At 43.4% G+C, this 1,153,433-nt stretch overlaps 1 protein-coding gene and 1 pseudogene across 4 annotated transcripts; both read right to left on the bottom strand.

Moving 5' to 3' along the window:
* Positions 1 to 180,250: 180,250 nt before the first annotated feature.
* On the bottom strand, positions 180,251 to 775,270 carry TSPAN9 (tetraspanin 9). 4 transcript variants are annotated; one of them, XM_040345192.1, is made up of 11 exons: positions 774,969 to 775,270; positions 774,566 to 774,567; positions 670,149 to 670,203; positions 498,954 to 499,032; positions 387,777 to 387,856; positions 218,498 to 218,689; positions 216,588 to 216,662; positions 197,338 to 197,439; positions 193,807 to 193,938; positions 193,230 to 193,313; positions 180,251 to 180,835 (listed from the first exon to the last, which is right to left on the bottom strand). In XM_040345192.1, exons 5-11 carry the CDS (start codon positions 387,837 to 387,839, stop codon positions 180,764 to 180,766), a joined length of 720 nt encoding a protein of 239 aa, XP_040201126.1. In that variant the 5' UTR covers positions 387,840 to 387,856; positions 498,954 to 499,032; positions 670,149 to 670,203; positions 774,566 to 774,567; positions 774,969 to 775,270; the 3' UTR covers positions 180,251 to 180,763. The 4 variants fall into 4 exon arrangements, with proteins under 4 accessions (XP_040201126.1, XP_040201125.1, XP_040201128.1 ...); XM_040345191.1 differs by lacking the exon at positions 774,566 to 774,567; XM_040345194.1 differs by lacking the exons at positions 774,566 to 774,567; positions 774,969 to 775,270 and adding an exon at positions 774,842 to 774,925.
* On the bottom strand, positions 710,083 to 710,233 carry LOC120933866 (annotated as a pseudogene).
* Positions 775,271 to 1,153,433: the final 378,163 nt, after the last annotated feature.

Raw genomic sequence — 1,153,433 nt, 5'->3', positions numbered from 1 at the left:
TTCTATGTTTAGGTATTAACCTATAAGCCAACAGTGGGCAGCCAGTATGTAATACAGATTAATATCACAACTGTCTCAATACAAATCCATAAGAGGCCTATTGAACTTATATAGTCTGACGAGTAAGACAGGCATTACACATTGTGCACTGATCCTATGTGATCTGTACTAATACAGTAAACTATTATCAACCTAAAAGGGAAAGACACTTTCTTTCTCTGGAACACCAGAAGAGTGAGGGTAAATCTGCCAATGGAGACAATAGTCTAATACCCATCACTTTGGAGAGTTTTTCTCTCACTTCCCGTTGTGTTTTTGTGACAGCAAGTGAAGGAGAACCTCCCTAAGATGACACAGGCAGCAAAAATAAACCTTAGGATTTAAAGGGTATGTAAACCCCAGCAAAGGACTTTTCTTATCTGTTCCCTTTTGGTTGGTTGAATATACCTTGGAATGTGTACTGCAGAAGTGAGGAAAATAGTAAGAATTTGTACTTATTCCAACTAACCCCCGCCCCCTCCCCAGCCAATTGAACATTTAGCTCAATGCTACTGCTTGGGTAAATATAGCAGAAGAAAAGTGGGACTTTAGGTCAGAATGGGACCCTAGGTAAGGTAGCATCTTTGCCCCATCTCTTCAGCTGACAACATTGTTAAGGATGGCCATGTGCAGGGCAGGACTTAGGGTGGTGGGGGCCCTTGGGCTTGAGTCACTTTCGGGTCCTACCTTCTATACATTACTAAATATAATAAAATGATACATACACAAGCTATGTATTATGCCGCGTACACACGATCAAATTTTCGGGTTGTAAAAATTGACGTTTTTTAAAAATGTAATTTAAAATGATCGTGTGTGGGCTTCAGAGCATTTTTTGGGTTCTGAAAAATGGCCCAATTTTTTTTCGAACATGCTCTATTTTTTCACGACGTTTTAAACAATGTCGTTTTTCGGGTTGTAAAAAATGATCGTGTGTGGGCTTTAACGACGTAAAAGACCTGCACATGCTCAGAAGCAAGTTATGAGACGGGAGCGCTCGTTCTAGTAAAACTACCGTTCGTAATGGAGTAAGAACATTCATCACGCTGTAACAGACAGAAAATCGCGAATCGTTTTTTACTAACACAAAATCAGCTAAAGCAGCCCAAAGGGTGGCATCATCCGAATGGAACTTCCCCTTTATAGTGCCTTTGTACGTGTTGTACGTCACCACGCTTTGCTAGAGCATTTTTTTTTTAACGATCGTGTGTAGGCAAGGATGTTTTAATATAGAAGTTGAAAAAAAAATCGTTTTTTCAAGAGCCATATAAAACTTTGTTTTTTACAACCCGAAAAATGATCGTGTGTGCGCGGCATTAGAGCTACACAATTCTGGATAAACTGAGAATAAAAATAGAGATCACGATTCTGAACAAACAACTAAACAAAATTACATAATTTATGTTAATTGCTGAAGTCTATTAAAAATGTTTAATTAATCTGAATTATTTAAAAAAAATATTGGGTTTGAATGAATGTTTCAATTCCTCAATCAAATACACTTGTTTCATAGATGAATCAGCATTTTTGAACAAATCTCCTGAATGAACGATTCAATTACAAATGTTTTTCGTTAGATGGAGAGGGATCATATAATTCCGCCATACAAGCCGTCACGTCTGCCCGCACATACGCAGAAAAATTACCGGCCTATTGATGTCATCGCGACCACGTCGCATAATGATGACGCGTAGTCATCAACAGAAAACATAGTGTTGTCCAGAAGGACATGATGTATACTGCGCTTGGGCACAAAAAAGCACTGACACAAGTCAGAGTGCAATGTATTCAAAGGGCAAATCCAGCAATTGGAGTCAAAGTAACATGCCACATGCAGCAAAAGGACAGACACCGGGCATAATATTGCAAAAATAGCTTCACAAGGGTACTAATAAAAGAAAGACAGTTTGTCTACTTGGACGGAGGACAAAAATGATCAATGTCCCTAGAACAGGTAAAAATGCTAGACCAATAAACACACTTTAAATGAAAAATTATATGACTGGCATATTATTGAAAACATTTTTACGTAAACGGGCGGGGCCCCTTATCGAGCCCAGTCAAGCCCAATAGTAAGTCTGGCCTAGGCCATGGCAAAGGCTTTCTGCCCTCTACCCCTATTCCCAAAGGTACCAAACAATGGCAACTGAGGTCTAGCAGAGAGAACTTGACGTTTCTGCACTTGTTCCAGCTGGGCCACTGTATGTGCAGCCATGCAAGCATCATTTGTCTAAGTTTGGGGAGGATCGTACATTATGACACCTTTGCCATGATGCCAGAGGACCTTTTCTTCACGCTGCCTACAGTATGACAGATTAGCGGGTGCAGAAATACATCATTCAAGGAACTTGCACATTTATGCTAAAAATCTGCCTTATCCTTATTTTTCTTTTAAAATATTTGTAATTTTACTGCAGCTAACATTTCTGGACATGCTGTATTCCAAGATATATTTTCTGAATCCTTAATGTTTTTGATAGCGGACGTCTAAGGTAATTTATCATCCTGGTGAGGTCGATAACCTGCTCTCTACATATAAACAAATATTCTGTCTCTTCTTTGTAGCTTAATGCTGTTTTATATGCTGCTCTTATTTTCTGAGTGACAGCTCACCAGGGCAGAGCCTATTCATTTCTCCAATAATCATGAGAATGTCCGAAGCCTCGCTGCTTACCTTAAGCAAAATGTCCCTGAATATTAGCACAATAGTTTACTATGGATAGCACTGCTTTTAATAATATTGGTCTGTCAAATGTGTCAGCGGGCAAAATATTGTCTTTTCAAAAAAAAATCTCAAGTAATTCAGTGTGATCGAATGCTAATATGAAGTGATATGGCATATTATTTTTAATATTATACATGATTTATATAGCACCGACAGCTTGTGCAGTACTTTCCAAAATAATGGGAGACGGTACAGTTACAATACAATTTAATACAAAACAGTTTAGAGGGACCTACTTATAAAAGCTTGCAATCTAAAAGGGAGGGTCAAGTGATACAAAAGATAACAGCTATGCATTATGAGAAACATTTTTACTGCGCTAATCTAATTATCCAAAAATTTGAAAAAAAGGGGGATGACAATATCCTCACATGTAGTGTGCATGTGGATATTAACAAAGTAGAAAGAGAGTGCCGCGTCCTAATTAAATGATAAAGGAAATAACTAAGGGCTAGTTTTTGGACTTTTTAGGCACATTTTGGTTGGTCAGAATATATTCACACAAGGAGAGATTTTCTCTAAAAGGTTTTTGGTTTATTTAGATATAAAATAGCATAATGTATATAGAGCAGGGAAAAATTTATTGCCGTTTCCAGCAAAAAACTATCCGAGAGGCTAACTATGCAAGCCTATCCATAAATGTTGACAGGAATCATACAAAAGGTAACAATGTATCCACAATGAGATTAAACACTTCAAAAAAGAAAAGGAATAGGGTGCATAAACATAATTAGTGATCCTGTCAGGTTATGGAAATGCAGGCAAAAGTATGTCTGCGATGGTGTGGCTTGCTGCGTTGATAGACTCGACCGGTTTCGCGCTTTTGCAGCGCTTCCTCATGGAGTCGGCAGTGTGGTTTGGACTGTAGAACAACATTAAACAATAAGACAAAGACAGATAAAAAGGATGCATCAGTTTGGATAATAATACTGATAGGAATAAAAATACACAACGGGCAAGCAAAAAAGGGGGGGTGGAGGGGGTGGAAGAAAAAAGAAGGGGAGGGGGGAAGGGGGAAGAAGAAAAAAGGGGGGGGGGAGGGGGAAGGGAAGGGGGAAAAAAGGGGGAAAGACGGGGGGGAAAAATAAAAGGGACAAACTAGGAGAAAGAAAATAGTAAAAGGGTGAGGGGGGAAATTGGGAAAGAAAAGTGGGAGAATAGAGTCCTGATAGGTGGAGACCAAACCCAGAGCATTTCCTCAATGATACAATGGGAGCAAGGATAATAAGTGTGTACAGGTTGGAACAATTTGTGGGAGAAGAAGATAATAGAGTAGAGGAACCAATAGGAATACTTACAGATAGTATTTGTTAGTATAGGAATTAATCCATGAACGATATGTATTGAGCATAAGAATTTCTTAGCAATAATAGAGGAGGACAGCTAAACTGTGTCCGGGCTGCTGGACGTATTGTAAGGGGTATAGGAACGACCCAAAGTAAAATATAACAATCTGGAGAGTAATAAGGAAATATGGTGATGTTAAAGTATATTAATGGCTGATAAAGATTGATGCAAAAATCATAGCAGTAAAGGCATCCTACCTTTAATGAAGGAGGACAAAGCCTAAGGAAAGACAAGAAGGGAGAGGGTGAACAGTCCCCTCTGTCAGTCCTCAATAGGTGCTAACTTCCTGGTAGCAGAAGTAGACAGACAGGCCTGGATGCCGGCTGAGAGCCAAGTGTTTAAGGCAGAAATAAGCCTGGTATATTGAAGAGAGAGGTGGAAGCTATTAGTGACCCGAATGAAATAAAGATATGTAAACGATGATAAAGAGGGGCATACCTGGTTATAGTGGTGCAGCGGCGACCTCCTCCACAAGTCTCCCGAGAGACTGCAGCAATCGTGTCTCATATGCGGGGACTTAAATAGAGCCTCGCTCAGTGCGGAAGAGACGTAACACCCGGGATAGGCGTGTGACGTCATCCGCAGCAGCCGCGCGTCTCCTCATCATGCGTGTGCGCCGCAGGGAATTTACGGCGCCACGCATGAGAGGCATCGCTCCAGGATGGAGAGCTCCATCTAGTGGTGCGATTACAGATCTCTGTATAGAGACCTGTGATGCGCGGCCAACCATTGCATCGAAGGGGAGGGGGGAGGAAAAAATCTCAAAGGATGGAATGAACCTTGGCAGGACTGAGAGAGTGATCGAGGTTAAAAGAGGACATATTAGGAATAAAAGGGAAAGAGAGAAAGAGGGTTTAAACAAGAATCGTTGCCCGTGTGTATATAATGCTGAGTACTGATTACAGTATTAATGGTTATAAAGATATAGCATATAAAATTCCAATCATAATTGAAGATTCCTTGATTGAATAGAATAGGGGGGGGGGAAGAGGGGAAGGAAAAGGGGGGGGGGAAAGAGGAGAAAGCAAAAAATAGTAATAACAAAAATAATATAGGTAGATGATCCAAACATCACATCTAATTGATAGCGTATCAATAACAATGTACAGGAAAAATCCTATATATTAATCTTAGTACATATATAGATAAATATAACTTACGAGTCGCATAGGGATATATAAGTATTGATCTTGGTACATACATGGATAGATACAGCGTACGAATCACATAAGGATAGTGTTACAAATTGTCTAATCAAGGCTTATATTTTCGAAGTAGCAATCATAGTGTGTAGTTGAGAGGATTTACCCCGATATTTCAATTACTTATTTATATTACTTGATTAAACTTATAGTGTCGAAAATGGAACATATACAGGGATAGGGAGAGATAAATTGGGAAATGAGAAACTGAAGAAACCGAATTGGGAAAAGGTTAATAAGTAACTGTATCTGAAGAGGTTTATAGAAAGGGTTTGTATGATTGTGCCTCATTGAGGCCAGGGGCATAAAGGGCATTGAGGCGTTCTATCCACAAGGTTTCTCTCTGCAGAACCAACTTATCCCAATTTCCTCCTCGATCGTTTTTTGGAATCACAGCGAGAGCAATAAAGGAAACTACCTTATTGCTGAAGCTGTGATATAAATCCAGGTGTCTGCTTACGGAGGTCATCATTTTTCCTTTTTCCGAATAGTACACGTGGTCACGGATCCTAGCTCTAAATTTTCGAATGGTTTTACCCACGTAAAAGGCCTGACATTGGCATGTCATCAAATAGATCACTCCCTCTGTGTTGCAATCGGCGTGGAAATTGGGTATAAACGTTTCCCCGTTGGGTAGGGTAAATCTAGTACCTTCGGTAATCCATGAGCAGAAAGAGCAGTGGCCACATCGCGTAATACCGTTAGTAGATGTTCCTTTTTTCCGGTTTGGTATATAATGGCTTGATGTGAGTTCATCACGCAGTGATCTGGACCTTCTAAAAGTTACATCGGGTTTTGGGCCTATGTATTTTTTAAGGATAGGGTCATTAGTGAGCAATGCCCAATTTTTCATTAATATAGTGCGTAGTTCCTTGTGGTGGCCAGAAAACTGCGTGATAAATCTCACTGGTTGGGAGGAAGGGTTCTCCTTGGTTTTGTATAGTAGGCTTGAGCGGGTTTTACGAAGGGCAATGTTAAAGGCCTTGCGTAGTAAAGTTTTACAATAGCCTCGGTCAAGGAAACGTGTTTTTAGCAGATTTGCCTGTTCCAAAAAATCAGTGGTTAGAGTGCAGTTCCTGCGCAAGCGCAGGTACTGCGCATAAGGTATACTTTGAATGAGATTTAATGGATGTGCACTAGCGGCATGTAATAGAGTATTGCCCGCTGTTTCTTTTCTGTAGAGGGATGATGTTAAACGACCTTGTGAGTCTTTCAAAATTTTTAGATCCAAAAAAGCTACTTTGTCTTGTGCACTAGAGTATGTAAATTTAAGATTATATGTATTAGTATTTAAGGCTTCAATGAAGTCATGCAATAGGGTTACGGATCCTGTCCAAATTATAAATACATCATCAATGTATCTTAACCAGTTGGCCACAAATTTCGTATAGATGGATAGGTCTTCATTGGAAAAAACAAATCGTTCCCACCCCCCCAGGTACAGGTTCGCGTAAGCCGGGGCACAGCAGGTGCCCATAGCTACGCCCTGTACCTGGAGGTAGTGGGACTCTTTAAAAACAAAAAAATTCAGAGTAAGAATAAATCGTAAGAGATCAATGACGAAGTCATTGAGCTTCCAAGAGTGATGATCTTGTTCATTAAGGAAGGTACGTGCTGTCGAGATGCCCTGCTCGTGAGGGATACTGGAGTAGAGAGCCTCCACATCCAAGGTCACGAGCAGGGCATCTCGAGGCACGACCATGTCCTCAATCTGTTTCAAAAGATCTAGGGTGTCTCTTGTATATGACGGTAGTGCTAATACATGTGGCATGAGAATCGAATCCACATAGCGGCTGGCATTTTCTGTTAATGATCCAATGCCGGAAACAATCGGTCTTCCCGGTGGATTTAGGGGATTTTTATGAATTTTAGGAAGCGCGTATATTGTGGGCGTTTTAGGATACCGTGTATTTAAGTAGTCATATAGATCTTGGTTAATTAAACCATTGTGATGGGCCGATGCCAGAATGACTAAGAACTCATCTTTGAATTGAGTAATCCTGTTTATATGTATCCAATTGTACCAATCTCTATTTTGGAGTATTTTCAAAACCATTTTTTCATAATTTAATTTAGTTAGTAAGACTATGTTTCCGCCCTTGTCTGAGGCCTTAATCTCCAGATCCGGGTGGCATTGTAGTAACTTAATAGCTAATCGCTGTTCTTTAGAAATATTGTGGTTTAGGGGATTTATCTCAAGATTCTTCAAGTCATTGATGGTAGTTGTAAGGAAAGCCCATATGTTGGAATTACTGGTAAGATCAGGGAAGCGTTGAGACTTAAGTTTAAATTTGTTAATCACCGGGACAGTGGGAATAGTGACGGGATTGGGATCAGGACTGTTAGGTTCACTTTCCTCCAAAAGCAGCATTAGGTCTCGTAGGGCCCTAAAGTCCTCCATAGAAAAGTTTTTTACTTTTTCGGAGATTTCTCTTTCCTCAATGGTGCGAAGACGATCACCATCAAACAGGAATTTAAAGGTTAAATTTCTCGTGAATAAATATAAGTCTTTAATAGTCTCGTATTTATTGAGACTCATGGACGGACAAAAACTAAGGCCCAAACGTAAAACCCCGAGTTGCTCATTGGAGAAGGTGTAGGGAGTAAGATTAATGATATCTAAATCAGAGTTTGATGTTACGTTAGGGATGGCATGGTCGGAGAGATCTGAAAATTTGAGACCTGAGAGACAACATGAGGGTCCAGAGTACCTTGTCGGGTGCATAGTTGCAGTTGTGCTGCTGTTGGTTGTGTGTCAAGGGAAATGTTTCTCCTGGGCACCCCAGTTTGTACATCCATGTTGGTGTTAACACCAGTTGTTCCTGGAGGGGGGAGGTGAGACACATTTTGGGGTTGCAACGTTTGTATGGCTAGGAGTGCTGTGGCCCCTGTATAGTTAGTTTGTGTTCTATTACCACCACCACTAGAAGAAGTGTTTGTTTGGGGGGGGTTTACAAAGGGAGTGTCTCTAATGGGGGGACGTTGTTTAGCTTTAGGTGTAAAAGACCCACCACCAAAATCCCTCTTACGTGAACCGGATGTAGACGGTGTCGCTGCCGAGTGGTTCCGTCGTGCTGGAGGCTGTAAAGAAAGCATAGAGGAGGAATCAGACTCAGTATCATCTTCGGTAGTGTAATAATTACTATCATGGTTTTTTGGTGTTCGATAATTAGATCTAGAATTCCTGTTTGCAGGGGGGGGGTTGCCAGCGATAGGCGAAGCCCTCTGCAAAGGCTGATCTATCCTTGGATAGTTTGATTTGTTTTTTGTGAATGATGTCCTTAGTAATTCTAGCAATAAAGTCTTTTATCTCTAGGCAGCGCTTGTCGTATTGAGCATGGGTTTTGATTGTTTCACTATTTGATTGTAAGATAAGGATATCCTGATCTAAAGAAGCTAGCTCTGCTTGGTACTGTACAATTAGTAGTCTCATCAGTTGTGTACTACAGGAAGAAAGAGTTTGTTCCCACATGATTTTAAATTCGGTAGTAACGTTTTGAAAAGATGGGAATACCTGTACTCGAAGACCTAGAGGGCTAATATTGTCTTTAACATATTTCCCCAAAAACTCTATATGCCAATGAAGGTTGGATTTCTTTTTTAACAATCTTTTCATTTTGGCCATGTATTGGTTGATAGTGATTTCCTGTTCGTTGTCAGTATTGCAATTCGTTTGTATCTCAGACATATATCCTGTCCAACCAGTGCCTGCAAAGTCCATTTTTGCAGATAGAGAGGAGGATACAATTAGGTAGAGAACAGGAAGAAGGGGGAGGGGGGGAAGGAAAAAAGAAGGCAAGGAACACAACAATTGAAGAAATTAGGAGGATTTGATAATTAAGAAAAAAGTACAAACACTAACAGCCACCCTGGTACAAAGAGGGTGAGCTGAAGTTTGCCCGGGTGCTACCACCCAAATAATTATTTGAAAAAAAGGGGGATGACAATATCCTCACATGTAGTGTGCATGTGGATATTAACAAAGTAGAAAGAGAGTGCCGCGTCCTAATTAAATGATAAAGGAAATAACTAAGGGCTAGTTTTTGGACTTTTTAGGCACATTTTGGTTGGTCAGAATATATTCACACAAGGAGAGATTTTCTCTAAAAGGTTTTTGGTTTATTTAGATATAAAATAGCATAATGTATATAGAGCAGGGAAAAATTTATTGCCGTTTCCAGCAAAAAACTATCCGAGAGGCTAACTATGCAAGCCTATCCATAAATGTTGACAGGAATCATACAAAAGGTAACAATGTATCCACAATGAGATTAAACACTTCAAAAAAGAAAAGAAATAGGGTGCATAAACATAATTAGTGATCCTGTCAGGTTATGGAAATGCAGGCAAAAGTATGTCTGCGATGGTGTGGCTTGCTGCGTTGATAGACTCGACCGGTTTCGCGCTTTTGCAGCGCTTCCTCATGGAGTCGGCAGTGTGGTTTGGACTGTAGAACAACATTAAACAATAAGACAAAGACAGATAAAAAGGATGCATCAGTTTGGATAATAATACTGATAGGAATAAAAATACACAACGGGCAAGCAAAAAAAGGGGGGGGGGGAGGGGGTGGAAGAAAAAAGAAGGGGAGGGGGGAAGGGGGAAGAAGAAAAAAGGGGGGGGAGAGGGGGAAGGGAAGGGGGAAAAAAGGGGGAAAGACGGGGGGGAAAAATAAAAGGGACAAACTAGGAGAAAGAAAATAGTAAAAGGGTGAGGGGGGAAATTGGGAAAGAAAAGTGGGAGAATAGAGTCCTGATAGGTGGAGACCAAACCCAGAGCATTTCCTCAATGATACAATGGGAGCGAGGATAATAAGTGTGTACAGGTTGGAACAATTTGTGGGAGAAGAAGATAATAGAGTAGAGGAACCAATCGGAATACTTACAGATAGTATTTGTTAGTATAGGAATTAATCCATGAACGATATGTATTGAGCATAAGAATTTCTTAGCAATAATAGAGGAGGACAGCTAAACTGTGTCCGGGCTGCTGGACGTATTGTAAGGGGTATAGGAACGACCCAAAGTAAAATATAACAATCTGGAGAGTAATAAGGAAATATGGTGATGTTAAAGTATATTAATGGCTGATAAAGATTGATGCAAAAATCATAGCAGTAAAGGCATCCTACCTTTAATGAAGGAGGACAAAGCCTAAGGAAAGACAAGAAGGGAGAGGGTGAACAGTCCCCTCTGTCAGTCCTCAATAGGTGCTAACTTCCTGGTAGCAGAAGTAGACAGACAGGCCTGGATGCCGGCTGAGAGCCAAGTGTTTAAGGCAGAAATAAGCCTGGTATATTGAAGAGAGAGGTGGAAGCTATTAGTGACCCGAATGAAATAAAGATATGTAAACGATGATAGAGAGGGGCATACCTGGTTATAGTGGTGCAGCGGCGACCTCCTCCACAAGTCTCCCGAGAGACTGCATATTCGTGTCTCATATGCGGGGACTTAAATAGAGCCTCGCTCAGTGCGGAAGAGACGTAACACCCGGGATAGGCGTGTGACGTCATCCGCAGCAGCCGCGCGTCTCCTCATCATGCGTGTGCGCCGCAGGGAATTTACGGCGCCACGCATGAGAGGCATCGCTCCAGGATGGAGAGCTCCATCTAGTGGTGCGATTACAGATCTCTGTATAGAGACCTGTGATGCGCGGCCAACCAAAAAGTGCAATATCATAAAATGCTATTAGACTGTGAACTGAATTAGTGCACAAACAACCGTAAATAAAGTGCTATAGCAAATACAATGACATAGTTGATATACTGTATGGATAAACATTCGTGAGTCTATCACGCTATACCAGAGAATATATTAAATAAATAAATGGATGTTATAAAACTACATGCAATGTGCTATAAGCAAACTACTAAAAGTGTAAACAGCGGTTAGTTATCAACACAGGACATCAAAGAACACAGTCAATGCACGTTGGGCTCCTATGATGTAAACATTCCCACTATTCGTGCTCTTTGGGTGAATACCGGAAAAAATATATATATATTAGGTTTCAAAGTCCCATAAATAGCTAGTGAATGTGCAAACAGCACTTAAAAAAAAGTCCAATCATGGAACAGCAAACAATTTTGCAATTGAACAATAGATTCCAATGAGATATGGAGGGAGGGGTTCTGTGCTGGTAGTGCTCGTTACACAAAGTAAATTGTTAGAGGTGCAGCTGTCTCTTCCACCTGACAAACATGTGCCACCATCACCAACGGCTAAACTGAACACTCACCAGACCCTGAATATTAAAAGGGCCCAAAATGGTTTATTTTCTGACCGCCACTTAGTATGTTCTCCTTCTCCCTCTTTCAAGATTTCCTTATTGCCTCAAAAACAAGGGGCTCATCATAGTGTAGTATGTAAAAATACTTATTTATTAAAATAATAAAAACAGTGCACTTACAAGAAAAAGTGCCTCTAAACTGATGACCTATAGAGGGCTTTTGGTGTGTTGCCTATAGAAAATATAGAGTACTGAAGTTTGTCACCATTTCAGGGGAGCATACAAATTTAAGGTTTGACATGTTGGTTATCTATTTACTCAGTGCAACCTCATCTTTTATATTTTACCCAAATTGTGGGTACTTTATTGTGTATGAATGGCTTAAAATTCACTTTAGTGTATTTTTTTACTGAAATTTTGCGGTAATACCAAGTGACATAAAAAATTGGAACTACCAATATTTTATTCTTTAGGATATCTGCTTTCAGAAAATATGTGGTGTTTGAGAGTTTTATGTAATCTTCATGCCTGAAAAAAAGGCAAAAACTGTTCTGGTTGTGAAAGTGTTAAGCTTAGCACCCTAACATGAGGGGAGGGACTTGTAGTTGTGACATTGATCTTGATGGAAAAACCAGGGGAGGGTCATATGGGGAGAAAATATTATGAGCTCAGTTTTGGAAAGATTGAGTTTGAGGTAGTGGTATGACATCCATACTGATATGTCAGTTAGTAAATTAGTGTTAGTGGAATAGAGTGAATTAGATTTAGGTGTAGTCAGCAGAGAAATGGCTTTAGCAAATAGGAAAGCTAGCCATAGATGAAATGGACAATTTCAATCCATGTATGGCACTCTTTGTTTGACAGAAGTTGAATTTAGATTGATTTTTGTCAAATGAGAATGTTGGAAAACTTTTGCCAACTGGCTTGTTGACAAGCACCTACTGTATAATGCTATTCTGTTGTGGTGAGAGAGAGAGAGAGAGTTACAATTCCAGCTTCACATCCCCCTCCTTTCTTCTCCAGCTCTCCCATGAGTTTTGGCTGGTTGTTACTCAAAACTCAGGAATAGGAGAATAGGAGAGTGTAGAGGTGGGCGGTGTGACATCACTACTCCGCCCCGAGCTCTGGCAAAGAGAACTACCCACCTATTCCAGAGTTTTGCGGGGGTCCTACTGCTGAAGGGGGTGAAATTTACAAGGCAGGGATACATGCAGGGGGCTTGCATGTACAGTATCTCACAAAAGAGAGTACACCCCTCACATTTTTGTAAATATTTGTGACAACACTGAAGAAATTGCCCTTTGCTACAATGTAAAGTAGTGAGTGTACAGCTTATATAACTGTGTAAATTTGCTGTCCCCTCAAAATAACTCAACACACCCATTAATGTCTAAACCGCTGGGAACAAAAGTGAATACACCCCTAAGTGAAAATGTCCAAATTGGGCCCAAAGTGTCAATATTTTGTATGGGCACCATTATTTTCCAGCACTGCCTTTAACCTCTTGGGCATGGAGTTCACCAGCGCTTCACATGTTGCCAGTGGAATCCTCTTCCACTCCTCCATGACGATATCACGGAGCTGGTGGATGTTAGAGACCTTGCGCTAATTCACCTTCCGTTTGATGATGCCCCACAGATGCTCAATGAGGTCTGGAGACATGCTTGGCCAGTCCATCACCTTTACCCTAAGCTTCTTTAGCAAGGCAGTGGTCGTCTTGGAGGTGTATTTGGGGTTGTTATCATGTCATTTTTGTAATGCTTGGGTTTTAATTTTTTGTATAAATAAAACTATATAGAAGGTGGATATACCCCGTTATTTTATCATATGATATTGTAGTGTGTGGTCTTCCTGGGGCACCTCAAAAGTCAATTTTGTCCTTGGGCATTTCTTTAAGGGTTTACTGGGCAGTTGCTAATTTACTTCCTTGACAGTGTGGCCTGGCAGTGCCCATTCACTTCTATAGTGCCTGTTTTGCGCCCCCCTGACCTCCAGAGGCATGATGGAAACCCCCAGAGACAGGAACGGCTGACATTTTACCCCAGGGTGCAGGTTACTAGCCATTATGGGTGGTGTACAAAGTAGAAAGATGGGCCTGAGTCACTTTTATGCTTGAATAAAATGAATTTTATTTCTCACAACAGGAAAAAACTTTACGAGAGAGTGTTAGGGCACAGGGCACCCTTGGTCAAATACAGCAGTAGACTAGCAGACTGGCAGGTTTCTTAGACAAAAGTGTAGAAGAGGTAGACAACAGAACAGAAAAAGAGCCTTTAAGCTGTAACCATCAATCTGAGAACTCACAAGAAGATGAAGGAATTCTATGGATTATTCCCTCTTGTCACTTTCCCAGGCTCTCCACGGGTCCTGATCCATGGTAACCTCTGGTACTTCATCTCAGTTCTCTATCCTTTCCTTCATCCCTTGCAGAACCATGCGCACATGGCTAGGCCTCAGGCTTCAGGCCTACCCAGCAGCAGCTGTACCCCACACACTCACCCTAGACCGCAGCCTGGGTGGAAGGACCAAGGTCACCTGACTTCCTCCAAATATGTACCCTCTCCCAGAATCCTCAGCAGTCACAGAAACTCCTACTGATTGGCTGAGAAAAATGTGCATATTCATAACCTGAATTCACGGTAGCTCATCATACTAATTCCAAAGGCACCTACTGACAAAAGGGAGGAACCACGGCTAAACCAGGCTTAGGAAAAAACCCAATTGATCAAAGACTACAAATTAGCCAGGTTAACTACAACCCTGCAAAGCTAAATTTACTTGTAGCCCTGTCTAAGACAAGGGTGTTACACCTGTATTGCTCTGCAGATGCTTTCAATATATTTTTATTGACATCTTACAATTGAAAAAGGATAGCTGAACACAAAGACAGCAAAAAGCCTGGTGTTGGCCAAGAGCATCGGATCGATGCTGCATCCACCTAGGTGAATATGATTTTTTTTTTAATACCTTGCACTTCTCTTTTTAAAAGCTCTGCACACAATCTCTGTACGACCACACAGATATAAAATATAGGTAGCACTGTTTATTAATAAATGTCAACAACAGGCACTGTACAAGATATTTACAGTCAGATGCACAAAGAACATCACTAACGTCCATATCTATCACACAAAAGCCAGCTGAATGCCTTTCTTGTCTCATTCATAAAATGTGGCAAGCACACATTTTTCAAGCCACAACATTTGTTCCTGATATTGATGGCGTTCTACATTTTACTATATGTAACAGAATGCTTAATGCAAACCAATTCCCCGGACTGAAACAGAGCTGTAGAGCATCGTTATGCACAGGAATACATTGCGTTGAGGCCGATAGTTACAGGTTTAGACATACAGCATGGCTCCACATCCTCTGCATGAGCCTCTGAGTTATTTGAATTAATAAAATAGCAAATATATGCCTCACGTTCATCTTACTGACCAGTATAAATATTTGATCTACTCTGAAGAAGAGAAGGGAAAGGAAAATATGTTGCTCAATGGGTGTATTTTTGGATTAGAATATAAGCAGGAGTTCACAGTCATCCTAATCCCTTCATGATGAAGGTATAACAAATCCTAACACTTAGGGGGTTGTAAAGGTTCATCTTACGATCACTGGCACCCAGCCCCCCGTTTTACTTACCTGAGCCCTGGAAAGTCCTGCTTCACAAACACGCTCTTCCTTTACTCGGCTCTTCATTGGATAGGTTGAAAGCAGCGCAGCCATTGGCTCGTGCTGCTGTCACTCAACTCAAATGACGTGGGGGCGGGGCCAAGTCCTGTAGTCGGCGGCTATGGATGCCGAATACAGGACTCAGGAGCGCGCCCACAAGGTAACCCCCTTGGGAGAGCGCTTCCTAGAGAGGGTTATCTGAAGCGGGGAGGAGTCGAGACAGTCGCCGAGGGACCCCAGAAGATGAGGATCGGGGCCACTCTGTGCAAAACAAGCTGCACAGTGGAGGTAAGTATGACATTTTTTTTTTTAATAATATCTGAACCTTTAGTGTCACTTTAAACACAATTTTGCAAATTTGATGTGGTAGTAAAACTGTACATATCACAACTACTTAGTGTATCCAGATCATTTATACCTGCCGCCGAAATTGTGTTTTTGATAGGATCGCGCTGGAAATCACTGCTGCAAGGCTGTGTTTCTCGATCTCACTGCCCCACGAGATGCCGCGTATCCATAGGAATCTATTGGGGAGGGGCGGCGAGTGGGAGCAGCGACAGAGCTCAGTGCTGGCTCCCGCGATGGGGCTCGCAGGTGTCAATCTCGCCACTAACAGAGGCGAGATTTACAATATCGGCGGCAGGTACTGTACCTTGTTTTTTTTTCCTGGATAAATTGTGCTTTCATGTGGTGTTAAATGGCCATGAATATCTCTTGACAGTTTTTTTATTATCAAAGGAAAAGTGAAAATGGTAATAAAAAACAAACTTTTTTTTTAAATGTAGCTGTATATTTCTTGATATTACTATAACCTACCACCAAAGGACAAACCAAAATAGATTCTCCTGTTCCTTAAAATTGCAGCAATACCACATATGCATAAATTATTTTTTGTTTGTACCCATAGTACAGCCCAGAAACAGGTCAGACTAGAAGAGGATTTTGGGAAGTTCATGGATATTCACGTCTAACATTTCTTTTTTTCTTTTCTAAGATTGGCAGGCATGTTTTGTTATGTGTGGCACAGTAAGCTATGGTATAGATATTTAGCCAGATTCACAAAGAGTTACGCCGGCGTATCAGTAGGTACGCCGTCGTAACTCGGAATCTAAGCCGTCGTATGTTTAAGTGTATGCTCAAACTGAGATACACTTAAACCTAGCTAAGATACGACGGCCTGCGCCGTCGTATCTTAGCTGTCTAGTTCCGCCGGCCGCTAGGGGCGTGAACGCTGATTTACACCTAGAATGCGTGAATCAGCGAGATACGCCGATTCACGAAAGTACGTGTGCCCGTCGCAGTAAAGATCCGCCGTTTACGTAAGGCGTTTTCCGGCGTAAAGTTAGTCGAACAAATAGCTGGTCTAGTCAATGTTAAGTATGGCCGTCGTTCCCGCGTCGAAATTTGAAAATTTTACGTCGTTTGCGTAAGTCATCCGTGAATGGGGCTGGACGTAATTTACGTTCACGTCGAAACGTCCTTGCGGCGTACTTTGGAGCAGTGCACACTGGGATATGTCCACAGACGGCGCATACGCCGTTCGTAAAAAACGTCAATCACGTCGGGTCACGAGTAATTTACATAAAACACGCCCCCTTGTTCCTCATTTGAATTAGGCCCACTTACGCCGGCCCATTCACGCTACGCCGCCGTAACTTAGGAGGCAAGTGCTTTGTGAATACAGCACTTGCCTCTCTGACTTACGGCGGCGTAACGTATATGCTATACGCTACGCCTGCCTAACGTTGCGCCCGCCTACGTGAATCTGGCTAATTGTGTAGTGTGGGTGTCACCGGCGCAAAAGAGGATTTCATATAAATGATCTGCTGCAGTACCGTATGTGCCTCCAAAAGGAGGTAAAAAGAAAATGTATCAAAAGAGTGTTACTGCGCCAATCCAATCAAATTAGATTCAATATTAGAACCTATAGAAAGTATATATGTGCAAAAATATGCAAATAAATAAATCCCTAGTGTATACTAGGTTATGTGCAAAAATTGCAAGTGAACATGCTATGTGGGTAAACTTGTGCAAACAAATATACGTAATAAAAGTGTGATAAAACCATAAATGTATAAATATGAATATCCTTTCAAAATGCCATATATTATATCAACATATGAGTATTTACATGCAATGTGCAAAAATCCCTGACAATTTCAACATAAAACAGCAAAAAATGCGTCCCAATACGGAAAATCCACTGCTTATGGTGAATATATTATAAAGGTGCAACTTTATTTTCCACCCGATGAACACGTGTCACCATCACCAACTGCTAGATTGAACACTCACCAGACCAAGAAAATCAGAAAGCCTCAAATTATTACTTTTCTGATAGCCACTATGTCTGTCCTCCTTCTCCCTCTCTCAAAGGTTCCTTAGGCCCCGTACACACGGTCGGACCGAACCGATGAGAATGAACCGAAGTTCAGTTTCATTGGACCAAACCGACCGTGTGTATAGGCCATCGGTCTGTTTTCCTTCGGTCCAAAATTTTAAAACATGCTTCAAAACCGAACCGATGGACCGCTGCCCGATCGGACCAAACCGATGGTTAGTACAGAAAAGCATCGGTTCAAAACCCGCGCATGCTCAGAATCAAGTCGACGCATGCTTGGAAGCATTGAACTTCGTTTTTTTCAGCACGTCGTGTGTTTTACGTCACCGCGTTCTGACCCGATCGGATTTTGAACTGATGGTGTGTATGCATATCAGGCCGTCAGGCCACTTCAGCGGTGAACCGATGAAAACGGTCCGTCGGACCATTCTCATCGGTTCGGTCTGACCGTGTGTACGGGGCCTAAGTGTCTCAAAAACAAGGTATAGATGGTATAGATATGGTAAAATATAATATTGTATAATTTGGTATGATACAGAATAATAGGGAATCGATAAAGTATGGTATGGTGTGGTAAGGCATTGTGTTGTACAGTATGGTATGGTAAGTTACAGTGTGGTAGAGTAGGTTGTGTGAAAGTTTTGTAAAGTATAGTATAGTATAGTAAGATATATTATGGTTTAGTTTGGTATGATGCAGTAAGGTGGAGTATGGTATCGTATATAGTATTGTACGGTACGGAATGGTGACAAGGTATAGTATAATGCCAAACATACTGAAAATAGATAATAGCGTTTACATGAACAGTAATGCTTGTCCCTTGCAATGTATATAATTAACTAGGAGAGTTTATTTTTTCTCGACAAAAGTGGAGTTTTACATTAAAGTGGAGGTTCACCCAAAAACGTAATTTTTAACATTAGATTGAGGCTCATTTTGTCAAGGGGAATTGGGAGTTTTTTTTTAAATCGAAGCAGTACTTACCGTTTTAGAGAGCGATCTTCTCCGCCGCTTCCGGGTATGGGCTGCGGGACTGGGCGTTCCTATTTGATTGACAGGCTTCCGACAGGCTTCCGACGGTCGCATACATCGCATCACGATTTTCCAAAAGTAGCCGAACGTTGGTGCGCAGGCGCCGTATAGAGCCGGACCGACATTCGGCTTCTTTCGGCTACTCGTGACGCGATGTATGCGACCGTCGGAAGCCTGTTGGAAGCCCATCAATCAAATAGGAACGCCCAGTCCCGAAGACCATACCCAGAAAGCGGTGGAGAAGATCTATCTCTAAAACGGTAAGCACTGCTTCGATTTAAAAAAAAAACACCCGATTCCCCTTGACAAAATGAGCCTCAATCTAATGTTAAAAATTGTTTTTCGGGTGAACTCCCGCTTTAAGTATGTGCAGCAAAAGAAAAAGGACATTTTTTTGGTGTTTTTTTTTTGTTCAGACACTAAGGTCTTAGAAGGAATCAGCATTTTTCACGTTAAAAGATGTTAACAAATTGGCAGCAGATGGCAATACCGTCTCTCCCAGAAGAACAAAAGCAATCTAATGCAAAGTAGTCCATCAAAAATGTGTAAAGAGATTCATTCAACAAATAAGGTAGGTGAAACAGAATGATCAATCTGAGAAAATGATATACAGTTGTTGCATATCTCTGCACACAATCCTTGTGTTTCACCTACCTAGTTTTATAAGGAACTGTTCTTAAAAGGAACCTGTTCTGTGTCAATTCAGAGCAAAGAAGAAAGGAAAATATATATATATATATATAAAAAAATAGACTGAAGCTCAACTTCATTGTACAGAATCTCACAAAAGTGCATGTGACAACACTGAAGAAATGACACTTTGCTACAATGTAAAGTAGTGAGTGTACAGCTTGTATCACTGCATAAATGTCAATGGTCCCAAAAAAGTGTCAAAAGTATTCGATCTGTCCGCCGCAAGGTCTCAGTCCCGCTAAAAATCCAGATTGTCGCCATTACTAGTAAAAAATAAATAATAAAAATGCCATAAATCTATCCCCTATTTTGTAGGCGCTATAACTTTTGCGCAAACCAATCAATATACGCTTATTGTGATTTTTTGGACCAAAAATATGTAGAAGAAAACCTATCGGCTTAAACTGATGAAGAAATTATTTTTTTTACAATTTTTTGGGATATTTATTATATCCAAAAGTAAAAAATATTGGTTTTCTTTCAAAATTGTCGCTCTTCTTTTGTTGTTATTTTTTTGGGGGCATATTTATTATATCCAAAAGTAAAAAATATTGTTTTTTTTTTTCAAAATTTGCGCTCTTTTTTTTGTTTATAGCACCAAAAAAAAAAATGCAGAGATGATCAAATACCACCAAAAGAAAATTCTATTTTCTATTTAGAAAAAAAAGGACATAAATTTTGTTTGGGTACAACGTCTCACGACGCAATTGTTAGTTAAAGCGACACAGTGCCATATCGCAAAAAATGGCCTGGTCATTAAGAGACCAAATCGTTCCGGTCCTTAAAGTGGAATTCCACCCCTTTTCTTTCCCCCAAAATCTTAAAATAAATAAAATAAAAAAAAATTCACAGCTCTTACTGTGAAGAAACCTTTCCATATTTGGAGATGAAATCTCTTTTTCTCTAGACGTAAAGAGTAGGGATGAGCCAAACACCCCCCTGTTCGGTTCGCACCAGAACTTGTGAACACACCAAATGTTCGTGTAAACTTTAGAACCCTGTTAAAGTCTATGGGACTCGAACATTTGAAATCTAAAGTGCTAATTTTAAAGGCTAATATGCAAGTTATTGTCCTAAAAGGTGTTTGGGGACCTGGGTCCTGTCCTAGGGGACATGTATCAATGCAAAAAAAAGTTTTTTTCGGGGAGCAGTGAATTTAATAATGCTAAAAGTGAAACAATAAAAGTGAAATATTACTTTAAATTTCGTACCTGGGGGGGGTTTGTAAAGTTAGCATGTGAAATAGCGCATGTTTCTAGTACATAGAGCTGTCCCTGCACAAAGTGTCATTTCTGAAAGGAAAAAAAGTCTTTTAAAACTGGACTTGTGGCTATAATGAATTGTCGGCTCTGGCAATTCAGAGAGAATTCATTCATAAAACAAAAAAAAATAGCGTGGGGGTCCCCCCAAATTCCATTACCAGGCCCTTCAAGTCTGGAATGGATATTAAGGGGAACCCCGTCGTCAATTTAAAAAAAAAAATGACGTGGGGTTCCCCCCAAATATCCATTCCAGACCCTTCAGGTCTGGTGTGGATTTTAAGGGGAACTCCACCCCAAATTTAAAAAAAAAATGGCGTGGAGTTCCCTCCAAAAATTCACACCAGACCCCTTATCCGAGCACGTTAACCTGGCCGACGGCAGAAAAGAGGGGGGACAGAGTGTGGCCCCCCTCTCCTGAACCGTACCAGGCCACATGCCCTCAACATGGGGAGGATGTCCCCATGTTGATGGGAACAAGGGCCTCATCCCCACAACCTGTGCCCGGTGGTTGTGGGGGTCTGCGGGTGGGGGGCTTATCAGAATCTGGAAGACCCCTTTAACAACCCCTATGTGAATTGGTAATGGTACCCCTACCATTTCACGAAGGAAGTGTAAATAGTTGGAAAAAACACACACACACACCGTAGAAAAAAGTCCTTTATTAATAAAAAATAAATAAAAAAACTCCAGCGGTGATAATCCACTCGTTCCCGGCTTCCTGCTCCAACGTTGTCTGTATCTAGCGACGGTGCGGGTGATCTCCGGTCCACAGAGGCGTCCCTAGGGGGAGGCCAGAAGGGGCCCTGACCCCCCCAACATCATGCTGTGCCCCACCATGTGCCCCCCCCAAAAAAAAAAATTTTTTTTTTTTTTTTTTGCAATTTTTGTATTTTGCTCCCCGAGAGGGAGAGCGTCCCCAGTCAGCTCTTCGGGGGATTCCTCCCCCTCCCTGTGCTCGCCGACACTGCATAATGCGAGCGCTCACACAACCAGATATTCTAGCCTGGCCCGTGTTTAAGTGTGTGCACTGCAGACTGCAGTACACTGTAATCACTGAACTACATTATCTCCATCCCTTCTCTCCCCCCCCATCTGTCTCCCTCCCCCTCTCCTGTTCTTTCAAAACATTCACAATTTACTTTCACTTTCAGTTAGGCAGGTAATATATGGTGCAAATTTCTTTCCTGCATCCACAGATTGCAGGAAAGAAACTTGCATGATTCCCCCATCAACACAGACACTGCTGACGGGAATATCCCTCCTGCCCAGCAATTGTATTCTCCCGACAAACAGTGATTATCACTAGTGACTATACAGCAACCACTAGTGATAATTATAAGAGAATCTGCTCATTAATGGTTCAAATCTCAGCCAGTTTCTGCTGAACCAGCTGAGATTTAAACTGTCTATGGCTGGTCTTAGCTCTTAGGCAGCCCATACATTGATTAGCACTGTGGAGTGTCGGCTTCCTGGCGTGATCGGGCATGTGGGATTTCAAACACATCCGAGCCCATCTCTATTGGTTGTAGACAGTTGAGCTCCCTGCAGGTTGCTTAGCAGCAGTGGACCCTTCTCTGACAAGCTGATCGGGATGCAATCCAGGTGATGCTCTTAGTCAAATCCTAGTCATAAATATCAGAGATTTTATTGATCAAAGCCCACACTTTACAGGCATAGAGCCCACATGGCTGCTGATCATACGGTTGATTATATATATGTGGTTGTACTCTTGATGCTAATAAATACTGTGTTTATTAGATCTGACTGGGAGCATCACCTGGATCACATGCCGATCAGCATGTCAACAGAGAAGGTTATACAGCATTACTGCTGCTAGGTGACCAGCTGGGGGCTCGGCTCTCTATAACCAATAGTGCCAGCCTTCCCCTGCATGCACCCATAATGTCACCAGCACTAGGTCCTAATAGACTGCCGCCGCTGCCAAGGAGACAGACGCCAGACCAGCGCTGTAAATAGCAGGGACAGGACAACTGGGGATCCCCACTGTGGCAGAACACCAGGGCCCGGTGGCAAGACAACCTTTGCAACCCTGATAGTTCTCCCACTGCTTTGGACCCTTATATTTTCTTGGTGTGCTGGTGACATATATCTCTTGTTTTCTGCCACCCTGGGGGGCCCCAGTATAGTAGGAAGGGAGCTCACTGCAGAACATGTGAAAGGGCCCATAGTGGGATCGTAGTAAAGGGCCCCAGGATATATATATATATATATATATTTATATTTATATATATATATATATAATTGCATTTTATAGTTGGCCCCCCTACTTTTGTCCCTGTCCCCCCATGTGCCCCCCCTAAATATGAAAGCTGGAGACGCCACTGCCGGTCCAGCGATGAGAAGATCCATCCATCCATCCAGAGCGCAGCATCGCCGACCTCCTCTCACCGCTGGACACAGCCCAGTGAATGACGCGGCTGAATCTGTGACATTTCTTATATAGGGGAGGCGGGGCCACCCGTCACGTGACCCCACACCCTCTGCTACGTCACTGGGGAAGCCCAGCAAGAGGGAAGACTGGGCTTACCCACTACTCTGTCCCCCCCTCTTTTCTGCGGCCGGCCAGGTTAACATGCTCGGATAAGGGGTCTGGTGTGATTTTTTGGGGGAACTCCACACCATTTTTTTTTAAATTTGGGGTGGAGTTCCCCTTAAAATCCACACCAGACCTGAAGGGTCTGAAATTGATATTTGGGGGGAACCCCACGTCATTTTTTTTTAATTAACGGCGGGGTTCCCCTTAATATCCATTTCAGACCTGAAGGGCCTGGTAATGGAATTTGGGGGGACCCCCACACTATTTTTTTTATGAATGAATTATCTCTGAATTGCCAGAGCCGACAATTCATTATAGCCGCAAGTCCGGTTTTAAAATACTTTTTCTCCTTTCAGAAATGACACTTTGTGCAGAGACAGTTCTATGTACTGGAAACATGCGCTATTTCACATGCTAACTTTACACCCCCCTAGGTACGAAATTTTAAGTAATATTTCACTTTTATTGTTTCACTTTTAGCATTATTAAATTCACTGCTCCCAAATAAACGGCAGTTTTTAAAACTTGTTTTGCATTCATACATGTCCCCTGGGACAGGACCCAGGTCCCCAAACACTTTTTAGGACAATAACTTGCATATTAGCCTTTAAAATTAGCACTTTAGATTTCTCCCATAGACTTTAACAGGGTATTCCGCGGCTTTTCGAATTTGCCACGAACACCACAAATTGTTCGTTGTACGCCGAACAGGCGAACAGGCAATGTTTGAGTCGAACATGAGTTTGACTCGAACTCAAAGCTCATCCCTAGTAAAGAGTGCCCCCTTGTCCTCTGTGTTAATTGTAAAGTGAATAACTCAACACCAAGTTCACTATATCCCCCCCTTATATATTTGTACACGTTGATCATATCCCCCCTTTTTCTCCTCTTCTCAAGCGTGAATAACTTCAGTTCCTCTAATCTTTCCTCATAGCTGAGCACCTCCATGCCTCTAATCAGTTTGCCCAATCTGCAAACTCAATGCAGCCTGATCTGTACCTATCTGCAGCCTCAATGCAGCCTGATCTCTTCCCATCTGCAGCCTGATCTGCCCCCATCTGCAGCCCATCTGTCATCAATGCAGCCGGATGCCCATCTACAGCCTCACCATCTCTCATGCAGTTCAGTTAATCACTGAGCTGTCATCTCCTGTTTACTTGGCTCTCAGTCGTCAGTCACATACACAGTCCCGCCTCCGCCATCGTCATTGGACCAGCTCCTGTGATTGACAGAACAATGGTCCAATGCCAGTGGCGGAGGCGGGACTGTGTGTGACTTCAGAGCCGAGTAAACAGGAGATGGCGGGTCGGTGAATTCCGCTGCAAATTTGGCGCTCGTTCCCCTCCGAGGTACACTATCAGCGTATAACACGCCTCCATGATTTGCCCCCTATTTTCAGAGGGAAAAGTGTGTGTTATACGCCAATAAATACGGTATATACCACCGTGCTTCAGTAAAAGCTAAGATAATGCATATATATTTGACTGGTATTGAGTGTCATTTAAAGGTGCCTGCAAAAAGATGTCTGAACCTAGAGTGTCAGGTGGGTTGGAGTGTTCACAGGGTCAGGGTGATGCAGATGAACAGGTAAATCAAAGCAGCCCTCTAGGGGGGTCGTGCTACATTTAGGAAACAAATTAAATGCAAGCACACAAGAAATACTGTATATACTCGAGTATAAGCCGAGTTTTTCAGCCCTTTTTTAGGGCTGAAAATACACCCCTCGGCTTATACTCGAGTCAATGTACCTGAAAATTTTCTTAGACTGCGGGCGGCGTCCATTGTTTAAATATTGCGGCTTCCTCCTGGTCCGTTCCGTGATAGGCGTTTCCAGTAAACACTGTTGAGTGTTCTGCCTATCACGGAGGTCCTCTCATTCTCAGACTTTGTTTCCCAGCAGACACTGTGTTGAGTGTTCCGCCTATCATGGACGTTCTCTTGTCCGAGGATGAAAAGACGTCCGTGATTGGCGGAATACTGAACATAGTGCCTGCTGGGAAACGGAGTCCGAGAATGAGAGAACATCCGTGATAGGCGGAACACTCAACACAGTGTTTGCTGGAAACACCTATCATGGAACGGGACCAGGAGGAAGCCGCAATATTTAAACAATGGACGCTCACAGTCTAAGAAGAATTTCAGGTACACTGGCACAGGGATGCGGAGGAGCTGGTGGCCTTTGATGTTATTTGTGGGGACCTCAACTTCGACAATTGCTCATCAGGTATGAAAACTCAAAGAAAGACCCTTAGTATATTTTGTTTGCCAGTAAATTATGATGTCATTGGTTGCTGTATTCTGCTTCTGTTTATGCAATGGGTGCTAAAGGGTTTCTCAGCCATTCTCAGCATAATAAACATGAGGGAAATATTGCACGGTGCAGTCTAAAAAGAATTTCAGGTACACTGACTCGGGAACAGGGTTTCTGCAATGGACACAGTGAGGTTGGGCACAGTGAGGTGGCATTTGGCACAGTAAGCTGGCAATGGGCACAGTAAGGTTGGGCACAGTGAATTGGCAATGGGCACAGTAAGCTGGCAATAGGCACAGTGAGGTTGCAATGGGCACAGTGAGGTGTGCAAATGGGCACAGTGAGGCATGCAAATGGGCATTGTGGACCCTCTTTTCCACTAACAGTAGCTGCTGCATTTCCCCCACTAGGCTTATACTCAAGTCAATACGTTTTCCCAGTTTATTGGGGTAATATTAGGTACCTCGGCTTATACACGGGTCGGCTTATACTCGAGTATATACGGTAATGATTCTGTATTTAGAGAGAAGCATAAGTGACATTGTCTTAACAACAAACAGTTAATGTGGATATGAGAGAGAGGAGGATGGCTCTGCCTTGCCTTTTTTTTGCCCTATGGTGCTTATCTGCCGCGGAAGAGAAAACCGTCCATATTGATTAATTTTTAAGAGCGAGCAGTGTTTAGCCCTGTAGCTGAACTGTCCTTTGAGGATGAGAAAAAGGCTGTGATGTTATTTACAGGCTGTGTGATAAATATTTCACGTTCGATGAATATAGCATATGGGCATTAATGACGCTGGACAAATCAAATAAATTGCCATAATTTGGTTGCGTTATTATATGAGAAAAAAAAGAGAAAGTAAGATTATGGACTTTATCACATTACTGGAGCTAAGAAGCAGGAGATTAATGTACTGTATGCTATTCAATCATATGTAAGCTTTCAGCAAATAAATGCATGCTGGCTAGTAAATAGCCATGTATACATTAAAAGTCTACAAGTCCTAACTGAGAAAGAAGGAGAACACGAGGATAAAATACTAATGAATTCAGGAGCTAGTTGTATTCAGGTTTTATGGAAAAAAAAAAAAAATTATAGAATGTAGTTCAGAAAATTAAAAACACTAAATTGAATATTAGATTCATGATGGTTAATTCTTAAAGTGTTAGTAAACCTTAACAACCTCAGCTCTGGAAGGTTTTACCCCCTTCTTAACCAGGGCATTTTTTGCTTTTCAGCACTGCGCAACTTTAACTGGTAATTGCATAAGTCATGTAAGCAAATTAAATTGTTATCATTTTTTACACAAATAGAGCTTTCTTTTGGTGGCATTTGATCCCACCAGTTTATTTGTATTTTTTGGGATATAAATGAAAAATTTGATAAAATCAAATGCCTTCATAATTTTAGGGCAACATATATTCTGCTACATGTTTTTGGTACAAAAAAATCACAATAAGTGTATATTGATTGGTTTGTGTGAAAGTTATAGCGTTTACAAACTATGGTATATATATATATATATATATATATATATATATATATATATATATATATATATATATATATATATTTGAAAATCGATCAATTCTGATGTATTGACTGCCTATCCAATTTCTTGAGGCCCTTAAAATGCCAGGACAGTAGAAATACCCCCCAATTTTTTTTTTTGAAAGTATACAATCTGGGTCATTTAGTAAGAGGCATGGGGAGCTTTTTGAAGGTGTCACTTTTTTGGAAAATTAAGAAAAAAAATAAAATAATTTTTTTCCCCCATTTTTTTTTCTTACATACTGTCACCAGCGCAGTAAAGCATCATGACTGGTGTGGTAGTGATCAGGGTCATTGACTAGCCTCAATGGCTTAATAATAAATAAGTAAATCTTTTTTTATTCAATATTTTAAATATAAGTTTTTCTTTTACATTTTTACAATTGTTTTACCTTTTTCTTTTCACGTACTTTCATAAGAGTACTTCAGTGTCATTATAGTAACACTGTACCACTCTGGGGGGTGATCAGCAATTTTTTTTTTACACTTTGATTGCTTATACAATGAAGATCAGTGTACCGGCATGGCTTTGAACTGTCATGAATGAGTTTCATTCGTGACAGCTGTGATTGTTAGTGATCTGTGATTGGCTACAGCTATTCACATGGTACTGTGGTTGGCCCAGGTACCATGTGATAGCTGTGGACCACTCACAGCTCACTAGTATAGAATGCAGATCTGTTATGAATGAGAAGAGTATCTAAACTCAAAAACAAAGAGGCAGATTCACAGAACAAATACGCCGGAGTATCTACTGATACTCCGGCGTATTTTCAAATTTGCCGCGTCGTATCTTAATTTGTGATTCACAAACAAGATACGACGGCTTTTGGCTAAGACCTGACAGGCTTACAGCTTCGTACGTCTTCGGATCTTAGGCTGCAATACTTCGGCCGCCGCTGGGTGGAGTTTGCGTCGTTTTCCTGCATCGGGTATGCAAATGAGCATTTACAGCGATCCACGAAGCTACTCGCGTGCGTAACGTCGTTTTTTGCCGTCGCAAAGTTAAGCAATCTTTTTCATTGCTTAACTTTACACCAGCCATGTTAAAGTATGGCCGTTGTTCCCGCTTCGAATTTAAACATTTTTTTTTTCCGGCGTAAGTACGTTACACACGTCGCCATTCACAAACACGTCCGGGCGCCGTAATTTTGCGCAAAGCACGTCGGGAAATTAACTAACGGAGCATGCGCAGAACGTTCGGCGTGGGAGCGCGCCTAATTTAAATGGTACACGCCCCATTTGAATTAGGCGGGCTTGCGCCGGACGTCTTTACGTTACTCCACCGCAAGTTTATACTCAAGTGCTTTGTGGATCAAGCACTTACGAAAAAAACTTGCGGCGGTGTAACGTAAAGACGATACGTTACGCTGCCGCATTTGTACCTGAATCTGGCCCAAAAAGTTTAATATATTGCAACTTCCCAGTTCTTAGACTGCATTTGTTTTCTGTTTTTAGTCTTTTTGCCTTTATATTCACCTGGTTATCTGGACAGTAATGCCTTTCCTGTACTAGGGTGTCTCGTCTATCTATGGAGGAGCAACTGAAGTCACCCTTGGACAGCAACACTGCCTAGAAAGTGTAATGATAGATGGACTAGTGGATTTAGATGGACTACTTTACATAAGTCACTAACAAATTAAAAATGAACTTCAGCTAACGTTTTAAAGCAGTTACAGTTTGTTTGTTTTTTCACTTTGGTGAAAAGCTTTGCACAAATGAATAAACGCTGACCATTGTAAGTACCACGGTTAGGGTTAAATGGTTTGTTTCAAGCCACCAACTGCTACTTTTTCTGAACAACTTAAGCCTCGTACACACGATCGAATATCTGATGGAATCTAATCCGATGGATTTTTTTGTCGGATATCCGATGAAGCTGACTTTCATCAGTCTTGCCTACACACCATCAGTCAGAAATCCGACCGTGTCCAATGCGGTGACGTAAAACAACCACTTTAAGTGTTGAGGTAATTTGTGTGTTAATGATATGTTCCATCTGAATGGGCATTTAAAGTATTCGCATATTCTTGAAGTGGATCTCCAGCCCACCGTTCACTTTCCCTCCATCTCAAATCACAAATATATATATATTTTTTATCTTTTTTGGAGGAATCTTCCCTCTCCACATCTCAGGAGCCACCTAAACCCATTCATGTCTTTGGCCATCTGTATGCAGCTCTAGGACATCCCGGGCACAATAAATACGTAGTGGTGGTTATTTACTACTGTAAAGGCAAATCCACTTTGCACTACAAGTGCAAACTACAAGTGCAAAGTGCACTTGAAATTGCACTGATTGCACATGATTGGATAATGAAATCAGCAGAGCTTCCCCTCATTTCAGATCTACCCCTCAGATTTACAGTGACTGCACTTCCAAGTCTATTTTAAGTGCAATTGCACTTTGCACTTGTAGTTTGCACTTGTAGTGCAAAGTGGATTGGCCTTTCGTAAATAACCCCCAGTGATTTCTATGTGGGTTTTTTTTTTAAGCATGTCTTAGGACTTCCTGGCCAATCGGGTCTCAGGACACACTTCCTGTTTGGCCGGGAGGAGACTGTCTCTCTGTGTGCTGCATCATGCACGGCCTGTCCGGCAGGGAGAAGCAATCAGTGCGGCCCGGCTCTTCCTCCCCCTGACTCCTAAGGCAACGGAATCCGATTGCATTAACGTCTGTCTCCTGCAGGGGGTGGGAGAATCCGTGCCGTCCATCTTCTATGGAGTGTGGGTGGCTGGATGATCGCCACCCATCTTTCAGGGGGGGGTGTTAGTTTGCTGCCCCAAAAAATTGAGCACCAGCTGCCACTGCTAGCAACCAGTGCGGGCAGTAGAGGCCACTTACAATAGGTGTAGGTGAAACAATAGGGTCTCGGCAGATCAGATCAAGTACTGAGGCACTGTGTGAGTAAATCAGAGCTGCTGCTGAATGTAAGTAAGTGAGTGCTACTTGAGCTTGGGCGCCCCCCCCCCCCCCACATCTCAGCTCGTGGCGCTTGGGTACCGTGCACCCTGTGCATCCGCCCAGAATCTGGCTACCTAATATCCTCAGTCTGATGGCCAGCTTCATTCTAACCACTTCTTCCTGAATGGACTCCCAGCTTGTGATTGGACAGTGAAAGGAGATGCATGACAGTGATGAGCATATTTGCCTGTCACTCTACTCTCTCCTCATCTCATCATGCTTCTTGGCAACACATGCACTGATTTACTCTTTGTGCTGCTTTCTCTTATGGGGGGGACTACAAGAGGTCACATTCAGGAAACTTATACTGCTTGCATGAAAAAATACATTTAATTGTGGATTAATGATTATAGTTGCATTAATTTATTTCTTTTAAATCTGTCTAGAGTTCAACTTTAATGCCCCGTACACACGATCGGAAATTCCGACAGCAAAAGTCCGATGTGAGCTTTTGAACGGAAATTCCGACCGTGTGTATGCGCTATCTGACTTTTTCTGTCAGAATTTCCACCAACAAAAGATTGAGAGCTGGTTCTCAAATTTCCCGACGGAAATAAATCTGATCGCCTGTAGCAATTCCGACGCGCACAATTCCGATGCATGCTCTGAAACAATTCGACGCATGCTCGGAAGCATTGAACTTTATTTTCTCGGCTCGTCGTAGTGTTGTACGTCACCGCGTTATTGACGGTCGAAATTTCTGAGAACTTTTGCGTGACCGTGTGTATGCAAGCCAAGCTTGAGCAGAATTCCGTCGGAAAAACCATCCAAGGTTTTTCCGACGGAAAATCCGATCGTGTGTACGCGGCATAAGGATTAGATAAGACATATAGAAGGCCACAAATACAGTATATTATGTATAATTAGCTAATCGATGGACTTTGTATACACACACATACTGTATTTTCCTGGCTGCGTATCACAACTTCCTGCTGTTGTTTTCCTGAGGTTCTGTCAAATTGGATGTTGTCACATCTGTCATATAATGTTTTTTTTCCTGCTGAACCTGCTATTTCCCCAGTCACAGTGATTACTATTCTTAGTCTCTTTCATTCGTCAAACGTTGCTTGTATGAAACAGTTTGCACTTCTCATTCCACATCTGGAGGATTTAGAGAGCCTAATGCATTTATTGCTCTTTCATTACTCCAACAGCTTTCTGAGATGAAATATCACAGTTCAGGAAATGGCTTTTGTGTATTGTCGTCTTTTTTTTCTACTTATTAATTTGACTCAGAATTATTGCTGGTAACGGGAACCAGTTCCCACAGCAACCTGTTTTATTTTTTTTATATTGTAATGAGGTGAATATTAATACCTGATCAAATTATTTGTGTAACTTATTTTTTTTTCTATTTTTAAATGCCTCTGGGTTCATTGAGAAAGTATATTTTCACCGTCTTTGAAGAGGAAACTACATTAAAGTTGATATAAATTCTCACTGAATGACTTTTAGTTTGCTAAAAACACATTGGGGGCTATTTAGTAAAGAAAAATCCACTTTGCACTACAAGTGCACTTGGAAGTGCAGTCGCTGTAGATCTGAGGGGGACAGAAACAAACAAACAACATTTTAGCTTGCACATGATTGGATGATAAAATCAGCAGACCTTCCCCTCATTTCAGATCTTCCCTTTAGATCTACAGCAACTGCATTTCCAAATGCACTTTCAGTGCACTTGTAGTGCAGAGTGGATTTGCCTTTAGTAAATCAACCCCTTTGTATCATAAACAATCGCCATTTTTTAAATTAAAACACCTATTTTCACCTTGTTACATTTCAGTGTTACTTATCTCCTACATCCTCTTTGCCACCACTCTCTGTCTACATGCACTACTACAGTAATGGCACCATAGTATTTCTCAGGGTGAATTTTTCTGCTGGTGACCTAGTTAATGTATCTTAACAGGCCACTTGTAATCAAAACCAGAAGCCTGTATAGATAGGTGACAACAGAGACGCACAATTAGAAAACAGGGAGAGAGATTGTCACCAACAGGAAATGTATGAAAAAGGACCTCAATGGCAGGATCACCAGTCAATTTTTTTAAAGCTGAAGAATGGAGGGAAAAGGGGAAAGGACTGTTTTAAGGCCCCCCTTTTCCTTATGGGATTCATGGCAGGGGGAGTTTCAAGTCCTGTCTGGCTAAGTTTGAGTGGGAACAGCAGGTATTGGTAGTTGACAGCTGTTGCTAGGGGTAAAGGCTAAAGCCAGGATAGGTCAGTAGAGTCCTTAGGCGGGAAAGGCAGGGATTGGTTCAGTCAGCCAGGTTACTGGGGAGAATTTAGTATTTTAAGTTTACCTGATAGGTCAGTTAGGGTCATCTAACAGGTAGGAACATTCCAGAATGTGGGGTAAGCCCTATTTAAGGAGCTGGCTGAGGGGGTCCGGGGCCAGCCGCTCCTGAGGAGGACTGTTCAGCAGAGCTTCCAACCCACCCACCCCTGACGCGGCAGAAAGGCTATGTGGATAAATCTCTTTGCAGAAAAAAAGAGGATAGTTGAATTGTTTTAAGTCATTTTATGGCAGCTCGAGTCGTAGTGGCTGAGCTGTAATTTTTAGTTTGATCAAATGGTTGAGTAAGGTGTATATGTGAGTGAGTTAATGGTTATAATAATTAAATCCAATAGTCATGCCGCGGCCATTATTTTATCCAAAAAAAAAAATATATATATATATATATATATATAGTAATATATAGAAATAATATTTATATTTAATAAAGAGTGTGTGTTTATTATTTATTTATTAAAATAAAAAATAAATAAAAAAAAGGGATATAATAATGTGTAGTGTCAAGTTATTTGGTGTGTCCAAGCATCCTGCCTATAATCCCATTAGCCTGGTGCTAAAAATCACGCTACTTCAGTCCGATTTCCAAGCAGCACATCAGTGCGAGTTGCACTGCCAATTTCATTGCGGCTTGCGACTTCATTTAACAGAAGTCTATGCCAGGCGCAATTAAATCGGTAAAAAGTAGCGCAGGAACCTTTTTTTATAATCGCTGCGACAGTTGTGGCGATATGAACAGTTCTATTGCTGAAAATGGAGTGCGACTTGTTATATTTACATAGGTAATCTGGCTGAAATAGGACACAAGTCCATCTAGTTCAACCATTTGGAACTTTCAAATCGTATGACAAATCACACCAGTGTGAACGGGGGTTTAAACCGGGTAGGATAATGTTAAAGGAAGGGCGGATAGCACATTTTCATTGATGAAAGGTATAGCACAGCTTCTATATATGTAGGCATAGATGGCACTTTTGATAAGTGTCTATGACAGGTAAAGCTGATCCTGTTAATGTGCGTAGCACTGGAAGAACTCTCAGCTGCAGGGATATTGGGGGGGAATTCAGATTTCAACTAAGACAGCAACAATAAAAAAAAAGGGCTTTAACTTAGGGATATCTCTGCAATGGAGCAATGTTTTGAGCCGAGGGCAGCGAAGGGAGAGATAAGTACTTGCTCCATGTCCCCTGAAGTCGTCTAAATGGATGAAACGTGTAGGGACGGAGCTCTGGCACTGACGTCATAACGCAGGCGCACCGGGACTTCTTTTTCTGTGACAATGCTTATGAGAGCGTGACGTGGTCTGAGATCGCTTGACTGACTATTATCAACCAGTACATAACCAGAGCAGAGCAGAGTTGTCTGTTTGGTGACGTGACTAGATGGCCGCTGGGGTTTAATTTCAAGCTCATTGGACCTCTTTTATTGGGGTCTGATGTTCCGGTAAGAGGAATGCATTGGTGATGGAGCATGAACACAATCCAGGATTGCTAGCACTAGTGGTTCGCATGCGATAAGGACTGTATAGTCTACACCACAGGTGTCAAACACAAGGCCCGTGGGCCAAATCCGGCCCTCCAGACCATTCCATGTGGCCCTCGCACCTCTCCTGCAGCTGCAGGAGAGCTCCAGCCCTCCTCTGGTCCTCCTCCACCCTTTTAAATATAAGTATTTGCTTGCTCCTTTTCAAAACAAACTTTAAAATAGCACCCCACTGTCTAGTTTACACGTTGTATGCATTCCCTGTGTAATATTTATTCTGGAGTTGCCCTATGTGATTACACACTGCGTATGAAATTCTTACACTTTTTCGTTACCTTCAGTGCTTCTGAAGTCCTGTATAAGTACAGACATACCATGGCTTACAAGGAGGGAGATTACTGTCAACCCACATCACAAGACCAGTGTACCAGGAACTCTGTCAGCACTGGAAAGGCATATCAGTTTTCTATTCTCTGTGTCACAGCAAGATTGAAAGAGCAGACCCTGACTCTACACTACAGAGGTAATGTTTTTCACATTTCACTTGCTTTATAAGGAGAGGTGGACAATGCAGACTACACAGTTTAAAAGTAATTTTTCATGCATGGTCCTTTTTAAATATTTATAGGTGTTCTTTGACGCTATCCTTTTAATCCACTAATGTGCTGTAAGAAGTAATACGTAATCAGTAGATGCGCCGGCGTACTCGCTTTGTGGATCTGCCCCACAGTGTGTTATTGCTGCATAAAAGAGAGGGGCTGGCAGTGACACTTTAACAGGAGATTGCTAGGTAAAACATACTAGAGCTTCATTTATATTGACATATCAGGTTTGTATGGAAATAAATTGGTGGTTAACCCTGGTATCACACCCAACATTAAGCTGCATATGTGAGCAGTTATGACACCAGCCATTGGATGGTTTAGTTGGGAGCGCAACCAATTGGAGTGTTACATTTCCGACATGTGCCAGAAATGAAATTGTTTTATGGATGGGTTTACTTCCGCTTTAAATGCCATTCTTTACAAACACAGAAAGTATACGCTCTGTAAGAAACGGCATACTGTGCCGTCCCTTCAGAGCTCTGTACCAGGGCAGGAGTGACATCATCGCGACCCTGGCCATTCATACAGCTGGAGCCCTCGAACGCAGAAGGAAGACTGGGTGAAGATGAAAGCGCCAGAAGATATAATTCATGAAATGGCCACAAAGCATCGCAACCATAGCATGTATACACCCCCCAGTCGCTGCAGCTAAAAATGTGTCTCAGCCGCAGGATTTTAACGCCCTTCAACCACTAGTATGAATGAACCGAATGGTACCACACAACATACAATAATAATAATAATACGATTATTCTAATGTTTAATAATCACCACAATCAATTATCTGGAGAGGAGGAGGCAGAAATGTGATTGGTGAGGAAATCAGTGTGTGATGTGAAGACACCAGGCTGGTGGGTGAAGAGTTCCCTGTCCCCCTAGATAGGCTGCCTGTGCTGGTTGGGTTCAGAGCAAGGGGAAGACAAGCAGCAGGTAAACACTGATTGAAAAAAGCGCTTTTGACCATTTTATCATAATGGTCCTTATTGTTTGGTAAGAGGCAAATTTTATTATTTTGCATGTGATATCATGGCAGTGACAAGCACTAGAAGCACTTTTCTGGACTGAGCACTTTATTTATATTTATCAAGTTTCATATGGTCCTTGCTCTAGGTTAAGAAGCCATTGCTTACAACTGCACTTCCAATCCACACGGGATTATATATTGCTTATCGTGTTGGAGATTTTATACAATTTATTAACTTTTGTAGATTATTTTTGCAGTTTATGAATTGTGACTTTATTTATTTAAGTTTTTATACACATTAAAGGAGTTGTAAAGGAAATTTTATTTTTTTTGCTCAAATGACTGTTTACAGGGTATAGAGACGTAATAGTTAACTGATTCCTTTTAAAAACGATTAAAAATAGATAAAAAACAATCATATAATGTACCTTTAGTTTCAGTTTCGTTTTTGCATGTTATGCTGCCTCTGTGCTGTATAGAGCCATAGAGAAGTGAGGGTTTGGAAACGAAACTAGAAGCTCCCAGTACTGTGGTCCAAAGGAAACAGACAACCAGGAAGTGTCCAGAACAGAGCAGAATTACAGCAACATCAGAGCAAAAACGAACAACGAGGACATGAAACCAGGACTGCAGTAAGGTAAAGGAAGCTATTTATCTAAAAAAATGTTTTCCTTCAGTGACCCTTTAAGTTTGTGAATTTAGTATATATTTATTGATTTGACGCCACTGTAATGTATTTATTTTCTACAGATTTGGTATCACAGATTTTGGTGTAGGCTGTTCTTGTTTGTTACTTTGTTTTACCCGAGCGCAGAAGCATTTCCGTTTTTATATTCTCTAATGTCATACTCAATGAAAACTTGTCTTTATATATATAGCGCCCTGCTCCTGATGACCAGGCGCTATGTTCAAATTTAGTGGGTGTCTGAGCTGATAATTAGCTCAGACTTTGGTAATTAAGGCTAAATCGGCCTCTGTTCCGGCTTTGGCTGTGCTTGGAGGTATTTCACTTTGTTTGCCTATAGGTGGCGTTGCCACCATAGGCCAATGTTGTAACTCAAGCAGGTCAGGGTGTATTGAGTGTCTTTCTCCGGGAACAGCCAACTTTGAGTGGTCTCCCCACTAGGCATGCTGGGAGGTATACTTAAGGGGCAGACGCCATTTTTCGGGGCCCTTCTTCGCCTCGTGACCCTCCTGGCATGAGGTATGTGCTGTATGGTTTTTAGCCTCTGGGCCATGCTGGTCCGAGGCTGAATTCCTGCCAGGTAGGCCCAGTTGTCCTGACTGGGGCCTACGCTTTGAAGGTGATCCTGTGCTGTCTGTCCTGCAGGGAAAAGCCACTCAATGGAGGAAACCAAGGGAGGACCTGTCCCGGAAAGGACCGAGCAGAAGGCTGGTACTTTGGGAGAGGCCTGGTAACCTTATTGGAGGATGCACTGTATTCTACGAAACCTTACAGTGTGTCGGGTTGGCTTAAAGGCTCTAAGACTGTAAGGCTGGATATCCGGGTACCCAATCCTGTGGCAGAGGATTTCTGAACCGTTCATTTGTGCTAGCAACCAGTCTGTGGCAGAGACTGATGCTGTTTTTGTTTGTGTATCATCCCGGCTGCTAAGCCAGGTGAGAGGGGCCTATCCGGGTGAGCAATACCCACTCAAGAGGAAGTGGTCAGTGACTTTTTTGGAAAAAAAAACTGCTTGTGTGTACCAGGCTTAACACTGTACAGTAGGTTTCTTTTTAAAGGTATAGTTGTGATTAATAAACATTACATTTTAACCATATGATTGGATGTTGTGTGGTACCATTAAAGTCCAGTCTTTGAAATCGTTCACACTTTCAGCAGCCCTTGCCATCTCTCTGAAAAGCGATCATGATGGATCACTTTTCAGAGGGTGGTTGACAGGCGGCTGGGAGGCATTATACAATGGGTCTTTTTTGACGTCAGTATCGTCTGCCAAACTCAACGCGAGGTATAATTTTTGCTGCAGCATTCTTCCAACCTTGTCTAACTACTGCTGCAGCCTAAGGGGGCAGTCAGCCCCTTGTGTTAATGCACCCTTTGTGTTTGTAAATAATATTGTCAGAGCAGGGTTTTCCTTGCTCTTTAAAAATTAGATATGCATTCCTTACTGTGCAAGGTTAAAGAGGAAAAAATTAGCATTACATTTGTCAAACTGGGTACTGTATAGCCCTTTGGCAGTTTAAGACATTCTAAAGGGAACTGGGATAGTAATAAAAAATACAAGGAATTTTTAGCCTTGCACCTGCAGTCATTTATAACTGGTGGCTAGAGCAGTCTTTATATTTGCATTTTTAGTTTTCTGCAAGATAGTTTCTGTAAGATAGTTAGGAGCAGTGTGTGAAGCAGCCTTGTGCAAAACAACAGTTGAGGCCGGCAAAACATGTTGTGCATCATTTAATGGCCACGTTTGAAGTCTTTTTATGTCTTTGTGCTTAGAGGGCGTGAAAAGTAAAGCGAGTTTTCTTTCTGTTTAATTGTGTGAGTTGTTGGCTGAAGAGTTGTGAGAAATAGAATATCTACAGTAAACAAAATTAATACAATAAAGAAGTTACGCTAGAAAGAAAATGAAATTTTCTAAACATCTTACATCTAGTAATATGAAGTGCTAATGGGTGGCAGAATGTACAGAGTAAAATTACAAGTTGCAATAATTAATGAATGATTTTTAGAAGGTTGGTTTCCATTTTTTAGATTTAAAGGCTCATCTCTGGGCAAAGCTTAAAGTAGTTGTGAGGCCCTGTACACACGATAGAACATGTCCGATGAAAACGGTCCGCGGACCGTTTTCATCGGACATGTCCGCTGGGAGATTTTGGTCTGATGGCTGTACACACCATCAAACCGAAATCCCCGCGGACAGACAGCGCGGTGACGTGGCGGTGACGTTGATGCCACCACGTCACCAAACCAGGAAGTAAAATACTTCCACGCATGCGGGAGATTTCTGTCCGCTGGTTAGGTGTACTAACCAGCGGACATGTCGGACGGACGGGTTTCCAGCAGACAAGTTTTAAAGCATGCTTTAAAACTTTTGTCTGCTGGAAACCTGTCTGCTAGGCTGTACACACGGTCGGATCTGTCCGCTGAAACTGGTCTGCCGATCAGTTTCAGCAGACATGTTCGGTCGTGTGTACAAGGCCTAAACCTCAGGCCTCGTACACACGACCGAGAAACTCGTAATAGAAACATCGTTTTCCTTGACGAGTTCCTTGTCAGGCTTGTCGAGAATCTTGTCAAGCTTTCTTTGCGTACACACTGTCAAGACAAAATCTCGTCATTCTCAAAACGCGGTGACGTACAACACGTATGACCTCACTATAAAGGGGAAGTTTGATTCCACTGGCACAACCCTTGGGGCTGCTTTTGCTAATCTCATGTTACTGCGTGTTAAGTAAAAATTTGGTAAAAGACGATTCGTGCTTTTCAGTCTGTTACAGCGTGACGAATGTGGTATCTCCATTACGAACGCTACTTTTACCGAAGGTGCGCTCCCGTCTCATACTTTATTCTGAGCATGCGCGGGTTTATAAGCCTACACACAAACGTGTTTCTCGTCGTAAACCAGCCGAGAAACACGGCTAGGAAATTGAGACTTGTTCTCTTTATTTCTCATCGATATCCACAACAGTTTTCTCGACGAAAAACATACACACGACCGTTTTCCTCGGCAAAAAAGTTCTGCCACCAAGTTTCTTGATGGATTCTGTCGAAAACGGTCATGTGTACGAGGCCTCAGACATGAAAAATTTGCAAAGCACATCCCACTTTAGAATTTACTAAACTAAATCTAAAGCACTGGGTCCTCTCTCTGCAATCTGCATAACTCACACTTAGTGGACGGTGCTATAGCAAAATAATGGCTACAGTGCGGTCGGCCAGTTCTTGGAGGGCATCATATGAAGTCTTCTCGTGATCGAACCCCCCAAGCGCCCGCTGCGGCATGCACCCGGTGCTCTCTATGATTGCTGTGTCCTTTAGACACAGATGATCACAGATCGGGATAAAAAGCCAATTACAGCGGCTCTAAACCATGTGATTAGCTGTGCCAAATCACAGCTGATCAGGATATAAACACACTTGCCGGTTATTGGCATTCCTTTCCTCGCGCTGTCATAGTGTGAGGAGAGAGAGAGCCAGTAACCTGCAAATGTGAAAGGGAACATCTGCACTGATCATCAGGGCACTGATTATCAGTGTCCTGATGATCAGTGCAGCCCCCACAGTGCCCATTGGTGCAAATCAGTGCATATCAGTGCTGCAAATCAGTACCAATCCGTGTTGCAAATCAGTACCCATCATTGCTGCCAATTTGTGCCTATCAGTCCAATGTATCAGTGCCATCAGTGCCGCCTATCGGTGCTCATCGGTGCCTATCAGTGCCCATCAGTGCTGCATATCAGTGCAGCCTCATAAGTGTCTCCCACATCAGTGCCCATCAGTACAGCCTATCAGTTCCCACCAGTGCTGCCTATTAGTGCCCATCGGTGCAGCCTCATCAGCGCACATCAGTGAAGGAGAACATTTTATAACAGAAACTAAGAAAAAGTTTTTTATCTTTATTTTTTTTTTGCCTTTTTTTGTTTGGTTAGAAAAAACAAATAGTGGTGATTACATACTACCAAAAGAAAGCTCTATTTGTGTGAAAAAAAAATGATAAAAATGTAAAATAGGTACAGTGTTGCATTACTGCACAATAGGCATAAATAAGTGCGACAGCACAGAAAGCTGAAAATTTTGCTGGGCAGTTAGAGGGTAAAAGTCCCCGGTAGGCAAGTGGTTAAGCTGACACCTCAGCCTCCTTGGAGACTGCTTCCCCAATTCCAGGATACAGGACGTCACTCATGTGTGTGCAAGTGTGAAGCCTCGTACACACGACCGAGGAACTCAACGGGCGAAACACATCGTTTTCCTCGTCGAGTTCCTTGTTAGGCTGTCGAGGAACTCGACAAGGCAAGTTTCTCCATTCCCGTCGAGGAAATAGAGAACTTGCTCTCTTTTTGGCTCGTCGAGTTTCTCGACAGTTTCCTTGACGAAAATGTACACACGACCGGTTTTCTCTGCAAAAAAATATCTCCCAGCAAGTTTCTTGCTGGTTTTTGCGGGGGAACTCGGTAGTGTGTACGAGGCCTGAGAATGGAGTATCAGCTGCTAGGCCAGTTATGACAACGTTGTCATGTTTTTAATCCAATTGTAGTGGTGGTAGTGTATTTTATATTTGATTTTTTATCGTTCAATAAAGCTGTGCATTTTTCTACAATACCACTAGTATCCTCACTTAAAGCGGAGTTCCACCCAAAAATTGAACTTCCACTTTTTGGAACCCTCCCCCCTTCAGTGTCACATTTGGCACCTTTCAGGGTGAAAGGGGGGGTGCAGATATCTGTCTAATAAGACAGGTGTTACACCTTTAAGGGACCTGATCAACCCCCCCCCCCCCAGTTTTTTTTTCCATTATTTTTTTTATTTGACCCCCTCACCTTTAGAAACTGGCGTCTGCCCCCCCCCCCCACTGCTTATCATTTCGCGTCAGGAGAGAGGAGCCCCCCCCCCCCCGGCGGTTCTCTGCTCCAGGGGGACCCTGCCTAAAACTGTGTAAGGGGCCTCAAAATTTGTGATGGCTGTCCTGCCTTCTAGTTTAAGGCCATGTCCCCATGTTCTTAATCCTACTTTCTATTTGAAAATGCTGCCCTTCTATACCTTATTCACAACATTTAAGAGGCTATGTCACCAACGTACAAAAGTTGCTAGTTGAAGCAGAAGAATAAAGGAAAGAGGGGGGGTTTTCCTCGCGCTAGGAGAATGAATATAAATGAATTTCAAATGGATAAGTGAATAAATAAATAGTGAGTAATTCCAGCAGCAACGCTAAACATGTGATATACACGCAAAAAGTAAAAAGAAAAAAGATGAGTTGCGCTAGGAGTCGCAACTTAATGCGAAAATAATATAAATAAATAAATGCATAAATGAATAAATGAATAAAGTGCTAGTGCAAAAAATAGCAAAAAAAAAAGGGATGATGCCCAAACAGTCATGGGAAAAACCTTTCGGGGTAATTACAACAATCTGCTATTTGGGACCAAACGCTTAAAAAACTTTGTTAGTCCATTAGAATTGCATACTAATCAATTGTTAGGCAGTCCAAAATGAGAGGGGAAATCAACAGCAGAACCCCAAAACATATGAATGTCCAAATAGATGGGCAAAAAACAGTTGCAGAGTAATAAAATGATCCAAATATTGAACAGCCTCTGGTCTCTGGTCAGAAGAAACATATATTCCCACCGAGAGGTAAGTAAGGGTGTGCTCTTACCAGATCCACGATCATAAAAAGCGTGTCGATCCACTCAGGTCATGGAGAAAACTCGGTCACAGCTGACAGGCAGAATATCCTCTCCAATGTGTTTAACGGCTCCACGTCCATCCGGCGAACCAGGGGAAGAAATAGGCTCAGAATGTGAAGTACCGTCAAATATTTATTAAAAATTGTGCAACATATACACAGCGGTACATATAATTTAAAATTGCCGGCTAAAACAAGCAAACAGATACAAATAAAAAACGTGCGCCCGTGCATCCGGGGTCACGTAAAACGCAATGACGTTCAGTGCGTGGCTCCGCCCTGATCGATTTCACCACAGATGGCGTTGTCAAAGGGCACGGGCGACGCACTGAACGTCAGCCTTATATGCCTACAGAGCAGGCAACCAAGCCTCTCTCTCAGCTAGCAGCCTCCAATCAGGAACGGCCGCAGGATCAATGAACCCGGAAGGGGAGGATCTGAATGACCCGGAACTTCCTACCAGTAAGACCGCCCTTGACATAGATAGGACTATCCTATGTCAGCAGGGTAAGGTCCTACCTCATGAGGATATTCTCAATGGTCAGCAGACATCCCACCATTCATTTCATATAAATGTTTTAGTTAAAGAGTCACTGTCTGTCACATCGTATGTTCTTACTATACATAAACAGATAACGCCATATTAACCTAAAAACGGGTAAATTCATGTCACCACTTTATAGCATCTATTAAAAACGCCAGAAAGATAGCAGCATGAACATTATACCCAAATTAATATCATATCAGCCAAAACAGGGATTTTAATATCTGAAAGAGAAATCGCAGTTGGCTGACATCTGTATTCTCCCTATACATTAAAATCATAAAGGTCAAAACATAAAAAATCTAAAAATTAATAAATCTAATATATCACATTGAGAGCCCTCTAGTGGTTGATAAAAAAATTACATTGCCATTTAACCAGCATCTGTGAGTATTACAGGTAGGTAAATCCCTATTGGAGACAAGAACAATCCCCAGAAGGGTAACCTACCTCCCCAAGGGGTCCCACACGGATCTTAAAGGCAAAAAATTAAACCGATAATCGTATACTATCCTCATCTTTAGTATCAAATTTCAATAGTATACAATCCTCAGATGGACCCAGAAAATTGGAGTGGCAAGAAAGGGGGGAAGAAAATGAATAGTTCAGCAAGAGATCACTAAGAATTGTCTAAAAAGGCATTGACCTCTATGTCCACATTCAAACCCTGCGGTTTAAGACATTTCATGCGATATATCCAACTCATCTCGAGTTTTGATATCGCTATCCTTTTTGATCCACCTCTCCAGTGGGGTTTGAGGATGTCAATGGCAATAAAGGAAGTGCCACTAGGATCCCTGGCATGCACCTCCCTATAATGCCGAGAAACAGAATGTTCTCTAAATCCTCTCCTTATGTTCCCAATGTGTTCATTGACCCTTACCTGGAACTTTCTTACAGTACGTCCAACGTACTGTAACCCACATGGGCAGATAAGTAAATAAACTACATGGGTCATAGAGCATGTAATAAAAGATTTGATGTTAAACACTTGTGAGGTGCTATTTGAAATGAAATTCAAGGTCTTGCGTTCTTTAATGGCATTGATTTTACATACCGCACATTTTTGGCATTTATGGTAGCCAATTATATTTTGAAAGAACATGGGTTTATTCAATGGTGGCTCCAGGAGTCGTGGATCCACCATTGAATAAACCCATGTTCTTTCAAAATATAATTGGCTACCATAAATGCCAAAAATGTGCGGTATGTAAAATCAATGCCATTAAAGAACGCAAGACCTTGAATTTCATTTCAAATAGCACCTCACAAGTGTTTAACATCAAATCTTTTATTACATGCTCTATGACCCATGTAGTTTATTTACTTATCTGCCCATGTGGGTTACAGTACGTTGGACGTACTGTAAGAAAGTTCCAGGTAAGGGTCAATGAACACATTGGGAACATAAGGAGAGGATTTAGAGAACATTCTGTTTCTCGGCATTATAGGGAGGTGCATGCCAGGGATCCTAGTGGCACTTCCTTTATTGCCATTGACATCCTCAAACCCCACTGGAGAGGTGGATCAAAAAGGATAGCGATATCAAAACTCGAGATGAGTTGGATATATCGCATGAAATGTCTTAAACCGCAGGGTTTGAATGTGGACATAGAGGTCAATGCCTTTTTAGACAATTCTTAGTGATCTCTTGCTGAACTATTCATTTTCTTCCCCCCTTTCTTGCCACTCCAATTTTCTGGGTCCATCTGAGGATTGTATACTATTGAAATTTGATACTAAAGATGAGGATAGTATACGATTATCGGTTTAATTTTTTGCCTTTAAGATCCGTGTGGGACCCCTTGGGGAGGTAGGTTACCCTTCTGGGGATTGTTCTTGTCTCCAATAGGGATTTACCTACCTGTAATACTCACAGATGCTGGTTAAATGGCAATGTAATTTTTTTATCAACCACTAGAGGGCTCTCAATGTGATATATTAGATTTATTAATTTTTAGATTTTTTATGTTTTGACCTTTATGATTTTAATGTATAGGGAGAATACAGATGTCAGCCAACTGCGATTTCTCTTTCAGATATTAAAATCCCTGTTTTGGCTGATATGATATTAATTTGGGTATAATGTTCATGCTGCTATCTTTCTGGCGTTTTTAATAGATGCTATAAAGTGGTGACATGAATTTACCCGTTTTTAGGTTAATATGGCGTTATCTGTTTATGTATAGTAAGAACATACGATGTGACAGACAGTGACTCTTTAACTAAAACATTTATATGAAATGAATGGTGGGATGTCTGCTGACCATTGAGAATATCCTCATGAGGTAGGACCTTACCCTGCTGACATAGGATAGTCCTATCTATGTCAAGGGCGGTCTTACTGGTAGGAAGTTCCGGGTCATTCAGATCCTCCCCTTCCGGGTTCATTGATCCTGCGGCCGTTCCTGATTGGAGGCTGCTAGCTGAGAGAGAGGCTTGGTTGCCTGCTCTGTAGGCATATAAGGCTGACGTTCAGTGCGTCGCCCGTGCCCTTTGACAACGCCATCTGTGGTGAAATCGATCAGGGCGGAGCCACGCACTGAACGTCATTGCGTTTTACGTGACCCCGGATGCACGGGCGCACGTTTTTTATTTGTATCTGTTTGCTTGTTTTAGCCGGCAATTTTAAATTATATGTACCGCTGTGTATATGTTGCACAATTTTTAATAAATATTTGACGGTACTTCACATTCTGAGCCTATTTCTTCCCCTGGTTCGCCGGATGGACGTGGAGCCGTTAAACACATTGGAGAGGATATTCTGCCTGTCAGCTGTGACCGAGTTTTCTCCATGACCTGAGTGGATCGACACGCTTTTTATGATCGTGGATCTGGTAAGAGCACACCCTTACTTACCTCTCGGTGGGAATATATGTTTCTTCTGACCAGAGACCAGAGGCTGTTCAATATTTGGATCATTTTATTACTCTGCAACTGTTTTTTGCCCATCTATTTGGACATTCATATGTTTTGGGGTTCTGCTGTTGATTTCCCCTCTCATTTTGGACTGCCTAACAATTGATTAGTATGCAATTCTAATGGACTAACAAAGTTTTTTAAGCGTTTGGTCCCAAATAGAAGCAGAAGAATGTAATGTTTTAAATGCTTACTTAATATATCATTTTTCCATAAACTATTATTTACTTTGAGCTTGCGAAGGAATTCAACCACTCCAGGAAAAGTCGATTCCCTGGCACAGACATAGTTCCACCTTCCTCTCGCCACATCATAGTCTCTTAACTTCTAGAAATGTCTAAATACTCTCTGTTCTGGTCCAGCTCCTTCACCCAGTGGCGTACTAAAGGGGTGCAGGGTAAGGGGTGTGGTCCACACCAGGTACCAGCATTCTGAGGGTGATGGCTAGACATGTGCAGGATGAAAATTGTTTTGTGTGGATTCCTTATTTAAAAAGATTATTTTCGTTACATTGGTTACATTTGTTTTGTTAATTTTTGGAATTTGTTTAGTTTAGTTAGAAAAATTCAACGGCATTTGAAAAATGTGAAAAAAAATTATTGAATCGGCATTTGAAATAGAAAATGCATTTGAATTACATTTTTTTTCCATTTAAATGCAGAACAGAATCGAATAAAATAGAAAAAATACATAACCATCTTCAAATTTGAATTTCGAATAGAATTTATTTGAATTCCAATTTAAAAAATTTGAATAGATTAGAAAATAAAATAGAATAGAATAGAAAAAAATAGAATAGAAAAACAATAAGACAGAATATAATAAAATAGAATATATAACCATCTTCCAAAATTTGAATTTCTAATAGAATGAATTTGAATTTGAATATAAAAGATTAGAATAGAATAGAAAAGAAAATAACAGAAATAAATACAGATGAATAGAGCTAAAAATAAGAACATAGAATAGAATAGAAAATAATAGAAAACAATAGAATAAAATAGAATAGAATAGAAAAAATATAATATATAACCTATTTTCCGAAATTCAAATTTCAAATAGAATAAATTCAAATTTAAATATAAAAAATTTGAATACGATAGAAAATGATAGAATAGAAAATTCGAGAATAAAATGTAAAATCAATAGAATATAATGAAATAGAAAAAATATAACCGTTATATTCTTTCAATTTTGTTTTATCCTATTGATTTTCTGTTCTATTCTTTTCTATTATTTTCTTTTATATTCTATTCTAATCTTTTAAATTCAAATTCATTCTACTCGACTTTCAAATTCAGAAGATAGTTATATATTCTTTCTATTTATTCTATTGTTTTTCTATTCTATTCTTTTCTATTCTCTTATTTTCTACTCAATTATTTTCTATTCTTTTCTATTATATTCTAATTCTATATCTAATCGAATAATGGTTATACTCTTTCTATTTTATTACTTTCCATATTAATTGTTTTTCTATTCTTTTCTATTCTATTCTATTATTTTCTATTATTCTTTTCTAATACTTTCTATTCAAGTTCATGCTATTAGAAATTAAAATTTCTGAAGATAGTTATATTAGTTATATTTTATTATATTCTATTGTTTTTCTATTCTAATCTATTCTTTTTAATTCCGTTCTGTTATTTTCTATTTTATTATTTTGGATTCCATAGATTATATTTTAATCTATTCTATTCAAAATTCAAATTTTAGAAGACAGTCATATTCTATTTTGTTTTATTCTATTAAATTCTATTATATTCTTTACTATTCTTTTACTTTTTTCAAATTTGATTTAGATTTTAATTTGTTTACAAGCTCAATTTAAATTTGTTTTCAAATTGAATTTTGCCTGAATGTAGGTTATTTTTTTTTTTTTAATTGCTTAAATGCGTTAATTATGTAATTCGGTAATTCGGATACAACCGAATAACAAAAAATGTGTCTTATTTTCGATTTGGAATTAAATGTATTGCACATGTCTATTGACGGTAGGCTGAATTTTTTTTGTCACACAGTGCAGTATTTATCATACTATTAGCAAAGTGGCAGTTCAGGGCTATGAGAGGCTCCTCCTTGGCTTTGGTCACATGACACAGCTGAGGGGAGGACCTTACTCACTCTGAATTGCCGGCATCTGGGGGGATGGTTGTAATGAGCAGGTCTGTACTGAGGGGGGTCTGTAGTGATGAGGGAGTCTGTACTGAGGGATATATGTAATGAGGGGTCTGTACTAAGTTGGTTGTACTGATGAAGAATTTCTGGGCCAGATTCACAAAAGAGATACGACGGCGTATCTCCTGATACACCGTCATATCTCTGTGTTAGGGCCGTCCTAACTATGCGACTGATTCATAGAATCAGTTACGCATAGCTAGCCCTAAGATCCGACAGGTGTAATTGAATTACACTGTCGGATCTTAAGGATGCAATTCTAGGCCGGCCGCTAGGTGTTGAGGCCATTGCGGTCGGCGTAGAATATGCAAATGAATAGTTACGGCCATTCCCGAACGTCCGCGCTGCCCGTCAATCTAACTTTACGTCGTTTCCGTCGAGTTACGCCGCGTAAAATTAGGGCTGAGCCCTAGTTGTCCTAAGCCATGTTAAGTATGGCCGTCCTTCCCGCGTCAAAATTTTAAAAACAACGTCGTTTGCGTAAGTCGTCCGTGAATGGAGCTGGGAGCCATTTACATTAACGTCTAAACAAATGACGTCCGTGCGACGTCATTTAGCGCAATGCACGTCGGGTAATTTACCCGACGGAGCATGCGCAGTACGTTCGGGAACGCGCCTAATTTAAATGGTGCCCGCCTCATTCGAATTGGGCGGGCTTGCGCCAAGCGCATTTACGTTACACCGCCGCAAGTTTACAGGTAAGAGTTCTGAGAATCAGGCACTTACGCTGTAAACCTGCGGCGGTGTAACGTAAATCACATACGTTACGCTGCCGTGGAGCAACGTAATTCTATGTGAATCTGGCCCTCTGTACTTAAGGGTGTCTGTACTGAAGGGTTGTGCTGGGAAAGGGGTCTGAACTAAGGTGGTGGGTTGGGAGGGAGGGATTCGGGTTGTAGGGGAAGATCTATATGGGGAAGATTTGGGTGATTGGTTCAGAGTTTTACTGTGGGGGATATGTGCTTAGGGGGGTATTTGTACTGGCAGGAGGGGGTAATTTTTAGTTGTATCCTGTGCAGGGTACAAGTACTGTTGCACATGTGCAACAAGAACAAAACCTACCCCGCTCAGGTGTGGTGCTTAGAAGTCAAAAGGACTTTCCTCTTTGCTAAACCTTATGGAAATAGCCCACAACTGTCTTGCTGCCCTCTCTTTGGGCAAATTACAAAACAAAAAAAAAGAGGGCGCACAGACTTTACCATAAATTTATTTTTTAAGAAGTATAAAATAACCAGTGTATAATCACAAGCACTAGAGATGCAGATGAGCCTTCAAATCACCATAGGAAAGACCTCATAGTGTCTCGTAATGACTAACTCGTTTCAAGGGTCAAGCCCTCTTCCTCAGAAACCCTCTCTTTTATAGTTTTGTACTGTTGCACATGTGTTCTGTGTATACAATGAGCTCATGTTTTATGTAACTATACCCTTTTAAGCCCCTCCCACTGCTAGCATGATTTGGCCACACCCAGAATATAGAATACTGCTTTATTCCATTTAATAATTTTTTTAATGTGCATGCATATGTGTGTATAGAAAGAAAAACAAAGGATGCGCCAATCTAAGTGCAGTATAAAGAGAGATTTTAATAAAATTGAATGAACAATCAGCCAAATGACATTTTACAAATAGTATGAGGTAACAGGCATTTCTTATAGCTATGACTGTGGTCCGTTGTCACTGCGGTGTCAGGTGAATCCTCGTTCCCAGCGAAGTCTTCAGTAGATGGTGGAGCTGATGGTAAAGCGATGTTGTGCCTTGCACTTCCTTATGGTTGCTCAGGCACGACATCGCTTCACCATCAGCTCCTCCGTCTACTGAAGACTTTGCTGGGAACGAGGATTCACCTGACACCGCAGTGACAGCGGACCACAGCCATAGCTATAAGAAATGCCTGTTACCTCATACTATTTGTGAGTAGCCATTTGGCTGATTGTTCATTCAATTTGATTAAAATCTCTCTTTATACTGCACTTAGATTGGCGCATCCTTTGTTTTTCTTTGTATACATTTTTCAGAGCGTGCTTCTGCTTTGGGATTGCTGCCACTAAGGACTTTTGGACTTTATTGATTCCTTTTTGGAATAAGGACTAATATTATTTATTAATTAATCAATTTATTAATCATATTATTTTCTTATCTAGAACCATCCATTTTATATTCATGGGCCATTGTTGTCTATACCCTGCTAAATCGTGCGCTATCTGACAATTTTGTCCATATGTGTGTATAGGGATTTGATGAAAAATATTCAGTTTTGGGTTACAGACATGCTAGACATGCCACTGCCTCCACCCCTTCCTTTACCTCACTACCTAACCTTTAATGTAACTGCCGGGGGAGGAGCAAAGGGGGCTACTATTGAGCATCACTTAAGTGACAGCTTTGAGCTGCTAATATCACATCCAAAATGGCACCACCCAGCAGCAGTTTTTGGATGTCTATACAAGAGAGACTTTTACAGGTATATAACATGCACAAAATACATTAAATGCAAATAAAATCTTATGGGAAGACTGTTGTTGAAATGAATGGTCAGGTAACAAGGTATTTTTTAGGGTATGTAAGGTTTCAATCGCATCCCCTCTTGTCTTCTTTCATTGATGTATATGTAGTATCCAGATGTTTAGACAGGGTTGCTAGTAAATTTACCTGCCAGGTATAGTTGCCTTTGCCAATTGATAGGAGATCAATTGATTCCACCCTAATTCTGGAATTGGTTCACTTCTGTCTTCTTTCACTAGATGGCCAGGTATCTGGTGACACTAGATAATACAAGGGCATTGCAAGGACAGATTAGGAATAGATGGGGTATCTCAGCCAATAGGCAGGGATCTTCTTGGGTCACTTGGCCTGCTGGGAGAGCCTATTTATTTGGGTGAGGTCAGGTGATCGAGATTCTGTGCCACCTGGATGGCTGTCTGGGTAGACGTGTGTTGAATTGCCCTGGGCTGCTAAGCCAGAGCCTGAGGCCTACCATGGGGACATCTGGCTGCTGGGCTGTCTGAGGGACTATCCAGAAGCAGGAGAGCAGCGCAGGGTTGGGACTGCGGCTCAAAGTCCAAACAGAAGTGCTGGTTCTGCCGGCCAGAGAACCTGTCGTGGTCGGAGGTAGAGGGGAAGCTGTTGCAACTAAGGGACCATCCACCCTGTTACCAGGGACCATCCTGAGTAGCTGAAGCATGTACCAGAGAAGTATTCTCACCAACCAGGGATGATAAAGAATTGGTAAACTTCAGCAGGTGTCAAGCCAGGGACCCAGCCAGCAGAGGTGGCGCTTGCAGAGCAGTCTTGTGTACCGAGCAGGGGTGACGCTTGAAGAGTATCTGTGAGTGTCAAGCTAGGTACAAGCAGGAACGTGGGGGTGACACTTGAGGAAGATACTCAGTGAGAGGATTGGAAGAGCTCAGGAGATCCAGTGGCAGTAGCGGGTCTAGGTGATAGACTGGGAGCTCTTCCCTGCATTATACTCAAGATCTGCAATAAAAAGTAAAAATACCCCTGGATAGCCTGGATAGCCTGAGCCTGAATTTGTTAGTATGCTTCTGGGAATGAAAACTAAACAGGCAGCCTCTGGATAGGTAAGAGAGACCCACTTTATTTCCAGCAGGCGCTCTGGGGGTTATTACTACATTTAAAATAAATAAAATAACCTGGAATTGAATTTTAAGCATTTTCTTTAGAGACAGCGCTTAATTCTCAAGGTTTCATTCTAGGGAAAGTGTTACTTTAAAGCACAACCCAAAGTTTTATTTTGGATAGAGCAGAGAAGAGTACAAGTCAGCCAAGTGCACACATTTTTATCTGTGAAGACAGGAGGCGGAAGACATGGGCATAGATTTTTTATTTTTATTTCATAGATTACTGATCGTTGATTAGCAAGGAAATTATACATTCTATGCACAAAATACTCTTGGAACATTATGTAGTTTATCTACATTTGGATTAATTTTGCATTTATTCATATTTCTTTTTTTATGCAGTGATGATGATACATTTGAATTCTAATTTTAGTCATGTCATCATATTTATGAAATTGCAGTTTTGACTTTTAAGGCCAATTCATTTTATCAGAAAAAAATATATTAGTTTTAGACTCACATAGGATCCTAAGAGGATTATTTTAGCAGCAATGTAAGGCATTCCCAAGCATCAGCATATTTAATGTGGCACTCTAAGCAAAAACACAATAATGAATGCAATTATCAGAGAGGAGCTTCAACCTGAACCCAGCCTATTTGCAGATTAGCAAACTGGTTAGCTTTCGCCTGCCCAGTAGGACCACTGGGTGATGCAACTTGAAGTCTGTTATTTAGCGGTGGCATCAGCACTGTTTCTAAATAACAGATCCCTGCCAGCTTTTGTTTAAAATTGTAAACAAGCAATAGGAGATCATGGGTGATTGATCCAATATGACCATGACCAGTGGCGGCTGGTGCTCAAAAATTTTGGGGGGGCGCAAACAAACAAAAAAAAAAACAATTGCAGCCTCACTGTGCCCATCAAATGCAGCCACTGGGTCCATGAAACGCAGCCACTGTGCCATCAATTGTCACCATGTGCCGTGCCATCAAACGCAGCCACTGTGCCATGCCATCAAACGCAGCCACTGTGCCATGCCATAAAACGCAGCCACTGTGCCAATTGTCGCCACTGTGCCCTTTAATTATCGCTACTGTGCCCTGTAATTGTCGCCACTATGCCCTGTAATTGTCACCACTGTTCCCTTTAATTGTCGCCGCTGTGCCCTTTAATTGTCGCCACTGTGCCCTTTAATTGTCGCCACTGTGCCTTGTAATTGACGCGACTGTGCTAATTGTCGTGACTGTGCCAATTGTCGCCACTGTGCCCTTTAATTGTCGCCACTGTGTCCTTTAATAGTCGCCACTGTGCCCTGTAATTGTCGCCACTGTGCCCTGTAATTGTCGCCACTGTGCCAATTGTCGCCACTGAGCCCTTTAATTGTCGCCACTGTGCCCTGTAATTGTCGCCACTGTGCCCTGTAAAATGCTGCCCCCCCACCCGGCACTTACCTTTCTGGGGTCGGCCAACCCACTTCCACGGTTCCTCGATGTCTTCTCCCACCCTAGATGACGCTTCAGCCAATCATGTTACCGGTAACCAGAACCGGTGGCTGAGACGCCTCTCAGTCTTATCCAAGGAACACACCCCCTGTGCGTCCCTGGATAAGTACTTGGAAGCCTATTACAGCCCGAGGGCTGTAATCGGAAAGCCTATCAGAGACGCTGGCTCTGATAGGCACTTCCACAGCCAACCAGCTGCCGTTATTCAGATGGCCGGCGCTCACCAGGGGGCCAGCCATCTGAATAGTCGGCGGCATCGACAATACATAGATTCGTGCAATGCATGAATCTATTGTATTGTATTCAGTGGCGGTGCGGAAGCGAGAGGGGGCGGTGCTCCGGCGCCCTCTATGGATGCACCACCACTGAGCCTCATTAATATGATATTCTGCAAGCACAACATCTTTTTACTCTAGTTGCTCAGGACTGCCCCAGGTCCTTGAAAGCCCTAGCAACACCCTTAGTAAGAAAAAGCTTTGACATGCTCTTCAAAGACCACATTGCATATTGTAACATTTATTAGATCCTACCTTTAAGATGAATGTAAAGGTGAATGTAAAGGTGAATTAAGTTTCTCCTTTTTAATTAGGACTGCTACAAACCCTAACTTGTTAATTCTTTATTAATGCTCATTAAAAACAAAACAAACAAAAAATGAATAACAGTGAATTTAGGATGTGCTAAAATACAAAATGTTGGCAGAGCTTGTTGTTGAGGCTTCATTGGAACCCTTCGTAACATGTTTTGACCCCATTGAAATAATTAACTATATTAGTTTATGTAACTCCAGCACATTTTTTTTACAGGTAATGTTGAACCATTAACACTAGTCTCCACAAAGAAGCTTAGAGTTAAATGTTATCTCCAAAATCACGCACATGGCCACACTAAGAGCCGGTTCACACTGGGGCGACTTGCGATCCGACTTCATGTCGCCTCAAGTCGTCCCAAGTCGCACTGTAGAGAAAAACAATGGAAGTGAATGGGAGCGGTGTTAATACACACGACTCAAGGCGATCCGACTTCAGAAAAGGTTCCTGTACTACTTCAATCCGACTTGTAGGCGATTTGTACCCATTGATTTCAATGGAAGTCGCCTCAGAAGTTGGATCACTGTCTTAACTGAAGCGACTTTCCAGGAAGATAACATACATTTCTCAGGCATACCTCTCCTGCCCCCCTTCCTCCCCTCCCTCTCCCAGAGCTGATTGTTGTTTTATTGGCCACTGGAAAGTCTCCTGTCCTGGAGACGACTTCAAGTTGTGTTGTAAATCGCCCCAGATCGCCCTGTGGTTCATGTTCAAGTCGTGTCGGAGTCGCCTCTGAAAGTCGCGCTGGAAGTCGTGTCGCCCTAGTGTGAACCGACTCTAAAGGACCTGATTGTGTGGAAGCCAGCAAACCTACCAGTAAGTTTTCCTGATTTTGGGAGAAAACCAGATCACCTGTAGCAAACCCATTTATTAGAAATAAAATAATGAAATTGGTGGGAATTTAACTTAATTTTACAGTTAACTCCAAATGTGTTCTTCACCTGATGACCGAATCATGTTTTATGACCTCATTAGTCAGTGGCACTATCACTGCCCTAAACCTTTTTTTTATGTTTCGTACAGAGTAGGGAAGGGATAGAACCCCCAGCTCATCCTATCTCAGCCAGATAGTACCAATCTTTTTTTCTCAATGGAAGGGCTTGAAAAATGGATGTGACCACAAATTTTAATAAAGTTTAGGGGCATTGGGAGCTACAGTATACTGTATAATAACATTAACATGGGTAATTATACAGCATTACTCAAAGAGGGTCATCCAACTTTGAGTGTTCCTATACAGCATTACTCAAAGAGGGTTATCCAACTTTGAGTGTTCCTATACAGCATTACTCAAAGAGGGTCATCCAATTTTGAGTGTTCCATCAGTGTTTAAAATCTTTTCAAATCTTTAAAATTATGCAAGACTGTCATCTATTAGAAAAAGTTTTTCACCACAGACCAAAACTTTTTTTCAGCTATTCTTGAACAACATTGAGATTGCCAACTTCTATGGCCGTTTTTTCTCAGTGTGCTTGGCTCTTGAGGGAATTTTGCAGATGGCTGCTAAATAAGAACAGAACTCGTTCAGTGACTGGAATACTAAAACTCTCATTCGCTTTAAAATATTAGAGAACAGTTGTGTCAACTGTTCTAGCATCCCTCGATTTTACAGCTTGTACATTTCTATTGGTAATAAAGGCGCTTAAATGGACACCATAAGCAATGTTATTTTTACACTGAATGTTTGAACTAGTATTTTTATAGACAAGAATATTTTTCATAAAAATGTAATTACATTTAAAAATGTTATTAATTTTCATCCCTTCATTTATTGTACTTCCTGTTGCAAGTTCTATAACTGCTTTTATTTTGTCCCCTGCTGCACAGCAGAAAATCTTGCCTGTTCAGCTTGTACTCAGTGAGACCTCAGACTCTAAAGTTTGATATCATAAACTAGCAACACATGTGGTAATATCAGTCATTTTCAACCATTCTGATCCTCCGGTAATCCAGAATACAATCAAAAGTCACCAGAAATGAAGTAATCCACCACCCACCAGTTCAATCAACTACCAGAATTTGGTTTATTGTAAAGTCAAAACTGGGCAAAAAAATCATGAGCTTCAATAAAAAAAGGACATTTTCAATCAAATTGGTATTGAAATGCAAAAATATTAGGACACTTTCACAGAAAGCATTTGGATTTATGTAAGCACATGTTTAAGCGGGGTAATTTCAATCACATCTCCTCAATTGTAGAATCTGAATTTGCCTAAAATTATTTATGTATGAATCCAAATAGTATCAAAATGAAATGGGGGAAGCACTGTGCATGTCTATGGTCAGGCAAGAAGTGAAATTGGCGTTTCTTGCCTAACATCAATTCGATAGTACAGACCAGAGGCACATTTAGGACAACATGAAGTACACCATCCACTGGAAGTCAACAGTGTCCAGGACTATATGACAGTGGGAGGGGATCCCAGCACCCATGCACATTCAGTACAAATAGACCCTTAAGTCATAGAGAAACTTTTTGCAGCTGCTCAGCTTGCACAACTAGTATATCCACCCCAGCCTTCTTCCATACAAACCCCTATTCAGACAATCCAGCTGACTTTGGACTTGCAAAGCTCATCGGGATCATTCTGGAGAAGCTCAGCCTCATCTGCCTGAAAGATCACGCATGGCCTTCAGACATTTCTGCAGCACACAGACCTCTGCTTTGAACTTGTAAGTGACCAAATAAACACCTTTACCAGTGCTCAAAGTGCTATATTATCCCTCCATTGTGAGTCACATTGGCCCCAGGGCACTGAGCCTATATGTACCTATTAGGATGAAAGGCATTGTTTTTTAGTGATGATAATTTTCAATATTTTTTATTGTTTTGAAAAAGCACAAAAAAGGTACAAACATAAAGTATTATAACATCTGTATTTAATGAATCAATGGGGGATTACAGCCAAATTTGAGTCATGTAACTGAGACATATAGACAATCTTCAAAACAAAACTCAAGGAGAAAGATGAGAAATAAAACAAAAAAGGGGGAGCACAATTAGAGTATAAAAGGTGTGTCCCCTTTGGTAGACCCTGATTTAGGACCGGACACCAAGTCCTGTCATCCTTACTGTATCAGTCTGTACATTGCAAATATTTTTATTATTTATCTGAAGGATGCTGGCTAATTTCTCATAGATCATAATCCATGAGCGTCTATTCTTGGCTTCCAGTGGTGATTAGATGATGTAGTTAAAACAGAAAACCTTTTTACTACAAGACACCACTAACCACTGGAGGATAGCTGCTTTAACTTAACTGGTTTAACATGATCTACTGGGTGTTTTTAGAGTGGAAAAACTAGTCGCTGCTGTTGAAAACATTTTAAATTAAACAATGTTGACAATATTGGATGCTGTGAAGTGGTAAATGAAACTCAGGGTGAATTAATTTAATAAAACTATCACGTCTCATGCAATACTTAGAAAGATAATTATGTGAACTTGGTGAGAAAAAAAAAGAACATCTTAAAGTCATCTAAAGTAGTAATTTTTCATTTTTTACAGTTCCAGCTGGAGATCTTCATGGATTTATTCAATATAAAGATTAGAGAAAAAAAAGTCAAGCAAACACATATGCTGCATAGTAGCCCTTAAATGGAAAAATAATGAACCCCCATCACTTAAAGAACAACATATGATGATACATGATGTCAAACTGATCTCACTTCCTGTCACGTACCTTACAGCGGAGACGAGAGAGTGGGGATGGCCTCTTGCACGGTCCTGGTCCCAGCACCCCCTGGAGGGGGAGACAGGGAATGCAGGGGCACGAGAGGGTGCAGGTGCCTGCAGGTTCAGGTAGAGCCTTTGGAATTACTGGAACTTCTTAAGTAAAGGAGATGCAGAAACCAGACACCAGATCCGTTCAGGGAGAATCAGGTAGGGTAAACAGGTACAGGCAGAAATTAGGGAGCAAGATCATTGTCAAAGTCCGAGCCGGGATCAGTATAACAGGCAGAGGCAGGTAGGCAGACAAAGGGAGATCCAGGAAGAGTGGTCAAGCAAGCCAGGTATTTCAGGAGCAGGTCAATCCAATAACAGGCAGCAGGAAACACAGGTACTAGCTGAAGACAATCCAGCACTGACACTAAGCAGATTCATGCTTAATTAGGGCGCCGTGCACCGGGATTGGTGGAGATGCGTGCATGCGCACAAGCACGCGTGCGTGCAGGCACGCTACTGCGCATGCCCGCTCTGAGTCCTATTTTTCCCAGTCTAGGAGGACGTGCATTAGCACTAGCGGGCCGAGAATTCACCGCTGAGGCTCGGAAATGGGTGCTTGCTGCACGAGTTCTCCGACACTTCCTCTATAATTACTATGATAAATACAACAAAGTTTGGGAGTAGTGCCATTTTAAGGAAATTATACATAAATAGACCCACCCTTTCCTTCTGACCTTCCTGGAATTTATGTTTCCAGTAAGGTTACATTTTATCTAAATCCAAAAAGTTTTGTTTTAGATAAATTAGAAGTACCTCTGTCAGGTTTTTATTGTTGTGTCCCCACTAGGGTGTGGAGAAATCTTCCAGTGAGGACATCTGTTCCTGTGGATTGCCCTGCAGCCAGGCTCATCCTCACAAACACTCTCTGGATCAATAAAACGTCAAGGGGTGTTCTTTTTGTTGTATTTATTTTTGGAGTAACTGGGATAGGGTTGGGTGAACTGAGTGGGATACTCCAAAAAGAGAACTATGTACAGGTTGAGGATGGTAATCGCCTTTCTGAAAAGCTGATGCAGAACTGTGGACTTGGCTTGTAGTAGAAGCAGTGAAAAGCAGGCTTCTTCTTTCTTTAAACCCCCGAGAGCATGGTCCCTTCTCAAAGTACTGGATAGACGGAGCTCTTCAGGACACCAATGTCCCCGTTGGCCAAACACACACAGCTGATGCTCTAGCAGCAGCCCAAAAGATCTCTCACAGCAGTTTGTACTCACAAAATGTCCAGGAACAGTTAATTTCCTCCTTCCAATTTCCAAGCCACACCTTTCTTTGGTAATACCAGACTAGATCTTCAGCAGACCAACCCTCAGTCAGCTCTCTGTAGCTTCAGCATCCAGGCCCTCAGGTCGTTCACATTAGGCCTCACGAACAGCAAGCACATGGCAGCATTGCCCTGGAGAGCAGCAGGTCCTCCAGGCTGCACTTTGCCTCTGGAGGCAAAGATCCAGAAATTCTGTGTCCTGGAGTATTTATACAGGGTCCCAGCAGCCTTCAGAGACACGCACCCTGGGATTGGCCAGGGCTGTATAAATATTCATACTGCCATCCTATGTTCTACAGCTCTCTGTAAAGCAGAGGGGGCAGTGAAACTAGCAACAACTAAAACACTGAATAGACCTAACTAATGAATTGCAGCTACACTGGTTATAGTAAGACAAACTAAATTTACCTAACAAAACAAGGTATAGGCATAATGTGCTATTACGCATCACATACTAGCACATTATGAAATACTTACTTTAGAACAAAGCCCTCCAGTGGCATATCCCCTCTGCCATAAATATTCTGCCTGCTCGCAAACTTTGTAATTTTCCATGTAGTTCCATTTTAAGCTGTAAAAATTAAAGATGGAAGCTGATGCCATGCCCAGCTGCACGAGATTCTGGTTGCTCTGGTTTTAATACATTCCCCTGATTGTCTCTCCTTGACTTCAGGAGTCACTGCTTTAGCACTTTGGCTTATGTATGTGAACTTTAGCTTGAGCTATTAAGCTCTGTCAACAGAAGCCTGTGTGCTAGAAGAAGAAAGAATGCATAACATAAATAGTAAAAAACGTATGGAAACAACTTTAAAATCTCTTTAAAGTAGATTTTTATGATGCTTGCTGTGCCATAATTTACAGTTATGTAGATTCTTCTATCTGTATTGCAAAGCACAAAGGCAGGTAAATATATTTTAAACAATTGTGTCCTTCCAACCTTGTGTCAGTAGTTCAAGGAAGGCCCCTCTCTATTTCAGCATGGCTGTGTCCCTGTACACAAAGCCTGACCTAAAGTCCCGAGGACTTTAGGTCCTGACCTAAACATTACTGAACACATTTGGAATGAACTGGAATGCTGATTGTAAACCAGGTCTTCTCATCCAACATCAACACCAGACCTCACAAAGGCTTATTTGGTTGAATGGACACAAATTCCCACAGACACACTCCAATATCTTGTGGAAAGCCTTCCCAGAAAAGTGGAGATTGTTAGAATCGTAAAGGAAGGGGGAGGTATACAGAGCCTTGAAAAGTATTCATACCCCTTGACATTTTCCACATTACAACCAAAATCGTAAATGTGTTTTATTGGGATTTTTGTGATAGACCAACACAAAGTGGTACATAATTGTGAAGTAGAAGGAAAATGATAAATGGTTTTCAATTTTTTTTACAAATACATATGTGAAAAGTGTGGCATGCATTTGTATTCAGCCTCCCTGAGTCAAAACTTTGTAGAACCCCCTTTCACTGCAATTAAAGCTGCAAGTCTTTTTGTGGATGTCTCTACCAGCTTTGAACATCTAGAGAGTGACATTTCTGCCCATTCTTCTTTGAAAAATAGGTCAAGCTCTGTCAGATTAAATGGAGAGTGTCTATGAACAGCAATATTCAAGTCTTGACACAGATTCTCAATTGGATTTAGGTCTGGACTTTGAGTGGGCCATTCTAACACATGAATATGCTTTGATCTAAACCATTCCAATGCAGCTCTGGCTGGTTTAGGGTTGTTTTTCTGCTGGAAGGTGAACCTCCACCCAAGTCTCAAGTCTTTTGCAGACTTTAACAGGTTTTCTTCTTAGATTTCCCATCAACTCTGACCAGTTTCCTTTTTCCCGCTGAAGAAAATAATCCCCCTAACATGATACTGCCACCACCATGTTTCACGGTGGGGATGGTGTGTTCAGGGTGATGTGCAGTGTTATTTTTCCGCCACACAGTTCAATTTTGGTCTCATCTGATCAGGGCACCTTCTTCCACATGTTTGCTGTGTCTCTCACATGGATTTTCTCAAACTGCAAACAGGACTTCTTATGCTTTCTTTCAAGAATGGCTTTCTTCTTGCCACTCTTCCATAAATGCCAGATTTGTGGAGTGCACGACTAATAGTTGTCCTGTGGACAGATTCTCCCACCTGAGCTGTGGATCACTGCAGCTCCTCCAGAGTTACCATTGGCCTATTGTCTGCCTCTTTAATTAACCACTTAAGACCCGGACCAATATGCAGGTTAAGGACCCGGACCCTTTTTGCATTTCGGCACTGCGTCGCGTTAACTGACAATTGTGCGGTCATGCGACATGGCTCCCAAACAAAATTGGCATCTTTTTTTCCCCACAAATAGAGCTTTCTTTTAGTGGTATTTGATCACCTCTGCTGTTTTTATTTTTTGTGCTATAAACAAAAATAGAGCGACAATTTTGAAAAAAAATCAATATTTTTTACTTTTTGCTATAATAAATATCCCCAAAAAATATATAATTTTTAAAATCGCAATAAGCGTTTATTGATTGCGCAAAAGTTAGAGCATTTACAAAATAGGGGATAGTTTTATGGTATTTTTATTAATACATTTTTTTTTTACTAGTAATGGCGGCAATCAGCAATTTTTTTCATGACTGTGACATTATGACGAACACATCGGACACTTTTGACACATTTTTGGGACCATTGTCATTTTCATAGCGAAAAGTGCTATAAAATGCACTGATTACTGTGAAAATGACAATGGCAGTGAAGGGGTTAACCACTAGGGGGCGCTAAGGGGTTAAGTGTGCCCTAAGGGAGTGATTCTTACTGAAGGTGGGCGTGGCTGGACGTGTGACGTCACTGATCGTCGTTCCCTATAACAGGGAACAGACGATTAGTGACACTGCCACAGAGAAGAACGGGGAAGGTGTGTTTACACTCACCTCTTCCCGTTCTTCAGCTCGTGTGAGCGATTGTGGGAAACCGGCAGCGATCGGGTCCGCGGGTCCTGAGGGCGCAGTCACGGAGCTTTGGACCGGGTCTGGAGCGCGCCGCTGGCGGCGCGCACGACCCACGGCTGGGCTCTTAAAGGGCAACGTACCTGTACGTGCCTGTGCCCAGCCGTGCCATTCTGCCAACGTACAGTATATCGGCGTTAGGCGGTCCTTAAGTGGTTAATGCTCTCCTTGCCTGGCCTGTTAGTTTAGGTGGACAGCCATGTCTTGGTAGGTTTGCAGTTGTGCCATACTCTTTTCATTTTCGGATGATGGATTAAATAGTGCTCTGTGAGATGTTCAAAGCTTGGGATTTTTTTTATAACCCAACCCTGCTTTAAACATCTCCACAACTTTATCTCTGACCTGTCTGGTGTGTTCCTTGGCCTTTGTGATGCTGTTTGTTCACTAAGGTTCTCTCATAAATCTCTAAAGGGGTTCACAGAACAGTTGTTTTTATACTGAGATTAAATAACACACAGGTGGACTCTATTTACTCTATTGGTTCCAATAGATTTTAGTTAGGGGTATCAGAGTAATTTATTTGTAAAAAAATCGGAAAACCATTTGTCATTTTCCTTCCACTTCACAATTATGTGACTTTTTGTGTTGGTCTATCACATAAAATCCCAATAAAATACATTTACGATTTTGGTTGTAACATGACAAAATGTGAAACATTTCAAGGGTATGAAGACTTTGACAAGTCATTGTATATAAAATAAAAATGTAGTACTAAACAATAAAAATATAACCACTTAAAATACTAAATCCACATCTGTTTATATGTACAGGATTATAGCAGGTTACATATGAGACTTTTGTCCTGTACCCACTAATGCCCACATAGCTCTCTGGAACCTCTGAACTCAGCATTCAACAGTAAATATCAATTGTAGTTAGGTGTTTTGGATAGACACATCTATGAAATACATAATTCAAAGTGTGCCAGGATTAAGGTTAATCAAACCACACGATGAATCATCAAAGCACAATAGGGGTGGGAAATCAAATGATGTTTTCTTGTAGTTTAATATTTTCATCTTGGAACTCTACCAGATGTAACTATAAATCACAGAAAGCAGAATCCACGTGAGACTCTATATTTCATCCTAAGCAGGTTTGACACCTGAACTGAACATATACATAACCCCATTTGTTTTAGAAAGATTACATCCTTTTTGTTTCCGTGAAAGAGTAACAAGGGCAGTTGCACTGCATTTAGACTCCTTTAACCACTTCAATAGTGGGCACTTTCACCCTCTGTCCAGGCCAATTTTCAGCTTTCAGCAATGTCACAGTTTGAATGACAATTGCGAGGTCATGCAACACTGTACCTAACAGCTAATGAGTCATCTGTTGTTAAAGGGGTTGTAAAGGTTCATTTTTTTTCTAAATAGGTTCATTTAAGCTAGTGCATTTTTGGTTCCCTTACCTTTTTCTTCGATTTTCCTTCTAAATGTTTTTTTTTTTTCTTGGTTTTCTTTGTCTGAATTTCTCACTTCCTGTTCCTACTCAGTAAGCTGTTCTGGCTGACTAAACACCGCTCGGATGATGGTGGCAAGTTTACTGAGGAGAAATAGGAAGAGAGAAATTCAGACAAAGAAAAAAACATTTAGAAGGGAAATTGAAGGAAAAGGTAAGTGAACCAACAATGCATGAGCGTGAAGCCTCGTACACACGATCAGTCCATCTGATGAGAACGGTCTGAAGGACCATTGTCATAGGTTAACCAATGAAGCTGACTGATGGTCCGTCACGCCTACACACCATAGGTTAAATAACCGATCGTGTCAGAACGCGGTGACGTAAAACACAACGACGTGCTGAAAAAAATGAAGTTCAATGCTTCCGTCGAATTGATTCTGGGCATGCGTGCATTTTTAAGCGATGGTCGTGCCTACTAACGATTGTTTTTTACCTATCGGTTAGGAATCCATAGGTTAATTTTAAAGCAAGTTGGCTTTTTTTTTAACCTATGGTTAAATAATCTATGGGGCCCACACACGATCGGTTTTGACCAATGAAAACGGTCCTTCAGACCGTTGTCCTCTGGTTAACCTATCGTGTGTATGAGGCCTAAAGGAACCTATTTAGAAAATAAAAAATAAATCATTACAACCCCTTTAAGGACGCTGCGGCCGGCTTACCACTCCACCCCTTAACAACTAGCTATTCTCTGGTTGTTAAAGAGTAAGTAACCCCCCCTCCCCCGAAAAACAGGGGAAAAAACAAATCCTGCAAGAGAAAGGGATAATGAGCTAGTATGCATAGCATACTAGCTCATTATGTGACACTTACCTGAAATCGAAGCCCCTGAAGTGTTCCTCATTCACCGCCGCCGCCATGTCCCCTCGCAGATTCTTCCTGGTATCGCCGCTCTGGCGCTCTGATTGGCCAGAGTGGCGATGACGTCACTCCCGCGCATGCGCGTGGGACCAGCAGATCCCTGCGCATGTGCGGGAATACAGCATTAAAATGCCATTCAGAAAAATGTCACGCTCAGTGCGCCTACGCCGTTGTCTATGGCGCGCATGAAAGCGGCGGGAGGGGGGCCCTTTCCTTCCACCAATGACAGTGATCTTGTGGCAAATCCACCGCAGAGACCACCATTATCGTTTACAGGACTGGCTGCTAAAAAGATGGATATCTCGGTTGTGGCAACAGCTGCTGTCGTTACCGAGATATCCATCTTTAAATGGCGATGTATATGTACATGAGCCGGTCCTTAAGGTGTTACCAAGTTCACCTTTTTTTTTCTTCTAAATTCCAGCTCCCCAGTGTACCAATATTGCATTTTTGTACTTTTGTCCTTTTTTTCAATATCAAATCTTTCCATAAAATCTACAGACACATAACTTGCTGTCCTCCATCCATGATTCCAAACATATCTATTGCCTCTGTCTTACGTCCTTACAAACTTTAGGTCATGACACAGGAAGTAGTTGACCAGCTGACCTCATTAGCATACAACCTGCATCATCCACCCTCCGATTCCTAGCTGCAAGTTTTTTTTAAATGCAATGCAATCGATCAGTGATCACCCTTCTCACTAAATACACAATATACAATCAGATTGCATAGTGCATGGCATTTAAGAAATGCGCTGCACCAAAAAGCGCAGTTAAAAAACGCACCAAGCTCCGCTCTAAAAAAAAGTTCTGAAGCTTCTTTGGGGTGATTGCTGTGTGTAGGGCAGCACATTCAGGTGGATGAGCTGCCCTATGTGTGATGACTGAAAATGCTCCAAAACACCTCCACACCTCGCTAAAAAAACAAAGAAGCATGTGGCAATGCGAGTTCCCGCTATGCAGAGATTTGAATGAGTATTTAGTGAGAAGGGTGATCACTGATTGATTGCATTTTATTTAAAAAACGTGCAGCTGGGAGTGGGAGGGTGGATGATGCAGGGTGTGTGACAATGAGATCAGTTGGGCAACTCCTTCCTGTGTCATGACCTACAGTCTGTAAGGATGTAAGACAGAAGCAATAGATACATTTGGAATCATGGATGGAGGACAGTAAGATACGTGTATGTAGATTTTATGGAAAGTGAAAGGCCAGAGTTCCCCCATAATATCAATGCATTGAAAGGCTAGAGTTCCCCCATAATATCAATGCATTATAAGGCTTGCTAAAGTTCCCCCATAGTGATTAATGCTTGTATGAAGATGTATCCTTGAGCTTCTAGGATTAGTTACACAAAAGCTAAGAACCTTGCCAATGTTATTGTGTCCTAGGCAAAGAACATAACATTAGATAAGCTGCAGTAGAAACCAGATTCAGTCAGGGACCCAGAAGACAGATTGTTATATTTTACACACAATGTATAATTGTGACGAATATTACTTGTATAACCTAATAACTTAGATATGATTGGCTGGGACAAGGTCGTTCCTTTCTTGTATGATTTGATTATGAAAAAGTACGCATTAGAAATAAAGTTTTCACTGGCCCAATGCATTGGGGAGCCTCCATACATCCAGATAGTCCTTAAAGCCCGGGTCTAGTTGAACCAGCAACCTTACAAAAAGCTTTGATATTTTTTCAAAGTACATGAATGCTATACTGGTGCATAGGGGAGCTGGAATTTCGAAGAAAAGGTTTACTTAGCCTTTAAGTTTTTTTTTTAATAAAAAGGGATGCAATACACTTGCTGGACACTGGCACTACCACATTTCTTATAATTTAATTAACAGGAAGTGTCTGAACTAGGATCTCCATAGAAGGAGGAAAATAAAGATATGAACGTTTTGAGACGGATTCTTTAAATTGTATTAACATGTGTATGTATAGTGAGCAAGAACTGATCAAATGCTGGTTTGAGGGTAAATCTTCCAATGGGAAGTCTAAGATAGAAATTCTCACTTTGTACAGATATGCTCCAATTTCCTGCTGCATCCCTGGAATAGGAAGTGAAAGGAAATCTACCTAATAGGACACAAACACAAAAAAAACACTTACTTAGGTTTTAACCCTTCCCTAGTCTAACCAGAAGGTTCTACATATTATTTAAAGTAGGAGTAGACAACTCTGACACTCCATCTGTGGTGAAACTAAAAAAAAAAACATAATGCCTCTGCCACTAGGAGTCATGCCTGTGGCTGTCAGAGTCTTGCAATGCCTCGTGGGATTTGTAGTTTTAATAAAGCTGTAGTGCTGAGGTTGCCTACCCCTTATGAAGTATTTTAGTGATTTATATCTAGGTTTATATCTAGTTTAAACCAAAATTGGTTGGATCTCATGGATGTAGGTACCTATAGGCCGGGCTTTTTTTCAGCTGGAACGTGGGAAAACTTAGTTCTGGCACCACCAGCACTGAAACTATGTAATGGTAAGGGGTGCTGGAGGGTCTGTTGATGGCTCCTGGGGGCTCTATTGTCTTTGGAGGGAGATCTACTGTTGTGGGGGGGTCAGTTGTTACTGGGGAGGTCTATTGTTGCCGGTGTGGGATATATCGTTGCTTGTCGTGATCTACTTTGGAGGGAGGGGTCCATTATTGCTGGCTGCTGGATGGTCTATTAATGTTGGCTGCTGGGAGAAATATAGTTGCTGGTATGGATCTACAGTTTAAGAGTTTGAGATCAACTTTTTTTTTTTAATTCTGTCTCGGTTTGCGAGTGTTGACTCGCAAGACAAGCAGAATTCAAGCCACATTTCAGCCAGGAGTCCCCACCACAATTGCAGGCAGGAGTCCCATTGCAGCCAGGAGTCCCATTGCAGCCAGGAGTCCCATTGCAGCCAGGTGTCCCAGTGCAGCCAGAAGTCCCCTTAAATAGGCCTGCAGTACCTAATTTGGCCTGAGGTACCGGGGTGCAGAATCCGAGCAGAGACGAAAATGGGCCTGCAGTACCTCATTTGGCCTGAGGTACGGGGGTGCAGGAGCCGAGAAAAGCCGAACATTGGCCTGCAGTACCCCATTTGACCTGAGGTACGGGGGTGCCGAAAACAAACCAAAGTGTCCTCGGGCCTTTTCGTCAGTTTTTGGCGCTCCCTGGCGCCCCCCCACCTTTGGCCGCATTTGGTATTGCATCTCATTGAAGTCAATGCGGAAAAAAATATTTTCGTTTCCATTGACTTCAATGGGAAAACTCGCTTTGATATGCGAGTACTTTGGATTACGAGCATTCTCCTGGAACGGATTATGCTCGTAATCCGAGGTTCAACTGTATTGTTGCTGAGGTTTATTTATTGTTGCTGGGAGGTATTTTGTCACAAGGGGGCTCCATTGTTGTTGGGGTGGATCCATTGTTGCTGGGTTTTTTTTAAGGGGGGTCTATTTGTTGATGACTGCGGGGATCTATTTTACTGCTTTTATTGATATAATTTACAAATTCCATACAAATTACTCAGTACCACAAAATTATACTTGGTTCTGTATCCTTCAAAAGGGGCAGAACTGGGAGGCAGGTAGGGGGTGGAACCAAACAACGGTGCTTGGAGGTGGATAAGCGGGCGAAGACAAGGGGTGAAGTGCAAGGGAGGAGTACCTGTACCTATTCTCCAAGTAAAAAAGCCCTGCCTATAGGCATATACTGTAGGTTAGGATATTAATAGGATTTAATATGACACAAATGCTCCTCTCCATAGTGATGCTAAGGGCTCGTGTCAGTTTGACAACAATTTTTAGATTGTTCAGACTTTATAGTTGCATTTGATCTCGAATGGACTTCTATGTTAATGTAAAATCTGTTCAGAGAACAAAGCCCATGGACACAGGCTCTAATATTGTTCATCGTTCCCTATACAAGGCAATTATATTCAGGTACTGTACCATTTCTTGGTTGGCAACAAACTTTTCCTCCACTTAAAGTTAAGAAACTTCCCTCACTCCTGTATTGTTCCCTTACCATGTAAACCTATAGATTTCTAGTATTTTTTTTTTGTCTAGGGACATTAACCACAGCATTGTGTCAAAACAAGATATTCCACTCCAGCTACAACTAACAGGAATGCAGAAAAAGCTTTGCTGCAGCGGGATATATGGTAATACATCAATGTCAGCTCTTGTTATGGAGAGATGACTCACTCAGGTGAGAAGTACAGCAGCATAAGCCATTCCTGTGGCTCCATAAGGAAAAAAATGTAGCTGAAACAAAGCCGGATTCTGTAAAAATAAGCTCACACGTTGAATACAAGGTGCTCTCTAGTGCAGTAGATGTCCATGCTAGCTAGAAGACTGCTCTGCATTTCAATGAGTGCTGCGTTATTGGACCATTAATCGCAAAGTAATTTTGATGTGGTTTTCTTTTTTGCAGTCAAAACTACTGGTAGAAATTTGTGTTCTTGGAAATTGTATATACAGATTCAGGCATTTAAGGCATTAATACTTTACAGTAGGTGAATTCATTAGCTATCAATTGTGCATTATATTTGTTATAAAATGTCACAAAACATTTCTAGGAGTGTAGCACCCCCTTAACCATGGGCAGATGATGGGGTCCCCCAAGCATCTTGGGTTGGTGGGCTTGTTGTGAGACATAAAGCAAACTGGACACCATTGCCTTTAGGAAAACGTAATTTAGCAGAATAAACACCAGAAGAGTGGGCTTGGCATAAGTATACCCCGAAACCAGGAAAATATAATCCCAGACCTTCTAGCAACAGTTAGTACAGGTTATAGACCTTTAAGCCAAGATCTGCAATTTTTATGGATTATAAAAGTGTAGCACTACCTCCATAGGAGCTACTGGTTTGAATTTGGGCCGGCTGTTACCTTACCATGTTCGTCTTGGGGTCCTCCTTGAAGAGTTATTCACAAATGTCTGCACCAACACTTATTTTTTTTTTTTTTTTTTTTTAACAATTTTTATTAGATTTTCAACAAACCTACAATAACAGAGTATGTCAGGACTGGATGCAACCAGTAACATAAGTAGACGTGTGTATAAGCAGGAACAAACAGACTTACACCGTTGCAAACGGGATGCAATGCTCTAAAGTAATACAAATATCCAATCAGAATGTATCCGTGTGTAGAGACCTTGAAAGGGAAAAGGCAGTGTCATGACATTCGAAGGAGGCTACGAGTGGCAGGCAACAGTGCCAAAACGGCTGCACTTGTTGTGATCCTGCCACGGATCTTTCCGTATTCCGCCCATCTTGGTTGGGGGCCCACTGTGGGTGGGGGAGAGGACGAGAAGAAAAAAAAAAAAAAAAAAGGGGGGGGGGAAGGGGGTGAAGAGAAGAGGGGCCTGTGGCGGAGTATAGGTGTGATCGTAAGATAGACAACCTTGTCTGAGACCAACTAGGCAATCAGTGGTGTACGTCAGTTGGAGCAGCAGGATCTGTAGGGACCAGTGAGTCTCTGTAGTGAATCCAACAGGTCCAAGTGTCCGTAAACTTAGCATGTGTATCATTGGCACGATGTATGAGTCGTTCCATTTCTTCGAGTTTCCTCACCCTAAGGTGCCAATCTGACACAGTGGGGGGTGTAGTAGATTTCCACCTCAAAGGGATACATTGGGTGGCTACGTTGACGAGGTGAAGAGTGAGCGATTTACGGTAACAGGATTTTGGTAAGGTCGTGTGGTGTAGCAGTAATTGCGCTGGGGTGAAGTCTAAGGGATATGAGGTAATCTTGGCAATGAGGCCGTGCACTTCCTTCCAAAACGGTTGTAGCACGGGGCAGTCCCACCAAATGTGGAGAAGCTAGCCCGTAGCCGAGCCACACCTCCAGCATTCAGGGGGAACCATCGGGAAAATTTTATGCAATTTGTCAGGAGTTCGGTACCAGCGGGAACAAATTTTAAACCGATTTTCTTGTGCGGTGACGTTAATGGATCCTTTGTGTGTGTGTTCCCAAATATTGGCCCAGTCATCATCCGAGAGGTCTAAGGACAGATCCGTATTCCACGCGGATCGGAACGTAGGCCCGGATGCCTTTTTGGAAAGCAGTAGGGAGTACATGGATGATATCAAATGGCGTTGGGGTTCCTGAGAGCTACATATGTGTTCAAACGGGGTCAGATTTCTAGACCATAGTGCTGGCGTCTGGGTCTTACCTAGGAAGTGTCTAATTTGCAAGAACTTAAAGAACGGAATGTATACGTGTGGTAGGGCAGCGGACATTTCCGAAGGGTCGAGAAGGGTGCCATTACGAAAGAACTGACTAGCCCTTATTTGCGTTAGGTCAAAGTCTACAGTTGGGTCACGCACAGTAATATCCGGTGGAAAGTCGGGGTTGCGATGGAGTGGTGTCATAGGTCCAGGTGGGGGGTTCCACTTGAGTGAGCGGGCAACTGCCCTAAAGGTCAGGATAGAGGGTCCAATTAAGGGGTGGTCTAGGCAAGTTTTAGGAACTGAGTGTGGAACAATCCATGGTAGGTGAGAGATGGGAAAGTGAAGGAACGTGTTTTCTATCGCCACCCAGTCTTTTCCCTGCTTGTGAAGATGCCAGTCTACAATCCTCGTGAGATGGCAGGCCGTATGATAGAGAGCAAGATCGGGTAGACCCAGACCCCCCTTCAATTTTGGGAGGATCAGGTTCCCCCAGCTCAGTCTGGGAGGGCGGTTGGACCACAGGAATTCTCTGCAGCATCTCTTGAATGCTATGAAAAAAGACTGCGGGAGCTTAATCGGTATAGCCTGCAGGAGGTACAGTAGTCTGGGGAGGATGTTCATTTTAAGCACTGCCGCTCGGCCGAACCATGAAAAGTGTCCCCTATTCCATCGACTCAAGTCCTCCCTAATGACCTGGAGGGTCGGGAGAAAGTTGAGGGTGTAAAGGTCTTTTAGGTTCTGGGGGATCTTTATGCCCAGGTAAGTGACACTTTGGGTTTCCCAACGGAACGGGAAGTTTTGTTTGCATATGGAGACCAGGGATTCCGGAAGGGAGACATTCAGTGCCAAGGACTTGTCAAAATTTATTTGGAGGTTCGAAATTGATTTAAACATTTCGAAGTCCTGCAGCAGGTTAGGTATCGTGGTGATGGGATCTGAGAGGAACAGGAGAACGTCGTCCGCGTAAGCCGCGACCTTACACCGCTTCCCCTGGACATCAATACCCTTGATGGTCTGATTGTCTCTCAATCTGCGAAGCATCGGCTCCATCGTGAGAACAAAAACAATGGGGGATAGGGGGCAGCCCTGCCGGGTTCCGTTAGAGATTGAGAAGGCGCTTGACAGTTGGCCGTTTACCCGCACTCTAGCCGTGGGGGCCGCGTATAGAGACATAATCATTCGGACCGTGCCTGGCGGAAGTCCCAACTGGACCAGAACAGCCTCCATGTAGTCCCATGCCACTCTGTCAAACGCCTTCTCAGCGTCCAAAGATAAAAAGAACCCCGGCTTGCGCGAGGAAGTCAGCCAGTGGTGTACATTAATTGCCTTGGTAGTGTTGTCCCTGGCCTCTCTCCCAGGGACAAAACCAACTTGGTCCACAGAAACAATATCGGAGAGGAGGGGTAACAGACGGTTCGCCAGGATTTTCGCATACAGTTTCACGTCGACGTTCAGCAAGGATATCGGGCGATAGTTCGAGACCAACGTGGCGTCCTTGCCCGGTTTTGGTATAAGGGTTATATGTGCTTCCAGTATGTCCCTATTGTGGGGGACTGTGCTCGATAGATCATTGAAAGCGCTTAAAAATCTCGGGATTAACACGTCAGCAAAGGATTTGTAATAGCCCGTCGGAAGACCGTCTGGGCCCGGACTCTTCCCGGTTTTCATTTGTTTTAGAGCTTGGAGTGCTTCATCCGACGAGATGGGGAGTCCAGGCTCGACACATCCACTTGGGGACCAATGACCGGGCCATATTCTGACAAAAATTCGCGGATACGCGTTAACCTATCCGTTGTGGCCAACGGGGTCCCAAGCTTGGGTAAATTATACAGCTTAGAGTAATATTGCACAAAGCGGTTCGCAATATCCTCTGTTTTTGTGGCTGATTCCCCCGACGGGGAAATAATAGTGTTTATCGTATAGGACGCCTTCTTCTTCTGAAGAGCCCTCGCTAGGAGTTTCCCCGCCTTATTCCCAAATTCGTAAAATAGCTTATTAGTGAGGGCGAATTTGCGTTTCACAGACTTCAGGAGTTCCTCCAGAAGTTCCTCTCTAGCCTCGAGCAGTTCAGAGTGCGTTTGGTTCGCCAACGTGAGCTTATGCACGCGTTCAAGAGTTTTCACTCGTTCAGAGAGTTCAGCTATGTGTGCTTTCCTAGCCTTGTTACGTTTGGCGATTAGAGAAATAAACACCCCCCGTATCACACACTTATGAGCAGCCCAGATCATGGTGGGAGAGGAGTCGGCCACGGTGTTCTCGAGAAAGTAATGTGATAAGGCCTCAGACACCTGCCTAGAGTTTTCCGGGTCAAGTAACAGGGAGTCGTCTAGCCTCCAAATCATAGATCTAGGCCGTTGCGAGGGAATCGTCAGGGTCACAGTGATTGGGTGATGGTCCGACAGGAGCATGGGCTCAATGGTAGCAGTCGACAATGAGGTTAGGTCATTTTGTGAGAGAAAAAAGTAGTCCAGCCGGGAATATTTTTGGTGTAAAGGGGAGAAGTAAGTGAAATCTTTCACGTTCGGATACAATGTGCGCCACGTATCATGTAGGGTAAGTGTGGCCAATTGTGTTTTTATCGCGCGCAAGGCCCTATATGTCATGCATGAGGTACCATTAGACGTGTCGAGAGAAGGAGTGAGCGGGACATTGAAGTCGCCTCCCACCAGTAGCGTGCCCGATTGAAACGCCGTTAATTGATAGAAGGTAGTGCGGAGGAACGGCACCTGCTGGGAATTTGGCGCGTATACATTGGCAAACGTAAAGGGCAGGTTATTCAATGTGCCCTTGATAAAGAGGTACCTTCCCTGGGGGTCACGTTGGACGTCTGTGACCTGAAATGGGCACAATCTCGAAATCAGGATGGAAACCACCTTAGATTTAGCAACGTCGTTAGAGGCATGGTAGACTGCCGTGAAGTTACGATCGTAAAGTTTAGGGATGTTGTCAGTCCTAAAATGGGTCTCCTGGAGAAATACGACGTGGGGTTTTTCCGTCCATAGCGCGTGGAGGATACGGGAGCGCTTTTCGGGCGTGTTAAGGCCACGCGCGTTCAAGGAATACAATTTAAGTCGCATGAAAGGTTGTCTATCAGATAAATCAGAGGGCGGAGAGGTCATGTTGTCAGTCCTTCACGTACCCTAAGGCCCGTGGGGGGGAAGGGAAAAAAAAAAAAGGGTAGGGGGGGGGGGAGAGAACCTAAATACTTAGGAATAAAAGTAACCGATTAAACGATCGGAGTGCGTCCAATCGCCTACAGTAGTGAGAACAATCGGTAGTGTACAGCGTGCGCCTGACCCCAACACTCCAAAGAGTATTGCAGCCGTGGCCCACCACTGTGTGGGGGTTGATCAGGATCCGGAAGGAAGACCACTTTCAAAATATTAGAACAGAACTATGGAATTCAAATAACAAACAGAGGTAGCAAAGTGCCACCCCAGAACGGTCACTTAAATATGTGTTAAAGATATATAAGTAAATGGTAACGAGTTTACACTGGCCCAGGAGGGCAAGAAAGGTATAGAAAACCGAGACCTACCTGTTATATTAGTTCAGTATGAGGTTAGGTGCTCCGATTGCTTAACATACACATGCTGCCCATATGTCTTATATCCATCCCCCCTTGCCCATCCACACCCGCCACTGTCCAAAAAGGCCCTATAGCCAAAGGGCGGGGACCCAAGGGTCCAGCGATTAAGCTGACCATTATAGCGAGTATGTACGGGCAACCGGGGAGGGCGGGGGAGTGGGGTCCCCAAGCACATGGACTGTCACATACGGATCTGTCAGGCAGTATAGTAAGCAATAGCAATATACCAGCAGGCAGGGATATCAGCCCGGTGCGGAACAAGTGGCCAGCAGTACGACAAAAGCGCACACTCCAGCCATCCGTGCAGGAATCCGCGCCTGTGCCACGTATCACCGCTACACCGCCCCGCCTGCCCCCCGAAGGAGAGTCCAATAAAGCATTGAGACAAGTCCAAACAGGGGGGCTGCGCGCCCCTTGACCCCATCCGGGCTGACAGGGGGGGCAGTAGTTAACCACTATTGGCATCCCGCTAAGCATGAGTATTGGCCTGAAGGGTACCCACCCGCCCCCCGGATATTCCAGAGACGCGGGTGCGCACCCCACCGGCCAACGCAAGAAACAACATTTTGAAAAACCCATCAATGCCCCTCCCTAGTTCAAGACATGCTGCGCCCATCCATTTCTGTCTAAGAAGCTGCATATACTGAGTTCCCACACGTAGTAAGTCCGAAGGCCTAACAGTAAATAACAATTTCATACCCAGAACCAAGAACAGTGGCCTGACGGGGGTACCGCTGCAAGACAGGATAGTCCGTGAGAATTATCTCATATCATAATGGTCCGTGCCTTAGTCTGTATCAAGGACACATACCATCCCTTCTCCTCCCTGCGTATTGAGCTGAGGGGGAATCCAGCGCAGCAGCCAAAAACAAATAAATAAAAGGAACCAAGAGTAAGGTGTGAGGCTACAGATATCAGTCCTTGAGGGGAGTTCACAGGGGGGTTGGGCAGGCTCGAGAAAAATCCCGGGTTAGATCCATGCGGAGGAGTCGTCGCCGGTAGGTTCAAGGCAGCGCATAGTGCCTCCGCAGTTTCATCCCCCGTAATCGCGACTAGGTCCTCGCGTCAGCAGGCAGGGCGGGGTTGAGGCTTATCGGCTCCTGTCAGTCCTGCGTCATACGACCACGCAGCCGCGATGTAGTCCCGCTAAGTAGTCTGGGTAATGTAGTTTCTCGCTGAGGCAAAGCAAGGCGCAAAGGCGCCAATTCCTAGATTCGAAGCCCGCCAAAAACGTGAGGGGGAGAGGAAGCATAACGGTCCCTCAGCGACACAGTTGCGGATCCCCAATGGGCGACGGCAAAGTAGAGTATTCTATCGTACCAATAAAAAGAACAGCAGTCAAACAGTGACAAAAAACTGAAAGGAGTACAGGGGACGTATCAAAATGATCAGTCCAGAACCCATAAATAAGACATTAATAATCCCTCCGTGCCCTCCGGGATCCCGGGGTAGCCATTGGGTCTCGGGCATCTCTGGAATCCTGTTGGCCCGGCGGGTGCCTCTGGTCAGATGGGGATCTCCTCCTTCGAAAGCGTGTTGCTTGGGTCTCCATGGGTACTTCCCGGGGTTTACCCCATCTCCCTACGGACCTGCGGTATGGAGCGTACCAATCCGGTACCGAGACAAGTGGCAAGCCGAGGGTCTCACAGAAGCGAGGCAGGTCTTCCGGTACTTTAAGTTGGGCATTGCGACCCTGGTGCGAGGCAGTCAGACAGAAGGGGAACCTCCACTTATAGCGTATTTCCTTCGCTCTGAGGGCATCCGGTAGCGGCCGAAGGTCCCGACGGTGCTGGAGGGTGATCCCCGAGAGGTCCTGATAGATCTGTATCTGGATTCCCTCATACAAGAGCCTCTGGCCTCTCGCTCATCTAAGAATGTCCTCCTTTAGCCCAAAATCCATTAGGCAACAAACAACATCCCTGGGAGGGTCCGTGTCCCTGCCTCTGGGGCGAAGGGCACGGTGGATACGTTCCATCTCTATCAGGGCTTGCGGCGGTCTGCCCAGGGCATTATTAAATATGGCGATCACCTCCTGTTGAATATGCTCCCCTTCGACCGACTCCGGCAGGCCTCTCACCCGTAGGTTACGGCGGCGGCCGCGATTGTCCAGGTCTTCTAAGTGCCGATTGACGTCTCTAAGCTGCAGGGTGTGATCGTCAATTTTCCTGGTGGAACATCGTAGAACCTGGTCATGTTCCTCCAGAGTAGTCTCGGTCGCAGCGACCCTGTCAGCCAGAGCGTGTATATCAATCTTCAAATCCGCAATGGCCGCGGATAGAGTGTCCTTTATGTCAGCCGCTATGGCCCGTAAGTCCAGGATGTTAAGTTGAGGCATCGGGGGAGCCTCCGCACCTCCCGTACTAGCAACCTGGGGTGGTGAGAGTACAGCCGGTGGTGCCGTCAGTACAATGTCGGATGGCGTTGAGACGGTCCGAGGCACTGGGCCCAGTGTATTTCCTTGGCGGGACGACGCCATGTTCCCTCTAGCCGACCGGAACATCTCCGGGATATTCTGGCCCTGGGAGCCAGCGGTTTCCCTCGGGGACCGGGAGCGGGAAGCAGACGAGTGTCTGGAAGAAGTCCCCATGGCGGTAAGTGCACCCGGGGTGTGTTATCGTGGCTAATGAAGGCTAAACCGCTCTGAGGTGGCAGGAGCTCAGTGATCAAGCGTCCATCTTCCTGTACGTTCCGGCCACGCCCCTGCACCAACACTTATGCCACGTACACAAGACCGTTTTTCGGGTTCTAAAAAAATACGTTTTTTTTATGTCATTAAAAACTATGTGTGTGGGCTCCAGAGCATTTTTCACGATCTAAAAAATGGGCAATTTTTTTTTTCGAACATGCTCTATTTTTAAACTACGTTTTTAAGGTTGTAGAAAAATGGTCGTGTGTAGGCTTTAACGACGTGAAAAAAACGTGCATGCTCAGAAGCAAGTTTTGAGACGGGAGCGCTCGTTCTGGTAAAAATACAGTTCGTAATGGAGTAAGCACATTCATCATGCTGTAACAGACAGAAAAGCATGAATCGTCTTTTACTAACAAGAAATCAGCTAAAGCAGCCCAAAGGGCCATCCGAATGGAACTTCCCCTTTATAGTGCCGTTGTACGTGTTGTACGTCACCGCGCTTTGCTAGAGCATTTTTTTTTCACGATAGTGTGTAGGCAAGGCCGTTTTAATGATCAGGTTGAAAAATACGTTGTTTTTTCTAGACCCTTAAAAACTTCATTTTTTAGAACCCGAGGTTTTATTAAACAAAACTCAGTCAGAGGGATGGAGGATTAGGGGAGATTCGGGTACCTTGCTTTTGCGGATCACGGGTACGTTCTGGGATCCAGAGGACAAACCGTTTCCACACTGGGTTCAGCAACCACCGGATAGGCCTCTCTCACTGACTTAGCAGCCGGTGCGAAGCTCGTTTAAAAGTCTCTGCCACAGACTTGATGAATACCGTTGTGTTGTTGCACAGTCCTCTGCCACAGGACAGTGTAACCATAAACACACTTTGCAAAAGTTCCAAAGACACAGCTACACAGTACCAGGATCTTTCAGCCAGCCGGCAGCACTGTGAAGTAGATTTTCCAGGATGCGTCCTCTAATTGAATCCTCAATCATTCTGGTTCTTCCTGCAGAGAAGACAGCACAGGACCATCCCTGGACCAGTAGGCCCCAGAAACTCCTAGGCCTACTCTCAGTAGTGGAGCCTCGGGCCAGCAGGCCCCGAGGCCAGAAAAACACTGCTAGCACATCCCTGAGGCCAGGAGGGCTATCAGGTCAGGATCGGAAGACCCTGCCAGAACAGTGTCTGTCCATTAAGTACCCTCTCCCAGAATGGACAGTGGCAGAGACCACACCCACTGAGCTGCTTCTGGGAAAAAATACTCAATGCACCCAACCCGTTGCATTTCCAACCTTGACCTGTGGTGACAGCGACACCCACAGTCAAGTGGAAAATGTGCAACGCAGCTGAACAGGAACAGAAACTAATAATTTGGCATAATCATTCTGAGCTAAACTACAGCTCAGATAACTTAAATTTACAAATAGCGCCTTGCCCAACAGGAGCAGGGTGCTACACAAGTAAACAGGTAGCACCAGTGCCTTCAAAAATGAGCAGCGATAACTTCCTGCAATGTTCACTGGCAGCAGTTTTGACCCAGTTCTTCATGACACAGAAACCTCTTCCCAAGATGCTCTATACAGGAGTAATTTTCAAGCTCCACTCCATCTGGGAGTAACTTTCCAACATGGCAGCATACATTCCATAGGCCTAGACTCAGTCCCCACTCTCAGCATCATCCTTCACAGGCATCAGGTCTGGGGGAAAGACCTTCAGTACTACCACCCCAGGCCGCAGCCCAGGAGGCAAAGACCCTTGTGGAAGGTCACCCCAAATATTTATATTCATCTGCAGCATACACCACTGGTAAAAAAAAACACCTAGTATATTACTAGAGACAAATAAATATTCATGATTCAGTAATGGTGTTTCTTCTTGCACTATCTGCTAGAGAACAGTCCCTAGGTAGCAGTAAACAATAGTCTCTTGGAGAAACCCAATGAATACAGAAAGAATAGCAATAATTATATTTTCAGACTGACTACAGGCTAGCTGGCCGCTCTGTCTATAGTGGGTATATATGCTAAAAATGTTAGCTTGAAACCGATCCTAGTATGGATGTATACATTTGAAAATGAAAAAGCCCTGGTGGGTGGGGTGAAACACGTTAGGGGCATGGCACGAGCAGCAGCTCTAACTGAGGCTTTCACATGTATACATGCTATGATTGTCTAGGGCGAGTGGCAGTTTCAAGCTAATATGTTCATTGCTCACTGGTTGAGTTATTCTTATGCTGGCATCTCTACTATCCCATATGCCAATGGGGCTCTACAACTCAGCCTGGAGAGGCACCACCAAGTACTTATGGCTTTATTGATAATTTTTTTTAATATATTTTAGTTAGCAAACAAACTTACAGAATTTAAAAACATATGAAAAACAAACTCTTTCAACTGATTACATGAATTTAAACAACCTCAATCTGTATATGTATGTACCTGCCTCAATTGTTTTTCTTAGATGGATGAAATGTAATAATTTATTTCCTCTTCCCCAGGTAACTCTGACCAGACAATTATTTTTAAAGAGCATCCTCTTTCCTGAATAAAACCATATTTACAGTTTTGTAGTGTCCTTAATAAAATACATTCAGCGTAACATTCAGAATAAATGTTACTCTCTCCCCCTTGTTCTTAACATTATAGAGGGCTTCAGGCTGTGTTGGGCTATGTAGCGCTGTCCATACATTTTTAGATTACTTTAAGTAATGGTGGCTGGGGGCCACCATAAGTACCGCTCCAGACGTAGGAATAAATGAGTTGAGCAGCAGGTATGCACAGTGGGAGCTGGACAGGGCCAAAGGCTTCTTTTTGCAAGAGCAGTGTGGCGCCAGGCAATGATGAAGAGTGAAGTACATGGGAGCACAGCTAAAGGTATTTTGGTAGTGGGAAACAGAGAGATATCCACTTCACTTCCAATCCAGTCCAATGGTGCATGGCTGACAAAACCACTTTCCCCTGGCTACATTGCGTACAAAATGAACATGCATTCTTTATTAACAATCCTACATGTATGCAACATATCTTTATTAACAACCCATGTAGCTCACAATCCATGAATCACTAGCCATGAATAAGCACTAAGTCAGTGCGAAACGTCGGTTATCCTCCTGTTTCTGTTGCTGTGATCTGGTATGTTTTTGCTGTTCGTTTAAATAAAGACAACCTGTTTGGTTTGGAGTGCGGCCATCCATCCTTCATTTTACGCCAAAGCTCACAATCCATGTTACTCTTGTAACAACTTCACATTGAGTATACAAAATATAAGCAGATTACTCGTAGTGTGGATATTCCATATTAATAGCATTATATGGACATATATTACATTAAATCCATCTATACTAAAAATGTACTCTTGGTTCTGGGAATGTAATGCCGCTTACACACGATCAGTTCGTCTTTTCATCAAACGAACCGATCGTGTGTGGGCCCCATCGGTTTTTTATCCATCAGTCAAAAAACTAGGAACTTGTTTTAAAATTATCTGATGGTTAAAAAACCGATAGAAAAAAATGATAGTCTGTGGGTACTTCCATCGGTTAAAAATCCACGCATGCGCAGAATCAAGTCGACGCATGCTCGGAAGCATTGAACTTCATTTTTCTCAGCACGTCATTGTGTTTTACGTCACCGCGTTCTGACACGATCGGATTTTTAACCGATGGTGTGTAGGCACGACTGATCATCAGTCAGCTTCATTGGATATCTGATGAAAAAATCCATCAGACCGTTTTCATCAGATGAACTGATCGTGTGTACAGGGCATTAGAGTGTTTTTCAGCATATGCTATGAAGGATCTTCTCTGCTATTGTTTGGTCATGTGCTAAGCGCCATTCAAAACTGCTATAGAAATATAACTTTAAGTGCCTACAGATGAAAGATACATATACAATATATATACATATACAATATATAGAGATTAAAGGGGTTGTAAAGGTTCGTCTTTTATTCTCTAAATTGGTTCCTTTAAGCTAGTGCATTGTTGGTTAACTTACCTTTTCCTTCGATTTCCCTTCTAAAAATGTTTTTTCTTTGTTTGAATTTCTCACTTCCTGTTTCTCCTCAGTAAGCTTTCCACCATCATCCAAGCGGTCGAAAGTCATTTAGAACAGCTTACTGAACACCTTACTGAGGAGGAACAGGAAGTGAGAAATTCAGACAAAGAAAACAAAACAAAAAAACATTTAGAAGGGAAATTGAAGGAAAGGGTAAGTGAACCAACAATGCACCAGCTTAAAGGAACCTATTAAGAAAATGAAAAACGAACCTTAAAGTATTTACACACAGCTCTCCCCGTTCTTCAGCTCCGGGGACCGATCGCGGGACTCCAGCGGCGATCAGGTGCGCGGGTCACGGAGCTTCGGACCGGGTCGCGGGCGCGCGTGCGACCCACGGCTGGGCACTTAAAGAGGACGTACAGGTACGTGCTTGTGCCCAGCCGTGCCATTCTGCCAACGTATATCTGCAGGAGGCGGTCCTTAAGTGGTTAATATGTTTTAGGGACTATTTAATGTGATTAATTTTAGCTTGCAAAAAAAAAAAAATAATTATGCCCGGAACCCTGCTTTAGAGATAACTGTAATTTTGCCCATTTAGAGTAAAGTGACAGATTCTTTTGATAGAGCGTCCTCTCTCTCCCACCACTCACTACGTCTTTTCCATGCTTCCCCACTGCTCCATCTATCTGTACGCAAGAAGCAGGCTTGAGACCAGTTGGCTGACCCTCTTAAAAATACCCAGCTCTTATTTTTGGGTTAATCTTTACCCAAAAAAGCTCAACGTAGTAAAGAGTTGATACGAGTTTATTGGGATTAAGTATTGGTTAATATTAAAATAGAAACAACTTTTACGTTTAGCAAAACTTTTTTCAATTGCAGGTTTGCTGGAACTGTCATTGTATACAGATCAAAGTCATTTGATCACATGTCTTTGATTTGCACATAAGCATTAACAAAATACATAGTAACAATATTTTATAAATGAACCCTTTACGATTGTTTGCAGAACAGGATCTAACTGTCAAACTGGCTGTCAAAATGATGTTCAAGGAAATTAGTTGTCAGTAAAAGTCTATTGAGACAAAATGTGCAGTTTGACTCCAGGCTATGTATTTATTTATTTTTTAATGTCCAACAGCAGCAGCAAAAATAAAAAAGCAGTTTGTGCTCAATGCTTATCTTCAGTTCGAGGCTGTCCCAAGCAGGAATTCTTGTTTGCCACTAGATTTCCTTTGTACCAAATTTGGACATCATTCAACCCAGAAGATTGAGGCTATACTGTCAGTGCAGGGCATCATGGACTGAATCCCTGAGGCAGCTTCATCATCATCACAGCACCCTAGAGTGTAATGCCGCATACACACGATCGGTTAAACTGATGAGAATGGTCTGATGGACCGTTTTCATCGGTCCAAACCGATCGTGTGTGGGCGCCATCGGTTAAAAAAAAGCCAACTTGTTTTAAATTTAACAGATGGATTCCTAACCGATGGGGAAAAAAACGATCGTTAGTAGGCACAGCCATCGATTAAAAATCCACGCATGCTCAGAATCAAGTCGACGCATGCTTGGAAGCATTGAACTTAGTTTTTTTCAGCACGTCGTTGTGTTTTATGTCACCGCGTTCTGACACAAAAGTTTTTTTAACCGATGGTGTGTAGGCACGACTGACCATCAGTCAGCTTCATTGGTTAACCGATGAAAACAGTCCATCCCATCATCAGATGGACCGATCGTGTGTACGCGGCATAACAGTGATGTGATGGTGTCAGCCACCAAGATCCAGAGAGGAAAGGGACTTTACACATCATTTGGCCAGCCGGAAGACATCTGGAAAAAATAAGCATATTAAAACACATAAAAAAAAAAGGAGTTGTCCCTGAGGTGGGATTGATGGGTGACTGGGGAAAGGGCAAGCCTGAACCCTTCTGGGGAATGGGAAGGGGAATCTTAAATTTCAGAGTTGCGGTTTAAAAACTGAAATCTGGGTAAAAAAGTTACCCTTGCAGTGGGCTCACTTTTGTTTTGGTTAAATATTTAAAAGCACTAAGTGAGGATATCGAGGGCCTGCAAACAACCCAGAGCAATTGAGAGAAGAGCGTACTAACTGCCTGGGAAACGAGGGATAAGGTAAGTAAAACTGCTTTTTAAATTACCCTCTTCCTAACAGCGTAACGCATATATTTTATGGCAGTAGATTGGGTAGGCCCCAGCCCACTGACAGGCAGTACAGCGTTGCATGCACCTTTAGCAACCAGGTACGCAGGTCGTCATCCCTATCCACTATCAAGGATTCCCAGATGGCGGAGGCAGGCCTAGTGTCCCTGAATTGTCCTTCCTTGACTGGAACCTCTGCCTTGCGCTAAGTGTACTGTCCAACTAGCCAACGAGCACCTTGTCCCTACACTATCTACAAGAGCTGCACGATTAATCGTTAAAGGGATACTAAAGGTCGGTTTTAAAAAAAACATGTCATACTTACCTCCACTGTGCAGTTCGCTTTGCACAGAGTTGCCCCGATCGTCCTCTTCTGGGGTCGCATGGCAGATCTCACTGCTCCTCCCCGCAAGAGCTACCTCCCTCTGGGAATCTCTCTCCTGAGGGGGTTACCTTGCGGGCGCACTCCTGTGTGATACACTCGGCGACAATAGCCGGCAAGTCTATGACTCTGTATCCCTGCATTATCCCTGCATTAAGTTGAAAAAACACGAAGGTTTACAACCCCTTTAAGAATCAAAATCACGATTCTTTCCCCTTCCCGATCCTCAAAACAGCATTTCATGATTCTTTCTAACAAGGGTAGAGAGTTCTCACAGCTGGAAAAAAAAAAATCCAGGCAGCCTGCCAAGTTTTATCACAATATCACAGATAAGTATAAACAAAGTAACATTTCTTCTTAGATCAAAGGAATGAACTTCTGCCTGCAGATGAGGGAAGTTTAACCACTTAACCCCCTTAGCGGTAAACCCGAGCGTGACTCGGGGTGGATTTTTTATGCTAAGAACGGTATCCCCAAGTCACGCTCGGGGTGGATGTGCAGAGCGTGCAGCGGCGCGGCTTACCTTTCGCAGCATCCACAGACAAGTTACTCACCTTGTCCCTGGATCCTGAGATGCCACCGCGCTGTGTGAGCGAGCGGGTCCTCGCTCGATTCACACAGCGTCCTCCTGTGCCGCCGATCTCCGTTCCCTGCGACGTTACGACGCACGGGGGCGGAGAACGGCGCCAAATTCAAAAAGGTAAACAAACACATTACATACAGTATACTGTAATCTTATAGATTACAGTACTGTATGTAAAAAATACACACCCCCCTTGTCCCTAGTGGTCTGCCCAGTGTCCTACATGTACTTTTATATAATAAAAACTGTTCTTTCTGTCTGCAAACTGTAGATTGTGCAAAAGTGTCCCTTTATGTCAAAAATGGGTTTAGATCAGCTAGAAAACAGCGATAATAAATTATAATCACTTGCAGAATTGTGCGATAGCGATTTGTGGGGAAATAAGTCATAAAAAAATAAAAGTAATGACAGCGACAATTCTGCAACTGAGCAAATTTCAGTGATTTTGATTTGATTACATTATTGAATAATTTTTATTATAATTATATTATTATTTGTTATAATTATTTATAATTATTTATTATATTATAATTTATAATTTTGTTTTTAAAAAAAATGTCATACCCGGGATGCCTACTAGACTCCTGTTTGGTCAGATTTAAGTGAGTTATTCCTAAGAATTACAGGCCTACAGTATAAAACGCCAAATATCCTTGCAAAATAATTGTACTGCTTTTGGTACGTAATTCCAGACAGAATCATACCGCCAGGGAGGTTAAAGACCAAACTTTTTTCTGGCACTTGCCGCTTACCGGTACATGTTAAAATTAATATTTATTGCCAGAAAATTATTCAGAACCCTCAAACATTATATATATATTAGCAGAGACCCTAGAAAATAAAATGGGGGTTTTTGCAATATTTAATCTCACACTGTATTTGCGCAGTGGTCTTTTTAACGATTTATTTTTTATTTTTTTAAATACACTTTAACCACTTAAGCCCCGGACCATTTTGTTGCTAAATGACCGGGCCACTTTTTGCGATTCGGCACTGCGTCGCTTTAACTGAAATTTGCGCGGTCGTGCGACGTGGCTCCCAAACAAAATTGATGTCCTTTTGTATTTGATCTTCTGTGGTTTTATTTTTTTGCTCTGTAAACAAAAATAGAGCGATAATTTTGAAAAAAATTCAATATTTTTTACTTTTTGCGATAATAAATATCCCCCAAAAAGATATAATTTGTTTTTTTCCTCAGTTTAGGCCGATACGTATTCTTCTACATAATTTTGGTTAAAAAAAATGCAATAAGCGTTTATTGATTGGTTTGCGCAAAAGTTATAGCGTCTACAAAATAGGGGATAGTTTTATTGCATTTTTATTAATATTTTTTTTTACTAGTAATGGCAGCGATCTGCAGTTTTTATCGTGACTGCGACATTATGGCGGACACATCGGACACTTTTGACACATTTTTGGGACCAATGTCATTTTTACAGGGATCAGAGCTATAAAAATGCACTGGTTACTGTGAAAATTACACTGGCAGTGAAGGGGTTAACCACTAGGTGGCGCTGTAGGGGTTAAGTGTTCCCTAAGGAGTGATTCTTACTGTATAGGGGGCGTGGCTTGCTGTGACACATCACTGATCGTGTTCCTGATGACAGGAAACACAATCAGTGACAGTGTCACTAGGCAGAACGGGGAGATGTTATGTTTACACTAACATCTCCCCGTTCTATCTCTCCGTGAAACGATTGCGGGTATGCCCACGCCCGCAACAACTGCTTCTTAAAGGGGACCTACAGGTACGTCCTTTTGCCTGCCCGTGCCATGCTGCAGATGTATATCTGCGTGCGGCGGGCTGCAAGCGGTTAAGGAATAAAAAAAAAACAGTAAAGTTAGCCCAATTTGTTTGTATGATGTGAAAGATGATGTTTTACGCCCCGAGAAACGTGAGAGAATCGTGATCTTTATTCTGAGCCAACAAATTGTGATTCTCATTTTAGCCAAAATCGTACAGCGATACTGCTACACAAAAGTGCAGTGGGACAGTGCTATTTATTAGCATTGCCCTTGCTAAAGATGGCCACAGAGGTCAGCCAGGGCAGCATCATTCAGTTTTACTGCTGCTCCCTTCATGACACCTACAGAGGCTTCAGAGGAACAAAACTCCTCTCAAACTCCTTTGCCCTCTGCACAGCGACCAGCTGAATAGCGCCACCTATAGCGGGGAGGATAAGCTGTACCTGCCTACATCCTGATTATGTGACCAGTGTAACAGCTAATCACAGTGATCAGAAAGTGGCCTTTTGCCTCCAGGCTTTAACACTGACTAAAAGGGCTGCCGGGAGGTAGTGGGAAGGGGTTACTATTCCCCTAGTTGGCCTTAAGCGTATCTCTTTGCTGCACAACTAACAAAAGTGCCCATGTTTGCCCCTGCCTTACCCCAGGCATACATTCCTGAACACCAAGAAGCAGATTCATATGTAATTACAGCCTAAACCTTGCTCATAAATCTGTTTTATTTTCTATTTAAAGCATTGTTGACATATGCCATGTAGTTTAATCTAAATACTTGTTTCTTCAGGAAGTGTCTGCTGTGCACTGAATTATACATACCATATCCTCTCTTTGCAGCCGTTATATGCACAGTGCTTTGTAACTTCTCCTGTATATAACCTGCAGATATTTCATTAATCTGCTCATACCAATAAAGTCAATTAAATATTAAACTTTATCGACATGATAAATAAGGAAGTAGAAAAAAATGAGCATGTCCACCCTAAATAATTAATAATAACAAAATTGCAGTAGGATACAGTAGGAAAGTCAATTAGAAATCCTGTGTATACATTCATCACAGGATTTCAGTCAAATTAGGAATATCACTTGGGTGCTGAAATTTTTCTATAGACATAAAGCAAGTAGCAATTTACTGGGCAAAGGAAGAAGGAAAATTTATGGCACCACCTGAAAACATGGCCTACAGGAAAATTCATAATTTTCAAGGTAGGCCCTAAAAAAGGAACAACAATGCTTACATTTTATTATTTTCACGCCCTTTTAATCAAAACCCCTACCTATTCACCAAAAAAAGTGGTGTAGTGTGACAAAATACAGTAGACAGTTTTTGACAAATCTTTTATTAAAAATATCTTCTTCGTCCCCGCTTCTTCCTCTGGTCTTCCCGCATTTTCCTCCTTCGGGCTTCTCCTTCCGCTCTTCCTCTTTCTTCTGTCTTCTTTGTCCGGTGTGCTTCTTCCTCTGTCGTCACTCCCGTCAACGATCCTCCTCCGATGCTGCGTCCCGCTGATCTGTCCACGCCGATGTCAAGCATGTCTTAGATAACGATGTGGGCGTGGCCATCGGATGACATCATCTGGAGTCCTCGCCCCGTGTGACATCAAAACCTATCATGTCCTGGACGGGGATGTCAAGAGGGGCGTGGCCTTCAGAAGACGTCATCTGATGGCCACGCCCAATCGTTATCTAAGACATGCTTGCCATCGGTGCTGACAGATCAGCGGGATGCAGCATCGGAGAAGGGTCGGCGGGATGCAGCATTGGAGAAGGGTCGGCGGCAGAGGAAGAAGAACATGGACAAAGAAGACAGGAGAAAGAAGAAGAGCGGAAGAAGAAGCGGGAGAAGGAGAAGACATATTTTTAATAGAAGAGACGGAGAAGATATTTTTAATAAACAACTTGCCAAAAACTGTCTAATGTAGTTTGTCACACTACACCACTTTGTTTAGTGAATGGGTAGAGGTACAATGTACCCCATACTTATTTACATTGGGGGGAATGCCAGGATCTGGGGGCCCCCTTTTAAAGGGGGCTTCCAGATTTCGATAAGCCCCCCACCCGCAGCCCCCGACAACCACTTGGCATGGGTTGTCGAAAATCAAAATGGGGTGCATGCTTGGATAAGGGTCTGGTATGGATTTTGGGGGGACCCCACACCATATTTTTTAAAATGTTGGCATTGGGGGTCCTCTCCAAATCCATACTAGACCCAAGGGCCTGGTATGGACCTGGGTGGGGGGGACACCACACAGTTTTTTTTCCCAATTTTTTTTTTAGCCAGCAATTCTTATTTTTTACATTTAGCAGGGAAGCCTGCTGACAGCTTATGACTCATCAGTTGTTAAGGACGTGGTGGATGGCTTCCCAGCCCCCTCCTTAGCAACGAGCTATATAGAATGTAAAAAAATGCCAATCACTACAAAATCACGGTAAAAAGGAGTGTCCAAAAATGCAGCAAGCACTGCAAAAAGCACTGCAGAAATGCTCAAAAGCCACATGCATAAATGGGAATCGAGCCTTACGGTCTAGACTGCAGTATTCTGTTTGTGAAATTCTTACCGCTTTGCTGCAGTGGTTCTGCTAGATCTGTGATTCCATTCACATGTGCTGCTAGCTTCTGTGTTCACCGATGGGCGTTGCCACTTCCACTTCCAAGTGGCGCAAAGACGTCTACCTGGGCCGAGCGGCTTGGTCATGTCATCACGTCACCCGGAAGTGGAAGCAGGTGTCATTTCCTTGCTTGGGATGCTGTTTTTTTGGATACCTCTCCTGTGCCTCATGCTGTAGTATCGTTTTGCGTGACTGGCGATTACCGGCTGGAGGGTTCACTGAGGGATGAGTTCCCAAAACACCTGTTTGACCTTCCTGCTCAGGGGGTCCAGGTGCTCTGGTAAGAGTACATCTTATCTGGGTGTGGATGTGTGCTGTCATCTCTACTTCCACCTCAATGGACTATTTTTTACTTGGGACTTATGCACTATGAATTGAACTACATTTGCATTTTAGTTTTAAACCACTTTCACACTGGGCGTTTTTCAGGCACTTTTGGGCTAGAAATAGCGCCTGTAAATAGGATTGCCACCTGTCTGGGATTCACCCGGACAGTTTGGGTTTTAAATCATGTGTCCGGGTTTTAGTCCGCCTGAAACCCAGACACAATATTCAGACAAGAATGTGGCTCAGAACAGGGCCTGATCGGAGGGTGAAGGAGCCCTATGCACACCACATTCTCAGAAGGTGTCCCAGGTCTGTTACAATCCTATATTGTTTGCAAAAAGAAAACTTTTTTGCTATGCGCCGCTAAAGTGTTTGGGTCTGGCTTGAGGAAAAAGTGGCAACCCTACCTTTTAAAGTGTCTAAAAATTGCCTCCCTGTAGCCCCAGTGTGAGAGCCCAAGTGCTTTCACATTGGGGCAGTGTGCTTGCAGGACGTTAGAAAATGTCCTGCGAGCAACACCTTTGGGGCAGAGGGGGAGCGGTGTATAAACCTCTCCATCACCATCACCGTCCCTGCCATTGAAATCAGTGGGCACTGCTGCTGAAGAGCCTGCAAAGTGCTTCGGCAGCAGCGCTTTGCGGGCACTTTTAACCCTTTATTATCGGGGATCAAAAGCGCCCCTCAAGTGGCCAAAAAGCGCCGATATAGCAACGGTAAAGCGCCGCTATAATTAGCAGCGCTTTACCACTAACGCCCCCATCCCAGTGTGAAAGTAGCCTTACTGTTAGTATGATTATTATGAATTGTTTGTAAGTACAGTGGAACCTTGGATTACGAGCATAATCTGTTCCAGGAGAATGCTCGTAATCCAAAGTGCTCGCATATCAAATAATTTGTTCCGCATTGACTTCAATGGCATGCAATACCGCATGCGGCCAGAGACGGTGTGGGGGGGCGCCAGAGAACCTCGGAAACGGCAGAAAAGGCCAGAGGACACTTCGGCTGATCTCTGCAAACCTCGGAAAGACTTTGTTCCCGAGATTTGTTTGAGGTTCAACACAAACACATTTTTCTTGGTTTAACTATATATAGACATGCACAGTGTCAGTGGCGCAAAAAAATAAAAATTTTGGAAAAAAAAATAAAAATTGCAGCCTCACTGTGCCCATTAAATGCAGCCTCACTGTGCCCATCAATTGCAGCCTCACTGTGCCCATCAATGCAGCCTCTGTGTGTCAGTGTGCCCATCAATGCAGCCTCCGTGTGCCAGTGTGCCCATCAATGCAGCCTCACTGTGCCAGTGTGCCTATCAATGTAGCCTCACTGTGCCCATGAATTGAAGCCTACCTGTGCCAGTGTGCCCATCAATGCAACCTCACTGTGCCCATGAATTGCAGCCTCACTATGCCAGTGTGCCAATCAATGCAGCCTCACTGTGCCAGTGTGCCCATCAATGCAACCTCAACATGCCAGTGTGCCCATGAATGCAGCCTCACTGTGCCAGTGTATCCATCAGTGCAGCCTCAGTGTGACATCAATGCAGCCTCACTGTGCCAGTGTGCCCATCAATGTAACCTAATGCTATCAACAATCACCATGGTCTATCCCAGGGCTCGACAAATCCCGGTCGCCAGGTCGCCATGGCGACTAGAAATAGCATCCTGGCGACTTGGCTTGGAAGGCGAGCTGGCGCCATCTGGTGGTGAGCCGTTGGTATTACAAGTTATTACCACCAGATGTGTGAGCTGGCGCCATCTGGTGGTGGCCGTTGGTATTACAAGTTAAGCATTACAAGTTAAACAGCAATTCTAGTGTCATTTTTCAGTATTTTCACTGCCATCTCCTTCCCTCTAATTAGAACCCCCAAACATTATATATATTTTTTATCCTAACACCCTAGAGAATAAAATGGCGATCGTTGCAATACTTTCTGTCACGCCGTATTTGCGCAGCAGTCTTACAAGCGCACTTTTTTGCGAAAAAATTACAGTAAAGTTATTCCCATTTTTTTTTATATTATGAAAGATAATGTTACGCCGAGTAAATTGATACCCAACATGTCACGCTTCAAAATTGCGTCCGCTCGTGGAATGCCGACAAACTTTTACCCTTTAAAATCTTCATAGGCGACGTTTAAAAAAATCTACAGGTTGCATGTTTTGAGTTACAGAGGAGGTCTAGGGCTAGAATTATTGCTCTCGCTCTACCAATCACGGCGATACCTCACATGTGTGGTTTGAATACCGTTTACATATGCGGGCGCTGCTCACGTATGTGTTCGCTTCTGCGCACAAGCTTGTCGGGACGGGGTGCATTTTCTGGCTCCTAACTTTTTTAGCTGGCTCCTAGATTCCAAGCAAATTTGTCAAACCCTGGTCTATCCAGTCAGTGACCACCATGCTGCAGTACTCTTCCTTGTCATGACTTTACAACAACAACACACTGAGTCTATATCACTGACCCGCCAGCAGTTTTTCTTGGCCACGCAGCAGCTGGTCGAGTCAGACTCAGAGAGGCCCCTAACATGCCTTCCACTCCAGCATGTGGTGGCCGCAGAAAGAAATCGGAAGTGACGTGGATACGTGACGCAGTGATGCTTAAAGCACAGCCCTACATTCTGCAGGTCGCCAATCATTAGGCAACAAACAGAGACGAATTCCACAAGGAGAGTGCTCCAGGCATGACGCTCTAAGGGTTGGCCAATAAAGCTTATGGATCTTGACCATGTGATGTTGGAAAAATCGTGTATCCCATAAACACATAGAGGTTTATTTACTAAAGGCAAATTGCAAGTGCACTTGGAAGTGCAGTCGCTGTAGATCCGAGGGGAACATTGCTTGTACATGATTGGATGATAAATTCAGCAGAGTTTCCCCTCATTTCAGATCTTCCCCTCAGATTTACAGCGACTGCACTTCCAAGTGCACTTGTAGTGCATAGTGGATTTGCCTCTAGTAAATCAACCACATAGTGTCCGACGCCCTCATACAGTGAAAACTCAAACAAATAAGTATAAAGTCCAGGTAGAACTGATACTAGTTAAATGCAGAAGTAGCCAAACATGCGTGGCATGTAAATAACCTTAACGGCAAAGTCCTCAAAGTAATAGGTAGTATATGTGCACAAATTAACATTTGAGAAGGAGGTACGTAGGCATGCAGGACTTCCGTTTACACTTGGTGACTTAGAATGTAGAAATCATGGCAGGATCCTTATTAGAAGTACCAAACATAGAGAGACTATGGCTGCAGCAATTCCTGGTATAGTTACCATACATAATTAGCAGGCAGGGCAGTTCATAGAATAGCAATGCATAACAACATCAGGGTACTTGCGATACTGAAGTGAATGATGCAGGCATAAGGTCAGGCTCCAAGGGTCCAGACGGGTAAGGCTGGTGAAGCAGGCAGTGAAGACTCCTGGTCCAGGTCAGGAAGCTGAAGTTCAAAGCAGGTGCGTCTGGCTACCCAACCGACAGAGGCGTTGTGTCAGCCAAAATAACGGAACACTTCCTGGTTAGTGCTGGGAGCTTAAATAGGCCGCCCAGCAGCTTAACAGGAAGTCACAGGCTAATTAGAAAGAAGGAAGTAACTATAGTTGAACTTCAAGTGAGAGACTCTTCAGGAAGAAGGTTTGGGAAGGAAGTAACGGATAAGAGTTAACTGGGAAAGAAGCACAATTGTATTTAGTGCAAAATTGTTCGTGAGACATTACACCTAGGGATCCCCGATCTGGCTTTCCACAAGGGCTCACTACCATAGAAACCTGACAGCTTCACCATTTCTGTATAAACACATGCTAACAAATATGATTTTGGCTTAAACCGGTTGCCGACCGCCGCATGTATATGTACGTCTACAGAATGGCAGGTACAGGCATATGGGCGTACATGTACGTCCCCGCCTTTCCGCGGGTCGGGGGTCTGATCGGGCCCCCCCTCGTAACATGCGGCGGTCGGAAACCCGTGGGGAGCGATCCGGGACGAGGGCACGGCTATTCGTTTCTAGCCGCCCCCTCGCGATCGCTCCCCAGAGCTGAAGAACGGGGAGAGCCGTATGTAAACACGGCTTCCCCGTGCTTCATTGTGTCGGCTGCATCGATCGAGTCATTTTATAGGGAGACTCGATCGATGATGTCAGACCTACAGCCACACCCCCCTACAGTTGTAAACACACACTAGGTGAAGCCTAACTCCTTCAGCGCCCCCTGTGGTTAACTCCCAAACTGCAACTGTCATTTTCACAATAAAGAATGCAATTTAAATGCATTTTTTGCTGTGAAAATGACAATGGTCCCAAAAATTTGTCAAATTTGTCCGAAGTGTCCGCCATAATGTCGCAGTCACGAAAAAAAATCGCTGATCGCCGCCATTAGTAGTAAAAAAAAAAAATGTATAAAAATGCAATAAAAATATCCCCTATTTTGTAAACGCTATACATTTTGCGCAAACCAATCGATAAACGCTTATTGCGATTTTTTTTACCAAAAATATGTAGAAGAATACGTATCGGCCTAAACTGAGGAAAAAAAATGTTTATACATGTTTTTGGGGGATATTTATTACAGCAAAAAGTAAAAAATATAGAATTTTTTTCAAAATTGTCGCTCTATTTTTGTTTATAGCGCAAAAAATAAAAACCGCAGAGGTAATCAAATACCACCAAAAGAAAGCTCTATTTGTGGGGAAAAAAGGACTCCAATTTTGTTTGGAAAAACATCGCACGACCGCGCAATTGTCTGTTAAAGCGACACAGTGCCGAATCGCAAAACCTGTCTTGGGCATTTAGCTGCCTAAAGGTTCGGGGCTTAACCGGTTAAATGAATTTTTCATGTAACAAAATGCATGAGTTTCTCTGCATGATAATAAACAAATGTGAATAAGCCCAGGTTCACACTGGGTACGATTTGGGTACGATTTGGGTACGATTTGCTTCGAATTGTCGGCAATGACACCGTCCTAATCGGTGCGACGCCGCATCTGCGGCACTGCCCTGATTTCAAAAAGTAGTTCCTGTACTACTTTTTGCGATTTCGGGCCGCGATTTACATTGACATCTGTGCAGAAACCTGCACAGATGTCTCTTACATCGCGGCCGAAATCGGGACTGCCAGCAGGAGTGAAGCCGTGCAAGTTCAGCTGAACTCGCACGGCTTCACTCCCGCAGCCCAGTGTGAACCAGGGCTAAACCCTAGGCATGAACGCTTGTCTAATGCCCTGTACACACTTTCGGTTCATCTGATGAAAATGGTCTGATGGATTTTTTTCATCAGATATCCGATGAAGCTGACTTTCATCAGTCTTGCCTACACACCATCAGTTAAAAAAACGATCATGTCAGAACGCGGTGACGTAAAACACAACAATGTGCTGAGAAAAATGAAGTTCAATGCTTCCAAGCATGCGTCGACTTGATTCTGAGCATGCGTGGATTTTTAACCGATGGACGTGCCCACAGACGATCGTTTTTTTCTATCGGTTAGTTAACCATAAGATAATTTTAAAACAAGTTCCTAGTTTTTTAACCGATGGATAAAAACCCGATGGGGCCCACACACGATCGGTTAGTCTGATGAAAACGGTCTGTTTTCATCAGACAAACCGATCATGTGTACGCGGCATAATTGTTTTTTTTCCCGAGGGCTTGTTGGTGCCTTCTGGCTCAGCCCACCATGACTCTGTACAGTGATGAAAAGTTAGACACACATGTTCCATTTCTTTTCATTTTGACCTCTTATTAACATCACATATTTTACTTTTCCTTTGAGGGTCTGTCTAAGAAATACAGAGCTTTGTAGCGGTGTTGCAAATAACATTTTTATTGCATGCAAATTACAGCAAAGTCTTTCATGTCTGTAAGACAATGGGCACAATTTACGAAGGCACACCACAAGGGGAAAACAGCACTCGGCTTTAACTTATGACAAGCCTCAGAAAATCCTGGGAAATCAGTGAGCCTTTTCTACATTTCATCAGCAGATTTGTGGAGGAAGGATCTGATTACAGACAGGTGTTTAGCCTCAGTTTTTAAAATCCCCTTTCTTATTAAATCATTTTGCCACCTGTTTCTGTGTCCATTTTTACTATAACTGAAAAATACAATTTGGCATGGGCCCAAGAGACAGAATATAGCTCTGTGGACTATGGAGTGATGGAGGGGATTGTGAGCGCAATAAATGTGAGCTAATACAGCTGTACAGTATATGGTGTACATATGGCCATGAGATTTCTGGCTAATATTAAACATGGAATGATTGCGGGCTGAATTATTGCCTCTGTTTGGATATCATCTTAATTTTTGAGTCTTAAATTGAGCCTGTTATTTGCCCATGCAGTACAAAGCAACAGGTTCACTGTAACGCAGCTGCTGATGCTTATCTTTGCTTCTCTCTGCTGTCAGTCAATTGGCCTGGGAAAGCAAAGTGACATACCTGGTACTTTGTGGTATAGAGTAGCATCACATTCTTTTTTCCCCCCACATGACAGCGCTGGTGATTGGCTACTCCGGCCACTGAGTCCTCTTAACACTTGTGTAGCACTCTCTAATGTGCTACTAGAATAGTGTAGGCAATTTTATTTGACTCATAGTAAGCGTAAGTCTTGAATCTGGGTCAGGGTTTGTTACAAGTCAGGCTGGATGACTCATACAGGCAGGTCTCTGGTGCCTCCCCCTGGCTCTAGATAACATTTAATGGGCAGAGGCCAGGAGGGTTGAGCTGCATCCCTAGGGAAACCTAGCCAATACCCTGGCATGGTCGCTAGTCCAGCCCTTAAATATGGATGAGTAATGCTAGCAGGGGAGTCGGGTGGAAGATGAAGTGTTGAGAAAGCTGTAGTGGCCTAGGAGGAGTCTCCTAATTCTAGGGGAGACCCCTGCTCCAGGCTGGCTCAGGAGGATCCATTCATCAGAGCAGTTTGACATGGAATCTTGCCTGAGGACATTGGTAGCAAGGAGGACAGTGTGGGTACATCAGCACACCCAGGGGTTTTCAAGGGGAGAGACTGCCATATGAAGCAGTGTTGTGCTTAACCCCTTTTTACCATGCTCTGGGAAATCTTCAGAGTAGCCAGGAGGGCTGGTAGTACCGGTAAGTAGTGTAGCTGGGAGCAGATCTACACAAAGAATGGATACACTACTGCAGGGGCGGACTGGGCGGACTGGGCCAGTGGAGAGGAGCTTCCTAAGCCCGTTTGGCGTGATGTCTATTCCGAGGCTGGGAGCGCGGGATGAAGGAGGAAGAGTGCTGCCTCTGTGATCCATGGAAGTGAGTGAGCAGAGGCTCAGGCTGATAATATTGCTGCCCTGATGTGTGATCCTACTCTGAAGTGTTTTTTTTTTGGAGGGGGGGAATTCATTTACATTGGTATTTGTAATATGCAGCATGGAGGGAGTTAATGTTTTGCCATTGGTAACTGTAAGTGTCAGTGTTAATTGCATACAGGAGTTAATTAACACTGACACTGGCACCACTAATGCAGCACAAAGGGGTAAACTAATTGCCACTGGTCACTAATGTATCAGTGACCAATCGCAAAACATTAAAATTTTGGTTCCATAGACTTCAATGTATCAAAAACGTTTATTCAAAAACACAAAATGCCCCTGGAATATACATCACCTGCAACCTACATAGGTGTGAATCTGGTCTTAAACAGTACTTAATACACAGGGTGAGAGGCGGATGGTCTGTCATTGCATAAAGATACAGACAGTGCCTGTTTCAGCAGTGAGAGGGTCAACAATCAGGTGTGACAGTCATTGGAGGTAGGTGGGTGTTGACAACAAAAAGGGTACCCTTAACCTAGTCAGGGGTCCAAAGCCTAGTACACACGAACCAAATGTCGGGAGACATTGGCTGGTTCAATAAAAACCGTTCAACATTCAGTCCCTGTGTATGGCAGCCAGTCCAACAACTTCAGTCAGACATGCATGCTGGAAAACTAGCGCCTGACCGACTCCCGATCAGCGCTCTCAGCCAATGACCAGAATGTTCTGGCGGGGGGCCGTCCCCATGTCAGAACATAATAGCTCAACCTTCTTCCCCGATCGCTCAGTTTGGCCAGGTCCACTCTAGAATGAGTCCTGAAGGTTCCAAGCCTCTTCCATTTAAGGATGATGGAGGCCTCTGTGCTCATTGGGACCTTCAATGCTGCAGAAATCTTTCTGTACCCTTCCCCAGATCTGTGCCCCTATACAATCCTGTCTCAAATGTCTACTGACAATTCCTTGGACCTCATGGCTTGGTTTGTGCTCTGACATGCATTGTGGGACCTTACACAGACAGGTGTGTGCCTTTTCAAATCATGTCCAATCGTATGGAATTTACCACAGGTGGACTAGTAGTAGAAAAATCTCAAGGATGATCAGTGGAAACGGGATGCACCTGAGCTAAATTTTGAGTGTCATGACAAAGACTGTGAATTCTTATGTACATGTGTTTTGTTTGTTTTTAATTTTTAATAAATTTGCAGAGATTTCAAACAAACTTTTTTCACGTTGTCATTCTGGGGTATTGTTTGTAGAATTTTGAGGAAAATAATGAATTTAATCAATTTTGGAAAAAAGCTGTAACATATCAAAATGTGAAAAAAGTGAAGCCCTGTGAATACTTCCCGGATGCACTGTATAACACATGGACTATTTGCCATATCAATCATTGTTTTCAGTTATATGATTGCTGGTTTTATCTTTCATTGCACCACACTGCAGAAAATAAAAGATTTTATGGCAAAACAATGATCATTTAAGCGGAATTAGCCTTTTAGGACTTATTTTTAGTTGTTTAATGCTTAAAAAAAAAAATTAAAGTTCACTTTAGCTCAAGGTAGAACTGGGCTTTCAGCTAACCCACATACATAGGCGTGCACAAGGGGTTTTCCAGATGTGCCTGGGCACACCCTAATCCTGGGGTTGGCAACCTGTCAATTGCAATCTACTCGCCGATCGAGGGCAGGTGACAGGTAAAACGTGATCCTTCCTTGCCGACCCCCAGAACCTGGACAGAAGAGGCGGCAGGGGTGGAATTTAGTAGAACCAAATTGTATTTTCCTCCTGTGGCAGCTGAAAGTAGGCTTCTCCTCCCCTCCCTCTCGCTGACATTAAGCTGCCACAGGAGGAAAACATATTGGTACCAAAATATGCCACCCCTTGTGTCCCTGTTCCTCTTCTTTCTGCTGCCCAGGGCCACCCTGTGTGCTCCCTTGCTCCCCCTCCCCCTCCCATTGTTTCAGGATGGAGATTGGGGAGGAGGCCAGTAAATATGTTTCACACGCGTGTGTTGGAGCTTTGAGGTGCACACCCTAATGCAATAGGCTGCGCACACCTATTCCCACATACTAATATTTTACCACCCATAATCCCCTTCCCCCTATTTAGACTGCACATTTTACATCCACTCTCATTCTATTAAAACTATTTGAGTACTTAGTTGAAGATTATTAGCTTCAATTCTACATTACAGTTAAATTTTTACTGAAATTGCCAGACCTTTTGTTACTTATCGCCAGCTTGTCTAGCACCCTCTTTATTTTAGCTGTCATTTTATGACTTTATTACGTTTTTTTGCAATTCATTTTAGTTTAAGGGGACACTAAAGCTTCCAGTTTAAAAAAAAAAATAACAAAAATGTTATACTTACCTCCACTGCGAAGCTCGTTTTACACACAGTGGCCCCGATCCTGGTCTTCTGGGGTCCCTCGGTGGGTGTCTCGGCTTCTCCCCGCATCAGCTAACCTTCTTCATGTGAAGCAATCTCCCAAGGAGGTTATCTTGCAGGGGTGGTCCCATGATACAGCCGGTGGCCATAGCCACTGACTGTATCACACGGCCCTGCCCCCCGGCGCACTGTGCCAATGGCCAATGGCTGCGCTGCTATAAATCTAGCCAGACTTCAAAGAGAAGAGGATGCCAGAGGATGCGCACAGCAGATTTGGGCTCAGGTAAGTAAAACGGGGGGGGGCTGTCATTGCCAGTTTTTTTTGTTTTCACTTTAATGCATAGGATGCATTAAGGTGAACAAAATAAACCTTTACAACCCCTTTAAACATTAATGATTAATACCAAAGCCACAGAACAACTTCAGTCTCATTCTTGCAATAACAATACAGTAAGATATATTTCTTAGAATACGTTTCTTGGAGGGGCTTGCAGTTTCAGGAATGAAGTAGGTGTGTATATAATGTAAGTATTTAAAGTAGAAGAAGAGTTTGTACAATTTCTTTGTACCTAACACTATGGAAAGAACATCCTTCACTTTTTATACATGAAGATGCGCGTAGGAAAATGCAGACATTGAGGTAACAAGACCTTCATTGATATATGCATATAACTCACTAGAATAAAAAATATTTTAAATATACAGTAGATTCTAAGGAAAAAGCACTTTTTATCATTTATAAGATAACTGTAATGATATTAGAGTGATTAGGGTGTGCCCAGGCACACCCGGCAAACCCTGTTCGCATGACTATAATAATAATGATGTTATAATGGCCTGAACCTGTCAATTTTATGTCCAAGAGCTCAGTTTTACATGAGGAAATATAAAGTTTGCCCCTCCCCACATTTTGCTTTATATATACAGTTGCAATAAAAAGTATGTGAACCCTTTTGAAATGATATGGATTCCTGCACAAATTGGTCATAGAATGTGATCTGATCTTCATCTAAGGCCCCGTACACACGACCAAACATGTCTGCTGAAACTGGTCCGTGGACCAGTTTCAGCAGACATGTTCGGTCGTGTGTACGGCCGATCGGACAGGATTCCAGCGTACATTTGCCCGCCAGACCGTTTTCGAGCGGACAAATGTTTCTAAACTTGCTTAGAAACATGCCCGCTGGAATCCTGTCCGTCGGACATGTTCGGTCGTCTGTACAGACTTACCGTACATGTCCGAGCGGCTGCCATCCCTCGCATGCGTCGAATGACTTAGACGCATGCGTGGAAGCATTGACCTTTCAGCGTCGCGCACATCGCCGCGTCATCGTCGCGGCGACGGCGTGAACACGTCACCGCGCTGTCTGTCCGCGCGGATTGTCTCTCATTTCTGTATGATGGTGTGTACAGCCATCATACAGAAATCTCCGGGCGGGCATGTCCGCTGAAAACGGTACGGCGGACCGTTTTCAGCGGACATGTTTGCCCGTGTGTACAAGGCCTTAGTCACAACAATAGACAATCACAGTCTGCTTAAACTAATAACACACAAAAAAAAATAATGTTACCATGTTTTTATTGAACACACCATGTAAACATTCACAGTGCAATTGGAAAAAGTATATGAACCCCTAGACTAATGACATCTCCAAGAGCCAATTGGACTCCTGTTGGCTGACACCTCACTCCAATCAATGAGATGAGATGGGAGGTGTTGGTTACAGCTGCTCTGCCCTATAAAAAACACACACCAGTTCTGGGTTTTCTTTTTACAAGAAACATTGCCTGATGTGAATGATGCCTCGCACAAAAGAGCTTTTAGAAGAGCTACTATTAAGAATTGTTGACTTGCATAAAGCTGGAAAGGGTTATACAAGTATCTCCAAAAGCCTTGCTGTTCATCAGTCCACGGTAAGACAAATTGTCTATAAATGGAGAAACTTCAGCACTGCTGCTACTCTCCCTAGGAGTGGCCGTCCTGTAAAGATGACTGCAAGAGCACAGCGCAGACTGCTCAATGAGGTGTAGAAGAATCCTAGAGTGTCAGCTAAAGACTTACAAAAGTCTCTGGCATATGCTAACACCCCTGTTAGCGAATCTACAATACGTAAAACACTAAATAAGAATGTATTTCACGGGAGGATACCACAGAGGAAGCCACTGCTGTCCAAACAAAACATTGCTGCATGTTTGCAGTTTGCACAAGAGCACCTGGATGTTCCACAGCAGTACTGGCAAAATATTTTGTGGACAGAAGAAACTAAAGTTGAGTTGTTTGGAAGAAACACACAACACTATGTGTGGAGAAAAAGAGGCACAGCACACCAACATCAAAACCTTATCCCAACTGTGAAGTATGGTGTTGGTGGCATCATGGTTTGGGGCTGCTTTGCTGCGTCAGGGCCTGGACGGATTGCTATTAATTCCCAAGTTTATCAAGACATTATGCAGGAGAACTTAAGGCCATCTGTCCACCAGCTGAAGCTCAACAGAAGATGGGTGTTGCAACAGGACAACAACCCAAAGCATAGAAGTAAATCAACAACAGAATGGCTTAAACAGAAGAAAATACGCCTTCTGTAGTGACCCAGTCAGAGTCCTGACCTCACCCTGGTTGAGATGCTGTGGCATGACCTCAAGAAAACGATTCACACCAGACATCCCAAGAATATTGCTGAAACAGTTCTGTAAAGAGGAATGGTCAAGAATTACTTCTGACCGTTGTGCACGTCTGATCTGCAACTACAGGAACAGTTTGGTTGAAGTTATGCTGCCAAAGGAGGTTCAACCAGTTATTAAATCCAAGGGTTCACATACTTTTTACACCTGCACTGTGAATGTTTACATGGTATGTTCAATAAAAACTTGGTTGGTTACATTTAATTGTTTGTGTGTTATTAGTTTAAGTAGACTGTGATTGTCTATTGTTGTGACTTAGATGGAGATCAGATTCCATTTTATGACCAATTTGTGCAAAAATCCATATCATTCCAAAAGGGTTCACATACTTTTTATTGCAACTGTATATATATATACACTTATGTCTGAGGATTAACCTATGTTTTGCCAAAGCTTGTTCAACCACTTGCAGACCATCTGCCCGCAATGTACTTTGGACAGGCGGCCTGTGTAGGCAAAGTGATGTAACCATACATCGCAATCTATTTCCAGATTTTCAGTGCACATGTGCGCACTCCCCCGCTGACCCCCCTCCCTGCTGATTGCCTGCAACAAATGAGAATGCATAGCTGTTTTTTCTCTTCCTGGACCCTTTTCAGTCCAGGAAGGGAAGAGAGAATACCACACTGAGTAAAATAAGCATACTTACTTATTTTACTCAGTGCCGCTCGATCACGGGAGGATATCCATGGACACCCTACTAGCAAACTAAGCCTGCGCTGTAGCTGCCTTTTGCTGCTTTCGAGATATAGCGCGATTAATATATATATATATTTTTGGAAAACTTTTTTATTTTATTTGTAAAAACACATAGACAATACAAACGTACAATAGCACAGCCAACATCTGGCTTACACCATAGCCAGGACCCGCGCAGGGGTCGCAAGGTAGCAGTACAGAACCAAGACATGTTAGAGAATTAGCGACTACCATAATAAACCATCATCAAAAAAGTGGTCTGGCTCAAGCTCCAGAGGTAGGATGATGGTGAACAAGTTCACCTAAGTTGTTGTGCTAACAGGGGACAGTTCAGCAAGACTTCAAGCAACGCTATCAGAAATCAAAGAAGTCTCCTAATTTGCTGCCGCGGTGGAGGGTTCTGCCAACCATTTAGACCAGACTCTGTCATATTTTTTCAGACAGCCTCTGTGTACATAGGTATCTGACTGTATCACACGGCCCTGCCCCCCGGCGCACTGTGCCAATGGCCAATGGCTGCGCTGCTATAAATCTTGCCAGACTTCAAAGAGAAGAGGATGCCGGAGGACGCGCACAGCAGATTTGGGCTCAGGTAAGTAAAAGGGGGGGGGGCGGGGGGATGCTGTCATTGCCAGTTTTTTTTTTTTTCACTTTAATGCATAGGATGCATTAAGGTGAACAAAATGAACCTTTACAACCCCTTTAAACATTAATGATTAATACCAAAGCCACAGAACAAGGTCAGTCTCATTCTTGCAATAACAATACAGTAAGATATATTTCTTAGAATACGTTTCTTGGAGGGGCTTGCAGTTTCAGGAATGAAGTAGGTGTGTATATAATGTAAGTATTTAAAGTACAAGAAGAGTTTGTACAATTTCTTTGTACCTAACACTATCGAAAGAACACTTTTTATACATGAAGATGCGCATAGGAAAATGCAGACATTGAGGTAACAAGACCTTCATTGATATATGCATATAACTCACTGCCACTAGAATAAAAAATATTTTAAATATACAGTAGATTCTAAGGAAAAAGCACTTTTTATCATTTATAAGATAACTGTAATGATATTAGAGTGATTAGGGTGTGCCCAGGCACACCCGGCAAACCCTGTTCGCATGACTATAATAATAATGATGTTATAATGGCCTGAACCTGTCAATTTTATGTCCAAGAGCTCAGTTTTACATGAGGAAATATAAAGTTTGCCCCTCCCCACATTTTGCTTTATATATACACAGTTGCAATAAAAAGTATGTGAACCCTTTTGAAATGATATGGATTTCTGCACAAATTGATCATAGAATGTGATCTGATCTTCATCTAAGTCACAACAATAGACAATCACAGTCTGCTTAAACTAATAACACACAAAAAAAATAATGTTACCATGTTTTTATTGAACACACCATGTAAACACATTCACAGTGCAATTGGAAAAAGTATATGAACCCCTAGACTAAAGACATCTCCAAGAGCTAATTGGGCTCCTGTTGGCTGACACCTCACTCCAATCAATGAGATGAGATGGGAGGTGTTGGTTACAGCTGCTCTGCCCTATAAAAAACACACACCAGTTCTGGGTTTGCTTTTTACAAGAAACATTGCCTGATGTGAATGATGCCTCGCACAAAAGAGCTTTTAGAAGAGCTACTATTAAGAATTGTTGACTTGCATAAAGCTGGAAAGTTATACAAGTATCTCCAAAAGCCTTGCTGTTCATCAGTCCACGGTAAGACAAATTGTCTATAAATGGAGAAACTTCAGCACTGCTGCTACTCTCCCTAGGAGTGGCTGTCCTGTAAAGATGACTGCAAGAGTACAGCGCAGACTGCTCAATGAGGTGTAGAAGAATCCTAGAGTGTCAGCTAAAGACTTACAAAAGTCTCTGGCATATGCTAACATCCCTGTTAGCGAATCTACAATACGTAAAACACTAAACAAGAATGGATTTCACGGGAGGATACCACAGAGGAAGCCACTGCTGTCCAAACAATACATTGCTGCATGTTTGCAGTTTGCACAAGAGCACCTGGATGTTCCACAGCAGTACTGGCAAAATATTTTGTGGGCAGATGAAACCAAAGTTGAGTTGTTTGGAAGAAACACACAACACTATGTGTGGAGAAAAAGAGGCACAGCACACCAACATCAAAACCTTATCCCAACTGTGAAGTATGGTGTTGGGGGCATCATGGTTTGGGGCTGCTTTGCTGCGTCAGGGCCTGGACGGATTTCTATTAATTCCCAAGTTTATCAAGACATTATGCAGGAGAACTTAAGGCCATCTGTCCACCAGCTGAAGCTCAACAGAAGATGGGTGTTGCAACAGGACAACGACCCAGTGATGGACTGGCCATTGGGACTACAGGGAGTTTCCCGGTGGGCCGATGGCTCAGTGGGCCGGCTTCAGTGACAGCGGCCTGGGAGTTTCTCACTTCGGCCTAATCTTGTCCCATAAGGGGGGGGCACCAAACTGATTCTTTGCCCCGAGAGAAATAATGTCTAGCTTCCCCACTGGTACTGCCTATAAGAGTACCAGTATCAGCCGTTCCACTCTAATAAAGGAAAGTGGCTAGTGGCTAGTGAAGGGGGAGAGGGGGCTTGGGTGGCCGGGGGGGGGGGGTGCGGGAGTTGTCTGGCCGCTGTGAGAGAGACCTGTCAAAGTGGGCCAGTCTGGATGAAGTCCAGGGCCAAATTTTTGTCCCAGTCCAGCCCTGCAACGACCCAAAGCATAGAAGTAAATCAACAACAGAATGGCTTAAACAGAAGAAAATACGCCTTCTGTAGTGACCCAGTCAGAGTCCTGACCTCACCCTGGTTGAGATGCTGTGGCATGACCTCAAGAAAGCGATTCACACCAGACATCCCAAGAATATTGCTGAAACAGTTCTGTAAAGAGGAATGGTCAAGAATTACTCCTGACCGTTGTGCACGTGTGATCTGCAACTACAGGAAAAGTTTGGTTGAAGTTATGCTGCCAAAGGAGGTTCAACCAGTTATTAAATCCAAGGGTTCCCATACTTTTTACACCTGCACTGTGAATGTGTACATGGTGTGTTCAATAAAAACATGGTTACATTTAATTTTTTGTGTGTTATTAGTTTAAGTAGACTGTGATTGTCTATTGTTGTGACTTAGATGAAGATCAGATCACATTTTATGACCAATTTTTGCAAAAATCCATATCATTCCAAAAGGGTTCACATACTTTTTATTGCAACTGTATATATATATACACTTATGTCTGAGGATTAACCTATGTTTTGCCAAAGCTTGTTCAACCACTTGCAGACCATCTGCCCACAATTTACTTTGGACAGGCGGCCTGTGTAGGCAAAGTGATGTAACCATACATCGCAATCTATTTCCAGATTTTCAGTGCACATGCACGCACTCCCCCGCTGACCCCCCTCCCTGCTGATTGCCTGCAACAAATGAGAATGCATAGCTGTTTTTTCTCTTCCTGGACCCTTTTCAGTCCAGGAAGAGAAGAGAGAATACCACACTGAGTAAAATAAGCATACTTATTTATTTTACTCAGTGCCGCTCGATCACGGGAGGATATCCATGGACACCCTACTAGCAAACTAAGCCTGCGCTGTAGCTGCCTTTTGCTGCTTTCGAGATATAGCGCGATTAATATATATATATTTTTTTGGAAATCTTTTTTATTTTATTTGTAAAAACACATAGACAATACAAACATACAATAGCACAGCCAACATCTGGCTTACAACATGGCCAGGACCCGCGCAGGGGTCACAAGGTAGCAGTACAGAACCAAGACATGTTAGAGAATTAGCGACTACCATAATAAACCATCATCAAAAAAGTGGTCTGGCTCAAGCTCCAGGGGTAGGATGATGGTGAACAAGTTCACCTAAGTTGTTGTGCTAAGAGGGGACAGTTCAGCAAGACTTCAAGCAACGCTATCAGAAATCAAAGAAGTCTCCTAATTTGCTGCTGCGGTGGAGGGTTCTGCCAACCATTTAGACCAGACTCTGTCATATTTTTTCAGACAGCCTCTGTGTACATAGGTATCTTTGTAAAAGGGTATCACATTATTGACAAGTGTTTTCCATAGACCCATTGAGGGAGGAGTCCTACGCTTCCAGCACAGGACGATGGACTTCCTGGCATAGAACAGCAAGAGACCCAACAGGGTTCTCTCAGCCACCCTGGGCACCAGGTCCTCCACCAGCCCCAGCAGGCATATTCTTGGGGATGGGACAATAGAGATACTGAACAATTCATTCACCTCCAGAAAGATTTGTGACCAAAAAACTGTTATGACCGGGAAGGACCAGGAAATATGAATGTAGTCCCCTTGAGCATGGTCACAACGCCAGTACTCTGAGGAGAGGGAAGACCTCATCCGGTGCACCCAGGCGGGAGTGAGATACACTCTTTGGACAATCTTGTATTGTATGAAGGGATCTCTCAGGGAGACCAGTATTTTAAATGGGAAGTCCCATACATCCACCCAGTCCTCAGAGTCTAGTTCCGGAACATCCCGGCCCCATTGCTGACGGAGCCTGGACAATTCATGAGAAGAGACTCGGAGGAGATGTGCATATAACACAGAGGTGGGTTTGTTTGCACCGTCGAAGCGCAAAATACGCTCCAAGTCAGATTGCACCAGCTGCCTCTCGCCTGGTAGAAACTGGGCCCTGAAAGCATGGGACAACTGAAGATATCTGAATCCATGTGAGGGCGGGGCATTGTGTTTACCCATTAAATGATCAAAGGAGAAAATCGAGAGGTCTGAGGTGATATCCAAGAGAATTTTAATATGATACTTGATCTGGGATGTTGAGAAAATGACTTAGTGTGGGATTGTTCCAGAGGGGGGCGTTCGGGGATACTGCCGTTGAGGGATAATTTTCACAGGCCAGGCCCTCCCTCCAGGCCCTAAGGGTGGTGCACATAGAGGGGGTCAGGTTGTAGGGAGCCTTCGGACCCCGCAATAGGAGGTTTGACAAGGCCTCCGCAGACTCTAACACCGCCGCTTCAGTGGCCCAGGCTGAGTTGGATTTATCCGGAACAAGCCACCAGAATGCAGTGACTAATTGAGTGGCAATGAAATATTTGTGGCAGTCCAGGAACGCTAGTCCCCCCTGCGAACAAGGGCGCATGAGAGTGGTCAACTTGAAGCGGGGAGGGCGTGGGCCCCATAGAAAGGAGGAGAAAAGTTGATTTAGGTGGAAAAAAACGATTTGGGGATCCACTGAGGGGAGTTACGAAACAAATATGTAAACTTGGGAAGGATTTTCATTTTGATAAGATTGATACGCCCCAACAGGGATAGAGGAAGGTTCTCCCATGCTTTCAGCTTGGCCCTGACTGAGTTGACTACGGGGGTCAAGTTCATCGGAAGGAAGTCAGCCACATTCCTCGAGACACGTACCCCTAAGTATGTAAATTCATCCACCCATTGTAGCTGAAGAGAAGCCGAAGCCCCTCCCCTAGCATTCTCATCTAAAGCAAGCAATTTCGACTTTGACAATAGCGCGATTAATATTTTACAGGCATTGATACCTGATCTACTTTCCCCATTTGAAAGCTAGAAGGGAGCAAGCTATATCTGACAACTCTGGCCACAACTAATTGGGAACCAATCAGTGTGCTTCCAGCTGTGATCACCAGGACAGCTAGGACATGGTGATCACATAAAACTTATCGCAGTGCCAGCTGTCATAGTATTTTTCTGCCAGTGCATGACTTCCGAAGCAGGGGAAATCTTCCAATGGAGACACTTGTTCCCATGACAGCTGAAAGATATCCCTTCACTTCTCATTGAGCCTACAGGAAGTAAATGGATATCTCCCTAATGAGACAGATGAAAAAAAAAAACTCACATTGGTATTAACCTTTCCCTACTCTCGCTAAAATGCCAATAAAAAAGGAAAAGTTTTGACTTTAGATATACTTTAAAGAACAAATCCGTCTACATCAACAAATTTCTGTTAGTAGAATTGTTTTACAATTTATACTATACACAACGCTGAACTCAAGTCAATGTGAAATTATTGTTTTTCTGAGTCCACAACTTTACAACATCTCCGACAAACGTTCGACCGTTGTCTTCAGGCAGTTGAGAAGAAAGAGGCATTTTAAATGAAAATCGAGCCTTAAATCAGAGCCGAGTTGCACGTGTAACCAATACCAAGGTATTAGCTACAAGCCAAGGAGTCAGAAAGAAATGCTTGTATATTTTGACTAGGCAATGAAAAGTGTAATTGAACAAGAGGTGCGTTGCTATTATCTGTTAACCTTTTCCCTCCCAGTTACGTGGAACTAATGGAAACCTCACACAAGTCTGGCCAAACATAGCAGGGCAGGGATGGTTGTCGCACTCACAGCAATGGAAATAAGTAAGAGAATCCCAGACAAAACACATTATTTTGCAGCAAAGATGTAAAGCATAGACTTTTTGTCTGTGCCTGCGATTTCTTTTTTGAAAGGCGAAACAATAGTCCATTAATAGGTCCCTGTAGCAGGTAATGTAACCTGCTTTTGGCAGTGTCCTGATTTTTTTATTAAACTTGCCATTGCCTACAATGCTACCTTATTCAAAAGTCAGCTCTACCTCAAGAGTTATAGATTTATCCTGATTCATAATGTGCAACAATTAGTGCACGATCAAATCTCTAGACCACAATTTTACTACTTAATTAAAGAATAAGTAAACCCAACATTTCATATTCCTGATATGTACCTGTTGTACCATGTATTCGTATGAAAAAAGTATCTTGTTGCTTCCTTTGTGTTAAATACCTGGTGATTCTGCCAGCCCCCCTGCTTTCCTGTTTCAAATTGACCACACCAGGCATGAGAGCACATCTATGCCAACGTGGTCAGTTTTCTAGAGCGATTGGTACCGTTCATTCACTGTGTTCATTCAGGAAGGGGCTGGTAAACATGACATATGTACCAGTCTTTCCCCTCTCCATCCTGACAACAATGGCAGCCAGTGGGAGGTAAAGCCGTCTAGTGGGTGGGGGGAGATAGCACAAAGGGGTCAGAGCAGTGAAGGCGAACTATTTACAATTTTAAATCCCTCTGCAGTGCCCAAAGCCACAGAAGTAGCCAGCAGCTGCAGAGGAGCCACAAGGGTATTGGTGCTGCAGGAGGAAAATGGGGGTGCTGTGGGGGGTTAGCTGGACCATTTCTGGTGTGCAGTATGTGACCGAGCATAGTGGGCCCACCTTCCCTGGGGGCCCACACAAACCTGCATACTGAATGATATGCCACTATAGTACACCCTCCCCACTCATTCAGTCCCTGCTGTATTTACTTCTTACTTATGTAGCGCCTGGCTACTTTCATAGCCGGTGCTGCTGTAAATTTAGAGGGTGGTCAGAGAGTTAGTTGCATCTGACTATGTTTATTTGGCTAAATTCAGGGCCTCTGTTCCAGCTTTGGCTGTACTGTGTGTGTACACAGTCGTTGTCTGGGGAGTTGGTCCCACCCCGGACCGGCAGGTGGCAGCAGTAGAGTCAAGATAGAGTGGATATTTCTCCTCGGCAGCCAATCAGGAGGGTTGATCGCCTTGCTGTGCATGCTGGGGAGGGGTATTTAGGGGGTGGACTCCAGTGGTGCGGGGTTCGTCTTCGCCGCCATCTACCTGGACAGTCGTCCCACCACCCCGTGTGTGGCCCTCCTGGCTGGGGTGTGGGTGTTTCAGCGTTCCTGGCTCCGGGACCACGTTGGTCCAGAGCAAATTATCTACCTTGTAGGCTCAGTGTGTAGACTGAGTCTGCGGTTGCAGAGTAGTCCTGTGAAATGTTTGGGGGTGATGGAAGCATGGGTGTGGATAATCAAAGCTTATCTTCTCCCGCCCCCCAAGAGCCTCTGCAATACTTATGTCTATTTTTCAACCTGACCATGTAATTATGTATTTAGCTGTATACCCAGAGTTCAGCTTTAGTTTGCTGGAAATGGCAGCCTAACAGAAATTGTCCCTTCTGTGTCACCAAAAACTTTCCCACAATGTAGTATACCTCTCTTCACATACACTTGTGTCTCTGCCTCCCACAAAACCAGTTTTATCTCATTCGACTTTGCTGAACGCATTAGGCAGATGCTCCTCACAACCTTATATGCTAATAGGCTAGAGTGTTAATCTCTTAATCTCTCTGCAGTTGAGACCTGGAGAAGTGTAGAAGTTTAAAAATAAGAAAAAAAAAATCTGTGACACCAGTGAAGTGTTATAAATGCAAACGACCTTCCAGGACCAGCCAGTTTCTGGAAGATAAAATAACACTCGTGATTACATCGGTACAGGGGCGAACGCAATATTTCCTTTCGCTGCGAGCATAAATAAACTCGATTGCCACAATCTGTCCACCTATTGTTAAGAAAGATAACATCGCCAGGCTATTATTTTGCTTTATTTTTTAAGCTGTATGGATTTTTATCATCAAAAATGTTATAGAGTTTGTATTTATGTTTCCGCAGGCTGAGCTTGAAGATCTAAGAGGTTTTAGGTCAATTAAAAAATCAAGCATTTGGGACAGAAAATGAAAATTGTTTATGGCCGGAAGTGATCCAAACAAGAAATAAAAATAAAATTAGGCTGTTTGTTTAATTATATGGCTTTAAGGGCTCGTTTCAAACAAAATAGAACAGCTACCATATTGATGAACATACGTTAATAATTAAATGAAGATGCAAAGAGATGTAAAACGAGTTACATACCAGGGAACTATTTATTTTTAATTGCAACCTTGGGTTCTTAACTGGTTGACCCTGTTTATCTCTTGACCTTCTCTGTTCTAGCAAGATTAGATATTCTGGGCCAGATTCATGTACTTTTACGGCGGCGTAACACCGCCGCAAGTTTTCAGCATAAGTGCTTGATTCACAAAGCACTTGCCTGTAGACTTGCGGCGGCGTAGCGTAAAGCCGTCCGGCGCAAGCCCGCCTAATTCAAATGGGGCGTGTACCATTTAAATTAGGCGCATTCCCGCGCCGAACGTACTGCGCATGCTCCGTTTGGAAATTTCCCGCCGTGCTTTGAACGGCGACGTGCGTTACGTACTATCGTATTCCCGGACGACTTACGCAAAAAAAAATATTTGAAATTCGACGCGGGAACGACGGCCATACTTTAACATGGGCTGTCTAATTTTACACCACCTAAATAGCAATCGCAACTTTACGACGGGAAAAGCCGACTAGCGACGACGTAAGAGAATGCGACGAACGCACGTACCTTAGTGGATCGCCGTAAACAGCTAATTAGCATACCCGACACGGAAAACGACGCAAACTCCACCCAGCGGGTGCCAAAGTATTGCATCCTAAGATCCGAAGGCGTACAAAGCCGTACGCCTGTCGGATCTTAGCCAAATGCCGTCGTATCTTTGTTTGTGAATTCAAAATAAAGATACGACGCGGCAAATTTGAAAGTACGCCGGAGTATCAGCAGATACTCCGGCGTACTTTTTCTGTGAATCTGGCACTTTGTGTCTTTTAACATGGTACAGTATAAAATTAGTGTTGAGCAGAATACGCCATATTCGATTTCGCGATATATCTTGAATATATAGTCGAATATTCGAGATATATTCGCTAAATTCGAATATTCGTGATATTTTATCGAAATGAAATGATTGCGAATTTTCGCTATTGCGAATGCGAAAATAATTGTGAATTTTCGACAACAGCGGAAGGAGCACTCTGATTGGCTCAGAATATTCGTGATATTTTGCACTCTGATTGGCTCAGAATATTCGTGATATTGTATCGAAATTTCGCAAAATGCAAATGCGATATTGATGGCAAAATTTCGGAAGGAGCACTCTGATTGGCTCAGAATATTCGTGATATTTTACAATACAAAATAATTGCGAAATTTCGACAAATGCGGAAGGAGCACTCTGATTGGCTCAGAATATTCGTGATATTTTACAATACAAAATAATTGTGAATATTCGGCAAATGCGGAAGGAGCACTCTGATTGGCTCAGAATATTCGTGATATTTTACAATAGAAAATAAAAAGTGTTTTGCATTGGTGGTGATTCTTTACTCTATCCATCTGTCACAGCCGTTTGTCAATCAAACACCTTGAAGATTGAACACGTTCATGCTGCATGCTTTGGACTTTTTTTCACTTCACATATCAAAGACATTTTTATGAAAGATTATTTTTCTATTATTGGGACTATATTTCTTTATATATTTGTTTCACTGTGTATTTCACAAGTTATTTGCGCTTGCTTATTTTATAATTTGCCCACATGTCTTGTCACTAGACATATTTTTTATTCTTGTAGAGCGACTCCATTTTCTGTCTTGTATTAATTTATGTTGTATAACATTTTTGAGTTGCTGCTGTATTCTCCCCTTTTTTTAAGGTATGCGCAATTTTTTCCTTCTTACAAAAAAAAATAATATCAAACATACAAATATTCATAACAGAAACATACACAAAGCCCCCCCCTTTTGCATCAGAGACAATCAGAGTTCTCCTACCACAGTTATCAAAAATTCGCAATCATTTTCGCATTCGCATTAGCGAAATTTTGCAATTTTTTTTTTTTTATATTCGGCAACATAAAAGGATCGCCTCAGCTTAGCTACTCGGCCCAGGGTCTCTAATCATACCAGCAATGCTTTTAGACGTCGATAGGATGTGATCTGTTTTAAGAATAAAATTGAAAAAATGCGAATATTCGGAATAGCGAATATTCACCGCGAAATTCGAAATATATCGCGAATACTCGAATATGCCATATTCGAGCCGAATATTCGCAATACGAATATTCGTAAGCAACACTATAAAAAATTCCAAAACCAAACTTTAATACATTGAAGTTAACTAATCCTCAAAAGAGGTAGCCCCGTGAGTTTTCTTTTTTATGCCTTTTTCACCTGATGATCCAGCCAATAACACACTTCCTGTCTTAGGGTGGTTCCACCCTTTATGGAGGAGCTATAGAGACACATTTGGACAGTAGCACTGTCAATCTTGGTATAGGGTAGTGTAAGATTCACCTGCAGATTTAGATGGACTTGACTAACAAATTAAAGCCAAACTCCAACTAATGCTTTGTACACACGGTCAGACTTTTGACCATGCAAAAGTCCACCGTGAGTCCGTCGGAAGTCCGACGGAAAGAAAGAGAACAGGTTCTCTATCTTCGGTCCGTCGGACTTCTGAAAAAAAAAGTCAGATGGAGACTACACACGGCTGGACTTCGGGAATAAAAAAAAACTTCAGACTTTGCTTCTCGGAAAATCTGGCCGTGTGTACGAGGCATAACAGTTTTTTTTTTCATTCTGGTATGAAGGTTTAACATATATTAATAAAAGCTGATTATTGTAAGCACCCATTTGAGTTTGACAATTCTGCTGGACAGCTTGGTCTTTTTGGCCAGATCAGCAGGTAAAAAGGACTTCAGAGTCCTCAGTTCCATCTTCTTCCATATCAAAGTCCTCAGTCCACCCCTTTCACATCAGTGTCCTCAGTCTCTCCCTTCAACATAATAGTCTGCAGTCTGCCCCTTTTACCCCAGAGTTATCATTACTTCCTCAGCCCTTCCACTTTCACATCACAGTCCTCATCCACCACCTTCACATCAGATTCCTGCCTTGAGATCTTCAGTACATGGCTGTGGAGGTGGAGCAGGTGCAGATGGAAGATGATTTATGTGCCTCTCTGAATGTTGGAACTGCCCTGTATACCACCATTCCCTGACAACCAGGCTGGCATCACCATGATTATGTCTTAAAATACAGTGTGACGAGGTGGCATTTCATGCTGGTTTATGCTACATAAAAGCTTATACCTTCTTTCATTTTTTTTTAATAATGTAATTGTATGTGGCACCATGTCTTTTTTTGAACTAATATGTAAGTAGGGGGTTGGATATTCTCTTTCCTCCTGACTAATTTTGCTCCTTTCCTGTTGTCTATCTTCCCCGTTTATGGGGTTCAACAATAGATCTCATTGGCTTTCATATATTTTTTCTACAAATACATCTGCTACTGATGAGTTGGAACAATCCCCGGAATGTGTCAAGCTACTGATGATGCATATATTTTCCTCACATATGACCCACCAATAAAATTGCCGTTATCCTTAATGAGACACGATTTAGTGATCTCTAGGAAAATGGCCGCTGTACTTAGTTTTTCCTACCGAAAAGATGGCTGCCTTTAGGTTGGAGACACTATCTCCAACAAAATGGCCACCAAGTAATTTCCTGTTTTTGGATATAAATAGAAAGAGTTGATAGCCGGTCACGTGACATAAAGCGTAGGGAGTGGCCAGATGAACCGAACGAACCGAAGTGGCCTAAGCGGCGTCCGAAGGCTGTTTACAACGCACTGCTTGCATTTTATGCTTTTAATAACCTTTTTAATGTAGGAGCCCATTTGGCCTTTAATAAATCTTGTTTGCATATACGTTTTTACGCTATGGGAGGTATTTTATTTATCCCTATATAATATTGGAAACCATGAAACCACCATGTGATTGTGAGCTTGAAAGTTTCCATCACCATTGGAAACCCTCAACTGGATTCAGCAATATCGGGAACCAAATGTTCCTTGAGAGATTAGGAGTTGACTGTTCAATAAGGCTGACTGTATTCCTCATTGAGGTTAGAGCTCTGGGAGCATTAAGTTTACAATAATTATGAAGATTTAACACAGAAGAATTGTTTGACACATCGTTTCAACACATTATTGGGAAGGACTTTTTTTTGCAAATCATCATTAGTTGTTCACATTATTTTGATATTGTGCATTTGGTTTATCTATCATTATCAGTTGAAGTTATTCCTTTGTTTATATATACAGTAGAAAGTTGCGTTGATCACTATTCACTCATATGATGTGGTTTACTTCATGTTAATTTTTGCCTCCTATTGTTCTCCTACATGGAGCAATTGTTTCACGACATCATTTTTTTAATTTTATTTAATTCTATGCTGATACCTCTACATATCAATGTCCTTTATTGGGTCACTGGTGTGTTGACCAACTTACCATTTGTATACATGTATATAGTGGATGTGTTATGACATTTGTACTTGTTTTAATAAACCTGTTTTTTGAATGAACATCTGTCCCAAACTCTCTCCCCTTCTTCACATCACAATGATCACGTGATCTGAATTGGTTTCTCATTACTAGTGGGGAGTGGGTACCAGAACTGTTAGTAACAACCCAGTCTGACAGATAGCAGCCATGCACCAAGCCTGTGTTGGTTGCTACCTGTCAGGGAGATGTAGATTAAAATAACATCCATATGGGGAATCGTGCAGGGATATGGTAATCTACAGGGTGGAAAGGAGTGAATGTTTCCGTAACTCTGCTTGGTCATTGGAAATGCAGAAAATATCCACCATGTCTGGTTGTGCTATAAGACTAACTACATGATAGCATGGTAGCACTGGTGCCTGGTGAATGGCCCAGTGTTCTCATGGGGCCAGGGAAAGTTCTCAGTCTTGTGTAAGTTCCAATTGGAGTGTTTGAGAGATATTCTTTACTCCTGGTGTCTGAATGGAATTGTGGGCTTTTGGGGGGAGGTTGAGGAAAGATGATTATGTGTAACCAGGGATGGGGTAGTAAATTTGAACCTGTTGATTTGCCATGCATGGGTAAAGCACATGCTCTTTTTGGAATGTTCCTGATGCTAACTGAAGGTGCTACTGACCCATCACACTCATTCACTTCTTCACATTTAAGCATTCAGGGCCCTGTAACTCCATGCTTGAAGCTCAAAAAAGTGAGTTACTTTTCAAACAAAATGGGGTGTTTTGACCCCACTGACTTTAATTGGAGGGCATGCAAAAATGCATGTTACACACATTTTTAGTCACTCTCATAATAAAAGTCTATGGAGCCAAAATCCTCTCCCACAGAAGCTCATGTTTGGCACTTCACTTAAAAAACAAACCCTTAAATTTGCACAAACACACTGGGCCAGATTCATGTAGATCAGTGGATCTTTAGATCCGCTCGATCTATGTGTTTTACGATCCGCCGGTGCAACTTAGCGAGGCTAGTGCAGTATTCATCAAGCACTTACCTCGAAAATTGCATCGTCGGATCGTAACTCCCCCGGCGGAATGCAAATTCCACGGCTAGGGGGAGTGTACAATTTAAATCAGGCGCGTTCCCGCGCCGATTTAACTGCACATGCGACGCCGGCGAAATTTCCCAGTGCGCATGCTCCAAATGACGTCCCTAGGACGTCATTGTTAGCGGCGGGTACGTCAATTGCGGCCATCCGTATTCCTGATCGACTTACGCAAACGACGTAAAAATTTGAATCTCGGCGCGGGAACGACGGCCATACTTAACATTAGCTACCCCTCATATAGCAGGGGTAGCTATCCGCCGGAAAAAGCCGAACGCAAACGACGTTAAAAAAAAGCGACGGGCGGGCGTACGGACTTGAATCGGCGGTTCTACTCATTTGCATATCCGACGCATAAAAAAAAGCGACGACACCTAGCGGCCGGCGGTAGATTGCAGCCTAAGATTCGACTGGTGTAAGTCACTTACACCAGTCGGATCTAAGGTAGATCTATGAGGAATCTGATTCTATGAATAAGCCTCATAGATCCGACCGCCGGCTCTCACAGATACGACAGCGGATCTCAGATGAATCTGCCCCATTGTGTTCAAGTGTGAATGGGGCTAATTTTTTTAAGTCCCTGCATCCAAATGACATATGACCTCTATGCACTCTACTGGTCATTTGAGTGGCTGCCACAGGACCCCTGAAAATCAGTTTCTTTAGGATCAGTAAATATTTCTACCCTTTAATTAATCTTTTTTTTTTTTAAATTTTGCCACAGCAAGGGTTAAATGCACTAAAGCATGACACAAGCAGTATTTTTATTATCGTGCTCATTTTCTTATTGGAAATGATGCTTTATTGCACAGATCAGATAAACTTGCTGCATGCTTTATTCTTTCTTGATCCAGGATCGTGTTTTTTTTTTCTGTTAAAGTCAATTCCACAAGGATCAAGCATTTTCCCTTCCGATAATTGTAAGTATTTATGAGGCGCAGAAAAGAATACATTCAGGTTAAGATAAAATACCTATCATGAGCTATGCTTAACTATAGAAAAATAAAGGCTTGGAATAAACGACTTAATTAAAAAAAAATCTATATCAATATTTATGTACAGGTATGTGAATTAATGATAATGAGAAAATTATCATGAAATACAATAGCAAATGCTAAAGTAACCCATATGGTTTGCAGAACTGATCCCCAAAGTCTGTTAACCACTTAAGCCCTGGACCATTTTTCTGGTCAAAGACCAGGCCACTTTTTGCAATTCGGCACTGCGTCGCTTTAACTGACAATTGCGCGGTCGTGCGACGTGGCTCCCAAACAAAATTGATGTCCTTTTTTTACCCACAAATATAGCTTTCTTTTGGTGGTATTTGATCACCTCTGTGGCTTTTACTGTTTGCGCTATAAACAAAAATAGAGCGACAATGTTGAAAAAAAATACAATAAAAGTGATCACAAATATAAAAAGGGCAATATGAGAAGTGGTAAATACTATTAATACTAATAATATTTACCACTTCTCATATTGCCCTTTTTATATTTGTGATCACTTTTATTGTATTTGCTGGTTTTATTTTAATAAAACCCAAAAATCTTTTTTGACCTGCTCCATTGGGGTTGTGTTTTTCCTTCTCTCCCCCATACATTGTTTGGAGTTTGCTATTCCACTCCACTTACCCTTCGAGGGGTTCACCATCATCCCTTCCATCCACCATCGAGCGGACATCTTGGGATAATCAGGACATCCATCTGGGACATCGTGCACCTATGGCCCCCCACTGATGACCTCTTCCATCCGTGATCCAGTCTGAAGAAGCCGAGCTGAGTACGCCCCGCATGTGTCCATGCCTGATTGATCTACTGTCGCTGACAGGTAGATCCACGCTTTCTGGTAAGCGCAATTTTATTTGTATTTCGAAAGTGACCTGTTTTCTGTGAGGATCCACGTGGTCATTCCACCATCCATTCATCTCACCGTTTTTGGATGGACTTTTGAGTGTCACATTATGTTTGATAATGTTTTCTTCAACACCAGTTTATTTATTTACTTTAGTTAGTTGTGTGTTTTTTTGGCACTACATCACTGCTTCAGTACAGTGATTATTTATTTAACCTTTCCCAAGAGAAATCATTGTCTCTATGGTATCACAGCGCTACATTTTCTTTCTCACGACATATATACGTCCTTTTGCCTGCCCGTGCTATTCTGCCGACGTATATCTGTGTGCGGCGGTCAGCATGTGGTTAAATCGGTTGTCCGCTGAAAAAAAAATATTAAAAGTCAGCAGCTACAAATACTGTAGCTGCTGACTTTTAATATCGGCACACTTACCTGTCCTGGTGTCCAGCGCCGTCAGCAGCAGAGGACGAGCGATCGCTCGTCACTCTGCTGCCCCCCCGCCATCCTTGGTGAGGGAAACAGGAAGTGAAGCGCTCCGGCTTCACTGCCCGGTTCCCTATGGCGCATGCACGAGTCGCGCTGCGCCTGCTGATTGGCTCCCGCTGTCCTCTGGGAGCCGAGTGTTCCCAGAACACAAGGGGGACGGGAGACGGGAGGCGACGTCCTGCCCACAGTCTGCCCGCAGACTGTGGCCGGAAGTGGGTGCAAATACCTGTCTTTAGACAGGTATCTGCACCCCCCCTCCCCCTGAAAGGTGTCAAATGTGACACTGGAGGGGGGGGGATTCGATCATCGGGATTTCCACTTTAGGGTGGAGCTCCGCTTTAATACACTATTAGCTAATCATTTGAGTATAAGTCAGCGTTATACTGAATCAATATTTCACCTTTGCAGTACCAGGTCCACTTTTATGCTCCTCTACCCATCCGTAAATACTTACCTTCTGCTCTGTTTAGTTTCCAGGAGCAAGTTTTAGGTGAAGTTTTGGATTAAGGAGACCCTGTCACAACTTTAAAAAAATTCAATCAAGTAATTTAAATATTTACTTTTAAGGGTGTATTAAAAAAAAAATTGCAAAGCAATTTGCTCAGTGGAAGTGTATGTACAGTATATTTGTTCTGTGGAAAAACAAATGTTATTAGTCTATTTTCTGTGCTGGATGAAATGGAAATGACTGCATTTGCCACTAGATGGCATTAAGCTTGATACTTGGCACCATCCAGGGCCAAATGTAGTACTTTCCTGTTTTAAGTAAAAGAAAACAATTTGTCTATCACAGGAAAACAGCCTATTTTTCCCCATTTGCACAGAACAAATGCACCCCTAGTGGTTTTACTTTCCACAAATAGTTTTTTTTCCCCTTGCAAACAATGTGTCTTTAAACTAGCTGGGAAAATTGCCTTTTCCATAAAGAATTGTAATTTCTAACCTAGTCCCCTTGGCAGGGGAGCTCTCAAGTGAACTAGTCTGATTCCCCTTTGATACTTATTGTGGTCACTCGTGTCAGTTCATTTCATGAGGAGAGCCGGAGTCTATGCTGCTGAAGTGACAGATTATGCTAGAGTTTAGAAGCATTGAAAGGGATCATGCAAATCTGATTGTGTACCTATTATTATGTTCTATGTTGGTTGACTTTAACTTGCTAATACATTCTGATATTTTAAATTTTCTACTGAGTTTTAATTGCCTCCTTGGCTTATACTGCAAAGTAACCTTAAATGACGCAAGCAAAACAACTATGGTGGAAATTCCTGAGTACAGAAGGGGAGTATACATTAAAAAGCCCAGAAAAGAAAGGAAAGCATTCAGGAGATCACCGCCAACCAGAAAGGAGTTGTTACTGAGAGTGAGGAGAGTTGTTTGCGGTTTTACTGCTGAGAGTAGTTGGTGGGTTTTTACTATCTGGAGAGCAGCTAGTTCCCACTGCAGACCACTGGACTGACCATGTCAGGGTTTCTGCACTATACTGTTGCTCCTGGTATAACCCAAAGCTGTCCAACTTCCACTGAGAAATCTGCATGGGCATCACAGCATAGAGATCTGGTCTGCTTACTATTTTATGGCCTGCTCCAGGAATTCTGAATGTTTGCTACCACCACAGTCTGGACAACCTTTTCCAGGATTGCTGAAGGACGCCACTATTGGCACATAAAGAGGGGCCCCTCCAACTACACAGCTTGCTGTCGAGGAATAGCAGAGGGAGAGTGGTGAGTGGGCCTTTGACCCACAGATATTCTGGTTGCTGATATTCAATATATCCCTTTTGAGAAATTTCTGCTTCACTTGTACTGTATTCCTCATATTTACACCCAATTACCCTAAAGCATTGATTGTTTTGTTTTAACAGGCCTAAAATGCCAAGCTTACTTGCAACCTAGCCTTTGTTCATAGTGTCTTAAGACTCCTATTACTCTCCAGCCCATCTCACTGGGGGCAGGACTATAAACATCTATATACATAGACATATCTTTATTACGCACCCCAACACTTTCAAAGGCCCCAACATAGCCGGGAGAAGAGTAATGTCAAGAAGGCTACATGGTTTATCTGTTGTTTGGGGGCGGATAGCGTAATAATCTCTATACCTAACCACAGTCCTAGGCTTAGCCTTCTCATTGCAAGATCTCCCAAGTGTCTTAGCCTACAGCCAAACTGATACCGATCTGTGTCACTTGCTGTTACTCCATTGGTAAAGAGGGTTATAGTTTATGCTGGTTTGGGTTACAGTTCATGCTGGGACTTAAAACAAAACCTTAATGCATTTTTCCGATGCAATAATAGAAATGATTATGTTTTACCTTGATTACCTTAATTTGGTAATACACTCTACTATTCACTACAGAGTCTTCCCTACGGTAAGATAAAAGCAGAGGCTCCCCCAGGGGTGGAATAAAATAGAAAATACTCAACTCGAGTTCAGGTCGACATCAAGACATTTTGGACCCCTTTTTAAATTTATCAACGTTCCAAACCGCTAGACTTTTTTATATAAAACACAAAGGCAGCCACACTGAATATCACTAGCTCCTGGTCTGTTTTTTTGGAACACATTTTCATCTCCATGTTATGAAGTTGCAAGTCTCATAAACACGAACCAATTCTCCTTGCCTCAGCAGGTGAAACTATTAGATACTTGGCAACCTAAAATGACCTTACTTGGAGAATCAGAAACACAAATTCCATACAAGAACTCTGTCATCCATGGGGCCTATTATATTGGCTGGGCACTAGGTAGCTCAGCAATGTCTGCAATGTGGGAACGAGTCACAGCAATATTATAATATGCCGGTACAATGTTACCATATTTATTCCTTTTGGAGTTATTAGAGCAGAAAAGGATTTCAATTTATTCCTTTGTACAATGATCTTATTTGTCTGCCTATGTACGCTTCCTTGTTTATTTAATGTACGGGAAGAAAAAATCCAATTTTTCTCAGAGCCGTGTTCACTCAGTGAATCCTGTCAGTGAGAAACACCAAATTTATGTAAATTATAGATAATAAAAATATTAAAATTGAAAATAGGCTTTGTTTGGGGGAGCTTCATAGATGGTGTTCTTCCCGAGGCAGTTTTTGCAAATGGTGGCACACCTGCTCCCGCTTGTCAATAGAATATTAATATGTGATTAAGGGCAAACAATAAAAAGACATATGTAACACAGTCTACATAGTTATTTAACAGTCCTCTATTGGCCCAAAGTACCACAGCAATGTGCCAAATGTGCCTGGTGATCCTGCCAGAAAAACTGATGTTCATCTACTTTTGTCTACAGAATATCAATGCTCTAACACAGGGAGTTCAGTTAAAGACAGGATTGTCACCTTGGATATGCTGAACCTGATTAGACATGGTGGTGTGATAAAGGACCTGGCTATCAGAATTGTCACTGCTTATTTAACCACTTACCCCCCGGACCATATTGCTGCCCAAAGACCAGAGTACTTTTTGCGATTCGGGACTGCGTCGCTTTAACAGACAATTGCGCGGTCGTGCGACGTGGCACCCAAACAAAATTGGCGTCCTTTTTTTCCCACAAATAGAGCTTTCTTTTGGTGGCATTTGATCACCTCTGCGTTTTTTATTTTTTGCGCTATAAACAAAAATAGAACGACAATTTTGAAAAAAATGAATATTTTTTACTTTTTGCTGTAATAAATATCCCCCAAAAATATATAGAAAAACATTTTTTTTCCTCAGTTTAGGCCGATACGTATTCTTCTACATAATTTTCGTAAAAAAAAATCGCAATAAGCGTTTATTGATTGGTTTGCGCAAAAGTTATAGCGTTTACAAAATAGGGGGTATTTTTATGGCATTTTTATTAATATTTTTTTTACTAGTAATGGCGGCGATCAGCGATTTTTTTTTTCGGTATTGCGACATTATGGCGGACACTTCGGACATTTTTGACACATTTTTGGGACCATTGGCATTTTTATAGCGATCAGTGCTATAAAAATGCATTAGATTACTATAAAAATGCCACTGGCAGTGAAGGGGTTAACACTAGGGGGCGGGGAAGGGGTTAAGTATGCCTGGGTGTGTTCTTACTGTGGGGGGGGGTGGCCTCACTAGGGGAAACACTGATCTTCTGTTCACACATTGTATGAACAGAAAATCAGCATTTCCCCTGCTGACAGGAACGAGAGCTGTGTGTTTACACACACAGCTCCCGTTCCCCGCTCTGTACCGAGCGATCGCGTGTGCCCGGCGGCGATCGCGCCCGCCGGGCACACGCACGGGAGTCGGGGGCGAGCGGGGGGCGCGCGCGCGCGCCTCCGGCGGCGCGCGTGCGCCCCTAGTGGCGGCTAATAGGCAGGACGTCCATTTACGTGGTCTCGCCTAGGAGAGCCACCTTGTGGACGTATTTCGACGGTGCGGCGACGGCAAGTGGTTAAAGACCTCCAGCTTGTTTGATAGCAGGTGGCCACACCTATACCCCACCTTCTGACCACTCAAAGGTCTTGAAAGCTGTAGTTTCGGTAGTATCTTGAACTTCCCAAAGTAATAAGTTCGAAAATGATGGTGCTGAGATCTTGTTTTTGAAGTATCCAAGGGTTTAGCTTAACCCATCCTGCTCTAGCAATAACTAAAATATCAATTTTGAATAAATTGACCATTTTATACATTCAGGGAATTGATTTGTTAATTTACTCAAACTCTGGTAATAGTATAGCCTCTCCAATTTCAATTTCAATTTCAGTTCCTCATTGTGTCCGGAAGCTGCGATGCGCACTGCGGGCCTCCTCCCTCAATCCGCCCGGGGTGAGTCTCCATTCTGGCGGTTAATTGGGAGACTGTGATGACGCCGATTGCCGGACGAGTTACCTCCCAGGTGACGATGCCTCCGTTCCTCCCCACTGTGCGCACGTGGTGTTGGTGCGTTGTCCGGTGTCGGAGCCTACATATACAGCCTCTCTGGGTGGGCTAGGCTTCCATGTTCTCACATCCCGGATTCCCTGAATCACCTTGGACTCTGTTCCCTCTCTTTTCCCATTACCAGGTACTCTGGTTCCTAACAGTCACCTATTTTTGTCTCCTCGCGGTCCTCTCTTGGATCCTTAGTTTGTTTTTTTGGTTTCTTGGCGTTTTTTTCTCTACATTCCCTTCTTTTCCCACCTGCTGATCTTTGGTTTCAGTTTCATCCTTGCACTTTTCTTCTGTCCCACTGGTAGGGGCCCTTTTTTAACCACTTTTTCTTTACAGCAACCCACTTGGTTGGTTCGCATAACATGCCCACTGCACCTGGCATATGTCTAGACCCTGAAAACCCTCCTCTTCAGAGAAGCCTATCCTACCCACACCTAACAACTGTATTTTCATTTTGTCCATCTGATCATGCCCCCACAGCTACTACCCTTTGTTCCACTTAACCCTCCCTTCTAGACTGTAAGCTCTAATGAGCAGGGCCCTCTGATCCCTCCTGTATTGAATTGTATTGTAACTGTACTATCCTCCCTGATATTGTAAAGCGCTGCGCAAACTGTTGGCGCTATGTAAATCCTGTATAATAATAATAATATTTAATAATAGACCCACAGTTCTCTGGGATGCTGTGTATTGTTGGGCGCTTTAGTTGGAGAGGCTCTCACCACAGCTTCTGACCATGATGCCCCTGGGTGACCTGCGATTCCAACCTTTTCTACCATCATTACCAGCTTTTCTGTAAGTAACATGTGGTAGGGGGGAGGGGTTCCCCCTCTTATATTATGCTATATGACAGACTATTTAGACCTATCTTTTCATTTAATTTTTGGTTGTATATCCATCACGTGCCCGCTCCTGATGAGTGGTTATACACCACGAAACGTGCAGAGCCAATATATGCCGTGTATTGTACTATCATATGGTCAATTGAAATTTTCAGAATCATGCTTATCTACGTCAACCCTGATTGGGAATAGCAAGGCCATGGGCCATGCAGGCATTACCCTAAATGATGTTATGTATATATATATATATATATATATATATATATATATATATATATATATAAAAATTCTGGTGGATTCTGGTGATTTATTGATTTATTATGTCATGCAATAGATACCCTTATTATTATCATGGTTACTATGTGGAAATTATTTCCCTACTTTTCTCTATATATATTATGTGTGTATATCAGTGTTTTGTACCAATAAATATCTTCTTACATGTTCACCTAATTACTCAGTTGCTGCTACGTGTTTCATTTAAAGTCCTACCCTTTCAGCCCTCTTTTCGTGTGCCATATTGACAGGGATAGAAGCATGTGGCCTTACCAGGCCACGGCTTAATTTAAAATCCCATATTTCACTTTCCCCTTTCCCCTTCCCTTCTAATATGTCTCCAATTTCAAAGATGAACTGGTAAGTGTCCAATAGAGCAATATACTACATCCTTTTACCCTGGTGAATATCTGACCTCACAAAGCAAACCACAGTGACAAATTTGGTGTTAAGATAATTACTTAAGGATCCCCTTGATAATGTTTTTTGTATCCCAGCTGTGTACATTGACCCTTTTTTTTTGTCCTGGGGATTGTCAGCAAAATGGAAACGGTGGTAAATCAAAACTTTTACAATGGTCATCAGAATAAGGTGAGTGAAAAGTTTCCAATGGACAACTATCTTAACCACTTGACCACTGGGCACGAAAACCCCCTTAATCACCAGACCAATTTTCAGCTTTCGGTGCTCTCACAATTTGAATGACAATTACTCAGTCATACAACATTGTACCCATCTGAAATTTTTGTCCTTTTTTTCACACAAATAGAGCTTTCTTTTGGTGGTATTTGATCACCTCTGCGGTTTTTATTTTTTGCGCTATAAAAGAAAAAAGACTGAAAATTCTGTAAAAATAAAAAAAAAATTCTAGTTTTTGTCATATTAGCAGGTTATTTCTCACACACATCATATGCATACTACAAATTACACCCCAAAACACATTCTGCTATTCCTCCCGAGTATGGCGATACCACATGTGTGAGACTTTTACACAGCGTGGCCACATACGGAGGCCCAACATGCAGGGAGCACCATCAGGCGTTCTGGAGCACCCAGGCCAATTTTGACATTTCTCTCCTACATGTAAAAATCATCATTTATTTGCTAAAAAATTACATAGAACCCCAAAACATTATATATGTTTTTTTTTCAAATACCCTAGAGAATACAATGGCGGTTGTTGCAACTTTTTATCTTGCACGGTATTTTCGCAGCAATTTTTTGAACGCGTGTTTTTAAAAAAAAAACTGTTTTGTGCTTAAAAAAAAAAAAACAGTAAAGTTAGCCCAATGTTTTTGCATAATATGAAAGATGAAGTTACGCCGAGTAAATAGATACCCAACATGTCACCCTTCAAAATTGCACACGCTCGTGAAATTGCGCCAAACGTTGCTACTTAAAAATCCCCATAGGCGACGTATTGCAAGGTATTGGAGTATTGAGGGTATTGCGGAGTATTGGGGGGGTATTGCAGAGTATGGGGGGGTATTGCAGAGTATGGGGGGGGTATTGCAGAGTATGGGGTGGTATTGCAGAGTATGGGGGGGTATTGCAGAGTATGGGGGGGGGGTGGTATTGCAGAGTATGGGGGGTATTGCAGAGTATGGGGGGGGTATTGCAGAGTATGGGGGGGGGGGTATTGCAGAGTATGGGGGGGTATTGCAAAGTATGGGGGGGGTATTGCAGAGTATGGGGGGGGGTATTGCAGAGTATGGGGTGGTATTGCAGAGTATGGGGGGGGGGTATTGCAGAGTATGGGGGGGGGGTATTGCAGAGTATGGGGGGGGTATTGCAGAGTATGGGGGGGGTATTGCAGAGTATGGGGGGGTATTGCAGAGTATGGGGGGGGGTATTGCAGAGTATGGGGGGTATTGCAGAGTATTGCACTTTACTTTACTTTATCATTTTTTTTTTACTGCAGAGTATTGCGCAGGGATGGCTGGATCTGTGACTGCAATTGTCACAGATCCAGCCCACAGTGCGGCGGCTGCTGCTGCCGCCCGATCCCCCCCCCCCCCTCTCCTCTCACACTGTACCGAACGGTACAGAGAGGAGAGGGAGGAACCGGCGTCATTACATGACGCCGGTTTGTTTACAAGTGATCGCGCCGTCATTGGACGGCGCGATCACGTGGTAAGGAGCCGCTTCCATTGGCTCCTTACCGCGATCCGTGTTGCTGCGGGTCCCGTGGACCCAGCGAGCGCCGGTGATCGCGTGTGCGCGCCCGCTCGGGCGCGCAATTCCGACTCTCTGGGAGGACGTATATTGACGCCCTCCTAGAGTTAGGGAACCGCCTTGTAGCCGTATTTCGGCTATAGGGCGGTTACCAAGTAGTTAAAAGAGATTTCATCTCACTTTAGGGAGATTTACACTTCCTTCTAGGGCAGGAAGTGAAGGGAAATTTCTCCAATTGGACTAAACAAAACTGACCTGTACTATATCCACAACAAAATAAGACGTGATGATTTGAGATACACTTTAAGGATACATTCACAACACATGTAGTGGGGACTGCATTGGGTGGCTGTTCCAGTGCAGTACCACCACATGACAATGCAAAATGCCTTGTCTACCTATCTACATGGCTCACACCCCTGTATTTCGGTGGTGTGCCAGCGGTGTGCAGCAGTAAAAAATAAAATGTTAGCACTTTTTTTAGTGGGGCACAGTATAAGGCAATCCGCTGCCTCGCATCACATGGCCGGCAATAAAACTTTTTGAGATGTTTTTGTACATGAGATGTTTGTGTAACATCTCAATAAAGTATATTTAAAAGAAAATTAACAGTGCAATGTGCCAAGGTCGGTGCATCAGCACTGCACTAATTGCCCGGGCAGGATGCTGTACACATTTCCTAAAAGACACTCATCATAGTTTCAGTTTTGCAGATGGCTGTTCGGAGTCCTTGTTGTTGTGTATGCCTGGCACAAAATTATCTAGCAGTGTCAATCAAAGATTAATCAGAAGCGTCAATGCCTTTCTGATTGTTCTTGTTTTCCTTCTTCTTTTAATTTTGTGCTAATTGTTTAGACTCGAGGAAGCACAAGGAATCAATAGGAGGTTGTTACCAGTGTACAACTTAATTAAATTGATCCTCACGACCCAAGGCAAAACCGAAGGCTTTAATATTAATTAAGCAATATTTCCTTGCCCAGGGGTCACTGCGGAGACAGTTAGTGAGTAGTTAGAAGATAAGGAGACTACTTATTATCATCATCATCAGTCAGTAGAGGACAGGATCCCACAAAGGGCTTAAAAATATGGCAATAAATAAATGTGCAAAAGGTAATGGCAAACAAGTGGGATGCTTAATAGTTGCTTAAAGGCAAACTGTGATTTGACCTTTTAGGACAAAGCAGCAGGTTCTCTTACATGCAGACCTCCCCAGCAGCACATACTTACCTTTCTTTCACTACTCTTCCTGCTTTATTCAGCTGCTGGCAGTGACAGAGGAGTCCTATGTAAGTTATGAACCACAGTGGTAGCTTAAAGGAGTTGTAAAGGAAAACATTGTTTTTGCTGAAATGACTGTTTACAGGGTATAGAGACATAATAGTTAACTGATTCCATTTAAAAACGATTAAAAATAGATACAAATCAATCATATAATGTACCTGTAGTTTTATAGTTTCGTTTTTGCATCTAGTTTCGTTTTTGCATGTTATCCTGCCTCTGTGCTATACAGAGCCATAGAGCAGTGATGGTTTGGAACATGAAACTAGAATCTCCCAGTACTGTGGTCATCAGGAAACAGAAAACCAGGAAGTGTCCAGAACAGAGAAGAATTACAGCAACATCAGAGCAAAAACGAACAATGAGAACATGAAACTAGGACTGCAGTAAGGTAAAGGAAGCTATTTAGCTAAAAAAAAATCCTTTAGTGACCCTTTAAAGGAATAGTTCACATTTTGGGGGGGGAAAAAAATACTAAATCTCTCTACATTAATAAAAAAAATCATGCATTGAATAAGCGTTTGCATTGGAGCTTGCTGAGCATTGCAATCACAGTCAGTGCAATACACACTCCTGCAGACACTTGCCCCAGTTCTAAGGCCCCGTACACACGACCGGATCTATCCGCTGGGATTGATCCGCGGATCAGTTTCAGCAGATAGATCTGGTCGTGTGTACATCCGAGCAGACATTTTCAGGCGGATAAAAATCCAGCCGACGGATTCCCAGCGGATAAAAATTTCTTAGCATGCTAAGAAATCTATCCGCTGGAATCCAGTCCAGCGGACTGATCCGGTCGTCTGTACAGACTCACCGGATCAGTCCGTCCGCTCCCATCCCTCGCATGCGTCGTAATGATTCGACGCATGCGTGGAAGTATTTACCTTCCAGGGTCGCGCACGTCCCCGCGTCATCGTCGCGGCGACGGCGCGGCCACGTCACCGCGGATGTATTCCGCGGGGATTTCGATCTGATGGTGTGTACAGCCATCAGATCCAAATCCGCCAGAGGATTTATCCGCTGGAAACGGTCCGGCGGACCGTTTCCAGCGGATAGCCTCTCGTCTGTACAAGGCCTAAGTCTGTACATAGGTACGGATCTAGTGTTATTGGGTTGAAGGTAATAAACAGTGAACTACAAGGGTGGTGATGTCACTGCACTTGTGCTCCATTGAGATCTATGAGTTCCACTACCATGTTGGCAGATGAGACTTGTAGCCTTCCCATTCACAGATCTCTGTAAATGGATGATTCGGCTGTGATGGTGCAGATGCTCCCAAATTCAAAGAAAAACAGGAGGATGCAGGGAGAATCACCAAGAAATTCAGGTAGATTGTAGGAGTGGGTTAGTTTGAGGGCAAGGGGCAGTTAGGGTTGTTTTAGAGCAAGGGGGTTGGGGAATGTGACCATGTTTCTTGTTGCACCCCAAATAAGGGTGTAACAAAAAACAAGGGGGTTGATTTACTAAAACTGGAGAGTGCAAAATCTGTTGCAGATGTGCATGGTAGCCAATCAGCTTCTAACTTAAGCTTGTTCAATTAAGCTTTAAAAATGAAACCTGGGGGGGCGTGGCTTGGCGCTTGATGGCGACGGACGCACACTAGAGAGGCTCTGTGAGGAAACCCGGCTCTCAGCCTGAAACCCTGCCTAAACCGAGCCAGAAATGGGCAAAAAGCTGTTCCACACCCCGCATACCCGCTCCAAACGCAGCACAGTAGCGGTGTCGACCCAAAACATCACGGACCTCTTCAAAAACAACGCGATCTCCGACGGCAGCATGGCAGGGAACAAGATGGCGCGCCAGCAGCGAGAAGACGAGGAATCCAGTCAGGACTCTCTCTCTGTGGCGGAGGACTCAGGTAGGGGGCATAGCCACCCGAACCACCCCCTGACATACGCTGACATGACTGGGTTTGCAGCGGACATTAAAACCACATTCTCTGCAGCTATCACGGACTTAAAATCCAATCTGCTTGTCCTCACAGAGAAGCTCACGGCCGTGGAAGCTGTTGGAAAACACAGGGATAAGAGGCTCCACAGGCTGGAGAGTGCTGTGGTTTCCCATTCCTCCCACCTCATCGACATAAACCGTCATTTGGAGGACTTAGATAATAGGGGGAGAAGGGCAAACATTAGGGTGAGGGGGATCACCGAGTCAGTGGAGAACGCACAGATTATTCCAGCCCTGAGAAGAGTGTTCAACAGTCTCCTGGAGAGGCAGGAGGATGCGGCCATTGATTTTGATCGTGCTCACAGAGCCCTGAGGCCTAAAGGCCCCGACACAGCTCCTCCACGTGACGTAATCTGTTGCCTGCAGAACTATCCACTGAAAGAAGAAATCATGAATAAAGCCAGGAGAAGTGACAGTGTGGTGTTTAATGGAGAGACTATCATGTTGTTTCACGACCTATCTCAAATCACTCTCCGGAACCACAGGGCGCTGCGACCATTGCTGGAGGTGCTGAGAGAGAGGGAGCTAACCTACTCGTGGCGCTTTCCGTTCACCTTGGCGGTTACGAGAGCGGGCAGGCAACATATACTGCGCACCCCTGCAGACATCCCTGAGTTCTTTGAGGCCCTGGACATAAACCCCGTCGCGGTCCCGGAGTTGTACCAGGAGTTTGCCCTCCCCAGGATGGACGGAGGTCCGTGCCGCTCCCCGCTCTCTATATCGGAGAAGAGGCTTCCCAAACGCTCTAAGCCGAACCGAGGCTTCGGTTCACAGAATGGCACGCCTGGGCCCAGGCAAGGCCCCGCCAGGGCCCAAGAGGAAGACTAGACGGAGTTCATCTCTCACTGGCGGTTTCAAAATTCACTTTTGGTTGTCCCCCCCTTTTTCCTTTTTTTTTTATTGTTATTTTTCCCAAGTATCTCCAGCTTCAACATGCAGGATAGTCCAAAGGACCGTGTTAGTCTACCTCGCACTTACAAGTGCTCTTCTCTACAGACTACAAGGCCGCATGACACCATCAACTGGCCATACAAGATCCTAACACTCACTGTGTGATACACGACTGAGAGATGGCGGGGACTCTGCTTTCAGAGATATACGCCGAATGGTAATGTAGAAAGTAGTCTCAGCGTGTCACCTGGGACAAGAGGGGGCCTTTCTCACCCGGCTGGGTGGACATACATTACAATATTACTTTATCAGCTTGATGCGGAGGTAGAGATGTATAATGATGCTGGCCCACAGGAATTGATACAAGACTGCTTAATTCAGGGGGACACCTGGAACGAATGTGCTCACTGCCTATGAGTCCTTTATGTTTTTTGTTTTTTGAGGTGGATGGTTGTTTTCCCCTTTTGTTACTCTTACTCCACCAGAAAGACAAGGGCTAATATTGTTATTTTTGCCTATTAACCATCTGTTCTTACAGGGTTTCTACACTATAATTCCAGTCCGTGTGCCGCACACACGAGAGGACTGGACATAAAGCCTATTAATATGCAGGGTTTCCTTTCTTCTCACCTGTGCTGTGAAAGAGAGTTTTGTTTTCTTGTTCTGTTATTTTTGTTGTTATACCACTGTACCACCCCGTTGTTGGTGGTGGAGATTATCTTGGGTTGCTGTTCACTGAAGGTGATACAGGGCCCTGAGTCATCTCTTCAGAAGTGAACGAAGGACGAGCCCACTACTTACGACTTCGGGGTGCTTGCCACATCCCGTAGTGTTAATTGTGCACTCTCCTATACCCCCCCCCTCTCCCTTTTTCCCTTTATTCACGCCTTTTTCTATTTCTTCTCTCCTTTCTGTCTCCACATATTCTATAGGGGATCTCATTGACGAGCAAATTGGTATATCACCACACAAGTGACCCATCTAACCTGTTACTTTATTTTTAGATCCAGTCAGCTGGAATACCAGGGAACGCCTCAGATGGCGTACTCATCGTTGGGTCAGGGCCCTACGGTCATCTCACACAACGTCCAGGGGTTGAACATACCGGAGAAGCGAACCACGCTTCTTAGGGAACTCAAGAAAGGTAAACCACATTTCGCTTTCCTGCAGGAGACTCACTTTCAGACCAACAAGGTACCGAAATTGACTAACGCACACTTCACGACAGCCCTGCACGCGACCAATGACTTGGCAAAGTCTAATGGGGTGTCCATCTTAATAAGCAAAAATGCACCCTTCCAATTGACTGACAGGTTGACCGACCCCGAAGGCCAATATATATTTGTCAAGGGTAGTTATGCTGGCTCTCCAATCACACTGGCAAACGTCTACTTCCCCAATACAGCACATGCAAATTTCTGCCGACATATGATTCGGGCCTTATCAGGCTTTACGTCCGGATGCCTGATACTAGGGGGAGACTTTAATGTCCCATTGAACCCTCTGGTGGACACCTCGACAGGTAAAACATGTATATCCTACAAAATCCTTAAAAGAATCAAGACACTCTTGCAGTCCCTGCAACTGGTGGATGCGTGGAGATTTCTTCACCCATCAGAGAGGGACTTCACGTTCCATTCCGCCCCCCACAATCGATATTCCCGTATTGACCACCTGTACATATCACAAAGAGATCTAACTAGAGTGACTGGGGCCAAAATAGGTCTACAGACCATATCAGACCATGCACCTACGCCCTTAACGATAGTGGAGTCCTCTCCCACGACCCATTCAGCCTCCTGGAGACTGAACGCATCACTCTTGACGGACCCAACTCTGTTACCTCAAATAACCGAAAGTTTAGTGAATTTTTTCAAGCAGAATGAGTCTGAGCAAGCAGACCCTATGATGGTCTGGGGTGCTCATAAATGTACGCTCAGGGGGGACCTGATACGCATGGGGGCCAGGCGTAAGAGACTGCAGGAGGCTGAAATCACCAAACTATTGAACACAATCTTCCTTCTAGAGACCAAACACAAACAGTCCTTGTCTGTACAAACGGCTGCAGACCTTCTGGAAGCCAGGAAAAAGCTACAAAATGTCCTTGTTACTAAGACAAAACGTTTCCTATTCTTTAAGAAAAAAATATATTATGAGGCGGGAGACAAGTCGGGTAAGCTGTTGGCGAGGGCCCTGCGTGACCCCCATTCCTCCACCCACATTTCTGGGATCAGGAATGATTCAGGCGTACTGGACGTTAAAACGGAAGACATTGCGGCACATTTCCATAAATACTATTCTGCACTTTACAACCTACAGTTGCAACACAGACCGCCTGGGTTGGAGGGGAATAGGAATCAGGCCATCCTGGACTACTTGAACCAGAGTGGCCTACCCAAACTGTCGGCTGAAGCCATCTCTGCCCTAGAAGAACAGATTTCGCTACAGGAAATTCATTGTGCCATTAAGGCCTTGAAACCCGGAAAAAGTCCGGGGCCAGATGGCTTCAGTTCAATTTACTACAAGACATTCGGTGACATATTGACAGGTCCCTTGCAGAAAGCCTTCAACTCATTGACGAACCCTAGGCCCCTCCCGCGAGACTTCCACGCTGCACACATCACGGTTATCCCGAAAGCAGATAAGGACCCCGAAACTTGTGCAAGCTATAGACCTATCTCCCTCCTGAACATAGACCTGAAGCTGCTGGTGAAAATATTGGCCAACAGGTTGAGGCCACATCTACCTGGGGTGATTGGTCCGGAGCAGGCGGGCTTTGTGCCAGGGAGGGAGGCAAAGGATAATATCATTAAAGCCCTCTTGCTCATGCAGGCAGCGCGTACCCAACAAGTCGAGAGTCTTCTCCTGTCTACAGACGCGGAGAAGGCTTTCGACCGAGTGTCGTGGGACTTTATGTTCGCGACTTGCACTCACATAGGCCTTAGCTCACGTATGATGGCGTGGATCACTTCGTTATACCACCACCCTTCTGCTAGGGTCAAAATTAATGGGTCACTGTCCGACGTGATAGAAATTCAAAACGGGACACGCCAGGGGTGCCCCCTTTCCCCTCTACTGTTTATCCTTTCCCTGGAACCGTTTATCCGTACGGTTAATAAAGACAACTCAATACAGGGGATCTCGGTTCGCGGTAGGATGTACAAAACGGCGGCTTATGCGGATGACCTCTTATTTTTTGTGACAGGCTCGCATGTTACTATCCCAAATCTTCTGAAGGCTTTCAGCCACTATGGCTACCTCACCAATCTCAAGATAAACTTGACCAAGTCGGAAGCAATGAATCTCACACTACCTGCCCCGACCCTCACCAGGACACAATCCAACTGTCCGTTTAGATGGGAAAGTAAGGCCCTGAAGTACTTGGGAATCTGGTTGACCCCGTCCCTGACGTCACTTTATGATGCTAACTTTGCGCCATTGCTGCGTAGAATTGAGGACAATTTGAAACTTTGGAACGCGGGATATTTCTCCTGGTTCGGGAGAGCGGCCATCATCAAAATGGTGATGCTACCCAGACTCTTGTATCTGTTGAGAGCTTTGCCCATAGTCCTGCCTAATAGGTTTTTTAAAAAGCTCCAAACCGCGCTTCTGGCCTTTCTCTGGTCTCACAAGCGGGCAAGGATTAAATTTGCCCTCTTGACCAGACCAAAGGAGGATGGGGGAATGGGGCTTCCTGATTTCAGGAGATACTATATGGCTGCACATGTGACGAGGGTCGTAGATTGGCATTGCCACAGAGAGATGAAGGACTGGGTGACCCTGGAGGAGGACCTAAGTCCCTTCCCACTCCTTTTCTCCCCCTGGAACCCAGGCCTGAGAAAACCACACTTATTGCTTCATCAACCCCTACAGGCAAATACCCTGACAGTTTTTGCCTTGGGGACCAAATGTTCCTCTATCTCCTCAGTGAAGGGCCCTTTAACACCGCTTTCAGATAACCCAGACTTTCAGCCAGGACTAGGGTCACGGACACTACGTCACCCATCCTCCAATAAGACACTTACAGCCGGGGAATGCTTTCGGGGGGGAACATGTGTGGAATATCGGACGCTCAAACAAATCCTTGACCGCCCCTCCCTGCAGCTCTGGACGTATCTACAAGTACGTAGTTATACCGGTGACAAAGTGAACAAACAACACTTTACCAGACAGTTGACTGACCTAGAAGAGGTCTGTAACAAAGGTGATCTCCTGCAGAAAACGACATCTGTCATTTATAAGTGGTTACAAGTACCCTCTACCTCAACTGAAGATAGATTCCAAAAGGGCTGGTCCAAAGCTCTTGGGAAGACCATCTCAGAAAGACAATGGCGGAGCGCTTGTGTTTGGCACACAAGTGCTCTATAAGCACAAAAACACAAGAAACATCTTATAAGTTGCTTACAGATTGGTATGTCACGCCAGCTAAATTGAGTTCCTGGTATCCTCAGACGTCTGATAAATGTTAAAGGTGTGGAGAGGGAGTGGGCACGTTGTTACACATTTGGTGGCAATGTCCTCGCCTAGCCAACTTCTGGCAACAGGTCAAGGACCTAATTAAAAAAATCACGGAGACCAGCTTAGTACTGGACGCCGCGTGCTGCCTGCTCCACATCTCCTCCTTCTCATTAAAGAGATATAAGAACTCCCTGACGAAGCACATGTTAAACGCAGCAAAGACCCTGATTCCAATCTTTTGGAAGACCACTAAGGTCCCCACGATCACACAGTGGCTGGAAAAGATTTCTGAGATCCGCGAGATGGAAGACACCCTTACACAGGCCTCAGACAACGTAGATAAGTTCCACGAGACATGGTCACCCTGGTTCGAGTTCCGCTTCTCTAAGGCCTATGAGACACTTATGGGCACTGGTTGAATGATGATGTATCGCTGACCAAGTGTTAAGGTTTAGTACTGAGATAGTACACTGGCCTAGCCAATTTCTGCGCTACACCATTCTTCTTTCCCCTACTTCTTCTTTCATCTCTGACCCGCTCTCCCATCCCCCCCTCTTCCCCTTGCCCTGCCTTTTCTAATTGGCAGGAATGTTTAGCCTTACTCTATAGTGTGGTAGTGGAAAATACACACAAAAGCGTTAGACGACTCTGCAGAAACATAATGTCAGAGGATTCTGCGAAGAAAAGGTTTACTTATGGTTTACACAAGATGTTATATGATCACAGTTACAGTAGAGCAGACTATATTGGGACTAGTTCAATATAGCCCCAAGATGTGCCGAGTAACGTGAGCCTTATTACTACTCGCTGTAATAGTGTTGGTTGTCAACTTTAGATGTATAAGATTGCTGTGTGTGATTGTCATTATCATGCTGTACTGTTTTGTTTGTTCTTGCATATTTTGTTCTTGACCGGAACATTAATAAACTTTGGAATGTTAAAAATGAAACCTGGAAGCTGATTGGTTTCTATGTAGAGCTGCACCCGATTTTACATGCTACAGTTTTACTAAATTGACCCTATTGTGACAAAGGTGAACGGTGAACTAACCCTTTAAACAGGGCTATGGACTTCCTGTGTGATTGGCCCGGCACTGTCACATGGAATGAGTCACATGCTTAAAATGTCAAAATGTGATCCAACCTACAAGATATCATGTGTAGCGTCGGGCTCCCAATGACTGGGGCGCTACTAAAAATTTAGGGGGTGTCTGAGCCCATAGTTGGGCTCAGACTTTACTAATTTCATGAAAATTAGCCTCTGGTCTGGCTATGGTTGTGCCTGATAGAAGTTGTCCCTTGTTGCCTGTAGGTGGCGTTACCACCTCAGGCCCATGTTGAAACTCGGGCGAACCATGGTGTGTTGAGTGACCCTTCTCGGCAGCTGCCCAGTGGGAGTGGTGCCCCGCTCTACATGCTGGGAGGGGATACTTAAGGGCCAGATGCTGTTTTTCAGGGACCTTCGCCTCGTGGCCCTCCTGGCGAGAGGTGCGTGTGTGTGCGATTTCAGCCCCGGGACCACGTTGGTCCGAGGCTGTATTCCTATGGGGTAGGCCCAGCTGTGCTGGCTGGGGCCTATGGTTCCATAAGGGATCCCAAGCTGTCCATCCAAGTGGGGAAAGCTTCTTAACAAAGGAAACCGGGGGAGGACCTGCCCTGGAGGAGACCAAGCAAGGCATACTGATGTCTCGGGATAGGCCTGGTGACCTCTTTATAAAAGGGATCCACTACTCAATTTGTCTTACAGTCCACCGGATCGGCTTAAAGGCTCTTTTGCTGTAAGGCAGGAAGTTCGGGACTTAAATCCTGTGGCAGAGGATTCCTGGCTATCCATCTTTTGTTCTCAGACGGTCTGTGGCAGAGACTGCTTCCATACTGTCCATTCCGGCTGCTAGGCCATGTGAGAGGGATCTATCCGGGTAAGCAATGCCCACTGAGGAGTGAATACTGGAACTTTAGATACTTTTTGTGCATTCTGTACCGCGTACCTGAACCTTCCCTTTCTCTCTATACTCTCTACTTCTTCACAAGTTTTATGCAGCAAAAATAAAACCTAACAGTTGAAGGTTTTACATCTTGTGTGGATATTGCAATTTCTACAGACTTTCTTCCCTGGACAACGAACATAGAGGTAACGTGCAAAACCCAAAATCTAAACCAGCAGCTCCTTCGGGGGTAGTGCTACACATGTAAAATGAATCCATCGCTTATGTACTGTACTGGTTTTTGTTTAATTAATTATTTTTTACCCAGTTCATTCTCTTTTGCTGTCGAGTTCCAGATTTCAACCAAAGTTTCCCTTACTTTTATTGTCTCATAAGATAATTCAAAACTCCTAAAACAAACCACTGATACTTTTTTAATCCACTATTAGCATAGTAAAGGGCAACTATAAATTCATTCAAGGGAACTATACATTTTTAATAAGGTTATTTGCAAATCATTGCCTTGTATACTCATATTACCTGCTCAGAATTGCAAAGACAGATGGATTTCCTTGGTGTCTGGGTTCCATAAATTTTTCTTTTAAAGGTTAAGTGCAGTTATCATAAATTATCTGGATGATTTAGATACACGCCTGCAGAAAAGTCGCATCTAGCGCTGTAGGACATTAAAACACTAAAAGTAACAATGCAAGCTTTTAGAAAACAGCTGGTAAACAGGGATTTGCATAAAACAATTTGTGTCTTTTTATTACTGCTGATAATGGCACCTGATTACACTCAGTTATGTCATTTCGAATTACTACTCCCTCTCATATTCAATTTTCAGGCACCCGACTTGTAATTCACTAGCACCATGCTTGAATGATAATGCTCCATAGAAAAACACAACAGCTATCCTGGATGCAACTTTTCCATTTTATTTAAAAAAAAAACTCAAGTCAGAAAGCTTGCCTTTAAAGATGCCCTATCACAGACCATTCATTATAACAGAAACCTTCCCATAAGATTATAGGTGTTTAACATATTTTATGGATGTTATTTACTAGTGAAATCCTCCCTTGTGTAGACATCCAAAAGCTCTGAGACTGCATCTGGACATCGCTCTCTTGGTTGTGATGTCAGCAGCCCAACAGATTCAGAGCTGTCATTCAAATAACACTCTATATGGTATTAACCTTATCTTTATTCCTCCCCTTCAGTTACATAAAATGTACTTTTATTTCTTACTCTGGTGAATTGTGTATACAGTATGTAGCACTACCCCTATAGGGGTTGCAGGGGACTGGGTTCCCCACTACTTCACAGCAAGGCAAGTATCATTTTTAGCTTTAACCCAGACACAAGGAACAGTCTTTGAGCTTTGTTTTGATGCTTTGTTAGGGGTAATAACTTGGATAGGGAATAGGAATTCTAGGATGCCCAACTTGATAGCAACAAAACCAGGGACAAACTTCTCCTTATGTACAACTCCAATTGATTCTTCTCTTGCCATCTTACAGTCTCTGTTAGAAAAGCCAAAGCCCCTTAGGGACTATGAACCCTCAGTCCTTTTAGAAAGTAGCACAAAGTGTTGTGAACTGCATCTCGGAGTATCTCCAACTCCCACACTGGTCCCATCTCTACTAACTGTAGGAAATGCTAGCCCACCTGGCTGCTTCTTCACCAATCTACCTGACTGACTCTTCACCAGTCTACCCGACTGACTCTTAAACAGTCTACTGGCTGACACCTGGGATCTCTCAGGATAAGGTTAAAGAAGATTTAAGCACATCTCCGCCCCCCCCCCCCCAGACTAGGGGGTTCGCCTAAAGGGTTACCCACAGTCCCCTCAGCACTCCATCTCCATTTTCCACCCAACTCCCCAGCCAGCATGACTCACTCAAGTATGCATAACAACCCCCCTAGCCTCTACCCTCCAGTTTCCAGCACGTTCTCCAACTTTCCAGAACCGGGGGGAGGAACCAGAGAGCTGTCTATATGAGTCATCCAGCCTAAACCTAAAGTAAACCCATGACCCAATTAAGACTCACAGTTTTAAGCAGGAGTCAAAAACATACATTTTCCTGCACTCACACTAGTAGCACACTAAAGGGTGCTACATGTAAGATATGTATATTTATGTAACTAATTATTTATGAATAATGTATACATTCATGTTAGTATGTTTTTCCAATCTTTCTTCCATGCAGGTACTTCTTTTACCCCCTGATCAAGATTATATATTAATCGAAACGTGTTGGGGAGCTGTGACAAAAGCCCCGGTAGATCCAGTGTTTCAGCACCCTGGAAACGCATTGGATACTTTTGGATTGTCCTCCTGACTTTTATTGGAATAAAGTTGTATCTGGACCTTTTAGCAGTGGTGTGGCGCTCCAATTTTCATTTTTGTTATATTACACTACAAGCTAAAGAAACTGTGGAGATCATCTGGGGTGTAGAAGCCAACTGTCTATAAACCAATTTATTTACATCAACATTTTCTTATAGCAATCCCAATAACATAACCTTGTGGGTTCAGAACAATTTTTTCCACTTTCTTCAACTTTCCAGCCTTCAACACATTTTGATAACTCCTCCCAAGAGGAGACTTTTATTGAAATAAAGTCATATCTGGAACTTTTTGCAGTGGTGTGACACTTCAATTAAAATTTTCGATGGCTGGGTGCCATTCTGAAGTAGTGGGTGCTCATAGGCATGCTGTGTTTCCATGCTGGCCACCCTAGGTATAACATACATGTGATACTGAGCTGTTTTGTGCAAAAAAACTGACATCCAGTGAATGAAAGGGGCAGCCAGGGTGCAGTCATGTTGAGAGGCTCATAATGTACAGTAAAATCAGAGTAAGCTATATCAGTACAGGAGAGGAGCCTATGCAACTGTGCAAGACTGGAAGTAAGGATGGAGCTCAGCTTTCAATCATTTTTGTGTTATACAAATGTGCGCCATCAGATCATTTGTAAGACTGTAACTGTCCCTTTTCACTCTTTTTAATTGCTCAGCCAAGACCATGCAAAATGTTATGCATCGCATAAAATAAAATGAACTCTGCCACTCGCCATAAATTGCAGACAGAATAGGACCGAGGGTGGATTTAATTACCGTAAATCTTTCCAGCTGGCACAGAATTTAGAAGTCGAGGTGAAAAGAAGTCAGAGTTGCAAGAAGCTGAGAGTACGGTGTAAAGAAGAGACTGGACTATTGTTTTCAAGTGTGTCAACTCATTTCTTATTGATGATTGGAACGGAAAGGAAAACAAGAGTGAGGAATTATGCTCACGTAGAAGACCGCTAAAGTGGACCTGTCATTGTACAGAAACTGTATGCTGCAAAGATTGATAAGGTTTTTATTCAGTCGGATTTTCATGATTCAAATTACAGTAAACAGGGCTGTAAACCTTATCGTGGACCTGAATTCAATGTAATGAAGATTTACCATCACATAGGGATAGTCTAGAAATGGTAACTGTGCCTAAGCAATACCCTGAAAACAGTGGTGGCTGGTGGTAATTTTCTTTGGGGGGGGGGGCGAAAACAGTTCCAACCCCCCGTCGGTCCGTTGGTGGGCGGGGCTGGTGCACTTACCCCTCTTGGCGGCGGTGGCGGCTTTCCTATTCTCCTGCTTCAGTTTTTTCCCTCCTCCTTCTCGGCGGTCAATTGGGAGTCTGCTCTCTTCTGCTCTCTTCTGATTGGCTGGAATGAGGATCGGTGTTATGAGTGGGCTCATGGCGCAATGCTCTGCGCCATGAGCCCACATATTTTGCTATGCATGAATCTATCCATTAGTCATATAGGGGGTGGCTTGGAGAGAGGAGTGGAGCCCAGGCTCCCCTAATAGGCGGACCGCTGCTGCCTGAAAATTTACCTTTTGGCTTAAAAACTCAACCTTCTGCATTCCACATTGCATCTCACTCTGCATCACCCCCTGTATCCTCCTCCACCCAAAACACCCTGCATTACCTGCACTCCCTGTATCAACTTCACCACCTCAAATTCACAATACTGCATCCCCTACTGTCCTCATTCTGGATGCCCTTCACCCCCATCTACCCCACATTCTGCACTGCCTGAACCCCCTGCTACCCTCTGCATCCTCCACTGCCTCAAATTCTGCTCCCCCACACTTCGAACCACACTACCCTAAATTTGCATCCCTCACTACCCCACATTCGTCACCACTTTTACACCTCACATGCCTGACGAAGGGTCCTGTGGGGCTCTGAAACATTGCACCTATTCCTTTGTGATGTGATCTCTCTACAATAAAAGTTTTGGATTACAATTGAAGATCCAAGGTGTGCTGGCGAATATGTGTATTGACCTATTACACCTCATTTTGCACCTCCTGCATCCCCCACTAAGATCAATTTAAACTACACAAAAAACCCTAACATACTAGATTTTGAAGGACTTTGACGATACCAATGGGGTAAAAAAATATCAAAAAGGTTTATTTATACAAATTTTAAATATTGAAATGTACATATGTACCACAAACATGAAAAACATTCTCATCAACCCCACTGCAGTATGGGATAGGAGACTTGCTGTAGCTTTGATGCAGTTGCTTTTCATGGGGCATAGCCCACTTCTTCAGGAAAATTGCAGCGAAAAACTAGAATAAGAAATGCTGTAAACATCAATTTCAATCTCAATTCATCAGTAAGTGTAATGGCTCAATTTTGTTGCCACGTACCTCAGAGTTTATGCAAAGGCATATAAATGAAGTCACCATTCATGGTCCTCCTACAGCCAGCTGCTGCCAGCCCTCCGGTCATTTGGGATAGTCCATAAATAATTCTTTAGGGATACCAAGCTCCCATTCACAATTGCAAGTGAATGTCTGAAAGAATATCATACTGTATAGAAATCCTAATACCAGGTATAACTGATAGGACGCAGCAATACATATAAACAACACTATACATGAAGTTATTGGGGCAACAGGATACTGTGGGACCCTTTAAAATGACAAACTACACCCCTACTCCCCTTCCTCTGCTGCAATTTTCCTGAAGAAGCAGGCAATGCCCCGTGAAACACAACTGCGTCTAAGCTACAGCAAGTCTCCTATCCCCTACTGCAGTGGGGTTAATGAGAATCAACACTAATGCCGCGTACACACAATCGTTTTTTGGCATGAAAAAAAAAAACGTTTTTCAGCATGTCCAAAAAACTATGTTTTTCCAGCTTGATCATTAAAAACGATGTTGCCCGCACACCATTGTTTTTTAAAAATGATGAACAAAGCTCAGTGACGTACAACACATACAACGGCACTCTAAAGGGGAAGTTCTATTTGCCTTTGGGCTGCTTTTAGCTTATTCCTTGTTAGTAAAAGACGATTCGCGCTTTTTTGTCTGTTACAGCGTGATGAATGTGCTTACTCCATTATGAATGGTAGTTTTACCAGAACAAGCGCTCCCGTCTCATAACTTGTTTCTGAGCATGCGTGGGTTTAAAACGTTGTTTTAGCCCACATACGATAATTTTTTACAATCCGAAAAACAACATTTTTAGAAGCCGAAAAACGATGTGAAGCCCACAGACGATCATTTTAAATTACGTTTTTAAAAACGTTGTTTTTTTTAATGCTGAAAAATCATTGTGTGTACGCGGCATAATGCCGCGTACACACGATCGGTTTGTCTGATGAAAACGATATGATGGATCGTTTTCATCAGACTAACCGATCGCGTGTGGGCCCCATCGTTTTTTTATCCATCGGTTAAAAAACTAGGAATTTGTTTTAAAATGATCTGGTGGTTAACTAACCGATAGGAAAAAAACGATCGTCTGTAGGCATGTCCATCAGTTAAAAATCCACGCATTGCTCAGACTAAATTAGGGGACGGGAGGGCTTGTTTTGGTAAAACTAGCGTTCGTTATGGAGCAGACAGAAAAGCGCGAATCGTCTTTTACTAACACAAAATCAGCTAAAGCAGCCCCAAGGGTGGCGCCATTGGATTTGAACTTCCTCTTTATAGTGCCGTTGTACGTGGTTTACGTGACCGTGTTCTGACACGATCGTTTTTTTAACCGATGGTGTGTAGGCACGACTGATCATCAGTCAGCTTCATCGGATAACTGATGAAAAAATCCATCAGTCCGTTTTCATCGGATGGACCGATCGTGTGTACAGGGCATAAGAGGAGCATTACATTGCATGTTGTTATTCATGTTTGTGGTACATGTGTACATTTCAATATTTTAAATTTGTATAAATAAACCTTTTTCATATTTTTATTACCCCATTCGTACCGTCAAAGTCCTTCCAATCTAGTATGTTATTTTTTTTCTGTGTAGTCTATTCTCCAGGATGAGGCACCGGAGATATGCTGTCCATAATTTGAGGTCGCTCTATTGAGGCCCTCCTCTCAATCATTATTTCAATATGATAATTTTAACTGGAATGTGGTATTGAAGAAGTGTAAAAAAATGTTAATACATTGCAATGATTATTAAAAATGTACAAACTTTTTAATGTTTATTACAATGGATGCATAGGTTCCCTCTGCAAGTGGGATATCTATGCACAAGGATTCATAAACTGATACATAGGTCCCCCTGCAGGAAGCTGTCACTGTAATGGGCTAATCAAATGTCCCAGTTGCAAGTGTTTGGGCCACTACAGGTATTGGCATATCACCCAGTTTCTCAAGGCTGGCCAACAGATCAAGGACAGGAAAATGACAAGGGTAATGATGGGGGGCATGTTTTCTCAGCTGTGGCATGCACATAAGTGGGATGAAGTTTGTCATCTTCACCCTGGGCACTGGCTGACTTTGTCCTGGCACTGGCTCCTGCTGTAAGAAGAAGCTGCTGTCTACTCTCTTGGCACTACAGGCTCCTCTATACCTGCTGCTTCCTGCTGGGCATGTACTGGGCCTGTGTAGTAGGCTCCGCTTATAAGGAGGGACAACACATGTGATAGCAATAGCTGTCAAGCTCAGTGGAAGATGGTGGTGTTTAGGCAAAAAAATATAACATGTTCTTTAAACACTAAAGACCTCTCTGACAGCTGTCAATCTGAGGCTTCACGGGAGGCAAGCTACAGCCCAGCTTTGGGATGCAGCCCAGTAGTTGAGAAACACTAATCTAAGGGACTTATGCCTCTGACTGCTATTCTCACCGGCTGTTCCTCATTTTGAGGGACCGTTCCTCTCTGGGAACCAAATACCGATGTTCCTCTTTGCTCTTCAAATGTCCTTCTTTTTTGGTCTATGAATGTAAAGACAAATATATCATTAGTCCTTTAGAATGTAGCATGTATTTAATTTCAAACAAAAACAGTGGTGAAAATAAATATATATAAAGAGACTGCATCTAGCAATGGGAGAAAACAGCTTTTTATTCAACCATACAGTGCCCATAGGTCAGTCCTTCCATTCTGCAGATAATTGGTCTGCCTTACGTGTTGCGTTCATCTGGACTTCCTCAAAAGGGCTGACTTATGAACACTGGATGGTTGAGTAAAATGCTTATTTCTCCCATTGTTGGATGCTAACTCTTTATATATGCTGCTTGTCTGTAAGTGTGCTATATGGAACTATGGCATTTTATTACATTTTAACAGTGAGCACTATTTTTTGGGGTTTATGCTTTTTTTCACATCTGACCTGAAATATATATGGTTAACCCATTGTTGCAAGTGTGCTACATTACCTTAAAAGGTCGTTGTCGGAATTTGTAACCCTTGTTTTTCATATAGCACAATTATGCCGCGTACGCACGATTGGAATTTCCGATAACAAATGTTCGATGGGAGCTTTTTGTCTGAAATTCCGACCGTCTGTAGGCTCCATCGGACACTTGCTTATAGAATTTCCGACAACAAAAATTTGAGAGCTGTTTCCAAAATTTTACGTCAACAAGTTTTGTTGTCGGAAATTCAGATTGTGTGTACACAATTCAGACGCACAAAATTCCACGCATGCTCTGAATCAAGCAGAAGAGCAGCACTGTCTATTGAACTTCATTTTTCTCGGCTCGTCATACGTGTTGTACGTCACCGCGTTCTTGACGTTCGGAATTTCAGACAACATTTGTGTGACCGTGTGTATGCAAGACAAGTTTGAGCCAACATCCGTTGGAAAAAAATCCACGATTTTGTTGTCGGAATGTCCGATTGTGTGTACACGGCATTAGACTTCCTATAACACTAGCGATCTAATTTTAAGGTGACCTCTATTGGAAGCCCTGGAAAAGTTTGTGTTGAGAAGATTAGTTATGGAATTGTCACTTTTTTATTTTATTTAGGACTCTTGTACTTTCCAATTGCCTTTAATGGCTTTTAAAGATACTGGCCCAGATTCAAGTAGAATTGCGCGATATTTGCGGGGGAGCAGGGCAACGATTTTGCCCTGCGCCCCCGCAAATATTTTGCGCTGCCCTCGATTCAAGGAGCAGTAGCTCCGTGAATTGCGAGGGCGCGCCGGCAAATTTGCCCGGCGTAAGCGCGTGCAAGTTAAATGATCCCGCCGGGGGCGGGAATCATTTAAATTAGGCGCGCTCCCGCGCCGAGCGTACAGCGCATGCTCCGTCGGGAAACTTTCCCGACGTGCATTGCGGCAAATGACGTCGCAAGGACGTCATTTGCTTCTAAGTGAACGTGAATGGCGTCCAGCGCCATTCACGTTTCACTTACGCAAACGCTGTGAAATTCAAATTTCACGGCGCGGGAAGGCCGGCTATACTTTAGCATTGGCTGCCCCTACTATTAGAAGGGGCAGCCTTGCGCTAAAAGTAGCCATACGGAAACTCCGTACCTGGCTTGCGCGGGGCCCGCGCAAGCTTGTGAATCAGTGGTAGTATGCAATTTGCATACTACACGCTGATACACAATGGGAGCGCCCCCTAGCGGCCCCCGCAAGAATGCAGCCTAAAAACTGCGAGGCATAAGAGCCTTATGCCGCGCAGATTTTAGCCTGCAGTCGGTGTAACGAGGTTCCTGAATCAGGAGCACTCGTTACACCGGAGCAAGTAAGCACTTGCGCTGCGTAACCTATGGTTGCGCGGACGCAAGTGCTTCTTGAATCCGGGCCACTATTTTCTGTAAACATGATTATATGTGAGAATATCGGATATATATATACTTAGTTTAACTTCCGTTTATAGACTTTCGTTTACTTGTTGATACATATTTTGTTAGCAACAAGTTCACGAAGCTCTCAACCTGGCGGTTGATGGGGGGTTGTATTTAGATAGTGTTGACACCCAGTGCAGCTGCCAACCACTGGAAAAATGGGAAGCAAAATATAAAGAAACAAAAGGCAGCGCTCTATGGGAGAAAGTCACAAATATGTCAATATATGTGTATATATATCAAATTATATACACCTTAGATTCGATTAAAACATAATTTATTGCACTTAAAATAGAGCCCTGCGGTATCCACAGGGCTGTAGATATTGGTGTGAACTGCAGTAGAAGAAGAATTGTAGCTGTACAATTGATCAGAGAAATTTAAAAAACGTTACCACCATATAATCTTGAAAGAGAGGGGTTAACTGTTCTCGGGAAGTTCGCCATTCACAGATGTAAAGAGGGCATCCTGGGGTGTGTGGAGGGTGAGGACCTGCAGTGCAATGATCTCTCCACTTCTGTATAATTAATTCTGTGGATTTGTGCTTCATCTACCTCTCCAGCTGCTTCCTAAATATTTTCCCACCAGTCATCAGATCACCATCTGGGAGGCAGATATCACGTGAGGAAGTAAACCCTACCTGTACCAAAGTGGCCGACTCCTCACAGAGGCAGTGCAAAACAAATATATAAAAAAGCAGTGCAGCGCTCAAAATTAAACTAATGTCCCATCTAACAGTAAGTCCAGGAATGTAAAAATCGGGAGCCAGAGGATGTCACAGGCTGACACACCGACAGAGAGAAGAAGGAATCCAAAACGTTGAACAGGGTGCTTGAAAACAATCACTGTGTACACACTTCAGTGCTTTCCACCACCAGGAGCACAGGCCGCTCACCTTAATGAGTAGACCCCTGAATCAACAAGGAGGTCACTCAAGCAGTCCCCTAATAGGGGTAATAGTAAAGTTGAGAGGCTGTCTTCATAAATGGTCCTTCAATCAATCTCCTTAGTCATTCAGTAACCTCAAGGCACACTCTTAGGCCCCGTACACACGGTTGGACAAAACCGATGAGAATGGTCCGACGGACCGTTTTCATCGGTTCACCGCTGAAGTGGCCTGACACACACCATCGTTCCAAAAACCGATCGGGTCAGAACGTAGTGACGTCAAACACACGACGTGCTGAATAAAACGAATTTCAATGCTTCCAAGCATGTGTCGACTTGATTCTGAGCATGCGTAGGTTTTGAACCGATGCTTTTCTGTACTAACCATCGGTTTGGACCGATCGGGCAGTGGTCCATCGGTTCGGTTTTGAAGCATGTTTTAAAATTTTGGACCGAAGGAAAACAGACCGATGGGCTATACACACCGTCGGTTTGGACCGATGAAACTGAACCTCGGTCCATTCTCATCGGTTTTGTCCGACCATGTGTACGGGGCCTTAGACAACCGTTTGTTCATGTAAAATTCAAAGGAAGATACATAGTGCGCTCCGTATATTTAAAATACACAAATGTATTAGAGGGGTTGTAAAGGTACAATTTTTTTTCCCTAAACAGCTTCCTTTACCTTAGTGCAGTCCTCCTTCACTTACCACAAAGCCTCGCATTACTGTGTGGAGTTACAGACAGAAGAACAGGAAGTGAGGATTTCTCAGAAGGAATAAGGACATTTAAAAGCAAAATCGGAGGATGAGCTAAGTGAAGGAAGACTGCACTAAGGTAAAGGAAGCTATTTAGGAAAAAAAGTTGTACCTTTACAACTCCTTTAACTACAATGACTACTCACAAAACGGCACTAGTCCCAGTGCTGGCAAATAAGTCATATATCATACATGTGGAACCAAGTAGGTGGCTGTCCTGATGTCTCAAGGCCCCCAGAACAAGGCAGGGTAAGTCAGTAATGGGGAAAAAAATCAAATACAGGTTGGTCACAGTTAATACTGCTGACTAGTCCTTTATTTTTAGGGCAGTGAAGCAAGACAGGATGCAATTTGTTATGGTAAAGTAAACAGCACCATGTGCCCTTAACAAATTGTTAACATGATTACCAAGAACACCAATTCACCTGCGCTTCCTTGAAATAAACCTGCCATAGGAAAAAATATGGATGATACCATTCTTAGCTGTTATACCGCTCCTCTGGCTTCAGAGTTTTAAGCCATGGACCCTGATCAAACATGCAAACTGGAAGAGTCAGATGTCCTTATCTACAAGGGTATTCTACTTGATCATTGATTTAAACATAATCTGTAATTTTGCCTTTTCAGGTTCTCTTGTTCCTTCCCCCCAGGCTATTGCTCGGTTGCTTCATTGGAGATCTGGGAAAATATTGACCCTTCTAGGTATGGAGATCATGTTGCCACCTCACAGAATGTAGTGGTAAAGGCCTGAGCAGTCAATTCCCAGTTAACCCTGTGTAAATACTGACTCTATTCAATATGAAGCCTAGATAGAGTTAGGACTTATGCCCTGTAAACATGATCGGAATTTCCGATGGAAACAGTCAGAGGGACTTTTTTCATTGGAAGTTTCGACCGTGTGTATTTCCATCGGAAATTCCGATGAATTCCGTTGGAGTTTAGATAGAGAACATGTTCTCTTTTACTCCGATGGAATTCCGTCAGAATTCCGATGTGATTTTGGTTGGACAAAGGTCCGACCGTGTGTACGGGGCTTAAACCTTTTAGCAGAGCATAAGAGAAGATGAGTATCACTGGGTGGGAAGGAGGAATTCTTCTTGAAGAGAGCCTGTCACTTTGTCCATTCAGTCTCTTTAAGATGATGTAACAATCAAATTAACATGGTAGCCAGACAGATAGCATTTTGAGAAAGAGCAATCAGCAATGACAACCTTCATGCCTTTCCAATAACAGGTTTCAATCAAAGGCACTTGTCTTCTTTTACAACGTCCTCCCTTCAGGATTACCTGTTTTCAGCTGTATGGGAAACTCAGACATATCTTAATTCTGTTTCATTGAACACTTACAAAATAAGAGATAATGTTTCAGTTCCATTCTGTTGCAGTGACAAGTGAGACTTTATTACAAAGCTGAATCGAGAAACCCAGAACCTGCAGATGACTGACAACCTTTCCGGTTAAAAGCTTGCTAAATCAGCCAGCAACCCAACAGAGGGGCCCTGGGGAGTTCCAGTATGGGCCGGTGTCCAGCTTTAATTGATTAGGCAGCTGCAGCTGAAGCAACGGAAATCCTACTCAAGACTCAGCAGCCCTCGGAGGAATAAAGGTGACCTGGAAGTAATGTTGTATTAAATGCACTTTTTTCAAACTTTTCTTTCACCATCTTTTTTTTAAACATCATATTTTGTCTCACATTCACAACACTGTTTAAAGAGACACAGTCATCTTGCCCATGCATGATAAAATAAAGCTAGGTTCACTCTAGCCAATGCTCTGAAAAGCAATCTGTGGAGTAAGCTACTCTGTAACTGCCTGTCTTTCTTTTTCTTTAACCACTTCTCGGGGTCATCTTCGACTCCGACATGACAATGGACACACAAATAGGGTCGGTAGTCAGCGGTTCTCACCATCTGCTGCGCCAACTACGCAGACTGACTCCTTTTATTCCCAAAGAAGACATAGTGGTCGTAGTGGGATCAATTGTGAACTCCAGACTGGACTATGCAAATGCCCTTTACCTCGGACTCCCAAAGTACCAAATCGCCAAATCTGCAGGTCGTTCAAAATACGGCCGCCAGACTTGTCACTGGGAAAAAGCCCTGGGAATCAATCTCCCCTTCACTAAGAACCCTTCACTGGTTGCCAGTAAAAGACAGAATTGCTTTTAAAGCACTCTGTCTAACCCATAGATGTATCCATGGGAATGCGCCCCAGTATCTATGCGAAAAAATAAAAGCCCATAATCCCAATCGCATTCTGCGATCCACCAATCAAAATCTTCTTCAGATACCGAAAGCCAACTACAAGTCCAAAGGAGATAGAAGATTCGCGGTCCAAGGTCCCAGACTATGGAACGCTTTACCAACCAGCGTTCGGTTGGAGGAGAACCACTTAGCCTTCAGGAAAAAGATCAAAACTCATCTCTTTTGATATCAAAAGAGACAGGTACATCAAGCGCCCAGAGGCGATTCAGTTCGCATGTGTCGCGCTATATAAGTTTCTCATTCATTCATTCATTCACTTCAGGTCCGCCCCAGGGCGACACCTGTGCACCGAATTATGTATATATACGTGATCCAGCTCTTCCAGGTAGGGGGCGCACATGTGCTCCCGCTGTGATAACACACACAGCAGGAGCCCAGAGGCGGGTATTGCAGACTCGATGTCCGCCGGCACCTGTCGATGATCGAGCAAAGAGGTAGAGCACAGAGTCTCTGCAAAGCAGGGAATAGGATCCATGTCTTCCCCCAGTAAAAGCACCTCTCACAGTTTAGAAAAACACTGGCTAGGCACAAAGGGCCAGATTCACAAAAGGGATACGACGGCGTATCTGCTGATACGCCGTCGTATCCCTGTTTCTATCTATGCGACTGATTCATAGAATCAGTTACACATAGATATCCCTAAGATCCGACAGGTGTAATAGTTTTACGCCGTCGCAAAGATAGGGCACCTTTTACAAAGTTGAAAATTACTCCACCATGTAAAAGTATACCCGTCTTTCCCGCGTCGCTTTTGAATTTTTTTTTTATTTTTTTTTTTTCCCAGCGCAAGTCTTTTTTTTCACGTCGCGATTCACAAAACGTTGGCGCGTCGTAATTTCGCGCAAAGCACGTCGGGAAATTTGCGTCGGGAGCATGCGCAGTGCGTCCGGCGCGGGAGCGCGCCTAATTTAAATGGTACCCGCCCCATTTGAATTGGCCCGCCTTGCGCCAGACGGATTTACGATACACCGCCGCAAATTTCCAGGTAAGTGCTTTGTGGATCGGGCACTTAGACAGAAAATTTGCGGCGGTGTAACCTAAATCGGTTACGTTATGCTGCGCCCGGGCTACATGAATCTGGCCCAAAGTTAACCCTTTTATCACCACTCATGTTAACCCTTTCCGATTGTCCAAATGTCTGCCAAAATATCGCATTCCCGCTATAAGTTGCTGATCGCCACCATTACTAGTAAAAAATAAAAATATCCCATAGTTTGTAGTGGCAAGCCAATCAATATATGCTTATTGGGATTGTTTTTTTCCAAAAATATGTAGCAGAATACACATTGGTCTAAATTTATGAAGAAATGACTTTTTTTTATTGGATATGTTTTATAGCAGAAAGTAAAAAATATTGTTTTTTTTTTAAATAGTTTGATGTGATGTTTAAATAGGTGATCAAATACCACAAAAAAAAAATCTCTATTTGTTGGGAAAAAAATAAATTTTGTTTGGGTACAGCGTCGCATTAACCACGCAATTGTCAGTTAAAATAAAGCAATGCCGTATCGCAAAAAATGGCCTGATCATGAAGGGGGTACATTTTCCAGAGGTCAAGTAGTTAAAATGGGGCTAATGCGCCAAAAATGCGAGCCAAGCATTTAGCTTGCAGTCACAGTGCAGCCATATTGACTTGAATGGGCAAGTTTGACAGGTGATACCAGCAACTTGGCAGTATCATTTGAAAAGCCTCAAGATATCATTTAGCTTTTGGGTGGACGGTTGGGGGCTCAGCCGCCTTTTTTTACTATCCCCTGGCCGCCATGCGAAAGAAGCTTAAGAGCGTCTCTGCAAAATGGGCACCCTCAACCTCCTTAAACAGGAGTCTATTCACTGGGTCACTGCTCTAATTATTCTACAGCTTGTTTATGCTGCTGATTGACCAATCATATCGGATCCTCTTCATTCAAGCTCTGTATATATTGGTGTGGCTGAGGTGTGTGTACATGCCCCTGATGATGTCATATATGAAGAAACGTGTAGGACGGAGCCAGCTACACACACTACTGAGCATGCACGGCCGATCGTTGGCCATTTTGGTCACTGGAGGAAGAACCTGTATTTGTCTTCTGGCGTTTTTACATGTTGTTTACCAGATTTTACCATGTAAGTCTCATACTTTATAATAAATCAAGGTGCTTTTACGATTTCACACTATTTTGAGCCCTTACTTTGCATATGCTATATTCTGCTGAGAGTGAGCTGGAGTTTATCTGATTACTGGATATATTTTAATTTCTGCCAGGAGGTTCCCATGTCGGTGCTCATTCCTTCCATGAGATCCATCCCTGTTTAACAGAGCGAGTTTTGACCACCCTGAATAAGGGGTTCACTGGCATTCCGGTAATCCTCTTCTGTTGGGTGTCACCCTGGTTGTTCCTGGATTCCTTTCCAAGCACACAAGGAGTTAATATTTGGGACTTTTTCATTTTCTTTTTACATTCACTTTGGAGGTGCACTAATTAACACGTGTCACAGTGTATTTTTGAAATTTCTTTATTGATGCTCTATGGCTGAAAATGTTGCACAGATGATTATCACCATCACTTTTTTGTTTTATGAGAGGCACACTGCTTACAGGGGACACCAACAGTAATAAAAACCTTACCTAGGTACTAATCATTACCCACTCTATCCAAAGATGAGTTTGACTTAAAAAAAAAAATCATAGATGTGTCGGTATTGGAAAAACGCCAAGAGTTGTCAAAATGACTGTTCAAGGGTAGGAAGCCTTCTTTTATATGAGCTGAGATGGAGCAGATGTGATAAATCATATATTATTTTTCTCCTTTGAAAATGTAAAATCAGTGTCTGAAACCCGTGATTGTCTCACGCTGTTTGTTAATTTCATAAAGGCTGCCTTAGAAATCCGACTATTTAGAAGAGTATCATTCCTCCTAATTTGGCGGGTTTTGTGCCCCCACCTCCAATGGATATCAGCTGTGGCATTTTGAAGATTAATTAGAAATTTGTTTGAAGGTGTAAACCGTAAATAATTACAAATGCATAGTGAGGGGTCTTTGAAATGGAGTTACTGAGCTGTGATAATGTACCAGGCTAGTCTTCTAATAGAACCAGTTAGAGGCAAGAGTGATGGGGAAGTGATGCAGGTTTGAGTAAAAGCAAGCAAATAAAAAATTTCAAGAAAGATGTTGTTTGTAAACAACACAAAAAGTGCCATAAATACAATTTTCGGGTATATTTAGAGGGTAGTGAATCTGACATTCACTGCCGTTGAGTCTTCCAGAGACCTTTATTTCAAATGGCAGCAAGTGATTTACTACTTGTAAATGATTGGTGAAAATTACATTCACTACGTTATAAATATTCCCCTTTATGACTTGTGGAAATTATCTTTACTTCTTCCTGTGCCCAGGAACAGCAGTTTATTAACTTCTTTCCTGTGTATACTGGCAGCGCAGAGCTTCACATCAGATGTGACAAAGCAAGTGAAAGGTGCTGAGCTTAGTAGGAAGAGGCGTAGCCAGTAAGATTATGATTAATATACAGAATTTATATAGCGCCAACAGTTTACGCTTTACAATATGAAGGGGGACAGTACGAGTATGATACACTCCATGATTCACTACAGAAGGAATAGGAGGGCCCTGCTTATGGAACTTCCATTCTAATGGGAGGGGAAGGTGGTAATAAAGGTAATAAATGCATGGGGTGATCTGATGGAGGTGACCCGGGTACAGTTCCTAGGTGGAGGTGGGGTAGGCATCCCTGATTAAGTGAGTTTTCAAGGAATGCCTAAAGGTGGACAGGGTAGGAGCTGACCAGACATAATGGGGCAGGGAGTTCCAGGGAAGGGAAGAGGCTCTGGTGAAATACTGGAGGTGAGCATGGGAGGAGGTAACAAGGGTGCTAGAGAGCAAAAGGTCCTGAGAGGAGCGGAGAGGACAATTTGGGCGATATTTGCAGATGAGGTTGGTGATGTAGCTGGGGGCTTTGTATGTTGTGGTTAGAATTGTGAACTTTATATGATGGATAGAGGAAGCCAGTGAAGAGATTGAAAGAGAGGAGCAGCAACAACGGATCGGTTAGTAATGTGTATTAGTCTAGCAGCAGCATTTATAATAGACTGAAGGGGGAATAGCTTGTGTAAAGGTAGGTCAGTGAGGAGGGAGTTACATAGTTACAAAGTAGGCGAGGTTGAAAAAAAAAATCCATCAAGTCCAACCTATGTGTGTGATTATATGTCAGTATTACATTGTATATCCCTGTATGTTGCGGTCGTTTTTAAACTATCAATGCCCCCCGCTGAGACCACCGCCTGTGGAAGGGAATTCTACATCCTTGCCACTCTTACTATAAAGAACCTTCTATGTAGTTTATGGTTAAACCTCTTTTCTTCTAATTTTAATGAGTGGCGGCTGGCCACGTGTCTTGTTAACCACTTGACAACTGGGCACTTAAACACCCTTAATAACCAGACCAATTTTCAGCTTTCGGTGCTCTCACATTTTGAATGACAATAACTCAGTCATACAACACTGTAACCAAATGAAATTTTTGTCCTTTTTTTCCCACAAATAGAGCTTTCTTTTGGTGGTATTTGATCACCTCTGCGGTTTTTATTTTTTCTGCTAATAATGAAAAAAGAACGAAAATTTTGTAAAAAAATGAATTTTTTTTCATTTCTATTATACAATTTTGCAAAAAATGAATTTTTCTTCATAAATTTGGCCTAAAATGTATACTGCTACATATCTTTGGTTAAAAAAAAAAAATTGGGTTATTATTTAGTCTGGGTGAAAGTTATAGGGTCTACAAGCTATGGTACCAATTACTGAAAATTTATCAATTTGATCACATCTGAAGTACTGACGGCCTTTCTCATTTCTTGAGACCCTAACATGCCAGAAAAGTACAAATACCCCCTAAATGACCCCTTTTTGGAAAGAAGACATTCCAAGGTATTTAGAAAGAGGCATGGTGAGTTTTTTTAAGTTGTAATTTTTTCCCACAATTCTTTGCAAAATCAAGGTTTTTTTTATTTTTATTTTTTTTCCACAAAAGTTTCATATTAGCAGGTTATTTCTCGCACACAGCATATTCATACCACAAAATACACCCCAAAACACATTCTGCTATTCCTCCCGAGTATGGCGATACCACATGTGTGAGACTTTTACACAGCGTGGCCACATACAGAGGCCCAACATGCAGGGAGCACCATCAGGCGTTCTGGAGCACCCAGACCAGTTCTGACATTTCTCTCCTACATGTAAAAATCATCATTTATTTGCTAGAAAATTACATAGAACCCCAAAACATTATATATGCTTTTTTAGCAAAGACCCTAGAGAATACAATGGCGGTCGTTGCAACTTTTTATCGCGCATGGTATTTGCACAGCAATTTTTCGAACGCATTTTTTTGGGAAATAAAACAGTTTTGTGCTTTTTAAAAAAAAAACATTAAAGTTAGCCCAATGTTTTTGCATAATATGAAAGATGAAGTTACGCCGAGTAAATAGATACCCAACATGTCACCCTTCAATATTGCACACGCTTGTGGAATGGCGCCAAACTTCGCTACTTAAAAATCCCCATAGGCGACGTTTTAAATGTTTTTACTGGTTACATGTTTTTAGTTACAGAGGAGGTCTGGGGCCAAAATGATTGCTCTCGCTCTAACGTTCGCAGCGATACCCCACATGTGTGGTTTGAACACCGTTTTCATATGTGGGCGGGACTTACGTACACATTCGCTTCTGTATACGAGCACGCGGGAACAGGGGCGCTTTAAATATTTATTTTTTATTTTTATTGTTCATTTCACTTTATTTATTTTAGTTTGACACGTTTTTCCCCAAAAATAAATGTTTTGATCACTTTTATTCCAATTACAAGGAATGGAAACATCCCTTGTAATAGGAATATAGCATGACAGGTCCTCTTTACAGTGAGATGTGGGGTCAATAAGACCCCACATCTCACCTCTAGGCTGGGAAGCCTGAAAAAAAACAAAAAAAAAAAAAGATCCTGGCTTCGATCGCAGCGGTGAGTCAGAAGAAGCACCGGAGGGTGAAGGGAGTGGGGACATCCACTTTTGCCTCCCGTAAGAACGATCAAGAGGCGGAACAGCCGCCATGATCATTCTTATGGTGTAGAGAATCGCTGGCTGAAAAAAATGATATCTGAATGATGCCTGTAGCTGCAGGCATCATTTAGATATCCCTGCACAAAGTCAAGGACCTCATATGACGTGGGCGGGAAGTGGTTAAAACACATTTTTTTCCCCAGAGTATTTTCTGGGTATTGCAGAGTATTGGCCGGGGTATTGCAAAGTATTGGTGTTGGGGTATTGCAGAGTATTGGTGTTGGGGTATTGCAGAGTATTGGCCGGGGTATTGCAGAGTATTGGTGCGGGGGTATTGCAAAGTATTGGTGCGGGGGTATTGCAAAGTATTGGTGCGGGGGTATTGCAAAGTATTGGCCGGGGTATTGCAAAGTATTGGCCGGGGTATTGCAAAGTATTGGTGCGGGGGTATTGCAGAGTATTGTGTGGGGGGTATTGCAGAGTATTGTGTGGGGGGTATTGCAGAGTATTGTGTGGGGGGTATTGCAGAGTATTGTGTGGAGGGTATTGCAGAGTATGGTGCGGAGTGTATTGCAGAGTATGGTGCGGGGGTATTGCAGAGTATTGTGCGGGGGTATTGCAGAGTATTGTGCGGGAGGTATTGCAGAGTATTGTGCGGGGGGTATTGCAGAGTATTGTGCGGGGGGTATTGCAGAGTATGGTGCGGGGGTATTGCAGAGTATTGTGTGGGGGGTATTGCAGAGTATTGTGTGGGGGGTATTGCAGAGTATTGTGTGGAGGGTATTGCAGAGTATTGTGCGGGGGGTATTGCAGAGTATTGTGCGGGGGGTATTGCAGAGTATTGCGCGGGGGGTATTGCAGAGTATTGCGCGGGGGTATTGCAGAGTATTGCGCGGGGGGTACTGCAGAGTATTGCGCGGGAGGTATTTCAGAGTATTGTGCGGGGGTATTGCAGAGTATTGCGCAAGGGGTACTGCAGAGTACTGGCAGGGGGTACTGCAGAGTATTGCGCGGGGGTATTGCAGAGTATTGCGCGTGGGTATTGCAGAGTATTGCGCGGGGGTATTGCAGAGTATTGCGCGGGGGTATTGCAGAGTATCGCGTGGGGTTTTTGCAGAGTATCGCGCGGGGTTTTTGCAGAGTATTGCGTGGGGTTTTTGCAGAGTAATGCGCGGGGTTTTTGCAGAGTATTGCGCGGGTTTTTTGCAGATTATTGTGCGGGGTTTTTGCAGAGTATTGCGCAGGGTTTTTGCAGAGTATTGCGCAGGGTTTTTGCAGAGTATTGCGCGGGGGTATTGCAGATTATTGCGCAGGGGGTATTGCAGAGTAATTGCGCAGGGAAGGCAGAGCATTGCAGAGTATTGCACAGGGAAGGCAGAGTATTGCAGGGGTTAATGCAGGGATGGCTGAGCAGGGATGGATGGATCTGTGACTGCAATAGTCACAGATCCATCCCACACTGCTGCTGCCATCCGCGCTCTCCTCTCACACTGTACCGATCGGTACAGCGAGAGGAGGGAGGAACCGGCGTCATCAAATGACGCCGGTTTGTTTACCTGTGATCGCGCCGTCATTGGACGGCGCGATCACATGGTAAAAGACCGCGGTTGTCGGTCAATTACCGAGATCTGTGTAGCGCCGGGTCTCATAGACCCGGCGCGCACAGAATTTTCAGTGTGCGCGCCCGAGGCGGCGCGCATTACTGCTTCTGGTGGGCGCCGTTAAATAACGGCGACCCCCAGTTAAGCAACCACCTTGCCGCCGTTATATGACGGCGGCTGGTGGTTAAGTGGTTAAACTCCCTTTTGCGAAAAAGTTGTATCCCTATTGTGGGGTCACCAGTATGGTTTTTGTACATTGAAATGCCTGCAACCTTTCTTCATAACTAATGTCCTCCAGACCCTTTATTAACTTTGTTGCCCTTCTTTGTACTCGCTCCTTTTCCAATACATCCTTCCTGAGGACTGGTGCCCAGAACTGGACAGGATACTCTGGGTGCGGATGGACCAGAGTCTTGTAGAGTGGGAGAATTATTGCTTTATACCTGGAGTTAATCCCTTTTTTAATGCATGCCAATATTCTGTTTGCTTTGTTAGCAGCAGCTTGGCATTGCATGCCATTACTGAGCCTAACATCTTCTAGGACCCCCCAGGTCCTTTTCCATTCCATCCTAGATTCCTCCAGAGGTTCTCCCCCTAGTATATAGATTGCATTCATATTTTCTCTTATCGTCCATGGACGGACACAGCTCCTTAAATCTTGACATTTGGGTTATGTTCCTGTTCATAGGAGAGGACTAGGCAGAACATGTTAGTTATCTTAACTACTTAACCCCCGGACCCTATTGCTGCCCAAAGACCAGAGTACTTTTTGCGATTCGGGACTGCGTCGCTTTAACAGACAATTGCGCGGTCGTGCGACGTGGCTCCCAAACAAAATTGGCGTCCTTTTTTTCCCACAAATAGAGCTTTCTTTTGGTGGTATTTGATCACCTCTGCGTTTTTTATTTTTGAAAAAAAGCGAAAATTTTAAAAAAATTTTTATATTTTTTACTTTTTGCTGTAATAAATATCCCCCAAAAATATATAAAAAAACATTTTTTTTCCTCAGTTTAGGCCGATACGTATTCTTCAACATATTTTTCGTAAAAAAAAATCGCAATAAGCGTTTATTGATTGGTTTGCGCAAAAGTTATAGCGTTTACAAAATAGGGGGTATTTTTATGTCATTTTTATTAATATTTTTTTTTTACTAGTAATGGCGGCGATCAGCGATTTTTTTTCGGTATTGCGACATTATGGCGGACACTTCGGACACTTTTGACACATTTTTGGGACCATTGGCATTTTTATAGCGATCAGTGCTATAAAAATGCATTGGATTACTATAAAAATGCCACTGGCAGTGTAGGGGTTAACACTAGGGGGCGGGGAAGGGGTTAAGTATGTCCCTTGTGTGTTCTTACTGTGGGGGGGGTGGCCTCACTAGGGGAAACACTGATCTTCTGTTCATACATTGTATGAACAGAAGATCAGCGTTTCCCCCGCTGACAGGACCGGGAGCTGTGTGTTTACACACACAGCTCCCGGTCCCCGCTCTGTACCGAGCGATCGCGTGTGCCCGGCGGCGATCGCGCCCGCCGGGCACACGCACGGGAGTCGGGGGCGCGCGCCCCTAGTGGCGGCTGAGAGAGAGGACGTTATACTACGTGCTCTCGCCCAGCCGAGCCGACCTGCTGACGTAGAACGGCGGTGCGCGGTCGGCTAGTGGTTAAAACATGTAACTTTAACAGAGTTGAACAGCCCCGCCCAGGGGGTGGTCCCTCCGGTCATAACCCCTCACCCTGCAGCATGAGGCTGAGTTTTTTTCTGCCTAGCAGAGGAGAAGGACGTAGCTCCCTTTGGGCCCAGAGTCCTGAAGACATTTTTAGTTTTATTTATTTTATTTTTGTGATTCTTCTATCAACTGCCGGCTGGGTGACAGGCTGGATATTATAGATCCTTGTAGTCTCCCCAGTCTGGCCATCAAGAGTGAGCAGACCTTAGCTACGCGCTGGGTCGGCCACGACATACCCCATGGCTCCAGGGGTGGCCGGTGAGCATATGCTCCAGGGTCCACATATGACTGGGTTGCTGTTGTCTCACTCACAGTGGACCGGGCCGACAGCTACTCCGTGCCATTGGTTGTGGGTCTATCAGGGATGCACCAGCAAGTCCTTGCAAGGACGGGTAAGTGCGGTTCCTCCTGCCTCGGCAGGTTGGAACAGCTGGGCATTCCTGGGATTAAGGAGTTCTCCTGTCCTCCCTTTCCCTGCTCTCTGTCGCCCTTTCCCCTCCTGCCCTAGGGCCCGCTGAGACTGGGGTGTACCTGTGGGGGCTCCGGGTCCCTGTGGGGCGCCGGGGTCTGCTTTCTCTGAGGGGGGGGTCTTTCTCCTGGGAAGTCTCTGCACAGCCTTCTCGTCCACATCCCGGGGCTCGGGCGCCATTTTTTGCCCGCGCCCTGACGCCATTTTTAGTGTGCCTGCTTTCTCTATTGGAAATTTCCAGTGGCGGCCATTTTGGAGTGGGTTTTGGCCTCTAGCACTGGGTTTCTGAACAGAGCACAGCTCATTCTCCTCAGTTTTTACCTCACAGTTTTTACCTCAAAGTTTTTTCCTCACACACACGCTGTGCATACAAGGAAGGTGGGCAGCTGTGCTAAGCGGTATCCCTCTGGATGGTGAGTCCCCTGGGTAACCCCCCCCCCCCCAGTCGGTGCAGCAAGGAGGGTGGACTTCTTAAGTGTTTTTCACTTAGTCCCTGAGGGCTGTCAGTGGGTTATAATGGAGTCAGTATCTGGCCTTTCTTCCCTTAAATTGCCAGAAGAAGGAAACGGTGCACCTGTGGTTCCCATGGATACGCTGTCGGCAGTCCTGGAATCATTTGTTGCCAGGGTAGAAGTGGTGTGCGGGCGTAATGGGGGTAAAAAGAGCCCCCTCCCCCTGCCATCTTCTGGGGAATGCTTTGACTCGGATTCGGGCCTGGCTGCGGCTCAGGAATCCAGTATGTCAGAGGATGCGGACCAGGACCTCCCTGGTGAGGAGGACCCCTCGTTCGGGTCAGTGCAAGTCAGGGCACTTGTGAGTGCACTTATTTTGCTCAGGTCGCCGCTGGAGTAACACAGTCTCTCCTGAGAGGGAGAGCATCCCCAGTCAGTCCTCTCCCCTCTCTCTGCTCGCTGACATGGCATAATGCAAGCGCTCACACAACCACAGCCGCCCGATCCTGCATCCTCATTGGCACGGAGAAGAGCGAGTTGCAGGAAGGACCAGCACAATTTGTTGTCAGAGATGGGATGGGCATGTTCAAAATTCCACATGCCAGAGCCTGCCAGGAAGCCCACGAGAGGAGCTACGTACTTCTGCTGGGATTTCGTATTACCCGTCAGTGTGGATATCGATGCTCGTATGACCTCATCTAACAGGGGGTCCAACACTTCTGGTAAGGGTGTTTACTTACCACCTTTGGTGCGATTGTGAGGAACAGTCACGTCCATTTAATTCACAAAAATCGGTGGTGGATTCTTCTTGGAATATATTTATTTCACAAATTGGACATTTATACACGATTATGTTTGGATATCAATCATTTAATTAATTTTGAGTGGTATTGGTTGTTATCCCCGGCGAGGGGTATCAACCCTATATTCATTTAGGTCATGTTTGCACAGACTCATTTTGTGTTTAACTTATATACACATCTACACTTTATTCAAGTAGTGTGGTTCTTAGCACTACCTACCTCCTTTGTTTTGAAAAGACTTATTATGCCTCATAGATTATACGTTGGGGTGTTTGCTTTCCAAAATGGGGTAATTTTGTGGGCGTTTCCATTGTCCTGGTGCTGAGAAATTAGATGTGTCATTTATGCTCATAGAACGCCTGAAGGTGCTACTTCATTGTTGGTCCTCTGTATGTGGCTAGGCTGTGTAAAAGTCTCACACATGTGGTATTGCCATACTCAGGAGGAGTAGCAGAATGTATTTTGGGTTGTAATTTTTGCTATGTACACGCTATGAGTTAGAAATATCTTATAAATGGACAACTTTGTGTAAAAAAAATGCATTTTCATTTTTTTCTCATGTTTTCCGAAAACTTCTGAAAAAAAATGAACTGTTCTAAAGACTAATTTACCCTTATAGATTATACGTTGGGGTGTTTGCTTTCCAAAATGGGGTCATTTTGAGGGCGTTTCCATTGTCCTGGTGCTTTAGGACCTTCAAAAGTGAGATAGGTTGTCATGAAAATATATGCATAATTTTTGCTCCCAGAACGCCTGGAGGTGGTACTTGGATATTGGGCTTCTGTATGTAGTCAAGCTGTGTAAAAGTCTCACACATGTGGTATCGCTATACTTAGGAGGAGTAGCACAATGTATTTTGGGTTGTCATTTTTGTTATGTACATGCTATGTGTTGGAAATATATTTTAAATGGACAACTTTGTGTAAAAGAAAAAGCATTATCTTTTTTTTCCCACGTTTTCAGAAAACGTCGGGGGAAAAAATTAACCGTCAAAAGACTCATTATGCCTCTTAGATTATACGTTTGGGTGTTTGCTTTCCAAAATAGGGTCATTTTGTGCACCTTTTCATTCTCCTGGTGCTCCAGGGCCTTCAAAAATGTAATAGGTGGTTGAGAAATGAGATGTGTAATTTATGCTTGTAGAACGCCTGAAGGTGTTACTTCAATGTTGGGCCCCTGTATGTGGCCAGGTTGTGTAAAAGTCTCACACATGTGGTATCGCCATACTCAAGAGGACTAGCCGAATGTATTTTGGGGTGTCATTTTTGCTATGTACATATTTTTGCTATGTGTTGGAAACATCTTATAAATGGACAACTTTGTGTAAAAAAAATGCATTTTCATTTACAAATGAACCATTCAAAAGACTCAGTATGCCTCATAGATTATATGCTGGGGTGTTTGCTTTCTAAAATGGGGCCATTTAGTGGGCATTTCTATTGTCCTGGTGCTCCAGGGTCTTTAAAAGTGAGATAGGTTGTCATGAAATTATATGTGTAATTTTGCTCCTATAACGCCTAAAGCTGTCTGGGGGGGCCCCACAATTTATGATAGCTGCCCTGCCTAGATGAATTGCACCCCCGTGATTAGGCTTCCTCAGTAGGCAGGGAGCCGAGCAACCAGCCTACATCACTATGGCAACCAGAATAAAAATCAATCACATGGCAGCCAGAAGGACCACCGCTCCAGTATCATCTACAAACCAGAATCCTGATAACATTGCCCATAGACTGGGGATACAGAGAAAAATATATGTCAAAATTAATTAAAATAAAACTACATTGATCAAAATCAGAACTATTTATATACCCAGCTAGATGTCTTTAAATAGGGATATAAATTGTTCTGATTTTGATCAGTGTAGTTTTATGGAGGTGTGCAGGCCCTTCACCAGGTTTGCACTTTGGATGAAGAGTGGAGATATGGGGTGTTTTGGAGCCATAGTAATTTTTTACATATACAGTATCTCATAAAAGTGAGTAAACCACTCACATTTTTGTAAATATTTTATTATATCTTTTTATGTAACAACACTGAATAAATTACACTTTGCTACAATGTAAAGTAGTGAGTGTATAGCTTGTTTAACAGTGCAAATGTGCTGTCCCCTCAATTAATGTCTAAACCACTGGCAACAAAAGTGAGTACACCCCTAAGTGAAAATGTCCAAATTGGGTCCAAAGTGTCAATATTTTTTGTGTGGCCACCATTATTTTTCAGCACTGCCTTAACCCTCTTGGAGATGGGAGTTCACCAGAGCTTCACAGGTTATCACTGGAGTCCTCTTCCATTCCTCCATGACGACATTACGGAGCTGATGGATGTTAACCACTAGCCGACCAGCCGCCGCAGTTATACGGCGGCAGGTCGGCTTGGCTGCGCGAGATCACGTAGTTATACATCATCTCGCATTTCAGCCAATAGGGGCACACCGCCCCCCGCTCGCCCCTGGTGCCGACACACGTGCCCGGCGGGCGCGATCACCGCCGGGATTCCGCGATCGCTCGTTACAGAGCGTGAACAGGGAGCTGTGTGTGTGTAAACACACAGCTCCCGGTCCTGTCAGGGGGAGAAATGACAGATCATCTGTTCATACAATGTATGAACAGCGATCAGTCATTTCCCCTAGTCAGTTCCACCCCCCCTTCAGTTAGAACACACACAGGGAACATAATTAACCCCTTTCTCGCCCCCTAGGGTTAACCCCTTCCCTGCCAGTGGCATTTTTATAGTAATCAATGCATTTTTATAGCACTGATCGCTATAAAAATGCCAATGGTCCCAAAAATATGTCAAAAGTGTCCGAAGTGTCCGCCATTAGGTTGCAGTACCGATAAAAATCGCTGATCGCCACCTTTACTAGTAAAAAAAAATATTAATAAAAATGCCATAAAACTATCCCCTATTTTGTAGACGCTATAACTTTTGCGCAAACCAATCAATAAACGCTTATTGTGATTTTTTTTTTACGAAAAATATGTAGAAGAATATGTATCGGCCTAAACTGAGGAAAAAAATAAATTTTTATATATTTTTGGGGATATTTATTACAGCAAAAAGTAAAAAATGGTCATTTTTTTTTCCAAATTGTCGCTTTATTTTTGTTTATAGCGCAAAACATAAAAACCGCAGAGGTGATCAAATACCACCAAAAGAAAGCTCTATTTGTGGGGAAAAAAGGACACCAATTTTGTTTGGGAGCCGAGTCGCATGACCGCACAATTGTCAGTTAAAGCGACGCAGTTCCGAATCGCAAAAAGGGGCCCGGTCATTGACCAGCAATATGGTCCGGGACTGAAGTGGTTAAAGACCTTTCGCTCCTTCACCTTCCGTTTGAGGATGCCCCACAGATGCTTAGTAGGGGTTAGGTCTGGATACATACTTGGCCAGTCCATTACCTTTACCCTCAGCTTCTTTAGCAAGGCAGTGGTCATCAGGGAGGTGTGTTTGTGTTCGTTATCATGTTGGAATCCTGCCCTGCTGGCAGCACTCATGCAGCCCCAGACCATGACACTCCCACCACCATGCTTGACTGTAGGCAAGACGCACTTGTCTTTGTACTCCTCACCTGGTTTGTGTCACACATGCTTGACACAATCTGAACCAAATAAGTTTATCTTGGTCTTATCAGACCAGAAGACATGGTTCCAGTAATCATGTTCTAAGTCTGCTTGTCTTCAGCAAACTGTTTGCATGCTTTCTTGTGCATCATCTTTAGAAGACGCTTCCTTCTGGGACAACAGCCATGCAAACCAATTTGATGCAGTGTGCAGCGTACAGTCTGAGCACTGACAGGCTGACCCCCCCACCCCTTCAAACTTTCCAGCTATGCTGGCAGCACTCATAAGTCTATTTCTCAAAGACAACCTTCGGGATATGAGAGTGAGCATGTGCACTCAACTTCTCTGGTAGACAATGGCAAAGCCCGTTCTGAGTGGAACCTGTCCTGTTAAAATGCTGCTCAGTTTCAGGGTCTTGGCAATCTTCATATAGCCTAGGCGAAAGATATATGAAAGATATATACTGGTCCCAGTTTCTTGGTGTAGCTACATATATCTGGTAATCTATTCATCCTTCATGCTGCCTGCTGATGGGGTCTATTCTTCCTTCATGCTGCCTGCTTATGGGGACCATTCCTCCTCTATGCTGGTGTTCAATCTGCTCTATTCTTGCCAATGGAGTTCAGTTTGCCTTTGGTGTCCAGCTGTTCTCTGCCAAGCCTGCCTCTGCTGTCCTGCCATCCTCTGCCAAGCCTACCTCTGGTGTTCTGCAGTCCTCCGCAAAGCCTGCCTCTGGTGTCCTGACATCCTCTGCAAGGCTGCCTGGTGTCCTGCTGTCCTCTGCCAAGCTTACCTGGTGACCCATTGTTTGTTACCAGGTCTGTCTCTGATCTGCCATCTACTGTCAAGTCTGCCACTGAGGAACTGCTCTCTGTTGCCCTGCAGGACTGCCGATTTCTGGGCCACTGCCTGGCTGGACTATGCTTATTCACTACTTTCTGCTCAGCTGGACTTAAACTCCCACCTGCTGATGTATCTGAAGCTTCTGAATTTCCATTGTCACGTAGCTTGAATAGGTTGTCTGTTTGGTTAAGGGTCCCTATGTTGCCTGTCCTGAGTTCTTTTTGCAGCCAGTTGATCCTGTTGTGCCAAGTCCAGGAGGTCCAGATGCCAACTTTGAACATGAGAGTTCCAACTGAACCTTGTCCTGACCCAGGTGTTATCTCTGCTATCCCAGGTGCATTTGGGGACTTATGTCTTGGGTCGTGGCAGGTAAAATGTGGAGCAGTCTCTGGTAATTTGGATGTGGAGGGTCCAGATGTAACAAAAACACCCCAGTGTCAGGGTACCTGTATGGACCAATGGCTCTGGTGCTTAGCCTTTAGGTTGCTTTCAGAATACCAGTGTTGAGATGGATGCTGTATTAAAGGCCCCATGCACACGAGACGCAGATGCAAACTCATCTAAACACACGTTTTCAAACGCAAAAACCGGCATTTAAAACGCCCGTTTTTGCCGCGAATTTCGCAGTGTTTTACCGCGTTTGCGTTTATAAGCGTTTAGTTAAGAAACATCATGAGACCCTCCCTAAGCTAAAAAAACTGTATTATTTAACCATTTCAGCCATTTTGTGAGACCAGAGTGAGTAGCAGCTGAGAGAGCAGCAGTGTACGTGTATTTAGTGTGTCACTTGCCACGTCACCTGCCTCAAGTTGTGAATTGTCCACTTGCCATGTCATCTGCCACGTCACCTGGCCATGCCACCTGCCACAAGTTGTGGATTGTCCACTGGCCACGTCACCTGGCCACGTCACCTGTCATGTCACCTGGCCACGTCACCTGCCACAAGTTGTGGATTGTCCACTTGCCATGTCACCTGGCCACATCACCTGGCCACGTCATCTGCCACGTCCACTGGCCACGTCACCTGCCACGTCAACTGGCCACATCACCTGCCACAAGTTGTGGATTGTCCACTTGCCACATCACCTGACCACAACACCTGCCACAAGTTGTGGATTGTCCACTTGCCACGTCACCTGCCACAAGTGGATTATCCACTTGCCAAATCACCTGGCCACATCACCTGCCACAAGTTGTGGATTGTCCACTGGCCACGTCACCTGGCCACATCACCTGCCATGTCACCTGGCCATGTCACCTGGCCACGTCACCTGCCACAAGTTGTGGATTGTCCACTTGCCACGTCACCTGACCACGACACCTGCCACAAGTTGTGGATTGTCCACTTGCCACGTCACCTGCCACAAGTGGATTATCCACTTGCCAAATCACCTGGCCACATCACCTGCCACAAGTTGTGGATTGTCCACTGGCCACGTCACCTGGCCACATCACCTGCCATGTCACCTGGCCATGTCACCTGGCCACGTCACCTGCCACAAGTTGTGGATTTTCCACTGGCCACGTCACCTGCCACGTCAACTGGCCACGTCACCTGCCACATCAACTGGCCACGTCCCCTGCCACAAGTTGTGAATTGTCCACTTGCCACGTCACCTGACCACGACACCTGCCACAAGTTGTGGATTGTCCACTTGCCACATTACCTGGCCATGTCACCTGGCCACGTCACCTGCCACAAGTTGTGGATTATCCACTTGCCAAATCACCTGGCCACGTAACCTGCCACAAGTTGTGGATTGTCCACTTGCCACGTCACCTGCCACAAGTTGCGGATTGTCCACTTAGCAAGTCACCTGGCCATGTCACCTGGCCATGTCACCTGCCACATCACCTGTTCACATCACCTGGCACGTCACCTGCCACAAATTGTGGATTGTTCACTTGCCACATCACCTGGCACATCACTTGCCGCGTCACCTGCCACAAGTTGTGGATTGTCCACTTGCCACAAGTTGTGGATTGTCCACTGGCCACGTGACCTGGCCACGTCACCTGCCACATCACCTGGCCACATCACCTACCACAAGTTGTGGATTGTCCACTTGCCACGTCACCTGGCCATGTCACCTGCCACAAGTTGTGGATTGTCCACTGGCCACGTCACCTGGCCACGTCACCTGCTACAAGTTGTGGATTGTCCGCAATGCAAGCAATTACATTTGTTATGTTTTTTTATGTTTTTTCATCATTTGCCATCATGTTTGAGATTTCTAATGTAAAAAAATAGGTCACCTTTAAAAACGCCTATAAACGAAATTGCGGCGAAACGCTGATACCGCGTTTTGCCGCGTTTAGCCGCGATTTGCGTCTGAACCCATTTTTTTGCTTCTGAAAAAACTAGCATAAACGAGCATAAACGCAACTGCCGAAAAACACAGAAAAACGTGACTGTGTGCATGGACACATAGGATAACATTGAATGTGTTCAGGGGCAGTTGAAAAAGCTGTCCAAATGCCTCTGAACACGTGTTTACCAGCGTCTTGTTTGCATGGGGCCAAAGACTTGTAAGCTCAGAGTGTTGCGCCTTCTCAGGGATCTGACCAGCAGAATGCCCAGACGGTTTTTGGACTCTGGCGACGGGGTACTCAGTCAGCCTCCAGACCCCAGCGGTGGGGTACCCAGTCAATTTCTAGACCCTGGTGATAGGGCACAGTGGAGAATGCAGAGGTGGCTTCTTAAAGCGGTGGAACTGTCAGGACCTGGTTTATCTGCTGGTGATTCTGTGTTCCTCAGGATTGATAGCTGCAGTTCCATTGTCCACCAGCAGGTATTTCCCAGAAGCCAGCAGGTTTCAGTGATCAGCGCCACCTGATTTCAGCTGCTGGGTGGCTATATAAGGCTGCTCCCACTAGCACACTGTGCGCTAGTGTTTAGGTGGCTCCTGCCATGTACTCTGTGTGCCATGCTGCTCTCAGACTCTGTTGTCACTCATTCTTGATCTTGCTCTTGCTCCTGCACTCAGAACCTCACTGGCTTGCCCCCTGCTTCTCCAGTTTTATCCTGCCTTGTGTGAATCTATTTGTGTATATTGTGTATATAGTTAGTTTGTTAAGATGCTGGTTAGTCATTTTGTCATTTAGTTTTGGTTTTCATGCATGCTCATGTTTGTTACTGCTGGTGTGTGATTGTCTTTTGTTTCACTGTAAATAAATCTCACTTTAAAGATATATACTAATGGTCTGGTCCCAGTTTCTTGGTGTAGCTACATATATCTGGTCATCCCAGCTGTCGATTCCTGACAGCAGGAGAGACTTTGGGGTCTAATAGACCGCCAATGTTTTAAAAAAGAGTACCTGTCACCTGCTTGTTGGGCATGTAGAAGAGTATATATTTTTTTTGCCACTATTTTTGGTTTTGAAAACCTTACTTTCACATTAATACCAGCATCTGGTACTCAAAGCATCAAGTTTTTTAGGTTACTAATGATATTTCATCCAGAAGTGGCAATGCAAAAAATAATATTTCACAAAATTAAGAAACCCCCAAATCACAAAATATAGTTTTATCACATAGTTTATTTTTATTACTAATACAAAATAATTTGTACAAAGGCTAACGTAAGTATTGCATAGAAGGAACAGCGGATTGAACAAAACCTGAATGGAATGGCACATTGGGGTTCTAAGCTCTACCACATCAAAATGTTTAACTGAGCAGGACATACAAAAATATCTCCACCTTTATACAAGGATTAAACATATTATCAAGGTAAATAACAAGGAAAAAAGTATGTATTGAAACCATATTGCATTGCAGATTTAAGATTGTTTCTTTTGTGAATAAACTGCCCTAGTCCATTTGTAATTTTTATTATACATCACATTGAATGATTTCCAGATTTAAGCTATTTAATATGTCACAACACACAAATAGTCATAAGGATCCCTTAAAAATAAAGTAAATTTTTTCCCATTTAATATCAATTTGTTTTGTTTATTTCTTAGTTATCAATACATTTTTATTAAAAAGTGACTAAAGCATAACTATACTTTTCATAGAAAAGTGTCATTCAAATTGTCATCCAGAGTAACCATAAATAACCTTTCCCCTAAAATTCTTGGAATTCTATTCCTTTCTGGTGTTGCTCACAAAACCAATGCCTTGGCACGAGTCACATGGTTTCTGCCGAATCAGTGGTTCTACCCCCCTTCGGCACCAGAAGGCAGAAGACTTCCACAGAAGTATTTCGGATGTCTGTGAATCACTTTTTATGATTACTCTTGCGGCTTGCAAGGCAGGTAATATACAGTAGGTCTGCCTCCCTTACAAATATTTTTAAAGTTGAACATCAATGTTCCGTAGGGTAAATTCAGGTTTTGCCAGCAGAAAATAATAAAGTGAACAAACAATTACAAATGTTACCACATACTTGTAATAACTTCAGAAACTTATTTGTGCTTCACTATTAATTAATTTTAGTTTGAATAGCACTAGCCATAATAGCATTTACCTTGGCATCGGAAGGCTAAAATTAATTAGCATTTTATTAACTGTATCTTACATAATACTGGAGAAGGATTGCAATCAAGTATTCTTTTCTAACACCATCATTGTCATTAACTACACAAGTACAGTAAAGACAGTTGGTTTGTGGATTGGATTATTATGCACAAGGATACCATCAGTTCACTTTGCAGCTTTAAAAAAATAATCATTATAAAAGAAATGCGCTGATGTTGCCAAAAGTTCTGAATGTATTTATAAGATGTGTTGGGAAAATGTCCCTGGTATTTTCATCAGCACTTAAAGTCATCTAAACTCTAAAATCTATTTTTTTTTTCTATCCAGAATGATTGCAAACCACGGTCAAGGCCTTTGTAGTTTACCTTCAATATCTCTCTTAATAGTTTTTTCCAAGCTGGCCCAACTTCAAAGTAAAAGAAAAGAGAGAGGAGAGTTTCAGTTAGGCCGCATACACACGGTCAGTCAAAACCGATGAAAACGGACTGAAGGACCGTTTCATCGGTCCAAACCGGTCGTGTGTGGACCCCATCGGTCAGTAATCCTTCGGTCAAAAAATGTAGAACTTGCTTTAAAATGTAACCGATGGACTGATAACCGATAGGTCAAAAACGATGGTTAGTATGCAAAAGCATCGGTTAAAAACCCGCGCATGCTCAGATTCAAGTCGACGCATGCTTGGAAGCATTGAACTTTGTTTTTTTCTGCACGTCGTTGTGTTTTACGTCACCACGTTCTGACACAATCGTTTTTTTAACTGATGGTGTGTAGGCACATCAGACCATCAGTCAGCTTCATCGGTTAACCGATGACAACGGTCCTTCGGACCACTCTCATCGGATGGACTGATCGTGTGTACGCAGCCTTAGACTTGCATGTCCTTTTCCTGATGTTCAAGCTGCTATTAAATATGCCAAGAACTGTAGGTGAAGGTGCTGCAAGGAGGTGTGTATGTAGCCATGTCTCAGCCTGGATTGAGGTCGTGTTCAGTCAATCACTAAAGGCCATGTGATGAGCATGGTGACAACACTGCAGAAATTTCACTGCAGAGTAAGGAGCGTTGTCACCCTATTGAAGGTAGTGGAACACCTAAAGGTTCTACTGGCGGGATTCCAAGGTACAAAGGTATATGTTATGGATGACATTATAAAACAAACAGTGCTGTCTTGGCATCCTGTATAACATATTCTTTTATTTTTAGGTATGACCACAGTTCTAGCTTCACATGAAGTGCACAAAATAACTTAGAAAAAATGTTTTTTTATAAGAAATTAAACACAATACAAATATAATTTAAAGTGGAACCTAAGCCAAAACCTATTTTGTGTGTTTTTAATGTAGTGTGGAATAGTTTGACCTGTCAGGTTTTTACTGCTGTCTATGTCCCCACTGGGAGGGATCTTTCAATTCTAATAATGGAATTTATTCAGATGGGAAATGGGGGAAAAATTACCTGACAGGAGAAATTCCTTTTTGTGTTATAATAAAATTAACCAATTTTAATCAGAAATTTTGGAGAAATGTTACCCAACTAATTATGATTGTTCTTTTGTCCTGTGTAGAGTGCAGAAGGTTCAACGGCTCGAGTTTTTATTATTCACTATGTTTTCAATGGTTTCTGTGTTGTCACCAAGACAAGATATTAAGGTAAATCTACCATAAAAAGGAAAATGGGTAAGAACATAAGCCTTAAAGGATATGTTCACCTTTTGTAACATGTTACACCTATATTCAGGATGTAACATCTTACAGATGCACTGACACCCCACTCCCCCAGACCCCCGGGCTCTCGCAACTAATGGGGGATCTTCTCCCTCTTGCTAGCTGTCACAATCTGTAAAAAAACACAGCTGTGCGCGGTTCCGCCTGCCCAGCCGCATCATCCAATCTCAGTGTTCTGTAAATCAGAAAACGACAAGGTCTAACAGCCTTTGAGGCTGTCGGCTTGTAGTTCTCAATTAACTCCCACAGTGCTGTTGAGCATTGTGGTAGTTCATTAAGTCTTCCTGTCACAGTGTAACTGCCTGGCCATATCGGAGGAAAGACCAGACAGATACACAGACAGTCTGCAGAAATGTTGAATTACACCCATAACCTGCTGATTGTGGGTGCAATGCTTTACAGGTCCATTACAAAAAAAGTAATAAATGCATATTATTTTACCTGCAAAATAATGCATGTTTTTTTGTAAAGGTGAACTTACCTTTTAAAAAGGTTCTGTAATTTTCCTGCTCCGTTCAAAAAAATTAAATACAAATAAATTGAAACATATTTGCATGTGAATTATTGTACCTGCTAAAAGACTAGAATTCTTTCTGCCAATCTTGCAATTCACAGACTCCTACCACACTATATATTCTTCAGGGGCCATCAATGTTTCTAAAGTCCATATTCACACTTGCAAACGGGCCATTGGCATTTACACATGGGAGACCAAGCATGGGTTCCTGGCAACTAGCAGTAGGCAGAGGCCCTATTAAAAGTTACAGCTCCTGTAGCTAATCATGTCTGCTCACACGTAACTGCTCAAGCAGCGGTCAACTACAAATGAATAGTCCTGGATGCAGACTGTCTGCATCAAGGGCGAATTATTCACAAGTAATCGCTCCAGGAGTGATTACATGCAAGCGACCACAAATAACTATGGTAGCTGACAGCCTCCTATTGCTTTCTCCCTCAGCTAATTGCCAGGAACCCCAAATGTTTCTCCCACATCTAACCCCCAATAGCCCCACTCGCAAGTGTGAATCGGGGCCTAATACAGCTTTGTACCTTCTCGAATCACATGCAGATACAGTGGATAATTAATCTTACTTGAAGCTGATTCATTGTCCAGAGAACAGAAATGTGACACTGAAAGCTTTCACGCTGAAATACAAAACTGAAGTATTGCCTAGCTGGTTATTAAGTGTGGCAGGGCTGTGTGAATCATAAGACTAGATGAATGCATTAAAAAGATTTCAGCAGATAAAGCATTTCACATACATGTATTTAAATTGTTTATTGAGCATATATGAGTGCCACTAGAAAATAAAGAAGTAGTGCAATATTCCTTTTGCAAGGGAATTGTCACTTACTTTCTTGAACGTGGTGAAAATTTATTTTGCAAAGGATACCTAATCACATGCGCGGAAAATAAAAAAAAATGTGTTGTTTGGCATACGATTGGGTCACAGAAGCTAGCACAGCTTCACTTCTTTCACTAAGCGAAGTGTAAATTCCATTGAAGTGTTCAGAATTAACATGCTTTAAGCATTTAGGAAACCAACCCCATCATTTACACAAATAACAAAAAAAGAAACAAAAACACACACCCCTATTTTCATTATTTTAAGTTTCCGTTACTTGTTTCAAAATGTAAAAGTGCAGAGCTGAAATTTATGAATGATACATATTTTGAGCGTGTACTGAAGATTAAAGGGTCACTAAAGGAAATATGTCCTCATTGTTCGTTTTTGCTTTGATGTTGCTGTAATTCCTCTCTGTTCTGGACACTTCCTGGTTGTCTGTTTCCTGATCACCACAGAAATGGGAAATTTCTTACTGTGGTGACTAATCAAGGAGGTGTGTCTAAAACCCCTCAGCACTAATCCAGTTATTGGCTCTCTGGCTCTGTACATCAGAGAACCAGGAAACAACAGCAAAAACAAAACTAAACTGTAGGTACATTATATGATTGTTTTTTATCTATTTTTAATCATTATTAAAAGGAATCAGTTAACTATTATGTCTCTATACCCTGTAAACAGTCATTTCAGCAAAAAAAAAAAAAATCCTTTAGTGACCCTTTAATTTGACATTGTTGACTCTGAAGTTACAGATGTATTCTAATTCAAAATGCCAGAGTTGCTATTTCTAATACTGATTATTAAGTCGTTGGGACTGTATTGCTGTTGACAATGTTGCAGAAAAGTATGTAACAGGCAGTTCAAAGCATCTTTGAAAAAAAAGAAAGGCAAAATACATTTCATGACTTGTAACTATGAAAAAAATCAGATTTAATTTTCCTTTATGTATAAATACAAAATCAGCATATGCATACATTAAAATATATTGACTTAATTAACTTTAAAACATGCTTAAAAAGAAAAGTCTGCAATAAAATGGCATAAGAATTTTTTTTGTTGGTTTTTTGTTGTTTTTTTTTTTGTGGAAAAAGCACAGTCAACCCACCATGATAAGCAAAGGTGCATTTTTTTTCAAATAAAGAAATAAAATATTTAAGAAATAATATAAGATGAACTGTATTTTTATATATTTTTTGTATGGTTGGTTTTTGTGATTTTATGGTAGTATTCATTCTCCAGAGTACTTTGTGAAACACCAATTTGTACCTGTTTTATTCTTGTGGCAAAAGAAGAATTAAATCAAGCACATCTTAGCATAAAACCTAATTAAATAGAAAAAAAGTAAATAAATAACGGGTGCTACTAAGCACAAAAAGCATTCTATAAAAAATAATTTGGAAAGAGAAGCATAAAAATGTACATGTACAAACCCTGTTTTTACTTTAGAATGTCTTGCATAAATACATGATTTTACAAAAACCAACCACAGGGTAAGATTTAGTATTCTGTATGAACTTTAACAATGATAATTATACTTTATTTATCTATAGATATTGTAAATACAGTAATGCTTTAGTTTTGGAGATCATTTTTTTTTATTTGCACCTAATGACCTTGTGTCTTTTTTAGAGATAAAGCAAATGCGTTTGGTAAATAATTTTGGTAAATAAGGCATTGTATACTACTAATAATGATTGTGTCTGAACCAATACCAATAGACTTGATAAGGTATTTGAGGATGTGTTTGAATCTAAGAAAGTTCCACACCCCAAGGTGAACACACTGCAACCCGCAATTAAGGTGCAAACATGATGGCAAAACGGAAATATCAAGTGACAGGTAGAAACAGGTGTGTCATCTACCTCAGTAGGGAAGGTTTAAAACCTCCGTCAGGTTTTATTTCTGTCTGTGACCCTCTCCATTTGTCCTATTGACCCTTACCAACAAGACAAAAATAAATGGAAAATCCAAAATAATTGATCCAAAATGATTAGAGCTGTCATCAGAAGAAGAGGTATGGTTGGATCTTCAAATAGGGACACCTAGTTTGGTGACACCTAAGAATTGAATTCCCCTTGCTTTGCTCTAGTATATGATTGTAACAGCATTTCCAGATCGACTCAGTTTAAAATGTAAATACTGAATTAACCTCTTTATAGCAGCAAGTATACTTGCGTCAGAGTTTTCACTTACAAATGAAAATCTGAACTCACTCATGGTCCCGATAGATATTAAAGTAAACGGACATTTCTTCTTTTCCTCCCTCTGTTTAAGTAATCCTTAACATTATAAGAAGAAATTAGGTGTGCTTTATTATTGAGATGCCTTTTAATAAAACGGCATCAGAAAGTCATCACCAAATGGAATAAAAATTTTGGGCACCTTTTGGAAACCCAGTTTGAACAAGATTTACTGGGGAGAAACAAAAAGCCTTGACAGAGCAGCCCATGGGATTTGTGATAGGAGAGATTTGTGAAATTAGCAGAAACAAAGTTAATGTGGGTGGTGAAAAAAATGTTTGATGGATCTTCCAATCACAAAGATAATCACAGTAATCCACATAATGGTAGCCATGTCTATACAAGCAATATGTAATATTTATTTAATTTTTCCCCAAATGCTGTGGTGGTACTTATCTATACTGACACAGTAACCAGACTTGAGCTGTCATCCATATACTAAATAGTAGACTGATACAAACTCACTGTTGCACTGGTATTATGGCTACTGTATTGTGCTAGTGAAAAGCACCTTTGAAGTTACAAAGGAATGCTAAAATGTGTCATACAACAACAGTAGATATCTCCTTTTCCCCTTTGCTAAGTGAAACTAATGAAAAAAGCAGTATGTATATATATATATATATATATATATATATATATATATGTGTGTGTGTGTGTGTGTGTGTGTATATATATATATATTAGGCTAGATGTGTCTTATCAATACTTTATGGTATTAACCCATTCAACCCTAAAGAGTCACAGTACAGCATTTTCCATCAGGAAGTAAAAAAAATGCGTAGCCCTTAAACAGAAAAAAGTGGCAGTATTTTGTCTTCATTAGAAAGCATGTACATTTACTAACACATTTGTAGGCTGTGACTTATAGGATTTCATTATTTTCATCAAAGAAAGAGAGCACAAACCCTAGTATTTGCCCACACTGTAAATGGGTAGGTGTTTTTAGCATTCGGAACTCAACTGTTCCCTGGCATGGAGCTGCTTTTCTCTGTTTCTGTAAGTTTCCATGCTACATATGCATCATTATAGAAATAGCTGAGCAGCTCTCAGTGAAGTGGAAAACCTTTTCTAATCACAGCGCACAAAATGTCAATTCAGTTAACACACAAAAAGCTTTTTTGAACATGGTGCATAGTAAAATGATGGGGGTTACCCAAAGTACACTGTATGGCCAAATGCTCATGGACATCATTACACCTATATTAGCTTGTTTGACATCCTATTAAAAAAAAAACATGGACATTAGTTTGGTTTTTGTCCCCCACTACTCCTTTGTGAGAATACCACACGATTTTGAAATGTGTTTGTGGGAATATTAATGTGTGCCCATTCAGCCAAAAGAGCATTTGTAAAGGTCAGGTACTAATGTTGGAAGAGAAGATGTTACTCACAGCTGACATTTATCCCAGAGGTGTTCGGTAGGGTTGAGACGATGGCTATGTGCAGGTCACTCAAGCTCCTCTACACAATCATGTCTTTATGGACTTGGCTTTAGGCACAGACCACAATTATATTGGAGCAGAGAAAGGTCTTTCCCAAACTATTGCCACAAGGATAGAAGCACACAATGGTCCAAAGCTGTAGCATTACTAGTACCCTTCACTGGAAACACCTGAACTCAATAATTGGAATGCTGCCTACATACATTTGGCCACAGAGTGTAGCTGGTTAAATTGAATCAATGAAAAACAGAGGATGTCTGATTAGTTGCAAAGAGACTCTGTCAAGTAAAGGTCAACCTTTGCCTCGTGATTTAAAATATGTATATACTGTTTTAGACAGAATGGCTATAAGCCACCAATAACATTTGTAAAAGCTACTGAATCTCATTAAGGTCAATAAATCAAGGTAAGAATAAATGCATACAAGAACTCTGCATTGTGTTTACATATAACAGTATAGTTGTTGCAGTTCATTGACTTCATGGTTTTGAAGTAGCAGAAGTGGCGACTGCTTGTTTAGACTTTTATATATCTGAAATAACCGTCAAACCCTAATTTTGCTAAAGTGGGATAGCCTATTCTGGAAAAACAATTCCATGTTCATGACTCAAACTTAAAAGGTCTTTGCTAGTGAATGACCCCATATAACTGTATTGGCAGAAGGTGGATTTATTCTATAAAAACTTGTAAATTAGTACATCTCTGTAGCTGAACCAAGTTAAAGGGCCAAAGAAGTCTGTAGTTATGCCACTGAATGATCTGCAGAATTTACTAATGTATCACCTCTATTCCTTCTGCCTTTCAATCAGAAGGTCATTTATTTCTACTCAGCATTACTGATGACAGGGAATTATGACTTGAAGCATCTGAAGAATGGACTGTATCTGTCCAAGCAACCAACTACCCCATTTCCGGCATTATTACCTAGAAAGCATTAATCTGAATGGCTGATGGGTCAACAATCAGCAACCAGCTTTTCCTTTTCTAGCACCATTACCAAGAAACGGAAAATCTGATTTGCTGATGGGTCACAATAAGGCATAGGCATTATGGCCCTTAGAAAGGAAACTGTCCTATAGGATCATGTGACTTTTATTATTAAAGTAATTTTTTTTAAAGATCACTCCACTAAGCACCTTCTCAGTGGAGAGGAAGAGGTGGCATCTTTCATGTCTATGGGGAATTTGCTCCAAGATCAAGGACACTGTCATGAAGACCTGCGCTGTATGGGACTTGGGTAGGTGCCACATAAATAAGTGATATTCAAGCATATCACCTACCTCAACTGGAAACTGATTAGTAAGCTTGTTGTAGGTGTAATACAAGCAATTGTTGCCACTGCTGCTACAATAGGGTGAATAGCAGAACACCACTATCAATTCCATATTCCATATTCATTGTTGTAACTTTTTGAAGCAGCAAACTGTATGTAACGTAAGTAATGCCCACATCAAAGATCACATTTTGAGCATTGTTAAAAGAAGCAGCATTGAAACTAGAGGTATGTGCTGAAGTATTTAGCAGGAATGTCCTATGAAATATTGTACAAGGTTTACTTAATGTAATATAGCAACACAAAATTGTTTGTGCGAAGGTACAGTTCTGTTCTTTCTCTATCTGGTAACCTTTCACTTTTAAAAAGCATCAATCCATGCAAAGGTGGCCTCAGTGATATGTATGTCTCCTAGCGAATAGGCAGGCTGGTGTATATCAAGCCACTAAATGGCTGCCTTAGTGACACTTCCAGGTCTTTATAAATAGGCAAGCTGGATTTATAGGAGTACAAACTCCGACCACAAAACAATGCATACATTACTCATATAATTTTTGCAAACGTAGGGGTGGGCCTCAGCTTGGCCTACAAAATAACTGCTTAAAGAGAACCATGCCATTCCTCTTGATATGCCAACTGCTCTCATGTCATAAGCTGTATAGCTACCCATAGGTAGCAGCTATGAAAACTCAGATTGGAGATCAGGCTTTTGAAGGTACAGCTGATTCATACAGAGTCTTTCTGGAAACAATTACATCATACCTGCATTCTTCATTGACTGGATTTTTTTTCTATTGCTTGAGTCAATAAATAATAATATTCCCAGCCAATCAGGAAACAATGTGTTAAGGAAGTTAAAGTGATAGTTAAAGCATGTAAAGTGCATTTTTACACAGAGTTATATAGCTTCTATCTAGGGATTGCTAAAGAGCTTCGACATGAGAGAGAAAGCACAAAAACTTACAGATAGGGTAATAAGAGGGATGGAATTATTTTCTACAGCAATATAACTGTTTTTTGGTGAATAGGCAGGCTGGATCCCAAGGATTTCCCTTTCAGGCCTACAAATGTCTGTTTCAGAGGGTTAGTTCAGCAATATCTTAAAGGAACACTGTAGTGATAAAAAATATGTTACTATTACTCTTCCTAAGCATATTGGTTTCCTGGCTATCCCTGGCTTTAAAACTTTCTCAGTCACTGACCGGGAACAAGCATGCAGATTGCAAAGTCAGAATGACCTCCACATTGGCATACTTCCAGGTCTGGACCTCACACAGCATGAAAGCCATAGAGACAGTTTGCAAGCCAATCAACTACAATTTCCAGGAGAAGATGATAGCGATGGAAGACTCCCTATTCTCTCACAATCAGTATCAATTAAGTAACACCTATACTAAAATCTGTCTGATGACAATGGTTCCTTGTGGAAATTAACTACTATCCTCTGAGTTTAAATCCACAGAACTGACATCAGTGTTTCCTAGTAAACACATAGGCTATAATTCTATAATCATCCGAGTAATAATCCACCCAGTAAAATGCTTCAATGCAGTAACTAGCACCTAGTAAATGAACAAGAGGTTTTATCTGGAATATTAAAGCTGAACTCCAGGCAGATATATAAATACACATATTAAGGCTGGGCTCACACTGATGTGAATTGGATGCAGGATTACACCATATCCAATTCACATGACAGAAGAGTGTGACCATCTCTCAATGGAGCCAGTTCACACACCTCTGGGGTGGCTACGGTCCGAATTGTAGAAGGGTCCTGTGCATCTTCTGGTCCGTTTCAGGTGCAAATTCAGCCATCAATTCGGACCTGATTCACATCTTAAATGGTGAACAGACACGCACCAGACCCCCTGCTGTTAGCCGAAGCCGCAGCTAATGTGAACCCAGCCTAAGCAGCTCTGTATTTATTATTAGAACTTTAATTTTTTTTAATGAAAACTATTGTGAGTACATTCATTTTAACTATGAACCTTTTACAATCCCCCATTCAGCAGCACTCAGACTGGGAGAGAAAGGTGCAGGACATGTCTGAAAAGAACTAACTCATGTAAGGAAACATGTGGTTGCCATCATCCCTTGCAAATTAAAGCGGAGCTCCACCCTAAAGTGGAACTTCCGCTCATCGGAACCCTCCCCCCCTCCAGTGTCACATTTGACACCTTTCAGGGGGGAGGGGGTGCAGATACCTGTCAAACACAGGTATTTTCACCCACATCCAGGAGTCCTCACTGCGGGGAGACTGCGGGTAGTGCATCACTTCCCGCCTCTGCCTGTTGTGTTCTGGGAAACACTCGGCTCCCAGAACACAACGGGGACCAGTGAGGACGGCGCTGCGTAACTTGCGCATGCGCCGTAGGGAATCGGGCAGTGAAGCCGGAGTGCTTCACTTCCTGATTCCCTCACCGAGGATGGTGGTGGGGGCAGCAGAGTGACGAACAATCGCTCGTCCTCTGCTGCCGATGTCGCTGGACTCCAGGACAGGTAAGTGTCCTAATATTAAAAGTCAGCAGCTGCAGTATTTGTAGCTGCTGGCTTTTAATATTTTTTTTTTTTCGGCGGAGATCCGCTTTAAGAATAGAAATAACCTCTGAAAGTGTGATTCTTAAGGTAACAGTACTTGTCTGGTAGCCAATCAAATGTGCTGCATACAAATACGCTGACAAGGATAATGCTCATAGTAAATGAGAGCAGAGTGAGCTGAGGAATGACCTCATCAGTCTGCTGCTGTTCCTTCCTTCACTATCCTATCAAAAGGATGTAGGTGGAGAGAAGACACCACATTACTCCTTTACTGTAAGTGATTTAATCTCTCTGGTTATGCAGTGTGGCAGAGCTGTGTTGTGAGGACTGGATTGACAGAACTACAAATCGCTTGGAAGCTAAATCGGTTACCCTTTGTCTTTCATATGTGTGTTTAGAGGTTTGCCCAGAGTTCAGCTTTCCCTTAGGCTATACAAGGGTAACCTCTGTAATACAACTGGTTCTCCAAACCCTCATTAATTGCAACATATGGAATAATGTTTCAGCTGATTAAATGACTGCTGCAGCTACCATGTATGCTTCAGGTACACCATTGACTCCTCAGTCACTTAGTTCCTCAGACAATAGTCAAAGCAAATTATGCCTACAAACATTACGTTATCTCTGTATACTCATGGACTACTTGCTGAATTCTGTTTTTAAAGCACACGGCACAGATGGTAATCTCTCCATGTATAATATAACTGTCTGGTTTCACAAAAGTTACACCGTCTTCCTAAGTCTTTCCGGAATTTAAACTTACATTTTTATCTCAAGTATGGTAATGCCTCTGATGAGAATATAAATATGCAAAATAAAAATAAAAAATAAATACAAACAATAATATGAATGGATTGTTGCTTTAAACATTATTAAAAAATCTATTTGTGAAACTGAATCTAATATTTTGATTAAGAGAGGAATTCAGTATTAGCATACGTAGAATAATAAAAGTACTTATGTGCAAACCTAAATTATGGTTGTATAGCTTCAGATCACTTGGCTACAATTTACAAGGAAATTGTTTGTTAACAACTTTGACAGGTCTATGCATTCAGCTCCTAATGCTCCTTTTCAAACCTACTTCCAGTAGGAACAGTCCTTTAAAGATCACACAGAATTGTAAAGAAATCCAAGTAAAATGAATAAAAATGACAAAAAAATGAATTAAAAGTTTAAAATTACTTAAATCAAAAGTCTAGTCCTAATCATAGTCTGTAACAAAACATCTCCAATAAGGTACAAAAAAACATTTCAGTCAGTTCCATGCAAAACCGGTCCTTTTCAGCGGAATCCAGTTTTCAATGGCTTCCAAAAGTCCTCCATTTTTATTTATTTTTTGAACGTTCATCGTTTTAAAAAGTCCTAGAAGCATAAGCATATCCGTCATGTATTGGTAGAAGTCTTAAGTATATTAGTATGCAAAGCTTGTTTCGAGAAGTTCGAGGAGAGTGTTAGAGCAGAACACGTTTTAGGAAACCAGCTCTATTTTTTGTCTTCTTTGGCAAATTAATAGCAGATGCAATAATACACAAAAAAAAAAGAGTAACAAGTTTCGGCCAAGAGTTTGAAGTAAAGGTGGGGCGGCGGTCCTGCAAACGTCATCTGGATTCCTTGGTTGTCGATGTTCTTTATGGCAAAGTAGAATGGTACAAATGAAAAGTAGAAAATCCCTCTAAGCATCATATTTTTTACCAGTCCTATGTATTTGCTGGAAGAGAGTCATGGAGAAAGCCATTCCGAGTATCTAAAAATAAAAAGTCGACAAATGGCAAGAGTGAACATTATATGCAGGTCTAAAAAAAAACATTATGGATTATCATATTCAGTTTATGTGATGGGATTAGTTTACATTTAATTGCAGGCTTACAGATGTGCTCAGTCTTGTATCTAAGGAAGAAAAGTCTTGTTTACTTAGCTACATATATAAAATATGTTCTCATCAAAGCAATGCTAATTCCATTGACTCTTATAATTCTGTTAATTTAGGGATGGTGACATGAGGGAAGACTTTGTCAAAATATATTTCAAGCAGCATGTTGAAAGGACAAAATGCCTTTTACCTTTGGTCTCAACAGGCAATAATAAATCTTTGGACCAAAAATTGACCCCTTTCACATTAATCTGTCTTTACATTAATCCCTCTTGTCCCAAGAGTCAAATAGAAGACTAGCTGTGGGGTCAATTTACCAATGCATAAGTCATGAGGTATTTTCATTAACATGTCTTGTTTCTTCACTTTTGTGATTAAATATATATTTTATAATTTACGAAATAAAAAGCTGAATTTACTGAATGCATATTATATGATTGTTTGTTTTCTTTTGTACTTTATATATTTTATTTGTTTTATAAGAAACATTTGCTAACATTTTCAGTTTTAAACCCTCCAAAATTCAGCCCCTAATGCCCTGTACACACGATCGGTCCATCCGATGAAAACAGTCTGATGGATTTTTCCATCAGTTATCCGATGAAGCTGACTGATGATCAGTCGTGCCTACACACCATCAGTTAAAAAAATGATCGTGTCAGAACACGGTGACGTAAAACACAACGACGTGCTGAAAAAAATGAAGTTCAATGCTTCCAAGCATGCGTCGACTTGATTCTGAGCATGCGTGGATTTTTAACCGATGGACGTGCCTACTAACGATCGTTTTTTCTATAGGTTTTTTATCCATGAGATAATTTTAAAACAAGTTCCTAATTTTTTAACCGATTAATAAATAACCGATGGGGCCCACACACGATCGGTTTAGTCTGATGAAAACGGTCCATCAGACCGTTTTCATCAGACAAACCGATCGTGTGTACGCGGCATAACAATTTTAAATTATTTTCTTTCTGATGCTGCAAAATTTCTTTATAGATAGCTAATTTTTTTCCCAGTACATGATGTCATGGATCTTCTTCTTCCTCCATTAGTAGGTGGGTCTCTAATGCTTAAGAAAATGGCATCACATAATGATGTGGCACAGCTCTTTGCAGCATCCATATGTGAGTTTAGGGTGGCTTGATGATGTGTGTAATTGACACCACCCTGGGCTCACAAGAAGTGGAATAAGATCGCTCGACTTGCAAGAGGACTAGCACTGGACTATAGAGAAGGATGTTTAGGGCAATGCTGGAGGCTGGAGCAATAAAGTGTCGTGTGCTGCCTAGTAAAATTATACATCTACTGTACATATATAATATATATATATACACACACACACACATGTTTAGAGACCAAATGTTATATTTCTTGTTGTTCTCCGTAAGCAGCAGATCAACATTGCAGTGATCTGATGTTGCAGAGGTTGGCTGGACAGAGTTAGATCAGGTCTACTTTGTATAAACATGCATGCTGGAGTAACAGAAGGTGTTGATAATGTGACAGATGACATCAGAACACTTTCCCTTTAAACACAATGTTGAAGCATTAGGTTGCACTGCACTGTTAAAAAACGTTAAAACGGATATCAAGACCAGCAGCCGATTGATTCAGCTTCTCGGCTTTGTTCTGGACCACAATTGTCACTGACCCACTGGAGCCAAACCTAACTGCTATTTGGGGTGTTCTATGGTGAACGTAAGAATACCTGCAGCTATTAGGAATCTCCTGCCTTTGCATGGAAACGTTGCAAACTTTGAAAATCCCACAGAATAAGATCATGTTAACACAACTGGGTGACTATAACCGAATATTATAGATGATTAAGGATTTGCTCTGTTAAAATTAAAATGCCCCTCAAGGTTACAGGTAAGCATGCAAGGCATTGGCCTAAAGGCTTTCCTAAAAACCTTGTTACACTTTTTCTCCCAAGTCAACAATCACATTTTGGACACTAAAAAAAAGTTGCTATATTAACATTTAGACAGCTTCTAGGTCGATGTGGTTGTGAAAACTGTTTAAGATTACAGAACGAGGCAAAAAAATGACCTTGACAGTGTGCTGAGATCTTAGATTGCCAGGGGGATTGAGATAATTTCCTGCTTAAATTTGTTAACTTGTACAAGTGCTGACAGTAGAGAGCCGTTATAGTGCAGACCCTTCCTCAATGATATATTGTCATGTCTGGAGGTAATTAGCAAGCATCTAGAAACATATACTATGAATAGCACATATAATTTGCTCCGCGGAACCTTAAAGCTGAATTTTACCCATAATAATTAAATAAAAAATAATGTTCTTTAGCAAGGAACATAGGGCCAGATTCAGGTACAATTGCGCCCGTGTAACGTAAGCCGTTTACGTTACACCGCCGCAAGTTTTCAGTTTTAGTGCCCGATCCACAAAGCACTTACCTGGAAACTTGCGGCGGTGTATCCTAAATACGTCCGGCGCAAGGCGGTCCAAATCGAATGGGGCGGGTACCATTTAAATTAGGCGCGCTCCCTCGCCAGACCCACTGCGCATGCTCCGTTTCGAAATTCCCGCCGTGCTTTGCGCGAACTGACGTAATTTTTTCGATCGGCGACGTGCGTAGCGTACTTCCGTATTCCCGGACGTCTTACGCAAACGGCGTGAAATTTTAAATTTCGACGCGGGAACGACGGCCATACTTTATACAGCAATACGTTTGCTGTGTAAAGTTAAGGCACCCAAAACGACGACTAACTTTGCAACGGGAAACTAGACTAGCGGCGACGTAGCGAACGGGAAAAACCGTCGTGGATCGCTGTAACTCCTAATTTGCATACCCGACGCTGGTTTATGTCGCGAACTCCCCCCAGCGGCGGCCGCGGTATTGCATCCTAAGATCCGACAGTGTAAAACAATTACACCTGTCGGATCTTAGGGATATATATGCGTAACTGGTTCTATGAATCAGTCGCATAGATACTCTGAGAGATACGACGGAGTATCTGAGATACTCCGTCGTATCTCCGCTGTGAATCTGGCCTATACATTCCACATTATTAATGATGCTACCTAAATTAGATTGTGCTGTAAATTGCCACAAGTATCTTCTTGCTGGAGACTGCCATTTTGCTGAAGCCCAGAACCCCAGAACAGCAGTAAATCTTTAGGCTGTCTGCAGATCGGCCTCTATATATTCAGCACAATGCTGAAAAATAGAGAGCAACCAAGCATGTGAAGAGCACAGCGTTTTACTGTATTTTAAAAAGTACAGGTGTTTTTACCTTAAAGGGGTTAACCCTCATTTTTTTTAAAAAACAAAACAAAAAACACGTAATACTTACCTCCACTGTGCAGTTTGTTTTGCACAGAATGCATATGGTGAAAACCATGAGGGTTTACAACCCCTTTAACTCTAACATTAACATTATCTTATTGTGCCTTACATCTAAAATACTAATTAGTAGCTGCATATAAATTAATTTGTGACATAGATAGCCCTTAAAAGTGTATCTATAGTGTGACGGTATTACAATGATATCCCCGTCAACGTTCCCTTCTTCCCATAACGAAAATCACTACAATATTCCACGAGGAGGAATATCCCTGGAGTCGCCCAGAAAGCCACACATGCCAAGCTTACTGCTGGAACAACACAGACTTTAATGGTTTTCTTCTCAGCTTTTTATACAGTCCAAGACATTGAAGCAACAATGAAATCTCCACCCCCCCCTAATCACACACTAAGGCTAATTACTAAAACATTCTAGACAGGTCGGCACCGACCGACAATTATCATGTCTAATCACTGCACATTCCTTAAACAACAAACCACCTTCACACACTTGAGTTTCCTAAGCAGACGTTTCGTCTGCTTCCAGTTTGACACCTATTAACACCTCTGAGAATCACTAGGTTTTTAGACAGGGTTATCACACAATTAAAGGCCTTTCAAAAGCTAGCCTTATTTAACATATGAACAGTGTTCACAGAGAGAGATGAATCACACATGAACACCTGTTACCTCTAACCCACAGCATTAAGTTAGCAGGGAGAGCATTAGACTGAAGCACATAGGCAAAAAGTCCTTCACATATAGCAATCTTTTTTTTTTTTTTTAAGTAGGAAAGGGTTAGAAGAGTTAGCTTTTTATTGTTGTTTGTGGCCCCACTGAGAAGATTAAAAAAAAACAAGAAAAATTGGCATTGAATATATTATCTTCTAAAAAATGGTCAGCTTTGTAAATGATGGTGGATAAGTACAGTACACTGCAACATGTGCAGTGTACCACCAAACTTGGAACCTCCGATCACCCAATGGGTTCCAATGGGAATTTTGCTTTCAACATGACCATGGATTAGAGAATAGAGAAAGCATCCCATAAAGTACAGCATAACTTTCTTTCTTTAACTTGATCAGAAGCTACATTAATGGCCTTATGATAGTCAAAGTGTGGAGCTTTATCTGAACGGTTAGCAACCAAATAGTATCTTTTACCAATCTAAAATTTAAAAAAATAATGTTTTTTGGTCCTGTGGCAGCAGTAATCTAACCACTTCTCTTAACCTCCCTAGCGGTAATTCCGAGTGTGGCTCGTGGTGAATTTTCAGTACCAAAGCGGTAACCCTGAGCCACACTCGGGATCGCATCGCAGGATCCATGTACAGGTTACTTACCTTGTCACCTTGATCCTGTGAGCTGCTGTGTCTCCGCCATGTCTCGTTCGATTCACAGAGCCAAGCTTCGTTCCCTGCAAGCGTTGCGACGCACGGTGAAGGAGCTTGGCGCCAAATTCAAAAAGTGAAAAACACAGTATAGATACAGTACACTGTAATCTGTAAGATTACAGTACTGTATCAAATAATTACACATCCCCTTTGTCCCTAGTGCTTTGTCCAGTGCCCTGCATGCAGTTTTATATTATAAAGACTGTTCTTTCTGCCTGGAAACTGGAGATTGTCCATAGCAACTAAAAAGTGTCCCTTCACATCAAAAGTGGTTTTAGACAGCTAGAAAACAGCGATAATAAAATAGAATCACTTGCAGAATTAAGCGATAGTGAATCGTGGGGAAATTCATCATCAAACACTGAAAGTAATGACAGTGACAATTATGCAACTGAGCAAATTTCAGTGTTTTTGATTTGATTACATTATTGAATAATTTTTATTATTATTATATTATTATTTGTTATAATCATTTATAGTTAGTTATTATATTATAATTAATGATTTTGTGTTTCAAACTTTATCATACCCGGGATGTCTACTAGACTCTTGTTTGGACAGATTTAAGTGAGTTATTTCTAAGAATTACAGGCCTACAATGTAAAACGCCAAATTTCCATGCAAAACATTGTACCGCTTTCAGCAACAAAAATGTGACATAATCATACCGCCAGGGAGGTTAACCACCAGTCTGTCTTTACAAGATGCATCGGTGAAAATAATCATATTTCTAAAGGTTAAATGAGGCATATACAAATTCCCGCTACTGCAGTTGCACATTCGGCCATCTTACGCCTCATATACATTTTTCACCAAAGGTATTTGGGCTTAAATAAAGCTTAATTGAGCTTGTAAACAATAAAGGCAAAAGCAATGTCCTTTTAGGCAAATTTAAACTTGTTCTTGCTCCATTGAGGCTGAATTTAAACAAAATTAAACAACGCTATTCGCAGAGAGGTGCTGTAAACGCAATTGAGCGAACATTAACAGTGTATACACCAGTACAAATATCTCTACAATATACTGCTATTAAGCAACACTCAAGAACTAGGATGCAGTGATGTAGTTTGTACCTATTTATATAGCTTTTCAGATTTAATAATATGAATATTTTTACCAAAAAGTCTCTAAAATGTAAATGGTTTCTTCATTAGCTGAGGATTTTTTAATGTCTATTAAAATAGACCTGTGGTCCAATATCAAGCCAGACCTTGCATTAAAATGCAACTGCAGCTTACCTTTAAGACCCCTACCCCCAAAGTACTGTTTCTGAACTTTAAGGATGAATTGCTCCATAGTGGCTTCAGCTACAGAGGTCTATAGAAGCTTGTTTTAAAGCTATTTAGTAAAATTAAGTGCACTATAAATAACTTAAAGTCTATGTTTTGGCAAATAAATAAAAAAATCTCAACAATACTTGTACATTTTTCCATGTTTTGTCTTTTAAAAATACTGCATGTATACAGTATAACCCCAGTTGATCTGCCATAAATCAAGGAAGATTCTAACTTCCTGTGGTGAGATGACAATGCTGCCTCTGCTGCACTGAAATCCCAAGCAGTGTTGTCAGCCCTAATTTCTCTAATGATGTCATACAAAATACCTCTCCTTTATGGAGTTTTAGAGATGGGGGGTGTTCTGTAGTCCAGCAGGGGAGAACTCTGGCATGGCTGACTACATTGCGTTGGATTTCCACGCAACAAAGGCAGTTACAGGATTTCTGCCATGATCAAAAGACATTTTTTTCAATACTTGCACTGTTTTTTTTTTTTTTTTTAAGGTAAAATGTGGCAAAATAAGCATGTGCTTCAAAGATGTAAAAATATGTTGTTTTTTTAATTCTACCCAGATTTACACCTTAAGTAGTACTGCAGATTGATGATTCAGGGCCAGTCTCTCTCTCTCTCTCTCTCTCTCTCTCTCTCTCTCTCTCTCTCTCTCTGCTCTCTCTCATTTAGCCGATGTTATCCATAGAAACAAAAGGACAGTCACCTAACCTTGCTGTTTTTCACAGGACAAAGTGTCAATCTCTTACTTACTATACCTGTGCACTACATCACATAGGATTAAAAAAAAGTGACCAGGTTAGAAAACATATGCCATATTTGTATCCTGGGCAAACAACAGTGGTTGAAGGTGGTCAGATGGCATGTGCATGGCCAACTGCCTTTGAATGTCTATGGACACACTTTGTGCTCTGAGCTTTAACTGTTCCTTAATTTTTGTAAATGTGTACTTTTAGATGTTACCTTAAAGTGGAGTTCCACCCATAAATATAACATTACATCAGTAGTTTTAAAAAAATGTCATTAGTCCTTTACAAATTTTTTTTTTTTTTTTAGATGCCTTCAAAGTGTTGTTGCTAGGCAGAATAGTTAATCTTCCCACTTCCTGCACCTAGGTGCTTAATGCTTTCTAACCTACACCGCACAGACTCCTGGGAATGTAGTGGGTGTAACTTTCCAGGAGTCTGTGCACTCCCCAATCTCAAAGAATCATGTGACTTGGACAGCACAGGTGCTGAAACCTGATCTGACACTGTTTGTGCAGCACTGAGCATGTGCGAGATTTGCAAGGCTGAAATCCAGGAAGTCATACAGTCTGGCTTCATGATGCACACACTTAAGATGGCCCCAGTCAATTTCTATTTTATAAAGTGTCTAAATGCTGTAACAACCTAACAAAATGGACCTTATTTTACAGACTAACTTTACTAGAATACATTAAGCTTGTGTATTACAGGGGTATTTATATTTAAAAAGTGAAATTGTGGCCGGAACTCCGCTTTAACATTATATAGTTTATTCTTCAACTGTAAATGTCATTAATTATCATTACTATCTGTTCCCTGGAACTGCCATAAAGGCCTTAAGGGGACATTTAGCAGTACAGTATATTCCAGGATCCTGAGAGTAGTGACCTATTTAAAAAAATAACGGGAGAATAAAGGTTGTTTGAAGGCTTAGGTAGAAAGCTTATGCAAGGACTGCACAGCAGGCTGTAATTTTCCCCAGTTTTGGTTATTTAAGAACTGAATGAGCACTAAAGGGCACCTGTATTGCAATAACAATCACAAAAAAAAGATCAATGTGGTTCTAGGTCATTTAGAAATAGGTCTGGCTGTGACATCTGTGCCCAAATACTGATGGCCTGATGACAGCATGTCAGCTTGTGGTTATTGAGACAAACTCTAATATCATTCAACATCTTAGAATATTATCTTTCTTGTATGCCTTTTTTCCCTTTTACCTTTACCTTTGATTGTACAAATAACACAACTGCTGTCCCTTTATGTCTACACTCTGTCACGCATGCCAGACTACAAACATGTCTACCTCTGATCATCTCCAATACACTGGAGAATTTGTGGGACTAGTAGTTCACACGACATGGATAGGGATTGTTGTGATTTATTTTTAGCTTACAGGAAGAACACTGCATTTCTGGCAGGGTTAAACTGGTATTTTCTGTAATTGCTGAAAATGATCTTAGCCTAAAAACTAAAGCAAACACCACATCTAAGGACAGGTAAACTGGAATTAAACCTAAAAATGAAAATGTATATGGAATTATTCCATATACATTTTCATCTTTAGGTTTACATACCCTTGAAGGTAATACCATGCTAAATTTAACTTGCAAAGAAAGCTGATAAAAACTAAAAAAATATATCTTAAAGGCCACCTAATGAATAAATGTTAGCGGTGGCTACACATCTATCGATATAATCATACAATTGATCACTTTGTACAAATAAACTGATCAAACTCAATACAAATCGCAGACCAAGCATCTTTCATTTGCTTAATTTAATGCACTCTCGGTCGATTTAAACTCTGCAAGAATGAATGGCTCTGATGGAATTTCATTGATCACTTCTAATCAAACACATATTTTGCATGTGTGCAACTGCACTGATTGCACTTTAGATTGATTAACCACTTCTTTACTGGGCACTTAAACCCCTTCCTGACCAGAGGACTTTTTGCGATTCGGCACTGCGTCGATTTAACTGACAATTGCGCGGTCGTGCGACGTGGCTCCCAAACAAAATTAACGTCCTTTTTTCCCCACAAATAGAGCTTTCTTTTGGTGGTATTTGATCACCTCTGCGGTTTTTATTTTTTGCGACAATTTTGAAAAAAAAAACATTTTTTTACTTGTTGCTATAATAAATAGCTCAATTTTTTTTTTACGTTTTTTTTTTATCCTCAGTCTAGGCCGATACGTATTCTACATATTTTTAGTAAAAAAAAAAAATCGCAATAAGCGACTGGTTTGCGCAAAAGTTATAGCGCCTACAAAATAAGGGACAGAATTATTATTATTATTTTTTTTTTTTACTAGTAATGGCGGCGATCTGCGATTTTTATTGGGACTGCGACGTTATGGCGGACACTTTTGACACATTTTTGGCGCCATTCACATTTATACTGCAATCAGTGCTATAAATATGCACTAATTACTGTATAAATGTGACTGGCAGGGAAGGGGTTAACACTAGGGGGTGAGGAAGGGGTTAAATGTGTACCCTAATTAGTGTTCTAACTGTGGGGGAAGGGGGGTGACTGGGGGGGGGTGACCGATCTGTGTCTCTATGTACAAGAGACACAGATCCGTCTCCTCTCTCCCCTGACAGCACCGCTGTCTGCGAGAGCCGGGAATGAGAGATGATCTCATATGTAAACATATGAGATCATCTCTCATTGGCCGCACAGATCGCCTAGGAAACGGCCGCTCCGATTGGCCGTTCACGGCGATCTGTGACTGGCTGTGTCCAAGGGACACGGCCAGCACAGCAATTCCCCGCTGCGCGCTCGGGAGCGCGCGCGGGGAACGTGCAAAGGGGAGGCTGTAAAAAGACGGCCTGTTACAGTTTGGGAGCCGCGCTGAGGCCGTACAAAGTCGTACAGCCGTCAGCTAGTGGTTAAATTAATGTTTTTAATAGATCATATTTTTTAGTCAAATGCAAGATGTGGGACAATACCATCCATTTTGCATCAGTCGATATTGTAATTAATGGTATTTTCATTCGCTGTTGCAACACACCTGGGTGGGCTCCAGACGCAATGCTCTGCGTCCAGAGTCCACCCTATTTTGAAGACTATTAGAGTGTATGGCTCTAATCAGTGTGCTTAAAAAAAAAAAACCCTGGTCACAGTAATTCATATGCCCGGTGACCGGACACATGAATAGGAGGGGGCGCCGTGGTAGTGGATAGATTCATGCTATGCATAAATCTATCCATTATGCATATAGGGGGAGGCGAGGGTATGGTGGTCCCTTGAGCTAAATCTAAGTAAATCACAATTAACTACTTGTACAGTATCTCACAAAAGTGAGTACACCACCTCATATTATTGTAAATATTTTATTATATCTTTTCACGTGACAACACTGAAGAAATTACACTTTGCTACCATGTAAAGTAATGAGTGTGCATTTTCTGTCCCCTCAAAATAACTCAACACACAGCCATTAATGTCTAAACCGCTGGCAACAAGAGTGAGTACACCTCTAAGTGAAAATGTCCAAATTGTGCCCAATTAGCCATTTTCCCTCCCCGGTGACATGTGACTCGTTAGTGTTACAAGGTCTCAGGTGTGAATGGGAAACAGGTGTGTTAAATCTGGTGTTATCACTTTCACTCCCCCATACTGATCACTGGAAATTCAACATGGCACCTCATAGCAAAGAACTCTCTGAGGATGTGAAAAAAAGAATTGTTCTTCTACATAAAGATGTACTAGGCTATAAGAAGATTGCTAAGACCCTGAAATTGAGCTGCAGCATGGTGGACAAGACCATACAGCGGTTTAACAGGACAGGTTCCACTCAGAACCGGCCTCAAAAAAGTTGAGTGCACCTGCATCATATCCAGAGGTTGTCTTTGGGAAATAGACATATGCGTGCTGCCAGCATTGCTGTAGAGGTTGAAGGGGTGGGCGGGTCAGCCTGTCAGTGCTCAGGCCATATGCTGCACACTGCATCACATTGGTCTGCATGAGTGTCATCCCAGAAGGAAGCCTCTTCTAAAGATGATGCACAAGAAAGCCTGAAAAAGTTTTCTGAAGACAAGCAGACTAAATACATGGATTACTGGAACCATGTCCTGTGGTCTGATGAGACCAAGATAAACGTATTTGGTTCAGATGGTGTCAAGCGTGTGTGGCGGCAACCAGGAGAGGAGTACAAAGACAAGTGTGTCTTGCCTACAGTCAAGCATGGTGGTGGGAGTGTCATGGTCTGGGGCTGAATGAGTGCAGCCGGCACTGGGGAGCTGCAGTTCCTTGAGGGAACAATGAATACCAACATGTACTGTGACATACTGAAGCAGAGCATGATCCCCTCCCTTCGGAGACTGGGCCACAGGGCAGTATTCCTACATGATAACGACCCCAAACACCAAGACGACCAGTGCCTTGCTAAAGAAGCTGAGGGTAAAGGTGATGGACTGGCCAAGCATGTCTCCAGACCTAAACCCCTTTTGAGCATCTGTGGGGCATCCTCAAATGGAAGGTGGGGGAGCGCAAGGTCTCTAATATCCACCAGTTCCGTGAAGTCATCATGGAGGAGTGGAAGAGGACTCCAGTGGCAACCTGTGAAGCTCTGGTGAACTCCATGCCCAAGAGGGTTCAGGCAGTGATGGAAAATAATGGTGGCCACACAAAATATTTACACATTTGGCCCAATTTGGACAATTTCACTTAGGAGGGTACTCACTTTTGTTGCCAGCGGTTCAGACATTAATAGTGTGTTGAGTTATTTTGAGGGGACAGCAAATTTACAATGTTGTCCAAGCTGTACACTCACTACTTTACGTGGTAGCAAAGTGTAATTTCTTCAGTGTTGTCACATGAAAAGATATAATAACATACTGTATTTACAAAAACGTGAGTAATGTACAAATTTTTATGAGATACTGTATGGCGACCGAATGCATGGGGGGGGGGGGGGTTTAAAATTGGGCACTTGAGTACTTACTTTAAAAAGTAGGCATCACTAAAAATTAGCAAATTGTTTCTTGCCCCACAACATCATCTGGTTTACTACTGGCCCATCAATGCACTGCATTGATCAATAGTGAGACTTGAACGCATAAGGGGGGTGGGGCATGAACCACTGACCAGAAAGCTTCATCTGCAATTGATTTACAGAGTAAACCTGATTTCCAGAGGTCCTGAGATTCCCTAAAGGGGAGCAGTTTGTATGCCCCTGTAGAGTCACTTAATTTTTTTTCATAGCTTTTCAGGAAATGGCAACATTTTTATTACAGCTATCCACAGTTACACTTATTAAAGGCCAAATGAGAATATTTCCATATAGAGAATTATTTAAACTTCCTTTGTTATGTAAATAAGCAATCCTCTTCTCGTTGTGGCAATCCTAGCAACATATTCTCAGGTGGCTTTGTATTGCTTTTCCCAGGATCAAAGTTGCAGAGAGTGAGGAGAAGCTGAACATGATGGAAGTTTTTCCATTAACTGCATAACCATATGGTACAAGCATATTTATTATATGTAAAAATCAAACTTATACAACAATACTTTGTATTAGCCTCTGCATACCTGTATTATGAGAATACACATCCCGATTGTACCGAGAACATGCTTATTGTCATCAAACCAAATTTTCACTTTCTCATAACAACCCTAAAGAAAAAAAAGTAACAAAAAAATGAATTAAAAATATAATTTTGAAAGTTCTCTTAAGTTTAAAAATGGCAAAAGCCTACTTTTAAGATTTACAGACATTATTAAGGTAAAAATCATCAGAAAACCAATCCACAAAAATGGAAATTTCAGTTCTTGGTAGACGCTGGAAAGTTTTACCACCCAACAGTTAATAATATTTCTTGCGGACTCTATTGGTGAGATTGCCTCACTGTGTTGCGGGGGGTTTGCACACCTGCTGTGCTCATCATAGGGGGTTGTCACTAATTTCTGGATTTTTTATTTATTTTATATTATGGAAAATGTAACAAGAGGAGCTGAATCACCTCAATGCTTTTAAATGAACGAATGAAGGAAGGAACAACTGTCACAGGGACCTAATACGATTTTTCAGGCCTCGCTGGATGAGAACATAACCTTAAGAATGCAGATGAAAAGCTGTGATAATCCCTAATGTGTGAATCAGACTTACCGTTCTCCACACTAAGCCTGTAGAGTTGTGACCACAGTCCTGGGAATTCTCCATACAGCATCGATCAGGAACTGTGTTCTCTCCCAGTACTGGGTACCAATCTGTGTAATCTGTCACCCCGCAGCAATGCATCTGTTAAAAATAGAAATAAGTCATTGTCAACATGTCAATAAAAATGTATCCATTAGTTTGTACCATATCAAAGCATACTGTGCAAAACATTTGAAATGACAGAAGTCTTTCTCTGCTGTTAGGCTTTAAAGGTCAAAGGATTCAGTGACTGCAAAGTGGCGGATTCACCCAATGACTTTTTACACCTGGGTTCTCGGCTACACCCACTGCAGTTACTATAAGGCCTTATGCACACTGGACATTTTTGGACGTTTTTACAGCAGCTGTTTTTGGCAGTAGACGTTTTTTTCTACAGTCAAACTCTCAATCATGTTATCCTATGTGTCCATGCACACATAGGCTGTTATCAGCAGTTTTGGGCACTGGCGTTTTTGAGCAGTAAAAAAAAACGCTGATAAACGCTAAAAACTTTGATAAACGATGATAAACGCACAAAAACGCCATTCATCAGCATTTTTTTGCATTTCTAAATAAATTCATAAAAAAAAATATATACATTTTTTTTTTTCTTAAAAAAAAAAAAAAAAAACGCTAATAAACGCTAAAAAACGCTATTGAAAAAACGTTGAAAAAGTTTAAAAACTCACTGCAAAGCTACTGGTGTTTTTATAACGTTATTTTAATGTCCAGTGTGCATGAGGCCTAAGTGCTCATGCAGATGTTTATTTTCCTCCTGTGATTAAAGCAGAGCTCCACTCTAAAGACAGGTATTTGCACCCACTTCCGGCCACACAGTCTCGGGCAGACTGCGGGCATGACGTCACCTCCCGCCCCCCCCCGTTGTGTTCTGGGAACACTCAGTTCCCAGTACACAGCGGAGCCAATCGGCAGGTTTAGCGTGACTCGCGCATGCGCCGTAGGGAACTGGGCAGTGAAGCCGGAGCGATTCACTTCCAGGTTTCCTCACCGAGGATGGCGGGGGGCAGCAGAGTGACGAGCGATCACTCGTCCTCTGCTGCGGACGGCGCTGGACTCCAGGACAGGTAAGTGTCATAATATTAAAAGTCAGCAGCTGCAGTATTTGTAGCTGCTGGCTTTTAATATATTTTTTTCAGCGGACATCCACTTTAAATTGATTTAACAAGCTCTTTATACACAAGTCTTCTTCAAAGACTTGTTACGTTTACTTTACTGGTCTAGTGTGGATCGCCATTTTGCAGCTAGCTATGACCTGCTTTGTATTTCTTTGCATGTAGCAGGTCCTATTAAAATGTAACTATAGTTGGTTTAGAAAAATTCTGTCAGGCAGGATCGTGGATGTCTCTTCAGCACTCTTTTTCTGTAAATGTTTAGCTCAGTGTACATTCTCAGTATGATCACATTCGCGTGCAAGGGAGTTACGCTAACTGGCCCAACCAATTAAGGCTGAAGACTCCAAACCTGGAAGAAGATCAGGAGATGGTGAAAGCAATGGAGGGAAGGGCCGACTTTGCAGGGCTGGACAAGATACATTTTCTAGGGCAAGTCTGCTATAATGTGATAAGATGCTGTGCATACTAGCACATTATGGCAATACGTTTATGGGGACCCAAAATTATTAATTTGGTCTGGGAATTTATTTCTGCTTTAAGTACATTCGTATGGCAATCAAAGTAAGTCAAAAGCAACATTTGCTGAGTTTCGTGTACAAGGGCATGCAGCTAAATAGTACAATAACAAAGATGCGACAATATTACAGCAAGAAAACAGGGCATTTGTGTAGATGGATTTTACAAGCCTGGTTTGGGCCCTCCAACACTGGGCTGCCTACTTTCCCAGGACAGTGCAAGAAATCTAAATAACACAAGTTCCAGTTCAGCAAAAAAAGGTACACAGAATGACCAAAGCTTTTAGGGTTAAATAACTCCTACAAGCAGCAGGTAGGATGATACTCTAAAAGGGCCAAAGGTGCTTGGACTGTCTCCTAAATGGGTGCAAACACGAGCACTTAAGATAGTCATACATTTGGAGCCCACAGGCTGAACAAGATAACAGTGATGCATTGTTTCATCCAGGCTAAACAGTGTGGATTGAAGAATCTCCCCTGCCGGTTATTATATTCTGACAGCTGCAGTACCTGAAGTGGCCTAAACACCTGCACAGTGACTGCATTTGATAAGATGCCTTCACTTTTGGGCTGAGAGTTTTCCACCTGGCTCAGTTGAGTTTTGATGATCCGGATGGTTTCAATAGGGCCTCTCGTGGCTCAAATTTCAGACGATTCAGCAGGATTGTCCGAAACTCGAGTTGTGTATGGATAGCTTTAGACGGTTGGTGATAAAGCCCTATAGAAAACTTTTAAGGGTTTCCCTGCCTCTCTAATATTTATATATCTGTGATTATGTATGCTATTGCCCATGGATATGGGGTATGGCTAGAGTCAAGGGAGCTCTGGACACAACTGTTTGCCTATACACTGGGATTGCTTTAGAGAATGGATATGGGGTATGGCTAAAGTCAAGGGAGCTCTGGACACAACTGTTTGCCTATACACTGGGATTGCTTTAGAGAATGGATATGGGGTATGGCTAAAGTCAAGGGAGCTCTGGACACAACTGTTTGCCTATACACTGGGATTGCTTTAGAGAATAGATATGGGGTATGGCTAAAGTCAAGGGAGCTCTGGACACAACTGTTTGCCTATACACTGGGATTGCTTTAGAGAATGGATATGGGGTATGGCTAAAGTCAAGAGAGCTCTGGACACAACTGTTTGCCTATACACTGGGATTGCTTTAGAGAATGGATATGGGGTATGGCTACAGTCAAGGGAGCTCTGGACACAACTGTTTGCCTATACACTGGGATTGCTTTAGAGAATAGATATGGGGTATGGCTAAAGTCAAGGAAGCTCTGGACACAACTGTTTGCCTATACACTGAGATTGCTTTAGATAATGGATATGGGGTATGGCTAAAGTCAAGGGAGCTCTGGACACAACTGTTTGCCTATACACTGGGATTGCTTTAGAGAATCTTTTGTAACATCAAAGTACATTCTATTTTAAAGAGCCTTCTGATCATATATTCTATAGGTCTCAAACACTGACAACAAGTAGAAAAATGAGACAGGGGGAGTTTATTAAGATGGGAGTGTGGCAGGCACAGCTCAGTAGTCTTCAGAAGCTTGTAGGTGGTTTTGTAACATAGTTAAATTTTCAACCTCAGAATAGAGACATTTATTTAGCAAACTCAGGTTTTTGTCTACAAATCCCAGTAAGGAACTTGTGAAAATGTTACTTTGAAATATGTGCATGAGCCTTTAGATTTTTCTTTTGTTTTTAATTTAAAAGGAAATCAGAAATTCAACTCTATATCTGTGTGGCAATATCCACAAATCTTATTTCTAATCAACACTGCATTTTCCGCATTTCTAACAGTGCTGTGCATCAGACATGTATGGAAAATAAAAGAAACCCACTTCAGCCTGAATAATGTTCCATGCGTTCTTCAGCCCGACATTATTCTCTGTATTGTAAAGCAATAAACCATCTTTCAAATCCTGCTTTGCATTCTCATTGACCTAGAAGGGGAGAAAAGAAAAAAAAAAAGAATACACAAATGAACAGAGAAATGAAAACACAGAAAACTCATTGTTTATTCAATTTAATTCCTAAGAGCTAAACCGAGAATAATTTTGAGCAAGAGATAAAAGAAGTAAATAGATATGAAATGAGACATAGGTGTAGCGGAGGAAGTAAAACCCCAACAGGGCCATAACCTCATTTCCAGAGGTTTCCACCTACATTTCCTACCACAGACATAGCTCACTGGTGCTGGAATACCACTATATACAGTAACTGCTCAGGCATATAAAGCACAGTGAGTGACCCATATTTGGGAAGTCATACCTCTTGAGTACTTGGATTTGTTTAAAATAGAGCTAAAGCCTCAAATCTAAAAAATGTATCCGCTGCAACACTTTTGCAGCTATAGTGTAGTACCACAGCTACCTGTTGCTCTTGCTACTGAAGTCCAGCTAATGCAGATTCCTGTGGTGGTGTGGCAACGATGCTGCACTGCTCCTAAATTGCCACTCTCATGTGGGGTTTACCTGTTTGTACCAAAGAAAATGGGCCTGGCTATCATCATTGTCACTGCTAACTCAAAAGCCTGTAGCTTGTCAATCCGAACCTGGTCACACCTAGTCCTGCCCACTGCTTTCTGGATTGATGGCACTGCCCCTGTTGCTGAAATCCCCTCTACTGTGAGCTGCAGTGTCTGGGAGGGGGCGCATCAGTGCCACCTATCAGTGCCCATCAGTGTTGCCTATCAGTGCCGCATCATCAGTGCATCCTATCAGTGCCCATCAGTGCCACCTTAGCAGTGCCCATCAGTGAAGGAGAAAAATTACCTGTTTTCAAAATGGGAAACATTTTTTTATTTTTTTTTAATTTTCGGTCTTTTCTTGTTTGTTTAGCAAAAAATAAAAACCCCAGTGGTGATTAAAAAAACAAAAGAAAGCTCTATTTGTGGGAAGAAATTATAAAAACATTATTCGGGTACAGTGTTGCGCTAAAATCTGGAAATTGGCTTGGTCAGGAAGGGAGTATAAATGCAGAGTAAGCAATTGGTTAACTTGTCCATGTCTATTTTAGGGTGTGAACAGAACCACTGCTGAATCGGAGCAAAACAGGATGTATGTCACTTTTGTGACATGCATGCTCGTTCAGTTTCTGCGGCATTTTTACAGTGGACTGTGGCAGACCCATGTTGGATCTATAGCCCTGGTGTCCAACGGCACTTCAACACTTTTTGTGCGGCCCTCGGGCCCCCTGCAGGCACTAAACTGAGTTTCCCTATTGCCCTGCTATAGCAGTGATTTCTAGCAGTCTAATGTAACATGTCTCTAGTCAATGACGGTCTCCTAAAGCATGCTTCCAACAACTTCCACAGCATGTTCGCAGTCTCTGATAACCTCCTTCAGCATGTCTGCCATCTCTGGCCATCCCTTGTATCATGTCTGCCATTTTTGACCAACTCCTGTATTATGTTCACAATCTCTTACCATCTTCTGTATTAAGCCCATAGTCTGTTGTGCATCTTCTGTATTAAGCCCATAGTCTGTTGTGTGTCTGCTGTCTCGGACACTGAATGTTTACTGAATTTTATGTGCGGCCCTTTGATGATGTTGAGGGCTGTACATGAGGACCCCTATATCAAGAAAGTTGACTACCACTGTCTGATCTATAGGCTGCCAGGCTACCTTTGATCTGTCACATTTAGGTCTGGAAAAAAACAAAAATTAGATACAGCCCTAGACCTGGTAGGAATCAGAGGAAGGTGGCTGTAAATAAACACAAGTAATTTACATCTGTCTGTATGGAGTTTCCGATCAACTCCTCCTGAAAAACTGACAGGCAGAGCTAATCGGAAAGTCCCATACATTCCTGCCAGCTTACACCCCATCTAATACCAGAAGATATATCATGTATAATAGGGATTCCAATGATGCCAGGATTGATTCAATGTGTCATTCTGACACATTAACAAGCCAATACAGAAACAAAATCTGTCATGGTGCCAGGAATCACAGACTTGCTAATTTTCATTTTACTAGCCCTGCCAGAAAGCAAACACAAAAAAATCATTCAAAATCATATTTACAAATTAATTTCTTCATTGCAGTTTATACTGATATTACAATTTAGACGTGAGTTCTCCTTGAGAAAAGTACTTCTGCAAATATTCCACATAAATTGGATATTTTAGGTTGAGAATAAAATGGCAGGAATGGAAAAACAAGATTTTAATGGAAACATAAGACATGTCTACTTTTCAATTGCCAAGATGCTACAGTCTCCATTTAGTCTAAAAGAGAAGGGGCAAGAATATATATATATATGCAGATCTGCCCGAACTTGTGATTGAAGGTGGAAGCTCCAAGTCTGTCATTCTCATCCATACTTTGCTACCTTAAACCCAATCCCGGGATACTTTAAAAAAAAGTGCAATAAAAAAGTAATAAAGCGCCTCTGGCTGCAATGTTCATGTTTAATCTGGAGTTGTCTCTTGCAGTAATTCTCCTCTGCCATAGTATATCCTCAGATTTCAGGGTTGAATAATGCTCAGTTCTAATCAACCCAAAAAAAGGGGGGGGGGGTGATCAAGGCACCCTACAATATAAGTGTAATAGTGCAGAGAGCAGTGCTGACATAACCCCCTGAACACTCTGCATCGAAAAGGAACAGCTCCGAAAAAAAGGCGGAAAGCGACCTGGTCGCATCACAAAACCTGTCTAGCAAATTTGTTAAAAGGAAGTATAACAAAATAGCAATGTATACTTAATTTAGAACATGGCTTTCAACGCCTGCTGGAGACGCAGGTGATGTCACCATACCTCCCAGTCATATACCAGGACAGCTTGGTTCTCAAAATGTGAGAATTAGCAGATTCGTGTTAGATTTTGACATTTAGCTCTTTCTCCATGCATTCCCGAGACACAGTGACATGACCCGCACCTCCTGAAAGAGTCAGAAGATGGGTTCCAATGCTAGCATTTTTTATTTATTTTTCTAAAAATTATGCATTTTTTTCAACTGTTAAGGTACTTTTTTCACTGGTGGTATGGGACTGTCAACTAAGCAGACCTTCCATTTTCATGGAAGGTCGGCTTTAAGAGAAATTTGGGAAATTAGGGATCCTAGGTGATACGGGGGACATAACTCTCTAATGCTGCGTACACACGATTGGAATTTCCGATGGAATTTTCCGTCGGAATTCCGATGAAGCTGACTTCCATCAGTCTTGCATATACACTGTCAGACTAAATTCCGACTGTTCAAAACGCGGTGACGTAAAACACTACGACGAGCCGAGAAAAATGAAGTTCAATGCTTCCGGGCATGTGTCGACTTGATTCTGAGCATGCGTGGGTTGTTTCTCTGTCGGAGTTGCACACAGACGATAGGAATTTCGGATCGTTTTTATTCCATTGGGAAAAAATAAAACATGTTCTATTTCTAAACACTGACAGAAAAAAGTCCAATGGGGCCCACACACGATCGGAATTTCCGATGAAAAAAGTCCATCGGACTTTTTTCATTGGAAATTCCGATTGTGTGTACGGGGCATAAGTTGCACTTCTCTGGCTAATAATTATAGACCCAGATAACATTATGCCATTATCCTAATGAGTTCAAAATTCTACAGCATGGAAGAAAATCCAGACATAGAGACCTAATTTTTCCTAACCTTTCACATTTTTCCTAACCTTTTACAAAGAAGATTTCTTACTACCAACCCAGTGTCTGCCTCTGACAAAGCTTCATTATCCACTAGGTGACAGCTTAATAAACTCAACTTGAATTTTTTTCCTCTACTGCAAAATATAATGTCATCCTCATTAAGGAAGGTGACATAGACTGGAAATAAAAGATATAAATTTCCACCTGAAAACCATAAGTCACTTTGACCTCTGCCAGGATTTACATTCTGTAATAGAGTGTTGAGGGTAAATAAATAAATAAAAATGACATTCGTGATTTATGGTTAGCAGGAGGGCAAAGGACATCAACATTTATAGGGAGCAGTAGTTTATTGCTGAGTGAATTTTCAAAATTATGATAACCATAGATAAAAAAAAAACCACAAAAACAATTAAATGGAAATTGCAATTTACACTAAATTGTTTCTCCAACAATAAAACAAAAACAGAATAACCACTTTGTAATGTATATGTTAATAGAGCTGAACTCCAGGCAGATATAGCAGACACAAATGAATGCAGCTCTGTAATAATGCATCATTTATTGTATTTTTTTAATACAAGCAGTACCTGCATTTGAATTGGCACTAGCCTCTTACAATTTCCTGTATGTCAGAGTTCAGACAGGGGAAGGTGCCAATCAACTGTGCTGCAGTGTTTATGTGCTAACAAGGAACATGCTGATAGAACGAGAGAGCAGAATAGCCCATCAGTTTGCTGCTCCTTGTTTCACTGTCTGGTCACAGACTAGCAGAGGGAAAATACCTGTTACACAATTGCGTTAGCGAAAAATCTGATTTTCTACCCCGTCAAACAGGGCTGTGTTGTATGGAAGAGCTGTGTAAACCTTAGAACAACATGAACAGAAATAGAAATCCTTTGCCATGTAAACAGCTCCTTTATCTTCATCAATTTGCCTTGAGTTTTGCTTTTGTCAAATGAAGATATAAGAAAATATAAGCTGAAATGCACACTGGCACTACACACTGCTTCTTCTGTCACAGCTAGCCATAAAATCCCCAACTCGGGCCAGATGCTAGGGGGAGCATTGACATTACTCCATACATCATGTGGCACTAAGACTGCATGCTAGACCCCGGCACTGCCACATGGAAGGAGGTCGCATGCACTTCATAACCAGAGCATTGACACTGGGTGCAATGGAGGAAGTGGTGAGGCAGTGCTGCCAAGGTGAAAATCAGTGGGTTTGGGGTGTTTCGTTAGATATGGTGACCCGTCAGAGTTGGTAACGGAAGTGACGTTTTGTCGGCGCCATCTTGCTAAAACCCACACTTTTCCATAGTAAGGATACTCTGAGAAGGGGAAAGCGGACATTTTGTTACACCCACTGGACTTGAAAAGCAGAACTTCTGTCAGATTACCAAACCTGTGAGATGAGCAGGCTTGCCGCTGCTTTTAAAAATCAACATCATAACAGTCATACAGAGTTCTAAGTACTGGATTTCAGTATATAAACTCACTTTACTGTTAAATATACCGTATATACTTGAGTATAAGCCAAGTTTTTCAGCACTTTTTTGGGCTGAAAATGCCCCCCTCGGCTTATACTCGAGTCACATCTTTGCACCTGAGCTCCCAGACTTTGGGACCCGGTACTGGCTGGCCATAGGTCCCCTGGACCCCGAACTTGGCACACCTGTAGCCCCTCTACAAGTGTACAAAGTTTGTTGTCCGGGGGACCTACGGCCGGGGAGCACCGATTATTCAAAACCGGGCACCCCTTCCATAGACTCCCATGTTAAACGGTAATTTCTCTTGTGATTTTGGGGACCCGGTACTGGCCGATCGTAGGTCCCCTGGACCCAGCACATGTAGCCCAATTTCTCCTCTACAAGTGTACAAAGTTTGTTATCTGGGGGACCTACTGCTGGGGAGCACTGATTTTTCAAAGCCGGGCACCCTTTCCATAGACTTAAACATTAGTCTAGTCATGGACACAGTGAGGCATGGGCATAGTGAGGCATGGGCACAGTGAGGCATGGACACAGTGAGGCATGGGCACAGTGAGGCATTGGCACAGTGAGGCATGGACACAGTGAGGCATGGACACAGTGAGGCAAAGTGGGGCACAGTGAGGCATGCAGATGGACACCCTAGGCTTATACTCGAGTCAATAAGTTTCCCAGTTTTTTGTGGTAAAATTAGGTGCCTCGGATTATAGTCGGGTCGGCTTATACTTGAGTATATACGATAAGTGTAAAATGCAAAACTCCGGTGGGTGTTACAAGATGTCCGCTTTCCCCTTCTCAGAGTATCCTTACTATGGAGCAGTGAGGGGTGTAGCAAGATGGTGGCGACGGAACGTCACTTCCATTACCAATTCTGATGGGTCGAATATTCTGACGAAACAGGGGGTCCTTTCCAAAAGCACTGTCACTTTGCTCTGAATAGGCAATCCTTTCTATTTAACTGACCTGCAATAATTATAGACAAGCAATTCTGATACTTGTCTATTACTAATTTATCACGTTCATGGTTTGGTCTAAAGCCAGACAACTAGCACTTTTTGAAGAAGATCAGCAATGGTAGCCTCAATACTTCTCTAACAGCAGATAAACTTTAATCACTGGGTGCACACGAGAGGAATGATAAACTAGAAGAAAACATTTTACAATCAATAAGTGTTATCAGGTTTTAAAATCACAAGAAAAGCTAGTGGCATGAACTGAACATTTAAAAAAGTCGACAAAGTCAAATACATGGGCCATGACCATGAGTGGACTTTTCAAGGATAGCTTTTTAAAACATCCGCTTGTTTAAAAGAGGGCATCAGTTCATCCAAAATGGTTTGTTAGCTGCATTTCTTCCCCGTTAATGCTTTCAACAGCAGCCTAGTCAGAGGAGTACTTCTCAATTAATGGTCAGTGGAGCGTACTTAATGCAAGGTCTGTGAACCGAGCGCGCCTGATGAAAAGCCAATTGAGCATCGCTCACAACTTGTGGACAATAAACATCTGGATTTTATGAAGCTCCTCTACTCAGGATATTATACTTTTAGAATCCTTATTATACACCCAGGAAATTTTTTAGGTGGGGTTAATTAATGGGTAATTGGTAAGTTAGTGCTGAATACAAAGATGATTAGTAATTTTAGCTGGTAATACTGAAGCAGTGGCAGACAGGACTTTGTAGCAAAGTTCTTTGACTGACCTTCAAGGTGTTGCTTCCTGCATAAATTGGAACTAGCATCTGCGGGACATTAAGGGTCAGCTCTGCTTCTTCCCCAGGGCCCAATTATATAGTATCTGTATTAAATCCCAATTTTTGGGATTTTTATTTTGAGATAGGCAGCCCAGCTTAATCAAAAAATATAAAATGCAGTTCTGGCTACAATTATCCGCTTCTCTTCAATGTTGTCCACTGAAGACTAACCTTTCAAGGTCTAACAAGCCCTGGGCATCATGGACCCTCACCTCATGTACTTGTGCACTCTATACAGTATAACACCATAGAGAGTGGCATTGATGTGTATAAGTCACGTCTTCACCTGGAAATTCAAACAGGGGCCCTTGAAGGCTAATCTTGTTAAATAGGTGACAAAGTTTAGATCAAGTTCTAACTTAGGCCCCTTTCACACGGGTGGACCGTTCAGGTCCGCATGTCAGTTTTTTCGGCGGACCTGAACGAGCGCTCCATGCAAGTCTATGGAGCGTTGGATGTCAGCGGTGACCATGTCCGCTAACATCCGATCCGCTAAAATCAGACGTATGGCGATACATTCGCCATCCGTCCTGGCGGATCGGATCGGATTGGGTGAGATAGGATGAAAATGGACATGCTGTCCGTTTTTGTCCGATCTCTCTATAGCAAGCAGCGGCGCTCGGCAAGCCCCTCCTCACTCAGTGAGCAGAGAGGGACCTGTCATCCGCCGGCTAAGCAGAGATTAACTGAGAGATCTCCCTCTGAGCTGGCGGACTCCGCTGAGCGGATCCGCACAGTGTGAACGAGGCCTTAGATATGCTTGTGCTTTATTAAAAAAATATCACAGACACACATAATGAAAACATTTATATATTGTTTTACGTTCTGTATGTTTGTTATTTTTGCACTCCCACAATTAAGCTGGGGGGGGGGGCTTTGCACATATAATGCAAATTAGGAGGCTCATTTAAATGTAGACCTTTCCAGCTACATACACTTTGCGTTTGCTCACCCATGGCTTTGTTTTTCTGCTGGGAGTGAAAGGAAATCCATGTGTTAACTACAAGTGACTGGAGTTGTAGCTTACATGGACTTCCTGTGTGTCAGCCCTAATTGGTCAAGAGTTGTCACGTTAAGCAAGTAACATGTTCCTCCATACCCAGATGTACTGGGTAATTCTTTAGGTTCCCAGTACTGAACTGATCAGTGGGAAAGCAGGAAAAGTATATACTGCAGAGGACTGACAGGATAAAACAAACCCTTTGCTTTACCTTTGCACAGCACAGGTTTGCTGTTAGCTCTTACAAAAGAGCTTACAAACTGGCTTTCTACTCAAGGCCCCAGTGGGTAAATGGGGCAGCAGGGGAGCATGGGGAAGGTAAGTATCAAAAGCAGAGAATCTAGGATATAATGAGAACCTATTACTTTATCCTGTAATCGACAAAGGGACAGATTCACTATAAAATAGAGCAGGTACAATGTGATTCATCGCATTTTGTCAATAACAGCCTGTGCCCCTGATGACATCATTAATGAAGAAATGTGTTGGGCGGAGTCCCAGAGCGAGCCTAGTGTGTGATAGTTCAGAGGGGTGTAGCGGCTGGCTGGTGGTGGATTGTGTGGTGAGACACACATAAACAGTAAGTGTAGTTATTACTTATTTTAATCAATTAAAATGTCTAGCGGTGAGCACTATATCCTGTTCTCCTAGAGCCTTACGGTTTGGCATAAATGAGTGGGGCTGAGTCTGACAAGCCACCTGCTGTTTGATCTTGGGACCAAGAGGTTTATTCTGAAAATCCTGTTTCGGTGAGGGACAAGCTCCATAGTGAGGTGTTTGATGCTGACTTCATCTTCCTGGCTCTGCACTGCCCTTGGATTTAAAGAAATATACATGTTTTGATGTTTGTGGTAAAACAATAGAGATGTGGGGACACATGAGAGGGGTTAGTGGAGGTCTCATGTGGAGATTATGCATAGCTATGTTATCTCAAGGATAAGGAATTTTGGACAGTTTTTTCTCACAAAATTTGCACTGATCACTTTTTTAAATTAACATATTCATATTGTAACAATGTCAAATGAATGATTGTTAATTTAATAGTTTTGTTCATGATGCTAGTAAACACTTAGCACATCACTTTTTTTTTTACACTTTTGAAGTGACTCATCATCATTGTTCATACTTGCAGCATACACATTTTTCCTGATCTGCGAGCAAATGTATTTACACATAAGCTTCAGAAGATCCGAAACTGGGATAAAATTACTTAAAGTGTTCATAAACCCAGGACCCTGCATTCACTATATCTGGTCTCCCACAGTACACAGATCATGGAAATATTTTAGTAACTCTAAACTGCTAAATACCTTTTCTCATCAGCAGTATATAGCAATCTATAAGTGACTGGTTAAAGCTTGTAGGAGGAGTTTTCATTCTACTCTTTCTGTCCTATGAGGCTGCAGGACCCCTGTCCCTCTGTCTGGACAGTGCCGATTAGCCCTGTGCTGATTACATTCACCCTCCCTAGCAATACATACCAAACTGAGCATGTGGAGAGTCCATTCAAGGCTCTGTACTATCAGTAGAGGGATTGGGGACAGTAAGAAGATTCACCTGCAGGAAATGTTTGGTGACTGATAGGGGTTGATTTACTAAAGCCAAATAGACAGTTGCCCTCTACAAGTGCAGTTTCTCCAGAGCTTAGTAAATGAGGTTAGGCTTCACTTTGCAAAGAGTACCCAATCACATGCAAGGAAAAAGAAAATAAATATTTTTTTTGCTTGCAATTTTTTGGATGATGAAAGTCAGCAGAGCTTCTGCTCATTTACAAAGCTCTGCAACTGCACTTTGCATAGTGCACAGTCTTTTTGACCTTACTAAATCCACCCCTCAGAGCCACTGCTTTATAAATATACTCTATTTCATATTCAAATTACAGCAATAATCTAATAGCTAGCTATTGCAGTCTGAACATCCTAATATTTCTCTGCACTGTCTTAGGGTGTTTACAGTCAGCAGGTAATAACAAATGATACTCCTGAATTTGAGCATCGCTTGCAATTATGGGGCTGTTTGTGAACTCCTAGAGGGCGATAAGCGCTTCAGGCAGTCAGAGGTTCTCATTAAAGCAAAAGTGGGAAATCTCTCTACCATTAGGACTGATCCTTTCTTCTGCTATGAAGAAAAGGAAAAGATCAAAGTATAGTACATGCACTGCTGTCATCAGGCTCAGGCTACTCACTTGAGGCTGGACAGATATCTTTCTGCCAGTCATTCCAAAAGAGACATTTGCCCCTCTATGGCCATCATTGCTGGACAAGCCTATAAGGCTCTGTTAACATCTAGGCATTGCAGTTTTACAGACATTTTTGCAGAGTTTTGCAGCGTTTTCAAGGTTAAAAGGTTACCAATGTGATAGCAAAAAAAAAAAAAAAACTCCTGTAATCTGAAAAAAAATAAGCTCATGTACTTTTTTGGGTGACTGGTGTTTTAAGCGACAGATGTGAACAGGGGCCACTGAAATTAATAGGATTTCTCTCGTTTAGAGCGAAAAAATCCCCCAAATCACCTAGGTGTGAACGGAGCCTAATGGCCTGTACACATGATCCAAAAATCGGACGACAGGTCGGCTGACTTTTTTTGCTTAATTACAGGCGTTTTAGAGTAGAAATTGAATAGGTTACTAAAGTCATGAAAATTCTTGTAAGACAGAAAAAAAAATCGGAAGTGATGTCATGTGTTGTAATGTATTTGTGTTGTATTTTCAGTCGACAACTATACTGCATAAAAGAAAATCGTACGATCTGCCATTGTACGAGGAACATTTTTGTGCTTGTCCATTCGAATAATATCGGACGAATTACTAACGATCCGATTATCGTAAGATTCTTCCTTGGAAGACAGTTTTTCTAGGACAGTCGGATCGTGTGTACGGGCCATAAGAGTTCCAACTGGCTAGCTAGAACACAACCTCTCCCCAGCTAGACTATTACGATTAGTAGTGACAGTTTAGGTAAGGGCGCAGTTGCACTGCAGAACAGAACTACCGTGCACGTAACTTTTTCTGGATAGGTAACAACTGATATAATTAAAGTACATCTAAAGGCAAAGGTTTCAATTTTGGATAGAGTGGTGTAAGGGTTATGCCACGTACACACGACCATTTTTCATGACGAGAAAAATGCAATTTTTTAACTTGGTCATTAAAAACGATGTGTAGGCTCCAGAGCATTTTTCTCGACATGAAAAATGGGCATTAAAAATTTAGAACATGCTCTAATTTTTCACGTTGTCGCTTTCTCACGTTGTGAAAAACGGTCGTGTGTACGCGACATTAGGATTTTTTTCTTATTGTGGCCTGTGTCTGTGCTGGAGAGATTCACTATCTTGATTTGTCCCCAGTGGTACACAGATGGCAAAATCCTGACAGCTTTTACCATTCCCTTCGCTATCCAATTTTTTTTTAGCTTTACTGTAAGTATGGTAAATCATTTAGAATACACTGTACTAAAAAGCTGATAATTTCCTGTATTTAAAAGAAAAGAATACTTTTAATCGTTCAAAACCAAAAAATCCAAATATAAAATATTCAGCACTTGAGTGACCTTAGAAACAGTGGCCCAGATTCAAGAAGCAATTGCGCCTGTGTAACCATAGGTTACACAGCGCAATTGCTTACTTGCTCCGGCGTTACGAATGCTCCTGATTCAGGAACATCGTAACGCCGACTGCAGCCTGAAATCTGCGTGGCATAAGGCTCTTATGCCACGCATATTTTAGGCTGCATTCTTGCGATGACCGCTAGGGGGCGCTCCCATTGTGCTCAGTGTATAGTATGCAAATTGCATACTAATACCGATTCACAATGTTGCGCGAGCCCTGCGTACGCAAGTTACGTTGTTTCCGTACAGCGTGTTTAGCGTAAGGCTGCCCCTTCTAATAGTAGGGGCAGCCAATGCTAAAGTATACCTGTCGTTCCCGCGTCTCGAAATTTGAATTTCACGTCGTTTGTGTAAGTGATTCGTGAATGGCGCTGGACGCCATTCACGTTCACTTGGAAGCAAATGACGTCCTTGCAACGTCATTTGCCGCAATGCACGTCAGGAAAGTTTCCCGACGGAGCATGCGCTCTACGCTCGGCGTGGGAGCGCGCCTAATTTAAATGATTCCCGCCCCCTACGGGATCATTTAAATTGCGTGCTCTAGTGCCGGGCAATTTTGCCGGCGCGCCCTCGCAATTTACGGAGCTACTGCTCCGTGAATCGAGGGCAGCGGAGCAAATTTGCGGGGGCGCAGGGCAAAATCGTTGCCCTGCGCCTCCGCAAAAAAAGCGCAAATCTCTTTGAATCCGGGCCACTGAAAATAAGGCTAAAACTAAGCATTAAGTTGACCTAGCATCCAATATATTTTTTGATAGCTGCTTGCAGTAAAAGTATGAATATAGTATGTAATCCACAGTGCTGTCACTTTAAATCATTAATGTTCCGCTTGGACTGCTTGCTGTTCACCAAATGTCAGTATATTAAAACACTTGTTTGCAATATATAACTCTACCCACAGCGTTGTCTTTCAATACTACTCAATTTACAGCCTAGATCTATAAAAGCAGTTACAGTGGAACCTTAGATTACAAGCATAATCCGTTCCAGGAGAATGCTTGTAATCCAAAGCACTCACATATCAAAGCGAGTTTCTCCATAGAAGTTAATGAAAACAAAGATAATTTGTTCCGCATTGACTTCTATTGCATGCAATACCGCATGTGGCCCAAGATGGGGGGTGCGGGAGAGCCTTGGAAATACGCGAGGACATCTCTGCTGAACTCGGAAACCCTGGGAAAGGCTTGAAAACAATCAGGAACAAGGTATTTCCGAGTATTTGAGTGGTTCTGAGTATTTCTGAACGTTCTAAGTGTCACGGGCGCCCCCGCATCTCTGGCCAAATGTGGTACTGCACACATCATCGTATTGTGAAACAACACTTGAAAAATGGGTCAGGATTTTTTTTTTTTAACTTGTTCGTCTTTCAAAACGATTGCTAACCGCGTTACTCGTTAACCAAGGTTCCATTGTATACCATTCTCTTTCTTCTTAAAAGTATAAATAAATTAAGTTTTAATTTCAAATAGATATCTGTATGCCAATTTAAAACAGTTTATTGATATTATTTATTTATATATTTTTACTATGTATTCAGTTATTTTTTTTAACATATGACCAGCAGCAGAGGACTAGAAGCTCCTCCTATGATTCCCTGTAGTCAGACTGGGAAAGATCTGGGTCAAATGACAGCTATATATTGATTAGAAAAAAGGTACTTAGATGTATTTGTTTTATTAAATTAGTTACAGTGTCATCATCCACATGCAGAAATTGAAGGGGCAATATAAATTAAACAGTGGGCCAGATTCTCGTAGATTCCGGCGTAGCGTAGTGTAAGCTATTTTCACTACGCCGCCGCAACTTACTGGAGCAAGTGCTGTATTCTCCAAGCACTTGCTCCGTAATTTGCGGCGGCGTGGTGTAAATGGCCCGGCGTATCCCTGCGTAATTCAAAGGGGGCGGCTTGTATTTAAATTAAGCGCGCCCCCGTGAAGAACGAATTGCGCATGCGCCGGCCTTAAACGTAGGCCACTGCGCATGCTCCGTAGTACCCCGTAAATACATTGGTTGCGACGTGAACGTAATTAACGCACAGCCCTATTCGCGACGAGTTACGTAAACGACGGAAAAACCCGACGCTGTCCCGGCGGCCATACTTAACATGGCATACGGCGGACCGACGTAAGGTTACCCCTCATATAGCAGGGGTAACCTTACGCTTACGGAAACGACGTAAACTACGGCGAAGCGGCGCAGAAACATTCGGGAATCTGCGTATTCGGCTCATTTGCATATGCGACGCTGTAATCGACGTAAAAGACACCTAGCGGCCAGCGTAGTATTGCATTTAGGATCCGACGGTGTAAGTGACTTACACCAGTCGGATCCTAGCCTGATTCCGGCGTATCTTGTTTTGAGAATACAAAACAATGATACGCCGGCAGGATTTTCGAATTACGCCGGTGTATCTGTAGATACACCGGCGTAATTCTTTTGAGAATCTGGCCCAGTGTGTTTAGTATCACTTTAAAGGTATTGATTCTCAGAGAGATGACAATATTTTCCCTGACATTGCCTCTAACTACTTATCTCTCTAGAAGGACAGAGCCATCTTAGTTCAGGCATCATACAGGGTCAGCATCTTCTGCCTGGACTTCAGATGCTGACTCAACCAGGAAAATCCTGGGCCTCTGCAATGTTTGATTATTATAACGTCTGACATGACTGCTGAGGCACAATGTATAGAAAACCTTCACCCTTGCCCACTCACCACATTAAATAAACACACTTACAACCATCACGTTGGAAAGAGCAACGCCATAGCTTTATTAAAATCCAACACATAACATGTGAACACTTTTAAACTGGTGCCAGTCACAGTTGTACTGTGAGCACACAATTCCAAAAGGGGGCCTGTCCTTACCATAAGTGCTGGACAGTCCGCCTACTTCTGATTTCCATCAAGGGCATAGCCCATTACAGCAACTTTTTTACTGGCAAGGTCAAGAAACAGCCGCAAGCTGTGACATACCATAGAAAAAAGGGGCGGAAGGGTGGGCAGCTCTGCCAGCCACGTTCCCCGAAAGACCCAGAATTTCCTGGGGCAATACTGTTCTAAACTCAGGCCCAGCCCATCCTCCATAGTAAAACCAATCCTTGGTGACCACTCAGCCACCTTGTCCTGCACCTGGCCATGTCCCCATCAGTCAAGGCTCACTTTTCCTAAGGGGGCTCAAGAGGCCTTCATCCTGCTGCACTGCTGAGACTTTCTACAAAGTTACAATTTGACTGTCTGATCACTGGGGGAAAGGAGATTGAGGAACTGCTTCTTACTGCCTGCCAGCAGACTGTTGGCATCATCCTGGCCTAGGCAAAGTCCCTTGACAGGGCCTAAAAAAATAAGAATAAAGCAGGCCAAGTTTGTTTGAAATTATACTCATGGTGTATCTTGGGAAATGGCATGAATATTTGTAGTGTAGACTTATTACTAAAAGATCTACTTTAGAAGAACATCCAACTGATTCAGCTGGCTACAGGTAACAACGTTATGTCTGTAAGCCCTTCCTGAGGCTGGCAGACATCCTTAGGACAAGCATTTTTGATAGGGTCACATTTTTCTTGATCCCAGTCTCTCGAAGGCCTCGTACACACGACCGGACATGTCCGCTGAAACTGGTCCGCGGACCAGTGTCAGCGGACAGATCCAATCGTGTGTACAGGCTAGCAGACAGATTTCCAGCGGACAAATGTTTCTTAGCATGCTAAGAAACATGTCCGCTGGAAAGCTGTCCGGCGGACATGTCCGCTGGTTAGTACACCTAACCAGCGGACAGATATCTCCCGCATGCGTCGATTGGAAGTATTTTACCTCCTGGTTTGGTGACGTGGCAGCGTCAACGTCACCGCGCTGTCTGTCCGCTCGTTGTCTGTCCGCTCGTCTGTACGGGGCCTTACTGTACATTGTTCAACCCAAACATGGATATTCATATAATGCTCTTTTATAAGGAATATTGTTAAGTGGCCAGATCCTGCTTGTAAAATTGACCACCATCTTAGGTTTGTAGCAACCTTTAGGATCTCACCTATCAGAACATGATCATCTACAAGGCAACCTGGGCAAAAGCCTATAGCGTGGTGGATGTCCAGGGGGGTTCAGCTACAACTTTCATTCTCCTGCTGTAAACCTGGGGACATTAAAATTGGTCAAAGATGTGCACCTGTCGGTCACTTCATAAAGTTGGTCTCTGACGAGGCTATACTAGTACAGACAATGCAAATATGGTGTCTATTTCAATTATTATTATTAAGTCAATCTAACAGATAGGGAAGGGGATAAACTGCTTCCTTGCCTAGGGACCCATTCTGCTTTAATCTCTCTCTGTCTCCTCTCACCTGTATAGTAAAGGAACAAGATCCTAGTCACAGCTTGTTGGCACCAGTCCTCTGAGACAACACCTATACATTTTTCGAACGCTGGGACACAGAACAGATATTGCAGCAGTAAACTTTCATCTCCCTGAAGATTTAATAGAGTTTTAATTGGTCTAAATGGGACCCATTACTTTGTCCGTCATTACAAACTCCACTTTTGCTCAGAATCGCTGCCATAACTTTGAAGTTCTCCTACGGCATCATTAAGTCTCTCAAATCCTGTTAGATGCAACAGCAATTGCTTTTCCAAATAAGACATCCTTATAAACATCCTTCCACTTTGATATGCAAATGCCTTCAACATAAATGCAGGAATGTCGGTAACGATAAGAAAAGTGATTGTTCGTCACTAGTACTTGTTCCTTCCCCAGAAATATCTTAAAAGCAATAAGACAGCAGATAAAAAAGAAGCAATTTTTTTTTTGTTTTGTTTTTTCTAATTTAATATGCTTCTTTTGTTTTTAACAGCTACCCAAACCTTCCGTCAGCTGAACTGCATTTAATCCTAACCTGAGATATAATTCTTAAATATCCCTTTAAGCTTAAAAGATTTTTCTAAATTGCATCATTAGTAAAAATTATAAAGTAGATATAAAGTCGCCCTTTTTTGGATGCCAGGTGCCTGAATTCCAGCGGCGGGGATGTTTTTTGAAGCACCTAATTAGAGCCATAAGCTCTAAAAAAGCTTAAAAAAAGGTGGACTGCTTTTCTAACACTGAATCGCCTCTCCACCAATCAGGTAGCGCGGGTAAAATACCCGTTACCTGATTGGCTGAAAGCACAGGCTCTCCGATTGGACGCCTAGCAGAACGGAACAAAAGAGGAGGGGAAACATGGAGGACACAGGAGCCTTCCCACAGCTCGCCACCGTCACCCATTGCCTGACCCACCACTAAGATGGGGTAAGTGCCAGGCAGGCAACAGGTGGGCAGGGGGTCAAAGTGGCGACTTATGATGGGCACAAGTGGCGTCATTTGATGAGCACAAGTGGCTGCAATTGATGGTTTTTTTTTAGTATTTTCCAGCTTGTTTGCCCTCCCCCAAAAATTTTGAGCACCAGCCGCCAATGTGCCCAAGACAGGGACTCAGGTGTAGTTTAAGTGTATTTTTCCTGCACATTTATTTAGAAAGGCAATAAACAAACACAATTTGATGAAGTGGCTCTTTGTACAGGAAGCCCATAGCTTAAAGCAAAAAAAACATTCGTTCAAGCCACTACCTAAATTTTTGTCAGCTGACTAACACAGTACACTCAAATCAAATAAACAGGGCTCTAAGCACCCATCAGCTCCTAACATAAATATATATATATATATATATATATATATATATATATATATATATATATATATATATATATATATATATATATATATATATATATATACTGTATATATATATACTGTATATATCTTATGAGGACTGATACCTGGAGCCCAGAGACTTTGTAGAGTCTACAAACCCTCTGGGCTCCAAGTACAGTATCAAGCTTTACAATAAATATATATTTATTTCAGGAGACTTTTTTGGGGGGGCTTATGTTGTTCTTAGGCCCACTGCGTGTGTTACAATCTGATTGTGCAATCTCCTTTAGATCTACCAACAAGTATGTAAGGCATAGGACTGCATTATTGGTTGCAAATTGATTAGATAATTTAGGCAGGTCCTCATATCACATAGTTTAGATAGAAGCAAAGTTGATTGTACAGAGATTGTATGGTCAGATTGTAATGTGTGTATTGAGCCTTAAGGTGTTCCTTAAAGTGTTACTAAAACCACAACCGTGAAATCAGTCTGTATACGCAGTAAAGCATGCTTGGTATACTCAGAACCTAAGGGGTTAATCCTCTGCATTGTGTAAAAAGGCTGTTTGATCCTGTATGCACAGATCCTCCCCTTCTTGCATTGTCTCCAAAACATGTCCGGATAAGACAGTTACTGAAGTTAGGCTGCACATGATCAGTTTGGTTTGTATTGCCAGAGAGTTTTTTTTTTCCTTGGAAGAGTGCATGTGATCAGCACAGGGCCAATCAGCACTGTCCAGACAGTGTCCTGCACCCTGATAGGACAGCCAGTGCATTATGAAAACTCATCCTACAAGGTTTAACGAGGCACTAATAGAAGTCACATGACTGCTATAAACTGCTCATGAGAAAAGGTATTTAGCAGTTTATAGTTACTAAAACAATTGCATTTCCATGTTCTGTGTACTGTGGGTGACCAGATATAGTGAATGCAGGGTCCCGGGTTTAGTAACACTTTAAGTGGCCTGTTCTTTGTGCGACTGGTAGATTTTTCTCCCAAGGACTTGGGGTTAGAATCCACTAAATAAATGGCGTAGTTTTCCAATGAGTCCCTCAAGAGGACTCAGTCCCTTGCTGTCTGTACTGGGGAGGCATTACTGGAGCAGTGATAAACCTATGTCCTAGTGAAGTCCTGTTCAGAGGTATATAGGCAGAACTATCCACAGATATGTGTGTGGTAAAGTTATAAAACATCAGTGAAATCTCTAGTGATATAATTCCGTGATTTATCCTCCTATATCACCTATACAGTACTGTATGTAATGCACATAATTTAATTTTCCCCAGAGCTTAGTAAATGTGGTGATGTTACACTTTGTAAAGAATACAAAGAAAATAAAAAAATAGCATTTTTGCTTGCACATTATTGGATGGTGGAAATCAGGACAGCTTCACCACTATCATTAGCTCTGGGGAAAATGAATAAAAAAAAAGCACTTTCAAGGTGCACAGTCTATATGCCTATAGTAAATCCACCCCATTGCATGGCAAGAAATGTTGGATACTAAAAACAGCTAGAGGCAAGGAAATTCCTATCTTATACAGGGTAAATATGGAAGTTGTAGTTAAGAAAATGCTAATAAGGGACTACCATTGTAAAATATATATATATATATATATATATATATATATATGCAGCACTCAGTACCCAAGTGCTACATGACAATTTCTAATCACAAAAATGTAATATAGAGAATCACTGGGTGTTGCTTTTTAGCTGTTGAAGACCCGTCCAATGAAAAGATCTGCTTGGTTTCTTGGACAGCTTGGTTGCTGTACCATTTTTGGTGGATGTCAGCTAGGACATTTCACTGCTTTGCTGCATGAATTACTCCAAAGAAGACTGAGACTTAAAGGGAAAACCTCCTATACAAATGATGTAGCCTTAGCAACGTGATATTTGCTGGTAGATACTGCATGCCTTTGTATTTAAAAAATATGCAACATATATTAATAGCTTACCTTGTCCATGTAGACAAAGAATAGGATAAGGAGTATTAGCTCAGCCAAAAGAATAATCAGCAAAATGATGAAAAACTGCAAAAGAAGTCAACAAATGAAATGTCAATGTACTGCCAGAGATCAGCAGACCTGAGATGCAAAAAAAGACAAAAAAAAAAGCTATTTCCGCAGAGTGGAGCAAGTCCCTTAAAGGAGAAAATACGTTTGATGGTGGTTTAAAGAGTCGCATGGTTGACCAGCAAAATTGTTAGTTGAAACCACGATTACTGACCTTGTAGGTCAGTGTATAAGGTGAGCGAGCACTGCACCCAGAGGTGATTGGTGGTTGGAGCATTCCTGGATATTCACCTTGTTTCATTTGCTCGAAGTGTGGACTTTTTTGGAGCACATATAATTTTATTATGTTATTTATGGATATTTATATCTGAGAGCACTTTCACTTATCACTGAATGATCGTTTAGATGCAGATGGTTTCCATTAATAGTATTTCTCTATGTGAATATGTGATTAATTACGTTTTATTTAGTCATTATGTTTATGTGGTATCACTAGTATAGGTTTATGTTAATGAAATATGCCATCCCCAGCACAGTGTATCAATGCTCTTATTGATTTTTTGCATAGGGAAAATAGGTGGAGCTGTGATCTCAGGATTAAATGTTGCATTGCGTATAAGAAGCCAATGGATGGGAAATGTCAATTAACCACCCATCAGTAAAGTTCTTTTGTGTACATCTTGTCTTTCTGGCAAAATCTTTGTTTAGGCCCATCTTTCAGGGTGGCAACCCGCCCTTCTTTTTCTATTAATGATAAGTTCTGAGTGAATACAATATTAGTTGGAACAGGTGGATCTACAGATGAATACTAAAATGTTTTTAGTGGGGCTGCTTGGCAAAGATGATGACACCAGATCTGATTCTTTTTACAATGGTGGATGGAGTTAACTGGGTAGCACCTTGTTCCTTACAGCACCTATAGACAATCATTTGATCCATCTGGTTATATGCACTGCCCTATACAAAAAGCAAGACTCTCCTATCTTTCAGTTTTCTCTATCCACCATTATTAATAAACAATTTAGCATCCAGGGCTCTGTGCTGCGGGGTCACATGGTTGCATCATGCAGTACTAAAGTTATGCATGTTTCCTTACCTCTATTCATTAGATTCATGCCTGGCTCCAATAAACTCTCCTGAAAATCACACACTTTCATGTTTGCTTTTCTTTAAATTAAATTTTGAGGCTAAAAGTGGACATACACTAAAAAAACTTAAATTGGTTGAAATTCGATTAGTTGGTGGCCCTGTTGGCACCACTCCACCCTGACATCCTTCAACTGAAAAATCAAACAAGGCCGACATTTTTTGGACAAACAGCACCTGCATCTAATAAGATATTTTGCCAGTTGGCAGCAGGGTATTCATTTATCAACGCCATTTAGCTTGGACTGAATAATATGTTACATTTATTTTATTTAGGCTGAAAAAATATAATCTATTGCTGTATGGCCAGCCTTAATGGGTGCCATCTGTTGTTTGTTGTTAATGGGTGCCAACCCTTTAGTGTTCTTAAAGGTAAAAATCTTTTCTCAGGTTAGGTCTTCCAATCCTGACATGAGACTGTCTGCTATCTTCAAGACCCTCAGCCGCCCATTGCTGATGTGGGATACTGCATTCTTGCACTATCCCCTTGTCCATAATGGTTTGAATAACCCTGATAAAGCATGTAAAAAGTTTAGAAAGCAAAATGGGATGTGGTGCTCTATCATTGGTACAGACCTAATCTCCAGTATGCTAGGACCTAAACGTCCTCAAGTTCATCACCCAATTTTTTTCAATTGCTTATAAATGAGCAATGTGTATATAAATATAAATTCAGATTTAAAAGCCTAAATTGCATTGCAACTTACACTTAAAAGTAGGCACTTGTTTTCCTTGATAGCACCTAGACAACCGAGGAAGCCGGTCACCATGACAATTGTGCCGATGGCAATCACTAGGTTTGCCGCTGAGAGCGATGGAAAACTGGGAGAAAATGTTGCAAAGTTTCCTTGTGATACAGACAGCCATATTCCAACTCCCAATAATCCGCATCCACAGAGCTGAAAGACAAAACGATAAAAAAAACTCAGTAAAACAAACCCTAAAAACTCCAGGTGGCATAGTAATCAAAGCAAATATATATATATATATAAAAAAAAAACAGTTATGCATTATTTTCAAATTTTCTAATTTTATAAAAGTGACCCTTAAACTAGCGAAGCATCATTATGCCTATCCTTGGATGTTTTTATGATTTCTATGTGTTTTTATATTTATTTTTACATACAGTATTTTGTACTCAAACCAATGACCTGTGGCTGCTACTGGATCCATTTGTACATGCAACATGACCCTCAAACAAGCAAAGCTTGTACTCGTAAACCTATTTCAAACACAATATTTTCATTGCCATGTTACATGAAAAACATTCCCAGTTACGAGAGAGACATATTGTGAGACACCGCTACACAACATCATTTTAAAGAGAAGTGCATGTTTTAAGAGACTGTCAAGAAAACACTACCAAGTTAAAGCCTTGCCAGGCTCTGTCCCTGCCTTCTTTGAAGTTTTGGCTTTTACATGTTGCAGTCTACATAATGTAAAATACAAAATTTAACAGGGGAATTGGATCCCCCTCATAATGGGCCCAAAAGGTGTGCAGACCCAGAATCTCACCTCTTGGGAGATACAAGAAACTATCAGAGAGCTTAACACTACTGCAGACATGAAACACTGAAAAGCCTTGGGAATTTTTTCTAAGAGATGGTTGGTCCAAGTGACATTGAAGCATATTTTAAACCCAAAATCACAAATGTAATATATTGTAGCTTATCTGTCCTTAGATGAGTTGGCTACATTAGCTTACTTCTTCAGACTTTATTTTCCCCTATTGATTCCGCGAATAAAACATTTTTCTCCACTTTATCTATGGGGACAGCAATGGATGTCACAAGCTGAACCTCAATCATGTCTGCCTTTTATCCTCTCCATTACATAGTTGATTGATGGGACTAGTAGGTTACACAATAAGGATAGTTTGTAAATACTTTATTTTAGAAACTTAGCTCTTTGGTACAGTAGAACATCTATACCTATCCCACCTCACTCTCCCACAACCTAACCTCTAAGAGTTGCCATGGATCATAAAGGGGGTGTTTCTTGCTAGACTCATAATTCATATTTTTAAAACACACTAAAAGCATTAACTACAACCAAGTCTAGTTCCTTATTACCTTCATCTGTCAGCTACTAAATGAAAGCTGGAATTTAAAGACCTGAATATTAGGGTTAGATGGACTACAATATTTCTACTAACCAGGGGGAGAGACGTGTGGGTAAAAAATATGTATCTGTATGGTTATTTATTTACAGCTACTAGGCTTAATCATTTATTTCACAATCGCCTGTACAGGTTCCTCAGCCATTTATCACAGAGAAATCCTACAGGCGTCATCTATTGTATATCAAGAGAGAATTGGATTTGAAGCAATGGTGCCCACGGGAATTTAGTTACAATTGCATCCTAATTCAGCCCTCAATCACTGCAGTTTTTTTTAGGCCAATATTAAACCTGGAGAAAATAGCCGTACAAAGTTGAGCCTCTTCTGTCATGGAGTTATTCAAAAAGATTACTTTTTCATATTGAACCTACGAAACGCCATTAAAGGCCGATTCAATTATGATGCTGAGAACATAAATTAAAGTTTTTAGACCGGCGCAGATTTTACTTATCAGCCCTTAATATAACTCTCTAAGTGGTCCCAGGACTTCAGCACATTTCCTTTTATTTTAAATAAAATACGGATGTAATAGACCACAAAAGCTATAAAGGGAGGCTGAGCGTAAAACAGCAATTGCATGATGCTACAGTGATTATTTCTAATACTTACATAGGGCAGAAAAACACGATTGGAACAAAGAGCAACAGACTGCTTTTCAAATGACTGATTATATTGTTTAAAGGAGTGTATATAATTTTAGCTATTATAGTCTACATGAAAGGTACCGGTATATGAATGTCAAATTTATACAAGCTAGTTAGGGGTTCTTCTTTTTTTTCTAATGGGCAAATACTCCCTCTATTGGCTGTCCACTGCTGATTGGTTGCTGAGATCAAATCAGCTTTAGGATAAGCCACAAAAGACGATGAAGAATTTCTTATAAAACTGTTGATTCGGCACAAGATTTTTTGATAATACACTTTCAAAGAGTACATATATAAAAATGTAGTGGTGTTTTGAAAAGAAAACAATTTTGAGCTTTTTTATCTAAATTTGTAACACATTTGTCAACAACCAAACATACACCCAAAAAAATATTTCTTATTCAAGAATGTCATCTAGTGGTGTCTATAAAATATAAGTGCACATTTACAAAAATGGTAAGCTAGCAGATTAGGGTAACGGGTGGCTTTCAGAAATTCTTAAATCATATCATATAGGAATTCAGCCATGTAGCTTACAGTATTTCAACCCCTCAACCCCTTAGAGTGCCCCCCCCACAAATGACTGGTAGCCAGCGGTACAGACTCCTGATCACGTAACCACCATGGAAGCCAAAAGCAGTGTTCACGTTATTGGGTGATTTGGCCCTCCCCCTGTGTTCAGAAATGTTTAAAGGGATGCTGGGGCAGGTGGGAAAGGGTTAATAAGAACATATTACAAGATTCTACAAGTAGCTGAAACAGGTCAAGTGCAAGTCAGCTGCTTCTGCAAATAATTCTGAATGATTTCAAACACACCTCAAGTTGATGCCAGAAGAATGCTGCTTTTGTCCACTGGAGCTGTGAACACTGGCCCGTACACTGAGATAGAAGGAGCAGTAAGGAACAATCAACTAAGTAGGAAGTAGTGCAAGTATATGTAATGAAAAATGTAATGAAAAACTCTGACTACCCTGTAAACACTGATTACATACGTAATTGCATTGTAATTGCATATGTACAAAGAAACACCTTCTTTTTAAAACAACATAGTAGAACTATGGTGCTCAGGTGTTAAAACTACCTACGACGAATCTGCATCCCTGTCTTACAGACAAGCTCAGATATGTTATGCAGGCTGTTCACACCACTAAGATGGTATTTTTTGGTATGTAAAGTTCTCCCCATAACATAGTCTTTATACCTGATGATCCTGTCAGCAGAACCCTTCAAATCCCACTTCCTCCAACAGAAATTACTGCAGTATGGCAGCTATTTTGTGCCAAGACCAACCTCCCCAATGAGTAACTGAGAGCACACTTCTCCAATCTGGGCCATAATAGTACATCCACATACACACACCCTCTTGCAGCTCAGCCACCCGCAGGGCCTGTCTGATTGGATATAAATTAATTGGATATAACAAGTAAATTCTCATTATTAAGCTCTGCTGTGGTTGAAACATGTTGGGAGCATGGTGTTGGGTAGGAGTGAGCGGCGTGCTGTCAGGGTAATAAACTTTGGCTGGATGTCTTTAGTTTGTGCCTGTTATTTGGATGGTGGAACACATTGGAGAAAAAGCAGACTCCGGGGGCCCTGAAACCCAGCCAAACATAGGAAATCAAAGAGGATACCGGCTGGCCTGTGAGTTGGGTTTGTCTAATAGGTAGGTAGGTTACATAGTTTTGGTAAATCTAAAATTGATTGTACAAAGATTGTAAAGTTAGATTGTAATGTGTATGGTTACTCCTAATTACATTTCTGGTATACAACTAAAGCCCCCAAAAAATTAACATGGTAGTTTACCTTGACCATAGCTAGTAAACTATCTGAATGAAAAAAAAATCAGGATTTAGATGTACTTTAACATAATAATAAGATTACTTCTTATTAAATTTCAGGTTTTTACTGTAATGAACAAAATGCATTCTTCTAAAATATAAATGGTTTCAGATCAATAATGTCCAACAATAAAATATATCTACTGTATATGCTGTATATACAGTATGTATAGGATTACAATGCCTCTCCTTGGGTTTTTTAAATGCAACAAATTACACTAGAAGCAAAAAGAGATGATGTTTATATGATTTAATAACCTGTTTCTGAGAAGTTCTTGGCAGCATTCCCTACTGAATTCCTCCCACACCAAGAAGCATATCAGGAGGACCTAAGCAACCATAGCAAAGTATGAGCGGATTGGACAAAGGGCTTATGCCATCTACTTATTTTATTTGGGAAAGTTGACAGTTTACTCTTTAAAGGAAAAGTAGAAAGTGTGGGCAAATTCAAAAATGTAATAAATAATGTAATTTGGTACCAGCATTAAGGCTTGGTTCACACTGGTACGACACGGCATCCGACTTGAGAGAGCAAAAGCCGCATAACATGTCAAATGAAATGTCTCTCTATGAGAGCTGTCCTAACTGATCCGACTCAAGTCGCACCGACTTTTAAAAAAGTTCCTGCACCTGTTTGGTCCGACTTTGATACGACTTGTAAAATGTCACATAGTCGTATCAATGTCAGATTCCAAAATTGCACTGAAAGTTGTGCGACTTTGCACCAGGGGTAGCGTGAACCGAGCCTTTTTTGCTTATCTTCTTGTAACATTATTTTTCCACTTCCTGGTGGTTTACAATGGAAAACTTTTATTTAAATGGTTTAAATCCCCCCCCCCCCCTAAAAAAAAAGTTGCTACAAGTGCTTAAAAATTGAAGTTTAATTTGTTGGTCTTTTATTTGAAATCTATTTAAAAACTACACGACAATTTAAAGTGGTTGTAAAGCTAAAACATTTTATAGCTCAATGCTTTCCCTGTATTAAGGTAAAAAAACTTTTTGCCACTTCAGATGACCATCCAGATCCCCCCAAACATTTACCTGAGTCATGTATCGATCCAGTGCTCTGCCTGGCTGCAGTTCATCTCCCCTGTCTTTCTCTTCTGACAGGAAGATTGGATAGTAAGCATAGGCTCCTACTCCTGTCAGTGAAATCCTATGATCAAAGAGTCGGGGGGCGGTGCCGAGCCATGCTGTGTGTGTCTATAGATATACACAGTACGGCTTGGGAGGAAGCCTGCCTATCTGCTCCTATAGCAAGCTGCTTGCTATAGGGGTGGACACAGAAGAGGAGGGGCCAAGATCACCAGTGGGAGACCACAGAAGAGGAGGTTCAGGGCCCCTCATGTTTATTACTTTACAAAAAAATTGGCTTTAGAAGTGCTTTAAGACCACCTTGTAGGTGACAACACTGCTGTGCGATTTAACTGAACAGCAAACATTGTTGTCACCCTATTACATGCTGACATACAATGTCTTCCGTCCTCTCCCCCATGAAAAAAACAACAGACCAATAAACTGAGAGCTCATTTACATATGCCCGTTGTGCTGTGTTTATCTGTGGTTAAGATTAACACAGACTCAATGCAAGGGCATAGAATTGTTTTATATGTGCCCTTTTCGCGCCATAATGCTGCGCTGATGTGGGTTGTGTAAAAATGCATTTTTAGGCAATGCACCGTATGTCTTCGTAGCACACTTTGGCACATATAGTTGAATAATGTATCATTTTGTGACACTTTAATAAAGTAAAAAAAAAAATTAACACTGCAATGCAACCCATCCTATTGCCCCTTGCTACACAACACACATCTGCCTGCACGTGTCTTAGAATGTGGGCTGGTATGAACGAGACCCAAGGCCATATTGCTTCTTTAAAAATGGGGCAAATAATGTATACTTGGACATATTCCTGTGAAACACACCATGATAGGGTTTCCTATGAAACATGTACTAGAATTTTGTTCTTTATAAAATAGGTTTGCAAAGAAAAGCAACAGCTAGGTGGAATATTGAACAACGCTGCTCAATTTTTCACCTGCCTCCTCAATACACTTTCTATTAATCAAAATACCAGAATGGAGGCTGTACGCACCTAAAACATGCGCAACAATCCCAGAAGATTAATGCTTCCAGCTCATGAAAATAAATAAGCCTATTCTATATAAACTCCAAACACAATTTGCCCAGTTTATCAATACAAGGCCATTCTTGCTACCAAGATGTGTAATTTATAATAAATTAGAGGCAGCATAATAACACAAGCAAAGGGGATGGGGTTGATATTTACAGCTTGGATAAAAGTCTTTCCGTCTCATGCTTTTCCATTATTTTGTATTGTATTTAGTTTTCTGTGTTTAAAGAAGCACGGTGAAATTTATTTGTTTCTGAAATTGCTCATAATAAAAATTTGATGGTAGAGCATGGAGGCATATATTACACATAATACAAAGGTTTACGGTTGTTAATCATTTTGGGGAAAATGCTGCTGTACTACCCTCAGTACTGATCACTTATGAGCATTTGGTCATATGATCTTTCCTGAAGGGCGGATCATTCAGACTAAACGTTACCAGGACAGGAAGGGAGAAAAATATCTCTCATAGACAGTCATAAAATCCTGACAGAGGTTCTAATTCTTCATCACATTTTTTCTGTTGTGTACCTGACATCAGAACAGGAAGTGAGGGGAAATCTCCCCAATGCAGGGGTGTTTAAAGCGGAGTTCCATCCAAAAGTGGAACTTCCGCTTAATCCACTCATTGCCCCCTTACATGCCAAATTTGGGGAGCGTTGCTGGACCATGGAGCAGGTGAGTGTATGTTTATTAAAAGCCAGCATCTACACTTTTTGTAGCTGCTGACTTTTAATAAAGATAAAAAAAGCCTGGAACTCCCCTTTAACCCCACTCTAGCTACAAATAAAAAGTTTTTGCTTTGCAAAATAAACTGGGAGAAGGTCTTATGCTAATTGTTTCACAGCAGCCCTGCAGTTAAATAGCGTTCCCCCGGAAATGAAAGCTGGGATTGTGGGCTACAACATGCTTAGATCGATAAGATGACTATACCTTTAAAGTGAACCTAAAGCCAGACTATGTAAATTTTTATATTTACATATCCTTACTAACTTATGTAGCTGCAGGCACTGTGGAGGAATTTATCTTCAAAATTCAAGAAAAATTCAGTAAACTTATTCAAGTGGGGTCTCAGCACCCTGCTCCATCGCCTCCCCTAAAATTAAAAGTGAGATCAGATGGCAGCTGAAAGGAAAAGCATAATGAGCTAAGCTGTTAAAATTGAAAGTGTTTCAGATGGGAACTGTGAGGATGACTTGCTCCACAGTGCCTGCAGCAATAGAGGACAGTTAGGTATTCTTGTAAAACCCTTTCAATGCTTGTTATGTAGTACATGAATGCACTAACTTTAATGTCCACAGTCTGCCCACAGTTTACCTTTATCGTGGGTTTTATTAAACTGGTCATCCTGTTACGGTACAAGTGTCATATGTAGTATGTATATATTCTTAAATGCCCTTCTAGAGTAGGACTAGGATAATTGTGCCCCATTAAGCATCTTTTACATCTTTCTTGATGCAGGCATAGCTGGCTTTGGAGAATAAAATCTGAGCTGAGCATGACACTGCAGCTTAGTAATTCTGATGTTCCCCACAGCAAAGTGTGCCAGCAGACTACTTCACACTTCTGTTTTAGAACACAAAAGAATTCTGAATGCTTAATTCAAATAAATCATTCTTGAGTGCTGGAGCTCTTCCCAGAGTCCCAAAGATATTTTCAGCTTGGATCTAATTTAACTATTGAATGCTAAAAGATGGGAGTTTTTGGCCATGGTCAGAGCAGCTACTGTCCACACCAGATGACACGTAAGCAATAAATGACCCTGCATGAATTAAAGATATAATAACAAATACAGGTCCATCAGAGTTCAGTTGAGTAAAGAACTAAAATGCCAGTTTTGGCTATTCCCCATTATATTGGAAATTGTGAAATGGGGTCATCAAGTGTCATTTTATAAAGTGGTAGCATTAAGAGCACAGCAAATACCTAGTTAAAGTGGAACTCCAGCAACAACGTTTTATAAAGTGTTAGTGCCTTTTTTTTTAGGTTTTAATGGACTGCTGTTATCAGGACAAAAAGAGAAACCCCAAATTTTATGGCTGTAACCAGAACAGTAGGAGGGGAGGAGTGCCTCAATGGGGGCAACTGTCAACCGTCAACTGACAACTGTCCCCTCACAAATATTTCCTCTAATTTCATATCAAGGGTGAGTTCTACCCAATGGATATACAGTCCTCAATTATAACTCGATGTACCTGGATTGCACTTTAACATGACCTTATCACAAACTTTAAAAAAAATGCAGACAAAAGCATAGAAAAATCAAGTATTAAACACTTTCATGGAATTTTACCTGTTTATAACTTTTTTTTATTCACTTGCAACGTGCCTCTGAACCTGATAGCAATTTTGACTACTTGAAGAAAAGTAACTTCTCAGCACAGCCCCCTCCCTTCTTGTACCTCATAGTCCTCTCCTCTTCTGCGAGTGTATAATTACACTCTGTACTATCCCAGCTCCTCTACTCCTCCCCTCACCCGCCTATATAACCTTTTGGCTCCATGCGCACTATTTTTAGGCTCCTAGAAGCTGTTATTAGCCTTTTTTCCTGCTTCTACAAGCTAAATATTGTTATCCTATGTGTCCATGCACGCTACTTTAGGTTATTAGCATTTTGTGAGCTTCAGCATCTAGAAGCAGAAAAAATATGTTTTTGTAGAGTTTTTTCTATCGTTTTCCAGCAGAAAAAAATGCTAAATGCTTCCAAATGCAACTAAAATTCTCCTTACAGGTCTTTTCAAGTGTCTTGTTTTTTTTCTTTGTGTACTGTAAAAACAAAAACTCTAATAGAATGCTATTGCTCCTAAATGTTTCCAAAAGCTACTAAAACACTACTACAAGCTGGCAAAAAAACGCTTTAATCAGCATTTTCATCCAGCGTTTTTTTCTAGCATTTTTTGAACTGCTGGCTGAATAGCGAAGGAGAAAACTATAGCATGTCATCTGAATGACTGCTCTGATCCCACTGGGGCTGCTAAGATGTCAATCAGGAAAGCGTGCCTCGCTTTCACCGAATTAATCCCCCCTCAAACATCACAATAACTCCCCCTTGCCCCAGGAGGATCTCCATCGTCTCCCCTCTGTGCCCCAGAGCTTCCTCCTTCCGTATGACCAGATTCACCCAGCCGCACAGCCCCCGGCTCGGGCCTGATCCCGGTCGACGGCCATCTTGGTACCCCCCAGCAATAGGGAAGGGGAGTGGGGGTAAGTGCTAGGGATTAGCACTTACCCCCACTCCCCTTCCACAGCCCAAAAGCTGGCAATTGGCTCCCACCGGTGAACTCAGGGGGGAGTATACCCCTCCTACCACCCCCCCACCCCCATCAGCTCTAACAGTTATAAATCCAGGGAATACCACCATTTAGCGATTGATCCAGGGATCAGGAAGGATTTTTTTTCCCCTGTCGTTGCAGATTGGCATAGCACGGCCAGGGTTTTTTCGCCTTGCTCTGGATCAAATGGGGAGGGATAGTTTAGCAAGTTGGGCGACCCACCTGAAATCTTCCTTCCCATCGTCATTGAATACCTCCCCGATCAACATCATCTTCCCCGGCGTTTCTGCGATTATGGCTAATCTGAGATACTCTGCAGAAACCATTTGGGGTCTAAAGCCATCCGCCTCAATAATACCAGCCGTCACCAAAAAAGCTCTAAGAAGTGAGCAACTGTTTAGAATCGATTGACGATCGACAGTCAAAAATAACACTCATTCACCCCAGCCAAAGCACAAGCAAAAACACAAGATCGGCAGTAAGACACCGACAAAAAATCCATGATTTCATCCTACAACACGATTTAGACTGCCTCTTTATCACAGAAAGCTGGTTAACAGCCGACTGTAACACCATTCTAGGAGAACTGGTGCCAGAGAATTACTGCATTCTAACAGAAAACAGAGTGGGCAAAGAGGAGGAGGCCTGGCGGTGATCCACAAAACTCACCTCTTGATCACTAAACCAGACCTTCAGACCTCTCATTCATGGAAACCCTCACTCTACAACTGCAAACAAATCCCCAGGACACCGTTCACATACTACTCTGCTATAGACCACCCGGTTTTAAAACGCACCTTCTCACGTCATTGACAGAGTTCATCTCCACCTATACCCTAAACATCAAACACCTCCTGCTGCTCTGGGATTTCAACCTCTGGGCCAACTCTTCACAGGACCCCATCGCCGATGCCTGCATTGACCATTTGGAAGGATTAGGTCTGCAGCAACTAGTAAGTGGGCCCACTCATGCTTCAGGTCACACGCTCAATCTCGTTTTCAGACAAGATTTGGAAATTAACATTCTGGAAAATGAGCCGCAACCATGGACAGATCACCATGCAATTAAATTCATAATTACTAAAAATGCCCCCTCAAAAAAACGATAAAACCGGTGACAACACACTGGACTAGATCTCAGAAGAAGCTCCACTCGGAACTCTTCAAAACTACATTAGGGAACAAAATAAAAACAATCCAACAACATCAAACAGCCGCAGAAACACTTTACGCCATCAACAAGGCTCTACTACAGTCAGCCGACATAGTAGTGCCGAAATGCAAAACATGCATCTGGAAAAACAACTCCAGCTGGTTTAACGACCAGCTGTCGTTGTTGAAGCAAGAGCGCAGAAGAGGGGAAGCTGCTTGGAAAAGAAGCTCTTTAGAGGAAAACCACACCACTTATAAGTTAATAACTAAGAAATACCATAAAGAAATCTTTATAGCCAAAAAAAATACATTTGTCCAATATCATCGCTAATTCCCTAAACCGCCCCGCAAACTCTTCAATCTAGTCACCCAGACCATAAACCTAGTCTGTCTAGAGGCCCCCAATTCTGATTCTCAAGAATTTTGCAAATCAGATTATTTCATTAACAAAAATGAAAAAATCTGTGAAAGTATTCAGCAAAATAGAACCTTCATCAACCCCCCCTCCCCCTAAATCACAAACCTAATACCCACATAAAACCGCCGCAATCAACTAATTTCACTCTTAAACCCATTTCCATCGATGCCACTAAAAATATCATCGGGACTCTGCGAAATAGCACAGCGACTAATGATATCATTCCCACTAAACTGCTAAAAGAATGTGCTGATATTTTGGCACTGGTTATCACACAGCTCATAAACCAGTCATTCAAGGAGGGCATGGTGCCAACCTTGCTGAAACAAGGCATAATCAAACCAATTCTAAAAAAAACACCCTCGACCCCAAAGACCCAAACCACCGTCGACCCATAACAGCCCTAAATGTCTTCTCCAAGGTAATGGAGAAAGAAGTTGTACAACAGCTACAACATCATTTAGACACCCACAAATTACTCGATCCATTCCAATCGGGTTTCCGTCCTGGTCACGGGACATAAACAGCACTGCTGGAAATATGGGATGATGCTCAAGAGGCAGCAGACGAAGGAGAATCTTGTCTTCTGGAACTGCTGGACCTAAGCGCAGCTTTTGACACAGTAGACCACAAATTATTACTGACTCGGCTAGCTGAAGTAGCCACAGTCGCGGAATGTGATTTATCTTGGTTCTCCTCCTTCTTGGAAAACCGATCACAAACAGTGAAACTGGGGCCTTTCACTTCTGAAAAACGCAAGGTGTCATGTGGAGTCCCTCAGGGATCCCCTTTGTCACCTGTTCTGTTCAACATCTATCTCCGCCCTCTTTTTCTCTTTTTGAAATCATCAGTAACCAGAAGTTACTTTACCACTCTTATGCAGATGACACACAACTGTATTTTCGCATCTGCAACAAAAAGGATCATTATCTCGTACTAGAGAAATGCCTTACTTTGATAGAAAACCTTGTGCACAAATAGGGTCAGTAGTCAGCGGATCGCACTGATTCCCTTTATCCCAAAAGAAGACATAGCATTTGTGGTGGGAACACTTATCAACTCCAGACTTGACTATGCAAATGCCCTCTATCTCGGACTCCCTAAATACCAAATCACTCATCTGCAAGTCGTTCAAAATACGACCGCTCGACTTGTGACTGGAAAAAAACATAGGAATCAATCTCACCTTCACTGAGATCCCTTCATTGGTTGCCAGTAAAAGACAGAATCACTTTCAAGGCACTCTGTCTAATGCATAAGTGTATTCAAGGAAATACCCCCCAATATCTATGCGAAAAACTAAAAGCTCACAACCCCAATCGCGTTCTGCGATCCACCAACCAAAATCTACTCCAGATACCCAAAGCCAGATACAAGTCCAAAGGACAGCGAAGATTTGCAGTCCAAGGACCTAGACTGTGGAACGCCCTACCAACCAGCATCCGACTGGAGGTGAACCACTTGGCCTTCAGAAGAAAGATCAAAACCCATCTCTTCTGAGGGAAAAAAAAGTTTACTCAGGGAATGGATACTAAGCGCCCAGAGGCGATTCAGTTTGCATGTGTTGCGCTATATAAGTTTTTCACTCACTCACACAATCAATACAGGGGTGCCCAGCAGCAGACTCAGGACTGGACAAGAGAGTCTAATTAGGTAAGTGGTAAAAAAACATACCTAAAATATGGTAAATTCACATATGTTCCTAGGAAGGTTGTTGTTAAAATGAATAGTCTGGTGACAGGGTCTCTTTAAACTTTTAGCACGTTGTCTCCACTTTGTCTATTGACCTCTTATCCTTCTACAATCTTTGTGAAATATAGAGAAACATTTTTCTCTGGAAGTAGCTGATCGATTTTCCAAAAATAATTTTTCATCTTATTTAGTTGCTGTGTGCCCTTATTTTTTTTATATCTATAAATGTTGCACACAGTTTTCACCATTCAAGGTTGAACAGACTTTGAGTATAAAACTTTAATATAGTTGATCCTGTGAGGCTCCAACTATTGCTTCTGTCATGTACTGAAGGCTGCTTTAGTATTACCAGATGCATGAAAAACACTTTTTTAGTGGAGAATATTAGATGGTAAATTTCATCGTCTTAAAGTTCCCTGCCAAAAGTGATAAAGCAGCACAGACAACAATGATACGCTTCAACCTTTACTAGAATAGACCTTCTGATGTACACTGCCTTTCACTGATTTTCAAGCAACTATTGCAAATGCTTAAAGGAAAACTCACTGACTTCAAAGGAGATATAGCTGACCTACAAAAGCTGCTGGATAGAGAACCAGAATGGATGGGCTACAACCCAGACTGGTGTATCTGTGGGGTGGATCATGTCACAATACCTGCGAATCTGCTATTGGTCCTGAATTTATAAATCATGACCAAGACAGAAGGTAATGGGAAATGTTCCAATGGGGACACCTTTGGCACTGACAGCTAAGAGGAGAATTCTCTTTACTTTGAAAATATATTTTTTTGACTTCCTGTTGCAGATCTGCCATCTCCCCAAATGGCACATTGCAAAAAAAAGTTTTGGCCTTAGATATACTTTAAAGCCCAGTTGAACGTTCAGCTATAATAAGCTAAATATATTGAGGACCAAGATGGCGGTGTGGGACACAGGCATGGATCATTGCAGGGCAATGCTGCATCTGCTGGAGAAGTGGGTGTATTTTGAATTTAGCCCAGCATAATAGGTAAGGGGAAATGGGGAGGGTTGTTAAAAATCTGTGTACTTACCTATTTTCAACCGATTGCAGTCATGTGATCCTGCAGCTATGTATGACTCTCGGCAACAACACTGAATCCTGAGAGCTGTGACATCCCTTATAGGATTCCATAGACCACATATTGTTAGCACTCCCTCCTCTCCCCTGCAGCAGCTGCTCGCTGCCACAGGGGAGTCAGAGCTGCGAAATCACAAGACTGGGCCAGAGTGGATTAAAAATAGGTATGTATTGTATGTATATGTATGTAGAGTGGTTGTTGCTTGTGTTGGGATTCTTGAGCTGACAGTGTGACTGCTTACCCCTGCCTCTGAAAGACTTTTCCAGTGCATAGGGCTGGGAGATTACAAATGATTAGTTGAATATTTATCATGTCCCAGCCAACCCTGGAAGGAGGAGTCCAGAAGGTGGCTGGGGAGGTGATAAATGGGCAGGAGATCTGAGCAGAGTGTGTTTACCATGTCAGGAAGGGTTCCAGTCTCCGGGGGGCTTTTGACCCTGGGAGATAGAAGCTGCAGTTCAGACCTCAGTAGTTACCTGGCTGAGGGCCTAGTGAAGATTGCCTGAGGATTACATTTGCTGGAGGGCACTGCACTGAATTCCTGGGTCTCGAGAAGTAACTTGTTATCTCTCCCACCATTGATCTACCTACAGATGCTGGGCAGCAGACAGTTTTTTGGGACACTATGAGTAGAGACTTTGCTGGGGACTGTTAGCTGTGCTAGTGCTATAGAGGAACTAAGCTCAACATTGGCTTTGTGGACTGCTGCTGTAGGGTCCAATACACAGTTTATATACAGGCCATCCCCTGCTACCACTAGAAAAGCTGCTTTGTTGTACTGATTGTTGTGGAGTATCCTGTGTCCCTAAACCCTCTCCTCTTAAAGTAAATAAACCCTAAAAAGACATCCCCTAGACTGAGCCTGAATTGTCAGTATGCGTGGCATGGAGCTTGTGTGATTGGCAGCCTGTGTACTATTTGAAAGAACCTGGGCATATTCTCAGTTGCCCCTTCAGGGGAAAACACTACAGGCAAGTAAACACATCTTATTTCAAATAGGTTAGGCAGGATAGGTAGAAGAAGTGGGAAAGGCACATTTTTACAAATAGTTCTAGTTAGGCTTTTCTTCCACTTTAATTTCAGCTTTAATAACACAAACCATAAAATGATTAATCAGTATTGTAATATAATTTCAAACCAGGAAGTCTATAAAAGCGTCTCAATTTCTGTTCATTTTTATTTTTCATATTAATAATAATAACCCTCGAGAAAAGATCATCTCCAAAATGTATTAATTGCAGATTCTAGTGATTAGATTATAGCCTTAGCAGATGGGTAAATAAAATAGCAGCGATTTCCATATGTGATTCAGAGGCCACTGGAAGGATAATTACAAGTTTGGAATCATGTTGGGAAAATATATAGTATGAATTTAAAGTGGGTTACCACCTTAAGGTAATATTTACTTGTAGGACTGTGAATATCCTTCTTTAAAGCTGAACTCCAGGCTAACAGCTAAATACACAGATGAAATACATATATGAGAGCTGTTTTACCTCTCTTCTAGCAGAGGAGGGAACTTGGTTCTTTTCTGCTGCAGTTTCACAACCACCCACAGCCCCCCCCCCCCCCGGTCCAGTTGGGTAACCCGCACAATGAGACACACTATAGCTGCGTATATAAAGGTGGTAAGAAAAAAAAAGGGGGCAAGAAGAGACGCATAAATAAACCAACACATTTATTTAGGAGTTGGTTCCAATGAAAACGCATACAGTGTATGTGAATTGCTTTATATGCTAAAATAGTCATAATTCTGTCCAGCCACTTGTTGGATTCACAGCTTGGCATAGCCACAAAAGTGACTCCAGTATTTCTTGTTGCAGTTTATCTGTGTTCTGTGTCACTCGACTGCAGTGGCAGCTGGTGCTCAATTTTTTTGGGGGCAAAACCGCCTGACACCCCCCATCATCGCTCGATTGTCAGCCCACCAACCCCTCACTTTCCACATCTAGGTCGTGGGCAGTGAGTGTTTCCTCCTTGTCGGCTTCACTCTGTGTCTCCACCATTTCAAGAAAAAAAATTAGGTCATTTTGAAATTGATGGCAGCAACACGTCTCAAAAAAGTTGATATAGGGCAACAAAAAGCAAAGTACGTAGTACTAAGACCCCTTTCACACATGTAGATCCGTTTTTAGACATCAGCTTGCTCAGCGGGGATCGTTCCTTGGATCCCCGCTGAGCCGACGGATGACTAGTCCATCTCTGCACACTGTGCAAAAATGGAACAGTCTGATCTCTGCGTTGCTCTATGGGGGGATTGGATGAAAGCAGACTGTCTGTCCGTTTTCATACGATCCTGTCCGCCAGACAAATGAAAAATAGGGTTTGCATCCGTCAGACTTTTGCGGAGCATATCTGATCGAGGGGGGGGATCGGATGTCACCGCTGACAACCGTCGTTCCTTAAAGGTGTATGGAGCGAACTTTTAGGTCCGCCAGAAAAAACTGGCAGGCGGATCTGAACGGTCCGCACGTGTGAAAGGGGCCTAACAAGGAAGAGCTGAAGCATGATGCAGAGCTCAGAGAACGAATATTCTCATATTAATCTCTTTGAAACGATATTCGATATCTCGATCAGCCAACCAATTGCACAGGATTAACACCAAGAAAAAAGTGAGTAAAAGCAAATCAATTTCATGACGAGGTCACATTTAATTTTTGTTAATTTTTTCTAATAAACTTATGAAAGTGATCAGACTGACGTAGGAAACTTTACAGCTAGTGTTTCATAGAATGATCACTTCCAACATTAAGTCTGGATCACAAAACAAAATGTGTGCATGAATGTCCAACATAAAATCATTAATATCAAGCAAGAATTGGCAGAAGAGAAAAATCTACTTGCGGCAGAGAAAAATCTTTTCTTTTTTTTTTCTGGAAAAATAGGAACAAATATTTCAAATATTCATTTCTATTCATAGCCAATTTGTGATTTATTCCCTTATTGTGGCGCTATATAGTATTGCCGCAGAGTGATTTATACATTTCTCTACACCTGAACACATTTCATTGGATTGCAAATTGGAAAAGAAGTAGGCTGAGGATATGTAGCATGTGTCTGGCGAAATGCTTTTTATGTCTGTACGCTGCATGCTGGTAAATCCTAATGCTGCCGCTGAAATGAATATGTTCCAGGGTATTAATTACTCAGTAACTTATCTCGGCCGGATGGTTTTTGTAGCAGCGGGGTGCTTCCAGAGCAAGGTCACACCATTTAAACAAAAGGGATATTCTCCGCGTGACTCTCAGTTATCGGTATTAGGGTGGATGCCTTTGAAGTGTGCGGTATCTGTTCCATTCGGTGTGAAAATTTCTAAGTGCTGTGCTATATCACTTAAAGTACACCTGTCATTGTGTTATACTGCCTAAACCACTGCTAGAAATGAAATGCAGAGGCACATACCTTCACAGCTCCCTTTCAAGCACCCCCAAACTACAGGCTCTCCTATGTAAATCCCAGGATTTGCAGGTTCTGCCAATCACAGCCAGTTTCATGCCCCTCCAGACTGTGTCTATTGTTTGTATGTGCCTAGAGTTACAGGGAAATGATGCCTCCATCAATCATATCCTGTCCCCATTGTGTTTAGCTGTTTGATGAGCATGGAGGAGGGCGTGGGTTGCCATATATCCCTGTGTATACACCCACATGTGTGATTATAGAGTCACGTGGGCTACACAGATAAAAGGAGGAAATTAACAGTTTAGCAGGAAACTACAACTGGAGCATGCTCAGTAGATGTGGCAACGTCTGGACTACACAATCTCAGACTGCAGTGGGGACACAGACAAGGTGGGAGGGACAATGAACAACAGGACCAACCAGTTTTTTTTTTAGAATACAGAAAACAAATCCCATAGAGTGAATATGAATAGCATATAATACAACATGTACTGACAGTTTTTAATGATGTGGGCTTAATGAAAACTTCAAATCTGAATGCTAGGCAGATATAAAAAGATTATTGTAGTCGTGTGTTCTTAAAAAAATAAAAATAAATCTGAACTCCAACCTTCCCTTCAGTCTTGCACAGTTGTACAGGCCTGATTTCACTGTACCCTGTAAGCTTTTCACAGCGTACATTAGAATCTGCAGACCATCAAGTCTTTGAAACCAGGTCCAGACTATGAAGGACATCCATCTCTAGTCATGGGGGCTCAGGATCACATGTGGGTGGTCTGCATGTAGGTCGTTTGCATGCGCTCAGCCCTCCAGACCGATATTCACCCAACAAGGAGGAGGATTTGTATTGTCTCCTCACCATCTGCTTTACCCCTTGAACCCCACATTAGTGGGCTGAAAGAAAATTGCAGGGTGCACCCATTCAGTATAATGAGTCCCCTTTAGTGGGCGGTACTACCTGCTGAACGCGACAACGGGATCATTTTTGTCACACCATGATGCAAAGCATTACAGTTGCAGCCCCATTTGCCCAAGAGGGAGCCAATGGGGGAAGGTAAAACCATGGCCCTAGCCACTAATGTAAATGAGTCCTTATAAAAGCAGTTAGGCTAGGAGAGGTAGCGGCAGCACTAGGAGACAATTTGATTTGCCTGTATGCATATGTGCTGGCAGGGAACATGCTCATAGGAGGTTTGGTTGACTAGTTAATTTTTTTTTTATGTAATATCACCCCAGCCTATTCTGTAAGATGTATGTTGGCATAATATTACCCTTTTAATATTGGATACATAAAAAGGGTACTTTACTTGCACAAAACTTAGATAAATGCCCCGATGACTTAACAAAAAACAGTCAAAGAAATGCTTGCATTAATTAAAACTGATTGGAACCTGAGACAGGGATTGTGGCACTTGAATTTCTGAAATGATGTATGTGTCACTGCAAGGTTCAATCCTATTACTGAGACAATAACAAGGTGTTAAAACTGGGCTTCATTATACAATCTACCTGCATAAAAACCAATTATTTTAGGAAAATGTCTTTCTAAGTCGAAAAAAAAAAAAAACAGTAAAAAACAAACTAGATTTAAAGTGGAACATTTTTTTCTGAACAGGCAGGCTTTTTATTGCAGATGGGACATCATGGGATTGATTTAATAAAGGCATATAGGCTGTTCACATAGCAAGGGAATTTGCCCCAGAGTTTAGTGAAGGAGGTGAAGATCGGCTAACTTCCGTCTTCCAATCATTCGCATATTTGGTATTTTGCAAAGTGAAAATTCACCACATTCACTAAGCTCTGATGCAAATTTTAAACTACAACGGCTTGCCAGCATAAAGAGACACTAAGGTTGATTTACTAAACCTGGAGAGTGCAAAATCTGGTGTAGCACTGCAAAGAAACCAATTAGCTTCCAGTTTGTTTTTGTTTTTTTGTCAAAGCTTAATTGAACAAACTAAAGTTAGAAGCTGATTGGCTATCTTGCACAGCTGCACCAGATTTAGCACTCTCCAGTTTTAGTAAATCAATCCCAGTGTCACCTTGCTGCTACAGAGTGACAGGGTATTTACAAAGGGAATCCCCTGACCCTCTTATATTCATATTACTGGTGCTCTATCACAGCTCTTTGCCTTTCGGCAGCCAGTGGGAACACCCAGGAACTTTGAGATATAAGGGGCAGGCTCACCTGTGGAGCTGCCTTGGTCTAGCAGCCAGTTGACAGACCCAAGCACTGTCACATGACCAGCCCCCCATTTTACCAACACAGTAAATATTCAGCAGAGCCTGTGAGGAGCAAGGAGGTAAATACAGTGCATGGTAGCCTGGATATGCCCTTTGCAAAAACATATCAGTTTTACCTGCATTAGAAATTTGACGGTGTCTATTTGAGTTGAGTTGAGAGGTATCTTAATATAGTGCAGTCTTACCCCGAAGGGTCCCGACGCGCATAGCATAGTTCCTGGGAAAAGAGGACCCAGGAACCAGAAGCAGCACAGAGCGGCAGAAAGGGTGGAAGAGAGAGGCTATGCAGGGAAGGCTTGCGTGAAAAGCCAAGTCTTCAGTAACCCGCGGAAGACCGGAATAGTAGGGGAGTGATCTAACAAAAGCTTGTTTATGAAAACGAGAGCAGAGATATTTAATGGTATAATTACATTATTTCCTTTCTATGTCCCATCTACACTATGTTGCAATTTGCTGTACAATACCAAAGCCTGCATTTACCATTGAGCTAAAAGGACCTGCCAGCCATTACATCCTGTGGATAGCTGTATGCGCTTAACCTATATAATAAATACCATTTTGTTGTCCAGCATATATATTGAATGATAGAAGAGGCTACACTTTCTAATCTTGTATATTCTGCTAAGTAAGCACTTACAGTGCTAAGACAAACCAAATATCGGAGTGTATATCACTTAACTCTGTCGGCTAATGTACACTATAACATATTTATGGCCACTATAAGAGTCTGCCATATTGTTATGTGCCATTGTGGATCTCTTGCCGGTGTGGCGAAACAGCAAGCTATCCCGGAATCGGTGATAGATGAGAAGGTTCATATTCACTCTTAAAAAAATATATTTTGTTTAAAACACCTCAGACAAGAACAGTTATTATTACTTCTTCGGTTCTATAGCAGGTCACCACTGGGTTTGTGGTGGCTCATAAATTCAGTCTTTAATCCCATTTAAAGACCATAACAATTCACAGTAAATGTGTAAATGATTCTTAAAAGAGTAATGCTGGGCTTTAGAGTAACCCCATTATTCTCCGGTGGGAGAATACAATCTGCTATTAAATGTTACGGTTATTATTGTGTGCTATTTTGTTATTTAACTTTATACAATTTTCAGCTTTCTGCTATTTTCTTTCCAGATACTTTTTTAAAAAAAAAAAAAAGCTTTTTCTTGTTAAAGCACACATAAACCTAATCACTAAAATCTCAAATAAGTTTTAACATGTTAATAATTTCTAAAAAGTAATTTATATTTATAAATTTTTTTTTTTACATCTACAGCTTTGTTCAGACACTTCCTGTTATATGGTGACAACGATCTGTCTCTTATTTTTGATCCTGCGTTGTCAGGTCTCTGGTGGAGGCTGCAAGTTGTAGTTTCTATACACACATATTACAAAGGCACGGTCCATGTTTACGTGATAAAAGATTCCTTAGGGCCAGTTTACATCCATGCGGAACCTTTTGGGTGTGTTGCGTTTTAGGTGTGTTACCACTGAATTCTATATAACATCCGTTTTGATGAAAGTGCATCAAAGCAAGCAGGACTTTTTTTAATGCATGGCACCTAAAATGCACATAAAATGCACAGGTGTGAACAGTGGCGGTTCGTCTATAGAGGGCGCTGGAGCGCCGCCCCCTCTGGCTCTCGCACCGCACTGATTACAATAACAGATTCATGCATTGCATGAATCTATGTTATTGTTGCTGGCCGCTGCCGCCGAGTCCGACTATTCAGATTGTAGGACGTGAGCGCGGGCCACCTGAATAACGGCAGCTGGTTGGCTGTGCGGAAGTGCCTGTGGCTCTGATAGGCTTTCCGAGTACAGCCCTCGGCTCCAGGAAACATATTTATGGGACGTACGGGTGGTGCGTTCCTTAGATAAGACTGACAGGCGTCTCAGCCAATCAGGTTCACCGGTTCTGGTTACCGGTAACCTGATTGGCTGAAGCATCATCAAGGGCGAGAGAAGACATTGAGGGACGTGGAAGGAGGATGGCTGGCCCCCAGAAAGGAAAGTGTCGGGCGGGGGCATTATACAGGGCACAGTGGCGACAATGGGCACAGTGGCGACGATTAAAGGGCACAGTGGCGACTATTGGCACAGTGACGAATATTGGCACAGTGGCGACTATTGGCACAGTGGCTGCGTTTGATGGCATGGCACACTGACTGCGTTTGATGGCATGGCACAGTGGTGACAATTGATGGCACAATGGCTGCGTTTGATGGCATGGCACAGTGGTGACAATTGATGGCACAGTGCCTGCGTTTGATGGCATGGCACAGTGGTGACAATTGATGGCACAGTGGCTGTGTTTGATGGCATGGCACAGTGACTGCGTTTTATGGCATGGCACAGTGGTGACAATTGATGGCACAGTGGCTGCGTTTGATGGCATGGCACAGTGGCTGCATTTGATTGTATGGCACAGTGGTGACAATTGATGGCACAGTGGCTGCATTTGATGGGCACAGTGAGGTGCAATTGTTTTTTTTTGTTTTTTTCCGTTTGCACCCCCAAAAATTTTGAGCACCAGCCGCCACTGGGTGTGAATGAGGCCTCACCCTGCACACATATCTGTATTTGCTTTTCTCTGGCACGTTGGGGTTTGTTTTGCTTTTTTGCTAATTTTTTAAATGCAAAAATAAAAGTGTTCAAAGTTAATTTATCCAACAAGCAGCCCTGAGCTATTAAAACTTGTACTACCTGGATGTGCTACATTGTCCAGGTCTATTTAAATAGGCAATATTAATTAGGTAGACATTTTTTTTAACTACTGGGAGCTGAGCCGAAGACACCGCTGCTTTTAAAACTTGTTCAGGCGGTGTAAGTGGGTCAATTTTCATGCAATCTCAATTTTAGTTCCTTTGTTTTCTGATCTCTCCTGAAGAGAAAAAATAAGGAAGGCAGTCAGAATATCCTTTAGCAGTGCAATAACATCTTGGCAGTTCACAAAAGTGTGTATCAAGGACTGTACAATGTCACCTAGAAGCTTTAAAAAAAGATCTGTCATGTAATTTTTTTATTTTATTATTTAATAAATTATTATGAATAAAAGGTTAAAGAGCACCTGTGGTCCTAGTTCTACAAAAAATATTCTACTCCAAAGGAAACATAGACATTGCCCTATGTTTTTTCATGCTAATTGGGAACAGGCAAAAATCTTAGAGGCAGAGAGAACTAGCTTTGGATGACAAAAACGATTCTAAAAGATGTACTATAATGACCAGGTACAACATCAACCTATCTTATCTTTTTTTCGTGAAATTGGGACTGCAGTCTCAATGCAAACTAAGTAAAAAAGCTGTGTTCCACTAAAGGCCAGTTCACACCACTGCGCAGCTTACTTATTTTTTTAGCTTAGCGCAATGCAACACAATCCACCTTGTTGTGCCATGCTGCGGCCAATGGAACTTAGTTAAACGTCCGTTGTGGCATTTAAATAAAATTCTAACAAAATAAAATAAAAAATGCAACAGTGCAATTTGCTGGGGTCTGCATCTTCACTGTTTCCATGAATCAACCAGAACCCGAAGCACAGTCATGGGGCAGATTTCATCACCAGGTGCCAGAACCAGACCCTCCTCTAGTCAATGTAGAAGAATCAGATATCCAACTCTGCCATACCTTCTCAAACGTTTTGGGACAGCCTCTGTTTAGGTAAGTTGCTTTGTAAAACGGCAAAGCCTTATAAATTGTGGCTTTCCAAAAGTCTAGTGACGGGGCCGCAGTTTTTTTCCAATTTAGAAGGATTGCTTTCCATGCATAAAACAAAGTGATAGATAATAATGTTCTCTGCCCTCTCAATGAGGCCTAATCCTCCATCAAACCCAGTAAACACACGAAGATGGTGAGAGGTACCTGAAGTGCAATAATGTTAATTTGATGGGACTTTAGAAGCGACTTTCAGGAATGCCTGGGTAATCTTCCGGTAATGTCGGTTTCAAATCACATGAATTTTCGACTTGGAGGTGATTTCCATTAAAGTCTATGGGCTCAAGTCGGTTAGAAGCTTGAAGTAGTACAGGAGTATTTTCTAAAGTCGGAGTGACTTCAGTAGTGCTAAGACAGCTCTCATTGACTAACATGGAATTTTACATGTCATACGACTTGGGGTCTTACAAATCGGATCCCAAATCGCAGCAGTGTGAAATGGGTTTAACGAGTAACAAATACAGTTACTGTGATGCACAGATCACATAAAGCAAAAAAGTAACTATTTTACCTTCCCTGAAAGAAGAAATCCTTCTTCATTTTGTCTTACACACTTCCCATCCCAGACACTGCAGCTCGCAGTGGGAGGTTTTCAGCAAAAAGACTGTGCTGCCAATCCAGAAAGCAGCGAGCAGGACTAGGTGTGGCTAGGTGCTAACTGACATCTACAGGCGTGTGAATCCGCATTTGTAAATAGCCACACCCCCTGCATTATGTTTCAATGCACTGTAGTTGAAGCAGGCACAGCCTACATGAGAGTGGCAACTGTGCTCTGAGGTCAGGAGCAGTGCAGCATTGTTGTCACCCTGTTACAAGATTACATGGACTTCAGTGATCAATGGGTTTTTGTGGGACTTTTCAGGGAGCTAATAGAAAACTGTAAGTGCAGATGCATGTATAATTAAATGCTTCAACGCATGTTTTTTTTGGGGGGGGGGGGAGTGGCATAGTTAATTTCTGTTAAATGGGTATATGCGTCCTAAGGGGTAACAAGATTAGGAAATTAGGTCTTCTATTTGCTGTTGCAATGTGAAAGGATATTTATGCTTACCCTGCTTTTGCCCATTTCCTTTTGATACACACAGTATATGACATTGCGCCCATCTATGTTACTGACTTTCTACTGAAGCCTAATGCCCCTTTCACACGGGGCGGATCAGTAATGATCTGCCCCGTGAACCTTTGTATGCCTCCGTTGATCCCCGCTGAGCCAGCGGATGACAGGGCGGTCCCTGCACACTGTGCAGGGACCGCCCTCTCTTTTCTCCGCTCTCCCCTATGGGGGGATCGGATGAACACGGACCGACTGTCCATGTTCATCCGATCCGCAGACGGAAGGAAAAATAAGTTTTCTTCCGTCTGCAGAATCGGATGAATGCAGAGGCGGGTGAGATCGGGTGTCAGCAGATGTCCATCCGCTGACACCCACAATTTCATAGGGACCAATGTATGTCCCTTTTTCATCCGTACACGGATGGATGAAAAAGCGGACATATGGTCCGCAGGTGTGAAAGGGGCCTAACGATAGCAAAATATTTTTTTGCGGCTACAATATGAGCTCATGTAGGAGTAAATGGTATATTCTTGATAAAATAAATTCATTATTTGAAAACTGTCAATGTTTAAAAGCGACTGGAGGTGGTAAATTTATTATAGACACAGCCATTGTAACAGAGATTTGGATTTCCCTCTGAACAAGGGGGAATAAACATGCTAAACAAACAATAATGAATAAAACTGCATTTGATAAAACTTTGGGTGAACCCAGCTGCAAAATGTGCTTTAAAAATGCAACAGATTTTTTAACATCAGACAACAAGAAATTTAAATATGCCCCGTAGTGTTTGTAAAACCACCAACGGTGATTTACAAGTATCAAAATGATTATCTCTTTATATAATGAAAATGTTAAACATGATAAACCACCTTTGTTGTTTTAAACAGTCTCACAATGACCGCCACCAGTTTTAAAGAGCTGAAGATGGAAAAATCAATCAAACTAATCCAATAATATCCTGCGACATACAAATAGAAGAATAAAAAAAATACATTAATGGGAGCAGTAGCCCGGCCGTACAAAAACTAGCTGTAATTCAATGGATTGTGTCGGCGTGTCATTTATTATTAAAGCATTTCTGGGGATTTTTTATGACATCATAAAGTTTTAATGACACAAAGCAATTCCTTTCAATAGGAACTTTATCATTAGTTTATTCTTCTGTCAATTAACCTAAACTGCTGGTGGATTACACAATAATAATGTAAACAGGTTGCCTCATTACTAAACATTTGCAGTTTTACGAGGCACAGCAGAGAATTATGATGGAGCAGCATTTTTAACAAGGTCAGCTAGTAAGGTTATGTTCATTGGTGGGTGATGGAAAACAGTGCTGCATCATGTGACCAATAATTGGCTAAGGTGGGAGTTTATATCACACCTGCAATTGCATATGTCTACAATAGATGTGGTGGGGAAAAGGGGAGGTTAGTGGGTTAGGGCAGCACTGTGGTTAAAAATGCCTAGATCTAGAACAGAACTTTCTCAGATATGGTTATCACTCTCAGCTTTTACTTAAAGAAGTAACTTTCCCAGCTGATGCAATATATAAAGCTTCAGTATAGCCAGAGCGTCATCTCTAGACACCTTAAAGCAGAACTCCAGCTTAACTCAACCACTTTTTTCAATGGTCCACTAACTGACTGGCAGCAAAGTGGTGCAGTGAGTAGCACTTTCGCCTAGCAGCAAAAGGGTCGATGGTTCGAATCTCGACCACGACACCATCTGCTTGGAGTTTGCATGTTCTCCCTGTGCCTGCGTGGGTTTCCTCCCACACTCCAAAGACATGCTGGTAGGTAAATTGGATCCTGTCCAAAAATTGGCCCAGTATATATATGTATGACTGTGTGTCCGAAGCGTTTCGAGATCCTACGGGGTAAAATGACCGCACCAGCCAAGCAGACTCTGGCTGGAAAAAGCGCCCAGAGGCGATTCAGTTCGCATGTGTAGCGCTATACAAGTCATTCATTCACTGATCTGTGGTCCTTTCTCTTCTCTTCCAGTTGTGCTGGTGGGCAGTCATTACTGCTACACTAAACTGCACCCATAAATAACTGATTTTTATTTAAAAAAAAGGGTAGGCCTATGCATTTTTATTTCATTTTAAACTAGAATTATACTTTAAAGTGAATCTTTACTTTGCCCATACAGGATGAAGCAACTCGTTCCCTTTAATCTAGGCCTCTATAGATGCATGTACTTATCCTCTTTTCGCTCCCCTGGTGATCCATTCCACCAAGGGGATCAAAAGTCCTGTGTTAAGGTGTAAATCACCAGAATCACAGCCCTAATTTTGCGACAGGAAACTAAGACTTGCGCCGACGTAACGACAGGAAAAACCTTTGTGGATCGCCGTAACTGCTAATTTGCATACCCGACGCTGGAATACGACGCAAACTCCACCCAGCGGCGGCCGAGGTATTGCATCCTAAGATCCGACGGTGTAAGTCAATTACACCTGTCGGATCTAAGGGCTATCTATGCTTAACTGATTCTATGAATCAGTCGCATAGATACTCTGAGAGATACGGCGGCGTTTCAGAGAAACGCCGTTGTATCTCTTCTGTGAATCTGGCCCATTGTTTTTAAGTTGGAATTGTATTTCATTTTTTAAAAGGTCTTGTTTATCGAACATTCCACTTCATTGTCTCCCGTATAATCACACTAGAGAACTCGATCCAGAGTATATGGCACAGGTCATTCAAGGGGTTAATCTACACCTCTGCTTTGAAATCCAGTCAATCTCCTTTCCCTTCAACAACTTCCCTGAGTCCTGTCTGCCCCTTTGCGCACCCTTTGAAGTGATAGCCAAAAAGATCATTAAAATGTGTCTGCGCGGGCAGAGACACAATTCCAATAATGGATGTGCTGCAAGATGAACAGTTTGGATGATCGAGATCAATAAAGCAAAATTTGACCTGATACAGAGGGAAAGGAGATGTCAATGTGGAGCTGGTCTTGTTACGCTGTGCAGAACTTGGTGAATCGATATGGCTGGTTGCTGACGGGTGGAGCTCAGCAGTGCGTGGAAATAAAGTTTGTGTTCTCAGTTTTGGAGAAAACAACATCAGAAAAATCACGGCTCAAAATAATCCGTTAGGGCAAGTAATGACACACCATTCAAACTGAACAGTGACACAAGATGTAATTCTGCCAATAGGCAGGTAGATGTGTCCTGGAGAAAGAAACAGACAGCTTGATGTGATTTAGGATTACATAACATCACTTAAATGCTATCATGTAACCTTTATACCACTGCAATAATATATGCTATTTGGCCATATTAGATCATTGAATAATTATAGAAGACCCCTTTAATTTATTCTAAGCCTCCCTCCCCCTAAGAACAACAACAGCACAAATATATATTTTTTTAATTTTTACTCCTGTGGCCGTAAAATCAAAGTTTGATTTCCTGTGATGTCATTACATGTTTCCCTTTAGAGGAGCTCCAGCCTGCATGAAGGGGGGGTAAGGGGGGATTGGACAAACCACATTATCTATTCCAGGCAAAGATGCCACCAGGAGAGTTCTGGCTGGGGAAAGACTGGGGTTATGAACAGACCAAATCCATACACTGCAGACAGTGCTACCACTGGGGGAGTGCTGAGCTGCTGAGATTTTGTTTTAGGGAGAGGGGAGCTGAACTGCTGATAGAATAAATGTAGTGCTTCTGGTGTCAAATTAAAGGATAACGTGCTCCATAGCGCCTGCAGCTACAGAGGTCAGTGAGCGCTTGTTTTAAGTTAATTTACTGCTTGGTAAAGCAGAATTAAATCATGGTCATTGCCAGCATTTTCCATATTTCCCAAGTAGACACAGCATACCTATAGATTATGACATGCTTACTCACTTTGGGCCTGCCCTCTCTGAGTGTTGTAAGTTCTGAGTTTCATGTTAGTGTCATGTTATTTTCCTCTTTTTTCGGGTACGTCGTCTTATTGCTTCACCCACTGTGCACTGGGGTTACATTATCTTGGCACCCCACCGTACATGACTAGTCAAGACTGTACGGTGCATGAGCTGCAGTCAATGTACAGATTTTTTTTTTTAAAATGGTAGCAGCTATGTAAAATAGTTTTTTGGCAGAAAAAAAGATATCTCTACAAAAAAATTCTACCGGCTGGAATTAAATTTTAATGGTTTATTTCTGCTATAATAATATGTAAATACTTGACTGTCCATCGCCTGGCCACAGGTTCACTTTAACAAAGCTCTTCATTTCATCAGACTCCCTGAATATGGGGTTGCTTTATACACTCATATACAGTTCAAGAACGAGTAAAGCTTCATCATCGTGAAAAAATAAGTACAGTATCTTAAATTATTTTTTTAATAGATAAAAAAGAGCCACAAAATCTTTCCGCCAACACGGTCATAAAATAAAACCACAATATGGTTTATGCCAAGAGAGCTTAAATGTCATTTTTTAGACGAAGTGGTAAATAAAAAGGTGTCAGTCTCGAGTATTTGATGCCAAATTTTCAAGGAAATACTGACATTCTCTTAACTGACATGAAGAAAGTCTCTTTAAAAAAAGAGAAAAATAAATACAGCACACTATCTCTACGTACCAGTGAATGGTTGAAGAGATTTAGTTACTATATATATGTTTTCAGTGATTGACACATAAATAAAATGGACAAGCCTGAAGGAAAATAGTTGAATAAAATGTAATCGGGCCAATTGGAAAAACTAACATCCTTTCTGTGAAAATAAACTCACTTCTAATGGTATTTTCATAGCTTTAACTGCCATCTACTCATGAAATTGTATGAATTTATGTTTGTGTGTGTGAATACTCTGGCCTATCAGTATGCCATATTGATCAGATCTGAAGCCGCATGGATAAAAAATCTCCTATGAAAAAGCAGCAGAGTTTAGTACCTATATTGTGTAACCTGTAACATAAATCTTTATGATTTCATGAACAGAGTTAATACAGATACATGTGTTTTTAAGTACTGGATTCCAAAACACTGACCACTTATAAAGTGGCAAATTGCAATAATGCAGTCATCTACAGCAACCAATTACAAATAAAGCTGAAGTCTCCATAAAAATAACTGTCCTCCCCCATTTCCTTTCACCAATGGCCTTTAGGCTGATGCAATGACATCAGAGGTCCTTCACCATCTCCTATGGCAATGATGGCACCAACTTACATATATGAGCTTATGTTGGGTTCAGGATTCTCTCCCTGCCCCAGGTGGCAGCACTGGGTACTTAAATGGTCATCTGACATGCGCTGGCGCTGTTGTGTGACAGGGAGGAGAATGAGTCACATGCTTCCCCATACCTGGAAGTATTAGGTATTTGTCCTTGCTCCTGATGGCCAAAGAATGAGGAATAAATATGTGAAAATTGGAAGGGCACCAGTAAAATTAACCCATTGCTTTGTCCTGCATAAACAAAGTACACTTTTCCTTTAAGGATGTTTTCTGTGCATCTGTAATTGTATATGGTTTTGCATTTGTGCTAATTGACTAATAATGCTGCGATAATGTGTAATCATTGTATATATGCTCCAGAGGATGGACCCCATTTTCTTATTTAGGAGAGTTAAATTATGCTTTGGTTTAGGCCATTTGCACACGGGCTGTCCGATCAGGTCCGCCTGTAAGTTTTTCGGGCAGACATGATCAGACCCTCCAGTCTCTTTTATGGAGCTGTGGATATCAGCGGACACATGTCCAATGACATCCGTCGCCATTCGATCCGATCCTGTCTGCCAAAAACAGACAGATGGTTGTCCTATTCCCCATCTGTCTGGTAAATCAGATCGGATGGCATCAGATGGAAATGGACAGGCGGTCGGTTTCCATCTGTTTGCCCCATAGAGGAGAGGGAAACTGTGTCCGTGTCCGCTCTGCATAGTGGAGTGGACGTGAACCGGTCATCTGCCTGCTCAGATTCCACTTAGCGGAGGTGCCTGTGTGAAAGGGGCCTAAATGTCAGTTTTCACCAAAGTTAAACATATTCTCCAAGAAAGAGCAGAACACATTCCACTTACTCACAAGAAGAGAGTGTCTTCTGCAAATAGCTTACCGATTTCTACAGGCAGAGGGTATGTCACATTCCTTACCTTAAAAATGACCTGTACTGATTTCTTTGAAATCGTATTAATACATATACGGAACGGCATCGGTATCTTTAAACAACCTCATCCAAGCACTCTTTGCATGGCTAATTTTAGAGCTGGGCTTTGGCCTTAAAAAGCTTCAGCTTTTCTATGTGACCTATCATTAAAAAAAAAAAAAACTTTTTCCTGAAAATCTGTCTCTATAACAAAAAGTACTTTACAAGCTGCATGTCTCCAGCTGATATTCTACAGAAGACACAACACCAAGGTCCCCAACAAATTCATTTCTTAATGACCAACCTTTGTACACCAAGCTTGGAGCTCATCTCTTGCTCTTGTTGGAAAGACAAAGGATAATGCATTGTTGGTTGACTCATATTAAAATATGACTAAGAAGAAGATGCAATACTGCTTCCAAAGGATATGAATGAGCCTGGGAAAATTCCAAAGCCAGTCATTTCCGAACAACTGGAGCACAGAAAACAGCCCCCCGCTGTGATATGTAACCAACACATGCAAGGTATTCTGTGGTGGAAATCCTATCTAATTACTCAGCAGCTGCAATTAGCCAACTCCATGTGATTTCCTCTTCTTCTAATATTAAAGTAAAACTATTCTCAGAGAGCACATATTTGCAGCTGTTATACGGTTTGCCTGTTCATAAATTTTAATGTGACATTCAATTTTTTTTTTTTTTTTTTAACTTTACATATTTTCACTAAAGTATTTGAACCAAAGATGGGTACAGGGATTCTTAAGTGCTGGTATCTCAATCCCTTTGAATGATGGGAGCCCGCATTTTGTATCCACTCACAGCAATCCATTAGTCCTGTAAAGTGATATCACAAGCAGCCACACCGCCTAGCCAATGTCTTTGATTGATAGCAACTCCTGTAGGGCGTATGGCTGTCAACATTACAGGAAGTGCAGGTGAGATCTGTTTCAGCAGGGGAAGCTTTGCTCATTAGAGAGTATCCAGCTCTACTCACAGCCCTCAAAACTGCTCAGAGCTCAGGTACAATGGGCGCAATCATGTGACTGTTATTGAGTCAGCAAAAAAAAAAAAAAAAAAAGGATATTTATTTCATATTTTTAAACAAGATAACCTTATAGGTGTTGTAAGGATGGGTAAAGTATCTTTACTATGCAGTCCTGCTTGATGCTGCACAGCCTTTCGTACAGGGCCGATCCTAGGCAGGGTGCACAGGGTGCATTGCACCCAGGCGCCTGCAGAGGTGGGGGCGCCGAACATCTAAGAGACTCTCTAACAGAAGCCCTCTCTGTGTCCATTAGAGGTCCCCCTCCAGGTCCCAATAAAGTAATCTGCTTCTCTTCCTGTATTTTGTTTATTGTTAAGAGATCACGTAAGTATCCCAGATTAATGAAGACTTTGTGGGGGAGCATCTCTGTGGTTGAGTCATTGCCATAGAAACATTTGTAAAGGGGAGGAGTTAGTAAAATTACGACGCCCCCGTGGGGGCGGCAGAAATATTTCGGCACCCAGGCGCCTGTTACCCTAGGATCGGCCCTGCTTTCGTACACAAACATACCTTCTCTTAGTGTGCATGCACGTGCAGCCACTCTGTGGATAATGAATGGAATGGAATGAATGGAGCCGTGGCATGTGCACTAAACAGAAACATAGGGGATGATTTACTAAAAGTGGAAAATGCAAATGCACTAAACAAAAACATAGGGGATGATTTACTAAAACTGGAGAATGCAAACTCTGGTGCAGCTCTGCACAGAAACCAATCAGCCTCCAGTTTTTTTTTGTCAAAGCCTGATTGAACAAGCTGAAGTTAGATGCTGATTAGCTACCAGGCACAGCTGCACCATATTTTTCGCTTTCTAGTTTTAGTAAATCAACACAAAAGTGTGCACAATTTCACTGGTAAGGCCATACAGCGCTAGGCAGATCTTTGCCCAGGCTTAGCCATTCCAAAAAATAAAAATAGTAATAATAATGAGAAAATTAACACTTTATAGTTCATTTTGCATTGGCAGCACGAATTGCCAGCCTCCATATACCGTAGTTCTCTCAGGACAGGCGTGCTCCACTGAAACTCATTCATCAGGAAAATTTAATACAGAAAAGTTATGCTATTTGTGAGAAAGGGGTCAGGTATGCTTGTTAATAAAAACTGGGTGTGAAATAAAATGCATTGTTCCAAGGCAGGAAAGAAGGGACACAAAAACTCTCAAACACCCACACATAATATACCACCTCAATATGATTTACACTAAAATAGCATAAAATGACATTATATAGACAAAGTTGTATGTGAAAAGGTAAAGAAATTGATAACAGATTACAGCCCTCGCAAAATATACTCATCAAAATAGTGTACACATGTATCACAGGAATATTCTCTTATGGTGCTCTTAACACTACAAATTAATACCCAACACTTGCAAGAATGTACAAGTTAAAGCGGAGTTCCACCCAAAAGTGGAACTTCCGCTTTAAGCACTCCTCGCCTCCTTACATGCCACATTCTGTAGGAGTGGGACTTCCTGTCCCACTTCCCCGTTCCGCCCAGGGACCGCCTTGGCGACTTTTCTTCTCGCCTTTTCTTCTCGCCATGCGCGACTCGCGCATGCGCAGTGAGTGCCTGGCCGTGAAGCTGAAAGCTGTCATGGCCGGGTGCCCACACTATGAATGGAGGCGCCGGCCGGAGAGGGGGGGAGAGGAGCACTTTTTGTAAATTGCTGACTTTAATAAACACTAAAAGGCTGGAACTCCGCTTTAATAACAATTGTGTATATATAAAACAAAAATAATATAATAATATTTAAATAACGTCTCAAAAAGTGCTCTTGTGCTCCAATCTTCTACAAAGTGCAATGTGCTCCAAATTTTCACTCTATGGTGTGACACACTCCCCTTCTGTATCCCCACTCACCAGATCTATTAGACCCTTATCTTTTCAGTCTAAGATTCAAACAAGCAGAGATCCAGCAGCGAATGATGGATTGGCTTGTACAGGTTCATAAAAGATCTCCCCAGCAGTTTATAAATGGAAAGAAAGGGATAGCAAAGTTCTGTAAAATAGGTGTTTATTGCGCAAACATCGAATCCTACTTACAAAACTCCAAGATAAAATGGGTGTGTATTACTCCAAGAATACAAAACAGAAACGCCTTATCCAGCGTTTATCCACCAAAATCGTAAGTGACGTTGTATGGACTCGGCCCCGGAAATTACGTTAACACGTTTCGCCCTCCCACAAGGCGTCATCAAGGCGTCATGCAGAGTTCCTGGATCAAGTTCAAGTTCTAGATCAGAGTTTGTATTGGTCACCAGATTTGGCCACACATTGCTTGACTGCTTTGCTTCACCTAGCAGTCTCACCTGACTTAATGACACACTGGAACCCCAGATAACATATCTTTACTGTACTCAACTTTTGTTTTCAAACATGAGTTTAGCTAATCCTTTTAAAAAAATCACAATTCCATATGATCCTATCAAAGTGTGGAATGCAGAATGCACATTTATAAGAAAACCCAACAAATTATTTTATCTTTCTATTGGTCTGAGGACACATTGTTCACTATTATATAGGTAAACCCATGCAAAATGTATTTTTCCAGCAGTTTGTGATCTTGAGTGGCTGCATGAGTGCAATGCAACATACACATCATCATTTATGACTCCTGGCACTAACATCATTGAGTTCAAAATGTATGTGGAGTAGATGCCTGCCCCCTGGTCTCAGTCTTTATCTTTTAGTTAAAGGCTAAAGAAGAAAATAGTCTTTAGGCTTCAAAGACATTATGGCATGGAATTCAGGAAGCCAGTGCTCCCAAAGCTGCGTCGGCGTGGCATAGATTTCAAAGGCGCAGGCCGGCGTAGGTGGAAGTGGGCTTGCCCCATGCAAAGCAATGCAAATGAGGCGTGACCCCATGCAAATGATGGTTTGAGAGCCAGACAAGTACGTTGAACGAACTGCGCATGCGTCGTGTTGTGGACGCCTCCCCGTGCGCATGCTCATAACCACGTCGGAACAACTACCTAAGATACGCCGGATCACTGCCTACGCCATGAACGTAATCTACGCCCATCCAGACACACGTCCCACGTAAACTACGTGAAAAACGCTGGCTTCAGTTCCCTGATGCAGACCTTTACATTTCTGCTGCTGAGTTACACCTCCTTTATGGGGCTTAACTTAACGCCGGACGTACAACTTACGTGCACCTCTCGTAGCCTGCGTCAGGCGGGCGCAGGTTCGTGAACTCTCCGTATTGCCCTCATTTGCATATTTGAATGGCTAATCAATGGCAGTGCCACCATGCGGCCAGCGTAAATGTGCACCCACCCTACTCCGGCGTAGGCAAGTTACGTCAGCGGGATTAAGCCTGTTTTTAGGCATATTTTAGTTTGTGGGTACTGCGCACAGATACGACGGTGCATATTTGCACTTACGCGGCGTATCTGGAGATACGTCGGCGCAAGTGCTTTGTGAATCCGGGCCAAAATATTCTAAGTCACAAATCGCTTAAATAATGCATGTTTTACGTGTTATATTGTACCTGTTGTAAATGGCCAACATTTGCATAGTTCTCAGCTAGAGTATTTGCTTCATGCTTTGTCAGTATCTCCATTCTCTACCAATTCTATTTGAGTGTGGTTTGATGAAGATTGATTTTTTTTTCTTTTACTCATCTCTTTTTCAATTATGGAGACTTAAGTGCTGAAAATAAATTAGGTGCCCAAACGGTACATATGCTGTTGCCTGGGGAAACATGGCTTCTGGAATTAATAAAATATTGGCTTTGTCGTTCCAACTTGTTAATTGCAATCATTCTTTATGGTTTTAATCAAGACATGTCCCAATCTTCAGTGCTGAACATGTACATAATGGAGAATGGAGAATGGAGGGATTGCTTGCATGGCTGACAAACACTTGTTTAGAAAAGAAGCAATGCTAATTACAAGCATATATATTTGAGTAGATTTTCCCTCGGCAAATGAAACAAGGGTAATGCAATTCCCTTATTCCCATAGAACCACAGACAAAATAGACTATGCATCATTAGTATCTCTGGCAGTCTTGGTACTGAACTATACAAATGTTCTGACTTAAAGTGATTGTTTTTAATGCAAGATTACTGAGTTGTACAGAATATTAAAGCAATGCAGAAATGCCTTTTACTTTTTAAATTCACACTGATTTGTGTGTCTGAACACTGGACATAAACATTCACCTGATGTAAATTTAGTGTTACACTGTATCACTTAAAGCATTCGTTAACTAAAAAAATAAATGGATCCTGCTCCTTTAAACCATGTTATATGACACAGTGCTTGTCATTTGGCCCCCTGTAACACCTAACAAATCTGGCTGATCCTGTTATTTTCTCCCCACCCCTCTGTAAACTGACCACCGTCTATCATAGCTGCTGAGACCAGACAATGTGGTCAGTTTACGTGACTCTGTCATCAGCAGCCTGCTCTCTGCACCTGTGTCCTCCTCCCCCTCCCCTCTCTGTCTGTATGTGACCTGCCCCCTCCCCACTCATGCTGTTCACATTACACTAACCTGTATACACCATAAGCACTGCCTCCTATTGCAGTGTCCCCCTCTTTGAATGATTTATAAATATAAATGCTGTAAATACCAAATTCAAGAGCCGAAATTGCGATCACATGACCAGCCAGCTTTCTCCTCCTCCCCTTCAGACTGACATCAGCAAAGGAATCTCAGTTTCGCCTGCTGCATCTCTCAGAAGAGGAAAGGAGAAAGCTGGTCAGTCATGTGATCGCAATCTTATCAGTGAAATTAGGTATTTGCCGCATTTATTTTTATAAATCACCCAGAGGGGGATACTACAACAGGAGGCAGTGCTGATGGTTTTTACAGGTTAGAGTGGCTAGCAACCACTTTAATTTGGCAAGTGACACCAAGGTAAACTCGCAAGTTAATTAAAGCGAGGGAGGATGGAGGAACAGGGGAGTGCCTTGCCATCCTTTGCATAGGTCTGTGTGTTTATTTTCATGCACACAGTGGTTGATTTACTAAAACTGGAGAGTGCAAAATTTGGTGCAGCTGTGCATGGTAGCCAATCAGCTTCCAACTTCAGCTTGTTCAAGTAAGCTTCTTGACTATAAGGCCTCATTCACACTTGGCCGTTCGGGTCCGTCTGTCGGCGGACCTGAACGGCCGCTCCATGCATCGCTATGGAGCGTCGGATGTCAGCGGAGACATGTCCGCTGACATCCGACCCGATCCGACCCGCTAAAAACAGACGTATGGGGGCCACGTCCCCATCCGTCCATGCGGATCAGATCGGGTAAGATCTGATGAAAGCGGACATGCTGTCCGTTTTCATCAGATCGCTCCATAGGGACACAGCGGTGCCTGACAAGCCCCTCCCCGCTCAGTGAGCAGAGAGGAGCTTGTCATCGTCGGCTCAGCGGAGATCTGTGGACTGATCTCCCGCTGACCCGACGGGAGCAGGCGGACTCCGTAGCGACGGAGTCCGCTAAGTGTGAATGAAGCCTAAAGCCTGGAAGCTGATTAGTTTCTATGCACAGCTGCATCAGATTTTGAACTCTCTAGTTTTAGTAAATCAACCCCACAGTGTAATGAGATGCAACTCTGGTCGCTGCATTCCAGGGTGGCCCCATACGATGCTTCAAAAAGAAAGAGCCTCCCTGGAACAGGAAACCTGGATCAGCAGTCATGGTGCCAGTATAAACTGGAACATAGGCAAGAATTAAAGAATAAAGAAGCCTAATACTCAATAAGTGATTAAATCAGCTGCTCAAAGCGATTAAAAAATGAGGGTTTAATATCACTTTAATGATCCAGGAGAGCCTGCTCTTCTACAGGAAAAAAAAATCAAGGTTGAACTTTTACTGAGCTATTTAATAATCAGAAAGATACTCCAAAACCACATTGACCCCATTATTAATTTACAAGGTGGTCCAAGACACTCACTCTCTACTCCATTTTTATGGGTAATCTTCTAACTCTGCTGACATCTAAGATCATCATATATTGCTTGCCATTAATCATGTCTGTGTCATGTCTATGCTGCAATTTTAAAAGTCAAAGCCTTTGTTCTGATGTTTGGTTTGGGATTTTAGCCAGAGATCCCCAGTAAGTAGGTCACCCTTTAAATGATTTATAGACTCACAACAAGACTTCAACTACTTTGCTATCATGCGGACATGTAAGAAACATGCTGTTGTTGTTGTTGTTGTTGTTGATAGGGTGCTAAAAAGCCATGCTGTAATAACAATATGCCTAAATTAGATAAAGAACACAGGGTTGATAATGGAGAGGATTATTTTTGTTTGTGATCTGATGTGATGCTACAAGATACCGTACTTAAAATTAATCTGCCTGGTGTAAAATGTTTCTGCTTTAACAACTATGCTGAACTTCAATAACGTTTGTTGTACCTGCAAGTACTGTATCTGTGTTAGTCTTCAAAACAACCCCTGCAGAGCCTAATTAGACCCTAGACCCAAGCTGTTAATGGGGCCTCAATGTCTGTCCAAGCTGGGCGCTAGGCCTCACACCCACCAGCCATCAAATGTCAGAGATTTTAAAGGCTAATGCCGCGTACACCCGATCGTTTTTCCCGTCTGAAAAACCTTGGGTAATTTTTCTGACGGAATTCCGCTCAAGCTTGTCTTGCATACACACGGTCACAGAAAATTCCGCCCGTCAAGAACGCCGTGATGTTAAACGCGTACAACGAGCCAAGATCAATGAAGTTCAATAGGCAGTTCTGCTCTTCATCTTGATTCTGAGCATGCATGTTTTTTTTGCGTCGGAATTCCATATAGACGAACGTTTTCCGTCGGCAAAATAGAGAACCTGCTTTCAAACTTTTGCTGGTGGAAATTCCGACAGAAAAAGTCAGATGGTGCATACACAAGGTCGGAATTCCCGTCCAAAAGCTCACATCTGACTTTTTCAGACGGGAAAACCGAACGTAAGTTCTTCTTTTAAAAAATAAATGCATATAAATTTGCAGGAAAAAATGTGCAGGGGCAATGCCATTGCGGGTGCATGGCCGTGCTCCCTGCAGACTCTTATTCCCGGTGCCTGTCTGTACCAAGATACAGCCGTCCAGTTGGCGAGCTGGAGAAAGTAAAAGTAAGACATGGACTTTGAGTGTTGGGCTTACCGCCCTTGTGATCCATTGCGAACAAAAAGATCTTTGTGAATGATGAGGATATGCGGGAAGAGCCCTGCACTGTTGTGCAAATTGTAAACGTAACAGTGCCTTGTAAAGACAGTGACCCATGTACAGCCTGGGTCTTATCGAAAATGCGGTGGGACTTAATCTTGGCTTGCTGAGGCCCCATGTATCAGACCTAAAATGAGACTTAAGTAGGACCCAGGGATTGATTTGAAGGCTACGAGAAGGTCAGCAATGTCTTTCCACACATGTCTCTAAGCACAGGTCTCCTTTAAAATAACTTATTTTACTTAATGCTCTGACATATTTCCTCCTTGATGGGAATGCTCTTTAAGTATCATTTTCCCAGCTGTCCTTCAGTTTTTAAACCTGAATAATAATCCCATCTATAACTGGGAATTTAACCAGAAAACATGGCAATTATTTCTACTATTCACATGCGGATGACAGTTTCAAGGCAACTGCACCCTTGTTAGGCAGTTGTAAGCTTAACGTTTACAGTATAGAGCGCAGGGATTGAATACTTATGCAAAGTCTTTTACTTCTCTTCGTTTTTGTTAACGTAAAAACTAAAGCTTATACTGATCTTTATTTGCCATAATGACAGCTTTTCAGTAATGACAGCCAATGAGAGAGGCAAATAAAAGCCACATGGCTGAAATAATAATCATTATTGTTAATGGCCCGGATTCAAAGAGATCTGCGCATTATTTTCCCTGCGCCCCCGCAAATTTGCTCTGCTGCCCTTGATTCACGGAGCAGAAGCTAGAGCACGCAATTTAAATGATCCCGTAGGGGGCGGGAATCATTTAAATTAGGCGCGCTCCCGCGCCGAGCGTAGAGCGCATGCTCCGTCGGGAAACTTTCCCGACGTGCATTGCGGCAAATGACGTCGCAAGGACGTCATTTGCTTCCAAGTGATCGTGAATGGCGTCCAGCGCCATTCACGAATCACTTACGCAAACGACGTGAAATTCAAATTTCGTGACGCGGGAACGACGGGTATACTTTAGCATTGGCTGCCCCTACTATTAGAAGGGGCAGCCTTACGCTAAACACGCCATATGGAAATGACGTAACTTGCGTACGCAGGGCTCGCGCAACATTGTGAATCGGTGTTAGTATGCAATTTTCATACTATACACTGAGCACAATGGGAGCGCCCCCTAGCGGTCATCGTAAGAATGCAGCCTAAAATATGCGTGGCATAAGAGCCTTATGCCACGCAGATTTTAGGCTGCAGTCGGCGTTACAATGTTCCTGAATCAGGAGCATTCGTAACGCCGGAGCAAGTAAGCAATTGCGCTGTGTAACCTATGGTTACACAGGCGCAATTGCTTCTTGAATCTGGGCCAATATCACTTGTTAGTGAACTGTGTCTAATGTCATATCTATTGAATGTACAGTATATATAAAAAATATAGTATTTTGAATGTCAGTTAGCATCAGGGCTTTTTCTCAGCTGGAACTTGATGCAACTAAGTTCTACTACCTCTGGCTTAGGCCCTCTGCTCTCCACTATCACTTGTGAACACAGATGTCCGGCTTCTGTGTTTACAAGGGACATCTTGTCTCCCAATGGCTCACACAGATCTGTTCTTCTGAGTGGCTCCCACTGAGGGCAGGATGGGGACAAGGGAGATGCAGGTGCCCAGGTGAAGTGCAGATGCTGACACCCCCACTGTATGATCTTCTGACAAGTGAAAGAGGCAGAGCCAACTACAGTGTGTAGGGAGGTACTAGAACCGACTCAGTGCTTTATCTTAATACAGCAACTAAAGTAAGATATGTGGAAGAGGGTGAGGATTTTAACGATGTGGGGAGAAGATGGGTGCAGTAGAGTGGGGGTGCACGCAGAGGTCATTGAAATTTGACCACACCCATTATTCAATGGGGTTTGGAGGGGTGTGTGTGTCTGTGGGGGGAGGAGTTTTGAGGGGGGGGGGGTGGATTCAGTTTCTGTACCCATTTTTTGAGGGGGGAAAAACATGGATAGCATAACCAGATTTGTATACTACAGTACACAACACAAGCAGATTGGGCACTAAAGAGACTGTCTCCCCATCATAGTGTCATGACAGCTGAAGTACAAGAGTTGGTAATGGCCACAAAAAAAACAAGGCAGGCAGCCGCACAGTGTCCCCAGGGATGATGGGGAAAAAGATTATACACAACCAAACCTCTGCCAGGCACTACATGGGCCATGTGTATGGGGCTACTGTTAATAGGAAGTCCAGAGCCCAGTAACATCAGTAGCCGGAAGTCAGATAAAATACAGTTTATTCCAACAAGGAAGCAGCAATAAACAGCAAGAAGCCAGAGCTGAATGTGGGACAGCATTACAATGGGTGGATCTGATCCTGACCTGCAGCAGCAGAGGTTTGCCAGAGGTTAAAGTTATATTAAAGGCAAGTTTTTTTTTTTTTTAATAACAAACATGTCATAATTACCTACTATGTGCAGTGGTTTTGCACAGAGCAGCCACAATCTTCCTCTTTTTGGGGTCTCCCCGCTCATGCTCCTGGCCCCTCTCTCCTACCAAATGCCCCCAGAGCAAGTAGCTTGCAATGGGGGCACTAAAGCAGGCTAGCTCCCGAGCTGCTGCTCTGCATGTCAATTCGCACATGGAGCTGTGTCTTGACTCCACCCCCTCCCTCCTCATTGGCTCACTGGCTGTGATTGACTCCCAATGAGAAGGGAGAGTCCCTGGAGAGCCGAGGCTCTTGTGCACATCGCTGGACCTTGATGGGGCTCAGGTAAGTATTAGGGGGGCTAGGAGGCTGCTGCGCAGAGAAGGTTTTTTTACCTTCATGCATAGAATGCATGAATGTAAAAAAAAACTTCTGCCTTTAGAACCACTTTAAATGAATGATGATTAACATTATAATATTACCAAATGTTAATTTTATGGTAATCTTGTCTAGCATTGAAAGCTAGGGCCGTTCCAAAAATAAAAATCTCTAGAAACAAACATGAAAAGCATAGATGTTCCCTGAAAATTGAGGACACGAATGGCTATGAGCTCTGCGGGCAGTGAATAGATAGGACTATCAAAGAACTGATATTTTCCACAATTGTATATATCACTGTACATCAATGAAACAGAATTTAAATTGCAAGGATTTGGTATATCTGTTTAAAGTATAAGCTCTCTGAGTGTATAATGAATGTAAAACCAGGCCAGTGATCTAATGGGGTAAAGAGTATTGGAGCAAATCAGAATCCATACACGCAAGATGGGTCATTTGCTCTAGTTTGCCGTCAAGTCCTTTGCATCAGAGTGATGAACTAAGTGCCTTAATAGACATTAAAATTGCATTACTCTGTATCTGTGAGAGAGGAGAGACACAGACGTTGTACTGTACTGCCATGAGATCCTTCAGTGAGATTGCAATAATCAAAGCAAGGATGCTGAACTTAATAAGTATAAGGGGCTCATTGAATACACCAGTCTCGCCAACTGTTCCTGGTCAGCACATGTGTATGCAGCAGAGTCCAATGAGCTCAGAGTATTGGGCTTCCCTCTCCTAGTACAAATGCTCTTAAGAGGTTGCCATCAAGATATTTATGAAACTTCAATGTAACAATCTCTTTTCTCTATTTTGATTTTTGCTTTACATCGGTAAACCATTAGGAAAGGTATTTTCTTTTTTTGCAATTCAAATAAAATAAAAAAATCGTCTAATGTCGCGTACACACGACCGTTTTTTGGGTTGTAAAAAAATTTGTTTTGAAGGGTCTAGAAAAAAACGACGTTTTTTTTCAACCCAATCATTAAAACGGCCTTGCCTACGCACGATCGTGAAAAAAAATGCTCTAGCAAAGCGCGGTGACGTACAACACGTACGACGGCCCTATAAAGGGGAAGTTTCATGCGGATGGCGCCACCCCTTGGGCTGCTTTTGCTGATTTTGTGTTAGTAAAAGACGATCCGCACTTTTCAGTCTGTTACAGCGCGATGAATGTGCTATCTCCATTACGAACGCTAGTTTTACCAGAACGAGCGCTCCCGTCTCATAACTTGCTTCGTAGCATGCACGTTTTTTTCACGTTGTTAAAGCCCACACACAACCATTTTTTACGACGTAAAAAACGACAACGTTAAAAACGACGTGAAAAATTAGAGCATGTTCGAAATTTTTAAAGCCCATTTTTTACATTGTGAAAATGCTCTGGAGCACACACACGATTGTTTTTAATGACGTCATTTTTTACAACCCGAAACGGTCGTGTGTATGCGGCATAAGATCCTTACTGATATATATGCGAGAATCAAATCTATTCTTATACAGCGCCTTTAAGCTTTGCTATTAATACAATCAGACTCTTCGAACTACTGCTACTCGAGCATCTAATGGGCATTACTGTATAAGCACACTATACTGAAAAGAGGGATGGGAATGGATCAGCCCTACAACTTAATCAGTGGCATTGCTGCATGCCCTATAGACAAATAAGCCTGGCTACATACTGGCAATCCTTTTGATTCTTTTCTACCTTATGTAGATTTTATTTCACTCCTCATCCTTTGCTGGATTATTAGACTTCTTGTCTGGAGATGAGATACAATCTGAGGCCGCATCTTGGCAGAGGTCCAGACTAAGGCTCTCCAGATTGCTTGTGTTCTGTGGTGAGATCTGCGATTAGCCCTTTTCTTTTACCTTGTGATGTAACAAGGCGGCTTCAGAAAAGTTTAAAACAAATAGATAACTTAATAAAAAAGACTATCGTGGCTCCTGGTGCAGTAAATAGGAATTCCTGTTCATACTCAGGTGTTTTTAAAGAGCGGCAATTCTGCAATGTGAGATATCAATATATATATCAATATATATCAATATAAATATATATATATATATATATATAGCTTTTTTATTTTTTGAAGTTGTGTCTGACTAACGGTGACTGAATGTGCCCTTCCCCTCTCTTCGGTGGTCCCTCCATTGGCGGTGGTTCTTGTTTGGGAACTCTGAAGCAGTAAGCCCCCCCCCCCTTTGGGACAAGCACTGGCAAATAGTTATAAATGTATTTCATATGTAAAGTTTTATATATATTTACAACTGATATGTTGTGTTTATTTTGTGATTGTTTGTATCTTTTTTACAGTCCTATCCATCCTCTGAATGATTTGTATTTTCCCTGATGAAGCTATTAAGCGAAACATGTCGGGCTAATATACGAACATGAGATTCCTGCTAAACATGAACTTTCACTATCATAACGAAATAAACATTTTCCAAAAAATTACCTTGTTTGATTTTTAATCTGGTCTCCATTAAAATTCTATGATTTATATATATATATATATATATATATATATATATATATATATATATATATATATATATATATATATGCGGTTTCCATTTAATATTTGTACGCAACGTGATAATCCCTTCCCAATTCTCCTCCCTGGTTTCAAAATTGTTTTTCTAGTTTTGTGTAAAGGCAGAAATCAAAGCTGTACTAATGGCAGGCATAAAAAAATTCCATTAATACATCATTTAAATATTTTTATTTATTTTTAATGAAGGTAATATTCGGAGTTGGTAATGTCCCAACTTCTACAATGCCCTACAGGGTAATTCTGCCATGCTTATGTTACTCTGTACCGACTGTAATATATCATTGAGTATGTTTTGAGGAAATGTGACCTTGAATGTTATGCATATTCATTTTTCTGGCGCAACGATAAATCTGCTATGTAAATGTAGCTAGTTTCAAGTGCAATGTATGTACATTTGGAAGTTGTTTAAATGTGTTTAATAAACCTTTTATGATAAAAAAATAAGAAAATGTCTTTCTGGACAGCCGCACTCAAAACAAAAAGTTGCCTTTATTGTAAAATCACAGCAGCACTACAAATCACAGCAGACCGGAACCCCTTCCATAAAACAGTATAATATCCGACACGTGCCATAAATGTAACACTCCCATTGGTTGTGCTCTGAACCAAACTGTCAAACTATCCAATGGCTGGTGTCATAACTGATCACATGTGCAGCATCATGGCAGTTGTAGATTAAGCAGAGGCAAAGATGGCAGCTTCCTTGGCTGAAAATTATAGGAGGGTTTACTTACACTTTAATTTGACTTGATATCCGCCTCTTGTAATGGCTGTACAGTAGCACTTAAGCCGGCCATAGATGGAACGATTTTCCTTCCTGCAACCAGGATCCTGACCGTGTTAATGGGGGGAGAATCACCTCATGCGGAGCCATTGTGTTCTCCCAGCGGGGGGGGGGGGGGGGCTGTCCCCGCCAGTAGAACACAGTGATTACAGCTAGCATCTGTAATAGCTACTAGCAATAATTGCATGTAAAATATGACAGGCTGGTTATACCCAAGTTGAAACGCTCCCTTCTGAACCGACTGAGATTCAAACCATCTATGGTCCAGAGCGCCAAAACTGGAAGCCAATCAGCATACAATGAACATGATAACAGGAGGAGAGAACAAAGTGAGCAGAGAGACAATCTCATCAGTCTTCTTCTGCTTTTCACTGTCCAATTAGCAGATTTATGATGGAGATAGAATACCACTGTCTTAAGGTGGTATTCCTCTGGTCATGCTGCATAAATCTCAGGGCTGAATAGACAGAGATACAATTTTTTGGGGCTTTGACTGTACTTCTCCTTTAATACACCATTAATTGTAATAATTTTTAATACAAGCAATGTAAGTACTTGAACTAGATTAAAGTGGTTGTAAACCCAACCAGACAACTTGCACCTACAGGTAAGCCTAGATTAAGGCTTACCTGTAGGTGCAAGAAATATCTCCTTAAAGGAGTTGTAAAGGAAATTTTTTTTTTTTGCTCAAATGACTGTTTACAGGGTATGGAGACATAATAGTTAACTGATTCCTTTGAAAAACGATTAAAAATAGATAAAAATCAATCATATAATGTACCTGTGGTTTCAATTTCGTTGTTGCATGTTATCCTGCCTCTGTGCTGTATAGAGCCATAGAAAAGTGATGGTTTGGGAAACAAAACTAGAATCTCCCAGTACTATGGTCCTCAGGAAACACAACCAGGAAGTGTCCAGAACAGAGCAGAATTACAGCAACATCAGAGCAAAAACGAACAATGAGGACATGAAACCAGGACTGCAGTAAGGTAAAGGAAGCTATTTAGCTAAAAAAAAATCCTTTAGTGACCCTTTAACCTACACGGTTAAGGAGATATTTGCAGAAAACTCTGCACCGATGTCTACGACGCATGCACGCCATAGACAACGGCGCAGGCGCACTGAGCGTGCCGGTTTTATCAATGGCGTCGGAGCAGCGATACAAGGAAGACGCTCCGAGGGGACATGGCGGCGGCGGCAGAGGGGAACGAGAAGCGCTTCGGGGGCTTTGATCTCAGGTAAGTGCCACATAATGAGCTAGTATGCTATGCCTTTTTCTTGCAGGGTTTTTTTTTACAGGAATTTTTTCGGGGGTTTACTTCCTCTTTAAGTGTGACTTTCCTGTATTCTACTGTACAGGACAGCTCAGAGAGGAAGAAGCAGCACAGGGAGCCAATCTGTTGTGCTGCACTGCTAATAGGAGGAGAGAGTAAATTGACAGAGAGATGAGCTCATCATTGTGCTGCTTCTCTTTTCAGTGTCCATTCACAGGGATGGATTGGAAGGCGACCAGCAAGTGAAAATGGAGTTGCAGTGGAGAAAGATCAAGTCCCCTGTGTTGTGTGGCAGAACTGTGCAAATCTTAGAACTGGATAAGCAGAAATACATAGCTTTTGGCAGGTGCAACTCCTATATGTAATTCTTAGGTACATTTAGCGGTTTGTCTGGAGTTTACCTTTAGGCCATTTCTCTGCAGCTTTGCTGCTGGTTTGTCTGGGATGGTATCACTGACGCGGATTTAAACAGATTTTGTGGCAGCAGACATAACACAATTCATTGCATCTCCAAGTATTACAATATTTTAGCAATAAAGCTGTCAATGTCAAAGCACAAGAAAGCCAATATAACAGTCCTAAAAGCCAGGATCCTGTTTGTGATACACAATCACATTTCCTCTCCTAAGACATAAGCCAAGTAAGCCCTAGAAGAACATCTGATTTCAGATAAAACATGATATATTTGTACAAACACCTCATTCACCGCTGCCAGTTCTTTTTATGTGCTTGCACTCCCGGGTTTTGAGAGCTTGTGAAACATTCCCAGGATAAGTTTATCAGCTCCTAATGAGTTATAGCCAGAGTTTAAAAAGAAAATCATATCTTTCTTGTTTTTTGTCTAAAAGAAAAAAGATTTTGCTTGACTTTAATATGCACCAAAGGCTGTGTGCTGTAGTAATAAAGAATCTGCGCAAACTTAATTGCTTACCTCCAGGCAGAAGTGACAACACAGCCATGAATATAGTCATGTATTCATTAAAACCATTACATTTATTTTACATGCAAATGGTGTACCTGAATTCGATTCAGCTTCCCACAATCCACTGCACAACAGCAGTAGGATAATGGTGGGCTAGCACACTGAGCGAACCAGGCTCTGCTACATAAACAGGAGGAGGACAGAACAGAGGGATGACCAGTGGCGGCTGGTGCTCAAAATTTTTTGGGGGACGCAAACAAACGCAGCCACTGTGCCCATCAAACGCAGCCACCGTGCCATCAAATACAGCCACTGTGTCATCAAATGCAGCCACTGTGCTATCAATTGTCACCACTGTGCCATGCCATCAAACGCAGCCACTGTGCCATCATTTATCGCCACCGTGCCCATAAATTGTCACCACTGTGCCATGCCATCAAGTGCAGCCACTGTGCCATCAATTGTCACCACTGTGCCATCAATTGTCGACAATGTGCCATTAATTGTCGCCACTGTGCCATCAATTGTCACCACTGTGCCCATCAATTGTCACCACTGTGCCATCAATTGTCACCACTGTGCCCATCAATTGTCGCCACTGTGCCCATCAATTGTGGTCACTGTGCCCATCAATTGTCGCCACTGTGCCCTGTAAAATGCTGCCAAATTCCCCCCGCCCTCGATGACGCTTCAGCCAATCAGGTTACTGGTAACCAGAACCAGTGAACCTGATTGGCTGAGACGCCTGTCAGTGTTAACCAGGGAACGCACACCCCGTGCCGCTGGCTCTGATAGGCACTTCCAAAGCCAACCAGCTGCCGTTATTCAGATGGCCGGCGCTCACCAGGGGGCCGGCCATCTGAATAGTGGGCAGCAGCGACAATACATAGATTCGTGCAATGCATGAATCTGTGTATTGTATTCAGTGGCGGTGCAGGAGCGAGAGGGGGCGGCGCTACTGCGCCCTCTATGGACGCACCGCCACTGGGGATGACTCACCAGTCTGCTGCTGCTCCCTCCTTGTCCAATTACAGCCTGGACAGGGAGGTGACTGAGCTGTATTGCTCAACTGCAGCAAAGAGAAGTCAGGTCACCAAACTGGCTATGCTGTCAGGCTGTGTAACCCAAAGGACAGGATGGACACAATTACAAATCTGTTGGCATGTTTAATAGCTGCCATATATGTATTTCAGTTGTGTAGTTAGCAGCTCAAGAAGAGTTAAACTTTAACGATAGGACCGATTAACAAAGAATTGGATTTTTCAATTAAACACATTAGTATTCATTCTTCAGTCAGTTACTGCTCTTTTACTGTCCAATTACAGCCTAGGCGCAGGCGGGGTTGAACAAAATCACAAATCAATTGGAGGGAAAAACGCATCGTATATGTGTATTTCAACTGTGTATTTAGTAGGTTGTCTGCAGATCAACTTTAATAATAGGAAAGTCAAATAATGGATTTTTTACTTTAGCACAAAAATAATTATACAATCTACATTTTCTATACCAATAAAGATGACGCTTAATCTGCTTATACTGTATTTTGCCTTCCATTGTCCGCCCCAACCCCTGGAATAAGGTAACCCTTGATGGAGAATACAATTGTTTACTGAGAATAAAACAATTCTCAATTGTGCAAATCGAGCCAACGTGTTTCTGGGGAAATGCCTGCCACTTCATTAGGGCTGTTGGCATGTACTAATGGAGATGGGTGGGCTCCGTGGTGGTATCTAATTTTCTTGTGAAAGCAGAGTTCATCTGGTATGATGCCTTTGAATCATGCAAGCCAGCAACTACTTTCACAAGAAAATTAGATACCACCACAGAGCCCACACATCTCTACTAGCGTGCACCAACAGCCCTGAAGAAGGGGAAGGCATTTGCCCCGAAACACGTTGGCTTGGTTTGTATGTGTTTTATCTCAATAAATTCTTGTTTTTTTCCATCAATATTACTATGTTACTATATTCTGGACACGCATTCCTTTCTCTGTATTCAAGTATCTTTTCTGCTAAAATGACATCTCTGTCTTACCAGTAAGGTAGCAGCTCATATCTTCAAAAGGAGAACACCACCAACATTTACCTGTGAAATTAACTAATTTCTACCAAGAACCCTTTAAAGTGGAAGTAAACTTGCTACACTAAATTTTACCTATAGGTATGCCTATAATAAGGCTTACCTGAAGGTAGTGTAAATATCTTCTAAACGTGCACCGTTTAGGAGATATTTACTGTATACCCAGTCAGTGACATCATTGGTGAATGCACTCTATAGGAACGGCCATGCGTGCTGTTCCTTCAGAGCCCTGTGCTGTGAATGGTGGCTCCCACACAGATGCACGGGAGTGGCATCAACGCGGCTAGGGCCAGTCACAGAGCTGTAGTCCGAGAATCCAGAAGCAGGGTGGGTGAAGATGGAAGCAGCCTCCATTGCAGCGCAGGCTTCGTTTTCAGGTAAGTTTCACATAATGTGCATACTAGCACATTGTGACATTACCTTGCAATGTTCTCTCGCTAGAAAGTGAGGCAGGCTTTCTGCAGTTTCTAATATAGTGTACCCTGTGAGAAGCAATGTCAGGCCTCGTACACACGGCCGAGGAACTCCACGTGCCAAACACATCGAGTTCCTCGGCCAGTTCAGCCCTGAACCCGCCGAGGAGCTCGGCGGGACGAGAGCTCCCATAGAACAACGAGGAAATAGAGAACATGTTCTCTATCTCCTCGCCGAGGTCCTCGTCGGCTTCCTTGGCCGAAAGTGTACACACGGCCGGGTTTCTCGGCAGAATTCAGCCAGAAACTCGGTCGGAAGCTGAATTCTGCCGAGGAAACTGGTCGTGTGTACGGGGCCTAAGCGTGTTCAGTATATGAGAAGAGCTTGTACAACTGAAGATAAGGCGGAGTTCAGCTTTACTGTAGAATTCATGCTTTGACCCACTATGAATGAATATGAATGGTTGGGTGTTATCTACAAAGCTGTTTGGGACTAGTTGCTATAACAGTTAACAGTAATAAAGATGGACTAGGTCTCTTACAATCTAGAAACCGTTTATAAAAAATAAAATGTGATAAATAAAATCTGATCCTGTATTCAAACCACAACCACTTCAAGCCAGAGCTAAACTTAGACTAATGTCCTCGCAGCCTCCTTGTCCAAGATGTATTTCTAGAGCCCATGTCATATTTTGCTGCCTCCCCTCCTTCACCTTTACAAAATCCAATTAAAACGGCAGGATTTACCAAACAAATCAGCAAGCTTATGCTAAAACATGCAAATTTGCATTTGTGGCACAAGCAAGCGCCTAGCATTTGTTTGACTTGTTAATTGAAAATCACCAACACGTCCAACCTGCAAATGGAATCTGGAACTTTTCAGGCGTAATCCGCCGAAAAACTTTTAAAGGAATAAAAAAGTTCATCTTGCATGGTTACATAGTAGATGAGGTTAAAAAGAGTCATGGGTTCATCAAATTCAGTTTTGACATTTTGTTTATTTATTTCTGCATTTCGCCAGGTCAAGAGTTGTTATTTTCATCTGTGGTTCCCCCATTAGGGAGTAACTGATCTGAGATAAGTATGTAATCATGAAATCTAGACTCTGATCCTGCATATTTGTTAAATAGAATTGGCAGGTCCACCATCTGAGGTGAGTGTATAGGTGAACAGTGGTAGGAGTCTCTACGCATGGATACTATCTGAACACAAGTGGTGGAATATATGAAGTGTTGGATGTAGAAGAAAAGTTATTATTTTACTATTTCTTATTATTATTAAGAGACTGAAAGTTTTTTTTTTAGCTAAATTGGGATATAAATAAGCAGATATACAATATATCGGCATAAATTTACATATTATACAAATTGTTTATTTGTGTTTTTATTTTTATAAAAAATGTTCATACATTTGAGGTTTATTGGTTATATTGCAGGTTATATTTAGGGTTGCCCCGATACCACTTTTTTAAGGATACTTTTAGTACTTGCAAATACAGATTACCAATACTTTTAATCTCATGTGACAGTGGCACATGTGTCAGTAGTTTTATTTTTATTTTTTATTTTTTTAAGTGGGGGAGGGGGGGGTAGGGTGTTGTGGACAGTGTCAGTGTGTTTTTTCTTAATTTTTTTTTTACAATAATTTTTTTATACGTTTTTTATTATTTTTTTTATCAGCCCTGTTGGGGGGCTTTGGTGAGATATCAGGGGATTTTAACAGACCTCTGACATCTCCCCTTTGAGACAGGGAAAGGGACTAGGGACACAGATTCCCCAGTCCCTTTCTCAGCCGCTATAGCTGCGCTGAAAATGAATGGAGAGAAGACAACGGCTCCTCTTCATTCATTAACTGATACATTGTTTACACAGTTTACGATGTTTCAGGTATATGAATGGACAGAGTCAGTGATCACTGACTCTGCACATTCCGAACAGTAAGGAGCCGGATTTACCGGCTCCTACCTCCGCTCTCCATCCTGATAGATTGAGGAGGTGGAGGAGGAGAATGGATGGGGACAGCAGCACGGAGGGAGAGAGCAGCATGGAGGGGGACACGGAGGGAGACAGCAGCATGGAGGGGGAAATGGAGGGAGACTGCAGCATGGAGGGGGATACAGAGGGAGACCGCAGCATGGAGGGGGACATGGAGGGAGAAAGCAGCACAGAGTGGGGCACAGAGGGAGACCACACCATGGAGGAGGACATGGAGGGGGACATGGAGGGAGAGAGCAGCATGGAGGGGGACACGGAGGGAGGGAGACAGCAGCAAAACAGAGGGGGGCTGGAGGAGGATATGGGGACAGACAGTGGTGATCGTGTGTGGGGGAGTTACAAGCACAGATCACCACTGATTTTAAAGCTCTGAAAGCCACACAGGGGGGGAGAGAAGCAGAGAAACGACTTTAATTCTATACAGTGGTGATCGGTGCTTGTAACTCCCCCACCACACTGATCATCGCTGACTGTACAAGTATCGGGTGAAGCATCGGGAGCATTTGCCCGAGTACAAGTACTCAGGCAAATGCTTGGTATCGGTACCGATACTAGTATCGGTATCGGGACAACCCTAGTGATAACCCTTTTCAGGAGTTGGACCAGGGTTTCTCAACCAGGGTTCCTCCAGAGGTTGCCAGCGGTTCCTTGAGCAATGAACAGTTTCTGCCTCTCAGATAAGTTCCCACTGACATCATTAATCTTTTTAGCTAGATGCAGGGATGGACTGGCCATTGGGACTACAGGGAGTTTCCCGGTGGGCCGATGGCTCAGTGGGCTGGCTTCAGTGACAGCAGACTGCCGCCCCCCTCCGCTCCTCTGTCTCTCCCTCCCCGCAGCGCTCACCTGGGGGGAACAGAGAAGCAGGGGGAGGACCAGTGGAGCAGGGGGGACGACAGAGGAGCATGGGGGAGGGGACAGACAGCTGATTCAACAGCTATGGCCTGTGAGTTTCTCACTTCTACCTAATCTTGTCCCATAAGAGGGGGGCACCAAACTGATTCTTTGCCCCGGGTGAATTAATGTCTAGCTTCCCCACTGGTACTGCCTACCAGTATCAGCAGTTCTACTGTAATAAAGTAGAACGGCTAGTGGCTAGTGAAGGGGGAGAGGGGGGTTGAGTGGCCGGGGGGTGCAGGAGTTGTCCGGCCGCCATGGGAGAGACCTGTCGAAGTGGGCCAGTCTGAATGAAGTCCAGGGCCAAATTTCTGTCCCAGTCCAGCCCTGGCTAGATGTAAGGGGGTAATTCTTCCCAATGATCACAAGTGTAAGGAGCATTTATTTCAAGGGTTCCTCTGTGTTGGAAAGGTTGGGAAAGGCTGAGCTGGATGATGGCTATCCCCAACCCTTGAGGGGTGCCTTGGCTTTAACAAGTAACACAAAATATTCATATTTGTCTAAAGTACTCTGTTAATTTGTATACAGTCCTCTGTTAGTTCCATATATTTGTGCATTTTACCTAACCCGAGTCTATCAGCTTGTCATAATGCAACCTGAAACGACTCAGGACGTTCCATAATAGACACTAAAAACTTGTCAAGTTGATATGAGCCCATTGGCCGGGAGACAACATAGTTCACCACAGTGTGGGCCAACTGCTGCAGAACAGCTGACTTTTACAGCGGTAACATTATGATCTGGCCTCGCTTGCCAGTCTCCAACAATGACTGTGCCTCACTAAAGTCTCTTTCGTTTAGTAGAACGCCGGGGCTCTGTTCAGGTTTATGTTCTGCACCAGATGCTACAAACTTATTGTTACAAAAAAGTTCACTGAAAGTCCAGCCAATCGGATAACACGCCACCTTAGTCCTTGACCTCGACGTTGAAAGTTGCACATACTATGTGTTTAATTATCTAACTGCCTAGGGAATAGTGCATGCGAATCTTGATTTAGGGATTACAAACTTGCATTCCACTACTAAGTTACATTAACTTCCTTCCATGCAAAAGGATTAAATAAGGAAATACAAGCTTGGTGTTACATGGATGGCAGACACGAAGTCACCACTTGGTATTCCTCATGGTTTATTTTACTTTGAGGGGCAAGGGATGGATATAGAGGAAATTCAAAACATTAAAGTATTGCCAAGCTTTAAGGGGGTTGTAAAGGTTTGTTTTTTATTTTCTAAATAGGTTGCTTTAAGCTAGTGCATTGTTGGTTCACTTACCTTTTCCTCCGATTTCCCTTCTAAATGTTGTTTTTCTTTGTCTGAATTTCTCACTTCCTGTGAGAACTTTCTCACATCCTGTAAGAACTTTCTCACTTCCTGTTCACAGTGTCTTCCCACAGGGATGTAGTCCTAAGGGAGGGGCGAGCACGCTGACTAACCCCCAGCCAGAATGGCTCGGGTGATGGGGGCAAGCTTACAGGAAACAGGAAGTGAGAAATTCAGACAAAGAAAACAATTTTTTAGAAGGGAAATCGAAGGAAAACATAAGTGAACAACAATGCACTAGCTTAAAGGAACCTATTTAGAAAATAAAAAAACAAACCTTTACCTAACCCTAAATCAGGCCATACATGTATCAATTGTCATTAAATTTCAATCAGTTATCATCCATAGACGGTTACAAATATGATCACGTCAGTGCCTAAAATTTAAGCAATCTATCACCAATAAATTCAATGGATCACTGGAATTTTAATGGTTATGAAGACCGCCTCCCATTCATTCAAGTATGACTTTTCATACTGGGGCGGTGCGCTTGCGGGACATTCTGAAAAGTCCCGCAAGCAACATCTTTGGGGCGGTTTGGAAGCGCTGTATTTAGCGCTCCCAAAACGCTCTGCCCAATGGAATGAATGGGCAGAGCTTACAAAGTGCCTGAAAAGTGCTTCCGAAGCACCGCAACACAGGTGTTTTTAAGCCCTTCTTTGGGGTTAAAGCAGTGCTTTACCACAAACGTGGTTGCCGCCCCAGTGTGAAAGGGGTCTAAATCATTCATAAAAAAGAAAAATGCTGCAAGCAACCATTTGTACTTTTATCCTAATGTTTCAGTTGGTTCCCCGTTGCAGCCCTCATACCTTATATACCTAAATAAAAAATGTATGATTCTGTGAAAAAAATAAATAAACAATACCTTTCTGGAATTGTTGACATGAGTTACATCATCAGCTAATTGGATGCCAGCACATATGGCGAACCTTGGCACCCCAGATGTTTTGGAACTACATTTCCCACGATCCTCTTGCACTCTGCAGTGTAGCTGAGCATCATGGGAAATGTAGTTCCAAAACATCTGGGGTGCCAAGGTTCACCATCACTGCCATAGACAAAGCTTACATAATACATATCTGTAGTACTACAGGCAGTAACATTTAAAAAGCAAACAATTGAACTGAACTTTAATTTAAACAGGATCTAAGGTTTGTGTTAATCAAAATAATAAAAAGAAAAAATGACTAACAAAAATTCCATTACCGTGTATTGTAAATCTAAAAAGATGCTGAAATGGCGGAGATGTTTATAACAGCGCCGGCAGACGAACGTTTTCTGGTGCATAAATAGCGCAATGACCTTTATGGGAAAGTGCGCCGAGATGCTCCCGCAGCAGACACAAGTGACTTCAAAACTACAGCAAACAATTCTGCACTGTCAGAGCCAGATAAAAGCAGGATTAAAGTATTGTACTGAGCCAGCAGCTACTTGGTAATAAAAGAATTCTATCGATTAAGAAAAAAACTAAACAGATTGGTAGGCGTGCGTTTTATTCCCCTGAAACAGATATCTTATTGTGTAACAAGATGGGATTGTGAACTCTGTTTAACTCTGAGAAGCTAGCATGATCTCGGGTCACTATGTTGAATATTTCCCTGGAAGAGAAACAAATATGCAGGTGAAAAAAAAAATGCGTCTTTTTTTGTCAGATGGATTGCATACCACTTGTGTATGCTGATCTCCAGGCATACATATAAGAGCTCTGGTGTATCTGCAAAAGGATTAGTATTTCTGTCCATCCAGTCTGAGATTCACACTGCTCTGTAACACAGTATACCATGTCTGGCAGGGGAGGAGATAAGACAGCACTTATCCTCCACTTGTGTATACCCTTTGCTTTAGTCATTTTCCTTTTTCTATCAGCAAGTTTAATTATCCCAAATGTGACCCAGCTAGGCTGTCTTTGCTGCTGTGGAGCCACAATGGCCATTATGTGTCTGGATCAAATCGTGTCTTCCAGGGCCGGGACAAGGGGTGGGCAAGAGGGACGGCTGCCCTGGGCGCTATGGTTTATTGTAGAGATGTGGGTGCCCTGACCTTAAACGTAAGTGAAGGGGGGCGCAAAGGAGTGCATCTTTGCCCTGGACACTGGATGGCCTTCTCCTGGCACTGATGTCTGCTGCCGCATTGTCTCGCATATTAAAACCGGTCAATGAACAGCTCACAGTAATGTCAATCCAGATACAGATCCTGATTTTTCTTTGCTGCAGTTCAGCTCTACACGGCGCAAGCGCAATCGTTATCACACCTGCCGCACGCTCCCGATGCTAGTGCTACTCTGCAAGGGGCAGGGGTGATTTTACCAATAGTACACCTCTTCGCAAAAACCGCCCATCGACATTGCAAAACCAGCCCTTCATTTGTTTTAACACTCTCCGCCAAGACGCGTACTTTATTGCTAAAATCATCCCCACCCCTTGCAGAGTAGCACTAGCATTGGGAGCGTGCGGCATGTGTCATAGTCATTGCGCATGCGCCGTGTAGTGCTGACTCTCAGCTGTACATGCTCGGCTATTTTCGGAGGCTCGTTTGAGGTTCGTACTGCACAAGCGGCGCGCCTGCGCAGTACAGGGGGGTCCTTATCCGCCGGGCAGAACTTATTCGGCAGAACACCAGCCCAGGAGGCAGAACTTCCTATTACAGAGGCCACTGAGTAAACAGGAGATTATCGCTGTATGTATCCTGGCGGCGCTCATCCCGCCCCTTCCCTGTTCGCTCCGAGGCAGCCCAAATTGCAGTATCGGCGTATAACACGCACATACTATTTGCAACCGAGTTGCAGGGTAAAAAAGTGAGTGTTATATGCCAATAAATGGAGTATATATAAAACCAATCACTAAAATCTAATTTAAAGGGGTTGTAAAGGTTCTTTATAAATAGGTTCCTTTAAGCTACTGTGTTTCCCCGAAAATAAGCCCAGGTCTTATATTAATTTTGGCAACAAAAGAGCCAGTAGGGCTTATTTTCGGGGTAGGTCTTAACACATTCAGGAATCCCCAGTTTGAACAAACTTAAAATGCCCAAATCCTTTCTTTTACAGTAGCACACAATACAGAATGTGTGTGCCCCTGCAATTTAACAGTGCCAAACACCTCAGCTCTCCTCCACCTCTCACAGCCACCAGCAAGGGACCCTGGCCCCCCTTCCTCTGCAATGCTCGGAACAGGGAAGAGAGCACACCAGCATATGAAGAAAAATAATCTGTAAATACCTTGTGGAGTAGCCATGCTGCATACCGCACACAGTACCGTATGACATGTTGATTGCTGAGGCTCTGCACTGTACCTTCAGTGACCCGCTGAAGCTCTGCGGAGGGAGGGGGAGGACGAGATTCCCCGCAGACAGGCAGGAGAAGTGACCGGAGTATCCATGCTGCATACCGCACACATGTTGATTGCAGAGGCTCTGCCCCGTACTTTCAGTGACCCGCCGAAGCTCTGTGAAGCGAGGAGGGGGGGCAGGATCCCCCGCAGACAGGTGGGAGAAGAGGAGACCAGGGGGGAGATTAGCTGAGTGCCACTCTGTAGCAAAGTCACCTGACACCGCTAGAGACAGAGTCTCACACACACACACAGAGCACACTGCCTTAATAGGATTATACCATGTTTCCTCGAAAAGCACACAATTTCCTCGAACTAGGGCTTATTTTCGGGGTAGGGCTTATATTGTAGCCCTCCTGGAAAATAGCGCTAGGTCTTATTTTCGGGGGAAACACGGTAGTGCATTGTTTGTTCACTTACATTTTCCTTCGATTTCTCTTCTAATTTTTTTTTCTTTGTCTGAATTTCTCACTTCCTGTTTCTCCTCAGTAAGCTTCATCCCAGCGGTGGTTAGTCAGCCAGAACAGCTTACTGAGGAGGAACAGGAAGTGAGAAATTCAGACAAAGAAAAAAAAGAAAAAAAAACATTTAGAAGGGAAATCGAAGGAAAAGGTAAGTGAACGAACAATGCACTAGCTTAAAGGAACCTATTTAGAAAATAAAAACCTTTATAAGCCCTTTTAGCTTGTAATGCATTTAAAAAGGGTTTACATGATGTTTAGACCTGCAGGTTTTATTATAATCATGTCTGGTGATCCTACCATAAATATCAATGTTCAGGCACTTCCTGCTATGGCGTGACAACACTTTGTCAGTCTCCCTATTGCTCCTGTGTTGTCACCCTGTTACACAAGTTTCTGATGGAGACTACATGTTGCTGTTTCAACAGTTGCCAAGCAGGAAACCCACCCTGGGAAATGCCATGCATGAGTGCATGTAGACAGGAAGTAGCTACAAAGAAACTGCAGGAGATCCGCAGCACTGATATGCAACAAAGTCCAAAAAAAGGTAAAAAAAAAATGTTTATTATTATTTTTAAAAATGTCAGTTGTTTATGATACACAGTGCTTTAGCAAAGCAATGTCATTTAGTTGGGGTTTACTATTTTAAAGCCCACCTCCAGCCAAATGTTTTCTTTTAGCGTGGAAAGGTTACAGAACGGGAAGTTCAGCTGCAATCCCTGCTCCTACAGCTCTATACAGGCCCTTCTGTCACCCGCCATCTAAGAGTGGTGCCGCATAGTATGTAATGACATCTGCTTCACATTAGACTGCCGTAATGAGCGTATTACAATAAAAGACATGCCAAGTGTGTGATAGGCATGAACATGCCAAGAGAAAGGCATGGCTCAAAGAGATTCCCGTGACAGCGACACCAGGAATACTTGGCGACTGATGGCACAGACGAGCGGGGCTGCAGAAGAACAGAACACAAGGGCTGCTTACACCACAGACATATTATTATAATGTGTCCAATGAACCTGGAACGCTGTGCCATGCCAGAAATTGGAGAAGCGGGGACCACTGCAGCAGGATAATGATTGTGAACTGGACTCTTTGGCCAGCAGACACATTACATCCACCAAATGTAGCAGGAAATAAGAGTTTTTTATTCCACAGAAAAATGATTGCTTAAAGCGAAACGTCACTTTCTCAATCAACAATCCAACAATCAATTTCCAAGTAACACAGACAGACGCTGGTATCACGTTGAGCTTAGCAAAATCCTCTCTAGCATTAACTGCCGTCTTTATTTATACTGTAAACATGAATAAAAAAGGAAGGCGTTGGCTTCAGAATCAGCCAATCAGACACTTGTATTCTTTCAAAAGAACCAATCACACACATGTATATATTCAAATAGAATTCCAGTAGTGACGTGTGCAGACGGTCATGTGCAGAGCCATGCAGCTAGCTTCCTTGTGAGACAATTTGAACACTTACTTACAGGGCTCTGAACAACATGATCGTGCGCACATTCCCACTGCTACCAATGACGTGAGCCGTACTCTATCATGGCTCAGTGGGCCATCATTTTTGTATGGTTATACCATGGTTCCCATGTACACAGATCCGTTTGCTAGGAGCGTTAATGCAATCGCCATGAGGTGGCCAGTCTTATGGTGAGGCATAAACGAACAACCCTAAAGGAGAAAACATATCTGCAGCCGATGGTCTTCCACCAACGTCTGTATGTGCGAATACGCTTGCATGAGCATATTACAGCAAAACTGTCACTGGGGGACACCTGAAAACATAAATTAATAAAAACCACAACAGAAGTGAGGTTCCGTCACCGCCATCTTGCTACAATTCACACTCCTCCATAGTAAGGATAGAGTGGGAAGGCAGCAGGCAGACATCTTGTTACACCCCGCACTCATCCACAGTAAGGATAGAGTGGGAAGGCAGCAGGCGGACATCTTGTTACACCCCGCACTCATCCACAGTAAGGATAGAGTGGGAAGGCAGCAGGCGGACATCTTGTTACACCCCGCACTCCTCCACAGTAAGGATAGAGTGGGAAGGCAGCAGGCGGACATCTTGTTACACCCTGCACTCCTCCACAGTAAGGATAGAGTGGGAAGGCAGTAGGCGGACATCTTGTTACACCCTGCACTCCTCCACAGTAAGGATAGAGTGGGAAGGCAGCAGGCGGACATCTTGTTACACCCCGCACTCCTCCACAGTAAGGATAGTGTGGGAAGGCAGCAGGCGGACATCTTGTTACACCCCGCACTCCTCCACAGTAAGGATAGAGTGGGAAGGCAGTAGGCGGACATCTTGTTACACCCCGCACTCCTCCACAGTAAGGATAGAGTGGGAAGGCAGCAGGCGGACATCTTGTTACACCCCGCACTCCTCCATAGTAAGGATAGAGTGGGAAGGCAGCAGGCGGACATCTTGTTACACCCCACACTCCTCCACAGTAAGGATAGTGTGGGAAGGCAGCAGGCGGACATCTTGTTACACCCCGCACTCCTCCATAGTAAGGATAAAGTGGGAAGGCAGCAGGCGGACATCTTGTTACACCCCGCACTCCTCCACAGTAAGGATAGTGTGGGAAGGCAGTAGGCGGACATCTTGTTACACCCCGCACTCCTCCACAGTAAGGATAGTGTGGGAAGGCAGTAGGCGGATATCTTGTTACACCCCGCACTCCTCCATAGTAAGGATAGAGTGGGAAGGCAGTAGGCGGACATCTTGTTACACCCTGCACTCCTCCATAGTAAGGATAGAGTGGGAAGGCAGTAGGCGGACATCTTGTTACACCCCGCACTCCTCCACAGTAAGGATAGAGTGGGAAAGCAGCAGGTGGACATCTTGTTACACCCCGCACTCCTCCACAGTAAGGATAGAGTGGGAAAGCAGCAGGTGGACATCTTGTTACACCCCGCACTCCTCCACAGTAAGGATAGAGTGGGAAGGCAGTAGGCGGATATCTTGTTACACCCCGCACTCCTCCACAGTAAGGATAGAGTGGGAAAGCAGCAGGTGGACATCTTGTTACACCCCGCACTCCTCCACAGTAAGGATAGAGTGGGAAAGCAGCAGGTGGACATCTTGTTACACCCCGCACTCCTCCACAGTAAGGATAGAGTGGGAAGGCAGTAGGCGGATATCTTGTTACACCCTGCACTCCTCCATAGTAAGGATAGAGTGGGAAAGCAGCAGGTGGACATCTTGTTACACCCCGCACTCCTCCACAGTAAGGATAGAGTGGGAAAGCAGCAGGTGGACATCTTGTTACACCCCGCACTCCTCCACAGTAAGGATAGAGTGGGAAAGCAGCAGGCGGACATCTTGTTACATCCATCAGAGTTTTGCATTTTACACTTATTTATAACAGTAAACTGAGCATATATAGTGAAATACATTACTTACAACTCCGTCTGAATGTTTAGATGTTGAATTAAAAAAGCAGCAGTGTTCTGTCAGATTAGCAAACCTGGGAGATCAGCAGGCTCGCCGCTGCTTTTAAAACTCAACATCAAAACAGTCTTTCTAAGGATTTGTAAATCCTGTATTTCATTATATAAGCTCAGTTTACTGTTATAAATAAGTGTGAAATGCCAGACTCCAGTGGGTATAACAAGATGTCCGCCTGAAGCCTTCCCACTGTATCTTTACTGTGGACAAGTACAGGGTGTACCAAGATGTCAACGTCACTCCCGTTACCAGATCTGACGGGCCAACAAATCTGATGAAACACCGGCATGATTAGGCTATAGGCAGATTGATTCCAGGAAATAAATGCTACATGAATCATCTGCCCTTACTCAAGATGGCCAGAGCCATGCTAGGGGATGTTTTTCAAAGTGATTTCTCAGCAAAATAAAGCATGGAGACCTGGATGGATGGGGGAGTTTGCTTTAAATATAAAAAATTAATTAAATAGCGTTTTTGGTTTGTGTTGCTCAGATGCAGTGTAGTTCTGATTAATAATTGATAAGACTCATATAAAGGATTTCTCGGATACTACCCTCTCATTTTGCTACATCAGTTAGTAAGATATATGGTTCATGTTAGAAGCGCAAACAACTATTTCATCTGCACTATATTTATTACAGGTATTTATACCGTGCCAAAAATTTATGGGGCACTTTATATATTGTACATTCACATCAGCCCCTGTCTTGAAGAGCTTACAATCTAAGGTCCCTATCTTGCATAGTATTTAGACAGGAGCCAGGTAACCTACCTGGAGTGTGGAAACCTATGCAAGTACAGGAAGAGCATGCAAACTCCAAGGAAGCTAGCATCCTGAGAAAGATTCAAATCTAGGGCCTACTGCTGAAAGGCATAGGTGCCACTCTCGACCACCATGCTTTGTGAAAGAGCACTGTTTACCTCACTTCTTGGCTTTTTTTAATTATCACTTTTCCGTTTTGTTTTTTTGCATTAAATATAGCAATGTGTAGAAGATTGACAACTAAAGGGAGCTCTGTATTTGGCTCAGCTATATTCACTGCTGGGAGGAGGGAGCAGGGTTAGCTAAACTGCTGAGTCACTACTGGGAGGGACGAGTTATGGGAGCTTAGCTGCTGAGTCACAGCTGGAAGGGTGACGTAAGGTTAGCTGAGCTGCAGAGTCACTACAAGGAGGGGGTGCCGAGTAAACTGAGCTATTGAGTCACTGCTGGAACAGGAGAATGTGGAACTGAGCTGAAAAGCCACTGTTGGGAAGGGAAGAAAGGTGAGGTGCTGAGTTGCTGCTGAGAGGAGGGAGCAGGGGAGCTGAGCTGCTGAGTCACTGATGGGGGGTGCTGATCTTCTGGAGAATGACTTCAGCACTTCTGCTGTAAACTTTGAGTATGTATTTCTCCACAGTGCATGCAGCTACAGAGGCCAGTGAAGTTTTAAAGCTTGTTTGTTAAAATGATGTAACTACCTGAATATTCATAGCCTGGTCACAGACTCACTTAAAGCCTAAAATGTCTGAAAGCAAAGGCTGGAACTAAGCGCTTAGATGCATAGAAACTGTGTATACAGCTATAAATATCTGAAGTTCTGTACAGTTGTGGGATCATTTATATGCAGCTTTAAGGATATATATATATATATTTTTTAAATAAAAACCAAATTGCATGTCAGTTGGATGATCTTTAAATGGCAAGAAGTACATCAGGTAGAAGATTGCAGGGAATGTTACAAACGGCACCGTGATCGATGCAGTAAATGTGAAGTGTAACTTGATATAATTCTTGAAACGAAAGCAGAAATTATCTGAATTCATAAGTATGTAAAGAATGACACAAGCACATCTTCAGCCCACTGACTTTACTCCTGGAGAAAAGAGAAGATGATGGATGGTGTTTAACTATCCTACAAATTACCTGCAAGATATAGTTTCTCTTGAATGGATACATGAATGCCACTTTAATGTTTATTCCCAAATGCCGCTCACGTTACTACAGATGAATGACATGCACTCGTGTTTTTCTCTAGTTAACAGGGCACCATTTAAAAAAAAATACATAAAACTGAATACTGACAAAATCCCATGTTCATTTTAAACTTGGAACTGCAAGGATCCCAGTACTTCGTATGCTCGTTATGTGACTTTTATTAGTCACATAAATATGAGACATTTCAGGGCCTGTTAGTGGGCAACAGTGACATTCTGAACTACAACATCACATACATTTTTTATTGGTCTGTAGTTGTGGATAGACTGCTGTAGGTGTCCATAGTAGGAAGATATGCTACCTAAGTCTGGTTATAGACCCCCCCCCCCCCCCACAAAAAAAATATGTGTTTTACAAACATTTAATACAAAGGGTTTCCAGAGCACTATGGATTATCTAAAGAGCCAGCTTGCTCTGCAGTTCCCTTTATGAACCCCTTAGATCAGGGGTGTCAAACTCAATTTCATCGTGGGCCGCATCAGCATTATGATTGCCCTCAAAAGGGCTGGTTGTATCTGTAAGATTAGATGTGCAGCGCACCCCCTCCCCTTTACATTGGATGTCAAAAGCCACCCCACCATCAGAAGTTGAGTCCCCCACTCTTCCTTTCATGACAGTGCACCCCCGTCTCTCTCCTTATGCTGCTGCAGGGAAGAAGCTGGATGCATTGCTTGAAAGCAGAAAGTAAGGGTCTGGAGGAGGACCAGAGGAGAGCTGGAGCTCTCCTCCAGCTGCAGGAGTAGTGCCAGGGCCACATGAAATAGCCTGGAAGGCCGGACTCGGCCCGCGGGCCTTGTGTTTGACACCTGTGCCTTAGATGGAGCTGTCATGGGATGAGCCACCTAGTACTGACAACAGCAGGACTTCCCACCACAGCTGAAAAGTAAGCATGCTTCTCATGTGAAACAGGAGAATAAAGCTCCACCTGCTGGTTGAATTTAAGACTGCAAAATAGTAATATGCAATATTTCATATTTACCTGACTATACGTTCTCTTAAAAGCTGAACTCTGTGCACTTGTTAGCCAGCAAAGTATTTTCTGTGTGATGTTACTGTCACGTTTCTATTATGAATCTGACTTCATCACTTTAGATCAGCTGCACTGCACTGTCCATTGAGGATACCCTTACTGGCCACTGATACTAGAATTCTGATTGGACAGGAAAGTGGTAATTGGGTATGCTTAGTGCTAAAAGTGTATCTAAATTCATTTTTTTTTTCATATTGCATGGGTTAAAAAAAAGTTAGAAGTTCTATTAGGCCTTTATAATTGTCTTGGTCCCCATTAGGCAGATTTGTCCTCTTTTTATAGGTCCAGGTGTCATTGAATTTTTTTTTTATTTTGCGCTGCCATCAGAACAAGAGGGGAACTGTTCTAATGGGAACAGTATGACAACTGAGAATTCCTATTGCTGTAGAAAGATCCACTCTCATTTCTTGTTGTGTCCTGAGACAGGAAGTAAAGTGAAATCTCCCCAAAGGAACATAGATAAGTTAAACTATTGCATACACTATCCAACAAAAAAAGTTTGGGCTTTAAATATACTGGAAGTAAGGGCACTGGTGACAGAGTAAAACTAGTTTCAGAGTGGCACACTGTTCCTATGGAGGAGACCCCTTACTTTATAATAATATTCTCAAATTTGTCGTTGTCTCCTGAGACAGGAAGTGAAGTGAAATCCCCCCCAATGGCACATAGACAGAAAAGAAAACAGGTTAAACTGTTTTATATGCTATCCAAAAAAAAAGTTTTGTTTTTAGATAAGGGCACTGGTGACAAAGAGAGACACACAGAGGAGGGTTTCCTGGCAAGGAACACCTTGTGATATCTGTTCTTACACAGCATTGTCTGATATGATCAGGCTAAATTCTGAATAGAGGTCTAGAAAATATCTAATTTATTTGAGCTGACTGTTAAAAACACTTTCATTTTCTGCTCTTTGTCTCCCCTCCGATGTAATCAGCTTACTGGTGGATATTTATGGCTGCAGCATAACACAAACAAGCGGCCTAAGAAGAAATGAATTTACCTGTTAGACTTGCCAAAAATGCTTTCCGTTTCCCATATATTTTTTTAAAAGCTTTGGGTAATATGATTTTCAGGCATTTGAACCGGAGCCTAATTTCCAAGCTAGGACTAATATAATTTTATGGCTTTCTAAAGTAAATCTGCAAACATGCAAAGCTTTTAAATTAAAAGCAAATTCTGCTGTAAAAAATAAATTAATGCTAGAAAAAAAAAAAATAGAAAGCAGAAACAATGCGAGATGAATGTTGGGGTATTGGAGGCTGGAGTAAATGCCAAGCGGCTTATGCCGATCTGCCATCAGGTTCTAAGTTTCAACAGTGCGAGGGCAAAAAGATTTTCACTCAAGTGTTGGTTCATTAAAATTCCTGTAGCCAAGAGTTATAAGGAGGGCTTTCATACTTGTAAACCCAAACATATATTGTACACATACAGTATATACAGTACTCATGATCTGATACCAAGGAATAGCTAAAGGTTAACTTAAACAACACTGTTTCACTCCTTCCTATAGTAGTCATTAAAGCATAACTATAGACAAACTCTAAAAAGCAGTATCTAAAAATATCAGCAACAACAAATATAGATTGCCACCTTTAATTTTCCCATAGTGAATCCCTTTAAATACCTGCCGATCCTGAAAGTTCGCTCCCTTTCCCCACAGGGTGACAAATCTATTTCACCTGCAAGGAATTTACTTCAGTGTTGTCATCCTGTGCAGAGGCATTACAGAATATGTAAACATTCATTTTTATTTTTATACATGTCATACTTACCTCCTCTGTGTAGTTGGTTTTGCACAGAGTGGCCCCGATCCTCCTCTAATGGGGTCCCTCAGCGGCGCTCCTGGCTCCTCCTCTTCTCGAATGCCTTGTTGGAGAAGTGCTCTCCCTTGGGGAGCACCCATTCGGACACACTCCCGTGTCCTGCTGCTGCGTCCATTGACACAGACTGCCGTGTCATTGGATGTGATTGACAGCAGAGGGAGCCAATGACTGTGCTGCTATTAATCTATCCAATCAGGGCCCAAGACACTGGATGGCGTGGGTGTGCTCGTCCTCGACGCAGGAACGATCAGGCTTAGGTAAGTAAAAGGGAGGCTCTAAAAGGCTGGTGCACTACAAGATGTTTTTTCACCTCAATGCATAGAATGCATCAAGGTGAAAAGCCATGAGGGTTTACAACCCTTTTAATAACATTCTCACTGCCTAAAAATCTCCCTGCCAATCAGAGCAGGACACATATCCGCGAGAGCCCGGAGGAAGGATCCAAGGGGTCACCCTCTTGAATCTTGTTCCCAGCTCAGAGAAGACATTGCATGAGCTTTGATGATAATTTTTTTATTCAATAGGGGTGGGATATCAGACAGTTAAAAAAGAAAAAAAAAGTTTTCACAGACATACCTCTCAACTTTGAGATGGGAATGAGGGACAGCTATTAGCAAAAGTATGTAGGCATAGGACACACTCCCTGCCACGCCACGCCACTTAAAGGAGAATTGTGCAATTTATTTTGTGTTAAGTGTTTTTTTTTTAACCACTACTATTACTTTATATTTGCTTTTGGAATTTACAAATGCAGCAATTTAGAAATTGGATAAAATGTTTAGCACTGTAAAACACTTTTTGATAGGTATTGCAATTTATATACAACTATATAGATCAGACCAAATTGAGGGACAAATGAGGAGGACAGACTGACTTTGCTCCAAATTAGGGACAGTCCCTCAAAATCAGGGACAGTTGGGAGCTAGAGTTACAGAGTGACTTAAATCAGCTGTTTGGGTAAGGCACAATTGTATACATGTTTTACATGCAATTTTAGGTGCAATCACATTGACTTATTTTAGAGAGTGCATTTTTCGGAAGAGCATTAAAGATACAACATGCAGGACTTTGCAAAATGCGAATGCGCATACATGTTAAAGAGTTCAAAGAACAGGTTGGAACAGTATGAAGCTTCCTCTCCTCCTGGGTATACCACGGTTCTTTATTACAAAAGCGCAGCTCTTATGATCTAATAGGAGAGGTCAGATCTGTCTTTTGAAATAGAGAGGGGACAGGATAAAATCTCTGTCGATTAATTTTTTTGTTAACTAATTGGGTCTTCATTGGGAAGATTAACTCCCACTTACACACGGGCCAAACGTCGGGCGGCATCGGCTGGTTCAATAGAAACCATCTGACATTCGGACCATGTGTACTGGCCCCCTAATCTACATGCGGGCGCCGGACGCATGGATCCCGTGTGGAAAGTGGGTGAGATTTCCGCGGTCTATCCCCCCCCCCCAAATAATTAAGCACCAGTCACACTGGGTAAAGCCCCGTCGGGAAAACTGCTGGAAGAGCTTTTGGCAGGGAATCCCGGTCGTGTGTATGCTTCCTCGCAGTTTTCCAGACAGGAAAACTGCCGGGAATCCCAGCGGGAAAATAGAGAACCTTCTCTCTATTTTCCCGCCAGGATTTCTGGCAGTTTTAAACCTGGCAGTTTTCCTATGGGGAAACACTGCGAGGGAGCGTACACATGGCCGGGGTTCCCGGGCCAAAGCTCTCCCCAAAGTTTTCCAGATGGGAAACCCGGCCGTGTGTACACAGGGAAACGTACCAAGCAGGTTCTCGGGTTTCCCCTCGGTTTTCTCTGCGGACTTTTTACCGCCGACAAAACTGAGCCTGTGTACACGGCTTAAGTGTCCTAATATTAAAAGTGAGCAGCTTCAGTATGTGTTGCTGGTGACTTTAATTTTTTTGCTGGGGGGCAAATTCCTCTTTAAGCCTTTCATCCCTCGGAAAAATATGACCATACATCTATAGGATAGCTGGAAATGTTGCTACAACAGTGGGACTGGGAATCATGATACAGTCAGTCTATCAGTTTATAAAATCTGTTAGAATTTTTTACATTTGTATCTGCAGTACAGAAGTAGGTAAGAATCTTAAACAGTTCTCCAAAATATTTCAAATGTTAAAATGACCTGGAGTGGATTTCCTTGAACGTTCACTTGAATGGTGGTGCCTGATGGGGTCATTTGCACCCCTTGGCCAGATTATTTACATAGTCTCAGAAGAAGGGACATCTAATATTTATGACACCCTTCTGGCACAAGATACAAACCAACCATCATTGAGTATGCACCTAGCATTACATATCAATTACCGAGATGTGTCTATCACCCACTAATCATTGCAGCTGCTGTCTTGGTTCCGATGAAGGCTCTGACATTCCTTTTCTTTGTACCTCTTTCACGCAGTGAAAATATTTCTGAACTCCTCTGATAATTCATTGTTTTTTTCACCCCACAGGCCCCACACAAGAACAACAGAATACTCGCCCAAGGCTGAATTACTTTACCATGGCTCAGTCACAAATACACTTTTCAATTTCAATATCACACTCTCTGTGAATTTTAACTAAGTGGGAAAATATAGTAAAATTAACATCCAATATGTCCTGGTTGTTCCAAAGCGGATTTTATAATCACTAGGTAGGAAGAAAAAGAAAAAAAGGACAAACATTGCCCGGGTTTTTATAATGAGAGAAGCAAATCCTATTGTTCCAGCACCAGCATCAGGCATCCTCGGGCAAGCCAATCTATCGCACTGTGTTTCAGATAACAAAAACTAAATTATATCACAGGGACTTCTGGCCTTGACCAAAAGCACTAAGTTACTGAGTACAGGAAATATAAATTGGATGGGATAAATTGAGAAAATGTATACAAAAAAAGTACAGTAAAATATTCCTCTCAAAAATGTACTGGTATATATATTGGAGCTAAAATCTGAAAATTAAAACTGCCAAGAGATACAGACATAACATGCAAAGTCTATTTTGCCATAAAACGTCCTCCTTTTGTATTCTCGTGTAGAGTGCCTGTGACGTATATGCAGGCAATGTGCGCTCTTGGTTCTTGCAGATGGTGGGAATGTAGTCAGGTGCTGAAGATGATGACGCACACGCAGCTGTCACAGCATTACGCCGCTAGGGTTACCACCTCACCCCCTTTAAAACGGAACACGTAATCATTACATCTGAGGCTAATTTAATGTACATAAGGCACTAAGTGAGTTTAATTAGCACCTCAATCAACCACAGAACCCGTGCAATTAATATGTGTTTTATTTTAAAGGGATGAGGTGGCAAACCTACGAGACACTGCCCCATGGCCTTCATGAAAGAAGTCCAATAGGAGATATGACTGACAGTGACAAAGAAGCAAGGGGGTTTATGTATGTTGCATTGCTGAACAAGAGTGTGCTAGGAGGTAAGTGGGCCCTAATGTGAAAGTATTCTATGCATACTTGTCCATTATTGCAAGAGACCACCTCCTTCAAAACAATTCAACGTTAAAGAGAAAAATTGTGTAGTGTTAGAATTTTGAGTTCATATTGCAGATTGTACTTTTTTTGCCGTATATTTCTCACATTTGTGTTACTCTATTTAAAAGAGTGAGTTTCAGATTATCCACTAGAGGGAGATATGTACCACACTCCGAGTCATTTAGACCCCCCTTCAAATAAGAGATCACCACACATGGAGTGCATTGGTTTTAATGAATCAACCGACTCACAGACTTGCATTGTTAGAAGTAGCAGTTAAAGTGTCACTAAACCCACATCATACAAAACTATCAATAAATGGTGTATGACATGCTGTTCATACTCACTCATACTCACTCACTCACTTTGTTTTCTGCATTCTGCAAAAAAACTGGTTGATCCTGCCGTTCCCCATCACATCTGAGCAGCCCATGTGACTATAGCGTCACACATAAGGCCGTATACACAGTGGTAAATGTCAGCCTACTCCCGCTCTCTACCTCCATGCCCACTAACCAGCTAAACACTATGTGGGTGGGATATTACATCTTGATTGATGGTGGCTTCATCTCCCTTGTATTCTAGATTAGAGGGATGTGACCCAGTCTGTGACTGGCATAAATCTGATTTTATTTCTAATATATATTTGTATGCCAATTTAAATCAGTTTATCGACATTATTATTTATTTTTTCTCTGTATTCCAAATACTGTTTTTTTATTTTATTTCTTTTTTTGAACATGTGACCAGCAGCAGAGGACTAGAAGCTCCCCTGCTTATGTTTCCCTGCAGACAGGCTGGGGAAGATTTGGGTCATGTGACAGCTGTATATTGATTAGGAAAAAAGGACTTTTTTTTTATTAAAATAATTACAGTGCCATCAGCCACATACAGAAATAGAAGGGACAATGTAAATTAAACAGTGTGTTTAGTATCACTTAAAGTACAATTACTGGGTAGCACTGTGAAGCAGAAAGCAGGGACTGTATGTATAGTAAACCAATATGCAGGACAAAGCAACAGGTTCACTTTATTCCCTCCCTCCCAGCAGTACATAATCACCTTTTCTTTACTTTTTTCTGCAGCTATCAGTTGCTCAAGGGCTATGGACTCGCCACATGACAGCGTCAAATTAGTCACATGTTCCCCCATACCAAGAAATATCGGGTACTTTCTGCATTGCTGGAGGCTAAATAGAGTGGTGGGGGAGCAAGAAAAGCCAAGTATGTACTGCTGGAGAAGGAGGATTACAGGGAACATTTTGCTATAACAGGTTTGCTATAAAATAAACCTTATGACGATATATCAAATTATGACCAAAGTGAAAAATGACTAGTTTTTTTTTTTTTACCAACATGTCTACATTTAGAACCATTTGCATGAACTTATTTCTAATTTATGTTTCGTAGCCTTTTAAATCATTAATTATCCTCTTAATAAGTCAAATTAGGTGCATGACAAAATATTGATTTCTAACTAATGGTTATTGGTTGACTAGGCTCGAGTAGAGATAGATACTCATGCAGGTGGTATAGCCAAAGGCTAGCAATGAAAAATGGGACTTTATTTCAATATAGATACGAACAGATACAACCTTGTTAGCCAAGAGCCTCGGGAGATACATACAAATTCAATCGACAAATGACCCAATTTAAACATTCAATGATAGAAACTTGGGCCCGGATTCACATAGAATCGCGTATATTTGTGCGAGCGTAACGTATCCTATTTACGTTACACCTCCGCAACTTTTACAGGCAAGTGCCGTATTCTCAAATGAAAGTTGCGGCGGCGTAGCGTAATTAGGCCGGCGTAAGCCCGCCTAATTCAAATGTGGTAGATGTGGGCGTGTGTTATGTAAATTTTATGTGACCCCACGTAAATGACGCTTTTTACGAACGGCGCAATGCGCCGTCCGTGAAAGTATCCCAGTGTGCATGCTCCAAATTAACCCGCAAGAAGCCAATGCTTTTGACGTGAACGTAAATGACGCCCAGCCTTTTCGCGAACGACTTACGCAAACAACGTAAAATTTTCAAAATTTGACACGGGAACGACGTCCATACTTAACATTGGTACGCCTCATATAGCAGGGGTAACTTTACGCCGGGAAAAGCCTAACGTAAACGGCGGATCTGTACTGCGTCGGCCGGGCGTACGTTCGTGAATTTGCGTATCTAGCTGATTTACATATTTCTAGGCGTAAATCAGCGTACGCGCCCCTAGCGGCCAGCGTAAATATGCAGTTAAGATACGACGGCGTAAGAGACTTACGCCGGTCGGATCTGATACAAATCTATGCGTAACTGATTCTAAGAATCAGGAGCATAGATACGACGGCTCGGACTCAGAGTTACGACGGCGTATCTGGAGATACGCCGGCGTAACTCGTACGAGAATCCGGGCCTTAAAGCCCAACTCCAGCATGAAGTAATAAATAAGGGTGCAGGGGGCCAGCGATTTTAGAGGGAAAGGGGGTTGGATGGGGGGTGGATTCTGGAGTTAGAATTTAGCTTACATTTTCAAGGTAGACAAAATTCATGCCACAGCTATATCCTTTTTTTTTTTGGTCTTCTCTCCGCCAAGGCATTTTTGTATACATGCCAAAACATTTAGTTAAATGAACACTCCAGTCAAATCTACACTTAACCAATCCTGCTGATTGGCTCTAAGTTTCATTCAGACCACATTCAGTTGTCTTACTTTCAAAATATGACAGGTGAGGTTGGCCTTTCTCTAGACAGGCCATTCCTAACTGAACTGAGAAAGATAAGCTATTGAAAGCTGAAATCTGATTGGTAGCTAGTTTTTTGGGCAACGTTGCTTGCTATATTTTGTTTTGTAAAGAGGTTGATCCTCATACCACAGTGATGTTATTCTCTACTAGCAAATAATTAGGCAAAGTAATATGCTACAATACTAAACCTACCAAAAAATGGCTAAATTCTGGCTCCGTGAATACAATACGCCCACCTCTCCATGTCCCCCGAAAGCTACACACTGCTTTAGGCACTGAATGCCCTGGGTTCTGTCTGGAGTGTCCCCGGCGCCCTTCTTTTGTTCCCCTCTTCTTCTTTTCATTCTGTTCTATCTCTCTCTCTCCCTTTTTTTATCTTTTCTTGGTCCCCTGTTCTGGGAGGCCCTGACTAGTACATCTGTGTAAGGCCTGGCTCTCATACCTACTACGAGAGTGTCTCCCGATTTACTGTCTTTACATATTTGCCCTCCTTACCACCTATCTATCCTTGTAGCTCATAATATGTGTATTTTTACTTTAAACCTAACTTATATTAAGCTATACTTATTGATGTTTATCATCATTATCATGATTATTGTTTTCTATGACTCACAACTGCACATTGTACCATTTTACAATGTTGATTAAGTTTGAACATTTGTACGGGTCATATGCATCCTCAAAAACATTAATAAAGACCTGTGTAAGGTCAACAGGTACACTTGCTTTATAGAATATTCTTTGGTTCAAAATGTTTAACTCTCTGTTTAACCCCCGTGCTCGTTGGCTCCATTATTAATGCCTCTGACCCAGCTTTGCCGTGATATAAATTGCTTTTTAATGGGGACATCATCCAATTCTGCATAATAACAAAGGGTTTAGCTTTAGGAAATAAAAGATAACAGAAACTGGAAGAGTGCTTTTAATTAGTCATTAGCTCTGCTTATAACATGAGGTAATTATCTGCGACATTTGAGCACACTTAAGGCAGGATTTATCAAAATAATGATTTTTAGTCCTTTTTGTGCCCGTCAGGAATTACTATTTTTTTTTTGTTAAGTGACTCAGTGGACTTATCAACAGTGTGAAGAAAGAGCCAGAAGTAGTAATGATACTATTTTAATTACTGATGAGAAATCCGTATTTCCTGTACTGACTTTAGGCCTGCCAACATTTTTTTTAATTGTGCTACAGAGCAAATCACAGGCAATCGGCTTTAGGAGTTTTTTGTTCATGTGTCTGCCAAATCAAAAACCAAATGTCCAGCTTGGCCTGTATGGGGTATGTTTTACCGAAATGTGAGCTTATGAAATACATAAGGACAAGACAGTTCTTTTCTTTTACTACCAAAAGATGTTGCAGCAATTCAGGTGTAAAAATTATTGTTTTCTGCAAAATTGCATTAGGACCTACAGCTGTGCAGTGGCTGACGCAGTGAAGAGAACCACAGAACTGTAAAGGAGTATACAGAGGCAAGAACAAGTATGTGAACCCCTTTGAATTAACTGTTTTTCCTCATCTAAATCACAATAGACAACCACAATGTGCCTAAGCTGATAACACACAAACAATTCTAAATTTCTCATGTCTTAATTGAACACATTCAAAAAAACATTCACAGTGCTGGAGGAAAAAGTAACTGAACCCTTGGAGTTAATAGCTGGTTGAAATTCTTTTGGCAGTAACATCTAAAGGCTTGAAGACAACACTGGAACTGGCAAGAACAAGTATGTGCCAGTGCTTTTGGTAGCTCTGGATCAAACTTGGACAACGTTCCGGAGGAATTTATGACCATATCTTTTTACAAAACTGCTACAGCTCAGATACTTTTGTAGGATATCTGGTGTGAATGGCTTTCTTGAGGTCATTCCACGGCATCTCTATTGGCTTGATGTCTGGGAGGGACAGAGCCATATTTTATTTTATTTTTCTGAATTTACTTTGATGCTAAGGGTCATTGTCCAGCTGCATTACCCAACTTCTACTAAGCTTCAGCTAGCGGACAGCCACACTAACAGTAGGATAGGGATAAGTAAAGTTGGGAATTCATTTTCCCCTCAATGATGACAAGTGGCCCAGGCCCTGAGGCAGCAAAGCAAGCCCAAATTATTATGTTCCCTCCACCATAATTTATCGATTGGATGATGTTTTGATTTTGGTAAGTTGTGGCCTTTTTTCGCCATACATATTGATGAGTATTCTTCCTGAACAACTCAACTTTTGTTTCATCAATCCACAAAATATTTTCCCAGCAGCATTGCAGTTTGTCAAGGTACTCTTTCGCAAACTTTAGGCATGCAGCAATGTTTTTTTTTTTGGACAGCAGCGACCTCCTCCATAGTGTTCTGCCATGGACGCCATCCCTGTTCAAAGACTTACATATGGCAGACTCATGAACAAGGGATGTTTGCCAGTTCCAGTGTTGTCTTCAAGCCTTTAGATGTTACTTGTGGATTCTTCTTTACCTCACTGAGGATTCTGCAGTGTGCCTTGGGGGTCATCTTGGCTGGGCACCCACTTCTAGGAAGAGTAGCCACAGTACTAACAGTTTGTATGGTTTGTATGTCAATTATGGGATGCCTAAACATTTCAAGATTGCGTTGTATCCCTTTCCAGCCTTAAACCGGTCATAGGTAGTTCAAATCTCAGTCAGTTCAACAGGGACCAGCTGAGACTCGAACTATAGCAGGCTGGCTTAACCCAAAAAAGCAGGCTGATTGAACCCAATCCATCTAGCGACTTGGGTACAACCAGCATGCTGGATTTTTGCATGCGATTATTGCCAGTTGATATAGCCGCTAGCAATAATCAATGTGTTCTCCTAGCAGGAACAGCTCCCCCCCCCCATGCCACGAGAACACAATAGCTCCGTGGGAGGGATTCCCACATGAACACTGACTGTGTTGATGGGGGAATCAGGCAATCTTATTTCCTGCAATCATTTATGGCCTGCCTTATGCAGATTAACTACTCTTGATCATATGTCTTCAGAGAGCTCCTTTTTGTGAGGCATGGTTCACATCAGCTGATGCTTCTTATGAACAGCAATCCTAAAAAGTGTCAAAGTATTTCTAAACCACACCACCACTCCAGGTGTGCAAACTACTGACTCCAATTTTCTTTTGCTGAAGTAATTAGTCTCGGGTTCACTTACTTTTTCCTCCAGTACTGTAAATGTTTAATGGGTGTGTTAAATAAAGACACAAGAAATTAGAATGGTTTGTGTGTTACCAGCTTAAGCACATTGGGCCAGATTCACGTACAGCGGCGTATATTTGAGCGTATATCATATGCGCTACGCCGACGTAACATAGAGAGGCAAGAGCAGTATTCACACAGCGGCATATATTTGGGCGTATATCATATGCGCTACGCCAACGTAACATAGAGAGGCAAGAGCAGTATTCACAAAGCACTTGCTCCCTAAGTTACGGCGGCGTAGCGTAAATGGGCCGGTGTAAGCCCGCCTAATTCAAAGTAGGCAGGTAGTGGGCGTGTTGTATTAAAATGAATCATGACCCCATGTAAATGAATGGCCGTACGAACGGGGCATGCGAGCGCATGCTCAGAATCACGTCGCATATACTCCCTAAGATACGACGGCACAATTCGTACGACGTGAACGTAACCTACGTCCAGCCCCATTCACGTACGACTTACGTAAACAACGTAAAGTACAACGCTGTTCCCGCGCCCATACCTTAACATGACTTACCCCTGCTTTATGAGGGGTAAACTTACGCCGGACGTACGCCTTACGTAAACAGCGTAGATTACTGCGACGGGCGTAAGTACATTCGTAAATCAGCGTTTCTTGCTCATTTACATATTCAACGTGTAAAACAATGGAAGCGCCCCTTGCGGCCAGCGTAAATATGCGCCCAAGATACGAGGGCGTAGGAGACTTACGTCGGTCGGATGAAGCCAGAATTCAGGCGTATCTGGTTTCAAGAATATGGCGCATAGATACGACGGCGCATCCGTGGACTTACGCGGTGCATCAATAGATACGTCGGCGTAAGTCCTATATGAATCCCGGCCAATGTGTTTGCCTATTTCTGTGTAGATGTTGTGTACATTGTGTTTGTTTATTGTTGTCTTAGATCACATTTTATGGCAAATTACTGAAGAAAACAATTTGAAGGGATTCACATATATATATAATCTTTACGTTTTGAAAATAGGTCCACTTATATTTGTGTGCACTGCTATAGCATATACAGAATGTTTCAGGTATCAGTCACCTATTGTTTAGCATATGAAATAAACTAAACTGTAAAGGAACAAATCTAAACTTTGTAGAAAACAACATGGAAACCTGTAATCCTTACCGTCCATGGAAATAAAATGAAACTATTAACTAGGGCACTATTTTTGGAACAGCCTTGGTACTGTAATTCCACCTGTGATTCTATTTGTGCAGTAAGCTCTGTCTCCTCCTGCTGACATAATCACTGCTGAAACAGAATTACCTACTGGACAACAAGGTACAGAGCTATGAGAACCCAAGAATTTCCTGTGTCAAGACAGTCAGCAAGCTGTCTACCCTGGGTCGTATATCAATAAAGCCGCCCGAAAGGCTGAGAAGCATCGTTCTTGGAAACCTACAGTACTGCAAGCTGCCAAAATCAAATGTCTATTTTGAGTTTATGACATAAACAGAATTAAGGTCTCTGAGGAATGTTGGTGTCTGATGAACTCCCACACAGATCAAAGAGCTGGAGAAACTCAGCAATAAAGCAAGGATCCTCATAATGTTGTCAAGCTATCACATAAAAAAAGTTTGTTTTATCGCTTCACCCAAAACTGATTCTTCATAGCTTGGTGGATATTGGCGTGTTAAATGAGTTATCAGTTCCCTATATTTCTCAGAAACTCTGGTGGTAAAATGCCAGTTTTGGGTGGTGAGGCACTAGCAAGATGCCCCAAGAGTATTGTATGCCGTAAAACATATAGCCATATAATATTACTCCAATAATAATGCAGTGTTATACCAACTAATGGTTTCCCAAGTCTGCAATGGCCCCATGTGGCCATTTTGGAGGGTTCTCACACACCCTGTTGGATTTTAGGCTGAGAAGGTGGTGGTGATGATGGTTGTTAGGGGGTCAACACTCAAAGCTCTATTGATTTATACAATTCTGTCAATGTTATACTGTCAACATGAATACAGGAGAGAAAGACTCAGAGTTAACTTTTAAATTAAGGAAATTCCTTGGAGACTCCCAAGTCGCCAGATCTAGTGTCCCCATTGGAAGATTTCCCCTCTATCACTTTTCTGAGGACAACCTAAAATTTGGGATTTTCTTTTGCTTTCACTTTCAATGATAATGGCAAACAGGACAAATAGAGGTGGCACAATCAGCAATATAAACTGTTAAGCATTCTAATCCCTCTCCACTCTGTCCAAAACTAAAAAAAGTTTTGCCTTTAGTTATACTTTAATTACCTAACTGAAGTGTAGTAGCAAGGGAGGCTGGATCACAAGACTGGCTGAAGAGAATTACAAATCCTGCCAGGTTTAACTGCTTACATATATATATATATATATATATATATATATATATTAAGTGTATATTTAGGTGTTTACGTAGTTTAGGTTAACCCTAGTCATTAATAGATTGAAGGTCAATGTGGCTATATTAGTCAACAGCTAAAATGTTGTACTAATAAATTAGTACACAAACATACATACAAGCACACATGCACTCTGAGCCCGTTTTGCCATTTTCACACTCCTGCAATTTTCTTGCCATGCATCTTCACTGCAGTGAATCTGAAATATGTTTTGCACATGTTTCCATCATAGGTGGATTAAGGCAGAATGGGGCCTTAAGCCGGGCATGCATGGAGCGAAATTTAGCCAGATCAGTGGGAAGTGCCAAATATAAATCCATGCATGGGCTCCCCGGTTGTACACAATTCGATCCATCGAATACCTTACAGGTATTTTCCGAAGAATTTGTGCTGCTGGCTATAAGCCAGCAACATGAATCAGGGAAGGCTTGCCACCAGCAGAACACAATAGTGCTGCAAGAGGGATTCGCCCATCAACACTTAATGTGTTGATAGGGAATTCAAGCTATTTCCTGTCCTTCCACCCATGGTGAAAGAAAATAAATGTCATAATGCATGGCAAGTAGCTTTAGCCCCCCTCCCTCCCCCAAATTAACATTGATAAAAACTGTGATAGGCACAGAGAAGCCTCCCTTTTTGCATTGTCTGTATTGTCATGGCCCCTTCAGTCACCAGCTGCCTTCAAGTACATCTTCCCTTGTGACATGACAGGCATGTGTACAGTTTTGACCAACTATACTATCCCCCTGGTTTAATGCAGGAGCATGAAGGCTGTAATTGGGCCCCCATGGACATCCCTTTACTCGGGTTGCCATTCATGAGCTGTGCTAGAAAGTGCACTAAAATGCGGTCTAATTGTGGAAGAGAAGTAGCCTATTGGTTGTACAGGAACAACCAAAGAGATGGACTTTTCCCCAGAATCAATCACAGTTGCGTATAAACATGGCAATCATTATAGCCTCACCAACCATGGATAAGTCCAATCAGCTGAAGGTGAGACCTAGGCCAGCAAGAGTTTCACCATGTTGTCATTTTTAATACAGCAGACAGCCAAAGTTCAGTTCCTCTGCGACCTGTGACAGCGAACTACAAGTTTAAAAGTTTTACAGCCATTAATTACCAATCTAAATGCCATAAAACCTATACAAACAAACTGCTGCCTAGCCGGTAGCCCTGTCCCGATACATATTTCTAAGCTATCCAATTAAACTAGAGAAATGTACTCGTCAATATGAAGCAGCATCGGCAGACAAGCTGAACAGAATGAAAACAACTCATACACATGTTATTAGTGTAATGAACATAAAACACATAAAAATAAAAACCTCCTCTGGCTGGAATATCATTATCTGCAAGTCACTGAATAGGAAAATGAGAGACAGGCAATATTTATAGGTATAATATGTAGAGCACGCATTAGATGAGTCACTAGCAAATATAATAATTGGTCAATGTCTTTTAGAAGAGTGTAATGTCAACCCTCTGGGTATAATAAACTATGGGATTAGCAATATTTAATTAACGATGACCTGTCACTGATGTACTACTTCATTTACAGATTAGTGCATTCCTCTAAACCTTTTGAAACCGAAGGTGTATATCAGGTCACAATTAAAAAAAAAAACATTTAGTATATGTCTCAATACGTGCACATTCTCCATGTTTTATCCTTTTAAAAATGTTGCACAAGTACAGAAAAAACATTCCACCAGAAATTCAGCTTCTAGCTTCCTGTTTGGGCTGACAACCCAATTCCTTGCTGCACCAAAATCCCAAACAGCGTTGTCAATCCTGCCTGCTGGACTACAAAAATCCACCCATTCACTCTCTGTCCCAATCTACATGCATACATTAATTTATTTTGCAGCAAAACAGTTATGCTACCTTGACTCCCAAGAGCCTGCCTATACAGTGTTTGTAAGGAAAGAGCTCTTGGAAGATGTACTTCTGGTGGGGGGGAAGAGAGAAGGGGAGAGCCCTGCATCACTTCGGCCAGTGGTATGACACCCCATTGGACCACATATCCTGTGTTGATTGACATTAATGGGAGGATTTTTAGTAGTGACATTGAATGCCTCTCCTATTTAGAATATATAGCATAAACAGCTACATTGGCTATGCAGGATTACTGTAGTGAATTTGGTTCAGACCCAATAAGGTTGTCACCTTACGCAAGATAGGAGAATCACCAGGTATTAATTCCGTCAAGAAGGAGATTAACAAAACGATGCACTTGAATTTATTTATAAAAGAAAAGGTTTGATTTGATGATTTTTTAATATTTGTGTATAGTTTTCCTTTTAAATGATACTTCTGCTGGCAACGCACACAGTATTTAACAGCAATTTTCTTTCTAATAAGAATCATTAAGAATTCAGCCCGAGAAAGTCATTTAGTGAAATATTTCCACTTTATGATCACCCCAGTGTGCCCATACAGTGTAAGAAGCTTGACGCTTAATTACAAAATGAGCATTTAAGTATGATATGGCACTTATTTGGGCAAAGCAGAGCAGAAAAGCAGGAGAGGTGCCAGAGACTTGTGTATGATTAAATTGCAGCCGGCTCTGCTATCTGATACACCATCTGAGACTTTGGAAGGGGTGAAGCTATATAGGCAGCAAGGTGCGGATGACGGCTATGCTGCATACTTTAAAATATATCTTTGAAACTTTTATGGCCTAGCACTGCAATGCCTATTAAGCAGCAAACCCCGCAAAAAATAAATAAAAAACTACGTTGATGCAGTCAGTTGTGCTAGAAGGGCATTTTTATCATGGAGATTTATAAAAGCTAAAGAATTTTTGTTGAGTCTCAATTCTGAGATCCTGAATCCTGCCTGATCCAAGTATAAACTCAGATGCCTAAACAGTTTCCCATCAACTGTTAGTGAATGAAGCACCAATGCAGCTATAATGCACATATACAGTATGAAAAAAAATGCAACTTTGTTTTAATGCACCACTACGCACAGATATAAAAGCTTTGTGCACTGCGTTGCCAAAAATGTGCAGGTGTTATTTCATGTGCTAAGGGCTCACTGCTATAGGCTAAAGCATACAACGTCATTCAGTATATCCTACAGCAGGGTTGTCAAACTCAATTCCATTTTCAAAGGGCCCGTTGTATCTTTAAGACTGTATCTACTTAGATATTTAGGAGTATGCAGGGTACAGAGTGTAGAGCTCACCAGTGCGCTACATACAGACTGCAGAGTTCAGGGGTGCACTATGTACAGAGTGCAGGGTTGAGGAGTGTATGACGTACACAGTGCAAACCGCCCATGTGAATGTAGCCTAGAGAGTATCTAATGTAATATATTGCATCTTACCAGTCCTTAGATTTGGTAGCTGCATTAGGCTGACCATACATCATACAATTTTCTTGTACAATTTTCTGTTAGATTTAACAAAACCTTATAATATGAGGTCAGATCTAAACACTTTCAATTTGTATGCAATCAAGCAGGCCCTTGCACTACATAGTTGAAGGTAAATCTAAAGGAAATTGAATAAGAAAATTGTATAATGTATGGGCAGCCTAAGCCTAAAATTTTTTTTTAGAAAGTAGAGAAGACACCTGTTGATTTTGACAGAATGCAGTATTCTATATTGTTACATCCTGTGGGAACTGGAAGCTATAACAATGTTATCTTTCCTTTTAAAGCGGAACTTCACTCTTTCAAAAAACAGTATTTTTAATCTTTATGCTGCTAGCAAAAATAGAGTATATCATATTTACTTGTTTTAAACTTTTTTTTTAACAGTTCTTTAGATACTTCCTGGTTTCCAGGCATAGGCAAATGATGGCATACATCCTAGGAGTCTTCAGGAGGGGGAGTAGGGTTTTACCAGCTAAGCACATCTGAGCTAAGGGCAGATGGATTCCAGGAAGTAAATGCTACATAAATCACCTGCCCTTACTAAAGATGGCCATGGCCATAAATACCTTTTCAGAAGACCTTCTGTAGTAATTACTCAAACGGCTGACTGCAGAAAGGTTTCCCTGCTGTAAAGCTCTCATGTTATTGAGCTACTCCATGCAAGCAAGTTTTTCCAAAACAATTTTTCACCAAAATAAAGCATGGAGACATGAATGAATGGGGAAGTTTGCTTTGGAAATTTTAAATTAATTTAATTGCCCTTTTGGTTTGTGGTGCTCAGATGCAGTGTAGTTTGGCTTTAGGCTACCAATTCCATCACTTCCATGTAATAAAGATGAACAAAGTCAGATATGTTTGAGATCCAGGCTGGTTGGCAACTATAACTCCCTCCTTAGGTACAGTGGTGGAATTACTGTAGGCCAGTGTTTCCCAACTCCAGTCCTCAAGGCACACCAACAGGTCATGTTTTCAGGATTTCCCTCAGATGAAACGGCTGTGGTAAATACTAAGGCAGTGAAACTGATCAAATCACCTGTGCAAAATAATGGAAAGCCTAAAAACATGACCTGTTGGTGTGCCTTGAGGACTGGAGTTGGGAAACACTGCTGTAGGCAACCAGGCATGGGAAGGGTGCTATTTGCAGGAACACCAAGTGAAAATAAAGGGGAAAAAGTCTGAATAAAGAAAACAAATGAAGCTCCCACATCTAAGGACTGGTAATATGCAATATATTAAATTTCATTTTTTGGTCTAGATACACTTTAAAATAATGGGGACAACAGGTTGAGTTTTGTATCATTCCACTCTGCTCTGCTCATTCTCAGAATGGCAGTCAATGCAGGGGATGCTGGGACTTCATTAAAAAGAAGGATTATGAGTCAAGGCAAACAGCACAGTTAAAAAATTCAGCTTTTCCATCTCTCCACTTTTCCCTTTTTATGTTTAATTGTCCAAGTGTAAGGCTTTAAAGCAAAGGGCACTTCAGAGCATGACTTGATACTAGGCTGCTTGCATGGAGTAGCTCAGCTACATAAGAGCATTACAGCAGGGAGACCTTTCTGCAGTCAGGCTTTCGAGTAATCACTACAGAAGGTCATCTGAAAAGGCATTAAAAGCTTTAGGCCGGCTGTAATTGTCTCATTTACATACTGATGTGTTCTTTCAAGGCTAGAGAAGTGGCGCACATACACTAACTCCGATTAACTGCTGAACAATGCCACTCTACCTTTACACTCTACACTGCCTTCCAAGAAGTGTTCGCTTAAAGAAAACCTGTCACCAATGACCCAATAAGTGCTTTAAACTTTATAGCAAGCTATTCTGTGTGAAAGTAAGCAATAAGCTTTCATGGTTTTATACCCAATGCCTGCAGTAAAGAAGAAAATTAACGTTTCAGCCCCCCTTTTGAACTATACGTTGGTGTAATGCACTCTATTGCATGTTACTGCAGTGGATGGTAATGTCTAGCACTTTTGTGTGTTTTGCGTTGCATCCACTTAGAATGGAAACCCAACATAAAACTACAGTGGTTACCAATACCCCCTGTTTACTTTTCTCTGCCCCCATGGACCTCATAATCTAAGGTCCCTAACTCACATTCATTTATACACATACTAGAGCCAATTTCCACAGGAGCCAATTAACCTACCAGCATGTCTTCGGAGTGTGGGAAGAAACCCACGCAGACACAGGGAGAACAGGCAAACTCTGTGCAGGTATTGCCATGGTTGGGATTTGACCCTAGTACAGTGGTGACCAAGCTCCTCCAACCTTCACCTCTCTATAGAAACTTTTATGTAGCAGCCAGGGAAGGAGCCAAGGGGAATACTATATAGAGTGTCTCCTGATTGACAAGTCTGAGTCTGCTGGTGGCTGCTGACAGCACATCCAAGATGGCGGTATGCCGAAGCAGTCCTATGGCTTTTGGATGTCTACATAAGAGATGCTTTTACAGGTAAAACAATATGCAGAAAATATGTTGAATGTACACATACTCTATACTTATCAAACTAAAGATTCTGTTGAAATAAACTGTTCAGCAATAGGGGTCTCTTTGAGCAGCCCAGTCAAAATAAACACATTTCAATGAATAAGAAACATCCCTGCAACTTTTTTTTTATGTAGCACACCACTATGCACATTCTTAAAAAGTAAAGAGACTCCTTTCATATAAAGGAAATAAAGTAAGCGATATACTGTATACTGTATGTCTGACTTCCACCCTCCCGTCATCCTAATGCAAATAGTTTAGATTAACTTTAGGTACATAAAGATTTGTAGAAAAGTTGAAAAGGAACATGTGTAACAAGCTGTTTAAAAGGTTGTGTACTAATAGCTTGGTTGCTGCATTATAGAAGCATTCCGACGTAGATGTTTGTAATACTTTGGATTTGTCAAAATGCAATGATTTCTGAGAAAAGCACTTAGGCTGTACTTTACAGTCAGCACACTTATATTGCGTTCAACTTTTAATTATTTTCCTGACTCCTTCTAGCAATGTATCAGATTCTGTTGATTACCTTTCCCTTCCCACCTAATGATACCTGCTAAGAAGGAACATAGCTATTGGTCGATATGCAGTAGTCATTACTGGACTGAAAGGTTTTCCGTTTGGGACATTTAATGGCAAATCAGGATAAATCCTCTGAGAACACCCTGTGCTAGTGATGTTCTTCTGTGCTATACAGGTGCAGAATCTTTGTAGGTGTCAGTAATGTGAAGATACCTGCAGCAGTTCTTGATGTTCTTTAATGTGCCCCTGCTCAAAAGAAGGCAGGCAGGGGAGGAGGCAGGTATTGTCCTTGGTTTTAACATTTTGTGGTATTGTGGAACAGTAATGTTATTAACTTGTCAATTGGAGGGTACCATTTATTTTTATACATTAGTCTCATGTTCATCCTGTGGCTTTATTATTGTATGTAGTATGGGTCCTCTGAGATTGGAGGACTGAAGAAGGGGGAAGAGGGCTGCTAATGAGGTAATAGAGAGAAGAGGATATAAAAAGCTGCCAGAATAGGAGAGAAAAAAAGGAGAGAAGGAAGGAGAGAAAAAAAGGAAAGGAGGAAGGAGAGAATAACAATGAGAGGGGGGGAAGGAGAGGAAAAAAAGATGAGAAGAGGAGGAAGGAGAGAATAAAAGAAGAGAAAAGAAGAAAGGTGAGAAGAGGAAGAAAAAGAGAAGAGGGGGAAGGAGGAGAGGAAGGAGAAAAAATAGGAGATAAGAGGTGGAAGGAGAGAAGAGGAGGAAAGAGAGAAGAGGTGGAAGAAGTGAAAAAAGGAGAGAAAAGGAGAGTGGAGAGAAGAGGAGGAAAGAGAGAAGAGGAAGAAGGAAGGAGAGAAGAGAAGGAAGGAGGGAGAGGAGGAAGGGAGGAGAGGAGGAACGAGAGAACAAAGCAGAGGAGGAAGGAAAGACGAAAGAGAGAAGAGGAAAAAGGAAGGAGAGAAGCGAAGGAAGGAGAGGAGGAAGGAGAGAAGAGGAGAAAGGAGGGGACAGGAGGAAGGAGAGGACAGGAGGAAGGGGAGGAGAGAGTACAAGGGAGAAGAGTAGGCAGGAGAAGAGAGAGTACATTAAAAGGGAGGGAACAGAAGAGAGGAGTGAACAGAGGAGACTGGAGAGGTGAGAAGACAAATAAAGGGGATAGAACAGGAGAAGAGAAGAGATGAGGCAGAGAAAGAGAGGGGATAAGAGAAGGAAGGAAGGGGGAGAAGAGTGGAGAGGGGAAGAGAGGAGAGAGGGGATAGAAGAAGAGCAGACAGAAGAGGAGAACAAAAGACGAGGAAAGGAAAAAAGAAGAAATGGGAGGAGGCAGAGGTGAACTGGAAACTGGAGAAGAGGCCTGTTAAAGAAGAAATTTTGAGGTATGAATATGATAATAAAAAACAGCCTAAGAGAGGATAAGTGGAATATGGGGAAAATAGGAGAGGACAGAACAGAAAAATAGAGTATACAAGAGAAAGAAAAAAGGGGAGAGGAGACAGCTCAAGTGAAGAATGTAATAGACACAGGGGAGCAAAGGAGTGGTAGAATAGGCAAAAGAAGAATGGAGCGACAACAGGGGAGGAATACCAAATGGAGAGCTGTTTCGAAAGGATAGGACAAGAGAAGAAGTTTACACATAAAAGACGAATGGTGTGACGACAAGCAATAATGTGGGAGTGAGAGGGAAGGACAGGGGAGAAGTAAAATAAGTGAGGTCAGGCCAGGATATGGGGGAGGTGGAAATAATAAAGGCCAAGTAGAGAACAACCGAAGAGAGAAAACATAATTTATAAAGGAGAGGAAATGAAAAAGTAGCAAAAACGAGAGATAAAAGAAAGCACCATATATACAGATGGAAATACACTGATAGAGAAGCAGGCATTGGTTTTGTCCAGTGTAGAAAACATCTTTGAACAAGAATGTAAAAAATGAAGTGAAGAATGATGGTGACAGGTGTTTATCACTAATCCGACTTTATTAGATTTCCCCATGTTCACAGCTTTGGAGTTTATGATGGTAAGCAAACTTCTACCACCGGCTCATAAACACAATGAGAAAATGTGGCTTTTTAAAATGTAGGAAGAAAAAAAGCAGAATTAGCTGCATATGGAGGCAATAATAGCCTAGAACAGTACAGTAACAGCTGCCTGTTTGAGCTAGGTACAGCTGGAATAAATCTACTTACAGTAAGCGGAGAGGTAATTACTCCAGCATCGTCATCTGCGACTGCACATCTTCACGTTTCCATCTCAACCAACAACAATTATTTATTAATGATATAACTATTTGTTCAGTGTTAGGTATTGTTAGATTTACTTAATTGTTTTCTCTAATTTAGAAATAAGAATAGCATGTCAGTATTATTCATATTCCAGGATCAACCATTCTTTAACTTAAATAGGCTTATTCAATGAACTGCACAAGGTTCACTAATTCCCAACAGCCAAACAGTTTTACCTAAAGTGATTGTAATGTCTTGTTTTTTTCCCTATACAAATAACAACAGAAGGGTTTTTATCTTAATGAATAGAATGAATAGAATGCATTAAAAATAAAAAATAAACTTCTGCCTTTACAACCCCTTTAATTCAGGTGCAAGATAGATTCCGATTGGCTGCTGGGCAAACTAAAATTAGCATTTTGCTTCTGTAACTGTTTTCTGAGTATGGCTGCATAAAAATGTTGGAAACGTGGAGGTGTTACCCCAAACAACCAATCAGATTTTATCTTTCAACTTTTTAAATAGAATACAGAAAACACAGCACCTATCAAATCATGGGTATCCGACCTAGACACTGAGTACCGACCAGAGTGGACGAGAGCTCTGTCCATCTCATATAGTGTTACACGCAGTGTTAACTTATGGGTGTTCACTCAAAGATTCTATTGAGATGGTATCTTACACCTCATCCTATAGCTAAATTCCACCAGCATGTGTCTCCTAACTGTTGGAGAGGATATGAAACACAAGGCACCTTGTTCCACACCCTCTGGTCCTGCCAACACCTTTCTAACATTTGGCCTAATATCTTCAACTAAGTTAAACAGGTACTGGGCCTCCCTCTCCCAGTATCCCTGGGCCTTACCTTGTTATCACTAGGCATGGAGGGTATCCCCCCACCCTTGAGAACAGTGGCAATCCACATATTTTTAGTAGCGAGACTATCTTTAATTAGACACTACAAAAGCTAAACAATTCCTGGCACAGGGGAGGTCATTGAATCCATACACACCTACTGCACATATGAAATACTATTTGCCTTTAGCGTTGGGAAATACTCTAACGAAGGGGTCTCCAAATTATGGCCCTCCAGTTGTTCAGGAACTACAATTCCCATCATGCCTAGTCATGTCTGTGAATGTCCCATGAGATGTATAGTTCCACAACAGCTGAAGGTCGTAGCTTGGAGTTCCCTGGCTGAAATGGTTTTCGAGACCTTTGAAGTAAAGAATATATTGCTCTTAGTTAACTGAACTGTGCTTTTTGTCAACTGATATGCTAAATTCAGTTTCCTGACAGTGTGAATAAGTGTTTCTCGTTTCCTTTTCTGAGATCAGATCTTTATGATCCATGTTCTGTTTTGTTCAACTGATTCATGTGAACCTCATATTTAACGCATGTCACATGTTTTACATGTTCTAATATTAAAAACTCAATAAAAAAAAGTATTGAAACTAAAATACAGAAAACAGTTGTATGGATTTAGCGGAATTAAAGTCAAATGAAAAAAAAAAAAAATCTCTGACACGCAGGGTTTTTATGAAAGAAGAAATCCTATTGCACCATTCTGTCATAAATGCTTCCCCTACCTGTCAGCTGTAATGTACATTGAACTGCGCATACGCAACTCAGTGTACATTTACGGCACCGATCCGTGACGCTCGTGTGTACACAGCTTAAATCAGCTAATATGCCACAAAGCACTAATGTGTTTACTGTTCTCTATTTATTTGTGACAGTTTCGTCCTCTAATGAAGTATAGCCTGGTGGTCAGGGACCTAATTATCCACTTAACAAGCAAGCAAAATTTCTGCTACTTTTTCTAAATTTACATTGTATAATACATATAGTTTTAGAGCGTGATTGCCAAATGTAAGACATTCTGCTAATTAGCAGAATTCCTGAGCTAATATTCCAAGAATAGCAGCACATAATAATGTTTGGGAGTAAGTGCACAGTGCTGCCCCAATGATTAATATTTTCTAGAACAAACATATTCCACAGCTATAAAAAATAAATAAAAAATTAGTGAATAAAAGTATAGTCATAGCTGGATACGACTTGGAGAAAAATATATAAAAAAAACTTTATATGAGTAATACAGTTCCTTCTATTTCATGTTAGAGAAACAAATGCAAGAAGACACTCTTCTCTACAGTGGTGATTTATAGGACTAGTCTCTGTCCCTTTCCCCAAGACAAAGAACAGGCAATAAAGGATCGAAATGCCAATAGGCCTAAAGACCTGACATTAAAGTATAACTAAAGGAAAAACTTTTTTTGTTAGTTTTGGATAGGTGGGAGATGGATTAGAACACATCAACTTATATTGTTGTCTGTGCCCCCTTTAGGGAGATTCACCCTCTCTATTTGTCTACCGTTGTCATTAAAAGTGAAAGTAAAAGAAAATCGCACATTTTGGGTTGTCCCTAGAAAAGTAATAGAGGGGAAAATCTTCCAATGGGGACACTAGGTCTAGTTAGTTGGGGGCCCCCAAGAGATTCCCTTAATTTGCAGGGATTTCCTCTCACTTCCTGTTTGGCTATAGGAGAGGAGAAAAAGTGAAATGTCCCCAATGGGACAAAAATGGCAAAAATAAGCTTTATGCCCCTTACACATGGTCGGACTTTTAACCAGCCAAAATCACATCGGAATTCCGACGGTTTTCAATCGGAGTAAAACTCCTCGGAATTTACAATGAAAAAAGTCCGAAGGGGCATACACACGGTCGGAATTTCCGATGGAAAAAGTCAGTTGGCACTGTGAAACTTCAGATCCCTGCCAAGATATGGCGGCAGATAAACAGGTACAACTTATGTAGGAGAATTTGTTTCTAGTCATTTCACTGAGTATATGTAAGGGTTTTCAACCATTTTAATGCAGTGTGCCTCAGTGCACTAAAAGTTTGAAGTGGCCCCTTGGCCCTAAGGCTGCATTCACACCTAGGCATAGGCGATTTGCGGCGTTTTTCACCGCGATTTGCCACGACAAATTGCGGCGTTTTTTACCGCGATTTGCCGCGACAAAACGCGGCGTTTTTTACCGTGATTTTCGCTGGAGGAGTGATTACACATTGTGTAATATGGCCGAACGCCGAAGACGCCTGAAAAAAAGGGTCAGGGACTTGTTTTGAGCTTCAGGCGTTTCGGCGTTCGGCGTGGAGATGTGAACCATCGCCATAGCCGACAATGTTAAATCACCCCTCCAGCGTATTGCAGGCTGCAATAGCGGCGGGCGGCGGGCGTGAAAACGCCTAGGTGTGAATGGAGCTTAAAACTTCCCTGTTGCTGGACCATCCCTTATGCAGGCATCCAACTGCCCTGAGACTGCTGCTGGGCACCACCATTTTAGAAATAATGTCAGCAACCCCAGCAGACTCAAGAGTTGTCACCCAAGTTATTCTCTATAGTGTTTCCTTTCACTCCTCCACCAACAGTTACATTAAAGGTTATGTAGAGAGGTGAGGGGAGGGGTGGAGGAACTGGGCCAGCACAGACAGTGCTTAGACACTCCCAGAAGAGCAGCGGGCTATGGCGTGCAAGAAAGGAGGGGACTCCGCTTAAGAAATTGCTAGTAGTCAGGTTTTCTTGCAAGTTCAAGTGAATCAAAAATAATTTATGATAAGGAAAAAAATTATAATTTTCTGTGGTTTTACCAGCAATTTTTCAAACTGGGTCCTTTGGTCAGTTGATAAAAATGTTACCTGGACCATGCAAGCAGCTGAAGCCATGATGCTGTATGTACGTTGGACAGCAAGTGATTAAAGCACCATGCAAAATTACTTTTACTTAAAAATTACAGTGATAACCTTAAAAGTGTATTTAGTGGAAAAATGTACAGATACCACGCAAATCGGGAATATCATTTCAGGTGAAATGAGCCTTTAAGTGGAGGGATGATGATTAAACCCCACCATCTAAAATCCGTATTTAAGACGCGTAATGTATTACTGGTAAAACCACCCTCCCACCCACCGCTTTGGTTTAAACCCCACTTAATCGTATTGACATACACTATCAAACGAGACAGTATTAACAACATATAAGCTTGTGTACTCGTGCTATCTGGTAGCAGCAATGTATCAGAGTTACAAAAGTAAGCAATTTTTGCTGCATGTTTAGCCGATGAAGCCTATTAAAAATTAAACATGATATCTCATCTGCGTGTCTAAATCTCTAATATCAGGTCACGTTACAGGGTACATCGAGCCAGCTCCCTGTGCCGCAAGCATTCATTTCATACACATTAAACAGAAAACGAACAACAGCAGATACAGGGCTCACTTCCAGTATTGATAATTCCTTTATGAGCCGATTTTAAGTGAGACTCAAGCTTTTTCTGAAACAAAACTCCTGCCGAACCTGTATTTTATTTTGGGGGGGGGGGGGGGGGGAGATGGATTAGAATCTCTGTCAGATTTTAAAAGCTGTATATAGGCCGTTATGGCAGTTTTTCTATCACGTTTTAAATCAGTTCTGTCTGACACTGCTCACCTTGACAGGAAATCAAAACAAATCTCCCTCATGGAGACACAGACACCAATGAAAACTTAACACAGTTTTTAAATATTTCAAATAGCTGGAACTTGTGGACGCCTATCCAGTATGTCTATATGAGAGAACAACACTAAATTTACCCACGAGCGACACAGACAGCATTACACATCCTTTTTCCAGTATATATAGTTACAGTCATGGCCGAAATTGTTGGCACCCCAGAAATTTTTCCAGAAAATCAAGTATTTCTCACAGAAAAGTATTGCAGTTATTGGACATAATGTCACACAAAACTCCAAAAATGGGCTGGTCAAAATTCTTGGCACCCTTAACTTAATATTTGGTTGCACACCCTTTGGAAAAAATAACTGAAATCAGTCGCTTCCTATAACCATCAATAAGCTTCTTACACCTCTCACCCGGAATTTTGGACCACTCTTTCTTTGCAAACTGTTCCAGGTCTCTCTTATTGGAAGGGCGCATTTCTCAACAGCAATTTTAAGATCTCTCCACAGGTGTTCAATGGTATTTAGATCTGGACTCATTGCTGGCCACTTTAGAACTCTCCAGCACTTTTTTTGCCATTCATTTCTGGGTGCTTTTTGACGTATGTTTGGGGTCATTGTCCTGCTGGAAGACTTAAGATCTTGGACGCAAACCAAGCTTTCTGACACTGGGCTCTACAGTGCGACCCAAAATCCTTTGGTAACCCTCAGATTTCATGATGCCTTGCACACATTCAAGGCACCCAGTGCCAGAGGCAGCAAAACAACCCCAAAACGTCATTGAACCTCCACCATATTTCACTGTAGGTACTGTGCTCTTTTCTTTGTAGGCCTCATTCTGTTTTCGGTAAACAGTAGAATGATGTGCTATACCAAAAAGCTCTATTGGTCTCATCTGTCCTTTATTGGTCACCCCAGTTGCTCAGAGCTGACAGCCGACTTATAAATAGAAACAATGTGTATTAAGCCCTTTAGCTGGCCATACACTGATCAAAATGTGCCCGGTTCAGCAGGAACCAGCCAAATTTCAATCCAATTCCCATTCATTGATCTATCAATTGACTTTTCATGAATGGGTTTGATCAGCGCATGCAGACAACTGGATTCCCGCTGTCAGAATGCAACACAGCACAAAGGATTTCCCCATCCACCTCAAACATGTGGCTGAACAAAAAAAACTGAGCCATGTAAGGCACCATTTCTACATGGAGAGGAAAGGGTGGTCTTCTCTGCTTTGTGAATCTCCAGACAAAACTTTTTTTAGATTTGGACAGACTGCGGAAGGGTTTGAACCCCTGTCTGGTTTTAATTATGATCTGCAATGCATAGCCACTTGGAGATTTCCGTCACTTCTTGACCTTGTTCCAGAAGAGAAAATTAGTATCCAACTATCCATGTCTGTTATTCTCATCTTTGTGTTTAACACAAAGGAACAAATCTTCATTTTTCTGGAGGTTGGAGGTATAGAGATACTCATGTTGTATGATATATTCATTGAAAAGTCTGCAGATTTTCTGAGACGGCTTTAGTTGAATTCTTAACAAGGGATGGATGAAATGTCAGCGTTTCATATTTTGTCAACAGTAATAACCGTACTGCTGATTAGCACTGCTCCGAGGAATTATCTGTCCTCTGTAACCCAATCCGAAGCTCACCCAGTGACGGCACACAGGCCTTCTGCTTTATTTAACCGATAAGACGAACAAGGTTTTGCTTGCTTTTGAAAACTCAGCACTGTAATGAGACTCTCTATCTGGCGGTTTTGTTTCCAGAAAAGACCTTTCAAGCAGCTCTGCTTCTAACCGTCTTCAGATCCACTGCACAGCAGCAGAGACATTGTATCTAGGGAACGGCTATTACATCCTCCTTATTATAACATTTCACAATGAACAGAGCTTTAAGGGGGAACTCACGCTGTGGTCTTTAATTAAAGGGTTAGTCCAACCAATACTTATATTTAAAGTGATAGTAAACTCTCCTGCCCTATTCTGTACCACGTAAAGAATTCTAAAATTACTTACAAGTAGGCGTCTTTCATTGTATCACAACCCATGCCACTTAGGAGATTTTTTGACAATTTTTCTGAAATTACATCACTGGCGTATGCGCCTCTTGCCCCCCCCCCCTCCAATTGATGGCACACTCGGTATGCCGTTAGTCTTTTCATAGAGGTGCTATGCCTCCACCATCAGCACTCCATGGCATTACACCCTGCAAAAGTGTTGGCCCATTGAGAAGTATCTGAAACACCCCATGTGACTAGCTACGTCATGGGGTTTGGAACATTGCCACCAGGGGTCAAGTCCTGGGGAAAAAAAGTGTGGGAACTCCCACCCAAGATCCACTCCCCTACCAAAAAAAATAAATGATACGCTCATATTTTTTTTTTTTTCAATCCACTGTACCTTAGTAATCCTTTATGTTACTGGCCGCTTCCTGTATATGGATTCATCAGGAAGTGTTAAGCAAGTTCTTTCTAAATCCCGTGATAACTTTCTGCAGACCTCCACAATGTCTCCTGGAAACAATGACAAAAGCTCCCAGGAGACATTGCGGCATCGAGGAAGTGACGGAATACCCGCACACTACCCGATGAATCCATATACAGGAATCGGCCAGTAACATAAAGGATTACTAAGGTTCGCCTGCCCTTGACAGTGACTCGAGTTGGGCATCGCCACTTGGTAAAGGATTGGCTCGGGCGGCTCGGCTGCTCTCTGCTGCTCTAGTCCTGCAAAGGGAACTGCGTTCCTGCTGTGAAAAAAGTGCAGGAACTCCGTTCCCGCAGGACTTGAGCCCTGATTGCCACTTAGCATTAATACAGGGAGCAAGGAGGTCTGCAGAAGGACTTGGTTACTGCACATGCGCAAGATTACGTCTCACCCTAGAGAAAGGGTCGAAGTACACTGCTGTATGGAATCGATACACTACCACAAATATAGCGCTGGCTTCAGCCAGGACACGGGGTAAATAAATAAAGTGGAAAAAAAAGTTAGAAACATGCTATAAGAATAAAGAGTTTTGAGGTGTGTGGGGGAAATGTTTATCATACTGGCCTTATGATTTGTGAGGTTTTGTGCAGCTGAGTTTACTACCGCTATAAATGATGGGTATAAGATGGTGGGTCTTACCACTCACCACTGGCTCTTTCTTTTCTTTTGGGGACTCCAATGCTGAGCTCTCCCAGGCAGAGTTATAGGTTCTGCACCCCATTGCCTATGGAGTTATGCTCTTCTTTTTGCAGAGTGTGTAGGGAAATCAGAGTTAGCAATTACAGTACACAACAGGAGCTTGTACCACTGTGCAAGACTGAAGGGAAGGTTGGAGTTCAGCTTAAACTTTTATGAAAAAAACAAACAAACAGCTAAACTTCCCTGTTCTGTTCTTGCATGAGCTGTCAGCATGATATAGGCGGAGCATCCCATCCCAAAGTAAACCGGAAGCCAACCAGAGTTACCAGGTAGCTGCTGGACGGGTGATTTTATCTTTACAGTTAAACCTCGGATTACGAGCATAATCCGTTCCAGGAGAATGCTTGCAATCCAAAGTACTTGCATATCAAAGCGAGTTTTCCCATTAAAGTCAATGGAAACCAAATTAATTTGCTCTGCATTGACTTTAATGGGATGCAATACCAAATGCGGCCAGAGGTTGGGGTGTCAGAGAGCGGCGAAAACGGCCGAAAAGGCCAGAGGACACTTCGACTCGTTTCCTGCGCCCTCGTACCTCAGGCCAAATGAGGTACTGCAGGCCAACGTTTGCCTTTTCTTGGTTCCTGCGCCCCCATACCTCAGGCCAAATTAGATACTGCAGGCCTATTTTCGGCTCTGCTCGGCTTCTGTACCCCTGTACCTCAGGCCAAATGAGGTACTGCAGGCCTATTTAGCTTGAATTTTGCTTGTCTTGCGAGTCAACACTCGCAAACCGAGTCAGAATTAAAAAAAAAATAAAATCCTCGCAAATCAAAACAATCTCAAACCAAGTTTCTCTTAAACTGAGGTTCCACCGTAGGTGAATTTTTTTTTCTTTATGTCCAGTAAGTGTGATTTTAAATAAACAATACATTATTTGAGTTACTGCACTATGAGGAGCATTTACTTGCTTAATTTTATATGAACCTAAGCCTTTGAGGAATCTGTCTTGGATGTATAGTCTTCAGACATCAGATGAGAGTCACCATGGCTATCAGTGCACGCCAGTTGAGCCTTGATGACCGCTTTGTGTAAGGGGGTCAAAGTGATCTGTTAATCCTGCATCTTCATTGGTTTGGGTGATGGAAAATTCTATTAACACTTTCCTGGAATATGGAAAAGAAGATTCTTTTCATTTGGCACCATTAAAGTGGACTTTACCTTTAATCTAGAGCACCTTTTTTATTTTTTTGTGGGCTGGACACTGTACTCTATTGAATTATTATACTGACAATGTGTATATGTTTTCATTATTTATGTGTTTGGTTAATTGAATTTGTATATTAATTCAGCGCAACATTGGTAATTTATGTAAGCATGATGTAGTTTGTGTAAGCATGATTTGGTAAGCAGGTATGTATCCCAATCTGAAATTTGAACGGGGCACATCAAACCTCAGAGCAGTACAACTGAAACTGTACCACAAAGTTGTCAACATATTTGGGCATACCATGCCTACTTTCTAACCACCCCACTGATGATTTGTAAATGTGTTGGGTCTAGGTTTCGTATATTGATCGGTCTACTGTGGCATGCAATACATGTAAAGGTGCTCATTTATTTGGTTCCATTTACTGATTTTAAAGGATCCTATCTATAACACAATACGCTTTATGCAGCTTTTAAATTACAATAGAAAGGCGAAGCTTCCACCAGTTGGGTCAGACAGGGCGCTTGTAACATGCTTAATTAATCAATCAATATGCACAGCGATAATGAGACAAGCAATGGGTTGGCGATTTATCCGTACAGTGATTGATGTGTATCATTTACCTCGGCATGACTTCCACATCTCCAGAGCTCTGGGAATTAAGATGAAAAGGCAAGGGAGCAAAACTGACAAAATTGTATTTTTACTAATAGATGGCTTTGAAAACATTTCAAGATATATTTTAAACGCCATTTATTAACTCGAGGGGGGGCTTTAACAGTTTCATTTTGTGAATAAATTAAAGAGAATCATCTCATTAAAAAACATTTTGTGAGAGAACAATTTTCATAAAGGAGAAAAAAAGATATTGGGCTAGATTCACATAGCCCGCCCTAACTTTGCGGCGGCGTAGTGTATCGTGTTTACACTACGCCGCCGTAAGTTAGCGAGGCAAGTACATGATTCACAAAGTACTTGCCTGCTAAGTTACGGCGGCGTAGCCTAAAGCGAGCGGGTGTAAGGGCGCCTAATTCAAAATAGGCTGAGGGGGCGTGTTCTATGTTAATTTGTGTTGACCTGACGTGATTGACTTTTTTTGGAACGGCGCATGCGCCGTCCGCCTACATATCCCAGTGTGCATTGCGGCAAAGTACGCCGACGTGGACGTAAATCCCTATTCACGGACGACTTACGCAAACAATGTAAAATTTTCAAATTTCGACGCGGGAACGACGGCCATACTTAACATTGGCTACGCCACCTAGGGGGCATGTTTATCTTTAGGCGGCCTATCTCTTACAGAAACGGCGTATCTTTACTGCGACGGGGGGACGTACATTCGTGAATAGGTGTATCTAGTGATTTACATATTCTACGCCGACCGCAATGGAAGCGCCACCTATCGGTCAGCCTAAATATTGCACCCTAAGATAGGACGGCGCAAGCCGTCGTATCTGACATAGGTTTAAATGTATCTCTGTTTGAGAATACACTTAAACTTCGGACAGTGCAAATTCCAAGTTAGGTCGGCGTATCTACTGATACGCCAGCCTAACTCTTACTGAATCTAGCCCATAGGATGAGCCAGACCACTGACTAGGCAGCCTAGGCAGGGGTCCAGGGCCCAGTGGATGCTACAACCTTCAGGCTAATGCAGTAAACTAAGGAAATAGTGCAATTGGTCAAAACGGTGCACCTGTCTGATGTCTGATGCAAATAGGGGGGCTCCTCTATTGCCATTCTTATCGATGTCAATTAAAGGGATGGAGGGGTTAAGCTGCTACCATCCCTATGCTGCATAAAAGCCAAGCAGAACTTAGGTTTAATCCACTAAATACATTCCAGGTACATCAAAACAAAAGCTGTACGAAGTCTAATGCCTTGTACACACGACCGGTTTTCACGATGAGAAAACTGCCATTTTTTATATTGGTCGTGAAAACCGGTTGTGTGTATGCTCCCTAGCAGTTTTCTCGATGAAAAAACTGCCCGCAAAAAAATTGAAACCAGCTCTCTTTTTTCTCGTCGTGTTTTCCGTCAGTCTTTTTCTTGTCGCGAAAAACGGCTGTGTGTCTGCTTTTCGGAAGGGGAAAAAAACGTGCATGCTCAGAATCAAGCATGCAGCCCAAAGGGTGGCACCATTTGAAAGGAACTTCCCCTTTATAGTCCCATCGTACATGTACGCCACCGCGTTTTGGTCGGACGTTTTTTTGCATGAACGTGTGTATGCAAGTCAGGCTGGAGAGGAATCACGTTGGGTAAAACTTAGTTTTTTTCCTGCCGAGAAAAATGGTCGTGTGTACGAGACATTACAGCTGGTTTTCTTAAGAAAGCAGCCACAGCCTGACTAGTAAAGCCTGTACTCCACCAGAATGCTGTAGAGAAGGAAGCTTTGCTGTGTAAAAACAGTGGTCTCTCTGCAGAGGTCTGACACACCACTACTGAGTCAGTAGCTAGAGAGCTAGTAAAGCTCATGCTCCCTGCTGATTGAAGTGCTCTAGCTCTAAAGCCCGTACACACTGGCCGAATGCCAGGTGACATTAGGCCCATGAGTATGCCAGCCAGTCTAACTGCTTGTCTGGCTTCTGTGAGAGGAGCATGCTGGAAAACCAGCAGCCGACCAGCTCCCAATTAGCGCTCTTAGCCAATTGCAAAGAGTGCTGATCAGAGTGTTCTGACAGGGGGAGGCTGTAAGTACACAACAGCTCAGCGGGGGAGAGCGATGTACTAATGTCGGATCGTTGCCAGTTTTTCTTTGTTCAATCCACTTGAACGGAAGAAACCTCATAGTGTGTACCCAGCTTTACTGTACAGGAGAGGCATGTCAGACCTGCTGCTGAACCTGCATGATTGACAGAATGGAAATCCAGTGAACAAAGGAGAAAGTCAGGGACAGTAGGGACCTTATCACACCAGTGGAGATGCATTGGTGCTACAACAAATTCAAGCGTTTTTTTTTTCTTTTTAACTTTATTTAATGTTAACAAAAACATTCAGTTAATTCTATAAACAGCATCCTGTTGCGACTTTCTGGCGAGCGCTGTAACACATTTTTGTGTGTTATTGTGCAAAAAAATGCAGACATGCTACGCATGCAATACACTAACGAAAATGTATAGTGTGAACTGGGCACATAGAAAACATTTGTTTTCTTAGTGTCCTTGTGTTGAACAATGCAGACCAAAACAGTTCAATGTGTGAATGAGCCCTAAGGCTAGGAAGAAAAGGGTTAGATGATTCTGGATGTCCTTTCATTCAGGAAATGAGGCAGGCTCCATCTGGCTTTCTGCAGCTTCTTTTGCACATTGTGAGAAGCTCACAGTGTGCAGTGCAGTGCAATCACAGTCAGCAAATTCAGTACAGGAAATGAGCCTGCACAACTGTGCAAGACCGAAGATTAACAAATGATTTTACAAATGAGAAAGACATTGTTTCTATCTATTACTATCTAACGCTGCGGTCATGCTGTATATGTGACAGATTTGCTTTAAAATCTAATCAATACAAGCAGCCAACTTTATTAATAGCCTCTCATTACACATTCTACATCTGGAAATGGCTAGATGGATTTCAGGGAATTTGCTTGATCCATGGCCAGGAAGAGTAAACAAAATGCGTTTATCACAATAACTAATCCTCCGATACTGAATATTCAACGCTTTCCCAAAACACAAAATCAAAACCCTCTAATCATACTCGTGCTTCATTAAACCAGTGCAGAATAACTGCACAGCCTTATAAAATATATTTCCTCGCAGCTGCCCTTCAATTAGATCAATAAAAGTTTTAGCTAACCATGGAAATCTATTATGTAAATTGCAGTGAGTCGACAGCGATATATGAACTTGTTGTAATATGTTCCCACGACTGGGGCCATGGAGTTCCGATGGGAATTTAAAGGTTTCAAGGGGCTCACATGTTCAGCACACGGTACACATAATAAACAACTGATCAATGCCACGTAATTGCCACATATTGACAACAGATAGTGAGTCACCTATACCCACACTTAGCTTTTGTTCCTTCATGGACTACAGACAAATCCTTCTGAAGATGCAGAAGTCATGCTGTGTTCCAATTTGTCAAGGAGTTACATATTATAGCGATACTGTAGACAAACAAAAGCTAGCACCCAGAACAAAAAAAATAAAAATAAAGTGGGACACCAGCTACATTTTTTTTGAAAAAGGGTAAAGAGAGAGGTGCCGTCTAAGTATGAACTGTAGAAACTTTATGGTACAATAAATAAAACCACTCACATTGAGGTTAAAAACGATCAGCATGAGAAAAATAATGCAGCGGTGCATCACCTTGTTCGCTGGTTCAACAGGCTGTGTCACTCAGGAACCCATAGAAAGCCGTCCACCGACTCTGTGCACTCTGTGGCTTAGATGTTAATACAGAGGAGAGGTCTGAGGCACTCGTAGGCCGCAGCAGCGTCTGGCGTCAACGGAAGTGTTGCAACGCTGTTTCTGAGCCTGCACACTGTCAGTGGAATGGACAGGCGCGCTCCTTTGTCAAGCTCTTTTTCAAACATTTTTTTGAGGGAGGTGGGGGTAGGTTAAAAGGATGCTTGGATAGACAGCCAGAAGAATTAGTTCTTCTCTGATCTACTAAAATAAGCATGGGCACATAGGCAACATTAAAAACTGCTCATCTATGAGCCCTGGTGAGCAGGACGAAACACGTCAAAGGCATGGTCTGCGGAGAAGCATAGGCTGAGGCTGTTCCCTACTTAGAACTTACATGAGCTGGGCCGTTATATTGGCGTCCATCCCACCTCATTGCATACGATTCCGGAATAAATACAGGGACACACTGTCCCCCTGTTTTCCAGGATCTAAGGCAGGATTTTTTCTCTTGCTAGAGCGGCAATCCAAGCTTTGTATTGAAAACCTATGCCAAACCAGCTTGTCCAAACTGCACTTTCAGGATACATATTACATGTTCGGATTATCTCCAAATTAAAATTTTCAAGCCCTAATGAAGGGAGCCTTTCAAAACCCCCCAAAACATGGCTTTTTATTAAAAACTAAAATTAATAAAATATTTGTGGACTTTCAATTAAACGTGGCACATTTTTCCTACACCCTTATTAAAGCTATAAAAAATCTGAAAGATAGTTCTACTGTCTAAATTTTCTGGGTTTCATTTTCCCCATCTACATTGGGCAGGGTTTCCCACCATAGTACCAATACAAGGACAAGGCAAATAGCCTTTTTTTCATTAGTGCCAGTTCACGCCAATGCCATGCATTGTGTGCATTGGAAAAACATAGAACAAAGTGCAATTTACCACAGTATGTTGCAAAGCGTCATAACGTATTGTAACGTGCTGCACAATGGGGAAAATAAATGAACACAAATTAATTAACCTGGAAAAAAACTGTCCATCAATGTACCACATTGCTTTGAAAAAATACAATGTTCACTGTAAAAACACATCCATGTATGTCAACATACAAGTGTATTGCGCCGGTTGATGCAATAATTGCTATGAATAAACTAAATGTATTTTAAAATTCCAGCAGTACAACATCTTGAAATCTACTGAAATACAATATTTTATTGCAACAAGGGAAAAAAAATGCTATTTACTTTCAATGGTTCACTGGCTATATCTCACGGATATAAATTAATGGCAACACCTGCTGTTATACCATCTCTGTAAAACATGGAAAATAAAATCATATTTCACCCATAAATTATACACAAAGCTATAGCCTCCTTAATGATCACTAAACTCTAGAATATTTGAACAGTTGTATGAAACAAATCTGGCTTTCCAGGCAGGGCAGAGTGTGTTAAATATGGTTGACAGCTGTCATTTGCTGCTGGCCATGGAAAGGTAAATATCTTAGTGCAATTCAGCATCCCTAACCCAAATAAAGCCACGTGCCACAAAATATATATTTTCTGCATCTGTTATTTTCTTGAATAAAGCACTCGAGTCTTCAAAGTGTACAGATAACAGCACACAGACAGCTATGCAAAACATATGTCTAAAAGTAACAGATTTTGTAAGCTAGTTTTAAGTGCCAAAATATGCACAATAGAAAAAAAGAACAGATATCAAAATATTCCTTTTATGGTTCTTCCTACAGAAGGTTTTGTTTTCTAATAGCCGAGTTGTTGAGCTCTTATTAACAAATTTGTCACAGTGACTAAAACTGAGAAATACTGCTCATTTGCAAATTCAGTTGACTTCCGGAATAGCTTGTTGTTGTCGGAGTCCACCCTTGCAAAAGAAGGGGAGCATGCCTAATATCCTCTTCCATATCTTCTTAATACGGGCATATCGATTTTTCTCTAATATTTAAATTGTTTTTAGGTGTCCCTAACCCTTGACCCATCTTATCTCTAGCTCAACCTGACACTACCATTTTGCGTAAGGGCGCCTAATTCAAATCTGTGTAAGGGGGCGTCGGGCGCCTACATTTTCCAGTGTGTATTGCGGCTAAGTACGCCGCACGGGCCTATTGATTTCGACGTGGATGTAAACGACGTAAATCCCGATTCACGGACGACTTGCGCAAATGACGTAAAAATGTTGAATTTTGACGCGGGAACGGCGGCCATAATTAACATTACTATTCCAACTAGGGCCTATCTCTAACGTAAACGGCGTAAAAGTACTGCGTCGGTCGGGCGTACGTTCGTGAATCGGCGTATCTACTAATTTACATATTCTACGTCGACCGCAATGGAAGCGCCACCTAGCGGCCATCCAAAATATTGCAACCTAAGATAGGACGGCGCAAGCCGTCATATCTTAGATATGTTTAAGTGTATCTCTGATTGAGAATACACTTAAACATATGTCGGCGTAGATTCTGAGTTAGGTCGGCTTATCTACTGATAAGCCGGCCTAACTCTTACTGAATCTACCTAAATGTCTGCACATAGCCCTCCCCCAGGCATGTAAACTTACACGGCCCACGCTCAATCATTGCCTCCTTGCACTGCTGGAGCCAGCCTTCAGTGGTGGAATTGAGCTTCTGGGTATGGGGGGGTGTATGTAACCTCACCTACCTTTGTGTCAGTGCCTGATGCCCCGTACACGTGCAGGATTTCCAACGGGAAAAGTTCCCGTCGGAAATCCAGAGGGGAAAGCCAAGAACCTGCTCGGTCAGTCTTTCCCCCTACACACGAGAGGTTTTCCTGACAGGAAAACTGCGATGGAGCTTTGGTCGGGAATCCTGATAGGAAAACTGACAAAAAACAATCAGTCCTGTCCTGTTTTTTTTTTCCGGCGGTTTTTGGGCAGTTTTTCCCGTCGGAAAAACGGCAAGGAGCATAACACGGCAGGGATTCCCGTCCAAAAGCTCTCCTTGCAGTTTTCCCGTCGGGAAAGCCGGCCGTGTGTATGAGGCATTAGCGGTAATCACTAGACCATAACCTTGTTAAGTGAGGGATGCCATGATGTCACTCAAGCGTCAACATCGAAAACCTTTACCAAGAAATAGCCTATGCAGGGGGCGCCTGTAGATAAAAACAAACTGTGCAGCTCTGGCGACAGTTGAATAATGCCCTTGCTGTAGGTGTAGGCCATTTATATATCTCATTAAGCCTGACAAAAAAATTCCCAGAGATTGCATCACCCCATCCTGCCCTGTTGCTAGAGCTTTGCTAAGACATTCCTTGATGTTACTGTTCACATCCACCATTACAAGAGCGAGCTTTCAAACACTGAACTCAGAGCTCCTGCACCACGGGAAAGAAAAGACATGTGAGGGGTGTTCAATCAGAGAAAGAGCTCACTCTTGTGGTGGTAACAGCTAAACATGTCTTAAAAACATTCTAGCAACAAGGCAAGATGGGGAGTATTGTAGTCAGGCTTCATGAGGTACGTAAATGGCCTGCACCAGTATTAAGAGCATTGTATAACTCTGGTCAAAACTTCACAGCTTGTTTTTATCTACAGACTATCTGCACTTTTTTGTAAAGGTGAACTATGCTTTTAAACAGGGATACTGCAGTGCAGGGAGTTGGCAAGAGAGTGTAGCTGGGCATGCTCCTAGGCAAAGTCACAGTATCTCTTTTACCTCCACCCAAAAAACTCAACCCTCAAGGCCTCTTTCACATCAACCTAAATATTTGGGCAAGATGACAAATGCGGTTTAACTCAGCTATCGCGTTAACAAACGTTCAGGATGTGTTTCACACGTGTTAAAAAATGCTGCCCAAATGTCATCTCCGGTTCTCAGTTTTTTTTTCACAAGAATGAGAGAATGCTATAAACACTTTGAAAGCACAGCCTGAACATGTCAAAAATTTTATAGGTTGCATTGTGTTGCCTTGACTTCAATGGGGCGGCAGCTTGTGGCAAAGCCTAAAGAATGCAACATGGCTGAAAATCCTGTCTTTCTGCCATTTGTTTAATTACCTAGTGTGTTGACAGGTGGTACAGAAGAATAAAAGGTGCGGCCAAAATGTCTAAGCTAACCTTTATATTTAAAGTGGAGCTCCACCCAAAAGGGGAACCTTGCTTGTTTGCCTCGCCCCTGGTACCTAGTTTTGACAGGTACGCACTCCCACTTCTAGCTGAGTTTGTCCTGGCAAACTCAGCCGGAAGTTTGGGCCCCCCTCCTCCTTCCCTTCACAAAACGCAGTGCGTTTCACGCATGTACAGTAGGGAACTGGCTATGAAGCTGCAAAGCTTCAATACCAGTTTCCCTTAGCCAAGATGGTTGAGGTGGCACCCTGAGAGCCAATTTAAAAATTGGCTCTGGTGAAGACACCGTTGAATTTGTGGAAGGTAAATATCCTAATATTAAAAGTCAGCAGGTACAGTATTTGTAGCTGCTGACTTTTAATTATTTCTGAATTTGCCTGGAGCTTCGCTTTAAGTCATGCATTCAGCATTTAAGCTCTTATTACTACCCTGGCAATGATCATGTGTATCTGATGAACCCACCTACTCAGTACTCAGGAAGCAGGAAGGGAGTGGAATTCATATGTATAGTGAAAGAAGAGCAGCAGGTAGGAATCTGCAATTACCTTTTGTAAAATCTACAAATATTTGCTTTTACTTCCTCAACAAAAATGAAATTACACTTATGGATATGGAATATGGAAACAGGAACAATATTGTATATATATATATATATATATATATATATATATATATATATATATATATATATATATATATATATATATATATATATATATATATATATATATTAAAAACTACAGGTTTACTTTAAGTTAACCAACCTAATAACTGTGCATATTGTTTTCAATTTTAATTTTTCTAGTTCTTCATTTAAACAGATTTGACTGCATCAGTTTTATATATCAATCAGGAATGCAAAAAAGGGCAGGCACTTAGCGGGGGTGACAACAGAAAGTCAATAATAGAGGAGAATGATTAGGTTCTTAAAATGTGAAAAATCACTTTATGCTAGTCAGGCTACACCGGTGAGACATTAAATAGAAATGGCCATTTATTATCATCATAGTTTATTTATTGGCATCAGTGTGTTTTGAAACTCCATAAATTATGGCAAAGGAGATGTTCTGTGTTGAATATTTTAAATCTGAATTGGGAACAGGGGAGAAAACAGCCAACAGCATTGTGTGCTCCACATAAGCCACATAAGGATGAGGCATTAAAAAATGAAGCAAAAGAATATGTCCTAACCTAATAATCACAAAACACACTGGTCATTTTTGCAAGAAAGGGAAGAAAATAATAGCAAGGGTTCTATTGGTTCCATCTGGCCTTACTGGGCGTTTTAAAGCAACCTTGTCAGCACAGGGTCACTTATATATAATACCATACCTGTAAAGCCTCGTACACACGACCGGTTTTCTCGGCAAAAAACAGCAAGAAAACTGCTTCTTGCCGAGATTGCCATTCGTGTATACGAGGCATTCAGGTTTCTCATCTGGAAATTTGGCCAGGATCTTGACGAGAAAAAAAGAGAATCTGCTCTTTTTTTCTCGTCGAGATTCTTGTCAGCCTGTTTCCCGACGAGAAACCCGAGAGTGTGTATACTTACCTGTCACCGTGGAAACCCGCGCATGCTCAAAATGACTGACGCATGCGCGGTAGCTTCCACGGCATAGGTAGGGTGAAGCAAGATGGCGGCAACGGCATAGAATGTGACGAGCGCGTACGAGCGTCGTACGCAATGACGTCACCGCGCTCTTTCCTTTCAAGAGAACCACGGTTCTTTTGAAATGAAAAGTCTGTACACTTGGGCGGCAAGAGTTTCTTGCCAAGAATCTGGTCAGGGAAAACAACAGGTTTTTCCTGACGAGATTCTCGGTCGTGTGTACGAGGCCTTAGAGAAGAGGAGATATACTTACCTTTCCAGACATCCTTGCATTGAAATGTAGCTGCTTTGCAGCTTCCCGGCTGTTGAAGATATTAAACACTGTTGCGTTGGTTGAATACCAGTTGCCATATATACTCGAGTATAAGCCCAAGTTTTTCAGCCCTTTTTTTAGGGCTGAAAATAGCCCCCTCGGCTTATACTCGAGTCAGTGTACCTGTCGGGTCGCGGGCGTCCATTTTTCAAAAGTCGTGGCTTCCTCCTGGTCCGTGATAGGCATTTGACACTGTGTTCCGCTACCGCCTATCACAGAGGTCCTCTCATCCTCGGACTTTCCCAGCAGACACTGTGTTCATTGTTCCGCCTATCATGGAAGTCCTCTTGTCTGAGGATGAAAGAAGGTCCATGATTGGCGGAACACTGAACACAGTGTTTGCTGGGAAACTGAGTACGAGGATGAGAGGACCTCCGTGATAGGCGGTATCGGAAAAACAGTGTCAAACCCCTATCACGGACCAGGAGGAAGCCACGACTTTTGAAAAATAGACGCCCATGACCCGACAGGTACACTGACTATCACGGAACGGAACGGGGCCAAAGCCTGTCAAGAATACAGGTACACTGAGGATGCAATGGGCACAGTGAGAATGGGCACAGTAAGGCTAAGTGAGAATGGGCACAATAAGGCTGCAATGGGCACAGTAAGGCTACAAAGGGGCACAGTCAGAATGATCACAGTAAGGCTGCAATGGGCACAGTAAGGCTACAATAGGCACAGTGCGAATGGGCACAGTAATGCTACAATGGGCACAGTGAGGTTGCAATGGGCACAGGGAGGTTGCAAATGGGCACAGTGAGGCATGCAAATTCCTGCCAGGGTCCCTCTATGTTAAAGTTCAGAACTGTTTTTGCTGTTCACAAGACCAGATACTATTCTCCCTGTAGTCTTGCTTTATGTAATATTTTTATCCATTCCCTGTGTTTACACAGGGTTTTTCAGAGTAGGTAGAACTATTTACATCAGGTCCCTCCCCTGAGGAGATCACAATGTTTTTACTACACTCACATGAGCACATACATATAAAATGTATCTTTCTAGCTTTAGCTTTCTACCTTAAGCAGAAGTGAGATTGGTGGAGAGGTGAGTAATGTATGTGGGCCAGGGGCAACACTCAACATTAGAACTAAGCGTTACCTTTTTGAAAATTAGAGCAATTCGAGTTTCCAGGCTACATGATCATGTGAAGGTATGTACAGTATACCCCACTTTTAAGTACACAATGGGGTTTATTTACTAAAGTTGGAAAGCGCAAAATCAGGCTCACTTCTGCACAGAAACCAATGAGCTTCCAGGTTTTATTACCAGGCTTAATTGAACAAGCTGGGGTTAGAAGCTCGTTGGTTTCTATGCAGAAGTGAGCCTGATTTTGCACTTTCCAGCTTTAGTAAATAAACCCCATTGTGTACTTAAAAGTGGGGTATGCCTGTATATGATGCCTGAACTACAGCAATGTGGCCTGTCATTACCCATGACAGGTGCACTTTAGGACAAACATATCCCATACACTACATATATTTCTTCTTTAACATCCCTTTGTAGCTGCCTTTGTATGAGAAACAAGCGATGATTACTGAGAAGGCCTCCACATGCTCTGTTTTCAGAGAGCCAAGCAATTTATACATATTTAAATGGTGCTGTTTGTTCAATAGCTGCAGTCTGCTGCACTTCCTCATACAGACATGCAATCCCAGTAGTGTGCTACGACGTCTTCCCAGCTATTAGAGGAAAAACATAACAATCTGTCCAATTTATAAGTCGCATCCTCCCGGAACGATAATTTAGAATAAAATCACTGAAGAACTTCTTAACCAAGAGATGTGAGACTTATCAAAAGCTGAACACTTTATTTGGTCGATTTCAGCAAAAAGAGATTAAAAAAAACATTTGCATAGCTAGGAAAATGCATTACAAATAAGTCTTTCAGCATCTTCTGGTTGAACAATCTTTTGCCACTTACTAGAGCTGGAAGGGACAAGAACATAAAAATGAACCAATCTCCTAAAACAGACCCCCAGAAATGTTGTCTATGTCTGTCCTGCTTATGGGTCATTGGGAGGCATGCTGAGCCTGTGCCCGCCCCCACCATGGTAAAGCTAGGACTGATCAATAAGGCTTCTATTAGTTCATGGAAGCATGGTGCAGAAGCCCATTCTTGAGGGATTGAAGTACTTTCCCAAAAGGCAGCAGTGAGACTCAGTCATGTCACTAGAACTTATGCAAAGCATGCAGAAACTAGGGTCATAGACAAGCATTTGACCTTTTTTTTTAGCTTTTAGTTAATGTTTTAAATTTGGGGATGTTGGGGGCTAACATGCAACATTTTCAAAGTGATCCTGTGTCACAACCGAAACATGTAAACGCTTATGAGAAAGAAGGCAATACAAGATGTAAAACCGCATGTCATATTTTACCTTTTCTCCTTCCAGAACAACTTGGAGCCATTCTAAAGAGCCATCCATTGTCTCAAAATAAGCAAAGCTCTCACCTGCATCCATCAATACATGGGCAGTCATTGCCACGAAAAGTCAGCATTTGGATAAGCACTTTGATAGGACTTAAAATTAACTAAAAAAATTAACAATTGTTTTGTTATAGGGTACATTTAGAAATGATAATTGTGCCTAAACAGTACCTTAAAATGTACCTTTTGTGTGGAATTCCTCCTAAAGAACAGCAGTGCTCTTCCTTCTATGTAAGAGCTCTTTCTCACTGACAGCGCGGCCACGTTAGCGGTAAAGCTAGTTAGTGGTGCTTTACCGTTGTTTTAGTGGTGCTTTTCTGCCAAATAAAAGGTTAAAAGTGCCCGCAAAGCTGAGGCGCTTAGCAGGTGATTCGGCGGCGTTGCCCATTCATTTTAATGGGCAGGGGCACTTTAGAAGCTCCTAAAGCACCCCAAAGATGCTGCTTCCAGGACTTTTTTTGACGAACTGCCGAGGCACTGCCCCAGTGTGAACACACTTAGGCCTTGTACACACGGTCGGACCAAACCGATGAGAATGAACCGAAGTTCAGTTTCATCGGACCAAACCGACCATGTGTATATGCCATCGGTCTGTTTTCCTTCGGTCCAAAATTTTAAAACATGCAAAACCGAACCGATGGACCGCTGCCCCATCGGACCAAACCGATGGTTAGTACAGAAAAGCATTGGTTCAAAACCCGCGCATTCTCAGAATCAAGTCGACGCATGCTTGGAAGCATTGAACTTCGTTTTATTCAGCACGTTGTGTGTTTAACGTCACCGCGTTGTGACCCGATCGGATTTTGGACTGACGGTGTGTACATATCAGGCCGTACTGCCACTTCAGAGGTGAACCGATGAAAACGGTCCGACGGACCAGTCACATCGGTTTGGTCTGACCGTGTATACAAGGCCTAAGGCTTTCACACTGGGACTGCAGATGAGGAATTTTTCAGGAACTTTACAGGTGCTATTCTTAGCGCTAAAGCACCTGAAAAACACCTCCAGTGGAAAAGGGGTCTTAGTGTGACCTGGTACTTCTGTGCCTACCGCTCATAGCTGTATATCTGCAGTGCGGGATCTAAACGTGCTGCTGCCCCTGATTGCTAGTTGCAGGAACTTTGGTGATGCCACTACTGTGCTGCTCCCTTTTCTCCTTTCAGGAGTCTCTGAAATGAGGAAGCAAAGTCCTGTCTCTACCAAGATGGTAACCTTCACACAAGAGACACCATGCAGAACAAGACATGTTAAGTCAGAAACGGGGGAGAGATTAAATGCAGGGAGACCACAGGCAATACTGATATCTAGTGTTTTACCCTCGGCTTGCCTTTTTGGGATTAGTTTCCATAATTCAATTTCTCTTTCAGCTGCAAAACTGAAAAAAACATATGTGATTCTTAAGGAGCAAACACAGCCCTTAAGAGCCCAAGACACAATGGGCTGGAGGGTTTTGTTAAAGAAGAGGTGTTAAAAACAAATAGAAGGTTCTCTATTGCTAAAAAAGAAAAGAAAAAAAAGCAATAAAAGATTGACGGTGTAAATAGCTACAAACTATTTTATTTTCTCCTCCTTCACGAGCCACATGTGCCTCATACAGCTCTTCTGCTTGGTTGGCAAAACAGACCCAACACTGTACTTTCCTGACAGCTTCGTCCTTCGAGACCACTTTGCAGTAGTATATCAGCCTCTGTTAATGTGATCTACCACTGATGGACTCATCTTCCTTGCCTTTTTACAGAATCTCCATCTTGTTTACCAGAGGAAAACGCAACAGTAACTTTATTCATAAAATTCGGCGTTGCCCAGGAGCAATGACAATATTTTATCATCATTATTAATCAGTGACGGCTGGTTATATTCAGTGACAGAGATGCAATTCTGAAAAAATGCTTTGACCCCTAAAGAAAATAAATGCATTAAGCTCAAATGAATCACATTTCTACAAGAACATCCCTCCAGCTAAAGGCAACACGGCACTTATATTACACGTAACATATTACTTTAATATTCGATAGTAAAAGCTATGTTTGCTAAACAGTGACATAAGACTCATTCTTGTCGAAATAGGCTGTAGGCAACATCCTGCAAAGTTCATCGAATTAAGCTCAGATATTTTATTCATCAATGTGAATATAGCTTATTTGAATAATCTACTTCTTGTACATTGTGCCCCATGCTTTCGCAACCATTTACAAAAATATCTTTCTTGAATGGGAATAATTCACAAGACATCTCCAGGATTCTGCAGGGTTGCGGGCAAAACAAACACATTCCTCTATAGATGAAAAACCCTACGTAAATGCAATAATGTAGATCACAGTCATAAATCTGCAGGAGGCTATTTGGGAATTGACATTGTTTCTGCTCTAAATGACAGTGGTAATGCAATAAAGAAGGAAGAAGAGATTCAAAACATCCACTCATGAGCTCTTAGTATGTTAGGCTATCCTTATGTTCTAAGCATACAAGTATTCAGTCTGCACGAACAGACCCTAATAAATTCTAATATAGTGGGAAAAAAAATTATAGTGGTGGTGGAAGGTCGATGGACACACCAAAGATCCTTAAAGGCCACATCTGGCTTCCAGGCATAACCCATAAAACAAGGAGACAGAATAAAAAAAGAAAAGGTTACAAAAAACAGCTGGGGGTTTATCCCAGTGTGTAGACTGGTCAAAACAAATATGGCAATAGACTATAGAGTTTAAAGCAGAACTCCAGGAATTGTTTTTTTTCCAATTTTGCCATTCTCAGAGAACTCCTTGGCCCGGATTCACAAAGCACTTGCGCCGACGTATCTCGAGATACGCAGCGTAAGTGCAAATATGCGCCGTCATATCTGTGCGCCGTGCCCACAAAACTAAGATACGCCTGAAAATAGGCTTCATCCGACCGACGTAACTTGCCTACGTCGGCGTAGAGTGGGCGCATATATACGCTTTACGTATTTGGTGCTCCCATTAATTTTCTATTCACATATGCAAATGAGGGAGATAAGCCGATTCACGAACGTACGTCCATCCAACGCAGTGCGCGTAAAGTCATACGTCCGGCATAAAGTTATGCCCCATAAAGGAGGTGTAACTCAGCAGCATCCATGCAAAGGGCTTCACCAGGGAACACAAGCCGACGTATTTTACGACGTTTACGTAGGATGTGAATATGACTAGGCATAGGTTGCGTTCACGCCGTAGGCAGTGATCCGACGTATCTTAGGCAGTTGTTCCGACGTGATTGTAAGCATGCGCACTGAGATGCGTCCACGGGACCGCGCATGCGCAGTTGGCGATACGTATCTGTCTGGCGCTCGGCCCATCATTTGCATGGGGTCACGCCTCATTAGCATGGCTCACGCCCACTTCCACTTACGCCGCCTTACGCCTTGGAAACCCAGCGCAGATTTGGAAGCACTGGCATTGTGAATTCAGTGCTTGCCTCTCTGCGCTGCGTCGGCATGGCGTAAAAGAGATACGCTACGGCGGCATTAAATATGCGCCAGTGTCTGTGAATCGGGGCCAATGTATTTCATTTTCAAATTAAAAAAAGGTGTTCTCTAATTGGATGAGATGGAAAGAAGAGGTGGATGATGTAGTGATCTCCAACGCGTCCAATTACAAAATGCCTTATATTCATTGAATCAAATAAATGGATGGTGGTGTTGAGCAAGCCATAGCCTGTGCTCAATGTGAAACCACTGAAGAAACAAACTGTGACCCAAAGCTATGAAATCTATAAGCAACCATTCTACAAACATAGAACAAATGTGGTACAGCTTATGAAGAGATCTTGCCTTTTTGCCAATAATGAATAACTCACTGGCTTCATGTCCCCTCCTGGGGGATTCCATATGGTAAATCAATAATGTGGTAGCTATAAACAGCTAACTTTTCCCACTAACGTAACTGCGTGTAATCAGTGAGCAAGCTGAGCAATTGCAATAACTTACTTCAGCTCCGTAGTTAGCACAGTTCTGTACAAAGCACAAGCACAGTTCAAACACCACACTAGGACTTATCAGAGGTCAGGTAGTAGACTAATAATATAGATTCATTACACAGAGTTTTTTTATTAATAGTATTATTATTCTATTCTGGACAGATTTATCTTGTAGTCTTGACTGTCAATTAGTGTGGGAAATAAGGGTTACAAATATAAGGGTATATTGCCAAAACACTAGCTATGAGAAGGAATTGATAGTCTACATACGTCTTTATGATGATTTGTAAGGCGTCCCCAGTAAATAATCAGTTTTCACCCCAGTGATGTCACTGATGACCGGTTAATGGATTTGCTGCATTGCCAGTGAGGTCTTCGGTTTTCATTGAGTGGATAGGCTTTAGGCCCCTTTCACATGACAATTCCGATCAGGTCAGCATTTCAGGTCTACCTGATCGGACAGTCCATTCAAATTTATTTTATTTTTTGGTGAATCTACAGATAGCATTCTTGGTGAGGTCATCATTGGTTTCCAGTAAATGAAGAGGCCACATTCTCAGGGGCACTACTGGTCTCTATTGAGTGGATAGGCTGTATTCTCTCAGATGTCACCAAAAAACATAAGGACTTTTCTTTCACTGATATAGCCGCTGATAATCCCCTTTGGCAGCTCTTTTAAGACCATGTTCATACAATTTGTACATTTGACCAGATTGCAGTCGTGGGGATAGCAGAAAGCTAAAATATAGGCAGATTCAGATGTATACTAGTTAAAGATTTTATTTTATATATATATATACACTGTATTTATTGGCATATAACACTCACTTTTTCGCCCTGCAAATTGGTTGCAAATAGTGTGTGCGTGTTATACGCCGATACTGCAATTTAAGCTGCCTTGGAGAGAATGGGAAGGGGGAGAAACGAGCGCCATCAGATTACATACAGCGAGAATTTCTTGTTTACTTAGCGGCCTCTGTAATAGGAAGGCCCCTCTCCTGGGCAGCATTGGACCAGTGTTCTGTCTATCATAGAAGTCGGTCCAGGAGGTAGGACTTTGAATTAACCTCCCTGGCGGTCTTCCCGAGACTGACACGGGGTTAGATTTTCTTGCTACTATCGGTAACCCCGAGTCAGTCTCGGGCTTGCCTCGCTAGATCCACAGGCACTTTTTACTTACCTTGTCCCTGGATCCAGCGATGCCACCGCGCTGTGTGAGCGAGCGGGACCTCGCTCGATTCACATAGTGCCTCCGTGTGACGCCGATCTCCGTTCCCTGCGACGTTACGACGCACGGGGACGGAGAACGGCGCCAAATTCAAAAACGTAAACAAACACTATACACACAGTATACTGTAATCTTATAGATTACAGTACTGTATGTAAAAAAACACACCCCCCTGTCCCTAGTGGTCTGCCCAGTGTCCTGCATGTCATTTTATATAATAAAAACCTTTTTTTCTCCCTGCAAACTGTAGATTGTCCATAGCAACCAAAAGTGTCCCTTTATGTCAAAAATAGTTTTAGATCAGCTAAAAAACAGCGATAATAAATTATAATCACTTGCAGAATTGTGCGATAGCGATTTGTGGGGAAATTCGTCATAAAAAAATAAAAGTAATGACAGCGACAATTCTGCAACTGAGCAAATTTCAGTGATTTTGATTTGATTACATTATTGAATAATTTTTATTATAATTATATTATTATTTGTTATAATTATTTATAATTATTTATTATATTATAATTTATAATTTTGTTTTTAAAAAAATGTAATACACGGGATGCCTATTAGAATCTTGTTTGGTCAGATTTAAGTGAGTTATTTCTAAAAATTACAGACCTACAATATAAAACGCCAAATTTCCTTGCAAATAATGGTACCGCTTTTAGCATGTTTTTTCTGAAAGAATCATACCGCCAGGGAGGTTAAAGAGGCTGCCGAGTAAACAGGAGATTCTTGCTGTATGTAATCTGACGGAGCTCATCCCGTCCCCCTCCCTGAGATAGGCATTGATCAGGCTTTTTCATGACAATGGAAAGGCTGCAGATGGGCATTGATCAAGCTTCATTGATGGGCAATTGTGAAGCTGCAGATGGAATTGATCAGGCTGCATTGATGGGTACTGACCCTCATTTTGTTTCAAAGATCTTTATTTAAATTTAAAGTTTTTTTCTTGAAACTTCCCTCTTAAAATGAAGGTGCGTATTATACGCCTGTGCGTGTTATATGCCAATAAATACGGTGTATATGTGTGTGTGTATATATATATATATATATATATATATATATATATATCATTTTAATAAATACTGAATTGAAATGAATATTGGTGTTTCATAATTTCATATATGTCATAAGTTTGGATTAAAACCAGACATGTTATATTGGCAAAAGAATAGTTAAAACTCCCTATACAACATATACCTTTTATTCTAATGAAGCATCTGTAACAGAACAACCTTACATTTCACATTTCCAGCAATTAAAATCAGGTCATTGCCCAATTGTTCAAGATTATGAATGCAAGAATGGGTTTTTTTTCCTTACATCTGCTGTGTTTTGTCTCTCACATTCTCCGAAGTAATTAAAAGTATGCTTAGCAAAAGAGCAGTGAAATTGCTTAAAAGTGGATGCTTGTTAGAACACAAGTGAGCGGTTTATACCGAACAAAAACAAATAAAAGTGTTATTTTTGGTCGGGCTCCAAGCAATAAACTAACACTTTCTAAACTCATCACTTGAAACACAACAGTGGAAAAACCGAGCATAATTGAATTTTATGCCATAATCTGCATGATAAAATCAGTTTGGATAAGGAACAAGCACTGTAAACCCATATGGGTTTATTTAAAGCGTAACAATATCTTTCTGGCAAACTTGATACTGTAATTCTGGGCAGCAAAATAATCAACTTTGTAAACAGTATCTATTACTTAATTTGTTTTTTGAGACACGTACAGCTCTTGAAGTATCTATTGCATCCAATGGGAAATGTTCGAATGAGCGCTGCTGCGACGTGGGAATGTTGCTTCCATGCAAACAACTGCAAAAGATTACTGTACAGAGATTGCGAGGGTCATGACAGCAAGCACTATTTGAATGGTGTCTTTTTTGAAGTCCTGCACGTTTATGGGTTCATACACGTGGGACCATAGTCCGTGCACTTAACGCATGTAACGAATGTGCTAACATTTTCACGTGTAGAGTGAAAATCTACCCTATTGGCTGCCTCCACTGCTCACGGCTGAGATCTCAGTATCAACAATTTGTAGTCACCGATGCCTGCATCGCTAATTATACACTATTGATCAGCCCCAACACCTTAAGGTTCTTGGTTGCTAAGATGCGGGGAGCTCCATTAGAGTATGGTTGCACTGTACATGTGTACAGTAACCGTTAAAGTGGTTCCAAAGGCTCAAGGTGTTTTACCTTCATGTGTTGTATGCATGAAGGCAAAAAACATTCTGTGTGCAGAAGCCCCCTCCAGCCCTCCTAAAAAAATAAATGAGCCCCATTGCGATCCAGCGATGTGCACAAATGTCTCGACTCTCCTGGGATTCTGCCTCCTCATTGGCTGAGACAGCAGCAGGAGATATTGGCTCTCGCTGCTGTCAATTACAGGCAGTGAGCTAATGAGAAGAGAGAGAGGCACGGCCGATAGAGCTTTCCTTGCTGAGAGCCTAGCACAGTAAAGAGGTGTCAAAGACAGCTCTCGGTCTGACAAGTTCCCAGTCATGTGACCACTGTGACAGCCAATTACAGTGGTCACATTATCATCCCATCCTTTCTGCCCACTGAGCGTACAAACCCTATTAGAGGGAAGGGGTTAACTTGCATATTATTATTATTTTAGGTACTTATATAGCGCCGTCAATTTACGCATCGCTTTTACATATACAATGTACATTCACATCAGTCCCTACCCTCAAGGAGCTTACAATCTAAGGTCCCTAACTCACATTCATATACTAGGGCCAATTTTAGGCAGAAGTCAATTAACCTACCAGCATGTCTTTGGAGTGTGGGAGGAAACCGGAGTACCTTGAGGAAACCCACGCAGGCACAGGTAGAACATGCAAACTCTAGGCAGGTAGTGTCGTATGTAAATAAAGAGAGGAAGCCAACTAGAATTTTATAGTTTTCCTCTCTAAATTTGGCTATAGACATACAAAAAGGGTTAATGAGGCAGCAATAGTAGAAAACCCAGTGATATATATATCAGTTGATTGTCACAAAAACATGTACACTAGGGGGTTGATTTACTAAAAGCAGTTGCACTTATTTTCCCCGGAGCTTAGTAAATGTGGTGCAGCTTCAGTTTGTAAAGAATACCCAATCCGGTGCAAGGAAAATTAAAAAAAAGTGCTTTGTTAGCACATGATTGGATGATGGAAATCAGCAGAGCTTCACCTCATTCAAAATGCTCTGGGGAAAATAAGTGCAAGTCTATTTTCCTTTAGTAAATCAACCCTTAGGTTTGCCCAAGAATTCTTAAGCTGCTTATAAATAGATCGAAATTAGGCTGGGTTCAGCAGGGACCAGTATGGGTCCATGTATGGGTAAACTGGTTGTACACAAGTCGATCTACGGATCAACTTGTGCGCAACCAGCCAGTTACAAAATGTTCTCTCAATCAGGGCTGTGGGCGCTGATCAATGTATTCTGACAACAACAGGGAAGTTTCCCTGCTGTCAGAATACAATAGCTCAGTGGGAAGGATTCCTCCATCCACATTGAGTGTGTGGATGGGGGAATTAAGTCATTTTCTTTCATTCACCCACAATATTTTTAATTTACCAAAACCATATAATATGAGGACCTACCTGAACTATTCATTTAATTTGTATCCAATCAGGCAGTTAAGTAATTAGATAGATATATAGATAGATAGATAGATAGATAGATAGATAGATAGATAGATAGATAGATAGATAGATAGATAGATAGATAGATAGATAGATAGATAGATAGATAGATAGGAGATAGAGATTAATCTCATTATCGATCTACCTATCTATCTTTAGTTATTCATAGTTTTTTTCTTTTAAAGGCCAGTGGCCTTTAACAAATAAAAACTACAGCAGTGGACAGGTTGTAAAGGAGAGTCGAAATGCAAAATGTCACTTAGCAATATCCTGACATAATGCCCCTGGCTACATCGTGACCAAGCAGCATGACATAATTGTTATCTACAGTTGGGATGCAACACAACTAAACATATAATAACTGCGAAGACGAATGCAGCATGCGGCCAAGTCACGTTGTAGAGATAAGCCGTATAAACACACAGACCAGGTAATATGTATACCGTAGTTTATGTGGCAAAGACAATAAAGGGATTATCTGGTTAAATAAATAATGTTCTTTCCTACTTGTACATGCCATAAGCGCCATTGCTAGAACATTTTACTTTTTTCTCTAGTGATTCCACGGGGCTAATCAAGAAATATCCAGATGCTGTACACATTGCTCTGCTCAGAGCCTACATGAATGTGATTTCATGGGTCAGTAAGCTGCCAATTCCAGAGGGCTCTCCTATACAAGACCATATTACCCACTAGAGACTTGTTGGTCACTGCCTAAGGCAGCACAGCAAGCAAGAAACTGCAATAAATTATGCTGTTCAGATTTTTATAAGACACCTGTTTTTTAAGTGACCCTGTACTCCATTTATATACATTTGAAGGTAGACGTTTTGCCACACCACAAGATGTCTGCTATTACTATTATTAGTCAGAAGGCCTCTTCTGCGCCCCTTTCTAATTTAGTTTCAATTTTTTCACCTGGGCCTGACTTCATTACTAAGTTCAACCAACTTCTATCATCCTGTCCAATCAGTTACCTCACAACATCACTTGTAATATCATGGGCCACATCATATCCACTTTGTGGAGAGATCTGCAGTCTAACAGACCTCTGGGGTCTATTAGGCCTCCAATGCAGCTGATTAGACACAGATCGGTCTGATTGCCTGCTTCCCTGGTCGGTAACGGGCAGGTAAATAAAGAACAAAAACAGGAAGTGAGGAAATCCTTGTCGCTTCCTGTTTCTGAAGTCACATAGTGGGAGGAATAACACGCGTTCCTCTCACTGTGTGCCTAGAGCTGGATGCCGTCGGTCACATCTTTACCGGTCTTTCTGATTACACGGGAGAGCCTGGTAAAGGCGGTGGCGGTGGTGGCAGGAGGGCGGTTCCCCCTTCTGCTTCCTTATAAAAGTAATCCAGTGGCTTGTTAGCTGCTCGGATTACCTTTATTTTGTACAGAATTGCTGGACTAAAGAATGATGTCTCGATCATTACTGCAGCAATGACCGAGATATCACCCTTCCTGTCTGAGGACGTTTATAAACGTACAGTGGACGGGAATTCATTAAACACTGACAATGTTTAGCAACAGCACACCTTCAGTTGGTGTTTAATTAGCTTGTAGTCATTTAATTGATTCTACTGGAATAACAAATGATGTCCGACTGGGACTCTTGTTAAGCCTATGCATTTTATTAAGTTACATGTGGATGGTGGTCGTTACCAGAGCGGATAGTGCACAATCCAGCAATAAATGCTGCTAAAATACAACCTACACTGGCAATCAATAACAACCTCCCACGTGTATCTTGACCAAAGGTCAAAGAAATCATGGTGAAAAGCAGTCATTAAATTTCACACATCTCTTGCCCTCTTGACAACTGGATTCAAACTACTGGTTTAGTATTGATATTGTGTTTTATCACAGCCAGTAATGACAACTCTATCAAAAGAGCAGAGCAACATAAAATGCAATAAAAGGACCCAGGAGATAATGTAAATATAATAATAATGTGCTTAAAAAAAACAATATACTGTACATTAAAAATAATAAACAATTTGATTAAAATCTAGAAACCCAATTTAACCAGTTCGCCTCTAGAGCAATTTTTTCATTTTCTGCATATATGTAAAAATCTGCATTTATGTCACTTGATATCAGCGTAACTGTTTATCCAATCTACATTTTCAGTAAACAATACAGTAAAAGGCACACAAACTTTGTATAAAGCCCACTTTTTTTTTACAAAATAAATAAGGTTGTGTCAAGAAAATAGATACCAAATATGGCAAGCTTCAAAACTGCATATAAAACATATTATCAAAACCATGTACTGTACAGGCAACACTGTAATGCCTTTAGAGCTCATCAGTTTAGCGATAACAGTAAATGAGCGACCTGGAATTATTTCTCTCAGTCTGACATGCACAATAATTCCTAATTTTCATACACGTGTGTTTGTTTTTACATCGGGCAACAGGGATGCTTTTAATTTTTTTTGCTATGGCTTTTATTTTGTTATATTTTAATGCACTTTTTTTTTCATTTTTCACCCTTATTTTATTACTATCACAAGAGGGCTATGATAACATTAGGTAAGTGACAGGTACCCTTCATGGACCCCTAACAATTCTCCTTCCCTCTGCTCTAGGCCTGCTCTAGGTTGATCAAGCACTGTAGTAAATCATTAAAATGCAATTTAAAAAGTCGTTTTCGATCTGCTTAAAAATAATATTGTTGATCCTGCCATACAGGTCCTTGATCAGGCCCTTCCTGTACTAGGGTGACAACAATCTTTCCCTGTCTTCCATTTGCGATCATGTGTTGTCACCCTGTCAGAAGCACTTCATATGAAAAATATAACAACCATGCTGATACACATTTTGCTGGCATGTTCCATTATCACCATTAGGAAGAGGATCCAGAGAAATGACAAACAGGCATTGCAAAAGCGAATATATCTAGACAGAAAGTGGCTGGAAAAAAGGTTTGGAAGAGATCTGCAGCACTGAGGTACAAAACAAAATTTTAGGATGAAGTTTATGATACTCAATGCTTTAACTGTCATCCAGTCAGGGTTTACATCTACGTTTAGATGCAAAAGCACTGTGCAAAATACAATACCCTACATTGGCCAGTCTGAAAATATATATTTTTGTTGCGATTACACTTAACAGATGATAGTTAAAATGAAAATGGTTAGTAAAGGTTGCTGTACTCAGTACATTCAAATGTGAGTAGAATAGTATACCTATACTACCTTTGAAGTTTGATACTGAAAGCAAGTCTCCTTCAGCTGGTCACTTATTAATATACAGAACTGTCCTCCAATCATTCCATAATAAGCCATGTAGGAATCATCCAATGCGGATGAATAAGCAGATTGATGTGACCTCAGGTCCTTTTGGGTTTACGGCTTATGGCCGGGTCCCCTGGGTCTCCTGGCTTGTAAGGAAGATTAAGTCAGGCAATACATTTAAAGGCTGCGCAGTAGTAACTGGAGATGTAGGAGAGCCATCTGGTCTATCCAAAAGCTAACTCCTAGGAAGTGTAAATCTGCCTCATTTCCTGGGAAGAGGAGGGGACATTATAGTTCACTTGGGAAACAAAAGGTTTTGAGGTTGGTGGTTGCACCAGTTGTTTCTGAAGAATCTTCACTTCGTAGGAGATTTAGAAGTTGACAACGGAGAACAGCCACCTGCTCCACCTAGTGTAACCAATGCAGCTCTCTCCAGAAAATGCTAATTATATTAAAACCCAGACCAATATATAAAACACATTATCATTTGTGAGCATTCCTACAAAGTTAATTTTTTTTATATATTAAGCTGCTACACTCTAACTGAAAGATGAAATCAGGCTTTTATTGAGAGTGCCTCCACTTTGAGGATGGGTGTCAACAGTGTGCTGATATTCACTAGTTGTGCAAAAAGCAGAAAGGAGGCAAAGCAGTGACACATATAGGTAGATTCAGTAAGAGTTAGGCCGGCTTATCAGTAGATAAGCCAACCTAACTCAGAATCTACGCCGACTTATGTTTAAGTGTATGCTCAAACAGAGATACGCTTAAACATATCTAAGATCCGGAAAAGAGCATTGGACTGTTTTAAGGTCATTTTAAGGTAATTTTAAGGTCTTATCATTGGATTGATCATCCCCTATGGCCTCGTACACACGACCGAGAAACTCGACGGGCGAAACACATCGTTTTGCTCGTCGAGTTCCTTGTGAAGCCGTCAAGAAACTCGACAAGCCAATTTTCTCCATTCCCGTCAAGAAAATAGAGAACATGCTTTCTTTTTGGCTCGTCAAGTTCCTCGACGAAAATGTACACAAGACCGGTTTCCTCGGCAAAAAAATATCTCCCAGCAAGTTTCTTGCTGGTTTTTGCCGAGAAACTCTGTCGTGTGTACGAGGCCTATGACTTTCCTCCCCTGCCCACTGTTATACATAGCCCATCTATAGACTGATGGTTCCCAGCAATAGTGAATACAATTTGTGTCAAACCATCCCCTTATTTTTTTTGTGCTTGCCGCATTTTTAAGAATATAAACATAAAACAAATTGGATGTATTAAAGAGATGTCCTGCATGTGTTTTTTTTTTACTTTACCCAGACATATTTAACGGTAAGCATGCTTTTTTATGTCCACTCTTTGGCAGGTTTTTAACTTTTTAAAGTGGAAAATGGATTGTGCTACAGAAAAAGGGTCCAATCAGATGCAGTTACAGTTTTGGTATTCAGACAACCATGGATGCTGAGGTTGTCTGAATACAATAGCCATCATTGCAGATTCTTCCATCTACTCTGTTTAGTGTGGATGAGAGAATCATTTGATTTAGCTTGTTTAGGCCACAGGGCTTAAGGAGAGAAATCTATGTGTGCATGGCTAGCATACACTTATCTTACCTCAAATCAAGGTCATGACTAAAAATGCTAGACTTTCTGCAGTCTCTAATGACATCAGCACACCTATAACCAGAAACTATGTGATCTGGATACAAGGGCATCTATTAAGAGATTTTTTAAACAAAAAAATTAGCAATTTTGAATGCAAGAACAGTGTTTTGTGTTCTCTGCTTTCCCCCTACATGAAAAAAAAAATATATGGAGAAGAATCATGGTTGCAATAATAATGAGACAAATGCACTTTTATAGCACCTACTTACCATGCTATCTATTTAGACACAGAGCACTCAGCCGAGGTTTCTTTGAACAATCTGAAGGCTGTTTAAAGAGTTTACAGATTGCTCAATACGACCTTGACAGAAATAAAGTCATTTTATCCCCAGCAGCGTTTTAGTTTCTTATAGTTATCTGCTTTAAAATTAGTATATTTTTTTTTTTCCGTTGGCAGAGATCATTACAATTAAATATTAAAAGCAGAGGCACAGTTTTTCTATTCAATACAAATGTTCAGTATCTTCTGGTTGACTTGTCGAAATTAATGGTCAGCTGCGCAGCAGTTATTCTGGGAACACGGGATCATAAAATATAATCAATTCTCAATTAGCAGACTCTTAGGTAATTATCAAACCATAGCTTTGAACGACCGAGCATCTTCATCGGCGTGCTCAATGTCAAGAAGAAATTTACATGAAATGCAGCAGTTCAGAATATTATGAAAAGCTTTTCTCAAAATTACGCTAATCGCTATGGAAATGTAAAGAAAAGCGTTTTTAAAAGTAAATATATATAACTAGCTCAATTTGAATAATAATATCTTTGTGTGTTAGCATTTTAAAAGCTATGTTTTTATATATAGTCTGTAGTTATACAAAGAGTAGTTATAATACTACAAAGCGCCCTGTTCTTTGCATTGATGCATGGCGATTGTGCTTTGCTGTTTCTCTTTTGTAAAAGTCCATAGGTCATTTCAGACTAGTACAAGCCTGAAGAAATACACAATTGCATCAAAGCTGAATTCTGAATAGCATGTGACTGTGTTCTGAATCATGCTAGGTGGTTCTAGCTTGTTGCAAAAATAGTGACTACATCTCCCATGATGCCTTGTCCCCTCCCCCCACCCTTCTTATGGGTGCGTCTGTGATTGGTGACTTAAAGCAGAGCATCTTGCTAATGGATAGACATACGACTCACCCTAAGCTCTGCAGGAACACCCAGAGCTGATGCCATTGATATTTAAAACAACTCCTCCATGACCTCTGTAGCTGCAGGCACTGTGCAGCAATTCATCTTCAAAGTTCACAAAAGCACTGATGTCATTCAAGTCAGTTCTCTATTCCTCTTTCCCAGGGCACCAGTTCTGTGTTTGCATCAAAGCCCCTTTCACACTTGTGTGACTTGTCCTGTGACTTGGGACTGCAAAGTCGAATGACAAGTGGTACCCCATAATTTCCAATGGGTACCGTTTATATCTGTGTGACTTCAAGTCGCAGCGCATTCAACACAGTCCCCGCACTACCATGGTCCGACTTTGATGCGACTTGAGTTCCATAGACCTCAAGATTACACAGGCACTGCCTCAAGTCGCACAGCAGTGTGAAAGGGGCCTTAAGAAAGGAAACCAGAAGACTGCTGGGAAGTTTAAGAAGCAGAGCTGCTTAGAGAAAGTAATTTAGTGCTTTAGTGCCACTACTCTGAACTTTGAGGCGCCATGCACACTAAGCTTAAAAAAACATTCCTAGCAGCTTTTGAGCATTTTTCTTCTGCTTCTAGAAGCAAATAGTATTCGCCTATGGGGTTGATTTATAAAAAGGCAAATAGACTGTGCACTCTGCAAGTGCAGTTGCTTCAGAGCTTAGTAAATTAGGTTCAAAGTTTCACTTTGTAAAGACTACCCAATCACATGCAAGGAAAGTATAAAAAATGCATTTTTACTTGCACATGATTGGATGATGCAAGTCAGCAGAGCTTCTGCCCATTTACTAAGCTCTGGAGCAACTGCTCTTGCATTGTGCAACTGCAATTTGCATAGTCTATTTGCCTTTAGTAAATCAACCCCTATACGTCCATGCACACTATTTTAGACTAGAAGAGTATTTGAAACTTCAGCTTCTAGGAGCAGAAAAAAAACAATGTTGTCACGTATTTGGAAGCGATTTGCTGGCACAAAAAAAACACTGAAAGTTCCTAACTTCTATTACAACACTGCTAAAAGCCAGCACAAAAGCGCTATTATGAGCATTTTTTATCCAGCATTTTCTGTATTTTTTTTAGCTTATAGTGTACATGGAGCCTGAGGATAAAATATTCCTCAGTGCCTCTAGCTACAAAGGACAGTGACAGGACTGCTGATAGGGGGGGGGGGGCACCAATCCCCTTGTAGGCCTGAGCACACAGGGGGGCCCACACAGGGAGGGGGATTAGTGATAGACGACAATTGCAGAACTTTTCCTCCAGCAGCTGAAAGCTAGTCTCTCCCCCTCTCCCTGCTGCCAGATTTGATCTGCTTAGAAAGAGTTAGCCATCCCTCCCTAATCCCCCTCCCAGAGCTGGCTCAAAATGTTAGCTCTGCTTCTGAGTTTGTTATCTCTGTAATTTTGTTTCTCTCCCTCTGTCTATCAGGTAGTCTTTATGGGGACCTGTGATTTCTATCAGCAGCCCTGGTGAGTGAGGTCTTTTTTAATTGTTCATTTACTGCTTGTTAGGAATATTTAAATACTGGAATGCCCATAGCCTGCTCACATTTTTGCTTTAAATGGAAGAAGTGAATGAGAACGTTTTTTCAAAGTCTAATGGTGGCTAAATATGTTTTAAATATAAAAACAAGTCAGATAGAAGAAATTACTCAAATGTTACACTGAAGTGTCTGTATTGATCCCCCATTGTTTAATAAATGAATAAAGATATACAAAAAAAGCAATACCAGGTTTTTCCTTTCTTTATACTGCATTAGTTATGTGCCCAGAGTTCAGTATTTTATATCGACTCTATTAATCTGCTACAAGTACTTCCTTGGGTATATGTACCACTGGTTGAGAAACAGTGCTCTAGGACATAGCAAAGGTCCTTGCAAATTTATCATGTTTTATTTCTTTCTTTAAACTCTTGCAACTCCTGAAATAAGAACATACGCAGTGGAGGGCAGATGTGAAATGAACTAGTGAGATATTTAAGAAGATTGGTTTTCATGCGGTCTCACATAGCCTCCTCAAATCTGCAAAAAAGGTCATAATATTAAAGATGCCGCCGCCTGAGCGCTACAGCAAATTATATGGCTGTATTTTTCCTTTCTTTTTTTTACATCTTTTAAAAAAACTTCCTCGACTACACTTTTGTTCAGCTACCTCTCTTCGACTTCGGACCTTGCTCTTGCAAATTGCACAGTGATTCTGCTACATTAAAATTCTCTGAAGCTTTGAAAAGTCATTTTCATACTAGATCTGATTATCAGCCGGTCTAACTTTCACATCGACGGCAGCCACACTTCCTGCCCTGAATGACAGGCGCAATATGGCTCGATTACCCAGTCTGCCACCTTGATAGATTTTCACATTTTATATATTTTTTTTTCTCTGTGATCATTGGAATAAATGACAATTTATTGCTGGAAATCTGACTTGAAATAGTAAAATTGCCACACTGTCAAAACGAGATATTTCATTCCTCATTTTTCTGAAAGCCGGAATTGAGCTTTGCTGTCAAAACTGACTGTTAAGGTAACACACTTCAGTTATTAAGAGCTGCTAAGACATCGCTGCTTTCATAGAAAGTTTTCTGAGAGGTGTATTAATTGGGTATACATTATTAAAAGGAAAACTAGAGTGGTTTTAGCTATTTTAGTTACATTTTTCTTTGAAAGTTTAACCACCAGTATTTTATGCATCTTTATTTTACTAACTTACTATAATAAAGTACGATTATGCCACAGTGCATGCTGGGTTGTCTAATAAAGTCCAGCACTAGGTCACCGCTTGCTACATGCTGAAGATCTACATGTCACCATCTCTACTAGGAAGGGATAAGGTGTGCTCCTGCTTTGATTAATTCAGGTGTATAGCTAGCCACATTTATTTTGTTTTGGGGGAGGGGGGGGTATGGGAGTATTAGAACCTCTTTCAGGTTTTTATTGCTATTTGCATCCCTCCTGGAGAGATTCACCTTTTCTGTTTGCCTGACGAGCATTTATGGCTATCACCAAAACAGGAGGTGAGAATCTTTCAAAGGGTCTTATCTATATTCCTAATGCACACAATCCTGGAAAACAAGGCTTATTAAATGGGGGGGGGGGGCGCTCCAGCTGGGCCCTGGAAACATCAAGAAAGTGTATATATTGGCCAGCACACCATGGATCTACAATCACTGTTCAAAGGCTTTTTTTTGCAGAGAGATCACATCACAGGGACAAAGGCAACATTTCGGAGCCGTACAGGACCCCTTTATCACATGCCTGACGAAGGCGACCTACGTGGCTCCGAAACATTGCACTTTTCTCTGATGCAATCTTCCAAAGAGGACACCTGCTCCATGGTGTTATCTGCATTTTGCATAAGAAAAAAAGGTTCAGGTAATGAGAAAAGGCACGTGATTTTGCCACGATTTTATAGCGATTTTACCGTGATTTTGCTGCAGTTTTACCACAATTTTACTATGCTTACAGTGTGTTTTTCATGGGTCAAGTCACTAAAAAACGGCATCAAAAACGTAACACGAGTGCGTTATTGATGCGTTCTTGCTGTGTTTTCACTGCATTTCAACGGGGAGGTGCATTTTTTTTTTAACTGACCAAAAATGCAGCAAGCAGGATTTGTTAAGTACACAATGTAAGCGCAACTGGCCAGTGTGAAGACATACAAAGAATTTAAAGGGATGCATTTTTCTGCGCTAAAGGTGTCAATAATGGCCGAAAATTATTTAATATTTAAATTCATGATATTAATTAAAAAGTCGAAAATAATATAATTATATATAAAAAATATATATTTTTTAAAAATGGTAATTTTTGGTTTTGGTTTTCGACCAAGTGCATCCTGCATTTTCTGTTTCGCAAACCAAAATTTCCATTCACGCACCTCTAGAAATTCATTTTGGAGGGTTTGCCTTTCACTTTCTGTATTGTCCCTGTGACAGGGAGTCAAAGGGAATCTCTTCAATGGGACAGAAAAATAATAATAAAAAAACCGACAGGTAATCTTTTTTCTTTCTACTTAATTAATTAAACATGAACACATACTGATAAGCATAATGCAGCATAATTGGCTTTTGCAGGCTAAGTGTAACTAATTTCCCCCTACAAGCATGACTCCATTGTCTTTCGGGTCTCCATAGAGCCATCCTAATGTGGACTGTAAGCCAGGGTCCTTATCATTATGGGCCCGCTCAGGAGCCATACTTAGGGAGCACATGTGGATTGTGGCTTGGTTCCTTATTGTTATGTGCCCACTTGGGTGCCAGGCTTTGGGTGTAAAAGTGCAGCGTGGTTTGGGCAGTGCACACTCCTGACCAGTAGCAACACAGCAGAGATCTTTCAAAAGGAAAAGGTAATTGGTTTGATGCAAAAAGAGAGGACATTTGTTTAGGGATCTGTTTACATAAGGCGATTTTAACTCGCGGGCAAAATCACTAAGGTTTTGCCTGAAATTTCAAATTGCAACAGAACGCGTGACTTATGTTTGGGTTCCATTATTCTTAATGGCACCCTCAAATGCTGTGCATTTCTACCACAAGTATTGCAAAAGAAATATTTGGCAAAACGCACAAAAAAAAACACACTAAGCTTGTTGCCCAAATAGGAGCAGGTATCCTTGCAAAAAGATGCACAAAGTGAAGGGGAAGAAAAGGTGATGAAATATAATCGAAAAAGGCATGTTATAGGCAAAAAAATTAGAAAAATGGTCAGTGAATATTAAAGATCACCTAGTTATTGATCACAACCAATTACCCCTTTTTTCCGTTTTCATGATATGGAATGGTGGCTAACCATAGACAGTATTATTCTCAAACTGTATGTGTCGGTGCCTACCCCCTCTACTAAAGCTGAACTCCAGGCTAAAACAAACGACAAAAAAAATAACTCTGTATTCATTATTCCATAGCAGTTTTCCTGCCGGGTTCTGAGCTTTCCCCTCGGTTTTCTCGGCTGACTTTTTATCGCAGAGAAAACCGAGCGTGTGTACAGAGCTTCAGGGCTTGTTGACACCAGCAAACCATACTGAACACATGGCCATTACTGTGCAATCTGAGACACTGGGGTTGATTTACTAAAGGCAAATAGACTCTGTGCACATCACAAAGGGCAGTTGCTCCAGAGCTCAGTAAATGAGGTAAACCTTCACTTTGCAAAGAATAGCCAATGACATGCAAGGAAAATTTAAAAAATATATATTTTTGCTTGCACAAGATTGGATGGTGGAAATCAGCAGAGCTATTGCTCATTTACGAAGCTCTGAAGCAACTGCAATTTGCAGAGGGCACATCCTATTTGCCTTTAGTAAATCCACCCCACTGTGCCAATGCACTGATTCTGTTGCATCAAGCAATTTACAATTTTTTTTCACATGACTTTATTGAAATGTTATAACTGACATTTCTATACACTGCAGCAGCAATATTTTTTCCAGCGCACACCACAGCAACGCTGTGATCTGACAAATAAGGAACAAGGCATTTTGCCTTATCCATGCCGTGGAAATAGTGGTCATCCTTACCCCAATGCATCTAATGTGAACAAGCCCTCAAGAGAACAGGGACTTAGATAAAAAATTATGGTAGGGACATCTGATTTTGGAGAATCCAAGACAAAAAAGAAAACCAGGAGTTGGCTTAGCCCCCTAAGCATCACCTCTAACCAAAATGTCACTTTTAAGTGAACTGGACCTATAATCTTTAACATTTTTCTAGGATTTATGTATTTCTTATTTTACAGCAGTATCTGCAATAAATACATAATTCGGTTTTTAAATCATCTTTGTTTACTGTACCCACTATGGGAGACATAGAAAAGAATTACATTGGCACTGTGAATAAATCAGACAGCAGATAACTATTCTCAGAGGTCTACATTAATCAGGTCGACAAGCTGTCACTACGGATTGGGTCAGCCATATAACGCAACAGACCAATAAGAAAGGGGGAACAAAAAAAAAAAGTCCTGAGGACTGCTGAAGCAGGGAACTGTTCACCCATTGTAACTTGTCCCCAGAGGCTGATGTCAAGACTTTACTGCTCACACAGCTAAATCTTGTGGATGACAAACAGGGCAGGATACAAATTAGAGCATCTTTAGAGAAATGTACTGGTTTAATGTAAAAGCATTAGGGAAATTAATTGCCAGAGAAGCAGCTGACAGATTCAGCCCGGCAAGAAGCGGCACATTTGAGTAAACAGACAACTGCTGGATCTGCATGTATTATGAATATATTATGAACGGGAAAACTAAATTATAAGACTGGCACATACATAGCCTTCAATAATAACTTACTCCAAATGGTGTGCACTAACCCATTACAACCAATCAGAAGGCTTTCCGGATGTTGCGGTGGTCAGGTCAAAAGAGAATCCTAACTGGCTGCCTTGGGTTACCAAACCAGATTATCAAATTCTACCAACTAAAATGGAATGATATAGGTCAGCCTTGTGATCATGGCAGCTCGTTACTAAGATTTGAGTATTCATTTCATTCTGTTCACGTTGCTTGTCAATAAAGATGAGCAAGGAACCTGACTAAATGAATCTGTCTAATAATTTTCAGGTCTGGACAATCTTTGGAGTCAATACACCTAAAAAATAAATCACAGACAGTTCCCTAAAGCTTTGCATTGAGTTCCTGCTATAAATATGCATGCTCAGCAAGATAATGTAGATGATCACTGAGGATGGTTTACTAATGGTAAATAGCCTGTTTTCCTTACAAGTGATTGGGTATTCTTCGCAAGTGAATTTACTCCACATTCACTAAGCTAAAAGAAAATTCCTTTGCAAAATGAAAAGTCTATTTACCTTTGTTAAAGCAACCCCATTATCTCCACTTCTAGTCACATCGACTAGCAGTGCCTGACCGTGACCTACTGACACTTTTTACTCTATTTTAACCTACCTGGGTGAATGTTATGTCATGTACCTTGCCAGGTGTCTTGACTAACGCTGGTCATACATTAATCCAACCTATTGTTAAACAGAATCTGGCAATTATGAATTATTTGTAGCCCTACATTGAACCCTATAAACTAATTTCAAAGCCTTGAATTAAAGATCATAAAGACAGGATGCGTTGAAATCTTCACTCAAAGTCGTTACTCACAAAATAATTTTTTGGATTTCTGCGCAAAAAAAAAGCCTTATCTGTATAATTAAAACAACAGATGGAGGCACAAAACAGCCTGGAAGGTAAGCCGATAACCTGAGATGTACTTTTCAGCCAGAACAGCGCAGATGCAAGGGAGAGGGAAAAAAGAGCAGCAGGCGAGCAGTTTGCTGTGGGGATGAATGCATGAGTGGACATACTGCACACAGGGGTGGATTTACTAAAGGCAGATAGAAAGTGCAGTTACCCTCTGCAAGTGCAGCTGTTTCAGAACTTAGTAAATGACCATAAACTCTGATGACTTCCACTATCCAATCATATGCAAGCAAAAATGTTGTTTTTTTTATAATTTTCCCTGCATGTGATTGGGTATTCTTTTCAAAGTTAAGCTTTACCTCATTTACTAAGCTCTAGAGTAACTGCACTTGCAGAGTGTAACTGCACTTTACAACATGGCACAGTCTATTTGCCTTTAGTAAATCAACCCCTATGTGTTAACTCTGGTCCCGGCTGGGAGTGCACATGCAACCCTGAATCCAGAAAGGGGGCACTGAAGTAACTAGGTGGTTGTGGGATAAAGGATCGTTTTAATTAAAAAATAAACTTGTAATAATCCTGTCACCTTAGTAGAAAATTTGAGCAGTTAATTCCTTAGCACAGTCACTTCCTTCCATGGTGCTCATAGCCCTCTCCTTTCTTGGAGTGCCCATAATCTCAGCTCCTCCCCTTAGTTTCTCAGCTCCTTTCCTTAGTATCTGACCTTTTATGTAGCTCCTGGGGGAAGGAGTGAAGGAGAACAATACAGGGGGGGTTATTTACGAAAGGCAAATCCACTTTGCACTACAAGTGCAAACTACAAGTGCAATGTGCACTTGAAATTGCACTAGAAGTGCAGTCGCTGTAAATCCGAGGGGTACATACAAGGAAAATAAAAAGCAGCATTTTAGCTGGCATATGATTGGTTAATAAAATCTGCAGAGCTTCCCCTTATTTCAGATCTACCCCTAAGATTTACAGCGACTGCACTTTCAGTGCAATTTCAAGTGCACTTTGCACTTGTAGTTTGCTCTTGTAATGCAAAGGGGATTTGCCTTTCGTAAATAACCCCCAGGTTGTCACTTGAGTGCCAGTTCTGAGTTTGATGGGGCTGCCAACATCACATCCAAGATGGTGGTGCCAAGCAGTGGTCTCAGGGCTTTTGAATTTCTTCACAAAGAAGGACTTTTACAGGTAACTAACATGCCTAAATTACATCAAAAGTTCATAAAAATATAAACTACCACACAACTACCAAACCAACCCCCATTTTCTTCTGGTGTGTTTAAAAATAAGGTATATGTCCAATTTTTGGTGCATTTGGCAGTCTATTCACAACGAATAGAATGTGAAATAAATGAACGTCATTGTTTGCACGGTAACACGCCGCAACTGGCAGACAGTTGTAAAAGGAAGCCTAAAACTGATCAGGTCAATGCAAAAAAAAGGTTATTGTTGCATTAAAATACCCTTTTTAAATCGGTCAAATGGACAACCAGTCACTGGCTGGGAGGATCATGGACCAGGTTGCATTGCTCATCTGCACTGTGGTAGAGGTCCCTGGATCAAAAGAAAGCCCACACAGAATTACTAGTTCTTTGGCTGGCAAAACAGTTCCCATAAATGTCTTTGCATTGTATATTTTTGCTTGGAGTTGAGCTTTAAGTGCATATTTATATGGATCAGAATAATGCATCAATGTTTTTTCTCATTGTAATAGCAGATATCAATACTTTAACATTAGCCAGCCCCTCTAGATTGTACCCACTGACAAAACTGTTCATAATTTTGATTAGAATAATTTTCACTAGTAATTCATGCCCTGCATTTGTTAATGATCCACCAATGGAAACATTTGGTGGAAAAAATAATTTGCTTAGTAGTCTTTTCTTAGCGATAGAATTCAGAATGATTTCCAATTATGTATTTTTTTTTTTATTTAAAATAAACACATTTGTGAATATTACAATAGACTCTTTCTCCAGGTCTTTTGTTCTGATCTGCCTGGGTCTGTTTCACAATGACAATGCTATAAACTAGCACTAATGATCACTGAAGCAAATGACTGTTAATGAATGGTAATAGCTAGAGATCTCTGGTATTGCCATCTAATGAGGTTACAGGATAATAAAATTATAAATTTTATGGCGTCTCGGACAAATACAGCAACCAGATGAATGCAATAATGCATATACATTTAGAATTATTTTTGTGTACGGATCACTTTAAGATGTGCTTGCATGTACATGCTGCATATTTTATATATTTTTTATATATTATATCTTTATTTATGTTTATTTTACACATATGCTATGTATACAGTGTATATATATATATATATATATATATATATATATATATATATATATATAGTCCTCTGCACTGGTGTTACAGCTGAGTGAAATGGTAAGAGACAGTTGTCAAGATCTTAGCCTTTAAATAACACATTACATTTTCCTGCTAGACAAGCAGCATTGTAGCAATTGGTTTGCAACTTTGAAGTTTTGAGTTTAGTTTCCACAAGTGGCACTATGTGGCATTTGTAGGGTACCAGACTTTGTGTGAGTTTCCTCTGAATGGTTTTCCACTACAATCCCAAAAACATGCTGCAAGATTAAAGCGGAAATCCAGTTCTAAATTTTTGCCCGTATCTAGTAAAATATGGTTGGATGTGCCCCAAGCGACCACCATTAGGTCATGAGCATGTGATGTCTTGCAGATTTGGAAGTATGGGTCCCCCCTGGTTTGCATTAACAGAATACATTGTATTATGTGAGTCATGTATTCCTAAACTTTTTCTACTTTTTAGACAATTGTGTGCGCATCAACCCCTGAGGAAGTGACATCATGTCACAAATCACGTTGGGTTAGGTAGATGCAACTTCACACCTATTATTGATCTATCTTTGTAACGCTGTACCCGGTTATGGAATTAATATGTATATAGTGACCAATCTGCTTGACTATATGGCATTATGTTACTGTTGATCTGTTGAAATTGTATTTACCAATAAATCTTTACCGTGTTGATTTTACAATTGAGTGTGTTGTGCCTCAAAGTCCCACGGGCAATTTATGTTTTCTTGTGTATATTTTTGCCCTTCTACCTACCTTAAGATGGAGCACAGGATGAAAATTGTTTATGATGCATAGTGCTTTGGCAAACTAAGGGATTGATTTTCTAAATGCGAATAGACTGTGCACTGTGCAAGGGCACTTGCTTCAGAGCTCAGTAAATGAGGGGAAACTCTGACTTCTATTCTCCAATTATGCGCATCAAAAAATGCTGTTGCTGGAGCCCAAATGGTGCGAAATTCAAAAAGAAAATTATTCGAAATTCGACCTGTGTATGGCCGGCATAAGCTCTGGAGCAACTGCACTTTGCCTTTAGTAAATCAAATCCTAAATTTCATTACGTTAAGGGGGTTTACATTTATCTTAAATTATTTTCTAATAGGTTGCTCTACATGACTTTGGTAAAGATATTAGACTGAAAGCTCCTTGGAACTGAAGTAGATAGTCTATGTACTCTGGTAAATTGTTGGAAACTATGATGTAGAAATAAAGTAAAAAACTCGGACTGATTCTGACCAAGTTCATTTTGTAGTACAATTCTGGCATCATGTGATGGCATAAGCCTTGATTCTTATAGCGCTGACCATGCTTCACCAAGGAAGTAAGGACTATTCAATATGTCAGAAAGGAACCATAATCCAGGTATCACTGCAGGACAAGCAGGGAATCGCACCTTTCAATCAGCAGGAATCCACTGATCCGTGAAAGAGGAATCTTTATTCAACATGGCAAATCATTCAGCAGATACAACAATACATTAGCTGCTGAAGACAGGCCAACCGATTTCGTGCTACACCAAGCACTTTGTCTGGGGCTCCGGAAGAACTGCTTGGTGTAGCATGAAAGCAGTGCTACATTGTAAATTCTGCTATTGACTGAAAGCTGTGATTCTCCGACTGCTGTCTACTTCTACCTGGAGCTGAAAGAATGTGCAGGATAGATGAGTACACACAGATGGGTGGTGCTGATACAGTTCTACTGCTCCAAGTTTATAAATTATTGATTAACGGATAGACACAAGATTTATAGACAGATATATAGATAGATATATAGATAGATAGATAGATAGATAGATAGATAGATAGATAGATAGATAGATAGATAGATAGATAGATAGATAGAAAAATAATGATGCATTTGCAAGTGCTCTGGGACAAATAATAGAGCACTATTTCTGTTCTGTTGGCTATGTGTTTACCTTTCATTCTAAAGTACTTTAATCCTGCGTGCAAACCCATCTTGAAGATTACAGGTGTGCAAAGTATGTTCTGTGTTGTATGTCATTATCTGAACATCACTTTGCTATTTTAAAGGACCCTATTATCTAGTGTCTTGGATCGCCTGTATCCACTGGAATGGAATGCCTTATTTAAAGGGAATCAATAGTACATAGCTAAAAAAAAAAAAAAGCACTTCATACAATGGTTTCTGGATTACATTTTTAAAAGATATTTTCTATAATTCTCAGACATTCCACATATCATCACTTGAAGTTAAAAATCTAAGGTTGTGTGTCAACAAGCTTTGATTCATATACTATATTTCCAAAAGTATTGGGACACCTGCCTTTACAAGCACATGAACTTTAATGGCATCCCAGTCTTAGTCAATAGGGTTAAATTATGAGTTGGTCTACTCCAAGTTCCCAAGTTTTAGGAGTGTGTCTATGGGAATGCTTGACCATTTTTCCAGAAGCGCATTTGTGCGGTCAGGCACTGATGTTGGACAAGAAGGCCTGGCTCACAGTCTGCGCTCTAATTCATCCAAAAGGTTTTCTATCTGGTTGAGGTCAGGCCAGTCAAGTTCCTCCACCCCAAACTCGCTCATCCGTGTCTTTATGAACCTTGATTTGTGCACTGGTGCGCAGTGAAGTTGTCACAAAGTTGGGAGCATCAGATTGTCCAAAATGTCTTGGTATGCTGACGCCTTAAGAATTCCCTTCGCTGGAACTAAGGGGCCAAGCCCAACCCCTAGAAAACAACCCCACATCCTAATCCCCCCTCCACCAAATTATTTGGATCAGTGCACAAAGCAAGGTCCATAAAGACATGGATAAGCGAGTTTGGGGACCAGGAACATGACTGGCCTGCACAGAGTCTAGACAAAGGTGTCCCAAAGAACACATTTGGAAAGAATTTGAGCGGAGACTGCGAGCCAGGCCTTTTTATCCAACATCAGTGCCTGACCTCACAAATATACTTCTGGAAGAATGGTCAAACATTTCCATAGACACACTCCGAAACCTTGTGCACAGTCTTCTCAGAAGAGTTGAAGCTGTTATAGCTGCAAAGGGTGGGCCAACTCAATATTGAACCCTATGGACTAAGACTGGAATACTATTAAAGTTTATGTGCGTGTAAAGGCAGGTGTCCCAATACTTTTGGTAATATTGTGTGTCTATTTGGATGGGCATGCAAAACTGACTTAAGGCAGGTCCACTGCAAGTCAAAAGGAGGACAACTGCAGATGAAATCCACTTGTCAATGAACACAGGCCCTAAAGCTGTCTACGGTGATCACTAGGTGGCAGGGTGATTACAAGGGGCTGAATTAATCCAACATTAGGTATAAAGACCTATGCTCTGGACACCTGAGCATCCCATTTTCAAACTTTGGAGCTGTAAGGAGTAGGAGAAGGATATTTCTAACCTGAGCAGTCTCTAAATCCAACATGATCTTGATGTTCTAGCAATGTCTATAGTACCCAAGTTCACAATTTCTAGTAACCCACAGAAACCAATCAATATTTTTTTCAAGAACTGTACTAATGAAAAATTACTTCTGAATAGCTGTTGTAAGTTACTGTCCAGCAATGCTCTATTAACTTTTTTTTCTTTTTTTTTTAATAAAAGGGGAAGGATTTAACCCCCCATTCTCAGTTGTTTTATTTATTTTTTATTGCTGTCTGTTTCCCCACTAGGTAGATTCACCCTCTATTTTTCCTAGTGACCACTGTAACCGAGACAGAAAGCAATGTGAAAGCCAATACAGCTGTCACTAGAACAAAGGGGGAGGAAAAATTCTTCAATAGAGATACCAGTTTTGGTGACAACTGTCTAAACTTCTCCAATTCACACTTGGCGCACGCATAGCCAAATGATTTTAGGCACTTTTGTGCATGTTTGTACACATATTTTGTTGTAGTACAGAAGCAGAAACATGTGTCTTAGGCACCATACACTAAAGAGAAATGCCTAACAATACGCTTAAACACATGCTTTTTTATAAATACCAATTAAAGTCAATAAGGCCAAAACCAGAAGATTCCGCCCCAATGAAGCTTTTGTACCTTTTTTTTGAGCTTTATATGACAGGCGAGACAACGTTTAGGTGTGCACAGGCCCATTAAAGTATTATAGCCAGATTCAGTAAGACCTGCCTAACGTTAGGCAGGCGTAGCGTATCTCACATACGCTACGCCGCCGTAAGTTAGAGAGGCAAGTGCTGTATTCCCAAAGCACTTGCGTCCTAAGTTACGTCCTAAGGTACTTTAATTGATAATGTCAGACAGATACAGCAGGTTCTCCATAACCTGCAGGGTTATTCATAAAATAAAGACGGATTTAGTGAACACCAGGAAAAATATTAGAGTCTTTCAGCAGCCTGTGTTGCTTGAGTCATTTTGTAGTGTTCTAAACTCAAGAGTCCTGGTTCACCTTTAATAGTTTGGAGGGACTTAGGGAGGATGAACAAGGAAGGTGAACCATATTTTGTTTGAGGACACATGATCTAAATATGGCATTAGGTCAGGTGACACTGTGACCGCCAATACCAGCATAGTGCTAATTAATTTTTAGTGATGTCAGCACCCCATTACATGGAAATCCTAGCTTTAGTTCACATGAACCAGAACCAAAGTACTGTTCTGCTTATTCCATCAGACAAGTAAATCAATTCAAATTAAAACACCCCTAACCAACCCTCCCTAAAGCTTACCAACATGTTTTAATGCAGAACTCTGAGCAATAACTTACCCAGTAAAAGCACACATGAAATAGATAAATGAGATATTTTTTTTATCTGCCTGACAAAGAATTTATATTTCTCCCTATTCACTCCTGGGAAGTAGACAGCTATGCCACACATCAAAGCCCTGGCAGGCAGGGGAAGGATTCTTGCTCTTTCTATACTGCAGTTTACTATAGGTCCCCTCCCTATCTTTTAGGTTGTGACTCGAGAGTGAAAAGAGAAGCAGCACAATGATGCCCTGTAACTCTGCTCTCTCCTACATGCTCTTTGATGGTCTTCTTCCCATTTTCAAAGCTCTAATCTGTAGACTGTACAGTAAACTACAAGAGGTGGATCAAAGCCGGATTTAGACCTTGGGGGGCCAGGGAACTTCAACTTTGGGGGCCCCTTAACACAGAAACAAAATTGTATTGCAAATAAAAATGTGAACTGAAATTAATGATAAACTGCAATATAAGTTAGGTTCCGAAGAAGACACTTGTCTGATTTTTTCCCTCAATTTTATTGACTGTAAGAAAACAAATGACAAAATGTAATTGGAACGTCATACATCATAGGTATGCATCACACTACAAAATGTACAATAAGTCTTTCTTCCTGCACTTAGAATCTGCAAAATCTTTAACTCAACAAACTGTATCATCTTGAGGACACTGCTCTCAACAGCCCACATGCACAGAGCTCTTAGTCTTTCATGGGTCATCGTGGTTCTCAGGTAATTTTTTTGCAGTGCCAATTTGCTGAATGACCTTTTTCACGAACAACTAGTGACCATCATGCTCAAATATATTCTAAGAGCTACATTAACACTTGGAAGGGTATCAGCAAGCCCTTCATTATGTAATAAAACTGCCAGTTGAGATAGACTAAGGCCTCGTACACACGGCCGAGGAACTCGACGTGCCAAACACATCGAGTTCCTCGGCCAGTTCAGCACTGAAGCCGCCGAGGAGCTCGGCGGGGCGAGAGCTCCCATAGAACAACGAGGAAATAGAGAACATGTTCTCTATTTCCTCGCCGAGCTCCTCGTCGGCTTCCTCGGCCGAAAGTGTACACACGGCCGGGTTTCTCGGCAGAATTCAGCCAGAAACTCGGTCGGAAGCTGAATTCTGCAGAGGAAACTGGTCGTGTGTACGGGGCCTGAGACATTTCTAGATTGTAAGCTCTGACGAGCAGGGCCCTCTGGATCCTCATGTATTGAATTGTATTTTAATCATACTGTCTTCTCCGATGTTGGAAAGTGCTGCACAAACTGTTGGCGCTATATAAATCCTGTATAATAGTAATAATGACTGGAGATTGGTAAAAGCTGCAAACTGGACAATTTATTTAACAGACACACTACTGAAGTTTCAAGGGAAAATAAGTTTAATTATTTTTTTTATAAAAGTCTGGGGCCCCTCTAGTAAGGGGGCCCTGGGGAATTATCCCCTCTTGCCCCCTATAAATCTAGGGGGCAAGATACTGATACTGAGTCAAATTCACGGACTAAGGCCTCGTACACACGACCGAGAATCTCGTCAGGAAAAACCTGTAGTTTTCCCTGACGAGATTCTTGGCAAGAAACTCTTGCCGCCCGAGTGTACAGACTTTCGCTTCAAAAGAACCGCGGTTCTCTTGAAAGAAAAGAATGCGGTGACGTCATTGCGTACGACGAGCATGCGCTCGTCTCATTCAATGCCGTTGCCACCATCTTGCTTCACCCTACCTATGCCGTGGAAGCTACCGTGCATATGTCGAAGTAATTTCGAGTATGCACGGGTTTCCATGGTGACAGGTAAGTATACACACTCTCGGGTTTCTCGTCGGGAAACAGGCCGTCAAGAATCTCGACGAGAAAAAAGAGAGCAGGTTCTCTTTTTTTCTCATCGAGATTCTGGCCAGATTTCCCGACGAGAAACCTGAAAGCCTCATACACACGAACGGGAATCTCGGCAAGAAGCAGTTTTCTTGCTGGTTTTTGCTGAGAAAACCATTCGTGGGTACGAGGCTTTAGACTGCCTATTATAAGAGAATGCATTTACTTTTGTAAACAAGGTCTTTAAAAAGTTTCCACACTTTTAAATATGTGGAATGTGGAAACTTTTTGAAGAACCCTTGTATTAATGATTACAGAGCTGCACTAATTTGTTTATATCTGTCAGGGGTTAAGCTTTAGGCAGAGCAACATTTTCAAGTCCAATTAGACATATAGCCCATAGGGCCAGTAGTTGCCATGTTTTCCAAACCAATACAGGCGGTCCCCGAGTTACAAACATCTGACTTACAAACGACTACTACTTACAAACGGAGGGAGACAACTGGAAGTAAGAGGAAATCTACCCCTAGAAAGTGAAATTCACTCCTGTAAGGCCTCGTACTCACGACCAAACATGTCTGCTGAAACTGGTCCGCGGACCAGTTTCAGCGGACATGTTCGTTCGTGTGTAGGCAGTAACGTACAGAATTCCAGCAAACAATCGTCGGCCAGACCGTTTTCCAACGAACAACTGTTTCCTGGTCTTGCTTTAAAACAGTCTGCTGGAATCGTGTCCGTCAGACATGTTCGGTCGTCTGTACACAAAAGCAGCGTACAAAAACCCCGCGCATGCTCAGTCCAAATGAGGAGACGGGAGCGCTCGTTCAGGTAAAACTCGCGTTTCTTTGGGATATGGCACATTCGTCATTAGAAACCTTTTATTCTAGCAAGAGAACAATGTCTTAAAAAGGCGCACTAAACCACATTTTAAAGCCTCGTTTTATTAATTCTTCTCTTGCTAGAATAACCCCGTTCTCTTGCTGATGCAATTTCAATAGAGTTGTCCCATACTGAAATGTCACATTTCTTGCTTGTGATGTAATCCTTTAATAATGTTTTCTATGCCAGACGTGTGTTTTGGTTGGTGGTCCTCCATAATTTAGAGTAGTCATTTTTGTAAAGGAATGTGCATTTTTTTAATTTCTTTTTTTGTTTCTAGTTATGTCACCATTTAAACTTTTTTTTTTTTACATGTTTTTTTAAATTTTTTTTTTTTTTGTTGGTGTTTCATTAGAGAATATTAAACCATGTTGGCACACCAAATGTCCCCCCCCCCCCCCCAAGGAGTGTGTCCTTTGTAAATTACCCATTGTATATTTATTAAAGGTTTGCTGCCTAATAATCCCCACAGTATATCAAACAATAGACATGTTTTCAAATGAAAGCAAAAGGCCTTTTATTCAGGCAAATGTCATCACAAAAAATAAAAAGAACAGCAGCACTAGAATAGATAGCAAACTATATGCAAACTTGCATTTCCAACATGGTGAAGGATAAACTTCCAAGCCTCAGGAGCCAAACACAAAAATATGAAGCAGCAGCACACAAACAAAGGAACCCAAACTGTGGTAGTACAAACAAGATGTCCTTTATGTGGAAGGAAATGGAAGGCAGAAAATCAACGTTTCCTCCTCTTTCCAGCCTTCCCTCCAGGCAGCCTTCCAGCGGATCGAACACGGGGTCTTGCAGGTGGGGTTGATGTGGCAGCAGGAGGATGGTGTTCCGCAAGCCGGGCCGGGTCACATAGCCCAGTGTCTGGGGTCAGCAGGCCCCTCTGCATCCACCAAAGGACCTGGTTCATCAGGGCCTTTGCCAGTCTTCTCTGGTCCTCCTCCCCTTCATTTAAATCATGGGCCAATGAGGCACTGAAGGCCTCTGTGGGGTTGAGGGGGGCCCTCATGATGGCGCTTGCCTCCTGGATCATGCGGAGGCTTGCCTCCTCCACAGGCCTCAACTGCCTCCTTCGGCCTGATGGCCTCACCTGGGGGGGAGAAGACTGGCTGGTGGTGGTTCTCCTGGCCGGGTGGACCTGCTGCAGGCCACTGGGCCCAGCCTCCTCCTGGCTGCCACTGACCCCGGCCTCCTCCTGGCTGCCACTGACCCCGGCCTCCTCCTGGCTGCCACTGACCCCGGCCTCCTCCTGGCTGCCACTGACCCCGGCCTCCTCCTGGCTGACAGACACCTGAGGATCTGCCACCTCCTGGCTGATCTCTTCTTCCTGTGTGGAAAAAAAAAGAATTTTTTTACAATTTCGCTAAATAAAACCACACTCATTTTCATGTTTTTCGTTCAGTATTTTCTGTTCATTATTACTTGAATACACTCTACTTCTGACCCCTGCAGTTGTCATCCCTGACACCTATTTGTCTGTACACCTTTTTGTTTGCTTTTTTCCAGCTTGGTTTTTTTTTTACAATATCTAATCATTAATCCACCAAGAATTATTTACGCCATAAATATAGAGGAAACTACTATACCTCCTCATCGAAGGGTGGCAGATCTGCATCTCTGTCAGCCAGGCCCTCTTCCTCCGACTCTGCAGGGCTGTGGTCATCTGGGGAATGTCCGCTGGAAGGTAGCATGGAGGAAAGGTTGGAAGAAAGACTGGACATCGTTTTCCTGCCTTCCATTTCGTCCCGCAAAAAAGCCATCTGTTTATAATACCACAGTTTGGGTTCCTTTGCTTGTCTTGCTGCTGCTCCCGATTTTTTGATTTTATTAGCTTTGTATGCTCTCCTGTATGTGCTTCTGAGGTTGGCAAGTTTATCCTTCACCATGTTGGCAGTGCATCCTGGCACCCAAGTTTGCATATAATTTGCTAGCTCTTCTAGTGCTGCCGCTCGTACCTCTTTATTGCAATATAACGAGTGTTTTGAATTCCACAGGATGGGCGTGTCCTGGTATTTTTGAAGTAAGGCCTCTATAGATTCCTTGCTTTGTAGGAGGTCCATTGCAATTTTTGCAAAATTATATTTCTTTTTGAGTCTAGATTACAAAAACATAAACCACAGAAAAATAAATATTCCAAAGGATCAGCGTTGACCTTGATCTAATATGTGTCTTCAAATTTATTACCTATATCTAATTCCAAACACAGTCTCTCTTGTTTAAACAATGATTGGCAGCTCGGCCGCATTGCTTGTACCAAACATTGATTTGCTAGATGCAGAGCCATTGTTCACATTGCAGTAAATATTTTAAATATATTAAATTAAACAATGCTTACAAATGACAGTTTTCATCTAGGCACTCTTTCATGTGTAAATCTCATACCCCTGACAATGGATGACATAAAAGACACTTCCTAATGACCTCTGTACAACCAACACTTGAACAATACTTTGCCTGATCTGAATACACCATTCAAAAACTTGTCAATGAGGTACAGCATTGTTCACATCTCTATTTTGTGAGGTGTCCAAAAGCATTTGGATACCAAAATAACATTGTGGTACCCCATAGACAGAATAGCTTAAAAAGGGTGCAACCAACAGCCCAAACCCCCATCCCATGTGTCTACATTTTCAAGGCCTCTGCTGATCACATTTTTAATTTCCTTACCTTCCTGTCTCTCGCTCCTCGTTTCTCACGCTCGCCTAATTACCGCGTAAGATGCGTAATCACGGCGTAAACCTTTTAAACACTCCGCGTATTTATGAAACCCCGCCCTCGTCACCTTTGCGAGGCCCCTAATCAATGAGTTTAGGAAATATGGCGTTAACTGTGTATGTTCTGGATGCGCTCGAAGATTCTCCGCGTAACGGACGTAAACACGTTGTTTGCATTCTCTACACTCCGCGTATGTATTAAACGCCGCCCTCTTCTCCGCCCATGGCGTAAGAATTCATCTTTTCCACGCCCATAATCTCTGTGGGAAAGGAAAGATGGCGATGTCACACGAGCGGGCACGATGCTCTCATGCCACAAGTGAAGGGACAGAGGCAGGGACGTCCCGATCAAGGAAAAGAAGATATAAAGCCACTAATATGCGGTTCCAGGAAATGGTGGAGTTAGTTTACATCATGCGAAAAAAGGACTATGATGGTGAATTAGGGCCATACAAGACCCCTAACCGCCGAAAGGCACATATTATGGACAAGGTGGCGAGGAGAATGCAGAGGATGTTTGGGATCACCAGGTCCAAGGAACAGCTGAGGAAACGCTGGTCAGACTTAAAATTGAGGGAGCCACATCAGATGAAGAAAATACTTAAAATTCTGCGTAAAAGTAAGTAAATATATATTGGGGTTGGGGGGGGGGGGGGTGGTGATTGTCTGCAATAATGTGTTGCCATGTATATTTCACCATCTGCCTCCTTGGCCTGCTTGTAATTTTAAAGACATGTTGTTATTTATTTTTTAGAACATAAATAACTACATATTTACAAACAGTGTTCTTAGTAAACAACGTAACATCACATAGTTTATCAGAAAGGCTCGGTTATTCCAGGAACAACACACCTGGACATGGCTCACTGGCCAAAAACTTTGTTTGTAAACATTGTGTAAAAGCTAGTTCTAGAAATAATATGGTAATAAAGCAGATGTTTTCACATCTGCAATGCAGAGCACCTGTGTCTCCCCAAATCAAAAATGGGTTTTGGTAGGGTCTCCCAGAAATACAGTTTAGGGGGGACATCCATGTGTGTCACTTTGCTAAAAAGGGGCAGGATCAGAGCTTGCCATATAGAAGTAATTGCAAAATGTAGGTTTGGTGAAAGATAAAAGTAACTAAATGAAAGCATCTTCTAAGCAATGTGTGCGATTTATGCTCTCCAATATCTGTGTGCTGATGAGTCTACATTTTTTTTGGTTTATTTCAGGGGAAAGAAGTCGCCAGCATTTGGAGGAGGCAGAGAGGGCCAGACAAGGCCAAAATCTGCCATCTCAACATGTGGAGGAGGAGGAGGATGTGGAAGGAGAAGAGGATGTGGAAGGAGAGGAGGATGTGGAAGGAGAGGAGGATGTGGAAGGAGAGGAGGAAGGAAGAAAGGAGGAAGGAAGAGAGGAGGAAGAAGTAATTTTGGACTTAGAAGTCATAGCAGATGAAGGGCAAGTGGCGGAAGAACAATTTGGCGAATTGAAAGAAGGTGGATTGATGGATGAAGGAGGAGTCCAAGATGATGGGGAAGTGGTGGAAGAAGGAGGAGTGATTGAAGATGATGGGGAGGTGGTGGAAGAAGGAGGAGTGATAGAAGATGTCGAAGAGGTGGAAAGGAGAAGCCCATCAGGTCAGTGTCACCCTAGCTTGATTCAAAAAAACATATGTAGATAGGCCTCATTGAAAAATAATATTGTAAATGCCATTTTTTTTTTTTGTTTTAGGGGAGGAGGATGGTGTGCCAATATTTTCACGTGCAAGTGCTGCTATAATTATTCAGCAGGTAATGGAGTGCAGCACTGAAATGCACAATATGCGTGAAAGGATGTTTCTCATGGAACAGAATGTAACAAATGTCCTTTTGGAATGCAGCACGGAAATGGACAATATGCGGCAAAGAATGATGGTCATCGAATCTAATTTTAAGAACATTATTGACATGATGGGCCGTGTCAAAGACTGAAACACCCCCCGCCCATCCCCCGCCCCCACAAACATTTTTACAGTTTGAATAATGAATACGCCAAAATTTGAAGATACACACACAGTGTGCCAACATGTGCTATCTGCCATCACAGAATATCTAATGTCTGTGCTTTGTGGGTCCAACCCCCTCCTCCATCCTCAAGTAGTTGAGAGGAAGGGTTTGCTCCCACAAAACACAGACATTGATCACCCATGATGTCAGATAGCACATGTGGCCATTTGTCTGTTGAACCAATGACATTTGGCGAGTTTGCACTGAATGTGTGTATCTTCCAATTTTGGCGTGTTCCAGTGTGAAAGCACACCATGACTGACTGCTGTTGTGAGTTTTTATATTTTTGGAATTGGATTTTGTTACTTTTTGACCATGTTGAACATTTTGGGATACTATAAAGTTTAGACCATAAAGAATAAACAACGCCAAAAATTTTAAAAAATATATATATAGAATTATAAATCTCTCTAATCACTGAATTTAGTGAAGTAGAGATTTGACTCCAAATTCTCACCTAAAAATTTTCTTTGAGAAAAACACACCAAAAACAAAAAAAATGGTTAAAAAATTATTGTTTTTTGTGCCTAAAAAATATGGCCAAAAAAAAATTTAAGGCGGTAAACACCCCACCAAATATAATCTATATATATATATATATGTAAACAATAAATCTAACTATATTTGAGTAAAAAAAAAGTGAACTTGTTAATAAATGTATAATCTGCATAATATTTTTGGTTGAATTACCTGAAAAAAAAAAAAAAGTTTAAAAAATTTTTGAAGACTCCTAAGTACAAAAGCAGGGAGTAATGAAAAAAATATAAAATTATTTTTGGGGTCATGAACAAGCAAAAATTAAAAAAACTTGACCTCAACATTTACAAATGGAGTTGCTTCTTATTTCTAGACTCAATACCCTGTTTGTAGATGAGTGAATACTGTGCAAAATGTGGTTAGTTACTAAAAGTGGAGAAATCAATTATGCATTACAATTGAAGAAGTTAGTTAGAGAACCAGGAAGACAGAAAAAGAGAAAAAGCATTAATGACAAACAACTGTATAAAGTCCAATGGTCTAATTATTTATTATTTTTTAGAATATTCCTTTCTTTGGGGGCCGAATTAGAAAGAAATATGATCTGGCATAGCAATGGCCCCCCGACCCATGAAGTACTCAACATATTTGTCGCGTACCTCACGAGCTGATTGGGGGGCCAAGCCAGCGCGACCAGTGTCCAGCCCGGGAAGGGGATCTGAGGGTAGTCTTGCCTCAGAACCGATGTCGGGTAGGTACGTCTGGGAGTGCCTGCGTAAAAAGTTGTGCAAAATGCAGCAGGCAAATACAACGGTGTCCAATTTATATTCCGCCAGATGTATCGATGTCCTGAACAGGCGGAACCGGTTGGTGAGTATCCCAAAGGCATTCTCGACTACCCTCCGAGCCCTGGCCAACCGAAAATTAAACACACTCCTCTCTGAGGTGAGGGTCCTCTGGGGAAAAGGCCGCATGAGGTGAGGACCAAGCCCGAAAGCCTCGTCCGCTAGGAACACAAACGGAAGTCCTTCCACATTATCTTCATCTGGTGGCAATGCCAGACCACCAGCTTGGAGACGATCATAGAAATCAGTCCGTGCGAACACTCCCCCATCAGACATCCGGCCGTTCTTCCCCACGTCCACATATAGAAACTCATACTGTGCCGACACCACCGCCATCAACACAATACTATGATAACCCTTGTAATTATAATAGTAGGACCCCGAGCGGGGTGGGGGCACAATGCGGACGTGTTTCCCATCTATTGCTCCACCGCAGTTTGGAAAATCACACCGCTGGGCAAATTGGGAAGCCACAGACTGCCATTCCTGTGGTGTGGAGGGTAGCTGTGGGGACAAACAAAATTAGAGATTTAGTACTTTGTAACAAATACATCCTACAAGCATCCTTGTGACAGTTCACAGTATTAAAATTGCATTAGAAAAATGTGCATGGAGAATTTGGGAAATGAAATATATAGGGCCACTTCATTAAGAGACTCCACAGCCCTCTGATGGGGACAATAAAAGTTTGAAGGGGGGGACACAAAAACCAAAAAGTCCTGTTTGAAAAAATGGCAAGGTGGGTTTGTCCCTAGGATAGCATGCTGGACAGGTTAATATTGGGTAAGGGACAAATATGCAGGTAGGCCAAGAATAAAACATGTAAAGCTGATATCAACATGCATAGGGAGAAAAGGTAACGTTAGTTAAACACACAGCATATCTGGGAAAATAAAAATAAAGTTAGTTGGCCACATTATTAGAGCCAGGAAACTTACCTTAATATACTCCTCATGCATAACTTTGATGATGGCAGCACACGTGTCCGGTATGATGACCCCAAGCGCCTGCGGAGAGATGCCTGTCGAGAACTTGAGGTCCTGCAGGCTCCTCCCAGTCGCCAGGTACCGCAACGTGGCAATAAGCCTCTGCTCGGCCGTGATGGCTTGGCGCATCACAGTGTCCTGCCTCGTGATATAGGGGGACAGAAGATCCAGCAGACGGTTGAATACGGGGTCCGTCATGCGGAGAAAATTCCTAAAGTCATTAGGATTATTCTCCTGGAGTTCCCTAAGCAGAGGCATATGTGAGAACTGGTCACGCTGGCGCAACCAATTCTTGGTCCAGAAACGCCTCCGCCCCCTGTTTCTGGCCAAAGTACTGGACAAATGAACATATCCAGCAGCCATCCCATAAACAGCACCAACTCGCGAAAATTGACGCTGCTGCTCCATCATGGCTTCAAACCGGCCGGCTGGTCAGTCAAGAACACACTGAAACAGAAAGCACTCGCAAATCCAGCACTACCTGCGACAAACGCGTGACAAACAGATACGAGCGCACAGGATGCAACTGCTAAAGCAGAAACAACCTGCTTGCCTATAGCCGAATGACAACTACGTTACCGCAAGCACACGCACTGAACCCGTGAATACACGCTGTCAAAGCCTGGAGACCGAGAAGCGCGAATCAGCTCTAACCAAACCTTCACTAACACGAGCAAACACGTAACTAGCAAAAGAGGAACAGAGGGCGGCGCCATTAACTTTGGTCTTCCCCTTTATAGTGACGTCGTACGTAGTTTACGTGCACGCGTTCCGGTACGACGGGAATTTGGTCCGCTGGTGTGTACACGCCAGCGGAACAAAACACAAATCAGCCTTGTACGCCGGAAACTGTCGGGCAGACAGTTTCCAGCGCACAGATCCGGTCGTGAGTACAAGGCCTCAGAGTTATCATGGGAAAAAAGGTGTCTCCACTGAAGCTCAATCACCAATCCTTGCTTCCACAACAACCCAAAATTTTCAAAATTCAATTGTCATAGGGACAGAAAATTAGGTGAAATCTTCTGAACAGGGGCACAGACAGCAAAACAAATGTTACAGGGGTGGTAACCCTTCCCTATGCTATCCAAAAAAAATTAAAACACGTAAAAAGTTTACCTGTTTTGACTTCAACTTAAGAAGAAACCTAGAGACCCTATCTTTTTTGTAACCTGGGGATTGCCTGCACATGTAAAAGGTTCAAACTGGCCACTCTGGCTACATTTTGTAAAATTGGTGGAAGTCTTATAATACATCTACCCAAAAAAGTTAAAAGCAGGTGAGATAACATTCTTTTTGAAGCCTATAATACAGATTTAAATCTGGAAAAATAATGTGACTGGCTTGTCAAAAGAGGCAGATGTCCCATGGAGCTGTAATTGTATACGGGCATAAAGAATAGGAATAAAGAATAAATATGGGCTGTAGTATTACAATGGGCATGGTGAATCTGTAGTGTTGTATTACTATTAAAGCAACAGACCTGAAAACAAATGTTTGTCTTTTATTGCTGTAAACATAAGCAGCTGAGCTGTACCTGAATGAAGATATAATTGTCTGGAAGTAGTCCAAGGCCGCTGTTTAAAGCAAGAAAACAGCAATGATGCTAAAACTGCTGAACCTTAACGGATCAGCACTGCAGCAGTATTTAGGTTACATTAATAATTTTACAGCACTAAAACATAGGAAGACACAGTCAGAAATTGGTTAGCAAGCAATCCTATTATCCCCTTTAACACAAACTGGAGCAGGGGTAGAATTGCCACCTGGCCAATATTTTACCTGGCAGAAAGGTAAAAATGGGACTAGTTGCTGAAGTTATTATTAGGCTAAAATCAACATATTAGAAATTATTAAAATTATTATTATAAAATCATTAAAATAGTGAATAAAATAAAATAAGGCACACGCATATATATATATAGCAAACAAGTGTAATAAATGATAAAAATAATAACAATATTATTTTCAAAAGAAAAATTTGTGTAATAAAAATGTAAAATACATATACACAATTCCTGCACAATCCATTTTGGCATTTAAGTATATTTTAACCCAACAACAAAATAGCAATATATTTGTAGCTTACTCATCTATTTGAGGTGGCTACATTACAGAACACTTCCCACCTATGGTACAGAGATAAGTAGGAGGGGGGGATTGGTACTCCAAATTAGGTGAGCAGCCTATGGTGACAACGCTGCTTCTCCATAGATAAAATAAAACTAATGTATCACCACATCTAAGGACTGGTAAACTACAACGTATTACATATTTTTTCTTGGGATTAGCTTCTCGAAAATGTTTTTGTTAGATAAAAAATTACCTTGGAATTTCAATTCACAGACAAGCATACATTTCTAAAATTGATTAAAAAAAAATTAAATTATTAAGGTAACAGTACTAAACACCCTACAATTCTCACCTTCACTTAGGTGATTGGCTAAGGAGTGGAGTGGCCACTCCACTCCTTAGGTAATTGGCTAAGGAGTGGAGTGGCCATACATGAAGGCTAAGACACCAAGCAAAAGGCAATTAGAGCCACGTAAAAAAAATGTAAAAGTAAATTTTCTCCCATGAAAGGGGTTGTCATTGGTTTTAAAAATTATAATTATGTTATTTTATGAAGCAATTTTAGATACAAATGGTGCTCAGCGGGAGATCTCCACCATTTATCTTTTTAGTCAACCAAAGGTCCTTCTTTAAATAGATTGTGTCTCCTGAATAAAAAGCAAAGCAAGTTTCTCAAACGTTATAGGAGTTAATCTTAGCAGAGTGAGACATTCACAAATCTTGTAATCTATTCAATAAACACAGGCGACATTATAAATGAGATTGTATAAAAGCGATAGGCTGGCTGGTTATGGAAGGGAGAAGGGCATCTTTGGAAGATAAATTACAGTTTGTAAATTACAAGATTAAAAAACGTGATAGGATTCGGTGAGCAGCACAACCTTTAAGCTACCCACCGGTAACATGACCAGATAAGCTGCACCAACTCCTCAGTTTTCTTCTTGTGCCAAAATCTGCTCTTCACTATAAATCTTGGCAAAGTTAACTGCTGGTTATAGCAAAACAGGGAAACCCAATTTCCCCATCCTATGGTTTCCATACGAGTAAAGAAAAGATAAACAAAAAGGAGAAGGTGGATTAGAGAATAGGAAATAATAATAGGTCTGATTTAAAAAAAACTGAAGCAAAGATTGAATAGCCAATCAGAAATCTGATTGCACCTGTTTCCCTGCTCCAGTTTTTTTTTAATTCAGGCTCGATGTCTAACTTTGGTCTACCTTTAGGCCTCAATCACACTGGATGTTTTTGGACGTTTTTACAGCAGCTGTTTTTGGCAGTAGACGTTTTTTTCCTACAGCTATTTAACTCTCCATCATGTTATCCTATGTGTCCATGCACACATAGGCTGTTATCAGCAGTTTTGGGCAGTGGCGTTTTTGAGCAATAAAATACCCCCCAAAACAAGTGGGTTCTGAGAGATGTTTTTCAGCTGTAAAAACGCTCTAAAGCTGATAAACGCAGATAAATGTCGATAAACGCTAAAAACCGTCGCTCACTAGCGCTTTTTAGCACTTTTGATCCATCAAAAAAAAAAAGAGTACCACTGAAATCATAGTAGGCCTAGACTTGATCAACATACAATTAAAGCCAACACCTTGTTATGCAACAGTTCAATGCCGAAGCCTCTACTAGTCAATAAAGACCCTGGTATTGTACGGTCGAATGGCCAGGGTGGACCTTAGGACCCCATGGGGTACAATGTACAAGACTAGGATTCCTGCAAAACCTTTTAGAAGATTTAAATAATACTTCAGGTAGCTTTTCTTGTCTGCTCTTCAATCATATTGATAATTTTTTCATTATGTATAACCATACTTTTATACAGCTGTCATTAAACTGACCCTTTCTCAGTCCCCCACCTATTTCCCTCCCAAGACAGACAAGTCTCCCAGCTGTACATCAACATCTAATTCATATGCGACTGTCTTTTATGCATCCCAATGAGTCTCCAAATGAATGAATTCAAATTTTACAGGCACCAGAAGAAGCAGCTACTTGCCAGTGGATTTTGCAGTGGTGTCTATGCTCATAGGTTTGTTGAGGTGTTGGTGTAGTAACATGGACAGGTTACTACACCAACATGGACAGGTAGTAACATGGATAGGTTAGTAAAAGACTTTGGGGGGGGGGGGGTTAGGATAAAGGATACTCATACAAAATGACCCATCCTACATTTGTCATATACCTACATATAATGTAAATTACTTGCAAGGCTTTCAGACCTTCTCTGATGATTTTACTACATGTAGAAACTGCTACCCACTTTCCCTCTATTCACTGGTCCATCATTGACTGCGCATATCATGATGACAGGGGGAAAGTGAAATGGTTATGTAGGTACTGATAAACTTCTTAGTTGAGTACCTTTTCTATTACGACTCCCTCCTGCTCATGATATAGGAGGTCAGAAGAAACCTGGATCACCCATAGATGTACCATAGATGAGCAAACCTACTGATCTGAAGCTTCGTACACGCGACCGAGGAACTCGACGGGCGAAACACATCGTTTTCCTCGTCGAGTTCCTTGTTAGGCTGTCGAGGAACTCGACAAGCCAATTTTCTCCATTCCCGTCAAGGAAATAAAGAACATGCTCTCTTTTTGGCTCGTCGAGTTTCTCAACAGTTTCTTCGACGAAAATGTACTCACAGTCGGTTTCCTCGGCAAAAAAATATCTCCCAGCAAGTTTCTTGCTGGTTTTTGCCGAGAAACTCGGTCGTGTGTACGAGGCCTGAGAGTCTTCTGCTGCTTAATCTGCAGATGCACTTTTTGTCGCAAAAGGGTTAAACCGGGCAAGCTGAAGTATGTTTGAAGCCCACAGTGACAGGGACGCATACATGGGTCCCGAAGCTAAATAGCTTTAAACAACTTGTATGTGAAGTGATTGGGTCGAATATGGTAACATAGCAGGCATGTGTAATAGAAAAACATCTAATTCATCAAATCCTGATGTATTATCGAGACAAGAGCAGCGGCAGATTTATCACAGCAGAAATCTCAGTTGGTTACAATGACGTTTTCCATCTTCTCTGATAGATTTGTTGTTCTCTAGTTCTGTAACAGGCAATCGTCAGCAACGCTCCAGGTTACTCTTATAGTACAAGGCTATTTGAGGCTGAATATTGGCCTGCTGTGAATATTTTTTATCACCTATCTTCTTAGATAATGTATGCTTATTTTTTTTATTTTATTTTTTTACTGTCACTGATCATAGGCAGGTCTTCAGAGGAAAAAAAAGGTATATGTGTTTTTAAATTGCTTACATTCCCCTGAGAATTTTATTTGATATGAACTAGTTTAAATTATGTATAGCTTCTACAGTCTGTAATAACTATCTTTAGCATATCTAAACTCAAAAAAGAAATGTACAATATTGCAGCTTAATAATCCTAAAATATGGTGGCTGCATTTGTTTTCTTTTTTCAGGCAATCCTGCAAATGACACATGTCTTGTCCCTTTGTGGCCACACTCATTCATACACTGTATCTAAGGGGCAGCCAGGCTGGACTTTAAACATCCCAAACACTTGATGGATTGATGGTTTACACAAGAAACAAAAGGATGTTTGTGTTTCTTTTTCAGCAGACAGAAAGTGACAAGGGAGCTGCATTCCTGCCAAAATCAACAGGTATTTAATGTGTTCCTAGCTTGAAAAATGAAAACAAATACAGCCACCATATCTATGGACTGGTAAGCTGCAATATATTACTTTTTTCTAGCTTAATTTAATAAAATAACACCTTCTGGTGTAAGAAAGGTAGAGTCTGAAATATAGGAATAGTCCTCCCAGCTGGTCCTAGTCATGTGACCGAATACCAGTTTTAATCATGTAATCTTACCTGAATGAGAGGTTTGGCAATTAGACAGAGTCTGCAAATGCTGTACATGCTACCACAGTCGTCAGCTAAGATCAGTTGATCAGATGCCACCGTTCGGTCACAAACTAGGTATTGGGGGGGGGGGGAGTAGAATTCAATGGCTTTTTTCAGACAACCATATTTGTACATACATGCTGAGAATGATGCTTGGTAGTGCTGAAAAAGGATTTAGTACATAACACATTGGTTATCACTGCCCTTGTATATTTACAGATACCCTCTGGTTTTCCTGAAGAAGCAGGCCTTGACCTGTGAAACACGTTAAAAAAAACAAGATCACCCCAACGGGATACTCTGCTTTGGGATATTCCTAAGACCATGTATTCTGCATTTTTAAAGCGTAAAGTGTATAAATCTTTATAGATGCTTATGCTAAGCGTGCAATGTCTTTATGGGGCTTTTTAATGGGGTATGTGGTATTTACAAATCCAATTTTCTATGAGGGTGACTAGTATGCCCTTACCCGTTAAGAAAAATGATTGTGTTTTGGGGCTTATTCATACTGTGCCGGTTTATGACTCCATTACCTGACTGGTCCAACTGTGTGTATGTAAATCACTGGCTTATTTCACTATTCACAGTTGAGAGGTGAGGTATTGCAGTGCAGTGTTTGCAGTTTTTACCCTGCATCTGTCTGCAGTTTTATATGGCTACTTTTAGGACACCCCCTACCAGAAAGGTGGTTCAATCTGGAGTGTGATCCTTGTAAAAATGTTCTGTATAGAAAAAGATTGCATTCTCAAAAATGTTTGGGATGCATTGTTTCCCAGCATTCTGGAAGATGCCTAATGGTGTCACCCTCCTTACAGGAAGTGGCCATAAACTATGGTGTAATGATAGTTTACAGTGGAACCTCAGATTACGAGCATAATCCGTTCCAGGAGAATGCTCATAATCCAAAGTATTCGCATATCAAAGCGTGTTTCCCCATTGAAGTCAATGGAAACAAAAAAAATTGGTTTTGCATTGACTTCAATGGCATGCAATACCGCATGCGGCCAGAGGCGGGGGGCGCCACGCCCCACCTCAGGCCAAATGCGATACTGCACACCGGTTTGGCCTGAATCCTGCTTTTTTTTTTACAACACTCGCAAACCGTGTTAGAATATTTTTAAATACAGTGCTCGTATTGCGAAACGCACGTTAACCATGGTACTCGCAATCCTTGATTCCACTGAATTTTTTTTCGCTTACACTTTAACGTAAACCAGTTGATTTGTCCTTCATGGCAATGGAATATCACTTTCAAGTCCCATCAAATACTTATTTCAATATATAATAACTCAAAAGGGTTTATTTACTAAAACTGTAGACTGCAAAATCCTGTGCAGCTGTGCATAGTGGCCAATCAGCTTCTACTTTTAGCTTGTTCAATTTAGCTTTGACAAAAAATCCTGGAAGCTGATTGGTTCCTATGCAGAGCTTCACCAGATTTTGCACTGTCCAGTTTTGGTAAACCAACCTCTATGTTTAAAACACCTCAATAGCTAGCAACAATGCCAAAATGTCTTCTCAAATAATACATTTATACTATAATAACCCTTTTTTAAAAGCAACACCAGGCAGAAACATAATGCAGAGTAAGGAAGCTTGACTCGGATCAATTTACTCCATAAACACATCGGTGAGGCTCAATGATTCATCATCAGTGATGGCACACACATATTTCAATAGACGCGGCAGCCACCCAAGGGGACAATGAGCCGATACATGTGTCTTCCTCACTCCACTCAACAATTGGATTCCTTCTGTCCAGCGTGAAAGAGATGAGGAGGCTGTAACTGTAGAAAGGGGAGGAAGAGTATACGCGGGGAAGAGCTGATTAATGGCCAGTTCCATTCTATCTGCAACACCAACAGCTGTCCAATCTGTATTTGTTAGGCTAAGTGCCAACTGTCACAGGACATTTTGTCAAGGCTATCCCTCCAACTCTGTCCATGTGAAACTCTGGGAAACATCCAGAGACTGTCCTTCAGCCTCGACAGAGGAGCCATGACATCATTCCTTCCATTACGCCTTTTGTCTTTTTTTTTAAGGCTATTACCTAGGTGTATAGATCTAAATATACTCAGTAACTGCTGACTTCCATAATCCAATCGTGTGCAAGCAAAAAAAATGTTTTAATTTTTTTATTGCATACATGTGATTGGGTATTCTTTGCAAAGTAAAGCTTTACCTCATTTAATAAACGCTGGAGTTTGCAAAGTGCACAGTCTATTTGCCTTTAGTAAATTAACCCCATAGATTCACATCAAGTGGAAAAACATTGCTTCCTTTGAAGGCTGTTCACATAGATGCAATGCTGGTGCGGTTCAAAAAAGGGTCCTGTGCGAGTTTAATTACACTGCATTGGCACTCCAAATCGTAATGTAAAATAGCACCACATTGCACCACATCAGTGTGTACCCGGACTCAAACTTGAGGGATGCCAAAAACTGTTGCTCATTCATTGTGCATGTTTTTGTTCCATCTCTTGTCTTGACTTGACTTGGATGGTGAAGTTAATGAATCTAATAGCAAATCAATTGCTGACCACAGCCTGGCTATCTTTGGCCTCAATACTTCTAAGGTCACTGGTCCTGAAACAAGCAAGTTGATTAAAAAGTCAGAGAGAAGTCATCTGCAAGCTTGTTTTAACACCATTGGATCAGCATGACTACTGGGTTTGCTAGCATGTTCAGAAGGAAAAGTCACCAATGGCAGCTACCCTGTTCTCTCAGTTGTGGCTTCCTTAAAAGTAAAAGTCCTGTCTCCTAGAGGTGCATGTATGTGGCAATAAAGCTTGAATAAAGAAAAGGATTGCAAAATGACAGTTATCTATGGAGCTTTATTGTGCCAATCTAATCTTATGTCAGCAGATAACCTGTAGATAAGTATACTGCATTTGGATTATAGCTGGGACCGCGCAATCGGTAGCCATATTAAAGGGGTTGTAAAGGAAAAATAAATTTTGCCCAAAATTAATGTCTGCAAGGTAGACAGACAGAATAGTGTAATGATTCTGTAAAAAAAACAAGTAAATACCTATTAAATTCCTTCATCTATATCGCCTCGGGCATTCTAGTTTCTGTTCTCTCATTCACTTCCTGGTTTGGGGCACTGGTTCATGTAAGAACTACATTTCCCAGTATGAATTGCGGCACGCCCAGTAATTCACACCTCCTTGAAGTCTCTAAGGCCTAGTACACACGAGAGGATCGATCCGCGGAAACGGTCCGGAGGTCCGTTTCCGCGGATAAATCCTCTGGCGGATTTTGATGTCATGGTTGTACTAACCATGAGATCAAAATCCCCGTGGAATTCCCTCCGGGGTGACGTGTCGTGCCGTCGCCGCGATGATGACGCGGCGACGTGCGCGACGCTGTAATATAAGGACTTCCACGCATGCGTCGAATCATTACGACGCATGCGAGGGATGGATTCGGACGGATTGATCCGGTGAGTCTGTACAGACCATCGGATCAATCCGCTGGACTGGATACCAGCGGATCGATTTCTTAGCATGTTAAGAAATTTTGATCTGCTGGAAATCCATCGCCGGGGAAAATATCCGCGGAAAAATATCCGCTGGATCGTACACACCAGGGGATCTATCCGCTGAAACCGGTCCGCGGATCAATTCCAGCGGATCGATCCTCTCGTGTGTACGGGGCCTAACACGTAGAGAGCGTCCTGCCACACAGATGTAGTTCCCAGGAGGGGGTGAGCACGTTACTGACCACCGCAGTAAAGCCTCCCTTCACGGTGGTCAGTAAAATCAGACAAGCAGGAAGTGAACAGAACAGAGAAGAAATAGAGCAACTTCTGAGCAAAAACAAACAATGAGGAAGTGAAAAGAGGAATGTCTGCAGGTAAAGGATGCTTATTATGAAAAAAAAAAAAAAAATTCCTTTACAACCCCTTTAAACATCCACTAAGGAAGATCAGTTTTTTAATGTAGTGTTTTCTGGGTGAGTTATTTTGACTGCCAATTTGTAGGTGACGGGGAAACTCCAGAAACTTTTTCTCACTTGTCTTTTACCAAGCTTCTGCTTCATTTTTCCTTTGAAATCTAAATGAATTCATCTTTGTTATCTGTACATTTTTTCCTCGCGCATATTATCCTTCATCCTCGCCATGAATATTTCTCCTTTCTTCGCTTCATTTCATCGATGTCCAATTTAATAACGCAATTTCCCCTAATTTTCATGCTTATTACACCCGGGCTCATGACGGTGCAGCACAGGCTGTCTTGCAGCCGCAGATGTAACTAGCGAGGTAGAGACACAGATGAGTTTATAGAGCAGCTATCCACACACTCCATTACTGACAGCTCCCCCCCTGACAAGCTGGGAGATCTTAGAAAATCACTCGGTTATGATGAATAGCGGCATTAAATTAACTTATCAGACATGTCAATCTTTTCATTTAAATGAGCGATCTATCTGAATATATTTTTGCAGCAAGCACCGCCCTCACACAACTAAGGTTTCCACCTTTTCTGGAAAAATACTAGCCTTGTGATCTCTTTTCTATTAATGTTCCATTTTTATCAAGTAGACTGATACAATGATGGCCAGGTGGTAACAACTATGATGGCCAGTGGCTACACAACTAGAGTACATTGGTATGGTAGTGTCGTGTAAAGTGGTAAGGCATTAGAACACCAATCATATTTTAATTGCTGTCCATGTCCCTGTTAGGGAGATTTATCCTCATGTCCCGATGACCATTATTACCAAAAATAAAAATGAAAGAAAATCCCAAATTTGAAGTCATCAACAGAACAGCAGTAGATGAGAAATCTTGCAAGGGAAACATTAGTTCTGGTGACTACCAGGGATTTCCTCTTACTTCCCACTGTGGCCATGGGACAGGAAGTGAAGGGAAATCTCACCGGTGAGACCCGACAGGGGTTATAACCCTACTATACACATTTTAAACTTACATACAGTACACAATGTACTCACAGTTGTAACTTTTTATACCTGTAACTTTTTATACCGGCACTAGTAGTGCAGTTAAAGTGGTCAGCATTTTGTTTATTTTTTGCCATCTGTGTCCCATTGGGGAGATTTACGTTAATTTCCCGTCACTTAGCTAAAACAGAAAGCAAGAGGAAATTCCTCCAAAGCGAGGAAACCCCTGGTTGTCACCAGGGTCACCAGAACTAGTGTCTAAATTGGAAGGTTTCCCTAGATTTACCCTCTTTTCCTGTTCTGGGGACAACCCAAAATTTTGTTTTTTCTTTTACTTTGTAAACTGGACAAATAGAGAGGATGAATCTCACTAGTGGGGGATCAGAGAGCAATAAATACCTGACATATGTTCTAATTCCTCTCCACTCTATCCAAAACCTAAAAAAAAAGTTTTGCCTTTAGTTATACTTAAAGAAACCTGGACTGCCACCCAATGAAATTCTGGTAACTACAAAGCACACCACTTGTTTTCACCTGTGCATGCCTCTATTTCTTTGCCTATATACCCGTGTTGTGTTAATCTGCCATTTGTCTCCATTTGTTTCCTGCATTCCATTTGCTTGAAGAAGCTGTACAAACATGAGAGCCCAGGACACACCAGTCAATCATCTTTCCTGCTAAATTGGACAATAGCTGACAAACTATCTTCATACTGTGTATATCAGAGGCAAGATGGGATGACAGTCATTCAGGCAGTAGACTGGAGCTGTGCATTAATGCCTTGCCTAGATTTATACCATCTCCCTTGTAAGCATAAACAGTACATTATCTGGAAGATATGTGATCGGGAAGGTGAAAAGTCAGCAGTGTGTATTAAAGGGACACTATTCGTCTAGCCATTAAATTGACATAAATATGCCAAGCAGTTTCTTGTAGATTCCCTTACTCTGGCTCTGCTATGAGTTCATAGCCATGGGGCCTGAGACCCTACACAGGGGCAGACATAACATTTGTTTAGACAGTACAATAGCCCTCTGGGAGCTAAGGGCCAATATATATGTGGGTTGAGTTAGTGCTGGGACCCGTGCCCCACTCTCACACAGACACAGGCACTGCTTCCAATGGCAGGTGAAAGGTAGAAGACATTCTTATTAGTGCCCTAACCATTCTCCTAATTGAATAAAGGGTGCCAAAATTATTCTCACAAAGGGGCCCTTCCTATGTCCAACACTTCCCCCATAACGTGCCCTATTTTTTATTTATTTTTTGCTACTTGTAGGGTAAAGTGGCAGTGGGGCAAGCCAACACTGGGATTTTGGTGTCGGTTGTGACAGAGGTAGGCTATGGAAGGGAGCACTGGCAAGGTCAAAATTAGGGGATATAAAGGCCCCACATGTAGAGACAGTAGAGCCATTTCCAAAGGAGAAGGTGACAAAGGGATTAATTTACTGAAACCGGAGAGTGCAAAATCTGGTGCAGCTCTGCATAGAAACCAATCAGCTTCCAGGTTTTTTTGTCAAAGCTTAATTGAACAAGCTGAAGTTAGAAGCACAGCTGCACCAGATTTTGCACTCTCCAGTTTTAGTAAATCAACCCCAGTGTCTTTTTAAAAGAGATTTCTTCATTAAAAGTTAAGGATTCATCAGCTACAGAATAGTTTTCATTGTTTGGTAACCCCAGCATTTCTTGTTTTCAGACGGTGTGAACGAGGCCTGCTAGGACTCTCAAATTAATCGTGGCTCACCGATAAGCACCTAGCTTTCGATTGGCTCTTTAGTCTCTAATCTGATCTTCCAACGTGGGGAAAACCAATATCAATTGCCAGGAATGAGAACTCATCTTATACATCACTGTGTGGAGGTGTCAAATAAATACTTAAAGTGGAACATTTTTCTTGAGTATATGTGACACATACAAACTGTTCTACACTTAAGATTAGAAGGAAGCGTGAAAGGTTTCCTTGAAGTTGAAAAACAAGTGCATATATATATATATATATATATATATATATATATATATATATATATATATATATATATATAAAAACTGATTACAAAACGGCTAAAGAATCAACTTTGTAAATGGAAACTATTATCATTGTTCCTTTTTAGGCGTGTATATGTTCTCAGGGTATACCATGTGTCTCTTTGGATAAAGTTTATATTTAAAGTAAATATAAACCCTAACATAATGACATTTAGTTTTTTTTTTTATATATATTTTCTATTTACCTTCTCCTGCAACCTCGTTGCTGCTAATTCAAAGGAAGGTTGCATGGCATGTCTCAAGGCAGGTTTCTTAAAAGTGGCAACAGTGGGCTATACCCTAAAAATGTGCGTCGGTACATCGGTTTGTAGTCACCATGAGAAGCCATTGTGACAACACAGAGGAATAGTTGGCCTATAACAGGCAAACAAGGACCTTAATGGCAGGATCACAAGGTATTAATAAAAGTTGCAGTTTTAAATGGATTTAAAATGTCATCATTAATTACATTTACAAATTAAAAATTTTAGATGAATGATCGAGTTTACTAATAATTTAACCTAAAACATGCAAATCCTTTCATTTAATACAGGTTATATATACAGAATACATTTATGTGCTTTAAAGTGTTGCCTCTTTTGATATTCAGATATTTTGATATACAAAATGTTAGGCGTGTGCAGAAAAACATGTCCCTATGAAAATCTATAAGCCCAAGCAATTTATCCTTTAAATACCTCTCTGTGGCCCATATGTGTAGCCAGAATGATTAGACTTTAATTTCCTATTATTTTCATGGAGTGCTGCCATATTACCCAAATTTATGTCAATGAGTTAATTCATTAGACATAATGAAAATTAAAAAAATATATATGATTTATTTCCCTGCTGTGTGATACCAGTAATGAAGAAGCAATAGTTAATTAAAGCAGGGCGAGACATAAAATTATAGCAATAAATCAACCACTTCCTATAAATAAAGTATACTGAATATAGGTTGCTGCCAGGCATATGAGAAAAAAAAGACTTCAAATTTACTAAAATATCCATAATTAATATGCAAAAGATTAAAACATTTCAGGAAATTGCGATCGACCAGCTTACAGCTTAATATTATATTAATCATGAATTTAAAGGGGAATTCTAGGCAACTGGTTTATTGAGCATCCTGGGTTTGAGAGCTCCTAGGGCACTACATTTCTTTGAATTTCATTGAGATGTATACATCCTCTTTTTTTAACATCCATATTTTTATCTGGATCCGCAAGTTTTTCAAAGGTGATTAATTATACAAAATGTTTACCTTGTATCACGGTCTAGTTTTCTATTAGCATGTTATAATACTCTTAGGCCCCGTACACACGTCCGAGGAACTCGACGGGCAAAACACATCGCTTTGCCCGTCGAGTTCCTTGTGAAGCCGCCGAGGATCTCGGCGAGCCGAAATTTCCCATTGAACAACGAGGAAATAGAGAACATGTTCTCAATTTCCTCGCCGAGGTCCTCGTCGGCTTCCTTGGCCGAAAGTGTACACACGGCCGGGTTTCTCGGCAGAATTCAGCTCCGACCGAGTTTCTGGCTGAATTCTGCCGAGAAACTCGGTCGTGTGTACGGGGCCTTAGCAGTGGGGGATGAGGTTCAGGTTCCACAGGTTTGATCCTGCAGAATTCCTAATAGGGCAGGTATGTTTATAAAAGGTGTTTACATCAAAAAAACATACAAAAGTATATCAGGGTACATAAATCACAGGGCATTTATACCAAGAGCAGATATTAGTACCCCAGTGCCTAACCTGGGGCCCTTTGGCACATTTTGTGCTGCCCTTGGGCCCCCTGCAGATACCGGTTTGGGTTTCCCTATTGTCTGGTTATAGCAGTGATTTTTAGCAGTCTCATGTAACATGCCTCCAATCAGTTACTGTTTCCTGTCGCATGTCCTCAGTCTCCAACAACTCCTATAGCATGTCTGCAGTCTCTAAACATCTCTTTTATCATGTCTGAAGTCTCTGACCATCTCTCGTACCATGTCTGGAGTCTTTGACCTTCTCTGTACCATGTAGGCAGTCTACAACCATCTTTTGTACCATTTCTGCAGTCTCTAACCCTCTTTTGTATTATGTCTATCATCTCTGACCATCTCCAGTACCACGCCCGCGGTCTCTGACCATCTCCTGTACCATATGTGCAGTCTCTGACCATCTCTTGTATCAGATCTGCAGTCTCTGACCATCTCCTGTACCATGCCTGTCATCACATGCTAAATGGGCACCTGTAGAAGGCCCCAAATTTTCCTCTTTGGATAATGGTAGATTGCGGGAGCATCTGCAAGCGTCAACTTGCAAGTACCTTGGCTTTAGAAACTTCTTTTACTTCAGCCAAACTTTTTTCTTTTTGAGGATGTCTTCTCTTGAATCTCTCCCTTCTAGCTGGGATTGTGAGATGTCAGTCCTGACACTTGGGACTGTGACAATTTTGACATTTTGTTGCTTATGACTACAGTGGGAGTGATTCGATAGCGACAGACAGGCGGCCTCTTTGGCGATCCTGCTGTTGCGGATTTGTCACTAGCAGCAGAGTCGCCCCTATGACATCAGACAAAGAGGAAACACGCAGCACTTTTTTAATAGCGTAAGAAATGGCTAAAACATCTGGCAGGTCCTAGTTTTTGTTTGTTACACCATAATAGAGCCACACTTTAATATTGTTTTCTTTGCCTGTGCTGTAATTATATTGGCTATCTATCAGCTCCGAAATCAATCAATTGGGGAAGACAAAGAAGTGTGCCATCATTAATGCTAGCTCCATGCTGGTTCTAAATGAAATGTAGAATTCTTAAAAATACTTGACCTTTGGATATACTAACTAATTTCCATCAAAGGTTATGCCACATACAGGACTCATCCCTCCATATAATCTGTGTGTATATGACACAAGTATGCTTTCTTTGTTATGCTGTAGCTCAAAATCCCAGCGTCATAATTAAAAGCTATAAGCATGCTAGCTCTCAGCTCAGACATCTTTAATCTCAGTAAGAAGCAAGAGCAGATGGCACAATGCAATCACAAACACACTAGTAATAAACCCAAACCTTGCATATACAAAAATAACTGCATAGTGTAAAGAGAACCTGTGATCATGATAAACAATGCTAACGGCAAAATAGCAGCAACAGATGTACTGAGAATCCGCAGCACACGAGGAAAACTTGGAATTTGTACTACAAATAAGAACTTTTCAAGTTCACCATGCGAACGGAAATATTTATATACAATGTGATATCAAATAAAGGACCAAATGCTTCAGGGCTGGTTTACACCGGGATCGTACGGGACGAGAGCTCAGCATGCACTCCTGCGCGTTCACGTGTTATGCATTTTGAAAGCCCATTTATTTGAATGGGCTACAAAATGCACCAGACTACGAAAAAAGTAGTGCTTGCACTACTTTTAAAATATGCACTGCTGTTCTGTGTTTTCATATATGCAAATAATATTTTCAAAAGGTGAAAAGACTTCTGAGCAGGTTTGTGCCAGGAGCAGTTGATGCCTGAGACAGCCATTTTTGCTGCCTTTTCACTGGTTGCTAGGACACTGGTGGCTGGACCCGAACAACTTCACTGATTGCTAGGGTGCTGGTGGGGTGGGCAAGCCACACAGAGTCACTGGTTGCTCTGGTACTGGCAGTCGAACAATACAGTGCAATTGGTTGCTAGGATGCTGGCGGCTGGCCTGCACAGTATCACTAGATGCTAGGATACTGGTGGCTGGACCAAACAGCTTCACTGATTACTAGGGTACTGGTGGGGTGGCCAAGCCAGACAGAGTCACTGGTTGCTCGAGTGCTGGCAGTCGAGCAATACAGTGCCATTGCTTGCTAGGATGCCGGCAGCTGGGCTGCACAGTATCACAAGATTCTAGTATACTGGTGGCTGGACCAAACACCTTCACTGATTACTAGGGTACTGGTGGGGTAGCCAAGCCAAACAGAGTGACTGGTTGCTCGAGTGCTGGCAGCCGAGCAATAAAGTGCCATTGGTTGCTAGGATGCCAACGGCTGGGCTGCACAGTATCACTAGATGTAAGGATACTGATGGCTGGACTGAACAGCTTCAATGATTACTAGGGTGCTGGTGGGGTGGCCAAGCTAGATAAAGTCACTGGTTGCTCGAGTGCTGGCAGCCGAGCAATACAGTGCCATTGGTTGCTAGGATGCCGATGGCCGAGCTGCACAGTATCACTTGATGCTAGGACATTGGAGGCTGGGCTGCACGGCATAAATGTTTGCTATGATGCAGGCAGCCAGGCCACATAGCCTCATTGGTTGTTATGGTACATGCTGAATTATGGTTGCTATGGGACATGCTCAACTCACCATCAATCTAGAAATTTCCCTCACAGTACTTTTATTCTGTCACTAGATGTCCTCAGTGTGGCGGCCAGCACCATTTGACCCACTTCCTCAGAGTCCAGGTTGTCCTGGAGCCAACCCAGCTTGTGACTGGACAGTAAAAGAAGAAGTAGCACAACTGATGAGCTTATCTTTCTGACACTCTGCTTTTTTTTTTTCTTATCAGCATGCTTCTTGTGCTTCTTGTCAGAACATAAATATATTGACTCTTTGAGCTGCTTCTTCCCTTAACACACAAGCCCTGCTATACAGGTATAGGGGCTGCAAGAGGCCGATACCAGTTTTTTTTAAACTGCTTGCATTTCAAAATACATTTAACAATGGATTCATGATTACAGAACTGTATTAGTTTATGTCTTTTATATCAGCTTTAAGCCATCTCTGTTGCAAGATAAAAAGAAAAGAGTTATAGACCTTAACTGTGACTTTAATCTTTGTTCACTTGCAGAGCTATGATGGTTGAAGAATCTTCAGCATCCAACACACCTTCAGAAGTGTCCAATGCCTGGCCCCCCACTGTGCGCTGTAGTTCCACATGACAGCCACTACGTCATTACAACTCTATAGGGACACAGTTGTGGCTTAGCAGTCAGTGAATGGAACCACAGCATTCAGCAGGGGACCAGGCACCCGACACTCCCAGAATGTCCGATGCTGAAGGATTCATCAGGTGGCATGGCTTGACAGCAAAGTGAAGATCCAAGTCTCTGCCCACTGGACTATTATGTTTTATAACTCTTCTTTAGCAGGGTGCCTTTTTCTGGCAACAGTGTAGCTTAAATTACATATTATATTTAAAGCTGATCCACAGGCAGATATAAAAGACACATATAATTCATTTCTGTATTTATTAATACATCATTAATTATTAAAATGCAAGAATGTGTTCTAATATCAGCCTCTAAAAGAAAGGGGCAGCACAAGGAGACAGTCAGTTGTGCTGCAGTACTCATGCGTTAACAAGGAGCATGCTGATAGGGAGAGGGAGAAGAGTGATGAGATTATCCGTCTGTTGCTTCTCCTATCACTATTCAGTCACAGGCTGGTTTCACAAAAGAGTTGGTGCAGCACTGAACCCAAAGGGTAAGTATAATCATGTATAATCACCAGATCTATGAGGCAGCACACCCTATACCACCAATCCCTATAGATCCCGAGAGTAGTCCAAAAAGAGCATTAAGGATTCTCTGTATGATCGGTCGCTTGGAGGACAGAGAAGTGATCAGCGGTCTAATAGACCCCAGATCTCTCAATAAAATTAACCTGTTACTTCCCCAAACCATCACAAGGGATGTTGTGCTTTCCTTCTAATAGCATTAAAGCTGAAGGGAGGAAAAAAAAGTGTAAAATGCAGCAATCACCATTTTTTTTCCAAAGCCTCTGTTTTCTGAAAATATATAATGTTTGGGGTTCTACGTAATTTTCTAGCAAAAAAATTCAGATGTCAACATGTATGTGAAAAATCTCATAATTGGCCCAGATGACAAGTAGTTTAAGTGAAAGTTCAGCCAAAATTAAAATCTCTAAATCTTCCTGCAGCAACGATCTAACCCTGAAAACAAGAAATCGATATACATACCTTTTCTGAAGTTGTTCCAGTCCGATCTCCAGTGGCGGATGCTGTGTACAGGAAAGAACCGACAATGGCTATGAAATGCCTGGGAAGTGACGTCACCCATAGACTTACTTTGGGACTTCCATTGTCAGCTGTCTATTCTGCACCTGTCTCCATATAGAAGCCGCCGTTGACAGCTCACCATGTGACCGGACCGGACCGGAGCAGCTTTAGAAAAGGTATGTATAGCGATTTTTGCATTACAGGGCTAGATAGGTAAGTCTTAAGCCTCATACACACAATCGGACTTCCAACTGACTTTTCTGTGGATTTTGCTCCGAAGGGCGTTGTCCGTGAACTTGGTATGCATACACACGGTAGGACTTTTTCAGCCAACAAACACAAACGTAGTGACGTAATAGATGTACTACATGTTTTTTCTGCTCTTTACCGCCACCCTTTGGGCACCTTCTGCTATTGTTGTCTGAACTTTAGCATTGGTTCTGAGCATGTGTGTTTGTACTTTGGACTTTAGTGTACACACGATCGCATTTGCTCCATCGGACATTTGTTGCCGGAAAGTTTGTCTGTTCTTACAGCGAACATTTGTCCGATGAAAAAGCAAAAAAGTTTGTCCGATGGAGCGTACACACAGTCGGATTGTCTGCAAAAACAGGTCCGTCGGAGGTTTGTTGTCAATAAGTCAGATCGTGTGTACTGGCCTTTAGTTTGTGGCTGAAAGTAGATTTAGAGATTTTAGTTTTAGGCTGAACTTCTACTTTAACTTATATTGGACTGGTTACAAAGTTTGGTGCCCTCATCCTTTGCACTCTTTTTAGTTACAGAATTGTATAAATCTGAGCACTGGGTGGATAAAAAATACAAATTCTCTGACAGCTTAAAGCAGAACTTCACTCAAAAAGTGAAGTATCGCGGTTAAGCTTGTAACTGAGTTAGTTGCTTTTGGGGGGGCACCGATTACCGATTTTTACCAGTACCCGCAATAATGACACTTGCCCTGCCGTCACTTGTCTCATGCCCCAGGAGGCAGCAGGACAATTAACAGGACATTGCAAGAGCTTGTCCATGCACAGTGGGTAGCAGGCTGTGGCCCCTTAGGAAGCTACTATATTCAAGATGGTGCCACTGGGGGCCCGCAATAGTAGACAATGCCCGCCTTCAGGCGTAGGTAAGTACCTCATTTTTAAAAGCAAGAAACTACTGTCTTTGTCAGCCTGAGCAGACTCAGGCTTACATTATGACAAAGGAAGACTAAAGTGCCACTATGTAACACAACTAAGCAGAGCCAGTACTAGCAAATTCCCATGCCCCCATGTAAATACATACATATTATTTACATATACTAACAAGTCTTTTAAAACATTTTTTTTTACATTTAACTGAATAAATTCACATGTAAACTTAAAAAAATAAAAAACATAAAGAAAAACACAATAGATTCAATTTATAGAGACTTTGTAATTGAATTGGGCAAGCAGTAATCCATTTCTGTAATGAAGTGAGTTTAGAATATGGGGGCTGTTACATGGACTTGCTATTATTCTTCTGTTTTCTGCAATGAAATCGCAGGCTGCTGCTATGACAGAATATATTACGGGTTGCGCAGAGGGTGCGCGGCAGAAAGAGCGAGCTTAATCGATGGTATAAAGTGCCACATAGGGGCTTTTCACTAACTAATAATGCGGCATAAGCACATCTATCTTTTTCTGATTACAGCGAGCTGGGAGCTTGCTGCACTGAGCCTGTTTTAAATAGGAGACCTGCCTGCTATTCCTGGGGAGGCAGAGGGGGGGAGTTAGAGTGGTCAGTTTTAACGCCTTCATTGCCACATATGTGTCACTCCGCAGTCAGGCAGGCAAGAGAGGTCTCTACCTATGTCACAAAGTGGACCTGCTCTTTAAGCAGGCTTCTTTATCCGCAAGCCGGATCAGATCAGTGCCATGTGCTGAGCTCGTCTATCTCAGTATAATGGGACCGTGCCAAGGCTAGAAGCATTTCCTTAACCCTTACTGTCGCCTATCAAGTGGTCACCGTTACAATGGTGCTCTATTTTGTCTTTGTATCTCACAAAAAGCCCAAAGGTGTCTTTGGTGCATTGCTTTCTTTTTTTTTTTGTAAGCCTCCCCATCACCCCCTCCCCCTTTCGACCCCGATACTCCAAAGTTATTTCAAATGAAACAGCTGGCAGCAGCTTGAAAGATGGCTACTACTCCAAATCCATAATTAATTATCCATGCATAGACCTATACAGTCTAGGGTCACTTTGGTCAGTATCCTTAAGATAACTTAACGAGCACACACTGGGCAATTTGAGCTAAAGGTCGATATATGTATGCTGTGACCTTTTGGCACCTAAAAAAGTTGGATTCCATTTTTTTAAAAAGCAGTTTAATAGAAATATCTTTTTTTTAATTGCATATTTAATAAAAGTTTCACATTTGATTGACATTTGATACACTCTGCAGCAGCCTTTTCCCCCCAGAGGAACCCTTAAAATAATTTTCTAGTCTTGAGGAACCCCTGCTAAAACCAATTTATTGGAGGTCAGTGGGAAAAAATGACCCTTACACTGATGGTCAATGGCAAGAATGCTACCTCTTATAGTGGTGGTCAGAATGCCAACCTTACAGACAGCTAAAAAGATTATTGGTGTGGTGCTGCTGGCTCTGCCAAGTGGTGTTTGCCCTGGAAATATGCAGGTACCATCAGATGGGGGGTCAGTCAGCCTCAGCTTAAGGAAGCCCTAGGAACCCTGGCTTAGCATGGATGCTCTACAGTATTTAAAGATGAGCAAATAATAGTTTTTGCCTGTTTTAGACCTTGGGTTAGGGTCACCTGACTGCTGCTCATGCCTTGTTACTCATGACTTCAGGACTGTGTAGCTGTCACAGAGAAGGATTGTCTCCAAAAAATGCTGCATGTTTAAGTATCTTTTCCCAACGACTGAGTGGATGCAAGTCAGCATCTTAGCGATGAATCTTGCATGCTGGGATTTTTCAGATAAAGAAAAAAAAAGCAATAAATCACAAAGCTGTTGTGTGATCTCCTTCTAATCTGAAGATGATTGGCCCACAGGGGGGGCAAAAAGGACTCCTGCAGCTACCGTTCAGGTATTGATGGACAGCAATGGAAAAGCTGACCATACGCTGACCATGCCTGTTATTGTATGTGCTGGGCATGCAACTGCCGTGACTGTACATTTTGTGATTTCAAAGTTTTGTGCAAAAGGAAAATGTGAAGGCTTTTTCAGCAGCGTGCATACATGGGTACAGAACACCTAGGTTGAGCATGCAAGGCATCTGGAGACATACATACCGTATATACTCGAGTATAAGCCAAGTTTTTCAGCACATTTTTTGGTGCTGAAAATGCCCCCTCGGCTTATACTCGAGTCACCTTTTTGCGCCTGATTTCCCCGGACTTTGGGGACCCGGTACCACAGGCCTTGGCACACATGTAGCCCCACTCTTCCTCTACAAGTGTGCAAAGTTTGTTGTCCGGGAGACCTACGGCTGGGGAGCACCAATTTTTCAAAGCCGGGCACCCCTTTCATAGACTTCCATGTCAGTCTAGTCATGGGCACAGTGAGGCATGGACACAGTGAGGCACAGTGAGGCATGGACACAGTGAGGCATGGGCACAGTGAGGCATGGGCACAGTGAGGCATGGGGACAGTGAGGCATGGACACAGTGAGGCATGCACATGGACACAGTGATGTATGGGCACAGTGAGGCATGGGCACAGTGAGGCATGGGCACAGTGAAGCATGGACACAATGAGGCATGCACATGGACACAGTGAGGCATGCACATGGACACCCTAGGCTTATACTCGAGTCAATACGTTTTCCCATTTTTTTGTGGTAAAATTAGGTGCCTCGGCTTATATTCGGGTCGGCTTATACTCGAGTATATACGGTAATTTTATTTTGACAACTGTATATCATTCTTAATAAATCATGCTTTCTTTGTACAGGTGTAAGAAAAATCTAAACTTAAAAAGTATTTGACAACAATTTTTTTTTCAAATCATTTAAACTTCAAACCAATTATTTCTTATTATGAACTCACTGTAGTTGCTGATGCTAAAGTAAAAAGATTAACCCTACAGCTGCTGCAGCTCTGCTGTCCTATGCTGTGAAGCAACCGATAAGGGTTAATACAAGCCAATAGGGCTAATTCAGATACAAACACAACTTTATATATAAGAAAAAAGTTGGACTTACCCAAAATATCAAGTTAAAGAGGAACATCATGTATTTCAAACAACAGAGACAGCCCCGAGCCATGTTGCACTTTTTGAATTCTAGAAGAAAAACAAACGATAGATCCAGGTAAAACACAACATATTTGCCACCTTTGGGAGCGCTGTACTTGTCCCTTTTCACGCCGGTATGACTCTGCGTACGAGATCCCGAATTGCCAAAAAAAGCCCCAGCTGTGAATCCTCGACCAAACTCCCTACTTGAGGTAGACGGTTTTGCCGAATCCCTACTGTCCACGGACGGACTTCGATGTATGGAAGAGTCCTCACTGCTGGATTTTTCCATAGTCCTTCACCTGTCCCTTTCCCTGGCTATAGTTTAGCATGTCTCAGCATTAAATCCGGCACAATGTAGAAGAGCAGCTAGTAGCCAGATCCCTATTCACAAACCGGACACCCTGGAGGAATCCCCGAGGCAGGGGGGGTGAGGAAAGAAAACAGCCCAACTTCAGATAAAGCCACCATTCATCAAGCTTTATTTTTTCGGAATAAAAAAAGAACGAATGTGATTTTTGCGTTCCAGACTTGCAATAAATAAAAAAAAAAAAAAAAGGTTTTCGATAAAATCAAGACCCTTTAAATGATGCTACGTTGGGGTGGTCTCGGCCATAAAAGCTTCTTTTTTTTTTTTTTTGCATCACCCGGGAGACTTTGCAAGGCTGAAAATTCTCAGTGGGAGCTTGTCAGTCCTCTCCAGTCTCCGCTTTCAGTTCTATCTGCTGTTGGGTCTGTGTTTGGCTGCCGAGCTGTGCTAGAGAGCACCATCAGCAGCTGCTGCACTAGTGGGCAAACCCACAGAAAATCCCTGAGCCAGCTCTCAAGTAATACAGCTTACTCCGTCAAGCCCTCCCCTCCTGCCTCCCAATTAGCCAATGGAGACCCAACTGTCTTACAGGCTCAACCTACATGACATAATATCTTTAAAAGGCTTATTCATTTAACTTTGACTATACAAGTGCACAAAAGAGAATCCCTTAAATGTCAGGGGCTGCTCTGAAAAAATAAAGCAAAGGGACTAAATGAAATCCCTTCAAAATAATATATAGATGAAAGAAGCCGGGAATTAATATTTATCAGCCGGCATTACAGGGACATTTGAACTGTGGGCTCTCTATCTCCTCTGTCTCTTTGTAACTTTATGCCGCGAGGGAATTTGCATTCATTGAGATAGAGACGGGAGACACTTCAGTCTGCACCTTCATCTGCGCAATTCGCCATTACAGAAGCATGAAGTCATTTTGGGCGAAATTTCGGAAGAAAGGAAATTGAAGCTAAAGGGATGCGAGCGTCTTTTAAAAGCGTGCAAATTCATTCCGACGCGTTGCATTTTTTCCCCCCTGCGCATTTTTAGGAAATGTGCGCAAAGCGATTGTTTTGTGTAGCCTGCGCTTGCTTTGTGTTGGTATCTCTTTGCGCCTGCTGGCAAATTAGAAATAATTATTCTCAGCTGAGACTGCAGGCGCAGGAAATACTACACTGCTTGGAAAACTAAGCACAAGTTACGGTTAAAATGACAAAAATTATTTGAAGCTAAACCGCTAAATACACAGAAAAAATTCGCTGTTTGACCAAAGCAATTGGATTTCTGTCAATCCAGTCCTGAGATTTACACAGCTCTGCCACACAGTCCAGACCTGATTTTCTATGGGTCTTGTCCCTCCAGGAGCCTATGACCGGACTAAAAAAGGAGAAGCAGAAGACTGACAAGCTCATGTTTCTGAGACCTGGGAAAGTTTGTGGGCCACTCAGGCTTGTTAGGGAGGGGGTAAGGGGACGGCACATCCGCAGCTGCTGCTAGAGTGCTGACAGGGGATGGAGCCCATCCTGGCTACTGCAAAGGTTCAAGAAAGGAAGGGTAACCCCCTGGAAGTAAGGTGACCCTGTGTCCCGGATTGCCTGCATTTTGCAGGTCTGTCCCGGGCACCTTCATTCCAAGACAATACAGTGTCCCGGAATGAAACTGACACAGCCACCCCCCCCCCCCGGGCCAATCTGATGCCCCCAAAAAAGGACGCCACATCACCGCTTTACTCACTGACAGTACTTGTCATGGCCGGAAAAGCCTGGAGGAGCACAGTCCCCGCCCCCTGCTTGTGATTGGAGAAATCGTAAATCCCACTTCTTGTGTCCAATCACTGTGCTGTGATTCGTTACAGTACAAGCTGATTTTTGGGAAGGGGGGTGTCCCTGAATGCTAGTTTAAAAATGTGGTCACCCTACCTGGAAGTCGCACATCTATGATGTCATACTGCAGTGAATGGATTGGCAACCTCAGGCTGGACTCTGACCAAGCCACGCCCCCAACACATTTCACCCCGCCCCCGGAACTTTTAAAAACAGAAAACAAATACTCCAGCGCATGAGTGGATTGTCAAACAATCAATGGTCCATAACGATGACGATACCACTGGCCTTGCTGCCCTTCGTAAATGGGGATATCCTAGTAGCAAACAAGAAAAGAACAACAGAGGCGCACCAGCCTAGTGTATTACCGTTTAAGCAAATTTATTTAAAATACAATGTATAAAACCTACTCACAACTGTGGTAGAAAGATTCGCAAAAAGAAGCTCCAATGGTCATGGAGGAAATTAAGCTGGGCTCTGATGAAGAAGCGTTGTGCTTTGAAACGCGTCAGTTGGCAGTGACCCTCTTCATTTCTTCCATAACCATTTGGAGTGTGGTTCGGGTTCTACATGCTGCAGCCTCTATGGAATACGCTTCGTTTTGCGAATCTTTCTACCACAGTTGTGAGTAGGTTTTATACATTGTATTTTAAATAAATTTGCATAAACGGTAATACACTAGGCTGGTGCATCTTTGTTGTTCTTTTCTTGTTATCTTTCTGTCACTTTGCTCTCTCCTCCTTTCAGCACGTGCCTAGTTAGAATATAAGCAATACAGCACAGCTGACTGGCTTCTTGTTATGATTCTCCCTCCCCAGTCTCAGCTCTGCTGAACAGGAATTTCAAATGCCGATACAAGTCAAATTCAGGTACTCACAATGCTTGCATTTAAAAAATACATTTAATGATGTTCACAGAAATACAGAGCTGCGTTAAAGGGGCTGTAAAGGTTTGTTTTTTATTTTCTAAAAAGGTCCACCCTCCCCCCCTCCACCTCCACTCCCGCTCATCTGAACCCCCCCCCCCTCCGGTGTCACATTTGACACCTTTCAGTGGGAGGGGGGTGCAGATAACTGTCTAAAGACAGGTATTTGCACCCACTTCCGGCCACACAGTCTGCGGGTAGACTGTGGGCAGGACGTCAGACCCCCCCCCCCCCCCGTGTTCTGGGAAACACTCGGCTCCTAGAACACAGCGGGAACCAGTCAGCGCAGCTGCATGCGCCGTACGGAACCGGGTAGTGAAGCCGGAGCGCTTCACTTCCTGGTTCCCTCACCGAGGATGGCGAGGGGGCAGCAGAGTGTCGAGCGATCGCTCGTCCTCTGCTGCGGACAGCGCTGGACTCCAGGACAGGTAAGTGTGCTGATATTAAAAGTCAGCAGCTGCAGTATTTGTAGCTGCTGGCTTTTAATATATTTTTTTCAGGGGACATCCGCTTTAAGCTAGTGCATTGTTGGTTCACTTACCTTTTCCTTTAATTTCCCTTCTAAAAGTTTTTTTTCTTTGTCTGAATTTCTCACTTCCTGTTTCTCCTCAGTAAGCTTTCCCCCATCATCTGAGCCGTTCTGACTGGGGTTAGGTCAGCGTGCTCGCCCTCTTCATTTGGACTACATCCCTGTGGGGAAAATCTGCAGGGATGTAGTCCCAAAGGAGGGGGCGAGCACGTTGACTAACCCCCAGCCAGAACAGCTTGGATGATGGGGGCAAGCTTACTGAGGAGAAACAGGAAGTGAGAAATTTAGACAAAGAAAAAAATTTTTGAAGGAAAAGGTAAGTAAACCAACAATGCACTAGCTTAACCACTTCAGACCCGCGCTATTGACAAAAGACGTCAACAGCGCGGCTCTCAAGTGCCAAGTGGACGTCTTTGGACGTCTTTTTGAAAGCATTACCTGCGCTCGCCACTCGGTGGTGCGCAGCGGGTAAACACTGTCCCGGCGCATCGCTGAAGAGCCGATGCGTGTACCTGGCGGCCGCGATGTCCGCCGGGTACACGCGATCGGCGGTGACACAGCAGGTGACAGCATGGACATGGAGCTCTGTGTGTAAACACAGAGCTCCACGTGCTGTCAGAGGAGAGGAGACCGATCTGTGTCCCTTGTACATAGAGACACAGCATGGTTACCTCCCCCAGTCAGTCCCTCTCCCCCCACACAGTTAGAACACACCCAGGGAATACACATTTAACCCCTTCCTCACCCCCTAGTGTTAACCCCATCCCTGCCAGTCACATTTATACAGTAATTAGTGCATTTTTATAGCACTGATCGCTGTATAAATGTGAATGGTCCCAAATTTGTGTCAAAAGTGTCCGATACGTCCGCCGCAATATCGCAGTCCCAATAAAAATCGCAGATCGCCGCCATTACTAGTAAAAAAAAAATAATAAAAAAAAATCATAATTCTGTCCCCTATTTTGTAGGCGCTATAACTTTTGTGCAAACCAGTCGCTTATTGCGATTTTTTTTTTTTTTTACAAAACTGAGAAAAAAAAATTATTTATTTATATATTTATTATATTTATTATAGCAACAAGTAAAAAAAAAAAATATATTTTTTAAATTGTTGCTATTTTTTTGTTTATAGCGCAAAAAAATAAAAACCGCAGAGGTGATCAAATACCACCAAAATAAAGCTCTATTTGTGGGGAAAAAAGGACGTCAATTTTGTTTGGGAGCCACGTCGCACGACCGCGCAAATGTCAGTTAAAGCAACGCAGTGCCGGAAGCTGAAATTTCGCCTGGGCACGAAGGGGGTTTATGTGCCCAGTAAGCAAGTGGTTAAAGGAACCCATTTTGAAAATAAAAAAACAAACCTTTACAACCCCTTTGGCTTTAATGAGCATGTCAAGGATTTTATTTATTTAATTGTGTATTTTATCTTAGCCTAGAGCGCAACTTTAAAGCAAATGTGAACCCTAACCAAATATCATTTAGTTTGCTAAACCACTTTGGCTGCTCTGTGCAAAACCACTGTACAGAGCAGGTAAGTATAACATTTTTGTTATTTTTATAGAAAAAAAAGAGAATTTACAATCACTTTAATTTAACAAACTGAATTGGTTACTATGCACAGCTGCATCAAATCCTGTGTGCTCTAATTTTAGTAAATCTCTCCCATCAAGTCATTTTTTTTCTACTTTGATTTCAGGCGCAATAGCGGAGGGAAGGTAGACAGTGGGGAGCAAGATACGTATTTCTGGAGTGCCATGTATAAACGGCACTTATGGAAACATATTCAAATGTTCAGCACACCTGTCATTGGACAGCTCAGATCACAGGCACAAAGCCAATTAGAGTGGCTCTGTACCTTGTGACCACTGTGAACCAATCACAGGTATAAACACTAGTAGGGCCGGATTCAGATATACAATGGAGTATCTATCCGCGCGGCGTAACATATCTCAGATACGTTACGCCGCCGTAATTTAGGACGCAAGTTCCGTATTCAGAAAGAACTTGCTCCCTATGTTACGGCGGCGTAACGTATGTGGTCCGGCGTAATTCAAATGTGGATGGTGTGGGCGTGTTTTATTCAAATTTACTGTGACCCCACGTATTTGACATATTTTACTAAAGGACGCGAATGCGCCGTTCGTGAAAAAATCCCAGTGCGCATGCTCGAAATCCCGCCGCAAATCGTCATTGCTTTCGACGTGAACGTAAATTACGTCCAGCCCTATTCGCGAACGACTTACGCAAACGACGTAAAATTTTCATAACTCGACGCGGGAACGACGTCCATACTTAATCTAAGGATACGCCTCATAAAGCAGGGGTAACTATACGCCGGAAAAAGCCTAACGTAAACGACGTAAAAAAATGCGCCGGGCAAACGTACGTTTCTGAATCGGCGTATCTACCTAATTTGCATATTGAACACGTAAATATATACGGCCAGCCTAAAATTGCAACTAAGATACGACGGCGTAAGAGACTTACGCCGGTCAGATCTTAGTCAAATCTATGCGTAACTGATTCTATGAATCAGGCGCATAGATACGACGCCGCACACTCAGAGATACGCTGTCGTATCTCCTACATGAATCTACCCCGTAGGGTTTAAAAACCTTTCAGCCCATTCAAAACAGAGGAAACTCCCCTTCCTCTGTCTGCTGTGAATAGGCTAAATATTTGTAAACACGGCAAGGAGGAGGATCGGCAGTTTAAAGGTAAAGGTGGGGGGATCAGTGTTGCAATGCAACTTGACAAATGGCCTGGTAATTAAGGGGTATATACCGGCTATGACTGAATAAAGAGACCCCATCACCTTGACCACTTACAGCAAAGCAGCAGCATCCCACATGCTACCACTTTATACTTACCTCTCCAGTACTTTGCTGTCCTTTGTCACAGCTGCCACCAATAAACATGGTAATATCTAATATCAGAAATCAGAGGGAGTGATGATGTCACCCCTTTTGTCATGTGACTGGCCGCTAGGCCTGAGCACCATATCATGGGAAGAGACCCATATCGAAAAACTTATTTTTGCAGCAGTGGCCAGAAAATCAAGTTGGCTAATGGCTTTAATGAGCATTTCAAGGATTTTATTTATGAACATTTAATGGATTTTATTTAAACATTGACCCTAAACCTACTCTTTAAATGTATTTTTCTTTTGATTTGTACTGAGCTTTTCTTTCTTTTTTTTTTTTGTAGTTAATACATATTTACAAAATCAAAAACAAGAATAATTTCCCACCGCTTTGCTTCCATACAAAATCCCCTGGTAGTCGGCTCTTACCTCAGCGGTGCCCCTGCACACAGACTGGTAATAACATTGGCTTTTAAAGGGACTTAATGTAAGTAATTATCCTAAGATGTTTGTGTTCTTCATCTTCAGCTGTGGGCTGCGTTCACCGGGGTCCGGACAATGGATGCACTGCCGGGCGGAATTATATGGGGCTCAGGTCATACACCATCACAGCGATATCTATCATAATTACGCTCATGTCAGGGGGGCATGTGACTGCTGATTTAATTTGCCATTACTATATGTCTGAGGCTGGCCGGGTCAGAAAGGTGTTCTGCTGTGTGTATAGTTCTTAATGTAAAAAATGTTATTATGACAAAATAATTCCATATAGAAAATGACCCTAATAACAGCGCTACTTTGTATCAGTAGTAGGCCACTTAGCCAGCCTGCTGAGGAGATTTACGCTTTGTGTGCCACTAAATTCTTTTAAAAAACATGCACATATATATAATTTATCAGTTATGTACATGGTAAACAAGGCAAACATACGTTTGAGCCTCAAATACCCAAGTCTTAACACTTAAGCTTCATTTCCACTGGCGTTTTTACAGCCACTTGTGTTAGCCTTTTTTACAGCTTAAAAACGCCTGTCCATGTTTATTTTGTAAATAGCGTTTTTGCACGTTTTTGAGCGTTTTTTAATGTCTGGCGTTTTTACAGCTCTATTGCTGGAGCCACAAAACGCCCTGGTCCCGCGTTTTTTTTGCAGCTCAAAAACGCCTATGTGGGCATGATGCCATAGAATAACATGGACAGGCGTTTTTTTAAGCTGTAAAAAACGCTCAGAAAAGTGGCTGTAAAAACGCCAGTGGAAATGAAGCCTTATTCTGGATGGATAGATAGAGAGATAATTGATTGATAGAGTTATAAAAGATAGATAGATAGATAGATAGATAGATAGATAGATAGATAGATAGATAGATAGATAGATAGATAGATAGATAGATAGATAGATAATTGATGGATTTATAAATTATCAATAGATAAATGGATATATAGACGACTGATCAATTTAGAAACGATAGCTAGCTAGATAGATAGATAGATTAAAGGTCAATAGTAGATGGACATCAATAGATAGATAATATATGATTGGTGGATTTATAATTGATAGATATACAGACAGATAGATAAATATATATACAGATAGATAGCCACAATGGGCCAGATTCACAGAAGAGATACGACCGCGTATCTCCTGATACACCATCATATCTCTGAGAGTATCTATGCGGCTGATTCATAGAATCAGTTACGCATAGATAGCCCTAAGATCCGACAGGTGTAATTGACTTACACCGTCGGATCTTAGGATGCAATACTTCGGCCGCCACTGGGTGGAGTTTGCGTCGTTTTCCTGCGTCGGGTATGCTAATGAGCATTTACGGCGATCCACAAAGGTTTTCGCGTTCGTTACGTCGTCGCTAGTAATTTTTTCCCATCGCAAAGTTAGTCATGATTTTACATGCCTTTAGTTTACACAAGCCATGTTAAAGTATGGCCGTCGTTCCCGCTTCGAATTTCAATTTTTTTTTTTCTGCGTAAGATGTCCGGGAATACGAAACGCCGTAACTCACGTCGCCGTTCAAAAAAATTACGTCACATCGCGCAAAGCACGGCGGGAATGTCAAAACTGAGCATGTGCAGTACGTCCGGCGCGGGAGCGCGCCTAATTTAAATGGTACACACCCCATTTGAATTGGGCGGGCTTGCGCCGGACGTGTTTACGATACACCACCGCAAGTTTACAGGTAAGTGCTTTGTGGATCAGGCACTTACACTGAAAACTTGCGGCGGTGTAACGTAAACGTGTTACGTTGCGCCGCCGCAATTGTACGAGAATCTGGCCCTATAGGTATAGGTAGGCCCCTTGATGATTCATTGGTTTATATATGATAGATAGATAGATAGATAGATAGATAGATAGATAGATAGATAGATAGATAGATAGATAGATAGATAGATACATTATTGATGGATTTATAAATCATACATAGATAACTAGATCGATAGATGACTGATCAATTTAGAAATGATGGCCCGGATTCAGAGACGAGTTACGACGGCGTATCTCCGGATACGCCGTCGTAACTCTGAGTGTGCGGGGTCGTATCTATGCGCCTGATTCGTAGAATCAGTTACGCATAGATTTCCCTAAGGTCTCTTACACCGTCGTATCTTAGGCTGCATATTTACGCTGGCCGCTAGGTGGCGCTTCCGTAGATTTATGTGAGGAATATGCAAATTAGGTAGATACGCCGATTTAGAAACGTACGTCCGCCCGGCGCATTTTTTTACGTCGTTTGCGTAAGGCTTTTTCCGGCGTAACGTTACCCCTCATAAAGCAGGGGTAAGTCATGTTAGGTATGGACGTCGACACGAACAGCGTCGTATTTTATGTCGTTTACGTAAGTCGTTCGCGAATAGGGCTGTACGTAAGTTACGTTCACGTCGAAAGCATTGACAGTTTGCGGCGTAATTTGGAGCATGCGCACTTGGAAACGTTCACGGAGGGCGCATGCGCCGTTCGTAAAAAACGTCAAATACGTGGGGTCAGAAGTAATTTAGATAAAACATGCCCACATCATCCACATTTGAATTAGACGGGCTTACGCCGACACATTTACACTACGCCACCGTAACTTAGGGCGCAAGTTCTTTCTGGATACGGAACTTGCGCCCTAAGTTACGGCGGCGTAATGTATCTGAGATATGCTACACCGGCCGATAGATACGCAATTGTATCTGAATCCGGGCCGATCGATAGATAGATAGATAGATAGATAGATAGATAGATAGATAGATAGATAGATTAAAGATCAATAGTAGATAATATATCATTGGTGGATTTATAAATGACAGATACACAGATAAATAAATAGACAGAGATAGATAGATAGATAGATAGATAGATAGATAGATAGATAGATAGATAGATAGATAGATAGATAGATAGATAGATAGACAGCCAGACAGACAGACAGAGAGACAGATAGATAGATAGATAGACAGCCAGACAGACAGAGAGAGAGACAGAGAGACAGATAGATAGATAGATAGATAGATAGATAGATAGATAGATAGATAGATAGATAGATAGATAGATAGATAGATAGATAGATTGCCTCTTTATATAGGTAAGCCCCTAAGTCCCGGAGAGCTAAGCAGCCTAAACAAAAGGTAGGTCTGCCCCAAATATACTGTAACATTGGTTTGCAATCTACAAATGACTGAATTTGTACGTTATAGTGAAGCACCAATATTGTTCAGGTCTTATGCCGCGTACACACGATCATTTTTCTGCATGAAAGAAAACGTTGTTTTTCAGCATGTATAAAAAAACATGTTTTCCCAACTTCATCATTAAAAGGACGTTGCCTACACATCATCGTTTTAAAAAAATTATCTAGCAAAGCGCGGTGACGTACAACACGTACGACGGCACTATAAAGGGGTAGTTCCATTCGCCTTTGGGCTGCTTCCGTGTTAGTAAAAGACGATTCGCGCTTTTTTGTCTGTTACAGCGTGATGAATGTGCTTACTCCATTATGAATGGTAGTTTTACCTGAACGAGCGCTCCCGTCTCATAACTTGCTTCTGAGCATGCGCAGGTTTTTTCATCATTTTAGCCCAAACACACAATAATTTTTTTACAACCCGAAAAACGACATCGTTTAAAACGACGTTAAAAAATGCAGCATGTTTGGAATTTTTTTTTTTTCGTTTTTCAGAACGATGAGCCCACACACAATCATTTTAAATGATGTTTTTTAAAAACAACGTTTTTTTCATGCTGCGGCATAAGCATGGCAAACTGTTAGAACTTCCATTAGATTTTACTGTCATCCGTGTCTCCTTTTGGGGCAACAAAGGTGCAGTGTTACCCTGACCATCCCTTTGTTCTCTCCTCCTGTCAGCATGTTGTGTGTGTCAGCTGAGCTTAATCGGCTCCTAGAGTTGCTCCTCCCACACTCAGTCTGAGTGCTGCTGTACAGAAGCATCACTTATGGCTGATATTACAGCATATACAATTCATTACACCAGTTGGATTTAAAATACATATTTATTTAAAAAAAAAAATGAATATAAAATTGCATTAATTGGTGTTTTATATTTGTCTGGAGTTCACTTAAATAAGTGCATTGATAATGATGTAATTACTGATTAATATATCCCTTATAGAAAAGTGCAGTTGTTCTTTCTGAAAAGGTTCTGCTCATTTGTTTTGGCTGCATGGACAGGCACGGGGGGAGGGGGTCGCCTAATAAATATCCAGTCTAACAAAAGGCACATAATCCAATAAGGCTGAATAACTGGTCTATACAGTAGTTAATAAAAAGCAAATATTTGATTGGCTGGTATCGATCAGCCAGCATTTATGATTTGTGCATATGTTATTTAATAGATTTGGCATTTTTCTAGGTTTCTGGAGGTTAATTTGATCTGCCTGGACCTGTAGTTTTGGCCTGAAGCCCAGCCCCATACTAATATACTCTGGTCTCATTCATATTGGGTGAATCCCAGGGGGGGTTCTAGGAACCATTATACTTAATCCTGCATGCCGAGTGTGAAAGCTGGTAATGTTCTATTAGATGTTGCTGGATATTGATGTGGTTAAACCAGAAAAAGGATATTTACACATTTAAAATGCGTGCTGAGCAGATTAAATATCCCCTGATAAGAGTCTTTATTGAAAAATAGATACCAAAATGGCAATTTCTAGCTTGTTCATTTCCTATAGCTGAGCCCCAGGCAAATGTCTACATACACAGAGGTACATATATAAGAGCGATTACCTGCGTTCGGTGACACAGCCAATCGGATGATCCCACTCCATGTTAAAACATTCAGAAAACAAAAATTGTTTGTATTTCAGCTTATCAATTCTTAGGGCTGGTTCACACTATCGCGGGCCTGCGGGCTGCGTTCATGCGGGCACGGCAGCCCACTCATTTGAATGGGCTGCTGTCCCCGCATTTCATGCAGGAAAAAGGTTTCTGCTCCATATTGAAAACGTAGCAGCTGGCAAACTGCATGGTGCTTTTGCATCATAAGATTTCCCTGCAGTTCCTGTACCCGCAAAAGTAACGGTTTTAGATTTGTGGGGGTGCCATTGAAAATTAACAGATGAGATTCTGCAATAGTGTAAACCAGGCGTTAGATGTGGTGGCTGCATTTGTTTTCATTTTTAAGAAATGTATTTTTTACCTGGTGATTTGATCAGTAATTTGTTATGTTTCAATTTCCTCCAACAGACCCAAATGTCCAGCAAAAATGGCAGTTAGAAGACTGACACACAACATGGAACACTGCAATTATCAGCTTGTATTTATTTATGAAAAACCTTTCTATTCCAAGATTTTTTTTTCTTTTACAAGAAATATTTATGAATAAAATGTTGCTATAACTGCTTAAAGCGGAGCTCCAGCCCCCCACCAAATTTTTTTTAAGTCAGCAGCTACAAATACTGCAGCTGCTGACTTTTACTATTAGGGCGCTTATCTGTCCATCAATCCTGCGGTGTCCCAATTCTTGAATTGGCTCTTGAGTGCTGTGCTCTTGGGTAAGGGACACTAGCAGTGAAGCCTTGTAGCTTCACAGCCGGTTTCCTACTACGCATGCAAATTCTCAATGGGCTGGCTGCGGCAAGGCCCGAGCCACGGCAAACTCAGCAGGAAGTGGGAGTGGGTATCTGTCAAAGCCAGGTACCCACTCCCCCCACAAGGTGCCAAATGTGGCAGGGGAGGAGGCAGACAAACAAAGCTTCCCCTTTTCAGTGTAACTCATTTTCAGCCCTGGTTCACATTGATGCTACTTTGGAATCACGCTACTTCGCTTGAAGAAGCGCTATTTCAAAGTAGCAATGTCAGCACGATTTCAGGTGCTACTTAATGGACATCTGTGTGGCTTCATGCACAGATGTCTATTGAAGTCGCATCTGAAATTGGCAAAAGTAGTGCGGGAACTACTTTTGCTAATTGGTGAGGCGCCGCAAAAGCGGTGTCGCACCGATTGAAACAGTGCCCAATAGGCTGCGACTTGTCATGTGATTTGATCTCTCAAATCGCATAAAAAATCGCTCCAATGTGAACCTAGGCTAAAAAGTGTAAGCTGGATTTCAACTTTAATTTATTAGTCAAGTCCATCGAAATATGTTGCAACGGACATTTTTCTTACACAGTAACAATACATTGTAGATGAACTTAAGTAATGCAATGCAATACACCATATAATTGTCAATGCTGCATGGGAAGTCCTCTTTAAAGACACTTTGCTATCGTATTCAGCTCTGCTTCTTAAACACTGCTGCTTTTGGTTGTGGTTGCATATATGCTTTGCATATTAAACAATTTCTTCTTACACTTTTGTTGGTGTGATCAATAATCTAGGCCAGCCTGCCGAAGAAAGTAATTTTGTAATAAATACAGTAGTGTCCTCTCTACACCCAACCGGCTTATTAGACAGTAAAGGAGACACAGCTAACCAACAAGGTTATCTCTCTGCACATTCCATTCTCTCCCTGTGTCAGCTCACATATTTGTATGAAGCCCACCTAATGCCTCGTACACACGACCGGTTTTCCTGGCAGGAAAACTGCCATGACAGCTTTTGGCCGGGAAACCCGGCCTTGTGTATGCTCCATTGCAGTTTTCCCGACAGGAAAACAGCCGGGAATCCCGGCGGGAAAAAGGAGAACATGTTCTCTTTTTTTTCTGCCAGGATTCCCGGTGATTTTTAAGCCGGCAGTTTACCTATGGGGAAAACCTGCGGTGGAGCATACACAAGGCCATGTTTCCCGACCAAAGCTCTCAGTACAGTTTTTCTGACGGGAAACCCCGCCGTGTGTAGGAGGAAAAAGCTACCGAGCAGGTTCTCACTTTTCCCGGCGGACTTTTTACCGTTGGGAAAACCGATCGTGTGTACAAGGCAGGCTACATTGCTTGGCAGTTTGTGGCCAGGGGCACACAATAAGTAGATTATTGCCAGTGGTTGTAAACCTTGCTTTTTGTGGGCCATGCCACTTGAAACAGAATTTTCTTTATTAATTTAGTTATTTTTTATAAAAAAAAAAAAATTCATTATTGAATGTAAAATGGTAAAATCAGAAATGTATACATAGTTCCTGAATCCTTGAATTGTCATCATTGGGGTTCTGGTTTGATGACTAAGTGCCAAGCCCAGCCAGATAACTAACCTCTAGCCTGTCTCATTTATGGGTCGATTTAAAACCCAGGGTGGATATTGCTATCCACTCTTTGTTATACTCTACAGGACTACAGAGACCATGGCCTGTATTAGATTGTAAGCTCTAACGAACAGGAACCTCTGATTCCTCCTTTAGGCCTCTTTCACACAGGGACAGATCCGCATTCATCGGTCCGCCAGCTCAGAGGGAGATCTCTCTGCAGATCTCCGCTGAGCCGGCGGATGACAAGTCCCTCTCTGCTCACTGAGCGGGGAGGGGCTTGTCCAGTGCCGATGTCTCCTATGGAGAGATCTGATGAAAACGGTCAGCATGTCCATTTTCATCAGATCTCACCCGATCCGCCATGGATGGATGGCGACATATCGCCACCATCCATCTGATTTTAGCAGATCGTATTGAGTCAGATGTCAGCCAACATGTCTCCGCTGACATCCAACGCTCCATAGAGATGTTCAGGTCCGCCGACAAAACTGACAGGCGGACCTGAATGGTCCAACCGTATGAAAGGGGCCTTATTGAATTGTATAAGTGTAGTATAGTGGCACTATATACATCCTCTATAATAATAATAATAATAATAATATTATATATCCCATTCATGAAATGCTGTCAAAGTGTGGAGCCAGGAATGCCCCCCACACAGTTATCTCTGCTCCGTGCAAGAGACAGAGCTCTGTGATTGGAGGAGAGCAAGTCATTTGACATGCCAGGTCAGTGTGGCCATACCGCTGTTAGGAGCATCAGAGATGCTTCTATGATGTTTGTCCATCTCCCTGCAGCTGCTGCTCTTCCATTCTCACTTCCCTGGCCTGTACATTGGTTGTGGGGCAACCAAAGCCATGTAGGGTGACCACATTTCCAAACTACCATTCAGGGACACCCTCCCTTCCCAAAAATCAGCTTGTGCTGTAACGAATCACAGTACAGTGATTGGACACAAGAGGCGGGATTTATGATTTCTCCAATCACAAGCAGGGGGAGGCATTGTGCTCCTAAAGGCTTTCCTGGCCAGGACAAGTACAGTCAGTGAGTAAAGCGGTGATGTGGCATCCTTTTTTGGGGGCATCAGATTGGCCCGTGGGGTGGCTGTGTCAGTTTCATTTCCGGGACACTGTATTGTCCTGGAATGAATGTGCCCGGGACAGACCTGCAAAATGCGGGACTGTCCTGGGCAATCCGGGACACTTGGTCACCCTAAAGCCATGTGATGCAAGTAAAGCCTCCTTCAATCCCACTGAAAGGTGGAGGCATTGCCTCAGATGGCATCTCTGTTGCTCCATTTTCCTAGCCTCCTCTGTTCTTGCTGGCTATCGGCATTGTGGGCCTTTTTTATATATCACAAGCTTGTGAGAGAATAAGCTTCCTGGCTTCTGTACCAAGTGCCTTTCCCCTGACTGTTCTTGTTTGCTTGACTCTTGCCTGGATAATGCATACACTACTAGTTACCACCTGCGCTGACCCTTTGCCTGGAAAATGTATATATTCCTAATTGCCACCTTCCCTGACCCTTTGCCTGGAAAACGGATTACGCAACTGACTGTCGCTTGCCCTGACCCTTACCTGGATAACAGATAAGCCTTTAATTGCCTCTAGCCCTGACCCTTGCCTGGATAATTGATTACACTATTGATTCCTGCTAGCCCCAATCCTTGCATGGCTAATCAACACTGCCTGTTGTCAGCTTGGTGCTCAGCCGGTCATCTAGTCCTAAACACTCCTGCATACTGTGTCTACCTTGAACCATTCTGCAATCTGAAAACATCTTGCTTGGTATAGGAACTCTCTCTCTCTCTGGGGTTGCTGTGGAGTTCGGTGCATATAGCACTTACAGTTCGGTGCATATAGCATTGCAGACACGTCAGTTTTTTTGCACACGTTCTGCAAGGGCACAAAAAACAATTGTTCTCTATTTTCCCTGTTCACACCACAACACTGGTATTACGTGTGGATTTCTGCATGGGAAAAAAACTGACATGACATCAAAGTTGTTGTGCCTTTGGCACATAACTGACACGCATGAAAACTGATGTGAAACTGATGTTGGTTTTCCCATCAGTTTTCACGCACATATCGTGTGAACGAGCCCTAAGTCTAGGGGCATCCAAACACCGGTAGACATGCTAGACTTAAAGTATAACTAAAGGCAAAACATTTTTTTAGTTTTGTATGGAATGAAGAGGGATTAAAACCCCCATCAGTTTTTATTGCTGTCTGTGCCCCCCCCCCCCCCGAGATTTATCCTCTCTGTTTATCCTGTTTACCATTTTTATTGAAAGTGAAAGTAAAAACAAATCCCACATTTTGGGTTGTCCCCAGAAAAGTAAAATGGGGAAATCTTCCAATGGGGACACTAGTTCTGGTGACCTATGGGTCCCCAAGAAAATCCCTCATTTTGCAGGGGTGTCCTCTTACTTCCTGTTTGGCTTTTGGACAGGAAGTGAAGGAAAATCCCCCCAATGGGACACAGATGGTGAAAAAACTCTGACAGGGGTTATCAACCTCCCTTGCTCTATTCAAAATGAAAAAAAAAATGTTTTTTACCTATAGTTCTACTTTAACCACTTCCCACCTGGCTTATAGCAAAATCACGGCCGGGAAGTGGTTGTTATCCTGAACCATCATGACATCCAGCAGGATAAGACCGTGCAGCACGGCGATCGGTGGTGTGGTGTGTCAGTCTGACACACCCATCTACGATCGTGGTAAAGAGCCTCTGATGGAGGCTCTTTACCACATGATCAGCTGTGACCAATCACAGCTAATCAGAGCGTAATCGGCTTTCCTCGGTTCGCGCTGACAGGTAGAGCCGATCGGCAGCTCTCCTGTCAGAGGGGGGTGTGCACTGATAATCAGCACATTGATTATCAGCGCACCCCCCATCAGAGGTGCCCACCGCAATGCCAATCAATGCCCATCAGCTGCCAGTCAGTGCCCACCCAAATCACCAATCAGTGCCCATCAAAGTGTCAATCAGTGCCCATCAAAGTGCCCATCAGTAACACTTGTCAGTGCCGGTCACAGATGTTCATCAGTAATGCCTGTCAGTACCTCCTCATCAGTGCTGCCTATTAGTGCAATCTATTAATGCCCATCAGTGATACCTATCAGTGCCCATCAGTGTCACCTATCAGTGGCACCTATTAGTGCCGCCTATCAGTGCCACCTATCAGTGCCGCCTATCAGTGCCCATCAGTGCTGCATATCAGTGTAGCCTTTCAGTGCCCATCAATTATACATATTAGTGCCTCCTCATCCGTGCCTTCCAGTGCCACCTTATCAGTGGCACCTCATCAGTGCCCATCAGTGAAGGAAAACAATACTTTTTTTAACAAAAACAAAGAAAAACGTATTTATTTTTTTCAAAAATGTCAGTATTTTTTATTTATTTTTACAAAAAATAAATAAATAAACCTAGTGGTGATTAAATACCACCAAAAGAAAGCTCTATTTGTGGAAATAAAATGATAAATATTTAGTTTGGGTGTAGTGTTTTGCATGACCGTGCAATTGTCATTCAAATTGTGACAGCGCTAAAAGCTGAAAATTGTTCTGGGCAGGAAGAGGGGAAAGTGCCTGGTATTGAGGTGGTTAAGGGAAAGACAGTTGCTATTTTTGTAAAACAGGAGAAGAACGGCAAGCCTTGCCATCAGCCCCTTAGAATTTAAAACAGGTCTACCTTAATGACAGAAATCTACTTGTAGTCAACATAAAGAACCTACATAAACTACATCTATGAAGTGCGCAAATTAAAAACAAATACAAAATAATCAAGTTATGAATGGTTTGACATAAACCAGCAATAAACCACTGCCATTAAAAAGTCTAAATCTTTCTTTCCCTCCCCTCAAGTCCTTGTATTATCCCAAACAAATAAGAAGAAATATGATTTTCATAAAACTTCCAATTTACTACTTTAAAGGTTATAATCAGAAAGGTTTAAATTTCACGGCATTACATGTGATAGCGGTGTCTTGCTGCTCCATCATTACGGTTTGTACATCTAAAAGATGGATCTGAAGTCATTTGGCGATGAATAAAATACAATTCCGCACTCCTTCAATGGATCCACCCGTAAGACTACATTACAGCCGTGGAATTGTTTAACACACAATTTTTTTCTTTTATTTCTGCATTTATTTTATTTTTTTAGTTCAAATAACAAACTATGGCAGTGTTTGTGCTTATAGGTCACTAAATGAGCTCTTGGACGGATCAATAACCATCTGTCTTTATTATATACTGATGGCCACAAAAGCAATCATGGCACCATATTGGACAACTGGCTGGCTCAGGGGTGAGCCGATAGTACAGGCAAGCCAACAGGACATTGGAAAAAAAGGGTTTAACTAGATTAAAAAAACAGACTTTTTTTAAACATATTGGGCCAGATTCACGTAGAATTCCGGCGGCGTAATGTATTGCATTTCCGTTACACCGCCGCAAGTTTTACGGGTAAGTGCTTGATTCACAAAGCACTTGCCTGTAAACTTGCGGCGGCGTAGCGTAAATCCGTCCGGCGCAAGCCAGCCTAATTCAAATGGGGCGTGTATCATTTAAATTAGGCGCGTTCCCACGCCGAACGTACTGCGCATGCTCCGTTTTGAAATTTCCCGCTGTGCTTTGCGCGAAATGACGTCGCACCGACGTAATTTTTGGAACGGTGACGTGCGTTACATCCTTTCCTATTCCTGGACGACTTACGCAAAAAAAAAAAACATTTAAAATTTGACACGGGAACGACGGCCATACTTTAACATGGCAAGTCTAAATATAAGCCAAGAAATAGCAGCCTTAACTATACGCCGGGAAAAGCCGACTAGCGACGACGTAAGAGAATGCGACGACCGCGCGTACCTTCGTGGATCGCCGTAAACAGCTAATTAGCATACCCGACGCGGAAAACAATGCGAACTCCACCCATCGGGCGCCAAAGTATTACACCTACAATCCGAAGCCGTACGCCTGTCGGATCGAAGCCAGAAGCCGCCGTATCTTGGTTTGAGGATTCAAACTAAAGATACGATGCGGCAAATTTGAAAGTACGCCGGAGTATCAGCAGATACTCCGGCGTACTTCTTCTGTGAATCTGGCCCATTGGCTACTGGGCTATATTTAGTGCTGTGCAAGGCACGGGACTATGTGGTGGCTAATGCCCTGTACAAACGATCGAAATTTCCGATGGAATAAAATCCGATGGAATTTTCCGTCGGAATTCCGTTCAAGCTGTCTTACATACACACTGTCAGACCAAATTCCGACCGTCCAAAACATGGTGACGTAAAACACTGCGACGAGCTGAGAAAAATTAAGTTCAATGCATGCATGTTTTTTTTCTCCATCGGAGTTCCACACAGAGACGATCGGAAAAAAATCAAACATGTTCTATTTCTAAACTCCGACCAAAAAAAGTCAGATGGGGCCCACACACGGTCAGAATATCTGATGAAAAAATTCCGTCTGACTTTTTTCATCGGAAATTCCGATCGTCTGTACAAGGCATACGTGGTCAGCAATCCTGCCTTGTGGGCTTGGATCTTGGATCCTAATTGTAACAGGAACACTTTATGAGTGACTTTTGTATGTTTCTTTTACGTACTGGTAGATAAAAGCCTATTGCCAGCTTTTTTGGACCCTGTTGGCTCCTACTTTAAAATGTTTTCATTATACATAATTTAAATCCAAATTTCTTCTAGCTGGTCCACCTGACAACTGGGGTTCTTCCTCTTAATCTCTAGTGTCAGCAGTCCTCCTTTTCTGCAGAGAATGTCGCTATTGTACAATGCTAGTCATAAACTGCTCGATTTTAGGCCGATTACTGCTAAATCGGACAAAATTCAAGTTGTGTGTGGCCATAGTTCATATTCTCATCATATTCTCATCGCATTCCTGGATGAGCTCTCAATTTAGGGTGCTGCAGCAACAACTGGCTGGAAACTGGTTCAAGTCACAATGTAGATATTTGCCAGCACACCATAGAACGACGTAAATAGCGTCCAAATGGATGATTTATTGCATTATAACAACACAAGGAGAGTGCAACATTTCAGAGTCACGCAGGACCCCTTCGTCAGGCACCACCTGGCTCCACAAAATTCGAAGAAAAAATCTTCAGAACATTCTTGGCCAAATTAGATGCAATCACTGTTCAGGTATTCTGAAGGCTGTGGGAACAGCAGCTGTTAGGAGGCATTCCTCTATTCATGCTGTTTAGCATGGATGAAGAATCATATGGACTGAACGATAGAAAGCTGTGTGTATGGTTAGCCTTAGTGACTTTCAATGTGGCTATTCACTATGAGCCCAAGCTGTATGATAATGCACCCTGGGGGTTTTGCAAATAAAGAGTCCCAGATACATCCAGCTAACACAGCATTGGCGCAACCCTTGGCTCATTCATTTCTATGGCTGGACCGTATTTATGGCCACCCTCAGCCATCCAGAGAAATACAGCGCCAGCCATAGGAATAAATGGGCAGAGCACATGTACAGTGGAAGGGGCCTGGATTTTTCTATAGAGGCTGTGTGGGACCAAACCTAGAGGAACTAGAAGTGGGGCTGCAGGCAAGTATTTTGGTAGGTGGCTACCTCTATGGGGGTTGGTGAACACAGTCACATAAAAACCAGCTACATATACAAAAAAAATGCTAAAACTACCCTCCCCACAAACACATAAAAATGTATTAAAAAAGGCATTCAAATGACATGTCTTTTTAAGCATGAGCCCTAAGATATGTGTTGCTCATTATACAAATCATGCCAGTCTCTCCAGTGGGCAGCAGCTGGACGTTAGCAAGCATCTGGTCTGCCAGAAATCTTGTTTATGCCCAACAGACACATAAGCATTCATGCTTGTATTCTAAGAGCGTTCACATTTATGTGACCTTTAGACATATTCAACTCAGAGAAACAACACTCTCCTAACTGACAGCCTTTTCTCCCGACACCGGGAAGTCTGCATCTGTCTATTCTGTCCTATACATAGCCTGATGGTTCTTCAGTTTTATTCACAGGTATCAGACAATTAACCATCTGATGAGAGAAGGGTCCTTTATATGACTGGTGAGTATGTATGTCAACTGCCCATATTATTTTTAGAAATATACACATGTAAAATAATGTGTATGAAAAAGCAGGTATCATAGAGTACATCTATGTAAGAGTTAGGCTTAATGCACACGGGACGTTTTACAACCTCTCCTGAATGATTCACCTTGGCATATATCGTATATACTCGAGTATAAGCCAAGTTTTTCAGGCCTTTTTTAGGGCTGAAAATACCTCTCTTGGCTTATACTCGAGTCAGTGTACCTTGGCCATCCATTTTTTAAAATTCGCGGCTTCCCCCTGGTCCCATCCCGTTCTGTGATAGGCATTTGACACTGTGTTCAGTGTTTCGCCTATCACGGATGTTCTTTCATCCTCGGATTCAGTTTCCCAGCAGACACTGTGTTCAGTGTTCCGCCTATCACGAACCTTCTCTTGTCCGAGGATGAAAGAACGTCCGTGATTGGCGGAACACTGAACGCAGTGTCAAACGACTATAATGGAATGGGACGGGACCAGGAGGAAGCCACAAGTTTTAAAAAATGAAATTCCACAGCGCAGCCTGTCAAGAATTTCAGGTACACTGCAATGTGCACAGTGAGGTTGTAATGAGCACAGTGAGGTAATGGGCACAGTGAGGTAATGGACACAGTGAGGCAATGGATCCAGTGAGGTTGGGCACAGTGAGGTAATGGACACAGTGAGGTAATGGACACAGTGAGGTTGGGCACAGTGAGGTAATGGGAACAGTGAGGTTGTAATGGGCATAGTGAGGTTGTAATGGGCATAGTGAGGTTGCAATATGCACAGTGAGGTGTGCAAAAGGGCACAGTGAGGCGTGCAAATGGGCATTGTTGACCCTCTTTTTCGCTTATGGTAGCTGCTGCATTCTCACCCTAGGCTTATACTCAAGTCAATAAGTTTTCCCATTTTTTTGTGGTAAAATTAGGTGCCTCAGCTTATACTCGGGTTGGCTTATACTCGAGTATATACGGTAGTAACCAAATTATAAAAAGGTTTGTTTTGCCGCGTTTACATGCCGCGTTTAGCCACGTTTGCGTTTAGAAGCGATTAAAAGAAATTGCAAATAGTCAAAAATTAAAAATGCCTGTAAACGAAACGCGTCTAAAAGCGAGTTACCGCGTTTACACGATTTTACAAGCTGTTACAGGCATTTGGTGTTTCAAACATCTCTGACCATCTGTTCTGAGTGCATTTTTTTGCTTTCCAAAAAAAGCTTCTGAGCTCAAGTGCCTAGAAACGACTATAAACGACCCAGTGTACATGTACTGATAAGATAACATAGAGGAGGGTTCAGGGGCAGCTGAAAAAAATGCCCAACTGCTCCTAAAAGTCCATTTACCAGCAGCAGTGTACATGAAGCCTAAATCTAAACTGTAAAACTGTACTGAAAAAAATATTCATGGGGATATTTTGGGCAGAAAGGAAAATTTTAAGATAAGTACTGCCCTCTAGGCCCTCTTTGCTTTGGTATTTTTTTTTCTTATTTTTAAAAACAAGTTTAAATATGACATAAACAATCCAACTGGGCAGTCCATGTGGGTTGTATAGCAGGATGAATTGCAGTTTGGCCATTTTTGACTTAACCTTGTATACTGGCTCACAAGCTGTCATATTAAAAAGGACCAACGGCAGTAAACAATAAAGCCTATGTTACCATCAATCCCAATAAAGATCCTGCTGCAGTTAATTAGCACTTACGGGTCTTTAACACCCCCCCCCCCCCCCTAGCCTGTGACTGGGCAGTGAAAAATAGGGAACAGTCTGATAAGCTCATCCTTCTGCTCTCTCCTCCCATCAACATATCCATTCATAGCACTTAGCAAAGCAGCACACCTGATTGGCTCCTTGTGCTTCTTCTCATTATCCAAGTCTGAGCTCTCCTGTACAGTAGATTGCAAACGACTGAAACCATGTCAGGTTTTAAGTCTACACATTACATACAATATTTTAGTGAATTGATCACTGTATGTTCTATGCTGTTTGTACTGCTGCACAAAACAGTGTTTTTTGTAAGATTTTGTTAAAATAAAATGATAAAAAAAAACTTTGCGTCTAGCTTCACACTGATTGGCTAAAAGAATTTGTTACCTTTTAATTTATTTTTTTAAAACAAAAAGGAAAACATAAATTTCTTAAAAATCTGCAGCCTCATATATATATATATACACTGTAATACACCCACAGTATATCAGATAAGTGGTAGAACAAGATTTTTTTGGTCTATAGTGGTATTGCACGAAAAACAGAGACAGCTGATAGCTATGCATGCCTCTTCGAACCTGGCAAAGATTAAAGCCAGCATATTAGGGTCTGGCTTAGTCTCTTCTAATATTTCAGCCAGGCAGCCGATAGAAAATGAGACAAATTAGCCGGCAAGTACATTTCTGAAGTCAATAAAGTAAACTTGCCGACGGAGTCAAGGGCTGAAAATGATCTACAGAATATTACTGAGAATTTGTAATGTTTAATACATTTTGGATTGCTTCAAGTAAGACATGAACTTGGGAGAACACAAGCTCCAGGACTCTGGTGTGCTCAAAATGGGATCAGATGAGATAATTTGTTTGGGGGGTTGGTGGGGGGGAATCATTTTGAGTCTGGTTTCTTAAAGTAAATCTTTAAGGTATCATTTGCAGGAGCACTGTCAAATATACCCATTACATAATAATTACAAAGCTGTCCACGTATAGAGGTACACTTTTGTTACATATGACAATTGGGAATGTACACTAAATCTGGGGTACAACCTTTACCATGTAAAAAAACGTGCGTCACTTGCCACCCTTCCACTGTTAATGAACTGTGCTTCTCTCCTATAGCCACCAGGTGGCGTGGGCCATACAAAAAGTATACATCCAGCAATACCAGAAGAAAATTGTTTTTAACAGAGATGCTGGAAATGCAAAAGTCCCTTTTCTTTTTGTCTCCAGAAAAGAAAACACAATTAATTTACCAGTAAGTATTGTAATTGTCACATAAGCTAATTTATAGATCTTAACAGATCCTAAATTAAACGTAATGATCTGGAAAAGTATCAATATAAGGATGATCAGAGGGGCTTATTTGTATACGTGTTCTGTGAAATTGATTCCAAGAATTGAAGCAATAAGATAAAAATAACACCCAAGCAACTACACCAGCAAAGGCTCTTCTACAGGTTTCCTTTAATGAGAACCTGTGTAGATGTATAGCTTCCTTTTACTACTGCCACCCCAAAGCTGCTTATATTAATCTTTGCATTGCAGGGAGAGAAGAGAAAAACCTGGTACTTCAGGGTAGGTAAGAGCATGTAAATCACTTTCCTTTAGTGTGACCACATTTCCAAACTGCCATTCAGGGACACCCCCTCTCTCACCTTCCCCAAAAAAAGATAAGGGGGGGCAGGGGGGAAATGTAGTCTCGGGGTTGATGGGGAATTTGGCAGCGGGTTATTTGTCAGGTTAATGTGCCACTTGCCACTAGATGTAGTGCCGCTTGCCACCCATAGCCTGCCACCAGATGCAGTGCTGATGTCACACCCTCTGCATGAGCCATGTGCATTGAAGGAAAGGAGTGGAGTCTCTATCTGGAGAGTGAAGATCACACTAGTCCCTGCTGCTTGCCGTGGCACTGGTTGCCAGAGAAGGAGGAGGTGCTGAGGTGTGTGGGGACAGCAGCGCTGCACTAGGTGCAGGCCTCGCTCCCAGCCTCACTGTCTGAGAGTAAATTGTCACTGGTTGCAAGACGTCAGGCAGTGCCTGCCCAAGCAACCAGTTCCAGAAATGTAGTTACTAATTAGTAGGGGTGGCTGCAACCCCCATTTCATTCCGGGACACTGTATTGTCCCGGAATGAAGGTGCCCGGGATCCAGGACAGACATGTCAATTGCAAGACAGTCGTGGGCAATCCGGGACACGTGGGCACCCTATTTTCCTTCCTTTCTTGCTTGACAACTGACCACTAAGGAAGCAGCACCAACAAATATGCGTAGGAAAAGAGGCAACCTGGAGCTTAGACTGTATGGGCTCCTTCTTCTCATTCTCATGGGTAAATGAATTAGCGGATGAATAAAGGCAAGGTAAATGTTGGGAGAGCTTGGAGCACCATTCTAAGCTGAAGAGGAGACTCTTCCCTTGGAAATGGGGTGCCGGAATCTTAATGTACTCATCTAAAAAAAGTGGAAGGCATGTAAATAGATTGGATGCTGCTCTCCCGGCCAGTCTGTGTAGTATAGAAATAAGAGGCGGCCTCAGCCTATGCTGCTCCACAAACCACGCCCTTTGACGCGTTTCGTCACACTCATTGGAGCTTAGTCATAGAGGTAGGAGCTTGAAGAGGTTCTTATGCATTATGTGCCTGCTTGAGAAATCACGCAGAAGAGGTGAATAAAACAGGTGAAGCACATTACTTCAATAAGACTCACTAAAAATAAATAAAAAAAAGCGTTGGTGGGAATAAAAAAAAAAAAGAGAATGACAAAAAGAATAATTGGCAAATAGAATAAATAAAACATAGCCATAAATAAACAAATAATATAAAAAAAATTGAAATAAAAGTAAGAATAACTTTCTTTTTTCTTTTTTAACATTTTCTTTTTCCACTCCCACTCATTTTTTTTTTCACAACAAAGCAATGAGCAATTACAGTAATATGCGTCACCTGTTTTATTCATGTTTTCCACGTGATTTCTCAAACGGAAAATGATGCATAAGAACCTCCATCCTGCTTCAAGCTCCCAACTCTATGACTAAGCCCCAATGGGAGAGGTGAAATGCGTCAGGTGACATAGTTTGTGGAGAAGCATAGGCTGAGGCCAATGCTTATTTTTAAACTACATGGGCTGGCTGGGAGAGCAGCATCCACTCTATTCATATGCCTGTCACTTTTCGCAGGGTAAGTATGGCTTACCCCGGGGGTCAGCATTAAAGTGCACTCCCTGCTCAGGCATACACGTAGCCCTTCTGAGTAAAGCACATATGCAAAGTTTTCCTGATGACATTAGCAGTTCAGTGGTTAGTTTTACCTTTTTCTATTTCTAGAGTTGCCTTTTAAAGATGAGCTCTGACCTGTCATTTGTCTCCTGCCTTACAGTCATGCTATATGACTGTAAAGTAAGAAAAATCTAGGCTCTTTTCTGCAAGTGTCACCTGACCTTTTCTAAACAGTTATTGTACCACCGCGGTGCATTTTTCACAGCGGACAGATGGGTAAGAGTTACAGATTGATTCTATAACATTCCGAAGAGAAATCAATCGCAAAATACACTGTGCATTTGTTTGATGCTGAATCCCCAGTGAAGCTGCTGCATTGATTGATCAGATCTGCAAAATGTAGTCGTGTTTGTAATAGTTAGCAGAGCTACGTGTATTTTAGACCCTGGCGCTAACATCATGGGGTCAGATATTATATATATATAGATATACAAGATTACAGGCCACAAGGACATCTTATATCATGTACAGAACTTTACACATGTTCCAGGAAACCTGCAAAAAAACTAAGCTTCAGGCAGATATTAAAAACCATCAAATAATCCAGGTACATATACATTAAAAAATCATTACAAGTATTATTAAATACAGTACAAGTAGCATTTATGACTGCACAGCAGCAAACACACCGGAGGATAATAGGGGAGTGCTTTTTGCCAACAGAGACTTTGAACAGTGATGTCAATCTAATACTGTGAGCATGCTAGGAGAATTACAGAGAACAGATATTGGGGTTGAATTATGAAAGGCAAATAGACTATGCGCTTTTCAAAGTGCAGTTGCTCCAAAGCTTAGTGTCGCGGACACTGGATGCAGGGACCTTTTCTGCCCACATTCACCCTGTTATTTGTTGTTGCTATATTCCTCTTTTTGTTACATTTTTTAGAGACTGTTTTCTTGGATTTGCCCAAAGACTATTCTTAATTTGTTTAATTCTAAACAATACATGATCATTGAAAGAGTTGATCGCATTGACCTCCAGAGACAGACTGTCTGGTCACCTGGGCTGCCTTAAGTGCTGTGCTAATTAACATGCTAATTATCAGTGGCGGCTGGTGCTCAAAATTTTTGGGGGGCGCAAACGAAAAAAAAACAAAAAACAATTGCAGCCTCACTGTACCTATCAATTGTCACCACTGTGCCATGCCATCAAATGCAGTCACTGTGCCATCAAAACGCAACCACTGTGCCATCAAAACGCAGCCACTGTGCCATGCCATCAAAACGCAGCCACCGTGCCATCAAAACGCAGCCACTGTGCCATGCCATCAAAACGCAGCCACCGTGCCATCAAAACGCAGCCACTGTGCCATGCCATCAAAACACAGCCACTGTGCCATACCATCAAACGCAGCTACTGTGCCATCAATTGTCACCACTATGCCATCAAACACAGCCACTGTGCCCCCAATTGTCGCCACTGTGCCCCCAATTGTTGCCACTGTGCCCCCAATTGTTGCCACTGTGCCCCAATTGTTGCCACTGTGCCCCCAATTGTCACCACTGTGCCCCCAATTGTCGCCACTGTGCCCCCAATTGTAGCCACTATGCCCCCACTTGTAGCCACTGTGCCCCCACTTGTAGCCACCGTGCTCAGTACCCCCCCCGGCACTTACCTTTATGGCTTCTACGTCCCTCGATGTCCCTCGTCCCGCCCTCGATGACGCTTCAGCCAATCAGGTTACCTGATTGGCTGAGACGCCTGTCAGTCTTATCCTCGGACGTACGGCCGGTACGTCCCGAGGATGAGCTTCAGGAAGCCGACTACAGCCTCAGGGCTGGCCCTGATAGGCACTTCCACACAGCCAGTCATCTGCCGCTATTCAGCTGACCAGCGCTCAACATCCGGCCAGCTGAATAGTGGGCGGCAGCGGCGAAAATATACAGATTCATACAGTGTATGATTCTGTATATTTTACTGGCTGTGAGCGAGCCAGAGGGGGCAGCGCTCCTGCGTCCCTATGGACGCACCGCCACTGCTAATTATATAGTTGTCTGCTAAGTTGTTGCTAGAGGGGGGGGGGTATCCAGGAGCCAGCCCTACCTCTTTATCTAACCCCTTTTGTTAACATTGTATAAAAAGGCTGTATTCTGTCCAATAAACCATTCAAGATGCTACAAGCTATTCCCGGCTAGACTTGAATTCAATGCGGCTATAATAATAGATCTCTCTGATGGTCAGACTGGAGGAAGCGGTATTACTGACGGAAGCCCTCAGCGGAGTGTGGGATAGGATCCGTCACACTTAGTAAATGAGGCAAAGCTTCACTTTGCAAAGAATACCCAATCATGTGCAAGCAATAAAAAAAATGTGTTTTTGCTTGCACATGATTGGATGATGAGGTCAGCATAACTTCTGCTCATTTACTAAGCTCTGAAGCAACAGAAGTTTGCAAAGTGCACAGTCCATTTTCCTTTAATAAATCAACCCCATAAACCCACCAGCGTGCTGCTTCTCCTACATCCGGTTACTGGATGGGGAAGGTCCTGGATCAGGCATTAATGTATAGCTGCAGTGCAGACAATAGAGGGGATCTGGACCTGGCTGTACCCTATGGTCAGAGATTTCTGGCTCACAAAATCCAGAAAATGCAAACACTTCAGCGGGTAAATAAAATTCACATATATGAATTTACTTTTCTATTTCCCTGAAGCTCAGCTTTAAAGGTTTGTACATACTGCACATCTATTTGCATATGCTTGTAAGCTCTCTCTGTTTACATGGCTTTGTCGCAGATGCTCTAGTTTACTTCTACTGAAAAAAACATAATAGCAACTTTCCAAGAAAACCCTATAAATAGTTACCATAGGATAACCATTCACAAGGTTTGTACAATACTGCACATCTATTTGTATATACTTTAGGGGGCAGATTCTCAAAGAAATTACGCCGGCGTATATCTCTTCATACGCCGCTTAATTTCAAATTTGGCGCGTCGTATCTTTGTTTTGGTATCCACAAAACAAGATACGACGGCATCTGTGTTAGATCCGACAGGCGTACGTCTTCATATGCCGTCAGATCTTAGGCCCCATACACACGAGAGGATTTATCCGCAGATACGGTCCAGCGGACCGTATCCGCGGATAAATCCTCTCGAGGATTTCAGAGGATTTCTATGCGATGGAGTGTACACACCATCGCATTGAAATCCGCGCTGAAATCCTCTGGCGATGACGTGTCGCGCCGTCGCCGCTATTATGACGCGGCGACGGGCGCGACGCTGTCATAAAAGGAATTCCACGCATGCGTCAAATCATTACGACGCGTGCGGGGAATCCCTTTGGACGGATGGATCCGGTAAGTCTGTACAGACGAGCGGATCCATCCGTTGGAATGGATTTCAGCAGATGGATATGTTGTGCAGCACAGCATATATTCGATCTGCTGAAATCCATCCCAGAGGAGATTTCTCCGCGGAAACAGATCCGCTGGCGTGTACACACCATAGGATCTATCCGCAGAAACCCATTTGCTGGGATTTATCTGCGGATGGATTCTATCGTGTGTATGGGGCCTAAGATGCAATTTTTCGGCTTCCGCTAGGTGTCGTTCCCGTCGTAATCCACGTTGAGTATGCAAATTAGCTATTTCCGACGATCCACGAACGTACGACCGGCCGTCGCATTTTTTTACGTTGTTTCCGTTCGGCTTTTTCCGGCGTATAGTTAAAGCTGCTATATGGTGGCGTATTCAATGTTAAGTATGGCCGTCGTTCCCGTGTCTAATTTTGAAAATTTTACGTCGTTTGCGTAAGTCGTCCGTGAATGGGGCTGGACGCCATTTACGTTCACGTTGAAAACAATTACGTCCTTGCGACGTCATTTGGAGCAATGCACCCTGGGAGTTTTTATGGACAGCGCATGCTCAGTTCGTTTGGCGCGGAGACGCGCTTCATTTAAATGAAACACGCCCCCTACCCGCCCAATTTGAATTCCGCCGCGAGTGATACACTACGCCGCCGTAACTTACGGCGCAAATTCGTTGAGGATTCAAACCAACTCAAAGTAGCGTATTTGACATCTGCGCCGGGCGCAGATTTGGCTGAGCTCGTTTGGCTGGGCTTCTGCTGAGACTGAGACAACCAACCCCTCCTCAGCTCAGTGCTCCAGTGAGCGTGGAGGAGCAGAGTGGAGAGATGCTGATTGACAGTCAGCAGCCCTCTGCTCGGGGAGCTGTGAGAACCAAGCCATCGGTTCTCAGGGTAGAGGTGCTGGGGGACATCGTACTGATGCTGCATCCATCTAGGTAAGTAAGATGGGGTGAAAAAAAACTCATACTTCTCATTAAAGGATCACTAAAGGTTTTTATTTTTAAATAACAAACATGTTATACTTACCTCCACTGTGCAGCTCATTTTGCACAGAGTGGCCCTGAACCTGGTCTTCTGGGGTCCCTCGGCAACTGTCTCGGCTCCCCCTCGCAAGGACTCAACACCTTAATGCGAGCGAGCTTGCATGGTGTTGAGTGCTTGCGGGCGCGCTCCCGTGATACAGCCGGCGGCCATAGCCGCTCACTGTATCAATTGGCCCCGCCCCCGGCGCGCCGCATCATTGGATGTGATTGACAGCAGCGCAAGCCAATGGATGCGCTGTTTTTAATCAACCAATGAATGAGTCGGAAAGACGGCCCAGAAGCCTGCACATTCACGGCGTGGGACTTTTAAAGGGTCAGATAAGTAAAGGGGGGCTCGGGGGGGCGCTAATACACAGATGTTTTTTCTCCTTAAAGCGGAGTTCCGGCCACAATTTCACTTTTTAAATATAAATACCCCTGTAATACACAAGCTTAATGTATTCTAGTAAAATTAGTCTGTAAACTAAGGTCCGTTTTGTTAGGTTGTTACAGCATTTAGACACTTTATAAAATAGAAATTGACTGGGGCCATCTTAAGTGTGGGCATCATGAAGCCAGACTGTATGACTTCCTGGATTTCAGCCTTGCACATGCTCAGTGCTGCACAAGCAGTGTCAGATCAGGTTTCAGCACCTGTGCTGTCCAAGTCACATGATTCTTTGAGACTGGGGAATGCACAGACTCCTGGAAAGTTACACCCACTACATTCCCAGGAGTCTGTGCGGTGTAGGTTAGGAAGCATTAAGCACCTAGGTGCAGGAAGTGGAAAGATTAACTATTCTGCCTAGCAACAACACTTTGAAGGCATCTAAAAAAAATTTTTTTCGTAAAGGACTAATGACATTTTTTTAAAACTACTGATGTAATGTTATATTTATGGGTGGAACTCCACTTTAATGCATGGAATGCATTAAGGTGAAAAAACATTTACCTTTACAACCCCTTTAAGCTCTCTCTTGGCTTTGTCGCAGATGATATAGTTTACTTCTACTGAATAAAACGTAATATCAACTTTCCAAGAAAACTCTATTAGCCAGATTCAGATAGACTGGCTTAATTTTGAGGCGGCGTAGCATATACGCTACGCCGCCGTAAGTCAGAGAGGCAAGTGCTGTATTCACAAAGCACTTGCCTCCTAAGTTACCGCGGCGTAGTGTAAATGGGCTGGCGTAAGCGCGCCTAATTCAAATGAGGAACAGGGGGCGTGTTTTATGTTAATGATTCGTGACCCGACGTGATTGACGTTTTGAACGAACGGCGTATCCCAGTGTGCATTGCTCCAAAGTACGCCGTTTAGACGTGAACGTAAATTATGTCCAGCCCTATTCGCGTACGACTTACGCAAACGACGTAAAAAGATAGGCTTGTTCCGACGTCCATACCTTGCATGGGCTGCGTCACCTAGGGAGCAGCTTTATCTTTACGCCGGCGTATCTCTTACGTAAACGGCGTAACTAATTGCGACGGGCGCACTTACGTTCGTGAATCGGCGTATCTTGCTCATTTGCATATTTGACGCGGAAATCAACGAAAGCGCCACATAGCGGCCAGCGTAAATATGCACCCTAAGATACGACGACGTAGGAGACTTACGCCGCTCGTATCTTAGCCTAATTTAAGCGTATCTGGTTTCCAGAATACGTTTAAATTTACGACGACGTAGATTCAGAGTTACGACGGCGTATCTACTGATACGCCGCCGTAACTCTCTCTGAAACTAGCTATATGAGTAGTAACCATAGGATATCCGGTTACAGGGTTTGTACATACTGCACATCTATTTGCATATACTTTTAAGCTCTCTCTGTTTGTATGGCTTTGTCGCAGATGCTCTAGTTTACTTCTACTGAAAAAAACATAATAGCAACTTTCCAAGAAAACCCTGTAAGTAGTAACCATAGGATATCCATTCACAGGGTTGCCATCAGTCAGCATTGAATTAATGCCATTAGACAGACACCCATGTGCGCCATGGCATTCATAATTAAATTCATATGTACCAGCCCCTGGCTGGTTGATCTCATGAGCAAGAGAGGTATGCAAGACAATGAAAGATGTAAGCAATCACGCTGGCTCTCTTGTCCTCAGGAAACTCTTGATGGCCATAAGGATTGGGTGTTTTTACCCTAATTTGATACCTTCTATCTTTTGGGGTTATGGGAAACAAATTATGGGGTTTTGGGACTGGCTTTCAAAATAATTTACAAAATTCAAAACATGATTTTCTGCATTACTGACCCTGAAATCAAAGTGGAGAAATTGACCTACCTGGGAGAGATTTACTAAAACTTGAGGACTCAGAATCTGGTGCAGCTGTGCATGGTAGCCAGCTTTCAACTTCAGCTTGTCCGCCCTATAGCAGTACGTATATATATGTGATCTGGATTTCTGGATAGGGTGTGCACATATGCGCTGCGGGAGCCCAGTGGTCGGGAACTGCGGATTCAATGTCTGCCGGCACTTGCTGATTGTTCAGTACACAGGCAGAACAGCGACCGGCTGATGTAAACAAAGCAGATTGCTGTTCTGTCAGTAGGGAATTCATTGATCCTGTGTCCAGGGACACAAATCTTTGCCTTTCCTGACTAAAAGCACCTCCCATAGTACACAAAATCACTAGCTAGGTACAAAGTTAACCCCTTGATCGCCCCTAATGGTAACCCCTTCCCAGCCATTGTTATTAGTACAGTAACAGTTCATATTTTTTAACAGTGATCACTGTAATAATGTCACTGGTTTCTAAAAAGTGTCAGAAGTGTTGCTTAGACCCCTGTCACACTGGGGCAATTTTCAGGCACTTTTGGGCCAAAAATAATATCTGTAAAGCGCCTGAAAAATACCTCCCCTGCAGTCCCAGTGTGAAAGAGCTTTCACACTTGGGCGGTGCGCTTGCAGGATTAGAATTTTTTTTCCTGCAAGCAGCATCTTTGGGGCGGTTTGCAAGCTCCTCCACTGCCCCTGCCCACTGAAATGCATGGGCAGCGCTGCCGAAGGGCTCCCGCCCGAAATTACGTTTTGACAAACCTGGAAGCTGATTTTGCACTTTCCAATATTAGTAGATCTCCCCCAATGTGTCAGATAACATGCCAGTAACATTGTCAGTAATTGCACCTAAATTCCTTGTTCTGGTCACACAAAAACAGTAAATCTCACTAGCTAAAGCAAGCTTGTTTTATTGTGATTTTTATTTATTTTTTAGATATATACAAAACACTATGATAACATCCTTCCGATTTTCTTTCAGTTATTCTGTTCCTAGCCATCTATATGTAAAGGAAAACCAAACTACTTATGTATTTTGAAGTCATGCTGGTCCCTAATTGGACTGGTGATGATTTTGACAGTCTGGTGAAGGGGGTATAAGGATATACTGGGTAACCCACTGGGAGTCTATAATGGTAAACAGGTTTACAACCTTTACTCTAAAATATTTGAAGGCCAATGTCTTGGGGCCAGATTCACGTACAAGAGCGCCGGTGTAACGTAACCCGTTTACGATACACCGCCGCAAGTTTCCAGTTTTAGTGCCCGATCCACAAAGCACTTACCTGGAAACTTGCGGCGGTGTATCGTAAAGACGTCCGGCGCAAGGCGGGCCAATTCAAATGGGCGTGTGCCATTAAAATTAGGCGCGCTCCCGCGCCGGACCTACTGCGCATGCTCCGTTTCGCAATTCCCGTCGTGCTTTGCGCGCAGTGACGTCATTTTTTCTAACGGCGACGCGCGTAGCGTAATTCCGTATTCCCGTCGTATCTCTTTTGTGAATCTGGCCCTTGGTTCCTAATGACTGCCTATCAGAAATGTTCCAGAACCCAAACAGCGCATGATGGAACTTGAATTTAGACACCTACTTCTTTAATTTCATGTCCCGCCCTTTAATCGGGGCTGCTCAAATCTATTTGCCAGCCTACCCTTGTTTTTCGGCACACAAATAAGCTATCATCTGATTGGATTCTGTGGCCGATACCATATTCCAACTTTCAGTTTTCATGCAATTTCCCATATGACTTTTTCTTTTCTCTCTTCTGCTGCCGCCATGGAGAACAGCACATAAATCTCCAGCAGTTGCTAAGATCTGAAGTTTCTAATAGAACAAATTACTTATCAGCATGATCCCAATGGACCAGAGGAGGACGGAAGAAGAAATACGACCCAACAACCGGTGGAGAGGAATTTTCCCAGTCCACTCGTAGAAAATTACATGCAAGAAATTATACATTGACAGCTTCCTAGATGAATCAATTGTCACTGTCTAATGCTGCAGAAAAGCTGGATTATCATAAAATATACTGAAGAAATAAACTTAGCATTATCTGTACCCAAAATGGCTGAAATAATAACTCGCTAGGGAGTTTTAAAGGAAAATACCAACACTTTTATGTAGAAAATGTGTTGTTACTTCTATCCCAGAGATGCACAGTACATGAGGCCTCTGCAGGCATAGGAATAGGAATACAATGTCCTGTAACAACATATTTCTATTGGGGCCGCTACACAGATATTCTGCAGTAGCAGCCCCCAGGTATCATAGTATAGGGAGACGCATAAACAAAATGCTGGGCAATTTTATCATGAAGTAAAGTGACCAGATTTCTTTTTATGAAATCCAGGGACATATTTATTTTTTATTGGCAAATGGTAGACTAATTTATAAGCGGTGGTGAACTGGTTCTCCTAACTATACTACTGGGCGTCCGTCCTTGTTACGGTACAGTGGTGGTTCTCCCAGCCTAGATAGAATCCAGCTGTCATGCTAGAGGCAGCTATTCTGGGCTCCTATGCAGCTCTGAGTAACTTGACAGCCTCCATGAAAACCACAATAAGGGTTTGGCAGGATGCCAGGACGATATAGTATATAGAAAACCCTCTCATGTATGCCCACACACACCCCTTCTTCAGGGAAATCTAATGCTACAACACCTGAATACTGTCCCGGACCCTTCACTGTCAGCTAAGAAAGGGATCACTACTTTGAAACATGTGATCATAAATGGCAGACTCATGCCTTTCTAGGAGTTTAGGCGCTTATACTTGATACCTGTATCCTTTAAATTTGGATACTGCCAGTTGCGGCATGCCAACACGAACCCTGCATTTTTAAAAATCCTAACTCGGTTTGCGAGTGTTGTCTCGCAACAGGAGCAGGTCTCAAGCCAAAGCAGTGTGCAGTACCGTGTTTGGCCTGAGGTGGGGGGGGCACCGGAGCCAAGCAGAGCCATTCGGAAAACATCAGAAATACTCAGTTCCCGAGCCTTTCCGAGTTCAGCTGAGCTGTCCTCTGGCCTTTCTGGTAGTTTCCGAGGGTATTGCATGCCATTGAAGTCAACACGGAACTCATTTTTTCCGTTTCCATTGACTTCAATGGGGAAACTCGCTTTGATATGCGAGTACTTTGGATTACGAGCATTCTCCTGGAACGGATTATGCTCGTAATCCGAGGTTCCACTGTATATGTTATTTTTCACATTTCCTCCATGAGATAAAAAAAAAAAGATGCGTCTTCGATTTTTTTGAGATATGACTACTAAATGTTATGAAGATAAGATAGAGAAAAAACAAAGTGCAAAGTTCAGGAGTGCGCTACATAAAGAATGCAGGGTCCAGGAGTGCGTTACATAAAGAATGCAGGGCCCAGGAGTGCGCTACATAAAGAATGCAGGGCCCAGGAGTGCGTTTCATAAAGAATGCAGGGCTCAGGAGTGCGCTACATAAAGAATACAGGGCTCAGGAGTGCGCTACATAAAGAATGCAGGGCCCAGGAGTGCGTTACATAAAGAATGCAGGGCCCAGGAGTGCGTTACATAAAGAATGCAGGGCTCAGGAGTGCGCTACATAAAGAATGCAGGGCCCTGGAGTGCGTTACATAAAGAATGCAGGGCCCAGGAGTGCGTTACATAAAGAATGCAGGGCCCAGGAATGCGTTACATAAAGAATGCAGGGCTCAGGAGTGCGCTACATAAAGAATGCAGGGCCCAGGAATGCGTTACATAAAGAATGCAGGGCTCAGGAGTGCGCTACATAAAGAATGCAGGGCCCAGGAGTGCGTTACATAAAGAATGCAGGGCTCAGGAGTGCGTTACATAAAGAATGCAGGGCCCAGGAATGCGTTACATAAAGAATGCAGGGCTCAGGAGTGCGTTAAATAAAGAATGCAGGGCCCAGGAATGCGTTACATAAAGAATACAGGGCTCAGGAGTGCGTTACATAAAGAATGCAGGGCTCAGGAGTGCGCTACATAAAGAATGCAGGGCCCAGGAGTGCGTTACATAAAGACTGCAGGGCTCAGGAGTGCGCTACATAAAGAATGCAGGGCTCAGGAGTGCGTTACATAAAGAATGCAGGGCTCAGGAGTGCGTTACATAAAGAATGCAGGGCCCAGGAATGCGTTACATAAAGAATACAGGGCCCAGGAGTGCGCTACATAAAGAATGCAGGGCTCAGGAGTGCGTTACATAAAGAATGCAGAGCTCAGGAGTGCGTTACATAAAGAATGCAGGGCTCAGGAGTGCGCTACATAAAGAATGCAGGGCTCAGGAGTGCGCTACATAAAAAATGCAGGGCTCAGGAGTGCGCTACATAAAGAATGCAGGGCCCAGGAGTGCGTTACATAAAGAATGCAGGGCTCAGGAGTGCGTTACATAAAGAATGCAGGGCTCAGGAGTGCGTTACATAAAGAATGCAGGGCTCAGGAGTGCGTTACATAAAGAATGCAGGGCTCAGGAGTGCGCTACATAAAGAATGCAGGGCTCAGGAGTGCGCTACATAAAGAATGCGGGGCTCAGGAGTGCGCTACATAAAGAATGCAGGGCTCAGGAGTGCGTTACATAAAGAATGCAGGGCTCAGGAGTGCGCTACATAAAGAATGCAGGGCTCAGGAGTGCGCTACATAAAGAATGCAGGCCCAGGAGTGCGTTACATAAAGAATGCAGGGCTAAAGTAGCGTTCAGGATCGTGCTACGTAAAGAATGCAGGGCTTAAATGTCATCCAGGGTTTGAATCTACTTTATTGCTTGATTCATTTCAGTTCATCAATAGGGCACAATAAAAAATGTCTCCTAGTTTAACGTAATTAAAGTGTGGATTCCTGCATGTGTGCCTATAGTGAGCTGCAATGTGGGTGTGTTTCAATTTTTTTTCCTTTGTTCCCCGTGATACCAGCCCTCTGCTCCCCTCCCCGCGGGGTCACCTCTGCTGTTTGTTCCAAAGTATTTATTGTTACTTTTTCTTATTTACATTATTAATTCTTTTTTTCCGATCGGAAATCACAGCAGATGTGAAATTCACGTCCGGACTGTTTGTCTATATTTGTTGTATGTTCGTCATTGTCTTTTTTGTATGTCTAATATCTGCACATTATATATCCATAGGTGCATTATTGTTCATTCATTCAGTTCAATCGCATGCATACAACTTGCACATGCAATTTTACTGCTTTGTATATTATGTTTTGTAGCGACCTTTTTCTAATATTAAATATTTTGTAAATGTCTTATATTACGAGTATAGTCCCTTCTTGCCTATAGTAGCCCCTTGTTACCCATAGGAAACCCCATTTCTGGGGTTTTCCTACCAGGTACTTTTTTTCTTTTGTGCTTGTATTTTTGGCTACGGTAAAAAACTACTCAGTATAGCCGCTACCATACATCATAAGCCTTTTCTGCATGGGACGCACTGTTTTTTTTCTTTTCGGTGTTTCAAAATGGATTGCATTGCAGCACGCTGCGGTTTGTGCATTAACAAGCGTTGCATCAGTATGCACAGGGCCTTACAGGGTCGTTTTGATGCAACCACAAAGGATGTTTGTAATACAAACATACAACCGACTATGCACAGGAAACCCCGTTCTAAACCAAAACCAATGTATAAAATAATACCCATTCCCTTCCTCAGGATGAAGTAGAGCAATATTACTATAAGTGTCCCAAGACTGACAAGCGCTGTCTAAACCTCCATTAGACATGAGTAATTACCTCCAGGTGCTCACCCTGTGCCATTTCATTTTTGTATACGCAAACGGTCAGACAATAACTTTTTTCATATGTAGAAAGTCGACGGACATTAGTCACTGGCAGGCTCTCTTTGTGTCTATTAGGCGCAGTTATTAGAAAGATCGAAGAATGTCTGCATTCCAGAAGCAGAGAAATATCATACCATTATGAGAAAAATAACTTGAATCCCCAGCTTCATCTGCTGGCAGTAAAAAAAAGTATCAATTTATTCTATACATTAAATTTGTCATTTTTTTCCTGATGAAGGTGTTCACACAGTGCACAAATGTAATGTGTATGGAAATGTGATATCTTCTTTCCTCTAAGACATATTAGCGGGAGGCTTGCGCTCTCTTAAGCCATCATTTATGTTTACTTGAGGTTCTAAAGAGGCTCAGGGCCTGAAATACAGATGTAAAGAGTTCTTTTAGGTGTTGTTAGCATAGTTATTTCAAATACTGCAGGCTTTAAAGACGCAGATGATTTCCAGACCAAAACTGAAAATGTTCAAAGGGTCTTCTTCCTTTAAACCTTATAACGGGGAGCTCAAAGAATGCGGGCCAGACGTTTTTTTTTTTTTTTTTAGGCTCACAAGAAACAAAATTCTTTTAGTAGTGTCCTGCGTACTATACAACTAGCATCTGAAAGGCAATTCCATCAAGCTTCAGTTGGCTTGAGTAAATTGCAGTACGAATTGTGGGTATTAACCACTTAAGCCCTGGACCTTTGGGCAGCTAAATGCCCAGGCCAGGTTTTGCGATTCGGCACTGCGTCGCTTTAACTGACAATTGCGCGGTCGTGCGACGTGGCTCCCAAACAAAATTGAAGTCCTTTTTCCCCACAAATAGAGCTTTCTTTTGGTGGTATTTGATCACCTCTGCGGTTTTTATTTTTTGCGCTATAAACTAAAATAGAGCGACAATTTTGAAAAAAATGCAATATTTTTTACTTTTTGCTATAATAAATATCCCCCAAAAACATATCTAAAATTATTTATTTTCCCCATTTTAGGCCGATACGTATTCTTCTACCTATTTTTGGTAAAAAAATCGCAATAAGCGTTTATCGATTAGTTTGCGCAAAATTTATAGCGTTTACAAAATAGGGGATAGTTTTATTGCATTTTTATTATTTATTTATTTTTTACTACTAATGGCGGCGATCAGCGATTTTTTTCGTGACTGCGACATTATGGCGGACACTTCGGACAATTTTGACACATTTTTGGGACCATTGTCATTTTCACAGGAAAAATGCATTTAAATTGCATTGTTTATTGTGAAAATGACAGTTGCAGTTTGGGAGTTAACCACAGGGGGCACTGAAGGAGTTATGCTTCACCTAGTGTGTGTTTACAACTGTAGGGGGGTGTGGCTGTAGGTCTGACGTCATCGATCGAGTCTCCCTATAAAAGGGATGACTTGATCGATGCAGTCGCCACAGCGAAGCACGGGGAAGCCGTGTTTACATACGGCTCTCCCCGTTCCTCAGCTCCGGGGAGCGATCGCAAGGGGGCGGCAAAAAACGAATAGCCGCGCCCTCATCCCGGATCGCTCCCTGAGGCTTGCCGACCGCCGCATGTAGCGGGGGGGTCCCGATCGGACCCCCGACCCGCGGAAAGGCAGCGACATGCGGGCACGTTGTTCTGCCTGTCCGTGCCATTTTGCCGACTTTATGTATATGCGGCGGTCGTTAAGCGGTTAAAGGGAATGTATAGCCTTTGAATTTTGTTTAAACCAGAATTCCAGGTATGGGGCATTTTTGTTACATAGCTACATTAGTCCAGCTTAGACCAACTATCACTGGAGTAGAAACCAGTACTTCAGTGATTTCCACTAACTTCCAGGTCCCGTACTGAGGAGCTGACCTGCTGCATTCTGAATGCAGGATGGCTACTCAGTATGGGCAGCATTGCATTGCAAAGCATTCTCTGATTGGATGGAGTTGAGAATGTGATATCACCGCCCACCTCTTCACCTTGTCCAATTAAATAACACTTTGCATGGGACCTGGAAAATAGCAGAGTAGAAGATCCCATAGGTTTAGCCAGTGCTTTTTTTCTTAAATTATAGGTGCTGGAACTCAACCACGATGCCCAAACCCCCCCCCAATCACAGCCTCCAAATCACATCAAATAGTGGGTGTGGTCAGTCAAATTTCACGAACAGTAGGAGGATCTTAAAGGTCATTAAATACCAGGATTGCATTACATACAGAGTGCAGAGTTCAGGGGGGTTACACACAGAGTGCAAAGCTGTCGCTTGTAAACACAAAAACCGAACTTCTGTGTTTACAAGTGATTGTGGTGAGCAGGCACCAAAGGGTCTGAGTCAGAGGTGGTGGAACCGGGTTCCTCCAAGTTCCGCCTGAAAAAAAGCTCTGGTAGCATATACATAGTCACACTCGTTTAAGCTGTACCAATGTAGCTATGTAAAAATGCCATAAATTAAATAATCTTATCAATGTATGTTAATGTGTGCACATAGTCAGCATTTGCAGCAGAAGACATAGCCAAAAAGTTTTCCTTTTTCGATACAGTAGGGAATGGTTAACCACTTAAGGACCGCCTAATGCCGATATACGTCGGCAGAATGGCATGGGTGGGCACAGGCACGTACAGGTACGTTGCCCTTTAAGTGTCCAGCCGTGGGTCGCGCGCATGCCGCTGGTGGCGCGCTCGCGACCCTGTCCGAAGCTCTGTGCACCCTTGGAACCGATCACCGCCGGTGTCCCGCGATCGGTCACAGGAGCTGAAGATCGGGGAGAGGTGAGTGTAAACACACCTTCCCCGTTCTTCTCTGTGGCAGTGTCACTGATCGTCTGTTCCCTGTTATAGGGAACGACGATCCGTGACGTCACACTTCCAGCCACGCCCCCCTACAGTAAGAATCCCTCCCTTAGGGCACACTTAACCCCTTAGCGCCCCCTAGTGGTTAACCCCTTCACTGCCATTTTCACAGTAATCAGTGCATTTTTATACCACTTTTCGCTGTGAAAATGACAATGGTCGCAAAAATGTGTCAAAAGTGTCCGATGTGTCTGCCATAATGTCGCAGTCACGAAAAAAATCACTGATCACCGCCATTACTAGAAAAAAATAATTATTAATAAAAATGCCATAAAACTATCCCCTATTTTGTAAACGATATTACTTTTGCGCAAACCAATCAATAAACGCTTATTGCGATGTTTTTACCAAAAATAAGTAGAAGAATACGTATCGCCCTAAACTAAGGAAAAAAAACTTTTTTTATATATTTTTTGGGGAATATTGATTTTTTTTCTAAATTGTCGCTCTATTTTTGTTTATAGCGCAAAAAATAAAAACCGCAGAGGTGATCAAATACCACCAAAAGAAAGCTCTATTTGTGGGAAAAAAGGACGCCAATTTTGTTTGGGAGCCACGTCGCACGACCGCGCAATTGTCAGGTAAAGCGACGCAGTGCCGAATCACAAAAAGGGGCCAGGTCCTTTACCTGCATAATGGTCCGGGTCTTAAGTGGTTAAAGCATATTTAAACCCAGAACCAAAATGTATTATATATCAGATTGCCTGTTAAGATGTGGTGACTGGATTTGTTTATTTTTTCTGACTTTATTTTCACTCCTCCCGCGATCCTGTAATTAGCACAATTGCTGTCCCTTCATGTCTAGACTAATTTCTCTATTGTATCAATGACTAATGCAGCCACATCTAGGCACCGTGTCTAGATATGCTTTAAAACCCCTACTTTTTTTTTTTATTATTACTGCCCTGAATAGTTGTAGATATTTCCCCCTGTTCTATTACAATTGAAAGATTTCCTCTCACATCCTGTTTTAGCGACAACTATAAAATGTTGAGTTTCCAATCAATTTCTGCCAACATAGGTTTACCAAGACAAACAGGGTAAATTGAAATATTAAAGAAGTATGTATGACCAAAGCTTTTTTGGCCATATTTTTCCTATGGATCCCAGGAGCACAGTTTATTTTGCACTGCTATGACTCGTTGGCTTGGCTGACAATCAGAAATATTCCGGCCATATCATCATTAGCTGCCCAAAAGCCTGGACTGGCACCTGGCTCAGCCTCTCAGCAATCCACCAATAGCCTGTGCCAGCATCTCCCACCCCCTCCACAGCCCAGCGCTTCAGTGAGCCCTGGAGGGCAAAGCCGAGAACCGGAGACTAACAGTCCCAGCTCTATGGTCAGAGCAGAGGGAGAGAACTGACCGATCAGCGATGTTTGATCGCTCAGTTCTCACTGTAGAGCTGGCGAGGGAAAAATGATCATCAAACTGATGCTGCATCCACCTAGGTGAGTATTAATGTGTATTTTGTTTTAAATCCTGAATTTCTCGAAAACACAAGTTTCACTTTAATTCTAACGTTTGATGAATGTTCTGCTTTGTGAATGTGAACCAAAAGGATTAATAAACCTGCAGCGAATCGGCGGCGCATCTTTTGATCTTCAGGAATGCTGATTGTTTTCAGAGTCAAAGATTTACAAACACCTTGTGAAATCTCTGTGACCGACTTTTACACTTCCCTTCCCAATGGAGAAACCAGCACTGCACATGTGTCGATTAGCTTGGCCAACTCACAAGATCTATCAAAAACAGTCCCAGCTATCTGAAAACACTTTGTTTTCCCACATGCTTTTTACCCATCCTAGACAAGGGCATCTAAACACAATGACAACGGAGGTGAAAGAGGAAATTTATTTAAAAGGTGACATTTAATTAGGTGGTGATATCTTCTCATTAACAGCAATTCATTAACACAAGCACCCGGTATCCTGCTGTGTGCTACTGGCATCATACTAATAGAATATTCATATTCTGACAAACTGATCATAATAATAGATAAATACAAAAAGAAAATCACAAATGAAAAAGGAAATGTGGTGCTTTTTCATTTACAGGGGAACTCACATGAATATATGCTGATTAATGTATGCAGTTACTATATGTGATATTATTCGGTATAGAAATTCCTTTTTTATTTCGTTTTTTTCTCCGTATTTACCTCAAGGCCAAACAGTCCACCAATAATGACAGTTACAGAGTTTGGAACAAACTAGAATACTGCCAGTGGTGTTCCATATTTGCAGATACAGTGGAACCTTGAATTACAAGCATAATCCGTTCCAGGAGAATGCTTATAATCCAAAGCAACCTTGCAGATCAAAGCAAGTTTCTTCATAGAAGTCAATGGAAATGAAGATAATTAGTTCCACATGGACTTTTATTGCATGCAATACCTCATGTGGCCAGAGGTGGGTGGGGCACCGGAAAGACTCAGAAAAAAACTTGGAGAATTGGAAACACTCGGGAACTGAGTATTTTCGAGAATTTCCAAACGGCTCTGAGTGTCACCGGCTCCCCCGTACCTTTGACCAAATGCGATACTGCACACCGCAGAGGCTTGAATCCTGCTCATATTGCTCAATGCTCGTTAACCGCGTTACTCGCAATCCAAGGTTTCACTGTACTGTTTTTTGTATTGCAGAATAGTATATTTGCTGTATATTTATACAATATGGCCCGGATTCACAGACACTGGCGCATATTTATGCCGCTGTAGCGTATCTCCTTTACGCTACGCCGACGCAGCGCATAGAGGCAAGCACTGAATTCACAAAGCACTTCCTCCCAAATCTGCGCTGGGTTTCTCAGGCGTAAGTCTGCGTAAGTGGAAGTGGGTGTGAGCCATGCTAATGAGGGGCCGAGCGCCAGACAGATAAGTTTCGCCAACTGCGCATGCGCCGTCCCGTGGGTGCATCTCAGTGCGCATGCTCACAATCACGTCGGAACAACTGCCTAAGATACGTCGGATCATTGCCTACGGCGTGAACGTAACCTACGCCTAGTCATATTCACGTCCTACGTAAACTACGTAAAATACGTCGGCTTGTGTTCCCTGCTGTAACCCTTTGCATGGATGCTGCTGAGTTACACCTCCTTTATGGGGCATAACTTTACGCCGGACGTATGACTTTACGCGCACTGCATCGGACGAATGTAGGTTCGTGAATCGGCGTATCTTCCTCATTTGCATATGTGAATAGAAAATCAATGGGAGTGCCAAATACGTCCAGCGTAAATATGCGCCCACTCTACGCCGGCGTAGGCAAGTGACGTCGGTCGGATGAAGCCTATTTTCAGGCGTATCTTAGTTTCTGAGTCCGGCACATAGTTACAACGGCGCATATTTGCATCTCGAGATACGTCGGCGCAAGTGCTTTGTGAATCCGGGCCTATGAATATATGGCAGTCCTGATGGTTCATTGGGACATGGTACTTTGATGTTTAGTACTAGCTCATTACGACTTTTTCTTTTCTCTATCCAATAACTTGAAAAAGGTTTTTGGCTTGACCTACCGTGTACTTTAAAACAGATAAAGGACTATATGCCTTTAATTTTTGATTACCCGGAGTTTTTTAATAGACCATTCTGTGTTTTATTCTCGTCTCATGAAATCTGACACAATCAACTTACTTCCTGTAACCTCCCCTGCTATTAAAATGAGAGATATCCGTTTTTCTGTATACTATAACTAGTAATGTATTGAACAACAGTCCCCCGGAGCTCACGGGTCACACATGTTTGTGTTTGTTAATGAGATCTACATCTCTGTCGCTAGGAAAGGAAGAGAGAGGGGAAAACAGCCACAATTCCAAAGTGTCATAAATCCGTTCACACATTTACATAAGGGGATTCTGAAAGCAAGATTTCACTATTAACAGAGGAGTTACAAACAGGTCAGTCTCTACCGTGAGTGGAGATAAAGACAAAATAATAATTAGTGTGAGGTGGTGGAGATGACATATTATGCAGCTGTCGGTGTTTCTCACCGTCATTTGGGAGAGTTGTTTTGTTTTAGCCAGAACTTCCATGAAATAGCAGAAATTAATTTGAAGCAGTTGTCAGAGTATAAAAAAAAAAGAAGTTAAAACTGATGTTCCAATTTTATTCATGCTGCCCGTTTAAACTGTTGTAGCAGCAGCATTTCCTGTTGAGGAGACCGGTAACCTACGCCAGCTAGCTGTGTACTGGTCTCCTAATGCCCCCTTAGCTCTGCAGGCTGAGTCTATATCACGGCTCTTTCTGGAGCCAGGGAGATGGTGACATCCAGACCTTACTTATGGTTTGTCTATGGACAGAAGAGAAGTAAACTGGGTGGGAGAATCTTTTCAGTACAAAGTACAAAGTACAACTTTCCCATAAATGGTAGCTAAGCCCGCTTTGGGATTTTTACCTACAGGTAAGCTTATAAGAAGGCTTACCTGTAGATAACATGAATATCTCCGACATGTGCACTGTTTAGGAGATATTCACCCTGGATGCAGCCTACCGCGCTGGACCTTCAGAGCTTCGTGCCAAAACCGAGGGCTCCGGCAACTCACAGTGCAAGAGCCTGGGAACCCGGAAGAAAGACCGGGGGAAGGTGTCTGCCCTCTGAGCAGTGACAGCGTGTCTCTGGAGGGCTTCATTCTATGGTAAGTATTTCATAATGTTTTTTTTTTTCAAATGCTGCTGAAGTTTACTACCGCTTCAAAGTGAACCTGTCATCAGATTATGATTACTCACTGATGAGCTTCATTCAACAAGAAAGAGTTATGCCCTGTACACACGATCGGTCAATCCGATGAAAACGGTCTGATGGATTTTTCCATCAGTTATCCGATGAAGCTGACTGATGGTCAGTCGTGCCTACACACCATCGGTTAAAAAAACGATCGTGTCAGAAAGCGGTGACGTAAAACACAACGACGTGCTGAAAAAAATGAAGTTCAATGCTTCCAAGCATGCGTCGACTTCTGAGCATGCGTGGATTTTTAACTGATGGACATGCCTACAGACGATCGTTTTTTATCTATCGGTTAGGTATCCATCAGATAATTTTAAAGCGAGTTCCATTTTTTTTAACCGATGGATAAATAACCGATGGGGCCCACACACGATCGATTTGGTCTGATGAAAACGGTCCATCAGATCGTGTGTACGCGGCATTACCGTACCAAAACTGTAGCCTCTAAAATGCTAATCCCATACCCCACCATGAAGAGAAAGATGGTGGCCACACACCACAACGAGATGAATGCTATTCAAAAGTTCTTTAATGTCACCATGCCAGATGAATATTACAGAAGCATTGCTGACGTGTTTCACACGCCCAGTATGTGCGTTGTGAACAAGCACATACTGGTTGTATAAAACGCATCAATAATGCTTCTGTAATATTCATCTGGCATGGTGACATTAAAGAACTTTTGAATAGAGTTCATCTCCTTGTGGTGTGCGGCCAATCTCCTTATTTTTCATACTGTATGGAAACCCATCATTGTGATGGGTTAATACGATGTTGTAAAGGGGTGGGAGGTAGCAGAAATATTCAACCCTACCTGAAAGTGAGTTTGGCCTTCGGCATTGACAATTTTCTCCCACAACAGTATTTCGAGGGGAAAGAAAGCATTATCGGTCAGTGAAGATCTACTGACATGGAATCACAGGGACAGCTAAATATGGGACAACCAAGAAAGCATAACTTAATGCAGACACTGCTGGGAGGGAGGTGGCAAAACTGAGCACATGAAGGATGCTTGCACCTATAACGGTAAAGTAGTATATACTGTATATGTGTGTAGGCAGGCTGCCTACTAGACATGTGCATTCGTTTTTGTCCAAATGCATTTTTGCCAGAATTTCAGGTATTTTCGTTTTCGTTTTAACAAACTAAAACAAATGCGCAGAATCCAAAATCCGAAAGATCCGACATAAAAAATGCTTTATTTTTGTTTTTGTTGCTACAACAGTTTGATATAGATAGGAGATTTGACATGATGCTGACAATAGCAAGCTGTGTCTATCGAACCTGTGGTCTAATGTGCCTAACCTTAACTCTATTAGTCCAAGATTATTCTACAGAGAGGAAAGATTCGACATAGAGAGAAGAGATTTGACATTATAGAGACAGGGGTAGACCATTTGACATGAACGACGAAGATTCGACGAAGCATCGAAAAACATACAAACATCGAATCTGTCATTGAAGGCTTATGGTGTCCCCTTTTACAGGGAGTGCAGAATTATTAGGCAAATGAGTATTTTGACCACATCATCCTCTTTATGCATGTTGTCTTACTCCAAGCTGTATAGGCTCGAAAGCCTACTACCAATTAAGCATATTAGGTGATGTACATCTCTGTAATGAGAAGGTGTGTGGTCTAATGACATCAACACCCTATATCAGGTGTGCATAATTATTAGTCAACTTCCTTTCCTTTGGCAAAATGGGTCAAAAGAAGGACTTGACAGGCTCAGAAAAGTCAAAAATAGTAAGATATCTTGCAGAGGGATGCAGCACTCTTAAAATTGCAAAGCTTCTGAAGCGTGATCATCGAACAATCAAGCGTTTCATTCAAAATAGTCAACAGGGTCGCAAGAAGCGTGTGGAAAAACCAAGGCGCAAAATAACTGCCCATGAACTGAGAATAGTCAAGCGTGCAGCTGCCAAGATGCCACTTGCCACCAGTTTGGCCATATTTCAGAGCTGCAACATCACTGGAGTGCCCAAAAGCACAAGGTGTGCAATACTCAGAGACATGGCCAAGGTAAGAAAGGTTGAAAGACGACCACCACTGAACAAGACACACAAGCTGAAACGTCAAGACTGGGCCAAGAAATATCTCAAGACTGATTTTTCTAAGGTTTTATGGACTGCTGAAATGAGAGTGAGTCTTGATGGGCCAGATGGATGGGCCCGTGGCTGGATTGGTAAAGGGCAGAGAGCTCCAGTCCGACTCAGACGCCAGCAAGGTGGAGGTGGAGTACTGGTTTGGGCTGGTATCATCAAAGATGAGCTTGTGGGGCCTTTTCGGGTTGAGGATGGAGTCAAGCTCAACTCCCAGTCCTACTGCCAGTTTCTGGAAGACACCTTCTTCAAGCAGTGGTACAGGAAGAAGTCTGCATCCTTCAAGAAAAACATGATTTTCATGCAGGACAATGCTCCATCACACGCGTCCAAGTACTCCACAGCGTGGCTGGCAAGAAAGGGTATAAAAGAAGAAAAACTAATGACATGGCCTCCTTGTTCACCTGATCTGAACCCCATTGAGAACCTGTGGTCCATCATCAAATGTGAGATTTACAAGGAGGGAAAACAGTACACCTCTCTGAACAGTGTCTGGGAGGCTGTGGTTGCTGCTGCACGCAATGTTGATGGTGAACAGATCAAAACACTGACAGAATCCATGGATGGCAGGCTTTTGAGTGTCCTTGCAAAGAAAGGTGGCTATATTGGTCACTGATTTGTTTTTGTTTTGTTTTTGAATGTCAGAAATGTATATTTGTGAATGTTGAGATGTTATATTGGTTTCACTGGTAAAAATAAATAATTTAAATGGGTATATATTTTTTTTTGTTAAGTTGCCTAATAATTATGCACAGTAATAGTCACCTGCACACACAGATATTCCCCTAAAATAGCTAAAACTAAAAACAAACTAAAAACTACTTCCAAAAATATTCAGCTTTGATATTAATGAGTTTTTTGGGTTCATTGAGAACATGGTTGTTGTTCAATAATAAAATTAATCCTCAAAAATACAACTTGCCTAATAATTCTGCACTCCCTGTATAACACATGGGAAGGGGAAAAGAGAAAAACATTAATGCCTTCTTCCTGTTTGTGCAGCCGAACTAGCTGGCTAATTACAGTAGGCAGTAGACATGTGCATACTGAAATATTTCGTTTCGGAATTTTAGTTTTCGTCCAAAAAATGCATTTATTAGTTGCTCCCGAAATTCGTTTTTACTTATTTTGTTTCGTTAAAAAATGCATTCGTCCGAAAATCCGAATTAATTAAGGTTGATTATGTCTTTGAGGCTTATGATCTAAGAAGAATCGACAAGCAGCTAAACTGTACGACGCTGCAATCGTACATTTATGGTCAAATGCTCGGCCCATAGGCTATAGAAGAATTGTAATATTGGTTGACTAGTAATAATAATTCATAAATATAATTATTACTAGTGTCATACAACATTAGAATTCTTCTATAGGGATCACAGGGACAGCTAAATATGGGACAACCAAGAAAGCATAACTTAATGCTTAAATCGATTAATCGACTAATTTTGATTAATTAGAACGCACTTACAGATCCAACTACTTTTAGCTGATCTCCTTGCATTGCAACTCTGCATTAGTCAGTGGTAAATGTGGTATACACTATATACAATCACTCGTCACTAGTTAGTTTCCACAATCCATGACTTAACTTCACAGTTCACACAAATACGTTTTAAATTCAAACTGTAGCACTGACGTAAGTAATTTTTTCTTATAAAACTTTAAGAAAAACGTAGAAAGTTAAGTTAACTTTAATTATAATACTTATCTAGTATATTCACTGTCAGTCACTTTATAGTAGGCAAGAAGGCATCACTTTAGCCAGTCACACAGACATACCAGATTGTTTACATTTTCTGGAAGCAGATATGATCGCATTTTATTGACAATATACCCTGAAGAACTGAACAGTCTTTCGCACGGAACAGATGTTGTCGATACACAAAGAATTGTCTGCACAAAACTGCTTAGGACAGGAAAACGATGGCTATTTTTGCCCCCTTCCCCTGATGGAGCCTGATGCATCCTCCTGCTCCAAAGATGCAAAGGTACCTCAATCCAATGGGTGCAGTTTGCTCGCATCCAGCAGGGTAAGTCTCATGGTCCGGGCTGTCCGGTGACGTCAAGAATTTTGATTGATCAAAAAAATTAAAGATTAATCGAGGAATTAATCTTTAATTTCCCCAGCCCTAATCGATACCCATTTACATGCTGAACTTGCCAGTCTAATTTGAGCCATGAACATTCTAATACCAGGCTGGCATGTACTGTGAACAAGATGCACCTGAGTTGGCCCTCCTCTTGGCCGCCCGATCTCTCGCCTTCCTGATAAATGCTCTCGCTCCTGCCCAATATGCTTTTTTAAGCCTTGCTTTTACACCCAGCTCTACAGAGTGGCGTCTTGTGACTGCATAGCTGATGGTGAGTCACGATGCCAAAGAGTCATTTTGACGGGGCTGAAATTGCCTGCAAAAAATGTCATTACATTCCTCATACATTAAATATGCCCTCCACCGCTTTAAAGGATGTTTATTAGAAGCTGCATTCTGTAAACACAGCCTGGGCTCTCGGTTGATAATAATCGCTCAGCACGGTGCCATAATTCGCTTCTTTAAACCGATCATTTTGGAGCCCGAAACCTGTGATTTATGCGAAAACTGTAAAACACATAAAAAAAACTTTTTGAGCTTGTTTTATGCAAATGTTCTGTAAAATGGTAGATTTAATTAGGAAGTTTAGATTAAGGAAATGCAGTTCGAGGGAGACTGACAGTTACAAAATAACTTTCTTCGGCAGACTGGCCTAGATTATTGATCACGTCAGCAAAAGTGTAAGTAAGGAATAGTTTAATATGCAAAGCATATATGCAACCACAACCAAAGGCAGCAGTGTAAAAAAAGCAGAACTAAATACGCTAGCAGCTTTGTGTGTTTTAAGAGGACTTTTCATGCAGCATTGAAAAACATATTGTGTATGGCATTGCATTGCTACAGTAAGTTAAAGTGTTACTAAACCCACAACATTAAAATAAGTCTATGTATGCAGTAAAGCATTCTTGTTATACTCACTGTGGAGCCTAAGGGGTTAATCATCTGCATTGTGTAAAAAGGCTGTTTGATCCTGTCTGATCCTTCTCTTTTTGCAACGTCCCCAAACTATCTCCTGATAGAACAGAGGCTAGAGGACAAGTGCACATGCTCAGTTTGGTGTGTATTGCAAGAGAGGTTTTTTTCTTCTTGGGAGTGTGCATGTAATCAGCACAAGGCCAATCAGCACTGTCCAGCCTCATAGGACAATCACAGGAGAATGAAAACTCCTCCTACAAGCTTTAACCAGACACTGATAGAAGTCACAAGACTGCTCTAATTGCTAATGAAAAAAAGTATTTAGCAGTTTATATTTACTAAAACTATTGCATTTCCATGTTCTGTTGGAGACCAGTTACTTTAGTTTACAATGTATTGCTACTTTGCAATAGAAAAGTTGCAGGATTTTGACCCCCCCCCCCCCCCCCATCCTTTCCCTGTACCTAACAAGCCTTGAGAAGAGCTTCTACACTAAAATTCACATGATCACTTGATGCCAATCAGGAGGCACTGGCGCATGTTGGGGAGTTTCTGCAGATGAAAGCGCACAGCCCAACCAATATGCTCACTTCTCATCTTGACAACTCTAGCAGAGATATTTAAAAGGGTAAATATAGAAGCATTTATACTGCTTAAATTGGCATTTAATACAGTACGTCGGTCCTGGCATAGATTAAAAGTGTAGTGTGAAGGTGCTAATTCTGTTTTATATTTATTGTAAAATATTTAAAGGGTAACTACACTTTTTTAAGGGGAAAAAAAGCAAAAAATAAATAAAAATATTATAGCATATACAAATACGGCATAATTGTTAGTGAATGTTACATTTTTTTTTAATCTGCATTTTCTGTAAAGTCTAATGCAATATGGTAACCTGGAGGTGTTCTGTACACAGATGCTGTACAGAACGCGCCCCAGATATGTAATTTCCTGCTTGTGTGATTGGCTCACTGATTTTCCCAGAAGTCTGCACTAGGATACAAATGAGAATTTTGGCATCCCCTGCAACAAAAATTTATTTTTGGTGAGATACTTCCAAAGGGCAATTTCGTCTAAGACCCTACCACTTTCCTCACTAAAGCCCTGCAAGTGCAGCAGCTGATTGATAATTATGAAATCACTCTCATTCACATTCATTTTGCACATGGACAAGACATAAAACAGCTGTTTCTTTAGAATAACAAAAGGTAGGAATTTGCAACAAAGTTTATTAAAATCCATGCAATGTACTTTGCAATGATTACGAAGAGGGGAATGTTTTTTTTTTCTCAACAAAAGTGGAGCTACTTTTAACATCAAAAGTTTTAGGATACAGAGTTGTTAAAAATTAGGCAAATGTAATGTGTGTACCTCTGAATGTAAAAAAAATGTATCATGAAAACAAATGTAAAGCAAAATTTTTAAAGTGGACCTGCACTTGAAATCTAAAGTTTAAAGAGATTTATTAGCATAGTGATAAAATAAATTAGTAAAAATAAAGGTAACTTTTGCATATAATTTCCGATTACAACCAGCAAAACTCTTTCAACTGTAATACTGCCTTGGTACCCTCTATTCTTCTATCCTTAAATGTACCTGCCAGGGCTTCAGACTCCTAACTCACCCATTCTTTCTTCTGATTACTGCATTATATTGCTGTTGTCTTCAGGGGTAAGGTCTAGGAACAGGAAGAGCTGCCCAGTGATATCTCGCACCTTCACCAATATGGTGGATGCCTTAGTACAGTGTTGTGGGTCAAACCCTTCAAAATATCATTTCTGGAGGTCTAGTAGTGAAGTGACTGGTTTAGGACATTACGTGGAAATGGTCTGTTGGGCTCATTGTAAAAATGCTAGTTGACTGGTTGTTTCTGAGTTTTGAACTACAGACTAGACATGTGCACACTGAAATATATTGTTTCGGAATTTCGTTTTCGTCTGAAAAATAAATGTATTTAGTTACTCCCGAAATTCTTTTTTATCTTCTTTGAACATTCGACAGACACCTTAAGCCCTCAATGACAGATTCGACGTTTGTATGTTTTTCGATGCTTTGTCGAATCTTCGTTGATCATGTTGAATTGTCAAGTTAGTTCTAGCTGTTTTACTGCTCCTCCTCTTTGGTTACAATCAGCCAATAACATTCATCATCATCATTATTTTTATTTTACTTCCCCCACCCAATTCCAGCAGCGATCTTTTCTCTCTATGTCAAATCTTTTCTCTCTATAATGTCGAATCTTTTCTCTCTATAATGTTGAATCTTTTTCTCTCCATGATGTCAGAACTTTTCTCTCTATAATGTCAGAACTTTTCTCTCTATAATGTCGAATATTTTCTCTCTATAATGTCGAATATTTTCTCTCTATAATGTCGAATATTTTCTCTCTATGTAGAATAATCTTGGACTAATAGAGTTAAGGTTAGGCACATTCGACCGACGAAAACGAAAATAAAGCATTTGTTTATGTCGGATCTTTCGGTTTTCGTATTCTGCACTTTCGTTTTCGTTTGTTAAAACTATAACGAAAATAGCTGAAATTCAGACGAAAAAGTATTCGGACGAAAACGAATGCACATGTCTACTACAGACCTTCTTTCTACATGTTCTGGATCAGCGACTCAGACAGCATAGAAACCAAAGCATGAGCATAACAGCTGGGCAAACAGCATTCCTAAAAAGAGTTCAGAAAAGACAGCTTCCATCAAACATTTAGACTCTCGTGAAAGATTCCCTTTAAAGTTCTCAGGTCAAAACTTTTTTTGTAAATGATTCAGGGAATTCTTTAAACCCTTTTGTTGTCTTGTTTATGGCTTGTGTCCCACTCGGGTCACATGACAGGGCCTAGTAAATTCTTCCAAAACCCTCCATGTCCCAACAGTGAAACAAGTTTATACTCACTTATACAAACATGGCAATACAAAATATGTATTGAAATGTTGGAGGACACTGGATGGGGCTGGGCATTACTGTGGGGGGGATAGGGGTTCTGGAGGGGGTTAGGTGACTCTGAAGCAGACTTCATGGACCTGTAAATAGTAGACACAAAACTCCCTCGGTTAACTGGGAAATTCCCTGGAGCCAGTGTTGCCATTTGAAGATTTCCCTCTTTCTGCTCTGGATTTTCCCTGACTTTCATTCCAAATTGTAGTGGTCAGCAGGAGGTACAAAGTGAGCAAAACACATACACTGGTGGTAAATACTGGACACTTGCAAACATATTGAAAACATGCCTCATGTTTTGTAAGCATCTGTGTGTTAATTTTTAACATCTGGAACTGCCCTTAGGTTGGGAATTTGGAGGATTGTCCCACGTCAAAACCCTTGAATGGCAAAGTTTGCACATTTCCTGTTGATGTAAAGAAACTACAACACTTCCGCCTTTACTGTGCTATTTAATGGCATTATGGCAGTTGTAGGAGGTGGTTTGTGGGTGGAAATACACCCAAAAGCCACTCTGCAGGGGCGGACTGACCATTCGAGCACTCAGGTACTGCCCGAGGGCCCCATGCCACTAGGTGGCCCCATCAGGGTTGCCAGCCTCAGTAAAACCAGGGACTGTATGTAAATATCTGTGTTTTCAAAAAAATCTTAAGATTATAGCTGCCCCGCCTCTCCAGTACCTTTTCAGTGTGTGTATGTGTATTCTGTGTGTATGTTTACTGTGTTTCTCTGTGTGTATACTGTGTATGTATACTGTATGTGTGTGTATACTGTGTGGCCCCATAATCTATTTCCTGGGGGTCCCATAATCTCCTATTGCCCGGGGGCCCCATGAGTTGTCAGTCCACCCCTGCCACCCTGTTTACTGCTTAAGACCTAAGGGGGACAACGACTGAAATAAAACCCCAATAAGGGTTCTAACCCATCACCACTCTATCCTAAGCTAACCAAAAAAAAGTTTGGTTTGTATCTTTTGGTTATGGTAAGTTTTGGCATTTTAACTAAAATCATGAGTAAACATCTTTACAATGACACTTATTAGAGACAAATCTAGATGAAAAGGACACACGTTTCTCTATTATTCCAATAGATACCGCTGAGGCTCTGACAATTCCCCTTATTACTCCCGGTTGTCAGAAACTTCTTAGACTTGTTATTACATCCTCAAACTGCACATTTTAAGGCATGTGTCACGTCCTCACTTCTGTCAAAAACTCATCACCAAAGCTTAAACTTACTAAAGTGATTTGTGCAGCCAGGAACAGCTAATAAAACCATCTCTTGCACACATTCACTTTCTTGAAGAGTTTAATCGACGTCTGAATCACTTACTAAGATTTATGACCCATCAGAAGCAGCTTCTCTTTATGATATTACAAGTTTTGGAGGAGGATTTGGGGATACAAACACAGAATCCTTCAAAAAAAATTGCTGGCACAATCCATCAAGCACTATGTGCCTACCAGCTGGCACAGCACACTTTATATACTTTGCACTGTTGCCAGATGCCCCTCTTTTCAAGGGCAATCTCAGGAATTTAAGATCTATCCCAGGAACTGAAAAAGTAAGTTTGTCATGAGCCTGTTAAACCTCCTTCTGAAAATGCTTCTCACCCAGCTGTAATACAGTCCTGATCAAACGTTTAAGACCACTTGAAAAATGGCAAAAAATCATATTTTACATTGTTGGATCTTAACAAGGTTCCAAGTAGAGCTTCAACATGCAACAAGAAGAAATGAGAGTGAGTCAAAACATTTTTTGAGCATTCAATTAATTGAAAATAATGAATAAACTGAAACAGGCTGTTTTTCAGCTGATCAAAAGTTTAGGACCACATGCCTTTAAAAGGCCAAATCTGTGCAAAGATGTGGATTCATTGTCATTTTCTGTCAGGTACAGTAGGTGAACCCGATTTTGTGTCAATCTCGCTCTCTTTCTCGGCGAGATTGAGCACCTACGAGCCCCATCGCGGGAGCCAGCGCCGAGCTGGCTTGCCGCGATGGAGACAGAGCCGTCATAGAAGCGACGGGAGATCCGACTTGGATTCCCGCCAATTCTACACGTGTGCGGCGTTTGTTATGAATCCTGAGGGGGAAGTCCCCGCCGGATTTTAAATAAAAATCCGGCATGGGTCCCCCCCTCAGGAGCATACCGGGCCCTTAGGTCTGTTATGGGTTGTAAGGAGAGCCCCCCCTACGCCGAAAAAAACGGCGTAGGGGGTCCCCCTACAATCCATACCAGACCCGTATCCAAAGCATGCTACCCGGCCAGCCAGGAAGGGAGTGGGGACGAGCGAGCGCCCCCCCCCCTCCTGAGCCGTACCAGGCTGCATGCCCTCAACATGGGGGGGTTGGGTGCTCTGGGGCAGGGGGGCGCACTGTGGCCCCCCCACCTCAGAGCACCCTGTCCCCATGTTGATGAGGACAGGGCCCCTTCCCGACAACCCTGGCCGTTGGTTGTCGGGGTATGCGGGCGGGAGGCTTATCGGAATCTGGGAGCCCCCTTTAATAAGGGGGCCCCCAGATACCGGCCCCCCACCCTAAGTGAATGAGTATGGGGTACATCGTACCCCTACCCATTCACCTGCAAGAAAAGTGGTAAAAACACAAATAAACCACACAGTGTATTAAAATATTTTATTTTTCTGCTCCGGAGGCCGCCCCCTGTCTTCTTTATTAGCTCTTTTACCAGGGGGGGCTTCTTCTTTGACGTCTTCGGGTGGGTGGGGGCCGCCGTCTGGTTCTCTTCCACCGCCGGGGGGGGGGTGGCTTTTAAAAAAGCCCCCACCCCCCCGGCGGGTTTCCTCCGGCGTCTTCGGCGGGGCTCTTCTTCTTCCGCTATCCCGACGGGTCTTCTCCGCTATCCGGGGGGTCTTCTCAACTCTCCGGGGTTCTCCTTCTGTCTTCGCCGCTCTCCGTTGTTGACTCGGCGCACCCCGGTTCTTCGTCTCGCTGTCCGGTGTCTTCTTCCGTGCTGTACGTCTTCTCCTTCCGTGCTGTGATGAGTTCTTCTTCCGTGCTGTGACGTCATGACGAAGAACCGGGGTGCGCCGAGTCAACAACGGAGAGCGGCGAAGACAGAAGGAGAACCCCGGAGAGTTGAGAAGACCCCCCGGATAGCGGAGAAGACCCGTCGGGATAGCGGAAGAAGAAGAGCCCCGCTGAAGACGCCGGAGGAAACCCTCCGGGGGGGTGGGGGCTTTTTTAAAAGCCACCCCCCCCCGGCGGTGGAAGAGAACCAGACGGCGGCCCCCACCCACCCGAAGACGTCAAAGAAGAAGCCCCCCCTGGTAAAAGAGCTAATAAAGAAGACAGGGGGCGGCCTCCGGAGCAGAAAAATAAAATATTTTAATACACTGTGTGGTTTATTTGTGTTTTTACCACTTTTCTTGCAGGTGAATGGGTAGGGGTACGATGTACCCCATACTCATTCACTTAGGGTGGGGGGCCGGTATCTGGGGGCCCCCTTATTAAAGGGGGCTCCCAGATTCCGATAAGCCTCCCGCCCGCATACCCCGACAACCAATGGCCAGGGTTGTCGGGAAGGGGCCCTGTCCTCATCAACATGGGGACAGGGTGCTCTGAGGTGGGGGGGCCGCAGTGCGCCCCCCTGCCCCAGAGCACCCAACCCCCCCATGTTGAGGGCATGCAGCCTGGTACGGCTCAGGAGGGGGGGGGCGCTCGCTCGTCCCCACTCCCTTCCTGGCTGGCCGGGTAGCGTGCTTTGGATACGGGTCTGGTATGGATTGTAGGGGGACCCCCTACGCCGTTTTTTTCGGCGTAGGGGGGGCTCTCCTTACAACCCATAACAGACCTAAGGGCCCGGTATGCTCCTGAGGGGGGGACCCATGCCGGATTTTTATTTAAAATCCGGCGGGGACTTCCCCCTCAGGATTCATAACAAACGCCGCACACGTGTAGAATTGGCGGGAATCCAAGTCGGATCTCCCGTCGCTTCTATGACGCGCTTGCTGGGATGTGCTGTCACTATTCCAGTGAGTGCGAGATCTCGGCACCATGTCGCCGAGTATCAGCGCGACGCTGTCGTGCTAAAAGCACAATATCACAAACACCTACTGTAGTAATACGTTGTGAAGGCAAAGGCAAAAAAAACTCTCCCTTTTTGAACGTGGTCGGGTTGCTGAACTGCATAAGCAGGGTCTCTCATCAAGACACTGGACGATCCTCGACCCAAATTAAGGCCCTTACTGGTGCTGACTGCAGCCCCATAACCATCAGACGGCATCTGAGACTGAAGGGCTTCAAAAACAAAAAACGTCTTCAAAAACCTTGTCTCCTTGAATGCCACAGAACTGCTTGTTTGGACTTTGCAAGAGAGCACCAAACATGGGACATTCAAAGGTGGAAGAAATGGTTTCCAACGTTACTGGCATGACAAGCAGATCCCACCTGAGATGTTTTCTACGCGCCACAGTGAAGGGGGCGCCATAATGGTCTGGGGTGCTTTTTCCTTCAGTGGAACAATGGAGCTTCAGGAAGTGCAGGGTCGTCAAACGGCCGCTGGCTATGTCTAGATGTTGCAGAGAGCATTCCTCATGACTGAGGGCCCTCGTCTGTGTGGTAACAACAGGACAACGCTACAGTACACAATGCCCGCAGGACTCCTTCCAGGAGAATAACATCACTCTTTTGGCCCATCCTGCGTGTTCCCCTGATCTAAATCCAATTGAGAACCTTTGGAGATGGATGGCAAGGGAAGTTTACAAAAATAGACAACAGTTCCATACAGTAGATGGCCTTCGTGCGGCTGTCTTCACCACTTGGAGAAATGTTCCCACTCACCTCATGGAAACGCTTGCATCAAGCATGCCGAAACAAATTTTTGAAGTGATCAACAATAACGGCGGAGCTACTCATTACTGAGTTCATGTTTGAAAGTTGGATTTCTGTTTTGGGGGGGTTTAGTTTTTTTTTGGAGGTGTGGTCCTAAACTTTTGATCAGCTGAAAAACAGCCTGTTTCAGTTTATTCGTTATTTTCAATTAATTGAATGCTCAAAAAATGTTTTGTCTCACTCTCATTTCTTCTTGTCGCATGTTGAAGCTCTACTTGGAACCTTGTTAAAATATGTTTTTTTGCCATTTTTCAAGTGGTCTTAAACTTTTGATCAGGACTGTATATATAGTGAACCTTTAGTTTCAATAGAGCTGTCACCCCAGGAAATATGTTGCATTGGAGTTGCTGGTGGGAAGACTGGAATGTATTTTTTTTTTTTTTTTTATAATTTAATTACAAAAATTGCCTTAAAGGGAATACATAATAGAATGTATAGTGGCTGTGAATACTGAATTTACTGTATTTATTGGTGTATAACACTCACTTTTTTACCCTGAAAATAGAGGGTAAACTGTGCCTGCGTGTTATACGCAGAGGGCTGTGGAAAGTTGTTTTTCCTGAAACTTTCTTCTTAAAGTTAGGGTGCATGTTATACGTCTGTGTGTGTTATACTCCGATAAATACGGTACTTTCTTTAACTAAAAATGTAATTGTTTATATACTGTTTATATGGTTATAGGTAAATTATATATATTAAACATGAATATTTAGTATTAAAACTTTAAGCTAGTAGGAGGAGCTTGCTTGCACATCTTTACATGACTATCCTTATCTAGTGTGCTTAAAAATACTGCTGTTTAGAGTGCACAATAGCTTTATGTAAAAAATTACACACAAGTAAATATTTATGAGCCGTGACCCATCTCCCTAATTCCTCCTCCCTCTATTCCTCAGGCTCTTTACCAATGGCGACCCATCTATTAGGGACGAATGGGTGCCGCCACCCCCCTATCCATGCGTCCGGCCCCCTGATTTACATGCAGAGCGCCAGACGCATGGATTCCAATGGGGGGGTTTGAAGCATGTGATTAGAGCTAGATGCTCTAATAGGCTTCAAAAAAGGGTGGGCTCGGGGGGCACTGAGCACTGCCCACCCAGCTGTGTGACAAAAGTGAATGAATATCAATAGATTATCAATTGGAATATAAATATCAATACCAATCAGGAAGCGGGTCATGAGACCCGTCACCCGATTGGCTGAAAGGAGATCTGATCGGATTGGCCGCCAGGAGGAGGAGGGAGGAGGCACTGGGAAACTCAGAAAGTTGCCGTCCAGAGCAAAGCCGCCACCGACCAGATCACTGCAGATGGGGTAAAATCAGGACCCCGACTGACTAACCGACGGGGGATGGGGGGCTGCCACCTGTGACCCAGCCGACCGGGGGGCTTATGCGCCGTCCTTAGGTGGTGGTGTGGCGGAAGGTCGATTGTTTACCACCCCCCCCCAAAAAAATACAACCAGGTATTACTGCTCTTGAGTAAGTTTTAATTAGATGGAGACACAAGTTATTTTGGTGTACTCTCTCTTAGTAAACCCACAGTGCTCCTGTAATCCTTTGTCAATGTAGATACCTGTAATTTGTTTGTAAAACAAAGAATAAAAAAAAATGAAAAAAAAGACATGTCTATCAAATTCAACTAAAAGAAATAATATATATATACAATACCCCACTGCACTCAAGCGAAAGAAAAAACTTAAATCATAAAGCATTGTCCAATTTCTTTGAACAAGGGAACAACCCTGATTCCCAAAGGCAATCTGATTTTTTTTGTTATTTCTTATACATTTTAATGGCTATTTGTATTTTGTTTATATTTGTCAAGCAATCTATTGGATTGTCATGGCGAGTCAATTAAAAAAACTGTAAAAAAATAAAACATCATTACAAACTATGCACAACATTTTCAAAATATTAATACTCCTTGATAAAAATACCAGAATGCTTTAACATAATTTGATATCTTGCTTAGAGAAACAATTATTATCTCCAAGCCTTGCTGAAACTGCATTTTACAAAGGTCTTTAATTACCATCCAAACTCCTAAAAAGTTAAATAAAAGCTGCAAAAACACTGACAATTGGCACTCCGCTACAGTTTGTGGCATGCCCACAATTTCAACTGTCAGTAGGTCTAAACACTATGCATTATGTATACAAGTAGATACAGTCCTGTCAGTAATGGGCTCTGGGTCGAATATTTTTCTTTACGAATGGATGTAAGTTGAAGTCACACATCCTCAGCAGCACTTAGTCCGAACAGGAAGAGGCAACTGCGCTGATCGATAATGGCTTTCAGCATATTCTTTTAAATCCGCACTGTGCTTGGCACATTGCAGCTCAACAATGAATGATCACTCTAATGACTGTAATAAATTATCATGGGAACCAGAGGCATATTAGACTTGCCAGCATTCAGTATATAAAAAGAAGTACAAGACAAAAAAAAATGGGGTAAATGAACTTAGTTTTGTCTAATTTAAAGTTTTTTTTCTTAAGAAAAACTCTAAACAAAACAGTTTTAATGGCTTCTAAGAACAGATCTGTTTAGATGCCCTAATATAACCTCATAGGAAGGGTTGTTACTAAGCAAATAAACTGATATCCTAAACCAGACAGCCATCATAATTTGGTGCCTGCCTGCTTTAGGATTAGTTGTAGTCTGTGAGAGCCATTCTGTTTCAGTGACAGTCTCCACCAGTAGATCTAGAAATCTTCCTTCTATGCCTGCCTAATGGTAAAGTAGGAAACTAAGATATGTCTTTAGGGACAATTTGGATTGACTAAAGTGTCCCTGAAGTCTTCTGAACTATAAAACTATGTGATCCTTCCCATAATAAATTGGTGTCCATCCTTTACTCTCTATTACATTTCAAAACCGATAGGCTTTTGACTACAGGATTTAGTTGGAGAGGGGATATTCCCAACCTTATGGAGGAAGTGTGGCAGTAGATTCTCCCTCTACGAGTCCCCACTGTTATTTCCTCAATGAACAAAGTTGTCCAGACAAATTTTTATACAGATCCTACTATACACTCAGTTTTTCTATTTTGCGTTGGCACGCTGTCCTCTCCTGTCTGTTCTAAATGCTCTACGACTGAAGGCACATTCTACTGGAGTGCCCACCTATTCAAAGCTTTTGGTCTGCAGTTACTGATTTCATAAATACTCTCACGCAATTGCCTAATGTCTGTAACCATTTACGATGCCTGTTTGGGTATATACATAATGATAGCCTCCCTAACTGCACTAAAAGTTTTCTACGTCTGGTCTTTTTTTTATGCCAAAAAATCCATAGCCATACACTGCAAATCACAAATTCTCTCTGAAGTAACTTTCTGGATTACTTCAATCAATCAAGAAATTCCATGATATAACATGACTTATGAGGCCAGAGGATGCCCTAAAAAAATCTCACAAAATCTGCTCCCTCTGGGTAGAATCTGAATGCACTATAACACCTAAAGTGTGTGGTAGTTCCTAATCCTGTAACGTATCTGTTTCACCATGTGTATTACGAATATGTACTTATTATGTGTAATTGGCAATATGAGGTCACCCCCCTTTTTATTTTTGACTACGTTTCTGCTGCTCCTCCTTTTATCCCCCCCTCCATTTTTTGGGGGGGATTCTGTATATCATAAGCTCTGTTATGGTCGTTATTGCAAAATATTAGTATCCGATTTACGTTACGCCGCCGCAAGTTTTTCAGGCAAGTGCTTTATTCACAAAGCACTTGCCTGTAAAGTTGCGGCGGCGTAACGTAAATCAACCGGCGGAATTCAAATTCGGCGGGTAGGGGGCGTGTATCATTTAAATGAAGCGCGTCCCCACGCCGAACGAACTGCGCATGCGCCGTCCGTAAAATATCCCAGTGTGCATTGCTCCAAATGACGTCGCAAGGACTTCATTGGTTTCAACGTGAACGTAAATGACGTCCAGCCCAATTCACGGACGACTTACGCAAACGACGTAACTTTTTAAAATTTCGACGCAGGAATGACGGCCATAATTAACATTGGCTGCGCCTCATATAGCAGGGGCAAAATTTACGCCGGGAAAAGCCTAACGTAAACATTGTACCTTTACTGCGTCGGCCGTGCGTACATTCGGGAATTCACGCATCTAGCTAATTTGCATACTCAACGTGGAATTAGACGGAAGCGCCACCTAGCGGGCAAAAAAAAAAATTGCAGTTTAGATCCGACGGCGTAACAGACTTACACCTGTCGGATATAATGGATATCTATGCGTAAGAATCAGTCGTATAGATACGACGGCTCAGATTAGGACTTACGACGGCGTACATGGCGCTGCGCTGTCGTAAGTCCTATGAGAATCTGGGAGAAAAAGTTTAAAAATGGATTTCCTAATGTAAAATCCAAAATGACAGTTGATAAAAGATCATAACAATTGTTCCATTCTTTGCTTCTGAATGCCTGCCAAGTGCAGCAGAATGGCAGTTAACACCCGCAGAAGAGCATTGTTGTCTTTTTTACTCTATACAACATTCTTAAATTTGACCATTTTAGCTTGGGCAGTGATATTCATGTTATCTAAGGTTACCCAGTGGGGGATATAAGCCCCACTTCTTGTTTTCTTTCCCCACACCTGTCGTAGAACTTCAGCACACAAAGCAATCTACCCAGAATTCCCAACATTCCAATTTGTATAAGCAACATTTAACCCAGCTGTTCTCGACATGGACCCTACACCATATAATCTCTGTTTGCATGTAACCTATGGCTGAGACAGCTCCTTAGAGAAAACATACCTCCCCAAAACAACCATGAAGTTAAAACTGTGAGATGTGCTTCAACTACATTGATCTTTACAGTTAATAATATTAACACTGAAAACATGAGATGGTTCCCACAGGGACAGGTCAAGAGGTGAAGGTACCAAAGGCTTAAAATTCCCAGAAGCTTTCAGTAAAAAGACAGCCAAACTGATGGCAATACTTAAATATTCAGAAGCTAGTATAGATAATTCATTAGAAGAAAAGAAACCTTTCTTTATTTTACTTTTGATGTTCTGTTACAAGAAAAAGTCAGTCACAGACAGCATAAGATTGGAGGAGGAAAAACACCAAATATTAAATTATTAGTAGAGTATTATAGTTTAACATTTTTCCATTTTCTATACTATGGGCCATATCCACAAAAGAGATACTCCGGCGTAAGCCGTCGTATCTCTGGTTCTAACTTTGGAACTGATCCTCAGAAGCAGTTTTCCTAAGTTAGGCAGAAGATCCGACATCTGTAAGGGACTTACACTGCCGGATCTTAGGATGCAGTACCGCATCCGCCACTGGGGGCATTTCGAGTCGAAATGCCTCTTCTGGTATGCAAATTAGCACTTAGGGCGATCCTCAAAGCTTTTGTGCCTAGTTTTTTCGCCGTAAGTGTTAGTTTGCCTGGTGTAAAACTAGGGCTGCTTTTACAAAGTGTAAAGTTAGTCACACCTTGTAAAGGCCCATTCAAGCGACGGCATTTGGTATGCATTCCCGAGGGAGAACTCCACGGCAATTTGTAAAATCCAAACCGGCATGGGTTCCCCCCCAGGAGCATACCAGGCCCTTAGGTCTGTTATGGGTTGTAAGGAGACCCCCCCTCCGCCGAAAAATCGATGTAGGGGGTCCCCCTACAATCCATACCAGACCCGTATCCAAAGCACGCTACCCGGCCAGTCAGGAAGGGAGTGGGGACGAGCGAGCGCCCCCCCTCCTGATCCGTGCCAGGCCGCATGCCCTCAACATGGGGGGGTTGGGTGCTCTGGGGCAGGGGGGCGCACTGCGGGCCCCCCCACCCCAGAGCACCCTGTCCCCATGTTGATGAGGACAGGACCTCTTCCCGACAACCCTTGCCGTTGGTTGTCGGGGTATGCGGGCGGGGGCTTATCGGAATCTGGGAGTCCCCAGATACCGGCCCCCCACCCTAAGTGAATGGATATGGGGTACATCGTACCCCTATCCATTCACCTGTAGGCAAAAAGTAAAAGTTATTAAATACACAACACAAGGGTTTTTAAAATAATTTATTATTCTGCTCCGGATGCCCCCCCTGTCTTCTTTATTAGCTCTATTACCAGGGGGGGCTTCTTCCACTCTCCGGGGGTCTTCTTCCACTCTCCGGGGGTCTTCTCCGCTCTCCGGGGGGGGCTTCTTCTTCCGCTCTCCGGGGGGGGGCTTCTCCGGACTCCGGGGGTCTTCTTCTATCTTCTCCCCTCTTCCGCTGTTGACTCGGCGAACCCCGGTTCTTCTGCAGCTGTCCGGTGCCTTCTTCTTCAGCGCTGGCTGCCTGCTATCTTTGTGTGTTAGCTCAATTACTAACAGGCAGCCGGCGCGGTCTTCTGTGACGTCAGGTTCTTCTTCTCCCCTCTTCCGATGTTGCCTCGTCGCCTCTTGTCGCTGCAATGATGGAAGCGCGCCTTGCATCCCATTTATATAGGCATCACCGTCCCATCATGCTCCGGTAGGTACCCACGTGGTGGGTGCACGTGGGTAGGCACCCACCACGTGGGTACCTGCCGGAGCATGATGGGACGGTGATGCCTATATAAATGGGATGCAAGGCGCGCTTCCATCATTACAGTGACAAGAGGCGACGAGGCAACATCGGAAGAGGGGAGAAGAAGAACCTGACGTCACAGAAGACCGCGCCGGCTGCCTGTTAGTAATTGAGCTAACACACAAAGATAGCAGGCAGCCAGCGCTGAAGAAGAAGGCACCGGACAGCTGCAGAAGAACCGGGGTTCGCCGAGTCAACAGCGGAAGAGGGGAGAAGATAGAAGAAGACCCCCGGAGTCCGGAGAAGCCCCCCCCCGGAGAGCGGAAGAAGAAGCCCCCCCCGGAGAGCGGAGAAGACCCCCGGAGAGTGGAAGAAGACCCCCGGAGAGTGGAAGAAGAAGCCCCCCCTGGTAATAGAGCTAATAAAGAAGACAGGGGGGCATCCGGAGCAGAATAATAAATTATTTTAAAAACCCTTGTGTTGTGTGTTTAATAACTTTTACTTTTTGCCTACAGGTGAATGGATAGGGGTACGATGTACCCCATATCCATTCACTTAGGGTGGGGGGCCGGTATCTGGGGACCCCCTTATTAAAGGGGACTCCCAGATTCCGATAAGCCCCCGCCCGCATACCCCGACAACCAACGGCAAGGGTTGTCGGGAAGAGGTCCTGTCCTCATCAACATGGGGACATGGTGCTCTGGGGTGGGGGGGCCCGCAGTGCGCCCCCCTGCCCCAGAGCACCCAACCCCCCCATGTTGAGGGCATGCGGCCTGGCACGGATCAGGAGGGGGGGGGCGCTCGCTCGTCCCCACTCCCTTCCTGACCGGCCGGGTAGCGTGCTTTGGATACGGGTCTGGTATGGATTGTAGGGGGACCCCCTACGTCGATTTTTCGGCGGAGGGGGGTCTCCTTACAACCCATACCAGACCTAAGGGCCTGGTATGCTCCTGGGGGGGGAACCCATGCCGGTTTTTTCTTTGAAAATTGGCATGGAGTTCTCCCTCTCAGGAATGCATGCTGAGCGACGTTATCATTTATTTTTTAAATTATTTGTTTTCCGGGCGCGTATATTTTTTTTCACCCGTCGCAACTTAAGTGTCCCGTCGCAATCCACAAAGCCGCCCGGCGTCAATTACGTTCGCGCGCTGCACGTCGGGAAAATGACGTCACACGCATGCGCAGTACGGCCGGCGCGGGAGCGCGCCTCATTTAAATTGTAAACGCCCCCCGGAGAGGAGGACCGCCTTACGACGGCGGCACTTAAGTTACACGGCTTGAAATTTCTACGTAAGTGCTTTGTGGATCAGGCACTTAGGTAGAAACTTTAAGTCAGTGTAACTTAACTGCTGAAACTTAAGTTACGCCGCCTGGCTGAGGATTTGGCCCTATATTTTTACAAAATACAACTTTTGAGCTACTACAGGCATACCCCACTTTTAAGTACACAATGTTTTTTTTGTTTTTTTTACTATCACTGGAGAGTGCAAAATCATTTACCTAAAAGGAACTTTAAGCAAGTTTCATAATTTTTGCTTGTTGTTTAATTTATAGATTTCCAAATGCTCCCTGTAGTATTTTAGATTGACATAATTGCATTGTCAGACATCTGCACCCTGAGAGCTCAAAATTCTATGGAGCTCTAATATTTAAATTGCAACACTTCCCTAAAAGGGACCTGAGCTCAAAGTGAAGATGTGCTATTTTATATTAAATATCTAGAAAAAAGTGTCTAGGCCGTGTTCACATCAGTAGTATGAGCATTTAACACATTTCCTATTGACTTCTATTATAATGCATGTTTTCTGAAAGTGTATCAAATATGCAGCATGCAGGATTTTGATGTGCTTTCATGAAAATGCAAGGTCAAATAGAAGTCAACGGGAAAGCGCCTAAAAACATGTGTAAAACATGCATACAATTGCACTAAAAAATACAGCACACCGCTGTGAACCCAACCTTTCATTTAAAGCTAAACTTTCAGGGCACTAACTCTTCTAAATATTCTTCTACCTATTCAACATTTCCTGTGCAGAAAGATCTGTGTACTTACCTTTTTGTTCAATCTCTTTCAGTCACGTAACCCTGCAGCTCCAGCTCTCACGCGTAAGGGAGAGTTCGGAAAGGTCTGTAAATTCCCGGGAGCTGTGACATCGCCCATAGGCTCCCATAACTAGCCATTGTTGGTTCTCCCTTCTCTCTGCTGCAGTAGCCGCTCAGTGACATAGAGACATGGCCAGACCAGATTAAAAATAGGTAAGTATACAGATATTTTTAACACCGGGTAAGCAGGATAGGTAGGAAGAGAGGGGAGGGAACTTTTTAAGAATAGTTAGTGTAATGCCTTGTACACACGATCAGGCTTTTGCCCAGCCAAAAGCACATCGGAATTCCGACGGAATTCCATCGGAGTAAAATGGAACATGTTCTATATTTAAACTCAGATGGAATTCATCAGAATTTCGGATGGAATTTCTCTGATGGGGCATAAACACAGTCGGAATTTCCTATGGAAAAAGTCCGTCTGACGTTTTCCACCGGAAATTCCGATCGTGTGTACGGGGCTTTAGGCTTTTCTTGCACGTTAATTTCTGAAATTTTGTATGTAAGGGTTCCACTTCCTAGGCACTCATGTGCCTATAGACTCACAGCTGTATAGTTGCTGTTTGAAAGACACTTCTGTCTCTAACTGCTAGTCTAAGGAGGTTTGGAGTGAGATGTGCTGTGCTGCTTTCATTGACGGAGAGAAGGCTACAGCATTAATGATCTCCCTGCTTTTTCTTTATCCAGGTTGTACCTCCTGCATATGTTCTGCCACTTCTGAAATATTTTCCAATCAGTTATCTAAGTTATCTAAGCCCAATCCTGTACCAAGATGGCTATCTCTGTTTCCAAAACCTTCCCAATGGCTTATCACTGTTATTGATGCCCTTGCTGGCTAACAGAAAGGTGCAGAGGAGGACAGGTAGGTGACTACTCCTTTGCACTCTGCTTGCCTTTTTTTCAGGCACAGCTTCCACAGTTCAGGTCCTCTTTAACCCCCTTAGCGGTAAACCCGAGCGTGACTCGGGGTGGGTTTCCAATGTTAGGATCGGTATCCCCGAGTCACGCTCGGGGTGGACGTGCAGAGTGTGCAGCGGCGCGGCTTACCTTTCGCTGGATCCACAGGCAAGTTACTTACCTTGTCCCTGGATCCAGCGATGCCACCGCACTGTGTGAGCGAGCGGGTCCTCCTCGCTCGATTCACAGTGTCCCCGTGTGCCGCCGATCTCCATTCCCTGCGACATTACGACGCACGGGGGCGGAGAACGGCGCCAAATTCAAAAAAGTAAACAAACACAATACATACAGTATACTGTAATCTTATAGATTACAGTACTGTATGTAAAAAATACACATCCCCCTTGTCCCTAGTGGTCTGCCCAGTGCCCTACATGTACTTTTATATAATAAAAACTGTCCTTTCTCCCTGCAAACTGTAGATTGTCCAAAAGTGTCCCTTTATGTCAAAAATGGTTTTAGATCAGCTACAAAACAGCGATAATAAATTATAATCACTTGCAGAATTGTGCGATAGCGATTTGTGGGGAAATACGTCATAAAAAATAAAAGTAATGACAGCGACAATTCTGCAACTGAGCAAATTTCAGTGATTTTGAGTTGATTACATTATTGAATAATTTTTATTATAATTATATTATTATTTGTTATAATTATTTATAATTATTTATTATATTATAATTTATAATTTTGTTTTAAAAAAAAAAATCATACCTGGGATGCCTACAAGACTCTTGTTTGGTCAGATTTAAGTGAGTTATTCCTAAAAATTACAGGCCTACAGTATAAAACGCCAAATTTCCTTGCAAAATAATTGTACCGCTTTTGGTACGTAATTCCAGACAGAATCATACCGCCAGGGAGGTTAAGAAGTGGAGATCTGCCTTTACCAAAACCTCCCTATTTGCCCATCACTGTTATTGATGTCCTTGTTGGCCAACAGAAAGGTGCAGACGACAGGCTAGTGCTTAACCTCCAGGAAGTGTTGAGAATCGCATATGAGAGCTCCAACTTTTAGCAGGCTTCCCAGGAGCTCATACAGTAACCACTAGGTATCAACATTTTATTCTAAGGCCTCGTACACACGACCGAACATGTCCGCTGAAACTGGTCCGCTGACCAGTTTCAGCGGACATGTTCGGTCGTCTGTACGTCCGACCGGACAATTTTCCGGTGGATCGGACAGGTTTCCAGCGGACAAATGTTTCTTAGCATGCTAAGAAACATGTCCGCTGGAACCATGTCCGTCGGACATGTTTGGTCATCTGTACAGACTCACCGGACATGTCCGATCGGCCGCCATCCCTCGCATGCGTCGAAGTGATTCGACGCATGCGTGGAAGCAATGAACTTCCAGGGCCGCGCACGTCGCCGCGTCATCGTCGCGGTGACGGCGCGGCCACGTCACCGCGTATCGTGTACGCGCGGATTTCTGTCTGATGGTGTGTACAACCATCAGACAGAAATCTCCAGGCGGACATGTCCGCTGAAAACGGTCCGGCGGACCGTTTTCAGCAGACAGTCCGTCCGTGTGTACGAGGCCTTATAAAGAAAAGGTTTGCATGACAGCCGGGCAGCTAACATTTTCTAAATAAATGCCCAGCTATGGCAGGTACCATGTTTTGTTTTGCAAAGTGACAGCTATACTGTGGGCAATCTATGGTGATCAGATAATTGAAGCATTCATAGGTTGTTATGGGCAACAGGACATTCTGGTCCTTTGCATCATGTTACTATATAAACGCCATTGTTTTACACCAGCTGTTGATAAGGAAACAATTCCTTAGACATTGCATAATGAAATAAATTCCACTTAATACATCTGACTAGGAGCATTTGTTGCCACTAATCTATCAGGATTACATTTAATCATAAAACTCGATTAGGCTGGCACAAACTGAGCGATTGGTTTTGATCTGTTTCTGGAATTTAGGAGATAAAAGATGACAGCGAGTATTATGAATTCCGTTGTCAAGACACACAAGTCTCCTCTTCGCTCTGTCTCTGGGTTAAGGATATGTAGCACTTAATCAAAGTGGACAAGTGTTAGAATGTACCCTCCTCCTGTATGGTAAGCTGTGAACCTGCATAGCTCATCCTGCTGCTTCCTAGATGCTACTGACATTGCAAAGAGAGATGCAAACTGAGAAAAGCTGCCATAATCTGCAAAACTCAACATTTTGGTTTAAGGGGAAATTTGTATTAATGATCCATGAGGAGTCCCACAACTCATAAGCCCAAAACTCCCAAATGAAATGAAGAAAGAAACTTTCCTAACCCTTCCTGTAATGCCTCGTACACACGGCCGACTTTCAGAGAAAAAAAGTCCGACAGGCTCTTTTTTTCTCAGAAAGTCCGTCCGTGTGTAGCCTCCATCGGACTTTTTTTGTCGGAAGTCCGACGGACCTTAGATAGAGAACCTGTTCTCATTTTGTCCGTCGGGCTTCCGACGGGGTCGCGGTGGACTTTTGCACGGCCATCATGTATGGCCCCTTTTACACAAGCGCCTCCGTGTTGCGGATTTGCTTGCTCAGCAAGGGATCGCTCTGCTGCTCCCCGCTGAGCAGATGCATGACAGGTCTGTGCAGAGCGGACACAGACACAGTCCCGCTGGATGGAAATGGACTGCCTGACCGTTTCCATCCGATCCACCAGACGAATGGAAAATAGGACCACTATCCGTCTGGTTTTTGTGGACAGGATCGGATTGGATGGCGGCGGGTGTTATACTGTGAAAGGGGCAAATTGATGCAGCTCTGTATTCATTGATATAACAATGTGGGGCTGATTTACTATAACTGGAGAGTGAAAAATCTGGTGCAGTTCTGCATGGTAGCCAATCAGCTTCTAATTTTAGTTTGTTCAACTAAGCTTTGATGAAAAAAAACTGGAAGCTGATTGGTTTCTATGCAGAGCTGCACCAGATTTTGAACTCTCCAGTTTTAGTAAATCAACCCCTAACAAATGTTTTCATTCTTTCTGCAGATTTCACTTCCTTCTCTGCAGTGCTAAACAGTGGGTATGCTTTAATGCTCTTTCTCACTGGTCCATGATTTCACTGACTTAAGCCGGCCATAGACAGGTAGAATCGGCTGAGATTCAAACCATTTATGGGCAGGCTGAATGTACTCAGGCTGATTGATCATTTAACTTGGGTATAACTGGCTTTTTGGATTTAACATTTGATTATTGCTTGCGGCTGTTATGGCTACTAGCAATAATCATTGTGTTTTTCCCTGCTGGCAGAATACAATGTTGGCAGAACATGTGATTATTGCGATTATTGCTTGCGGCTGTTATAGTTGTGTATGTTGTATGTTGTGTTATTCTCTGCTGACAATGTTTCCATGGGACAGATTCCCCCATCAACACAGTCAGAATCAAGCTATTTTCTTTCCTGCAACCCTTGGTTGAAGAAAATCGCTCTGTCTATGGCCAGCCTTACTGAAATCAATGATGTTCTGTGTAGCTAATATCTTATATCTCTGGCTGTAAAGGGAATCATGGCACAAACCCATTGAGAGCTCCCTAAAGTGGTTAATGCACAAATCTCTATCTTTAATACAATAATGAATATTACATTAAAAGCTGAAATTCAGGAAGATATAAAAGACAAAAATGATTAAAACTGTACTCCAATAATATATCAGTAGATATATTTTTATGTAAGCAGCATACCTAAATTTGACTTGGTATGAATCTGTTGCAGTTCCTTTATAGCAGGGCTCAGGCTCGGAAAGGAAGAAGCAGCACAAAAGCCATAGTACCTATGTGCCCACAAGGATCCTGAGCTTTGCAGATCGGAGAGCCCTAACTCTTAATGACTACAAGATGTGTCAGACCACTGCAGAGAGACCACTGCTTTCCAATAGAGAGCAATGGTCCTGCCCTGCTGCATGTTCTAAGTGCACTGTGGGACATCCGAGGCACATCGCGCTTGCATTTTTCACAGAGCTTTATCGAAATGTCACAACAACACTGTGGTGTAAACTGTAACTATAGGAAGTAAGGCATGTTGCTTGTCTATATGGGGGGCTGTGCCGGAAATAGCTACTACATCCCCTCTGCTGTGAACAGGTCCCTAAACTGAAAGCTGAGCTTTATCAAAAAGTTATCTGGCAGAAGTCTATACATCACATAAATGTCTGGAAAGAATTACCAATTCTTTGACAGACAAGGCATATGTGTGTATAAACTTAAACTTGCTTTAACTTAAATTTGCTTAAATTGCATACATTTGCTTAACTTAAATTTGTCTTAAAAAACTAAAGGCTTTTTGTTAAAATTAATGTAAATGCTCTTTTATTTTTTCATTAAAATAACAAACATGTCATACATACATGCTCTGTGCAATGGTTTTGCACACAGCAGCCCTGATCCTCCTCTTCTCAGGTCCCCCGCTGGTGCTCCTGGCTCTTCCCCCCCACCAAGTTGCCAAGCAGCTTCTTATGAGAGCACTCGTGCAGAGTGCCTCGGTCCCACCTCCAGCTCCCACTCACTGGCTGTGATTGACAGTAGCAGGAGCCAATGGCCAATGAGCAGGGAGAAAGCCGAGATAGCAGGTAATTATAATGGGGGGGCCGGGGGAGCTTCATGCAGAAGGTTTTTTTACCTTAATGCAGAGAATGCATTAAAGTGATTGTAAAGTCTTGTTTAAAAAAAAAAAAAAATTGTTATACCTACCTCCTCTGTGCAGTTGCTCATCAGTCTGACACACCGCTACACGATCTCGGTAAAGAGCCTCTGATGGAAGCTCTTTACCACATGATCAGCCATGTCCAATCACAGCTGATCATCGTGTAAACAGGAAGAGCCGTGTATCTGCTTTTTCTCACTCTTTTTCCGCATTTGACAGGCGCGAGTAGAGGAGAGCTGATCGGCTGCTCTCTTGACAGGGGGGTTCCGTGCTGATTGTTTATCGGCACAGCCCCCCCCCCCCACCGCGGATGCCCACACTGGACCACCAGGGATGCCACCAGGACCACCAGGGATGCCCACAACAGATGGATGACCAGGGATGCCACCCTTGACCACCAGGGATGCCAGTAGGTGCCCAAATAATGCCAATGAGTGTACACACATCTTGCCAGTAAGTGCCAACTATTATTGTGCTGCCAGATGTCTCCTCATCAGTGATGTCCAGCAGTACCACCCATTGGTGTCCATCAGTGCCCATCCGTGCCACCCATAAGTAACCATCAGTGCAGCCTTTCAATGCCCATCAGTGCTGCCTATGAGTGTCCATCAGTGCTGCATTCCAGTGCCACCTATCAATGCCTATCAGTGCCCATCAGTGCTGCCTATCAGGGCCCATCATCAGTGTCCATCAGTGCCACCTCATTGGTGCCACCTCATCAGTGCCCATCAGTGCCACCTTATCAGTGCCTGTCAGTGCAGCCTCATTAGTACCAATCAGTGAAGGAGAAAATGTACTTATTTACAACATTTTATAACAGAAACAAAGAAAACCTTTTTTTTTCCCCAAAAAATTATTTGCTGGGAAAAAAAATTAAATGAAAACAGCAGTGATAAAATAACACCAAAAGAAAGCTCTATTTGTGGGAACAAAATGATAAAAAGTTTGTTTAGGTATAGTGTAGCATGACCACGCAATTGTCATTCAAAATGCTAAAAGCTGAAAATTGGCCTGGGCAGGAAGGGGGTATAAGTGCCTGGTATTGAAGTGATTAAGGTAAAAAACCTTCTGCCTTCAGAACCACTTTAAGACATAAATGTAAGAGCTGCAATTGCTGCCTTGAATAAATAAAAAATCTGCAGTTATGAAATTTTCAAGAAATTTAAATCCCACTCCAGCAGCTGGGATGGCCTTTTAACCCCAAATAGGTCCCACAATGTGCATGCTGTGCAAGCGATGGGAGTATATTGTGCATAATTGCTGTTTTGACACTTAATATGCAAACACTTGTTCTAGGTCATTTACTCTCCAAATACTAAGGGATGAGGATGACCACCCCTGAGCTTGCTTCTTCAAAATAAGTCACCAGTGGCAAAATCCACACCTTTATCCTCACACCCTCCCTATAGACCATAGAGATGTCCTGTTTAGCAGTACTTTCTCATGTAAAGCGAGTGTTAAAAATGCAGCTCAACAACATAAGTTCCTAATGGGTTGTTGAGGTGTATATATATTATATATATATTAAATTAATGAGGGTTTCTAAATGCAAAGACATTACAGGTGCGCCTAATCTTTGGTTTCATTACCCTGTCGCTGTTAAAGATGCTTCATTTACAAGCCTCGAAAATGCAAAGGTGGTGTTAACACCGCCCGCTAAGGCCCAATGCGAAGAATAGAACGAGCAATTGACTGGCGTCCAAAAAAACAGGCCCACGTACTTTCAGTAATGAGGTCTCTACTCCCGAGACTAACGCGATGTTCTATCCAACACACACCAATTACTGGCTCTGAAAAACCAAGCAGTGGAATAGAATTGTGTGATCGAGAAGCTAATCATCTCTCAAAATTACACAGTCATCTGTAGAGCAACTTTATCCTAAAATAAGTTGTTTTCTCAATTGGGTTTGTTAGGCGCTAGAATTAGACTGGCGATCCTATTAGCTTACTTCGTTTTTTTTGTGGGGGGAGTATAATTAAGGATGTCAGTTTAAGCTGGGTGAGGATATAATTCAACAATCATGAAAGAGAGTAATTATATTAGGTTTTAAAGAGTCTGTCTATGTAAACACATTTTCTCTTGTAGGTGGAGATTGGGTAGGCTAGAATCTATCCATACTGTATATTAAACATTATTTACTATATAGCCGAAAGTTTGTGGACACCTGACCATAACACATACTGTAGATGAACTTGTTGGACATCCCATTCCAAAAAACATGTCCAATTAAAATGGAGTAACCCTTCCCTTCATTCCTTGGTAGCTGCACAAGTCTTCACATCCTCTGGAAGGCTTTCTATAGGGTTTCAGCAAAAATTGTATTTGTAAGGTCAGGTACTGATGTTGGATGAGACCTGGCTCACGATCGGTATTCTATGGTCAGGGCTATGTGCAGGCCAATCAAGTTCTTCCATACCCAACTCATCAAACCATGTCTTTATGGAGCTGTAATGCTGGAACAGAAAGGGGTATTTCCCAAACTCTTACCACAAGCAAACAAAATGTTTTAAAATCATTGTATACTGTAGGGAAAAATACAGTACTCTGGGGATTCCAGAATGCAATAATATGAAGGGGTAGTGCCCTCATACTTTTGTCCGTATAGGGAATTTTTCATTTCTGCTTCTGATAACTTGTGGAACCACTCTTGATACAACTAAGGCCTCGTACACACGGCCGAGTTTCTCGGCAAAAACCAGCAAGAAGCTTTTTTTTTTTTGCAGAGGAAACCGGTCGTGTGTACACTTTTCAATGAGGAAACCGCCGAGGATCTCGTCGGGCCAAAAAGAGAACATGTTCTCTATTTCCTTGACGGCAATGGGAAAATTTGGCTCGCCGAGATCCTCAGCGGCTTCACAAGGAACTCGGCCGTATTTACGAGGCCTAAGGCATTTCTGGGTGTTCTTGACTACCTAATCTTGCCTATAAAACCAATTTGGAAGCATAGGGTCCAATTTGCAGATAGGGATCTCTCGAAGGCTTAAAAATAACTATTAGGTGGTTTGAAGCACAACTCCAGGCACATTTTAAAACAGTCTTTTCATTCCGGTATGCATTTAAAGCCGAACTAAAGGGAACATGTTGTGAGTAAGCAGGCTTTTTATTTGCAGACATTTAGAGGTTGATTTACGAAAACTGGAGAGTGCAAAATCTGGTGCAGCTGTGTATGGTAGCCAACCAGCTTCTAACTTCAGCTTGTTCAATCAAGCTTTGACAAAGAAAAACTAGAAGCTGATTAGTTTCTATGGAGAGCTACAGCAGATTTTGCACTCCCAAGTTTTAGTGAATCAACCCCGTAATGTCTTTTCTGCAAATAAACAAACTTTTTCTGCTCCATGTACATTCCTGAATGAATGAATGAATGAAAAACTTATAAAGCGCGGCGCATGCGAACTGAATCGCTTCTGGGCGCTAGTTGTTCCTGGCACATCTTAATGTGCACAAGTGTTATGTAATACTCTCTAGTCCAGTGGCTCTCAACCTGGGGTCGGGACCCCCTCGGGGGTCAAATGACGATTTGCCAGGGGTCACTGAATCTTGGGCTGTTCCGGAAGCCCACACCGCTCTCCTAGACTTTTTGCGGCAGCCCAGCAGGGCTGTCCCTGGAGCCTGTGGCCGCACACTAAGCCTCTTCAAAGCCGCCCATTCAGTTGACGGCATGACTGTAAAGTGGGAGGGACCGAAGTAACCCTATCTCCTGATTTGGGCATAGGTGTCATTGCTATGAGACACCACAAAGTCGGAGACACAGTGAGTAACAATACCTCGGATTATAGTTGCCATTAAAAGTCCCCACTACAGTTCTCAGATCAGCAGACGGCCTTGATCAAGAGCACCTAAGTTGGCCAATCAGAACTCTCCCCAAGCACTGCCACTCATCCCATTCTATCCTACCCCCTCCCCCCCCCACCAAGTAGTAAGAGAAGGAAAAAAAATGAGACTACTTGGAAGAGGAGGAAAGAAGGAAGGGGAAAAGAGGGGTGGAACAAAGAAAAATGGAGAGAAAGAATAAGAGAAAGAGCAAGAAAGACGACTAGAGAGAAGGATGGGGAAAAAAGAAAAATAAATTAGCATAGAGAGACATAAAAGGGAAAGAAAGGAGAACAAAAAGTGGTACATCCTAAAATGTACTGTCAGGCCTCGTACACACGACCGAGTTTCTCGGCAAAAACCAGCAAGAAGTTTGCTGTTTTTTTTTTTTGCCGAGGAAACCGGTCGTGTGTACACTTTTCGACGAGGAAACCGTCGGGCCAAAATGAGAACATGTTCTCTATTTCCTTGACGGGAATGGGAAAAGTTGGCTCGCCGAGATCCTCGGCGGCTTCACAAGGAACTTGACATGCAAAAAGATGTGTTTCGCCCGTCGAGTTCCTCGGACGTGTGTACGAGGCTTTAGGGGTTTAATACTGTACGAGTGGAAGGAACTCAGGGAGTGCTAAATATCCGTGGGTTAGGGGCGCAAATTACTTGTCTTGCCTTGGGTGCCAACAACCCACGCTACGAAAATAATTTTACTGTTAAAGGTCCCCACAACTTGGGAAATTTTTTTAAGGGGTCACGCCACTAGAAAGGTTGAGAACCACTGCTCTAGTCAATTGAGAAGGTCGTAGACCACCCTGCACCAAGAAAAAGCTGGAGAGAAGATGTTGTCCCCGAAGGTAGTTTGCGGACATAGCATCACCAGAGCATCAGTCCTTGTCGGGAGTATATTTGTATTAAAAAATGCATGTACTGTATAATAATTAAAAAAATTTAGGTATAAAAATTTAGGTATAAGGTATAATGAAACGGCGTACTCCACATAGTAATATAATATAATCACAGAAAAATCAAGTACTCTATTTTAAATGTTTCTTTGCATTGCTTTACCTTTTCATTTTATTTTTTTATTTTAGCACATGACCATGCATCAGTATCGTTACAATAGAGTATTACAGTAATACTAAACTTGGGAGAGGAGCTAATTAAGCAGTGCTGCCATTCTCTATGTGGAGTACGCCGTTTCATTCACTCCAAAGCCAGCACTATTACGCTCAAACAGAAAGATTTAGAAATAGATGGGGCATTAATTCCTAATTGGCTGCCAGACCAAATGTTTATTTTCACTTTGGCTTAATTTCAGTTCAATGATTCCTCAAACATTGCCTAACAGAGAAGTTGCAGCCGCCTGCCTTTAGCTCCTGTGCCTGTGACATGTGCTTTACAAGCATCAATCCGTTGGAAATGTTTCTCCCAAAGTGCATCAATAAAGGCCGGCATAAAAAACACTCTAATGGCACTTTGTAACCTTGAAATAAATATTGACCTAAGCAAAAACAGTTGCATAACTGTAGCCATGTAGATGTATACTGTTAGAAGGAAACGGGCCCGAATTTTCAAAAACACTGAATGATGTATCATATGAGCAGACAGCAGCTATATAAAAAAAAAAACATTTGTGTGAGTTTTATCCAGTGTTTTGTGCTGTGCTGCAAGGGTCAAGCAAGCCTATACAGAGATCTGATGCTAAATGCAGCTCTTGCTCCACCCTAAATTTGGGAACATCTGGAAAAAGAAATACACAGGCTTTCTTTCTGCCCATTTACGTTACAGTTGGCGTGTACAATCTCTGTACTGGGTCCTTTAACAGTAGGCGTAAACTTAAAGATTTGTGGTCGATTTACTAGAAGGGATTGCAAACAAGTAACTCATTGTTGATTAAAGCATAGACCGATGCACACACACAGTATTGTTTCTGCATTTTGCAATCAACTGAAAATATCTATAAAAATGTGATTTATCAGTCATAAATCAAACAATCTATAAACGTGATATTAAAGTTTTGTTTTATTTTTAAATCAAAATATTAAACATGTTATACTTATCTGCTCTGTGCAATGGTTTTGCACAGAGCAGCTCCGATCCTCCTCTTCTGAGGTCTCCCACTGGAGATCCTGGACACTCCCACCCCCCTAAGTTCCCCCATACCAAGCCTCTTACTATGGAGGCACTTTTGCATGCTCGCTTCTGAGTCCATCGACACACAGAGCGGGGCTCAGCCCCCCCCCCCCCCCGCCGATCCCTCCTCACTGGCTGTGATTGACAGCCAATGGATCCACCTGCTGTCTCTGAGCCATTGAGGTGGAAGAGAGCCAAGGGAGCTGTTGCTCTTGTGCACATTACTGGATCATGCTCATACAGGTAAGGCTGGAGAGAGCTGCATGCAGAAGATTTATTTTACAGAAAATGAATTAAGGTAAAAAAACCTTCCGCCTTTAGAACCACTTTAAGACCAATAGTTTAATCATAGCTCCCAACTTGTACCTGATTTCGAGGGACTGTGCCTGATTTGGAGCAATGTCCCTCATTCGTCCATCTTTTTGGACCGATCCATATAGTTGTATATAAAACTTTTTATCAATCAAAAAGTGTTTTCCAGAGCTAAACATTTCATTGGATTTCTAAATGGCTGCATTTGTAAATTCCAAAAGACAATATAAAGGAATAGTAGTGGTAAAAAAATAATTTGTGGGTTTACCAATCTTGATTTTTTTGTACAACTCTCCTTTAAGGGTGTGTGGCCTATGCCTGCATACTTTCGCTGATAGGTGTCCCTCATTCCCATCTCAAAAAGTTGGGAGGCATGGTTTAATCAATCTATATTTAGATCAGTTCTCCAATACACAAGCAGATATCAAGAAAAGCTTCCCACAGCCAGTCATCTTGCAGAGTCTAGCTTGTTCTAGAGTTCATAAATCGCTCAAATGCAAGGTGTTCTGGTTTGCAATTTGTATTTAAATTGATTTGTTTAGTTGCATGGAATGATTAATTGAATAAGCATATTAACATGTGCATGGCCAGTAAGAAGAGGCCATACAAGTTATAATTTGATTGTACAGTTTCCTTTAAATCCACCTATAACTATGTAGTTAAAGAGCCTGCTTGACTGGATACAATTGAATGGATGGTATTAGTAGTCCTCACATTATACAGTTTTGGTAAATCTAAAGGAAACTGTCCAGAGATAGTAAAATCAGACTGGAATTTCTCTCTTCTGGTGTTATTCTGTCACACAAGACTACAAGTGGCTGTGCCGACCACGTACAAGTGTGTTCAACCATTATCAGAATTCTAGCCCTGAGCAAAGATATGTCCATAATACGTGATGGGTTTAGCTTCATGCAAATCCAGGCAGTCCCACTTGGCACACAGGTAACCAGCGGGCTTCACACTGCCAATCTATTAATTATACACAGAAAGGGGATGTCCCACAACCTTCAATCCAACAAAGGTTTTTATTCTTTGAATGGAACAAAACAGAACATAAACAGCAGCACAGAAAACAGTCTTATGCATTTCAGCCCTGCACAGTGATGGTTGCCTATTATGTACCATTTCACTGCAGTAGGAATATAAATTCTTTAGTTGGACTGAAAGCTGTGTGGCATCCCCTTTCTGTAGGTTTTACATATAAAGCTACTCCAACTCTTTCAATTGTGTGTATATATTTAAAGGAGAAGTCCAGCCTGAGCTTTTTAGGCTAGGCTTCTCCTCTGGATCACAGGAGTGCAATTTGTTTTGCAGTCCTCTGACCCGTTTTCAGCGGAGAGTGGTCTGAAATCCGCTTTCCGCTGACGTCACTACCATCAGTCGAGGCAGCGCGTCATCACAACTTCAAAGTCGGGATCCACCAGCTGCCTTGATTGATGGCAGTCTCAGCGAGCCGCTAAGATGCTGAGACGGCTGCTCTCCGACCCTCCATGGTTAGGCGCTACAATGAGCGCTGAGAAGTAGAGCAGAAGTGATGCTGACTGACAGTCAGCATCGCTCTGCTCGGGGAGGGGAGAGAACCGAGCCATCGGCGGTGTTCAGTGGCTCAGTTCTCAGTGCAGAGACACCGGGGGACAGATGCAGCATCCACGGAGATAAGTATAACTACCCCAAAAAAAACATACTTTTCTTTTAAGCTTGAGCTATTTAGCTCTGTAGACAGTCATTTTTTACAACACAAATTTAAATGTATAGTAAGAATTTATAATATTGTTTATAACATCATATTGTATATAGCATAAACAAAATGGAAAAAAACATAATTTAGTCCTGACCAAAGTAAAAATAAAAAAAGACAATATATACTGTAGAAAACCACTGGAAATTCCCCTTAAGCTACATGCAAGTTTGGCATTCCCAGCATGGATTACTGCTCCATGGTGACACATCTCTGCTGATGATTTAATGTGCTAACAAGGATCTGGATGTAATTGGAGTGCTATCTTTGCAATTTATCCCCCTGTATTGATTTACTGACAATGGACTGCATTACGGTGCAAGATGCCTGGACCGAAGTAGCCACATTATTAACCATTTATTCTAAAAAGGTGCTGCCCTCCATAATCTAGATGGAAATAAATCCTTTCATCATAACAGAAATATCGTTTTCATGCAGTGGTTTTCAAAGGAACGCGAAGAACAGACAATTATGTACGGTCACATTATGTCTTTGGAAGAGATGTAAAGAACTGTGTGACGGCTGATTTCCTACAGTGGGAAATCCACATCTATGGAGCAGGCTCTATAAAAGATCAGTGAAGTATCTTAAATACATGTACTGTATACCTCACAAATTGTCGGGGCTAAAGCAAAACTGTATCCATTCAGGGCAATGTTTGTTTGATAAACTAAACAGCCAAAGTTCTGTAGACACCTGACCATCACATCTCTAAAAGCCCTGTACACACAATTGGATATCTGATGGAATCTAATCCGATGGATCTTTTCATCGAATATCCGATTTTCATCAGTCTTGCCTACACACTATCGTTTAAAAATCCGATCGTGTCCAACGCGGTGACGTACAACACTATGATGTGCTGAGAAAAATTAAGTTCAATGCTTCCGAGCATGCGTCGACTTGATTCTGAGCATTCATGGATTTTTGACCGATGGAGTTCCCCACAGACGATCGTTTTTTTTCTATCGTTTTTTTATCCATAGGAAAAATTTAAAACAGGTTCTATTTTTTTTCACCGATGGAAAAAAAAAAGGATGGGGCCCACACACTATCGGTTCGTCCGATGAAAACAGTCCATCGGTCCGTTTTCATCAGACAAACCGATCGTGTGTACAGGGCTTTAGAGTTTGATGGAAATTACTTTCCAAAGTAATGGGAATTAATATAAAGTTGCCCTACCCTCTTTGACATTATAACTTTTCCTCATTTAGGAAGGCTTCCTAACAAAAAATGTGGAGTGTGTCTGTGTGTTCGGTTCCCACCAGAACGTTCGAACAGACCGAACGTTCGCGCAAACATTTAGAACCCCATTGAAGTCTATGGGACTCGAACGTTCGAATTCAAAAGTGTTAATTTTAAAGCCCAATATTCAAGTTATTGTTGGAAAACGTCTTTGAGAACCCGGGTCTTGCCCCAGGGAACATGTATCAATGGAAAAAAAAGTTTTAAAAACTGTATTTTTAGAAATGTCCCTGCGCAACATGAGATTACTCTCAGAAAAAAGTAATTTAATACTGCTTGCGGCTTTAATGTAATGTTTGGTCCCTGCAATATGGATAAAAATCATTGAAAAAAATAGCATGATTTTCCCCGCCACTACTCCCCCAGGTCATTACAAAATAAATAGCACACGTGCAGTAACAGCAACTGTGTTTATGGGCAAATAAACAACACACGTGCAGTAACAGCAACTGTGTTTATGTGCAATTAAACAGCACATGTGCAGTAACAGCAACTGCGTTTATGTGCAATTAAACAGCACACGTGCAGTAACAGCAACTATGTTTATGCGCAAATAAATAGCACACGTGCAGTAACAGCAACTGCATTTATGGGCAAATAAACAGCACACATGCAGTTACAGCAACTACGTTTATGGGCAAATAAACAGCACACGTGCAGTAACAGCAACTGCGTTTATGTGCAATTAAACAGCACATGTGCAGTAACAGCAACTACGTTTATGTGCAAATAAATAGCACACGTGCAGTAACAGCAACTACGTTTATGTGCAAATAAATAGCACACGTGCAGTAACAGCAACTGCATTTATGGGCAAATAAACAGCACAAGTGCAGTAACACCGAGTACGTTTAGGTGTAAACTAAACAGCACACAGGCAATACAACACGTTAGAACACTGCAGCTAGCACAATCTACTGCCTGACAAATAGGAATAGCTGATCTAGCTAAGCTATACAGTGTATAAATATATGTACAACTCCTAGGATGTATATATATCCTCTACACACTGTAAATTAAGCTAAACTGACTAGCCTGCCTGCTTTATCTATCTATCTGGTAGAAAAGACACTGTCTCTCTCTCTGACTGACTGATCTGCTCTCATTAACAACTGCAACACACTACCCCCGGCCGCCTTGCAGGCAGCCTTTTATAGAGTGGGGCGTGTGCTAAAGCCACTCTGGCTTTGGCCAATTATGGCTCTCCGTTTTCTGCGCGCTGTGATTGGCCAAGCATGCGGGTCATAGTGCATGCTTGGCCAATCATCAGCACGCAATGCCGCAGTGAATTATGGTCACTCGAATTTGGCGCGAACGACCTGTTTTGTTTGAATTTCGTTGAACGTACGAACAGACGATGTTCGAGTCGAACACAAAGCTCATCCCTAATCAGGAGTCAGACTCAGGGGCCAGTGGCTATAGCAGTGGAAAGGCTCCTGGTGGGTGATATGATCTCACACAAGGAGCAGGGTCTAAGCACTAATTGATCTTCACCCGAGCTCCTGATGGTGAAAATGGGTTTCATTTTGTCATGGTCCTCAGGATCATCCCACCAGGAGGTGAGCAAGCCAGGGTGTGGTAGCAGAAAAAGCAGGTAGGGATCAAGCAGAAGCATAGTCAGTTTGGGTCAAATAGAAACGTAGTAGAGGTACAAGCCACAGATCGGTAACAAATGATTGCAGGTTGGGATCAAGCCAAAGCATAGTCGAGGAACAAGCCAAAGGTCAGTAACGGAGATGTGGATGGCAGCAGGAACATAAGAGGTAAGATATTGGCTTCAGAAAAACACAATAATCTGGAAAACAGAAAGACTTAAATAAGAAATTCATGGGAGGAGCAAAGAATTCAATGATCACCAGAAACAAGACAGGAAGTTTGTCCAAGGGATCAGGCAGGGAGCTGTCCAACATTTTAGTTGGCTCAGCAAGAATGGCTACTGCCAGAACCAGCTGGGTTCAGACCCCGGTCGTAATTTGTCATTTCTAAAAGAGCATATGTGAGGTTAGCTATGATATGCTACCTTTCCTCCACACCATTTTCCCAGTGAAGTCATTAACAAAGTCCTGTGTAAGCTCTAGGTCAAAGCTTACAGAGGGCTAGGGACTCTCTGCCTGCCTTCTTTCACCTTCTTTGCTATAACCTGACAACATAAGTGCTGCATCAAGTGTGGAAAATGAGAGTCAATGCTACCCCATACCGGAAAGTAATGAATATTTCACAGTAAAATGCAAGAATAGAACAGCAATGGAGCAAAGAGGGGTACGTAACTGCAAACTATGAATATAACCTGTTGTAATTTCTAATCTGGCTTCAGCTGTTAGCACCGATCTGAAGTTGTGATTGATGACTCTGGTGGTCATCTCTAAACACACGTTCTGTTTGTTAACTGTGGCTTCTAACTAAACAGCACTTATTCATATGTGAGCAACATGTTTTAGGTGGATAAATCCTTTAAAATAGGGATATTGTATTATCTGTTATCAAAAGGAATATTGTGGTTTATGTTGAGTGTTCTGTAGCTGAGTAGTGAAGTGGTAAAGCATTGGAGATGAGACACTATAGACAGATATTGATTGCACAGGGATTATTCACTTGCCTGTGGCAGAGGCTAAAGACTTGTTAACAGCCATTAAAGTGAAGTCTGAATGTCCTTTCTGTGTTGTATAATGCTGGTCAGATTAGTGATTTTCTTCTGAGGCCGCGTACACACCGGACCGTTGTCATCGGTTAACCGATGAAGCTGACTGATGGTCTGATGTGCCTACACACCATCAGTTAAAAAACCGATCGTGTCAGAACGCGGTGACGTAAAACACGACATGCAGAAAAAAACGAAGTTCAATGCTTCCAAGCATGCGTCGACTTGATTCTGAGCATGCACAGGTTTTTAACCCGATGCTTTTGCATACTAACCATCGGTTTTGACCTATCGGTTATCAGTCCATCGGTAAAATTTTAAAGCAAGTTCTAAATTTTTTGACCGAAGGTTAACTGACCGATGGGGCCCACACACGATCGGTTTGGACCGATGAAAACGGACCTTCAGCCTTAGTTTGTCAGGTACAGTACAAGGCAAAAGCTGCTTCAGCTACCTTCAATCCCAGTCTTTGCTATTGGTCAATATGGTCCCTGAATCCAATTACAAAAAAAGGCCAAACCTTGACCTAAAAAGATCACTTGACCAGACAACCAAACAGCGCAAAGAAAAGACCATTGGGGTTTATGGGCAGTTCAACTACAAATCACCCAATATAAAAATGTTCTATTATGTGCAAACAGGGCCGTCTTTAATGTTGATTGGATCCTATGCAAAACTTTTCTTGGGACAATTTTGCTCTCCACATGCTCTGAGACATACAATACATATCAGCTAGACTTAAAAATCAGTTTACTGTATCAGATCAGGCAGTGATTGTGATTGGTTGCCAGAGGTTACAGCATATCATTACCACTTACTGACTGGTTGCTAGAGGTTACAGCACACATTACGGCTCACTGATTCGTTGCTAGAGGTTACAGCACATGATTTCTTCTTGTTAAATGGTTGCTAGAGATTACTGTTTAGTAATACTACTCACTGATTGGTTGCTAGAGGTTACAGCACATCATCTCTTCACTGCAGAGGGGCATAATATACATATGAATGCCGCCTTTATTTATTTATTTATTCGGCCTCAGCTATTTACATATGAATGATACCACTATTTACATATGAATGCTCATGTTATTTACATACGAATGATGGTTATTTAAATGTATACACAGGGTCTGCAGGTAAATCATCTGTACACAACAATAGGGCAGAGCTGGGTAGCATTATTAGCAGCACTTCACACTGAGATATCAGGACACAGCAAAGGACTAAAACTTCAAGGGACAACGGAATTTAAACTGGGATAGTTGGCAAGTATGAGGCAGTTGCCCCTTTTGCCCTGACTTAAAGACGGCCCTGTGTGCGAAAGGTAGTCACGTGGGCTTATTGGCTGTGCAGGTTTTCTTCCTACTTAGTAGTATTCCACAGGGACTGTGGTTCACTGTATCTTCATCTCAATACAAATCTATAGGTCAGATCTCACCTGACTGAAAGAAATGCACTAATTGTAAGGTTAAAAGGCACCTGTGAGAGTTGGAAAATGGCTTTGTCACTGTGAGCTGTGGTTTGTTCCATCTCCAGGCAGCTATGGGGGAGATTTACTTAAAATTAAGCACTCACAATCGTGTGTAGTTGTGCATGATATAATAAGCTGCTAACTTCAGCTTGTTCAATTAAGCTTTGACAACAAAACCTGGAAGCCGATTGGTTTCTATGGAGCTCTGCACCACATTTTGCACAGTTCAGTTTTAATAAATAACTCCCTATGTGTCACATAGTGATATATGGGGAGGCATATAGAACCTGGGGGATGCAGCTATTCAAACTGCCCGGAAGCGTCAGATGCTGAAGCTTCTGCTGGAGGCCATCGCTCAACAGGGGAAAGAAGACTCAGGGAACATTTTTCTTTTGTACAGAGCATTTTCGAATAGCAACAGTTGTTTTAAAGTGTAAAAATCTTCTATTATTTTCTCTCATTTGGTCTGCTAAATATACTATTGAAAGCATTGTGTTATATCTGTAAAAGTAATAAAAAAAAAAAAACCTGTTGATCATGTTGGAAATTAAGAGATACCCTATGCAAATGTTTTATCTCAAGACTATTTAGCCCTCCCAGATCTTATCTTAGGACCACAGAATGAATGTCTATGTTGTGTAGATTGGGACCTGGGAGAGATTGAGTAATTACAAAATAAACTGAACAGGGCTGACACCACTCAGACCACAACAATTATGTGTCATCAGCCCACTACAGGGCTATGGAGGTGAGAGCATTTCGGGCAGATCAGCAAGTATTTTTCTATACTTAAAGCGGAGCTCCAAAAAGAAAAACTTTTGTATACATTCCTGAAGTGCCTGTTGCTAGGCAGATCGTCCTAATCTGCCACTTCCTGATCCGCGGCCCATCTTCTTTCTTCTGTTCCTTGGCTGCCTCCTGTAGAATGGGGGAGCGGTATCTTCTGGGACCTTGTGTGTGTCCCAGGAGACGTCATCCATTCACGTTGCTCCACGTGGCTTGCGCATGCGCAGTAGGGAATCGGGCGGTGAAGCCACAAGGCTTCACTTCCTGATTCCCTCACCGAGGATGGCGGCGGCGGGGCAGCCGAGACACGAGCGTTTGCTCGGCTTCGCCTGCCGTCATCGTGGGCATCCTGGACAGGTAAGTCTCCTTATTAAAAGTCAGCAGCTACAGTGTTAGTAGCTGCTGACTTTTAAAAAATTTTTTTAAGTAGTCTTTAACTACTTCCTATTCCAGCCATCATTAAATGACGACCGCAGGAGGGATCTCCCAACATGGGCGGGCGTCATATGACGTCCTCGGCTTCTCGGGAGCCGATGCATGAGCCCGGCGGCCGTGACGTCCACTGTACACCAGCGATTGCCCTATAACAGAGCAGGACCGTGGATCTGTGTGTGTAAACACACAGATCCACATCCTTGAGGTGAGAGGAGACCCAGTACAGAGTGTTCCCAGTACAGAGGAACACCGATCGGTCTCCTCCACTTGTGAGTCCCCTCCCCCTAGAATCTCTCCCTAGTTAAAGGGGTTGTAAAGAAAAATAGTTTTTCCCTAAATAGCTTCCTTTACCTTAGTACAGTCCTCCTTCACTTACCTCATCCTTCGATTTTGCTTTTAAATGTCCTTATTTCTTCTGAGAAATCCTCACTTTCTGTTCTTCTGTCTGTAACTACAGTAATGCAAGGCTTTCTTCCTGGTGTGGAGAAAGCCTCTTGAGGGGGCGAGCAGGAGGGTCAGGATGTTAGTACACACAGCTCCTTTCTCTATCTGCAAAGTAGAGAGTGTCCTGACTTGCCTGTTCGCCCCTTCCCCCCCTCAAGAGGCTTTCTCCACACCAGGGAGAAAGCCTTGCATTACGGTGTGTAGTTACAGACAGAGGAACAGGAAGTGAGCATTTCTCAAAAGAAATAAGGACATTTTAAAGCAAAATCGAAGGATGAGGTAAATGAAGGAGGACTGTACTAAGGTAAAGGAAGCTATTTAGGGAATTTTTTTTTACCTTTACAACCCCTTTAACACATTTAACCCCTTGATCGCTTTCTAGTGTTAACCCCTTCCTTGCCAGTGACATTCATACAGTAATCAGTGCATTTTTATAGAACTGATCACAGTATAAATGTGAATGGTCCCAAAATTGTGTCAAAAGTGTCCGATCTGTCCGCCGCAATGTTACAGTCATGATAAAAATCGCAGATCGCCGCCATTACTAGTAAAAAAAATATATATATAAAAATGCCATAAATCTATCCCCCTATTTTGTAGACGATTCAACTTTTGCGCAAACCAACCAATATATACACATATATATATATATGTATATATATGTATGTATATATATATATATATATATATATATATATATATATATATATATATATATATATATATATATATATATATATATACACGCTTCTTGCGTTTTAACAAAAATATGTAAAAGAATACATACAGTCGTGGCCGAAATTGTTGGCACCCCAGAAAGTATTTCTCACGGAAAAGTATTGCAGTAACACATGTTTTGCTATACGTTTATTCCCTTTGTGTGTATTGGAACAAACCAAAAAAAGGGAGGAAAAAAAGCAAACTGGACATAATGTCACACAAAACTCCAAAAATGGGCTGGTCAAAATTCTTGGCACCCTTAACTTAATATTTGGTTGCACACCCTTTGGAAAAAAATAACTGAAATCAGTCACTTCCTATATCCATCAATAAGCTTCTTACACCTCTCACCCGGAATTTTGGGACACTCTTCCTTTGCAAACTGCTCCAGGTCTCTCTTATCGGAAGGGCGCCTTTTCCCAACAGCATTTTTAAGATCTCTTCACAGGTGTTCAATGGGATTTAGATCTGGACTCATTGCTGGCCACTTTAGAACTCTCCAGTGCTTTGTTGCCATCCATTTCTGGGTGCTTTTTGACGTATGTTTGGGGTCATTGTCCTGCTGGAAGACCCAAGATCTCGGACGCAAACCCAACTTTCTGACACTGGGCTTGACAGTGTGACCCAAAATCCTTTGGTAAGCTTCAGATTTCATTATGCCTTGCACACATTCAGGGCACCCAGTGCCAGAGGCAGCAAAACAACCCCAAAACATCATTGAACCTCCACCATATTTCACTGTAGGTACTGTGCTCTTTTCTTTGTAGGCCGCATTCCATTTTCGGTAAACAGTAGAAGGATGTGCTTTACCAAAAAAGCTCTATCTTGGTCTGATCTGTCCACAAGACGTTTTCCCAGAAGGATTTTGGCTTACCCAAGTACATTTTGGCAAACTGTAGTCTTGCTTTTTTATGTCTGTGTCAGCAGTGGGGTCCTCCTGGGTCTCCTGCCATAGCGTTTCATTTCAATTAAATATCGACGAATAGTTTGCGCTGAAACTGATGCTCCCTGAGCCTGCAGGACAGCTTGAATTTCTTTAAAACTTGTTTGGGGCTGCTTTTCCACCATCTGGACTATCCTGCGTTGCAACCTTTCATCAATTTTTCTCTTCTATCCACGCCCAGAGAGATTAGCTACAGTGCCATGGGTTGCAAACACTTCTTGATAATGCTGCACACTGTGGACAAAGGCAAATCTAGATCTCCGGAGATGGACTTGTAACCTTGAGATTGTTGTAATTTTTTCCACAATTTTGGTTCTCAAGTCCTCAGACAGTTCTCTTCTCCTCTTTCTGCTGTCCATGCTTAGTGTGGCACACACAGACACACAATGCAAAGACTTAGACCCCTTTCACACGGGGCAGATCAGTAATGATCCGCCCCATGAACCTCCGCTTGCACAGCGGGGATCGCTCCGTTGATCCCCGCTAAGCCGGCGGATGACAGGGCGGTCGCCGCACACTGTGCAGGGACCGCCCTGTCTTTTTTCCGCTCTCCCCTAGGGGGGGATCGGATGAACACAGACCGTCTGTCCGTGCGGTCGGATGTCAGCGTGCATGTCACCGCTGACATCCGCGGCTCCATAGAGAAGCACGGAGCGCCCGTTCTGGTTCGCCAAAAAAACTGGCTGGCGGACCTGAACGGGCTGCCCGTGTGAAAGAGCCCTAAGTGAACTTCTCTCCTTTTTATCTGCTTTCAGGTGTGATTTTTATATTGCCCACACCTGTTACTTGCCCCAGGTGAGTTTAAAAGAGCATCACATGTTTGAAACAATCTTATTTATCCACAATTTTGAAAGGGTGCCAAGAATTTTGACCAGCCCGCTTTTGGAGTTTTGTGTGACATTATGTCCAATTTGTTTTTTTCTCCCTTTTTTTGTTTTGTTCCAATACACACAAAATGAATAAACATGTGTATAGCAAAACGTGTGTTACTGCAATACTTTCCTGTGAGAAATACTTGATTTTCTGGAAAAAAATTCTGGGGTGCCAACAATTTCGGCCATGACTGTATTGCCCTAAACTGAGGAAAACATTTTTTTGTTTAAATTTGTATATTTATTATAGCAAAAAGTTAAAAATATTGGGCCAGATTCATGAAGACTTACGACGGGCGTATCAGTAGATACGCCGTCGTAATTCCGAAACCCCGCCGTCGTATATTTAAGCGTATTCTCAAACTGAGGTACGCTTAAATATTGCTAAGATGCGACCGGCGTAAGTCTCCTACGCCGTCGTATCTTAGCTGCCTATTTACGCTGGCCGCTAGGGGCGTGTACGCTGATTTACGCCTAGAATATGTAAATCGGCTAGATACGCCTATTCACGAACGTACGCCCGGCCGTCGCAGTAAAGATACGCCGTTTACGTAAGGCGTTTTCAGGCTTAAACATAAACCACCAAAAAGATGGCGCAGCCAATGTTAAGTATGGACGTCGGGACCGCGTCAAATTTTTCACGTTTTACGTCGTTTACGTAAGTCGTCCATGAATGGGGCTGGGCGTAAGTTACGTTCACGTCGAAACCAATGAGTCTTTGCGGCGTAATTTGGAGCATGCGCACTGGGATACGTCCACGGACGGTTAGTAAAAAACTTCAGTTACGTGGGGTCACAATGAATTTACATACAACACGCCCACATCTTACACATTTGAATTAGGCGGGCTTACGCCGGCCCAGTTACACTACGCCGCCGTAAGTTAGAGCGCAACTTCTTTGTGAATACAGGACCTGCTGCTCTAACTTACGGCGGCGTAGTGTATCTGAGATACACTACGCCCGCCAAAATCTCTCTGAATCCAGCTAATTGTGTTTTTTTTTTAAACTTGTGATCAAATACCACCAAAAAAAAAAAAGCATTTTGGTACAGTGTTGCATGACCGCGCAATTGTCATTTAAAGTGTTCAAATTGAAACTTGACCTGGGCAGGAAGGGTTTGAAAATGCCCAGTATTAAATTGGTTAAAGAATTAGAACATGGGAAAATGTGCAGATGTTGCAGATATGTACTACATATGTTTTTTTTTTGCACAGCCATACACTTTAAGTAGAGCATATCTGAGAAAAAGCATCAGTGAAGATATTATAATAACAGCCTAAACTTTCATGCAGCATAAAGCCCTGCTCCAGGTGTAATAATACAACTAAACAGGGAACAAACACACACATCTCTGTAAACAGGAGGCATTAAGCAGAATAATTGTGTATTTGTATGTGCTGTTTGCGGGGCTTTGTTCAAGTATAAAGGAGGATGAAGAACTTGGGAACTCCACAAATACACATTTGAGATGCTGGAACATTTCCCACCTGCACATCAAGAATAATATGTGTTTGTCAGGGATGCTCCCTGCTGTGCCGCCTTTCACTGAGATGGCAGCACGAGGTGACATGGCGCTTATTTCCCACTGAAAACTGCAGAATCACTTGAAATAAAAAGTAGCACAAAATAACTGGAGAAAAATGTTAGAGAAAACTTTTTTGACTGGGGACGGTCTACACAGCTCTCTCTGAAAAACAGTAATAATGTAAAGATCAACTTGAATTAAAAATTCCTGCTTTATTTCTTTGTTGCTACGTCTGCTTTATTCTTAAGGGTAAAGCACAGTATATTTTCAATTATAACATAGTTTGAATTCCTATTGCAGTGCTCACATTAACCCCTTCAATACCGCCTCACGCAGATATACTGTGGCAGGACAGCCCTCTTGCTTGTAATCACGTACCTGTACATCATTTTGTGCACGGGGGTCTATCGTTCCACTGTGATTGGACATAGCGGGAGCCAATCGGCGGGTCCGGCAGAAGCGATGTCCGCTGGGACCCGGCAATCGTTCTGAGGAGAGGCAGAACGGCGGTCTGCCTATGTAAACAAGGCAGACTGCCGTTCTGTCAGAGGGGAAAATGGAGATCTTTTGTTTCTGCTGAGCAATCAATATACTCTTATTGGGATTTTGTTTTACCAAAAGCATGTAACAGAATACACATTGGCCTAAATTTATGAAGAAATTCAATTTTTTTTTTATTTTTTGTTGGGGATATGTAAAAAAAAAACTTTTTTTTTTCAAAATTGTTGGCCTTTTTTTGCTTATAGCGAAACAAATAGAAAATGCAGAGGTGATCAAATACCACCAAAGAAAAGCTCTATTTGTGGGAACTAAAAGGGCATCAATTTTATTTGCATACAGCATCACACGACTGCCCAATTGTCAGTTAAAGCAACACAGTGCCTTATCGCCAAAAATTAATGCCAGATTCTGGTATAGATACGCCGGGCCAGATTAGGACTTACGACGGCGCAAATGGTGTTGCGCCGTCGTAAACCTTTTAAGAATCTGGCCCTAAGGGAATAAAGGGGCTGAAGTGGTTTACCTTTAGGAAAGAAATTATACATTCACATATTTTTGCAGGAAAAAAAATTTGCGTTTGTAACAGAGGTCAGAAATATTGGATTTTTCTCTTCCTTTTGTTTTATGAAATTGACAGTCTGAAGTCCAAATGCAGTTTGTAACACTGTCAACTTTTCTGCATAATTGTGAGTTCCTGTGTCCACACAGGGGGCAGGACCTAAGGCTGCACAGTAGGTAGCGCATAAATTATTGTATACTGTGGCAGGAAAGAACCAGGCACATCGGCACCACCTAAATTTGAGGTGAGGTCTCTGGCTGAATTAAAAACAAAGACAAAGAAGGGTGTCAGTCTGTTGAGAGACTCTTCAGTGATGGATAAAGTAACTGATGGCTGCAGGTCCATTGGAAGGAGACTAGAAAATACATGGGACTCCTGAGACTACTTTTGTTCTGTGTGTCTTTCTGGACACTGGGATTTTTACTCTATTCTCAGCTCTTCTTTCAACCACTGTCTGGGTGGCCCTAAAACTGAGGCCAGGACACACAGCTCTTCGAGGACCTGTGATGGATTTGTGAAGGACACCTGGAACTCCTTTTCCTGGCCACTCTGCCTGGACTTCCTCTGCTGAGGCCACTGTTGGTTGGTGAGTGCCTACATTTCTGCCCTGTGTCAGTGGACTGGTCTATAATTATATTGGAAGATAAGAAAGTTGATGTGTAGCCACTGGCACCAACACTGATTACTGATGTCCTCCCCTGAATGAGTCATTCATGTAGCGATGATGCATGCACAGAATAAACTTGTCCGCATTCATTTAGATTTTGACAAGGTCATTCTGTGCACGTGCCTCCACTTGGATAACTTATTCAGGGAGAGATGTAAACATCAAAAGTGTGTAATCAGTGGTGGCTTCACACCTGGCTACACATTGTTAATATGTACATGTTGACCATGAGCAGTTGCAGCATGTGCCAGGGTGCATGTACACTGTATACATGTAAACATTAGCACAAACGGTACACACAGTGTACAGACAAAAACAACTTGCATGAACCCTTAAGCTGTTAAAATATCTTTTGTTAAAGTGCAGCAGTATAGATTTTTTATTTGTTTTGCTTCATGTGGTGCTGTAAAGATTATGCTGTTATGGTTACATACAGCACTACAAAGTGCAAATGACGATATAATAAAGTTAACAAACAAGAGAGGAAGCCCAGCACAATGAATAGTATATAAATAAAACACTCTATTAGACTATTAGAGATGAAAGAACGGGAATTTAGTGATTGATCCGCTCATTCCTTTCCCTAAATAATTTGGAATGCCGGTTCCTCTAAAAGCCCCAAGCTTTTATAAATATCCCATAGGTCAGAATATTAAGCTGTGATAACAGAATACGGTTTCTTATAAAGCACAATGAACATGATCTCCTGTCCTGTCTCTTATTTGCACTAGAAGCTTTTACCCCTGTACTTTATTATTGTCATTTGTTTTACACGCACCATTACTGTATCCATTACATCTCCCGTGCCGCAAGCCTTCCATGGATACACAGCGAGAAGGTATTTAAAGTGCACCTGATGCTTTGGAGAACACGACCAGCATCATGCATGGAGGTAACAGGTTTTTGGGCCCAAACTTTTAATTTAGGCACAGATATACGAGTTCATTCATTATCGTACCAGTATATAACTTACTGTATCTATAGTAGACAGAGATGGGTTGACTGACTAAAACTGGAGAGTGCAAAGTCTGGTGCAGCTCTGCATAGAAGCATCTATAATTTTTTGTCAAAGCTTAATTGAACATTAGATGCTCATTGACTACCCCACACAGCTGCACCCAATTTTGCACTTTACAGTTTTTGTAAATCAACCCCAGGATGTCATAGTAATGTCACAGCTTGATTGAAAACAATAAGAATGGAATAAACATGAACTGGACATCTAATGGTAGTCATTCCAGTAAAATTACAAGTACAAGCCTTGTCAGCAAGACTGCCAATAACATTTATGCCGCGTACACACGGTCGTTTTCCGGCTTCACATCGTGAACATGCTGCATTTTTTAATGTCGTTTTTTAAAATTTCTTTTTTTGGCTTGTAAAAAATGATCGTGTGTGGGCTAAAACAACGTTTTAAACCCGCGCATGGCCAGAAGCGAGTTATTAGACGGGAGCGCTCGTTCTGGTAAAACTACCATTCAAAATGGAGTAAGCACATTCATCACGCTGTAACAGACAAAAAAGCATGAATCATCTTTTACTAACACGGAATCAGCTAAAGCAGCCCAAAGGCCAATAGAACTTCCTCTTCAGAGTGCCGTCATACGTGTTGTACGTCACCGCGCTTTGTTCATAATTTTTCAAAAACGATGGTGTGTGGGCAACATCGTTTTTAATGATGAAGTTGGAAAAACGTTGTTTTTTGGACATGCTGAAAAATTTCTTTTTTTTTCATGCCGAAAAACGACCGTGTGTGCGCGGCATAAGAAATACCATTAAACGTCTTGTTCACTTATAGTTCATTTACATTCTTTTCAATCAAACCCTGATAAAAGAGCTTGATTTTGGACCTGAAGTGTACTGAATACTCTTTGGATAGTTCTCCTAGCTTTTACTGGAATACATTTGTATCTGGACCTTTTAGCAGTGGTGTATCAATTTACATTTGTGTTACATTACATTACTAGCCAATGAGATCCTCTGAGGTGTATAAGCTACCTGCCCAATAACCAGGATATTTACATCAACATCAATACTTTGAGAACACAATCACATAGCTGTGACAGACCCAACCAGGATGGGGGCTGGCCTTCTACAAACTGATTATGGCCCATGTGAGGGACCATGGATTTTGTCTGCTTCTCCCAGTCAGAGCATGGAAAAGAGCTCAGTTCAGCCTCTGATCTCATGGAGACAGCAGATCATTCTTTAATGATAGACAACAATTTGAGGAAGAAATATGCTGACAGTGCCTTGAAAAATGATTCATGCCCCTTTAAATTTTTCACATTTTGTCATGTTACAACCAAAAACGTAAATGTATTTTGTTGGAATTTTATCTGATAGACCAACACAAAGTGGCACATAATTGTGAAGTGCAAGGAAAATGATAAATGGTTTTCAAAACTTTTTACAAATAAATATGTGAAAAGTGTGGCGTGCATTTGTATTCAGCCCCCCTGAGTCAATACTTTGTAAAAAAAACCTTTGCTGCAATTACAGCTGCAAGTCTTTTTGGGGATGACTCTACCAGCTTTGCACATCTAAAGTGACATTTTGTCTCATTCTTATTTGCAAGATAGCTCAAGCTCTGTCAGATTAGATGGAGAGCATCAGTGAACAGCAATTTTCAAGTCTTGCCACAGATTCTCAATTGGATTTAGGTCTGCACTTTGACTGGGTCATTCTAATACATGAATATGCTTTGATCTAAACCATTCCATTGTAGTTCTGGCTGTAGATTTAGGCTCCATTCACACCTCCGCGACAAGATACGCCGCGTACGCGGCGTATTTTGCCGCGAGTGTGTAACTTTTTTTTTTTTTTTTTAACAAAGCCTTGCCATTGCTTTGTATGGCCGAACGCCAATGCCGCCTGAAAAAAAGGGTCCGGGACTTTTTTTCAGGCGGCAGGCGTACAGCGTCTATGAGATGTGAACCATCTCCATAGACAGCAATGGGAATTCTCCCCTCTAGCGGCACAAGCGTCGGGCGCTTTGTCGCCCAGATGTGAATGGGCTCTTAGGGTGGTTGTCCTGCTAGAAGTTGAACCTCCGCCCCAGTCTCAAGAATTCTGCAGACTCTAAGGCCTCGTACACATGACCGAGGAACTCGACGGGCGAAACACATCGTTTTGCTCGTCGAGTTCCTTGTTAGGCTGTCAAGAAACTCGACAAGCCAATTTTTTCAATTCCCGTCGAGGAAAAAGAGAACATGCTGTCTTTTTGGCTCGTCTAGTTCCTCGACAGTTTCCTCGTCGAAAAATGTACACACGACCGGTTTCCTCGGCAAAAAAAAAAAAACAGCAAGTTTCTTGCCGAGAAACTCGGTTGTGTGTACGGGGCCTGACAGTTTTTTTTTCTGAGATTGCCCTGTGTTTGGCTACATCTATCTTCCCATCAATTCTGACCAGCTTCCCTGTGCCTGCTGAAGAAAACATCCCCACAACATGATGCTGCCATCAGGTTTCATGGCGTGTTCAGGGATTTTGCTTTTAGGCCAGAAAGTAAAACTTTGCAGGGGATCAAAAAAAAATTATTCCCTATTGTATGGTGCTATGCTTCCTAAGACCAGACCTTAAATTATCACACATTGTGGTGCACTGCAACGCATCTGCCTTGGCAAGATGCGTTGAGTTGCCACCTATGGCTCACCTGTTCAGATATCAGTCTACAAAGGACATGTAATAATTTTGAAGATTAGAAAGAGGAAGAAATCTGCATGGCTACTAAAATCTATGCCATTTATAATATAGGTCACCTAGAGGGGGTTGTGTTTTCTGCTGCCTGAATTTAAAACAAAAAAAAAACACACAGTCAGTGCAGTGACAAGCACTCTTTTTAAAGCTGCTGTTCAGGCAGCAGGAAGTTTGACATGGATCAGCACAATAACAATCTATGAAGGGTAAGCATATTCAATGATTTATTCCTCTGTTGTTATTTCAAGTGTTTTTTCCCCAAAAAAAGTGACGCAACGCTTTACTGTAGGTTAAAACAAATGCAAACAAATGATTGGTCTATAATGACAACACAGTCAGGTTTTTCAGACATTTCCTCACATGAGATCCGATATTATTACTTCATGAAGACAAATGACACCTTGAAAATAAATTTACAAACAATTTCAAATGAGACCAACTACAAAACAATATCACTGCAGCAAATTCCGTCATATTCATATCATAAATCTCTATTGGGCTATTTAGTTCTTTTACAAAGTGAAAATGTTGATACATATGCCTATAAAAACCAGGGTAATCATATTCTTTCATGTGGCGGTGATGGAGCGGCCCTCATTTACGCCTCATATAAATTCACAATAGTGCGTTTTAACAGCTCAGCACTTAAAGCTGTTTGTAAATTTAGCTGCTGGCGAGGCGGTCGTTCCAGCGATTCTAAAGACCATGTGACTTCAGCATGGAGGTTCTGTCATTAGTCATTTTAATCTGCGGTGTAGGCTGGTTGAGGATTGCCAGAAAAATAGCTATATTTCCTGGATTCATCACTATCAAAGTCAGGTAAAAAAAAAGACAAACTCTCTGATCCAGAAAACAATCATCGAAAAAATAAAAAAACGCAGAATGACAAAATTACTAAAGAGCGAGAGAAAGCATTAGAGCAAGGAGAGAGAGAAAACAAGGGGGGAACTGGGCGAGAAAGAGATGGGAAAAATAGAGCGTAAAAGAGATTGAGAGAAAAATTGGTATAGATGGGAGGAAAAAAAAGGGGGAGAAAGAGAGAGAGAGGGGGGGGGGTGAAGAAACAGCGAGAAAGAGAGAGAGAATGGGGAGGGAGAGAAACAGAGAGAATGAAAGAGAAAAAAAGAGGTGGAGAGGAAGAGATAGATATAGAGAGAGAAGGAGGGAGGAGGGAAGCTGGGGGAAAGAGGGGGAGAGAAAGGGAAGAGAGATAGAAAAGGAGAGAGAAAGGGGTAGGGAAGCAGGGGGAAGGGGGATAGAGAAAGGAAATAAGAGGTGGAGAGGAAGATATGGAAATAGAGAAAGAAAGACACTGAGGCCCTGTACACACGATCGGACAAAACCAATGAAAACGGACTGAAGATCAGTTTCATCGGTCCAAACCGACATGTGGTCAGAAATACATAGTGATTTGTCAAAAACACCTTGTATCTAATATTACTTTTATAATACAGGTAATAGCAGACATAAGCGGTCATACTCAAAAAAGGAATATCCTGTATAGTCTCCCAAAACAGTGCTGGGAGATAGCAATTATCTATGTCTCTCCCTCCCTATAGAGGATGTTTATTGTACCAACATACTCTTAGGCCCCGTACACACGGTCGGACCAAACCATGAGACCGTTTTCATCGGTTCACCTCTGAAGTGGCCGTATGGCCTGATATGTGTACACACCATCAATCCAAAATCCGATCGGGTCAGAACGCGGTGACGTTAAACACACGATGTGCTGAATAAAACGAAGTTCAATTCTTCCAAGCATGCGTCAACTTGATTCTGAGCATGCGTGGATTTTGAACCGATGCTTTTCTGTACTAACCATCGGTTTGGTCCGATGGGACAGCGGTCCATCGGTTCGGTTTTGAAGCATGTTTATAAATTTTGGACCGAAGGAAACCAGACCGATAGCCTATACACACGGTCGGTTTGGTCCGATGAAAATTAACTTCAGTTCATTCTGATCGGACCAAACCGACCGTGTGTACGGAGCCTAAGGTGTCCTTTTACACAGGTGGTCCGATCAGGTCTGTCAGACTGTTTTTCAGGCAGACCTGATCGGACCCTCCATTCACCCCTATGGAGTGGCGGATGTCAGCAGTGATATGACCGCTGACACTCGCCGCTAACCGGTCCGTTCCTACCTGCCAAATCCAGACATATGGTAACCCTATTTTCCATCCATCTGGAGAATCAGATCAGATAAGATTAGGTAAAAACAGACAGGCGGTCTGTTTTTACCCAATTTCCTTATAGGGGAGAGCAGGACTCTGTCCATCTCCGTTCTGCACAGTGAGCAGAGATGGACCTGTCATCCACCTGCTCAGCGGGGATCAGTGGAGCGATTCCCCGCAGAGCAAAAGCAGAATCCACCGAGCGGACCGACTGTGTGAAAGGACTCTAACACAGTTTTTGGGCAAACAAATATAGCAGTATTAGATAGGATTTGAATATTAAGGAGTTTACATTTGATATAAGGAAGCCACACTGAAGTTTGATTAAACTTTTTTGATTGACCATGCCACAACCCAGGTCCTATATTTTGGTTAAGGCTCGGTTCACATTAGCCAGACTTCAAAGTCGTGTGATTTTCCTTGCAACTTTGGAATCCAACTTTGACACAACTTTGATGTGAATTTTTACACTCTGTGGCATTGAAGTCGTATCAATGTCAGACCAAAGTAGTGCAGGAACCTTTTCTAAACTCAAATAGACTTGTGTAGCATCAGTTAAGACAGCTCTTATAGGGAATCATTGAATTTCATATGTCATCTGACTTTAGGTCTCACAAGATGGATCCTATGTCGCATCAGTGTGAACTAAGCCTAATGCCGCGTACACACGATCAGGCTTTTGCCCGGCTAAATCACATCGGAAAAAAATAGAACATGTTCTCTATCTAAACTTTGATGGAATTCATCCGAATTTCCGATGAAAAAACTCAGATGGGGCTACACACGATCGGAAAATCCGATGGAAAAAGTCCATGGGACTTTTTCCTTCGCAAATTACGGTTGTGTGTACGGGGCATAATACATGGTGACAACAAAATACACATATAAATAAGTGTCAATGATAGGATTTGGTAGGAACATTTTCTGCGCATCTAAACCGCTGTAATTACCATTTAATTTGTCATTTATTCCTTGTATCCTGCTCCTGGGTCTCAGTGTAGGTGTGCTTCTCACCCTTAAATAACAACTTGTGCATGCTGTGGCTTGGACCCTAAATTTATGATTGGTCTTACTCAGTGGCGTCTCCAGCTTTCATATTTAGGGGGGCACATGGGGGCACAGGGACAAAAGTAGGGGGGCCAACTATAAAATGCAATTATATATATATATATATATATATATATATATATATATATATATCCTGGGGCCCTTTACTACGATCCCACTATGGGCCCTTTCACATGTTCTGCAGTGAGCTCCCTTCCTACTATACTGGGGCCCCCCAGGGTGGCAGAAAACAAGAGATATATGTCACCAGCACACCAAGAAAATATAAGGGTCCAAAGCAGTGGGAGAACTATCAGGGTTGCAAAGGTTGTCTTGCCACCGGGCCCTGGTGTTCTGCCACAGTGGGGATCCCCAGCTGTCCTGTCCCTGCTATTTACAGCGCTGGTCTGGCATCTGTCTCCTTGGCAGCGGCGGCAGTCTATTAGGACCTAGTGCTGGTGACATTATGGGTGCATGCAGGGGAAGGCTGGCACTATTGGTTATAGAGAGCCGAGCCCCCAGCTGGTCACCTAGCAGCAGTAATGCTGTATAACCTTCTCTGTTGACATGCTGATCGGCATGTGATCCAGGTGATGCTCCCAGTCAGATCTAATAAACACAGTATTTATTAGCATCAAGAGTACAACCACATAAATATAATCACCCGTATGATCAGCAGCCATGTGGGCTCTATGCCTGTAAAGTGTGGGCTTTGATCAATAAAATCACTGATATTTATGACTAGGATTTGACTAAGAGCATCACCTGGATTGCATCCCGATCAGCATGTCAGAGAAGATCCACTGCTGCTAAGCAACCTGCAGAGAGCTCGACTGTCTACAACCAATAGAGATGGGCTCGGGTGTGTTTGAAATCCCACATGCCCGATCACGCCAGGAAGCCGACACTCCACAGTGCTAATCAATGTATGGGCTGCCTAAGAGCTAAGACCAGCCATAGACAGTTTAAATCTCAGCTGGTTCAGCAGAAACTGGCTGAGATTTGAACCATTAATGAGCAGATTCTCTTATGATTATCACTAGTGGTTGCTGTATAGTCACTGGTGATAATCACTGTTTGTCAGGAGAATATAATTGCTGGGCAGGAGGGATATTCCCCTATCACCACTGTCTGTTGATGGGGGAATCATGCAAGTTTCTTTCCTGCAATCTGTGGATGCAGGAAAGAAATTTGCACCGTATATTATCTGCCTAACTGAAAGTGAAAGTAAATTGTGAATGTTTTGAAAGAACAGGAGAGGGGGAGGGAGACAGATGGAGGGGGAGAGAAGGGATGGAGATAATGTAGTTCAGTGATTACAGTGTACTGCAGTCTGCAGTGCACACACTTAAACACGGTCCAGGCTAGAATATCTGGTTATGTGAGCGCTCGCATTATGCAGTGTCGGCGAGCAGAGGGAGGGAGAGGAATCCCCCGTAGAGCTGACTGGGGATGCTCTCCCTCTCGGGGAGCAAAATACAAAAATTGAAAAAAAACAAAAAAACAAAAAAAAAAACATTTTTTTTTTTGGGGGGGCACATGGTGGGGCACAGCATGATGTTGGGGGGGTCAGGGCCCCCTCTGGCCCCCCCCTAGGGACGCCTCTGGTCTTACTAGGCCAGTGATGGCCCATTGATTGTCTTGAAGACACTAACACCTATGCTAGTAACTTAGTAACTTAAAGAGGACCTGCTTTGGTATTGTTATGTTTTTCTTTTTGTACTTACTTTCTAATAAAAGTATTATGGAACAAAAAAAAAAAAAGTATAAGGTAAGCCAAACTTGTGTTGGAGTGCTATTTGGAATGAATGATATTACATCACACCAACGCACGTAATATGTATTACCATGTATTACCATGTGTTGTGGTAACATGTTAATAACCACAACGCCATGGTGTGAATAGATGTTAATGGCTTTTATTGATATTGATATGGTAAAGATTGACAATACAGTTTGCTAAAAATCCTTGAAATGCCTTAATGGGTCAGTCCTCTCAAATCTGATATTTCCATTTTGACAGATGCTGGAGAATTAAATCACATGACAGCTTTTTCTTTCTCTCAGGGAGTCAATGATTAAAGCGGAGTTCCACCCAAAGCGGAACTTCCGCTTTAAGGCCTCCTCCCTGGCTTCTGTTTGTGAAGAGCTTTTGGGGGGGGGGGGGGGGCAGGTACCCAATTTTGACAGGTACCTGCTCCCACCTCTGTTCTGGTCGCCTAGGCGATCGGAAGCAGAAGCTCTCCCTGCCAAAGTCTTCTGGGACACAGTACATGACAGAGCGCAGCACCGCTCGCGAATGTGCAAGGGGCACCTGGCTGTGAAGCTGCAAGCTGTCACAGCAGGGTACCCATAGTAGAGATGAAGGACATGGGGTGAACACAGCGCATGTGAGTACACCACTGGATCGTGGGACAGGTGAGTGGCTGTTTATTAAAAGTTACCTTTAATAAACAAAAATATGACTGGAACTCCTCTTTACTATCTCTGCGCTGAGTTCCATTATGAGGGGCTCTCACTTTCTTCTTTAAAATATTTTTATAATATACTATGTATATATATATGTTCTTCAACTCTTTTTATTAAGAAGTTACAACTCTTATAATAAACTGCAAGATCAGCCGCCTTGCCAGACAGACTAGTCACATGACAATTTCAGACATGTACTTTTTAAGACCCCTCGTGTGTATATATATATATATATATATATATATATATATATATATATACACATGTATACACACAAGGGGTCTTACAAAAGTGGAACTCCACCACTTTAATTATTGATTGTATATATAAGTGTTGCACCGATACAGTTTTTTTATTGGTCAAGTACTCCCCGATACCAAGTACCGATAATTTTCAGTGTGATTTGTGCCAATACACAAAAAATTGGCACAAATTACACTGCAAAGAATTGTACACAATTTGAACAGAATTGCAGTGCGATTTCTGTCTGAATTGCATACAATTTCCCCCATACATACAATTACCTGTGAGTATAGAAATAAATTAGATCGTCATCTAGTGGGCAGTTTAAAAAATGTTAGAACTCACTGTACGTATTTGCCCATATGCAAAATAATCTACATGGGTGTCCCGGTCCACTGATGGTAGCAAATCATAGCTGTTGGAGGTGATCACAGGTCTGAAGGAGAAGTTCAGGGACACCGTAGGTCTAGGGCGGAAGTAATGTCAGCTTGGGGGCAGACCACATCTACATCTCCTCCAGCCCTGTGAGCACCTCCAGCTGCCTGGATTTGCTACCAGATATGTACTGTGAATTTTAACATTTTTTAAACTGCCCACTAGATGGAGCTTGAATCCATTTCTATACACACACACACACACACACGAGCAGTGGGGGAAATCTCATGCAATTCGGACAAGAATTGCACTGCATTCCTGTTCAAGCAAATGCGATTCTTTGGAGTGCAATTTGAGCGCATTCATTTTGTATTAATGCAAATCTCACCACAAAGTATTAATTTCTGTATCAGGGACATTTGGGCGAGTACGGATGCTGGCTCAAAAAGCTTGGTATCGGCACTGATACCGATACCGATATTGGTGCAGCCCTAAAATATATATACAGGGTGACTGAAAAGTAACTCCCTATTTTAAATAATTTATAATTTTTTTATATGAAGTTACTTTTTTCTCAATTCTTTAATGTATGTTCCTTAACCACTTAACCCCCGGACCATATTGCTGCCCAAAGACCAGAAGACTTTTTGCGATTCGGGACTGCGCCGCTTTAACTGACAATTGCGCGGTCGTGCGACGTGGCTCCCAAACAAAATTGGCGTCCTTTTTTCCCCACAAATAGAGCTTTCTTTTGGTGGTATTTGATCACCTCTGCGGTTTTTATTTTTTGCGCTATAAACAAAAATAGAGCGACAATTTTGAAAAAAATGAATATTTTTTACTTTTTGCTGTAATAAATATCCCCCAAAAATATATAAAAAAACTTTTTTTTTCCTCAGTTTAGGCCGATACGTATTCGTCTACATATTTTTCGTAAAAAAAAATCGCAATAAGCGTTTATTGATTGGTTTGCGCAAAAGTTATAGCGTTTACAAAATAGGGGGTATTTTTATGGCATTTTTATTAATATATTTTTTTAATAGTAATGGCGGCGATCAGCGATTTTTTTTTCGGTACTGCGACATTATGGCGGACACTTCGGACACTTTTGACACATTTTTGGGACCATTGGCATTTTTATAGCGATCCGTGCTATAAAAATGAAAAAGTGAAGGGGTTAACACTAGGGGGCGGGGAAGGGGTTAAGTATGTCCCTTGTGTGTTCTTACTGTGGGGGGGGGGTGGCCGTACTAGGGGAAACACTGATCATCTGTTCATACATTGTATGAACAGAAAATCAGCATTTCCCCCGCTGACAGGACCGAGAGCTGTGTGTTTACACACACAGCTCCCGGTCCCCGCTCTGTAACGAGCGATCGCGTGTGCCCGGCGGCGATCGCGCCCGCCGGGCACACGCACGGGAGTCGGGGGCGAGCGGGGGCGCGCGCGCCTCCGGCGGCGCGCACGCGCCCCCTAGTGGCGGCTCAAAGAGCCGCCGTATAGCTACGGGCTCTCGCCCAGGAGAGCCGACCTGCCGCCGTATAATGACGGTGCGCGGTCGGCTAGTGGTTAAAGAGGTTGTAAAGGTTCATGTTTTTTCACCTTAATGCATCCAATGCATTAAGTTGAAAAAACATTCGATGCTTACTGGCCCTCCCACCCCCCCCGTTTCCTTACCTGAGCCCTTGAAAGTCCCACGTTGAGAACACGCTGGATTTTGGCCCAGTCTTCTTGGCTCTTCATTGGATAGATTAATAGCAGCGTAGCCATTGGCTTGCACTGCTGTCAATCAAATTCAATGAAGCGGACACCGGGGGGGGGGTGTCTATGGAGGCAAATGCTGGACTCGACTCGGGAGCCCGCTCGCAAGGCAACCCTCTTGGGAAAGTGCTTTCCAGGGGGGTTAGCTGATGCGGGGAGGAGCCAAGACAGCCGCCGAGGGACCCCAGAAGAGGATCGGGGACACTCTGTGCAAAACAAGCTGCACAGCGGAGGTAAGTATGACATGTTTGTTATTTTTTTTTATTTTTTTGTTCAAACCTTTATTACCACTTTTATCTATGACATGACTTCAGATAGGATTGTGGGTCCTTTTATCTTTCGCAATACCATGAATGCCGAAAGGTATCTCACTATGCTGCAAGATGAAATCTGGCCAGTTGTCAATATCTGGGAGAATATTGAAGATGTGATTTTTGTGCAGATGGTGCTCCTCCACATTTTGCTATTATTGTTCGTGAATGGCTGAATGAACATTATCCTGGGAGATGGTTGGGTCGACGTGGTCCGCATGACTGGCCGGCCAGAAGCCCTGATTTAACACCCTGCAACTTTTTTCTTTGGGGTTGGTTGCAGGAACAAATTTACACTACGAAACCAAAGACTTTAGAAGAACTTGAAGGGCGACTACGAGAAGTTATTTCTGCCATCCCACAAGAGTTCCTGCGAAGCGGCTTCAGAAGCTCCAGGTGAATGCTGGTGCACATATCGAATTGTAAATAAAACTCCATGTCATGTGTGTTCTCATATTAATTTTTTGTAAAAATAATGCTTACAAAATAAATTATAAGATTTTTAAAATAAGGAGTTACTTTTCAATCATCCTGTATATATATATATATATATATATATATATATATATATATATATATATATATATATATATATATATACACACACACACAGGGTGATTAAAAAGTAACTCCTTATTTTAAAAATCTTATAATTAATTTTTTATATACATTTTATTATTTTTTTTAATATAAAGAATGTAACACAAAGATGGCCCATACGCAGGTGGATGGGAAAAACTCCCAGGCGGACAAGAAAAGATTAAGAACTATGGCAGGGAGAAAATACTGTTATGCCCTGTACACACGATCGGTTCGTCTGATGAAAACAGACCGATGGACCATTTTCATCGGACGAACTGATCGTGTGTGGGCCCCATCATTTTTTTCCCCATCAGTGAAAAAAAATAGAACCGGTTTTAAATGTTTCTTATGTTTAAAAAACCGACAGAAAAAAACGTCTGTGGGGAAATCCATCGGTCAAAAATCCATGCATGCTCAGAATCAAGTCGACGCATGCTCGGAAGCATTGAACTTCATTTTTCTCAGCATGTTGTAGTGTTTTACGTCACCACGTTCTGACACAAACTGATTTTTTACTGATGGTGTGTAGGCAAGACTAATGAAAGCCAGCTTCATCGGATATCTGATGAAAAAATCCATCGGATTAGATTCCATCAGATGTCCGATCGTGTGTACAGGGCATTAGAGTATCCAGGGCATATGAGATGCCAAGAGCTGACTCAGCCCACCAAGCTCCATTTTTAAATAAAATATCACTTGTGGGCTGAGGTACCCTTTAAGATGATCTTGAGCGAACTGCTTATTTTTCATCCAAACAAAACAGGCAAAGGAATTATGTTTTCAACTAACTAAGTTAGATCTTCTCATGCTTTAGAAAAGAGTTTAATTTGCTGAAGGCGACATCTGTTAACTGTCCAATACACCAAATGTGAGGCATGACTTCCGATAAATATCAAGTTAAACCGTGCTATTAATAAAAAGTTTAATTATTGAAGAAGACTTGGTAAAAAAAAAAAAATTAAATTCCTGCACTGAAGTAAAATGAGGTTATACAAATTCTTCTGAGAAATGAATTGCATGTCCTGAAACGCTTATTATGTTATCGCAAACAACATAAGAGATTTTTGCAGTCTGCACAAGGTAAAATATGATTTGCAAAGTCCTGATACAATCTATGAATCAAAAATTGAACTAGAGGACAGGTAAAATACAGTTACACTCCTGTGCATTTTCAATCTTACGCTTTCAAAATGCAGTTTGAATAAACGTTTCAAAAAGACCACAAACATATCACCTGAAAGTAAAAATACTGCTCAGAATAATACCAATAGCTTATTGAATACTCAAAATGACATCACTAAAACTGCCCATAGGGATCAAGTCTGCAGAACTGGCAAAAGATTTTGAAAAAAAAAATGGATTTAAAACTGAATTTCCGGCAGATATAAAAGACACATATTAATGCAGCTTCATATTCACTAATTCATCATTAAATGTATTTTTTAAATGCAAGCAGTATAAGTTCCTGAATGTGACCTGGTATAGGCCTCTTGTGGTCCCTGTGCTGCAAAGCACAGACCAGGAGAGGAAAAAGCAGCACTAGAAGCCAAGTATTTGTGCTGCAGTATTGATGTGCTAACAGAGAGCTGAGCTCTTCAACTTTCTGCTTCTCTTTTCACTGTCCATTCACAGGCTTGGGGAAGAGACAAGACCTATAAGTGTTAGGCCTCGTACACACGACCGAGGAACTAGTCGGAAAAGACACATCGTTTTCCTCGACGAGTTCCTTGTTAGGCTTGTCGAGAAACTTGACAAGCTTGCTTTGCGTACACACGGTCAAGACCAAATCTCCTCGTTCTCAAACGCGGTGACGTACAACACATACAAGTTCGATTCCACTGGCACAGCCCTTGGGGCTGCTTTTGCTAATCTCATGTTACTGCGTGTTAAGTAAAAGTTTGGTAAGAGACGATTTGCACTTTTCAGACTGTTACAGAGTGACAAATGTGCTATCTCCATTACAAACGCTACTTTTACCGAAGGTGCGCTCCCGTCTCATACTTTATTCTGAGCATGCGCGGGGGTTTCTTAGCATACACACGAATGTGTTTCTCGTCGAAAACCAGCACGACAAGGAAATTGAGACTCCCGTCGAGGAAAAAGTTCCTTGAGTTCCTCAACAGTTTTATCGATGAACAACACACGACCGTTTTCCTCGACAAAAAAGCTCTGCCACCAAGTTTCTTGATGGATTCTGTCGAGGAAAACGATTGTGTGTACAAGGCCTTACTGCAGCAGAAACAAAATCAGGTCTTCTCAACCACCAGGTAAAATTGCTCCTATCTATTAATATTTATATGTTTTATATACTGTAAGTATTTAGTATTGAAGAGCAACTCTGGACAGTGTGGAATCTTTATCAGTTTTAGGAAGTTTCTCCTCCATAGGTTGAACTTTCTTGAGGTTTCACCATTGCTGTATAGGAAGAACACACCCTACGATCCCAACTAACAGCTTGGTTACCTTAAGGAGCTCAAATCACGGCACAGCCAAGTCTGAGTGTGGGAAAATCTTTGCCCCGTCACCCAATAGCTAAATGAGCCTACCACCACTCTACACAAAATAGATTTTCTTTAACCCAACCCTTTCCCTTGCACATAGGAGGGCAAAGTACCATGGTCACCGCCTCTCCAGCAGTACATACTGACCCTTCCTCACTCTTGGGTTGGTCTGTTCAGCCTTATATAAGCTCCTGACTTATCAAAACTTAAACATGGCTATGGGCCAATCACCTAGCACTGTTTTAAGAGAAGGGGAGCAAGTCATATACCAGGGGTAGGCAACCTCGTCCCTCCAGTTGTGGTGAAACTACAAGTTCCATGATACATGATGCATGCAAGACCCTGACTATAACAGGCATGACTCCTAGAGGCAGAGGCATGATGGGATTTGTAGTTTCACCATAGCTGGAGTGCATAGGTTGCCTATCCCTGTCACATGCTATACTCAGAAGTGCCATCAGAAGCAAGGAAAAGCAGGTACATGCTCCTGGGTGGGGGTTTTAATTGAGTCTTTTTACTTTGCAAAAGGAAGGCTTATTTATTTTAAAGTGTGCATTTAAAGTAGAACTTTACTCTCAATCTATATTAACTAAATAGGTAGGAATGTATATTACAATTTAAACTGTTTTACAATTCTTTAGTTGCTTCTAGGTTTCTAGTCCAGACCAAAATAATGTCATACCTCCCAGGAAATTTAATGGACATTTTTTTCTTTTACCTGGAGGAGGGACTTTCTCAGCTAAGCATGTCCTTCTACCTGCATGCCTGACCTAAAGGCAGATGGATTTTAAGAAAAAAAATGCTACACAAATTATGTGCCCTTACTCATGATGGCAGTGGCTAACAATGCTAGGGGGTCGTTTGGACATGGATAGATAGGCAAGTTTTTTGGCTTCTGGTGCTCAGATAAAGTTAAAATATAACTTTTTTTTTATTTTGGCTATAGGGGTAGAGAAAGGGAGGGTTATAACCCCTGTCAGAGTTTTCACCTTCTGTGTCTCATTGCAGTGATTTCCCTTAACTTCCTGTCCCATAGCCAAACATAAAGTGAGAAGAAATCCCTGCAATTTAACGGAATTCCTTGGGGACCCCCAGGTCAGCAGAACTAGTGTCCCCATTGGAACATTTCCCCTTTATTACTTTTCTGAGGACAACCCAAAAAAGGGCACAGACAGCAATCAAAACTGATAGGGGGCTCCAATCCTTTTTCACTCTAGTCAAAAGTAAACAAAAAAGTTTTGCCTTTAGTTATACTTTAAAAGAGGAGTAAAGATTATTTTTCTTTTTAGGAATCATACGTACCCCCATCTGACGGGTCACAGGAGTGGAAAACGATCTGCACTCCCGTAATCCATAGGAGAAGTACAGCCAAACAAGCTTTGGCTGGACTTCAAGTTCTACTTTAAATGTATTAAACCGAGAGTGTTACACCAAAGATTTCAAGAGTATTTATTTAATTATCAAAATCCAAAGGTAAAAATTCAACCCGTTTTGGGAGCTACAGCAATCCTCCTTCATCAGGTCTTCAAATGCTGGTATGAAAAAAGTTGTCGGCCTGTATGTGTTAATGGAAGGTCAATTAAGACAGGTGTTTGCTGCTTCAATCCTTTCTGCTAAATATAAGCTTCAACAGATGGTTGTGTGAGAGGTTTTGGTGAAATGAACATATTCCTAAATGATTTGCTGTACATCTTCAAGGTTTTTTGTATTGCTTGCAAGCCTAACAGGCTCATAAGGTTTTTTTTTTTTTTTTTTTAATCCAGTAATCTTTCATTTAGGATACCATACGCTATTTTGCCCCTTCTGTCTTACCAGTAATATTATTCTTACATAAAAAAGTCTAGTAGAGTAATAGGAATCATCCATTTAATACTCACCTAAATTTCCTGTGCAGCAGTCATCTCATAATAATTAATAGCTTTTTTTTCTTTAGAAGAAACAATACGTGTTAGGCTTTATTAAATTATCTTTCTGGAAAGACTCCTCTTAACAAGGCCCTTTCCCTGACCCGTTTTCCCCTTAAAACTCACCTGCCTCTATAATTGGATATCCAGATGTTACAAATTAATCAATGTTCGAGCCTACTCGGATGTGGGAGCGCGCTGTGCCCTGCAAGGAAAGATAAAAAAAAAAAAAATCTGTTATTAAAAAAGAAAAGAGGTCACAGAACAAAAGCTAAGTATTCTATTATTTAAGAAGAGAAACAAGAAGGATTGCCTTAGCTATGAATCTGAAAGCCGATATTCATTCTCCTTCATAAAGCAACTCTTTTGCATTTATCCAATAAATAGTAATGCAAGTTCGAAACAATTCTGTCACACAAGAAATATTAACGGCTTATAGCAAAGTCACTCGAGTCGCCAGCGTAATATCTAGCTTAAAATACCCTCATACTAGGGTTTCAATCTCTCCTTATGATCACGGTGCTGCATTTATCGGATGGCTGTTGTGAGCAGTGCCTAAAACTGAATGGTGAAACTTCCCTTAAAGTGAACCTATGGCTTATCTATGCACAGCAGAGCAACAGGTTCACATTAAAACCCAGTCCTCCCTTGCTTATACGTACCTTCTCTACTCCATTCTGCCACCTGGAATGAAGAGAAATACCCAAAACCTCAGATATAGAGAGCATGTGACTCATTCTCCCTTTCTCCCATGATTGGTAATTGAGAGTCCAATTATGAGGAACTAGCACATGGTGGCAGGAAAAGATTGCTCAACCTGTAGCCCTCCAGCTGTTGCAGAACTAAAAGTCCCATGAAGCATTGCAAGGCTGACAGCTACAAGCATGACTCCCAGAGGCAGATACATGATGGGACTTGTAGTTTTGTAACAGCTGGAGGGCCAAAGGCTGAGCAGCCATGATGCTACAACAGGGCTCGACAAAATCCGGGCGGCAGGTCACAATTGCGACAAGAAATTGAGACCTGGGGCCCGCCGGTAATTGAGGCCGCGGCTTTGCGGCCTCAAAATCGAGGACTGTATGTGATAGAAGCTTGTGTAATAGACACACAAAGGGAGGGATGACTAAAACTGGTGTGTAGGTCTGCATAGATACCAATCAGCTTCCAGGTCTTGTTATTAAAGCTTATATGAACAAGCTAAAGTTAGAAGCCGATTGGCTACCATGCACAGCTGCATCAATTCTAAGTGCTCCATTTTTAGTATCCCCCTGTAATGAGTCAGGCCCTATTTGCATTTTTGTCAGGGTTAGCATGTGAGGTAATGATTAGTACAACAAGTGTGAAGTCTCTGTATGCTCTGTCATTTTCAAAGGTTCCCCCAGCGTAATTACACAGCTTGAACAAACACCCCTGCCCATCAGTGCAATAAAGTACACAAGGTTACTATGTTTTTTGGCCTATAGACAAAGTTTGAGGGCTTATTAAAAATTAAAGAACTCAACACAACCCAATATGCCAAATAAAATGGATAAAGTCCCAAACACTGGCGTGAATGGGCCCTAGAAGAGCCCCCACTCCCCAGCAGTAACGGAGATCCCACCTCAGCCCTTTACACCCAAAACAGAAATATTTTTTGTGGAGCTTTGCCCTCTATTCGCATTCTCTTAAGAATTTTTTATTTTTTTTGTACCAATGGTGTTCTGTAGATTTACATGTACAAAACAGGATTCATGCCCTTTGTAGTGGTAATACATAGCTATAGCATGTTGCCAGACTCACTGAAATTTGGCCTTGATTTTCATGTGCTGTCTTTTGATTTCCAGCAATGACGTTGATCTTTGATGCCACGCTCTCTGTCTCTCTATGTCATGATTCTTTAATGTTTGTAATAATGTGGCATCTGGCGCAATGCTGAATTTTTAAACGTGTTGCAAAAACAGAACCTGTCCACATATCTTTCTCTAAATTATACAACAAAATAAAATAGGAATCTGAGGCCCCGTACACACGACAGAGGAACTCGACGTGCTTGGCACGTCGAGTTCCTCGTCTCGTTTTGGGATGAAGCCGCCGAGGAGCTCGGCGGGCCGCCTTCTCCTATAGAACAACGCGGCCAACGAGAAAATAGAGAACATGTTCTCTATTTTCTCGTCGAGCTCCTCGGCGGCTCCATCGAGCCAAAACTGTACAGACAACAGAGATTCTCGGCAAAATCCGGGTTTTGACCGAGTTTCTCGGCGAATTCTGCCGAGAATCTCTGTCGTGTGTACGAGGCCTCAGAGGTTACCGAGAAATGGATTTAAAGTTTAAGAACATGAGGCCATCATTGAAGATAGGGGTCATTTATATACTGAAAGGGTGATACGAGCAGCACAGCAGTATGGATGAGTTAACTATATTTTCATTGATCTCCCAACTCAGTATTTGATACTGACAAGCCACCTGATTTTAGGTTTTCCCTTATGGTTACTGTAAAAACAACAAGTGCAGTCAACACCCTTGCTTTACAAAATGCTGCAAGGAAATTAAAGGATTGGCAACATACAGAGTCTATTGTTTTTCTAATAGTGTTTTTCAGCAGAGCTCTGTTCATAAACTTTAAACGAGCTGCAAAGTAAAGTCACTGTAAGGGCCCTTTCACACGGGCAGATAGAATTCAGCTTTTACCTTTTAAACTCACATAATGCTTTCCTATGGCCCCATTCACACACTGGGCCAGATTCACAGAAAAAGTACGCCGGAGTATCTGTTGATACTCCAGCGTACTTTCAAATTTGCCGCATCGTATCTTTATTTGTAATTCACAAACAAAGATACAACGGCTTTTGGCTAAGATCCGACAGGCGTACGGCTTCGCACACCTTCGGATCTTGGGATGCAATACTTTGGCGACCGCTGGGTGGAGTTTGCGTCGTTTTCCGCGTCGGGTATGCAAATGAGCTGTTTACGGCGATCAACGAAGGTACGCACGTTCGTCGCATTCTCTTACGTCGTCGCTAGTCGGTTTTTCCCGTCGCAAACTTAAGCCTGCTATTTCAGGGCTTAGATTTAGACCAGCTATGTTAAAGTATGGCCGTCGTTCCCACGTCGAATTTCAATTTATTTATTTTTTTGACGTCCGGGAATACGAAAGGACGTAACGCACGTCGCCGTTCAAAAAACACGTCGGGGCGCCGTAATTTCGCGCAAAGCACGGCGGGAAATTTCCTAACGGAGCATTCGCAGAACGTTCGGCGCGGGAACGCGCCTAATTTAAATGGTACACGCCCCATTTGAATTAGGCGGGCTTGCACCGGACGGCTTTACGCTACGCCGCCGCAAGTTTACACGCAAGTGTTTTGTGAATCAAGCACTTACGACAAAAACTTGCAGCGGAGTAACATAAAGGGGATACGTTACGCCGCCGTAATTGTTCGTGAATCTGGCCCACTGTGTTTAGCAACGGTTTTCTTACATTGGGTTTTGTGCGGCTAGAAATAAAAAAAATTTGACTGTGTCCAGGACCGGTTTAGCGTAGCTATCTGCACATATTTGCAGGTAATCGCAGTGTACTATTTCACCTGAGGATAGCAGCGGCAATGAGGAAAGAAAAACAGCAGGAAGCACATCAGAAATGGCAAGAATGTTCCACCGCAGGTAAACAAAGCCGCATTTAAACGCACATAAGTGCTGCTAATCTCAATGTACCACTGCAAATGATCGCTGTGCCTGGAGTCTTGGAATTTCATAATAACAAAACATGCTTTTAACAGTGGCAGAACAGCCACCCATGTGAAAGAGGCCTAAAGCAGGGAGACCTGAAGTCTCCCCTAAAAAACTGGCAGTAAGTAGAGTTTTTTTGGGCAAAAGTGATTTTATATGTCTCGTCTGCCAAGAAAAACTCTTTTGCCTGTCTGCTATTGTTTTTGTTTTGTTTTTTATTGTACTGTACACTGCTACACTGCCTATGGTGTAAGGGCCAACACCAGATGCAGTTCCTTTCAGTTCTGTGTGATTTTTTGTCTGCACAAAATGCATGCACAGTGTTTTCCATGTATTCCAATGGCTCTAGTTCACACCATGCAGTGAGTTTCCGGTCAGTTTCTGCACTGGAAACTCACTGCATGGTGTGAACTAGAGCCAACTAGAGCCATTGGAATACATAGAAAACACTGTGCATGCATTTTTAGTGCAGAAAAAATGCACACAAAACTGTACGGAACTGCATCTGGTGTGAACTGGCCCTAAATGCAGCGCAGTGTATACTCTCAGCAGCAAGATTCTTCTATTCATTATGGCCAAGGAAGCTGCCATCTTAGCTTCTTCTGGTTGATCTGTAACTGCCATGGTGCTGTACATGTGATCAATTACGAATCCAGCAATTTAATGGTTTGACAGTTTGGTTGGGAGCAGGAATGCCGGGAAAGTAACTGTTTTTGAAACCGTTAAAACGATAGGTTTAGTTTTGCTTTAAGATAGGTGCCAGGACAATGTAACTCCCATGTGGCAGTGGTGATGAGAAAGTGGCAAATGAGAGTCAGGACACGCAAATATGGAACGTGCTCCTGACCTTGGCAGCTGTTCAGTTCCAATTGATAGGCAACACAGGGGCCCTCGATTTGAATCCTTGCAAGCACACCATCTACATTTAGTTTGCATGTTCTCCCCAAGCTCACATGGGTTTCCTGAGGGTACTCTGGTTTCCTTCCACACTCCAAAGACATACTGGTAGGATAACTGGCTCTCGAGATGAGCTTTTGCCACACTTTTAATCACTCTTCCCAGCCACTCCACTGGTAGATTGTCCAAATGCAAATGATGTGATATTGGTGCTCACCTCATAAACCCTCCCAGTGCCCGGGCATCTCTGCATTTTTTAAGTAGCACTGATGACATCACAGACTTTTAGATATACGATTTTTTAAATAATATGCATAAGCAATTGAAAGAAAAACAAATTAATTTTGCGAAAAGGGAAGGGAACTATTGAGGAAAATATTATAGTATGCGGGAATTCAACTTTAATAAGTGTATTTACTTTAGGCTGTATAAAAGTAATATTCTGCCCAATAAAATGAATAAATGCCCAAGTTCTTCACGTACCTAAACATGCTAGAAAAAACGTGTTTTAGGAGCATTTTTGCAGCTGCTTTTCTCCTGCTAGGCCCCAGTGTGCATGAGGCCTTAATCTTAAATTGGTATGGCTTGATATGGTATTTGGTCAATAGAATATAGTTACAACAAGGGTTGGGTTAAACAGAATCTCCTGAGAGAGCATTAGTCTCAGTTTAATTTCACTGAACATCTTTTATTAGCTGATAGCTGGGCCTACGGGATGAGCTGTCAATGAAGCACTAAGCAAGAAGAAGCACACAAAAACCAAACATGATCTCTACAGGAATGATATTGATACAAATTAGCTGAAACATACAAAGCTTCAATAACTCAAGGCTGACTTTGCTTCACACACACGGACATAAATGTTTTATGTCTTCACTCAATATGTCTAGTCTCTGTTGGAAACATAAAAAACTTACAGAATGGGCTATTATCAAAAGACTGGTCTACTCAAAATCTAGTCATCATTTCCATTCTTCATCATGTTCTCTCCTGTGCCCAAAGTAGATGGAAACCCTAAATCAATGACATTGAGTTTGCTAAAGGACTGTGCATCATAAACAACCTGTTATGCATCTCAGTGCTTCTGATCTCCTGCAACCTCTGTGGAACCGCTTCCTGTCCACATGTACTCCAGTGATTGCAGCATGGCATTTCTCAGGGTAGGTTTCCTGAAGGTTACCGTAGACCATGCCTGAGTAATGTGTGTTAAAGAGGCCACTCCATCATAAGTCTATGCGACAATGATAATGCAAGAGTACAATTGGGAGACGGACAGAGCATTGCAACCCTATAACAAGAAGTGTCTGTACACTTCCTTTATTGCTGGATCACCAAGTATTATTTTAACTACAGGTTTAAAAATATTGAAAATAACTTTCTTTGCAAACATTCTGGAAGTTCTGGTTCAGTTATGTTTTGCAATAGTCATCCCACCACAGGGGTCACTGTGACTTGCAGGGCTCTTGCTGTAGAATCACCACTGCAACTGTGCTCGTGCTAGAGACCATGCAAATTTGCTATGAATTGGAAAAGTGTCAACTAGAACTTGTGCTTCAAGTGCTCTGCAAATGTACAACCTGCCAGTAAAAATGTGCAGCAAATTGACAAGGCTTACAATCATGGGCATAGGAACCGGGGGGGGGACGCACCCCCCCCCAGGAAATAATGCGGGGGGGACAAGTATGGTAAAATCCCCCCCAGGTTAGGATAGGGAGATTGTCCCCGGATCGCAGGCAGGGGCCGCCGAGTCCAGCTGCGGTCACTGCTTTTCTCTCCCTTCAGTGCCGATGTAGTGCCGATCCAGCCCCGACCCCTCCCGAGCGGCGCACAGCTGATTGCATACAGACATGCATAGCTGTGCTGGCTGCTCTGCTGAATGGGAGAAAGGAGCAGGAAGGGGGCGGGGCCCAGACTGACACTCGTGGCCACACTACACCCGACCAGCCTGCAGAGCCAGAGAGACTAAGTTGCATGTGATGGAGAGCCAGAACGACACAGTTGAGGTACAGGGGGGAGGAGGTAAATGTTACAGAGAGGGGGAAGTTACAGTTTACAGAGAGGGGGAGGTATAATATTCAGAGAGGGGGGGGTGTTACAGTTTACAGAGAGGGGGAGGTATAATATTCAGAGAGGGGGGGGTGTTACAGTTTACAGAGAGGGGGAGGTATAGTATTCAGAGAGGGGGGGGTGTTACAGTTTACAGAGAGGGGGAGGTATAGTATTCAGAGAGGGGGGGGTGTTACAGTTTACAGAGAGGGGGAGGTATAGTATTCAGAGAGGGGGGGGGTATGGTATACAGGTACTAACCTGGCACTGGATAGTCATAGATTCATGCTTTTAGTGCAGCTGATGGAAATGGGGAACAGGACTCTTATCTATTCATGTCATGTATTTACTCTGGCACTACCACTCTAACCTGGCACTACCACCTAACCAGGCACTACTGTATACCACCTAACCTGCCACTACCACCTAACCTGCCACTACCACCTAACCAGGCACTACTGTATACCACCTAACCTGCCACTACCACCTAACCTGGCACTACCACCTAACCTGCCACTACCACCTATCCAGGCACTACTGTATACCACCTAACCTGCCACTACCACCTAACCAGGCACTACTGTATACCACCTAACCTGCCACTACCACCTAACCTGGCACTACCACCTAACCTGCCACTACCACCTATCCAGGCACTACTGTATATCACCTAACCTGCCACTACCACCTAAACTGGCACTACCACCTAACCAGGCACTACTGTATACCACCTAACCTGCCACTACCACCTAACCTGGCACTACTGTATACCACCTAACCTGGCACTACCACCTAACCTGCCACTACCACCTAACCTGCCACTACTGTATACCACCTAACCTGCCACTACCACCTAACCTGCCACTACTACCTAACCTTCCACTTATCCAGGCACTACTGTATACCACCTAACCTGCCACTACCACCTAACCTGGCACTACTGTATACCACCTAACCTGGCACTACCACCTAACCTGGCACTACTGTATACCACCTAACCTGGCACTACCACCTAACCTGCCACTACCACCTATCCAGGCACTACTGTATACCACCTAACCTGCCACTACCACCTAACCTGGCACTACCACCTAACCAGGCACTACTGTATACCACCTAACCTGGCACTGCCACCTAACCTGGCACTACTGTATACCACCTAACCTGGCACTACCACCTAACCTGCCACTACCACCTAACCTGCCACTACTGTATACCACCTAACCTGCCACTACCACCTAACCTGCCACTACTACCTAACCTTCCACTTATCCAGGCACTACTGTATACCACCTAACCTGCCACTACCACCTAACCTGGCACTACTGTATACCACCTAACCTGCCACTACCACCTAACCTGGCACTACTGTATACCACCTAACCTGGCACTACCACCTAACCTGGCACTACCACCTACCCAGGCACTACTGTATACCACCTAACCTGCCACTACCACCTAACCTGGCACTACCACCTAACCAGGCACTACTGTATACCACCTAACCTGGCACTGCCACCTAACCTGGCACTACTGTATACCACCTAACCTGGCACTACCACCTAACCTGCCACTACCACCTAACCTGCCACTACTGTATACCACCTAACCTGCCACTACCACCTAACCTGCCACTACTACCTAACCTTCCACTTATCCAGGCACTACTGTATACCACCTAACCTGGCACTACTGTATACCACCTAACCTGGCACTACCACCTAACCTGCCACTACCACCTATCCAGGCACTACTGTATACCACCTAACCTGCCACTACCACCTAACCAGACACTACTGTATACCACCTAACCTGGCACTGCTGTATACCACCTAACCTGGCAATACTACCTAACCTGGCACTACCACCTATCCAGGCACTACTGTATACCACCTACCCTGCCACTACCACCTAACCAGGCACTACCCTATACCACCTAACCTGGCACTACCACCTAACCTGGCACTACTGTATACCACCTAACCTGTCACTACCACCTAACCTGCCACTACCACCTAACCTGCCACTACTGTATACCACCTAACCTGCCACTACCACCTAACCTTCCACTTCCACCTATCCAGGCACTACTGTATACCACCTAACCTGCCACTACCACCTAACCTGGCACTACTGTATACCACCTAACCTGGCACTACTGTATACCACCTAACCTGGCACTGCCACCTAACCTGACACTACCACCTAACCAGGCACTACTGTATACCACCTAACCTGGCACTACCACCTAACCTGGCACTACTGTATACCACCTAACCTGGCACTGCCACCTAACCTGACACTACCACCTAACCAGGCACTACTGTATGCCACCTAACCTGGCACTACTGTATGCCACCTAACCTGGCACTACCACCTAACCAGGCACTGCTGTATACCACCTAACCTGGCACTACCACCTAACCTGGCACTACTGTATACCACCTAACCCGGCACTGCCACCTAACCTGACACTACCACCTAACCAGGCACTACTGTATGCCACCTAACCTGGCACTACCACCTAACCTGGCACTACTGTATGCCACCTAACCTGGCACTGCCACCTAACCTGGCACTGCCACCTAGCCTGCCACTACTACCTAACCTGGAACTATTGTCAATCACCTAACCTGCCACTACCAGCTAACCAGTTAATTTTTGCTAATGCCATGTGGGTTAATTTTTACTAATGTCATGTGGGTTGGTTTTTACTAATGCCATGTGGGTTAATTTTTACTTATGCCGTGTGGGTTAATTTTTACTTATGCCGTGTGGATTAATTTTTACTTATGCCATGTGGGTTGGTTTTTACTAATGCCATGTGGATTGATTTTTACTGATGCCATGTGGGTTGTTTTTTACTAATGCCATGTGGGTTGATTTTTACTAATGCCATGTGGGTTAATTTTTACTAATGTCATGTGGGTTAATTTTTACTTATGCCATGTGGGTTAATTTTTACTTATGCCATGTGGGTTAATTTTTACTTATGCCATGTGGGTTAATCTTTACTTATGCCATGTGGGTTAATTTTTACTTATGCCATGTGGGTTGATTTTTACTAATGCCTTGTGGCCCACAGGGCATTAGTAAAAATCAACCCACATGCCATAAGTAAAAATTAACCCACATGGCATGTGGGAGTCCGAGTTTACTGAATAAGAATTTACCTGGCGAGTAAAAATGCTGTCCCCCCCAGATTTGTAAGGGTTCCTACACCCATGCTTACAATTCAGCACTGCCATGAATTTGTGGCAAGTTATCCTTGCTATCTGGGTGATTGGTTTTATACCTGTTTTAACATTGCCAGTGAAGAAATTAGCACACGTAAGAAAAGAGTAACAAAAGAGATAAAATACGCTTTCTGGAGAATATTCTGCTAAAGGATTCCTCCAGTCTTGCTCACGTAAACTAAAGCCGAGGCATTTAATCACACAATCTCTACCGGAAGGATGGATCAGCCAATTTGAATTCTGGCCCTCCATTCCTGTTATCTGTTATTCTAGATCTTCATAGAAACTTCTTTATTTAATTTTGAAATACATTGATATCTCGACATTTAACATTCTGGTGTGATGTTTTTATTGTGGTTCTTCCAGTCAAAAAAGCCAGGGCAACAGAGATTCTTTGTCATTAAGAAACTGCCTGTGCATAATCCAGATATGCGATTTAATTGACTCTTACAATAAAAGGAAACCTTAAGGTCCTAGCACTTCCATTCGATTTTTTCCAAGTTCCAGCTATTCATGTCATTCTAAAGCTGCCCCTACATATTTTTTTTTTGTTTTCGTTCAGCCAGGTGGCTGACTGCAAAAACAGAAACGATTTGCGAATGTGGGAATCCTCCCTGATGCATCATTGTATTCTGACAATGGGGAGACTCCCCCGCTTCTCTGCCATTAAAATACACAGATCAGTGCTGTTGCTTATTGGCTACAGCACTGAGAGAACTGAAATTTGTTAGCAGTCTTGTTTCTGCTGAATCAGCTGAATTTCAATCCATGTATGGCCAGCTTAGGTCTTCGATAAGGACTCATTCAGTATTATACTTAAAGCGGAGGTTCACCCATACCCTACACATTTTTTCCCTTAGCTTCCTGCTCGTTCGGTCTAGGGGAATCGGCTATTTGTATTAAAATATGAGCAGTACTTACCCGTTTTCGAGATGCATCTTCTTCCGCCACTTCCGGGTATGGGCTGCGGGAATGGGCGTTCCTTCTTGATTGACAGTCTTCCGAGAGGCTTCTGACGGTCGCATCCATCGCGTCACGATTTTCCGAAAGAAGCCGAACGTCGGTGCGCAGGCGCAGTATAGAGCCGCACCGACGTTCGGCTTCTTTCGGCTACGAGTGACGCGATGGATGCGACCGTCGGAAGCCTCTCGGAAGACTGTCAATCAAGAAGGAACGCCCGCTCCCGAAGACCCATACCCGGAAGCGACGGAAGAAGATGCATCTCGAAAACGGGTAAGTACGGATCATATTTTAATACAAATAGCCGATTCCCCTAGACCGAACGAGCAGGAAGCTAAGGAAAAAAAAAAAAAAAAAAAAGAAATGGTTGAACTCCCGCTTTAAACAGAGCATTTGACGAGTGGTCCTAGCGACCACAAAGCACCCCCTTCTCCCCCTCTATTACTAGCAAAACAGCTTCAAAATGAGTAGTGTAACAATGAAGAGGGAAAAATGATTAGAATTCTAGGATGTATCATTAGAGGGATCACTAGCAAGAGGGAAGAGGTCCTGATTCCCCTATATAGATCTTTAGGTAGACATTTAAAATACTGTGTCCAGTTCTGAAGACCTCACTTACAAAAATATATTAATAAGCTAGAGCAAGTTTAATGACAGGCAATAAAAATGGTGAAAGGTCTGGAGGACATATTAGGAGAGACTTCAGGAACTTAATATGCACTGTCCGGGGGGTGAATACGGTTCAGGAGTACAGTATTTTCAATATAAAACCAAGATTAAGAACACGGAAACATGGCCTCAAACTAGCAGGAGGAAATTTCAAAACGAATCTTAGAAAGTATTATTTAACTGAAAGAGTAGTTGATTCTTGTAATAGTGGTAGGTAGTGAGTCAGTCAACAGTACATGTATTCAAACATGCTTGGGGCAAATACAGATCCATACTAAAAAAAATAAAAGGGGGGTAGACTCGATGGACCACTTGGTCTTTTTCTGCCGTCACTCTTTAATATTTCAGCAACCAGCAACATTGAATGCTACATTTGTTCAAAACATGGGAAGAACACCCCAAAATCACAGGTGTTGGGTGCTCATCTGTGTCTGTTTGAATAAGCTCCAAGAGCTTTAAGTATAAAACATGGAACTCAAAACTTCACATCTCAAATAAAATACCCAGGTGAATACCATCCTAGAAGACATAACTTGGCAGCCCTTGGAGCAGGTTCTAGATGACAATGTCTTATCATCTTCTCCATTATCTATTTTAGATTATTTTACAGTGATCTCAGTACAGGTTTCCTTCAAAAACTTTATATATGAAAAACTTTTTATATGATAATTTTACAAAGTTTTGTAGGGTCACACTTGCTGCTGAAAGAACAAGTTCACCTCTCTGTGCTCTCTGTGCTTTTTATTAATACATTTTTTTCCTAAGTGACTTTTGCGTCACTATCTATTTATGTCATGACAAGAACAATCCTATGTACCCCTCCCATCCATGCCACAGCTCATGACAAATAATCATCTTCGGCTTCACATATTCATCCATTTATTTGCAACTCATAGTCCTCCTGTGTGACCTTGGATGTTAATATCAAACTGAAATTACCTCTAATCCTCTAATTCAAGTTGCACAGTCACAGTCGACAGTCACAATGCATTATATTCATTTGAGAATATGAACATACGCAAGACTTAGGTTTGATATACCAAAAAATAAAATTGTTAATATAATCAGTCAAAGTGTCTGTACTGATCTGATATGGCAACTAACCACAGCACAACTGCATGTGTAAAAAAAACTACCCATGTATCGCAGAGAAATAGATACATTGCCCATCCTATGGACCCAGGTCACCCTGTCTCTGTACCTTCTTTTAGAAACCAAGCTATAAAAATAAATATACCAACTTATATTGTTCTTAAAGGTTAATTGCATTTTAAAATACATTTGAAGCTAGTTTGCATGTATTTTCCTTTCTTTTTTTGTCCTTTAAGAGCTGTCATCAAGGATACTTTCCGTTCATATTTTCTGATGTTTATTTTAAGCTGCTGAGAAGACCTAAGCAGAGCTCTGGGACCTCAGTAGAAGAGTTTCTATCAAAAAAGACATCCCATTCTCCAAGGCTAGCTCACAACTGGCTGGTAGGGATCTGCTAGTGTGGGCTTAGCCTACAGATACTTTCTATTTATAATTTATCTCGAACTATGTTTTTCAGTAATTTCCTGATACTGCAGTGAATGTAAGTCCTGTACAAAACTCACCTTGAACAATCCTTATCCTGAATCAACCAGATATGAAGAGATTTTTAGAATGGACCTTCCATTAAAAGGAGGTGTCCATTATCCTGCAATCTTTTTTTTCTCATTAGATTCACCTGGTAATCCTGCAAATAACATACTTCATGACCCTTCTTGGCTATACTTACTTCTCCACTGTATCTATGGAAGAAGCCATGGCTGTCACACAAGTTAGACTTCAACAATGTCTGCCTTTGTTCATCTTTATTACATTACATTGCTGATGGAACTACCGTAGTAGTTTACAAAAGAATAGATATGATTGTTTTTTTCTATCTTTTTAGCTCACAGGAAGTGATATGGGTGTGGCAACATTTCTGGAAAATCAACAGGTATTTTCTATACTTGCTGAAAATATTCTTAGCCGGAAAAGAAAACATCACACCTAAGGACTGGAAAGCTACAAAACATTACATTTTTTGTTTTGGGTTTAGATATGCTTTAAGCAATTAAAACACAGGTCTCTCCTTAAAAAAAAAAGAAACTTAGCAAGAGGCAATACTTAACACTTTAAAGAGTTTAAGGCTTCATTTCCATGGACGTTTTTGAACGTTTCTACAGCCACTTTTCTGAGCGTTTTTTGCAGCTTAAAAACGGCTCTCCATGTTAGTCTATGGCCTCATGCCCACCATGACGTTTTTGTGCTGTAGATGGCTGAGCCGTTTTTAAGCTGCAAAAAAAAAAAAAAAAGGACCAGTGCGTTCTGAAGCTCCAGAGTTAGAGCTGTAACGCCAGACGTTAAAAAACGCTCAAAAACTTTCAAAAACGCTCAAAAACGCTACCACTGAGTTTTTGAGCTCCAGCTCAAAAAAAAAAAAAAAAAACACGAACAGGCGTTTTTAAGCTGTAAAAAAGGCTAAAAAAAGTGGCTGTAAAAACGTCCATGGAAATGAAGCCTAAAGCTTGAAGAATCCACTATTATAAACCATACACTTGTCAGGGCTGGGCTCAGCCCTTCCTTCTCTGTGCTGGCAGCTCAGCTGTCAGCTAATTGCCAGCTCCTATCTCTCCACAGTGATCCACCTGTTGATGATCCTGCTCGTCAGCTCTGCCTACTAAGGCCAGGCTCACACTGGTCCGACAAACGCTCCGACATTGGGAGCTCATGTCGCATGACGTGTGAAAATCAATGTTTCTATTTGAGAGCCATCTTAACTGGTCCGACACAAGTCGGTCCAACTTTGAAAATGCTCCCTGTACTACTTTGGTCCAACTTTGATCCTACTTCAGCTTATTGAATATCATTGAAGTCGGATCAAAGTAGGATCCTTGTGCTTACCATCCGACTTTTGACATCCGACATGTGATTACAGTAGAAGTAAAAGAACTTTATCTCACTCTGGGATTGTTTTGATTGGTCAAAGAACAAGTCAGACTATCACAAAGTATGATCAAAGTAGTATCCTGTTCATGAAAGTCGATGGATGTAGGATTAATGTAGGACCAATGTAGGACCGATGTCGCAGAGCAAAGTAGGATGAAAGTCGTACTACTGTCGTGCAGTATAGTGTAAACCCAGACTTAAAGCCTTCCAGTTCATTTGCTCTCCGCCTTCGCCTGTGTTAAAGAGGAAGTAAACCCTTGTTGCTTTTAAAAAAAAAAAAACTGCAAGATAAAGTCATAATGAGATAGTATGCACGGCATACTAGCTCATTATGATCGACTTACCTGAGAACGAAGCCCCCGAAGTTCTCCTCCCTGCCCTCCGCCGCCGGCGCCATGTCTCCGGCGATCTTTTTCCGGTAGACAGCGGTGCCTGTCATTGGCGAATATCTCCTAAACCGTGCAGGTTTAGGAGATATTGCTAACACCTACAGGTAAGCCTTAATGTAAGCTTACCTGTAGGTGTAAATGACAAAAGTGGGTTTACAACCACTTTAACATCACAAGAGACTTTCTCCTGCGTTCCTGTTGAAGACTTGCTTGACTGACGTTCCCGCCGGGTGTCCCGCGATCGCCGCTGGTGTCCCGCGATCGGTCACAGGAGCTGAAGAACGGGGAGAGGTGTGTGTAAACACACCTTCCCCGTTCTTCACAGTGGCAATGTCACTGATCGTCTGTTCCCTGATATAGGGAAAGGCGATCAGTGATGTCACAGGTCCAGCCCCGCCCCCCTACAGTTAGAAACACACATGAGGTCACACATAACCCCTACAGTGCCTCCTAGTGGTTAACTCCTAAACTGCAATTGTCATTTTCACAGTAAACAATGCATTTTTATAGCACTTTTTGCTGTGAAAATGACAATGGTCCCAAAAATGTGTCAAAATTGTCCGTTGTGTCCGCATTAATGCCGCAGTCGCGAAAAAAATCGCTGATCGCCGCCATTAGTAGTAAAAAAAAAAATATTAATAAAAATGCAATAAAACTATACCCTATTTTGTAGGGGATATTACCAAAAATATGTAGAAGAATACGTATCGGCCTAAACTGAGAAAAAAAAATTCTATCCTTTTTGGGGGTATTTATTATAGCAAACAGTAAAAAATATTTTATTTTTTTTTCAAAATTGTCGCTCTATTTTTGTTAATAGCGCAACAAATAAAAACAGCAGAGGTAATAAAATACCACAAAAAAAAGCTCTATTTGTGGGGAAAAAAGGACGCCAATTTTGTTTGGGAGCCACATTGCACGACCGCGCAATTGTCAGTTAAATCGACGCAGTACCGAATCGCAAAAACTGGCCAGGTCCTTTACCTGCGTAATGGTCCGGGTCTTAAGTGGTTAAGGGTTATGGCTAAATAGACACTAAAGGTTGTTACAAAAGCAGACCAAATAATAGTAATAATAATAAGTATGCTGTACGCATGTAATATTTGAGCAACATTTACATGCATACAGCATTACAGCGTAAGTGGACTTTCTTTCAGAAGCCACCTAGCATCCTCTGTTGCTAGGAAGCATGTGGCTTTAATAGAATGCATTTGAGCTGTACACTGTAGGCATGTAAACATTATCACAATGTTTATATGTGTGTAGCATAAAATGAGACCCTTCCGTAGGACATCTGGTGCAAATTTTTCTTTTTTTCTTCTATTTTTACATGGCTCTACTGTAAATGCAGCACAAGCTGCAACTGCGCGCATGGGTCCATAAAAAACGATACATTCAGAACCATTAAAAAAAACAAAAAAAGGCGGTGCTTTTCGCACCTGTGCGCATAAACCCTATCCTGAGGAGGCCAACACTGTTTTGAGAAATGTGTAGAGCTTAAATAAACCTCCCTAGATATCTCCCTGTGATACATGCATACATGGAAGTTACCATAGTGGAGTAAACCTTAAAATAGGGAAAGTAAAGCGGATTAAAAAATTGCTGTTGTGAAATATATTACCGTACCATATTACTGTACTCATTTAGGTTCTAATACTTTAATATGTATATTTAATTTAATGGATTGAATAAAAGTTAATACGTTTAAAATGCTGTAGATTTATAAGTAACTATAAAGTCCCTGAAGTACAGTGCTCAGCATAAATGAGTACACCCCTTTTGAAAAGTAAGATTTTAATCAATATCTCAATGAACACAATGAACACAATTTAGAAAATGTTTGAGTTTTATAGAACATTAGTTTAGCTCATTACATGAAAGTAAGGTAAACTATATAACTTAGATTACAAAATCTTAAGTTTTACTCAAATCAGTTCATGCAAAAACGACTACACCCCACAACAAAAACTACTACATCTAGAATTTTGTATGACCTTCATGATTTGTAAGGACAACACCAAGTCTTCTAGGCATGGAATGAACAAGTTGGCGACATATTGCAACATCTATCTTTCCCATTCTTCAGGAACAACCTCTTTTAGAGCCTGGATGCTGGCTGGAGAGTAATGCTCAACTTGTCTCTTCAGAATTCTCCATTTCAGACGTACTTGGCTACTGAATCATTTTCACCCTGTTCTTCTTCAGAATTGCAACAGTGGCCTTAGATGTGTGTTTTGAACCAGTGGTGGCTGGTGCTCAAAATTTTTGGGGGGAGCAAAAGCCTCACTGTGCCCATCAAATGCAGCTACTGTACCCATCAATTGCAGCCACTGTGCCCATCAAAGATAGCCACTGTGCCCATCAAACACAGCCACTGTGCCCATCAAACACAGCCACTGTGCCATGCCATCAATGGTCGTCACTGTGCCATGCCATCAATTGTCGCCACTGTGCCATCAATTGTCGCCACTGCGCCATGCCATCAAATGCAGCCACTGTGCCAGGCCATCAAACGCAGCCACTGTGCCATGCCATCAAACGCAGCCACTGTGCCATCATTTATCGCCACTGTGCCCATCAATAGTCACCACTTTGCCATGCCATCAAACGCAGCCACTGTGCCAATTAATTGTCACCACTGTGCCATGCCATCAAACGCAGCCACTGTGCCAACAATTGTTGCCACTGTTCCATCAATTGTTACCACTGTGCCATCAATTGTCACCACTGTGTCATCAATTGTCGCCACTGTGCCATGCCAAACGCAGCCACTGTGCCATGCCATCAAACGCAGCCACTGTGCCATCAATTGTTGCCACTGTGCCATCAATTGTTGCCACTGTGCCATCAATTGTCACCACTGTGCCATCAATTGTCGCCACTGTGCCATCAATTGTCGCCACTGTGCCCTGTAAAATGCTGCAAGATTGCCCCCCCCCCCCCAGCCCGGCACTTACCTTTCTGGGGTCAGCCATCCTCCTTATACCGTCCCTCGATGTCTTCTCCTGCCTCAATGACGCTTCAGCCAATCAGGTTCCCGGTAACCAGAACCAGTGAACCTGATTGACACAGGTCCACGGACCAGTTTCAGCGGACATGTTCGACTGTGTGTACGGGGCCTAAGACTTTCATTGGGGTGTATTCATTTTTGCAACATGATCTTGAATGAATTTGTTAGGAAAAATATGTTTTTGTGTGTTTACATTAACAAATCTTGGTTTCAATCAATGGCCCGCATTTGTGGGAGTATTTTGTAGTATAGCGTCCCATAGAAAATGTTGATTTTGAAAGTAAAGTAAAGGTTTTCTGACAAATCTGTTGGGGTGTACTCATTTATTCTGAGCACTGTATATCCCTAGCTTTTCCTTAAAAATGCATCTTTAAACTGAAAGTTCTTAAGAGAGACCCAGCCTGATTTTTTACCTACATAACAAAGAAACTTTGTCATGTGTATAACAGTAGTAACAAGCCTTGTCTCATTATGTGTGATAAATTCCATATCATTGTGTTCAAAGTATTTCATAAAGATTACTGCAAAGCTTCACCCTCAATGTATAGATCGTTAAGTGTTATAAAGAACAGGCCTGTCCCCTAGGACTCTGTACTAAGCCCGCACAGCCTCAATGAAGCACACAATAGAATGATTGCAGGAATAGAGGTGGCAGGAGATCAGCCACTCCACAAAATGAAAACCCTGCCAAATGTCTGGGAGTTTCGTCTACTATATCATCAATCTGTCCGCCAGGGGAGTCCCGCTCCGAATTCTTGCTCTGTGTAATCATAGAGCTCAGGTGCGGGCTGCTGTTATGTTTAGCTCTTCAGAGGAATGGCGGCGTCCCTAGGTCCCATGACTGCTGTTAGCCAATCATGGAAGAGAACATAGTTATGTCACTCACTCTAATCTAGAACATGTCAGCGGGAAATGCAGGACAAAGATTTCTGTATAACAAAGATTAGGATTTCATGTTTTAACGCCCTCTGAGTCACCACCACTGTCTTATTTTTCCTTCTGGCATATTACACATGACATAACCTTTCAGTCTTAGGGATCCATTGCATTACAGCCAGTTACTGTAATATACTAGAATTGGCTGATGTGGTGAAAGAAACATAAGATGACTTCCATGTACAGGCCAGTTTTGATGCAAATCTGAAATCTTAAACTATTCTATAATCTGATTTGTTTAGGTAGATGTGAACCCTAACTGGATGACATTTACTTGCTAAAACTAGAGAGTACAAAACCTGATGCAGCTCTGCATGGAAACCAATCGGCATCCATTTTTTTTTTGTGAAAACTTAATTGTACAAGTAAGGCCCCATACACACGAGAGGATTTATCCGCAGATACGGTCCAGCGGACCGTATCCGCGGATAAATCCTCTCGAGGATTTCAGAGGATTTCTATGCGATGGCGTGTACACACCATCGCATTGAAATCCGCGCTGAAATCCTCTGCCGATGACGTGTCGCGCCGTCGCCGCTATTATGACGCGGCGACGGGCGCGACGCTGTCATATAAGGAATTCCACGCATGCGTCAAATCATTACAACGCTTGCGGGGAATCCCTTTAGACGGATGGATCCGGTAAGTCTGTACAGACGAGCGGATCCATCCGTTGGAATGGATTCCAGCAGATGGATTTGTTGTGCATGTCAGCAAATATCCATCTGCTGGAAATCCATCCCAGGGGAGATTTCTCTGCGGATAAATATCCGTTGGCGTGTACACACCATAGGATCTATCCGCAGAAACCCATTTGATGGGATTTATCTGCGGATAGATTCTATGGTGTGTATGGGGCCTCAAAGTTAAAAGCTTATACTATACACAGCTTCACTAAATTTTGCATTCTCTAGTTTTAGTAAAACTGCGTATTATAAAAAAAACTGCCATGTTTATTTTCACTTTTTTTAAACTGCACATCATTGCTCAGAACTGGCTTCCTGATAGTGACAACTGTGGGCCATGCCGGTGTCAGCAGGCCACTTTTAGTTTCCAATAGAAAGAAAAAAAAACACTCAGCTTGCCACCGCATATGACCATGAAGAAATTAAACTTGGCCGCACACTGCAGATGTCATCCAAAAAAAGTCCTTTATTCTTCAAACGCGGGACAAACAGCACTGGGATATATCATACAGTTTTATGCGTTTCACACAAAAGAGTGCCCAACTGTAGGTAAGAATAAAGGACTTTTACTTTTAATATTTTTATTGATTTTTTACAGGAATAGAATAACATACAAGAACACTTTTGTCGTCGGCCACAGTTACAGAACATCATAAGAGAATAGGAGCAAGATAGTAATGGTTGCTCACAGTAAAGTGTATAGTTCTTATCATAAACCATCGGTTGTAGGCTAGGAGTCTCCATAGGACAGTGAGATCAGTTCCTTTAGATCTTTGAGGATGGTTTCCTCACTTCCAGGAAGTTGTCCTATAGATTCCCACCTGAATAAAGGACTTTTATTGGATGACATCTGCAGTGTGCGGCCAAATTTTATTTCTTAATAGTCTCCATCAGGGAAGGATTTGACAAAGGGACAACGCAGGAGCACAACTGGGAGAGAGTGGTCCCTCCATGACAGGATGTGCCTAAACAAGGATTTGTACTTATTTTTGAAATTCCCCCCATAAAACAATAATGGGGCTCTCCTGTGCAACCAGACTCATAGTTGTATATCTACAGTGTGAGATCTAAGGCACTGCTGCCTCTGACTGCTAGTCTCAGAAAATTTGGTGTGAGATTTGGTGAGGTCATTACTGTGCTGCTCACTGTTCTCTTTGCTGGAGGTTCTGGCATGAGAAAGCAAAGCCCTGCCTCTACAAAGATGGCTGCCTCCACACAGAGACACAGAGCAGAACAAGGCATGGAAATTTAGTAATAGGGAAAAGATGAGCTGAAGGGAGATCACAGCAAGTACTGATGACTAGTCCTTTGCCCCCACGTTACTTTTTTGGGCAAAGCGTTCAGAGTTAATTTCCTCTTTGAGTCCACCGCATTCACACACAGAATTTCTAATAAAGATGATAGGCTGCCTGTAAAGCTGGGCTAAAAAAATAAAAATCGAAAGCACATTCAACACCACCAGCATAATAGTTTTAACTTATTGAGTAATTTCACCGCTTACAGTGTTCTCATTTCACTGGAGGAATTGCCTGAATCAAGTGTCGTCCGGAGACGAAGGATGGGACTGTTTTCTAACTGTCATAGGCATCGAGAGACTTCAGAAAGTGTTTGGTTTCACACATCATTAGAGACAATGTGGTTTGCAGGAACTGGCACGGTGTAGCTCATTCCCTCACCTGTAATATGTAACAATGTCTTATCACTGAAATGATCACCTTCTCATTGTAAGAACTCTGCTGGGGAGAAATGCCAATAAAATACATTTACTGCTAAGAAACCATTGTTATTTAAGGTAGACATGTCTTCTTTTACAGTCAGTTACTGGAGGAATGCTCAACCTATGTCAGGACACTGCTACAATCCATGAATATGCGGTCTATAAATCCCCTTCCGATGGAACAAGAGGGATCTGGTGGCCAAAAATCTTTCCAATTTTTAAAGCCCTCTCCACTTATGGCAAACCAGTAGAGTAATGAAGCATAATATGTATACAAATCCAATCACTAAAATCTCATATAAGCACTAACGTGGCATTTTAAAATGTGCTTTCAATCTTTTAAAATCTGCAGATTTTATTAAACTGACGATCCTGCCATGAAGATCTTTGTTCAGACACTTTCTGTTCTAGGTTAACCCAGGTCTGTCCTTGTCTCTTAAATGTGTTTTTGTTGTCATTCGTTTACAAAGGCTTTCAATGGCTGAAACACACATTACAAAGGCATGGTTTACTGTTGCCACCATCAGGACACCCTTCTTGAGAAATTCCATGCAGGAAATGGCTGCAATTTCACATATGCCCTTGGTTGAGAATATAACTTCAGCTATGGTCCATTGTCCATTGAAGGGGCCGGTTCAGGATAATGATGTGGAGCCAGTGTATGTGGACAGGAAGCGACTGAAGTAAAGAAAGATGAAAAAGGGCGAAACCATAAAAAAAATAGCCAATTGTCGATGACACCCATTATTTTAGAAAACATTTTCTTTAGGCTGTGGAAATTAACTATTAATTTATCGATTAATCTTTAATTTTTTTGATCGATCAAAATTATTTTGATTGGTACTCACCTCTCCGCCGGCTTCCGGGCCTTCAGGGAGTTTCGTCGGAGATCCGGTGAAGTCACGGACACCGGCGGGGCTTGCCGTGTCCATCTGAAGTGCTCCTTAGCTGTGCCTTAATATCTGCATGCCGGCGGGACCTTACTATCTGCCACACGCAAGGGCTGTTACACTTTCCTCTATCACTTCCCTCCATCAACCTGAGATTCTACAGCCATCCACTGGGAGTTGTGATAGTTCCCTTCACGGGACATCTACATGCCGACGGACTGATGATAACCTCTCCTCATCTGGATTCAGCAGTGGCATCGTACCCATTTTTATACCAGTATCATACTTAGCTACATGTTTTTATGACTGCTTTTGCTACCATTTGGTATTACAGTTTATGTAGCTATATCGATTTTATCCCCAGTGCAATATTTATTTTGTTACCTACTTGAAGACTATAAAAGTTTTAATGCTATTCCCATCGAGCGCTGCCTTTGTGTGTTTTTTGTATCCTTCTATCAATTTTTCCAGTGGTTGGTAGCTGCACTGGGAATCAGCCTGCAAGGAGATCAGCTAAAAGTAGTTGGATCTGTATGTGCGTTATAATTAAACGAAATTAGTCGATTAATCGATTAAAAAAATAATCGATTAATCAAACACAAAAATGATAATCAGTAACAGCCCTAATTTCTTACATTTGGGCTTCATTCACACCAGAGCGTATCGACTGGCGTTTTTTTACAAGCTTTTTTAAAGCATTTTAGAAGTGTATTACCAGCGTTTTACAGCTTCAGACATTTTTGTTTAGCCAATAGAGGGGAGGATAGGGAAAGGAAATTAGGGGTGGAGAACTGCTATTTGAGCAGAAAACGTTTGTAAAACGCCAGGCTATTCTATTGAAGTCTATGGGGCCAAAAATGCTTGTAATCTGCCAAAAAGAAGCTCATATACTTTTTAGAGCTGAATTTTTGTTTATAGCGCAAAAAATAAAAACCGCAGAGGTGATCAAATACCACCAAAAGAAAGCTCTATTTGTGGGAAAAAAAGGACCCCAATTTTGTTTGGGAGCCACGTCGCAGGACCACGCAATTGTCAGTTAAAGCGACGCAGTGCCGAATCGCAAAAAGGGGCAAGGTCCTTTAGCTGCATTTTGGTCCGGGACTTAAGTGGTTAAAGGCTTTAATGGACTGTTATGTTCAGCTTGAGTTTTGGTGATTGAGCTTTGGTTTTTGATAATTATTCTAAAATAATTATTGGTTTGTTCATGGTTATAATATTTAAGGAAATGTAATGATTTTAATTATGGTATATACTTCTAAACCCAATAAAGGGCTGTGGCCTAATATTTTCCAAGACAGTTGTCATTTGTTCTTTTATTTAATTAACTTTCCTATTTCAGGTTGTTTTGTTATTATTTGGTTGAAAGGGGTGCTTGTGGGGTCTGAAATCCCGTAACACATGCACCTTGATGTTGTTGCTGTACGTCAATGTACATTGTGGCAGCCCCTTTAACAAACAAACTCAAATTCATGAATAGGTTGCCAACGCAGCACAACATACCAAAAATGGTGCATGTACCATTCTGGCAGCACACCAAAATGCAAACGCAAGTCCTCCAGCAATGTGCATGAGGAATTCTATTCAGAATGAATGGCAAATGCATTGCACTAATGCATGTAACATGCATTGAAACGTGCTACCGCCAGGGCCGGCCTTAGGTGTTCAGGCGCCATGTGCGAGCTAATCCTGTGGCGCCCCCCATCTTCACCCCTTGCCCTCTGGTCACCTAAACTGACTTACCTTCCGGTGGACGGTGCGGCTTTGCATTTAAAAATGGCGCCGCCCGGCGCTTAGACGCCACTGTGCATGTGCCGTCTGCCCCAGAATAGCCAAGCGTTTTCTGGCTTTCCCGTGCAGCGGCGGCGCATGCGCAGTGTGCCTGTCGGGGACGGCAGCAGCCATTTTTTTCAGGTGCCGCAACCGATGCGTTGCTCTTCACCCAGTCCCAGGGCAGGGGGGCATGGCAGCGCGCAGGGAGACCTGGCAGCGCCTGCTGCTGTGATTCATAGGAGTCGGACTCCTGTGATGATCATGTGAGTAACTGACTGCGACTCACATTCTGCAAGCTGCGATGGCCGCACAGCGCCCCTGTTGCCCATGGCGCCCTGTTCGGCCGCACAGCTCGCACACCCCAAATGCCGGCCCTGGCTACCGCAATGCAATATGGCTTCTGTCTATGTTCCAGTTGATGAAATTTCCCATCACAAGAGGATAGGGCATATTTGTGAAAGCTCTAATCTTTTTTGACCCTTTTACTGAACTAAATGAACAGTTTTAGCTGACATTGTTTAAAAATGTTTGCAACAAAAGAGCAGCAAGTCTGGGTACCTATCACCCATGAATATTCTGTGTCTGTCCCCATCTCTTACAATACATTGTGCTAATCAACAGCACTGCCTCAATAGAACAGAATAAAGAAGACTTCTTTTATTTTCCTTCTGGTTCTGTCATGAACTGCTGCCCTCCTGATGCTTAGAGGCACGAGACAAGTGAGCTCCTTTACAGAAGAGGCTGTGTCATGCTATGTAGCTAAAATAATGATCAGAAGAGTTCTAGAACTATTGTTCCAGTTTCTAAGCACTGAAGCATGTCCACTCCTTGTTCTATTCAGGGTAAGGATGATGCTTCACTGTAGTGCCTGCCCTTCTCAAATGGAAAGTGACCACAGCACAATAAAAATAAAATATGTCACACACCCAGATTTAAACATGAACAAACTGTTAGGGCATTGAAAATTGTCATTTAGCCAGTTTGTAATGATAACTTGACAAATGACTTGAAGGACGACTGTATCTTTGGTAACGTTTGCACTTTAACCACTTCAGCTCCGGAAGATTTACCCCTTTCATGACCAGGCCAATTTTTTGTGATACGTCACTGTGTTACTTTAACTGACAATTGCGTGGTCGTGCAATGATGTACCCTAATAAAATGTATGCCCTTTTGTTCCCACAAATAGAGCTTTCTTTTGGTGGTATGTGATCACCTCTTCGTTTTAATTTTTTTGCGCTATAAACAAAAAAAGACTGACAATTAAAAAACATATCCAATAAAAAATGTAAAAAAATCTAATTTCTGCATCATGTTAGACCAATATGTATTCTGCTACATATTTTCGGTAAGGAAAAAAAAGTGAATATTAATTGGTTTGTGTAAAAGTTATAGGGCCAGATTCACAAAAGGGATACGACGGCGTATCTCCTGATACGCCGTCGTATCTCTGTTTCTATCTATGCGACTGATTCATAGAATCAGTTCCGCATAGATATCCATAAGATCCGACAGGTGTAATTGTTGGGGGGAGTTCGCGTCGTAAACCAGCGTCGGGTATGCAAATTAGGAGTTGCGGCGATCCACGATGGATTTTCGCGTTCGCTACGTTGCCGCTAGTCTAGTTTCCCATCGCAAAGTTAGTCGTCGTTTTGGGTGCCCTAACTTTAGTCAGCAATCGTATTGCTGTCTAAAGTATGGCCGTCGTTCCCGCGTCGAAATTTTAAATTTAACGTCGTTTGCGTAACACGTCCGGGAATACGGAAGTACGCTACGCGTGTCGCCGTTCGAAAAAATGACGTCACGGCGCGCAAAGCACGACGGGAATTGCGAAACGGAGCATGCGCAGTAGGTCTGGCGCGGGAGCGCGCCTAATTTAAATGGCACACGCCCATTTGAATTGGCCCGCCTTGCGCGGGAGGCTGCCAGCGTAGTTTTCATCGCAAGTGCTTTGTGAATCAGGCACTTGCGATGAAAACTTGCGGCGGTGTAACGTATCTACGATACGTTACGCCGCCGCTCACCTACGTGAATCTGGCCCATAGCGTCTACAAACAATGGGATATTTTTATGGAATTTGTATTTATTTATTTTTGTTTAATAGTAATGGCAGCGATCAGTGACTTATAGTGAGACTGCGATATTGCGGTGGACAAGTTGGACACTAACTGACACTTGTGACACTTTTTTGGGAACCAGTTACACTAATACAGTGATCTGTTTTAAAAAATATGCACTGCCACTGTACTAATGACACTGTCTGGGAAGGGGTTAACATCAGGGACGATCAAAGGGTTAACTGTGTGCCTAGCCTGTGTTTTTGGACAGTGTGGGAGGTGCTTTTACTAGGGGAAGACATGGATCCATGTCCCTACTACAGGAACACAGGACCCATGCCTTCCCTACTGACAGAACGGAAATCTGCTGTTCTGCATCTGTACTAAATGATTGCCCGCGGACATCGAGTCCACAGTACCCGCTGTGTATAAGCACATCGCTACCCGGATATATATATATTTATCTTCCTCCTCTGCAACCATAGGAAACCGCTTCCTATGGTGGCACATATATGGGCTCACTCCCTAAGGCCTCGTACTCACGACCAAACATGTCTGCTGAAACTGGTCCGCGGACCAGTTTCAGCGGACATGTTCGTTCGTGTGTAGGCAGTAACGTACAGAATTCCAGCAAACAATCGTCGGCCAGACCGTTTTCCAACGAACAACTGTTTCCTGGTCTTGCTTTAAAACAGTCTGCTGGAATCGTGTCCGTCAGACATGTTCGGTCGTCTGTACACAAAAGCAGCGTACAAAAACCCCGCGCATGCTCAGTCCAAATGAGGAGACGGGAGCGCTCGTTCAGGTAAAACTCGCGTTTCTTTGGGATATGGCACATTCGTCATTAGAAACCTTTTATTCTAGCAAGAGAACAATGTCTTAAAAAGGCGCACTAAACCACATTTTAAAGCCTCGTTTTATTAATTCTTCTCTTGCTAGAATAACCCCGTTCTCTTGCTGATGCAATTTCAATAGAGTTGTCCCATACTGAAATGTCACATTTCTTGCTTGTGATGTAATCCTTTAATAATGTTTTCTATGCCAGACGTGTGTTTTGGTTGGTGGTCCTCCATAATTTAGAGTAGTCATTTTTGTAAAGGAATGTGCATTTTTTTTTAATTTTTTTTTTTGTTTCTAGTTATGTCACCATTTAAACTATTTTTTTTTTACATGTTTTTTGAAAATTTTTTTTTTTTTTTTGGTGTTTCATTAGAGAATATTAAACCATGTTGGCACACCAAATGTCCCCCCCCCCCCCCAAGGAGTGTGTCCTTTGTAAATTACCCATTGTATATTTATTAAAGGTTTGCTGCCTAATAATCCCCACAGTATATCAAACAATAGACATGTTTTCAAATGAAAGCAAAAGGCCTTTTATTCAGGCAAATGTCATCACAAAAAAATAAAAAGAACGGCAGCACTAGAATAGATAGCAAACTATATGCAAACTTGCATTTCCAACATGGTGAAGGATAAACTTCCAAGCCTCAGTAGCCAAACACAAAAATATGAAGCAGCAGCACACAAACAAAGGAACCCAAACTGTGGTAGTACAAACACGATGTCCTTTATGTGGAAGGAAATGGAAGGCAGAAAATCAACGTTTCCTCCTCTTTCCAGCCTTCCCTCCAGGCAGCCTTCCAGCGGATCGAACACGGGGTCTTGCAGGTGGGGTTGATGTGGCAGCAGGAGGATGGTGTTCCGCAAGCCGGGCCGGGTCACATAGCCCAGTGTCTGGGGTCAGCAGGCCCCTCTGCATCCACCAAAGGACCTGGTTCATCAGGGCCTTTGCCAGTCTTCTCTGGTCCTCCTCCCCTTCATTTAAATCATGGGCCAATGAGGCACTGAAGGCCTCTGTGGGGTTGAGGGGGGCCCTCATGATGGCGCTTGCCTCCTGGATCATGCGGAGGCTTGCCTCCTCCACAGGCCTCAACTGCCTCCTTCGGCCTGATGGCCTCACCTGGGGGGGAGAAGACTGGCTGGTGGTGGTTCTCCTGGCCGGGTGGACCTGCTGCAGGCCACTGGGCCCAGCCTCCTCCTGGCTGCCACTGACCCCGGCCTCCTCCTGGCTGCCACTGACCCCGGCCTCCTCCTGGCTGCCACTGACCCCGGCCTCCTCCTGGCTGCCACTGACCCCGGCCTCCTCCTGGCTGACAGACACCTGAGGATCTGCCACCTCCTGGCTGATCTCTTCTTCCTGTGTGGAAAAAAAAAGAATTTTTTTACAATTTCGCTAAATAAAACCACACTCATTTTCATGTTTTTCGTTCAGTATTTTCTGTTCATTATTACTTGAATACACTCTACTTCTGACCCCTGCAGTTGTCATCCCTGACACCTATTTGTCTGTACACCTTTTTGTTTGCTTTTTTCCAGCTTGGTTTTATTTTTACAATATCTAATCATTAATCCACCAAGAATTATTTACGCCATAAATATAGAGGAAACTACTATACCTCCTCATCGAAGGGTGGCAGATCTGCATCTCTGTCAGCCAGGCCCTCTTCCTCCGACTCTGCAGGGCTGTGGTCATCTGGGGAAGGTCCGCTGGAAGGTAGCATGGAGGAAAGGTTGGAAGAAAGACTGGACATCGTTTTCCTGCCTTCCATTTCGTCCCGCAAAAAAGCCATCTGTTTATAATACCACAGTTTGGGTTCCTTTGCTTGTCTTGCTGCTGCTCCCGATTTTTTGATTTTATTAGCTTTGTATGCTCTCCTGTATGTGCTTCTGAGGTTGGCAAGTTTATCCTTCACCATGTTGGCAGTGCATCCTGGCACCCATGTTTGCATATAGTTTGCTAGCTCTTCTAGTGCTGCCGCTCGTACATCTTTATTACAATATAATGCGTGTTTTGAATTCCACAGGATGGGCGTGTCCTGATATTTTTGTAGTAAGGCCTCTATAGCTTCCTTGGTTTGTAGTTGGTCCATTTTACTTTTTGAAATATGATATTTTTTTTTGAGTCTAGATTCAAAAAACATAAACCAAAGAAAAATAAATATTCAAAAGGATCAGCGTTGACCTTGATATAATATGTGTCTTTAAATTTATTACCTATATCTAATTACAAACACAGTCTCTCTTGTTTAAACAACGATTGTCAGCTCGGCCGCATTGGTTGTACCAAACATTGATTTGCTAGATGCAGAGCCATTGTTAACATTGCAGTAAATATTTTTAATATTGAAAAATAAACAATGCTTACAAATGACAGTATTCATCTAGGCACTCTTTCCTGTGTAAATCTCATGCCCCTGACAATGGATGACATAAAAGACACTTCCTAATGACCTCTGTACAACCAACACTTGAACAATACTTTGCCTGATCTGAATACACCATTCAAAAACTTGTCAATGAGGTACAGCATTGTTCACATCTCTATTTTGTGAGGTGTCCAAAAGCATTTGGATACCAAAATAACATTGTGGTACCCCATAGACAGAATAGCTTAAAAAGGGTGCAACCAACAGCCCAAACCCCCATCCCATGTGTCTACATTTTCAAGGCCTCTGCTGATCACATTTTTAATTTCCTTACCTTCCTGTCTCTCGCTCCTCGTTTCTCACGCTCGCCTAATTACCGCGTAAGATGCGTAATCACGGCGTAAACCTTTTAAACACTCCGCGTATTTATGAAACCCCGCCCTCGTCACCTTTGCGAGGCCCCTAATCAATGAGTTTAGGAAATATGGCGTTAACTGTGTATGTTCTGGATGCGCTCGAAGATTCTCCGCGTAACGGACGTAAACACGTTGTTTGCATTCTCTACACTCCGCGTATGTATTAAACGCCGCCCTCTTCTCCGCCCATGGCGTAAGAATTCATCTTTTCCACGCCCATAATCTCTGTGGGAAAGGAAAGATGGCGATGTCACACGAGCGGGCACGATGCTCTCATGCCACAAGTGAAGGGACAGAGGCAGGGACGTCCCGATCAAGGAAAAGAAGATATAAAGCCACTAATATGCGGTTCCAGGAAATGGTGGAGTTAGTTTACATCATGCGAAAGAAGGACTATGATGGGGAATTAGGGCCATACAAGACCCCTAACCGCCGAAAGGCACATATTATGGACAAGGTGGCGAGGAGAATGCAGAGGATGTTTGGGATCACCAGGTCCAAGGAACAGCTGAGGAAACGATGGTCAGACTTAAAATTGAGGGAGCCACATCAGATGAAGAAAATACTTAAAATTCTGCGTAAAAGTAAGTAAATATATATTGGGGTTGGGGGGGGGGGGGGGGGGTGATTGTCTGCAATAATGTGTTGCCATGTATATTTCACCATCTGCCTCCTTGGCCAGCTTGTAATTTTAAAGACATGTTGTTATTTATTTTTTAGAACATAAATAACTACATATTTACAAACAGTGTTCTTAGTAAACAACGTAACATCACATAGTTTATCAGAAAGGCTCGGTTATTACAGGAACAACACACCTGGACATGGCTCACTGGCCAAAAACTTTGTTTGTAAACATTGTGTAAAAGCTAGTTCTAGAAAAAAAAAGTATGAGAATGGGAAAGGCAAACAGGATTCATTCTAAAAACAGTGGTAATAAAGCAGATGTTTTCACATCTGCAATGCAGAGCACCTGTGTCTCCCCAAATCAAAAATGGGTTTTGGTAGGGTCTCCCAGAAATACAGTTTAGGGGGGACATCCATGTGTGTCACTTTGCTAAAAAGGGGCAGGATCAGAGCTTGCCATATAGAAGTAATTGCAAAATGTAGGTTTGGTGAAAGATAAAAGTAACTAAATGAAAGCCTCTTCTAAGCAATGTGTGCGATTTATGCTCTCCAATATCTGTGTGCTGATGAGTCTACATTTTTTTTGGTTTATTTCAGGGGAAAGAAGTCGCCAGCATTTGGAGGAGGCAGAGAGGGCCAGACAAGGCCAAAATCTGCCATCTCAACATGTGGAGGAGGAGGAGGATGTGGAAGGAGAAGAGGATGTGGAAGGAGAGGAGAATGTGGAAGGAGAAGAGGATGTGGAAGGAGAGGAGGATGTGGAAGGAGAGGAGGATGTGGAAGGAGAGGAGGAAGGAAGAAAGGAGGAAGGAAGAGAGGAGGAAGAAGTAATTTTGGACTTAGAAGTCATAGCAGATGAAGGGCAAGTGGCGGAAGAACAATTTGGCGAATTGAAAGAAGGTGGATTGATGGATGAAGGAGGAGTCCAAGATGATGGGGAAGTGGTGGAAGAAGGAGGAGTGATAGAAGATGATGGGGAGGTGGTGGAAGAAGGAGGAGTGATAGAAGATGTCGAAGAGGTGGAAAGGAGAAGCCCATCAGGTCAGTGTCACCCTAGCTTGATTCCAAAAAACATATGTAGATAGGCCTCATTGAAAAATAATATTGTAAATGCCATTTTTTTTTGTTGTTTTAGGGGAGGAGGATGGTGTGCCAATATTTTCACGTGCAAGTGCTGCTATAATTATTCAGCAGGTAATGGAGTGCAGCACTGAAATGCACAATATGCGTGAAAGGATGTTTCTCATGGAACAGAATGTAACAAATGTCCTTTTGGAATGCAGCACGGAAATGGACAATATGCGGCAAAGAATGATGGTGATCGAATCTAATTTTAAGAACATTATTGACATGATGGGCCGTGTCAAAGACTGAAACACCCCCCGCCCATCCCCCGCCCCCACAAACATTTTTACAGTTTGAATAATGAATACGCCAAAATTTGAATATACACACACAGTGTGCCAACATGTGCTATCTGCCATCACAGAATATCTAATGTCTGTGCTTTGTGGGTCCAACCCCCTCCTCCATCCTCAAGTAGTTGAGAGGAAGGGTTTGCTCCCACAAAACACAGACATTGATCACCCATGATGTCAGATAGCACATGTGGCCATTTGTCTGTTGAACCAATGACATTTGGCGAGTTTGCACTGAATGTGTGTATCTTCCAATTTTGGCGTGTTCCAGTGTGAAAGCACACCATGACTGACTGCTGTTGTGAGTTTTTATATTTTTTGAATTGGATTTTGTTACTTTTTGACCATGTTGAACATTTTGGGATACTATAAAGTTTAGACCATAAAGAATAAACAACGCCAAAAAATTTTTTAAATATATATATAGAATTATAAATCTCTCTAATCACTGAATTTAGTGAAGTAGAGATTTGACTCCAAATTCTCACCTAAAAATTTTCTTTTAGAAAAACACACCAAAAAAAAAAAAAAAGGTTAAAAAATTATTGTTTTTTGTGCCTAAAAAATATGGCCAAAAAAAAAATTAAGGCGGTAAACACCCCACCAAATATAATCTATATATATATATATATGTAAACAATAAATCTAACTATATTTGATGAAAAAAAAAGTGAACTTGTTAATAAATGTATAATCTGCATAATATTTTTGGTTGAATTACCTGAAAAAAAAAAGAAAATTTTAAAAAAATTTTGAAGACTCCTAAGTACAAAAGCAGGGAGTAATGAAAAAAATATAAAATTATTTTTGGGGTCATGAACAAGCAAAAATTAAAAAAAATTGACCTCAACATTTACAAATGGAGTTGCTTCTTATTTCTAGACTCAATACCCTGTTTGTAGATGAGTGAATAATGTGCAAAATGTGGTTAGTTACTAAAAGTGGAGAAATCAATTATGCATTACAATTGAAGAAGTTAGTTAGAGAACCAGGAAGACAGAAAAAGAGAAAAAGCATTAATGACAAACAACTGTATAAAGTCCAATGGTCTAATTATTTATTATTTTTTAGAATATTCCTTTCTTTGGGGGCCGAATTAGAAAGAAATATGATCTGGCATAGCAATGGCCCCCCGACCCATGAAGTACTCAACATATTTGTCGCGTACCTCACGAGCTGATTGGGGGGCCAAGCCAGCGCGACCAGTGTCCAGCCCGGGAAGGGGATCTGAGGGTAGTCTTGCCTCAGAACCGATGTCGGGTAGGTACGTCTGGGAGTGCCTGCGTAAAAAGTTGTGCAAAATGCAGCAGGCAAATACAACGGTGTCCAATTTATATTCCGCCAGATGTATCGATGTCCTGAACAGGCGGAACCGGTTGGTGAGTATCCCAAAGGCATTCTCGACTACCCTCCGAGCCCTGGCCAACCGAAAATTAAACACACTCCTCTCTGAGGTGAGGGTCCTCTGGGGAAAAGGCCGCATGAGGTGAGGACCAAGCCCAAAAGCCTCGTCCGCTAGGAACACAAACGGAAGTCCTTCCACATTATCTTCATCTGGTGGCAATGCCAGACCACCAGCTTGGAGACGATCATAGAAATCAGTCCGTGCGAACACTCCCCCATCAGACATCCGGCCGTTCTTCCCCACGTCCACATATAGAAACTCATACTGTGCCGACACCACCGCCATCAACACAATACTATGATAACCCTTGTAATTATAATAGTACGACCCCGAGCGGGGTGGGGGCACAATGCGGACGTGTTTCCCATCTATTGCTCCACCGCAGTTTGGAAAATCACACCGCTGGGCAAATTGGGAAGCCACAGACTGCCATTCCTGTGGTGTGGAGGGTAGCTGTGGGGACAAACAAAATTAGAGATTTAGTACTTTGTAACAAATACATCCTACAAGCATCCTTGTGACAGTTCACAGTATTAAAATTGCATTAGAAAAATGTGCATGGAGAATTTGGGAAATGAAATATATAGGGCCACTTCATTAAGAGACTCCACAGCCCTCTGATGGGGACAATAAAAGTTTGAAGGGGGGGGGGGGGGCACAAAAACCAAAAAGTCCTGTTTGAAAAAATGGCAAGGTGGGTTTGTCCCTAGGATAGCATGCTGGACAGGTTAATATTGGGTAAGGGACAAATATGCAGGTAGGCCAAGAATAAAACATGTAAAGCTGATATCAACATGCATAGGGAGAAAAGGTAACGTTAGTTAAACACACAGCATATCTGGGAAAATAAAAAGAAAGTTAGTTGGCCACATTATTAGAGCCAGGAAACTTACCTTAATATACTCCTCATGCATAACTTTGATGATGGCAGCACACGTGTCCGGTATGATGACCCCAAGCGCCTGCGGAGAGATGCCTGTCGAGAACTTGAGGTCCTGCAGGCTCCTCCCAGTCGCCAGGTACCGCAACGTGGCAATAAGCCTCTGCTCGGCCGTGATGGCTTGGCGCATCACAGTGTCCTGCCTCGTGATATAGGGGGACAGAAGATCCAGCAGACGGTTGAATACGGGGTCCGTCATGCGGAGAAAATTCCTAAAGTCATTAGGATTATTCTCCTGGAGTTCCCTAAGCAGAGGCATATGTGAGAACTGGTCACGCTGGCGCAACCAATTCTTGGTCCAGAAACGCCTCCGCCCCCTGTTTCTGGCCAAAGTACTGGACAAATGAACATATCCAGCAGCCATCCCATAAACAGCACCAACTCGCGAAAATTGACGCTGCTGCTCCATCATGGCTTCAAACCGGCCGGCTGGTCAGTCAAGAACACACTGAAACAGAAAGCACTCGCAAATCCAGCACTACCTGCGACAAACGCGTGACAAACAGATACGAGCGCACAGGATGCAACTGCTAAAGCAGAAACAACCTGCTTGCCTATAGCCGAATGACAACTACGTTACCGCAAGCACACGCACTGAACCCGTGAATACACGCTGTCAAAGCCTGGAGACCGAGAAGCGCGAATCAGCTCTAACCAAACCTTCACTAACACGAGCAAACACGTAACTAGCAAAAGAGGAACAGAGGGCGGCGCCATTAACTTTGGTCTTCCCCTTTATAGTGACGTCGTACGTAGTTTACGTGCACGCGTTCCGGTACGACGGGAATTTGGTCCGCTGGTGTGTACACGCCAGCGGAACAAAACACAAATCAGCCTTGTACGCCGGAAACTGTCGGGCAGACAGTTTCCAGCGCACAGATCCGGTCGTGAGTACAAGGCCTAACAGGTCTGTGTGTTTCCATTTACACACACAGCACAAATCAGACCCACCCCCCACGCACTGGATTTGACTGGCAGCAGCAGGAGCCAATGTTGGGGGGGCTATTACAGGCTGCCTGCAGAAAAAATGGAGCAAATACAAGTCCAGTTACCCTGCACAAGAAGAGAGTGTAGCAGTGACCGGTCTTTATTACAGTACACATTGACAAAAAGTTGGTTATAATGGATTCCTGCACAGATCTAGAATAAATACTCAACAAGCACCAATATTTAAAGGGGTTGTAAAGGTTCATCTTTTATTTTCTAAAAAGGTTCCTTTAAGCTAGTGCATTGTTGGTTCACTTACCTTTTCCTTTGATTTCCCTTCTAAATGTTTTTTTTTCCTTTGTCTGAATTTCTCACTTCCTGTTTCTCCTCAGTGAGCTTGCCCCCATCATCCATGGGGGTTAGTCAGCCAGAACAGCTTACTGAGGAGGAACAGGAAGTGAGAAATTCAGACAAAGAAAACAAAGAAAAAAAAACATTTAGAAGGAAAATCGAAGGAAAAGGTAAGTGAACCAACAATGCACTAGCTTAAAGGAACCTATTTAGATAATCAAAAACGAACCTTTACAACCCCTTTAAGAAAGAACACACATGGCGTTTGTATTCAGACCATATTTATCGAGAATGGATTTCATGTTTAAAAAAGGAAGGTATACTGAGAAATAGTAAGTCCATCATGAGTCTCAGGAGGCAGCTTCCAGCATGAAGCTGGCCATTCCTGTCCTATCCCTCCCGTTCAGCACATGTGAAGATTAATTATACTGTACTTCTGCTGCTCGCTGCATATACAGTGCCACAGCGTCTCACAGATCTGCGCTGTGATTTGTTCTCTGGGAGCCTTCTGAGCACAGATATTTATTTCCCGCTTGTATTCGGCTTTGGATTATTACCCGGCCAGGGTTTTATCATTTCGCTTAAAAAAAAAAAAAAGACATCATGGTGTGGAGTCAGAAGATAAAATGCTTTCCTGCTGCCACCGGACAAGATAGTGCTGTTTTGTCACTTAAGCAAAACAGCTGTGAAAAAGAATTTGCACCTTCTGAAATGAAATGCCAGGCAACAAATTTGTTTTTAATAACCTAAAAAAAAGTAAAGATGCAGCATTTTTTCTTCATTTTGGTTTAAAAAAATTACTATGTAACAACATTAAGCAGCTGTACAGCTCTAAATCATGGCTGAGTTCAGGGCTCATTGAAAACCTAGTAATGTCTCTGTTTTCCAATAAATATGAATGGAGCTCAATAGAGAGGAAATCTCGACCAAGCTGAAAATATTTCATGATTGTAAGAACAAATGCTACGTTTTCTACTAGACTGAGGAATACATTTGTGTTAAAAAAAAAAAATGAAAAGAAAAAATCCAAATGTGGTATCAGGAAGAAGACCATTTTGTAGCAATCCAAAGTTCCCATTAGCATACATCCATTCGGATGAAGCCAGTGAGATTACTGAGAACTGGGCTTTTCCAGTAAACATAGACTAGTAGAACCACTGACTTTTCAGTCACTAGATGCTGTGACATCCACGAGCCTTTATACTAGAGGCAAGTGACATCCCAGAGGAATATACCTATTCGTTTACTAGAGACCAGTGACATCCCTGAGAAGGTGACCTATCTGTTTACTAGAGGATGGTGACATCCCTAAGAAGGCCGTCTATCCTTTTACTAGAGGCCAGTGATATCCTTGAGAAGGCCATCTATCCTTTTACTAAGGTCCAGTGACTTCACTGAGAAGGTGACCTATCCTTTTACTAGAGGTCAGTGATATCCCTGAGAAGGCGGTCTTTTCTTTTACTAGAGACCAGTGACATCCCTGAGAAGGTGACCTATTCCTTTACTAGAGTCCAGTGACATCACTAAGATTACCTATCCTTTTACTAGCGACCAGTGGTATTACTAAGAAGATCACCTATCCATTTCCTAGAAGCCAGTGACATCACTGAGAAGATTTCCTATCCTTTTACCTATAGACTGGTGACCAGTGGTGGCTGGTGAAGTTTTAGGATAAGGGGGGCGCCAGACCCCGCCCTTCCATTTTGACCCATCCCACTTCTCATAAGCCACACCCCTTATAGAATACACACACTCCGTCCCCTGTATTCCACTTGCTTCCACCCATAGTGTTCAGGAGTATACAGCTCAGCATCACAGGACAGAGTATACAGCCCCAGGATCACAAGGTAGAGTATACAGCTCAGTATCACAGGACTGAGTATATAGCTCAGCATCACGATACAGAGTATACAGCCCCAGAATCACAGAACATAGTATACAGCTCAGCATTACAGGACAGTGTATACAGCTCAGCCTCACAGATCAGGGTATATAGGTCAGCATTACAGATAGGGTGAATAGGTCAGAATTATAGATATAGTATATAGCTCAGCTTTACAGATAGGGTATATAGCCCAGCATTACAGATCTGGTATATAGGTCAGCATTACAGATAGGGTATATAGGTCAGCATTACAGATAGGGTATATAGCCCAGCATTACAGATATAGGTGACATCCCTGAAAAGGGATGGCTTTTTACTAAAAGCCAGTGAAATCCACGAGAAGGCAGTCTATTCTTTTACAAGAGACCAGTGACATCCCTGATAAGGCCACCTATCCTTTTCCTAGAAGCCAGAGACATCACTTAAAAAGCTGCTTATCCTTTTACCTATAGACCGGTGACATTCTTGAGAAGGCAACTTATTGATTTTGAAATTCCTAGGAAGACCACCTATCCTGTTACAAAAAAACAGTAAAATCCTTGAGAAGGCCACATATCCTTTTACTTGAGATCAGCAACATCACCGAGTGTGAAAGTAGAAGACAGTCTAAAAAATAGCATGCAATTTCAAGCGGTGGCTACTAAAGCTAGCAGAATATTAGCATGCATAAAAAAGGGGAAATGCTCCAGAGATAAAACTATAATCCTGCCATTTTATAAAACTCTGGTCAGGTCACATATGAAGTATTCCATCCAGTTCTGGTCACTAGTCCCCAGGAAGGATGTGCTGGAGCTGGATAGAGTCCAGAGAAGGGCAATACATTAATAAGGGGACTGGAGGACCTCAATTACGAGGAACGACTGCTAGCACTAAACTTGTGCTCACTTGAGAGGAAACGCTTGAGAGGTGATTTGATATTGATTTACAAATACCTCAATGGTAATCCCAGCGTAGGAAAAATGTTTTAGTCTCAGAGAGTGTAAGAAGACACAGGGCCACACAATCAGATTGCAGAAGTTTAACCTTAGGGTGTGTTGGGGGTTTTCCACTGTCAGGGTAATAGGAATATGGAACGCTCTTCCACAATCAGTGGTGTCAGCAGGGAGTATTGATATTTTTAAAAGACTTTTGGAAGTGCATCTTAAAGAACACAACATATACGGATATGGAAAATGCTTATCGACAGTGACACACTTACACAGGTTGAACTGGATATTGTCTTTATTCAACCCTACTATGTAACTATGTAAATGAGAAGGTCACCTATCATTTAACTAGAGACCAGTTTCATAAATGAGAATGCAGCCTACCCAATCGTTAGAGAAAAGTGACATCGTTGAGAATGTAAACTAGGTCTGTCCCGATACCACTTTTCTGAGACCGAGAACAAGTACAGATACTTTTTTTCAAGTACTCGCCGATACCGATTACCAATACTTTTTTTTAATGTGACGTGACAGTGGCGGTATTTTTTTTTTTTTTTACAACTTTTTTTTTTACTATTTTTTATTACAGTGATTTTGATTTCTTTCTTTTTGGGGGGGGGGGAGTGGATTCTCTGTGTGTTTTTTTTAATTTACATTTTATTTTTTATTTTATTTTAAAAAATAATATTTATTGCTATTTATTTTTTATTTTTTTAATCAGCCCTGTTGCGGGTCTTTGGAGAGATATCAGGGGTCTTAACCTCTGACATCTCCCCTTTAAGACAGACGCATCTTAAAGGGTCACTAAAGGAATTTTTTTTTTTTAGCTAAATAGCTTCCTTTACCTTACTGCAGTCCTGGTTTCATGTCCTCATTGTTCGTTTTTGCTTTCATGTTGCTGTAAATCCTCTCTGTTCTGGACACTTCCTGGTTGCCTGTTTCCTGATAACCACAGTGCTGGGAGATTTCTCACGGTGGTCACTAATCAAGGAGTTGTGATTATTGTGTGTAAAACGAAACTGGATTGGTGCTGAGGAGTTTTAGACAAAGTATCACTGCTCTCTATTGGCTGACTGCCCTCTAGTGGCTCTCTGTACATCAGAGAACCAGGAAACAACAGCAAAAACGAAACTACACTGCAGGCACATTATATGATTGTTTTTTTATCTATTTTTAATCATTTTTAAAAGGAATCAGTTAACTATTATGTCTCTATGCCCTGTAAACAGTCATTTCAGCTAAAAAAAAAAAATCCTTTAGTGACCCTTTAATGGCCTCAAAATACACCAAACATTACATTATCCCTTTTGCAGCAGAGGCTAGCAATGTTCATCGAGAGTTTCATAGACACTCATTAGAAATCTGTCTCCCGCCCATGCAACAAATAGCGCAACTTGACACAAATTCATGTAATGGTCTGTGAATCTGTATGTAAAGCTGTTGCAGAGTTGTCCAATACATTAGCACTATACAACTGCCGGAAATAAATGTCAGCAACATACGATCTTTCAATTAATACCTAAGTTGCTTGCAACTGCGATATATAGTACTAGTGAGTGACAGTCACAGCAGTATTCAGTGTTCACATGACACAATCTATTTTACTTCCTTACCCGAGGACTGCTCCGCTCTCGGTCCTGCTTGTTCTGCTCTCCGCCCATTTTCCGCCCCCAAGCACTTTCTCAGGCCGCTCTCTGCCCCTCTCAGCAGTTTTTCATCCCGCTCTCCGCTTCACTCTCCGGTGAAGTTCTCCGCCCCTCAGCATGTTCTCAGCCGGCTCTCCGCCCACTGTCCGCCCTTCAGCATGTTATCAGGCCGCTCTCCACCTCCTCTAAGCCCGCTCTCCGCCCCCCTCACTTGTCACAAAAAAAAAGTATCGGGTGAAGCATCGGGTCATTTGTGCAATACAAGTACTCGCGCAAATGCTCAGTATCGGTCCCGATACCGATACTAAAATCGGTATCGGGACAACCCTAATGTAAACTATACATTCACTAGATAGTGGTGACATATATCCTATCCTTTCACTAGAAAATGATGGCATCACTAATGTAAACCTATTCACTACATACCAGTGGCAGTACAGCCTATGCAATCACTAGAGATCAGTAACATAACTAATAATGCAGCCTATCCATTTACCAGGGAAACTGAGAATATAGTATATTCTTTCACATGAGATTGGTGATATCACTGTGAATGCAGCCTGTTCATTCACTGGAGATCATTGAGGTCGCCGAAAATGCAGCCCATTTATTCTCAAGAGATCAGTGACACAGAGAATACAGCCTATCCATTCACAAGAGATCGGTGACATCACGATAGCTTTTCTATTTTCTAAAGACCATTGACATTACAGAGAATATAACATATTCATTCACTACCTATTGACGACATAGATCTAAGCGTTTCACAAAATTTTGGTGAAATCACTGATGTAAGCCTATTCATGACAGACTGGTGACATCACTACGAATGCAGTCTGTCATTCACTAGTGACATCACTGATCATGTAACCTATTTATTACAGACAAATGACATCACAGAGAGTATAGCCTATTAATTCTCTTATCAAGAGATCAGCGTTACTAATGGGGATGCAGCCTATTCATTACTAGCATTTTTTTTCTCTTACCTTTTTCTTTTCAGGCTCATCAAAGGGCAAACAATTGTCGGATTTTGCTTATGCAATTTTTTTACATGTGATTTAACTTTAAAACATAACTAATGAAGTATAGAACAAAAAAGTAAAAACAACATTTAAAATAAGAAGGAAACACTAAAAGCTAAAATGTTCCCCTTCTGGTTAATGGAAGGCTATCAGATACATAAACAAATATTACTGGACTTCATTCAGGCTGCAGAACCTTCTGATTTAGGTTAAGTTGCCTTCTTGGAGCCTCTGGATTACACAATGCACATGCGACATCATTCATAACGTGGATTATATGCTGTGACCCCCTCTAAACCCTGAGCAGACGTAAAAATGCGCCATTATGATCTACACTCGCTCCCTCATGTCCATCGCTCCCGGCAACGCAGCCCAGAATAGCAGAGGGCACATGATTCACTAAAGTGGGACAGCTAAAGCCATTTGAGCTTTCGGAAATATATTATACCTATGAACAAGCTGCCGGCAAAGGGGATTAGTCACTATCCATAAAAAGAGTGTTTGATTTTAACACTTAGACTTGAGTAACCATACACACATTCAATATATAAAAATCATCTTTCTTTTATCTTGTTTCGGGTAGAAAAATGTATTTTCTTACCTATAACACTTTGAAATACAAAAGGAAAACATTTTTACTATTATTATTGATGTCAAACGTTGTCTACAAATTCCTTAGCACTTTCTACAGTGCGTTGGCCATCGCTTTCAATCATTGCATGAATGGAACATCAAATCAGGCAGCATGGTGACTAAGCTGTTAGCATGCCTTGCAGTGCTGAGATACCGGGTGCAAGGCCACCAGGGACGCTGGATGGAATTTTTACAATCTATCCTTTTTTGTAGGGGTTTTCAGTGAGTGTTTATATTTCTTCCAACAAGCCACAATACACAGGCAGGTTAGCAAATTTACTGTTATAGGGAAAATTGAGAAATATTAATTGTGCTTAAAGTGCAATTTAACCCAAAATGGTGCCTAAATATTTATTTATTTTTAATATTCACATGGTGATCTGGCCAGCAAAACAATTCCTGTGGCAGGGTGGTTCTATTCTGGATGGAGGAGCAAGGGAGATACTTTTGGACACCAGCATTGTCAATCCGGTAGAAGGGTCAGACTTTTTGCCAAAAAACTTCAAAATGAGCAAGTTTTCAAAATAGTCCGACCGTGTGTACGCTTCACCGGACAAACTTTTTCGGGTTTCATCGATATTGGTTTTTGGGCTATAACCTTCGAACGAAACGTGCTACCAACTTCAAACTTGGGGAGCATCTTCCTGAATAGCAACCGAAGCGTATCGAGAATTTGGAGTTTCTGGGACCTTTTACCAGAAAGTTACCGGGCACACTAGGTACCCTCCGGCCTTTAATGCTAGGACCTCCAAACTACACACATTTGAAGGGGAGTGCCTCCAAATATGGACCGTTTAACATGGGAGTCTATGGGGAAACAGGGTCAGCTTGAGACGCGATATCTCCACGGCCATTGGTCTGCAAACGGACAAACTTTACGTCAACAAGAGTCCGATGGTGCCTAGTCCGACTGTGTGTACAGCAAGCAATCGGACTTTTGTACAAAGTACAAATGCACATGCTCAGAAGCAAAGACCAGCCGTAAGCTTTCTGTCTGGTAGAACTAGTGTTCGTATTTCAAAGAGCACATTCCTGACGCGGCAAGTTCTGAAATCAAGAAAAGCAGCTCACATTCTCTTCATCTTTATAATGTCATAATACTAAAAGCTGCTTTGCTGATGATACTGACGGAGTAAAAACAAATGTCTTTACTTTGGATTAGTGTATTTTGGTTATATGAATCAAACATATTTCTATATTTTTTTGTGGGTCAAGTTAGCACAACCCCATTGCACAACATGTCTGCTTGACGAACGCACGTTCAGAAATGAACAAAATTGCACGAAACTGAAAATCGCGAATGCACACAGACGAAACCTCTACTAACTCTCGATTAGCAGAAGGAGCCCAAAGGGTGAGGCCGGAGAATTGAACTTCCTCTTCTAAACTCTCGTCAGTAGGTTGAAACGTCACTACATTCGTGTTTGTTGCCGAAAAAGTCCGAGCATGTGTATGGGCTATGGGTGTGACCGGACAACTCCCTTTGGACAAAAATCCATGGGAAAGTTTGTTTGATGTCCGATCGTGTGTACGAAGTTTTAGATGCACTTACAGATTTAGACTTGACCAATAAATTAAAACCAAATAAAAGCCTCTGGTCCTTTACAGTCAAGGAAGCTGCCATCTTAGGCCCCGTACACACGACCGAGTTTCTCGGCAGAATTCAGCCAGAAACTCGATCGGAGCTGAATTCTGCCGAGAAACCCGGCCATGTGTACACTTTCGGCCGACGAAGCCGACGAGGATCTCGGCGAGGAAATAGAGAACATGTTCTCTATTTCCTCGTTGTTCAATGGGAAATTTCGGCTCGCCGAGATCCTCGGCGGCTTCACAAGGAACTCGACGGGCAAAACGATGTGTTTTGCCCGTCGAGTTCCTCGGACGTGTGTACGGGGCCTTAGCCTATGTCTGATGTGCAGTTGCCATGGTTCCGCACATGCAATTTGTCATGACACTAGCCATTTGATGGTTTGACAATATGGTTGAGAACAAAGGCACTTGTGACAGTTATCATTCATGGCATGTGCCCAAAAACCATTTAATAGACGAGTCTGGTTCCTTTTGAAAGCCAAACTCCAGCTAACACTTTTTAAAGCAGAACTAAACCCTCCTATTGTTTTTAGCCAAGGAAGTTGCCATCTTGGCCTCTGTTTGATCTTCAACTAGCATGGTGCTGAACACATGATCATTAATGACACCAGCTAGTTTGGTTGAGAGCAGAAGAAATTGACCAAGTAACCACGTGCCAGGAAAGTAACTGTTTTTTTAAACTGTTAAATCAATGAGTTTAGTTCCGTTTCAAGCAGTTACAGAAACTGTTTTTTTCTTTTGGGATAAATGTTTTACATAAATAAATAAAAGCTGATCATCATCTGGTAAAGGAGGGTAAAAAAATAACAGACCGGGGGCCAGATTCAGGTAGGAGAGCGGATATTTATATTGGCGTAACGTATGTCATTTACGTTACGCCGCGGCAAGTTATCCAGGCAAGTGCTTTATTCACAAAGCATTTGCCTGTAAAGTTGAGGCGGCGTAGCGTAAATCACCCGGCAGAATTCAAATTCGGCGGGTAGGGGGCGTGTATCATTTAAATCAAGCGCGTCCCCCCGCCAAACAAACTGCGCATGCGCCGGCCCCAACTGAATCCCAGTGCGCATTCTCCAAATCACGTCGCTAATTGTCAATGAAAGCGACGTGAGCGTAACTTACGCCCAGCTCAATTGTGAATCGACTTACGCAAACAACGTAAATTACGTCTGTCCCAACGTCCATACTTAACATTGGCTGCGCCTCACTACAGCAGGGGTAACGTTACGCCGGGCGTAAGTCTTATGCAAACGACGTAAACAGATACGCCGGCCTGGCGTACGTTCGTGGATCGGCGTATTTGCTCATTTGCATATTTAATAAAGGGGGCCCCACCTAGCGGCCAGCGTAAATATGCATCTAAGATATGACAGTGTAAGTGCCTTACACCGGTCGTTTCTTAGCAACATTTAAGCGTATCTAATTATGAGCATACGCTTAAAGTTGCATGGGCTTAGATTAGGACTTACGACGGTGTATCTACTGATATGGGAATGTAGCTAGAACATTTGACTTTGGAAAGCTTTCCCCAAGATTCTGGATTATGTCTTTGGGAAGCTGTGCCCATTTTGCAAAACGATAATTTGTGAGGTCAGATATTGATGTTGTGTAAAAAGAAGTGTAGCGCCAATATATTTCAACTCTACTTTGGTAAGAACCAAAAGGAGAGAGATAATATAAGATTGGAAATAATCCAAATGTGTACTTAACACCGTGAGGTGTAGTGACAATTATTTGTAATTGAGAATTTTGTAAATCCTTCAAAATTAATAAATAAAACTTGTGAAGTGAAAATAAACACCTATAATGCAAAAATAGTCTGTGAGACAAATATTCCTGTGTGGATGTTAATGTGAATGTGAACCTCAGAGGATCAACATGCACCTGTTGCCAGTTAAGTCCTGTTAGGGACTCAGGAGAGAGATGATGGTACTCTCAAATAAATACACACTACAGCAATTAATCTGCAAAGGCAGGTGAGCTATAGGTTCAAAACAAGTTTTTTTGGGGGAACATCTTAAATCATATGGGATGATATTAACTTCACATAAATTATATATAGTCCAATCCCCTGTTGGGAATAATGCATATATATAGTCCTTTTTGATTGTATAAATATCCTCAGTAGCACGCTTCAATCAGACTTTTACGAGAGAAGAAATAACTGGGTACTCTTACCAGAACACGTTGACCCACTCCTCATCTTACGATGGGTGGGTCTCCAAAGCTTGTACGGGCCGATTGCCCTCTCTGGTTACCCTTGCGATGTGATTTCTCTCAAGGCCTCTCCAGCTTTATGTGGTCTCCAGATAGTGGTTGGTGCAAGATTATACTCACAGACAAAAGGACACAGATGTTCTCCAAAAAAATTTAGGTGATGGAATCAGTGGTTGATCACAACAGAGTATGTGGAAAAAGCAAAAAAAGAGAGCTCCACATAGTGTAAAAAAGTTACAGTTTTAATGAAAAAACTTCAAACTTGTGTCACTGAAAAAAGTGAACACACTGGATAAAATAACACTTTGAACAAAAGTTTTTTCCAAACAAAGTTCAGCAATAAAAATCAAAATCAAAAGTCCAACAAAAAATTGTAAAATCCAAGAAAACCATGCAGCAAACCAAAAAAGCTTTCCAATCCAATAAACGGACAGAAAATATCCACAGATAATGCAGGTGATGGCGGTATGACCTGTGTACCCTACCGGTTTCGTCGCTATAAGGACTTCTACTGGGGTGTATACAGAGGTCTGTGCCATCCACTGCCAATATATAGCCTAAAATCCACCTGTCTGTAATCTTACCTTGCTCCACAGCTGACTCCGGCGTGCGCTCCAATTAGGCACACATGTTGTGGATTTGCTCTCCAAAACCCGGAAGTAGTGGGAAGGGCCATTAGTAGTAATGGGCGTGTATACTGGAAGTATCTAACTATCCAGTTTGACGCTGTCCTCGTTCTCCACCCCTCGCATAAGCCCATAGGCATAGAGAGCGCTGGACGTCATGACGTCACGCGCATGCGCACATCGCCATCTCGGTGCCGTACTTCCGCGTGTCATGAGGTAATTCAAACCTCGTTTTCACGCCCGGGAGATATGTTCATACAGCGCTGTGACGTGACGCACACGCTCTCCATACAGTAGTGCCATATGTCCGCGTGTCACGATGCGTTCCACGCCTCGTTATCACGTCACGCAAGCAGATTCCTGTATGCAGGACAGCGGCATCTTGTGGGCAACTAGGGTTAGTGTTTCATTGAAGTCATATGACAGCAAAGACCTTTAATATTGATGTTACACAGTTACCTCCAATGGTCATAAACACATCCAGGTAATTCTACATATATTAGGAGAAACGTGGATCCCAAGGATTTAATCCCAGACAGGTGGATCGACAATATGCAAAGGAAATAAAGACAATAATATATAAAGCCAATCATCAATATACATTTAAACCGGCCACATTATATATTATCACATAGAACTATAAAGGGAATATAAAGATTTATCAGGCTTTTATATGTGTTAAGGCAATAAATTATGTCCAAACCTTATACAATGTCCCGGGCAAACCAAGGGGAAAAAAGGAGAAGAAATTCCTTTTTTATTATCGCTAAGCCTGGTTGATAAAGGCATTAACGTCCCACTCAACGTTTAACCCATAAGGTACAAAACATTTTAGCTGGTAAATCCAGAATACCTCGAGCTTGGACACCCCTCTGACTTTGGGTTCGCCCCTCCAGTGGGGGACAAACCTGTCTATAATCTGGAATTTAGTGCCTTCTAGTTTTTTATTATGTTTTTCTACATAATGCCTGGGTACAGTGTGGTTGGTACGGCCTTTCAAAATCTTTGCCACATGCTCACCTACCCTTGTGGAAAAGCTCCGTATGGTGCGGCCAACGTACTGTTTTCCACAAGGGCAGGTGATCAAGTATACAATATTGGTTGTAGCACATGTAAAGAAGTGACGCATGGGGTATTCTATCCCCGTGGTGGTAGACCTAAAACTGGTGGTTTTTTTCCTACCACATATATTATTGGTGCACACTGTGCATCTCCTACAGGGATGATATCCTTTTGAGAGGGGAAAGAAAGACGGCTTTACAGGGGGGTCAGGAACATTCGGTGCAATCTGATTCCTCAACGAGGTGGCCCCTCTGTAAATTATTCCAGCATTTTCAGGAAGGGATGGCCCCAAAATTCCATCACTCTTTAACACTTTCCAGTGTTTAGAGATGATCCCCTTTATCTGCCTGTATTGCACTGAAAATGAGGTAAAGAAAGAATTTTTAAACTTAGACTCTCCCACCTCCTTTTGTCGTGCCACAGTGAGTGAGGTTCTGTCAACTGTTGCTATATTGTTAATTTCTTTATCGACCAAAAGACCTGGGTAACCTTTATCTACAAATCTTTTTTTGAGGATCTGCGCTTGTGTCTGATAGTCTTCGATGTTCGAGCAGTTACGTCTGATGCGCAACAACTGACTCTTAGGTACCGAAGAGAGCCAGGATGGATGATGACAGCTATCGACCGGAATATAGCCATTCCGGTCGGTACTCTTGAAGTATGTTCTGGTTGTTAATTGGTTGTCTTGGACAAAGATCTCCAAATCTAAAAAGTGAATACTAGAATGGCTAGCCTCGTGAGAGAGTCTAATGCCCAAATCATTTGTATTCAAGGTGGCCATGAAGTTGTCAAGGGACTCCCGGTCACCCCTCCATAGGAGGAGGATGTCGTCTATGTATCGAGCCCAGAGTACTACCTCTGGCCGATTGTAAGCATAGACGACATCCTCCTCCCACTTGGCCATGAAGATGTTTGCTAAGCTGGGGGCAAACTTTGCCCCCATAGCCACTCCTTTGCGTTGGAGATAGTATTCCCCGTCATACCAGAAATAGTTGTGCGCAGTAGCGAACTGCAGGAGCTCCATAATGAAGGTCTTTTGCACATCGGGAAGGGTTTTTGAACGCCCCAAAAAACATTCAACTGCTTTATACCCCAACTCATGAGCGATACAGGTATATAAAGAGGCAACATCCGCTGTCACCAGCAGCATGCCCTCCTCATATACTACATCCTGAAGGAGTGAGATGGCATGCCTAGTATCTTTTAAGTAGGAGGGGATATCCTTGACTATGGGCTGAAGATGGTAGTCAATATACTTGCCCAAGCGTGCTGTTATGGAGTTAATCCCACTAATAATGGGCCTCCCTGGGGGATGGACACTGTCTTTATGAATTTTCGGTAAAAAGTACATCACCGGAATTCTTGGTACTTTTGGGACCAAATAAACTCGTTCTTTTTTGTCCAAAATTCCCTTCCGGGTGCCATCTTCAATAAGCTTCATCAGAGAGCTTTTGAAGTTATTAGTGGGATTTGAAAGTAATTTAATATAGGTTTCAGAATCTCCCAGTATTTTGAGCATCTCTTCATGATATGCTGATTTGTCCAAAATAACGATTCCCCCTCCCTTATCTGCAGGGCGAATGATGAGGTCTTTGCGTTCGCATAGACTTTTCAGACCTTTCTTGATGTTAGGGTCAGAATATGTTCTTTTTGGGGGAAGGTCGTCCAAATCTTTCAAAACCAAATCCCTGAACACCTTCACACTTGGAGCCATTGGGCAGGGAGGGTTGAAGAGGGATGGGTTCGAAAGGCCTGTATGGATGATTTCTGAGGTTACTTCTGGTAAATTTGACCTAATTGGATTACTCAAAAAATAGCGTTGAATATTGAGCTTGCGCACAAACTTCTGGACGTCTATAAATGTATCAAATTTGTTTAAGTTCTTAGGGGGAACAAATTTTAACCCCTTGTCCAAAACAACCTTCTCAGCTTCCGTGAGTGTGGTGGTGCTGAGGTTGAAAATACCTGTCCCTATTGAACTCTTGGCCTTTTTCGACCGGGCGCGCCGCCCCCCTCTCGTGCCGCGTTTTGTTCGCCCTCTCTGTTGTAATTGGCATGATCCCTGTAAAAATCCCCTGGGTGATTTGGTCTCGGTTGGTCTTGATTATAATGATATGGAGATCTATCATGTTGATTGACCTCTCGATACATGTACCCATATTGGTCGTATGGTCTTGGTGGATAGTCCCTGTATGGAGGCCCCCCTCCTCCTCCCCGTCTCGGGGTGGTAGGAGGATGTCTTTGGGGGTAATCGTTGTAATTTCCCCCATAGGGTGAATAGTCACGTGACCGTCCTTCTCGGGATTGATCTCTTGGGTTATGGTGTTTACCTCGAGGTCCCTTCCCTTTTCCTCTATTGTTCTGTGGGTTACCATTCTGATATGCATTTGGGGTGCAGGGTCCAGCCGGTCTAACATTAGACCCACTTGACCTTGTAGAAGGTACTGCTGCCAATACTGGCTGCGAGAAAGAGAGGATTTTAGCATCACTGGTGGACGGTTGCGACAAATCCATATCTGTTTGTTGGTGGTCGGTATTTGTGTTAAAATTGGCATTTGCTTGCCAACTAAACACAGTACCTGACTTGTAATCGGCAAGATCCCTATTATATTTCTTTTGCTTCTTAATCCTTTGCTCACGTTCCTCCTTCTCCAGGTGGTTTTTTAGGTTAGTGGATAGTGTGCTGTACTCAGGTGTAGTTTTGGATGTTAGGAGCTTTTCTTTGATATCTTTAATTTCCTTATCCAACAAAACCATTTTTGATTTTTTTCTATCAGTTAAAAATTCTAAAAGGGATAGTCCCTGTTTATTAAAAAACTTAAACCATGATTCCAGGTCGGGATCTCCCTGTTGGGGATGAACATCCCATCTAAGACCTCTCGGGACCATCTCTTCCTTGGTATAATGCTCCAAAAAAGCAGTGTCCCATTGGAGGTGTAATTCTGAGGTCATAATATTCTTCAGCCTAACAAACAGACCTCCAATTTCAGAGTCTGAATTTAAGGCTGAGAAAACCCCTTCAGTATTAAAAGTCCGACTACTGCGGTAATCGAAAATGTCCATTTTTCAGAATGGAAAAAAGATGCTGCAATATATAAATATTTAAATTCCAAAGAGCAGTGTGTGTGAAAATATTGCGCAAACTTATAAAAGGTGAAAAAGGTGGGCGGCCAACACACAAAAAATATTTGTAAAGGTATTGTGTAAAAAGAAGTGTAGCGCCAATATATTTCAACTCTACTTTGGTAAGAACCAAAAGGAGAGAGATAATATAAGATTGGAAATAATCCAAATGTGTACTTAACACCGTGAGGTGTAGTGACAATTATTTGTAATTGAGAATTTTGTAAATCCTTCAAAATTAATAAATAAAACTTGTGAAGTGAAAATAAACACCTATAATGCAAAAATAGTCTGTGAGACAAATATTCCTGTGTGGATGTTAATGTGAATGTGAACCTCAGAGGATCAACATGCACCTGTTGCCAGTTAAGTCCTGTTAGGGACTCAGGAGAGAGATGATGGTACTCTCAAATAAATACACACTACAGCAATTAATCTGCAAAGGCAGGTGAGCTATAGGTTCAAAACAAGTTTTTTTGGGGGAACATCTTAAATCATATGGGATGATATTAACTTCACATAAATTATATATAGTCCAATCCCCTGTTGGGAATAATGCATATATATAGTCCTTTTTGATTGTATAAATATCCTCAGTAGCACGCTTCAATCAGACTTTTACGAGAGAAGAAATAACTGGGTACTCTTACCAGAACACGTTGACCCACTCCTCATCTTACGATGGGTGGGTCTCCAAAGCTTGTACGGGCCGATTGCCCTCTCTGGTTACCCTTGCGATGTGATTTCTCTCAAGGCCTCTCCAGCTTTATGTGGTCTCCAGATAGTGGTTGGTGCAAGATTATACTCACAGACAAAAGGACACAGATGTTCTCCAAAAAAATTAAGGTGATGGAATCAGTGGTTGATCACAACAGAGTATGTGGAAAAAGCAAAAAAAGAGAGCTCCACATAGTGTAAAAAAGTTACAGTTTTAATGAAAAAACTTCAAACTTGTGTCACTGAAAAAAGTGAACACACTGGATAAAATAACACTTTGAACAAAAGTTTTTTCCAAACAAAGTTCAGCAATAAAAATCAAAATCAAAAGTCCAACAAAAAATTGTAAAATCCAAGAAAACCATGCAGCAAACCAAAAAAGCTTTCCAATCCAATAAACGGACAGAAAATATCCACAGATAATGCAGGTGATGGCGGTATGACCTGTGTACCCTACCGGTTTCGTCGCTATAAGGACTTCTACTGGGGTGTATACAGAGGTCTGTGCCATCCACTGCCAATATATAGCCTAAAATCCACCTGTCTGTAATCTTACCTTGCTCCACAGCTGACTCCGGCGTGCGCTCCAATTAGGCACACATGTTGTGGATTTGCTCTCCAAAACCCGGAAGTAGTGGGAAGGGCCATTAGTAGTAATGGGCGTGTATACTGGAAGTATCTAACTATCCAGTTTGACGCTGTCCTCGTTCTCCACCCCTCGCATAAGCCCATAGGCATAGAGAGCGCTGGACGTCATGACGTCACGCGCATGCGCACATCGCCATCTCGGTGCCGTACTTCCGCGTGTCATGAGGTAATTCAAACCTCGTTTTCACGCCCGGGAGATATGTTCATACAGCGCTGTGACGTGACGCACACGCTCTCCATACAGTAGTGCCATATGTCCGCGTGTCACGATGCGTTCCACGCCTCGTTATCACGTCACGCAAGCAGATTCCTGTATGCAGGACAGCGGCATCTTGTGGGCAACTAGGGTTAGTGTTTCATTGAAGTCATATGACAGCAAAGACCTTTAATATTGATGTTACACAGTTACCTCCAATGGTCATAAACACATCCAGGTAATTCTACATATATTAGGAGAAACGTGGATCCCAAGGATTTAATCCCAGACAGGTGGATCGACAATATGCAAAGGAAATAAAGACAATAATATATAAAGCCAATCATCAATATACATTTAAACCGGCCACATTATATATTATCACATAGAACTATAAAGGGAATATAAAGATTTATCAGGCTTTTATATGTGTTAAGGCAATAAATTATGTCCAAACCTTATACAATGTCCCGGGCAAACCAAGGGGAAAAAAGGAGAAGAAATTCCTTTTTTATTATCGCTAAGCCTGGTTGATAAAGGCATTAACGTCCCACTCAACGTTTAACCCATAAGGTACAAAACATTTTAGCTGGTAAATCCAGAATACCTCGAGCTTGGACACCCCTCTGACTTTGGGTTCGCCCCTCCAGTGGGGGACAAACCTGTCTATAATCTGGAATTTAGTGCCTTCTAGTTTTTTATTATGTTTTTCTACATAATGCCTGGGTACAGTGTGGTTGGTACGGCCTTTCAAAATCTTTGCCACATGCTCACCTACCCTTGTGGAAAAGCTCCGTATGGTGCGGCCAACGTACTGTTTTCCACAAGGGCAGGTGATCAAGTATACAATATTGGTTGTAGCACATGTAAAGAAGTGACGCATGGGGTATTCTATCCCCGTGGTGGTAGACCTAAAACTGGTGGTTTTTTTCCTACCACATATATTATTGGTGCACACTGTGCATCTCCTACAGGGATGATATCCTTTTGAGAGGGGAAAGAAAGACGGCTTTACAGGGGGGTCAGGAACATTCGGTGCAATCTGATTCCTCAACGAGGTGGCCCCTCTGTAAATTATTCCAGCATTTTCAGGAAGGGATGGCCCCAAAATTCCATCACTCTTTAACACTTTCCAGTGTTTAGAGATGATCCCCTTTATCTGCCTGTATTGCACTGAAAATGAGGTAAAGAAAGAATTTTTAAACTTAGACTCTCCCACCTCCTTTTGTCGTGCCACAGTGAGTGAGGTTCTGTCAACTGTTGCTATATTGTTAATTTCTTTATCGACCAAAAGACCTGGGTAACCTTTATCTACAAATCTTTTTTTGAGGATCTGCGCTTGTGTCTGATAGTCTTCGATGTTCGAGCAGTTACGTCTGATGCGCAACAACTGACTCTTAGGTACCGAAGAGAGCCAGGATGGATGATGACAGCTATCGACCGGAATATAGCCATTCCGGTCGGTACTCTTGAAGTATGTTCTGGTTGTTAATTGGTTGTCTTGGACAAAGATCTCCAAATCTAAAAAGTGAATACTAGAATGGCTAGCCTCGTGAGAGAGTCTAATGCCCAAATCATTTGTATTCAAGGTGGCCATGAAGTTGTCAAGGGACTCCCGGTCACCCCTCCATAGGAGGAGGATGTCGTCTATGTATCGAGCCCAGAGTACTACCTCTGGCCGATTGTAAGCATAGACGACATCCTCCTCCCACTTGGCCATGAAGATGTTTGCTAAGCTGGGGGCAAACTTTGCCCCCATAGCCACTCCTTTGCGTTGGAGATAGTATTCCCCGTCATACCAGAAATAGTTGTGCGCAGTAGCGAACTGCAGGAGCTCCATAATGAAGGTCTTTTGCACATCGGGAAGGGTTTCTGAACGCCCCAAAAAACATTCAACTGCTTTATACCCCAACTCATGAGCGATACAGGTATATAAAGAGGCAACATCCGCTGTCACCAGCAGCATGCCCTCCTCATATACTACATCCTGAAGGAGTGAGATGGCATGCCTAGTATCTTTTAAGTAGGAGGGGATATCCTTGACTATGGGCTGAAGATGGTAGTCAATATACTTGCCCAAGCGTGCTGTTATGGAGTTAATCCCACTAATAATGGGCCTCCCTGGGGGATGGACACTGTCTTTATGAATTTTCGGTAAAAAGTACATCACCGGAATTCTTGGTACTTTTGGGACCAAATAAACTCGTTCTTTTTTGTCCAAAATTCCCTTCCGGGTGCCATCTTCAATAAGCTTCATCAGAGAGCTTTTGAAGTTATTAGTGGGATTTGAAAGTAATTTAATATAGGTTTCAGAATCTCCCAGTATTTTGAGCATCTCTTCATGATATGCTGATTTGTCCAAAATAACGATTCCCCCTCCCTTATCTGCAGGGCGAATGATGAGGTCTTTGCGTTCGCATAGACTTTTCAGACCTTTCTTGATGTTAGGGTCAGAATATGTTCTTTTTGGGGGAAGGTCGTCCAAATCTTTCAAAACCAAATCCCTGAACACCTTCACACTTGGAGCCATTGGGCAGGGAGGGTTGAAGAGGGATGGGTTCGAAAGGCCTGTATGGATGATTTCTGAGGTTACTTCTGGTAAATTTGACCTAATTGGATTACTCAAAAAATAGCGTTGAATATTGAGCTTGCGCACAAACTTCTGGACGTCTATAAATGTATCAAATTTGTTTAAGTTCTTAGGGGGAACAAATTTTAACCCCTTGTCCAAAACAACCTTCTCAGCTTCCGTGAGTGTGGTGGTGCTGAGGTTGAAAATACCTGTCCCTATTGAACTCTTGGCCTTTTTCGACCGGGCGCGCCGCCCCCCTCTCGTGCCGCGTTTTGTTCGCCCTCTCTGTTGTAATTGGCATGATCCCTGTAAAAATCCCCTGGGTGATTTGGTCTCGGTTGGTCTTGATTATAATGATATGGAGATCTATCATGTTGATTGACCTCTCGATACATGTACCCATATTGGTCGTATGGTCTTGGTGGATAGTCCCTGTATGGAGGCCCCCCTCCTCCTCCCCGTCTCGGGGTGGTAGGAGGATGTCTTTGGGGGTAATCGTTGTAATTTCCCCCATAGGGTGAATAGTCACGTGACCGTCCTTCTCGGGATTGATCTCTTGGGTTATGGTGTTTACCTCGAGGTCCCTTCCCTTTTCCTCTATTGTTCTGTGGGTTACCATTCTGATATGCATTTGGGGTGCAGGGTCCAGCCGGTCTAACATTAGACCCACTTGACCTTGTAGAAGGTACTGCTGCCAATACTGGCTGCGAGAAAGAGAGGATTTTAGCATCACTGGTGGACGGTTGCGACAAATCCATATCTGTTTGTTGGTGGTCGGTATTTGTGTTAAAATTGGCATTTGCTTGCCAACTAAACACAGTACCTGACTTGTAATCGGCAAGATCCCTATTATATTTCTTTTGCTTCTTAATCCTTTGCTCACGTTCCTCCTTCTCCAGGTGGTTTTTTAGGTTAGTGGATAGTGTGCTGTACTCAGGTGTAGTTTTGGATGTTAGGAGCTTTTCTTTGATATCTTTAATTTCCTTATCCAACAAAACCATTTTTGATTTTTTTCTATCAGTTAAAAATTCTAAAAGGGATAGTCCCTGTTTATTAAAAAACTTAAACCATGATTCCAGGTCGGGATCTCCCTGTTGGGGATGAACATCCCATCTAAGACCTCTCGGGACCATCTCTTCCTTGGTATAATGCTCCAAAAAAGCAGTGTCCCATTGGAGGTGTAATTCTGAGGTCATAATATTCTTCAGCCTAACAAACAGACCTCCAATTTCAGAGTCTGAATTTAAGGCTGAGAAAACCCCTTCAGTATTAAAAGTCCGACTACTGCGGTAATCGAAAATGTCCATTTTTCAGAATGGAAAAAAGATGCTGCAATATATAAATATTTAAATTCCAAAGAGCAGTGTGTGTGAAAATATTGCGCAAACTTATAAAAGGTGAAAAAGGTGGGCGGCCAACACACAAAAAATATTTGTAAAGGTATTGTGTAAAAAGAAGTGTAGCGCCAATATATTTCAACTCTACTTTGGTAAGAACCAAAAGGAGAGAGATAATATAAGATTGGAAATAATCCAAATGTGTACTTAACACCGTGAGGTGTAGTGACAATTATTTGTAATTGAGAATTTTGTAAATCCTTCAAAATTAATAAATAAAACTTGTGAAGTGAAAATAAACACCTATAATGCAAAAATAGTCTGTGAGACAAATATTCCTGTGTGGATGTTAATGTGAATGTGAACCTCAGAGGATCAACATGCACCTGTTGCCAGTTAAGTCCTGTTAGGGACTCAGGAGAGAGATGATGGTACTCTCAAATAAATACACACTACAGCAATTAATCTGCAAAGGCAGGTGAGCTATAGGTTCAAAACAAGTTTTTTTGGGGGAACATCTTAAATCATATGGGATGATATTAACTTCACATAAATTATATATAGTCCAATCCCCTGTTGGGAATAATGCATATATATAGTCCTTTTTGATTGTATAAATATCCTCAGTAGCACGCTTCAATCAGACTTTTACGAGAGAAGAAATAACTGGGTACTCTTACCAGAACACGTTGACCCACTCCTCATCTTACGATGGGTGGGTCTCCAAAGCTTGTACGGGCCGATTGCCCTCTCTGGTTACCCTTGCGATGTGATTTCTCTCAAGGCCTCTCCAGCTTTATGTGGTCTCCAGATAGTGGTTGGTGCAAGATTATACTCACAGACAAAAGGACACAGATGTTCTCCAAAAAAATTTAGGTGATGGAATCAGTGGTTGATCACAACAGAGTATGTGGAAAAAGCAAAAAAAGAGAGCTCCACATAGTGTAAAAAAGTTACAGTTTTAATGAAAAAACTTCAAACTTGTGTCACTGAAAAAAGTGAACACACTGGATAAAATAACACTTTGAACAAAAGTTTTTTCCAAACAAAGTTCAGCAATAAAAATCAAAATCAAAAGTCCAACAAAAAATTGTAAAATCCAAGAAAACCATGCAGCAAACCAAAAAAGCTTTCCAATCCAATAAACGGACAGAAAATATCCACAGATAATGCAGGTGATGGCGGTATGACCTGTGTACCCTACCGGTTTCGTCGCTATAAGGACTTCTACTGGGGTGTATACAGAGGTCTGTGCCATCCACTGCCAATATATAGCCTAAAATCCACCTGTCTGTAATCTTACCTTGCTCCACAGCTGACTCCGGCGTGCGCTCCAATTAGGCACACATGTTGTGGATTTGCTCTCCAAAACCCGGAAGTAGTGGGAAGGGCCATTAGTAGTAATGGGCGTGTATACTGGAAGTATCTAACTATCCAGTTTGACGCTGTCCTCGTTCTCCACCTCTCGCATAAGCCCATAGGCATAGAGAGCGCTGGACGTCATGACGTCACGCGCATGCGCACATCGCCATCTCGGTGCCGTACTTCCGCGTGTCATGAGGTAATTCAAACCTCGTTTTCACGCCCGGGAGATATGTTCATACAGCGCTGTGACGTGACGCACACGCTCTCCATACAGTAGTGCCATATGTCCGCGTGTCACGATGCGTTCCACGCCTCGTTATCACGTCACGCAAGCAGATTCCTGTATGCAGGACAGCGGCATCTTGTGGGCAACTAGGGTTAGTGTTTCATTGAAGTCATATGACAGCAAAGACCTTTAATATTGATGTTACACAGTTACCTCCAATGGTCATAAACACATCCAGGTAATTCTACATATATTAGGAGAAACGTGGATCCCAAGGATTTAATCCCAGACAGGTGGATCGACAATATGCAAAGGAAATAAAGACAATAATATATAAAGCCAATCATCAATATACATTTAAACCGGCCACATTATATATTATCACATAGAACTATAAAGGGAATATAAAGATTTATCAGGCTTTTATATGTGTTAAGGCAATAAATTATGTCCAAACCTTATACAATGTCCCGGGCAAACCAAGGGGAAAAAAGGAGAAGAAATTCCTTTTTTATTATCGCTAAGCCTGGTTGATAAAGGCATTAACGTCCCACTCAACGTTTAACCCATAAGGTACAAAACATTTTAGCTGGTAAATCCAGAATACCTCGAGCTTGGACACCCCTCTGACTTTGGGTTCGCCCCTCCAGTGGGGGACAAACCTGTCTATAATCTGGAATTTAGTGCCTTCTAGTTTTTTATTATGTTTTTCTACATAATGCCTGGGTACAGTGTGGTTGGTACGGCCTTTCAAAATCTTTGCCACATGCTCACCTACCCTTGTGGAAAAGCTCCGTATGGTGCGGCCAACGTACTGTTTTCCACAAGGGCAGGTGATCAAGTATACAATATTGGTTGTAGCACATGTAAAGAAGTGACGCATGGGGTATTCTATCCCCGTGGTGGTAGACCTAAAACTGGTGGTTTTTTTCCTACCACATATATTATTGGTGCACACTGTGCATCTCCTACAGGGATGATATCCTTTTGAGAGGGGAAAGAAAGACGGCTTTACAGGGGGGTCAGGAACATTCGGTGCAATCTGATTCCTCAACGAGGTGGCCCCTCTGTAAATTATTCCAGCATTTTCAGGAAGGGATGGCCCCAAAATTCCATCACTCTTTAACACTTTCCAGTGTTTAGAGATGATCCCCTTTATCTGCCTGTATTGCACTGAAAATGAGGTAAAGAAAGAATTTTTAAACTTAGACTCTCCCACCTCCTTTTGTCGTGCCACAGTGAGTGAGGTTCTGTCAACTGTTGCTATATTGTTAATTTCTTTATCGACCAAAAGACCTGGGTAACCTTTATCTACAAATCTTTTTTTGAGGATCTGCGCTTGTGTCTGATAGTCTTCGATGTTCGAGCAGTTACGTCTGATGCGCAACAACTGACTCTTAGGTACCGAAGAGAGCCAGGATGGATGATGACAGCTATCGACCGGAATATAGCCATTCCGGTCGGTACTCTTGAAGTATGTTCTGGTTGTTAATTGGTTGTCTTGGACAAAGATCTCCAAATCTAAAAAGTGAATACTAGAATGGCTAGCCTCGTGAGAGAGTCTAATGCCCAAATCATTTGTATTCAAGGTGGCCATGAAGTTGTCAAGGGACTCCCGGTCACCCCTCCATAGGAGGAGGATGTCGTCTATGTATCGAGCCCAGAGTACTACCTCTGGCCGATTGTAAGCATAGACGACATCCTCCTCCCACTTGGCCATGAAGATGTTTGCTAAGCTGGGGGCAAACTTTGCCCCCATAGCCACTCCTTTGCGTTGGAGATAGTATTCCCCGTCATACCAGAAATAGTTGTGCGCAGTAGCGAACTGCAGGAGCTCCATAATGAAGGTCTTTTGCACATCGGGAAGGGTTTCTGAACGCCCCAAAAAACATTCAACTGCTTTATACCCCAACTCATGAGCGATACAGGTATATAAAGAGGCAACATCCGCTGTCACCAGCAGCATGCCCTCCTCATATACTACATCCTGAAGGAGTGAGATGGCATGCCTAGTATCTTTTAAGTAGGAGGGGATATCCTTGACTATGGGCTGAAGATGGTAGTCAATATACTTGCCCAAGCGTGCTGTTATGGAGTTAATCCCACTAATAATGGGCCTCCCTGGGGGATGGACACTGTCTTTATGAATTTTCGGTAAAAAGTACATCACCGGAATTCTTGGTACTTTTGGGACCAAATAAACTCGTTCTTTTTTGTCCAAAATTCCCTTCCGGGTGCCATCTTCAATAAGCTTCATCAGAGAGCTTTTGAAGTTATTAGTGGGATTTGAAAGTAATTTAATATAGGTTTCAGAATCTCCCAGTATTTTGAGCATCTCTTCATGATATGCTGATTTGTCCAAAATAACGATTCCCCCTCCCTTATCTGCAGGGCGAATGATGAGGTCTTTGCGTTCGCATAGACTTTTCAGACCTTTCTTGATGTTAGGGTCAGAATATGTTCTTTTTGGGGGAAGGTCGTCCAAATCTTTCAAAACCAAATCCCTGAACACCTTCACACTTGGAGCCATTGGGCAGGGAGGGTTGAAGAGGGATGGGTTCGAAAGGCCTGTATGGATGATTTCTGAGGTTACTTCTGGTAAATTTGACCTAATTGGATTACTCAAAAAATAGCGTTGAATATTGAGCTTGCGCACAAACTTCTGGACGTCTATAAATGTATCAAATTTGTTTAAGTTCTTAGGGGGAACAAATTTTAACCCCTTGTCCAAAACAACCTTCTCAGCTTCCGTGAGTGTGGTGGTGCTGAGGTTGAAAATACCTGTCCCTATTGAACTCTTGGCCTTTTTCGACCGGGCGCGCCGCCCCCCTCTCGTGCCGCGTTTTGTTCGCCCTCTCTGTTGTAATTGGCATGATCCCTGTAAAAATCCCCTGGGTGATTTGGTCTCGGTTGGTCTTGATTATAATGATATGGAGATCTATCATGTTGATTGACCTCTCGATACATGTACCCATATTGGTCGTATGGTCTTGGTGGATAGTCCCTGTATGGAGGCCCCCCTCCTCCTCCCCGTCTCGGGGTGGTAGGAGGATGTCTTTGGGGGTAATCGTTGTAATTTCCCCCATAGGGTGAATAGTCACGTGACCGTCCTTCTCGGGATTGATCTCTTGGGTTATGGTGTTTACCTCGAGGTCCCTTCCCTTTTCCTCTATTGTTCTGTGGGTTACCATTCTGATATGCATTTGGGGTGCAGGGTCCAGCCGGTCTAACATTAGACCCACTTGACCTTGTAGAAGGTACTGCTGCCAATACTGGCTGCGAGAAAGAGAGGATTTTAGCATCACTGGTGGACGGTTGCGACAAATCCATATCTGTTTGTTGGTGGTCGGTATTTGTGTTAAAATTGGCATTTGCTTGCCAACTAAACACAGTACCTGACTTGTAATCGGCAAGATCCCTATTATATTTCTTTTGCTTCTTAATCCTTTGCTCACGTTCCTCCTTCTCCAGGTGGTTTTTTAGGTTAGTGGATAGTGTGCTGTACTCAGGTGTAGTTTTGGATGTTAGGAGCTTTTCTTTGATATCTTTAATTTCCTTATCCAACAAAACCATTTTTGATTTTTTTCTATCAGTTAAAAATTCTAAAAGGGATAGTCCCTGTTTATTAAAAAACTTAAACCATGATTCCAGGTCGGGATCTCCCTGTTGGGGATGAACATCCCATCTAAGACCTCTCGGGACCATCTCTTCCTTGGTATAATGCTCCAAAAAAACAGTGTCCCATTGGAGGTGTAATTCTGAGGTCATAATATTCTTCAGCCTAACAAACAGACCTCCAATTTCAGAGTCTGAATTTAAGGCTGAGAAAACCCCACAGGTGCATGTTGATCCTCTGAGGTTCACATTCACATTAACATCCACACAGGAATATTTGTCTCACAGACTATTTTTGCATTATAGGTGTTTATTTTCACTTCACAAGTTTTATTTATTAATTTTGAAGGATTTACAAAATTCTCAATTACAAATAATTGTCACTACACCTCACGGTGTTAAGTACACATTTGGATTATTTCCAATCTTATATTATCTCTCTCCTTTTGGTTCTTACCAAAGTAGAGTTGAAATATATTGGCGCTACACTTCTTTTTACACAATACCTTTACAAATATTTTTTGTGTGTTGGCCGCCCACCTTTTTCACCTTTTATAAGTTTGCGCAATATTTTCACACACACAGATATTGATGTTGGATGGGAAGACCTGGCTTGTAATCAGCATTCTAATTGATTTCAAAAGTGTTCAGTAGGGTTGAAGTCAGGCCTCTGTGAAGGCCACTGGAGTTCCTCCACACCAAACTCATCAAACCATGTCATGGAGCTGGTTACTTGTACAGGGGCATAGTCATGCTACAAGGTTGGATGGATTAACAATTGTCAAATATGTGAGATAAGGAGGTCAGGGCTCCAGAAATATATAAAAGCTAATCTCATAAAGTGTAATACTTGTCGGACGTTTAATGACACAAAATGATCATCCAGTGATAGAAAATATGGCATACCAAGTTATTTAGACAAACGACAACAAAATGTTTCTAAATGTTTTTTTTACTTTGTCTGAATTTCTCACTTTCCGGTTTCTCCTTAGTAAGCTTGCCCCCATCATCTGGCTGGGGGTTAGTCAGCCAGAACTGCTTACTGAGGAAGAACAGGAAGTGAGAAATTCATACAAAGAAAACAAAGAAAAAAAACATTTAGAAGGGAAATCAAAGGTAAAGGTAAGTGAACCAACAATAGGAACCTATTTAGAAAATAAAAAACAAACCTTTACAACCCCTTTAACCGCTTCCATACAGGGCTGTTATACACACCTCCATACCAGGCCTATTCTGGCACTTCTCTCCTACATGTACAAATCATAGTTTTTTTGCTAGAAAATTACGCAGTACCCCCAAACATTATACATGTTTTTTTAGCAGACACCCAAGGGAATAAAACGACGGTCATTTCAACGTTTTATCTTGTACGGTATTTGCGCAATTATTTTTCAAACGCCTTTTTTGGGGAAAAAAATTGTTTCATGAATTAAAAAAATAACAAAACAGTAAAGGTAGCCCAATTTTTTTGTAAAATATGAAAGATTAGGTTACACCAAGTAAATAGATACCTAACATGTCACGCTTTAAAATTGCGCACACTCATGGAATGGCGCCAAACTTTGGTACTTAAAAATCTCCATAGGCAACGCTTTGAATTTTTTTACTGGTTACCAGTTTAGATTTAAAGAGGAGATCTAGTGCTAGAATTGTTGCTGCCACTCTAACGCACGTGGCGATACCTCACATATGTGGTTTAAACGGCGTTTACATATGTCGGCGGGACTTGCGTGTGCGTTCGCTTTTGCGCGCGAGCTACCGGGGACAGGGGCGTTTTAAATTTTTTTATTATTATTATTTATTTATTTTACATATTTATTTATTTTTTTACACTTTTTTAATTTTTTTATTACTTTTATTCCTATTACAAGGAATGTAAACATCCCTTGTAATAGGAATGTGTGTGACAGGTCCTCTTTATGGAGAGATGCGGGGTCAATAAGACCCCACATCTCTCCTCCAGGCTGGAAACCATGAGATCGGTGAAAAAAATTCACTGATCTCATGAATAATGTGGCTTACAGCCGCAATCGCGGCTTTGTTTACTTACGGGACCCGGGCGTGACGTCATCACATCGCGCCCGGGTCCTCCGACGGTCATAGAGATGACTGGTGACCATCTGGTCACCAGTCATCTCTATACTTCCTGCCAGCGCCGGACGATTCTTTCTCCGGGCCCCCGATGGCACGGGAGAGCCCGGAAAAGCACCGGATGGCGGCGGGAGGGGGGGATGTCCCCTCCCGCCGCCTGTAAGAACGATCTAGCCCCTCCGCCGCTATGATCGTTCTTATGTTGTTCTTATGTTGTGTAGAATCGCCAGCACAAGAGATAGATATCTGGATGATGCCTCTAGCTGCAGGCATCATTCAGATATCCCCCTTCAAAGTCCAGGACGTCATATGACGTCCACTCTGGATGGTAGAGCCACTTTGTGGACGTCATATGACGGTGGCTGGTATTGAAGTGGTTAAAAAAGATTGCCTGTAGTCCATTTTTTAAAATAATTAATAACTGGACATACTCAGCAAAACAGCACAAAATAAGCCAGCATCTAGGATGCTATTATTCCATAAAACAGTTTTTTAAGATGTTTGTCATTATCACTAAAACTCTAACACTATAAGCAAATCCTAGATATCACTATAGTTTAGAAGTTACAGAGTCAGTATTTTCTAGCACCGATGCAGTTTTTTATTCAACCAATCGCAAGTAGCATGGTGTATTTTATGAGTCTCTATGTACAATTTTGTAATCTGTAAGAGTTCTTTGCCCAGGGATTTGTACGGTCTCACACTGCCGGGCTGAAGCCAAAATCCATATCTCGTACTAATGAGCTCTAATAAGACAGGGCTGAAATTTTGGCTGTTCACCCTTGCCTGAGGCTGTACTTAAAAATTGCATAAAGCAGTAGACGCAGATCTCTCTTAGAAGAAACTAAATGATAGAAATAGGGGGGAAAAAAAACTCTTAAGCCCTGTACACGCGATCGGTTCGTCTGATGAAAACGGACCGATGGACCGTTTTCATCGGACAAACCGATCGTGTGTGCGCCCCATCGGTTTGTTTTCCATCGGTGAAAAAAAATAGAACATGTTTTAAAATTTTCCTATGGATAAAAAAATTATAGAAAAAAATGATCGTCTGTGTGGAAGTCCATCGGTCAAAAATCCATGCATGCTCAGAATCAAGTCGACGCATGCTCGGAAGAATTGAACTTAATTTTTCTCAGCACGTCGTAGTGTTTTACGTAACCGCGTTTGGACACGGTTGGATTTTTGACAGATGCAGTGGCGGAACTACCGCCATAGCGACCCACGCGGGCGCTATGGGGCCCGCAGCTGGGTGAGGATCAGGGGGGCCCGGGCCGGACCTGGCAGGTGGTGGCTGGTGCGGTGCGGAGTGTAGTGTAGTGGGAAACGGCTCCCGCAGCTCCATCTGGCTGGCTGGGAGAAGGAGCAGGCAGACCCCCCCTCCCCCAGAGAGTGACCATGTCAATGTCCAGCAGCTGTGGGTGTTAGCTCTCTGCCCGCCCCGCCTCCCTCCCTGGGTGATGTGCAGGCGTGCAGCCATTGGAGGAGCAGGATGAGGGACATTGTGCACAGAGACACCCGGATGGACTAGCCATAGGACACACGCTGGGTCCTGCAGCCTGCCCTGCTTTCCCAGCCTCTCCGCGGTCGTCTGCCGAAGCCCGGGGGTGGAACCAACAGATCAGCTGATCGGACGGGGGACAAGCTGGAGGAGGTCTCCCTGCATGAGCTGTGACTCACAGCCTGTAAGAGACCTCATCTGCTAATCCTGGGACTTGTGACACCGACTGCTGCCTGCTGCCATGTGGAGGGAGCTGATCTGAAGAGAAGTGTACAAGGTAAGAGGTGGTCGGGGGAAGCGCTGGGGGTGAAGGATTCCAAGTTCTAGTCAGACCTTATCACTGATCTGTGACTCCCTCCACCTGGCTGCAGCCCCTCCTATCCACCTGGCTACACCCCCCCTCTTATACACCTGGCTGCAGCCCCTCCTATCCACCTGGCTACACCCCCCCTCTTATACACCTGGCTGCAGCCCCTCCTATCCACCTGGCTACACCCCCCCTCTTATACACCTGGCTGCAGCCCCTCCTATCCACCTGGCTACACCCCCCCTCTTATACACCTGGCTGCAGCCCCTCCTATCCACCTGGCTACACCCCCCCTCTTATACATCTGGCTGCAGCCCCTCCTATCCACCTGGCTCCACCCCCTCCTATCCACCTGGCTACACCCCCCTCTTATACACCTGGCTGCAGCCCCTCCTATCCACCTGGCTACACCCCCCCTTTATACACCTGGCTGCAGCCCCTCCTATCCACCTGGCTCTCCATTCCTTTCGTCTGGCTCCACCCCCTCCTATCCACCTGGCTACACCCCCTCTTATACACCTGGCTCCATCCCTCCACCTGGCTGCACCCCCCTCTTATCCACCTGGCTCCATCCCTTTCGCCTGGCTACACCCCACTCCTATCCACCTTGCTCCATCCCTTTCGCCTGGCTACACCCCACTCTTATCCACCTGGCTCCATCCCTCCACCTGGCTACACCCCCTCTTATCCACCTGGCTCCATCTCTCCACCTGGCTACACCCCCCCCTATCCACCTGGCTCCCTCCCTCCATCTGACTACACATCCCTCTCCTGTACACCTGGCTCCATCCCTCCACCTGGCTACACCCCCTCCTTTCCACCTGGCTCCATCCCTCCACCTGGCTACACCCCCCTCCTATCCACCTGGCTCCATCCCTCCACCTGGCTACACCCCCTCCTATCCACCTGGCTCCATCCCTCCACCTGGCTACACCCCCTCCTATCCACCTGGCTACACCCCCTCTTATCCACCTGGCTCCATCCCTTTTGCTTGGCTACACCCCCCTCCTATCCACCTGTCTCCATCCCTCCACCTGGCTACACCCCCCTCCTATCCACCTGGCTCTATCCCTCCATCTGGCTACACATCCCTCTCCTGTCCACCTGGCTCCATCCCCTTACCTGGCTGACCCCCCCTCTCTTGTCCACCTGGCTCCATCCTCCCTCCAACTTGCTGCACTCCTGTCCACCTGTTTCCATCCTTCCACCAGGAGTTCTGGTGCTAAAATTATTGAATTAATGTTGATTATAACATTTTTTAAAGGGGGGGGGGGCGTGCAGGTAGCTGGTCTCGCCTTGGGTGCAAAATAGTTTTGCACCAGCCATGCTTGCCGTTGTAGTTTAGTGTCTTAATTTAGTGACTAAATACTATGGGCCAGATTCACAGAAGAGATACGCCGTCGTATCTCTGTGATCCGCCCGTCCTAACTATGCGACTGATTCATAGAATCAGTTTCCCATAGATAGACAGAAGATCCGACAGGTGTAATTGAATTACACCGCCGGATCTTAGGATGCAATTCTAGGCCGGCCACTAGGTGGCGATTCCATAGCGGTCGGCGTAGAATATGCAAATGACTAGTTACGGCGATCCAAGAAGATCCGCGCGTTCGCCGCAATCTCGTACGTCGACGCTAGTCGTTTTTTCCCGTCGCAAAGTTACACCTGCTTTAACATGGCTTATCTTTAGATCAGCCATGTTAAAGTATGGCCGTCGTTCCCGCGTCGAATTTCGTTTTTTTTTTTGCGTAAGACGTCCGGGAATACGAAACGCCGCAACGCACGTCGCCGTTCAAAAAAAACATTGGGGCGCCGTAATTTCGCGCAAAGCACGTCGGGAAATTTTAACACGGAGCATGCGCAGAACGTTCGGCGCGGGAACTTGCCAGTAAATTTCACTTGGGGGGGTTGGCAACACTGGGCCCGGTGAGGATAAGAGCATCGCCGGCATGGTCTCCCAGCCAGGGGAAGAGAGAGGAGAGGAAGAGGCGAGCTGTCCGTATCAGCAGAGAGCGGAATTGCCCGCTGTAATAGCTTTCATTAGAACTTAGTATCATTAGAATTAGTCCGGCACCTTTGATCGACAGAACGCCGGTCCAGTGTCGGACATGTGACGTCATCAAAGGCGCTGAGCTAAGAGGTGGGGCTATGTGACGATGAGCCCCGGGAAGACGGGAAATTCAAATGAAAGCTACAGTATTACAGCGGGCAATCCCGCTCTCTGCTGATCCGGCCGGCTTGCCTCTTCCTCTGCACAGGTGAGGCTGTATTGGCCACAGGCAGGCCAGGCTGTATTGGGCACAGGCAATGCTGTATTGGGCACAGGCAGTTCAGACTGTACTGGGCACAGGCAGGCCAGGCTGTATTGGGCACAGGCAACGCTGTATTGGGCACAGGTCATGCCGCATTGGGCACAGGCAATGCTGTATTGGGCACAGGCAATACTGTATTGGGCACAGGCAGGCCAGGCTGTATTGGGCACAGGCAGGCCAGGCTGTATTGGGCACAGGCAGGCCAGGCTGTATGGGGCACGGGCCACGCTGTATGGGGCACAGGTCACGCTGTATGGGACACAGGTCACGCTGTATGGGGCACAGGTCACGCTGTAGGGGGCACAGGTCACGCTGCATTGGGCACAGGTCACGCTGCATTGGGCACAGGTCACGCTGCATGGGGCACAGGTCGCGCTGTATGGGGCACAGGTCGCGCTGTATGGGGCACAGGTCACGCTGTATGGGGCACAGGTCACGCTGTATGGGGCACAGGTCACGCTGTATGGGGCACAGGTCACGCTGCATTGGGCACAGGTCACGCTGTATTGGGCACAGGTCACGCTGCATGGGGCACAGGTCACGCTGTATGGGGCACAGGTCACGCTGCATTGACACTAGGGCAGCTCTGGGGGGCCCCATACAACATTTTGCTATGGGGCCCTGTGATTTCTAGTTACGCCCCTGGACAGATGGTATGTAGGCAAGACAGATGAAAGTCAGCTCCTTCGGATATCCGACGAAAAAATCCATCGGATTAGATTCCATCAGATATCCGATCGTGTGTACAGGGCTTTACAGAGATGTGCTATTTGCATGTCCCCGCCTATATGCAAATATCTTTATTTTCTAGCTGAAGTCTTGTAAAGCTGTTTACTGTTTGTGGATATTGTTTAAAAAAATGTTTAAAAATAATAATTTCAACACTTTGTGGGAACAAATAATTCCAGTTTGAGAATATATGCCAGCAATTTTAAATGCCATTGCTTAACCACAATTTATTTATATTTTCTGTGCCATAGATACTTTCATTGGCCATTGCACTTACTACACATGGCTTATAGCAAACAGAACTGAACAGATAAGAAAGAATATTTTAATTTCCCCACTTCTCTTTATAAATGCCTCCACCCACACAGCTCAGTTCAGACATTGGGAGAGAGTCACTGGGGGAGATTTACTAAAACTGGAACACTTAGAATCAGGTGCAGCTGTGCATGGTAGCCAATCAGCTTCTAACTTCAGCTCATTCAATTAATCTTTGACAATAAAACCTGGAAGCTGATTGGTTTCTATGCATAGCTGCATCAGATTTTGCAATGTTTTAATAAATCTCCCCCACTGTGTAAGCACAGAGCCACTCTAGTTGGAGCTTACACGGGCCGAGAATTATCCGTCCACTCCCATGTAATAGTGCTCTGCCAAGAGGGTGAGTTTTATGAAAGACTCTTTATATAAATTATAAAGATTATTTTCAATTTTATTTTACTAGTTTTAAAATCATTTTATATCTTTTTGATTGTTTGTACACAATTTGTAACCTGTTGCTACCTGCATAATGTGCAGCTGCAAAGGGGTGGCTTAAACACCCACATGTTGCACATGTGTGTCAATGGGCGGCCAACTTTTCTATGCTGGAAGCGCACACATTGCTCGCTCTCAGCACAGAGACCGAGCTGTCAAAGCCAATCGCAGTGGTCACATTTTTTAACGGCTTCAGGACGGCCACATGCAGATTTACTTTGACAGAATGGCACGGCTAGGCAAATGGGCAAATGGGCGTATATATACGTCCTCTTTAATTTGCTGGCCCTGTGGTCACAATCACAAGCTCCGTGACTCGATTTCCTCCGGTGTCACGCAATCGAGTTACAGAGCTGAAGAACCGGGAGATGTTAGTGTAAACACAACATCTCCCTGTTCTTCCTAATGACATGTCACTGATTGCCTATTCCCTGTCATCGGGAACAGCGATCAGTGACATGCCACGGCAGGCCATGCCCCCTAGCAGTTAGAAGTACTCCCTAGGTCACACTTAACCTTTTCAGCACCCTCTACAGGTTAACCCCTTCACCGCCAGTGTCATTTTTACAGTAATCAGTGCATTTTTATAGCACTGATCCCTGTAAAAATGACAATGGCCCCAAAATGGTGTCAAAAGTGTCCAACGTGTCCGCCATAAAGTCGCAGTCATAATAAAAATCGCAGATCGCCGCCATTACTAGTAAAAAAAATAATAATAGAAAAGGCCATAAAACGATCCCCTATTTTTTAGACGCTATAACTTTTTAACAAACCAATCAATAAACGCTTATTGTGATTTTTTACCAAAAATATGTAGAAGAATACGTATCGGCTTAAACTGAGGAAATTTTTTTTTTATATATATATTTTTTGGGGATATTTATTATAGCAAAAAGTAAAAAATATTGAATTTTTTCAAAATTGTTGCTCTATTTTTTTTTATAGCGCAAAAAATAAAAACTGCAGAGGTGATTAAATACCACCAAAAGAAAGCTCTATTTGTGGGAAAAAAAGGACGTCAATTTTGTTTGGGAGCCACGTCGCACAACTGCGCAATTGTCAGTTAAAGCGACGCAGTGCCGAATCGCAAAAAGTGGCCTAGTCTTTGGCCAGCCAAATGGTCCGCGGCTTAAGTGGTTAAAGGGATGGGTGCCAGGCAGGATTGGGTTAACAAAGTGGCATTTAATACAAAATACATCTGTGGCATAGAATTTGCAAACAGTTCTGGGCTTTCCAATGAGAAAGCCCAGCATTGCCAGCATATTTGTTGGTAGCTGTGTGTAACATATGGGAAAGGCATTTCCATCAGTGTTGGAAAAGGGAGTGTAGTGTGTGTCCCTTCTCATTCAGCTCTACAGTATATTTAGCCCTACAGTTGAAATTAGGAGCGTTACAGAAAACAAAGAGCTTGCACCTGCCCTCTAGCATCAGTATTTAATATTTAGGTGGTTAAATAAAATAATAAAAAAAAAAGTTTAGAGGGACTTTAGAGTGGAGTTGACTATTGACAGTTCATACCGAGTATAAGCCGAATTTTTCAGCACATTTTTTTGTGCTAAAAATTCACCTTTTTGCACCTGATTTCCCGGACCCGGTACCGGCCGGCCGTAGGTTCCCTGGACCCCAAACTTGGCACACATGTAGCTTCCTCTACAAGTGTGCAAAGTTTGTTGTCTGGGGGACCTAAGGCTGGGGAGCACCGATTTTTCAAACCCGGGCACCCCTTCCATAGACTTCTATGTTAAACGTCAGTCTAGTAATGGACACAGTAAGGCATGGGCACTGTGAGGCATGGGCACAGTGAGGCATGCACATGGACACAGTGATGCAAAGTGAGGCACAGTGAAGCATGCAGATTGACATTCTAGGCTTATACTCGAGTCAATACGTTTTCCCAGTTTTTTTGTGGTACAATTAGGTGCCTCGGCTTATATTCGGGTCGGCTTATACTCGATTATATACAGTAGTTTCTTTCTTTGTTATGTAGAGGACTAAAAAATACAATTATAGACTACTGATGCTTGTTCATAAAAATAAAAAAAAAATGCTGCTGCAAATAAAAAGTATACATATAATACAGTTATGTTGTTGCAACTGCACTAATTACCTTACACATGATGGTAGTTCCCTTTAAAATATTATTCTTTCATACTGAAAATAAAATAATAAAATAAAGGCAGTTTATAAAATTTTACCAACATACCTTTAATTTTTTTCAATTTTAGGTGCCTATAAGTTTATTTTCTTGCTCCGCGTCCTAGCTGATCAGATAATGCATTGTGTCATGGGATGAGACAATTTATGATATCTCTGATCCATGAATCAGCACGCTTCTGTATAGGTTAGCTTATTATTTTCTGTACTGAGAAAAATATGCAGCACAGCATAAGAAGTCAGGAAATACCTCCGACGTGCAGACTCAGTGCTACGAGGTAATGGAGCCTAGCAAAGAGTGATCGGTTACACGTGGACATCCATTAAGCAACTGTTGCAAGGGTGACGATTGCAACATGCGTGTGACACATGACGTGAGGGCCACTTGCTTTATAAATATAGCATGCATGCCTTAAAATCCCTTTCTTTTTCCAGTGAAGTTGAGGAGACCTCTAACTACAAATGCCTCAGGGGCAGCTGTGAGATGTCAGGGGTTAATTAAGAGTGTAATGAAATGACAGTAAACTTGTCAATTAAATCAATGAAAATGTCCTACGATATCATATCTGAGATGCCTTTAGGTTAGGGTATCTAAGACCATATATGGTCCTCTCTACTGTGTACTAACATAAACCTAAAATGTCTAATTACTTACAAATGTATTTTAGTGATCATTTTCAATATTTTTAAATCTATAGCTTTCATTAAAATAATACCTGGTGATCCTTCAATTATGGTCTTTGTTTTCTCACTCCCTGAGTCCATATTATAGGATGACAGTGCTCTTTCCCTGTCTCTCTATTTTGTTCCTGAGTTGTCATCTTGTTACATGGGGATTACACGTAGCCATTTTGAACACTCATCACAAAGATGAAAGAAGAAGCATGGCCAATGTATTGTCGAAGGCTTCTTCTGTTCTTCTCCGTTGTCAGCTGAAACGGGTCATAGGCAGGGGCGTCATTAGGGGTGGGCTGGGGAGGCTGGACCCCCGAATGGGTCCCCGAAAAGCCCTGAGTCTCAGGCATGCAGTATTTAATTACTTAGCCCCGAGTGCCGCCGAATGTGGCCGAGAGACATAACAGGTCCCGCCTTCTTAGGGGCCTGCAGCGCCTATGATGGATGTCCCACTGGTCCAATGCTGGGACCGCGGGACGTGTGACGTCCATCATAGGCGCTGCAAGCTCAGAATGCGGGAATTACAATGCCGTCCGCCGCGCCATGCGACATCCCCACTCCCTGCTCGGCGCTCGTTCTCCTCCTCGGCTTCTGAGCCTCCTCTGGTGACTGGCTGCATTTCTGACAGGCACATTGGGCACGGCGGCGCCGCACACCCCACACCACAGCTGGCTGCTGAGGTAGGTCAGTGATTTAACCATGTTAGCAAATGTTGGGCATCAAAATCTAACACTTTGAGCTTTTCCGAAATCCCTGTTATCCAAAGCCGGTACTAAAGTATGTCTTGCCACTTATGCCTGTGCAATGGTGACCCCCATGCTAATATATCATATTCTGTCAAGTTGGGGGACTCCCCCACCTTGATAGAATATGAGATATTAGCATGGGGGTCAGTGATTGTGTATGTAGGTCATGTCTGTGCATGTAAGTCAGGTCACTGCATGTAGGTCAGGTCACTGTATGTAGGTCAGGTCATGTGTCAGAAACAACTCTGAAAGACATGCTAGTGTCCCTAAGAGCTTCCTTGCATGCTGATCTCATGGAATGTGTAACTGACATACATACACTGACATACATATACACACACACACTGACATACATATACACACACACACTGACATACATACATACATACATACATACTGACATACACACACGTAGGTCAGTGTATGTAGGTCAGGTAGGTCACCCCGCGCCACTCCACCGTGCCCGCACCCTGCCCGCCCCCCCTGGTGGCGGCTTTGGGCTGAAGCCCCTGGTCTTTTTAACACTTAGCAACGCCCCTGTTCATAGGAGTGCACAATGAACAGGACTCATGTGACCCGTTTTCAGCCGACAGTGGATTCTGACCATATGGTTGGGATCCACTCAGGTGCCTGGACTGTCATCGGCTCATCCTCCCAGCGATCTGCTGAGAGCCTGAACCTGCCCCTCTCACCCCCTTTGCCGTCCAGTGTTACAGTGAGCGTTGGAGGGGAGAGTAGAGACTGACAGCCCGAGCTCTCTGCTTAGAGTGGAGGAGAAATGAGAAATCAGCAGTGTTTGATGGCTCAGTTCTCATTGACGAAAATCGATGCAGCATCCACCTAGATGAGTATGATTGTTTTTTTTGGACGTCCATACTTCTTTTTTAAATCCACTGTTGTCTCTATCACATAATTAGTCAGGCTGAAAAAAGACACAAGTCCATCGAGTTCAACAAGAAATAAAATAATAAAAATGATACATTCCCATATACACAATCCTATACCCACAGTTGATCCAGAGGAAGGCAAAAAAAAAAACAGCAAGGCATTCTCTAATTTGCTACTGCAGGGGAAAAATTCCTTTCTTAAAGCAATCTACTGAGCTTGCCTTAACCACCAACTTTTCTGTATTTGGAGATTAAACCTCTCCAGTATCTTCCCGACTATAGAAGTTAAACTACAGTAACAGGTCTACAGTTACTTGGTAAAGACTTTGATCCCATTTTAAATATGGGCACCACATTGGCCCTACGCCAATCCCATGGTACCATTTCAGTCATCAAGGAGTCCCTAAATATTAGAAACAATGGCCTTGAAATGACAGAGCTCAATTATTTTAGGATCCATGGGTGGATGCCATCTGGTCCAGGTGCTTTATCCACCTTTATTCTCTCTAAATATTTCTGGACCATATCACTTTTGAGCCATTGTGGATCATTTTGGGCTGTGTCACTACCACCTCCAATATGAACATGAGCTCCCTCATGCTCCTTTGTACTGTATACACAGAGCTATGGAGTTAAGGAGCTTGGTCCCTAACCAAGCCTTCCTAGAGGGCAAGGGCAATTGGATTATCCTGGTACAAATTAAACTAAATCTATATATGTATATAGAAAAACATATAAAGATTTATTAATACACAATTAATAAAACATGACAAATAACCAAAAATACAGATTAAAAGCATGTTAACAATCCATGTGTATCACCAATATAATAGTCCCTAAACGGGGAGAATCACAGTGGGATAGTTGGTCACGGATAACATCTCAACTAGTTTTGTGGTCTAATGCCGCTTTGTCAGGAGGATATCTAGAACCCTGGCAGGCACAGGACGTTGGAACGTCACCAAAAAGTCCCCCGGGGCGACTAGGGGGGACATGCAAATCAATGGACTGGTATCTGATATGCATAAACAAATGGTTTAGGGGTCCCAGGAAATGAAAGCCGGCTGGAGATGGGGGTACCAATATTACACCACTACATGGGAGAGGTAAGATGTGCCCAATATATGCAATTGTGGATTTGCTGGGGTACAAAGTTCCCAGGCCCAGCGTCCATAGCCTATGCACAGAGCTGAAGAAATAATTTAATAAATTTGCCTTATCTTTATCCCCAGTCACCCATTCTAGATTATTTTGTAAAGGGCCAACATGCTCAGACCTAACCTTTTTACTACTAATATAGTTGAAGAATTTTGGGGGGATTGTCCTACTATCTTTTGCAATCTGTCTTTAATTTAGAATTTTTGCTTTCTTAATTTTCCTTTTACATATTCTGTTATATTCTTTGTAAAATTTAAACGATGATAGTGTTCCTTTATTTTTATATTTTTTAAAGGCTCCCTTATTATTATTTATGGAGAGCTGCCCTCATCCTTGGAAAATTTGCTCTCTTAAAGTTACGTGTTTTTATCTTACCCGTATGAGTTTGTTGCTTACAGCTAACACCAAATGAAATCATGTTATGGTCACTGCTACCTAGATGCTCCTTTTTTTATGAATATTGGAAATAAGATCTGCATGGTTTGAGATTACCATGTCCAGCAAAGCCTCATTCCTAGTTGGGGCCTCAATAAACTGGACCATAAAATTGTCTTGTAATAGGTTTATACATTTTTGCCTTTTAACTGCCCCACAGTGCCATTACTCCAGTCAATTTCTCGGGTAGTTAAAATCCCCCATTATTATCACTGTCCCAGCCCCTGCAGCCCTTTCCATCTGTGCAAGGAGCTGAGTCTCCACCTCCTTACTAACACTGGGAGGTTTTACCCTGTCTTTCTGAAAGAGAGCATAGCCAGGAGTATTAATAGCCCAGTTGTAAGAAGAATGAAGCCAAGATCCAGCAATACCAATTAGATAATAGTTCTGCTCATGCACCAGAGCCTTCAACTCACCTATTTTGCTTGGCAGACTTCTGGCATTGGTGAACAAACGCTTTAATTCACTGTCACAATTTGCAAATGTATGTTGCATATTTTTTATTTTAGTACAAATAGTACCATTTCCAATGGTTGTTTGTAACATAGGAACCTTCATATCATCTGCCATAGCCCTCCCCCTATCTTTCCCCATTCCACCCACCAATAGGGAATAACTCCTGTCTGACCTGTCTGCCCTATTAATCAAATTCACCCTCCCCCACAATCCTAGTTTAAATACTCCTCCAGCCTTCCTTTTAAATCTCTCCCCCAGCACAGTAGACCCCCCTTCAATTTAGGTGCAAACCATTTTTAGCATATAGGTTGCACCCCAATGAAGTTCAGCCCAGTGCTCTAAAAACCCAAATCCCTCCTCCTTACACCAGGTCTTTAGCCATGCATTCAGCTCTCTAATCACCCCCTACCTATCCTGTGTTGCACATGGCACAGGCAATAAGGTCCTTCCCTTCAACTTGCAGCCTAGTTCTTTAAATTGGTTCTTAAGGAGCCTCCACCTTCCATATATTATGTCATTGGTTCCAAAGTGGGTGAAACCCTTGGCCATGCATCCACCAATGGAGCAAATGTTTGTTTACAGGGTGGGTATCAGCATGTGGCGATGTTCTCCTGGAGTCCAAAGAGCAGGCAGAAAATGTGTCAGTGACAAAGAATCAGAAGAAGTGTAGATTCTGAAGAGTTGTCACTCTCCTTAAAGTGAACCTCTGAGAACAGAAATAAGGAAGCTGTCGATTGAATTGTATCTTTACTGTAGTCCCCCACCACAGAGATGTACGTTCCAGGGATTCCCCTTGGAAATCATATGCAAATCATATCTTTCAAAAGCTGGTATACACATAAGGCTTGACCTCCTTCCCCACATATGATAGCGCTTGGGCCTACAAATGCTCAGGAACTGAATTGTTCAAGATAGTAGGCAATATCACATGATCCCAAAACCTATAAGTGTCAGGCATGTGATGGGGCTTTGGTGGCAGTTTGGCACAGTAAATGTAAGATCAGACAACTTACCGTACTTTACAAAGAAAACGCAGTACATGTTAATGTGACATAAAACACAATTTATCATATGTATAATATTATATGTTTATGTAGAAATTATCACTACAATAGCATTATTTAATGACAGCTGTCCTTTAATAAAGAAGAAGCCAGTGTCTAAACTAAATTGCCTTTTATTATCCCCCAAAAAATCTAAACTCATTCAGCAGTTGCCCATTACATTCTACTTTCTTTATAGTGCACATAATAGCATTTGAACTCCTAGCTCTGGTCTTAAACTAGATGTTTGTCATACAACCTTTTATGTGAAACCATATTAAAAAAACGGCAAAAGCTCTTTTTTTGTGTTCTACGAATATAGTGGTAATAATCAATTTCTCTGTCCCTGCTAGCATAAAAGGAATAATTTTATTTTATGTATTTATTATTTATGTATATATTTCACAGGAAGGGTAGTTGCATTTTGGTATTAGAAAGGCTTTCAGAATAGTGGATGGACAGTAATTTAATTCTATGGTGCCTAATCTGCTTTTTACAAGAAAAATATGTTAGGCAACCATCAGCACTATAGGAAAGTATACAGTATCTAAAGACACTGAAACTTTTTTCAGTTTTGAATAGAGTAGAAGGGGGTAAAACCCCTCCCCAATGTCCTTCACCCAATCAAGACTGGCATAAAAATGCTTCCCACCTTAGCGTGGATATATTAAAGTAGATTTCTGGCTATACACCTAGCTAGCACTACACCTGCCCCCCCCCCTAATAGCTATGCTAACTAACCTGTGTAAAAAAATATATGTATATATATATATATATATATATATATATATATATATATGTATATATATACAAATATATATATATATATTTGGCTCCCTTGTGTCAGCCATCACTGTTTCAGGGAATAGGAAGGATCATCAACAACGGATGGGTCATTGAAGCCTATGGGTGATGTCACCGCTCCAGGTTTTACTAGCCATTTCTGGAGTGTTTTTTATTCTCCTCTGCAGCCGGCGGTTGGCTGATACAGGGGAGATCACATGACTGGACTAGAGCAAGCTGAAAAAAAATATGTTTGTACAGGTAAATCTTTCTTACACAAGTTAGTTAGCATGGGTGGGGGGGGAAGAGGACAGTTTTAAGGCTAGTTAGGTGTATAGCTGAAATTATACTTTAAATGAGAAATTCAGGAAATAGGAGTAAGAGGAAGCCTTACATCGCTCATGTTACAGAGTTTAGTGCTACCTGAGCTGTCGACAGAGAGCTCCATGTTTAATATATTTAGGGACCCTGCTGGAGTGTCACTATTCCAAATTTAGCAGTCAGCTAGGCTGTAGCCAGCCTGAGTTTTGAAAGGTTATTGTTATTTGGAACCATTAGGTCTCTTCTAAACGTAGGTCGTGGTTTATTTTTGCCTCCTCCTGGGGAGTGTTCTCCAGTAGCTTGAGCAAGAAGATACAATGTTATGGTTTATGAATATTTATTTCACCCTTACCAATCACTAGGAGATTTATTGCCAGTGATGTAAGCTAAGGAAGGAGATTCATAGAGCCCTTCTAGAAGGGTCATTTGCCTCCCAGGCTTTGCCTAGAGAGGATCTACCTAAAGAGAAAACCCTCTGCCACACAGGCCTGCTGCCTGGGGAGTGAACAGTTTCAATGTCGAGTCCCAATGAGCCTGTGCTAGGGCCTGGAAGCCGGCTATGAAAGGGATCTTCTTCAGAAAAGTTTGCTTTGTCTATTGCTTGTCTTAGCTTAAAGGGGTTGTAAAGGTTCATTTTTTATTTTCTAAATAGGTTCCTTTAAGCTAGTACAATGTTGGTTCACTTACCCTTTCCTTCGATTTCCCTTCTAAATGTTTATTTTCTATGTCTGAATTTCTCACTTCCTGTTTCTCCTCAGTAAACTTCACAACATCATCCGAGCTGTGTTTAGTCAGCCAGAACAGCTTATTAAGGAGGAACAGGAAGTGAGAAATTCAGAAAACAAAGAAACAAAAACATTTAGAAGGGAAATCAAAGGAAAGGGTAAGTGAACCAACAATGCACTAGCTTAAAGGAACCTATTTAGAAAATAAAAAACAAACCTTTACAACCCCTTTAAAGGCATACAACCTGAAGATTGAAGGTTTCAGCTTCAAGGTACACTTCTAGCTCCTGAGTGGGGCTGAAGCCATTTGAGCGAAGGGAATACTTCCTCCCTATTTTGGATATCCTGTAATCAATAACCCTCTCTCTTCATGGAAATGGCCAAAAAGGACCTGCAAGAACATATTGACCAGTGAAGGTTGGTCATTCGGTTACCAATGGTGGGTTGGTGAGTGTTTTAGGGCAGCTATAAACCTAATCACCAACATAAGAGCTAGAATGGCCTGTAAAGTCCAGCAACCCTTTAGTAGGTTAGTGCTACATATGATACTAACAAAAGTATCCCAATTCTGTATTTTACAGCCATCCTACTGTACAGTGCTGTGACATAACCTCGATTTCTCACCTCTGTACATTGTACTAAATGTGACATACTCCAGACTGAACCTTTATGTACACAGTATAGTGTGTTACATACTCCCTGCTGTCTACTGTGAATACTGTAAAGCTAATCATGACAGTATTGTTATACAGAAGTTATACATGCCATCAGTAATATAATAGCCAAGTTCAATAAAAAAAAAATGTGAAATACAGACAGAAAAAGGACCACTTAAAAAGTAAATATATTAAGGTGACAGGTTTATACACAAGGTAGTTATGCCCCAGGGACTACGTCATGCTGGACTATATCTGTCCTTGTCACTGTGTCAAGTGCCAAGTCAGGGCTCAGTCCTCTGTCTGTGACCGCCAGGGAATTCAGCAAAGAGAATCTACACTATTCCAAAACTATGGGGTGCAAAGTCACAGGCTGTGATCTGCACACTGGCAGGCATGCAGTAAATATCAATGACTTGCTTACTGCTATACGAATTGACCACCTTTAAAATTAAAGGGATATTATCACAGAAATTTGCAGTACCATCAGCAGATAAAGCATTGCGTAATGTGCCAAGTAAACGGGATAACAGAAACCAATTTAAAGGAACATTTCTTTAATGTCCTGACATCAGGTAACTAATAATAATACTTTTTAACATTTCCTAACTCCCTGGTGGCCAACATGTGATCTGGAAACACACCAAGTTGGTGGGAACCCCTAAAACACCAAGGTAAGTAGAAAGACATTCTGAAGCTGAGATCTTACTACTGGAGAAACAAGAGGCAAGGGTTTGATCTACTGTAGATTCCAACAAATGTCTTTAATGATGGGCTGCTCCTTTAAAGAAGGTGTAAACCCTAACTGGTTAACATATTGTCTGCTATCCCATTGTGTATCAAACACCTATTTTTTTTTAAATATTTGTCATCTTTTTAAATCGTTTGCACTTGCTCCAATGTCAGCTGCTGATCAATTCTAGAAGCAAGCTAGCTAATAGTGACATTGGTGGAAGATGCCAAAGCATTGAGTGTTGGCGGGATAGATAATTGTAATTTCCTCCACTGGAAGTGAATGTGGCAGGTTCAAGATACAGGAGAGCAACTGGGGGATAGAGGAAAGTGACAGTGGGGGACAGTGTTATCACAGGAAGTGCCTGGTCAAAGACCTTTGAAGCAGGATCACACGACATTACAGTAAAACCTTGGTTTGAGAGTAACTTGGTTTGAAAGCATTTTGCAAGACAAGCATAATATTTTAATACATTTTGCCTTGATATACAAGCGATGTCTTGATATACGAGTAGCGTCGTGTCACAACTGAGTATAAAAGAGAAGAGAGGAGCCTCTACATGTAGCAATATGGTTACATTTAACCTCCCTGGCGGTATGATTCTTTCAGAAAAAACATGCTGAAAGCGGTACCATTATTTGCAAGGAAATTTGGCGTTTTATACTGTAGGCCTGTAATTTTTAGAAATAACTCACTTAAATCTGACCAAACAAGATTCTAATAGGCATCCCGGGTATGACATTTTTTTAAAAATAAAATTATAAATTATAATATAATAAATAATTATAAATAATTATAACAAATAATAATATAATTATAATAAAAATTATTCAATAATATAATCAAATCAAAATCACTGAAATTTGCTCAGCTGCAGAATTGTCGCTGTCATTATTTATTTATTTTTTATGACGAATTTCCCCACAAATCGCTATCGCACAATTCTGCAAGTGATTATAATTTATTATCGCTGTTTTTTAGCTGATGTAATGTGTTTGTTTACTTTTTTGAATTTGGCGCCGTTCTCCGTCCCCGTGCGTCGTAACGTCGCAGGGAACGGAGATCGGCGGCACAGGAGGACGCTGTGTGAATCGAGCGAGGTCCCGCTCGCTCACACAGCGCGGTGGCATCGCTGGATCCAGGGACAAGGTAAGTAAACAGTGCCTGTGGATCTAGCGAGGCGAGCCCGAGTCTGACTCGGGGTTACCGCTCGCAGCAGGAAAATCTAACCCCGAGTCAGACTCGGGAATACCGCCAGGCAGGTTAATGAAGGTACAACATTTAGCAACTTATTGCTACACTAAGGCCTTGTACACACGATAGGTTAACCAGAGGACAATGGTCTAAAGGACAGTTGTCTTAGGTTAACCTATGAAGCTGACTGATGGTCCGTCGCACCTACACACCATCAGTTAAAAAAACGATCGTGTCAGAACGCGGTGACGTAAAACACAACAACGTGCTGAAAAAAACGAAGTTCAATGCTTCCAAGCATGCGTCGACTTGATTCTGAGCATGCGTGGATTTTTAACCGATGGTTGTGCGTACTAACGATCAGTTTTGACCAATCGGTTACCAATCCATAGGGTAAATTTTAAAGCAAGTTGTCTTTTTTTAACCTAAGGTTAAATAACCTATGGGGCCTACACACGATCGGTTTGGACTGATGAAAACGGTCCTTCAGACCGTTGTCCTCTGGTTAACCTATCGTGTGTACAAGGCCTTAGAGGTGCCTCTCTTCTCTTTTATACCCTGTAAAAATAATGCTTTGATATACAAGTGCTTTGGATTACAAGCATGTTTCTGGAACAAATTATGCTCGCAAACCAAGGTTTTATGTATGTGAAAAAAAAGGAAAAAAAATATAAAAAAAATCGAAAAAACATAAACATGCTAAAGATTATATCATATTTTAGTAATTTGCTTTACATAATGCTTGCTTCAACAATGGTCTTTCTCAAGAAGGTAAAGTTTTCAATACATTTTTTATTCTCCACTGGAGTATATGTTTGAATGCAGTATAAGATTATATAAATGATTATGCCAGTTGGGCCAAAAAGAGAATTTTGGTCAGGATATCTAGCTATTAGACTCCATAGTAAGCCAGCATGTGCTTCAGCATGACAGTAACCACTCCATTGGTTGATATTTCAGCATTGGTTATGCAATCTATAGACAAAAAGACATACAAAAAAAAAATGCAATTTTTCTATTTTGATTAATGTTCGTTTTAAAATAAGTAGTGTCCATGTGAATAAAAAGTATACATGTTATTCTATAATTAGCTTCATTTTTGATGATGCTAAACATGACGTTTCTGGTACAAAGCTTGGCAAGGTTATTAGTGCACCAATGTTGCAACATTTATTTTTATTGCAACACTTTTACATAGGAAACAAAATGAACAAAAACTTAAAAAAATAAAAATGGTAATGGTAAAATAAATCAGCAGAAAAATAATAGTTATGTGGAGATAGAGAGGAAGTAGTTAACTAGGGGTGATTATAGTTAAAGCGGAGTTCCAACCAAAAATTGAACTTCTGCTTTTCGGCACCCCCTCCAGTGTCACATTTGGCACCTTTCAGGGGGGAGGGGGGAGCAGATACCTGTCTAATACAGGTATTTTGCTCCCACTTCCGGGCATAGATACCTGAGCCACCCCCAGTTATTTACGCCACTTCCGGTGCCTTCTCCGCTCCCCCCCCCGCTGTCTTCTGGGAGACAGACAGGTCCCAGAAGACAGCAGGGACCAGTGGGATTCGCTAAATGCGAGTCACACATGCGCAGTAGGGAACCAGGAAGTGAAGCTGCAAGGCTTCACTTCCTGATTCCCTCACCGAAGATGGTGGCGACAGCACCCGAGAGCCGAAGGATAGATCGGCTTCGGGTGCCGACACCGCGGGCGCCCTGGACAGGTAAGTGTCCTTATTTTAAAAGTCAGCAGCTGAAAAATTTGGCGGGAACTCCGCTTTAAAGCGTTTTCTACCCCAACATTTTATATTCCTGATATGTGCCTACTGTACCATGTACTTGTATGAGAAAGTATCCTGTTCTCTTTGTATTGCTTTCTATTATGTGAAATTTGTGGTGTTCCTGCTAATCCCCTTACTTTCCTAGTAAAAACTGACCACACTAAGCAGGAGAACACACAGTGGTCAGTTCTCTAGCTATGCTGGGAACTCTCCTCCAATAATCAGACTTGTCCTGACATGCCCCCGCTGCACAGTCATCCACTGAGAAGCCCAGTGTACTATTGCTTCTCCTCCCCCCAGCTCTTATGCAGCTGAGAACAGAGGGAATGTGATCACTTATAAAAAAGGGAAAAAAGGTATTTATATATTTTTTTATATTTATAAAAAAAAATTGCCTTTCATTTCTATTTTAAACTGAATGGGTTGTTTTACAAGTTGATCGTCTACAATCACTATAAGTAAGGGTTAGCAGGGGTTAAATAGGAATACATTTTATTAAAAGTAAGGTTGCTTTAAAGGTTGATATATGCAGCAAGGCCAGATCTAGGGGGCTGCTGGGGTTGTCTGTGCTCCCCCCCCCAGATATCAGTGGCACTCCCCCCGGGGCAGCTCTGGAGGTTGTGCAGGGCTATGTGTTCCTCCTCCTGACTATCCTGCTGTGGGATCCCTCCACTGCACACCGAGTTGGGGGGGGGGCAGTAAGATGGTCAGGAGAAGAAGCACTTAGCCCCGCACTGTACTCAGATCTCTATCAGAACAGCTGCCACAGCCCTCTCTAGTCTTCTGAAACATAGTGCATAAGACTTAGGAGGGCTGCTGCTGTTCTGGAGGTGAGGGCAATTTGAACTGTAAAGCCCCGTACACACGGCCGAGGAACTCGACGTGCCAAACACATCGAGTTCCTCGGCCAGTTCAGCACTGAAGCCGCCGAGGAGCTCGGCGGGGAGAGAGCTCCCATAGAACAACGAGGAAATAGAGAACATGTTCTCTATTTCCTCGCCGAGCTCCTCGTCGGCTTCCTCGGCCGAAAGTGTACACACGGCCGGGTTTCTCGGCAGAATTCAGCCAGAAACTCGGTCGGAAGCTGAATTCTGCCGAGGAAACTGGTCGTGTGTACGGGGCCTAACTGTCACTCCAGTACGCTGGCTGCATGGCAACCACAACCAAGATGGCTGATAGGGGATCAGGCAATACTCCTGCAACACATTGGGTCAACAGGGTCAACAGGGGGAATGCCTGTGGGCGGCTCAGTTTGGGGACTCCTTCATACACAGCACTGAGGTTTATGGAGTACCAACAAAGCACAACAGCACAACTCCTGGAATGTTCACAGATCCCTGTGCAGCATGGCTCTCAATACACACAGGCAGTAACAGCAGCCAACCCTCTCTTAATACACCGACATTGGAGCTGGGAACACACTGGCAGACTGATGGTTTCCCAGCACCCAACCAGAAGTCACTTCCTATCTTCAGGTGAACGACAACTGCAATCTGGGTGTTCCAGACAATACAATTCTTCACCTTCCACTATTGATATGTACTCCAGTCTGAGCTGCACACTATACTTAAAGATGACCCAGTCATCTGTAAAGAACAGTCTTCTCCATATACATGTAGAAAACCTGACCTCCTGACCACTGTACTGTGCATTACATACTACTGACCTTTCTGTTACTTACTCCATACCTCTGCATAGTGTGTTACATATGACTGACCTCCGCATATGGAGGGAAGGGTGGGGAACAAGCATTGTTCAGTATTCCATCCGGCAGAGCTGACAACAATGGCTGTGAATTTAGAGCAGTAGAGGCTCCATGTTGTCAGCTTAAACAGGAAGTTAGCAGCACACTGGATTTCCGGCCGATCACCTTTTTTTCAGCATTGTTTTCAGCATTGTTACAGAGATAAAGCACGTACTAGAGAGATGTACTGAATATGTTTTATTCTTTTGCCCAGACATACACTTTAACAATTACCTAACTTCAGGAGAAAAGAATGACTTTTCCTTGTTATGATTAATAATAGAATCTTTGAATGAGAGTTCTAATAATAACTGCCGGCTACTAGAATACATTCATGTCTGATTTGTCCTTGTGTGCCAAATGGGTAATATCTGTCAGATTCATTTAACGCAAATCAGGGTTCCATTTCCTTATTTTACATTTTAATATAAAATTCTCTCTACAGTTTAACACAGAGGGGCACATTGTGCATTTCCTGTAATTGGCAAAGGCTGATTAACTAGCACAACTTTGGCACTTATACAGAAACCTTCGATTTTTACCTACCTGTTCAGTTTTTACTTTTATATAAAAAAAGATCCTCCAAATTAGACAAGCTAAGAATTTCTAGATAGGACATTTTTGGAAGTTCATGCTTGTTAAATCAGATTTCTAAATTAGATTTGTCTACTTTATTCCCCTACCACAAACTCAAACTCTGTCCTGCTTATATAAAACACACACATTATTGCAACCCTGTATATATTAATATACGTTATTAAAATGTATTAAAAGTGTAAGTACCTGAATTTGACATAGTATCAGCCTCTTGCAGTCTTCTGTACAGCAGAGTCGAAGAACATTAGGAATGGGCGAACGGTTCGGCCCGCGCATGAGTTCGGGTCAAACATTTGCCTGTTCAGCTATTCACGAACACACTGCAATGCACTGAGCGCTACAAAGATTTGCCCAATCAGGATGCAGTGTAAGCTGGTTGTTTAGGAGCAGGGTCGGGAAGCCGGCGGCGGCGTCCTTAACAACTGGTGAGTCATCAGCTGTCAATGGGTTCCCCCATTGACAGCTGAATAAAAAAAGTGCAGGTAAAAGGAGTCCCCCCCCCCCCCAAGTCCATACCAGGCCCTTCAGGTCTGGTATGGATTTTGAGGGGAACCCCGTGACAACTTTTATTTTTAAACGGTGTAGGGTCCCCCCTAAAACCCGTACCAAACCTTTATCTTAGCATGCAGCCTGATAGGTCAGGAATATGTGGAACATGTTGATGCCACGCTGTGCTTTAGAAAATGGGGTTTACATCTACATTGAGCTGTTATTATGAACCAGGGAACATTACAGTGACCTTCCTGCAAGTCCCAAAGTTGTGTGAATCATAAGCATGGCTGAGCAGAACTTGTGCCAGGCAAAATCACATATATGACTTTCGATTATGCTGTGTACCCAGATTTTAACTTTAATCTAAAATCTACAACTCCATAATAGTAAAGCTTGAGTTTCATTTTATAAAAATGGCAGCTTTCTTGGTAATTTGCTGACACAGGCAAAAAATTGCTGCACAGCAGTATATTAAAAGACGAGCCAATTTAATTTGATTAAAAAAAATCCATTCCTTTCATCAACCAGTTATCACAAATACAAACTGTTTCCGACTACCGCCCCAGGATGTATTCTGCTAAAGAAAATGCAATATTATGCGTTCTTAAGTACTTGTCTATAAAGAAGATGAAATATTTAGTATTGCGTTGGGTGGGGGAAGCGCCCTGTTGCCGCTGATAATAATTATGTCTGCTAAAGTTTCATAAAAGGGAGTATAAAGTATTCAAGGTGGTTGTCTCGCTTGCTTGAGACCATTATTCTGAATATTGAAAATGATTTCCAGAATGGCTGTAAGTTTAGAAAGGGAGTCAAGAAAAGTAGTGTGGAACTTTGTTTTCAAAGTTAGCCAGTGATCGTACCTATAGGAGTTAATTGATTGTATAGCGCCTACGGTGCAGATATTTTTTTTTTTTTCAAATACTTTTCTTTTTTTTATGTATTCCTTGTTGGGTGGACCTACTCACATACAAAAAGAGCTCCACATTTAATAATTTATCAACATTTACAATTATGATTATAATCCTTTTTAGGTAGCAGATATCTCTCCCAGCAATGACTTAGCAACTCAGCTCAATCTGCACCCCTTCCCAGCAGTGATTCAGCAGCTCAGCTCCCTCTTCCTAGCAATGACTCTGCATCTTTGCTCCCCCTGCTACTCTTTTCCAGTAGTAACGCAGCAGCTCAGCTGACCCTGCTGCCCCTTCCCAGCAGTGACTCAGCAGATCAACTGCCCTTTCTGCCCCTCAACAGTAATTCAGCATCTCCATTGCTCCTGCTTCCCCCTGCTTGCAGATATTCAACAGCTCAACTACTCCCTATCCGCAGTAACTCAGCAGCTCAGCTACTCCCTGTCAGCAATATCTCAGCAGTATTTCAAAACTATTGTCATGGGGTTCCCCTCAAAATCCATACCCGAAGGGCCTGGTATGGACTTGGGGGGGGGGTGCTCCTTTCAGCTACTCCTTATCAGCAGTAACTCAACAGCTCAGCTACTCCCTATCAGCTATATCTCAGCAGCTCAGCTCCCCTGGCTCTGCACCTTATCTAGCGGAGCTCTGGGAGAGGGTGGAGGATTATTTGATTTGCTGAGAAAAAGACTTGTGTCCTGTGTTCTGTAGTGAAGTATGGGTTGGCTGGAGGAACCACAGTGGCCAATGAGGGGAATGCACACCATGACATGTTGGATAGCAGCATCACTGGGAAGTTAATTTACTAAAGGAAAATATACTGTGCACTGCAAGTGCATTTGCTCTAAATCTGAGGAGAAGCTCTAAAATGAGGGGAAGCTCTTCTGGATTCTATCATTCAATCATGTACAAACACAAATTTGTTTTTTTATTTTCCTTGCATGTGACTGAGTATTCTTTGCACGGTGGTTTTACCTCATTCACTAAGCTCTGGAGCATTGGCGATTAGTAAATCAACCCCATATAGCACATATATCAAACACAAGACCCACGGGCGGAATCCAGCCCTCCAGGACATTTCACCTCGCACCTCTCTTGTAGTTGCGGCAATCCCCTTGCTTCTGCCCCACCTTTGGCAGCAGAAAGGAGGACAGATCTCCTCCAGATCCTTGTCTCTGCTCCCTCCTCTCCATCTCAGCAGTAGGCAGCAGAGAGGATAGAATTCCTCCTCTCTGTGCAGCTGCAGCACCCCCTCAGATCTTCCCTTCTCTCAGCATTCAGCAGACTCTGGCAGCTGGCTCCAGTCCTCCTCTGGTCCTCCCTCAGACCCTGCACTTTCTGCTTCCCAGCTCCACCTTTAACTTCTTCCCCACAGCAACACAAAATAAGGGGGGTGCACTGTGATGTAAGGGAGGGTGGGGGACTCTTGACATTCGATGTAAGGAAGGGGAGGGGGTGCTCTGGACATCTAGTATTACAAATACAACCGGCCCTTTGAGGGCAATCATAATGTTGATGCGGCCTGCAATGAAATTAAGTTTGACACCCCTGCCATAGTCTTAACACATCGCCTGCTGGAAAGGTAAGTACTGTATCACTTTTTTCTTCTTTTGCAGGGTACTTCCAAATTTATTTTCTGCCATGTTAATATGTGTAATACTGTGGCAAGCACAATTCATTATTTGCAATTAACTTGTAAGCTTCTTTGAAACAGGAAATAATGCACATGATGCATGTACTTTGTAAAGTGCTGCAGAATTTGTCGGCACTCTAAAAATGAACAAAATAAATGAAATATAAGAAGCAGGGAGGATTCTGGTCAAAGGAAATGGTTTCTATATTCTAGATAATGCCTGCAACATCTGCAACACCCCTATGAATAAGATTTTCCAGTGTCTACTTTCTTTCTGTCCTCTTGATCTAACTCTATTAAGCACTATATCAAAGGCAACGAGCGTATCCATTACACCAGATAAAGACAGCGCCCGGCCTACATCTCCTCCCAGCTGTCCGGATCTGCATCTCCAGCTTTGTAGTAGAAGTGATCAGAGGGACCGGGTGTGTTAATCCTGTCATTTGTCTAATAATACCACTATTTAGTAAATCACCCTACATTTGTAGATATTGTTACCTGCCATATGGTGTATGTCAGGCAGCAAGCTATAAACTGCTTCTAGATCATGTGACTGCAGCTCTGGAGAAATGCTTTGTGTGTACGTGGCTTTGATGCAGAATGCATGGGGAATGAGAACATCATATATGTTGGCATTTTTTTATTTTATGTTAAAGCTTAACTCCAGGATTTTTACAAAAAAAAAATATCCTTGGAATTGGGCCACCCACAGTACAAGGGTTAAATGCTTGTTGAGTCTAGGGGTAGATGAATAAGCTGAGTTACCAATTCCTCGCTCTTGCTTCCACTATGCCCTGTCCCCCCTTTCTTGGGTGCTCTGGCCTGCAGTTACACTTTGACCCATCTTTTATAATGCAGGACCAGTAGTCTTGCATTGCACATGAGGACGTTGAGGGCTCGCCCAATACCAGAAGCATCAGAGAGAAGAGGAGAGCTCCGTAAACCTGTAGGAATGGGAAATAAAGCAAGTATGACAGTTTATTCATCTAATCCTAGACTTAAAGTGGAGCTCTGCTGAAAAAAAAAATATTAAAAGCCAGCAGCTACAAATACTGCAGCTGCTGACTTTTAATATTAGGACACTTGCCTGTCCTGGAGTCCAGTGCCGTCCGTAGCAGAGGACGAGCGATCGCTCGTCACTCTGCTGCTCCCCCCGCCATTCTCGGTGAGGGAACCAGGAAGTGAAGTGCTCCGGCTTCACTGCCCGTTTCCCTACGGTGCATGCGCGAGTCGCGCTACACCTGCCGATTGGCTCCTGCGGTGTACTGGCAGCCGAGTGTTCCCAGAACACAACGGGGGGGACTGGACGGGAGGTGATGTCATGCCCGCAGTCTGCCCGAGACTGTGTGGCCGGAAGTGGTCTTTAGACAGGTATCTGCACCTCCCTCCCCGTGAAAGGTGTCAAATGTGACACCGGAGGGGGGGGGGAGGGTTTGGATCAGCGGGAGTTCCACTTTAGGGTGGAGCTCCGCTTTAACAAGCAGATAAGCCTTACATTGCATATTATGTTTTACAAAAATTCCAAAGATAATCTTTCATTTTATAAAGCAACCCTTTCTAAATCTAAGAAAATTATTAATTGCACAAACCATTGTGCAGCTACAGGGACTAGGGACTCATTTATATTAGACATTGGTTGAAGTGATGCTGGGACCTCTTCCGCTTCAATTTTCTGGGTTGAATGAAACTGGCCATTATTCAACCCAGAAACAAACCGGCAGCCAAATGGCCTGAATGTGAAACCTGCATATTTTTTTATTTCTAAAACCTATAATCAATTTATAAAAAAAAAATAGAAACTGTTCTGCTTTAAAGTGGAGGAAAACATACATAAATAACCCTCTTCACAACGTCAGCCATATGCTCCAAAAGGCTGTTTTTCTACCTTTTTAGAGTCTGGAGCTCTCTTGCGATTTGAGGATGCTTTATGATGTCACGAAAGGGGTGGGGCTGGGCGGACTGGAAGAAGCACAGAGTGGCTGTGCAGCTCTGTTAGAACAGGGACCGATAGCGGTATTAGGAATTGCCTATGAGCAGCCAAATTTGGCTGCTCAAGGCAACCGTTGTTGATGACAGAAGAGGGTTGCTTAAATATCTGAATTAGGCTCTTGATTCTAATCAGACATTTGGCAGTCCAAAAAGTGTTTAATATGGAAGTTTAGTATATTTAATGGAATTCCATTTTAACTAACTGACATTTTCCTCTATCTCTTTGGGATTGTATTGGGATCACTGCGCTAAGCTCCTCGGTCTATACTTGCTGTGGCCACTAACAGGTGTTCCAACTCTACCTATTAATCAATTCATTTATTTGATTTTATAAATGTAAAATGCAACATGAGGCCTAGAGGCAGTAAACGATGGGCAGGGCTATCCAAACACTCTGAAGAGTGTGGAAATCAGAAGTATGACATATATGAAATCAATGGGCAATCCAATCCATTAAGGCTGTACTTTTTACTAAAATATCATATTCCATTGGACTAACCCTTTAAAGGCCACTCAAAGCCTTTGTTTTAATCACTGTACTGCACTCAGGCTGCATATGCATTAATAATAGTAATAATATATTTTTTTTAGGCTCTTCTGCGTTTCAACAAAAGTTAAAATACCCTGTACTGGTGGTAGCTTAGAAACTGGGACTGTCGCTCCCATACACAAGCAGTAGGATAAGTCTACAGTCATATGACGCCCCCCCCCCCCCTCCTATCCCACATACTGCTCCATTTAAGGCCTCATTCACGCTAGGTGCATTGGGCTACGTACTCAGCATAAAAATGCAGCATGTCTTCATTTATATTCAGCACAACGCACCTTACTGCAACACACTACGATACAAAATAAATTAATTAATAGCCATTTTGTAACATTTCAGAAAAGTGTTAAAAAAAAGAAAAGGTAAACCATGCGACAACAATGCACCGCACCACCTCTTCTCAGTGCACACCAGTAGAATTGCATTATGCACAGCATAACACATGCCCCCGATGTAAGCAAACCCTAACTGTGCTACTAGGGCACATTTATTGTAAGCAGTGTGCAGGGGTGCATGGTGGACTGCTGGACTGCTGGAGACCCTGGCTGCTGCTTTTTTTTTTGGGGGGGGGGGGCAGAGGGTGGTACCTCACTGCAGCACTAAAAAAAACTTTTTTTTATATAGCCAGCCTAACTGGGCAGCACAAGGGCTGTGGGCAGCATAGAGGCTTAGTGGTTAGTAGAACATACTTCTACCTTGTAGCACCGAGTGTCCTGGTAAGGACACTATATGCATGGGGTTTGCATGTTGTTCCTGTGCTTGCATTGGTATCCTTTCACACTCCAAAGACATGTTAGTAGGTTAAAGGATAAGTTCACTTTAAAAAAAAAATTGTAAAGCAGTGCACCAGCGATCAGCAGATCGCTGATGCCATGTAGGTCTTCTGCAGACTGTCAGTGTGATCTGTCTGCCCCATACATTGTACGGCCAGGCAGTTTCACACTGACAGGAAGAATCAGCTGTGAAACTATCACAGTGCTCAACAGTGCTGTGGTAGTTCATTGAGAACGACAAGCCAACATCCCCAAAGGGTGTCAGTTCTTGTAGTTTATTCATTCACAGAACTTCTCCCTGTACTGCTTTCACAGGGAGAGGGCAGCAGTGAGTGGCTGCAGCAGTGGGAATGTGTTACTTGTTTCACCCTAAAAATTAGTTGAACATGTAACGTGTTTCCAAAGGTGAACTTAAATCCTTTAATTCGCTCCTATTTAAATTGGCCCTAGTAAATGTGCGTATAAATTTGAGGCCTTAGATTGTAAATTTGTTGAGAGCATGGACTGATGTGAATGCACAGTATGTAAATCGCTGGGTAAACGTCAGTGCTATATAAATACAGTACCCGTATTATAAAAAAAATTGGGCTTTAAATGAGTTAATAAAATTCAAAGAGGAATTATGAATGGTCGCTGTGAATAAGTGCGCTCTATGCATCACTATTTATCTACATGGGCATAAATTGTTGCGCAATTTAAAGATTTTCAAGTAGTCATTCAAAGATATGACTATATTTGAGTACATCATGATTGCGACAGAAAAACATTGACAGTCAGGTCATCGGAAGAGAAGGAAAATCAAAAAGACAGTCATATCGATCTCTGCTGATTAAGCAGACATAAACCAGGATGTAGCACTCAATGACAAGAACTTGTCGATCTATCCATTCGCTGTGAAAGCCACATGAACATAGAACAGTATAATCATTCTGATGGTGATCAGAGGACCTTGTGAACTAGTAGTACAAACACGTCTCCGCAATTCGAGATGTGACATGCTGTGCTGTGTGCACGTTGCCTCGAGTACCAAGAATGTAAACTAAGCCGTCTGAGGTTCCTGGATTAATCAGATTTAGCGTATCGCAATGCTTTTACCACATACAGTGCCCTATATCCAGAGACACAGCACTATGGAAAAATTCTATCAGAAGATGATCTGTTACACTACATATACATTTCAATACCATATAATATTAGTATTCCTGGAAAAAGTATGCCCACTATTCCTCACTATGTTTATATTAATATCTTATGGCAGGTCTGATTTATGTACAGATTAAATGAAATATTGGCATTTAGCGGCTGAAACACAGTTGAAATACATACATGGGAAGGGTTTACCTGACAATTTATTTGTAATCCAGTTCAGCCGGTTTTGTGATGTAGATAACCCTGCCAGACAGCACAGTCAGGTTCTTAACCAGTTAGCAACCGCCCTATAGACGAAATACGTCTACAAGGCGGTTGCTTAATTCTAGGAGGGCGTCAATGTACGTCCTCCTAGAATCGCGCGCCCTATGGGGCGCGCACACGGGAGTCTCCGTGACCGCCGGGTCCTCCGGACCCAACTGATCACGGATCACGGTAAATCGCCGCTGATAGCGGCGGTTTACCACGTGATCGATCCGTCCAATGACGGAGCGATCACTAGTTCCTCCCTCTCCTCTCTGTACCGAACGGTACAGTGTGAGAGAGGAGAGGGGAGAGAGCGGAAGCAGCAGCAGCTGCTGCTGCTGCTGCGGGCTGGATCTGTGACACATGCAGTCACAGATCCAGCCATCGATCCCTCCCTGTGCAATACTCTGCAGTACCAGCCATACTCTGCAATGCCCCCACACTCTGCAATGCCCCCACACTCTGCAATGCCCCCACACTCTGCAATACCCCAAAATACTCTGCAATGCCCCCACACTCTGCAATGCCCCCACACTGTGCAATACCCCAAAATACTCTGCAATACCCCAAAATACTCTGCAATGCCCGCAATACTCCGCAATGCCCCGCAATACTCCGCAATGCCCCGCAATACTCCGCAATGCCCCACAATACCCCGCAATACTCCGCAATACCCCGCAATACCCCGCAATACTCCGCAATACCCCGCAATACTCCGCAATACCCCGCAATACTCCGCAATACCCCGCAATACCCCGCAATACTCCGCAATACCCCACAATACCCCGCAATACTCCGCAATACCCCGCAATACCCCACAATACCCTGCAATACCCCACAATACTCCGCAATACCCCACAATACTCCGCAATACCCCACAATACTCCGCAATACCCTGCAACGTCGTCTATGGGGATTTTTAAGTAGCGAAGTTTGGCGCCATTCCACGAGCGTGTGCAATTTTAAAGGGTGACATGTTGGGTATCTATTTACTCGGCGTAACTTCATCTTTCACATTTATGCAAAAGAATGAAGAAAAAATACTAAATTTGCCAAATTTTATAACAGAAACAAAGAAAACATTTTTTTTTTTACAGAATTTTCAGTCTTTTTTCTTTTATAGCGCAAAAAATAAAAAACCCAACGGTGATTAAATATCACCAAAAAAAAGCTCTATTTGTGTGAAAAAAAGGACGAAAATTTCATTTGGGTACAGTGTTGTATGACTGAGTAATTGTCATTCAAATTGTGAGAGCACCGAAAGCTGAAAATTGGTCTGGTTATTAAGGGGGTTTACGTGCCTAGTGGTCAAGTGGTTAACCTCCACCGTAGCTGCAGCCCAGATTAGTCAACGACTGATAAAAACACACCCCCAGTTTGCCGATTGGACAATGAAGGAGAGAGAGCACAGTGATAAGCTCACCCCTCTGCTCTTCCTTCTCATACTGTCAACATGTTTCTTGTCAGCACATGTACATACAGCTCGGCCAGTGTTGTAACCTACCAGATTGAAATTTACTGACACGACATCCAAAATGTACTGGCACAGTCAAGTTTTTACTGGCATTTCCAAAAGTTAAAAATTTACAGTTTTAACTACAAATTTCAGCATTTAGGCTACAAATAAGTACAATATGCAATTAGACCAGGGTTCAACGAAACCCGGGTGCCAGGTCGCAATTGTGACTAGAATTAGCGACCTGGGGCGGCACAACTGGAGTATCCTGTGTCGCAATGCGCCCCCACCTCCCCCGCCACGCGATCGCATTGGGTCGGTAGGTTCCTTCTGTGATCTGGCGCCATCTTGTGGTGGCCGTTGGTATGACAAGACAATCAGCAATGCTAATAGAGCTTCCCCTGTCTGTTTTCACTGCCATCTCCTTCCCTCTTTTTAGAACCCCCAAACATTATATATATATTTTATTCTAACACCCTAAAGAATAAAATGGCGACCGTTACAATACTTTCTGTCACACCGTAGCGGTCTTACAAGTACACCAGTAACGTTAGCCCAATTTTTTTTTATATTGTGAAAGATAATGTTACACTGAGTAAATTGATACCCAACAAATGGAAAAAGAAAACATGGACAGCCGCACTCCAAAAAACCTTGATGGTTGTCTCTGAGCTATGATTAAGCACTAATTTATAGTGCGAAACACATCAGTACATTTTTGCTTTTTTAAATAAAGACAACCATCAAGGTTTTTTGGAATGTGGCTGTCCATATTTTCTTTTTCCATTTGTTGCCTTGTGCATTGCCAGCACCCTTGATCTCCTGAGACCAGGGGTCAAGTCCTGGGAAAAAAAGTGTGGGAACTCCCACCCAAGATCCACTCCCCCACCAAAAAAAAAAAAAATTATACGCTTATATACATAATTACTAAACCACATGTTTTTTTTTTTTTCTCGATCCACTGTACTTTAGTAATCCTTTATGTTACTGCCTGCTTCCTGTATATGGATCCATCGGGTAGTGTAAGTTCGGTAGAAGCAAGTTCTTTCTAAATCCCGTGATAACTCGCGGCAGACCTCCGCAATGTCTCCTGGGAACAATGACAAAAGCTCCCAGGAGACATTGCGGCATCGAGGAAGTGACGGAATACCCGCACACTACCTGATGAATCCATATATAGGAAGCAGGCAGTAACATAAAGGATTACTAAGGTTCGCCTGCCCCTGACAGTGATTCGAGCTGGGCATCGACGCCTAGTGAAGGATTGGCTCCGGCGGCTCGGGTGCTCTCGGCTGCTCTAGTCCTGCAAAGGGAACTGAGTTCCTGGTGTTAAAAAAGTGCAGGAACTCTGTTGCCACGCTTTCCCGCAGGACTTGAGCCCTGCCTGAGACTACACTGATCATCCTAACACAATCCACCTGGAGCGGTAACTTTCTTTCTTAAATTGATACCCAACATATCACGCTTCAAAATTGCGTCCGCTCGTGGAATGGCGACAAACTTTTACCCTTTAAAATCTTCATAGGCGACTTTAAAAAATTATACAGGTTGCATGTTTTGAGTTACAGAGGAGGTCTAGGGCTAGAATTATTTCTCTCGCTCTACCTATCGTGGCGATACATCGCGAACACCGCTTTCATATGCGGGCGCTACTTACGTATGTGTTCGCTTCTGCGCGCAAGCTCGGCGGGACAGGGCGCGTTACTGGCTCCTAACTTTTTTAGCTGGCTCCTAGATTTCAAGCAAATTTGTGAAGCCCTGAATTAAACATGTGATTTAAGGTAGATATTAACTAAAAAAACATATTTCCTATACTTTTTTCGATATAGTAAGTAGCTCAGGGACAGGACTCAGAAGGGCAAGTAATTAGAACGGGGCAGCACACAAACATGTAATTGATTCTCACAGTGACAGTGACAACAGTGTGCAGCAGCAAAGATTCCCAACACAACACGTCTCCTCCGGAGTCAGAGTGACAGTCTCTCTCCACACTAGGCGGTCCTTTTCACCAGTCCTGTCCCCTGCCGGCACTGACTGAACACACTGTAGAAGGCACTTGGACGGTCTCGGCCTCCACCGGACCAGAACTGCACATGCGCAGTTCTGAGCTGAGTGTCACAGCCATATTTTTTACTGGCAACCTTTTCCTCTTACTGGCATTTATTGGCAGAAGAAAAGTGACCATTTTTTACAGGCTGCCAGTAAAAAAACTGACGGTTGGCAACACTGAGTTGGGCTTGAGTGACTGCCACCTATGCTAGCCATCCCTCTCTCCATGTGAGTACAGCTGTACAGAGGATATCAGAAAGGTTAGACTAAAAAAGGCAACTAAAGTTCCACTGTCACATATTTATTACAGAAAGGACATACAATGTCTAAATACACCTACCTGCCTGCTCACATCGTTCTCTGGCACAGAAACTGAGTTGAGCATGGGCAACTCATCTTACTTTACTGGGAAGATTCCAGTGTGCCAGTAAGACAGAGTGACACCATCCCGCACTGGCCAATAAAGATGGCCAAAGACTGGCACCCAAAAAAAAGATAATGGCGAGGGACAGGAACTGTTGAAGAAAGGGTAAGTTTAGCTCCACTTTAACTGGCTGCATACTTATTTAATGTCAGTGACTTGCTACGTAATGAATGCAGGATTAGGATGTAAGGTCCAGAGACTACACGTTTAAAAAACAAAGCAACCTAACCTTCACCATGAAGTTAAAAATCTGTCTCTTTATCTGAGCCTAGCTACTGCTCATATTGTGATGCACGGATGCTTGGAGATTGTGGGTTCAAACTTCTATTGCATAATAGAGTACCTCAGGATTTGGAAAAAAAACTGAACTGATCAAGCACCTTCTGGAGGGATCAGCCAGTTGAAATGAGCATTCTGCTGCACCCTCTCAAAGGTAACCTAAAAGTACACATAGTCAATGGGCCAGGTTGGCTCGCTATGAGCGCATTCATGAAAATAGAGTACTGGAGTCTGGAAAGATAGGAAGAGTAGGAAGGTTAGAGGAGGGTAGGACTAAGGGTGTGAGGGTGTCTGGTCAGAGGGGTCTTCTAAATTATCAGGGCCAGCTAGGAGTAGTTTCAGTATGGTCTAAATGTCCCATAAGCAGTGGTCAAACTTTGAAGGGATATAGTGTTGAATCGATGGGGACCACAGCTTCTTAAAGAGAGACATTTTATTGTTCTGTATGGTGGTCATTTTATCCTTGGATGTTATTCACCAAATTTTGGATCTAACCTAAAGTGGGTCCAAACTATTGGATTTCCTTGCCTTTGCTATAGTCTGTTTGGTCTTACCTTAAACTGAAAGTGTTGATTGAGTATTAATTCATTACCACGGACTACACTTTGATGAACTATTTATAATTATATGTACATGTAATGCTATTGTGTGGATTTTATGGACATAATCCTTACCTATAGGGAAGAGATGCACTTAATAAGTTGGATATAGATCATGGTTTTTCATACTGGAGCACTATTTTGAATGAATTTTAATTTTAATTTACGTGCTAATTTCATTGCATCCCTAGAATTTTTGTGGGGAAGGTGAATTTGGCAACCAAAGTACCATCAAGGGAAAAATTTGAAATTGGCTTCTAAACAATTCAAATTGGGGAGATAGATTTTGTTGTTGACCAGTATTCCACATTCGGATGTCGCCAAACTTCCTTCCATTATTTGCCCCTTATTTAAATTTGCTTTCTCGGTCTGGGTTTGACATTTCAGTGAGGTTTCAGAAGTCAGAGGTATTTTAAAAAATGACTTCCTGCCACTCTGCCCTGTTTCTTGGTCTGACCTTACACTGTGAAGCTTACTTACTAAAAGAATGAAGGCTGTTCACTTAAAGTGAATGTTCATGTTTCAAAGGGAATGTTAGTGAATAAGATTAAGCTATGTTTAATACCCAATCATATACTGCCAAATTCACATCTTTTTATTTCCCATACACAGTATTTAGTTTTGAAAGTGAACACATCTTCACCATATTTACTAATGTTGACTTTGCCTTTTACATCCTCTACTGGTAAATCAACTCCAGCGTCTGTGACAGTACATAACGACATCAAAAAAGAAAACGCCAGAGTAAAGGAGACAATAGACAGGGCTCTGTGATCTTCTGCTGGAGTCGGCAGTTGACAAGACAGCAACTATCAGACTTCAGGTGACACCTGACTCCCCCTCAAAACTCCACCAAGGTGACAGACTCAGCCATGGTATTAACCTATATTAAGTGGCAAGCATACCTATTTCATAAGTAAGACTGCCCAATTATAGTAATTTAGGACCGCTTATTTGGATTCCCGCATTAAGCTCATTTGTGATTGGTATTTTAAAAACTGCTAGATAGAACATTTTAGAGCATTCTATAATTAACTTGTTAACTTGCTGTCTCACGTCTGCATGACTTTTATGTGTCTGCTTGTCTCACACTTAAAGATCAAACAAGCTTTCTGTGTAATCCCTATACCATTTACAATCAAAAGTCTATTTTAACTCCCACACACATCTTTTCCAAGGACTGAGACTTCCTCTACTCCATAACAGTAAACTTGATAAAGAGACCTGGGACTTTTCAAAGCTCGGAGCTGCATATTTCACTGTGTACGGGACACCAGAGTCATAGTAAAAAACATTCTTTACAGCCAAGAAAATGCACCTCTCAAATACATAATGTGTGATAATTAATGACCTTATTTCTTGCAGTCACTAAAGACTTGCACTTTTGACAGTTGAACAGACTTGGTCTAAAAACCTGTTAATTATTAAAAAAAAAATCACCTTAGCTCAGTTCTTTATACAATGGCCACTCTGTACGATATGATGGATGATGAGTTAGTGGCAATTAACAGTCTTTGGGTAACATAGTTGTAAACCCTAACTGAATGATATTTAGGGGTTGATTTACTAAAACTGGAGAGTGCAAAATCTATTGCAGGTGTGCTTGGTAGCCAATCAGCATCTAACTTCAGCTTGTTCAATTAAGCTTTGAAAAAAAAAAAAAAACAACAACCTGGAAGCTGACTGGTTTCTATGCAGAGCTGCACCAGATTATGCACTCTCCAGCTTTAGTAAACCGAGCCCTTAGATTGCTAAAGCACTGTGTGTTATATGAGGGTGGCACAGTGACTTGCCAGTGGTTGGCGCTTATGCTTTGCCGCAGGGGGATCCTTGCTTCTAATCTCAGCCAGGCCACTACATGCAAGGAGGTTGCATGCTCTCCCTGTGTTTAGGTGGGTTCCTCCCATACTCCAAACCATGCTGCTTGGTCTAACTTGGCCCAGGCACATGTGTACAAATTTGCTATGCAGTTGTACCATCACATTCTGCATGCCAGCCCCAAGACCAAACAATTTGGGTGCTATGACTAATGCCGCGTACACACGATAATTTTTAGGCATGAAAAAAACGCTGTTTTAAAAAAAAATCATTTAAAATGATCGTGTGTGGGCTTCACATCATTTTTCGGGTTCTGAAAAACAACAATTTTTTTTTCCGAACATGCTGCATTTTTTAACGACGGTTTAAACAATATCGTTTTTCGGGTTGTAAAAAATGTTCGTGTGTGGGCTAAAGCGTCGTTAAAAACCCGCGCATGCTCAGAAGCAAGTTACGAGACAGGAGCGCTCGTTCTGGTAAAACTACCATTCGTAATGGAGTAAGCACATTCATCATGCTGTAACAGACAGAAAAGCGCGAATCATCTTTTACTAACACGCAATCAGCTAAAGCAGCCCCAAGGGTGGCGTCATCCGCATGGAACTTCCCCTTTATAGTGCCGTTGTACGTGTTGTACGTCACCGCGCTTTGCTAGAGCATTTTTTTTAAACGATGGTGTGTGGGCAATGTAGTTTTAATGATGAAGTTGGAAAAACTTTGTTTTTTCTACATGCCGAAAAACGTTGTGTGTACGTGGCATCAGAGCTTGGCAACCTATGTATACAAAATGCTAAGAAGATTGTATGTAAAAAAGGCTTTCAAGTATATCAAATATGGTGCCCAGAAGGATGGCCCATAAAATTGGCAAGAGTTGGATTTGATTGAACAAATATCTACATACATTAGATAAAACTTTATTTTTTTCAATTAATTTAATCCTTTGTTGCATCTTAGCATTCCTGATTTCCTGCAGACTCTTTGCAACCACTTCTGGCCTACGTGCACTCCAGAGATGGCTGCATTACATTTCCCAGGGATGTTGTAATATGTTGGTAGATTTATGTGGGATATTATATTATTATATATATGTACACATACAGTACAATATTGACCAGGCCAGATTTCAGTTGACAATGGTTAAGTTGTCCGAGCCAACTCAATTTTAACATATCAAAGGGACAGCTGATGACCCTTTGATATGTTGATCTTATGCAAGTCTGCCTAGGTGTGTGAGGTATGGCCTGTTAACCTAATGGAACATTTCAAAAGGTACATTGTTTACATACTTAATGATGATAAAAAATAAGTATTTATTAATGGTAATTCGACTTGAGGGGGTAACAATAAGATCAAAGAGTATTTTGGGTTGACCTAGGAGAAACTTCCTCCTAGTAGACCAGTACTTCAGAGGACATTCAAGCTGGCATTCAGTCAGTCTTGTCATACTCCATGATTATGAAGGCACAGGTCTAGGAAAAATGGGACTCTGAGTTATATTTACTCTGTTGGATTTTTGTCATCTGTTGCAAGTATTGTACTTTGTTCTGTGTTGGAAGTCAATAAAGTGCGTCTCTCTGGAAGAATCGGGTTGCTGCGGAAGATTACTTACATCATTATAATAACTATTAATTAATTATTTAACCACTATACGATATATCACTACAAGGGAGAGTTTCTTGATGGGGACAACAGTGGATAATACCTGTATAATGTGTGATGAGGCAACCACTTGCAGTCTCTATCTTAAGCCTGTGTGAAAGGGTGACAACAAAGGATCACAACTCAGAGACAGGGACATAGTGTTGCTACCCTATAAGAGGAAGTGCCTAAACAAAGAAATTCCAGGCAGGACTACCAGGTATTACCATATTTATCGGCGTATACCACACATTTTTTTGCCCTTAAAATGGGCAAAATCGTGGGTGCGCGATATACGCCGATACTCGCTTCCCGCGCTGTGTTTGAACGCGGCCGCCGACATATACCGAGCGCAGTACACTCGGGTACACTCGGCCATGCTCGGCTCCCCTCGCGGTTATGCGAGAGAAGCCGAGAGGAGCCGAGTGTGGCCGAGCGTGCTGGAGTGTACTGCGCTCGGTATATGTCGGCGGAGGTGTTCAAACACAGCGCGGGAAGAGGCGATCGGCTCAGAGACCAGCGCGGGAGAAGCGGGGAGGACACCACGAAGGCCGCAGACGGACGCCCTACCAGACAAGGACGCCGGGCAAGACACCAAAACGGTAAGTAATACAATTTGTTTTTTCAGGAATTTCAAGTCCACATTAGGGGTGCGCGCTATACGAGGGTGCGCGCAATACCCCGATAAATACGGTATTTTAACAAAAGCATCAGACTTAAAAATACTAAAAGCTTTTAAAATTACAATCACATTTTAAAAAAGAGACAGGGTAAAATTGTTTGGGCTCCTGAAATTTCAAGTCAAAACTTTCAGTTTAGTCTATAAAGAGTTTTGGTGAAATTCTGCAATACATTGAAAGGTTGGATAATAAATTCCCGCAATAAATTCTTCAAGACCTGTTTTGTTCAGCTGCCTGTCTGAAAATCTGTACCTGGGCTTTACCAGTGTTAAAGCTGATTTATTAATCTCCAGTTATCATTTTTATTTCCAGCTTCTGGACACATTTAATATTGGCAGTAAAATTACAGATGTGCTTATTTTATGAAGTCACATGGGGAGTCGGGCTTTGTTCTGCTACAGATTGCATACAGTGTTCTGTTCTGCCAATAACTACACAGAAGAAAAAAAAAACACAAACTGCTGCCCAACAATGTGCTAAGGACTCCACAAAAAAAAATTGTTGTTCATTAAAGTGTACCTGTCACACACACACACACACACACACACACACCATTTCAGCAAAGCAGCATTGAGAAAAAAGATCAACATTCTTCAAATGCAACCAGTTTTAATTGTAATAGTGTTGTTTTAGAAGAAAACATACCAATCATGTTAGTCACCTGCCAGTTTGTCCTTGTGGGGTGTTGGGAGATAAATTCTGATCCTGTTCATGGCAGTGGGTTTTGTCGAAATGCAAAAGGTGGGTTGGAGGGGGTCCTTTGCAAAGAATCTCAGTCATTTTTCCCTGAATCGTTAAGTTGACAATGTTTTTTCAGGTCTTCTATAGACTAACAAGGCAGCTATCCTAGGACAAGCAAAGTTGCTTCACTTTCTGTGTGGGTACAGTAGCCATAAGAAATGTTTTTGTGACTGTATTTTGCATTCACATAAACCAACATTAGGTCTGAGGTTAACTATAATCTAATATGTCTCAGGATAGTGGGCTTTATTATAGTTCAACATCTCTACTGGGTTTCCCAAAAATAAGCCCGGTCTTATATTTATTTTGCCAACAAAAAACATAGTAGGGGTTATTTTCAGGGTAGGTCTTACCATGTAATGTGCTGTCTTCGCTTCCCCTCTCTCTCCCTGCCTGACAGGAATCCCCAGTGTGAACTGAGTTAAAATGCTTGTAAAATTCTATAATCCACTCTATTACAGTAGTATATAATGTACAATGTGTGTGTTTCTGTAATATAATTGTGCCAAATACCTTTGTTAAAGCGACACTATGCGCTTTTGTGACCCGCCGGAGCTCTCTTACCTGCAATTACATTACATAAACGCACACATTGTACATTATATACTACTGTAATAGAGGGGATTCTAGGATTTTATAAGCATTTTAAACTAGGGCTTATTTTTGGGATAGGGCTTATATTGCAGCCCTCCTGGAAAATAACGCTAGGTTTTATTTTCGTGATAGGTCTTATTTTTGGGGAAACACAGTAGATACCTACCTATGTGGCACAGTATTCCTACCTAGATCTATAACACAGTAAGAACATTTCCCTGACGATCTCCTGGGGTTTCCACACCCAGACAATTGAAATGAGTTGCACACAGTGGGGTTAATTTACTAAAACTGGAGAGTGCAAAATCTTGTGCAGCTGTGCATAGTAGCCAATCAGCTTCCAACTTCAGCTTGTTTGATTAAGCTTTTAAAAAAATGGAGGCTACTATGCAGAGGTTACTATACAGAGATGCTCCGGATTTTGCATTCTCCGGCTATAGTAAATCAATTCCAGTGTTACCAATTTTAGTATAGCACTTGGATCAATACTATACACATATTTGCCTCCCCGCGTCGATTCAATAAAATATCTCTATCGGAGTATTTTAAAACAGATGGATAAAGTAAGCCTATTTATTTAATGAGTTTAAGGTTTTGAGAGATGTTCAATACTTACAAGTGTAGTTTAATAAGGTTTTAACATCTATATTAATAAAATTGGATGTATTTTTTTTTCTGTACCTTAAAAGTCTGATTAAATTGAACTGAAGCCAAAACTTTTTTTCCTCACTTTTGATTTGCCTTTGCTTTCCTTCAATTCCTGTCTCATAGCCACCACAAAAAGTGAGAGGAAATCCCTCCAAAGTAAGGGTTTTATATAATGGTCACCAGGACTAGTTCCCCTTTTGGAAGATACCCTACTATTCCTGTTCTGGTGACCCCTCAAAATATGGGATTTTATTTCACTTTTTCTTTCGGTGATAATGATAACCTGAAGTAAGGGTGATACTACTTCTATTCCCTCTCCACTTGATCTACAAATTAAAACAAGGCCTTGTCTTTAGTTCCTTCAGTTTTACTTTAAAGTGGATGTAAACCCTCACCTATACCCAGTGAAGTGAACAGCCTCAGATGATACACAGGGATAAAACAAATCTCCCTACATAAGTTTTACATGTATATCTGCTGTCTTCAGCTTTATATATTGTTTATAAAGTGCACGTCCTGTTGAATTTTCTCTTCCTGCTCCAGCAGGGGGAGGGGAGTCTTGCCAGACACTGTTAGATAGCTGATTGAAAGAAAGGCACACAACCCCTCTCCTCATAGGCAGAGACTTGCAGAGCTGTGCTGTGAATTGACCAGCTGTCTGCTAATCTATTTATAGCACCCATCCTGAAGTTATCAGGCTGATAACATAAGAACGGAGCATGAAGCAGACACAGGACTTAGGGTTTTGGAGAGAGGTAAGAAAACACTACAGATATATGTGCCTAGCTCAAATTTCATGAATTGGGTTGACATCCACCTTAGATTTCTCTTTTTCCTTGTTGTTTAATAGCCTACAAGAGCCTTAAATATATTTCATAGCTCCCAACTGTCCCTGTTTTGAGGGACTGTCCCTGATTTGGAGCAATGTCCCTCTGTCAATATTTCCTCCTCATGTGTCCCTCATTTTAGTCTGAGCTATATAGTTGTATATAAAATGCAATTTTTATCTATCAAAACGTTTTTTCCAGCACTAAACCTTTTACCTGATTTCTAAATTGCTGCATTTGTAAATTCCAAAAGAAAATAAATATTAATGGCAAAAAAAAGCACTTGTGGGTTTAACCAATCTTATTTATTTTTTTACAATTCTCATTTAAGGGGGCATGGCCAGGGGTGTGTCCTATGCCTGCATACTTTTGCTGATAGGTGTCCCATCTCAAAAAGTTGGGAGGTATGATATTTTACTTATCCTGCTGCCCATTACCACTTAGCTCTCACAGAGGTTGCATACAAATGTCTGAACATTTTTTTGTTTTCAGTTCCCTCAGTGCCTACCACAAGACTAAATGCCAGCAGGGTATTGGTCAAGTGATCTCGAAAAGGTTTAAGGGCACGTAATCATTGTGCGTGCCGTGTTATGCGCAAAAAAGTCAAGTGCGCTTCTACAACTTCTACTTTGTACGTGCGACAGGTACACTTTGAAACATGTGAGCGAGCTACTGAAGAATGACCGAATAACAGCTGGTGAAGCATAGACCCCTTTCATGCCTAAAATAACACATTTATAGAAGCTAATCTTTCATCTGGGAATAAAAATTAAACTGTAAACATTTAATGATGAAGCCTATAAAATGCATCAGTAAAACAGACTTGTTGTTTTAAAAGCAATCTGTCCAGGCAAGACGAAAAACTGATTTACCGTGTTAAAGACGGAGCTTTGCTTATAGCATCTTATTTTCAAACAATAAAAACTGCCAAAACAACTTTACGCTAGTATATAAGTTTTAAATTAAATGAAAATGTAAAAGATATAAAGTCAATTATACGCTGTCTTTTTTTTGTGCCATTATATTTGCAACCTTAGAACAACTCTACTTGACAGTGAAGATCTCTGCCCTGTGCGACACCATCCAGTAAAACAACGAGGGAGATTTACTAAAACCAGTGCATGCAAAATCTGGTGCAGCTCTGCATCGAAAACCAATCGGCTTCCAAGTTTTATTGTTAAAGCTTAATTGAACAAGCTGACGTTAGAAGCTGATTGGCTACTATGCACAGCTGTACCAGATACTGAGAGCTCCAGTTTTAGAAAATCAACACAAATATATTCCGCAGTTTTGCAAGTGGACTTCCTGCCCTGTAGCTACCAAATTAATAGTCAATCTCTCCAAAGTGAGAAGTATCTCCTTTTAGACAGCTACAGTATTACCTGCACTAAAGTCTTCATTGGAAGGTTTCTCCCCCATTCCCATTCTAGAGACAGCTGAAAATATTGTGTTTTACTTCACTTTTTGTCTCAATTAGGGATGGGCTGAACACCCCCTGGTTCGGTTCGCACCAGAACACCTCGAACAGGTAAAAAGTTCTAGCGAACATGCAAACCATATTAAAGTCTATGGGACACGAACATTAAAAAATCAAAAGTCCTCATTTTAAAGGCTTATATGCAAGTTATTGCCATAAAAAGTGTATGTGGACCCAGCTACTGCCCCAGGGGACATGTATCAATGCAAAAAAAAAAAGAAGCAACGATTGTAGCCACCCTGGCGGTATGATTATGTCACATTTTTGCTTCTCAAAGCGGTACAAGAATAGAAATGTGGCGTTTTATATTTTAGGCCTGTAATTCTTAGTAATAACACACTTAAATCTGTCCAAACAACTAGTAGACATCCCGTGTACACGAAATCATAAATTATAATCAATAACTATAAATAATTATAAAAAATAATAATATAATAATTATAATAAAATGAATTTCCCCACGATTTACTATCGCTCAATTCTGCAAGTGTTCTAATTTATTATCGCTGTTTTCTAGCTGATCTAAAACCACTTTTGATGTAAAGGGACACTTTTTTGTTACCATGGACAATATCAAGTTTCCAGGCAGAAAGAACAGTATATATAATATAAAAGTTCATGCAGGACATTGAACAAAACACTAGGGACAAAAGGGATGTGAAATGATTTCATACAGTAATGTAAATCTGTAAGATTACAAGATTACTGTATGTATTATTCATTTTGTCATTTTTAGATTTGCCGCCGGGCTCCGCCCCGTGCATACTGATGTCTGCAGAAAAAGAAGCCCGGCACACAGAGGCATCGGGCGGAGGACACAGACCACAGACACAGCAGGGGGACATCGCAGGATCCTTGGGACAAGGTAAATAGCCTGCACCAGGATCCTGCAATGCAATCCCGAGTGTGGCTCGGAGTTACCTCTAATAGTACTGAAATTTAACCCTGAAGCCTCGTACACAAGACCGAGGAACTCGACGGGCGAAACACATCGTTTTCCTCGTCGAGTTCCTTGTTAGGCTGTCGAGGAACTCGACAAGGCAAGTTTCTCCATTCCCGTCGAGGAAATAGAGAACTTGCTCTCTTTTTGGCTCGTCGAGTTTCTCGACAGTTTCCTCGACGAAAATGTACACACGACCGGTTTCCTCTGCAAAAAAATATCTCCCAGCAAGTTTCTTGCTGGTTTTTGCTGAGAAACTCGGTCGTGTGTATGAGGCCTGAGCCACACTCTGGATTACCGCCATGGAGGTTATTGATGCTTAAAGTGAAACAATAAAAATTAAATATTCCTTTAAATGTTGTACTTGGGTGGTCCCCTTAGTCTGCCTGTAAAGTGGCACATCTGTACAATGTATAGAACATGCCGCAGCAATAATGACATTCCTAAAGGAAAAAATGTAATTTAAACTTGCTGACGGCTGTATAGATGAAAATGAAGAAAAACTGCATGGGGTCCCCTCCCCAGTCCATACCAGTCCCTTCGGGTCTAGTATGGATTTTAAGGGGAGGCCCGTGCCAAAATTTAAATAAATTGGCATGGGGTCCCCCCCAAAATCCATATTAGACCCATCTATCCAAGCATGCAGCCTGGAAGGCCAGAGGAGGGGGGACGAGCGAGCCCTCCCTTCTGAACCATACCAGGCTGCTTGCCCTCAACATGGGGAGGGTGCTTTGGGGTGCCCCCAGACCCCACCCCCCCCCATGTAAATGGGTATCGGGTACATCGTACCCCTACCTATTCACCAAAAAAGTGTAAAAAAGTAAGAACCACAAGACACAAATCCTTTATTAAAAAAGAAAGAAAAAGTGTCCCGCAATGTACAACCACCATTAATCACAGGGACTTGTGCATGCTTGCTCCTGGTCCCTGCTCAACCCCCCTCCTCATCACTGGCTGTGATTGACAACAGCAGTGTCTCAGTCAATGAGGAGGCAGAGAGTCGGGCAGCGGCTCTCGTGCACATTGCTGGATCAAGACTGGGCTCAGGTAAGTATTAGGTGGCAATCTGCATACAGCAGGTTTTATTTTCATTCTATGCATTAAGGTAAAGAAAAACTCCTGCTTTTAGAACAACTTTAAGGCAAAGTGGGGAAGGGTAAAATCTTCTGTCAGTTTGTTTTGTGGTCTCTGTGTTTTGTTGGGGAGATTTTCCTTTACATACTGCCCAGGGGACACACCTTTCCTTTTTAGACAGCTGTTACTAGAAAAAGCGTTCCCATTAGAAACGTAACCCTAGGAAATAGTGAAAGACACCGGTGTGTGAGTACGTGTAACACGGTGTGCTCTAGGGACAACGTGGGCTGTATGCAGGGCATTGAGAGACCTCATATGTATATTGCCCAATCAACTAATAAAGAATATCTGCACAGACCTTCTAATATGCCCTAGTTGACAAGCAGGAACTTTGACCAGCAGTAGTGCGTTAGATGAAACAACGTATGAAAGATTGGCAGAAGATATACTATATGCCCTTGCTGAGTTCTTTGGGGACCTGGCTGCGTTTTACACTTGTCAACTATGATGTCTCTTTTGGGAATGGTGTTCCTACAGTAAAACTCGGTAGTGACATTGGAACCTATCTGATCTATAAACAGACACCATAAAGACAGATCTGGCTATCATCGCCCTCAAGCGATATGACTGGATAGGAACAACGTTGGTGTATTCACACAATGGAGTGTCCCTTTATCAGTTAGTGGAGCAAAAACGTTCCATTGCACTGAATACCAAATTAGATCTATGAACTTTATTATCTGCAGGATGACACAAAGGCAACAGTTTATTGTTTCTGTTAATGACTATTACCTACATTTTCTGTGTGATATTCTTGAATGTTCTCAATATGCTGTTTATTTATACATATATATTTTTTTTATTTCCGCTGACTTTCTCTGTTTAAGCAAAATGAGGAGGGCATTTTTTTTTGCTGACATGACTGGTCTTGTCCTTAAAGAGGAACTGCAGTCTGCTCACAAAATTTTGGGGATAAGACTATTCACCAGAGCAATGTCAATGTACTTTTTTAGCAGTGTATAAGGGTATTCTGACCACCACTGTAAAGTGGGTTTAGAATCCTTCCATATTCTTTCCAAAACTGTTTGGCCTCGTACACACGACCGAGTTTCTCTGCAAAAACCAGCAAGAAACTTGCTGTTTTGTTTTTTTTTGCTGAGGAAACCGGTCGTGTGTTCTTTTTTTCGACGAGGAAACTGTCGAGGATCTTGTCGAGCCAAAAAGAGAGCATGTTCTCTTTTTCCTAGACGGGAATGGAGAAAATTGGCACGTCGAGTTCCTCGACAACCTAACAAGGAACTCGACGAGAAAAAGATGTGTTTCGCCCGTCGAGTTCCTCGGTCGTGTGTACGAGGCCTTAGCCTATATTTACACTTTGGTCCAGACATTTTCAACTAGGCTTCCGTGAAACCCTAGGGTCCCTCCTTAAGTTGGAAGGGGTTCCTTGAGCTGTGGCTGATTGACCTCCCATCTGATGGTTCCTGCACAGTTTTTGGATAAGACTATTCATCCGTGTAACGCCAATGTACAGTTTTAACTGTGTGTATGGCAAGGGTCAAGTCCTGGGGAAAAAAGTGTGGGAACTCCCACCCAAGATCCACTTCCCCACCAAAAAAAATAAATAAATGATATGCTCATATGTATAATTACTAAACCGCATGTTTTTTTTTTTCCGATACACTGTACCTTAGTAATCCTTTATGTTACTGGCCGCTTCCTGTATATGGATTCATCGGGTAGTGTGCGGGTATTCCGTCACTTCCTCAATGCCGCAATGTCTCCTGGGAGCTTTTGGCATTGTTCCCAGGAGACATTGTGGAAGCAAGTTGTTTCTAAATCCCGTGATAACTTGGCAGACCTCCGCAATGTCTCCTGGGAACTATGACAAAAGCTCCCAGGAGACATTGCAGCATCGAGGAAGTGACGGAATACCCGCACACTACCCGATAAATCCATATACAGGAAGCGGCCAGTAACATAAAGGATTACTAAGGTTCGCCTTCGCCTGACAGTGACTCAAACTGGGCTTCGCCCCTTAGTGAAGGATTGGCTCGGGCAGCTCGCCTGCTCTAGTCCTGCAAAGGGAACTGAGTTCCTGCTGTGAAAAAAGTGCAGGAACTCCATTCCCACGCGTTCCCGCAGGACTTGAGCTCTGGTGTATGGGGAGCATTTTGATCACCGTTGTAAAGGGGGTATTTTTTCCACGACTTCCAATGTAGAGTGTATTTGTCCCACTGACCCCTGAAGAATTGTATTTCCCTAGACCTGACAATTATTTCAAGGGTTTCATAGGGTTATTCTGGGTGTAAAAAGATTTAGGAAGGTTTATTGTGCAAACGGACTTCTTTCACTCTTGTGCACTAAATTATTATGTTAGAGGCTAATATTTTTCAAATTAAAAGGGTTCTACCCCCATGTTACAGCACATAAACATACAGTCTTATTATCAAATATTATAAAATATTAGTTTTTAACCACGCTGGGATAATAAATGGATCTTATCAATAAACTGTAATAATTAAATTATATAAATTCCTCTTTTTATGTGATATCTCTTATTAAATTTATGTGAATAAGTTTAAGCTTTGTGACCGGTTGCTGCTGTAATAAGGTACAACACCTTAAAATCTACCAATAAAGAGCACTACCTTATACAGTTTTGTTACATTGTTACACTCTATGCAAAGACCACACATTGTGACATAGTTAGTCAGTTTGAAAAAAGCCAAAAGTCCACCTAGTTCAACCATAAAAAATAAAATAAAAAATAAAATCGTAAAATCCCATATACCCAATTCTTTACCCACAGTTGAATGTAAAATGTGCCAGTGTAAAGGTAATATATGCCCCAAATTTACTTTGGGCAAAAAAGGTAGATATACAATAGTTATTTACTTTATTTTTTTTTGTAAAATTAGGAAGAGACATTAATTAAATTCATAAGAAGAAGGAAATCAATCAAGTGATACATAGCCATTTACAGTCCAGAGTTCTTGTATTACAGCATCTAATATGCATAATCCAACATTGAACATTTGGGTGTTTTCCACAGTCAATACGATACAGACTATTCACGGATATTCATTCGGCAACATGTTCATGACAATATCACATGACCCACCTCCTTAAAGACAAGTATGCGAGCTGGCCAACTGGCTTTGTATTATAGACTGTATCTATGCTATAAAGGAGCAGAGCTAGCTGCGCAGTTGGCCACTGGACACAATAGAATGATTGATATAACTGCCCAAAATGAAGAATAAGCCTGTCGCTTTCTTATTTGTATTGGAAATTAAAGCATCACCTCTTTAGACCCATCACATTTACAGCCTCTATGATTGTATTATGTCATTGTTATCCATAGCCTGTGTCATGCCTTGGTTTTAAGTTTGTTCTTAGTGCCAGGCTTTACGGACACATCATAACTCTGGCAATCCCCTAACAATAAACATACTGCCAAGTATTCCCTACAGGAAAGCACCCCATAGCAATTAAAGAACTCCATGAAAACACTTAGCTGGGGGTGTATGCCAATCCCAGGATCACTGTCTGTTATTCACGATTTGCATTTTCTTAAAGTGGAAGTTCAGTGAAAAGCTAACTAAAGCCTTGTACACACGGTACGATTGTTGGCCAACCGAGCGTCTGATTTATGTCAAAAGGGCGTGCCCCTGGGTCTTGACTTGCATATTAACGGTACACAATTTTCATGCCACAAACATGAACATAGTGACATACTACAAGGAATTTCAGCTCTTGAGCACCACCCTATGGGCCCCTTCTGATAATTTTGTGTTTGGTGAGCATTGATTCTGAGCATGCGTGTTTGTACTTTCGACTTTTGTGTGACGGATTTGTGTACTGAGCATCAGAAAATCTGACAATAAACCGTTGTCCGCCGAAAATTTACTAGCATGTCATCCAACATTTGTTGGCCGAAAGTTGGACAACAATTGTCAAAAGCAACATACTAACGGTAAGATTTTAGGACAACAGTCTGTCAACAGACAAGCCTCTGCCAACAATCGTATAGTGTGTACGAGGCTTAAAGGGGTTGTAATGGCAAATGTTTTTTCACCTTAATGCATCCTATGCATTACGGTGAAAAAACATCCGACGGTACCGCCCCCCCCCCCCCCCCGAACCCCCGTTTTACTTACCTCCCCCCTCGAAAGTCCCGCGCTCCTCCTCATGATCCTCTTCGGTTCCCAGCCTGGCCGTTGATTGGCTGGGCTGGGCGAATTGATAGCAGCGCAGCCAGTCGGAGGCTATGCCCGCCTCTGTATCACGGGAGCGCGCCCGCAAGAGCTTTCCACCATGTGAGCTTGCTCGCATCAAGGTGGAAAGCTTTTGCGAGGAGGAGCCGAGGCAGCCGCCGAGGGACCCCAGAAGACACGGATCGGGGCCACTCTGTGCAAAACGAGCTGCACAGTGGAGGTAAGTATAACATGTTTGTTATTTAAAAAAAAAAAATCATTTTTGCCTTTAGTGTTCCTTTAAGGCTAAACCTACTACCACTCCAATGCTAAGCCTTTTCTATCTAGCCCTGTAAAGAAAAGATGTCTATAATTACTTACTCTGAAGCCGCTGCGGTCCAGTCACATGATCTTTTCAGCGGCGGCTTCTGTGTAGAGGAGAGGTCATGATAGCGCCTGCAAATGCCTGTGAGATTACGTCACCCATAGGTTCACTATGGGGCATTCGATGTCAGCTATCCCTCCTCTACACTGAAGTCGCCTTTGACAGCAGACCATGGGACCAGACCCGGGCGGCTTCAGAATAGTTAAGTACATAATTCTTCTCTTTACAGAGCTAGATAGAATAGGCTCAGAATGGGGGGTGGAAGTAGGTTTAGTCTTATGCCGCATACACACGATAGGGTAAACCGATGAGAATGGTCTGATGAAACGTTTTCATCGGTCAAAACCGATTGTGTGTGGGCGCCATCGGTTATTTACCCATCGGTTAAAAAAAAGCAAACTTCCTTTAAATTTAACCGATGGATTCCTAACTGATAGGTCAAAACCGATCGTTAGTAGGCACAACCATCGGTTAAAAATCCATGCATGCTCAGAATCAAGTCGAAGCATGCTTGGAAGCATTGAACTTTGTTTTTTTCAGCATGTCGTTGTGTTTTACGTCACCGTGTTCTGACACGATCGGTTTTTTAACCGATGGTGTGTAGGCGCGACGGACCATCAGTCAGCTTCATCGGTTAAAAGGGTCTATCGGTCCGTTCTCATCGGATGGACTGATCGTGTGTACGCGGCATTAGTCTTACTTTTAAATGAACTTCCACTTTAAGCACCAATTGTACAGCTTTCAGTATACTTATGGTGCTTGCGGAAATGCGCGGCTCTCCTACACAGCGGCCACCCTTCCTCTCCTCCTGTCCAATCATAGAACGCTTTGTATTATGGTAACCCATTCACAAAATACAAATCGATTTGTGAATGGACAGGGGAGAGAAGGGGAATACAGTGTGGCTGTGTGTAGGAGAAACACAAGTCTGCTGTCAGAGCACAAGAAGTATAGCTGAAGCTGTACTATCTGTGATCAATGAAGGTGTAATATGGAAATAACTGGCAGTAATCAAAGAGATCTAGATATCAGTAACCTAGATTTTTTTCCCAAGTTTTTTCTCTGGAGTTCTCCTTTAACCTTCCCCATATGTGAACCCTTTTAATGGACCTGAACTCAAAAAGTGTAGATTTGCTATCATATTGGGAACATGAAGGATTTAGAAATGTTAATTGTACTTAAAGTGATTGTAAAGGTTCTTTTTTTAAATGGCATGTTATACTTACCTGCTCGGTGCAATTGTTTTGCACAGAGAAGCCCCAAACCTCCTCTTCTGGGGTCACCCACTGGTTCCTCTGGGCTCCTTCTCTTCTCTGTGTGCCACCAGAGGAAGTGGCTTCCCATGATGGCATTGTATCCTGGAGGTGAGCTTTAACTTTTAAGGCTAGAGAAGTAGAAGGGCTAAATGTGAGGGATAGCCTAATGCCGCGTACAGACGATCGGACATTCCGACAACAAAACCGTGGATTTTTTTTCCGACGGATGTTGGTTCAAACTTGTCTTGCATACACACTGTCGCACAAATTTTGTTGGAAATTCCGATTGCCAAGAACGCGGTTGTGTACAACACGTACGATGGTACAATAAAACGGAAGTTCCATACCAAGTTCGCCACCCTTTGGGCTCCTTCTGATAATCTCGTGTCACTATTAAAGGGAAGTTCAATACCAGTCGTGTTAGTAGAAGTTTGGTGAGAGATGATTCGCGCTTTTCAGCCTCATGCTTTCAGTTACAGCGTGACGAATGTGCTATCTCCATTACGAGCGCTAGTTTTTCCAGACCGAGCGCTTCCGTCTCGTACTTGATTCAGAGCATGCGTGGAATTGTCGGAAAATTTGAGAACCAGCTCTCAAATTTTTGTTGTCGGGAACTCCGACAGAAAATGTCCAATGGGGCCTACACACGGTCGGAATTTCCGACCAAAAGCTCCCATCGAACATTTGTTGTTGGAAATTCCAAGAGTGTCAATTTGCTTTACTGCTGAATCTTTGCATTGTCACCACCTACCACAAAAGGACAAATCTGGTTTGTAGCCCTGGACAACATAGCAGTTATATCAGATGCTCCAAAGTCACATGCTCTAAAATTCTCTGATGAACTCATCCCTTGATGCCTTCATTGTTTCTCTAACGTGCTCCAAAAAATATTTTGATACCGACACATGGGAGGTCCACGGTTTTACACTGATCATCCTTTAAATTCAGCTGAAACTACGCCAGGACAAGCAAACGTTCCTCTCTCTGCAGGGACTCATCCATCAGTATGACTTACTCCGTTGCCATTTCCAATTTTTCCTCCTCATTCTTTCATTTGAGACTTGAGGCTGCAAATTATGAGCGAGCATCACCAAGATTCATGTCCGTCCGCCTCTAATTTGTCAAAGTTATACATTTCAGGAAAATTTGCACATGGTGATAAAAAATGGGAATTGTAGTGTTGATTAAAGACAAACGACATTATTTTTTAACTAGCACAAATTTTGAGAATTGTTTTCAATTTTGTATTGAATTTGATTGATTTGAACTTTTTGCCATGACCAGAGAGATTGATTTACTAGGGAATTAGAGAATGTACTTTGCAAAACAAATGTGCACTTGCCTTTTTTTTTATTATTATCAATTTTCAATTTTTTCCCATGCAAAAAGGCATACATATACATTTCACAATTTACACTTATCTGCTCCCTGTTATACATGTTATACTCACCTGCTCTGTGCAGCAGTTTTGCACAGGGCAGCCCTGATCCTCCTCTTCTCGGGTCCCCTGACAGCACTCCTGGCCCATCCCCCCTGCCAAGTGCCCCCACAGCAACCAGCTTGCTGTGGGGGCACCCAAGAAGGCTGGGTGTCCATTCACACACAGAGCTCAGCCCCGCCCCCTTTCTCATTTCATTGGCTCAGGCTGGGTTCACACTACGATTTTCCCGTCCGTCAGCCGCATACGATTTCAGTATTGAAAACGTACGGGCCCGTACGGGAAAACGCATACATAGACAATGCATTGCAAATCGTATGCACTCAGATGCATCCGGGTGCGTACGATTTGCTGGCAAAACGTTTTTTAACAGTACGCAAAACCGTGTTCAACCACGGTTTTGCGGCCGTTTTTGAAACCGTATGGCAAACGCATACGTTTTTTTTTAACATTAAAGTCAATGGAAAACGCACATATGTGCGGTTCCATACGTTTACGTCAGTTTCAGCTGCATACGTTTTTTCATATAAATCGTATGCGGCTGACGGACGGGAAAATCGTAGTGTGAACCCAGCCTTACTGGCTGTGACTGACAGCAGCGGGATGGCTCCCGATGTCATCCCAGCCAATGAGTAGGGAGAGTCCCAAGAAAGCAGAGGCTCTTGTGCATATCGCTGAATCGCGATGGGGCTCAGTTAAGTATTAGGGGGGCTGCTGCACACAGAAGGTTTTTTACTTTCATGCATAGAAAGCATGAAGGTAAAAAAAACTTAAGCCTTTAGAACCAATTTAAAGAGGAACTGCAGTCTGCTAACATACTTTGTAATACAAATTAAGCTTCCCTCCAATTTGCATTATATTTTATATATACTGTGATTCTGTACTTGCCAAATCTCCCTCCACTGAGTCTGGCTGGAATCATTTTAACTGTGGGCAGCTGAAACTGCTGCCTGTTCACTTCCTGGATTTACACAGACACACAGAGGCACACCTCCAGCTCTGCAGCTCTCATTGGCCCTCTTATGACTCACCCCCTCCCTTCCTGACAAACTCTCAGGAGAGTGAGAGAGAGAGCTGTGCATGATGTCATGAGCCTAGGCTTTTTAACAGACAAATAACAGGAAGTGGGCTGTATAAGGTATTCACTGGCAGAAAAAAAATGTTTTACTATCTAAAGTTAAAACAACAAGGGCAGAAGATTTAATAGATGGAAAGATGAAAAAATTACTGAAGTTACACTTTAAGGTAATAAGGTGAATCCATGTTTACTCTAATTATCTGATCATGCATGTGCAAAAATCTGTGATCTAAGGTCATTAAGGTCAATAAGGTCAACAAGTATTCACCTTATTCACATAGGTGAGGTTACTTTGCTTGGAACATGCTCTACATCCTCTGCAAAGGTCACAAAGCTCATGTGTGCCCCTCAGAGGATATCTTAAAGTGAATTTTTCACTCATTTAACAAATCTACATGAAAAAATACCTGACCTTTTACCATTTTAAAGCGACAGTACACTTTTCTTTTCGAAAATCTCTACTTTTTTTCATTAAAAAGTCATTCTTAAGCCCCAGTCCAATGACTTGGCCTAGGCTGAGATGATGCCAGCATTCTGCTGCAGGCAGAAGGAAACATTTCCTCAGTCTCATCTTCCTCAGTGATCAGACTGAAACACTGTAACTTTGTAAAAACTCGACTTTAGGCCCCTTTACACATATATGTCTGTTTTTGACAGACTCCGCTTGCTCAGCAGGGATCGATCCGTTGATCCCCGCTGAGCCGGCGGATGACAGGTCTGTCTCTGCACGCTGTGCAGGGACGGACCTGTCAGAGCCTCGCTCTCCTCTATGGGGGATCGGATGAAAACGGACTGATTGTCCGTTTTCATCCGATCTGATTCGCCAGACGGATGGAAAATAGGGTTTCCATCCGTTTGCATTTAGCGGAACGGAAGTCAGCAGACCTGAAGTGACTAGAAGTGAATGGAGCGTCCGTTCAGGTCCGCCTGAAAAACTGACAAGTGGACCCGAACGGTAATGTGTGTCAGATATTTGTGAATGCAGTCCTAGACTGTACAAGTACCAGGATTTACATGACATCTATAAGTCAGCATTTCAGTCCAGGAATTAGATGGTGACCCTGGATGATGCCAGTTCAAAGATGGCACCATACTTTGGGAGAGAAAAGGAGATAAATACAGTGAAATCTGTGAGATGTAATAAAGTGTTATGCTTATACAGTACTCAGCATACACGTACTTGACAAGAAAAATACATCTAAAGCCAAGTCAACTTAAATGGTGTGCTCATGCCGCCATACTTTTTTTTAAAATATATATAAAATATATTGCAAGAGCAAACACAGGTGGAAAATGTCTCATGATGAAAAATACTTCATGTCCAAATGCGGGTAACACATAGGAAGCCAACGCCAACATGTGCATGAAAGAATCAGCAATCTTTAAAAGTAAATGACACAGACTGATTGCTCCAAAGGCAAAGTGTGCTCTTTGCTGTAATGTACACTAATATCTTACATAACCCAGAGCTGTCTTCTCTGCTAACTTCAAAGAGGCAGCAGATACAGAAGATGGTTCAGGAAGTGCTGAAGGGTACATAGTACTCAGAACCGCCAGTAACTGCTATTTAAATCGCGGCTGGTCACAGCCAGAACTGTACACGATGATACTTCATCCCTTCTCCGGATAAACACAGAGAATCATGCCTTGAGCTCTATGACGTCCAAGGCTGCAGTTCATTACGGGGCTAATGGACAAACTGTGAACACAAATCTGGGTGGAGATTTAAGGCCGATCGACTCCACCTTTTACCCGTATTACACATGTATAGCTTCCAGCTGACTCTCATTTGGAGGGATTGGTTGGTCTGACGTGTACATCTCTACATAAAATTTATTATTTTACTACCAAAAGTGTTATTCTGAACTAAACTTTCTACCCACCCTCAATTGTTTTTATTGAAAATACAAAATTTTGGAAAAATATAGGTCAAAAAGCACTTGTGTGGCTTAGCCAATCATTTTCTGTTCATTAGATCTCTGTGGTCTGTGAAACCAGGGACATGTATGCCAAAGGTTATTCCTGTTTATTATTTTACAAAGTTGCATGTATGCATGTTAACATGGTACAAATAGTAAAAAAGCTAGAGCTTGAGGAAGTGTTAATAGACTACAAGTAAAGTGATGCCGCAGTGGCAGATGGGTAGTTCATTCATTCACAGATCACTGTAAATTAAAGTGATTGTAAATGATCACCTTGTAAAACAAGCTATTAAAGTAGAAATCAAAGGCAAACTATTTTTATATAGATATATATAAAGAAAAAACAACAAATATAAATACTTGTTTTCCCTCTGTTCTCAGCTGCATAAGAGCTAGGGGAAGAGAAGCAGCAGTACACTTAGGCCCCGTACACACGTCCGAGGAACTCGACGGGCAAAACACATCGTTTTGCTCGTCAAGTTCATTGTGAAGGCGCCGAGGATCTCGGCGAGCCAAGTTTCCTCATTGACTAACGAGGAAATAGAGAACATGTTCTCTATTTGGCTCGACGAGTTCCTCGTTGGCTTCCTCGGCCAAGAGTGTACAGACGACCGGGTTTCTCGGTAGAATACGGCTCCGATTCTTGCTGAATTCTGCCGAGAAACTCGGTCGTGTGTACGGGGCCTGACCTTTACAGTGAATGGCTGTGCAGGGAGGGGGGGGGGGGATGTCAGGACAAGTCTGATCATTGGAAGAGAGCACACTGGGTTCCCAGCATACCTAGAGAACTGACCCCGGCCTAGTGTGGTCAGTTTTTAATAGGAAAGCAGAGGGACTAGCAGGAATGGCAGAAATTTTACACAAAGGAAGCAGTATAAAGAGAACATGATAATTTTTCATACAAGTACATGGTACAGCAGGCGCATACCAGGAATATAAAGTGTTGGGGTAACAAACGCTATGACACAGCTGTGCAAGCAGAAGCTATACAGCCAATTTCAAATCTGACAGCGGCTGTAGTGTAGAACCCCTGCACAATGTCATCCCTAAATAGGGGTGTAACTTTTTTAAAAGGTAATCTGTTCTATTAAACAATTTTCAACACTATGGGGGTTATTTACGAAAGGCAAATCCATTTTGCACTACAAGTGCAAACTACAAGTGCAAAGGCAACTTGAAATTGCACTGAAAGTGCACCTTGAAGTGCAGTCGCTGTAAATCTGAGGGGTAGATCTGAAATGAGGGGAATGTCTGCTGATTTTATCATCCAATCATGTGCAAGCTAAAATACTGTTTTTTTTATTTTCCTCGCATGTCCCCATCAGATCTACAGTCACTGCACTTCCAAGTGCACTTTCAGTGCATTTTCAAGTGCACTTTGCACTTGTAGTTGCCTTTTGTAAATAACCGCCTATTAATCCATGTTAATGATGAAATCGCTGCTCAATTCCCGTTTTTTATATTACTTACTTTTTATTTCTGCTCTGCAGCACGCTTCCATCTCTAGTGTGGGCATGTGAAGCCCACTAGCATTCTCTTCTTGGATATGGTGATGCTGGATACCCAGCATGCACCTCCCGTTCTTGCGCTTGCGCCATTTACACAGGGCGTAGGGAAAGGATTATTATGTTGTTGTGCCCGCCCCGTTGTTGCCTTTGCTCGTGTCATGTCCAGTTTCTAAACAAACCAGATTCTAGCCTTTGGCGCTGCCCACTGACTTCTGAGAAATATGACACACATCTACCAAGAGCACAGGCGAGCACATGCGAGCACAGGCAAGCACAGGCGCAGTGGGATATATCGTCGATGGCTGCGGACTGCATACCGTCTATCTATTGTCAGGCTTTTGCCGGCTTCACAGCCATAAATATACTTTCCATCTAATGGTTACAAATCCTGTGTGCAAGCAACACTGATAATCTGATACTAGATCAAATATGTCAGGTATGAGCATTTAACACCGTGAACTTGTCATGAACCTATGCCACCATGATACATTATAACAGTATTTCCTGAGATTACATTGAATCCATAGTCACTGCAACATTTTTATTGTTGGATATACATGAGAACATGATCAGCTTAAATGAAGCTGTCACCAAGCTATGCTATTTAAAGTAACAGCACTGGATTGTAGCAGGCACATAAGTACCTCCACTATATGGCCAAACGTTTACGGACCATGACACCTATCTATATACTGTAGATACAAAGACATTTTAGACAATTGTACACCCCCAACCTTGTGGCAACAATTTGGAAGGCCCTTTACTGTTTCAGATTGACCATGATCCTGTACATAAAGCCGTGGTTTGATGGGTTTGGTGTGGAGAAACATGAGTGGCCTCAAGAGAGTCTTGACCTCAACCCTACTGAACACGTTTGGGATGAATTTAAATGTAGATTGCAAGCCAGGTCTTCTCATCCAACATCAGAACTCGATCTTACAAATTTTCTTTTGTCTGAATGACTACAAACTTCCACAGGCACATTCCAAAATCTTGGGACAAACTTCATATTAATGCCCATGGTTTGGAATATAAGATTCAACAAGCTTATATACAGTAGGTGCAATGGTCAGGCATCCAAACACTTTTTTGTCTGAGGCCTCGTAACTTGGTGGTAGAGCTTTTTTGCAGAGGAAAACAGTCGTGTGTATGTTTTTCGTCTAGAAAACTGTCATGGAACTCGACGAGAAAAAAGAGAACATGCTCTCTTTTTCCTCGTCGGGAGTCTCAATGTCCTCGTCGTGTTTCTCGTCGGGCTGGTTTACGACGAGAAACACGTTTGTGTGTATGCTTAGAAACCCGCGCATTCTCAGAATAAAGTATGAGATGGGAGCGTGCCTTCGGTAAAAGTAGGGTTTGTAATGGAGATAGCACATTCGTCACGCTGTAACAGACTGAAAAGCGCGAATCGTCTCTCACCAAACTTTTACTTAACACGCAGTAACATGAGATTAGCAAAAGCAGCCCCAAGGGTGGCGCCAGTGGAATCAAACTTCCCGTTTATAGTGCCGTCGTACGCGTTGTACGTCACCGCGTTTGAGAACAACAAGAGTTTGTCTTGACAGTGTGTACGCAAAGAAAGCTTGTCAAGATTCTCAACAAGCCTAACAAGGAACTCGATGGAAAACGATGTTTCATTTACGACGAGTTCCTCGGTCGTGTGTACGAGGCCGAGGAAACTGGTCGTTTGTACACTTTTGGATGAGGAAACTGTCGAGGATCTCGTCGAGCCAAAAAGAGAGCATGTCTTCTTTTTCCTCGACGGCAATGGAGAAATTTGGCTCGCCGAGATCCTCGACAGCCTAACAAGGAACTCGACGAGCAAAACGATGCCGTTTCTCAGTCGTGTGTACAAGGCCTGAGAACTCCTATTATGTTCTTATCATGGAATACAATGATGTGCCTCCCCCACTTCCCACAATGCAATAAAAAGATAAGACACCCATGTTGTTGTGCTTTGCCAAATGTTAGGTTGAGAACAAATTGATCTCCCTATTATTATTTCTCTGCTCAGTTAATTAATGTTAATCCTTTTATGACCAGAGGCAAAAACCTGCAGCACATCAGTGCATGCATGGGGGATTCCTGTGCATGTGTGCTTGTGCCGCTGGTTCCTTGTATCTTCTGCCTTGCAAAGACCTGAGAAATGTGTGTGAATGCATAAGAATTGCCTAAAGGAGACGTGCTGCCGAGTCTCCATCAGCTCCAATACCTGGCCGTAAGAGGCGTGTGCGCATGTGCAGCATCTCTCGGCACGCATGTGAGCCACAGCAAGACACTGGTCCCGGGATTTGTGATGTAGACATCACCCAGGAAGCAGCAGGGGTTGCCTATGTCATACTTCCCTAGGTGAAGAAGGTGGAAGTGATAGGTTGCAGGACCTAAAAGGTACAAAACCTTTTTAGAGGTGAGAGCAGTGGCGGCTGGTGCTCCATTTTTTTGGGGGGGGCGCAAACAAAACCCCAGCCCCCCCTCCCCCCCGCCAAAGTCACTCGCAGACAATGGGACCTGCAAACAGACAGACAGATATTCCGATAGATAGATAATTGGATAGACAGACAGATAGATAGAGCTATAGATAGAGAGATAGAGCTACAGATAGAGAGATAGAGCTAGAGATAGAGAGATAGATAGATACAGAGATAGATACAGAGATAGATAGATAGATAGATAGATAGATAGATAGATAGATAGATAGATAGATAGATAGATAGATAGACACATAGATAGATAGACACATAGATAGATAGACAGATAGATAGATAGATAGATAGATAGATAGATAGATAGATAGATAGATAGATAGATAGATAGATAGATAGATAGATAGATAGATAGATAGATACAGAGATAGATACATACAGAGATAGACAGATAGATAGATAGACACATAGATAGATAGACAGATAGATAGATAGATAGATAGATAGATAGATAGATAGATAGATAGATAGATACAGAGATAGATACATACAGAGATAGATACATACAGAGATAGATACAGAGATAGATACATACAGAGATAGATACATACAGAGATAGATAGATATATAGATAGATAGATATATACAGAAATAGATACAGAGATAGATACAGAGATAGATAGATAGATAGATAGATAGATAGATAGATAGATAGATAGATAGATACAGAGATAGATACATACAGAGATAGACAGATAGATAGATAGACACATAGATAGATAGACAGATAGATAGATAGATAGATAGATAGATAGATAGATAGATAGATAGATAGATAGATAGATAGATAGATAGATAGATAGATACAGAGATAGATACATACAGAGATAGATACATACAGAGATAGATACAGAGATAGATAGATAGATAGATAGATAGATAGATAGATAGATAGATAGATAGATAGATAGATAGATAGATAGATAGATACAGAGATAGATACATACAGAGATAGATACATACAGAGATAGATAGATATATAGATAGATACAGAAATAGATACAGAGATAGATAGATAGATAGATAGATAGATACATACAGAGATAGATAGATATATAGATAGATACAGAAATAGATACAGAGATAGATACAGAGATAGATAGATAGATAGATAGACACATAGATAGATAGATAGATAGATAGATAGATAGATAGATAGATAGATAGATAGATACATACAGAGATAGATACATACAGAGATAGATAGATATATAGATAGATAGATAGATATATACAGAAATAGATACAGAGATAGATACAGAGATAGATAGATAGATAGATAGATAGATAGATAGATAGATAGATACAGAGATACAGAGATAGATACATACAGAGATAGACAGATAGATAGATAGATAGATAGATAGATAGATAGATAGATAGATAGATAGATAGATAGATAGATAGATAGATAGATAGATAGACACATAGATAGATAGATAGATAGATAGATAGATAGATAGATAGATAGATAGATACAGAGATAGATACATACAGAGATAGACAGATAGATAGATAGACACATAGATAGATAGACAGATAGATAGATAGATAGATAGATAGATAGATAGATAGATAGATACAGAGATAGATACATACAGAGATAGATACATACAGAGATAGATACAGAGATAGATAGATAGATAGATAGATAGATAGATAGATAGATAGATAGATAGATAGATAGATAGATAGATACAGAGATAGATACATACAGAGATAGATACAGAGATAGATAGATAGATAGATAGATAGATAGATAGATAGATAGATAGATAGATAGATAGATAGATACATACAGAGATAGATAGATATATAGATAGATACAGAAATAGATACAGAGATAGATAGATAGATAGATAGATAGATAGATACATACAGAGATAGATAGATAGATACATACAGAGATAGATAGATATATAGATAGATACAGAAATAGATACAGAGATAGATACAGAGATAGATAGATAGATAGATAGATAGACAGATAGATAGATAGATAGATAGATAGATAGATAGATAGATAGATAGATAGATACATACAGAGATAGATAGATAGATAGACACATAGATAGATAGATAGATAGATAGATAGATAGATAGATAGATAGATAGATAGATAGATAGACACATAGATAGATAGATAGATAGATAGATAGATAGAGAGAGAGAGGGGGGGACAGATAGACAGAGAGAGAGAGAGAGAGAGAGAGAGAGAGAGAGAGACAGGGAGAGAGAGAGGGGCATATAGACACAGAGAGAGAGAGAAAGGGGGGAGGCATAGAGACAGAGAGAGAGAGAGAGACAGGGAGAGAGAGAGGGGCATATAGACACAGAGAGAGAGAGAAAGGGGGGAGGCATAGAGACAGAGAGAGAGAGAGAGACAGGGAGAGAGAGAGGGGCATATAGACACAGAGAGAGAGAGGGGTAGGCATAGAGAGAGAGAGAGAGAGAGAGGGGGGCATATAGACACAGAGAGAGAGAGAAAGGGGGGAGGCATAGAGACACAGAGAGAGAGAGAGAGAGAGACAGGGAGAGAGAGAGGGGCATATAGACACAGAGAGAGAGAGAGGGGGAGGCATAGAGACACAGAGACAGAGAGAGAGGGGGGGACCAGATAGACACACAGAGATAAGTGATCTGTTAAACACAACTGTAGGACGCTGTATTCAGAGCCCTCACACACAGACACAGACAGGGAGATGTGTAAGGCTCTGATGATTGCTGGGTGAAGCACGGCACACAGCACCCTCCCTCCTGTCCTCTCTCAGTCCGATCACAGTGCAGGCTGAGCATACAGCACAAGCTGCTGCCTGGACATGAATGGGTGGACAGGACAGACAATGAGACAAACAAAGTATTTTAATATGTTTCCTACCTTAGAGTCCTCCGGGAGCCAAAACTAAATTAACACTGCCCTGGAAAGCACCGCCCATTTCCTTTAGCAGGGAGGAAGCAGCAGGACCCAATTAGAGTGGAGACTGTGGAGACACTGGAGCGTGATTGGCTCGTGGCGCACAGCACATAGCCACAGAGCTTAAAAAAAACCTGCAAATGAAGCGTCTTGCCTGCTGCATTGGCATGACGCTTCAATGACGCTATAGCAGTGGACTGAGTCTGTGACCGGCGCCCACTCTGAGCATAGTAGTGCTGTTAAAGGGCCTTTTTTTTTTTTTCTTAAAGGGCCAAAAAAAAAAAAAAAAAAAATTTTTTTTTTTTTTTTGTTTTTGTTTTGTTACTGGCTTTGGGGGAAGGGGGGCGGCGCCCAGGCGCCCCCTATGGACGGGCCGCCACTGGGTGAGAGAACATTCTACAATACAGTAGTTTGTTTTAAAGCCTAGATGTCCAGACAAAATGTATAGAAAGAGTATCCAAACAAAAAATCATGGGACTTTAAAGGTGCAACCTTCTAACAGAGCCAACGACATTGTTAAAAAAGAATCACATTTATTATAAATTCATCAAAAGGAATTTGGGTTGACAATCCCCCTAAAAACGTCAGCCAACCATTTTGACAAACACCAGTCCCTTTTTTTTTAAGCATCCCCCTCCCTTTGTCACTAATATAGTATTATATATTAAGAATACAGTATATTCAACCAGACAAGGTGTAAGTGGGGAGGGTTGCTGCAGTGCTTTGTCCCAACGTGTTTCACATTAAATGCTTCCTTAGGGGTGCATGGGGTGCTCTGAGTTGTGGTCAACAATATGCAAAGAAAAAAAAGCAATATCAAATTCCTCAAAGGGTGCAGATAAGTCACAGATTGTTATATTAGGCAGAGTTAGGAGCATGAATGGCATATGATGGTATGCTGATACAGGAATGGTAGCCGTCCAAAAAGGAAAGCAGTCTCAGGGTTCCCGCCAATACCCACAAGGGGCCAAGGAAAGGTAGGTCCTATTTCTGTCCCTCAACTGGGGCACAAAGGTCTGTATCTTTAAAAGTCATCCAAACAAACCAGCTTGCAAAGGCCTAGTATTGGACTGACCTCAAACACAGATGAAAGCAGGTAGGGTCAGTCCTCAATGCTGTGGAGCCAAAATGCCTCACAAGGCCTTGTGCAATGTTTTGCACAGAGCAGCCCCAATCCTCCTTTTCTTGGGGTCCTCCTGACCTCTTCTCTTTGCTTAGCGCCCCAAAAGCAAGCCGGTTGCTATGGATTCACTCGTGTGTGTTCGCTCCCAAGCTTAACCCCCGCCCCTACTCCCTCCTTACTGGCTGTGATTGACAGCAACGGGAGCTAATGTCTCCCATTGCTGTGTCTCAGCCAATGAGGAGGCAGAGACCAAGGAGAGCTTCTGCTCATGCACATCACTGGATTGAGAGGGGGCATCCATGCCTGCTGGAGACACACCCACTACAGCACACAACGGAGAACGCATGCATCTGACATACCCAGAAATGTCAAGTGCTGAAGATTTTGCTATCTTTGTCTCTTTTAGCAGTTTCTTTTTCCATTTTATAATATGTGACAGAATCTCTTTAAAATTATGAATAGCTCCTAAATACCTTCTGCCAAGTTACCTACCAGTAAAATCTGTGACATTTCACTGTAAAGACTAGACCGTCAGCAGGAGTCTACTGTAATATCAGTTTGTGTCAAGGCAAATTATGAACTAACCCGCGGAGTGGTTAGGTAACGGTGCTTGAGAACTCACATTATACAGTATAAATCAATTTAATTTGTGGTCACTACAGCCTTCATGCAATTATCTTAAAATACTTCACCTTGATCCTTCTTCTAGAGCAAATTAATTACAATGCAGTTGGCTGTGATAGCACAGTTGGATGCCTCAATTAATAACATCGGTGAGCAACCCAGCTGGAAGGCAAGCGGGGAGTTCAGTGTGTATCGAGGTTTTCATAAAGACGAACCGGCAAAGGATGACCATTATCTAATCATCGTAAATGTTTAAGCTTTTCAAGGGAATTTATCTTTTTTTACATGCATATTTTCTTTATATTTATTAGCTAATCATTTAATTAAGGAGTAAAAAAAAAAAAAAGTTCACATAACAAAGTGAAAGTTCACTTAGTTTAGTTAAAGCTGTTGTAAACCAAGGAAAAGAAAAAAAACCTGCAAGACAAAGGCATAATGTGCTAGTATGCAAGGCATAGAACGATGCCCTCTCAGTGGCGCCCGGTCACTGCTAGAGGGCTAACATCTTCTCCCGTCCTTTCTTCCGGGATTGCGGGCTGGAGCTCTTGGTTCTGGCAAGAAGCTCTGATGTTCCGGCACAGAAAGCCAGACCTTCAGAACTCATTGCTTTGAAAAACCAATCACGTGCAGGGGGAATTAAACGTTTAGCTCATCTTTACCAAAAAATGCCTATGCAGGTAATGGGCATATATAGATAAAAACAAGCTATGCCTCATGAAGCCTGACTGCATCCAGCGGCTGCATCTTGAAGAAGGGGTTTTGAGGACTTGTAGCAGTACTGGCCATGAAAGCATTCTTGTAAATGGCATCTTACACCAGGTAGGAGAGAGTACAGATGTGAGATTTTCTTTGGAAGGTGGGGAGGAGGAGGGGGAGGACTGTGGAGGTGTGTAGTAAGATGTGTTTAGAGGTGGTGGATAGGGGCAGACTGCTGGGTGCAGGGGTCAGAATCCAAGAAGAGGGGTGGAAGTGAGATGTTGTACATTGAGCACAGCGCACCCCTGAACCCTGCCCTCTGTGCACCCCTCACTTCTTGCTATCTGTACATAGCGCACCCTTAAATCCCTGCACTCTGTACGCAGCACAACCCTCACTCCCTGCACTCTGTACATAGCATACTCCTGAACCCTGCACTCTGTATGTAGCACACCGCTCACTCCCTGCACTCTGTACATAGTGCACCCCTCAATCCCTGCATTCTGTACGTAGCGCACCCCTCACTCTTTGCACTCTGTACGTAGCACATCCCTGCCCTCTGTACGTAGCACACCCCTCACTCCCTGCACTCTGTACATAGCGCACACCTCACTCCCTGCACTCTGTACATAGCACACTTCTGAACACTGCACTCTGTACATAGCGCACCCCTCACTCCCTGAACTCTGTACATAGCGCACCCCTTAATCCCTGCATTCTGTACATAGTGCACCCCTCAATCCCTGCACTCCGTACATAACACACTCCTGAACCCTTCTCTATGTACGTAGTGCACTGCTGAACCCTGCACTCTGTAGGTAACATAATCCTGACGTAATCCTGAACCCTGCACTCTGTACAAAGTGAGACCCAGATACAACCGGCCCTTTGAGGGCAACCACACTGCTGATGCGGCCCTCAACTAAATTGAGTTTAACACCCCTAATATAGACACTGGCTTAAAATACTTTCTGGCACCATCCACATTGTGCCCTTTCAAGAGAAACAGCTTAGGGTTTCCACAAACATAAAACCAGCAAGTGTAACAGAAGTAGGAGCACCACACAAGAATTTTCAATTTCATTTTCAATTTTGCCTCTGAATTTACTAATCTACTAGTGTCCATCATCTCATTCCAATTAGCACGCTGAGTCCTAATGTTTTGGGTTCTTATCTTGAAATAAAATATTGTTGTACTCCACTATTGCTGTTGTACTTCTACTTCTTCTACACTGGATTTCTTCTGAGGTGTCTATTTGAGGCCTTTGTGGGTTTGATAGCTGCCCAACTAGAGGCACATCACTGAACATCCCCAATTTTTCCCTACACTTTAAAACCAAACTTTTTTCAGATCCTGCACCACCAACATACTTCTTCCACAAGCATAAGACCTCGTACACACGACCGAGTTTCTCGGCAAAAAACAGCAAGAAACGTGCTGTTTTTCGCTTTTTTTTGCCGAGGAAACCGGTCGTGTGTACATTTTTCGACGAGGAAACTGTCGAGCCAAAAAGAGAGCATGTTCTCTTTTTCCTGGAGGGGAATGGAGAAAATTGGCACGTCGAGTTCCTCGACAGCCTAACAAGGAACTCGACAAGCAAAACAATGTGTTTCGCCCGTCGAGATCCTCGGTCGTGTGTACGAGGCCTCAGACTACCCTCTGCTGTTTTGGCTGGATTGAAAGCTTTGTGGGCACCTCATCTGCCTCCACCCAGACATTCTCTAGAAGACCCTTCTTGTGGAAAAAATGGTTACTGCCAGCATAAGCTGCCTCTGTTAATCTGAATGTATGTGTCTAGGTAAAGGTCTGTCCGTAAGATAAATGCCCTGTGCAGATACCATGTAAGTTTTGTGCTTATTATTGTCCAGATTGAACGCCCCCTTTATTATTCTTTTGTATCTATTGTTGCTTCATTCTTGGTGTAAACTGCTGCAAGGACTAATAAAGTAGCCGATGTGAGGTTTCCCACAAGGCTGACTGGCCTCAACAGGTGGACTAAAAGAGCAAATGCTTCCTCTGACAACTGCATGAAGCTGAACAATGGAAGAGGTGTAAAATAACCACTGATGGGATCTCAAGGATTACAGAGTAGCCATGCTCATCCTATACAGAATGTATGAGCATAGTTTCTATGCCTTATCCGAATAGTCAGAGAAATTATTTTCATGCACTGGAAAATGTATTCTGATGGTTTCCAAATGATTGACTCTGGTCAACAACTGACCAAATAGTCCAGCATGAACAGATTTGAACAGTACTATAAGCAGCATAGATGCTGGTTTATTTCTCAGTCGCTTGTCTCCTTATGCTTGCCTACCACTAGTAAACCTGTGGGATACAGAGAGAGGAAAATCTGTAATACGCTAATCCTGTTTTCTAAGTACATCCTAGGGGTGGGTGGGTGTAAGAAGACCAGAGCCACTGACGGATTCCTAGTGCTTAGAAAGTCAAGGTTTTATGTCAGGACAGAATGTAATATTAAATCTCTCCAACAGAGACACAGGCAACAACACAATTTAAGCAAAGTGAGGAGTAGATTGTCTCAATTTGTTTTATTGTTGTCTGTGCTATCTTGTTCCGGTGATGGCAATACCCTTGAGTCTTGTATGAGTGTCATAGTGGCAGGAAATATAAGATAATCTCTCTATTGGGGCCACACACAAAAATGAAAACCTTACAAAAATGTGAACTCTTCTCCCGTCTTCAAAACTAAAAAAAAATGTTGGCTGGAGTAAAGCTATAGGCCTCATGCGTAAGTCGATTCAGAATAGGGCTTGCCGTAGGTTACGTTCACGTCGAAAGCATTGACTATTTGCGACGTGATTTGGAGCATGCGCACTGGGATACGACCGCAGACGGCGCATGCGCCGTTCGTTCAAAACGTCATTTACGTGGGGTCATGCTTTATTTACATAAAACACGCCCACCTCTTCACAATTTGAATTAGGCGTGCTTATGCCGGCACATTTACGCTATGCCGCCGTAACTTAGGACGCAAGTGCTTTGTGAATACAGCACTTGCCTCTCTAAATTGCGGCGGCGTAACGTAAATTACATACGCTACGCCCGCACATCTTTAAGCCGCCGTACGTGAATCTGGCCAATAGGCTTTTATCGTTTTTGGCAGGGGAATCTTCAGGCCCCAGAACTACTGTGTTTGAAGAGGAGTTTTTCAGTTGTAAAAACGCTCTAACACTGAAAAATGCGGTACAACGTGACTATCCAGCGTTAATGAGCCTCAATCTTTTGGAAGAGTATAGTTATGCTAAATAATGCAAATGCGGCAAAATACTACTGCATAAACGCTGCAAAACTTCAGTCGCTAATGCTGCATTCTACAGCTAATTCTACTGGTGGTTTTATAACGTCCAGTGTGTGGCCTTAAAGTTGAATTCCGGGATGAGCAAATATTGTCTAAATACAAAAGTCATGTGTATTTTTACTTGATCTTGCTGTGCTTTGTGCATTTCTTCCAGATCTGTGTAGTAATCCAGTGTGGAACTTTGCCTCTGTACAAGAGCTTTATGTAATAAAGACCAGTTACTGCTGATCACTCCCCTTGTGCAGGGTGACTGGTCTTGTATCCGCCCCCTCCTGTAGTATTCGGCAGGCAACTTGTATTGGGTGGACATGCTGGGCCCCTCCCACAGATCTGCTCTCTGTACAGGCTACGTACAGCACTGTGATGATGTCACTGCTACTTTTGCAAGTCAACAACTGGGCTAGCAAAGGCATCTGCTGCACGCAAAACTAATATATATTTCTGGTTATTTTGGAATGTATTTCAATAAAAGATTTAGTGCCTGGTGGTAAGTTTAAAATAATATTTTCACTGAATTTTAGAAGATAAATAAACGTCGGCCCAGGCAAGGCCAGATTTTTATTATAAAAACGCATTTTCCCACGAAACAATGTAAATATAATATCAGGTTAGACGCGTTATCTGGTAGCTGACATACTTCATCTATGTAAAGAAAAGAATACTGAAAATGACATACAATGTCATGTAAGGATAAGGTGTTATACCGTATTCCATAGCAGTATAGTTCAGAACAAGGTCAGAGTGTTAAGTGTTCATACTCAACATTCTTGATCTAGTATCAAATATCTGCGTAACGGTGACACTATTTACATTCTTTGTAACTGTAACCTCCGTGCAAATAGAATTTCAACGTACATATCGGCTGTGGGGTCTCCAATGTCACAGGAGTTATCAGAATGCACATATCATTAACCCCTTGAAGCCTCTGTCCCTCATCATTGATTCCGTGGAGTCATAGTACCAGGGCATTACTTTCCTACAGTAAGGTAGGGCCGTGAAAAATACATCCAGTTGCTATTACCCTCAATTATCATTTTTTTTCAGCTGTAATTTTGAAAATGTTGCAAGTTTCCACTGCTGCTTGTTATGATCGGGATTTGTCAACTCTTATTTATAGCAAGAATATTTCATTATTTTTGTGCAGGGGGCCCCATGGGTTGGTGTGCCACTTTAATCAGTCAATGCCCTTAAATCTTATATTTTAGTTTTGGTAGATGCTGGGGAGTATCTACCTGACAGTTGCTCATAACTTTGCACATCACACTTGTGGTGTGAACAACTGTTTTCTATTTGCCCTTGCAGTGACCAGCATTGAACTGGTGTGAAAATTTAGCAGTCACCACACATAGTGCTAACGGGCCCTCAGGGACACCATTGGTGAGATCTCTGCTCTGGAGTCTGTACCTATGCTGTGGTCATTCTGAGAAGGTTTTTACATGTACTCATTCATTTGATTGAGATATAACTCATTTTCCACATATAATAATGTATACTTTCATCGTTTTTTTTTTTACTAATTTTACCTCCTTCTTGCCCTATTATTTTCAAATTCCTTCAAAACAGTTACAAATGTCATTTCAGGACAACGTACAGATCAAACATGCACCATTAGCCCTGATTCACACCGAATCCGACTTTGAAATTGCGTGACTTCACCTCAAATTGCACAATTTAAAAGCTGCATGACAGTGCGATTTCAGGTGCGACTTGGCTGACATCTGTGAGACTTCGTACACAGATGTCTATGTATGTCACACCTGAAATCGCCAAAAGTAGTGCCACTACTTTTTCAGGTCTGTGAGGCATCATAAAAGTTGGCGACGCACCAATTAAAACAGTTCCATTGCCGACAATAGGGTGCAACTTGCCATGCGATTAGTACATGTCTAATAGCATGACAAGTCTCACTGGTGTGAACTGGGGCTTAAAAATATAAAAGAGTTGCAAAGGCAATTAAGCATTCCAGGACAACTAAATCTGAAACAGTAGTGAAAAAAATATAGGTTCTTGCAGTGGTAAGCAACCGTTGCTCGTTTCACAGGAAGAAGTGGTTGGGTTAAGGGTAAAATGGGGCAAAACGAAGAAGAAAAAAAGGGGAGGGATGGAAAAGAGAAGGGGAGTGGAAGAGGATCACCCACCCTGGGGGCAGTCTATGGGGCAGATCCACAAAAGAATTACGCCGGCGTATCTATTGATAAGCCGCGTAATTTTACATTTCCTGCGTCGTATCTTTGTTTTGTATCTACAAAACAAGATACGACTGCATCTTGGATCGATCCGACAGGCGTACGTCTTAGTACGCCGTCGGATCGTAGATGCATTTTTCCGCCGGCCTCTAGGTGGCGTTTCCGTCGAATTCCACGTTGAGTATGCAAATTAGCTAGTTACGGCGATCCACGTACGTCCGGCCGGCGCATTTTTTTACGTCGTTTGCGTTCGTCTTTTTCCGGCGTATAGTTACCCCTGCTATTATGAGGCGTACTCAATGTTAAGTATGGCCGTCGTTCCCGCGTCGAATTTTGAATTTTTTACGTCGTTTGCGTAAGTCGTTCGCGAATAGGGATTTGCGTAGAATGACGTCACCGTCGTAAGCATTGGCTTGTTCCGGTTTAATTTCGAGCATGCACACTGGGATACGTCCACGGACGGCGCATGCGCCGTTCAAAAAAACTTTGTTTACGTCGGGTCACGACGTATTTACATAAAACACGCCCCCATCACATCCATTTGAATTCCGCGCCCTTACGCCGCCAAAGATACACTACGCTGCCGTAACTTACGGCGCAAATTCTTTGAGGATTCGGAAAAAAAAAAAGTTACGGCAGCGTAGTGTATCTTAGATAGATATATGCGCCGATGTACGTGGATCTGCCCCTATGTATTTATTTCTGAGGATTCAGAATCTGGTTTTAAATCATGTGTGCTTTTAGCGCATATACTTGAAGAACAAATCAAAGCCCTACTACTGCACCATATGGTGTATTAGCAACTTAAAAGTGGATTATCCCTTTCAATGATGATCCTCCAATAAATGTCACCAGTCAACCCTCTTTATTATATAAATCAGATCTGTCCACATGCAGCCGCCAGGGAACAGTCATAGGTCATGTGTTCCTGACAATACATAATTTCTGCACTTTGCAAAGTTAATTGCTTACTTGCTAATTAATTAGGGTCAGTGGCCCCTTAGAGAGATAATTACTACTAATATACATCAATATAAAATTGTGGCCAGCTTTGTATAATTTTATAATTAGCATAATTTTCTACCTAGATTTTCCATTTAATTTCACAGTAAGATTTCTCCATTACTGATTTTTTAATTGAACATTATGAAATGTAAAAATTATTATTAACCTTATTCAATAGTATAAAAAGTAGTTATAGTGTAAAAAAGTGCCATATCCAACATCAATAGTTATTGCTTCAATGACTACAGTGAGCAAGTCGATTGTTTGCCAGCTGCTCTTTAAACAGTCAACGTACACCCGTCATTAGAGGAACATGTGGGCAAGACTTTGCTGACCTGAAAATGTTAGTTCTAGTTGCCTGGCTTTATAAGTTAGGAGTAAGTGATCTGGAACAAGTATATAGCCAATTTAAAAGGGTATCTAAAATCCAAACTTTTTTTTTTTATGATAGAGCAGAGAAGGTTTAAAACTCCTGGTAAGTATTTTTTTTATTATATACACGTGTCCTAATATTTCCTTCATTTTCTTCTCAGAATACAAAATTGGAAGTGTAAAGAAATCTCTCCAAAGTGATAGGAAATTCTTTCTAATCCCCGCGTACACACGGTCGTTTTTTGTGATGAAATAAAACGACGTTTTTAAAAACGTCATTTAAAATGATCGTGTGTGGGCTTCACATCGTTTTTTATCTTAAAAAATTCGAACATGCTTCAATTGTTTATGTCGTTTTTTGTGTCATAAAAAATGATCGTGTGTGGGCTAAAACTACATTTTAAACAACGTTTAAAACCTGCGCATGCTCAGAAGCAAGTTATGAGACGGGAGCTTGAGTGCCGTCGTACGCATTGTACGTAACCACGCTTTCCTAGAGCATTTTCAGAAAACGATGGTGTGTGGGCAACGTCGTTTTTTATGATGAAGTAAGAAAAAAGTAGTTTTTTTCCATGATGAAAAACGTTGTTTTATTTCATCACAAAAAACGACCGTGTGTACGCGGCATAAGGTCTCGTACACATGACCGAGAAACTCGACAGAATCCATCAAGAAACTTGGTGGGAGAGCTTTTTTGCAGAGGAAAACGGTCGTGTGTATGTTTTTCGTTGAGGAACTCGACGAGGAAAAAAGAGAACAAGTTCTCTTTTTCCTCGACGGGAGTCTCAATTTCCTCGTCGTGTTCCTCGTCGGGCTGGTTTTCGACGAGAAACTCGAGCGTGTGTATGCTAAGAAACCCGCGCATGCTCAGAATAAAGTATGAGACGGGAGTAAAAGTAGCATTTGTAATGGAGATAACACATTTTTCACGCTGTAACAGACTGAAAAGTGCAAATCGTCTCTTACCAAACTTTTACTTAACACGCAGAGCCCCAAGAGTTGTGCCAGTGGAATCGAACTCCCCCTGCCATTGTATGTGTTGTACGTTTGAGAACAAGGAGATTTTGTCTTGACCGTGTGTACGCAAAGCAAGCTTGCTAAGAAACTTTTGTCCGCTGGAAACCTGTCCGCTAGGCCGTACACACGGTCGGACATGTCCGCGGAAACTGGTCTGCGGACCAGTTTCAGCGGACATGTTCGACCGTGTGTACGGGGCCTAAGAGTTTAAATTTGTATGCAATCAGGCAGGCCCTTGCATTACATGGTTTTGGTAAATCTGAAGACATAAATCTGAAGAAAATCCAATATTGTGTATGGGGTCTTTTCAAAAAATCTTTTGGCATTGGGACAGAAAGTGAGGTGCAATCTTCTGAACAGATGCACACAGACAGCAAAACAAATGTTACAGGGGTGATAACCCCTCTCTAGGTTTTCCAAAAAGCTTAAAAAATTTATTTTTGGGCTGGAGCTACACTTTAAAAAAGTACCAGTTCAAAATTACAAACAGATTATACTTAACAACAAACCTACAGTCCTTGTCTTGTTTACACCACCTGTATACTGCTGTTCAAAGTATCTAGGGCCAAAGGGGCTGGTAATGACCTGGGGGGAGGGGGCAGGGAAACCCATTCTATTTTTCTCAATGATTTTCATCCATATTGCAGACATTACATTAGATCCGCAAGCAGTTTTAAATGACTTTTTTCTTATAGTAACTCCCAGCAGGTACGATATTTAAAGGAATTTTTCTTTTCACTTTAAGCATCATTAAAATCACTGTTCCAGAAAAAATCGACTGTTTTTAAAACTTTTTTTTCCCATTGATACATGTTCCCTGGGACAAGACCCGGGTTCTCAAACTCGTTTTACGACAATAACTTGCATATTATCCTTTAAAATGAGCACTTTTGAATTCGAACGTTCGAGTCCCATAGAATTCAATGGGGTTCTAAATGTTCGCGCAAACGTTCGGTCCGTTCGAAGGTTCTGGTGCGAACCGAATGGGGGGTGTTCGGCTCATCACCAGTCCTGTGAGCCCATGTTGTTGCTTACTTGGAAAGCTAATACCTCTGAAGAATCTTCTGCGCCTGACCCATTTCCTACAGTGTGTCAGATGCTTGATCCCCTTCTATACGGGTGGTTTAATCCATGGGCTGTAACTTTACTACAGGACTCTAGTAGTGATGAAGCAGATGGCTGATGAAACCACAGTGCACAGTAGAGATTCTTCTGTAGCCACAGTTTTCCAAGAAAGCAGCAACATGGACAGAGGGAAAGGTGAGTATTAAAACACCTCTTTAATGCCACGTACACACGGTCGGAATTTCCGACAACAAATGTTCGATGTAAGCTTGTTGTCGGAAAATCCGACCGTGTGTATGCTCCATCAGACATTTGCTGTCGGAATTTTCGACAACAAATGTTTGAGAGCTGTTTCTCAATTTTTCGGACAACAAAAGTTCTTGTCGGAAATTTCGATTGTGTGTAGCCAATTCCGACGCACAAAAATCCACGCATGCTCGGATTCAAGCAGAAGAGCCGCACTGCCTATTAAACTTCATTTTCTCGGGTCGTCGTACTTGTTGTACATCACTACGTTCTTGACGTTTGGAATTTCTGACAACATTTGCAACACAAGTTTGAGCCAACATTCCGTCGGGAAAAAAATCCACGGTTTTGTTGTCGAAAGGTCCGATCGCGTGGACCGGACTACCAAGTCGTAACCACATGCATTGTATGCTGTTGCCGGACAGTTGCAGCACAGCCCTTTTCACTTGAATGAGTTGCATTTGGCAGATGGTAGTGCCTGCCAATCTTGACAGGGGATATAACTCCTACTGCGGCATAGGTACACCCCTCGTCACTGTCTTTCCAGCTAAAAGGGGAGCTATTGAGGGGCATAAAAACACAACTCAAATGCTGAGTTTTACAGCCCCCAAACGCAAATGTAAACAAGCCCTAAAGGTCCACATGGATAGCATGAAATTTGAGCTACAGATGGCCCTGCAAGTACCACCCGACTTGACAAATCAGAGGAAAATTATTGGTTAGAACAATGCCGGCATCCTATCAGCTGCAGTCACTGTTTGCCAACATTGGGATGGCACCAAAACCTTGGTACCTGTGTCAAACCATCCACTCTTTTGGGTAGACTGGACCTTGAACATCGTCTACATACATGGCAGGTTCCAGTGCGTGTAAGCAACAGGTGCTCTTAACCACAGACCTTTCCTGACATGACTGTGACATAGGCAAGCAGATGGGTTAAAAGCCTGAAAGTCACCTTTGACAAATAGCGGCAGAAAAAATGGTTCAGACAAATGATCTTTCATAAAACGTTTATTACTCACAATATAATTAAGCGTCAGGCCTTGAGCATGCATGCCTATTTCCCAGACACCACAATTATTACAGAGCATCTGTCAAATATACTAACAGTAATTGATATTAAAATACATTTAACCATGTGATAGCAGGCACGAACAGCGCGATACACAATCCGGTCCACGCTGCCATCTGCGAGTGTTGGCGCCATTAAGCACGGGGCGCAGATTCTACCGTTCTGTTGAATGCATTGTAAAAATTCAATATTCAAAATACTAAGTACTGTCACACTTCCTTTTATGACACTCGGGGGCTATTTTATGAAAAGCCGTGAAAACAAATGCGTTTGCAAACCAATAAAACCATAATGGAGACAAGGTCCAGTAAATTAAACGCCTCGGATAAGAAAAACACATGGCATTATGCCCTCCCACACTTATTCACAGAGGCCCTTTCTTGCTTACAAATCAGATTATTTTTTTCCTACTGTTAACACGAATATAGGAGCAGACATCGTGTCACTATAGCTTTTTACAGTTCATAGAATAGCTCAGGGGAGACGTACAGGTAGACAAAAGCAGTTTGCCTGCTGACAAGGATGGGTTGACAGCTCCAATAATTGCCCCAGATGTATGGCATGGTATTTTTTGAATGTCAACATAAAACGAATGGTGCTTAGCAGATGAGGGGGAGGGAAAAACAGAGCTGAGTGATTAGCATGCCTTGCATTCAGTACAATATTGGGACGCACCTTACATATAGTTACTTAGTTAAAGAACATGGAAACCCAACATTTTATATTCCTGATATGTGCCTGATGTACCATGTACTGGTATGAAAAAGTATACTGTTTTTTTTTTTTTGCATTAATTCCTTTGTGTGAAATCCCTGCCAGTCCCTTGTCTTTCCTAATAAAACGGACCACACTAGGCAGGAGAACACACCGTGGTAAGTTCTCTAGTTATGCCTGCTCTCCTTCAATGATCAGACTTGTCCTGACTTACCCCCGCAAAGCCATTCACTAGGGAGATTAGTGTGCTGCGGTTTCTCATCTCTCTCTTATGCAGCTGAGAACATGTGATCACTTATAAAAAAAGGGGGAAAAAAGTATTTATAATTTTTTTATATATCTATACACAAATGTTTTGCCTTTCATTTCTTTTTTAACCACTTGCTGCCCGCGCAGCTTCATATGACGTTACAGATTTGAGTGGGGATATCTGAATGATGCCTGCAGCTACAGACATCATTTAGATATCTTCTTTTACAGCTGGTGATTCCCATCAACGTAGGAACAATCATAAGGGCTGTTCAGCTGCTTGATTGTTCTTACAGGTGGCGGAAGGGGGGGGGCAGGGGACGTGCTTCTATTGATTTGCCCGTGCAATCGGTGAGCCGGAGAAGGGGTCGAACGGAGCTGGCTGTTAACCATAGAGATTTCCAGATGGTCTGGGAAGTCTCTATGATCTTTCGGAGGCGCGATGTTATGACCTCATGCCCAGCCTCTGCATTTGAAAAAATGCTGCCGCCTCGGCTGGGAGGCCAAGATCGTTCTTTTTTTTGGGGGGTGGGGGGGGATTTCAGGCTTCCCAGTCTATAGGCGAAATCTGGGGACTTATAGACATGCCCTATTGCTATTATAAGGGATGTTTACATTTCTTGTAATAGGTATAAAAGTGATACAGAAATGAAATGTAAAAGGAAAGCATCAAAATATAAAATAAATGTAAAATAAACAATAAAAAAAATACAATTTAAAATGCCCCCGTCCCTTCGTTCCTCTAAGTCTAAACAGGTAACCTTTAAAAAATAAAAATAAACGTCGCCTATAGAGACAAAAAGTGTAGCTGCTGACTTTTAATAATCAGACACTCACCAGTCCCACGGTGCAGCGATGCGGGCGCATGAAGCCCTGCTCCTTTACCCCTGCTCTGCGCGGCGCCGGCATTCTAACTGTGGGCTTCCTTCCGCCGCCGTGGTGCCAGGGGAGGAGGTGGGAGCTGGGTGCCTCTAAAATCAGGGTATCTGCTCCCTCCCCAAAAAAATTACATGCCAAATGTGGCATGTCAGGGGGTCACCATCACTTAAAGTGGAAGCTCAATTTATGGGGGGCACTCTGCTTTAAGTGAAAAAAGACATATGTCCATAACTTTCAACCAAAAGGCAACAAAATAAAAAAATTTAAGCGTTGCATCCTTTGAACCCTAAATCTGCAGTAAATGGGAAAACAAAAACTATAAAGCGTGGTCCAATTTGCTCTAACATGGAACATATACCCCCAGGCAATCAGATATTTCCTAAATCAACAATCTACAGTGTTATTTCTTATTAGTCTTAAGAGACAGATTTTTGTACATATAGAAACACATCTCTGAAGTGCTCTTATTCTTATGAAAGGTATGCTATCATTAACACAGATTTTACTGTTAAGAATCCTTTTCATATACAGAAGTTAAAGTGTATCTAAAGCCAAGTTTTGTTTTTATTTTAGGTTTATGGTCTTTTTTTTTTTTTACTGTCTTGGTCTGTGTCTTTTTACTGTCTTTTGACCCCATACACACTATTAGATTTTCTGCAGATTTTGTTCTTCGGATTTACCAAAACCATATAATATGAGGCCAAACCTTAAGAGTTTCAATTTGTATGCAATCAGGCAGGTTTTGGTAAATCTGAAGACATAAATCTGCAGAAAATCTAATATTGTGTATGGGGTCTTATGTCTCGTACCCACGGCCAGACTTTCTGAGAAAAAAAATATGACGTTTTCTTTTTTTTCTCGCAAAGTCCGGCCGTGTGTAGCCTCCATCAAACTTTTGTTGTCGGAAGTCCGACAGACCTTAGATAGAGAACCTGTTCTCTATCTTTCCGTCAGACTTCCGACGGACACACGGCGGACTTTTGCATGGTCAAAAGTCCGACCGTGTGTACGAGTCATTAGTCTTTACTGTGGAGATACACCCACTCTACACTGGGACTGAAGATAACAGTAAATTCTGAATTTCGAGCAGGGAAAGAGGTGAAGTCCTATAATGGCAGACACTCTTTGCAATGACAACTAATTAAAAGGAGATCTCCATCACGTATAAAAATGTCCTCTTACTTACTGATGTCTCTACGAAACAGGAAGTGAATGGACATCTACCCAATTGGACGCAGATGTAAACAAATTCTACCATTATAGAGGTTCTAACCTTTCCCTACTTTATCTAAAAAAAAAAAGAAGTGTTCAGTTTATACAGTATATACTTCAAATATCTTGGGAACCATTCACGCTTGTGGCAAAACAGGCTAAAATGCACCATGCCACAATGCATGACAATGCACCCGCTCAAAGTGCAATGTGACACCACTCAATGTGAATGGTACTTAGTGTAGTGCCTACTGTCTTCATACCAGTTCCTATGTGTTTTGAGAGGTCCCTTAAGCCGACCATACACTGGATTTTGAACGGTTCCTGATACTCAGGAACAAAATTAATGATGGCAGAGAAAGCTCATAGCTGGAGAGGGGGGCCAGGCAGGGGCGGACTGACAACTCATGGGGCCCCCGGGCAATAGGAGAATATGGGTCAGTCCCCCCCTGGGGCCATGTTAGTATAGATCAGAGAGAGAAGACTGATGATGGCTGAAGTATTGCATACAACCATTGCAGATACAGAGTTATAAGAGTTATAATTTGGCGGTGCCAGTTTGCAGGACATTGAAAATAATCAGTTTCAGCACAGGAAAGGATTAGCTGCTACAAGTGTGAGGAAAAAAGGTAAGGCTGGTGTTCAGCTTTAAACATGCTCATGAATTAATTGAACATTGATAGTTAAAATTTAATAGCGAGTGTCAACATATGTTGTTCTCCCTGTTTAATATAGCTAAAAAAACAAATATTTACATCAATATTTAATTTGTTCAAACATGTATTTATTTGTGTTCATCTAACTGCGTGGCTTGATTTCAAAATGTCTCTTTTATTGGTTAGTAAATACATAGATGACTAGAGTAAATTTTCAAGAACAAATTAGCAAATGAAATTAGAGTGTGCCTGGAAGAAATATCACAAGCTGTGCTGAAGACCAAAAACAAACACTTGATTTTTTTTTCTTTTTTTAATGCTCTTATTTTATCGACCATTAGTATACAAGGAACATTACAGCAGAGTATAATCACGTTAGAGCGGTGTTTCTCCAATAAACAATTGGAACGGTTACCACCAACTTAATTAAAGTGTATCAAAAGCCAATGCCACTTTCTTTTTAAGTTTTGGGTAGTACAGAGATTTAAAGTGGTTGTGAACTTCAGATATGAAATATAAACAAAGCATATTCCTCTATAGTATGTACTTGTCTCAATCCAAAGCACTAAGCGGTTGATTTACTGACTGTAAAGTGCAAATTCTGGTGCAGCTGTGCTTGGTAGCCAATCAGCTTCTAACTTTAATTAAGCTTTGACAAAAAAAAACCTTGAAGCCGATTGGTTTCTATGCAGAACCGTTAGGCTTCATTTCCACTGGCGTTTTTACAGCCACTTTTCTGAGCGTTTTTTACAGCTTAAAAACGCCTGTCCATGTTATTCTATGGCATCATGCCCACATAGGCGTTTTTGAGCTGCAAATGGCATAGGCGTTTTTGAGCTGTAAAAAAACGCGGGACCAGGGCGTTCTGTGGCTCCAGCAATAGAGCTGTAAAAACGCCAGACATTAAAAAATGCTCAAAAACGCGCAAAAACGCGCAAAAACGCTATTTTTTTTTTTACAAAATAAACATGGACAGGCGTTTTTAAGCTGTTAAAAAGGCTAACACAAGTGGCTGTAAAAACGCCAGTGGAAATGAAGCCTTACAGATTTTGCACCCTCCAGCTGGGTTCACAGCAGGGGTCCAGTGCGTGCTGGTTCACCGTTTCAGCCCAAATTTGGGGCTGAATTCGGACCTAAAACGAACCAAAAAAGTACACGTTTTTTCAGCAAATCGCACCGGATCTGCTTCGGAGATGTGTGAACTGGCTCCATAGAGAGCCAGTCACATTCTCCTTCTATGCCAATTGGATGCAGAGAAATCCACATCCAATTTGCATAGGTGTGAACCCAGCCTCCAGTTTTAGTAAACCAACTCCTAGGTGGCATTTCTGTCTGCTGCTTTGTTCCTCTGCTATCTGCATGAATCCCTTTTTTTTTTTTTTTTTTTTTATCGCTTTTTTCCATAACAGGTATACAAACAATATGCATGAATGACTTCTGACACCAAGAAAAAAAAGGTGACAGGGGAGGGAGCTACAGCAGAATGACAGCCTTAGCTCTGTTCCTGTGTGCTGTGTGAAAAGAGGTGTGTCATTTCCCTCCAATCAGCTCTCAGAGCTCCCCTCACTGAGCTTTTTAGTGTTTAACTTCAGCTCTCTGCTTCCTTTTTCCTGACAGCTCAGACAAGCTTTATAAATTACGCACTTTGAACAGAAGAGAAGACTGCAGATCTCAACTTATGGTACAACTTATGTAGGAGGATTTGTTTCATCTCTGTCACTTTACTGGGTGTATGGAAGAGCTTACAACCACTTTAAGGTCAATATTCAGGTAAGCACCTTAAAGTGGACCTTTCAATAACTTTTACAGTCTACATCACAGGTGTCAAACACAAGGCCCGCGGGCCGAATCCGGCCCTCCAAGCCATTTCATGTGGCCCTCGCACCTCTCCTGCAGCTGCAGGAGAACTCCAGCCCTCCTCTGGTCCTCCTCCAGACCCCTACTTTCTGCTTTCAAGCAATGCATCCAGCAGCAGCATAAGGAAAGGGGGTGCACTGTGATGTAAGGGAGAGGGGAAGACTCAACTTCTGATGGTGGGGTGGCTCTTGACATCTAATGTAAGGGGAGGAGATGCGCTGGACATCTAATCTTACAGATACAAGCGGCCCTTTTGAGGGCAATCATAATGCTGATGCGGCCCACAATGAAATTGACTTTGACACCCCTGTCTACATAAATAAATTCCTGGCATATTACAAAAAAATTAAAATTAAATTTTTATTTTAAAAATTAAAAAGTCGCCCCTGAACTTTAGCCTAGTGGCTTTGCCTAGACTGACTTGGCCCCTGGACTGTTAAATATCCTTGGTACATCAGCAGTGAAATTTCCCTGTCATATTTTTTCTCTGTTCCTGTCCACTTGGAGACCTGAGTGTCCCCACCAACCTTTGTGTGTTTTATCTCCTCCAGTTGCATCTTTATTAATATAAAATAATGGATCCAGTAGGAATGGTGGGAGCTCCTCATTTTGGCCACAGTAGGTTTGCAGACTTGGGAGCTTGGAGCCGAGATCTCACTGACACAATCCTCATAACATGGAAGACACTGCCAGGTGTTAACCGGCCCTGTCTACAAAAATGAAATATCAGTTCGGGGTGGACTAACCCTTTAAATTTCCCTCTGGTTTATAATTTTCAGAAGTCCTGGCACTGAAGCAATTCCAGATCCTCCCACCTGCATTAGCCTAACCTAGCAGTGGTGTGGAACCAATGATCCTGCCAGTAGAATTATGGAGAGATAAAAAACAGTTGTCAGCATACAGATATAACTAAAAAAACATTTGTCGGTTGACTTTTTTTTTCAACACTATGTGATTTTCCAGAGACCAGAAATAAAATGCTACATTTCTATAACTCTCAGCATGGAAAGGGTTAGTGCATAGCACGGAATGCCAACATCATGACATGTAAAATATCTGGAATGACTGAATTGCAAAGCCGTTACCACTAGCTGTCATCACACTGGTGAAATCTATTGCTAAAATTGAAGCAATCCCAGAAATATCCAGTGTGACCATCTCGCAGTGTAATCAGCCATGATCCAGCGATGAGACAAACACTTGCTGAAGCAGCTGTGGTTGTCGAGGACACACATTGTAACTGGAGGGTCTGCAGGCACCAAGCAGGAGATGAATCTTCAGCAGACCAGAAACTTGTAAAACACTAAGAGGACCTGTCATCTGGGCTCATCTCTGATAAGATGGATAATAGAAGTTTGTTTCAGTTACAGGCATCCTTCACATTTTCATGGTTCGCCTTCTACCCGCATTGTGAACATTCTAATCTAGTTCCAATCTCTTTATCATTAATCTGGTCATTAAAATATAATTTAATAACTAAAAGCTGGTGTAGGAACATACCCTTGACCAGGCCCAGAATGGCCATAGGGCATACCAGGCATATGCCCGGTGGGACGCATGTCCCTTCTCCCCCCAGTGTAACATGCAGGGGGTCCAGAACTGTTAGGGGGGTGTCTGTGTAACAAACTGTGGGGGGCTGTGTAATGTAAAGGGGTCCAGAGGTGCAGGGTGCTATGTAATGTAAAGGGGTCCAGAGGTGCAGGGTGCTGTGTAATGTAAAAGGGTCCAGAGGTGCAAGGTGCTGTGTAATGTAAAGGGGTCCAGAGGTGCAGGGTGATGTTTAATGTAAAGGGGTCCAGATGTACAGGGTGCTGTGTATTGTAAAGGGGCCCAGAGGTGCAGGGTTCTGTGTAATGTAAAGGGGTCCAGAGGTGCAGGGTGCTGTGTAATGTAAAGGAGCCCATAGGTGCAGGGTGCTGTGTAATGTAAAGGGGTCCAGAGGTGCAGGGTGCAGTGCAATGTAAAGGGGTCCAGGGTGCTGTGTAATGTAACGGGGTCCAGAGGTGCAAGGTGCTGTGTAATATAAAGAGGGGTCCAGAGGTACAAGGTGCTCGGAACCCCACATCCCATCATTAACCACCGCAGCGCTTTGTGAATGGGCGGCTCCTAGGACACACACAAGGTCCCAGAAGACACCGCTCCCCATTTCCCAGAAGGCAACGCGAGGAGGAGAAGAGAGAAGACTACCGCGGAAGAGGAAGTGTCAGATTAGGACGATCTGCCTAGCAACAGCCATTTCTGGTAAGTATACATTTTATTTATTTATTTTTTCATTTTTTTGTAGCCTTTTTGGACCTCCGCTTTAATGCATAAAATGCATTAAGATAAAAAAAAAACGTCTCCCTTTACAATGTGCCTTGGAGCACCTTCCTTTTAAATCTCTTAAAATATTGTATTCTCTCAGTAAAAATACTGCTTGTTGTCATCACCTTGCAGTGCTCTATGCTGGCAGAGCTTAGTAACAGAACCACCCCTCACAGAGACTTGTATTGCAGAAGAAGAAAGGGGGCGTGTCTGACCAGTTCTGTTACGCAGTGCTGATTATTGAGTGCACTAGGTTTCATTGTGGATCATAGTAGACTGCACAGCAAGGGCGGACTGACCATTGAGTCACTCGGGCAATCCGCCGGAAAATTGTCTGGTCGGACGTACAGACAACCGAACATGTCCGCTGAAACTGGTCTGCGGACCAGTTTCAGCAGACATGTTCGGTCGTGTGTACGAGGCCTTATGAGTATTCAAAAGCATGAATATTTTAAGGAACTAAGATTTTACAGACCATCTTTAAAACCTGTAACTTTAAATATATAGGACAGTGTAAACTTGACCTTAGAAGTAAGCAGCTTGTGTCTATATTCACCCACCTCTTCCACTATGCCAAAACCGTCTATTCATTTTTACTGTAGCTCCGCTCACGACAGGGGGCAGAGGATAATGAAACACATATGTGTAAATAATGTATTACTTCCCAGCATGAAAGCCCTGTCTTTCCTTTCTCCATTCTGCAAAAATGTCCCACATTAAACAGACATACCTACTGAACACGATCCCTTCCTTCGCTCGCTGTAAAAGGAGATTTTATATGATGCCATTTGGTGATGTAGGGGATTTACGATGGGACGGAATGCAATGGAAAACCAAGAACTTACCCCTTGACGGGGTCACCGTGACTTCAGAGCAACTGAAAATCTTTTGTTAATTTCATCGCTAAAGGATGGTTCTCATGAGTTAACGACACATTGGGGGGATATTGAGTTGCCAGCTCTCCTTGTGGACTGAGAGGTTTTATATAGGCTTATGGATTACCAAGAAAGCAGCGCTGAATATTTGAGTTTTTACTTGATGATGGGACATGTTTTCTTCTCCTGTATATGGGAAGAGTTTCAGGCAAATGTAAAAGCTCCCATTTAGTCATGGGGATTTATTAAATACTGAGGTTTGAAGCCAAATTTGACTATTTTCAGAGGAACGTCATCCAAATATTTGTGATTAAAAGGACACTGTCAATTTGCCCATTGCAGTGCCTACCCACCAGCTAAGTTAGACTTACTAATTTATGGCCCTTCATCACTTCCTTGCCCTGTTGGAGCTCTAATAGGGCATACCCTATGGGCCGGATTCAGATACAAGATACGACAGCCTATCTCCAGATACGCCGTCGTATCTCTGAGTGTGAGCCGTCGTATCTATGTGCCTGATTCAGAGAATCAGTTACGCATAGATTTCCCTAGGATCCGACCGGCGTAAGTGTCTTGCAGTGGCTGCATATTTACGCTGGCCGCTAGGTGGCGCTTCCGTATAGTTACGCGAGGAATATGCTAATTAGGTATTTACGCCGATTCAGAAACGTACGTCCCGCCGGCGCATTTTTTTACGTCGTTTACGTTAGGCTTTTTTCGGCGTATAGTTACCCCTGCTATATGAGGCGTAGCTAATGTTAAGTATGGACGTCGTTCCCGCGCCGAGTTTTGAAAATTTTACGTCGTTTGCGTAAGTCGTTCGCGAATAGGGCTGGACGTCATTTACATTCACGTCGAATCCATTACGTCCTTGCGGCGTACTTTGGAGCAATGCACACTGGGATATTTCACGGACGGCACATGCGCCGTTCACAAAAAACTGTTAAATACGCGGGGTCAAGTGAAATTTAAATATAACACGCCCACAACACCCCCATTTGAATTAGGCGTAACTAAGGGCGCGAGTTCTTTCTGCATACGGAACTTGCGCCCAAAGTTACAGCCGCGTAACATATCTGAGATACGTTACGCCCGCAGATAGATAGACGAATCTATCTGAATCCGGGCCATTGTTTCTAGGTATGGATGAAATAGTGGCCTCCGTCGTGCTTGGGCCTGATTGGCCAATAACTAGGCCCAAATCTGTCATGTGTGTGCAGGGCAGACATCACAAATTTTGGGGCCCCTTACACAGCTTTAGGCAGGGCCCCTCCTGCCGCAAGATGATAAACGGGGGGGGGGGGGGGGGGGGGGAGTGTGGTAACGAAAGTGTCATCTCTTCTCGTATCTCTCCTACCACGAGATGATAAGCGGGACGGGGGGGTTGGTGCTGACGAGCAAAACAAAGTCAAGTCAAGTCTTCTCTTCTCTCTCCTGCTGCGAGTTTCTAAAGATGGAGGGTCAAACGAAAACCATCGGGGCCTGTTACAGGTGTAATGCCTGTACCCCCTGATGGTGGCCCTGTGTGTGTGGATGGTGAAGCATACCCTGGGGGGACTCCTGGAGCAGGGAGTATGGATCAGTGGGTATTCCTTGCTGGGGATGTGGGGGGAGACAAGACACAGTCAATTTTTTTTTTTTTAATAACAAACATGTTATACTTACCTCCACTGTGCAGCTCGTTTTGCACAGAGTGTCCCCGAACCCTGTCTTCTGGGGTGCCTCGGCGGCTGTCTCGGCTCTCCCTTGCAAGAACTCATCACCTTCATGTGAGCAAGCTCGCATGGTGATGAGTTCTTGCGGGCGCGCTCTTGTGATACAGCCGGTGGCCATAGCCTCTCACTGTATCAATCAGCCCTGCACCCCGGCGCGCCGCGTAATTGGATGTGACTGACAGCAGCACGAGCCAATGGCTGCGCTGCTTTCAATCAACCAATAAATTCGCAGAGAAGCCTGGCCGAGAAGCAATCGCGTTCACAGCGCGGGACTTTCGAGGGGTCAGGTAAGTAAATGGGGGGGGGGCTGGGGGGCCACTAATCCGCAGATGTTTTTTCACCTTAATGCATAGAATGAAGTAAGCTGAAAAACCTTTTACCTTTACAACCCCTTTTGCGGCGGCGTATCTCCAGATACGCCGCCGTAATTTGAATTCCGCGCCCGCGTAGCGTTACGCCGATTCACAAAGGCAGTTACGCTGAAAAAATAGGCTTCCTCCACCGACGTAACTTGATTGCGGCGGCGTAGAATTGTGTGCAATATAACTTTGGCCGCATAGAATATGCTAATTTCCTAGATACGCCGATTCACAAACGTACGTGCGCCCGGCGTTCGTTTTTTACGTCGTTTGCGTTAAGGCTTTTTCGGCGTAAGGCTGCTCCTGCTATTAGGTGGCGCAGCCAATGTTAAGTATGGACGTCGTTCCCGCTTCGAAATTTGAATTATTTACGTTGTTTGTGTAAGTCGTTTGCGAAAAGGGCTGGACGTAATTTACGTTCACGTCTAAACCAATACGTCGTTACGCCGTACTTGGAAGCAATGCACACTGGGATATGTACACGGACGGCGCATGCGCCGTTCGTAAATCACGTCAATCACGTCAGGTCATCACATATTACGATAAAACACACCCCCCTTCCCCATTTAAATTACGCGCGCTTACGCCGGCCCCATTTACGCTACGCCGCCGCGACTTACGGAGCAAGTGTTTTGTGAATACTGCACTTGCTCCTGTAATTTGCGGAGGCGTAGCGTAAATACACTACACTGCGCCGCCGTAAATTATAGCGTAGCTACCTGAATCTAGCCCATTATCGATTGAAAAAAAATATTCTGATGTTTAAAAATATTGGAAGAATCAGCCAACAGTAGAAAAATTATCTAGCACATTCATCAGGGACAAACATACTTATACATTTTTTACTGGTCAGGTTTATAGCCTCCAAAGGTGTCAGTAAAATGTGCATTTTTACTGCGAGGTACAGCAACACACAGTACCAAATGTGTCTAAGCCCAGGTTCACACTGGGCTGCAGGAGTGAAGCCTTGCAAGTTCAGCTGAACTCGCACGATTTCACTCCCGCTGGCAGTCCCGATTTTGGCCGCGATTACAGAGACTTCTGTGAAGTTTTCTACACAGCTGTCAATGCAAATCGTGGGCCGAAATCGCAAAAAGTAGTACAGAAACGTACTTTTTGAAATGGGTGCAGTGCCGCAGATGCGGCGTCGCACCAATTAGGACGGTGCCCTTTCCATGTCAAATCGCAGGTCAAAATCGCACCAGTGTGAACCAGGGCTCAGCCCAGGTTCACACTGGTGCGTTTTGACCTGTGATTTGATAGGTCAAATCACATTTCAGATTGGCGGCATTTGCCGGCAATAGCACTGTCCTAATCAAATCCAGCAGGATGGTTGTACTCTAGTTGATCGACTGATCAACTTGTTACATTTTGCCTGCCCTTACACCCTTTGTACTTTATTGTTCCTTAATGCTACTGCCGTTGCCTTTTGCGAATGTGGACAGGGCATATGAAACTATAACACTGTATATCCTAATTGTTGATACCGCAGTACCCTTTTCTTGTCCGTTTGATATATTCTGTTATGCAGAACCTATTCCGTGTAATAAATTAAAAAATATTCTCACTGGCATAAAAATAAAAATAAAATCGGAAAAAAAATACTATAGGTAAAACCAGCTATTACTGGCGTTGAAAACAGCTCATTGCTGAAAAAAAAACCCGATAAAGTCCTTTATATTATATGTCCTATGCTGGACAGGGATACTGAATACGTTCCTTTTTATTTCTCCCAGAACTCTGTTTAATCAGTAATTTAGGTATAATTAGAAAGCGGTTTCTGATACATGAAAAGGTGCAATAGAATACGATACAACATCTGGTCTTGTTGTATTGTCGTTTGCACATGTATAAAAGGTATATGGGTCACAGGAGAAAATAAATAGAAATATCTTCACAGAGAATATAGATACACTTATTACCAGGATTATATCTGATTAGAATATGAGATGTTTGCAGTTATATTATCAATTTAAACAGCAATTCCAAGTCAAGCCTATCTCTATCTCTTTTCTCTGTATACTGCTGATGGAACCCGCAGAGCTCCTTACCTTTGGAATAGGTGTGTTTATTTCTGTTTCTTATACAGTACTACTAAGGCTGCATTCACACCTAAGCGACAGCCGCGTACGCGTGTAGCGGCAGATTTGCCGCAATTACAAATGTTTCTTTTTTTTTTTTTTCTAAAGTATTCCCATTGCTGTCTATGGGAAAACGCGCCTGTCGCGTGAAAAAAAGGGTCCGGGACTTTTTTTCAGGCGACAGGCGTTGCGCGTCTATGAGATGTGAACCATCTCCATAGACGGCAATGGGAATTCTCCCCTCTAGCGACAGAAGCGTCCCGCGTCGGGCGTTTTGTCGCTTAGGTGTGAATGCAGCCTAAAATACAAACCAGGTTGGATTTTGATTGGGTGATGTGAGGAAAATCTTAGTATTGACGCATTGATATACACTGTCAAAAGTATTGGGACACATGCCTTTACACGCACTTTAATGGCATGCAGGAGCGCACTGCCCGAGGGCCCCATGCCACTAGGGGGCCCCATCAGGGTTGTAAAAATCTTTTTTTTTAAATCTGTCCCTAAAATGTCCCTTACCGACATCCTTTTGGTCTAAAAATCCCAAGTTTATAGCTCCACCGCCTCTCCAGTACTTTGTGAGTGTGTATACTGTGTGTGTATACTGTGTGCGTATATTGTGTGTCTGTGTGTGTATACTGTGTATGCAGTGGCGGAACTATAGGGGTCGCTGCAGTCGCACTTGCGACTGGGCCCTGTCGTTCTGCCGCTGTGGGGGGGCCTCCCAAGAATCGTCCCGTGCCGGATAGAAACTGATGCAGGCAGCCATTCGCAATTTTCCACCGTCATCCGGCCGTGCCAGCCCAGTAGTGTAGCGTGGGGGTGAGCAGCCAGTGCTCATTCCAAACCTGTCCTCTGCCTCTGCGCTGCTGTGAATGTCATTGCTATCCCATCCCAAGAGTGACTTCCTCCAGGCTCTGAGTCCAGCAGCCCCTATTATCACTGTGCACAATCAATAAAGCAGACTCCAGTCCTCAGCACCTACACCTCCCCCCCCCCCCCGCCCAGAGACTCCAGTGGTCTGGTCCAGCCTGTCCTGTCCCCCATGATTCCTCAGGTGCTTGTCACAGGCGGTCCGTGTGTGTGAGTGGGAGGGGCGGTGCTCGGTGCAGACGAGCGTGTGGAGGCTGCTGGTGGTGTTCTTGGCCTGCGGGGGAGGAGTCCTTCCTCTGAAGTGAATAGTGATCCATCTCAAAGTGTCCCTTTCCTCATGGCTCAGTTATGTCACCCTCAAGAAGGGACTGGTGGATAGCAGTTATCTATGGATGGTCTATGGATGGAGTCCTGGCCTGGAGTGGTGAGTGAAATCCCCCGATCTACCTTGTGTTTGTGGGGGGAAGTAGTCAGTAGTGTGAGTACTGCAGGAAGGAGTGTAGTGGGCAGGTAGGTCATTTTAGAGGTTAGTGTAGTGGGCAGGTAGGTCAGCGTAGTGGGCAGGTAGGTCAGCGTAGTGGGCAGGTAGGTCAGCGTAGTGGGCAGGTAGGTCAGCTGCCTCTCAAAGTGACTGACTGGTGGAGTAGTGGACGGTATGATTTTTTTTTTCATTTTTATTTTGTTTTTTATTATTTTTACAGAATTTTTATTTTTTTAGGAATCATTAGAGGACTTCAGTGAAATACCAGGGGTCCAAACAGGGGGATTCTGCGGCACACGGGGTGATTAGGGTGGGCCCTGGCACACCCTGTGTGCACGCCTATGATCCTGACACCATATCAAGCATGGTGTTGGGATGATATGAGTGCTAAAACAGCCATTCACCTGACAAATCAAACCCCCCCCCCCCCCCGATCCTTGGCAAAATTGTCCCTGAATGGCAGTTTGGAAATGTGGTCACCCTAACAAGGGGGGACATGGAAGGCCGCGATCGGCAGCTGTATAGTGCCAGCGTTCCGTAGTTCTCTCTCTGACTGTATCCACTGAAGAGGGGAGGGGCCTCTGACCCGGGCATGTATCAGCTTCACTCCTAAAGGAGTTCTCTGACCTAAAACTTTTAACCCCCGCTGTGCCCGGGCTGTAAAACTATACAAAATAAACTTTCACTTACCTGCCTACGATCCCCCGTTGTTCCGATATCGCCGTCCCGTTCTCCGGTCCCGGGCCCCTTCCTGTGTGTCGGTGACTCATAGTGCGCTCAGCCTATTAGCGGCCGCGACGGGACATTGCTGCGGCCGCTGATAGGCTGAGCGCATTATGAGTCACCGACACACAGGAAGCAGAAGGGGCCCGGGACCGGAGAACGGGACGGCGATATCGGAACAACGGGGGATCGTAGGCAGGTAAGTGAAAGTTTATTTTGTATATTTTTACAGCCCGGGCACAGCGGGGGTTAAAAGTTTTAGGTCAGAGAACTCCTTTAAGTGAGTCGCTCTGCTTCTACACTTTTGATGATAGATGCCCGGGTTAGAGGCCCCTCCCCTCTTCAGTGGATACAGTCGGAGAGAGAACTACAAGCCCCAGGGAGATCCTGTGGCTTGTGGGCACTATACAGTCGCTGATCACTGCCTCCCATCTCACCTACGGAGAAGTCCTGGGTGTTCAAGGTGCACAACGGAGACTAGCCAGGTACAGGGAAACCTCTGGAAGTGGGGGGGGGGGGTGTGACTGTCTGGGGACCCTGATGTAAGGGGGGGGCTATCTGGGGACCCTGAAGTAAGGGGGGCTCTCTGGGAACCCTAAAGTAAGATGGGGCTGTCTGGGGACCCTGATGTAAGGGGGGTCTATGGGGACCCTGATGTAAGGAGGGCTCTTGGGAACCCTAAAGTAAGAGGGGGGCTTTCTGGGGACCCTGGTGTAAGGGGGGCTCTCTGGGGACCCTGATGTAAAGAAGGGGCTCTCTGGGGACCCTGATGTAAGGAAGGGGCTCTCTGGGGACCCTGATGTAAGGAAGGGGCTCTCTGGGGACCCTGATGTAAGCAAGGGGCTCTCTGGGGACCCTGATGTAAGGAAGGGGCTCTCTGGGGACAATGATGTAAGGAGGGGGGTCTCTGGGGACAATGATGTAAGGAGGGGGGTCTCTGGGGACAATGATGTAAGGAGGGGGGGCTCTCTGGGGACAATGATGTAAGGAGGGGGCTCTCTGGGGACAATGATGTAAGGAGGGGGCTCTCTGGGGACAATGATGTAAGGAGGGGGCTCTCTGGGGACAATGATGTAAGGAGGGGGCTCTCTGGGGACAATGATGTAAGGAGGGGGCTCTCTGGGGACAATGATGTAAGGAGGGGGCTCTCTGGGGACAATGATGTAAGGATGGGGGCTCTCAGGGGACCCTGATGCAAAGGCAGGCTCTCTGTGGACCCTGATGTAAGGGGGGGGGGCTCTCCTGCGACCCTGGTGTAAGGGGGGGGATCTCTGGGGATCCTGATGTTAAGGGGGATCCGCACTTAGATATGTAACAATATTTTATATATATATATATATATATATATATATATATATACACACACACATGTATATTATATACATGTGCATGCCCGCCCAAGCATATACATTTCTTTACTTTGCTGCTATGAGCTCTAGCCCGAGATATTTTGTAGACCTGGTAGCGCCCGTGGTGGGGGCCCTTCATGGTTTCTTGCACCGGGGCCCTGAAGATTCTAGTTACGCCTCTGTGTGTATGTATACTGTGTGTGTGTATCCAGTACTGTGTTGCCCCATAATGTATTGCCTGTGGGCTCCATAATCTTCTATTTCCCGGGGGCCCCATAATCTCCTATTGCCCGAGGGCCCTGTGAGTTGTCAGTCCGCCGCTGATGGCATGCCAGTCTTAGACCGTAGGGTTCAATATTGAGTTGGCCCACCCTTTGCAGCTATAACAACTTCAACTCTTCTGGGAAGGCCGTCCACAAGGTTTAGGAATGTGTCTATGGAAATGGTTGACCATTTTTCCAGAAGCACATTTGTGAGCTCACGCACTGATGTTGGACGATAAGGCCTGGCTTGCAGTCTCTGCTTTACTTCATCCCAAAGGTGTTCTCTCAGGTTGAGGTCAGGACTCTGTGCAAGCCAGTCAAGTTCCTCCACCCCAAAATCGCTCATCTATGTCTTTATGGACCTTGCAATTGAGCATTGGTCCAAATAATTTGGTGGAGGGGGGATTATGTTGTGTTTTTTTTGTCAGGGGTTGGGCTTGGCCCCTTAGTTCCAGTGAAGGGAACTCTTCCGGCGTCAGAAGGGGCGGACTGACCATTCGGGCACTGCCCGAGGGCCCCATGACACTAGGGGGCCCCATCAGGGTTGCCAGCCTCAGTAAAACCAGGGAAATTAAAAAATCTGTGTTTTTTTACATCTGTCCCTCTAGGATTCTTCTTCACCTCATTGAGCAGTCTGCACTGTGCTCTTACAGTCATCTTTACAGGATTTCCACTCCTAGGGAGAGTAGCAGCATTGCTGAACTTTCTCCTTTTATAGACAATTTGTCTTACCGTGGACTGCTGAACAGCAAGGCTTTTATAACCCTTTCCAGCTTTATGCAAGTCAACAATTCTAAATCGTAGGTCTTCTGAGAGCTCTTTTGTGCGAGGCATCATTCACAACAGGCAATGCTTCTTGTGAAAAGAAAACCCAGAACTGGTGTGTGTTTTTTATAGGACAGGGCAGCTGTTACCAACACCTCCAATCTCATCTCATTGATTGGACTCCAGTTGTCTGACACCTCACTCCAATTAGCTCTTGGAGATGTCATTAGTCTAGGGGTTCACATACTTTTTCCACCTGCACTGTGAATGTTTACATGGTGTGTTCAATAAAAACATGGTAACATTTAATTCTTTGTGTGTTGTTAGTTTAAGCAGACTGTGATTGTCTATTGTTATGACTTCGATGAAGATCAGATCACATTTTATGACCAATTTGTGCAGAAATCCATATCATTTCTTGCAACTGTATATGTATACTGTGTGTATATGTATACTGTGTGTGTGTACTGTGTGTATATGTATGTGTATACTTTGTGTGTGTACTGTGTGTCTGTATGTGTATTCTGTGTGTATGTATACTGTATGTGTGTGTGTGTATGTGTGGCCCCATAATCTATTGCCTGGGGGCCCCATAATTTCCTATTGCCCGGGGGGCCCCATAATCTCCTATTGTCCGTGAGCCCCATGAGTTGTCAGTCCACCCTTGGGCGTCAGCATACCAAGATGTTTTGGACAATTTCATGCTCTCAACTTTGTGGGAACAGTTTGAGGATGGCCCTTCCTGTTCTAACATGACATGGATGAGTGAGTTTGGGGTGAAGGAACATCAAATCTGCACAGAGTCCTGACCTCAACCCGATAGAACACCTTTGGGATGAATTAGAGTGGAGACGGTGAGCCAGGCCTTCTCATCCAACATCAGAGCCTGGGCTCACAAATGCGCTTCTGGAAGAATGGTGAAACAGGGCCCTGATGCTGGCAATCTGGGAACACTTCTGTGCTATTCCCTGCCTTTTGTTTCTTACTCCTGCTCCTTCTGCTTGGGTCCCCAGTGTGAAGCCACAGTGCTGGGCCTAGATCACAATTCTGGCTAACAAAATGTGAGGCAACTCAACTGCAAACATCTGCAATCTTCCTTGTACATCATTAACATCTTACTAAAGCTGTCAGCCCCAGCCTGCATCATATTATTGATCTCAGAATTATATAGGAAATTCCTTTCCTATCTGATCTAATTGGCTATTATTTATGGATTTCTTGAAATAACAGATAGTTTAAGCATTTTTTTCTGAATTATATACTGTTTAACCATGACCATGGCGCTTGTATTACATGGTGCCTTTGTATTAGTGATCTACAATGAGACAACTAATAGTTGGTTTCATTATAACATAGCTAATGATGTGGTTAGTGCTATAGATTGGCAGCGGTGCTGGGAGCCTGATGGTCACTGTGGGAAAACCACTTCGGCACCCCCTGCCTACCAATCAATGTATGGAAAAAGTGCAGCGCATGTGAGCAAATTCTGTATGTGGTCAAAATGTGGGCGTGGGTTTAGGGGACATAAAAGGCTTGTCAACAGATCCTTTAGGCTTCATTTCCATGGACGTTTTTACAGCCACTTTTCTGAGCGTTTTTTGCAGCTTAACCACTTGCCGACCTCCTCATGTACATATACGTCAGCAGAATGGCACGGACAGGCACATGTACGTACCGGTACGTCCTCTGCTTGACGTGGGTCGGGGGTCCGATCGGGACCCCCCCCGGTACATGTGGCGGTCGGTAAGCCTCGGGGAGCGATCCGGGACGACGGCGCGGCTATTCGTTTATAGCCACCCCGTCGCGATCGCTCCCTGGAGCTGAAGAATGGGGAGAGCCGTATGTAAACACGGCTTCCCCGTGCTTCACTATGGCGGCGCATCGATCGAGTGATCCCTTTTATTAGGGAGACTCGATCGATGATGTCAGTCCTACAGCCACACCCCCCTACAGTTGTAAACACACACAAAGTGAACCCTAAATGTTACAGCGCCCCCTGTGTTTAACTCCCAAACTGCAACTGTCATTTTCACAATAAACAATGCAATTTAAATGCATTTTTTGCTGTGAAAATGACAATGGTCCCAAAAATGTGTCAAAATTGTCCGAAGTGTCCGCCATAATGTCGCAGTCACGAAAAAAATCGCTGATCGCCGACATTAGTAGTAAAAAAAATAAAAATGCAATAAAACTATCCCCTATTTTGTAAACGCTATAAATTTTGCGCAAACCAACCGATAAACGATTATTGCGATTTTTTTTACCAAAAATAGATAGATGAATACGTATCGGCCTAAATTGAGAAAAAAAAATGTTATATATGTTTTTGGGGGATATTTATTAAAGAAAAAAGTAAAAAATATTGCATTTTTTTCAAAATTGTCGCTCTATTTTTGTCTATAGAGCAAAAAATAAAAACCGCAGAGGTGATCAAATACCACTAAAAGAAAGCTCTATTTGTGGGGAAAAAAGGATGCCAATTTTGTTTGGGAGCCACGTCGCACGACCGCACAATTGTCTGTTAAAGCGACGCAGTCCCGAACTGTAAAAACCCCTTGGGTCTTTAGGCAGCATATTGGTCCGGTCCTTAAGTGGTTAAAAACAGCTCTCCATGTTAGTCTATGTGGCCTCATGCCAACCATGATGTTTTTGAGCTGTAGATGGCTGAGCCGTTTTTAAGCTGCAAAAAAAAAACAGGACCAGTGCGTTCTGAAGCTCCAGAGTAGAGCTGTAAAAACGCCAGACGTTAAAAAAAACGCTCAAAACCGGAAATGACAGAATGACCATACTCATCAGCAAGTGCGCACCTCCCACTGACCTCAGGGTAATGGCATATTGACCAGAGATCTACCACTGGTAGATTAGCCTTGAATATCATGATTTTCCAAGCTATAAACCCATTTAAATTTTTTTGGTGGTGGGGCATAAAGTATCTAAGCAGAGCAGACACAGACAATTTCTACGATTATGGACTCTGGTTGGGAAACTCTGCTACTGAAGTCAGCAGCATGCATCAAGGCACAGGGCTGACCTCAGAGACTGGGCCCTGGGGCTCTGGTTTTCATGCCTCTCCTCAGGCCTGTGGATTAAAGAGTAACTGAACTTATAATATAAGACCTCTTGCCAGGGTAGCCATCACAAATTTTACACACCGGGGAAAGGGGGGGGGATGTGCAAACGAAAAAAAAATAACAAGTGTAATCTCTTCTCTCCTGCCGCATGATAATAAGCAGGGGGAGGGGAGCTCTGGGGTGGCCTGTAAGGGAACAGGTGAAATGCAAAAAAATAAATAAAAAAAATCAAAAAAAATCGGGCCCCTTACAGGTGTAATGCAAAAAAAACATTTGAAAGAAAAAAAAAACGAGAGGGGGGCCAGCCGGGCCCCTTACAGGTGTAATGCCTGTAACCCCCTGATGACGGCCCTGCCTCTTGCACACAAGCATAAAAAAAAAGGAACCCTTAAGATCCATACAGCAAACATCTTCAAACAGATCTAAACACAAATAATGGTTTTCAAGAGATATTGGACCACTAGGCATTTATACAATTTACTAGAGATGCACTGAAATTTTGGCGACCGAAACATATCGGGCGAAAATGGCGTTATCAGCATTTTGTCTTGAAAGTGATGCCGAAACTGCATGCAATCTTGCCACGAGTTTACTGTGCTTATGGTGTGTTATTCGTAGGTCATGTGACTTAAAAACTACATCAAAACTGTAACACAGGTGCGTTTTTTATGCGTTCTTGCTGCTTTTCAATACATTTTAACGGGGAGGTGCTTTTTGGTGTGTATTTTTTTTTTTTAACTGGCCAAAAATGCAGCGAGCAAGGTTTTTAACACCACATCAGAATCGCAACGGACCAGTGTGAAGACATACATAGAATTTAAAGGGATACATTTTTCTTGAGCTTTTCTTGTACTAAAGGTGCCAATAATGACCAACAATACATTCATATTCATTTAAATTCATGATATTAATTAAAAAGTCGAATATAGTACAGTTATTTATATAAAAAAAATAATTAAAACTGTCATTTTCAGTTTTGGTTTTCGGCCAAGTTAATCCTGCATTTTCAGTTCGGTGCACCTCTACCATTTACATAAGAAACCACTAATTCCAATTACCCAATCTAAAAAACAATTGTGTTAATGGGTTGTTTAGTGAGGATTTTGGGGAGTTGGGACCTGCAGAGTACACAGGAGTTTAATGCAAGTATATTCACAATACATACAAACTTGATGCTTGTGGTCATGGGATTGAAATCAGGTATATACATTCTACGAGTTTAAAGCAAAAATGTGTCCATAGTCTTTCATTTCTTCTTAGAATCTTTGTTGTAAGCTTTGAGAATCTAGGACAGGGGTGCCCAACCAGTGTCCCAGGGGCCACATGTGGCCCGCGGAGCCCTCTGATGTGGCCCGTGACCTCCTGCTCTGGGATGGTGGGTTGGCAAGCCCAGATCACGGTTTGCCAATCTGCCATCCCAAAGCATCAATTTTGTGAATGAAACCAGCGATATCGCAAGCAAGCGGCTGCGCAGCAGAGCCACATAAGCTGATGCCTCCTGTATAGCACTGGCTTCTGTCATAGGCGGAGTGATGGACCGTTTTCATCGGTTAATCGATCAAGCTGACTGATGGTCCGTCGCGCCTACACACCATCGGTTAAAAAAACGATTGTGTCAGAACGCGGTGTTGTAAAACACAACAACGTGCTGAAAAAAACGAAATTCAATGCTTCCAAGCATGCGTCGACTTGATTCTGAGCATGCGTGGATTTTTAATCGATGGTCGTGCCTACTACCGATCGTTTTTTTTTTCTATCGGTTAGGAATCCATCGATTAAATTAAAAACAAGTTGGCTTTTTTTTAACCTATGGTTAAATAACCTATGGGGCCCACACACGATCGGTTTGGACCGATGAAAACAGTCCATCAGACCATTCTCATCGGTTTAACCGATTGTGTGTACGCGGCATTACTGTATTTTGTCTCACCCTCTACAATCCTTCTATATATTAAAGACTGGAATAGACACCGCAATACACACTCCAGCCAGTGAGGCTTAAAGGTAAATAGGATTCTAATCTATTTTTAATGATACATCCAATTTAAAAGGATGTACAAAGCTAATTTTCTAAAAATAATACTCCTCCGGGTTGAAGGATGCCCCTTTAATCAGTTATTTTATTTGGCGCTGCAGTAATTAGAGATGAAAATGGCTGCAGGGGAGAGATCATTAGACAGCAGGCCTGAAGCAAAGGTACATAAGCAACAGCAATAAAGTCCACTTGATACATGTGATACATATATTAAAAAAAAAATTATATAAATAAATCAGATTACTGCAGCCATTTATGAATATTAATGTTTTTAAACTGCAAATTAAAACATAACAATTTGGCCTGAGCAAAATATATTTGAGATGAGAAATATTTTCCTAAACTCGGGCGATTTCTTGTTAGTAATCAAATTATAATACGGTATAACAGCGAGCATAATTCATTCCAGAAACATGCATGTAATCCAAAGCACTCTTATATCAAAGCAAATTTCCCCATAAGAAATAATGGAAATTCAGATGATTCGTTACACAACCATTTATTCATAAGTCCTTCAGTTTATAGTCCATATAAAAAGATTATAGCAATGTGACCAGGTTGTGTAACCATAAAATGCCCATCCACAAATGGAAGCCTCTACAAGGGGATTAGAAGCAAAATCCAGCAGGAGCTACAGAGTATAAAGGAGAAGAGAGGCGCCTCTAAGTGTAGCAATATTGTTACATTTAAGCTATGAGTAAGCACTGATTGTAGTGCAAAACGTCAGCTGTATGCCCCTGTCTTTGCTGTGATGTGTGGTGTTTGAAAACCTTTATCAATAAAAGGCAACCAAGAAGGTTTTCCAGAGTGCAGCTGTCCAAACATTTCTTTCCACTATTGCTTTGTGCATTGCCGGCACCTGGGTTTCTCTGAGAGGATACGGATTCATCCACATACCCTATTGGAGCGGTGACTATCTTCTCTCTATTTCGTTTTACCACCGCTGTCAGTCTGCAATCATGACGGGGAAGAGTACCCTTCAGTAGAGCGATCTGAAAGTGAGGCTTGAAGCGCTCGTGGAACACATCGTGGAAGGGACGACAGTGCGGAGGACGGTCTATGTGGACAGTTTTACCCCGGATCCCTGCATTCTTAGATGTGCCTGTTTTAATTATCAACCATGTGAGTTTCTAAATGTTGTACCTTCATTAAATGTAACCATATTGCTACACTTAGGCCTCGTACACATGATAGGTTAACCAGAGGACAACGGTCTGATGGACCGTTTTCATCGGTCCAAACCGATCGTGTGTGGGCCCCATAGATTATTTAACCATAGGTTAAAAAAAAGCCAACTTGCTTTAAATGTAACCGATGGATTCCTAACCGATGGGAAAAAAACGATCGTTAGTAGGCACAACCATTGGTTAAAAATCCATGCATGCTCAGAATCAAGTCGACGCATGCTTGGAAGCATTGAACTTTGTTTTTTTCAGCACGTCGTTGTGTTTTACGTCACCGCGTTCTGACACGATCGTTTTTTTAACCAATGGTGTGTAGGCACGACGGACCATCAGTCAGCTTCATCGGTTAACCTATGACAACTGTCCTTCAGACTGTTCTCATCGGATGGACTGATCGTGTGTATGAGGCTTTAGAGGTCTATATTAAGACATCGCTTGTATATCAAGTCAACATGTATTTAAAAATGTAGCTTGTCTTGCAAAATGCTCTCAAACCAAGTTACTCTCAATCCAAGGTTTTACTGTAGATCCAAACCGTGTTCGTTCACGCTACGATCAATGCAGGCTCAGTGCAAGTGTACATAAAAAGCAAACGCTTTCTATGTGTCCTGTTCATATCTTACAGCTGCTTTGCAGTGCACAGCATGAACATGCACCATGTCTGCATCTCGCTGCAGTGCATAGAATGAAATATAATTTCAGGAAATTTCAATAAAGTCAAATACAAAAACAAGTGCTAGTGTTGTAAAAACGCATCACATCACCCCTTTACACAGCAAAAAACGTGGCCCCTAGTGCGAATGGGACATTACTTATTTATTGGCCTTTAGTTTACTAAAGAACTGTGTTATATGTAATGGGAAGTTGTTCATAAATTACTCTTGTTTTATTTTATATATCTGTGTCCCATCTCAGTGGTGATGTTCTGTTTCAGCCCTTTTCTGCCTTTTCCTGTATATATGCACTAGCCACAGCATTAGCTGCACATCATGGCTCCAGACCGGCTTCCTACAATGACAGTGACAGTGTCATGCCTTCACAATGAGTGTTGGCATAGTGGGTTGTAACCTCATTTAAGGGTAAATGTGAAAGGACATGGCAGGATCACTATGTATTCTTTTAACACTTGACAATCACATACTGTACATGCATAGCTCCCAACTGTCCCTGAATTCAAGGGACTGTCCCTGACTGTCCCTGATTTGGAGCAATGTCCCTCTGTGCCTCTTTCTTCCTCATGTGTCCCTCATTTTGGTGTGATCCATATAGTTGTATATAAAATGCACTTTTTATCTTTCAAAAAGTGTTTCCCAGTGCTAAACCTTTCATCCACCTTCTAAATTGCTGCATTTGTCAATTTTAAAAGCCAATATAGAGGAATAGTGGTGGTAAAAAAAAAAGCCCTTGTGGATTTAATTAACCTTTTTTGGGGTTAATTCTCCTTTAAGGGGGTGTGGCAGGAGGCGTATTCCTATGCCTACATATGTTTTCTAGTAGTAGGTGTCCCTCATTCCCATCTCAAAATGTTGGGAGGCATGAACATGTACTTCATTGTGTTCGAGTGGTTACACTGGGGGCCAATGCTGCAGCTGTCAGCCATAATCCAGGTATAAAAAATTTCAGCCAGTGATTCCCTAACCTGTAAAAGTGATCCTTGCAGCTGATCCAATCTGGTACGTGTACTTCTTTTTCTGCACCAGGGAACCGATCCAGCGGTTGTGTTCCGCTTACAATAGAGGTGATCGAGTTCCGATCATCTCTATGGTCTAAAATTTTCACCACCTCTTTCGGTTAGGGAGAATGTAAACAAGCCCATTTTTTTGAGGCAAGAATCAGATCAATGTTTTTTTTTTTTGTTTGTTTGTTTGTTTTTTTGATCTGATACTTTCAAAGTTTTAGGCCTCTTCCACACAGGCGCTACGGAGTCCGCCAGCTCCTGCCGGCTCAGCGGGAGATCTCTCCGCTGATCTCCGCTGAGCCGGCGGATGACAAGTCCCTCTCTGCTCCCTGAGCGGGGAGGGGCTTGTACAGCGCCGCTGTCTCCTATGGGATGATCTTTTGAAAATGGACAGCAAGTCCATTTTCATCAGATCTCACCCGATCCGATCCGTCATGGATGGATGGGGACGTATCGTCATCCGTTAGATTTTGGTGGATCGGGTCGGATGTCAGCGGACATAAGACTGCATGGTGCGGCCGTTCAGGTCCACCGTCAAAACTGACAGGCTGACATGAACGGTCCGATCGTGTGAAAGGGGCCTAATAGACCCCAGATGACTCGATAAAGAGGACCTGCCATGCTTTATTGCTTTCACAAGGGATTTACATTTCAATAAGTGATAAAAAAAAAAAATAATAATAATAATAATAATAATAATACAATTTATTTTTTACCACCCTGTAATTACGCACAGAGGTGAATGCATTTGAAGGTCTTGCATGCATATGTAAATAGTGTTTTGCACCACACATGTTGCATCGCCACAAACATTATAGCGAGAGTAATAATTCTAGCTCATGTGCAACTCTAAACTGGTAACCTTTAAACATTTTTAAAGTGTAACCTATGGAGATTTGTAAATTTTTTCCCCAAAAAAATGCATTTGAAAAAACGCTGGGCAAGAGGGAGTGCTGGGTAAGTAAACATGCCTGGGGAGGTGGGCTATGTACAGACTGAGTGGGCAAAGTGACAGTGCCAACCTATTATAGTCAGCTACTATCAGGCAGCCAGATAAGGTTGGGCTTTCCTATTACCAAGTCCAGCACCAAGTATGCGCTCCGCATAAAATGCTTATTTGATTGTTTATGTCAAAAATCATGTATAGAAATAATTTTACAGAAATGTAATTATACAAAACATCACAATCAAAACATCCTAATCATGTATCCATTGTATATGTATCGCACAATGCATTCTATGTTAGGTAGAATTCATCACGGTCAATGAAATGTGTTATTTCACGCAGGAACCAAATAAATCTATTTGTGCTCCTATCGTTAGCTGAAGTGGACCTGTCTAAATGACAGCTGAGGCATATCGGCTCTGGCATTACTCCCAAGCTGTCACTGCAAATTCTGCATGGAGATTAAATGAATTGTGATTTGCTTCATTAACTCAGAGCTGATATACTGCACATTTTAAATCAGAAATTGCTTCACTCTCTTAGTATTTTTCACTATAAAAAAATGAATTCATGCTTTTATTTTCAGACTATAAAGACGCCTTTTTTTTTTCATAAAAGCTAATTGGAATGAACATGGGTACACTGTCATAATTGGAAAGACTTATTTATACCAACATCAAGCATAACAATTTGAAACTGCTTGAACAGGCAATTCTTGAAAAATACGAGAAGTGCAAGGGAGGTGACTGATAAGATTAAAGCGCCATCTAGTGATTTTAGGAGAAACTGCACATGCTTAGATGGTCATTAATGAATGACTAGTTTTTCTATGAAAATATTTTATTCAAAGTCAGGTAAGAAGTACACATAAAGTTTAAAAAAACAAATGTCAGAAGTACGCGATAAAGTATATTACAATTAACTGTCCTTTTCTGAAAACCCCGAAATATGCGGCAAACAGGATTTTTCCTATGCACCATAATAATGCAAACTTATGTAAATAAAGTTCTCTTTTCCAGTTCAGCACCCACAGATCTACTTCCAAAAAAAAAAATTTCTCAGCATTCAATCAAGTTTATCCTTTAAGGCTCATGCACATGGATGTTAATAGGCACATGGGCGTGCCACATAAAATACATCTGTGTCTTTGGTGTCTGGGACCCCCAGCTGGTACATAATTCTGCCCATAGAACTGTATTGACATTACAGGTATATGCATATAGGTATAATTTCCTAAACTTTTGAATTTGGGAAATTATGCTCATACGTGTGCAGTTGCAAACACATGCTAGACTGTAAGCTAGCCCTGTTTTTTCATCCCCATCAGCAATATCTAAATCAGCATGTTGTGGAAAACCCCATGCTCAGATGCTCCTTCCCCCTTCTCAAGCCAGCATTTGTCAGCTCCAGAACATGATGTATGTATTTTTTATTGTTAATCTAATTGTTAAATTAAGGTTGGTTCAAATGTAACAGAACAAATGTTCTTCTTTTAACTCTTGCTTAACTATGTATCTTTCAGCTACCTATATAGTCACTATCAAGTTGCATACTCCTGGATCCCACATAGGTTTTTAAATCTGGCCCCTAGTACTGGCCTTTCAATTTTATTATCTAAAACTTAAAAAGCATCTGTGATGGCTTTGTGTGGTTAGCCTTGCAGCACTGGGGTCATCAGGTTAAAGTAAAAATATAGGAGGGTTATAACCCCTGACAGATTTTTTTTCGCCATTTGTGTTCCATTGCAGAGATTTCCCTTCACTTCCTGTCCCATAGCCAAACAGGAAGTAAGGGGAAATCCCAGAAAATTAGGGGATTCCTTGAGGACCCCCAGGTCACGAGAACTAGTGTCCCCATTGGAAGATTTCCCCTCAACTACTTTTTTGAGGACAACCCAAAATTTGGGATTTTCTTCTACTTTCACTTTTAATGATAATGGTAAATAGGACAAATAGAAAGGGTGAATTTCCTTATCGAGGACACAGACAGCAATAAAACCTGACTGGTGTTCTAACTCGTCTTCAGGCCGGGTTCACACTGGTATGACACGACAGTCGTATCACTTTGGATCTAACTTTGGCCTGCAACTTGAAGTCCAACATGCGTCCGACTTCAATGAACAGGGATCTGACTTTAAACCCCGACAATACCAGGTACCGTGTCTGGTTTGAATCTTTAGGGGGAACTCCACGAACCGTACCAGGCTGCATGCCCTCAACATAGGGGGGGGGGGGGTAGGTGCCTTTTACATATTTTTGGTAAAAGGCTCTTCAATCAGAGCTTGTTTGCTGCCATAGCAAAAGCTTAATACGCAAATAATACCAAAATGGAGCTTATTTTACAGGATTGGTCACTTGACGTCTCTCATCCTTGTAAAAAACAGAAAATACTTCAAGCCCCTGTATGCAGCCCCTGTATTCCTGAGGAAACACATTGGGTTGGGTATTATCTCGTATATAATATAATATAATATAATATATATATATATACACACACACACACTGTATTTATTGGCGTATAACACTCACTTTTTTACCCTGAAAATAGAGCGTATACTATACCTGTGTGTTATACACAGGGGGCTGTGTAAAGATTTGTTCCTGAAACTTCCCTCTTAAAGTTAGGGTGCGTGTTATACGCCTGTGCGCGTTTTACGCTGATAAATACAGTATAGAGAGAGCGAGAGAGTGACGTGTGTGTGTTATTATAATGCTCCAGTTTATACATGCAGGTTTGTCAGAGAGGAGGAATCAGGTCAAGATTTTCTAACCAAAACAACAGAATGTCTGACTAAAAAATAATTATTACTAAATCAATATCAATTTTACCTCAGAGAAGTCCAGGATGCCCCACTAGAGTGCATGTCATTTTATTTGGGCCTACCAAACAAAATGGCTGGCTGTGATCACATGATAAACACACTGTAAGGATAAATCTAAAGTGATTTCAGTTTGTCTTTTACAACAGAGCTGTGTACGGCCTGAAATTAATTAAATGCCTCGCATGAGGCCATGTTCCCTGAGATCTCCACTCTTAATGATACAAGCCACACAAGCTATTAATCTGAATAAAGTCAATGTGCATGTTGGAATAGAAAGTGAGAAAAGATCCCAGAAATATCGCAGTCAAACCACCGAGGTTATAATTGAAAGGCAACGTATAGTGGTTCCCCAGAGGGTCAGACCGCAAAATTTCATACACTATTACCAGCCCGGCCACAGACCCTAAAGTGATCTCTTGTTTTTTACGTGTAATTGTGATGCATGAGCAGCCATAAAAAAAAAGCTGCAAAGTGGCCTTTCCTAGTAAATTTTCTCCTCTGTGTTTTATAAATACTGGGAGAATCGCAAGCTAACTCAATTAGTGTTCAATCAAGGCTCCGCCAAATCTCTTAACAGAAGTTCAATCCCCTGGATAGCCTTTACAGCTTCATTATGTGAAGACACAATCAGGAATGTTCTGTGGAAGGGGGTCCGCATTTATTTATGTAGAAGTATGTTCAAAGGCTAAAGAGGAACTCCGGGCATGGGAGCTACTTTACTTGCTAAAAGATGTATAGGTCTGTCCAGCTGGTGCTAAAATCTACACTGCTCTGTCACAAAGTACAGGCTGGTGACTCTCATTTATAGTTCAACTTAAGGCAAAACATATTTCTTTTGGATGGAGTGGAGAGGGTTTACAACACCTGTTAGACCCCTTTCACACTTTCAGCACCAGCCACCACTGATTTAAACAAAATAACACAGGTGGTTACGTTTTTCTTTAATGCAACTGTAAATGGACAATGAATGTGCGGCAACATGCTGATGAGGCATTCCCTCTCTCTGTTCTCTACTCCTGTGAGAATGCTCTTTGTTAGCAAATGTGCATGCAGGACACCTTACTGGCTCCCCAGTGAAAAATGAACAACGCATTTCGGTGTACTTGCCTCAATCCAAAGCACAGTGTAATTTCTCTATGTTGTCTCTTCCCTCTGCTATCTGCATGAGTCACTGATAGAAGTCTATACCAATTCTATACCAAGTCTATACCAATTCCACAGCATCCCAGGTGGGGGCCCTGTAGACCCTTCAGTATACAGAAGATGACTGGCAGCCGCAGCTGTGTATATTTCCTTATGATTCTATAGAATAGGCTATATCCTGTGCTGTTGGGATGTAAATCGTTGATTTGAAATAGAAAATACCATGTTTGGCCACTAGATGGACCTAAGTCTTATAGGAAAATCCTATAAGACTTAGCTCCATCTATTGGCCTATTTGCAGTATTTTAAGTTAGATATCAATGGTTTACATCCCAACAGCACAGGATATAGTCTATTTACATAATTTTTTTTACCCTATTCACACAGAACAAATATACATGCATTTTAACCAAGCAAATGGCTGTACTTTATAAATCAACCCTAAAGTGCAATTCTACTTTTTACAGCCAAATTAAAATGACACCTATTTTTATTTGTCACATGTTACCAATCACATGGCATAATTCAAAAAAATAAAAATATTACTGCTTACCTTTTTACTTGCTGAAAAATTCTACCTAGCTTTCCCCCTCCTATGTAATGTTAAAGAAGGGGCTGGAAAGTTATGTTTACCACAATGTACCCTGTCTGTACGCTGCCGAAACATCAGTTGTAAACTAGATGTGCACACTTTCTGTCAGAGAAAGAGAGATCTCAAAGCTTGGGTGGTGCATTTGGGTTAATTTACTAATGGCAAATAGACTTGCACTCTGATAAAGCAGTTGCTCCAGAGCTTGGTAAATGAGCAGAAGCTCTGCTGACTTCCATCATCCAATCATGTGCAAGCAAAAATGCAGTTTTTTCTATTTTCCTTGCACGCGATTGGATATTATTTACAAACTGAAGCTTTACCTCATTTACTAAGCTCCGGAGCAACTGCTCTTGCAGAGTGCACAGTGTATTTGCCTTTAGTAAATCAACCACATTGTATATTAATGTACAAAAAAAGTTATCCTGACCAAACAAGCTTCCATTACAGTCCTGTGTATAAATCTTCCCCAAAGAAACAACTAGAAAGAATAGGAATATTTTTAATTGTTTTTAGGTTTATGCTGTGTGAATGGTAACACAAACGAAAGGAGGGTCATTTGGGAGCTATAAATGTATAGGTAATGTCAGCTCTGGCCAAGCTTACTTGTGCATCAAGTGCAATGACAAAAATGATACCCAACTACACATAACAATTCAGAGATAAGCATAGGCTTGTGATCCGGAAATTTACATTCAGGATACATTTTTAGAAAATGTCAGTTCTTGTTACACTGTATTAATATGTAACTGTATTGCTAAGGACTCAAGTAAGGTAGAAAGCTGTAGAAATACATTTAGTTCAAGTCTCATAAGGCCACCTTATTCAATTTAACAATTTTAAGGTGGAGCTCCCACTCTTTGTTAAGCCACCCATAATAGAAAAAGGCAGCCATTAAACTAACTGATTGCTGTGCTAATCAGAGGTTAATTAATTACATAGAGGTTGATACATGGGAGCTCCTAATGACAAGATAGGTCTGCAGATGGAGCTGTTGACCTGCCATATCTGAGCAAAGTCACTGATCAGGACAAGGACCCCAATGACGACTGATATGAAACACACAGAGAACCCAAGATAATCTGCATGCAAGGAATGCGAGTTATGTGACAAGCACTGAGAATTTATGGGGTACAAAAATATGTAAACACTAAGTAGTTAGTCTGACATTTTGCAGCAGAAATATGCAGCAGAACGTTCGTGCTGTGACACATGAGTAAGACTTCAGTTCTCATGGTGATAATTCACAGAGTGTAAACAGTCCTTATCAGAACTGGATTTGCAAATTAGTGTTGTACACTAAAATGGTCCACTATAGAATGCTAGACATAACACAAAAAAAAATATTTTTGATATATAATACTATCTTGTGGTCTGTTAAAGAGACCCTGTCAAGTGTCTCAAACTTTTTTTTGTTAGTTATGGACAGAGTGGGGCAGGTTTAGAATGGGAGCCAGCGACAGGTCGAACATGATCTACCCACTGGTCATGGCCATGTTGGGGCATGGAAGGTTTTGGAAGAATTTACCAGGCACCCAATCTCCCTAATGTTAGGAACCACTTCTCTAAAGATATAAAACCATTCTACTGTAGGGCAGGGCAGGCTTTAAATCTTCTCTTTAAGTCTGTTATTTTTTTTAAAGCTTGATCTAAACCCTAAAACCAATCCAAGCAGGAGGCTGTTTAAGCCTCATGCCTAAGCAGGCATTATGTGTTACAACTTTTTGGCTTTGTGAACTTTTTTTCACTTTGTGCCCAAGTGCTATGTACAGCCACCCATAGACATGAATGGCTGTGTACGAAAATATTCTCTAAATGCAAACTTTCTGTGTTAAGGCAAGAAGCCGTAAAGTGAACATGTCCTAGACAAAAAGGTGTCCTCAATAGTGACAGTGATAAAGTGCAGGTACCTTGGCCTCTGCAAGCATCTGTGTTAAGCTGGTCACTCATGTTACAATCTAATTTTACAATTATTTACAGTAGTGTGGCTTAGTGGTAAGCACTTCTGCCTTGCAGTACTGGGGTCTTCAGTTTAAATCCAAGTCATGACAATCTGCATATTCTCCCTGTGCTTATATGGGTTTCCTCTGGATATTCCAGTTTCTTACCATACTCCAAAGACTCATTGGTAGGTTAATTGGCTCATGTCTGCCCCCTGCTACATCACTGATCTAGTCTCAAAATACCAACCTAATCATTCTCTTCGTTCTTCTCAAGACCTACTACTCTGACTCTCATCACCTCCTCCCATGCTTGCCTCCAGGACTTTTCCAGAGCCTTTCCAATCCTATGGAACATCTTACCCCAATCTGTCAGTCTATCTCCTACTCTATTAGCTTTTAGACGATCCCTGAAAACCCTTCTCTTCAGAGAAGCCTATCCTACCCACACCTAACAACTTTAGTTTCATTTTCTCCATCTGATCATCCCCAACGGCTGTTACCTTTTGTTCCACTTGACCCTTCCTTCTAGACTGTAAGCTCTAACGAGCAGGGCCCTCTGATCCCTCCTGAATTGTATTGTAACTGTACCGTTTGCCCCCAAGTTGTAAAGTGCTGTGCAAACTGTTGCCGCTATATAAATCCTGTATAATAATAATGTCTAAATTGGCTCTAATAAGTGTGTACGTCCATGTGAAAAAGGGACCTTAGATTGTCAGCTCCTTAGTGCCATAATGTAAATGTATCGTATGTAAAGCCCTGCGTAAACTGATGAAGTTACATAAATGCCCGTAATAAATAAAAACATTTTGTATTAAATATAATGATGATTTGAACATACTAAAGGGAGCCTTCAGTGCTGCACGGAGCTCACAAAACCAACACTCTTTAGAAGAGTCAGTTTCCTAGTGGACTTTAGAGGAGGATTTATATTGAAGGAAGCAGCATCCTGGTGTGGTCAGCAGGAAAGGTAAATATTCCCGCACTTATCAGGTAGACCTGTTTACAATTTTTTAAATTTTTATCGAAGGGTCCCTTTAAGTGAACTTGTTCCTGTGCTGTGCATGGGCAAAAGCAGGTTCTTGTAATGCCATCCCAGCAGGTCAATCTTCAGTTCTTCTTCCCAGAATTGCTGAGACTAGCGTTTCTCTTCAAGTTTAAGCCTATAATCTTTCCCTCACTAAATTTAACAAACAGCGTTTACCTTCATTAATAACCAGCCCGACACAGAAACACACTCAAATTAAAATGCGTATGAAAAAAGAAAAGCCAGCTTACCGTGATATTTACAAATTGAAGCCTCAGGACAAGCCTGTCTATTTTTCGATTCTTTCTAGAAGAGAAAGAAAATGAGAAATCAATTATTCTATAAGAAAAAGGATTAAAGTGGGCTTGAACATGAAATGTCTTGAGACTCAAGTCCAGACACGGCACAGATTCAGTATAGGCTGGGAGGATCAGTTTCTGTAGAGACCTGCAGGTGATTTAATATTTAATCTCAGACAAGGAATGTGCTATCGTGTTACACCTTATTACAGCTGGCTCATTAATGAAATGTATGCTTTCTACATGTAGCCTCCAACAGAGTACTAACTCAACGCCTGGAATTATCCAATAACATTTCTGCAGAAGAGCCACAAACGAATTTGACATCAAATTGAAGTGCGAAGGAGGTTAAAAGTACATCTAAGTCGAGACTAAAAACAAAACCTGGGGGGCGTGGCCAGGCAGCGGATGTAGCCGGACGTGTCTGAAGTGAGCTCCGCCGAAAATCCTTCTATTCATCCTGCGGAAGAAATTTATACTCACCCACAGTCACACCGGAGGATTCCTTGTTGCTCGGGGAACACGTACATACCTTTCCCGGTGTCCTGGTCCCGCGATGTCGTCCGGCAAACGGCAGCTGGTGAACAAGCCAGCAGAGCTCATGGTCCAAAATGGCGCGTATGCAGGCCGCACAGCGAGGGAGAAACACCGCGAGGCAGCTGAAAAACTGTTCTCCAAGCCACTGTTGAAAGAACCTACGGCCTCCTCCAGCACTCCGGAAGACTCACCGAGCGGAGGATCCGAGGCGGATGACACAGTGCCCCTGGAGGACTCGGTACAGGCCGGACTACTATGGGACACAGTGAGTACTCCAGAGCAGGCCTCAGATAAGACACAGGGCCCGGGGAGTCCTACCATAGAGGGAGAACCCACGCTGAGAGATATATTCACTGCAGTCACTTCATGTAATGTATCCCTGGCAGTACTGACCACGGAAGTAAAAGGGATGAAGTCAGAAATCTCATTTCTCAGACAGGATGCCCAAAAAATGAGAGAAAGAACCTCAGCATTAGAGGAAAGGGTGAGCACCATTGAAGATGACATGGGGCCTATGCAGAGGGACCTGACCTACAATAACCATTTAATAGACCAACACTCTTCTCGTTTGGAGGAATTAGAGAACAGGATGAGAAGAAATAACGTAAGGGCTATAGGCCTACCTGAGAAAATGGAAGGAAAAAATCCTGTGGAGTTCATTGAGAAGTGGCTGATTGCAGCTTTTGGAAGAGAAGCATTCTCCCCTATGTTTTCTGTTGAACGGGCACACAGGGTGCCATCTAGACCCCCACAGCCTGGAGCACCGCCTAGACCATTCCTGTTTAAATTCCTACATTACCGGGACAGGGACGCCACTTTATACAATGCCAGAATTAATCCAGCAGCACTGAAGGTTGACAATACTAAAGTCTCCCTATTCCCGGACTTTTCTGCTGAGCTACAGAAGAAGAGAAGCAAGTTCCTGGATGTGAAACGCCGTCTGAGGGACCTCGACTTGAAATACGCCATGTTGTACCCGGCCCGCCTTCGGGTAGAGGTTTTTGGTGCTGTCCAATTTTTTGATTCCCCGGCCACTGCAGCACACTGGCTGGATCGGGAAGAGCAATCCATCAAAGAGGCGAGGGGTAGACGACCGGCAGACTGAAAAGAAAGTCTAATCTGATGACCCAGCATATTATGTGCTCACTTTCCTAGTTGCCTTTGTAAGGCGGTTTTTGTTCACTTTGGTCACTAAGGCCCAGAGTTTTGCTGTTGAGAAGCTCTAAGACACTGTGGTGCGCTTCCACTGTTGCCCCCAATAGGGTTGTTTCAGGCCCTAACTTGCCCCCTGGGTAAACTTTCGTTAGCCATGTTGGCTACATTACATATGATACTAAAGAGCGATGATCCCGCCATGCTCTGCTCTCAGGAAACTGCTCTATATACTTCTTTGTTGTTTTTTCTGTTTTTTTTACTATTTTTTTCTATGCTCTCCCTAGCCTGTAGCCCACATGATCATGAAATAGGGTTCCCTTACTGCAGTAGACAAGGGTCCCAGAATGGTAGTATGCTTATTGCTTGTGTTATGCCTCTAACCTCCAAGATGGTCGTAGATGATGCTTTAGATAATTTTTACTTATACGGTATAAGATTGTATTCTCCTACTGATATTAAGATTCCGGTAGCATGTCTAATATAACTAGGTGTCTGTCGTGGAATGTCCGAGGCCTGAATAGTCCGGTGAAGCGCCTTGAGGTACTGCGCACTATTAAAAGATTGGGCGCGGAGGTAATCTGTCTACAGGAGACTCACCTCCCCCCGGGTTCTACCCCAAAACTGGCAACTAGGCAATTTTGCCACCAATATCATTCTACCCATACGGTTTACTCGAGGGGAGTGAGTGTCCTGATCCGTAGTGGTACACAGTACACACTTATAAATGTTAAGATAGATCCCGAGGGCAGATATGTCTTTTTATATTGTTCCCTTTATGGGGTCAAATGTGTATTAGCGGGAGTGTATATCCCCCCACCATTCTCATCTAATGTCTTGAAAACACTGGCTGAATTTGTGTCCTGTCTTCCTGGTATTCCAGTCCTAGTAATAGGGGACTTTAATAACCTAATGGATCACGAAAAGGACAAACTTAAGACTGGTGCGGGACAGGGGGGACATGATAGGAAGGGTCCCACACCTTTTGCCCGTTTAATTGAGGAATTAGGCCTGTTTGATGTCTGGAGACTGCATAACCCTGATTCTAGAATTTATTCCTGCAGGTCAGCTTCTGTAGGGGGATTGTCAAGGATAGACATGGGTTTCGGTAATGGTCTATTACTACCATTGGTACGGAACTCGGCATACCACCCGAGACACACTTCCGATCATTCCCCGTTTACGGTAGATCTGGGCCTGGGTGAAAGACGAGGTAAAACACTGTGGAAACTCAACCCGTTCTGGTTGTCTCTTATTCCGGAACCAGACCCAATCCCGGCATTACTTAGTGAGTTCTTTAGAGATAACTTAGGCACGGCGGACATTCAGGTGGTGTGGGATGCGGCTAAAGCCTTTATGAGAGGCCAATTTATTAGAACTATCAACCAAATTAAATCGGGCACAAAGGAATGGGAGACACGTGTGTTAGAGGAAGCTCGCAGCTCAGAGGCAGCCTACGTAGCAGATCCATCTAATGATGGCTTAAAAAGACAGTGGATGGCCTCCCATACCATGCTTAAAGACCTATCGTTTCAACTTGCAGAAAACAAAAGGTTCTTCTTACAACAGAGACATTTTGAGGAGGGTGAAAATACAGGTCATATGCTGGCGATCCTGGCTAGATCACAGCAACCCCCTTCTCATATTGCAGTGGTAGCGGATGCGGGGGGGACACTATGCCACTCCACACGTTCCATTATAACTTGCTTCCAAGAATTTTTCCAAAACGTATACTCATCTAAGGTCAGCCCCACCAGTGAACAGTTGCACTCTTTCTTGGATAAATATCAGCTACCAAAATTTCCTGGGTCGGATGTAGCCATGCTTAATGCTCCCCTTACTAGTGAGGAACTTCTGGAGGCACTGGCGCAGGCACATAATGGGCGGGCGCCAGGGGCTGACGGTCTTCCCTCTGAGATTTATTGCAGATACTCTGAGCAACTCATCCCCATTTTACTAAAAGTTTATAATACAGCTTTTGAAACTGGAATTCTACCCCCGTCTATGAATGAGGCCCTGGTTGTGGTTCTGTTGAAGCCTGGTAAGGATCCTCTCTCACCAGACTCCTATAGACCGATATCTCTCTTGACATTTGACATTAAGTTGCTGGCTAGAGTTCTGGCCACCAGACTCTCCAAATGTATTCATCAAGTAATACATAGGGATCAGTCGGGCTTCATCCCTACGAGGTCCACAGCACAAAACCTGCGTAGGCTATTCCTAAATATACAGGTGCCGGTGGACAACCCAGGTAATAGAGCTATATTCTCTCTAGATGCGGCCAAGGCATTTGATAGTGTTGAATGGCCTTATCTTTGGGAGACTCTGCATAGATTTGGGGTGGGACCATCCTTCCTAAAATGGGTTCAACTACTGTATAGCGCCCCGACTGCAAGAATGAGCATTAATGGGGAGGTCTCTGACTCTTTCAGGCTCTTCCGGGGCACGCGGCAGGGGTGCCCCCTGTCACCCCTGCTGTTTGCCCTAGCCCTAGAGCCCTTGGCAATACATATGAGAGCTTCACCCGACATTACAGGTTTCATCCGAGGTGCAGGGCGGGATGTCATTTCTTTATTTGCAGACGATACACTGCTGTATTTGGGTGATACTCAAAAGTCGCTGGGGAATGCGATGTCCTTGATCGCAGGCTTTGGCGAACTATCAGGATTCAGCATTAACTGGAATAAATCAGTACTTATGCCTCTAGACCCCCTAACAGACAGCCTGCCTGACTGCGCTAGGGATATTGTGGTAGTGAATGAGTTTAAGTACTTGGGAATTCTGGTCACGCCAGACCCCTCCCAATATCTCTCTCTGAACCTGGCACCATTGCTACAAAAATTCAGACAGAAATGTGCGTCCTGGAAAAAACTTCCACTATCAGTTACAGGCAGAGCGAACCTCATTAAAATGGTGTGGGCCCCCCAGCTTCTGTATGTTTTCCACAATACCCCGATTTGGATTCCCCACAGGTGGTTTGCTCAGATAGATGCCCAGTTCAGAGATTTAGTTTGGGGTGGTAAGGTGGCACGTATAAAACTTGCCACATTACAACTAGCCAAGGATCAGGGTGGTTTAGCTGTCCCTCATGCCCGCTGCTACTTTATAGCATCGCAAATACAGCATCTAGGAAACTGGGGGGAGGTAGACCTCGGAGACCCAATACGAGCCATATTACTCCCGTCGGGGCCAATGCTACCAGCGGTGTCTTACTTGGAAGCAGGACTCACACACCTGGACCAGACCTTACCTACGGTGGTGCTGCTTAATACGTTGTGGAAATACGTTCGTTCCTGTCTCAATGTCAGGGGGGTATGCCCCTTTACTCCCATTTGGAAAAATTCCTACTACAGGGAATTTTTTAAATTAGAAGGCTTCAGGACCTGGGTAAATGCAGGTATACACTATATCACACAATTGTTTAGTGGCCCAACCCTCAAATCGTTTGTTAATCTGCAGGAAGAGTATGGTCTGCACAGAACTCAGTTCTATAAATACTTACAACTGAGACATGCAGCCCAGAGGGAAGTCAGGCTCTCTCCAATCTTGCTAATAAGGCACCCCCTTCATAATGATGTGCTTTTTAATGTGGACAAGAAGGGCATGATTTCCCTTGTATACTCCAGACTGCTTAATGTAACACATGATGCATCGGCATTACCATGTAGGAAAGGGTGGGTATCGGACCTAGGTCCCATCGATGGGGATACATGGGAGCTGTGTTTGACTTCCGCCCCTCTGGTCTCGGTATCGGCGCAACACAGACTTTCTCATCTATTTCTCCTCCATAGAGTATATAGAACACCCACTCGACTACATAAATGGGGTATACGGGATTCCCCAATATGCCCAAAATGTAATGTGCAGGAGGGAGATTTATTACACATGATGTGGAAGTGTCCAAAACTCTTCCGATACTGGAACTATGTTATTGATACTATATCCCAGGCGTATGGCTTTCCGTTGCCTCATGACCCGGTGGTGTGTCTGCTGGGTGGCCTCGAGGTACCTTCGCTGTCTCCCGGTGGCCATACAGCCGTACTTAGACTACTGTATGTGGCTCGCAAGGCCATCGCCAGATATTGGATCACTCCCCGAGTGCCTACAGAGGGTCAATGGGTAAAGCTGGTAAATAATCTACTGATAAGGGAAAAAGTCACATACCAACACAGAAATGCTCTTAAGAAATTCTACTCATTATGGCAACCCTGGCTGGACGTACCAGGCCTGGGACCCACGCAATTGATTATGGAAAGGCTATTGCAGGGATAAATAGATAGGATATGAGTCGAGATGGGCTGGCAAAGTGTGGGATGAATAATGTTCAAATAGTTTTTTGATCCTTGGAGCAGAGTGTGGGGCGAGGGATTCAGAACCAGGAGGTGGTTTAAGAATTAATGTGTTTGTTACAAATGTAAATGTTATTGCTTGCATTATGGCGGGGTAGGTTAAATAATTATTGCAATTAGAGGGTAGGGTAACATAGGATAGACGGCCTGAACGCAAATTGAATAAGGTTATATCCAAAGTTCAGGTAGAATCTGGCTTTTCTTGGCCGCTGTCTAGGGGGGGTAAGCTCCTCTCATGTTTGATTTAGCTCATGTAATTATGATTGCACGAAGTTTACCTGCCTCTCTCTTAATTTGGCATATGTTCACCCTGAATGTAATGATACTGTCTGTGTATGTATCCTAAAGTATTGTTTTACTATTTTTTGCATCAATAAACCTTTTTCTTGATTTAAAAAAAAAAAAACAAAACCTTGAAATACACTATATGGTCAAAGATGGATCTGACCAAACCTATAAGAGCCAGTGGGACATCATATTCCAAAACCATGGCAATGAATATGGATTTCACCACCCCTTTGTGGCTAAAGCAGTCTCCTCTCTTCAAGGAAGTCTTTCCATAAGATTTTATTGCATGTGAGAAGTTGTGTTTGTTCAGCCAAAAGAGTAGTTTTAAGGCCGGGTACCCATGTTGGATGCAAAGGCCTGGTTCCCAACCAACATTCCACAAAGATGTATTTGAAGGCCATTTGAGTTCTCTCAGGCCTCGTACACACGACTGAGTTTCTCGGCAAAAAACTTGCTGGAAGATATTTTTTTGCCGAGGAAACCGGCCGTGTGTACATTTTCGTCAAGGAAACTGTCGAGAAACTTGACGAGCCAAAAAGAGAGCAAGTTCTCTATTTCCTCGACGGGAATGGAGAAACTTGCCTTGTCGAGTTCCTCGACAGCCTGACAAGGAACTCGACGAGGAAAACTATGTGTTTCGCCCGTCGAGTTCCTCGGTCGTGTGTACGAGGCTTCATCAAACCATATCTTTATAGAACTGGCTTTATGCACAGAGGCACATTCATGCTGGAAGGGCCTTCCAAAATCTGTTGTTTGCCATAAAAGTTGAAAGTGCGTATACAGCAGAGGCATGGTTCCATAAAAACCAAGGATGCAGCTTAAAATGTTATCTGAGAATTCTATATTCGAGGTTGTCATGCTGATGTCTTGGCTACACTTCTTCATAATTTACTGACCTGGACAACGTATAGAGAGGATGAATTCTGATACACATTTAAAAGCTGCTTGTTCTGGGTCTTTGAGTTAAATGTATCAATGCCAGATGTAGCCAGCCAACAAACATTTTTTAGAGGAAGACCAGCAATGGCAGCCCATATAGTTCTCACATTACATGATCACCTAAAAACAATAACCTTCTCTCTGGGCATGCCTGGGGTCTTTCAGATAAGCTACAAGCCAGAAGCCAGGAACGCATTAAAGTAGAGCTATAGGCAAAACATATTTTGTTCATTTTGGATAAAGTAAGGGATGGTTATAACCCCTGTCAGTTTTATTTTTGCCATCTGGGTCTCATTGGGGAGATCCCCCTTCTTTTTCTGTCCCATAGATAAAACAAGAAGTGAGAAGAAAATCCCTGCAAACTAAGGGAATCTCTTGGGGGCTCCTAGGTCACCAGAACTAGTGTCCCCATTGGAAGATTTCCCCTCTATTACTTTTCTGGGGACAACCCAAGATTTGGGATTTTCTTTTACTTCAATTTTCAATGATAATAGTAAACAGGACAAAAAGAGAGGGTGAATCTCCCTAATAGGGACACCTATAACCTAGACAGCAATACAAATGTAATAGGTGTTCTACTACATCTCCAAACCGAAAATAAAAGTTTTGCCTTTAGCTATATTTTAACCCATTTTAAGTTCAACAAAGTGTCAAGCCACGTTGCCTGATCAATAATAAAGGATCTAATTTATATATACTGTATATTTCAACAAGCAAACTAAGCACATTCATTTATTAAACCTCTATGCAATATTTATCGCCCTCTGTGCTGTGCTTTCATCTTTGTTTTATACCTATAATTACAATAAGAAATAATTTAAGCATACAATTATGTGTCTTGCAAGTAATGAAATCAAGCAGGAGAAGAGATATGGGGCTTCACTGAATAAATGTCACATATCAAAGATTAGCTCAAGGGAGACCACAGAGTATTTACTTTGAGAGTTATTTTTTCACCACTGATCTTGAAATAATTTTTTTATAAGACTTTCACATTTTTTTCAGACCACGTTTTCATATTTTGATGATTTCACATTTAGATTTATAAAGGCTATTTTCTATTGTCCTTCCAGTGGTCCCCTAAATATCAGGGAATGCCATTGCCAATCCCTACTTAAAGAGAGCCTGTCACTTTGTTTATTCAGAGCAAAGTATTGGAGACTGTCATTCCTCCATGCTTATACCACTACACCACTTCCCTGCCGCTTTTAGCTCCAATGCAGCTACCCCAAAATACCCAGTTTTGGCACCCTGATATCATCTGGCAGTGCTTGGATCTAGCAATTGTCCGCTATAACCCAGCATTGAATCATGGGAGGAAGTCACATGCTACCTCACAACCAATTTTTTTTAATTATATTAATATTGTAAAAATTATAGACCCTAAGGATTTAGTAACTGGGTTTTATAATTTGAAGTTAAACTCTAGGTTAGAGATAAATTAGAGAACATTTTACCCCTGTCCACACTGCATGGGTTCATTGCTTGTTTTGTCTTGGGGTTGATAAACAAGGTGAATTTTTAAATTCATAGGTGTGTATACCATTAGGTGCCAATAAAAATGTGCTCATAATCCTCAAAATTCATAATAATTCACAAATCAAGTGCATGAATGCAAAATCATAAATCTACATAATCTTCACAATTCATAATAAACAACAACTAAATGTAGCCAATACATAACTAAAAATCATAAAGTTTAGTGCTTCCCGAGACATCAATCAACCAAAAAGTAATAATATATAGTGGTCTGGAACTCCAATATTTCCCTGAAGACATTTTCTTACATCGAAACCAGTCGGGAAACCTCCCTCACTTTTGGTTGATGTCTTGGGATGCACTGAACAAAGCATGAACTTTATGATTTTTAGCTATGTATTGGCTACATTTAGTTGTTGTTTATTATGAATGTTGTCAAACTGTTGTGCAATCTGTGTGAAGATTATGTAATTTATGATATTGCACTTACACACTTGGTCTGTGGATTATTATGACTTTTGAGGATTATGAGCACTTTATCACTTTTATTGGCACTAAAAGGTATACCCACCTATGAATTTGTAATTTAGAGTATGAAATCTTTATTTATAGTTCTTAAAGGGACAGCGCACCTATTTTGTGTATTGATAGTTATATATCTTGTATTCAAATATTAGAGTACAGTGGTTCTTGGGAAGTTACACCAGTGCAAGATACTTCGGTTTATTAAAAAAAATTGACTTATTTCATTCCTCATTCCCTCCAGCATCTGCCACTCTTCTCCAATGTCTGATTCTCCTGAATCTCCTCAGGATCCCCATGTACAATGCAGGACCACTGGTCCTACCCTGTATACAATGACTTCAGAGAGCTGTAACTGGTCAGGCAGTAGAGTGCTTCTGAAGACTGGTCACGCAGCACATAGATAGCTGTGGTAGTGAAGAACAAGGGAAGTATTTAACCTTACTCCTTTCCTCCAGACAAAACAAATAACTAACCCTTGAGGTACAGAGGGGGGCCCACTGCAAGAGTAACTTCTCCAGTCCAGAGTTCAGCTTAAAGTGGTTGTAAACTCAAGGAAAGTTTACTGCCAGCCCCTCTATTCTACCAAGCCATACTACACTGTGTACATGTTTGTATAAAATTATGCTTCTATACTTTATTTCATTTCTGGCCGGTCACCTCACCTCCGGCTGCTCTTCTCCCCTGATCTAAGGGCTACAGCGGGAGGGGCCGAGATCCCCCTATGTTGTTAGCCGGGGAGGTCACGTGACCACTGTACTGTCCGCTCAGCCTCTCCCACTGTAGCTTATATTGGGTTAAGAGAGCGGCCGGAGGTCACATGACCGGTCAGAAATGAAGTGAAATAAGGTATTTAGAAGCATACTTTTATTAAAAAAAACATGTACACGGTGCAGTATGACTTGGTAGAACAGAGGGGCGGGAGAGGAGGGGCAGGGAAGAGATCATCTCACACACTGAGGAGCTGACAGGCAGGGAAGAGAGAAGAGCAGAGGGATGACGGAGGCACGTAACCTGACCTCTGTATTATGGATCAGCAGCCATGATTACCGTGCCCAGTACACTAAGGGGGACACAGGAACACAGGTACAACAAGCACACTTAGGGTTACAACCTATTTAAGAATATTTCTGACTTTTGCTACATATTTCAAAATGTGTCTAAAACATACAGTACTACAGGTCAGTTCCTCTTTAAATCTCGTTTACTGATTGTTAGGAATATTTGAAAGCCCATTGTCTAGTCACAGGTTAATTTTAGGCAACTAAAATAATTTTACTTAGAATTGTCATATGACAGGAAAAATGTAGCACTTTACAAAGCCACAGGTGGTTCTCAAAAAATTAGCATATTGTGATAAAGTTCATTATTTTCTGTAATGTACTGATAAACATTAGATTTTCATATATTTTAGATTCATTACACACAACTGAAGTAGTTCAAAACTTTTTATTGTTTTAATATTGATGATTTTGGCATACAGCTCATGAAAACCCCAAATTCCTATCTCAAAAAATTAGCATATCATGAAAAGGTTCTCTAAACGAGCTCTTAACCCAATCATCTGAATCAACTAATTAACTCTAAACACCTGCAAAAGATTCCTGAGGCTTTTAAAAACTCCCAGCCTGGTTCATTACTCCAAACCGCAATCATGGGTAAGACTGCCGACCTGACTGCTGTCCAGAAGGCCATCATTGACACCCTCAAGCAAGAGGGTAAGACACAGAAAGAAATTTCTGAACGAATAGGCTGTTCCCAGAGTGCTGTATCAAGGCACCTCAGTGGGAAGTCTGTGGGAAGGAAAAAGTGTGGCAGAAAACGCTGCACAACGAGAAGAGGTGACCGGACCCTGAGGAAGATTGTGGAGAAGGACCGATTCCAGACCTTGGGGGACCTGCGGAAGCAGTGGACTGAGTCTGGAGTAGAAACATCCAGAGCCACCGTGTACTGGCGTGTGCAGGAAATAGGCTACAGGTACCGCATTCCCCAGGTCAAGCCACTTTTGAACCAGAAACAGCGGCAGAAGCGCCTGGGCTACAGAGAAGCAACACTGGACTGTTGCTCAGTGGTCCAAAGTACTTTTTTCGGATGAAAGCAAATTTTGCATGTCATTCGGTAATCAAGGTGCCAGAGTCTGGAGGAAGACTGGGGAGAGGGAAATGCCAAAATGCCTAAAGTCCAGTGTCAAGTACCCACAGTCAGTGATGGTCTGGGGTGCCATGTCAGCTGCTGGTGTTGGTCCACTGTGTTTTATCAAGGGCAGGGTGAATGCAGCTAGCTATCAGGAGATTTTGGAGCACTTCATGCTTCCATCTGCTGAACAGCTTTATGGAGATGAAGATTTCATTTTTCAGCACGACCTGGCACCTGCTCACAGTGCCAAAACCACTGGTAAATGGTTTACTGACCATGGTATTACTGTGCTCAATTGGCCTGCCAACTCTCCTGACCTGAACCCCATAGAGAATCTGTGGGATATTGGGAAGAGAAAGTTGAGAGACGCAAGACCCAACACTCTGGATGAGCTTAAGGCCGCTACTGAAGCATCCTGGGCCTCCATAACACCTCAGCAGTGTCACAGGCTGATTGCCTCCATGCCACGCCGCATTGAAGCAGTCATTTCTGCAAAAGGATTCCCGACCAAGTATTGAGTGCATAACTGAACATAATTATTTGAAGGTTGACTTTTTTTTTATTAAAAACACTTTTCTTTTATTGGTCGGATGAAATATGCTAATTTTTTGAGATAGGAATTTTGGGTTTTCATGAGCTGTATGCCAAAATCATCAATATTAAAACAATAAAAAGGCTTGAACTACTTCAGTTGTGTGTAATGAATCTAAAATATATGAAAGTCTAATGTTTATCAGTACATTACAGAAAATAATGAACTTTATCACAATATGCTAATTTTTTGAGAACCACCTGTATAAGAAGCCACCATGTACCTCAGACCACCATCACCCAACTTTAATTGAAATACCACTTATGGATGGACTGACTCTTTAGCAACACATATACGTATGAATGACTATTGCAGGAGATGTGGCACTTTTCCTCTTGCTAAAAAAAAAGAAAGTTTCAGCTTGAATTCTTCTTTAACACTAGAGCTTCTGGAGTCATCAGCTCTGAAGGAAGATGAATCTGAAAGCAGCTGGATCTTCTCTCTGAGACGTACGCTAAGTACACAGTCTGCCTGTTCTTGCAATCACACTTCATAGTTATCATAACTACAAAACACAGAACATTTTGCCTTCGTGCTGAGTATTTCAAATGTAAAATGCTGACATAAATCACAGCACAAAGTTTAAGGAAAGAGCAAGAAGTACAGTCATACAGAACAGAACGACAGCATATGGAAAGCCTCAAGGCAGCTTTCATTGTTCCAGAGGAGCACCAGCACAACTACACTACCTCATGGAAACACCAAAAGAGAACTTATCAAGAAGACTACCTTCCTAGGCTGCCACAGTCTGTAATGACAGATACATTTTAAAGCCAAACATATGTGGACAGCTGACCATTACACCTAAGCCTCATACACACGATCAGTCCATCCGATGAGAACGGTCTGAAGGACCGTTGTCATAGGTTAACCGATGAAGCTGACTGATGGTCCGTCGCGCCTATACACCATCGGTTAAAAAAACGATCGTGTCAGAACGCGATGACGTAAAACACAACGACGTGCTGAAAAAAACAAAGTTCAATGCTTCCAAACATGCGTTGACTTGATTCTGAGCATGCGTGGATTTTTAACCGATGGTTGTGCGTACTAACGATCGGTTTTGACCTATCGGTTAGCAATCAATCGGTTAAAATTTAAAGCAAGTTGGCTTTTTTTTAACCGAAGGTTAAATAACCTATGGGGCCTACAAACGATCGGTTTGGACCGATGAAAACGGTCCATCAGACCGTTATCCTCTGGTTAACCTATCGTGTGTACAAAGCCTTACAGTGTTTGAGCTTGTTGAGTATGGCGGTCTCATTCCAAGACCATATACATTGATTTAGAGCTGCCCCCATTACTAAAACAGCCATCCACTCCTCTAAAGGCTTTCCACAAGAGTTTGGAGCATGTAATTTGTGGCTGTTCAGCCAAAAGAACATTTGTAAGGTCAGGTACTAATGTTGAATGACAAAACTTGGCTCACAAGTGGCATTTAAATTCATCCCAAAGTGTTTAGTTGGGTTGAGGTCAGGGCTCTGTGCAGGCCACTTGAGTTCCTCCACACCAAACTCATTAAACCATGCCTATATGGAGCTGGCTTTGTGCGCAGTCATACTGGAACAGAAAAGGACTTTCCTCAAAGTGTTGTCACAAGATTGGAAGTGCACAATTTTCTAAATTGTTTTTTGCGTTAATAGTATGCTTCAATGGAAACACCTTAACTAATACTTTTGTCAATGGAGTAGGTATGATGCACAGGTATCCACAAACTCTTGTCCATTTAGCATAGGCGAAGGATGCCATTGCTGACTACATTCTGAAAATGATAGTTGTCTGCCTGACACGCTCATCTTTGATTTTCCTCTGTCTAACTGACCTGGGACATGCCTACAAATCAGCAGCCTTGTCTTCACTAAGATTCAACTGACTACACAGTAAAAAAAGGGATGAAGCCATAAGATCATCATGAAATCAAGACAATGGTGGGCCGCGGCTGCCTAATGTGCATTGGCAAAGCCACACATCAGGGGTCATGCATCAGGAGCACAACTGTGAGACAGTAATCACCCTATAAAGAAAGTACTTGAAAATGACCTTTAAGGCAGGATCATCAGGAATTATTCTATATTCTGCAGATATAAAAATATTTTAATATTTTTTGATATTACATTAATATGTTAAAGTTTATATGAGATTTTATTGATAGAGGTTAATATATACCTTATATGACCAACATAATGAATAATTAATATTGTGTTATAGTGTGTTTTTAAGCACCAGGTGCCCCCCGAGTCCTGTTTCTTGAAAAGTCTAATGTAAATGCCTTGCAGATAAAGGGATGTAAACATAATGATTTATTTGTGCGTTTATTTTTATATCACTGTTATGACAATTTTCCCAAGTGAGGGATTTACAAGAGAAAGAATTAGCAGTCACAGGGGATGGTCCTGGGCGACTGCGCCCGCTAATTACAGCGAATGACTGTTTCAAACGAGCGGATCATCTCACCGTGAAATTATGCATTCCCATTAATGTGACAAATGTTACTCTGGATCGCAATCAAATGCGGACAAACAAAGAGGGCCGTTCAAAGAGGGCGACCATACTTGCTTTCATCTGACTGTAACATAGCAGGAAGATAGCTTAGAAGGGATGGTCAGATATCTAAGTCAAGTGGCAGATTTATAAGCGGCCATCAAGGAAGTGGAAATAATTCAGTAGCTTTCTAAACAATGTGCATTCTGCTACTGATCCTTCCGCTGTTTACAGGGGTCATGTACTTAAACATAGGGCTTAGAGGAAAACTCCAGGCAGATGTAAAAACATGCCACTAAATCCTGGTATATATTTAATAAAAAAGAGGAGTTTAAAATAAAGCTTCTCTAAGGCCCAGATTCTCGTAGAATTACGTTGCTCCTGGGCAGCGTAACGTATGTGATTTACGTTACACCGCCGCAGGTTTACAGCGTTAGTGCCTGATTCTCAGAACACTTACCTGTAAACTTGCGGCGGTGTATCGTAAAAGCGCTCGGCGCAGGCCCGCCCAATTCAAATGGGGTGGGCACCATTTAAATTAGGCGCGCTCCCACGCCGAGCGTACTGCGCATGCTCCGCCGGGTGAATTACCCGACGTGCATTGCGCTAAATGACGTCGCACCGACGTCATTTGCTTAGACGTTAACGTAAATGGCGTCCAGCGCCATTCACGGACGTCTTACGCAAACGACGTAGATTTTTTAAATTTCGACGCGGGAACGACAGCCATACTTAACATTGGCTGCGCCTCTATAGACCCAGGGGCAACTTTACGCGTCGGAAAGGCTACGGAAACGACGTAAATTCTCTGCGTCGAGCGCGCGTACGTTCGGGAATCGTCGTAATTTGCTAATTTACATAAGCGACGGGGAAAACGACGTCGGCGACACCTAGCGGCGGGAAAAAAAAATTGCATTTAAGATTTGACAGCGTAAGAGCCTTACGCCTGTCAGATCTAATGGGTATCTATGCGTAACTGATTCTAAGAATCAGTCGCATAGATACCCGGGGCCAGATTAGGACTTACGACGGCGCAAATGGTGTTGCGCCGTCGTAACGCCTTTGAGAATCTGGGCCAATGTCTCTAAATACTGGCCCGGATTCAGATACAAGATACGACGGCGTATCTCCAGATACGCCGTCGTATCTCTGAGTGCGGGCCGTCGTATCTATGCGCCTGATTCAGAGAATCAGTTACGCATAGATTTCCCTAAGATCCGACTGGCGTAAGTGTCTTACACCGTCGTATCTTAGGCTGCATATTTACGCTGGCCGCTAGGTGGCGCTTCCGTATAGTTAAGCGAGGAATATGCTAATTAGGTATTTACGCCGATTCAGAAACGTACGTCCCGCCGGCGCTTTTTTTTACGTCGTTTACGTTAGGCTTTTTTCGGCGTATAGTTACCCCTGCTATATGAGGCGTAGCTAATGTTAAGTATGGACGTCGTTCCTGCGCCGAGTTTTGAAAATTTTACGTCGTTTGCCAAAGTCGTTCGCGAATAGGGCTGGACGTCATTTACGTTCACGTCGAATCCAATATGTCCTTGCGGCGTACTTTGGAGCAATGCACACTGGGATATTTCACGGACGGCGCATGCGCCGTTCACAAAAAACTTAAAATACGCTGGGTCATCTTGAATTTTGGTAAAACACGCCCACAACATCCCCATTTGAATTAGGCGGGCTTACGCCGCCACACATAAGTTACGCCGCCGTAACGAAGGGCGCAAGTTCTTTCTGCATACGGAACTTGCGCCCAAAGTTACAGCGGCGTAACGTATCTGAGATACGTTACGTCACCCGGAAAGATACACCAATGTATCTGAACTCGGCCCACTGTCTTTATATTAGCTTCCTGTAATATACTGCACAGGTTAAGTGGGAGAAAAGGGCATCACCTTGAACAAATTCTGCTGTATTGCTCTGCACACTGTTGTCAATGTAACAGTTTGGACAGGCCTTTAGGTGGAGAGTCCTGCTGCCACTTCAATGTCCAATCAGCAGGCTAGGAATGGGTCATTCACCAGAAACCAGTAACTGCACTGGAGATCATGGGTATTACAAATAGTTTATCATGGGCAGGTACTGCATTCAGCTTTGGGCAGACATATATTAAAAATAACACCACATTAAAGGGGTTGTAAAGGTTTGTTGTTCATTTTCTAAATAGGTTCCTTTAAACTAGTGCATTGTTGGTACACTTACCTTTTCCTTCGATTTTCCTTCTCAATGTTTTTTTTCTTTGACTGAATTTCTCACTTCCTGTTTCTCCTCAGTAAGCTGTTCTGGCTGACTAACCCCCAGCCAGAACGACTCGGATGATGGGGGCAAGCTTACTGAGGAGAAACAGGAAGTAAGAAATTCAGACAAAGAAAAAAAAATATTTAGAAGGGAAATCGAAGGAAAAGGTAAGTGAACCAACAATGCACAAGCTTAAAGGAACATATTTAGAAAATAAAAAACAAAACCTTTACAACCCCTTTAACCACTTAAGACCCGGACCAAAATGCAGGTAAAGGACCTGGCCAGTTTTTGCCATTCGGCACTGCGTCGCTTTAACTGACAATTGGGCGGTCGTGCGTCGTGGCTCCCAAACAAAATTGGCGTCCTTTTTTTCCCACAAATAGAATTCTTTTGGTGGTAAACCTGCGGTTTTTAATTTTTGCGCTATAAACAAAAATAGAGCGACAATTTTGCTATAATAAACATCCCCCAAATATATATATATATATATATATATATATATATATATATATATATATATATATATATATATATATATATATAAAAAAAAATCCTCAGTTTAGGCCGATACGTATTCTTCTACCTATTTTTGTTAAAAAAAAATCGCAATAAGCGTTTATCCATGGGTTTGCGCAAAATTTATAGGGGATATTTTTATTGCATTTTTATAAATTGTTTTTTTTTACTACTAATGGCGGTGAGCAGCGATTTTTTTTCGTGACTGCGACATTATGGCGGACACATCGGACAATTTTGACACATTGTTGAGACCATTGTCATTTTCACAGCAAAAAATTCTATACAAATGCATTGTTTACTGTGAAAATTAAAGTTGCAGTATGGGAGTTAACCACTAGGGGGCGCTGAAGGGGTTAAGTGTGACCTCATATGTGTTTCTAACTGTAGGGGGGCGGGGCTGGACGTGTGACGTCATTGATCGTCTTTCCCTATATCAGGGAACAAACGATCAATGACAGCGCCACAGTGAAGAATGGGAAAGCTGTGTTTACACACAGCTCTCCCCGTTCTTCAGCTTCGGGGACTGATCACGGGACTCCGGCGGCGATCTGGTCCGCGGGTCCCGCGGTCACGGAGCTTTGGACCGGGTCTCGGGCGCGCGCCCGCGACCCACGGCTGGGCACTTAAAGCGATTGTATACCCGCAAATATTTTTATTTATTTTTTTCACCTGAAAGGCAAAAGCCATAATGAGCTAGTATGCACTACATACTAGCTCATTATGAAATACTTACCTTAAAACGAGGTGTAGGGAACTTACCTGGTCCACGCCGAGCGAGATATCATCTTGCCTGGCGTGTCTTCCGGGTATCGCCGCTCTAGCACTGTGATTGCGCGCAGGAGACTTCAAACCGGCAAGGGCCAGCGTCTTTATACCTACAGGTAAACCTTATTATAGGCTTACCTGTAGGTAAAAGTTACAAAAACAGGTATACAACTACTTTAAAGAGGACGTACCTGTACGTGCTTGTGCCCAGCCGTGCCATTCTGCCGACGTATATGTGCAGGAGGCGGTTCTTAAGTGGTTAAAGCTACATTTACATGGGGGGTTGGAGGAGGCTGGACTGCAGCATTAAGATGTGACTAAACTCTGCCTCTGGATGCAACAGTACTCTGTGCTATGCTCACTAGTGTTGAGCAGAATATGCCATATTCGATTTCGCGATATATCTCGAATATATATTCGAATATTCGAGATATATTCGCTAAATTCGAATATTCGTGATATTTTATCGAAATTAATTGAATGCGATTTTTCGCTATTGCGAATGCGAAAATAATTGCGATTTTTTAATAACTGCGGTAGGAGCGCTCTGATTGGCTTAGAATATTCGTGATATTTTATCGAAATATCGCAACATGCGAATGCGATATTTATTGCGCAATTTCGAGATATGCTGGAGGAGCGCTCTGATTGGCTCAGAATATTCGTGATATTTTATCGAAATATCGCAACATGCGAATGCGATATTTATTGCGCAATTTCGAGATATGCTGGAGGAGCGCTCTGATTGGCTCAGAATATTCGTGATATTTTATCGAAATATCGCAACATGCGAATGCGATATTTATTGCGCAATTTCGAGATATGCTGGAGGAGCGCTCTGATTGGCTCAGAATATTCGTGATATTTTATCGAAATATCGCAACATGCGATTGCGATATTTATTGCGCAATTTCGAGATATGCTGGAGGAGCGCTCTGATTGGCTCAGAATATTCCTGATATTTTATCGAAATATCGCAACATGCGAATGCGATATTTATTGCGCAATTTCGAGATATGCTGGAGGAGCGCTCTGATTGGCTCAGAATATTCCTGATATTTTATCGAAATATCGCAACATGCGAATGCGAAATTTATTGCAGATATTTCGAAAACTGCTGTAGCAGCACTCTGAAATCGAATATGTATGATATTTTAACCAAAATACATATTGCGATTGCGATTTTTCGATCGCGCATGCGCAATTGCGCGAACAACACGCGACCATTTCCTGGAGCCTTGCCAGTTTCCCAATATTACAGCAACATGGTGGGAAGCAATTTCTCAAAGTCTGAGGAAAAGTTGCTGATTTGTGTAAGTATTTTGACCACTGTTATTTCATCATCTTCAACTGCATTTAAGTCTAGTTTAAAAGTTAGTATATATGATCAGATATTAGTATTTAACCAAAAATGTGTCTCCTGCTTTTACAAAACTACAAGTCCCAGCATGCCTGGACAGCTGCAGACACCCTGGTTGGCAAATGTGTATTTAGGCACTTTTCCTTGTTATTTAGCATAATGAATTTAAAATTTTTTTGGACATAGGACGTATGCGAACGTCCTGACTTCAGTGTCCTCAAGGCCCAAGGACGTTCGAATACATATTGCCCTTTAGATGTTGCAGAACTACAACTTCCAGCATGCCTGGGAATGCTGGCACTTCTAGTATTGTAAGTTCTGCAGGCCCACATTTTTCAGGCCTTTATGCACGGGTCTCTAAACTGTGGCACCCTAGATGCAGCAAAAGTAAAATTCTTAGCATGCACTGACAGACCGTGGCTGATGGGAGTAGTAGTTTTGCAACAGCTGGAGGTGGACTGGTCTTGAAACCCAGAGTTAGGTAACAAACCCGTAGTGTTTTGCAACCATTCTGCCTCCAGCTGGTTATTTTCTGTTGAAAAGCCTGTGGCGTGCAAAACACAACCCAAAAACTCCACCCGGTGCAAGGAAAAATTTGCACACACCTAAAGAGTGACATCACAAAAAACTGCGACGGTTGCATACGTCAGTGGTCCTCCGAAAAGGTCCCGTCTCTGACCCCCCGGGGCGTTAGGCTCCTAGGCTCCTGACAGGGAAAAGAGTTACTGTGGTCCATACAGCCGAAGCCATATGGACCCATCTCGGTCCAAGCAGCGCAATCAACACGCGAACAACACGCGACCATTTCCTGGAGCCTTGCCAGTTTCCAACTTATGATCGCAGCGCAATCACACAGCAACATGGTTGGAAGCAATTTCACTAAGTCTGAGGAAAAGTTGCTGATTTGTGTAAGTATTTTGACCACTGTTATTTCATCATCTTCAACTGCATTTAAGTCTAGTTTAAAAGTTAGTATATATGATCAGATATTAGTATTTAACCAAAAATGTGTCTCCTGCTTTTACAAAACTACAAGTCCCAGCCCAGCCCAGCATTTTAGTCTAGTTTAAAAGTTAGTATATATGATCATATATTAGTATTTCACAAAAAATGTGTCTCCTGCTTTTACAAAACTACAAGTCCCAGCATGCCTGGACAGCTGCAGACACCCTGGTTGGCAAATGTGTATTTAGGCACTTTTCCTTGTTATTTAGCATAATGAATTTAAAAATTTTTTGGACATAGGACGTATGCGAACGTCCTGACTTCAGTGTCCTCAAGGCCCAAGGACGTTCGAATACATATTGCCCTTTAGATGTTGCAGAACTACAACTTCCAGCATGCCTGGGAATGCTGGCACTTCTAGTATTGTAAGTTCTGCAGGCCCCCATTTTTCAGGCCTTTATGCACGGGTCTCTAAACTGTGGCACCCTAAATGCAGCAAAAGTAAAATTCTTAGCATGCACTGACAGACCGTGGCTGATGGGAGTAGTAGTTTTGCAACAGCTGGAGGTGGACTGGTCTTGAAACCCAGAGTTAAGTAACAAACACGTAGTGTTTTGCAACCATTCTGCCTCCAGCTGTATTTTTCCTGTTGAAAAGCCTGTGGCGTGCAAAACACAACCCAAAAACTCCACCCGGATGCAGTGAAAAATGTGCACACACCTAAAGAGTGACATCACAAAAAACTGCGACTGGTACATACGTCAGTGGTCCTCCGAAAAAGGTCCCGTCTCTGACCCCCCGGGGCGTTAGGCTCCTGACAGGGAAAAGAGTTAGCAACGCATATCTCCCCTATACGTGTATCCTGTGTTGTTAATAATATATTCATAATTATGCAAATGATAATGGCTGCTATATTTATGCAAAAAAGGTGGCGACCGAAATGGCAGGATATAAAATCTTTCATGTTACCCCTGTCATTGATTAATAAGGCGAGAATGCTTCCAATTGTTGAATAGCATACATTTACGTCATATATCCATAAGGCTGTCAACAGAAGTATTACAATATACTTTGTTCTTCATCTTGCAGAAGTTCCTGGAAACAGGATATGATGACCTGCGGCGGCAGCCACAGAAAAGGGCTGTGGTCAGCGCCCTAATCGCTGACTTTGGCGGCCAACATGACCACAAGGCCATTGTTAAGAAGTGGTCTGACCTCAAGAGGCGCCAAATGGGTAATGTCAGACGTCTTCGGGCTAAATATCATCCAGGTAAGTTATTGTTGACAGTTATATTTTTTTTAAAAAAAGTGTATTTTGTGCGTGAACTCGAAAGAGAGAGGAGCCGGCCTGCAGGAGTTGGGAGGCCTCCCCCAGAGGCAATCTGCCACCTTTCTCCATGCCCCGGTTGGCAATGGCGGGTGTGAGGGGGTCCTCCCAACCCAACCTCGCATAGCACACCCACCAGTGGCGGGGCTGAGACCACCAAACTCAATTCACAGGTAGCCGAGAGCGGGATCCGAACCCCTAGCTGCAGAGGTGAATCAGTTGTCAGTGCAGTGGCAATCGCGTGGAGCCACCGCAGCTCCTTTGGTGACAGTTATGTAAGGTCATATGTAATTCATGTAAGGTCAGATGTTGTTAACCAAGATGCCATGTTGTGCTAACATATATCACCACCGGCCAAGGTATTCATAGTACTGTTGAAAAAAGACATGGGGCAGCAGACAGGAACACAGAAGTTATGTGGGAACATAATTTTCCCATTGCTTTGCATGGGACTTTAAAGAAAAACCCCGACCATGGCAAGTGGGGGTGGGTAAGGTTTAAACCACCTATCCTATGTTTGTGGCTGACATATAAGTAACCTGTGTGCCAAGTTTCATATAAATATCTTTAGCCGTTTGTACGTGATGCTGGAACATACATACATACATACATACATACATACATACATTTATGCACACACACACGTTGAGTTTTATATATATAGATTACCACTAAATTCCTGTGTTAGGAGTGGGGTTGTTATAGTAATCCCGTGTGCTCCATCAGGCCCTTTTTTTAACATGAGATGGTCTGAACAAAACAAAGGAGACAAAAACAGCTCATTTTAACATGGTTGCATCCCAGCTCACGCTCAGTCCCCTGTAGTGCCCACAAGACCCTTTAATATAACATTGTCCCATTGGTTAACTGTCTATATAAATCAATTTGTATTCATATACAATACAGCACAGTACACAGAATTTGCATACGTCATTAGAAAACATTTTTATAATATATGAACATTGTGTTATTATAGGAGCTCCAATGCCAGTTGTCCGCGCCAAGCGCAGAAGGCGCCAGGCCGATGAGGAGGAGGAGGAGGATGCGGCAGAGGAGGATGCGGCAGAGGAGGACATGGATGAGGAGGAGCAGCCAGGGCCCTCCCACTCCCCAACCCCAGCTCCTGTTGAGGAGCAAGCTGAGGAGATTCCCCCCCCCACCACCCCAACTTCTCAAGCGGAAGAGCAGGAGGAAGAGAGCGTTCCTGTGAGCCTCGCTCAGGAAGGTAAATATGTGCACAATGATTAATAACATTTCAACAACAAAATGTAGATATAAAAATGGACAACATATAAAGCGCACCTGTCAGATTGTAGAACCATAATATGGTATTGATGCTAGAAGTATACAGGTAGTGCATAATTATTAGGCAAGTTGTATTTTTTGAGGATTCATTTTATTATTGAACAACAACCATGTTCTCAATGAACCCCAAAAACTCATTAATATCAAAGCTGAATTTTTTTGGAAGTAGTTTTTAGTTTGTTTTTAGTGTTAGTTATTTTCGGGGGATATCTGTGTGTGCAGGTGACTACTATTACTGTGCAGAATTATTAGGCAACTTAACCAAAAAATAAATAGATACCCTTTTCAATGATTTATTTTTAACAGTGAAACCAATATAACATCTCAACATTCACAAATACACATTTCTGACATTTAAAAACAAAACAAAAACAAATCAGTGACCAATATAGCCACCTTTATTTGCAAGGACACTCGAAAGCCTGACATCCATGGATTCTGTCAGTGTTTTGATCTGTTCACCATCAACATTGCGTGCAGCAGCAACCACAGCCTCCCAGACACTGTTCAGAGAGGTGTACTGTTTTCCCTCCTTGTAAATCCCACATTTGATGATGGACCACAGGTTCTCAATGGGGTTCAGATCAGGTGAACAAGGAGGCCATGTCATTACTTTTTTTTATTTAATACCCTTTCTTGCCAGCCACGCTGTGGAGTACTTTGACACGTGTGATGGAGCATTGTCCTGCATGAAAATCATGTTTTTCTTGAAGGATGGTGACTTTTTCCTGTACCACTGCTTGAAGAAGGTCTCTTCCATAATCTGGCAGTAGGACTGGGAGTTCAGCTTGACTCCATCCTCAATCCGAAAAGGCCCCACAAGCTCATCTTTGATGATACCACCCCAAACCAGTACTCCACCACCACCTTGCTGGCGTCTGAGTCGGACTGGAGCTCCCTGCACTTTACCAATCCAGCCACGGGCTCTTCCATCTGGCCCATCAAGACTCACTCTCATTTCAGCAGTCCATAAAACCTTAGAAAAATCTTTCTTGAGATATTTATTGGCACAGTCTTGACGTTGCAGCTTGTGTGTCTTGTTCAGTGGTCGTCGTCTTTCAGCCTTTCTTACCTTGGCCATGTCTCTGGGTATTGCACACCTTGTGCTTTTGGGCACCCCAGTGATGTTGCAGCTCTGAAATATGGCCAATCTGGTGGCAAGTGGCATCTTGGCAGCTGCACGCTTGACTTTTCTCAGTTCATGGTCAGTTATTTTGCGCCTTTTTTTTTCCACACACTTCTTTTGACCCTGTTGACTATTTTGAATGAAACGCTTGATTTTTCGATGATCACGCTTCAGAAGATTTGCAATTTTAAGAGTGCTGCATCCCTCTGCTAGATATCTCTCTATTTTGGACTTTTCAGAGTCTCTCAAGTCCTTCTTTTAGACCATTTTGCCAAAGGAAAGGAAGTTGACTAATAATTATGCACACCTTATATAGGGTGTTGATGTCATTAGACCACACACCTTCTCATTACAGAGATGTACATTACCTAATATGCCTAATTGGTAGTAGGCTTTCGAGCCTATACAGCTTGGAGTGAGACAACATGCATAAAGAGCATGATGTGGTCCAATTACTCATTTGCCTAATAATTCTGCACTCCCTGTATGTGTTAGACACACAACAAATGTATAGACATGATAATGATTGATTAATAAGCAAAAAAAATATTTTATGTATTTGTTAACGGTCTTTGTAATCAAATTGTTTTTTCTTATATCATAACAGCTGTAAAAGAGATTATGCAGAGACAAGCAGCAATAACGAAAAGGCAAGAATTAATTATTGCTAACCAGAGGAAAATGTGCTATTTAGCCAATCAAAACAAGCAACTGGAGGAGCAACAAATGAGAGAAATGCGTGAATTGGAAAAATTGCAAAAGCGCATGAGCCAATCACTTTGATTTTTTTTTTATAATAAAAAATATTATTTTTTGGAAATGTTTCATTTCTTTTTGAGATAGATTTTTAGGTTTTTCAACACATCTAACTTCACATCGAACAAATCAACATCAACACATCTAACTTCATAATAAGCAACAACATTTTATACTATTAATTTATTTAACACAAACCTAGGACAAACTAAAGCACACGGACACAGACACGACGAACACAAAATAAACTGTTGAAAAATGAACATAACAAAAGCAACAATATATATATATATATATATATATATATATATATATATATACCGAGAGAGAGAGAGAGCAAGAAAGAGAGAGAGAATGCAGATGAGCTCTTGCAGACAGCCCAATGGTTGCAGTATAAATGCCGCAAAACAGGGTTTAACATAAGGTTCATTGTTATAGTTACACTTGCTGTTTAGATCCGGTCTGGTAGCTTGTAGCGGAGGCTGTTGGTGGATCCGCTGTGCCAGAGAGGTCATGAAGCTTTACTCAGCATGGAGGCAGCAGCAGTAGTATTAAAATATAATGTAACTAGACAATGCATTTCCTGAGGAAAATGCGAGTGGGAATGCTGAATAGCTTAATTGCTGAGCCCCTTGCCAAAGACATTCACCATAACCACTACACTATCTTTAGGACACACAGCTTCTTTCTCTATCTGCAAAGTATAGAGTATGCTGACTTCCTGGTCGCCCCTCCCCCCTCAAGAGGTTTCCCCTCCCCCCCAGGTCAGTGAGGAGGAATATTGCACTGAGGTCAGGAAAGTTATTTATGGAAAGAAATAACATTACAAACGCTTTTAATTCACAGATCAAATACATGATTTAAGCCTCCAAACAAAGCTTAATAAATCCTCAACCGTACATGCGATCGATACAACGACTACACCGTTTGAAATACACGGCCCTTGTGAACGCATCGATATGAAATTTATGTTGATAAACTTAAAAATGTGACATAGGTGTATTGACTGAGCAGCAGAAGCAGCAGTAGTAGTATTAGCAGTAGTAGTTGATACAGAGTCAGATATAGGGTGTGAAATAACTGCTGACATAGGTGTCTTGACTGGGCAGCAGCAGCAGCAGAAGCAGCAGTAGTAGTATTAGCAGTAGTAGTTGATACAGAGTCATATCACTTGGGCAGGAGGTGCCATGATGAACAGCAGTGGTAATAAGAGTATATAGGGTGTGAAATAACTGCTGACATAGGTGTCTTGACTGAGCAGCAGCAGTAGTAGTATTAGCAGTAGTAGTTGATACAGAGTCATATCACTTGGGCAGGAGGTGCCATGATGAACAGCAGTGGTAATAAGAGTATATAGGGTGTGAAATAACTGCTGACATAGGTGTCTTGACTGAGCAGCAGCAGTAGTAGTATTAGCAGTAGTAGTTGATACAGAGTCATATCACTTGGGCAGGAGGTGCCATGATGAACAGCAGTGGTAATAAGAGTATATAGGGTGTGAAATAACTGCTGACATAGGTGTCTTGACTGAGCAGCAGCAGTAGTAGTATTAGCAGTAGTAGTTGATACAGAGTCATATCACTTGGGCAGGAGGTGCCATCATGAACAGCAGTAGGAATAGGAGTATATAGAGTGTCAAATAACTGCTGACATAGGTGTCTTGACTGGGCAGCAGCAGCAGAAGCAGCAGTAGTAGTATTAACAGTAGTAGTTGATACAGAGTCATATCACATGGGCAGGAGTTGCCATGATGTACAGCAGTCTTAATAAGAGTATATAGGGTGTGAAATAACTGCTGACATAATTGTCTTGACTGATCCAAAGGAGTCATGGGAGAAAATCATGTGGTCAGATGAGACTATAATATAATTTTTTGATCATAATTTCACTAACCGTGTTCGGAGGAAGAATAATGATGAGTACCATGCCAAGAACGCCATCCCTAATGTGAAGCATGGGGGTGGTAGCATCATGCTTTGGTGGTGTTTTTCTGCACATGGGACAGGGTGACTGCACTGTATTAAGGAGAGGATGACCGGGGCCATGTATTGCAAGATTTTGGGCAACAACCTGCTTCCCTGAGTTAGAGCTTTGAAGATGGGTCGAGGCTGGGTCTTCCAACATGAGAATGACCCAAAGCACACAGCCAGGATAACCAAGGATTGGCTCTGTAAGGAGCATATCAAGGTTCTGGCGTGGCCTAGCCAGTCTCCAGACCTAAACCCAATAGAGAATCTTTGGAGGGAGCTCAAACTCCGTGTTTCTCAGCGATAGCCCAGAAACATGACTGATGTAGAGAAGATCTGTGTGGAGGAGTGGGCCAAAATCCCTCCTCCAGTGTGTGCAAAGCTGGTGTAAAACTACAAGAAATTTTTGACCGCTGTAATTGCAAAGAAAGCCTACTGTACCAAATATTAACATTGATTTTCTCTGATGTTGAAATAGTTATATTCAGCACTGTAAATACATCAGGTCCGGGGCTTCATCAGGGAATGCATGGCAAGGGACCCTTCAGCGCCCTGAACCGACGACGGGTGCCAGAAAGTCACCGCCGATCCAGGACTCATTCATCTTTATGAATGTGAGTCTGTCCACGGACTCTGTGGACAGACGGGTCCTCTTGTCCGTGACCACCCCACCTGCCGCGCTGAATGTCCGCTCAGATAGTACGCTGGAGGGGGGGCAAGACAATAACTCCAGCGCATACTGAGCGAGCTCGCGGCAGGTGTCCAATCTGGCAACCCAGTACTCCATGGGGTCGTCGGTGCTCATACTGTCAGAAGCACCGACGGACGCCATGTAGTCTGCCACCATGTGGGCCAGCCGCTGGTGGTGACTGCTGCTGCTGCTGCTGGTGGTGGTACTGGGTCGCTCGGTTTGGAAGAACATCCTCATCTCTTCCATTAGGTCCCCTGCTCGGCTGCAGCTGGGTGCAGCCACCTGCTGGGTGAGATGAGGGGGGACAACTGGAGGCCGGGGAGTTGCCTGCTCCAACCGTCTGACAATGGCTGCCTGCAGTTCCTCCATCCGGTGCTGCCTCCGGCTGGCTGGGATGAACTGCTCCAGTTTCCCCTTGCACCTGGGATCCAAAAGGGTGGCCATCCAGAAATCATCCCTCGTCTTGATGGTCTTAACCCGGGGGTCCCTCCTGAGGCATCTGAGCATGTGGGCAGCCATGGGGAAGAGCACAGCCCGCTGTGACTCCTCAATGCTGGCCAGGTTAATGAGGTGCGACTCTTCTTCCCTGAGGCGCTGCTGGTCAAACTCAGACATGCCCAACCCCCGGACTATCGGTGCCCCCAACACCGGCTCTCCCTCCTGACCAGGCCCTGACTCCGGGACGACACCAGCAACCACCTCCTCCTCCTCTTCATCATCATCCTCCTCCTCCTCCTCCTCCTCCTGGTCCTGGCCCTGGTCTCGGTGGAGCATTGCTGACTCCTCCTGCTCCACCAAGGCACTCTCCCCAGCCTCGAGCAGGCGATCTAGTGTCCTCTCCAGCATGAACAGTATTGGCAGCACGCTATTGAGGCCAATTTGCTCACTGCTGACCATCTTGGTCGCCTGCTCGAAGGAGGACAACACTTGGCAGACCTGGTTTATCTGCCCCCACTGCGCACAGGCGATGAAAGGGAGTTGTGGTGAAGCCCTCTGAGTGCCTAGTTCCATCAGGTACTCCCTCACCGCCCTTTGCTGCTCCCACAACCTCTTCAGCATGTGGAGGGTGGAGTTCCACCGCGTCACACTGTCCACAATCAGCCTGTGAAGGGGCAGATTGTACTTCCGCTGCAATTTGGACAGGGACGCGGTAGCGGTTGGGGAGCGCCTGAAGTGGCTGGCAATCCTACGCGCCTTTGCCACAATGTCACTCAACCCTGGATAAGTGCGCAGGAACTTCTGCACCACCAGGTTGAGGACATGTGCCAGACAGGGCACGTGCGTCAGACTGCCAGCATGGAGGGCGGCGAGTAGGTTGCTGCCGTTATCGCAGACAACCATACCTGGCTGGAGCCTTCGGGGTGTCAGCCACTTCTGGACCTGAGCTTGAAGTGCTTTCAGCACTTCTTCTGCAGTGTGTCTCCGGTCCCCTAAACTAACAAGCTGGAGCACGGCCTGACAGCGCACGTGCCCCACACTTGAGTAGCTACGGGGGCGCTTGCTGGGAGGCTCAGCAGCTGCGGAGACAGTGGCTTGAGGGAGACCAGCAGTTCTCCCCTGGACACCCCGGGGCGGCACCACAAGATCGGTTGCCGACGATCCCTCACCGACGCCTCGGAGGGAAACCCAATGGGCCGTGAAGCTGATGTAGCGTCCCTGCCCATGCCTGCTGGTCCAGCCATCCATTGTCAGATGAACCCTGTCGCTGACAGCGTGATCCAGCGACAGGGTTACATTCTGAACAATGTGCTGGTGTAGGGCAGGGACACCAGTCCTGGCAAAGAAATGGCGGCTGGGGACACGCCATTGGGGTTGGGCCTGCTCCAACATCTGCCTGAAGGGGTTGCTGTCAACTATGTTGAAGGGCAGCAGATGTTGGGCAATAACCCTTGCCAGGAGCCCATTGAGGGAACGCACACGTCGGTCTCCAGGGGGGAAGGGAGTGGTGCGGTCAAAGGCGTCTGAAATCGACGCCTGGCGCCGGACGGCAGTGCGGGACACAGACGTGGAGGGTGCTGTGGAAGTAGAGGTCTGGCTGCCGGTACCAGTACCTCTACTAGAGGGAGCGGGGGGGCATGACCTGCTGGAAACAGATGAAGATGTGGCAGGGGCTGCTGTACCCTGCTCACTTGTGGTGGTGGCGCTGCTACCACCACCACGCTTCATCTCCTCATACAACGCCCAGTGGTTTATCCTGAGGTGCTGGTTCAGGGCTGTGGTACCCACCCGAGCCAAACACTTCCCTCTCTTCACCCTCACTTTACAAATCCGGCAGATGGCCACGGTAGGGTTGTCTGCCACCAGGGTAAAGAAATTCCAGACAGGTGACTTCAGCACCGCCCTCCTGTCAGATGGGGTGACGCTTACTTGCACCTGCTGGGATTCGGTGCGCACAGGTGGAGCTGCCTGCTGCTGCTGCTGCTGCTGCTGCTCCTCCTCCTGACACCTCCTGCTGCCATCACCAGTGGAGACCCTGACGATGGTCTCCCTGGTGGTGACCTGGCGCACCGTTTCACCAGGGTGCCTACCTTCCCCGTCGTCACTGACGTAGTGAGCCGACGCGTCAGATGGCAACCATGATGGGTCACCCTCTTCGCCCCCAGAGATGTCAGACCAAGGGCTGAGATGTGTTGGTCTGAGGGAACCACGTGACATGGAGCCTCTAGCCTGGCTCCGCTGTCCCCTCACCCACGCCTGGGTCTGACTAGGTGCTGCTGTTTCCTGCACCAAAACAGCAGCACCAGTTTGAAGGGATGTCTCTGGGATACTGCCAGCAGGTATCCCATCCTCCTCATCCATCCCTTCAAAAAGGTCCTGACCATCAGGACAGAGCTGGAGGTCTGCCTGATGCATGGCCTCCCCCAAGAGATCCCTATCACTGTCGCTGTCGAACAGTAAGATGCTGGACTCTTGGGGGCTGGGGGGGGGTAGTACAGGCAACGGTGTAATGGTGGTACTACTGTGAGTCGGGACCGACGACTCAGTGGCACTGCTGTGCCCCATGTAGTCCACCACTACTTGAGCCTGAGATGGCAATATCGGGCGGCTGCCCGATGGGAAGAACTCCCGGATCAGGCGTACTCCCCTTGCACCCGATCCTCTACCACTAGTAGGGGCACGAGAGGTACCCCGTGCTGGCAGCGATCCAGCACTGGGAGTAACTCCCCTACCCCTACTGCCACGGCCACGGATGCCGCTCATAATTGCTGATATGTGTGTGGGGGGGTTAAACTTTATTGGGGGGGAAAATGTGAACAAAATGTGTTTTTGTGTTTTTTTTACAAGACAGGCACGCAGACAAAGACGTACACAGACAGCTACTAAACTATAAGAAAAGTAGTACACCAGACAAGGACTACAAAATTAAAGAAAAAAAAAAAAAGCACTAAACAAACACTAACTTTTTTTTTTTTTTTTTTTTTAAACACAAAACACAGACACTAAACACACACTAAGCTAAGCTAGATGAAATAAATGTACACTAACAGTGTGTACACTTACTACACAAAATTTAACTAAACTGAACACAAAACTTAGCTTTTATAAAAGCTCTTTAGGGAAAACTAAACAAAATTTGAACTGAGATGCCTATCAAATATCACTGAACAGTGAACCTGCAAGATCTGACAGTAACACAAGATGAACAAAACTTAGCTTTTAGAAAAGCTCTTTTATAAAGCTCAGATCAATATGTGTTCTGAAATCTCTTGCAAATATAACTGAACAGGGAGGATTGCAGGATCAAACAGTAACACAAATGAAAAAAACAGCACAAAACAGCACAAAACGTAGCTTTGAAAAAAGCTCTTGGGTCTATTGCTTTGAAAAAAGCAGTTGATATACTGGAAAAGATCCACTGGAATCACTAAATAGCAATGCTGGTGATGATCTAAATCAATCAAGAACAAAGACACAGGAAACCAGGAAACCAGGAACACAGAAACAGCCTCCACACTCTATAGCAAGCTTCTGAATCTGCAATGAAATGGTGCTGGGAGTGAGCTTATATAATGTCCATGCAGGCAGGTTCCTATTGGTTGCTAACCTGTGACGAGTGTGGAAGGAGAACTCTGATTGGCTCTGATGCAAAAGGGCGGAGCAAATAATCGCGCAATATTCCTATTGCCGAATATTCGCATTGCGAATATTCGGCAATATAAAATGATCGCTTCAGCTACTCGGCCCAATGGCTCTAATCATACCAGCAATGCTTTCAGACGTCTATGGAGATCACTAGGATGTGATCTGTTTTAAAAATGAAACTGTAAAAATCGCTCTGATGCGGAAGATCGGGGCGAGGAAAATAATCGCGCGATATTGCGTTTGCCGAATAATCGCATTGCGATCTTTCTGGAAAATTCAATGAACGCTTCAGCTACTCGGCCCAGGGTCTCTAATTATACCAGCAATGCTTTTAGACGTCGATGGAGATATCTAGGATGTGATCTGATTCAAAAAAAAAATTGTAAAAAATCGAATATTCGGAATTGCGAATATTCACCGCGAATTTCGAAATATAGCGCGATTTCTCGAATATGCTATATTCGAGTCGAATATTCGCAATGCGAATATTCGTGAGCAACACTAATGCTCACATGAAAACTGACCTATCAGCTGCAGACAGTTTCTGTGTGGCCAGAACAGCTGTCAATGAACGAAAAGGGGTTGATTTACTAAAGGCAAATAGACTGTGCACTTTGCAAGTGCAGTTGCTCCAGAGCTTAGTAAATGAGGTAATGCTTCACTTTGCAAGGAAAATGAAAAAAAAAAAATGTTTTGCTTGCACATGATTGGCTGAAGGAAGTAAGCAGAGCTTCTGCTCATTTACTAAGCTCTGGAACAACTGCACTAGCAGAGTACAACTACACTTTGCAAAGTGTACAGTCTATTTGCCTTTAGTAAATCAACCCCAAATTGTCTGCATCCAGTCCAAGTCAAAGGTTTTATTTGCATGCATCTGCTCGGATGAACAGAGGTGGCGCTAACCATTGAGATATACAGGTAACAAATCTGGCTACATGGAGACATGATAGGCTTCCATGAAGAGATGAGTTTTCTGGGATCGCCTGAAGGCAGCTAGAGTAGGAGATAGCCGGACATGTTGAGGAAGCAAGTTCCAGAGGATGGGAGAGGCTCTGGAGAAATCCTGGAGACAAGCATTGGAGGAGATGAGGGAGCTTGAGAGTAGGTCTTGAGAAGAGCGGAGAGGACGGTTTGGGTGATATTTGGAGACAAGTTTGGTGATGTAGCTCGGGGCAAAGTTGTGAATGGCTTTCTATGTTGTGTTTAGTATTTTAAATTTAATTCACTGGACGATCAGGTGCCAGTGTTGGGAATGGCGGAGAGGGTTGGCAGACACTGAACAATTGGTATTATTTTTATTATTACCTTGCAAAACGAGCAGTGACAAAATCCCTGTGCCGTACATAGCTAGAGAGCCAAGCTTTGGGAGGGACCCAGCAGGTCCACCCACTATAGGTTGCCTGCAGAAAACTATAGGAGGGGGTAAATACAAGACCAGTCACCCTGCACAAGGAGAGAGAGCAGCAGTGACTGGTCTTTATTACAGAAAGCTCCTGCACACAGGCACAATGTCACATTGCTAGGCAGATATGGAAGAAACACATGAAGCACACTAAGGTTCAAGCAAGAATACACAGGCCTCTTGTATCTGGACTAGGGATGAGTTTTATGTTCGAGTCGACGATGAGTTTGACTCGAACATTGGCTGTTCGCCCGTTCGCCAAACAGCAAACAATTTTGGGTGTTCGCGGCAAAATCAAAAAGCCACGGAACACCCTTTAAAAGTATATGGGAGAAATCAAAAGTGCAAATTTTAAATGTTAATATGCAAGTTATTGTCATAAAAAGTGTTTGGAGACCCGGGTCCTGCCCCAGGGGGCATGTATCAATGCAAAAAAAGTTTTAAAAACTGCAGTTTTTTCAGTAGCATTGATTTTAATAATACTTAAAGTGAAACAATAAACGTGAAATATTCCTTTAAATTTCGTACCTGGGGGTGTCTATAGCAGTGTTTCTCAATTCCAGTCCTCAAGGCACACCAACAGGTCATGTTTTCAGGATTTCCATTATTTTGCACAAGTGGTTTGATCAGTTTCACCACCTTAGTAATTACCACAGCCGTGTCATCTAAAGGGAAATCCTGAAAACATGACCTGTTGGGGCGCCTTGAGGACTGGAGTTGAGAAACGCTGGTCTATAGTATGCCTGTAAATTAGCGCATGTTTCCCATGCTTAGAAAAGTCCCTGCACAAAATGACATTTCTAAAGGAAAAAAAGTCATATAAAACTACTTGCGGCTATAATGAATTGTCGGGTCCTGGCAATACAGATAAAATTTATTGAAAAAAAACAGCATGGGTTCCCCCCTTAGTCCATTACCAGGCCCAAAAAAATGCGTAGTGGTCCCCCCAAATTCCATATCAGGCCCTTCAGGTCTGGTATGGATATTTAGGGGAACCCTGTGCCATTTTTTTTAAATGGTGTGGGGTTCCCCCCAAAAATCCATACCAGACCCTTCAGGTCTGGTATGGATTTTGAGAGGAACCCCACACCAAAATTAAACAAAAAATGGCGAGAGGTTCCACCCAAAAATCCATACCAGACCCTTATCACAGCACGCAACCTGGCAGGCTGCAGTAAAAGAGAGGGGGATGTGAGAGCGCACCCCCTTCTGAACCGTACCAGGCCACATGACCTCAACATGGGGAGGATGTCCCCATATTGATGGGAACAAGGGTCTCATCCCCACAACCCTTGCCTGGTGGTTGTGGGGGTCTGCGGGTAGGGGGCTTATCGGAATCTGGAAGCCCCCTTTAACAAAGGGGAACTCCAGATCTCGCCCCCCATGTGAATTGGTAACGGGGTACATTGTACCCCTACCATTTCACAAAAAAGTGTTAAAAACTACAGTCCATTATTAAAAAGAAAAAAAAATAAGAAAAAGCCTCCAACGATGTAATCCTGTGTTGATACGGAGCGATACGGAGAAACAAAACCCTGCCGCTATGAATGATACCGCCTCCATAGGAAGCGTCCGGGCGAATGACCCTCTCTCGTTGTGTGACAGCTCTTTTAAAGCTGAGGGCGGGGCCGCCGTAACATGCGTGGGTGACCCCGCCCCCTTTCTGACGCAAGGAGAAAGCCCAGGGTTATCCAATGACGTGTACGGATGACCCCGCCCCCTCTGGCACGTCACAGGAAACCCGCATTGAGAAAAAAATAACTTGCATATCAGCCTTTAAAATGAACACTTTTGATTTTTCATGTTCTTGTCCCATAGACTTTAATGGTGTTCGCGTGTTCGAACAAATTTCTTGCCTGTTCACATGTTCTGCTGCAAATCGAACCGGGGGTGTTCGGCTCTGCCCTAATCTGGACAATAGTGGCTTATTTCACAGTCCAGTTTTAAAAGCGCATCTAAACCCACAAACAAAAATGTTATGTAACTAGTTTTCTTTCTTTGGGCTTTTTTGCTTTTATTTGCCTGGTCATTCTGCTAAAACACACTTTCTGTCCTAGGGTGATAACCCTCACTCACTGCACTGCATCTATGCAGTAGGATTTGTGACCCCAGACTACCTTTCTGATCTGGACTACTTTTAATTGAGGAGTGCACACATTTCAGTACAAGAAGCAACAAGAACATAGACTTTCCATCAGGGACTACAGGACTTTTTTCGGTACTTACAGTAAATGTTTTTAGCATAAAAAAAAAAATCAAATACAGCCGCCGCATTTAAGAATTTGTAATCCGCAATATATTACATTTTTACTATTGAGATTAAACATACTTTAAATACCTATGTGCTATAATCTTAGTAGGCATGACCCCCATTACACATAACATGCCACTTCCCTCTTAGTAGAGTCCACTGTTTAATGTGAGTTTATTTTAATACAACAGCTACAGAATATATTTGGATGACTTGTTTTTCTTTATTAAATTCAAATTCTCCAAGAGTACTGCATGTACAGGAAATATTCAAATGAAAAGGAAACAAAATGTAAAGTTACGCTGACCAGTTATTTTCTACAAGGGTGAGCGGTAAGCGCCTCCTGCCATAGTCACAAAGAATGCTTTATTCATGACAAACCCTAGAACAAGATTATGTTGAGAAACTTTCTGTTCATGTTTGCTAATTTCATAATGTTTGCTAATGTCAAACTATGTGAAAAAGCAGGTTATTGCAATTTATACACGGTACCTTACTGTATGTCTACCACAGCCTTTCTTAAACTTTTTACCATGGATAAACCCTTGAAATAACCTTCAGGTCTCAGGAAACTCCTGGTAATAATTATTGTATGTACACCTCATGGCACGTTAGTGTGAACAGTGAGTTGTAGATAAAGAAATAAAGAAAAGAATTAGCATTTGTGTTTTGTGCACTCGGGACTGCTCTATATAATAACATTATTTTTGCAGTAATATTAATGATAATGAAATTAAACAAAATAATAATAATGGCAAGAAAAGAAACCCAATGAAAATGTAAGAGCCCATTCACACAGGGTCAACACGACTTCCAGCACGACTTTGGGAGGCAACTTGGACACGACTTGAGTATGAATCATCAGGCAACTTACAAGGCAACTTCAAGTTGCCTCCAGGACAGTACAAGGCAACTTCAAGTCCTTCCAGGACAGGAGGCTTTCCAGTGGCCAATCAAACAACAATCAGCTCTGTGGGAGGGAGGGGTTTGCCTGAGAAATGTATGTTATCTTACTGTTTTCTACGTTGCTTCAGTTAAGACAGCGATCCGATTTCTGAGGCGACTTCCATTGTAATGGGTACAAGTTGCCTACAAGTTGCCTAGAAGTCAGATTGAAGTAGTACAGGAAGCTTTTCTGAAGTCGGAGCGACTTTAGTAGTGTACATTAAGACGACTCCCATTCACTTCCATTCATTTTCTCAACCACGCAACTTGGGGCGACTTGAAGTCGGATCCCAGGTCGCCCCAGTGTGAACCGACTCTAAGTGTTCCCTCACTATGGTTGTCAGTGGAAAGTGCCCTCTTACCTTGAAGGTCAGTGAAGTGACCCCTTACACCGGTGGTAAATAAGATAAGTGCCCCCTTAAACTAGTAGTCAGTGGAAGAAGGGCCCATTACACTGGTGGTCATTGTTAAGAATGCTGTGTATATTGGAGGTCAAAGGGAAGGACGCCCCTTACTACTGGTCAGTGGAAGATTGATACCTTACAGTATTGGTCACTTGCAATAATGCCCCCTTACAGATAGCTAAAAAGATCATTGGTGTCATATCTAAAAGGCAGACATTTCTCATTGACCAAAGAACAAATGGCAACCTGTGAAGGAATCCTGGTTGAGAAAGACCGGTCTACAATTTAATAATGTAATTGTGTTATAGACATACAAAATAACCTTTTATTTTGGAATAGAGTGTAAAGATAAGCCCCGTACACGCGGGCAAATGTCGAGAGACATTTGCAGGTACAAAAAATATGGGCCAACATTCTGCCTGTGTGTATGTCGGTCTGTCCAACAGAAGCCGGCCATTCAGTCGGCTTCTGTCGGACATGCATGCTGGAAGAACCAACAGCCGACCAACTCCCGATCAGCGCTCTCAGCCAATGGCAGAGAGCGCAGATCGGAGTGTTCTGACAGGGGGTCATCCCCCTGTCAGAGAACACAACAGCTCAGCAGGGGAGATGGCTGGACTAACCTTGCATGGTTAATACAGCAGCTCCCAACCAAAGCTGTCAGGTTTTTTTTTTCGCGCACGAAAAAAAAAATTGTGTGTACCCAACCTAAAACTGCAGCCACTAATATAATAACATTTTTGCAGATCGAGCACTGTAGAGGTTTTGGCTACTTCACAACTGTGCTGCCTAAATCATCTTAATGTATTTTGCTATATTAATATCCTAAGTTTTGGAGGTCAAACAGAGTGGAAAGAGGTATATGGTTTTTATGCTGTATCTCGAAAACTAGAGCGGATAGGGAAAAATTGGTGCTGTTTTTTTTTTAAATCAGTGGGGCAAATATACCAAGGAACAGGTCTAACATTCAAAATCTGTGTTGTCCTGTGAAAATTCACATCTCCCAACTGTTCCTGTCCAACTGGAAGTTATGGGCGTTCCTGCCACCTGTGTGGGTTCCCCTCATAATGACCACATCAGGCGTGCGAACCAAGACCACCCCAAGAGATTAAAAAAAAAAAAAAAAACTGTTAGATAGCTGTAACCCCAGCAACTACCAAAAACTAAGAAATACCTTTTGGATGAATATATGTTTTTACACACAAACATATTTTCTATTAACTGGATCTCAAAAGGGGCAGAATTGCTATGTTATAAGGTCTAACATGGTACTGCATAATTTTTTTAATTGTGCCTAAGCAGTACCCTGAAATTGTACCTCTTGTCTTGAATTCCCTCTGAAAAACAGCAGTACTCCTCCTTCTTTTTTAAGTGTGCCTGGGCACCCTTGTACCTACAGACTTAAAGGGTCACTTAAATTGAATTTAATCTATCATATAATGTGCCTCTAGTTTCACTTTCGGCTTTAAAGGTACATACATGAAGTTCCGGGTGAGAGGTGAGTCGTGAAGACTCACAGAACAAAAACAAATAAATCCAGGGCAGTGTTTTGTTTTTAAAATGAATCTGATTGGTTCTGAGGAGTTTTAGACACACAGTAATGACAGCTTAGACCACCGTGAGAAAGCTCCCAGTACTGTGGTTATAAGGAAACAGGCAACCAGGAAGTGTGGAGATCACAGCAGAATTACAGCTACTTCAAAGCAAAAACGAACAATTAGGACATGAAACCAGTACTGCAGTAAGGTAAAGGAAGCTATTTAGCTAAAAAAAAAAATTCCTTTAGTGACCCTTTAAATGTATATCTGCAGTGAGAGATCTAAGGCACTGCTGCCTCTGTCTGACTGCTAGTCGCAGGGGATTTGGAGTTAGTTTGGTGATGTCACTGCTATTCTGCTCACTGTTCTCCATGCTGGAGGCTGAAATGAGGAAGCAGAGCCCTGCATCTACCATGATTGCAGACTACAGATTGACACAGTGCAAAAAAAGGCATGCAAGTCAGTAGTAGGAAAAGTTCTTTGGGGATAGCTTTTAGAGTTTATTTACTCTTGAAGAAAGCATTTTCCATTTACATTGGGCTTAGTTTTAAAAGTATCTAAAAATAATACATTCAGTCTATTAATAACTGGTCAAATTCAAGCCTACACTGGGAAGAGTGAACATTTTAATCGAATTGGTTTCTCTGGGGTAATACAGATATACAGATTTATTTCACACTCAAATTTATATGGCTGGCTATGTCTAATGCTGCTTTTTTATCTTTCAGCACAATAACAAGCCCAATAATATAAGCATTTTTAAGCATCAATGTTGCAAAAGACCTTGCAATAACTGGAGCCATCATGGCGTGCGGTTTAATTACTGAACTGGGAGAGTCATTACAGATTAAAAGACACTATAACATTTTATACAGCCTATATTATCATTTTACACCATTTTAACTAAAACTTTAGAGCAGCCTGTAAAATATTAAAAACCCATTTTAAACTAGGAAACCAGATAGTCAAAAAAAAAAAAAAAAAATAGAGGGCAAGGAAAAGAGAAATTTTTCAAATAAATGGCAATTATCAAAGGTGTCATTTATTTCTTGGTGGGAAAAATGAAACTAACTGTCTGTGGTGCAGTGTCCCCCTGCAGGAAACAATTACATTATGTGCTATTTGTCACTGTAATCTTCAGATGCTGCAGCCATTTAAAGGATAACGGTACGTTCTACCTAAATATCACATCAGGAATTGGCAGGAGATGTTTATTGAATCTGTAAATGTGAATGTCTACCTGTGTGCCACTTGGATGTGTGATGTGCACTGACTGGCATCATACTGGCAGTAGTAGAGGGCAGCAAAGGACTTAAGGGGAAGACAAGAGACAAGGGCTGTGCCAGCCAGGCTGGATCATAGCATATAACTGCCAGCATGGCATCGAGTTTTATCACTGGAGCCTGTACAATACAGCATCTGGCACCAAAAGAAGTCTGCTACCATCATGTCTTTTACAGAGGGCACTTCTATATAAACTGAATCTGGAATTTTTAGACTGTGTAAAAACTGTATGCTTATAGTAGCCAATGCGTGGCCATTCATTGACCAGGGTGAAACCGGTCCTAATGGTATGATGTACTTATGAATTGAATAATTGTATGTAGTGTAAACTGTATTACAATTACAATACTATGGCAATCAGCAGTAATATATGAAGTGCAGCACAGCAATAACAGTGGAGCTGCACAGTGTACAGAATGGGGCAGACTGGATTATGTCCATTCAGTATAGTGGGATGGTTTGCAGCAGTGGTGACTGGTGGCAATTTATTTATTTTTATCAGGGGAAAGCGCGAATGCAGTACCCCACTACCACAAATTATGCAGTCGAGTTTCCCGCATTTGGGGAAATCGCAGAAGTCAGCATAGCCGGAGTGCAATGGCCGAGGCCCCACCTTCATGATCAAGGTGTCTCCCCTGCCAGGTAAGTGTGTTAATTTATTTTGGGGGGGGGGCACTGGCCACCCAACCAATGTCGGGTCGGGTTGGTCGGTCGGTGCACATACCTCAGCCATGGCGGGCGATCACGGGCTCCTCCCTCCTTCTGGGCCGCCAATCAGAACGCTTCTCCTTTTGGACAATCTGGAAACGTGTGTCTGACCCGCACCTCTTGATTGGCGGAGAGGCGATTCAGTGTGAGAATAGAGAATATTAATTTGTTTTTCTAACACCTTGGTGGGCTCTGAGAGTAATGCTCTACGCACGGAGTCCATCCTATTTTAAAGCCTATTAGAGCTTCTGGCTCAAATTGGTGCTTCAAAGAAACACCCCCACCACTGTAATTCATGCACCTGGTGTCCTAAAATGGCCTTAGACGCATGGATAGGGGGTGGCGGTGGCGTTGGATAGGGGAGGCGGCGCCTGTGCACCCTTAATGGACGGCTGCCCCTCTTTTGCAGAATGTAGCATACAGCACAGCCATAATGGGCACACCTTTGCTAGTATCATAGTAGATAGGGAGTTCTGTATCTGCAGCACACTTCAAACTCTATAATGAAGGAGGATGGAGATAACGCTTTCATTCACTCACTGTCCAGATTTTACCTTTAAAACCTAATTCCGGGAATTGGACAAACTCTACCCTTGCAGTGGGACGCCTCCCCCTGGAATGCAAGGGTTAACTGTACATTATCAAGAACAGACAGTATTACATACCCTAAGCCCCACTTTGTCAGACTCCAGCGCTTTACTCTTCTCCTTGAAACTCTGGTCTATGGGCGGCCCTCTGGCATCATCATGTACAATGCAGAGCTATCAACATTTCATTGCATGTGAAGAGTGTAACTGTAGCAGAAAGCACCTTAGAGAGGAGACTTTGCTGGACCACCAATCACAGCGCTGGAGGGACCCAGCCATAGTGAAGCATAAAGTAGGTATTACACTTTATCCATACATCTCTAGATCTAGATCATCATCTAGAGCATTTAATCCTTGTAGTGTGAGGGGGACCTCCATGGCTTGGGTATGTTTTTATTGTTGTAGAATGGAAAAGACACATATAGAAGAGACATTGATGCTACACACCCCAAAAGGTACAATATGGGAAGGTTCCCCCAAGTAGGGGTTTTCTAGGCAGCAAAGATTGAGTGATTCTCAAATTGATTTTTTTATTAACAATAGACACAAGTCATGAGGTGAAAAGTTAAAATATGAGCTCTGGTACAAGAAATATATACTCCAACACAGAAAATGCAAACACAGATTTGTACACAGCATTATATATCAAAAATATCTGTTTGTATACAATTTCTAATGTGTTTCGACCTATACAAGGAAGGTCTTCTTCAGAGGATCGGTGCACTGCCACGGGACTACATGGTACTTATGTAATCTGGCGCAGGCAAACGCATTCCGTCTGCGATCTGCATTTGGGGTGTCATTAACTTAAAGCGGGGGTTCACCATATCGACGAAAAAAAAAAAAAAAATTATTTTACCATAAAATCAGGCATTGTAGCGCGAGCTACAGTATGCCTGTCCCGAATTTTTTACCCCCGTACTCACCTTGTTCTCGTAGATTGAAGATACCGGGGAATGGGCGTGCCTATGGAGACGGAGGATGATTGACGGCCGGCTCTGGCGCGTCACGCTTCTCCGGAAATAGCCGAAATAGGCTTGGTCTTCACGACGCGTGCGCATAGCCTGTGCGCAGGCGCCGTGAAGAGCCGAGACCTACTCCGGCCAGGGCCGGCCGTCAATCATCCTCCCTCTCCATAGGCACGCCCATTCCCCGCGGGAGCCGAAAAATACGATCTCCGATTGCAAGGTGAGTCCGGGGTTAAAAAAATCGGGACAGGCATACTGTAGCTCGCGCTACAATGCCTGTCTCGATGGTAAAATGTGTCGGGGGGGGGTGAACTACCGCTTTAAAGCTCATCTTCACTGCATCTAAACACCACAAACCAAAATCACTATTTCATTATTTTGTAATATTCAAAGCAAACTCCTCCATCCATCCATGTCTCTATGCTTTATTCTGTTGAGGAATCACTTTGAAAAACCCCCTCTAGCATTTCTGACTGTGGCCATCTTGCGTAAGGGCGAATGGTTTGTGTAGCATTTACTTCCTGGAATCCATCCACACTTAGCTCATGCATGTGTGCTTAGCTGAGAAAACCCTTCCTCCTCTCCTCCCCTCTTGAAGACTCCTGTGATGTATGACATAATTTGCCTAGGCAAGAAACCAGGAAGTAACTAAAGAAATGTAAAAAAAATAAATAAAGTATATTTACTAATGCTATCAGCATGAAGAGTAAAATGAAGCAATGTTGATTGGGAGAGTGAATTTCACTTTAACATTGACACCCACAGAAGATCGCAGCTGCAGTGCATTTTGAATGTGGTGTGGGAAATGTGCATAGAACGTGGGTTTATCACACCATGTTCTGGTGTTCATGGGGAACTTAAGAATAGAGTTGGCCTTTACCATACTTCTGAATATTACATTGTCCTTTAGGCATAAAATAGTCCTGTTAATTTGTGCCCTGGCACGTGGCCCTGTCCTACATGCTGGAGGTTAATGTTGACTCAGTACAATGCCGAAGAATCCAAATTTAGTTCTTGATGCTTTGTCTTTGTCACAGAGATCAGTTGTGGAAATTATTCACATCTGCTGCTGGTAACATCAAAATATATTAAGATTAAAGGAAAACGATAACACATGGCAGTAACCCCATTCACAGAATGCAGACGTGGCATTTAGGAAAACAAAATAGCTATTTGTAATCTCCTTAAGCAGACCTCCAGTCTAAAAGCTTGATCACGCGTACGGCTATTATTACTGCCACTCTGAAAATCAGGAGGGAACTTGATGGGAAGTGAGGAGGCGATATGTAGCCTCCATAGCGCCTGTTTTAACCATCAAACTGCCAACCCATCACACAACAACCAAGGTATTGAGTTCAAGTGTTTCCAGAAAAGAGTACTGTTATAATTACGGCATTAAAATATATTGTAGATCAGGAGTCTCCAGACCTCTGGCCCTATGTTTTCTCCAGCTCGCTGCTCACTCAAACACTGCCGACACTCTGATGGGGACAAGGATGTGTGGAAATGCCTCTGATGGGGACACAGATGTGTGGAAAGGCTCTGCTGTGGACAAAGGTGTGCCGAAAGGCTCTGATGGGGACACAGATGTGTGGAAAGGCTCTGATGGGAACACAGATGTGTGAAAAGGCTCTGATGGGGACACAAATGCGTGGAAAGGCTCTGATGGGGACACAGATGTGTGGAAAGGCTCTGATGGGGACACAAATGTGTGGAAAGGCTATGATGGGAACACAGATGTGCAAGGAGACTCTGATGGGGACACTGATGTGCAAGGAGACTCTGATGGGGTCAGAGATGTAAGGAAAGGCTCTGATGGGGGCATAGATGTGGGGGAGAATTTGATGGGGACACAGATGTAGGGGAGACTCAGATGTGAGGAAAGGCTCTGATGGGGGCATAGATGAGGGGGAGAATTTGATGGGGACACAGATGTGGGGGAGACTCTGATAGTGACACAGATGTGGGAGAGACTCTGATGGGGACAAAGATGTGGAGAAGACTCTGATAGGGACATAGATGTGGGGGAAACTCTGATAGGAACACAGATATGGGGGAGACTCTGATGGGGAGACTTTGATGGGGACACAAATGTGGGGGAGAATCTGATAGGGACACAGATGTGGGGGAGAATCTGATAGGGACACAGATGTGGGGGAGAATCTGATGGGGACACAGATGTGGGGGGAGGCTCTAATGAGGACACAGATGTGAGGAAGACTCTGATGGAGAAACAGATGTGAGGGAAGGCTCTGATGGGAAAATAGACGTGGGGGGGACACTCTTATGGGGACACAGATGCAAGGTAAGGCTGTGATGGAATCACAGATGTGTGGGGAGGCACATTCAATAATTTATAAAAAAAAGTTTTTTTTCGGTCCCAAAAGCTTGGAGACCCAACTGTGCCCTTCCAAAACTGTGGTACCAGTTTGGCAAGTCCCCTTTTCTGTTCCAGTATGACTGTGCCTCTGTGCACAAAGCCAACTCCATGAAGATATGGTTTAAGGAGCTTGATATGGGGAAACTAAAATGATCTGACTTTAATCCTATTGAAAACCTTTGAGATAAATTGAAACACCAATTGAAAGCCAGAATGTGACATCAAAAATGCTCTTTTGGTTGCATGGGAATACTTTTCCACAAACAAACTCCAAATTCTTGTGGAAAGCCTTTTCCAGAGTAAATATTAATGCATCTGCTAGTAATGCATATGCCTTCCCCTTTCTCATAATGAACAACAGAGTGGAGCCAGCTCTCAATCTAAGTAGTTGAGCCAGGAGGTTTCTTCTAAAGGATTCATTCACTGCTGTCTGTGCTGTAAAGGCAAGGAGCACTTATGAATCAAGATTATTCCCCCAAATGGCAGCTCACATATCAGGGTGGCTACACTGAGCTGGGCAGGGTGGTCACCCTAAAGATCGGAAACAATCTTTCCAAGTTTTCCAAGAGCTTGTATGGCTGAATGAAAGCATGAAACCAAAAAAAAAAAAAAAAACAGCCAATAGTGTGAACTATGCGTTTACATAGTTTTCATCATTTGAGGGTTTAACAACACTTTAATGTATTTGGTTTTGGAATAGTATGTCCTAGAAGCTCATCAGGTATGATGGCCAGTATCTATAAACATTTGGCTATATAACACATATGACACATTATGCCTTGTACACACGATCGTTTTTTCCGACTGGTTTTTCCGCCGAAATTCCCCTCAAGCTGTCTTGCATACACACGGACACACCAAATTTCGACCATTAAAAACGCAACACAACAACACTACGACGAGCCTAGAAAAATTAAGTTTAATGCTTCCGAGCATGCGTCAAATTGTTTCCGAGCATGTGTGTTTTTTCTCCGTCGGAAATTCTATACAGACGAACGTAATTTCCGTCGGGAAAAAAAGAGAACATGTTCTCTTTCTAAGTTCATCGTAATTTCCGACGGAAAAAGTCAGATGAGGCATACACACGGTCAGAAAATCTGATGAAAAAATTCCATCTGATTTTTTTCATCGGAAATTCTGACCGTGTGTACGCAGCATAAGAAGCTGACACACAAGGGAATTAAGATTCAAATCAAAGCATGTCTGAATCAGGTAATGGCATAAAGCCATCATGAAAGCAAGTTTCACTTACAGAATGAGTTGTATCATTTTCCTAAAATTTGAATGGGATTTTGTAGACATTTTACAAATGAATAGTGTATAATGGAGCCTTGCAAGGTAATAATTTAGGTCAATATATCATGGTCACTCAACGATAAAGAACAGCGTATGTTCAGTGAGCACGTATTTTGATTTATTGCTGCAATGTTTACCTGCAAGTAATTTTTTTTATATAATTGTTACATTTTTTACATGCTTGTATTTAATTATTTTTGTGATTTTATTAAATATTTTATTAAATATTAGGCATTTTTTAGATTAGTCTGCAAATACTATATATAGAAAACACTGTTTTTAATCATTAAACATATGCTGATATTATTTATATCATGTTTATGTATTTTGCAATTTGGTTTAAAGGCTTATTCCACCTTTTGCAAAAATATGATAAATGCACTCATATTAAAAAAAAAAAAGAAAAGAAAATGTGCATTTGATTTTGTATTAGAGCCTGCAAAGCATTGCGACCATGATCAGTTAATTGTGGGTGCAATGAAATGGCTCCTGCAGACTATTTCTCTAGCCTAGGTCTCGGGTGTACAGTTATGGGGCTGAAGGATGTATCAATGGACTACAAGTGCTGTGAAAATGCAGCACCAGTGCTGCATTGCGAACTACGAGTCAGCCACGGTGGCAGATGAGACTTGTAGTTTTTAATTCACAGATTCTTGAGCTGCAGCACAAAAGATTTTTCACCTTAATGAATATACAGGGAGTGCAGAATTATTAGGCAAATTAGTATTTTGACCACATCATCCTCTTTATGCATGTTGTCTTACTCCAAGCTGTATAGGCTCGAAAGCCTACTACCAATTAAGCATATTAGGTGATGTGCATCTCTGTAATGAGAAGGTGTGTGGTCTAATGACATCAACACCCTATATCAGGTGTGCAGAATTATTAGGCAACTTCCTTTCCTTTGGCAAAATGGGTCAAAAGAAGGACTTGACAGGCTCAGAAAAGTCAAAAATAGTGAGATATCTTGCAGAGGGATGCAGCACTCTTAAAATTGCAAAGCTTCTGAAGCGTGATCATCGAACAATCAAGCTTTTCATTCAAAATAGTAAACAGGGTCTCAAGAAGCGTGTGGAAAAACCAAGGCGCAAAATAACTGCCCATGAACTGAGAAAAGTCAAGCGTGCAGCTGCCAAGATGCCACTTGCCACCAGTTTGGCCATATTTCAGACCTGCAACATCACTGGAGTGCCCAAAAGCACAAGGTGTGCAATACCCAGAGACATGGCCAAGGTAAGAAAGGCTGAAAGACGACGACCACTGAACAAGACACACAAGCTGAAACGTCAAGACTGGGCCAAGAAATATCTCAAGAAAGATTTTTCTAAGGTTTTATGGACTGATGAAATGAGAGTGAGTCTTGATGGGCCAGATGGATGGGCCCGTGGCTGGATTGGTAAAGGGCAGAGAGCTCCAGTCCTACTCAGACGCCAGCAAGGTGGTGGTGGAGTACTGGTTTGGGCTGGTATCATCAAAGATGAGCTTGTGGGGCCTTTCGGGTTAAGGATGGAGTCAAGCTCAACTCCCAGTCCTACTGCCAGTTTCTGGAAGACACCTTCTTCAAGCAGTGGTACAGGAAGAAGTCTGCATCCTTCAAGAAAAACATGATTTTCATGCAGGACAATGCTCCATCACACGCATCCAAGTACTCCACAGCGTGGCTGGCAAGAAAGGGTATAAAAGAAGAAAAACTAATAACATGGCCTCCTTGTTCACCTGATCTGAACCCCATTGAGAACCTGTGGTCCATCATCAAATGTGAGATTTACAAGGAGGGAAAACAGTACACCTCTCTGAACAGTGTCTGGGAGGCTGTGGTTGCTGCTGCACGCAATGTTGATGGTGAACAGATCAAAACACTGACAGAATCCATGGATGGCAGGCTTTTGAGTGTCCTTGCAAAGAAAGGTGGCTATATTGGTCACTGATTTGTTTTTGTTTTGTTTTTGAATGTCAGAAATGTATATTTGTGAATGTTGAGATGTTATATTGGTTTCACTGGTAAAAATAAATAATTGAAATGGGTATATATTTGTTTTTTGTTAAGTTGCCTAATAATTCTGCACAGTAATAGTCACCTGCACACACAGATATCCCCCTAAAATAGCTAAAACTAAAAACAAACTAAAAACTACTTCCAAAAATATTCAGCTTTGATATTAATGAGTTTTTTGGGTTCATTAAGAACATGGTTGTTGTTCAATAATAAAATTAATCCTCAAAAATACAACTTGCCTAATAATTCTGCACTCCCTGTAATGCATTAAGGTGAAAAACCTTGAGGCTTTACAACCACTTTAAAGGCCTTTGTCAAAGATCCTTTAATTGCTTCAAGTAGGTTTTGCATTCCAAGGGAATGCAAAACCTGCTTGAGGCTGGGTTCACACTATTGCGAATTGGATGCGGTTTTTCCTTGCATTCCAATTCGGAGATAGTGAGCGTCTCTCAGTGGAGCCGGTTCACACAACTCTGGGCTGGTTGCGGAGTGAATGGCACAGGAGTCCTATGCGTCTTCTGGTCCATTTCAGGTCTGAATTCTGCCAAAAATTCCAACTGAATTCGGACCTGAAACGGTGAACATGTTCCCCTGCTGTAAGCCGCTCCGTACTGCAGTGTGAACCTAGCCTTAAGCAGGTCAATCAGGTCAAATGCAGCTGTCAATGTATATGAATGCACAAGCCCAAATGTATTGCAGGCTCTAAAAATCCTTGAAGGAATGTACATTTCCTTTAAGCAGACCAGGAACAAGATGGCAGAAGATCTCTATGGAAGCAGCAGACAGATGACATCTTTTTTGGGTAAAGGCTCAATAAAATTTTGTCCAAATGCTAGTGCTTGGACCACTATGGTATGCTGGGTTCAGGTATTGTATGCCTCTTCTTGGCTTGGGCCAGATGGTGCTCGCCATCTTGAAGTTGATGTGTTCACCCCTCATGTAGCCATGTTGTTAGTAACAGCTTGTCACTTCAATCTGTCTTTTTTTTCTCAGGATGCTCTGCTTTAGCACATGAACTGATTGGCTCCTTGTGCTGCTTCTTCCTCTCCTACTCTAAGCTCTCCTGTACAGGGACTGCCAGAGTCTGATACCAAAACAATTTCACTTTCACTGTTTGTATTTCAATATATACATATTTAATGATGTGTTAATAGTTACAGAGCTGTATTATTGTGTGTCTTTTATATCTGTCTAAAGTTCAGCTTTACCTTTAATGGGCTGAGTGCCCCCCACAGCTAGGGAAAGGATTTCTATTTTCACCATGTAAGTTCCTATAAGAAAACCTAGAGAACAATGCCTCACAAAATCTAAACAAGTAACTACCCTCAAGTGAGCTGTAAATTAATAAATCACTTATAAAACGGCATGTTTGTACTTTCATAAATAGTGTTATTTTTGGCACAAGCACAGGAACTAAGAAAACATAATAAAAAGCAGTCTGATGACTTCTAGAATGCTAGTTAATCGCTCATTTAAAAAAAGAAAAAACGTGAAAAATAAATAAAAAATAAGTTGGAAACCTTTATTTCATAATTGTAACTTGTGTTTTTCCAATCGTATGCCTGTATTCTATTTTTAATTGGAGCAATTTAGAAAGCTAAAAATAAAATAACTGGACATTGTTTCCAGTACAAATCCCTATACCTCTGAGATCTCAATTACACAAGCTTTCATAATAGTAATATCTTGTACTAAACAGATTTCAAGATTTGTAAGGAGAATTTCTAAAGAAAAAGAAAGTAGCTTGGTGTTAGCCTTGGTTTAAGGCACTGCATTCCAATTGCACTGGCTTTGCGATCGGGTGTGGGTGTCAATACAAAGTTACAACCAGGGGTCAAGTCCTGGGAAAAAAAGTGTGGGAACTCCCACCCAAGATCCACTCTCCCACCCAAGATCCACTCCCCCACCAAAAAAAAAAACTGATACGCTCATATGCATAATTACTAAACCGCATGTTTGGTTTTTTTCGATCCACTGTACCTTGGTGGTCCTTTGTGTTGCTGGCCACTTCCTGTGTGTGGATTCATCGGGTGGTGTGCGGGTGTTTGGTCGCTTCCTCTGTGCTGCGGTGTCTCCTGGGGGCTTTTGTCTTTATTCCTGGGGGACGTTGCAGAGGTCTGCCGCGAGTTGTCGCGGGATTTGGAGGGAAGCAAGTTCTTTCTGGGTCCCGCGGTGGCTTACGGCGGGCCTCCGCGGAGTCTCCTGGGGGTGGTGGCGGGGGCTCCCGGGGGACGCTGCGGCGTCGGGGAGGTGGCAGGGTGCCCACGCACTGCCTAATGGGTCCGTGTGCAGGAGGTGGCCGGTAACATAAAAGATTACTAGGGTTCGCCTGCCCCTGACAGTGACTCGAGCTGGGCATCGCCACTTAGTGAAGGATTGGCTCGGGCGGCTCGGCCGGTCTCGGCTGCTCTAATCCTGCAAAGGGAACTGCGTTCCTGCTCTGAAAAAAGTGCAGGAACTCCGTTCCCGCAGGACTTGAGCCCTTGTTACAACACCCCAAACGCAACTCGCAAATGCAATGCAACACAGTACAAAATGACCATGTGATCCGCTTGTGGTGCAGCTCCATAGAAGGTACATGCATGTCTTTGGTGTGATATGAGTGAGTAAACTTGTATAGCGCTACAAATGCGAATAAAATCGCCTCAAGGCGCTTTTTGCATCCAGGGCCGTCCTGTGTCTTCAGAAGAGGTGGGTCTTAAGTTTTTTTCTGAAGTGCCGATGGTTTTCTTTCATGCGGATGTCCGTGGGTAGAGCGTTCCATAGCTGTGGTCCTTGGACTGCAAATCTTCGTTCTCTTTTAGATTTGCAGCGGGTCTTGGGCTCATATTACCCCGCACTGAATCTAGGGTTGCCGCCTCATCCATTTAAACCGGAACACATATTAAAGCGGGGGTTCCACCGAAAAAAAATTTTTTAACATTACATTGAGGCTAATTGTGGGAAGCACAATCGGGTGTTTTTTTTTTTAAATCAATGCAGTACATACCGTTTTAGAGATAGATGTTCTCCGCGGCTTCCGGGTATGGTCTGCGGGACTGGTTCCTATTTGATTGACAGGCTTCCGACCGTCGCATACAGCGCGTCACGAGTTGCCGAAAGAAGCCGAACGTCGGTGCGGCTCTATACGGCGCCTGCGCACCGACGTTCGGCTTCTTTCGGCAACTCGTGACGCGCTGTATGCGACGGTCGGAAGCCTGTCAATCAAATAGGAACGCCCAGTCCTGCAGACCATACCCGGAAGCCACGGAGAACATCTATCTCTAAAACGGTATGTACTGCATTGATTTAAAAAAAAAAACACCTGATTGTGCTTCCCACAATTAGCCTCAATCTAATGTTAAAAATGTGTTTTTTGGGTGAACCCCCGCTTTAATTACACAGGTTCTGTGGCTGATTAAGATGATAATTAAACTGACTTGGTGCCTTATATGCATTAAATTAGCCCCAGGACCTATGTAATTAATATGTGTCTGGGTTTAAAGGGATGAGGTGGCAACCCTAACTAAATCACATGTGCATTGCACAGGAATGTGTTGTGGCTCCTGTGCGATTCACATGCAGTTCATAGCGTGAACCAAAGCTAAGTAATGCTAGAAAGTGGAAAGCAAAGAAAAATGAAAAGGAGAGCAAAGGAAAGGTAAAACAAAAGAAACGGTAAGGCCCCGTACACACGACCAGTTTCCTCGGCAGAATTCAGCTTCCGACCGAGTTTCTGGCTGATTTCTGCCGAGAAACCCGGCCGTGTGTACACTTTCGGCCGAGGAAGCCGACGAGGAGCTCGGCGAGGAAATAGAGAACATGTTCTCTATTTCCTCTGTGTTCTATGGGAGCTCTCGGCCCGCCGAGGTCCTCGGCGGCTTCAGGGCTGAACTGGCCGAGGAACTCGATGTGTTTGGCACGTCGAGTTCCTCGGCCGTGTGTACGGGGCCTCAGAGTAAAGAGAAGCAAGGGAAACAACAAGAAGAGTAAGAGTAAAGGCAGGGCCTTTTTTCAGGGGGAACTTGGTGGAACTCAGTTCCACCACCTCTGGCTCAGACCCTTTGGTGCCTGCTCACCACAATCACTTGTAAACACAGAAGTCGGGTTTCTGTGTTTACAAGTGACAGCTCTGCACTCTGTGTGTAGTGCAAACCCTCCTACTGTTTGTGAAATCTGACCACACCCACTAATTGATGTTATTTGGAGGGAGTGTGTGTGTGTGGGGGGGGGGGGCGGTTGGGGGGTCATGGTTAAGTTTCAGCACCTATTGTTTGAGGGGGAAAAAAGCCCTGGGTAAAGGGAAAGCAAAAGAAACAATAGGAGTAAAGGGAAAGCAAAGAAAATGATAAGAGAAAAGGGGAAGAAAAGAAAACAAGAGGAGAGGGAAGGGAGAGGAAAGAAGAGGAAAATGAAAGAAAAGGGAAGAAGATCAAAACAATAGAAAAAAGAGGAGTAAATGGAGGAAAGAAGAAGTGAGGAATACAAAGGTAGAGAGGAGAGGGGAGAGTAGGAAGAAGACATAAGGGGAGGTAAGGAGAGGAGGTAGGGGAGAAAGGGAAAGAAGGAAAGCAAAACGAAAAGGATAAGAGGAAATAAAAGGTAAAAGAGCGAGCAAAAAGAGAGGAAAATGAGAGGAGAGGAGAACGAGGAAAAAAGAGAAGAGAGGAGAGGAGAAAAATGAAAAAGAGAGGCGAGGAGAGGAGAAAGAGAAGAGAGGATAAAGAGGAAAAAGAAAGGAGAATGAGAGAAGGAGGAGAAAAGAGTAAAAAAAGAGAGGAAAGGAGAAAGAGAGGAGGATGAGGAGAAAGAGCAAAAAGAGAGGAGGAGGAGGAGGAGAAAGAGAGGAAAAAGAGAGATGGGGTAGAAGAAAGGAGAAAGAGAGGAAAAAGAGAGATGGGGTAGAAGAAAGGAGAAAGAGAGGAAAAAGAGAGGAGAATGAGAGAAGGAGGAGAAAAAAGAAAAAAAGAGAGGAAAGGAGAAAGAGAGGAGGATGAGGAGAAAGAGCAAAAAGAGAGGAGGAGGAGGAGGAGAAAGAGAGGAAAAAGAGAGATGGGGTAGAAGAAAGGAGAAAGAGAGGAAAAAGAGAGATGGGGTAGAAGAAAGGAGAAAGAGAGGAAAAAGAGAGGAGAATGAGAGAAGGAGGAGAAAAAAGAAAAAAAGAGAGGAAAGGAGAAAGAGAGGAGGATAAGGAGAAAGAGCAAAAAGAGAGGAGGAGGAGAGAGGAGGAGGAGAAAGAGAGGAAAAAGAGAGATGGGTCAGAAGAAAGGAGAAAGAGAGGAAAAAGAGAGATGGGGTAGAAGAAAGGAGAAAGAGAGGAAAAAGAGAGATGGGGTAGAAGAAAGGAGAAAGAGAGGAAAAAGAGAAGAGGAGGAGAAAGAGAGGAAAAAGAGAGGAGGAGGAGAAAGGGAGAGGGGAGGAGGTAAGGAGAGAAGGAGAAGAAGAGAACAGTAACGTGATAATAATAAAGTGAAAAACATGAAAAATGAAAACGAATGCAGTCATCTTGTCTAAGGACTGGTAGTCTGCCCTATATTACATTTTTGTTTTAGGGTTTAGACACACTTTAAGAAGCAGCACTTAAAGTAGAGCACTCTGTACTGAACAAGGAAATGTCATTATCTACAACTTTGCAATCTAGGTTTTTATAGACCATTTATTTTTGACAGATCAGACATGTGGTTGGTGAAGTACATTGGAATTGACCACAAGCATTAAAATATAATATTATAGTACAGCCACTAGAGCTGTCTGTACAAACTGCATCTAAAAATACACCATTAAAACATTGAACCGCTTTCACCACTTTAAAACGAGTTTAACACTTGACAGCGAATGTAAACTGACATGTTGTGGTGGGTACTAGCTTTATAGAAAAATATCTTTCGTTCTGGTGCAGCCCGCACATGTCCTTTCCGAGCAGCTGAGAACGCAGAGACTACTCTTCCTACCTTTCATCACTCAATTTCCTTGTTAACCCTATCAGGAAAGAACAGAAGTACTGGCATAGTTGGCAGCCAATTAAGTGCTGTGTCTGTACAGCAGCTGATCACTGTGGGAAATACCAGTTGTGTCTATCTGAACATATGTACTAAGTTCTTCTTAGATTCACACAGCTAATGACTACAGACAGCCACTGCAATTAAACGGCTTCATTTAAAGGGTCATTAAACCCCAACAAAGAATTGCTCCTGGTTCACACAGGGGCAACATGACTTTGCGAGGCGACTTCAGCGTGACTTCAGCGCAACTTACAAGGCGACTTCAAGTCGCCTCCAGGACAGGCGACTTTGGCTGTGGCCAATCAAACAACAATCAGCTCTGTGGGAGGGAGGGGTTTACCTGAGAAAACGAGTTTCTCTTCCTGTAAAGTTGCTTCAGTTAAGACATGGGGATCTGACTTAGAGGCGACTTCCATTGAAATCAATGGGTACAAGTCGCCTAGAAGTAGTACAGGAACCTTTCCTGAAGTGAGCGACTTCAGTAGTGTGCATTAAGATGGCTCTCATTGACTAACATGTAATTTGACATGTCGTCCGACTTGTGTCGCCCCCCAGGTCGCGGTAGTGTGAACCGGCACTTATTTGCTCCCTTTTGGTCCAGTAAATATGCAATTAAAAGCATTTGGTTATATCTGTATGATAAGTTCAAAACAAATACACCACTGAAAATCTTGCAAGATGATAAATCCTGTGCTTTTGTGGTTGTTATCAGTTATATTGTTCTCTGAGGACTATAAAACCTGCCTATTATAGAGAACAGGATAGGGGACAGATTCCTTAGACCCCTTTCACACGGGCGGACCATTAAGGCCCGCCTGTCAGTTTTTTAGGTGGACCTGAACGGATGCTCCGTGCACCTCTATGGAGCCACGGATGTCATCGATGACATCTCCGCTGACATCCGACCCGCCAAACTGTGACAGATGGAAACCCTATTTTCCATCTGTCTGGGGCTTGATTTTACATGCAATTAGTGACAACCTGGTACTTTTTAGGTGGCAGCAAGGTAACTGTGGCAATCCCCATTCTGCTAGCAGGCAGTGTGGCAAGTGACATTCCCATCTAGTGGCAGGCAGCAAGGCAAGTGACATTCCCATCTGGTGGCAGGCAGCAAGGCAAGTGACATTCCCATCTGGTGGCAGGCAGCAAGGCAAGTGACATTCCCATCTGGTGGCAGGCAGCAAGGCAAGTGACATCCCCATCTGGTGGCAGGCAGCGTGGCAAGTGACATCCCCATCTGGTGGCAGGCACGTCGCCCCCCCATGTGATGGTGGGGGGGCGGCATTGAAGGACCCGGCCTTGGGGCGGCAAAGGGAGTAAATCCGGGCCTGCGTATATGTCTAATAGGGAAAGAAAAGCATAAAGCTCAATGAAGTCTGTATTCTGGTAAAAAACTGAAAGTTCCTGCTAACAAATAAGGAAGACAGTCAAGGACTTCAATGGCCTAGAAACAGTTGCCCCTCTGAACACCTTGCTGTTACATTCTAGTAGATGGATATTTTCAGAAAAACAAACACATATGTAATTTTTAACTACGCAGTAAACAGTGGCACAAGTACAAGTGACAAAAGTTAACACAAATCCCAGAACACCAAGTAAGGTCTAGCCAAAGGCCAAATGTCTACTCTTCTGTGTTTTATTTGGGGATTTTTCTGAACAGGTGTCTTTACCAATGTAAACCTTAACCCACAGCTTTGTCTGGAGCTGTAGTTGAGTGATGTCTTCTCACACACTACATAAGGTTTGCGTTAAATGGTATCTTAAGACCCAAAGCACAAGAGGGTTCCTTTGCATTAACGCAGGTCAGGACCAAGCAACCCATGTGCAGGTGGTCCAATCTGAGACAGCAGCGATAATGGAAAAATTAGATATGGGTATTTGGCAAGAACGCTTAAAAAGAACCTGAGCTCCAAACTTGAGCCATATTATAGAGAGTATCTAAAAGTGCTTTAGAAAGCTAAGTATTGTTCACTTAGGGTTTTCATGTACTTTAAAGGATTTAAATAGAAATGGCCCAAACCTCTGTTTGCCCCTTCCAGGGCATGCCATTTTTTTTTAAAAATTTTCTGAGCGAGAAAAAGCTTTTATCACTTTCTGTGACTTGCATCACTTGCTAGGCATGTAAAATTCCTGCAGGGGTATTTGTTGGGAAGAGAGATTTGTGTGCTCTTGGTTGGTGTTTATTGACGTAGACATGCTCCCAGAACTACAGCAACCAGGAGCCCTGGGCCAGATTCACATAGAACTGCGGCGGCGTAACGTATCGTAGATACGTTACACCGCCGCAAGTTTTCATCGCAAGTGCCTGATTCACCAAGCACTTGCGATGAAAACTACGCCGGCGGCCTCCGGCGCAAGGCGTGCCAATTAAAATGGGCGTGTGCCATTTAAATTAGGCACGCTCCCGCGCCGGACCTACTGCGCATGCTCAGTTTCGCAATTCCCGTCGTGCTTTGCGCGCCGTGACGCCATTTTTTTCGAACGGAGACGCAGGTAGCGTACTTCCGTATTCCCGGAAGTGTTACGCAAACGATGTTAAATTTTTAATTTCGACGCGAGAACGACGGCCATACTTTAGACAGCAATACGATTGCTGACTAAAGTTAGGGCAGGTCAAATAACGACTAAAATTGCGACAGGAAACTTGACTACGGACGACGTAGCGAACGTGAAAATCCATCAGGGATCCGCCGTAACTGCTAATTTGCATACCCGACGCTGGTTTACGAGGCGAACTCCACCCAGCGGCGGCCGCGGTATTGCATCCTAAGATCTGACAGTGTAAAACAATTACACCTGTCGGATCTTATGGATATCTATGCGTAACTGATTCTATGAATCAGTCGTATAGATAGAAACAGAGATACGACGGCGTATCAGGAGAAACGCCGTCGTATCTCTTTGGTGAATCTGGCCCCCTGTCCCTAACCACAATGTGGGTTCCACAATTAATCCTCAGTAGAAGAACGTCAGATGGAGTATATAGGTCTTTGTCGTTGCTTGAACATTTTTTTATGTTCACATCTTTGTAACGAAACAATGCATGTATGCTGATGTGCGGGTTTAAGCATTTTACCGTGCCCAATGCACAAAACTACACCAAAGAAGAGCTTGCAATAGAAAACATGGTAATAAATTAAATAAATTACCAAGGGTTGTGTTGTGTTGCAAAATTCAAGAGTTAGCAAGGTGCATGGGGGATTCGAAGAATTTGCTGCAGGTACACATGCAATTTTGAAGCTATTACTGCAGCACATATTTGTGAACTGAACCTTAACGTTTTGGAAGGCTGTGTGTGGCTCTATGTTTTGTTTGTATGGAGCAGTATATTTTTACTGGGAAAAACTCAATGTATGCATCTGGAGAGGTAGGGGGGAGTGATGTGAGGGGGCTTAGCTGGAGTTCTGTAGTCCAGCAGAGGATAACTAGAGGGCCATACACATGCTGAATATTGGGCGGCATCGGACGGTTCAAAAGAACATTCAGCCCGTGCGTACCGCAGCCAGTCTGACAGAAGCCGGCCGTTCTGCCGGCTTCTATTGAAGGGGCATGACCGGAAAAGGCCTATGGCTGAGAGCGCTGACCGGTGTGTTCTGGAGGGGTGGCAGTCCCCCTGTCAGAACACAATATCTCAGCGTGGAGATTGATGTACTAACATCACATAGTAAGTACAGCAGTTCCTCCAGAGCTCTTCAGAGTTTTTTTCTTTCAGCCCGCTGGGTTGAACAAAAAACAACAAAAATGAACAGTGTGTACCAGGCATAAGTCAGGGCTGATTACACTGCGTTGGGGCTGATTTACTAAAACCGGAAAGTGCAAAATCTGGCGCAGCTCTGCATTGACACCAATCAGTTTCCAGGTTTTTTCTTAAAGGAACACTAAAGGTTCGTTTGTATTAGATCAATTGATTGCTGTAAGCTAGAGCATTTAAATATCACTTACCTCGTTTTTCCTTTTGACCTCCAAAATACAGTAATCCAGGTTTGAAAATGCCATTTCCTGTCTCTCCTCTTCTTGCTTTCCACCGGCATTTGAGACGTTTTGCATGGTGGAAAGCAGAATGTGCTCACCCCCTCCCTATGACTACAGCCCTGCGTGAAGATGCTCTCTTATCCCTCACAGGCATGAAGCCTAAGCCTAATGAGAACTGTAGTTCCCATTAGGCCGTGATGTAGCAAGAATGAATGCGCACCGCAAACCAGGAAGTCAGTGAGAATAATGATTCAGGAGTGACGGAGTGTCTTTACAACCCCTTTAAAGCCAAGTTGAAGTTAGAAGCTTATTGGCTACCATACACAGCTACACCAGATTTTGCACTCTCCGGTTTTAGTAAATCAACCCCCATTAATTTTCAAAGAAGTAGAGCCAGCCCTCCCAGCCTACAACATGGGGATAGGAACTAGCAGCGCAAAGGATTTCTAACAGGGTCAGCAGGTATTTTTTTTATCCTTGCAGTGTTTTTAAAAGTTTAAAACTTGAGGAAATGTTCAGTGAGGTTTACAATTTGCCTGAAAAAAAATGACTATATGCTTTTTGAATTCCATCATGTCATGCTTTGCTTATTTATCCTTCACCGTACTTAGAAAGAGGGTCACCGAACAATAGATTTATTTTTATCTCACTAAAAGCAGAGACGGACAATGGTTGAGTTCACCAACGGGATCCTAAATTCGAAATCATGAAACAGGAAACTCCTAGACTTAGGAGAACGCGCCAGTCTTCAGCGTTATCAACAACTTTCATAACCGGCTTTGGCAGCAATAAAACTGCTCTCTACAGACTCTACAGTCTTATCACATCACATGCCGTAAAGTTTTAATACATCTGAAGTTACATGTCATTCAGAGCAAATAAACAATTCAGATATCGGAAGGCAAAAATGTAAAACAGCTATAAAGTATAAATAGCTTTCTAGTGGAAATAAAAAAAAATATATAAAAAGAGATCAACACCTACTAAAAGAAAGATCCCGCCATTATAGCACCATTTTAACCATTCTTACCACTGAATTCATAAAATAAGAATTTAAAAACTGTTTTATTTTTTTATTTTACAAGTTTGGTATGGTGCAATTAACAAAATGATGTCATTAAAAAAAATAAAAAAACACAGAGGCTGCCTTATTTTCATTGCCTGAGTCAATGATCTAAAACACATAGGCATATACAACAGTGCCTTGAAAAAGTGGCATGCATTTGTATTCAGCCCCCTGAGTCAATACTTTGTAGAACTACCCTTTTCTGCAATTACAGCTACAAGTATTTTTGGGGATGTCTCTACCAGCTTTGCACATCTAGAGCGTGAAATTTTTGCCCATTCTTCTTTGCAAAATAGCTCAAGCTCTGTCAGATTGGATGGAGAGCGTCTCTGAGCAACAATTTTCAAGTCTTGCCACAGATTCTCAATTGGATTTGAGTCTGGACTTTGACTGGGCCATTCTAACACATGAATATGCTTTGATCTAAACCATTCCATTGTAGCTCTGGCTGTATGTTTAGGGTCATTGTCCAGCTGGAAGGTGTACCTCCACCCCAGTCTCAAGTCTTTTGCAGACTTTAACAGATTTTCTTCTAAGATTGCCCTGTATTTAACTCCATCCATCGTTCCATCAACTCTGACCAGCTTCCATGTCCCTGCTGAAAAAAAGCATCTCCACAACATGATGCTGCCACCCCCCATGTTTTACGATGGTGATGGTGTGTTCAGGGTGATGAGCAGTGTTAGTTTTGCTTTTAGGCCTCTGCTCTTAGGCCCCTTTCACTCTTGTGTGACTTGTCCTGCGACTTGGGACTGCAAAGTCTCATGACAAGCCGTTCGCCGTGATTTCCAATGATAACATTCTAATATATGCGTGACTTCAAGTCTTGCCGACTTCAAAGTAGTCCTTGCACTACTTTGGTCCAATTCTCAAGCGAGTTGAGGTCAATAGACCTCAAGATTACACAGGCATTCCCTGAAATCGTGTCAAAATCGCGGCTGCAAAATTGTGGCAAAATTGCGTGACTTTTAAGTCGCGGCAGTGTGAAAGCGGCCCGATTCATCGCAAAGGTGTTCTATCCGGTGCAGGCCAGTCAAGTTCCTCAACCCCAAACTCACTCATCCATGTCTTTATGGACCTTCTTTGTGCACTGGTGCGCAGTTATGATGGAACAAAAAGGGGCCATCCCCAAACTGTTCCCATAAAGGCGGGAGCATGGAATTGTCCAAAATGTCTTGGTATGCCGATGCCTTAGGCCCCTTCCACACAGGGACGGATCCCTGTGAAAGTATCCCAGTGCGCATGCTCCGAGATAAATGAACTCCAATGGATGTGCGGGAGTGACATAATCTGGGGCTGGCCAAAGAGGTCAGCAGATAGCAAAGGAGCTCTGGGACACCACATTGCTGGAGCCGAGGTGAGCACAATTCTTCTTTAATGGAGTCAAAACAATTATCACTTTTGTCCACATTGTTGAGGAAAATTGAAGGAGAAGGATGGAAAAAATTTCCATAAGCGCACTCTAACTACGAATGTGGTTTTTGATTAGGAAAATTCATACTTAAAGCATAACTAAAGGCAAAACTCTTTTTTTTCGTTTTGGATAGAGACCTGTCAGTTGTCCCTATTAGCGAGATTCGCCCCTCTCTATTTGTCCTGTTTACTGTTATAATTACAAGTAAAAAAAAATCCCACATTTTGGGTTGTCCCCAGAAAAGTAATACATCGGAAATTGTCAGAGGGGTACACAAGTGCTGGTGACCCGGGGGACCTCCCCAAGGTATTCACTTAATTTGCAGGTATTTCCTCTCACTTCCTGTTTGGCGATGGGACAGGAAGTGAAGCAAAATCTCCCCAATAGGAGATAGGTGGCAAAAAAATAGGGGTTATAACCTTCCTTTGCTCTATCCAAAATGGAAAAAGTTTGGCTATAGTTCTACTCTAATGTAATACTTCCAAATGAAGAATTCAAAACAGCATGACAGTTAAACATTTTTTTTTCAGAGTTTTCATTAGAGCTGCGGGATTAATCGAGATCGCCATTCTTTCCCCCTTGCGATCTTAACAAAGCATTTTCCCGATTCTATGCAGAGTTCTCTGCTCAAGCCGACAGCTGTAAAAAAAACAACCAAAAAAAAAAAAACAGGCAATCTGCCAAGTTTCACAACATTCCTCAGCCACTGAGCTAACTATAAACATTGTAACGTTTTGTTCTTTAGATCAAAGAAATGAACTTCAGTCTGTAAATGAGGGAAGGTTAACCACTTAAAGACTGTGGGCCAGATTCTCGTCCAGCGGCGTAACGTATACGATTTACGTTCCGCTCGCATGAAGGTGGAAAGCTTTTGCGAGGAGGAGCCGAGACAGCCGCCGAGGGACCCCAGAAGACAGGGCTAGGGGACACTCTGTGCAAAACGAGCTGCACAGTGGAGATAAGTTTGCCTTTAGTGTTGCTTTAAGCCAAAAAATTGTGATTCTCATTTTTCCCACAATCGTGCAGCTCTAGTTTTCATGTGTAATTTGTCAAGTCCATAATGGTACTATCAAATGCCATAATGTTGTTCCTAAATTTCCATATGAATGTTGGGATGAAATTCTACTGTATTACCAGCTTCAGACTGATATGTAAAGAGACCTAGAGAGAGTCCTCTCCTGTAGGTGACAGTATAAACCTACACATGTGATGAACTTAGCTGCATCTCTCAAAAAACAATGAAGAAAAAAAAACTGACAAAAACATAAAGGGTTAAAGTTAGGCTTTAAATATAACAAATAGCTTAATGCTTCCAAAATGATGAGGCTGTGAACCAGATTCATGATAAACAGCCCTTCTGTAACATTAATGAATGATCAATTAACCTTCAAAATGTCTTTATGGTGTAACAGAACTTGGAAAAACGTTGGTCACTGTGACAAAGCAACAGAACTTTTTGTGGACTTAGCAAGTTTGTTGTAAAAAAAAGTGCAAATTCAGCATAGCGCGAGAGACAAGATCTGTTAAGCAGATTTTACTAACGGCGTCTAGTTTATAATTCTTATGGTCCCTTGTTGATAATAAAAGTAGCAATTTAAACCTGAACTCTAGGACTTATCTGTTTTGAAAACTTACATTAGTCCAGCTTGACATAATACAAGTATCTATATCTCATACATGATGGACATGATGGACTGCTGAAAATCACTGTAGTACAGTAGTTTGGCATCACTACAGTAATAGCCACAACTTTCTGGGTCCTTATTAGGACCTGGGCAAGCAAGTGCCCCACAGCACACTAACCACAAGGGTTGCTTGTTTTGGCACCCCCAACATCCATAGACATCTTATATTTTTTTTTTACGTAATAAAGGTGTTCCCTGATTGGACAAAATGGAGATTGAGCTGTCGGAGCCCTTTCTCTATACGTTGTCCAATCAAAATACTCCACATATTCACAAAAAATACAAGGCTTTCTATGAATGACCCACGTGGTCAGTATAGTAGTGGGACAGCAGCTCATATAGAACTCCAGAAAGACCCAAAGCAGAGCTTTTTTTCTCAAATAGGTGCTGGAACTCAACCATAACCCTCCAAAACCCCTCCCCCCAGACACACCCTCCAAATCACATCAAATAGTGGGTGTGGTCAGTCAAATTTCACGAACAGTAGGAGGGTCTTAAAGGGGTATTAAATACCAGTTTTGCATTACATACAGGGTGCAGAGTTCAAGAGGGTTGCACACAGGGTGCAGAGCTGTCACTAGTAAACACAGAAACAAGACTTCTGTGTTTACACATGATTGGGGTGAGCAGGCACCCCCCAAGGGTCTGAGCCAGAGATGGTGGAACTGAGTTCTACCAAGTTCCCCCTGAAAAAAAGCTCTGACCCAGAGGATCATGGTTTTCACTGTAGTAGTACCCATTACTACAGTGATTCCCAGTTCCACCAGTGCCCATCAGACATAAGTAATACATATGTACATTGTGTCAAGCTGGACCAATATAAGGCGGCAAATACTAATAATTCCTGGAGTCCAGCAATAAATTGGACCTCATATTTAGTGTGGCCCCCTCCCATTACTATAATACTACATTTAAAAAACCCCGTAGGGGGAATTAGATCCAGCTTTTGTAGTGGGGGGGGGGGGGTGATGTCACAATCCTGCCAATGGGATCCTGGGAAATGCTGAGTTCTCAGAAAAATAAAATGCTGAAGCACAGTTCAGGATTGTATTCAGGAAAGATTTAAGCCTGGTACACACAGGTATTTTTTTTTTTTATTCAACCCTGCAGGCTGAACAAAATAAAATTAAGGAGCTTGCTGTACTAACTATGGAATGTTGGTATGCTGGTCAGCAGCTGGTTTTCCAGCATGCCCGTTCAACAGAAGCTGGTCGGCTTCTGGCAGACAGGCTATTGTACATGCACGCCAAATATCAGCCAGTTTCTGTTGAACTGGCCGATATTCGGCCCCTGTGTACCAGCTTTTAATCTACACAACGTTCCCAGTGATCTCACTAGTAGAAGAATAATGTAACCCTTGCCTAAGTTCCGGGGGACAGTGGCGGGCGGCAAGTACAGTATATTATCTAACATTTTCCCCCTACAGTTATTGTTTCGAGCAAAGGTCTTCAATCTGCGGCCCGAGGGCCAGATGTGGCCCTTTGCTAGCCTTTATCCGGCCATTGGGGCACTAATCCTTCCAATGATACGAGGAACTATTCCTCCCACTGACACCAGCAATGGGGCACAATGTCTTCCACTGATACCAATGATGGAATACTACTCCTCCTAATACCAATAATGGGGCACTACTCCTAATACCAATATTGTGACACTATCCCTCCTACTGACCACCAAACCACATATTCATTCTCACTGATGCTGGGCCTGGGACACTTTTCTACCCCCACTGGCCACAATCCGGCCCTCCTAAAGTCTGAAGGACAGTAGATTGGCACTTTGTTTGAAAAGTTTGGAGACCCCTGGTGTAGAGGTATGGGGCCAGATCCACGTAGAACAGCGTAATTTTAAGCAGGCGTAGCGTATCGTAGTTACGCTATGCCCCCGCTACTTTGACAGGCAAGTGCAGTATTCTTAAAGCAAAGAAGCGGCGGCGTAGCTTAAATAGGCCGGCGTAAGCACGCCTAATTCAAATATGGAACATGTGGGCGTGTTTTATGTCAATGTATTGTGACCCCACGTAAATGACACTTTTTCCGAACGGCGCATGCGCCGTCCGTGAAAGTATCCCAGTGCGCATGCTCCAAATTAACCCGCAAAAAGCCAATGCTTTCAACGTGAACGTAAATGACGCACAGCCCTATTCGCGAACGACTTACGCAAACGACGTAATCGAAAATTCAACGCTGGCCCGACGTCCATACTTAACATTCGCTGCGCCTCATATAGCAGGGGTAACTTTACGCCGGAAAAAGCTTAACGTAAACAGCATATCTGTACTGCGACGGCCGGGCGTACGTTCGTGAATTGGCGTATCTAGCTGATTTACATATTCTAGGCGTAAATCAGCGTACACGCCCCTAGCGGCCAGCGTAAATATGCAGTTAAGATACGACGGCGTAGGCAAAATTCTGGCGTATCTGATTCTTTGAATCAGGCGCCAAGATACGACGTCTCAGACTCAGAGATACGACGGCGTATCTGGAGATACGCCGTCGTATCTCCTACGTAGATCTGGCCCTTAATGTGTAAGAGGGAGCAGGCCCACACTAAATAAGGGGACCTTGCTATTAAGGTAGAAGATACGCTTTAATATTAACAAAGATAAAAAGTATACTGTCTATAGAATTATAAAAATAATACATTTGTAGAATTAAAAAAAAAGTTGATTTTTGTTGCCAAGTTCGGCAGGGGTCAGAGCTTGGCTAAGTCGTTATCACACAAGTAGAATTCTGTCTCCTCTATATATAGGTCGTTCCTAATGCAATGTATTTACAGCTGTCACAAAGCACAAATCTCTGACCCGGGGCCACACAGTATATGAAGACAACTGTTTAGGAGCCACTATCAATGCAGCTGTGCGCTTTATATGGAAAAGTTTGCTAGAAAATCCTGAGCTTTACATATAAAATCACCAGCCAAAATGCAGAATTGGTAATAAACAGGATGTGTGTGTTTTAGCTATAGATATCAAACACTACAAATGAGTAATATGGACTGGTCTAAACACTTGCTGATATACAGTAGAAAACATACTGAATGTTGAAGGTAAGCATCCTTTGTGTCATGAAGATAAGGAGGGCAATACTGAAGATGAGGGCTGTCTCTCGGAAAAGCCATCCCTGCCAATCGACTTCCTACGGATAAGTCATGCAGTGACATACAAGCATACACTATATACTACCAAAAGTATTGGGACGTGGTACACTTTGGACGAATGCAACTATGTGTAAAATGTTCATACCTGGGATTGTTCGTTAAAGAGGAGTTCCACCCATTTTTTTAACTTAATCTATATTCAATCTCCTGAGCTAATCCTTTTCACATCGGCATTTATTTATTTATTTTTCTGCCTAGAAATACCTTTTTACCTTTATTTCTTCTTGACTTCCGCCTTTGTTAAAAGTCAGCAGCTACAAAAAGCATAGCTGCTGACTTTTAATAAACCGACACTTACCTGCCCCACGGTCCAGCGATGCGGCCGCCCGGAGGCTAGCTCCTCTCACACTCCTCACCTCGCCACCGTCATGGTAACTGTGGGCACCTGGCCGTGACGGCTTACGGCTCCATGGCCGGGCACGCACTGCGCATGCGCGAGCCTCGCTTCGCTCTCCTATTGGCCAGACGATCTTCAGGGACCTGAGTTGTGTCCCAGAAGATTTCTGGCAGGGCGAGAGGAGGAGTCGTCTAGGCGGCCGAAGATAGGAAGTAGGAAAGGAAGTCACACGAAAAAAAGGGTACACACTCCCTCCCCCCAAAAAATGACATCCCAAATGGTCCCATTTTGCAGGTGACGAGGAGTGCTTAAAGCGAAAGTTCCACTTTTGGGTGGAACTCCGCTTTAAAATCAATATTTACTGCTAGAAAATTACTCAGAACCCCCAAAACATATATATATATATATATATATATATATATATATATTTTGCAGAGACCCTAGAGAATAAAATGGTGGATGTCACACTGTATTTGCGCAGCTGTCTTTCAAACACGATTTTTTTTTTTTTTTAAATACACTTTAATGAAATTTAAAACAACGAAACCGTAAAGTTAGCCCATTTTTTGTATAATGTGAAAAATGATGTTACGCCACGAGAATCTTTATTCTGAGCAAAAAAATAGTGATTCTCATTTTAGCGAAAATCATGCAGCTCTAGTTGAACAGTAACTGCATCACATCTGATGCAGTATCTATTCAGGCAGCCATGAGTGCCACAGCTACCTGAATACCATAGCTGAGAGTGGAGATTGCGCCACCCGTGGTTGGAGCAATTAACAGATTTTCTGTCGAGCCTTGTATAGTGGCCTTTAGATTTTTCAGTTCTAATATCAGACTTCAGTCTGTGTTAAAAATGGGGTGCATGAAGCAGGAAAACAACCACATAATCTTGAGAGTAGGCTGAATCGTGGTCAGTCTCACAAGACGGTCCTTTATGCCTTGTACACACGGTCGGACTTTTGACCGTGCAAAAGTCCGCCATGAGTCCGTCGGACGTCCGACGGAATGAAAGAGAACAGGTTCTTTATCTAAGGTCTGTCGGACTTGCAAAAAAAAAAGTCCGATGGAGGCCACACAAGGCCGGACTTTCCTAGAAAAAAAGCCCATCTGACTTTTTTTCTCGGAAAATACAGCCGTGTGTTCGAGGCAATAGAAGTCTATGGAGATCTATAGCTGGATTCACGTAGGGCGGCGTATGTTTGAGCCGGCGTAACGTATCGTATTTATGCTACGCCACCGTAAGTCAGAGAGGCAAGTGCTGTATTCACAAAGCACTTGCCTCCTAAGTTACGGCGGCGTAGCGTAAATGGGCCGGCGTAAGCGCGCCTAATTCAAATTGTGAAGAGGTGGGCGTGTTTTATGTAAATAAACCATGACCCGACGTGATTGACGTTTTTAACGAATGGCGCTTGCGCCGTCCATGGACATATCCCAGTGTGCATTGCTCCAAAGTACGCCGCAAGGACTTATTGGTTTCAACGTGAATGTAAATTACGTCCAGCCCCATTCACGGACGACTTATGCAAACAATGTAAAATTTTCAAAATTTGATGCGGGAACGACGTCCATACTTAACATTGGCTAGGCCAGCTTTTTGGTGGAATAACTTTACGCCTGAAAACGCCTTACGTAAACGGCGTATCTTTACTGTGATGGGCAAGCGTACGTTCGTGAATAGGCGTATCTAGCTGATTTACACATTCTAGGCGTAAATCAGCGTTCACGCCCCTAGCGGCCGGCGGAACTAGACAGCTAAGATACGATGGCGCAGGCAGTCGTATCTTAGCTACATTTAAGTGTATCTCAATTTGAGAATACACTTAAATGTACGACGGTGCAGATTCAGAGTTACGACGGCTTAACTCTTTCTGAATCTAGCTACTAGTCAACAGGTCAAGGCAGGCTAACCTAACCACTTCACACAATGCAGGTTAACCCTAGAGAAAGCTCATCCCCTTACCACAGGGGTGACCAAACTTTTGAAGAGCGAGGGCCACTTAAGCAACTTGGTAACCAGTCGTGGGCCACAATGAGCGGAGCGGGCGGATGACAGGTCACAGCTACTCTATAGGCCCTCTGATCCACCCAGATGGAAGGGGACGATTTCTCTTCTGTTTGGATTGGAGGTAGGCGGCGTAAACTGACATCTGTCGCTCTATAGAGGTGAATTGAGGGTCCCATTTGGTCGGGCTGATCGTGTGAAAAGGGCGTAAGACTGCTTTTACACTGATGTGCTGCAGTTTACCCACACCGCGGGTGAAGCGTAGTGCACCTGTGTCTATCCTACGGGTTAGCTGAACTTTGCCATAGACTTTGCTTGTGGCAAAAGCCGGCGCTGTAGAGGACGCATCAGCTTATGGGGCTCTGCTCCGCAGCTGCGTTCTTACTCTACCACCAGCTTCATTCACAATACCGATGCTGCGGTATGGCGGGTCGGCAACCTGCGATCTGGGCTTGCCAACCCACCAGTCCAGAGCAGGAGGTCGCGGGCCACATCAGAGGGCTCCGTGGGCCACATGTGGCCCCCGGGCCACTGGTTGGCCACCCCTGCCTTACCACATGCTACTTAAAAGCTAATCTTTAACCGTCATTGCTAGGACTTCTCGAGCTGAAAAAAGTAGATTATGCTATATTTTTTTATGTAAGTAATGCGATTCATTTTTATTTCTTCCTTCCTCTTACTTGTTGTTGTTAGTTATTGCAGGAATTGAGACATCTTTATTTTATTTACATTTTAATGAGCCTTTAAATAGCAACAGTACAAAAATGTCAAAAACAGAAAAAGAAAGAAACAGAAACTTGGCCTGCAGTCCTCTGCAGCGACTTCCTCTGGGACGTCAGCCAAATGAAATAATTGTACACGGCTGGAAGTAGTGGCTGCAGGAAGAATGGATGTGGGGGAGCCCAGAGCGCTGGCTTTTTTGGACCGGTTCGAATGACAACTAATGTTCTGTAGGGAGCTAAGAGTGGAGGGCTTTAGAATTTCATTATAATGCATCACATTCACAAAATGCTAAGCTTCTCTAATGTCACCAGAGACAGCAATGTGCTGGGAACAGATCAGGAACTAGGCTTCTCTCTCCAGCGAAATCATTCTTGCACAGCATACACCGTGTAATGCAGCTGAGCTAATATTTCAAAAACAAGAGCGCCGGTGAGAGGGTCTGGGGAGGGCTGCTTACTTCTGCCTGGAAGGCTAAAACAGTTGCTTGTTTAAAGATACTGCAGGACCAGTTATGTGCTTACATTAGAATAGGATTATGGGTAAGAATGCAAGGGTAGCCATGATGTTTATCCTCTTGCATGATTATTATTATTATGGTTGGAGTGGATTTAAAAAAGAACTTGTAATAAGCCTAGAATGGGAAAAGTAACAGATTGACATCAAAGGGACGTTGAGGGCAAATTGCCATGACTGCTGAGGAGGAGCATAGGCCTGAATCCCCACTGATAAATAAGTAACCTTACCCGCATAAATAAACCTTACGTACAACCATATAGTTGGAAAAGGCAAGGCCACAGCTTTGTTTAAAATTTTACCATTTTCCAAGATAAACCACAGTCATAAAATTTAAGTATAATTAAAGACAAAACTTTTGTTTTATGCCGCGTACACAGGATCGTTTTTCAGCATGAAAAAAAACGAAGTTTTCCCAACTTCATCATTAAAACGACGTTGCCCACACACCATCGTTTTTAAAAAATGATCTAGCAAAGTGCGGTGACGTACAGCACGTACGACGGCACTATAAAGGGGAAGTTCCATTTGCCTTTGGGCTGCTTTAGCTGATTCCGTGTTAGTAAAATACGATTTGCGCTTTTTTGTCTGTTACAGCGTGAGGAATGTGCTTACTCCATTATGAACGGTAGTTTTACCAGAACGCGCGCTCCCGTCTCATAACTTGCTTATGAGCATGCGTGGGTTTTTTTTCGTCGTTTTAGCCCACACACGATAATTTTTTACAACCCGAAAAACGACATCGTTTAAAACGACGTTCAAAAATGCAGCATGTTCGAAAAAAAATGTTGGTGTTTTTCCGAACCTGAAAAACGATGACACACGATCATTTTAAATGCCGTTTTTTAAAAAACACATTTTATTCATGCTGAAAAATTATCGTGTGTAGGCGGCATAAGATTTGGATGGAGTGCAGAGGGATTAGTCTGTTCTATTGCTGTCTGTGCCCCTTTTAAGGCTCCATTCACACCTTGGCGACAAAACGCCCGACGCCCGACGCTCGTGTCGCTGGAGGGGAGAATTGCCATTGATGTCTATGGAGATGGTTCACATCTCATAAACGCCGTACGCCTGTCGCCTGAAAACAAGTCCCGGACCCTTTTTTTTCAGGCGGCATTGGCGTTCGGCCATAGACATCAATGGCAATTCTTTGTGAAAAAAAAAAAAAGTAACCTAATCGCGGCAAAATACGCCGCGTACGCGGCGTTACTTGTCGCCGAGGTGTGAATGCAGTGTAAGAGATTCATCCTCTCTATTTATGTTTCAATAGTGTTTCTTAAAGTTTTCCAGTACAAAAAGTAATTAAAAAAACAAACAAATACAAAACAAAGATCTCGGCTTCACATGAAGCAGTATACAACAAATTTTGAGAGTCATAAAATAAGCATTTTAATTTACTTGAGGAATCCTCCTTTTATTGCATACACAGGCCATTGCACCTCCTAATTTTGGCGGAAACTTCTTTACTCAAAGAAATGTGGTACACATGCCTTTCTCAATACGAATCATAGTTTGTAAACAGTGCTACAGTGTCTATGGCCTAAAGCATGTTGTCAATCCTAGGCCTTAGGGTACGTTCCACCCGCTGGGAAGAACCAGCTCCATATCCAACTATAGGGGGCACCCTCTCTATTTAAAGTGTTTGTTAACCCCAAAAATAAACTCAGATCCTGGTCCCTTAAAGCAGATTAAACAGCAAAGTACTTGTGCTTTGTAATCTGCCCCCTCTAAACTGTAAAAAAAAAACCTCCATGAACCTGCCACGTTCTGTACTGACCACGAAAATCAGGGCTGCTGAGCCCTGACCACTGTGGTCAGAGTGCGTCCCTCCATCATATGCAGCTGTTCTCTCTGCTCTCCTCTCTCCCCCTCGTCCCCTCTTCCTTGCCTGTCAGCTCCCTCTCTGTGTCTCTGTCTCCATCCCGTCTGCCCACCATATCGCTATTGTTAAGAATTAAAAACCTACAATGGCACCTGCTAGCCCCTCTATCAGATCCATTATCATTGAAAGTGAACGTATAAGAGGAAATCCAAAATGTTGGGTGTACCCAGAAAAGTAATAGAGGGGAAATCTTTCAATGGGGACAGTAGTTCTGGTGACCCAGGGTCCCCAATAAATTTCCTTAATTTGCAGGAATTTCTGCTAACTTCCTGTTTGGTTATGGGACAAGAAGTGAAGGGAAATCTCCGCAATAGGACACAGATGGTGAAAAAATCTGACGTGTTATATCCCTCCCCTACTCTATCCAATATGAAAAAAAAGTTTTGCCACAGCTCTGCTAGATCACCTCAGGCTGGCCCATTTTGCAGGTATAGCTATGTAAAACATTAAAAATAAGTGTCTATATTGTATAAAATCAAGTAATACACTATTTGACCCTGCTCCGCACATGCTCAGTTGTTCTCCATTTTAAGGCACTGACACATTTGTAGAGGCCGATCTGCTGAGAGCCTTAAAGCAAAATCAAACCCAGCAAAATTAGTTCAGTCTCCACCCCATCACTTCATGTCATGTAGCCAATCATCCCTATCCCCTTTGTATACTTTTGCCATGCCCAGATCCTAGCCATGCCCCCATCAGTCAAGGCTCCCTTTTACAATGAGAGTCAAGGGGCCTTCATAACATATGGCAATGTACCGTATTTATCGGCGTATATCGCGCACTATTTTCCCCTTAAAATAAGGGGAAAATCGTGGGTGCGCGATATACGCCAATAGCCGCTTCCCGCGCTCAGTTTGAAATGCTGCGCCGACATATACCGAGTGCAGTACACTCGGGTACATTCGGCTAGTCTCGGCTTCGCTCGTGCTCACGCATAAACATCACAGAGCGTGAGCGCGAGCGACGCCGAGCCTTGCCGAATGTACCCGAGTGTACTGCACTCGGTATATGTCGGCGGAGGCGTTCAAACTGAGCGCGGGAAGCGAGGACTCGACTTGAGGCGCGCGCTGGAGAAGCCGGGAGGACACCATCGAGGCCGGAGACGGACGCCGGACCGGACGATGGACGCTGGGAAGACACCAAAACTGTAAGTAATAAAATCATATAACTTTTTTTTACAGGAATTTCGGGGGCAACTTTAGGGGTGCGCGGTATATGAGGGAGCGCGTTATACCGCGATAAATACGGTACCTGCTCCATGTGCGGTACAGTGCCATTCATTGGAAATGGCAACTCAACATATTGTACAGTGGGACACAACACCACAAAGTCCACCATAATGCATATACTGTGTGCTAGAGTGTGTTTTTTTTTTTTTTTTTCTTGTAGTCCAGTGGTAGCCAATTCATAATAAATTGACTGCTTTAGGGCAACGCCAATTAACACAGGTTAAAGCATGTGCATTAACATACCGCAATCAACCGCTCCAGTGTGAATGGGCCTTATATGATAACTGAACTTTAAAACAAAGGGAAATTACCCTACCCCCTCTTCCTTCTGTAACCTAAACTTCCCCCTTCCCCTCCCAAGATAAATACTCATCCCAATCCGGAAGCCGCAGTCTTTGGTGTTTTTTTATTTTAATCCTGTTATGAAAGTATACATCGTATACACGTATTCAGCACATCCCACAGATGTTTGATTGGATCGAGATCTGGAGAATTTGGAGGAGGAATTTTAAAGTCAACACCTCAATATGTCTTAATATGTTCCTCAAACCATTTTTGTAGTGTGGCGGGGCATATTGTGCTGCTGAAAGAATCCAATTCATCAGGAAGTACAATTTCCATGAAGGTCAACAACAATGTGTAAATAGGTGATTCGTGTCGAAGTATCATCCACATGAATATCAGGAGCCAAGGTTTCCCAGCAGAATATTACCCAAAGCATCTTGCTGCCTCCGCCAGCATGCCTTAGGCTTGGTTCACATTGCCACGACCAGAAAGTCACATGACTTATAGTGCCACTTAGCCAAGCTTCAGGAAATGCCTGTAAGGTCAGATCCAAATTACATCAATTAAAGCTAAGGATCCGACTTGGAGGCAACTTCCATTAAAGTCTATAGGCACAAGTCGGATAGAAGTCACCTTGAAGTAGTATAATAACCTTTTCTAAAGTCAGAGCCACTTCAGTAGTGCTAATTAAGACAGCTCTCATTGACTAAAATGGGATTTCACGTGTCATGGCCCATGGGACTTGGGGTCTCACATGTCCGATCCCAAGTCGCGGCAATGTGAACCAAGACTTATTCCCATACTGCATCCTGGTGCCATTTCTTATTAAGGTAAGCAAAGCACACACACCCAGCAATCCACATGATGTAAAAGAAAACGTGACTCGTCAGATCAGGCCAGCTTCTTCCATTGCTCCGCTGTCCAGTTCTGATGCTCACATGCCCATTGTAGGCGCTTTTGGCTGTGGACACGGGTCAGCATGGGCACCCTGACTGGCCTGCTGCTACACAGCCCTATACACTGCAAACTGCGATGCCCGTTTTTTCTGCTTTCAATACAACTTCAGGGACAACATGTTTACTCACTGCCTCATGTATCCCACCGACATTTAGATGCCATTGTAACAAGATAATCAATGTTATTCACTTTACCTGTCAGTGATCTTAATGTTATGACTAAACAATATATATACTGTATGCTGTACATGCCCTTCAAAGCAGTTTTCCACTTCTCCTAGCTAATGAATACCAGAAAACCTTACACTCAAACTTTAAAACAATTCTAAAGACATACAGTGTTGTGCTGACTCCATCTATAATCACATGCTATTCACGAGAAAGGACAAATAAGATTATTCCATACTGCAGATTGTGTTTCTGCTGAACTAATTGTGGAATCAGGCCAATCTGTGCCCAGGCAAGTCATTTGCAGCAAACAGAGAACACAACAGTATAACCTGAGAAATAAGAAGGCTGCCACTGCTAATCTTCTCCTGAAAATGCTAGATTTCTGGATGGGCTTCAATAATATTCCAGTAAAGTCAGAGCAGGGTCAGAAGTACAGACCAGGAAAGTCAGAGCAGGATCGGAAGTCCTAATCTGCATACCTGTTCTAGATTAGTGTTACAAAGTCCTGAAGCAAGAGGGTTAGTAAAACAGCCAAAAAAACAGCATTTTCAGAGGAAATGGTCAGCAATGGAGGCATCCAAGTTTTACTCATAACTGGCAGGGGCGTTCATTACGGGCGCATGGGCCAGAGGCTCTAATAGGCTTCATTATAGGGAGGGTTCGCTTCAAGAGTGCGCTCCGATCCCACCCAGGTGTGTTACAACAGTAGATGAATATTCACTGCTGTAATACTGATCCTCCTCCCGGCCAATCGGGAAGCGAGTTTTGACAATTTTCTTGTGTACAGTGCAGGGGCGGACTGACAACTCATGGGGCCCCCAGGCAATAGGAGATTATGGGGCCCCCAGGCAATAGATTATGGGGCCACACAGTACACACAGTATACATACACAGGCACACAATATACACACACACACACACAATATACACACACACAGTATACACATACAGACACACAGTATACATACACACACTGAGAAGGTACTGGAGAGGCGGGGCAGCTATAATCTTGGGATTTTTAGACCAAAAGGATGCCGATGACTTGTCCTTAATGTTCCCCTAACGAGAAAGTTCCTTTAGGACTGCGCAGGCGCAATCCTTGCCGACGGAAATCTCCAAACCTCGGCCGGCATCCAGGCTCATTCTTTAACATCCCCGTGGATTGGAGGATGTTAAAAAAAGAGCCAGGAGGCCAAGCGAGCGTAGCGAGCCGTCCGAGCGAAGCGAGGACTTGAGGCTGACTGGCCACTTTCCTCAAAATCCACGTCGCCCTGGATGCCGGTTGAGGTTCGGAGATTTCCGTCGGCAAGGATTGCGCCTGCGAATGGTCAGTCCACCCCTGGTAGTGTTTTCTTTATTATTAGTATTAATGATGTTTATGGGTGATGGGGGTTTTGAGGCCCGCAGTCCCATGGTTTTCTTTTAAGAGTCAGTATACTGGTATTTCAGGGTTTGGTAGATGTAGAGTTAAAGCGGATCAAGCAATACAAGTATGGTCTGCTTATTAACAGTACTCCCCTTTCCCTGTGTCAATGGCATCCCAATACATTAACCTAACGCACCTCTGATGCACAAGCATTGTAAAGCCATGCAGTTTGGTGCACTGTGTTGTAAAAATGGTGCGTGTCCATTAAATTGGTATGTTGCCTGTTGCCAACCCATTCATTTGTATGGGCTGTCTTAACACAACACATGTTACCGTGTAAAAATGCAACACACCAGGTCGTCAAGGTGGAATTGGCTCTTAAAGTGGATGTAAACCCCTTAAAGTGGATGTAAACATTGTGATGTCACAATGTACAGTATAAGATTTCCTATCATCTGTGCCAATCTTGCCACACAGAGTTAATCCAGCTCTGAGCAATCATCTTTTATTGTTCAGTGAAATACAACAGACTTCCAGATAAAAACCAAAGTCCTTGCTTCTGAAAAAAAGTGCACAATTCACATCCCCTCCCCTGTGTTTTGATTAAATGTTTTCAAAATATGGGGTGAGTCACAGTTCAGTGCCATGAGAAAATGCAACAGCCATCATAATATACATAGAGATGGAGGGAAGAGGGGAGGGGGATGTGAATTGAGCACTTTTTACAGAAGCTGCGTATGTCTGCAAGCAGTGCACGAGATTTGTAAATAACCTGTCAGTCAAGCAAGGACTTTGGGGCCAGATTCACAAACGAGATACGACGGCGTATCTACTGATACGCCGTCGTATCTCTGTTTCTAACTATGCGACTGATTCATAGAATCAGTTACGCATAGCTAGCCCTAAGATCGACAGGTGTAATTGAATTACACTGTCGGATCTTAAGGATGCAATTCTAGGCTGGCCGCTAGGTGGCGAGGCCATTGCGGCCGGCGTAGAATATGCAAATGAATACTTACGGCGATCCCCGAACGTCCGAATGGCCCGTCGATCTAAATCTATGTCGTTTCCGTCGAGTTACGCCGCGTAAAACTAGGGCTGAGCCCTAGTTGTCTTAAGCCATGTTAAGTATGGCCGTCATTCCCACGTCAAAATTTAAATGACGTTGGTGCGACGTCATTTAGCGCAATGCACGTCGGGTAATTTACCCGACGGAGCATGCGCAGTACGTCCGGCGCGGGAGCGCGCCTAATTTAAATGGGACTCGCCCCATTCGATTGGGCCCGCCTTGCGCCGGACGGATTTAGGATACACCGCCGCAAATTTCCAGGTAAGTGCTTTGTGGATCGGGCACTAAATTTGCGGCAGTGTAACTTAAATCGTTTAAGTTACGTTGCGCCCGGGCTACGTGAATCTGGCCCTTGGTTTTTATCTGTTTTATTTCCCTGAACAATAAAAAGAGGATTGCTCAGAGCTGCATTAACTCTGTGTGGCAAGACTAGGCACAGATGATAGGAAATTGTATTCTCTACATTGTGACATAAAAAAAAATACATCTACTTTAAACCTATAGGAGGTGCCAAGGACACTGCATTTTTGGCAAGATCAACAGGTATTTCATGTACTTTCTGAAATCGTTCTTAGACTGAAAAAAGAAAGCTAATGCAGTCATCACCTCTACGGACTGGTAAGCTACTGGTTTTGGGTTTTTAAATCACTTTAACACATATGACTCTTGTAGAGTGCTGCAACCCATCTACAGAAACGCTGCCTGACAGATGACCCACAACCTGAAGAGCAACATCGGTAAGAATATGGCCCAGAGCCACGTCCAGCACCAGCATCACTTTTCCTTCTACAGTCTGAGCAAACAAACTTGTGCCTTATCATTATGGCTCTTGACACACTAATAACCATTCAGAAATGACTCCTCTTTGCAAAGTTAATTAAAGGGGAGCAGATCATTTCAATACCAGTAGTGATCGTTATCTGAGCCAGCTAAATGATATCGTTCCATAAACACATGGTTCAGCCCTTTGATAGTGCTCATTCTGGTATGTGGAATAAAATGGAGGAGTTTCATTTGCATCAGACTCTCCGTAAACAGCGGATGTGGTCAGGTTGCCTAAATGTGACAATTCCTTATTGGCTGTCGACATCAAAGTGACCAAAGCCGACGCATAGAAAGCGGCGGGATGTAAGCAGTCTTTTTTGAGGTGTCTGTGGTGATGGTGTGGAAAGATGACGATCAGAACGACTGATGAAAAGCCACTCTGTTTATCAGCAAATCCAATTTGAAATACCTTTCCTTTAAAGTGTATCTCAACCCAAAACAAAAAAATGTAATCCATTGCAGCTTACTATTACGTAGACGTGGTAGCTGCATTCATTTTTATCTTTCAGGATTTTTCTCGCTTTATTTTAACCTGGTGATTCTGTGAGAAATCACATTTCCTGTCCATGGGTCGGCTATGTTCCAGCGGTAGTAAATCCACTGAGTTTTCTTTTTTTTGCACCTGTAAGGGAAAAGGCATAATGAGCTAGTATGCACTGCATACTAGCTTTCAAATTTGGTATTTATAGTGGGGTTTGCCATTTCCGTGTATCTTTAAGCTAAATTGTTTTGACAGTTTTCGACACAGTAAGGAATAGTTATAAGATATGTTATTATATAGCTGTTGGCATCCCTGCTGGAGAGTTTCACCCTATTTATTTGTCTTGAAAGCCACTGTCACTGGAACAAAAATTTATAGGAAATTCTAAATGCTACCGTTGCCACCAGAACAGGAATAAATCTTTCAAGAGGGACACATACAACATACAAATTCTCTTATTCAATTTCCTTTAGATTCACCTTCAACTATGTAGTGTATGATTGCATACAAATTGAAAGAGTTTAGGTTTGACCTCATATTACATGGTTTTGATACATCTACAGGAAAATTGTACTAGAAAATTGGATAATGTATTGTCAGCCTAAAAGGGAATTTGTCAGATCACCTGAGTCCAGGTGACAGATGCACGCCGTTGAGGTCAGGAGTGCACTGCTATGGTAGTGGACCTTACGGCTGACTGCCGCAGATGGGGCTCTGGGTGATTCAGGAAAACAGGTCCTCTGGAGCACCGACACGGATTACACTGGGAGCTAGAGCATGAGATTCCCCAGGGCTTGGAGTCTAATTCTAATGTCCATTCACACACGGAGCCAAAGCTTCACCCCGCCCCCTCTGTCTCCTGATTGGCTCACTGACTGTGATTGACAGCAGTGGGAGCCAATGGCTTCTGCTGCTGCCAAAAGCCAATCTGGAGTGCGAGTCTCTGGAGAGCCAAGGCTCTTGTGGGCATCCCTGGATCGAGAGGGTGCTCAGGAACGTTTAGGGAGGCTGCTGCACACAGGATCGAGAGGGGGCTCAGGAACGTTTAGGGGGGCTGCTGCACACAGGATCGAGAGGGGGCTCAGGAACGTTTAGGGAGGCTGATGCACACAGGATCGAGAGGGGGCTCAGGAACGTTTAGGGAGGCTGATGCATACAGGATCAAGAGGGGGCTCAGGAACGTTTAGGGAGGCTGATGCACACAGGATTGAGATGGGGCTCAGGAACGTTTAGGGAGGCTGATGCACACAGGATCGAGAGGGGGCTCAGGAACGTTTAGGGGGGCTGCTGCACACAGGATCGAGAGGGGGCTCAGGAACGTTTAGGGGGGCTGCTGCACACAGGATCGAGAGGGGGCTCAGGAACGTTTAGGGAGGCTGATGCACACAGGATCGAGAGGGGGCTCAGGAACGTTTAGGGGGGCTGCTGCACACAGAAGGTTTTTTACCTTCATGCATAGAATGCATGAAGGTAAAAAACCTTGTGCCTTTACAACCACTTTCAGTTAACCAACACATGCTGACACTGCTAAATTTGGCCTGGGCATCTAGGTATTATTGACCAGGGGTCACAAAAAGGTGAATACTGACTGTAAAAAAGATGTCGCAATTAGTTTCATTGCTTGATTTTTTTCAGGCCATGTATGCCCAGTCTAATATTTTATCATATGTGGAATTTACTGTATTATTTCAGATATGCTGAAATGTGTGGCCCAAATAATCTGTGACACTGCAGAGGGCCAAAAATAAATATTCAGCAGTGTAGGTTGAATTTTACATAATCCAGGAAGAATCAGAAGTAGCTATGGCTTCCCGAGAAAAGTATTTTATACTATACGTAGCTGTTATTATCACTACAACTATAATTCCTAGTAGGTATGAAAGTCACCTGTAGTATTTTCCTTTTAGTGAGCGTTTTGCGGTTCTTTTATTCTGCATAGTGGTGGGTCTAATTGTAATTACTAGGTATAAGTGTATTGTTACCTAAAGCTGTATATTTCCTTCCTAGAAAAACCCTTCCAAGAATCATTATGTTCACTTCGCTTACATATGAGGACGCAAAGCACAAAATGAAAATTGTGTGTTTGTTTTAAAGTGATAACCACAAAAGCAATTAAAGGTGAACTCCCACTTCAGCAATTTCTTCATTACAGGTTCTGTGTTAGTTTTAACTCTTTGTATGCAACAATACTTGATACTTTCAAATTCCAGCTCAAATATTCCCAATTTGAGTATCTACTAATCTAATGAAATACAGACTGTAGTATTTTCATTTTTTTTTTATATATATATATACAAATGAGACAAAACCAGCCTAAAGAGACCCTGTACTTTGCTCATACAGTATCACTTGAACCATTGCTTTTTATTAGATTACCCCCAAAACAATCCCTGAGCAGCACTGGTGATTGGAGCAATGTAAGGAGAGGCATGGGGACCACTGGAGATCAGGACCACTGCTGTGTGTGAGAGCAGCATGCCCACTCCACTATATGCTGCCATCACAGGGTATTTTAACCCAGACCAGCATATTTATTACTGTATATGCAGACGGCTTGCAATACAGTAATAAATAGCAAGGGTTCCCCTGGGCTTTAAAGCATCGAATGCTTAATTTCCCCTGGCACTCCTGTTACTCTGTCCGGTAAGCTCAATGTCAACTGTACTTGAAGCTTACACAAGGCTAAGGAATCTCTTCTGGCCCACTGGTGGCAATGGTACCTGAGCCACCAATTGTCAAACTTCAGTGCTGTCACAAAAGAGGTAAGGTTGAGTCACGTAATCCGCTATACCCAGACATACCAGGTAAATTATGTTCACTCCCAGCTGTGAACAAAGTGGAGTACAGTAAGTCCCCTACATACGTACAAGTTCTATTCCGAGAGCACGTTCGTAAGTCCAACAAAGTTAGCCTAGGTACCCAACTAACACAACCAGCCCAATAAATTACTGTAATAGGTTTATAACACATTTAACATAAACAATGTATGGAAAAAAAAAAATATATAGATACAGTGCTGTATACACTACAGCAGAGTTCACAGAACCACAACCACCAGAAATGTGAACTAACTCACACGATTGGACATGCAAACGCGTGTTCGTATCTTTGAAGGTTCGTAACTTTAAGGCTCGTATGTTGGGGACTAACTGTACGAGGAGGGTGGGTAATCCAAATGTGGGGAACCAGCCACATACCAACCAGCCAAATACCAACTACAGCATACAAAGCCATCCATAACTCTACCCAAAGCTACATCTCCAACCTCGTCTCAAAATATCACCAAAACCGTCCTCTTCACTTCCCAAAACTTCCTTCCTGCTCTAAGCTCCCTCATCACTTTCTCCCATGTTCACCTCTGGGACTTCTTTATCCTCTGAACTCTCTACTCTCTGTCTCTTTTTCTGTCTACCTTTGGACAATACCTGAAAGCTCATCTCTTCTGGAAAGCCTATCCTAACCCAAGGCCAGCTATACACGGTTCCTGCTAAACCAGCCGAGATTCGAAACCGTTAATGGGCAGGCTGAATGTACCAGTTGATCAATAAAGCAACTTGGGTACAACCAGCCTGATGGATTCTCTTACGCTTATCGCTAGTGGCTGCCAGCAATAATCACTATATTCTCTCCCGGTGGGGATGGCAAAGAAATTGCCCCGTGTGTATGGCCGGCCTAAGCCTAACAACTGCAATTTTACTTTCTCCATCAGCTCATCCCTCACTATTACCTTTTATATCACTTCCCTCTCCCTTTTATATTGTAAACTCTCAGGAGCAGGGCCCTCTTGACCATCTTACCTTGATTTGTGTTGTAACTGTACTGTCTCCCTTTATTTGGTAAAGTGCTGCACAAGCTGTTGGCTCGATATCAATCCTGTACTATAACAATGATAATAATTGCAGACATGTCAGCCTCACATCATGCTGGTGGTTGCCTCAGGCAAGTGCTGGGAGCCAGAGACAGGCACTCCCTAACAAAGCAGCCGTCTCCATGATAGCTGAAATGTCGGATGGCCGTGCACTATGGGGGGGGGGTGCCCTGTCCGACATTGCTGCTGGCATTACAGGGCACCTAGATAGAACACAGTACTACATGTACTACAAAGTAGGCCCAAATTTGGAAATACACATCATCCTACATTTCTAAGAAAAGGAAGTCTTGTTCAACAATAAACAATAATGTTTGTTTTTTTCAGGAATGCAAATAAAGCTTACTTTAGATGTTTACATTATCTCCCAAGAAACAAACATTCAGCATAAACACAGATATACATCTATAATAACTAGCAGATTCCTAACAGTGGTAACATTTTAAGAGCCGGTTCACACTGGGGCGACTCGTCAGGCGACTCAGTCGCCTGACAAGTCGCGTCCCATTCTATTCAATAGAACCGTTCTAATAGGAGCGACGCAAGTCGCTCCGACTTAGAAAAAGGTTCTTGTACGACTTTGGGGGCGACTTGCATTGACTTCTGTACAGAAGTCATTTTGCAAGTCGCCTCCGAAGTCGTGCCGCCCCAGTGTGAACCGGCTCTTAACGGCAGTCCAGGATGTGGCAGTCTTAAAGTGAAACATAAAAAAAAAAAAATAGTGAACAGACAGTTTTTTTTAATTGTATTAGAGACATGCAATGTCTTTTCTGCAATAAAGTACATATATCTTTCTATTCACAATCTTCTACGGAATTGTGTTCTGGGATGAGTGCACTCCCGAGTATGCATGGGAGTGAAGTCATTCCACGCTGACCAATCAAAACGGCCGTTTGCCCGAAACCAGAGAAACCTGGAGACAAGATGCTGGCACCAGTGAGGGAATTCTGTGCCAGGATGAGTGCACTCCCACATATGCCTGGGAATTGAAGTCATCCCACACTGACCAATCAAAATGGCCGTAGGCCAGAACCCAGAGGAACCTGGAGACAAGATGCTGGCATTGGCCAGGGAACTGTGTGGCAGGATGAATGCACTCCCAACTCCCTCCTCTGCCCGGCTGATAGCTCCAGTGGGCGGGCCGAGCATTGTGACTGATGTCAGCTGGGGAGGAGGGGAGGAGAGAGCCGAGGAAGCACGTGAGCGCCAGCAGATGCTCCGATATACTGTAGGTACAGATCGGCATATTTTTTATATAACACAGACACAGGGACACATTTTGTTGTTACAGGGAGATGGAAGGTTTTTATGGTAGTTATAATACTAGCAGGAGGGGAGGGGTGGCACTGACACAAGCAGACAGGCAGAGAGGGGAGGGGGACAGAGAAGGACAGAGCAGGGCTGCAGGTGACAGAGGTAAACTGACCACGGTGTCAAGGCTCAGCAGCCATGATAAACCGTGGTCAGTTTACAGGGGGGAGGGTATAGCCAGGCAGGATTAGCCAGACTTTTTTGGGTAATAAGTGGGGCAAATCTAACAAGCATTGTGCTGTTATTCATACTTTAAAGGAACAGGATCTGTTTTTTTTTTTTTAAGCTGTAAGTGATGAAATTCTTTTAGGTAAAATATAGAATTTGACTATTTTATATCCACATATATGAAAAACTGCTTACTTTACAGCAGTGATGGCTCAAACATCATCAAGTATTAGCAGATGGCTTGTAGATAACAGTCAGAATGGTGTAATGGCAGTGTCATATTTCACAAAATTCGAGCAGTACCCAATTTAGCTGAATTAAGTATTTACACAGCATCATGCACCAACTTCCAGACATCCTAGGGCACTTAAGATAATCATAAGAGGAATATACTGCCACTTCTCGGTGCCTTAAATTTGACTCCCAACTTGTATTATTATAATTCAGTACAGATTCACTCTAAAGCAGCCATTCTCAGCCAGTGTTCAATGGGACCCTAGGGTTCCTCCAGGGGTTGCTAGGGGTTCCTTGTTCTGTGGCTAATTGACCTCCAATTTTCATATGGCATGGATTGTTCTGAGGTCAACGCCACTTGGCAGGGCCAGCTACACGACATATTTGGCTGACTGTAAGGCTGCAGTCACACTTCAGCGTTTTGAATCACAGGCCGCCTGTTGCAGCGATTGCAGCGCAATTTATCAAAATCAAATGAATGGCATCTCAAATGCAAGTACCGCGATTTGCCATTCACACATCAGCTCTTTCAAATCGCAGGCAGATTCGTGGCAAATCTGCCCGCTATTCATAAAGGCTGAAACGTAAATTCAGCCTAAGGGTCTCATTCTGGTCACCACGGTAAGGGGAAGCATTCTTTCCACTGGCCAACAAGTAAATGGCATTTTTCCCACTTATCACCCAAATGAATTGGTTTAAGCAGGGTTTCCTTAAGATCCTAAAACCGATTTTAGTTCCTCTAAGGTAAAAAGGTTGGGAAAGGTGCACTAAAGGGTTAATCCACCTTAAATAAATATTTTGGTTATTTATGGATCTTAGTGGGCTCAGTCAGCCCTTGCCCTGGGCTGGACTGGGACACAAATTTGGCCCTGGACTTCATCCAGACCAGCCCACTTTAATTTTGCAAACATGCACAAAAACAAGTAAAGCGGGAGGGCTAACGACATTCAGGAACATTGCTACAGCCTCATTGGCTGGAATTTCAGAAACCGGCATTGCTGCACAGCCATTGGCTGCCTTTCAGCAATGCAGCGATGCTGAGGTTTACCTGGGTTAGGCACGAAGTGAGGTGATGGGCAGTGCGGGTGACAGGTCTCTCTTATACCGGCCGGCTGGACAAACCCGCCCCCCGGTCAGCCAACCTTGATGGCCACCCAAGCACCCCCATTCACTGGCCATTAGCCGTTCTAATTTTTTTTTTCTTATAGGCAGTAAAGTGGTGCTCAAATGAATGGGCCACGCAGCCATTACTTTGACAGGCTGTCACGGAAACCGGCCTGATGAGCCATCGGCCCACCAGGAAACTCCCTTAAGTTCCAATGGCCAGTACATGCCTGTCCTTGCCTACTTATATGTCTTGGATACTCCAATGCATATATCCCCCTGCCAAAATGTCCACCTCTGTGTGTTCCAGCTCCTCCTGTTTTATTTTCCATAGCGTGAAGTACAACTAAAAGGCTCCAGTTTAAAATAAGTCCAAAATCCAGTTACTATGTGATGTACAAAACTCAATAAACAAAAGACAGAGCCAAATCCTCCTTCGTTTGTTTCTCACACACTCACCATCCAAGACTCTGCAGCTCAGAGTGGGAAGGGGATCAGAAATGAAACTAGTGTGGTCAATCCAGAAAGTAATGGGCAGGACAAGGTGTAGCCAGGTGCTAATTGACAAGCTACAGGCCTTTAAATTATAAGAGGCAATGCTGATAGCCACAGCCCCTGCAACACTGTGGTACAAGCAGGTGCAGCCTACAGGAGAGTGACAACTCTATTCAGAAGAAGCTCAGTATAGTGACCACACCAACACAGAAAGCTGCGTTAGGTGGACTCCACTGGCAAGACTACCATTTATTTGTAGGACTTTGAAGGAGAACTAAAAGCAAACTGTAAGTGCAGAAGTACTTATAATTAAAGTGAAGTGCCACAACTAGGGGCGCAATGGATCAAAAAACTCACGGTTCGGATCGTTCCTCGGATCAGATCGTTTTTCTGATCAGCAAAAAAAATAAAAAATTTCCCCCACTGTGATATCCACATCTCCGCCCCCCACTGTAATATCCACAACTCTCTCTCCCAACCCACTGTAATATCCACATCTCCCCCCACCAATGTTATATCCACATCTCCCCACTAATATCCACATCTCTCCCACTGCAGTGGCGTCACTAGGGTTGGTGTCACCCGGTGCAAAAAAAAAATGGTGTCACCCCCCCCACCAACTATAGTCCCCCCTCAGTAAAGACCCCCCTCCCTCGGTGCAGACACCCCCCCACCTCAGTGTAGACCCTCCCCAGCAGTACAGCCCCTCAGTACAGACACCCCCCCTCAGTACAGACACCCCCCCTTAGTACAGGCATCCCCCAGTAGTACAGACAGTAACCCCCCCCCCCAGTGCACTGCAGACACCCCCCCTCAGGGGTGGGGGGGTGTTGAAAACCAGGAGAGGAGAATTCTCTAAAGAGAGTATCTGCCTGGAAGTGTGAAGAGTACACAACAGCCCGATTATCTGAAAATGCCTCGGTCTAAATGGTTCACAGAGGCAAACAGGCAATCTTCTCATGAGGTAAACACACAACAGTAGAGAAGAGGGCTTGAGGCTTGAGGGGGCAGAAAAGAGACAGGAGAAAAGAAGGCTTACTGAAAAGAAATGCCTCTTTAGGCTTGACTTTCCAGCAACACCTATCTCCCTGACCAAGGGAGAGGGCAAACATGTGGCAGACCCTTTAACTGAAACATGGCATTTGGTGGATACAGATTCTGCCTCCCAGCACCTTAACCAGAGTGGTCTGCACATGTGTATGGACAACAGGCCCATCATAACATCTAGATACAAGTCTAGATGTTTGAAGCAGCCATGTTGTAAATGCTGTGGATTAAGATCAGCAACAATCTACACCGAGTGTATGGTGTTCAGCCAGACCTCAGACAGCGCCGCGGTGTGTGTCCCACGAGTGCGGGCTCCTCCTCCTCTGTGGGTGTAAACAGAGAAGGGCCGCCGCCGGGTGTACCAAGATGGCCACAGCTCCGGAGCTAGGCCGAAGCCGCTGCCTTTCCTAATGCTATCGCCGCGGCAGCAATCCGCGGACCACATAGTGAGCCGATCCGAAGGGGGTGACCCGTTCCGATCACGGTTCAACGGTGATCCGCTGCACCACTAGCCACAACCTAAAAATTACATTTATTTCATTTTTTTAATTCAAGGCAAACTCTCCCACCCATCCATATCTCCTTGCTTTATTTTGTAAATCACTTTTAAAAACACCCCTAGCATTTTTGACTGTGGCCATCTTGAGTAAGGGCAGATGATTCATGAAGCATTTACTTCCTGGAATACATCTGTCCTCAGCTCAACCATGCAGGCAGGAGGGTGTTCTTAGCTGGGAAAACTCCTCCTCCCCTCCTGAAGACTCCTGGGATGTATGATATCATTTGCCAAGGCATGGTTCCTCCCCTCATGAAGTCTACTGGGATGTATGATATAATTTGCCAAGGCATGGTTTCTCCCCTCCTGAAGACTACTGGGATGTATGATATCATTTGCCAAGGCATGGTTCCTCCCCTTCTGAAGATTACTGGGATGTATGTTTTTATTTGCCAGGGCATGGTTCCTCCCCTCCTGAAGACTACTGGGATGTATTACACCATTTGCCAAGGCATGGTTCCTCCCCTTCTGTAGACTACTGGGATGTATTATTTCATTTGCCAAGGCATGGTTCCTCCCCTCCTGAAGACTACTGGGATGTATGGTGTCATTTGCCAAGGCATGGTTCCTCCCCTCCTGAAGACTACTGGGATGTATGATATCATTTGCCAAGGCATGGTTTCTCCCCTCCTGAAGACTACTGGGATGTATGATATAATTTGCCAAGGCATGGTTTCTCCCCTTCTGAAGATTGCTGGGATGTATGATTTCATTTGCCAGGGCATGGTTCCTCCCCTCCTGAAGACTACTGGGATGTATGACATCATTTGCTAAGGCATGGTTCCTCCCCTTCTGAAGACTACTGGGATGTATGACATCATTTGCCAAGACATGGTTCCTCCCCTCCTGAAGACTACTGGGATGTATGATTTCATTTGCCAAGGCGTGATTCCTCCCCTCCTGAAGACTACTGGGATGTATGACATGATTTGCCTAGGTGTGGAAACCACAAAGTAGCTAAAGAAATAATAAAAAAAAAAGGTTTAAAACAAGTAAATATCATATACTTTCCAATCTATTTACTGTACTAAGATTAGCAGCATAAGGCTTAAAAATAGTCAATATTGATTGAGAGCGTGATGTTACGCTTTAGTTATGCCGTACATACATTTTAATAGTAGGCCACAGTTCTACCCTAAAGTAAAAAAATTCTAAAAGGTAAAGTAAAAGCTTTCATATTAGCCACATCAGGGGTGCAGACCCAGGAACTCAGCCATAAAGATCTCCCTAATACTGTTGGGTGGTTGACCTCACCAGCATCTACCAAACTCTAAAATATCAGTTTTGGGTGGACTGACCCTTTCAGATGCCAATAGACAGGGAGACAAACCATTCTGCTGCTAACAGTCCACAAAATGTAAGATTTTTTTTTATAATTCGTAATAAATAAAATAACTAGAATGTCTCATTCTACAAACCAATAAGAAAAATATATAATTAGACCCTGACCCAACCTATATATAGACAAGCAGAGCTGTCCAGATGTATGTATGTAGATATATATGGACACGCTTACACCCACGCATGTATACTTAGATCCCTGTCTAAATACAGCTGGGTCATCCCAAGTGACATACTTTCTTAGCAGCATTACCGAGTCAAATGGGATTTCGGCTATTAAAACTATTTATCCCTCAGAAGTTAAAGCATCAGTAGGAAGCAGAGAATGCAGCCGGTCCTCTTGTCCAAGTCATTAGTTACACATTGTGCCTGCCCGGATTCCAGCAATGAGAGAGACGTTTTATTTTCAGGCTATTTAACATTCCTTGCAAACTTGCAGAATCTAGCAGATTTACTTTAAGTGTTGCACAGCAAGACATGGACTACAGACCTCAGAGTTTTCCTGCGGCTTTTCTGTGTTTCTAGATAATCAACACCTGGTCTGCAGCAGCAGGACAACCTACAGCAAAGTGGCAGCTCGTGGCACAGGTCATGTGATCTCTGATCAGCTGAAATCATTGAAAACTGTCATTTTTACAATGTATTTATCATACATTGCCACACACATCAAGGAAAAGTCAGACACAATTCGGTCATCTCATAATGTCTTTTTTGGAATAGTTTCCAGTCCCATGATCATTCTTTGATATATATAGCCAGATTCAGGTACGGCGGCGCATCTTTCCGGTGGCGTAGCGTATCGTATTTACGCTACGCCGCCGTAAGTCAGAGAGGCAAGTGCTGTATTCACAAAGCACTTGCCTCCTAAGTTACGGCGGGGTAGCGCAAATGGGGCCGGCGTAAGCGTGCCTAATTCAAATGAGGATGAGGGGGCGTGTTTTATGTAAATGGGTAGTGACCCTACGTGATTGACGTTTTTTACGAACGGCGCATGCGCCGTCCGTGTACATATCCCAGTGTGCGTTGCTCCAAAGTACTCCGCAAGGACGTATTGGTTTTGACGTGAACGTAAATTACGTCCAACCCCATTCACAGACGACTTACGCAAACGACGTAAAATATTCAAATTTCGCCGCGGGAACGACGGCCATACTTAACATTGGCTACGCCACCTAGGGGGCAGCTTTATCTTTACGCCGGCGTACCTCTTACGGAAACAGCGTATCTTTACTGCGACGGGCGCATGTACGTTCGTGAATCGACGTTTCTAGTCATTTGCATATTCTACGCCGAACTCAAGGGAAGCGCCACCTAGCGGCCAGCGGAAAAATTACACCCTAAGATACGACGGCGTAGGAGACTTACGCCGCTCGTATCTTAGCCTAATTTAAGCGTATCTGGTTTCCAGAATACGCTTAAATTTACGCCGGCGTAGATTCAGAGTTACGACGGAGTATCTGCTGATACACCGGCGTAACCCTACCCGAATCCAGCTAATAATCTATTATGATTATTATTACCATCCTTAGTATTATTACTCATGCTCACAAAGCTATGGTGTATGCATAAATTCTATATAATAGAAATATAAAAAAAATCCATACTACCCACTACACATATAAATCAATATCACAAAAGTATAGACATAAAATATTCAGAAAAAGTTCAAATAACAATTCCTTGTATGGCTATAGGAGGAAAGCGGGGAGAGTATGGCACACACCCTGCAGGTCTTACCATTTTTTAAAGCGAATCTACGCGCTCCCACGTTTTTACCTTGACATGTGCTTTATTGCAAGACAGGAGCTTGGAAGAGAGGATACAACTGGGAAGAATAATAAAAAACCCTTTCCTGATATTTAACCAATCACAGCCTGCGTTGTCATCACGTCAGTCCTCACAATTGTATAGGCCCACCATACTTTACTAGAAACTGATTCTGAACAAGCAAGAAAAGTCTACAACTTTACACTTTTTGATGTCAGATAGTATTTCACAAACAATGGGAGAGTCTGATGAGGAATTCCTACCACCACACACTATGTCCTTTGATGTCTCAGATTGTGCAGAGCTGCCCCCATCTCCTTCCGCCTCCATCCTGGTTGCATTCAGTCAGCAAATTTCTACAAATGATCCGTCAGCCCATTTTACCCATTCACCAGCATCACAGCTGAACGATGAATGTTTCTTGCATGAGGGTTTGTAATATGTTTGTTTTAGATCTTCTTGTGCCTAATCCTACTTATTTTTCTCTTCTGCGGCCCAAGTCAACAGATGTTAACAAAAATGAAAAACTACAGATTCTGTGAATAGATGGTCTCAACAGTAATAAAGGAAAACAATATATATATATATATATATATATATATATATATATATATATATATATATATATATATGTATATATATATATATATATATATATATTAGTGCTGTGCGTTAAACGCGATATTAACGGCGTTAACGCAAACCCATGTTAACGCCGTCAATATTTTTATCGCGCGATTAACGCTCGGGGTGGACGTGCAGAGTGTGCAGCGGCGCGGCTTACCTTCTCGCTGGATTCACAGGCAAGTTACTCACCTTGTCCCTGGATCCAGCGATGCCACCCCGCTGTGTGATCGAGCGGGTCCTCCTCGCTCGATTCACAGTGTCTGTGTGCCGCCGATCTCCGTTCCCTGCGACGTTACGACGCACGGGAGCGGAGAACGGCGCCAAATTCAAAAAAGTAAACAAACACAATACACACAGTATACTGTAATCTTATAGATTACAGTACTGTATGTAAAAAATACACACCCCCCTTGTCCCTAGTGGTCTGCCCAGTGTCCTACATGTACTTTTATAAAATAAAAACTATTCTTTCTGCCTGAAAACTGTAGATTGTCCAAAAGTGTCCCTTTATGTCAAAAATGGTTTTAGATCAGCTAGAAAACAGCGATCAAAATTTATGACGAATTAATCGTGAGTTAACTATGACATTAATGCGATTAATCGCGATTAAAAATTGTAATCGTTTGACAGCACTAATATATATATATATATATATATATATATATATATATATATATATATATATATATATATATAAAAAAGCATTGTCTGTAGACACTAGACACTCATTCATGTGACAGATTTCTAACAGGATCCATATGGTAATAAATAAAAAAGTGATCAGCACACACAACTTTCTAATAGTAAAAAATGTACAGTTGCCACAAAAAGTATGTGAACCCTTTTGGAATGATATGGATTTCTGCACAAATTTGTCATAAAATGTGATCTGATCTTCATCTAAGTCACAACAATAGACAATCACAGTCTGCTTAAACTAATAACACACAAAAAAATTAAATGTTACCATGTTTTTATTGAACACACCATGTAAATATTCACAGTGCAGGTGGAAAATGTATGTGAACCCCTAGATTAATGACATCTCCAAGAGCTAATTGGAGTGATTCACTTGATAGCGCGAATGACCAAACTTTCTATTTACTTAGGATCCAATTCATATGGTGCATTCTCAATTGTAATATGTATGCAGAATTCAAGCAATGTTGCAGCCTACACACGACCGTTTTTCACAACGTTAAAAACGGCGACGTGAAAAACGACGAGAAAAAATAGAGCATGTTCTAAATTTTTAATGCCCATTTTTCACGTCAAGAAAAATGCTCTGGAGCCTAGACACTATTACAAAATTATACCATATGGTTATGTCTCTTTATAGATCACCATTGCATGCGCCCCTGAAGAGTTGGTATATCCCAACGAAACGCGTCGGGTATACATAGATGCATGATGTTCATACAGATGATTTTATGTTTTTTATACTGTTTCACTCCTAGATTCTCATTATACTATCAAGCCCCTCCAGTGGTTCATGTTGTGCAGGACTTGTCCTTACTCCACGATATGCCAGGTACCAGCAGCTACAAGTAAGCATCACATGATGTAAAACATGTCAGCCACCTTTTTCCATTTGTTCACTTCATTTTGACTGCATCGCTTTGGTTGTTTTTTGGATTTTATTTGTATAATAAAGACATCGTTTTAAGGAGTTCGGCAGTCCAGGACCTTTTTCTATCCAATGCCAAGTACCATGGTGTTATTATGCACATGTAATTTGTAGCATGCTTATGCGATTTTGTGGATGCAATTTTTGTCATTCAGTATGCTTTATATTATATCACAAGGCATAATAAAATTCTCTTTGCTAAGACTGCTCTTTGTTATACACCTCTCATTGCAAGTCCTCAACTAGCTCCCCCCTTTTGTGTTGGAACCTAATTAAGCAATACTGTATACCTTATATGTTTACTCCGCATGGTGATTGGCCTCATTTAAAGTCCCCGCTGACCAAACTCTCTTTTCTGGAGCCTACACACGATCGTTTTTAATGACCAATTTAAACAATTTAATTTTTCTCGTCATGAAAAACGGTTGTTTGTACGCGGCATCAGTCTTATAAAAGTAGTATATGAAAATCAATGGATTTATTATAGAGATTATATACATTTAAATAGAGCTTGCTTTTAATATGAGGGTTTAATACTATTTTAATGAAAATACATTAACGTCTTTTTTATTATTACTTTTTATCAAGCATTTAAATCAACTTTTTTTTTCCTACAGAATAATTTATATATTTTATCTCTATCAAACACGGCTTTATTAAAAAAAAAAAAGATAGAAGATTTGCTAATCTAAAAATTATACCTTTTTAACTGCAATTAAGCTTGCACGATTTCCCAGATCTGTCTAATGGATATTTAGGGAAGTTCCTTGCTGTTTTATAGACAGCTGTTGTATACTTAGAATCAAGGAAACCAAATTAGCCACATGTGAACACAAGCAACTGCTGAGGGGGGGGGTTGCTGTGTGTGAGGTCCCTGGCAAGCAACCTGTGCATATCTCCATATGTACACTCCAGCTTCTTCCTTTACCAATAGCATCAGATCTGTACCCGTATTCCGCATTCAATAAAGACATACAGTGTGATTCCAAGTTTAAATAACACCTCCGTCCACAGAACCACCCTGTGTGACATTTGTCAATTGCAACCCTGTACTTAAAGGAATTATATTGTGTATTTTGGGTAAGTAAAGTACACATTACGAGTTATTATTGTAACATTTACCTGAAAGTCATTTTTGATGTGATGTTCCATATTATAGTGTGTGTCACATCCAGACTTTTAAGGTTGAATATGTATTTTATTCATTTTTTAACAAAATTAGAAAATGACAAACCGTCAACATCCAGACTTTTAAATAAACCCAGTAGAATGCGGCAGAGTTTAGGTTTAGAGTTAGTTAGGTTATGCCTGAACTTCCACTTTAATTATTTCCAGCCTACTCCTAATAATCTGAAAGATCTTGAAGTTTGTAAATTTACTTTGCGAGCATCTACACATTTACTTCCTTGAAATCTGTGACACATGGGGGTTATTTACGAAACGCAAATCCACTTTGCAAAGTGCACCTGAAATTGCACTTGGAAGTGCAGTTGCTGTAAATCTGAGGGGTAGATCTGAAATGAGGGGAAGCTCTGCTGATTTTATTATCCAATCATGTGCAAGCTAAAATACAGTTTTTTTTTTAATTTTCCTTGCATGTCCCTTTCAGATCTACAGCGACTGCACTTCCAAGTGCACGTTCAAGTGCAATTTCAAGCGCATTTTGCACTTGTAGTGCAAAGCGGATTTGCCTTTAGTAAATAAACGATGACTAAAAATAGTCATCGTGCCCTGTGGGTAGGTACTGATGTGTCCATAGGGTGCGCACCGCATATGTATGTCTATACATATATAGACAAATACAGTATCTATCTATCTATCTATATATATATATATATATATACACTATATTATCAAAAGTATTTGGACGCCTGCCCTTACATGCACATGAACTTTAATGGAATCCCAGTCTTATGCCGCGTACACACGATCATTTTTCAGCATGAAAAAAAAAAACGTTTTTTTTTCAGCATGTTGAAAAAACAAAGTTTTCCCAACTTCATCATTAAAATGACGTTGCCCACACATGATCGTTTTAAAAAAATGATCTAGCAAAGCGCGGTGACGTACAACACGTACGACGGCACTATAAAGGGGCAGTTCCATTCGCCTTGGGGCTGCTTTAGCTGATTCCATGTTAGTAAAAGACGATTCGCGTTTTTTTGTCTGTTACAGCGTGATGAATGTGCTTACTCCATTATGAACGGTAGTTTTACCAGAACGAGCGCACCCGTCTTATAACTTGCTTCTGAGCATGCGCGGGTATTTAACATCGTTTTAGCCCACACACAATAATTTTTTACAACCCGAAAAACGACGTTAGTAAATGCAGCATGTTCGAAAAAAATAATTGCCGTTTTTCAGAACCTGAAAAAAAGATGTGAAGCCCACACACGATCATTTAAAATGTTTTTTTTTTGTTTAAAACAACTTTTTTTTCATGCCGAAAAATGATCGTGTGTACGCAGCATTAGTCCATAGGATTCAGTATTGAGTTGGCCCACCCTTTGCAGCTATAAGGCTCCATGCACACTGAAGCTGATAAACTGCAGTTTATTGGCGTTTTGGCTTTTTTTTTTTTAAAGCCCATAAACTGAACTCTATGTTAGCCTATGTGCCCATGCACACCTGGGCGTTTTTTAGTGTTAATGAGCTTTGGAGTTTATTGGCTTTTTTCTGAACGCCCGAAATTTGCGTTCAAAGTGCTGTTTTTCGGCGGGAAAAAACGCTAAAAAACGCAAAACGCAGAAAAACACATTTTTTTTCGTTTTTTCTTATCCATTGAAAAATAAAAAAAAAGTAAAAAAAAAGGCTACACTCAAAAACGCTGATTAAAGCTATTGCAAAAACGCAAAAAAATGTTGAAAGGCTCCCTGCAAAGCTACTGGCGTTTTTTTATAGCTTTTATCAGCTTCAGTGTGCATGGAGCCTAACAGCTACAACTCTTCTGGGAAGGCTGTCCACAAGGTTTAGGAGTGTGTCTATGGGAATGTTTGACCATTCTTCCAGAAGCGCATTTGTGCGGTCAGGCACTGATGTTGGACAAGAAGACCTGACTCGCAGTCTCCGCTCTAATTCATCTAAAAGGTGTTCTATCGGGTTGAGGTCAGGACTGTGTACCGGCCAGTCAAGTTCCTCCACTTCAAACTTTATGAACCTTGCATTACCATTGAACTCTATAACAGGTGTGCTTTGACGAAAGCACATCAAAGTTTTAGCAAGCAGATTTTTTTTAATGCATCGCACTTAAAAACGCACAGGTGTGAATGAGGCCTAAAGTGGATATTTCAGTTACTATTCGTTTGCATTCATCAGCCTCCTCTCCCTGAGTAATCAGACTGTGACATTGTAACTTTGTAGCCAGTCACAAGATCAGACGGTGCAGCAGGGGCTAGTCTGTGTCATGTCAGAAACCGGGAGGCTCCAAGCTATTCTGGAGAACCACAATGAAAAGGTATGAACAACTTATCATGCTACCCATATCCTGTTTATACTTTTTTTGCTTATGACAGGTCCTCTTTCAGTACAATAGATTTGACCTGCACGTATCTGGACACTGAAACTGTCACAATATGATCTTTTCAGCTACTTCCCTAAAAATGAACAAAAAAAAAATTAAATGTTAACACGACTCGTAAACTAGAGGAGCCAGCTGTACTGTGTCCATTTTCTTGGCTGGATTTTCAGTAACCGCTCAAAGGAAAAAAAAGTTTAATGAACAAAGTAGAGATGTCAGGATTTGCTCTGGGTAGGAGTTGGAAGGATAGCAATCTGTACTCATAACTTTGGGTTCATTGACTTTTGTGGGATGTTGTAAAAACAGGAAAAACATTTTTTTGAAATCTTAGTTTATAACTTTGGCTGCCAAGATTAGAAAGATGTATGAATTAGGCAAGAAGAACAGCTTACCTAAAGCATTGGCAGAACAATATTTACAGCAGTGGTCTCCAAACTGCCACCCGTAGGCCAAATGTAGCCCTTTTGCTTACCTGTATCTGGCCCTCAGGGCACTCACTATTCCTCCCACTGACACCAACAAGGGGGCACAATTCCTTCCACTGACACCAACAGTGGGGAACCATTCTTCTCACTGACACCAACAGTGGGGAACCATTCTTCTCACTGACACCAACAGTGGGGAACCATTCTTCTCACTGACACCAACAGTGGGGAACCATTCTTCTCACTGACACCAAAAGTGGGGAACCATTCTTCTCACTGACACCAACAGTGGGGAACCATTCTTCTCACTGACACCAACAGTGGGGAACCATTCTTCTCACTGACACCAACAGTGGGGAACCATTCTTCTCACTGACACCAACAGTGGGGAACCATTCTTCTCACTGACACCAAAAGTGGGGAACCATTCTTCTCACTGACACCAACAGTGGGGAACCATTCTTCTCACTGACACCAACAGTGGGGAACCATTCTTCTCACTGACATCAACAGTGGGGAATCATTCTTCTCACTGACATCAACAGTGGGGAACCATTCTTCTCACTGACACCAACAGTGGGGAACCCTTCCTCTCACTGACACCAACAGTGGGGAACCATTCTTCTCACTGACACCAAAGGAAATGAAGCTTTAAACATAAGAAAAGTTTTTTAGAATTTTTTAGCTCTATTTTTGTTCCAGGTCAGAGACTCAGGCCTCATACACACAACCGTTTTCCTCGACAGAATCCATCAAGAAAATTGGTGGCAGAGCTTTTTTGCCGAGGAAAACGGTTGTGTGTATGCTTTTTTATCGAGAAAACTGTCGAGGAACTCGACGAGGAAAAAAGAGAACAAGTTCTCTTTTTCCTCGACGGGAGTCTCAATTTCCTCGTCGTGTTTCTCGTCTGGCTGGTTTTCGACGAGAAACACGATCGTGTGTATGATAAGAAACCCGCTCATGCTCAGAATAAAGTATGAGACGGGAGCGCACCTTCGGTAAAAGTAGCGTTCGTAATGGAGATAGCACATTTGTTACGCTGTAACAGACTGAAAAGCGCGAGTCGTCTCTTACCAAACTTTTACTTAACACGCAGTAACATGAGATTAGCAAAAGCAGCCCCAAGGGATGTGCCAGTGGAATCGAACTTCCCTTGCCGTTGTATGTGTTGTACGTCACCGCATTTGAGAATGAGGAGATTTGGTCTTGACCGTGTGTACGCAAAGCAAGCTTGTCAAGTTTCTCGACAAGCCTGAGGCCCCGTACACACGTCCGAGGAACTCGACGTGCCAAACACATCGAGTTCCTCGTCGAGTTCAGTGTTGAAGCCGCCGAGGATCTCATTGATCTCATTGAACAACGAGGAAATAGAGAACATGTTCTCTATTTGGCCCGACGAGTTCCTCGTCGGCTTCCTCGCTGAAAAGTGTACACACGACCGAGTTTCTCGGCAGAATCCAGCTCCGATCGAGTTTCTGGCTGAATTCTGCCGAGAAACTCGGTCGTGTGTACGGGGCCTGACAAGGAACTCGTCGAGGAAAGCGATGTGTCTTTTCCGACGAGTTCCTCGGTCGTGTGTACGAGGCCTCAGAAAGCATTGAAGCCAAAGCATCCAGTTGACAGCCAGGTTATTAACCTTCTCAAAGCAGAGAATGGTAATGGCAGCCCCCATACATTTTTCATGACACTTGTCATGAAAGGGTCACTTTTAAAAAGTCCTGTAAAAATAAGTCCATTACTCCGCTGCTTAACTGCTCCTGGGAAACAGGAATTTGACCCAACCAGAAGGAGAACCAGGAAAGCGGTGACATTTCAACACATGGGCCCCTGGAAAAGCTAAGTATAGAAGGCTTTCTTTTTTAAGGGCTGGCTTTTTCTTTTCTTTTTTAAGAATAATGTGGATTGGGTTTTCAACATGAATACACAGAAGAAAAAAAAATAGGGGGGAGGAGACAGGCTTCCTCCTTTTAAAAAGGATGCCAAGCTTCTGGGGTAGGTACATAGCAGGTATAAAATACACAGAATTACAAAGGGTTTTAGAGGTGACTGTGTATATAGGGGTAAGTCAAAGGCCCAACCGGGGGAAGGCTAACAACACCAGCAGCACTGGCACTGTAATGCCCCGTACACACCATCACTTTATGTGATGAAAAAAAACTTAAATGACTGTGTGTGGGGGAAAACGTCGTTTTATGTCTTGTAAAAAACGACCAAAAAAAATTTAAGCATGCTTCAATTTTATGTGTCGTTTTTTACTTCACAGAAATTGACCGTGTGTAGCAAAAAACGTCGTTTAGCCCTGGTTCACACTGGGTACGATTTGGAACGATTTGAGATGCGATTTGACATGTCAAATCGGCGGCAATTGTCGGCAATGGCACTGTCCTAATCAGTGCGACGCCGCATCTGCGATTTCAAAAAGTAGTTCCTGTACTACTTTTTGCGATTTCGGGCCGCGATTTACATTATCGCGGCAAATCGCGGCAAAATCGCGCATTTTACCGCGATTTTGAATTCGCAGCAGTGTGAACCTAGGCTAAAAAATACGTTTTTACACCCGCGCATGCCCAGAAGCTAGTTATAAAGCAAGCTTCAATGGAAAAACGTGGTGGAACGTAACCTCGCTTTGCTAGAACATTGTGAGAAAAATGATGGTGTGTAGGCAACTTTGTCTTTGAAAATTGAAGTTTCAAAAAGGTCATTTTTTACTTCACAGAAAATGTCGTTTTTTTTCATCACATAAAGTGATGGTGTGTACGGGGCATAATGCCAGAGTATACAGCTGGCCATAGATGGATCAAAATGTGTCCAGTTCAGCAGGGATTGGTCGAATTTCAATCCATGTATGGACACTGTGGTAGTTCTGAAGTCAATCTACTGACTTCTGTACAACTGCCCTTCTGAAATAGTCTCTCTCAATCAGCCCTGCAGGTTATAGACTGCAGCACTTATCTGTGTATTCTGACAGAAGAGAAGTCTCCCCGCTGTAATGCCGCGTACACACGGTCGTTTTATGTGATGAAAAAAAATGACGTTTTTAAAAACGTCACTTTAATTGACCGTGTGTGGGGGAAAACGTTGTTTTATGTCTTCTAAAAAACGACCAAAAAAAATTGAAGCATGCTTCAATTTTATGTGTCGTTTTTCAAAACGTCAACTTTTACTTCACAGAAATTGACCGTGTGTAGCAAAAACGTCGTTTAAAACGACGTTTTTTCATCCGCGCATGCCCAGAAGCTACTTATGAAGCGAGCTTCAATGGAAAAACGTGGTGGAACGTAACCTCGCTTTGCTAGAACATTGTGAGAAAAACGATGGTGTGTAGGCAACTTCGTCTTTGAAAATTGAAGTTTCAAAAACGTCGTTTTTTACTTCACAGAAAATGTCGTTTTTTTCATCACATAAAGTGATGGTGTGTATGCGGCATAAGAATACAATGTCACAGCGATAGAAGCTTCTCCCATCAACCTCGAATGTGTTGACGGGGGAAATTGTGCAGTTCTTTTCGTTCAACCTGCTGGATGAATAAAAAAAAAAAAAAGACTATCTATTTAAAGGGGTTGTAAAGGTTCATTTTTTATTTTCTAAATTGGTTCCTTTAAGCTAGTGCATTGTTGGTTCACTTACCTTTTCCTTCGATTTCCCTTTTTTTTCTTTGTCTGAATTACTACATCCCTGCGGGGAGCATGCTGTGTTCCAACGGGAAGTGAGAAATTCAGACAAAGAAAAAAAACATTTAGAAGGGAAATCGAAGGAAAAGTTAAGTGAACCAAAAATGCACTAGCTTAACCACTTAAAGCGGAGGTTCGATCACCCAAATAACATTTATAAAAGACCAAATTCTTTATACTACCAGCATGTACAGTCGGCACTTTTTTTTTTTTTTTTTTAGGCTGTACATACCCTATAATCTATATTTGCAATCCGGCTTCCGGGTACTTCTCCCGCAGGAGTAGGCGTTTCCAAGCTGAGCCGCAATGTAATCTGGGCATCCGCCCAGATGATTGATGTCTATCAAAAAATGTTCCCCCCGGCGGATAAAACCCGGCCCACGTATTGCGTAGGCGCGTCACGGAGTTTCTGAAAGGAGCCGAACATGTAAAGGGGCGAGTCGGCTCTACACGGCGCCTGCGCACCGACTAGGAGCCGTGTAGAACTGACTACGCAGGCGCCGTATAGAGCCGACTCGCAGCTTTACCTGTTCGGCTCCTTTCGAAAACTCTGTGACGCGCCTACGCAATACAGGGGGGCGGGGCCTTATACGCCGGGGAGAACATTTTCTGATAGACATCAATCTAGGAAGTGCCGACTGTACATGTTAGAAGTATAAAGAATTTGGTCTTATATAGATGTTATTTGGGTGAACCTCCGCTTTAAGGACCCGCTCACGACTATATACATCCTGTTTTTAAAGATGGATATCTCGGTAACGGCAGCAGCTGCTGCCACAACTGAGATATCCATCTTTTCCTTGAGCGGTCTTGTAAACGATAACGGTGGTCTTCGTGGCGGATTCGACGCAAGATCACCGTTATCGGTGGCGGGAGAGGGCCGCTCTCCTGCGCCCTCCGTTGCTTACCGGAGCCATCGGCAGCGGCGGAGGCGATCGGGTCCTGTCTCCTGCTTGCTGTGGATGCGAGTGAGGGCAAGATGGCCCCCACCCGTCCCCATAGCATAGCAGGGTGGAAGTGACGTCAAAACGTCACTTCCGCCCATGCTTCTTAAAGCAATATTTTCTTGTTGTCATTTTTGTTTTTTTGCATTTAAGTCTAAATATGAGATCTGAGGTCTTTTTGACCCCAGATCTCATATTTAAGGCTCCATTCACACCTCCGCGACAACGGCGTACGCGGCGTATTTTGACGCGAGTGTGAAACTTTTTTTTTTTTTTTTCAAATTCTTCCCATTGCTGTCAATGGGAGAACGCCAATGTCGCCTGAAAAAAAGGGTCCGGGACTTTTTTTCAGGCGACAGGCGTACGGCGTCTATGAGATGTGAACCATCTCCATAGACAGCAATGGGAATTCCCCCCTCTAGCGGCACAAGCGTCCGGCGTTTTGTCGCATAGATGTGAATGGAGCCTAAGAGGACCTGTCATGCTTTTTTCTATTACAAGGGATGTTTAAATTCCTTGTAATAGGAATAAAAGTGACCCATTTTTTTTTTTAGCAAATGATGACAGGTTCACTTTCAGTTCTCAGACCTGAACCGATAAAAAGCTGGCAGCCTATACAAGGGTATATGTCCTTAGGAAGTCAGAAATACCAGAGTGAGCTGTCAGGGATGAACGTAGGAGGCCATAATTAACTGAGAAGGTATTTAAGGCCTTGTGCTCAATCTGCCCAGAATATAATTTCACAGACACGCAAGGGGAATCCAGACCAAACCTAAGAGGGGAAATCACTGGAAATAACTTGTACGATAACTGCAATTATCAAACTATAATGGTGCGCGATGTGCAAAATACAGCAATTAATCAGAATCCATCTTTCATGATTTAGTACTCGAAAATCTGATTGGCTGATTGATAGAGGTCACCTTGTCCTCGTCTATTCTGTAAAGCAGTCTGATTTATGTACGATGATATGGAAAGTGTAGTAACACCTGGCAACCCATCAAATTGGTATGAATTACTCCACTATACACAATATGATTGCCTTGCCTTGGTGCTTTGACCATAGTCTACAAAAGTAGGAGGTTCTGAGAAAGCCAACTGATGACACATCAATGATTTTATTTCATCAATTGCACCCTTCACATTTTGTTACAGCAATTTATTGCAAACCGCTTCCCGACCGCCGCAAGCCAAAATTCGTCAGCAGAATGGCACGAGCAGGCAAAAAGCGTACCTGTACGTCCCTTTGAATTTGTCACCTAGCAGGTGAGTGTGCTTGCCGGTCCCGGGAACTCGATGTTCACCGGCGGCCTGCGATTGCGGTGTGGAGAGGCAGAACGGAGAGATGCCTATGTAAACAAGGCATTTCCCTGTTCTGTCTAGTGACATGTCAGGGATCTACTGATCCCTATCATCGGGAGCAGTGATCGCTGTCATGTCAGTGGTAGCCCACCCCCCCCCAGTTAGAATCACTCCCTAGGACACGCCTTGATCACCCTTTAGTGTAATTTACACAGTAATCAGTGCATTTTTATAGCACTTATCGCTGTATAAATGACAATGGTCCCAAAATAGTTACTAAGGCTGGCAACCCTGATGGGCCCCCTAGTGGCATGGGGCCCTCGGGCAGTGCCCGAATGGTCAGTCCACCCCTGGTTCCAACATACTTAGAAGTACCGCATAGTTATATTTTTTTCGTTTTAAGGCATTTTTTTTGTCCCTGTAGCACTGTGCTTTTTTTTGCAGTATTCTTTCAAACTATAAAATACTGGAAACAGTCCGGCACTGGGAAACAGGAGGTGGGGATTTTCTCAACTCTCAACCGACACCTAAAGATCCTGCTGTTTGCAGAGCCCTGCTTTAGTCTGCAGGAACATTGTGGAATGATGGGCTATAGGAAGAATATTGCAATCTTTTTGCAACTTCACACTATAAGGCTTTTCTACAATGGTCATTCATTCCCCAACAGACCATTGAGCAAACTAAGGTTTGGCCCACCAGTCTGTGTAGGCTTCTTTGCATGACTTTGAACAATTCACAGGTATTCAGACTACTACAACTACAAGTCCCAGCATGTGTTTCCATTGTGCTCACTGGGTCATCACAACTTTATGACAACACTTACTATACTGAGAAAAGACACCAATTAGCATCCTCTGTTGAAAATCTACTACCCAATAAGTCATGGTGTCAAAAGCGAAACAGTTGTAGCTACTTGAAATGGAATAGAACATGGATACTAGTTACATAACATTAGGACAGGCATAGAGCAAGCATATCATATTATGTCCCTCTACTCCCATTTATTATAATATAATGTGCTACATGTTATCTACTTGTTATTAAGAAAAAGAAATACACTTCTAATATACTGTTTGTCATTTATTAGATCTAATACATCAGTGTTGTAAACTGTTTTCTTTGTTTGGCTCACCAGACTTAGAACTACAAGTACCAGCATTTTAAATCCAATAACGTTTTAAAACTTTTACAACTACTATTAATCAATTGCTAGGATCAGGTATCACAAGCCACTTCTTTTAGATACTAATTAAAATGCAGATGTTTATTTTACCCACAACAGAAATAAATAACGAATCAGGGTAAGCAATCAGAGCCGGTTCACACAGGGGTGGCACGACTTCGGGGGCGACTCGGTCAGGCAACCTGAAGACGACTTCTATGGCGATTTGCAAAATGACTTCTGTATAGAAGTCAATGCAAATCGCCCCGAGTCACCCCCGAAGTCGTACAAGAACCTTTTTCTAAGTCGGAGCGACTTGCGTCGCTCCTATTACAATGGTTCTATTCACTAGAATGGGATGCGACTTGTCAGGCGGCTGTGTCGCCTGATGAGTCGCCCCAGTGTGAACCGGGTCTAACTGACCCAAAGAGCTTGCAATCTAAGCATAGATTTATACTTCTTTTGGGATATATTTATTTGATTCCACCACTGAATAAAAGTGTGAGGCCCATCAGAACGAATGACACACGATCGGAATTTCCATTGGGATAAACTCTGACGGATTTTTCTGACGGAATTCCATTCAAGCTGCCTTGCATACACACTGTCACACCAAATTCCGACCGTCCAAAACGCGGTGACGTACAACACTACGACGAGCCGAGAAAAATGAAGTTCAATGCTTCCGAGCATGCGTCGACTTGATTCTGAGCATGCGTGTTTTTTTCTCCGTCGGAGTTCCACACAGACGAATGGAATTCCGAAAAAAAAAGAGAACATTTTCTCTCTCTGAGGCCTTGTACACACGACCGAGAAACTCGACGGGCAAAACACATCGTTTTGCTCGTTGAGTTCCTTGTTAGGCTGTCGAGGATCTCGGCGAGCCAAATTTCTCCATTCCCGTCGAGGAAAAAGAAGATATGCTCTCTTTTTGGCTCGACGAGATCCTTGACAGTTTCCTCGTCGAAAAGTGTACACACGACCGGTTTCCTCGGCAAAAAAAAAAACAGCAAGTTTCTTGCTGGTTTTTACAGAGAAACTCGGTCGTGTGTACGAGGCCTGAGTCCGTCGGAATTTTCGATGGAAAAACTCAGAAGGGGCACACACACGGTCGGAATATCCGATGAAAAAATTCCGTTTGACTTTCTCTATCGGAAATTCTGATCGTGCGTACAAGGCATTAGTTGAAGCAATCACTGAGCCAAAGGGCTTGCAATCTAAGCATAGAGTTATATTGCTTTATTCCACCACTGAATGAAAGTGCGAGGCACATCAGAACTAATGAATTAGTTGAAGCAATCACTGACCCAAAGAGCTTGCAATCTAAGCATAGAGTTATATTTCTTATGAGTTATATTGCTTTATTCCACCACTGAATGAAAGCGCGAGGCCCATCAGAACTAATAAATTAGTTGAAGCAATCACTGACCCAAAGAGCTTGCAATCTAAGCATAGAGTTATATTTCTTATGAGTTATATTGCTTTATTCCACCACTGAATGAAAGCGCGAGGCACATCAGAACTAATGAATTCGTTGAAGCAATCACTGACCCAAAGAGCTTGCAATCTAAGCATATAGTTATATTTATTTTGAAGAGCATTCAATCTAGTCTTAGGGAAACATTTCTTTATCGAACAACTTAAACAAAGTGCGAGGCCAACCAGAAATAATGAATTTGTTGAAGCGAACACTGACCCAAAGAGCTTACAATCTAAGCATAGAGTTATATTTATTTTGGGTTACATTTCTTTATTCCACAACTGAATGAAAGTGTGAGGTCCATCAGAACTAATGAATTAGTTGAAGCAATCACTGACCCAAAGAGCTTGCAATCTAAGCATAGAGTTATATTTATTTTGGGTTATATTGCTTTATTCCACCACTGAATGAAAGCGTGAGGCCCATCAGAACTAATAAATTCGTTGAAGCAATCACTGACCCAAAGAGCTTGCAATCTAAGCATAGAGTTATATTTTTTTTGAAGAACATTCAATCTAGTCATAGGGAAACATTTCTTTATCGAACAACTTAAACAAAGTGCGAGGCCAATCAGAAATAATGAATTTGTTGAAGCGATCACTGACCCAAAGAGCTTACAATCTAACCATAGAGTTATATTTATTTTGGGTTACATTTCTTTATTCCACCACTGAATGAAAGTGTGAGGTCCATCAGAACTAATAAATGAGTTGAAGCAATCACTGACCCAAAGAGCTTGCAATCTAGGCACTTTGTAATACATCTTTATTCCCTAACTGAAAGTGCAAAGCCATTCAGAAATAATGAAATCGTTATAGCAATCACTGATCTGAAGAGCTAACAATCTGGGCATAGGGTCTTGTAACTGAACCAAAGTGCAAAGCTATACAGAAATGATTTAGTTGAAGCAATCACTGACCAAAAGAGCTTGCAATCTAGGCATAGTTCAACATTTCTTTATCCCAGAACCGAAACAAAGTGCAAGGCCAATCAGAAATAATGAATTTGTTGAAGCAATCACTGACCCAAAGGGCTTGCAATCTAAGCAAAAAGTGATATGTATTCATCTGAAAACTGAATCAAAGTGCAATGCCACTATGGAAAATAATGAATTAATTGAAGCAATCATTGACCCAAAGAGCTGACAATCTAGGCATTGAGTAAGGTTTCTTTATCCCACAACTGAATCAAAGAGGGGGGCCAATCAGAAATAATGATCTGGTCGAAGCAATAACTAACCCAAAGAGCTTGCAATCTAAGCATAAATCAGTATTTCTTTGACCACTACATAAAAGTGCAGATCCAATCTAGTGACCACAGTCATGCAATGCCTTGCTGTAGTTCTTGCCTAGGACTTCATGCACACCGTGTTATCAAACAACAACAATACTGTTTGTAAGAAGTAAATCTGCAAAACACAAACAAAACTACTTAAAAGAGGAGCTGCAGACTCCATCCCCACCATCTGCAGAGCTTCATCTGTCCTGCCCACAGCCCTGCCATCCCTTTGTCACCTTAGATGTCCCTGTACAGGAAGACACAGGTCTATGGAACCCACCCAGAGATCTCATTCCTTCCAGACAACACGTCTCCAAGTCGGTGCCAAGTCGGTGCTGACTGTCAGAGAGAAGTGATGTGCAGAATAAAATGTATCTGATGATTGGACCTAGAGATGATGTACTCACCAGATCCTGAACTCCAGACTGAGAGGAGGAGGAGGCTGGCAGGACCCCAGGGAGGAAACTCTGGGACTTTTCCAGGGAAAGGCAGAAAACGTGAAAATCAAATAATAGAAGGGAAGTTGTGCTTGTCCTAAGTTAGTGCTGAGATTTGTAATAGGGAGTCACTGAGAGCGGAAATGACCGGAGAGAGGGGGGTGGGGGGGATGCAGCAACAAGCAAATGGCATGAGAAGTGCAACCACACTGGGAGTGAGTTCCAATGGAGCGGGGTCAGTGGGTAAGAGCTCCTCCTCTTCTTGTGACTGTACACCTATGTACCTCCTATCACTTCCCCACCAGCAGCCCTCCTTCCAGGCTCTCTTTCCTGCCTACACCCGCCTGATCCTCCCCCTCTTCCCTGTAATGACAAGTCCAGCAGTCCTTCTCCTGAGTCTGCATTCCCCAAACATTAGCAGCAGCCCCGAGCCAGGAAACAAACACTTCACAGGGTCCACGGTGACTACATACAGCTAGGAGGCGGAGGCTTCACACACATGGATAGATAGCTGACACGGACATTTTCCTAACTCTATCACTAACGAACCCCCTTATAACTCAAACATTAACCCCCATAACTCTAAAAACTAACAGCCCATAACACTAACCCCCCATAACACTAACCCCCTATAACTCTGACACTAACCCCCATAACTCTGACACTAACCCCCCATCATTCTGACACTAACCCCCCCCCCCATAAAACCAACCGCCCATAACTCTGACACTAACCCCCCATAACACTACCCCCCATAGCTCTGACACTAACCCCCCATAACACTACCCCCCATAACTCTGACACTAACCCCCCTTAACTCTGACACTAACCCCCCATAACTCTAAAAACTAACAGCCCATAACACTAACCCCCCATAACTCTGACACTAACCCCTCATAACACTAACCCCCCATAACTCTAACATTAACCACCACCACCCCCCATAACTCTAACATTAACCCCCCATAACTCTGACACTAACTCCCCATAACACTAACCCCCATAACACTAGCCCCCCATAACGCTAACATTAACCACCACCAACCCCCCATAACTCTAACAATAACCCCCCCCCCCATAACTCTGACACAAACTCCCCTATAACACTAACCCCCCATAACTCTGACACTAACCCCTATAACACTAACACCTCCATAACTCTGACACTAACCCCCCATAACACTAACCCCCCATAACTCTGACACTAACACCCCATAATACTAACACCCATAACACTGACACCCCATATCTCTGACACTAACCCCTCCATAATACTACCCCCCCATAACTCATACACTAACCCCCCATAACACTAATCCCCCATAACTCTGACACTAACCCCCATAACACTAACCCCCCATAACTCTGACACTAACCCCCCTATAATACTAACCCCCCCCCATAACTCCTACACTAACCCCCCATAATAACCCCCCCCCCCATAACTCTGACACTAACCCTCATAACACTAACCCCGCAATAACTCTGACACTAACTCCCTATAACACTAACCCCCCATAACTCTGACACTAACCTCCCCTCCAAAACTCTAACACTAACTCCCCTATAACACTAACCCCCCATAACTCTGACACTAACCCCCCCATAACTCTAACACTAACTCCCCTATAACACTAACCCCCATAACTCTGACACTAACCCCCCATAACACTAACCCCCCATAACTCTGACACTAAACCCCCCCCCCCATAACTCTAACACTAATTCCCCTATAACACTAGTCCCCCATAACTCTAACAATAACCACCACCAAACCCCCATAACTCTAACAATAACCCCACCCCCCATAACTCTGACACAAACTCCCCTATAACACTAACCCCCCATAACTCTGACACTAACCCCCATAACACTAACCCCCATAACTCTGACATTAAGCACCACCACCCCCCATAACTCTAACATTAACCCCCCATAACTCTGACACTAACTCCCCATAACACTAACCCCCCATAACTCTGACACTAACTCCCCATAACACTAACCCCCATAACTCTGACACTAACCCCCCATAACACTAACCCCCCATAACTCTGACACTAAACCCCCCCCCCATAACTCTAACACTAATTCCCCTATAACACTAGTCCCCCATAACTCTAACAATAACCACCACCAAACCCCCATAACTCTAACAATAACCCCCCCCCCCATAACTCTGACACAAACTCCCCTATAACACTAACCCCCCATAACTCTAACATTAAGCACCACCACCCCCCATAACTCTAACATTAACCCCCCATTACTCTGATACTAACTTCCCATAACACTAACCCCCCATAACTCTGACACTAACCCCCATAACACTAACACCTCCATAACTCTGACACTAACCCTCCATAACACTAACCCCCCATAACTCTGACACTAACACCCCATAACTCTAACACTAACACCCATAACACTAACACCCCATAACTCTGACACTAACTCCCTTTTAACACAACCCCCCCCCCATAACTCTGACACTAACTCCCCTATAACACTAGCTCCCCCATAACTCTGACACTTACTCGCCTATAACCCTAACTCCCCCATAACTCTGTAACACTAACAATAACACTAACCCCTATAATTCGCCTGTAACTCTATCACTAACACTCCTCTATACCTCTAAGGCCGGGTACTAACGAGCAAACATGTACGATGAAACCGGACCGTTTTCACCGTACATGTCTGCCCGAGGGCTTCTGTACGATGGCTGTACTAACCATCGTACAGAAGTCCGCGTGTAAACAATACGCGGGGCGTGGCCGCGTCGTCGCCGCGACGATGACACGGCGACGTGGGCGGACCTGCCATTTAAATAATTCCACGCATGCCTCGAAATCATTCGACGCATGCGAGGGACGGCGGGCGCTCGGACATGTACGGTAGGTCTGTACTGACAACCGTACATGTCCGAGCAGCGGTTTTAAAACACGTCCAGGAATATTTGTCTGCTGGGAAAAGGCCCGGCGGGCAAATGTTTGCTGGAAATCTGCCTGCTCGCGCCTACACACGACCAAACATGTATGCTGAAACTGGTCCGCGGACCAGTTTCAGCATACATGTTTGGTCGTGTGTACGGGGCCTAACACTAACCTTCCCTGTAATGCTAACCCTAATCTCCATTATTCTAACATTACCCTCACCTGTAAATCTAACACTAACACCCCCACAACTCTAATGCGGCGTACACGCGGTCGTTTTTCGTCATTAAAAAACCGACATTTTTCAGCATGTCCAAAAAACGAAGTTTTTCCAACTTCATCATTAAAAACGATGTTGCCCACACACCATCGTTTAAAAAAAATGAAGAACAAAGTGCGGTGACGTACAACACGTACGACGGCACTCTGAAAGGGAAGTTCTATTCGCCTTTGGGCTGCTTTTAGCTGATTCCGTGTTAGTAAAAGACGAATCGCGCTTTTTTGTCTGTTACAGCGTGATGAATGTGCTTACTCCATTATGAATGGTAGTTTTACCAGAACGAGCGCTCCCGTCTTATAACTCGCTTCTGGGCATGCACGGGTTTAAAACGTCGTTTTAGCCCCCACACGATCAAGAGAAACGAGGGTGCACATAGCGTAAATCCATATAAAAAGTTTACTTTAAAGTAAAAAGTTAAAAGTTTACACTCACATTTCAGAAGAACATGACAAGCGTATAAAACAATCGAGCAGTAGGGTCAGTGTGTCGTTCCGATGCGTTTCGTTCTCATGAACGTTCTCATGAACTTCAAAGTAAACTTTTTATATGGATTTACGCTATGTGCACCCTCGTTTCTCTTTTTTGCTCCGCGTACCTTAAGACATTTGGAACACTTACCAGTGGAACTGCCTATTGATATCATCTGTCTGGTTTTCCATCGTTTGGTCCCGTACTGAATTGTATCTGAGCATTTAGTGACTCCATCATCCTGTCTAGTATCCAAGTCGTTGTGGAGTTGGGATATGTTCCCCTTTTGAGCCTGTATGACCTGATAAGTATACACTTAATTGGGTCCGATCACTCTGGTAAGCCTTTCATCATATCAACTGGTGGTGGATCTACTATCATATCTTCAGCACAAAGTCACTTCTAGTTGGAATGTTTCGTTTCCTCATAGACATTCTATACTCATAATTTTTTGACACATTTGTGGACTATTGTGGGCACTTTTGGTGTTCGTACCACCTTATAAGACTCATCCGTGAAGTCTTTCTCATTTTCACTTATACTTTTAGCGCTGCACTTATTTTCTTTGTCACGCTGTAACAGACTGAAAAGTGCAAATCGTCTCTTTCCAAACTTTTACTTAACACGCAGTAACATGAGATTAGCAAATGCAGCCCCAAGGGTTGTGCCAGTGGAATCGAACTTCCCCTTTATAGTGCCGTCGTACGTGTTGTACGTCACCGCGTTTGAGAACGATGAGATTTTGTCTTGACAGTGTGTACGCAAAGAAAGCTTGTCAAGATTTTCGACAAGCTTTGACAAGGAACTCGTCGAGGAAAACTATGTTTCTTTTACGACGAGTTTCTCGGTCGTGTGTACGAGGCCTCACACTAACCCTCTTTGTATCCCTAACACTAACCCTCCCTGTAACACTAACATTAGACCACCCTGTAACTCTGATGCCGCGTACACACGATCATTTTTCGGCATGTAAAAAACGAAGTTTTAAAAAAAGCATAGGCTTCTATTCTCTACAAAGTACAAATGTGTTTTCTATTGTCTATTTCCCAAATGTTTCTCCATGGCATTCTTTTTGACTACAATGTAACGTCTTATACGGTTTTGTGTATCGAACTGTTGTCTTATTTCTTGTTATAATCTGAAAATGTCTTGAATAAAATTCAATAAACATTTATCTGACTAAAACAAGTATTTTTTTGCTGCCTGTTCACAATGGGGCGCGCACTGATACGGCGGCGCAGCGTATCGTCTTTACGCTATGCCGCCGTAAATTACAGGAGAAAGCGCTGTATTCACGAAGCACTTGCTCCGTAATTTGCGGCAGCGTAGCGTAAAAGGGGCCGGCGTAAGCGCGCGTAATTCAAATGATCCAGTAGGGGGCGTGGATCATTTAAATTATCTCAAGAATATTCCGATTGCACACCTTCCGGCGAAATGGCCAAGAAGTAAAAGGGTGCTGAAACGATCACCGGCTGGGAACCGGAAAGTAAATCATATATATATATTCGCCAGCACACCAGGGATCATCTTAAAAAAACGTCCAAAAATTTAATGCATATCTGTTGATAGAGCAACGTTTCGAGGCCACGCAGGACCTCTTCGTCAGGCAAAAGATGACGTTGCTCTTTTGGATCAACAGATATGCATTAAATTTTTGGACGTTTTTTTAAGATGATCCCTGGTGTGCTGGCGAATATATATATAGATCATTTAAATTAGGCGCGTTCCCGCGCCGAACGTACTGCGCATGCGCCGTCCCTAAAATTTCCCGACGTGCATTGCGGTAAATGACGTCATTGGTTTCGACGTGAACGTAAATGGCGTCCAGCGCCATTCACGGACGACTTACGCAAACAACGTAAAATTTTCAAATCGCGACGCGGGAACGACGTCCATACTTAACATTGGCTGCGCCTCCTAATAGCAGGAGCAGCCTTACGCCGAAAAAGCCTTAACGCAAACAACGTAAAAAACTAAGCTGGGCGCACATACGTTTGTGAATCGGTGTAAGTATGTAAGTTGCATACTCTACGCTGACAACTACGGAAGCGCCACCTAGCGGCCAGCGTGAGAATGCACCCTAAGATACGACGGCGTAAGAGACTTATGCCAGTTGTATCTTAGGCTAATGTCGGCGTATCTAGCTTTCTGAATACAGAAAATAGATACGCCGGCACAGCTTTGGAATTACGCGGCGTATCTATGGATACACAGGCGTAATTCTTTCCTGAATCTACCCCAATGTGCACAACTGCAGAGATGAATGAAATCCAATGCATGCACAGGGACTGGCCAAAGAGGTCAGCAGATAACAAGGGAGCTTTGGGACACCACATTGCTGGAGCAGAGGTGAGCACAATTCTCCTTTAATGGAGTCAAATCAATTATCACTTTTGTCCACATTGTCCAGGAAAATTGGAGAAGGATGGAAAATGTTTCCATAAATGACATTCTAACTAAGAATGTGGATTTTGATTGGGAAAACTCATACTTAAAGCATAACTAAAGGCAAAACATATAACCGATAGAACACCTTTGGGATGAATTATAGCGGAGACTGTGAGTCTTCTCATCCAACGTCAGTGCCTGACCTCACAAATGCGCTTCTGTAGAATTAGTCAAACATGCCCAAAGACACACCTTGTGGACAGCCTTCCTGGAATAGTTGAAGCTGTTATAGCTGCAAGGAGTGACCAAACTTAATATTGAATCCTATGGACTAAGACTGGAATGGCATTAAAATTCATGTGTGTGTAAAGGCGGACGTCTTTTCATAATATAGTGTATATACTGTATGCATGCTTATCGGATCACCCCCTGGCACACCCATCTATAAACACAAATGTTCAGCTCAGCAGATTGTTCCTGTTTATAAACAGAGAGGAGATGAGCAATGCTGGTTGTTGTTATTGGGGGAACAAAAAGAGATAGCAAGTTTTTTTTAATTTGCTCAATTGTTACCCCAAAACTGGAGATGAGGGAACATCCATAGAGATCATCGCCCCAAATCTCATATCTAATGATAGTCTAAAGCACTAATTTAAAGATAAATTTATGAATAGAGAAACGTCTGTGCCGAGGAGGTTTCCACACCATTTGCGGCTTTTGCACTAAGCAAGTTTTTCTATGCAATGTGGAAACACACATATCCTATTGACGCAGCTGACAGATTTGTCTGCCAGTGCTTACAGCATTCAGCTGCTCACGCATGACGTATCCTCTAAATTACATTGAGATTCCATAATGACTCATAGAGTTTTTCTAAATAGCACGGAATATATTTAATTATACTATGTTGATTGGACTGATTAATGAAAATTATTCTTTGCTAAAATCTATATGTAACTCAAACAATCCCATGTAAGCTTTAAAGCGGAGTTCTGGCAAAAAGACTTTTAATATGTAGCGCCTGTGTACTTTTCAGTACAGGTTACCTTGCTCTCATCCGCGCTGTTTACTAAATTGGGTTTCTGTTGGTTCTGGACTGTCCTGTGGGTCATTCTGTGCTCCAGAGATGTAGTTCCATCTCTGGATGGCAAGTGGCGCCAGAGGGGTCCAGGCGGAGCCGCTTTCCTCCAGCAGCCAATTAGAGGAGTGTTTCCCTCGCGGGGCATGCTGGGGGAGGGTATTTCTGTGGCAGACGCCATTACGTGGGGTTCCTGGTTCCAGGTGCGGCACCCACCTTTAGGGTGTGCCCACATCACGGGCCCCGGCGATATGGCCTACCAGGCCGGGGGGCACATGCTACGCGGAGTTCCTGACTCTGGGTCCTCATGGCCCAGAGCAACTGATGCTGCCAAAGGGGCCCCAGTGACTTACTGGGTCCCCCAACTTTATTAAGAAGATCCCAAGCGAGTTGTGCTGTTCAGTGGGGAGTCGGTCTGAGGTGAACCCGGAGGCAGGTGATTCAATAGGGCTTAGACGAACCATCGGGGATCTGGGTGACCAGACACTGACAGTCGGTGACTCCAAGACACTGACAGTCGGTGACTCCAAGCTAACAAGTCTACCTGGGGAAGATTCTGGCAAGATTGTGTTACTGGGAGGATTCGCTCTACTATCCATGCTTTCAAGTACTAGGCCTGTGGCAGAGGTCTCATAACTACATCCTAATCCTATTAGAGCCAAGGCTGTGGCAGAGACTTGTTCCTTCCCAGAAGTTCTAGTGACGCTCCGTCTGCCAGGCTTGAGACCTGTCCGGGGGCACTATACCCACTTTGACTGAAGTGGCGACGGAGTAAAAACCGCTACTCGAAGCAGGATTGCTTCAATCTATCCATAGGCCTGAATCTGCATGTTCTTCTTTCACTAACCTACTTCTTTCTACCTCAGTTGGATTGTTGGTCGTGTTGGACCAGTAATAAAGCATTGAAAACGTCACCCTACTATCTGGACATTCTGTCATTGCTTCACACCATCATCATCATCCCTAGACACATCGTAGAGGTAACATAATTACGCCGATCCCAAATCTAACCAGCGGCTCCTGAGGGGGTAGCGCTACAAATATATGGACACTTACCTGTCCAGGGAGGCCGCAATGTCGGCACCCAAAGCCGATCTGTCCTTAGGCTCTTGGGTGGAGGCGCCGCCATCTTCGGTAAGGGAATCAGGAAGTGAAGCCTTGCACAAGTCGCGCTGCATGATCTCACTAGTCCCTGCTGTCTTTTGGGACCTGTGTGTCTCCCAGAAGACAGCAGGGGGGAACGGAGGAGAGGCCGGACATGGCGTAGATTGCCGCGGATACTGCGGCGATCTATGCCCAGAAGAGAGAGCAAATACCTGGATTACACAGGTCTCTTCTCCCTCCTCCCCCCTGAAAGGTGCCTCATGTGACACCAAAGGGGGGGGGGGGGAATCTGAAAAGCGAAAGTTCCATTTTTGGGTGGAACTCTGCTTTAACATGTTCACGTCATGTCAAAAGTCAATATTTTTAAGTTTGCAACTTTTATTTTAATCATACCTGATGATTCTCTTCAGACACTTTCTGTTACAGTGACAACACTTAAGCCCTGTACACACGATCGGTTCGTCTGATGAAAACAGACCGATGGACTGCTTTCATCGGACAAACCAATCGTGTGTGGGCCCCATCGTTTTTTTATCCATCAGTGAAAAAAAACCTGTTTCAAAATTTTCTTATGGTTAAAAAATCGATAGAAAAAAACGATCGTCTGTGAGGAAATGCATCGGTCAAAAATCCACGCATGCTCAGAATCAAGTCGACGTATGCTCGGAAGCATTGAACTTAATTTTTCTCAGCACGTCGTAGTGTTTTACGTCACCACATTGGACACAATCGGATTTTTAACCGATGGTGTGTAGGCAAGGCTGATGAAAGTCAGCTTCATCGGATATCCGATGAAAAAATCCATCGGATTAGATTCCATCAGATATCCGATCGTGTGCACAGAGCTTTAGTCTCTGTTTTCCAATTGTGCTCCTGTGTTGTCTCCCTGTCACATGGGCTTCTGATGGACATTAGTGGCCATTTCAACACGCATTTCACAGGTATGTTCTATTGCTGTCCCCATCAGGAAATCCATCTGAGAAATGTCATGCAGCCATCAGTGAAGTGCATATAGACAGGAAGTGGCTACAAAGAGGCTATGAAACATATTGGGATTAGTGTGCGGTTTAGTGCGTGGCAACTGATGGGACAGTGTGAACAGGCCCTAAGGGTTGAGAGGAAATCTTTTAATGGAAACATCAGTTTTGTTGACAGCTGTCAACTGTCAACATTTCCAAATCTGTCCACAGGACAGGAAGTGAAGGGAAATCTCCCCCAACAGGATCCAGATAGCAATAAAAAACAAAACCTGAGGCATTATAACTTCTCCTTTACTTATACCCTAACAAGAAATGTATAGGTTAAAGTTACATTTTAGCAGATCTCTAGCCAAAAGAAAACTTCAGTCCAGACATTTTCACAGTATTCTTTTTTTCTTTCACTAGATACTAGATATCCCCATCATGATGACCAGCATCATTCTTCCCACTTCCTCTGAGCCCAAGCTGTCCAGAACCTGCTGTTCTCTGAGGGCAGGGCAGCCAGAATACAGAAGACAGCTGGATCACTATAGTAGTAATGGCTACCACAGTGATTCTCCAATTCCACTGGGATCAATATGGCATATGCATACTTACAATGGCCAAAGCTGGACAAATGTAACTGTGCAAAAATATGTGTATCACCCTCTAGTGTGCTACTAGTGGTAGTGCAGGTAAATTATAGTCTGGCACAGGGCTAATCCCGAGCCATGGAATATGGCTCAGGGTTTATTAGAGTTCAGGGAGGGATGACTCATCCAGGCAGCTTTCTGGTACCTCCCCTTGGTTCTAAAATGTTGGAGATATTCTAGAAATTAGTGGGTGGTAGCTAGGAGGGTTGTCTTGCATATTTAGGGGTTCTTAGCCAATCACCAGGGAGTGGGCCTGGCAAGGAACTAAATGAACCCTTAAAAAGATATAAGTCATGCCAGCAATGGAGTCAGGTGGAAGATGGAGATGCAGTACTGACGGAGTCTATCGGTGGCCCTCGAGGGGCTCTACCTTGGGCCGGGCTCAGGTGGCTGGCCTGGAAGGATCCTACTACAGAAGAAGTTGGAGGAGGCTTTCCGGAGAGGCAAAAGTAGCAAGGAAGGACAGCGTGAGAAGATCAGCATGGTGCAGGGACAGACAAGGGGAGAGACGGCCACATACAGCAGGTCTCGCTTGAAGATAGCAGTGTAAAGGGGTTAACTCTTCATCAAACCCTGCCCTGGTTCTTGGCGATCGTAATTTCTGGCAGCATTTGTGTAACCGTGTGTATGTAAGACAAGTTTGAGCCAACATCCGTCGGAAAAAAATCCACGGTTTTGATGTCGGAATGTCCGATAGTGTGTACGCGGCATAAGAGTGCCTGGCCTGTAAGAGGCTGTTGCTGAGCTAACAAAAGACTGGTAGTTCCAAAAGGAGTGAACCAAGCAGAGCTTTACAAAGGATCATGTTATTGTACAGGAGGATCAAGTGGTTGCTGTCCCCGGTTATGTTTGTTATTGTCAAGTTGGGAATCCCATAATTCTCATCTCCATCCAAGTTATTATCCCCTAATAAAACAACAAAAACAAGCTCAATTACTGTTTTCTGTGTCTGGATGCAAGTTGAAGATGCTTTGGGGTTGATTTACTAAAGGTAAATAGACTATGCACTTTGAAAAATGCAGTTGAACTCTGCAAGTGCAGTTACTCCAGAGCTTAGTAAATGAGGTAAAGCTCCACCTTGTAAAGAATACCCAATCATGTGCAAGGAGAAAAACACCATTTTTGCTTGTATGTGATTGGATGTTGGAAGTCAGCAGAGCTTCTGCTCATTTACTAAGCTTTGGAGCAACTGCACCTTTCAAGGTGCAAAATCTATTTGTCTTTAGTAAATCAAGCCCTTTGTGTCTGGCTGTACAGAAGTGTGGAGCCCTTTCACTCGCAGCCCCTGCGGTGAGTAAGCACTGTTGTCCTAAAACAGGAAGTGTGATACTGGAAGGTTGCCCTGACGAGGAATGCACATTCCTACTGCTCACTCTTCCATGGTATGAGGGTGACTCCCTGACCCAGTTGAAGTTATACAAAATTTCTGTAACCCTTGGTACCCTTTACTGACCTCCGATGTAAAATTATGAACAATCTCTGCATTGCAACCTTTGTACAACCCTTTGTGAAATGTTATACGTCTTTGTTCACTGTACAACTATATCTCTAAAACTTTACTAAAAACATAAAATAAAAGAAAAGGCATGAAAAAAAATTAATGCAGCCACCACATCTAAAGACTGGTAAGCTTCAAAATGTAACACCCTCCTTGTTAGGCCGTTAGGCAAATGTAGTTCTTTTTGGCTTCTCTGTACTCAGTGGAGCAGTTGTTGATTAGTGTTGAGCAGAATATGCCATATTCGATTTCGCGATATATCTCGAATATATATTCGAATATTCGAGATATATTCGCTAAATTCGAATATTCGTGATATTTTATCGAAATTAATTGAATGCGATTTTTCGCTATTGCGAATGCGAAAATAATTGCGATTTTTTTAATAACTGCGGTAGGAGCGCTCTGATTGGCTTAGAATATTCGTGATATTTTATCGAAATATCGCAACATGCGAATGCGATATTTATTGCGCAATTTCGAGATATGCTGGAGGAGCGCTCTGATTGGCTCAGAATATTCGTGATATTTTATCGAAATATCGCAACATGCGAATGCAATATTTATTGCGCAATTTCGAGATATGCTGGAGGAGCGCTCTGATTGGCTCAGAATATTCGTGATATTTTATCGAAATATCGCAACATGCGAATGCGATATTTATTGCGCAATTTCGAGATATGCTGGAGGAGCGCTCTGATTGGCTCAGAATATTCCTGATATTTTATCGAAATATCGCAACATGCGAATGCGATATTTATTGCGCAATTTCGAGATATGCTGGAGGAGCGCTCTGATTGGCTCAGAATATTCCTGATATTTTATCGAAATATCGCAACATGCGAATGCGAAATTTATTGCAGATATTTCGAAAACTGCTGTAGCAGCACTCTGAAATCGAATATGTATGATATTTTAACCAAAATACATATTGCGATTGCGATTTTTCGATCGCGCATGCGCAATTGCGCGAACAACACGCGACCATTTCCTGGAGCCTTGCCAGTTTCCCAATATTACAGCAACATGGTGGGAAGCAATTTCTCAAAGTCTGAGGAAAAGTTGCTGATTTGTGTAAGTATTTTGACCACTGTTATTTCATCATCTTCAACTGCATTTAAGTCTAGTTTAAAAGTTAGTATATATGATCAGATATTAGTATTTAACCAAAAATGTGTCTCCTGCTTTTACAAAACTACAAGTCCCAGCATGCCTGGACAGCTGCAGACACCCTGGTTGGCAAATGTGTATTTAGGCACTTTTCCTTGTTATTTAGCATAATGAATTTAAAAATTTTTTGGACATAGGACGTATGCGAACGTCCTGACTTCAGTGTCCTCAAGGCCCAAGGACGTTCGAATACATATTGCCCTTTAGATGTTGCAGAACTACAACTTCCAGCATGCCTGGGAATGCTGGCACTTCTAGTATTGTAAGTTCTGCAGGCCCACATTTTTCAGGCCTTTATGCACGGGTCTCTAAACTGTGGCACCCTAGATGCAGCAAAAGTAAAATTCTTAGCATGCACTGAAAGACCGTGGCTGATGGGAGTAGTAGTTTTGCAACAGCTGGAGGTGGACTGGTCTTGAAACCCAGAGTTAGGTAACAAACCCGTAGTGTTTTGCAACCATTCTGCCTCCAGCTGGTTATTTTCTGTTGAAAAGCCTGTGGCGTGCAAAACACAACCCAAAAACTCCACCCGGTGCAAGGAAAAATTTGCACACACCTAAAGAGTGACATCACAAAAAACTGCGACGGTTGCATACGTCAGTGGTCCTCCGAAAAGGTCCCGTCTCTGACCCCCCGGGGCGTTAGGCTCCTAGGCTCCTGACAGGGAAAAGAGTTACTGTGGTCCATACAGCCGAAGCCATATGGACCCATCTCGGTCCAAGCAGCGCAATCAACACGCGAACAACACGCGACCATTTCCTGGAGCCTTGCCAGTTTCCAACTTATGATCGCAGCGCAATCACACAGCAACATGGTTGGAAGCAATTTCACTAAGTCTGAGGAAAAGTTGCTGATTTGTGTAAGTATTTTGACCACTGTTATTTCATCATCTTCAACTGCATTTAAGTCTAGTTTAAAAGTTAGTATATATGATCAGATATTAGTATTTAACCAAAAATGTGTCTCCTGCTTTTACAAAACTACAAGTCCCAGCCCAGCCCAGCATTTAAGTCTAGTTTAAAAGTTAGTATATATGATCATATATTAGTATTTCACAAAAAATGTGTCTCCTGCTTTTACAAAACTACAAGTCCCAGCATGCCTGGACAGCTGCAGACACCCTGGTTGGCAAATGTGTATTTAGGCACTTTTCCTTGTTATTTAGCATAATGAATTTAAAATTTTTTTGGACATAGGACGTATGCGAACGTCCTGACTTCAGTGTCCTCAAGGCCCAAGGACGTTCGAATACATATTGCCCTTTAGATGTTGCAGAACTACAACTTCCAGCATGCCTGGGAATGCTGGCACTTCTAGTATTGTAAGTTCTGCAGGCCCCCATTTTTCAGGCCTTTATGCACGGGTCTCTAAACTGTGGCACCCTAAATGCAGCAAAAGTAAAATTCTTAGCATGCACTGACAGACCGTGGCTGATGGGAGTAGTAGTTTTGCAACAGCTGGAGGTGGACTGGTCTTGAAACCCAGAGTTAAGTAACAAACACGTAGTGTTTTGCAACCATTCTGCCTCCAGCTGTTTTTTTCCTGTTGAAAAGCCTGTGGCGTGCAAAACACAACCCAAAAACTCCACCCGGATGCAGTGAAAAATGTGCACACACCTAAAGAGTGACATCACAAAAAACTGCGACTGGTACATACGTCAGTGGTCCTCCGAAAAAGGTCCCGTCTCTGACCCCCCGGGGCGTTAGGCTCCTGACAGGGAAAAGAGTTAGCAACGCATATCTCCCCTATACGTGTATCCTGTGTTGTTAATAATATATTCATAATTATGCAAATGATAATGGCTGCTATATTTATGCAAAAAAGGTGGCGACCGAAATGGCAGGATATAAAATCTTTCATGTTACCCCTGTCATTGATTAATAAGGCGAGAATGCTTCCAATTGTTGAATAGCATACATTTACGTCATATATCCATAAGGCTGTCAACAGAAGTATTACAATATACTTTGTTCTTCATCTTGCAGAAGTTCCTGGAAACAGGATACGATGACCTGCGGCGGCAGCCACAGAAAAGGGCTGTGGTCAGCGCCCTAATCGCTGACTTTGGCGGCCATCATGACCACAAGGCCATTGTTAAGAAGTGGTCTGATCTAAAGAGGCGCCAAATGGGTAATGTCAGACGTCTTCGGGCTAAATATCATCCAGGTAAGTTATTGTTGACAGTTATGTTTTTTTTTAAAAAAGTGTATTTTGTGCGTGAACTCGAAAGAGAGAGGAGCCGGCCTGCAGGAGTTGGGAGGCCTCCCCCAGAGGCAATCTGCCACCTTTCTCCATGCCCCGGTTGGCAATGGCGGGTGTGAGGGGGTCCTCCCAACCCAACCTCGCATAGCACACCCACCAGTGGCGGGGCTGAGACCACCAAACTCAATTCACAGGTAGCCGAGAGCGGGATCCGAACCCCTAGCTGCAGAGGTGAATCAGTTGTCAGTGCAGTGGCAATCGCGTGGAGCCACCGCAGCTCCTTTGGTGACAGTTATGTAAGGTCATATGTAATTCATGTAAGGTCAGATGTTGTTAACCAAGATGCCATGTTGTGCTAACATATATCACCACCGGCCAAGGTATTCATAGTACTGTTGAAAAAAGACATGGGGCAGCAGACAGGAACACAGAAGTTATGTGGGAACATAATTTTCCCATTGCTTTGCATGGGACTTTAAAGAAAAACCCCGACCATGGCAAGTGGGGGTGGGTAAGGTTTAAACCACCTATCCTATGTTTGTGGCTGACATATAAGTAACCTGTGTGCCAAGTTTCATATAAATATCTTTAGCCGTTTGTACGTGATGCTGGAACATACATACATACATACATACATACATACATACATTTATGCACACACACACGTTGAGTTTTATATATATAGATTACCACTAAATTCCTGTGTTAGGAGTGGGGTTGTTATAGTAATCCCGTGTGCTCCATCAGGCCCTTTTTTTAACATGAGATGGTCTGAACAAAACAAAGTAGACAAAAACAGCTCATTTTAACATGGTTGCATCCCAGCTCACGCTCAGTCCCCTGTAGTGCCCACAAGACCCTTTAATATAACATTGTCCCATTGGTTAACTGTCTATATAAATCAATTTGTATTCATATACAATACAGCAGAGTACACAGAATTTGCATACGTCATTAGAAAACATTTTTATAATATATGAACATTGTGTTATTATAGAAGCTCCAATGCCAGTTATCCGCGCCAAGCGCAGAAGGCGCCAGGCCGATGAGGAGGAGGAGGAGGATGCGGCAGAGGAGGATGCGGCAGAGGAGGAGATGGATGAAGAGGAGCAGCCAGGGCCCTCCCACTCCCCAACCCCAGCTCCTGCTGAGGAGCAAGCTGAGGAGATTCCCCCCCCCACCACCCCAACTTCTCAAGCGGAAGAGCAGGAGGAAGAGAGCGGTCCTGTGAGCCTCGCTCAGGAAGGTAAATATGTGCACAATGATTAATAACATTTCAACAACAAAATGTAGATATAAAAATGGACAACATATAAAGCGCACCTGTCAGATTGTAGAACCATAATATGGTATTGATGCTAGAAGTATACAGGTAGTGCATAATTATTAGGCAAGTTGTATTTTTTGAGGATTCATTTTATTATTGAACAACAACCATGTTCTCAATGAACCCCAAAAACTCATTAATATCAAAGCTGAATTTTTTTGGAAGTAGTTTTTAGTTTGTTTTTAGTGTTAGTTATTTTCGGGGGATATCTGTGTGTGCAGGTGACTACTATTACTGTGCAGAATTATTAGGCAACTTAACCAAAAAATAAATAGATACCCTTTTCAATGATTTATTTTTAACAGTGAAACCAATATAACATCTCAACATTCACAAATACACATTTCTGACATTTAAAAACAAAACAAAAACAAATCAGTGACCAATATAGCCACCTTTATTTGCAAGGACACTCGAAAGCCTGACATCCATGGATTCTGTCAGTGTTTTGATCTGTTCACCATCAACATTGCGTGCAGCAGCAACCACAGCCTCCCAGACACTGTTCAGAGAGGTGTACTGTTTTCCCTCCTTGTAAATCCCACATTTGATGATGGACCACAGGTTCTCAATGGGGTTCAGATCAGGTGAACAAGGAGGCCATGTCATTACTTTTTTTTATTTAATACCCTTTCTTGCCAGCCACGCTGTGGAGTACTTTGACACGTGTGATGGAGCATTGTCCTGCATGAAAATCATGTTTTTCTTGAAGGATGGTGACTTTTTCCTGTACCACTGCTTGAAGAAGGTCTCTTCCATAATCTGGCAGTAGGACTGGGAGTTCAGCTTGACTCCATCCTCAATCCGAAAAGGCCCCACAAGCTCATCTTTGATGATACCACCCCAAACCAGTACTCCACCACCACCTTGCTGGCGTCTGAGTCGGACTGGAGCTCCCTGCACTTTACCAATCCAGCCACGGGCTCTTCCATCTGGCCCATCAAGACTCACTCTCATTTCAGCAGTCCATAAAACCTTAGAAAAATCTTTCTTGAGATATTTATTGGCACAGTCTTGACGTTGCAGCTTGTGTGTCTTGTTCAGTGGTCATCGTCTTTCAGCCTTTCTTACCTTGGCCATGTCTCTGGGTATTGCACACCTTGTGCTTTTGGGCACCCCAGTGATGTTGCAGCTCTGAAATATGGCCAATCTTGTGGCAAGTGGCATCTTGGCAGCTGCACGCTTAACTTTTCTCAGTTCATGGGCAGTTATTTTGCACCTTTGTTTTTCCACACGCTTCTTTTGTTTGATGATCACGCTTCAGAAGCTTTGCAACTTTAAGAGTGCTGCATCCCTCTGCTAGATATCTCTCTATTTTGGACTTTTCAGAGTCTGTCAAATCCTTCTTTTGGCCCATTTTGACAAAGAAAAGGAAATTGACTAATAATTATGCACACCTGATATAGAGTGTTGATGTCATTAGACCACACACCTTCTCATTACAGAGTTGTACATTACCTAATATGCCTAATCTGTAGTAGGCTTTCGAGCCTATACAACTTGGAGTAAGACAACATGCATAAAGAGGATGATGTGGTCCAAATACTCATTTGCCTAATAATTCTGCACTCCCGGGATGTGTTAGACACATAACAAGTGTATACACATGATAATGATTGATTAATAAGCAAAAAAAAAATTTTATTTATTTGGTAACGTTATTTTAAATCCAATTTTTTTTTTTATTATATCCTAACAGTATCAGGAAAGATGAGGAGGCAGACCGCGCTGATAAAGACAACCCACCAGAGGATCCAGGCAAATCAGCGCCAGATCCGCTATCTTATTCAGCAAAATGTGCTGCTGGAGCAGCAGCAATTAAAAAATATTGAGAAGCTGGAGCGCCTTCAGAAGCTCAATCAGAGTTATATCTGAAATTATGTTTTTATTAATAAATATTATTTTTTGGAAATGTTTCATTTCTTTTTGAGATAGATTTGTAGGTTTTTCAACACATCTAACTTAACATCAAACAAATCAACATCAACACATTTAACTTCATAATAAGCAAAAACATTTTATACTATTATTTTATTTAACAGTAACCTAGGACAAACTAAAGCACACGACACAGACACGACGAACACAAAATAAACAGTTGAAAAATGAACATAACAAAAGCAACAATATATATATATATACAAAGAGAGAGAGAGGGAGAGCAAGAAAGAGAGAGAATGCAGATGAGCTCTTGCAGACAGCCCAATGGTTGCAGTATAAATGCCGCAAAACAGTGTTTAACATAAGGTTCATTGTTATAGTTACACTTGCTGTTTAGATCCGGTCTGGTAGCTTGTAGCGGAGGCTGTTGGTGGATCCGCTGTGCCAGAGAGGTCATGAAGCTTTACTCAGCATGGAGGCAGCAGCAGGAGTATTAAAATATAATATAACTAGACAATGCATTTCCTGAGGAAAATGCGAGTGGGAATGCTGAATAGCTTAATTGGTGAGCCCCTTGCCAAAGACATTCACCATAACCACTACACTATCTTTAGGACACACAGCTTCTTTCTCTATCTGCAAAGTATAGCGTATGCTGACTTCCTGGTCGCCCCTCCCCCCTCAATAGGTTTCCCCTCCTCCCCAGGTCAGTGAGGAGGAATATTGCACTGAGGTCAGGAAAGTGATTTATAGAAAGAAATAACATTACAAACGCTTTTAATTCACAGATCTAATACATGATTTAAGCCTCCAAACAAAGCTTAATAAATCCTCAAACGTACATGCAATTGATACAACGACTACACCGTTTGAAATACACGGCCCTTGTAAACGCATCGATATGAAATTTATGTAGATAAACTTAAAAATGTGGCCATGTCTGCGATTTAGAAAAGAGCGTCTTTGTGAGTTCTGCAGCAACATTTTTTAGATAATTTAACATGAGAGTCTATGAGACATAATTTCTGGCTGTTGCTCCAATAACTAAAACTAAAATACGTATCGCAGACTTGATCACATTGCCATAAACCAGACAAGCATAGCTACGTTTTGATCTAAAAATTGTGTATGAAAAGTAGATCTTGTGGGCGTGAGACCAATTTGTTTCCCCTTTTTGTAAAGATATTTTTAATTACAAAGATCTAGAATGTTAAGGTCACATGACAGACTCTAAATCCCCTCCATAGGATTACATTATAACCTATCGCATTTTTGTGAAAAATTCGCAAAACGTAAATTGCGTTTTCACCAAAAAATTGTAAACGCTAACTATCTGAAAAGTCATAGCCGGATAGCTAAATATTTTGTGACCGCTTTACAGTTTTTTCAGTGTCTGTAAGTGAAAGTATGAAGTAGCTGAAACTTTTGGCAGGGCATGTGAATTCAAAGGGGAAAAGGATGTTCTCATTGACTTCAATGTTAAAAAAAGGGTCTTAAAAGCTAAAAATTTATAAAAGTGTAAAAAGTAGGAAAAAACTTGAACAAGTCCCATCATTTGCTGAAAGAGACGAACATTTTTACAGTTGAATGGTCTCAATAGCTGAAAGTATGCCGAAGTTACGCTGAACCAAAAAACGTAAGGAATAATAAGATTACTAAATTTACGGATATCAATACTGGAAATGTTTATTAAAGCATTCACACTAATTAAGATTAATACATTTACGGGTATCCATACTAGGAATGCTTATTAAAGCATTCCCACTAAGTATCACACAGGCACGATTTACAAGCAGTAGTGGTAATAGTAATACATAGCATAAAAACACTTGGGGAATACTTTACAGCATTAGTAGTGGTCATAATAGTCAATAGTGTACCAAAAAATTGGGACACAGGTGTCTTGACTGAGCTGTAATAGTAGTAGTAGACATTGACAATACAGTGTCAAATCACTCGGGCAAGAGGTGCCATGATGAACAGCAGTCTTAATAAGAGTATATAGGGTGTGAAATAACTGCTGACATAGGTGTCTTGACTGGGCAGCAGAAGCAGCAGTAGTAGTATTAACAGTAGTAGTTGATACAGAGTCATATCACATGGGCAGGAGGTGCCATGATGTACAGCAGTCTTAATAAGAGTATATAGGGTGTGAAATAACTGCTGACATAGGTGTCTTGACTGGGCAGCAGAAGCAGCAGTAGTAGTATTAACAGTAGTAGTTGATACAGAGTCATATCACATGGGCAGGAGGTGCCATGATGTACAGCAGTCTTAATAAGAGTATATAGGGTGTGAAATAACTGCTGACATAGGTGTCTTGACTGGGCAGCAGAAGCAGCAGTAGTAGTATTAACAGTAGTAGTTGATACAGAGTCATATCACATGGGCAGGAGGTGCCATGATGTACAGCAGTCTTAATAAGAGTATATAGGGTGTGAAATAACTGCTGACATAGGTGTCTTGACTGGGCAGCAGAAGCAGCAGTAGCAGTATTAACAGTAGTAGTTGATACAGAGTCATATCACATGGGCAGGAGGTGCCATGATGAACAGCAGTAGGAATAGGAGTATATAGAGTGTCAAATAACTGCTGACATAGGTGTCTTGACTGGGCAGCAGCAGCAGCAGAAGCAGCAGTAGTATTAACAGTAGTAGTTGATACAGAGTCATATCACATGGGCAGGAGGTGCCATCATGAACAGCAGTAGGAATAGGAGTATATAGAGTGTCAAATAACTGCTGACATAGGTGTATTGACTGGGCAGCAGCAGCAGAAGCAGCAGTAGTATTAACAGTAGTAGTTGATACAGAGTCATATCACATGGGTAGGAGGTGCCATGATGTACAGCAGTAGGAATAGGAGTATATAGAGTGTCAAATAACTGCTGACATAGGTGTCTTGACTGGGCAGCAGCAGCAGAAGCAGCAGTAGTATTAACAGTAGTAGTTGATACAGAGTCATATCACATGGGCAGGAGGTGCCATCATGAACAGCAGTAGGAATAGGAGTATATAGAGTGTCAAATAACTGCTGACATAGGTGTATTGACTGGGCAGCAGCAGCAGAAGCAGCAGTAGTATTAACAGTAGTAGTTGATACAGAGTCATATCACATGGGCAGGAGGTGCCATCATGAACAGCAGTAGGAATAGGAGTATATAGAGTGTCAAATAACTGCTGACATAGGTGTATTGACTGGGCAGCAGCAGCAGAAGCAGCAGTAGTATTAACAGTAGTAGTTGATACAGAGTCATATCACATGGGTAGGAGGTGCCATCATGAACAGCAGTAGGAATAGGAGTATATAGAGTGTCAAATAACTGCTGACATAGGTGTCTTGACTGGGCAGCAGCAGCAGAAGCAGCAGTAGTATTAACAGTAGTAGTTGATACAGAGTCATATCACATGGGCAGGAGGTGCCATCATGAACAGCAGTAGGAATAGGAGTATATAGAGTGTCAAATAACTGCTGACATAGGTGTATTGACTGGGCAGCAGCAGCAGAAGCAGCAGTAGTATTAACAGTAGTAGTTGATACAGAGTCATATCACATGGGCAGGAGGTGCCATCATGAACAGCAGTAGGAATAGGAGTATATAGAGTGTCAAATAACTGCTGACATAGGTGTATTGACTGGGCAGCAGCAGCAGAAGCAGCAGTAGTATTAACAGTAGTAGTTGATACAGAGTCATATCACATGGGCAGGAGGTGCCATGATGAACAGCAGTAGGAATAGGAGTATATAGAGTGTCAAATAACTGCTGACATAGGTGTCTTGACTGGGCAGCAGCAGCAGAAGCAGCAGTAGTATTAACAGTAGTAGTTGATACAGAGTCATATCACATGGGCAGGAGGTGCCATCATGAACAGCAGTAGGAATAGGAGTATATAGAGTGTCAAATAACTGCTGACATAGGTGTCTTGACTGGGCAGCAGCAGCAGCAGAAGCAGCAGCAGTAGTATTAACAGTAGTAGTTGATACAGAGTCATATCACATGGGCAGGAGGTGCCATGATGAACAGCAGTAGGAATAGGAGTATATAGAGTGTCAAATAACTGCTGACATAGGTGTCTTGACTGGGCAGCAGCAGCAGAAGCAGCAGTAGTATTAACAGTAGTAGTTGATACAGAGTCATATCACATGGGTAGGAGGTGCCATCATGAACAGCAGTAGGAATAGGAGTATATAGAGTGTCAAATAACTGCTGACATAGGTGTCTTGACTGGGCAGCAGCAGCAGAAGCAGCAGTAGTATTAACAGTAGTAGTTGATACAGAGTCATATCACATGGGCAGGAGGTGCCATCATGAACAGCAGTAGGAATAGGAGTATATAGAGTGTCAAATAACTGCTGACATAGGTGTCTTGACTGGGCAGCAGCAGCAGCAGAAGCAGCAGCAGTAGTATTAACAGTAGTAGTTGATACAGAGTCATATCACATGGGCAGGAGGTGCCATGATGAACAGCAGTAGGAATAGGAGTATATAGAGTGTCAAATAACTGCTGACATAGGTGTCTTGACTGGGCAGCAGCAGCAGAAGCAGCAGTAGTATTAACAGTAGTAGTTGATACAGAGTCATATCACATGGGCAGGAGGTGCCATCATGAACAGCAGTAGGAATAGGAGTATATAGAGTGTCAAATAACTGCTGACATAGGTGTCTTGACTGGGCAGCAGCAGCAGAAGCAGCAGTAGTATTAACAGTAGTAGTTGATACAGAGTCATATCACATGGGCAGGAGGTGCCATCATGAACAGCAGTAGGAATAGGAGTATATAGAGTGTCAAATAACTGCTGACATAGGTGTATTGACTGGGCAGCAGCAGAAGCAGCAGCAGTAGTATTAACAGTAGTAGTTGATACAGAGTCATATCACATGGGCAGGAGGTGCCATGATGAACAGCAGTAGGAATAGGAGTATATAGAGTGTCAAATAACTGCTGACATAGGTGTCTTGACTGGGCAGCAGCAGCAGAAGCAGCAGTAGTATTAACAGTAGTAGTTGATACAGAGTCATATCACATGGGCAGGAGGTGCCATCATGAACAGCAGTAGGAATAGGAGTATATAGAGTGTCAAATAACTGCTGACATAGGTGTCTTGACTGGGCAGCAGCAGCAGCAGAAGCAGCAGCAGTAGTATTAACAGTAGTAGTTGATACAGAGTCATATCACATGGGCAGGAGGTGCCATGATGAACAGCAGTAGGAATAGGAGTATATAGAGTGTCAAATAACTGCTGACATAGGTGTCTTGACTGGGCAGCAGCAGCAGAAGCAGCAGTAGTATTAACAGTAGTAGTTGATACAGAGTCATATCACATGGGCAGGAGGTGCCATCATGAACAGCAGTAGGAATAGGAGTATATAGAGTGTCAAATAACTGCTGACATAGGTGTCTTGACTGGGCAGCAGCAGCAGAAGCAGCAGTAGTATTAACAGTAGTAGTTGATACAGAGTCATATCACATGGGCAGGAGGTGCCATCATGAACAGCAGTAGGAATAGGAGTATATAGAGTGTCAAATAACTGCTGACATAGGTGTATTGACTGGGCAGCAGCAGCAGAAGCAGCAGTAGTATTAACAGTAGTAGTTGATACAGAGTCATATCACATGGGCAGGAGGTGCCATGATGAACAGCAGTAGGAATAGGAGTATATAGAGTGTCAAATAACTGCTGACATAGGTGTCTTGACTGGGCAGCAGCAGCAGCAGAAGCAGCAGTAGTAGTATTAACAGTAGTAGTTGATACAGAGTCATATCACATGGGCAGGAGTTGCCATGATGTACAGCAGTCTTAATAAGAGTATATAGGGTGTGAAATAACTGCTGACATAATTGTCTTGACTGATCCAAAGGAGTCATGGGAGAAAATCATGTGGTCAGATGAGACTATAATATAATTTTTTGATCATAATTTCACTAACCGTGTTCGGAGGAAGAATAATGATGAGTACCATGCCAAGAACGCCATCCCTAATGTGAAGCATGGGGGTGGTAGCATCATGCTTTGGTGGTGTTTTTCTGCACATGGGACAGGGTGACTGCACTGTATTAAGGAGAGGATGACCGGGGCCATGTATTGCAAGATTTTGGGCAACAACCTCCTTCCCTGAGTTAGAGCTTTGAAGATGGGTCGAGGCTGGGTCTTCCAACATGAGAATGACCCAAAGCACACAGCCAGGATAACCAAGGATTGGCTCTGTAAGGAGCATATCAAGGTTCTGGCGTGGCCTAGCCAGTCTCCAGACCTAAACCCAATAGAGAATCTTTGGAGGGAGCTCAAACTCCGTGTTTCTCAGCGATAGCCCAGAAACATGACTGATGTAGAGAAGATCTGTGTGGAGGAGTGGGCCAAAATCCCTCCTCCAGTGTGTGCAAAGCTGGTGTAAAACTACAAGAAATTTTTGACCGCTGTAATTGCAAAGAAAGCCTACTGTACCAAATATTAACATTGATTTTCTCTGATGTTGAAATAGTTATATTCAGCACTGTAAATACATCAGGTCCGGGGCTTCATCAGGGAATGCATGGCAAGGGACCCTTCAGCGCCCTGAACCGACGACGGGTGCCAGAAAGTCACCGCCGATCCAGGACTCATTCATCTTTATGAATGTGAGTCTGTCCACGGACTCTGTGGACAGACGGGTCCTCTTGTCCGTGACCACCCCACCTGCCGCGCTGAATGTCCGCTCAGATAGTACGCTGGAGGGGGGGCAAGACAATAACTCCAGCGCATACTGAGCGAGCTCGCGGCAGGTGTCCAATCTGGCAACCCAGTACTCCATGGGGTCGTCGGTGCTCATACTGTCAGAAGCACCGACGGACGCCATGTAGTCTGCCACCATGTGGGCCAGCCGCTGGTGGTGACTGCTGCTGCTGCTGCTGGTGGTGGTACTGGGTCGCTCGGTTTGGAAGAACATCCTCATCTCTTCCATTAGGTCCCCTGCTCGGCTGCAGCTGGGTGCAGCCACCTGCTGGGTGAGATGAGGGGGGACAACTGGAGGCCGGGGAGTTGCCTGCTCCAACCGTCTGACAATGGCTGCCTGCAGTTCCTCCATCCGGTGCTGCCTCCGGCTGGCTGGGATGAACTGCTCCAGTTTCCCCTTGCACCTGGGATCCAAAAGGGTGGCCATCCAGAAATCATCCCTCGTCTTGATGGTCTTAACCCGGGGGTCCCTCCTGAGGCATCTGAGCATGTGGGCAGCCATGGGGAAGAGCACAGCCCGCTGTGACTCCTCAATGCTGGCCAGGTGAATGAGGTGCGACTCTTCTTCCCTGAGGCGCTGCTGGTCAAACTCAGACATGCCCAACCCCCGGACTATCGGTGCCCCCAACACCGGCTCTCCCTCCTGACCAGGCCCTGACTCCGGGACGACACCAGCAACCACCTCCTCCTCCTCTTCATCATCATCCTCCTCCTCCTCCTCCTCCTCCTGGTCCTGGCCCTGGTCTCGGTGGAGCATTGCTGACTCCTCCTGCTCCACCAAGGCACTCTCCCCAGCCTCGAGCAGGCGATCTAGTGTCCTCTCCAGCATGAACAGTATTGGCAGCACGCTATTGAGGCCAATTTGCTCACTGCTGACCATCTTGGTCGCCTGCTCGAAGGAGGACAACACTTGGCAGACCTGGTTTATCTGCCCCCACTGCGCACAGGCGATGAAAGGGAGTTGTGGTGAAGCCCTCTGAGTGCCTAGTTCCATCAGGTACTCCCTCACCGCCCTTTGCTGCTCCCACAACCTCTTCAGCATGTGGAGGGTGGAGTTCCACCGCGTCACACTGTCCACAATCAGCCTGTGAAGGGGCAGATTGTACTTCCGCTGCAATTTGGACAGGGACGCGGTAGCGGTTGGGGAGCGCCTGAAGTGGCTGGCAATCCTACGCGCCTTTGCCACAATGTCACTCAACCCTGGATAAGTGCGCAGGAACTTCTGCACCACCAGGTTGAGGACATGTGCCAGACAGGGCACGTGCGTCAGACTGCCAGCATGGAGGGCGGCGAGTAGGTTGCTGCCGTTATCGCAGACAACCATACCTGGCTGGAGCCTTCGGGGTGTCAGCCACTTCTGGACCTGAGCTTGAAGTGCTTTCAGCACTTCTTCTGCAGTGTGTCTCCGGTCCCCTAAACTAACAAGCTGGAGCACGGCCTGACAGTGCACGTGCCCCACACTTGAGTAGCTACGGGGGCGCTTGCTGGGAGGCTCAGCAGCTGCGGAGACAGTGGCTTGAGGGAGACCAGCAGTTCTCCCCTGGACACCCCGGGGCGGCACCACAAGATCGGTTGCCGACGATCCCTCACCGACGCCTCGGAGGGAAACCCAATGGGCCGTGAAGCTGATGTAGCGTCCCTGCCCATGCCTGCTGGTCCAGCCATCCATTGTCAGATGAACCCTGTCGCTGACAGCGTGATCCAGCGACAGGGTTACATTCTGAACAATGTGCTGGTGTAGGGCAGGGACACCAGTCCTGGCAAAGAAATGGCGGCTGGGGACACGCCATTGGGGTTGGGCCTGCTCCAACATCTGCCTGAAGGGGTTGCTGTCAACTATGTTGAAGGGCAGCAGATGTTGGGCAATAACCCTTGCCAGGAGCCCATTGAGGGAACGCACACGTCGGTCTCCAGGGGGGAAGGGAGTGGTGCGGTCAAAGGCGTCTGAAATCGACGCCTGGCGCCGGACGGCAGTGCGGGACACAGACGTGGAGGGTGCTGTGGAAGTAGAGGTCTGGCTGCCGGTACCAGTACCTCTACTAGAGGGAGCGGGGGGGCATGACCTGCTGGAAACAGATGAAGATGTGGCAGGGGCTGCTGTACCCTGCTCACTTGTGGTGGTGGCGCTGCTACCACCACCACGCTTCATCTCCTCATACAACGCCCAGTGGTTTATCCTGAGGTGCTGGTTCAGGGCTGTGGTACCCACCCGAGCCAAACACTTCCCTCTCTTCACCCTCACTTTACAAATCCGGCAGATGGCCACGGTAGGGTTGTCTGCCACCAGGGTAAAGAAATTCCAGACAGGTGACTTCAGCACCGCCCTCCTGTCAGATGGGGTGACGCTTACTTGCACCTGCTGGGATTCGGTGCGCACAGGTGGAGCTGCCTGCTGCTGCTGCTGCTGCTCCTCCTCCTGACACCTCCTGCTGCCATCACCAGTGGAGACCCTGACGATGGTCTCCCTGGTGGTGACCTGGCGCACCGTTTCACCAGGGTGCCTACCTTCCCCGTCGTCACTGACGTAGTGAGCCGACGCGTCAGATGGCAACCATGATGGGTCACCCTCTTCGCCCCCAGAGATGTCAGACCAAGGGCTGAGATGTGTTGGTCTGAGGGAACCACGTGACATGGAGCCTCTAGCCTGGCTCCGCTGTCCCCTCACCCACGCCTGGGTCTGACTAGGTGCTGCTGTTTCCTGCACCAAAACAGCAGCACCAGTTTGAAGGGATGTCTCTGGGATACTGCCAGCAGGTATCCCATCCTCCTCATCCATCCCTTCAAAAAGGTCCTGACCATCAGGACAGAGCTGGAGGTCTGCCTGATGCATGGCCTCCCCCAAGAGATCCCTATCACTGTCGCTGTCGAACAGTAAGATGCTGGACTCTTGGGGGCTGGGGGGGGGTAGTACAGGCAACGGTGTAATGGTGGTACTACTGTGAGTCGGGACCGACGACTCAGTGGCACTGCTGTGCCCCATGTAGTCCACCACTACTTGAGCCTGAGATGGCAATATCGGGCGGCTGCCCGATGGGAAGAACTCCCGGATCAGGCGTACTCCCCTTGCACCCGATCCTCTACCACTAGTAGGGGCACGAGAGGTACCCCGTGCTGGCAGCGATCCAGCACTGGGAGTAACTCCCCTACCCCTACTGCCACGGCCACGGATGCCGCTCATAATTGCTGATATGTGTGTGGGGGGGTTAAACTTTATTGGGGGGGAAAATGTGAACAAAATGTGTTTTTGTGTTTTTTTTACAAGACAGGCACGCAGACAAAGACGTACACAGACAGCTACTAAACTATAAGAAAAGTAGTACACCAGACAAGGACTACAAAATTAAAGAAAAAAAAAAAAAGCACTAAACAAACACTAACTTTTTTTTTTTTTTTTTTTTAAACACAAAACACAGACACTAAACACACACTAAGCTAAGCTAGATGAAATAAATGTACACTAACAGTGTGTACACTTACTACACAAAATTTAACTAAACTGAACACAAAACTTAGCTTTTATAAAAGCTCTTTAGGGAAAACTAAACAAAATTTGAACTGAGATGCCTATCAAATATCACTGAACAGTGAACCTGCAAGATCTGACAGTAACACAAGATGAACAAAACTTAGCTTTTAGAAAAGCTCTTTTATAAAGCTCAGATCAATATGTGTTCTGAAATCTCTTGCAAATATAACTGAACAGGGAGGATTGCAGGATCAAACAGTAACACAAATGAAAAAAACAGCACAAAACAGCACAAAACGTAGCTTTGAAAAAAGCTCTTGGGTCTATTGCTTTGAAAAAAGCAGTTGATATACTGGAAAAGATCCACTGGAATCACTAAATAGCAATGCTGGTGATGATCTAAATCAATCAAGAACAAAGACACAGGAAACCAGGAAACCAGGAACACAGAAACAGCCTCCACACTCTATAGCAAGCTTCTGAATCTGCAATGAAATGGTGCTGGGAGTGAGCTTATATAATGTCCATGCAGGCAGGTTCCTATTGGTTGTTAACCTGTGACGAGTGTGGAAGGAGAACTCTGATTGGCTCTGATGCAAAAGGGCGGAGCAAATAATCGCGCAATATTCCTATTGCCGAATATTCGCATTGCGAATATTCGGCAATATAAAATGATCGCTTCAGCTACTCGGCCCAATGGCTCTAATCATACCAGCAATGCTTTCAGACGTCTATGGAGATCACTAGGATGTGATCTGTTTTAAAAATGAAACTGTAAAAATCGCTCTGATGCGGAAGATCGGGGCGAGGAAAATAATCGCGCGATATTGCGTTTGCCGAATAATCGCATTGCGATCTTTCTGGAAAATTCAATGAACGCTTCAGCTACTCGGCCCAGGGTCTCTAATGATACCAGCAATGCTTTTAGACGTCGATGGAGATATCTAGGATGTGATCTGATTCAAAAAAAAAATTGTAAAAAATCGAATATTCGGAATTGCGAATATTCACCGCGAATTTCGAAATATAGCGCGATTTCTCGAATATGCTATATTCGAGTCGAATATTCGCAATGCGAATATTCGTGAGCAACACTATTGTTGATTACTTCTAGCTGCTTTGGGTCTCACAGACTGTGGGTTTGATTGCTCCCCCCTGACTTCCAGAGGCTTCTGGAACAAGAGGACCAAGCAAGGCAGAGCTCAGCTCTAATATTTATTGTGCTCCAGCCTTCTCTGGGAAGGTGTGCCCAGAAGGTGGTTGGGGAGGCATACATAGTCTGGGATTTGGAGCAGCAGCTCACTGCCTCTTCCTCTTGTTGGAAGGAATTCAACTGTCTGGAGTGGGGGCTTGAAAAGTTACAAACTGAGATTGTTGAGGTACAAAAGGAGATTTTGCCCTTCAAGGATCAAATTATTTTTGAAACACTGGATTCACAGTTGAATGAAAAATTGGATAAGATGGTAAAAAATGTAATTGCTGGAGAAAACTGATCCGTATATATTTGACTTTGAATCTAATACAGTCTATGTTTGGAAGAAACCGTTACATATTAGAGTCATTACTATGAGTCAGACCCAATTCAGGCAATTTAATAAAGAGAGTCAGCATCTTAGACACAGAAAATGGGTCTCGACCAAACTATGGCATTATTTGGAGCAGATTCCTCATGTGAAACAAATGATGAGGGTGCATTAGGTGTGAATCAGATAGAGGAGTCTCATTTAAATGTGGAAGTGGGACTGTCACCAAGAAGAAAAACTTGATGGGGAGGTGGGTATGGAAGGAGAGAAGGAGTCGTGAATGGGAAAGATCGCTACCCCTTGAGGAAACAACAACCGAAACCTTGAATAATGCCTTAAATCTGTCTCATAGAACATTGACTGATAGCATTGTTTAAATATTGTCTAAGATTCAGAATATTTGCCCCATTCGTCACTTTAATCTTTTTAATACGATATTAGACCTCAATAAATTTTGCCTTCGATAGAGAGTTACATTTACAAAAGTGTGGAGCAGCGATGGGCACTAGATTTTCACCCTCACTCGCCAACCTATGTATGAGTTGGTAGGAGAGGGTGTGTGTTTTTGGATGTGACAACCCTTATCATCCATACATAAGATTTTATTAGCGCTTTACTGACAATCTCCTCTTCATCTGTTATAGTGACCTGGGATCTATGGATAATGTTTTAACATATTTGAATAACAACTGGCTCGATCTCAGGTTTACGGGACAGATGGACATAAATTCAATTAATTTTAGATGTCACATTGGCCAATTGTAATGAGCAAGTTGTTACCAGCCTATATAGGAAGCCCCTGCCAGGTAATACTCTATTGAGTAGCAATAGGAGGAAGGAGATGGACAGCCGCACTCCGAAATAACTTTTCAAAAAAGTTGTCTTTTATTTTCAAGCAGGAACATGCATAATCACCACAACCATAAACCAGGACAGCCGACTAGTTTCGCACTCTTGCTAGTGCTTAATCATGGCCATAAGCCATGATTAAGCAAAAAAAAGGACGTCAATTTTGTTTGGGAGCCATTTTGCACGACCGCGCAATTGTCTGTTAAAGTGACGCAGTGCCGAATGGTAAAAACGCCTTTGGGCATTTAGCAGCATATTGGTCCGGGGCTTAAGTGGTTAACTGGTAATTGCGCGGTCATGCAATGTTGTACCCAAACAAAATTTTCGGCCTTTTTTTCCCACAAATAAAGCTTTCTTTTGTGGTATTTGATCACCTCTTTGTTTTTTTGTTTTTTTGCTATAAACAAAAATAGAGCGACAATTTTGAAAAAAAAAAAAACAATATTTTTTACGTTTTGCTTTAATAAATATCCCCAAAAAATATATACATTTTTTTCCCCTCAGTTTAGGTCGATACGTATTCTTCTACATATTTTTGGTAAAAAAATTGCAATAAGCGTTTATTGATTGGTTTGCGCAAAAGTTATAGCGTCTACAAAATAGGGGATAGTTTTATGGCATTTTTATTAATATTTTATTTTTTTACTAGTAATGGCAGAGATCAGTAATTTTTATCATGACTGCGACATTATGGCAGACACATCGGACACTTTTGACACCATTTTGGGACCATTGTCATTTTTACAGCGATCAGTGCTATAAAAATTCACTAATTACTGTGAAGATTACACTGGCAGTGAAGGGGTTAACCTGTAGGGGATGCTGCAGGGGTCAAGTGTTCCCTAGGAAGTGATTCTTACTGTGTGGGGGCATAGCTTGGCTTGTGACATCACTGATCGTTGTTCCCTATGACAAGGAACAGACAATCAGTGACACTCTCACTAGGAAGAACGAGGAAAGGTTTGTTTACACTTACCTCTTCTTACCGTTCTTCAGCTCTGTGACCCGATTACGGGACACCGGCGGCGATCGGGTCCGTGGGTCCCGCGGGCGCGGTCACGGACCTCAGGCTGGGCATCTTAAAGGGGCGTACCTGTACGTCCTTTTGCCCAGCCATGTCATTCTGCTGTTGTATATCGGCGTTAGGCGGTCCTTAAGTGGTTAATGGTGTGCATGGGGGTGATCACAGGACCTTAAGTATACAGGGGATTGAGAGGTTTAAGAGACCCCGTAGGGGGGATGATGTGTTTAGGCTACTGTGCAAACGTAAAGTTTGATGGATATTTTATTTACAGACACATATTCCAAAGGTTCTGAATTTTGAATGGGACCTTACTCACTTTTATGAGTGACATGTTTGTGCGGTGGCCGGTTGCACATATGATCCTCCCTTCCGTGGCTCTACTTTACTGGGACAAGTGGTAATGGCTAATGATAGTATTGTTAAAACTATATTTTAGTCAATTTTAGTAGTTTAATAGTACATTTTGTTTTTTGGCTACATCTGGTTCCTAAATATTGCATTAATGTATTTTATCATCCCTAATCTCCTGTATACATATTTACTATAAGTGTTAGGCCCCTTTCACATGGGGCAGATCAGTAATAATCCGCCCCGTGAACCTCCGCTTGCTCAGCGGGGATCGCTCCGTTGATCCCCGCTGAGCCGGCAGATGACAGGGCGGTCTCCGCACACTGTGCAGGGACCGCCCTGTCTTTTCTCCGCTCTCCCCTATGGGGGGATCGGATGAACACGGACCGTTTGTCCGTGTTCACCCGATCCGATCCTCCAGACGGATGGAAAAGTAGGTTTTTCCTCCGTCACACTTTGGCGGATGTCGGATGTCAGCTGACATCCGCGGGACCATAGAGGAGCACCCGTTCAGGTCCGGCTAAAAAACTGGCAGGCGGACCTGAACGGGCCGCCCGTGTGAAAGAGCCCTTACTGCTAGTAATCCCCTGGATGCACTAGCCAAGAGTACGTCTGTAAGATATTTAGGTATTTTGTGGTGTAGGAGGTTGAGATAACATGACATTAATGAGAATAAGGAAATTTTGGCACTGCAGTGGGGACAAGGGAACCAGATTATTACCGTACAATGACATCCTCACTGCAGTGCCTCTTTTCCGGTAATAACTGCAATCACTCACTTGAAAGAATTTTTTTCCCTTTACTGCAACAGCCAAATCTCCGTCAAATCCTGAAACTTTGCAGCTGTGTAAAAATTCGCTAAATATCCTACGGCTTCCTATTATCGAGACGGCCTAAAATATTTCACATTGATTATATGCAGAGGAAAAAGGCTACATGATAAATGCATTTCAACCTAAACACACAAATGCTTCATAGAACAGATTCTTGGCTAAGGAAAAAGGATAACAAAAATAGTATATTTCAGGATTTTTTGAGGGTTAGTGGTATTGCCAGGTTCAAATGAGAAAGAAAAACTAAAATAAGCCAGGGGTTTCAATGTAAATACAAATGTTTGGATAGCGGCTGCATTACATGGGAGATTTGTGACTGCAGGATCTGTGATATACAGTGATTGCTAGAAGTGCACCTTCTATATATTAGGCCCAGATGAATGAGTTTATATGTTCACCGTCTTGGTATGTCCCAGATTTTTCGATAATAAAGATTTTGATGATGCATGAAAAACAAAAGAGGATAAGCAAGCCTTCACTTGCCATCATTTTTCTCCTGCCAGCCCTTCCTGTTACACAATCGGAAATTAAAAAATAGTGGCTTTTCTGAGGTATCCGTACTTCCTGCTTTCTCACCTAGATGAGAATGAAGTCACAGTTCCCCACACACAGCTAATGTGTAAGGTAAAGTCTGCAGGCTTGCAGTGACAGCTGGTGGTACATTTTTTTTTGGAGGGGGCTGCAATTTGTGTCCGCTCTAATCACGCGCTTCTAAAAAAAAAACAAAAAAAAAACCCCTATTGGAATCCACGTGTCCGGCGCTCTGCATGTAAATTAGGGGCCAGGCAGATGAATTAGGGGGGCGGACAAGGGGTAATGGTTAATGATAGTATTATTAAAACTTTTTTTGTTAATGTAGTAAATTGTTGTTTTTGGATACATCTGGTTCTTATATAATGCATTAATGTTTTATATCATCCCTAATATCAGTGTTGCCAACACCCCGAAGAGAAATTTACTGGCAGGACGCTAAAATTTACAAACTGCACCAATTTTTTACTGGCAAAATATCTTGAAATTTTCTGACAAAGCCACATTTTTTACTGACACTGCAAAAAAGTACCCAAAATTACAGTTTTTAGTGCTAAACAGTGCAAATGACAATATTTGAACTATAGACACATAGCTGGTCCTATTAGCAATGGGCTAGATTCAGATAGGTTAGCGGATCTTTAGATCCGCGTAACCTATCTGATTTACGTTACGCCGCCGCTATTTTTTTTATTTTTTATTCAGAAAGCACTTGCCTCTAAAGTTGTGACGGCGTATCGTAATTCCCCCAGCGGAATTCTAATTCCTCGGCTAGGGGGCGTGTAGTATTTAAATCAGGGGCGTTCCCATGCCGATCAAACAGCGCATGCGCCGTCCGCAAATTTTCCCAGCGTGCATTGCTCCAAATGACGTCGCAAGGACGTCATTGGTTTCAACATTAACGTAAATTACGTGCGGCCGTATTCGCGAACAACTTACGCAAACAACGTAAAAAATTCAAAACTCGGCGCGGGAACAAAGGCCATACTTAACATAGGATACGCCGCACTTACCAGGGGTAACTTTCCGCCGGAAAAAGCCGAACGCAAACGACGTAAAAAAAAAAGCGCCGGGCGGTCGTTCGTTTCTGAATCGGCGTAAATGCTCATTTGCATATCCGACGCGTAAAAGATATGGAAGCGCCACCAAGCGGCCGGCCTGGAATTGCAGCCTAAGATCCGACAGTGTAAGTCCTGACCTGTCGGATCTTAGGCATATCTATGCGTAACCTGATTCTATGAATCAGGCGCATATATACGACGGCCGGACTCAGAGATACGACGGCGTATCAGGAGATATGCCGTCGTATCTTCTTTATGAATCCGGCCCAATGTGTTTAAGTTAAACAAAAGTCAGAAACCATGAAGGTCAGGTTACTATAACCCAGCCAGCACAGAGTTCCCCTTTACATCAGAGTCTGCAGGATCCCCCCTTACAGTGAAAGGGAACTCTTATCTAAAGGGGAACTCTGCAGATCATAATGTAAGGGGAACTCTGGTGACCAGAGACCACTTTCTGCAGAGTGAATACACTAAGGTGGGGGGTTACTAATATAGGGGGGACTTTTATGTCAGTGCCCAATTACATTATTGTATTTACTCGCCCCTTACATCAGTGACCCCCCTCAGACTGGCCTGGAGGCAATGTCACTGACCTCTTCTCAGGTGCACTGTGTAGGACTCAGTCAGATGGCTCCAGCAACTTGGTGGCTCTGGTTGGTGGTCTCCTCTCCACAGTCCATACGTGTCTGTCTTCTCCCATAACGCCCATTCCTTTCTAGGATCACACTTAGAGACTGCAGACATGATGCAAGAGATGGTCAGAGGCTGCGTACATACTACAGGAGGTGGACAGAGGCTGCGGACATACTACAGGAGGTGGATAGAGGCTACGGACATACTACAGGAGGTGGATAGAGGCTGCGGACATACTACAGGAGGTGGACAGAGGCTGCGGACATACTACAGGAGGTGGATAGAGGCTGCGGACATACTACAGGAGGTGGACAGAGGCTGCGGACATACTACAGGAGGTGGACAGAGGCTGCGGACATGACACAGGAGGTGGACAGAAACAGCATACATGAAAGGGTCCTCGTCTCCCCCTCTGTCCACCATCATATTACAGTCTCCACATCAGTGTGTCATGCTCCTGTGCCCCTTTCACCTCTCCACAGGGTAGCACATCAGTGTCCTTCTCTGTCCCCCTGCATGCCATGGCTTCACCCCCCAGTAATGCCATGTCTCAGCCTGCCATCCTCTGTCCCCAAAGTGGCACTGCCGCAGAACCTCTTTGTTCCTCAGTGTAAAGCAGCTTGTAAGTACTTCTGCAGCCAGTCTTTTACAGGTTATTTTTTTAGGTTTGGGTTACAGATCTAGCAAAGACAGAAGTGGCACTGCTGTAGAACCTCTTTGCTTTCTTTTAACAGTGTCAGGAATTAGTAAGTGCTTCTACAGCCAGTCCTTTACAGGTTCACTTTAGGCTGGGTTATACTAGATGCAGCTACTGTATAACAGAAGTGTCACTGCTGCAGAACCTCTTTGCTCCCTCTGACCAGTGTAACCATTCTTAGAGCTTCTGCAGCCAATCCTACGGGCTCTTTCCTCCTCTGTCCTGAGTCCCACTATTGTTAGAGCTTCTACAGCCAATTTTTAATTTCAATAGTTTTTATTGTGAGATTTTTTGATAATGATAACAAGCATTCTAAAGAGAGTGTCATCAACATTGAGACAACATTAGTAACAATCACAGTACATTCCAGGTCCTGAAGCGAGAACCTCTAAATCCTACCCCCAATAACACTAGGGAGTATCCAAAAAAAAAAAGGGGAAAGAAAATCAACCCTCTCCATCCTCAGGCAAGGCTGTTCGACCAGCCCTGGGGCAATGAGTCCCCCTAAAGACATGTCGGGGGAACTCCCCAGAGGTCAGGGCACGGCGACCCCACCCTCCCGAGAGGCCCCTATGGGGTCAAACTGCCTCTCAGGGGGTGCAATCGCCACCCTCCCGCACCCGGCTACAAGCCCAATTATAACCGTAGAGATGAGGGAAGAGGGTAATCACTCAAATGGCTTAAACGCAGCCATGTATGGTATGACAGGGGGAGGTCATACTTGGTAACATAACCTGCAGTAGAGGGGCCAAGGGAGGCGACAGAAAGAAAGAGAGAAAAGTGTAGGAGAGGTAAGGAGAGAAACAAGCCACCTCCATCAAGGGGTAGCACCAGCGGTTAAGTGTCCGAGCCGCACACCTGGCCTCAGAGAAAGATTACAGAAGTCAGCCCAGGGTTCCCAAATCGCCATGAATTTCTCAGTTTTGTCATGGAGTTTAGCAACAATTTGTTCTTGCGTCATGATCCAGGAAACCTTCCTCCTGAACCCCTGAAAGGGGACCCTAGGCTTCTTCCAGGCTTTGGCAATGGACATTTTGGCGCCCAGGAGAATGAAATGTGACAAGGTCTGGGAGCTTTTGGGCAGGTTAGGGATATACTGATTCAGGAGGGCCACGCTAGGATGGGGAGCCACCCCCACTCCGGTTAAGGCGCTAATGGTGCGGAACACCTTTTGCCAAAAGGCTCTAATACGGGGGCACGACCACCAAATGTGGAGCATGGAGCCCTCCAGTTCACACCCCCTAAAGCACACTGGCGAGGACCCTGGAAATATCCTTGCCAGCCTGGAAGGAACATAGTACCATCTTACCAAAACTTTTAGGCTAGCCTCTATGAGAGAAATGTTAAGAATACCTTTATACGACCTCTGTGCCGCTTGGAACCAGACCGCGGTATCCCATGAACCGTCCACGTCCTCCTCCCAGGCCCGGGCATAAGTTGGCTTGTCCACCTTAGAAGCGAGAGCTGTGTAGATCAAGGAAATGCCTCCCCTCTGATCCTCTGCAGAAGAGCACCAATGCTCATAGGGCGTTACCATGAGGGGAACCTTGTTGTCTGTCCAAATAGAGCGTATAAAATGGGAGATTTGGGCAAATCTGAAGAGCTCCGAGTCGGGCATCTCCAGTTTCTTCCTACAATGGGACAAGGAAATCGGGCCCGACGACGAGAAAAAGTGTCCAATGCGGTAAAGCCCCTTATCGGTCCACCACCGGAAGGCCTCAATGTTCAAACCTGGGGGGAAAGCCGCATTGTGAAATAAATGAGCCAGGGGTCTAAGGGAGGATGTCAGAGCAGGAAATCCAAGGAGCTTTGTGCTTAAGGCTACAGAGTGTGAGAGAGTGGGGGACAATATTGCAGGCCTGACCCCGGGGTCACAACATAGCAGGTAATCAATGGTATGCAAAGGGGTAGCCATTCTTTCCATGGAAAGCCAGTCTGGCTTTGGCCCCCTAAAAAAGGCTGTTGAGATTTGTGTCAGTTGAGCTGCCTGATAATAACCCCAGAGGTTTGGGAGACCCAGACCGCCCTGCGATTTCAGGCGGAAAAGAATTCCCGAGGGACACCTATACCCCTTATTACCCCACACAAAGCGAACTATTTGTGATTGCAGTGTACTGAGGAAGCGTTTAGCAACTGGCACAGGGAGGGAGCAGAACAAGTACAACAGGCAAGGGAGAAGGGTCATTTTCACTGCGTGGACCCTACCTAGCCAGGATAGACCACACCTCGACCACACGTCCAAGTCGCCTCTACATTTCAGTATCATAGGGGGATAGTTGGCTTTAAAAAGACCATCCACGTCTGACGTCAGTTTAATGCCTAGGTATGAGATAGCACCGGGGGCCCAGCAGAACTCAAAATTATTAGAGAGCTGATTGAGAAGGTCCGGGGGGACTGTAATGTTTAACGCTGTTGATTTAGTCATATTAACTCTCAGTCCCGAAACCTCACTAAAAGCCCGCAGCGTCTTAAGAATTACAGGAGTGGAGGTCAGAGGAGAGGTAATAAAGAGGAGAAGGTCATCCGCGTATAGCGCGCACTTGTGTTCCCCTAGCCCGCACTTCACACCCCTAATGTCAGGGTTAGATCTAATCGCTATGGCCAGTGTTTCTATGGCCATAGCAAAAAGGAGGGGAGAGAGCGGGCAGTCCTGTCTGGTACCCCTCCCTATGGTGAAAGAATCCGAGTACCGGCCCATTAAGCGTACCTGTGCAGTGGGGTTTGAGTACAGTGCTCGTATCAGATTTAAGAAATATGGGCCGAAGCCCCACCTCCCCAAGATATCTGACAGGTAGGCCCAATCTATGGAGTCGAAGGCCTTGTGTAGGTCTATGGAGAGCAAAAAGCCTTTTTGTTGGGGACCCCCATCCCACCGTGACTTGAGCAGCGAAATGACATCAATGGCCCGTCGAATCTGGTCTGGGCCCTGCCTCCCAGGGATGAAACCCACCTGGTCTTTATGGATGTATGCCGCTATAAAGCCCGAAACCCTATTGGCCAAAATTTTTGTCATAATTTTAACGTCATTATTAATCAGTGAGATCGGGCGGTAGTTACCCACTTCGCTAGCGTCCTTGTCAGGTTTGGGAATCACTGAGATATATGCTGAGTTCAGATCCCTATCCAGGTGACCTCCCTCCCTGAGAGAGTTGAACCACCGAGCCAGATGCGGTGCCAGACAGGGTCCAAATTTCTTGTAGTATCCGGTGGAGAATCCATCCGGCCCAGGCGAAGAGCCTAACTTAAGGGATTTAATAGGGATTTAACTCAAGGAGAGTTCTATGCTCTATAGACAGAGTGGGCAGAGAGAGATCATCTAAAAATGTGTTCGTCGAAGGGCCCCGGGGAGATTGGGAAGGCTTGTATAGATCCGAATAGAACTGCAAAAACACATCCATGATCTTGGTTGGGTTTTGCGTCAGGTCCCCTGAGGTCGCCCGAATTTTAGGGAAAGTCAAAGTGCGTTGTTTGGGACTCAGCTTTATCGCCAATTTAGATCCGATCCTGTCCTTCTGGGAATAAAATTTTGCCCCCGTCCATCTAAGGTGCCTTTCAGCGTCTGTTGTCAGTTTCAAGTTAAGTAGGGCTCGTGCCCTGTCTAATTTCTCCAGAGACTCTGCCGTGGGGTGTCGTTTGTGAGCCTTAGCAAGAGTACGAAAGTCCTCCGTAAGTTTCAGTATGTCCGCTCTGTGTTCTGCCTTAAGTTTCGACCTCAGCTGAATAAGCTTACCCCTAATAACCGATTTGTGCGCAGCCCAGACAGTGGCAGCAGAGACTTCGCTGGTCGCATTAATAAGGAAATAATCCTTAATAGCCTCTTCCAGAAGGGAACACTGGATTGGGTCACTCAGAAGGGACTCCTGCAAACGCCAACGCGGGGGACCTCTCCCTCCCGAGAATCGCAATGCTGTCAAAGTGACCATCGAGTGGTCTGAGAGGGGAGTGTCAATTATCTTGGAGGTCCTAATCAGAGGTATTGTGGAGGAGCGCGTGAAAATGTGGTCTATCCTGGCAAATGAATTGTGCGGGGCAGAGAAATGGGTGTAGTCCTTTGCACGGGGGTTCACCTCCCTCCAAATGTCAATCAGCCCCGCCGAGTTTAGTAGTTTAGCGATTTTAACACTTTGTTTAGTGGGACGCCTGGGCATTAGTTTCCCAACCCTTGATTTATCAAGTGAGAAGTCAAAGGCGGTGTTGGAATCGCCGCCAATAAAAACTGTCCCTTTGAGCTGAGGCAGAAGTTTGTGGAGTAGGGAGTCAAAAAATGGTTTCTGACTTGTATTGGGGGTGTAATATGATACAAAGGAGTATAGTTCTCCGTCAATGTGACCGGATACCAGAATGTAGCGCCCTAACGGGTCAGTGACCACCTCCGGTTGAGAGAGATTGATATGTTTGGCAAAGCAGATTGCCACCCCTTTTGTTTTATTGTCTGCCGATGCTAAGAAAAATTGAGGGTAGTGCTGGTGAAGGAAGGAGGGTTTAAACGTGGCCGGGAAGTGAGTCTCCTGTAACAGGAGGATGTCTGCATGCATGGAGTGGTATTGCTGGAAAAGTTTCCTACGTTTTACGGGAGAGTTAAGGCCCTGAGTGTTATGTGAGATAATCTTGAGGGAGGGTTTAGAAGGATGTGTATTAGGCATGGATCAGAGCGGGAGGCACTACAGCAAAACCTTTGAGCTTACCTTGATCCAACGAGCAGCACTCACCGGGGTTCCTGAGATGAAGAGGAGACGGGGGCCCGGGCTCTGGGACGTGAAGACGGTGACAGCCATGACAACCGTGGGAACTCAGATGTGCCGTTTCAGGAAGAAGAAGAAGCAGAAACAAAGGGAGGAAAGAAGAGAGGCAGGTTACATACTTGTAGAACAAGAAAATGGACTGAACAAATACAGTAACAATATCAGAACCATAAACCCGGGGGTCCCCCGACCCCCACCCACCCAGGGGTCGGGATGGACTGGCCATCACCCACCCTTCAACCTGAGAGGCCCGGAATTCCCTGGAACCGGGAAAACCGTAGAAGGACTAATGGAGCACAATAAGCACTCCCGGTCCTTAAGTGAGGTGCACTGGGTCCACCACAGCCCAACCACCCTAAAACTAACTAAACTAAAGGCTCAGAACCGAGCCCAAGCTGCTCAACATATCAGGGCGCCCCAATTACGAATGCATAAACTAAAACAATAGTTACCCGGCCATTTCCCCAAACTCCGCCCGGACCCCCGGGGGCCCTGAACTACCCGAATAGAGCAGAGCCCGGGGCATCTTAGAAGCCATCCCCTGGACCACAGGAGGCGCCGCCGCCCCCCGCCACCCAGAGGATCCTATCAGAAACACCAGTTCAACGATCAAATGGCTATCGTCAGTTGGATAAACATATACTAAACAAAAAAACAAAAACAAAAAAAAAAACAAAAAAAAACACAAAGGCATTTAAGGGACAAGAGACCCCGCGCAGGGCCTCCACAGAGTGCCAGAGGGGGACGACCACCACAGGCTAACTGGTGCCCGAGTAATCCTCCCCATCAATGAAAGGGCAAATAACACCCACCCTCCCCCCCCCCCCCCCAGTTCAGCATTGAAGGTCCAATCGGGCAACCTGCAAGAAGAATGCGGTTAAATAGCACCGTAAGAAAGTCGCTGTATGCAGGGCTTCCGCGCCCGTAGGGTTCCTAAAGAAAACAAACATAAAAAAAAAGGAAGGGGGTGGGAGGGGGAGGCGGAAAAGACAAGTCATGACGTAGTCGATGCGAGAACTTCGCCGATCAGATCTCCGATCCAAGTAAAGGGGAGAAGGCCCTCATGGCGGGAAGTTTTCCTTGGAGCGCTTGTGGCCTTGTTTCAGCCAGGTGTGCTGCAACGGGCTCGCTGGTGAGGGTCTCTTGGTAGAGGCAGGGATGCCCCTGCCGGTCTGCATGGCCACGGGATCCTGTGAGAGGATCCCCAGATGAGTCAGGAGGTGCTCCCCCTCAGCCAAGGAGGAGAAGCCATAGCTTTTGTTCTTGAAGGAGAAGTTCAGACGGAGAGGGAAGGACCATCTATAGGTGATTTCCTTTTCCAGTAGAAGCTGCAGCAGCGGTTTAAGCGATCGTCTTTTCTGCACCGTGTATGGGGAAAGGTCGGCAAAAATCTGTATCTTGTGACCATGCAGCGTCAGGTTCTCCGCGTATCTCGCCTTCCTCATCACATCTTCCTTGACCGAATAAAAGTGGGGCTTTACAATTATGTCTCTGGGGAGACCATCTGAGCGGGGGGGCTGCAGTGCCCTATGAGCTCTGTCCAGCTCCAGACGATAATCAGCGATATCTGGAATAAGGTTTTTTATGAGGGATTTCACAGCAACCTGCACCTCTTTCACCGACTCGGGGAGCCCCCTGACCCTAAAGTTATAGCGTCTCGATCGGTTCTCGAGGTCATCAATTTTTGCAAAAGCGGTTTCTAATTGATCCTGAACCTCCTGCAGCCATGCTGTGTTCTGATTGATCCGAGCCACCGACTGATCAGCCTTTTGTTCAATCATGTCCATCCTCAACCCTATTTGCTGCAGATCAGCGTGGATAGATGAAGTAATCTGGGCAGCATTTTGTGCTAAGCTTTTAGAGAGCATTCGTGCAAAAGCCTCCATCATAGATGGAAAGTCAGTGGGGATGGGAGCAGAATCAGCAGCAGCATCACTGACCTCCAGCAGTAGGCCTGTGTGTGGATCCAGCCTGGGGGTAGAGGGGGGGCCATAGCTCATCCTTCCCAGCAAGGACTCTGTGGATGCTGGGGATGCTGCCTGGGGCAGTGGGGGGTAGTCCGTACCTGGGGAAGGCGGAAGATCGAGGTCCTGGTCTGCTATGGATCCTCCTGTGTCTCCCTCCGGAGGTATATCTGGCCGCGCCGCCGCCATTTTGGCGTAGCTGAGGGGGCCGGGAGACGCCGCCATCCGCCATGACTAGTCCCTCCGGGCCGGCGCTACTGTTCTGGGCTGTTTCCCGGGTACTTCCCCTACCCGAAGATCCCGGATAGAGTGCTGGGGGGGCGCCCTGAGAGCTCCGGTGGCTATCACAGGGCCGTGGTGGAGCGGAGCTCTAACAGCCGGCGGCCATCTTGGGAGCTGCCGCGCATGCGCCTCCTCTTCTACAGCCAATTTTACATGTTCACTATCTTAATGTCATCCTCTCCTCCTCGCACACTCAGTCAGGCAGGCAGGGGTCCATCCGTTGCTCCGGTGGGGGTTTGTGTGGCTGTGCTATGCCTGTGGTCTGTACTCCAAATCCCCACCTCAGGCTCCCGAGTCCAGCCACTCAGCTCTTTCAGTCACGCGCACATCTGCTCTCCACTCCACTCCATGAGGCTCCTCCATCTGCCCGCTCTGCTCCTGCCTGTTTCGGTGTTACCGTGAAAATGCGCTGAGATCATTGGAGCTGTGCAGAGGCTGTGCAGGAGTCAGACTTGGTGGCTCAGATACGGATTTTCTGGGGGATTTCCGGAATTGTGCATGCGCAGTTCTGACCCGAGCCGATCCCCGCCATTTTTACTGGCACTTTTCCCTTACTACGGACTTTTACAGACAGTAAAAAAGTGCTTTGTTTTTAAGGGCTGCCCGTAAATCTACGGGCGGTTGGCAACACTGCCTAATATGTGCCCCATATGGACAGGCCGCCCCTGCAGGTTGTAAAAATCAGTTTGTATATGGATAGAAAACTGGCTAAAAGATGGAATTCAGAGAGTAGTGATGATTCTTACTCTGAATGGTCTAAGCTAAGGTTATCAATGGTGTACCCCAAGGTTCAGGGTTTAACACCTTTTAACATATTTATAAATGATATAGGGTCTGGGATTAAAAGTACCATTTCAATCTTTTCAGTCTTTATTCCCCATGCTACACAGGGGAATAATATCCTTACCGGGCGGCTCCAATTTACAAGCTGAACTCGATGCACTGTTTAATTGGGCAACTATGTGGCAGATGAGGGTTAATGTTGACAAATGTAAAGTTATGCACTTTGCAGTTCAGTTTTGGGCACCAGTTCTCAAAAAGGATATCAGGGAACTGGAGAAAGTGCAGAGAAGGGCAACCAAACTGATAAGAGGCATGGAGGAGTTCAGCTATGAGAAAAGATTAGAGGAACTGAATTTATTCTCTCTTGAGAAGAGGAGATTAAGGGGGATATGATCAACGAGTAAAAAATACATAAGGGGTCTGTTATACCTGAAGGGTTCCACATGTACTGGCACTTTAAGGCTGGCTCCACCCAGCAGTGATGACAAGGGTCAAGGGGCATAGTAGCCATCTTAGAGAGAGCACATGTAGGAAGCAGATAAGATCTACTGTCCTGAGATGCATGTTGCAGTGTACAGATGACCTGAAATAAACATCCATTGTTCCAGACCAGAGTCTTGTGTCTCTCACAACACAGAGCATACAACAGGGTCCATATAGTAAACTTGGTGTTGAGTTATTTACGTTAAGGTCATCAGAGAGGACAAGGGAGCACTCTTTATGTCTGGAGGAAAATAGTTTTAATCTCCAAACATGGAAAGGTTTATTCACAGTAAGAGCTGCTAAAATGTGGAATAGACCCCCTTAAGAGCTGGTTCTGTCCAGATCAGTAGATTGCCCCATCAAGAGATTTTCTCTCTAGTCCTGTTAGGATGACAACTGTATTATTTTTGTTTCTCCATCACTTCCTGTTCCAGTGACAATGGTTAAGAAAACAATTAGAGAGTGTCAATCTCCCTAGAGGGGGCACCAGTAGCATTTAAGAAAAAAATCTGAAACTTCCACACTTTATCCAAAATCAAAAAAATAAATATTTTTAGATATAGTTAAAGTGGAGTTCCACACTGAAAAAACATTTTACTTCGAAAATATATACCGTATTTATCGTGGTATAACGCGCTCCCGCGTATACCGCGCACCCCTAATGTTGCCCCGAATCATGTGGAAAAAAAGTTTTTTTTGTACTTACAGTTTTGGTGTCTTGCGCGGCGTCCATCGGCGGCCTCGTCGGGTCCGGCATCCGTCTGCAGCTTCGGGTGTCCTCTTCGTCGGGTCCGGCGTCCTTCTGCGGCGTCCTCGCGGCGTCCTCGCGTCCTCCCCGCTCGTTTCCCGCGCCGAGTTTGAATACTGCGCCGACATATACCGAGCGCAGTACACTCGTGTATCGTCGGGCAGGCTCGGCAACTCTCGTGCTGATGTCCTGTACGCTCAGGACGTCAGCGCGAGAAGTGCCGAGACTGCCCGAAGATACACGAGTGTACTGCGCTCGGTATATGCCGGCGCAGTATTCAAACTCGTGGCGGGAAAGCGGGTATCGGCGTATACCGTGCACCCACAATTTTTCCCTGATTTTCAGGGCAAAATAGTGTGCGGTATACGCCGATAAATACGGTATTAAAAAAAAATTGTTTTACTTACCCGAAATAGCTGTTGCTATGCGGAAGTCCCGAATCTGCCTCTTCATCCTCCGCGGGGGATCCTCTTCCTCGTCCTACACTCGGTTTCTTCTTGTGAATGGGGCGCGCTGCATTCTGGGAACTGTGTGTATCCCAGAAAGCAGCCGACCCATTCACAAAGCGCCGCGCTGCTCGCGCATGCGCAGTAGGAAACGAGGAGTGAAGCCTCACGGCTTCACTGCTTGTTTCCCTTACTGTGGATGGCGGCGCCTGGAGCTGCCAGGATCGAGGATCGGCTCGGCGGGGGGCGATATCGCTGGCGACTAGGACAGGTAAGTGTCATTATTAAAATTTAGCAGCTACAGTGTTAGTAGCCGGTGACTTTTAATTTTTTTTTTTTTTTTTTTACCGGACCTCCGCTTTAACCACTTGAGATCCGCGCTATAGACGAAATACGTCCGCAGCGCGGCTCTCAAGTGCCAAGTGGCCGTTTAAACACGGCCTTTTATGTGCATTACCCGCGCGCGCCACTGGGTGGCGCGCGGCGGGTAAAAACTGTCCCGACGCATCGCCGAAGACCCGATGCGTGTACCGGGCGGCCGCGATGTCCGCCGGGTACACGCGATCGTCGGTGACACGGCGGTGACAGCAGGGACGTGGAGCTCTGTGTGTAAACACAGAGCTCCACGTCCTGTCAGGGAGAGAGGAGACCGATCTGTGTCTCTTGTACATAGAGACACAGCATCGGTCCCCTCCCCCAGTCACCCCCCTCCCCCCACACAGTTATAACACACCCAGGCTACACAGTTAACCCCTTCCTCACCCCCTAGTGTTAACCCCTTCACTGCCAGTCACATTTATACAGTAATTCGTGCATTTGTATAGCACTGATCGCTGTATAAATGTGAATGGCGCCAAATTTGTGTCAAAAGTGTCCGATACGTCCGCCGCAATATCCCAGTCCCAATAAAAATCGCAGATCGCCGCCATTACTAGTAAAAAAAAAATAATAAAAAAAATCATAATTCTGTTCCCCATTTTGTAGGCGCTATAACTTTTGCGCAAACCAGTCACTTATTGCGATTTTTTTTTTTTTTTACAAAAATACGTCGAAAAATACGTATCGGCCTTAACTGAGAAAAAAAATTGTTTTTTAAAAAAACAATTGGGATATTTATTATAGCAACAAGTAAAAAAAATATATATTTTTTTTAAATTGTCGCTCTTTTTTTGTTTATAGCGCAAAAAATAAAAACCGCAGAGGTGATCAAATACCACCAAAAGAAAGCTCTATTTGTGGGGAAAAAAGGACGCCAATTTTGTTTGGGAGCCACGTCGCACGACCGCGCAATTGTCAGTTAAAGCGACGCAGTGCCGGACGCTGAGATTTCGCCTGGGAACGAAGGGGGTTTATGTGCCCAGTAAGCAAGTGGTTAAAGAAACATTCATCTTTACAGTGTTGCACTAATTTGTATCTGTTTTATATCTATATATTCTAGAGTTAAATTTGTTTTAAAGACTAAAATTTTTTTTTTTAAATAACAAACATGTTATCCTTACCTGTTCTGTGCAATGGTATTGCACAGAGTGGCCCCAAACCACCTCTTCTGGGATCCCTCACTGCCATGCTAGGAGAGAACAGCACACCTCTGTAGACAGGCACAGCACTGGATTAAGTGAGGACTAAGGTAAGTATTTGGGGGGGGGCATGCAAATCATGAGATATTATTTTTTTTTTACGTTAATACAGGAAATGCTTTAAAGTGGATGTAAACCCAAAACTTCCAGATAAAAACCTGTCTAAATAAAAAGTCCTTTCCTCTCTCCTTGCTTTGAGTGACAGGTTATTTACATATCTAGCTTGGACATGTTTATCATATGTTATGTTATGTTTATCATAATATGAGATGATCCACAGTTTATTGTATATTACCAGGATGTGTTATATGGGGGAGGGGTGGATTTATCACTTTTTATACTGTGGATCACCTCATATTATGATAAACATAACATAACATATGTTAAACATGTCCAAGCTAGATATGTTTTTATCTGGAAGTCTGTTCATTTTCACTGAACAATAAGAGGATTGCTCAGAGCTGGATTAACTCTGTGTGGCAAGACTGGGCACAGATGATAGGAAATCTTATACTCTACATTGTGACATAAAAAAAAAATGGGTTTACATCCACTTTAAGGTAATAATGTCTTGTCTTTACAAACACTTTACATTTTAATAATCTATATCTATCTGGGGTAACAAATCATGCTAAAGTCATTTAGTGTACTGTATATATTTGCATACAACTTGCTTGCTGTCTTTGTTCTTGTGTTGGTTACCTCCAACAACTCAAATAAAACACACCAAGAGGTTTGTTTACCCCTAAAATGCCCACCAAAGAGGGTCAATATTGCCTAAAACAACCAGTTCTGAATGTATTTGCTATTTGATCTATGTCGGCAACAAGATAATATATTGATTGTAAACCCTCACCTTGTAAAATAACCTATTCATTTAAAAATGTAGATGGCAGGCAAAACATATGTGTATACTGTAGACCAAAAAAATATATATGTTTTTTTCCTTTTTATCATAATCCCTTGGTTCTCAGCTGCATGAGAGTTGGGGAGGGAGGAACAGCAGCACACCGATCTTCCCAGTTAATGGATAACGATTAATGGTTGTTAGCACAAATGTGATCATTGGCGGAGGACAGATTGAGTTTCCAGCACAGCCAGAAAACTGACCATACTGTGCTCTCATGCTTAGTGTGGTCAGTTTTTAATAGGAAACCAAAGAGAATGGCAGGAACTCCAGGGATTTTTACACAAAGGAAGCAACACCAAAAAAAAGAAAAAATAAAACTTGTTGATACAATCACATGGTACAGCAGGCACATATCAGGAATATGAATGGTTGGGTTTACATATTCTTTAAGCTTCCATTCACACTATGGGCTAGATTCACATAGCCCGCCCTAACTTTGCGGTGGCGTAGTGTATCGTGCTTACACTACGCCGCTGTAAGTTAGCGAGGCAAGTACATGATTCACAAAGTACTTGCCTGCTAAGTTACGGCGGCGTAGCCTAAAGCGAGCGGGCGTAAGGGCGCCTAATTCAAAATAGGCTGAGGGGGCGTGTTCTATGTTAATTTGTGTTGACCTGACGTGATTGACGTTTTTTTGGAACGGCGCATGTGCCGTCCGCCTACATATGCCAGTGTGCATTGCGGCAAAGTATGCCGCACGGGCCTATTGGTTTCGAAGTGGACGTAAATGACGTAAATCCCTATTCACGAACGACTTAAGCAAACGACGTAAAATTTTCACATTACTAACATTACTATTCCAGCTATTTGATGGAATAACTTTAGGCCTGATAATGCGTTACGTAAACGGCGTATCTGTACTGCGTCGGCCGGGCGTACGTTCGTGAATAGGCGTATCTAGTGATTTACATATTCTACGCCGACCGCAATGGAAGCGCCACATAGTGGCCAGCCTAAATATTACACCCTAAGATAGGACGGCGCAAGCTGTCCTATCTTAGATAGGTTTAAGTGTATCTCTGTTTGAGAATACACTTAAACTTAGGTCGGCGCAGATTCCGAGTTAGGTCGGCGTATCTACTGATACGCCGGCCTAACTCTTACTGAATCTAGCTATATGATTCACAATGTTAGGATTCGTAGAACATAAATAGGGCAGCCCATTCATTTCAGTGGACTGCCCTATGCAAAAAAATGCTGCAAAGTAGTTTATGTATCTCTTTGAGCTTCATGTTTCATGTGTTTTCTAACAGCGCATTGCCACAAAGTTATGCTTTTTTTTTTTTTTTACAAAAACCATGTGTAAAGTTTGGGGTGTTCCTAACATGCTGCTATAGTGTGAAGGAAGTTTTCATAAACTGATCTCATTGGGCCGCGTAACCTATCTGATTTACGATCCGCCGCCGCAAGTTTTTGAGGCGAGTGCTTAATTCAGAAAGCACTTACCTCAAAACTTGCGACGGCGTATCGGCGTATCGTAAATCCCCCGGCGGAATTCAAATTCCGCGGCGATCGAACAGCGCATGCGCCGTCCGGAAATTTTCCCAGTGTGCAATGCTCCAAATGACGTCGCAAGGACGTCATTTGTTTCGACGTTTACGTAAATTACGTCCGGCCGTATTTGCGAATGACTTACGCAAACTACGTAAAAAATTCAAAACTCGGCACGGGAACGACGACCATACTTAACATAGGATAAGCCGCACTTACCCCTGCTGTAGCAGGGGTAACATTCCGCCGGAAAAAGCCGAACGCAAGCAACGTAAAAAAAAAGCGCCGGGCGGTCGTTCGTTTCTGAATCGGCGTAAATGCTCATTAGCATATTCAATGCGTAGAAGACACGGAAGTGCCACCTAGCGGCCGGCCTGGAATTTCAGACTAAGATCCGACAGTGTAAGTCACTTACACCTGTCGGATTTTAGGGACATCTATGCGTAACTGATTCTATTAGGTAGATTCAGAGAGAAGTGCCTAAACTTGTGGCGGCGTAGCTTAGCCTGTTTAGGCTACGTGGCCGTAAGTTAGCTAGGCAAGTACATGATTCTCAATGTACTTGCCTGCTAATATACGGCGGCGTAGCCTAAAGCGGGCGGGCGTAAGGGCGCCGAATTCAAATGTCTTGGAGGGGGGCGTGTTTGATGGTAATGAGGCTTGACCTCACATTTTTGAAGTTTTTTTTTTTTACTGTGCATGCGTTGGGCGACTACATTTCCCAGTGTGCATTGCGGTTAAGTACGCAGCACGGGCCTATTGATTTTGACGTGGACGTAAATGACGTAAATCCCGATTCGCAGACGACTTACGCAAACGACGTAAAAAATTTGAATCTCGCGGCGGGAGCGGCGGCCATACTTTAACATTGTTATTCCACCTAATAGATGGAATAACTTTAGGCCTGCTCATTTACATCTTCTACGCTGACCGCAATGGAAGCCCCACCTAGCGGCCATCCAAAATATTGCAATCTAAGATAGGACGGCGCAAGCCGTCCTATCTTAGATATGTTTAAGCGTATCTCTGTTTGAGCATACGCTTAAACATAAGTCGGCGTAGATTCTGAGTTAGGTCAACTTATCTACTGATACTCCTTGGGGATACGACGTTCTATCTCCTATCTGAATCTGGCCCAATGTGTTTTTTACTTGTATAAAATAATTTAGAGAGAACCAAAGAATATTTTTTTCCCTAATTTCCCTAAAACAGCCATATGTTGGTAAATAATACATATTTATCACATTATGGCTAATATCTACTTTATACTGTGCGCATTTGTCCATATTACTCCAACTGACAGTAACATCTTCACTTCATCTGTCCATGATTGATAACAATTATCCAACGGTGATTAAAGATCACACAAGAGACAATCACATCATGCTTTATAAATCGGCAAGATGCAAATCGAATTCATGTATTCACAACCCCATGCTGTTTACTGTCTATTAATAGCAGGAACATTTTGTTGATCAGGGACCCTTTTCTATTATCATATTTACCATACTGAGAACAAACATGTTATTATTAAAAGGAAAATGATACCCTGCAGTTTGAAAATGGAAGGAGCGCATAATTTAAAACATGATGGGCTAGATTCACGTACCTCGTCGCATCTTTATGCCGGCGTAGCGCATCGAAGATGCACTACGCCGACGAACTTTCAAGAGGCAAGCAGCATATTCTGGAAGCAAATTGTTTAAGAAATTGTTATTTCTTAAAAATGTCTGAAGCAGTGCCTAAGGAAAGAAGGCTCTAATAATTGATGCCATGTCAAGGTACAACAAGTACCTCCACAGATCGGAGAGTGGCACGACCAGCAAGGTCCGTAAGGATGAGATATTGGCAGAGATTGCAACGCAGGTCAGTGCCCTTGGCCATGCGGAACGGACCCCTGACAAGATCGCCAAGAAAATAAACGACCTGCGGCGTCTCGTGAAGGAGAAGGTGGCCAAGATGAAGAGGCACAGAAGGGGCACCGGAGGTGGACCAGCCCTGAATATAACACTGACACCTGATGAGCAGGTCATAGCCAGATGCTTGGAAAAGGAGCAGGTGGAGGGCCTGGAGGGATTTGAGTCTGTTGATCAGCCCTTGAGGACAGGTGAGTGTGTTTTATCTCTTATCTGGTGTGTAGCATGTGTGTGGGGGGGGGGAGAGTACATGTGACAAGTGTGTGGGTCCACCAACATGTGAATGTTTTGTGTCATCCACAGATGTGCAGGATGAAGCGGGCCCATCCTCGGCTGCTGGGCAACCAACCACATCCCATGAGGACAGTGTCCATACCTCTCCTTTAGAGGAAGTAGAGGAGGAGCACGGGGACCCTGAGGATGGAATTTACCTGGGGGACGAGACCACCATCCCAGGACCCTCCCATACCTCCACCTCCATAGGGGATAGCCCCCCAAGGGCCTCCACTATTTTGGAAAGCCCCCCAAGGGCCTCCACTATTTCTGGAAGCCCCCCAAGGGCCTCCACTATTTCTGGAAGCCCCCCTCCTCCTCCATAAGGGAAGTACCCTCAAGGGCATCCCCGTACAGTTGGTCCCAAGCCACACCTGCACCCAGACAGGCTACTAGTAAGACGAGGGGTGATCCAGAGACCTTTGAGGCCACTTTGTCGAGGGACCAGGCCAAGCAGACCCACCATGTTGGTTGTGTTGCGTCTGTCATGCACCGGGTGGCAGCCAGCCTGGCCTCCTTGGAGCAGACCCAGGCTGCTTACACTGCCGCCATCATAGAAAGTGTGCAGGAGGTCAGTGTAAACAGCTCTGCATTAGTGACCTGCGTGAGTGACCTGGAGGCCACAAATTCAGGCCTTGTGGCAGAGGTGAGGAGCCTGGCAGTGGCCATACAGGCCAATACAGCTGCCATTGAGGCGGTGGGGACTCAAACAAATGCGGTCCTCACACGCATAGCCGTGCCTTTGGAGGGAAGCCAGGCAGCCAGGGAGAGACTGGGGGATGTTCCTCCTCCCAATGATCCACCCCCCCACCCGCGGCTGCCACCAGGCAACAGAGGGTCAGGAGCCTTGGCACTAGGCTTAGTCCACGTCAGGCCAGATGATTGCCAGTTCTATTATTAACTTATTATACTCGATATGAGTCTTATTATTTACTTATTATACTCAATATGAGTCTTATTATTTACTTATTATACTCGATATGAGTCTTATTATTTACTTATTATACTCTATATGAGTCTTATTATTTACTTATTATACTCAATATGAGTCTTATTATTTTTTTTTTCCTTAATAAACAGCAACATAATTGGAGCCTTGACGTGGCGTTGCTGCTCCTAAGTACCGTGCGGTGTACTTTGGTCTAATCCAATTTAATGGGGATGTGGGGTGTGTGTGCTAGGGACCACAGTGGTGTGCATGCGTGCATTCTCATTGTGCCATGATGAATGTGTGTGTTTAATGTGAAAATAAGCCTTCTGTAAGGCATCTCCTTACTGCTCTTCCCTCAGCAGATGGGGTACCCTCGGTTAGGGGGGGATTGTGTGGTTGGGGGGTCAGGTCATCTCGTAGGTCAATCTGCAGGCCCCTTTCTTATGGCTAAGTTGTGCAGAATACAACATGCACCGATGATCTGGCACACAAAGTTTGGGGAATACAACAGGGTACCCCCAGACTTATCCAGGCATCGGAAACGGGACTTCAGGAGGCAAAAGGTGCGTTCCACCACTGCACGGGTACGTGCGTGTGCTTCATTGTATTTTCTCTCTTCTCTGGTTTCAGGATTCCGGTATGGAGTCATGAGATGGGGTCCAAGTGCATATGCAGAGTCACCTGGAAGGGAAAAGACAGGAGAATGTTAGTCATGCATGTGCCCCTCGTGATGTCTGCATCATGGGGTCGGACAGTCATGCCTGACTCCCATGTCACTCACCAACCAGCCAGCTGTACCTGTACACGTTCTGTTCAAATTCTGTTGGGATGGTGCATTGACGGTATATGAAGCTGTCATGGCTGGACCCTGGGTGTTTAGCACGGACGTGCCATATGAGGCATTGTGCATCGGCTATCACCTGTACATTGATTGAATGCCAGTGCTTCCGATTGCGGTATATGTGCTCTGTCTCACGGGGGGGCTGTAGTGCCACATGTGTGCAATCAATGGCCCAGATGGTGCGTGGGAATCTGGCAATTCTGTAGAAATCTGTCATTGCCTTCATCCGCTGATGCTCCTGGGTGGGTCTGAAGATGTGGTGGGACATGCGTCTGAGGATTGCGGGGACAACCTGGTGCACACATCTGCTCATGGTGGTTTGTGACAAACCAGCCACAGCTCCACTTGTTCTTTGAAAAGATCCACTGGCCAGGAAATGCAGTGTTGCCATTATCTTCACCAGTGGCTGCACTGCATGTGAGCGGTGTGTCTTGCTGGTGAGGTCATCCTGCAGGGTTCTGGCTATTTCCAGGATGGCATCAGTGTCAAATCTGAACCTGCGATACACCTCCGATTCCCCGATGCCAAAGAGGTCCAGGCGCGTTCGGTATATCCTCTCCCGTGCCCTCCTCCTCCTCCTACGTGCCCGTAGACACAGTAGTGCTATGACCACGGCTGCCCCTGGCATGTTGGCACACAGATGTGTTGTCCTGCAAGTGTTGTTGCTCAGGTCGTCTGTCACGCTGCTGCTGTTGCTGCTCTCCAGCTGACCTGTGCAAGTCTGGTGCAAAGTTACCCCTGCTTTTATGAGGGGTAACTTTAGGCCGGGCGTACAGCTTACGCGCACCGCGCGTAGCCTGCGCCGGCCAAACGTACTCATGAGAATTGGCATATCTCCCTCATTTGCATATTTGAATAGGAAATCAATGGAAACGAAAGATGCGCCCAGCCTAAATATGCGCCTAAGTTCCGCCGGCGGAGGACAGTTACGTCGGACGGATGAAGCCTATTTTCGGGCGTATCTGCTTCTGTGGGTACGGCGCATAGATACGACGGCGCAAATTTACAATTACGCCGCGCATCTCGAGATACAACGTCGTATCTCTATGTGAATCTGGCCCGATATCCCTTTCTCATTGAAAATATACTTTTTTTTCAATTTGATGGATTCATTCGCATGTTTTTATTTACTGTCTGCATACAAATGCTACATTTTGGTTCAGACTGCGTTTCCTGTTTTGGGCTAAAAGTGGAGCTGCAGAAATATTTTTTTTTTTTCAACTTCATGAAAAATTTGGATCTTTTTTTTAATTAAATTATTGTCACATTCTGTTGCAGGGGCAACTGCTGGGATGTTAGTTGTTAAGCTGTATGCTGGTAACCACACATCCAAGTATTTACTTTTTGTAGAGGGATAGATGTGCACACCTGGATGCAGACAATTTGCAATCAGGGACACTCATCTTCCTTATTTGCAGGTAAACAATGTCCAGTTACCAGAATACAGCTGCAACCTTTCATGGAGAAGGGTTAAAAATCTTTTTAATATTTTTCTACTGTACTAAATGTAGCACACCCCCGTAGGGACTGCTGATGAACTTGGAACTCCCACTCCTGCACAGTCAGGCATACCGAATTTTCACAAGCACCTCAGAGACAGAGTACAGTCCGTGACTTTGTTTTGTTTTTTATTAAGGGGTTAATGACTCGGATAAGGGATCGGAGGTTATGGGATGCCCACTTGACTTCAGCAAAACTTCAGGGACATCTTCCTATATACAGTCTATATACAGTATCCTTCATTTGCCTCCTGAACACACTTGCTTGCTCCAGCTGATTCACTGTAGAGAAATCTGACAGGCACCAAGTCAGATTTTTAGCAATATCCCTTTACTGGCAGAAACTTAAAGCCCCTTGTTGTGTAGCAAAAATTTAGTGAAACAGCTTGTTACATCCTCTTCTGTGGCCATTGATCCCAGCACCACCTCTTTATGCACTGCCAATCAACCTGACTGCAACTGCCCCTTTCACTTGCCCTCCAGGCCACCTCTCCCACACCAGTCCTCCCGACTGAATGTTCACCAGCCCACCCGGCTGACTCTCAGAAGATCTCTCAGGGAAGGATGAAGACTTATGCACATCTCCATCTTCCACTCAACTGCCCGCTTGGCATAGTCCATGTCTATTTACGAGGTAAGCTCTTCCCCCTGCCAGCCCACTACTGGCGGTTGGCCTGAGGCCTCATAAATATTCAAGGCAGCTCCTCTTAGCCTCCCCCCACTAATTTTAGAAGATTCTCAATCCTTCTAGACCAGGGGGAGGTACCAGAGAGCTGCCAGGATGAGTCACCCAGCCCTGAACTGAACTGAACCCTGACCCAGCTTCAATGGCTCGGATTAACCCTGAGCCAAACTAGAATTTACCTACTCTAAACTGTAACACAACCTGCACTAACCTAGCACACACTAGACGGTGCTACATTACAAAAAAGAAATAAAAAAACTTTCATTCTATCTGTGTCCCTATCCAGGCGATTCTGCTCAATTTCTGTCTTGATGACAACACAGGTAATTAGGGGAATTTACCCCAGGAGTTAAGTGTTACCCTTTCCTAACTCTGTCCAGAACAAAACAAGTGAAGTTACACTTTAATGTCCAGTAATAGCATTTTCAGCAGTATGTACACCAGGTGACCACATTCCTTCTGTCCTCTTCTCTTTCCCACTAATTTGGCCATAAACAGCCACTGGGGATTGGTCCTATGGTTTGTCATCAACTGTACAATTGCTATTGCAAGAATTTACTGCCTTAGTTACTTTTTTTAGATAAGCTCTTGATTTGAGTGACAAGGAGATGGAGAAAAGCATGGACCAGAATTGTCATATTCATCCCATAGCTTTTCTTCTTGATGCACAATAAGTATACAGATAGGGAATCCACAATCCTTGGCTTTTATGGCAGCCAGGTTTTTTAAAGCACACCAACCAGAAGTTTGTTAAAATCACAACTCTTCAAAATTGATCAGAATAATCAAATTAACATGTAACAACACTGGAGTTGGACTTGTAATAATAGATAACTTGTCACAATCCTGGGCTATTTAATCTAAAGTATATGATGAAAATATGGTTAAACAGAGTTCACTTTAAGTGAAAACTGCATGTGAAATATGATCAGTAAATCCAGAGGTATGGCCTTTCTTTCACACAGGAGCCACAATTTTACCACCCCTGACGGCTCACCTAAAGCCTACAATATGCCTAGATGGGGCTGTTCACATGCAGTGACCATAATACTTTGCCTAATTTAACATTGCAAGTCAAGCTGCCAGGTGGCACTGCCTGTCGCATTCGGCCATTCAAGTCAATAGAGATGCACTGGGAGCCAATTGCTTCGCTCATGGTTGTGGCACATTAGTCCCACTGAAAACTGGCGCTCAGCAAAACAGGAAAAACAAACAGGCCTCGTACACACGACCGAGTTTTCACCCGTCGAGTTCCTCGGTCGTGTGTACGTGGCTTCACAGTAGCTGCTTAGTCACACTAGGCAAGCATCCATTTAATCTAAGTGTTGCGTTTGGTTCTCTTTCTTTTGCTTCTCAAGCTCCCTATTGGTCAGGGAGGCTACCCATCACCTAAAAACATTCAACAGGGAGTCTTCGAGCTGGGTAGGATTGATGTCAGGCTCAAATCATACATAAAATGTTGAGGTTTGTAGATATATGTAGCTACATGTATCTCCAGTTCTACTGATCATTGTGACATGAAGGGATTGATTTACTAAAGGCAAATAGATTGTAAACTTTTCAAAGCGCAGTTGCACTCTTTAGGAAAACTCCAGACCTTAGTAAATGAGCAAAAGCTCTGTTGACTTCCAATCATGTGCAAGCAAAATAGCTTTTTATTTTTTGGTTATTGGTGATTGGGTATTCTATGCCAAGTGAAGCTTTACCTCCTTTAGTAAGCTCTGGAGCAACTGCCCTTGCAGAGGGCAACTGTCCTTTGCAAAGTGCACAGTCTGCCTTTAGAGAATTAACCCCAAAGTGTTTATGGACAGCCTTCATTCTTGGTCATAAAATCGAAAACCAAGACTTTTTTTCTACACGATACATTGCTCATCCCTTTGTCTTTACAGAAGAGATCACAATATTTTGCTCAGGAAGGTTGATTCTACAACCTGCTGTGACACATTTCTCATCACATTGCACGCATTAGGACATTCAGTAAATAGCAGATGGCTCTCGCTCCTGTTGGTAAAGGACTATGTCACTAGTTCATGAGTGACAGATGCCTGGTTCGGAATGCACTGTGCCCCCACCTGTTCAGATTGCTATTCTATACAATGGAATTGGCTCCTTCTGTTGTGTTTCCAATCACCAGTTGCCTACAAACCTCTGGTGTGGTAGCACTCCCTAATGGTCATTGGGTAACAAGACATATTGCATAGCTCTATGTACATCATCTTCAATGTGAGCTGGCTTTTCATCAACCGTGGGGAGAACCTGAAGATGTACAAGGGGTTCCCCAGGAGCTACATTCAGTATGGCTAATCATTTCTCTACTACCCCATCAAAATAGTTTTAAAGCCTAATTAAAATTTCACTTTTTTTTCAAAATCTTAATTTTAGAACGGGCTGCATCACATACATCATGAGGAAGATGCTGTAGAAGTCATTTTCACCAGAAAGAACAAAAGGGTTATCAAATGGAAATATACATAGTATAATCAGTGGACAAAAGCAGGAAAAATGTGTTCAATGACATGTACATTACATGGTGATTTACACATACAGAGAAATGTTACCGATGAATATACAGTATGCATAAGATTGCAATTCAAATGTTGTTATGTTGCCCTAATCTTTGAAATTGAAAATAGGGAGGCGTACATCTTACTCCCCAGAGGACCAGAGTAAAAAAAAAAAGAAAAGGGGATTAGGGAAGGGAAAGGAAAAGATGAGTCTTTTACAATTTTTACTTGTTATGTACAGACTGCATAGCAGGTAACAAATACAATATTCTCTCTTATTATTGTGTTTGTGCTTAACATGATAGGAAGCTGCCCTATGTTGGCAGCATATAGAGTCAGACCACTGCTCTCACAAAGAATTCAACAGTCGAGGCCTCCAGTGATCCAATATGCTCCATGCATAGTACTATAATCAACAAGCTACCAGAGACACAGTTACGCTGTTTGAGAGCAATAGTCCTGCTTTCCAGTGTGCTGCCATAATACACTCATTACCTGTAGGCTGTAGACAAGTAAATATGAAAAATGTATACGCTATTTTTTCAGGCATTTATACTGTATATTTCCATCAATTTATGCAGCACGTTACATATTTTTCTTTTCCATGAGTCGCAATCTAAGGTCCGATTAATTACGGACTGTGGCTAAATTAGTCATAAGCCAGTTAACCTACTAGCATACATACACCAAAAAACCGCGCTATCACAACACCGTAGATTCAGGCAGCAGCTAGCGTGTGATGACAGGAAAATAAAACAATATAAAAAGCCGCGCCAAATATCAAAATAAATATAATAGTTAAACAGTCCACAGATGGTGTAAATAGTAGTGGATTTTCAACTGGTTCTCCAGCAGAGACAGAATCACTGTATTAATCAGAGGCTGATTTGCATGTAGAGATGTTAACTTTTCAATGCACCAGGTGACTTGCATACAGTGTGTGAGATCCCACCACCGGAATTGTATATCAGCTTACCAGATAGCAAGCCTTTAGTGCAGTTGGCTATAGCCCAGCCACGGCCTTTAAATCCCCTGGGCTAAGATGTTTCAAGATTCCCAGTCGAAGTGGCAGCCTTGATGTTGAAAGTGGTGCGTGTTTGCGGTTTGGAACGCAGCGCAACTCATCAATACCACAGTAAAACGACAATCGTAACCCAATCCGGCTCGCATGCAGGCAGGAAGACAGAAAGGGACGCAATAGCGTGATATCGTAGGTATAAAGGTTTATTAAAAAAATAATGTACTTACACTTAGGCAGTATAAACACAGCATGTACAAATAGATAAAAAGCCGGCCGCATGTCTTTGGAGCTTGGGAGGGCCCACAGGGAGAACACAGCACTTCATGCAGATAGGGTCCTGGCTGGGATTCAAGCCAAGGACCCCAGTCCTTTAAGGCAGATGTGCTAACCTTTAAGTCACTGTGCTGCTTCAATGAACATAAAAATAACCGTTTTTTTGCATAAAGGAGAAAAAAATTATATATATATATATATATATATATATATATATATATATATATATATAAAAGTTCAATTGGTGAGGTGCACTAAACAGTCTCCATGAATGCTTTGCAAGCAATCTAGTCCTTCCCAAGGACCATAATATAGAATAATGAGAGAGGATTGCCGCACAAAAAATAATTTATTTGAAAAAATGACATCAATTACCTTATATACCTGGTACCTGATGTAATGTTTTCAAATAAATTATTTTTTGTGCAGAAATACTCTCTCATTTCTCTGTCTGTCTGTCTGTCTCTCTCTCTCTCTCTCTCTCTCTCTCTCTCTCTCTCTCTCTCTCTCTCTCTCTCTCTCTATATATATATATATATATATATATATATATATACACAGTGGCCCAGATTCAAGATGCAATTGCGCCCGTGTAACCATAAGGCCGGGTACACACGGACAAACATGTACGGTGAAAGCGGTCCGTCGGACCGTTTTCACCGTACATGTCTGCCAGAGGGCTTCTGTACGATGGTTGTACACACCATCGTACAGAAGTCCGCGCGTAAACAATACGCGGGGCGTGTCCGCGGTGTCGCCGCGCCGATGACGCGGTGTCGCCGCGACAATGACGCGGCGACGTGGGCGGCCCGCCTTTAAAATGCTTCCACGCATGCGTCGAAGTCATTCGACGCATGCGAGGGACGGCGGGCGCCTGGACATGTACGGTAGGTCTGTACTGACGACCGTACATGTCCGAGCGGGCAGGATTCCAGCGGACTGTTTTAAAACAAGTCCAGGAATATTTGTCCGCTGGGAAAAGGCCCGGCGGGCAAATGTTTGCTGGAATTCGGCCCGCTCGCGCCCACACACGACCAAACATGTCTGCTGAAACTGGCCCGCGGACCAGTTTCAGCAGACATGTTTGGTCGTGAGTATGGGGCCTAAGTTACACGACGCAATTGCTTACTTGCTCCGGTGTAACGAGTGCTCCTGATTCAGGAACCTCGTTACACCGACTGCAGCCTAAAATCTGCGCGGCATAAGGCTCTTATGCCTCGCAGATTTTAGGCTGCATTCTTGCGTGTGCGCGGGGGCGCTCCCATTGTGATCAGCGTGTAGTATGCAAATTGCATACTACCAACTGATTCACAAACTTGCGCGGGCCCCGCGCAAGCCAGGTACGGAGTTTCCGTACGGCAACTTTAGCGCAAGGCTGCCCTTTCTAATAGCAGGGGCAGCCAATGCTAAAGTATAGCCGCCGCTCCCGCGCCGTGAAATTTGAATTTCACGGCGTTTGCGTAAGTGATGCTGGACGCCATTCACGTTCACTTTGAAGCAAATGACGTCCTTGCGACGTCATTTGCCGCAATGCACGTCGGGAAAGTTTCCCGACGGAGCATGCGCTGTACGCTCGGCGCGGGAGCGCGCCTAATTTAAATGATTCCCGCCCCCAATTTTGCCGGCGCGCCCTCGCAATTCACGGAGCTACTGCTCCGTGAATCGAGGCCAGCGCAAAATATTTGCGTGGGCGCAGGGCAAAATCGTTGCCCTGTGCCCGCGCAAATATAGCGCAATTCTACCTGAATCTGGGCCAGTATCTCACAAAAGTGAGTACACCCCTCACATTTTTGTAAATATTTTATTATATCTTTTCATGTGACAACACTGAGGAAATTAAACTTTGCTACAATGTTAAGTAGTGAGTGTACAGCTTGTATAACAGTGTCAATTTTCTGTCCCCTCTAAATAACTCAACACACAGCCATTAATGTCTAAACCGCTGGCAACAAAAGTGAGTGCACCCCTAAGTGAAAATGCCCAACATTGGTCTCAATTAGCCATTTTCCCTCCCCGTTGTGTCATGGGACTTGTTAGTGTTACAAGGTCTCAGGTGTGAATGGGAAGCAGGTGTGTTAAATCTGGTGTTATTGCTCTCACTTTCTCATACTGGTCACTGGAAGTTCAACATTGCACCTCATGGCAAAGATCTCTCTGAGGATCTGAAAAAAAGAATTGTTGCTCTACATAAAGATGGCATAGGCTATAAGAAGATTGCCAAGACCCTGAAATTGAGCCGCAGCACAGTGCCAAGACCATACAGCGGTTTAACAGGACAGGTTCCACTCAGAACAGGCCTTGTCATGGTCGACCAAAGAAGTTGAGTGCACATGCTCAGCGTCATATCCAGAGGTTGTCTTTGGGAAGTAGATGTATGAGTGCTGCCAGCATTACTGCAGAGGTTGAAGGGGTGGGGGGGGGGGGGGTTAGCCTGTCAGTGCTCAGACCATATGCCACACACTGCATCAAATTGGTCTGCATGGTTGTCGTCCCAAAAGGAAGCCTCTTCTATAGATGATGCACAAGAAAGCCTGCAGTTTGCTGAAGACAAGCAGACTAATGACATGGATTGCTGGAACCATGTCTTGTGGTCTGATCAGACCAAGAGAAAGGTATTTGGTTCAGATGGTGTCAAGCGTGTGTGGTAGCAACCAGGTGAGGAGTACAAAGACAAGTGTGTCTTGCCTACGGTCAAGCATAGTTGTGGAAGTGTCATGGTCTGGGACTGCATGAGTGCTGCTGTCACCGGGGAGCTACTGTTCCGAGGTCTTTCACACTGGAGACACTCAAAAAAGCCCTGCCAGCCGCATCTTTGAAGCGCATCTTTGAGGTGCTGTAGGAGCGGTGTATACACCGCTCCTAAAACACCCCTGCCCATTGAAATCAATGGGCAGCCCTTGCTTTCAATTTTGTGAAATACTGTATATAAATATATGTATTTGTAGTCAGAGTCTTCATTGGAAATGCGACCTAACCCTAACTGCCATGACCTGAGGTGTGCCATGGTCTTGCTGGTCAGTACACCTAAAAGAGGGCATACCCTAAGTATAATGGCCCAGATTCACAAAGTACTTACGCCGACATATAGCATGTTGCGCCAACGTAAGTGCAAACGTGCGCCGGCGTATGTGTGGGCCAGACCCACAAACCAACACGCGCCCAAAAAAGGCTACACCCTGCCGGCGTAGCTTGCACACGCCGGCGTAGGGTGGGCGCACATATGGGCTGCGCACATGGTGCTGCTCCCATTGATTAGCCATTCAAACATGCAAATGAGGGAAATACGCCAATTCACGAACGTGCGTGTGCCCGGCGCATGCTACGCAAGATGTGCGTAAGTTGTACGTCCGGCGTAAAGTTATTCCCCATAAATGAGGTGCAACCCGGCAACAGACAACAGTTGTGCCGGCGTGGTTGTGAGCAGGCGCAGGGGGGTGCAGGGGGGTGCTGTGCATGCGTCCACGTCACGGCGCATGCGCAGTTTATGATGCGTACCTGTCTGGCGCTCGGCCCATCATTGGCATGGGGTCACGCCTCATTTGCATGGGTTCACACCTACTTCCACCTACGCCGGCGTGCGTCTTCGAAACCCATGCCACGCTGGCGCAGCGTTAGGAGCACTGGCTTGCTGAATGCTATGCTTGCCTCTCCGCGCTACGTTGGCGTAGCATACAGTGTTTGCTCTACGGCGGCGTAATGTGCGCCTTGCTCTCTGTGAATCTGGGCCAATGTATATAAAAAATTGAAATTTAGGGGATACGGGTGGGTGGGTACCAGGTAAAAAATGAGGATGGAACTCAACAGGGCAGGAGGAATATATACCCCCAGACTCCTACAAAGGCCAGCCTTTTAACATACTGTATATATAGTGGGTAAAATAAGTATTGAACACGTCACCATTTTTTTGATAAATATATTTCTAAAGGTGCTATTGACATGACAATTTCCCCACATGTCAGTAAAAACCCATACATACAAAGAAAACTAGAACAAACAAGTTTAGAAATTAAGTAATGTTTAATAAAGTTATGTGTAATAAAATGGAAGGACCCAGGAAAAAATAATTTATTTGAAACAATGACATCATACCTTATATACCTGGTACCTGATGTAATTTTTTCGAATAAATTATTTTTTGTGCAGCAATCCTCTCTCATTTCTCTCTCTCTCTCTCTCTCTATATATATATATATATATATATATATATATATAAAATTGAACACGCTAACTGAAATTTAATTAATACTTTGTACAAAATTCTTTGTTGGTAATGACAGCTTCAAGACGCCTCCTGTATGGAGAAACTAGTCGCATGCATGGCTTTGGTTGGTTTTGGACCATTCTTTCACACAAATAGCTTTCAATTCTTGAAGGTTCCGTGTATCTCTTCTATGAACTCTGATCTTTAAGCCCTGTACACACGATCGGTTTGTCTGATGAAAACAGACCGATGGACGGTTTTCTTCGGATGAACTGATCATGTGTGGGCCCCATCGTTTTTTTTTTCCATCAGTGAAAAAAAATAGAACCTGTTTTAAATTTTTCCTACGGTTCAAAAACCGATAGAAAAAAACGATCGTCTATGGGGGAAGTCCATCAGTCAAAAATCCACGCATGCTCAGAGTCAAGTCGCCGCATGCTCGGAAGCATTGAACTTCATTTTCCTCAGCACATCGTAGTGTTTTACGTCACCGCGTTGGACACGATTGGATTTTTAACCGATGGTGTGTAGGCAAGACTGATGAAAGTCAGCTTCATCGGATATCTGACGAAAAAATCCATCGGATTAGATTCCATCAGATATCCGATCGTGGGTACAGGGCTTTAGTTCTTTCCATACATTTTCTATTGGATTAAAGTCAGGTGATTGGCTGGGTCATTCTTGAAGGTTTATTCTCTTCCTTTGAAACCAATTGAGAGTTTCCTTGGCTTTGTGTTTGGGACCATTGATCTGCTTAAATACATGGTGTGTATTATGGAATCCAAAGAGTTAAATTTTGGTCTCATCTGACCAGACTATATTATTTCCAGTATTTCACAGGCTTGTCCAGGGCCGGATTTGCCCTCCCTGCCGCCCCAAGGCCAGGTTCCACAATGCACCCCCTCCCTGACAACCAAACCCCCCCCCCCCATCAACGGAGAATGGCAACCCTAGGGGACAGGGGCGGCACGGTTAGTTCAAATATTTTTTGTTTATTTATTTTTTATTTTTTTATCCCTTTTTCTTTTCTTTTTTTTTTTATTTGTAGCTTGTCGTTTACTTATTTTTTTGTGTAGTTTTCTTATTATTTTGAATATTATTTTTCTTATTCTTTACTTTTTAATTATTTTTTTAATCTAATTATTATTATTTTTTTATCAATTTTTTTTCACTTAACTTTATTGCTATTACACAGGAGAAAACAATTCCCTGTGTGATAGCAATTGGAGGTGACAGGTTCTCTTTATTGACCCTGTCACCTCCAAAACAGAAGTCCTAGCACTGTGCTAGAACTCCTGTCACAGCTGAGATGGGAAGAGCACAGCTCACCCCTCTCACTGTGTACATCGGCGGCAGGGACAGGAGACAGACTCGGCGGCTGGGGGGAGGACGGAGGAGTCCCGAAGGCAGAGCAAGCAGAGAAAGGTATGTGGGGGGAGGGGAGGACAGACAGCAACACACATTTGACAAGCGATTTTGGCGACATTGCCGCAATCACTTAACAAGCTAGCGGATTCCCCCACTCAATTCTCCCACACAGCAACTTACCGCCCTCAACTGTATGTTACGGCCGTCGGGGGACTCCATGCCACTGCCGCCCCGAGGCCTGGCCTCGGTGACCTTGTGGGAAATCCGGGCCTAGGCTTGTCTAAATGTTGGGCAGCAAACTTTAAACGAACTTCAACATGCTTTTTCTTCAGCACAGGGGTCTTGCGTGGTGAGTGTGCATACAAGCCATGGTGGTTGAGTGCATTACTTATTGTTTTCTTTGAAACAATTGCACCTTCTAATTCCAGGTCTTTCTGAAGCTCTCCACAAGTGGTCCTTGGCTCTTGGACAACTCTTCTGATAATTCTTTTCACTCCTCTGTCAGAAATCTTGCGAAGAGCACCTGGTCCTGGCCAGTTTATGGTGAAATTATGTTCTTTCCACTTATGGATTATTGCCCCAACAGTGCCCACTGGAACGTTCATAAGTTTAGAAATCCTTCTGAAACCAATGCCTCAATATGCTTTGCAACAATAAGGTCACAAATGTCTCAAGAGAGCTTGTTGCTTTTACCCATCATGAGTTGTTTCATGTGTGACACTATGGTAATACCTTTTTATAGGGCATCAGTTGAGACTGAACCAGCTGATATTAATTTGCATTGACAAGGAGCAGGATTGTGTTCTAATTACTGATAGATTTCAGCTGGTGTCTTGGCTTCCCATGCTTTTTTGCACCTCCCTTTCTTTATGTGTTCAATACATTTTCCCTATGTGATTCTGTTTTATTACACATAACACATTTCTGAACTTATTTTTTTTGGTTTCTTTGTATGTATAGATTGCATGGATTATTGTCGATAGCACCTTTAGAAAAATATTTACCTAGAAAAATGGTGACATGTTTTTTTTTTAAAGCCTTATAACCTCACATGTAGAATTTGTGACTGATTTTTGCTTGGAAAGGCCTTAAAATACCTCCCTGCTTCCCTCCTTCCTCCAGTGCTCTATGCTGGTATAGCTGAGTAATCACTATGCACCAAGTGTCCTAACAAAGACCTGTGCACATGCTGACTGCTAAAGGAATGGGTCTAAGGCTGGGTTCACACCATTGCGAATTTGGATGCGGGCAACCCGCCTCCAATTCGCATGACATGTGAAGGCCTGATCCTAGTGACCATTAACAACCATATACCATAACCACCTCTGTACCTCACCCCACAAGCTCAATAATACCAGGGACCACGCTGTGGCCTTCAGGCCTCTTTATTTAAATATAAAATTTAAAGATAAATAACTTTAAATAACTTAAAATAACTATATACACATTTTAACTCCTAGTGGTCTGAAGACCACACCTCTCACATTGTGCACTGGGACAACAAATTATTAACTAGGCCTCAGTCGCGAGACGCCAACTCAGAGGCAGCATAACCGTCCTCAGTGACATAACACTTTAACCCACGTCAACAGCAAGGTACTCAAATTACCCCCATACCACGTATGGGTACAACCTTTTTCACACCCACCTTCCAGACTTCTCCTGTCTCCAAAACTGCCTACACCAAAGCCTAACACCAGGGAGGGTGGGTGAGCAGCTTCTTCCCTCGTGTGATAATGGAGGAGTGACAAAAACGTAGCCACTCCTGCAGCCCCTGCCCCATACAACTTCCTGTCCCCTCCCTACTAGCAGAGCCTATCACCTACAGCCAGCCCACCCTGTCATGCTGGCCCTCCCCCAACTCTGTTTGCTCCGTGCCTCTCTATACCAGGAGATTTTGAATCACTCTCTATGGAGCCGGTTCCCATATCTCCGCAGTGGGTCCTGTGTGTCTTTTGGTCTGTTTCAGGTCCGAATTTAGCCCAACATTTGGGCTGAAATTGGACCTTAAACGGTGAACCAGGTTGCTCCGGACCCTTGCTGTAAGCTGGATACAGCGATGGTGTGAACCCAGCCTAAATCTGGGTACACATGGGCCAAATGTCAGGAGACAATGGCTGGTTAAAAAAAAAACATCAAAGGAAGGTTTAAAGGAAAACCAGCAGCCAACTGACTCCCATGCAGCATGAAGGAGCTAATTAACACTGACATTGGCCACTAATTAACCTCAAGGGGTTAATGAACACTGCTATTGATAACTAATGCTGTAGTGGCCAGTGGCATTGTTAATTATCCCTTTGTATTACAGCAGGAATAGGTTAACACTGACACAGTCCACTAATGCAGCACAAAGGGGGTTAATTAACTGCTACTAGCCACTAATGTGAATGAATATGTAGTGCTAGAAGTAACAAAAAGTGAAACATGTATGAATCACTAACAATATGAACCCATTAAAGGGGTTGTAAAGGAAACATTTTTCCCTAAATAGCTTCCTTTACCTCAGTGCAGGCCTCCTTCACTTACCTCATCCTTAGATTTTGCTTTTAAATGTCCTTATTTCTTCTGAGAAATCCTCACTTCCTGTTCTTCTGTCTGTAACTACACGCAGTAATGCGACACTTTCTCCCTGGTGTGGAGAAAGGCTCTTGAGGGGGAGGGGGCGAGCAGGAGGGTCAGGACACTCTCTACTTTGCAGATAGAGAAAGGAGCTGTGTGATAGTGGGCGTCCTGACACTCCTGCTCGCAATGCCAGGCTGCGGTTTCCAAAGCGAGCAAAGTCCTTTCCTTTCTATATTAAAGAGGTATGGACTCCGGAGAGAGAGAGATAATTTTCCCCCTGTACTAATCATTAGTGTAGCACCCTCTTACGTAGGTGCTAAAGAGAGAGCATAGTTTTGGGTTTCCCTGCAAACCAGTGAGGCTATTAGGTAAATCTAGGTGTTCTGTGCCTACCAGGGAGCAGTGATCAATTGATAGGGTCTGCTCATGTTGTCTGCCTGTTTCACACTGGTCCAATAGGAGGAGACATATTAATTAGTGGGAGGAAACCTGACAAATGGGAGCATAGGCATAGTTACAGCCCTGGTCATTGGCAGAAGCAGGTGCCTCAAGGCATGCTGGGTGACTGTATATATGCCTAGGGCACAGGTGTTCGAGGTATTTGGCTGGACAGCAGGGTCTCGGAGGGAGGGGACTGCTGCCCCTCCCCTGTGCATGCTGTCATGCAGCCTCAGGTGGTCAACCCAGTGTTGCCAACCTACCAGATTGAAATTTACTGGCACGACACCCGAAATTTACTGGCGCAGCCACTTTTTCACTGGCATTTCACAAAAGTTACTCAATAAAATTTTTAGGTGCAAATTTCAGTATTTAGGCTACAAACAAGTACGCTAGGCAAATAGCAATGTGATTTAAGGTAGATATTAAGGTAAAAAAAACATATTTTTGTTATTTTTCGATAAAATAAGGGCAAATTATTTATTCACATCATCCCCTGCCTCCATCCTCCTCTGCCACCAACACCCCCTGCCTTCACCCCCCTCTGCAGTGCCACAATCTCCCCCTGCTCCAATCTCCCTCTGCCTCCAATCTCCCCCAGGCCCCCTGCCTCCAATCACCCCCTGCCTCCATCCCCCTCTGCGGTGCCACCAACAACCCCTGTCTCCATCCCCCACCCTCTGCGGTGACACCATCCCCCTCTGCGGTGCCACCAACAACCCCTGCCTCCAATCACCCCCTGCCTCCAATCTCCCCCTGCCTCCATCCCCCTCTGGCGTGCCACCGCAACAACCATTACCCCCTGCCTCCAATAACCCCCTGCCTCCAATCTCCATGCGCAGTTCCAAGCCGAACCGATCTCGGCTATTTTTACTGGCACATTCCCGCCTGTTTTTACAAACTGTCCATAAAAATACGGATGGTTGGCAACACTGGGTCAACCTGAGGGCCAGAACTGAGGAAGCTGTAATCCAGATGTCCTGTAGAGCTGTCTAGGAGGTGGCAGTGTGAAAATACCCAAGTGTCTGGCTGCAGGATAATCAGTGGGAGGCATAGGAAAGACCATACTCAGCAACCCCTATGGGGGCAGTGCTACATTAGTATAACCTCACCTGGAATATGCAGTTCAGTTTTGGGCACCAGTTCTCAATATAGGATATTGGTGAACTGAAGAAAGTACAGAGAAGGGCAACCAAACTTATAAGAGGCATTGAGGAGCTCAGCTATGAGGAAAGATTGATGGGATCTCCAAACTACGGCCCTCCAGCTGTTGGAGTACTACATGTCCCATGAGGCATTGTAAAACTCTCACATTCAAAGACATGACTGGGCATGATATGAATTGTAGTTCCTGAACAACTGGAGGGCCATAGTTTGGAGACTCCTATTCTCTCTTAACCACTTAAGCCCCGGACCAATATGCAGCCTAAAGACCCAAGGTGTTTTTACAGTTCGGGACTGCGTCGCTTTAACAGACAATTGCGCGGTCGTGCGACGTGGCTCCCAAACAAAATTGGCGTCCTTTTTTCCCCACAAATAGAGCTTTCTTTTGGTGGTATTTGATCACATCTGCGGTTTTTAGTTTTTGCGCTATAAACAAAAATAGAGCGACAATTTTGAAAAAAAAGCAATATTTTTTACTTTTTGCTGTAATAAATATCCCCCAAAAACATATATAAAAACATTTTTTTTCCTCAGTTTAGGCCGATACGTATTCTTCTACCTATTTTTAGTAAAAAAAATCGCAATAAGCGTTTATCGATTGGTTTGCGCAAAATTTATAGTGTTTACAAAATAGGGGATAGTTTTATTGCATTTTTATTTTTTATTTTTTTTTTACTACTAATGGCGGCGATCAGCAATTTTTTTCGTGACTGCGACATTATGGCGGACACTTCGGACAATTTTGACACATTTTTGGGACCATTGTCATTTTCACAGCAAAAAATGCATTTAAATTGCATTCTTTATTGTGAAAATGACAGTTGCAGTTTGGGAGTTAACCACAGGTGGCGCTGTAGGAGTTAGGGTTCACCTAGTATGTGTTTACAACTGTTTGGGGGTGTGGCTGTAGGAATGATGTCATCGATCGTGTCTTCCCTATAAAGGGAATGACGCGATCGATGCGCCGCCATAGTGAAGGACGGGGAAGCCGTGTTTACACACGGCTCTCCTCGTTCTTCAGCTCCGGGGAGCGATCGCGACGGAGCGGCTATAAACAAATAGCCGCGCCGTGGTCCCGGATCGCTCCCCGAGCGGACCCGACCGCCGCATGTAGCGGGGGGGGTCCCGATCGGACCCCCCACCCGCTAATAGGCGAGGACGTACCTATACGCCCATGTGCCTGTACGTGCCATATTGTGGACGTATATGTACATGCGGTGGTCGGGAACTGGTTAAGAACTGGATATTAAGGGGGGATATAATCAACATGTACAAATACATAAGGGGTCTATATAGTGAACTTGGTGTTCAGTTATGCACTTTAAGGCCATCACAGAGGACAAGGGGGAACGCTTTACATCTGGAGGAAAAGAGATTTCATCTCCAAATACGGAATGGTTTCTTCACAGTACAAGCTGTGAAAAAAAGTCCTGGGGAAAAAGGTGTGGGAACTCCCACCCAAGATCCACTCCCCTACCAAAAAAAATAAAAATTATGGGGGTGGGTGGTATGTAGATGAGAGGGGTGCGGAGTGTATGGGATGGGTAGTATCAAATACACCACTGGCCACTGATGCATTAGTGACCAGTGGCAGGTAATTAACCCCTCTGTGCTGCATTAGTGACACCAGTGTCAGTGTTTATGAACCCGTTCATGCTGCACCAAATAGGGGTAATAAACACTGACACTGGTGTCACTAATGCAGCACAAAGGGGTTAATAAACTGCCACTGGTCACCAATGCATCAGTGGAAGTACAGTGCAGACACCCCCTTCAGTGTAGCCCCCCGTACAGTGCAGACCCCCCTTCAGTGTAGGTCCTGTTCAGTGCAGACACCCCCCCTTCAGTGTAGCCCCCCGTACAGTGCAGACCCCCCTTCAGTGTAGCTCCCGTACAGTGCAGACACTCCCCTTCAGTGTAGCCCCCGTACAGTGCAAACCCCCGTACAGTGCAGACACCCCCCTTCAGTGCACCCCAGTGCAGACACCCCCCTTCAGTGCACCCCCATACAGTGCAGACACCCCCCTTCAGTGGACCCCCCATACAGTGCAGACACCCCTCTTCAGTGCACCCCCCCATACAGTGCAGACACCCACCTTCAGTGCACCCCCGTACAGTGCAGACACCCCCCTTCAGTGCACCCCTGTACAGTGCAGACACCCCCCCTCAGTGCACCCCCTGTACAGTGCAGACACCCCCTTCAGTGCACCCCCTGTACAGTGCAGACACCCCCCTTCAGTGCACCCCCTGTACAGTGCAGACACCCCCTTCAGTGCACCCCCTGTACAGTGCAGACACCCCCCTTCAGTGCACCCCGTTCAGTACCTCAGATCGTGCCGGCACATGATGCACAGCAGGTCCCCTCCCCCTGTTTACACATAAACTAAGAGGAGGGGAGGCGGCTTCACGCTGCTGTTCGGCTGTGCCTGTGTGACATCCGGGATCACATAGACAGACAGCCCACGGCCACGAGAGGAGGGGATGGTATGTGCAGCGGTGTCACCCTGCACCCCCCGCACACCCCCTCCCCCTTGCATCCGATTCAGCACTGATCACTGCAGAATCCTCCGCGATTGCCTAATCCCGTGGCGCTGCCACCGCGGGTGTAGTGTAATCGCGGAGGGTCAAAGTCCTGCAAAGGGAACAACGTTCCTGCTGTCAAAAAAGTGCAGGGACGCCGTTCCAACGCGTTCCCGCAGGATTTGAGCCCTGATAGATTCCCTCCAGAGGTGGTTCTGGCTAGCTCAGTAGATTGCTTTAAAAAAGGCCTGGATTCTTTCCTAAATTTACATAATATAACTGAGTTTTAACATTTACAGTAAAATCTTGGTTTTAGAGTAACTTGGTTTGAGAGCGTTTTGCAAGACAAGTTAATTTTTTTTATAAATTTTGACTTGATATACAAGCGATGTCTTGATATAAGAGTAGCATCGTTTCACAACTGAGTATAAAATAGAAGAGAGGCGCCTCGAAGTGTAGCAATATGGTTACATTTAATAAAGGTACAACATTTAGCAACACACATGGTTAATGATTAAAACAGGCAAATCTAAGTATGCAGGGATCTGGGGTAAAGCTGTCCACATAAACCATTCTCCTCACCGCCATTGATGTCGTCCCTTCCACGAGCGGTTCAAGCCTTACATTCAGATCACTCTACTGCAGGGAAGTCTTCCTGGTCATGATTGCAGACCCGATGTCCGCCGGTGTCCCACGATCGTGTCACAGAGTGGCAGAACGGGGAGATGCCTATGTAAACAAGGCATTTCCCTGTTCTGCCTAGTGACAGGACAGTGATCTACTGCTCCATGCCATCGGGAGCAGTGATCACTGTCATGTCACTTGTAGCCCAGCCCCCTCACAGTTAGAATTACTCCCTAGGACACACGTAACCCCTTCCTCGCCTCTAGTAGTTAACCCCTTCCCTGCCACTGTCATTTACACAGTAATCAGTGCATTTTTATAGCACTGATCACTGTATAAATGACAATGGTCCCAAAAAAGTGTCAAAAGTGTCTGATGTGTCTGCCGCAATATTGCAGTCACAATAAAAATCGATGATCGCCGCCATTAGTAGTAAAAAATAAAAAAATTATAATAAGAATGCCATAAAACTTCCCCCTATTTTGTAGATGCTATAACTTTTGTGCAAACCAATCAATATACACTTATTGCAGTTTTTTTTAACCAAAAATATGTAAAAGAATAAATTTCGACCTAAACTGAGGGAAAAAAAAAAGTTTTATATATATATTTTTGAGGGATATATATAATAGCAAAAAGTAAAAAATATTGCTTTTTTTTCAAAATTTTCGCTCTTTTTTTTTTTTTGTTTATAGTGCAAAAAAAAAAAAAAGTGATCAAATAAAGCTCTATTTGTGGGAAAAAGAGGATGTCAATTTTGTTTGTTTGCAACGTCGCACGACAATTGTCAGTTAAAGCGACGCAGTGCCGAATCGCAAAAAGTGCCCAATTCTTCCGGGGCTGAAGTGGTTAAGATAGCAATACCAATATAATCTTACAGGTCCAGCACTATTTTTCCACTTTCCTCTGATATACAGATGAACACTGGAGACAGCATTTTATATAAAAGAAGTAAGGAAGTGAATTATTTGACATTGAAATTTCTTTAAAAAGGTAAATGTTCCAATAATAATATAAAATGATGTACTGAATTCAATGTACTGAATGCATGGCATTGTTTTCCTTTTGTTATGTGTTTGACGATGCTCTATTCTTCACAACAGCACGCAGTATATAAAGATGTAATAATGCAGCATACAGCTGTTTCTGGATGAGTAGAGACTGTGAATGATCTGTAACATAATCTCTGTCGGAAAGAAAGACATTTCTATGTTTAAAAATCATTAGAGAACATCAAAGTACTGAAAAGGTGCAACAAGGACAAAGGTCGATCCCTGCGGCCCGCAGCGAACGCCAGGCTTGCGTCTGGCGAAATCTTGTGGCTTTTGGTGTTTACATGATTCGCATGAATTGGAAATAGAGATGTCTAAAGGCTTTATTTTAAAAGCAAACAAAAGGCTGTTTGGAACAGTCTGTATATACATATACCTGTCTGAAGTAAGCCGCAAAGAGGAGCCGAAAGACATGGACCTTTCCTAAACCTCTGTGTCCTAGAAATGCCCGTCTTACTAAATTCAGCACACAACAGTCAGAGAAATCCTGTAGTAGCCCTAAAGTACGACTTTATTGTGTTTTTATGGGTTGTCTCATGTTTGAATTTCCCTGACATTGACCCCTCTATCACAAACACTTTTTCTTGGCTTGGCCAGGGAGTAGGAATCAGCCTAACACCCCCCCGTTCGGTTCGCACTAGAACGTTCAAACGGACCAAACATTTGCGCAAACATTTAGAACCCCATTAACGTCTATGGGACTCAAACGTTCAAATTCCAAAGTGCTCATTTTAAAGGCTAATATGCAAGTTATTGTCGTAAAACGTCTTTGAGAACCCGGGTCTTGCCCCAGGTAACATGTATCAATGGAAAGAAAGTTTTAAAAACAGTCGTTTTTTCAGGAGCAGTGATTTTAATGATGCTTAAATAAAAAATAAAAAATAAATGAAAAATTCCTTTAAATATTGTACCTGCTGGTTGTCTATAGTATGCCTGTGAAAACGTCTTTGAGAACCCAGGTCTTGCCCCAGGGAACATGTATCAATGGAAAAAAAGTTTTAAAAACTGTCATTTTTTCAGGAGCAGTGATTTTAATGATGCTGAAATAAAAAATGAAAAATTCCTTTAAATATTGTACCTGCTGAGTGTCTATAGTATGCCTGTGAAGTGGCACATGTTTAGAACTGTCCCTGCACAAAATGAGATTACTATAAGTAAAAAGTAATTTAAAACTGCTTGCGGCTTTAATGTAATGTCTGGTCCCTGCAATATGGATGAGAATCATTGAGAAAAATAGCACAGACACAGACAGTACACACACCACGTAGCTTTAGGTGCAAACTACAGAGCACACGTGCAGTACACACCAAGTAGTTTTGGTGCAAACTACAGAGCACACGGCCAGTACACACCAAGTAGCTTTAGGTTTAAACTACAGAGGACACAGGCAATACACCACGTGAGAATACTGCAGCTAGCACAATCACCTGCCTGCCAGTAAATTATGAAGAACTGATCTAGCTAAACTATACAGTGTATAAATATATGTACAACACCTGGGATGTATATATATCCTCTACACACTGTGGGCTAGATTCAGGTAGGGGGACGTAAATTTGTGCGGGCATAGCGTATGTTATTTACGCTACGCCGTCGCAATTTAGAGAGGCAAGTGCAGTATTCACAAAGCACTTGCTCCGTAAGTTGCGGCGGCGTAGCGTAAATCTACCGGCGTAAGCGCGCCGAATTCAAATTGTCAAGAGGTGGGCGTGTTTTATGTAAATAAAACATGACCCCACGTAAATGACATTTCTCACAAACGGCGCATGCGCCGGCCGTCAACGTATCCCAGTGTGCATGCTCCTAATCACGTCGCAAATAGTCAATGCTTTCGACGTGAACGTAATTTACGCAAAGCCCTATTCGCAAACGACTTACGCAAACGACATACAATTTTCAAAATTCGACGCAGGAACGACGTCCATTGGCTGTGCCTTATATAGCAGGAGCAACGTTACGCCGGAAAAAGCCTTACGCAAACGACGTAAAAAAATCTGCCGGGCGCACGTACGTTTCTGAATCGGCGTATCCATCTCATTTGCATATTATATGCTGAAATCGACGGAAGCGCCACCTAGCGGCCAGCGTAATTATGCACCTTAAGATACGACAGCGTAGGAGACTTACGCCGCTCGTATCTTAGCCTAATTTAAGCGTATCTGGTTTCCAGATTACGCTTAAATTTACGACGGCGTAGATTCAGAGTTACGACGGCGTATCTACTGATACACCGGCGTAACTGTCTCTGAATCTAGCCCTGTAACTTTAACCGACTAGCCTGCCTGCCTGCCTGCTCTATCTACCTGAAAAAAATTACACTCTCTCTGTCTCTCTCTGTTCTCTCTTAGCCACCGCAACACACACACAAGGCCGACCTGCAGGCAGCCTTTTATAGTGTGGGGCGTGTACTAAACCCCCTGAGCCATAATTAGCCAAAGCCTCCCTGGCTTTGGCCAATTATGGCTCTCCGTTTTTTGGAAGCTGTGATTGGCCAAGCATGCGGGTCATAGTGCATGCTTGGCCAATCATCAGCCAGCAATGCCCTGCGATGCCGCAGTGAATTATGGGCTGTGAAACGTAACTCGAATTTGGCGCGAACGGCCCAAAACTTTCGTAATTTGACGAACGATCGAACATACGATGTTCGAGTCGAACATGAGTTCGACTCGATTACGAAGCTCATCCCTACCAGGGAGCATCAGCCAGGGTCATGGATATGGATACTTTGCAATCCAACCTCAAATGTCTCAATTGGGAGAATGTTCTCTGAAGTTTATATATTAACATGCAGACAATAAGTCACTTGTGTATCTCTAGCCAAGAATTTAAATTAATGTACTTATCTGTTAGCATTTTTTGGGTGAGTTGTTGGGTGGGCAGTGTCTAATGGGGGCACCGAGAGACAAGTTGCCCATCATATCTGCCTTGCCAGCAAACAGCAGTGGGTAGATTTCATAGTCTAAATAGCGGCTATGAAATCCCCCCATTGCTGCCACTGTCTTTCACAAGGAATGTGGACCTGATGGGGAACTATTCTCTTAGTATCCTTATCAGGCTCGGCCCACTTTCAGTATTCAGCTGGCGGCCTACATCCAGCGCCAGATATCCTGATATACACTATAGACATGTGCCTAAAGGCATCCTTCCTAGAGGAGATTGCCGTAACTCAGTAGATGGGGCTGAGTGCCTATTGGAAAATCCGCCCCTGCTGACAACTCCCTCAACAAAAACACAGAGAGAGAGAGAGAGAGCAGCACCCAGGCCCTGCTGCAGTATCCTTTATTAATTGGATTAAAAACAATGACAGTTGCACCCACACACCAATGCTTGACTAATGCCACGTACACACGATCCGAAAATCGGACGACAGATCGTCCAACTTTTTCAGTTTACTAGTCACAAGTAGAAATTGAATAGGTTACTAAAGTCACGAAAATTCTTGTACGATAGAAAAAAAAATCGGAAGTGATGTCATGTGTTGTAAAGAGAAGCCCGGAGCATGGAAAGCAGTGAAATAGGCAGAGGGCGGGCATGACCAGCGTGCTTGGGACACAGGGGGTTAACTAGGCTGTGAGGAGAGGGGGGTAGGCGGTGCTGGAGAGCAGTTTCCCGGGCTCTGGGAGTTTATTTAAGGGAGGGGCGGAGCTACGGAGCTCAGCAGCGTGGAGGGAGACAGTAGAAGGAGGCAGATTTTTGCTCTGCGCCTTCAAGTAGTAGCAATGGCACAGGTGGATCTTTTGTTAGCGAGGCTTAGGGCCAGGGCGGCGGAGAGAGGTCCGGAGTGGCTGGAGTGTCAGATAGGGGGGCTCATCGAGGACCAAGCGGGGGGGTCGCAGGAACCGTCGTCTCGCGCGCGGCAATCGCGGCCGCCGGTGCGTTACTCGCCCGAGATATCGGGGCGATTGAGAAGAGCAGCCAGGAGCCCAGCAGATGACCCGTCGCCCCCGCCGGCTAAGCGGTCGCAGCTGGCGGCCGGGGGGGAGTCCGGACGGTACCCTCGCACGCGGAGGAGCTCGGGAGGCGGGGCCTACGGCCGGGATGGCGCCCGGTCCTCACCGGGAAGAGGGAGACAGGAGCAGAGGCCAGCAACACCCAGCGCTAGTGTGGGTTCCAGTGGAGAGACCCGGCGAGGGAATAGTGGGGCCAGGAACAGCGGGCCATCCAGCCACACGGCAGCTGCATCAGGGGGTCGGGGGCAGCAAGCCCAGGACAGTGTGGAGGAACAGCAGGCGGCTAGGCCGCAGAACACGGGGGGGAGGGGGGGCCAAGCCAAAAAGAAGACTGCAGAAGTGCGATCCAGGCGTCCCCTGGGGTCTGCGGCTCCCAGATCCGCTTCGCCTGGGGGGCCACAAGTGCCGTGCGGTGCAGCAGAAGACCGATCGGAGGGCGAGGTGTCCGAAGACGAGGAGGAGGACGTGAGACAACCACCGGTGGATGTAGCGGCGGCGGCTGGTGGTGCGGTTCCCAGGCAGCCAGGTAAGACTACCTCCTTACCTACTCTTGATTTTACTAATGCTTTGTGTACTTTATTGGGGGTGGGGGGGGTTAACCCGGGGGCTGCTGGTGCGGTTGCACAGGGACCGGTGGCGCCTGGGGCTGCGGGGGCGGTTCCCGCCGCTCCGGGGGTCCCGGGCCAGATGCAGGACCTGCTGGGGGGTCTGCGGGACCTGTTATAGCGCTTTGCTGGGGGTCCTGCAGTGCCGCCGCAGGTCGCACCATGGGTGGGGGGGGCTGGGGAAAGTGGGGGGGCAGCGGCTGCTCCTGCGGCGGTGGTGGTCGCCCCCCTCGTCAGCGGCTGTTCCGGCAGGCAGTGAGGCGGGGGACACCACTAAAGATAAAACAGCGGCTACCAGAGCAGATATAGTTAGGATTGCAGATGCAGCAAAATGTGAGGTATATGTATGTTTTGAGGGTCCCCTAGGTTCGCATCTGAAGCCGGAATTGAGGGAGAAAATCGTGAAGGGTGAGTATGTGGAGATTTTTTCCTTGCTTCCTCTTGAAAAATTTAATTTAGATAGGGTTAAGCCCGATGATTCTAAAAAAGAGGACGAGGAGAAGAGGCGTTACCGCCTCATCCCTCGCACCTTTGGAAATTGGCTGCAGGCCTATGCAATACTGGCCAGTGTTATTGGCGATAAGAAGCCAGAACACTGTGCAGCATTGTTTTGTTACATGGATGCGATCGGGGAAGCACACCGAGTTTATGGGGGTACGGGGTGGCTGCGTTACGACGAGCAATTCCGGCAGCGTATGGCGGTACGGCCGTCCATTAGGTGGGACCACAAGGATATCACCTTGTGGATGCGACTTATGTCTGCGCCGCGGGCGCCGGGTCAGTTTTTTCAGGGGGGGGTCGGGGGGGCCGCAGCCTCGGGACCGTCGGCCGGAAAAAAGTGGGGAGTTTGCTGGCAGTTTAACGAGGGGTCCTGCAAGTTTGGAGGATCTTGTCGTTTCAAACACGAGTGCTCGGGTTGCGGGGGTAACCACCCTCTGTCCAAGTGCTTTAAGCGTAGCAAGCGGGGTGGCGAGTCTGCGGGAAAGGGGGGTGACGCTGGTGAAAGTGGAAAGGATGCGTCCTTTTCTAGGTAGGTATCCGGACATCGCGGCCGCGCAATTGCTAACTTCGGGTTTTACGGAGGGGTTTCGCATACCGTGTACCTTGTCGACAGCGCCTCCGCTGGCAAGGAATTTGCGATCCGCTTTGGAACACCCAGAGGTAGTTACGGAAAAATTGAGAAAGGAGGTGTTGCTGGGGCGGATGGGGGGGGCCATTTAAGGAACAACCGATACGGGATTTGGTGGTTTCTCCACTGGGGGTGGTACCCAAGAAGGAACCCAACAAATTCCGCCTCATTCACCACCTCTCTTTTCCAAAAGGGGGGTCGGTGAACGATGCCATTGACCCGGAAGCATGTACGGTGTCATACACGTCATTTGATGCGGCGGTGAGTTGGGTGCGGAGGTATGGAAAGGGGGCACTTATGGCAAAATCGGACATCGAAGCCGCTTTCCGATTGTTGCCGGTACACCCAGACAGTTTTCGCCTGTTGGGCTGCCGGTGGCAGGAGAAATTTTATGTGGATCGGTGTCTGCCCATGGGTTGCTCCATTTCATGTGCGTTTTTTGAAACGTTCAGTTCCTTCTTGGAATGGGTGGTCCGGGATGTGGCTAGGGTGGACTCTGTGGTCCACTATTTGGATGACTTCTTGTGCGTGGGACCCCCTTCCTCCAGAGTGTGTGCGATTCTATTGGCGACATTGCAGCACATTGCGGGAAGATTTGGGGTCCCCTTGGCGGCGGACAAGACGGAAGGCCCTACTACGGAGCTCAGTTTTCTGGGGATTGTGATCGATTCCCAGGCAATGGAGTGCCGGTTGCCGCCGGACAAGGTGGAGAATCTTAGGCTGGCGATTCGGGATTTTCTGGGGCGCAACAAGGTCACACTAAGGGAATTGCAATCATTACTGGGAAAATTCAATTTTGCGTGTCGGATCATACCCATGGGGAGGGTGTTTTGCCGACGGCTGTCAGCAGCCACCGCAGGGGCGAAATCGCCTAGGCATTTCATAAGATTGACCAGGGAACTGAAGGAGGACCTGAGAGTATGGCACACGTTTCTGGAAACGTTTAATGGGCGGTCGGTTTGGATGGAGGGGCCTGTTAGTAACTTCGACTTGGACTTAGTCACGGACGCGGCTGGGTCGACGGGGTACGGGGCCTTTTTTCGGGGCCGTTGGAGTGCGGAACCTTGGCCTGATTCATGGAAGGAGGCGGGTTTCCTCAAGAACTTGGTACTGCTGGAGTTGTTTCCAGTGGTTCTGGCAATGGAATTGTGGGGGGAAGAGTGGAAAAATTTGAAGGTGAGGCTAAATTGCGACAATATGGGGGTAGTGCAGGTCATCAACCGGATCTCCGCTTCCTCATTGCCGGTGGTCCGGTTGCTGAGACATTTGGTACTACGGTGTCTGCAGTTTAATGTCTTTCTATATGCGGTGCACATACCGGGGGTAGACAACACGCTCGCTGACTCTCTGTCTCGTTTTCAGTGGGGCAGGTTCAGGGAGTTGGCCCCTACGGCAGAGCGGACCGGGGTGCCTTGCCCGGCGTGGCTTTGGGACACTGCTTTGGACTTGCCGCGCGTTGGATCCAACGGTCGGTGAGTGGGGCGACGTGGACGGCGTACTCCAGAGTCTGGGTGGAGTGGTTCGATTTCCTGCGACAGGTTGGGCTTGATTTGGGGGGTGGGGGTAAGGAAGGCGTTTGGTTAGTGCTGTATTTCGTTTCTAGGCACATGGAAGATGGGGGGTCTGTTTCCGCCATTGAACGCAAGCTGGCGGGGCTAGCATTCCTCTTTAAATTACAGGGGTTGCAAGATTTTACAAAGAATTTTTGGGTTAAACAAGCGGTGAAGGGATACCGGCGGGGTAAGGTGCGGAGGGATTTGCGTAGACCGGTGTCGTTCGCAGTGCTTCAAGCGATCTGCGGCAAGCTGGGGGAGGTGTGTTCGTCAGGATATGAGGGGATCCTTTTTCGGGCGGTTTTTGCGGTGGCGTTTTTTGGGGCTTTTCGGTTGGGTGAATTGGTTAGCCCGTCAAAATCGGTGGAGGGTGGATTCGGTTTTCAAGATGTGCGAGTGGAGGGGGACAGGGTGGTGATCATGTTGCGCCGGTCCAAGACGGACCAGGTGGGGAGGGGAACACGGGTGGTGCTTTATGCATTACCGGGTTCCGAGGTGTGTCCGGTTAGAGCTGTTGGGGAGTTTGTGGGCGTTCGCCCGATAGGGCTGGGGGCATTTTTTACACACAGGGATGGGACGTTTTTGTCTAAATTTCAGTTTGTACAGGTGTTCAGAAAATGCTTGTGTGCAGCGGGGTATGACGGAAAACGGTATGCTTCGCACTCCTTCCGCATCGGGGCGGCCACCGAGGCTGCGCGGTGCGGGTTGGATGAGGCGGCCGTTAGGAAAATAGGCAGGTGGGAATCTAGGAGATTCCGCTCCTATGTGCGTCCACATTTGCTGAATGATTAAAGGTGATGCGTGGGGACAACGGGACAAAAGGGGATGTGTTATGGCTGGAGTGGTAAGGTTAAGACGAAGGTTTGGTGTTATATAGCTACAAAAAATTGTTTTTATTACAGATGACATCTTCCCGTGCCTCGTATGGATTTTGGGGCACTCTTACGTGTTCTGGGGTGCCAGGAGAGCCGACGCCCGACCGGATGGCAGGCAACTGGGCATTTCTAGGCGGGAGGCATGTGTTCGCTGGCTGGGTTTTCGGGGGATGGAATGGAGCAGGGTGGTCCCTGAAGTCGGCCATTATGCCCGGCTCGATCGCCCCCCAGATGTGCTGGTTTTGCATGTGGGGGGAAACGATTTGGGCGTCCGGCCGATGGGTGAGCTGATACTGGCAATTAAGGCGGACTTTATGTCCCTGCGAATGTCCTTCCCAGGGTTGATCATAGTATGGTCAGATATGGTGGTTAGTACGGCATGGCGGACTGCTAGATCAGTGGATAGGCTGAACAAGGCTAGGATAAAGGTCAATCAAGTGGTGGGGAGGTTTGTGGCACGTAACGGGGGAATAGTCATACGGCACTCTGAGTTGGAGAGGGATGTGGGTTTGTTTCACAGGGGGGACGGAGTTCACCTACCTGATATAGGGATTGATCTATGGACCTTGGGGTTGGAGGATGGAATCCGTAGGGCCCTGCGGGTGTGGGGTGGCCCTCGAGGATAAGGGGTTAACCTCTCAGGCTGTGGCGGTGTCAGGTGGTCCAGGAGGTCAAAGAAAGGAACAGTTAAGACGGAAGTTGGGGGTCCAGCGGTTATGGACCCTCTCCGTATTCCACCGGAATGGTGTCCGCTGGAACACGGGAATTGGTGTACTGCGGGATAGGGGGTGTTGCTATGCCTTTAAGGCTGGCGGCTGGGGTTTGTTTATGTCCCGCAGGATAATGGTGTAAAAATGTTAGGTGTGTTACTTCCTTGGACCACATGTCTGTGTATGGTTGCCATTTTTTATATGGCTGTTTGGAAAATGTATTATATTTATATATTTTAAAATAATGTAAAAGTTAACAAAATTCTTATTATGTAAAAATGTGTTAATAAAAGTTACGGCTGCTATGGCCAATTATTCTCCAATCTCAGGTGTTGCCTCAGTTCTTTAATTTAGCTTAAGAGGGGGTGGTATGGGTTGGTGTCGTAATGGTCCATTTTAGGGTATCCAGGCTACCTGAGTCATGTATTTGTGTTGTATTTTCGAACGACAACTGGACTGACCAAAGGAAAATCGTACGATCTGGTATGGTTATTTTCATGCATGTCCGATAAAATAATATCGGAAGAACTGTCATGATCGGCTCACGGAATCCCTGTACTAACGATACGATTATCGGACGATTCTTCCTCGGATCGTGTGTACGTGGCATAAGGCATGTCACCCTAAAGAGCCTCTGTGAAATCACAGAGCGATGAGATCTCTCCAACTGTCACAAAGATGTAACATGAGCCGATCGTGTATGAGCTCCCAGGAAGAAAACAATGGTTCAGGCACATTGACAGCTGCTCGGCTCCAGTGTCTGCAGCGCAATGGAGAAGCTCATTCAGCCACCGGAAGAACCAGCACCAGCTAGGACGTGAGCGTGATGGAGGAGCTCACTCAGCCACCGGAAGAGCCAGCACCGGCTAGGACGTGAGCGGGATGGAGGAGCTCACTCAGCCACCCGAAGAGTCAGCACTGGCTAGGATGTGAGTAGGATGGAGGACCTCACTCAGCCACCGGAACAGCCAGCACCGGCTAGGACATTAGCGGGATGGAGGAGCTCACTCAGGCACCGGAAAAGCCAGCACCAGCTTGGGCGTGAGCGGGATGGAGGAGTTCACTCAGCCACCGGAAAAGCCAGCACCGGCTAGGACGTTAGCGGAATGGAGGAGCTCACTCAGCCACCGGAAGAGCCAGCACTGGCTAGGACGTTAGCGGGATGGAGGAGCCCACTCAGTCACCGGAAGAGCCAGCACTGGCTAGGACATGAGCGGGATGGAGGAGCTCACTCAGTCACCCCCTCCACTGATATGTGAGGGGGGCTGTGGTCAGCAGAGCTCCCCCCACAGTGCAAGGGGACTTCTGTGGACCCTGATGTAAGAGGGAACACTGCGAACCCTGGTGTAAAGGGGAACTCTGTGGACCCTGATGTAAAATGGAACCCTGATGTAAGGTGGTCTCTGGTCACCTTATGAGCCATTGGCTCCTGCGACTGTCAATCACAGGCAGCAAGGCAGGAGCAGGGGCTAGGGCTGAGTCACCCTCTCTGTGTCTTATAGATGCAGAGAGAATGCTCGGAAGTGAGCATGCACGGGTGTTCCCACAGGAAGCGGCTAGCTATGGGAGCACACAGCGAGGGGGGGGGGGGCAGAGAGCTGTCGTGGGACCAGAGAAGAGGAGGATCGAGGCTGCTCTGTGCAAAATCACTGCACGGAGCAGGTAAGCATAACATGTTTTTTATTTTTTTTAAGTAAAAATGTTTCCTTTACAAACACTTTGAAGTTATTGTTAACCCACTAAATATACGTTACACCATCATCTCTGTTTAAACATCATGTAAAGTGCCCCTGTGTCTGTACCTTATAAAAATAATGGAGCTATATACCTGTTTTCAAAGTGCTGATCAGCGCTCACATGACCCACCGCCTCTCTCCTCTCTTGGCCTGACAGCTGCAGCAGGAGGGGCTGAGGATCCCCCGCTGACGTCACTCACGAGGGGAGGAGGAGAGAGCAGGCAGGTCACGTGAGCGCCGATCGGCACTGTGTAAACAGGTATATAGCTGCATTTTTTTAAAAGGCACAGATACAGGGACACATTACATGAATAAACAGAGAAAATGGTGTAAAAATTTGCCTAATTTCAGCAGAAGGAAGGGAAGGGGCGGGGAGCAGATCGGCACAGACATGGAGCTGACAGGCAAGGAGGGGAGGGGAAAGAGAGAGGATGGAGGAGAGCAGAGAGGAGGACAGAGGAGAAAGCAGATGATGGAGGCATGTAAACTGACCACGGTGTTAGGGCTCAGCGGTCATGATACACCGTGGTGAGTTTACCGGAGGGGGGGGGGGGGGTAAAGCCAGGCAGGATCAGCCAGGTATTTCAGGTGTTACAAATGACACAGCACAAGCACTGTGCTATATAACATGCTTTAAAGGAACAGGATCTTTTTTTCTAGGTTAACAAATGCTTTAAGCCTAGGACATTGTTTGCTTCTGTCCTCCAGAAGATAGCATGAGAATATACAGTGTTGTAGGTTATAAATATTTATTTCCTCTTAGCTAGAGAAGACAAGTATTAGAAACCTTGTCAGGATTGTTATTCCTGCAAGATCCACCCTCTCTTGTCACCAAGACAGAAAGTGATAGGAAATCTAAGATTTTGGAGTTGTCACAAAAACAAGAGGCAACAGGAAACCCTACAATGGGGACATTTGCTCTGGAGACAACTGTGTAAGAGGGAAATTCCCCTCACTTTGTAGAAATTTTCTTTCACTTCCTGTTGAGTCCCCCCACTGTCTACATATAACCGAGCCATGTAACAGAGCCCTATATAAATGCCTAAAGATGTCTTTTATTCCTGTAATTCAGATTCAAGAGTCATTCCCAGACAAACAAAATACAGCTATAAAAGAGGGGAAATAAACATACTGGGCCAGATTCAGAAAGGATTTACGACGGCGTAAGTCCGAATGTGAGGCGTCGTATCTCGGTGCCTGATTCAAAGAATCAGATACGCCAGAATTTGTCTAAGATACGACTGACGTAAGTCTCTTACGCCGTCGCATCTTAGGTGCATATTTATGCTGGCCGCTAGGGGGCGCTTCCGTATATTTCCGCGTTGAATATGCAAATGAGCTAGATACGCCGATTCACGAACGTACTTGCACCCGGCGTATTAATATAAGCTGTTAACGTAAGGCGTACGACCGGCGTAACTTTACCCCTCATAAAGCAAGGGTAAGTCATGTTAAGGTATGGACGTCGGAAACGTCGGAACAGCGTCGTATTTTACGTCGTTTGCGTAAGTCGTACGTGAATGGGGATGGGCGTAGGTTACGTTCACGTCGACTAAGCATTGAGCGGCCTTATTTAGGGAGAAAATTTTACGTGATGCTGAGCATGCGCCGTTCGTTAGGCGCGTCATTTACGTGGGGTCACGATTCATTTCCATACAACATGCTTCCTACCAGCCTACTTTGAATTACGCGGGCTTACGCCGGCCCATTTACGCTACGCCGCCGCAACTTACGGAGCAAGTGCTTTGTGAATACTGCACTTGCCTGTCTAAGTTGCGGCAGCGTAGCGTAAATAGGATTTGCTACGCCCGCACAAAGATGCACCCAGATACGTGAATCTGGCCCACTGTATTTCTTAGCCAAGCTTGCAAAATTTAATTAAATCAAGACTAATAGCTAGATTCAGGTAGGCAGACGTAGCATTGCGGCGGCGTAGTGTATCGTGTTTACACTACGCTGCAGTAAGTTAGCGAGGCAAGTACATGATTCACAAAGTACTTGCCTGCTAAGTTATGGCAGCGTAGCGTAAATCGGGCGGGCGTAAGCGCGCCTAATTCAAATTTAGCTAAGCGTGTTTTATGGTAATCGGGGTTGACCTTACGTGATTGACGTAATTTGCGAACGGCGCATGCGCCGTCCGTGTACATATCCCAGTGTGCATTGTGGCAAAGTACGCCGCACGGTCCTATTGGTTTTGACGTGGACGTAAATGACGTAAATCCCTATTCCAGCTATTTGATGGAATAACTTTAGGCCTGATAATGCGTTACGTAAACGGCATATCTGTACTGCGTCGGCCGGGCGTACATTCGTGAATATGCGTATCTAGTGATTTACATATTCTACGCCGACCGCAATGGAAGCGCCACCTAGCGGTCAGCCTAAAAATTACACTTTAGGATACGACTGTGTAAGACACTTACGCCGCTCGTATCTGAGCCTAATTTAAGCGTATCTGGTTACCAGAATACGCTTAAATTAGCGCCGGCGCAAATTCAGACTTAGGCTGGCGTATCAGTAGATAAGTCTTTCTGAATCTAGCTATAGATCTTAAGGTACCTGCATAAAAAACCCATTCTCTTTAAGTTACTTGCGTTAAACCTGTTTGAGACTGGTACTCTTTAGAGGTCTAGTGGAAAAATGGCAACTCTTTATTACAACTAAATTACATTAATTGCTGTAAAATAGAAAAGCAGTCCCCAATGTACTATACCTGCAATGTCCATTTCCACACTTTACATTGAACATATGCACTGTATTAGCGGGGAATTTCCTGCTGCAGATGTAGCTGCTTCCAGATGTTTTGGGGGAGAACCAAGGCCTGTTCTGCTCCAGTGTGCGGAACACCAACAAATCGTAGATGAGCCGGCACATGAAGATGTAAATCACCCATCCACTCTGCTCTGCCTGTTCATGGACACAATGGTGCTACAAATGTCTGGAGACCCGTGAAAGCGAATGATGGTCTTATAAGTGATGTCATTAGTATTGAATATACACTAATCAGTGTCGATTGGCTGCAACAATATTAAAGGGAAGATATATTCTTTTTAACCACTTGAGATCTTTTTCCCTCCTTACTCCCAATAAACTGTAACTTCACCTTTTCCCAAAAAATTAAAGGGTGTCCCCTCTAACGACACCACAAAACAACGTATTCATTCTTGGTTATTTCCTACCTTGACTACTGCAACTCCCTCCTCAGTCTACCTTTACACAGGCTATCCCCCTTCAGTCTATAATGAATGCTGCTGCCAGACTAATACATACTAACCGATCTGTAACTGTTGCCCCTCTCTACCAATCTCTCCACTGGCTTCCCCTACCCCACCATATAAAATTCAAAATACTAACCACAACATACAAGGCCATCCACAACATCTCCCCCAGCTACATCAGCAATCTCATCTACACATATCACCCAAATTGTCCCCTCCGCTCCTCCCAGGACCTCCTGCTCTCTAGCTCCCTTGTTATCTCCTCCCATGCTTGCCTACATGACTTCTTCAGAGCCTCTCCCATCCTCTGGAACTCCTATCCCTAGAATATCCAGTCAGCTCCTACCCTGTCTGCCTTTAGGTGAGCCCTGAAAGCTCACTTATTCAAGGAAGCCTACCCCAACTGCACCTAAGAACTGTACTTGAGTCCCCTCCATCAGATCATCCCCTGCAGCTGTTACCTTTTGTACCACCTCCCCCTTCCTTTAGATTGTAAGCCCTCCTATTCCTTCCGTATTGAACTGTATTGTAATTGTACTGTCCCCCTTTTTATGGTAAAGCACTGCTTAAACTTATGGTGCTATATAAATCCTGTATAATAATAATAATAATTGATATATATATATATATATATATATATATATATATATATATATATATATATATACAGCCCTCAAAATTTACACTCGCCTACTCGCATTTTGCGAGTAAATTTTGGGGACGAGCAAGGAGAGAAGAGTCGCCGCTGCTGTCGCCGCCGCCGCCTGGTTGTTCAAAGCACGGGGAACATAACGGCTTTCAATTCAATAGCTGTGTTCCCCCGCCGCACACCGTCATATACATATTCTCCGTTGTTTACGTTGTTTGCGTAAATCGTTCGCGAATAGGGCTTTGAATTACGCGGGCTTACGCCGGCAGATTTACGTTACGCCGGCCCGCGTATGGGAGCAAGTTCTTTGTGGATACCCTAGGAGCCACTCTGATTTACGGCGGCGTAGCGCATATGAGATGCGCTACGCCCGCCTAAATATACGCCCGTTTTTGTGAATCTGGCCCTTTGTGCCCAGTTGGGGAGATTTTTCTTTACTTCATAACTCGTCTTGTCAGGTGTTCTCACCTCAAACCCTTACCTTTTTTCAGGGACAACTCAAAATGTTGGATTTTCTATCATCTTCCGTGCCAGTGACAGGGACCAGGAAAAAAAAAGCAGAAGAAAATCTTCACAGGAGGAGACACAGACAACAGTAAAACCTACGTTAGACTTACCGGTAACAGTATTTCTACGAACCTTCCAGGACGGCACCTGAGAGATAATGGCTCCTCCCTGCAGGAAACACAATCACATGACAGATTAAAAGGCCCCACCCATCCCCTTGTTCCCCAGTATGTATTAGAGTAATCCTAAACTGGTTCACATGGGACGTAGTTCCTTATAGGTACTTACCTTTTCCCTCCACTTAGGGCGGGAAGTAGGCCTGCCGTCCTGGAAGGTTCGTAGAAATACCGTTACCGGTAAGTCTAACGTAGGTTTTCTCCCATCACCTTCCAGGACGGCACCTGAGAGGATGATCAAGGAAACACAGGCCTATCTTCAGGGTGGGACCACAGCTTGTAGAACCTTTCGACCAAAGGCTAAGTCTTGCTGTGACAACATTTCCACACGATAGTGCTTCAAGAATGTATGATGGCTGGACCAGGTGGCCGCGCTGCGGATTTGTGCCCAGGAGGCCCCTGCTTTCTCAGCCCAGGAAGTTGCTAAGGATCTAGTAGAATGAGCCTTGATATTAGTAGGGGCTGCCACTCCCGTGCATACATAAGCCCCTGCTATAGCTTCTCTTATCCATCTGGAGACTGAGGCTTTTGATGCCTGCAGTCCCTTCCTGGGCCCAGCATGTAGAACTAATAGATGATTAGACCTCCTAAAGCTCTTAGTTCTCTCCAGATAAGTGAGAAGACACCTTCTAACGTCTAGACAGTGAAACTTTCTTTCTTTTACGTTCTTTGGTTCAGAACAAAAGGACGGCAATATTATATCTTGCGTCCTATGAAATAAGGATGCCACTTTTGGTAGGTACAGGGGGTCTACTCTAAAAGTGATCCTATCTGCCTGTACCCTCAGGAAGGGTTCTTTCATGGACAGCGCCTGCAAGTCCCCTACCCTCCTGGCCGAAGTAATGGCTAACAAAAAGGTCAACTTTAGGGTTAGAAATTTAAGTGAAACCTCTTCAATGGGTTCAAATGGGTGAATAGATAACGCCTCTAACACCCTTGTTAAGTCCCAAGGCAGACAACTAAATTTTTGGACTGGAGAGACTCTCTCTCTTGCTAACAAAAAACGTTTAATGAGGTCCTCTTTAGCCAATCTTCAATCGAGATAGACTGAGAGGGCCACTACCTGGACACGCAGGGTACTAACTTTCAACCCCAGGTCTACCCCCTCCTGGAGGAAGTCCAGGATAACTGGGATAGAAGTTGAAGTTCCTGGGAAATCGAGAAATACCTCTTTACTTTCCTGTTTTGCTGGTTGGCAAATAAGTCTATTTCTGGATTTCCGAAGCACTGTACCAGGGTTTGAAATACCTCCGGGTTCAGTTCCCATTCCTCCTGCCTCAGCCCTGACGGCTGAGAAAGTCTGCTTCTATATTGCTTGTCCCTTTTATGTGTATGGCTGAGATGGAGAGGGCTCTCCCTTCTGCCCACTCCAAGATTTCCTTGGATAATTCTAGTAGAGGGCTGGACCTGGTCCCTCCCTGATGACCCAAGTATGCTACCGTGGTAGCATTGTCGGAGCATACTTGGACTTCTCTGCCCTTGATATCTTCCTGGAAGGCTATTAAGGCTTCCCCCACCGCTCTGAGCTCCCTGTAATTGGATGACCTGCAAGCTAGTGAGTTGTCCCATTGACCCTGTGTTTTTTTCTTTTCTAGGTGGGCACCCCACCCCCAAGAGCTGGCATCCGTGGTAATCTTTACTGGATTCCACTGAGCCCATGGTCGCCCTTCTTTCAGATTTTGGTGACAAGTCCACCATTCCAGGGAAACCAGGACCTGGGGTTGAGTAGAATTTTTTGGTCCAAGGACTCTCTCTGTCTGTCCCAAGAGGACAGGAAGAAGAAATGAAGTGTCCTGGCATGAAGTTGGGCCCAGATTACCGCTGGTATGCTTGCAGACATGAGACCTAAAACTCTCAGAACATCCCTTCTGGAGAGCCAAGGATTTTTTATTAGGTCCCCTGCTGCTGAGGCTAGTTTTGCCACTTTGTCCTCTGGCAAAAAGAGCCTCTGCTGTCTGGTGTCCACTATGTATCCCAGAAAGGCCTTGACCTGTTCTGGTTGGAGGGAGGATTTTTCTGTGTTTATAATCCACCCTAGACTCTTCAGGACTGACACTACTTTGTTGGCATCCTTCGTGACCTGGATGGCCGACTGACCTGAGATCAGCAGATCGTCCAGATAGGGTATAAGAGATATACCCTGAAGGTGCAGAAAGGCCACTGCTTCCGCTAGGATTTTTGTAAATATCCTTGGGCTGGAAGTTAGCCCGAATGGGAGCGCCCTGAACTGCCAATGGAGGGTTTCCCCTTCCATCACTATAGCAAACCTTAGGAAAGCTTGATGATCTATGTGAATCGGCACATGAAGGTAGGCATCTTTGAGATCTAGAGTCACCAAGAAGGCCCCTTTCATGAGGTTTTTCCTTACCGAATAGATACTCTCCATAGTAAACTTTTCGTAGGTTAGAAACTTGTTCAGGTTTCTTAAGTTTACTATTAGACGATATTTTCCAGACGGTTTGCGGACTACGAATACATGGGGATAAAATCCCGGGTACTGTTGATTTTTTGGTACTGGTACTATCACCAGCTGTTCGGCTAGCTCCTGTATCCCTTCCAAAAGGGCAGATCTTTTTAGGGTCTCCCTGGAAAGATGTGTGAGGGTGATCATAGAGGGGGGTGTTGCCATGAATTCTAGACGGAAGCCCTCTTGAATAATTTGGCAGATGTAAGGGCTGTTCGAGATCTTTACCCACTGAGGTAAGAACTGGGACAGCCGACCCCCCACTCTGATCTGGGCGTCACTTAGACTGTTTGTCGCTGGCTTTAGGAGAAGGGAAAAGCAGGTTGTTCTTTTTATTCCCTTTCCCAAAGTTCCAACGCCTGAAGGGTTCCTTTTTGTTTTTCTGTTTAGCTTGCCCCTGGGGGCCTCGAAAAAACTTCCTGAAACCTTATTTTTTAGGTTTAACTGGAAATTTTTTGCCTTTTTCTGATGATCTCGCCAGGACATCATCAAGGTCTTTTCCGAACAGAAGGGAACCCTGAAAGGGAATGCCACACAGTTTACCTTTTGATGTCGCATCCCCCTCCCAGGCCTTGATCCAGATAGCTCGCCTAGCTGAGTTAACCAAGGCTGCTGTTTTGGCTGAAGCTTTTGAAGATTCAATTGCTGCATCCACTAGGTAGGCAATAGCCTTCCTGATGACTGTTAGGGACTCTACTACCTCCTCAGCATCTGAGTTCTGGGTCAGGTGCTCGGAGAGTGTTTCCACCCAGATATCAGTGTTCCTGGCTACACAAGCTGCTGCTAAGGCTGGGCTTAGGGCTGCTGAATTAGCTTCCCAAGCCTTCCTAAGGAGAGATTCTGCTTTGCGGTCCATCAAGTCTTTGATACTACCTGCATCCTCAAAGGAGAGATCAGACAACTTTGTGACTTGCGATAAAGCTGCATCAAGTCTAGGAAGCTTAAAAAATACTTCCTTGTCCTCCTGGGAAAAGGGAAACCTTCTTTTCCAGGTCATTTGTTTGACAATTCTCCTTTCAGGATCTCTCCATTCCTGTAGGACTAAATCCTTAAGGGACTGGTGTAGAGGGAATACCCTAGACTGAGTGTCACCTAAACCCCTATAGACTTTATCCTGTACCGAGGTAGGCTTAGGGGTCTCAGGAATTTCCTCTGTGGCATAAATGGCCTGGAGGAGACTCTCAAGGTCTTCTACAGCAAAGAGGTTTTTTTTAAGACGTAAGTCTTCCTGAGACTGACTAGCTGAGTCTCCATCTGCCTCCCCTGAGCTGTGCCTGGACCTGATCAGACTCACTATGTCACTTTCTTCATCCTCTGCCTGACCCCGAGGGGGTACCGGCGTGGGTGTGAAGAAGGCACTAGGACCCTTAGTGAATAAACTATCTTGGGAAGAAGTGCCCTCCCTCAGTTTGTACTGACTGCCCGGCTGCCTCTAGGAAAGCTTTAACTGTTCCTAGCATTTCTGATTGCATAGATGCAAGAAAACTCTTCATCATGGTTGCAGCTTCTTTTCCTGCCAAATTGTTTATGCATTTGTAGCAGAGGGGTTTTGTATAGGATTTAGGGAGTTTTTCCCTACAATTCCCACACTTCTTAGAGGAACTATGCCCTGTAGCGGCAGGAGACTGACTAGAGGCCTCCTGGGCTCCGCTGGGGGATTCTGAAAAGACATGGAAAATGCGCATCATTACATTGTCTTCCATCTAAGACTGCTGGTTTGTACTGGAAAGGAAGGAAGCAAGCAAGAGGGGGTCAGATCCTGCTCTGACCGTTCCCTGGAAGTCAGCACTCTCGCTGCTAACCGCCTCCCTTTCCAGGGGGATAAGTACTCACCAACCCCCGACCTGGATCTGCCAGCAGTCGCATCCGTCTTCCCATCCTCTTCCATGATGGGGGTTGACTGGGCCTTGGCTGCCGGAACCTCCGAACAGGCTTTCCTTAAGCCGACCCACTGCCGCCAACGCTGCTCTCCACACTGCCCAGGAGCTTCCGGGTTGCGCTGCCGGAACCCGCCCCTTCCTGTGACCCGTTTCCCCTCTCAGAACGAGGCTTGGAGCGCGGCGTTCTCCCGGGCGATTTGAAATCAGCGATGGCTTGCCTCCCCGCAGCACAGAGCGCTGATGCTCTCCTGGAGCGACCTGCGAGTGGACCCGAAGGCCCACAGGTTAATTCAGCCCTCCCCGGCCTCCCTAGACCTGTCTCACAGGGGTACCTTCGACCCTCCCCGGTCTCTAGGTTTTGGGAAAAAAAAACATGTCGCTGTGTTGGAGAAACACAATCAATACTGGGGAACAAGGGGATGGGTGGGGCCTTTTAATCTGTCATGTGATTGTGTTTCCTGCAGGGAGGAGCCATCATCTCTCAGGTGCCGTCCTCGAAGGTGATGGGAGAAAAACCAACAGAAATTTGGCTTTAGATAAATTTTTACATTTTGTGAACACATAACAACATCATTTAATATTTTTATATATTCTCCTTGGGACCAGACTGGCTTGATGATGCACCTCAATGAGCTGTGATCATGATGGCCTGAGCTCACAGTTGGATGGCTGATGCAGGACATTAAATGTATTCAACCCAAGAAAGAGGACCCCTACTGGACCTTGTAGTAAGGAGTCGGTGACAGACAGTGCTGGACATAGAGTGCGAACTGAGCTGGAGCTGGTTTTTAATATTCCACTATTGCTGGGCGATTTATTTATTTTAATAAAGAGACTTAAAGCGGAGTTCCACCCAAAAGTGGAACTTCCGTTAATCCACTCCTCACCCCCTTACATGCCACACTTCAGAAGGAGTGGGACTTCCTGTCCCACTTCCTCCTTCCGCCGAGGGGCTGCTAAGGCGAATAGTCTAATCGCCTTTTGGCAGCCCCTCCCTGTAGGCGATCGCCTGGGACACGTGACAGGTCCCAGGCGATCGGCTGTCCAATTGGATGGCGCAGCGCCGCTCGCACATGCGCAGTGGGTGCCCGGCCGTGAAGCCGAAAGCTGTCACGGCCGGGTACCCACACTTAGAATGAAGACGCCGGCCGGAGGGGGGGGGGGGAGAGGAGCGGAGCCCCAGCCGGCGCGTCGTTGGAACGTGGAGCAGGTGAGTATATGTTTATTAAAAGCCAGCAGCTACACTTTTTGTAGCTGCTGACTTTTAATAAACATTAAAAATGACTGGAACACCCCTTTAACTCCTAGGCCAAGATGCTACCCACCATTTATCCTTTGATTTACCTTGAATGTAATCTTGTCCCATCTGGTCGCATCATGCTGCCAATATGAAAGTTAGCATCTCTTGCCCTCTAGGTGTTAGCTGCTGACTCGCATAAAACGAAATAATGCATAAAAAAAACAAAACATGACATCAAGCTTTTAAATGAACAGAGAAGCTTTCCCTAGCAGCAGACAGTTCTTGATTACATTCCAGCAGCTTTTTAAGCTTTCTTTACAATGACGGGGATAAGAACAGCTGGCATAAATATACATGTATTCATATGTGGAAGTCTAAAAATACTGCACGAGGAAACAAAATGTTCCATCTGTACCTTTATTTAAATAACTTGTCATATTAAATTTGCTGCCTTTCCAAGAGGAGATTTTCGCCCTATTTCACACTCTACCAGTAATGTAAATATTTAGGAATAAAAAAAAGAGGTAATAAAATGCGGTCTTTAATCTTTCAGAAGCAAGGCTTCTCCGAACGCCATGGAAGGGCTTATATCCATTCTTTTTATGGCTCTAATATTAATATTGAAATAGATTATGCCACTTTCAGTGTTTTATCTCGCTATATGTTGCATTAAAATGCAAATACATTAAACGTAAGTAATTTTTTTTGCTGTAGAAAGTTGGGATTTTTTAAAGCAGGCTTTAGACTCACAGTTAAAAAAACAATATGGCTGCCAACTGGTTTAATATACAGTGCCTTGAAAAAGTATTCACAACCCTTGACATTTTCCAAATTTTGTCATGTTACAACCAAAAACGTAAATGTATTTTATAGGGATTTTATGTGATGGGAAAATGATAAATGGATTTCATTTTTTTTTTACAAATAAATATCTGAAAAGTGTGGAGTGAATTTGTATTCAGCCCCCTTTACTCTGATACCCCTAACTAAAATCTAGTGGAACCAATTGCCTTCAGAATTCCCCTAATTAGTAAAGAGCATCCACATGGTGTAATTTAATCTCAGTATAAATGCCACTGTTCTGTGAAGCCCTCAGAGGTTTGTTAGAGAACCTTAGTGAACAAACAGTATCATGAAGGCCAAAGGACATACCAGACACGTCAGGGATACATCTGTGGAGAAGTTTAAAGCAAGGTTAGGTTTAAGAAAATATCCCAAGCTTTGAACTTGTCACAGAGCACTGTTCAATCTATCATGCGAAAATGGAAAGAGTATGGCACAACTGCAGGCCAGGCAAGGAGAGAATTAATTAGAGAAGCAGCCAAGAAGCCCATGGTAGCTCTGGAGGAGCTGCAGAGACCCACAGCTCAGTTGGGAGAATCTGTCCATAGGACAACTATTAGTCGTGGACTCCACAAATCTGGCCTTTATGGAAGAGTGGCAATAAGAAAGCCATTGTGGAAAGAAAGCCATAAGAAGTCCTGTTTGCAGTTTGCGAGAAGCCATGGGGAGGGCACAGCAAACATATGGAAGAAGGGGCTTTGGTCAGATGAGACAAAAATTGAACTTTTGGCCTAAAAGCAATGTGGCAGAAAACTAACACTGCACATCACCCTGAACGCACCATCCCCACCGTGGTGGCAGCATCATGTTGTGGGGATGCTTTTCTTCAGCAGGGACAGGGAAGCTGGTCATGATGAGAAGATGGATGGAGCCAAATTCAGGACAATCTTAGAAGAAAACCTATTAAAGTCTGCAAAAGACTTGATACTTAGGTGGAGGCTCACCTTCCAGCAGACCCTAAACATACAGCCAGAGCTACAATAGAACGGTTTAGATCAAAGCATATGCATGTGTTAGAATTGTCCTGACCTAAATCCAATTGAAAATCTGTGGTAAGGCTTGAAATTTGCTGTTCACAGATGCTCTCCATCCAATCTGACATAGCTTAAGATATTTATCAAAAGAATGGGCAAAAATGGCACTCTCTTGATGTAGAGACATCCCCAAAATACTTGCAGCTGTAATTGCAGATAAAGGTGGTTCTACAAGGTATTGACTCAGGGGAGCTGAATACAAATGCAAGCCATACTTTTCAGATATTTATTTGTAAAAAAAAAATTAAAAAACATTTATAATTTTCCTTCCACTTAACAATTATGGGCCACTTTGTGTTGGTCTATCACATAAAAATACCAATAAAATACATTTACGTTGTTGGTAGTAACATGAACAAATGTGGAGAATTTATACTTTTTTAATACTTTTTGAAGGCACTGTATGTCCAGCCCCTACAAAAGGCTGGACCATTGGCACAAATTGGAGTGACCCCAGGGGTTTCAGTGCTATTAAATGCTATTGAAAACTAGACTGAAGGCTTACAATTCAGGCACTGACCGGAAGAGTTGGTCGCATGTTGGTATTTTGTGGGAATGTTTCACTTTTTGGAGCTGCAGACCACACCAGTGTTCATTGAACTAAGTTACCGTATTTATCGGCGTATACCGCGCACTATTTTGCCCTGAAAATCAGGGCAAAATCGTTGGTGCGCGATATACGCCGATACCCGCTTTCCCGCCATGAGTTTGAATACTGCGCCCGCATATAGCGAGCGCAGTACACTCGTGAATCTTCGGCCAGTCTCGGCGCCTCTCGTACTGACGTCCTGACGTCCTGAGCGTACAGGACGTCAGTGCGAGAGGTGCCCGAGCCTGCCCGAAGATTCACGAGTGTACTGCGCTCGCTATATGCGGGCGCAGTATTCAAAGTCGTGGCGGGAAACGAGCGGGAGGACGCCGCCGAAGGACGCCGGACCCACCGAAGATGGACACCGGACCCGCCGAAGATGGACACCGGACCCGCCGAAGATGGACGCCCGACCCGCCGAAGATGGACGCCCGACCCGCCGAAGACGGATGCCGGACCCGCCGAAGAGGACACCCGACGAGGCCGCAGAAGGACGCCAGACCCGACGAGGCCGCAGATGGACGCCGCGCAAGACATCAAAACTGTAAGTACAAAACAACAAACAACACTTTGGGGGTGCGCGGTATACGCCAGAGCGCGTTATACCGCGATAAATACGGTATTAAGGTATAAATAAAGCTTAAGGCTTGACAGCGGGTTGACAAATTTGGGCTGAAACAAGCCATGCAAAGAGTCCTCAGCAACTTTTTGTTTCTCTGATTCTCCAGCCCAGTCTAGACCCTAAAGTGAAAAATAAGGCTAACTAAAACTATTCTTAAAAATGTTCTCTCCCCTCTGCTCCTACCTATCTTGCATAGCCTGTATAAAAAATATCTGTATACAGACCTTTTTTTTAATCCTATCTGATCTAGTCGTGTGATCCTGCAACTCCGGTTCCCCTGTGTCAGAGAGCAGCTACTGCAGGAGAGAGAAGGAAGTGCCGACAACCGATGGGCCATGAAAGGTGACGTCACAGCTCCTGGGAATTCACAGCCATTGTCGAACACTCCCACACACAGTAGACAGAGCTGCAGGATCACATGACCGGACTGGATTTAAAAAAAGTAAGATATTTTTTTACAAAAGGTATGCAGGATATCATGTAGAAGGAGGTAGGAGGGCACGTTTTAAAAAATAGTTAGAGTTAGCCTTTACCAACACTTTAATTGTGTATTGCGCCAGCCCCAATGAAGGGGAATCCTTGTAAACCCCAAAACCCATTGGCACTTGTTAAGTACAAATAAGCTTATTCTGGACATCTCTCAGTGGAGTGGCACTTTTTTTCTATCCCTTTCCATGATTCTACAGGGACTTCCCAAATAGGCTGCCTACCCATCTCCATGCATTATCTATCACACATCACAAGACAACAAGCAGTCAAAAGCTTCTTGTCATCTCCATTTCGCAAGATTTTTATATCTGTCTGTGTCTCTGTTGCAGATGTTCAGCAAGAACATGGGAAAACGCAGTTCCGGCACCTCTAGCACTGCATGTATGCAATGGCAAGGGGTGCTGGGATATGCTGGAGGATCTATTAATGCTAGCTGCTGAGGGATCTATTGTTGCTGGAAGGGGTGTATAGTTGAGAGGGTTTGTTGTTTCCGGTGGGGGATCTATTGTTACTGGGAGAACTACTGTTGCTGGGGGATCTACTGTAGAGGGAGGTGTCTATTATTGCTGGATCATCTACTGTTGAGGGAGGGGTCTACTGTTGCTCGGGGGGATATAATGTTGAGTGAGGGGTCTATTGTTGCTGGGGGGGATATACTGTTGAGTGAGGGGTCTATTGTTGCTGGGGGGGATATACTGTTGAGTGAGGGGTCTATTGTTGCTGGCTGCTGGGATATATATTTTTGCTGAGGGGGTGTCTATTGTTGCTGGAGTGGATCTATTGTTTTGGTGGGGGCATCTATTGTTGCTGGTGGGGTCGGTAATTTCTATTTCTATTCTATTTTACTGCTTTTCTGGTTATAGCTAACAAATTCCATACAGATACTTGGTTCTGTAGTCTCTAAAAGTGGCAGTACTGGGAGGTGGCTAGGGGGTGGTACCAAGGGATGTGCTTAAAGGTGGGCAGGGGGTGGAGACAAGGACTGACCATGAAGGGGGGGAGTACCTGCACCTATTCACTGAGAAAAAAAGCTGCGAGTAAAACTGTTGTCACCCAAGCAGAAAGCGAGGTAAAACCTTCCTGGATAGCAGTAAAAACTAAGTAAAAATTCTATCCAAAACTTAAAAAACAGTTTTTGGACTGACGTACACCTTAAAGCTGAACTTCAGGCAGATATGAAAGACACAAATAAATGCAGCTCTGTAGTCATTTATACACTATTAAATGTATTTTTTAAATGCAAGCATTGAAAGTTCCTGAATCTGATATCAGCCTCTTATGCCTCGTACACACGATCGGAATTTCCGATGGAAAAAGTCCGAAATACTTTTTCCATCGGAAATTCCAACCGTGTGTATGCCCATCTGAGTTTTTCCATCGGATATTCGGAGGAATTCCGTCGGAGTTTACATAGAGAACATGTTCTCTTTTCCTCTGATGGAATTCCTTTGGAATTCGGATGTGAGTTTGGCCGGGCTAAAGCCTGATCGCGTGTACGGGGCATAACAGTCTCTGTACAGCAGGGCTAGAGTGTGACAAGAAAGCGTATAAGGAGTCAGTTCATCTTCTGACAAGAAGCCTTCCAAAAGAAGAACGCAGAGTGGCAAAGAGATAGACTCATCACTGTGCTGCTTCTCTTTTCACTGTCCAACCATAGACTGGGGTGGGTCCAGGATGACCTGGGCTCAGAGAAAGTGGGTTAAATAATGCTGGCCCACAGACCGTTGACATCTAGTGGCAGAAATAAAGTATTGTAAAGAAAATCTCTGGATTAAGGTGAATATTGCAGTAAGTGTGGATTTATTATTTTATCTTTTAATGAGATATTCATTCTGCTTTTGTTTTTGAGACGTGTTATCACACAGGTAATTGCTTAATTAATTAGGTGTTGACATCTCACAGGAAAAAAAACAGGCATTATTAACCACCTAAAGACCAGCCACCGCAGTTATAATGTCGCAGTGCTGTATCACAAAAAATGCCCTGGTCATTAAGCTGGCAAATCCTGCCGGTCCTTAAGTGGTTAATGTACAGGCTAAAACCTACACATGTTATTAACACCTGAAGCAATTACCTTTTATAGGAAGAAGAAGCACCTAAGTAGAATGTAATGCCATCACACCTATGAACTCTGGAAGCACTGTATTCCTATGGACATTAAGGGCCAGATCCTCAAAAGGGATACGCCGGCGTAACTGCTGTTACGCCGTCGTATCCCTGTTTCTAACTATGGAACTGATCCACTGAATCAGTTTCCCATAGTTAGGCAGAAGATCCGACATGTGTAAGGGACTTACACTGCCGGATCTTAGGATGCAGTACCGCATCCGCCGCTGGGGGCATTTCGTGTCGAAATGCCGCCTCGGGTATGCAAATTAGCACTTACGGAGATCCACGAAGCTTTTACGCTTGGTTTTTTCTCCGTAAGTTTCAGTTTGCAAACGCAAAATTAGGGCTGCTTTTACAAAGTGTAAACTGTTTACACCATGTAAAAGCAGACCCTTCTGTCCAGCGACGCGATTTTTTTTTTTGTTTTGAATTTTTTTTTTTCGTCGTATCTTTTTTTTTTCCCGACGCAACTTTATTGACCCGACGCGATCCACAAAGCTCGGCGTAATGTAATTTCGCGCTATGCACGTCGGGAAAATGACGTCACGAGCATGCGCAGTACGGCCGGCGCGGGAGCGCGCCTAATTTAAATGGGAATCGCCCCCATTTGAATAGGAACGCCTTGCGCCGGCGGAATTTAAGTTACACAGCCGAAAATTTCTAGGTAAGTGCTTTGTGGATCGGGCACTTAGGTAGAAATTTTAAGGCAGTGTAACTTAAATGGAAACATTTACGTTACGCCGGCTCTTTGTGGATCTGGCCCAGTATTCCTATGGACATTATATTCCTTTAAATGCGTAAAGCAGCAAGGAGACAAATTTCAAGGAATACATTTGCAGCTCTTTTTAGAATTAATAGAATAACTGTGGAACATCTGCTGTTTTCTTGTGTACTACAAGCAGGGACATGACGTTCTGAGATAATGCAAGTCATGCACCAAGCCATTGAAGAGGTTTGGACTAAGTTAAATTGTGTGAAGTCTTAATGCTTTGTTTTTATAATACAACCTTGTTGTTGTAGGTGAAAAAGCAAGTAAAACAAGCCTGCAAGTCAGACTTTTCTGAAAGTGTTAGTTGGCTTATGTATCATTATTCCAAATTGCTCATAGTTCAAAGCATAAAACATTTCATCATGCTGTTATTTTTTGTGTATTCACTTTAACCACTTAAGTCCTGGAAGGATTTTCCCCCTTAATAACCAGGCCATTTTTTTGCGACATGGCACTGCGTCGCTTTAACTGACAATTGCGATGCTGTACCCAAACAAAATTTATGTAATTTTTTCCCCACAAATAGAGCTTTTGATAGTATTTGCTCACCTCTGCGGTTTTTATTTTTTGAGCTATAAACAAAAAAAGAGTGCCAAAACAATATAAAAAAAAACAGTTCTTGCTCAGTTTAGGCTGATATGTATTCTTCTACATATTTTTGGTAAAAGAAATCGCAATAAGCGTATATCGATTGGTTTGCGCAAAAAGTATAGGGCCAGATTCATGTAGAATTACGGCGGCGTAACGTATCCCGTTTACGTTACTCCGCCGCAAGTTTTCAGCGTAAGTGCTTGATTCACAAAGCACTTACCTGTAAACTTGCGGCGGCGTAGCGTAAAGCCGTCCGGCGCAAGCCCGCCTAATTTAAATGGGGCGTGTACCATTTAAATTAGGCGCGTTTCTGCGCCGAACGTACTGCGCATGCTCCGTTTTGAAATTTCCCGCTGTGCTTTGCGAGAAATGACGTCACCCGACGTAATGTTTTGAACGGCGACGTGCGTTACGTACTTTCGTATTACCGGACGACTTACGCAAAAAAAAAAAATTTAAATTCTTCGACGCGGGTACGACGGCCATACTTTAACATGGGCTGTCTAATTTTACACCACCTAAATAGCAATCGTAACTTACAATGGGAAAAGCCGACTAGCGACGACGTAAGAGAATGCGACGAACGCCCGTACCTTCGTGGATCGCCGTAAACAGCTAATTAGCATACCCGACGCGGAAAGCGACGCAAACTCCACCCAGCGGGCGCCGAAGTATTGCATCCTAAGATCCGAAAGGCGTACAAAGCCGTACGCCTGTCGGATCTTAACCAAATGCCGTTGTATCTTTGTTTGTGAATTACAAATAAAAATACGACGCGGCAAATTTGAAAGTATGCCGGAGTATCAGCAGATACTCCGGCGTACTTTTTCTGTGAATCTGGCTCTGTGTGTCTACAAAATAGGAGATATATTTATGGCATTTCTATGATTATTATTATTTTTACTAGTAATGGCAGTGATCTGCAATTTTTATTGGGACTGCGACATTGCAGCGGAAAGATCAGACACTTTTGACACTTTTTTTTAAATAGCCACTGATTACTGTATAAATGTCACTGGTAGGGAAGGGGTTAACAATAGAGGGCGATCAAGGGGTTAAATGTGTGTCCTAGAGATTGATTCTAACTGTAGGGGGATGGGACTTCCTGAAGGAGGAGACATATCATTGTTCATACTTAATATGAACAACAGATCTGCGCCCACTCCCCTAACAGAATGGAGATTTGTCTATTTACACTGACAGATCTCTGTTTTGTGTCTCCCAGGAGTGATCGCGGGTTGCCCAGCGGACATCACAGCTGACGGGCATGCGCAGTGGCTCCGTCCTCACGCCGCATGCCCCCTAGTGGTCTTAAAGCTATCTTTAGCTATGGCAATTTGCCCAGGAGAGCCAACGTGTATAACTGTGGTGGCTGGACATCTAGTGGGTAAAGTCTACCCAAAACCTAAAAATTTTACTTACTGCAGCTTACCTGTCCCTAGATATGCTGGCTTCATTAGTTTTCTTTTTACTTCAGCCTTTTTTCCCTTTGATTTTCACCTGGTAATCATGCCAGTAACACATTTCATGTCCTAGAGATCACAGTATAGCTTACCGGATAGTTTCACTAAAAATACACTAAAATCATTAATAGCAGACACAAACATAACATAACTTACAAAATTCCTGCTAAATCTAAAGGATAAAACTGTATTGAGTTAATAAATAAAGCTCTGAGGTATTGGAGCCCATTCACATAGGTGATGGGGCCTGTCCAGTGTGAATCAGTGTTTTATTTTTTATTTTTATGTGGTTATTGCTGTGTACAGGCAGCTTATGTTACATAGTTTGTCAGGTTGAAAAAAGACACAAGTCCATCCAGTTCAACCACAAAAAAATAAACAAACAAAATAAAAAACACAATACAATCCCATACACCCAACTCCATACCCACAGTTGATCCAGAGGAAGGCAAAAAACCCCAGCAGAGCATGATCCAATTTGCTACAGCAGGGGAAAAAATTCCTTCCTGATCCCCCGAGAGGCAATCGGATTTACCCTGGATCAACTTTACCTACAAATCTTAGTACTCAGTTATTTTATGTTACTCTATGGGGACACAGAAGCTGTACGAACACAGTCACAGGTCCTAACTTGACAGGCATGGGCATGCAGGTGTATGGCCCCCCGAACACTGACAGTGTGTACAACATTGTTGTAGTTGCCAACATTCAGAAAATATTTATAGGGACACTTTTTTGTCTGTAGATGGAGTACTATTTTAATTAGGGGGTGAGGCATTCATTTGTAGGCGTGGCATATAAGCCATGGTGAGAAATTGGGCGTGGTTTAAACTATGCTAAATATTATCCGTGGCTTAAAGGGGGTGTGGTTGAATAGAGTCTGAAATAAAAGTGAGAAAGAAAGAAATAAAAGAGATATGGAGGGAAGGAGAGAGAAGAGGGATGGAGGGACAGCAGGCCCAGATCCTACAGATCCCACACCACAATATGTGTTTGCGAGAAAGTTTAACAATCATCAGATAAAGATACTCCAAACACCATCACCCCAGGCAGATCCCATTAAACAGATACAGGAAGAGAGTGAATAGACAAGATACAAGACATGGCCGTAGAACGCAGTCATGATACAAGACATGGTCAGAGACCGCAGACATGATACAAGAGATGGCCAGAGACCGCAGACATGATACCTCTGCTTGGATGCACACATGCTGCAGTTGAGCTCAGGCTGCCATATTCTTCTTCACCTCTTTGTGGCTGGCCACTTCCCCTCTCCGAGTCCCGGCCAATTACTGAGAGGCAAGAAATCCTCCCCGCATGCTACTTTGTTGGAGAGGAGGTCCCGTTTGCACTTTGTGAGAAGCCATGTGGGGGACACAGCAAACGTGGAAGAAAATGCTCTGGTCAGATGAGACCAAAATGTACCTTTTTGGTCTAAAAGCCAAATGCTATTTGTGGTGGAAAGCTAACACTGCACATCACCCTGAACACACCATCTCCACCGTGAAACATGGTGGTGGCAACGACCGTTTTTTGCAACGAGAAAAAGAATGACGTGAAACACGACGATAAAACTGCTAGGGAGCATACACATGACCGGTTTTCTCGACCAATATAAAAAATGGCAGTTTTCTCGTCGTGAAAAATGGTCGTGTGTACGAGGCATTAGAATGGACCAAGACCCAAATCCAATTGATAATGTGTGGCAAGACTTGAACATTGTGATTCACAGACGCTCTTCATCCAATCTGACAGAGCTTGAGCTATTTTGCAAAGTAAATAACAAATTATATCACAAAAGTGCAGCGCTAAAATGGAAGGTCAATGACAGAAATCTTGACCACTGGTGTCTGGTGATGAAACAATAAAAGCCCAAATATTGAATCTCAAACCAGCTTAATGGATTGCTCCAGCTGATATATAGTGCACAGTTCAAATCAATGAAGGTGAATAGATAGTTATCCCATGTAGTTGTCTGAAGTCATCATCCAAAACATTAGAATAAATAAATGGGTACTCTTACCGACAGGTGTGGACTTACGTGTACAAACAGTAAGTCTGAAAGGCGTGATGGTCTCAACAGACCTAGGACTCTGCAAGGATGGTCACTCCGGGTGGTGGTGGCTGTATCAATCCTAGTAGAACGAATACCTCCAATCCAGGAACCAGGCGGATGTGATTAGGTAATGCCAGTCAGATGGCCAACCTCAGTGAACAGGTAGGACAAATTGGACATGGAAATAAAAAGAAGAGTGCTCCAGATGGTGCAAATCAAACTAAACCTTGGAAGGTTTTATTTGAAAGGTAAAAAATAGTACATAAAATCACGTGAAAATATAAAAAGCAGTATAGGGTGCTAACATAGCGATACCCGACGCGTTTCGGCGAAAAAAAACAACAGGGGCATATCTCTGCACCCCCATACTGCTGACTTTAAATAAAACATTAAATCAAGCCACACCTCCTAGTGGGAGTGGACAGGAAGTTACAAAGTGGCCACATATATTACCATACAATATTATAATATCTGATAAAGCTATAATAATAAAGTGCAAAATATACATATATATGGTATACAATATAAATATGCAGATCCACAACTTGCAATACAATATAATGAATAATTGGACTGCATGAATTAATCCTAAGCCTCTGTACATAGGGCCTGTACCCGGAAATGGTTGGTGAAAATCTATCCAGGGGACACCTTTAATAGACAGGGCATCAAACACATAGAAAAAACCTATATTAGGCCCCAATGGCTCCTAACGCTTCCACCTGAGCGATGGGGCACTAAGAGGTAAACAGCAATCCTCCCAGAGCCTCACAGATATGCAGGCCTGGGAGACAACAAGCCGCGCCATGGCTTAAAGTGTGTTACGGGGACACTGTGTCAGCTGTATAACGGCGTGTAAACACAGGAGAGAGCAGGACGGTGCCAAACAAAGGGCTGGTGGCGGACATCCAATAGGAGCAGTCCGCGGCCATAGCTCCTCCCATAGGCACGCCCGCATCTCTAAGTGTGTACAGCACTGGACGGATAACACAATGTTGCCGCCGCGCTGAACACCAATCACGGCGCGGTGCACAGCAGCCAATAGGTGCCCGCGAGTGACGGTGAAGCGCTGTGACGTTAACAGCGCCACCCAATGATGTCTCAGACTGGCGTTAGAAACAGAAAGAACGCAAATCCACACTAAGGGGACACCACCACTGGATGATATGAAATATAAAGGTTAATACAACTACCATCCAAACGTGGATCTAGAGCACAATATGAGGGGCATTCTAACATATAATATCTCACCACAGCGCTGATAGACCATACCTTAAATAAAAGCCCACAGCTGCTTAAAAAACACAATAAAAAACACAATAAAAAATTTACAGATTATATTTAAATAAACCTGTATTGAGCATACAGTAATTATGTAGGAGAATGAGAAAGCTATTTTAAACAGCGCGCGAACATAAAGATGTAGAGCACACCAGCCCAGAAAGGTGTGCCCACATCATAAAGCTCGACGCTGATATTCAGAAACACAGATATGGCTCCTAAAAAAGGAGAAAGCACCGAGGGGGAATTAAAAATGGAAAAACACGTGCCCAGAGTACTCACGCCCGGTTAATGAAACAATTAATGTCCCATTCAACATTCATACCGTGGGGTGAGTAACTCCTGAGCTTGTGTATCCAGTAGGTCTCTAAACGAGAGACTCCCCTCAACTGAGAATCACCCCTCCAATGAGGGACAAATTTATCGATAACCTGAAAAGAAGTACCTTTAGGGTCTTTGGCATGGTATTCTAAATAATGTCTCGAGACCGTATGCTTCGGGCAGCCCTTCCTAATTTTTGCTAAATGCTCGTTGACCCTGATAGCAAAATTACGAATAGTACGACCAACATATTGTAACTTGCAAGGACAAGTGATGAGGTATACTATATGGCTGGTGAAACAAGTGGTGAATTGCTTCATCTGGTAGATACGATTGGTCACAGTAGACCTGAATGTATCAGTCCTGCGTCTACCACAGACATTAATGACACATACATTGCATTTGCGGCATGGATGGTACCCATTGGTCTCGGGAAAAAAAGAGATTTTTTTAGGGGGATCTATAACATTAGGGGCCACCTCGCTCTGAATAGACCTGGCGCCCCTAAATATTATACCCGCCCTTTCAGGTAAGGATGGTCCCAAAATCTTGTCGCTACTGTTATGTACTGGAACGTACCTTGTAGCCAGAGCCTAGTGTGCAGGAGGAGGCCTCTCTTACAGCCCCGGCTCTGGAGCTGCTGGAGTTGGGACAGCAAGCTCGGGAGCGCGGCGAGGTAGGAGTGCCTGGTGATGATAGCAGCCCGGCACCGTTGGTGGTCCTTCGGGACGGTGGTTGTAGGAGACAGCGTCTCTGGAGCTGGCACAGGCACTGCATAGCAGGAGCTGGTGAAGCAAACCGGGTTAGCAGATAATCAGGTGGGTTAAGCAAGCTTGGTCAGATTCAGGCACAGGGTCTGGTAACGGTGGGCAGGAGAGCAGAGCGGAGTCAGAGCAAGCCAAGGGTCGGAGTGGAGAGGGTCGGATGGTCGGACGGAGCCGGGTCGGTTTGAGGTAACAGGTTACAACAGGTCACAGGTTTCACTGATACAACGCTGCAGATCAGACAGCAAAGTGTCACTGCAGCTGCTTGCTTTTTAAAGGCTGAGTGGCGCCAATCGCGCATTAACGAGCACGCGCACGTTCCCGCCGTCGTGCACGTGCGCGTGTAGTAGGCGCATGCGCACGCACATTTGGCGCACAGATGCGCGCATTTGGCACATATCCGTGTGCATGTGGGGCGCGCCTGCGCACATGAATAGGTGACTGGTGCTGATTCTGACCATCAGTAAGTGTGCGCATGCGTGCACGCCGGAGCATATTGGCAGGTCCCTGACAGCTACGAAGCACTTTCCAATGCCTTTTCAGAATTTTCTTCACCTCATTATGTTGTGTGGAGAACTCTGTGAAAAATGACCACTTGAACCTGTCATCATTAACCTTTTTAGGTTTATCAACCAAAAGGGACGACCTTTCAATGGTGGAAACTGAATTGATAGCCTCGTCAAGTACCCGGGGTTTGTACCCCTTATCTACAAATCTCTCTCTTAAGATCTGGCATTGGGACTGAAAATCCTCCTCTTTAGTACAGTTCCTCCTGAGTCGGAGGAACTGGCCTCGAGGTACGCATTCCAGCCACTGACCGTGATGGCAACTGTCGATCGGTATATAACCGTTTCGATCAGTTGGTTTGAAGAATGTTTTAAACTCAAAGTGACCATCAGTGGCTGAGATTTCTAGATCTAGAAAGTGGACTGATGTGGTACTTGCCTCATAAGACAAAAAAATGCCACGATCGTTGTTGTTAAGGCAAACCATAAAGGAGTCAAGGGATTCCTTGGTGCCTTTCCACAGGAGGAGGAGGTCGTCTATGTAGCGTGCCCAAAGGACCAACTCGGGTCTCTGAAGGGCATAGACGACATCCTCCTCCCACTGCACCATAAACAGGTTGGCGAGGCTGGGGGCATATTTAGCCCCCATAGCCACGCCTTTAACCTGTGAAAAAAATTGACCCTGAAACCAAAAATAATTATGCCGTGTGGCAAAGTTCAACAATTGCATAATAAAGTTCCTCTGGATCACAGATAGAGATTGGTTCCTAGTGAGAAACATTTCTACCAGCCAGATTTCGTCCTGGTAGTGAACATCCTCCAATAACTTAATAGTATCTCTAGTGTCCTTCAAATATGAAGGAACTAGTTTTACCAATGGTTGAAGGTAGAAGTCTATATACTTGCCGATCCAAGATGTTACAGGAATCGATCCCGCTGACGATAGGAAGTCCAGGGGATTTATAGGATCTTTATGAACCTTCGGCAAGTAGTAGATCACTGGGATACGGGGGGCCAAAGGGACCAAAAAATCAGCTTCTTTCTTATTTAAAATATTCAAAGCTGAACCTTCTTTGATAATGGCTATCAAAGCCTTTTTATATTTAATGGTTGGGTCACCGGGTAAAGTAATGTATGTAGTCTTATCCTCAAGTAATTTATTAATTTCTCGGAGATATGCATCTTTATCCAATACCACTATCCCACCGCCTTTGTCAGCGGGACGAACAATGATATTTTTTTTATCACACAGTGTCTCCAATCCAGCCTGGATGGCCGGATCTTGGTGTACTTTTTTATTAGGTAATTTGTCCAAATCTTCCAGAACTAAACTGCGGAAAACATTGATGGAATGGGCTGCATTAGCCGCAGGATTGAACATGGAAGGGTTCGACAAACCTGAATGTAAAGTTGCCGTGTTGGAAACTGAACCGACAATGTCGGGGGGGTGAGAACCCCGCACAGCCACCAGATCAGTTTGGTTGCCTGAACTGGGCAAGGATAAAAAGTGTCTCTGAATATTTATCTTTCTAATATATTTTTGGACATCAATAAAGGTTGAAAACTTGTTGGGTTTTCTGGGCGGCACAAATTTCAAACCTTTATCGAGAATGACTAATTCTTGTTCTGAAAGAACAGCGGAACTGAGATTGAAGATACCTAAACCTCTGGAGCTCTTTTTCTTTTTTTGGCGCTGTACTCGCCATCCCCCTCTGGTACCTCGTTTTAATCTTAGGCTGCGAGGGGTGTGGTATGCGGATTGGTGAAAACCCTGAGATCGGGAGAAGTTAGGGTCCTCATAATGGCGATCAGAAGGTGCTCCAAAATAATCTCCACCTCCCCCAAAGTCATTGGGATAAGGATGGGGGTCATAGTAAGCACCGTAGGAATCTCCATCATATGGGGGGACACCATAGCTGTGGGATCGCACTGGTGTATGGTAAACCGACCCACCTCTATGTGGCCCACCACCCAACCCAGATCTAAGAGGTCCACCTGCAAATTCTCTAGAATATAAGTGACCTCTATCATTACGGTTTGGGCTTCTACCGCGGTGTGGTTGGCCACTACTCCCCACAGGTGGCTGGTGTTCGTATCTACCCCGGCCATCATAGTGAACAGGGGGGTGTTTGGGAGGATTTCTAATTGGCACCGTATGTACCTTTTTAGATGGAGGGCCACGTGTGGAGGGTTGAGTGGGGGCCTCAGACACCAATCTCCTGTCGGGGATAGTATCTGAGGCTACGGGAATTTCCATGTCGGGGGACACATTAACAGAATTAGTAATTTTCTTTTGCCAGTTGAAAACTACCTTGGCCTTATAATCTGACGTGTCACGATTATATTTTTTCTGTTTTTTGTTCCTCTGTTCTTTTTCCTCTTTTTCAAGTGTATTTTTAAGACCAGTGGAAAGGGTAACATACTCTGAAGTGCTACTAGAGGGGCCAAGTTTTTCTCTGATCTCTTTAATCTGCCTGTCTAAGACGAATTGCCGAGCTCGTTTTCTTTCAATCAGAAAGGCAACCAGCTGTAAACCGGCTTCATTGAAATACTTGTACCATAGGTCCAAGTCTAGTTCTCCTTGTTGGGGAGAAACATCCTACCTAAGGCCCCTGGGGACCATAGATTCCTTGGTGTATTGCTCCAAAAAGGCTATGTCCCACTGGAGGTGGACTTCTGTGACCATTAGATTTTTAAGCCTAACGAATACACCACTAATCTCAGTATCTGGATTATGGACGGTAAAAACACCATGAGTGTCAAAGGACCTGGATGTCCTATATTCAAATACATCCATGACGGATGTCTAGGTGAAAGCAGCAGTGAATAATGTGTCAAAGCAAAAACGTGGATAGAAAGAAAAACAACTGCGCTAAACAAACAAAGAAAAAATGAACCGTGAGTGGCTAGCACACAAACAAACAAAGTAAATAATAAATTATATAACAAAAGTGCAGCGCTAAAATGGAAGGTCAATGACAGAAATCTTGACCACTGGTGTCTGGTGATGAAACAATAAAAATCCAAATATTGAATCTCAAACCAGCTTAATGGATTGCTCCAGCTGATATATAGTGCACAGTTCAAATCAATGAAGGTGAATAGATAGTTATCCCATGTAGTTGTCTGAAGTCATCATCCAAAACATTAGAATATATAAATGGGTACTCTTACCGACAGGTGTGGACTTACGTGTTCGTACAAACAGTGGGCCAGATTCATAAAGCACTTACACCGTTTTTTTGGTAGATGCACGGCGTAAGTGCAGATTTGCGCCGGCGGATCGCTGCGCCTTACCCAGGGAACCAGATTACGCCTCCAAATAGACTTCATCGCCTCGGTGTAACCTTTCCACGCCGGCGCGGCGTTGGTGCAGATTTACGCTGGTCCGATCTGGCGTGGCCATGTTTTTTTTGTTTTAAATATGCAAATTAGGTTTTTGGGCCGATTCATCAACTTAAGCTTGTCCGGCGCAGGCTACTCCCGGTGAGCGGAGCTGAAATTTCCGGTGCAAAGTTACCCCTCATAAAAGCAGGGGTAACTTTGCACCAAACTTGCAGAGGTCAGCTGGAGAGCAGCTAAAGCAGCAGCATTACAAACGAACTGAGCAACAACACTTGCTGGACAACACATAGAGGCGGTCCCCATGTTGGGAGAGACCCTCAATAATTACAGCCCTCTCCTCTGGGCTGAAATTGGTCATCCGCCCACCTGAGGATTCCTCATCAGCCATAACTGCCCCACCACAATGCAAACGACCTAGCTTAGATGTCACTGAGCATGTGCGGTCTAAGATGCGCCCCGGCGTGACCCCTGCGCCACGGCCGGCACTTCATTAGCATAGGGTGACTCCCAGTTGGCCTTACCCCGCCTTACGCCGTCTAAAATCCGCCCCGCTGGGGCATCGTAGACAAAAAAAGTTTCTTGAATCACCTAACTGCCTCTCCGCGCTGGACCGGTGTAGTCTAAAAATGATGCACCACGCCGGTGCAAATCTGCACCATTGTATATGAATCTGCCCCAGTAAGTCTGAAAGGCGTGATGGTCTCAACAGACCTAGGACTCTGCAAGGATGGTCACTCCGGGCGGTGGTGGCTGTATCAATCCTAGTAGAATGAATACCTCCAATCCAGGAACCAGGCAGATGTGAGTAGGTAATGCAGGTCAGATGGCCAACCTCAGTGAACAGGTAGGACAAATTGGACATGGAAATAAAAAGAAGAGTGCTCCAGATGGTGCAAATCAAACTAAACCTTGGAAGGTTTTATTTGAAAGGTAAAAAATAGTATATAAAATCACGTGAAAATATAAAAAGCAGTATAGGGTGCTAACATAGCGATACCCAACGCGTTTCGGCTAAAAAAGCCATCAACAGGGGCATATCTCTGCACCCCCATACTGCTGACTTTAAATAAAACATTAAATAAAGCCACACCTCCTAGTGGGAGTGGACAGGAAGTTAAAAGTGGCCACATATATTACCATACAATATTATAATATCTGATAAAGCTATAATAATAAAGTGCAAAATATACATATATATGGTATACAATATAAATATGCAGATCCACAACTTGCAATACAATATAATGAATAATTGGACTGCATGAATTAATCCTAAGCCTCTGTACATAGGGCCTGTACCCGGAAATGGTTGGTGAAAATCTATCCAGGGGACACCTTTAATAGACAGGGCATCAAAAACCTATATTAGGCCCCAATGGCTCCTAACGCTTCCACCTGAGCGATGGGGCACTAAGAGGTAAACAGCAATCCTCCCAGAGCCTCACAGATATGCAGGCCTGGGAGACAACAAGCCGCGCCATGGCTTAAAGTGTGTTACGGGGACACTGTGTCAGCTGTATAACGGCGTGTAAACACAGGAGAGAGCGGGGCGGTTCCAAACAAGGGCTGGCGGTGGACATCCAATAGGAGCAGTCCGCGGCCATAGCTCCTCCCATAGGCACGCCCGCATCTATAAGTGTGTACAGCACTGGGCGGATAACACAATGACGCCGCCGTGCTGAACACCAATCACGGCGCGGCGCACAGCAGCCAATAGGTGCCCGCGAGTTACGGTGAAGTGCGGTGACGTCAACAGCGCCACCCAATGATGTCTCAGACTCGCATTAGAAACAGAAAGAACGTGAATCCACACTAAGGGGACACCACCACTGGATGATATGAAATATAAAGGTTAATACAACTACCATCCAAACGTGGATCTAGAGCACAATATGAGGGGCATTCTAACATATAATATCTCACCACAGCGCTGATAGACCATACCTTAAATAAAAGCCCACAGCTGCTTAAAAAACACAATAAAAACACAATAAAAAATTCACAGATTATATTTAAATAAACCTGTATTGAGCATACAGTAATTATGTAGGAGAATGAGAAAGCTATTTTAAACAGCGTGCGAACATAAAGATGTAGAGCACACCAGCCCAGAAAGGTGTGCCCACATGATAAAGCTTGACGCTGATATTCAGAAACACAGATATGGCTCCTAAAAAAAGGAGAAAGCACCGAGGGGGAATTAAAAATGGAAAAACACGAGCCCAGAGTACTCACGCCCGGTTAATGAAACAAATAATGTCCCATTCAACATTCATACCGTGGGGTGAGTAACTCCTGAGCTCGTGTATCCAGTAGGTCTCTAAACGAGAGACTCCCCTCCAATGAGGGACAAATTTATCGATAACCTGAAAAGAAGTACCTTTAGGGTCTTTGGCATGGTATTCTAAATAATGTCTCGAGACCGTATGTTTCAGGCAGCCCTTCCTAATTTTTGCTAAATGCTCGTTGACCCTGATAGCAAAATTACGAATAGTACGACCAACATATTGTATCTTGCAAGGACAAGTGATGAGGTATACTATATGGCTGGTGAAACAAGTGGTGAATTGCTTCATCTGGTAGATACGATTGGTCACAGTAGACCTGAATGTATCGGTCCTGCGTCTACCACAGACATTAATGACACATACATTGCATTTGCGGCATGGATGGTACCCATTGGTCTCGGGGAAAAAATTGTTTTTTTTAGGGGGATCTATAACATTAGGGGCCACCTCGCTCTGAATAGACCTGGCGCCCCTAAATATTATACCCGCCCTTTCAGGTAAGGATGGTCCCAAAATCTTGTCGCTACGAAGCACTTTCCAATGCCTGTTCAGAATTTTCTTCACCTCATTATGTTGTGTGGTGAACCTGTCATCATTAACCTTTTGAGGTTTATCAACCAAAAGGGACGACCTTTCAATGGTGGAAACTGAATTGATAGCCTCGTCAAGTACAAGGGGTTTGTACCCCTTATCTACAAATCTCTCTCTTAAGATCTGGCATTGGGACTGGGACTGATTGGGATTGGGTACTTGACGAGGCTATCAATTCAGTTTCCACCATTGAAAGGTCGTCCCTTTTGGTTGATAAACCTAAAAAGGTTAATGATGACAGGTTCAAGTGGTCATTTTTCACAGAGTTCTCCACACAACATAATGAGGTGAAGAAAATTCTGAACAGGCATTGGAAAGTGCTTCGTAGCGACAAGATTTTGGGACTATCCTTACCTGAAAGGGCGGGTATAATATTTAGGGGCGCCAGGTCTATTCAGAGCGAGGTGGCCCCTAATGTTATAGATCCCCCTAAAAAAATCTATTTTTTCCCCGAGAACAATGGGTACCATCCATGCCGCAAATGCAATGTATGTGTCATTAATGTCTGTGGTAGACACAGGACCGATACATTCAGGTCTACTGTGACCAATCGTATCTACCAGATAAAGCAATTCACCACTTGTTTCACCAGCCATATAGTATACCTCATCACTTGTCCTTGCAAGTTACAATATGTTGGTCGTACTATTCGTAATTTTGCTATCAGGGTCAACGAGCATTTAGCAAAAATTAGGAAGGGCTGCTCGAAACATACGGTCTCGAGACATTATTTAGAATACCATGCCAAAGACCCTAAAGGTACTTCTTTTCAGGTTATCGATAAATTTGTCCCTCATTGGAGGGGTGATTCTCGGTTGAGGGGAGTCTCTCGTTTAGTGACCTACTGGATACACGAGCCCAGGAGTTACTCACCCCACGGTATGAATGTTGAATGGGACATTAATTGTTTCATTAACCGGGCGTGAGTACTCTGGGCTCGTGTTTTTCCATGTTTAATTCCCCCTCTGTGCTTTCTCCTTTTTTAGGAGCCATATCTGTGTTCCTGAATATCAGCGTCAAGCTTTATGATGTGGGCACACCTTTCTGGGCTGGTGTGCTCTACATCTTTATGTTTGCGCGCTGTTTAAAATAGCTTTCTCATTCTCCTACATAATTACTGTATGCTCAATACAGGTTTATTTAAATATAATCTGTACATTTTTTATTGTGTTTTTTATTGTGTTTTCTAAGCAGCTGTGGGCTTTTATTTAAGGTATGGTCTATCAGCGCTGTGGTGAGATATTATATGTTAGAATGCCCCTCATATTGTGCTCTAGATCCATGTTTGGATGGTAGTTGTATTAACCTTTATATTTCATATCATCCAGTGGTGGTGTCCCCTTAGTGTGGACTCACGTTCTTTCTGTTTCTAACGCGAGTCTGAGACATCATTGGGTGGCGCTGTTGACGTCACCGCACTTCACCGCCACTCGCGGGCACCCATTGGCTGCTGTGCGCCGCGCCGTGATTGGTGTTCAGCGCGGCGGAGTCATTGTGTTATCCGCCCAGTGCTGTACACACTTAGAGATGCGGGCGTGCCTATGGGAGGAGCTATGGCCGCGGGCTGCTCCTATTGGATGTCCGCCGCCAGCCCTTTGTTTGGCACCGCCCCACTCTCTCCTGTGTTTACACGCCGTTATACAGCTGACACAGTGTCCCCGTAACACACTTTAAGCCATGGCGCGGCTTGTTGTCTCCCAGGCCTGCATATCTGTGAGGCTCTGGGAGGATTGCTGTTTACCTCTTAGTGCCCCATCGCTCAGGTGGAAGCGTTAGGAGCCATTGGGGCCTAATATAGGTTTTTTCTATGTGTTTGATGCCCTGTCTATTAAAGGTGTCCCCTGGATAGATTTTCACCAACCATTTCCGGGTACAGGCCCTATGTACAGAGGCTTAGGATTAATTCATGCAGTCCAATTATTCATTATATTGTATTGCAAGTTGTGGATCTGCATATTTATATTGTATACCATATATATGTATATTTTGCACTTTATTATTATAGCTTTATCAGATATTATAATATTGTATGGTAATATATGTGGCCACTTTGTAACTTCCTGTCCACTCCCACTAGGAGGTGTGGCTTGATTTAATGTTTTATTTAAAGTCAGCAGTATGGGGGTGCAGAGATATGCCCCTGTTGATGGCTTTTTTAGCCGAAACGCGACGGGTATCGCTATGTTAGCACCCTATACTGCTTTTTATATTTTCACGTGATTTTATGTACTATTTTTTACCTTTCAAATAAAACCTTCCAAGGTTTAGTTTGATTTGCACCATCTGGAGCACTCTTCTTTTTATTTCCATGTCCAATTTGTCCTACCTGTTCACTGAGGTTGGCCATCTGACCTGCATTACTTAATCACATCCGCCTTGTTCCTGGATTGGAGGTATTCGTTCTACTAGGATTGATACAGCCACCACCGCCCGGAGTGACCATCCTTGAAGAGTCCTAGGTCTGTTGAGACCATCACGCCTTTCAGACTTACTGTTTGTACTAACACGTAAGTCCACACCTGTTGGTAAGAGTACCCATTTATTTATTCTAATGTTTTGGATTATGACTTCAGACAACTACATGGGATAAATATTTTGCAAAGTAGAATGGGCAAAAATGTCACTCTCTAGATGTGCAAAGCTGGTAGAGACATTCCCAAAAAGACTTGCAGTTGTCATTACAGTGAAAGGTGGTTCTACAAAGTATTGACTCAGGGGGGCTGAATAGAAATGCATATCATACTTTTCACATATTTGTAAAAAAAAATGAAAACCATTTATCGTTTTCCTTCCACTTAATAATTATGTGCCGGTCTATCACACAAAATCCCAATAGAATACATTTACGTTTTTGATTGTAGCATGACAAAACGTGGAAACTTTGAATTTTTGTGACTTTAAATGTTGACTAATTTAAATGTTTTAATCATCCATAGTTTCTTCATTACCTCCTGCCATTTTTATGTAAAAATATATTTACAAATATCAACGCTAGCCATTTTCCAACAATGGAATAAAAGAAAACTCATTTTATTAAAGGAAAAATGTGGGCCAATGAGTCTTGTAAAATTCTCCAGTGGAAAAGTAATATTTATTTAAGCTGTTTAAGTCCAAAATGACCTAGGAGGTGGTCCTCATAAAAACACAAACTGCAATCTAGGTTATATAGCGCCCTGATGAGCAGTTGGGATGAAGAAGATGAAAATGGAACACAGACCATCATCTGTCAGATAAACACTGTGTGCTGCTTTCATAATCTCCCCGAGCTCTCCACTGGGAAGGTAAGAGATACCCAAATAATTAAGTACTTGAAAAAGACGGCACTTATATAAAATCATATAATCTGCTGCGTGCAACATGAGAGGAAATTATATATTTTATAAACTGTAATCAGATAGTTTCCGAGCAGCTATGCTTGGAGTACCTGTCATGGTGATCAAGCTGCAGTTACTTTGAAAATATAGTGCAATAACGGCAAGCTTGCTTCCAGAATTAAATAGCTAAAATAAAAACTGTACTTTACCAATACCTGCTCTGCTGCTTACTCAAATATATATTTAAATGCACTCATTTTCATAGCTGAAAAAAAAAAAAAAGTTAAAAAACAAAGTTTTTATCTATCTATCTATCTATCTATCTATCTATCTATCTATCGCCCCAGTCAGGCCCCGTACACACGACCGAGGAACTCGACGTGCCAAACACATCGAGTTCCTCGGCGAGTTCAGTGTGGAAGCCGCCGAGGAGCTCGGCGGGCCCGACTTTCCTCATTGAACAACGAGGAAATAGAGAACATGTTCTCTTTTCGGCCCGACGAGTTCCTCGACGGGTTCCTCGCTGAAAAGTGTACACATGACCGAGTTTCTCGGCAGAATCCAGCTCCGACCGAGTTTCTGGCTGAATTCTGCCGAGAAACTCGGTCGTGTGTACGGGGTCTAAGGCTTGCTGGATTTTTGGGTTCTCCCTTACACACACAACCTGACAACAAGAATTTTCTAAGCTTTATGCAGACACAATAATCAGTTCAGGGGATGCTTGTTTTGTGTTTGCTTTATTTAGGGCCTGTCTACTCGCCTTCTGGGCCTTACCAACCCAGGGATTGGAGGAGACTCCAAAAATATTGCCTTTGTCTCTTTTTCTTCACCCTCTAAGTTATAGAACTATCCAGCAAGTTCCAGAAGCCAGGGGGAGGTAACAGAGTCCCAGCCCTTGGAGTGAAGAGAAATCAATGAATCCAGATCATAAACCACTTTCCACCATCCGGTATTTGGAGGGACGTGAGGACCTGTCTAAAATTGTTACTGGCATCCATGGAAATCCTGTCCAGTCTGATTGAAGGTCCCAGAAATAGGCATTTACTGTTTGGATTCTGGAGACATCATTACACCTGTAGGGGTCTTCATGTGAGGTGACAGACTGGGGCAAACCACAAGCGCACTTCTGATGGTGGAAGTGGTTTATGATCTTGACTCATTGCTTTCTCTTCACACAAGCACTTTAATCTATTAACTTTGAGCGCTTTTTACTCATTGTCACTTTATTATTACGGCACCTTATGGTGCGTGAAGTTCCCGTTATTAGGGGCGCATGCGCGGCGCGATGTGATGAGACGTGCTTAGTCTCAGCTCCGATGCACCCGGTCACCTAGAAGCTGTTTCCCCAGGGCTATTTCGCTCGTTTCTCCACCAAAAACATCAGCACCCCTGCGGGAACACGGGGTGCATGCCTGGCACGAAGAAGAAGCCCAAGCGGAGTCAGCAACACACTTTGACTAACTTTCTCCTGGGCATGGAGCAAAGAACCGGGAAGATCTCACAAAATGGCGCTGGCAGCAGCATGTGGGGAGAAGGTGAAATCGTTTCACAGCCCTCTAAAGGACAAGATAATCGTAAGTACAACTCCCCTCTCTCTAAGGCTGATCTAGATGAGAGTCTCTCGCTGATTTTTGATAAATTAGTGGAAAAAATAGAGAAGGAGGTTCACAAATCCACTGCTGCACTTTCTCATGAGATTGCCAGTATTGGAGGCCGCACAGATTTATTGGAGACCAAGCATGATGAACTCTCCCTGGCACATAATGACTTGAGAAAGGATTATGAAAATTTGGCCGATAACTTTGCATTTATGCAGGCTCAGGTCGAGGACTTGGACAATAGAAATCGCCGCCAAAATATTAGAATACGCAGTATTCCAGAATCCACTACTGATTTATTGCCAGCGGTGTCCAAAATTTTTCATGATCTTATTCCAGAGAAGCAATTGTCAGCTTTTGCCTGTGATAGGATACACAGGGCTCTCCGTCCTAAACCCACTCCAGAAAACCCTCCTATAGATGTTATTATGTGCATGAAGGATTTCCTGGTAAAAGAGGACATCATGCGTGCCTCTAGAAACACCCCCAACATCTCCTTTGAGGGCAAACGGATTCAAATTTATCCAGACATCTCCCCTGTTACATTAGACAGAAGACGCAGGATGAAGGAAGTCACCTCAGTCCTGCAATCTGCCAGGATAAGATACCGCTGGGGATTCCCCTTTAAACTTACCATCCCCCACAATGGATCCACTTACACGGTCTTTAATGTGATCGAAGGGAAAGAACTCCTGATTAAATTAGGTCTTTTGTCTAGTGAACCACATCCCAGACTCCCTGCAACCCCAAGACCCTCGCCTATTTGGTCTACCCCTTCCAACAGACGCAGCCAGAGAGACCAGAGAAGATTGTTCAACCCTCTCCACAACCAGCCCACCTGAACTTTAAGTGATTGCATCAAGTTACTACATTGTTTGCACTAAGCGGATTGATATGTCTGATATCTCCCTTCTCAATTTGAATTTACACTGTGCTTTACTTTTCAGCGGGTTATGAGGCAACACCTCTGCTGAATATTTGCAAGGGAGAAAAAGACTGCATGGACTCCCTCACATCAACCCCTTGTCACTATTTTGAACAGCCACCTTATTATTTTTTTTTTTTTAATTATTTATTTTTTTCTTCTCTTCCATTGGTGTTGCCTCCTCCTCCCAGGAATGACTCTGCCTCAGCCCAATAGAAAGCATTCTACGGGTGCTCTTTCCCTGGCACAGTGCCTAAATAGGCAATTTAGCCTACCTCACTTTATATTACTTGAATGAATATGCGTTGCTGTACTACTGTTTTAAGCTACCATGCACTAATATGCTGAATTTTTTATTTTTACATACAACCTGTTACTCCTGACCGGGTGCATCCGCCGTTGTTGGATTGACCCCACTCCTGCCTCGGTCCTCGTCCGGATCACCACACTGTGATGGTCTGGCTGAGCCTGATGCGGGTACAGGACAACTTTTTTTTGTCCTTTAGATTTTTTTTCTTTTTCTTCTATTTTTTGAAGATGCTCTTACCCAAAACAGGCAGTTGGTTACCTGCCTTAAGGTCCCTGGTTATTTCCAGGATTGCAATGTTATGCTGTTCTCCATTTAAAAAAATTAGTATGTTATTTACATGCATAGAGTATAAGTATCCTCATTATTTTTCATTATCAGGTATACATAACCAGTATGATCTCTACCTCTGTACCCTCTATAGGGTGATCCATACTATGGAGGTCCTATACCATGGTAGATATTGCACATGGACGTTACACTTCATGTTTAGATACTTTATTTTGTATTCAGTTAAAGTTTGTATCTTGCAATTTTTTACTCTTATCTCTTATCAGATATCGGATCATAGTATTGTTCAGTTGATAGGCTGCTATAACTCTCATTATGGGTCTTAGGATTCTATCACACAATACTAATGGGTTTAACTCCCCCCACAAGCGCAAAAAGGCTTTCCAACAATATAAAAAATTGGGGGCAGATATCATCCTTCTCCAAGAGACCCACTTTGCAACCTCTAATCACCCTAAATATTTCCATAAACATTACAATCAAACTTATTTTACCACCTTCGCTAATAAAACCAAGGGTGTCGCCATTTTTATACGCAATTCTCTGATCTTTGATGTACATCATGTGTTTAGAGATCCTGAAAGTAGATACATCGTTCTCAAGGGAAGCATTAATAATAAAGAAATCACTATAGCATCTGTTTATGCCCCGAATGATACCCACACTTCATTTTTTGTTAAATTCTTCGAAACCCTAGATAAATATCATTCTCCCCATATGCTGATAGGTGGGGACTTTAACCTTGCCGCCCAGACAATCCTTGATAGAAGTATAGTTTCTCCTCACACTAAATCATTCTCCAAGACCATCAACCGGTTGACTAACAAAATGCAACTAATTGACACCTGGAGAGCTCATAACACAGGTATCAGGGCCTATACCCATTACTCGCACCCACATGATTGTTATGCCAGACTTGACTATGTCTTTTCTACTCCTATTCTCCTTGCCAACTCTTCTCAAGCCCAGATCCATCCTTGCCCATGGTTGGATCATAACATTTGCACCTTTACCACATCATATATAGGCCTTGCTCCCTCTCCATACAACTGGCGTTTTAATGACTCCCTGCTAACTGACCCCATTAACAAGTCTACCATCTCCTCACATATAGAAAACTATTTTTCTGACAACATAGATGGTGAAACCCCGCCCACATCGATCTGGATTGCCCATAAGGCAGTCTTAAGGGGACATATTATCAGTCTGGCAGCGTCCAGGAATAGGGAAAGACAGGCAGATATCAAGCGCCTTACCAATGAGCTTCACCATCTTTACATTAAACTACACCACGCAGTTGACCCTATCATCACCCAACAAATTCAAGACAAACGCAAGTCCTTAGATCTACTCCTCTCCACCAAAGTTGAAAGGTCCCTCAGATTCTCCAAAGCCAAATATATGCTTCACTGTAACTCCCACTCAGCGATGTTTGCACGTAAACTCAAACAAGACTGTAACCCAACCCATTTATACAAACTTAGAGACAATAATGGTAATATAGTTTCCCATCCATAAAAGGTGATGGATATATTCACCTATTTCTATCGAGACCTTATGTCTGACCCCAACACCCCCCCAGGTGTTGCTGCTAAGTCTTGGCTCGACAACATTGACCTCCCTTTCCTAGATCAAGACCACTTAGAGTCCCTCAATGCCCCATGCACAACTGATGAAGTTACTCAAATTATCAAATCACTCAAATCCTCTACAGCACCTGGTCCAGATGGCTACACCTCTTTATATTATAAAAAATACGCCCCTATTCTCGCCCCCCACTTAAAAAACCTATTCAATCACGTTTTGGAGGGTAATGACTTCCCAAGGGAGATGCTGCTGGCAAATTTGTCCCTTATCCCTAAACCCAATAAATCCCTAAATTCACTTCCCCAAAATTTCCGCCCTATTTTGGTCTTGAATAATGATCTTAAGATCTTTGGCAGGATCTTAGCGGATAGGCTTGCCAAAGTTATATCCCCACTAGTACATATTGACCAATCAGGCTTTATCCCCAATAGACAGATCACGGATAACATCAGACTTGTTACCAACATTGTTCAGGATGCTAATCTCCACTCACGCCAAGCTTGTCTTCTTAGCCTTGATATCCACAAGGCGTTCGACAGTGTAAGCTGGTCATATTTAAATTATATACTACCCAGATTTGGAATCTCTGGGGCATTTTTGCAGGGGTTTAACGTGCTATATAGCTCCCCACAAACTCGCATCCGGATACCTGGTATCAACTCTGACTTTTTCCCCTTGGGCAGGGGAACTAGGCAGGGCTGCCCCCTATCCCCACTTCTCTTCGCTCTCGCTATTGAACCTCTTGCACAGGCTATTAGAGCCAACTCAGATATAAAGGGCTACACTAAAGACCACAAAGAATACAAAATCAGTTTATACGCTGATGATGCACTGTTATATCTTACAAACCCCCACACCTCCATTCCGGTTCTTCTTAAAGAACTGGGGGCCAAATCCTCAAAATTCCTGCCTAACTTAACTTTTCCCATTTAAGTTACACTGACTTAAAATTCCTACCTAAGTGCCCGATCCACAAAGCACTTACCTAGAAATTTCAGGCTGTGTAACTTAAATGTCTCCGGCAAAGGCGGTCCTCTTATGCAGGGGGCGATGACAATTTAAATGAGGCGCGCTCCTGCGCCGGCCGTACTGCGCATGCTCGTGACGTCATTTTCCCGACGGGCAGCGCGCGAAATTACGTTACGTCGGGCTTTGTGGATTGCGACGGGACAATAAAGTTGCGTCGGGTAAAAAAAAAGTTACGCGCCAGGAAAAAAAATTCAAAATTTAAAAAATAACGCGGCGATCGAAAAAAAGATCTGTTTTTACAAGGTGTTACTAGTTTACACTTTGTAAAAGCAGAACTAATTTTACATATGCAAACGTAAACTTACGCAGAAAACACAAAGCTGAAAAGCTTTGTGGATCTCCGTAAGTCCTCATTTGCATACGCAAAGCGGCATTTCGACTCGAAATGCCCCCAGCGGCGGATGCGGTACTGCATCCTAAGATCCGACAGTGTAAGTCTCTTACAGATGTCGGATCTTCTGCCTATCTTTGGAAAACTGCTTCTCAGGATCAGTTCCAAAGATAGGCACAGGGATACGCAGGCTGAACAGCAGTTCCGCCTGCGTATCCCTTTTGAGGATTTGGCCCTGGATCTTTTTCATAAGATCTCTGGGCTTAAAATTAACCTGAACAATAGCTCCACGTTACCTATCAATATTCCCCAGATGCTCTGAATCTTCTCCAGGAAAACTTCCCCTTCACATGGATTTCATCCTCAATTAAATATCTAGGAGTTAATGTCACCCCTCTACATAATAGTCTTTTTAAGGCCAACTACACCCCCCTATTTGCCCACATTACCTCTCTATTGAACACTTGGTCCTCCTTTCATATTTCGTTCCTGGGAAGAGTCTGCGCAATCAAGATGAATATCCTCCCCAAATTATTGTACTATTTTCGCACGCTACCGATTAATATTCCCAAATCCAAACTTGAGGCCCTGCAGAGACTTATTAACAAATTCATATGGGCTGATAAAAGACCGAGATATAGTTACGCTTTACAATACAGAAATCAGTCCAAGGGTGGTTTAGGCCTACCCAATCTGTGGAAATATTTCCTGGCTGCCAGACTCTCCCAGATTTCCCAGTGGTTCTCTCCTGACAATAATATCCCTTGGAAAAACTTTGAGACCTTATCTATACGCCCACTACATCTGCAGGGTATACTTTGGTCCAGATATGTTCTCTACCACGACCTCATTAGGCGCAACATCATAGTGGCCCACGCATTCAAGCTATGGCAAAACAATAGAGACATTTTCTCACTGGCTTCAGATGTCTCCCCACTCACCTCCTTTTGGGGCGACTCCAGATTCCCCCTTGCATACAAGGACAGCCACTCATTTTCCATCTGGGTTGAACGGGGAATCACTACTTTGGGTTCACTGCAATCCAGGTGGAAATTTAGGCCCTTTGACTCCCTTCGGAGGGACCTTAAATTTCCCCCCACAGAGTTTGAGAGATATCAACTGATCAAATATTTTTTTCAAACACATTTTTCACTCTCCACGAACCCCACTGTCACCATGTTCGAGAGAATATGCAAATCCATGTCCAGAGACAGAGGTATGATCTCTAGAATTTACAACTACCTTAATGACTTCTCTGCTCCAGAAAAAACACAACCCATGTTACACTGGGAATCTGATCTGAATATTGACCTCTCCCCTGATACTTGGCACACCATGACAGATAATCTTCGCAAAAGTAATAGAGCAGTATCCTTCAGAGAAACTCCAACCAAACTATTCACTAGATGGTATCTCACCCCGTCCAAAATCAATACATTTTACCCCTCAGTATCTCCAGAATGCTTTAGGGGCTGCCAATTAGAGGGCACCTTACTACACACTTTTTGGAGCTGCCCACGTCTCTCACAAGTCTGGAGGGAGGTTACTAATAGAATTGAAGAATCCTCTAAACAAAAAATCTCCCTCACCCCTCAGATTTGCCTTCTGTACAGTGATGTCCCTGGCATCCCACTCCCCTGTACCAGACTCCTTCACTCGCTGTGCAGTTCAGTACAGTGGATGATATCACTGAATTGGAGATCTGGGGAAATAATATGGTCACAGGTGCTTGATAGAATGGAACTTTTGAAACTTTCAGAGAGAATATACCATACAATCAATGATAGCCTACATATATTTGAGACCAAATGGTCATATTGGTAGCAATCTTGTGGTTGCTCTATTCACTCTTACAACACTTCGACCTTTTACGACGTATCGTCATGTTCCTTTTTTACTTTCGCCTCCATAGGTCTCAATCAATGTAAAGTATTCCTTTATTACCTTGCATGTTACTTTAATCATTGTATACCGTTAAAAAGATTGTATGCTCTTTGCAAATTATCTGTATACCAATTTACGTACTTCAGTAAAAAACTTTTGTAAACAAGAAGTTCACGTTATTTGATGCACTGTCACTTTTTGTATTTGCATATTATCAATTTTTTCCATGATGTTAATGCTCATTGAGTGAGTGCCACATTTATAAAATTAGCACTGTGTGGGAACACCTTTTCATGTTGGCCGCTACTCAGTTAATTTCTATATATATTTGGTTTGCGCATTAGTATTTTTTCAGTTTATTTTCCATTTTTGAATGCTTCTAATATTTAAAGGTATTTCTGCCAAGTTTCTGAAGTACCATATTCAACAGTCAATGACAGAAATAAAGGGCATCGAGGCTAATCAGAGGATGAATGTGATTCCCATCTTTTTGGAGGTGTTTACATGTGTTGGATGATAAGAATTTTGTGGGTAGGTGCAGTGTGGTGCGGCAGCAGAAAAAACTCACAGTTCGGGTGCAGAAAAAAATAAATAAATTATAATTGAAGTTTAGCAACACACAAGCCCGGTGGGAAGGCAACCCGACTGGGAGCACTCACAGGATGTAATAGCGATGGGTAGTAGCAGAGGGCTTTGGGTGTGCTGACAGCCTTTCTAGGGGGGTGGAATTCAGCCTGGCTGGTCTGTAAGTAGGGAAGCTTACAGGTAGGATGGCATGTCCCTGCACTATCCCTACTCGCATGGAACCTCTTTCTGGTGCCAAGCACTGTCCCTGTCAGATGCGTGACCTGTCACACGCAAAATGCATGCCAAGCCCAGGAGCCAGGGTCTTAAATAGACTCTGCCTGAGCCAAGATGGCCACCAGATTCACATGGGGTGTCAGCATCCAATCGGATAATTGCCCCTTGTGAGCCATGAAACCATAAAAGAACCAAGTTCCTCTTGACTTGCTGTCTCTCTGCAATGCCGCTGCAGTTGAGCGCCACCTGCAGTGGAGAAATCAGACTGCACTTGCTTACAAGTTTATGAGAATAAAGGAGTACTAACGGACATTCACTTACTATATGTGAAAGACGTTGTTATTTGTCCCATAGTTGACAGTATTTGTTACACTGTTGGGAATTTATTTTATTTTTCTTGGTATTTTTTATCACTGTTATTGTATTCTGATCTTGGTCAATAAGTGCTGCATCAAGTGGTGAATCATTTATATATATATATATGTATACTGTATGTGCCTTTTATCAAGATTTTTGGTTTTAACATGAGGTTAAATGTTGACAAGTACTAAGCAGCTGTGAACCTGCTGAGCATCTTAGATAAGACAAGATTAGACGCATTCAAGGTGGTAAAGCCATAGGCAACATAGTTTTTTGGAACAGAAGGGGAGTTATAGGGGTTATGACTGTTTTTTGTGCACAGGCTATCAGGTGAGATTGTTATGCTCTGTGTTTAATAAAAAAGCAGTATATGTATTGTACTTAGGTATGGTTTTGTAATAATAAATGTTTTACTTGCCTGTTGTTCGAAGACCATTGTTGGCTTGTTATACTAGGCTGAAAAATACGCCTACCCTTCTTTTTTTCCTTATCTCTATGATTATGGTCATGCAGGAGGCACATCACTGGCTATTGACTAAATTGAGGAGGCTGTTTCGCTTTAAACCAACAAAAATGGGAGGCTTCTTTACTCGCCATTCACACACATGGACTGTGTCACTGGCCAGAGATGTCGGTGCATTTAATTAGCCATTTATGCAGATGATGGGGCAACCTCACTAGACACCAAATTAAAATGGGGGTTACTTTACTGGCTCCTGCTGAAGGAAATGAGGACCGCCTCATTGGCCGCCTAAGGAAATGGAAGGCTGCTTCACTGTAAACTATGTGTGTGTGTGGGTGGGTGTTTACAGGCCATGAAATATAAATGGTGGGGCTGCTTCACTAGCCACCAACAGAAATGGTGGCACTGCTTCACTGTCCCACAATGGGGCACTGAAGGAAATGGAGGACCTCTTCACTGGAAACCAAAGAAACTGGAGGGGGGAGTTTACTGGTCACAAACAGAAATGATGGGGCTACTTCACTGGCCACCAATGGAGATGGGCGGGGGGTGCTTTAATGGCTAATGAAAGCAATCGGGGGCAGGAAAACAATGAGAAGGGGGAGGAGCAGGTTTACTAGCCATAAACAGAAAAGTTGGACATGAGTCATTGGCCACCAATGGAAATGAGGGCTTGCTTTGCTGGCCCTTCAAAGAAATGGAGGCCCATTTCATTGGAAACCAAAGAAAAGGGGGATTGCTTTACTGGCCACCAAAAGAAATGGCTGGGCCACTTTCCTGGCTAGCAACGGAAATGGAAGTCTCTTTCATTGGAAACTAAAGATTATGGGGATGCCGTTTTACTAACACCAACAAAAATGGTACAATTCAATTCAATGACCAATGATAGAAATGGTGGGATGCTTGGCCACTGAAGGAAACAAGGTGCTGCTTCACTGGCCACCAATAAATATGGGGGGCTGCTTCATTGGCCTTTGATGAAAGTCACTTCGGTGGTCACTGACAAAAATTAAGTGGTTTTTCATTAGCTACTGAAAAAAGATAGGCATGGACACCCAATAAGGAGATAGTATGCGACCAGTCTAAACTACATGGCATGTTCACCAATGCCAGGAGTCTAGCGGACAAGATGGGAAAACTAGAGCTACTGTTGTACGAGGAGGATTTTGATTTTGTAGGAATTTCAGAGACTTGGTTCAACAGTTCTCCTGATTGGCTGGGAACAATTCAAGGGTATTCCCTATATTTCAAAGATAGACAGGGAAAAAAGGGGGAGGGGTATGCCTGTATATCAAAAATTATGTAAATGTAAGCGACAACATCACTAAGGGAGCAATGGAGGAGGTGGAATCCTTATAGATAGAGCTACAAACTAAGGGTAAAGTAATACTGGGAGTACGCTATAGGCCTCCTAACCCGATGGAGGAGGCAGAGGCAGACCTCCTATCACAATTTGGATTAGCGGCAAGGATGGGAAGCTTCATTTTAATGGGGGATTTTAATTATCCAAACATAGACTGGGTGGAAGGAACCCTGCATTCATCTAAGGCTCGCCAGTTTCTAAATGTCTTGCAGGACAATTTCATGGGTCAGATGGTAAATGCACCAACTAGAAACAAAGCGTTACTAGACCTGCTGATTACCATTAATTCAGACCTAATCACGAATGTGGATATACGGGGCAATTTAGAAAACAGCGATCACAGGTCAATATGTTTCAGTATAAATCAAACAAATAGGAAACATAAAAAGAATACAAAGACACTGAATTTAAAAAGAGCCAACTTCCCTAAACTGCAATCCTTGCTAGAAGATACTAAATGGGATAAAATCTTAGGAACAAAGAACACAGGAGGAAAAATGTTAGCCAGTGTATCCCAATGGGAAATACATTTAAAAGAGCTAATAAAAGTCCTGGGTGGCTTAACTCCAACGTAAGAATGCATATAAAAGCAAATAAGAAGGCCTTCAAAAAATACAAGCTATTGGATCATCATCAGCATTCCAACTTTACAAAGAATGCAAAAATAAATGTTAGGGTGCAATTAGGGTGGCTAAGATAGAACACGAAAGGCACATAGCGGAGGAGAGTAAAAAAAATCCCAAGAAATTCTTCAAGTACATAAATAGTAAGGAAGCCAGGTCAAATCATATTGGTCCCATAAAGAATAATGAAGGGAATCAGGTCACTAAGGATGGATAGATGGGGGGGCGTGGCCTGACTGGCAATGGAGTAGGAAGCAGGGCGCCGGAGCTCCTCTCGCCGATTCTCCTGCTTCACAGCCTGCATTACCCGTCGGGGTTGTAAAGAGCCCACAACGCTGCCAGACGTCTCCGGGACCGGAACGGAAGATGTCCCCGCCAAAAAAGCCGTCCGCAGCGGCGGACAAGCTGGCCAAGTATAGACATGGAGGTGAGGAGGAACAGGCCAAAGATGGCGCCGACGGCCCCTCGGGAGAAGGGCGCCATGCGGAGGATACGACGAAAGTGCTAGAGGCAATAGCTGCGCTGCAAAGCACTCTCACCACAAAGATAGATGAGGTGAAGATAGACATCTCCCTCATGAGGCAAGATCTATCCACGGTCCGGGAACGAGTCACCGAAACGGAGGCCCGAATCAGCGCGGCAGAGGATGTTCTGATACCTCTGCAAGAAGCCACAGAGGACATACAGCAACAGATGCGGCGGCTCCACGATCATCAAGATGAAATGGAGAACAGACTGCGCCGCTGTAACTTACGGTTCATAGGCATTCCTGAGAGAGCGGAAGGCAGGGAGCCTGCGGAATTTCTGGAGAACCTCCTCATAGGTGAATATGGGAGAGATGCATTCTCAGTGATGTTTGCGGTGGAAAGGGCGCACCGCATACCAGCAAAGCCCCCACCTGAAGGAGCACCCCCCCGTACGTTTATAACCAAGTTCCTGAATTTCAGGGACAGAGACAAAATCATGCGCCTGTCAAGAGAAAAGGGGAACATGAAGATGGGTAACGGACACGTGGCGGTGTTCCCGGACTTTTCCACGGAGGTGCAGAAGAAACGAGCGCAATACCAGGATGTGAAGCGTCGCCTGAGAGTGCTACACCTTAAGTACGCCATGCTGTTCCCTGCAAGACTCAGGGTAGAGGAAGACGGAAGGGCACAGTTCTTCGATACTCCTGCTGCAGCTGCAGCGTGGCTGGACCGCAAAGGAAGGCAGGCATGAAGCCTGTTACGGTGAATCGTGAGTACTGTTTTCTGGAGATTGCTGGGGCTTTTAGTTCCCCTATTTGGGGCCCGAAGGGATAGAGCCTAGGCGAGAAGAATTTCCAGGCATATTTTCTGTTTATTTTGTTTCTTTTGCCTCAGTTTTGACTGTCCCAGACCCCTCGGTCTCTCTGTGGAGTTCCCCCCCCCCCCTTTTCTTTCATACATGTATTACATGTGGGCCCCAGCCCCTGACTCGAGAGCCGATGGGCCTTGAGCCGCTTATTCAACGTCTGCTGACATTCGCTGCGGGCTGTGAGACAGGGATGGGGAGGGCTTAGACGCATACAGAACCATAAATCAAAAAAGGGGGGGGGAACAGAAGAAGATGTGCAGGACGTTGATGGCAAATACTAAAGTTTGCCCCGGATGGGGGGCCTGTTTTTCTACGAACATATCTATACACATAACCCCTGGTTTTACAGTATGTCTGCGGACGAACAATGGATCCGGAGAGGTCACTCTGGAAATGGCGGGGAGGGTACACAATGCAACACACTGCCGGGCGGGAGGAGCGAGGCCCTAAATTTTTGAGGTTTTCCCTTTTTAATTTGTGCTTCTCTGGCTAGAGAGCATGGGCCCCATCACCCTTTGTTTCACCATCATGGGGATGTTAACTTTGTCCGGCTCCGATTCCATGTGTTGCTCAGTGAACAACCGCCCCCACGTTTCACATTGGTTTTATAATGTACAGTCTTTAATGGATTTCAAGATGCGTGCCTCCAGTCGGGACAACCCGCTGGAAGAACTGATAAGTCGGTATTTTGTGTTGGATACAAGGTTGGGGGATCAAATGCTCACACCAGGTTGGGGAGGTGATGGGCGGGGGGGGGGGGGGGGGGGGGGGGTGTTGGTGGGGCCACCGTTGTGACCCAAACAGGTTTTTGAGATGTGTACAATGGTCTAGAGATGTAAGGGGAAATATACAGGTTGCTATAACGAGAAGGGGAAACCCGTGTGTTAATGCGGTAATGTGCCTGCTGTATTTTTATGCTACCCTGCTGATCCGACAGTACTACCCCAGGTGACGTCATGGCATCAATTAAATTTCTGACGTGGAATGTTAGGGGGATGAGAAATAAAATCAAGCGCACTGCAGCTCTGGCCTATTTAAAAGCACAAAAAGCTAATATAATGGCATTGACCGAGACGCACGTCACAGGTCATCTGCAGGCAGCGCTAAAGCGCCCCTGGATCGGCTGGGCGTATCATAGCACGCATACCAGCTTCTCCAGGGGGGTGACATTACTAGTGACGAAGGCCACCCCATTTGAGTTACTGTCCTTGGAATCGGATCAGCAGGGAAAATATGTCTTTGTAAATGCCCGTGTGGGAGGGGTCCCTATGCTGCTGATAGCGTGCTATATCCCCCCCCCCGTACAGCTCGGAGGTCGTCACGATGGGCTTGGCATTTATGGCCAAATACCCGACGGTCCCGGCTGTATGGCTGGGGGATTTTAACATGACCATGGATCCAGTCATGGATAGACCAGCACAGGTGGGCGGGGATCCAGGGGGGCCCAGAATGACAAGACTGGGCCGCCTGGTGAAGGAATTCGCCTTGACAGACATATGGAGGCATAAAAACCCAGAGACTAGGGCATACACGTGCCACTCCACCAGCCATGCCACAATGTCCCGTATAGATTACATCCTGATATCAACGCCCCTCGTGCCCAGGGTGGAGGGGGTGGGGTTTGCTCCTAGAGCCTTATCAGACCATTCACCATGTTGGATGCAGATGTCCTTGCGGAGGGAGGCCTCTGGAAGGGTGTGGAGATTGAACCCATTTTGGTTGAAAGCCCTGCAAGATCACGACAGCATAGAGCGGGAGTTAAAGTTCTTTTTCCCAGAAAACCAGGACCCTTTGACACTTAATCACCAGTGGGACGCATTTAAAATACACGCGAGTAGGGTGCTAGACACCAAAATTAACAGACTGAAGCTTTCCTCACAGGTCATAGTACATGAATCAGAGGAAGCGTTGCGGCAACTAGAAGAATCATTTAATACACTACCCACCCCGGAGAATTTGGAAAAGGTAAAGGTACAAACTAGAGTAGTAACACAGCTACACATGGAGAAAGCCAAACAGCGCATCTTCTTCTGTAAAACACGGATATATGAGCATGGGGAAAAGGCAGGGAAGATGCTGGCATATCTGGCCCATCTGGAAGACAGACCACCGGTGGTGGTGTCCCTGGCTGAGCCGGACGGCTCGTTGGTCACGGACCCCCCACAGGTGGCGGACAGGTTTAGGAGATTTTACAGAGACTTATATACCTCCCAGAGTAGACGCACACCGAGAGAAATACAGGCATATCTACATGCACTGCAATTCCCACAGATGAAGGCAGAGCAGGTGCGGCAGCTTGAAGCCCCTATCACTGCCCAAGATGTTGCGAACGCAATATCACAACTAGCCAAGTCCAAGGCCCCGGGGTTGGATGGTCTGCCACTGGAGTTCTATGCCACTTATTCCGAAACACTGGTACCAAAGTTGCGGGATGTTTATCACTCCATCTTTGACTCAGGTATTCTCCCTACGTCTATGCAGGAAGCTCAGATCATAGTCCTTCCCAAACCGGGCAAGGATCACAGGTATCCCGAAGCGTATAGACCCATATCTTTATTGCCGGTAGACATCAAGATATTGGCTAAGATTTTGGCCTCCAGGTTGAATGAGGTGATTCTCTCCCTGATACACCCGGACCAGACCGGGTTTATGCCGGGCAAGAATACGGCCATGAACGTCAGGAGACTGTTCATGAATATACAGGCACAACATGACAATGTAGGGACTAGAGTGGTGGTATCCTTGGATACGGCCAAGGCCTTCGACTCTGTCGAGTGGCTGTATCTGTGGGAGTGCCTACGGTGTTACGGATTTGGCCCGAAATTTATTAAATGGGTACAGCTTCTATACCAGACACCCAGGGCCAGAATTTTTGTAAACGGGTGGTTATCGGAACAGATTGCATTGGAAAGGGGTACGAGACAGGGATGCCCCCTGTCACCACTATTGTATGCCCTGGCGGCAGAACCGCTGGCCATGGCAATTAGGGCGAGTCCAGATGTGATAGGCCTCAGAAAGGGGGATACATGGGAGAAGATAGGATTATATGCAGATGACACTGTCTTATATCTGGCAGATCAGGGACCATCACTAAGGGCAGCTCTGCTTATAATAGAAGAGGCGGGTACATACTCAGGGTTAAAGATTAACTGGGACAAGTCCCGAATTCTTCCGCTAGATCAGTTTCCCCCTCAGGCGTCGTCCCCGGAACTACCACTACAAAGGGTGGCGGAAATTAAATATCTCGGAGTGAACGTGACCAGGAACCCCAAGGATTATGTCCACCTGAACGTAGAACCCCTATTTGCCATTATTAAAGCACGAACGCAGGCATGGGCTAGATTACCCCTGGGAGTAATGGGCAGAATAAATTTAGTGAAAATGATTTTATTACCCAAAATACTATATATGGTGTGGCACGCCCCATTGTACATACCTCTGAAAGTATTTAAACAAATGGAAGCGCTCCTAAATTCATTTGTGTGGGGGTCAAGTCGACACAAGTTGGCGTGGCATATACTTAAAAATACCATACTGGAGGGAGGATGCTCCCTTCCAGATCTGCAAGATTACTATATTGCGTCGCAATTGTCCCACGTTTACCATTTTAATACCTCAGAAGCACAGAGGCATAGAGCGTTAGTATGTAACAGACCAGGTAGCCCTCTCCATACCCCGGTACAGGCTATATTCAGGACAGGACATGGAGGGTGTAGGACGGCACACTTTGGGGCCGACATGCTGTTACATCAACAGAAAATCTGGGATATAGCCCTTAAAAGAATGGACAGAACACACGTGCACTCCCATTCGCCACTGTGGAGAAATGGAAGTCTACCAGAGCTGGGAACAGTTCCGGACCCGGGGATATGGGCGGCATATGGAATACTTTACCTATCCCAGGTCCTTACTGAGTCAGGCCCTAAGTCCTTTACGCATTTACGGGAGGAATTTTCTCTTCCACCCCAATTTATTTTTCGGTACCTGCAGCTTCGGCATGCACTTAGAACACAAATGGATCAGGTAGCTGTGGATTTGAGTAGGCCGCGGGTGCTGGATGTTATTTTTGGGGCAGAATCCACAAAACTCACATCTAACTTATACTATACAATCCGACTGGAAAAGGTAGGCAAGGTGTCACAGACAGCAAAGACGAAATGGGAACGGGACCTGGGACAGATAGATGACACTGACTGGGGTGAGATATTGGAAGGAGTAAAGACGTCGTCCCCCAAACTGTCGGACAGGCTAACTCAGCTATATATAGTTCACCGTGCTTACCTAACGCCCAAGAGATTAGCTAAATTCCAACCCACACCGAGTACTGCTTGCCCCATGTGTGATGCTGCTGGGGCCTCGTTCTGCCACTTACTGTGGCAATGTCCAGACATACAGGCCTACTGGTTGCAGGTAACGAAGTTCCTACACGACAATATGGGATCACCGGTGGGGATGGATCCGAAGTTATGTCTGTTGGGGCTGGTCCCAGACGTGGACATAGATAAGTACCAGAACATCTTTATATGCGAATCGCTATTCATGGCTAGAAAGGTAGTGGCCAAGGCATGGATGAGGGATAGGGCCCCAACTTTGGAGGACTGGAAAAGGGAGGTGAACACCACCCTTCCTTATAGAAAGATGATCTACATTCAGAGGGGGCGCCCACAGAAGTTCTCCAATGTTTGGGACAGGTGGATGGCGGATGGGGAAACATGTACGGAGTAAATCTCAGGCAAAGGAAAAGGATATATGGAATTGGGGTGGCATGGTCGATCTGGTGATTGTATAGGGATTGTGGAACGTATGGGGTATCTTCTCCTAAGAGTAATAAAGTTGAACCCTTGTAAAAAGTAAAGGATGTGATCCGATATATGAACATACACTGTAAATTGTATAACTGTATATCTGCTTCAGGCATCGCTTAATGTTAATCACATGCCTAACATGTATGTGCCTTTTATTTGTAACATCTCAATAAACTTGGTTTTGAAGTAAAAAAAAAAGGATGGATAGATGGTCTTCATGAGGAAATCGAGGGTCTTCAGTAACCAAAACTGCGATGTTTTTTCTTATGACACATCACAGGAAGCACCCTCATGGCTAACAGAGGACAGAAGTAGAAATAGACTTGAAAAACATAACATTACCCACTTCAGCCCAGAGCCTCGTTTTGAGATTTGGTGTTTACAAGTTAAAAACATTTTTTTTGCTAGAAAAATTATATAGAACCCCCTAAAAATTCTATATATTTTTTCTAACACCATAGAGAATAAAATGGCGGTCATTGCAATACTTTTTGTCACACTGTATTTGTGCAGCGGTCTTAGGCCCTGTACACACGATCAGTCCAAACCGATGAAAACGGACTGAAGTTCAGTTTCATTGGTCCAAACCGACCGTGTGTGGGCCCCATGGGTCCGTTATCCTTAGGTAGCAAAATTTAGAACTTGCTTTAAAATTGAACGGATGGACGTCTAACCGATCGGTCAAAACCGACGGTTAGTACGCAAAAGGATCGGTTCCAAACCCGGGCATGCTCAGAATCAAGTCAACGCATGCTTGGAAGCATTGAACTTCATTTTTCTCTGCACGTCGTTGTGTTTTACGTCACCGCGTTGGACTCGATCGGTTTTTGAACTGATGGTGTGTAGGCACATCAGACCATCAGTCAGCTTCATCGGTTAACCGATGAAACAGAACTTCAGTCCGTTTTCATCGGTTTGGACTGATCGTGTGTACAGGGCCTTACAAGCACACTTTTTTTGGGGGGGGGGAAATAAAACATTTTGAATTAAAAAAAGACAACAGCAAAGTTAGCCCAATTTTTTTTATATTGTGGATTTTTATATTGTGAAAGATAATGTTACACATTGATACCCAACATGTCATGCTTCAAAATGACGCCCGTTCGTGGATTGGCGACAAACTTTTACCCTTAAAAATCTCCATAGGTGGTGTTTAAAAAATTCTACAGGTTGCATGTTTTGAGTTACAGAGGAAGTCTAGGGCTAGAATTATACCTCATTATACCTTATACCTGTGTGATTTGAACACCGTTTTCATATGCGTTCGCTTCTGCACACAAGCTCGGCGGGACGGCTACGGTTAATTTTTTTGGTTTTCCTTATTTATTTTACCTTTTGTTTTAATTTTTTACACTGTTCTTTTTTAAAAAAAAATGTGTCACTTTTATTTCTATTACAAGGAATGAAAACATCAATTGTAATAGAAGAAAAGCATGACAGGACCTTTTAAGATCTCATTTATTACACTAAAATGCAACAAATAAAAAAAGTTGTTTGGAAACAAAATGTCTCTTTAAGAGCTATAGGCGGAAGTGACGTTTTGACATCGCTTCTGCCCTGGAATGGTATGGAGACGGGTGGGGGCCATCTTCCCCTCACTCATCTCCATATCTAACAGGAAAAAGGACGCGATCGCCTCTGCCGCTGCAGGCGGCTCTGTGAAGGAATGCAATGAGCATAATGATAAATTAGAAAATGTCTATTCTCTATGCATCTTTAATATAAAGTCTATATTGCTTTTTCTTGTATACCACTGCTATAATCCTTCCTTACTCAAATCAGCTCCTAATAACACCCCTCCCAAACATGGCGAATGCCCCCCTCTTCCACACAGCTTTAGGAATGCGGAGGTGAAGACACATCAGAGGGCCGGCTAAGATCGACACCCCATCTTGTACTCTTCTTGTATCTCAGCCAATTAGATGCGCTTTCTAGTTCACATTAACATGATAGTGACGTATCATGCTGTATGTAGAAGTTTGTCTGGTCTGCAATAAGGCAGAGATAACGGTGTACTTCAACTGAGACGGTTGTATCAGTGACTTATTCCTAGCCATGCATGGTGATTTGAACTTAGAATTTGGAACAGCAGTAGAATCCATATTAACCCCTTTGCGGTTAACAGAACTATCACAGCTCCAGTAAGCAGTGGAGCGAATCCGCCACAGAGACCACTTTTATCTAAAAGTGGACTGCCCGCTGAAGAAGAGGATGCCATAACAGCGATATCCCTCTTCAAAGTACCAACATGTAATGACTGCGGGAGGTCTGCAAAAGGTTAATAAGTCACCAGGACCAGATGGCTTGCACCCGAGGGTCCTTTAAGAACTCAAGTCAAGTAATTGGCAAACCATTGTTCCTAATTTTTACGAACAGTCTACTGACTGGAATGGTACCAGCTGATTTGAGAAAATCCAATGTAGCACCAATATTTAAAAAAGGGCCAAGATACGTCCCTGGAAATTACAGACCAGTTAGCCTAACATCAATTGTATGCAAGCTTTTGGAGGGGATGATAAGGGACTATACAGTGGCGGAATTATAGGGGTCGCTGAGATCGCAATGGCGACCGGGCCCCTTGCTGCAGGGGGCCCTTGAGGGCCCCCTGTACTCTTTGATAGAAGGATCGGCAGTTGAGCGACAGGGACGGCTGAGATGAGCTCCTCGATCGTCAGCCGAACTGTGCAGGGAAGGAGCTCGTCACATGAAAGTAGTGTGTGCTCTTTGTCTCCCCCTAGAGTGCAGTACCCGGCAGGAAGAGCCAAGGTAAATGTCTGCCGTTTTTTTTAATGACTATCTACTGTATGTGTGTTTATATCTGTGTGTGTGTGTGTGTGTGTGTGCAATGTGCATGTATATGTGTGTGTATATATGTATGTGTGTGTGCGTGTGTGTATGCATATGTATGTATGTTAAAGCGGTTGTATACCCACTGTCATTTTTTTTTTAAACCTGAAAAGCAAAAGCCATAATCAGCTAGTATGCACCGCATACTAGCTGATTATGAAATACTTACCTTGGAACGAACCTGGCCCACGCCGAGGGAGATGTCATCTTTCCTCGGCGTGTCTTCCGGGTATCGCCGCTCCAGCGCTGTGTTTGGCTGGAGCGGCGATGTCGTCACTCCCGCGCATGCACGCAGGAGACTTCTCTCCGGCAAGGTCCGGCGGCTGCCGGCCCTTTAGCCGAGGATCCCCGCTGCGCATGTGCCGCTGCAGTCAGCAGCGCATTGCGGGAGGAATATCTCCTAAACCTTACAGGTTTAGGAGATAGTCTTTATACCTACAGGTAAGCCTTATTATAGGCCTTATTATAGGCTTACCTGTAGGTTAAAGTGGTAGTACAGAGTTTACTACCACTTTACGGTGACCAGATGTTTAAAAGGAAATCCGGGAACATATTTTTTTTTACTAGTAATGATGGAAATCAGCGACTCTCTGCCCGTTGCCGCCACCGCCCGCCTAACAGCCTGTCAAGTCTCACTCTCTGGGCCCCAGCTACTACTGAGTGGGGAGCGGAGGAAGATCACTCCGCCAGAGAAGGCAAGGAGATAAGCAGGCAGGCAGGCAGCAGGCCGGGACTTGAGCCAAGGCAGAAGAGGCATAATCATCAGAAAGGAGCACAGATAATGGGAAAAAAATGACACCCCCCCTAAGCTAGTAGGAGTGGCGGGTGTGTAATTCAGATTTTTTTTTCTATTCTGCACTGACTGTCTTTGAAATTGCCCAAGCCCCTGTTTAAATCCAATCCGGGGACAAAACCTGGGACAGACTTGGTCAGGGGAAGTGTTCTCAATACGGGGGCTGTCCCCAGAAACCGGGGATGTCTGGTCACCCTAATGTGTGTGTGTGTGTGTGTGTGTGTGCATATGTATGTATGTATGTATGTGAGTGCATGTATGTGCATATGTTTTCAGTGGCGGTGCGTCCATAAGGGTGCATGGGTGCCGCCCCCTCTCTCCAGCCACCCCCTCTATGACTAATAGATAGATTCATGCATAGCATGAATCTATCCATGGTCACCGCTGCCACCCCCATATTTAGATGTCCAGCCCCTTTTCGGGCGCTGGGTGCCTGAATTACAGCGGGGGGGGGGGGGGGGTTTGAAGCACCTGATTAGAGCCATAGGCTCTAATAGGCTTCAAAATAGGTGAACTGCGAGCGCCATGCTGGGAGCTCACAGTCCACCCAGGTGTGTTAGGAAAGTGAATATTAATTTGCCCTTCTAACACTGAACCACCTCTCCACCAATCAGGTGTGCGGGTCTATTACCCGTCACCTGATTGGCTGAAACGATAGGAGCAGCTATTGGACGATTATCAGGAGGAGAGGAAGGGAGATGAGGACGGCAGGAGACGCATGAAGGACCCCGCTTGTGGCGGTCACCTGCTGCCCCACGAGACAGGGTAAGTTCTGGCCGAGCGGGCAGGGGGATTCACAGTGATGGCATTCAATGGCACAGTTGCAGCATGGCAGCATTTAATGGGCACACTGGCATTTGATGGGCACACTGGCGGCATTTAATGGACACAGTGGCAGCATTTGATGCACAGTGGCGGCATTTAAATGGGCACAGTGACAGCATTTGGGCACAGTGGCAGTGTTTGGCACAGTGGCAGAGTTTGATGGGCACAGTGGCAGCATTTGATGGGAACAGTGGTGGCGTTTGATGGGCACAGTGGCAGCGTTTGATGGGCACAGTGGCAGCGTTTGATGGGCACAGTGGCAGCGTTTGATGGGCACAGTGGCAGCGTTTGATGGGCACAGTGGCAGCGTTTGATGGGCACAGTGGCAGCTTTTGATGGGCAGGGTGGCAGCTTTTGATGGGCAGGGTGGCAGCTTTTGATGGGCAGGGTGGCTGCAAATTATGTTTTTTTAAGAATTTTTCAGTTTGCTTACGCCCCCTAAAAATTTTGAGAACCAGCCGCCACTAGTTTATATGTGCATTTATATATATGTGTGTGTTTTTATTTGTGTTTGCATGTATGTATGCACATTTTATGTATGCGCTTTTAATCCTGACCCCCTATATGTGTACAATCAGAACCCATTTGTTTGTTTATTTTTTGATTGTTCATAGTACCAGTAAAAAAAGTCTGTTCCTCCAAAAAGCGATCCATGCTCAGATCGCTTTTCAGAGGCATTTGACAGCCGGTAAAGAGGCAATATCTTGCCTACTGACTGCCTGTTTTAACCCCTTAAATGCATCATCGCTATGCTGCAACTGCACGCAATGCACACAGTTGCAGGGGGGTTTGCAGTATAGCCCCATTCACCTAGGGGTATACTTCAAGGGTGCCCTGACTGGAAAAAGATTGAGAAACACCGACATAGAGGAACCGATGCCTCCATTTTCCTCCTGCAGCCGCTGAATGCCTGCAGGAGGGAGAGGAGGAGAAGCAGGAGGAACTGGAGAAATCGGTTCCTTTATATGCAGCCACCCACTTGCAACCGGGTCCTGTTCCACCAACGGGCTCAGAGAAAAGAGCCCTGTCCGGGGGGCCCTTCATGGTTTCTTGCATCGGGGCCCAGAAGGTTCTAGTTACGCCACTGGGACTATATACAAGATTTTAGTAGTGAGAACGATATCATTAGCAGTAATCAGCATGAATTCATGAAGAATTGTTCTTGCCAAACCAATCTATTAACCTTCTATAAGGAGGTGAGCTGCCATCTAGATAAAGGAAGGCCCGTAGATGTGGTGTATCTGGATTTTGCAAAGGCATTTGATACAGTTCCCCATAAACATTTATTGTACAAAGTAAGGTCCGTTCGCATAGACCATAGGTTGAGTACATGGATTGAAAGCTGGCTACAGGGGTGAGATCAGAGGGTAGTGATAAATGGGTAGTATTTGGAATGGTCTGGGGTGGAAAGTGGGGTCCCCCAGGGTTCTGTCCTGGGACCAATGCTATTTAATTTATTCATAAACGATCCGGAGGATGGGATAAACAGCTCGATCTCTGTATTTGCGGATGATACTAAGCTAAGCAGGACAATAACTTCTCTGCAGGATATGGAAACTTTGCAAGAAGATCTGATTAACAACAAATTAATGGGGTGGGTAACTACATGGCAAATGAGGATTAATGTAGAAAAATTTTAAAAAATGCATTTGGGTAGCAAAAATATGAATGCAATCTACTCACTGGGGGGAGAACCTTTGTGGGAATCTAGGATGGGTAAAGGACCTGGGGGTCCTAGTAGATGACAGGCTCAGCAATGGCATGCAATGCCAAGCTGCTGCAAACAAAGCAAACAGAATATTGGCATGCATGAAAAAGGGGATTAACTCCAAATATAAAACGATAATTCTCCCACTCTACAAGACTCTGGTCGTCTGGCTGCACCTGGAGTATGCTGTCCAATTCTGGCACCAATCCTCAGGAACTAGAGAAAGTCCAGAGATGGGTAACAAAATGAATAAAGGGAATGGAGGACATTAGTTATGAGGAAAGGTTACAAGCACTGAACTTATTCTCTCTGGAGAACGGACGCTTGGTAAGAGGCCACCTATACCATAGTGTATTATTGCACGAAGAAAGATCTATCTCTCCAGCACCCCTTGTCATCTGTACGCTGGATGACTCCAATTGCACAGAGAATAGAATGATTTATTGCTGTCTGCTCACAGCTCGATTGCATATTGCACTTTCGGATTGATTGAATAGTACACTGTTTTTGAACTGATTGCATATTGCACCTTGTGGACTGATTGCATATTGCACTTTTTGAATTGTTTGGACTGTATTATTACAGTCGGCAAGAGTTACTGCAGCATTTGTCATATTTTGTACACACGGATCACCTTGCACTTTGCACAAGAATTCTATTTATTTAATTTTGCTTACTTTGCACAGTTATTGTGGATTTTGCATTTTTCTTTTTTTGCACAATTGATTCGTTGCCTTTGCACCGGATTGGGTAGGCCTACTTCAGATGCAGGGGCGTACCTAGAGCATTTGGCACCCGGGGCGGATCCTACATCTGGCACCCCCCCCCCCCCCCCCCCCCAACGTTTACCTGGAAAAACACCCACAATTTTTTTTCATGTTTTCAAGAACATGTATTGCACGAATTTGTAAACTTTACATTAACTTAAAAAAAAAAAAAAAAAACATAGGTTTAAGTAAGTTAATAACTTATTTTCCAATTTCAATTATTTATAACATTTACTCAACAAATAATAATGCTTTTTTTTTTTTAACAAAACCATAGCATAGCAAACGCCTGGATTCTGCACACTGTAAATCGCATATGCCTACATTCTGCAACCCTCCCAATCAGGTCAGCTACAGTGTTACACTATACACATGGCAGGGGGTGGCGGGCACAGTAATCACCCCCCCCCCCCCAAATCAGGGCCGTCTTAATAGCATCATGGGCCCCTGGGCAAAGCAATGCTCTGGGGCCCCTACAATGGAGACAGTGCAGGTAAACAGACATCAAGTAGGTAGGAGGTAGGGGATATCTAGGGTGTAGAGGGGTCAGAGTGCTGGAGGGATATCTGGGATGTAGAGGGGCAGCCCGGGGCCCAAGGAACAGCTGCTTTGGGGAAAGAGCAGGGGCCCCCATGCAACTGGGGCCCCTGGGCAGTGCTCAGTGTGCCCTCTCATTAAGACAGCCCTGGGGCAGCTACATACAGTGCTAGTACACATGGCAGGGGGTGGTGGACACAGTAATCACCCCCCCCCCCCCAAATCAGGTCAGCTACATACAGTGCTAGTACACATGGCAGGGGGTGGCGGACACAGTAATCACCCCCCCCCAAATCAGGTCAGCTACATACTGTGCTAGTACACATGGCAGGGGGTGGTGGACACAGTAATCACCCCCCCCCCCCCAAATCAGGTCAGCTACATACAGTGCTAGTACACATGGCAGGGGGTGGCGGACACAGTAATCACCCCCCCCCCCAAATCAGGTCAGCTACATACAGTGCTAGTACACATGGCAGGGGGTGATGGACACAGCAATCACCCCCCCAAATCAGGTCAGCTACATACTGTGCTAGTACACATGGCAGGGGGTGGCAGACACAGTAATCACCCCACCCCAACCCCCCCAAATCAGGTCAGCTACATACAGTGCTAGTACACATGGCAGGGGGTGGTGGACACAGCAATCACCCCCCCCAAATCAGGTCAGCTACATACAGTGCTAGTACACATGGCAGGGGGTGGTGGACACAGCAATCACCCCCCCCCAAATCAGGTCAGCTACATACTGTGCTAGTACACATGGCAGGGGGTGGTGGACACAGCAATCACCCCCCCCCAAATCAGGTCAGCTACATACAGTGCTAGTACACATGGCAGGGGGTGGTGGACACAGCAATCACCCCCCCCCAAATCAGGTCAGCTACATACTGTGCTAGTACACATGGCAGGGGGTGGTGGACACAGCAATCACCCCCCCCCCCCCAAATCAGGTCAGCTACATACTGTGCTAGTACACATGGCAGGGGGTGGTGGACACAGCAATCACCCCCCCCCCAAATCAGGTCAGCTACATACTGTGCTAGTACACATGGCAGGGGGTGGCGGACACAGCAATCACCCCCCCCCCCCCAATCAGGTCAGCTACATACAGTGCTAGTACACATGGCAGACACAGTAATCACCCCACCCCAACCCCCCCCCCCCCCAAATCAGGTCTGCTACATACAGTGCTAGTACACATGGCAGGGGGTGGCAGACACAGTAATCCCCCCCCCCCCACAAATCAGGTCAGCTACATACAGTGCTAGTACACATGGCAGGGGGTGGCAGACACATCAATCACCCCCCCCCCCCCCACAAATCAAGTCAGCTACATACAGTGCTAGTTGTACACATGGCAGGGGGTGGTAGGCACATCAATCACCCCCCTAAATCAAGTCAGCTACTACATACAGTGCTAGTTGTGCACATGGCAGGGGGGTCCCCCTCCCCCCAAATCAGGTCAGCACACACAGGGTGGCAGAGCAGGCAGACACACTCCTCCAGGCTCTTCTTCATGCAACACCCCCCAAACCCCCCTCACCACTGTTGTCCAGCCTCAGGCTCTCAGACTCAGCCTCTGCTAGGGAGTAACTTGGGAGGTCCAGATGGATTCGATTCCTGATCCTGCCTCACTGCCTGTGTCTGTATGTGAAAGCAGCAGCCGAGCCGCCCCAGCGGAGAGAGATGACAGACACAGGCTGAGGCCGCAGTGGTGGGTGGAGGCGGAGCTAGCAGGAGGGAATTCAGTGAATAAAACGAGTGGACAATCTGGACTAGTCCATTGCGGCCGCGGCGATGGGGGTGTTCTAAAAAACACCTAAAGGGAAATGGAGCAGCCAGACCCAGCAGGGATGCCTTGGGATGATTAGACAGTATCACCCGACTTGGGTATGGAGTGCACCCCACATAGCGAAGTCACTCGGCCACTGACACCCCTTCAATGTGTGGTACCTGGGGCGGACCGCCCCCGCCGCCACCCTATTGGTACGCCCCTGTTCAGATGCATAGGTGTGCGCAGCCTATTGCATTAGGGTGTGCACCCCAAAGCTCAAACACACACTACCGATCGCTCACTGTACATTCAAAAAGTGAAGGGGTCAGTAAATTACATATTTACCGAACCCTTCCCCCCGTTCACCCTAAAACATCCCCACAGCAACAGCCACTGGGAAAGGAGAGGAGGGAAGCCAGCAGCAAGAGGAAGGGGGGAGCTAGGGCAGTAGGGGGAATTTATGCTGCACAGAGTGATTAGGGTGTGCCTGGGCACACCATGTTCAGATGTACCCAGTGCATATTTATTATCATTATTTATGCACGTTGCACTTTATATTCCTATAGTACCGTTGATGTTTATTTAGTATGTTATGCACTGTTTTTTCCCTTCATATTATCCTTCATGCTAGGAGTATTTTTTTGCTTTTAGTCCATTGGCACTACATTATTTGGGAATAGCGCAGTTTTTATGCTAGAAGTGTATCTCTTATTGATATCTATTTCTATACTGTTTAGCCTATTGGCACTATACCTATTGTGAACAGCACAGCACCTTTTCTGTGTCTGCAGCAGTTCCACCCCCTATTTTTCTATCCACATGTGGTAGTGCAGGAATAATACTACTGCAGAGGCATTGTTACCCACCTCTAAGTGCATCAGGTGAATAGATGTAAGCTTTCTGAATGCTCCCTTTCCTAAAGAAAACCTCTAATGAGGAAGTATGGATCGCCGTCTGTCTCTCCATCCATCTATCTCCCACAATCAGGGCCGTCTTTAATATGGTTTGGGCCCTGGGCAATAATTTTTTTTGGGATCCCCTCCAGCTTATTTTGGGCCTGGCTGGTTCACATGTATGTGTTTTGGCGGCCCTCATTTGTGCAGGCACAGCAGCACATTGATTTGAATGGGAGAAAAAAGGTGCTTTCAGCATTTTAAAAATACAGTTGCCTTGAAATCCATTCTGCTTTTGCACCATGCTACTTACCTGCAGTTCTTGCAAACACAAACGCACTGTGTTTTTAAAAGCGTGACCTAAACGTCTAAAAATGCAGCAAGTTTGACAGTGCGGGAACTGCAGATAAGTCACAGCACACAGCAGAATGGACAGACAGTGCTGTATTTCAGTGCTTGATGGGCATATGTGTGCCGTGTGCGCAGCCTATTACATGAGGCATGCGCTTTTCTTCGAAGGAAACGCAGGCATGGCGGCCCATTCAAATGAATGGGCTGCTGTGCCTGCGCAAATGTGGGCCGCCAAAACACATACATGTAAACCAGCCAGGCCCAAAATAAGCCCATCAAGCAGTTAAATACAGACAGTAATGCCATGTGCTCTGAGGCCTTACTCAGCCTTGACTGCAGGTCTGGTCTGTGATTTAAAGAGTTCCTCTATTTTACACATGGCATGGCATGGGGTCCCATGGTGCTAAAGCAGAATGGACCGACGGTGCTCTGACCCCATGTCATGCCCTGTGTAAAATAGAGGAACTTTTTAAAACACTGACCAGACCTGCAGTGAATCATCAAATATTATAAAAACTTTGGGTACACTGTACAGAAAACTTCTATTTTCAATATAGATTAGCAAACAGTGACATACCTTGAGGTTGCAGGACATTAAGAAGAAGTCAGCCTTGGCAAGAGCAAACTGGGGATGCTCTAAAATCACATTCTAATTCACTTTTATATACAAGCAGCACCCAGTGGCAGGAAGGGAGAAGTGCACGTCTAAAGGGAAGCCAGGGGTGCTGTACATTTTAAAACACTGGGAAGGGAAGCAGTAGCGTGCCGCTAATGATTTTCAGCGCTGATTTGTGGGCAGCACAGGGGCCCCCAACAGTGACAGGGCCCTGGGCAGCTGCCCCCGTTTGCCCTATGGTAAAGACGACCCTGCCCACAATACAACACTCTGCTGCTGATAAATATTGTCCATGAATGATTGAACTTAAAAGCTCCCAGAGGAGCTGATGAATTGTTTTCATGATTTCTCTGCACACCTGACAATTACACACCACGCCCACACAATATGTACTGACACACCTTGAGGTATTTCAAATAATTTATTAGGCAAAGCATAGCCTAAAAGAAGAGAGGGTTAGCAAGTGTACATATACAGTCAATAACGTTACTCTAATGCTGCGTACACACGATCGGAATTTCTGACAAGAAAAGTTTGATGTGAGCATTTAGTCGGAAATTCCGACCGTTTGTAGGCCCCATCTGACTTTTTCTGTTAGAATTTCCGACAGCAAAAATTTGAGAGCTGGTTATCAATTTTTCAGATGGGAAAAGTTCTTGTCAGAAATTCCGATCGTCTGTATGCAATTCCGACGCTCAAAAATCCTACGCATGCTCAGAATCAATCCTACGCATGCTCGAAATCATTGAACTTCATAGTGTTGTACGTCACCGCGTCCTTGATGGTCGGAATTTCCGACAACATTTGTGTGACCGTGTGTATGCAACACAAGTTTGAGCCAAAATTCCGTCTGAAAAAAATCCATGTTTTTTTTGTCGGAATTTCCGATCGTGTGTACGCGGCATTAGAGATATGGTTAAACACCTGCAGTATTCTAACAGTAATTAACAGAACTGAAATGCATGGGCAGCACAGTGGCTAAGTGGTTAGAGTTTCTGCCTAGCAGTACTAGGGTTTTGGTTTGAATCCCAGCCATGGCACTACCTGCTTGGAATTTTTGTTTCCTCCTGCGTTCCAAAGACATGCTGGTAGGTTAACCGGCTCCTGTCTAAATTGACCCTAGTATATGTACTGTATATATGAATGTGAGTTAGGGAACTTAGATTGTAAGCTCCTTGAGGGCAGTGACTGTACAATATACAGTGCCTTGCAAAAGTATTCACCCCCTTGGCTTTTTACCTTTTTTGGTACATTACAGCCTTTAGTTCAGTGTTTTCTTAATCTGCATTATATTTGATGGATCAGAACACAATAGCCTAAGTTGGTGAAGTAAAATTAGAAAAATATATACATTATTTTTCAGAAAAAAAAAAATTATAATTGGCATGTGCGTATGTATTTACCCCCTTTAATATGAAACCCATAAAAAGGGTGCACCCAATTACCTTCAGAAGTCACATAATTAGTGAAATGATGTGCACCTGATGTGCATCTAAGTGTCACATGATCTGTCATTACATATACACATCTTTTTAAAAGGCCCCAGAAGCTGCAACACCTAAGCAGGAGGCACATTATCCAAACACTGCCATGAAGACCAATGAACCAAGAACAGTCGAGACTGGTAAACTGGTCAGAGTTGAGGGAAAAATGGATGGTTCTAAATAGGGATGTCCCGATACCGATACTAGTATCGGTATCGGTACCGATACCGAGCATTTCCCCGAGTACTTGTACTCGGGGGAAATGCTCCGATGCCTCACCCGATACCTGGGCAGGCAGGGGAATTGGTAGTCTTCTCCCCTCCATGCTGTCTTTTCCCCCGTCCGTGCAGCTCTAAACCCCCCCCCCCCTGTCCATGCCGCTCTCCGCCCCTCCATTCGTGCAGCTCTCCCCCTCCTTGCCGTCTTCTCCGTCCATCCGTGCCACTCTCCCCCCGTCCATCCGTGCCGCTCTCCCCCCGTCCATCCATGCCGCTCTCCCCCGTCCATCTGTGCCGCTCTCCCCCCGTCCATCCGTGCCGCTCTCCCCCCGATTATCCGTGCCGCTCTCCCCCCGTCCATCCGTGCAGCATTCCCCCCGATTATCTGTGCCGCTCTCCCCCCGTCCATCCGTGCTACTCTACCCCCGTCCATCCGTGCCGCTCTCCCCCCGATTATCCGTGCCACTCTCCCCCCTTCCATCTGTGCCGCTCTCCCCCCTGTCCGTCCATGCAGCTCTCCCCCCTCCGTACCATTTTCTCCATCCATCGGTGCAGCTCTCCCCCCCTCCGTCCGTGCCGCTCTCCCCCCCCGTCTGTCCGTGTAGCTCTTCGTCCTCCGTGCAGTCTTCTCCGTCTGTCCGTGCCGCTCTCCCCCCTCAATCTGTCAGGGGGGAGGGCGGAGGTAGGAGCCACTAAACCCGGCTCCTACCTTTTTCCGAATGGACAAAGTCAGTGATCACTGACTTCTGTCCATTCACATAACTGAGCATCGTAACCTGTGATTACGATGCTGCAGTTTATGAATGGAGAGGAGCTTCCCTCCATTCATTTTAGCTGAGGCTGCAGAGAAAGGGACCAGGGAATCTGTGTCCTTAGTCCCTTTCTCTGTCTTAAAGGGGACATGTCAGAGGTCTGTTAAGACCCCTGATATCTCTCCAAAGACCCCCAACAGGGCTGATTAAAAAAAAAAAATTTGCAATAAATATTTTTTTTTTTTAAATCAATAAAAATAAAATGTAAATAAAAAAACACACTGACAATCCACCTTCCCCCAAAAAAACTAAAAAAATCACTGTTAAAAAAAAAAAAAAACTGTAAAAAAAAAAATATATAAAATAATGTCACATGACATTAAAAAAAGTATCGGTATTCGTTATCGGCGAGTACTTGAAAAAAAGTATCGGTACTTGTACTCGGTCTCAAAAAAGTGGTATCGGGACAACCCTAGTTCTAAATACAGGGATATTCTTGAGCAAAACCTGTACCATTCTGTGTGTGACTTGAGGCTAGGAGGTTCACCTTCCATCAGGGCAATGATCCCAAACACACTGCTAAAGCAACACTTGAGTGGTTTAAGAAGAAACATGTAAATGTGTTGGAATGGCCTAGTCAAAGCCCAGACCTTAATCCAATGGAAAATCTGTGGTCAGACTTAAAGATTGCTGTTCACAAGCGTAAACCATCCAACTTGAATGACTTGGAGCAGTTTTGTAAGGAGGAATGGGCAAAAATCCCAGTGGTAAGATGTGGCAAGCTCATAGAGACTTATCCAAAGCGACATGGAGCTGTGATAGCCGCAAAAGGTGGCTCTACAAAGTATTGACTTTAGGGGGGTGAATAGTTGTGCACATTGACTTTTTCTGTTATTTTGTCCTATTTGTTGTTTGATTCACAATAAAAAAAAACATCTTCAATGTTGTGGGCATGTTCTGTAAATTAAATTTCCATTTCTCAAACAATCCATGTTAATTCCAGGTTGTGAGGCAACAAAACATGAAAAATGCAAAGGTAGGTGAATACTTTTGCAAGGCACTGTATATGTGTAAAGCGCTGTGTAAAATTGACAAAGATGGCTGCAGCACTTCTTCAGTAATGAATATTCAGTTTAACCCTGTCTACACTGCAGGAAAGATAATGCAGCAGCAACAAAGGAAGATATTCCACAAAACTTATCAGCTACAGTCCAGGTTACAATACAAATTAAAGAGCGGGTGTACTGCCTCGGCAGAAAATAGAAAATGCAGTTGTATTTGTGTGTACATCCTGTGTTGTTTTCTAGTTAATTGTTTTTAAGATGCTGCCACCTTGTAACTATTTTTTGTATGACATGCTTTTTATCTATTTTCTTCCTCCTTCTTGTGATTTCCTCTTTCTTCTATGGAAGTTGTATCCTTCCTCCTTACAAGACACACACTGGGGCTAGGAAAAGGCACTACTCCTTTTTGACTACCTAAAACACTTCTATCAAGTACAGTGGAACCTTGGTTTACGAGTAACGCGGTTTACAAGCGTTTTGAAAGACGAGCAACTTTGTTTTTAAATCCTGACTTGGTTTGCGAGTGTTGTCTCGCAAAGCAAGCAGGATTCAAGCCTCTGTGGTGTGCAGTACCGCATTTGGCCAGAGGTGCGAGGGCGCCGGTGACACTCTAAATGGTTCGGAGCCTTTCGGAAAATACTTGGAAACACTCGGAACTACCCGTGTGTTTCTTAGCCTTTCTGAGGGTTTCAGAGTTCAGCCGAGCTGTCTCTGAGTATTTCTGAGTCTCTCCGGCGCCCCCCACCTCTGACCACTATTGCATGCAATAGAATTCAATGCGGAACAAATTATCTTCTTTTCTATCGACTTTTTTGGATTACAAGCATTCTCCTGGAACGAGAATAATAATCCAAGGTTCCACTGTATACTGCATCTTATTGTATTACAAAAGCTTTGCATGCAATAAAGAGTTTGGTGACTTTAGCTATCTCACGAAGATTCATACCTACCAACTTTCTGAGATGGTAATGAGAGACACCTATTAGTAAATGTATGTAGGCATAGGACACACCCCTGCCACACCCACAAAAACCCACATGTACTTTTTTACCACTACTATTCCTATATTATATTGGCTTTTGGAATTTACAAATGCAGCGATTTAGATATTGGATGAAAGTTTTAGCACTAGAAAAACACTTTTTGATAGATAAACAGTGCATTTTATATGCAACGATATAGATGAGAGCAAAATAAGGGACAAATGGGGAGGAAAGAGGGACTTTGTTCTGAATGATGGAATCAGGGACAGTTAGTTGGGAGCTATGAAGATTGTCCACAGTGAGTGTTTCTGCCATTTGCAGGACAAGCATAAAGGTCTCAGGAAGAGATAGTCACTATTACAACAATTTTGTGTCAGAATAGTGGGTGTGTGCAGCAAAGGAAAGAGTCAATAGGCAACAGTCTTAATTTTAAAAATGATGAAAATGTGATGCAAGTCCACATTTTAAAATAGTAAGTAACACTAAACTTATGTTCATCTATGTCTATATCTTTAAAGCATAACTAAAGCAATAACAAAAATATAATATATTGCAGCTTGCCAGTTGATAGATTTGAGGTTTGTATTAGTTTCCTTATTAATGATTTTTTTTTCCTTTATATTCACTTCGGGATCCTTCCAGTAACATACTTCTAGAGGAGAAACTCTAGGACTTTTGAGAGCATTAGGCACTCTGGGTTCATGACTATGGTATCCCAGATATAACCTTTACTGCTAAGACCCACAGTTTATACTCCCCCTTAAACCTTTAATAATAATGAGACCACCACTGTAACTTGGAGTAAAAACTGGCCGTAGCAGCCTACTTTATTTTAAATACTTCAAGTAATAAATATCATATATAAACCATAGAATTCCTGAGAAAACAGTTCTCTCTTACTAGTGCTGGACTTTGCAGGCACCACTAACACCAACTTGTAAACCTTTTAACGTTATAACCTTTTTGGCACTGCGGTACCTAACCTCTGGTCATAGGCCTCAAGCCGACAAGCTGACTCAGAGACGACCACTGACCGCAGTGCCCCCATTAACCAACATTCCAGCTACACCTTGGTAGTCTGGCAAATAACACCCCTTCAGAACCCATACCACCTCTGGGTAATGGCGTCCATCTTTGGGGTAATTTCTTCTCCTGCAAAGTCCAAACACCCGCCACCGCCACGACAGCATGAAACTCGTACCTGCAGAAAGAGAAACAAACACAAGGAAAGCACCCAAAACAAACAAATTTCTCTCAAACCATTATCACCACTATCAGCAAGCCCATAACAAAAAGGGAGGGTGGGTGGGAACTTTTCTCCCCACACCATGTGTTACCCGGGAAAGGAGGGAGGAGGAATTTATAGCTTCTCCTCCCCCACCACTGTACTCTCCCTAACCACTCCCCCCTGGCTTGTAAGGGTTTCTGTTAACCCTGTCATGCCGGCCCTGCGCCTATTGTCTGTTGTTCTTTGCTCCGGGCCTCTCTTGACTATGGTATCCCAGATATAACCTTTACTGCTAAGACCCACAGTTTATACTCCCCCTTAAACCTTTAATAATAATGAGACCACCACTGTAACTTGGAGTAAAAACTGGCCGTAGCAGCCTACTTTATTTTAAATACTTCAAGTAATAAATATCATATATAAACCATAGAATTCCTGAGAAAACAGTTCTCTCTTACTAGTGCTGGACTTTGCAGGCACCACTAACACTAACTTGTAAACCTTTTAACGTTATAACCTTTTTGGCACTGCGGTACCTAACCTCTGGTCATAGGCCTCAAGCCGACAAGCTGACTCAGAGACGACCACTGACCGCAGTGCCCCCATTAACCAACATTCCAGCTACACCTTGGTAGTCTGGCAAATAACACCCCTTCAGAACCCATACCACCTCTGGGTAATGACGTCCATCTTTGGGGTAATTTCTTCTCCTGCAAAGTCCAAACACCCGCCACCAGCACCCAAAGGTAACACCTTGCCTTTGGGCGCACCTCCACAACCTCAATGCTTGCTGTACCCCGTACTACGGGTCCAACACCCCCATATCGACACCTACGGCCGAGTGGTGAACTCAATCACCCCTACTGTAACCCCATTTAGACATCCCCAACTCCGGATGCCTGACCACCAGGCCCCCCGTTTCTATTTACACACAACCTTTTTCTTTTTGGCGCTGCGGTACCTGACCTCTGGTCATAGGCCTCAAGCCGACAAACTGGCTCAGAGACGACCACTGACCGCAGTGCCCCCACCACATCTCTGTTAATCTACCTCTGTGCTCCGTTCACCCCCACCACTGACCTGGCCATCCTCTATGATGCCCCAGTCACCATGTCCCGACCATACCAACTTCGCATCTGGGAACGACATGTGGATGCGCAGCAACTCAAATATAAAGCGTCCTTCGCGACGTCCAGTATTGACCTCTCCCCCAAATCCTTTCCCCCCACCTGGGGAACCCGTACATCCGGCGGTCGGTCCACACCTGCAAACCTGTGCCCATCCGGTACCACTCTACTCCACCACATTCCCGGGAAACCGCACCAACGCACATGAGCCTGTCGTCACTGGGCCCCCAGCTATCGACCCTTCGGTCGCACCTGCTCTATTTGCCCCCCAATCCCCGAAGGGGTGGTCACAATCCAGACCAATCCCTGTACAGTACCAGAAAACAGTAAGCCACATATACAACCCTTGATGTGGCCCCATCACACAGCCACTCGAAACCTCCATGACTCCCACCTGCCTATCCTCTTGACAGTTGCCTCGTCACGACCATCACGCGCAGCCTCTGTCGCTGACCCCACTCCAAAGAAATGCACCGAGAATTCCTTATACACGAGGCCCAATGCCCCCCAAAACATTTCCCAAACACTGCCACCACCGATACAGCGACCAGGATCCCCCCTTCTTATGTAACGAAAATGAACCGCCCACCTTCGGGCGTGCCTGCGGGACTTACCGCACCAGCCCTACTGGGCAAAGGTCTGAACCAACAACAGTGAACGTCTGCACTGACTTAACCTTCCCCTTCCGATCCGTTTTGGATATACTAGAACCAGTGTAGCCCCTTCCTTTGCCCACCCCGCGTCAGCAGAAACATGCCGCCTTGACCTTTTTTTTTTTTTTTTTTTAAGGGGTTAGGGTGGGTAACCGACCCGACCACCCCAAATGCTGCAAAAATAGCCAGAGCAAACACTACACGGAACAACGCAACCCCATACCGGGACGGACACAATGTCCCCCCCTTTCTCCATAACCACCTCCAAAGATGTAAACGACACCGAGCTACGTGCATCCATCCGGCGCCTCTGATTCCTATAACCCTTGAGCGCTTGCCGCACCCAAAACCTCAGTAAAATATGGACAACCTTGCCACTCGAACAAGAATGCCAGCCTCACCAATTTTCCTCATCCAATACCAGCTGTGACATCACCGCCTCCCTGTTCCTGGACCAACCATACCGAACCAGAACCCTTACCTCCGGTCCCAACGGCTACACCTCTGACTCCCGAACCATAGTCTGCCACCCAACCAGACCTTCTACAGACCGCCCATGTTCCCTCACTTTACCGACCTTCTGCTTCCACGGGGGACGATTGAACTAACCTCCACAGCCACTCAGGGCAAGGGACCCCATGTTCATCCGCACCCACTCACGAAAACCCGTCCCACTGAAAGCGGAACGAGGTGTACGCCACTACAATGTCCACTCCCGGCAAAACACAGCATACACAAACTATCCCTTCGTAAACCGCGCAGCCCCATGTCGCAGGAGACGAGTAACTGAGGGGAGGAACCCGTGACCCTGTTGCCACCTTCGTACCACCCCCGACTTCGCCCCGTTGAGCGTACTTTTCCTGTCCCGAGAAGCCGCACCCCCACAACTCAACTGCCAGCACCCCCGAATCAGCTCAGCTGCACTAAATTCCTTGTGAAACACCGCTGCCCAACCGGACTGAGGAAAAATGGCAAGCACACCCCTTGCCCTGAAAGATGATCCCAAACCCCTGCTCCTCGCCCACATCCGTGAGCAGCTCCATGTCCAAGGTGCTGACCGGCTCGGACACGAGGCCCTGCCATTAACAGACTACCAAAACCCAACAAAAGGATGAGTGCCCCAGCAGGTCCTACCTGTGACCTTTTTCCCCACCGCACCTAACCTCTCCCCGCCGGGAGGATGCGACCCGCAAAGTCAAGTCTTCCCCAGAAGCATCTCCAGCGCTTTATGGTGAACCTTCCACAAACCTACTATCCCCTTAATCTCTGCCTTGAGGCCTACCAGTTTATCCGGCGGCAACCTGACTTCCAGTGCCTACGAATCGCTGACAATGCCAAAGAATTGCCCGCACGACCTGGGGCCCCCGTCAGTCTTTTGGGCACCAACAGGGCGCAAACCGTACCGCCATGCAACCCACCATGGCCATCCAAACACCGCAGATACGCGACCCAGCTGGGCAAATGCCGAGAAGTCGTTCCGATAGCGCACCGGCTCCGGAGAAACCCCTTGGCCGGCACTTATCCACGTAGCTCACCCCTTCTCCCGGACAACCCAACAGCTTGAAGCTGTCCGGCTGTACCGGCAAAGCCGAAAGGCCGCCTTGATGTACGACCTAGACACCCAGGTCCCCGACCACACTACCTACCCATCACTGCCACAACGAATGACGTGTACCACACCGTACAATCTCCCAGGTTGATGGCCCCCTCTGACCGACCCCCCCCCCCCCTTGTACATGAAAGATGATGAATGAGAATGAGCCTGACCACCCCCCAATGGGGAAACTACCAACCCCACACAAGAGTAGGGGGGGGAGGGTGAAACAGGCCACCACACTAACCAGTGCCCCTTCCCTCCCCAGGCCACCGAAACCGCTCTGGGGAGATGTAACACAGCACGCAAAAGGTCTGTACCTCCGGGGGAACCCCGGACCACGAAACCCGGACCACTAAAACCCCCTGCGAAACCCCTCCCAAGCAGCCACCCTGTCGGGCCACCTAACTATAATTTGCGCAGCCTTTTACCCATCGCCGGCGTACTACCCCTTACCGGAAGGATATGCGGGACGCCCCTACCTTGTCTTAAGACAGCGGAAAGAGGAACCCCCCCAACTTTTCGCCGCTACCCTGCTTACACCGCCAGGCAGTGCCCCCCCAAAACCGTAGGCTTTGCTGCTCGTTTCATGGTAGCTGAAGAGCGCCAGACCGTGCCCGGGGCCCCTCTCCTATCACGCTCGCCACAACCGAATACCCCTGCGACTAGTTTGCTAAAAGAAAATTCCTGGTTATACGCCTGCACCCCCTTGCACCTCTGCCCGCCTTCTTGGACTCCTCCGGCTTGACCCTGTCCAGGTTAAACTTCTCCCAGCGGCAACAGAGCAATTTCTCCACATATTCGCTCTTCCAGCTTATCTCTTGTTTCAAATGTAAACCCAGCGGAGCCACGGACACGTGTATACCTCCCCCTTTACCGCGTCCGCCAAACGGGCTAGATACCGCTTACTTGCAGTGTACCCCCACCGCCTCCGCCTTGTCCCCCTAGTTGCCACGTGGCACTCGCCCATCCCATACATCTCCCCTCTGCCCCGAAACCAGCAGCCACCGGCACCGCTATCGCGGTAGCGGTGGTTCCAAGTTACCTCCACCCGCCGGCACCCCAGCTGCCACCGGGCCAACGGCGGGTTTGTCCCTCCCCTTTTGCTTGCTCCCCAAGGCCTCCAACCCCAACCGAAATCGTTGCACACCTGAGTCAACCACATCATTTTTCCCCATGGGCCCTGGCCCCCCCGACGGCCACCCCACTGTCACCCCCCCCCGCCACTGCGGGCACCTTCAATATCACCTGGGCCCCCCTCCCTCGGACCCCACCCCAGATACCCCTCACACCGTATTGCAAAAGTAATTAGCCGAAATCACCTTAACTGACTGCCTGGAAGCAATCCCAGCAGCCGACTGGATACGACCTCCTCCTCTGAGCCCGACATCTCCCCCTCCGCCCGGCCCACGCACGAACATCTGAAAAGAAAGAAGGCCCACCAGGCACCTCGGGCCTAGCGGCTGACGGTCCAGCGCAAGCGTGCACTCCCACTGCGCCCTCAGGACCCCTCCGGATTTTTTTTTTTTATTTATTTTGTATATTTTTTTTTTTTTTTTTTTTTTTTTTTTATTTTTTTTTTTTTTTTTTTTTTTAGGGTGCCAGGCCTCTGCGACTCCCGCTGCCTTGTCCCTCTCCCCCTCGCCCACTCTCTCCTGGGCTGGATTGGAGGTGGCTAGCCTCGGATGGTGAGGTGCTGTAGCCACCGCTGGGACAGATTTCCCCCGCCGAGACATCCGGGACCTCCGGTGCACAATCGGGGTTGGAGCCCGCAGCATTCTGCTCTTCCCGTACAGGTGGGCCTGGCTGCCGCCTTGGAGCCCCCCCGAGCTGACCCCCCCCGAACCGCACCACCGCCTGGCGCTGTCACCGGGGCCCCCCTGCCGCGCCCGAGTGCTCTCCCCCCCCCCCGGAACAGGCGACACGATCGCGGGCTCCCCTCCCTGCAGATGTGCATGGTGGAAGGCCCGAGGGGGGGGGCACCGCCACTAGGCCGCAAGCGCCGCGGCCGAAGTTATTATGAGGGGGGGGCCCCAGTAGGGCCCCCCACCTAGCTAATTTCCAAGGTGGATGGCCCAGGGGGGGGGAGGCGCCGCTACTAGGCCGCAAGCGCCGCGCTCGAGTGACCCCCCCCGCAACAGGCGGTGCGATCGGCCTGGCAAAGTGTGCGAGGAGCGGCTCCCAAACGGCTGAAATCACCCCTCCAGAGCCGCCCGGCCTATGCAGAAATATGGGCAAGCAGGCTGTCCCCCCCGACGGTTCTGGCAAAGCCCACGAATCCCCAGCAGCAATCCTGCCTGAGAAATATGGGCAAGCAGGCTGTCCCCCCCGACGGTTCTGGCAAAGCAATCAAATCCCCAGCAGCAATCCTGCCTGAGCAGTATGGGCAAGCAGGCTGTCCCCCCCGACGGTTCTAGCAAAGCAATAAATTCCCCAGCAGCAATCCTGCCTGAACAATATGGGCAAGCAGGCTGTCCCCCCCCCCCCCCCCCCCCGACGGTTCTGGCAAAGCACACGAATCCCCAGCAGCAATCCTACCTGAACTTTTCTCCCCACACCATGTGTTACCCGGGAAAGGAGGGAGGAGGAATTTATAGCTTCTCCTCCCCCACCACTTTACTCTCCCTAACCACTCCCCCCTGGCTTGTAAGGGTTTCTGTTAACCCTGTCATGCCGGCCCTGCGCCTATTGTCTGTTGTTCTTTGCTCCGGGCCTCTCTTTTCAGTCTGTAGTAGAAGTTCAGAGGTCAATAAATCTACACTGCTAGAACAGCTACTGTAGGCGCATACTTCTTACTGCAGAGCCCAGTTTATGCTGGAAACTTTACAGTTTAGTTTCCCTTACAGCCTTCCTGGGGCCCACTCCTACCTCAGGTCCCATAGTGGCCAAGCTGCCATGGCTATTGTTACACCACTGTTACACCACTTTGGTGTCTCATTCCAATACCGAACATCTTATTTTATCAGGGGTTACTAGTTAGTGTCAAATCAATAACAAGTAACAGACCCCAGTTCTAATTGTTAAACATAATATATCATTGCTTGAACATCCAGGTCAACACCATATATTCTAAGAACCCCTGATGAAGTGTTCTGTTAACTTGTAGAATGTTTGGATTAGTTCTGAAGCAGCAATTTATGTTGTGGATGTTGCTGCTATTGTACTGAAAATGACAGAGCTCTGTAGCCAATCTTCTGCAGGATTTTTCCCATTGAGTATACTCTTTTTGCAGTTATCAAGCAAATATATATATATTTATAAAAAAAAACTGACTTTGAGGCCTCGTACACACGACCGAGGAACTTGTCGTAAATAAAACATCGTTTTCCCCGACGAGTTCCTTGTCAGGCTTGTTGAGAAACTTGACAAGCTTTCTTTGCGTACACACTGTCAAGACCAAATCTCGTCGTTCTCAAACGCGGTGACGTTCAACACGTACAATGGCACTATAAAGGGGAAGTTCGATTCCATTGGCACCACCCTTGGGGCTGCTTTTGCTCATCTTGTGTTGCCGCGTGTTGGTAAAAGTTTGGTGAGTGACGATTCACGCTTTTCAGTCTTTGTGCTTTCAGATCGTTTTCTGCCGTTCAGTTTGTGCTTGTGGGTTCGTATCTTGTCTTTCAGGGTGTGTGGTCAGGTCGTATTTGTTTTACAGTGCGTTCCTGTCCGCTCGTTTCTGTTTTTCAGGTCGTTCTTCATAGGACTTGCTGTTCTTCAGTGCTTTCTGTTTAGTGCGTTTGTTCTGATTAGTCGTTCGTTTCTAGCCATCTTGCAGGCACCTGCTCGTCATCGAGTTTGTGTTATGCAGTTGGTGTGTGTTGGTCTTCTTGTTTTAGACCTAGACAAGTCCATGAACAGGGTGAGGAGGCGTTCATGGACCAAGAATTGGTTGCTCCCTAGCAACAGATTCTCTCATATGCCTCTGCTGCGGGACATCCAGGAGAATAATCTTGATGACTACAGGAATTTCCTTAGGATGTCTGACCCCGTTTTCCAGCACCTCTTGGCTTTGGTGTCGCCATATATCACCAGGCAGGACACCGTTATGCGGGAAGCCATCAGCGCTGAGCAGAGGCTAGTTGCCACGTTACGCTATCTGGCAACTGGGAGAAGCCTTCAGGACTTGAAGTCCACGACGGGCATCTCCCCCCAGGCTCTGGGCCTCATAATTCCGGATACCTGTTCTGCTATAATACAGGTTCTGCAGGACGACTATATGAGGGTAAGTTTTCTCCTTTAATATCACATTTAATGTATTTAATAGAGAAAATTGAGTACTGCCCGTGATACTTTTTTTATTTGCACTAACATACAATTTTTCAGGACAAGCTTTCGGGGTGTTACCCCTTCTGAGTACTGCTTGGACTTTGAAGAAGGGGTAACACCCCGAAAGCTTGTCCTGAAAAATTGTATGTTAGTGCAAATAAAAAAAGTATCACGAACAGTACTCAATTTTCTCTATCACAATTGCACTAATACGGCTACAATCACGTCAATGTATTTAATGTATGCTAATGTTTTGTATTTATTTCCTCCTTCCCTAATTACCATGTTTGTAATATACTGTGAATGTCCCCTTTGTCCCCATGCATGCTGTAAGCTTTTAATGCCCCTTTTTTGGCCTACATACAAATTTCCCTTCACTTACCTCCCCAGCATTCTAACCTGGGCCAAAACAAACCTAGCCTAGTCCCTTCCCACTGTATTTTGTAAGATCCATTGTAGTGCTTTACCCCCCCCCCCTAAAATGTGTTTTAAAGTATAGCTTCACCTTTTTTTTTTGAGGTCCCAAACTCATCTACCCCCCCCCTTCCTAAAATTTTTACAATGGTCCATCAGAGGGGGTGAGGAATGTGATAATTGGGCCTTATATTTTTGGGTTTAAATGATCCTTAAAATAAATGTTATAATGATATTGACCAATAATGTTTTTGTATAACCTGTTTGCAATGTTATGTGCAAAAGTAAATTATTTTTTTTGGTATGATTCCAAAGCTTCCGTCCACGCCACCGAAATGGCAGACTGTAGCATCGGAGTTTTATACGCGGTGGAACTTCCCCAACTGCAGTGGAGCCATTGACAGGAAGCATGTCCGCATCGTGCCACCACCCCGTTCTGGTTCCCAATTCTACAATTACAAGGGGTTTAATAGCATTGTGCTAATGACGGTGGTGTCAGCACAGTAAAAATTCCTCTTTGTGGATGTGGGGAAGAACAACCGGATGTCGGATGGGGGAGCCTTCAGGCAGACGGAGTTTGCGCTTCGTCTCCAGAGCGATGACCTTGCATTGCCACCGGATGCAGAGAATGTTGAAGGACTCCCCTTTGTATTTCTGGCTGATGAAGCCTTTGGCCTGGGACCGCATCTAATGAGGCCATTCCCCCAAAGGACCCTCACCCCATAAAGGAGGGTGTTTAACTACTGGCTGGCCAGAGCCCGAAGAGTTGTGGAGAACGCCTTCGGGATAATGGCCAGCCGGTTCCGCCTGTTTTCAACCACAATACATATGGCGGAGTATAAATGGAACTATATTATTTTTTGTTGCTGCATATTGCACATTTTTTTAAGGAGATAGTCTCCTACCTATATGGCCACAGTTGGGCCCGAGGCCGGACTTACCTCAGGTGAAATAGAAGGCCTAGAACCTGCCTGTACTGGCTTGGCCCCCCAAAGTGCCCGTGCAGTCCGGGATAAGTATGTTGAATATTTCATGGGTAGGGGGCCATTCCTATGCCAGCCATTGATTGGCTGTCACAAAGGTCACATTATCAGAAAGCTCCCGATTGCAAATAGGCATCAGGAGCTTTTCCGTTCCCATGGGTAATTGTGCTGGGAGCGCACAGAATAGTTTACATTTTGACTGCATATATGCGGCTTCTCTGCATTAAAGCCCACTCACTGAGAGGCCGCATATATGCATATGGCCAGAGGGAACAAGTTAAAGGAGTTGTAAACTCAGCTCAGGTGCACCCTCAGGTGCCAAGAGCACAGAAGAGGGACTCATGAAGAGGAGGATCAGGCGCTCTGTGCAAATCCACTGCACAGAGGAGGTAAGTATAACATGTTTGTTATTTTTATTGAAAAAAATTATTCTTTACAATCACTTTAAAGAATGAGGTCCCCTATGCTTTATTGCATTGTGATATTGTAGGCAGGTCAAGGTTGGGTCTGCCTTGTGACCCACTTAAAAATGTTGCTCTTTGAAATCCTTCTGGGAAGGGGGATTACATCACTTCCTTTCTGTCAGGATCCCATAAACATGGAGGGAGAAGCTTTGTAGATAGAGAGAGCCCTGGTCATGGGAAGGGTTGCCATGTGAAAAATGAGCAGTGGAGGTTCCCCGGAGATGGACACAGCAATGGATCACCAGCCTTAAATGGACTTATGGCAGCGTAGCACCCTCTAGGTAGATAGGTGCTAGAGGTAGGATTTTTTGTAGGGTGGGTAAATTTAGGTAGGCCTGATCTGATCTGGGCTGGGAGTGGCTCAGGGTAGCAGCTGGTGACTCACAGTCAGCATCATTGAGACCTCGCTCTTCTTTCGAGAGTTTGCTAGAAAGTTCTAGAAAGAGAGGAGGGGAGGAGGAGATGCCTGGGGTGTTTTAAGGAGCCCTGACCAATCCCCAATCTGGATTGGCAAGGAGCAGGCCTCCTTAAATACCCAGGGTCAGCCCAGCTGGGAGGAGTTGCCAGGTGGTAGAGATGGCGTGAGAGGGTGCAGGGGCTGTCAAGGCCTTTGAGGGAGCTCCCCAGTCTGGGGGGTGTGACCTTGGGCCTGGTCTTGGGTTCAGTCATGAAGAGGTTCTGGACTGGAGGCACAAAAGAGAGCAAGGAGAGGACAGCAGAAGAGATTACTGCTAAGAGACTCCAGGGAGGACAACTGGTCGCAGCCTGAAGGGTTGGTGAGTGTGGCACAGTCAGGAGGACTGGGGAGGCATGCCTAAGAGGACTGGGAGTTTGCAGTCTGAGATGGGTGCAGAACAAGAAGTGTGGACTGTGGTGGAATGGGCAGTGGAAAGGGGCAGTCAGGAGGGCTAACTGGGATCAGTAGCCATAGTTAGAGCAGCTAGCACAAGGACTTTTCTGCTATACCATTGGGGCCTGCGGCCCCAGCCTGCAAAGACCATTTGCTGAGGCCTGGCTGAGTCAGTGTCAGGTCTAACCAACAAATAGTGCTAGCTGTAGGTGACTAGAAGTAACAGTCTGCAGCAAGTGATGTGCTGGTGGACTGAGGAGTGATGAGCTTCAAGCAAGTTTGTGCAGGTGGAAGCTGAAGAAGTATGTACAGGCAGTGTACATATTGGTCCCAAAACCAATTACTATTTATGCACGCTGGGCATCCTATATCTCCCATTCCCATCCGACTTATACCCCCCCCCCTCAATAAAACAAAACCAAAAAAAGTTCACTGACTGCTTTATGTCTGAGATTGAATACAGGGTTGGGCAGAGTGACAGACAAACCACAATTTCTTATTTTCCTACAACTTCTTTCTCCATTACCTTGGAGAAGACATTCAGGCCTGTTATGGGTCGACGGTGGTTAGGGTCTTTGGGGTCGAGGGTGTTTTTTTTTAGAATTGGTTTGATTATACCTTGTTTCAGCAAGGGTGGCACCACGCCCTCCTTGAATGACTGGTTTATGAGCTGCATGATAGCTGGAGCCAAAATATCGGCACATTCTTTGAGCAGTTTGGTGGGGATGATATCATTGGGCCTGAGTCCTGATGATATTTTTAGTGGCATCGATGGAAATGGGTTTTAAAGTGAAGTTAGGTGATTGTGGCGGAATTATGTGGGTAGTTAATTGGATATCGCAGTATTTGTGCTGAGAAAGAGAACAAGAGTTATCAGTAATGTCACTTGGCTGCTGAGCACTGAGGAGGATAAGGGGCAGCATCTGGATACCCCTTGGAGTGAAGGAGTAAGGTCACGTAACCCGGAGGGTGGAAAGGGGGTCCGGTCTCTGGCCACCTGCCAATCGAGAGAGAGAGAAAGAGATTAAGAACTACAGGGTAAGGTAGGGTTAGTCTATGTTAGGTGTGTTCCAGCTGCCTGCTGTGACCACGTGTGCAAAATAGCTTCTTTCTCTTGTCTAGTACATAGGTTCTCTTTCAAATCTCGATTTTTCTATATGGTTGCATTAGGAGCTAAAATTCTCAGTAGCCTTCATCCACGAGTTCTCAGGATCCAGGCCAAATCTGATTTCAAAGTTTATGACTTAATGATATTTTTCCTCCCTACCACTGTCAATAAATTCACATGCATTGACTTATTTACATTATGACATCATGCTAATTTTGAGTTGAGGATATTTTATATAGAAAATACAGGATTTGTATTATTAAAATGCACAAAGGCCCAGTACCCTGATGTGTCTTAAATTTTAGCAATATTCAAATCTCCCAGCCTCCGTGGGATTTGAAGTTCCTGTTTAGTACTCCCCAGACCAGTTGCGTTTGTATGTGTGCATCTAATTGTTTCCCTTCTGCTGATCCGATTACATGGCCTCTTGTGTCTTTGGTTCTTCTAACCAAACTTGCGGCTTTAAATCTGTTATCGAACCCGTCAAGCTTTGTTTGGGGCTTAATAGTTATAATTTATGCTCTCTGTGTATTATTGCAGGTGATCATGTTTCTGAACTATAATTGTGTTTTTTAAGTGAATCGTAACCAGAGACTTCTGGCCCCTCACAGCCATATTGATAATAATTTTTATTTTCTTATACGCTAAATTTTTAAAGAGGGAACATATTGATGCAGGGTTCTACAATGCTATGACTCCAAAAAGGGGTAAAGTGCAATGTATAACTTGAAAAGAATTGCTCACAAGTAGAGTAAGGAAGTATCAGGTAAACGTTACTAATACCGGGTTTGACACCCTTTTGCCTTTAGAACTACCTTAATTCTTCGTGGCATAGATTCAACAAGGTGTTGGAAACATTCCTCAGAGATTTTGGTCCATATTGACATGATAGCACTACGCAGTTGCTGCTGATTTTTTGGCTGCACATCCATGATTAAAGTCTTCCATTCCACCACATCCGAAAGGTGCTATATTGGATTGAGATCTGATGACTGTGGAGGCCATTGGAGTACAGTGAATTCATTGTCCTGTTCAGAATCCAGTTTGAGATGATTTGAGCTTTGTGACATGGAGCATTATCCTGCTGGAAGTAGCCATCAGAAGATGTGTACACTAGAGTCATAAAGGGATGGATACGGTCAGCAACAATAATCGGGTATACCGTGGCGTTTAAATGATACTCAATTGGTACTAAAAGGCCCAAAGTATATAAAAGAAGAAAATCAAGAAAATATCCCCTACACCATTATACCACCACCGCCAGACTGAACTGTTGATACAAGGCAGGGTGGATCCATGCTTTCATGTTGTTTATGCCAAATTCTGGCTCTACCATCTGAATGTTGCAGCTGAAATTGAGTCTCATCAGACCAGGCAACATTTTTCCAATCTTCTATTGTCCAATTTTGGTGACAGGAGTGGCACCTGGTGTGGTCTTCTCCTGTTGTAGCCCACCTGCTTCAAAGTTTGATGAGTTGTGCGTTCAGAGATGGTATTCTGCATACCTTGGTTGTAACGAGTGGTTATTTGAGTTACTGTTGCCTTTCTATCATCTCAAACCAGTCTGCCCATTTTTCTCTGACATCAACAAGTAATTTTCAGCCACACAACTGCTGCTCACTGGATATTTTTTTCTTTTTCAGACCATTCTCTGTAAACGCTAGAGATGGTTGATGCATGAAAACCCCAGTTTTTAAAATACTCAGACCAGGGCCGCCATCAGGAATTTTGGGGCCCCTTACACAGCTTCAGGCATGGCCCCCCTAAAGCAGAGAACTGGGGGGGGGGGCCTTTACAAAAAAAATAAGAAATGAAGAAAAATTATATAAAAAAATAATTATAAAAAAAGGGGGGTAGCCATCCAGGGCCCTGGGGACCTCTGGGCCCTTTAATAAAAAGAAAAAAGATACCTCTGGGCCTTTTAATAATAAAAAAAAAAATATATATATAAAAAAAATAAACATTTATAAAAAAATACATTAAAATAAGGGGGGTTGACATCCGGGGCCCTGGGGATCTCTGGGCCCCTGGGGACCTCTGGGCCTTTTAATAAAAAAATAAAAATATATATATATAAAAAAATGTATTTTTTGTTATAAAAAAGGGGGGGGGGGGTTGCCATCCGGGGGCCCTGGGGACCTCTGGGCCCTTTAATAACCACTTCCAGACCTTAGGTGTTTTTCAGATTTGGTGTTTGCAAGACTAAAACAGTTTTTTCTGCTAGAAAATTACTTAAAACTCCCAAACATTATATATTTTTTTTAACACCCTAGAGAATAAAATAGTGGTCATTCCAATACTTTTTGTCACACCGTATTTGCGCAGCGGTCTTACAAGCGCACTTTTTTTGGAAAAAATTCACTTTTTTTAATTAAAAAATAAGACAACAATAAATTTGGCCCAATTTTTTTATATATTGTGAAAGATAATGTTACACCGAGTAAAATGATACCCAACATGTCACGCTTAAAAATTGCGCCCGCTCGTGGCATGGCGTCAAACTTTTACCCTTAAAAATCTCGATAGGCGATGTTTAAAAAATTCTAGAGATTGCATTTTTTGAGCTACAGAGTAGGCCTAGGGCTAGAATGATTGCTCTTGCTCTAACGATCGCGGCAATACCTTACTTGTGTGATTTGAATACCGTTTTCATATGCGGGCGCTACTCGCATATGCGTTCGCTTCTGCGCGCGAGCTCGTCGGGACGGGGCTCTTTAAAAATTTTTTTTTTGGGTTTTCTTATTTATTTTTATTTATTTTATTACTTTTTACACTGAAAAAAAAATAAAAATAAATTGATCACTTTTATTCCTATTATAAGGAATGTAAACATCCCTTGTAATAGAAAAAATCATGACAGGTCCTCTTAAATATGAGATCTGGGGTCAAAAAGACCTCAGATCTCATAATTAGACTAAAATGCAAAAAAAAAAAAAAAAAAAATTTGAAACTGTAATTTTTTCAAATGACAAAAAAAAAATTGTCTCTTTAAGAGGCTGGGCGGGACTGACGTTTTGACGTCACTTCCGCCCAGCAGAGCTATGGGGATGGGCGAAGGAGATATTTCCTTCAGTCTCGTCCCCGCTCAGCTGCCGAACGGTCCCGATCGCCTCCGCCGCTACCGACGGCTCCGGTAAGCGGCGGGAAGGGGGGGGGCCCTCTCCTGCCACCGATAACGGCGATCTCGCGGCGAATCCGCCGCGGAGACCGCCGTTATCGTGTACCAGACCGCGCACACTAAAGATTGATACCTCGGTTGTGGCAGCAGCTGCTGCCGTTACCGAGATATCAATCTTTAAAAATAGGACGTACATCGTCGTGCGCAGGTCTGGAAGTGGATAATATATATATATATATATATATATATATATATATATATATATATACACAGTATATAAAAATAAAAAAATATATAAAAAATATTTTTTTTTATAAAAATAAAATAAAAAAAGGGGGGTTGCCATCCGGGGCCCTGGGGACCTCCGGGCCCCTTACAAGTGTACTACCTGTACCCCCCCCCCCCGATGGCGGCCCTGACTCAGACCAGCCCGTCTGGCACCAACAAGCATGCCACATTCAAAGTCACTTAATTCCCCTTTCTTCCCTATTCTGATGCTCGGTTTGAAACTTGTCTTCACCACATCTGGATGCCTAAATGCATTATGTTGCTACCATGTGATTGGCTGATTAGCAATTTGTGTTACCAAGCAATTGAACATGTGTAACTAATAAAGTAGCCAGTGAGTGTATATGTGTATATTTTTTTACAGATCTGTTAGCTGCCCCCGGAATCCCTTTATTTACAGTAGTCACTTTTTTCCTTTTGTGACCCTATCACCATGAGATCGCATCACCACGCTACCAGGTAGTGGTACCCGGTAACAGCAACCGTTAACCTCTTAATGAGTTTGTGAGTCTGTATTTAGAGTACATTGTTTTGTTATATTTATAATTATTAACTCTTGTAAAGCCAGGTGTATTTAATACCCTGATGAAGAGTGATACTCAAAATGCATTGAACAGATTCTACAAGACTGTTACAATTCACCTTGAGAGTTGTATATGAGGTTATGTTCCCCTATGGCAGTGTTTCTCAATTCCAGTCCTCAGGCCCCCCCAACAGGTCAGGTTTTCAGGATTTCCATTATTTTGCACAGGTGATTTGATCAGTTTCACTGCCTTAGTAATCACCACAGCCTTTTCATCTGAGGGAAATCCTGAAAACCTGACCTGTTGGGGGGGCCTGAGGACTGGAATTGAGAAACACTGCCCTATGGTCTAAGCCTACAGTGTATGTTTTGAGAATTGATTTTATGTTCTGCAATGAAGATACAATAAACTGTTTTTATATATATTTTCTGTTTTGTATAATATTTGGTGCTGGGAAAGTCCCATACACCCCTGATACAATTTGTTGTAGGAAAGGTATACCATCACCTTCTGTTCCAGAAGACACCAGAACAAATAGGGAGAGTGAATCTCTCCAGAGGATGCACAGATATCAGTAAAGGTAATAAAGTGTTTTTTTTTTTTTTATATTTAACTTTACAGAAAGAACAGAGCTTTTCGGGAAATCTAGGCTCCCGTCAATTGTATTCTGACATGCAGTTTCCTTCCTGACATCAGAATCTTGATATGGATTGTAAGCCCCTCCTGGACCTCTCATATTTGCCAGAATTGGCCATTACTATAGTAGATGTGTCTGCTCGCTGCCAAGAATTAACCTAATCTAAGTTTTGCCACCTTTAAAGCCCAGCTCCGGGAATTAGAAGTAATCTAGTCAAGGGTTACTGTTCATTATGTCTAGGAAATAGGCAATATTACGTCTCCTATCCCCAGCTCTGGCATTATCCCCTTCTCCACGAAACTCCAATCGGTGGGTGATCCCTTGGCATCAACATGTATGCATGTACTATTAACAGTGCACTGTAAATGGAGGGGGAATGTGTGACCATGGTCATGAGAGCCTTGGAGAGAAGACAGTTGGGGACTGATTGCACTACTGAAGGAACCCAGCTAGAGGGTGGAATAAGGTATTTCTCCCTGTACCTAAAGGGAGGGGGGGCATAGAAATGGTAGGTTTTCTCATTTCTGGAATTAGCCTTTGAATTCCACAGCCAGTGTATGTAGATAGACTAAAAATAATCCAAAGGGGCAAAGATGCGACTATGGTTTAAAGCGGTAAAACCATAGCAGCAGCTTTTTTACATACCTGAAAGGCAAAAGGCATAATGAGCTAGTATGCACCGCATACTAGCTCATTATGAAATACTTACCTTGGAACAAGGCGTGGGGAACTTACCTGGTCCACGCCGAGGGAGGTGTCATCTTCGTCTTCCGGGTATCGCCGCTCCATCGCTGTGAGTGGCTGGAGCAGCGATGTCGTCACTCCCACGCATGCGCACAAGAGACTTCTTTCCGGCAAGGTCCAGCGGCTGCCGGGCCTTTAGCCGAGGATCCCCGCTGCGCATGCGCCGTTGCAGTCAGCGGCTCATTGCGAGGGGGATATCTCCTTTTTACCTACAGGTAAGCCTTATTATAGGTTTACCTGTAGATAAAAGTGGTAGTACAGAGTTTACTACCACTTTAAGGCCCCATACACACGGGAGGATTTATCCGCGGATAAATCCTCTCGAGGATTTCAGCAGATTTTAATGCGATGGAGTGTACTCACCATCACATTGAAATCCGCGCCAAAATCCTCTGGCGATGACGTGTCGCGCCGTCGCCGCGATTATGACGCGGCGACGTGCGCGACGCTGCCATATAAGGAATTCCACGCATGCGTCGAATCATTACGACGCATGCGGGGGATCCCTTCGGACGGATGGATCCGGTGAGTCTATACAGACCAGCGGATCCATCCGTTGGGATGGATTCCAGCAGATGGATTTGTTTGGCATGTCAGCAAATATTCGATCTGCTGGAATCCATCCCAGAGGAGATTTCTCCACGGAAACAGATCCGCTGGAGTGTACACACCATAGGATCTATCCGCTGAAACCCATTTGCTGGGATTTTTCAGCGGATGGATTCTATCGTGTGTACGGGGCCTAAGTATTACAGACTCAGAGATTTCAAAATACCAGGTTACATGGAAACAAAGTGTTTTGAATAGTGGGGTGACCTTGATGAAAGAAAAAACAAAAAACAAGTTGCAGGTAGGTTGAGTCCTCTTTATGTAATTCCATGGTAAATGTAAGAGTCTTAAAGTGGTTTTAAACCCTTACAGACCACTTTGACCTACAGGTAAGCCTAGATTAAGGCTTACATGAAGGTCCAAGAAATATCTCCTTAACCTACACGGTTAAGGAGATATTTCCAAGAAAGACAGTACCGATGTCTATGGCGCATGCACCATAGACAATGGTGCGCAGGCGCACTGAGCATGTCGCTACTAACGGCATCACAGCGCCAGAGCAGCAATACCTGTAAGTCACTCCGGGTATCATGGCGGTGACGGAGGACGTGTCCGAGGACCACTGAGGGGGCTTCGTTCTCAGGTAAGTAATTCATAATGAGCTAGTATGCTATGCATACTAGCTCATTATGCCTTTGTCTTGCAGGTTTTTTTTTTTTTAAGAGAGTGTTTACTTCCTCTTTAAAGTGTTACTAAACCCACAACAGCAAAATAATTTTTGTATATTCAGTAAAGTATACTTGTTATACTCACTGTGGAATGTAAGGGGTAATCCTCATTCGGACTTACGACGGCGTATCTGGAGATACGCTGTCGTAAGTCTTTGTGAATCTGGGCCTAAGTGTTCTGTGAACTGTGGGAGACCAGATATATTGAATGCAGGGTCCTGGGTAACACTTTAATAGATCATGCCTTTCAGCAATGAGGAAGTTAGCTGAGAATTAAAATCTGGAGCTTCTATCTTGCTGTGTAGATGTTGTGAAACATTGATACATCATACTGCTCATGTAGAAATGTTTATAAAGCATAAACTTTTAAACTTCTTTACAGTATGCTGGCTGTGTTTACACTCAGTTTATAGAAAATTGTGGCTTCTGCTGAAATATTTGAGAAGCCCGGCTGAATAAAATATGACTCTTGTAGAGTTTTTACTAAGCAGCTGTTAAATTGTTGAATTCAAACATGTGGGATCTTTCTACATAAAATGAAAAAAGATGATCTCTATGCAGCAGTGAAAATATTGCCTGAACGATGCTTCTACTGATGTAATGATGACATGGGGGTATCAGCATGGCATATGTTTTATAGAAGCACTTTAAAGTGAATCTGTTTTGAAACAGATAGGGTTTGATCTCAGTTCAGATACCCTTTCTAGCTCCTGTCTTAATGCAGAGGCGCATTGTAGGCGGTATTACCGCGGTTTCCAATTGTTTTAAATGGGAAGGAGCGGGAAGGAGCATCCTTTCATCGCTCCAAAGATGCTGCTGGCAGGAGATTTTTTTTCTCTCCCGCCAGCGCATCGCCTCAGTGTGAAAGCCCTCGGGCTTTCACATTGAGTATGCAGTGCAGGAGTTTTTCAGGCGGTATTTAGGCGCTATGTTTAGCGCTGTACCGCCTGAAAAACTCCTCAGTGTGAAAGGGGTCTTACAGTGGCAAGCCCTGTCCCATTCCCTTCCACCCACCACACTTTCAGCTATTGACAAATTAAAAAGAAACCCTCTTACAGCATTTTCATTCACTTGACCCTCCATGGCAACTTCTCCGCTAGCGGTGAGACCGGTGATCTACCACTGTAGTCCAGACCCACCACATTAACAGCATAGCAAACAAAACACCATCACACACTGAGTTCCTTCTCCGCATACAGCTTGACACCTATTCACACCTCTGAGCATCAATAGGCTTTAGACAGTGTTCCATTCCACACACAAAACAGTATTTAGCATACATAATTAGAGGTCTGGGAGCAGACCTGGATTAACACCTTTCAAAAGAGTGTGTCCCCACATTGAATAGCCAACAACTTGTGATATCTCAAGACATCCTGCAAACATGATTTATTATTAATGTCCCATCTCATGTAATACATGAATTATTATTAATGTCCCATCTCATGTAATACATGAATTATGATTAGCCACCCTATGCCCAAAAGGGGCACAGGGTGAACTTAGACCCAAGAGTATCCCCCATCCCTCAAAAGTCTCTGGGTGTCACGGGTCATCCTGTTACAAAAGGCACTTCTGATGGTACAGGAATGGGTGGGGTCAGGATTAAAAGTAACATACACACACACATACAGACACATGCACACAGACACATAGAAACACATGCAGACACATACAAGCATACATGCAAACACACATGCAGACACATACAAACACACATGCAGACACATGCACACACACATACAGACACATGCACATACATACAGACACACATGCATATGCGCACACACACATACAGACACATACACACACACATGCAGACACACACACATACAGACACATGCACACACACAGACACATGCACACACACACACACACATGTACGACCACACACATACACACACAGACACATGTATAAAGCCCTTTTAAAATGAATCTTGCTTCTAGTAAAGTAAAGTACGTTTTCAGTTTCCTCATTCAGCCGGGTACTGCACTGTAGGGGTAAGCAGAGAGCACAGCACACTCCCCTGCACTTTACCTTCACTTTTGAGGCTGACGGAGCGTCTCACAGTGCCGACGTACAGTTCGGCAAGGGACCGGGAGATTAAGCTCATCTGACAGCCATTCTCTCCCCTGATCCTGTGGCACACCCGTGGCACACTGGTTGAGAAAAGCTGGTTTAGTGCAGGGGTGTCAAACTCAATTTCATTGTGGGCAGCATCAGCATTAATGATTGCCCTCAAAATTGCCAGTTGTATCTGTAAGATTAGATGTCCAGCGCATCTCCTCCCCTTACATTAGATGTCAAGAGCCCCCACTATCAGAAGTTGAGTCCCCTCCTTTTTGTTATCTATTGTTTTTTCTTTTTCAAGGTGGAATATAATGTATAATGACACTTTTTCTGTTGATGTGGTTGTATTTATGAAATGGGAAAAGATTTAATGAAGAAATATAATAATATTGACGGATGTAGACATGTGAAAGAATAAAATAAAAACGTATTAAAAAAAAGAAGTTGGGTCCCCTAATTTTCCCTTACATCACAGTGCACCCCCATTTCTTATGTTGCTGCTGGGAAGAAGCTGGATGCATTGCTTGAAAGCAGAAAGTAGGGGTCTGGAGTAGGATCAGAAGAGTGCTGGAGCTCTCCTACAGCTGCAGGAGAGGTGCGAGGGCCACATGAAATGGCCTGGAGGGCCTGATTCGGCCTGCGGGCCTTGTGTTTTACACCTGTGGTCTAGTGGCACTAGAAAATAACATGTAAACAGTGTTAATTGAGTACTGCACAGAGAATGGAAGTTGGGTCAGACAGGGAATCCACATGGCAGGATGAACACAATGAAGGAAATAGGAGAAAATACCTCATGGTTTCCACAGTGTATTATATTCAGGGCCCTCCAGATGTTAAGGAAGGACTCCACCCCTCAAGCATAGTAAAAGGGGCTAATATAGTAATATGATGTCTCCTGAAAACAGGACACTCGTACATAGGTACTGTAAATGCTTTCTGACAGTAGAATTTTAACTTAGTAATTCTCTCATGGAGAATCCCATCCCTGGAGTCTTCATGGGCATTTTTTTTTTTCATTTGGAGGAAAAGGGGCTTTCTCAACTAAGCACGTCCTCCCTCTTGTATACCTGAGCAGATGGATTCCAGAAAGTAAATGTTACTTAAATTATCGATCCTTACTTAAGTTGGCCATGACTAGAGATGCTAGGGGGGTCTTTTTTGGTCCCTTTCCTCCCACCATAGTGTGTAACTCAAGTTATGTTCTTTCATTGAAGGAGATCTTCCTCTAATCTGGAGAAAGGCCAATGGTTTTTAGTTGAAGCAGGAGTTCTGCAGTGGCTGTCAAAGAGAGAGAACATGTACTCTGAAGCTGTAAGACGACTAGGTGTCACCTTTTGACCAAACAAGTTCTCTTCACTTGGGAGAAAATTGACAGTGGCGTGTGTTCCTCGATGTGTTTCTTAACTCCTTGCCCCCTTACATGCCACATTTGGCATGTGATTTTTTTTGGGGGGGTGAGAGGGCTTCAGAAGGAGTGGGACTGGGACAATCACAGTGCGCAGCGCCGCTCGCGCATGTTCAGTGAGTGCCCGGCCGTGAAGCCGAAAGCTGTCACGGCCGGGTGCCCACACTAAGGAATGAAGACGCTGGCCGGAGAGGGGGTGAGAGGAGCGGAGCTCCGGCCGGCGCTTCGCTGGACCGTGGAGCAGGTAAGAGTATGTTTATTAAAAATCAGCAGCTACACTTTTTGTAGCTGCTTACTTTTAATAAACAGTAAAAAAGCCTGGAACTCCCCTTTAAAGGGTTGGGAGAAGGAGATTATGGAATATTTTGATTGCGGGAGATAATACTTATTATTTATACCAACTAGAGATTTCTACTAGCCTGTGTTATTTTGTTATTATACATTCAAGCTTTGTGTCTGATTCTAAGTTAAAGATGTGTATCTCTTAGGCCTCGTAGACACGAACGGACATGTCTGAAGAAAACAGTCCGCGGACCAGTTTCAGCAGACATGTTCGGTCGTGTGTACGAGGCCTTAAAGCTTAGACAAGTTATGAGCAAGGGCATTCTATGTGTCTAGTGCAGTATTTCTCAACCTTTTTCCAGTCGGGGTGCCCTCAAACCGTTTTTTCAATCTTGAGGCACCCCAGTCCAAGGCTTGGTTCACGTTACTATGTGTTGCGGAACACGCACAAAATCGCGCTCGTTCCTGACACACAGACAAATGCTCTGCTCTTTAGGGGCGCCATTAATTCTTAATGGTACCCCACATATTGGAAAACGTGAGGGTGCTTTTGGTGCAGTGCAATTTAAAAAAAAAAGTCTGGGGATTTCCCTGCATTTTTGTGGGTAGGGAAGCTCATTGAAATGAATGGGCTGCCCTATATGCAGCATGCAGCCACACAGATGTGAACTAAGGGCTTGTTCACATGTCAGGTTGGAGGGGTGGTAAAACCACATGGTTGAGCTGTTTTTATCACCCCCAACTTCTCCCCTTTTAACTGCAGAGGCATGCTGTGGCTGCAGATGGAGGTATACCCAGGGTGAATGGGGCTGCACTGCAACTACCCTGCAACTGTGTGCATTGCACGGTTGCAGTGTAGTGATGCTGCATTTACGGGGTTAAAACAGGTGGTGAGGAGGCAACATAATGCCTCTTTACCGCCTGTCAAAATGCCTCTGAAAAGTGATCTGTGCATGGATTGCTTTTCGAAAGGAGCAGCAGTCCTTGCTGCAATCACAAACAAGCCCTACAAAGGTGTAACGGTCACCACCGTTTACGACCTTCCATCCCATCCAAGACAGCTTATCGACACTCAAACCAACAGGATCCGATTCATAAGAATTCCCCCCAGACACGAGACACACAGCTCTGTGCTTCTGGTTTCAAATGTAATGATACTTTAATGGTTTCTTATCAGCTTTTTATGCAGTTACAATCATGCGACAGTATTCAAAGGGACAATGAGATCTCCACCCCCCTAATCACACACCAAGGCTAATTACTAAACATTCTAGACGTGTCGACGCCGGCCTATAATTATCTAATCACTGCACATTCCTTCATTAACAGCATAGCAAACAAAACACCATCACACACTGAGTTCCCTAGGCAGACGTTCCTTCTCCGCATACAGCTTGACACCTATTCACACCTCTGAGCATCAATAGGCTTTAGACAGTGTTCCATTCCACACACAAAACAGTATTTAGCATACATAATTAGAGGTCTGGGAGCAGACCTGGATTAACACCTTTCAAAAGAGTGTGTCCCCACATTGAATAGCCAACAACTTGTGATATCTCAAGACATCCTGCAAACATGATTTATTATTAATGTCCCATCTCATGTAATACATGAATTATTATTAATGTCCCATCTCATGTAATACATGAATTATGATTAGCCACCCTATGCCCAAAAGGGGCACAGGGTGAACTTAGACCCAAGAGTATCCCCCATCCCTCAAAAGTCTCTGGGTGTCACGGGTCATCCTGTTACAAAAGGCACTTCTGATGGTACAGGAATGGGTGGGGTCAGGATTAAAAGTAACATACACACACACATACAGACACATGCACACAGACACATAGAAACACATGCAGACACATACAAGCATACATGCAAACACACATGCAGACACATACAAACACACATGCAGACACATGCACACACACATACAGACACATGCACATACATACAGACACACATGCATATGCGCACACACACATACAGACACATACACACACACATGCAGACACACACACATACAGACACATGCACACACACAGACACATGCACACACACACACACACATGTACGACCACACACATACACACACAGACACATGTATAAAGCCCTTTTAAAATGAATCTTGCTTCTAGTAAAGTAAAGTACGTTTTCAGTTTCCTCATTCAGCCGGGTACTGCACTGTAGGGGTAAGCAGAGAGCACAGCACACTCCCCTGCACTTTACCTTCACTTTTGAGGCTGACGGAGCGTCTCACAGTGCCGACGTACAGTTCGGCAAGGGACCGGGAGATTAAGCTCATCTGACAGCCATTCTCTCCCCTGATCCTGTGGCACACCCGTGGCACACTGGTTGAGAAAAGCTGGTTTAGTGCAGGGGTGTCAAACTCAATTTCATTGTGGGCAGCATCAGCATTAATGATTGCCCTCAAAATTGCCAGTTGTATCTGTAAGATTAGATGTCCAGCGCATCTCCTCCCCTTACATTAGATGTCAAGAGCCCCCACTATCAGAAGTTGAGTCCCCTCCTTTTTGTTATCTATTGTTTTTTCTTTTTCAAGGTGGAATATAATGTATAATGACACTTTTTCTGTTGATGTGGTTGTATTTATGAAATGGGAAAAGATTTAATGAAGAAATATAATAATATTGACGGATGTAGACATGTGAAAGAATAAAATAAAAACGTATTAAAAAAAAGAAGTTGGGTCCCCTAATTTTCCCTTACATCACAGTGCACCCCCATTTCTTATGTTGCTGCTGGGAAGAAGCTGGATGCATTGCTTGAAAGCAGAAAGTAGGGGTCTGGAGTAGGATCAGAAGAGTGCTGGAGCTCTCCTACAGCTGCAGGAGAGGTGCGAGGGCCACATGAAATGGCCTGGAGGGCCTGATTCGGCCTGCGGGCCTTGTGTTTTACACCTGTGGTCTAGTGGCACTAGAAAATAACATGTAAACAGTGTTAATTGAGTACTGCACAGAGAATGGAAGTTGGGTCAGACAGGGAATCCACATGGCAGGATGAACACAATGAAGGAAATAGGAGAAAATACCTCATGGTTTCCACAGTGTATTATATTCAGGGCCCTCCAGATGTTAAGGAAGGACTCCACCCCTCAAGCATAGTAAAAGGGGCTAATATAGTAATATGATGTCTCCTGAAAACAGGACACTCGTACATAGGTACTGTAAATGCTTTCTGACAGTAGAATTTTAACTTAGTAATTCTCTCATGGAGAATCCCATCCCTGGAGTCTTCATGGGCATTTTTTTTTTTCATTTGGAGGAAAAGGGGCTTTCTCAACTAAGCACGTCCTCCCTCTTGTATACCTGAGCAGATGGATTCCAGAAAGTAAATGTTACTTAAATTATCGATCCTTACTTAAGTTGGCCATGACTAGAGATGCTAGGGGGGTCTTTTTCGTAGTGATTTCTCAAAAAAAGCTTGGAGACATGGTTAGATGGTTGAGCTTGATTTGAATATTGAAAATTTACTAAATAGCATTTACGATTTGTGGTGCTCAGATACAGTTATGTTCTGATTAAACCACTTAAGCCCTGGACCATTTTGCTGGTCAAGGACCGGGCCACTTTTTGCGATTCTGCACTTCGTCACTTTAAGTGAGTACCCGGAAGCCGGGTGGAAAATAGCCATAATAAGGTATGTACAGCCAAAAAAAAAAGGGCATACTGTACATGTTGGAAGTATAAAGAACATGATCTTATATACATTTGTTATTTGGGTGAACCTCCGCTTAAAGAAATGTAAATAAAAAAAAAGTTTAAAACACATAAAAATAATATACCTTCTTATGTATTTTATAAGTCTAGCAGCATATTGAAAATAAAGAAAGTTGGTTAAAGCTGAACTCTAGCTTTGGATACACTTTACATAGTTGGTTTGGGCCCTCTTGGTCAAAACCAACTATGTCCCTCACTAACATGTGAGACCACTGGATGTGCTGTATAAACTGTATGTAGCTGAGTCTATACAGCGTAACGCACTGTGTTCCGTTTTCGAGCCAAGACTTCCTGTCTCATACTCAGAACACAATAGAGTCTATCTGAATGACAATCAGCCATTTAGAGAAAGTAATGTATTCTAGCAATGTGTCAGAGGTTTTGACATGATCAACCTGCCAATCAGAGGAAGCTTCGTTTTCATTGCTAGAGTACTGAAATACCTTCTCTTGGAATAAATGTGATGGTCACATGACCAAAATTTAGGTCTTTGGGCACATGATCTCTGCTGAAGAGGAGGAGTGGCCAGTCTCAACTCAGATCCTCCTATTCAACAGAAATTACATGGCCAAATTCCTAGGCCATTGGTTATGTGAGTAGTGACGCAAAGAGCCTTTTCTTTGGAAAAGTTAAGAACTTCACACTCTCTCGTTATTTTTATTCATCCATCCAAGAAAACTTGTTAACAAAGCTTTATGCTAACCTTTGAGTATAGGTCTACTACTGCATGAAGTGACACATTGCTCCAGGCTCAGACCACACCCGTAGAAATAAACTCCTTCCAGAAATGTGTGTGGTCAAACTGTCTGTATACCAACTCTTATTTATTTATTTCACATTATTAGCCCTTTTTTTTCTGTAGGAACGGTAACCAAGACAGTATTTTATATCCTCTCACCTCAGCATCCACTGCTTTGCATTCATGCTGAACGGCTTAAATTGGCTTTTTATATTCTCGTAAGTGTGAATGAAGTTTCCTCTGAGGTGTTTACATCGACACCTTCTTACAAATGTGTTTTGTTCATTATTTAAGCACTAGCTTGTCTCTGGGTCTAGATTTAGAAAGCTATAATTACATTTTTCTGCCTTACGAGAGAGACATTTTCACGGCCACCGATGGTGTCTTATTTGGTGACAACATGGAGGCCAGTGGGATGCCGCAGAAGGTGACAGGGAAACACTTCACAGAAGAATGAAAGCCAAGTTAAGTGCCACCAGTGGGGAAGCTATTAAGTATTAATTAATTTGGGGAGTTGAAATTTGAAGCACAGCTGCAAACTGTAACTAGTGAGGATCACAGTTTCCAATTTTCACAAGGAAAACCTATATAAATACACTCAGACTACATTATTAGGTACGCCAAAGCAGTAACCATATAGGTCAACAACAATATTCAGGCATGTTGTGGCATACATAAGATACTCAGTTGCAGTGTTGTCAATCTACCAGATTGAAACTTAGGCCTTAGGTGTATGGCTATACACAGAGAGAATTTCTTTCCTGCAACCACAGAGAGTTCAGATGTGGAAATCCCTCCCAGGGCTGCTGTTAGAAATCGCGGGGCCCCGTACAGCCTACCTGGCAGGTCCCCCTCCCTTTAAATATATCAAAACAAAAGTTTCACAATAAATATACTGGGCCATATTCTGGTAGAAAGTAGGCGGGCGGCGCGTAAGCCATTTACACTCTGCCGCCCCAACCTACAGGAGCAAGTGCTGTATTCCCCAAACACTTGCTCCGTAGTTTGGGGCGGCGTAGTGTAATTGGCCCGGCGTATCCCCGCGTATATCCAAGGGGGCGGCTTGTATTTAAATTAAGCGCGCCCCCGATTCGAACGAACTGCGCATGCGCCGGGCTTAAAATAGCCCAGTGCGCATGCTCCAGTTCTCGGTGTAAAACGTCAATGACGCCGACGTGTGCATCATTGACGTAAAGTCGTATTCGCGGACGACTTAGTAAAATGACGTACCCGACGGGAAAACCCGACGCCATACTTAACATGGCCTACGTGGGACTGGCGTAAGGTTACCCCTCATATAGCAGGGGTAACCTTACGCCTACGCAAACGACGTTAGCGACGTTTACGCAACGCGATTTAGTTTGTGAATCGGCGTATCAGGCTCATTTGCATAAACAAATGAGACCTGAACGTAAACGCCACCTAGTGGCCGGCGGAGTAATTACATTTAAGATCTGACAGTGTAAGTGACTTACACATGTCGGATCTTAAGCGTATCTATGCGAAAATGATTCTAAGAATCACTCGCATAGATACGCGGCCCAAAAAAGAGAGATACGATGGAGTATCCTGAGATACTCCATCGTAACTATACTCAGAATATGGCCCACTAAAATCATTCTTAGTGGACACAAAGATAACAGAGAAGCTGTGTGAATTAGCCTTGTTTGAACAATAACATTTTATAATTTTTAAAGAAAAGTTGAAATGTTTCAAAATTATTTTATTTTACAATTTTTACAAACTATTTCTTTACATTTTTTTTTTATGTAGCGCCTATGTACTTTATAGTACTGGTGCTAGTTAAATTTAAGGGTAGGCCAGAGTGTAGTTAAATTCTGATCTAGATTGTTAAATGCAAAACAGAGTCTCTGTCTCAGCTTGTCTGTGCTGTGGGCTTATTCTGTGGTGTTCTTCCAGCCCCGGTGCTGCAGGTGGCAGCAGTGGAGTCAAGGTCTGGGTGCTCTTTCCCGGCAGCCAATCGGGAGGGTTTCTCCTGGCTGTGCATGCTGGGAGGGGTATTTGTGAGGCAGATGCCATTGGGTCTGGGTCTTCTTCGTCCAGTGTGGCACCCACCTTTAGGGTGGCCACACCACGGCGCCCCAGCGCTATGGCCTACCTGGCCGGGGGGTGCGTGCCACGCGGTGCATGCTGGCCCAGAGCATCTGAACAGCGACAGGAAAATGGTGAGTGACTGGTTTGCCACCTTTGAGGATCCCAAGCTGTACTGCTGTTTGGTGGGGAGTCAGTCTGAGGAGCACCATTGAGAGGCTGGCGGTCCAAAAGGGCCTGGAAAAACCACCGGGGATCGAGGTAGCCGGACACTGAGGGATTAACCACCTGTCAGTCGGTACCTGGGTGACAAGTTGAAGGAGATCCAGGCCTAACTCATCTAAAGAGGGATATCTCCAGGAATTCAATCCAGAGAGGACCTGTGGCAGAGGTGTCTTTCTGAGGCTCACGAGGGGAGTCTGTGGCCGAGGCTCTTTCTCAAGTTCAAGTTCACTAAGGAAGGTCTGTGGCAGAGACTTTATCCTACAATTGTCCGAGTGATACTCCGGCTGCCAGGTCAGTGAGAGAGGCCTGTCCGAGTACGCTAAGCCCACTCCGGCGGGAGTGGAGCATAGAAGGGTTACGTTTGGGAGCAGGATTGTTTCCTATCATCACGCCTGAATCTGCTATTCTCCATTCTTCTTCAACTTTTCTTTCCTCACCATAAGTTACTGTTTTTACCCGGCTGGGTAATAAAGAGCACTGCAAAGAGCACCTGTCGTGGATATTCCTTTACTTCTACTATATGCAATATGCAATATGCAACATTCACCCCTAGGAATTTCGAAGGAGCCATAAGGCAATATGCCTCCCAAAAATACAGCAGCTCCTCCGGGGGTAGTGCTACACGTGGGGGCTCATCCGGGATTGGCTATTACCTCCAAATAACCAAATTCAGAAGTTTAATCTACAATTGATTCAAGGAATTGTCTTGTGTTAAAATGTTCCTGGTGAGGAAGGAGTTAACGTCGCCATTGAAGCTGGACGCACGTGCGGTGAAGCCATGTGCGCCTGCCACGTGTGAAGAAAATAACTTAGGTGGGAGGAGCCACCCACCCCTGCGTGAGACGCAGACTGAGTTTGGCGCCAAAGGACAGAGTGATTGCCCGCCCACGAGAGAAGGTCGTGCGAACATGTCTGTGCCATCAACGCCATTAGGAAAGCTGCGACCCTCGATGTCTGTTCCGGGAGGCAACGCGATGTCTGCTGCCGCTGGAGTCCCCGACAGATACCGGAATTCGAATGCGGACCTAGGGGAGGTTCGTCCTGTTTTCTAGCGGTAGTGTGGAGGCCCTCAGACTGTCTTGCCCCCCGATTTTCGGAGCTGCCCGTCCGCCTTTTGCCAGATGCAAGAGATGCCGGAGTTATCTATTCCAAGTGGAACCACCGTCTGAGTCTCCCCTGGAGTACAAGGTGGACTGGATCACTGGGACTGTGACTGCGGAGGAGGAGGCCCCATGGCCGGAACCCTCCCCAACTACAGTAGTCGCTGATCCGGAGGTGGTGACCATCTCATCCACGCTTACCCTGCCATCAGGTGCTACCCCAACCATATCACCGTAGGTAAGCGATGTGGATGAAAAAAAGTGCGTGCCTAGAGTGGAAGCAGATGCCGTACCGGAGACAACAACCAATGTGGTCTCTGTGTGACGCGCTAATATAACGTCATTTCGCATTTCAGCCACTAGGGGCGCGATCATCGCCAGGCACCCGCGATCGCTCGTAACAGAGCTTGAATCGGGAGCTGTGTGTGTAAACACATAGCTCCCGGTCCTGTCAGGGGGAGAAATGACTGATCGCATGTTCAGTTAGAACACACCTAGGGAACATAATTAACCCCTTCCTCGCCCCCTAGTGTTAACCCCTTCCCTGCCGGTGACATTTTTACAGTAATCCATGCATTTTTATAGCACTGATCGCTATAAAAATGCCAATGGTCCCAAAAATGTGTCTAAAGTGTTCGAAGTGTCCGCCATAAGGTCGCAATACCGATAAAAATCGCAGATCGCCGCCATTACTAGTAAAAAAAAAATATTAATAAAAATGCCATAAAACTACCCCCTATTTTGTAGACGCTATAACTTTTGCGCAAACCAATCTATAAACGCTTATTGCGATTTTATTTACGAAAAATATGTAGAAGAATACGTATTGGCCTAAACTGAGGAAAAAAGCACCCCCTATGGACACATGCAACCCTTTGATTGCCCCTGATGTTAACCCCTTCTCTGTCAGTGTCATTAGTACAATGACAGTGCATATTTTTTAGCACTGATCACTGTATTAGTGTCCCCCAAAAAAGTGTCAAATGTGTCACTTAGTGTCCGATTTGTCCTGAATACACTTGATAAAAAATGCTCAAAAACATTAGCTTTAAGCATTTACATGCATTGGGGCCAAAAATGCACTCACTAATGCCTGAAATCAGGGTGGGAGCTGTGGGCATGTGACAGGTCTCCCGGACTTAGAAGTGAGCTGCAATGACATGTTAACTCCATGCTAACTCCATTACACTGATAACGCTTAGGCTCCATGCACACTGAAGCTGATAAACTGCAGTTTATTTGCGTTTTGGCTTTTTTTTTTAAAGCCCATAAACTGAACTCTATGTTAGCCTATGTGCCCATACACACCTGGGCGTTTTTTAGTGTTAATGAGCTTTGGAGTTTATTGGCTTTTTTCTGAACGCCCGAAATTTGCGATAAAAGTGCAGTTTTTCGGCGGGAAAAAAACGCTAAAAACCGCAAACCGCCGAAAAACTTTCAACTTTGAGCGTTTTTTTATCCATTAAAAAAAAAAGAAGCTACACTGAAAAACGCTGATTAAAACTATTGCAAAAACGCTAAAAAAACGTTGAAAGGCTCCCTGCAAAGCTACTGGCTTTTTTTTTTAGCTTTTATCAGCTTATGAACTTTCAATTTTAGTTTTTTCACTGTATGAACATTTTTTCTTCAAAATTCTTTACAGCTGTTACACAAGTTTTGAATCATTCACTTATTTTTTAACTTTTCAGTGTTCTGTTATTCATAAGTGTTTACATTTCATATTTGTAATATTTATAGGTTTAGCAAGACCCTATTTTCTTTTCTACCTGTACAAAACCAGCTGCATAGAGGAGGTAAGTATAACATGTTTGTTATTTTTATTTTATTTTTTAAATGAGACTTTACAATCACTTTGAGCTTTGACAAAAAAACTGGAAGCTGATTGGTTTCTCTGCAGAGCTGCACCAGATTTTGCACTCTACAGTTTTAGTAAATCAACGCCATTGTGTCCTGGGATTGATAAATTTGTCCCTCATTAGAGGGAAAGTGCCATCAAAAGGGAGATAATAAAGCTTGAAACTCAAAGGATATATGTTGTTAAAGTGGAACTTTAGTCATTTTTTCATCTTTCCATCTATTAAATCTTTTGCGCTTGTTGTTTTAACTTTGGATAGTAAAACATTTTTTTTTTCTGCCAGTAAATATCTTATACAGCCCACTTCCTTCAGTTTATTCTCTGGTCATTAGCCTAGGCTTATGACATCATGCACAGCTCTCTCACTCTTGTGAGAGTTTGCCAGGAACGGAGGGGGGGTGAATTATAAGAGGGCCAATGAGAGCTGCAGGGCTGGAGGTGTGCCTCTGTGTGTGTGTGTGTGTGTGTGTGTGTGTGTATGTAAATCCAGGAAGGGAACAGGCAGCAGCTGCAGCTGCCCACAGTTAAAATGTTTGCAGCCAGACTCAGTGGAGGGAGATTTCTGCAGAATATTTGGCAAGTACAGAATCACAGTATATATAAAATAATATGCAAAGTGGTTGGAGGGAAGCTTTAAAATGGCAAAGATGTTTTTATTACAAATTATGTGAGCAGACTGCAGTTCCTCTTTAAGTCCTACATCCCATTTAATCTGAAGGTTGACTGGGATATTAATGCTTTTATCAATAATGCATAAGGTCCTAGCCACGTTCAGAACCTTGAATGGTTATTCTTTCTCGCTTTATCTTTTCAATTATGAAATGCATATGTACGAGTGTGGAATTGTCTATCATGGAATATTTTTAATGATTGAATTAATTTTGCTATCTTTTTAACATAATTTTTTTCCCTTTTTTCGGCCTCATTTTTGGGCAATTGGAGTCCGTTATTAAATTTAGACATATTTTGAATTCTCATTTATAAAAATGTTTTATACATATTTATAAATATTGGGTGGTACACTGATTCCTATTATGTTTTTTATATGTTTTTTACTTACTGTAGTTCTGGTATTCTTTATATATATATATATATATATATATATATATATATATAGCACTACCCCGAAGGAGCTGCTGGTTTGTTTTGGGTCTACGTTCTGGTCATCAACCCCTGAAATTGGCTCAGAACCCTTCCTTGGCACAACTGGTATAATGAGAATTGCGGACCCCAATAAATTGTGAAAGGCCACAATTCCTGTCATACCAAAGTAAATTATGTAAATGAAGGGTTACCTTGAGTTGAATGGATCCCGTAGGCTGATAGAGAGACTGTACACAACTTTCAGCTTAACCAATGTAACTCTTTACTTGAAGGGCTAAAGCAAAAGAAACACAGTTAAAACGATAAAAGACAGCTTGCAGAGCCCTGCAAGAGTCAGAAACAGAAATTACAAATAAATACACGTAATCTTATAATGACTATGCAGACCTGTGTAAGCACGCAGCAAGGGGATTCCCTTAATAAGGCATGCACACTGAAGTACCTCCTTGCCAAGCCTTTACCCAGCTCTCACTACTAACAATACTCACAGTGTAATAGAACCAGTTACTCGATCAACGAGTATGAAAATGAATATCAACAGTATACAACAACTAAATAGGTAGTCTTTGAGTAATATAGCTAACTAACGTGGTTTGGCGGGCCAGGCCAAACCTTGATATAAATTATCTTAACAGTTTGTGCACGTATGCGTTGGCATGCGTTGGAACGCAAAGAGAGGGAAAAAAAAAACTATTTGTAATCCAAGAGGGAAATAGTAAACTGGTAGAAATTTCCTGAACAGTCAAATCACAGTGATGAATATCAACAATCCACCCTCCTGCAAGGCAGTCAGTATGCTTGGGCAGGTGCCCGAATCACCCAACCCGTTCAGGCCTTGTCCTACAGAATCACTCCATCCACAATCTCTGATCGCAGTCCTTCAAGATGACAGCCTCCGGTTCTCAGGCAAGTCGTAGGGGTACTGGAATCCCATCCGATCACTCCGTCAGAGGTTCTGTCTCTCCTTCTCAATGGCGCTCCGGCCTGGGTGTAGATAGGCCGCAATTCCAGCCTAGACTTCCGGGAAGACACCTCGCACAGGTGTCCTCCTGAGTTTAAGAGGCGGTCCAGAGAGAGCGTGCCAAACACCTCTTCTCCCTTAAATTACCTCCCCCAGTAGGCTGTGCGGGGAGCAAAGCATTCTGGGATTATACAGTTGCTCTCTGGGTAATGTAGTCTATAACAAGCCAGGGAAAATGGAGTCCCCTTTCTCCCTGTTCTCAATTTCCCAACATTCCCTGCGGTATAAGGACAAAAAGTAAGCAGCAGGTGGTTATAACACAATTCGACCACAGGAGGGAGCTGAGATCCTTTTTGATCAGCAGATGGTAGTCTTTTATATCACATAAAAAAGGTGATATCCCGCTATATATATATATATATATATATATATATATATATGCGCACCGTATATACTCGAGGATAGGCCGACTCGAATATAAGCCGAGGCACCTCATTTTATCACAAAAAATGGGAAAACGTATTGACTCGAGTATAAGCCTAGGGTGTCAATCTGCATGCCTCGCTGTGCCTCACTGTGCCCATGTGCATGCCTCACTGTGTTCATGCCTCACTGTGTCCATGCCTCACTGTGCCCATGCCTCACTGTGCCCATATCTCACTGTGCCCATGTCTCACTGTGCCCCTGCCTCACTGTGCCTCACTCTGTCCATGCCTCACTGTGTCCATGACTAGACCTACGTTTAACATGGGAGTATATATGCCCAGCTTAGAAAAATCGGTGCTCCCCGGCCGTAGGTCCCCCAGATAAAAAACTTTGCACACTTGTAGAGGAAGAGTCGGGCTATATGTGAGCCAAGTCCAGGGGACCTACGGCCGGCTGGTACCAGGTCCCCAAAGTTCGGGAGATCAGGCGCAAAAGATGACTCGAGCATAAGCTAAAGGGGGGCATTTTCAGCACCAAAAAATGTGCTGAAAAACTTGGCGTATATACACACATACTTTTTTTAGCATTTATAATTTTCTAAATATCTATTTATTGTTCTCCACTTGGCCTTTTTCATGATATAGTTCTATTGTATAGACTTGTTTTACTGTAAAGCGGCTCAATGTTATCCCTCCAGCCTCAATCCTCATTTTTCTGTTTAATTGTAGTTTTTTTGGTGGGGAGTCGCCATGTTGTGACTTTCTTCAAAGTGTTTCTTTTTTTGGTTATTTTTTAGTTCCGTTATTGATGACACTCGGATCGAGGCTTGAGTATTATGGAAACAAGGCTCTATTATAGTTGGAACTGGGGTCTGGGCTCATGAGGAAACTGAGGCAGGTGTATTTATACGCAATAATGTGACGTGGCGTCCCTAGCCCCTGGAAGATGTCTTCTTGATGATGAAACAGGCAGAGCCTCATGCCGATGTCACCACATACCTGGAACTGGAGGTCTCTTGTTGGCATGGTGATTTTTATATGCACATACTATATTAACCATTGTGAGTGTACTTGTTCATCTTAATAAATGCCATTTTAGTCTTTTATCACACTATGGAGAGGCACTTCTTTGTTTTGTTTTTTTACATGACTCTCAACATCCAAAATCCCATGACTGCAATAGTGGCTGTTCACATATGAGTTCTCACGTGCCTCTAGCTTGACATTTATGAATGTGAGATCAGCGGTGATCCCGATTCTCACCACTGATCGCAGGTCATACACAGTTTATGAAGCTGAGGTAATCAGCTGAGAACATGTTCTTCACTGATTATCTCAGCACAGTGAGAATCTGTAACTGACTGTCACAGAAACGGCCAGTTTATGAAGGTGTGATCTCAGCACCTCACTGGTGATCTGTGACAGAATTCTCACTTTCTGATTCACTTTCTGAGTGAGAAGCGTGAAGCTGGCTGAGTATTGTGGAGGAAGAAGGAAGTCTTTTGATTTCCATGCTTCACACACAAGCAGCCATACAGTCAGAACACATCTTCCCCACTTATTACACACCCCAAAATTAGCAGGTTAGGAATTTATAGTGTATATATATATATATATATATTGTGACAGGTGCTTTTGCGCTAAAATGGATCCTAAATGAGTGAATCCACCAAAAATATATAGTGCAGCAAAACCTAATTATGTTTACATGACATAAAACAGGAATATAAATAAATGGTGATTCTGCGCAACATATCACACTAATGGAATAGTGATATCACATAAGCAAGATAAATGTAAGAGCTGACAAATAATCAGCATATAGTATTAAATGCAAAGAGAATAGTGAGTCCAAATATAAATATATATATATACTCAAATAGTGAATAGTGAGTCCAAAATATATAATACTCATAAGGCGAATGTGCAAAAATATATAAAGAATATTGTGCAAAAAAAAACGGAATGGAAGTTCAATCCCAATAGTAAACACAAATCAGCTGTCAGGGCAGATATTCTGAATGCACTGGATGAAGGTGAGCACCAGCTCTATGGTGTGAGTGCACGGCCGTGCGATAGAAGATAAACCAGATCCCTGGCTGAGCTCCCGGGACTCTTACCTCTCAGCCCTCCTAAATGGGCATTGATGTACAGGTCACTCGCAGCCTTCTATGGGTGGTCCCTGATGTTTCCTCTCTTGATCTGATGGATCCTTCCTTAAAGTGGAAGTAAACCCTTCAATTTGATAGTTACAAAAACAGTTAAAATTCCCGGCATGCTGGAAATGCTAGCTGTCACATTTGTTTGTGCTCTCAACCAAACTGCCAAACCATCCAATGGCTGGTTTCATAACAGGTCACATGTACAGCATCATGGCAGTTGCAGATTAAACAGAGGTCAAGATGGCCGCTTCCTTGGCTGAAAACGATAGGAGGGTTTACTTCCACTTTAATTGGGACAGATGCTCCTCAAAACCAGATGGATGATGTGGGTTATAAGAGAGAGAGAGAGGGGACTCCCATAGTGAGATAACGTTTGGTGCAGGTAAAATATGTTTATTGAGGAAAAACCTGCGTTTGAATCGCCAGCTTACGTCACTCCGGGTGTACCACCTCCAATTCCAAAGGATATATTTTTTATATATATATATATATATATATATATATATATATATATATATACACACACACATAATATATATATATATATATATATATATATATATATATATATATATATATATATATATATAAATTCTACCTGCATTAAAATGCTATTATTAAAGTAATTTTTATATACATTTTTTATTTATTAGTAAAAAAAAATTGTAAACCCTAGAATATGGTTTTACCCATGGACTGTTCTATTACAGTTATACAGGGTTTATATTTGTATACTTTATTAAAAATAAATAAAATTAATGATCATAAATGTATTTTTCATTTATATGAATGGTGTATAGCTGCATTACATATGTGGGATTCCGTTCATATACTATACACCATTTCACATTTAAATAGGCACATGTATGAGCTTTAAATATTGATAAAAACAATGTTTTTTAATAATTAGGTTAATGTATATTGTTTGGTAGGAATGTAACTTTATTATTTTATTAATATGTGGTGTATAATGTGTGCTGATTCGTGTTCAACTTTTGTATTTTTTACTTCCTCATACTGTAATCCCGCTATATCACGCGAGATTATAGTGAGAGGAGCCGTTCCCAGGAGTTTGTAGATCGCTCCATGTTAAAAAAAATTCCAAAATATGCATAAATAATGCCTAAATTAGCAATTAAAAACACACATTTGAACAATGTGCCAAAATGTGTGTAAAAAAACTGAGTTAAGACTGAGTTATTATTTTCATGTAATAACACAGTCTTTTTAACTTTGGTTTCACTTTAAAAACTCAACTGCTCTGTAATCACACAGGTGTATGAGGAGATCACAGGTAGCCCCTCCCCCTTCTACTCAGATCTCAAGTGTTCTCAGAGGAAAAACTTCTCATCTATTCTCCTTCTGAGAACAAATGTTCTCCGCTTCATAAACAGGGTGCCAGAGGAGAAGATTTTTCTCTGAGAACTGCTGAGAACTGAAATTAGATAAATTATCACCGTTTGATAAACGTACACCTAATTGAATAATATCTGTCCACCCGTGAAAAAATTAATAAAGTCCATCCATAAATGAGGACTCTCAAGATGTAGAGATGTAAGATGGAAAAAAAAATGTGAAATCCACCACTTTTATGGAAAAAATTCCTGCTTACCAGAGCTCCGTGATCCCCCCGTGACGGTGGATCCAGAGAAGCTTATATTAAATCACAGCTTGTTTCCAGAGCCCCCTGAGACTTGCTGCACAGTACAGGGCAGCCTGGATTCTCCTCTTCTCGGGTGCCTCTTTGCTGCTCCTGGCTCCTCCCTCCTGTTGAGTGCCCCCACAGCAAGCAGCTTGCTATGGGGGCACCCTGAGCCCATTTAGATATGGAGCTGCCATTTGTCCCGACCTCTATATCCTCTGATTGGCTAAGCTCCGTGACCACGCCCGCGGGACCCGATCACAGCCGATGTCCCGCGATCGGTCACTGGAGCTGAAGAACGGGGAGAGGGGTGTGTAAACACACCTTCCCTGTTCTTCACTGTGGCAGTGTCATTGATCGTCTGTTCCCTGATATAGGGAAAGACGATCAATGACGTCACATGTCCAGCCCCGCCCCCCTAAAGTTAGAAACACATATGAGGTCACACTTAACCCCTACAGTGCCCCCTAGTGGTTAACACCTAAACTGCAATTGTCATTTTCACAGTAAACAGTGCATTTTTATAGCACTTTTTGCTGTAAAAAATTACAATGGTCCCAAAAATTTGTCAAAATTGTCCGATGTGTGCGCCATAATGTCGCAGTCACGAAAAAAAACGCTGATCGCCGCCATTAGTACTAAAAAAAAAAAAAAAAAAATGCAATAACTATCCCCTATTTTGTAAAACGCTATAAATTTTGCGCAAACCAATCAACAATTTTACCAAAAATATGTAGAAGAATACGTATCGGCCTAAACTGAGGGAAACATTTTTTTATATATATTTTTGGGGGATATTTGTTATAGTAAAAAATATAGAATTTTTTTCAAAATTGTCGCTCTATTTTTGTTTATAGTGCAAAAAATAAAAACCGCAGAGGTGATCAAATACCACCAAAAGAAAGCTCTATTTGTGGGAAAAAAGGGATGCCAATTTTGTTTGGGAGCCATGTCGCACGACCACGCAATTGTCAGTTAAAGCGACGCAGTGCCGAATTGCAAAAAGGGGCAAGGTCCTTAACCTGCATAATGGTCGGGTCTTAAGTGGTTAACAAGTTCAGTAATTTTTTTTTTACTGTTATTGAACTTGGCTTGCTCTGAAGGTACTTGAGGACAATCTTAATGGGGTGCATGCATGTATGGTGTATCATCAGAACAGGGCTTAATAGGGCTTAATAGAGGACAAGACGAGTTATGCCGCGTACACACCATTACTTTATGTGATGAAAAACTTTAAATGACCGTGTGTGGGGGAAAACTTAGTTTTATGTCTTGTGAAAAACGACAAAAAAAAATTGAAGCATGCTTCAATTTTATGTGTCGTTTTTCAAAACGTTGTTTTTTACTTCACAGAAATTGACCGTGTGTAGCAAAAAACGATGTTTAAAACAACGTTTTTACACCCGTGCATGCCCAGAAGCTAGTTATGAAGCGAGCTTCAATGGAAAAACGTGGTGAACGTAACCTCGCTTTGCTAGAGCATTGTGAAAAAACAATGGTGTGTAGGCAACTTCGTCTTTGAAAATTGAAGTTTCAAAAACGTCGTTTTTTACTTCACAGAAAATGTCGTTTTTTTTCATCACATAAAGTGATGGTGTGCACGCGGCATTAGAGAAGATGCAGTACAAATGTCTAACATGCAGTGATGCTATCCTGAGGAGGCTATATTGCTGTTGCTGAAGACTACAGTACTAGTATCGAGTGCTTAAGCAATCAGCAGGTTGGGAAGTGGTGTGACTTGGCAAAGTGATGGAAGGCCATGATAGTGAAGGAGCTTGTGTGCTTTGCCCGCTCACAAGGGGCGCAGGGACGCCACCCCCCCCCCAATCCTGCACTAATGCTATAATCTCCATGTAGGGCATGTCAATGTGTTTTTTTTTTTTTTAGCACATGAGGCACCAGCGCTTGAGGCTCTAATTGGCTTCAAAAAAGGGTGGACTCGGGGAACAGAGCACTGCGCCCTGAAACCACCCAGCAGTTGTGTTACATTAGCAATTTAATATTCACTAATGTCTTCCTGCTTCTCCTAACGGCCAATCACGAAGTAGGGCCTGAGACTGGATTGGCCAGGGACTCTGGGGCTGGGGGGAAGTTTAGTGTGAGTGAGGAGGCCAGGTTTGTTTGACTCCCTCAAAAAATAAATAAAAATGAGCACCAGTTGCCTTAGCAATCAGAACTCTCAATAGTGGTTCAGATTCATGGCACTGGATGTTCTAGGAGCTCAGCCTGGATGTCATGAAAGATGAAGCGAGACCTTAATAGAAGAATAAACACAGGTGTTAGGCCCCTTTCTGACTTGGAATGAATCATGAGGGGGAACTCCATGCCAAATTTTAAATAAAAAAATGGCACGGGTTCCCCTCCAGGAGCATACCAGGCCCTTAGGTCTGCTATGGATTTTAAGGGGAACCCCGTATGCCGAAAAAATGGTGTGGGGGTTCCCCCAAAATCCATTCCAGACCCTTATCCGAGCACGCAGCCCGGTCGGGCAGGAAAGGGGGTAGGGACGAGCGAGCGCCCCCCTCTTGAACCGTACCAGGCCGCATGCCCTCAAAATGGGGGGTGGGTGCTTTGGGGCAGGGGGGTGACCTGCGGCCCCCCTCCCCAAAGCACCTTGTCCCTATGTTGATGGGGACAAGGGCCTCTTCCCGACAACCCTGGCTGTTGGTTGTCAGGGTTTGCGGGCGGGGAGCTTATCGGAATCCGGGGGCCCCCTTTGATAAGGGGGCCCCCAGATCCCGGCCCCCCACCCTATGTGAATGAGTATGGGGTACCCCCACCATTCACCTGGAGGAAAAAAAGTGTAAAAAACAAACAAACACACTACACAGGTTTTTAAAGTCATTTATTAGGCAGCTCCGGGGGTCTTCTACCGACTTCGGGGGTCTCTTCTTCTGCTCTCCGGTGCCTTCTTCCTTCTGCCGGGTTCCTCCGCTATCTTCTTGCAGCTCCCGGATGGCTCCCGGATTCCGATAAGCCCCCCGCCTGCAAAGCCCGACAACCAATGGCCAGGGTTGTCGGGAAGAGGCCCTTGTCCCCATCAACATGGGGACAAGGTGCTTTGGGGTGGGGGGGCCGCAGGGCGCCCCCCTGTCCCAAAGCACCCTCCCCCATGTTGAGGGCATGCGGCCTGGTACGGTTCAGGAGGGGGGCGCTCGCTCGTCCCCATCCCCTTTCCCGACCGGCCGGGCTGCATGCGGATAAGGGTCTGGTATGGATTTTGGGGGGACCCCACGCCGTTTTTTTGCGTGGAGTTAATTTTGCGTGGAGTTCCCCCTCATGATTCATACCAAACACAGCTGACACCATGCACTGCAATTACTTGCGGTTATGTGCAGATAGCTGCGCTAAATCGTTCCTGGACAAAGTCAATTTTATTTTTTCTATCTACACCAAACCGCAGGTAACGAAACCGCAGCTAAACGCAGTGTGTGAATGGGGCCATAGGAAAGCATTGTGTGCTTTTATCTGCGGTAGAATCCGCAGCTAAAAGCACCATTCTAGGGGGCGTGGCCTGCAGCAGAGCCGGATGGTAGCATAGCTCAGGAGCTCCGGTTTTCACGAGGACACAGCAGCTGAAAACGGCACATAAAAACCTCTGGTTTTGTCACCCAAGTGGGCGATCCATCCCGGGAACACCCGGGGAGCATGACCAACAAGGGCCGGCAAAGCTGCAGAGACTGATGGATTTCTTCACAGCGCTGCGTGATTAAGGTAGGCAAGATGGCACCGGCTCCTCGTCTACCCCCATTCCTAACAGCCAGGCCAAGAATCGTACCAAAGCCACATCACAGCACAATACTCAGCTCTGCACTAGCCATCATTCCCTACCTATCTCCTCTCCATCAGGGAGCCCAGCAAAATCAAAGATGAAGCTGGATAGCATGGGATGCAGCCCAGCAATGAGCCCTGCGAGTGACTCTGGGGATGATACAAGAGAGCTGCCCGACTCCATTGCCACATTCCTTACCAGTAATCAACCAGTGCTGGACACGGTTCTCAGGGACATGCTAGTGTCACTGAGAAGCTCACTACAGTCTGACATGATGAAATGTATGCATAGATTCAGCGGGGAACTGAGAGAAGTGGAGTCTAGGGTGCAAAATGGGGGAGTTCACGACCACCATAAATGATCTGGTGGATGCCAATGAAGCACAAGAGGGTGATTCAGAATGGCTAAAAAAGCAAATTGGCAGACATTGAGGACAGATCCAGACGAAACAATTTAAAAATAAGGGGGATCCCCGAGTCGGTGCAACCATCTGATCTGCGATCGTATGCGATCGATCTATTTTCCTCTCTACTGCCTGAACGTTCTAGCATAGAAGTCACTATAGACAGAATACACCGTTTGCCAAAACCCTAATTTCTTCCTGACAAGATCCCCAGGGACGTGATTTTACGCATTCATTTTTTCCACGTGAAAGAGCAGTTCATGCAAGCAATGCGTAAATGGGACAACATCCCGTCCCAATATCACAACTTACAGTTCTATCCAGATCTCTCTCAGTACACTCTACAAAAAAAGGAGAAATCTAATTACAATAACCAAAGCTCTTAGGAACCACGGTATTTCGTACAGATGGGGTTTTCCCACCAAAATTATCACTACCAAACAAGATCGAGCGTACACTGTGGACACCTTGGACAAAGGTATCTCATTGCTGAAAGAATGGGACATTCTTCCGGAGCCCTCAATAAACATGCAGCCGCCTCTGATTGGAAGACAGTCACACACTGGACTGCCAAGTCGCACAAATAATAATAATCTCTAAACTGGAGTTAATATGTGTTCTCATGTGGAGACCAGGATTGGTCTCGGGCTTGAACTTATCCCCCAACCCACTTGAGCAGCAACCAGCTGCACCGGGTACAACCCATTAACATTTTCTGGAGGTGACCCTTCTTAAGTCGCCATGAGTCTGCATGATACCGAAACATGATTTTTCCAAGGTACCGAGTGGATCATTTGACCCTGGACCGAATCTCAGGTTCACAGTGAGTACAACTCTGAAAAGGAAGTACCTTTCCTTCACAGGACACTAGAGGGAGCTTTTGTACCCTGAATAAGTATACACAACCTCATTTTACCACGTAAACCTTCCTGTTACAATGGTGGTTAGCTTTTTATTTATAAATGTTAAGTGTCTCAACCACCCTGTGAAAAGGAAATCCTTGTGGAAGGAGGCCTTAATTAATAAGAGCGACATTTTATGTGCACAGGAGACACACTTTAACGAGATATCTCCCCCAGTGTGCACACACAGGAATTTCCCATACATCTTTACTGCAAATGCAGATTCAAAAACTAAAGGTGTACTGACTGCTATACGGGACACAGTGGCATTCGTCCTTCACGCAGAACTCAAGAACCCCAACGGCCGCTACCTTGTCCTAGTATGCGGCATCAACTCAGTAACGTACACTATTGTTAACGTTTACGCACCAAGTACCCACCAGGTTCACTCCTTCCATAGACTCGTGAAAAAAAAAAGCTCTCTCAGGAGGGGCCTTTTAATACTGTGTGGAGACTTTAACACAGTGCCAGACTCAACCATAGACTCCACATCAAAGTCAAAAAGACCAAATGTTTCCCTTCAAGGATCTCTTCATAGTGCATAATACTCAAAAACTTGCGCTCATGGCACTCTAAAGTTCATTGAAACAAGGATTAGAGATGTTTTTTTAGGTAATAAAAAGGTCCATTTATTGTAAGAAAACTCCAGATATATCTAAAAACAGTCTGTGGGTATATAAAACAGTTGAAAATACTGGCTCCACAATATCTATCATAAAGCTCAGGAGATTAAGCTCTCACAGTTCCAGAGAACAGCCCCTCTGGTAAAAGTAGCTGTTACAGTACCTTAGTAGGCCGGTGGTGGAGTAGCCGTGACGGGGAAAGGGCGGTGGGATCCTCAGGTGGAGCCTATGTCCCGGCATTCCACATGGTTGTTAGACACCCGAAGGAGGAGGATATTCGTTGTGTTGGTACTTCCGGGTGCCATTATTTTCGCAGCTCTGGTTCATCTTTCCTACACCTTATTGACGAACTAACCAAGTAATTACTCTCATTAGGAACTTTGTTATCCCTGTTTCAGCGCCTGTGTATTTGTTGAGTTTATATGATGTGTGGAGGTGTTTTCACTCAGGCAAAGGTACTTCACGTTTTTTTCTCCTCCACATTATTCATACACGAGAATTGATCTGTTCTTGGTTGATCACTAAACCTTGTCTTGTCTAGAACTGTCTCCTCAACCATCAACAGCATTACATGGTCTGACCATGCCTCGATAATTCTCTCTGTAACCAATGCCTCATCTACCAACGCAGCTCCAGTATGGAGAGCTAATTTGTTTCTCCTGCAACAACCAGAAACGAAGCAAATTATTGAGTCCCGACTAAGAGAGTATTTTTCTATAAATGATTTACCTGAACAGAACCAATTTATTCTATGGAATGGTAATAAGGCATTTATAAGGGGTATTCTCATTCAATTAGGAGCCAGGGTGAAGAGGCAGCGTCAAAAAAAGATAAAAGATTTTACGGACAAAATTGCTAGAGTCTGCAAATAAACAACACCCATCTCCATCATTGTCTAACACACTTTTCCAATTGAGAAATGATCTCAGACTCCTCCTTTTAGAGGACTTTGAGAAAAACACCAAGAGATTGAGAATGAATCACTATGCTCAGGGTAATAGGGCAGGGAAGTTACTGACACACAAACTTAAGGGGCATAGACTCAAAACCAAAATTCCCTATATCCTTCACCCATTGAATAAAACTAAGATGCATCATCCGCAGGATATAGCTGATTCCTTCAACCAGTACTATGGCACTCTCTATAACCTATAAGACGATGTAGATGTGTGCCAGCCTACTACCGAAATGATCAATGATTTTTTACAAGTACCTTTACCAACTTTATCCCCGCAACAAAGAGATCTTCTAAATTTACCATTTAGCATTGCAGAAATCCACAAAACCATAGACTCCCTCCCTACCAACAAATCTCTGAGCCCAAGCGGCTTCATAGAAGAATACTATCAAACATACAAGCTCATTCTGTCACCATATCTAGGCAAATTATTCAATGCAGCTGCTGCCTCTTCGTCCTTCCCTCCAGAGATGCTCAATGCATTAATAGTGACTTTGCCCAAGCCAGGGAAAGATCCCAATACTCCTGCTAATCTTAGACCTATATCATTGCTGAACACTGACCTCAAACTGTATGCTAAACTTATAGCCAATCGATTGGTAGACATTTTATCCCTCTTGATACATCCGGAAAAGGCTGGGTTTACCAGAGGCCGTCAGACCTCGGACGCAACCAGAAGACTGATCAACATCACCCACCTGGCCAGAGTCCAGCGAAGGCCTTCTCTGCTGTTAGCATTGGATGCAGAGAAGGCCTTTGATCGGGTCCACTGGGGGTACCTAGTCCTTAAAAAATTTGGGTTCTCTGGCCCCATTTTTACTGCGATAATGGCTCTCTACTCAAAGCCCTCAGCTAGGGTTTACACATCAGAAGTACTGTCCAAACCTCTTGACATTACTAATGGGACCCGCCAGGGATGCCGGCTTTCCCCTCTAATTTTTCATTTAATCTTAGAACCCCTGGCTACGTATTTTAGAGCACACCAGAATATCAAAGGTTTCCCGGCACCTGGATCAGATCATACTATCATCCTGTTTGCTGATGACAATATATTAATGCTTACTAACCCCGAAATTTCCCTGGCTTCGGTACATGAGACGCTGCATATGTTTGGTAAAATCTCGTACTACAAAATGAATTCCTTCATATTGGGATTGGGTATCAATGCACAACTAAAGACCAAACTCAGCTCAGGGTTTCCATATGTTTGGAATGACGGTATAAAATACCTGGGAATCACTTTAACTGATGATCTTTATGCAGCAAACTACATTCCGTTTCTCACATCTATGCCATCTAAACTCCATGACTTGGATAAAACAGAACTCCTATGGTCAGGATTTAAAGCGGGGGTTCACCCTAAAAACAATTTTCTAACATTACATTGAGCTCAGTCTCTTTTTTTTTTTGCTGTACATACCTCGTATAGCTTTTTTCTTAGCGTATAGCTATTTTCTTAGCCGTCTTCTGGGTAGTGAATCCCGCGTGAGTGGGCGTTCCTATGCAGCAGTTAGTGATTGACGTGATGACAAAAACTACCCCCCCGTCGCATAATGAGCGTCACAAGTTGCCGAAAGAAGCCGAACATCGAGTCGGCGCTATACGGCGCCTGCGCACCGACGTTCGGCTCCTTTCGGCAACTCGTGAGGCTCCTTATGCGACAGGGGGAGTAGTTTTTGTCATCACGTCAATCACTAACTGCTGCATAGGAACGCCCAATCCCGCGGGATTCACTACCCGGAAGCCGGCTAAGAAAATAGCTATACGAGGTATGTACAGCAAAAAAAAAATTTGGCATACTGTCAATGTCGAGACTGAGCTCAATGTAATGTTAGAAAATTGTTTTTAGGGTGAACCCCCGCTTTAAGATGGTTATACTGCCACAGTTACTAAATCTGTTCAGAACTCTTCCCATTCCATTTCCTAACTCCTACTTTTCTAAGGTACAATCCCTGATTAATAAATTCTTGTGAAAAGGGAAAAAGGCGAGATGGGCATTTAAAAAAATCAATAGCATCAAGAAAGGTCTATATGACCTTTTACTGTCAATCACCTGCCGTTTGGCTCTCTACAATTATAGTTTAATCTGGAAGACACTGACTATTATAAATATCTCCAAATTCGCCACTTTCTCCAAACTAACCCCCCAATCTCCTTTCATCTACCATGGAAAATAGCATTATACCTCACCAAACAAGAAACTAATCTCAAAGGTATTTCCTTATTCTATAATACCCTCAACAATAAATTAATATTCACTACATTTTCTAATATTCTGGCGTGGTAGGAGGACCTGGGGGGTTTCCTATTCCCCGGAACAATGGCAACAAGCATTGCGAATCACTTATGCTGCCACTAAAAGTATTACTCTATGGGAACTTACTCAAAAATTGCTATTACAACGGTATCTAACCCCATTTAGGGTATCCAAATTTGACACCCGCACCTCACCTCTCTGTTGGAAGGGATGTGGCTGTGTAGGTACCCTGTGTAGTGATGTCAAATCCACAGAGTATATAATTCATAGTCCCATCTTTTCCTGATCAGTTCTAGATCTAATGTAGTGAAGTCATATATAGTGGAGTCCGGTTAGATAATTTATATTTAGGTATTAGTATGATGACTATAAATTATGTTCCGCAGCAACAACCGAGTCCTCCAGAGAGTGCATTTATTTGACTTCCAATACAGAACAAAGTCCAAATTCCACAGATGATACAAATCCAACAGAGTAATTCAAAGTCTCATATTTTCCTAGACCTGTGCCTTCATATTCATAGAATATACAGAGAATATTCTGAGCGACAAAACTGACCTCCAGAATTATATTCCCTATCCACTGAATAGCTGAGCAATTTGATTGGCCGTCTTTGATCTACATCCTGTCTTTCAGAGTGACAGATAATGACCCCAACCAAATGTTTCCCATGAATGAATATGAATACCCCCTCAAGTCTAATTACCATCAATAAATACTTCCTTATGTATGTAAACAATGTACCCTTTGAGGTTAACAGGCCATACCTCACACACCTAGGTAGTCTTGCATAAGATTAACACATCTAAGGGTCTTCTGTACCTTTGATATGTTAGAATTCAGCTGGCTTGGACAGTTCGACTGAATTCCTGGTCAATATGGTCATGTAATACAATATATTGTACCATACATACCTACACATATATATTAATATTACAACACCCTGTACCACATCATATGGAATTGCTCACATATTCATTTGTTGTGGATTTAGGTATTTGATTTGGCTGCTCAAATACTAGCCCAGCAAATCCCTAAAACCCCAGAAATGGCTATCCTATCCTTGGGTATAAACTCCCTTCCCAACGACTCCAGAGTAATATTCACCCACATTTTATTAAGCACTAGATTGGACATCACGCGTCACTGGAAAGACCCTCTCGCTCCCACATTAAATGAAATAATCGACTAACATTCACATTACTTATGAGATGATGTTCGCATCGTCTCAAGGTAGATTCCCTTTGGCATATAAACAATGGAAACCGTGGAATGACTGGTACAAGTTGAAACGATCTTGAGGGGTACTTATCTTTGGTACACTCTTAATGATGTACAAGGCTGTGTAATTGTCAATTTCTCTATTTTAGTTTAATTCTTTGTTTTCCTTTCTTATGTTTATGTCTATTATAAGTTGCATTTGTGGTTCTCCATCTCTTGTGGTCTCTATCTCTTCATTCTACATGTCTGAAGCAAGGATTCAGTCCCTTATTAAACTGATGTTACAGCTTTGGTATGGGGGGGGGGTGGGTCTCTTTTCCTGGGACACAGTATGAACCCAGTTGGGGTGTCTGGGGGGAGCTCCACATTCTTGCCATTGTCAGTCACGGTTGGATACCTAGTAATGATTGGAGACTGATCTCCTGTGTATGCTACTAAATGAACAAATATTTACAATGTTGAATGAGAGTGTGGACAACTTTCTGTACCAATGGACTGGCAGTTTTATAATTTTGTGTTATACCTCACATATAGATAGGTGGTGGTGAAGCGCCATGAAAGCTAAAAACACAAAGAAATTTGGGTACACATGTGGGTAGGTGACCCTGGTGAAAAATAAATAAATAAATAAAAAACTAAGTGACTACTAAAAAGGGGAAGGAGGGGAATACAATAACATATGTTGTGAACACTAAGTGACACGGTGTAACAGGCTGGATATACCAGGTAGACAATATTAAAGGTTAGTACACAAATGTGAACAAATCAATAGCTCACACAAGCTAAAATATCTATGCTGTGTGTAGCAACACACAGAAACAATGCATAGCAAAAAACATGTGAAAAAAAAAAATCCATAGGAATGGTGACACCAAAACCCAAAAGAAAAAAGTCCAGCTGAGATGGAGAGGGCTCCTCATCAAATGTTCATACAAACATGGAAGCAAAAATAAAAATAAAAGGAAAATAGCATAATCCTGTGGGAAAACTTGAAATGGGTTTGATATATCACATATACACGCACTCACATTGAGGCTGTGGATAGTGGACCTATCTCCACGAACGCCGCGTTCGTATCCGGAACTGGTATGTTGGAAAATCACTGGTAAGCAGGGCAACTCTCGCTTTCTCTGTGTCTTCCACCTCCTGTCCGTGGTATCAGCCAGTGCTCAGGGGGTATAAGATGGAAGGAAAACAGAGGGGGGCCCATAGTGCAGTATCTCATAAAATTTATTAAGGTACAAGTAGTAACAGGTAAAAAAACTCACATTTTAAAGCAGCAAAACACCTACGAGCAGCGAGCTCGTCTCATCGCCGTCGGTCTGTGTCGGTCTGTGTCGGCTCTGTATATGTGATATATCAAACCCATTTCAAGTTTTCCCACAGGATTATGCTATTTTCCGTTTATTTTTGCTTCCATGTTTGTATGAACATTTGATGAGGAGCCCTCTCCATCTCAGCATATACCAGTGTGGTTGCACATCTAGGGAGACATCTGTGATACTGTGAGCCATCCGTGCTATGGCTCTGAGGTGTGCATTTAGTACCACAAGAGGTGTGTGCACTGAAGTCTGCTTTATTTAAACACTGGACTTTTTTCTTTTGGGTTTTGGTGTCACCATTCCTATGGATTTTGTTTTCACATGTTTTTTGCTATGCATTGTTTCTGTGTGTTGCTACACACAGCATAGATATTTTAGCTTGTGTGAGCTATTGATTTGTTCACATTTGTGTACTAACCTTTATTATTGTCTACCTGGTATATCCAGCCTGTTACACCTTGTCACTTAGTGTTCACAACATATGTTATTGTATTCACCTCCTTCCCCTTTTTAGTAGTCACTTAGTTTTTTATTTATTTATTTTTCACCAGGGTCACCTACCCACATGGGTACCCAAATTTCTTTGTGTTTTTAGCTTTCACAGCGCTTCACCACCACCTATCTATATTTGTATTTTTTCTGTTTAAGGCAAGACTATCAGGTGATTGCAGCAGTGCCCCCCGGTGTCCAGCATAGATAGCGCAAGAGTACCACCATTTATATACCTCACATATGGTACATGTTGTATCTTGTTCGCTTTTAAACATTTTTACAAAAACTATTGAAATTAAAAGCACCATTCTATCCGTCCGTGTGAAAGGGGCCTTATACAAGAGCTAAGCTTCCTAGTATTCTTGTGTAATTAGGAATCAGTGTCACTGGAAGTGAGGTGACATGTTACTGGGCTGGTGGAGTCCAGTACATGTTCAGTGGCACCAGCTCAGAAAGGCTGCACATCTAAAATGAGAGAAGAGTTATCAATTGTAATGAGGAACTGATGTCTGTAGTGAACAATGTAAAGAGTACAGAAGTTGAGCAACAGATTACAAATTTAATTGTGTTGGTGTGGAGGGCATGGCTTTTAAGTTGGAGTGCTGCCTTAGACACCTTTCACACTTAGGCGTTTTTTTAGGCGCTAAAGGGCTAAAATAGCCCCTGACACCCCAATGTGAAAGCCCGAGTGCTTTCACACTGGGGTGCTGTGCTGGCAAGTCCTGCACACAGCATCTTTGGGGCGGTGGAGCAGTGGCGAATACACCGCTTATAGACCGCCCCTGCCCATTGAAATGAATGGGCACAGCTGCCGAAGTGTCTGCAAAGCGATTCGGCAGCAGCGCTAGACGGGCACATTTAACCCTTTTTTCAGCTCAGTGTGAAAGGGCTCTTAATGTCAAGCTTATGATAATTGCCAGCTTTAGCCCACCACTGGGGGCACTAGCAAGTGCTTTCTCTGGGTCCCCACATGGGCGCAGTAAGCACTGCCCACAAGCTTACAACCTTACCCTGAACCATGGGAGAAGCAATAACTCAGAATAGGGTAAATTAATCCGACTTTCTGCCTTTAGCACATTTTCTGGATAACATCAACCGTCCACCAATTTATTTTGCTTGTTGCCTGAAGTTACTCTTTAATGAGAATCTGATGTAAGATTCTGTTTATCTCGTAACACAGTTATCTGTAAAATTCACGTAGCAGAGATGAGTTTTTATAATACTCAACAACATCTTTCGATGCATATGTTTCTCTCCTCCTGCCAGGACTTTTTCTAGTTACAATAACTGTTTTTATTTGGAATGTAACAAACATCTGAGCTGTCTGCACGAAGATTTGATCACCTGTGAAGTTCCTTAGTTGTGCCGTCTGCCTTGTAATTTTATTGTCTCTGCTGCGACAGATGGAGCAGGAATTGGTTCTGGTGCTCTGACAGCCTGGTGTCACTCCACAACTCAAACATTTCCAGTTGCTCATTTAATCATTCTTTATTTCCCCTTCACTTTTATAGTGCATGTTTTAACAAGCCAAATTTCTTTCTGAGTTTCCCTGCTGTGTATTTCAGTAGAGATGAGCGAATAATGGAAAAGTCCCTCTGCCTAATGAATATTCAATTCACTATTCCGAAAGACTTCATACCAGTTCACTGTTGACAGAATGCATAACCAGCCTTCCTGACCTTTGTAGTAAACTGAAACCCTTCACTGGGTGACCTCCAGTGATGATCCTGCTTTTAACACTGCAAGGGGTCTTAAGGCAATAATCTCCCACCGTGATATTATTGGCCTAATAAGAAAGTAGTATACCTAACCCAGCTACAGTACTTTTTTCTCAGAAAATAGGAGCAGGAACTCAATCACGACTCACCAAACCACCTACACACCCTCAAAACCGCATAAAAGAGTTGGTGTGGTCAAATTTGTGGGAGAGAGTCTTAAAGGGGCAATAAATACCCAGGGGTGCACTATGTGCAGAGCTCAGAGGTGCACTGCATACAGAGTGCAGAGTTTAGGGGAGTGCTACACACAGAGCAGTGGCGGCTGGTGCTCAATTTTTATTGGGGGGGTGCAAACAAACAAAAAAAAACAATTGCAGCCTCACTGTGCCCATGAAATGCAGCTACTGTGCCCCTCAAAGGCAGCCACTGTGCCCATCAAAGGCAGCCACTGTGCCAATCAAAGGCAGCCACTGTGCCAATCAAAGGCAGCCACTGTGCCAATCAAAGGCAGCCACTCTGCCCATCAAACGCAGCCACCGTGCCATCAATTGTCGCCACTGTGCCATGCCATCAATTGTCACCACTGTGCCATCAATTGTTGCCACTGTGCCATGCCATCAATTGTCGCCACTGTGCCATGCCATCAAATGCAGTCACTGTGCCATGCCTTAAAATGCAGCCACTGTGCCCATCAATTGTCACCACTGTGCCATGCCATCAAACGCAGCCACTGTGACATCAATTGTCACCACTGTGCCATCAATTGTCGCCACTGTGCCCATCAATTGTCACCACTGTGCCATGCCAAACGCAGCCACTGTGCCATCAAACGCAGCCACTGTGCCATGCCATCAAATGCAGGCACTGTGCCATCAATTGTTACCACTGTGCCATCAATTGTCGCCACTGTGCCATCAATTTTCACCACTGTGCCCATCAATTGTCACCATTGTACCATCAATTGTCGCCACTGTGATCATCAATTATTGCCACTGTGCCCGGTAAAATGCTGCCAGATTGCCCCACCCGGCACTTACCTTTCTGGGGTCAGCCACCCTCCTTCCACCGTCCCTCGATGTCTTCTCCCGCCCTCGATGACGCTTCAGCCAATAAGGTTACCGGTAACCAGAACCGGTGAACCTGATTGGCTGAGATGCTGGCTCTGATAGGCACTTCCAAAGCCAACCAGCTGCCATTATTCAGATGGCCGGCGCTCACCAGGGGGCCGACCATCTGAATAGTGGGCAGCAGTGACAATACATATATTCATGCAATGCATGAATCTGTGTATTGTATTCAGTGGCGGTGCAGGGGAGAGAGGGGGCGGCGCTCCTGCGCCCTCTATGGACACACTGCCACTGACACAGAGTGCAGCATTCAGCTTTCTTCCACAGCTGCTTGCATCCGCCATCCACATCTCACTTTCACCTGGCTTCAGCTCCGACCTCTGCATTTATCTCTCCTCCACTGCCCCCATCTTCTCCCCCTCCTTAAAAGCGCCACTATCTTCCACGTGTCTTACTTTTGTTGCTGTATTAGGTTGAAGCAGGCAGCCGGTGCATTGCCACGAAATGAGATTTGCCATCGGATGAGATGGTCCGCCTCCATCACATCCTATTGGCTCACTCCTGTCACGTGACATATTTAAACGTCAAGTATCGACGCGAACATCAGTCTCAGCTAGGCTATCATAGGGAGAGGATCTGGTGCTGGTGCACGGAGCTCACATGGCCTTTGTGGCCCGATTCCGAGAGAGGAATCGGGCCACAGAAGTTCATACATTTACTAGGCTAATAAATGTTCTCCTTTATTACAATGTCAGGCTAATAAATGTTCTCCTTCATTACAATGTCACTTCGGGATCTACAGCGATATCGGGATCCCTCTGCCCGATAGCGCTGTCATGCCTCCCCGCGAGCGCGATAGATCCACAGCGCTATCGGGATCCCAATGCCCGATAGCGCTGTCAGCGTGCCTCCCGCCAGTGCTAACTACACCCCGCGCCCGCAGCTCTACTCCCCGTCCCCCGTTAAGGCTCAGGGAACGGGGAACAGAAAGTAGAGCATTGGGTGCAGGTAAAGTAGTAGTGCGCAGGCGCAGCACTACGCAAATAGCTCCGTGCACCAGCTCCGTGCAGCTTCAGCTATCACAGGAAGAGGAGATCCTCTCCCTATGATAGCCTAGCTGAGACTGATGTTCGCGTCGATACTTGACGTTTAAATATGTCACGTGACAGGAGTGAGCCAATAGGATGTGATGGAGGCGGACCATCTCATCCGATGGCAAATCTCATTTTGTGGCAATGCACTGGCTCTAGTAGCTCCCCAAACACTGTAGGTGGCTCCTCCTACCTTACTTGAAGGCAGATCATCGAATAGAGTTGTTGGCATCTGCATCTACCTTGCCCCCATCCTGCACTACATGTTAACAATTAATTTTGGTCCGATAAAAAAATTTGGTTTAATTTTTGGTTATTCAGAGGTTCGGATGTATCCAAATGAAATCGGAACAAATTTTGATTAAAATAATTTAACTTCATTTTGTATATTCATTTTCTAACAAATTAAATGTAGTGCCTGGTTACTTCTAAGAACCGGTGCTAGTTTAAATTTAGAGGGGGTCAGAGAGTTAGTTAGCTCTGACCAGACTAATTTGTTCAAATTCGGGTTTCTGTCTCAGTTTGGCTGTATCGTGGGCTCATTCTGTCGCTTCTGGGGTGCTGATGCCACCCCAGGACGACAGGTGGCAGCAGTTGAGTCGAGGTTTGGGTGCTTTTCCCCAGCAGCCTATCAGGAGGGGTTTTCCTCGCTGTGCATGCTGGGGGAGGGTATTTATGGGGCAAACGTCATTGATCTGGGTCATCTTCCAGTGTGGCACCCACCTTTAGGGTGACCACATCACGGCGCCCCCGCAAAATGGCCTTCCAGGCTGGGGTGCGCGTGCCACGCAGTGTTCCTGGTTCCGGGACCATGTTGGCCCGGAACATTTGAGCTGTGGCTGGGCCCCAGTGATCGACTGGGTCCCCAATCCTGAGAAGATCCCAAGTGTTGTTCCTTTGAGAGGAAGCTGATCGGTGAGGAGTCTGCCTGAGGAGAGCCAAAAGAGGCTGGCAATCCAATAGGGTCTCGACCACCCACCTGGGATCAAGGTAACTGGATACTGAAAGGCTGGACGTTGGTCACCTATCAGTCGGTAACCTAACTGCAAACTACCTGAAGGAGATCCAGGCGCAAAGTCTATCAAGGAGGATTATCTCCGCTATCTCAATTCTAAGGAGGGTCTGTGGCAGAGACTTTTCCCTTAAAGTTCCAAGCGATACTCTGGCTGCCAGGTCAGTGAGAGAGGCATGTCCAGGTACACTAAACCCACTTTGGCTAGAGTGGCGAAGAAGAAAGTGTTGTTGGAAGCAGGACTGTTACCCTATTGCTACGCCTGAATCTGTATTTCTCCTTCTGTTGAATCTCTACTCTTCACCACAAGTTTTATTGTTTTTACCCGACTGGGTAATAAAGAGCACAGAAAAAGACACCTGTCGTGGAAATTCCATTACTACTACTTTCACCATACACTCCTAGACGGCGGAGGAGCCACGAGGTAACATGCCACCCAAAACAAACCAGCAGCTCCTTCATAAATTCAGTGTGTAGAATACCTGACTGTTAACCACTTCTGCCTCCAAAGGATTTGGCTGCCAAATGACTGGGCCACTTTTTGCGATTCGGCACTGCGTTGCTTTAACTGACAATTGCGAGGTCGTGCGACATGGCTCCCAAACAAAATTGACGTCCTTTTTTCCCACAAATAGAGCTTTCTTTTGGGGGTATTTGATCACCTCTGCGGTTTTTATTTTTTGCACTATAAACAAAAAAAATAGACAATTTTGAAAAAAAAGCAATATTTTTTTCCTTTTTGCTTTAATAAATATCCCCTAGAAATATATATAAAAAAAGTTTTTCCTCGGTTTAGGCCTATACGGATTCTTCTACATATTTTTGGAAGAAAAAAAAAAATCGCAATAAGCGTACACTGATTGGTTTGTGCAAAAGTTATAGGGCCAGATTCTCGTACAGCCGCGTATCTTTGTGTGGGCGTAACGTATCCGATTTACATTACTCCTTCTGCAACTTAGACGGGCAAGTGCTGTATTCTCAAAGCACTTGCTCCGTAAGTTGCGGCGGCGTAGTGTAAATCGGCCGGCGTAAGCCTGCCTAATTTAAATTTGGATCAGGGGGGCGTGTTTTATGTAAATGTTCTGTGACCCGGCATGCGCCGTCCGTGGAATATCCCAGTGTGCATTGCTCCAAAGTACGCCGCAAGGACATATTGGTTTAGACGTGAACGTAAATGACGTCCAGCCCCATTCACGGACGACTTACGCAAACGACGTAAAATATTAAAAATTCGATGCGGGAACGACGGCCATACTTAACATTGGTACGCCGCATATACGCCTCATATAGCAGGGGTAAGTTTACGCCGGGAAAAGCCTAACGTAAACGCCGTATCTGTACTGCATCGGCCGGACGTACGTTCGGGAATTCGCGTATCTAGCTGATTTACATATTTCGACACGTAAATCAGCGTACACGCCCCTAGCGGCCAGCGTAAATTTGCAGTTACAATCCGACGGCGTAAGAGACTTACGCCGGTCGGATCTAATAGAAATCTATGCGTAACTGATTCTAAGAATCAGACGCATAGATACGACCGCCCAGACTCAGAGATACGACGGCGTATCTGGAGATACGCCGTCGTATGCTGTTTGTGAATCTGGGCCCAAGCGTCTACAAAAAAGGGGATGGTTTTATGGCATTTTTATTATTATTTTTGTTTTACTAGTAATGGCGTCAATCTCTCATGACTGCGATTTTGCGGCGGACACATTGGACACTTTTGATGCCATTTTGCGACCATTGTCATTTATACAGCGATCAGTGCTATAAAAATGCACTGCTTACTGTGTAAATGACACTTGCAGGGAAGGGGTTAACCACTAGGGAGAGAGGAAGGGGTGAAGCGTGTCCTAGGGAGTGATTCTAACTGTGTGGGGGCTGGGCTTACTGTGACATGACACTCATCGCTGCTCCCGATGACAGGGAGCAGACTATCAGTGTCCTGTCACTAGGCAGAACAGGGAGTTGCCTTGTTTACAACGGCATTCCCCCATTCTGCCACTCCCTGACACGATCGGGGGACACCGGTGGACATGGAGTCCGCGGTTCCCACGGGCACAGTCATGGATCTCGCGGGGAGCAGATTCAAAGCAGCATACCTGTATGTTGCTTTGCCTGCCTGTGCCATTCTGCCGACATATATCTACGTGAGGCAGATGGCAAGTGGTTAAGGAGCAGGCCAGGAAGCTGGCCTCTGCATCCCTAACTGATGACTCATCAGCTGGTAATGGGCTTCCAGATGACAGATGAATGTAAACAAAAGAAAGCCGGTAATAAATAATGCAGAATAAACAGTGTGTGGGGGTGGTCCTTCGGGTCTGGAATGGATTTTAAGGGGACCCCTATACCAAAATAAAAAATAAAAAATTGCGTGGAGTCCCCCAGAAATCCATGCCAGACCCTTATCCGAGCATGCAGCCGGCAGGCCAGCAAAAGGTCAAGCGAGCGGCCTCCCCCCTCCTGAACCATACCAGGCCACATGCCCTCAACATGGGGGACAAGGACCTCTTCCCCACAACTATAGCCGGTGGTTATGGGGGTCTGTGGAGGGGCTTATCGGAATCTGGAAGACCCCTTTAACAAGGGAGCCCCCAGATCCCATCACCTTGTGTGAATGAGTAGGAGTACATTGTACCTCTACTCATTCACCCCAAAAAAATTAAAACATTAATTAAAACAGTTTTTGACAAGTCCTTTATTAAAAAAAAATGTCTCCCTGATGTAGAGGCATCGTCAATCACGATGACTTCCGCCACCGCCAACCTGAAAAAAAAAAACCCAGAGGACACATTCCATCATCTGCCAGCTCCACTGTTCGACAGCTCTTAAAAAGTTAAGGGCACATGGTCACCCAATGACATCATCAGGTGGCCTGGCCCTTTAGTTATTTAAGAACTGTAAGGTGGCAGAGCTGGCAGACGGCAGGAGCCTTTGTCTAGTGCAAAGCTTTCTTTTTCCTTTTTCAGGTTGGCAGCAGCGGTGTGACTGATGATGGATCTATTTTGGGCCCCCTTTTTTTTTCTAATAAAGGACTTGTCAAAAACTGTCTTTGTATTTTTATTAACTTTTTATACTTTTCTGCTGAATGAGTAGGGGTACTATATACCCCTTACTCATTCACATGGGGGGGGATCCGGGATCTGGGTTCCCCCCTGTCATTCCCCGCACCCCAACAACCACCAGGCCAGAGTTGTTGGGAAGAGGCCCTTGTCCTCATCAACATCGAGACAAGCTACCCCAAACCCCCCCATGTTGAGGACATGTGGCCTGGTATGGTTCAGGAGGAGGGGGCTGCTCGTTCGTTCCCTCCAGGCTGCATGCACGGATAAGGCTGTGGTACGGATTTTGAAGGGGACCCCACGTCTTCTTTTTTTAATTTTGGCGTAAGGTTCCCCTTAAAATCCATATCAGACCTAAAGGGCCTTGTATGGATGGAGGGTCCCCACACTGTTTTTTCTCTAATTTTCATTGCTGACATTCTTCTGTTTACATTTAAACTGTCATTTGTTGTCAAAGACACAGCGGTCAGTTTCCTGGCCCACTCCATAACAACCAGCTATTCTTCACACAGAATTCGAATCGATCGAAAATTTTATGACCGATCCAAATTCAAATCTTTCTGAAAATTTGGAATTTGTTAGAAAATTCTTAAACAAAATAAATTAAAAGGACCAAATTCTAAAACAAATTGACAACATTAAATTAGTAACAAAACAAATCTATCCGACATGAAACTTTTCCATTTTGCCATGTCTATCCTGCACTCAGTGGGAGCTGCTCAAGAGATCAAATCTGTGGGAGCCGTTGATAGACAAGCTATCACTGGTAAGCACAGAAATAGGACTTCTGTGTTTACAAGTGATAGTGGTGAGCAGGGAGCAAGTTGGCTGAGCCACAGGTAGTAGAGAGTTCCACCAAGTTCACGCTGAAGAAAAAGACCTGCTCAGCTAAATAGTCAAGGTGAAGTGCAAATCGACTGCTTTCCTCAGCTTTCCATTGCAAGTTCTGGTTGATTATTATTACTATGTAGCATTTACACTATAAAGCACCAACACGTCTCTGTCTTTTTGTAGAATGTGTGCATTCTAGATCAATATAAGAGAACTGCTTTTTAGTGACATGAGCTTTTTTGAAAAATGATGATGTTACTATGAAATGTATTCATGGAGACTTGTTACGTTACTAAAGGGTCCACTTTAACTCCAAGGCTGACCACCTATAGAAAAATGTAGGTGGTCAGTAAGTAAAAAACGTGTCTGTGTCACTTACTGGGGGAACAACAAGTGTAATCTTGATGTATCAAAGGAATATTAAGTTTGTGAGTTTAAGCCATGCAACCCTCTGGATCAAACAACCTTGTGCTGCCAGGTTAACCCTTGTGGCCAGGTACGGTAAAGCATACATTTAACCTTCTGGGGTAGGACACCCATTCAAGAAATAGTGGAGGAGCAAGCGAGTGGCTGTAATGGTAGACAGAGCCTTGTTGGTGAGAGGACAGGTGCATTTCATGTTTCTCATCTCATGGCTTGGTCTCCATATTGAACCCTGCTGTGGCACAAGGTTGGCTAAGGGATCTAGTCTGGAGAGTCATGAGAGCTTGCATAAGAAGTGTGGTAGATTCCTGTGGTGTTTGCTTATGGGGTGAAGAGAATAATGTACAAAATAAGACATCTAGGTGAAGAATGGGACGTGTTCTGCATTCCTTTCTTGTAATGCTAATGAATTTAGAGAGAGAGAGAGAGGCCGGGTTTACAGTGCCTGTTAGTTTCAGGTATAAAGAGGTTATTGCTTTAGAAACCAAATTGTGACAATTTATTTTTTATAGCTTGTAGTTTCTACTCTCTAGGGTGCGACTCCCACTCTCCTATATTCCGTACTATGGGAGTAAGATAGTGACAGAGTCCCCATTGGATAGGGAGAGAATAGGTGCATTATTTGGGAGGAATAGTGCCCCAAGGGCCGGATAAAAGCTAGCAAAGGGCCACATCTGGCCCTCGGGGCGCAGTTTGGAGACCCCTGGTCTACAACATACATAGTACCATTGGTATCCCTGCCTTGATTGTTACTATCCAATTTCTACAATATACAATGTTGTATACATGCTTGCAGACCAACCCACGTACATCTACTGTGGCAGGGTGGCTGCTGTGTGCTGGATCATGTATCTGGCATGTGATCAGTGTTTCCGGGTAGAACATGTTCTTGTGTTCACAATCCAACCAGTGGGTCCAGTGTTGCCAACCTACCAGATTGAAATTTACTGATACAACACCCAAAATTGACTGGCACAGCCAAGTTTTTACTGACATTTCCAAAAGTTACAAAATTACAGTTTTAAGTGCAAATTACAGTATTTAGGTTACAAATAGAGTTGAACGGACACCTGGATGTTCGGGTTCGACGGGTTCGGCCAAACTTCGGAAAAAAGTCTGGGTTCGGGACCCGAACTTGACCCCGGACCCGAACCCCATTGAAGTCAATGGGGACCCGAACTTTTTAGTACAAAAATGTCTCTAAAACACTAAGGGAAAGGGCTAGAGGGCTGCAAATGCAAGCAAAATGTTGATAAGAGCATGGCAAGTACTCTGAAAATAAATGTGGATAGGGAAATGACTTAAAATAACATAAAGAAAATAAAAACAAAAAAATAATAATAATCTTGACCTAGGAGGACGAGGTCCATATGGAGTAGGAGATTGAGGTGGTGGTGGATGTGGCTGTAAAATATTTTTTTTGCCCTAAATGGGTGTTTTTTGAATAGAACAATAGAAAACAGTATGTAAAGTGTGTATCTCACACATACAGATATGCAGGTAAGACTGCAAACACTGGAGGAAACACTGCAACATTTTTATTTTTTCCCTAAATGGATGTTTTTTGAATAGCACAATAGAAGAAAAGTATATAAAGGGTGTATTTCACAGTAACATATGCAGTGCTGGTGTAATATGCAGAGTATCTCACAGGAACATATGCAGTGCTGGTGCAATATGCAGAGTATCTCACAGGAACATATGCAGTGCTGGTGCAATGTGCAGAGTATCTCACAGGAACATATGCAGTGCTGGTGCAATGTGCAGAGTATCTCAGAGGAACATATGCAGTGCTGGTGCAATATGCAGAGTATCTCACAGGAACCTATGCAGTGCTGGTGTAATATGCAGAGTATCTCACAGGAAAATATGCAATGCTGCTGCAATTTGATTTGTGAAGCAGGACTGACTCTTATATATTTCTCTCCCTATAAGAACAATCTGGAACCTTTCCCTAAACTATCTAATGCAGAGTATCTCACAGGAACATATGCAGTGCTGGTGCAATATGCAGAGTATCTCAGAGGAACATATGCAGTGCTGGTGCAATATGCAGAGTATCTCACAGGAACCTATGCAGTGCTGGTGCAATATGCAGAGTATCTCAGAGGAACCTATGCAGTGCTGGTGTAATATGCAGAGTATCTCACAGGAACCTATGCAGTGCTGGTGCAATATGCAGAGTATCTCAGAGGAGCCTATGCAGTGCTGGTGCAATATGCAGAGTATCTCACAGGAACCTATGCAGTGCTGGTGCAATATGCAGAGTATCTCACAGGAACATATGCAATGCTGCTTCAATTTGATTTGTGAAGCAGGACTGTCAGGGATCGGATGGGAGACTGAATTGATGAGGTCGGCCTCTCTTATATCTCCTGTCCTGGCTCCGCTGAAGGTGAAACAGAGGAAGCCGAAGGACAGGAGAGACACGAGTGCCTGGAGTCGGGGGTCCCGGGAGAACAGCTTGGCAGGGTTCAGCGGCCTGGAGTAGTCCGTGATGAGTTGCGCATGAACAAGTGAAAGCCAGGCAGGTAACCGAGGGTTAACAGTGACCAGGGGCATAGACAGGAGCAAGGTCTCAGGGATAGCAAGGTTCGTCAGCAAGCGGGCAGTGATGTACCGAATTGTAGACAGAGCCAGAGTCAGGAACGGAGCCGGGTCAGAATACTGGGAAAACATACAGGATCAAGCAGGATTACAGAAACAAGCTGAAGATCAGTCAGCAAGGGCACAAGAGCCCAGACACCCTTTAAATAGGCTGTCTGGCGCCAAACTGAATTAGGCTCGTACGTGTGCGCGCGTGCCCATATCTGTGCGCATGCGTGCCCGCAATTGCTAGCTCTGGCGCGCATGCGCGCATCTGTGAGCCATTCTATGGCAAAGACTATGCGCTTGCGCACGTCTATGTGCAAAGCGTCTTACGGGAATTCCCTGACAAGGACTGACTCCTATATATTTCTCTCCCTATAAGAACAATCTGGAACCTTTCCCTAAACTATCTAATGCAGAGTATCTCACAGGAACCTATGCAGCGCTGGTGTAATATGATTTCTGAAGCAGGACTGACTCCTATATATTTCTGTCCCTATAAGAACAATCAGGAACCTTTCCCTAAATTATCTAATGCAGAGTATCTCACAGGAACCTATGCAGCGCTGGTGTAATATGATTTCTGAAGCAGGACTGACTCCTATATATTTCTCTCCCTATAAGAACAATCTGGAACCTTTCCCTAAACTATCTAATGCAGAGTATCTCACAGGAACCGATGCAGCGCTGGTGTAATATGATTTCTGTAGCAGGACAGTCTGACTCCTATCTAAATCTCTCCCTCAGATCAAATCAGCAGTAGCCTTTCCCTACCCTATCTAATGCAGAGTGACGAGCTGTGCTCTGTCCCTTTTGCTTATATAGAGTCTGGGTCACATGCTGGGTCACATGCTGCACTGGCCAATCACAGCCATGCCATTAGTAGGCATGGCTGTGATGGCTTCTTAGTCACAGTAGTAAAACAAATGGCGATTGGCTGCCCTGCAGCCCACCGTAACATTGCCGAACACCGGACCCGAACACGAACTTTCAGTAAATTATTCGGGTTCGGGTCCGGGTACAAAAAAAAAAAAGGCCGTACCGCTCAACCCTAGTTACAAACAAATACAATCTGCATTTAGCAATGTGATTTAAGGTAGATAATAAGGCAAAAAACATATTTCCTATTTTATTTTCGATAAAGTAAGTACCTCAGGGACAGGACTCAGGAGGGCAAGAAATTAAAATGGGTGGCACACACTCATAAAATTAACTCTCACCGTGACACTGACAGCAGTGTGCACTGACAGTCTATCTCCAAGTCAATTGGTCTCTCCAGTCTAAACAGTAATGACAGTCCCGGTCCTAGCCCACCTTGCTCCCATACCGCAGACCCGCACACAAGGCCCAGGCTGCTCTGCTTGGCTCCATTGCACCATAACATCACACGATATGCTCGGGTAGCAGGCACTCGGATGGTCTCAGATGGCCCAGGACCAAGCCGAGCATCACTGCCATATTTTTTACTGGCAACCCTTTACTTTTACTGGCAGGAGAAAGTTGCCTGTTTTTTACTGGCTGCCAGTAAAAATATTGATGATTGGCAACACTGAGTGGGTCCCAGTCAATGAATGATCATCGGGACCTGCTAATTGGCTCTGTTATTCACAGAAGATAGCTCTGTGTTGTAAACAACACAGAGCTCTGTACACTGACAGACCAAAAAAAAAACAAGTTTGTGTAGTAAAAGCAGCACATATTACACACATTACACATTTTTAGGCACACAGTTAACCCCTTGAGCGCCCCCAGTTGTTAATCCCTTCCCAGCCAGTGACAGTGTATAGTATTAGAATTGATCACTGTATTAGTTTAGTGTCAGTGTCAGTTAGACTCCATACATACTAAGGGGCAGATCCACAGAGATCTGCACCCGCGTAGCGTATGTGAGATATGCTACGCCGCCGTAACTTTTCCGGCTTATGTTCGAATCCTCAAACATTTTGCGCCGTAAGTTACGGCGGCGTAGTGTATCTCAAGCGGCGTAACGGCGCGCAATTCAAATCGGCGATTAGGGGGCGTGTTTCATTTAAATGAAGCGCGTCCCCGCGCCGAACGAACTGCGCATGCGCCGTCCCGAAATTTCCCGCCGTGCATTGCGCTAAATGACGTCGCAAGGACGTCATTTTTTTTAACATAGACGTGAATTACGTCCATCCCTATTCACGAACGACTTACGCAAAAAAAATAAAAATTTCAAATTAAACGCGGGAACGACGGCCATACTTAACATGGCAAATCTAACTATACGCCACAGAATAGCAGCTTTAACTATACGCCGAAAAAAGCCAACTAGAGACGACGTAAAAAAATGAGACGGGCGCTCGTACGTTCGTGGATCGTCGGAAATAGCTAATTTGCATAGTCGACGCGGAAAACGACGTGAACGACACCCAGCGGACGCCGAACAATTGCATCTTAGATCCGAAGGCGTACGAAGACGTACTCCTGTCGGATCTAACCCAGAAGCCGTCGTATCCTGTTTTGAGGATTCAAAACAAAGATACGACGCAGGTAATTTGAAAGTACGCCGGCGTATCAGTAGATACGCCAGGGTACTTTCTCTGTGGATCTGCCCCTATGCAACTTTTGTTGTCTGATTTCCTTTAGATTTACCAAAACCATGTAGTACATACAAATTGAAACTCTTAAAGGGGTTGTAAAGGTTTGTTTTTGATTTTCTAAATAGGTTCCTTTAAGCTAGTGCATTGTTCGTTCACTTACCTTTTCCTTCGATTTCCCATCTAAATGTTTTTTTTCTTTGTCTGAATTTCTCACTTCCTGTTCCCCCTCAGTAAGCTGTTCTGGCTGACTAACCCCCAGCCAGAACAGCTTGAATAATGGGGGAAAGTTTACCAAGGAGAAACAGGAAGTGAGAAATTCAGACAAAGATATAAAACATTTAGAATGGAAATCGAAGGAAAAGGTTAGTGAACCAACAATGCACTAGCTTAAAGGAACCTATTTAGAAAATAAAAAAACAAACCTTTACAACCCCTTTAAGGTTTGACCTCATATTATATGGTTTTGGTACATCTGAAGGAAAGAATCTACAGAAAATTGTATAGTGTGTGTCCAGCTTTAGTAAGTTACACGATCAAACCTTTGTCAGACCAAACTCCATGGAATTCCATGGGAGGAAAAGAGAACATGTTCTCTATGTAAACTCTGATGGAATTTATCGGAATTTTCGATGGGGCATACACACGGTCGCAATTTCCGATGGAAAATGTCCGTCTGACTTTTTCCATCGGAAATTCCGATCGTGTGTACGAGGCATTCGTTTACCCCCCAGCCTGCATCAGCCAGTGTCAGATTGCTGGCCACGCTGTCACAGCCCCACTATAAGTTGCTGATCACTGCTATTACTAGTATATAAATTCCAGTATATATACCATTGTTTGTAGATGCTATAAATCCATGTATATGGCCAACACAAAGGCTTGGTCACATGGTGCATCAATGGAAAACCAAGCGTCTCCAAAAAAGAGTGTGTAGTTGAATGGCCCAGTACACACTTGTATATTTGGCATTGCTTTGGTTTGTGCCAACCTAAACACTCCATGAAACATCTGGCCCTCACGGGTGGACTGACAACTCATGGGGCCCCCAGGCAATAGGAGATTATGGGGCCCCCGGGCATAAGATTATGGGGCCTCCGGGCATTAGAAGATTATGGGGCCCCCAGGCAATAAATTATGGGGCAACACAGTATATACACACACACACATACAGTATACACACTCAGTATACACAAACACAGAATACACATACACACACTGAAAAGGTACTGGAGAGGCGGGGCAGCTATAATCTTGGGATTTTTAGACCAAAAGGATGTCAGTAAGGGACATTTCAGGGACAGATGTAAAAAAAAAACACAAGTTTTTACATACTGTCCCTGGTTTTACTGAGGCTGACAACCCCGATGGGCCCCCTAGTGGCATTGGGGCCCCAGGGCAGTGCACGAGTGCCCAAATGGTCAGTCCGCCCTTGCCTGCCAGCCAATGGAGTCACACTGATGTCAGATGGGAACGACAAATTGCCAGCGACAGGATTGCTAAAAAGGCTGCAAGTCTGCCCTTATAGCCTTATATAAGATGTCACTTGTTGCTGGATAAAATGCTTCTAAATATCAATCACTAGCAAAGGGTGGAACATCTCAGAGAAAGGAAATAATTCCATACGGATAAACAGGCACCTCTTTGGCCTTGTACACACGACCGAATCTATCCGCTGGGATTTTTCCGCAGATCAGTTCCAGCGGATAGATCCGGTCGTGTGTACGTCCCAGCGGACATTTATCGGCGGAAAAAAATCCAGCCGACGGATTTCAAGCGGATATAAATTTCTTAGCATGCTAAAAAATCTTTCCGCTGGAATCCTGTCCAGCGGATTGATCCGGTGGTCTGTACAGACTCACCGGATCAATCCGTCCGCTCCCCTCCCTCGCATGCGTCGTAATGTTTCGACGCATGCGTGGAAGTCTTTACCTTCCAGCGTCGCGCACGTGGGCGCGTCATTGTCGCGGCGACGGCGCGACACGTCACCGCGGATGGATTCCGCGCGGATTTCGATCTGATGGTGAGTACAGCCATCAGATCAAAATCCGCCAGAGGATTTATCCGCTGGAAACGGTCCGCCGGACCGTTTCCAGCGGATATTCTCTGGTGTGTACGGGGCCTTAGTGATCCTGCCACTGGCAATTTTGTTGAATTGTAAGCAGCAGAATCATTAAAAGCAGAGTCAGCCTTTGACATCAGCCTAATTCCCTAAAGGAGGACATTTAGAACACAGGTAGAATGCTGCCACAGTAACAGAAGTTAGGAAGCTCTTTCTTTGTTACCGGAGCCTAAAGCAACACATTTAGTAAAATCTGTTTTGCACTGCATACAAGGCAATAGCTGAAAACATCTCAAAACAGACAATCTCTTCAAATAGCTATGAAAACAATAATTATTGATTTTCCTACACAAACTCCATTCATCAGAAGCGGCACGTGTATTAATTATACAGCGCGCTTCTATTTGCTTTACACACAATAAAATCAGATTTGATGTTTTCAATGTGCTCAAATATTTCCATGATAAACACAAAAATGATAAAAGGGAATGTGTTCTCTCCTAGAAAATAGCAGTTCTGCAACAAGCAATAATCATCTTCAAGCAATTTTAATTAGCCAGGTTTTTTTCTCAACAGAGAGAATAGATCCTGATTGTTCCAAACAAGCAATAAACACGTTTTGTAAACATGGAAATTAATCCCTTATGCTTTTGCTGGGATTTAGAACGACAGGAAGAGCAGAAGCCTTTAGGATTTTTCCTTCATTCTATCCTTCGTTTAAACTTCTAGTAGATTTATTGGTCTTAATGTAAAAAAGAAACCCATTTTATCACACTCCTGGTGAGCCTGAAATTGAAGCCCTGAATGTAATATAGGGAATGTAGCCTATCTTACCCAGGGTTGCCATTAGTGATGGACGAACATCCCACGGGACGGTTCGCGAACGCTAACAGCGAACTTTCGCAAATGTCCGCGAACCGCAAGTTCGCGGCGGGCCCCATTGACTTTAATGGCAGGCGAATATTAAAAACCTTCAGGTCATATTTGCAGCCACAAAATACTTATTAGCTGTGCACAAATAGTCCCACAACATGGACACTGACCTACCAGAAGTATTAAGTGAAAAACCGGATACATAAGTAAGTGCTGGCCATTACAAGCCCCAAAAATTAGCCGACAGGAGTTCACCTGACAGCAAACAACTTTGTATTCTGTGGCTGGAGGTACATTAAGCTATTCCCCGGATACAGAAGTAAGTGTCGGCCATTACATGCCCCAAAAATTAGCCCACAGGCGTTCACCTGACAGCAAACAACCTTGTATTCTGTGGCTGATGGTACATTAGCCATTCAACGGATACAGAAGTAAGTGTCGGCCATTACACGCCCCAAAAATTAGCCGTGGCCACAGGCGTTCACCGGGCAGCAAACAACTTGGTATTCTGTGGCTGGTGGTACATTAGGCATTCAACGGATACAGAAGTAAGTGTCGGCCATTACAGGCCATTACGATTTGTGTCGCTAAACTCTGTCCCTGCTGGAAACGCCAACCTCGCCCTACACTGACAAAAAAGTATATGACTGTATTAGACACTATCATGTACTGCAGAGGAAGTAGCACACCTATACCACTGCTTGAAATTACTTTTGTGGACCTGTTAGGTAGCGATTTGTGTCGCTAAACTCTGTCCCTGCTGGAAACGCCAACCTCGCCCTACACTGACAAAAAGTTTATGAATGTATTAGACGCCTTTATACTAGAGCAAGTAGCACACCTATACCAGTCCTTAAAAGGACTTGTGTGGACCTTTTAGATATTTGAATGAATATAGCCTGTCCCTGCTCCAAACAGCACCCGCTCCCTACACTGACAAAAAGCAGAATGTAAGATGGCCGCCAGATTAGGTCTATTTATAAGGTAGGGGGTATGTCCATGTGCTGAAATGACTCAATTGGCTGTCCTGCACCACCTGATAGATGTGTCATAGGTCAAAGTTCTTACCCATGTAACATTGTGGACCGCCGCGAACATCGCCAGATGTCCGCCGGTTTGGCGGACCGCGAACAACCAAAGTTTGCTGCAAAATGACCGCCGGGCGAACCGGCAGGCCATCTGTAGTTGCCATCTCTAAATTAAGCAATGCTATTGTCTTGCAGGCTACCCAGCACCCCACAATTGCCCTTTCCTGCAATCAAGTGTGTTGGGGACACCATTTCTGCCATTTTTAAAAAAAAGAATATACTGGGTATTCCCAAGCCCTCGCCCTCTATGCTCCTTTTAACCACTTCAGCCCCAGAAGATTTGGCTGCCCAATGACCGGGCCATTGTTTGCGTTTCGACACTGCATTGATTTAACTGACGATTGCACCTGCCACGTTGCACCCAAACAAAATTTACGTCCTTTTTCCCCCACAAATAGAGCTTATTTTGGTGGTATTTGATCATCTCTGCGTTTTTTATTGTTTGTGCTATAAACAAAAAAAGAGCGATCATTTTGAAAAAAAGCAATATTTTTTACTTTTTGCTATAAGAAATACCGTATCCCCCAAAAAATATATAAAAAAAGAATTCTGCTTTGTTCTCAACTTTTTCGCCTGGCTTGTGTAGCGCCCCCTTACTTTCAGTATGGGCACTACGCTAAAGTTAGTGGGGAATGGGAGAGTTATTTTGCTCCCATTCATAATTTGTTAAATTTTGGGCTGCTGTCATTCCAGAACTGTCCTGTAGGTCAGTCTGCGCTCCAGTGATGCAATCCCATCCCTGGTCGACAGTTGGCGCTAGAGGGGTTCTGGCAGAGCCACTTTTCCCCAGCAGCCAATTAGAGGAGTTTTCCCTCGCGGAGCATGCTGGGGGAGAGTATATCTGTGGCGGACGCCATTTTTGTTGGTCTTGGCAGGTTCCTGGTTCCAGGTGCAGCACCCACCTTCAGGGTGTGTGCACATCGCGGGCCCCACCACTGTGGCCTACCTGGCCTGGGGTCGCGCGCAGCACAGAGTTCTGGACTCTGGGCCCTTCTGGCCTGGAGTGACTGATGCTACTAAGGGGCCCCAGTGACTTACTGGGTCCCCCGTCTACTGAGGAGATCCCAGGCTGTATGCCGTTTGGTGGGGGATCGGCTTGAGGAGAACCCGGAGGCAGGTTCTCCAAGAGGGTTTGAACGAACCATCGGGGATCTGGTGACCAGGACATTGACAGGTACACTTCCACTATCAACCGGTGACCCTGACTTAATCTACTGGGAGGATTCGCTCGATCCATTCAGCTTATCCAAATACTAGGCCTGTGGCAGAGGTTCCTAGAGCCAGGTCTGTGGCAGAGAACTGTTCCTCCCAGCAACCTAAAGTGACACTTCGGCTGCCAGGCTTGTGGCAGGAGTCTGTCCGGGGGCACTTCACCCACTCTGGCTAGAGTGGCGACGAACTGTATCTACTACTACTGAGAGCAGGATTGCTCTTTTCCATATCCAGGCCTGATACTGCAAAGTTCTCTTGCTTCATCAACCTTTTCTCTCTACCTCATGTTGATGTTGGTCATGTTGGGCCGAAAATAAAGCATTCAGAAAAACGTTTATTTGATGACTGGACATTCGCTTACTAATCTACTCATCAACTTCACCCCTAGACAACGGTAAGAGGTAACTTAATACGTCGATCCCAAAACAACCAGCGGCTCCTGCGGGGGTAGCGCTACACTTGTATCGGTGCTTTGCCCCCTTGGAAAAGCACTGGGCAACCTTAAGAAATTGCCAATTATTTTTATGCTAATATTATTGGTCCTTTAATTATATTCACTTGTTGCCTTGATTCTACTAAGTACCAACCTTATCTAAAAAGCATTTAAAATTCACACATGCAATGTATTTTTTACATAAAATTAGTGATTCTGTTCAGTTAGTCTTGTAATCAACATCCCTTAAGCTGCATAGCCAGTCAGGACTGCAATTTTAGAACTATAAGAAAATCGGTGAATGTTCGTCCTATTTTTCCTCCATGTTTCACAGCAAATCGGAACCGATAAAAGATAATTTGTATGAAAATTCTTACGAAATATTCTCGTACGACAAACGCCTTTTTTGTTGTTTATTGTTTCTGATCATGCGCAGTCTTTTCTGATTTTTCTTGTTCGAAAATTGTACAAAAAAACAGTACACATAAAACTAAAAAAAAAAAATTCTGTTCCCATATGAGATACATTTTGGAGTTTGTCCCTTCGGGAAATTACATTCAAATATTCGTAATCGGCTGTTGAAAGTTTTGTACACACTATACGAAAATCGCATGAAAATTCTTTGGACGGAAATAATTTTCTTATAGTGTTATATGTCAAGCATGAGGCTGGCTGTTCGCAGTTGTAAACTTTTTGGCAGGTAAAACACGTTTATAAACAGTGGTTAAGGTAGTTTACGGTATCTATATTCAGCTGTAGTATAAAATATTAATTATAGGACAAACTGCAATTCTCTGTGAAAGAAAACATTTATAGATTATTCATCCATCGAATAATGAGGCAATATGGGCAGTTGTCCAAGACCCAGATTATTTTTAGAGTCCCAGGTAGTATTAGGTTTGTGGTCCCCGGTTCACTTTGTGGGAGCAATTTACAAAAACTGGAGCACTCAAACTTTGGTAAAGTTGTGCATTGTAGCCAATCAGCTTGTTCAATTAAGCTTTGACAATTAGCCCCTGTTTACACTGGTGCGACAGGTCCAAATTGGTGTAAAGCTGACTTTGCAGTGCGATTTCAAGTGAAGTCGCACGATTTCATAGTCGGATTCGGTGTGAACGGGGGCTAAAACCTGGAAGCTGATTGGTTTCTCTGCAGAGCTGCACCAGATTTTGCACTCTCCAGTTTTAGTAAATCACCCCCTGTCTTACATCACCTGTAGTCAGAATTTGGCAGCTGTGGCAAAGACTTTTCTACTCTGTGAACTGAGAGCGAAAGTCCAGTCATGCTCAAAAAAGGACCTACAAACACCAATTTCAACCATTTTGAACCAATTTATCTAACATCTATAGGGTAGGGCACCGATGTGCCTGGTGTAATCCCCTAGTTTAGCCACTAGATGTACTGTAGCCAAGAGGACATCCTCGTACACACGCTTGGTTTTCTCAGCAAGAACCAGCAAGAAAACTGCTGGCAGAGCTTTCTTGCCGAGTAAACTGAGCGTGTGTACGAAGCTTTCAGGTTTCTCGTCGGGAAATCTGGTCAGAATCTCAACAAGAAAAATAGAGATCTATTTTCTCTTTGAGATTCTTGTCGGCCTGTTTAGATATTGGCTGGTGAAGGCACAATATTCTGGCAACCAGGAAGTGCAGGGACATGGCTTTTATAAGAAGTTACTGGGTGGAGCACAGGGTTCAAGGTTCAAGGCAAACAAGATTTAAGACAAGATCATTCAAGGAACTATTCGAAGAACTGTCCAAGGAGTTATCCATCATTCCAGGTGGTTCAGCAAGCAGTGTCACTACCCAGACACACCAGAGGTCCCAGGTTCAAGCCCAGGTCCTAACAGAGTGTGTGTACACTCGGGCGGCAAGAGATTCTTGCCAAGAATCTCGTCAGAAAAAAGAATGTTTTTTTCCTGACGAGATTCTGGCCCGTGTGTACGAGGCTGAAGGGGAGGTTTGGGATCAACTTGGATTGTGTAACTGGTGAAGTTACCTAGGTGGTAACTGTAGGTTTCCATTGTAAAGCCTGGTACACACAGTCAAATTATCTGATGACTTTTCATCAGTTTTTTGTTGCATGCTAGTCTCATATCGAAAGTGAAGCAGTTACTCAACATACGAAAATTCTCGTACGACTAAATTCAACTTCGTAAGTCATGTACAGTAATGTGTCAAATTGTTTTGTATGTGTTCTTTCATTTCTGAGCATGTGTAGTCTTGCTCTTAAGATTTTTTTTGGACGAAAACTGTACTAATCAAACAAAAATCGGACGTTGTGTTCACATACGACAAAAATGTTATACCCTGCACATCCAGTTTTTGTCGTCCGAAAATTCGGAATCGGCTGTCCAAAGCACCGTACTAACGATACGAAAATTGACAAATCGTTCATCGGATGACATTGTACGGGTACGGGCAATATACTGTCAGGGAAGGTTGGTGTTACTGCCTGGTATTTGGCGTGCAGTACTGTGGCCCACCACCAGGTGTCTCCCGACAGTCTTGGACTGTCAGGAGAGTTTAGTAGACCAGTACTGTGTGCCTACACAGAGGAGACCAAGACTGTATGCAGTGAAATAAAGGTGTTTATTTACAAATAAGTGAACAAAACATGTGGGACAACCAGTGCACAATAAACAACAAGCAGTATATACAAACAAAGGGAGATACCGTATCCATAAACAAAGCCAGGCCGAGGTCATACACGTGGGATGTCAGCAGATGGGTGAGGATGGGGACAGAACAGAGCAGGTAGCGGGCGGATGGACTGGCTGCGAGGTAGGAAATCCAAGGGAAGCAGGAAACAGGGAGGAAAGTCCAGGCAGGGATCAGGATCAAGGATCAGAATCAGAGTCCAAAAATCAGGGTCAGGATACAGGCTCAGGATCAAGGTAAATAGACAGATACCAGGGCCAGGACTGATTGCACACGCCGGGTATATATATGCTTGCTAATTGCGTTCAGGTCACACCTGAACGCAGGAAAGGCTTTATGCTCCACACTGCCAAGAATCCCCCGCTGGTGGACGCCAGTACTGCAGCCCAAGGATAATATAACACCACCAGGGAAGAACTCCCCCGACAGTCCAAGACTGTCGGGAGACACCTGGTGGTGGGCCACAGTACTGCACGCCAAATACCAGGCAGTAACACCAGCAGGGGGAACCTTCCCTGACACCCACATGTGTAGTGTCAATATCATGTGACCTGGCTAGCTCTAAGAACAAGTAAATGTTCTCTCCAGCATAAAAGACACAACTGAGCATGTGCAGGTTGGCTACCCTGCCTGTATTAGCTGGCCTTCCACAGATAGACAGTGCAGGAGGCACTTTTTAAACAATGCAGAGGATTAACCCCATAAGTTCCACAGTGAGTATAACAAGCATGCTATGCTGCATAGACAGACTGATTTTACTGTTGTAGTTTTAGTAACACTTTAAGTGCTCTGTTCTCCGTGAAGTTTGGACAATGAACCTCTGTGCTTCAACCAGTCACCTCAGTGCTCACAGAACTCTCACCTCACTCCCATAGGGCAAAAGCCTAAAAACAGGGGTTCCAGTATATACCCAGTTATACTCCTAAGGGAAATCCTCCTCCGATGTCTCCTCTACACTTGGCAAGTGAGTTTTCACTCCTGGTATATTACTGGCCGCACAGGTCTATAAGTTAGAACAGAATATACAATATGCTTCCCTCCCTACTGTAAAATAGTTTCAAAAGATCACCATTTGTTAAAAGACAAATTTACGCTTACATCAAAGACATGTTAAAAGCACATTTGAATTGAATTTGAAAAAACACAGGCACTTTTGCCTCTCACGTCACTTCCGGTCCGCCATCCGCTCCGGCCATGCCCTACACGTTACGCCATGTCTCATGACTTCCTCAGGAGGACAGGAAGTCTAATAGCTGCCATTTTGTTGAAGCTAATGTGAATGAAGATATTGCGGCTATTTTCTATATGACCGATTCACTAGACACAGATATTAGAGAATGTTATATTTTAAACCACCTATTTCACATTTAGCCTTGAAGAATAACCGTATATGATGGACTATCAAAGCAGTAAACTCTGGGCAATGGAGCTCCAGTGTTCCAGCAAGGCCAAACTGTACAGCAGATGGTGGGATTCCTTCCATTTGTGCCAGACCTCCTCCTATTGGAAGAGCAGTGGAATTGTCAGAGAGATGCAGTCACTGCAGACACTGTCTCTCCATAATACGGCAGAGAATGCATCTGTGTTCACTATCTTGTATGTCTGCCCCACAGAGGACTGTAGCCAGTACAGGCAGCAGATCCGCAAATCTATCACTGATGCTTCTGCTTCTGTATGGTTTCTGGTCGCAAATGACGTGCAGAAAAAAAAAAAAATATTCCGTCATCTTGGTGTTTCTGTGGCATTCCTAGGTAAAGTACAGACTGTCCTACTTAACCGGCAGGGAGCTTTGGCGCTAATAACTCTTTACTAAAACACACAGTAGCTTTCCTTTAAAAATCAGTTCCAAGTCTGTAAAATTACAGTAAATATCAGTGCCGTTCCATATGACACAGACAGATGCATGTTGTACAGCAGCTTAATCGTGTAGGTGGTGCTACGTTGTTAGGTTTGTTTAGGAAGGATCAGAGTAAATCCCCGAATGTGTTTGATGTGAGAATGTAAGAAACCTTTGATCTCACTTTCAAGGTAGAATAAGCATGAGCTTTTGCTTCTGGTGCATGAAAGATTTGACGCGTTATTATTTAATTACAACTCTAAAATAACAAGTAGGGCAGATGAGTGGCAGATGTTTTATTGAAAAATTGCAATTTAAGGTGCACCTATGTAATGACCCGTATTCAATTTCTAAAATTTGGCATCCATGTGAAAAAAAATAAAATGTAGTATTTTGAATGTCTATTGTTGATGTCCTGATTTTTAACCAACCAGAAGAGCTTCTCCTGCACTGCCTAGGTAGCTGAAGTAGAATATCCATCACCATTATTCTTCATCACCATTGTTTTTTTTTTCAACATTCTTTAGATTTTCTAGAATATAGAAAAAGTAAGTATCTCTAGTAGTGGAAGTAGGGAACGTGTTAATACTAATACAAGGAAACAGGAGACAAGGAGGTTGATTTATTATTATTTTGCACTTATTTTCTCCAGAGCTTAACGGGGTTGTAAACCCTCGTGTTTTTTCACGATATGCATTAAGGTAAAAAAACTTCTGACACTGACCGGCTCCGACACTGACGGGACGCGCTGTACCTCTCTGCCTGGGGTTCTTGGCTCTTGATTGGATAGATTGATAGCAGCGCATCCATTGGCTCCGGCTGCTGTCAATCAAATCCAAAGACGTGTGTCTATGGATGCAAATGCTGGACTCAGGAGCGCGCCCGCAAGGTAACTCCTAGGGAGAGAGGGAGAGCACTTCTCCTAGGGGGTTTACCGATGTGAGGAGGAGCCGTGAGGGCTATTGGGGGACCCCAGAAGAGGAGAATCGGGGGCACACTGTGCAAAACTAACTGCACAGTGGAGGTAAGTATGATATGTTTGTTATTTAAAAAAAAACAAAAAAAAAACAAGGGTTTAAACTGGGTAAGTTCACCTTTACAGAAAAATCTGTAAAGCAAACTTACACAGGACACCCTCCTCACCCCCCAGTCCCACTGACCTTGAGCACGGAGATCACCCTCACTGACACAATGGGGCACCACCTCACCCTCTGGGCCCCTGCAGCTTAATCTCCAAAATGCACCTTGTCAGGAGGTACGCTTAGGAGCACTTTAACTGGTCGGCACCATCACATGGGCAGGGCCAACCAATCAGATTCCACGTAGCCCATTCTGTCACCCTGGGCGAAAAGGAGAGAAAGCTGTGGGGGATTTCAAATCCCTGGACCGGTACAGCGGTGATACAAGCTGTCAGTGTGGGAGATTGTCTGACTCCTGGTCGCAAACAAACTGAAAAAAAAAAAAAAAACATCGATTGTGCCTATCAAACGCTGCCACCGTGCCATCAAACTCTGCCACCATGCCATCAAACGCTGCCACCGTGCCATCAAACGCTGCCATCATGCCATCAAATGCTTCCACTCTGCCCATCATATGCTGCCACTGTGCCCATCAAACGCTGCCACTGTGCCATCAAACGCTTCCAGTGTGCCCATCATATGCTGCCACTGCGTCCCATCAAATGCAGCCACTGTGCCAACAAATGCTACCACTGTGCCAACAAATGCTACCACTGTGCCATCAAATGCTGCCACTGTGCCCCATAAAATGCCACTGTGCCATCAAATGCCGCCAGTGTGACCCCCCCTGCATGGTCGCCGTCTGTCCGGCACTTACCCTGACTTGGTGGGGCAGCGGGTGACGGTGACGTGCGGGGTCCTTCATGCGTCTTCTCCCGTCCTCATCTCTCGTCCTCTCCTTCTGATAGGCTTCCAATGGCGGCGCCTGTCGTTTCTGCCAATCAGGTCATGGGTAACAGACCCAGCACCTGATTGGTGGAGAGGCGGTTCAGTATTAGGAAAGCAAATATTAATTTGCTTTTCCTAAAACACCTGGGTGAACTGCGAGCGCCAAGCTTGGTGCTCGCAGTTCACCTATTTTGAAGCCTATTAGAGCCTGTGGCCGCTGTAATTCAGGCGCCCAAAAAGGGCTGGCTGCCTGAATGGGGGGTGGCAGTGGCGGCCATGGAGAGATTCATGCAATGCATGAATCTATCCATTGGTCATAGAGGGGGGGGCTGGAGAGAGGGGGTGGCGTCCATGTGCCCTTATGGACGCACCACCACTGTTCCCCAGACCCTTGAGCAGTGCCCTGGTGCCCAAACAGTCAGTCCGCCCCTGGATATCTGTACACTGTGCTATTCCCTATATATAACACTGACCTTCTGTACATGGAGTGGCACTCCATGTACGGATGTCAGTGTTATACATAGGGAATAGTAGTCACTAAGTGCTATTCCCAATATATATAACACTGATCTCTGTACACAGCATGCTAGTACCTCTGACACTAATATCGGTCATATCTGTACACCAAGTGGCACTCAGTGTACAGATAGCAGTGGGCACTCAGTGTATATAGAATGCATAAAAAAGGGGGTGATACTGCGCTGTCTGTTTACAATAAATGTGAACAATTAACAATAATGCTGCAACTTAAAATGTGAGACACACACAAAAAATAGACATATATAAAAAACAAGCTGCGCAAATCAATGTGAAAATATCCAAGAAAACCAATATAACCAAGTAAGTGAATGCATATATTGTCGATATTCCTGATATCATAACACAGAACATGTATCCCTATTTGCAATAAATTCTAATATGTCCAAATACAAAATGAACAAGTGAATGTTCTGTTTTTCAAAAAAAACACATCAGATGATGTTTAAAAAAAGCTTAAGATGTACAGTCCTCCCATAGGTAAGTTGGTGACTTCAAACCAGAGCAAACCAAGGAAAAGTGATGTAATAGGAAAGAAATCATCCACCTTCTATATAACTGCCTCTTACCAAAGATGAAGATCCCAACTAGAGATCTTCTGTAGATGTATATATAAGCGTGTCACATGACTCGTGGACTTCTGGGTTACATACTGAGTGCAGAGTGAAGGATACAAAGCTAGAGACCCTATAGACGTTGCACAGGCAGTCCAACACCTCCAGGATGGCACATCAATACATATCATTGCCAGAATGTTTTTCTATGTCGTGTTTCCCAGCACAGTCTCAAGAGCATGGAGGAGATTCCAGGAGACAGGCAGTTACTCTAGGAGAGCTGGACAGGGTCTTAGAAGGTTCCACCCACATTTTAACTCCTCACCATGCAGCACTAATGTGCATCCTTAAAATAAATTAGCAAATTAATTTTTTCTGTTCACTTACCTGATTTATGCCTACATCTAATTTTACTTCCTCTAGTGGCCGTGGCGGCGTACGTCGTTTACGACTTTGCATTGGCTCCTGGGAGATGTGTGTAATCTTGGTCAGCTTGACATGGCACTGCTCCCATAACTTTTAACATTGGTGTCTATGGGAAATCTTGAAAGCAAGAGGGTAATGGGACTTTAAATGCACCTCCATCCCTAAATCGGAAATAAAGGAAGGATCATTTTTATTTCCTTAAAAAGATGTGGCATCTTTTCATTCCTAACACATTACCCAGTCCATATCGGTATACATATCCAGAGTGATATTTTTCCCCCTTGAGATCTGATGTGTTTTCAAAGTGTTCCTTAAATTTCTTTGAGCAGTATAGATCTGGTAACATACAGTGCCGTCAAAAAGTATTCACATTACAACCAAAAACATAAATGTATTTTATTGGGATTTTAACCGCTCCCCACAGTCGGATTCCCGCTTGGAGCAATCCGGGACGACGGCGCGGCTATTCGTTTATAGCCACTCCGTCGCTATCGCTCCCCGGAGCTAAAGAATGGGGAGAGCCGTGCTTCACTGTGGAGGCGCATCGATCGAGTGATCCCTTTTATAGGGAGACTCGATCGATGACGTCAGTCCTACAGCCACACCCCCCTACAGTTGTAAACACACACTAGATGAACCCTAACTCCTACAGCACCCCCTGTGGTTAACTCCCAAACCACAACTGTCATTTTCACAATAAACAATGCAATTTAAATGCATTTTTTGCTGTGAAAATGACAATAGTCCCAAAAATGTGTCAAAATTGTCCGAAGTGTCCGCCATAATGTCGCAGTCACAAAAAAAGCGCTGATCGCCGCCAATAGTAGTAAAAAAAATGTAATTAATAAAAATGCAATAAAACTATCCCCTATTTTGTAAACGCTATAAATTTTGCGCAAACCAATGGATAAACGCTTATTGCTATTTTTACCAAAAATAGGTAGAAGAATACGTATCGGCCTAAACTGAGGAAACATTTTTTTTTTATATATGTTTTTGGGGGATATTTATTATAGCAAAAAGTAAAAAATATTGATTTTTTTTCAAAATTGTCGCTCTATTTTTGTTTATAGCGCAAAAAATAAAAACCGCAGAGGTGATCAAATACCACCAAAAGAAAGCTCTATTTGTGGGGAAAAAAGGACGCCAATTTTGTTTGGGAGCCACGTCGCACGACCGCGCAATTGTCTGTTAAAGCGACGCAGTGCCGAATTGTAAAAACCCCTTGGGTCATTTAGCAGCATATTGGTCTGGTCCTTAAGTGGTTAAAGGGGTTGTAAAGGTTTGTTTTTTATTTTCTAAATAGGTTCCTTTAAGCTAGTGCATTTTTGGTTCACTTACCTTTTCCTTCGATTTCCCGTCTAAATGTTTTTTTTCTTTGTTTTCTTTGTTTGAATTTCTCACTTCCTGTTCCTCCTCAGTAAGGTGTTCAGTAAGCTGTTCTAAATGACTTTTCACCGCTCGGATGATGGTGGAAAGCTTATTGAGGAGAAACAGGAAGTGAGAAATTCAAACAAAGAAGAAAAACATTTAGAAGGGAAATCGAAGGAAAAGGTTAGTGAACCAACCCATTTACGCTACGCCGCCGTAACTTAGGGAGCAAGTGTTTTCTGAATACTGGTCTTGCCTCTCTATGCTACGTTGGCGTAGCGCATATGAGATGCGCTACACCCGCTCAAACATACGCTGCTGTCTGTGAATCTGGCCCATTGTGTTTTGCTTTTAGGCCAAATAGTTCAATTTTGGTCTCATATGACCAGAGCACTTTCTTCCACATGTTTGCTGTGTCCCCCACATGACTTCTCACAAACTGCAAACTTCTTATGGCTTTCTTTCAACAATGGCTTTCTTCTTTCCACTCTTCCATAAAGGCCAGATTTGTGGAGTGCATGGCTAATAGTTGTCCTGTGGACAGATTCTCCCACCTGAGCTGTGGATCTCTGCATCTCCTCCAGAGTTACCATGGGCCTCTTGGCTGCTTCTCTGATTGATACTCTGCTTGCCCGGCCCGTCGGTTTAGGTGGACAGAATTTGTTTTGGTAGAGTTACAGTTGTGCCATACTCTTTCCATTTTCGGATGATAGATAGATAGATAGATTGAACAGTGCTACGTGAGATGTTCAAAGCTTGGGATCTTTTTTAAAACCTAACCCCTAAGTGGATGTAAACCACCCAAATCTTTTTTTTTTTAATTTAGACTCATATCTGTTACAGCAGGGGATATCATTTCATCTGTGCCCAGTGTTGCCACTAAGAGTTAATCCAGCTCTGAGCAATCCTCTTATCTTTCTTCAGTAAGATAAAAACAGACACCACAGGGAAATGGGTGTCAGTTTCTTCCCCCTTGGTGTGAGTGACAGGTAATTTTCTTATCTCATGCAGGAGTGTGAGAGAGGCATTCTGTGTACTTCACATCCACTCTCCTTTCTTCTCAGTTTAGTTAGGACTACAGATACGCAGAGAGCCGTGAAGAGGCCTGTAGCTTATCCATGCATTTGCAAATGTGTGCAACCAATCCTCTGCTTTTAACATACAAGTTAGACAGTTGAATTTGGCTTGCTGTTTGGGTGGTAAGTTTGAGCTTGGTTATTACGCATTTATTACTTTGCATCAAATTGCATCTCATTTAAAGTCCCAACTCCTTCTCTTTTTCCATTTTCAGGGGGTGGAGGCATGTGTTTATATGCCTCATTCAAAGTCCCAAACCATGTTTTATGTCCTTTCTTCTCCAGCTCTCCCAGGATTGGCTGCTCCACACCATGGCATGATTAGGCATGCGGAAGTCATGTGGTGACTTTCCTGGGTTTTGACTGGATGTTAGTGATCATGGGGCATAATCCCGAAGACCAGCAAAGGTTCAGTGTAAGAAATATCGATACCTGGCCAAGGGGAGTGTAGAGGTGGGCAGAGAGTCTACTGACATCACAACGCCACCCACAAGCCCTGGACAACAGACCCGCCCACAGAATCTAGAGTATTACCGGGCTCCAAATGGCTAAAGGGGAGATATTTGACAGGTAAGCATACATGCGGGGGGCATGTATATCCTTACAGATCAGCACTATGGAAGTAATTTAGAAATGAGAGTGGGTTTACATCCACTTTACATTTCAATGAGAAAGTCTAACCATAAACAGCTCTTGCTGTGCTCTTTCTTTAGAAATTCATAGTACCACCGGACACCACTATACTCTGTTTTGCATTTTTTTACTTTCCTATATTATACTTCACTTTAGATCCACTTTAACGTAAATGTTTGCATGTTCAAGTTAACTTGTACTCATTCACTTTTGTATCTAAAAGGAAAACAATGTACCATTAACTGCTCTCATATTTTTCAAGATTATTTTATCTATAATCATTATGTGTTGTAGTTTGATCTAAACGCTTTCTGACAATCTTGATCAGAACAATCCACAGAAAAGCCTATCTTTTATTACTCAGGCAGACTGCCATGATAATGTGTTGTGGGTTATCCGACATATTCATTATGTGAATATGAGTTTCCATCTTTGCTTTTATCTATCCACTGAAATAGCGGTTGTAAACAAATTGATTGTATACCTGATGGAGAAAGCGCGCTTTCTATAAATTCTTCACAGGCAACGTTCCAAGGACAACGCACAGCATGACACATTGTAATAACAGTTTGAACCCTTTGATTCTTTGAATAAAAAGTTTTTGTTTGCTATGCAAATATTTGTGTTTTTCCGTATTCTGAGATGCTCTAATGTACAACATTTAAATGAATAAATACGGTATGAATGTGGACCTTTCTGTACAAGCCGGCATGAATAAATCCTGGGATGTAACAACAACACTATAATTTTTTAAAAGTGTTCTACCTTTTATTGTTAAAGTAGATGAATACCACTGTGTGTCATAAACAACTGCCATTTTTTTTTTTTAAGTAGAAAGCTGTTTTCGCCTTTTTTATTCTTTTGTGTATCTCAGCACTGCTGATGTCTTTTAGTCTCCTTGCTGCCACTTTTTTTCTACATGCACAACCTCCATTTTCTTCTGCACATTATTGCTCTGGACTGGTTCCTGATAGTGACAACGGTGGACCATGTCTGCGCCATGTGTGTTGGCACAGTTGGTTGTAGTCTCCACCAGGGGCGCATGTGACAGTGGATGGCAAAGCAGTATTTGAAAGAAGGTTTTCTCTCCATCAAATAAAGTACCTGAACAAGGACCTACTTGCTGGATCACCAAGAAAATTGCACATTTGAAAAGGGTTGCATGCAACTTTTGAAATTACATGAACATTTAGTTTTGGATAGAGTGGAGAAGGATTAGAATTAGAACACTTGTCCGTTTTTATTGCTGTCTGTGCCCCCCGTTAAAGAGATTCAGCCAGGTCTGATGAATGCCAAGTTCAAAGACTTCCTCTGGACTAACCCATTCAGATAATGCCAGTTCTGTTGGAGGGTCGTTGGCGGACAATCCCTGAGATTAGTGCCATGCCAGCGCCGGCTGGTGCTTAAATTTTTTGGGGGTCGCAAACAAACAAAAAAAACATCAATTGCAGCCTCACTGTGCCCATCAATTGCCGCCACTGTGCCCATCAAATGCAGCCACTGTGCCAAAAAATTGTCACCACTGTGCCATGCCATTGTCGCCACTGTGCCCATCAATTGTCGCCACTGTGCCATGCCAAACGCAGCCACTGTGCCATCAATTGTCGCCACTGTGCCATCAAACGCAGCCAATGTGCCATGCCATTGTCGCCACTGTGCCCATCAATTGTCGCCACTGTGCCCATCAATTGTCGCCACTGTGCCCATCAATTGTCGCACTGTGTCATGCCATTGTCGCCACTGTGTCCATCAATCACTGTGCCCATCAATTGTCGCCACTGTGCCCATCACTTGTCGCACTGTGTCATGCCATTGTCGCCACTGTGCCCATCGATCACTGTGTCCATCAATCACTATGCCCATTAATTGTCGCCACTGTGCCATGCCATTGTCGCCACTGTGCCCATCAATTGCCGCCAATTTGCCCCTAAAATGCCGCCAGATTGCCCCCCTCACCTGCCACTTACCTTTCTCGTCAGCCATCCTCGGATCCTCCTTCACGATCCCTCGAAGTAGTCCCGCCCTCGATGTCGCTTCAGCCAATCAGGTTACTGGTAACCAGAACTGGTGAACCTGATTGGCTGAGATGCCTGTCAGTGTTAACCAGGGAGCGCACACACTGTGCGTCCATCCTGAGTAGTCAGTTTCCTACTCCCTGATCAATATTCTGCCGAAGGGCTATGTTCTCCCTTTTTTACTGAAATGGGAACAGGATTTAAGCAGGACCTTTATAAGTAAAAAGAGGGGCAGTATTCTCTTATTTATCTTCTAACTAGTAGATACCAAGAGGCCAGCTACAAATTATTTACACATTTGTACAGGACTACCATTCTCCTACACAGGATTTTCCCTGCAGTTTTACCTCTCTGCTGGTGTTGCCAACAGGATACAGGTACGCCTTTGCAAATTTTTTGTTTGTGGCCCTCTACTTCGATTCTAGGAGGGTGTCCACTGTCCAGCGACTGATCCATGAACTTTTTTCGTTAGAGGACAATCCAGAGCCATTCCAGCTACATCTCACTCTGCTCTACAGACGCAGTTATAAGAGATCTCTCCTGATTGACTTGCTCAATGCAGCCAAGGTCTGCATTTCACAGAGATGGAGATGTACTGACCCTCCTACTGTAGGTCAGTGGATTGCAGTGGTAAACAAAACTAATGACATGGAATGCCTGACGGTGGCTATGAAATGAAAAGAGGAGACATTTTATAAAACACAATATTATTGGCACAATTTTCAGTATTTACGGGTCTATGCTACTCTTCTGTCTGAATCACTTACTTAGGCATCACCTCAATATTGAACTTATGATCCTTTTGAAAGGTTTCATTTTTCTTCTTTTCCTCCCCCCTCTTCTTGTGTGTGTGATATGTGTTGCTCTTGATAGTGACTGTTTGGTGTACTGTTCTACATGCCTTGCTGGAAGACAAAATAAAACTTTTAAATATGAAAAAAGAAGATTCACCCTCTCTATTTGTCCTGTTTACCATTATCATTGAAAGTAAAAGAGTAAAGGAAAATCCCAAATTTTGGGTTGTTCCCAAAAAAGTAATAGAGGAAAATTCTTCCCATGGGAACACAGAGGGGAATAATGAACCTTACAGGGCTTATAGCTCTTTAAGTTGATTCCACTACCATGATTTCTGCCCCTACGGTCTTATTTGTGGGTGGTTTCCTGGCCCTGGCCATGATGTACGGCGGGGACCCACGATTGCTGGCGATCACGGCAGGAGTGTGGATCTCTGTGTGTAAACACAGATCCACCTCCTGTCAGCGGTGAGGAGACTGATGTGTGTTTCCAGTACAGAGGAACACACATCGGTCTTCTCCCTTTGTGAGTCCCCTCCCCCGACAGTTAGAATTACACATTAGGGAACATATTAACCCCTTTAGCGCCCCCTAGTGTTAACCCCTTCCCTGCCAGTCACATTTACATAGTAATGAGTGCAGTTTTATAGAACTAATCGCTGTATAAATGTGACTGGTCCCAAAAACGTGTCAAAAGTGTCCGATTTGTCCACCATAATGTCACGGTCACAATAAAAATCGCTAATAAATCTATCCCCTATTTTGTAGACGCTATAACTTTTGTGCAAACCAATCAATATACGCTTATTGCTATTTTTTTTTTTTTTACCAAAAATATGTAGAAGCATACCTATCGGTCTATACTGAGGAAAAAAAAAGTTTAAAAAAAAAAAAATAGATATTTATTAAATCAAAAAGTAAGAAATATTGGCCCAGATTCACGTAGAGGGTGCATCTTTTGGCCGACGTAGCGCATCTCATATGCGCTACGCCGATGTAACATAGAGAAGCAAAGCCAGTATTCACAAAGCACTTGCTCCGTAAATTACGGCGGCGTAAGCACGCCTAGTTCAAAGTAGGCAGGTAGTGGGCGTGTTGTATTAAAATTAATCGTGACCCCATGTAAATGAAGCGCCGAACGAACGGCGCATGCGCGCGCATGCTCAGAATCACGTCAAATTTACTCCCTAAGATACGCCGGGCTCAATTTATAAGATGTGAATGTAACCTACGCCCAGCCCCATTCACGTACGACTTACGCAAACAACGTAAAATCCGACGGCAGTTCTGACGTCCATACCCTACATGACTTAGACCTGCTATTTGGTGGTTTATCTTTACGCCGGACGTATGCCTTACGTAAACGGCGTAACTTACTGCGACGGGCGCAAGTACGTTCGTGAATCGGAGTATCTAGGTCATTTACATATTTGACGCGTAAATCAATGGAAGCGCCCCAAGCGGCCAGCGTAAATATTCACCCAAGATACGACGGCGTAGGAGACTTACGTCGGTCGGATGGAGCCGAAATTCAGGCGTATCTCCCTTGCAGAATCAAGCGCATAGATACGACGGAGCATCCGTGGACTTACGCGGCGTATCATTAGATTCTCATTAGAGTCTTTGTGAATCCGGGCCATTGTGTTTTCTTCAAAATTGACGCTCTTCTTTTGTTTATAGCGCAAAAAATAAAAACCACAGAGATAATCAAATACCACCAAAAGAAAGCTCTATTTGTGGGGGAAAAAAACATAAAGATTTCATTTGGGTACAGTGTTGCATGACCGTGCAATTGTCATTCAAAGTGCAACAGCGCTGAAAATGAAAAATTGGTCTGGGCAGGAAGGGGGTGAAAATGCCCTGTATGGAAGTGGTTAAGCATGTAAGGATACTGGCTGCAGGGACACACACAGACCGCCCAAGAGGATACAACATAGAGGACACACCTCTGCACCTCCTCCAAGGAACATAATTGACAGCACTGCCTTTGGAGTTGCTATAAATCACTTCCATTGGTGGATGAAAAGCGTCTTGTGTGTGTATTACTCTTGGGCTGCCAGTCTATGTTGACATAGGCAGCATCCTCATCTATGAATGAAAGGGCATGCATGCATACTGGCACAGTGAATGATGAGACATGTTTCCCCGAGTAGTGTAACAACTGACTGGTGGTAATGGTGTTATGGAATCAGTTATTTTAATGCACTAGTTTGGCCTTTATCAAGGTGTTTTATATTAAAAAAATAAGGCTGCATTACTACTTTAATAGAATCCTCCATTGGTAATCTGTCACAGCAAATTCCTTTCCTTAAATTCTTTGAAAGTATGTTGTACATTTCTTACAGAGCAGTTGACTTTATCCTCACGAGAAAAAAATATATATACTTAAGGAATGCTTATACTTAAGGTTTGTGATGTGTGATCAAAAACATTGCTGCCATGTTCTGGGTTGTGAAGTTTATTTAACGCGCGGCTCTGCTCACAGAACATACTTCTGTCACTAGCGAAGCGGAGCAACAAAATAATGTCGTAGCAGCACGCAAAAGATGAATCTAGTTTTCCAAGAATGTTTCATTGAGTGGCTACAGCTGTTGAAGAGCCATGGCGTGCTGTAAGACCGTGTATTTATCACTTTAATCGTGAGTAAAGTAGCGCTGTCATCTCAGCTGAAACCGCAATAGTTTCTTTAGTCTCACAGAATTGCCGTCAGGTTACTTGGGGGGAAATCGTGTTCAGATCTGCAAAACTCTTACAGCTCTAGTCCCGGGAGGGTGCTTGAAATGGCTGCAACAAATGACACTATACAAAATCTGGAACATCAAATAGAAAGTCATTGGCACTCCAATGAATCCATTGCAACAATTTTTTATGAATGCTTTGAGTTTTATAAGTCAGTTTACCAAACTTTTGTGGCCTTGTGGGACATTGGGGGTTATTTACGAAAGGCAAATCTACTTTGCACAACAAGTGCAAATTACAAGTACAAAGTGCACTTGAAATTGCACTGAAAGTGCACTTGGAAGTGAGGTCGCTGTAGATATGAGGAAGGTACGCAAGGAAAATAAAAAAAACAGCATTTTAGCTTGCACATGATTTGATGATAAAATCAGCAGAGCTTCCCCTCATTTCAGATCTTCCCCTCAGATTTTTTTTTTTTAACAGGGAAAAGTTTATTAGACAAATTAGCATTACATTACAGTTGTACTACAGTAAATACATTGATGCACAAATCCAGTATCAGGAGCATGAATAACTATCCGGCCAAGGGTATGACCCCAGGCACAGTCTCATTCAGAGAGGATGACAAACTAGTGAGTCCCAGCAGACCCCACACAACCAACCCACCCAAATTTTGAAACATAAAGAATACAGGAGTGTAGTAGGGATGGGGGGGGGCTCAAACAGTGGCTATTCCCTCCCATGGGGCCGCCGTAGGCACCCCTCCTCAATCAGGAGAGGGGGGCTCGAGGGCAACCCAAGTTCCCGTCCAGTTGGACCAGATCTTGTCAAACTTGTCCGGGCATTGTCTATTCTCATAGGTCAGCTGATATAGGGGCAGGACCGAATTCACAGTGCGTTGCCAGGAGGCACAAGTGGGAGGATCCTCTGATTTCCATCTCAACAGTATCTCACATCTGGCATTAAAGAGTGCAAAGGTTAGTCGCAGTTTACAATACCTATCCCCCATGACGTCCTCTAGATGGCTAAGTAACAGGATTGTCGGGTCAGCCGGGATAACCGTCCCACTCACATCAGTCAGTCTGGTGGCCACCGCCGTCCAGTACGGCTGGAGCCTAGGACACGCTCAGACCATATGCCAAAATGTCCCCAGTTCTATTTTCCACCTCTGGCAATTAGGGTCCCTCAACGGATATTCCCCTCAGATTTACAGTGACTGCACTTCCAAGTGCACTTTCGGTGCAATTTTAATTGCACTTTGCACTTGAAGTGCAAAGTGGATTTGCCTCATGTAGATAACCCCCTGTTGCTTCCTTTAGAAAGGAGACACGGAAATGTTGACAAATTGACCTATGTTACATTAGGTCTCCATAATAAATTTAAATACTGTTAGATGCATTGGAGTGCTGTTAACTTTCTATATGATGTTCACATTTCCTATGGATAGTATTGATAAGCTAACACATCTGCCCATCTTTGCTGCATTTATAATCTTTCTTGGTGGCAAGTAGCATTTGCATGTTCTCCTTGTGCTTGCATAGGGTTTCCTCTGGGTACTCCAGTTTCCTGACAATCTCTAATGACATGCTGGAAAGATAATGAGATCCTATCCAAATTGGCCCCAGTGTGCATGTGAGTTAGGGCCCTTAGATTGTAACCTCCACGAGGGCAAGGACTGATGTGTGAATGTACAATTTGTAAAACACTGCATAAATTGTTGGCATCATATCAATAAATGCCAGCATTCGTTTGAGGATTGTAGGTTACTATCCTAGTTTTGAAAGCGAAAGGGAACACAAGAAAATTGCACCACTAGCGCAATTAAAAATCTATGTGGGCAGGACCTTCCGAACTATGCAAAATAAATTTGGGGAGCATTGCCGATTAGTGGAAAATAGTGACCTAGATCACAGTTTCCCAAGACACTTCGCCCAGCATCACAAAAGTAGCTTACAAGGTCTCAAATTTACAACCCAAACCCTTTACAACCTGACAGTGATTTGATCGGTTATGTAGCAGGGACACTTACTGGATATTCACGTTAGACAGTACATCTCCCAAAGGTTTTAATGAGGATATAGGGCCAGATTCACGTAGAGCGGCACATATTTAGATCGGCGTAGCGCATCTCTGTTACGTTACGCCGGCTCAATTTCGTGACGCAAGTACCGTATCCACAGAGTATTTGCGCCCAAATTTGCGCCAGCGTAACGTAAATTCCGAGGTGTAAGGCGGGGTAATTGAAAGTGGGAAGGAAGTGGGCGTGCTCCATTGAAATGAGCCGTGACCCCATGCAAAGGAAGGGCCGGCCGGACTGCGCATGCGCAATTGATTCTGCACCTCACTGCGCATGCTCAGAACTTGGCCCGGCGCAATCAGTGAGATAGGAACTAGGCCCGGCGTACTTAGTGAGATACGCCCTGTGTATAAATAGGCACAGACAAACATGGTACAATCATTGCTCTAATGTAATATTATTAAAAATGGTCTTTCAATACTATGAAAATTGTCCAAACCATCATGATTATTATCGTGTAGTCAGGGTTTCCCCTTGCTCATTGTAATTGTCTCATTGCCTCTCTTAGAAGTCTCCAAGCTAATGTTAAAGCTCAGTTTCGAATGGATTAAAAAAATCACACATAAATATTAATTATATAATTTATTTTTAGATACAACTATTGTAACTATCAGAGTTTGACGTGATGTCAGCATCTTATAATTGCATGTTCAGGATTACTCAGACTGAGAGAAGAAGGGGCAGTACTAGGAGTCTATCAGGCTTGATGCATGCAAATATGTTGGCACATAACATGACAAAAAAGGGAGAGCAGAGAAATGAGCTGACCAATGTGTAGGCAAGTTGAGTTTTATGCTGCCCCAGCCAATAGGGTTAGTGTTAATATGTTTCCTGGTTCTTTCTTGGTGGGCTTTATTTGGTCCTGTACTATATAAAAATGGGACAGGGGTCCAACTCAGGGAATAAGCTGTGCATGTGCAATGAGTGAGTAGGTGTGCATACTCCCTGATAAGCCATCATCATGGGGGTCCATCCACACAGGCTTCTGTCGAACCCGGAGCACCCATGAACAAAATAATCTCTACAGCGTAAAAAAACACTGAGAGCTACAAAACTCCTGAAGACTACAAGGCTGGAATTCTGCCATAATGGATTCTATCCTTTGCAGGTAGAAAAAACAAAAATGCAGCGCTTAAAAATGTGAATAAATAATAATGTCTATATGGAACACATATATGTGTAAACGTATAAGTCCATAAGTGAGTGGAAGGAATCTTGGCTTGAAGAATGTCAATCAGTGTATGAAAAACACTGTGGACATATATTCCAATTATATTAAATAAAAATAGAATAATCAAGGTCCACCAAAGTAAACGTGAAAGTAGAGGTGAGATGATCAATCAATAACAGTAACACGACACCCACGGTGATCCAGAGTAAACTGAAATATAATTGATAACGCCCGCCACCATTGGAGGCTTACCGGATGTGATGGACCCAAATGAGCTTATGCCCAAAGGATCAATAGAGCTTGGAATCAGTTGAACATGGAGATAAACCGAACCACATCAGAACGTTCAACCAGCAAACAACGATGAAGTTTTTCACTTAATAACAGGTGGACAAGGTAACTCTAGTTGGAAGATGGTTCATGGAAGTGGAAAAGCTTGCGCAGAGTATGTGGAGGAAAATAAAAGGCACATAGCGTAACTCCGCAAAAAAAGGGAAGTTTAATAATGGTTAAAAACACTTACAGTTATGTAGGTATTAAAAGACATCAATGTAGGATAGTGCATGGCAGCAGTAGAGTCCCGACGCGTTTCGCTACAACTAGCATCGTCTGGGGTGTAGCGAAACGCGTCGGGACTCTACTGCTGCCATGCACTATCCTACATTGATGTCTTTTAATACCTACATAACTGTAAGTGTTTTTAACCATTATTAAACTTCCCTTTTTTTGCGGAGTTACGCTATGTGCCTTTTATTTTCCTCCACATACTCTGCGCAAGCTTTTCCACTTCCATGAACCATCTTCCAACTAGAGTTACCTTGTCCACCTGTTATTAAGTGAAAAACTTCATCGTTGTTTGCTGGTTGAACGTTCTGATGTGGTTCGGTTTATCTCCATGTTCAACTGATTCCAAGCTCTATTGATCCTTTGGGCATAAGCTCATTTGGGTCCATCACATCCGGTAAGCCTCCAATGGTGGCGGGCGTTATCAATTATATTTCAGTTTACTCTGGATCACCGTGGGTGTCGTGTTACTGTTATTGATTGATCATCTCACCTCTACTTTCACGTTTACTTTGGTGGACCTTGATTATTCTATTTTTATTTAATATAATTGGAATATATGTCCACAGTGTTTTTCATACACTGATTGACATTCTTCAAGCCAAGATTCCTTCCACTCACTTATGGACTTATACGTTTACACATATATGTGTTCCATATAGACATTATTATTTATTCACATTTTTAAGCGCTGCATTTTTGTTTTTTCTGTTTGTATTGCTTTCCTTTTTTTCACTGGATTGTTTGTAGCTGCTCAATTACTTTGATAGCGCAGATTTATTTTTTATTTTCCATATCCTTTGCAGGTATACTGGGGCAGCCACAAGCCTAAGTTAGGGATTAGTTTGGGATAGCCTGTTGCTTTTGTTCTTCTGTTATGACATGTTATATAAGCAAAGCTTTTGAAAAATTGCCTATGCATGGTCTGACGTTACTAAAGGGGTGTAATGCAAGTAACCAGCACACATACAGTTGGGTCAGTTGCACCACAATGGGGTATGAAGACAAGAGTATGAAGACAAAATTTGCTACCAAGGGTAACAAAAGTTTCTCTAGCAGCCTGGCGTAAGCCTATATATCTGGCAGGTGGGATAGCCTCTTGCAGGAGTTATTGTCAGGTAAAGAGGGCATTGGCTCCGCGTGTCCCTCTTAAATATGACTAGTGAAGTAGTGGTGTATATTACCATCAAGAGAGTTAACTAAGTGCAGTCATTTGTTCAAGTCAAGGTACCCCATGTAAAGGCAGTGACCCTATAAAAAGTGCCTAGCATAGCCCAGAAGAACCCAAAGCAGGGTGGGCCTCCTATAATGTGACCCACACTTGGCACACAGAGAGGAGAGGAACATGGTACAACCCTGCCTACCCCTTACAAGTGTGCTGCTAATCTTTCACTATCCAGTCACAGCCTGGGTGGAATTAAGGTGACCAAGCTGTGAGGCTTAACTGCAGTAGAGAAAAATTAGGTCACCAGATTGGCTAAGCTGTCTGGCAGAGCTATGTAAATCACTGGACTAGATAAACAGATATACTGTATAGCAAGTATATCTGCTCCCATATTTACATCTCTATCACATATTTAGCAGTTTGCCTGAATTTCAGCTTCAACCTCGGGTAGCCTGTTGCAGAGTATATTGTTTTCCGAATAATGTTGTTAGGTTTACTGTTCTGGGTGAATTATCTTTGGTGAGATCATTGTAAAGGACTGTCCCTTTGCTATAATAAGCGTGTGCTGGGTGTAAAGGATGACAAAGTGTCACACAGGGGATCAATGTGCAGTGACAGGATTATAGGGGTGCAGGTTGCAGATACAGTAAAACCTTGGTTTGAGAGTAACTTAGTTTGAGAGTGTTTTGCAAGACAAGCAACATTTTTTAATAAATTGTCATTTGATATACAAGCAATGTCTTGATATAAGAGTAACATCATGTCACAACTGAGTATAAAAGAGAAGAGAGGCGCCTCTAAGTGTAGCGATATGGTTACATTTTATGAAAGTACAACATTTAGCAAACTCACTTGGTTGATGATTAAACAAGTCACATCTAAGTATACAGGTATCTGGGGTAAAGTTGTCCACATAGACCATCCTCCTCGCCGCCATCATCCCTTCCACTCTGCGCTCCATGAGCACTTCAAGCCTCACTTTCAGATTAATATACTGCAGGGTAGTCTTCCTGGTCACGATTGCAGACTGACAGAAGTGAGAGCCGGTGGTGAGGAGGATGGTCTATGTGGACATCTTTACCCCGGATTTTCTGCATACTTAGATGTGCCTCTTTTAATCATCAACCACGTGAGTTGCTAAATGTTGTACCTTCATTAAATGTAACCATATTGCTACACTTAGAGGCGCCTCTCTTCTCTTTTATACTCTGTAGCTCTTGCTGGATTTTTCTTCTAATCCCCTTGTGGAGGCTTCCATTTGTGGATGGACATTTTATGGTTACACAACCTGGTCACATTGCTATAATATTTTAATATGGACTATAAACTGAAGGACCTATAAAAAAAGGATTGTGGAACAAATCATTTGCGTTTCTATTATTTCTTATGGGGAAATTTGCTTTGATCTACAAGTGCTTTGGATTACAAGCATGTTTCTGGAAGGAATTATGCTCGCAATCCAATGTTTTATTGTATATTGGTGACAAGTGGGTGCACTGTCAGCACTGTGGGACATTTGCTGGAGCTAGAAGGTGGAATACATTAGGACATCTCAAAACCACTCAGGGACAAGCTGTGGCTCTCTGCAAGGAGAATATTCCTAAGGGCTCTTTCACACAGGGCGGATCAGTAATGATCCGCCCCGTGAACCTCCGCTGATCCCCGCTGAGCCGGCAGATGACAGGGTGGTCCACACTGTCATCCACACTGTGCAGGGACCGCCCTATCTTTTCTCCGCTCTCCTCTATGGGGGGACCGGATGAACACAGACCGTCTGTCCGTGTTCACCCGATCTGATCCACAGATGGATGGAAAAATAGGGTTTTCCTCCGTCTGCAGAATCGGAGGATTGCGGAACCGGGTGAGATTGGGTGTCAGCGGATGTTCATCCGCTGACACCTGCAATTTCATAGGGATTAATGCATGTCCCTTTTTCATCTGTACACGGATGGATGAAAAAGCAGACATACGGTCCAACCGTGTGAAAGAGCCCTACGTGTTTTTGATCTCCTTTGCGTGATCTTACATTATGGTAAGCAGTCTGTTTGTCGACACAAGCACGGTGATGCTACAAAATTGTCTTTTAAAGTGGTACTAAAGGCTCATTTTTGTTTAAGGTAAAAATAACAAACATGTTATACTTACCTGCTCTGTGCAGTAGTTTTGCGCAGAGCAGCTCAGATCCTCCTCTTCTCAGGTCCCTCTTCGGTGCTTCTGGCTCCTTCCTCCTGTTGAGTGCCCCCACAGCTAACAGCTTGCTATAGGGGCACCCAAGTCGAGCTGCAGATCCCTGTCTCCATTCAGACACAAAGCCAAGGCCTGGCCCTGCCCCCTTTTCTTTCCTCATTGGCTGGGGAACAAAACAGGAAGCGCCACCTAAGTGCAATATGTTGGTCACAATTTATTGGGTTAAAAAGGAAATGCACTTACAAGCATGTATAAAAAACGGGCTCATCTGTGTGCTGTAATCACAGTGCTGTCCGGTCTCAGGTGCATCCAGGCTCACGGGTAGGCAGAAGAGTGTAGAAATTCATCCTGTAGTAATCAGGAAGCCAGCCAGAACCAGCGTGGAACACAGACGATGACATCACAGGAAGCGGAACCAGGGAGAGCACCAGGGGAAGGACAGTATGAGGCAAACCACTGAGAATCTAGGCTACGCGCTCAGAGCCTTCTTGACATGCCAATTTGTTCAACATGGCCAAAAGTCATTTGTAATTAAAGGTAAAATGTACACGTTTAAGGACTTTTACAACTGTTCCACTGATTACGTTGTATATTGCCTTACCTGCCCTTGTGGGCTTTTCTATGTAGGTAGGACCATCAGGGCCTTGAGGGCACGCTTTGGTGAGCACAGAAGATTCATCGAGAAAGGGCGGGACCATCATAGTGTCCCGACACACTTTCTCTGTCACCATAAGAAATCCACTTCAGGTTTGAAAGTGTGGGTACTGGAATCTATTCCAGATATTTTACCTGGAGCCGAACGTTATAAACAACTTTGCAAGCAGGAATCCTTCTGGATTTATTCCCTAGGGACTTTAGTACCCAGTGGGTTAAACGAGGAAATCGAAATTCACACTCTCTTGTGAATCATACACTGTGCCATACCCACTTATATTGCTTACACCCATTTGTATACAGGATACAGTGTTACATTCACTTATACTGCCTATATACAATATATGAATATATTAGTGTGCATATGTCACAATGCACATAGTAAATACAAAATATCTACTGTATTGTTTTATTATTTATGTTTAGGGAGTTTTAGTTCATGTGGAATATCAGTGCAAAATTGTGGACATGTGACCCAGTTTAATTAGGAGTAATTTGTTTTAATTAGTCTTAACATTTATATGAGAATTTATTTTATTTAATGTATATGCATGTAGCGCTACCCCCGAAGGAGCCGCTGGTTAATTTGGGATCGGCGTATTAAGTTATCAAATTCTTCTGTCTAATGACAATGCTTGTGAGTGTGGATAAAAGAACAAGTGTCCAGCAGGTAGCGTGAGTTTTTTTTAATGCTTTATTCCAGAGCCAACAAAGCCAACATCAACATGACACACAGTATAGGAAAAAGGTTGATGAGTAGGAAGGACTTGTAGCGTCAGGCCTTGGATATCAAAAAACCATAGAGAGCAGGCCTGCTCTCGGCTCAGATAATTTAAACGTCGCCACCCTCGTCAGGGTGGGTAAGTGCCCCTTGAACAGGCAATTAACTTGGACCTGGCAGCCAAAGGGTCATTCGCAATAATCAGATTACTGGGAGGAAACAATGCCTCTACCACAGGCGTAGTACATTTTCTTGGTATAATTGAAGTGTAAGGATAGCGAATCCTCCCAGTAAGTTTTGTTCTACAGGATCACCCACTGACAGCAAAAGAAAAATACCTGTCACGTAGCGCGGTGATCGGATCCCCGGTGGTTCGTCCAGGCCTCACAGACAACCTCTGCACTCTGTTCTCCCAAGCCAATCCCCCATCGTTCAGCCTCCAGCTTAGGATCTGGAACCCAGAAGCCGCTGGGGTCCCCTTCTTCATCAACGAAAGGCTCCGCGAGGTGCACAGCCTCGACCCGACTGGCCATGAGGATGGGGCCCGCAGATGCGCGCACCCTAAAGGTGGATGCCACACCTGGAACTCGGGCCCCGCAGACTACCCAAAAAAATGGCCGGTGCTCCAGATATACCCCCCGCCAGCATGCCCAAAGAGGGGAACTCCTCCAATTGGCTGCTGGGGAAGGATGGTTCCGTCAGAACCCCTATAGCGCCAGCTGTCGCCCAGGGGTGGGAGCGCACCCCTGGACACACAGACTGACCCAAGAGGCAGTTCTGAACTGGCACCAGCTCAAACTAACAATTAGTGAATGGGAGCAACTGAAATCTCCCATTCCCCACTAACTTTCGCGTAACGCCCCACTAACAAAAAGGGGGGGGGGCGCTACATGCACATATATTACTATATACACTGGTACGCATTTATTGACGTGTATCACTTGGTGGAGATACCATTTTTATGATTGTTCCTATTTTAGCGGCTGTTCCGCTTTAAGACCTGACAGTCACAGCACATAAATAGCACAATAGCTGCAGTACTGTGTTAGGCCTTTAGAAGGAGCAGAAGGCTCTGAGCGCGTAGCCTAGATTCTCAGTGGTTTGCCTCATACTGTCCTTCCCCTGGTGCTCTCTCTGGTTCTGCTTCTTGTGACGTCATCATCTGTGTTCCATGCTGGTTCTGGCTGGCTTCCTGATTACTACAGGATGAATTTCTACACTCTTCTGCCTACCCGTGAGCCTGGATGTACCTGAGACCGGACCGCACTGTGATTACAGCACACAGAGAAGCCCGTTTTTTATACATGTTTGTAAGTGCATTTCCTTTTTAACCCAATAAATTGTGACCAACATATTGCACTTAGGTGGCGCTTCCTGTTTTGTTCCCCTGTCTTCCCCTTACAGAGCCGACTTTCTCTGAGGACAGCTGCCGCCTACCATCCTCCTATCCTTCTCCTCTCCTCCTTTAAAGGACTGGTTATTACCACATATTAGAATTTGGACTAAAGAACTGTGACTGTTTTTTAGATCTATCCTCTGTCCATATCCATTTACATTTGTTATGCACTAGTCTTTTGCGCTGACAGTTTATCTTATTGTTTTTTTTTTTTCCCTCATTGGCTGACTGACTTTGAGTGACAGCAGTGGGAGCCAATGGCACTGCGCTGCTGTCTCAGCCAATGAGGAGGGGAGTCTTGAGCAGCCGAGACACTCCTACAACATCGCTGGAACTAGATGGGGCTCAGGTATTAGAGGGGCTGAGGGGGGCTGCTGCACACAGAAGTTTTTTTTATCTTAATACATAGAATACATTAAGATAAAAAACGTTCTGCCTTTATTATCACTTTAACGTATATATATACTGTGGGGTGACGGCTCCTGTACCTGTACATGATTCTGCTTTTCTGGGTCTGGGGTGCACATGTGCGCTGAGTTTGTAGATACTATAACATTTGCGCAAACCAATAAATAAATACACTTATTGTGATTTTTCTCCCCCAAAATATGTAGCAATATACATATTGACCTCAATTGATGAATAAATTAGATTGTTTTTAAAAAAAAAATTATTGGATATGTTTTATAGCAGAAAGTAAGAATATTGGGCCAGATTCAGGTAGAATTCCAGCGGCGTAACGTATTGCATTTACGTTACACCACCGCAAGTTTTACGGGCAAGTGCTTGATTCACAAAGCACTTGCCTGTAAACTTGCGGCGGCGTAGCGTAAATTCGTCCGGCCCAAGCCCGCCTAATTCAAATGGGGCGTGTATCATTTAAAGCGGTTGTAAACCGCATATATAATTTTTTTTTTTTTTTTTACCTGCAAGGCAAAATGCATAATCAGCTAGTATGCACCGCATAATAGCTGATTATGAAATACTTACCTAAAAACGAGGTGAACAACACTTACCTGGTTCACGCCGAGCGAGATGTCATCTTGCTCCGGCGTGTCTTCCGGGTATCGCCGCTCCAGCGCTGTGATTGGCTGGAGCGGCGCCGCTCCAGCGCTGTGATTGGCTGGAGCGGCGATGACGTCACTCCCGCGCATGCGCGCGGGAGATTTAAAAATCGGCAAGGTCCGGCGGCTGCCGGATCTTCCGCCGTGGATCCCCCCTGCGCATGCGCCGCCCGCATTGCGAGGGGAATATCTCCTAAACCGTACAGGTTTAGGAGATATTCTTTTTACCTACAGGTAAGCCTTGTTATAGGCTTACCTGTAGGTAAAAGTGCAAATTTAAGGTTTACAACCGCTTTAAATTAGGCACGTTCCCGCGCCAAACGTACTGCGCATGCTCCGTTTTGAAATTTCCCGCCGTGCTTTGCGCGAAATGACGTCGCACCGACGTAATTTTTTGAATGGCGACATGCGTTACGTCCTTTTTCTATTCACGGACGACTTACGCAAAAAAAAAAAAAATTAAATTTGACGCGGGAACGACGGCCATACTTTAACATGGCAAGTCTAAATATAAGCCAAGAAATAGCAGCTGTAACTATACGCCGGGAAAAGCCGACTAGCGACGACGTAAGAGAATGCGATGACCGCGCGTACCTTCGTGGATCGCCGTAAACAGCTAATTAGCATACCCGACGCGGAAAATGATGCAAACTCCACCCAGCGGGCGCTGAAGTATTACACCTACGATCCGAAGGCGTACAAAGCCGTACGCCTGTCGGATCGAAGCCAGAAGCCGTCGTATCTTGGTTTGAGAATTCAAACTAAAGGTGCGACGCGGCAAATTTGAAAGTACGCCAGAGTATCAGCAGATACTCCGGCGTACTTCTTCTGTGAATCTGGCCCATTGTTTTTTTTTCTTTTCAAAATGTTTTTTTTTTTGTTTGTTTATAGCGCAAAAAATAAAAACCGCAAAGGTGATTTAAAGCGGGGGTTCACCCTTAGAGGGCACTTTTTAGCCTTAGATTCCTGCTCGTTTTGTCTAGGGGAATCGGCTATTTGTTTTAAAATATGAGCAGTACTTACCCGTTTACGAGATGCATCCTCTCCGTCGCTTCCGGGTATGGGCTGCGGGAATGGGCGTTGCTTCTTGATTGACAGTCTTCCGAGAGGCTTCCGACGGTCGCATCCATCGCGTCACGATTTTCCGAAAGAAGCCGAACGTCTGTGCGCAGGCACAGTATAGAGCCGCACCGACGTTCGGCTTCTTTCGGCTACGAGTGACGCGATGGATGCGACCGTCGGAAGCCTCTCGGAAGACTGTCAATCAAGAAGGAACGCCCGCTCCCGAAGACCCATACCCGAAAGCGACGGAAGAAGATGCATCTCGAAAACGGGTAAGTACGGATCATATTTTAATACAAATAGCCGATTCCCCTAGACCGAACGAGCAGGAATCTAAGGGGAAAAAAATAAATTTTAATAAATGGGTGAACTCCCGCTTTAATACCACCACAAGAAAGCTCTATTTGTGGGAAAAAAATTACCTGCTCATGAAGGGGGTAAACCCTCAGGAGCTGAAGTGGTTAAGCAATTCACTTACAGCAGTGGTTAGCGCAAAAGTAACTTTCCTTTTGCACCTGGATTGACTTTACTTGGACTGTCTTTTTTTTTTTATTTCAGTAATAATTTATTTTCCTGCATATGAAATTTTGGATCATTTATTTTGTTGATTTTTTGCACTTTAGAAGAAATGTATATCATATGAAAATTGCCTTTGCACTTTAATACATGAGTTTTTGCACAGTTATTCTGCACTTGAAACACGTGTATGTATATGTGGTACTGGATACCCGACATGTAACGAGATTGAGGAATAATATGTCATTTTTACATTCATATGTCTTCTAAAAAACGACCAAAAAAAATCGAAGCATGCTTCAATTTTATGAGTCGTTTTTCAAAACGTCAACTTTTACTTCACAGAAATTGACCATGTGTAGCAAAAACGTTGTTTAAAACAACGTTTTTTCATCCGCGCATGCCCAGAAGCTAGTTATGAAGCGAGCTTCAATGGAAAAACGTAGTGGAACGTAACCTCGCTTTGCTAGAACATTGTGAGAAAAACAATGGTGTGTAGGCAACTTCGTCTTTGAAAATTTAAGTTTCAAAAACGTCGTTTTTTACTTCACAGAAAATGTCGTTTTTTTTCATCACATAAAGTGATGGTGTGTACGCGGCATTACTTGTGTGGCCAAGCGCGAGTTCCAGAAATGTTTATACTAATGTTCTTAGGTTGTCTGTTCTGGGTGATTCATCTTTAGTGAGAGCATTGTTAAACTTGACAATCATTTTGAAAAAATGCACTGGCATAATACCTCAATATCTAGAGAACACAAGCAGGCAATGATCTCCTGTAATGTTTGCTAAAATCGTTGCAATGTTTATAATCAAATGGAGATTTTTATTTATTTTTTCCATCACATTTGAACATTTTTGTAAGCAGGTCTGGATAGGCCACACAGCCTGTGAGTCCCCAGCTATTGTTCATTTACAGTAACATGGAAAACTATCCATACACACAGTAATTGTCCCTGTATATTCAGGAAATTGTGTTCGTGCTGCATGTAACATTTCAGCCGTGTCAGAATGAAACACTTGTAGCCTTGCGGTGATCCACACGCATAATGTAATAACATTTTAGTGAGTGTTTGGGTGGCATTGTTATGTTTCCAGATGCATCATGGTCTAACATTCTCACTGTGATACATTGGCTGCACCAGTAAACAGTGTTATGTACATGGCAACATTGTAAATGTATTTCTTTCTAGGGACATCCAGACACTGTGCTCGTAATCTCAATGTGTCAAACAGACTCAACAGAACCCAGACCAAACCTTATATTGATTCCTTGTAATAGATCTACAAAGCTCTATTTTTGCATTTAAAGCAAAGTTTATAGGTTTGCTTTGACTTAAAGTGGAACTTAATTTTATCTGAGCACCACAAATCAAAAATGCTCTTTTATTCATTTTAATAGAGTGGGGCGAACAGTTTGGCCCGAGCATCAGTTCGGGCTGAACATTGGCTGCCCCTTCGGGGAACACCTGAATTTGCAGGGTGTTAAGCGAGTATTCACCCCGCCGAATGCCCTGCAGTGGACTGCATGCTGCACAGTGCATTTTTCACCCTGATTGGGCAAAGCTTTGCCCAATCAGGGTGCAGTAAAAGCTGGTTGTTAAGGAGTGGGGCCGGAAAGCCGGCCGTGGCATCCTTAACAACTGAGGAGTCATCAGCTGTCAATAGGCTTCCCCGCTAACAGCTGAATAAAAAAAAAAGCACCCCCCCAGTACATAAAATCGGTGGATTTTAAGGGCAACCCCACCCCAAAATAAAATTAAAAAAACATTGTGTGCCCCCAAATCCTCCTAAACCATACCAGGCCACATGCCCTCAACATAGGGAGGTGGGTGCTTTGGGGCAAGGGGGGCTCCCCCAACCCAAAGCACCTTGTCCCTATGTTGATGGGGACAAGGGCCTCATCCCCACAACCACCGTGCAGGGTTGTGGGGGAATGCAGGCAGGGGGCTTTTTGGAATCTAGAAGCACCCTTTAACAACTTGCTGCCCGGCCACCGTCAAATGCTGGGCGGTGCGGCTCTCGTTCTGTGTGGACGTCATAACGACCACTCTTGAAAACCCCTGGGGGCATGCAGTGCGCCGATCGCTAGGACACGACGCGACCCCACGGCTCTTTAACCATGTAATCGGCTGTGACCAATCACAGCCAGTCACATGTAAACACAGAGATGCCAGTAATCGACTCTCCTCGCCTCACACTGACAGAGTATGATGAGAGTCGATCAGCGGCATCTCCTCACAGCTTCCGGCACTGCGTCAATTTAACTGACAATTGCGCGGTCGTGCGACGTGGCTCCCAAAGAAAATTGACGTCCTTTTTTTCCCACAAATAGAGCTTTCTTTTGGTGGTATTTGATCGCCTGTGCGTTTTTTAGTTGTTACGCTATAAACAAAAAAAGAGCGACAATTTTGAAAAAAAAAAACACAATATTTTTTACTTTTTGCTATAATAAATATCCCATTTAAAAAAAAAAAAAAATGATCTCCGTTTAGGCCGATATGTATTCTTCTACATATTTTTTGGTAAAAAAAAAAAATCGCATTAACCATATAGTGACTGGTTTGTTATATTGCCTATAAAATAGGGGGACATAATTATGATTTTTTTTTTTTTTACTAGGAATGGCGGCGATCTACGATTTTTTTTCCGGGACTGCAACATTATAGCGGACACATCGGACATTTTTTGACACATTTTTGGGACCATTCACATTTATACAGTGAACAGTGCTATAAATATGCATTGATTACTGTATAAATGTGACTGGCAGGGAAGGGGTTAACCACTAGGGGCGGGGAAGGGGTTAAATGTGTAGCCTAATCAGTGTTCTAACTGTGGGGGGAGGGGGGTGACTGGGGGAGGTGACCGATCTGTGTCCCTATGTACAAGAGACACAGATCGGTCTCCTCTCTCCCTGACAGGACGTGGAGCTCTGTATTTACACACAGTGCTCCACGTCCCTGCTCAGATGGCCGCCGGGCACGCGCACAGTGTTCTCAGTAACGTGACGGGTGCGCACGCCCCCTAGCAGCTTCTAATGACAGGACATCATATGACGTCCTGTCAGAACAACAGGGGATTCCGCCCGCTGTCATTTGACGGCGTGCGGTTGTAAGCAGGTTAAATTATTATTTAAATTATTTGCAAAATTTACTGACATAAGCTAAGGTCTTTTTTTTTGGGGGGGGGGGGATAAAAAACCTAGGAGTGATTAAATGCCACCAAAAGAAAGCTCTATTTGTATGAAGAAAATTATAAAAATTTCACATGGTTACAGTGTAGCATGACCGTGCAATTGTCATTCAAAATGTGACATCGCTGAAAGCTAAAAAAAAAGGCTTGGGCATGAAGGGGGTTTAAGTGCCCTGTATTGAGGTGGTTAAGAAAGGGGCCCCCAGATCCTGGCCCCCTATGTGAATGATTATGGGGTACATTGCACCCATTCAGCAAAAAAGTGTCAAAATGTAATAAAAACACAGCCAATTTAAAAAAGAAACCTGTATTAAAAATAAAAAAACAGTGTTCCCCAATGTAAATTGATCGTCAATCATGCCGCCCATCCACCTCCGACCCGAAAAAACAAAACAAAAAAAACATGCTCCTGCCATCTACTGTATGAAGGCTGGCCTACTGCCGGCTCCACTATTTGAGAGTTTTTATATAGGTAAGGGCGGGGCCACCTGGTGGCACCGCCCCTTGCGACATCACCGACACAGCATGCAATGTTTTTTATAGTACTTTTAATAAAGGAATTGTCAAAACCTGTTTGTTTTTTTTTTTACTTTTTTTTGGGTGAATGGGTAGGGGTATCATGTACCCCATACTCATCCACATGGGTGGGGGGGGCTGGGATCCGGGCATGAGGCCAGGGTTGTGGAAAAGAGACCGTTGTCCCTATCAACATAGGGACAAGGTTCTTAGGGGTGAGGGGCTCTCTCTCATCCCCCCCTTCCTGAACTGCTAGGCTGCTTGTTCGAAGAATAAGGGTATGCTATGGATTTTCGGACTGGGGGGGTTCTTTTTTTTCAATAGCCAGGTGCTATATTGTGTAGTATCTGCTTTATTCATACTACTTTAGCACCTCAGTGTGGAATAATCTATATTTTAATTCTTACCTTATTTATGGATGATAAACTATGCCTGCTGCTATGATATTTTTAAAAGGGTCTCTTTATGTTGTAATTGAAATTTTTGGTCCCTTATTCCCAGACTGGTGATGCACTGGACAGCACTACTGATTATAATCCCTGGCTTCTTGCAGAGGTATGTGAAACCAGTGCTCAGAATAACAATACTGACTCTGGAGTCTGCAGTCACAAAGAAGTAAGCCGTGGAGACATTGCAGCTTTATGTCATGATAAAGCCCAGGCCTGCATACATGTCGGGTAATGTTTCAGTGACGGTGTTGGGTATATAGATCTGTTTTGTGTTACAATTTACAGAGCTGTTGCTTCTAGCTGTCTAGGGTGCAGAATTTGTTTTCATATTAAACATACATGTCACAAGGGGTTATCGACTCCACTGTACCTGAAATTAAGTGCATTCATCAGACTTGTCTGTCATCACTATCTACAGCTCTTTCTGTATTTCTCTACATAATTTCCAGCACCATTTTCCCCATCTATATTTCTCCGGATTGCTTATCTCCTTGAATACTTAAATAATTCTTGTACACATACAAACTTGAAGGGAAATTTTTTTTATTGTTTCTCAGAATTTAGTTGTGAAAGCAATTAACCTAAAATAAATATAAACCCTAACTGAATAATATCTGGCAACGCTATCTGTGCTTCACTATAAATTGCTAAGTTACATATTATGGCCTGCATTTTGCAACCCATTCATAAATTCCATTTGGCTAAGAGCAGCGATTTTAAAGGAAAATTATAACCAAAGCTTGTTTGGCTGTACTTATCTTGTGGCTCACAGGAGTGCAGGTCATTATGCACTCCTGCCACCTGTTTTCAGCAGACAGCAGGCTGAAGTCCGCTGTCTGCTGACATCACAGAGCCGGTCCAGATTGCGACAATGGAAGTCAGGATCCACCCACATGCCTGGACCAACATCTGGCTGACAACCCAAGCCGGCCGCCCCTCCACCAGTGAGTGTAGGGGCTGAGCTTTCTGCTCAGAGAGCTATGAGAATCGAGCAATCAGCAGTATTATATCGCTCAGTTCTCAAGGCCTTGTACACACGACCGGACCGTTTTCATCGGACATGTCCGGTCGGAGATTTCTGTCTGATGGTTGTACACAGCATCAGACAGAAATTAGAGACAATCCACGTGGACAGACAGCGCGCACGACGCAGGAAGGTCAATGCTTCCACGCATGCGTCGAAGTCATTCGACGCATGCGAGGGATGGCGGCCGCTCGGACATGTACGGTAGGTCTGTACAGACGACCGAACATGTCCGACGGACAGGATTCCAGCGGGCTGTTTCTAAACAAGTTTGGAAATATTTGCCCGCTGGAAAAAAGGCCCGGCGGGCAAATGTACGCTGGAATCCTGTCCGCTCGGGTGTACAGACGACCGAACATGTCTGCTGAAACTGGTCCGCGGACCAGTTTCAGCAGACATGTTCGGTCGTCTGTACGGGGCCTTAGAGGTGCCGGGGAAAATATGCAGCACTGGACTGATGCTGCATCTGCCTAGGTTAGTATGATAATTAAATAAAATAAAACAACATACTTCTCTTTTATGGTAAGGTGACCAGATTTTTAGAATGAAATCAAGGGCCTTTTTTTCTTTTCTATTTGCAAACGGTAAACTATTTTATAAGGCATATTTTCCTCAAATTATATATGCAGTGTATGTGTTTATAGAATGATTGTATGATATATATGTTATTTCTCACATTTCGTTGATGAGATAAAAAAATAGATACTTCTTCGAATTTTTTGGGTTATGACTACCAAATGTTAAAAAGATAAGATAGAGAAAAAAAAATTCAATGCATATTTTGTATTTTATTCTTACCAACGAATTTTGGTTCAACAAAAACAATATAAATTAACAACTCAGAACAGTAAAAGATTGCATGGTAACAACACATAGGATACTTTCGAACATAAATAATCAAATATTTATAGCTAACTGTTATAAGACTACAAATGGTAAAAGAACAGTTGGGCACTATAACGACTTCATCGAAATGAAGTTTTTATGGTGCCAGGAGGTCCCTGAGTGCTGTCTTACTTTATAGGATTAAACCATTCTCAAATGGTTTAACCCCTAAGTATGTGTTCCAGTGTCGATCACCCAGTGGCGCCTCTCATTTTATGAATCGGAGATATTGGTTGGCTGAGAGTGTCAGCTAACCTCTCTCAGCCAATCAGAGGCACTGCCAGCCCTGTGGAAGCCGTCCAATTTAGAAAGATTTCTAAACCAGAAGAGTCAGGATGCTGGGAGATTGGTGCTGGAAAACAGACTTTGGGGTTAAACTATTCGAGAATGGTGAGACAGTGCCAGGGACATCCTGGCACCATAACAACTTCATTTAGATTAAGTTGTTTTGGTGCCTGGAGTGTTCCTTTGATATTCCAAGCACATACCGTTTTTATGGAACTGCATGTATGTTTGTGATTGTGTGTTTCGTCTACAACTGCATTTGTTATTATGGGTCTATGCATGTGTGTGTGTGATTATGTCTATGAATGCATGTGATAGTGTGTCCATGTGATTTTGCATGCAACTGTTTGTCAATGTATGAAACTGTTTGATTGTGTGTCTATATATATGTATATATTATTGTATGTCTGTATGTGTGATTATGTGTCATTGCATGTATGACCAAGTTGCTGGTTAAATAGATTGTTGCATATGTATAAATGCAAACAAAACACGAAACACATTACTATCTGTCTAATGCTGGTTTTATACCTGGACCCTGATGGTCTAAGTCTAAGAGCTAGTTGTAAGCAAATTGAGTAACTTAATAAATATATCTGCCATTGAAGAAACTAATTATACAAAGTAATTTGTGTTCTGATACATTAAGTTAAAGTTAACAATTTGCTACTACAAAAGCCATAACTGCAGACTACTAACCTCTGGGGTCGGTGGTTGACGCACATTTGACACTTTCTCTCACTCACTACTTTCCCGCTGCTTCTGAGCATCCTCATGCAAAAACGTAGCGTGCGTCAAGGTCAGGAGTCAGGAGGACCTTGAAGTTACAGCCGGTCTGCTCACTGCCACAAAACAGAACCCTGCACTGCAAGCAAGGCTATGATCCCTGTGACAGTGAGCAACTCTGCGGTCAGGCTGAAAATGGTATGGAGGGGTAGGGTTGCAAAATTCAAATCCAATCCAGGGACAAAACCAGGGACAGACTTGGTCCGGGGACAGCGTCCTCAGTCAGGGGAAGTCTAGTCACCCTTTTTTAAGGGCAACATTAAAAAATTCGAAATTTCTTCAAATAACATGTCTGGAAGGTGCCTTTAAGCTGCCTGTAAAGTGGTGCATCTGTTCGATATGTACAACAGAAAAGCATTTACTAAAAAAAAATATATATAAAAACACAGCTGACACCTGATCCCATCACTTCACTTTGAATTGAATTACATCTCCCATTCCCTGCCACTAAAGGGAACAAGTGGGTGGGGTCTACTGCATGACATCATTGACCAAATATTGCCACAGCCTGTCCCGTTAACCCTGACCCTTTGTGTATATTTTGTGGGATTCCTGCCTAGTAAATGAATGGGGCTGGATGAGGTCACTGGCTACTAAGCTATAATAGACCCAAAAAGAGTTTCCTTGTTCCTTTAGAAGGCAATACCTTAGTCCAGTGGTAGTCAACTTGAAAATAATAGAGGGCTTCAAATGCATCCCCTAGCACCTCCAAAGGGCTGTAAAAATTACCCCAGCATTGGTGTCAGTGGACACAAAAATGCCCCCAGCATTGGTGTTAGTGGACACAATAATATCTCACAGCATTGGACGCAACAAAACCCCCCAGCAATGGTTTCAGAGAATCACAGAACACAATAATAAACCCCATGTTTATGTTGATAGCAGCTCAACTATCCCCCCCCCTACATTGGTGGTTAGTGGCAGTGTTTTTTAACCCTTCTCCCTATTGGGGGTTAGGAGCAGTACTCTTTAATTCCCCCACTCACTGGTGGTTAGTGGCAGTGAAGTTTACCCTCTCCCCCCCCCCCACACTGGTGGTTGATGGCAGTCCCCCCCCCCCCCCATCAAATTGTTGATAAGTGGCAGTGTTTATTTAACACCCCGTCCCCTCACTGGTGGTTAGTGGCAGTGAAGTTTACCCTCTCCCCCCCCACACTGGTGGTTGATGGCAGTCCCCCCCCCCCCATCAAATTGTTGATAAGTGGCAGTGTTTATTTAACACCCCGTCCCCTCACTGGTGGTTAGTGGCAGTGAAGTTTACCCCCCCCCCCCCCCCAGCAATAAAGATCACTTACATAATTACACGCTCTTACGCCACTCTCTTTCTTCCCAATGGCAGGACATGCTCTACAGTACAGTCCATTTCAGTGCTGGGAGCTGGAATTCAGAGACAACCTTTAACAGCCCATTTTTGCCTATTCTAATGTTTGGTGAAGCAACAGCTGAACCTCTTGACCGTGTCTGTGTGCAGTCACATGACTCACTGTTTGGCTATTTGTATTTTTAAGCAGGTGGCCACTAAGTGTGAATTCCTTTTACATTTTTGCAGACAGTTTCATCTAGGCTTTTAGACCTCCTGTGAGCTCCCTGCAGAAATGAATTGTTTGCCTTCTTTATGATGAGAAAAATACAAATGATTCAGCCTAGAAAGAAGTAGCTGTCAGCGTGCTGGCACAAAGAAATAGGCTTTCGCTGTTTTCTGCTTGTCATTAGCCACATGGCAGAGCTGTACTATGTTTCCTGCGAGATATGCAGACACTAATATGACATGCTTAATGCTGCAGCTATTACCATAGCTGTCCGATCGCACAGTCTGATCAAACCTATCATTTATTGCATGGAGATTATGTACATTACTGTGTAAGAGCTGCAGCCATCCATCTTACCTCCCTTAAGTGCCAAGTTTACAGGATTTAATGGCTTCACTGCGTACATTTAGCGAAATAGAGCCTAATACTTTGGAATACAAAGACACACGTTGATCTCTATACATGACAAGTACAAATGTAGGTTATTTTGCTAAAGCAAATGGTAAATCAGAATGTGTTGTAAAGCTGATAGTGACCGATCAATTGCAGCGTTCATCCATTTTTTACTTGTGTTGAAAACAAGTTGTGTTAAAGCCCAGTGTAAGCCTTATTTTCTTTTTTATCTTATCCTTTACCCTCCAAACATGGTATAATTTGTGAAATAACTGCAAAAAAAGGTTGTGGCGCTAACTCATATATAAACCTTCATCTTACATTTGGATGTGCTATATGCTAACACCAACATGTACAGCTTAGATTAGATGTGCATGCCATTCTGTTAGACGCGGCTTGCGTTCCAAAACACAGGGGTTGGGAACCAACTAGACCGGATGTGGGGGTCAGTAGAATGTCATCAGGAAGCTCGACCGCCACCCTTTTTTTGAAGCCTTATATACCCCACCATTTACCAGCCTCCGGACCGCCCACCGTACATGTACTGCGGAAGGTTGCCCGGGCTGTGCAAAATCACGTATGTGTACTTGATTTTGTGCATGCGGTGTAGGGGGTCCTTGCACTGCCGGAACGCCACACCAGCTGTGATTAGACACGGGTCCGGTGGCCATGATGGCTGGCGTGACCCTCCAATCGTTCACAGGAGACCCGGAGCAGTGGTGTGCCTATGTAAACAAGACACACCGCTGATCAGTCAGCAGTGTGCCTTGAATCTTAATTTTTGCTTGGACTTTATATAATTTTTACCAATTTTTCAAATTTTACTGTGGGGTGGTTTAAATGAATATATGATTTTTATCACCTATGTTGTAAGATGAAGGTTTATACCACTACCTTTTTTTGCACAAAGTTATTTTATTCATTTGGAGTGGTTTATCCACTTTTAAAAGGGCAGCTATAGTTTTTCTGGCATCATCACTTGTCACTTTATACTCACATTTGATGCTATAGTTAGTTCTTTTTTTTGCTTAGAGATGTTTTAAAAGAAAAGTTTGGGAATCAAAACGGACAAACAATCATACTAGCCTAGATGGCTTTGGCAACGATCCCACTGATCACTCAGTTCTCAGTCATCAGTGAGCACATAGTCATTGACTAACAGTCACCGGCTCTCTGCTCTGCCCCTCAAGTGCTCACTAGAGTGCTGGGCTGTGGAAGGGGTGGGCCAGAGACTGAGTCAGCCGCCAGGACAGGCATCTGGATAGATCCCTGACATTAAAGAGAATGAAGTGCACTCCTGTGACCTACAGGAGAAGTAGGGACAAGAGAGCTTTGGTCCTACTTCCCCTTTAATGAGGAAGTGTCACTTTTTTTTAACAGTATTCATTTCCCAATGGCATACCTCCCAACTTTTTGAGATGGGAATGAGGGACACCTATCAGCAAAAGTATGCAGGCATAGGAAACACCCCCTTGCCACGCCCCCTTAAAGGAAAATTGTACAAAAAAACAAGATTGGTTAAACCCACAAGTGCTTTTTTTACCACTATTATTCCTTTATATTGGCTTTTGGAACTTAGAAATGCAATTTAGAAATCAGATGAAAGGTTTAGCACTGGAAAACACTTTTTGATAGCTAAAAAGTGAATTTTATATACATCTATATAGCTCACACCAAAATGAGGGACAAATGAGGAGGAATGAGGGACAGAGGGACATTGCTCCAAATCAGGGACAGTCCCTCCAAATCAGGGACAGCTGGGAGCTACAGTATGCAATGGGGCAAAGTCATTACATATATAGAAAGGTGTCCTACTGTTTAGTTAGTTACTTGGCTGTCCAGGGCAGAGGGAAGGGGTTAATATTTTTGTCACCTTCCCTGCATATGTTCATGGACTGTTTCCAGGGGGCCAGCCTCCCTCCCACACAATATAAAAGGGAAGAGGTTCAGGTCCCAGAGGAGCAGGGGATTGAGAGAGAACTAGAACCTTGCAAAAGCTCTGGTACCTGTGGTCCACCTTTTAGAATGCTGACTCATCAGGACACCCAAGATAATGGACATCTCCATTTGAGTTTTGACTCACTTTCACCTTAAGAACTTTACCTGTGCAGCCACAGTTAGGTTTAGTTAGGAAAAGGAGGTTTATTCATGTTTTATATAATGTGACAAGTTTTCAATAAGAGTTGTTTCAAGCCTGATATGAAGTTATTCAAAGGTGTGCATGTTGAGTCTTGGTGTATTCCTAAGAATCTGAGTGTGCAAAAGCACTATTGGGTATGAGTAACATCATTACAAGAGGTTAAAGCGGGGGTTCACCCTTAGAGGGCACTTTTCCCCCTTCGCTTCCTGCTCGTTATTACTAGGGGAATCGGCAATTTATTTTAAAATATGTGCAGTACTTACCCGTTTACGAGACGCATCCTCTCCGTCGCTTCCGGGTATGGGCTTCGGGAATGGGCGGTCCTTCTTGATTGACAGGTTTCCGAGAGGCTTCCGACGGTCGCATCCATCGCGTCACGATTTTCCGAAAGAAGCCGAACGTCGGTGCGCAGGCGCAGTATAGAGCCGCACCGACGTTCGGCTTCTTTCGGCTACGAGTGACGCGATGGATGCGACCGTCGGAAGCCTCTCGGAAGAATGTCAATGAAGAAGGAACGCCCGCTCCCGAAGACCCATACCCGGAAGCGACGGAAGAAGATACAGCTCGAAAACGGGTAAGTACTGCACCTATTTTAATATAAATAGCCGATTCCCCTAGACCGAACGAGCAGGAAGCTAAGGGGAGATTTTTTTTTTTTTTTTAAATGGGTGAACTCCCGCTTTAACTGGCAAGAAGAGGAGGTAGTTGCCATACAGTACCTGTCGCCGAGAATGTGTTTCCAGCACCACAGCATCGCGCTGATTCTCGGCGACATGGTGCCGACATCTCGTACTCGCTGGAATAGGAAAAGCACATTCCAGCGAGCGCGTCATAGAAGCGACGGGGATCTGACTTGGATTCCCGCCAATTCTAGCCGCGGCGTTTGGTATGAATCATGAGGGGGGAACTCCACACCAAATTTTAAATAAAAAAAACGGCATGGGTTCCCCCCCCAGGGGCATACCAGGCCCTTAGGTCTGGTATGGATTGTAAGGAGAACCCCCCCTACACCGAAAAAACGGCATGGGGGTTCCCCCACAATCCATACCAGATCCGTATCCAAGCACGCCGCCCAGCCGGTCAGGAAAGGAGTGGGGACGAGCGAGCGCCACGGGGGGGGTTGGGTGCTCTGGGGCAGGGGGGTGCGTTTCCGAGAGTCTGTCTTGCTCTCCCCTTGTCCCCTTTTGATTGCATGTCGTCTGGCTCCCCTGAATCCACAGCCCCCTGAATAGACCTCTCTGCTGTGGCTTTCAGAATAGGGTGGGTGTAAAGAGCCCCCTTTTTTGCTTTAGGTGAACCACTATGATTTTTGATCCTCAGGCACCCTGTTGGTAGCATTACGTTTCTGATGAAGGTCTGTTCTGAACTATTATTTCTCTCAGGACCATTATGTTTTCACCCCCCCTCCCCCATTTACAATGCACCAGGTTGGATTTTCAGGATGGTTGTTGGAACATTGTTTGGTCCCAGTTTCCTTGTGCAGCTAAGTGCTTGGTCTCCTTGCCGTAGAAACCTGACAAGTTGTCCTGTGGACAGATTCTCCTACCCGAGCTGTGGATCTCTGCAATTACCATGGGTCTCTTGGCTGCTTCTCTGATTAATGCTCTCCCTGCCCGTCCTGTCAGTTTAGGTGGACGGCCATGTCTTGGTTTTGCAGTTGTGCCATACTCTTTCCCTTTTCAGATGATGGATTTAACAGTGCTCCGTGACATGTTCAAAGCTTGGAATACTTATTTATCACCTAACCCTGCTTTAAACGTCTCCACAACTTTATCCCTGACCTGTCTGGTGTGTTCCTTGGCCTTCACGATGCTATTTGAAACCTCTGAGGGTTTCACAGAACAGCTGTATTTCTACTGAGATTAAGTTACATACAGGTGGACTCTATTTACTAATAAGGTGATTTCTGAAGAACATGGGGCCTGATCCACAAAAACCCAGCGTAACTTAATTTTTCCCGTTTAAGTTACACCGCCGCAAAATCTCTACCTAAGTGCCCGATCCACAAAGCACTTACCTAGAAATTTTGAGCGGTGTAACTTAAATCCGTCCGGCGCAAGGCGTTCCTAATCTAATGGGGCGAGTCCCATTTAAATTGGGAGCGCTCCCGCGCCGGACGTACTGCGCATGCTCCCGACACGATTTTCCCGACGTGCATTGCGCGAAATTACGTTACGCCGAGTTTTGTGAATCGCGCTGGGTAAAAAAAGTCGCGTCAGGAAAAAAAAGAGATGCGGCGGAAAAAAAAAAAATGTAAAAAAAAATTGGACAGCGTCGCGGGAAAGAAGGGTCTACTTTTACATGGTGTACTAACTTTACACTTTGTAAAAGCAGCCCTAATTTTGCGACGGCAAACTAATACTTACGGAGAAAAAACGAAAGCGTAAAAGCTTTGTGGATCTCCGTAAGTGCTAATTTGCATACCCGACGCTGGATTTCAACGAGAAATGCCCCCAGCGGCGGCTGCGGTACTGCATCCTAAGATCCGACAGTGTAAGTCCCTTACACATGTCGGATCTTCTGCCTATCTATGAGAAACTGATTCTGTGAATCAGTTCCATAGATAGAAACAGGGATACGACGGCGTATCAGTAGATACGCCGGCGTATCCCTTTTGTGGATCAGGCCCATTGGTTCCACTAGATTTTAGTTAGGGGTATCAGGGTAAAGATGGTTGAATACAAATGCACACCACACTTTTCAGATATTTATTTAGAAAAAAGATAGAAAAACATTTATCATTTACCTTCCACTTCACACTTATGTGCCACTTTGTGTTGGTCTATCACATAAAATCCCAATAAAATACATTTAAGTTTTTGGTTGTAACATGACAAAATGTGGAAAATAGGAATACTTTTTCAAGGCACTGTATCTGCTTGGGATGGAGGAAATTTGACCTTTTGGATAGTTGCTACTTTTTAATTCGTCAATAATGCTTGTAGTCATTCCTCAAAAGTGAAGTCCTTCAAACCCTTTATTAGCTTTGTTGCCTTTCTCTGGACTTCCTCCAATACATCCTTTCCAAGGTTTGGTGACCAAAACTGAACGGCATACTCAAGTGGGCAGCACAGTGGTGCAGTGAGTATCACTTTCACCTAGCAGCAAAAGGTTCGCTGGTTGGAATCCCAACCACGACACCATCTGCCTGGAGTTTGCATGTTCTCCCTGTGTCTGCGTGGGTTTCCTCCGGGTACTCCGGTTTCCTCCCACACTCCAAAGACATGCTGGTAGGTAAATTGGATCTCATCCAAATTGGCCCAGTATATATGTGTGTATGACTGTGTGTCCCTAGCGTGTCATGATCCTACGGGGTAAAAATGACACCAACCAAGCAGATACTGGCTGGAAAAAGCGCCCAGAGGCGATTCAGTTTGCATGCGTTGCGCTATACAAGTCATTCATTCATTCATTCAAAGTTTTATCACTTGAATAAATGCCATTTTAAATGCATGCTAATAGTCTGCTGGCCCCGCTTGCTGCAGCTTGGCATTGCATGCTATTGCTGAGTCTGTCATCTACAAGGAACTCCAGATATTTTTCCATCTTCGATTCCCCCAGAGGTTCTTCCCATAGGGAGTAACTTGCATTTACATTACTGCACATGTTTTCTATATCTGATCCGCATCTGCCATTTGAATGCCCATCCTCTATTTCATTAAAATATTCTTGTAAAGTTTTTATATCCTTTTGGGGTGTTATTGTCTTGTTTAGCTTTGTATCATCAGCAAGCACTGGAGTTAAACTATTTATTCCAACCTCTATATTGTTTATGAACAAGTTAAACAGCATTGTTCCCAGGACACAGCCTTGGGGCACACTACTCAGAACACTAGATCATTCAGAAAATACACCACCCTCTGGATGCACCAATGAGAGACTCTTTACCTTAATCGGTGTTGCGGGGTGTCAGACTGACACCCTGCAACAACGATCGCCGTGATGCGCGTCCCTGGGGGCACGCAGCGGCTCATAATCCTGAGGACGTCATATGACGTCCAGTCAGGATTCTACAACCACTTTGCCGACGTCAATGTGTCATTGGCGGGCGGCAAGTGGTTAACTAGCACCGGTACTATAAAGTACCCAGGCGCTACATACAATTTTCATCAGAAAATTCTTGGATATAGGCCCTTATAATTCCTTCCAATACTTTACATAATATTGATGTTAGGCTGATGGGTCTGTAAGTTCCAGGTATATATTTCATCCCTTTTTTGAATATTGGCATCACATTTTCTTCCTGTCAGTGATCTGGTTCTATTCCAGTAAGTAAGCTTTCTTTAAAACTTAGGAATAATGATCTGGCTATAACATGGCTAAGTTTTTTTGAGGACTCTCAGGTGTAAGCCATCTGGTTCTGGTATTATATTAACAATATGTTTTTATAGTCTTTTTTAAACACTGGTCTCTCAATCACAAGGGTGGTACAGTTGGATCTTTTGAAATTTGGTGTAGTTATCTTTCCCCTGTGTCTCCCTTTCCTATAATTTAAGGCAAGTGTAATTACTCCAGGATCACGGTTTCCTATGTTATTTCCATATCTGCCATCAGCTTTGTGTCATTTGTAATTAGTAGGTCCAGCAGAGCATTCATTCTAGTTGGGGCTTCCACCATTTGACTCATAAAATTATCCTACAATACATTTAGGAAATAACGAGCCATAGTTGGATGAGCAGTCTGTCCAATCACTATAAGGATAATTGAAGTTGCCATGATTATAACATTACTCTGCCTCCTTGCCATCTCTAACTGTGAAATTAGATGGATCTCTTCCTCCTCCTTGAAAGGCTTGAAAAGTTCATCTTTTTCCCCCCTTTGTACTGTACCAATATACCAATAATGTACCTCTGTTGCACAAAAATACAAGTTTTCTTTGATTTTGAAAATAAGGCCTTACCGCGGCCATGGCTATATTTGGCACATCACTTTAGAAACTCCCTGGTATACAGACACAGACAGACCTCCATGTGGCAAACACACATTTTGCCAAATGAAAAACTAGTGAAAAATTCTGTAAAAACATGCAAAAATGTCCAATGAGCTACTTTGCCATGTGTAGCGCAGCCCATTGATATCAATGGACTGCCCTATGTGTCACTAGAAAAAATATCCAATAAGCATGCACTCCCACTACTCTAGGTGTGAACGGGGCCTGAAATTGAAATTGAAAGTGAAATTGATGCATTTACACAAGAATAGTGAAACTCCAGTCACATCTGTCTGTTTCCAAACGCAGGGAAAACTGCACAGAAAATGCACGCTTTGCCATGAGTTTTAGAAATGCTGCAAATGTACATTATGTTTGTGTAGTCATTGCATGTTAAAGGCATCCCAAGTGCAGCAAAAACACCAAAAACTGCAGTAACGCACCATGATCCACGGGATCATGGTAGAGCAGCCTATTCAAGTGAATGGGCTGCCCTATGTGTGACGAGTGAAAACGTTTCAAACCACCCAACGCAAACACATGTAGGAATGTGAGTTTTCACTACCTGGAAATGTGAACGAGGACTGACAACTCAGTGTTTCTGTCCACTCCTTCCTATGTACATGTATAAAGGTGGCCATACACTATGCAATCTGATTGTACAATCTCTGCACAATTTCCTTCAGATTTACCAGAACTATGGAATAGAGGACACACCTGAACAATCCATTAAATTTGTATCCAAACAGACTGGCCCTTGTACTACATAGCTGATGCGAGATCTAAAGGAGATTGTACAATCAGATTGTATAGTAACGGAAGTAGGTGGAAGGTAGTATTGTAATGAGGGAGGTGTGGTCCAGAGTGGTGAACACACCCTGTTAGGCTCTCTTCTGTGATGCAACAAGGAAGTGAAGGCTTCTGAGAGATGACCTAACAGGAAGCTAATGCTGATACAAGCTACAGGAAGTGATGGAATCTGAAAATCCGTTTAAAAATACAAATAAACGGACAAGATTTTTGTGGTAAGTGAGAGAAAAACACATTGGGATGGCTGAGGCAGAAATGGCATTGGAGCAATGCTTCTTTTTATTATAAAAAGTGAAATTCTGCCTGAAAAGGTGAACTTATCCTTTAAGGTCAGGAGGCATATAGTATACCCCAACAATTTGTTTCGTCCCTTTGAAGCTCCAGGCTTTTTAAACTGTGTTTTGTTGATCCCACATATCTATAGCTTTTAAATTCCTGCTAAACACATTTTAATATTGAATATAATTCATGAATAACTGTATAGGGAAATACAAATCTTTATAGCTCTGGCTCCTTCATGTTCCTGAACTTTTTGTGTTTTTCTTGAGTGAGGAAAGAGAAAATTATGAGCCTGCTGTTCTAGTGACATCCAATGTATTGTACAAAAATAATGATAGCTCCTAACAGTCAAGTGTTAAAGTAATTTACTGCCCTCCACCTTATCCAGGCTGAAAGTTTCATTCTGGAAGCAGAAAAGTCAACTGTAAAATAAAAGTAATTTGTGTGGAACAAAATAATGACTCCGAAATGAAAAAAAATAAAATAAAATTCCGGCGTCTTACCACATGGAAAATGACTTAATAAAGAACACGGTTACTTTACCTTGTAAAGGTTTTATGATACCACGCAACCGTACTTAAGTATTAGGTCTCAATGGGGAACTTTGCTTTACCTGGCCATTTAATATGTCTCTAGAGAACGGTGAGGCATTATGCCAGTGGCTCCATCCAATCTTCTTACTAGTTGAGGAAGAAAGATTAGATCAACCATTTCATCAGATGTGGCGTCTGTTCAAAGAAAATCAGATTAATAAATGAAACAAAATAAAGAAAAGATATATTTACTAAATAAAATAAAAAACAATAGCCCGGATTCACAGACACTGGCGCACATTTATGCCGCCGTAGCGTATCTTTTACGCTACGCGGACGCAGCGCAGAGAGGCAAGCATGGAATTCACAAAGCACTTCTTCCCAAAACTGCGCTGGGTTTCCTAGGCGTATGTCGGCGTAAGTAGAAGTGGGCGTGAGCCATGCTGAGGCGTGACCCCATGCAAATGATGGGCCGAGCGCCAGACAGATACGTATCGCCAACTGCGCATGTGCCGTCCCGTGGATGCATCCCAATGCGCATGCTCACAAATACGTCGAACTGCCGCCTAAGATACACCAGATCACTGCCTACGGCGTGACTGTAACCTACGCCCAGCCATATTCACGTACAACGTAAACTACGTAAAATACGCCGGCTTGTGTTCCCTGGTGCAGCCCTTTGCATGGATGCTGCTGAGTTACACCTCCTTTATGGGGCATAACTTTACGGCGTACGTACAACTTACACGCACCAGTCGTAGCCTGCGTCGGGCGCAAGTACGATCGTGAATCGGCGTATCTCCCTCATTTGCATATTTGAATAGAAAATCACTAGGAGCACCACATGCGTCCAGCGTAAATATGCGCCCACTCTACGCCGGCGTAGGCAAGTTACGTTGGTGGAATGAAGCCTGTTTTTAGGCATATCTTAGTTTTGTGGGCACGGCGCACAGATACGACGGCGCATATTTTCACTTACGCGGCGTATCTCGAGATACGTCGGCGCAAGTGCTTTGTGAATCCGGACCATAATGTGTGACCACTGAAGGTCAACTTAAAGTGGAGTTCCACTTTAAGTTGACCTTCAAAAAAATAAAAAATAAAAGTCAGCAGCTACAAATACTGTAGCTGCTGACTTTTAGTATAAGGACACTTACCTGCCCACGGATCCCGCAATGTCGGTACCCCAAGCCGGTTCGTCCATTGGCTTCAGTGCAGGCGCCGACATTGCAAGTAAGGGAAATTGGCAGTGGAGCCTTCAGGCTTCACAGCTGGTTTTCTACTACACATGTGTGAGTCGCGCTGCGCTTTCTGTACGGTCCCATCATCTTCTGGGACATACACAGATTCCAGAAGGCAGAGGGGGGAAGGAGGAGGGGCCGGACATCACATAGATCGCCGTGCAGCGATTTTACCAGGAAGTGAAAGTGGGTACCTTTTGGGTCCCCTTTTTTACATCAGTGTTAGCATTTCAGTAGTTTGTTTAGTATTTTAGCATGGGACGTTGATCCCATTTTTTATTTTTTTTTTAGTTTTGAAAAGAGAGGGGTTTTGGGGCTTGTCTGTGTCTTTGTAGGGAAATTTCTCTTCATACCCCATCTCAATCAACAGGCATTGAAATACAATCCCTTTTGAGGAATATTATTTTCCTAGACATTTTTCATCTGAAAGATGTTCTATTTGGTGAGATTTTTGTTCACCATCTGTTTTGGTAAAAATCCTAAAATGTTTTTTAATTCATTTCATACCTCAATGAAAATAGTTACCAACACACATAGAGAGAAACAAGTATACTCAGGGGGGAGACAGACAACAATTAAAATTTGACAGAGGTTCTAATCCTTTCCTACTCTATCTAAAACGAAAAGAAAAAGTGTTGACTTTACACGCCAAAATTTTTTTTTTTTTTAATGGAATTGGGCTTAAGATTAGCCTTTAAAATTAGGCAAAGAGTTAGTCCATCCCGTAATTGCAAGACTAACTAGGGGGGAGAACAGTGGGACTTTATATGAAGCATACTAGGTAGATGGGTACAAATATGGCTGGCTAGTAACTGCTAATATACAAACTGCTATATAATAGTAAATTGTAAACAAGGAAACATTGTATATAAAGATAAAATATTTATTCCATATAGCAATACATACAAGTATAATAGCATAATAAAATAGTAGTGCATAGTATTGTCAGACTCTTTTGTTCCATATGAATAACAAGAATGTAGAACATATACATAACGTCATCATAGTACAGTAAGATTGCAAATTATTCCTAGACGGTAACAACATGAGTATCATCCAATTGCTCAACGCTTTTGTTGAATATCTACACTCATCACGAGCGGATGCGATGTGGGTATCAAAATAGTGTAAATTGTAGATAAACACACTGGCCCAGATTCACATTACGCCGCCGTAGTGCAAACAATGTATGCTACGCCAACGCATAGCAGAGAGGCAAGCATTGAGTTCACCAAGCCAGTGCTCCCAACGCTGCGCTGGGTTTCGAAGGCGTACGCCGGCGTAGGTGGAAGTGGGCGCGAGCCATGCAAATTGGGCGTGACACCATGCAAATGATGGGCCGAGAGCCAGATAGATACGTATCACGAACTGCGCATGCACCGAGACGTGGACGCATCCACCTGCGCACGCTCACAACCACGTCGGAACAACTACCTAAACTACGCCGGATCACTGCGTACGGCGTGAACGTAACCCAAGCCCAGCCAGACACGTCCAAAGTAACATACGCTGGCTTGTGTTCCTGGTGCAGACCTTTGCATGTCTGCTGCTGGGTTACACCTCCTTTATGGGGAATAACTTTACGCCGGCCGTACAACTTCCGCGCACTCCGTCGGGCACGCGTATGTTCGTGAATCGCCGTATTTCACTAATTTGCATATTTGAATGGCTAATCAATGGGAGCGCCACCATGCATCCAGCCTAAATGTGCGCCCACCCTATGCCGACGTAGGCAAGTTACGTCGGCGGGATGAAGCCTGTTTTTAGGCGCATCTTAGTTTGTGGGTCCGGCGCACAGATACGACGGCGCACATTTGCACTAACGTCTGTGTATCTTGTTATACGTCAGCGTAAGTGCTTTGTGAATCTGGGCCTAATTTACTAATAGCAAACCCACTTTGCACTACAAGTGTACTAAAAGTGCACTTGGAGGTGCAGTCGCTGAAGATCTGAGGGGGACATGCAAGGAAAATAAAAAACAGCATTTTTGCTTGTACATGATTGGATGATAAAATCAGCAGAGCTTCCCCTGATTTCAGATCTTCCCCTCAGATTTACAGCGAATTCACTTCCAAGTGCACTTCAAAGTGGATTTGCCTTTAGTAAATCAACCCCTATGTCTCAGCATGGGACAGGAGGATACGAAAAAAGGGCAGTGGAAAAGAACCCAACCTGGCTAGGGATCAAGTAGGAGTCTAGATGTGAAGCGGTGAGGACTGGAGGCCAACCAGAGTAATCATCAGTCACTGGAACTGAGGCGGTAAACCCAGAGCACAAGGATTACAACCCAAACAGGGAACGGATATTCTGAGGCGTGTGATATCCCATGAATAAGGGTGATGTAAATTACACCACCACAACCTATGCAAAGTAAATAAATATGATTATGAACAAATCACAATGTAATATGCTTAATAGATATGTGGGGTGAACCATAGATGTACCACAGTGATCAGAGGTGAAATCAGCAAGGTAAGAAGATAAGACCTGAGGGGTGTAAATAATAAATATTACCAAATAGTATTAGCCCAGAAAGGAACAACCACAATAGAATAGAAGTCCAAAATGTGATAAGCCAGGAAGAGAAAGAACTGTTACCTTGATGTCTAAATGAGTGTGCTAAACTCAATAGTGCATAGTGTCCACACAACTGGGATAGTTTAGAATGGTTATTTTTTACTTGCTTCCTATGTCAAAGGAATCATTTCTGGAACAACTGAACCAGTATCTTGGTACCTAAAACGTGATATACTGCAACTCTAGTCATGTTTAGAATATGCCATATAATGTATTTACTGTAAGCCAAGATGAAAAGGCATATAAATGTACTGTCATCAGTGGAAGCAATGGTGTCAGTGGAAGGAATTGCACCCCATAGTTGGTGTTAGTGAAAAGAATTGTGGCTTATCATTGGTTTCCGTAAATGGAATTGTGGGAGGAATCATGCCCCATCGCGTCAAGGGGAAAAATAGTGTCCAAAACAGTGGTCCCCAAACTGTAGCCCGTGGGCCACATACCCTTCTATTATAAGTGTAGCACCTGGTTACTTCAAAGTACCGGTGCTATTTAAATTTAGAAAGAGATAGGAGTGTAGTTAAACTCTGATGTGGTTAAAATGTTCAAATTGGGTCTCTGTCTCAGCTTGTCTGTGCTGTGAGCTCATTCTGTTGTACTGGGGTGTTATTCCCACCCCAGGGCAGTAGGTGGCAACAGTGGAGTCAAGGTTTGGGTGCTCTTCCCCAGCAGCCAATCAGGAGTGTTGAGTCTTGCTGTGCATGCTGGAGGAGGGTATTTATGGGGTGGACGCCATTGGTTCTGGGTCTTCTTCAAGTGCGGCATCCACCTTTAGGGTGTCTGCACCACGGCGCCCCGATGTTATGGCCTAACTGGCTGGGGCATGTGTGCCACGTGGAGTTCCTGGTTCCAGGACCATGTGGGTCCAGAACATTTGAGTCGTGGCAGGGAGCCCAGTGGTCGACTGGGTTCCCAATTCTGAAGATCCCAAGCGGTATAGCTGTTTGGTGGGGAGTCCATCTGAGGAAAGCCAATTAAAGGCTGGCGATCTAATATGGTCTCAACAATCCACCGGGGATCGAGGTATCTGGACACTGGGAGGCTGGTTACCTGTCAGTTGGTACCTGAAAGGAATTAGAAGGAGATCCAGGCGTAATTTCACTAAGGAGGTACATCTCCGTAACTACAATCAGAAGGGCCTGTGGCAGAGGTTTCTTACTGAATTCATACTAGGAGGGTCTGTGGCAGAGACTTCTTCTCAAAGATTCGAGCGATACTCTGGCTGCCAGGTCAGTGAGAGAGGCCTGTCCAGGTTTACTATTCCACTAAGGCAGGAGTGGCGCAAAGAAGTGTTACACGTGGGAGCAGGACTGTTTCCCTATTACTACGCCTCAATTTGCTATTCTTCTTCTTCCTTCAACTTTACCTTCTTCACCACAAGTTTATTGTTTTTACCCAGCTGGGTAATAAAGAGCACAGCAAAAGACACCTGTTACGGACATTCCTTTACTTCTGCTATACGCACCATACACCCCTAGGAATTTGGAGAGCCACGAGGTAAATGTGCCACCCAAAACAAACCAGCAGCTCCTCCGGGGGTAGTAATACATAAAGAATATGTACAATGATAACTTTTAAACAAACTTGATAGAGTGTCTATAAGAATAATCCTGTATTTACTCCATAAATGGCTTTCTTACTATTTAGGGTTTGGATTCCAGTCATCATCACCTGAACAGCTATGGCCCACCCAGAAATTGCACTTATAGCAGAACTAAATGTAAAAAATAATAGTTGCAAACATGTAGGCTTTTTTTTCTGCAATAAAATACACTTACCCTTCAATTCTCAATCTTCTTTGGAATGTACGCTGAGCTGCGCAGTTCAGTTTATGTTCTGGCACACTACTAGTGTTCCGGGATGACTGCACTCCTGCACATATACATGTTATGACATCCTATACTGGCCAATCAAAACAGCCAAAGACTGACACCCAGAAGAACCTGGGGAGAAGATGCCGGCGCTGGCTATGGGCCTTGTGGGCATTGGGCTGTTGGACATAAGGTAAGTGATCGTGCCTTTGGTTTCGCTTTAAAGTACTGTATATCTACAGCCAAAGTATTTTCCTTCGTTTTAAGTTAGAACCTCTGTCTGGACTTTATTGTTGTGGGATTCACCCTCTGTGTTTGATCTGGTGACCATTGTCAGTAGACCATTAGGTGATGGAAAGTTCAACATTTTACAGTCACCCCAGAGCAGGGGATGACTTTAAAAAAAAAATCTTCTTTTCTTCTGTTTTCATTTTTCCTCTGCTTTCACTGACTAAATTTTTTTCTCCAAAATCAACAATATATGTTAGTATAAGCTGAATATATTAGGATAAGTTGTTTTTTGCAAACACATCTAGGTACAATACAGGCATGACTGTAGCTCATAAAAGAGGTACTGAATGTAATTGTTCCTTGGCACATGTGATAACACATCTATCACTTAAAATGATTGTGTGGAGAAAAGATTATACATAATTTCTTCATTGTATTTCTATTGTGAACTCACACAAAGGGAAGAAAAGAATAATCAGTTGATGTATTTAGTTAGGAGCTGTGATGTCAACACATTCTGAAATCTAGAATGCAATTAGGAACAATTTATCTTCATAAACTGACATGCTTCTCCACGCTCACAATATTCTCCAGAGTATAATGCTAGGAACTTGATTCTCACAGACAAACGGTGAAACAGAATGCTCTAACAGCAGCTATTAAAGCTAGTGGAAAGTTTTTAGAATTGCAAAGTAGCTATTTTAAATTGGAGCTTGTGAAAGGTGTCATCTGAAGTACAGAGTGTATATGCTATCAACTAGGGGAGGAGTATGACCCCATCGCTGTTCCTCTAAAAATGTGGAATAGTCTCAACAACTTGCTATCACATTGACTTTAATTAATGATAGTAAAAATAGGGGTTGTTATGCATAGGATAAACACACTTTATAATATTTACACATATACTATATCTCTATCTAGCCTTCAGATTGCAAAATGAAACTGAATAAAATGTAAAACATTGTAAGTTAAGGTCTGCAATGGCTGCAGTTGCGGTCAGTGGTAAGCTGGTCAAATATGGGTCAGTTATTGTTTCGTTCAGGCAGCTGGTTGAAAATAAAAAAAACTGACCCGATTCCCCCATCCAATTTATTTTTATAATTCTCCTTTAACCAGTTGCCAACCATGCATTATAGCTTTTCTGCTAAAGTGCGGGCCGGCTGCGCAGAAACACACATATATATATATACACAATCCATGCTCTCGGGAAGATGCTGGGCCGGGAGAACGTGCGCACATCTGCCAGCCCTGGGGTGCTGTGATTTGGTATAGCACCAATCAGTCGTCAGGTCTAGGTCAATGATTTTTGGCCTGGACCTGCTGATTGATTCTATCTTTTCTTCTGAAGACCTTTTTAGTTCCAGTGAGAGAAGAGAGCACTTCCATAGTGAGTAAAAGTGAGGAAAAGGAGTAGTGAGTAAAAGCAGCACACAGTCACAAAATCACTTATCACTTTATCCCCCAGATTGCCCCCAGTTAACCCTTTCATTGCCCTGCCACCAGTGTCACTAGTACAGTGTACAGATTTTTTCTGATCATTTTATTAGTGTCACAGGCGACTTCAGATAGTGTTAGCATTCCTCCCAGATAGATTGTCCACCACATATTTACTATTACATTTAACCCCAACAAAGCTATCACAGACACACTATAAACCTCCATTACTAGTATAGTGTCTGAGTGGCACAATATTTTTGATAAGGTCAGAACTATTTTAGCGTCCCCAATAGTATAATGTCCCCAAAAATGCAGTGTTAGCAGGATCAGCCCCAACACCTGCCAGCACCTGCCTTTCGCTCCTCAATAGATCACTGTCACTTCTGATACATTGCACACTAAACTACAGCGTTAGCAAGATCAGGCCTGATCTCTAATAGCACTAGCAGGTATGTGTTATTTGTAGTGGTTCAAGCAGTGCCTGACAAACAGGTGCTCTTTTTCCTGTGATTCATACTAGATACCTGTATATTTAGTGGCCAAAATGTCCAAAGAAAGGTACACTAATAAGGAGGCCTATAGGATTTTGAGTATGTCAAATGAGAGTGGAGGGGAGTCCCCACTGACAGAATCAGGCTTAGAATATGATACTGTAGAGAGCAGCGGCACCCTGACAGCTAACTCAGATGATGGAGGTCCGGTGTACCCGACCCTGTGCCCAGGTTGCTAATGTGCTAGAATTGCACGATGATTCTCATACAAGGTGACCAGATTTTTTTAATGAAAAAATAATTTTTATTTTATTGAAAAATGCTAAACTATTTTATAAGCATATTTTCCTCAAATGATATATATGCAGTGTATGTGGTATGTGTTTAAGGAATGTTTTATGATATTTACACGTTATTTATCACATTTCATCAATGAGATAAATAAAAGATACTTCTAAAACCCTGTAAACATGATCAGGTTGTCTGAGGAAAATGGACCGATGGACCGTTTTCATCGGACGAACCGATCGTGTGTGCGCCCCATTGGTTTTTTATCCATCCATCTGTGAAAAAAATAGAACCGGTTTTAAATTTTTCTTATGGTTAAAAAAACGATAGAAAAAAAAACAATCATCTGTGGGGAAATCCATCGGTCAAAAATCCACGCATGCTCAGAATCAAGTCGACGCATGCTCAGAAGCATTGAACTTCATTTTTCGTTGTAGTGTTTTACGTCACCGCGTTGGACATGATCGGATTTTTAACCGATGGTGTGTAGGCAAGATTGACGAAAGTCAGTTTCAACGGATATCCGATGAAAAAATCCATCGGATTAGATTCCATCAGATATCCGATCGTGTGTACAGGGCTTTCACATTTTTTGGGATAGGACTACTAAATGTTAAGGAGACAAGATAGAGAAAAAAACTTGGAGGGAGGGTGCTAATGCACGCTATTGTACACCTGTAAAAAGTGGGTGTGCCCAGCAAGTGGACATGGTCAGCAAGTGGAGGATTCTTCCTAATGGCGTACAATGGTCATCAGTATGTCCTGGCCTCTGTATACCAATACAAAACCCTACACTTCTTTTATACAATTCTACAAATGGACTTATAAGTGCAATGGTAAAACCTAAAAATAAATATCCAGTGCAAATCAACCAATGTATTTCAATATAGTAATGATGGTGTCACCCCCTCTGCAAAAATATTTTGAGAAATTGCAGAGCTTCAATGTGCAAATAATGGCGAAACCCCTAAATACAATAATATCAACAGAGATTTAAATCAACCTGTGTATAAAATATAGTAGTGATGGTGTTACCCTCTCTGCAAAAGGTAGGAAATATTGCAGAGCTGCAATGTGCCAATCGTGGTAAACCCCCTGGGGCAGATCCACAAAAGGAATTACGCTGGCGTATCTCGAGATGCGCGGCGTAAGTGTAAATATGCGCCGTCGTATCTATGCGCCGTATCCCCAAAATGAGATACGCCTGAAAAATAGGTTTTTCCGACCGACGTAATTTTTCTACACCGGCGCATCGCGGGCGCAAAAATACGCTGGACGCACCATTGTTTTGCAATGCAAATATGCAAATGAGGGAGATACGACGATCCACGAAAGTACGTTTGTCCGGTGCAGGCTACGCGCTATGCGCGTAAGCTGTACGTCCGATCTAAAGTTACCCCTCATAAAAGCAGCTTTAACCTTGCACCAGACGTGTGCAGGTCAGCTTTAGCAGCACCGTTAGGGACGAGCTGAGCAGCCACACTTGCAGGACAACAATCTGTATGCCAACATGCCAGGGGCATCCATGGTCATAGCTATACTACTGGCTTTAGATGCGCGTAGAAGGAGGAGGGCACGGAGGAGGAGGGCACGGGAGAGAATATATACCGACCGCGCATAAACGTCTTTGGCATGGGTGATTCGGAGGTGTATCGCATCTTCAGATTCAGCCCTACTGCCATCATGGAATTAACCACAGCCCTGAAAGATGACATCACCAGCCAGACACGCCACTCACATGCAGTGGAGCCACTGGTCAAGGTCCTGGCAACACTCCATTTCCTTGCCAGTGTCTCGTTTCAGCGTACAAGTGGAGTTGTGGCTGGGATGGCACAATCCTCCATTAGCAGATGTGTGCACCAGGTTATCCCCAGACGCATGGCCAACCAAATCATCAGACCCACCCAGGAGGACCTGCGGGTGAAGGCAATGCGGGATTTCTACAGAATTGCAGGATTCCCACGCACCGTGGGGGCCATTGATTACACACATGTGGCACTACTGCCCCCCATGACACAGAGCACCTATACCGCAATCAGAAGCACTGGCATTCTATCAACATACAGGTGATAGCCGATGCCCAATGCCTCATATGGCACGTCCGTGCCAAACACCCAGGGTCCAGCCACGACAGCATACATATACCGTCAAAGCCCCATCCCAACAGAATTTTAACAGAACGTGTATGGGGACAGCTGGCTGGTTGGTGAGTGACATGGGTGTCAGGCATTACTGTCCGCCCCCATGATGCAGACATCACGAGGGGCACATGCACGACTAACATCCTCCTGTCTTTTCCCTTCCAGGTGACTCTGCATATGCACTTGGACCCCATCTCATGACTCCATACCGGAATCCCCAAACCCCAGAAGAGCAAAGATACAATGATGCACAAGAACTCACCCGTGGAGTGGTGGAACGCACCTTTGGCCTCCTGAAGTCCCGTTTCCGATGCCTGGATAAGTCTGGGGGGACCCTGTTGTATTCCCCAAACTTTGTGTGCCAGATCATCGCTGCATGTTGCATGCTGCACAACTTTGCCGCGAGAAGGGGCCTGGAGATTGACATATGTGATGACCTGACCCCCGAACCAGACAATCCCCCCATAACTGAGGCTACCCCGTCTTCTGAGGGAGCAGCAGTCAGGAGATGCCTCGCAGTAGGCATCTTTGCACATTAAACCCACACATTAATCATGGCACAAGGAGAATGCACACATGCACACCACTGTGGTCCCTAGCACACACACCCCACATCCTTATCAAATTGGATTAGCCCAAGCCCATTCTGGACTTACACGGACCTGGGAATCACTTCTCCATGGTCCTGGGGATCCCTTCTCCACCACAACCGAGGGTGACACCCCTTTTCTGGCAGGAGTGTCACCCCCACATTCAAACATCATTCACACTGTAGCCAGCACTACTAACTGTGTGCTGGGTCTACGAAATAAAATAAAAACTCATAACCTGAGTAAAATAAAAAAGAAACATAAAACACTCATAACCTGAGTAAAAAAAAAACTACAGGCGCTGCCGTGCCCCACGCCTACGGCGGCCACGGCCACGGCCACGGCTCCTCAGGGGAGACTCATGGGGGGGAAATCAGGAGAAGGAGGAGCATCCCCTGGTCTCTGCCCACCTGGCGGCCTGCCCTCCAACGCTAGGGCGATGCGTGTGAGGACCACATTGGTGTCCTCCTGCAGCCTCACCCCTGCCTGGATGGCGGCTGTGTTGGCCCGGACATGCCTCGGTCAGGACGCACACCTCCTGACCCACGCCTGCTGTGGTGGTCTGCAGGTCATTCATGCATGTTATCACAGCCAAGGAGTTGCTGGCCAGATCCTCAACAGACTCCTTTATGGAGACCATGTTTTCTGCCATGCGCTCCATAGTCTGGGCAACCTGACCCAGATGGCAGGTCTGGCGGGCCTGGTCCATCCGCAGATTTTCAGGCAGAACGTCTGCCACCCCCCTTGTCTTCCTGGTGGCCTTCCTAGCTCCTGATGAGGCTTGGGGCCTAGGAGTAGGGGAGACCCTTGGGGGGGAAGCCCTGTTGGTAGAGGAGTGGGAGGGGCTACCCCTGATGGAGGCCTGACTGCTGCCAGCCCTAGGGGGAGACTCCTCCAAATGGAGAAGGACCTCATTGCCACTCAGCACCTCCTCCTCCTTAACCTCCTCCTGAGGAGAGCTGTGGCCACTCCCCTCCACAGATGACTCGTGACTTGCCTGGGGGTCTGCCTCAGACTCATGTCCGGGGGAGGCTGTGGACTGGCCAGATGGCCCAGCACCCTCCTGCACATCTGTGGATGACACAAAACATTCACATGTTGGAGGATCCACACACTTGTCACATATTCCCTTCCCCCACCCACACATGCTACACACCAGCTAGAAAAAAAAAACACACTTACCTGTCCTCAAGACCTCCTCAATGGAGTCAAATACAGGCACTCCCTCCACTTGATGCCTGTGGAGGCACTGGGCAACCACCCGCTCCTCAGCATTGAGCCTGAGAGTGGTTGCTGGTCCCCCTCCAGTGCCCCTGGCATGAGTGGAAATCTTAGCCAGCTTACCTCGGACGACGCGCCTGAGATCATTGATCTTTTTCAAGATCTCATTGGGGGTCCTGGCCTCCCTCCCCAATGCATTAACATTGTCTGCAATCTGTTGAAGGATATCCCTCCTCCTGGCCTGCATGGTGTTGATACTCTCAGGCCCATGGAGGTACCTATCATACAGGGTCATGGCCCTGACAATGATAGCCCTCTCCTGGGTGGAGTAATTCAGATTCCTCTTCTTGGGAGCTGCAGACATCTCTCCAAAAAACACACCGACAAACACCAACAGACAACAGAACAAAAGTACCTTGCTTCAGGGGGGGGGAAACAAGAGGATGTACTTTTGCACTGGACGGGCGCATGTCTAGGCGTATTTATGCCCTGGGCGTATCTCACTAATTATGCCGGGCCTAGTTCCTATCTCACTGATTACGCCGGGCCGAGTTGTGAGCATGTGCAGAGAGGCGCTGAACATAGTCAGCGTCATTGCGCATGCGCCGTCCGTTCGGCCCTTCATTTGCATGGGGTCACGTCTCATTTCAATGGAACACGCCCACTTCCTTCCCAGTTTCAATTACGCCGGCTTACGCCTCGTAATTTACGTTACGCCGGCTCATCGGCGGGCGCAAATACTCTGTGGATACGGTACTTGCCTCTCTAAGTTGAGCCGGCGTAACGTAAATGAGATGTGCTACGCCGGTCTATATATGCGCCGATGTACGTGGATCTGCCCCCCTATATATAATCAGAATAAAATGTACAATTGATGTACATATTTTACATTTTATTATAATTATATATAGGGGGTTTCACCACTATTTGCACATTGCAGCTCTGCAATATTTCCTACCTTTTGCAGAGGGGTGACACCGTCCATACTACATTGCAATACATTGGTTGATTTGCACTAGATATTCTTTTATAGGTTTTACTATTCTATAAGTCCATTTGTACAATTTTATAGATGAAGTGTAGAGCAGTGCTGCATTTTTTTGCTTTTTATTGATTTGTGTTAGATGAGGGAACCAGCTAACACGATTCTCCTATTGCTTTTGAGATTTTTTAGTTGTATGGTAGTTGTTTAACTTGATTTGTTATGTCCACTGTATACTGGTAACCACTGGCCCAGCATATTGGTGGTCAGTGTGCCCCCTGTATAGTGGTGGTCAGTGTGCCCCCTGTATGGTGGTGGTCAGTGTGGCTCCTGTATGCTGGTGGTCAGTGTGGCTCCTGTATGCTGGTGCTACATGCAGGAAAATGCTACATACAGAGTGCAGGGCTCAGGAGGATGCTACGTACAGAGTGCAGGTCTCAGGAGGATGCTACATACAGAGTGCAGGGTTCAGGAGGATGCTACGTACAGAGTGCATGTCTCAAGAGAATGCTACGTACAGAGTGCAGGTCTCAGGAGGATGCTACGTACAGAGTGCAGGTCTCAGGAGGATTCTACGTACAGAGTGCAGGTCTCAGGAGGATGCTACGTACAGAGTGCAAGGTTCAGGAATGCAACCTCACCCCTATCCTGAAACTATCCCCCTGTGTGCTGAGAAAAAAAAAATCTGCTGCTGGGTGCACAGGGGGATTAGGTCTGCTGGAGTTGAATCCTGGACAGGGAGAAGGATCATGGCTGATCCCATAGAGGGATTGGTTTTGGAGACCCCCCCCCCCCCCCACAGATTAATGCTTATTAAATATCCATTAAAAAAAGGTTTTAAAAATTATGAAAAAAAAATAGAAGTGTAGTGAAATGATTAAGGCTGGGTTCACAGTGTTGTGATGTGGGGTACCCTGCGTTTCCTGTGCGGGTTCCTGCATCGCACCTGAATCACACACAGAATCAAACCAACATCTGCGAACCGCTGTGGGTGTCAATAGAAAGCTAATGACACCCCCAGATTGGTTCGCAGGTTGCAGTGTGAACTGTAAAATGTTACAGGAATCAGATCGCATGGGTGTCAACGGCCATGTGATCCTATTCCAGTGTGGACCAAAAAAAGAGTCCTGCACCATTCTGATGTAAATGTAATGGGATTTTAGCCATACAGTTGCATAGACATTGCATGTGATATGCATAGCAATGCAATGTCTGTGATTGCACAAGTGTGAACCTGAAGTTATGTATGCAATTAAACTAGAGCTCAGACTCCATTAAGAATTCTATATTGCCAGATCTAAGCCATAGGTGATAGAAAATGGGACACATTAACCAAATCAGTCAGTAAAGCGTTACATAGTGGTGGCTGAGCAGTGATACGGAGATTTGTAGAGGGGAATGGAGTGTGTAAGGGGTGATGATAGTGGTAGAGGGGGAGTAAAAGTTACATTAGATAGGGGATGGGAGATTTATAGCAGAATTGCAGTGGAATGAGACTAAAAGAGAGGAGTGAGTAGCCGCACTGGATAAGACCTGAATGTAGGTGATCGGCTATGTCAGGGAGGCAGAGCTGGAGGGGGGAGAGCAGAAAGGAATACACAGGCTGGGGGCAGTGAGTTGGAGGAACAATCCACTATGAGACAGAGGAGAGTACAGGAGTGACTGCGTGGAGACTGAGCTGGGCACAATCAGTGGGACTAAAGCCTCGTACACGCGACCGGTTTTCTCGGCAAGAAAACTGCTAGGAGAGCTTTTTGCACACCGATTGTGTGTATGGTTTCTTGTCGGGAAAACTGCTGGGAATCTTGACGAGAAAAATAGAGAACCTGCTCTCTATTTTTCTCATTGGGATTCTTTGCAGTGTTTTCCTGCCGAGAAACCCAAGCGTGTGTATGCTTACCTGGCCCCGGTAAGCCTGCTCATACTCGATGAGACTTTGACGCATTTGCGGTAGCTTACAAGGAATAGTGTAGGGTGTAGCAAGATGGCAGCAACGGCATCGAATGTGACAAGAGCATGCTTGGCCTAGTCGATGACATCACTGCGTTCTTGCCATTCAAAAGAACTGCGGTTCTTTTGAATGGTGTGTGTGTACACTCGGCGAGCAAGAAAGCTTTCTAGGAATCTCATCAGGAAAACCGACATTTTTTTCCTGACAAGATTTCCGGCCATGTGTACAGGGCTTAAGAAGTAAGAATGTGAGCAGGTCAAGTATCTAGAAGGGGGAGGGGTAACAAACTTAGGAGGTTGAAGATAATGCAGGGAAGGGGAGCTGACATCAGAGCACTGAGCCATGCAGGGAGAATGCCAGGAGGCTGGGGATCATCTGCTAATGTAGCAGAAAGGCAGAGGGAGAGGGCCTCTTGATGTTGTTTCTGCCCACTAAATTCCGGTATTCTGACGAAAACTCGGCTGTTTAGTCTATGCCCTGGGTTTTCTGACAAAGGGGCGGGGCTCCACATATCGGGCCCGCCCATCCCGGTCATCAGATCTTCAATTTGACAGCTCCACTCACTCTCTCTGCAGCCATATGCCCCGATTGCCCCCCAATCACTGTCTATGCTGGATCCATGGTCACACTGCTGCATGTCCTGTTAGGCTGTCAGCAATGGGTATGGAAGCCACCCCTGAATCTGGGGACAAATCTGGTCACACACAGGATCCGGGGATGACAGGGATGTCTGGTCACCCTATTCTCATATGCACCAGGGTGCCAAGCTACCTTTTGGTGAACTGGCAGGCACCAGTGGCCTAGTACATCCTTGTGTTTTACACCCTAGCAGCACTGTAGTATCACTTGGTGACATGGCAAGTCCCATAAATGTAGTCAAAGCTGGTGCGGTAACTAGCACTAGTAGTGTTCCGCAGCCACCAAGAATTCAAACACAGGCCCTTAGGGCTCATATTGTCCTTCTGAATGTGCATTCAAGTCCTAACTGGCAGCCCACAGATTCTGCAACACCTTTAGCATGGACATTACTAAAAAGAATGAGTCACGTTCATATTGGTCCACAGACCTGATTCATCATATACCCGTGCTCTCTGTTGCCATGGCCAGGAATAGATATGAGAATATCATTTGATTTATGCATTTCAATGACAATACACTCTGTCTTCCCTGGGGTGACACTGAATATGATCGGCTCCACAAAATTTGGCCCCTCGTAAATCACCTTAACCAGAAATTTGCAGATGTGCATACTCCCCAACAAAACGAGCCCCTCAATAATTTTTATGGCCACCTTGCATTCATACAGTTTCTCCCCAGCAAGCATGCCAGATCTTGGGTCAAAATGTATAAGTTCTGTGAGAGGGCAACAGGCTATACATGTAATTTCTGGATTTATGAGGGAAAAGCTTGTCATGTGGAGCTCTCCTGATTAGGGATGAGCCGAACACCCCCCTGTTCGGTTCGCACCAGAACCTGCGAACACACCAAATGTTCGTGTGAACTTTAGAACCCTGTTAAAGTCTATGGGACTTGAACGTTTGAAATCTAAAGTGCTATTTTTAAAGGCTAATATGCAAGTTATTGTCCTAAAAAGTATTTGGGGACCTGGGTCCTGCCCCAGGGGACATGTATCAATGCAATTTTTTTTTTAAAAACAGCAGTTTTTTCGGGAGCAGTGAATTTAATAATGCTTAAAGTGAAACAATACAAGTGAAATATTCCTTTAAATTTCGTACCTGGGGGGGGGGGGTGTGTGTAAAGTAAGCATGTTAAATAGCACATGTTTCCCGTACTTAGAAATGTCTCTGCACGAAGTGTAATTTCTGAAAGAAAAAAAGTCATTTAAACCGGACTCGCGGCTATAATGAATTGTCAGCTCCTGGCAATTCAGAGAGAATTCATTGATAAATAAAAAAAGTGTGGGGTCCCCCCAAATTCACTTACCAGGCCCTTCAGGTCTGGTATGGATATTAAGGGGAACCCCGCCATCAGTTTAAAAAAAAAATGACGTGGGGTTCCCCCCAAATATCCATTCCAGACCCTTCAGGTCTGGTGTGGATTTCAAGGGGAACTCCACCCCAAATAAAAAAAATGGCGTGGAGTTCCCCCAAAATTCCACACCAGACCCCTTATCCGAGCGTAACCTGGCTGGCCGCAGAAAATAGGGGGGGACAGAGAGGGCCCCCCCTCTCCTGAACCGTACCAGGCCACATGCCCTCAACATGTTGCGTCGGGAAAAAAAAGAGATGCGGCGGGAAACTTTTATATTTTTTTTTTTAAAATGACAGCGTCGCGGGAAAGAAGGGTCTACTTTTACATGGTGTACTAACTTTACACCTTGTAAAAGCAGCCCTAATTTTGCGATGGCAAACTAATACTTACGGAGAAAAAACGAAGCTTAAAAGCTTCGTGGATCTCCGTAAGTGCTAATTTGCATACCCGACGCTGGATTTAGACGAGAAATGCCCCCAGCGGCGGCTGCGGTACTGCATCCTAAGATCTGACAGTGTAAGTCCCTTACACATGACGGATCTTCTGCCTATCTATGAGAAACTGATTCTGTGGATCAGTTCCATAGATAGAAACAGGGATACGACGGCGTATCAGTAGATACGCTGGCGTATCCCTTTTGTGGATCAGGCCCTTAGTTATTTGATCTTGAAATTGGCTCATCTGGCACTGTTCGACCTAATCGCCAGGGATTCCCCCCAATGGCTTGTAAACACCCAACTTAGAAATGGGGAGAAAGCCTGCTTGAGAAATAATTAATTCCAATTTCCTAGCAGTGACGTGGAAGGACAAACAGGGGGCCAGATTCACAAAGCACTTACGCCGGTGTATCTAGAGATGCGCGGCGTACTTGTAAAAATGCGCCGTATCCTCAAAACGAGAAAACGCCTGAAAACCATTTTTTTTACGACCGACGTAAAACGATTACACCGGCGCATCTTGGTTCGCAAAAATACTCTAGACGCACCATTGTTTTGCTATTCAAATATGCAAATGATGGAATTACGGCGATCCACTAAAGTACGTTTGTGCGGCGCAGGCTACGCCCTGTGCGCATCAGCTGAATGTCCGGTCTAAAGTTACACCTTATAAAAGCAGGCTTAACTTTGCACCAGACGTGTGCAGGTCAGCTAAAGCAACACCATTAGGGACGAGCTGAGCACACACACTTGCAGGACAACAATCTGTATGCCAAGATGCCAGGGGCATCCATGCTCATAGCTATACTAGTGACTTTAGAGGTGCGCAGAAGGAGGAGGGAACAGAGGAGGAGGGCACAGGAGAGGATATACCGCAGACGCCTCGATGTCTTTGGCATGCCTGCTTCTGAGGTGTATCGCACCTTCAGATTCAGCCCTGAAGCCATCATGGAATTAACCACAACCCTGCAGGATGACATCACCAGCCCAACACACCGCTCACATGCAGTGGAGCCACTGGTCAAGGTCATGGCAACACTCCATTTCCTTGCCACTGGCTCTTTTCAGCGCACAAGTGGAGTGGTGGCTGGGATGGCACAATCCTCCATTAGCAGATGTGTGCACCAGGTTATCCCTGCAATCCTGAGACGCATGCCCAACCAAATCATCAAACCCACCCAGGAGGACCTGCGGCTGAAGACAATGACAGATTTCTACAGAATTGCCAGATTCCCACGCACCGTGGGGGCCATTGATTGCACACATGTGGCACTACAGCCCCCCCGTGAGACAGAGAAAATATACCGCAATCGGAAGCACTGGCATTCCATCAACGTACAGGTGATAGCCAATGACCAATACCTCATATGGCACGTCCGTGCCAAACACCCAGGATCCAGCCATGACAGCTACATATACAATACCGTCAAAGCAACATCCCAAGAGAATTTGAACAGAACATGTATGGGGACATCTGGCTGGTTGGTGAGTGACATGGGTGTCAGGCATGACTGTCCCCCCCATGATGCAGACATCACGAGGGGCACATGCATGACTAACATCCTCCTGTCTTTTCCCTTCCAGGTGACTCTGCATATGCACTTGGACCCCATCTCATGACTCCATTCCGGAACCCCCAAACCCCAGGAGAGGAAAGATACAATGAAGCACACGCACGTACCCGTGGAGTGGTGGAACGCACCTTTGGCCTCCTGAAGTCCCGTTTCCGATGCCTGGATAAGTCCGGGGGACCCTGTTGTATTCCCCAAACTTTGTGTGCCAGATCATCTGTGCATGTTGCATGCTGCACAACTTCTCCATGAGAAGGGGCCTGGAGATTGACCTACGTGATGACCTGACCCCCGAACCACACAATCCCCCCCTGACTGAGGGTAACCCGTCTTCTGAGGGAAGAGCAGCCAGGAGACGCCTCGCAGAAGGCATCTTTGCACGTTAAACCCAAACATTAATCATGGCACAATGAGAATGCATGTATGCACACCACTGTGGTCCCTAGCACACACACCCCACATCCACATCGAATTGGATTAGACCAAAGCACACCGCACGGTACTAGGGAGCAGCAACGCCCCGCCAAGGCTCCAATTATGTCACTGTACATTCATACACCTTTCACACGGACCTGGGATCACTTCTCCCTGGTCCTGGGGAACCCTTCTCCACCACAAATGAGGATGACACCCCTTTTCAGACAGGAACGTCACCCCCACATTCATACATCATTCACAAACATAAAACAAATCATAATCACAGTAAAAAAAAAAAAAATGAAAACAAAAGAACATCATAAATTAACGTCTGCGTGACCCACGCCTGGGCCGGCCACGGCCACGGCCCCGGCCCCTCAGGGGAGACTCATGGGGGGTGAATCAGGGGAAGAAGGAGCCTCCCCTGGTCTCTGCCCACCTGCTGGCCTGCCCTCCAAGGCCACGGCTATCCTGTTGAGGCCAACATTGAGGGCTGCCGTATTGGCCTGGACAGCCTGGGCCAGGGCATGCACCTCCTGACCCACGCCTGCTGTTGCAGTCTGCAGTTCATTAAAACAGTTTATGAACGCCAAGGAGTTGCAGCTCCCTTCATTCACTGAGTCCTTAATGGAGGACAGGCTCTCCTCTATCTGTGCCAAAGTCTGGGTGACCTCACCCAGATGGCGGGTTTGAAGGGCCTGGTCCCTCCGCAGATTGGCTGGCAGAAAGTCTGCCACCCCCCTGGTCTTCTGGGTGGCCTTCCTGCCTCCAGATGAGGCTTGTGGCCTGGGAGGAGGGGAGCCCCGTGGGGGGGAGCCCTGTTGGGGGAGGAGTGGGAGGGGCTACCCCTGATGGAGGCCTGACTGCTGCCAGCCACAGGGGGAGACTCCTCCAAAAGGAGAATTATCTCACTGGCTATGTCAACCTCATCCCCCTCAACCTCCTCCCCCTCATCCTCCTCATGAGGTGAGTTGTGGCCAGTCTCCTCCCCTGAGGACTCCAGCCTTGCCTGGGGAACTTCAGCAGCCTGATGTCCGGGGGTTTGTGCAGACTGGCCTGATGGCCCAGCAACCTCCTGGCCATCTGTGGATGACACAAAACATACACAGGTTGGAGGATCCACACACTTGGCACATATTCCCTTCCCCCCCCCACACATGCTACTCGCCAGATGGAAAAAAAAAACGTACCTGTCCTCACGGCCTCCTCGGAGTCAAAGCCAGGCAGGCTCACCACTTGCTGCCTGTTGAAGCACCGGGCCACTGCCCACTCCTCCTCAGTCATCCTGATGGTGCAAGGTGGTCCCCCTCCAGTGCCCCTGGCATGGGCTGTAAGCTTGGCTAGCTTATCACGGACCACGCGGCGGAGGTCATTGATCTTTTTGGAGATCCCACTGACGGTCCTCGTCTCCCCCCCCAACACATTGATCTCATCAGTAATGTTCTGCAGGATCTGCTTCTTCCTGGCCGGGGTGATGTCCCGGCTCTCAGGGCCATGCAAATATTGCGGGAAATGGCCCTGGCAAGAATCTGCTTCTCCCGGACAGAGAAGTTTAACTTCCTCTTCTTTGTTGACATATCACCACCAAACAGTCAGCACCAAACAGACACAAAAACAAACAGCACACACAGACACAAAAACACACAGCACACACAGACACAAAAACACACAGCAAAAAACAAACACCAAAATCAAACAGAACAAACAGACAGCTAATACAGACATGTATTAGACATTTGCATGGGGTCACGGCTCATTTCAATGAAGCACGCCCACTTCCTTCCCACTTTCAATTAACCTGCCTTACGCCTCGGAATTTCCGTTACGCTGGCGCAAATTTGGGCGCAAATACTCTGTGGATACGGTACTTGCGTCACGAAATTGAGCCGGCGTAACGTAACAGAGATGCGCTACGCCGGTCTATATATACGCCGCTCTACGTGAATCTGGCCCAGGATGTTTTCATCCTGTCTTCCATTCATGTAGACATGACAGTCCAAATTTGAACAGTTGTTGAGAAGCCTGTCTGTATCCATGACTATAACCTTAACATGGGAGAGGTGGACTGTTGAAGTCCACCTCTCCCATGTTAAGGTTATAGTCATGGACCAGATGAAGAATCCATACTTAGTTTCCAGAGAAGAAAAACGCTGGTACAAAAAAGTCTGTATATTTATTTCAATTGGCTCTGTACAATGCATTTGTGCTTTAAAATGTCAGTAAGAGGTCATCAAGGCCCTTTTGTATCCAGAAGGTGCTGTGGCTCAAACCCCCAATCCAAATGCAGTGAGCCGGCTACATGAAAGGCATTTTCTTGATGCCATTTCTGGTACCTCAACATAAAAGTCACCCCAAAAAGATGTTGTGTCTGTAGCAGACACGGAATAAGAAGAAACACCCATTGTTTCTTTGTCCTTCCTATCCTGGATATTCTGGTCTCTGCCTCAAGGTCTGTGTCATCATCACTAACACGCGCAAGTTGAGTATTGGTATAGGGTACAGCATGACACAGTCTAGGGCACACAACTCACACAGGATCTCAAAAGATGTTGGGTAGTCAGGAAACTGGCTATCGCATTATGAGAGACCCTAAAATCACAGTCTGGTTACTGTTAAGTTACAAAAAAGTAAAAAAAAAATTTGAAAAGTAAAAAATTAAATAAATAAAAAAATTGTAAAAAAAATAAATAAAAAGTCATAAAAATAGTTGGCTTTTTATTGAGTTAATGTTCTGTTGTTACTGTGTTTTATTGTTAACTATTGTTGTTTGCTTTGCAGGAATGCCATTTAACTGCAGCACTGATATGATTATTCTGACAGCAACGGGTTGTTGCTCTCAGAATACACACGTCAACGCTTGCAGCGATGCAGGAGGAAATTTCTCATCCGCCGTTAAAAAAAAAGAACGTGTATGCCCAAGTATGGGGGCATGGGGTGGTTGCTCCTATGCTTCAGCATACATATTTTTCTTATTTTCACACAAATTTCAATCTAAAAAAATTGTTGTTTTATTGGGTTAATGTTCTATTTTTACTGTGTTTTATTGTTAACTGTTGTTGTTTGCAGTAATGTCAATCATCTGCAGCACTGATATGTTTATTCTGACAGCAAGGGTGTTGCTCTCAGAATACATACATCAGCTTCTGAAGAGGCCCAGTGGGAGGGGCGAAACACATCAAGTCCAGTGTCAAGTCTAGACTGGGAACGCTGAGGCGGCATCCCCAGTCTAGTATACACGCGATGGAGATCTCTTTATGATTTTTATGCCATGAATACACAGCATTGGTCCAGTCAACATAGTGAAGGAGTGGAGGACTCAATAAGGAGAGGAGCCATCCATACCAGTACATTCAGGGACTATATCCAAGTACTATTTTGACTCTAGGAGTCATGAACTGTCAGTGAGAGAGGACACAGGAGAGGAGCACAGCATTGAGATAACAGCACTTTAAAGGAAAAATCTTTTAAACCATTGTCTGGATTCTTTCCTAAATGTACAGAATATAACTAAGTACTAAGATTTGTAGGTAAAGTTGATCCAAGTTGATCCAGGGTAAATCCGATTGCCTCTCGGGGGATCAGGAAGGAATTTTTTTCCCCTGCTGTAGCAAATTGGATCTCATGCTCTGCTGGGGTTTTTTGCCTTCCTCTAGATCAGTGATGGCAAACCTCGGCACCCCAGATGTTTCGGAACTACATTTCCCATGATGCTCATGCACTCTGCAGTGTAGCCGAGTATCATGGGAAATGTAGTTCCAAAACATCTGGGGTGCCAAGGTTCGCCATCACTGCTCTAGATCAACTGTGGGTATGGAGTTGGGTGTATGGGATTGTACTGTGTTTTTTATTTTGCTTGTTTCTTTTTTTTGTGGTTGAACTGGATGGACTTGTGTCTTTTTTCAACCTGACTAACTATGTAACTATGTAATTGTACTTTGAAATGGCACTTCTTTATAAGTTACAATGACTTTTTCACAATTTACATACAAAGAGACGATATAGAGTTTAACCACTTAAGGACCTGGAAGGATTTCCCCCCTTAATGACCAGGCCATTTTTTGCGATATGGCGTCGCTTTAACTGACAATTGCGTGGTCATGCGACTTTGTACCCAAACAAAAATGTACGTAATTTTTTCTTTTGTATTTAATCACCTCTGCAGGGTTGTTGTTTTTTTTTTGCCCTACAAACAAAAAAAAGACAGACAATTAAATTTTTGTAATATTTTTTTCTTTTTGCTATAATAAATATCTCCCCAAAAAATTAAAATCTTCATCAGTTTAGGCCGATATATATTCTTCTACACATTTTTGGTAAAAAAAAAATGCAATACGCGTATATTGATTGGTTTGTGCAAAAGTTACAGCGTCTACAAAATATGGGATAAATGTATGGCATTTTTATAATTTTTTTATTTTTACTAGCAATGGGGGTGATCAGCGATTTTTATCAGGAACTGCTAAACGACACTTTTTTGGGACCATTGATCAATACAGCGATCAGTGCTAAAAATAGAAACGAATTACTGTGTAAATGTCACTGGCAGGGAAGGGGTTAACACTAGGGGGTTACGTGTGCCTTAGGGAGGTGTTTCTAACTGTGGGGGAGGAGACAGATCGCTGTTCCTAATCACTAGGAGCAGCAGATCTGTCTATCCTCCCCTGACAGAACAGGGATTTAGGAAAAATATAGTTGCGTTAAGTGATACCTGAAGAACAGGGATTTGTCTGTTTACATTGACAGATCCCCATTCTGTCTCTCTCAGGAGCGATTGGGGGTGGCTGGTGGACATCACGACTGCCAGCAACGCGCATCGGCTCTGGAGTAGCTCCACGCGCACACCCCAGTGGACTTAAAGCTGTCGACGTACAATTATGGCAATTTACCCAGGAGAGCCAACCTGCCGCAGTACAACTGCGGCAGCTGGTCCTTAACTGGTTAAAGACTTTAGTGAGTAGCTCTGTGGATCCAGCCCTCTTAAAGTAGAACTCTTTCACCATTGCACTTTAAAATTGCACTTTATAAGTTATATGGACTTTTTCATTTATGGTTTAATTCTGAATATATGCACAGGAATAATATACAGTTAAAAAATATTAGTGAGCTGCGGTGAAGTGTGGTTTTCAGAAATTGTTATTGCAGGGTTTACAAAACCTTCTCAACAGCAGCAGCGCTATAATTCACTTTTATTGATTTTTTTATTTATTTATGGTTTTTATATTTTTTATTTATGATTTTTTATTGTTTCATAAGGTAATACTAGAAGGTAACACCATATTCCCATAGCACAGGTATACTACTTGAATATCTTCTAATGGTGGGCATACCACACACTTTTTCTGGCAGAGATTTCTTCATCCATATTAATCAATGTGAATTGAGGAATCTGTTAGGTTCTCTTTTTTCATGAATCCCACAGGCTTTATGAAAAAAAGAAAAACAAAGACCAACAAGGTCATTAGATTCTGAGTGGTTATACAAGCATCATCCTGGTATTGTTTTTTCAGAAATCAGCTTTCATGTAAAAGCAGTCCTAGCAGCTAATTAGCCACTGGATTTATTTTACAAGCAGCAGTAGGGGACTCCCCCCACTCCCGCCACCCTTCCATGGCTTTCTTGGGCTCTTCCGTCCCAACGGGAAACCCAAGAATGCAGCCAGCAGTTCCACCAGCTGATCATAGAACTGATCTGAGACCAGAACAGCTCCAATTATCTCTATGGTCTAACAAACCAGAAGCTAGAAGCATTATTACTTTGATTTCCCTGGATATAAACAGCAACAGTTTTAAACTGGGAAGGAATCTGATCACACTGATCTTGGTGTAATCAGATGCTTTAGTGGCAGAGAAGAGATCTAGATTCTGATGCCCTGTACACACGATCACTTTTTGTGATGAAAAAAAATGTCATTTTTTATCATGAAAAAAAATGAAATTTTTCCAACTTCATCATTAAAAATGATGTTGCCCACACACCATCGTTTTTGAAAAATGATGAACAAAGTGACGGCACTCTAAAGGGGAAGTTCTATTCGCCTTGAGGCTGCTTTTAGCTGGTTACTTGTTAGTAAAAGACGATTCGTGCTTTATTGTCTGTTACAGCGTGATGAATGTGCTTACTCCATTATGAATGGTAGTTTTACCTCCCGTCTCAAAACTTGCTTCTGGGCATGTGCGGGTTTAAAACGTCATTTTTGCCCACACACGATCATTTTTTATGACACAAAAAATGACATTTTAAAAAATGACATAAAAAATTCAAGCATGTTCGAATTTTTTTTTTTAAATTTTTCAGAAGACATAAAATGACATTTTGCCCACACACGATCATTTTAAATGACATTTTTAAAAATGTCATTTTATTTCATCACAAAAAGTGATCGTGTGTACAGGGCATAATAGTCCCTAGATTTTTCAGAAATTAGTACCTGTCACTGCCTATCACAGGGGATATTTATATTCCTTTTGATAACATTAAAAGTGATGAAAAATTAAAGGGAAAGTGTACAAAACAAAAAAAATATAAAAAAATGAAAGCGCCCTCATTCCCACGTGCACACGCACAAAGGCAAATGCAAGCATCGTTCTCGTGTCCGTATGTAAACAGAAGTTGCACCATATACAGTATGTGAGGTATCACTGCAAACATTAGATCAAGGGCAGTAATTCTAGCACTAGACCCCCTGTGTAAATCTAAAGTGGTAACCTGTAAAGTTTTTTCAAGTGACACCTTCAGATATTAAAAATATACATAGTTTGTGGCCGCTGCATGGGCCTGCACAGTTTGCATGTCATGTTTGGTTTCTACCTACTTGGAGTAACTTCATCTTTTATATTTTACCAAACAATTGTGCAATATAATGTGTTTTTGTATATTAAAATTCAATTGTTTTTATTATTTTTTTACACAAAATTTGCATTTGAAAAACTACCGTGCAAATACATAAAAAATTGCAACACCCACAATTTTCTACTCTAGGGTCTCTGCTTTTTTTCTAGCAAAAGAAAAAAAAATATGATTTTTTTTAAATGTAAACAAAAGGTGTCAGAAAAGGCTTGGTCCTCAAGTGGGTAGATAAGTTGGATATGTGTGGCATAAGCTTCTAATGTTGGGCATAAAATACCAGGACAGCTTAAACACCCCCACATAACCCCTTATTTAGAAGTAGACACCCAAGGTATTTGCTGAGAGGCATGTCGAGTGCATGGAAGAATTTTATTTTCTCACAGTTATCACTTTAATAAGATTTTTTTCACACATGCCATGGGTTTATGTGGAATTACTCAACAAAACACATTCTGTTACTTCTCCTGAGTATAGGGACACCACATGTGAGAGACCCTTTTTTGGTCTAATGAGAACCTCCAAGGCCAAATGTAGCTGACATCCTTTAATATGTGGTGAGTTGTGAGGCATAGTGGGTGCAAAGATAGTGAAAGTCATTGGACGCCAGACACTTCTTGGATGTAAAAGAGGTTTTATTTCTTTTGACAGTCCTTTTCATATATTTTGGGGGAAAGCGGGTTAGGACCAGGACACCCTTAGATAGTTGCAAACTCAATTAGCAGACTCTGAGACTTCAATAGGAGGACAGCCATGCAGGGAAAGGCTCCAGCAAGGCAGCACTTCTGCACATGCAGGATTGCTGTCCCCTATAATAACAGTCCTTTAAGGCCTCGTACACACGACCGAACATGTCTGCTGAAACTGGTCCACGGACCAGTTTCCGCGGACATGTTTGGTCGTGTGTAGGGCCGACCGGACAATTTTCCGGCCGACTGGACAGGTTTCCAGCGGACAAATGTTTCTTAGCATGCTAAGAAACATGTCCGCTGGAAGCCTGTCCGTCGGACATGTCCGACGGTCAGTACGACTCATCGGACATGTCCGCTGGCCCGAGAACCCGCGCATGGCGTCAAAGTGATTTGACGCATGCGTGGAAGCATTGAACTTCCGGGTTCGCGCACGTCGCCGAGGTCATCGTTGCCGCCACGTCACCGCGTCGTCACCGCGTATTCTGTCCGCAGGGATTTTGGTTTGATGGTGTGTACAACCATCAGACCAAAATCTCCTAGCAGACATGTCCGATGAAAACGGTCCGCGGACCGTTTTCATCAGACATGTTCTAGCGTGTGTACGATTCCTCACAGTTCCTAACTCAAACGTATCAGTTCTTTCAGCTCCACTAAAACTGCTCATTGTAGTTCTTCAATACTGAGCTCCTGGTCTCTCACTAGATCCTCTGATTCACTGACTCCCTTGAGCTCCTCCAAGGTTTGCGGTGGTATCCCCTCAAGCGTCATCCAAGCTTCTCTACTGGGTCCCTAGCTTGGCACTCCAGATACTCCTCAAGCTTCACCCCTGCTAACCGGCTTGGTCCCTGGCTTTACACACAAGACTGCTCTGCAAGCGTCTCCTTTGGTTGGGTTCCTCACTTGATCACCGCCTGAAGTTTCCAGATTCTCCACCGTGCCCTTCAGTGAGAATATGGTATCGGTACATGCTCCAGTTACTCACTGTGGTCCCTGGTAAAGGCGATTGGTCCCTTTGTGGCAACAGCTTCCCTTCTTCCTCCGACCACTGACAGGTTCCCTGGCTGGCAGAACCGCCACTTCTGGTTGGGCGGCAAGCCGCAATCCCAACCCTGTGCTGCTCTCTCACTTCTGGATAGGCCCTCATACAGCCTAGTAGCCAGATGCCCCTGGGATAGGCCCAATCTCCGGCCTAGCAGTCTGGGGCACACATCACCCAGACAGCCGTCCAGGGGGCACAGAACACCTGACCTCACCCGAATATATAGGCTCTTCGAACATGCCAAGAGATTCAAGAAAACCCCTGCCCATTGGCTGGAACACCCACATACTCATAACCTGGCCTTGGGTTGCCCATCTCGTATCTAGTACCACCAAGTACCCGGCCACCTAGTGGTAGAAGAGACAATTGCAACAATGCCAAGCTTCGGGAGAAATCAACAGATCCCTATCAATCGAAGAAGATAGCTACTCTTGGCAAGTAAATTTGTGCTGAGCTCCCTGACTAAACTCCAGGGTGCTACACATATAATGTCAAACAGTGATTAAAGCGGTAGTAAATCGCTTGGCAAATTTGTGACTCAACCACAGGGTTTTAGCACTCCCCCCTCAACTTTATGTGTGAATGAGCCTTAAGGGTGCCGCTGCCAAATGCAACTAAGGGCTCATTCACAAGTGAAAAATATACTGCTCTATGAAAAGTGAGTCTCCTTACCACCTGATTTAAACCCATGATTGCTGTGCAATGCATACGATTTTGACACAGTAGTACAGCAATTAGAGGTTTTAATCAGGTTTGAGGAGGCGACACTGTGCCTTTTGATTTCTCCCATATTGTTCAGGTAGATCTCCAAGTCTTTATTGTTGCCTTCCCCTGCTGTAGATAGTGGTCTACTATCAGAGCGTTTCCCCAACGGTGGGATCAGATCTGACCTCAGTAATGGGTGGTGAGTCTTGGCAAATATTCCACACCTTATGAAACTTTTTTAGACATCCTTTAGAGCAGGGATGCCCAACAATTTTGAAGAGCAAGGGCCACTTAAGTGACTTGGTAACCGGTTGTGGGCCACAATGGGTGGATCGGGCGGATGACAGGTCTGTGTCCACTCTGCATATCGAGAGCAGACACTGCCCACTCTACTCTATGAGCCCTTTAATCCGATCCACCCAGGCGGAAGGGGATGGATCCTCTTCTGGTTCTTTTTAGCGGATAGGAGGTAGGCGGTGCACCTGCTGATCAGTTTAAAAGCAGCCCAGTAACCACTGCAGAACAGATATGCCCAGATTTGGTATCACTCCTCCTGTGACAGGAGGCGGTGCTATACAAGAAGCATCGGCTTATGTGGCTCTGCCTCGCAGCCACTTGCTTTCTCTACGCCGGCTTCATTCACAACACTGATGCTCTGGGATGATGGCTCGGCAATCCGCGATCTGGGCTTGCCAACCAGCCATCCCAGAGCAGAAGGTCACGGGCCACATCAGAGGGCTCCGTGGGCCACTGGTTGGACACCCCTGCTCTAGAGAGATAAGTCATTTTAAAAAAGCAGGACTGCAGAGTTTACTAAAGCCTTCCAGCAGTCAAGCAAAGGGGTCTTACAGACTTCCAATTCAAAGCAATCGTTTTCCCTGCATAAAAGCACCGATATTTAAAAAATAAATAAAAAATGGGACTGATGTTTAAATATGCATGTTGATTTAGAAAGCATCTCATTTCACATACAACACTATCACCTGAACTATCAGCAAAAACTTAGCTTTGAATTTGATTTGCCATTGCCAATACTTGCTTTACCTTACGTCATTTCATAATATGTTCTTCATGGACGCTGCTCCTGTTGTCAGACTAAAATGGGATTTAATACAACATGCTACATGCAAAGTCAATCTCTTGACACTTCCCCTTATGTCCTGCAGTATATGCATTACTGCCTTTGCTGCTGCTTCTAAAAGGATTTGTCCTTTTTGATGTACCCCATTATTTATTAAGTTTGATGCAAGGTATACGATGTTCTAATATTTGTGCTTTCTCATCCTTTCCTGCCATGCATAGAGACTCGGGACTGTTGTAATGAAAGACAGAAGACAGAGTCACGTCAGGAGTGCTGCAATGTGCTCCTGGCTGTTTCTTTTGGCCTTAATTCAATAAGAGAAAGCCCATTTCTCTGGACACAAGTAAGGCAGACACCATGAATGGACTCCCTGCTTTGGCAGACAAAGTGAAATGAATCAGTTGGAGGGAGAGTGGAGAAGCTTAACAGACTGACCTCATTGACCTGACATGAAAACGATTCCTACAGAAAGAAGAAACTACTAAAAACAGACATTTGTGGCAAATAGAATTATTTTGAAACATGATTCAATCCAGGATATGTCACTTATATGAAATAAATTATTTATTAACCACTTACCCCCCGGACCATATTGCTGCCCAAAGACCAGAGTACTTTTTGCGATTCGGGACTGCGTCGCTTTAACAGACAATTGCGCGGTCGTGCGACGTGGCTCCCAAACAAAATTGGCGTCCTTTTTTTCCCACAAATAGAGCTTTCTTTTGGTGGTATTTGATCACCTCTGCGGTTTTTATTTTTTGCGCTATAAACAAAAATAGAACGACAATTTTGAAAAAAATGAATATTTTTTACTTTTTGCTGTAATAAATATCCCCCAAAAATATATAAAAAAACATTTTTTTTCCTCAGTTTAGGCCGATACGTATTCTTCTACATATTTTTCGTAAAAAAAAATCGCAATAAGCGTTTATTGATTGGTTTGCGCAAAAGTTATAGCGTTTACAAAATAGGGGGTATTTTTATGGCATTTTTATTAATATTTTTTTTACTAGTAATGGCGGCGATCAGCGATTTTTTTTTTGGTATTGCGACATTATGGCGGACACTTCGGACATTTTTGACACATTTTTGGGACCATTGGCATTTTTATAGCGATCAGTGCTATAAAAATGCATTAGATTACTATAAAAATGCCACTGGCAGTGAAGGGGTTAACACTAGGGGGCGGGGAAGGGGTTAAGTATGCCTGGGTGTGTTCTTACTGTGGGGGGGGGGTGGCCTCACTAGGGGAAACACTGATCCTCGGTTCATACAGTGTATGAACCGAAGAAAAGCATTTCCCCTGCTGACAGGAACGAGAGCTGTGTGTTTACACACACAGCTCCCGTTCCCCGCTCTGTACCGAGCGATCGCGTGTGCCCGGCGGCGATCGCGCCCGCCGGGCACACGCACGGGAGTCGGGGGCGAGCGGGGGGCGCGTGCGCGCGCCTCCGGCAGCGCGCGTGCGCCCCTAGTGGCGGCTAAAAGGTAGGACGTCATAATACGTGATCTCGCCTAGGAGAGCCACCTTGTGGACGTATTATGACGGTGCGGCGACGGCAAGTGGTTAAACTTCTGTTTTCTGTGTTGATTTAATAGTACCCCTAAGACCTCTCTTACACAGATGTAGCATCTATCCAATAGAGTAAAATGGGGATATAATATACATAAACCCAATTTCCAAAAATGTTTTACCTTGTCTTTCTTCAAATAGATGGATCAATCTTTAATTAGGTATTATTCAGGGTCACCATCTATTTCTTGAACTGAGAAGCTGGCTTCGAGATGACACAGTCTAAATTCTGGAACCTGTGTTGTTCTTACCTGTTGCCAAAGGTCCCACCCAAATTAGCCCCTGATGCAACCTTGTAACTTGCTACAATTTACTATATATAGCCCCAATACAAGGGGGAACAGAGACTGAGGAAATGCTTCCTCCTGGCTGAAACAAACTGATGATATCATGGAGACTTGTAAAGTTACTGATTGGACCGTTCAAATTATTGACCGCAAATCTAAACTCCAGAGTTGGGTCTGCCTTAACCGCTGAAGTGCAGGCCTATTTTTTTAGACTCAGGGGCAGATCCACGTAGAATTGCATGGGCGCAGCGTATGTGAGATACGCTACGCCGCTGTAACATACTTTTTTTATCTTCGAATCCAGAAAGAATTTGTGCCGTAAGTTACGGCGGCATAGTGTATCTCTCGCGGAGTAACGGCGCGTAATTCAAATTGGCGCGTAGGGGGCGTGTTTCATTTAAATGAAGCACGTCCCCGCGCCGAACGAACTGCGCATGCTCTGTTCCTAAATTTCCCGCCGTGCATTCCGCTAAATGACGTCGCAAGGACGTCATTGTTTTGACGTGGACGTAAATTACGTCCAGCCCGATTCGCGGACGACTTACGCAAACAAAATAAAAAATGTAAAATTATACGCGGGAACGACGGCCATACTTAACATTGCCTACGCCACCAAATAGCAGCTTTAACTATACGCCGAAAAAAGCCGACTAGAGACAACGTAAAAGAATGCGACGGCCAATCGTACGTTCGTGGATCGTCGGAAATAGCTAATTTGCATACTCGACGCGGAAAACGACGTGAACGCCACCCAGCGGACGCCGAAGAATTGCATCTTCGATCTGAAGCCGTACGCCTGTCGGATCTAACCCAGATGCCGTCGTATCTTGTTTTGAGGATTCAAAACAAAGATACAACGCTGGAAATTTGAAAGTACGCCGGCGTATCACTAGATACGCTGGCGTACTCTCTTTGTGGATCTGCCCCTCAGTGTTTACAAGTTAAAATCATATTTTTTTGCTGGAAAATTACTAAGAACCCCCAAATATTATATATATGTATTTTTCTAACACCCTAGAGAATACAACACTATATTTGCACAGCGGTCTTACAAGCAGACTTTTTTTGGGAAAAATACAGTTTTTTGAATAAAAAAATAACACAATAGTAAATTTAGCCCAGTTTTTATTTATATAGTAAAAGAGAATGTTACGCTTCAAAATTGCATACGCTCGTGGAATGGTGACAAACTTTAACCCTTAAAATCTCCATAGGCGACGTTTAAAAATGTCTTGCTCTCACTGTAACGATTGCAGTGATACCGCACATGTGTTGTTTGAACACCGTTTTCATATGCGGGCGCTACTCACGTATGCGTTCGCTTCTGCGCACAAGCTCGTCGGGACGGGGAGCTTTAAAAAAATATATATATTTTTATATGGATGGAAATGTGAATTTATTTGAATATTAATCCCTTCCCACCACCTGTACACATGTATTGTATGCAGGCTCACTAAAGTGGGTCTTTTTCTGTGAGGCTGCATACATGCGTACCAGCGTTTGTACTCTGGTAAAGGGGGACTCTGATGGAGACATCTAATGTTGAAGGGGACTCTGATGGGGACATCTAATGTTAAGGAGGACTCTGCTGTGGACATCTAATGTAAAGGAGGACTCTGATGGTGAAATCTGATGCATTGGGGGGCTCTGATGGGGACATCTGATGTAAAGGAGGACTCTGTTGGGGACATCTAATATAAAGGGGGACTCTGATGGGGACATCAAATGTAAAGGGGGGCTCTGATGGTGACATCATATGTAAAGAAGGACTCTGATGGGGACATCTAATGTAAAGGAGGACTCTGATGGTGACATTTGATGTAAAGGAGGACTCTGATGGGGACATCTAATGTGAAGGAGGTCTCTGATGGTGACATCTGCTGAAAAGAGGGACTCCAATGAGGACATCTAATGGCTGCATATGATAGGCACAATTTTATCTAACAGTTACATAATCATCTGATAAATGGCTATTTACAGTCCTGCATTACTAACAGTTTACTTTTTCAGTTTGTTTGTGCCCCCATAATATTTGGAGCACCAGCCACCCACTGCCCAGTCTGCTTTGCAATCTTTGCCTGGGAGAGACTTTGCTGATGCAGTATAATGACCTTGTGTCTTGTTGCTGTGCTCAGTCTTGTCATGGTGTATGACCTGTGACATGAAACTGTCTTCTGCAATCTTACGTTAGTAGCAGAGTTTGGCTCTTCTTCACCCAGCTTTAAGCCTCCTACAAATTGATGATGATTAACACTTGCTTGGTATAACTGGTCAATCAAACACCTGACTATAAACCTACAAAACCACTGACCGTGTGCAACTGTACAAAGTGTGCAAGTGTAATTACTGATGCTAGTTTGAAGCCAAAGCCAGCACACCATTGCTGTTTAAGATAACATCTAAAAGTTTGTTAGATGATCACAACACAGTTATATATCAGACAGGAGGCTCATATCTTATGCATTAACTTTCTTTATTTAATGCCCATAGCAGACATTTTAAAACTTTTCTATTAACTTTTAATGTAAAAAAAATTTCAGTCAGTAAGACTACGACTCCCAGCAGTCCTTGTAATCCGTAGCCACGCCCAGGTCGGTGACCTCTATATAACAGACTGCCCGACTAAGATCTTCCTCTTTCTTTCTGCTCATAGCAAAAGATAAGTACTCACGACAAAATGTTCTTATATATTTTACTATTATAATTGTAATCACTTCATAGCCGTTAGTGATTGTATATATATATATATTTGTACTTTAATCGTCTGATTAGTGATAATAGTTATTCACTTCATAGCTGTTACTGAATTGTATATTTATATAATGATGCTGTAATCACTTCATTGTTGATAATAGGTTATATTTTACCTATTCCCTTCTACCAAACGTCTTTCCCCCTTTTTATTCCCATTTCTGACTTGTACCTTGCCCAGTTCTCCCCTGGGCTGCTGTACAGTCCCTGTACCGCCGAGCGCCGCACTGCGCCGCTCTTTCAAAAAGTAAATCCTTCTTTTTTCCCTCAAAAGGTGCGGGTGCGTCAGTTTACCTCACAGAGGCACCGCGCCATATTCTTCTTCCCTCCCCGTCTTTCCCGCGCGCCGCGGGGGGGAGGGATTCGCCTCCCCCTCCTTCTCTCCTCAGACAAGAGCGTCCGCTCTCCTCAGCGCTGGAGGAGGGAGGGGCGGCCAATCAGAGGAGAGTCACAGGACATGTGACTCTCTCTCTGCTCAGGCAGATAGTGTAGGCTTCCTCCTCACGCTGCAACGTCAGTCCCTGCACTGACGGCGGTGAGGAGAGAGCCTGGTATCGTAGATTAACCCCTGCCTGCCTCTAGCAATAATAATATTCATATTGCCTTAGCTCTTGTTACTAGCCTATTCCTACTAATAGCCTAGCCTTATTGATTATATATCCTTATTAATTATTTATATAGATATATAGAGCGGCAGCATGTCTGACCTCCCTGCCCCTACTGATCCAATGGAGGATGACACCAATAGGGACACAGCCCCAGCCCTGAATGCTGCCCAGATTCAGGAGCTAATTAATAAATCCATTCTGGCTGCCCTAACCTCTGCTGCCTCCTCCAGGGTCTATATACCCATGACCCCACAGTTACCGACGCCGCAAGGCGACGAACCACCGCCCAAAAAAGGCAAAGCCTCTCAGAAGAGGAAACACACTCTGGCGGTGATTGACTCCCCGGCAGGGGAAGGAAACAATATGCCTCAGGTAAATCCTAACACGGCTTACCAACCCCAGCATCAGACGCACTCAAATAGATCCCTGGACCCCAGGGAGTTACAATTTAAAGGGACTAAGGCCGCAAGAAGGGCCAAACCGGACTCATATATTGACTCTCCACAAGAGGATTCTGATGACCCCTTAGAGGGATCGGATGAGTCAGAGCCAGATTCATATGAGGACGATGCTGGGGAGACGGCGCTCACTACAGCTGCCACCCCTGCCACGCAGGGAGATATTCTCCTAGACTCCCTAGGAGAACCGTTCTTTGATCCAAACGCTATCAGTCACCCGCGTTCTGGAGAATGGACCCCTCTACCAGAGGTTAACCAATACATAGAATTATGGGCTAGAAAATCCCTTGACAGGGTTAGTCGCAACAAACTTAGGGCTGAATGCCCTAGACCCCTCATACCCAATAAAGTGGTGGCTACCCCTGAGATAGACCCCATTTTAACTAAATATCTAATGAAATCTGGCAAATTCCAGAGAAAAGGGGTAGAACGATCATTCCGATCCATTCAAGATCATGTCCTAGACATGATGGGGCCCCTGACCAAGATCCTCAATCTTTCGGAACAGGCGGCAGCATCCGGGCAACCGGTCGACCTACAACAGCTGAGAGGCTAGGCGCAAAGGGCAATATGCCTGGCTGGCACTGCCAATACGGCATGCTCGATTGAAAGACGCCGATCTATACTGATGCGTCTGGACCCCCAATTAGCCCACCTGGCGGAGTCAGAACCCGGACCGTCGGCGGACGGCATGTTATTTGGAGACTCTTTATTAAAAGACGTCAATAAATTTGTGGGCCTTTTTACGAGCCTGGACAAGGCTCAAGATTCCTTGAGGAAAGCTGGGACCCCCAAGGTTTTTAACAGGGCCGGCAGAAACAGAGGCCGCTCTGCCGGCCGTGCCCCATCCTACAGGCCACAAAATAGAGCCCAGTACAATACCAGTACCCGCAGGCTCAATCCTACGCCGCTCCAGTGGCACAACCTGCCCCCTTCTTTCCACCACGAGGTAGACCATGGCGAGGACGAGGGGGACGAGGTTACCCACGATCCCGACCTCCCACCGGTGAGTATGATGCACACACCACTCATTCACATTCCTGTGGGGGGACGTCTCAGGTATTTTACCCACGCCTGGTCTGCGATTACGGCAGACGCGTGGATATTACACACTGTAACGGGGTTCACTGTGGACATCATAACACCACCTCCACTCAATGTTATACCGCCACCCATCCGCTTCGCAAACCAGAACGTTGCTCTAATAGACAACAAACTGCGAGATCTACTGGCCAAACAGGCTATCATAGAAGCGGACCATTGCTCCCCAGGATTCATCAGCAATATATTTCTAGGACACAAGAAAGATGGCGGTTATCGCCCAGTGATCAACCTCAGGGAGTTGAACCAATATGTTGTATACCGACATTTCAAAATGGAAGGTATACACTTCCTCCGAGACCTCCTACACCCAGGGGACTGGCTCGTGAAAGTAGACTTGAAAGATGCCTACCTTACGGTCCCCATACACCCAGAATCGCAACACCTCTTACGATTCCTATGGAGGAGCAAGATGTGGCAATTCACTTGCCTTTCATTCGGACTATCGTCCGCCCCATGGTGTTTCACCAAACTGCTGAAACCGGTGGTGGCGGCACTGAGGAGCAGGGGGGTACGTCTGGTCATCTACTTAGACGACATTCTCATCCTAGCCTTCTCGGAGACCCAGGCCCATCTCCACATGTCATGGACTGTGTCATTGTTGCAACAACTGGGTTTCATTGTCAACCAGGACAAATCAATATTGATTCCTTCTCAGCAGATGGAATTTTTGGGTTTTACGGTGGACACCATCCAATCCACCCTCAGCCTTCCCAGCCCCAAACTCGCTCTAATCCGCAAGGAGATCCGGGCTACACTGCGGAAGGGTTGCCTATCCCTCCGCACGCTAGCGCGTCTTGTGGGCCTCTTGGCAGCTTCCATCCAAGCTATTTTCCCGGCCCCATTACACTACAGAGCCCTCCAGAGGCTCAAAATCATGCACCTGAGACAAGGTCTCAGGTACACCGACGAGGTTCCCCTATGTCGGGACACGATCGAGGAGTTGAAATGGTGGCTTCGCCATGCCGTAGAATGGAACGGCAGGACCATTTTCAATCCCTACCCGGATGTGGTCATAGAATCGGACGCCAGCCGCAGGGGCTGGGGCGCCAGATGCGGCAGGGCATCCACCGGAGGGACTTGGTCAGTAGAGGAAACCAAGCTCCATATCAACGCCCTAGAACTCCTGGCAGCTCTATTCGCTCTCAGGAGTTTTATGCCTCGTACCTCTACGTGTTGTATTCTATTCTGCATGGACAACGTGGCGGCGGTCCAGTACGTCAACCGCCTGGGGGGGTACCAAATCCAAAGTCTTAGCGACCATCGCGAAAGAATTCTGGCACTACTGCTTAGCCCACAACATAACCCCTGTCGCGGAATACATTCCGGGCGTGTCCAACTCAGTGGCCGACTGGAATTCTCGGTACCTGCGAGATTCCAGCGACTGGAGGTTGGATCGTTCAGTATTTCTCCATCTACAACAGATCTGGGGTCCACTCTCCATAGACCTGTTCGCCTCACGCCTCAATCATCAGCTACCCCGCTTCTTCAGCTGGAGGCCGGATCCAGAGGCCTATGCGGTCGACGCGCTTCACCAACCTTGGCCGGAGGGCACCCATTACGCATTCCCTCCCTTCCAGTTAATCCCCAGACTCCTCATTCGGATTGCCACCCTGGTGGCAACTGTGGTGTTAATCAAACCGTGGTGGCCGACCCAACCGTGGTTTCCCCTCCTGTTGGGGATGACCGCGGATCGTCCCAGGCTCCTGCCTCACTCTCCTCATCTTCTCACCAACCCGAACGGGGAACTACACCCCCTAATTTTAGAAGACAACCTACCACTTTTGGCGTGGCTGGTTTCGGGATCGCGGACGCTGACAACATCCTTTCACAGTCGGCTCAGGACCTCCTCGCCCTGGCCTGGGCCCCCGGGACTCGATCAGCATATCGATCAGCCTGGGGACTCTGGGTGCGTTGGTGTGATCGACGGCAGGTCGATCCTGTACGAGCCCCTGTATCTTTAGTGGTGAATTATTTGGCAGATTCCTTTGAATCTGGCAAATCGTTCAGCTCCATAAATGTTTACCGGTCAGCTATCTCGGCGTACCACTGCCCTGTGGATTCCCTACCGATCGGCAAACACCCGTTAGTCTGTCGACTCCTGAGAGGCATAAGATTCCAACGTCCCCCACGGCCTAGATACCAAGCAACCTGGGATGTTTCCAAGGTGCTGGATATGTTCGCCAGGTGGGAGGATAATTCGGATCTTCCTCTAAGACTCCTTTCCATTAAACTGACAGTCCTTCTCTGCCTAGTGTCCATTAAAAGGGTATCCGATGTTAAGGCCTTGGATATCTCTAGACGACAATTCTCACCGCAAGGAGTCAAATTTTCTGTGGTGCGCAGGACTAAGACCGGTATTCAATCGGTCTTCTACCCGTTTTTTCCTGCTCATCCACTCCTCTGCGTGGTTCGCTGCCTACAGGCATATGAACTACAGACCGCTAGTTTGCTTTCCCCGGGTTTGTCACAACTCCTGGTGTCTTACGTCAAGCCACACTTTCCAGTATCGTCGGCCACGCTGGCACGCTGGGTACGAGTGGCCATGGACATGGCTGGTATTGATGTGTCCCTCTTCGGAGCCCACTCCGCCAGAGGGGCCATGGCCACCAAAGTAGTCACGTCAGGGGGCTCCCTCTCCGATCTTCTAGTGGCGGCAGACTGGTCTTCAGAGACTACCTTCCGTCATTTTTACTTTAGACCGCAAGATCATGTATCCATGGCAGTTTTACCCTAATGTTGTATGTGCAATGTACTCTGTCAGGATATGCATATTATGTCTGCAGGATTAAATGTTAGCTTTAAACTTGCATAAGATATGAGCCTCCTGTCTGATATATAAATCTAGATTTTCCTAGCTTGTGACGGAAAATATAAGTTATATGAAGACAGGAGGCGAGTATCTTCCCTCCCGTCCCACCCTATTATGTATATCTCTGATTTCTTCACAGGTTACTGAATGTCGTACCTGGATACTACTCCGGATTGGGATACTTTGAAGTATTACTGTCTCCTTACCCCTGTTGGGACGGAACGCCTGTTGAACCCTCGTTGGGTTAAAATTTCCCCGAGGCCCCCGTTGGGACTCGACGAACGATTCTGATCCAAGTTATGGATTCCTCGGACCTCGGCCAGACGGATACAGTTCAAGACGACGACATCCGACAGACAAGATCTTCGCAGCAAGAAAGAGGAGGATCTTAGTCGGGCAGTCTGTTATATAGAGGTCACCGACCTGGGCGTGGCTACGGATTACAAGGACTGCTGGGAGTCGTAGTCTTACTGACTGAATTTTTTTTTACATTAAAAGTTAATAGAAAAGTTTTAAAATGTCTGCTATGGGCATTAAATAAAGAAAGTTAATGCATAAGATACTCGCCTCCTGTCTTCATATAACTTATATTTTCCGTCACAAGCTAGGAAAATCTAGATTTGTAAAGTGCTATAATGTGATTATCTTAATAAACATTTGCATGTTATCTTGAAGTGTGCTGGTGATATATACTTTGACTTGGGGCTCTTTCACACGGAGCGGATCCGTAATTGATCCGCTCCGTTAGCCCGTTTGGCTCAGCGTGGATTCCTCCGTAATCCCCGCTGAGCTGTCGGCGGACAGGGCGGTCCCCGCACACAGTGCAGAGACCGCCCTGTCTCTCCTCCGCTCTCCCCTATGGGAAATCGGATGAATACGGACCGTGTGTCCGTATTTATCTGATCCGTTCCGCCGGACGGAAGAAAAATAGGGTTTTCTTCCGTCCGCAAAAGCGGAACTTTGCGGACGCGGATGGTTGCGGACGTTAGCGGATTCATCATCCGCTAACGTCTACATAGGGATCCATTACAAGTCCGTAAACGGACTTGTAATAAACGGACCGTTTATCCGTACGTCTGAAAGGGGCCTAATGGTGTTACCAGTCTCCAGCTGGTAGTTGCTACAGCACCCTCATACTTCTTAGCCTTTTTCGTGGAACATATGCAATAGGAATGTTGCTTTTTTTGTTTGTTTTTAAATAAAAACATACCAAAAACACACCCAAAATAATAAAAAGCGTTATATGGCAAATTAGCATGTGTAGCCATAATACGTTTTATCAATATTTTTTTTTTTTTTTTTATGCAAGTGGATTTTTTCTTTTATTAATTCTTTTATTAATGGTGAAAATATTGCAGTAACCATTGGATTTTTGTAGCTAGACACAAGGGGCCAGATTCACGTAGCGCAGCGGATCTATAGATCCGCTCGATCTACGTGAATTAAGATCCGCTCCCGCAAGTTTAGGAGGCAAGTGGCTAATTCACAAACAACTTACCTCCAAACTTGCGACGGTGGATCCTAACTCCCCCGGCGGAATTCAAATTCCGCGGCTAGGGGAGTGTAGTATTTAAATCAGGCGCGTTCCCGCGCCGATTTAAATGCACAGGCGCCGTCCGGGGAATTTCCCGGTGTGCATTGCTCCCACTGACGTCACTAGGACGTCAGTGGTTGCGACGTGAGCGGGACTTGCGACACGCGTGTTCGTGAATCGGCGTACGCAAACGACGTAGGAAAATTCAAATTTGACGCGGGAACGCCGGCTATACTTAACATTGGCTGCGCCTGATAAAAGAAGGGGTAAGTATACGACGGAAAACCGCTACGGAAACGACGTAAGAACACTGCGAGGGGTCCGCGTACGTTCGTGAATTTGCGTATCTCGCTGATTTACATATTATTTATCGTAAATCAGCGGGAACGCCCCCGGCGCCATTTTTAAATTTAAAAAAAGATCCGATAGTGTAACACATTGTAACACTGTCGGATCTAGCCCTATCTATGCGTAACTGATTATATGAATCAGGCAGATAGATAGGACCAGTGTAAGTCAGAGATACGATGGTGTATCTGTAGATACACCGTCGTATCTCTTTGTGAATCTGGCCCCTTAGTATATTTGCGTATATTTCTTTGCTACGAAACTCATTTCGATTTGTGTTTGATAGTTGGGTAAAGATGATAAAATATGTCACACTAATGAGTCCTCAGAAAAGACCAGGCTATGAAAGCTGACACACTTTGTCCAATTAAATACAACCATTAGATGAGACTGTCTCTTTAAGGCGATGACACCCAGGTGGAGCCCTGCTCCAGGTTGCTGCGGAACATCCCATATGTACATCCCATAACAAATTGCGATTGTTCTCTGGTTTAATTGCTCGCTACCGGACAACTCTGTTCTAGCTCATACACAACAATTAATTTGATGTATTCTTTATTCTTCCATGTTTGCTTGACACATTGGGGCCAGTTTGCTAATGCGAGTGACTGTATTTCTCCCATTAAGCTGAAAAATGTCATCATTTTTATTTAAGACCTGTTAGGTGTCCAAACCAAGCAAATGTTCCAGGACTGGTTTATATGTTACCTTGTAAGTACACATAGTAAATAAACTTTGATGTTGGGGGAAATAAAAGGTATCTCTTCTTTATTTATTTTTTTAACTTTCCTGCAGATTTTTATAATATGGATGTATTGGGATTTAAAGCAGCTGCAGTGGTGATGAGTGTAGACAATAGTGCACTCTTGTGGCCGATGTTTATATAGCAGCTTAGGTCAAATGCTTTTTAAAGCCTCATACACGCTGGGCATTTGCACAGCTCTTCTGAACGCCTTTTCTCCTGGCAGGAGCAGCATAAAGAACTTCTTGTAAATCGGTTTAGGTGCCTTCAAGAATTTGGGCGTTCATTCATTTCATTGGCCAGAATATTCATTTATTACGCATACAGGTGCGTTTAGACACATTGGGCATTTTTTATACCAAAACACTCCGCTCTCAAACAAGCAAGTTATAAAAAAAAAAAAATTACTTCTAAATGTGCCTGCCTCTATATGCCTGTAACATCTATGCCTGCATGGACACATAGGCTGACATGGAGGGGAGATTAGAGGCAGAAAAAAAAAGTAAAACACACTGAACAGCGTATCTGATGCCCAGGGGGCATGAGGCCTAAATTGTTTTCATTCTGCTGTACCAAGAGAAACAAGTTGCATAGCTTGCTGTTTATTATTTTCAAAAAAGCTTTTCTGGGTATCTGTGTGATTATAATTGTTATGCCGCGTACACACGATCATTTTTCGGCATGAAAAAAACAACGTTTTTCCAACTTCATCATTAAAACGACGTTGCCCACACACCATCATTTTAAAAAAATGCTCTAGCAAAGCGCGGTGACATACAACACATACGACGGCACTATAAAGGGGAAGATCCATGCGGATGACGCCACCCTTGGGGCTGCTTTAGCTGATTCCGTGTTAGTAAAAGACAATTCGCGCTTTTCTGTCTGTTACAGCGTGATGAATGTGCTTACTCCATTATGAACGGTAGTTTTACTAGAACGAGCGCTCCCATCTCATAACTTGCTTCTGGGCATGCGCAGGTTTTTAACATCGTTTTAGCCCACACGCGATCATTTTTTACAACCCGAAAAACGACATTGTTTAAAACGTCGTTAAAAAATGCAGCATTTGTCGTTTTTCAGAACCCGAAAAATTATGTGACACATGATCATTTTAAATTACATTTTTTTAAAACAAAGTTTTATTCATGCCAAAAAATGATCGTGTGTACGCGGCATTAGAACATTTTGCAGCTGTTTACGGCCATTGCACATGGAGTCTGTTGTCTGACAAATATTTTAGTATATGTAGCAAAAATCTGAAAATGTACTCTTCTTTTTATTTAGGCCGGAATCACACTAGTGCGTTGCTTTTTTGAGCTGCGTTGTCGTTGCAGATTTCTCTAGAGGGTGTTCTGCAGATCAACTGCGGTTTAGCTGCAGATCAGGTGCGAATTTGGAGACCTGGGAGAACTTCCGGGTGAGAGGAGAGTGGGGGAGAATTGTATTGAGCTGAATGAGAGAAACTCCTGCAGAGAACTGAACACATGTGCGAATTAGATGCGTACCCATAGAAGATAATGGGACTGAATTCGCACCTGAGCCGCACCGCAAGACATAAAAACCGCATGCGGTTTGGAGGCAATACGCAGTGCGGATGCATCGCACATATGTGAACCAGCCTCATTGAAAACAATGTATTTTGAAATGTCCTGCGAATTAGATGCGGTTTAAACCGCACTCAATTCGCATAGGTGTGAACCTGGCCTAACGGTATTTATATAGCACCCTCACTTTAAGCAGTGCTTTTAGGCCTCAATCACATCTATGCAGTTTTAGTGTTTGTTTGCATTTTGCTGATTTAGACTACAGCCCATTTAACATGGTTTCTTATGGAACACGTTCTGTAGTGCAAATCTGCAAAAAGCACTAAAACTGCCTAGGTGTGAATACAGCCTAAGGCCTGGTTCACACCTATGCATTTTTTACTGCATTTTCAGTTTTGCAGAAACACACTACATTCCATTTAACATGGTTTCCTATGGATGTAGTTCACATTTGTGCATTGTATGGAAAAGGCCAGGGATTTTTTATTCAGGTTTTTGGTTCCATTGGGCCGGATTCAGAAAGAGATATGACGGCGTATCTCCTGATACACTGTCGTATCTCTGAGTCCGGCCGGTCGTACTTATGCGACTGATTCAGAGAATCAGTTACGCATAGATATCCCTAAGATCCGACAGGTGTAAGTGTCTTACACCGTTGTATCTTAGGCTGCAATTTCAGGCTGGCCGCTAGGTGGCGCTTCCGTATTTTTACGCAAGGAATATGCAAATTAGTATTTACGCCGATTCAGAAACGAGCGACCGCCCGGCGCTTTTTTTTTACGTCGTTTGTGTTCGGCTTTTTCCGGCGTATAGTTACCCCCGCTATATGAGGTGTAGCTAATGTTAAGTATGGCTGTCGTTCCCGCGCTGAGTTTTGAATTTTTACGTTGTTTGCGCAAGTCGTTCCCGAATACGGCTGGACGTAATTTACGTTCACGAAAATGCACCTGCAATATGCAAACTGCAACCTACACAAGTGTGAATCAGGCCTAAGGCTTGATTCACACCTATGCATTTTTAGTGCTTTTTGCATTTTGCAGATTTGCACAACAGTCAATTTAACATGGTTTCCAGTCTCCAAAGGGAGGGGATCATGCTCTGCTTCAGTATGTCACACTAAATGAAATGTTGGCATTCATGGTTCCCTCAATGAACTGTAGCTCCTCAGTCCCGGCAACACTCATGCAGCCCCAGACCATGACACTCCCACCACCATGCTTGACTGTAGGCAAGATACACTTGTCTTTGTACTGCTTACCTGGTTGCCACCACACATGCTTGACACCATCTGAACCAAATAAGTTTATCATTGTCCCATCAGACCCCAGGACATGGTTCTAGTAATCCATGTCCTTAGTCTGCTTGTCTTCAGAAAATTGTTTGCTTCCTTCTGGGAAGACAGCCATGCAGACCAATTTGATACAGTGTGCAGCATATGGTCTGAGCACTAACAGGCTGACCATCCACCCCTTTAACCTTTGCAGCAATGCTGGCAGCACTCATACATCTATTTCCCAAAGACAACCTCTGGATATGACCCTGAGCATGTGCACTCAACTTCCTTGGTCAACCATAGCAAGGCCTGTTCTGAGTGGAACTTGTCCTGTTAAACCGCTGTATGGTCTTGGCCACACATTATATATATATATATATATATATATATATATATATATATATATATATATATATATATATATATATATAGTATATACAGGACAATATAGAAAGAAGACAATTAAAGCCTAATTTTAAATAAACAAATAAAAACACACACACACACACACACACACACACACACACAAGAGATGGTACTTACATTTATAGAGAAGTGTTCCTTTTGCTGCTTATGGCCAGGGCCGGATTAACAATGGGGCTGATGGAGCTGCAGCTCCAGGCCCCTTTCTCAAGATAGGCCCATTTGCCTAAAAAAAAAAAAAAAAAAAAAAAAATTTTTTTTTTTTTTTAAGATTTTTTTTTTTCTAAGATCGAATTTGGGGGGTTGTAGCTCGATGACCAGAGGTCACAGAAACCCCACATTTGGGGGTAGGCATGGGAAGAGCTACCCCACAACTGGTTAAAATATGGGACAGCTATCATTTATGGTTCCGGAGATACGGGCCTGCTTGCACAGCCTGTCAGAAGCTACATTCAGAACGGCCAATATAAATACAAGCTGACACACTGCAGCAGACTGATAGGATCACAGTGCTTATAATAATTATTTGTATATTACTCATGGTAATTAACCCCTTGCCACCCAGGCCAATTCTGACACTTCTCTACTACATGTAAAAATCATCATTTGTTTTTTGCTATAAAATTACTCTATGGTGGTCTTTGCACTTTTTATGTTGCAGGGTACAGAGCTGCACGATTCTGGCTAAAATGAGAATTGCAATTTTTTTGCTTAGAAGATAGATCACGATTCTCTCACGATTGTTGCGGCGTAACATCATCTTTCACATTAAAACAAAAAAAAAATGGGCTAACTTCACTGTTTTGTTTTTATGGTTTTTATTATTCATTGAAGTGGGCAAATGCAGTGTGACATAACATATTGCAGCAATAGCCATTGTATTCCCTAGAGTCTCTGCTAAAATATATATAATGTTTGGCAGTTCCAAGTAATTTTCTAGCAAATAATATTGCTTTCTAACTTAAGAAACAAGTGTTGGACTTTAAGTGGTTAAATTTAGTTACAATGTTAGTTAGTTACAATGTTTCATTTTGTTTACAAACTTCGCAGACTGCCCAGATTTGTTCTTTACACACAGAAGTTGATCTCTTTGATCTAAGAAGGAAGTGTCAGTTACAATGTTTCCTGTTAAAAACTTGTCAGACTGCCCAGATATTTTCTTTTGACAGCTGAAAGTCTCTCCACTTGTTATATGAAAGAATCAGCAAACTCTGCATTGAAGATCGTCAGGGGGGTTGAATCGAGATCACGATTTTTTTAACGATTAATTGTGCAGCTCTAGCACGGTATTTGCGCAGCAATTTTTCAAACATGTTTTTTTGGAAAAAAATGTTTCATTCATTAAAAAAACAGTTAGTTAGTTAAGTTAGCACAATTTTTTTGGTATCCTAAGCGATGCTTTACATTTTTTTAGGTTACATGTTTAGAGTTACAGAGGAGGTCTAGTACTAGAATTATTGTTCTCGCTCTAATTATCGTAGCGTATGTAACCTGTGTGTATCTGGCTCTAATACTACCGGTGCCTACCCAGCCACTGACTAGTATCTCTCCCCAGCCTGTCCCCACATACCCTCTCACCTGCTGACCTGTGGATGGGGGAATCACTCCTGCAGTGTTATTGTGTTCTGCCATTGCGTACAATGATCAGTGTTGCTAACTTTAGCTGGCAGCACTGATTGTTTTAAGAAAAAAAAAACAGGCTGGTTGTACTCAAGTTGATTAATAGATTGACTTGTGTAAAACCAGCTAGCCCATACATAGATTGACTATGGCTGGTCTCTGCATAATTGGCGTAATTTCAATCCATGTATGACCCGCTTAACCACTACTCAGTCCCTAAATATCCTTCCACTCCTGTACATAGTGCTCACTCTCATACTCTCCACACTCCTCTCCTGTACAGAGTGCCCACTGTCATACTCTCCACACTTCGCTCCTATACATAGTACCCACTGTCATACCCTACACACTCCTCTCCTGTACATAGTGCCCACTGTCATACCCTCCACACTCCTCTCCTATACATAGCGCCCACTGTCATACCCTTCACACTCCTCTCCTGTACATAGTGCCTGCTGTCATACACTTCTCTCCTGTACTTAGTGCCCACTGTCGCACCCTCCACACTCCTCTCCTGTACATACTGCTCACTGTCATACCCTCCACACTCCTCTCCTATACATAGTGCCCACTGTCATACCCTCCACACTCCTCTCCTATACATAGTGTTCACTGTCATACCCTCCACACTCCTCTCCTATACATAGAGCCCACTATCATACCGTCTACATTCCTCTCCTGTACATACTGCCCACTGTCATACCCTCCACACTCCTCTCCTGTACATACTGCCCCATCATACCCTCCACACTTCTCTCTGGTACGTACTACCCTCTGTCATACCCCCTCACTCTTCCTGTACATACTGCCCATTGTCATACCCTTCACACTCCTCTCCTGTACATAGTGCTTTTTTCCGTACCCTTTGTACTCCTCTCCTGTACATAGTGCCCACTGTTAGACCCTCCACATTCCTCTCCCTCACCTGCACATACTTCCCACTTATATACCGTCCATACTCCTCCCCTATGTCGCTTACCCACAAAAACAGTTCTTTAAAATTATACTGAATATCCTCAATGTTACCAGCTCTAGAATGGACCCACTTTTGTTAGTTCAACTAAAGGAAATATCAGTTCTCATATTTGTTCTGCCCCATTATTAGTACTCATTTAATTTTGTGATTACTACTATGATGTATAGAGGAACATCGGGGATCTCAGCTACTAGGTTATGCCACAACGTACAAGTATGCACAGCATATTAGCACATTAGTGTACACTTCAATTTTCAGACTGAGCCCTCCAGTGCTGTGATGAATCAGGCGGGGCCTGGACACTTCCATCTTCACCCGGTCTTCCTTCTGGGTTCTGTGCCTTTGGTCACTTGCCTTGGCTGGGCTGCGTTCATGTCATTCCCACGCATTTATTTATTATTTATTACACCCCATTCACACCTCCGCGACAAAACGCCCGACGCCGGCCGCTCGTGCCGCTGGAGGGGAGAATTCCGATTGCTGTCTATAAGATGGTTCATATCTCATAGACGCCGTACACCTGCGGCATGAAAAAAAGTCCCGGACCCTTTTTTTCAGGCGGCATTGGCGTTCGGCCATACAAAGCAATAGGAAGGATTTGTAAAAAAAAAGTTACACTATTCGCGGCAAAATACGCCGCGTACGCGGCGTTACTTGTCGCGGAGGTGTGAATGCAGCCTAAAAGGCCCCACCAAAATCCTCAGCACCAGGCCCATGATGTTCTTAATCTGGCCCTGCTTATGGCTGTCCTAGTTAAAATCCTTGGCCTTTACCCATACCCTTCCAGCCCAAAGTTTATGGTTCTGCAGGGATTATTAGAGCTGAGGGACCTGTCATAAGCACTCATCAACAATGCCAACCCTTTTTGTCCACGTCCTGCATTCATTTATTCTGTACTTATACGAATGGAAGAGGCAGACCTTTCATTCATAGAGTGCTTTCCATTCATGCAAGCTATAGTACAGCTTAAATGAATGCAGGACATGGACAGAAAGGGTGGGCATAGTTGGCAATCCTGATGAGTGCCTTTGCCAGGTCCAGTGCCCATATTATCCCCACAGTACTGGAAGGTTATGGGTGCAGGGGTATGAGAATTTTTCAGATTTCAATTAGGACAGCCGACACTAGCACAAGGGACACTTCTCGTTAAAAGGTAAGCACCATCTCTTGCGATGATTAAAAAAAAAAAAACTAATCTTAAGCTTTATAGCAGTATTACACCCAAAACTAAAAATACTATATTGTATATTTTAGCTTACCAATCATTGGATGTGATGGCTGCATTAGATTTTTAGGCACATACCTTCTGTATTAGCGTACCCCTACTCTGGATGAAGCAGCAATAGAAACACGTTTGGACAGCAGTATTGTCAGTATTGTCAGTCTGGGGAGGAAGGGAGTGTTAGATAGACTAGCGGATTTAGCAACACTAGCAAACTGAAGCTCAACTCCAGCCGACACTTTATAAGAAGTTACAGCAAACAAGTTTGTTCTTTTTGGAATAAAGGTTTTACATAAATGAATAAAAGTTGACTATTGTAAACCCCCCCTGTAAGGCCCTGTACACACGCTCGAACATGTCGCGGGCCGTTTTCATCGGACATGTCTGCTAGGAGATTTTGGTCTGATGGCTGTACACACCATCAAACCAAAATCCCTGCGGACAGGCAGCGCGGTGATGTGGCGGTGACGTTGACGCCGCCACGTCCGCAAACCAGGAAATAAAATGCTTCCACGCATGCGTCGAATCCATTCGGCGCATGCGGGAGATTTCGGTCCGCTGGTTAAGCGTACTAACCAGCGGACATGTCGGACGGACGGGTTTCCAGCAGATAAGTTTTAAAGCATGCTTTAAAACTTTTGTCTGCTGGAAACCTGTCTGCTAGGCTGTACGCACGGTCGAATCTGTCCGCTGAAACTGGTCTGCGGACCAGTTTCAGCAGACATGTTCGATCCTGTGTACAGGGCCTAAGTGTTAAATGGTTTGCTTCAAACCACTAACTGAAGGACAGCTTGTTCTTTGGAAAAACAACAAACTCACTGGTAGGGTCACCAGCAAAAAACAAAAGAAAGAAAGTCTAAAAAGGAAATCTAATTCAGCCATTACAATCTAAGAATTGGTAATCTGCAAACATTTTCTTAAAAGAATGCCAGAATGCCTTTGGAGTTTAGAAGGAAACCCACACAAGCAAAGAGAATGCATGTAAACTCCATGCAGTTAGTGTCCAGAGGAGCTCAGCGGAGTTCACCTTTAGAAATTTTTAACCATCTACTGATTAAAGGGATATTGTATAAACCATGAAATATCAGATATCACTATCCGCAGCAATGGAAGCACAGGAGGAGAGAACACAGACTTTTATTTCATTGCCCCAGTTTAATTTTTATTAAAACCTATACATTACTTGCTGTGACAAAAGAATACATCCAAAGTAAAATATACAGAAGGTATCACAATAGCAATTGTAATTGGTTGTAGTTGGTTTTCCAGCCTGTTATTTGTGCTAATGTTTATTTACGTAAAAATAAAGTATTGTGCTATGGGCTGAAAAACTAATTACAAAGCACGGTAATAGAGAGAGCTATTAACAGTTAGAAGAAATAGCACACTGGGAAACAGGAAGAAAATAAGCTTTAGTTGCCTCTTGTCATTGCTACACTTTGCTATACTGTATGTATAGGTCTTTTTAAATGTATGTATTGCATTACCTGTACTACCATTGCATGCAGTGTCTACTACTTTTTAATGGCAGGTGTGGCATTACACTACATGACTAGAAGTTGGCGGACACCCGACCATCACATCTATATAAGATTGTTAGACACCCTATTCCAAAACCATGAGCATTAATATAGGGTCTCTTCTGGGAAGGCTTTCCAAATAATTTTGGAGTGCGTTTGTGGGAATTTCTACCCATTCAGCTAAAAGAGCATTTGTGAGGTCAGATACTGATATTGGACAACAAGATCCGCCTTTGAATCAGTCTTCCAGTTGATCCCAAAGGTATAAAGTAGAGTTGAGGTCAGTGCCGGCCCAAGACATTGTGCTGCCTGGTACCAAAAATAAAATGCTGCCCCCCCCCCCAAAAAAATGCCCCCACATTCATTATTTTATATCATGATAACTAAAGTGGACCTGTCATGGCTCTATACATGTATATAGGAGTATAAAGAGGACCTGTTATGGTTGTTTACATGTATAGAAGTATAAAAAAGACCTGTTATAGCTCTATTCATGTATGTAAGAGTATAAAGAGGACCAGTCCACATGTCTGTTTCTTCACGTAACCCCAATCCCGGCGCTCCCACTCTTGACTCATTTCTAGGATCCCCTTAGAGACTGCAGACATGATAAAAAGACAGGAGATGGTCAGAGGCTGCGGACACGATACAGGAGCTGGACAGAGGCTGCGGTCTGCGGACATGACACAGGAGGTGGACAGAGGCTGCGGACATGACACAGGAGGGGGACAGAGGCTGTGGACATGACACATGAGAGGGACAGAGGCTGCAGACATGACACAGGAGGGGGACAGAGGCTGCAGACATGACACATGAGAGGGACAGAGGCTGCGGACATGACACATGAGGGGGACAGAGGCTGCAGACATGACACAGGAGAGGGACAGAGGCTGCGGACATGACACATGAGAGGGACAGAGGCTGCGGACATGACACAGGAGAGGAACAGAGGCTGCAGACATGACACATGAGGGGGACAGAGGCTGCAGACATGACACAGGAGGGGGACAGAGGCTGCAGACATGACACATGTGGGGGACAGAGGCTGCAGACATGACACATGAGGGGGACAGAGGCTGCGGACATGACACATGAGGGGGACAGAGGCTGCAGACATGACACATGAGGGGGACAGAGGCTGCGGACATGACACATGAGGGGGACAGAGGCTGCAGACATGACACATGAGGTGGACAGAGGCTGCGGACATGACACATGAGGGGGACAGAGGCTGCAGACATGACACATGAGGTGGACAGAGGCTGCGGACATGACACAGGAGGGGGACAGAGGCTGCAGACATGACACATGAGGGGGACAGAGGCTGCGGACATGACACATGAGGGGGACAGAGGCTGCGGACATGACACAGGAGGGGGACAGAGGCTGCGGACATGACACAGGAGAGGGTCAGAGGCTGCGGACATGACACATGAGGGGGACAGAGGCTGCGGACATGACACATGAGGGGGACAGAGGCTGCGGACATGACACATAAGGGGGACACCGCAGAGATACCCATAAAAAATAAAAACGCGTTATTTCCCTCCCCAAAATCCATACCAGACCCTTATCCTCCATCTGACATTTCTTAAACAGGTAAGAGGCAGAGAGTCACCCGATGATGTCAACGGGCTACTCAGCCCCCTGGGACGTCACTGTCTGGGGCATGCTGGATTGATGACATCATTGGGTGACTCTGCCCCTTAGCTATTTAAGAAGCATCAGGTGGAGGAGCAGGCAGTTGGCAGGGTGCCTTTGATGAGGCTAAAGTTTTTTTTGGGGTCCAGTGGGCGTGATTGATCATGGATCTACATCTGGGGACATTATTTTTTATTTTTTAGTAAAGGAATTGTCAGAAACTTGTGTACTGTCTTTATTCACTATTTTGGTGAATGGGTAGGGGGTACTATGTAGCCCATATTCATTTGCATAGTGGGGGAGGCTCGGAACTAGGGGCACCCTTGTTAAAGGGGGCTTCCAGATTCTGATAAGCCCCCTGACTGAAGACCCCCAAACCACTGCCCAGGGTTAAGGGCACGTGGCCTGGTATGGTTCAGGAGGGGTGACACTCACTTGCCTATCCCCAGCAGACCCCAGAATGTAGCAAGCGCTGCTGTATGTGTCTCACACACAGCCGGCTGCTCTGTGAAAGGAGACACTACCAGGTGGACAGTTAAACTCTGCAGATCAACACACACAAAGCTTGGTTCTGCTCTAACGCGTTTCATCGATCTGATGGCTTCTTCCCTCTGAGTGCAGATCCATGTGGAGGACAGTCCATGGAGTTTGGTTTGGCATTTGAGCACTGGTTCACACTATGGGAGTTGGGTGGCTTTGAAATGTTGCTACTTCAGTTAGATTTCAAAGATGCAGATCAGTGCAAGTTTCACCTACAATTTCATTGTGGCTTCATTTAACAGAAGTCTATACAAGTCGCAATGAAATCAGCAAAAAGTAGTGAGTCACAGCAATTTGAATGGTTCCATTACCGACAATGGGGTGCGACTTATGCGATTTGGAACTGTCAAATCATATGACAAATCACTCTGGTGTGAACGGGGGGCCAGAGGTGAATATTTGGTCACCACCACACAGGATTCAAAAAATAAGCTTTGCTACATTTGATTATTTTCTTTGGACACTGTATCACTTTGTATCAGTTTAGGTAATTTTTGGACAATGTTGAGTTCTTTGAGGATTTATTATTGCTACTAGGTTTGAAGTGATATATATATATATATATATATATACACACACACACACACACACACACACACACAGGTATATATTTATTTTGTCACACATTAATTAAGGGATACATATTCACTTAGCATTGTATTGAACTAGAGTATTTGGCCCGGATTCACGTAGCACTTATGCCGACGTATCTACGCGTAAGTGTAAATGTGCGCCGTCGTATCTATGTGCCGTGCCCATAGAACTAGATACGCCTTAAAATAGGCTTCCTCCGACCGACGTAACTTTCCTACACCGGCGTATCTTGGGCGCATATTTACGCTGGCCGCCTCATTGCAAATATGCAAATGAGTGAGATACGCCGATTCACGAACGTACTTGCGCCCGGCGCATTAAAATACGTAGTTTACGTAAGGCTTACATCCGGCGTAAAGTTAAGCCTCATAAAGCAGGTGTAAGTGATGTTAAGGTATGGACCAGGGAACAGCCGTCGTATTTTACGTTGTTTACGTAGTAGTACGCTAAGAAACATGTCCGCTGGAAGCCTGTCGATACGCTACGGCGGCATAACTATGCGCCGAGGTACGAGAATCCGGGCCTTTATTTATATTTTAGTAAGCATACATCGATTATGACTTTCAAGGGATTTTAATAAAATTTCAGGGTCACACTGATGAATGCCAGGAACGATCCCTTGCTCCATGTGCCTGCATAATTCCAGTGCCAATGTAACTGGGGCAAGCAGAAGCAACAGGTACTCCTTAGGTAAGTAACCCACTGACCACTGTTCAGCAGAAATTTTTACATGGGTCACCAATGCTGGGACCATTCTCCTGCTGCTAAGACATTCTTCCTCCTACTGACCACTGACACGGTGGCATTCTCTCCTCTTAATGACCACTGACACGGTGGCATTCTCTCCTCTTAATGACCACTGACATGGTGGCATTCTCTCCTCTTAATGACCACTGACATGGTGGCATTCTCTCCTCTTAATGACCACTGACATGGTGGCATTCTCTCCTCCCAATGACCACTGGGACATTCTTTCCTCCCACTGATACCGACATTGGGGTATTCTTACCTTCCACTACCCTCTGACACCAAAGGATTCTTTGTTTTACTGACCACACCCGTTTTGGAGCAATCTTTTCTCCCACTGACCACTAACTTTGGGACATTGTTTCTCCTACTAATAGACAACAGTGCATACTTTCCTCCCACGGACGCTGGGACATACTTGCTCCTGCTGACCACCAGTGCAAGGATTTTTTTTTTTTTTACTGACTTTAAACACCAGGGTAATTATTCCTAGCCCTGGAGAGAGGTAAAAGTCATTATGCTACATACTCCTGTTCACTGCACCCTGATGGCTGTGCTCAGGGCCGCTAATAGGGGGGGACCACCAGCCCTCCTGTATGGGGCCCAGGCACACAGAGGGCCCTGAACAGCAGGAGGAATCGGTGTGGTCGGGCAGAGGGGCAATTACAGAAAGATGCCCCGTGCTCCTCTCTGCAGCAGCTGAAAGATGGTTTCTCTTCCTCCCATCGGCATTCAGCTTCTGCAGGGAGAGACACAGGGCATCATTCCTTTAATTACTTCCTCTGCACCGATTCCCTTCCCTGGTCTGCCCACTTCTGATCCCCCCATGTGCCCCCCTGTCACTGTGCCAAGCTCCTCCCGTGGCACTGCCGACTTCCCTGTCCTGTAAAAAAAAAATTTACATTGTAATAAATAACTTTTTTTTATTTTTAAATAAATAATTTTAAAAATGTAAAAAAAAAATCTAAAAATTATACATTTTTTAAACAAAAATTTAAAATACTATTTAAAAAAAGGACGAATTCACACAGGTTCTTTGTTAGATTTGTATTAGCTTATAATAATTTTAGTTTATTTTTAGTGAAAATATTGTTTTGATATATTGGGGCAGTGGGGGACGCCTGCCAGGTAGGCTGTACGGGGCCCCATGATTTCTAACAGCAGCCCTGGCTGTGCTGTATATTACACAGCCCTGACCCTGCACTCAATTATATACTCCAGAAACTAGGATGTACATTATCTAGTCCTAGCCATGGTGTTCATTGTCTTGACATAAGCTGATTTCTCAGTGGCTTCCAACTGTTAGTTCTCTCTCTATGTTCTGTTTGCAGAAAAGTGTACCAAAAGAAGAGGTTCATTTTTAAAAAGTGATCCTTTGAATTTAGGCTCTGTTGGGCTCCCACATTTGGAGTAATACTTTATTTGTTTACCTCCATCTGGGGATCCTGCCAGTAACATGTCCTATGTTAGGATGACACTCCCTTACTTTAATACATTTATGGAGGAACGGCTTTTTCATCCTTGCCTGCTCTTCTGATTTTGACTACAGAACTCCCTCCCCCCTTCTTTTCATGTCTATTACATGGTGGGTGTTTTGCAGAAGAGAAGCAATGAGAATGGAAGGAAATCGAATCGAAGGAAAAGGTTAGTGAACCAACAATGCACTAGCTTAAAGGAACCTATTTAGAAAATAAAAAAAGAAAATTTACAACCCCTTGAAGCTTGTTGTTGGCTGAGGTCACAGAGGGGGGGGGGGTGTAGAGCAGAGAGCTGCTGACTGACAGTCACCCGCTCTGTGCTCAGAGATCTCTGAGAACCGAGCAATCAGCAATGTTAGATCACTCGGTTCTCAGTGTTAGAGCCAGCAGGGGACAGATGTAGCATCGAATCGATGCTGCATCCACCTAGGTAAGTATGATTCGGGGAGAAAAAAAGTCCATGGGCCAGATTCTCATACATTAACGTTGCTCCTGGGCAGCGTAATGTATGTGCTGTACGCTACACCGCCGCAGGTTTACAGGTTTACATCCTGATTCTCAGAACACTTACCTGTAAACTTGCGGCGGTGTATCGTTAATTCGCTCGGCGCAAGCCCGCCCAATTCAAATGGGGCGGGCACCATTTAAATTAGGCGCGCTCCCGCGCCGAGCGTACTGCGCATGCTCCGTTGGGTAAATTACCCGACGTGCATTGCGCTAAATGACGTCGCCCCGACGTCATTTGCTTAGACGTTTACGTAAATGGCGTCCAGCGCCATTCACGGACGTCTTACGCAAACGACGTATTTTTTTTAAACTTCGACGCGGGAACGACGGCCATAGTTAACATTGGTTGCCCCTGCTAATAGCAGGGGCAACCTTACGCATCGCGTACGCTACGGAAACAACGTAAATTCTCAGCGTCGGACGCGCGTAGGTTCGGGAATCTCGCGTACTTACCTCATTTGCATAGACGACGGGGAAAACGACGATGCGACACCTAGCGGCGGGAAAAAAAATTACTTTTAAGATCTGACAGCGTAACAGCCTTACGCATGTCAGATCTAATGGGTATCTATGCGCAACTGATTCTAAGAATCAGTCGCATAGATACCCAGGGCCAGATGAGGAGCTACGACGGCGCTAATGGTGTTGCGCCGTCGTAACGCCTTTGAGAATCTGGCCCCATATGTCTCTTTTAAGTTCAATGCACAGGATGTTACAAGCACAATGGGTTTTTGGCAGGATCAACATGTTTTCTTCAGTTGCAGAAACAAGGAGCATTTTGTGGGCACAAGCACAATAAAGTCTTGCCTATTTCTTGCCACAGCATACTGCACATGCTGGATGTCCTTTCTGTGTAAGGTCTTTCTTTTTTTAAGTTTTAGAATGAGGAAGTATGATTATATGCTGAGTGTAGTGTGTTAAAACAGCCTTTACATCTTATAGTCTTAAATATATGTGATCTCCCTGCCATAATTCCCAACTTTGCTCTTATCCATAACCCACTTGTGAGTTTTGGATGTTCCCACCCACTTGTGTGTTCCAGCTTCTCCTGTTGCTATAAATAAAAAAATCCAGCAGTGACAGTTGGAGTCGGATCGGATCGATCCTCGGATCAGGAGTCACGGATCGGATCATTTTCGGATCAGCAAAAAAAAAAAAAAAGTCCCTTTTCATCGGTCAAAAAAAAAAAAAAAAAATTATATATGAATGAATGAAAACTTATATAGCGCAGCACATGCAAACTTAATCGCCTCTGGGTGCTTGTTGTTCCTGTCTCCTTTAGTATCAAAAGAGATGAGTCTTATATATATTCACACACACACTTTATAGTCATTGTCAGAACTGGGGGGAAATAACATGCAGTAGTAGTAAATAATCTTGCTGTAAAAACAGCAAGATTGTACTTTTAACAAGTCCTGTCCAAACAGCCTCTTTAAACCACCCTTGTGAATTGCTACTGTGCTGTGCTTTTTTTTTTTTTCCCTCTCCAAGTCTGCTTGCCAGAGCCCAGTGCACAGCGTGACACGCCTCCCCAGGGAGGCGGGGAGGCGTGTCACGCTGGGCTCTGGCAAGCAGACTGGGTGGAGCAAGATGGCCGCCGCTCCGGAGCTAGGCCGAAGTCGGGGACTTGCCTAGGCTCCGGAGCGCTCCGCGGATCGCGGGGTGTGCCGATCCGAACGGGGTGACCCGTTCGGATCACGGATCGGTGACGATCCGTTGCACCCCTAGGTCTTACCATGTAATGTGATGTCTTCTCTCCCCCACTCTCTTACTGCCTGACAGGAATCCCCAGTGTGAACTGAGTTAAAATGCTTGTAAAATCCTATAATCTATTACAGTAGAATATAATGTACAATGCTTGTGTTTCTGTAATATATAATCTGGCAAATACCTTCATTATAACACCGCTCTGTGCTTCTGTGACCCGCTGGAGCTCTCTTCCCCGTAATTATATTACAGAACCACACACATTGTACATGATATACTCCTGTAATAGAGTGGATTAAAGAATTTTACAAGCATTTTTAACTAGGGCTTATTTTCAGGGTAGGGCTTACTGCAGCCTTCCTGGAAAATAATGCTAGTTTTTTTTTCCGGGGTAGGTCTTATTTTCGGGGAAACACGGTAGCACTAAAAGTGAGATATCAATTTGGGTGGACTGACCCTTTAAGAATTAGAAATTCTTTACTCAATAAGGGTGATTGTGATTTGCAGTGACTGTTATCTAGACCAGTCCACTGCTGTGCATTTGTGTCTGACAATAACACAATGGTGATCAGATAATATTGTACAGCTCTTCTTTTTCTTCTTTATAGAGGACACACAGGAAGCACGCACACATAGTTACACCAATCAGCTGGAAAGCAGAAAAATGTAAAGTAATTATTATTTACATTGACTAGTCAGTGTTCATATACATTAAAGGCCATAAGCAAAGCAGGATTACACTAATACAATACATGAAATCAGTAATCCTGGTGTAATCATACTAATAATTACTAATAAATATTAAAACTGATCTCTAGGCAAATATTAAAAGCACACATTATCATACCTCTCAACTTTTTGAGATGGGAATGAGGGACACCTATCAGCAAATGTATGCAGGCATAGGACACACCCCTTGCTTCTTCTTTCACTGTCCTGTCACTGGGGGGGTGAATAGGGGAAATAAAGGTTCTACTGCAGCAGAGAAAGATCAGGTTCCCCGTCCTTCTAGCCAGGACTATGCTGCAAGGCAAAGCTGTGTAAATCTCAGGGCTTGCTGGACAGAAATACAAATCCTTGAGCACGAACAACAGCTCCAATATATGTTATTTTAATACTTGACTTCTAGCTCCTTGCCTGGGGTTCAGCTTTGACTTAAAGGAGTTCTAAATAAAACAATTATTTTTGCTGAAATTACTGTTTACAGGGTATAGAGACAAAATAGTTAACTGATTCCTTTTAAAAATGATTAAAAATAGATAAAAATCAATCTTAATCATATAATGTACCTGTAGATTCTAGTTTAGTTTTTGCATGTTTTTGCATCCATTTTAACTGTGGGCAGCTGTTCACTTCCTGGATTTACACAGACACACAGAGGCACACCTTCAGCTCTGCAGCTCTTATTGGCCCTCTTATAACTCATCCCCCGACCCTTCCTGCCAAACTCTCACGAGAGTGAGAGAGAGAGTTATGCATGATGTCATGAGCCTAGGCTTTTTTTTACAGACAAGAAACAGGAATTTGTAAAAGGTATTTACTGGCAGAAAAAAAATTTTTTTACTATCAAACATAAAACAACAAGGGCAGAAGATTTAATAGATGGAAACATGAAAAAATTACTGAAGTTCCGTTTTAACAAGAAAAAAAAGAATACATTTCTCTCAAGAGTAAAGATCTTTTTTGTTATATGCCTATTAGGGCAATCAGGACTGCGTCCAATGTTTATTTATGTGGACGAAGATTGATCGAGAATAGCTAATTTCAGTTTATAATTAATTACCGGTTGATCCAGGCATTCATTACATTTTTTATGAAGTTCAGTTTTAAACTTCATATATGTACACACTGCCATACTGCTTATTTTCCAGTAGGAGGAGCTGTTGTCATTCATTTCATTTTAACTGCAGTCTGGTTTTAAATGATTAACTCTCAATTTTATTTCTAATTTAAGTAGCGGTTAAAGATAAAATAAAGTAACCTAAAATAATAATTTTAGCAAAATGTTACGTTCTGTAATAGCTAAATTAATCATTAAATTTTTTACTGTAACACATTTGGTTTAGAACTGATAGGGAACAGAACTGCTGTGTGACCAGGAAAGGCCCCAGCTCTCAGGTACCTGTATAAGATGCTTCCATTTCAGTTTCAGGCTCTACTTAGGAATTTGTCACTATTTGGGGTAACACTGAGTAAGTGCAGGATTCTGCTACAGTGTTTCTATTTTATTTATATTTGCCAAGTCATCAGTAGAATGATTATCTTCTAACCAGAATTCTATTTTCTCCTTTTGCGGTTACCAAAATCCTGATACCGCAGAGGTCCTGTAAAGCCCGACCTGAGGACAGCAATATGCAAGAATATGATGTCAAAAGAAGTTCTATGAAGAACTCCAGGCAGAAATACAAGACACAAATTATAGCAGCTGTCTAATTGTTAGTACATCATTAAATGTATTTTTTAATTCAAGCAGTGCAAGTACTTAAATATGATCTGGTATCAGCCTCTAAGGCCTTGTACACACGAGAGGATTTATCCGCGGAAACGGTCCTCCGCGGATAAATCCTCTGGTGGATTTTGATCTGATGGTTGTACTAACCATCAGATCAAAATCCGCGCGGAATTCCCTCCGCGGTGACGTGTCGCGCCGTCGCCGCCATGATGACACGGCGACGTGCGCGACGCTGAGATATAAGGACTTCCACGCATGCGTCGAATCATTACGACGCATGCGAGGGAGGGAATCGGACGGATTGATCCGGTGAGTCTGTACAGACCACCGGATCAATCCGCTGGACTGGATTCCAGCGGATAGATTTCTTAGCATGCTAAGAAATTTTTATCCGCTGGAAATCCATCGGCCCGAAATATATCCGCGGATAAATATCCGCTGGGTCGTACACACCACAGGATCTATCCGCTGAAACCGATCCGCGGATAAATTCCAGCGGATAGATCCTCTCGTGTGTACGGGGCCTTACAGTCTTAGTATAGAAGGGCTGGAGTATGAGAGGAAGAAGCAAGGGGCAAGGAAACAATCAGTTTATGTACTCACAACAAGCATGTTGATAGGAGCAGATAGCAGTGTGACAGAGAGATGAGCTCATTACTGTGCTGCTTCTCGTTTCACTGTCCAGTCACAGGCTGGAGGTGGGTTCAGGGTGACCTGGGCTCAGAGGAAATGGGTTGAATGATGCTGGCCATCAGACTGAGGACATCTAATTTCAAAAAGTATTGTGTGTGAATTTTGTAGATTGAAGGTGAATATTGCAGAAAAAGTTGGCTATTGTGCCAGGAAAAGGTCATCTATTGCCCAAGAAAAAGATGCAAAATTGTGCTCTCCCCCTCCCTGTTTGATTTATTACATAGGAGTCACAGTGTCTTTTCAAGACAAGATAATATTTAAAACATTTTAAAGTCATTTTAAAACAAAATCAGTGCAGTAATTGTAACCCAGAGCATTGATGTTGGTAGAAGAAATAATAACCCACAGCATTGGTGCTAGTGACTGTAGTAATAACCCCCAGCATTGGTGTCAGAGATCACAATAGAAACCACCAGCATGTGTCAGGTGCCATAATAATGACCCTCAGCATTAGCGCCAGTGACCACCAATAGTGACAGTGTTATTGAAACCTTTTTCCCCTCGGTCAGTGGCATAGTGTTAACAACCTCTACACACACACATTGGCGGTCAGTGGCAGCGTTAATTAGCCCCTTTACCCCGCTGGTGGAAGTTTGTGAAAGTGAAATTAAAGCCTCATACACACGATCGGACTTCCATCTGACTTTTCTGTGGATTTTGCTCCGAATGGGCATTGGCCGTAAACTTGGTATGCATACACACAGCAGGACTTTTTCAGCCAACTTTCACCAAATCACGTGGTTTTTCAGCTCTGTACCGCCACCCTGTGGGCAACTTCTGCTATAGTTGTCTGATCTTTAGCATTGGTTCTGAGCATGCGTGTTTGTACTTTTTACTTTAGTCCGATGGACTTGTGTACACACGATAGGATTAGCCTCCATCGGACATTTGTTGCCGGAAAGTTTGTCTGTTTGCACATTTGTCTGATGAAAAAGCGAAAAAGTTTGTCTAAGGCCTCGTACACACGACCGAACATGTCTGCTGAAACTGGTCCGCGGACCAGTTTCCGCTGACATGTTCAGTCGTCTATACGGCCGACCGGACCGGATTCCCGGCCTAGCGGACAGGTTTCCAGCGGACAAATGTTTCTTAGCATGCTAAGAAACATGTCCGCTGGAACCATGTCCGTCGGACATGTCCGATGGTTAGTACAACTCGCCGGACATGTCCGCTCGGCCGAAATCCCTCGCATGCGTCGAAGTGATTCGACGCATGCGTGGAAGCATTGACCTTCCAGGGTTGCGCACGTCGCCGCGTCATCTTTGCGGCCACGTCACCGCGTTCGCTGTCCACGGGGATTTTGGTCTGATGGTGTGTACACACATCAGACCAAAATCCGGCAGCGGACATGTCTGATGAAAACGGTCTGGTGGACCGTTTTCATCGGACCATCCGACCGTGTGTACAAGGCCTGATGGAGCGTACACACGGTCGGATTGTCTTCAAAAACAGGTCTGTCGGACAATTGTCAAAAAGTCAGATTGTGTGTACGGGCCTTTAGAGTAATAGCAGTGTGAGTGAGTGATGGTCATTCTATGTCCCCACATAAAAATTGTCCTGGTCCACACTGGTTTTGTTGTTTTATCTTTTAATAGGTGTTGCCCAGGGGTTGCTACTGTAGTTATTATGTTAAATGGTTTGGTGTTTCTTAAATAAAGGGGTTGGCTCCCTCTAGTGACCGCTGAAGTCTGTCAGGATTTTTCCTTTTAAGAAGCGAAGAGCCTGATAATCCGCCCCAGAGGGATCTTTGGAAGACGGCCCTGCTAATCGAGCAGGTGGATCGGCCTGTGCTTCAGAGCATTTGAAGCCATCTGCCTTCCAGCCCACCTGGAGTTGCAGTGTGGTGTGGCAACGCCATCTTGGATGGAGTCCAACATCCACTGGGATCCATTGTGGTGAGAGGACACCTGCCCATCCAAGTAGAGACTACAGTATAGTGAGTACTTTCTTACAGACTGCTGGGGAGACTTGTAGTTCCACGGCTGTGGATCTGCTCTTTTCAGTCATCATACAGCTAGACTCTGGGGCCTTGTAATTTTTCCCTGAGATGTAAGGTCAGTACTGTACGTATTACTCATGCATACAAGAAGGAATCTATAAGTGGGAATAGTCCTTCAGTTGTGCAGTCACTAGCATCTTGTTCTGCAGCCATTGCTTTTTGCTTTGGATTAATAAATACAACATCATCACTGCAGTATAATTTAAGGCTAGCTGAAGACATCCGTAAATTAAGGAACATTTACCACTTTCTTCTTCTACAAAGGTTACTGTACTACATTGGAGTTCTGCTCTGAACTACAACCTAGAGGGAGCCATTTAGTGAGAAATAGTATTGTGTTTACTGTATTCACTGTTTGTGCATTTTGGTACTGGTCTGTGTGCTGCGGTCTCAGTGGGAAGGTATTCAATACATGTGTTGAAAGTATTGAGGATCTACCTCCCTGTGTACCTGTTCAAATATACCCTCTTCAGGTTGTTATCCAGTAATATTTGTATGGTATTTGTGCACTGATTAATACCTCTATCAATCCTATCTTGGGTTCATTCATTTGTTACTCATAATCCATTTCCTTGTGTTATTTTATACCACAGTAAACATTCTGAGTGGTTTAGTAGCATTGTGTGAGTTTTTCATTACTAACGTGACTTTTGAGGATGGAACGCAAGGTGTCAGAGGTCAGAGGGGATCTGCAGAGTCGGGGTAGGCAGTGTGGTATAGAGTCAATTAGCAGCCCTCATTGGGGTACCGCTACATAGGCTATTCATTTGTATCTTGATATATTTGGCCGAGGTTCTGCTTAAACAGGACTCAAGGGAAACATTCCCCAGTGGGGCACACAGAGACAGATAATATAACTCCTTCCTACTTTATCCAGAATAAAAAGTAAATAAGTAAAAATAGTTGCTAGGGTTATATACAAAGTTATACACAATGCCAAATCTGTAAAAGAACAGGCTCTATACCAGGGCCGATCCTGGGCAGGTGCACAGGGTGCAGTGCACCCAGGCGCCACAGAGGTGGGGGCGCTGAAGCACCAGAGTACAATTTCCTTTACTATGTCTGCAGTGTCTGACCATCTCCTGTACTACGTCTGCAGTCTCTGACCATCTCCTGTACCACATCTGCAGTCTCTGACCATCTCCTGTACTACATCTGCAGTCTATGACCGTCTCCTGTACTATGTCTGCAGTGTCTGACCATGTGGGGGCACCAGAAATATTTCTGCACCCAGGCGTCTGTGACCCTAGGATCAGCCCTGCTCTATACTTACATTTCTGGTGATTGCTGTTTCTTGGCAGCTGCAGGTATCATAGAAATACTTCTCCCCCGCTGATCGCTGTGATTCCTCCCGCTGGTCCAACATCATTAAATGACCATGGGAGGAACCACAGTGGCTTTGAAAAAAAAAAATTCTGAAAAATGAATAGCTCATTAAAAGACAACACAACTAGCTTTTGCGTCATTCCAGAAATGTCCCCAAACACTGCCACTAGATGGCCGGCATCAGTCAATAAACTTCCTCTCGGCCCAGATAATTCAGGGAGGCCCGGAGCAAAAAGACAGCAAGAATAGCAGAGGGCCGGGCATGACAGTGTGTCTAGTGACACAGGCAGGTTCAGGCATCGTGGATGGGGGAGGTGTGAGGAGCAGGATTGGTTGGGAGAGGGGTGTGGTGCTAGGTGGAGCAGGATTGGCTAAGAGTTGAGTGGGGGAGCTAGGAGAGCAGGATTGGGCACAAGAGGCAGGGGAGTGGCAATATAAAAGTGCGGGGCGGGGCCAGCGAGGTCAGTTGCAGCTTGGAGAGCACAGAGGAATCAGCTTTTCCTCCTGCTCCCGGAATCCAAGATGGCGGCCGTGGACCTCGTGCTGGCGCGTTTGCGTGCGGAAGCTGCGACTCGGGGTGCAGATTGGTTGGAGAGGAGGGCAGCGGAGTGGGTCTCTGAGCAGGCGAGCGGTTCGGGCGGCGGTGAGTTGACCCCACGCGGGCGGAGGTCGCGGCCTCCGGCCCGCTATTCGCCGGGGCCTTCAACAAGGGCTGGGAAGGGGGCGCGGAGCCCACCGGGGGGGCGGTCGGCCCCCCCGCCGAAGCGGGTGACTCGGAGCGAAGCGGAGGGGACCGAGCAGGACACACGCCGCCGACCTCCGTCGGTGGGCGGGGCCACGGGCCGTTTTGGTGCCGCTTCCTCGTCTGCGGGCGGTGGGGGGGGGACGCCTTCTAACTCCACGGCGGGAACGGGGGCTGCAAAGGGCAAACAGAAGGCCTCAGATCCACCAGGCACGGCCGCGGGGCCCTCTTCACGTGGGGTCGGCGGTTCCGCTGGTGGGCGGGGCGTGGCGCAGAAAAAATCGGGCGGTGGAGATCGGAGGGGGGTCACAGAGACGGCGTCGGGTGGTCTGCCTGCTGCAACAACGCGGGGCAGAGGAGCAGTGAAGGGCCGGCTGGAACGGAGGGAAGACTCCGGGGCCTCCAGGTCACCTTCGCCTGGGGGTCTGTCGGCCGCACCGATCCCAGTCGGGGAGGACAGGTCGGGGGGCGAGGTATCGGATGACGAGGAGGAAGGAGATGAGCCGGAGCGTGAGCCAGCGGTGGAGGTCCGGTCTACGGCAGCGGGAGCATCTCCCGGCAGGCCTGGTAAGTCCACTACCTTACAGGTATCTTCTTTAACTGACGCATTATTGGATCTGTTGGGGGTGGGAAGGGGGGGGGGTGTCTGCACCTCCGCCGCCGGTGGCGGTGGCTGCACCGGTGGTGGCGGGCGTCGCGCCTGCCACCTCCGGGTCCGACGCCTTGTTGAATGAGCTGGTGGGGGGCCTCAGGGAGCTTTTGGGCCGGGTGGCTGCGGTACAGGGCCCTTCGCCGCAGGTGGCCCCGTGGGCACCTGTGGCTGCGGGCGTGACTGGGGGGGATGCTCTGGCCGGGGGGGGGGTTGCGTCTCCGCAGCCCCCCCCGGTGGCCCCTGCAGCGGGTCAGGTGGTAACGGAGAAGACAAAGGCAGGGGGGGCCCCGGAGGTGGTGACTCGTTCCGATCTGGTACGTATTGCGGACGCGGCGAGGGGCGAGGTTTATATCTGCTATGAGTGTCCGTTGGGGGCCCATTTGAAACAAGAGGTCAAGGACAAAATTTACAAGAGCGAATATGTAGAGATCTTCTCCCTGTTGCCGTTGGAGAAATTCAACCTCGACAGGGTGAAGCCGGATGATTCTAAAAAAGAGGACGAGGAGAAGAGGCGTTATAGGCTGATTCCACGCACTTTCGTTAACTGGCTTCAGGCGTTCGCCATTATGGCTAGCGTCGTCGGCGAGAAAAACCCCGAGCATTGCTCGGCGTTGTTCGGGTACATGGATTCCATCGGGGAGGCGCACCGGGTGTACGGGGGGTCGGCTTGGCTCAGGTACGATGAGCAGTTCCGTCAGCGGCGGGCGGTTAGGCCCTCTCTTCGCTGGGATCAGAAGGATATCAGCCTCTGGATGCGGCTCATGGCGGCGGCTAAGGCCCCGGCGCAGTCTTTTCACGGGGGGGCCGGGGGTGCGACCTCCTCAGGACCGTCGGCCGGAAAAAAGTGGGGAGTTTGCTGGCAGTTCAATGAGAACGCCTGCAAATTCGGAGGATCGTGCAAATTCAAACACGAGTGCTCAGGGTGTGGGGGATCCCACCCCGCAGCCAAGTGTTTTAAAAAAGGTAAGCGGGCCGGTGACGCTGCTCAAAAAAGGGACGACTCCGGTGAGGGAGGAAAGGATGCGTCCTTTTCTAAATAGGTACCCGGATAGGGCGGCGGCGGAACTATTGTCCTCGGGGTTCAGGGACGGTTTCAAGATACCGTGTTCACTGGCGGTGGTGCCGCCGGTGGCGCGGAATTTGAAATCGGCTCTCCTTCATCCGGGGGTGGTGGGGGAAAAGTTGGGCAAGGAAGTGGCACTAGGCCGGATGGGCGGGCCGTTTGCGGCCCCACCCTTGCCGGAGCTGGTGGTATCTCCGTTGGGGGTGGTGCCTAAGAAGGAACCGAACAAATTCCGTCTTATTCACCACCTGTCATTCCCGAAAGGGGGCTCGGTCAATGACTTTATCGATCCGGAAGCCTGCACGGTGTCCTACACGTCATTTGATGCGGCGGTCCGGTGGGTGCGGCGGTACGGACGTGGGGCTCTCATGGCCAAGGCGGACATCGAATCCGCATTTCGGTTGTTGCCGGTGCATCCCGACTGTTTTAGGCTGTTGGGATGTTGCTGGCAGGGCCAGTATTATGTTGACCAGTGTCTACCCATGGGCTGCTCCATCTCCTGTGCGCTGTTTGAGACCTTCAGTTCCTTTTTGGAATGGGTGGTCAGGGATGTATCGGGCCTGGACTCGATCATTCACTATCTGGATGACTATCTTTGCGTGGGGCCGCCTTCCTCTGGTGTGTGTGCGACTCTACTGTCAACGTTGCAGCACATTGCGGGACGTTTTGGCGTGCCATTGGCGGCCGACAAGACGGAAGGCCCCACGACGGAGATTAGTTTCCTGGGTATAGTGATCGATTCGGAGGCAATGGAGTGTCGCCTTCCCGGGGATAAGCTCGAGGCCATGAAAACGGAAGTCAGGGCGTTTCAGGGCTTGCGTAAGGTGCAGCTTAGGGCCTTGCAGTCTCTGCTGGGCAAACTAAATTTCGCCTGTAGGATTATTCCCATGGGCAGAATATTTTGCCGACGGCTGTCGGCGGCTACGGCAGGGGCAAAGGCCCCCACTCATTTCATTCGCTTGTCTAAGGATCACCGGGAGGACTTGAAGGTATGGTATGAGTTCCTGACGTCCTACAACGGCAGGTCGATGTGGCAGTCCGGTCCGGTGAGTAATTTTGACGTGGAACTGGTAACGGATGCAGCAGGGTCTACAGGCTATGGGGCTTTCTTCAAGGGGCAGTGGAGCGCGGAACCTTGGCCTCAGTCTTGGGTGGAGGCAGGCTTTCTCCGGAACCTAGTGCTGCTGGAACTTTTTCCAGTTGTGTTGGCTATTGAGCTTTGGGGGGAGGCCTGCAGCAACCTTAAACTGAGGCTAAATTGTGACAACATGGGAGTGGTCCAGGTGGTGAACCGCATGTCCGCGTCATCACAACCGGTCATTCGGCTCATGCGGCAGTTAGTGTTGAGGTGTTTACAACTGAACATTTTCATTTATGCCGTGCATATCCCGGGCGTGGAGAACACGCTGGCTGACTCCTTGTCTCGTTTTCAGTGGGACAAGTTCAGAGAGCTGGCCCCGGCCGCGGAGGCTGTCGGGGTTCCGTGCCCGGGCTGGATTTGGGAGCTGGCGCTGGAATAGCCGCCTCGTGGATAAAGCAGTCAGTTAGCTCTGCCACATGGTCGGCATACGTCAAGGTATGGAAGGAATGGTTGGAGTTGGGTGCCGAAGCTGGGGTCTCTAGCGGGGGGCCGGATGATCGTTTACAGGTAATTTACTTGGTAGCCAGGAACATGGAACGAAGGGTGTCCGTGTCCGCCATTGAGAAAAAATTGGCGGGTTTGGCGTTCTTTTTCAAGCTGGTGGGGGGGGTGGATTGGACTAAGGACTTCTGGGTGAAACAGGCTTTGAAAGGCTACAGGAAAGGGCGCAAGGTGCAGGATAACAGGAGGCCGGTCTCTTTTTCCAATTTGGTAGGTATCAGGGAGGTCCTGGACGGGGTTTGTACTGGGCGCTATGAATGCCTACTGTTCGCGGCGGCTTTTTCGCTGGCGTTCTACGGGGCGTTCCGCATCAGTGAATTGGTTAGCCCCTCTCGCCTGAGGGCCGGGGGGCTGATGAAGGAAGATGTGTGGATAGCGGAAGACAAGGTGGGTATTAGGCTGCGCCGATCAAAAACCGATCAGAGGGGCAGAGGGGTGGACGTGGTTCTCTTTTCCTTGCCGGGGGCCAGAGTGTGCCCAGTGGCAGCGGTCAAGGCCTTTTTGGAAGTCAGGCCAGAAGGGGGCGGGCCGTTTCTTAAGCACGAGGATGGGTCCTTTTTGTCCAAGTTCCAATTTGTGGCGGTTTTTCGCAGGTGCTTGCAAAGACTAGGCTTGGACGGTTCCGGGTTTTCGTCTCACTCGTTCCGAATCGGGGCGGCTACCGAAGCTGCCAGGTGCGGGATGAACGAGGCGGCAGTGCGGAAGATCGGGAGGTGGGAGTCTCGGAGGTTCCGTTTGTACGTTCGGCCACAGTTAGTGGTCGGTTAATGGGAGGGGGTGAGCTAACAGGGGGGGGGGGGGGGGGTTTCGCCTTATCAGGTGTTTTTGTTTCATTGGTGAGCAGTGTGGCTTGTTTGTTTCATTTCAGATGGAGGGACTGCACGCCTCGTCTGGATTGTTGGACATTCGTATGTTTGCTGGGGGGCAAGGAGGGCAGATGAGAAGCCGGACGGCAGGCAGCTGGGTATTTCCAGGAGGGAGGCAGTGTTGCGGTGGCTGGGGATACCGGGGATGATGTGGGGTAGGGTGCTCCCGGAGGTCGAGAGGTACGCCCGACTAGACAGGCCCCCTGATGTGCTGGTGATACACGCAGGGGGGAATGATTTTGGGGTCCGTAAAATCAGGGCTCTGATCACGGACATCAAAGCAGACATGGAGCGGCTGCGAGCGGCCTTTCCGGGGACAGTGCTGGTGTGGTCGGACATTGTTGCCCGCACACAATGGCGCAAGGCTCGGTCCGTGACCAAGCTCAATAGAGCCAGGACGCGGGTTAATCGGGTGGTAGGAAAATTTGTGGCACGCCTTGGGGGGCTGGTGGTACGCCATCAGGAACTGGAGACCAACGTGGGCATGTATCTGAGGAGGGACGGGGTTCATCTGACGGATGTGGGGATCGCTCTTTGGTCTATGGGGATACAAGAAGGGATTCAGAGAGCGCTGAGGGTGTGTGGGGGCCCTTAAAGGTGGAGGTGTCATCCTTTCGGGCTGTGGCGGTTATTTCTGTTGGTCTTTTATGGTGGCAGTAGAAAACGTGTGAAAACGGGGGTGTGGGGCTCATCAGTATATGGGCCCCTTAGGTATTCCAGCGAAAGGTTAGTTGGAATATGGTAATGTTTGCACTGCGGGCTGGGGTTGTCTCCGAGCGCACTACACGGACTGGAGGCCTAAGTTTAATGTTTGCTCGCAGTGCATTGTTCATACTGTTATATAGTGTAAAATGTGGAGACCGGGGGGCTGCCAGAAAAGACCAACAGAGTGGGGTTATTGTATGTGATTGATGTGTTGGATATTTATGTTTCATTTAATTTTGGAGTTTTGGATATCGATTATGTTTTAATAAAATAGGCTGTTGTGGCCAGTTTACTCCAAAGCAAAGGTGTGGTCTCTTTACTATATAGTTAAGTGGGGGACAATTAAGGGGTGGAGTATCATGGGGTCTCAACGGTCTAGGTATTGGGTCACATCTGGGCTACACTAGTCAAGGGAGGCCCGGAGCAAAAAGACAGCAAGAATAGCAGAGGGCCGGGCATGACAGTGTGTCTAGTGACACAGGCAGGTTCAGGCATCGTGGATGGGGGAGGTGTGAGGAGCAGGATTGGTTGGGAGAGGGGTGTGGTGCTAGGTGGAGCAGGATTGGCTAAGAGTTGAGTGGGGGAGCTAGGAGAGCAGGATTGGGCACAAGAGGCAGGGGAGTGGCAATATAAAAGTGCGGGGCGGGGCCAGCGAGGTCAGTTGCAGCTTGGAGAGCACAGAGGAATCAGCTTTCCCACCCACCCTCCCTTATTGCATTACCAGTTGTTGTCGGTGTCTTTTTCTTTTGCAGGTACGGTTGGACGGTCGTCACGACAGCTGGGTTGGCGGTTATTTCTGTTGGTCTTTTATGGTGGCAGTAGAAAACGTGTGAAAACGGGGGTGTGGGGCTCATCAGTATATGGGCCCCTTAGGTATTCCAGCGAAAGGTTAGTTGGAATATGGTAATGTTTGCACTGCGGGCTGGGGTTGTCTCCGAGCGCACTACACGGACTGGAGGCCTAAGTTTAATGTTTGCTCGCAGTGCATTGTTCATACTGTTATATAGTGTAAAATGTGGAGACCGGGGGGCTGCCAGAAAAGACCAACAGAGTGGGGTTATTGTATGTGATTGATGTGTTGGATATTTATGTTTCATTTAATTTTGGAGTTTTGGATATCGATTATGTTTTAATAAAATAGGCTGTTGTGGCCAGTTTACTCCAAAGCAAAGGTGTGGTCTCTTTACTATATAGTTAAGTGGGGGACAATTAAGGGGTGGAGTATCATGGGGTCTCAACGGTCTAGGTATTGGGTCACATCTGGGCTACACTAGTCATGCACACTTCCTCCCTCTACCAGCCTGTGACTGGACAGCGAATGGAGAAGCAGCACAGTGATGAACTCATCTCTGTCATTCTGCTCCTATTAACATGCTTCTTGTCAGCATGTGAACTGATTGGTTCTTTGTGCTGCTGCTTCTTATTCTTCTCACAGGGAATTCAATAGGCTGATACCAGGTTCAATTCACAAAGCTGCATTAATTTTGTCCTTTATGTCTGCCTAGTGTTCATCTTATAGCACATGGGCTGCAGGAAACATAAGTACAGAGCCTACTATTTTAAGGATTGGGTGGTATGTAGAAGTAAACCAGTAGTGACAGGGTCACTTTAGGTGCTTCTATATCAGTGATGGTGAACCTTGACACCCCAGATGTTTTGGAACTACATTTTCCATGATGCTAATGTACTCTGCAGTGTACTTGAGCATCATTGGAAATGTAGTTCCAAAACATCTGGGGTGCCAAGGTTCGCCATCACTGTTCTATATTAACACACCTGACTATGTGCAAGAAGTTTAGTATTTTTCCTTATACCCTCTCATAGAGTTCTCCTTCAATTTTAGTAAACATAGGAGATTATACCTGGAAACAAGCAATGCCTATGGAAATCGCTCCGATTAACAGCAGATGTTCCTGGAGAAACTTTTCCAGTCTGGTCATACATCCTCCCTGAAATTACAAAGAAAAATGTAGATAATCACTGCTACCTTCCCTGTTAATGTACTCTATGGTTTTTTAGTATCATGACAAGGCAGACAAGATGGGTTGGGTGAGTGGAGCTCCAACTTAAAGACCAAATGAGCTTCTGTATTAAATCAGAAAAAAAAGGGGCATAAAAACGCATAAAATATTACAGTTGGGTTTCTTTAGAAAGCAGCCACAGCCTAGGTAGATAAGACTGTCCACTGCCAGCATTCTGCAGAGAAAAAGCCCTGCTTTGTATGGAAGCAATGGTCAGTCTGAAGAAAACTGGCATACCTTCTCTGAGGTGGAGCTAGACCACTCCAGTCAGCAAAGCTAATGCTGCCTGCTGATTGGAGAGCTCTGGGTCAGACTTCTGCAGAGAGATCACTGCTTCAACACAGATGATAAGGGTCCTTCTCTGTAACATGCTAGCAGGGGACAAAAAGCTGTGGCTGCTTTGTAAAGAAATTAACTGTAATGCCTCGTACACGTGACCGGTTTTGCCAACGGGAAAACTGCCATGCTTGCTTTTTGTCGGGAAAACCGGCCTTGTGCATGCTCCATAGCAGTTTTTCCGACGAGAAAATTGCCCGCAAGAAAATTAGAACCAGCTCTATTTTTTCCCGTCGTGATTCCTGGCGGTCCTTTTCCTATCACGAAAACTGGTCGTGTGTATGCTTTTCCGAGGAAGAAAAAAAACGTGCATACTGTAAGGGGTTAGCTCGGTAGCGGGGGTGTGTGACCCCCCTGGATGGGTTCACTACACACGGAACGATACAGAGAAACAGCCGAAGACGGTTAAAAACAAAGAATTTGGTTTATTCTTCCATTTTGCTGGAAACAAGTGCAAGCATCCAAACAGCATAAACAAAATCAAACATAAAATAAACCCTAGCCACTTGGGGCGTCTACCTTCACCACACAGGAACCTATCTGTGGAGTCTGGCAGAGCCTACTGCTGAGCAGACACTGCTGGTCATACAGCAGAAAAACAAATAGTCTTTTTGATTTTTATCACATAGAAAAATCAAAAGCACCTCATCTCTTCAGAAGTATTTCTGTTCACTGCTCTCCTTCACTCAAAAAGCCTCAGGACGCAGCAATCAGTAGTAATCCTCTGGATTACTTATAGAGGCCTTAATTGCCCCATTCTGAACAGCTGAAGTTTTTCAACGCCCTTAAATCTTTCTGGCTGCTTCTGCAGCCGACACCTGATAATAATTGGTATATTGTCTAAACAAGGCAGAAATGTATCTCCCGTCTGTGACAACACCCACAGATTTACCTGATTTCCTGTCACAATACTCAGAATCAAGTATGAGATGGAAGTGCTCGTTCTGCTAAAACTAGCGTTCGTAATGGAGATAGCACATTCATCACGCTGTAATGTACTGAAAAGCACGAAGACTGAAAAGCGCGTATCGTCTCTCACCAAACTTTTACTAACACGAGGATCAGCAAAAGCAGCCCAAAGGGTGGGGCCATCCGAATGGAACTTCCCCTTTATAGTGCCGTTGTACATGTTGTACGACACCACGCTTTGGTCGGACGGGATTTGGCATGATCGTCTGTATGCAAAGCAGGCTGGAGAGGAATCACGTCGGGAAAAACATTATTTTTGTCGTGTGTATGAGGCATAATACGTTGCACACTTTTTTATGCACCTGGAATATGTTTAGCTACTTTAAACTGAAAGTGATTGTAAGGCCCCTTTCACACCTGCGGACCGTATGTCCGCTTTTTCATCCATCTGTATGCGGATGAAAAAGGGACATACATTGGTCCCTATGAGATCGCGGGTGTCAGCGGATGAACATCTGCTGACACCCGATCTCGTCCGCCTCCGCAATGCTCCGATTCTGCAGACGGAAGAAAACCCTATTTTTCCTTCCGTCTCCGGATCAGATCGGGTGAACACGGACATACGGTCCGTGTTCATCCGATCCCCCCATAGGGGAGAGCGGAGAAAAGACAGGGCGGTCCTTGCACAGTGTGTGGGGACCGCCCTGTCATCCGCCGGCTCAGCGGGGATCAATGGAGCGATCCCCGCTGAGCATACGGAGGTTCACGGGGCCGATCATTACTGATCCGCCCGTGTGAAAGGGGCCTAAGGCTTTGATTTTTAAATAAATAAATAAATAACAAACATATCATATTTACCTCCACCGTGCAGCTTGTTTTGCACAGGGTGGTCCCGATCCTCGAATTCTGGGGTCCCTCGGCGGCTCGTACAACCCCCTAGGAGAAGCACTCTCCTTGCAGGCGCACTCCCGAGTCCGCCGAATGTAGGACTCAGCCCTGCCCGCAGTTTCCGAGGCTCAGGTAAGTAAAACGTGCTTACCCCAGTCGGCCTTACCTGCTGTCACACAGCTTATGGCTTCACAGCTGGGTGCCCACTACGCAAGAGCGAGTTGCTATGCACATTGTGAATGGCGGAATGCAGTCTTCTAGGACCCAGAAGACTGCAGGGGGGAGGGAGGAGAATTTTATGGAAGCAGGTACCTATCAAAATTGTGTACCTAACACAAAATCCCCCCCCCCCCTCCTTAAAAGTGGCAATTGTGCAAGAGGAGCAGAGAAACAAGTCCTTAAAGCGGAACTTCCCCTTTTGGGTGGAGTTCTGCTTTAAGTTTGGCTTTTAGTTTAGTGTGAGGGAGAGTCTTTCTTCCCCTAGACAATGAATATTGAGGTAACGTGTGTAGCGCTACCCCCGCAGGAGCCGCTGGATAGAACAGGGATGGCGTGTTACCTTCTGTGATGCGCCTAGGGGTATGATGATAATGAGCAATGACGGAATGTCCAAACAGCAAGGTGTCTTTTTCTGTGCTTTTATTCTTGCCCAACACGGCAAACAGTGAACTTGAGGTAGATAGAATAAAGGTTGGTGAAAAGGAGAAAGTTGCTGACTCAGGCTTGGATAATACAGAAGCAGTCCTGCTTCAAATAACACTTTTTGTGTTCTGTGTTTGTAGAGGGTGGATACCATTCTCCTTACCTCCACTCTGTATATATTAGAAGGGTGGTCTCTTCTCCCGCAGTCTGCAGTCACCGTTTTACAGCAGCTATCTGGGACAATGTTTGCGCTGTTATTGGCTGTAATCACATATAAGCTGTACTTCCAGTCTTCATAACTGTTGCTGCCACAACACCTAAACTGGGGCACACAGAAGAGACACGCTTAGTACTAACTCAATGCTGAAAATACCTTTTTGTTCTTTCTCAAACTTGCAGTGGATATGCTCCCAGCTCAGCTGGACCTGTTTAACTGGAAGTTAACATGTTATTAAACACTGTTTTAACCCCTTGAGTGACTGCTTTAGTGTTGCTGAATGGGACTTTCCCGGCTGGGAGTCCCAGTATTGTTTGTGTTTCTAGTCTAGAGTGAGTTCTCTCTGAAGAGAGTAAAAAGAATAGAGAGTGTTCTCTAATTGCTTTGTGCACTTAATTTTGAGTATTCCAAAGCCCCCCCGCACCCCATCAAATTTCAAATAGCATTAAAACATAGAAATACACTCCTTGTCTGGTCATTCAGTAGTGAGACTGCCCAAGTGGTTGTGTGCCTGGTGGCTTGTGTACCTGTATGAGAAGAGAACCTGGGACAAAGAAAGGGTCTGTGCTACACAAGCCACCCTCCAGCTCTTCTTCACCAAGATGATTGACAGGCAGCAATTGTGAGACACCGTTGGCAATAGAAATAATATACTGTATATTGTCAGCATTCTACATGGTAAAATGGACATTTCACATATGTCATTTATTGTTTTTAGGATGCTTTTTGCATGCAAGAAGATTGGCCATGTGACTTTCTGTGACATGTACTGTGCTCACTTCCTTGCCAGAAATTCAGGGAAGTGGTGCTGAGTGAGTGAGAGCAAGTAGCATTTTTTAGAAGAAAATCTTGTGAGTTTTTAAAGTGATTCTAAATTCAAAATGTTTATTTACCTTAATGCACTCCCTTCATTAAGGTAAAAAAAAAGTCCCACTACCTGTTTTGCCCCCCATCCCTAAACACTTGCCTGTCTCCTCTCACTGATCCATTGTTCTCTCTTCTTTGGTCTCACTGATGACACAGGCAACATTGGGAGCCATAGGTTCCTGCTGCTGTGGATGCACACAGACCAACTCTAGAGCATGTGTGCAATGGGTGCCCCATTAAAGTGACAATAAAGGCAATCATTAAGAAAAAAAATAACAGATTATATTTACCTGCTCTGTGCAGCAGTTTTGCACAGTGCCGCCCTGATTCTCCTCTTCTCGGGTCCCCTGCCTACACACCTTGCCCTGACCTCCAGAGCAAGTAACTTGCAATAGGGGAACCGGATCAAGCACACTCCCAAAATGCTGCTCTGTGTGTCCATTCACACACAGAGCCATGGATCAGCCCCGCACCCTCTCTCCTCATTGGCTCACTGGTTGTGATTGGCTTCCACTGCTGTCTCACCCAATGAGGAGGGAGACACCCAGCAGAGCCAAGGCTCCCGTGCACATTGTTGGAGAAAGATCAGGCTCAGGTAAGTATTGGGGTGTCTGCGGGGCTGCTGCACAGAGAAGTTTTTTTTACCTTCATGCATTAAAATGTATGAAGGTAAAACACCTTGGGCCAGATCCACAAAGAGCCGCCGTAACTTAAATATTCTGATTTAAGTTACACTGCCGCAAAATTTCTACCTAAGTGCCCGATCCACAAAGCACTTACCTAGAAATTTTCGGCTGTGTAACTTAAATCCGTCCGGCGCAAGGCGTTCCTATTTTCATGGGGCGAGTCCCATTTAAATTAGGCGCGCTCCCGCGCCGGACATACTGCGCATGCTCACGACGTCATTTTCCCGACGTGCATAGCGCGGTTTTACGTTACACCGAGTTTTGTGAATCGCGCCGGGTAAAAAAAGTTGTGTCGAAAAAAAAAAAAAGATACGGCGGAAAAAAATAAATAAATAACAGCGTCGCGGGTAAGAAGGGTCTACTTTTACAAGGTGTAAACCATGGATGCTCAACCTGTGGCTCTCCAGCTGTTGCAAAACTACAATTCCCATAATGCCTCAGCCTTTGGGAGACATGCTTGTACCTGTCAGCGGCTTGCAATGCCTCATGGGAATTGTAGTTCCGCAACAGCTGGAGAGCCACAGGTTGAGCACCCATGGTGTAAACAGTTTACACTTTGTAAAAGCAGCCCTAATTTTACACATGCAACTTAATACTTACGGAGAAAAAACAAAGCGTAAAAGCTTCGTGGATCTCCGTAAGTGCTAATTTGCATACCCGAAGCGGCATTTCGACTCGAAATGCCCCCAGCGGCGGATGCGGTACTGCATCCTAAGATCCGGCAGTGTAAGTCCCTTACACATGTCAGATCTTCTGCCTATCTTTTGGAAACTGATTCTGTGGATCAGTTCCAAAGATAGAAACAGGGATACGACGGCGTATCAGTAGATACGCCGGTGTATCCCTTTTGAGGATCAGGCCCTTTGAGCCTTTGCAACCACTTTAAGCTGGCCATAGATAATATGATTTTCTAATCACTAGATTCCCCCATCAACACACTCAGTGTTGGGGGGGAATGCCTCCATCTGTACTATTGTATTCTGTCAGAAGATGGCGCAGGAAGCATTCCCAAGCCGGCAGAATACAATGTTTACTGCTAGTAGCTTTAGCTGCTGGCAGTTATCATATGTAGAAAAATCGAAAATTCATCTGGTTCCTGCTGAACCAGACGAATTTCAATCCATGTATGGCCGACTTTAGTAGTGGACTTGCTGAGAGAGCACTTGGAGAAGGAGAAGGAGCGGATAATACTGGCAGAGAACTCCAAAAGACCGTTTTGTGCAATATCATTAAATAAAGAATTTTTTTTTTAGGAATTCGTTCAAAATGTATTCAAATTCTAATATGAAACTAATCTTTTATAATCTTTTCCATTCAAATTCGATTTCATTCTATAAGAAATTCGAATTTCGTATAAAATGAATTCAAATTCGAATAGAAAAGATTAGAATGGAATAGAAAAGAAAAACAAGAGAATAGAATAAAATATAATATATATTATAATTTATTCTGTGCTATTGTTTTTCTAGTTTATTAACGTATCTATTATTTTCTATTCTCTTCTAATCTTTTCTATTCCAATTCAATTTCATTCTATATGAAATTCGAATTTTGGAAAATGGTTATATGTAAAAAAAAAAATCGAATGTGGTAGTTTTTTCTAATGTAGTTGATTTTTTTCAAATGCGGTATTTTGTTCTAATTCGGTAGATTTTTTTCAAATGCGGTAGAATTTTTTCGAATGCAGTAGATTTTTTCTTTTTTTTTTTTTTTTTTTTTTTTTTTTTTTTTTTTTTTCCACGTCAGACATAACCACAGCAAGAGACCTGCTCATGATTTTATTCATAATTCCGTCTCTATTTCAGGTATAGCATCATTTGTGGTAGTTTATACATTTTTTTTTTTTTTTTTTTTTTTTTTTTTTTTTTAGGCATATCTTCTTTCAGCCCTTTAACAATTTAAACGGGCTAGAGCGTTCCTCATATATACGAGATCAAACATGCTATCATTACGTGATAACGTGACACATCACCCCATCCCAGTCCCTTCCCTCCCCTCCCTCCCCCCCACTACCCTTCCCACCCCTCCCCGACCATCTCCCGACTCCACCTAGTATTTTTATTTCCTATATTGCTGCATTCTTATTCCTCTCTCATGTTTTCTGCGTATTTCCGAGACTTTTTAAAATCAATCCATGTTTCCCAGATATCCTTATTTCCTGCCTTGTTCTTTTCGCAACCGTATTTTATTTTCTCCCTCCTATAAGTACCCTCTACAGAGTCGATCCACTCCCATATTTGCGGGCTTACCGGGTTTCTCCATTTTAGGGGTATCAATCGTTTCGCAGAGTTCAACAAATGCGGAATTAGTGATCCCCTATAATCGTTCACTGGCGTTTCTCCCCCATGAAAGAGGACTATCCAAGGATTATTTTCCAATTCTTTTTTAGTTATCTCTTTTATCAAGGCCAAAACTTTTCCCCAGAACGTTTTGATTTTTACACAGTCCCACCACAGGTGGGCCATCGTTCCTCTTGCCTCACATCCTCTCCAACATTCCTCTGACTCCCCTACTCCGAATTTGGCCATTTTATCTGGAGTAATGTACCATCCTGTCAGACACTTAAAGTTCATCTCGGCGGTTTTTACATCAACCGCCGAAGTATGAGTCAAATTGAGGATTCTCCCTATGGTCGTCTTCCCCCTTGGAACTCCTAGGTCTCTCTCCCATTTCTGTATGTATTTTAGCGTGTCCGACTCGTCTATTTTCTGTAAATATTTATATACTTTGGAGATATTTCCTTTTGAACTTTCGGTACTACACATCTGTTCCAATGTAGTGTACTCCTCTCGTGACCTCAATGGGTGTGGGAGGCATTTAACGAATGACACCAACTGAAGATATCTCCACTCGCTGAGTGCCTCCATTTCAATCTTAATTTCGTGAAGGGTCATAATTTTGCCCTCTAGTGTTATGTCTTTTAACTGTGTTCTATTTTTGATCCACTTACCACCTACCTCTTTAGTCCCAGGTGCAAAATATTCGTTTTCTTTCAAATCTATAAGGGGTGAGTTAAATTTAGTTTTTAATTGTTTGTGTAATCGATCCCATATCCTTAAAGCGTTATGTGTAATTGCGTGTGTTGACGTGTGTAGGGTTCTATAGTGTGGGGGGTTCCAGATTAATCTCCCTAACTGTGCCCTCGCTAAGGTGCATTCAATACTTATCCATCTTTTATCCTGTGACTCTTTAGCCCATTCTATGACCCGTGTGAGGACCGAAGCGTTGTAGTATAATCTAATGTCAGGTACAGCCAGGCCGCCTTTTTTCTTGGTTCGTTTTAGAATTTGGGCAGAGACTCTATGTTTTTTATTGTTCCATATGTATTTCATTAGGAGGGAGTTAATTATTTTAATATATGACGGAGGCAAATAAATTGGGACCATTTGGAATTTATACAAAATTTTGGGGATAAGTACCATTTTTACCACATTTATCCTCCCAAACCACGATATTGGTCTATTGTATATAGTTTTGATTTCCCTTTTAATTTCGTCGAGAAGGGGGATAAAGTTTATTCTATATATTTTTTTCAAAGTATTTGCCATTTTTATACCCAAATACTTTATCTCACTTTGCCAGGAGAAATTAAATTTCTTCCGCAAATATAATTCTTCATCTTTGTGAATATTAATATTCAAAATCTCCGTTTTTGTTGTATTCATTTTAAAGTTTGAGACCTCGCCATATTGTTTTAAGATATCTATTAACTTCGGGAGGGTGACTCTTGGGCTGCTTATGTAGAATAATAAGTCATCAGCAAAGGCTGACAGTTTATGCTCATCTTCGCCTACTTCTACCCCATAGATTTCTGGGTTTTGCCGGACCATTGCCAGGAGGGGTTCCAATGCTAGGACAAAGAGGAGGGGGGATAGGGGACATCCTTGCCTAGTCCCATTTTTCATCTCAAAAGGGGCGGATAAGGATCCGTTAATTTTGATCCTTGCACACGGGTGGAAATATAGGGTTTTTATTCTCCTTATCATCCCTGGACCTATTCCTATGAATTCTAGGGTTTGTATCAGGAATCCCCAGTCTACCCTGTCGAAAGCTTTCTCAGCATCAACCGACAGGAATAGACCGGGGGTCCCACTTTCTTTGATCTGCTCCAAGAGAAGGAGCGCCCTCACACCATTATCCTTTCCCTCCCTCCCAGGTATAAAACCTACCTGGTCTGGGTGGATGATGGCTGTCATCGCTCCCTTCATTCTTTCCGCTAAAATTTTTGCATACAGTTTCGTATCTGCATTTAGGAGTGAGATCGGTCGATAACCCGAACAAGTCGTATTATCCTTTCCCTCTTTTTTGATCACTGTAATCGTTGCTGTTAAAGCCTCTCTACTCATTTCATAGTCAGTTCCAAGGCCATTAAAGTATTGGCAGAGTCTGGGGATTAAGATAGTACTGAACTTTTGTAGGTAGGCAGATGTAAAGCCATCTGGCCCGGGACTTTTCCCCTTAGGAATGTTTTTTAAGGCCTCCCTTATTTCCTGTTCCGTTATTAAACCTTCCATCTCTTCCACCTCCTCTTCTTCTAATTTTGGGAGATTGGCTAACTGTAGTATTTCCCTACCCTTGTCCATTTTTTCACGTGGGCACCTGATGTTTTGTTGGATATCGTAAAGTTCTTCATAGTAGCTCCGGAATACTTCTGCTATTTTATTTGTCGCATATACTAAGTCACCATTCCTGTCTCTGATTTTTTCTATAAAATTCCTAGTTTTTTTTTTTTCTTACCATTCTGGCCAAATTTTTACTAGGTTTGTTTCCCCAGACGTATCTTTCTCTCTCTGTCCGGTCTATATGTTTCTTAGTTTCTTGTTCCGCCAGAGCTCTATATTCATCCCTTCTTATACTCAACTTATGAAATATTTCCCTCTTTTGCCCCTGCGACTTATGATCCTGTTCTAGCCGATATATCTCCTCCCTTAGTGTTTTTAATTTACTCGTTCTTATTTTGTTTTTCCTTGCCCCTTCTACAATAAAGATTCCCCTTATATACGCTTTATGGGCCTCCCAAAGGGATGCTCTTGAGATACCCTCCTTGTCGTTCTCCTGAAAATAACATTCCAACTCTTTCTGTATCCTCTCCACTACCTCCTCGTCCCCCAACAGACTCTCATCCAATCTCCATTCTGGTGGTGTGTCTTTTTGTATAGAAGTTTTTATTTTTAAGGTTATAGGGGCGTGGTCTGATAACGTCATGATCTCACACCTTGCTTCTATCACACTCTCCAGAAGTCTGTGGTCGACGAGGGCATAGTCGATCCTCGAGTACGTCCCATGCACAGGTGAGAAAAACGTGTAATCGCGGGCCCTCGGATTGAGGATCCGCCATACATCCACCATTTGATTTTGTGTCATTTGTTTTATCAGTATTTTTAGTTGCTCACGATTTGTCCCCTGTGCACAGGACGTACTATCGAGGCTTGGACTCATACAGAAATTGAAATCTCCCATCAAGACTACATGGCCCTCTTCAAATTCTTTTAGTTTTCTCATAATTTTACTAATATATTTAACCGAGTTTACATTGGGGGCGTATACATTAGCTAGGGTATAGATCTCTCCTCCCAGTTTTATTTTCAGGAACAGAAATCTCCCCTCCGGGTCTGTTTGTCTATCCACCAATGTGAATCGGATTCTACAAGCGAATCCAATAGCAACCCCCCGGGATCGCGATGAGATTGTATCCCCATAATACCATATCGGGTATTCTGTTGAGTAGAGCTTTATATTGGATTCCAAGGTAATATGGGTCTCTTGAAGATAGGCAATATCTGTTTTATACTGTGTTAATTCACAGAGAATTTTGTGTCTTTTAATATGGGAGTTTAGTCCCTTTACATTATATGAGAGAAACTTGACATCTGTCATATATCTTTTTTTTTTTTTTTAAGTGTTTGGAATATTTTCTTGTGAAGTCGGTCAGATGGTCTCCCTACCTCCCCCCACTCTTCCCATTCCCTCCCCCTCCCTCCTCCTTCCCATCTCCCCTCTCCCCTCCCTCCTCCCTCCAAATCCCCCCCTCCCCTCCCCCCCCCATTTCCCCCCCCTCCCCCATCCTGGCCCATTCCTGGCCTGAGAGCCGCTATAGGTTGTCTCCTCTCCTTCACCTACGGCTCCTCACTAGTGGTGGTACTCTAGGGCGCTCCATCAGCTCTCCACCCCACCTCCTCCCCCCAATCCAGCCCCTCCAACCTCGGGGCTATAAGAAAATCACCTATTCCACCCAGTCCGGCAACTCTGGGGCTGTTAAATCCATTTTATGACAAAATTCATTTAATTCCTCCGGGAACCTAAGTCGTGCTGTTTTACTACCCTTTATGCCTATGAGGCAAGCCGGGAACCCCCATTGATATTTTATATTATGTGCCCGCATTAAGTCTAAGAGGGGTTTCAAATGTCTTCTTCTTGCCAACGTTTCTTTGGACAGATCGGAGAATATTTGTAGCTCAGTGTCTCTATATCTCAGGGATTTCCCCCTGAGTCTTCCCCAGATTTCTGCTTTATCGACATAATTCCTGAATCGCACGATAACATCCCTTGGGCCGTACCTCTCTATCTGTTGGGGGTTCCCTACTCGGTGGACTCTCTCTATCTTAAGGGGCTTTGATTGTACAGGCCTCTCAAGCAGAGGGTTGAATATTGTGTTCATGATAGTTCTCAGGTCTTCCTCCTTTTCTTCTACTATCGCTCTAATTCTCAGGTTCTGTCGCCTGTTGCGATTCTCCTGGTCCTCTATCCTATATGCCGCCAATCTTTGGCTGTCGCTCAGCGCCCTTACTTGTTTTTTTAGGTATTTTATTTCCTGATCCTGTTCCTCTATTTTTTTCTCAGTCTCTTCCACTCTTTCGCGGAGCCCGCCAAGATCCGTTCTTACTTTATTAATTTCTGTCCTGATAACATTTTCCATCCTCAGCAGCATTGTGTTCATCTCTGCCTTTGTAGGCGGTTGCATGTCTTGGACTTGCTCTTCCAAATTGTGGAGCTCTTGCTCACTTTCTATTGTTATTTCACCTTTAGAGCTTTCCATGCTACTTACTCCTTTTTTGCTTTCGTTCTTCTTTTTATCAGTCTTTTTTGCAAGCCCTGGGCTTTTGAGACTCCCTTCCTGCGTCATATATTGCTGTATAGAACTGTTCCCTGAGTTGTTTTTAGTTGGTTTTGAGGTAACACCCCTCGTTGTTGTTCTATTCATCCTGCTATTACTGGAGGGCCTTATTCTCTTCCCCAGTTTTGCGAATTTTTTTTTTTTATTATTATATATTTTTTTTTTTTTTTTTTTTTAGGGGGGTTTCCTTCCTAATTCTTCTCCTTCCCCTGTCCCCCTCCCCTTCCCTACTACAAGGATATTCTACGAAGTAACAATGCTACACAGATAGGCGAGTAAGCAGCCGGGCAGTATCAGCACAGCAACCGATACAAATAAATAAGTATTAGGAACACTAAGAAAGAAAATCTGCAAAAACCAGCAGAGCACTGAGAAAGGACAGAGGGGAGCACTCTCCTTGTATATAGGGGGATATTTAGAGGTTTTCTAGGATATTCTGAGAGGTAACAATGCTACACAGATAGGCGAGTAGGCAACCAAGCAGCATCAGCACAGCAACAAATATAAATAAATAATAGGAACACTAGGGAAAAAAAAAAAAAAAAAACTGCAGAAAACAACAGAGCACTGAGAAAGGACAGAGGGGGGTGCTCTCCTTGTGTATAGGGGGGTATTTGGAGGTTTTTAGGAGTTTTAGAGGTTTATCTTCCTCCCTCCCTCCCGTTCCTCATATACTGACAGGTCTATTCTCAGTAATGTTCATACAACAAGAGAGGCCACGGGTCCAAACGACGCTTTCCTACTTTTTTTTTTTTCAATGTATCCCCCGTCTTAAGCACCAGAATTTACCAGCATTTCACAGTCTCCTATGGATCCTGCACCAATGGTATGCAGATATTGTATTCTGTGTCCGCTTTTCAAATATTGCAGATTTCTACTCCTCATGCAACAAAAGAACATCAATACCTGCTTCACCATATGGCCATCTTATCAATTACAGTTCCTTTTTAAATTTCAGGTTCCGTATCTTTCCTGTGTCATATTAACATACAAACCAATTATTTTCCCCTCATGGATCTCTGCCACAGGTTGTCAGCATTTGTCTTACTGTTTGACATGTATGCAAACCGGGTCAGTCCAGACTGGGCTAAATAGCTGGAGGGCAGGGGGGGGGGGGGGGGGGGGGGGGGGTCGGTGCAGCAACCGACCCTGCTCGGCTCTACTGAGCGTCTCACCCGACCCGACTAGACTTGTTTTTCTCGTCCCGCACTCGGCTCCGTCCTCCTCCGTCTTCCTCCGCTGTTCTCTCCCGGAGCGGCGTGTCTGTGGAATCGGACGTCTGTTCGCCTGCTTCCAGATAGCATCAGCGGTCTTTTGGGTCTTGGCGGAGGGTCGCGCTGCGCAGCGCGGGGCTAGCTTCGGGGCTCTGACATCCCCTCAGATTCCTGCATCTTTCGAATCCCCGCCGCACACACGCTGCCTCGCTGCCATAGAGCGCTCCGGCACCTCCCACCCTCACAGCGTCACGTTACGTCCGCAACGCCATCTGGGGGGTTTGTTCTTCTGACATCATTGTCTGCATTGGAGCGGATCTATTGATCAGTAGATTTTTTCTAATCTAATTAAATTTTTCAAATTTGATAGACTTTTTAGGAATTCGGTCAAAAAAAAATTAAATTCTAATATGAAACTAATCTTTTATAATCTTTTCTATTCAAATTTGATTTCATTCAATAAGAAATTCAAATTTCGTATAAAATTAATTCAAATTCTAATAGAAAAGATTAGAATGGAATAGAACAGAAAACCAAGAGAATATAATAAAATATAATATAAATTATAATTGATTCTATTCTGTTTTATTGTTTTCCTATTCTTTTATATTTTAGTTTAATACATTTTAATTATTTTCCAATCTATTCTAGAATTCAAATTTATACTATTTGAATTTTGGAAGACTGTCATGTTCTATTTTATTACATTCTATTAACTTCTATTCTATTCTTTTTGATTCTATTGCTTTATTGTTTTATATTCTATGTTATTGTAGTTTTCTTTTGATTCAAATTTGTTTTCGAATTCGATTAGAATTCCAATTTCGTTCGCGTTTTTTCGAATTTGTTTAAATTCGCAAATTTTGTAATTCGGAAATTCGGATGCATACGAATTTCCGAATAAAATTTCAGAATAAACAAAACGAAATGCACATGTCTATAATAGGGCACAATTCATTTGGGCCCATGCACATGGGTCCCGCGGCCGCCCCCTCTCCCCTTGTGCTTGGCCTTCTGCTGACAAAAGAAAAAAAATGTGTGTCATTTAAAACACCTGGTGTGTGTGTGTGTCTTTGCCTTTAAGTATTGTTTCAGGTACCTGTGAAAAGGTGTGCTCTGACTGGTCCAGGTAGAGCAGGTGATCAGCTGGAAGGTTCTGGAACCATATGGACCCTATATAAGGCTGCAGCTGCCGCTGTTCCAGGCTGTTGGCTGGGTACTGGACTTTGCTCCTCACCCCCCCTCCCTGTCGCTGGCACAATTATGTGGTTTGTCACCCCCAAATCGGGGGGGAGATTGCAGTTTGTTCAAGTTTAGCTGCTCGAGTCCCAAGACTGAGCAGGGAATTTTTGCTTTATTAAAGATTGTAGCGCCCCCTTACTTTCAGTATGGGCACTACGCTAAAGTTAGTGGGGAATGGGAGAGTTATTTTGCTCCCATTCACAATTTGCTAAATTGGGACTTCTGTCGTTCCAGAAATGTCCACTGGGTCAGTCTGGGCTCCAGGGATGCAGTGCATCTCTGGCCGGCAGTTGGCACCAGAGGGGTTCTGGCAGAGCAAGTTTTCCCCAGCAGCCAATCAGAGGAGTTTTCCCTCGCGGGGCTTGCTGGGGGAGAGTATATCTGTGACAGATGTCATGTGCTCTAAAATCTTCGCGGGGGGTCCCGGTTCCAGGTGCGGCATCCACCTTTAGGGTGCGCGCATTCATGGACCCCACCAGCGCGGCCCACCTAGCCAAATTTGCAGGCTACACAGAACCTCATCCAGAGGTGAAAAGTGACTCCAGTGACTTACTGGGTCCCCAGTTCTATTGAGAGGATCCCAGGCTGGGTGCCGTTCGATTGGGGGGTCGGCTTGAGGAGAACCCGGAGGCAGGTTGTCCAACAGGGCTTGAACGAACCAATCGGGGATCTGATGACTGGAATGCTGACAGGTATGCTTTGCTGTCATCCGGTGACCTATGCTAAAACTTACTGGGAGGGTTCGCTCCAATCATCCATCTAGCTCGCTTAAAGTAATAGGCCTGTGGCAGAGGCCCTAGAGCCAGGCATGTGAGAGAGACCTGTTCCTCCCAGCTAAATTCAAAGTGACACCTCGAGAGGCGACAAACCACAATCTGATACTACTGAGAGCAGGACTGCTTGGTTCATATCCAGGCCTGACACTACAAGGTTTCTCTATTTTCCTTCATCAGCCTTTCCTTTCCCATTTGATGTTGATGTTGGCCGTGTTGGCCTGGAAATAAAGCATTGGAAAACCTTTATTCACTGTCTGGACCTTCGCTCACTACTCTGTTTCTCCAACCACACCCCTAGACTGCCTCAAGGTAACTTAAAAACGCAGATCCCAACAACAAATCAGCGGCTCCTCCGGGGGTAGCGCTACACGATTTATTATCAAGACGGTATATTTGATTAAATAAATATGGAATGTTATATATTTATTTTGGTTAAACCAATAAAGGTGCCACGGCGATTACAATGCCATAAAGTTGTTTGGTCTTTTGTTCGTTGGGAGTGTTGGGTTTTGGGGGGTGGGTAGTGTGGCCTGCGGTCCCATGTAAATCTAATCTATCCAAAATTTGCTGCTTTGTCGCAGAGACCTGAATAGAAGAATTACTGACTTCAGCTATTTTACCTATAATTTAATAGTTTATAATAATAAATAATAAAAACTACAGTATTATAATAGTTAATAATTTAACTATAATACAAAATATGAAAAACTAAATGATCTGAATGTAATCTATTTGTTAATCTCGTAAGTTGAATCGTTTTTCGTTAATTCAGATTTTTGTATTTTTGTTCTTTCGTGTTTTCGTTCTTTCGGATTTTTGTTCTGTCTGACAATTCATTTTCGTATGTATTCGTCAAAAGAGTCTTCAATTTATTTGGATGATTCCGAATGAACGAATATGCCGAATTTCATCAGAAAACAAATTTGTAATGAAACTAATTGCACATGTCTAGAATCCGGCAGCCTGCACATCCTGGGCCATACTTTGTTACAGATAAGTAATATAACATGTAAGTTGCCGTGTCATGGCAACGTAATGCTGCTAAAAACACTGTACAGTGGCTGGTGCTTCTTCCCTTCAGTTATAATCTCCTGAGATTTTTATAGTCACAAGCACAGCCTGCCTCGTTCAATGAGCCTGCAGCCTGCCCTCACTTCTTATGATTGTACATATGTACATTATGTACATCGGGTCGATCAAGCACATTGATGGTCACAGGTTCTGCAGTGGGGCCTAGAGGAGAATAACTGCCGCCTCTGCTCCACCTGTCATCTGCACACCAAGCTTACACATGTGGATCACCAATCAGGATACAGAGACACAACCTCTTATCAGACTACACACTTTACTAATGCACCAAATGTGTGATAATTTTACTTGATTACTTATTTTGGTTACAATAGAAGATTTAACTGTACTAGAGTTATGCTTCCCTTTGTTACTTTATAACTTATCTTAGTACAACAATATAAACAGTAAAAATTACGATACTTACATCCTGTTGCAGATGGTCAATGGCATATGTGACATCATTCATCCCCGGCTGTGCATAATTATTTATAATTGTCTCGTTAAGACTCTCTTTTAATTCCTCACTTATCTGTATAATGGAGAAAAATCTGGTGATATAAAGAGCATTTGTAGATGTACAGTATAAGATAAAGCAGTGCAAGGGGTAGAGATCATGCTCCAAGGGCAGTAATACATAGTAAATAATGAGATTTACAGCCTTAGTGTATTGTTAAATTGGAATTACATTTCACATTTAAAGTGAACCTGTGTCACGATCATGCACACTTAGGGCCATATCCACAAAAGAGATACTCCGGCGTAAGCCGTCGTATCTCTGGTTCTAACTTTGGAACTGATCCTCAGAAGCAGTTTTCCTAAGTTAGGCAGAAGATCCGACATCTGTAAGGGACTTACACTGCCGGATCTTAGGATGCAGTACCGCATCCGCCACTGGGGGCATTTCGAGTCGAAATGCCTCTGTTAGTATGCAAATTAGCACTTAGGGCGATCCTCAAAGCTTTTGTACCTAGTTTTTACGCCGTAAGTGTTAGTTTGCCTGGTGTAAAACTAGGGCTGCTTTTACAAGGTGTAAAGTTAGTCACACCTTGTAAAGGCCCATTCAAGCGACGGCATTTGGTATGCATTCCCGAGGGAGAACTCCATGCCAATTTTCAATGAAAAAAACGGCATGGGTTCCCCCTCAGGAGCATACCAGGCCCTTAGGTCTGGTATGGGTTGTAAGGAGACCCCCCTCCGCCGCAAAATTGACGTAGGGGGTCCCCCTACAATCCATACCAGACCCGTATCCAAAGCACGCTACCCGGCCAGCCAGGAAGGGAGTGGGGACGAGCGAGCGCCCCCCCCCCTCCTGAGCCGTGCCAGGCCGCATGCCCTCAACATGGGGGGGTTGGGTGCTCTGGGGCAGGGGGGCGCACTGCGGGCCCCCCCACCCCAGAGCACCCTGTCCCCATGTTGATGAGGACAGGACCTCTTCCCGACAACCCTTGCCATTGGTTGTCGGGGTCTGCGGGCGGAGGCTTATCGGAATCTGGGAGTCCCCTTTAATAAGGGGGCCCCCAGATACCGGCCCCCCACCCTAAGTGAATGGATATGGGGTACATCGTACCCCTATCCATTCACCTGGAGGCAAAAAGTAAAAGTTAATAAACACACAACACAAGGCTTTTTAAAATATTTTATTATTCTGCTCCGGACGCCCCCCCTGTCTTCGTTATTAGCTCAATTACCAGGGGGGGCTTCTTCTTCCACTCTCCGGGGGTCTTCTCCGCTCTCCGGGGGTGTTCCGCTCTCCGGGGGGGGCTTCTCCGGACTCCGGGGGGCTTCTTCCATCTTCTCCCCTCTTCCGCTCTTGACTCGGCGAACCCCGGTTCTTCTGCAGCTCTCCGGTGCCTTCTTCTTCAGCGCTGGCTGCCTGCTATGTTTGTGTGTTAGCTCGATTTCAAACAGGCAGCCGGCGCGGTCTTCTGTGATGTCAGGGTCTTCTGGTCTTCTGTTCTTCCTATGTTGCCTCGTCGCCTGTTGTCGCTGTAATGATGGAAGCGCGCCTTGCATCACATTTATATAGGCATCGCCGTCCCATCATGCTCCGGTAGGTACCCACGTGGTGGGTGCCTACCCACGTGCACCCACCACGTGGGTACCTACCGGAGCATGATGGGACGGCGATGCCTATATAAATGTGATGCAAGGCGCGCTTCCATCATTACAGCGACAACAGGCGACGAGGCAACATAGGAAGAACAGAAGACCAGAAGACCCTGACATCACAGAAGACCGCGCCGGCTGCCTGTTTGAAATCGAGCTAACACACAAACATAGCAGGCAGCCAGCGCTGAAGAAGAAGGCACCGGAGAGCTGCAGAAGAACCGGGGTTCGCCGAGTCAAGAGCGGAAGAGGGGAGAAGATGGAAGAAGCCCCCCGGAGTCCGGAGAAGCCCCCCCCGGAGAGCGGAACACCCCCGGAGAGCGGAGAAGACCCCCGGAGAGTGGAAGAAGAAGCCCCCCCTGGTAATTGAGCTAATAACGAAGACAGGGGGGGCGTCCGGAGCAGAATAATAAAATATTTTAAAAAGCCTTGTGTTGTGTGTTTATTAACTTTTACTTTTTGCCTCCAGGTGAATGGATAGGGGTACGATGTACCCCATATCCATTCACTTAGGGTGGGGGGCCGGTATCTGGGGGCCCCCTTATTAAAGGGGACTCCCAGATTCCGATAAGCCTCCGCCCGCAGACCCCGACAACCAATGGCAAGGGTTGTCGGGAAGAGGTCCTGTCCTCATCAACATGGGGACAGGGTGCTCTGGGGTGGGGGGGCCCGCAGTGCGCCCCCCTGCCCCAGAGCACCCAACCCCCCCATGTTGAGGGCATGCGGCCTGGCACGGCTCAGGAGGGGGGGGGGCGCTCGCTCGTCCCCACTCCCTTCCTGGCTGGCCGGGTAGCGTGCTTTGGATACGGGTCTGGTATGGATTGTAGGGGGACCCCCTACGTCAATTTTGCGGCGGAGGGGGGTCTCCTTACAACCCATACCAGACCTAAGGGCCTGGTATGCTCCTGAGGGGGAACCCATGCCGTTTTTTTCATTGAAAATTGGCATGGAGTTCTCCCTCAGGAATGCATGCCGAGCGACGCTGTCATTTTTTTTTAAAATTATTTGTTTTCCCGGCGCGTCTTTTTTTCACCCGTCGTAACTTTAGTGTCCCGTCGCAATCCACAAAGCCGCCCGGCGTCAATTACGTTCGCGCGATGCACGTCGGGAAAATGACGTCACGCGCATGCGCAGTACGGCCGGCGCGGGAGCGCGCCTCATTTAAATTGTAAACGCCCCCCGGAGAGGAGGAACGCCTTACGACGGCGGCACTTAACTTACACTGCTTGAAATTTTTACGTAAGTGCTTTGAGGATCAGGCACTTAGGTAAAAACTTTAAGTCAGTGTAACTTAACTGCTGAAAGTTAAGTTACGCCGCCTGGCTGAGGATTTGGCCCTTAAAGTGGTTGTAAAGGCTGAAGGGTTTTTATCATATTGCATTCTATGCATTAAAATAAAAATCTTTCTGTGTGCAGCAGCTAATACTTCCCTGAGCTCCATCTCAATCCAGTGATGTTGCATGAGAGAATATATAGCTCATCGCAACCAATAATTGCATATAAGTGAATGAATGTTCACGTGTGTCCAATGTGACCAATGAATGGATATTAAATTGACAGAAAATGTATTAATAATGAAAATTTTAATGCATGTAAAAAAATTGAAGTATAGAATAAATATCTGTACATCAAATAATGCGTGAACCAATAATCAGTATTAATCAGTATTAAATACATAGAACACCAATCTTGTGAATCTTGTGAAGACAAAAAACCTGTGCAAAAGATTCAAATAAATGATATCAACTTAAATCTTAAACAAAAAACCTGTGCAAAAGATTCAAATAAATGATATCAACTTAAATCTTCAAGTGAAAGATCCTGAAAATAAGTCCCATGCAAAACAAAGTATATGTAATAGCAGCATATACTTGTATCCTCAAGCAGTCAGAATAATGAAATCCGTCTAAATAGAAATCCCAAGAAAAGCAGTTCTTTGCAGATTGATACTCCAAGATGAACTCAGGTAAAGAGTGATAGGTGCACACATGCAAATTCTTGTGACTCAGCAAACCACCACAAATCCTCCACCAGAAGGGGTATGCTCTTACCAGCTAACAGACCAGATTAGCTTGTGGCTTAAACCCAGCCAGGGCCTTTTCTCCCGATGATTTTAGGCAAAGGTCCTCACCACTCCACCAAAAAGGCTGGATGTATGGGGTCACTGCTGAACGATGTTTTCCACAACAACGGGATGATTGCTCAAAGGTGGCGATGTTTCTCAGAAAAGATAAATAAACATACAAGGCACCATAGGTAAAACCTGATAGGTATGTTTATTGCATTAAAAAGTGTGCCAAAGGCACAACTAATACAAATAAAAAATATTGCACATAAAATTGCGGCCGGCCGGCTGCAGTACAAAACGCCCGTGCACTAACTACGTTATCGCGCTGTGACCTCAGCACGTCGCTCCACCCTACGCGCTTCATCACTAACTGACGTCGTCCTGGGGCACCTGCGATTATATATACTTTGTTTTGCATGGGACTTATTTTCAGGATCTTTCAATGGAAAATTTATATTGATATAATTTATTTGAATCTTTTGCACAGGTTTTTTCCTTCACAGGTTTTTTCCCTTCACAGAATTTGTGTTCTATGTATTTAATACTGATTATTGGTTCACGCATTATTTGATGTACAGATATTTATTCTATACTTAAATTTTTTTACATGCATTTACATTTTCATTATTAATACATTTTTGGTCAATTTAATATCCATTCATTGGTCACATTGGACACACATGATCATTCATTCACTTATATGCAATTATTGGTTGCGATGACCTATATATTTAATATTTGAGCGCGACCCTTTATTTTTATAATTTCTGTTTTGTGTTATCTCACATGGTGTTGCATCTGATAGCAATCCTTTTATTTTTCGTTATATTATATGTTGCATGAGAGACTCGGTGGTTCAGACACTCCCTCCTCATTGGCAGCAGCAAAGCGCCATTGCCTTCGCTGCTGTCAATCATAATCAGTAAGCCAATGACGTAAGAGAGGGGGAGGGGCCAGGCCGTGTCTGAATGAACACACAAAGCAGCGGCTCGGTTCAGGTGCCCCCATAGCAAGCTGCTTGTTGTGGGGGCACTCAACAGGAGGAAGGGGCCAGGAGTGCTGAAGAGGAACCAGAGAAGAGGAGGATTGGAGCTACTCTGTGCAAAACCACTGCAACAGAGCAAGTAAGTATAATGATGTTGTTATTATTTTTAAAGGGAAAAAAAACGAGACTTTAGTATCACTTTAAGTATTTACAAAGTCTGAACTAGCAGTAAAAGCAATTTAAAATAAAGCTGCATGCATCTTTGTATCTATAAGCATTGTAGAGAAATTGAAAGTGGATGTCCGGCTTACACCTAACTAGCCTTAAAACTTTCCCCTCTCCCCTCCTAACACCTATTCTAACTAACCTGTGTAAGAGAGATCTGGCTCCCCTCTGTCAGCCAGCATGACTTCAGGAGTGAGCACCTGTGTTGCATTCTGGTCAAACGCTGTCAAACAGCTATGTAAATAAGGTTCAACAATAGATAGGATAGACTGATCCCTTGAGAACGTGTATGCACATGAAGCACGTTGGATTGGCCTACATGCTGATGTCATCACAGCCACGTCCTCGTGGTAGGAGCGGTGGCCATCTTTGAGTATTACTTGGGCTCCCGCTGGTGAGTTTCTTTTGCACAGTGTCTGATCCCATTAAAGCCTACCATGCAATCAACAAACTGGAGCATGACACCATTATACTTCATAACAACAGTTCAAGGCTTGTTACTGCTTACTATCTGGTGAGTGTTTAGATTGGTGGAGCTGTATCACTGTGGAAGATCATTCTTCAGCAATTTGGGTGAAGTGTGTTTACATACTTCCCAACATTTTGAGATGGGAATGAGGGACACCTACTAACAATCGTGTGTTGGCATAGGACACGCCCCTGCCACACACCCTTAAAGGAGAATTAACAAAAAAAATGGGAAAAGGGGACTTTTTATACCACTACTATTCCTTTATATTGGCCTTTAAAATGTACAAATGCAGCAATTTAGAGATTGGATGAAAGGTTTAGCGCAGGGAAATACTTTTTGAAAGATAAAAAGTACATTTTATGTATACAACTACATGGATCAGACCAAAATGAGGGACAAATGAGGAGCTATGAGAGTGCCTCGAAATCAGGGACATTTATGTTTATTCAATGCTGGAATTTGTCTGGTTTATGGTGAGTAGTTTGGCATGTCACACTGACTACTGAAGCTATTGTTTGAATTTGTTGAAGATATTTTCTAGCTTATGTCACAGTTTCATCATTTGGACTTGTATTTATTGCACATAACAGGACAGCTGCTATATAATTACTCAGCACCCGATTTTACTTTGGTTTTAAGGGTCAACAATAGCTTGGCCTTTTGATATACCCTGTATATGATCTATGGCATGTATAATACAATAGTGTCATCTAGAGGTTGATTTGGGAAATGTTTTACCCATAGAAAATAAATGTAAAGGAAGTAGTGGGCTAACCCCACACCCATGGGAATTATTAACATTTCTAAATAAAAGGCCAGCAACATAAGCTGAAAGGAGGACTCCATAACAACAAGGAAGGTCCGTGCCAGAGGGGACTTTACAGGACCAAAGGAGAAATTGCATGTGGAGATTTCCTGCAATCACTCCTAGAGTACAGCCTGGGATCCTGGTTGTCTATGGAGATCATAAAGCTACTATAATCTGAGCTAAGTGACTTTTAGGCCGTGTACACACCAGCAAACATGTACGATGAAACCGGTCCGCCGGACTGTTTTCACCGTACATGTCTGCCCGGGGCTTTCTGTACGATGGCTGTACTAACCATCGTACAGAAAGCCACACGTAAACAATACGCGGGGCGTGTCCGCGGTGTCGCCGCGTCGATGACGCGGTGTCGCCGCGACAATGACGTGGCGACGTGGGCGGGTCTGCCAGTTAAATGCTTCCACGCATGCGTCAAAGTCATTCGACGCATGCGAGGGATGGCGGGCGCTCGGACATGTACGGTATGTCTGTACAGACGACCGAACATGTCCGAGCGGGCAGGATTCCAGCGGACTGTTTTAACTACTAGCCGACCAGCCACCGTCATTATACGGCGGCAGGTCGGCTCTCCTAGGCGAGAGCCCGTAGCTATACGTCCTCTCTTTTAGCCGCCGACTCCCGTGCGTGTGCCCGGCGGGCGCGATCGCCGCCGGGCACATGCGATCGCTCGATACAGAGCAGGGAACGGGAGCTGTGTGTGTAAACACACAGCTCCCGGTCCTGTCAGCGGGGGAAATGCTGATCTTCCGTTCATACAATGTATGAACCGAGGATCAGTGTTTCCCCTAGTGAGGCCACCCCCCCCCCACAGTAAGAACACACAGAGGGAACATACTTAACCCCTTCCCCGCCCCCTAGTGTTAACCCCTTCCCTGCCAGTGGCATTTTTATAGTAATCCAATGCATTTTTATAGCACTGATCGCTATAAAAATGCCAATGGCCCCAAAAATGTGTCAAAAGTGTCCGAAGTGTCCGCCATAATGTCGCAGTACCGAAAAAAAATCGCTGATCGCCGCCATTACTAGTAAAAAAAATATATTAAGAAAAATTACATAAAAATACCCCCTATTTTGTAAACGCTATAACTTTTGCGCAAACCAATCAATAAACGCTTATTGCGATTTTTTTTTACGAAAAATAGGTAGAAGAATACGTATCGGCCTAAACTGAGGAAAAAAAATGTTTTTTTATATATTTTTGGGGGATATTTATTACAGCAAAAAGTAAAAAATATTTTTTTTTTCAAAATTGTCGCTCTATTTTTGTTTATAGCGCAAAAAATAAAAACCGCAGAGGTGATCAAATACCACCAAAAGAAAGCTCTATTTGTGGGAAAAAAAGGACGCCAATTTTGCTTGGGAGCCACGTCGCACGACCGCGCAATTGTCAGTTAAAGCGACGCAGTCCAGAATCACAAAAAGTACTCTGGTCTTTGGGCAGCAATATGGTCCGGGGGTTAAGTGGTTAAAACAAGTCCAGGAATATTTGTCCGCTGGGAAAAGGCCCAGCGGGCAAATGTTTGCTGGAATCCTGCACGCTCGGGCCTACACACGACCGAACATGTCTGCTGAAACTGGCCCACAGACCAGTTTCAGCAGACATGTTTGGTCGTCTGTACGGGGCCTTAGCGTATTCCTACATATATACTTTATGTAAGATGTGCATGTGCTGTATGTATATCTGTCAGTCTTGCATACCTCCCAAAATTTTGAGATGGGAATGAGGGACACCTACTAGCAAATGTATGCAGGCATAGGACACACCTCCCGTCACACCCCCTTAAAGGAGAATTAACCACAAAAAAGTTGATTTAAATCCACAAGGGCTTTTTTTTACCACGACTATTCCTTTATATTGGCTTTTAAAATTTACAAATGCAGCAATTTAGAATTTGGATGAAAGGTTTAGCACTGGGGAATACTTTTTAAAAGATAAAAAGTGCATTTTATATACAATTATATAGATCAGACCAAAATGAGGAGGAATGAGGGACAGAGGGACATTGCTCCAAACCAGGGACAGTCCCTCAAAATCAGGGACAGTTGGGAGCTATGGTCTTGTATTGTTCTCCTATAATTGTAAATAGTTTTTATGTACAGTATTTTTGATTAGTAAAGGACATTAATACATGACAGAGGTTTTTTTTTTATGCTTCCTTGTTTTACTGCAAAGTGACCTTAACAAACACAAAGCAAAACAGTGCTGTCAACAGATGGGCCATAGATGACATCATCACTTCAGGCTTTACTAGCCATTGTCAGAGTGCTCTCTGCTCTCCTGCAGTTAACACTTGCTGACATGGGAGCTGGAACCCATGAACAGACCAGAGGCCTGAAAATAGTAAGTATACACATCTTACTTACACGTATTAGTAAATATAGGTGTTAGGAGGTGAGGGGACAATTTTATGGCTAGTTAGATGTAAGCTGGAATTCCACTTCAAAGCTGAAGTTTATCCTCCTCATACAGTATTTGCCTTTCATGGTCCCCCCTGTTATGTGCTGTAATGCAAGTGAAGGAGCTGTGTTGCCTTGATCCGTTGGCGGCCATTAAATGTACGACATCACAACAAGCTAACGAACATAAAATGCGTTCAGATTCGTTGTGGTAATGTGCCCATGACCATAACTCACTGATTCATAAAGGTGTGATTGGGCCTCCTGTTTATTAGGCCTCACCCAGCAGTAATAAAGTCCTCCCTTAGAAGACTCCACCTGTTTCTTCCCACCATGAAACACTGCATGGATGTTGATGGTGCATCCATTTCCAACATATTGTAATGAGACAAGTGAGGGTCCTAGAGGTAAGAACACAATATTCTCATCTTGCATCAGGGACAGTAACAAAATACATGCAAACATACCGTTTCATAGTATATATATGCCAGCACACCAGCTGCAAGTTCAGCTGCATAGACTGAAATAAGAATGACCAAATACTGAAAGAGAAAAAAGGAAATGCATTTTAGAATAAATATTGTTCAAGCCAAACTCCTATCAGACACAATATTTCACTAGCTTGTGCTCCAAGAAGAAAATATCTTACTTATTCCTTACTCCCTCAACAGATGACGCACTGTTTTGCTCTGAAAATGTGCACAGGCTCTTGATGTCTTCCCATACAATGCAGAACCTCTAGACTGCATTGTATGTGATTACTTCAGAGTGGAGACTGGTGAACAGCAGGGAGGCAGCATGCAGCAGTGAGTGATAAGATGAGGCCGCGTACACACGGTCGATCCAAACCGATGAGAATGGTCCGACGGACCGTTTTCATCGGTTCACCGCTGAAGTGGCCTGATTGTCTGATGTGCGTACACACCATCAGTTCAAAAACCGATCAGGTCAGAACGCGGTGACGTAAAACACACAACGTGCTAAAAAAAGAAGTTCAATGCTTCCAAGCATGCGTCGACTTGATTCTGAGCATGCGCGGGTTTTGAACCGATGCTTTTGTGTACTAACCATCGGTTTGGACCTATCGGGCAGCGGTCCATCGGTTCGATTTTAAAGCAAGTTCTAAAATTTTTGACCGAAGGACAACGGACCGATGGGCTGTACACACGGTCAGTTTAGACCGATGAAACTGGTCCGTTTTCATCGGTTTGGACCGACCGTGTGTACGTGGCCTAAGTGTTCTTCAAACCTCCCATTAACTAAGCAAGCTTCCAAGGGGAGAGGAGCACAAAATATTTAAGATATTTTAGAAGAGGAGATCCAGAGTATCATTGTGCTTTTAAATGTCCCTTTCCTCCTGTCCTAGTCAGTCCCAAAGCCTTTGTGCCATATTCCCTGTTTGCAAGTGTCTCCTTTGATTAATTTGGTGCTGTGGAGACACCTGTGCATGTGCACTCCCATCTGGGACCTGATTCAAGCTGTGTGCATCCATAGATACACATCCAGTGTTGCCAACCTACCAGATTGAAATTTCCTGACACAACACCCAAAACTTACTGGCACAGCCAAGTTTTTACTGGCATTTCCAAAAGTTACAAAATTACAGTTTTAAGTGCAAATTTGAATATTAGGCTACAAACCAATACAATATGCAATTAGCAATAATATTTAAGGTAGGTAATAAGGCAAAAAACATATTTATTTATTTATTTATGTTTTGATATAGCAAGTAGCTCAGGGACTGGTCTTAGGAGTGCAAGAAATTAGAATAGGCGGCAAACACACATAAAATTGACTCTCACAGTGACACTGGCAGCAGTGTGTAGCAGCATAGATAATGAAGATGACACCTCACCGACATGACATGTCCTCTCCTGAGTCACAGTGACATTCTCTCCCCAAGCCCAATGGCCCCTTCAATCCACTCCAGTCTAAACAGCACTGACAGTCCTGGTCCCAGCCTGCCTTGCTCCCATACCGCAGACCTGCACATGATGCTCTGGCTGCTCTGCTTGGCTCCATTGCACCATGACATCACACGACATGCTCAGGCACCACCTCTGCCAGAGCTGCCCGATCACACTGTAGCAAGCACTAGGATGGTCCCAGCCGGCTCTGGACCAAGCTGAGTGTCACAGACATATTTTTACTTTTACTGGCATTTACTGGCAGGAGAAAATTGCCTGTTTTTTTACTGACTGACAGTAAAAATACTGGCGGTTGGCAACACTGTACACATCTCCCATCATGGCCTACTCCTTCTTCCTCCGCGGTGATTAACGTGGCAGCGGCGGCGTTGGTGGCAGTGGCGGCGTTGGTGGCGGCGGCGGCGTTGGTGGCGGGGGGGGGATGGGGGGAAGTATTCTATTTTAGTATCGGCGGTATTAGCGGGAGTACGAGTACTCCCGCTAATACTCGGTATCGGTCCCGATACCGATACTGGTATCGGTATCGGGACAACCCTAGTGTGTACCAGTACTGCACTTGTGCTCTGTAGTTTGCACCTAATGTTATTTGGTGTGTACTGCACTTGTGCTCTGTAGTTTGCACCTAAAGTTACTTTGTGTGTACCAGTACTGCACTTGTGCTCTGTAGTTTGCACCTAAGGTTACTTTGTGTGTACCAGTACTGCACTTGTGCTCTGTAGTTTGCACCTAAAGTTACTTGGTGTGTACTGCACTTGTGCTCTGTAGTTTGCACCTAATGTCACTTGGTGTGTACTGCACTTGTGCTTTGTAGTTTGCACCTAAAGAAACCCATGCTATTTTTCTCAGTGATTTTCATCCATATTGCAGGGACCAAACATTACATTAAAGCCGCAAGCAGTCTTAAATGACCTTTTTCTTACAGTAATCTCATTTTTTGCAGGGACAGTTCTAAACACGTGCCACTACTATAGACACCCAGCAGGTACGATATTTAAAGGAATTTTTCATTTTCTTTTTTTCACTTTAAGCATCATTAAAATCGCTGCTCCAGAAAAAACAACAGTTTTTAAAACTTTTTTTTCCATTGATACATGTTCCCTGGGGCAAGACCCGGGTTCTCAAAGACGTTTTCCTACAATAACTTGCATATTGGGCTTTAAAATGAGCACTTTTGAATTCGAACGTTCGAGTCACATTGACGTCTATGGGGTTCTAAATGTTCGCGCAAATGTTCGGTCTGTTCGAAGGTTCTGGTGCGAACGGAATGGGGGGGGGGGGTGTTCGGCTCATCCCTACTAATAACCTAGAGCAGTGCAGATTTCCCTTGTTGCCCAGGCTTCACTGCCCTACTGTCACCATCCACTGCTCTACTGACACCGTCCATATTTTATAAATAAATGTAAACAAAGGTTTAATAATTTAGAACAGTTTGTGTGTGTATATATATATATATATATATATATATATATATATATATATATATGTATGTGTGTACAGCGGATAAAATGAGTATTGAATTTTTTTTAATGATACGCTAAACATGTCAAGCCAGTACAGTTTTTGCTCCAACATCTATACATCAAGTATAGCGGTCAATTAACCCTTCAAGGCTTTTTTTCATACACGTATAACCCTAGAGTTTTCCTTGGCCTTGCAGGGTTTTGTTTATGGTTTGCTCCGTTACCTTGTTGTTGCTTGTATGGTGTCAGTATACTGTTTAAGTATGTTTTAACAAGTTCCTTGTGAACCCTTTTTCTATTGTATCAATAACCAATAAATGTTATATTTTTTGTAACCATATGTGTTTTGTTCACTACTGTGCCTACAAAGTCCATGAATAGCCCCTAGTATTCTTTTCCTTTTCCAAGTAATAAAAAAGTGTTCTTAGGCTGTGATCCATGATACTGTATATTTAAATGAAATGGTTTGTACTCAGAGTTAAGCTTTAAAAGACAATAAGATTGGACAGCCAACTCATATGAACAACAATATACTGTATATGCATGAATCATCCAGATCTATTAATGGTAAATTAACAGATTGGATTCCTGTGTGTTTTAATGCTGTGTTCTGAGAGGAGCTGCCTGTGTCTAGTACCTTATTCGGAGGAAGGAATTGCATGGTTCCTGGTTAGGATGAGTGGGATCAGTCTGTGACTGCTGAACTTACCTTCAAAGAGTCGGCTTATTGCAAAGGCACCTGCAGTGATAAAAGAGCCACTTGTGGTATATTTAGCTCTCTGCGAGTATAGTTAGGCTGGGTTCACACTACGGTTTTCCCGTCCGTCAGCCGCATACGATTTCAGTATTGAAAACGTACGGCCACGGACGGGAAAACGTAGAGATAGACAATGCATTGCAAATCGTATGCACTCGGATGCATCCGGGTGCGTACGATTTGCTGGCAAAACGTTTTTTAAACGTACGCAAAACCGTGTTCAACCACGGTTTTGCGGTCGTTTTTAAAACAGTATGGCAACCGCATACGTTTTCCTTTAACATTAATGTTAATGGAAAACGCACATATGTGCGGTGCCATACGTTCCCGTCCTTTTCAGCCGCATACGTTTTTTCATATAAATCGTATGCGGCTGACGGACGGGAAAACCGCAGTGTGAACCCAGCCTTAATCATGAAATTCTATTTTGCATAATCTAAGAGAAGAGAGCAGTATCCAGGCTGACAAAACAACATCAGAACGTGCAATTATCACCTGTTAAATCACTTTTTTTTCCTTTGTATTATCTGCATTTTTGATGGAAATGCATTTGATTGTACAGAAAATCACTGCTTTCAGAAATCACATTTAAAAAAGGAAAACCAGAATGAAACCTTGGTTAATATAAAAGGAGGTATTAAAGGTTTGGTAATGATGGGTGTCATCCACCCAGGAAGTGGCATGGCAGCAGCAGGGGATTGGGCAATTGTAGCAGTGTACAGGATAACACGACATACATCACCATCCTATTCCTGCAGCACCAGTGGGTGGAAAATTGAGCCATGTAATGACATAGGTGCTGCTCTCTGCAACATTATCTTGTGAGCTCAGTGTGGTTTGATGGTACACCCAAGGAGACGACAACAGAAGAAGACATCCACAGGCTGTGTAGGCTGCATGATGCTGGACATCATTAGACCTGGAATGGGATCAGTTCTGGACCATGGAGGGAGGCATGTGAGGAAAAGCATTGGAAAGCACTGGAGCATGGAGAGGATATGTACTGCTTTCCAAAAAAAAAAAATATTTAACATGTGAGCACAGTAGAGAAAGAATAAAAAATTGGCACAATAGTTTAATTTTTTTTTACCAAATATCAGATCTAAAAAAATAAGCACAAGCAAGTGTACAATTTTGTGTTCTGTCTCAAATCTACCTTTACTAAAGGGATCATAGCATTATTATGCATAAATGATCTAATTGTGCCATATATTAGCTCATCATTGTCCTTTTTTTTATTTTTTATGATTTGAATATGTAAATGGTTCTGTAAGTATTGTTTGCCACAACAACAACATCCAAAATTAAAACTTTCTAAAAACAGATTGCGTGCGGTCTAGGGAACAGGCCCCTTGATAAGTCTTGATGAGATTAGTACGGGGGACTTATTCAAGTTTTTTTTAGTAACTTCACACTCCCGGGGAATCAGTGTGCCTTTTAATGCGAATTTTATCTTCCATAATTAGGGCTTCAATTTAGAGCCTCTTTTGTCATTCATTTTTTCTAGGCAATTAGAAAATCAATTAATTTTAAGGCTCGTTGTTGCAGCTTTTCTGTCTCTTCTCATGTTCCTTGTTAATGTCTTCCACTGGCAAACACATTAAACAAAACAGACAGCAACAAAAACATATTCTTAACCACTGTAGACCCATCTGCAGCCTTACAATAACAGCTTACAGTGGCTCTGCCATCTTTCAAAAAAAATAATAATTGAATAAAAAGTTTCCTGGAGTAGATGATTTTTTATAATCAACTATCCTGCTGACTGTTCTAATTAGGGATGAGCTTTGTGTTCGAGTCGAACCCATGTTCGCCTCGAACATCGTATGTTCGACCGTTCGGCCTTGTGTAGTGTGTTGGCCTTGTGTAGTGTGTTGCGGCGGTGGTTAGAGAGAAATTGAGAGAGAAAGAGAGAGTGTCATTTTTTCTAGGTAGATAGAGCAGGCAGGCTAGTCAGTTAAAGTTACAGTGTGTAGAGGATATATATGCATCCCAGGTGTTGTACATATATTTATACACTGTATATTTTAGCTAGATCAGCTATTACTAATTTACTGGCAGGCAGGTGATTGTGCTAACTGCAGTATTTTCACGTGGTGTATTGCCTGTGTTCTCTGCAGTGTGCACCATAAAGCTACGTGGTGTGTACTGCCCATGTCCTCTGTAGTTTGCACCTAAAGCTACTTGGTGTGTACTGCCCGTGTCCTCTGCAGTTTGCACCTAAAGCTACGTAGTGTGTACTGCCCGTGTCCTCTGCAGTGTGCACCATAAAGCTACGTGGTGTGTACTGCCTTTGTCCTCTGCAGTTTGCACCTAAAGCTACTTGGTGTGTACTGCCCGTGTCCTCTGCAGTTTGCACCTAAAGCTACTTGGTGTGTACTGCCCATGCCCTCTGTAGTTTGCACCTAAAGCTATGTAGTGTGTACTGCCCGTCTCCTCTGCAGTGTGCACCATAAAGCTACGTAGTGTGTACTGCCCGTGTCCTCTGCAGTTTGCACCTAAAGCTACTTGGTGTGTACTGCCCGTGTCCTCTGCAGTTTGCACCTAAAGCTACTTGGTGTGTACTGCCCGTGTCCTCTGTAGTTTGCACCTAAAGCTACGTAGTGTGTACTGCCTGTGTCCTCTGCAGTGTGCACCATAAAGCTACGTGGTGTGTACTGCCTTTGTCCTCTGCAGTTTGCACCCAAAGCTACTTGGTGTGTACTGCCCATGCCCTCTGTAGTTTGCACCTAAAGCTATGTAGTGTGTACTGCCCGTCTCCTCTGCAGTGTGCACCATAAAGCTACGTAGTGTGTACTGTCCGTGTCCTCTGCAGTTTGCACCTAAAGCAGTTTGCACCTCTGCAGTTTGCACCCAAAGCTACTTGGTGTGTACTGCCCGTGTCCTCTGCAGTTTGCACCTAAAGCTACTTGGTGTGTACTGCCCATGTCCTCTGCAGTTTGCACCTAAAGCTACGTAGTGTGTGTACTGCCTTTGTCCTCTGCAGTTTGCACCTAAAGCTACTTGGTGTGTACTGCCCGTGTCCTCTGTAGTTTGCACCTGAAGCTACTTGGTGTGTACTGCCCGTGTCCTCTGCAGTTTTTACCTAAAGCTACGTAGTATGCGTACTGCCTTTGTCCTCTACAGTTTGCACCTAAAGCTACTTGGTGTGTACTTGTCAGAGAACCAACCGTGGAAGAACTGGCAGACCTGTCTTGCATGGACCAACGAGCACAGTTCTAAAGACGTGCCACTTCACAGGCATACTATAGACACCCAGCAGGTATGATATTTAAAGGAATTTTTCAATTTTTTTTTTCACTTTAACCATCATTAAAATCACTGCTCCAGAAAAAAAGACCTTTTTTAAAACTTTTTTATTTTCATTGATACATGCTCCCTGAGGCAAGACCCGGGTTCTCAAACCCGTTTTCCGACAATAATTCAGGCTTTAAAATGAGCACTTTTGAATTCGAACGTTCGAGTGCCATTGACGTCAATGGGGTTCTAAATGTTCGCGCGAACGTTCGGTCCGTTCGAAGGTTCTGGTGCCCACCGAATGGGGGGGTGTTTGGCTCATCCCTAGTTCTGATACACTTCTGGGTGTTTGGACAAAGGGGGGAGATTGGTGGGACTTTAAATGAGGCACACTGCTAAAAATGAAAATAAAAATGCATTTATGTTTATTGATTCCTAATATATAATTGTATACTGATAATACCTGTAATAACATTAGACATGTGCAAAATGGAATATTTCGTTTCGTTTTTTCGTTTTCGTTTGGAAAATACATTTATTTAGTTACTCCCGAAAATAATGTCGAATCTATTCCCTATAATGTCGAATCTATTTTCTCATAAATCGAAATCTATTCTCTGTAATGTCGAATCTATTATTTCGAGGCCTTGTACTCACGACCGGATCTGTGCGCTGGAAACTGTCTGCCCGACAGTTTCCGGCGTACAAGGCTGATTTGTGTTTTGTTCCGCTGGCGTGTACACACCAGCGGACCAAATTCCCGTCGTACCGGAACGCGTGCACGTAAACTACGTACGACGTCACTATAAAGGGGAAGACCAAAGTTAATGGCGCCGCCCTCTGTTCCTCTTTTGCTAGTTACGGGTTTGCTCGTGTTAGTGAAGGTTTGGTTAGAGCTGATTCGCGCTTCTCGGTCTCCAGGCTTTGACAGCGTGTATTCACGGGTTCAGTGCGTGTGCTTGCGGTAACGTAGTTGTCATTCGGCTATAGGCAAGCAGGTTGTTTCTGCTTTAGCAGTTGCATCCTGTGCGCTCGTATCTGTTTGTCACGCGTTTGTCGCAGGTAGTGCTGGATTTGCGAGTGCTTTCTGTTTCAGTGTGTTCTTGACTGACCAGCCGGCCGGTTTGAAGCCATGATGGAGCAGCAGCGTCAATTTTCGCGAGTTGGTGCTGTTTATGGGATGGCTGCTGGATATGTTCATTTGTCCAGTACTTTGGCCAGAAACAGGGGGCGGAGGCGTTTCTGGACCAAGAATTGGTTGCGCCAGCGTGACCAGTTCTCACATATGCCTCTGCTTAGGGAACTCCAGGAGAATAATCCTAATGACTTTAGGAATTTTCTCCGCATGACGGACCCCGTATTCAACCGTCTGCTGGATCTTCTGTCCCCCTATATCACGAGGCAGGACACTGTGATGCGCCAAGCCATCACGGCCGAGCAGAGGCTTATTGCCACGTTGCGGTACCTGGCGACTGGGAGGAGCCTGCAGGACCTCAAGTTCTCGACAGGCATCTCTCCGCAGGCGCTTGGGGTCATCATACCGGACACGTGTGCTGCCATCATCAAACTTATGCATGAGGAGTATATTAAGGTAAGTTTCCTGGCTCTAATAATGTGGCCAACTAACTTTATTTTTATTTTCCCAGATATGCTGTGTGTTTAACTAACGTTACCTTTTCTCCCTATGCATGTTGATATCAGCTTTACATGTTTTATTCTTGGCCTACCTGCATATTTGTCCCTTACCCAATATTAACCTGTCCAGCATGCTATCCTAGGGACAAACCCACCTTGCCATTTTTTCAAACAGGACTTTTTGGTTTTTGTGTCCCCCCCCCCCCCCCCCCCTTCAAACTTTTATTGTCCCCATCAGAGGGCTGTGGAGTCTCTTAATGAAGTGGCCCTATATATTTCATTTCCCAAATTCTCCATGCACATTTTTCTAATGCAATTTTAATACTGTGAACTGTCACAAGGATGCTTGTAGGATGTTTTTGTTACAAAGTACTAAATCTCTTTTTTTGTTTGTCCCCACAGCTACCCTCCACACCACAGGAATGGCAGTCTGTGGCTTCCCAATTTGCCCAGCGGTGTGATTTTCCAAACTGCGGTGGAGCAATAGATGGGAAACACGTCCGCATTGTGCCCCCACCCCGCTCGGGGTCCTACTATTATAATTACAAGGGTTATCATAGTATTGTGTTGATGGCGGTGGTGTCGGCACAGTATGAGTTTCTATATGTGGACGTGGGGAAGAACGGCCGGATGTCTGATGGGGGAGTGTTCGCACGGACTGATTTCTATGATCGTCTCCAAGCTGGTGGTCTGGCATTGCCACCAGATGAAGATAATGTGGAAGGACTTCCGTTTGTGTTCCTAGCGGACGAGGCTTTCGGGCTTGGTCCTCACCTCATGCGGCCTTTTCCCCAGAGGACCCTCACCTCAGAGAGGAGTGTGTTTAATTTTCGGTTGGCCAGGGCTCGGAGGGTAGTCGAGAATGCCTTTGGGATACTCACCAACCGGTTCCGCCTGTTCAGGACATCGATACATCTGGCGGAATATAAATTGGACACCGTTGTATTTGCCTGCTGCATTTTGCACAACTTTTTACGCAGGCACTCCCAGACGTACCTACCCGACATCGGTTCTGAGGCAAGACTACCCTCAGATCCCCTTCCCGGGCTGGACACTGGTCGCGCTGGCTTGGCCCCCCAATCAGCTCGTGAGGTACGCGACAAATATGTTGAGTACTTCATGGGTCGGGGGGCCATTGCTATGCCAGATCATATTTCTTTCTAATTCGGCCCCCAAAGAAAGGAATATTCTCTCAAATAATAAATAATTAGACCATTGGACTTTATACAGTTGTTTGTCATTAATGCTTTTTCTCTTTTTCTCTGTCTTCCTGGTTCTCTAACTAACTTCTTCAATTGTAATGCATAATTGATTTCTCCACTTTTAGTAACTAACCACATTTTGCACAGTATTCACTCATCTACAAACAGGGTATTGAGTCTAGAAATAATAAGCAACTCCATTTGTAAATTTTGAGGTCAAGTATTTTAATTTTTGCTTGTTCATGACCCCAAAAATTATTTTATATTTTTTTCATTACTCCCTGCTTTTGTACTTAGGAGTCAAAAAAATTTTTTTTTGTTTTTTTTTTTTTTTTCAGGTAATTCAACCAAAAATATTATGCAGATTATACATTTATTAACAAGTTCACTTTTTTTTTTATCAAATATAGTTAGATTTATTGTTTACATATATATATATATATATATAGATTATATTTGGTGGGGTGTTTAGCGCCTTAATTTTTTTTTTGGGCATATTTTTTATGCACAAAAAACAATAATTTTTTTAACATTTTTTTTGTTTTTGGTGTGTTTTTCTAAAACTAAATTTTTAGGTGAGAATTTGGAGTCAAATCTCTACTTCACTAAATTCAGTGATTAGAGAGATTTATAATTCTATATATATATATTTTAAATTTTTTACCGTTGTTTATTCTTTATGGTCTAAACTTTATAGTATCCCAAAATGTTCAACATGGTCAAAAAGTAACAAAATCCTATTCCAAAAATATAAAAACTCACAACAGCAGTCAGTCATGGTGTGCTTTCACACTGGAACACGCCAAAATTGGAAGATACACACATTCAGTGCAAACTCGCCAAATGTCATTGGTTCAACAGACAAATGGCCACATGTGCTATCTGACATCATGGGTGATCAATGTCTGTGTTTTGTGGGAGCAAACCCTTCCTCTCAACTACTTGAGGATGGAGGAGGGGGTTGGACCCACAAAGCACAGACATTAGATATTCTGTGATGGCAGATAGCACATGTTGGCACACTGTGTGTGTATCTTCAAATTTTGGCGTATTCATTATTCAAACTGTAAAAATGTTTGTGGGGGCGGGGGATGGGCGGGGGGTGTTTCAGTCTTTGACACGGCCCATCATGTCAATAATGTTCTTAAAATTAGATTCGATGACCATCATTCTTTGCCGCATATTGTCCATTTCCGTGCTGCATTCCAAAAGCACATTTGTTACATTCTGTTCCATGAGAAACATCCTTTCACGCATATTGTGCATTTCAGTGCTGCACTCCATTACCTGCTGAATAATTATAGCAGCACTTGCACGTGAAAATATTGGCACACCATCCTCCTCCCCTAAAACCAACAAAAAAAAAAGGCATTTACAACATTATTTTTCGATGAGGCCTATCTACATATGTTTTTTTGAATCAAGCTAGGGTGACACTGACCTGATGGGCTTCTCCTTTCCACCTCTTCGACATCTTCTATCACTCCTCCTTCTTCCACCACCTCCCCATCATCTTCAATCACTCCTCCTTCTTCCACCACTTCCCCATCATCTTGGACTCCTCCTTCATCCATCAATCCACCTTCTTTCAATTCGCCAAATTGTTCTTCCGCCACTTGCCCTTCATCTGCTATGACTTCTAAGTCCAAAATTACTTCTTCCTCCTCTCTTCCTTCCTCCTTTCTTCCTTCCTCCTCTCCTTCCACATCCTCTTCTCCTTCCACATCCTCCTCTCCTTCCACATCCTCTTCTCCTTCCACATCCTCTTCTCCTTCCACATCCTCTTCTCCTTCCACATCCTCTTCTCCTTCCACATCCTCTTCTCCTTCCACATCCTCTTCTCCTTCCACATCCTCTTCTCCTTCCACATCCTCCTCCTCCTCCACATGTTGAGATGGCAGATTTTGGCCTTGTCTGGCCCTCTCTGCCTCCTCCAAATGCTGGCGACTTCTTTCCCCTGAAATAAAACAAAAAAAATGTAGACTCATCAGCACACAGATATTGGAGAGCATAAATCGCACACATTGCTTAGAAGATGCTTTCATTTAGTTACTTTTATCTTTCACCAAACCTACATTTAGCAATTACTTCTATATGGCAAGCTCTGATCCTGCCCCTTTTTAGCAAAGTGACACACATGGATGTCCCCCCTAAACTGTATTTCTGGGAGACCCTACCAAAACCCATTTTTTATTTGTGGAGACACAGGTGCTCTGCATTGCAGATGTGAAAACATCTGCTTTAGTACCACTGTTTTTAGAATGTATCCTGTTTGCCTTTCCCATTCTCATACTTTTTTTTTCTAGAACTAGCTTTTACACAATGTTTACAAACAAAGTTTTTGGCCAGTGAGCCATGTCCAGGTGTGTTGTTCCTGGAATAACCGAGCCTTTCTGATAAACTATGTGATGTTACGTTGTTTACTAAGAACACTGTTTGTAAATATGTAGTTATTTATGTCCTAAAAAATAAATGACAACATGTCTTTAAAATTACAAGCAGGCCAAGGAGGCAGATGGTGAAATATACATGGCAACACATTATTGCAGACAATCACCCCCCCCCCCCAACCCCAATATATATTTACTTACTTTTACGCAGAATTTTAAGTATTTTCTTCATCTGATGTGGCTCCCTCAATTTTAAGTCTGACCATCGTTTCCTCAGCTGTTCCTTGGACCTGGTGATCCCAAACATCCTCTGCATTCTCCTCGCCACCTTGTCCATAATATGTGCCTTTCGGCGGTTAGGGGTCTTGTATGGCCCTAATTCACCATCATAGTCCTTCTTTCGCATGATGTAAACTAACTCCACCATTTCCTGGAACCGCATATTAGTGGCTTTATATCTTCTTTTCCTTGATCGGGACGTCCCTGCCTCTGTCCCTTCACTTGTGGCATGAGAGCATCGTGCCCGCTCGTGTGACATCGCCATCTTTCCTTTCCCACAGAGATTATGGGCGTGGAAAAGATGAATTCTTACGCCATGGGCGGAGAAGAGGGCGGCGTTTAATACATACGCGGAGTGTAGAGAATGCAAACAACGTGTTTACGTCGGTTACGCGGAGAATCTTCGAGCGCATCCAGAACATACACAGTTAACGCCATATTTCCTAAACTCATTGATTAGGGGCCTCGCAAAGGTGACGAGGGCGGGGTTTCATAAATACGCGGAGTGTTTAAAAGGTTTACGCCGTGATTACGCATCTTACGCGGTAATTAGGCGAGCGTGAGAAACGAGGAGCGAGAGACAGGAAGGTAAGGAAATTAAAAATGTGATCAGCAGAGGCCTTGAAAATGTAGACACATGGGATGGGGGTTTGGGCTGTTGGTTGCACCCTTTTTAAGCTATTCTGTCTATGGGGTACCACAATGTTATTTTGGTATCCAAATGCTTTTGGACACCTCACAAAATAGAGATGTGAACAATGCTGTACCTCATTGACAAGTTTTTGAATGGTGTATTCAGATCAGGCAAAGTATTGTTCAAGTGTTGGTTGTACAGAGGTCATTAGGAAGTGTCTTTTATGTCATCCATTGTC

This window comes from Rana temporaria, chromosome 3 (genome assembly GCF_905171775.1).
Source record: "Rana temporaria chromosome 3, aRanTem1.1, whole genome shotgun sequence".
In the NCBI taxonomy this organism is placed as follows: Eukaryota; Metazoa; Chordata; class Amphibia; order Anura; family Ranidae; genus Rana; species Rana temporaria.
The sequence above is the reverse complement of the archived record's forward strand: the minus strand, read 5'-3'. Positions and strand labels throughout refer to the sequence as shown.

Bases quoted from the DNA above. Each gene is read 5' to 3' on its own strand.
- TSPAN9 (XM_040345190.1), bottom strand. From the start codon at position 388,100: ATGGAAAAATCCAGCAGTGAGGACTCTTCCATACATCGAAGTCCGTCC. The intron at 193,939-197,337 runs GTGGGTTTCTTT...TATTTTTAACAG, and splicing joins GGAACATTATTCAGGCTGAA to ATGCATTGCTGCGGGGTGAC. The intron at 193,314-193,806 runs GTAAGTCTGATT...TTTTTTCTTTAG, and splicing joins CAGGCTTAGTGTGGAGAACG to GGTTGTTATGAGAAAGTGAA.